The 1,097,792-nt window shown below is 35.6% G+C and overlaps 10 protein-coding genes, 7 long non-coding RNA genes and 1 other non-coding gene across 28 annotated transcripts; 10 read left to right on the top strand and 8 right to left on the bottom strand.

The window, feature by feature from the left end:
- The first annotated feature begins 98,728 nt into the window (after positions 1–98,728).
- Positions 98,729–99,881, top strand: LOC141483854 (uncharacterized). Its single transcript, XR_012466327.1, has 3 exons — positions 98,729–99,216; positions 99,282–99,370; positions 99,672–99,881. It is a non-coding gene; the product is annotated as an uncharacterized lncRNA (long non-coding RNA).
- A 5,974-nt stretch (positions 99,882–105,855) lies between these two features.
- On the top strand, positions 105,856–106,529 carry LOC141483856 (uncharacterized). Its single transcript, XR_012466328.1, has 2 exons — positions 105,856–106,036; positions 106,098–106,529. It is a non-coding gene; the product is annotated as an uncharacterized lncRNA (long non-coding RNA).
- Positions 106,530–106,823: 294 nt separating this feature from the next.
- On the bottom strand, positions 106,824–121,830 carry LOC111513848 (uncharacterized). Its single transcript, XM_074178757.1, has 5 exons — positions 121,016–121,830; positions 119,943–120,118; positions 117,431–117,683; positions 114,404–114,661; positions 106,824–109,284 (listed from the first exon to the last, which is right to left on the bottom strand). The coding sequence occupies exons 1-5, from the start codon at positions 121,813–121,815 to the stop codon at positions 109,032–109,034; spliced, it is 1,740 nt and encodes a 579-aa protein (XP_074034858.1). The 5' UTR covers positions 121,816–121,830; the 3' UTR covers positions 106,824–109,031.
- Positions 121,831–127,264: 5,434 nt separating this feature from the next.
- Positions 127,265–172,744, top strand: LOC141483857 (toll-like receptor 8). Of its 3 annotated transcripts, none has more exons than XM_074178762.1 (2): positions 127,265–127,830; positions 170,489–172,744. In XM_074178762.1, exon 2 carries the CDS (start codon positions 170,499–170,501, stop codon positions 172,611–172,613), a length of 2,115 nt encoding a protein of 704 aa, XP_074034863.1. In that variant the 5' UTR covers positions 127,265–127,830; positions 170,489–170,498; the 3' UTR covers positions 172,614–172,744. The 3 variants fall into 3 exon arrangements, with proteins under 3 accessions (XP_074034863.1, XP_074034861.1, XP_074034862.1); XM_074178760.1 differs by lacking the exon at positions 170,489–172,744 and adding an exon at positions 163,436–169,248 and having other exon boundaries at positions 127,458–127,830; XM_074178761.1 differs by lacking the exons at positions 127,265–127,830; positions 170,489–172,744 and adding exons at positions 163,155–163,252; positions 163,436–169,248.
- On the bottom strand, positions 146,337–146,997 carry LOC141483812 (uncharacterized). The gene is made up of 2 exons (XR_012466300.1): positions 146,678–146,997; positions 146,337–146,488 (listed from the first exon to the last, which is right to left on the bottom strand). It is a non-coding gene; the product is annotated as an uncharacterized lncRNA (long non-coding RNA).
- On the bottom strand, positions 151,405–151,476 carry TRNAH-GUG (transfer RNA histidin (anticodon GUG)). The gene has a single exon. It is a non-coding gene; the product is annotated as a tRNA-His (tRNA).
- A 17,204-nt stretch (positions 172,745–189,948) lies between the features above and the next one.
- On the top strand, positions 189,949–204,776 carry LOC111508968 (uncharacterized). Its single transcript, XM_074178765.1, has 2 exons — positions 189,949–190,253; positions 201,926–204,776. The coding sequence occupies exon 2, from the start codon at positions 201,940–201,942 to the stop codon at positions 204,040–204,042; it is 2,103 nt and encodes a 700-aa protein (XP_074034866.1). The 5' UTR covers positions 189,949–190,253; positions 201,926–201,939; the 3' UTR covers positions 204,043–204,776.
- A 2,743-nt stretch (positions 204,777–207,519) lies between these two features.
- Positions 207,520–411,825, bottom strand: LOC111508969 (calpain-9). 2 transcript variants are annotated; one of them, XM_074178763.1, is made up of 16 exons: positions 411,650–411,825; positions 387,621–387,959; positions 293,548–293,623; positions 267,892–268,060; positions 254,652–254,851; positions 225,586–225,726; positions 222,442–222,616; positions 219,728–219,972; positions 219,161–219,333; positions 216,606–216,811; positions 213,689–213,846; positions 213,525–213,597; positions 212,306–212,530; positions 210,107–210,302; positions 209,998–210,053; positions 207,520–207,690 (listed from the first exon to the last, which is right to left on the bottom strand). In XM_074178763.1, the coding sequence occupies exons 2-16, from the start codon at positions 387,865–387,867 to the stop codon at positions 207,664–207,666; spliced, it is 2,367 nt and encodes a 788-aa protein (XP_074034864.1). In that variant the 5' UTR covers positions 387,868–387,959; positions 411,650–411,825; the 3' UTR covers positions 207,520–207,663. The 2 variants fall into 2 exon arrangements, with proteins under 2 accessions (XP_074034864.1, XP_074034865.1); XM_074178764.1 differs by lacking the exons at positions 387,621–387,959; positions 411,650–411,825 and adding an exon at positions 296,282–296,431.
- LOC141483858 (uncharacterized) lies at positions 286,543–291,630 on the top strand. Of its 2 annotated transcripts, none has more exons than XM_074178767.1 (2): positions 286,543–287,151; positions 291,401–291,630. In XM_074178767.1, the coding sequence occupies exons 1-2, from the start codon at positions 286,642–286,644 to the stop codon at positions 291,446–291,448; spliced, it is 558 nt and encodes a 185-aa protein (XP_074034868.1). In that variant the 5' UTR covers positions 286,543–286,641; the 3' UTR covers positions 291,449–291,630. The 2 variants fall into 2 exon arrangements, with proteins under 2 accessions (XP_074034868.1, XP_074034867.1); XM_074178766.1 differs by having other exon boundaries at positions 286,544–287,173.
- A 29,210-nt stretch (positions 411,826–441,035) lies between the features above and the next one.
- On the top strand, positions 441,036–451,200 carry LOC111507243 (galactose mutarotase). Its single transcript, XM_023162531.2, has 3 exons — positions 441,036–441,549; positions 444,607–445,167; positions 450,191–451,200. Exons 1-3 carry the CDS (start codon positions 441,252–441,254, stop codon positions 451,093–451,095), a joined length of 1,764 nt encoding a protein of 587 aa, XP_023018299.2. The 5' UTR covers positions 441,036–441,251; the 3' UTR covers positions 451,096–451,200.
- A 2,784-nt stretch (positions 451,201–453,984) lies between these two features.
- LOC111507244 (Ig-like and fibronectin type-III domain-containing protein 2) lies at positions 453,985–961,941 on the bottom strand. 4 transcript variants are annotated; one of them, XM_074178770.1, is made up of 22 exons: positions 961,725–961,941; positions 831,036–831,085; positions 754,692–754,729; positions 743,030–743,057; positions 616,869–616,957; positions 514,410–514,616; positions 496,979–497,134; positions 495,604–495,774; positions 491,509–491,748; positions 488,876–489,157; positions 488,426–488,789; positions 481,449–481,791; positions 477,388–477,700; positions 473,060–473,235; positions 472,704–472,842; positions 472,507–472,639; positions 469,191–469,383; positions 466,750–466,996; positions 462,777–463,383; positions 459,052–459,254; positions 456,559–456,860; positions 453,985–454,617 (listed from the first exon to the last, which is right to left on the bottom strand). In XM_074178770.1, the coding sequence occupies exons 5-22, from the start codon at positions 616,936–616,938 to the stop codon at positions 454,420–454,422; spliced, it is 4,344 nt and encodes a 1,447-aa protein (XP_074034871.1). In that variant the 5' UTR covers positions 616,939–616,957; positions 743,030–743,057; positions 754,692–754,729; positions 831,036–831,085; positions 961,725–961,941; the 3' UTR covers positions 453,985–454,419. The 4 variants fall into 4 exon arrangements, with proteins under 4 accessions (XP_074034871.1, XP_074034873.1, XP_074034870.1 ...); XM_074178772.1 differs by lacking the exon at positions 743,030–743,057 and having other exon boundaries at positions 491,509–491,736; XM_074178769.1 differs by lacking the exon at positions 743,030–743,057.
- LOC141483859 (uncharacterized) lies at positions 757,875–767,532 on the top strand. The gene is made up of 2 exons (XR_012466329.1): positions 757,875–758,112; positions 767,244–767,532. It is a non-coding gene; the product is annotated as an uncharacterized lncRNA (long non-coding RNA).
- On the top strand, positions 823,521–824,448 carry LOC141483860 (uncharacterized). The gene is made up of 2 exons (XR_012466330.1): positions 823,521–823,728; positions 823,786–824,448. It is a non-coding gene; the product is annotated as an uncharacterized lncRNA (long non-coding RNA).
- Positions 895,351–908,067, bottom strand: LOC111510624 (facilitated trehalose transporter Tret1). The gene is made up of 3 exons (XM_023166546.2): positions 906,678–908,067; positions 900,421–900,572; positions 895,351–897,249 (listed from the first exon to the last, which is right to left on the bottom strand). Exons 2-3 carry the CDS (start codon positions 900,554–900,556, stop codon positions 895,916–895,918), a joined length of 1,470 nt encoding a protein of 489 aa, XP_023022314.2. The 5' UTR covers positions 900,557–900,572; positions 906,678–908,067; the 3' UTR covers positions 895,351–895,915.
- On the bottom strand, positions 958,366–960,193 carry LOC141483861 (uncharacterized). Its single transcript, XR_012466331.1, has 2 exons — positions 958,782–960,193; positions 958,366–958,703 (listed from the first exon to the last, which is right to left on the bottom strand). It is a non-coding gene; the product is annotated as an uncharacterized lncRNA (long non-coding RNA).
- A 53,814-nt stretch (positions 961,942–1,015,755) lies between the features above and the next one.
- Positions 1,015,756–1,050,960, bottom strand: SmydA-1 (SET and MYND domain containing, arthropod-specific, member 1). Of its 2 annotated transcripts, none has more exons than XM_074178776.1 (7): positions 1,050,803–1,050,960; positions 1,040,244–1,040,504; positions 1,034,339–1,034,593; positions 1,030,898–1,031,208; positions 1,025,584–1,025,951; positions 1,019,585–1,019,688; positions 1,015,756–1,016,060 (listed from the first exon to the last, which is right to left on the bottom strand). In XM_074178776.1, exons 1-7 carry the CDS (start codon positions 1,050,908–1,050,910, stop codon positions 1,015,902–1,015,904), a joined length of 1,566 nt encoding a protein of 521 aa, XP_074034877.1. In that variant the 5' UTR covers positions 1,050,911–1,050,960; the 3' UTR covers positions 1,015,756–1,015,901. The 2 variants fall into 2 exon arrangements, with proteins under 2 accessions (XP_074034877.1, XP_074034876.1); XM_074178775.1 differs by lacking the exon at positions 1,050,803–1,050,960 and adding an exon at positions 1,048,240–1,048,542.
- LOC141483862 (uncharacterized) lies at positions 1,038,952–1,045,797 on the top strand. Of its 2 annotated transcripts, none has more exons than XR_012466332.1 (2): positions 1,038,952–1,039,883; positions 1,045,254–1,045,797. It is a non-coding gene; the product is annotated as an uncharacterized lncRNA (long non-coding RNA). The 2 variants fall into 2 exon arrangements; XR_012466333.1 differs by lacking the exon at positions 1,038,952–1,039,883 and adding an exon at positions 1,045,120–1,045,169.
- Positions 1,048,600–1,092,129, top strand: LOC111516048 (SET domain-containing protein SmydA-8). Of its 2 annotated transcripts, none has more exons than XM_074178774.1 (9): positions 1,048,600–1,048,913; positions 1,061,197–1,061,299; positions 1,063,710–1,063,831; positions 1,073,747–1,073,887; positions 1,073,935–1,074,304; positions 1,082,666–1,082,860; positions 1,086,176–1,086,420; positions 1,089,409–1,089,668; positions 1,091,798–1,092,129. In XM_074178774.1, exons 2-9 carry the CDS (start codon positions 1,061,270–1,061,272, stop codon positions 1,092,037–1,092,039), a joined length of 1,605 nt encoding a protein of 534 aa, XP_074034875.1. In that variant the 5' UTR covers positions 1,048,600–1,048,913; positions 1,061,197–1,061,269; the 3' UTR covers positions 1,092,040–1,092,129. The 2 variants fall into 2 exon arrangements, with proteins under 2 accessions (XP_074034875.1, XP_074034874.1); XM_074178773.1 differs by lacking the exon at positions 1,048,600–1,048,913 and adding an exon at positions 1,060,796–1,060,906.
- The last annotated feature ends 5,663 nt before the right edge of the window (positions 1,092,130–1,097,792 follow it).

Raw genomic sequence — 1,097,792 nt, forward strand, 5'->3', positions numbered from 1 at the left:
TGACATTTTTAGGTCAAAAGTGATTTCAAAATCGTTGATTGCATTTTTTGTCTCCGGTTCTGATTGGTTGATTTTATACAGAATATTTCTTTAATGTCCCCTCCTTTTATTTTTTGAACGATTCAACTCAAAAAATTGAAATTTTTGGATGAATACTTTGTTTTCAAGTGAAATTGACAGCTGAAACTTTCAAGATAGCGACTAGGCTCCATCTGGGAAAAAAATTTAATGGAAACGAGGGTCTTGTGTCACATCTTTTTGAAGCTCCTAACAAATGCTTCACAACCCTAGAATATGATGTCAATATCTTTAACTGCTCCAAAATGACGGAACTTTTAGTAATTGCCTGAATACATTGACATTTAATTACATAATATGAGGTAATAAGCTTGAGGTCGGTTCAGAAGATGCTCGAAATAGTTGCCTTGAACTTCTTGAAATATGAACAGCCTATCCGATATTTCACGACGAATATTCTCGAACACAATAACCTCAAAATCTCTACAAATATTCATTAACCTCTGCCGTATATCCAATATTGAAGCAGGTTCAGTTTTTTCACCTTTTGCTTCAAATATCCCCATAAAAAAAGTCCAATGGTGTCATATCTGACGATTTCAGTGATGAGAGGGTCAACAGTAGTTCTCCTGTTAAATTTTGATCAATAAATGAAGGTCCTTCAATATGGTTTCCCAATATTGCTGCCCAAACGTTAATGTTTCTGGATATTGGGTATGTGTTTCCTGGAAAACTTGAGGGTTGGTTCACCCCAATAAAGACACTTTTGTCTCTGAACATTGCTGATTGGGAAAAGTATACATTCGTCACTAAAACAAATATAGTGGAGATAGGTAGGATGCTTTGCAATGGTTTCCGTCATGATTTCGCAGAATTTCGTTCTTCGATCCAGGTTATCTTCAGTTAATTGGTGTGCCATTTTAATTTTGTATGGATGATAGCTATTTCTCTTCAAAAGTCTTCACACAGTAGAAGGAATAAGTAGACTGATCAGGATTTACTACCATCCCACCAATTATTTGCACTTGCTGTTCTTCCGTTAAACAAAAAAAACTAAATGAGAATATTCTATAGTCCGTTCATAATTTGTTGATAGCTCACTGCAAGTTTGACCCTCATTAGAGAACTGAAATACAGAGAGGACAGCTAATATGATATAATAACAAAAACCAAACTACAACTGGCAGTTTAAGATGTTTTCGACTAACCCACCTTGTATCTGAAGAAATACAATACAGCTATAAAACTTTTATTCCGATTATGTAGGTATTTTGAGTGGAAATGAGTGACCAGTGTCGTAGAGTATATGATTAAAACATTAGTTACTTTAAATAAATAAATATATTAATATTCTTAAACTGTAGGTACTGTAAACTTTATTTTTATTTTAAAAAAATGTCTTTATTTTATTCAAAAATGATAAGTTACTTGCAATTTGTAAAAGATACATTTATTTAATTAATACCTATTTTTAAATGATATAAACTACGATTACTTACAAAACTATTCAAATTCAAAATAAACAGGATCATCTTCGGAATCCGAGTCGTCTTGCAGGTTAATAATTAGCGGTTGTGTCTCTACAGTCGCATCAATTATCTTGTCAAGATCCCACATTTTTTGTTCTTCTTCTATTGCATGTCTTACTGAATCTCGCCAATTTTGTTCTGTAATATGTTGTAAAGACTCATATAACAATTCACGTACAGCTTGTATTTTATATGACGTATTTTTTATAGCCACATAGCTTTTCATTTGTGCCCAAATGAGTTCAATTGGATTTAATTCGCAGTGGTAGGGTGGAAGTCTAAGGACTGTGATGTTTCGTCTTTCCGCCATTTTGTCAACTATGTATTTCTTGAACTTAGATTTGTGTTGCCGGGCAATTTTTAAAAGTTCTGCTTTAACCATTCCATCTTCGTAAGGCAGGGACTTATTCCGCAACCAGTCAATGATATCCTGTTTCTTCCACGCAGTCGTTGGAAGTCTTTCAACTAGTCGTGAATGATAAGGTGCATTATCTAATACTATAATTGAGTTTGGTGGTATATGTTCAATCATCTGCTCAAAATACTCTTCGAAAACATCAGCTGTCATGTCCTCGTGATAGTCTTTTGTGCTTTTGGATTCAAATTCCAACAAACCATGCTTAGCAAATCCTTTTTCACTGCCAATGTGAGAAACTATTAATCTACTGCCTTTACCAGAGGGTGGGGAAATACCAGTAGACCAACCTTCCATAAAGGCTTGCCTGGAGCTTGATATATTTTTATCTGTCCAAATTTTTGTGAGAGTATGAACTGCGTTTACCCACGTTTCGTCCTGATAGTAAATTGGCCTTCCTTCAGCCCGAAATTTTCGTATAGATCTTAGATACTTTCTTCTCCAACATACTATCTCTTCCCGGTCAATCAAAAGTGATTTTCGGTCTGATTTCTCCCACCGGAAATGTAATTCTTTAAAAACTTGCCACAATTTGGTTCGTCCGACATGAGGCAAATCCGGGTCTAACTTCTTGTAAAATTTTATTTAAGTTGGGTATTTCTTTTTTGTAAAAAAATTCGTGAATTTTCCTTCGAATACCATTTTTGGCAAATTCATCAATTTCAATAGGTTTTCTCCCCCTCTTTAAGTATTCGTTTGTATTTGGGTATAGGTATAGGTATAGCTAATACCTTTTTTTTTTCTTTCTGATAGGAACCTATATATTGTTGACTCCCCTACGCCCGTCATGTTGGCACAACTCTTGATTATGTTATGAACAGTGTTTGTGGGATTCTGAGAAACCAGAGCATCGTGAACCTTCAAAACAATAGTCTTCTCTCTTGGTGAATAGACAGACTTACTGACTGTACGCAACAGTACCGGTGTAAAACTTGATGATATTGATGACGAAGCCATCGCAAGCAATCAAACAAAACAAGCAGGAACGAAAGGTACGTATATGTTTGTAGGAATTTGAAAAAAAGTTACTCACGCACTGCACAAAATTCGCAAAATAAATATTAGAGACGTTAATTACTGCCGTAGACGCCGAAACACCAACGAGCCGTAAATTAAATGCGATTAAAAAATGTACTAAACCAAAAATTATTTTCGTTCGTAACAACTTCACCCTTTCAAGGCAAGTTTCGAATATAAACTGAAGCTTTATATTTAATGAATAAACACCTCAGGAACCTCCGCCTATGATTTTACGAGTTTTACGACCGTTTTATGACTTGGGCCCTCATTTTGTGCTATCGACGAATTATGAACGGACTATAGCTGAACAATGATATTCATTGTCCTACTGATATTTTTTGTCATTTTTTATAAACCAAAAATAACTTAACAAACCTTATCCAGTTGTTGGAATTGCTATATGGCAGATAAAAAGGAATATTTCTAAAAATATTGATATAAATGTGTTTGTCTTCTGTAAATTATTAAATGTTCCGCCATTTTGTACTAGGTGAAGATATTGACTCCTGATTCTAGGGTTGTAAAGTATTCGCCAGAAGCTTTAAAATGATGTGTCACAAAATACCTCTATCCATATAATTTTTTTCCCACATGGCGCTCAGTCGCCATTTTGAAAGTTTCATCTATCAATTTCACTTCAAAATAAGGTATTCATGTATTAATTTTATTATCAAAGAAGATTCCTACCAATTTCTGGTCGTACATTCAAAATAAGAAAGGTACATCAAGAATTCCTAGTATTCTATTCTGGGACGATGTTGAACACAACAATACCTCCGATATCGTTAATGCATTCGCACAATTTTTTGAAACTTCATATTCTCCATCCCTACAATCATATGAACACACGAATGTAACCTTAAACAATCCTAACATTTCTTTAAATCATTTTTCACTAATTGAAATCTGCAATTCTCTCAACAAACTAAAACCAAAACTCACAAGCGGGGATGATAACATATCTAGCTTTTTCGTTAAAGATTGTGCACACCTCCTAGCCATACCATTACACTCAACCTTCAATCTAGCACTGAGTACAGGATGCTTTACTAGCAAATGGAAAATATCAAAAATTTGCCCAATTTTCAAAGCTGGTGCCATAAACAATATCCAAAACTACCGACGTATAACCTTGTTATCAAACTTTGCAAAGGCTTCTGAGATGTGCTTGTACAACAGAATCTTTCCTGATGTTAAGAATTTGATTTCAAACAATCAACACGGCTTCTTTAGCGAAAGATCAACTATAACTAACTTAATGTGCTTCACACAATCAGTAAATAATGCATTTGATAATAACCTACAAGTAGATACTACCTACACAGATTTCTCGAAGACGTTCGACAAGTTGGATCATAACATTCTTATCAATAAACTTCACCAATATGGATTCAAATCTCAACTCTTAAAACTTTTCCGCTCATACTAAACTGAACGTACCCTATTCGTAGATTATAAGGTCACAAGTCGTTCCAATTTATTGCAAACAGTGGTGCCCCTCAAGGAAGCAATTTAGCACCTCTTTCATTCTCACTCTTCATTAACGACATAGGAAATAATATCTCTAGCAATTTCCTACTCTTTGCAGGTGATTTGAAAATCTTTCGGCCCATTACATCACAGGAAGACTGCTTACTCTTACAAAACCTTGACTTTTTGTACATTTGGTGTACCGAAAATAATCTTCCCCTCAATACAAACAAATGTAAATAGTCAAAATGCACCCTTAAACATAATGTTATTTCCCATGATTACTGCATAAATAATAATCCTCTTCAAATAAGCACTCATCAAAGGGATCTTGGTGTCACATTTGACCCTAAAATCCAGTCAGTATGACACAATAACATGCTCAGCCAAACGGATGCTCGTAACTGTAAGAACTTTCGTAGCAGAGACAGTTTTTTAACTCTTTTCAATGCATACGTTAAATCTCGGCTGGAATATGCCTCCCTTATTTGGTCACCCATATACAATGTCCACACAAACAAAATCGAGTCTATACAAAGAGGCTTCATGAAATATATTACTTACAAGCTAGAAGGAGTTTACCCTGAACAAGGCATCGACAACAGAATTCTACTGAATAAATTCAATCTATTGTCCCTTCAAAACCGAAGAACCTACTACTCTATAATTTTCATTTATAACTAGTGAATAATCTGATTGACTGTCCCGAATTACTCTCCCACTTCAACTTTCATGTTTCACGAATCAATTCTAGAAATGAACTGACTTTTTATCTACCAAATTCTAGAACAAACATATTACTCAAGTCACCAGTTGTTGCAATGAGCAAACTTTACAATCAACTCTGTGAAAATCTCGACATTTATTATGAACCTATTGGTCGAGTTAAGAACCACGTTAGGAAACTTTTACACTCTAGTCAAAATACATGAGCCCAAATTGAAAGTTATTCTACCATGTGAGCTTATTACTACTACTGTATTACTGCTGAATTATGTTTTTTTGTAATACACTTGAACTGTGTTTTTACTTGTTAGCTCTATATCTGACTTATGTTTTTTTTTTCAATTACTCTCCTAGCTTGCTGCACACAAGTTTTCCACCTAATTTTCTGCTCAACTCTCCTAAATATTGACATTATTTTGTTTTTTGTTTACTCGCTTCAGATGTTTCTAGTTGATGAATTAGTATTGTATTCATGTATATGTGTATGAAGAAAAGTGTGTAGAAAGTGTATGTAGAAAATCATTCCAACAATTATTAAACCATTAACTTACCTTATGAACCAATCTCTAATACAAGGTATTTTTCCAAATGTTTTAAAAAGAGCGGTATTTATTCCCGTACATAAAAACGGAAGCCGCAAAGAAATTGAAAATTACAGACAAATTTCTTTACTCCCCTCTATATCAAAACTTTTTGAAAAAGTAGTTTCGGTAAGAATAATGGACCATTTGGAAAATGAAAATCTTTTATGCGATTCCCAACATGGCTTTAGACGAAAAAAATCGGTTGAAACAGCATCTTATCATCTAATGAATTACATATACACTGAGATCGAAAACAAAAAATATGTCCTCTCTTTATTCTTCGATTTATCGAAGGCTTTCGATACAGTGTGCCCGGAGTTTCTACTCCCTAAACTATCCAATTTAGGTCTCCCAACTAATATAATTAATTGGATACAATCTTACATGTCCGAAAGAAACATGAAGGTACTTTGCAATGGGTCGTTCTCTGAGACCAAAAAGATAACACTCGGTGTGCCCCAGGGCTCGGTTGTAGGCCCCCTACTGTTTCTCCTATATACAAACGACCTACCTCAATATATAGAAGATGGACACATTACGATGTTTGCGGATGACACTACCATAACTTTAACGGGACAAAACGTTGAGCAACTTATTTGTAAATCTGAAAGTATTGTTGACCAGTTCAGTGCTTGGTGCCAAAGAAACAAACTTATTCTTAATACCTCCAAATCAGTATCGATGAAGTTTCAGTTTAGGACTGATACTCTAAATGCTCCTGTTACATATGATATTGAAAACGTACAGGTGTCGAAATTTCTTGGTACCTATTTAGATTCTAATCTAAACTGGGAAAAACAAGTAGACAATACATGTTCTAAAATAAATAAAGCATACTATGCAATAAAGCAACTGAAATCAGCATTAAGGGAATCAGCGTTACTCAGCATTTATTATGCTATGGTATACTTCCATATCAATTTTAATATTATGATCTGGGGGAGGGCAAATGATTTTATGAGAGTTTTTGTTGCCCAAAAACGAATTATAAGACTTATATTCAATATGAACTACAGGGACAGTTGCCGTGCTATCTTTATTGAGAAAAAAATGTTAACAGCGCCTTGCATCTTTATCTTGAAATGCATAATGTTTGCTAGGGAAAACCCTAATCTCTTCACAGAGAACGCCATTGTCCATAACTACAATACCAGAAATGGACATCTATTGCAAATCCCTCAACATCGTATGTCATTTTTCAAAAAATCTCCACAGTACAATGCTATCACCTGCTTCAATAAGATACCAGATAAATTTAAAAAGGTCAAGAGTAACCTAAAATTTCACGACAATATTAAAAACCTTCTAATACAGAAATGCTATTATAGTTATCAGGACTTCTTGAACGACGATCTCCCAAACAACTCAAATACATTTTAATTTGAAGTTTTGTCTGGCATTCCTAGTCTAACATTGTTATCATATATATATTTTTGCTTATTTTGTGTGTGCCTTATCACTGCGATGTAAGTTCACTGAGTGTATTTCTCATTTGATTATTTGACTTGGGGTCCTCATAATGTCATATTTTAAATATATACCCTGACTTACCACATATACCAAGTGTATCGGGTTTTGGTCAATAAATATTATCTTATCTTATCTTATCTTATGTATGTATATATGTATGTGTATTGGTGTATATAGGCAGATATAAAACTGTAACATGCTTGTTAATAATATTAATATGTCTTGTTATTGGGATTTATTCCTGTTTAGACAATAAACAATTTTTTTTTATTATTTAAAATTTCAATTTTTTGAGTCGACCCGTTAAAAAAATAAAAGGGGGGAGGCTTTAAAGAAATGCACTGTATAGACAATGTATGGGATTTCTGTTTCGGAAAAAGTTAGTTGATGACTTTTGTCTATAGTCAATTGCAATCAGTTTATATCATATCAGCGTAAAAAGTTTAATAAATCGTTCTATAATAATTCAATATCAGATGACTAATGAATAACGTTAAACATCTTCAGATCATCAGCAAACAAGATATGCACTGTAGAGAATAACATCATTCAAGTCATTCATAAATAGGTTGAGAAAGATTGGTTCTAAAAGAGATCCCTGTGGAACACCAGAAAAAACTGCGAGTGAGCTAGATAGTGTGTTACCATACTTCACATATGGGATCCTGCAGGCAAGATATATACGTGATAGAGTTGATACAGATGATACAGAAGCATAAACTCATAAAGGATTGGTAATTTTCCAATAGAAAGTTATCAAATATTCGGCATAACTTGCAGTCTAAAAAAGGGCCTTCAACAGAATCGCAATAATTATTCCTGTAGAAATAAGCCATTTCATGAGTTGGTTCTAGCTCTACGACAAGAAGAAACTAAGTTGTGACAAAAGTTCGTGATAATTCAAAACTGATCATTACATTAAAAGAAACAAAAACTATTCTTGGACTTTTCATTTTTACATAAAACGTATATTACACATACTCAATATTATAAACATCCTCAAAAATGTCCCTTCCCAGTAAAAAGTTTTTAGCCTTACATATCTTCGGAATTCTCACCGAGTATGGGTCAATTTTGCTGAAAAAATATTTCGTATTGAATTTATTTCTGGTAGTATATTTAATTTCAGAATAATCTCCATAGATATCAAATTCCTTCGAAGAATGGAATCCGAAAAATTCTCTGTTCAAACTATGTTTGACAAAAATTTGTTCGAGTTTGTTGAAAGTCTGGTTGTCATTACAACATCCTGATCGTGGCGAATCGAAAATAGATTTATTCATTTTGATGTATGTGGGACTTGGTCTTGCATTTTGGTAAACGAAACTAATGTTAGCACAAGGCATGTAAAAGTTTTGATTTTGGGATACAAAATCATATGGTACAGAAGCTGTAGGTGCTGCATTTTCGAAATATTTCACCAATTTATTTTTCAAAATTTCTATGCATTCCTGACGAGAATTCGAAACAGATTTTGTATTTTCGATAACTATACTTGCAGCTTCTCTGTGATGTTTCGTTTCTTTTTCTTCACTGACATTAATTTGTGAAAATTTTCCAACATTCGTGAGGATGGACCTTGGTTTAGTTTCTTTACTTGTTCCAGAAGTTTCTTCATTAATTATAGGCAGGGCAGATATCGATGCTCTTCTCAAATTTGAGTATGAATCTGTTTTACTTAGTGGAAAATGTTCATAGCTGAATTTACGTTCGAAATCAATTAATCCGAAATTCGCGATGGTTTGGCTGGTGAATTTTTGGGTCTGTGAATGATCTAACGACTTTGCTGCACATTTACTATCAGAATATGTAATGTCACTGGCAATACCGTTGGAAAACTTATTATTATGTTTGGAAAGAGCGCATTTCGGATTGTTATCAGCTGGTCCGTATTTTGTTGTTGGTTGTATGAGCTCAAACTCACATTTTTTTGTACTATTTTTATTGGACAAGCATTTCAAATAACTTCTTTCTTGGAAATACCGGCTGTTTTTCCTGTTGCACTGATAATCTTCCCATCTGAGCTCATCGAAAGACTTGCTACTATACTCTTTCATAAAAGTGATACAGTTGAGTAATACTTTATTCTTATGAGCACCACATATATCCCAGCCTCTTCTAACATGGAAATCTATCGGAGTACCAAAAATGTCTGTTTTATAAACTGCATTGAGGGATGGAAAATGTTCATCGTCAACAGCCAGAAGCCAATTCCTCGGCTCACAGGTATCCATATTCGATTTTTTAGTTTTGGATCTTGATTTTTTCGACCTCTTTGAGATTTTTTTCACTCTTCTGAAGACCAAAGACATGCTTTCACATAAAAATTTTGGATATTCTCGAAAGTGTTAACGAGTAATTTATGAAATCCAAAAGTCAAAAATTTTGAGAAATGTCATTAGAAATGACAGACCTTTTGGTCGTTTTGGTTCATTACCGTGAAACGTCAGGAACCTTAGGATCCTCCCAATGACAGATTGAAGTAGCTCCGAGTTACTCCCCGTTGTAAATGTACGTTAAAAAAACGTCTGGGTCAACTATATGTTACAGATGGTTCAGTGAGTGTATTCGATATAAATCAAAAATGGAAAACTCAGACAAAGCACCTCAAAAATACGCAAACCGCAGAATATGCTTTTCCTTGAGTGAGATCACTCATAAAATTTGTGTCTTACTTTTGATATATATTAGGTGGTTTCAAAAGTTCTCTCAATTTTTATGAGTCTACTTGAAATTGTAATATCTCAGTGAAAACTGAGATATAAATCAGTGCACTTCTACCAACGTCACACATATCGATTAATTCAGCCAGCATACAAATTGTGTGCTCTAGATTCTATGAAGTCGACGAAGGCCGTTTTTACTTAATCCTGGTTGGTGGTGAATCTACCGGTGAGAAAGTTATCGAAGTGCTTGAAGAAGGTAGTAGTCGGTTGACGAGATATCTGGGAAGTATAGTGGGTGAGTCAGAATTTCGACAATCAATTCGTTGAATTTTCGAACGCTGATTGGGGAAATGTGCGGACGGACGTTGTCGTGGAGCAGGGTTGGACTTCTTCTGTTGACCAGTGCCGTCTACTGATGCCGCAATTTTTGGTACATTTCCTCACAATAGGACTGTGTTGTGATGGTATAGCCTGGTTGATGGTTTGTCCCGGTTGATTGTTTGATGGTTTTTGCTTAGTTTTCGCCTTTGGGAAGTACCTGGGTGCCTGTTGTCCTAGAGAATTCACTTTTCATCACCGGTGACTTTCTGATCCAACTTCTGTCGATCGTTCAAATCGTGGTGCATCCACTTTCCGAGCTTTTTAACCTTTTTTATGTTCAAACCATCAAAAACAGCATGGGATCTAACGCCCAGTTCTTCCGCTATCCCAGGCACTGTCTGTGATGGGTCAGTCTCCACCATGGTCCTCAAATCCTCGTCCTGGATCACTGTTGGTCAACCACTTCGGGGCTCATCTTTGAGGCTGAAATCTATGGAACAAAATTTTGCAAACCAACGCTGGACGGTGTGTTCATTAAAACTATCATTGCCAAATGCCTGGTGAATTTTTTGGTTTGTTTTAACAGAGCTTTGGTTCAATTGGAATTCGTAGAGTACCAATCTGAAGTACCACGACATAGTAGAATCAATATTCATTGATATATGGAGCTACAAAAATACATGAAATTAAAATGTACAGAACTTTTAAACCAACCTAAGAACTCTTCTTCATATTCATGTAAATAATATACATATGTGACACACATTCATTTTCGAATCTGAGTAACACGGGAAAAATACCAAAAAACAACTACATGTGTTTCACTTTTCAATTGCTCCTTCAGGCGCGTTCATTACCCATCGTCCAATTTCAGTACATATTCATTGTCAGATCCAGAAGTTTACTCAACTCACGATAAAGACACTTTTCCATGCCCTTGTCGATGTGCCTCCATATATTTCGATACATTCATGCATCTGAATACGATACTTTTCTGAAGATGTAATTTGATCCAATCACAGCATCTCAGTTGTGAAGCGAGAGAAACCGAAACTTTTTCAATGCGACCTAATTCCCGAGTTGAATCGGATTATTTCAAAATACAAAAAAATGTTGAGAATAGAGGTTGTGATTTATGTATCTTGGAGTTTGATTAATAGCATCGCTAGGCATCATCTATCATAGCGGTAGTAAAGTTTGATACTTTGGTGAAGTAAACACATATTGTTATGAGATGAATGCTTTTTTTATTACAGAAAACAGATACCGACAGCTGTTCGCTCACGTTTGAGGAATAATTCTTCTTGAAAATATCAGTTGACATGTAGACCAAACGTCTCGTTTGGTAATAAAAATTACCAAAATAATGAAAACTCGGAAAAATTGAATAAAAACTTCCACATTTTGAAAAATTATAAAGACCAGTGTCGGACTTGAAAGAATTTTTGGAAACGGTTGAGTTGGATTAAGATAGCTCCCTCTATATTCTATTTTGACTACCACCCCGTTGAAATCAAGAACTATTGATATCTATTTCATTATTCCAGGATCTACCCACCACAGAAATTTGGTACCCAAAACAAAGCATTTTCCAAGAGCCGTCCCTGACAAACAAACTGTAAAATACAGGGAGATTCAACTTTGAATCTGCAAGTTTATGTCGTAAAAAGTAAGTACAAGAATAATGTACCTCAGTGTGGAATATTATATACAGGGTGTTTCCTAACTACGGTACTAATCTCCAGAGGGTGTTTCGTTAGGTCATTTTAAGAAAAAAAGTTTTCATGAACGTATGTCCGGAGGTGCTTCGTTTCTGAGATACAGGGCGTTGAATTAAAATATCAAAAATATTCTTACACTGATTTGGTTGAAATTTGCTACAGTTATTTGACGTAATGATGCGCTTATTTAGCCCTAACTAGATTGAAATTATTAGGTCCAGTGGTGACTTAGTGGGTACCAGAGCCAACAATATTGAAAAAAAAACGTCACTGAATTTTTTTGGAGTTTTGAATTTTGATAGGTGAAGCAAGTAAAAATTTAACTCTTTCGTTGCTTGTGTTTTCGTCATATCGAACTATTCATGAACAATATAAAATAAAACCCAAACGTAAGTAATGAACAATGAACAATGAATAAAATACACGACTGCAAACGATTTGTCATTGATTGTCTGGCACGTTCAAAATTACCTGTAGTTTTCCTTGTGACATTGCAATTGTAAATTACTCGATTTCTTGAGTTATTCATATCTAGTACAGGAGTTTCATAAACAAGAGCCCACAGGTGACCCCAGGAATAGAAATCTAAAGGATTTTTATCAGGACTGCGAGCTGGCCAATTTTGAGGTCCTGCACGTCCAATCCAGCTATTAAGGTAGGTGATGTCGAGATGCTGACGACCAGAAACACTAAAATGATTAAGTACTGACACTTTTTTTCGTCTATAAAAAATTAGTATTGTGTGCCACCGTATGAATCAACCAACTGCAAAACATTTATCTTGGGTGAAAATCCCGAGGCAGTAGAGTTTGACCCGCTGTATGCGATACAGGTATAGGAGGTTTCTTTTTTGAACTGTCCATACGGTTTTTGGGGAGACTTCCAGCTTCAGTGCAATCTTTTATCGTATCAAGTTTAGCTTCTTCTGGTTCTGTTACAGTTTCTGGTCTTCCACCATCTGCATTTTTGGTAAAACTCCCAGTTTCACATAATCTTGCCTGTAGCGTTCTGAATGTTTTAACTTCTTTCGCTTTTCCATTTGGTAATCCATAAATATAGTGGCATGTCAGCCATTTCAGCTTCAGTAAAATTATTAATGATGCAATCTCTGATAATTGAAAACTCTGACTTCAACTGATATGGAAATACAACACTGTCAGCTGGTCTCCAAAGTAGGTTTACATGATATGCAGAATGGCTTTCATTTTAGTTTTCCTACGAGAGGAAAACTTTTGGAATATCACTTGTCTTGCCAGAGAATTACAATCCTGTAATAATAACGTGCAGTCATTTCAATATTTATTGTTCTGATTCTGATATTCACTTCAATAAACTGCACGATGTTTCATCAAACATTAAGTTTACCAACTAGCTCAAGTATTTTTTTTTGTTTCTTTCTCAATATTTTCTTATTAGTCATTGGGCTATGCTTGAAGACTGGCAGTAAACAAATCTAAAGAAGTGAACTTCAAACGTTCAAGCCAGTCTCGAATATACCTACACAGTAGATTGAATGGACTGACCCCTATCAGAAAACAACTACTCCCCTGGTTAATACCACGAAGGGCGTTAGATTATATCCGACAGAAATATCATTCACTTTAGGTTGATGATGGTCACTATCTTGCACTGATGAGTGGCTAATAAGCCCGAAACCGGTCTGCAACTGTGCCCGTTCCATAATTGAAGGTCGACTCTTTCAGTTGTATTGCCAATTGCATATGCAGGACATTTTCTGTGAAGATTCCTGCACAGACGCCTGTCGGATATAATCCAATGCCCTTCGTGGTATTAGCCAGGGGAGTAGTTGTTTTCTGATAGACGTCAGTCCATTAAACCTACTGTGTAGGTATATAGAGACTGGCTTGAACGTTTGAAGTTCCATTTGCTTTAGATTTTTCTCAATATTTTTCATTTATTTTATATCGTTGTCGATTCATTGAGAAACTGCTGTTTCTTTCAATTCTTGTATTATCCTGTGAATGAAATAATCTGTTGTACAATCAAAATATATTTTCAATTATTTAATTTGTTGAAGAGTCTAGTGATCCAAACGACTTGATTCTAGTGGACTTTGTTTGGTAACAGGATCGAATTATTCCACAAAGATAATTGTTTCCTTGCCACGGTTTCGAATTTCATCATATTTATCTTCAGAGCTCTGTTACAATGAATTTTGAAAAATGCACAAACTCTACAATTGTTATCGTGTTTCAATGTTGTGAGAAGTGATAACGAAATCACCCACCGAAAGGGTGATTTTCTGTGTTAATTTTATGCCATGTTCATTTTATTATTTATATCATTTTTTTTTGACCTGAGATGAAAAACAGAGGTTGCATCTTTTGGTGAAACCAACTGATCTTCAGCCTTTCCCGTTTATTTATTGTATCATTATGGGGATAAAGACCTATTATTATTATTATTATATCCTGATCCAGGAAACCTTAAAATTCCATTGAATATCATACGGTTTCAGCAGAATCGGGCACCACCACAATACCAAGGTAATGTCCGGCAGTACCTCGATACAACATTTCCCAATGGAAATAGGGATGCGAGAATCGATTGAATGACCAGCACGATCACCTGATCTTTCATCATTAGATTTCTTTTAATGGGGATATGTAAAGAGGAATGTGTACAAAACTAAATCTACAGATTTGAATGGCATTAAAGAACGAATAACGCTTGCGATTAGGTCGGTCACGCCTGATACGTTAAATAATGTAAGAAGACAGTTTTATTTGGGATTAGTATGTTGCCAAGACTTTCCCGGTGAACATTTTGAACATCTGCTTCGTTAACATCCATAGTTCTTTTTCGTATTCTACATTTCATCACGTTTTGCATTTCATTTCAGTTTTTGAGTGTATTTCATCCAATTTCGGTAACCACATGATTTTAATTTATTTTATCCTAACTGTTGCAGTAAACTTGAAAGCGATAACATTTTTGACGTGTTTCGAGATTTTTTTTTAAATATGTACAGTACCCGAAATAATGAATGTATTCCATTTCGCGTTTAGACACTCTATGTTGTATATTTGTTCAGAAAAATATCGATTGAAATGGGAATAGGGCATGAAATGAATTCTTGTTCTTCAATAAGTTGGGTTAAGTTCGTCCCTGCGTTAATCCATCCACACATCATCTTTAGATTCGATCATATCTACCGAAGAGTGTAAAATTCTTCCCGTCTAGACTGCTCACAAATGACGGAAAGAGTAATTCAAATCCTCCCATAATATCCGTCCGAGAAAATCAGCTTTAATCGCATTTCCTACTAAATTCATAAACTCGAGAGAATTGAGCGAACCCACACGTGTTTATCGTAAACAGTTTTGTGTAATTCATTTCATGACTTCTTTTAATCAATTAGATGCATCAGAATTTATATCGAATTACGACAAAGGATGTGGCGAGGAATCGTTTGGTTTCCTGTGGAATGTACCGGGGTAGTTGAGAAATTTGACACAGGTTTTTAGAAAATGAAAGATTTAATCAAGTTATGTTTGAATTACGCATCAATATTCTTTGCAGTTCAGATACTTTACGAGTTCCATGAAGATACTTTGTCTCAATCAATATACAGGGTGGGCCATCGAAAACTTGACATGTAGGTTTTGGGTACTAATCTTGCAAATCCTAAAAAACGCTCATACAGGTCGATTTTTATTGGGAGGGGGGCAGTTTTTTTCCCCATTTACAGCGTCCTCAGTTCAAGCCCGAAGCAGAGGGCTAAATAACACTTGTAATTTTGCTGATGACACGGTGATTTTATATACAGCAAATTCATGGGATGAAGTTAAGAGAATTGCAGAGCAAGATATGCAAAAAATAACAACATGGTTTAAAGTAATTTATTGACGGTAAATGTTGATAAAACACATATATTACCATTCACATCTTACGAATCATATTTACCCAGATACAGAACAATAAGTTTGGACAACTACAATGTAGAACTCACAACATCTGTAAAGTATCTAGGGATCTTTTTAGATTCCTTCTTGAAATGGAATATTCATATTGGAAATCTGAAAAGGAGAATAAGATCAATGCTCTATAAATTTTACTCATGTCGTCAAATACTTACTATCAATAAGCTAAAGACCATATATTTTGCTCTGGTCGAATCTCTGTTGAGTTACGGAATAGTTGGGTAGGGCGGTGTTAGGAAGATTTACCTAAAACAATTGAAAGTTGTACAAAAAGCAATACTCAAAATAATGTTATTTAAAAAAAGAACCTTTCCAACTGATCAATTATATAAGGATTTAGTAATCATGGATATTCGACAATTATATATAAAATATATTTTTAATTTTGCATCAAATAACCAGACATATTTTAAAAAAGTACATTATACTCACCGAACAAGGGCATTGATGTCAGATTATTTCAAAATTCCAAGAGCACAGAAAGCTGTTGGGCAGAGAACTTTTACCTATCTAGGACCTAAAATATACAACACATTGCCAGAAAGTATAAGAATTATTTATAGTAAACATATATTTAAGAAGAACATTAAAGAGTGGATTCTCAAAACGGATAGAATCTTTTTTCATGTGATGATTGATCGTTAGTAAAGAAAACAAATTGAGTTGACGCAATCAACACATATCTCAGATATGTGTTACACATATCTCTCTATTTATTTTATTTTATTTATATTTATAGTTTTTTTTTCTGTTGTATCTCTTTTCAAAATTTGATTCGCTAGCAGTATTCATTAATTAAATTATCTGATTATACTCGTTCTGCTTGTAAGTAGTTGTCATAGACAGGTTCGCCAGAACCTAAATGACTGAACTATTTTATTTGTAAATCTGTAAATGATTGAAATTTAGTACATGTATTTTGTTATTGCGAATAAATTATTATATTATAATTATATTATAATTTTGATAGGGAATAGGGGGCGAGTCGCACATCGTTTGAAAGATCTTGGATTTCTCTGAACAACAGTGTACATTTTTTTTTAATTTGGACGAACCATATTGAATTTAGAGTTGAAGTAACTTACTTCATTTTCATGTTAGCATATGCCCAAAATGGGCACCTCCAGCTTCCATGCAATAATAGAGATTCTGCTGGAAACGTTCTCGAACATTGCGGAGCATTTCTGGAGTGGTTTGGCGACATTCGTTTGTGATTCATTGCCGTAAATCTTCAAGAGATGCAGGAGTACAGTAAATTCTGCTTTTCAAATGACCCTACAGAAAGAAATCTAACTGCGAAAGGTCTGGTGATCGTGGTGGCCATTCGATAGTGCCCCGCCTCCCAATCCAGAGATCCGGAAAAGTCTGATCTAAATACTGCCGAACCGGCAGAGCATAGTGCTTCATCTCTGAAGCACATGTTAAAAACAAAATGTGGATTTTCCACCGCTCGTTCACTAACCAAATTTAATCTTGTAAGGATTCATTTTGTGGGTTTTTAAAATACGCCGAATGCTTGTTCGTGACACCCCGGAAACAAATGCTAACTTTCTTGTGCTCAAAGTATGGTCAAGCTCAACATGGCTCAGAATTGCCACTTCTGTCGCCTCATTTGTTACTGGTGGTTCGATTAGCCATTTTTATTTGCTACAGATCCAGTTACGCGAAATTTTGCAATTGAATTGAAAACATACTGTCGCAACACATTCTTCCCATATTTCCATAGTACAGTTCAATGAACTCAACCCTCTCTGCAGTTGTGTAAACCATTGATTCTTTAGCAACACTTTACGGCACTCACTCAATTGTAATAGAGCTCTTACCAGAAAAGTAGCCTAAGAAACAAATGAGTGAGTTCCAAATACATTCCAACTGAGCACTGGCGTACAACACTTTCATTTTCAAAATGGAAAAAGTTACTTATCGGAAAGAACTCTTTCAAATACGTGCAAATTCGAAAAAAAAATGTATATCATTGTTTAGAGAATTCCAAGATCTTTCAAAACATGTGCGACTCGCTCCCCATTCCCTATTAAAATTCCAAGGGTTGTTCTCCCCTCTGCTGCTCCGGGCTTGAAGTGACGGCGCTGTAAATGAGGAAAAAAACTGTCTCACTCTCAATAAAAATCGACCTATCTGAGCGTTTTGGCGGATTTGCAAGATTAGTACCCAAAACCTCCATGCCAAGTTTTCGATGGCCCACCCTATACAAATGAATAGGTTTCTCGTTCACTGTTGCTCTAATTTTCCGAATTTCAATGCGATATAAATATGGTTTGCTATGGTATACCTCGTATTCTTCAAATCTAAATATCTTGTGCATTTCAACTATGAACTAAATGGTTCAATTTTGAAACGAGTGAATACCTTCAATAATTTGACCTAACCTAACATAACACTCTTGTATTTCAGTCATTTTCGAAAGCACACATTTGATTTCTGACACAGGCGTACATCTTCATGGGCCGCACTTTTCGCAATACTTAGCCCGAGTGAGGAACAAAGATTTTTCCTCCTACTCTCTGAAAAGTGTTAGGATGAAAACGAATGCATCTCTACTTCATGCTAGTCGTAAAGCATTACCTGAATTTTTGTGGCAATTGAAGAAAAATTAGTGATAGAGAGACCTAGTGAAACTTCGACGTCAACCTTCCCAAACATAACATTTTCTTGGAAAATAAGTAACTTACCTGCAAAACGACGAGAAGTCCACTGGACCGGAGGGGATGCCTTTCCCAGAGGAAGAGCCAGTTTGTTGAAAGTTTCGGGCTCTGAAATGAATGAAAGTATTGCATTACTTATGTATCATTCATGTCCCGTCTGAGAAGTTTGGAACCGAAAGAAAAAAACAAATAATTTACTGTATGGTGGTAGCTTCAAGGGTGTTTTCACTTCTGACACAGTTTGCGAATACATGATGTGTTATGTCAGGACTTATTTACACAAATCTATTAGATGGACATTCATTCATTGATAGTGAGTAATTGACTCAACACTCAGCGGCTTTGGGATTAATAATATGAATTGGGTTAGACTATAAACAATGAATTTGTTGGAAAGCGATTCCAAATGATTATGATGTGGTAATTTCCAAAATTATCTGAATTTTCCCTACACCAATTGCAATTCTTCCAGATTTTCTTCAGTCTTTATCAATATTAATTGTTGTTGGGTTTGAGATGAATATTTCATGCATATGTGATGGGTATCTGAGCTCCAATATTTCGAGTCCTGAAGACCCCTACAGAACTCTAGACTTTGCCAAGATCCATTGGAACTTTCACCAGGAAATCTAACTAACTGACAGCTAGTCTGCAGGTAACTGGTCACAAGACTTTTGCTAAAACCATAAGCGGCTAATATATCAATAAAATATCATGGTATCTGTTGACCATTCAAGTGGGCCTCTTTTGAAATAAAACGCTATGTATATCATTATTATCGCTATTCGTGTGGTACAGTGTTGCATATTCTGTAACGTGAAGATGTAATTTGATGATGATAAAACTGAACTGTGATGACATTAATATAGTTGAAACTTTTTTTTATTTCATTCAAAGAATTTTTTCAGGCAGTTATCTAGAGAAATTTTTCCTGCTGAAGTTTGAAGGTCACCAGATGTTTCACAATTTTTTTCAAATATGCAAATGAATGTATTGTTTGACGTTCTGCAGTTTGACAATCGTTCACAATAGATTTCGTTTTTTCTCAGAACATCAGAATGTTCTGAGAAAAACGAACAGATTTTGTTTCAGACTGTGTCTCGCAGTTATCTGAAGGTAAATTCTACTTGCGAGATACTTTTTTAAAGTGTTTTTCAATCAACTGATTGAATATATTAGCTTACACTTCAGGGAATATAAAAGGGTTTTATTTCGAAGCCAGGCGTTTACCCAATCGATTTCCTTAAAGAAATATCTAAAGTTTTTATTAGTCTCCGCCGATAGTGTAATAACTACTCTCATTATCAAGAATGCTTCTAAGAATCCAAAAAATGATTGATATTGTATAAAATAAAGTCACTTTCCGCTGTCAGCCCCTCCACCAAATATGATTCCCATATATAAGTGATCAGTGGCAGAAATAAGTGGGGTGAGGGGAACTGAACTCCTCCAAAAGCCTTTGAAAAAGATGCCACCGTGGACCAGCCTACCCAAGCTAAGGTGTAAGGCCGACAGCTGAATGGCCGCAGGGTGGTATGCGGTCACGAACGATCCCCTTGAGGAACTGGGCGAAACCTCATTGTGATCAGCCTGCCTTTGGTAATGCGGTGACCAACTCTTCCCACATACATAAATGAAACAACACAAAAACAGAAACAACAGGAACAAAAACCAATCCCGAGGCTGGACAGAACTGCTCACCTCAATATAAGGCGGTGGATGGGGATTAACAGAAAGGTCAACTCCAATCTACTGCTTGGAATGAGGCTGGACATAGCAGATCACCTCCAATAGCAAGGCACTTCCTCGGCGGGCGCCAAGAGCTCCGCCTTGAATAAAGGCACGGAACCAGCTGCCCCTGCAGGAAAGCTCCCTCACTTCTGCACCTCCACGATGGGAACCCCAAGAAAGTTGAAGAAGCCGCGCAACGACAATTATATCGCTGCACCTTCCAAAACCTTCGAGGAGGCCGCCGTGAGATACCTCAAGGTTGCCAAAGAGAGTGTGTGTTCGGCGAGTCTTGGCCTGTCCACCTTCCTGGAAAGGATAGGATGGACGATGACCTAGGAGGACAACTCCCTGGAAGGATTTAAAATGGGTCACATGTGGCCTTAGTGCTTGCCAAATTTCCCTAATAAGAGGAAATAAATCGATTATTGAGTTTTTTCGAATGAACCATTCAATAAAGAGTATCTCGATTGGTATATTTATGTTATTTGAAACATCCGTTTCTGAGTTACACAATGAAGTTTTCATTGATTTCAGTAAAAAATAATATCTGCGCCTTTAGTTTTCATCACGAATATTAAAGTGGTTGCCCCTAATTATGTGCAAGAATATGTCAAAAATTTGTCACGTCAAGCTGTTTTCCTACAAGGAACGTTCAAATTTCAGCGGCTCATATCTTCAACATAATTACCAAGTAATAATGATGATATAAAACCGCTACATAAAACAGCGTCGCTGGTACGAGTCGAGGCCTCCACAATTTAGTGCTTCATCTGAGATTCCCAACTTCACTCGCTCAGTCTGGATTAATTACTCATTAAATTAAGACACTCTCTAATTAAATGCTCGCATCGCATTCAGATGATAATCGCCGTGATTTTTAATTCTGATTAAGCGTTTTATTATTTCAATTTGTCGAATTACTTAGACGGTATTAAGCACTCAATCTGTCATCAAATGACTAATTTATAGCTGGGATTAATCAAAATGATTATCCACATTTCCGAATCAGAATCTTAGGTCATGAAATTCCCAGTCTTAGCAGTGGGCGATGTACACAATTCAAAGGTCCACCACGCACTAATGCTAAACCAGTCAGGACCGGAGTGGAAATAGTTTAAATCGGAATTATATAACTGTCAAAGATGACTGAATCAAAGGAAGCTTGGTTAATTAATTTTATCAGGGTAGAGTAGAGTAGATCACTTCATTTGACCACTTTACATAATGTAAGGATTGCCTTTTATGTGGATGTGGATTAACTCAGCAACAGTTCGTGGATGATCTTAATACAATTTTTGGCGATGAAGCTCCATCGAAGACCAATGTTTATCGATGGTATGGTGAATTCAATCGTGGTCGAAGACGAATTTCTTGAAGGTCGTCCAAAATCAGTTGTTCCGAAAACCATTGATGCTGTGCGCGAAATGATATTGACTAAGATTGTGACAACCTTAGGCATTAGTGGGACCAGCATATTTTCAATATTGCATAAACATTTGACTGTCAAAATCCCACATAATTTGTCAATCGTTCAAGAAAAGGCTCGTGTCGATTGGTCGTAAGAAATGCTCAAAAAATGCGATAGCGGTGCTTCGAAACACATCTATGTCATCGTGACAGGTGATGAATTGTGGATTTTCACGTAAGAGCCCGAAAGTAAACAGCAGTCTACTGTATGGGTGTTTCAAGATGAGCCAAATCCAACAGAAGGTGTTCGCGTACGAAGCACTTCCAAGCAAATGGTCGCCTGTTTTTTCGGAAAAACTGGACATGTCGCAACCGCACCACTAGAACAACACAGAACAGTCAATTCTGAGTGGTACACAATCATTTGTTTACCAGTTGTCTCCAAGAAATCAGGAAAACCAACCGTCGAAGACGGATCACTCTTCACCACGACAATGCGAGCTCTCACACCTCAGCTCAAATAACTGCATTATTGAGCACCCAAAACATTGATTTGATGAGTCATCCGCCGTATAGTTCTGACTTGGCACCAAATGACTTCTTTTTATTCCCGCACGTAAAAAACAAACTGAGAGGTCAACGTTTGTCGACTCCTGACGAAGCGGTTGCTGGATTCAGAATGCATCTTTTGGAGATACCTCAATCAGAGTGGCAGAAGTGCTTCGACAATTGGTTCAAACGCATGCAAAAGTATATAGATCTTCATAAAGTGATTTTCAATTATTAATATTTGTTTTTGGTCTCTAATCCCGAAATATAAAAGGCAACCCTTAAGTAGTACATGTATGGCAAGTCACGAATACAGAAAACCTTGATTGGAGTTACACAGATGAAAGTGGTAAAAAACAGACATTTTCATTTCTTTTTTCATTATGATCTCCTACCACGTAGTAACGGCTACATCCATCAATGTACAGATAAAATCATCTTTTCAAAGAAATATAAAAGGTAAAGGTATGAAGGTACAGGGTAGGTCAATTGAAAGTATGATTATGAAAATCAATAAACTGAGCATTCAATGGGATCTGTCACAGGTTAAAAACCAAGCCACGTCAATATATTCCTCAACGTTATGATAACAGTGTTGGAGAAGAAACTTTTTATTATTAGGTTGGAATTTTGCGAGACGAGTGAAGATGATTATACAAATAAAAGTTCAATGACTTTCTAGTAAAACTGCATATACATATATATATATATATATATATATATATATATATATATATATATATATATATATATATATATATATATATATATATATATATATATATATATACATCGGAAAAGATTAGGGATATTTTTAAAAATGGCAATATTTTTTTTTAGATCGCTTTAGGGAAAAAAAAGTTGACGGGTGATTATTAAACGAATGTAACTTATAACAAAATTTATTAAATGGTCAAAAATACTGAGTGCGCATATAAGCAAAACTAAAAAAAAATATGGCTCTTCTTTGGCACCCCGAAAAAAAATCATAATACAAAAAAATTGGAATCAGTACAAAGTATGGCCTCCACGCTGGTTTATTACGGCCCTACATCTATCGTGCATCGACAAAATGAGATTGTCAATGTCTTGTTGAGGTACATTTGCCCATTCGGCGATTAAAAGCTCTCTCAATTGAAACATTGTGTGAATTTTCCCCATATGCTGAGTAATTCTTCATTGAAGCGTGTCCCACACATGCTTGATGGGATTCAGGTCCAGTGATTGTGCTGGCCATGGCAATACATCAACTCCTTCGTTGGTGAGCCAGTCAGTCACTAGACGCGCGACATGTGGACGAGCATTGTCGTGCATTAGGTGGAAGTTTTCACCAACAGCACCAGCAAACGGACGGACGATAGGTAGAAGAATGGTGTCGAGGTACTGTCGAGCTGTGAGGGAGCGATTTGGAAAAACGAGATCGTTTCTGCCGCCGATCATGATTCCGCCCCATAGCATTACTGTACCACCTCTGTATGTGTGGACTTCCTGAACGTGTCTTAAACGTTCATTATTTTCAGGTCGTCTTACTCGACGAGAATCTGGATGGAATCCAAATCTGGATTCGTCTGTAAACAAAACTGTGGCCCAATCATTTGCATCCCAGTTTTGATGTTCTTGACACCACTCTAATCTTCTACCGCGATTGCCTCTCGACAAAGGTGGACATCTAAGTGGCCTTCTGTTGTGGAGATCTGCTTCATGCAGTCGATTTCTGACAGTATCACGACCAATAGTTACCTGGTGCGTCTGCTGCAACACGTTAACCAACTCAGGTGCTGTGATTGTCGGTTGTCTTCTTGCGGTTAAGACCAAAAATCGGTCTTGAACTGCAATTGTAGCGCGTCCTCGCCCTGAATGTTGTTAGGCTGGACTGCCAGTTTCACGGAAACGCCGCCACAATCGACTGATAACATTTTGGGAGACCCCCAAACGAAGAGCTACATCATTTTGTTGCATGCCACCTTGAAGAAGCCCTAAAGCTCTATTTATCTCAGCCAGTGGTAAGTGATGGCGTTCCATGTTAAAGCACAATATTTCCAGTTCAATTGCTGAGCAAGAACTTCATAGAATGTACAAACTCGACACTTTCAGATTATTCATTTTAGCCGAAAACCTACAGTTTGTAAAAAACTTGATGAAACATTAGTTACCATTTTTGCAGGCTTTGTTCAACCCATAGAAATCTACAGGGTGGTCGAGTGTACCAATTTAATCGAAATTAAACGACCTCATGCATTTATTTTTATGATATTTAGTATGTTATAAAAATATCCCTAGACTTTTTCGATGTATATATATATATATATATATATATATATATATATATATATATATATATATATATATATATATATATATATATCAACATAATGCATAATGACATTGCTCTTTGTAACCTGCTTTGGTTATTATTCTTATGGCCTTTTTCTGACACTTGAAAACACTAATGGAGTTACCTGAATACCCCAAACCAGAATATCATATAACATAATTGAGTGATATAATCCGTAGTAGATTCAATAGTCTCAGAACAGCAGAAGGTTCAATATCCTAATGAGGATCTAGAAGTGATTTTGAATTGGGGTGGATGTAACCAAGTTCAACTCAATGCCACAAAAACCCAGGCATCGGGATTCTACAAAAAAAAATGTTTCCGAACAGGATTTATTAATGCCAGTTCTGACAATTTCGCTTTCTGCTTCGATAAGTTTGTTGGGGGTTAAAATGTACACCGATATGTCTTGACACAATCATGTCGTTGGAATTGCAAAGGCTGCTTTTCAAAAGCCTGGAACACTCTTGGAACCAGAATATATGGATTTCCGCCTCTTAGCCCCTGAAGCTGCTGGATTTTATCCAGAAAAGAGCCATCTGCCTGATTTGAGAGGCGAACATCACTTGCAACCTTGATATCGTTCATTTACACTGAAAAAATATGCAAATACATATTACAAAAGTTACATACAATGTTGGTGTAGAATAAACTAGTTACCCACAAAAATAATAGATTGCACGTGGGGTTTCATTCATCTAGTATTCCATGTTATGAGCTCTATATATGTATTAATATACCGAAAACTTATGTAATACATTAATATAACTGATATTTGTTGTATCTATACATATGAATATATAAGTATACGTATACATACACACACATATATAGGTACATAGTGTTTATATTCAAAAATTACTATGAATGTATCTCTATAAAGAAAAAAAAGGAATAAAAAAACAGGTTCTCTCAGATTTATAATTTATACATAAGAGCTTAGAATTTCAATCATATATCAATATATTATAAAGCATGATAAGATTAATACAATGAATGATGAAAGGAAAGAAATGACTGAAAATATTAAATTATTCTGATGTCCCCTTGAACCACATATTTTTCCTAACAAAATAAGTAACATATTCTTTTAAAAAGATTTGGAAAAGCTGAATACACTTATTTGAATTAATGAATCGAAGTGGTTTTTTGTAAAGTGTTTAATTTTTAAAATTCTTTCAAAGCGCTGACGAAAGTCGAAAGCGCTTTGCAAGAATTTTCAAAATTATACAATTTAATACAAAAAACCTCTTCGATTCATCAACATATTCTTTTAACTGAACTATTATTCGGATCAATCAAATTACGAATATCCATTCTATTTGAACAAAGCAAATAGTTTTTCGCTTTGATCCTGAACAATGTTGTGCTATTGATTCCATATTTGATATCATTTGGCAGGGTATTGAATAATCTTGCTGCAAGGTAAATGTTTGAGCTAGGGTTCTTGTAGCCGGATTCGTTTTAAGATTTGCATTAGTTTTGTACCTGGTGGAATATCGGTGATTTACAAATTGCTTGTTTCTTTCTCTGAATTGGAATGACACAACATCTATGAAGTATAGCTGTCTTATATCGAGGAGTTGTGCCTCTTCGAATATTGCGTCTGTAGGGTAAGTAGAATTTTATTTGTACATTATTTTTATGAACTTTTTTTGTAATGATTCCGATCAATTATATCATACCTTAACCTAGATTCTACCAGTGCACTATAAATGATTCACATTTGAGGTAAATTACCAATTGTTTGTCAATATTGTTATTATTGTTTGTTAATTTATTCAAATTTGAATAGTAGGCTTGATAGTCTAGATAGACTATCGATTATCAGAAATACGCGACGACCTGTGGCTGCCCATCGTTTTGAGGTTCAGCTCAGTACACCTCGAACTTCACTGTTTGAGAACTCTTTCATTTGGAGAACTGCGTGTATGTGAAATACATTTCCTGAAAAGGTTTTTTAAAATGAATCTATTTTCAGCGATTGAAATCCAACGTATCGAAATATCAAAAATTTGATATTTCCAAATAACATCCAGTATATTAATTAATCTACCACTTCAAAGAATCACTTTATTTCTACAATTTTTGTTTGATATGACAGCCCTCAAAATTGACAGATATCAGATAATATGCAATTTTATTTTATTTCTCTTGAAAATGCGTGTTTATCACTTCAATATATACAAAATTTTTCATAAGCTATGCTCCGTACAAAAAACTCACTCAATTATATCTACTGTGCTAAGATAATACTAAACGGTTGCTTGTAAACTGGTTCATGGTGCGCAAATAAATGCTTTATGCGCATCTCACTAAGGCCAGTGGTGGTTCTCGTGATTGATTTGAGCAGTGGGTATATATTTCAATTTTTTTTGTTATAGTTTCAATTATTTACTCTCATAAATTGAAAAATAAAAAAAAAAAATTCTGTTCACCAGCTGTCGTCCCCTTATGAACGGGCAGCCCTCAGAAGCCAAGGATTAACGAGGTCTTATGTTCTGACGTGCGATTCCCAGCACTTTGTATAAGAAAAAAGAGTTTGCAGTCGCTAGGCTTTGAACCCACACGACCGGCAGATAGAATGATTGAAAAGCGATACTTTCAATCACTCTGCTACCTGGTACTAAATACTTCAAAGAAAGCATGTTTTTCAGACTTTTCTCAACCAATTTTCAGACCATTTGAATTCCAGTAACAGTAACTAAATGTCAAACTCCTAGCTGGCCTATACGTGAATAGAAAGTCAGTTTTTGGCAAATTGAAAATTGATTTGTGAAATTCTCAATAACTGTCAGTTTTAGAGACTATTTTATCTTATTGAAGTTTGTCAAGTTATTAGCTTCGTTCAATTCTCCTGTTTGAGAAATGTAACTTTCAGTCCATACCAACATTTCAACTTACTCCTGGTGTTGCATGTCTTGAATAATTCTACTTAAATTTCATCTATAATTTTTTATGATAGCATTTGTGGTGGTCTGTTCCGAAAATTTCTTTTATTTCAGCAACAACGCCGCAAAATCAAAAAAAAAAGAAATACACCCTTATGTTAAACACTCTGCTCAGATGGAGCATTTAAAAAAATATGATTTGTATTGCCATCTGACTATCTAACTTCTATATGAAACATCTTACCAAACTCCTCATACTGTACTTCCTCACAGTAAAGAGCCACCCTGTATATGAAAAGTTGCCTGTTGATTTTTGTGCCAAAATACCTATTTTGATTATCGTTCAAGATTTTGAAGCGCTCCAGATATTTGAAAATATGGTTTTCCATATTGTATTGTATTTTCATTCTAAGCGAGGTACTTTACTTCCTCACACTAATGAGCCATCCTGTATAAAAAAGTTGCTTGTTGATTTTTGTGTCGGAATACGTATTTTGATTATCGCTCAAAATTTTGAAGGGCTCCAGATACTTGAAAATGTGTTTTTTCTCAATCGGATTGTATTTTCATTATAAGCTAGATACTGTGCTTCCTCACACTAATGGGCCACCCTATATATAAAAAGTCGCTTGTTGATTTTTTTGTCGGAATACGTATTTTGATTATCGCTCAAAATTTTGAAGGCTCCAGATATTTGAAAATGTATTTTTTCCCAGTTGGATTGTACTGCTCCATCACTGGACGGATCTGAAGTCCCTGAAAATGAGACATTTTCTCCAGAAAGCAACTCGAGATATTCTCATTCGATTCAATCATTTTCTTCCACCGGCGTATTCGCTTCACTTTTTTCCACACGCTCGATTTCGAATCTATGAACAGATTGTTCTCATGAAGATATTTTCCACCCCTGACAACAATTTTAATCCACACTACAGTTAGAACTCCACGCCCGAGGCGAAATAGAATAAGAGTTTGGCTCGTTTCCAGATGCATTCACAGTCTCGAGCCAAGTTTATATTCAAGGTTGTTGGACTTATTGGTTTGTCTTTCTCCGAGATTCTTGGGCGTTATTATATTTTGAATTCATGAACCATGACCTATGATATATAGGTTGAGTTTGTGTTGGACTTATATAATTTGAAGTCAGAAACATTTTGAAGCAGAGAGAGAATCATACACTACTCAAAACAATTAAAGGATCACTACTTAGTAATGATCGTGTACAAGAATTTGTTTTATGATAAATATAATAATGTGCCCTTAGGTAGTGGACAAGTTTGATAATAAACAACGGAGGTTATTTTTGTCTCTTGGCTTTGTATTAGTATGATAATTTTTATCATTTTTTGAACATACCGAAACGTGAATGGAAGAGAGCATGGCTCCAAGTTCTAACCAGTTGTCAATCGAACTTACAAGGTGCAGGTCACTCATATTCTGTTTGGTGCTTCCTGTTTACGTACCATGACAGGTGTTAGAAGATTGCTTCCTGACAATGATGTCACTAGGGCTGTCACATGGATTGAAGGTGTTGTTTCTCAACGACAGGTGGGTGAAAAGTTAGGTGTGAGTCAATCGATGGTTCAAGACTTTGGAAGCGCTACCAACGACTAGAAGGCCAGGTCAAGAGCGATGGAGGTTTACTTCAGTCCAAGAGGACGGATATTTACGTCTAAGTGCCCTTAGAGTCAGATTTTCAACAGCCAGGGGGCTACAAAATAAGCTAAGTCGGGCAACGGGCACCCAAATTTCCGACCAGACTGTGTGAAATCGACTTCAGGAAAGTGGATTGATCTAAACGACCAGTCCAGATACCTCGGCTTGCAGCACTTCATTCATTATGTTTATTTCATAAAATTATATTATACAGAAATCCGCCTTATTTATATCGTAAAATAACATTCAGGACAGACGTACACAACATAAATTTGAGAAGCAAAAATGTAATCACATGTCCACAACACAAGACCGCAATTTTCCAGAGAAGTTTTTTGTATTCGATTTTTCATCTTTATAATTCTATTCCCGATTCGCTAAAACACCATAGTAATTTATATAAATTCAAAAAAGAGCTTGAAAGTTTCCTGCAAGTTAACACATTCTGATGCAGTTCCGTTTCGTATACCCCCTTTTTTTTTATAATCTGTGTTTCACAAGTAGTCATTTTTCGTTATCTTTTTTTCCACTTGGTTATTGGTGGTGAATATTCAGGTGACCCAACAAATGACAAATGTCAAATGTCAAATGCCAAAAAATTGTGAAATAAAAATTTAGGTTTTAGGATTAGTTAGGTTAGTTTTCAAGTTATAATATGCTTATTTAAAATAGCAAGGGTTGAGTGGTAGAGCACCCTCGGGTGAACTCCCCCTTGAGATTTTTGTGTAACAAGATGAATATCATGCATTTTATTTTTCATTGGAAATAAAGACATTATTATTATTATTATTTTTTTTTTTTCACCGTAGTGTGCGCTGGTCAGGCCCTATCCCCCGAAGCCCCGATACATTCGGGAGGGCGCGCCAGCATTATCAACCAATGACCACTCCCCACACCGTGGGTAAGTGATCATTGGGTCCGAGAATCATGTGCCCTGAGCAAACGCAGTGAGCCAAGAATGACAGCCTTCTGCATCTGTGCGGCTAAGATTTCTGCCTTTATCATTATTATTATTATTATTATTATTATTATTATTATTATTATTAAAATAGAAAGAATACAGTTGGCTTGGACATATAGACGTTGGCAGCCAAGGCATTGGCCTAAAGTACTCTTGTCTGATGAGTCTCAATTTACTCTTTTTAGTAATGTTGGTCGAGTCAGAGTATACAGAAGAAGAAATGAACGTTTTATTTCCTCAATTTTTTAAATAAATAAAATACACATTATTTGAACAATATAAGTGAATTATAGTTTACAATTTTAATATTTTTTCATTTTATAGTTTTCCGTATATTGATCAAGTTCCCTGTTGAGCCCCTCGTATAATGCTAATGATATAATTTTGTTGGAAATTCACCAGTTTCGACTAATCGGAAAAAAATATTTGTAATTTGAAAATTGTATTCAACTAAAAACCTTTTTCTGAATATTACTGGAGTTTTTTTCCCATCACTAAATCGTTATTTTTAACACTTCGACACGTGTTTCTCTAGATCAGGCAAAATTGTAAAATTAATTTAGGTTGGTATACCTGTATGGCTGGTACGCCTGGATGGTTTACCTGTATGGGATACCTATATAGCATAAATAGGGTTAGCTCGCATTGGTTTCTAGTTTTAATCTTCCTCTTTGAAGATGATCTCTTGGTGATCGAAACACGTGTCGACGTGTTACAGATAACGATTTTGTGTTGGGAAAAAACTCCAGTAATATTCATTACTACACCAAAGGTTCCAAACAGTGCATCATAAGTACATAATGACGGCCAGGTCAACGGAACTGAATCTGTATCGTAAGTATTCAACTAAAATTAGGCTAATACAAGCAAATATTTGATTTCTAAAGTACGCCTGGTGGTACGACTGGATGGTTTACCTGTATGGGATACCTATGTAGCATAAATAGGGTTAGCTCGCATTAGTTTCTAGTTTTAATCTTCCTCTTTGAAGATGATCACTTGGTAATCGAAACACGTGTCGAGGTGTTAACAATAACGATTTGGTGTTGGAAAAAACTCCAGTAATATTCATTACTACACCAAAGGTTCCAAACAGTGCATCATTAACCTTTTTCTGATTAGCAGTTTTTATTACAATATTTGGCGGAGTCCCTGGTCATTCGTTGAAATATATTCGATTGATTAGTAATGTGAATCACTTTGAGAAATTGGCATATATCCATACAAAAACTTGGTGGAATTAACATACTAAGATAATATTATTTTAAAGTTTGAAAATCAAAATGATTTCCTCACATCAATCAACAAATATTATAAGTAACAATCAAAACACAATCGTAAATTAATTATAATTGAGGATAGTTTTTTTTTTTCTATTGAAACCTCTATAATGAACGACGTCATACATGGATAACATCCACGTTATATGTGGATTTTTTCAAAACCGTTCAAGAAATATTCTATCGATGTATAATTAAAGGGGTGGAGGTTACGATTGAATTACAAACAACACTTAGCCTTTACAGTGGTGAATCCTCCTACAATGATATCATTTTACTCAATACTCAACATAATCGCATCATGTTCAAGTGGAAACCACTCATGCTCGGTATCCAGTACGAAGATCAAAGCCACATCCTCACCAATCTCGAGCATCAGTTTGTCTTCATTTGCCAGCCACATATTCATCCCGTCCGGAAATATAATCGTGACCGGCATGGAAATAATTTCGAATAAATGTGGAAAGTTCTCCAATACAGATAAAAATGAACCGAACTGCGCCTCAGCTCCAGGCGCTGTCTGATGAAGGGCCTTCATTAAATTTATTAATTACGAGCACAAATATGCCTTTATAGGAGAAGCCATTCTTCATCCGTGCTCGATTCAATTAACCGTAATGAAATTTTCGAATAATGAACCCACGGATTCTGATTACTTGATTCAACGAGAGATGGCGAAATGAGAATAATTTCGTCAAACAGTTGTGTTACCGAATAAATTAGTGATAATTTCTTTATTATATGTATTTCCCCCACTGATTATCATACTGTGATCAATACAATGATCACCTTTTGCTTTTGCAAAAGGTACGAGGAAGTATATACAGTGAAATTGAAATACAAATATATATATATATATATATATACTATATATATATATATATATATATATATATATATATATATATATATATATATATATATATATATATATATATGATGCCTGGGAATGCTGGGTCTTCTAATTGAAACCACAAATGTGCGGTTGGCTCCTGTTGGTGACACCGTGCATATGTGATGTTTTTTTTTTCATTTTTGGTAACCAGTTGTTGTCCACCTTTGCAATTGGCTGCACCGCGCTGATGAGGCCAATAGCCAGAAACACGTGTCCGCGGTTTGCCTCCATATTTCTTGAGTGCCATGTCCACGAATTTCCTCCTTTTGATTTATATCATACACACTCAATAATATCTATATATCTGTATCTATATCCTGGACCCGGAAGTCACGCAGGTAGCTATAGCTGCCTACGTGGTGATGTTAGATGATGCCTGGGAATGCTGGGTCTTCTAATTGAAACCACAAATGTGCGGTTGGCTCCTGTTGGTGACACCATGCATATGTGATGTTTTATTTTTTTTCATTTTTGGTAACCAGTTGTTGTCTACCTTTGCAATTGGCTGCACCGCGCTGATGAGGCCAATAGCCAGAAACACGTGTCCGCGGTTTGCCTCCATATTTCTTGAGTGTCATGTCCACGAATTTCCTCCTTTTGATTTATATCATACACACTCAATAATATCTATATATCTGTATCAATATCCTGGACCCGGAAGTCACGCAGGTAGCTATAGCTGCCTACGTGGTGATGTTAGATGATGCCTGGGAATGCTGGGTCTTCTAATTGAAACCACAAATGTGCGGTTGGCTCCTGTTGGTGACACCGTGCATATGTGATGTTTTTTTTTTTTCATTTTTGGTAACCAGTTGTTACCAGTTGGTAACCTGGGTACTCCGGTTGTAAATAAATCGCTTTTTAAAAATTCATGACAACCCTGGTACATATAAGTTTTCAATGTCGGTGGCGTCGAGTGCTTTGCGGTAGCCTTACTAGCGTTCAACACACAGATCTACATATATGGAAAATATGAAAAATTACTATGGTGACGTTACAGACAAACAATATATAGTAGATTTAATGATATATCATTGTATTATCAAATTAAAACCACCAGTTCCTTGAAGAGGAAACCACGTGCATGATTCAAAAAAGACATACGACATGTAATCCAAACCCGCATGCGCTGTATAAGCCAATTACGGGGCTCAAAACGAATTGACATTCGACATCAACAAAATTGTTTGATCTGTGGCATAGAACCTTAACCCTGTTGCCAAATGATTTTGGGCAATGTTTGGCTGTAGACATCGCATGTTAGATTCCATTACACTTTAAAGCCAAGTGATTTTGTATTTAAACAATATCTGGAACAATTTTTGAGAAAACTTATCCTAATGGATTTTATATTGAACAATAATAATGAAAAAGGATGATGATGTATTATATCTGGAAGATTCAATCTGTGAGAAGAATACCATTAGATGAAATTTGGTGATTTCTCATTTTGTGATTATCCATACAAATTTAATAACAGTAAATTTCACTTAGGTGATTTAAGTCGGTTTTTTTATTCATTCATTTTGAATCATGCACGTGGTTTCCTCTTCAAGGAACAGGTGGTTTCAATTTGATAATACAATGATATATCATTAAATATACTATATATTGTTTATCTGTAACGTCCTGAATGTCACCATAGTAATTTTTCATATTTTTCATATATGTTACGTCCATATTTCATTCAACCTGACATATAACCTCATATACACTGTAAGTTGTTTTGAATTAGTATTTTATAAGTATGACTGTCTTTTACCCTTATTGTAGCATCCCTGATGATGATAATGAAGATTATCAAAAGCTTGGAATCTGTGTTATAAGAGTACACTAAATTTTGGCCTGCTGCATATCCAAATATTGTTTCACTTATTTTCTGACTAGTCAGCAAAAAGACTACATATATATATATATATATATATATATATATATATATATATATATATATATATATATATATATATATATATATATATATATATATATATATATATATGTACACTACATATATATATATATATATATACACCGTGTGGTGTATTGTCATCCCCGATGGGAATGAATTTCGCAACGTTTCGACCAAATCACATTTGTCATCATCTGGCGATTATTTGTAAAGTGTTCGGAAGTCGTCTGACACTACTTTACACACCTTCGTTCATTGTGATGACAAATAAGTTACTGAAATTTGTCTCAATTATTCGTTGCTGAATGTTGTATTTATTATGACACACGAATTCAGTTGTTCTCAGGAGAAAAATATAAATTTACTTCAGAAAATTGAGGTGTTGCTGCTTTTTCATTGTGTTGAACCAAATTCCTATATTTCCTAGAATCTGAGTGAACGACGTCAATCAAGAATTACTTCACCAAACTAGTTTTCATTTATTCTACAAGATTTCTCCCATATTGAACAATTATTCTGAATTAATGAACTTTAAATGTTCAAGCCAATCTCGGTTACACCTTCACAGTAGGTTGAATGGACTGACGCCTATGAGAAAACAACTACTCCACTGGCTAATACCACGAACGGCGTTGGATTATATCCGACAGGCGTTGGTTAGTACCTCGTTCACTAGATGGAGTGACATTTTTGTTGTTCGTTCCAACTCAAGACGAGGAATGAAATACTCTGAAAGAATTTCGATTTTCAATTATGGAATATCATTCAGATCGATGATAGTCACTATCTCGAACCGATGAGTGGCTAAGGAGCCCGAAACAGGTCTGCAAGTGTGCCCGTTCCAAAATTGTAGGTCGACTCTTTCAGTTGTATTGCCAATTGCATATGCAGGAGATTTTCTGGGAAGATTCCTGCACTGACGCCTGTCGAATATAATCCAACGCCGTTCGTGGTATTAGCCAGTGGAGTAGTTACTTTCTGATGTGCGTCAGTCCATGCAACCTACTGTGTAGGTATAACCGAGACTGGCTTGAACATTTAAAGTTCATTACTTCAGAATAATTATTCAATATGGGAGAAATCTTGTAGAATAAATGAACAGTAGTTTGGTCTAGTAATTCTTAATTGACGTCGTTCACTCAGATTCTTTCTAGAACAGATTTGGGAAATATAGAGATTTGGTTCAATGCAATGAAAAAGCACGAGCACCTCAATTTTCTGAAGTAATTTCATATTTTTCTCCTGAGAACAACTGAATTGGCGTGTCATAATAAATACAACATTCAGCAGCGAATAATTGAGACAAAGTTCAATAACTTATTTGTCATCACAATGAACGAAGGTGAAACAGGACGGTTTGACGTTGTATTGACGTCAGATAAAAGAGAATTTTACGGTTAATATCGCAGACTCACCTTTTTATTGTGAAGGGAATGTAGGTATATAATATTTCAATTATATTCACTGTTTCCGCAACAATTTCACAGGTGTCAAACATCAATATGATCGTCATGAAATCGTAACACCATATTGTCGAAGAATGTGAAAACTGAGTTTATGAAAACTTCACAAAAAACAAATCACACCCTAACTATTTCAAATTTCGGACGTAGAAGATATATTTTTCGTTTTTTTTTCAAAAAAGTTGAAGCGCACGCGCACACTAATCCACACTAGTAATCCACGTGGTAATTAAAAAATTACAGGGTCAGACAAATGATAGTAGACCTTGGTATTGAAAAAATCCGAGGTTGACACAAACATACGCCGTCGTTGCTTTCGTATCCACTAGAAATAGTGAACACAGACAACTATTTTATCATTTTGGTGTATATGTTAATTTTTCACGGTTTGAACAACTTGAACTGCATTGAACTTAGATGAATGGAGTTGTAAATGTAAATGCTTGTTCCATCTACCGCGGATAGATTGAACTTAGCGTAGGTTTCTGTTACGTAACTGGAAATCGTTGTGGAAGACCAGAGTCGGTCTGAGAATTTCTTGAATCATGAATTGATCAGAAGGCAAAGTCGATATCATACCTTCCGACTTGCGCCTACTCGAAACTTATATATAATGGATGATCAGTTGATTACATGTTACGTTTGTCCATTATAAATACAAAACTGATAAAAAACTGTTCATCAACCTTAACTATGAAAGTGAAGTTACTATGAAAAATATATATGTTTGATTAATAGTCAGGTGTGTATTTGGATGAAGATTGACATTTATATGTGTGTACGTGTGTAATTTGTGTATGTTTATAAGTTTCTATGAACGAGCCACATAGTGGTAATATAAATGTGAATGAAAACATACATTTTTGCCACATCAACCGCTCCGGAGACTGTAATGTAAGATTAAAGAAAAAAAAATTAATAAAACCAATGATAAAACAAAAATTAAAGGAGGCGAAACACAGAAAAAAATTAAATTATAAAACAGTCCCTAAGGGAAAAGAATTATTCGTTGATTGAATTTTGTCACTTCCTACAAGATTTTCACTAGATAGAATGTATATTTCCTTTGATAATCAGTATATTTATATGTATAATATGATTACCTGTCATTTCAATTACCTATTACAAATCCTGAATCATTCCAAAGGAATGCACAAAGCAAGCGCGAGTGCTTAGGAGAACCCTTGGGATAATAAAGGATAACTGTTATAATAATGAATGTTTATCTGAATATCTTGTTATATCGAATTGAGAAAATAAAATTAAATTGAGAAATAGAATTGAAAAATTATAACCTTTGAAGATATTGATAACTCGAAAACTGCTGGACCAAAAAAAATATTCAAGGTTGAATGAGTTGACGTAGTTACGTTCGCCAGGTTACTAGTAGCCATTTGGCTATGACATTTGTGATTTTGCGGGCATGAATTATTGTTATTTCATGATAGAAGCAGTCAGCAATGTCCATGGCAGTGTATTTTGCAATGTCGCGAGCGAGAAGACATACATTTGCCACAAATTGACGTAATCAAACAATGAAATATTGCGATGAAGATGAAATCGCAAGAGAAGAGTGTATGTTGAGTGTTGTCAGATTGATTATTTTCCTACTGATTTGTCCCTCAAGCTCCTGTTCTATTGTTTGAGAGTTGAAATACGGTGTCTGTTCAAAAATCAAGGCGAATTCTCATTTTTTATAAAAAAAAATTTATATATTCCTCAATTTCTATTTTGTTTCCTTCAAAGTAATCATCCTCAGATATAATACACCTGTGTCAGCGTTTTTTACAATTCTTGAGCTCTCTTAGCGATTCAATAATTATCTTCTCAATTGTCGCCCTCCTTTCATGGGTCTCTTCAATTTCGAAAATAAAAAAGTCACAGGAGCCAAATCTGGTGAATACGATGGCTGAATCATGATTACGGTGCTGTTGTTGGCCAAGATAATACTTCTTATTGACTGCACGTCCATGTGACAGAAACTATTGATGTATTACGCCACGGTAATCGAAGAAAACAGTGGTCTTGACTCTTTTGGGCCCTTCCATTTGGACGATTGGTCTTTGGTTTCGATGCCATAACCATGTACCCATGATTCGTCATCGGTAATAACCGTTTTGTGCGAATCTGGATCGCCGTTCAGGTCTTCAACAATTCATTAAAATAGACCAATGTAGGGACGGACGTCGCTGCCATATGCTCCACGACCAAAATTTTTGAAAAATTTGCTTAGGGTTAGTCAACCGATACGTCAACATCCTCAGCAAGTTCTCTAATAGTGATTCGCTGATTCTCCTTGACAATTTTTTTCACTTTCTCGAAACTTTCATCGATTGTTGATGTGCTGGGATGTCCAAGTCGAGCGTCGCCATTCACATCTTCTTGACCTTCTGTGCAAAGCTTGTACTACTTCTAAACATGTTTCTGACTCAAAGTACAATCACCGTAAGCCATTGTCAGAATTTCGAATGTTTTTGAGCACTCCATTCCGTTTTTCACACAAATTTTCAAGAGAAATTTGGAAAAAAATATTCAGTTGCATCGAATAATGCAAAAATTGATTTATCGGTCTAGGTATGTTGACGATGTTATGTTTTCATGACATCAACAACAACAACAAACACGCAGTTCTCCAAAGAAAGAGTTCTCAAAAATTAAAGTTCGAGGTGTACTGAGTTGAACCTAAAAACGATGATCTGCCCAACTCCTTGGTGTATTTCTGATATGTACAGCTCTTCGTGGAATCAAATGTACTAAGTCACTTGAAAACCTCCCCTGACATTACTATATCCGATTGAATTGAACCTGATTACTTTTACCCCAATTCGAAATCATTTCTAGATCCTCATTAAGATATGCAACCTACTGCTGCCGGTAAAGATGTGCCTAGAAAGACAACACAATTGTGCTGTAGTCAGCAAAGCAATAGATATATTGGATTCTTGGTTTTTCCAATAAGTCGTTGATATACAATAAACAGAGGGTTAGTGGCAATATGCATCCCTGAGGAACACCAGCGTTGATTGTAGAAGTATTCGAGAAATATCTATTGAAAGCGACTTGCAGGAAACGCTCTTTCAGGAAGCTGAAGAGCCATATACAGAAATGATGTACTTGGATAGTTTTCATACTCATGAATTGCAGGAATACTACTTCTATCCACAGATTTTTCTACTATGTTTTCAGGCATATCCGTAGATTCTTCAGATTCAGACGATGTTTTACTTTCAAGACAGCCTTCTTAAATATTTAAAGTTGAAGAAATTGAAGTAAACTCCTTCAAATCGTTTTGATGAAATTATTAATGGTTTAGTACGCTCTTGTTGAAGAAATTCTCCATGGTGCTTTGTTTTTGCTTTTCTCCTTTGGCTTCCTAGAACCGAGTAATATATTGTTACTGACACCCAGTGTACCTTATGCAAATGTTCTGCTGTGATTCGTGATTGCATTGATACTGTGCATTGGACTGTGGAGTAATGATGTCACCTTAAAAGTCATACTAATCATGTAAATACTTCTCTTAGTCCTAACCTATAAAAACCGTTTGATATTACATCTTCAATAGGAGGGAAACTCAATTGCGTCAGTTTTCAAAACTACTTTGAAAACACTTTGAAAAAACGGGCATTAGAGCCATACCGTGAGGATACATAGATACTGCATTTTGATATATGCTGGTAAAAAATGAAAGTTAGTTAATAGAAGGTTACATGGAGGGCTGCAGCCCCTGGTTCCCCCCTGGATCCACCAGTAGGTGCTTATGGTCTTTGAACTTTTGCACACACTGTAATTCATTATCTTTCAGCTTGGTTTGCACTAATAGAGTTGGTAACTTTGTGCATCTGCGACTTGCGAATACTCACCTGATTTCCTAAACATTTTGTAATTAACGAAAAAAAACTGTACTTTGAAATAAAATACGGGCAATAAACGACACGAAAGTTGACGAAAATAAAAACAAAGTCCGTGTTGGAAAAGCAACTCCAGCTAACGATCGGAATCTGCGATAATAAATCTCCAATGTTCTCGAAAGACGAACCCGTGTTTGATGTTTTTTGTTTTATTTCAAATAAGTTGGACTTGTACGGCACGTTGTACGTTGGTTGCCAAGGAAACAGAACCGACGCTCGAGACTCCGGATAACGTTCGACTACCACGCGCTTCTCAGTTCTACGACATACTCCGGAATTCGTTGCCACCGTGAGCTGACGGCATCAGGGATGTTTTTTATCATTTGAAGTTGACTTGCGAGGGCTTCCTACATCATAATACAATACCTTGCGGAGTTTCTCGACAAAGGATACGTTTATATGATAGTATTGAATAACGTGAAAGCGACATGTACTGGAAGGGGTAACACATTTTTAAAAAGTTCCTACATATATAGGGTCTTCCAACTGGTACTTCCAAACTTTGTTAATTGATAACGACCATTTTGTTGCATTTACACCTGTCAAATTAGTTGTCATTCATCCCGTGGGTTGGGGTACCTATCGGGCGCGACCCCAGGTGGCGGATAGGGGAACGGCCTGGGGACTGGAGGCCCTGTTCGGGAAGCCAATGTGACCTTACTGACGGGATCGATGGACTCCTGGTAAGTGGCAGAAATAAGCAGGGTGAGGGGAACTAAAACTCCCCAAAAGCCTTTGCAAAACATGCCGTCGTGGACCAGCCTACCCAAGCTAAAGTGTAAGGAATCGTGCCGACAGCTGAATGGCCGCAGAGTGATATGCGGTCACGAACGATACCCTTGGGGAACTGGGCGAAACCTCATTGTAATTAGCCTACCTCTGGTAATGCGGGGCTCTGCCAGAGGTGACCAACTACTCCCGTGCTACTCGTGGGAACATACATGAATGAAACAAACAAAAACAAATACAACAAAAACAAAAACCAATCCCAAGGCTGGACAGAAGTGCTCACCTCAATCTAAGGCGGTGGCTGGGTATGAACAGAAATGTCCACCCTAAACTACCGCTTGGAATGAGGCTGGACATAGCAGATCACCTCGTGATGTAATACAAAGGCTAAGGCGTAGGCGCATTTGCGACGTCGAAGCCAAAAAGAGACAGAGAGCAAAGGAGGTAGGAGTGGCAGCAACTATAAGTGCATCCTCCTCCTTCCCCAATCCACCTCCAACAGCAAGGGCCCTTACTGCGGCGGGCACCAAGAGCTCCGCCTTGAATAAAAACAAGAAACCGGCTGCCACTGCAGGAAAGTTCCCTCACTTGTGCACCTCCACGGAGGGAATCCCAAGAAGGTTGAAGAAGCCGCGCAACGAGGTGTCGCAGCACCTTCCAAAACCTTCGCGGAGGTCAATGTGAGACACCTCAAGGTTGCCAAAGAGAGTGTGTGTTTGGCAAGTCTTGGTCTACACCTGCCGATATAAAGGAGATGTCTCCCAGTGACCTGTCCACCTTCCTGGAAAGGACAGGATGGACGATGACCTAGGAGGACAACACCTCGGGAGAATGTACAATGGGTCACATGTGGCCTAAGTGCTGTAGGTCTACACTCACCCTCTCTACTCTACAGATACAGATAGTTGTCATTAATTCAGCTCGTGGTGTTGCGATTTCGGTACCTCATATCTGAATATAGTAAATGGGTTTTGCAAGTGTATTACTAGCTCCCTGGGAGAAGTTCATAAAAAAACTAGGTGAGAGTAATTCCCGTTTCCCAGACTTATGGATGGGAACTACCTACGCATGTTTCAGACAATCTGGGTAGTGTTGGTGTTTGATTATAGCATTGACTATACAATGTGTAACAACAAAAAACTTAACAGAGACGTTTTTTTAATATAGAAAGTAAGATTTTTAAAAAAAACTCAAACACGTCGATTTCTAATTGAAGGGGGACACCTTTCAGACTAATCAGATTTTTTGTAGTACGCACCCCCACGGATTGATGCGTCCGACGACCCTTATTTAGATAGGAAAAGTAGGTCGAGTGGCAACTTGTTTTAAAAGTTTTTTGGATACCTCTACAACTCTGTTAAAATAAAATTTTCGTAACGATTAGTTTTCGAGATAATTTGAAGTAAATTGCCATGTTAATAATACATTAGACAGACCACTCGGTAACTTGTATGCCCAAATAAAAAAAATTCGAGCAGATCTTCTTATCAGTTTTTTGTTAAATAGAATCCCTTTTTTAAAATCAATATCCACTTCGCTTCTTCCAGTTTTCATTAGTACATCGTTCGATTGTTTCGTTTAAACGGGTCGTGTATTGTTATTTGTTTAAAAATGCCTTACACTACTGCTGAACGGGTTTCAGTTATTGCTTTATTTTTTGGCAACGACCAAAATGCTAATAGAACATCAATTTTATTTAACGAACAAAACCCTGGTAAACACCTAAGCAGAAATCACGTTCTGGATTTGGTCACAAAATTCAGGAAGACAGGTTCGGTTTTAAATAAGAAAAGAAATGTTCAAAGAAAGGTAGTGAATGACGATAATGCGATTGGAGTGATTGGTCTAGTCATTGCCAATCCCAGGTTAAGTACCAGAGGTTTATCAGCAATGGCCGGAATAAGCCATATGAGCGCATGGAGAATCCTTAAAAACCACAAATTCCATCCTTACAAAATTAAACTTGTTCATGAACTCAATGAGGATGATTTTGACCGAAGACAGGAGTTTTGTAAAGGCATGAGTGAGAGATTAATGCAAAATCCCGAGCTGCTTTATAACATGTGTTTTTCGGACGAAAGCTCATTTTATTTAAATGGTTGCGTGAACCGTCACAATCGCCGTTATTGGTCGGATGAAAACCCAAGACAATACGTAGAAATACATACCCATCATCCCCAAAAGTTGAATGTCGGGACGGAATATTAGGCAATCATATTATAGGCCCATTTTTCATTGATGGAAATTTAACCGTTGATTCTTATTTACAACTTCTTGAAGAGGCAATACAACCTCGTATAGTTGAAATAATTGAACAGGATCCAAGATGTCATGATGAATTTATCAATTTTCAACAAGACAGTGCACCACCCCATTATGCCCAGCAGGTTCGAAATTTTTTGAATATTCATTTTGAAGGATAATAGATTGGCAGAAGAGGTCCAATGGAATGGCCAGCACGATCACCAGATTCAACACCACTGGACTACTTTTTGTGGGGATATTTAAAGTCTAAAGTAACACCTTATTAGGTGTTATTTTTTTTGTGTGTGCTTTAAAAACAATTATTGGGATTTATTAACCCTAAAACAGTTTTTTAAACTTTTCTGTGTCATCAGCATTCAAGGAAATCAGCAGGTTGTATTTGTTGTGTAGGTAAGTTTTCAGTATGATTGACTTTTTTATCAGCAGCATAAAATATCGACGTCAAAAGGCAACCTTCATAAGGAGGTGCCACTCAATATACCTAAAATGTAAGGGTGGTAACCAACCCCATCCCCCGAAAAAATCTCCTCGTAATAAACAAATAATTCTAACTTCTTTACGAAATCAAATGGACACGTATTAGCAGGTTGTCATAAAAAGCAAAAATTTATTTTTTTTATGAAAGTTCTGAACGTAAATTGTACCTTAAAAACAATTTGATTTATTTTGAAGAGAGGTGAACACAATAAAAATACCTTTAAATCTTCAAATTATCTCGAAAACTAATCGTTACAAAAATTTTCTTTCAACAGAGATGTAAAGGTATTCGACAGATGCCACTCGACCTACTTTCCCTATCTGAATAAGGGTGGTCGGCGCACCCCTCCGAGGGGGTGCGTACTACAAAAAATCTGATCAGTCTGAAAGGTGTCCACCTTCAATTAGAAATCGACGTGTCCGAGCTTTTTTTTTTAAATCTTACTTTTTATATTGAAAAACGGCTCTGTTAAGTTTTCGTTGTTACACACTGTATGTACTAGTTATACAACACCCTTCCGTGGCATTGTGTCATCCCATCGACGCCTGGGGCTTTGTTTTTCTCCAGGCGCTTGATGGTTGCGATCACCTTCTCGACGTCTGTGATCTACTTCAGCAATGTCGACTCCAGTATTGTCGAAGCCGGTCTGCTCATGATGTTATTTTCAGTATTAGTGGATGATCTGTGTTCATCACAGACATCGGGCTTAACTCGGCGCTCGATCGCCTTTTACCACGATTTTCCTTGTAGAGACGTCTCTAGCTCTTCGGAGGTTCTGGATGAATTGCCCACAAATATCATCGATATCAGTGTTATCATCTTCATCAATAGTGGTGAGATTGTTCATGGACGCCCTGAACTCGGACCAGTTCGTGCTCTTGTAGTCGTACTACATTGTACTGATTTAGATCGAAGAACACCGGACAATGGTCGGAGCTCAGCTGGTCCACAGTGAATAACTCACCCAGATCCCGAACGTTCTTATTGGGTACAAGGTCAATCGTGGTTGGCGACGAACCATTCCAAGGGTAGAATACTCCAGAGAATACTCCAGCAAAGTCCTACCAATAGCGTTCACCTGATTGTGGCAGTTCCACTCACACCTTCTGGCGTTGAGATCTCCCACAACCAGTACTTTGTTTCCAGCATTAGACATATTGTCCAAATCATGCGAAGTGAAGTGCCCATTAGGCTTATTGTATACCGCAAACATGCAGGTACCGTCAGCAAGCTTGATGCTAACATGTTCGATGCTGCTCCGCTGCTGAGGTATCTGCATGTGTACGATTCCTTTTCTTATCAAGATAGCTACCCTACCGCTTCTCATAGAATCAGGGCGGTCCATCCGGAGAGTGGTAAAACCTCGTAGCTTCAGCGTATGTTCCTGTCGCAGCTTTGTTTCGGATATGTATAGAAATTATCAGAATTCCATGAAATTTCTGAAGCGAATCACGTCACGGATTTTATAATCTCACAGTAAATGCAACATTTTCAAGATTTGAAACAACTTTCAGTTTCTGCTTCATTGTCAATTTCATATTTAGTTCGATCAAACCAATAAATATCAGGTTTTAGTGCTAAGTCTATTACCATTACGTCTACTTTCAATTTTCCAACTTGAACGTATAATTCTCTTGTAACTACGAACTGTTCCCTGCCTTCATCTTCCAGCATTTCCAATATTTTCCATCGTAAAATGTTTTATACGGCACACTTGATGTAACACCCTATAAGCATAGCCATGAACTTTTCGAAACACAATTCGGTATGTCGCCGCAAATATAAAATGTTTCAGACTCGAAGGATATAGAAGTCAATTGCCTGTTTAGCCGACTTCTCGGTAATATGAGTTCAGAGGCCATAACCAAAAAGGAAAACGAAGGACAAACAACTTCAAACAATAATCGACGTTTCACACTTCATTACAGTCACATTTACGGCAAAAAAAAGAATGTGAGACGGATCAATTGAATTTAAAAACAAAACGGCGAATTCCCAGAAAAACAACGACTATTGTTAATCTATAATATTGAAAAGTCTATAGTTTTTAGCAGTCTCATAATAGATACATATTCATTTACTTCTCTACAGAACTTTTTTCGTGAATATATATATCGGGAGATGACATTTGTACATATTTTCCATTGATTAAATTATGTTTCTCAGATTATGGAAGGTTAAAATACTCAGAAAAGTCCAAGGAACAGTGACTTTCACAAAACAGTTTCTCCCAAAGGATTTTCATTCACCAATGTAACATACCAATTTTCATTATAAGACAATTTCAATATAGGACTTCAAGCATTGCAATATTATTAGATGTAGTCGTTCTATTTTGATAATTTGAAACTTTTGCTTCAGCTATTGCTTTTTTTTTCTGCATTCTTGAAGTTAGATTTTTTTTTAATGTGAATCATTTCATGTATTTTTTCAAAATTATTTTTTCAGTTGTCAGTATTCGATAGTTCAATGCGAATGTTATTCATTATTTCATTGAAAAAACTGAGAATGATACAGAGAAAATAGAATAGAATATTTATTTACCAATATTTGATACAATAGTGTATATTTGGCACGTCACTTAAATATCACACACAAATAATATCAAAAATGTCACAAATAAATGTAGAGTCATGTAACAAAATGAATAAAAACTGAATCATCACATTTTCACACATGAACATATTTACAAATATGATTGTATAATATAACTTATACTTGTCAATTTCACAAAAAAACAGGTGTATATGAGACAAAACAAAATATTTGTCAGGTGTATAAGGGATAAAACAAAATACTTACACTACACAAAAAGTTTACACAAGGAGGAAATAATTTAGATTCCTCATTCCTCCTATTTTCCCTTTGACAGGTCATTTATTTCTATTTATAAACTCATCTATACTATAAAAAGCATTCAGCATCAAATATTTTTTTATTTCATTTTTAAATGAAGATAACGTCATTTCTTTCATAGGCTGAGGAACACAGTTATACAAAATAATACAGTTATAGTATAGAGAGTTTTTGAATGCAGCTGTTTCATGCCCAGGTATCGACAATAATTTTTTATGTCGTGTATCCTACATGTGCCTTTCCGCAGAGGTATTGAAAGAAAGTATATTAGTTTTCGCGTACACCAGACATTTATAGATGTAAATGCTAGGTACCGTAAAAATATTATTATTTATAAAAGTTTCTTTACAGCTATCTAAGCGATTTATATTGAAAATCAGTCTCAGTAATCTTTTCTGAGCAACAAAGACGCGCTGTAAATGACTCGATCGTCCCCAGGTTAATATATTCAATGAAATATATGAATAAGCTAATGCCTAGTACACACTTACAAGACCCTGTTTGGCAATTGTGTCTTTAGGCTGTGAAATGGCAAAATAAGCTTTATTAAGCAGCTTGCAGACGTGGTCAATGTGTGGTTCCCATGTTAACTTGCTGTCTATAAAGGTGCCAAGGAACTTAGTTGTTTCAGATAGAGCAAAATTACAGCCAGGTGTTAATGGCCTCCTAAGGTTAAAGTTCATAAAAACCGTTTTCCCATGGTTTGAAATAAGTTTATTTCTTTGACACCACGCATACACTTCGTCAAGCGTTACCTGTTTTGTGGTAAAGTTCCTCCTCAGTAACACCCGACACAGTAACAGTGGTATCGTCAGCATACAAAGTGGTGGCACCATATTGAATATGATTTGGTAAATCATTAACATAAATTAAAAAGAGTAGTGGGCCTAAAATAGAGCCTTGTGGAACACCAAGAGTTACGTCATGCATGTCTGATTGGCATTCATTACATTTTACAATTAGTTTTCTATTTTCCATGTAGGAATTGATATAGCTCAGGAGACATCCTCTTATTCCGATATTATATAATTCTTCAGACAGTATGTTCCTGTCCACTGAATCAAAAGCTTTCGATAGGTCAAAAAATAGAGTTAAAACATATTTGCCATCATCTAGCTCTTTATATACAGTTTTGAAAAAATGTGCGGATGATGTCTCTATTGATTTTGATGACCTAAATCCATGTTGACAATCTGTAAAAATTTTGTTCCCTTCAATATATGCTAAAATGCGGCAGTAGAGAATTTTTTCTATAATTTTTGAAAATGCACTTAGCAAGGATATTTGTCTATAATTTTTTACTTCACTCATGTAGCCTTTTTTGAAAATAGGGATTATACAAACTATTTAGAGAAGATCAGGAAACTCTCCGCTAAGAAATGACTGACTTATGAGGTGCAGCAATGGGTCTATGATGTTATTGCAAATATTTTTTATGATGTGAGTAGTGAAACCGTCCAAACCAGCCGACTTTTTATTTTCAAGATTGCTTATAACAGTTGCTAATTAATTTTTACCCACTGGATAAAAAAATATGGAATTTATCCTATGTTCAGACAAAGTACAGGGCAAAGATAAGTTATATCCGAAATTTTCGGCGATATGATCAGGCACAACGCTAGAAAAATAGGAAGCAAAGCAATTTGACACTTCTTTCCCATCAGCAGTTAAATTGTTTTGAATATTCAGAGTAATATTTTTAAAACCAGTTTTTGACCTTCCAAGCTTCTTATTAACTAGAGCCCATGTCTCTTTGGATTTATTTTCAGCATTTATTATTTCATTATTGTAATAATTCAATTTGGCAGATTTTATGTTCTTTCTATATATAGTTCTATATAGTTGTAAGTTTGATGTGGGTGCTTTGTTCACTCTCTCAATCGATCGATGTGTGAGTCGGTGGTTCAAGCCGCAGGCTGAATTCTCGATTTCCACTTGCTATCCCGTGTTACGTGTCACACTTTAAAAGTCCTCGTTAGTCCTTAGCTCGTAGGGGTTTTCATTAGTAGGGGTGCGATAGCTAGTTAACGAAAAAACATATTTTAAACATTTTTAAACATATTCAATGCACATGGTTTTTCATTCCCATTCATTGGACATTTTACCTACTCGGTGAAAAATGTGTTTTCGAAACATCATGTACATATGTGGGATTATATGATTTAATTCTTTTGTTGAAAAATTGAACATGAAAGAATACATTTCGATTACATGACCTCTCAAGCAGATAATACATTCGCTATCAATTTCATATCGATGAAATCGGTTTATCCAGATTGATGGTTTTGTTATCGGACGAAGTAATCATAAAATGGGTTATTGAAAAGGAGCATGAATAATAGTTGATGCTGGAAAAAATTATCAATAAAAACGAATATTCTCAATCTTTGATACTGAAAAATACATAGTTTTCATCATTCTCATAAATACATTTCTATTTTTGCTTTACGGGGCTATTTTCAGAAATATACAGGGTGTTTATTAAACATACGGCAACAATTCAAGAGAGTCTTTCTTGGAATATTCTGAGGATATTTTGTCTGAATTGAAGGGGTTATATTTTTAGGAGTGATTAATTTTTGGTGAAGAAATTTTTTGACTTTCTACTACTCCATCTTAATACAAAAAAATATATCTTTGCATAATCTACACATCCATGTATAGAGTTACTTATTTTAAAATTGATTACTTCCTTCCTTTCTTTGGAAGATTCCCACATTTATTTGTATCAAGATGGAGTAGTAGAAAGCCAAAAACGTTCTTTCCCAAAAAAGATATTTTGTCCTTTGATGATTTTTGATTGGGCGCAAAAAAGAGTGAAAAAGAATTTCGACAATAACAATTTATTACCAAAAATAACATATAATATTTCTTAATTTGCAGAAAACTATCATTATTTCCTGATATGTGTTTCAAGGTTTTCTGCATTTATTTTCAAAAGAAACATTTGAAAGATGAGGAAATTCAGTAAAATGAGAAATCAGTTGAACACAGACGGTTTCATTTTTTTGCTGGTATTAGACATGAATACAGAACTAGGATTTTCTTTTAATAAATTCAAAATAGAAAGAGAAATAATATTGTCAAATTTGAGAGATGTGGAACGTGAGCACTGTTCTTAAGACCACTCTGCACCATTTTTTGGTTCACCAGCAGTGGGTGAGTTTACTCGTGAGATCCTGAACTTATGATCAACAAATGAGCTTTCACACTATCAATATTATAAAAAACATGATAAGTGCCATAACCTAATTTATTTTGCAACAATATCTCAAAGATGACCTCACGAACGACCCTCGTGTAATTATTTCAAGACACTCTAGCTGATTAATTGGCTTGTCGTTTCTGGTTAATTGGATAAGCAAACGTTGTGTTAACATGGAAATCGCTTGGGAAATATCAAACAGTGGATCGATATCAGAGGACCGTTAGTATCGGAGAGACACCGTTGGATTAACTCATTTTCCAAACTAATCACCAACCATTATACCTGGAACACGACTGAAATTATATTCCATTGTCTGTGGTTATAATGGGGTGACGTAAATGTTTTCATTCATTCAGCAAATGATACAAGGAAAACTTCAGCATATGTTGCGTAGATTACGTCAATGGTTTGTAAATAGTTTTATGTGATACAGTAAAAGGTAATCGGAAGTCTGGAACTGATGAGTGAGAATGATTTAATTGCATTATTCGAATATTTCGAAAACGAAATAAAATGTTGGTATTGAACGACCAGTTCAGAGAGTTTTCCCAATTCAAATTGAATATTCATCTGAGAAGTATTCGTCAAAGAGAACGGAAGACGAAGAAACTGACAATATATATATATATATATATATATATATATATATATATATATATATATATATATATATATATATATATATATGGTAAAATGGATTAACAGGGTCTCTCAGTCAAAAAATCAAAAATCAAACTCTGCTTTACTTTGCCAAGCTTTCGCTTCTAATGAGAAGCTTCTTCAGGGCCTATAATTTAATAATTTTTGAATATTTTCGCCTTTGAATAATATTACAAATCATACTTACAGTAAAAATGAGTGAAAAACAATAAATTGAAGATAGAATTGACATAAAAGTTAACATGTATACGATTTTTTTGTGGGTTTGACAAATGTCATACCTTCACATAAATGTCATTTTTCAATGGGTATGATGATTTGATAATTTTTTACTGTAATGAAAGAGTTATTGATTGATACATCTTTCATTATTATTATAGGCCCTGAAGAAGCTTCCCATTAGAAGCGAAAGCTTGGCAAAGTAAAGCAGAGTTTGATTTTTGATTTTTTGACTGAGAGACCCTGTTAATCCATTTTACCATACATTTCTCCAGTCGCTAACATTATCCAATTTATATATATATATATATATATATATATATATATATATATATATATATATACAGGGTGTAACATAAGAACGTTAAAATATTCAAGTGACGTATTCCTGAGACCATTTCAAGAAAAAAAGTCTATATAAACTTGTGTCCAAAAATGCTTCGTTTCGGAGATACGGGGTGTTCAAATTGAATTTTTTTGTTCGCTTTTTGAAAATAAATCTTGCAAAAAATAAGTTATTCGCAAAGTTCGTATTAACTTTCATTTAACATCTAGAGGGTGCTGCGTACGCTATCATTATTTATTTCAAGTCGCCCTAACTTTTTTGACAGTAAACTTTTGTTACTTTTCATGAAAAAACCTGATTTCCACACCTTTTCCAAGTAAAAAAGGTACACCTCCTTAACAACGCTGAATGTGATCGTTTTCGAGATATTTACAATTTTCTATATCGATGCATATTACTTAGTTCCTAGGGTGCTAAGTGAAGTTGCTGAGAACATTACAAAAACTAAATATGTGGTGATTCTCGTCAAAATAAATAACTTTTCTATATACAATGTTTAACGAAGGATGATTCGTTTTCGAAATACAGATTGTTGAAATTTTTCAAAACATGGTAGGTTTTTGTCATAAGTTTTTTGCGATTTCAGTTATTTTCATCAAACTTTATACGTAGTATACTCGTACAGACTTCGTCTGAACTGAGCAGTATCGAACTGCTTATTCGATCGAAATTTAAAGAATTTGTCAGGTTTAATTATTCAACTAGAAAGTGCTACATTTTGGAGTTTGTGAAAAAAACAATTCGGAGAAGTACTATGGTATTTATTAGGAAAATAAACATATAAAAATTGAACGAAACAACTGTTCAAAGTGACGACCCCCAACAAGCTTTGGGGGTCGTCACTCATCAAAGAATTCCGCACCCGTTGAAAAATGCCCGGAGTGTTTCTTATCGTTTCGCAGCGAGCTATGATGCGATCCTTCAACATTACCTCGTTTTCAATGGGGCTAGCATAAACTACTGATTATATGTGTCCCCAAAAGAAAAAATCGACGGGATTGAGGTCCGGTGACCTCGGGGGCCACTGCTCAGTGCCTCCGCTTGCTATCCATCGTTGGGGATATGTTACGTCTAAAAAGTTTCTTGCTATCACATGCATAAACCAACAGTGATTTTGGAGACCAATGGGAACATATTCCATAAGTTGGGGAAGCTCATGTTCCAAAAAAGTAGGTAAGCATCTCCATTCAAACGTAAGGGGTGAAAATAGGGCCCAATTAAATAATCCCCAATTATGCCTATTCATACATTGAAATAGAATCTGTCTTAGAAATGAGTTTGCATTATCGCTTGTGGGTTATCTTCCGCCCAGATGTAGTTGTTATGGAAGTTCATGATACATACCATTTCTTGAAAAATCAGCCTCATCTGTGATGAGGATTTTCGATAAAGTTTGACTATTTTTTCTTTTACTTGTCTCTGGATGTTCACTAATTTTTTCGAGAACCGCCTCCTCCAATTTTACAGTTCTTGTAGTCCATGGCCGTCCTACTGCAGAATTTGTTTCAAAGCTTCCAGATTCGGAAAGTCGCCGAAAAAAATTCGCAAATGTCGCTACACAAGGACTCACGCGTTGGGGATACCTTTCCTGATAGAAGCGTCTGGCCTCGCTTGGATTTCCGTCAGCCAAGCCGTATGCAAAAACCATATCAGCCATTTCAGCATTCGTAAAGTCGGACATGTACCAAAAAATCACTTCATGAAATCCGAACTGTAAACTTGTCAGTTAATAGTGACAGCAAACTTCTATTTTATAAACAAACTTTCATAGCCTACTCGATTTCATTAAGTTAATTTGCAATCGGAGAGTGACAAAAATTATTTAAATCAAATTTGGCTATAAAGTAATATGCATCGATATAGAAAATTGTAAATATATCGAAAACAATCACCTCCAGCGTTGTTGAGTGGGTGTACCTTTTTTACTTGGAAAAAGTGTGGGAATTAGGTTTTTCCATAAAAAGTACCAAAAGTTTACTGTCAAAAAAGTTAGGGCAATTTGAAATAAATAATGACAGCGTACGCAGCGCCCTCTAGATGTAACATGAAAAATTATGATTTCACACGTCAAAAAACCCGGGTACCGAATTTCGTGCAAATAACTTATTTTCTGCAAGAGTTATTTTCAAAAAGCTAACAAAAAAATTCAATTTCAACACCCCGTATCTCCGAAACGGAGCATTTTTGGACACAAGTTCATATAGACTTTTTTTCTTAAAATTGTCTCAGGAACACGTCACTTGAATATTTCATATATATACATGTACATGTCACAACTTAACAAAAAATAAATAATAAGTGCACAAAGAAACTTTCCTTCAGTTATCTTAAATGTGCGATTTTGTTCCATTCTTTCCATAAAAGAGGACGTATGCTTCTCCACTCACAAGCGATTTTGGTGAAATTGGTGACACGTGTGAATCGTTGTATTTGTGCCAGGCGGCAGTATACGGGTGTCTGCAGTATGCTGTATAATGCCCTCTGTTAGTAGTCCCACTGTGATTTAAAAGTGCATATAGAATATAACAACAAGTAGACACATTTTCTGCTGCAAAATTGTCCATATCCAATGCTTCTAGAGGAAATTCGATGACATCATGCAATGTACCTCTAAATATTTCCATTGGAGAGAATCTTTTTAAATGTATTATCAAAATATAGGGAAACTTGTTGATTGATAAGGACTTTGTGAATGTTCTCCTTTCCTTGCATTGCAAACACTTCGGTTTTTCATTTCCAACCAAAGTTTCTTCTCTTGTAAAGGAATGCAAGCATTGCCACAAACTCAATTGATCGGTTCTTTGTGGTATGGAGAGAGACAAATCCCAGAAAGGATCAATTGTTACTGATGAATGTCCACAGTGTGTGCATTTCATCGTGGATTTCAATTGACCAACGAAATTATCTACAATCTTAGAGTTACGCATCCTTAAATATGTGAGCCATGACTCCGCTGCTGCTCAATTTTTCGTCAATCTCCGTTAACATTGGTTAAGGTTTCTCATCAATTATATTAACGTCTTTATGTAAACCTTCTTAAAGATAACGGAGAAACTACTGGGCGTCTTGATGGGAATCACCCATGAATCGAGGAGCAAAAATTTGAAACTTATTTTCCAAGGATGAATTCATCCTTTTTCCAATATTCCAATAACCATCTCGTATTTGATAAACATTGGATTTCGCTGTTCATGAAACATATGTTACCAATATTTTGCAAACCATTCAACCCAAGGGTTTTGACTGAAGAATGTATCACTGAACAATTCGAAATATCTTTGAAACCCATCTCAGTAATTTGCTGAGAGAAAATATCATTTCCATTTGATTTTGTTTTAATTCCATAAATTAGTTTTTTATTACCTCTCTTTTCTTTATAAAATTGGTTCTATCGGCTGGAATATTCCTACGGCCACAAATTTGTTATGTTTTAAAGAGTTGATTTTATTGTCTCATTAGATGGAATACATTTAATGATCATATCTAAAGAAATGAACTTTAAACATTTAATGATCTTTGAGTATTGAAACGAATCTAGAATATAACATTGAAATAAATATTTACGTTCTCCATAAACACAACGATTTACAGAGGCAATAAATCTGATGGAAAAATTGTTTTTATAGACCAGCTTGTGAAATGGCAATTGTTGAATGTCTCTACATTCACTGTAGTTGCCACAATTCGTATTTTGTTAGGGAAATGGGGAAAAAGTTTGAAAACTTCGTTTGGGCTGAAACACCCTGTATACACTCATCATGTTTCTTACTTGCGTACTGCAGAATTTCATGGTTGAAGCTTTATCAATGCCATGGTTATTGTATATAATAATAATAATAAATGGCTTTATTTATAAAAGAGAAGTAGATACAAAAATCACTGAAAGGGCGAAGTTCAGCCAAAGCTGTTTTACAACTTAACGTAGAGGATAGCATGTATTATATAGAAATATAAAAATAATTACCTAGTGTACATTGATAAGTGGGTAGTTCATGAATCTTTGTAAAACTAAGAAAAAAAACAAAGGCTATAAATTTCAAAGTAAATATTAAAAATCTATACAGCTTGAATAAAGTGAAATATACAGCAAAACATAAAAGTGAGATGAAGGGAAAACCATATGACCAAGGCATAACATGAATATATTATCTATCCAGAAGACTTCAGATATGTTTTCAACTTCTTCTTGATATTTAATATGAAGTAGTGCCAGGTTTTAGCAATCGGTAACCAACCTCGAATATGGGGGGTATATGGTCGAATTTTTTCACACCATAAGAAAGACGAATGGAATTATTTTCTATTATTTGACAATATGAGGGTTTCGCAACATTTCAACTTCAAGCTTAGAAGTCATAATATCTCTTCTTTGATAGAGTTGACGTAAGATACTGTACGAGCTAAGACAAAGTGAATTTATATCTCAGATCTAGCCACAAACCCAAGTTCTTGCTTTCGGTTATTATTTGTAGTAAGTCTTGTTCAAGTTTGATTTAAATTATTCCTAATATTTCCCACCTTTTATGTTTCGGGCCAAAAAGTATCAGCTGAGATATTTTAGAATTCAATTTCAGGTTATGGGCTACAGATAGATCCAGTAACTTCTGTAGATCGCTGTTAATTTTCTCCATTGCCACCTGCCAGTTACTCGAAGGAAATCTATAATATTACTGAGTGTCATCTGCATAGTGATGAACTGTGCAATGATCAATTATTTTATGGAAGTCAGATATATATAGAGAGAACAGAATGGAGCTAAGGATAGAGCATTGAGGCACTCCATAGTCAACAGGTAAATCACTAGAACACTTTACATCCAGAACTGTACGTGCTTGTTTCTTTTCTAAATATATCGTATTCCAACCCTCCATATTGGCTCTTCATTACCAAAACGTCAAGAAATGGTAGTTGTGCCTTATTTTCTAACACATACGTGAATTGTATTGATGGACATCTATTATTTAAAATGGAAACAAAGTTGTCAATATTCAATTTTTTTGTATCGAATATCGCGAAAATATCATCCACATATCTTAGCCAAATCCTAGGAAAATACTTCGACTTTTCTTTGATTTCCATTTCGGATCTGTCCATGAACAGGTCTGCCAGGTAGGGGGACAAGGGGTTTCCCATGGCCGTTCCTTTCTGTTGTTCATAAAAGCAACCTTGTATCTGGAACCGATTTTTTTTCATATACCAATTAGTAAGAGAAACGAATTCATCGATTTCGTTATTATTTTTCTCTAGTAATTCCCTGAGGTATTGCTAGGTCTGTAGAATTGGGACGCTAGGAAATAAGGAACTAACATCAAAAGAAACCAAAATCTCACCTTCTTGCAGAACCACGTTTCTTATACTGAAACTTGTTTCCGCAATAGACAAGGTTTCAAATTCCTCAGTGAGATAGAGAAAACAGAATGGGGCTAAGGATAGAGCATTGAGGCACTCCATAGTCAACAGGTAAAGCACTAGAACACTTTACATCCAGACATACTGACTGAGTTCGATTTCTGAGGTAAATTTTCAATAGATCTATAGTCCCTTCACTAAATCCGAAAAATTACATTTTCCTACACAGAATATTGTAGTCTAATGTATCGAATGCTTTACTGTAGTCCAAGAATACCATGACAGTTACTTCCTTATTATTAGTTGCTTTGAATACATCTTGGGTGATGTTGACAAGAGGTGTTATAGAATGCACAAAATCCAGATTGAACATTTTTAATTAAATTATTATTCTATAAAAAAGAATCAATATTATCTTTCAAAATCCGTTCGAACACCTCAGATAGGATAGGCAAGATTGTTTTTCTTTTTCTGGAAATAATCTTAACATTTTTTCTGGCATACCAAACTCACTCGATTGAAATCGGTTGAGTAAAGGATTTTCAGTGTGAAAATTCAAGTTGAAAACGGCTTCTACCTGAAGCTCCGGGATTTTATCAAATTATTAGGCACTTAAGCCATATTCCAATATTCATAACTATGGATTTGCACACACTTTTACCACTCCAACACGGTGCACTTGTAATATAACCTTTGACAATTTCGAGGACACTTTTTATTGGAAATAAAGATCTGACATGAGAAAGTACATATTTTCTTCAAATCAAAGTTGCAATTCAGCGATTCAAATCCAATGTGAATAACTACTTTCGCACAGGCGCCGCTCGTAAGTGGCCTCAAGGATTTTCCTTGTGTTTTGTCTATAAAAAAATATATTTCGTGAATTTTTGAGCCATAACAGATATTCCAACTGAAAAATTTTCCTCATTATGAAAATAATCAAACTGAGATTTAATATAATTCAATAAGTTTTTCGCAAGGAAATGTGCGTAGTGATGGTTAGTTTTTATGAAAGATCAACATCTGAAATGGGATGAATTCGGATTCTTATTTTGATGAATAATCAATTTATAATTAGAATATTTTTTTTGCGCCTAACCTTGAGGGGATACCACTGGGTTATCAATTGAACTAAGAAATATTTCCCACGAATCAATCTTGAGAAATATTTTTCAGGAGTTAATTCATAATATTCGTGTTATCGAACTCACCGATGATTAGCGGCGGAGGAAGTCTCTGTTTCCTTTCGTCTCTCGTCTCCTGACTCATTTTTATTCCACTTGAAAGCACCAAGCACTTGAGCCAACAAATTCAAAAAAACTTAAACTGTATAGATTCTGTGGCACAACCAGAGCATAAATGTTCGCGAAGGCAGTAAAGAAATCCTGAGTAATAGCGCAGCACGCTGCTTCCGACAGACTGTTTCACAAACACCTCACTATTAATTACACTACTGTTGGACGTTTAGTATGAAACCCACGTACGACGACGAATATTTTTTTAAGTTATGGAACTACCAGCACTTCGATACCGTCTTCAAACCACTATGAAACCGATATTTTCAACACTGTTTGTTAAGGTTACGAAAAATATTATGTTCAGCCACAAAGGAAAACATTCGAACACAACAAAAGTGTGGTATTTTGCTTTTTCTGGTTCTGTCGTGAGAAAAGTTTGTAATCAACTAGAAACTGGTTTCGTCTAAATTGAACATAAACAGTTAATGTGCGCGGTTTTAGAAATTAGTACATGGATGCGATAAGGAAAACTGGGACTGTAGACAGATAACGCATGTAAGGTAAATAAACTATACTGAAATTAGCATGATTTGTATCCTGATGTAATATCATTCGATGTTACTGATTAATATGTTTGCACTTGGTCGAGGAGATAAGTCTAATCGGATCAAGAGATTAAAATGATATTATTCATGAGAATATACCTCATGGATGAACAACGGTTCGATTATCGTATCATTGGTTACACACCAAAAGTCCCAAAATGTTGCCTTCTTGTAGACATACATCGAATTTGGACGGTCAAATTCCAACAGTGGCGTGAAGAGGTGAAAGGGTGGAAGAGTCCTTTCACATGAGAGAGGTCCTAGAAGTACTAGGTCCAACAAACAAAACACAAAAATTCTGTAATTTATTTTAATATATTTTCCAACATAATCACCTTGCAGCTCTTTAAACTTTTTCCAGCAACTTTCAATAAGTTCGATACCATTTTTATAACATCCCACTCCTAATGATCCGTCTCTTAGATAGTCATCTATTGGGTGCGTTAATCTTTCTCGCTGATTATGATGCACTGTTTGGAACCTTTGGTGTAGTAATGAATATTACTGGAGTTTTTTTTTCCAAACACCAAATCGTTATTTTTAACACCTCGACACGTGTTTCGATCACCAAGTGATCATCTTCAAAGAGGAAGATTGAAACTAGAAACTAATGCGTGCTAACCCTATTTATGGTATCCCATACAGATAAACCATCCAGGCGTACCACCCATACAGGTAAACCAACCTAAATTAATTTTACAATTTTGCACTATCTATTATTTCACAATATATGTTTATATAAAACAATTTTCAGCTATATATAAATTTTCTAAATTCATTTATGCAATGTGTCCTTATCTAGTAATCAGTAAACCCAACAATATTATTTCAACAAGCTATATAGTATGCTCTTTGATGTAGGTCCGTCATCGTTATTCATGATATTATTGTGTTTACTTATTTCTACACTCTCATAGGCATCTAGTTGCCTGTTGTTGTTAACTTGTCTAACTAATCTTAATGAACTGAAGTCTATGGAATGGTTTTGTTGCAAAATATGATGGGCGACTGCTGATTTTTCCGGTCTTCCATATTTTAAGTGTGCTATGTGTTCCTTATATCTTACTCTAATAGATCTTTTTGTCTGTCCATAATATTTTGCATCACAGTCCTTACATTCAATTTCGTAAATTCCAGACTTTTCCGAATTCTCGACTTTGTCTTTTGGACTTTCCAAAAGGCTCTGTATTATATGACTTGTTTAAAAGACCACCATCATAACTAGTTCCTTGAAAATCTTTCCAAAGTTCCTCGTATATTGGTGGTATGGAACTGAGATGTATTTATCATGGTTTTTGTTCTTTCTGAAAGTCGGGATTTCGTTCATTCTCAACCTAAACTTCTTCTTCCTTATTATGTCATCTACAATACCCCTCGAGAAACCGTTAGTGGCTGCTATTTCCTGTAATGTACGTCAAAAGACGATGCACTGAAAAATTCAACCCAGCACGTTTGTGCTATCCACAGTAATGTGAACTGTCAGGAATGTACCTGTACGTGCTTGTTTCTTTTCTAAATATATCGTATTCTAACCCTCCATATTGGCTCCTCATTACCAAAACGTCAAGAAATGGTAGTTGTCCCTTATTTTCTAACACATACGTGAATTTTATTGATGAACATCTATTATTTAAAATGGAAACAAAGTTGTCAATATTCGATTTTTTTGTATCGAATATCACGAAAATATCATCCACATATCTCAGCCAAATCCTAGGAAAATACTTCGACTTTTCTTTGGTTTCCATTTCGAATCTGCTCATGAACAGGTCTGCCAGGTAGGGGGACAAGGGGTTTCCCATGGCCGTTCCTTCCTGTTGTTCATAAAAGCAACCTTCTACCTGGAACCGATTTTGTTTCATACGCAAAAGTAAAAGAAACGAATTCATCGATTTCGTTATTATTGAAATTATTTTTCTCTAGTAATTTTCTGAGGTATTGCAAGGTCTGTGGAATTGGGACGCTAGGAAATAAGGAACTAACTCTCTCTAACTCTAAAGAGTTTTTCATACTAAAACTTGGTTCCGCAATAGACAAGGTTTCAAATTCCTTAGTGAGCCACTTTGCTATTTGGTAGGTAGGAGCTCCAATAGCTGACACGATGAGGCGCATTGATTTTCCCGGTTTGTGGATTTTTGCGAGGCAATATAGTTTCGACACCGTTGGGTTGGAAACTTTCTCGCTAATGCCATTTTAACTGAGGGTGTGTTCCCTAGTTTTTGGAATAACGGTGCGATTATTCCTTCAGCTCAGTGCAACTCCCTCTCAGATTTCTCTGACCTGAAGCCTATCACCGTGCTACTTTGTCTTGCAAAAGTTGTTGAGATGATCATGAAGGACCAAATTTGCAGCTTCATAAATGATCAATAAATCATCACATCCGTGCAATCGGTTTCAGACCTCAACACAGCACAACCACAGCTTTACTTTCCATCACCGACGACATCTTCAAAGCTGTCGATGAAAGTAAATTAACTTGTTCAATATTTCTGGACTACAGTAAAGCCTTCGACACTCTTGACTTAGACATCCAGTGCGATAAACTCTGCTTCTTCGGTCTGTGGTTGGAAATTACTTATGGAACCGAACTCAAAGTATTATGGTCGACGGTATCAGCTCAGAGACTACCTGAAACTAAGGGTGTTCCTCAAAGATCCATCCTTGGTCCTTTGATATTCAGCTTATATATTTGTGACTTCCATCAGTCGGTAGAAAAATGCAACATTCATCATTACGCAGATAATATTCGACTGTACTTCTCTTTTTAGTTCCCTGACATTGATTCCGCTCAAAACCTCATTAATCCTGATCTATAGCCCATTTTTGATATTTCATCACCTCATAAATTGAAGTTGAACTCCAAAAAGTCAGCAGTAATGATCTTTGAACCGAAAAGATTGCGACATGTTACTAAAAATAGCACAGGTCTGCAAAAAAAACTTTTTAAATATTTGTTTTGATTTCTTTAACTGATCTTTATGTAGTTTTTTGCGCTGATTTCAAAAATGACATTCATTTTCAACCCTCACATAAGGTTTGCCTACAAAATAAGGATGAAATAATTTGAAAAAGTACGAAGAAACGAGGAATTGTGGATTTATTTTTATTAGTTTGACATGAATGCTACATAGGTGAACCAAGCATAATAGTGATACACAAGTGTTTGCAAAGTGATTATAAGTCTTTGTAGAAACGTTTTCTTTTTCCGTCAAAGCTTCTTTTGGTACCTTTTCGGCTGTGTTCTTGTAAATTTCCCCTTTTTAACATCAAACAGTAGTCTGCCATCATGTTAACATTCCACCGTTCCATTTCTTTTATGTCTTGATGGAACCGTTCTCCTTGTTCTTTACTTACAGTCCCTAGATTTTCGGGAAAGTAGTCCAGATGTGAGTGAAGGAAATGGACTTTGGCACTCATGTTGCAGCCCATCATTTTGTAGTTTTGTATCAATTCAGCAACCAAAGTTTTGTAGTTTGGGTCTTTTTTGTTTCCAAGAAAGCCTGTTATAATAAGTTTAAATGAATTCCAGTCATATTTTTCTTTCATTTCCATTTTAGTGACAAAGCTTTCATCTTTTGAAAGTTTTCTTATGTCAGGCCCAACGAAGACTCCTTCTTTCAGTTTAGCATCGGATAGACCAGGAAATTTTTCAGAAAGATACTTGAAACAATCTCCTTCTTTGTCTAATACTTTCACAAACTGTTTCATTAGCCCCAATTTGATATGGAGCGGTGGAAGTATCCACTAAACTTTGTTTTTCAACATTTCCAACTCCAGAAATAAGACCTTTTCTTTGGCTCACCTGCTTGACATAGTCACGGCTATCCCATTCACATAGGAAACATGGAAACTTAGTGTAACCACTTTGTTGACCTAGTAATATTGAAATAACTTTCAAGTCTCCAGAAATGGTCCACTTATGATCAGAGTAGCTGAGCTTATTAAGAACAAATTCAAGATTTTCGTAGCATTCTTTCAAATGGACTGAGTGTCCAACAGGCACAGAAGCATATTGGTTCCCATTTTGAAACTCAGCGACATAAACTGATATCAGTGCCTTACTATCTAATCTATGCTTATGGGATTTATTGAGGTAATACGATTGGGTCAATTTCTTGGATATGAACTCTATATGTTCTTGCCAAGTGAAATGTGAGTCCATTATTTTTCCTAAGAATTCTGTTAAGCCTGTTAATGCCAAGGATTCATTCCGGAAAATGAAATTAAAAGCATGTAGGCTTCGAGATGAATTTGCAAATTCTATGCAGACAGTTTTTCTCAGTTAACAATAAGTCTATTCCAAAACACAATGTGTTTCTGTGAAAGGGGGGCATTGAGGATGCGGGTGTTTTCTTGTGAGTCCATGAAAATGTCTGCCAGAATGGGACTCAGTGGTGAGCCCATAGGGAGACTTGAGTTTTGCAAGTAAAAATTATTATTATATTTGAAGAAATTTTGTTCCAGACATGTACCAAGGAGATTGCAAAATTCGGTAGTTATATATGGATTTGTATGTCTGTTATCTGATATGTATTCTGGACACTGGGGGCTCATGCATATTGTCTTTTTTATATCCCATGGTGTGGGAAACAGCATTGTTGATTCCTCCATGGCCTTCTTTGCTTGCTGGGAATACATTTTGGTGGGATCATTTCTCAAAATGGTGACATCTAATGTACCCAACACTTCTTGCATTTTCGAAAAGTAAACGATCTACCAACAAACATATGTCGACAAAGCGCAAGATCTGCCGGAAACATCGCCGCTGTCTATGAGAGTATGCAGAAGAATCCAAGGCAGTCGCGTCGCTCACAAGAACTCAGTCTTTCGCAAAAAATAACTTGGCGGATTCCGCGTCATGACTTGAGCCTGCACTCGTACAAAATTAACTGACCCACAAACGTGGGTCGTGACGACGTGTGTTTACTGATTAGGTTCTGGAGCAGCTGGCAACTGACCTCAATTTCAATCGAAAAATCATCTTCAGCGATTTGGCCTATTTCTGGATGAATGGGACGTGAAGAAACAAAATTGTCAAATTTGAGACGATGCCAATTCACATGAGATCCAGGACATCACTGTCAACGACAGTGACTGAATTGGATGATCTGGACACCAATAACATGTGGCTTCAACAGGGCGGCGTTACGTGCCACACAGTTCATGCCACATTGGATATTTTGCACGAGCGATTTGAGAGCATAGTCATCTTACGTGCCAATGAGCCGCAAACCATAGAGGTCCTCAAAGTCAACATAACTCGTGCCATCGTTTAAATTCAACCTGATTTATGCACATTAGTCATGTAAAATTTGGGGTTCTGAATAAAATGATAAACTCCTGAAGAGAGGAGAAATATCAGAAAATATCAATGAAAAACATGTACGAAAATATTTGAATCAATCGCAGATATCGCTTCATACAGAATTATCCAGATTCAACCTCATTTCAAGACACAAGACAAGACAAGACAATTTATTTTCCACTGAATGTTACAATACAAGTACCATACGTTATGCGAATCGTCACTAATAAGTAGGTTATAATAATATTACAATTTCACTTTTTGGTCATTAAATAAAATAAATTAATATAAATAAATAGGTACATGTACACACTTTAAAAATTAATAAATAAAATATAAGTTTATCAATACTAATTAGAATTATTTATTAAAAATTTGAATCAAAAGACTACTGTTTCATGTGGTCCGAGTCAAAATTTTCATTCAAAAACTCCTGAACTGAATAATAGCATTTCTGTACTAAAAACTTTTTTAGATAATTTTTAAATAAACTTGTGCTGAGTTCTCTAAATTTCTTAATTTCACATATTTTATTGTAGCATTTGATTCCTATATAATTGGGATTCTCCTGTCCGATTGATAATCTAGAGAAACATAAATTGATGGTGTCCTTCTGCCGCGTATTATGATTGTGAACATCCTTTCTTGTTTTGAGAGAGTTATGTTTATTTATGATGTGAACAATTATTGAGTACATGTACAAGCTTGGTAATGACATAATACCCAGCTTAACAAGGTGGTTTTTACAAGATGTTTTGATAGATAAATTCAGCATGCACCATGTAATTTTTTTTTGAGTGATTAATAATTGACCACTATTATGGGCTTTTCCCCAGAAAATCAGACCATATGACAGGCATGACTGAATAAGGCCAAAATATAGTAGTTTCAGTACTTCCATTGACACTGTGTTACGCAAGTTTCTAATAATGAAGCAATATGAGCTCAGTTTTGAGGATGTATGTTCAACATGATCGTTCCATGTGAGTTTTTGATCCAAGTGGACCCCTAAAAATGTTGTACAGGTCGAGTTTTCTAATGATGTTTCTTCAGTTTTAAGTAGTATGCTCTGCTTCACAGTGGCATTTTTTGTATTAAAGTAAACAGCTATTGACTTGTCTATATTCAGAGATATGTTATTATTACCACACCATTGGGTTATGTTTTTGATAGATTCGTCAGCTTTGTCCTGTATTTCCCCCCTTGAGTGTCCAGTGATGATTAAATTAGTGTCATCTGCATAAATAATTGGATAGCTTGTTTTATTTATCTCCATGGGTAGATCAGTTATAAATATATTGAATAAGGTTGGTGACAAACATGATCCTTGAGGAGTGCCTATTCTAGTTTCAATCGGCTCGGATCGGACACCGTTGATTTCTACTTGTTGATTTCTATTTGACAGATATGAATGTATCCATTCCAAACACGGGCCTCTAACACCAATATGATACAGTTTAGCTTTCAACAAATTGTGATCAACGGTATCGAACGCCCGGCTCATATCAAAGAACAGTCCCATTATGTTTTCTTTTTTGTTCAACGCGTCATGGATGTGAGATATAGCTTCTTCTAATGCTGTCGTGGTAGATTTTTTCGCTCTAAACCCATGCTGTGAACTATCGAAAATAATAAACCTTTCGAGATAATTGCAGAGTCTTACGATATAAGAGTATTCATATATTTTGCCAATGTGACACTGTACACTAACATATCTTCATGAAAATTGAAACGGCACAATTGAAAATACAAAAAATTTCGGTAAGTCATATAGTTCTCGTAGGTTGGGCTACCTATTGGGCGCGTCCCCAGGTGGTGGATAGGAGAACGGCCAGGGGACTGGGGGTCCTGTCCAGGAAGTCAATGTGGCCTTACGGACGGGGTCACGGAATCCTGGTCAATGGTAGAAATTTCCACCCCAATCTACCGCTTGGAGTGAGGCTGGACATAGCAGATCACCTCCAGCAGCAATGGCACTTCCTGCAGCGGGTGCCTCACTTGTGCATCTCCACGGAGGGAAACCCAAGAAGGTTCAAGAAGCCGTGAAACGATAATAATATTGCTGCACATTCCAAAACCTTCGTGAAGGCCACCATGTGACACCTCAAGGTTGCCAAAGAGAGTGGTGAGTCTTGGCCTACACCAGCGACCTGTCCACCTTCCTGGAAAGGAGAGGATGGACGATGACCTAGGAGGACAACTCTTCGGAAGGATGTACAGTAGGTCACATGTGACCAAAATGCTGTATGTCTACACACACCCGCTCTACTCTACAAATACCAGAAGTCGTATAATTTTCCAAATGTCTTTGATCACTTGATTTTTCATTCGTACACATCCAATGTTCACAAAATAATTGCTGTGGATGTGAATTATTCATCCCATGCCTTCTAGAAAATTATGGACTACAAGTGCTTGATATTGATTGGTTTTAAATATCCCAGTTTCAGTAACTTTTGACCTACATTTTGCAAATAACAGAAATGAAAATCATCAAAAGAAAGTATTTCCCAGGTTTACTATTTACCAATTGATTAGTAATATCTCTCATGATTAACTTTGACATTCAAATTAGTATTTGTTCGCCTGAATCTCGAGATGAGACTAGTTACTTGGCAAATAAAGTGCCGTGAAGATAAATGATTGAAATTACCGTTTGTAACAATCTGTTTGCTGATAAAATTGTGCTAATTGTAGTTGAAATCGGTCAGTGTCCTTGTCTATTGTACAACAATGGAAAAACATCATAACTTATAACATTTCAACAGAACATAAATTTCAGGAATCTTCCACTTAGCAGATTGCAAAACCGCGACAAATGTTTCAATATACAATAGCATCTTGGGTGTCAAAATACTTGTAAAATACAATACTTGTCGCAATTTTGCAAACTGTCAAGTGAAAATCTCACATCTGAGTGTTTTTTTAATACGTTATACTATTTTTGCATCAAATATCGGTCAATTCAATCATACACAGGCATAGCTCGATTCTATCCAGGAAAGAATCTTACGCCAAATTGGATACACAAACACGACAAACAACTTGATGGAAGCACACTTGTTCCAGGACGTAGGCTACGGAGGCACATCTTCACCAGCAGCAGGAGGTTGCATATCTCAATGAGGATCTAGAAGTGATTTCGAAATGGGGTGGAAGTAACCAGGTTCAATTCTATGCCACAAAAATCCAGGCATCGGTTTTCTCTAAGAAGATAAATGTCTCCGAACCGAATATAATAATGCCAGGTCAAACAATTCCGTTTTCTTTTTCGATAAGTTTGTTGGGGGTTGAAATGGCGACCAATATGTCTTGGCACAATCATGTCGCTGGAATTGCATAGGCTGCTACCACAGTTGTCGAATGATTGGTCAAACCACCAACACCAAGATGACTTGGGTATCACACCAATAGGTGGTTCCAATTATATCTCGCTTGCGTTTACGCTGTTATTTTTATTAAACACTTTTCTTGGCTATTCACATTTGTCTTGAATCGAGGACCGCCTGCCCGGTACACTGACACCCTGTACATATATTGTAACCCACAGCTTCGACCGGAAACAAGCAAATAAGAGTGGGAAATTCAAATATTCTTACATTGAAACGCATCAAAATACGAAACACTGAAAACCGATATAGGTTAGAAAGAAATGTCAGATGAAATTAAATTGACATCTGTGATGGAAAAACAAAAAAGGCATGATAAACTAATTAGGGGAACGAGATAGATTTTCCATTTTTTTATCAACAACGAGATTCTTCTTGAGGCAACGAAAGAGACGCCACGCTAAATTTTTCTCTCCGTAAAATTTTAATTATATAGTATATGAATTAAGAATTAAACAGAATAGTAGTGAATACTGATTAGTAATAATAAGTCAGCCAAGTCGAGTAAGAAATCCATGAGTTCCAGCTTCACAGAAATATCACACCACACACACACCAGCGTTGGAAGAAAGTAAGGTATTTACTTAAATCATTTATAAACAATATATGCATATATTAATGGAAAAACCTACGAACTGAATAAGACAATAAAAAGTACTTGAAATCAGAACCAGAAATTCAACTCTGCCGAATTACAGTGACCTGCAGTTCATAAACTGAAAATTACCACATTTGTTCCATGTTTTCATATTGAATAGTTCGTTGTTCGTTGTAGATTTAGGACATTCTTAGATTTCATGAATTTTCTATTTTGGCAATTGATATATATATATATATATATATATATATATATATATATATATATATATATATATATATATATATATATATATATATATATATATATATATATATATATATATATATATATATATATATATATATATATATATATATATATATATGATGAGCTGTTTTCTCGGGTTTCGCTCCGTGTTCTGTGTATTTTCTCCCCATAAGGATTATTTTCACAACGTTTCGGCAAAGTCTCATTTGCCATCTTCTGGTGATGTCTGGTTTTTTCAACTAGACTGATTACTTCGAACTCTGTGTCTCAATTTATAGGGATGGATGTTTCCCTTTACCTGCGTTGCTGCCACTACCTGTGTTTGTTCGACTACCTGTTTTGGTCTTATTACCTGAGCTGCCTCTCCTGTCTCTGTTATTGTACCTGTATTGTCATGTACCGAGTTTTGCCTCTGAAGTTGAGCGGTCTGATTGCTTGTGTGAAGTGATAAAACGGATCTCCATGTTGATGGTAATCTTTGCGCATCATCCCTCTTGTTCATATTATTAGGTCGTTTTTCAATTTCGATTGCCTCTCTGATTGTTCGTGAGTAAAAGTTTTCGTTGCTTGCTAGCATTTTTGTGTTGTCGAAATTGATGTTATGTCCTGTTTGAAGTACGTGTTGGAAGAGAGAAGACGTGGTGACTTTTCCCTTCACTGCTAGTTTGTGTTCATCTTTGCGAATGTTGATTCGTCTGTTGGTCTGGCCGATGTAAGTCCTGTCACAATCATGGCATGGTACTTCATACACTCCTTGTGATTCCAGTGGTATCTGATCCTTGGGATTACGAAGCATGGACCTTATTGTTCGTTCTGGTACGAACGAAGTTGATATGTTATGTCGGTGAAGAATTCTACTGATTTTATCTGTTGTTCCTGCAATATATGGTAGTGTGGTTGTTATGACCGGTGTATCTCGAGTTTTTTGTTGTTTCCGTGTGGTCTTGGCAGCCGCTTTTATACTTCTTTCTGAGTAGTTATTCATTTGTAGCGTTGTTTCGATGGTGTTCAACTCTTGTTGTCTGTGATCGTTGTCTGCCAGCCTCCTCGAACGTGTAATGAGTGTTCTTGCCACCGCGTGAATTTGTTTTGGGTGGTGGTGTGAATTTGCGTTTAGGTACCTGTTCGTGTGTGTTGGCTTTCGATATACCGTGTGACCTAATGTTCCGTCTGGCTTTTTCATAATCAGTACATCGAGAAATGCGAGCTGGTTGCCTTCTTCAACTTCTTTCGTAAATTTAATGCGTGGATGGATTTCATTCAAATGATTAAAAAACCTGGACAGTTCCTGGTGACCATGAGACCAAATCACGAAGATGTCATCGACATACCTCAGCCAGAGTTTAGGTTTCAAGGGTGACGTTGCTATTGCTTCGGTTTCGATTTCTTCCATAAAGAGATTGGCAACAACGGGTGATAGTGGCGAGCCCATTGGTGCCCCTTCAATTTGTCTGTATCGTTGGTCGTTATAGATGAAGTAAGTGTTTTTGATGCAATGTTTCGCCAATGTGATGATATGCTCTTCCGGTTTGTATTTCTTTTTGATTATTTCTAGTGCCTCTCCGGTGGGTACCTGGGTAAATAACGAGGTTACGTCAAAGCTGACAAGGATGTCGTCCGGACTAACGGTTTGTGTTTTCAATATGTCTATGAGGTGGTCGGCATTGCGCACATATGAATCGACCTTTTCCGCATGTGGTTGAAGTACATGAGCAACGTGTTTCGCTAATTGATGCACTGGCGAACCTACCGAGCTCACGATTGGCCTGAGTGGTGCCCCTTCCTTGTGGACTTTGGGGAGTCCATAAAGTTTAGGGCACTTGGATGATTTCTCTCTTGGAATCAGATGTCTTTTGATTTCGTCGTCGATAGGAGAATTATTGATGGCAACATACCAAAGATTGAGGCCACCAGAGTGGTTTACAACTATTCGAGCCAGCACCTAGATGAGGCATCCACTGAGGCGCTAGCTAAAGGTTTCAACTTCGCGGTCGCACCAGGCCGCATACCGGTTGAAAATATAATTAGCAATGTAGAATCAGCCCTGAATAGAATAGACGACAAGGAGACGCAAGAGTCAATTAGACAGGACATTGCACACGTACTCAAAAATGCAAAACCGCCGACCAGAAATATACCCCATAAAGAATACCAAGCACTGAAAAATCTACGAGAGAATGAGGATATCATCATCCTACCAGCAGACAAAGGCAATGCAACAGTAGTGTTAAACACCATAGATTATGAATCCAAAATGATGAAACTACTAGAGGATCCAGCCTACAAGAAAATAGTTAGAGATCCAACTACCTATCTAGAGAAAACCACAAAAACTGCCATCAATAATTCTCCTATCGACGACGAAATCAAAAGACATCTGATTCCAAGAGAGAAATCATCCAAGTGCCCTAAACTTTATGGACTCCCCAAAGTCCACAAGGAAGGGGCACCACTCAGGCCAATCGTGAGCTCGGTAGGTTCGCCAGTGCATCAATTAGCGAAACACGTTGCTCATGTACTTCAACCACATGCGGAAAAGGTCGATTCATATGTGCGCAATGCCGACCACCTCATAGACATATTGAAAACACAAACCGTTAGTCCGGACGACATCCTTGTCAGCTTTGACGTAACCTCGTTATTTACCCAGGTACCCACCGGAGAGGCACTAGAAATAATCAAAAAGAAATACAAACCGGAAGAGCATATCATCACATTGGCGGAACATTGCATCAAAAACACTTACTTCATCTATAACGACCAACGATACAGACAAATTGAAGGGGCACCAATGGGCTCGCCACTATCACCCGTTGTTGCCAATCTCTTTATGGAAGAAATCGAAACCGAAGCAATAGCAACGTCACCCTTGAAACCTAAACTCTGGCTGAGGTATGTCGATGACATCTTCGTGATTTGGTCTCATGGTCACCAGGAACTGTCCAGGTTTTTTAATCATTTGAATGAAATCCATCCACGCATTAAATTTACGAAAGAAGTTGAAGAAGGCAACCAGCTCGCATTTCTCGATGTACTGATTATGAAAAAGCCAGACGGAACATTAGGTCACACGGTATATCGAAAGCCAACACACACGAACAGGTACCTAAACGCAAATTCACACCACCACCCAAAACAAATTCACGCGGTGGCAAGAACACTCATTACACGTTTGAGGAGGCTGGCAGACAACGATCACAGACAACAAGAGTTGAACACCATCGAAACAACGCTACAAATGAATAACTACTCAGAAAGAAGTATAAAAGCGGCTGCCAAGACCACACGGAAACAACAAAAAACTCGAGATACACCGGTCATAACAACCACACTACCATATATTGCAGGAACAACAGATAAAATCAGTAGAATTCTTCACCGACATAACATATCAACTTCGTTCGTACCAGAACGAACAATAAGGTCCATGCTTCGTAATCCCAAGGATCAGATACCACTGGAATCACAAGGAGTGTATGAAGTACCATGCCATGATTGTGACAGGACTTACATCGGCCAGACCAACAGACGAATCAACATTCGCAAAGATGAACACAAACTAGCAGTGAAGGGAAAAGTCACCACGTCTTCTCTCTTCCAACACGTACTTCAAACAGGACATAACATCAATTTCGACAACACAAAAATGCTAGCAAGCAACGAAAACTTTTACTCACGAACAATCAGAGAGGCAATCGAAATTGAAAAACGACCTAATAATATGAACAAGAGGGATGATGCGCAAAGATTACCATCAACATGGAGATCCGTTTTATCACTTCACACAAGCAATCAGACCGCTCAACTTCAGAGGCAAAACTCGGTACATGACAATACAGGTACAATAACAGAGACAGGAGAGGCAGCTCAGGTAATAAGACCAAAACAGGTAGTCGAACAAACACAGGTAGTGGCAGCAACGCAGGTAAAGGGAAACATCCATCCCTATAAATTGAGACACAGAGTTCGAAGTAATCAGTCTAGTTGAAAAAACCAGACAAACAGATTTCATATATATATATATATATATATATGAAATCTAGAAAGGTTAATGCAGTCAAGCTGCTGGTAAATAATTCCATGAAAATCAAAAAATGAATGGATAAGTACTGTTTGATCAAAGAGTACTTATATATATATATATATATATATATATATATATATATATATATATATATATATATATATATATATATATATATATATATATATATATATATATATATATATAATTTTTGAAATCAACATATTTTTACTCTGATAATTAAAACTGTTATACATTTTCTAATATCAGTTGTGTCTTTTTCCAAATTTATTCACAGGAAAATCTACAAGAAAAGTCAAGTTTGGGTAAGTAATTGTTGTGTTTGTGCCTGAATCCACCTGAGAGGTTGAGAAAAATCTCTATACACTGTGGTATAGGATTTAAACTCAACATAAGAGTCGAGCCGAGTAAAATTTTCATCAATCAATATGCGGTTGGCTCCTGCCACCAGCAGGAGCCAACCGCATATTTGTGGTTTCAGTTGATAGATCTTGTGTTTACAAGAAAACTATCAAAATCACCACGGAGGCAGCAATAGCTACCTGCGTGAAATCCGGGTCTAGGAAATTTTTTGCCACTGCTGCAAAAAACTGCAGTTTGAGTAGAGCCTAGATGATGATAGTACGATCAGCTAGCGAAAGCGCTCGCATATAATTAAATAGAAGTTATAAAGCTTCAAATCCTTTTAGTTAGACGGTAGCAGGTAAAAAGCGATCGTACAGCCTGCGGTTTAAACCACCGACTCACAACATTGAAAAATAGATTACTATTTTCAATGAAAAATTCATGAGTGATAAATTTCGATTTTTTTCATCGAAGGACTCAGAATTATTTGTCAGTTTTATGAGAAATTGGGAAATTTTCATATCTGAATCACTTTTATTGTTACGACGTGCATTTTGTCACCTATGTTATCATTACCGGAAAACCATGTAGATAAGAATTAATTGAGCTTATGTGTGGAATAATTTACTTCAAATGGTAGTTTGACGACAGCATACATCTTATGGGTATAGCCTTGGCCTTCAACTATAATATATAGCTATGAAATAATTCGAATTGAAATGTATTCAACTTGATCGATACTCACTTATGTTGAGAGGCGGGGGACGTTTCCTCGTCTTTGAGAAGGAAATATTTGCCATTGGTGAATATTTTTCAGCGTGCGTACACAAAATTGAATATCCACAACACTGCACTCAACAACCAAAATATTTTCACAGTAACACAGTTATAGGCTGGAAGGAATTCGCATTGAAAAGAAATAGCAGGGGCTGGTTCCCATTTCGTTGATGAGTTCAAACAACAAATATTCACAAGCGGTTACGCACTATTGAATTTTAAAAGAGTTCCTGCTGACAGATTTATTTTTAGGAACCGGTTTGGCGACGTTTGTTTCTAATGTTCCAAATACAACGTTTGATTCATGTGTTCGAGATTACAGATTCGACAGTGAGCTGATACCGTGATCAGAGAAAGGCATCATTATTAAGATACAAAGATAGTATTATCATTTTTTTTTATGTACAATGGCGTAGCCATAGATTTTCAGACAGTATGTCTACTGAAAACCTACTAATAGTGCAATATAGTTACTTTTCGAAACGTAGTTTTTTTGTATTGAATGCGTTGTGTGTTCAGGGAGTCAAAAATCATGTTAACAAGCTGCCTGTTCGAAAAATCAGGTGAATTTTCATTTTTCTCAAAAAATATTCATTTGTTCATCAATTTCTTTATTGTCCCCTTCAAAGTAAACGTCCTCAGATATAATAATATTTATTCAGTTGGATCATCTGTAGATGACATTGAGTATGACAAAACCTGTACAAATACAAAATTAAAAATACAAATTCCGTGCACTAAGAGGCACAATATACAATTAACATAGATAATATAATATAATATATAACAATCAAAACCAAAAATGATATGTTATTTGTGTAACAGCACCGTTATTGAAATCTTCCTAAAATGTTACACATGTACAGGGTCACAAGTTATCATCCATATATTCTTTGAGAGAATAATAGGATTTATCCAGGAGCAACTCTTTGATTTCGTAGTTATACTGTTTTAGAGCCAGATGTTTTATTGTACTTGGAAGTTTATTTAACAACTCAATGGTCATAAGCCTGGGACATGATTCAGATACAACTAATCTGTGTGTTGGCACTTCCAACTGTAGGAAATTTCTAGTATTATAATTCTCATTACCATTAAGACTAGGGAAACTGGTTACATGCGATTTCACATATTTTAATATCTCATAAAAGTATATACTTGTAACAGTCAATATTCTGAGATTCTGGAAGATGAGTTTGCAACTTGTCCTTCTAGTAACTTCTATATACCTTATGCTTTTTTTGAATTTTTGAGTATTCTGGAACAATCACTAGATGCTCCCCAAGCGATAATACCATAGGAAATGTTACAATGAAAGTATGCATGTTATCATTAGGCTTAAAATATATTTTTCATATACTTTTGAGAATGGGCTAATGAGGGAAATTCGTCTGAAATTTTGTATGTCAGTGTCATTTCCCTTAAATGAAATGAATAAAAACACTTTTGTCTAAATACCACTGGAAAATTTTATTTTACGACCGGTTTCAGTCGTAAAATGAAATATTATCAAGAATAAAACTGAAGTTTTATGCTTGATAATAATAATAAAACTTCAGTTTTATACTTGATAATGGGATCAAACCCGAAACCGGTCGTAAAATATAATTTTTCAGTGGTATTTAGACACGCTGTGTAATGAAATACGTTTTGTGCTTTTGAGAGTTTTCTGAAAATTTTACAATAGAGTATCGACCAAAATAATTAATTATTTTTGGAGTTCGCACTTTTCCATTGTATTCTTTTTCATATAGTGAATTTTTAGTGAGTGAACTCCATGAACTACAGTTGATTTTATATTACTGAATATAGTTACTGGGGCTGGAGTAGTCATCAGTGTTACTCTCTTTTTGGAAAGGAGTTTACACACTTGCGAATAAAAGCCTTCTGTAAGATTTGAAACCCACCAGAGTTTATGAATATAGTGTAGTTTAGAGAAAAATCACTTGATGGGTTGTACAAAGACCACTTTCAGGAGTAGTGCTCGTAATAATGAAAGAAATGAGCGATAAATTTATGCGTGAACATAACATTTCAAAGAAATAGATCACCCTACTTGTAGTTGTCTACCTTATGCTACTATAAAACTATTCAAAATTCAAAGGATTTATAAGGTAACGCCTGTGGGTTTTCACACATGATTAGAATTGTATCAAACTCATGGTGATTAATAAATCATAAGATATCGATGTAATGTTATAAAATAAGGTAAGATATTCTTGAAAACACATAATCTATTTTCAGTTTTGACTCATATGGGCTAGGCGACATATGCCAGTGATTCGCAGGAGTTGCCGATCAGAAAAATATTTATATCAGTCATAAATCTTCCGGAATTGAAAGCTCTATTTGCAATAAAACAATTTGTTTTCACTCGCAGAGATGAAATTAGATATTTACTGAAACTGATCAGAAATTGTTTCTTTTTGACGAATATTGGCGAGTACTCTGCAATGTCATGCAATCACTCTTCATTTTCTCCAATGACAATCTATGAACATGAATGTATATACATACGCTGTTTGTAACAAAAATAAGATACATTTTCATTTTTCTCAAACAATATTTATTTATCATGGGCTAGGCGACATATGCCAGTGATTTGCAGAAATTGCTGATCAGAAAAATATTTATATAAGTCGTAAATCTTCCAGAATTCAAAACTGTACAACGGTCTTTGCAATAAAACAATTTGTTTTTTAACTCACAGATGAAATCAGAAATTCACTGAAACTGATCGAAAATTTTTCACATATAGTCAGTGGGCATACTTGAAGACAGGCTATAAATCAAATCATCTAATCGAATTGGAAATCGAATTTTTTCAGAGTATCATTCCTCGAACTAGGCTGACGGGGACAACAAACGACAGGTTTGGCATCGCTCCATATGCCTGTGAACGAGGTAACTAGTCGCATATCCGAAATTTGCCCAATTCCTCGTATGAGGAAGTAAAATTTTTGACATATAGTCAGTGGGCATACTGTTAATCAAATATCTATTAGCCAGAAGAGTAATTGTTTTCTGATAGGTGTCAGTCCATCAAGCTACAGTATAGATGGTTTGATCAAAAATTGTTTCTCGTTGACGTTGACCAATATTTGCGAGGATTTTGCAATATCACTCTTCATTTTCTTAAATGAATGTATATACATACGCTGTCAGTTACAAAAATAAGATGAATTTTAATTTTTTTCAAAGGATATTTATTCATTAATTTCTATTTCGTCCCCTACTATTTGTCCCCAAGAAAGCAGTAAGCAAAACCTTGACATTTTATAGAACTTGGAGCACTCTTTTTATTTTAGCTCTCCGGAGCTCTTCTATTAGGTTGATTGGACTTTGGTTTTGATGTCATAACCATATACCTATGATTCGTGAAAATTCAGCAATTTTGGAAAGAACTCAGCTGTCACAAGACATCGCTGCTTCTCTAACAGTGATACAACGGTTCTCCATAACAATTTTCACCTTCAAACAAACGTTGAACACCCGGTACGGACCCGGAACCAGCGACTTATTCCGAGGATATTAGAAGACTATAATAATAATAATAATAATAATTTTTTATTATTTCCTTGTTGAAAAGTACATTGTTATACGTACAGTGACAAGGAAAACGTCCGAGGGTAGGACACGTTACAGAGTATAATGTTTGTAGTAATCAATAATCTAAAAATATGATACATATAGGTATATACATATAATTATCAGTTTGGCTTAGATTATGTAAAAAAAAAACTATAAATAAATGAAAATCAATTTCATCACATAGTTATGATATTTTGTCATTAAAATATAAAAAGACAGTTTAAAATTCGTCAAGTGTGTAGCAATTTTCTTCAATAAGTGCCTTTTTCAGTCTTGATTTAAAAATGTTAGGATTTGGTGATATTTTAATTGATTCTTCTAATTCATTAAACATTATTGGTCCAAGATAAAGAAAACTTTTTTGATAAAGAGTTGTTCTATGAATATTGGGCATCAGTTTGTCTCTAGAACGAGTTGGATAATTATGTTGCTGGAAAGGTGTATTATGCTTGTTTCTATAAACGTATATACACAATTCATAAATATAGAGACCAGCAACAGTTAGTATCTTGAGATTTTTAAAAGCATATCTACATGATTCTCTCCAACCAATACCGGCGATGATTCTTACTGCATTTCTTTGCAAAACAAATATTCTTTCAGCAGCAGATCCGGTACCCCAATTCAAAATTCCATATCTCAAGTGGCAGTTTATGGTCGCATAGTATAAGCTCAGTAAAATCTCTTTGCTACAAAAGTTAGCCATGAATCTCAGAGCATAGCAGTTTTTTCTCAATTTAATACAGAGGGTCTCAATATGAGGAGTCCATGTGAGTTTGTAGTCCAAGGTGACGCCTAACATTTTTGTAGAAGTACAAGATTCAATTGGCAGATCCCCATTTTCATGGATAACAAAATGTTCGGGCCACTTACTAATTGTGAACTTCATCATCACAGTTTTAGATGTATTGAGTGTTAAGTGATTTTTTTCTGCCCATATGTTTACTTATTTATGTACATCCTGGGTTCTTTCCTGTAGGGTCGTTACATCAATTTCCTTCACTATGAAATTTGTGTCATCTGCATACGCTACTATGTGAATAGTTGACAATCCTTGAAAATATTTCATCAGGTCATTTGAATATATCAAAAATAGTATAGGTCCAAGGATTGATCCCTGTGGGACACCCTGCCTAATGGTTGCCAACTGACTGAGAGTGTTTCCAACACTGACACGTTGCCCTCTATTTTCCAGGTAGGATTTCATTAAACCTAGAGCAACTTCTCTTACACCATATCTTTCCAATTTCCCTAATAGCAGGTCATGATTAACGCAATCGAAAGCTCTGGAGAAGTCTATGAACAATCCTCAAATATGGAATTTACCATCAAGTGCATTAACCACATGTTCATTGAACTCATAAAGTGCTATTTCTGTACTTTTGTTCTTTGTGAAACCGTGTTGGTTTTCTGAAAAAAGGTTATTTGTTGTGAAGAAAGACATTAATTGATTTTTTAAATTCAGTTCAAAAATCTTGGAAATACTTGAGAGTAAGCTAATTCCCCTGTAGTTTTCATAGGTCAAGCTTACCAAATAAGAAACTCAACTCAGTTCATTATGCAGAGTGAGAGACAACAACAGCATCCCCAAAAGGTTTTCTGCTAAAATCGGCAGTCCAGGAGGGGGAGCCAAACATATATTGGAACGCATTAGCCGCATGAACCAACCTTTGCCAAGATTGAAAGCACGTGCTGGAAGATCTGCCAAGATACGGAGAATACTCACAACAGGAAGTGTGAAAAGTTGGTGAGGACACAATGCCAAAATGCAGACCTAAAACAGGGCAACTACGAAGCTGCCAACGTCATCAACATGAATTCCCGCCCGCTCACGAACATAAAGGAAAGGAAAGGTCTAAACTTTGCCATTGCGTCAACATATGTGCCCACTTTGGAGATAATTACTGCAGTGGAACCCACCAGTTCTGTTATTGATCAGAGGTAGAAGGATTCAGATAGAAAATCAGAGAACAGCTGGATCAAGAACCAGTTCCAACATCTAACATCAGCAATGAGAAACGTAGAGCTCTGAACGATCTACGCAGAAATAATACCATCAAAATCCTACCGGTAATTAGATAAATGATCAATTCTGGTTGAACAGGTATATTTTGAAAAATACAGTATTTCTTCTTGGAAAGTAGGTGACTTGAAAATACGTAAATTATGGCATCTTATGAAAAAAATTGCAATGGTGAGTATATAACTCCCTATTGGTCAATTAAGAAGAAATTTGAAGGTTAGGTTACAAAAAACTTATCAAACTGGATGCTAACCACATCAAAAATAACAACAACATCTACAAAACATTCATAGGAAAAATCATCAGGTGAAATAAAAAAGACTAGCAACAAAAATCATTAAGATATTTATTCATCATTGTTGAACTTGTTCAATGCCAATAACTAAAATATTCATAAATTTCCTGTTTTCCTAGAACTAATATTGTATTGTAATTGTTTGTTCGAAAAACCAGAATAAATCATTTATCTGATCATGTTTTGTAATAACAACACCAGTTCAACTAATGAAGCTATCAGGTAATGCAACGCATTTTGAATGAAATTCATAGTTTATATAGATTTTCATCGAGTATCAGCCAATTCCATCATATATTTCATACATACCATAATTATCATCATGGATGGTTAAGTTGTGATAATCCATTTCACCAGAAAGAGTAATCTGGATAATCCAACACGTCTCCTTCAGAGGTACGGTTAGGTTAGGTTAGGTTAGGTTGCTGCAGAAATAAAATTTGTGTGGTATTATCGCCGAAAAAACAGACAAGTTTGGCTCCTCATCTCCAATGCTATCTGTACCACATTGTTAGTGGTCATGAAAATTCTTCTGAACATATCTTTGTATGTTCATATGTCCATCAATCTAGCATCTTCGTAGTAAAATATGCTAGATGGACAACACAGAACTGTGTAAATTGCCAATAGTAGAGAGCAGAAAAGACTAGATGTTTCGGACAAGGAAATACTGAAAACAGGCAGCTATTCGTTCTAGACAAATGCAAAATACCATCAGTTTTTGGTACAGGTGTATACAGTCGCAGATTAGAGACAAATGTCCTGGGACGGAAATGTATATAATTGATTCATGTGTGGAGAGATCAACAGAAACCAACGACCTGAATCAATAGAAATATTTAGGAATTTGTAAGGCTCTCTTTCAACATAATTTTTTTGTCTCGGGTGTAAAGTGGTTGACCCATGTTTCATCCATGGTTATGAAACGACGCAAGAACTCTGAGTAGAATTCAGTTCAGCTTTCATATTGGTTGGGCTGAGGCCTTTCAAATAAAAATATTGCACCAAATAACGATAACCAATTTTCTCCATTTTCACAAATTCACCAAAAACGTTCGCTTTTGATGGCTACCAAACAAATAATCAACAACGCAGCGTCTTTAAACTTCAAACATATGCTTTATATATTGTGTACTTTCTGATACAGTGATATTTGTCAAACAACTACAGCCATCTCTAGGTCGGGCCGGGTACTTTTGGGACCACCCTGTAAATGCCTCCATTGAATGAAAAGATCTGACAAATTATTTTTGGTCTGCATTCCAAGCCACTTCGGCCTGGTAGGTAATGGAGCTGCTTACTCTTCGACAAGAAATGTCGCTGATAGAAGTTTTATCAGACTAGGACCTGTCATTGGCATCGCTTTAGATTTTTCCTGACCAGTATTGAATACCTGGACTGTAAAAAGAGTCTCAGGCGATTAATCAAGATTGATCCATTCCAAGGCTTCAGTTGTAACACTGCAGCATGTATGACCTCTATAGTGCCTTGCAGGTCTACTGTCTTCTGAATCATCATATCGAGAGACCCGCACTGCTGGATAGGTTTTCTGTCGCGTCTTCGAATACTCCAAAAAATAATAGAAATGAAATAAGAATGGACTGTTAGAATTGTGGCATGAAGCGAACTTACCGAATTCTTCGTACAAATCCTTGCTTCTGAAGGGGCAGTTTCTTGAAGTGTTTTTTCTTCAGCTTCACTGGATTGTACAACAAAACGGGAAGTTAAATTGAGATACCAAACAGAAGATGCCACAGAGTTGCGACCAGACACGGCTAAATAAGTAATTAGCAAAAAATAGCGATTCATGCTTCTTGTACGTAGCATTAGATCCTAGGTAGGTCTCTATTGATATGGTTTAGAGATGGATAAGCATACTTCAATTGAGTCTTGAGCATGTGCCCTTAAGAGTCGCTCCATGCCAACAATAATAATACTAATAATAGAAAATTACAAATGAAGTCGCAACATTTTCAGTGTCTGGCAAAGTTTCAATCTCATCATATGACCAAAAAAGAACTTTCATCAGATTGTTGAAGAACTGGATTTGTTTGGTTAAACTTGAATTTGCAGTGAAGTGTCGAATAGATGCACTCTTTTCGAACCTAACCTAATGTAACCTAGTTGTATGAAGTATTTTAACCAATTTTCACTCTAATATCGTGATAAATATTCATACTGGAGTGAACCCATCAATATGGCTATTCACGCATTTCTGCGAAAGGTATAAATATCTCAACAGTCTTCACTGAAAACCGGAATGATCAATTTGTCCTAATTATACCTGCAAATTGACTATCAAGTGAATTGTTTGAACAACAATTTGCGAGGTAAACAAGAGAAACTTCGTTCACTCGATTGACGTAAATGGATATTATGGAAAGAACACGTAATTTGAAGGGTCAAGCAAATAAATATCCTCTGGAAAACATTCGGTAAGATTTTAATGATAACCGTTTTTCTTTCATCTTGCAATAACGTGGTTAAATCATAAAGCGGGAAGTACTGCAAAATTTTTCTAAGAATTTCATACAAAATAAATTGGCTTTCAGCAGTTAATAAACGTTCAGTGATCAAAGAAATAAGCGTCAGTTACCGCACACGCGGTGGATCTGAAGATGGCAAACATGTCAATTTGTTTAAAAGTGATTGACGGTGTTTCATGGTGAATTTTACTAGTTCGCTAGCTTCCTCAGAGGTTTATACTTCCTAAGGCTATCTCCGATGACTGGATATTACAGCTGCGTAACGCGTATTCAACTTGACTCCTTGGGTAGTTTGGTGTGTTTAGCTAAGTGTTTGGATATATGTTTGGCTGTATAGTCGAAGTAAACGATATTGTGCACTCTTAAAGTTGGCGGCACTCTCAAAGGCCAAAAAACCAATACATAGAAGTGAATCGGCAGCGAACTAGTCCACGTGGACTGTATACTTGGCGGTTCGTATTTGATAATTTCAACTAATCGAGTCTTATTATTGGCTGAAGAGTCATAAAATTAAATTTGTTACGTTACGGTGACGAATAGAAATCGGATATGCGGGGATGGTTATCGCCGTCGTGTTCAGTTCAGGAACTGACCGCGATTTGAGTGTTGAAACGTGGCGTCCTTGGACGAGTACTAATAGTAATAACGAGTGTGCTAACAACGCAGACTTTTTCCAGTGTAGTAATTCCAATAGCGATGGTGAATAAGATTCGAATGCATTTAAATATTGAAACACAGGATTACCAAAACCTTCAGATGTTCATCTAATGAAATCATTGAAAAAACAATATACAACTGTTACAAAAGCAATGAGATTCCTATAACTGAATTCATAAGGAAGAAATTGAATACTTCCAGCCATAACGTGAGCTGCTGTGACAAAACACTTCAGAATTGAATTAAAAAAACTAGGATACAGATTTAATAAACAAACGTCAAGCAGTTATGGAAAGCAGAAGAATAGTGGAATTGCCTAACAAATACTTAGAACAAATAAATAAATATAGACAAAAATAACAGCAAATTTTCTATTTGGACAAATTTTGGTATGACACTCACGACACAGTTACAAAAGGGTGGACAGATAGTTCGAGAATGTGTACACGAAAAAGGGGGGCAAACCGCGGACACGTGTTTCTGGCTATTGGCCTCATCAGCGCGGTGCAGCCAAGTGTAAAGATGGGCAACACTTGTTTGCCGAAAGCAGGAAACAACACATACGCACGGAGTCAACAACAGAAGCCAACCGCACATTCGTGATTCCAGTTAGAAGACCTAGAATTCCCAGGCTACATCTAACATGACCACGTAGGCAGCTATAGCTATCTGCGTGACATCCAGGTCCAGGATATAAATGGAGATAGAGATTTCATCGAGTGTGTATGATACAAATCAATAATGGAATAATTCGTGGACACAACAGTCAAAAAAGGGGGCAAATCACGGACACGTGTTTCTGGCTATTGGCCTCATCAGCGCGGTGCAGCCAAGTGTAAAGATGGGCAACACTTGTTAGATGTAGCCTGGGAATTCTAGGTCTTCTAACTGAAACCACAAATGTGCGGTTGGCTTCTGTTGTTGACTCCGTGCGTATGTGTTGTTTCCTGTTTTCGGCAAACAAGTGTTGCCCATCTTTACACTTGGCTGCATCGCGCTGATGAGGCCAATAGACAGAAACACGTGTCCGCGGTTTGCCCCCTTTTTTGAGTGTCGTGTCCACGAATTATTTCATTATTGATTTGTATCATACACACTCGAAAAAATCTCTATTTATATCCTGGACCCGGATGTCACGCAGGTAGCTATAGCTGCCTACGTGGTCATGTTAGATGAAGCCTGGGAATTCTAGATCTTCTAACTAGAACCACAAATGTGCGGTTGGCTTCTGTTGTTGACTCCGTGCGTATGTGTTGTTTCATGCTTTCGGCAAACAAGTGTTGCCCATCTTTACACTTGGCTGCACCGCGCTGATGAGGCCAATAGCCAGAAACACGTGTCCGCGGTTTGCTCTCCTTTTTTGAGTGTTGTGTCCACTAATTATTTCATTATTGATTTGTATCAATATATTTATATATATATATATATATATATATATATATATATATATATATATATATATATATATATATATATATAGATACAAATATATTGATATATTGATATAATAATAAACAATCGGTATAAAACATGTATCAAATATTTTTATATCGTGCCTCAATTCATGATATGGTCTTTCACATTATTTTTCAGTGAGAATAATGATCAGCTGTATGAAAGAGAGGGAGTTCTACGTCAGTCACATGTATGAGCTAAATAAAAATTTGAAAATATTGAGCAATTTTATACCTTGAGAAATTCAGCTGAATTGTCATATTTTTGAAATGATAAGGGGAATGCATGCAAAAAAGAATGAGAATTCAAGATTTGTTGACATTTTCTTGACATCAAGGACAAACACAGACAAATCCGTGGAAAATCGTTCGATAATAATTTTTACTCACCACACACGAAATTACATTACTTTGCCGGCTGTCGTAAATTCTGATAACGTCAGAGAAGTGATGATACTTATCACGTTTTCGATTACTTTTTATGAAGCAATTTATTTCTTGTCATAAAAACACTGATGTACGCATGAACTTTGGGAAGTCGAGAGGAATAAATTGATATCTGAAATTGAAATCAAACCGAGCTTGAGAAATGTCTCCATTCGAGACAACCCTTGCGAATGGGGAAATATGGGAAGTGGTACAACTCAAAGTTTTTGATTAATTTCCAAAAATTTCTTGGACTGACATTGCATTAAATAATTTATCCGTTTGACACATTTCAAAAATTGAAATACTAGTGCCACTAAAATCAATGTCTGGGGAGCAATAAAATGATTTGCCAGCTTAGAAATTTAATATTCGAGTTGGGTTTATGCTTAGTTGTGATCAATGTTTGATACGATAGTAAAACATCACTGGTAACCCGATATTAACCCATGTCGAAAAATAAAATTGACATGATCGCTCTTCGAAATATTAGGAGGAGATATATAAAAAAATATATGATGGTGATAATGAAATATTCTTTCAAATGACCTGAACCTGTTGCTTTTTCAAATCGAGTGGTATAGAGTGGCATACAGTGTAATTTCTATGAAGGCAGGGTTATTGAACCCATTATTTATCCTCTCCGAAATGGAATTGGAGCCATTTTCATTTCCATGGATGACAATGCTAGGCCCCATCCACGAGAACATTACAAAATGCACTAGAGATTGAGAATATTCAAAGATCACCGTGGCCATCAAATTCGCCAGACATGAATCCCATTGAGCACATGTGGGATTTCGTTGAACAAGCAATCTCAAACAGAAATGATCCTCCTAGCACCCTCCCGGAACTCACACTCTCGGCCCAAGAAGAATGGAACAACATTCCAAGGGATACCATCAACGCCCTTATTGTTTCCATGCACAGGCGAGTTAACACCTCACCACAGAAAAGGGGAGGACACAACGAATATTGATGCGTTTTTTGATTTCGCTCTAAAATGGTTTTCTTCTACATTTCAGATTCTGGCAATCATTTTATTATGCAATATTTTTCGTTTGTATTTTTTTTTCTTGTTCAGTTGAAATTGTATTCAGCCAATTTGCGTTTGTTACACAACCAAATTAAATATACTTTGTAATACACTTTTTGACTTATGATAATAGTGTATCATTAAAACAAACTTAAGGGGGTCCAAGAATTTTGGCGATGTGTATATATTCGATAGGGAAAAGGTGTCAATCTATTTTTCATACCCCTAAGTGGTGAGGGTGTTCCACCCCATTTTTTGTTGACAACATTTTTTGTTTTTATATTTATGATGTGGCACTAAAAATACATATGACTTCCAATTTATAGCCTTCTATCACCAACCACTATTTTTTAATAGTCAATTTAGTAATTTGAACATTTTCAATCCTGACCTGCTCGGAGTAGAGCAAAAAGAGCATATTATGTGGCTTATGAGCAATGTCGGAGGACAGTGGGACGCGCATGGGATCTTTCACCCCGTCTGGTCACCTGGATCTACACTGCAATGATAAGACTTATGTTAACGTACGAAGCAATTGCATTGAGACCGAAAATTCTACAAGCAACGGCCATCCAAAAATTATATCAAATTCAGCGATTGACTCGTTTAAACATCACAGGAGCCATGAGAACAACACCAACCGTGGCAATGGAATTAATTACTGGTGTGACCCCTCTGGACCTGTACATTGCGTTAATAGCCATGTTACGGTAGCGCACGGCTGGTGTAAACATAGGCTGTGCCTATGGCGAGAAGCGCTTACTGCGCAACCTCTGCTGCAGGCAAGCGGGGATGAAATTGAACCCAGATTTGTGTTTGATAAACCCTACAAAATACAAATAAAACAGAACAGAGTCAGATACTACAAATGCAATACGTATATATACAGACGGCTCAAAAACCAAAGAAGGCTCAGGATCTGGAGTGTACGCCAGATCACTAAGCCTAAGGAATAAGAGGGGAATGGGAAAAATACCAGCGTGGTTCAAACAGAACCGACTGGTATCTCAATCGCCACAAAAGAAATAACCAGGGAAGGAGTGTCTGGCAAAAACATAACAATCTGCATTGATAGCAGAGAAGCCCTATTAGCTTCGAACAGACAACGTGTCACCTCAGAGCTAGTACATTAGAGTGCCACCATGATTTAGCCAAAGCCTCGGTAGGTGGATTGAAGGGCACGACAGGAGTAAAGGTAATCGCATTGCCGACTTTTTAGCCAAAGAAGTGGCTGGACTAAGAATTTTAGGACCTAGTGGCACCTACGGCCTGATGACTTCGACAATTGCGGAACCAGCCAAACGTCACAGCCATGCTCAATCCCTGAAGAGATGGGATGAAATCAAAAGATGCAATCTTGCTAGGATCACCATTGGCGACCCTGGGCAGTTGGCGCCGAAGAAATATCTGGCGATTACCAGGAAAAGTTTAGGCTTAACGGTAGGATTTCTGACTGGCCACTGTTAACTAAGGAAACACCTCCACAATATAGGGCTAGTGGGCACACCTCTATGCAGGATGTGTGAACAGGAAGATGAAACTGTGAGTCATGTCCCATGCGAATGTCCGGAGTTATCGTCACTAAGAGAGTGTGTGTTTGACGAGTCTTGGCAACACCTGCCGATATAAAGGAGATGTCTCTCAGAGACCTATTCGCCTTCCTGGAAAGGACAGGATAGACGATGATCAAGGAGGACAACTCCTTGGGAGGATGTACAATGGGTCACATGTGGCCTAAGTGCTGTGGGCCTACACTCACTCTCTCTACGCTACAGATACAGAAACCTGATCATATATTGGTTTTTTTCCCGCCAGGCGTCTACCAATGTCACTTCTTACTCAGTGTTCAGCACGGAGCAGGGATGAGAACGAGGCCGGTCTCCTATCTCTCTCACACAATAAGCTTTCTCTCACTGCCTACAGTGTTTGACCACTATTATTGTTTATCTGTCGAGTCTAGATACAATAGACCTGTTGAACTCATTGGATTTGCCAGGCATGCCGCCGCATAATTTACAACTAAAGGTTGGATCGCTCCGTAATTTCAATCCACCACGACTGTGCAACCGCACGCGATTAGTCATTGGAAAATAATGAAAAACGTTGTCGAAGCCAGCATTTTGGATGTAAAGTTTCGAGATGAAAATATATTGATATCACGAATCCCAGGTTATACCTATAGATGTGCCAATTCATTTTAAAGGTGTGCAATTTCCAATTAGATTGGCATTTGCGATGACTATTAATGAGTATCGAAGCCAAAAAATGTCCATTTGTGGCTTGGATTTGAGCACAACATGTTTTTCACACGGACAATTTTACGTTGCATGCTCTGGAGTGGGCTAACCATCCAGTTTGTTTGTGTTTGCTTAACATGGACTAAAAAAAATATTGTAGATACTAGCAAATATCATTTGCAGGTGTTTTTGTTCTGATAGAAATAATGTATGTGACTAGTATTACTTTAATATTTCGAGAAGAAAAAGCAGATAATATCTCATGAATCTTCATAATTGGAGTGCGATTCACTAAAAATGCAGAGATTCCACTAACACTTGCTTATCAGATCAAAACAGCTTCTCCTCTCCATTATTCTGAAAGTTAATCGGTTTATACTTCGCTGATGTTGTCAACTAACGCTGGAGAATTTTGATGGAGTCATTAAAAGCAAATGGAATTACTCGTATTTCGTCTCTTACTCTCAGAGGAAATTGTATATTCCACGAAAGTAACGGTTTGTTAATTTTATTGTTAACTCTGAAATAATTTACGCAACCTAAAATAAGATCTTCGTGATTGTCGTAGAATGTAGAACGTGTCCAATATATTTCAGGTACGTATTATGTTCCGTAATTCAATAATTCAACGTTAACAAAAGAGATATTTTCCTTGATCTGGAAAGAAACTGAACAACAAGTGATTTATCCCGTGGTTGTGATATTTGATAGGTGTAACTGAAACATCTGCTGTGGAATAAATATAATTGAATCACTTTTCAGAATAAAATCAATGTCTGATGCGCGCAATGAGCTAACCAAGTCAGCAACATCAAGAAATGATCAAAACGACTAAGTTAGAACTAACGACTAAGTTAGAACTGAAGTTTCAAACTCCCCCGTCAGAAGAGAAATTAAAACTCTGGTTATCCGGGCTGGGTAGCCGTGGTCCAACGGAGAGATTAACTGCGGACGTTTCGCCTAGAAATACAATAGACATCAGCAGTAGGGGCCGGCAGTAATGCAGTACGACCCTCTCTCTCTTTCTCTCTACCATCAATAGTAATTTCTGTCCACTGGAACGTATTCGGCCAGGCTCGTCCTGTTAATAATCAAAAGGATCTTCGTCGGTGGGATGAAGAGGTCTTGCTTTGAGCACCACCCTGTTTTATCCTTCATGCAGTTTTTATTGAATCAGGGACCACCTCCGAGAGTCGCTACCATGGGGCTCTGGTAAGTATAAAAACTATTTAACCAGATTTCAAAGTGACTTTTTTCAGATTACTAGGAAACACTTGCTCGCGATATGAAGACACTCTTCTCTGGTTACTTTTTGGGGCCCCACGCAATAAATTACATTCAAGTAAAGTTAGATTAATGAAATGGTGGATTAGAAAGTAAAAGCACCCAAAGGCTGGCTTTCGACCGCACTAGGACAGATGTCAATCTTGCTGAAGTGTACATCAGAAAGTTGAGGACCGCTCTGGAGGAGGGGGGTGGACGGAATGGGATGTTCTGCGCACAGTAACCGTGTGGGGAAGATTTCAACTCAGGGCACTCAACCCGGGAGGGGGCATGACGGGACATTTTTGTTATGAAACACTCATCTGTGTCTAAATGACATCCTGCTCAGTAGATCTTTAAATGTTTTCATTAACATGACTCTCTTCACGTGGTTGGCCGTATCACCCCGGCCTGGATACCGGCGTGAATAGCGGAGGCGCTTCACATAAATTCTCACAATTTGCACAACAGACATATAAAAGGTTTTTTATTCAGATATCATCGAAATTTTTTATTCATTTGAATGACCTATTGACGCCACTATGTATGGAATACACAATCGTTCAAATGTCCGTCACAGCTTCTCTGGGTGCGTTGCATGAAACATCCATCCATCTTTCGCGCATGAATTTGACCGGTGGCATGGGTTATGTTGACTTTGCAGACCGATGTGTTTTGTGACTTATTCGCATACAACTGTAACTTAGGAAAAGTTCACGAGAAAAAGTCTAACGGGTTCAAATCTAACGATCTCGGTGGCTAGTTCATATCACCTCTAGGTGGAATGATCATACTCTCAAATCGATCGTGCAAAATATCCAATGTGACATGAGAAATGTGGCACATAGCGCTGTCCTATTGAAACCACATGTCGATGGTGTCTAGATCATCCAACTCAGGCCAAAAGTAGTTGGTAATCTCCGATCTATAGTGCCCGCCGTTGAAAGATGGCCTGGCCAACGTAGTTCTCAAAGAAACAAGAACCAATGACGCCATCAGCCCAAAATCCACACCAAACATTGACTTTTTCGGAATGCATTGGATACTCTTGGATTTCATGTGGATTAGTATCATCTCAATTTTGTTTGTTCACATACATATTCATCCAGAAATGGGCCTAATCACTGGAGATGTTTTTCGATGAAAATTAGAGTCAACTACTCCAGAACCCATTTGGAGAACAGATGTTGTCTATGATCATTCACTTTCAGTTCCTGGGACAGTTGAATTTTGTACGAGTGCTAAGTTGTGGTCTGCGAACGGCCTAGTTCGAATGAGCGATGCGAAATCGACTGCCACAGATTATCCAGCACACTCTCACAGACAGCAGTGATGTTTTCGGCAGATCTTCCGTTTCGTCGATTTACGGGTGTTGGTCGATCGTTTAATGAACCAGTGGACTCAAATTTATCTACCACATTGCGGTGCGGATTGGACGAATTATACGAATAGGATCAGATATCATTCACAGGAACACTACACAATATAGTAAGTTGGGCCGAGGTTTGTAGACTAACATAGAAAAAATATTTTCTGAAATATGAAATTTTATTTTCAAATCTGGAGAATACGGTGGATGCGAAAGCAACTCGAAGCCCAATTCATGCAATTTTGCCATCGTTTTGCATTGTCTTGATGAAACAACACTTCTGTGTTTTCTTCTTCTTCTCTTCTGACCTTTTATGCCAATTAAACAAATAAATAAAATACATACATACCTTTAAAAACATGCTTAGTTATTGCTCTTTCGTTTGAGGTATCATTTACCTAGCTAAGTCTTAAACTTTTTTAATTAGGGTACCTGAACCAGTTAAAGGTCATAAATATGGATATTTGAAAAATTTAAAAAGGAGTAATTTAAATGAAATTCAGCTCAAAAACCTTTAAACGAAAATCCTAAAGCAATATACGATATTATTTTAAGACTTACATGGAATAATAAGAAACTTAGCCCAACTTGAAAGAAGAGAAAACTGAACAAAGGCCGGTGCCGGTGGCATTTTACAACAAAGAATTTGTCCTGAAGCTAGTCATTAATTGGAATGCATTCTGTTGTTATGATTTAGACCTTATGCTAGGGCCATAAACTTGCTTTTGAGTTTATCAATTTTTAGGTACCTGAGTTGAGTAATCATCTTGGACCCCTCGCCGGGTCGGTTTGGTTGGCCAAACAAGTTCTCAAGTCACTGCTTTGCCCTTTCGAGTTGCGAGTAGACGTTGGTTTTGTATTCCCCATTTTTGTAATTCACCCGAACCGCAGGTAAATTAATTTCTAATTGTAGCGGTAGTTAAATTTTGCCATTTTCACCTTCAAAAGACGTTAAAAATGGGTTATTTTATTGCATAGTGCCTAACGTCCGTGTGTTTTCCAACACATATCGTAGGCTGTCTGAATCTGGTATTCATTATGCTGAACCTGCAGAAAATCCAGGAAGACATAATGTCAATGTTGAGGAGCAAATTCTCGCACCCTTCGAAGCGGATCCTACCACCAGCATCAGAGTTGTAGCGAGAGATTTAAACCTTTCGATATGGAAAGTGTGGAGTACGATGCACAACGAAAAGAAATATCCGTTTCACGGCACGGGTGTGCAAAGCTTGGAGGAAACGGATCCGGCGAGACGGACACGGTTCTGCCGTTTTTTGCTAAACGCAGATATTCACGACGCGTGGTTCTTAAAGTCCATTCTCTGGACTGACGAATCGAAGTTCTCCAGGGAAGGAATTACTAATTTCCACAACCTTCATGAATGGGCTGATAAGGACAGCAATCCAAATTGGAAAAAACAGGTAAATAAATGATTTTTATAATTATTATTTTATTACCCACGTTCAACACGAGTTTAATTACCTAAATTAAGTAATTTTATTGCATTTTTGTTTCAGATTTCTTTCCAAAGACAATTTTCAATAAATGTGTGGGCTGGGGTCATCGGACGCAAATTGGTTGGCCCACACATTTTGCCTGACAATTTGAATGGACAAAATTACCTTGAGTTCATGATAAACGACTTGCCAATGTTACTCTATGATGCCGAAGTGCCAATATTGGACACGGGCAGGCCGATCACATTTCAGCAAGATGGATGCCCAGCACATTGGGCTGTAAGCGTCCGCGAACACCTGAACCGCTGTTTTCCTGGCAACTGGATCGGGAGAGACGGACCCATCCCCTGGCCTGCCAGATCGCCCGACCTGACTCCGTTGGATTTTTTGTGTGGGGTCGGATGAAAGAACTCGTATACACAACAGAAATCACCACGAGAGAAGAATTACTTCAGCGAATAGAGGCAGCGTTTGAAATTATGAAACAGGAAATGCAAATGAAAGTAACCACAACTGAAGTACGAAATCGTTGTAGAAAGTGTATACGCAATGGTGGAGGACATTTTGAACACCAACAATAAATTTTTACAGTACAAAACATTTTTTTCTTTAATTCCACAAAAATCCATATTTACGACCTTAAACTGGTTCAGGAACCCTAATTGAAAAAGTTTAAGACTTAGCTAGGTAAATGATACCTCAAACGAAAGAGCGATAACTATGCATGTTTTTAAAGGTGTCTGAACACCTGTATGTATTTTATTAATTTTTTTAATTGGCATCAAAGGTCAGATTTTTTATTTTCTTTCTTTTTTTTGTAAAGTTTAAATGCTCTGTACATAACTTTTTTGGACAAAATAGTGCTTCAAACTACTTTAGTACGATTGGGGACACATAAGACTACTAAAATAAATTCAAAAAACCGGACATTTCTGTTAAGATTCGAAGTTATTAGCATTAATTGACCAATTTTGGGTTTTTGTACTAAAAATCGTAAAAGTTCCCTTAAAAATCAAAAACGCGCTAAAAAATAAAAATATTTGTATGAATATGTTCTACATGGGCTAGTGTATCACCCCCTTAAAGGTTTGCACCCAGCTACCAAACACCCTGTATAAAAAAGTCAAACGAAACACTGTCATCCTCAATGGCGGAATTCTAAGTTTAGAGAAATAAGACACTTGGTTTGTTACCTCATCATCACCTATCTGGAAAATATTGCAAGATGAAACACTCACTTGTGTCACGGATGACACAGATGATTTGATTGATTATAATTTCTATAACACGGCTCTTGTCTGAATAGAAAAGAGGTATATTTTGGATGAGATTAGTTTTTGTGGAGAAATATTTTACTGTTTACACAAAATAAACAAAGTACAGCTTTATAAAGACTACATCTTGAACTCAACTCCTTTATTTCTTCGTAAGTTTCCCACACTTTTTTGTATGAAGATAGAGAAGTGTAAGCCGAAAAGTTTTTTTCCGAAAAACTAATCTCTCCCTAAAATACCCCTATCAATTTATGGATTATACCCTTCCAGTAGATGCCTTTTGTAGGTCGTCTTACGTGTATTCTAAAATCAGTTCATAAATCAGGATCAGGTATGGCACAATACGACCTCATATTCTCATAATATGTTGTGTATAAACAACTTGTATGCAACATTTCTGTGAGCACCTGATAAAAGATGTCTCTTTAATAAATTGCGTGTCTTTAAAAGGAAGTATGATAGATTGAGCTGCCGTGAAGAATGTGATTAATAAGATATTTAATAGGCGTGCGGATGTTTTTCTCTGATATCGTGAACAACTACAATTCAGTGGCGGAGATGGTTTTAAAATACACTGAAATTACTGGAATAAAAACGTGAGTGGCACGCGAGTTAGCGCCTTCATGAGATCATTTTGACGGTCATAATGTCATAATGATCTCCTGAGGGTGCTCATGAGCGTCCTCATGATCACCTGAGGGCACTAACTTGGTTAGCAAAACGCGCGTCGAGAGACCGTAATTTTTTGTTCGGGTGTTGGGAAAGTGTTTTCAATAGATTCAATTCCACGCCCGAGGTCCTAAGTTACAGTGGCAACATGTGAAATATCCAGGAATACGCGGAGGTCAAAACTGCAGAAAGTAAAGCTAGTCGACTGTGAATCACAGGGACACTTTCTACATACTCCACAGCTGCACAACTGATGTCGAAGCAACAATCACTACTTCTTGGATCTAACGTTTAAGTTTTTGAAAGCTGAAACATTTCTACTGCTGACAACCGTGTACAACTGTAGGGTTTATGACGCACTATTTGGAACCTTTGGTGTAGTAATGAATATTACTGGAGTTTTTTTCCAACACCAAATTGTAATTTTTAATACCTCGACACGTGTTTCGATCACCAAGTGATCATCTTCAAAGAGGAAGATTAAAACTAGAAACTAATGCGAGCTAATCCTATTTATGCTATAAAGGTAACCCATACAGGTAAATTTCACTAGACTTCCATTGTCTACCAAATAAAATGATTTCAAATCCCTGAAACGACTAAAAAAGAATAATTGAAAACGAATAGCTGAAAATAACAATTATATTAACCAAAATAAACCTGAAATGAAATAATAGTGAAATAAAATACAAGTAAAAATAAAATACCGAAGTAAAAATACCGAAAACTCACTCATACGGGACAGAATCTGAACCACGAATCCAACCACCATCAATCGACAAAAAGAGGAATCATCAAGACTCTATTAGACCGTGCTTTTGGGCTCTGTAATACGAAGGAAGGTCTCGAGAAAGAACTAGACATCATCAAAAATGATCTTCAACGGAATGGCTACTCCAAAGCGATGGTAGAAAAGACTTTGGCTAGAAGACAGCAGGAGCGTCGCAAGGAAGAGAAGCCGTCACAACCAGTGCTTGCACTTCCCTACATCAGAGGATTATCGGAGAGGATAAGAAGAATTGGTTCCAAGTACAACATCAGAACCTGCTTCAGATCCGGTAACACTATCCGTAGCAGCCTCACGAAAACCAGGCCACCAAACGCGGACTTCGATTCCAAGAATTGCATTTACCGGATACCCTGTGAGTGCGGAAAATCCTATATTGGTGAAACTAAGAGGCCATTGAATGTTCGCATTGCCAAGCACAAGAAACACACACAGCGATGGGAAACCAGCAAATCAGGAATAGCAGACCATGTTGGTCCCAAGCTGAGATCTTGCACAAAGAGGAACATTGGTATAGGAGAAAATTCAAGGAAGCCGCATACATGTTGTCCAACAACGTATTCAGCCAAGCCAGCGTAGAAATACGCAACATATGGAAAACCATCATTAAGCGAAAAATGGCCAACTCCCGCCAAAACGGTCATCTCCCACGGAACCAGTGAAGCGGAAAATGAAAAGCGGGGATAAGTGAAAGTACTCGAACGACCTATAAATAGTCATCTCTCGGAGGAATCACTCCAGTCATCACCCGAAGACGATTATAGATACTAACAATCGAAACGTCGTGAACTAACGTGACTTGGAATCTCTCCACTTTTTATTTTTATTTTCTTTTTTTATTTCTTTATTTTTATTTATTCAGTTGTTCTATTTTCACTTGTATTTTATTTCACTATTATTTCATTTCAGGTTTATTTTGGTTAATATAATTGTTATTTTCAGCTATTCATTTTCAATTCTTCTTTTTTAGTGGTTTCAGGGATTTCAAATCATTTTATATAGTAGACAATGGAAGTCGGAACTAGTGAAATTAATTATGAAACATCGTCAATCACCTTCAAACAAACCATACAGGTAAACCATCCAGGCGTACCAACCATCCAGGTATATCAACCTAAATTAATTTTACAATTTTGCCTTATTTATAATTTTACAATATATGTTTATATAAAACAATTTTCAGCTATATAAAAATTAATTTCACAATATTGCACATCTAAATTTATTTTTGCAATGTATCCCAACAACATTATTTTATTTTATTTTAACAAGCTATATAGTATACTATGCTCTTTGGTATAGGTCCGTCATCGTTATTCATAATATTATTGTGTTTACTTAATTCTACACTCTCATAGGCATCTAGTTGCCTGTTGTTGTTAACTTGTCTAACTAATCTTAATAAACTGATATGATGGGCGACTGCTGATTATTCAGGTCTTCCATATTTCAAGTGTGCTATGTGTTCCTTATATCTTACTTTAATAGATCTTTTTGTCTGTCCATAATATTTTGCATCGCAGTCCTTACATTCAATTTCGTAAATTCCAGACTTTTCCGGTGTTAAAAATAACGATTTGGTGTTGGGAAAAAACTCCAGTAATATTAACTGTAGGGTTCATTCGCTATCAAAATTAAACTTAAAACTGCTCTGCAAAACATGAGATTGTTGAGATTTTTTCGTGTGGAGATCTTCTGCAATCCGAGCTGGATTACTTCAAATTGTGTTAGTGTTATGAAGACTCCGATAACGCTCTCAATCAATCACATACTTTCATGAACTTCGTCCACAAACCAATTTCAGATACTTCACTTCTCATTTCCCCCTCATGTCATCAACAGAATTATGGGATATGTTCAATAGCTCACATATTAGAGATCAATTATAATGTTCGTCGTTACCTCGGCAATTTTATGGGGGAGTTATTGCAGAGAATAGAGAACGATTAATTACATGAAATTTCTATTTATATCTTAATGCACAACCGATATAAAGTTTATGGACGAAGGGATAATTACGGCTCTAAACGTGGAATATTTTGTTCTCAATCTTTTGAAGCACGAATGGTGAAGTAGACTGCAAGCAGCGCTCGATCTAGAGGGGGCAAACCGGGCAATTGCTCGGGCGGCAAAAATGAGGGCGGCAAAGTTGAGGAAGGCGCGGCGTCGGTGGCGAAAAATTGAAAGATGGTTAAACAAAAGAAAACCACACCCAACACAAAAGTTGTTAGAATATAATATATTACTATTGACATCACTGAAATTTCACATCATATTTTAGTAGATTACAAAAATAAAATGTGGTCACACTGCGTCATTCAACGTGTAGGTACTGGATGCTGGATTTGAATAAATATCTTAAAACGAAACTTATTTTATTTCATTAATATTGGCAGGGAAAATTTGTCTGTCTATAGGTTAAAATTACACCATCTATGTAATAACGCATGGGTAAAAGGCGACAAATATTATTTTGCCTGGAGCGGCGAAATAGCTGGACCGGGCGCTGACTGCAACTTATTTTACCTCCGTTATTCCCACAAATTGAAGTGTTTTTTTGTATAATTTAGCGATCACATTCGTGCAATTCAATCTTTATATGAAAATAGCTATATCGGGAGAACTTTTTCTTCCAGTTGGTGTCTGAAAGTTACTTCTTTGCATGATCTACACATCCACACTTCTATGTATCGAGTTACTACTTTCAAAATTGATTGCTTCTTTCCTTTATCTGGAAGATCATAAATGAAGATAAAGAAGTAGGATGTCAAAACCTTTATATCCCACAAATAACATTAGTATATGGCATAATGAGGAAGGCGAAGTGGAAAGTCAAAAAGCTCTTGTTTTGTTTTTAGCTCTTGAGTTGTATTTGGTTAGGATGTAGTTTCCCACTTATTCGTGGACTCAAAAATGAATTTTATGCTTTGGGTTCATCATAATATAATACAGTCGAACAATATTTATCCAAATAAAAAATATATTGAGAAATGACTCACTGCAATAGTTATAAAACTAACATGGAACATCATGTTTCAGTCATTACAATTGAAATGCAGCCGTTATTGTTTACTTTCGATTGATACGTCCATATATATTGGATAATAAAACTAATTGCATATATATATATATATATATATATATATATATATATATATATATATATATATATATATATATAAATTAATAGATAAGTACTCTTTGATCATTCCCATATTGATTTCAATTTAAGAGCCACCGGTATACAGCTGTTTCAGCCTATTGGGCATCGTCAGTACCGGGCAAGCGGTCCTCGATTGAAGACAAAATAAGACGACGTTAACCATCTTGATTTTATTCAGGTTGAAGCCTGGCCTCCTTCCCCTTTTAACTGAAGTTTGTCAGAGAGACAAATGGGTCACAACTGATGTTTGATGGTGGCATGAAAGTCCTTAGACATCCATACCGCCCTTCGCGTTATACCCCTACCTGGCTGGGGTGAGATAGATGAAGATATTATTCATCTGTTAACGGAGGACATAGGGGCCTCATACGACAGAGTGTCGGGGCCTTCTGTATCGGGAGGGGTCGTCTACAGCGTAATCTATAGCTTCCCTGACTAAAGGATTTTCGTGAGTTTCAGCATAATCTAAAACTCGCCGATTCCTCGACTGAATGGAACAAAATAAGAAAAAATCAAGAAAGTACTTGACAAAAAACGCTGCGTAAACACAAGCGAAACATAAGTGGAACCACCTATTGGTGTGACACCCAAGTCAACTTGCCAAGTTTTTATGTCAGTGTTGGTGGTTTGACCAATCAACCGACAACTGCGGTAGCAGAAACTTGGGAAGCTATTTTTGTCAAGTACTTTCTTGGTTTTTTCTCATTTTTTCATCAATCGAGGACCTCCTGCCCGGTACTGACGATGCCCAATAGGCTGAAACAGCTGTATACCGGTGGCTCTTAAATTGAAATCAATATGGGAATGATCAAAGAGTACTTATCTATTAATTTTTGATTTTCATGGAATTATTTTCCAGCAGCTTGACTGCATTAACCTTTTTAGATTTTATATATATATATATATATATATATATATATATATATATATATATATATATATATATATATATATATATATTACACCTCTCGAAGCGAAGCATCTTGATAATGCCATCTGAGATGATGGCGAAACGTCGACTATCGAATAGTACACAACGGATGAACACCCGGAAGAACAACACATCATATATATATATATATATATAAAGTACTACTTTTTATTACTTCCTCAATATGAGCATTAACGTGAACATTTCAGTCTGCCTTCAGCAGATTCTCTATTGACTCAGTTCTGTTTATTTTTCAGATTGTGGAAGTGTATATACCTACACTAAAAAACAGTAAGAAATATCTCAAAAAATCCTTGAGGCGCTCTTAGGGTGGTGCCTGTGCGAAAGTAGTGATTCACATTGGATTTGAGTCACTGGAGTTTATTCTATATGAACGCCGTTCTCCGAATGAAAGAGTTCTTGAACACTGAAGTTCGCGGTGTACTGAGTTTAACCTCATAACGATGAGCAGTCACAGTCCGTCGCGTATTCCTGATATGTACCGCTCTTGGAGGAATCAAATGTGCCAAGCCGCTTGAATACTACCCGTGAAAGTATCTATAGAAGAGAGACAAATCTCCAATCTTTCTTCGATGTTCCAGACTATTAAGGTTGCAAGTGATCTTCGCGTTTCCAATGAGGCGGATGGTTCTTTTCTCAATGGAATCCAGCAGCTTTAGGGTATGTTTGGGGGTGGACCTCCATACATAAGAGCAATACTCCAAATAAGGTCTGATCTGAGATTTATGAAGCATCCAAAGTTGCTGACGTGTGTGAAGTTTTCTGGTTTGGAACAGTGTTCCAAGCTTTTGAGGAGCAGCCTTCGCAATTCCAGCGAAAAAAATCAAACTGGTAGGTAGTAGATTTTCAGTTTGTAATATTTTCAAATCTGAATATGTACTGAATACCTACCGAATATCTACGTACTCTTCATTTGCAAATGGTTTAACATAGTTTTTTACTTCAATATCCCTGTCGAGTATCTACCCACACAGCACCAGATATTCATGGAATATTCCCTGTATATCATAAAACGAACGTATATATTCCAAATATTCATAGAATATTCTTGGAATATATACATGCCTTTAGAATATTCATAGAATATGCTTGAATGAATATGGCAGGATTATTCCCGAAAGAATGTGCATAGAATGTCTATAAATGGATTATTCTCCCTTGAATATTCTAAGAATATTGTCGATCGAATATACCATATGGTATATTCTTAGAATATATCCCCACGGTATATTTTGGAATATTCTATACAATGGAATTTTGAATTATCTTTTAATAACGTATTCAAATAATTCAATATTATTATAAACAAAAATATTTGAAGATCTTAATCGAATGCATAACCTAATGTATATAACCCTGATAGTATTAACCAGTTTTTGAACTCAACGCGAAGATTCTGGATGAATTGCTCCAATAGCAACTGTCGGAAACGACAAAAAAATTTGAATGGGCCAATAAATGAACCAATTGCATCAATTAATTGGTTAATTCTCGTCCTATTTGTCCTTTTGTAATTGAAATTATTTAATTACAAAGCGAAAAATCCTGGAAACAGAGAAATGGGGAAGTGAAGAATTGGAGTAAACGTTTCTCATTGGTCAATTGAAGTGTAGCGCGCGACAATCGAATAAGTTCTGTGAAAGCGGCTGTCCCTTAATGCTTGGTACCTTTGCGTTAAATTCGACATTTGATTCAACATGGCGGTTGACGTGGCAGGTTCGCGTGTGTAATGCATGGTGTGTTGGTGTTATTATCAAAGTATAATTCTGTCACGTTCAGTGTACCATTTATAATTTGGGGTTGTCCAATTTGCAGTACAGCGAATAGTTTGATTTTGGATCTTCAAACAGGAGAGTTGCATATATTCAGTCTTCAAGAAAAGTAAGTAAAATGCAATAGTATCGATAGTAAAGTCATGGTGATTAACCTACTATACCTCATTTTAGGTTCGAGGAGAGTTGGTGGGATTTGTTGGTTTGACTAAGTACATGTTTGAACTAGAGTGATTTCAGTTGTGTATCTTCAATAGAGAAAAGTAAGTGAATGACACATTCTTTTGTATCATTTGTTTTCATAATTTTTATCGCTCGTTTTCAAGATAGTATCAATTTGCCCAAAAGGAAACAGAGGGGTACCTGGTACAGGCAGGTGCGCCAAGGAACTGAAAACGTAATGAGTACTTTTCAACAAGACAATGCAAGTTGCTCTCCAAGTCATAAAATGTTGTAAATGTTCATGAGTAACCTATGCGAAAAATATCTATTTGATCTTTATTCCAGTTTTATTGTGCCACTTTCAAATAGTGATAATGAACGTTAATGTACATTTTGTTCCAGGTATTACTATTGAAACACTGGCTGATGCATTGTTGGACAAATATAAGGAAAACTTTTCTGGTGAGCAAAGTTTGAATAACTTTAAGTAAGTGAAATTCATTGAAGAACCCATCATACCACTCATTTTAAATACTTCATTTGTGGGTTTATTTTTTTAAGTGAGAAACCTAACCTAACCTATTTCTTGATGTAATTCATTTTTTCTTTTTCAGTGAAATGATATATTTATTATTTTTTAATTAGTGCTGATGAATTCACAGAGTTGATATTTTAGTATATTTTTTAGTATACATTTGTTTGAGAGTAGGAACATCCTAATTTGAATACATTTCTAATATTTGTAATATGACAGTATTCAGGAATATTTTATTCAGTGAATAAATATTTTGAATTGGATTTTTTATTTTTAATATTGGTTGAAATGTCAAATATTCCAGTGTATATTGTTTTTAAAATATATTTGTTTATGAATATTATGTGTTTTATTACTTGTGTGAATCTTGCATCAAAATGCAATATATACATGCCTAATAGCGTTTACTCGTCACATTCTTGGAATATTCCAAATATTCCTAGAATATTCATAAAATGTATTTAAAGAATATTCTATGGTGTTAACCTATTGTATACCTACAATAAACTAAGAATATCCTGAATATTTTATGAATATTCCTCGGGTTCTATTCCTGGAATATTCTTAATAGAATATACCTTACATATTCTAATAATATAAGATATTCCAAGAATATTCCCAAGGAATGTTCTTAAAATATATCAAAGGTTCACCAGGAGCACTTCCAGGGAATATTCTCCAGAAGATATATATATATATATATATATATATATATATATATATATATATATATCCATGGCATATTCATAGCATAATACAATATCCTTAAATATATATTCATGAAATATACCTGGAATATCTATTGCTATGTGGGTACCTGCATGCCTATCATCTAGATTTGAAATGTCAATTCTGTATATCTTTGAGAGCACTATAACAGAAGGGTGTGTAAATATACCCCCTGGAAAACCTCAACTAATCTAACTCACTCACCTGTTAGCCCAGAGGTTCCAAAAACACCGAAAATCCTGTCGACACGTGCTGCCAATCACAAAACCGGTGCCAACATAAATAAACAAACGAAAGCAAGATAAAAAATCAACTGTTCCGCGCTCGCGAACAGCTGATATTCGGTGTATTATGTGCGAAGAACGATGTTTTGTTTTCCTTGCAGGTTTATGCGGTAGTAGCGTACGTTTGCGTAGCAGGATCCATTATTCTGCAGCAGGAATTTGTATTTGCTTGCTAGTCCGAGACGAGTTTGAGTTCATTTTATGACTACGGGAGTGAAACAACTGGGTAACGGTGTTGAGAGACCGGTTTGCAGTGTCGAAAAAGTGGACGATTTAGAATAAAATTCTTCAATTGATTGAAGCGAGCGTTATTCGATTATATTGTATGTTCTTGACGTTGAAATAGTTCCTTGTCTACTCTAAAAATGCATTCAATGAAAGTATCTACAATGAATGCTGATGTGCATGCAGTGTATGAAATGAAAGTGAAACTCAAATCAGTAATAAATATGACGCGATGAGCCTTGTCAAATTGTATTTAAATTACGTACCGGTTTCCTGTACATAGAAACATCTAATCCAATCGAAAATGAATAAATATACATGATGATTCAACATAACTCTGATATTGGAGATGTGACATTAATGCAGATATGACTTTTTAGTGAAATGACTCTTCTTTCAACTGAGAGGTGGGTAGTTCCCAAACGCTTATTTTTGAGAAAAGAGGATTTTTTCCTGCCTATATGCAGGGATATATGTAGTTCCCGAACTAGGCCGGGAAGAATCACATTGTTGTCATTGTACCTAAATATGAAAACCTTGGTAGATATGGTTTTGATAAATTCAGTAGATCATTACCATGGCAGCGAAATAACGACACACAGCTATTTGACATGAAATTAGTTGACATTTTGCGTTGATATAGCGAGTTTGGAAGTATGCCTTACGAAATTTCCAATGCAGTAGCTGCTGCTACAGCACGATCATTACCTGCAAAAACAAAGTTCAGGTACGAAAACGTTTATGATTTGTCTCAGAATGGATGTAAACGAAGAAATGCAAAACTATTACAGAAGACGTAATTTTGGCTCAGTTGGTGCAAAAATCTGAAACTGTCAAATCCTCTACTTTGTGAAGCATGTTGAAAGGTACCATTTCAGTGAAGAAAAATGTAAACAACGCCACTTTCCCGAAGGTTATCGCATTTATTGGAGGAAATAATGTTGATTATTGAGCAAAGAAATCAATAGTCTTCAACAGTAAGAAGATCATTGAATTCATTAGGAGAAAAAATAATAAAACACACCTAAAGCTGAAAATAATTTTAACAAAATATTACATTTGTAGGATATAGGAGTATTAGCTGAATTTTCTTTATTTTTGGTAGCGACAATTATTGGGTTCGTCGGTTCGTATAGACGGGAAAAACTAACAAAAATGTTAATTGATGTAGTAAACAACAAGGAATACATATGTTGCTTGTGAAAATACCAGATTCCAAAACAAATATTGAGAGAACCTTTGGTATAATTGGGCAAGAAAATCTGCTGTTGTATAGACAATCTTTATTTTTACAGCCATCTCATACTCCAAATATCAGATTATTCGTGAATTACAAAAAAGGAAAATTTTCGATTCAGCCTTTGGTATCCACAGTTTTGGAAATCTCGGATTGAGAATCGCAGAATTTTTAAATTCAACCAATCGTGAAAATTACTCAAACCACAGCATTCGTCGAACTTCAGCGACGTTATTTGGTGATAATAGTGGAAATATCTACGGCACACAATCTGAAGCTCAATGGGAAAAAATCTTCTTGATTTTGGGTCCTACGGCATGCAGAAATTCAGCCACTGGACAGATAAGAATCAAAATTGAAAATGACTACCTCCCTCAGGTCAAGGAGTGCCGGAATCTAGGTTTGTATCTACACAGTGAACTGAGATTTTCGGGACATGTCAGCAACTTATGTAAGGTATCATATAATGGTCTCAGACAATTGTATCCAAATCGTGATCTTCCTTCCACAAACAAGAAGCTGACATTATGCGAAAGTCTAATTTTTTCAAAGCTCTCATATTGTGACAGTGTTTATGGACCTTTCTTACGTCTATGCGTTTCCGTCCGTCTGCAGAGAATACAAAATGCCTGCATAAGGTACGCATACGGATGTCGCAAATTTGACCATTAGCCACAAAATGAAAGAATCAGGTTGGCTTTCAATGCAGAATATGAGAAAACTACACCTCCTCACAGATACCCACAAAACCCTTCTGACCCGAAAACCAGCTTATCTTTGTGAGAGATTGAAGTTGTTTTCAAGCATACCCAACTCTCGGACGCGACATAAAAATATCTTAGTAATCCCAAAGCATCGCAGTTCCATTTATATTCGCAGTTTTTCTTACAGTATCGCCTGGCTCTATAACCTATTGCCGAAAGAATATGAATCGTTCAGTCTAAACAATTTCAAGAGAAGTTTGATAATCAAATTTAAAAAAAATTCGGACTGACAATCTTGATAACCACATATACAACTGTTCGATTGCCTTTATGGATCTCTGTATTATGATTACGATTATACTTGTATACACTCCCTTTTTCATGGTAGGGTTAAAAAACAGCTCAGGCTGAACCCCCGCCAATTATTCATTTACTGAAATACCTAGTATCTTACTGTCAATGCTATGTATTCTATTGTATTATGAAGAATAAAGTCTATTTATTATAATTATTATTATTTTTATTACGTTTGAAAAGACACAGTGGTGGGAAGTCTAACAATGTTGCTGACAAACAAAATTTAAATTGCCAAGACCATTCAAAAATTTCATCAGATCTGTTTTAAAACAAACTGTTTTTCCATTAACCAGCTATCGCCCGCTACGAGCGACAACTCTCAAAAGTCGAAACTTGTGCGAGCTGAGGTAAAACGTGTGATTCCTAGCACGTTCCTAGACGAAAACAATCAACGTGAAACGCAAACTTCTTGTGGCCATAATAAAAGTCATTTAAATATACCTACCAAGCATTTCAAACAAATTGAATCCTTTCAGTATAAAAATTGCTCGAATTTTCAAATATTAATATGAATGAGAATTAGAAATACTATTTTGGTACATAATTTTTTTTGTTGTAAAATTAGAAATAAGAATATGAGTTTGCGTTGGGTTAGGTTAGTTTCAAAGTGAGTGGATCTATTCAAACCTTCATTGCAACTTGCAACTATTCATGGCACGTCACACCAATTCAAACTCAACCACATCTTTCGAACACATTCAGTCAGATCATCTGATGAATGCTCTCCCAGGTCTGATGTTGAGATTGAAACTCTGCCAAACACAGAAACATAATTAAGGCCGCAGCGGGACACGCACAAAGTATACACCTACTTTGGTGTGTGAAAGCTATTTTCCCTTTTTATTGGCCGTGGTCTGCAGGTTTTTGTCTGACGTTTCGTCTACTACTGCGGTATACATTATCAAAGGCGATGTGGTAACGGACGAAGTGCCCGAGTTGGTGCTCAAGTTGTTACAGAAACATTCAATGTTTATAGAAGGACAATAATAAAAAATAAACAAATAATTATAGATGTGGACTGTTAACATAGGGATATCCTATGTATACTTAGTTCTTGCGGCGATACCGGCCGGGGGGGGCGTGCCTATTTGTTACCAAAACAAATGTTTGTACCGTAATTTGGCTACATACATGTTTTTTTGAAATTTTTTAATGTATATTGTTGGGATTTTTGTAGAAATGTTTCTAGAAATATTTCATTGAACTTGTGTTTGTCATATATTTTAAGTCATTTCTATATGTACCGCACATCTTTTTTGCTTCATACTTTGTAGATTTATTGTATATTGGGATATCCTAATTCATTAAACTAAAGATATATCTATCTATATCTGTATCTGTAGATTAGGGAGGGTGAGTGTAAGCCCATAGCACTTAGGCCACATATGACCCATTGTACATCCTCCCGAGGAGTTGTCCTCCTAGGTCATCGTCCATCCTGTCCTTTCCAGGAAAGTGGACAGGTCGCTGGGAGACATCTCCTTTATATCGGCAGGTGTAGGCCAAGACTCGCCGAACACACACTCTCTTATTGACTATAACTCCGGGCACTCGCACAGGACATGCCTGACAGTCTCATCTTCCTGTTCACACATCCTGCATAGAGGTGTGTCCACTAGCCCCATATTATGGAGGTGTTTCTTCAGTTGACAGTGGCCAGTCAGAAATCCTGCTGTTAAGCGTAGATTTTTCCTGGTCATCGCCAGAAATTTCTTCGGCGCCAGCTTCCTAAGGTCGCCCAGGTTGATTCCATTCCATATCTTTAGGGATTGAGCATGGGTGTAACATTTAGCTAGTTCCGCAATTGTCGAAGTCATCAGGCCGTAGGTGCCACTGGGTCCTAAAACTCTTAGTCCAGCCGCTTCCTTGGCTAAAGAATTGGCATTTCGATTACCTTTACTCCTGTCGTGTCCCTTTAACCCACCTCAGGATAATGTTATTATCTACCGAGGCTTTGGCTAAATCTTGGTGGCACTCTAGTACTAGCCCTGAGGTAACACGTTATCTTTTCAAGGCTAATAGGGCTTGTCTGCTGTCAGTGCAGATTGTTATGTTTTTGCCAGAAATTCCTTTCCTGTTTATTTCGTTTGTGGCGATTGAGATACCAGCCAGTTCTGTTTGGACCACACTGGTATTTTTTCCCATTCTTAGGTTTAGTGATCTGGAGTATACTCCACATCCTGAGCCTTCTATGGTTTTTGAGTCGTCTGTATATATGCGTATTGCATTTGTAGCATCTGACTGTTTTATTTGTATTTTGTAAGGTTTATTAAACACAAACCTGGGTTCAATTGCATCACTGATTGCCTGCAGCAGAGGTTGTGGAGTAAGTGCTTCTTGCCTATTTCTTCCTACTTCGAGGTTTAAACTAGCCGTGCGCAATCGTAACACGGCTATTAACGCAACCTCCATAACGTACAGGTCCAGAGGAGTCAGACCAGGGCTGCCAGAACTAGTGTTTTCGTATTAGATCTAGTGATTTCGGCCAATGTTCAGTACGTTAGTCTTGCATCTAACACATCTAGTACATTTTAGCAAATAATTTATATTTAGTACAATGTTTAGTACAAATGAGAAGCTCTTGTCAAAATCGTCAATTGTCACTGTCAATTGCCATATCTGAATTGTTAACAAATGTAAATGACGGTAAAAAGTGTTTTGTCATTTTGTTAATATAAATTATAAATAATGGACAAGTAAATTGAAAATTGTACATTATAATTAATAATCATGTATCAATACGTTTTATTTTTGAAGGTTTGTTATACGAGAAGAAAAGCAGGTTGCTTTAGAACTAGAACCGGTCAATGAAAATGAAAGTATTGTTTTAGAAATCGACACTGATATTAGCCAAGCAGAATTAGAGATTAGAGATACTCATTTTAACCATAACAATGATAATATCGATAATATGGAACATATAGTTTCTATACAAGAGTTATAGAATAGATCCATTCGTTTTGTTGACATCTGAATTTACGAATTTTTTTAGTTGCTGTACCAGTGATATAGGCAAAATATGTTGAAATAAGTTTTTTCGTTATCATTGTTTTAAGTATTTATATCTGTATGTATTTCAGAAAATATTTTTTATTATAATAAATGCATATATTTATTTTTTTTATATAGGTCTACAGCAAGATTGTGAAGTTTTGTCCCTTTGTTATTATAAATAAATCATTGATTTAAGTTCCCGCTATTTATTTGAAGTTCCCGCCATTTATTTAGTACTTTTCGTGTTCGGTGTTGGTGCTTTTTAGTCCGTTTTGGTACATATTGATATTTACTTTTTTCAGTACATTTTGCCCGGATTTAGTACTTTTTCTTTCATGATTTAGTACATCATTGCATTTTCATTCTGGCAGGGCCGAGTCAGACCCTATCTGTTTATATATCTATCTATCTATTAATAAACAAATGTAACTGAATCACAATCATTATAAAAAAATATGTATAGGAAAAAAAAAAGAAAAATAAAAGAAATCAGTTTATATATTTTTATTGTAATTTTTGAAAAACATTTAGATGAAAAATACTTTTTAATATCTATATACATAATAACCTTACTTTCAATATATAGCAACCTGGACTGTGTTGCCGTTTCTCTCTCGCTACTCCCTGTTTATAGAGTGAGCTTTGATATATATGATTCAGACGTATTCGGATTTTTTCTAAAGGTACCTTTTCTATATATACATAATTGAAAACAATTACTAATTTTCTACTACCGTGTTAGGAATCACACGTTAAAAGGTAAGACCTCGTTGATCCTCAGCTCGCACAAGTTTCGACTTCTGAGGGTTGTCGTTCGTAGGGGTGCGACAGCTGGTTAACGGAAAAACATTTTAAACAGAATCGATTTGATTTTCAAGTGAAGGATTTTGAATAAGGCGTTGGAGAAACCAACAACAGAAGTTGATACATAATGGAAAGTCACGAGTTCGGAGTGCCTGAACTTTTAGAATATGATAGGGATATGACAAATTATTGATTAACATTTTCCATACTATACAACTCTATTTTTCTGGAGCTTTTAACCAGGTGTTGCTGTGGTTCTTTCTCAAAACTTCCTGTTTCCCTTAACCAGTGTGAATTCTTGAAAAGGTGTTTGAAGTAGGAATTGAGCGGTTCGGATAACGCCGTTAGCAAGTCCGTATATGAAATGTATGTCAGCATACTCTGCATTGGTAAACTTTACCATTTTCAAACAAATAATCACACGAATAACAATTAAAACTATGCGACATGCCAGCATAAAAAAAACATTAGAATAAACATAATAGTAGGCACCAAATTCTCAGAAATATTTCATTCAAACGAAAATATTGTTGTCAGGTTATGATTCTATATATTTTATCATCTTCAATTTAAATCATACACTCGCAGCTAAATAGTCACATAGTAATGGACAACGTGTTTTATTTATTAAAAAAAACTACCCGCTTATGAAATGTATTTAACAGCATCAATGCTTATTGAATGAATATAAAAAAAATAATTTTTACTCTGCGACTAAAATTTATGAATGGCAACTTTGCGTACACAGAAATGTTTGTGGGGCGGAAAAAAACGGCAGATTTAATTTGTCACAAGATACAGAGATATGTAAATATTGGCCCATCATGTGATGATTATATCTTTTTGCGATTATTTGCAAAACTTCACAAAGAATCAAGGCCCACTTGAAATTTTGGTCTGAAATTTTGAATTTATTCCTTATTTTAGATGTCAAACATCATTCATCATTCTACCAAACTTTTTGTAAAACTGGTACCTACTTTTCTCGCGAAACATTTTTATTTACTTTACTAACACCCTGTACATTCGTCTAAGATTATTTTTATGTCCATCTCATTTCCAAAAGCGCAAATTTTTTATTGTGAATATTATTTGTATTTATTTGTAATTATTATTTGTGAATATAGTTTTTAAATACTAGCAATACACTTGAAATTGACATTTCTTCATCTGTTTAGTATAAATTCCTTAGTCACTGCAAGAGACAGATTAAGGAAAAAATGTCAGTCATTTCTGAGAATTTGGTGACTGCTATTTTGGAATTATACTATACACTACTTGATACTTTTATTTTCAAAGATTTCGCGAATCTATGAGAAGACAATTGGATGCATCGATTATTTCAAATTAAGTTGCTACTTGTAGCAACTTTTACAAGAATACCTTCTACATGTTTGACAAGACTACCTTTTACCTGTAGAAAATGCCATACATACATGCACGACAAAGTGGTGACTCACGGAAAGAGACCAAGACCTGTAGGTAACGCCCCCTATAATCAAGTGCAAAACTAAAATCAATTGGAATGTATCATATCAAAAAGTCCCAAAAACCAATTTTTGTCCAAATATCAACATCTTTTTGAAATTTATTCACGAGAAACCAAAATAAAAGACATTTTCAACACCATGTATCTCAAAAATGAAAGCCTTGCGGATCAATGCTTATATGAACTTTTTACCTTATAAATAACTGGGGAATCGTCCAGTAAAATACCGGACACTCGTTACATAACACACTGTACGTAAATAGAAAATTAGTAATCGTTTTCGAATATACATTTTTTTCTTTCTTGAGGTTTCAATCTTTAAAAATCGTAGTGAAAAAATGTTGATGAATTAGAAGCTATTCATCATTCAACAATCTTTTCAGTTGTATCAATGTCAATTTGAATTATTGTAGAGATTTTTGTTTGTCACTGCTAGGAAAGTTCTGCCTATAGCTAGGAGGAGGAAAATGTGGTGAAAATCCCAATGGTTGAAAACTAGTATGTGTGGCAGGTGGCGGCATACATTGCGCACTGAATATTGTATTGCTGTCTGGCCTTGGTGGGGGTGCCCTTTGGTATGGCGGAGGAGTCCTCAGGTATGGAGGGGTACTCCAAAATTGAGGTGGTGCCGCATTTGTTCTGGGATTATTGTTCCAGCTGTAATAATAACGACAGTTAATGAACTATAGAATAGTATGTAAAACACAGCATTCCTGAATTAGAATAGACGACAAACCTAAAAATATTTTCATAATATACTACTCTGTTCAAAAAATAGGTTGGGTTATCATTTTTCTCAAAAAATATTCGTTCGTTCCTCAATTTCCATGTTGTCCCTTTCAAAATAGTCCCCCTCAGATATAATACACTGGCGCTAGAGTTTCTTCCAATCCTCGAATCAGTTCTGATAAATACTTTTTGGTATGTCCTTGAGCTCTGTCAGCGATTCAGTTTTATCACCTCACTCGTCGCAAAACGCTGTCCTTTCATGGGTCGTTTCAATTTCTGGAACGAAAAAACGACATAGGGGGGCAAATTTGATGACCACTGTGGCTGAGGCATGATTACGGTGTTGTTTTTTCCTGTAAAACTTGTAAACATTTCTCTGACTCACAGTACAATCACCGTATGCCACTGTCAATATTTCAAGTGTTTTTGAGCACTTAATTACATTTTTAACACACAATTTGGTCCAAATTCAGACTGGAAAGATCCAAGATCTGCTAAAAATTAGTACTATTATTCCAATTCCTAAGGTGAATAAAACTATCAGAGCTGAGGAATTTAGGCCAATTAATACGCTGCCACCCATTGAGAAAGTACTTGAGTATGCTGTTTACAATCAATTGCTAAACTTTGTGAATGAAAATGAGATTCTGTTTGATAATCAGTCAGGGTTTCGAAAAAAGTACTCTTGTGAGTCGGCATTGCAGAGGTCACTCAACTATTTGATAAACAAATTAGGTAACAACAAGTTTATAGTAGCGGTATTTTTAGATTTGAAGAGAGCTTTTAAAACAATCGACAGAAATACAATCCTCAGCAAAATGAAAATATATGAAATTGAGTGTATGAATGGGTTTCAAACTATCTGGAAGGCAGAAAACAAAGAGTTAGAATCAATGGTACAATTTCAAATGAAATATTAAACAATAAAGGAGTACCCCAGGGAATTATATTGGGCCACTTACTATTCATTATATATTTAAAAGATATTAATATACATGTCGATGGTGAATTGATCAACCTGTTTGCAGACGATACTCTATTAGCTTGTAGTGATATAAGCCTGGATGCTGCTGTACAGAAAATGGATGTGATATTGCAAAAAGTTGACAAATATATGAAAATTAATAAATGGAAATTGAATGTGAGCAAAACTACTGCCATGATCCTCACTTCAAAATACAAACATAAAAAAATTAATATAAACCAGATAAATATTTCTATCAATGATGAAAATATAACAGTGATTAGTACTGTGAAATACTGAGTGTTTCAACTGGACTGCAATCTCACATTTGAAGAACATTTTCAATACATACATAAGAAAATTTCGAAAAAATTATTTTTACTCTACAATTTCAAAGCATCTGTCTTTAAACACAAAGATATTAGTCTATAAAACAATTATACAACCACACTTTGATTATTGTGCTTCGATTTTATACTCTTTCAATTTGAACAAACAGGCACAACTACAAAATAGAGGAATGAGAATTATATTGAGAGGAAACCGATATACGCCCATAATTACAATGTAAACATCTCTAAATTGGCTTTCGGTATCCCAGAGACAATGATATTTGTGCATAAAACTTTTAATGATTCAACTGGAACATATCTTAAAAAATATAATTGTTCTAATTATAATATTCACAAATATTACACTAGACATAATATTGACATACATAAACATAGAACTAATACCAAAATCAGTATGAACTCAGTATATGTCAAAGGTTTTGATACGTACAACAAATTTAAATGTTCTGTTTTCTCGTGCCACATATCCTTTTACTTGCGCCCAGATTAATTCTATTGGGTTTAATTCGCAGTGGTATGGTGGTAACCTTAAAACTGTAATTCCACGACCTAACGCCATTTCATCCACTGCGAATTTTTTATATTTGTCTGTGTGTAATTTTGTTAGCTGAAGTAGTTCTGCCTTTAAACTATCTTTGTTATATTGGATGTTCTTATTAATTAACCATTCTTGAATTGCTGCTTTTTTCCATGATTGTTTCGGTAATGGTTCTAAATGTCGACTATGGTATGGGGCATTGTCCATGACGATGACAGACCCAGGTTCCACAAGTTGAATGATGCCTTCAAACCATTTTTCAAACACCTCCGCATTCATCTCTTCATGATAGTCGCCTGTTTTCTTAGATTTAAATATTAATTCACCATTTGGTAAAAATCCACTGTCGCTTCCTATATGCGTAACTATCAGACGACTACCTTTTCCAGATGGCTCTTTTAACCTGACAAACCTTCAATAAAGGCTTGTCGTGCACTTGTTATATTACCATCCTGCCATACTTTTTTGACCGTATGTCCTTGGTTAACCCATGTCTCGTCCATGAAGTACAATTTTTTTTGAGCTTCCGAAATTCGTCAATTTTTCTTAGATAGTTTCTTCTCCATGCTATTATTTCTTGACGTTCAATGAGAATGCTTTTCCTGTCAACTTTTCCGTACGTAAATTTCATTTCGTGTACAAGTTTCCTAAAAGTTTCTTTACCCATTTTTGGGACCAATTCATGATCGCTAAGTGCCTCCAGAACTGTTTGTAGTGTGGGCAGCTCATTTCTGAAAAAGAAACTGTGAATAGTTCTGCGTATACTGGTTTTGGCGTCTTCATCAACTGTGATTTTTTTTCGTCCGCTACTAGTTTTTGGCGTTTGTACGTCCCCATGAATTTCTGCTTCTCTTAGTATTTTGTAAATCGATGATTTTGGTACACCGGTATAATCAGAGCACATATCAACTAATTTATCTTTTGTAATTGTGGAACTTAATGATGTAGAAATGCCCGGTTGGTTATTCGAAGGTACCCATGTAGAATTACAGCATATATGCACAAAGTCATCTTTTGGTGGCTGATGATCTCTTTCAAGACAGTGAAATACTCGCAGTACAATTTGTTTTTCTCTTACTGACCGAGACTCCGACCGTTTTACCTTTTTCGACGTGGAAGGCCCGACCATGTCTCCCATTTTTTGAGTAGTTTGAGAACGGTGTAGAAATATAATTATGTAACGCTTAAACACTTATTAGCACTATTATTTTCACCAATTGTTATCACAACACGTCGATTGCTGACTAACTTAACTGTAAAACGTACAATTCACGCTGTATAATTCACAAACCAATGATACGCTCATGGCTGCAAGTACATTAGTGAGGACTGCAACAATGAGATGGAAGTTACAGTAAAGTGACAAAGACAGAAATATCGTTGCGTACAGCGTTGCCACTAGTTGTAATAAATATCTAACACTATACAGAAAATAATGAATTTTAACTGATCAGTAATCAGGAAATGTATAAGTATTACTCATTACAAGCTCATTACTGATTTTTGTCATAAATAATACCTTTTAATCGTACTAGTATTGTGTATTATCTATAATTTGTCACAACCTACAACTCTACTGCTTACTATATTTTGATTCTGCTATAAACTGGTAACGTAAAATTTAGATATGACAACGCGCTTTACTCTCAATCATTATTGGTTTTACTATAGGCCCGATTCTTTTCCTTATTTATGTAAATGACCTGGTGACTCTTTCAATTCAAGGAAGTTTTACCATCTTTGCGGATGACACCACACTCCTTTGGAGTGGAAAAAATACTCCTAATATGAAAGAAACTATCTAGAGTAATTTAGAAGTTGTGAAAAAATGGTGTGACGCGAACTACTTGTGCTTTAATATTAAAAAAAACAAACCTACTCACCTTCAGCTGTAATATCAACAATGTATACTTGAATGGACAAATTCTTGAGAATAAAAAGCAATTCAAATTCCTGGGAATCTTCATGGATAACAAATTAAAATTTGATCAACATATTTCAGCTTTGAATAAAAATTGGCATCAGGATGTTATGCACTTCGAATAGTTTCAAATGAACTGGGTTCATCCACAAGGAAAATGGTATATCATTCCCTGATTGAGTCCCACCTGAGATATGGTGATGCCTTCTGGGGATTTTGCAGTCAACAACTTTTTCATTCAGTGTTTGCTTTGCAAAAGCGAGCGGTTAGATACTTATGCAAGGTGGGAGTACGTGAGTCACGCAGAACATTATTTTTGAGAGAAAAAATTCTCACTGTTACTTGTAATTTGATACTTGAAACTGTTTGCATGATTTACAAAAAACATAACATGGTTGGAACTCCGGAACCTACAAATTATATAACCCGGCAAGTAACTGAAAATAAAATACATCTTCCTGTTCCAAAAACAAGCCAGACAAAGTATTCTTCAATTTATGAGAGTAAAAAGCTGTATAATCACATACGTTACGAAATTAGGAAGGAAAAAAGCTATAAAATGTTCAGAAATCTTGTTAAAGATGCCCTTGCAACTAAAACCTTACAATCTTGATGAATATTACAATGGAACTTTGCTGTGATTTGATACAGGTGTTTTTTTTTGTTGTTTATATTGACACCTATACTTTAAATTATATTTTATACTGGGATATATATTATTTTATTGCCATGGCACGTGAACTTATGTTTAAATTGTATACATTTTTTATTTACATCTTTTAAAAGGGACTATACAAACTATTTTGTCTACAATTTGTTAAATTTTAATTTCTATTGATATATTTTATCTATTAGATGTGAATTTAGTTTTGCTCAAATTGTGTTTCTGTGTATTTGTGTTTTTGAATTGTTTCTTTTCTCTTATTCTTTGAAGTGCTATATATACCAGATTCTTTAACAAGCTTTGTCAATAAGTTTGTATTTTCTTGGACAATGAAGTATATGTCTATTCTATTCTATCATCAGAAAACGATTGTGGATGGACTTATTCTTTTTTGAGATTCCCTTTCCATATCATTTTATCTTTTTTCTAACATCTGAAAATTCAGGTCCTCAATTTCTCAAACCAGTTTCAATACTAAAACAAGAACTTTGCTTCATAGAATCACAAAAATATGATATTTGAGAATGAGATCAAAACAGATATAAAAGAGAAACAAATTAATTATTGATTCACGTCACTCTCAAAAATTTAAAAACAAATGATTCACCTCGAATTATTCTGGTACAATGGAGGAGGAACTGATGGATCATAAAAAGGAACTGGGGTTTGGTATTGTCGACCAGGTGCCATATTCGAATATTTCGTATTCCTTCTTCCTCTGCCTCTACCTCTACTGCTCTTGGAATATGAATGATTGCCGTTTTCTGAGATTGTACCACAGGATTTCCTTTTTTGTGGTAATTTGTCACAAACTTCTTCATCTGAGGAAGACTCTTCACCGCTCAATGCATCAGTGTGTTTTTCTCTGTGAACAGTTGACATGAATTACAAACAAAACCATTGAAAACTTGGGTAAGCAAAACAAAGAAATGTCGAAAAAAATAATTGATGTCAAAATTTTTTCAAAGATTTTATTTTGAAGAACTTGATCTCAATAAGAATTTTGAACTCGCTTTGAATTCTATGAACGAAGTTTCGGAAGATGTTCTGGTCAGTGTTGAGATAATCAGGAAGAACGCAAACGAATTTTGAGATTTCCATTTTATATAATTTTATCTTTTCTTTTTTCTTACACCCAAAAATGCAAGTTCTCAATTTTTCAATATTGTTTACTATAATTTCCCTGAAGAAGCTAACCTTTGCGGTGTTATACCCATGTATAATATTCTTTCTTTCTGTTATATTGATTTTTTAAAGATTTTTTTGTGGAGGTGTCAATACTCCTTACTGTTTTCTGGGTAGTTTATGGAAACATGGTCCTAAACTGATTTTTCGGAAACATCCTGTACGTGTATGCATGTGGATTATCAAATATGATATCTGGGCATTTCATTCTTTAGATGTCTACCAAAATACTAGGTGTGTTAAAAAAATACGGTGAAGTTTCAAAAAAATTGATCCAAGAATATGCATCAAATTTTGTCTAAGAAATGGAATTGAGTGCTCAAAAACACTTGCAATGTTGACAGTGGCATACGGTGATTGTACTCTCTGTCAGAAAAATATTTTCAAGGGGTACATGCTTTTCACAGAAGGTGGAGAAGATATGAATGACGACACTCGCCCTTGATGCCCCAGTATCTCAACAACCGATGAAAATGTTGAGAAAGTAAAGAAAATTGTTATGGAAAATTGTCGAATCACTATTAAAGAAATTGCTGAGGATGTCAACATATAAATTGGCTCCTGCAATACGAAGAAAACGTCCGGTCTTGTGTAAAAACAATTCATGGCTTTTGCATCACGATAATGCACCTTCTCGCTCGTCATGGCTTGTTCATAAATTTTGGCCAAAAACAACACCGTAATCATGACTCAGCCACCATATTCACCAGACTTGACCCCCTGCGACTTTTTCCTATTCGCAATAAACAGACCAATGAAAGGACGAGGATTGGAAAAAACGCTGACACAAGTGTATTATATCTATTAAGGAGACAAAACAGAAATTGATGAAAAAATAAATATCATTTAAGAAAAATGAAAATTCACCTTATTTTTTGAACAGGCCTGGTATGTTATTGTGGAATTGGCCGCGGTGGTAGTGCGTCCGACTCACGATCGGAAGGTCGTGTGTTCGATTCCCGCCTCGACCAGATATTTTTCTCGAGAGAATTTATCTGGTTGAAGCTGGAATGATTCTGCAACCGTGTTAGGAATCATACGTTAAAAGGTAAGACCTCGTTAGTCCTTAGCTCGCACAAGTTTCTCAACTTCTGAGAGTTGTCGTTCGAATGGGGGCGGCAGCTGATTAACGGAAAAACAGATTTTTTAAAAACAGATTTTAGAATCGTCTATGTCCCGCTTCAAAATGATTACTGCCAGAAGGCTTTGAGTTCTTTACGCAGACCTGATAAGTGTGATCAGACAGAAAAATATCATATACTTTTGTTATCTAAAATCATGTTCGTGGAGAGGTTATCTATGCAAATAGATAATGTTCTTATAATTAAAAAGTATGGAATTTTTGTTTATATCCATTGATTTCTCTGATGGAACAAAAACTAATATTCAATCATATAATTGATATGGATCTTCCAACATACCAGTAATCATTGAGGAAATTCAATCTTGTTTACAATTATAACAGTTATTATTAGTTTGTGATCGCTCAGTTCAAGATCTGTTATTGAAATAACACAGTTTTTTGATTCAGTCAAAATATGAAATGGCAACAAAAATTTGTTTGAAAATCTTTAGTAGGTATAGCTAAACACCGGAAAATTAAAATAATTATCATAGTAATGGTTATAGATTACCCATTTCATGGGAAAGTATTTGTGTCCATTGAGACAAGCGACACTACACACCCTTTTTTTCATTTCTAAAGCTATTTCTACGTTATTCGAAACATCACATATGCTCAAAAAGTGGCACTTTTTCAAGTAACGGGAGATTTTGTCCAACTTCCAGTTTTTCCGGAAATTACATAAGTTCGATTTTTAAATGAAGCTCTTGAGAAGACGTTTGAAGTAATTTCTCTCACATTATCGTTCGGTATATCATTCCAAATACAAATGTTGTTCAGTGAATGCAATTTGTGGACATTCCCTATAATTTGGCATTTCAAACTTTTTGCGGTTCATACGACTTCCAACAATGTAGGTATTCTGTAACTAATTAACAATAATCCTTCATCGAAAACCAAGTTTATTATTTCATATCAACTTCCCCTATAACCCACAAGGACCTAAAAGAGGTCTAAAGGGATTAAATTGGGTGATTTTGCAGGCCACCTCACAAAACCATGTGATCCAATCCAATATTCAAATATCAACTATGGGGTATCATCGGATTAAAAAAATTACGCAAATTTCGAAAATGTAATAGTATACAGGGAGCTCCATTTAAAAATCAAACTTTGATTTCCTTTTTAAAAAAATACAAGTTGGAAAAAGTCCCCGGTTACGTGAAAAAGTGCCTCTTTGTAAGAATATTCAATATTCTGAATTTCGTAAAAAGAGCTTATGAAAAAAAAATAGGGTATACTATGAGTTTGTGTCACCTGGTATAGCTATTTGTCGGTGAGAAAAAAAACAAAATCAAGCTACTTCCATAAATAAATAATACTTACGCTAATAAATCTTTGAGGAAAACATATAATGAAAGTTTACTATTTGTGGGTGCAGAATAGACTTTCATTTTTTTCTCGATTCCAAGTTTCTTCATCTCATCAATACTTTTGAATCCAACACAGTATGTTGGCGAACTTACTTGACCTATAACATCACATATTTCACCAAACGGCTTCTTTGAATCACCACTATCGATGAAGAGAATGGTGCCAATATTATGAACTGGTGTTCCACTAATAGTAGTAACTGTAACTAAAAGAAAAAAAAACAAAATATAAAGAATTTACGAATAATCAAAAGTGATGTCTGGAAAAATACGCAACACAAGCTTTTCTTAGGCGTTTCCCAAGGACTGAACACCACCACTTATTTATTGTTATTTATTTATTTTTTATTTTTAATCTACTGTAATTATCATTGAAAATATACTAACATCTATTATGCACAAGAATATGTATGTGAATTGAATAAATTGATTGATTGATGTTGTATTAGATGTCAAAATTATCTCTAGGCGGTAGGTATACTGAAAAAACTATGATCCCTGAAAGTGAATGAAAATTCAGAAAATCAACAAAATAGAACAGTTCTTGATCAGTAATATGTGGTCATTCTTATAATACAAGGGTGGTCCAAAAAGTTCCTGGCTTAACCTAGAGATGGCTATAAAGCATATCTTTCAAGAAAAAATAATAAAAATAATTGTAATTTATTGAACAAAATTACAATTTTGCTCATCTGGCTGTCAACCAAAGTCCTTCCGCCGTGTAACAAAATTGTTTTGAAATTACATAGCTTATTTTACAATAATACAAAAAAAAATTGTAAGAATATACAAATGAACAAACAAAACAATTTCATGAATGAAAGTTGTGGTAATTTTTCCAACAGCGTTTCTGTTGGGTGTCGATGTCGTACTCTTGCATGGGGTTTCTTGTCACAGCATACTTTCTAATGATTTCCACATTGTCGTCTTTTCCAGCAAACTTCTGAGTAAGTGACAGAAGTCTTTCCTCTATAGGGATAATACCAGTGAGTTGGCACAGTAGAAGATTTGGACGGTTGTGTTTTGGTTTATAGGGATACCTTAATCTCGTTATTTTCCTAATAGTTGATTGTTGGAGAAGTTGCGGAATTCCGATGATTAAATATGATGAACTGAGACTTAAACGGGTTTGGCTGGAGCTTCTGAAGACGCTGCGTTGTTTAATATTTGTTTGGTAGCCATCAATAGCGAACTCCTTCGATGAATTTGAGAAAATGGAGAAAATTCGTAGTCGTTTGCGCGAGCTAGCAGACTTAGGAGGCATTTCAAAATGTGCGGTACATCGTATATTACTTGAAAATTTGGACATGAGAAAGTTGTGTGCAAGATGGCTATTGCGTTAGCTCACACTCAAGCAAAAACAGTGCCGTGAAGATGTTTCAATTGAGTGTTTAGCGAAGTTTCACAGCAACAAAGCAGAATTCTTGCGACGTTTCATAACAATGGATGAAACATGGGTCCATCACTTTACAGCCGAGACAAATAAAACAATCAAAACATTGGATTCGCAAGGAAGAATCAACTCAAGAGGGGGAACCGACTCCAAAGAAGGCAAAAACCATTTCACCTGCAGGCAAGGTCATGGCATCGGTTTTTTGGTATGCACGTGGGATAATTTTCATTGACTATCTTAAAAAAGGTATAACTATGAACGGCGAGTATTATGGGAATTTGTTGCAACGTTTGAGAAAGAAATCAAGCAAAAAGACAATGCACCAGCTCAAAAATCCATTATTGCAATGACCAAAATTAAAGAATTAAAGTTTAAGTTCCCACCCCTCAGATTATTTTCTGTTCTCAAATTTGAAAAAATGGCTCAGTGGTCAGATATTTTTCAATGATGAAGAAGTGATGTCAGCAGTTGATGGCTATTTTGAGAATCAAGAATTCTTATTACAAAAACCATCTCGAATTATTGAACGTCGCTGGGAAAAGTGTATAGAGCTGCAAGGAGATTTTGTTGAAAAATAAATACATTTTTTTCCAAAAAGTTTCTGTTTTCATTGTTTGGTTGTGTACTTCTGGGACCACACTTGTATAGTGAAAGACCTATTAGGTTTAGGTTAAATTTTCAAGTGTTTCATTATTAAAAATTTTTATTTCTTCTCTCACCTCACCTCATAAACAATAAAATGTCGCCGTGTACAAAGAGTTCCTTATCACCCCGTATACTTCAATCAAGCAATATGCATCTGTGTTCTTTTTTTTTATTCATAACACTATTATTCTTCTGAACTTCATCAATGAAAGTTACTTTTTAGACAATAAAGCATGTTGAAGAAAAAAAATCAGAAACTATTTATTGCAGACCTATCTTTTTTAATTATTTGTTAACTTGTTTCTCTGAATATGCAGTGTATTGAGTTTACATATCTGATTGATAAGCTTATTGCTTTTTCACTTTTATATCTACATGGTGAAACATTTACCTCTTTATATGAGATGTTAAAATGCAGTTCACTCACCTATCTTTTCTATTTCAATTATTGCACAGATTTCACCTACATGTGTGAATGTTTCTTTTTGATAATCCACTTCCAATTCAGAGAGGTCTATAAGGGACGGTGGATCTTCAAAATACGGTGTTCCTGTCTTACATGCCTTATTGGAGCTGTCATTTTTGTTAGACACTGATTCTGATCTGGAAAATAAGATTGTAGTTGAATGCAATTGAATATTGACAAGTGTCTGAAATTTGCCTTTTTCTGAAACAAGAATCCTATAAATAGTCCATTTGAAATCAAGCAATTGGACCCTGGGCCAAAAAATTTCATTCAAACCCTATATGGCAAATGTTACTTCTAGAGCACTAAAAAATCTTAGATTTCACTCTTAGATCTGCAGAGGAATTATCTCAACTGTGTTATACACTTAAGCATCAGATAAATTATGAAATTCCCATCGAGTTTCAAGAAACTTGTCAATAATTGAATGAAAAAGAATAGTAAAGGGTGCATCAATACGGAAAAGGGATCTACTTACTGAAATATGTCAATTGCATTCGTTTTTTGCTGTAAAATAAGGTGACACCAAATATACTTAGACAGGCAAAATCTTGTAAACTAATTGAGTTTGACTAAACTAATTGAGTTTGACTAAACCGAAATTGTTCTGCATTTCTACCTCCCAGTAAAAAATAACGAGAATCCAAGAGTATCTCATCAACTTAGACTATGATTTTTCATATTAATAGACTTTTTTGTCAGCAGCGTCGACTACATTGGATATTAGCTTCGTGTTCAGTGCCACTGCGACAATTCATCATCATTATACTGAATAAGTGAAGAAGAAGCAACTTATATGCAAATCGCACGCTCAAGTTCCGATAAGTAGTACTGAATGTCACATCTTAATTCTTAGAATTGAAATTATACTGTATAATTCGACCCACCTTGAACATTCTTGTGAAAACAACAGAGGCTAAAATAGAGACAATCTAATCGACCCTTATACATCTATTTTTACATTTTCAATGCTGAACATTCATATTTTGTAAGTAACAAAAATCATAATTCAAAAAAATAATGTATATACTCACTCAGAACTACTGTCACTGTCAATTTCTGAACACACAGAACTTGAATCCTTATCGGAATCAGAGTCACTTTCAGAATCTGTGGAACTACTGGAAGTTTCCTTTTGCTCTGGAGTTTCCTTTTGCTCTATTTCATGATTGGTATTATTTTCATCATTATCAGATTCGTCTCCATCACCATAAATCAATAAACATTTCAAGGATTGAGAATTATTTTTCACAATAACTTCAGATTTATGTTGTCTGTGATCCTTCTCAGACAAATTCAGTTTTTCAACTATACTTGCTAAATCGTTTTGTAAACCATCTTGTTTCTCCCTGTCTTCAGAGATGTTTGTGTTCATTTGTGATACTACAGGTCCAGAAATCACTTCACATATCATACCACCGCTTTCATCTGTTTGAGAGTTTATTATGAATTTTTCAGCAGCAGGAATTTCTTGCTCCTTAACACAATTTTCTGGTAGGGTTTTCTGGCACTCATCATTTTCGTTTTTTACCTGGCAAGAATCTTCAGGAAGGTTAGTGTCAGTTTCCACTGGCATGTTTTTCTGGAGTGACTCTTCTACAGTAAATCCATTATTACTTTCTTTTTCCTCTGATTGTGTTGATGATTCATCACTTGCCACTACTTCTTGGAGAGTGTCCGGTTTTTGAATGGTAGACATTTTATTGATTCCAAAATAATCCATCTCCAATTTTGATTTAAACTTATAAATATTAACCTCAAACACTTTATAGTTCTTCTTCTTCTCTTTATATTCGAATTTTTCTTCTTCTTTAATTATAAGTCGATGCTTCATTATTCAGGCGCATTTGACCATAACTTGAATTGATTTGACATTATGTGCATTACAGAACTTAAACATAAACATAAAGTTGTTCTTGTTTGCTTGTAGCAGAATCACTACTGTTTTACTTACTGTCATTTTTGAGTCAACTACTGATAGTAGGTGCTTTTGCTGGAACTAATCCTATTCCATTTTGGGCTATTTCCGACAAAAGTTATTCTCTGCTCGATGTTATTTGATCGAGCAGAGACAACGAATAACTTTTTTCGGGAATGACCCAAGCTGAAATAAGATCAATGTGTGGAATAACGTAATTTCAAAATTTAAACATAAAACTTGATATATATATATATATATATATATATATATATATATATATATATATAATATATATATATATATATATATATATATATATATATATATATATAAATAATGGATGATATATATGATGAAAATCCATAACTAACGTAATCAAGAAAGATTTCATTGTGAGATTTTCACTGTACAGTTTCACAAAAACGCAATACGTGTTTCGTCATACAATGGTTTAGTGAAAATCTCATGATGAAGTGTTTTTTGAATACGTTATAAAACTTAATGAACAAAACTAACAATGAATTCACAAAATCGAAGTGAATCATCAATGTACAAAATTGAAATGAAACATTGTTCTTAGTCTACAGTGAGAATCACAGTTTAGTCTGATAAAATACATTCACATACTGAACAACTACTGAGTTATCGATGTCTATCGAATGAGTCTATACTGCGCATTGTGAGTGATTTATAATTCGAATAATAACTTAATTATTCAAACAATGGGGAATGTTCCTCAATTTGGGTTATTACAGCAAATGCAAGTTTGAACAAAATAAAGTTGAGTTCAATTCGTGAGTTTTTCAAATTCACATCGAAAAGTATTCAAATTGATGTTTCAAATGTTGGGTTGCCTTAAAGGATTTATTTTCTACAATTGATATAGGTGACATGGTATTTATTGAAAAAATCACAAGTAACCTGTCGAAGTTACCTGACTTTGATAAGATGGCTAGAAGAGTTAATAGTTTCAATGTTTTAGATGAAGTAGACCCCTCACCAGCACCACCAACATGTTTTCTCTTCCTGTTATTTTGAATTTTGAGTTTCTTATACTCTGCCAATCGATTAGTATGTCCTTTTCTCTGCAAAAGTATAATTATCAGTTCATTGTTTGAAACATAGAACATCTGCAAATATATTATTTGATATTTAATTGAATCCTATTTTAATAGCTGATTAGTTCTGAAATCGAAATACATTTTCCTTCACAAAATAAAATATAAATGGAATCTTAGTTTTACTTACTACTTTTAAATTGTTCAAAAAGTTGGTTTTGACATTCAAACTTCCTTTTAGTGTATTTGTACACTTTTTGCATATTGCAGATATATTTGAGTAGGTTCCAGGATCCTTTATAATGTAATTTAATATGAATGGAATGATTTTGTGAATGATAATATTGTGTAGGAATCCGGTGAATGATATCTGATTCGACTCCATTACGAAGATCCTGTGATCAATCAATAAACCTCATAAATCTCATTGAATATTCTGTAATTACATATAATTGTATGATGTATGATTGACCTCCTTTCCCTAGCTACTCGTGGGACTTTTATGGACAGAGTAAACTTAAAACTTCTTTCTGACGCTGAGTCTATAGAGGAGATGGATGTCGAGTTTACGACTCCAACTGACCCCCTGTAAACTTAGATCAGGAGCGAGTCTATAGAGGAGATTGATGTCGAGTTTATGACTCCAACTGACCTCCCTGTGAATTTAGTTCAGAAGCGAGAGCTTCTTAACTCCTCAATTCCTGATGCAACAATTGAACCTTAAAATGACGTCAAAACTGTTTGGAGTCTAGGAGATAAATTTAATTTACCATATACAAAAAAAATATTCCAGTACAACAGATTTTGAAATATTTGGAATATATCATAGGAAATTTAGAAGATGAGAACGAACAAATTAGAAAAAGAAATACAGCTATAAATGTCATCACAAAATATATGAACAAGAGAAATTTCAACAACAACTCACTGGTTAATCAAAAAAACTTGAAAAACATGCCTAAAAAAGCAATTATATTCCTCAAAAATAAGCCAGACATAATAATAACGAAAGCAGACAAAGGAAATATAACAGTAGCAATGAAAAAACATGATTATTTAGTTAAAGCTCAATCACTACTGAATAATGTTTCAACTTACGCCACTGAATAAAGACCCGACAAAAGAAATTCAAGAAAAAAATGATAGACTCATTAAAAAATTAGTGGAAGAAAAATACCTAGACAAAAAAATTGGTGATAACCTAAGGTGCTCAAATGGAATTTTTCCGAAGATATATTTTTTACCTAAAGTACACAAGGAAAATTATTCCATTACGCCCAATTGTCAGTTTTATTGGATCACCTACATATAATTTGAGTGAATTTTAGATGATCTCCTCAAACATGCATTTATAAAAGATGTCCATTACGTGAAAAATTCATTTGACTTTGTCGATCAAATGAAAGATGTTACCGTACCAGACGAGTTCATTTTGATATCAATGGATTTCTATTCACCACCATACCAATAGATCTAGTACTAAGTCTCGTTAATGAAAATGGCATTTAATAGAACCACACACTACTACCCCTTTAGAAACATTCATTGAGTTATTCCAGTTCGTAACGAGTAACAGCTATTTTAATTTCAATGAAGTTTTCTATAAACAGATTATCGGCCTAGGAATGGCAAACTGTTTATCACCAATTTGCTCTGATATTATTATGTCTGACTTACAAAATAAATATCTCTACTTCAATGTAATTTTCCGATAATTTTTTTCAAAAGATATGTTGATGATATAGTTTTGTGCATAGAAAAAGAAAACGTAGATAGAATGTTAACAACATTCAATAGTTATCCCAAACATCTAAAACTGATAGAAACTATGTTACTTAAGAATTGCTATTAGTATATTCAGACAGAACAAATAAACAAAAAACATCGTTGAACATTATATATTTCAAATTAGCGTATGTAGCTGGTCTGACACCACAACTATGCAAGACTCTAGAAAATAAAAATTTTAAAATTAGTATGAAATCTGAAAAGACAATTAAAAATCATTTATTTTATTCACGAGAATAAAAACAAAAACACCAAAAGACTTGAAATCCAATATTGTCTATAAAATACCATGTGCTGAATGTGAGAAAATATATATAGGGCAAACAGGCAGGTGTATCAAACAAAGAATTACTGAACATAGGGATTGTAAAAATGAACACAACCCACTAAAAACAATGAAGAATCCTACTAGCCTTGCAGAACATTGCAAATCGTTCCTTCATACTTTTGATTTTGAGTCAGTCAGTATTATAGGGCAACAGACGATATCAAAAAAAGACTCCTGAACGAAATGATTGAATTAACAAAACATGGAACAAAATGTGTTAACAAAAGGTCGGATATTGAAAACTTACACACCTCATATTTCAATCTAATAGAAAAAATCAAACAACTTTGGAATCGTTAATCTACTGCTTTTTCCAAATACAATTCTCATTTCTTTCATGGGCTTTTTTTGAATTGTAAAGAACGATTTACAGACAGTTCAGATTGTTAATCCCTTCATGTCTGTGTCCACGTCTTTCAGGAATTTCACTAGTTCGGACTTCCATTGTCTACTATATAAAATGATTTGAAATTCCTGAAACAACTAAAAAAGAAGAATTTAAAAATGAATAGCTGAAAATAACAATTATATTAAGCAAAATGAACCTGAAATGAAATAATAGTGAAATAAAATACAAGTAAAATAGAACAATTGAACAAAAATAAATAAAAATAAAGAAATGAAAAAAGAAAATGAAAATAAAAAGTTGAGAGATTCCAGGTCACGTTAGTTCACGACGTTTCGATTGCTAGTATCTACAATTGTCTTCGGATGATGACTTGTATTTTATTTCACTATTATTTCATTTTAGGTTTATTTTGCTTAATATAATTGTTATTTTCAGCTATTCATTTTTTAATTCTTCTTTTTTAGTTGTTTCAGGCATTTCAAATCATTTTATATAGTAGACAATGGAAGTCCGAACTAGTGAAATTCATCATGAAACATTGTCAATCACCTTCAAACAAACGTCTTTCAGGAACCTGTGTACGTATTTATATTTTATGTCGAAATTATTCACTTCACCCTTCATCTCGGAAAGTCACCCTAAATGTAAATACTCATCAACGTTGTTTTTTTTGTAAAGTGTTCGAACCGTCTATTATTTTTTAACGATTGTTATATTACATAATTTATTTTGTTTCTAACAGAACTGCTTGATAAATTTCCATTTTAAAATGTATGTCTTAATTGTTCTTATACTTCAGAGCCCTGAAGATGAAACAATAAAGTTTCGAAACGTCGACAATTTAGAAATTGGTTTTCTTCAACATTCTGACTGAATTCCCGCCAACTTGACAATCAAAATCTTAAATAAAGGTTTGGTAATGCAACCAGCAAACGACTGAGTCGTCTCCTCAACAGCGAGGTACCTTATAAAACCGCCTTGCATCAAATTCTTGAGCGGCGTACGCAGAATCTGCCTCAGTTGGGAGAACAAACCCCTTATGAGGAGCACGGCTGAATTTAGAGCATTGTCAGGTGTAGCTGACGTGCAAAAACCCTCATATGGGAAGGTTGTCGTGGGTATCAAGGTGAGAATCTTGCAACTTGACTATCTGACTATCTCAGTAACAGAGCATATACTTTGTGCCTGCCCCGCTGGGGACCGGATCAGGTCTTTAGAATTTGACAGAGCCGTACTCTCACCACTCGACCTAAGGACCACTCACCATACAAACTTATAGACTTCGTTAAGAAGCTGGGTTTATTTGGCCGAGTGTGAATATGTGTGAGCCACAATAAACCCTTGCGGGTTGCGGTGGAGGGTCGAATAGACCCACTCACTTTGGACATAACCTAACCTAACCTAAGCTGGTGGCGTCATATAAAATTTGATGTTAAGAGAGGGGTAATTCAAATGACCCAATTCTGAAAGAAAAACCGGCTCTTTTTAAATTTATTTGGAAAATTCTTTCTCATTCGTGATTTTTTTACTCTTATCTCAAAAGCTAGATTTTGAATTTTACCAAATACCTATTAGAGCAGAGGCAAAAAATTGAAAATAGTACTAGAATTGCCACGAACTTTCAATAGTAGTACTAACGAACCAGAAAATAGTGAAAAGTACTAGAAATAGTACAACTGTAGGTATACTAGCAGGATCATGGTTAGTGCGACCATAAATGGAGTAATTCTGGATTTAAGAATGAAAAATAAGAAAAAATGAATAAAAGAATGCTAAATATTTATATAAATACTGAATACATTTCGAAAAAGTATTCAAAATGTTAAATCAAAAAAGTTATTCAGCATATTGTATACATGTATTTCAAATAACTCACGTCTCTGCTTATTGGCACACTTACAGCGCATTCTCTAGATACCTAATTTTTTCCCATACGCTGAATATATCAAACGTTTCGAGGAATAACCTGATCCGGTTCTGTGACGCGCGCTCGTTTCCCCCAACCATAATGAAAAAACCTACTTCTGCCTGACGGCGATTCTCCTCACGTTATGGAACACCTCGCAAGAAAATGGTAGAGGAGATACTGCGCGAAAGTGGTGTTTATTTACCATCATTCACTCAATGTCCACCATACATCAGTAACCTCAACTGAATTACTTATTCAAACACTTATCTGCAAACAAATAGCACACCTCTTAATGATGTCGATTCAGGTCCAAGATTCATCGCGAAGTGATTAGTTCCATCTTCAGTTTCATCGCGGGACTGCAGGAATAAACAGACAATAATTTGAGTTGGTGCTTAGTTATGTGGAGTGTGTACTTTACTAAATTTATGGATTATGTTCACTCGGGATATATGCAAGATTTGAAGTATACATACTTTTCTGGATAGTAGAAAAGGTAAAGTACGCGTTAAAAATTAAATATAGTTGTTAGATGAAGATATGTTGCAGAAATCTTGTGAATAACCGGTTGAATGTTGGGGTAGCAGTAAACATTTGAGTGGCTTAAAAATATTCTGTCATTATCATATTCATCAACATATTCAAATGTTCATAAAATATAACGTGGATTAACTGAAGAATGGAAAGTTTCTTTTACCGTTTGCTGAAAATTCTGGAAGTCAAATTTTTTCTTCTATTTAGTTGTAGACCAAGTAACCTCGGTGACGATATAAAAGTTCACCCTCCATTATTACTTAATAAAAAAAACAGGGCTGGAAGTGATGCCGGAGTGCATTTTCCACATGTGGAAGAATATTTGTGAAATCTTGCATGCTCGGAGATGTATCTTACTTATACTGCTTCACTTTTATGCTGTACTGCGATAACCTAAATAAATATAGCTTCATCGTCGTAACTATTACCAAAATGAAAAATCTAACAAAGATTTGCAAATAACTATGCGAAGAAATGAGTTCGTTGAATAAACTTGTTTTTTCCTGAGTGTCATAATAACATCACATTTACATCACATTCAAATAACAGATGGGCTGAGATAGAAAAAAAAAGTTTGATAAAATTTGATTTTATTATTAAATATAGTTGCTTTCGAGGGCGATGAAACGATTATAGTGGTCACACCATTTTTTGATTACATTTTTATAGTACGATTCGTTTTTAGTCTCAAAACAGGCCTCAGTTCCGACACATTTCTTTCTATCGATAACAGTATTATTATGTCTGTGCAAATCTTCTCAGTAGATATGCAAAGAAAATGTTTGGGTGGAAAAACGTGAAAGTTGCCAATCAGTTAAAATTTTGTTATTCTTCAATTTTTATTGTGGGGGCCCCCGGGCAGTAGCCCCGCCTATTCCCCTAAATCCGGCCCTGACTGGGGACCAAATCTGGAGAATACGGTGGATGCGGAAGCAATTTGAAGCTCAATTTGCAATCGTTTTCCTTGATTTGGTGATGTAATACCTATTAATGAATAGGGTGGTAAACACTTTATTTATTAAATGTACATATTCATACACTCAGATATGTCGCTTCATTTCTAATTGCTGCAAAATAATCGAATAAATGAACTTTAGAAATATTTCGTGATCATGAATAAGCCTACTCGTAGAAAAATACTTGTGTCTGTTTAAATAACTTTCCCAATAAACTTTCTAGATTGAACACGAAATTCAAACCTTAACTGTTAAATGCTTTGCATTTGCAACACTTCAGACGATGTATAATCGCAAATATCTCATGACGTCACACTAACTTTTCCGCGTATCATCATAATGGTGAATGCTATCGATTTGAAATTATTGCCACGTGTTTTGTATGATGCGCACTGTCAGAATATTTAAAAAACGATTTGCCCAAACGATCCTATTGGTACTTATTTATTTTTATTAAAAGAGTACAGGTTTAGATTTGTTTTTTGGTATTTGTACTGTCGTAACAGGCATAAAATTGAGCATGGACAATATTTTCTTTGAAGTAAATTCAACAGAAAATATATCAAATCGTTAATATTTTTGAAATGCCAGGTCGACGTTTCCAAATGATGCTATTTTTCCTGAAGATGGTGCATTTTGAGATATGCCATTTTTTGAAGGTATCTGCAAAGATTTCACTTCATATGTCTTTTTTCATGCATTAGCTGAATTCAAATATTTTTATATACTCAGTACAAAACAAATATTTGGGATGAAAAATATTTGTGAACTATCAGTTTCATTTTCTAGTACAGCAGGTGAAGCATTGGATTCAGTTCAAAATATCAACACAGAGCAACCCAGAATTCTCAATGAAAGCTCAAATTGAAATTTTCTGAGAGAACAAAACGTTCAGCCTCTCTTTCTTCATCAAAATACAAGTGTTATTTTTCTGGATTTGTTCAGAAATAGAAACCTTTTAAATCAAATATAGGGCAGGTCGTGATTAGATGATAACCTATTCAACAGGATGGCAGTGTATAGCATTTTACTTTTGCAAATCAGAGAGTAATTAGAATATTATTCAGAAAAACAGATAGGTATCAGTAGACCAACCAAGTGATCACCACTATCACCTGATTCGATATGGTTTGAATTTTCATCATATCGGATCACTCCTTGGTAATACGATACCAGCAAATCTACAAGACTTTCGGAAATGAATCACTAATATTTGGTATTCCACCTTCGACTATTCCCTTCTGAATATATTTCCACCAGAAATTTCAAAATACTGTCACTTTTCAAAAAACAAAAATGTTACATCACTAACATTTGGGGGTTGGGGTAGCTACCTCGTTAATGAGATAATTCAAACTACAGACGTCGCTTGCGAGCTGCTTCATACTTAGTTTTGACGAAGCTTCTTTTTTGTACTTATGATGCACTGTTTGGAACCTTTGGTGTAGTAATGAATATTACTGGAGTTTTTTCCCAACACCAAATCGTTATTTTTAACACCTCGACACGTGTTTCGATCACCAAGTGATCATCATCAAAGAGGAAGATTAAAACTAAGAACTAGAGCGAGCTAATCCTATTTATGCTATAAAGGTAACTCATACAGGTAAACCATCCAGGCGTACCAACCATACAGGTAGACCAACCTAAATTAATTTTACAATTTTGCCTTATCTATTATTTTATAATATATGTTTATATAAAACAATTTTCAGCTATATAAAAATTAATTTCACAATATTGCCTATCCAAATTTATTTTTGCAATGTATTCTTATGTAGTAATCAGTAAACCCAACAACATTAATTGATTTTATCTCAACAAGATATATAGTATGCTCTTTGGTATAGGTCCGTCATCGTTATTCATAATATTATTGTGTTTACTTATTTTTACACTCTCATAGGCATCTAGTTACCTGTTGTTGTTAACTTGTCTAACTAATCTTAATGAACTGAACTCTATGGAATGGTTTTGTTGCAAAATATGATGGGCGACTGCTGATTTTTCCGGTCTTCCATATTTTAAGTGTGCTATGTGTTCCTTATATCTTACTTTGATAGATCTTTTTGTCTGTCCCTAATATTTTGCATCTCAGTCGTATATACTTACGTATATACAAGTATACGAGGAAATTTTGAAATATTTTCAAGGAACTAGGTATGAAGGTGGTTTTTTAAAACAAGTCATACACTACAGAGCCTTTTGGGAAGTCCAAAAGACAAAGTCGAGAATTCGGAAAAGTCTGGAATTTACGAAATTGAATGTAAGGATTGCGATGCAAAATATTATGGACAGACAAAAATATCTATTAAAGTAAGATATAAGGAACACATAGCACACTTAAAATATGGAAGACCTGAAAAATCAGCAGTCGCCCATCATATTTTGCAACAAAACCATTCCATAGACTTCAGTTCATTAAGATTAGTCAGACAAGTTAACAACAACAGGCAACTAGATGCCTATGAGAGTGTAGAAATAAGTAAACACAATAATATGAATAACGATGACAGACCTATACCAAAGAGCATACTATATAGCTTGTTAAAATAAAATAAAATAATATTGTTGGGTTTACTGATTACTTCATAAGGACACATTGCAAAAATAAATTTGGATAGACAATATTGTGAAATTAATTTTTATATAGCTGAAAATTGTTTTATATAAACATATATAAACATAAGGCAAAATTGTAAAATTAATTTAGGTTGGTATACCTGTATGGTTGGTACGCCTGGATGGTTTATCTGAATGAGTTACCTTTATAGCATAAATAGGATTAGCTCGCACTAGTTCTTAGTTTTAATCTTCCTCTTTGAAGATGATCACTTGGTGATCGAAACACGTGTCGAGGTGTTAAAAATAACGATTTGGTATTGGGAAAAACTCCAGTAATATTCTTTTTTGTGATCCAAAACAATATTTAATCGTTAGAGTTGTAGCCAATTTAATATTTGAAAATTGACCTAGTGTAGGTACACGGATAACCAAAATATATGGAAGTACCTATCAGCTTTTTTCTCTATTTCAACTTAAGCAATGAGACATGCGTATGAAATTTTTCATTATTTTATCATCATTATCGGTATTCTGTCAATCTGTCAATCTAATCTAGTTATGAGCTTCCTGTGTGCCAGATTTCATTCAAATCCGTTCGGCCCTTTTTGAATACTTTATTTTGAAGTGACGAATGGGCGCCATCTGGGAAAAAATAAGATGGAAAGGGGGGTCTTTTGTGACAGATTTTTTTGAAGCTCCTGACAAATGCTTCACAACCCTAGAATATAATGTCAATATCTTCAACTACTACAAAATGGCGGAACTTTGATTGATTGAAAACATCGACATTTAATTACATAATATGAGGCAATAATCTTGAGGTAAGTTCAGAAGATGCTCGAAATGGTTGCCTTGAACTTCTTGTCATATGAACCGCCTATCCGATATTTCACGCCGAACATTTTCGAACACAGTGACGTCAATATCTCTACAAATATTTATTATTCTCTGCAGGTTCAGTTTCGTACACCGCTTGCTTCAAGTAGCCCCATAAAAAAGTTCAGAGGTGTCAAATATGGCAAGCGGGCTGGCCATTCTGTAGGACCTCGACGGCCAATCCAATGACCGGGAAAAGTAGTATCCAAACAGTTTCTTACTTGTCTAGAGTGATGTGGTGGTGCTCCATCTTGTTTGAATACTATATCCATATCCATATCGAATTCATTAGGATTCGCTTCGACGATTTCAGCGATGACAGGGTCAACAGTAGTTTCCAGCATATCCAAATACAGTTTCCCTGTTGAATTTTGATCAATAAGTAGAGGTCCTACAATATGGTTTCCAGTATTCCTGCCCAAACGTTAAGTTTTTCTGGATATTGGGTATGTGTTTCCCGGCAAATCTGGGTGTTGGTGTCACTCCAATTTTTATAAACAAAAAATAACTCATCGGGGTGTTGGAATTACCATATGGCAAATAAAAAGGAATATTTCTAGAAATATCGATAATAATGTTTGTCTTCAGGAAATTATTATATGTTCTACCATTTTGTAGTAGGTGAAGGTATCGACTGCATATTCTAGTGTTGTGAAGTATTCGTCAGGAACTTCAAAGTGGTGTGTCACAAGACCCTCCTTTTCATTTATTTTTTTTTCCAGATGGCATCCAGTCGCCATCTTGAAAGATTAATCTGTCAATTTTACTTCAAAATAAAGAATTCATGCATTAATTTCATTATCCCAAATTTCAATTTTTTTAGTTTACCCGTTCAAATAATAAAAGGGAGGAACATTAAAGAAATGCATTGTATATATAGAGAGAGAATAATTCGATTCAGCGATGTCTAGGCAAATTCAGCAATAGATTTCTCTTTAGTCACTCTGAAACACATTTGTTGTTTTTGGTTGACATTTGGCATTGCTGAATGAACTCAAATCAAATACTATTTAAAAATGTATGAATACCTTGAGCTATGTCAGACTTGTTGCCAACTTATTGACGTGCATAAGTACTGTATCTGTTTGTATATGTGAAATACCTATTTGTGAATATTTTTCAACTTCATTATCATTTATGGTAAATACAATAAAGCACGTAATTGTTCGTGCAGGGAAATATAATGTTTTGAACCGTTCTTTGGAATTTCTTGTATTCATATCAGTATTTTGACACTTGAGTGTCAATTACTGTATCAGTAACAACTATTTATAATAATAATAATAATAATAATAATAATCGTCTTTATTGTTACCCAGCTGTAGTTACATACAAATATTTAAATAAATTAGAGAGCTAGTTGCTGACATAACAAAAGGCGAAGTTCAACTCAGTTGTGCTACTGAGTTGTTCTTCCACTCCACCTACATAAATATTTATAGTAGAAACGACTTGCCAGCGATTCAAAAAATCAAACTAATTTGACAGAAAATAATTCAGAGTAAAATATTACATTCAAAGTAATAGAGAGTTTATTCAGCATAGACTAATTTGGCTATTATTGTGGTTGAAGACATGACTGAGCATATTCTGTAAATAATATCACTAATTGGTAATACAAATTCAATTCATAATGGAATGTTGAATGTTGATGAGCTAAGAAAGTGGAACTGATTGATTCGAAAATACATTAAATGAATTGAATGGGATAAAACTGAACTACAAATTATCTGGATAAGAAAGAGAATCACTTTCTTTTTGCCGTGTATGTGACAAACAGGAGCACTACAGAAAGGAGCAATATTCTTTTCGAAACGAGTTTCTTGTTGAATAGTAGATTCCGGGATTTACCTTATCTGTGAAAAATTTGTAAATAGAAATAAATCCAGCTTCTTGATCAAGCCAAGTACTTCATTTGGTAAATGATCTTTTGATTAGCTGGCATCATAGTGTCAGGGCTTGACTCCACTTGCGAAAGAAATCCACTACAAGATTGATAGACCAAGATATATTTTTCCCAATCAGAACTCATCTGATGTTTTTATTTCACTCAAAATCATCATTATCTATACTGGAACTAATCCAGTATGCTTTGAAACTTCTTGTTTCCATACAAAGCACAACTCACTTGGGAGCACAGCATTATTGTTGAAGTATTCAGGGCCGGATCTAGGATCATTATTAGGGGGGCAGGGGTTGATCTTGGCACCCCAAACATTCGATTTGGAACAAATGAGGAAAGAATTGAAGGATTGAAGGATAATAACGAAATGTCACAGCAGAATCATTGAATCATACCAACAATTACTGTTATTTTTTCTATTTTTTTATCTCGTGAACTGTGTTTCATCGTATAGGGCTATCTTTTTCAAATACTCAAACATCTCCCTCACATATAAATGAATTAGAAATGATTATAAAAAAAGGTTTAGTGAAATTTTATTGGGAATACTATATTGAGTACATCAAACAAAGTCTCATTCTCAGTAAAACTTTTGTTTATTGAGTAATTGAACTTGACAATAAAACGTATATTTTTGGTTATGAGGCCGTTACTAATTTCGATGATGTTTCTGGTGCCCCATTATTTGGCGCTCCCAAAAACTGCCACCCTGGGCACGTGGTTCCTACTTCCTCTGCAGGATCCGGCCCTGGAAGTATTTGTAATTTTTTTGGAATTCTGATGTTCTTTGGAAATTTCCTTCATCTGTTCACCACCAATTCATTTCACAATAATGACACTTAAAACTAACATTCCCAGATAAGAAAAACTTGAACTTTCATTTCCTGTCCTAGTTCCTTTTTGATTATCACGGTGTTTGACTCTCGACTCTCATTTCGATAACCAAATTAGCGTCATCAGGAGATAATCTGAAGATATTCCTAAATACTAACAGTTAAATCATGAAAACAGATGAACTCCTTAGCGATAAATCAATCAAATTTCAACTATGACTATTCAAAACAATCAACAGGAACTGATTCATGAAAGCATTAATGATAGGCTGTTTGCATTTGAACTTTTGGCTCCGTTCTTAATTTTGATATCGCACTTCACTATTTTCATGCTCCAACTCGTGTTGAGCGACACCAGACTTTCGTGAACTACGAAATCGAATATCGCCACGTACTCATTTAGATGAGATTCAGTGACTCTTCTAGTCTAACAATCATCATAGATTTTTTTCCAATCCTCTTAGTTCCACAACATTCTGAAGTCGATTCACTTGTATTTGAAATTACAAGTACTCTTTTCATTGAATTGTAAATTCTTGCTGGAGTTTTTTATGGCTGACATTTGAAACTGGTATTTCATTAATGGTGACACTGTATATCACGACATATTTCGCTAACACTCTGTTAGCGAAATATGTCGTGTTAGCTTCTTCAACAGCATTCAAATCACATGTCGTGATATATTTCTCAAATAAAGTTTTTGAGGATCAAATCGGAAGGTTTACTTTATGAAATTACTATGGATCTTCATCAAGTAACGGCCGAATCAATCAGAAAGGAAAAAAAAGTTTATATTGAAATAAATTTCTATGAATTCCCGAATAAACTTTTCTCAACTTCCATTTATATTCTTTTTCCAACTCATCTCAGTAAAAAAACAAATATGTTTCTGTTTTCATTTACAGAATACGAGGGTGAAATACCCAATTGATTATTTGTAGAACTGATGAATATCATTTTATAAACATTCTTCTTCATTATGAAAAGTTGGTAAATGTGACAAATAATTTTTTATGGTTCACGCATACCTGACTCATCAATTTTCCGATTTGTAGATAGTAAGTTTCATGAATAATATCATCACAGATGGATTTTCCAATAATTTATTCACGTATCCTGAAAACTATGTTTCAATAACGATGTATTATTCTTGATTGTGTTTTGCGGGTTATCCTCATTCTTATCATGATGACTGAAATGACACTCCTTACATATTAATGATCGGTTAGTTCATAATCAGTATCTTCAGAAAGTTCCATGAATTGTTCAAAAATGAGTAATATAAATATTCGAAACGATTTCACGTTTTTCAGGGTAAACTTGTATGGTTTTTATTTCAATCAATGCGTTTTAATCCAATTTATTTGAAGGTGGTTGACAATGTTTCGTGGTATATTTCATCATTTCGGACTTCCATTGTCTAATATAATATGAATTGATTTGAAAACCCTGAAAAAATAAAAAGATCAACCGAAAATAACAATTTTATCAAAACAAAAAAACTGAAATTACAAAAAATAACATTCAACAACAACCAAACGAATAAAAATTGTAAGATTATTAAAAGCTGAAAAAATAAAAAAAAATAAAAATATTATTAACAAAAATTAAAAATAAAAATTAAAAGATTTCAAACCAAGTTATGTCACAACGTTTCGATTGTTATTATCCACAATCGTCTTCGGGTGATAACTGGACTTATTCCTCCGAGATCTGACTATTTATAGGTCATTTGAGTGCTTTCACCTATCCCCTATTCCCTCTTTCCGCTTCATTGGTTTTGGCAGGAGATGACCGTTTGGTGGGAGTTCTCTTCAAATGGAACGGTAAGTGTGCCCAAGAAAATCCCAATTTCACAGTTGATTGTGGTGATCAGTATTCCTTTAAAACTAATGTATGGTGTGGGATACTTAACGACCAAATAATTGGGCCATTTTTCTTTAGGGAAAATTTATCATCCGTCGGTTATCTCAACCTTTTAAATAATGAGGTTAGTGAAGTTTTAGATAATATAATGGGTGTTTTTTATAGAGGTGTAGAACTTTAAGTTGGCATTACTTTTCAAGATGGCCACCGATTTAACAGCTGTCAAGTGATTTATTCTTAGTTTGGTTTGGCAATTCATCATGAATAGACTCACGCCTGAACAACGCTTGCAAATAGTGCAATTTTATTTCGAAAATGATGGTTCTGTGCGGAAAACGTATCGCGCACTACGCCCATTTCATCATCGACAAAATCGTCCATCAGAGCAGTTAATTCCATTAACAATGGAACGTTTTCGCACCACGTTCACTCTTATTGATAACTCGCATCCCCAGAGACGCCGTACGGTGCGTACAGAAGAAGCTCTTGCTGCTGTACAGCGTAGCATTGAGGAAGACCCGGAGGAGTCCATCCGCCATCGAGCACAGGAATTGGATCTGTGTCCATCCACTTTATGAAAGATTTTGCGGAAGGATCTTGGTTTGCGTGCTTACAAAATCCAACTCGTGCAAGAATTGAAGCTAAACGATCATCAAGTAAGGCGTAGATTCGTAGAATGGGCCCAAAACGAGATTACCGTTGTTCCCAATTTTCATAAGCAAATTTTGTTTAGCGATGAAGCGCACTTCTGGTTGAATGGCTACGTCAACAAACAAAACTGTCGCATTTGGAGTGAAGGTAATCCTCAAGTGTATGTCAAAACACCGTTACATCCACAAAAACTGACTGTTTGGTGCGCTTTATGGGCTGGTGGAATCATTGGTCCGTACTTTTTCAAAAACGATGGTGGCCAGAACGTTACAGTCAATGGTGATCGGTATAGAGCCATGATTACTAACTTTTTCATTCCTGAATTGAATAACCATGATGGCCAGGAGATGTGGTTTCAACAAGACGGTGCAACATGCCACACAGCTCGTGCCATAATAGATTTATTGAAAGACACGTTTGGTGACCGCCTAATTTCACGTTTTGGACCTGTGAATTGGCCTCCAAGATCTTGTGATTTAACACCGCTAGACTACTTTCTGTGGGGCTATGTAAAGTCATTGGTCTATGCGGATAAGCCACAAACGCTTGACCATTTGGAAAACAACATTCGCCGTGTTATTGCCGATAACCGGCCACAAATGTTGGAAGAAGTCATCGAAACTTGGACGTCCAGATTGGACTATATCCGCGCCAGCCGTGGCGGTCATATGCCAGAAATCATATTTAAAATGTAATGCCACAAGATTATCTTTCGGATAAATAAAATTCATGTCAATCGAATAATCCATCGTTGTTTTATTGCAACTTAAAGTTCTATACCTCTATAAAAAACACGCTTTACCTTTCAATATCAAATACGACCTATGGTATCAGCTTGATACATCACTCGGTTGCTGTAAAACAGTTTCTCCAACAAATGTTCAGAGGCAAAGTTATTGGACGTAACTGGAAACATTATTGGCCTCCTAGATCACCCGACTTGATGCATTTAGACTTTTTCTAGTGGGGTTACCTGAAACAAAAAGTGTACCGAAGTAGACCATTCACTGACATACAACATCTGGAAAATACCATTCGCAAGTGCTGTGCAAATATAAATCCCCGATTTATTAAAAATGCAGTTACAGATGTCAGTAGAAGACCATAATTTGTATTGAACGTGGAGGACGACAAACTGAAATGTAGGCTATATGCGTTTGACAACCTCATTCAGATCAATAAGTAATTTTTTGTACCCATTTGTATTTTATATAATATTATCGTTGTTTAAAATTTATAATAATAAAAATAGTTCTATCGAAATTATTTGCAATTTTTTTAGTTGCCTCTGCTTTTTCGAAATCGAAGGTTTGTTAAAAAAAATAGCCAAGTGATTGAAACTTTGCGCCAGTCATGTTAAAATTTTTGTAGCAAATTTTTAATTTCTCTCTAAAAATGTCCGTATGAGTAAAAATGTATCAGAAAAGTTAAACTTCATGATGAGTTTGTTATGAATTGATGACAATCAACCTAACTGTTCTTTGAAATAAAGGGGATATGAAAAATAAGCAAAACCTTAACTTCATCCTAGTTGCATAAAATTTGGCATATGGATATAAAATTGCCGTAGACACACCTCTTCCAAGTAACTTTTTGTTAAATTCGATCTAGAAATGCACTTTTTCAATTAAAAAAAAAAGTTGAATTTGACAAACACTGAACTTCAGTGATTCGCAGTTGGCCGCATCATTTCAAGTTAAATTCATAGCACAAACAAGTGCCGAAGTTAAACTTCATTGAAACTTTTCGAAAAAAAAGTTTCCCATATGGTGCGCAATTTAATGGTAACACTGTACATATATAGGATATAGCTTAGGAAAGCTGTTATAATAATAATAGTAATAATGTTTATTCGCAGAAAAAAATAAAAGTTTTACATAGTAAAGTACAAATGTGAATAAACAGCGGCAACACGGAAGTAATATGAATATTGCTTGTATGTGTTATGGCCATGCTGAAACTAATAATGATAGAAAACAAAACAGAAAAATACATGATGAAAAACAAAACAGAAAAATATGAAGCAGCAATTATTATATACAATCATTAACAAATATTAGCATGGATATGTTCTGACATTTCGATAATTCATTTAATAGTTCATTTATATATACATACATATACACATATACATATATAAATACACACATATACTTATATACTGTTATTAATGACGACTGAATTCATTGACCTTAAATTCCCATGAAACAATTTTGCATGATAAAACAATTCAAATTTATGAAATACGTTATGCATATCCAAATATACAAATAAGGAAATGCAAATTCATGAACTTAATTTGATTCCTATATCGTAGAATGCAACCTGTTTCAGTATCCCCGTTCTATGCTCTATAAGGTCTTTTGCATACTACGCTAAAGCAAATTTTTAATTCCAGTTGTAACTTCGTTTCATTATCTTCTGTAACGGAAAACACCGAGAAGAATAAAAGCAGCACATTGTAGAACATTCTAGCATTAGTACGAAGATTACGAGTATGAAGAATGCATCTTCATGCATTAAGTGATATGGGTATTACCCAATATACAAATAATTAGAAATACCTGTTTGGTGAGGCGCTTTTTTCATAGTTTTCTCGTGAAAGAATTCTGAATTTCCCATTAATTACAAGTCTGCCTGAGGGTGAAATATAACACATTATTTGAATACCTACACATTCGAATGCCTGAATACTTGCGAACTCAACTTTTGCAGAACAAAAAAACTGGAGATACATTGAAAAGAGAAATTAAAAATTCTATGTTTTTTACCACTTTTATTTGTAACTAACGTTACTGCAATTTCGTCCTATATAGACATTCTCAAACTTATACAGTGCACTCAGTGCACCCCAAACTTCACTGTTTGAGATTTCTATCATTTGGAGAACGGCGTTTATTTGGAATAAACTTCCTGATGGCTGTTTTCCAAATGGATTTGATCTCCAGCTATTCAAATCCAATGTGAATCGCTTCTTTCGCACAGGTACCCCTCTAAGAGCGGCTCAAGGATTTTTCTGTAGTGCTTGTGTTTTGCCCTTGAGAAAAGGTTTCTTTTCATGTAATATTTTGTTGTATGAGACCAGTTAGTTTCGAACTGAAACATTCCCAAAATGTAAATTTAATTAGTGTATATGAATTTTATAGAATTTCAAAGTTATACGAATATAATTTATGTTTATTATTCATAAACTATGAGTTGGATAAACAGTTCCACTGAAAGTTATGTAGCAAGTTTTATGAGTTATGCATTTGAATTAGACATTATCAGTATGGTTTTGAATTTTTTACGATAAACCTGACCTATCTGTCCATCAAAGTAACAGGTAATTTATTGATGGTTATTTGGAAAACGAAAGCTCAGAATAGTTGTTTCGCTATTTCAGCTTGTTTTCTTCAAACAAACATTCATGTACTGTTATCTTTTCACTTAAATTCTAATCTAATCTCTTTGAAGGTTTTATAGAGGGTTACTTTTGCAGATCGACTTCAACTTCTTATTCTATTTTTTAATCAGTTCATAAGCGTGAGTACTTGCAATCTATACAGCGTGTGTCAATTTATGCCAAGAGCCAAGAAAATGATATATGAAATCCGACTTGTGACGACTAGCCAGATAGAAAAGGAAAGTTACTCGTTGAACTTCAACAGTCCCACTTTGAAGACAATTGATGATTTTTATGCTCATATTTTTCTTCCTACTTTCGTTTTTATAAATTCAAAATTGAACGTTTGTTTGAAGGTGGTTGACAATGTTTCGTGGTGTATTTCATCAGTTCGGACTTCCATTGTCTAATATAATATAAATTGATTTGAAATCCCTGAAAAAATAAAAAGACCAACCGAAAATAACAATTTTATCAAAACAAAAAACTGAAATTACAAAAAAATAACATACAAGCTACAACCAGAAAAATAAAAAATTGAAATATTAATGAAAGCTGGAAATTGAAAAAATTAAAAAGTACTATTAACAAAAAATGAAAAATCAAAAGATTCTAAACCAAGTTACGTTACGACGTTTCGATTTTTAGTATCCACAATCGTCTTTGGGTGATAACTGGATTCATTCCTGCGAGATCTGACTATTTATAGGTCATTCGAATGCTTACACCTATCCCCTCTTCCCTCTCTCCACTTCATTGGTTTTGGTGGGAGATGACCGTTTGGCGGGAGTTGGTTGTTTTTCGCCTGATTAGAGGTTTCCATATGTTACGTATCTCTACGCTAGCTTGGCTACATGCATTGTTGGACAACATATAAGCGGCTTCTTTGAATTTCCTCCGAAACCAGTGTTCCTCTTTGTGCTTGAGCCCACTTGATATTATGTTGATATAATATTATGTCCAAACATGCTTTGCTATTTCGGATTCGCTGGTTTCTCCTCGCTGTGTGTGTTTGTTGTGCTCAGCAATGCGAAATTTCAATGGCCTCTTAGTTTCACCGATGTATGATTTTCCACACACGCAGGGCATCCGGTAAATGCAATTCTTGGAATTACAGTCCGCGTTTGGTGGCTAGGTTTTTTGTGAGGCTGATACGGATAGTGTTCCCAGATCTGAAGCAGGTCCCGATATTATAGTTGGACCCAATCCGTCTTATCCTTTGCGATAATCATCTGATGTAGGGAAGTACAAGTACTGGTTGTGGCGGCTTCTCTTCCTTGTTGAGCTCTTGCTGTCTTCTAGCTGAAGCCTGTTCTATCATCACTCTGGAGTAACCATTCCATTGAAGGTCATTTTTTATGATGCCTAGTTCCGTTTCGAGACCTTCCTTTGTATTACAGAGCCCGAAAGCACGGTCTAGTAGAGTCTTGATGATTCCTCTCTTAGTCGATTGATGGTGGTTGGATTTCTGGTTGAGATACTGTCCTGTGCGAGTGGGTTTTCGATATACAGATGTTTCCCATTTAGTGTCGGTTCTCTTCACCAAGACGTCTAAGAAAGGCAATTCGTTGTGGACTTCCTTCTCCATTTTGAAAGTGATGGAAGGACTTACGTTGTTGATGTGCTTCAAGGAGGTGTCTAGTCTTGCATTCCCATGGTTCCATATTATGAAGGTGTCATCTACGTATCTCAACCAGACTTGGGGCTTCTTGTGGGCTTCTTCAATTGCCAGAGTTTCAAACCACTCCATATATATATATTAGCTATAACAGGTGAAAGTGGCGATTCCATTGGCAGTCCCTCATCTTTCGTAAAGAATTCATTCTTCAGTTGGAAGTAGCAGTTTCATACACATCATCCTAGTAATTTCACGATTACTTGTTTCGGTGAGTGTGTTCTATCTTTTATGTTCCCATCTTCGGATAGCTTTTTCTGTATGATTTGAAGTGCTTCTTCGACAGGAACGTTGGTGTAGAGGATTTCCACGTCGATACTGATCAGTTGATCCTGCTCTTCGACTTCGATTTCCCCTAGTAGTTCAACGAAATGTCTTGCATTTCACAAAAGATGATGTTTTACCTAGCAATGGTTTAATTATTGGTAGTGAAAATCTGGACAAGTTTAGAGGGACTGAATCTCTGGAGCTGATGATTAGTCTAAGCGGGGCTTACTGTGGTGCGATGATCTCTCCTTGTCCAAAAAATAGACTGAGTGTTTTTTCAAAGTCTGGTACAACTTCCTTTCAATTGATGCCGTAGGGTCTCTTACGATCTTCGTGTGTTTTCCTTTCTGAAGCACCTTTTCGATCTTCTGTTCGTAGTGATCAGTATCCTTCACAACAGTAGCATTTCCCTTATCTGCAGGTAAGATCTTGATGGTGTTGTCTCTATGGAATTCAAAATTGAATGAACGTTTCATCCAAAATGAAGATCTGAGTTTTTGGAAAAGGAATTCTTTTGTTTTCTACTACTACTAATTTCAAAATAAACTCATTACAGAGATGTGTATCATGTAAAGGAGCATCTTTCAGACATTTATATGGAACGCTGTCATCCTCTATGGCTAACATCCGAAGTTTCGGAATAGAGCACTTGCCTTATTGCATCCTCAGCAACAATCTGGATAACATAACAAAAAGGAACACATGAATGTCCCCACTTTTTTGTAAGTCAATGAAGTAGAAAGTCAAAACTTTTATTTCCCAAAATTTATTCTTTTCTGAAAATACACCTCTGTCATTTTAAGGCTTGAGCCTCTTTAAACTTCCTGCGAAAATATATCAAATAGACGCGGGAACACTGGAAACCGAATTCAAAATTCCACCGAAAACTATAAAACTGTATAAAGCACTGTATAATTCCATATGGCCTTTACTCAATCTGGTGAGTGAATATGAAAGTGTTTTTTTTTGTAATACGCATATCAGTAGTTACTGCTATCACCGTCCCTGTTTTGAGTGCAGCATGCGATAGAACGTTTCTTTCTATGAATATTGTAAAAACTTGCATGACTACTACATTGAACGAATGTCTCTCTGATCTGTGCGTCTTTCTTATAGAAAAAGCTTTAGCCAAATTGTCAGATTCAGATGAAACTATCGAAAAATTTTCAGTAAACCACAGAAATCTAAGCATTACCTATACTATGTATATTACCGAAATATTTTTCGTTGATACTTCCATTTTTATGTTCATTTTATAACACTTTTGCTGTTTTTCATGTTCCAAAACATTTTTGTTTTTATTTTAAATAAGTCTTTTCTTCTTTTGAATTTGAAAATGTTATTGAAAACCTAATAATGGTACTTTATCACCTGAATCACCATTCTTATGTTTATTTTATGAGACTTTTGCCCTTTTTCTTATTTGAAAATGTTTTTGTCGCCGCTTATTATTTGTTACGTTTTAAAAGTTTACATAAAATAATTTTTTTTCTCAGGAAAAAACAATGAGTACCCCCTCACCAAACAAATTTTCACCCCGAAAAACCAGAAAAGACCTGACAAATATCCGACCCCTTTGTTTTCCAGTAATTTACAATCCCTACGACGCCTTTATGTTGGTTGAGTCATTCAAATTATTGGCGACCCTGTATCACGGTTGTGTTGTTTACTTCGAACGGGACTCAAACTCAAACAGACAATAATGAATTTGTTGCGGTCTACCAGCGGCAAGGGGATTCACATTCGACAAGGATTAAATATGTATGAATAATTAGTATAGTAGATGATGTAGCTAATGTATTCCAAATATACACTTTTCATGGACGTGAACACAAATAATTCAGAAGGCTAATATGAAAATCAAAAAAAGCACTTTATGAAATGGCCTATTTTGAGGCAAATGATGAATTGTTCTATAAAAGTGGTATTGATATGTTAGAGCGGCCATGGAATGATTGTATGATTCTTGATGGAGATAACGTTGATGAATAAAGCTGAATTTGAATAAAAAAAAAACACTTTTTCTCTTAGGCCCGGGACTTTTCAGCCTATGTGTTATAAAGGATTTTGCAGCTGTGTAAAATACTTTATCTCTACGTTCTCAAATGGGTAAATTCAAAATTTCAATAAAAATTCATCAATAATACTTTGCTATTTTTGATTTACACATCTTTGTGTGAAGAGTTCTTTTTGAAATTAATAAGTTTCTTCCTTTCTTTGAAATATTCCCACACTTTTTTTTTCAACGATGGAGAAGTAGAAAGACAGGAATTAATCTCTCTCCTGAAATTTCCCTTCTTTTGAATAAGATAATGTACTACATCAGAAGGTTCATATCAGAATCTTGTGAAGGGACTGACTTGAATGAATTAGAAATAAGGAAAAGCTCCAAGACGGATCCCCGTGAAATTTTAAATGATTCGTCTTTTACAAAAAAGTAGATCCTCAAATTGAAATTCGAATAATGTTTATCATTCTCATGTCACCTTCGGATGATTTACCTAGTTCTTGAACATTTTTCAGAAGATTAAATCAGTCAATTGGCAGAACATTCACTTATAATAAATCAACAACATATATATTCGAGATCTGGTTGATAACGTTCATTAACCATTCATATTCAAGTATTTCATGTCACTTTCGGAATGTACCTTGCTTGCAGTATTCAGAATTATATACGCAATAGAAATACTGGTTATGGTCAACAAGGAATCAAGCCCACAACCAATTAATTCTTATTGAGATGCAAATAAACATAAAATTACCCACTGAATCAGAATTGCAATATAATTATATGTTATTACAACACGAATCTGTTGAAAAACATGTTTTAGCTTCAAAATTAGCACGCATTTCCGCTGTTCAAAATAACGAATATTATTGGCATTTCATATCAAACAACGGATCATAAGGGAGATGCACCAAAAGTTCTATTGCTAATTGTTGAACGGCCATTTCTTAATAACGATAATTCTGATAAGGAGTTGAGGTAGCCACTTTAAACTCCATCATATTCTGTTAGATGGCGTTACATGACATTTTTGCGATTCAGTTTGAAATTGATCATATTCGATAAGGATTGACAATATAGATCTGAATTTTGGTAATGAACTCCACCTAATGGAATATGTCAAATATCCCAATTATTTTGTTCAATGACTTTGATAGTCATGGCAGGAATCAAGATTGACATCAATGAAACATAAAACTCGCCCACTTTCATCGATTACATTTTGTTTTTCAACAGGAAAAAAGGAAAAATATATATAATGAAAGGCATAGACATATATAATTATGAAAAATATAGGAAACAATCCACTAACAGACATTTTTTGTTTTCTTGTTCAAAAAAAATATTAAGAGGCACATTTACATAAAGTAGAACTTTATGTAAATGTTTATATCATTGATATAAACAATTATCCACTTCATTAGAATCATGAACATGTAGTAAAACATGAACAACAATGAATATTAGATCCTGTTTATTGGGAAAAAAATACTCAATTTCCATTTGCCTTTGACATTTTGTATTTTCAAAGTTATTCAGTTGGAATATATGCTGATGTTTTTCAGAAAGGTCTTTTTTGAGGAAGACTCACTACTCCTTACTTTTTCTTTTGAGTATATAACCTTCCAGAATCTAAAAATCAAACAAAGCTAAGTCGATAAACAATCTGTTGAAGTAATAAAGAGAAACTTTGAAGTTCATCCCGAAAAGTAACGGCATAATATAAACCACTGAAAAGTCCAATTAGTCAGTAACTTGTCCTATTTGAGAATGTTGCCTACAACTTGGAAAAATCAATCTAAAATAATTAAATATTCATACTTAGCTTTCTTCAGCGGTCGATATTTCTGAAAACGATCTTTTTCTGTTTTCAAAACCTGAAAGTCACTTTAAAATTTTCGTCTCATACTCTTATATCATAGCCTTATTTTTTCGCTATGTTGCCGCTATGTTCTTTAATTTCTATGTCAATAGTTTCTTTCAATCCGTCTCAATCGACGGAATCTTTGGAATGGAGAAGAGGGAGGACGTGCAACCAAAGCTCAAAAAGTTTGTCACAATTGTTGATACTGTTGATATTATAAATTGATGGATGTAGCCGTTACTACGGTTACATAATGGAGAAAACAGAAATGAAACTTTCTATGTTTTTTACCACCTTTATTTTATGAGTATATCATAAGTATAAGTATATTTTTGGGAAAGAAAGTGTTTAGCTTTCTACTACTCCATCTTGATATAAAAAAAATGTGAGAATTTTCCATAGAAAGGAAGGAAGTACTTAATCAAATTTAAAATAAGTAACTCTATTCATGGATGTGTAGATCATGCAAAGAAGCAACTTTCAGACACAAATTGGAAGAAAGCCCTCCTGAAACATAAGTAGATCAAACTTATTTTGTGACATAAAAAAATCGTAATTCATGAATGAATTTAGTGTATTTTCTATAATGTTATCCAATTTGGTACTGAAGAGCCTTGGGGCAAGTGTCTTAAGGCGAAACATCGATGTATACCAGTGAGGATGACAGTGTTCCATGCAAGTGCAATTTGTTACCATTCATTTAAAGTAGAACTCATGTGAATGATATCTGATTTTTATTCCACAACGAATGTTTGAAATACAAACTGAGTAGAGAAAAGTATCTTCTGTATAATTCAGTGTTCATATAAAAGTATTTGTTTCGAAAGATTGTTTTCTTTCGTGTAATTCAATGTTTATATAAAAGTAGCTGTTTCAGGAGGACTTTTTTCCAGTTTGTGTCTGAAAGTTGCTTCTTTGCATGATCTACACATCCATGTACAGAGTTACTTATTTTAAAATTGATTACTTCCTTCTTTTCTTTGGAAGATTCCCACATTTTTTTTGTTTCAAGATGGAGTAGTGGAAAGCCAATAACTTTCTTTCTCAAAAATTAATCACTCCTGAAAATATAACCTCTTCAATTTAAATAAGTATATTATTGTATAAGTTTGAAAATGTCCGCATAGGACGAAACTGCAGTAACGTTAGTTACAAATAAAAGTGGTAAAAAACATACAAAGTTTCATTTCTCTTTTCTCAATGTTGATATTATTCTTGCCGTTTCTTTGGAATCAATTATTCTAGTTAGATGTCAGAAAGTCAAACCTCGAATTCGTGGGAAATAAAGTCGAATATTTAAGGAAGGATGAGTGTCATTGTTTGATAAAACGATCTTGCGAGGTTCAGGTCTCAGTTAAAAACCGGAATGAATACTCATTTCCCGGAATTCTAAAATCAGCCTTGACAAGTTGTTCGCATCTACACTGCACTGAGATATATATTTTTTATATTGGCTAATTCTGTATACAAACGGCCTACAAAGTAGACACAAAACGTCACAGGTTGGCCATCGCAATTGATTCAATTGTTGTGTTCACTAAATGGAGAAAAATTTTTGAACAAATATAAACTTCAGTTACTAACTGAGTTATTAGATCAGCAGAAGATTTAATTAACGAACATCAATAAAAGAGGCTCCCCAAGGCGGTCAACTGTGAAGCCAAGCTTCGAAATCGACCGCCGAACGAGATTCGTTCTCTGTCTTTTACTGCAGCATTCAATACAAAGAAACTAGTTGAAACCAGAGCCAACATCAGACAGATTCAACATTGGACAGCACATTTATGACTTGCTATGATAATAGTGATGATTTATTCATCACATGTATTACAAATGAAAAAAAATAAACCTGAAATGAAATGATAGTGAAATAAAATATAAGTAAAAATAGAACAATTGAATGTATAAAAATAAAGAAATGAAAGAAGAAAATAAAAATAAAAAGTGGAGAGATTCCAAGTCACGTTAGTTCACGACGTTTCGATTGTTAGTATCTACAATCGTCTTCGGGTGATGACTGGACTCCGAGGGATGACTATTTATAGGTCGTTCGAGTACTTACTTTCACTTATCCACGCTTTCCATTTTCCGCTTCACTGGTTCCGTGGGAGATGACCATTTTGGCCGGAGTTGGCCATTTTTCGCTTGATGATGAGTTTCCATATGTAGCGTGTATATACGCTGGCTTGGCTGAATACGTTGTTGGACAACATGTATGCGGCTTCCTTGAATCTTCTCTTAAACCAATGTTCCTCTCTGTGCAAGATCTCAGCTTGGGACCACTCGATGCTGTGTTGATAGGTCCAAACATGGTCTGCTATTCCTGATTTGCTAGTTTCCCCTCGCTGTGTGTGTTTCTCGTACTCGACAATGCGAACATTCAATGGCCTCTTAGTTTCACCAATATAGGATTATCCGCACTCACAGGGTATCCGGTAAATGCAATTCTTGGAATCGCAGTCCACGTTTGGTGGCCTGGTTTTCGTGAGGCTGCTACGGATAGTGTTACCGGATCTGTAGCAGGTTCTGATGTACTTGGAACCAATTCTTCTTATCCTCTCCGAAAGTTATTCAATTATAGTGATAAATAAATTGCTGAACCACTGAAGGATACATCTTTGAAAGTGACATACTGAATTTCTCCACCGTAGGTTTTCAAAATTCCAAGATATATACATATAGGTACACATACAAACATTCATATATACAATTATTTTGCACGTAATTTATATATCAACACGTTCATACAAAAACCTGTTCTTTGAAAAGAATAAAAATTGGTGACATCAACATACTGATGTATTCTGAGTATAGGACTTTGTCTCATTTACTTCTTAACTCTTGAAACGAATAAATGGTATGATGTTATCAGTTTGAATTCTGGTGGAATAAGGCTATACAGTTCAGTCCTAGATATACAAAACTGCGAATGGGGATCAGGGACTCATGTTGAAGTTAGTGTTATTTCTGGTTTCTGTAGGGAAAGTTTTTTTTTATGCATATGTTGTCTGATAATAGTTCTTCCAAAGAAGTAACTGCCTCACATCCAGAAGCAGTTTTTGTGTACAAAAAGTCTGTAGGAAAGTTTTCAGGTTTTGGGGACATTTATCCATGTCTGAGTGAGAACACTTCCAATATACAAATCATGAAATTACAAAACAACAACAAAAATTAATTGGCGCTCCGGGCGACATCAATGATTCCAGTGGCGCATTTGCTTTTTCAGCTGCAGGAAAACCCGGAAAAACTGCATCTGCCAATGTCTTCTCTCTCATGAAACAAAATGTAGGGTGTCTCCAGAGGCTCCAATGAATTCAATACATCGCCAGAACACTTCGTGACACGACTTTCGTCAAACTCAAACAATTACGTTTTGTCTTTGACCAAGGCGTAAATAATGACCAGATCCAATTCCAGAGCCACAGTGAACAATGACTGCATAAAGATTATGATAGTGGTCTGCTAGATTGAAGTGTTCATCAATTTCGAACCTTCGTAAGAGTTTGGTGCTTCCGTCAGAGGATGAGTTATGTTTAGAGATCATCAGTGTTATTATTAGATTGACTGGTGCATCAGCTATACTTGTTTTCTTATAACAGTCAGTTAGTTTGGCACATATTTGGCAATACAGTCGATCATCACCTGTTAAAAGTTCAATTTTTTAGATGATTTAACAATAATCTCTGCACGAACTGGTCATATTAGGAAACGCTAGTTGAAGTTCCAGAAATTCGCATACATTTTTGCTACCTATTAAACATTTACTACAAAGTAAACAAGTGGAGATTTTTCCAGCGAAAGAGATAAACTGTACGGAATCATTCAATTCAGAGCGGTCAAGAATATTGATTCTGCTGTTGTTTTGCTCACGAAGAATATTCAACAAAAGCCCCAAAGTGAGTTTCGTCAAAATCCTCAGTGAACAGACGACTATTGAACCATATCATACCCAGTATTTATATTGAATGGATCATTCAAATCTTCATTGAAAAGTAATGGTCCCAGAACTGATTCTCGAGGAACACCATGATCGATGTCTTCTACCGAGCTGTAAACGTTTCCATTTTTGACTAGTAGCTTTCTATTGGCCGATTAACTTTCCAATAGAAAAAGAGGACTACCTCTTTGACCAATGTACTCTAGTACACCTGATGATCCTTTGTGAAATACTGTGTCGGAGGCTTTATTGAGGTGAAGAAAAATGGTAGGGCACGTAATTTTTTCGTCAATCGATCTGATGATATTTGCAGTAACACTAGCGATGGTATCTTCTGTTGATTTCTTATTCCCAAACCCAAATTGTACACTGGATAAAATAATGAATCTGTTCAAGAAATTTATTTATCCGTTGTTACAAGAATTTCCCGAGGATATTGGATATAAAGGGTGTAACTAAATAAGTGTAAAACATTCAAGGAGGTGATTCCTCATCGAAAAAAAAGATACGATCTTTCATATAAAGAAATTTCACTGGAGCATCCCTTGTTAAGATACAGCCCTTACAGGCTTGTCCTTCAAGAACAGTTGAGTTCAGCCAAACATTCCTGGTTCAGCCTAGCATCACTGATTTTGAATGCTTCGTTTTTAGGTTTTGATTTCGAATGTGAATGAAGTCTAGAATATAATATTCGAAAATAGAACGGTGTTATCGAATTATCAAAATGTAGAAATAAAAAAGTACTCCTGCCGTGACCAGGATTCGAACCTGGGTTACCACGGCCACAACGTGGGGTCCTAACCACTAGACGATCACGGCTATTGGAGATTGTATCATTGTCTGACATTTTAAATTGAAACCATTCTTTGTGGCCTCTTCAGAAAGTATATCAACCTGCTAATTGTTCAGTGGAGCGGAGCGTATCGATCCGTAACCAACAACTCGTCAGTAACGCTTGTTAAGCAAGAAGAAATAGTTGGGATTGCTCTTCAGGTCTCGATGATGAATTTCCTAATAACTGAAGTTATTTTACATCTCCGCTTACTTTGGTGAGATTATTAGAGTGTTCTGGAGACATCTCAATGTATACAAAGTTATGATGAAATAACTATTTAATGTGAGATTAGTACTGGACCTACTGGAAGGTATATATAATAATAATACTTGCTTTTATTGGAAGGTTACTCAGTATGAGAGATACTAACCTAACCTAATAAATGGCGGAATTCAACATCTGCACATGATAAATCAAGGCAGAAATTGGTCTTCTATCCAACCAGACATGACAGTATGTAATAAATTTCAGTGATATACATATTTGATGTAGAGAAAAATCAGTAGTGAAAGCTTTATGATGTTGTGAGTCAATGTTTCAGAGAAATTTTTAATCTGGAGTCAATAAACCAAACAACGATGCTAGATATGTAAACCATAGTACTTTATTGACAAAAATATGTTATTATAAACTACTAAAGTATATTATTGTAGGTACACAAATGCAGTACCCCAAAGAGACATTTCAAAACTCATTTTAAAACACATTTTTTTCCAGCCTTTTCCAACAAAACTGAAAAATAATCTAATTTATTCGTTAATGAAATTTATCAACTTTCGTTTCATTGATTTCTTCATGTCTTCTTCTTGCTTTGATTTGATTTGGCGTAACTCAGCAGTTATACCAAGCATCTGGAAAAATATAAATTTTTAGGATTGGGTCATGCTTATCAGAAGGGCACCAAGCGACATTTGCGTAGTTTCGAAAGAACGCCTTCTAAAGTTGCAACATTGCAGACACATACTTGATTACCTTCAAATGACAACATTCATTCATGATTGATGTGTATAATTCAATTTCCTCAATTTCTGATAAAAAAGGTCTCAAAGTACGACTTTTCATATAATTTTGAGACTTTTGTGGCTGAGTTCCTTTCTGATAAATAAGCTTAAATCCATTTTACACTAAGGAAGATGCTGTGCAAAATGGAAATGAAACGCCAGTTGTTATAAAATACTTATTTCAACTGAAATAAAACTCTCAACTGAACAAAAATTGAGTTTAATGCAAAAATATTTCCAATTGAAATTTTCAATCATTGTTATTTTCCTTCTCAAACACATTTTCGAAGTCCAAATCTGGACCAAATTCCTCCAAGTCATCTTCGAATTCTGCTCCCTTCAAATTTTTGTAGAATTGTTTTGTATCCGCCGGAATGAAAGGCATCAACGCTTTAAGATCTGCAAGTTTTTTTGTTGAAATTTCCTTTCCTTCTGGTCAAAGCATTTCTAGATTTGTATTGAAATTTGATTGCGTTTTTTCAAATTTTTCTGAATATTAATTTCTTTCAATTCATCATTATTGTTATGAGTATATTTGAAAAGATACTGAAGGGCTCTCCTTTTGTTATTTTTATAACTCTGGTTTTTGCCAACTAACTTTTTCTTTGTTTTGGTCTGGTTTTCTGTTAACAACTGCACGTTCTATTGCTTGTACAGAAAAAAGGCTTCTTTCTTCATTTCTGTTACAGTCAATGGTTTTTTATGTCGGCAATCCGTCATTATGTATAAATAGTCATCGCTAGTATAAATCATTTGATTCATCTTTATTGCTCTTTCAATAAAAGAAAAATCTGGATCATTTGGTAAAAAGCTGTGGCTCAGTACCTACTCTAGACCCTTGAAATGAACTGTTTCTGAAGTTTGATGATTGCTGAGAATTGTTTTCATCATTGAAACTATCTTAATTTTGCGATTCTGTCGTCCGCAACTATCTGACCACATTATTAGCGTTTTTGTGTTTGGACTGAAATTATTTTCAATGAACTTCGTTAGTACAGATCCAACTTGCTGGGCCCCTCGCCCAGCTGTCCCCTCTTTCCATACGAAGCAGTATCCATTTTTTCCACAATGGACACCTTCATTGTACAGCCAGAGCCTTTTATAGAAAACTGAGTTTGTGAACGATGAACGATCATGAACGAAATTAACCGACAGTGTAACTAGGAAGTAAAAAATTATCAGAACAGAACTAAGTTACCAGGAGAAGTCCAAGCGACATTGCTACTCGTTTCGTTGAATATCTAATCGGAACAAGGCGTTTAGGTCCTTTCTGATTTATTTTGTATCTGCAATGATCCACTTAGTTCCCAGTGCAAGGTCATTTTTCAAGCGTTAATACACATTTGGCGCTTGGTTCTTCGAAACACGTATGACATCGTGACAGGTGATGAATCGTGGATTTACGCGTATGAGCCCGAAAGTATAACAGCAGTCGACTGTATGGGTGTTTCAAGACGAGCCAAATCCAACAAAAGTCGTTCGCGCACGAAGCACTCCCAAGCAAATGGTCGCCTGGACATGTCGCAACCGAACCACTAGAACAACGCAGAATAGTCAATTCTGTGTGGTACATAACCATTCGTTTGCCAATTGTCTTCGAAAAAATCAGGAAAACCAACCGCCGAAGACGGATCACTCTTCACCATGACAATGCGAGCTTTCACACTACGGCTCAAACAACTGCATTACTGAGCACCCAAAACATCGATTTGATGAGTCATCCGCCGTACAGTACTGACTTGGCACCGAATGACTTCTTTTTATTCCCGCACGTAAAAAACAAACTGAGAGGTCAAAGTTTTTCGACACCAGAAGAAGCGGTTGCTGCATTCAGAATGCATGTTTTGGAGATATCTTAATCAGTGTGGCAAAAGTGCTTCGACAATTGGTTCAAACGCATGCAAAAGTGTATAGATCTTCATGGAGAATATTTTGAAAATAAAGTGATTTTTGATGATTAATATTCGTTTTTGTTCTCTAATTCCGAAATACAGGCTGATTCACGGTGGAGGGCACATTAGACGTTTCTGGTGAACCAGACAACGGATCACTTTGAAAATTTAAAGGAGGGCATATTCGGACATTCTCTAGCCAACTGAAATATTTTCGACAATGCGGTGTTGCCGCTTCTATTAGAAAGCAGTACCAACTTTGATTTTTCAAACGGAACACTCTGTATATAATACTATTTTTGGAATCTCCAACAATTGCCCGACAACTTTTCTTGATATTTCCCTATACCTATCTGTTACCGTTTTCGAAATAAAAATCAATTTCAATTTTTTTCTTCGAAAATCATGACTTCTAAAAATGCCGATATCTTTTAGTTAAGAAGTACTATGATATCGAAATTTGGTTTGGAGTTAGGTGATACTTGGACACTTCCCACACGTCAGCCTAATCTTCGTTACTTCAATACAGGGTGGTAAAAAAATACAGTTTTTTCGTTTGCTTGAAAAAGTTGCTGAAATTTGATTATTTTGAATAGAACACCCTGTATATTATTGAAAATTCGGAAAGCTGCTGAAATTTGCTTTCTTTCTATGTATATCATACCTATACCTAACTAGTCAAGTTTCGGACTTATGAACAATTATTTGTGAAAATGTCCCTTCAGAATGGAATTTCCATTCGGTATTTGGTAAGCAGGCCATGATTACTATTTGACAGTAGCGTTGTGACATTCTCCTAATAATATCGACATTTTTGTCACTTCAGAAGTTGCAAATACCTTCAAAACGATGGAACAAAACTATTCAAACGAAGTTCTTATGAATTTGTTTATTATTTTTGGACATTGCCGACCGCATTGTCGAAAATATTTTAGTTGGCTAGAGAATGTCCGAATATGCCCGCCATTAAATTTTCAAAGTGATCCGTTGTCTGGTTCACCAGAAACGTCTAATGTGCCATCCACCGTGAATCAGCCTGTATAAAAGGCAACCATAAGTACCGCCTCTGGGACGATTGGAAATATATTTCTACTGTCAGGATGCCTGAAAACATCATCACTTTCAGTTACATCTACTTTTTCTTTTCCATTTTCTGCTATAGGTTAGGTCCTTCGATTACACTTGTTTCATACAAACAATTATTCATTTATGTAATGAAGATCAGAAAATTTGACAGTACCTAAGTATTGAAGCACAATTACAGGTCTTTGAGGAACTATGGAAAGTTTCAACATCTAACAGTTTGCTTGTTTCTATAAATAGTGTTATAATCGTCTGCATTCTATGACACGGAGAAATAAATCTCTCTTTCAAAACACCATCAGTATGGGCAGCACAACCTGGGATTCGATAAATATATATTTTCCAAGAAATCTCTTTGTGGTTAGTGTTATTTCAAGATACTGGCTTGATGTCATTTGCGAAACAGAATTTATTATTGCAGTGTTCATCCTTATTCAATACAGGTTCAACGCATGGATGCCAGTTCTGTGTTTAATGAAGGTGTGTTTTCATCGAATGTTATAGTTCAGTGAACAATTGATCCATTGTTGAGATTTTTAATTTGGAATATGACACCATTGAAAAATTCTCTTTATTCCTTGCAATTTTGAGTCTCTCTGTTTTCTTCTCTTTTCCTCAGATTACTACTCTGTATCGACGTAAACTCTTCATTCAAAGAATCATACTGAATTCAATCAAGTCCACTCTGAAATAACCTATTCCTTCATAGCACTGGCAAATAGACCTAAAATACGTATTCTTTCAACTACAATTCATTCGCCAACGTTTCGGTAAGGCAACGTATATCGCCATCTTCAGGCTACAATGGAAATGAATCAATATTAATATATATAGGAAAAATAGGTTTCAGCTGTCCACTTCTCCATCTATAACCAAAAAAATGTTAGGAATCTCTCGAAGAAAGAGAGAAAGCATGCAAAATAAACTCTTCAAAAAGATGTGTAGATCATACAAATTAGGAATCATCCAATGCCAACACAACATGACGGGAACGAAACATGCTGAAAAATCTCAATACAGATTAGAATATCTTGTTCGAGTTGTTTCTAACGAACTCAATCAATCCTGAGCCAGTTTCCAGAGTCCATTTCGATACCCAAATTTTTTGCCACGTTCGTGGGACATATTACTGTATCATCAATAACAATATTAATATATCTTCCCACCAAGCTACGATGAGTACCAAAAACAAGCAGATTAATTTTGAGATTATGAGCTTCAGATGCTGGAATGAGACGTGCTAGATCTTCAGTCAATATTTGATTAGCAGTAGCAACGTCATTAGGGATAAATGATAGATATATTGTGTGTCATTCGCATACATATGTGAATTACAATGTCTTAAAGCAGAAACTAGATCACAAGTGTATACGCTAAATAATTAGGGTCCAAGTATAGATCCCTGAGGCAATCCAAATTTAATAAATTCACTTCTTGATTTTCTCTTCGAAATTCCTACAAACTGTGAACGATCTTCAAGATAGCTTTTTTAATTGAATTTATAGCAGGTTCATTGAACCCGACGAAGTTCAAAATAAAAAAAAAATGGATAACTAATGGTATCAAAAGCCTTGCAGAAGTCTATACGTTTCATATACTCTCAAATGTTCTGGTCTGTTCCACAACTTTCTAGAGGCCGATCTTTCGAATCCTTATATCTTCAAAGAAGCTGATGTGACACTATAATAATGATAATAATAATCTGAAGAGCATGCCGTTTTGCTGTACTAAGGCAGAAATCTCGGCCGAACAAGTGCAGACGGTTGTCATTCTTGGCTCACTGCGCTTGCTCAGGGCACATTATTCTTGGACCCAATCATCACTTTGCTCACGGTGTGAGGAGTGATCATTAGTTGATGATGCTGACGTGTTTTCCCAATTGTTTTGTGGCATCGGGTGAAGGAACCGACAAACGCAACCTTAGGAAAAATAATAATGATTTCAAAGGTTTTCTGGATAGAAATTGAATAGCATCCTTTCTGTGAGATGAAACATATTGAGAGTTCTGTTATTAGCTGCTCAGTTGTTTACCCATATTTCCATTTGATATTTATGTGATATGAAAATTGATTCATCGAAGATAACGCAATAAGCAGGTTCACTTAGAAATGCAACAACTAGTTACACAATTATCGTTAATATTTTTTCAGATAACTATGCGCTTTATTAATTCCAAGAAGATTATATGAATTCTATAATCACGGAGTGAAGCACATAATCACCGAGCTGAACGGTAAACTGAAATTGTTTATACATATCTATGATAAACAATTACCTATAGTAATGAAATTCATCCGGTGAAAAAATAATCTTATATGTGAAAGGAAACCTCTGAGCAATTACAATTAGAGGTGCATCATGAAATGATTATTTTTAGAGTATGAAATGACTCATCTGAAAAATCAGACCCGAATAACACGGGCAAAACAATTAACGCTTCACAAATTATGTGGACATTGTTGAAATATTTCGTCAGTAATGGCTCATGGGAGACAATGTATTTTGTTTCTTTGATTGACGAATTTTCAATATTGTAGAAATTCATGTTCACTGAAGATACACTATAAAAACTATAAAAACACACTTTTGTCTATTTTCCACGATAGTTCTATATTTGTTGACTAGTTTCGGTCATTACATCATTTTCAATAACCACCACATCATTTGCAGAGCATTGATTGTACGCTGCTCTGGTGTTCATCGGGTCTCAGAAAACAACAGTATGGAAAAGGTGAATTATAAGCGATCTTAAAAAATAATTAGCAAATACTAATTGTCTTTTATCATTGTCAAACTTGTTCAGTTTGGTCTATAATTCAACCATGAATCGACTTACAAATAAACAACGCTTGCAAATTATTGTTTTTTATTATCAAAATCCATGCTCGATGAAGAAAGTGCATCGTGCATCGTGTAGTGTTTTCAATTTATGGGCAGTTTCGTCGGCCTACTGAGGGAGCTATTCGAAAGCTTGTGACTGATTTTCGAACCCAGTTTACATTCACAACACAACAAAGTTTTTGTTTCGGGGTTGAAATTAGATGATTTTAATGTATTTCCACGTGTTAAAATCGAAAGTGACCATAAAAATTATATATTAGCTCTTGTTTTCAAGATATAGTATCATTATATTATATATATATATATGTATATTGAGTTTTCAACAAATGAAATATTTCATCACCAACAGTTGGTACACATGTTTGTTTACATAACACCCCTCTCATTAGCTGTTCTTAAGTAGTAAACATAACCTATGTGAGTTTGTCAATTGTACGCACGTGGTTGCTATTGAAATTATCGTGTGAAGTTGATTTTTAAATTAATTTAAGTGCTGATCTGAAATGCCTTGAAAGTGTGTGAATTCTGTCGATAGCTTTTGCTATATATGTGGTGAAATTATATTTAAGGCTCAGAAACGTAAAATGACACCTATCGTTAAGACAGCCTATGAACATTATTTTGGTGTGAAAGTTGGGGACCAAGATAAATCATGGGCTCCTCATATATGTTGTAATTCTTGTTCCGTCATATTGCGAGAGTGGCTGAAAAATAAAAACCGGGCAATGGCTTTTGCAGTACTTATGGTTTGGCGTGAGCCTACCAATCATACAGACGACTGTTATTTCTGCTTAACTCCTCCCATTAAGCAAGGTTTATCTATGAAGAAAAGAGGAACTGTTAAATACCCTAATCTCCCATCTGCTCTTCGGCCTGTACCACACTCAGACAATTTGCCAGTCCCTTCTCCACCCCAAAACTATGAAATTTTAGAGGAAGGTGATGAAGACTGTTTAGAAGGAGCAACCCATCCTTCTACATCCTATGACCCTGATTTTGAGGTAAGCGATAGGTCTAGTGATCCGCACAGAATTAGTCAAGCAGAGTTGAGTGACCTTATAAGAGATCTTCGCTTGTCTAAGGAAAAGGCTGAGCTGTTAGGGTCAAGACTACAACAGTGGAATCTTCTAAAACATGATGTGAAAATATCTCAGTACAGACAGCGTCAAAAAGATTTGCTTCCTTTTTTTGAGAAAAAAGAAAACCTCGTAGTTTGTTCTGATGTTAATGGTTTGATGGACTGCTTGAATTTGGATCACACTCCATCTGAATGGAGATTGTTTATAGACTCTTCAAAACTAAGCTTAAAAGCTGTACTTCTGCATAATGGAAATCAGCTACCCTCTATTCCTATAGGTCATGCAGTTCACATGAAGGAAACGTATATAAATATGAAAACACTTCTCCAATCAATCAAATATGAACAACACAAGTGGCACATCTATGGTGATCTGAAAGTCATTGCTATACTCCTAGAAATGCAATTAGGGTTCACCAAGTACTATTGTTTTTTGTGTCTGTGAGACAGTCGGGATAGAAAATCTCACTATAAAAAAATGAACTGGCCTACACGAGACCTAAACTCTAATGAGAAAAATGTAGTTTACGAGCCTCTTGTAGATCCTAAGGATGTTCTCCTTCCCCCATTACATATTAAGTTGGGACTAATGAAAAACTGTGTGAAGGCCATGGACCAGGAAGGACAAGCTTTTAAGTACTTGAGAGCAAAGTTTCCCAGGTTGAGTGATGCTAAAGTCAAGGAAGGCATCTTTATTGGGCCTCAAATCCGTGAAATCGTAAATGATCCTGCTTTTGACATGATTTTAACAGGAAATGAAAAAAGAGCCTGGGAAGCCTTTAAGGGGGTTGTACATGGGTTTTTAGGTAACAAAAGAGATGATAACTTCACAGCATTGGTTAAAGAGCTTCTTCAAGCTTACCACCAACTTGGATGCAACATGTCCTTAAAAATTCATTTTCTTCACTCTCATCTTAATTTCTTCCCACAAAACTGTGGAGCTGTGAGTGACGAACATGACATTGCCTTAATGGAACAGAGATATCAGGGCCGTTGGAATGAAGCAATGCTTGCATACTACTGCCGGTCTGTGTGTAGGAATGCTCCAGAAGTGTTTCATAAAAGACAAGCTAAACGACACCGATCTTACAATGAATCGGATGGACTTAATTGAAATTTGGTGGTACAAACTTCTTTTATTTGTCAAAACACTAAGAATAATATTTTTTTTTTATTAATTTTGTACTTAAAATATTCTAAAAGAAACATAACAATATTGTTTTATGTACTTTCACTTTTCACGTATAGTATAACTACTCTTTGAGATTAAGTACTGTGTATCTCAAAAACCAGAGCTAATAAAAATTTTTCATTGTTATTTTCGTTTTTATCACCCCAAAATTAGTAGAAATTGACTAATTTAGTGTAGGAAACATTCAAAAAATATTTTTTTGTTGTGTTGTGATTGGACATCAAACCACCGACACGCATACGTAGAGTGAGGATTGAAGAAAATTTTGCGGCTGTATCCGCCAGTGTTCGTGATGACCGTGAAATGACGATTCGCCGCCGTTTGCAGCAATTGGGCCTCTGTTACTTCACTACGTGGAAAATTTTGTGAAGAAATTCGGGTGTGAAACCTTATAAGATACAGCTGATGCAAGAATTGAAGCCACACGACCTCCCTCAACGTCTAACATTTGGGGAATGGGCGCTGGAAAAGTTGGAGGAAGATCCACATTTTTATCGAAAAATTGTGTTCAGCGACGGGGCTCATTTCTGGTTGAATGGATACGTTAACAAGCATCTGGAGTGAAAACCAGCCACACACATTGCAAGAGCTACGATGCATCTGAAAAAAGACTGATTGGTGTGGATGACACTTTCAAGTTCATAATGGAGACTGAACAGGACCAGCAAACAACATTCCTAGATGTACCCACCGAACCCACAAAGTGGGTTAGTTTAGTACCATCAAAGGGAAATCCACGCAGATGGATAGACACCTGTATGCACTACCAAACTACAATCCTATTCCTAGCCTTCAAGTGACCTCAAAATTGAATGGATACAATGGACTCTAGATCAACAAGGCCATGGAACTGAAGAGTTCCACAGTTCAAAGCGGTGAGGGCCACAAACAGAATGGGAAAGCTTTTGGGAAAACACAACATCAAAACGGTTTCCAAACACACCAAGAAGATACAACAAAGTGTCAGGTCTGCTAAATACAAAAGAGACCGACTGGCAGCAGCAGATTTATATCGCATACCGTGTAATTGTGGAAAGATATACATCGGAACTCCCAAAAGATCTATGGGAACAAGACTGAAGGAGCATGAGAGAAACTCCAGACTAGGCCAAAACCTCTGAAGACGGTAGTCACTCGCGCCACCGAAACTTCAGGAAGGAATTCCAAAAATCGACGGCCTTCAAGCCAGAAAAATAATCTGGGTTGATCTGATTATGCATTCGCTTTTTATCTTGTAGATGATGTATAGTGTTGAGTTCTTATGGTGATTTAACTTTGGCGTGAAACATCGCACTTCAAAAATGTTCTTATCATAATCACGTATGTTAGAATTTTTGAAAAATTTTGAGAGGAAGATGTGGTTTGAAAAATCATTAAATGTATCAGGTAGTTCAGGAAAGCTTTGTAAAACTGTTACTGGAGTCAGTTATCCTGTATATAATATTCCTGAATGAAAAGTGATAATTCCGAAAGATATTTATGCAAATTGCTTCATGGAATCTTCTGTGAGGATGCCAGAGAAAGAGGTTCACTTTCAGTTTTCTCTTGAATCACACTTTCGAGAAGAAGAATTTGATTGAATTCGAAACATCTTCAAGAAAACACTTGTTTTATTAGGAAAAAATTGGTGCCGTTACCCAACCAACCGTTTGTCAGATCAATCAAATTTTATCGTGGAAATCTGTGATTACAATGTAGGAATGGCGCCTCTCCATACCACCCCCACCACTCCACTTCTGTCATCACCCAGTGGACCAATCAGAAGCTACCGCGTGCACAGCGGGAAATTCAAATTGTTCTCACCTCAACGTGATTTGAGTCAGGTCAGCGCAAGCATCACAGGTTCCGTGTTGTCGGTTGTAAAATAAATCGTTGTTTATGGAGCGATGGGACGTATGAAGCGTTGCCGGTTTCGAAATTGAGCATGAGGGTTAGGAATACGGCACGATAAAAAATTGTATGGTAGTGAGAGGACGACTCTCAAGTCATTGCTGATTTTTATCAAGGGTAATCACGTGATCCGATTCAATTCAACATTTTATCTGAAAAGCTAAGCAGAATGTGGAATTGAGAAAGGTTGACAAGAATATGAAATGATGAAAAACTGTATTTACTAGTGACGTTCAGAAATATTGAAAAAATAAAGTTATATAAGAACTGAATTATAAAAATGAATGAATTTTGAATTTCAAATTCTCCTAATAACCTCAGTGATATGGCCCACATGAAAATTCATTCTTCTTCTCCTAATTTTTTTCTGTAGTAGGCGGAATAATCGATCTATTTCTGTTCTAGTTCAACAAGTGTTTTCGCAGTTTTCTGAAACTTCAGAAATTTATTACAACCAACAGTACACTGTTTCAGGAATTGAAAATTAGAACAAACCTTTTTATATATAACCCATGGTGTTCATGGGTTGAAAAGATGATTGATTTTTCGAATCAAAATATTTATTGTTTTCATGGAATAATATAGTCTGGTTATATTGATGGTAAACCTCAATTGATACCCAAGATAACAGGTAAATCGAATATTTGGATTTCAAGTTTTGACTTCAGATATCTTCAATTTTTAGGTTGTTGGATTATCAGTAATTGATATTCGTATACTGAAAATATTTTACCGAATTTGGGGAAACTATTAACAGAGCGTCTATTGAAGTGCCACTTCACGGTAACTTATATTTCTTTGTCCATATAAGTGGATTCTTTGGATCATTCGAAGGCCACTGAATAACTCAGCAAATATTCATAACAGTGAATCTTCCATTTTCAAAAATCTGTTGGAGTTGGGGTTGAAGTTAAAAAAAATCTTGTCATATTCGCAGCAATTCTAGTAATTTTATTTCTGTTTCAGGGATGGAGTCATGTTTCATTCGACCAGGGAACTATTTCCTCAACTAATAGCATTGATAATATTGTTCAGTAGCAGTCAAGCGGAGGATTACTCAGAGCGAGAGGACATTTATTATAAATTACGTGAGCCTTATTTCAGCAAGACGCAAGTAACTCGAATATATTTGGGACGCGATGCGAGTGGCTGTCTGTGTAATGAGTACGACAAAATATTGACAATCTGCTTTGGAAGGGAGTCTTGCACTACCCTACCTATAGAACTGAATGTTACATCCGAAGAAGTGAGCATTCTGCAAACTCTAATCAGTCATATTGGGCCAGGAGATTTGGATAACATACGCCAAGTGAAAAAACTAAGAATCGAGGGTAATTTCAACTTGTCCAGTATCGCTCCTAGAGTTTTCGAAAACTTCGTCAAACTAGAAAATCTGTCAATATCTTTCAATTTATTTTTGACTGCCCTTCATGAAGACACTTTTGTGGGACTGATAAATCTGAGGCGTCTGTCTCTGATCAAAAATGGATTCACGAACATAAACTATATTACACACGCTCTTTCCACTAGCACCGTACCTGCGTTAACAGAACTATCAATCAATGAGAACAAGTTTTCGAATATTGAGGAGAAGACCTTCGCTCCGTTGAACAACTCCAAGTTACAGGAACTGGATCTTACATTTTGTCAAGTCGAATATCTTCACCCAGACTCTTTGGTTTACTTAAAAAAGTTGAGAGTTTTACGGTTGGGAGAGAATACTTTCAACCTCTCAACTCTGACGCAGTTCATGAACAGTACTTTGAAAGCTGGATTACCTTTGGAGATACTAGATCTACCTAGTACTGGCCTTAGAAAAACACTTCCAAAAGATGTTTTGGAAATAATTGCAAAATCGAACATTACCGACTTGAATCTAGGTAGGAACCAGTTCGATTTCATACCATCTGGAGGATTTCCTTGGATGCCTAATTTGAAGACATTGGATTTAACAGGAATAATGATTGCAGACATAGAAGAAGATGCATTTGCAAATCTTCCGAATCTACGAACCCTTCTTCTCGGAGAGAATAAATTGACGTGTCTGCCGGAAGGGGTGGTTTTGCCCGCATTGAACAGGCTTGATCTGCAGCGCAATTCCAGGGAAAGCGGTTTGTTTCCCTTCGATATTTCCAATGGAGTCTTCTCAGAAATGAAACAGCTGCGATATCTGAATTTGAATTTTGATGCAATTTATCATTTATCTAATGACAGCTTCATTGGGCTGGAAAACCTTGAGATGTTGTATCTGAAGAACTCTTCGGTGTTTCATATTCGAGCAGGAACATTCAAGAACCTCAACAAACTGAGTTTTCTCAACCTCGAAAATAATCTGTTTGTTAGGAATAACTACCCAAATGGTATGTACCCAGATGTTTTTATTGGACTCCACAATTTGGAAGTACTACTTCTGGCAGGAAACGGCATCACATACTTCTCCTTAGAAGGGAATCCCTTAGTTCACTTGAAATCTCTGAAGTATCTTGGGCTTGAGAAAAACTATATAGCAACCATAAGTCCAACGCAGTTTGATCCTCTGGTTTCGTTGAAAACGGTCAGTCTCTCCTACAACTCGATTCGATTTTGGGAAGAACCGATTTTTCGAAATAGTTCGCGACTAAGAAGCTTGATTCTGGATCATAATAAGATCTCCCGCATTACTCCTGCAATGATGGGGGATTTTTCTAATTTGACAGAGCTCAACTTGTCTTTCAATTCGATCATATGCGATTGCATGTATTTCTTGTACTTCCATAACTGGCTTGAGGAGATGCAGTCAACCAGTTTATTGAAGATTCTCAGCGTAGCAGAAGCAAGTTGCATAAATCCCTACCGAAACCAGACAGTGTATGCCATAGCAGAGTACTTGGAGGCTGCTCAGAATGGGACTATTTACTGTGATACAGAAAAACTATATGTGAAGATCTTGCCCTTTGGGATTCTATTTTTAGTGTTTGCTTTGTCAGCTGTACTGGCATATTACTACAGGTGGCATTTGAAATATTGGATGTTTTTGACAAAATTATACCTCAGTAGGAAAGGTAGAATCAAACGTTCATCTTCTAACAGTGTCACAGAATACAGGTACGACGTTTTTGTATCGTACAGTAATGAGGACCGCAACTTTGTGATAAGACTCGTAACGATGTTGGAAAACTATGAACCGTTTCTCAAATTATGCGTGTATGAAAGAGATTTCCAAATAGGCTCGTTCATATCTGAATCCGTTCTAGATTGTGTAACAAACAGTAGAAAAGTTTTGCTCGTAGTCAGCAATCACTACGTGAAGTCTCATTGGTGCAGATGGGAAAGCCATATTGCAGAACATCACAGACTCTATTTTGGAGATCAAACGAGCGAATATGTAGACGATGCCTTGGTTCTCATAAAACTAGGCCCCATCGATAAAGGTAACCTCACACCAATGCTGAAGTACCTTTTGAAAACCAAAATATATTTGGGATGGGATGCAGATGAGAAGAAACAGGGAGTGTTTTGGAAAAAGTTGAGAGACACTCTCGCTCCCCCTCCCTCTGTTATTGAAACAACACATATGTGAGCTAATCCAGGATGGGGATGGTAATTTTTGGAGTAGGCTCCACCCGTGAAGGCCATAGAGTCTGAGTCTGTACAAAGCTTAATGTTAGGCGGAACGGCTGTTATAGGATTAATACGCGAAGATAGGTTTTTTACCTTTCCAACTGAAAAATTTCCATGAGATAATTTTAATTTATTAGATGTTGGGAAATTAGCGAAAAAATGAACAATTCTCAATTTGAAAGCGCGGTGTTGTTCCGACTAAAAAAGTCGTTGAAGTTAGATCAGAAGCAAAACCTTACTGTGGCTACTTTTAATGTGAAACATGATTTTGTACAATATCCCTTGTATCTAGGTCGTTTGAATATTTATACTCGCATATGAACATGAAGTTATTTTGAATTCTGGTGAGTGGAAGGAATGGTTTTTTCACTTATTCCATTGCGTTTGACTCATTAAACTTTTCATCTCCAATGGAGATGATATACATACATGGAGATGATTTTGATATACATGAATTAATAGGATTACACCTTGAATATTACTGGAGTTTTTTCCCAACACCAAATCGTTATTTTCACACCTCGACACGTGTTTCGATCACCAAGTGATCATCTTCAAGAGGAAGATAAAACTAATAACTACTCAAAACTAAAGCTACTTATACTAATCAGGTACATCATACCACCCTGAATTAATTTTACAATTGGCCTTTCTATTATTTACAATATGTCCTCATGTATGTTTAAATGTTACAGCTATATATAGAACAATTTTCAGCTATATAAAATTAGTTTCACAATATTGCCTATCTAAATATATTTACAATGTGTCTTTTTGTAGTAATCAGTAAACCCAACAATATTATTTCAACAAGCTATATAGTATGCTATTTGGTATTGGTCCGTTGTCGTTATTTATAATATTATTATGTTTACTTATTTCCACACTCTCATAGGCATCTAGTTGCCTGTTGTTATTAAATTGTCTAACTAATCTTAAAGAACTGAAGTCTATGGAATAGTTTTGTTGCAAAATATGATGGGCGACTGCTGATTTTTCAGGTCTTCCATATTTTAAGTGTGCTATGTGTTCCTTATATCTCACTTTAATAGATCTTTTTGTCTGTCCATAATATTTTGCATCGCAGTCCTTACATTCAATTTCGTAAATTACAGACTTCCGAATTCTCGACTTTGTCTTTTGGACTTCCCAAAAGGTTCTGCAGTGTATGACTTGTTTTAAAAACCACCTTCATACCAAGTTCCTTGAATATGGAAGACCTGAAAAATCAGCAGTCGCCCATCATATTTTGCAACAAAACCATTCCATAGACTTCAGTTCTTTAAGATTAGTTAGACAAGTTAATAACGGACATATTGTAAATAATAGAAAGGCCAATTGTAAAATTAATTTAGGGTGGTACACTTGTATGGGTGGTACTACTGATTACCTACCTGTATGATGTACCTGATTAGTATAAGTAGCTTTAGTTTTGAGTAGTTATTAGTTTTATCTTCCTCTTGACGATGATCACTTGGTGATCGAAACACGTGTCGAGGTGTAAAAATAACGATTTGGTGTTGGGAAAAAACTCCAGTAATATTCATTACTACACCAAAGGTTCCAAACAGTATATCACAAGTAAAATCGTCAAAAATGTTTCTGTTTTTGGAATCTACAATTTCAATTCGCGATTTTCTGATTTTTCATTTTCCTGAATTTTCTGTCAGACCTCTATTTTTGTATAATGTGAATGAGACCCTAAAATTTGATGTTAGAGGTAAAAAAAAACAGCAAGTGCGTGAAAAAGTGATATTGCAGTTTTCTTCATTCTTGAAATTGTTTACTGAAATGGTATCTTGCTTTTATTATGAAAATTACTGTTTTTAAAAATTTTTGCATTCAGATTATAACATTCATGTTACAAAAATCACTCCATAAACATTCTGATAACATTCTTCTTGGAATAATGGTTTTGAAAATTTCTGTGTTCAAATAATAATTAAGAAATATTATACACATCTACATATATACATATTCTTCAACATAGAATACGTCCGAAACTACCGAAATTATGGAAAAAATAATATACAACAATCATCACCTATCGAAAAATTGATTGACAATGTTTTCAAAAAATGGGCTTTCAATTCATATATCGATCATTTCATGTTTACTTTGTCACTCAATAAATGTGTATTTCCCGAGAGTTTTTATTTGGGCCAAATCTATAATATTGAGTTGAATCTCTTCCCCAATATTGTTTTAACCAAAACGCAAAAAGTTTATAGAATTCAAGTTTCCATTAATATCGATTTCAGAAAACTCTCCATCGTCAGTTTATAAATTGAAACATAACATTGGTCCCAATTTGAAAATGAGTGATGTATAGATATTCAAAAACAATTTTTAACAGCACAGTATTATAGATAGGACTATTGAATAAATCATATGAAAAACTTTTCTAGTCCTTTCCATCTGTGGTGACTTTTGAAAATAGTATTGTTTTGAAATAATCCATATTACAAATGAACAGCTGTTTCTTCACACATAAATATATGTATTTCAATATTATATATCATTGGAATAATTTTATGATCACTGAGTTTTCATTCAACATAAATCAGTTGAATTCTCTCCATATCACGACAATAATATTCAATGTAAATAAATTATATGTTCCTTGAAATTGCAATGAATTACAACAAATGATCAAGTTTCAATATTTTTCCAACTTTTTTACTTTATGAATTATTTCAATTTTAATTAATTTGATGACGAACAATTATTCCTTGAGATCAATTAAAACACATATACATGTACAGTGATCACAGTTAATTTTCGTTATTTTTGCAGAAACAAATTTCGAACAATATGAAAAAGGCATTCAACGCGTTAGCATATTTGAAAATGATTTTCAAATTTGATCAACTTTTTCTAAAATAATTTCTGATATTGTCAATAATGAATTTGCAAATATTATAATTTTCAATAAACCTCGTTCAGGAAGTTTTTTTCTGAAACTTATGATGAAGAAGTATTCCTTATGGTCGAACTTACTTATTTCTACAGTAGAAATGTAAATTCATATTATTTTCAATATACGTATAGTTTGTAATAGATAAGTGATTATTATAGAATCAAACGAGTCTTTAAGTTTTGTTGTTCATTGAAAAACGATAATGTTTTAGCACACCAATATTTTATATCTAAAATTATTAAAAATTTCATGGAGTAAACTTGCCTGCGTTTGATTATTTTTATTTACCATGCCCACGGCAGTCGATGAAAAACTTCAGCTCTGCAAAGGTATGTATATTTTCAAGATATTTTTCAATCTTTCTGAAAACTCTGGTTCGTATATTAAGTATTTTGTATCACACAATCACATCCAAAAGTTAATTCTTGCATTTTTTAACAACAACATTCTCGTTTGTTTTCTTAAGATTGTTTACAGTAAATATACATGTACATATAGAAATGAACAGTGAACGAATAAAATACATCTTAAAAGGCAAAATGATCTACCTGTGTGTAAAGAATGAGAATATTGAATCTGACATTGAATGTGATTCATTCTTTAAATTGAGTACTAAGATATAAATTCAAAATAGCTACATTTAAAAAGAATATGAATGAATAAAACCAATAAATCTTTTGAAATAAGTATAGATATAGATAAGAATATAAGTTTAAACTGGACATATTCAAACATAATATGAAGAATCAAAATAAACTAATGTATTGAATGGATACTAAGTATTGATAAAAACATAACTTTGAACTAGACACTTTGGATATAATATAGATAAATCAAACAATCAATGGATATAGAGATTTTAATCATGAGTATTCCAGACTACAAACAAATCAATACACAATATATATCCACAATCGTGGAAGTAAGTATTAAAATTTATATTTGTCTATTTATCTCTGCTAGTGGTTTATTCTTGACGAATAATTTAATCTTTGTCATGAATTTTTTGAGATTTGTTTCGCATACTCATTCAACAAAGAAGTCAACAAAGCTTTACAAAGAGCTACCTATGTGTTCGTTTAACGAACTTGTTTAAGGTCAATGCATAACATTCATTTCAAAGTACCCAATAATGGGATAAATGATTTTTTTGGTGTCAATGGCATCGACTACTTTGGTCATCAGCCTCTTGTTCTGCATTTGATTTATTTGAACTTTATTCTGAATGAAATTCACAATACTTGATGAACACACATAACTTCACTTTAAAATTGAGTCAATCAGGCATCAGAGCACTTTGTTTTTTTGTATAGTCCTCTTTATCACCAACAAGAAAACCTTCAACTTCAACGTCCATCACCCAGTAAGTCATATAGAAATATTTAAGACACTTTGAGTAAAAGTCTCTTCATAGAATAAGGAAACCGTACTAGATTATATTCGGCATATTAAAGTACTACCAATAACTTCAGAAAAAATCATAATATATTTCTTTGCAGGATTGGGATCATGTTTCATACAACTAGAAAAATCTGCACACAACTACTCACGCTGGCAATATTGTGCTGTTGCTGTGGAACAGAAGATTATTCCGAGCAAGAGAATAACTATTACAAATTCAAAGAAATACCATACATGGCAAAGGCCTTGGTGTCACGTGTAGATTTAGGGAGAGACAAAAAAGGTTGCTTGTGTGTGGAATACGATGAAGTGCTGACGGTTTGCATCGGTAGAGATTCATGTGATAGGCTACCTATAGAATTAAATATTACCAGCATGGAAATGGGAATTAGGAAAACGAATGTCAAAAACGTCAGGGTGGGTGACCTAGATAATATTCATCATGTGCGAAAGCTGAGAATCGAAGGCAACTTTCATTTATCCAGTATATCTCCAGGAGTTTTCGAGAAGTTTGACAAGTTATCGAATTTATCGATATCCTCCAATCCTCTTTTGACTACTTTACACAAAAACACATTCGTCGGTTTGAAAAACCTCAAGATACTATCTCTAATCAAAAATGGATTCACTGATATAAACCACATCACCCAAGCCGTTTCTACAGGAACAGTACCAAAGTTGATAGAACTGCCAGCTAACGAGAATACATTTTCTATTATTTCTGAGGACAACTTCTCCCCTTTGAACGACTCTCAATTGCAGAAACTCAATCTGACATTGTGTCAAATTGAATATATACATCCGGACTCTTTGGTTCATTTGAAAAAATTGAAGGTTTTGCTGTTAGGAGACAATTTGATCAACTTTACAACTCTAACACAATTTTTGAAAGGGAGCATCACGGTGAGATTACCACTGAGAGTACTCGACTTGAATGGTGCAGGTTTCAGAAAAACAGTACCAAAGCAAGTTATGGAAGTAATAGCAGAATCAAAAATCACCGACCTCAGTCTAGCAGGGAATCAGTTTGATATTATATTATCTGAAGAGTTCCCTTGGATGCCAAATGTGAGGATGTTGGATATGTCCGGAGCAAGAGTTTCCCACATACACGACAATGCTTTTGCTAACTTGCCAAATCTGCGAACTCTCATCCTTGGAGACAATAAGTTAACGTCTTCGCCTAAAGGAGAACTCTTGTTCTCTTTGGAAACACTCGATTTGCAAGAAAACTCTGGAAAAAACGGTTTATTTCCCTTCGACATTTCAAATGGGGCATTCTCAAAAATGGGAAAGCTGCGATACTTAAATTTGAACTGTGATGCTATAAATGATTTGTTTCGGGAAAGTTTTCTAGGACTGGAAAATCTAGAAATTCTGCACATGAACAATTGTTCCATTTCCAATATTCAAAATGGCACATTCAAACATCTCACGAAACTTTGTTTTCTTGACCTCGAGAACAATCTCTTTATTAGAAGTAACTACCCAGTTGGTGTCAACCCTGATGTATTCAATGGACTCGGAAACTTGAAAGTTCTACTTCTGGCAGGAAATGGCATCAAGTATTTTTCCCTGCTTGGTAATCCATTCGTTCATTTGAATTCACTCAAATATCTAGGCCTCGAGAGAAATAATATGATTTCTTTATCCCTAGAACAGTTTAGTCCACTTAAACAACTACAAAAACTCAATATTGCCTATAACCGCATCAGATATTGGGATCAGGTAGTTTTCTCTACTAATAGGCAATTGATAACTTTGATTATGGATTATAATAAGGTGTCTCGAATAACTACTGCAATGTTGAATGATTTTTATAACTTGACAGAGCTAACTTTGTCTTTCAATTCGATTATTTGTGACTGTGCCGCACACGAAGATATTCGGGATGAACTTGAAGGAAAACGTGGTGAATATTTGTTGAATATTATAGAAAAATCTGAGGCAAGTTGCATCAACTGGCCCCCAAACTCATCAATTTTGATGGTAGCAGACTATTTTAGAGCTGTGCAGAATAAAACCGCTCACTGTGATGCAGAAAGTGTTTTAAGAAAGGTGCTACCGTTAGGATTTTCACTAGCAGTACTAATTTTAGTAATTGTACTAGTATGTTATCATGGAGATCATTTAAAATATTGGGTCTTTCTAGTGACATTACATCTTAGTGTGAAAAGTAAAAAAACAACCATAGTTTCTGAAACTTCTACTTTTTATAAGTAGGATGTATTCGTATCATACAGCAATGAAGATGGAGATTTCGTTGCTGAACTGGTCGACATGTTAGAGAATCACGAACCGTTTCTAAAGCTCTGTGTGTATGATAGAGACTTTCAAATTGGATCAATTATTTCAGAAACTGTTTTGGATTGTATGGCAAGTAGTAGAAAAATTCTGCTGATAATTAGCAACAATTACATAAAATCACACTGGTGCAGATGGGAGAGTCACATTGCAGAGCATCACAAATCATTTCTCGGGAATGAGAATACAGAAACAGAGGATTCCTTGGTGCTGATAAAACTTGACTCCATCGAAAAATCGGTTTTGACACCCATGTTGAAATATCTTTTGAAAACGAAAATATATTTGTCCTGGGATTCTGATGTTAGAAACCAGAAATTATTTTGGAATAAATTGAAGACTACCCTTGCGTGCCCCAACAATGATCTTGGTTTCGAATCAACACATTTATGATACATTCTCGAATATTAGGAATACTTCGAACTAACGAAGGGATCTTCATGTCAGCCAGATCTTCATGTGATATCGAAGGTTTCCATCTGTTGAATGGAGAATATAATGATATTTGAAGTGTCTCCATGAAATTTTGAGCTAATTCTCTCCAGTTAGACAAACGACTTCTCTTGTTTCGACTCTTCTTCAATAGGGAACTTGCAGATTTTTTTTTCACATCAGAAATGTGTTCTGCTGTGATAACTATCAACTCCTGCAAAATATGAGAAGAAAAATATCAATTAGTTAGTTTATAAAAAATATAAAAAGTTTCTTGCTTTGGAAAACTACTTCAACTGTCATGACGTCATACTGTATCAATCCTGACGCACGCATATGGCGCAGGCTGTGGCTGCTGTTTAAATCTACTTATTTAAGTAGCTGAACTAGAATGCTTCTGTGTAGAATGTTATGGGGTACTGTTTTTTATTAGATTGGTATTATCAAGTTGAATAGTTTGGTGATTTGTGTTTAAAAAAACTCTGTTTAAATCTGTTTTTCCGGTAATTCAGCTTTGTTTGTGTGTTGTAGAATTTATAAATCTAACAAGGACTTTCAATTTCGAAGGCAATGAAACAAAAACAATATTACAAATATTGTGTTTTGTGAAGTCTATTGATTCTCAATGTAATTTTCATGATTGAATTTTCAGGCAATTTCCCTATTATTAGAGGAATTTTTGTGTTATGGAGTGCCCGTATCTACGTTTTGTTGATGTTCAGGCTCTCTTCCTCACGGTTGGAACTGTTTCAGTTTGTGTATTTCTTTGGATTCTCTGAATATACTTGAATACTAACTTCTTGTTTCATCAAGAAATTGCGTGTGTTCAAACGTAATGTCATGTATCTTCTGCGTCTTCTGCAACTGCCGATTTATCTGTTTGGTCATAGCGGCAGCTTCTTTTTTATGCTCAGTCTAGCGCGTTTTAACGCTTCTTTTCGTTGTTCTGAAGTAGACCGAACCACAAAAACACGGTATTTGGTGTACTCCTGGGGTACTTGATGGATCCCTGGGGTTTTTTGCTGACCTACGAGTGATCGTTTCTGTGGGCTTGAGAATGGCCCTGCCCATATGTAGGGCAGGAAAGTTCTTCCATTGCCCGTTCTCTCCAGTATCACCGCCTTATTTGAACATAGCTCATCATCAACAAACTCCTAGTGGGATGGAAAATTCCATAAGCAAATTTTGAATGGAAAGTTCAATAGGTCCAGTAGTTGACAACTTCAACAAGGAATACTTCGAACGGCGAGCTGTAGAACATTCGCCAATCTGACTGTACTGCTGGCTACGATATGATGATGATATTTTGGTGGTTTGGAATCATGGGGAAAAGAAATTGACGAAATTTCTGAAATAATTGAGTTCTTGGAATACGAATAGATATTTTACAATGGAGGGAGAAGAGGAAGGAAAAATCGTTTTTCTGGATATATTAGTGAAAAGATGAGAGAGTGGCCGACTGGGGAATGAAGTATATAGAAAATCAACCCTTTCAAGCTGATATTCAAATGGAGACTCCAATTATCATCCGTCACAGAAAACAGGCGTTATTAATACTCTGGTAGAGGTCAAAACGTGTCTGCGAACCGGAAGGACAACAAGAGAAAATGTGTCATCCAAGCACACAAGAATGATAGAAAATAGTCTCAGGTCAGCAAAAGACCTCAGGAGTATACCGAATACCATGTAGTTTTTTTTTCTACATCGGAAACACATATTTAAACGTTAAAAAGCGCTTGACTGAGCAAAAAGGAATTTGCCGCCGTGGCCGAACAGATAAATCGGCAGTTGTAAAACATGCTCTCTCAGAGGGCAGCCATGACAAATATACGCAATTCCAGAAGTTACTCTCCGAGGTTATTTGGAGAGATCATAGAGATACATAAACACAAATAATTGCAACCGTAGGGAAGAGAGCTTTAACATCAATAAGACATGGATACCTGTACTTCATAATACAAAGATTTCCCAAACAATTAAAGAAGGGTCCGACCAATCAGGTATAAGAACAGTCGGTCATCCTGCACCTAGTTACACTATGATTACAAATGTTCCAGAAACACCTTTAGTTCGCTAATCGCAGCCAGATAGATCACTTCAATCGTTGCCGCATTGTTTTTGATACTGTATTCCGCAGTAGCAGACAATACGCCAGGTATAAAAACCTGCAGAACATGGCTAATAAACTCGAAAACAACGGACACCGGCCGTGAAAGCCAACACACCATGATCGAGAGTAGAGACATTTCTAATTGATATCAATATCAGATGTCGAGAAAATATATACGATTGAAGGAACGACCTTTCTATGCATGTGAGGATTTATTCGACGTTTTGGATTCTGCTGTGAAGCCATTTTCAAGAACCACTTGAGACTGAACACTAAACACAGTGTTCAATCTAAAAAAGCAACAAAACTTTGATATGAGGTACATTATATAAAAATAATCTCAATAGATGATAGAGAGCACTTAGAGTTCAACTTTAGAATATTTACCAGAAGTATTACTATTTGTAGAAGTTACATTTAGATATTGTATTTCATAATTTGAGGTGTTTTTAATGGGTTTTCATTTTTTGAATAACTCTATATTCATTTATTTACTTTTCCACGCCAAAGAGTCATTTTCTATCAGGTCATCATGCAGAACAAAATACCAAATGTATACCAAAAATTTTTTTTCATTTATTTTTATGTCCTATTGCCGAATTACAGATTTTTGTATTTTATTGTAATATACTATAGCGTTCATCATTAGTTTGTATTATTTTTTCTTCATTGATTATATTCAATTGTTAACAAATCAGTGGTTTTGAAATTAGTTGATCAGAACAGGACAGAACAGAACAGAATTTTAAATTCATTACCTACTTATATAATGTTTCAAATAATCAAGAGTCTAGAGTTTTGCATTTCAACACATTTCATTGTTCAAAATATTGTTCATGTTCTGTTATACAGTTAGTGTAGGTACATGCATAACGATACCCCATCATCGATATATTTTCACAAAGAAATATCAGTTTAGTTCTAAATTCGAATCCAAAAATTTCATGATTCATTTATTTTTGGCTCATATTCGACTCAAATTTACAGTCGTTATGGAAAACAATGAATATATTTTGATGGTGGATGATGAAATAATTGTTATTGATATCAGTTTTTTTTGAGCTCAGTAGATTCTACAATGATTTTGTCTTTGAGAATTTCAGGAAATAAATTGAATATTTCACAGTTTCTGATAGCGAATCACGTTTTCACGAATCAATTTTTCTCATATGTGATGGAATTGGCTGACTGGTTATTCAACTATATATTTCTACTGCAGATTAGGATGGTGACTAAATATTCCCGAAATTATTTAGTGAAGTCTCACCATATGTATGTCGTGCTCAGATTAATGTAACCACTGATGTATTGCTTGTTATTATTTAAAACATTTCAACAAATGGTTTCATACTTGTTATGAGAAGAAATAAGTAAAATGATTGTTCTTTGCACATGTTAATTCAATACTGTCAGAGAAAAAGAGAATAACAAAGTATTCTATATTACCTTCTATATAACTTGGATGGTTTTGAAAAGAATTTTTGGAACCTACGAATGTGTAGGAACGTATGACAGATAAATCAAAGTTGAAGTAAAACCATCAGACACTTCTGCAACATTTTTCGTCTTCGTCCGTTTTGACATATTTCTTCAGAATAACAAATATCTCTGTCCGTTAACTAGTAGTTAACGGACAACTGAGAACAGCTCTCAAAGTCTAGGTGAGGATTAAAGAGTTCTTACATTTTAACGTGCGATTCCTAGCATGATAATCTTCATCTCCATTGCAGAATGATGATGATAAATATTTTGATTGACATTTAGTCCGTACCCCTGGATCCAAACACTTTTTAACGAACAGTCAGTATTGCTATCGACAAAATTTAAGGTTTTTCAAAATATGTTGTCTTTTCAATGAGTTTACTTCGAACTGCAATATCTAGGTTTACATTAATAGAAATGAGTGCCATTTGAATCAGTGAACTTTTGCTAACGTAACACAACTCAATTAATTTCCTCAGCATTGAAATTGTTGACGGAGGCCGTTTTTGCCAGGTCCTGATTGGCGAAGATTCTATCAGTGAAAATGTCTTCGAATCGCTCAAAAAAATAGTAGTCAGTTGGCGAGAGGTTTGGGGCGTATAGTGGGCGAAGTGGAATTTCAACGCTCAATTAGTTCAATCTTTCAATGATGATTTGTGAAACGTGCAGACGGACGTTGTCGTACCTCTTTTTTCGACCAGTGCCGACTGCTGCTGACGCAATTTCCGGTACATTTCGTCGATTTCTTCACAATATGACTCTGCTGTGTCAGTTTGGCTCCGTTGCAGAGAGTTATAGTGACTCACACTAGCCGCTGACCACTATACAATAAGCGTGGTCTTTCATTAGTGGGTTTTTGCCTTTGGTAAGTGTCCAAGTGGCTCATCGGTGTCCAATCACTATCCTGGATGTCTCCTGTTATCTCCTTTTTGACACACATGACGATTCGATCAAAAAAATGGATCGTTTTGGTTGCGCCAAAGCAAACAAGAACATTCAAATCGTTAGGCAGCCACTTTTCGAGTTTTTTGACATTTCCAATACGTTTCAAACTATCAGAACCCACAAGTGAGCTGTCGCTCAGATCTTCGACATGGTTCAGTCACCACCAGAGTTTCCGCCCTGGATTACTGTAGATTGATCACTACGGAGCGCATCTTTGAGACTGAAACCTCCGAAACGAAATATCGCAAACCAACTTCGAACAGTGCGTTCATCAACAATTGCCTAAAGTCTGGTTAACTTTTCGGGCTGTATCGGCATCTCTCTGGTTCGATTCGAATTCATAAAAAAATCGTTCAACGACATCATGAAGTAAAACATTGGAAAAAATCAAACAGCATCAATGTATGGAGTGAAAAATTCTCTATCGACCAGTATATACCACGACATAGTAGAATAGTAATAGTGAAACCACTGCCGTACCCTTCCTTTTGCATTATTAATTTCCTTGAAAATTTCGTCTTTTGATTGACCTTGCATGTATATGTTATCTTACGTAAATCTTAATGAGTATAAATAGTTTTCCCGTGGTTTGAATTTGTATATGGTAAGAATTGTTTTTTTATCTACGAAAGCTATAATTATCTAGAAAAAAATATCTTACTGGAAAAACTGAATCATATATAATGAATAATGAGGAAGGTATGTGACGTTTCATATTTTCATACGAATTCGTCATATCAATCGGATAATCATGATTCAGAGGTTTTTTAGGATCAATCTTCAAATTATAGTCAGTGTCTGACTATGATACAGACGATAATCTTTTGTCTTTTACCGATCTGATAGTTGACTTCCCATATAGCACAATATCATTCATAGAATATCCATAGAATATACGCCGAGAATATGTGAATATTCCCAGAATGTTCTCTAGGTATATTTTACTTGTTGATTCAAAAATATTAATATTTTGAATATACTGGGGAATCATGAGAATGAACATGAAATATTTTTGGATACTACAACAATAAAAAATCCTTGAATACAAAATAAATTTATTACTATCAAAACAGTCGTTTTTCTTCTAATTATTATCAATAAAAACAATAAATAGAAAACATTCTTGGAATGTATAAAACATTAATAATGAATATATAAACCTATATATATTTGAAATAAAAACATGTTGAGTGAATAGAACTGGAAAACAGGAGATACGAAATAACTAACATTCACTTTGAATTTTTGAAGTTTCGAGTAGTCAGTGAACATTTGTTGAATTGTGGGGATCATCACAAAGAAAATGAAAAATATCCTTTTAACATCTTGTTTGATATACCAGGTAAATATAATTATTTCTACTCCACAGATTGGATGAATATTCCATCCAAATTTTCGATACAATCATTGAAATGAACATAAGCCATAGATATAAGTTTCCCAAAAATATGATTTGTGGAATTGTTTATACCATCGATGTTCATCCACTACGTTGATATGTGTGGGTCCCAATGATATAGACTATTCCTTCTATAGACTTCTCTTTATTTTGAGGATTATCTGTTAGAAGATAGTAATAACTTTCATATTCAGTCCCCCGCCGCGCCGCCCCGCGTCTGTCTGTACGCGATAACTCAAAAACTACCGGTGAGGAAAAACCTCTCTCGGTGAGGAGTTCAAAAGTTCAGCTGTTTTATTGAAAAAAGATCCCTGAGAAAGCGAAGTTTGACAGGTCTCCAAGCTCACAACAAAGGTCTGAGAATTCTGCACTCGTCGGGTCATCTGTGTTGTAATGAAAACATAAATTATATTATATAAATACAAGGGAAATATACTAATCACTTTAGATACATTATCCTCATTCGGGGAAAAATCGTCGAACAGATCGAGATCTTCTTCAGTTCTCAGAGGTGAATGGAATTGATCCAATATTGATTCGTGGCTATTGGCCTCATAGAAACACGTGTCCGCGGTTTGCCTCCATTTTTTGAGTGTTCTGTCCACAAATTTTTCCTTTTGATTTATATCATTTGATTTATAGATTTTATCAAGTGTGTATGATATACAAATCAAAAAACGACAAAATTAGTGGACATAACACTTCAAAAAGGGGGACACAAACCGCGGACACGTGTTTCTGGCTATATATATATATATATATATATATATATATATATATATATATATATATATACAATATATATATATATATATATATATATATATATATATATATATATATATATATATATATATATATATATATATATATATATATATATATATACAATATCCTTGAATGTATATTCATGAAATATTCCTGGAGTATTTATTGCTATGTCGGCATGTTCATTTCAATGCCCCGACAACTCAGGCATCGGTTTTTATCAGAAAGATAAATGTCTCCGAACGGAATATAATAATGTCAGGATAGATAATTCCGCTTTCTGCTTCGATAAGTTTATTGGGGGTTAAAATAGACACCAATATGTCTTGGGACAGTCATGTTGCTGGAATTGCTAGGGCTGCTTCTCAAAAACTTGAAACATTGTTCCGGAACAAAAAACTGTACACACCTCTGCAACTTTTAATGCTTCATGAAGCTCCGATAAGACCTTCTTTAGAGTATTGTTCTCACGTATGGAGCTCTGCTCCTAAGCATACTGAATGCTGCTGCATCTGCCTGACTGGAGACGCGAACATCACTTGCAACCTTGATCGTCTGGAACATCGAAGAATGGTAGGAGATTTGTCTTTCTTTCATAGATACTTCCACGGGAGGTGTTCTAGTGACTTGGCACATTTGATTCCATCAAGAGCGGTACCTATCAAAAATACGCGACGGACCGACTACTCATCGTTTTGAGGTTCAACACAGTACACCTCGAATTCATCCTTCATCGATTCAAATCTAACGTAAATCGCTACTTTCGCACAGACACCGCTCTTATAGCACCTCGAGAATTTTCCTGTAGTGCTTGTGTTCTGTCAAAAACATTTGTGTGAAAGCAGTGTTCACCGGCCATATTGAATCAATTTCACTCAAATAGAAGTTATTGATAAAAGTATGTGTATGATACCTATTGAGCTGACAATTTTTGGTTGCAGCCCGAGAACACTCGAATTCAAATATTTCTGTATTCAGTGTTCGAAATCTTGATATGAACCGAAAACCATTCACTTTTCATGTATATTATATATATGTTTCACTGTGTATTTGTTTGTTTCAATCAAGGTCGCCAACTTATAAGCTGTAAGGTCAAAGCAAAAAAACAAACAACATGTCATAATTAGTTTTCTGACTGCCACTGTCATCACTGGGATGAGTCTACTTCACAGATCCAAATCACTGCTTTTATTCCATTGATAAATAAAATGAACTTCGTCACTATGGAGAGAAATATAGTGATTACAGAATAGTTTCCTAGTTTATATTTGTGCAGTACCTGAATTATAAACAGATATGTGACCAGGAGCGAACTTTATAGGCCTTGCTATCTTCTCTCTTCCCAGTCTTTACAACGGATTTGAATGTTCTTAATTTATTACCAATCGTTGTTTGAAAGTGGTTTACAATGTTTCATGGTGAATTCCATTAGTTCGGACTTCCATTGTCTAATATGATTCTACCACGATTCAAAATCTTTGAAAGAACAGATGAAACTAGAATGAGCAGTTATATTGAGATGAAAATATACTAAAACGAATGAAAAAATGGAGATGCAAAATGAAAGTGACCACAAATGGGCAGAAATTGAAGAACTAAAAAAAATGGAGGAAATCAAACTAAGTTAACTAGTTTAGTGATCCAATCATTTCTATGCAGGAAGGTTGGTTGGTTGTTTTCTTGCCAACGTTTTTAATTCGATTAATTTTTTTTCAGGGATCGAAAAGTAGTTTCTACGTGTTGATATTACTATTTTAAAAACTATTAGACATTTTAGATACATTAAAAAAATGAAAAACATTGCAACAACCAAATTTCCGAGACAACACCAACACAAAACGACATGAAATAAACTTTATCTGTGATTCTAATTATCAGAATCACAGATAAGTATCAAACCTTTCTTCTGGAAATGGGGGGGCTTGAATTCATGGTTGAACTCATGCTCTTCTGTGATTAATTGAGTGGCAGATGTGGAATTTCTTTTTCCATCCTGAAAACTATTCTGGTGCTCCTTTATGCGGGCTTTGAAAGTTCTTCCAGTTCGACCTATATAAAACATCAGACATAACTCACGTTGTGATTTATACAGTGAAACTGAACTTTTATCATTGTTATTCTTAATGTGCATGTCTAAGTTTTTGTTGGTTTGGAAAGCAATATTCACACCTTTGTTGTGCAAAAAATCTGAAATATTTGTAGTGGGTTGGCCTAAGTAGGTTCGAATTGTGTAAACTTCTTTCAAAGTTTGGCTGTATAACTTTTTCGATAACAAAGAATGTATTAGACTGCTATCGTAATCATTGTTGACCGCTGTTTGTTTTATTATATTCAGTTTTTTATTGAAATTTGCCTCTGACAAGGGAGAATTTATTAGTCTGTGGATCATACTGTTGAATGCTGCTACTTTGTGCTGATACGGGTGGGTGGACGAATTATGAATGATAATATCTGTATGTGCTGGTTAACGATAAATTGAAAAATTATGTTTGTTATTAACTTTCTTTATTGTCAAGTCGTCCTTTATCATGAATGTGATAAAAGGGTGGGGGGAATTGATGAAATTAAAAAAATTAGTGAACTGTCTGTTCGTTTCTGTGCATACCAGGATATCATCTACATATCTATACCAATACATGAAACTTTTTACCAGTGGGCTACGTATTTTTCTCTCCAAATCATCAATGAAAATCTCTGCCAGAATTGGACTAAGTGGGTTTTCTATTTTGAGACCTTTGCAGGGTGAGTAAAAAATTTCATTGGATTGAAAGTAATTCTGTGACAAACAAACCGTAAGCAAAGCTTATATTTCTTTTTTCACTACTGGATTGATAGACTTTTCATCAGATTCAACAGATTCTTTATATTGAATGTAATCAGGGAGTGTAATATCTTGAATTTCATTGATCAAATGAAATGAATTCTTCAAACCGAATTTTGATTTGAAATGGGTGTGTTTTGTGAGTTTTACGGATAATTTAAATGAAGAAGCTTTGACAAAAGAAACTACCGGTCTAATCGGGTAGTTATCTTTGTGTTATTCAATGAACGAATGAAGTTTAGGTGGTTATGGGTCATGTCCGATGTTTCATATAGGTCAAACTAGAAGAACGTTCCAGAATGGAAAAATGAATTACACATATGCCACTCATTTAATTACAGAGGGACATGCGTTCAACCATGAATTCAAGCCCCTTCATTTCCAGAAGAAAGGTTTTGAACTTAACCTATTGAAGAGTATTTGAATAAACAAATTCAGAAACTACCAATATCTTATGAACGATCAAACTGAACTGAATGATTCGCCACTATTGAATCTGTTTATTCTCAGGTAGGAATAGTTAAGTATATTTACGGTACTTTCGAAAAATAAATTGATTTATTCATATAGTTGATGTATACATACCTGAACTTTTCGGGTAGATTCATTCATAAGAAAGTAGGCATACAAGTAGGTATTATGTTAGAGTATAAAATATCTGGATGTAATTTAGAAGTAACTTTTACTTTACGTTTAGGGAAGCTATTGTATAGCGAAACACGTGTCGCGGTTTTTGTAAAACCATTTATAGTGAAAATCGTACAATAAACTGTATTAATTAGTTTCAATATGGATTTTTATCAAGTATGGGCCAGTTATATTCAATGCTTGACAGTGGAACATCCATATTCAATCTATATGCCAAAAGTTGAGATTCATTCTCCACAAGTTTAAAGTCCTGGCATCTTCACTACCACTAAAACAAGTAAAAACACTGTAATATGCCCTAGTTGAGAGCCATATTCGATACGGCTTATTAGTTAGTATGGGGTGGTGCCCTAAAAATTCATTTATATCCTATAGAGGTCCTCCAAAGACGGTTTTTAAAAATTATTTTAAGAAAAGCACCTACTTTTCCATCTGACGCTCTCTATGCGGAATCTCATGTATTTGATGTTTACCAACTCTTTTCCCTGAAAATACATATGTATCATCACCAAAAACAAAAATTTTAATTACCCACACATGAATATGATACATGTCAACGAACTCAACATATCACACCACAAATGCAAAAACTAATATCCCAACGTTCATATAAATACCTTGCTCCAAAATTATACAACACTCTTCCACATGAAATCAAATTGATTATGAATCCACATCACTTCAAAAAAGAAGTGAAATCTTTCATACATAAAGAACCACGAAAAAAAATTCGTGAAGTCATTGTTGGTCGACTCGAATGATGAATACTTTTCATACTCTTTCATCTCTCCTCTCATTCACTACTCGCTAGTATGTAACCTAATGTATTACAACATTAAATTATAGGAAATAGGTATAAGTTTATATTTCTCCATTGTAATTTTATCTATATTGTCTTTTTTGTCTTTTGTCTTTTATCATATACATATTTTCTTTTAAGTATTATTTTATCACTAACAAGCACATTCAGAACTTCTGTGATTCCTTGTTTATTCATACATAAATCTTATATAATTCATGTGAATTGGCAGGATGAATAAACTTTATTATTATTATTATATCATATAGTGGTAACCTGAAAAAAGGCAAAACATTAAAATTTGGAAAAAATGAATACCATTTTTGTATATAGTTCCAAATCCTTCATCGATCAATATATACATCAATACAGTAGAATGGATATTCATTTTGATATGGAGCACCAAAAACCAATGACATTAAAAATAGATATTTTCCAATATTCCGATGATTCCCAGATCCTTCGCCATAAATTGTTGTGTATTGGCAACCTAGTAAATATTATGTAATCTCGGTCATTTTGCAAAATAAGTCATGGTATCAAATTAGTTTCATTTGTATTGTATTTTTGTAAAATGCTTTTTCTGTACTTTGAGAGAGAAAGAGACATTATGTTAATCTGGAATACTGCACACTTGTGGGGGTATCAGCAACCAAACTCATGTTGCAGGCATCAAATCCAATAATGAATTTGACGACTCTATGAAATCACGAAAGAGCTCAGATTTTCTTCGGTATATTCTTCAAGAGTGTTTACAGAAGATTAATTTCATTATTGAGTGATTGTTTTGAACGATGCATTTTCAGTTTATTTACAGAAATCATATCTTTAACTTCGAATCAGTTGAAAAGTTGCAATGCAATTATGAAATGATAATGATTGTAGCAAAAAAATGTTTAACTGATGAACGTCAGTTGCTTGAATAATCAAAGGATTTATCAACAATTCTAGGAAACAAATAATATCATGCAAAAATACCCAGTGAATACCTGAAACATACTTCTCAAAATAGTTTATAATCAAGTTGTTGGGTGCATTCCAAACTAACATGGAAGTATTACTTTTGTTTCATCATTATATGTTGTTCATATTCAAATTAATATTATCCGGTATTTCCCAGCAACTAATGAAATACCTCTGATTAATAGTCAAGGTCGAAGGATTCATAAAGAGCGAGCTCGTAATTGAATCAAGGAATGAAAAATTTAAAAAGTTTGCTACTATTTATGAACGAAAAAACAATGAGCACTTTCGACATATCCATATGGCATAGACGGTACATCTGACCCACTCAATTATTCAATTTCAACGATGATATTTATGGTTTACCAAGTTACGAGTGGTAACTTTGACTTTCAGAAAAATTATGTAGGTTAACGACTAGAAAAACATTTGCTATAACAGAAAAAGAAGTTTCGGATTGATCTTCGGGTATGTACCCTCCCACAATCTGAAAAATACACTTTAGCAGATAATCTATTGATTTACATTCGTTTTAGATCATGAAAGGTCATTTATTTATTCATTCATAATCACACGTTATAAGGTAAGATCACGTTGATCCTTAGCTCGCACAAGTTTCGACTTCTGAGGGTTGTCGTTCGTAGGGGTGCGACAGCGGGAAAACAAATTTCAAACAGATTTTTTAAGAGATTGAATCCGAAAAATATTCCCATTTTACATATGAAAGATAGTGAGTAAACAATATTTGAACACAAAGTACATTACGTACTAGTAACGAATATGAAAAAAAATTAAAGGAACAGTATACGAAAAAACAATAACTAATATAAAACAATTAGATTCCACATAGTTTTTGAAACTTATGAAAGCTCTTCAATATAATTGCAATGATTGTCGAAGGATCTGACAATTCTGCGCAAAGTGTTTACGTGGATTAATTTTTATGAATGGGGTAACAAAGAGGTCATGGTCTCTGTAAGATGTATTCAAAGAAATTTTTGTTATCAATTTGGACGATCCAAACGATTATTGAATATTTTGTGCAACATTATTTATCTGACATTTTTATTCTATCTGTAAAAGTCACAACGGACTATTTTTTGAAAACTGCATGGAGACTTTCATTGATTATAGAAAAGTCTATTTTACGGGCTAGTTGTTTGACGAATTCATTTTGAACACTTGCAATCCTCTGTTGGCAAATCGTTTATTGTGGACTTTAAACGATAGAAAGAAAGAAAGAAAGAAATGCTTTATTGACTACGATATGCACAATATACATGAGTAGTACGTCAATTTACAAAGAGTGTTGAAACATCCCGTGATTTATATAAACACATACTTATTCGCAGTAGACAAAGACAAAAAAAAATATACAATTATGTAAAGAAATAAAATATATATATAAAAAAAATATATGCGATGGGGGCATCAGCATTGATTGGATTGAATTGATATTGCCTCCAGATATTCAGTAACGGAATAAAAACAGTTATCAATGAGAGCTTTTTTAATAACTGTCTTGAACGCATGCAAACCAAGACATCTTGCATTCATATCAATTTTATTGTAGAGGCTGAGATTCAATGTAGATGCGAAGTTCATCTTCATATTCGACATGGTTTTCCAAAAACTTGTTTAATTTTTTACTTTCTATCACATGTTCTTGTTACCACTCTAGAAAGAAATATATTCAGATGAATTAGAAAAATCAATATTCTGATTTTGCATTTCAGAATTGACAAAACTATCATGGCCAAGAAAACCTAGAGAGGGAGAAAATAAATCATTATTTGAAATTACATAAATTGTTTTTCCGCAAAGTATCAATCAAAGAATTCCATCTTTTTATGCCACACGACGGAATATGTTACAAACAATCATTTCAATAATGATTCATGGCTCCAAGCAACTCTTCCTGTAAACCTTGGCGGATTAGGGCTACGTTTGGCTTCTTCCTTAGCTTTACCAGCTTTTCTGTCATCGGTCAATAGTGTTTCCGATCTTATCGATTCCATCCTTCCTTCCATATTTATCAATATCAAAGACATTTTTTATTCTGAAGGTGATTCACTTTGGCATGCTGCAACTAATATTGCTCCTCCTACAGATAAAAAGAAAACACAAACTGTATGGGACCGACCTCTACTGAACATTATAACTGATAAACTTCTGAAATCTACAAGTGTATACGATAAGGCTCGTCTGAAAGCAGCAATGATCAAGGAATCGGGTTCTTGGCTGAATGCTTTACCTGTTGCATCTCTTGGAACACTATTAGACGATGAATCTTTCAGAATAGTAGTAGGACTTAGGATGGGTTCATCTATTTGTGTTTCTCATACTTGTGTTTGCGGTAGTATACTTGATGAGAAAGGTACACATGGTTTGAGTTGCAGGAGAAGTGCAGGGCGTACATCTCGACATCACCAAGTGAACGACATATTGAAACGAGCTATGTTATCAGCGGATGTTCCTGCGATTCTGGAACCCTTAGGTACCAGTCGAGATGATGGTAAACGACCAGATGGTATGTCTCTCATACCATGGAAATACGGTAAACCTGTGGTATGGGACTTTACTTGCGTTGACACGGTCGCGGCTTTCCATCTAGCCGAAAATTCCCAGTCTGCTGGAACTGCACCATTGTCTGGCGAGAAATTGAAAGGAAAAAAATACCAGAATCTTGGAAACAACTATCTGTTTCATCCAGTAGCGGTTGAAACTTTTGGTGTTCATGGCCCGGAGTGTCTGTTATTCGTTCATGAACTCGGAAGGAGAATAGGCCAAGCAACGAAAAATCACCGTTCTACCTTTTTTTTATAGAAATAATTAGTATTGCTATTCATCGTGGCAATGCTGCTTCAGTACTTGGAACTATTCCTCCTTCACATAATTTTGATGAGATCATGCATTGCCCTAATTTCAGTACGGTACTGAAACATCTTCGAAACAAGCCGAGATATGTGGATATTCATCAGTCTCCTATCAAGGTTAATTCACAAGTGATTGATCCACCTACTTTTTTTTCAGTGCGGTCAGTGGACTCAGGTCATTCTTGCCCCCAAAAAAAGAGTTGCAGTCCTCGTAGAACTGGTTCCCTTTCAGTGGAAGAGCTTAATGAAGCAAGAGCCGAATCGATCCCTCTACGGAACCCTTCTTCAATTGGAAGGATCGATCGCAGCTTGAGAAATGGTTCTTATGGAGATTCTGTGAAACATGTTGTTCCTTACGAATCAGTAGATAGTTGTTCTGAAAATCTAGAGAAGAAAATTGGATTGGATGATTTAGGAAACACTTGCTACATGAATAGCATTTTATAAGTGTTGTTCATGACGAAGAATTTCAAGAACGAAGTTTTAATGATGAACGAGAACGGGAATGTTTCTTAATTATTCATCAAATTCAAACACCTGTTTATGCAGCTGCAGTTTCGTAAGAAGGTATCATCTTTCCCTCCAACCGATTTCCTGAAGTCTTTGAAGTCCACTAGATACTCGTTAGGACAACAAGAGGATTGTTCCGAATTCTTGGGGTTCTTGTTGAATACTCTTCGTGAGCAAAACAATAGCAAAATCAATACTCCTGACCGCTCTGGACTGAATGATTCCGTACAGCCCATCTCGTCTTGTGTTTGTTAATCTTTTGCTGGAAAAATCCCCACTTCTTTACTTTGTGGTAAATGTTCAAGAAGTACCGAAAACTCATGTGAATTTCTGGAACTTCATCTAGCTTTTCCTAATATGACTAATAACCAGTCCGTGCAAAGCTTATTGTTAAATCATCTGAAAATGGAATTTTTAACAGGTGATGATCGACAGTATTGTCAAACATGCGCCAAACTAACTGACTGTTATAAGGAAACAAGTATAGCTGAGGCACCAGTCAATCTAATAATAACACGGAAGCAAGAAACTCTTCGGAAGGTTCGAAATAGATGAACATTTCAACCTTGCAGACCAGTATTATAATATTATTGCAGTCATTGTTCACTGTGGTTCTGGCGTTGAATTTGGTCATTATTACGCCTCGGTCGAAGAAGAAACGGAGTGGTTTAAGTTTGACGATAGTCGTATCACGCAGTGTTCTGGCGATACATTGAATTCATTGGAGCCTCTGGAGACACCCTACATTTTGTTTTATAAGAGATAGGACACTGTCAGATCAAGATCTCCAGATGATGTGGTGCTGCAGGTTTTTCCGGGTTTTTCTGCAGCTGAAAAAGCGAATGCGCCACTGGAATCAAGTCGCCCCGGAGCGCCAAATAATTTTTATTGTTGTTTTTATTTTATTTTTATCGTTGTTTCAATAAAGAAGAGATTTCAAAAAAAAAACAAACAGAAGAAATCTGAATCGTCAAGAATCAAAAAGCAAGGATGTCCAAATCGAAACTCAAGGCAATGTTGATCGTTTATTTTGACATTCACGGTATCGTGATGAATGAATGGGTTCTAGAAGGTCAGACTGTCAACAGACTAACTATTTGTTAGTTTTGGCGAGAACGAGTTCGTAAGAAACGGCCAGAGTTGTGTAAGAACAACTCGTGAATTTTGCACCAAGACAACGCACGTGCCCATAACTTGGTATCTGTGAAGCAGTATTTGGCCGATAAACGCACCCGAACACGCGCAGTACTCGCCAGATTTGGCACCGTGCGACTGTTTTTTGTTTCCAAAGATAAAATCTGCTTCGAAAGGGACCCGATTTGAGTCGATAGAAGCGGTAGAGCAAAAAACGGCGGAGCTTCTAAAGGCCCTCACCAAAGTCGTCAACAAAAAATCGAAGCCGGCTCTGGTGCATGCACCATGTACCACTCTCCCCACAATTGTATTGAAAACCTTATTTCGCCTTGCGGCGATTCTCCTCACATCACAGAACTCCTCGCGTTGGTAGCAGAGGAAATGAATGCGAAAGTTGTTTATTTATTGTTATTCACTCACTGTTAACCATACATTGCTAACCTCAACTGAAATATCAAAATACTTTTGTGTTAACATCGACAGCACGTCTCTAAATAAAGTTGAATTAATTCAGATATTGAGTCAGATGGTGTTAAATTCGAATTTTCTTCAACGGTCTGCTGAAATATTTACCAATTCCAGTTCTCAGTAAGAATGTGAAGTGTTTACTTCGTGGATTGTGACTCCCATGGACATACTTTTATTTATCTGCATTTCAAGATTGTTGAAAAGGTAATTTTCTTATAATTAATTCAAGAAAACATGCAGGTAGAGTGACATTTTCTGTTGTCACTGTGATCATTGGTCAATATTCCTCATATCCTTAACAAATATTACAATCCTGAGATTCATTGTTTACATTCTTTTCATGACAATGACAATTTTTTATGCCTATAATAATATTGATAATAAATGCAGAAAGATAATTCTGATATGAAGTGACGAAAAATAAAAAAAAATGGTGAGTTTCAAGATCCACACAATGTTGTTGGAAGGGTAGAACCATAACGTATAATGAAGAAAGTAATATTAGATCAACTTTTATGACAGCAGATTGCATGGCACGCAGCTAGCGTCAATTTTAGGGGTAACTACTAACCACTTTCCGAAATTTTGTTAGTATACCCTAAAGGAGAGAAATAATAAATTGAGCAGTCGATAACATTCAGAATGTTTTAGGTCTGAAGTAGATACGTGGAAAAAATGAGGTGAATGTTCAATTTTCGCGGGCTACGTGAAATCAATTGGCTATTTTTATTTTTTCTATGTTGTTGTTGGAGAACTCATTTCGAACATATATTGAAATGTTTAGTTTGTTAGTAGGAGACACTTACATCCTTCCTGCTGAAAGGACTTGAGAGGATAGTGGACGGACATATCAGGAGGGTACCATTATATCCATCCCCTCCTGAATAACCACCAGTTTTCTTATCAAACCGGCAAATCTACAGATTTGGCATTAAACAACTTCGTTGAGAAAATCTCCAAATTCCTTGTCAACAAGGTGATTGCGATTGCTGTATTTCTTGATATTGAAAGAGCATTTGACAATTCATTACCTGAATCTATCTATACAGGGTGATTCAAAAGTACTTTGACAAACTTCAGGAGGTGATTCCTCACAATATTCTAATATGAATTGTCCAAATAAATGAATGTCTGGAAACGCTTCGTTTCCAAGATACAGGATATTGAAGTTTTATTTTTATTTTCGTTTTTTCCAAATAACTTTTGAAATACTGAACTTAATTAAACGAAACTTGATAATAGGAGGTTTTTGAGGTGTCGAATTCGAACCTGATGTTCTTATTACTCTTACTCTTTCAGTAAAAAAATCGATTCCTCTATCATATCTACATAAATAAGCTACCCTTGTTACTAGTCGCTGTAAGCAACCGTTTTCTAAACATTTGGACTTGAAAACTTCAAGTCGATTATTTGATATAATCGATGCACGTTGAAGTTATTACGAATATTTTGCATTTTTCACAAGAATGCTTTGGAAATAAATTTGACGTTTGTGAGTAGTTTTGGTAATTACATATTTTGTGACAGTTAGACGTTTTGTTGAAGTTTCCGTAAGTAGAAGTAGAAAACACTTAGTCCAAGTTTCGTTCAATTAAGTTCAGTATTTCGAAAGTTATTTGAAAAAAACGAAAATAAAAATGAAACTTCAACATCCTGTATCTTGGAAACGAAGCGTTTCCAGACATTTATTTATTTGGACAATTCATATTAGAATATTGTGAGGAATCACCTCCTGAAGTTTGTCAAAGTACTTTTGAATCACCCTGTATAATCTAAAGGATTGTCTCTGGCTAGGAAGGATATAGAATCAACCATAACTGGTTGGATCTATGCCATGCTAGTAAACAGAACTGCAACCACGACTCTTCAAGGCGAGGCCATCAGGTTCAGGGTCTCCAGGGGCTGCCCTCAAGGTGGGGTACTATCTTCCCTTCTGTGGTCGCTCCTGATGGATAATCTGCTTGATGCCCTTGACAGAAAAAAAGTTGATCTACAAACTTATGCAGATTACCTTGTCATCCTGACAAGGTTCACGTCGGAAACTGTAGCTTTGAATATCCTCCAAAGCACGTTGGAGGTTGTTCACAGTTGGTGCCTGAGGGAGCAGATGTCTGTCAACCCCAGCAAAATTGGACGATCTGACGCCAATTTCCCTCAATGGTGAGGTAATTCCATTCGGAACGGAGGTTATTTATCTTGCCATTGTCTTTGATAAAAGACTCACTTGGAACGCTCACTTGGAAACAGTTTTACACAAAGCCAGACTATCTGTATGGACATGTTGAAGGATATGTGGTGAAACTTGGAGTTTAGCTCCCAAACAAATCCATTGGATTTATGTGATGATTGTCAGACCAATGATCACTTATGGTGCAGTTGCTTGGTGGCCGAAGGCTTTACAGAAAACTGTCCAAGCGAAGCTCTAAGGCTTACAGAGACAGGCTTGTCTGGCTATCAGTGGTGCCATCAGTACCATACCGTCAGCGGTTATGGATATCCTTCTAGATCTACCTTCTCTCCACATTTTCTGGAGAGAGAGGCTAGATGGACTTCCCAAGTCTGTAACTTGTGTACATTGCCAATTGCACAAATCAATTAAATGCATAGTGCAACAGATTGTTGGTTGACACTGGAAGTCACAGCATTTTGGAAATGCCCTCTGACTTTAAGTCTTCAACTGTTAACTACGAACTGCCTAATAAAGTACTATTCCCGAGTAGAGAGGACTGGATCCTCCGGAAGAAGGAAATATTAAGAGCAGATAGTTGTTGGTTAACAGATGGATCAAAAACACCTTCCGGTTCTGGTGCAGGTGTTTTTAGTCGCAGACCTAGGACAGAGATATATACCTGCCTAGGAACTTATGCGACTATATTTCAAGCTGAAATTTGCGCTATTGAATTGTGTGCGGAAAAATTGGATGAATCCAACGTCACACACAAGTCAATAAAATATTTTCGGACAGTTGGAAGCTTTTGGCTTCTATCGAGCAATATTTAAATTGGTAGCATATTGCCAAAAACGACTCTCCTCGATAGGAATACTTAACAGATTGTCTCTGGTCTGGATTCCTGGCCATACTGGCCTGGAAGTTAATGAAGCTGCCGACTTCTGGTAGAAACTTCCAGGATTGGCTTACTCCAAGGCGTTTATCCACCCTTCGAAGCTTGATACCAAACAGTTGTTGGACTACAGTAGGAATGATGTCTAACAGGCCTTCTCACAGGCCTGTTAGACATCGCAGAGACTTGGACTGTCGGAAGACAGTGTGTGTCACTTCTGTTTGGAAAATGATGAAACAGCAGAGCATATACTTTATGACCGCTCCGCTGAGGACCAAATCAGGTTCTTAGAGTTCGGCAGATCCATGCTCTCACCATCTGGGCTGAAAGACCACTCACCATACAAACTAATCGGCTTTGTTGAGAAGCTGGGGTTATTTGGCCGAGTGTGAATGAGTGTGAGCCACAATAAACCTTTGCGGGTTGCGGTGGAGGGTCGAATAGACCCACTAACTTTGAAGCTAACCAAACCCAACCAACCTAGTGAGAGACATAAAAGTTAGAAATGTTTTGCTCGTTTGGCAATTCTCTGCTATCGGGAAAAATGGATCAAAGAATTTGTAACAAATTGTAACAAACAAATTGTAACAAAATAGAATTAGGTTCCCAAAAACACTTGAAATATTGACAATGAAGACCTAAGGGTGAATTTGAATTGGGATGGAAGTAACCAAGTTCAATTCAATGCCACGATAACCCAGGCATCGGTTTCCTCCAGAAAGATAAATGTCTCCGAACCGGATATAATAATGTTAGGTCAGACAATTCCGCTTTTTGCTTCGATAAGTTTGTTGGTGATTAAAATGAACACCAGTCATGCAACCTTGATAGTCTGGAACATCGAAGAAAGGTTGGAGATTTATCCATCTTTTAAAAATACTTTCGCGGAAGATGTTCAAAGTGACTTGGCACATTTGATTCCACCAAGAGCGATACCTATAAGAAATACGCGATGGACTGTAGGTGCTTATCGCTTGGGGTTAAACCCCGTACACCATAAACGTCACTGCTCAAGAAATCTTCCATTTGGATCTACGTTTATGTGGAGTAAACTACCTGAGAACGTTTCTCCAAATGAATTCAATCTCCAGCGAATCAAATCCAACGTGAATCGCTACTCTCGCATAGGCACAGCTCTCAGAGCGTCTCAAGAATTTTCATGTAGGGCATGTATTTCGTTCTTGAAAAAACCTTATTGTTCTCTGGGTTAGGAAAATGTTCACTAGTGGTAGAGGCATATTGGTTGGCTCATGCTCTGCAATTTTTTCATAAATTTTGGGCATGAATCGTGTTGCAGCGCCTTGGAGTTAGCCAATCTTGTGAGGTTTTGCCAGAAGTTTTCAAATCTTCTTACCACTCAGGTGCTCAATGTTTGTTTCGTAAAACCTAAAGCGATGCAAATGACAGGTTCTGGTCTAATCAATAAGGAGAACTGTCTTGAAGTTTTGCGCCGCTTGCGAGAAGCACTATAGTGAAAACGTCTGGTACTGTGTCAAAAGGATTCATGGCATTTTTATGACGTTGATGTACCTGCTTACTCGTCATTGCTCAATCATGCCGCAGCCATTGTATTCTCCAGATTTGAACCCCAAGGACCCCTGTGATTCATGAAAGGAAGGCGTTTTTCGACGATTGAGGAAGCTGAAGGACATACCAGAGAGTGAATGTCAGAACTACTTTGAAGATTGATAAAAACGCTAGCAAACTATTTTATATCTAAGAGAGACTACTTTGAAGTGAACAAAGTAGATAATGATGGTTGAAAGCATACTTTTGTAGATATTTCAATATTCTACTAATTTTTTCAACAGACCTCGTGAATCATTTGAGACATTTCCACATGCCACTCAGAATTATTGTTGAAACTTCTTCGATGTACGGTTCTGATAGTAAAAATTATTTTCAAATACAACAATTATCATGATTTTTTTGTTTGCTCAAGTGCCCCAATATGATAACACAATTATTTTTCTGAAGGAACGCCATGTGAACTGAGAATATTCGTTTCGAAAACCTCATTTCCTTTTCAAAGTGAATCAATTACCATAACCTTGATGAAACGTATTTGCTGAAGGATTTCCCATTCTGCTCAACTGATTCAGAATTGGTGTTAGTTGCTTGGTAAAACCCACTGTCATCAGTAGGGAAGATATGAGTGGCATAATCAATGATCATATTAAATCACAGACTATTGAATACTGAACTGACTTTTATCAAACGAATCGCTGTCAACAACGATTACGAGGAAGATATTACTTATTCCATCCTTTCCAGAGAACTACAAAAACGAGCCTTGGACCAGGTCTAGCCGATTTCGAACAGTGATAACGTTAGCTATAGAACATTGTCATATTTTGGTGAACCCACCGATAATATCGCTCGTTTTTTGAACAGAGAATGCTGGGACGTGGCTAACAAAACGAATAATAGTTTGAGTAAATCATTTTTGAACAATAAAGACAACTTCATTGTCGGATAGATCAGGAATATATATAAGTTGACTTGCGGCTCTTGCCCAAGAACTTAATATTGGATAAAGGGGAAGATCTTTTTCTCAAAGAACTAAAGAACATAGGAGTAGTTCCTTGAATTGACAGACCACTTCCATTTAGCGTTTTTGTAGAACTATTCAGTGAAAATCCCACAATGAGGTGTTTTTTGAAAACTCAATTGATTTTTATCAAGTATCGGCCAATTCAATCAAATATGATACTATGTTATTGAGTTATATTAATTAACGCATCTCCATGATTCTTTCGCTATTTTTTTCATATCTTCTCCTCGAAGTATGAGTTGAAAGCCTGGTTTGTGTATCGCCTAAAATACACACATCGGAAAAGTCTAGGGATATTTTTAAAAATGGCAATAATTTTTTTTAGATCGCTTTAGGAAAAAAAAAGTTGACGGGTGGCTATTAAACGAATGTAACTTTCAACAAAATTTATTAAACTCTCAAAAATACTGAGTGCGCATATAAGCAAAACTAAAAAAAAATATGGCTTTTCTTTGGCACACCGAAAAAAAATCATAATACAAAAAAAAAATTGAATCAGTACAAAGTATGGCCTCCACGCTGGTTTATCACGGCCCTACATCTATCGTGCATCGACAAAATGAGATTGTCAATGTCTTGTTGAGGTACATTTGCCCATTCAGCGATTGAAAGCTCTCTCAATTAAACGTTGTGTGAATGTTCCCCATATGCGGAGTAATTGTTCGTTGAAGCATGTCCCACACATGCTCGATGGGATTCAGGTCCGGTGATTGTGCTGGCCATGGCAATACATCAACTCCTTCGTTAGAGAGCCAGTCAGTCACTAGACGCGCGACATGTGGACGAGCATTATCGTGCATTAGGTGGAAGTGTTCACCAACAGCACCAGCACCAGCACCAGGTACTGTCGAGCTGTGAGGGAGCGATTTGGAAAAGCGAGATCGGTTCTGCCGCCGATCATGATTCCGCCCCATAGCATTACTGTACCACCTCTGTATGTGTGGACTTCCTGGACGTGTCTCAAACGTTCATTATTTCCAGGTCGTCTCCACAGTCTTATTCGACGAGAATCTGGATTAAATCCAAATCTGGATTCGTCTGTAAACAAAACTGTGGCCCAATCATTTGCATCCCAGTTTTGATGTTCTTGACACCACTCTAATCTTCTACAGCGATTGCCTCTCGACAAAGGTGGACATCTAAGTGGCTTTCTGTTATGGAGATCTGCTTCATGCAGTCAATTTCTGACAGTATCACGACCAATGGTTACCTGGTGCGTCTGCTGCAACACGTTAACCAACTCAGGTGCTGTGATTGTCGGTTGTCTTCTCGCGGTTAAGATCAAAAATCGGTCTTGAACTGCAGTTGTAGCGCGTCCTCGCCCTGGATGTTGTTCGGCTGGACTGCCAGTTTCACGGAAACGCCGCCACAATCGACTGATTTTACTTTGGGAGACCCCCAAACGAAGAGTTACATCATTTTGTCGCATGCCACCTGGAAGAAGCCCTACAGCTCTATTCATCTCAGCCAATGGTATGTGATGGCGTTCCATGTTAAAGCATAATATTTCCAGTTTAATTGCTGAGCACGAACTGCATAGAATGTACAAACTCGACACTTTCAGATTATTCATTTCAGCCGAAAACCTACAGTTTGTAAAAAACTTGATAAAAGATTAGTTACCGTTTTTGCAGGCTTTGTTCAACCCATAGAAATCTACAGAGTGGTCGAGTGTACCAATTTAATCGAAATTAAACGACCTCATGCATTTATTTTTAAGATATTTAGTATGTTATAAAAATCCCTAGACTTTTCCGATGTGTGTACTTTTGGTGTTTCAGATGAAATTTCTGTTGAACGTATTTTTTTGTTACTGTTGAGGGTATCTCCTACGTATTTTTTTCATTTCCATCAACGAAAATTTGTAATCTAGAATCAACGCATGAATTTTCGTCGTATAAAGTTTTGAGAGATGTTTTAAGAGCTGTGAGTAAATAATTTTGAAGAAAAAATAGAGTTTCGTGAAACCATACTCTATCAATTTAGGCTATCTTTCATCGAATAATAGTTTTCTCTGAATAACTGAATGATAATATTCGAAAAGCAAATTGTCGCTATTGTGAAGTGTTTGATCAGTTGAGTTTGAAAAGTTCATCTCTTCCGGTACTTTTTCTTTTGAAAAAAATGTGACAAAAAAAATCAGTTCCACAGGAAGACCTCCCGACTTTTTAGCAAGTGATGTTCCAATTTTTTCTACCTATCTGATGATGGTTATACAAGAGCCTCTCGAATAGATGAATCGGAACAGGAGAAAAATGAATGGTTTCTGGAATGACTAAATTTCCAGAGATCGCTTCTTTAGAAGACAATTCAAATCTTGTGTTTCTGAAAACAACTCGCCCCTATGGGTTATTTCTAGAGTTGAAAATGTCAATAATACTAATCAGAAATGTTATAATACATCTCCTATCACCGTTATATATTTGGAATGCTTCAACTACTAGGAGCTCTGCTCCTAAGCATACCCTGAAGCTGGTGGATTCCATCCAGAAAAGAGTCATTCGTCTGATTGGAGACGCGAATATCACTTGCAACCTGATAGTGTGGAACATCAAAGAAAGGTTGTGGATTTGTTTGTCTTTTATGGTATCTTCTCGAGAGGTGTTCAAGTGACTTGCCACATTTGATTTCACCAAGAGCGGTATATATCAGAAATACGCGACGACCTGTGGCTCCTCATCGGTTTGAGGTTCAACTCAGTACACCTCGAACTTCATTGCATGAGAACTCTTTCATTTGGAGAACAGCGTGTTTGTGGAATAAATTTTCTGACAACGTCTTTTCAAATGAATTTGATCTCCAGCGATTGAAATCCAACGTGAATCACTACCCACATAGCAATAGATATTCCAGGTATATTCCATGAATATACATTTAAGGATATTGTATTATGCTATGAATATGCCATGGATATATATATATATCTTCTAGAGAATATTCCCTGGAAGTGCTCCTGGCGAACCTTTGATATATTTTAAGAATATTCCTTGGGAATATTCTTGGAATATCTTATAATATTCTTAGAATATCTAAGGTATATTCTATTAAGAATATTCCAGGAATAGAACCCGAGGAATATTCATAAAATATTCAGGATATTCTTAGTTTATTGTAGGAATATACAATAGAGAAACACCATAGAATATTCTTCAAATATATTTTATGAATATTCTAGGAATATTTGGAATATTCCAAGAATGTGACGAGTAACCGCTATTAGGCATGTATATATTGCATTTTGATACAAGCTTCACATAAGTAATAAAACACATAATATTCATAAACAAATATATTTTAAAAACAATATACACTGAAATATTTGACGTTTCAACCAATATTAAAAATAAAAAATCTAATTCAAAATATTTATTCACTGAATAAAATATTCCTGAATACTGTCATATTACAAATATTAGAAATGTATTCAAATTAGGATGTTCCTACTCTCAAACAAATGTATACTAAAAAATATACTAAAATAACAACTCTGTGAATTCATCAGCACTAATTAAAAAATAATAAATATATCATTTCATTGAAAAAGAAAAAGTGTATTACATCAAGAAATAGGTTAGGTTGGGTTTCTCACTTAGAAAAATAAACCCACAAATGAAGTATTTAAAATGAGTGGTATGATGGGTTCTTCAATGAATTTCACTTACTTAAAGTTATTCAAACTTTGCTCACCAGAATAGTTTTCCTTATATTTGTCCAACAATGCATCAGCCAGTGTTTCAATAGTAATACCTGAAACAAAATGTACATTAACGTTCATTATCACTATTTGAGAGTGGCACAATAAAACTGGAATAAAAATCAAATAGATATTTTTCGCATAGGTTACTCATGAACATTTACAACATTTTATGACTTGGAGAGCAACTTGCATTGTCTTGTTGAAAAGTACTCATTACGTTTTCAGTTCCTTGGCGCACCTGCCTGTACAGGTACCACTCTGTTTCCTTTTGGGCAAATTGATACTATCTTGAAAACGAGTGATAAAAATTATGAAAACAAATGATACAAAAAAATGTGTCGTTCACTTACTTTTCTCTATTGAAGATACACAACTGAAATCACTCTAGTTCAAACATGTACTTAGTCAAACCAACAAATCCCACACCAACTCTCCTCGAACCTAAAATGAGGTATAGTAGGTTAATCACCATGACTTTACTATCGATACTATTGCATTTTACTTACTTTTCTTGAAGACTGAATAGATGCAACTCTCCTGTTTGAAGATCCAAAATCAAACTATTCGCTGTACTGCAAATTGGACAACCCCAAATTATAAATGGTACACTGAACGTGACAGAATTATACTTTGATAATAACACCAACACACCATGCATTACACACGCAAACCTGCCACGTCAACCGCCATGTTGAATCAAATGTCGAATTTAACGCAAACGCAAATGTACCATGCATTAAGGGACAGCCGCTTTCACAGAGCTTATTCGACTGTCGCGCGCTACACTTCAATTGACCAATGAGAAACGTTTACTCCAATTCATCACTTCCCCATTTCTCTGTTTCCAGGATTTTTCGCCTTGTAATTAAATAATTTCAAATACAAAAAGACAAATAGGATGAGAATTAACCAATTTATTGATGCAATTGGTTCATTTATTGGCCCATTCAAATTTTTTTGTCGTTTCCAACAGTTGCTGTTGGAGCAATTCATCCAGAATCTTTGCGTTGAGTTCAAAAACTGGTTAACACTATCAGGGTTATATACATTAGGTTATGCATTCGATTAAGATCTTCAAATATTTTTGTTTTTAATAATATTGAATTATTTGAATACGTTATTATAAGATAATTCAAAATTCCATTGTATAGAATATTCCAAAATATACCGTGGGGATATATTCTAAGAATATACCATATGGTATATTCGATCGACAATATTCTTAGAATATTCAAGGGAGAATAATCCATTTATAGACATTCTATGCACATTCTTTCGGGAATAATCCTGCCATATTCATTCAAGCATATTCTATGAATATTCTAAAGGCATGTATATATTCCAAGAATATTCTATGAATATTTGGAATATATACGTTCGTTTTATGATATACAGGGAATATTCCATGAATATCTAGTGCTGTGTGGGTACATTCGTTCAGCCACCGCTTCTAGAGCGCCTTGAAATACTAGTGCTATCTAAAGTGCTTGTTTTCTGTCCTTCAATAAATGTTAATGTTCATTGTACTGCGTACAATAGGCAACATTTCAAACTTTTCAATATAGCGAGTAAGTAGATCTTATGTGGTTTTTTCGCAAAATGAATAAGTTTCGTGAAAGTACAGAATCAAACTGTTTCTTTTTCTTCTATTTAAGGGATGAAATATCGATTCCATAATATTTTACTGTGGGGATACTCAATATATTTTTTCTTCCATAGGTAAACTAGCGCAGAAAAATCGTTATTGCTCTAGAAATTTTTGAATACGGTTTCTATTGAAGTTACAGTCAAAAAATAATGAATTATGGGGTTGCAATCAACACTCTGAACTGAAAAACATTAGGATAATTGAATGATGTGCCATTTATTAATAGAAGACATTAAATTGATGGATAAATCATTGATTGTCCAAATTTCAAATACAAAACCAAAATGGGTGGGTCTTTATGCATTGTTGGAAAAAACATTGACTATTTTAATAAATACGTTGCATTACGCCCTTCTGTTATCAATCATTAACGTTTTTTTTTCTGAAATACTCGAATTATAAATGCAGTGCCACCCCAGTTGGTATAAACACATTTGGAAAAATGCCCTCTGCTATTGCTGAGTTTCTGAACCTCCCGGAACCAAAGCAATGTACAGGTCACTGTATCAGAAGATCTGCTTCTTTGCTAGCAGAATCAGGCACGGAGAATGGAAGTCTACAACAGTAGCTAAGAGTTACATCGATCAATCTAGTTCTCTTAATAAGGCTATTGCTGAAAAAATAATCCCAACAGCGTTACAGCATCGTCATCTTCACTTCAAGAATAAAATGTTGATGCAAACACTAGTAAAAACTATTTTTAACACCCTACTTTGTAAACATCATCTTTTCATACCCTTGACAACCATTAAAAATGTCGCTTTTAATGACATTTGTACAAAAATGCCTTTTTAGTTCGGCATTTTTAGAAATGTTGTATTTTGTGACAGAGTGGAACCCAACGAATTATTTTCCAAATAGATTCACATTGAAGACCATTTATATTTCGTATCACTAATCTCTTCTTTTTTTCAGAGACGGAATTAGTTATGTTTCATCTGGGTTTGAGAATACTTCCCCAACTGATATCATTGATACTACTGCTCCATTCGTTCCAAACGAAGGATTTTTCTGAGCGAGAGGACATCTACAATAAACTGCGAAAACCGTACTCAAGCAAGGGACAAGTGAATAGAATTCATTTGGGAAGAGACGGAAGTGGCTGCATATGTAATGAATACGAAAGAATACTGACAATTTGCTTCGGTAGAGAATCATGCACTACATTGCCCATAGATTTGAACATCACTACTAAGGAAGTGAGTATAGTGCAGACTCAAATCAGTCATATTGGACCAGGAGATTTGGATAGTATGCACCAAGTACAAAAGTTGAGAATTGAAGGAAATTTCAATTTATCCAGCATTTCTCCGAGAGTATTTGAAAAGTTCACCAGTTTGGAAAACTTGTCCATTTCCTTCAATATCCTGTTGAATAGTCTACATGAAGATACTTTTGTAGGGCTAGTGAACCTGAAACGATTATCGCTGATCAAAAATGGATTCACAGATATCAACTACGTAACACGCGCTCTCTCCACATTGACTGTTCCAAAGCTAATAGAACTATCAGTCAACGAAAACAAGTTTTTGAACATCAATGAGGACAGCTTTGCACCTTTGAATAATTCCAAGCTGAAGGAACTTGATTTAACGTTTTGTCAAGTAGAATATCTTCACCCGGATTCTTTGATTTACTTGAGGAACTTAGAAGTCTTAAGAGTGGGAGAGAATAGTTTCAATGTCTCAACTTTAGCGAATTTTATGAACAGAACTGTAGCATCTGGATTGCCTCTAAGGCTGCTGCATCTCAACAATGCAGGTTTCAGAAAATCACTTCCAAAACAAGTACTGGACGTTGTTGCACTTTCAAATATTACTGACTTGAATTTAGCCAACAATCAGTTTGATCAAATACCAGCTGAGGCGTTTCCTTTGATGCCTAATTTGAGAACGCTGGATATATCAGGAGTAATGGTTGGTGAACTCCACAGTGCTGCATTTGCCAACTTGCCTAATCTTCGCACTCTTCTCCTGGGAGAAAATAAATTGACGTGTTTGCCAGAGGGAGTCATCTTGCCTTCACTGGAGATATTAGATTTGCAGCACAATCCCAGAGATGCAGGAATTTTCCCTTTCGATATTTCAAATGGAGTATTTTCGAATATGAAACAGCTACGAACTTTGAACTTGAACTTTGATCCACTTTATCATTTATCTAATGCAAGTTTTGAGGGGCTGGAAAACCTCGATACCTTGTATATGAAAAATGCTTCGATATTCTACATTCGACCTGGTTCGTTTGAGAGCCTCAAAGTGCTCCATTTGCTCGACCTTGAAAATAACTTATTCGTCAGAAATAATTATCCAATTGGTATGGACCCTGACACGTTTTCTGGGCTAGAGAATTTAGAAGTCCTACTTCTGGGGGGGAACGGTATAACCTATCTTTCGTCTGAAGGGAATCCCCTATTACCCCTGAAATCTCTGAAGTATCTCGGCTTGGAGAGGAATAATATATTTGCTATCCCACCAACACAATTCGAACCTCTTATACGTTTGAATTCGGTTAGTCTTTCCTACAATTCGATTCGATTTTGGGATGAACCGATTTTCAACAGCAATGTCAAACTGGAAAGCTTGCTGTTGGATCATAATGAGATTTCTCGCATTACTCCAGCGATGATGCAAGATTTTTGGAATTTGAAAGAGCTCACATTATTTTATAATTCTATTATATGTGATTGTTTGTATTTCTTGAACTCCAACAAGCTTGAGAGAAACCAGTTAGATAATTTAATGAGTATCTTGAGCAAAGCAGAGGAAAGTTGCATTAATCCATATCAAAATCAACAAGTTTATTCTATAGCAGAATATTTGAATGCCGTTCATAATGGGACTATATTTTGTGAAACAGAAACAAACTTTGTTAAGATGTTGCCTTTCGGATTTTTATTCTTGGCGCTTGTTCTGTTGATTTTATTTGCCTATCATTACAGACGATTTTTGAAAAATTGCTTATTTTCAACTAAAAAATACGTCACTGAGAAGAGTGAAATGACACCAAATATCTCCAGAGCAATCACCAATTGAAAAAGAAATGTTTTCATTTTATACAGTATTGAGTATTCGTTGAAAAATTTGTGAGAAAACATATACTTTGAAAGAAAAACATTACACGACTTGAATCTCATTGGTCTGAATTTGGAAAAACATGTTTTTAAACGTGATAGGTTATTTTTTCTCAACAATGTACTTAGTCCAATGAATATAACTTATCCCCCTCAAAAATCAAACTATATTCCAAAAATCAAATAGCATTGAATTATTACATTCATTTTGAAACTTGACATGACAAAATTTCTACAATGAATATAGAACTGTATTAGAAATTAATTTGGAAGGGTCATTTTAATAGGAGATCTTAGTAGCAACAAAAGAAAATAGGTGTTGATTATGTATACGTAGAATTTAAATCAAGTTTACTACAGCTGAAATCGCAATAGTATATTAGTTACCGAGTAGGATAAGAACCCAATAACCCACGAGGCAAAATTTGTATGCACGATGTGCATACCGAGTGTGATAATTCGCGAGTGGAAGTAATTGGCCTTATCCTCGAGGTGCGTACTATAGTTTTTCTACGACTGACTGTAGAAAGGAAAGGTATATATGTTATATGAACAATATATATTATATGAACAATATAGTATATATTGTTCAAGAATATGGCTAAACTCATTCAGTCACTCAGTCAGAACTCAATTAAATTATCAAATTCAGCTAATTCTTCAGAATAAACGAGAAGAACGTTTTCGAAAAACGAAGTTTTGTTTTTCTTTCCACTCCAACTTATAAAATTTTCGAAATTATATTCGAATTTCTCTCTTGATTTTGCTGGCAGCAAATCATTCATGGCAATATTTGCTTACTCGATAATATCTGGTGGGGAAGCACACATTTCTTGATCGTTATCACTCATTTTGAATGTTCACGAGATACTGAATGACAGCTTATAATCAAAACAAGCGGTTGTTGATTCACGGATATAACTGGATTCATCATCAACCCATGAACTGTTGAACAATAAATTTACTGAAAGTATGATTTTTATTTCGATTCTACAGAGAATTTGGGGAGAAAATTTTGGCTTTTGGCTTTTGGACAATATAACTCATATTTATTTTTAAATCCTCAAGGAACTGACCGCCATGAATTCAGAATACACGTATATTGTGACTGAGCCATTACCTACCTGTTGTCGAGCACGTAATGATTAGATTGAAATGGAGGAAGTAGAAAAAGGTATATTTCAAATAATTTCAGAGTCTAACCTTTATATCTTGCTCTGAAACGAAGTGAATACTTTTTCGAAACACCAGATAACTGACAATAACTGAATTTGACTTATCAGTCAGTCCCATCGAACCTATGTCAATACCAATATGGTTTAGACTTTCCCGGCTGAGGTTTTCAGTGTCATTACTTTTCGAGTTTGAATGCCGTTTCGAGTTTGAAAGAACTAATTGCCCCCAACCAGGGATACCATAGCCGACTGGTACGGGAGGCAATAGAGAACCACGAACACACGGAGAATTTTAACAGAAAAGAAGAAGCGGTGAACCTCAATTGAATATGGAACCCCATTTTGAAGAATACTAGAATAACGAACAACAGGCAGCAAGATTGTTAATGTTCCAGGTTCAAGTGCAGGTACAAATACAGGTGAAACAGGTGCCATAGGTATGCTACAGTCGAAGACACATTACGTGCAACAAGCAAAAATTTCAATCTTCATCAATTCTTCAGCGTCATACAGTACCTGTAACTTCATAGTTTTGAGTATGGAACGAAGCAAATTGAAATGAGAATGATAATACTAATATATGTATTTTTTCGTTTTTTCGTTTGTGAATATAACAAAACTCATTTGTCAATAAGTTTTGTGATTCAATAACTAACTAGAGTGGACTGTTTAAAACACCATTATGACAGACCCTGAATAATCCCTCAGTTTTCTATCCCAGGAAATCAGAAGTCATGGTCTTGAATACGTGAAGGTTTTCAATTTATTGAGAAACACTTTTCCAACATCAAAACAAAAAATACGATCTCTCGATGCGCGTTTTGCTAACCAAGTTAGCTTCCTCAGAAGATCATTATGGCAGAAGTTCCAGTACGAAATATCAAGGTTTTCAATGTTTCTTGAGAAGCATCTGCTCATCCAAATGTAGCCAACTCGGTGACAGAGTTGGAGTCCGTTGAAAAATCATCTTGTAGAATGTGCCAGATGATTTTGCAACGGGTTTTGCACAAGGAGTTGAAATAAGGTAGTTGGAATAAAATTATAATCTATGAGGGATCGGATAATGTTGCATTATCCCCTATCCATATGTAGATCCACTCACACAAAAAAAATCTTGAGATGATCTATATCATTCTAGAGCATTCCACAGTAATATACAATATTCCCGAAAGTTCCAGACTATTGTAAAATGTTCTGGTCTGTCGTGTAAACTTCTGAAGGCATAAACTTCCAACCTCCATATAACCGGAACTTTCATAAACGGGAACTTTCTTCATGAATGGGGGATAAAAAGCTACCTCCACTCCAATTGTTCCACAGTGATTTGGGATATTTCCGAATGTTCCACGAATGTTCAAGATTGTTGTGTGATACTTTCGAATATTCTGGATTGTTCTGGAATGAGCGAAGTTTCTATATCTTTACTATTGAAAAGCACATTTTCCAAAACTACTATACTGCAAAACTTTTTTTAAATGATATAGATATACAAATAAAGTACTTTAATTTCCATTTACTTTTAATGTATTGATAATAATACGACCCAGGTTTCGGTTTTTACACCATTCTCAAGTATTCTAATACTTGTAACACTTCTAATACTTGAGAATGGTGTAAAAACCGAAACCTTGGTCGTATTAATATCAATACATTAAGTGAGTGGAAATTAGACAAAGTATTTTATTGCTATATCTATATCATTTAATTGAAGATGAATTTCCACAAAATAAATAAGTCATCAATATCACAAATTAAAACTTTTTTTGATTGAACAATTTTGAGATATATTCCAAGTTCATGTATATCATATTCACAAACATCTACTGATAAAGTTAGATATATAATTTACTAGTTGTTGCCCGCGGCTTCGTCTTCGTTGAATTTGGTAGTTGTAGTACTGATAATTAGTACTATGTTGCTGTATCGCTGCTGTTCTAATGTTTTGACAGACTCGGAATCAACGAACTTATACGTGTACAGCGTTATAGAACAGTGCTTTCAAAAAGTTGTTCTATAGCGCCATCTAGTGGCGAGTTACAGAAAAATGTATATCCTTAAAACCTACTCTATGAAAAATCATTCATCCATGTCAAGTTTCATCACGATCAATTGAGCGATGAAGAAGTTTATCACTTACCAATCAACCAACCAACCAACAAACATCTATTTTTATATATTAGATTTGAATAATTTATTTGAAATTATATTCTGTTACATTGCACATTTCATTTAATAATACTTAAGAATAAATATTTTCTTTATGATACAGCTCAACAAAAATTATTTACAATATAATACATATTTTGTCGAATTTAAGACAATATGACTGAATGTGTGATAAAAATATACATTTTTTTCTTTGGTTTCATTTCTGCCTATCCTACTGATACAAGGCCGAGTGGAATTGATCACGAGTAAATGGTCATCAGGATCAACTGAAAATGAAAAACATCAGTCATTATTTCGAATGTTAAATATACAGGGCAAGTCAAGAGCAACGAGACGATCTGTGAAAGCGATACGACATAAATTTTCAATGATTTTTTGAAAATTGTAAGGCTTTTAGTCCCGTCTTTGACGGCACAGACGAGGATTGCTAGTGAATATATGAAATTCAGAACCCGTTATCAATTTGTAACAGTATAAATGATATTGAACGAAATATTAATAATAATTATATCGTTTATTATGGATAAAAATACATTTATACATAAAAGGAAAAGGGTTAGCCAAAGGCTATATTCCATCCTTCCCAAAAATTATACAGTAAGTATAAGAAAATAATTATGAACATACTTTTTTAGTGTCATAACAAGGGAAGGGAAGAAATAAAACATCATCTAGTTGCTAATAACTCTTAATGTTCTTAACATTATTTTGGTCAATTTAACAATTTAATTGTACTACCGTATATTGAATTTTAAATCTTTCAAATCAGCACTGAGCAGTTAGCATCTGTGGTTTTATTTCTTTCTTAAATTGATGAATATTATGATTTAAAAGGGGGAAAATTTCATTTAGATAGGAAGGGGCTATATAAGAAAAACATCCCTGAAATTTGGAAGTACAGTGTCTAGGTATGTTGAATGAGTTAATTCTCAAATTGACCATAAGTTTGTCAGAATGCCTGCTTAGTAAACTATATGAATAACTAGATGTTTCAGTTTGAAGCAACTTAAACAAAAACATTTTTATCAAATATTGAACTCTGTACCTCATATTCAGCTCCTTCATTTTTAACAAAAATGGGGTGACATGTTCACCAAATGGTATACAGTATATGAATCGCATGCAAGTATTTTGTATACGTTGTAACTTCTGTTTGTTATATTGCGACAAATAATTGTAATACACCGAACAACACTACTCGATATGGGAGTTTTAACTAACCTGAGTTTCATTTCTTCTGATAACTGATACTTGAATTTATATAGCGATTTCAGTTTAAAGAATGATACTTTGAAAATGTTTGTCACATGTTCGTGGAAAAACAAAGAGCTATCTATGGTTACGCTAAGATTTTTAGCACTGTCTACCTAGTCAATGTCTGCGTTATCGAGATTGAGCCTAAAGTTACACTGAGTTTCTACTATTTGTCTTTGAGACCCTATGCATAAGGCCAAAGTTCTATTTGGATTGATTTTTAGTCCATGATTCTCCGAGTATAGGAATGTTTTGTGCAAATCTGTGTTTATATTGGCCACGCAACTTTCTGTATCGGTGTTATGAGAAGACAAATATAGCTGTATATCATCTGCGTATAGATGTACTTGACAACGTGATAAGAAAGAGGGGTAATCAAAAATAAACACTGAAAACATCAAGGATCCTAAAATACCTCCCTGCGGTACACCTGAGATTGTTTCTTTTAGGGATGACCATGAGTAATCATCCAGTTTGACCCTCTATGATCGGCATGTGAGATAGCTGGTCATCCATTTAACAGGAATGTCATCGAATCCTATAAACTTGAGCTTGTTGATGAGTAAATCGAAATTAACTGAATTGAAAGCTTCATTTTGATCAAGCAGTACTAAAATGGTGACTTTTGATTGATCTCTGAATCTCGCAAAATCGTCGATTACTTTCAAGAGGGCAGTCTGTGTTCCATGTTTTTTTGCGAAACCCAGACTGCTCGTACGGGAGTATTCGATTTTCTTCAAGAAAAGCTCTTATTTGACGGGAAACATTTTTCTCGAATATTTTATAGAATGAGGGCAGAATGCTGATAGGGCGTAGGTCACTGAACGTGGTAGGTGCATTCTTTTTCGGAATTGGAATTATATTAGCAACCTTCCAAACATCTGGAAAGATACCCTGTCTGAAGGACTCATTGAAAATATCTGTAACTTCATCAATCCAGTATGGTCTCACTGAAAAAATCACCTTGATATTTATATTGTCAATACCTAAAGCATTAGATTTTATTTCTTTGATAGCAGTCAAAATATCATCATCACATATATCGGTAAGGGAAAAGTTCATAGGAGCGTTCAATTTATCATTATTGTAGAATGAAAGAGTGTCATTATTTACTATTGAATGTCCAGCCATGTTTGAAAAATAGTCATTGCTTTCTCCAGGTCTACGTAGTTCAACGAAAGTCATTTTTTGTGACGAAAAATCAGGGATATCACCATTATCTAATAATACATTTCTGAGAAGTAAACAGTGTGGTAAGTAGGTATTTTTCCGCTAAAAATTGTTATTTTTCGATTTTAAAAATTTTGTAAAAAACTCACTTCCTCTAGAGAAATAGGATTGCCTTTCATCTTGGTATCCAAATTGTGGTATCGTTCTGCAAAAAAATGATAATGATTGAAAATTCTGAAAATGGTTCGATAAACTCACCATGAGATAGATGTAGTCTCACCAGAGCCATAATGTAATTTTCTGTAGTAAGTATTCTATTTTTCGCAAAACGTAGTACCAAACATTCCAAAACTTTGTTACTAACCGTACAACCAGCCTCCCAAAGCAAGGCCCTCAGGTGGTAGCTGGAGGTTTTTCCACAATTATGACTTCTTTCAAATTTTTGAAACGCCAGCTGAAACATGTTAGTGTAATAATGTCAGTATTCAAAGAAGAGCAAGCACATTGATACGTATGGGAGTGTTACTGATGAGCTGTGTTTATAGTATTTCCAATACCAATTGGAACAGCACAGAGAAGGAATTCCCGCCTCGACAAAGGCGTCGGCATATTATTTTTCAGTGGTAGTTTTTCAGTTACTTATTCTTACTATCATAGCAATTGATCACCCCATGAAAAAGTTATCTCAACTGAATTTTTCCACCATGGGTAATTATGAAAAACATCGAAATTCAAGGTAGTTGATTTCCGAGTCCTAAACTCTAAAATACAATGAAAATACAAATAATCACACCGGATTCTCGTCAAACATATATTTACAAAAAAAATAGATGCCAACAAAATTGCTAGAAAAATCAAAATTATGCTTCGCTATATTCAGAAGAGGTGGAATCATCATCAGGTTGAATAACGATCGGATTTATGGAACTTCGCACATAATATTTGTTTTCTTTGTGTTGTCACACAGTTCTTCCACACATCACTATTACCTACTTCATTCACCAGTCGCCTTATATTGTCAAGCACTACAGCATTCAAAGTCGGTGACTGATTACATTTCTGCAAGCTTTCTTTCATTGTGGCCTAAACCATTTCAATTGGATTGAACACACAATAGTATAGAGGCAAACGCAAGATAATATGACCACGTGTTTCACACATCGAATCAACAATATACTCTTTTTCGAAATTACGTTGTTTTATGGTCGCCAGTAATACCTTTTTCGTTGGATTTCGGGTATTTCCATGTCATGATTTCGCATGAAATCAACAATATCTGCTTTTTTCGTGTTATTGTTTGGTATTTTAGTCAATATACGAGAATGATATGAAGCGTTATCCATAACAATAACCGAATTATTGGGAGAAGCTGCTCACTGAAACAGGTTTCGAATAAAGCCACAGCCACACGTTTTCCCCTTGAAGAAGGTGTGTTCAAAGCACAATACCCAGCCATATTTGACAACATCATGGGTGTCAAACCAAGTTTCGTCGAGGTAGATTATATGTCTGCTGAATTCTTGGTAGCTTTTCATCCGCCTCAAATATTCTTGTCGGAGTTGAACAATGCGTGTCGATTACATTATGACCATCCGATTGGTTTCATATTTGAAACCACAAGACAATAAGACACCTCTTAGAGTTTCTATTCTATTAGCCAAACGGGGAGAAACTTTTTCGAAGGAACAGTAGAACATATGGGTAGTTTCTTGAAAAAGAATTCAAATTCCATATTTGCAAACTAACATTTAGCAGAGGGACATGGGTTTAACCATGACTATGACGTATTACACTTAAAAGAGATAAGTTTGGAACTTAATCTTTTGGAATTCTTGGACATTAATAGACTTGACAATTCAAAAATTCAACTGAATAACTTGATATGGTTCAATTCTTTCCCCTTTATTGAATCTGTTTCTCAATGTGGAAATTAGTAATATATGTTCATATCCGTGTCGAATTAGATATTTTGTAAAACAATTTTCTTCGTGATACTGTAGGGAATTTTCATGTCATCAAATTGTCACACTGCTTGTAGTGGGTATTTACACAACAAATCTGGTGTATTGATGTGACTTTTCTCTTCAACATTTATATAACGTTATAACGGTTCGAACATGTTGACTGAAAATGACATTCAACATCGATGGTTACAAATCCTCTTTTGAAATTCCATGAAAAGTGGTCATGGTGAAAAACACATCCATTTTGAAGAACATTATGGATATCAAATGAATGAAAGAAAACATCAAATCATATGTATTCAGTTTTCTGCGATATCTGATAATATGTTTCCCAAAAATATTTTTTATCTGAAAAAAAAGTGTTTTTCAGCACAAGGAACAGTTTTTTCCCAAAATCATTGAAAATTACACAGTAATAGAAGCCGATTCAAGAAAAAAAAATTATATCAACATCACAATCCCATAAATAACTTTTTGATTACTCTTGACTCACTCTCCAATACTGTAGCATGTGCATCAGAATGGGAATGTCCATCAGATTGATTCTTCCACTTATGTTGAAATCCCTCAACATGATGAGACTCTTGCACAATTCTAAACTAGGTTTCTCTGACAGATACGCTTTCCAATGGGCTTTGAGTATTTTCTGTAATTGACTAGCATCGACTTCAGGAGGATACTTCACCAACAGTTTTGTGATGACCGATTTTCCGTCACTCTGCAAAAAATAAGTTGGAATTTGAAAAGGATACATTCACAATCGTCATTCAGAAGCTGGCGGAAATGTATAAACTGTCAAAGCAATATATACGGAATGACGTGAAAGCAGTTTCGAATGAAAGTGTAATAATGATAATTCAAAAACTAGAACTAGAAAGATTTTTTTAAATCTAATTGCTGATCTCCAAGTTGCTTGAAGGAGATTCTTGGATATTCTACTCTGTCCTCACCATGTTCAAAGATTGCAAGCGCTGCTTTCTCGTGACCTTCTGATCAATACTAATTTCTGGCAAGTGGCATTTCCAGGTGATTGCCAGAAACTCAAACTTTGAACGTCAAGTTTTCTTTACGAATGAAGCTAACTTTTCACGGACATTAATTTTCATAGCAATAATTTTTGCTGTGGGAAGAATTCTCATGCTATAATAGAAATACAGGTGTTTCATCAACAGCTATTTTCTGTGAATATCAGACCCAATAATATTGGTGATAACTTAATCAGTCCCTTGCCTTCACTTTTTTGTTCAAAGATGTTTCCCAGGAGGTGCACCAGGATTAAAGTCCAGATATTCCAGGCCTCATAGTTGGGTTATATCTCAATAAAATTTTTTAGGAGTCTTTGGTTTTTGGAAAAGAAACTGATTTGCTTTCTACTTCTCCAGCTTTGGAAACACAAACGCGGGAAACTTCGGAAAAAAGAAATGAAGCAAGGAGTTTCAAATAAACTCATACCCTAATCCAAAGAGACTATATTTAACAATGTCTATAAAATATTTTTTTCACTCATGCTATTCAAACTAGCCACCTTCAGGAAAGAAACCATAGACAGTGTCGACTAGAACTGAGTTTTGTTCAACTTCATAGAGAAATTAACAATTTTTTTTAATGATTTCAGCTCCTTTTTGCATTATTTCCTACATGCACCATATGAATATTTTGTTTTGGTATTCGAATGGATATTATTATCATATATGAGATGAAGATGTACTCACAGACACTGGGGATGAATCATCTACAAACTCCGAAGCTATATTTCTAATGATCATATTATCCTCGTTGACTTCCCTGAAAGTAAATGAGTCTTCATGATATCTTGATAGGCTCTTCAATAAAATTTTCATTCCATAGTTACAGTGAACATTTTCAAATTACATACCAAATGTTGCTCTGCTCATCTGTGAATATCCTCAAGAGGAATTTTCCATCCAGATTCGGTATGTTTGTTTGGGGTACAACAATGTAGTCTCCTGGAGGTAATGTGAAAAAAGTAACAACTTCTCTGGCTATCGAATGATTTGTTACATCTAACGGCTTCTGTAAACAAAAACTGTTTTCAATCCGTACCGAAATTCGGAATAGGGAAGCAATCGAACAAATTTTTTTTCTGAAACTATTGGTCTATTGAAAGTGGTTTGATATTGGCAGTAAGGGAGACCAGAGTTCGTTATGACAGGGTAACGCTGGTTAAACAAAAAACTCTATATTGGCAATTGGAAATAGATAAGTCATCACATCATCGACCAGCATAACACGCGAGCTAGTGGCGCTAGTGGTTTATGTAAGAAGCTCATGCGCGCGACTGTCAAATACGCATGTTAGTAATATTTTGGCTTTGTTGTAACATTGGTCGATAGCACAGATAGTAACGATAGCATATTCGGGCGTTCGAACATGATATCGTATACCGAAACACGTGTCGCGGTTTTGCAATCTCTGAGGTGGAAATTCAACATTGAAGTGTGTTGTAATAACTACCATTGCGAGTGTTAACGTAAAGTATCATTTTATTCATAAAGATCTAGGTCAGTCACCTGGTTTTTCGGTATCAATACTTTTCCAACAGAGTAAGCGTTGAATTCAATTTATGATTGTTGAACCTCGGCGGCATCATGGAGGTCATGTTATGTTCAGGCTAGACTAAACAAACGTATCCTGATGATAAGTTATAATACTGGGAACGCGAAGGAGTTTTTTGTAATTAGCTTCATGGACAGGAAGTTCGACCATTTTCAATAGGTGGGCCCGAAAATTTATTTGAAATGATAACTGACCAATGACTTCGAAAAAAAGAAGACATAGGTATTGAGTAGAAAGGGTTCTGGTATCTGTAGAGTAGAGAGGGTGAGTTTAGACTCACAGCACTTAGGCCACATATGACTCATTGTGAATCTTCCGACCGGGAAGTTGCCCTCCTAGGTCATCGTCTATCCTGTCCTTCCCAAAAAGGTGGACAGGTCACTAGGAGACATCTCCTTCATATTGACAGGTGTAGGCCAAAACTCGCCGAATAAACACTCTCTTTGGCAACCTTGAGGTGTCACAGGCGAAGGTTTTGCAAGGTACAGCGATATTACTGTCGTTACGCAGCTTCTTCAACCTTCTTTGGGTTCCCTCCGTGGAGGTGCACAAGTGAGGAAGCGTTCCTGCAGGGGCAGCCGGTTAATTGCCTTTTTTTCATTCATGTGTGTTACCACGAGTAGCAAGGGAAGAGTTGGTCAACTCTGGCAGAGCCCCACATTACCAGAGGTAGGCTGATCACAATGAGGTTTTGCCCAGTTCCCCAAGGGGATTGTTGGTGACCGCATATCACCCTGCGGCCATTCAGCTGTCGGCACGATTCCTCACACCTTAGCTTGGGTAGGCTGGTCCACAGTGGCATGTTTTGCAAAGGCTTTTGGGGGATCTTAGTTCTCCTCACTCTACTTATTTCTACCACTGACCAAGAGTCCGGCGACCCCGTCCGTAAGACCACATTGGCTTCCCGGACAGGGCCTTCAGTCCGCTGGCCGTTCCCCTATCCGCCACCTGGGGGCGCGTCCGAAAGGTAGCCCAACCCACGAAAGGGTTATGGAAAAATTCGGAAACATTAGACAGAGGTCTGACTAATCAGGGTACGGTACAAGGGAAAGGTGTTAGGGACCCTTTTACAGACTTAGGAATACTAATTAGACAGTTGAGTGGGAGGCAGTGGCGATCGAACCGTTCCGAAAGGGAGTTGTGAAGGGGAGTCGCGATCGAGACAGTTACGCGGATTGAACCAAGAAGTTGATTTGGAATAAGAGGGTCGTCGCCATCTGATTATCGGGTGATTCGGTGGTAGCTAGTCCAGCGTTCTCAGAGGAAATTGGTTATAGAGGAATTACGGTAAATTGCTGTCAGTGAGGTTATTGTTGTGTTTCATTTGGTGTCACTTAGAACAGATTTATATTTCAAACGGATATCGTTCCAGTGTGGGAGACAAGAATCCAGTATAGTATCGTCAGCCAATTTAGATTTTTTTTAGCAACCCCTACATCGGTTTAGAGCGAGAGAGGATGGAGGCCAGGCAAGTTCAAATAATCACTTTAGAATTTTCGCCAAACTCGAATAGAGTAATTTAGGTTTTCTTCAGAATTCAAACTTATGAGAGAATAGTTATATAACATTTCACAAGTTGATAACGGGATAATTCTTGTTTGAGAATCAGCTATTATAGACGTGCTTTCTTGTTGAATTTCAATCTCACCTTTCGAACATTTTTGCTTATTGTTTCTGTTTTACTCTCATGTTATATTTCTACTTGGTTATTTTTTGTTGTCTATAAACATTTACGTTTATTCTTTTCATTTGTTTTCTAATATAAGCCTAATCTGAAGCTTCTTGTTGTTTTTAATGTCTCATTATTCTAGCAATTCCCGCACAATTTCAGGCTAGTTAAGAGGACTTTAGCCGAAAATATTAGAATCTTGCCTCGTTCCGGAGTGGAACTTAGAAGAAAAACAATCTCAAAAAGGTACACGATGTGGATAGTTTTTAAAAAGACCGGGTTTTGTGCGATAGGCTCGTTCCCTACAGCTTTTTTCGGACCTGCCTTGATATTCAAAATTTGATGTGGAGAAATTTGCAACTAGTGACAGCCGCTGCCAAATTGATTTCAAAAAATAAATGAATCAGAAATAAGCATTTATTACACTGCAAACGATCGGTTTATTCAATAATAAAAGAAAAACCATATACATATCGGTTATATTGAAGTGTTTTTGAACAAGTTATGACCAGGACTTGTTTCTCAGAATTCACTCATAAAAACCTACCTGCTCTGTAACAAAATGTGGAGTGAGTCTTTGCATAGAATGAGGTACTTCGTAGACTGCAAATCCTATAGCGTAAAGAGCTCTCTTCTTTTTGACATCTATCACATTGGTTTCGTAGTACTGAGTTATTGATACCACCACGTGGCATTTGTTAGTGGTTGTCCTTGGAATTTGAACGTGGAACTGGGGGTTCATTGACGTGGTGTCTGAAAAATGAATTCATAAGTTGATGTAACCGTGGAGAAACATGTACTTTAACAAGATATTTTATCAACATTAAGGTGAAGCTTAGACTGTGTGAGTCATGTCCAAATTTTCTAACTGCGACAAAATTAAGGGACCTGCTTTGGGAGAATGGAATTGCATTAGTTCTCAGCGTTGTTAAAAATTGTTAACATTTATCATTCGATGTCCAAAAAATATCTTACATTCACCATGTCAGAATTGCGAAGGTAGAGTTAGACAAAATATTCAGAATTTTGCACCACCTCATCAACATCCAAAATCAAGCCACATTATTTCCTTCAAACGTTCTCCACATAATACGATTGAGTTTCAGTCATTTTTGAATACGAGGCTCGTTTATTCACTAACTGCCTGTCTCATGGTAGTGTATTACCCGATATTGAAGTGAACGAGAAACGAACAGGGTTTTACTAGATATTAGATGCTCGTAATATGTCCGTATGCAGCCACCCATGTAAAATACTGAACGAAGTATCGTGAGACAGCTCACATTCGCAAAGATTCGTTAAAATCATGATGTGAGAACTGCAGAAGCTGTTTTGAACAATAGTTTGAAGATTTTGGCAATTTTGCCGAGAGAGACAAATGACAGTTGGCCTTACAGATGCCTTCTTCTTCTCTGAAATGCTTTCTTGACACTCTGGCCTGGACTCGAAGCTGATGAAAGCTACGCCCTGTGTCTCAATGCCGAAGGGGACGAGACTGACATTTTTCGGAATCGGTGTTGGTATCCAATAGGAAAACATCGCCATGAGGACAGAAGACGTTATGATATGACGTTGGGGAAAAATAGATATGTTGTTTCGATGTATATTTGTTGAGGTTTCATTTTGAAAATACAGCAGGCAAGCAGAACCTACGGAAAAATAAGGAAGATACGCAAAATGTGTATTGGACAAGGGTTCAGGTTTAGAGAGTTATATTAACTTATACTAACCTCAGTACCTACATGTCGAGCGAGGGCATACATTCAGTTCATAGAGAATCACATTACATTCACATATGCATGTCAGAGCTCTTTGACTCCCCACTTCCCCATTTCGGAAAAAAAGGACTTTCATTGAAAGGAAGGGGGCAATGAAGTTCAGAACGACCTGCTCACAAAAATTTCAACTTCGTACACAAGTGAGGTAGTTGACGAGTTGCCATCACCATCAATAGAACAATTTTCACAGGCCGAGTGTGAATAGGTGTGCACCACAATAAACCCTTGTGGGTTGCAGGGCAGGGCGAATACACTCACTCACTTTAGACCTAACCTAACCTAACCTATGACGAGTCCTCTTCAAAATGGATCCTTGTTGAAAAATACATCGACTTTGATGAACGTAGAGATATCATGACTGAAAGACGCTGTTTATATATGATTTAACTGTCTTGATGAACCTGAAGACTAAAATATGGTGGATCTAGCTTCTTATAAACGCATTTTACTGGTAACACAAGCCTACCTGCATGCTGAAGGATTCATGAAGGAAACTCAAAAATGAAGATGGGCAAATATAATTAGACTCATGTTTCGTACTCGAACACTTGGTAAGGGTTACAATAATCTAGTGAGCGATGGTGTAGTTGGTTCCAGCCGAATACCATCGACACTCATCGTTAAATATATGATGAAATCCTTCGAGTATGTGAATTAGGATAATTCAAATGAGTCATGCGAAGAATTGAAACTGCTTAGAGCTTCGAAAGTTGCTGGAAATTAGTTTCCTTACAACAATGAAATGACAGCTATAGTCAATTAACATAAAGATGTACACATCATTTTTCATTGAAAATTATCAAAAATGAAATGTAATTTCATTTTTGATAATTTCACAAAAATATAACGCACTGAAACGGTCATAACGAGACTAAAATGCATGAGTTCAACAAATATACAAAAATGTTTTTTGGGAGTAACAGAGTTACAGCTGAAGAAGTAGTTGACCTGACATTTTATTGAGTGGTCTGGAGTTGTAGTGGTTCTCCAACTCATTCAAAACAGTGTTATTTTTTTCAAATTGTCACTGATAGCTCAGAGGTTTAGTTTAATCATATTATTATTTTTATTATCAGCATATTTTTTTCATATAGTACCCTGGAGTGCTAAAGTGGTGAAGGAATCAATCATTGTTGATGAGCTGTTTAACGATAATTCCTGTAGGTTAATTCGTTGTGGTGAACAAAAAAGTATCAGTATCATCATTATAAAGTGTATGTACTCAGCACCATCTGGAAATTATTGCGAGATAAAAATAGATGAGAATCAATGAATACCCAGAGAAGTCGTATACGCCAATTCATAAAACCAAACTTCTACTTACCAACATAAGTAGGACCACCACCAGCATTGTATCCTGACCTCCACCTTCTCCTCGCCAAGACTGCCCTCCAGGGTTGTTTGGAATGTAACGCTCCCTCCATCATCCAATCGTCTGGTCCAATATGGACTAAGTCTAACTGGGTGAAGTGCCGAGAAAAGTCTTCAAAAGACATCCTGAAATTTTGTGAGAATATGATGATGTAAACCCGGATATTCTTTTCGAAAAACATCTTGAATGGTATCCTCAACTTTTTTTTTCCATAGAGATGGGGGAATATATCTGCAGTGTTACGTATCAAATCAATGAAAGAACGGAGACTGAAATTTCTTAATGATATTTCTTGATACTGTTCAACAGGAGCTTGCTTAGTCAAACTTCCCTCAAAAACATATGCTTGTGTAAAAGATGAGTCTTTCATTTATTCCGCGATTTTTTCAACATATTCATATATCTTAAGACATCTCTCGATAAATATTACTTCAAATGTCATCGAACTGGTAACATATCATTAGATTCATAATTAATATGTCTATAACTGAATTATTATCATTCTACCAAAATACCCACCAGAATTCACCGTCATTCGTCACTCTCACACTTAGCAGTTCTTTGTCTCTGTTAGATAGACCGTCCCATTCCCATGATCTTTCACTCCATGGTCCGGTCCACTCTCCTCTTGCCCATGGATTTCGTAGCCTAACCAGTGGAACCTCTCCAGAAACACCCCTCACTCTTGCCAAACCTGTTACGCTGTAGGCGTGTTGGGTGATTAGGCCGTTGCGTAATCGGAGGTGTCTTTTGTTATCTTTCTCCTAGAAAACCCAACAATGAACAATGTTAAAGCAGGGCATGTGTAACACGACTAGAAGAGTGAAATTTTCTTCACTGAGTACTAATTTTATAGGAAGGAATATGTCACCACTTCCCCGTGGGTTTGGCTACCTATCGACCGCGTCCCCAGGTGGCGGATAAAGGAACGGCCAGGGGACTGGAAGCCCTGTCCGGGAAGCCAATGTGGCCTTACAGACGGAGTCGCCGAACTCCTGGTCAGAGGCAGAAATGAGAAGGTTGAGGGGAAGTAAAATCCCCTGAAAGCCTTTGCAAAACATGCCACCGTGGACCAGCCTACCCAAGCTGAGGTGTAAAGAATCGCATCGACAGCTGAATGGCCGCAGGGTGGTATGTGATCACGAAAGATCCTCTTGAGAAACTGGTCGAAACCTCTGGCTCAGCCAGAGGTGACCACCTCTTCCTTTGCTACTCGTGGGAACACACATGAATGAAACAGCACAAAAACAGAAAAAACAAAGACGAAAACGAATCCCGAGGCTGGATAGAAGTGCTCACCTTAATCCAAGGCGGTAGCTGGGGATGAACAGAAATGTTCACCCCAATCTACCGCTTGGAATGAGGCTGGACATAGCAGATCACCTCCAACAGCAAGGGTACTTCTTGCGGTAGGCGCCAAGATCCACGCCTTGAATGAAGGCAAGGAACCAGGTGCCCCTAAGGAAAGCTCCCTCACCTGTGCATCTCCACGGAGGAAACCCCAAAAAGGTTCAAAAAGCCGCGCAACGACAGATATATCGCTGCACCTTCCAAAACCTTCGCGGAGGCCACCGTGAGACACCTCAAGGTTGCCAAAGAGAGTGTGTTCGGCGAGTCTTGGCCTACACCTGCCAATATAAATGAGATGTCTCCTAGTGACCTTTTGACCTTCCTGGAAAGAATAGGATGGACGATGACCTAGGAGGACAACTCCTCTGGAGGATGTACAATGGGTCACATGTGGCCTAAGTGCTGTGAGTCTACACTTACACTCCCTACTTCACAGATACCAGAGATACAAAGGTCACCCCTTCAATGCACATTGGTCACCAAGAAAACTATGAGACTAACTATTGAAGTATGAACCTTGGTGAGAAATGAGCTCAAACGTACAAATCTGACGTTCGAAATTGATCATCGATACCTTGAAGGTCGGTAGGATACAGAAAATTTTGGAGCTAGATATAAATGATGCATGCTGTATTGAGAACTACATCAGAGTTTCAAGCTGCTAAATCTGCTCCAGGAAAAATCCAAATAGGTACAGTCGTATGGGAAACCCAGATTATTCACTAAGAATCACTGTTGCAACCACAGAAATGCGAACAGGGGAACCACCAAAAGAAAACGACAAGCAGGATCTTTCCATGTCAGAGTGAAGCAGTAGAAATGGCATCGATCTAAGAAGAGATGATAGATTGCTTGGATCCAAGAAGAGACCGTTCTACTACCCCTGGAAAAAGATACAGGTGGCCAACACCAAAAGAAAGATACAGATCAGCGATCTTGGAAAGAAGACAAAGGAAACGAATATGAAATGGACAGCAAGAATAAAGTATTTTGAGATCGATTAGGTTGAACATGGATTCTGTTGATGCATAAGACTGATACTTACAAACACAATAACAAAAGGTCAGATTTTCAGAAATGTGACCAAGCTGTTTAGAAGCTGGCTTCAGTAGAAAGTTCGATATGATTGGTAATGCGCCTACTGAAAATGTGCAGTTATCAAAGGGTACCGCACTCAGAGGGATGACCAATTCCTCTGCGACGACCTGCGATGGCGAATGACCCACACAAAGTTCATCGAGAAACAACTTCAGGAATGTGTTGGGTCAACCCCATAGCAGGCAGTGGATTAGAGGAATAACTTGGCATAAGCACTAGCTGGCGCGAGTATGATAGAAGTGTCATACAGTCCACTATCAATGAAACGTGGACAAGTGGTACAAACAATACGATTTTCACACATGTGGAACGAGGCTATGATAAAGCCGGAAAGAAGAACAAAAGAAGGAACAGATACTTCAAACGGGTAGAAACTCGTAAAGGAAGAGAAATTTGTTTCAGAATACAGAGAAAATTGAAATGCCCTGATCAAGAGATCAAAATCCTGATGGAAAGATCAAAAACCTGATCTACTTGGTATATTGCATTTAGATGACACCAACGAGAAAAGATCGTCGATATCAAAAAATGTTTCTCTGTCTAATGGTGATGGTCGTCCCAGATGGTTTTCGAATTTTTTGCATACATCTTCGTTCCATCAGTTAAGTTCAAATGGGAAAAAAAGTTTTGGTTTTCTATTTCTTTATCTCTATACGAAAAAATGTGGGTAACTTCCAAAGAAATAAAGTAAGCAAAACCTCCTTTTCCCAGAAAATAATATATCCTGAAAATATACCACCTTTCAATTGAAGTGGAAATATTGCTTCAGAGATACAAATGTTTACCTGTGTTATGGTTGCGATCAGAAGACTAGATCTGGGAACAGCACTATTCAATACTTGGAAGGTAAGAAATCGGTCTTGATGAGTGAGTCCAAAACTCTGTACAATACCACCTGTAAGATCCTGTAAGGCTCTCGTTGTGGATCCAAAGGAAAGCTGTTCATAACAGCCATAAAATCTGGAAAATATATTGAAACTTCAGCAATATGGTAGAAAATAATAGAAATAATTGGACGAAATGAAATCAGGTACATTTATGAGGGAATAGAAATGTGTACTTAAGAAACTGCCTACATATTATATCTTCAGTTTGAAATCAAAACCTGAATTATGGGGATTTGAATAAATATGTTTGGGAAAATCAGCCTCACTATCAGGAACTCAATGAAATTATCACATTTCTAATACTTGCTCAAAGTTCCTTCGTACATGGCCATATTTCAGCACATGAATTTGACACGATTTCACATTCTGTCTTTAGAAAATGTTCTGAAGAGTTGAAACTTCAAGCTCAATAACCGATTCAATTCAGTGAATTAGTACTATCTATTTCCACAGAAGTAGCTTCATCTTACATCCCATCTCTGGATAGAAAGTGCGTGAATGCTGAAGTATGTTTGAGAGTAACTCATGCAATTATAATTATGAGCATTCTAAATAACTGAAATGATATGTACCAGTTTCTGTCTTTGAATGTTTTTTTTCATACAGAAACCTGAGTACGTCGATATATCTGCAACTTATAACATGCATTTCAAAGATAAACATAATGATATAGGAATTTATAATGAATCATTTAACATAGACTCTATTTGCGAGACTGACTTTGATGCAGCAATGAAAAAACTGAAGCCCAAGAAGGCAGAAGGTACAGATGGTATTCCTCCTTATATTTTGAAAGGCTGTAGTGAATGGCTGAAAGTTCCATTGATTTATATTTACAACTTGATCATTAAAACTGATTGATTCCCAACTGCTTGGAAAACTTCTATAACAATACCAATACACAAGTCGGGAAACAAAATGGATGTGGAAAATTATAGGGCATTTTGAGCAAATCATTTTTATTAAACTCAGCAATTACACTCATGAATATATAGTACCACAACAACACGGATTCATGAGACAAAAAACAATCCGCACTAATCTATTGATATTAAGTAATAAGGTTTTTGACACGTTAGAAAATAAATCACAGTTGGATATTGTTTTTACGGACTTCAGGAAGGCATTTGATCAGGTGCATCATGACTTACTTCTAGAAAAGCTTAGTGGCTATGGATTGTCCAGAAATTTGCTCGAATTGATGAAGAATTATCTTCAAAAACGATATTTTAGGGTCAAACATAATGGAAATACTTCAGGAAAATTTCTGGCTGATTCTGGAGTTCCACAAGGCTCGAACCTAGGACCTCTTCTGTTTTTACTTTTTATTAATGATTTGCCTTCAACTCTTGAATTTTCGGAGTGCTTACTTTTTGCAGATGACTTAAAACTCTTCAAACGTATTCAAACTGTTCGAGACTGTATAGGTCTGCAGAGAGATATTGATAAAATCATGGATTGGAGTCTAAGAAATGAATTATATTTCAATTTAAAAAAATGTTCTGTACTCTCAATCACCCGTATTGAAGAGTCAATTCTGTTTGAATATGAAATGAAGGGAGAGATCCTAGAGAGAAAAACTGAAATAAGGGATCTTGGTGTTACCTATAATTCACAATTCAACTTTTCCACTCACATTAATAACATGATTAAGTCCGCTAATCGTATTTTAGGTTTTGTTATCAGACAAACATCGAATTTTGCCAATATTAACACCATTAAATTATTATATTATTCCCTGGTCAGGCCTAAACTAGAATATGCCTCAATTATTTGGTCCGGTGAATATCAAACATATCTAAATAATTTGGAAAAAGTACAAAACAAACTGTTGAGATATTTGTAATTTAAAAAGTACCACGTGTGGCCTAATTATAATACCGTCAGGACATATCAATTAAGATCGGAATTCAAGATACTATCCTTAGACCAGAGACGAACTTTAACATCAATGATATTCCTGTATAAATTAATAAACAATTTAACAAATTCCCCAGAAATCCTCAATATGCTTCCATTTAATGTACCTCCACGGAGTATACGTTCCACACCAATGTTTAATACCTCTGCAATATGTACATCATCGAGAGCACCTCTTTTAGCTATGATTAAATTAGCAAACAATTTCAATCTACTTATGGATTTAGATTGGACCTTACCTCTATCAGTTTTCGCAAAACAATTTTAGAACAAATATTGAATTCAACTCTGTCAAACTAAACATATATTTGATGAATCCAGTCAATGCAGTTATGGACGACTCCCTACAAGTCTGGTATCAGTAAGTAATAGTTTAGTAATCTAGATCTATATTTAATAGCTATCATTGTAGTGTATTTGCCAACAGTTTATCCATGTAATTAGTCTTCAATGGACTGTATGGGTAATAAATACAAATAAATAAATAAATAAAATCTATCTTGGATCTGCACCTGCAACAGAAACTGAGTATGTTTCTGATTCATCACTGAATCAACAATGTGATCGTGTGATTTCTCCTACCGAAGAAAATAGTCCTCTCCACTAGGCATTATAACTGTATGAGATCGATCGCAGTTAACCGTTAGCATTAAGCCAAATGTCATTGCCGCGACTTTTTATGTCAAGCAGTCTTTAACGCTCTGTATAACTGTATGCCATTGATATTATTCTTCATTCACAATGATGCCTACCTCTCTCTCTCTCTCTCTCTCTCTCAGGAATATGGCACCAAAGAAAGCCAGAAAAACCTGGTTGGACAATCATCATAAATCCAATGAATTAGTTTGTTTCCAAGCCCTGGATATTTCGAAATGTCTATAGGAATAAATCGGATTTGAGTAGAAATTTCTTCAGATGAGTTCAATTTATTCCTGCCATTGCATTGTGAAAACTGCTTGTCAAGAAATAATAGTTTGGGTAATATTCAGAGGTATGTATCATTTGACCTCTTTTAGATTTCATCTACCTCGCTGGTTGAAAGCAGAAGATTGGATTTCCTGTATAGAAAGTTTTTCAAATCACCACCCTGCTACATAAAATATTATTACAATTCATACTTACTTTGCGTAAGCTTTCTCCAGCAGAGCAATCCAATATTCGGTGTTATTTGATGAATGAAGATGAACCAATCTTCCCTTATATGTTGGGAGCTTATCGTCCACAATGACGTCCTTCCACTCTCCAAAATGCCAGAAACGGAACCTGAAAAAGCGATACTCCTAAAATAATGGTCTAATTTTTCAACTGTAGTTTAACCTATGTTTGACACCTTTTTGAAACGAGTAATGAGTCACAAACATCAACATCAGATATTTTGAAAATACTCAAGAAGTGGAAGTAATGGTAACATAAGTGGATTGTATTTAAACAAAAAAAAAAGAGTTTCATAAGCTCAACTTACTCATATTTGAGAGCTACAACTAACATCACAATGAAGGCGAAGTTCCAGAATACAATCTAAAGAAGGTAAATATAGTCAGAAGAAAGTATAGAAAATATTTCATTCTTATTGTTCATCTATTAATTCTTGAGCATTCAGCATGTTCTTAAAATGATGCACTAACTATTCGAATAATCAGTTCAAGACAAGATTGTCAATTCATAATAATTATTTCTTTTTGAAGATGATATGATAGTAGTCATAGTCAGTCCTTTCATTCATCAACCTAGGTATTGTTATCGAAACATATTTTGAAACTGAAAGTGAAATGTATTCAGCAGAGATACGTCCTTGAATGAATTTAGATTCACAATCTTAGAATTTAGAAGAAAATTTGCTTTTCTATTATTTTTCAATAAGCTATTGCATAATAAAGTAGATAATCCACACTTGTTGTCAAAAATGTATGTGAACTGCAGTACATACTTCAATAATAGAAGGAAAGATATATTTATTTTGCCTGAACCTCGGCCTGGTTTAAATTTCCCACTATAAAATAAATACTCTTGCAAATTGTTTGAGGAAATAGATTTGTTTGTCGAATGTAATGTAAAAACATTTTGAAAAATATTGAAATTGAAATGTCATCCTTAAAAATTATTACTAATTGTAACTGAGAGTCAATTCAAATGAAAAAGGTCTATTTGTAATTTTCAACTGAATATGTCTTTGGATTTGATTTTGATTCAGGTGATTTGGAATAGCTTTAGTATTATTCATTGGATTATATTGAGAATTATTTAATTAGTTTTTGATATTGTAATCGATTATTGTTACTGCTTGTTCTGTAGATTACTGAATAAATAAAATAAAATAAAAATAAAAAATTTGTTTTGTAAAATTAAATGTTAGTACAAGAGAAGTTGTTTAGTAAGTATTCGTATTATTGAATGTTTATATGAACTTAGTTGTCTCGGCAGGGCTTCTTCTTCCAGTTTGTGTCTGAAAGTAACTTCTTTGCATGATCTATACATTTTTGTGAAAAATTCATTCTGAAATTATTTGCTTTCATTCTTTCGCCACATTTCTTCGCATAACTCCGATGTCAGTTTATTCATAAGAGAAAAGTGATATGAAAAATGAAAGTATATCTCAAATTTTCTCACAGACGTTCAACTTCTGAGAAGGAGTTTTTCTTACAGAAAAGATTACATGTAAGAAAATATTTCCTTACAGAAAATATTTCCTCTTACAGAAGATATTTTCTATAAGGAAATATTTTCTGCGGAAAAAATTATTATCTTTTTTCTCGGTACATTGTCAGAATCTAATATTTTCGTAGTACGAAAAAAGTATCTTCAATAAGGTAATATTAAAGAATCCGATTTTTCAAGTAAATTATTGGAATGATAAGCATGGATTTCTCTAAACAACTGAAATAACATGTTTCAGCAAATATTTGCTGAATGTTTTGAGTGAAAACAAAATATTTGTGTGAACAAGAATTCCATCCTGTAGAAAATAGAATATTCAATGAAGACTGTTAGTATCCATAAACAAAAACCAGTTGTCTAGTTTTGCGAAAATGAACTATTTTAAAGAATAGCTATTACATAGTCTGAGGTGCATAATATTGATTTTCAATTTAATACACAAGTTAGGTATTATATCAACGCCTACGTCATAGAATACAATAAGCCCACAACTGCAATATTTACTGGGACCTACAGCGTTATACCCACCTCCACATTACAATCTTTCACCTCTGAGAGATTTTTTAACGAGCCATGATTCAGTGTGTGCTCCCAGATGTCTAATTCAAATTTGATGATATTGTGAAATTGCCGGAAAATTAATAATTTGCCAACGTTTACCGTTGAACTTGAGGCAATTCTGAAATGTATCCATACGAAAAAATCGGCTCACACAAATTTTTTCTCCATCACGTTGGGGCTTATCTCCTTCAGTTGTGATTCAATAAAATATTTCATGTGCTTCCAAATTGAATTCAAAAAATATTTGGGTTAGAAAAGTAGATCGAGTGAAGTTCTGTTCTGCTCACGAAAAATATCATAACAGAATATTTAGCAACTACAGAATTCCAAATGGAATTTTTCATGTCACCTACTTGATATTGATAATATTTCCTTCTCATTTTTGACTTCAAAGCAAGAGAAATATAAGTAACGATTCTTTTTGAACAAAACTTGTAGCGTTCTTCGTCACACAATGGTTTATTATTCCTTTCTGAGAAAAATGAAAATTCAAACACAAGCAGAAATTATTGAAAAATGTACCAAGTGAAATATTCTGCAATTCAATTGGAAATATTTTCGTGTAGGTTCTTCTACAATTTTTTAAAAGTACCATTAATAGTTTTCTACTACTAATTAGTCAGCAGATCTTGATGAAGGTCATCAACTACATAACTGACTTAGTTACTTCTATCAAATCGAGCGTATATTTTTCCAAATCTTTTTTCTTCACTGTCTTTCTTTTACATTTTGCTCGTTATTGAGACTGGAACTCAGATCAACAACTCTTCCAACTTAGGTATTCGTAGTTTCTGTTATTATTAGCGAAATATATGGTGTGCTGTTTTTTGTAAGCTACAAATTATCATATTTTTACCGTAGTATGCGCTGATCAGACTCTATCCCCCGGAGCCTCGATACATTCTGGAGGGCGCGCCAGCATTATCAACCAGCAACCACTTCCCACACCATAGGTCGAGTGATCATTGGGTCTGAGAATCATATGAGCCAAGAATGACAGCCTTCTGCATCTGTCTGGCTAAGATTTCTGCCTTGGTACAGCACGCCGGTATAATTTCCAACTTCGAGAGTAGAGAAGACATCATTCCACCAAGAACTCCAATAATCAGAACGACCATGTTAACATAGTGTTAGGATGGAGTCTGCGAAGTTCGAAGAGAAAATCTTGATATTTTATTAGTTTTCTCTCCTCTTTTCGGAAGATATTCGTCTCGCCAGCATCTGAAAACTTCACGACAAAAATCGTCATGCTCTGGTGTTCGAGAAGGACTACAACAGGCTTATTAGATTGTATGAGCCTCATGGTGGGGAACGAATAGTTCTAAAAATTCAGCATTTCTTTTTTCCCACAACGAATTCAATAGCCCTCGGTGCGTAGGACAACACCGGTGTCTCGTCAATACCGTAAATGTGCCGTAGATTAGGCCGAGAAAACATATGCTGGACATGCTGATAGCAAGTGTATTAGAGTCTCGGACGCCTCGCGACAGGCCCTGCACCTTGTGTCAGGAACCTCTATACCGATCACGCAACTGCGGTAGACTAAGGTGTTGAAGAAACCATCCTGGCAAGCCATGATGAACCCCTCAGTTTCCGACTTCAGCCCACTGGACCTGAGGAAAGCGAAAGTCAGGCGCTTTGATGAGTCAAGGTCTTCAATGTTATTGAAGAAGACCCCATACATTGGCCTATCCTTGTGTTTCTGTAGTGGTGAGGTGATCTCTGTGGCTTTTAATTGAGCATTTTGAACGGATTCCAACTCAGGGACAGAGTTGTGACCACCTCGTTCAGTGTCAAAAACTAAACCTAGTTCATCAGCTGCTCGGTCATCTGCCCTGAAGAGAAATGCTCCAATTCCTGATTTCTCATGGTCGCGAACCATGCAGAGAAGGGGATCCGGACTCCTGACGACTTCAGAGGCTACATCCAGTACCATTCTGTCATGCAGACAGTCCAAATTCGAAAGTCTACGGTCTTTCTGTTGACGGGGGAAGTATAACCGTGGAACGGACGATTTGAGATGAGAACTTCTATAAGGATGCATCATTTTCCGGGTCTTCACGTCGAGTTGAAACAGCTCCGCCCGAGTCCACTTCACTACTCCAAACGGGTAGAGTAAGATTGGAACGGCAAGCATATTTGTTTCAGCAACTTTGTTCTTTCCCGACAGTTCCTATGATCAGATCTGTCGAAGTTTGTACTGATACTTGCCGTGGAAAGAGTTCTTAACTGCTGTTACCTCTTGTAACAGCAGTTACAAGAGGTAACAGCAGAGGTAAGTATACGTCTCACCGGCATCCAAATGGTGTAGGATGCTTCCATCTTCTCCGTAGGCCCCGTATCGTCCTGTTTTGAGATGGTGTAGGATGCTTCCATCTTCTCCGTAGGCCCCGTATCGTCCTGAGATGGACCATTGCACATTTATCTATCCCGAATTTCATACCGATAGCATGCATGCTATTACCACCCTCAAGGACTGATGGAGATCCTTCTGTGCAGAATCACGAATTTTGGGATCATCCATATAAAACAGATGGGTTACCTTATGCCTCCCGTTTCCGGGGGTGCCACAGTTATACCCTCGATTATTTCTGAGCGCAACCGATAATGAGAATAGTGAGATGCGGAAGAGAAGGGGACTGAAAAATTCGCCCTGAAATACACCTCTTCTGAAAGTGACCCACCCTGTTTGGACCAGATGTTATGGTGAAGCGAGTTCGCCAGAGTGGTATCAGTTTTTCAATATATCTCAATATTTTGTCGGGTACCGCAAGGTTCCCGATTATTATTATTGTTATTATTATTTTTCAACCTTAGTTTGCGTAGTTTTCCGCCCCGTATCTTAGAAACAAAGTGCCCTATCAAAAATCATCAAAGGACAAAATATCCTTAGAATAGCCCAAGGAATAGTCCTTCAATTTTTTGCCGCATGTTTTATAAACACCCTGTAGATTAATTAGGGATGCCATTTGAAAAATTAAAGTGGAGGATAATTTTTTGAAAGATGTTGTACGGATTATATCGTTAAAAAAAGATGGTTCATAGCGTTTAATGAAATGTTTTCGACTTATTCACTTATTGCGGCAACAAGAGTGATTAATACATATTTTTTTTAAATTGAACATACTGAAAAATTCAAAAATATTATATTTGAATATTCTTGTCAATTACCAAAAAAATGAAGACGCACTCCAATGACATGAGTATTGAATTGAAGAATATGAATGACGTCCCGCTAAATTCAATACAGGCTAGGTTCACAATAAAGAGTTTCTTGAATACGTTATGAAATCCTATTCGACGGTAACGAGAAACAAAAAAATAATCGGATAGTTACAAAAAACCTCGAAGACAGTATTACTTTCAAGAAAAAAATTAAATTCAGTTCATCCATTCATCAACGTTCGTATGATTGGAAATATGTATAACTAGACAAAAACATAAGTAACTTTTTCCTGACATAGGCAGAAAAATATTACCCGACATTTCATATTAATTCTGTAATGTTATAAATTGATGGGTTTGATCCAATTTGAATTTTATTTTTTCTTCTCTGGAAAATGTAACTGAAAGCTCAGATTTAAATCGCCGTGTGATCCTTTATTCGTTCGAAATAATCGTGAACATAAAAATCATTGTGTTCGTGAACCCTTTCAACCTCTGACTCAGACATCGAGCTTTTATCAGCAGAAATACTCAATAAATCTAATTAAGTAGCCACAGCAGCAGAGTTTGCATGCATCTATTCTCAGAAACAACCAAGGGAATATCATAAACCATTATTTTTTTCTCATAACAAAATGCATGAAATTATCTAGATGGCTGCCCGCTTTAATTTGTACAACAAGATCACAAATTGCAAATAAAGATCTATGATAGTGGAGTGTATCCAATAGTGCGAGCAACAATGTTGTTTAATGGATAACGAGATCACTTTTAGGATGTGAGATAACGTGATCTAGGAATGCGAGGTTTGTGAATGAGAAATAAAAAATATGAGATTGAGAAGTATAGTTGATTTGGTTGATGTAATATTACAAATTAATATTGAATTCAAATATTACCAAAATCAACATTTTGAGAATCAGAAAGAATATATGACGTATTTCAGCGTGTATTTTGAACTCCGACAATCAACATGTTAAATTCACCTGAAAAAAGCTGGGGCATTACATAATCAAGATTATGTACAATAGAAAGAATGACTACCCCTCTAATTATATCTTTAGAGATCCAAAACTACTTGATGTACGACGATTATATATGTATAACATGATATTGCATATTTCTCAAAATGAAACAACAAATTAGACATGATTATAATACTCTCACTAAAGCGAAAGGTAATGTACAACTGAACGCAAGAAAAAAGTCAATGTTACAAATATTACAGGTAAAATATTTTTAACTACTCACCTGATATGTACAAAACATTTATGAAATGAATAATATCAACCTGATGGAAACCATCTTCAAAAAGTATCTATTTGATAGATACCAATAGAGACATTGTTCATGATATACTCACAAATAACTAAATAATCCTCGTTTGTACTTTGAAATAAAATATATCCGTTATCATTGTTCGTCCATACTCGTTTACTGTTGAATGTATTTGCATATAGATATATAACGCCCCATTAATTTTGGAAATTTATTTCTTGTCCTTCGGTCTTAGTTTAATTTTTTCAATTCTCATCGCCATGTTTGAATGTAAAATCAATTCTGCGCATTGGTTATGAATTGCCCACCTGAATAATTCTCTATGTTTGTTTGTACTGCATTGTATTTATGTTACTGTTTTGTCGTGTTGTATATTCATAAATAAACATTGTTATTATTATTAAAAATATGAAATAAATCACTAAACATTTCAAGCATGTATATACAGTACATAGACTTGCACATAGAAATCACCAGAGGTTATATAGAAGTTAAAAATATCGTTATATTTCTATACGCCTCGTATATGATATTTTTCATGTTTTTGAAATACGAATTCGAATGTTTGTATTTTCTGAGAACGTTTACTATTGTAATGCATATCGTCAGAAAGTGAAGATTTCAAAGAACAAGAAACACACCGACTTTTTGAAAAAAGTTGATATTTTGACGCGAGAATTTTTGATTGAAAATTAGGGTTTTCTTTTGATATTGAGTCAAAATAAGGTGGTGAAAATTTGGGACATAAAAAGGTAAGTTTTCACCAAATTTTGTAATTTTTTTTTTGAAAGATATAAAAATAAAAATCCAAAAACTTAGTTATTTGAATTTTTCACATAAATTTTGAGGATATGTGAAAAAATTGCTGATACAAAAGTTGTAGATCTTTTTATTACCTACAACTTTGTTATTCAACTTATTGTCCACAGGACTTGCAGTTTTGTAGGAAATCGAGAAAACCCATTTTTCACCCTTGAAACCCCTCCCACTTCCCGGACTCGGATCGTACGTTATATATAAAAATACAACACTACTACCATCACTTTTTAAACATATGTAATTTACATTGAACTGGAGATTTTCAAATTTTTTCTGCCAATTATGAATATGAATAACCTGTATTTCATCGATGTTGATGGATAAATCGTTCACATTGAAAAAACTGGATACTCGATGTACTGCTCTTGAACGTTTATTTTCTAAAATTGCAGTATCAGGTGCAGAAACAATCGAAAAAAAGTCGCCAGCATAGGATATGCAACTACTGTCTTCAATCAAAGAGGCCTACAGAATGAACAAAATAGGACCTGATATGGACCCCTCAGGTACACCCATTGTTATGTTTCTACGTCCAGAGTTGAATTTGAAGGTTTATTTTTCGTCATTTGCAAAGACACAAATTGCTCAAGGTTCTAGAGGGGTTCTAGAGGGGAGAAAAACACCTTTTATACTATAATATTCCATTTTTGAAGCCAGTTTTCATGATTGACCCAGTCAAATGCACAGCTCAAATCACACAGAAGGACCACCGGACAGTCACTTGTATCGAGATTGTATCAATAAAGGAAGAACTCTTTTTAGTATAAAAATCGGAATGTCATTTGGGTTTACCGCTTATTTATTTTTGAGTTTATTAATCGATATAACGCACTTTTTGTACAACTGTCATTTGAAGTGACATTTTTAATGGTTGTCAAGAGTATTAAAAGATGATGTTTACAAAGTCGCATATTTTACCACTAGTGTTAAAAAAGTTTTTAACACGATTTTTTTCGACCAAATAGCGTACTATTTCGATCATTCCCATATTGACTTTAATTTGAGAACCACCGGTAGACAGCTGTTTCATCTGTTGGGATTATTATTTCAGCCTTTTTATGAGAAATAGGTTGATCGATGTAATCCTCAGTTGCTGTTGTAGACTTGCATCCTCCGTACTTCTTAATATTCGTTATATTTGCTCCTGAAGCAGAAGCCCTTCTGAAACGTTGACCTTTTATTTCTTTGGTTCCGGGAGGTTCAGAAAGTGATGGTAGAACAGACCTTAGCTAGAAGACAGCAAGAACTCCACAAGGAAGAGAAACCGCCACAACCAGTACTTGTACTTCCTACATCAGAGGATTATCGGAAAGAATAAGACGGATTGGATCCAAGTATAACATCAGGACCTGCTTCAGATCTGGGAACACTATCCGTAGCAGCCTCACAAAAACCAGGCCACCAAACGCGGACTACGATTACAAGAATTGCATTTACCGGATACCCTGCGAGTGCGGAGAATCATACATCGGTGAAACTAAGAGGCCTTTGAAAGTTCGCATTGCTGAGCACAAGAAACACACACAGCGAGGAGAAACCAGGAAATCCGAAATAGCAGAGCATGTTTGGACTTATCAACACAACATCAAGTTGGCTCAAGCTGAAATAATCCACAAAGAGGAACACTGGTTTTGGAAAAAATTCAAAGAAGCCGCGTATATGTTGTCCAACAACGCATTTAGTCAAGCTGGCGTAGAGATACGTAACATATGGAAACCTCTGATCAAGCGAAAAACGACCAACTCTCGCCAAACGGTCATCTCCCGCCAAAACCAATGAAGTGGAAAGAGGGAAGAAGGGGTTAGGAGAAAGCACTCGAATGACCTATGAATAGTCAGATCTCGGAGGAATAAGTCCAGTTATCACCCGAAAACGATTGTGGATACTAACAATCGAAACGTTATGATATAACTTGGTTTGAAATCTTTTAATTTTCATTTTTCATTTTTTTGTTAATAAAATTTTTAATTTTTTAATTTTTTTCAGCTTTTATTAATATTTCAATTATCATTTGTTTGGTTGTTGTGGTATGTTATTTCTTTGTGATTTCAGTTTTTTGTTTAATAAAATTGTTAGTTTCGGTTAATCTTTTTGATTTTTTTCAGGGTTATCGAATCAATTTATATTATATTAGACAATGGAAGTCCGAACTGATGAAATACACCACGAAACATTGTCAACCACCTGCAAACAAAGGTTCAGAAAATCAGGAATGACAGAGGGCATTTTACCAAACGTGTTTATACCATCCCGGTTTTTTAAAAAAAACCGGGATGATTGATACCAGAAAGGCATAATGCAATGTGTTGAAATAGTCAATGTTTTTTCCAACAATGCGAAAAGAACGACCTATTTATGTTTTTGTAGTTGGAATTTGAACAATCAATGATTCATCCATCAATTTAATGTCTTCTATTAATAAATAGTACAGCTCTTCACGCTGGTAGGCTCCATATATTCCGAAAATAGTAGAAAATTTCATCATCAAATATTTTTATCTGACTTTTTGGGCCTATAACTTCCATTTTTCCACTTTAAGAATGCTAATTCTTTGAAATATTTGCTTGTATAAACACCATTTTTAAAGAGCGAACTCGACTTCATCATTGAAAACTTGCTTCACAAAGTTGACGAGTTCCATATTTTTGATTTTTCCTCCAGATAGGCTAAGAAGACGATTTCGCTGAAATTTCCTTCAACATTTTTAAGTCCACATCAGCTAAGAAGATCAGAATATGCGATATCGTACTGCTGAGCCGATTTTTTTTATAACAATTCAATTGAAGCTCTTTTTGCAACCTCGTCAAGAACACACAATTTCTCACTATTGTTCTTTATTAAGCAAGACATTGAACACCAGCAAGTGTTTGAAGTGTTGAAAGTAAATTTTGTTTTGTTCGTGAAAATGCTCGTTTCGCAAACTTTTTCACTCACAAAATAAAACCTCACTTTTAACACCCATATCACAAATAGCTATTCTGTGAAAGGATTCAGAAATATTGGTAAGGGATTGAAGTCACTTCTGAAATATCATGCTATTGAAAACGTATAAGTTGTTCCAGTCGAAAATGTTCAGATGGAAAATCCTCATAGTGAGAATATTCGACTTGGGTACATTATTCAATACTATTTTATGTTTGCTTGTAATGATCATACTCCTTCGTTTTTTGTGTCGTGTGAATCCAACAACATGAAACATAGACCAGACTATAAAATATTCATGATACAGCTCATTTCATTCAGTGCTATCTCCTGGATGATTGCTGCATATTGAGCAGTGCATCTCCCGAACATTCTTCGACGAGAGAATTTTCTGCTAGTGGTCACTGCTGACATAATCAGTAGATACTTCTTAGGTTATTTAATGCATGTCAATTTTATCTTCGTTAGTGGGGAGCATGCGATTTTCATTAAATGGGTTCCTGAATATATGGCCGTGTCTATCAATACATGCAGTACACGTATTCGTATTGTTCAGTAGTAGCATTCATGAAGGGACACGATTTTTTTTAATGAATTAAAGTGAACGTCAATCCATTGTTTGAAAAAATGTCAACAGATATGGAATCTGTGGAATGAAAATTATGAGGCAGCAAGTATACTCGAAGAAAATATGTATTGCGAATTCGTGAACATTTTCAAATGGAAATCGAACAGTAAACTGTATTAGTATCTGATGGTTCACGGGTGTTGGACAAGGCGATATATTCCAGACAAAAATAGAGATACCAATCCCTTTCAGATGTAATAACCGCCATTGCGATGAGTACCGTGATATATTATTTCATTCATAGAGATCGAGGTCGAGCACTCGTTTCCTCGGTGCCGATATTTTGCCAGTTGAAAAAGCGCTGAATTACTTCATGACTGTCGGAACTTTGAGCTTCGTTGTGATCATGTACAAGTTGGGCTAGACTAAACAAATGTATATATTACATCCTGCCGATGATCATATGCTTGGGAAGGTTTAGAAATGCTGAGATGAGGTTTTTGTGGTTAGCGTTGTTGACGCGAGGGCTTGAGGGTTTTTGCGGGAGACACAAAAAGTCACTCACCGGACCCCGTCGAGACGAGATCGGGGGTCTCATCTCTCAGCCTACGAGGCTGAGGAAAGTGGCCTAAATAGAGGGGTTATTTGCGAAATTTTTGAAAAATCAGTGTAGTGAAATCGTAAGCCGGTATTGAGTACAGGGGAGTTTGAAATAAAAGTGTTGGTGTTGAAGACACACCGGGTCAACAGGACCTGTGGTTGACCACGAACCACCCAAAGAGGCGTTATGTGTTTGTTGTTTTTTTTTCTAACCAGTTGATATTGAGAGAGAATTCACATATTTTTTTTTTGAGTTCACTTCCTATTTGCAAAGAGGTTATATATTGTTTGGTTCCTAGTGATGATTGTTCAGCTGAAGTTCATATTACAATTACAGAAAAAGGCGAAAATTTTAAGTTAAACACTACTCTTCCTGAAGTAAAAGTAAAACCGAGTTGTTGTGTTTGTAGTTATTCAACAGGTTAAATTAAAAATAAATAGCATGGTGTAATTGGCGGCATTTCCGCTGTTCTATTTTCGTTTATTTTATAGAATTCAACACTTTTCTATATGGGATATTACACATTGTTTTTTTATTATTTTGTCCATGGAGTCATTGTTATACTCATGAATAAATAAATAATACTCGTTTGTACTTCAAAATGAAATATCTTCGTTGTCATTGTTCGTTCATACTCGTCTACTGCTAAATCTAATTTCATTTATATATATATATATAACATACCTTTCTTTTTGAAAAATTAATAATTCATTTGTGTCCTTTAGTCTTAGTTCAATATCAACTTTTTTTCATCACCTTGTTCAAATGTGAAATCAATTCTGCACATCAGTTATGCATTGCGCAACTAAAGAATTCCCACGCACAACTTCGGTTTTAGTGGGTTTCTCAACAGAAGAGATCCGATCCTACTTAGAGACAACGCCCATCCGCAAGTTTCACAATTCAACGTCCAAATATTGAAGGAATTGCGATTCCAAATTTTTCCTCGCCCACCTCACTTCCCAGATATCTCGCCAACAGACTACCATTTTTTCCACAGGTAGAACCACCACCAAACAGGACGAGGAAAAACGGTGTTCGTCGACTTGATCGAATTTCGAGCCCAAAATTTTTAGGCTGATGGAATTATTTGACTTGTGCTACGATTCAAATGGCGCATATTTCGATCAAATTATTCACTGATATTTTACAGTTGAAATAAGACCCATCAAAACGGACAAATTTCTCAAAATGATGTAATATGTTTGAACAATCTGTTAGGAGCATTTGCCGAGTTAATGATAGTCCTGCCTTTCTCACGGCCAACTTTTCAACACTTAATAATAGATTGTTTGCTGAATGATTTTGTGCTTTTATGTTCATCTCTTCTGATTGATAAATTATCCCTGGAGACAAGATATATATAGTTTGAGAAATCGTTATTTACTCGTTCGAACATTGTATCTCAATTTATTGATAACTGTGTTATGGACTGTTGTTGTTTTATTGCACATTAAACGACTCACAACGACAAACGACTCACTCATTCAAAATGGAAGAAAAGAAAGTTACAGAAAGTGACCTTGATATTTGAATGAAATAACAATACCGCAACATTTATGATAATACATATTTTAATTTTTCAAGAACAAAAATAGGTGGACCACTTTGTACGGCTATTCTAGATATCAATAGAGATATGAAAAAATATCTAATGAAAATATTGCGTCAAAATGCATTTGTTCATAAAAAATCGCTTATTGAATGAACAAACAAAAACTACTGAATGAATTTCTCAACAATATCAAAGAGCAATGTTTATAATTATCGAAAATAAAAGTGTCTCACAATATCAACATTCACTATTTTCAAAAGCTTTTATTTTTTAACTTGACTTGTATGTATGTTAACAAATCTTGCAAGTTTAATTTGACCCACGTCCCGGTATCCGATTGACCTGAAATTTTGCATGCTGGTCCAGAACCGATGACAATGCATGTTAATCATAAACCTGACCTGATGCTGCTGCCAGGATCGGCTCCGTACGAGAGATCACCTCAGCGGCAAATAGCAGGGACACGAAATTTCATAAAGGCATTCGTTTATTATAGGCAGTTGGTAAGCCAACCATGAAACAGATGCCAAATCCAGGGTTGGCTTCAATAAAATAAATATATTTCTAAAAAAAATATTTCAAGCTTTTACCTTCAAATGCCGACTCTGAAAAAAGACAATAAATGGCGTAGTAGGTTGTAAGGTTGCAATGTAAAGAAATATTATTATCTACCACCCTCTAAGTTCCCAGAGTGAAAGGGTCCATCACGCAATGTGAGCAACAGGCACAAGAGGCATACCATGAATTGTGTAATTTTGTGACCAAGGCATTCTTCAACAAATAGGTATTCAGTTGAAGGGGATTGAAAAAACATTGTTTTTTTTGAAGGCGGTATAAATAGATATTCCTTTGAATTATACTGTTAATAGACACATCGCACCCATCAATTACACCGACTTGGCTTTTAAGCGGGGTTATTCGTGATATTCTTCAGTGTACTTCGAGAGCGCGTTGAACAAATAGCTATACAACATGAAAGGTAGTTGTTCGGGAATCGTGAAGCGTCCAAAATCGTCTCCATTATTTATAAATGAAAAAACAATTGTTATGAATGTATATAATTCTTTAAGAATACAATATCCGCCCAAAATAAAAAGTAAGGAGGAAGAAGTGCAAAAATTGCGCGAGTATAACCGGTGTCAATAGATCGACAATTTATAGAATTCTCAAGGAACTCAAGGAAAACAACAACTTTTTCGAGCCGAAAGTATCCACTGGTACAAAGTGTGTGGTTATCTATGAAGAAGTGAAGGATTCTATTAGGAGAACAGTACACTCTTTCCACTTAAAAAACGAAATACCTACATTTCCGGATACATTTCCTACATTTCCTGATACCTACATTTCCTGAACTCGATTATGGAAGATATTTACATGAGCTGAATTTCACTTTTGGAAAGCAAGATAGAAAGAGCATGTTGATAGAAAAATCAGAGACTGTAGAATGGTGAAGAAACTATTCAAGAGAAATAAAGAAAGCCAGAGCACTAGGTAAATCAATTTTTTATTTGGATGGAACATGGGTAAAAGAGGGTCATACCGTCTCGAAGGTTTGGCAAGATCAGAACATCAAAAGTGGAAAACAAGCCTTTATGAAAGGTTGGTCCACTGATTTGAAAATTACAGTTGGAAAAGGTCGTCGTCTTATCATCACTCACATAGGCAGCAGTGAAGGATTCATTAAAGATGTATTGATGGTGTTTGAATAGGAGAAAAAGTTGGATTATCATCAAGAAATGAATGCCACAGTATTAGAAGAATGGTTTGAAAACATACATGTAAAACTTTCGCAGGGATCCGTAATAGTAATGAATAACGTAAGTTACAACAGTAGACGAGTCTAGAAGCTGCCGACGTCGTGTTGGAAGAAAGCAAATATTACTGAGTGGTTACAAATGAAAGCTATTCCTTTTGAATGGACCATGTTAAAAGCGGAGCTCCTCAACTTGGCTGAACGTTATAAGTCAATATTCGTCAGGTATGTCACCGATGCGATGGCGAAGACTGAAGGAATGTCGGTTCTTCGGTTGCCGCCTTATCAATGTGAAGTGTATCCAATAGAGTTGGTTTGGGCTTGTGCTGAAAGATTCATCGCAAAGAATAATGAGACTTTCAAGCTGTGTGAAGTAAAGAAATACCCATACAGTGCTCTGGAAACAGTCGACCAAAGAGCTTGGGAAAAATGTATCCACATAACAATCAGAATCGAAGCAGAGATGTGGGATCTGGATGATCGCATAGACTCACTATCAAAAAAAAATATTCCAGTTGTCATCCATCCCAATGAAACTGATTCATTCAAAATAATCACTCAATGAATCCCTGTAGACTTTTTCCAGATGAAAATTATCGCAATGTCTTATTCGAAGTAAAGTAAGTAAATCTATAAAATTGTTTCTGAATCAACTATAAAATACAATAAGGAATACGACTCTTCATTTTCAAACCAACAAGAATATATAAAGTGTATTTGTCAGTGCAGCCACACTTTTCTACCTCCTGAAATTGTCAAAGTCGAAGCCTAAACGTCAAACAACGCAAAATTTTGAAAGCGGTTCAACTCGAAATCAGATGTTCAAATATCTAACTGCGGAAATCTATTCTATTTGTATACTTATCTGGTGCTGTTTCGAATACTTTATCCATCTTCATTATCATACCGACGATCAATTTGATATTATCAGTGTCAATGATAATAATAACATGATAATAACAATGATAATAATATTTTCATCAAAACTACAAATTATAATGTTTTGATTTACATAGGTTGGATAAAGGAAATAGATAGCGCCTTTTAAACGTCACCAGATGATATATTTTTAATATACAAAATTTTTAAAATTCAACTTAATGACAAATTTTATTTTTTTTCCAAAAAAGCTAATTCATAAAATGCAGTAACGTTTTATCCTTTCTACATTTGTATTTATTTGTAAATTCAATATTCTGATCATTTTATAGATCTGTAGAAGGTAACAATTCTAAATAATAAAAAACTATTTCAAATATAAATTGTCCTTCCCAAAATAAATATTTAAACAAAATTAATTTTCACCATATTTGAATCATGTTCTCATCATACAGAATATATCAATGGAAAATTTATATAAATACCCCCAGTCCGACGCCTATTGATATTACCTTAAACGTTATATCAGAAAAAACATCGAGCGATTTTTTTGGCGGTATTTTCACATTCTTTGTCGGTGTTTTCGCGTTTTTTGTCGCATATCCCTATTTTAATGGCTCGTTAGCGGCGTCCTCAAGGGATATAGAGGGTAGACATATCTCAATGATTTTGTGGGTGAATTGCAGTGCTATTTGCTTGAGACGACTATTTTTTTTTGATGTAGCGACATGTTTGCATTCTTGAAATTCTTTTACTCTCAGACAATACTGAACGAACCATAGTGGAATATCGTCGAAAACATAAAACACTTTCAACTTTTATGCCTCTCACCAACAAACTCAACACGCTCAATAGCTGGAACTGTTTTCGAAATGAGTGTACCATCATTGAAAATGAAAAAAATCACTGTAGGTAGGTCGCGAACATTCACCTTTTTTTTGACATTACTCGTATTTTGGCAATACTAATTATCCATTATTTCCAATGCGAAAGAGCAAAGATAATTTTTGAGACTATAAATCCATACTTCAGTTTTTTCAATTTCAATTATGGAAATATATTCAATGAATCTATTTCCAAAATCCATCCGTCCATTTGGGACGTAATGATCCGTCGATCACGATATCTACACACGCGAAGCAACGTGATACCAAACATGAATCATATTCGCAATGATCGCGAACTTCGAAGTGTCTGGAGCTTTCGACGTAATTCCTAATGACTTGTTAGCCGCCAGACATGTAGACAAATCTAGCGGTTATCGATGATTATAGGTTTGAGTCTGAGTGGTTATGAAAGTTTTGGTGTAGCATGACTCACAACAATTGGCAATAGTTCATTATTGGATCACTCCACTTTTCTTGAGCACATGTTGACTTCAAAAGTTGAAACAAAAATTTATTACATATCGAAACAAACTGAACATTGATAAAAATTACAAAACAAAATTTCAACAGAAGAAAGCAAAAATAAAATAATGACGATCTTCAAACAAGACTCAACCTCTGACGGTAGCAAGAAACTCTTTCGATGGTTCGAAATAGTTGAACATTTCAATCTAGCGAACCACTATTGAAATATTCATGCAGTCATTGTTCACTGTGGTTCTGGCGTTGAATTTGGTCATTATTATGCCTTGGTCAAAGACGAAACGGACTGGTTTGAGTTTGATGATAGTCGTGTCACGAAGTGTTCTGGCGATGCATTGAATTTATTGGAGCCTCTGGAGACACCCTACATTTTATTTTATAAGAGAGAGGACATTGTTAGATCAAGATCTTCAGATGATGTGGTGCTGCAGGTTTTTCTGGGTTTTCCTGCAGCTGAAAAAGAAAATGCGCCACTGAAATCAATGAAGTCGCCCCGGAGCGCCAATTAATTTTTATTGTTGTTTTTATTTTCATCGTTGTTTTATAATTTCATAATTATTAAAAGGAAACGCTTTGATCAAAGTCTGGGAAATGGTCAGTGATATAATGAAATTATCCTCACTCATGAAAAATGAATATAAAACTTTCTTAGTTTTCGTACCACTTGTATTTGTAACTAACATTACCGTAATTTCGTTCTGAGGGCGATCTATGACGTAGTAATGGTAATCCACCAATTTATCATCCTTACTCTGTTTTGATCTCATATATGTATTTGTCACATACTACAGAAAAAATAATATAGAGTATTGTTCATAGTCTGAATGATATCACGTTAGAAACATCAAATTTCCAATGGAATATTATTGTCATACAATATAGAATATCCGTTGCTGAACTCGTAACATCACTATTCAAAAATCGCGATAAGCAGATAATTTCAAATCATTAACCCACTTCGTCAACTGATAATTTGGCAAACATTTTTGGAAAATCCCTTAAAATCAGAATAGATTCTTCTGTAAAAAGTATAATTTACCAACTGATGGAGTTGCTTAGGGACTATGTCTTCAGGTGGCGCAGTAGTATATTGGAATTGTTGTAGCTGGAATTGATTTTGACATTTGGGAAATTCAGACCCATCCCAAACTGACTAGGAGCTAGTTCTCCGAAACCGGTCTGTCAGTGATCATCCCGAACAAATTAAATTAACTTCAGCTTTTCATATATACCGGGTGTCCCACATTTTATGTGACAGGCAATATCTGGTTTGTTGAAGGAGATACACAAAAATGTTTCATACAAAAGTTTTAGTAGTTCATGAGAGCTATATTCTGATATAATTTTCAAATATACAGGGTGTTTGGTGTAGGTGCTACAGACCAAAATTCCATTTTTTAAATAGAACGCCCTGTATATCATTACATATTCAGATGCTACGTTAAATTCTGATATCATTTCATGTTTGGTTTTTGAAATCTCCTCTGAGCGGAAAATTACCGGTTAGTAGCCCTGTAAGTATTCTGAGCCGATCCCTACTATATTGAAGTAGTTCTTCGGTTCTTTTCTCGGACGGTTCCCCAATGAAGTTTCTACTGTGTTCATTGCCAGGTACTTTTGTCCAGTACTCTGTGTGCTTCTTATTGGTCCATATCCTAATCTGGTTTCGTACCAGTGATTTTCATATCCCCAGAGCTGGTTCAGGACCTATATATGAAGTTGATGATCCGTGTCTAGCGCATTCATCAGCTTCATCATTACCTGTGATTCCTGAATGCCCTGGCACTCAGTACAAAGTTAATTTGTTTCTGTTTGCAAGTTCATTCAGTTCTTTATGGCATTCCCAGACCAGTTTTGATGTCACCTTCGGGTTTGTCAGAGCCCCTAGTGCGCTCTTGTTGTCTGTAAAAATATTGATCCGCTCATTTCTTTGAGGTCTCAATTTATTAAGCCTTGCACACTGCAAGATAGCATACACTTCTGCCTGAAAAACGGATGTGTATAGTCCTAGCGGATAGCTGTAGTTTAGATTTCTATCCGCTCGGTATATTCCAGCTCTCGTTCCATGTTTGGTCTTCGATCCATCTGTATACCAGGTGTTTTTTCCAAACATGTTTCCGGGATGACTAATGGACTTCCACTCTTCACGGCTTATGATTTTGGCCGTGAAGTTTGTGTTAGAGGTGTACTTCGGTGTCATGTGGTCCATGCACATATTCAATATGTGCTCCCCCACTTGTTCCGAAATTTCTGTTCGGTCCGATCTTCTGTAGTTCGGTGAGTTTTCCACTTTCACAAAGTGTAAAGGAGGTAGATTCAGGAGTGTCTCCAATGCAGCTGTTGGGGTGGTTCTCATTGCTCCCGTCATTCCCAAACATGCAAGCCTTTGCACTTTGCCTAGTTTGTTGATGGAGGTCGCCTGCTTCACCTTTGGCCACCAGACCAGGGATGCGTATGTTATCATAGGTTTAACCACCATCGTGTATAGCCAATATACCATGTCTGGTTTTAGTCCCCATGTTTTTCCATAGGTGCGTCTGGCGAGCATCAGTGCTACCTCCGCTTTCCTCTTTATTCTCTCCAAGTGTTGGTTCCAGGTCAGTTTGGAGTCTAGGATTACTCCCAGATATTTAACCTTCCCCGACACTTGTATTTCTTCACCTCGAAGTTTTAGAGGTCCGAGACCCTCCGTTTTAGTCCTCTTGATGAATGCTACTATGGTCGATTTGGATGAGCTTATGTTAAGCCCTTCCTCTTCGGTCCATCTTGTTATGATGTTCAGGGTCTGCTGCATGCATCCCTTCACTACATTATTGTATTTACCCTGGACTAGGATGATTGAGTCTTCTGCATAGCCCAGTGGTTTATACCTATTACGGTCCAGGAGACATAGTAGCTCGTCTATTACAAGGTTCCATAACAGAGGGGATAGAACCCCCCCCCCCCTGTGGACAGCCCCTTGCTACCCGTGCCACGACTGTTTCCCCCATAATGGTTGTATATACCAATCTTCCCCTAAGCATGCAGTCTATCCACCTGCAGCTTGTCTTGTCGATCCCTCTTCTCCTCGACGCCTGGATGATTGATTCTGACGACGTATTATCAAATGCGCCCTCAATGTCCAAGAAAGCAGCTAAGAGTACTTCCTTGTTTTTGTAGGTATATTCTACTTCTTCTGTTACCCGGCATAGAGCCGTTTCTGTTGACATACCTGACCTGTATGCATATTGGTCTCGATGTAATGGTCTGATAGCCAGTGTTATGTCCCTAATGTGCCTGTCAAGTAGTTTTTCCAGCGTTTTCAACGCAAATGACATGAGACTAATTGGTCTCAAAGCCTTCGCCGAGCCCTGTCCGATTTTCCCAGGTTTCGGAATGAAGGTGGCCCTGATCAGTGTTCAAATTTTTGGTATGTGTCCGTGCTATGCTTGCCCTGAGAATTATACACAATTTTTTGAAAAGTACTTCCGGTCCCTTTTGAAGCATTACTGAAGCATTAGTTAAAGATATGATTTTCTTCTAGAAGATGATTTGAATATGTTGAATTTGTTTTCTTATTTACATAGCTCGTATGATGTTCTTGGATTCGATTCCTGAATGTTTTGCCAGTTTGAACAATATATACCTGATTTCTCGAATTTGCATGTTTTGTCTTTATTATTTTTAACTTACTTTCCTAACGTATCACTTGTTTCATATGCAATTTTAATATCTCATTTCCTCAAAAATGAAGCTACTTTTTCCGTTTTTTGTCCAAAATACGTTAAAGCTCTATAATTTTGATTATATACCTTCACGATAGGTAAAACGTCTTCAATCGCTTTTGGTAAACTTTCTTGGCAAGTATTTTGTTCGTTAATTTGGCTTCATACACATTTATTTATTTATTTTATTTATTTATTTATTCTAAATTCGGAACACATACAGGTAAAAGAACCCAAACAAGTATCCACTAAAATACAGATTGTGCCAACTAAACTGGCGTTCAACAGGTAAATGATCTAAATGCTTAATCCAAAACATAAATGATTAAAAATTGAATATTTTCCTTATGTTACTCCTATACATTTGTAAGGACATGGAGAAAACGTCCAAATTGGAACAGTATCTGTCGAATGAGTCTGTAATTCTATTTATTGGAGAGTTTTTCCCCACATTGGTGTTATATGTGGAAGTAGCTGATAAATATTTATTCCTTGTGTTTCTCTGGGGTACATGAAAGGACATCATTGATATCAACTCAGGCGAGTCAATAAGATTCGTTAAAATTTCATAGCCAAACACTAGATCCGAAGTGATTCTCCCTTGTTCTAGAGGCTGAATGTTATAATAGTTACGGATTTGATTAATACCGTGAGTTACATAGACATTAGTGATTCGGTAATGAAGATGTCTAACAAAATTATTTTGCAGTCGTTCTAAACGCAATTTGAATGTATTATAGCAGGGATTCCATATAATGCTAGCGAAATTCAACTTGCTATAAACAAATGCATAATAGATAGTTTTAATAGCGGCTTCGTTGTTGAAGTCTCTGCACATTCTATTGAAGAAACCCAGTGTTCTGTTGCTTCTATTTATGACATATTCAACATGGTGATTGAAATTCAATTTTGTGTCAGAGTATACTCCAAGGTCCTTGATATATTCTACTCTATTTAATGCAATACTATTCAACAAATACTGAAACAATATGGGTGAATGATTTCTATAAAACGAAATACATGTACATTTTTCCACGTTGAGTTTCAGCTTATTCATATCACAATATATTACAAATATAGCAAGGTCTTCCTGAATTTTTAAACAGTCTCTTACAGAGGTAATTTTTTTAAATATTTTCAAGTCGTCCGCATATAACAAAATATTAGAATAAAGAAAACAAGACTGTATGTCATTCATGAATACTAAAAACAACAGTGGACCCAGGTGTGAGCCCTGAGGTACCCCTGAGGTAACCACGAAGGGCGTCGACTTGAATCCATTGATGCTAACAAGTTGACTACGATTATATACATAAGAGGACAGCCACCTAAGAAGATAGCCCTGTACACCAATTCCAGCAAGTTTCGACATGAGTATGTTATGATCAACCTTGTCAAAAGCCTTGCTGAAATCGGTATACAGTGAATCAACTTGTTCACGGCTGTCCAGTGTCCAGTTAACTGCAATTCCTCAGTTATTTTTTACTCTGTAGTCATTAGTCATTTTCATTTTGGATCTTGATAATTTCATTCGTTTTAATGTATTTTCATTTCACGTTTCATAAATTTCAAGTCATAGTAGAATCATATCAGACTTATATATAATATTTTTTTTCTAGTTGAAAATATCTATTGAGATATACCTTCCTTTCAGTATCCAGTTTTTATTTCTCTGTGGTAGAATATTGCTTAGAATATTTTTAATTTTGGTCAGGACAAACACATTCGTTATCAAACATTGAACTGAATCATATCATACTAGAAGAGTCATAGTCATAGTCTTTGAATAATTCATAGTGCCCCACCGATTATTTACTGTTCCAAGATAATCAGGAACATAAATCCACTAGATTTGCGCTTGCAATTGTTTTCTAACGACGAAAGAGAAGGTAATTGTTGGGAAAAAAGGCAAAGGATGTCTGAAAACTGCACTTTATTTCTCCGTGTTCAGTTGTTCGGTGAGTCTTCTTGGGAAACAATTCGCCATAAAATTGGTACTGTCAGCAGAGATGCTTCCGTGTGTGAGCATAATAGCCCTGAATACATGGATCTGGTATGTTACATGTTGATATATGAACCGCACGAAAGTGATCGTTATTTATGGAAACTGATGAGACTGTATAATAGGACTTTTTCCAGTTTGAAAACTTTTTGAATTTTCCTGCTGTATTTTTATATTTCTCAGAACCATTATCAACCACAAATTTTGGGGATACTTTCAGATATTCAGATATAAGTGGTTATTATTCATGGAAAACTGATGCGTTTGTATATTTGCAATTTTCCCAGTCCAACAAAGTAAAATAATCATACTGTGACATATTTTATTGATTTTTCGTGTTGTTTTTTTTATTTTCTAGACACCATTATCAATCTTCAAATATTTTGTTTAGATTTCCACAATTTTTGATGTAAGTGATCATCATTAATGGAAAACTGTGGAGATTGTAAGTACATTTGCAATTCTCCTGGTTTTAAAAACCAGAATTATCATACTGTTACAATATATCAATTATTCCGATATTCGGATATGAGTGTTCAGTATTTATGGAAATCTGATGAAATTGTTCAATTGTAATTTACCAAAATGATCATATTGTGACAAGTTATTGATTTTTTTGTATTGTATTTTATATTTTTCAAAGCCATTTTTGATATTTAGATATTTTGATCGATATCTCCACAAATTTTGCGATTACTTTCAGATATTCAGGTATAACTCATCATTATTGATAATGAACAATCATAATGAGAGATCTTACCATACCATATCTGAAGCTATTCTATTTATATACAGTGTATTTCAGTAAAAAAGAGGCTCTGTCAATAAGCCACTCGAATCTGTAAAAAGATCGTGAAACACATCAACTTTGATAGTTACATTTCTTCGTAGGAATCAAACTTTCGTCAGCAATTTTCTCATAACAAACCACGTAACAGAAATTTCAAATGGAGATGATAGTAAGAGATTTTCTCCCCCTAATTATCTACAGTGATTAACTCTAGACCTCTGAGTTCAATCATCTCTTCAGAAAAAAATCCAATGAATTTTCAAATCGCAATAAAGAATCTGACCGATAGTGTTGTTGAAGCTTGGCATTCAGTTATTTGAAATATCATTCAATATGGAATTTTTTCAATTCGTGAATCATTTTTATTTCATAACGGAAAGGAGTTGTATATATCAGAAACCAATAATGAATGTTGTCAGTTTCGAAGATAATTTAGAGTTGAAATAGGGTACCAGTTTCTGCAGGTGATGACCGAATTTAAAATTTTGAATTTGGAGGATTCCAAAGTTTGAATCACATATGACCTTGAATTTTGCAGAAAAATACATTCAAGTTTGATGAAATATCTTAAATAGATTAAGTAGCTTTGGACTCGAGGTTCTATTTTGATTATTTCTGAGTTCCATGTCTGTTGAAACATTTTCATAGTCTTATATCATGTATGACTTTCTGGAGAAAGATGACACGAAGGCAATTGCAGCAGTTACTTTCGTGGTAATTCAGGTACATTTATTGTAAACACGAATCAACCAAAACCACAGGTTTTCTTCTGGGAAAAATAATATGTGGGATGTAATTTAATACTCGTTTGGGTATTATTCCGAGAAGTATTTCATTTCAGTGGACAGTTATCGACTCCTACAATGTATTAAAATCTGGAGCTTTTATCGTTCATATCTGTCCTTGGTGCCGTCATCCGAGTGTTCCAATTTCGTAATTGATAAGAGTTATCAGTTTGGCTTCTATTCAGTAACGGGTTTTTAAAAATATATATGACGAGTTCAAATTTCTCCTAAGTGGTGATACATCTTGATACACTCTTGTTACTATAAATTATTGAAAGGATCACTGAACGGAAAGGTTGCAATATTAATTAAAGAGAAAAGTAATTGATTATTAACTTTCACATCACGGATAAGGTTCAAGTTATATTAACAAGATTGAAGTTTCTCCTTCTGAAATGAACAAGAATGTGAGGTTTTAACTAAGTGTTAATTGTCAATGATATACCAGGAGCCCCAAAAGTGCATTCTCTTGATAAATCGATAAAGGTAATACCTGCAAGAAAAAAATTGGGGCTGAATTTATATCATATCAGAAATATCATGTTTTTAGAATGGTTTTGACCTCATGGACTGCTTTATTCATTTCATAAAAAAATTTGATGAATCAATTATTTTATTTTTGGTCATTGAAATGACCTTTTTGTTGTCCCTTCGGACGATGCGGGTTTTGAATGGAATAACTAAGATACTTGGTGTTCTATTCGAAGAAAATGCGTTAATTCAAATCAAAATTGAAATGAATGAAATTTAATACAGCCAATAGTACCTGAAGCATTCTTCACCAGGAACTTCAAATCATCGGAACAGCTACCTACTTACTCATTTTCCAAAATAAAAGACTTGGCAACAGTGCATTGTGGAAATGAAAATGAAAAGTGTTGTTAAATGAAGTTTTTGTCAGGGGGCTTTTTTAAGGAATCAATGTTTTCCATTCATAATAATTTGAACAGTCATGCAAACACGGCAGAAATATCTTTAGGATTTTCTTATATCTCGAAAATGATTTATAACAGCGTTTTAATGATGAACGAGAACGGGAATGTTTCCTACTTATTCATCAAACTCAAACAACTGCTCATGCAGCTGCAGTTTCGTAAGAAGGTATCATCTTTCCCTCCAACCGATTTCCTGGAGTCTTTGAAGTCCACTAGATACCCGTTAGGACAACAAGAGGATTGTTCCGAATTCTTGGGGTTCTTGTTGAATACTCTTCGTGAGCAAAACAATAGCAAAATCCTCTGACCGCTCTGGACTGAATGATTCCTAACAGCCCATCTCGTCTTGTGTTTGTAAATCTTTTGCTGGAAAAATCCTCACTTGTTTACTTTGTGGTAAATGTTCAAGAAGTACTGAAAACTTATGTGAATTCCTGGAACTTTATCTAGCTTTTCCCAATACGACTAATTACCAGTCCGTGTAAAGCTCATTGTTAAATCATCTGAAAATGGAATTTTTAACAGGTGATGATCGACTGTATTGTCAAACATGCGCCAAACTAACTGACTGTTATAAGGAAACAAGTATAGCTGAGGCTTCAGTCAATATAATAATAACACTGATGATTTTCAAACAAGACTCAACCTCTAACGGAAGCAAGAAACTCTTTGGAAGGTTCGAAATAGATGAACATTTCAACCTAGCAGACCGCTATTATATTATTCATGCAGTCATTGTTCAGTGTGGTTCTGGCGTTGAATCTAGTCATTATCACGCCTTGGTCAAAGACGGAACGGACTGGTTTAAGTTTGACGATAGTCGTGTCACGAAGTGTTCTGGCGATGCATTGAATTTATTGGAGCCTCTGGAGACACCCTACATTTTGTTTTATTAGAGAGAGGACATTGTTAGATCAAGATCTTCAGAAGATGTGGTGCTGCAGGTTTTTCCTGCAGCTGAAAAAGCAAATGCGCCACTGGAATCAATGAAGTCGCCCTGGAGCGCCAATTAATTTCTATTGTTGTTTATATTGTATTTTCATCGTTGTTTCAATTTGATATTTTATAAATATATATCATATATAATGGAAAAAAAAACAAATTATGTACGAGGATGTGTTCGCATATTGATAGCCTAATATAGAGTTTGGCAGTGAAGGTTTTTCCTCATTCGTCCAATTATTCTCTTAGTTGGATGCATTCATTAACGGGAACCTGCAAAGCCTCTAAACCTTACCACTTCCTCCTATCTTGTTCTGCCAACAAGGCCTCAATATTTCTCATTACCTATTCATCGAAAAAAAAAAAAAACAAATTTTCAAAATGGATTAGATCTTTTGGATTGGTTCCATGGGAACATTCGATTTCTGTGTTAGACATTATTCTGTGAAAGAAAAATACTTTTGGACAACTTTCCGCGTCTTGTCTCCATATTTTCTTGTCGTAGAGTGTTGATTGAGAGCGAAATGATGATTTTAAAATATTCATCCCCACTTCTGCAAGAAATTAACCATGAAACAATCAGACAATCAGAAAACAGCCGATTCCTCAAGCCGAAATTTCATACAGCTTGGAAAACCAGAATGTCTCTATTCCATGAATTGCTGGTTTGTTTCTGGGTGGAAGAAATCTGCCAATTTCATGATCAGCAGATTTTTCAAACTCAGCACAGTGTCAATGTGATGATTTTATTCTTGCAAGCTTTATGAAGTGTCCTTGAATATGAAATGGTTGTTAATATGAAGTAATGTATCATTGAGGAAGCTATTATACAGCGAAACTACCCAACCAGCAAAGTTGTTTTATAATTCCATGGTGTTGCAACAGTTTTATTCTATTAGTATTTTATAATCACTTTCAAAATGCTAATTGATTATATTAGATTATCCGTGAACACAATACAGTTGTAGGCAATAAAAGTGTTTCATAAATTCATCATAGAAAACGTTTATGAAACAAAATTAAAAAACCATTATAAAATAGTCAGGAAATTATCACAGAAACGTTTTTACAACTAACTTATAAAACTTATTTTCCTATAAAAGTAAATTGTTATGTAGTAGTTTTATAACACTTTTCTGTGAGATTTTTATGATACTTATAAAACTATTTCAAGCTAATTTTATAACTGTTTCCTGTAGCTTTAATGAAACTATTTTATTAGAATGTTTTCAGACACCATTTTATTTTCATCACTATATTGTCACTTCAATGATAATTTCCCAACTATTTTATAGTATGGTATATTTACTACAATTCAAAAACACTAATATAACTGTTATAAAATCGAATTGCTTTTGCTAATATATATTTGCTGCCACCAAGAATAAAATGAAGCATTTAAGAGCAACTAGCTGACATTGATTCCTAATCACAGCTTTGAAAAATTCTTCACAATTTCAGTTGTGTTCAGTAAGAATTTTTTCTCGTGGTGGAAATTAGTTCTTTAACAACTTATAATTGAGTATAGGTACCCCATAAGTAAGTTCAATATTTTTAAGGCATTGGGTTTAGATTCAGTTCAGGGTGCTTCAAATAGACGAAGTAATGACTGGGTGTTTCATAAAAAAACTTTCTGGAAGCTTTTTGAGTCGCCCTGTATATTGAAAATACTAAACACTTTCCCATCTAACCTAGTGTTTCAATTTTTTTCTTGCGAAAAACAGAAATCCTTTATTCATACAAGCACTTCTGTAGGAACCTATAGCTTTAAAAGTAGTCCGACTCTGCCGCAATACCATCACCCCCAGAACTAAATGTTTCTTAACAGTTTTATACGGGTAACATAGTAGCTAAAATACGTTGAAATGCTTGCTACTGATACCAAATTATTTTATAGGACGACGCCATTTTAAATGATAGCAATCCGGAATACTGAAATTAAATGAGATGAAAATATGAAATACCACACATATACTAATATTTACAGCTGGAAAGTACATAGATATATTGATATTATATTCTTTAGAACAAAGTAGGTTCAATTTGCGACTAAAAAACTAATACGTCGACAGAGTGAATTTTTGTATAATTAATAATTTTACCGAAAACATTTATAAATGAGTGGCGCGCGTTATTTTGGCTAATAATAGGCTATATATTTGTCAATAAAATTTCATTTGCAGTAAAAATGTCAATCTTCGAAACACAAACAATATCTTTAACAGTTTTGAGTGCAAAAGTGAAATTTCAAAATGGCTTCAACCTTTCTATATGCTAGTTTTCAGTTGGTGACATATCTATTATATTTTCCTGGTGTCCAATACAAAATTACTTCTTGCGCCTTCAAGAAAACATTTTAAACACTTTTTTATTTTATTGTTATCGTTTTCGGCTGTATTATATTTCATAACGCTTACTTGGAACTACTAAAAAAGTATCGCTTAAGTATGTTGTGAAAGTGCAGTGAGAGAAGTCTTTACAAAACTACTTTTCAAGAGTGAATTTCATAGTAACTGCTAAAATGTTTATGAAACTATTTTATAGAGTTTGTAAAAGGCCTTACAAAATATTGATAAAGACTATAATGTTTTAGAAAACGGTGCCAAATTCCTATTTATTGCAGTTTTATGAACACATCGAAAACATTTTTGGGAGAAATGCAGTTTTATAATTTGTTTTTCCGAAACATTTCCGCAACTATTATAAAATACGAAATTGCTAGTTGGGTAGTGCGTCGTTTTCTGTAGTAAAAATCCCACAACAACTGTATTGGTGATTTTTAATACACATTCTTTTTTATTAGGTATTGACCAGTTTCATTTTTGAATAGGCAATCATTATGACTTTGCCTTACTTTCATGAGAAATGTGACTTATGCAGAGGAAAGAAGAATATCCAACCCACCTGAATGCTCCACAATATGAATGAACTGTGTCAAATCCCTGTTCTGGTGGTACAACCCTATCAAGAAATTTGGGAGTTAATGCTAGCGAAGCTACTGCTGCTAACAACCATTGATCTCCTAATTCACCAGATTCCACAGTGAATGTTTTATTTATTTCTTCTGCTGGTTCTCCCATGAAACGAGGCCTTTGACACATTTCCTAGAAAAAAAACACGTGACTTACTCATATTATCAAATCAAGGTAACAAGAGAGAGATTGGTCATCATTAAATGCCCATGAAACATTATTTGCTCCATCGAAAACCAAAGTCATCATAGGATGATTGACTGTTCAATATACCACATTGAAGGAATATACCAGGTTTCTATTCGATGAGATAATGATCGTGTTAGAACAAAGCTGTACCGGTTTTTCCCAGTATTGATCAGTATACATGTGTTTGATGAAAAGTATCGCAGTCTGATGAAATCCAAGGCAGATTTCAGGAAATTCAGATTTCAGATACTATTATGAATACATTAAGTATGTGAAAATTAGACAAAGTATTTTATGTCTATATCTATATCATTTAATTGAAGATAAATTTTCACAAAATAAATGAGTCATCAATATCACAAAAAAAGCATATTTTATTGAGAAGTATTTTGAATATTTATTTTCACTACGATGAAAGGGTAGAACGGTTGAGAAATAATCAACAGAAAAATGTGATTCCACCTTTACATTTTCTACTGGAGCAACCATGGATTTTGTTTTATTTCAGAAATTCATAAACAGTCGGTAATTGAAATCCTGTCGGAAATGTGGCGACTCAGCTGTTGTAGTAGGTGGCAAGCAGTCACCAATTACAAAGTATCATTATGACAAAAACGACATTCTATTCCAACTCTAAGGACTTCTATAAAATACCACCTACACACGCAACCACCAGGAAAATATAAAGTTATTGACTAACACGCACATCGCGAATAAACGAGCAATTAGTTTGCTTGCCTGGAGAACGAACTCACGATGTGGCAGTTATGACGGAGGCAAATATCCACGAAATATGGTTCAGAACTGATGGAGGCAAACATTTATTTTGAAACTCATCTATCATATAAGGGTAGATAAATTACACGAATCTACGACGAAAAAGCTCTCGGGACGTTTTCAACTAATTTCTTTGTACAGGGCGTTCCAACGTTCCCCCCTGTAAGTTAAAAACGGACGTGTAATCGAAAATTTCAAAGAACACGTCAATTTTCATCTCTAGAGGAACTAATTCCAATATGGAAATCATACCCGAAACTTCACCCCCTGCGGCCGGCAACTACTCCTCCTATTTTAAACGCTTTATATTAGCTTCACCTGTATATATGTATGCATGTATGTATCTAAGCTTGTTTGCTTGTAACTCCCAAGCTCAGGATCTGTATTGATAGAATTATCGACATAATCATCGCTTGATCTATTTGCGGGCAGATGGCGCTTACTCAACCTCATTCATTCGGCAACGACTTCATAGAGTACAAATCGTCTGAAACAACTTTATAATGCGTCAAAGATAATTAGTATTTCGAATATTCGTTTCTAGACAATACTTTTTCCAAAAACTATTTTCTAATTCGGAGACATGAAGAGTGGTTTACTTTTCGTGAGTAAAAATACGATAAAATAGAAAAAGCCAATGTAATTTGCAGAACGGCAAATATTTCTCCTAAACCATACCGCAAAACACGTGAATGAACCGTTATCTGAGTTCATTAAAGGCTATCTCCACCGAAAAAACAAGTTATATAGTGAACCTGATGAAAACATCATCAACAAAAAACGATCTTTATATCGCATTATCGCATTCCACATAAACTTCATTGATTTTTACAGTCGAACTGCGATAAAATCATTTTCGCCACTGCACGGTTCATGTTTACTTCTCCACCGACACCTCGCGATTCCGTATCACTCGTTAGTTGAGCGAAAAATTCGATTCTGTTATTATCACCACGGAATCTTTATGGTCCTGTGAATTTTATTACCTTCAGGCATAAAGGTTGTGGCTGATGATACGAAATCCATTAGCAAATTCGTGGTGAAATCAATGAGAAAATTTCACTTTGTTCTAAAGGAACAGAGATAATATTATAAAAAAAGGGTGGGTCAGATATCGAAAGTTCTACCACAAGACCTCAAAATTGTATCCATAGGTTTTCATTCATGTGATATATTCACGGTAAAATTATCATTTAGATTTGTAAAAGTATTCCTAAATAAGCATTCGGTCGAGCTGATAACTTTTTATATGTATTTAAAGGAAGAAGTGTCGAGCAGTTTTTATACATGACTTTTTTAGGATAAGGGAATTTTGTAAAAAAATATAGGTTGTTGGCAGTTCCAATTCTCTGGCGAAACAATAAAAAGGATAAATCCAAGCTGCGTATTTTTCCTCCCGAATTATTAAATATATTACAACTGGCGACGAGGAGTGTAACAATTCAAAATAATTGTAAAACCCACGAGTGGAAAGAAAAATGGCGAATCCATCGTATTATGGTCAAGTGCGGGAGTTTAGTGCTCAAGATAGCGATTGGGGTATTTATAAGCGGCGGCTGGATAATTATTTTTCAGTGAACTCAATCACGGATGACGACAAACAGAAAGCTATATTATTGAATGCTTTCGATGAAGGCGCGTATAAACTGATGTACAACTTGTGTCTTCCAACATTACCAGAAAATAAGACATACACAGATCTTACGCAACTATTTGACAAATATTTCAAGACAACAGAGTCCTTGTTTGTAGCAAGATCAAAATTCTTTTCATCTTTCAAAAATCCACACGAAAGTGCAAATGAGTGGGCAGCAAGAGTGCGAAATGCGGCTCTGAATTGTGAGTTCGATGAAACAATGGTAGATATGATGTTACGTGATAGATTTATCATTGGCTTCGATAAGGGGTCAATTCAGTCTAAACTGTTCAAAGAAAAATCGTCGTCTAAATTGGCTGACGTATTGGAAACGGCAGTAGCAGAAATGGCGGCGGTAGAAAATAATGCTGGTAGTCATCAATCATCCGTAAAATTGGAGCCGGGGGTGAATCACGTGGCTTCCAGGAACTTTCGTCCGAGCTCAACACCAACAAGGCAGTTATCGTATAGTGAAAGTTTGGGGGTAAGATGTGCTTGTTGTGGTAGAAGTAATCATATTACCCAAAAGTGTCGTTTTTTGAACCATGTTTGCCATGCATGCAACTCTAAGGGGCACTTGGCTCCTGTCTGTCCAAGAAAAAATGATAAGGGTAAAAGGGGAAAGTCAAAAAATAAATATGTTCAGAATTTTATTGAAACTGAAGAATTATTTTCGATAACTAGTAAAAAAATTGAAAATGATCCATTCATTGTTGAAATTTTGATTGATAATAATATTTATAAATTTCAGTTAGATACCGGAGCTAGTATTTCAGCCATATCAGAATCATTTTGGCAAAGCAATTTTTCAACGTATGAACTATTACCTCCTGATAAAAATTTAAATGTTTATACAGGCGAAAAAATGCAAGCTCTAGGTATGTGCAAGATTAATATTATATATAATGGTATTGCAAAATTACTAAATGTTTTCTTTATTAAAAATGGTGGTCCTCCTATTCTTGGTAGACATTTTATGTCATTATATTCCTTTGGTATAAATCAAGTTAATTTTGCAACCGATTCAAATGATATAAATTATTTAATGAAAAAATTTAAAAGGGTTTTCTCTCCGGGTCTTGGTACTTTTAATAAAGGTACCGTGACTTTGACATTAAAAAATGATAATGTTACACCAAAGTTTGTGAGGGCTAGGCCATTGCCATTTGGCTTAAGAGACAAAGTTGAGGCTGAATTGTCAAATTTAGAAGCTTTAGGTATCATTAAACCAGTGGATTATTCTCCGTGGGCAACACCCATTGTACCTGTTATCAAAAAATCGGGGGCTGTTAGAATTTGTGGTGATTTTAAAATTACGTTAAATCCAGTATTAGAAATAGACCGATTTCCGCTTCCTCGTATAGAAGAATTGTTTTCGCAATTGCAAGGAGGTGTTATTTTTTCTAAAATTGATTTGTCACAAGCGTATGCGCAGATTTGTCTAGATGAACCATCGAAGGTGTTAGTTACAATCTCGACTCACAAAGGGCTTTTCCAGTACCAACGATTTCCGTACGGAATTGCTCCAGCTCCAGCAAAATTCCAAAAAATAATGTCCTCATTAACCCAAGATATTGAAGGGTGTGTCTGTTTTTTGGATGATATTCTTGTTTGTGGAAGAGATTACCGGGAACACTTAGAAAGATTAGAACGTATATTCACTAGATTGCAAGAGGTAGGAATGAAAGTTAGTCGTGAAAAATGTAGTTTTTTCCAGGAAGAAATTAGTTATTTAGGATATGTAATTGATAAAAGAGGTTTACATACCGCAAGTGATAAAGTAATAGCTGTTAAAAATGCTCCCACACCACAAAATATAAGACAGTTGCAATCGTTACTTGGCATGATTAACTATTATGGAAAATTTATTCCTAATTTGGCCATGATTTTGAACCCATTATATAACTTATTGAAGAAAAATGTGAAATGGAATTGGTCAAAAAATTGTGACGTGGCTTTCAATAAAGTTAAAGAAATTTTATCATCAGCCGATGTTTTAGTCCATTACAATCCAAAATATCTGATTAAGTTAACTACGGACGCTAGTCCATATGGTGTTGGTTGTATTCTTTCTCACATCTTTCCAAATGGACAAGAATGTCCAATTGCTTACGCATCGCGTACTCTTTCCCCGGCAGAGAAAAATTATTCCCAAGTTGAACGTGAAGGTTTAGCAATAATTTTCGGATTATGTAAGTTTAACCAGTATCTCTACGGTCAGGAATTTACATTAGTTACTGATAATCTGTTAAAAAAAAAAAAAAAATCTATTCCGCTAATCGTCTTAGGAGATGGGCTGTTATTTTATCAAATTACAGATATAAAATCGAGTATGTTAAATCAGAGAAAAATAATGCCGATTTTCTATCGCGATTACCAATTAATAATAACGAAAATGAAGTTTGGGAATCTGTTGAAGTGGATTATCTTAATTTTTTTTCAGATAACGAAATAATCTCTACAAATTTTGAGATGATTAAAAAGTTTACAAATGAAGATACTGTTCTTCAAAATGTTAAGAGATTCGTGAAAACTGAATGGCCTAGATACTCAAAAAGTGATAATGAACTTAAAAGATTTTATGTCATTCGACACGAACTTACAATTGAACATGATGTGTTGCTTTGGAATAATAGATTTATCATACCAGAAAAACTAAGAAATAGATTATTGAATCAGTTACATATGTCTCATTTAGGAATTATTAAAATGAAAAATATCGCAAGATCGTATTTTTTTTGGCCTGGAATCAATAAGGACATAGAGGACTTTGCAAAAAGATGTGATAAATGTTCAGTAAATAAAATGAGTCCTGCGAAAACTAAACTGAATCCTTGGAACTGGCCAGAAGAAGTTTTTGCTCGACTTCATATTGATTATATGGGACCATTTCTGAATAAATATTTTTTTGTCATTTTGGATGCTCATTCAAAATGGTTGGAAGTTTTTCCAACTACCACTATTAATTCTAATTTTACTACAGCTGCATTACATTCTACTTTTGCAAGATACGGTTTACCTAAAACTATTGTTTCCGATAACGCCTCAAATTTTACAAGTTTTGAATTCCAACAATTTTTAAAAAAATTTGAAATAAATTATATCACGACTGCCCCTTACTTTGCACAATCGAATGGAGCAGCAGAAAATGCTGTAAAAAATATTAAAAATGCCTTAAAAAATGCTTTAGGCCGAAGTAAAAAAATAGATATTGATACCTCATTGAACTCGTTTTTATTCGATTATCGTAATGCTAAACATGTTACTACTGGTGTTCCACCTGCTACTCTGATGTTTGGACGCGACATACGAACTCGTTTTAATAATTTAAAACCTGACTTGCAGGAAATAAAAAAGAAGGTAATTAAAAATCAAGAAAAACAGACCACCTATTTTGGAGGTAGAGAAGATAAAAAATTTGAAGTAGGGGAGAAAGTTCTAGTAAAAGATTACAGAGAATTAAATAAATTCACGTGGATACCAGCAGTAGTGGAAAAAATCATAGGTAGATGCACGTATATTGTTAAAGTAGTAGATATTAATAAAACATGGAAACGACATACTAATCAGATGCGAAAAACCAAAGTTCAGACTAATTGGCCTGACAAAGAAATCTCTGCTGAGAATAGGGATATCCAAGATTCGCTTGAATTACCTATCAACGACCAACCCTGTACTTCATCTGTTGGAAGTAATGAAAATATATGTATTCCAGTTGGTAGACCCAAACGATTAATTAAACCACCTGATCGTTTAACTTATGAATAATGTACCTTTTAGTATTTAGTTACTGATATCTTAATTATAATGAAGCATATTACAATTCATCAAGAAAAATTTTCTTATTGAGCAATTCCATAAGCAACGAGAATGATAAAATCACCAGTCCGTAGAACGCGTGGTTTCATCTAATTGCTACTTGTTCGATTGGTATTTCTCAAAAATAACAAAATTTGAGATAAAAAATGGACAATGATCTGAGAAAATTCTCAGGTAAGTGGTTTTGGTAAAGATTATTTTCTGAAATATCCTCATCTGAATGCACCGGTTTCAGAATAAAATATAAATCCTCGAATGGAATTAATTTGCTGTCAGTGATATCTAAAATCATGGAGAAAGCAGTCAACCACCATATCCTTGAATATTTGGAAGGCTTTAATATCTTGAGCGATCATCAATATCGCTTTCAGAAACAAAGATCAACAAGGGACCTCCTACCTACCCATATTTGGAATAACGCAATCGATAAACGTGGAGAGTCAAGAGCTGTTCCGTGTGTGACATGACATAACTTTTTTTTGAATGACAATAATATCAAATCTCTTTGAGTTCAATGAGATGTTTAGGATATTCTTCGAAACCTTTTGTAAAATGCAAAATTAGAAGCGTATTTTGTATTCCTTTTCATTATATTAACTTGTGATGATTTGAGTGAAATATTCAGGGGCATTTTCATATACAAGGCAACACGAGGTTTTCAAAAAGAGTTTTTTATATAACTTTGGAAAAAAATGATTTCGAGTTTCAAAGAAGTGAAACTTACTTGGAAACAAAAATCCAAAACTGTCATAATTCCAAAGGATCCTGAAGAAAATGAATAAATGGAACTGATACCAAACTGAGAAACAGTTGGTATCCTTCTTTTAGGTAGGTTTTCTGCCGAATTCACCAAATCCGATGAATGTGGAGATCTGTCGACGTTGTTTCTTCTAACACAGGAACATGGAAGATATTGGTTTAGTTTTATGAGGAACAATTAAAGCCTCATACTTCAAAACAACTCACTATAAAATTGATTGCTTATAATAAATACATCTCAATAACTGCTATAACATACCCGAAACTCAAATTGTCCAACTTTCAACTGAGTTTCTCATTAATGCACTTATTTTCAATTTGCTGGAAAACCCTTTGTTTTATTTTGAATTTATAATAATTCATGATTAAGATGTGCCAGAATGCCTCTTAAAACGGCATTCTAGAAGTTGTTAGTTTAAATCTTCATATTCTACTGAATGCTCAATTAACAGAATTTGTGCTCATTTTCAGTTATATGTAATACAGAAATAATAATACAACCGAAGTTATGATCTCCATAATACATGAATATTTTTTAGAGATCACTTTGATATATTACAATTATCATTATTCCTTGATGTAACTAAATGCCGTTTTGCAAACCTATATAATAAATAAGATAACTTTCACAACCTGGAAAAAATTATGAAGTGCATCTATATAAGTGTTTATGTTTATGGCACCTCAGCTTTCTGAAAAAACGTTCCATGCAAGTGGCCATCAATTGATATATCTCGAATACTTTTATCATCAACGCTGGTGTTCCCCAGAAACCCATATCATCTCTAATCCTCCCTTTGTTGTATATCAAAACGATTTATTGGAAAAAAACAAATATATTGCTTCGCTGAAGACACCACTGTTGTCATTTGGTTTCCAAGACATCGACTGTGGATGCACATCTTCACCGAGAGCTGGAGGTTGCATATCTTAATGAGGATCTAGAAGTAATTTCGAACTGGGTTGAAAGTAACCATCCTCAATTCAATGGCACAAAAAAACAAGACATCGGTTTTCTCCGAGAAGATAAATGTTTCTGACCCGGATAAAATAATGTCAGGATAGGTTTGGGGGGTTAAAATGGACACCAATTGGTTTTGGCACGATCATGTCGCTGGAATTGCGAAAGCTGCTTCTCAAAAGCTTGAAAGATTGTTTCAAACCAGAAAACTGTACATACCTCAGTAACTTTATGGTTGATGGTTTATGAAGCTCAGATCAGACCTTATTTGGAGTATTGTTCGCATGTATGGAACTCCGCCCTGAGTAAATAGTATGGAACATCGAAGAAAAGTTAAAGATTCGTCTCTCCACTTTCGAGTGGCACATTTGATTTTATTAGGAGCGATCCATTTGAAGAACTGCATTTATGAGGGATGAACTTCCGGAGAATTCAATCTCTAGCGATTTAAATTCAACATAAATAGGCACCCGAAGACAACTGTGGAGCAGTCATCACCAGAAGACGATTGTGGATACTAACAATCGAAACGTCGTAAAGTAACTTGGTTTGGAATCTCTCAATTTTTTATTTTTTGGTTATTTGTTCAATTTTTACTTGTATTTTATTTCACTGTAATTTCAATTCAGGATTTTTTCTTAATTTAATTGTTATTTTCAACCACTGTTTTTAATTTTTCGTTTGTATTGGTTTTTTAGAGACTTCAAATCATTTCATATAATATCGGACAATGGAAGTCCAAACTAATGAAATTCATCATGAAACATTCATTGTCAATCACCTTCGAACAAATGTATTTTGATGTCCTGAAACTGATCACGTAAATTTTTTGCCCAGAAATAATAATTTGAAACTTGAGTTATTCGACGGGTTCATTTCCTTTGTAAATATTGTATCTGAAGCTACTACAGCCAATGCTCATATCAATAAAAGTAGAATAAAACAAATCTTCTCTGCTAATTTTCTAGTTTTTAGAGTCGTATTTATCATACGAAATGTCACCAATAAACTGAGGAATTTTGTTTTATATATACATTCATTATCCCTTACTGTATTGCTATATAATTTTCTTGACAACCGTGCACATGCTCGAGATAAAATTATGATGAACATAATGGTAATCATAAAGAAATCTATATGCACTGTGATTATATATATCTTCAATGAAATGCATTCTCTAGAAGATCAAAGAATGATAACAATAAATCTTGAATGCAAGAAACAGGAACTTTTCCCAATCACCAAAAATGCAATACTATTTTTGTCACGCGTTTCTCCACAACCAATTTGGCTTCTTCAGGAGGCCAAAATAAAGTGTTCATCTCCTGATGATGCCAACTTGGTTTGTGAAACGCGCGTCGGGAAGAGTATTGAATTTCTGGTGATTGAGAAAAGTGTTAGTTCTTCAGAACGCCAGGCGTTCTGGTTTTACCTCAAACTGAATTTTGAAGTTCAACTCAAGCGTGTTATCCAAATATCAACGTAACGTATACTGTTCAAAAAATAAGGTGACTATTGAAATTTCGTCGTGATTGTTTCATTTTGATAGACTCATCTCAAACTGAATTTTAATGGATCCAAATATGATATGGTGTCTTATTGTAGGAAAATATCAGTCATCTAGTACAATTATGGAGCAGATACCATTTTACTGTCACGTAGTAACTCAATTAAAGACCTTGGTATATATTTTGATCAAACATTTTTTTCCAACCACATTAGATCGAAAGTAAGTGAAGCATTGAGAGTTTATGGCTTTTTAGTTCGCAATTGGAAATCTTTTTTGAACATATCTGCTCTAATTACTCTTCATGTAGCTTACTAAGGGTAAAAATCAGAATACGGCTATGGTCTATGGTCTTCATTCTACAACGACTACAATACATTATTTGAAAAAGTTAAACATCGTTTCCTGAAGTTCATTTACTTCAAATTTTGAGCTATCTATCCTGATGGAAGTATTCCATATGAATCTCTTACCATAACATTCAATATTGAAAGTTTTGAATTACGCAGAAAACTTGCTGAAATAATTTTTTTTATACAAATTATCGCACAACACCTATGGATGCTATGGAGGTGTTATCACTTATGAATTTCTGTATGTCTCATTTTGGAACTAGAAGTACAAAAACTTTCCTCAACCGACTGGCCAGAAAAAAATTTTACCTCAAGTCACCTATCTTTAGCATTTGCAATAACTCCAACATAATTTCAAATTTGTGTGATATCAATTCCGATTCCCAAGAACATATGTATTGTTGAAACTGCATCTCAGTTTCTCATGACGAATGTTTCTGGTACAGTTTTTTATTTAATTTTAATATATTTTTGATGATACGTTCGCCACTACTGTTTCCTTTCGAGTAATCATGGATTACAGCAGGATGAGAAATTTCAAGTTACACTGCTTGAAACTGAATTAAATAGATTCATGGTAGATTTTTCGAGTCTATGAGACAATGATAATTCCAAAACTTGTTTAAATTTCCCTACATCTTCTGGGAAAATCGGGACATGGTCAGTTTGCTTAATCAATTTTGAGTGAATTACAGGAAACATTAGTATATTCAGGATTAGATAATTTAGGAAACGATTGCTACATAAATAGCATTTCACAGGTGTTTTTCATGATGAAGAATTCCAAGAACGAGGTTTTAACGGTGAAAGAGAACGAACATGTTTCCTACTTATTCACCAAACTCAAACACCTGTTCATGCAGCTGCAGTTTCGTAAGAATTTATCATCTTTTTCACCAACCGATTTCTTAGAGTCCACTAGATACTCGTTAGGACAACAAGAGGATTGTTCCGAACTCTTTGGGTTCTTAGTGAAACCTCTTCATGAGCAGGAAAGTAGCAGAATCAATACTCCTGACTACTCTCGATTGAATGATTACGTACAGTCTATCTTGTCTTGTGTTTGTTTTGCGGCTTCTTATGCTGATAGAGAGCCTATGGTGTTTGTAAGTCTTTTGTTGAAGGAGACCTCACTAGTTTACTTGGTAGTACATGTTGAAAAGTTAGCAAAAATGAATGTGACTATCTAGAACTTCAACAAGCTTTTTCTAATATGACTGATAATCAGTCCCTGCATAGCTTATTGTTGAATCATCTGGATTTCTATAATCTGTGTTTCACAAGTAGTCATTTTTCGTTATCTCTCATACAACTTTCTTTTTTTTCCACTTGGTCATTGGTGGTGAATATTCAGGTGACCCAACAAATGACAAATGTCAAATGTCAAATGCTAAAAAATTATGAAATAAAAATTTAGGTTTTAGGATTAGTTAGGTTAGTTTTCAAGTTATAATATGCTTATTTAAAATAGCAAGGGTTGAGTGGTAGAGCACCCTCGGGTGAACTCCCTCTTGGGATTTTTGTGTAACAAGATGAATATCATGCATTTTATTTTTCATTGGAAATAAAGACATTATTATTATTATTATTAAAAATAACTTTTAACGAGTTATGATCTACTGTATTGACAAATACGCGCCAAAATAACTGACTATTATAAGACAACAAGTATAGCTGAGGCATCAGTCAATCTAATAACACTGATGATTTTCAAACATGACTCAACCTCTGACGGAAGTACCAGATTCTTACGAAGGTTCGAAAAAGATGAACACATCAATCTAGAAGACTACTTTTATAATCTTTATGCAGTAATTGTTCACTGTGGCTCTGGCGTTGAATTTGGTCATTATTACTCCTTGGTCAAAGACAAAACGGACTGGTCCAAGTTTGACGATAGTCGTGTCACTATAAATATTCTGACAATATTCTGAATTTATTGGAGCCTCTAGAGACACCCTACATTTCATTCTATGAAAGAGAAGACATTGGCAGATTAAGATCTTCTGATGATGTTGTGCTGCAGATTTTTCCGGGTTTTCCTGCAGCTGAAAAAGCAAATACGCCACTGGAGCGCCAATTAATGATTGGCGCTCCGGGGCGACTTGATTGCCTGTTGAGGAGGCATTTTCAATTCAACAATGAAAACTTTACAAAATGCACAAAACACAATTTTATACACAGTTCTGAAGAAAAACAGAAACTAATCTATCAATCTTCTGTATGAGGAAACAAAAATGTTCAATGTAAGATTTCTTCACATTTATCGTTGTTTAATGTGGTCTCAAACGAATTGTCAAAAATATTTGCTACAAAATTCCCGAACGACAGGAGGTGTTACAAATACACAATTTAGAGTTCCCTTAATGCATACATTTTTACTCAAAAATCAGTTCATTTTTATAGACTCAAATAATATAACCTTCTCCCAAATAATATATAAGAACTAAAAGGTGCCATAAGATTAAAAAAAATTACATTTTTCAATAGAAAATTACAATATTTTCAATATATCTAAGTAAACAATAATCTTACAATTACTAACCCTCACAAAAACATCCATAGGTTATAAACTATAGGCCTGTTTTGAACAGGAACATTATTCTATCAATTGTTTCACTTCTCTCATACCCAAGGATTAGGAAAGCCTGAGATGTGTATAAAACAAGTAAATCGGACACATTCTATGTACAACTAATCTTATCTCTGCTTCACGATATATTGTTAGAATAAGAATATGATCCTTCAAAAGATAACTTTCATAAGACAGGCATTAAGTTGCCTAACTGAAACTTTCACTAGAGGAATCATATTAAACAAAATGTAAACAAATATTTAACAGAATGTTAAATTGTAAAAATGTATTTCCAATTACCTGAATTGAATAAATTGAAAAATTAAAATTGTTCCGTAATTTCATAATTTGTATTACTTTTTTCTATATGTTCCTATAATCAAAAATTCCTTCACGTGAAATTATTCTATATAAATTATGAATTTTCCGCCTCAGACTCAAAATTTCACAGTACTCATGCATCCACGTTACTTCCGTATATATGAGATGGGCTAAATAGGCCAATATAAAATCCTGCAGACTACTTCTAATAATTCCAAAAAAGTTTATGATTGAAAGGATAAGTATGATTCATACATTTCCGTAGAACAACTTACATGAGGTCTCATCCAAACTATCGGATGCAAATTCGGCTTCTTATGATGATAGAGAGCCTTCGGTCCAGCAGGAAATTCGGTATCTTCAAAAAGCGATCCACGTTCTCTACAAGATCTCCTGATCGCGTGATAATTGGAAGATACTTTATGGCGGTCCGAAGTACAGTACCTGAAACAGTGACAAAACCGTGATAAGTAAAAGTATGACCCCAAATTGAGGTACTATAGTTATATGAAAGTCTTACGTTAGGATTCATTTTCAAATTTTCTTTTGAATTAAATATTTTTTTTCCAAAGAACAAGGTGCTGATGATAAAATAGATGCTGTGGAAAAAACTCCAAAGCTCGTTCCTGATTGAAATTGAAGTGTCATCGTTAATCGAAATATTTCAAAATGTTTTTGAGAAAAAAATACGACGTTACTGACACTTAATCCAATTATCTCACAAATAGACTTTCAATTCATTGAATTGAACATATTGGCATTTTTTGATTCGGTATCTCGAATTTTCCAATCCTGTGTGTTTCATGATAATACGTTACGTTATTTTTGTGTTACGATCCGCTTGAAAATTATCATATTTCAATTGATTCTGATATTACAAGAAATGGTGAATGCGCAAGGGTACTGTCTTGATACGGTATCGATTTCGAAATTAATCAACGTTTTTCGAGAAGTTTTTTCTGGATTAGTGATTCAGTAATGTGAAAAAAATAATCGAAAAATGGTTACAGCGATAAAGAATCCTAATAAGTATTATGAAGGGTAAATTACAAGTACAATAATTTTTATTCCTTTGATTTTCTTTGAAAGGCAAAATTTTCATGATCTAAGGTTATTGGAACAGTTACAGAGTGTTCATTCCAGAAATGTGTTCATATCCATCAAAAATGTCTAGGAAAGAATTACCCAAAGAGGTTAAGTAATTCTCATAACTCTTATCCCGCAAGAACATAAAATATGTATTTCAGCAAAAAAAAACTTGTTTCAGAACTTGATCCATTGGAAGTTCAGATGAACTAATTGAAGAGTATTTCTCCCATAATTGCCAATAATAATGCAGATGAAATATTTTCCCATAGATGTAGCTGTTTCGAACTGTTAGAAAACTTACAAAGTTCTGCTTGGTCTCATTGAGAGTGATATGGAAATGTTTTGAGCGACCACGCTGAAGAAGCTTCATCTTTCAAGCGCTGAAGTTGAATCATTGAGGAAATGATCCATGTAAAGCATTAGGAGTAGTAAAGATAGGTGCGAAACCATATTTTACATGTATCTATATTTCACATTATAAATTTCTAGTGAATCAGGGACAATTTCGCTAACCACAAGAAACAAACACTTATCCAGAGGAAAATGATATAGAAAACCTCATAATTATTTCAATTTACACACAAGAATTAAATTTCTGGAGGAACTACGATTCTCTGTGGGATGCTGAGTATGCATTCGAAGTCACGGTAATAAATTCTTCGTAACTTTCATTGAAACAACGTTACATTTTTGTTATATAAAACCATACATGTGCAACTCAATGAACAAAACTTATTTTGTTCATCTGTGGCGGAAGGAAATATTATCAATAATTTAATATACCTGGATATTCTAGATCTCCAACAGAAGACTGTTATTATGGTTTCGTCATCCTTGATTAAAAGAGGAGGATGCGTGGAAGATTTTGAAGGACATAATACTAGATGTTCATCTAGATCTGAACTGATCTGCTGTACTACAGCTCTACCGAAGCTAACCGATGATATTTTAATGCGAGTGATCGAAATCAATGTACCGTTTTGACTCTTCTAGATTTCAGCAGGGCATTTGACACCATCAATATGAGCTGTTATTGTCGTTCTTACACTATATTGGCATGTCAGATGATTTGGTTATTTTGTTTTCGAAACTGTCTACACAACAAATACCAGGAAGTTGTTCATAATAGAGTATATTCCACACCTATGAATTTTAAAAACAGGCGTTCCCCAGGGATCAATTCTTGGCCCTCTCCTATTTACGATATACACTAGTCAATTAGTGGAATTCCTTCAGTATTGCAGTGTACATCTCTATGCCGATGACACCCAAATCTGTTATTTTTTTGAACCACACAGGGTGACTGACGCTAATAGGCGGATCAGTCATGAACTAGACACATTCTCATCCCTTGCTGAGAATATGTGCATCTGAGTCGAAAATACTAATATTTGGTCCAAAAAAACACAGAGATATTGTAAAACAATAATTCTTTGCGGCAATTGAGGATACAAAAACTGAGTCGCTGAGACAGCTAAAGAATATACCAAAAAGTTTATATCAGAACTGATTCAAGGATAGGAGAAAGGCTGGCACAAGTATAATATATCTGAGAGGGACTACTTTTTCGAACAGATATTGTATGTTTCAGGTACTCTGGAACCATAGATGAATACTTTTGATTTAGGGGAACAGTATCTTTTCAAATGCATTGTTCAGCCAATGTTATTTGTTCAGTTTCACTTATCAATCATGGGATGTATATTCATGCATGAAAAATGACTACATTTAGCATTATAGAAAATTGGCTTGAGTAAAAACGAAAAAAGTATATGAAATATTATCTAGGTTCAAGCAATTTCAATACATAGATAGGTACATGAAAGAAATTGAGTGGAAAATTTCAATTACTATTAGTTAACCGATCTACTTTCCAGAATATATCTATGCATGATTAAAAGAGCTCTGTAGTTTTTTTATGACTTTATTCGAAAGATTTTCACTTTTTTACAAAATTGAAAGACCAAGAAAAGTTATTTCTCAAAAATGAATCTTTTCTTTGTCAAAGGTGAAAATGAAACATTTTTTCTACACCAGATCCAAAATATTGCCTCTCGATGTACGATTCGCTAACCAAGTTGACATCATGAAGAAATAACTGTGTTTTGGTGTGAGAAAATGTTTTTGTCACACTAATCTTTCCTAATAATATTTTCTCATCAATATACGTTAACAGAATGTAAATACCAGAAAAACTTCATAGATACTTATGCATATTATGAGTTAATTTTTGTTTGGAGGTGGTTGAGGCTTGTCGGAAAGGATAAAAAGAATTGGGTCCAAGTAAAACATCAGAACCTGCTTCAGATCTGAAAACACTACTCAGCCTCACGAAAACCAGGTCACCAAACGCGGACTGCGATTCCAAGAATTGCATTTACCAAATACCCTGCGAGTGCAGAGAATCATACATTGAGAGGTCGTTGAAAGTTCGCATTGCCGAGCACAAAAAACACACACAGCGAGGTGAAACCAGCAAATCAGGAAAAGCAGAACATGTTTGGACTCATCAACATTACATCAAAAGGGCTCAAGCTGAAATCATCAACAAACAAAAACACTGGTTTAGGAGAAGATTCAAAGAAGCCGCATAAATGTACAACAACGCATGTAGCCAAGCTAGCGTAGAGGTAGTAGAGGTAGTAGAAGGGATAGGTGAAAGCACTCGAATGATCTGTGAATCGCCAGATCTCGGAGGAATAAGTCCAGTCATCACCCAAAGACGATTGTTCAAAATTTGTTTGAAAAATCTGTTTAAAATCTGTTTGTCCGTTAATCAGTTGTCGAGGCGGGAATCGAACCCACGGCCTTCCGATCGTGGCGCACTACCACCGCGGCCAATTCCACAATTGGATACTAACAATCGAAACGTCGTGAAGTAACTCAGCTTGGAATCCTTTAATTTTTAATGTTCATTTCTTGTTCAATTATAGTTCAATTATTAATTGTCACTTGTATTTTATTTTGATGTAATTCCATATAATTGTTATTTTTTCGGTAACCTTTTTAATTTTTATTTATTGATTCTTCCAGGAAAACCGAATCAATTTTTATCATATTGGACAATGAAAGTCCTAAGTAATGAAATGAGTTGATTTGTTTTAAAACTGTGAAATATTTCAATCTTAAGTCCAAGAATATTGACTCATTCCAAATAATAATGGAAAACTACTGAACTTTGCTGCCAAAATGACAGTTTTAAAAATCCTTCATGAAAATAATTGTAAAAAAAAATTTACTGAAAAATTCAATGATTTTCACTATAAGTGCGATATATATTTTGCCAAAATAAGTTGATTTAAGACCTGTGGGTGATAATATGATTATTACTATTATCATTTCACAAATTACTCTGTGGTAATTAACTGCTGCCTTGCTTTTGCTTACTCGATAAATTTTGAATATTTCTCAGATTATACATGATATCTGAGATCAAGAACTCAATTCGAGGAGGCCTATTCAATACTTACAAATCATATGAACTTATCAGGTTTCACATAACTGATATTTTCGTTGTTCGGTATCTGAAAGTAGCTAAAATACATTCTGTAGCACTTGAATCTATTTCGAAATGTTCGACTGTTTCTGAATTGAATTGGTAGTTTCGTCAGCCATCTTCTTTGCAGTGAACGTTAAGGGAAAGAAAGTGACGTGAATTATACTCAGAGATCATGTGAAACACAATTGCCAACGTTAGATTCCGTTTTATAGCTCTTGCTAATCGAAGAAGAAGACATGCTTTGCAACGAAATCAGTTTATTCAATATACATTCGGGCTAATTACAGTGAATTCATGGTTCTGCACCCGCATGAAGTCTGGTTGAAAGACCATTCATGGGTATCTCCGAATCTTTCAGAATGGCTCTGCATTCTCGGGCCTCGTAATGACAATGATGATAAGGATTTTTATTTGGTCAGAGAATGTCATGATACTCAATGTGCAAAATCTGATTGAATATTGATACTCATTTGTTGACGCAGTTATTCAAATCATCTGTTCATTAAACCGGCGAAGGCAGTTTAGCAAGTAGCTAGCTTCTTCATAGGTTCATACTCAGTCATCGGAGATTCCTCATGATGAATAAATTTCTGAAGAAGCCAGCAACTCGTGACAGCGAAACGTCAGGAAAAAATTTTAAAGTTCGACGACCTTTAAACCAGAAAAAAGTGACACTTTTCCAAACTCTATCATCTCAGTTAATACCTATTTAATTCAATTGGAATAAGAGCCATTTTTTGAAGGATAAATAGATTATTAAGAGATTGTTAGTACTGAAATAATGTTTTTTTTGTGGCATTACAAGGTTTCTAATTAATTGATTATTTCATAATGGAGACTGATTATTAAAACAATATACATTATATTGCTCAAGATTGTTGGAAGATTGTGATTTGAGACTGATAAATAACAGATTTTCACAGAAATGAGAAATTTTTCAGTTTGATAAGATCTATATAACAGATAAATAGTTCATTAAGTGATTTTTATTTGCTGGAAGACTGTTTTTTTGTAAAGAGGAACCCCGCTCTTCCATACACATTTTGTTTGACAGACCCGATTTCCCTTTTTTTGGAAATTGTCATATTACTAATTTCTGTCATCGTATCTCATTTTATTTTGAATTGATAACAATGACTATAAAAATAATCATTTGAAAAAAGCAATTTTATTCAATAGCTATCACCTGTGGTTAACTTTTTTTGATGTTTTTCAAAACTGTCTCTTTCATGCACACTCTCCCCTACAAATATACCAATATATCAATATATACCACGACACAATAGATTAAATATTTATTAAGATATGTATCTACAAAAACACAAAACAATAAAACGCAAAAAACTTGCGAAACACCCTTAACATGCCTTCACTTTTAGTATTTTTAATTATTTCAAGAAATTTTTTTGGAGTATAACATCATTGAGCCGGTAGCAAAATGAAGAAATTAATAAAGTTAGCGACGCCTAGTTTTTTGATTCTCACAAAATAGAATTACATGGAAAGTTACTTACATCATGCAGCGTGATAAAATATGTGCCTTATACAAATCCAAGCAATCATTGTCCGGAAACATGCTCTTATCACAAAAGAAATCACGATGTTCACACGAACATGAAAACATAATTCATCCATTTTGTACACGGAAACGAAATTGAATTGAAACAGTAACGCAAATCGAAGCACACTGAGCTCCGGTGCATTTTGAATGCATTCATGATTATTCGTTCGTTCGATGGATCAAGCAATATTGAGTTGGAGTTTCTCCTGCCAAGTATTCATCTACCTATTGTGAATATTTCTGAAATAAAACACACAAAGACATGTTACTGCGAACGGAAAACTGTACAGGTGGATATACTTTTGGAAAAGTATGGAATCGACTGATAATAATAACAGCGTTTATTGTCGAACAGTGAAGCAAAAATTACCAATTCAATTATACAAATTATAGCACTATTTCAAAGAGATATAAAAGTTTGTTTGAAGGTGGTTGACAATGTTTCGCGTTGCATTTCGACTGAAGGACGAATTCTTTACGCAAGATGAGGGACTGCCAATGGGATCGCCACTTTCACTGGTTATAGCTAACATATATATGAAGTGATTTGAAACTCTGGCTATTAGAGAAGCCGATAAGAAGCCCCGAGTCTGGTTGAGATATGTTGACGACAGCTTCATAATATGGAACCATGAGAATACAGAACTACACACCTTCCTGAAGCACATCACAATGGAGAAGAAAGTCCACAATGAATTGCCATTCTTAGACGTATTTGTAAAGAGGACCAACACTGAATGGTAAACATCTGAATACCGAAAATCCACTCACGCGGGACAGTACCAGGAATCACGCGGAACCAGGAATCCAAACACCATCAATCAACTGGGAGAGGAATTATCATGACTACTAGACCGTGCTTTCGAGCTTTGTGATACAAAAAAAGGTCTCGAGAAGAAACTAGGCATTATCAAAAATGACCTTCAACGGAGTGTTTACTCCGAAGTGATAGTGGAACAGACTTTGGCTGGAAGACAGCAAGAACCTGAGAAGGAAGAGAAGCCGCCACAACCAGTACTTGTACCCTACATCAGAGAATTTTCGAAAAGGATGAGAAAAATTGAGTCCAAGTATAACCTTCCAAGAAGAACCTGCTTCAGATCTGGGAACACTATCCGTAGCAGCCTCACGAAAACCAGGCCACCAAACGCGGAATGCGATTCCAAGAATCAAATTTACCGGATACCCTGCGAGTGCGGAGAATCATAAATCGGCCAAACTAAGAGGTCATCGAAAGTTCGCATTACCGAGCATAAGAAACGCATACAGCGAGACCATCAAGTGGTGTCAAGCTGAAATCATTCACAATGAGGAACACTGGTTTAGGAGAAAATTCAAAGAAGCTGCATATATGTTGTCCAACAACGCATTCAGGCTACCTAGCGTAGAGACACGCAATATATGGATACCTATAATCAAGCGGAACACGACCAACTCCCGCCAAACCGTCAGCTCCTGCCAAAACAGATGAAGCGGAGAGAGGGAAGAGGGGATAGCACTCGAATGACCTATGAATAGTCAGATTTCGAAGGAACGAATCCAGTCACCATCCGAGAGCGATTGTTAATGCTAAGAGTCTTGGAATCTTCCAATTTTTAATTGTTTAATTTTTCGTGGTATCAATTAAAATGAATTTCACATGAAACAAAAAAGAAGAGAGGTTGGTGAGTAACAGGATGAGTTTTTCCTTGAAAAAAAAAATGTTTTTTTGCCGACGTTTCGAATTTAATTGAATTGTTCTTCAAGAGCTCAAAAAGTAGTTTTCTCGTGTTGATAATATTACTATTTCAAGAACCATCAAACATATAAGATACATATGGAAACGAAATAAAAACCATTGCAACAACCAACTTTCCGAGACAGCACCAACACAAAACGAAACTAATAATAACTTCACGCGTTATTCATGCTAAAAAAAAATTTAAATACTTCCAATTTCTGAATGCTTACAAACAATTTTTTTTATTTCCTCATAATTTCAAAAATGATTATTTATTCCATTATAATTTCTGATAACCACAATCCTGGATTGGGTAAGTACTTTAGAGTACGTATTGAAGGAAATTAAAATACGATACAAAGAATTGATTATGAGCAACAACAGATGAAAATGATACTCATCCCACCTACTGGTCAACATTGTAATTTATTCCAAGATCATTCAATGTTATCGTGACCCTGTATGATACTTATTATGATTACATTACCGCGCTGGGTAACATAATAAGCTAACGCCAACAACAGTGGCGTGTCAAAGCACATCATATCACATGTTAGTTTTAATTTTTGAGTTTATCAATTTCCTTTGCTTCCAAATAATTCAGTTACGAACCTTCATTTTCTATGTGCAAACTTTGAAACTCTTCATGAAAGATATGATTTTCTTCAAGAAGATGATTTGAATATGTTGAATTTGTTTTCCTATTTATACAGCTCGTATGATGTTCCTGGATTTGATTTTTAAATGTTCTGCCAGTTTGACTAATATATACCTCAGGACACGTACCAGAGTACCAGAGTACCAACCATACAATTGTTGAAAGACTTCTTGGCATTTTTCCGTCAATAGTACATCTGATTTATCAGAGATAAGAACTGACATGTCATCAGCATATAAAGTAAATGATGCTGGTACTGATAGGCGATCCAAGTCATTTGTGTAGAATATAAATAGTACTGGTCCCAAAATTGAACCTTGTGGTACACCCAGATCAATACCTCGAATCTCAGAACTTTCAGTGCCAACAGTGACATATTGTTTCCTGAAAGTAAGAAAATCTGATATCCAGTCCAATGGTAATCCTCTAATTCCAAAAGTGTACCTACAGCTTTGAGAGCAGAATAGAATGATTTACGCAGTCGAATACCCTACTGAGATCACAAAAGATTCCAACAGGACACTCGCCCGCCTCAATATTCTGAACTAACTCGTTATAATAACTATGGACCGCAGTTGTAGTTGACCTGCCTCTGAGAAAACCATGCTAATTTCTAGAGAAAATATTATGATAGTAACAAAATTGAAGAAGTCTCTCAAGAAAAGAATATTCAAACATTTTTAAGAAACTAGAGGGGACTGTAACTGGCCTGTAGTTGCTTAGTGAAAGTTTACCTTTTTTCTTAAATATTGGCGTAATTTTACCAATTTTCAACATGTTTTAACATCTATGTGACGAAACTTATTGATTATGTTATACCTATCAGTTGCTCAAAAATAACTAGTGGGGGGCCCGAAAATAGATTTGCGGGGGGGGGGGGTCCGAAAAAATATGTTACGCCACTGATTCAACGTATTCAAAAAACACTTTATTGTGAGATTTTCACTAAATAGTTTCACAAAAACAACATGTGTTTCGTATACAATGGCTTCTTTGAGTTTGTCTTTACTGTTCAGTGAAAATCTCACAATGAACTGTTTTTTGAATACGTGAGTTATGGATTTTCATCAAGTACCTATCGGCCAATTCCATCATATACCTTTCAAATTAAATGAAATGCATAATCAAATTGACATTCAGACTTCATTTTGAAATATGATGCTTTGGTATATTATTCAGACTTTCTTCGAATCAGATCTACAAAAATAATCTGTACAAACTTCATATGATAAGAGTAAAATAATGGAAAAGCACGCCACTGGTGTGAATGAATTGTTACGTAAGTCTACATAACTCGAACGCAGCTCGAAATCGGAGTGAATGATTGCATTTTGCATACGACCTTAAAGGTGGGTTTCTAAATTCTCTTTCGATCAACACCAGGAAATGGGAGATGCCATCACGTATGGTGTCTCAGATGACTTACAATGCGCTATGGGAATCTCGGAAGATACTGGAGTTCACGAAGACTGGGGCCACAAAGAAGTAGTGCAAATGAGGCTTATTTTGTGATCTGAAGCTTTCTTCGTTCCACGGGTTGATTATTCGCATAAACTCGAGTACGTTAGAATTTGTTCTACAACTAAGAATGAATATCCAAAATATCGGACAAGTCTTATTTGGGGAAGAAATCGGAGTTTTTATTTTTTATCCATTACCATATTTTCAGATTATGGAAGAAAATTGAGATACAAATCAATTTTTCTAATTTACTTGCAAACATTACTAATTGATCTATTCATGATAATAATAAAACAAGAACATTTTTATTTCTAGACGCGTTTTGCTAACACCGTAGCTTCCTCCACCGAGCTCGTAGCTTCCTCAATAGAGCTATCTAGGAATAGGAAGCTACGGTGTAAGCGAAAGGCGCGTATGAATGAAAATATTTGTGAAAATTCAGTAGTTATTATCATGGATAGTGTTTTGTGATGTATTGTTGAGAATCTTTCGTGTAGTGATGAATATTACTGGAATTTTATTTCAACACCAAACCGTTATTTTAACATCTCGACACGGGTTTTGATCACCAAGTGATCCTCTACAAGAGGAAGGTTGGTGATCGGAACACGTGTCTAGATATTAAAATAACGATTTGATGTTGGTATAAAACTCCACTATCCATGAATATTACTGGAGTTTTATCCCAACACCAAACCATTATTTCCGTGTCGAGGTGTTGGAGATGATCACCAAGTGATCATCTCCAAGGGGAAGATTGAACTGTTTAATTCTCATCTTGAAGTAGATCACTTGGTGATCAGGTGTGTCTAGGCGATATCAAGGAAGCTACGAGCACGGTGGAGGAAGCTACAGTGTTAGCGAAAGGCGACTATGGATAACAATGTTTGTAGAAAGTCAGTAATTATTATCATGGATAGAGTTCTTGTGATGCACTGTGGGAAACCTTTCGAATATTACTGGAGTTTTATCCCAACACCAAACCGTTATTCGAACACCTAGACACGTGTTCTGATCACCAAGTGATCATCTTCAAGAGGAAGTTTAATCTTCTTCTTGTAGATGATCACTTGGTGATCGAAACATGTGTCGAGGTGTTAAAATAACGGAAAATCAACTTACTCTTGAAAATGATCACTTGGTGATCGGAACACTTGTCGAGGTATTCAAATAACGAAAGAATCAACTCCGTCTTAAAGATGATCACTTGGTGATTGAAACACGTGTCGAGGTGTTGAACTAACGGAAAAATCAACTTCCTCTTGAAGATGATTACTTGGTGATCGGAACACGTGTCGAAGTGTTAAAATAACGAAAGAATCAACTTCCTCTTGAAGATGATCACTTGGTGATTGGAACACGTGTCTAGGTGTTTGAATAACGATTTGGTGTTGGGATAAAACTCCACTATCCATGAGTATTACTGGAGTTTTATCCCAACACCAAACCGTTATTTTAACACCTCGACACGTGTTTCGATCACCAAGTGATCATCTCCAAGAGAAAGATTGAACTCATCTCATCTGTTATGTATACTTTCCGTAAGCCACTGCAAGAGACAGATTATGACAAAACCGTCAATCATTTCTGAGAATTCAGTGCCTACTTTTTGGATTTATATTATAATTGAAGTGATTTGAAAGGTTGCAAAAATGAATACCTACTTTTTTATGACTATCGAGAAAAGCGTCAATCATATGACCGTTTTTTTGGGTGTTGGACAATAATCCATAATCATTTGAACCAGATACATACGTAACTCACTATCATAGTAACTCATCACAGATGGACGAATTCATTTCCACTGTAAGTTCTAAGTGGCTATTCTTTATATACTGAAATTGTTTTTAGAATTCTCACACCCAGTATTCCCTTGAAAAACTTCTATACCAAACATTGAAACCTTTAATGAGAGGCATGATGACAGTGAGTGGAAACCACTAAAATGATGTATTTATTCAATGAAACCTTAACAATGGACCACAAAACACGCATTTCAAAAGCAGCCTTTGCAATTCCAGCAACGTGATTGGGTCAAGACATGTTGGTGTCCATTTTAAACCACAACAAACTTATCGAAAGAGAAATTGTTTGACCTGACATTATTATATCCCATTCGGAAAAATTCATCTTCTTGGATAAAACCGATGCCTGGCTTTTTGTGGAAATGTCTTGCCGATGTCTTGAAATCTCAATGGAATGAATAATGAATCTCAATGGAATTATTCGTTTTTCTAATAAGTCGTTGGTATACAATATAAATATAGTTGGAGACAATATGGATCCCTGAGAAACACCAGCATTGATGGTGAAAGTATTCCAGAGATATTCATCGACAGTCACTTGCAGGGAACGTTTTTTCGGGAAGCTGGAGAGCCACACAAAAATAATTCGACAAGCCATAGTATCAAAGTTTGGCCAGAAAACCCTCATGTCAAACACGGTCAAAGGTATAATACAACAGTAATAATCGACGCTACTTTTTTCTGATTTTCTTAACGATTTGTTATGGTTTACAGTTACTGTTTTCTTTTGTCATGTTGTTGAATCAAAAGTGAAATAACGTGTACCACGTAACCAGAATTTACGAAGGCAAACAGCGGTAATGTACTTAGAATCGATTTGTTGATTCTGGTGGAATTTCTGGCATCAAATAAAGACTTTTGTTGTCAGAATGTATGAATGTTGAAACCGCCGTGTAAGTACAATAATAATCTTTCGGAAACTAATAATAAAAATGAGTCTGAAGCCTTTGGAAAATACTCGTCGTTCAATATTGGAGGTTATTGAAATGATATTTCGTACTTATCACACACTAACACATTGATTTATTTATTCAAGGTACTCCACGGCATCTAGGGCAAAAGAAATCTATGCACTCTAAAACGTAATACAACAAGGGTGAAAGATACGAGGGAGGAAACCTGGTCTCAAAAAAGTCAGTTAATTATGGAATTTAATCCTTAATCACAGAATACTGGTTCATAATCTACGAATCAAGAGCAATATTTACCTTTCACCTATCCCCTCTTTCCTCTTTGATAGGGATAGGTGAAAGGTGGAAGCACCTGAATAACATATAAATAGTCAGATCTCTGAGGAATAAGTCCAGTTATCACCCGAAGATGATTGTGGATACTAACAATCGAAACGTCGTGACGTAACTTACTTTGGAATCTTTGAATTTTTATTTTTTATTTTTGTTAATAATATTTTTCAATTTTCAGCTTTTATTAATATTTGAATTTTTATTTTCTGGTTGTAGCTTGTATGTTATTTCCTTGTAATTTCAGTTTTTTGTTTTAATAAAATTGTTATTTTCGTTCAATCTTTTATTTTTTCAGGGATTTCGAATCAACTTATAGTAAATTAGACAATGGAAGTCCGAACTGATGAAATACACCACGAAACATTGTCAACCACCTTCAAACAAACGATCAATACTTATGGCAAGATGAAGATAAGTACTTGGCATATTCCTGAGAGTCTGCTGGTCTTGCAAGTTTGAGTTAATCATTTTATTTTGGTACGGGAGGAACATAAATGACTTGTTCAAAGTTTTCATTGATGTATTAGAACACTGAGGGACTGCACACCACCCAAACACTTCCGACATACTTAACAATAGTTACAGCGAATTGGCTATCCTTGTTCATCTTTTACTACCTGGCCCAGTGTGCATGCTATTTTTGGCGCGTGCATTGGCTTGGGATACAGGAGTTGAACAAATCGGTCATCGGATACCTGTTTCCAAGTAGCCCCACTGGATTCGGAAATGACAGAATCGCAGAGTAACTTGTGGTTCTGTTACTCCCTAACTGAATGGCATCTCAACGATGATTCAATGCTAATGTGTGTGTATCCGTGACGAGAGGATAAATGGCACTGAGCCTATCAGCTGTCTCTACGGAAACTTCGAGATACCAGGCGCCCTCTCGTCGTAGCATCGCCTTGTTACGGTAATGCGGAGCTATGCCGTGATTGACCTTTTTCCTCTAGTTACTCGTGGAAATTTTATGGACAGAGTGTACTTACAAATTCTTTCTGACGCTGAGTCAACAGAGGAGATGTATGTCGAGATTACGACTCAAACTGACCTCCCTGTGAATTTAGATGAAGAGCGAGAACTTCTCAACTCTCAACTCCTGATCCAATAACTGAACCTAACAAAAAAGGTTTGGTGGTGCAGCCAGGAAACGACTGAGTAGTCTTCTGAAGAGCTGGGTACCTTATGAAACCGCCTTGCACCAAATTCTTGAGCGACGTACGCAGAATCTGTCTCAGGTGGAAAAACAAACCCCCTATGAGAAGGTTAGCAAACATTCGCGCTTAAGTGATGATTCACCAAAACCAGAGGCGAAAAAGCCCTGTACAGGTGAATCTAAGGCATCGTCAGGTGTAGCTGACGTGCAAAAACCCTCATATGGTAAGGTTGTTGTGGATATCAAGGTGAGAATCTTGCACCTTGACTGTCCGACTACCTCATTAACGATGAAACAGCAGAGCATATCCTCTGTGCCTGCCCCGCTGGAGACCAAATCAAGTTTTTAGAGTTCAGAAAAACGGTACTCTTACCATATGACCTGAAAGACCGGTCACCATACAAACTAATCGGCTTCATTAAGAAGCTGGGTTCATTTGGCCGAGTGTGAATAGGTGTGAGCCACAATAAACCCTTGCGGGTTGCAGTGGAGGGTCGAATAGACCCACTCACTTTGGAACTAACCTAACCTAACAATTGTTATCACCAAATTTCTGAAAGAGCTTCTACTGTTTACATGCAGTCTACTTTACTATTTACATGTAGTTGGTGCGAATTTTACAGTTATGAATTAAAGTTATTTATTTTCCACTTAACTTCAATTGATATACATGCTATTACAATACGAGTATATTTTCCAACATTACAGAACCGTTTTTAAAAATCTGCCATGATGCCTGTTGCTAACATTAATTTGAAATTGTTGTCTACTCTTTCTTCCGCATTTTAACTGTCTGATGAATTGATGGGAGTACTCAAATAGAAACACGCCACAATCGCTGAAATTATTTAAAAAAATACAAAGTCATTTATTTTCGAACTTGTCGTGATTACGTGATTATATTTTTCCGGTGAGATTTCATAGATAGCGTTGAATAAACGTAATTTGGTTATTAAATTATGAACACCTTGAACATAATAAATGGGCTCGATACACGAGCGTGCAATTTAACAATAAATATGTCGAAGTTATTAAGACCAGTTCTTCTCACGTTTGTGACCTACTGATAGACTTGAAGGAGATAATGTGATCGATGGTCATTCAATCAATTGTAGTAGGTCTAGGTGAAAATGACCCGATCAGCTGATCGGCTCCGATATGAAGCAGGACTTTTTGGTGGAGTTTGAATTGGTGCTGTGGAGGGTCGACTAGATTGATTCAATCACTTTGAGCCTAACATAATCTACCTCACAATCTGGCAGTTGTAGTAAAAAGTAGTTGTAGTATGAAGATCAGATCAGACTTTCATTTTTTTTATTAACGACAAAACACAAGCGCTCCTAGAGCGGTGCCTGTGCGAAAGTAGCGATTCATATTGGATTTGAATTGCTGGAGATTAAATCTATTTGAAAAATCGTTCTCAGGAAGTTTATTCTACATGAACGCAGTTCTCCAGATGGAAGATTTATTGAACAGTGAAGTTTGAGGTGTAATGAGTTGAACTTCAAAACGATGAGCAGCCACAGTCTGTCGCGTATTTTTGATAAGTCACTTGAACATTTTCTGTGAAGGTATCTATTGAAGATGTTCCAAGCAATCAAGGTTGCGACGATATTAACTTGAAACTACTTCATATGTGCTGTTCTCATCTGAAAGCATTCATTAACAACATTACCAATATTTGCCTCTCTGTATCATTGCTTTTCGAGTTTGAAAGCCGTGGATTTTTGGAATTTCTCCCTGACGTTTTGCTGGCGCGAGTGGCTAGCTTCTTCAGAGGTTTAACCATCATGGCTTGGTGTCCGGTGACTACCGTTTAGGCTTCGTAAAGCGTATTTATGCCTTGTCAGATAAGCCGTTGTATCTCTACCTGTATTTGTACCTGTACTCGTACCTGCTCTTGTACCTGTAGTCGTACCTGCACTTGAATCTGGAACATTAACAATCTCGCTGCCTGTTGTCCTGTTCGTTATTCTCGAATTCCTTAAAATGGGGTTCCATATTCGATTGAAGTTCACCGCTTCTTCTTTTTTGTTGGAATTCTCCGTGTGATTGTGGATCTCTATTGCCTCCCGTACCAGTCGGCTATGGTATCCCTGGTTGGGGCAATAAGTTCTGTGTTTTCAAACGAAATTCTGTTGGTTCCTTCACTGAGTGCGTGTTTTGCCACAGCTGACTTATCCGTTTGGCCTAGTCTGCAGTTCCTTTTATGCTCTTTAAGTCTTGTTCCCATGGATCGTTTGGTGGTTCCGATATATACCTTTTCACATCGGTCGGTCGGTAGCCAAGTGGTTCGGCCTGAGTGCTTTGTTCACTCACTCGAATTGACTGCCGTGATGATCGGTGGTTCAAGCCCTAGTCTGAACGATCGATCTTCACTTGCTGCCGCCCAACCCGTGTTAGGAATCACACGTTGAAAGGTAAGACCTCGTTAATCCTTAGCTCGCACAAGTTTAGACTTCTGAGGGTTGTCATTCGTAGGGGTGCAACAGCTGGTTAACGGAAACACAGTTTTTTTTAAACATGTGCACGGTATGCGATAGACCCCTGCTGCTGATAATGACAAAAGATACCCATTATCAACAGTCTCAGCCGTGAAAGTCTAAACCATTTTGTCATTTGCCTCTCTACTAATGTATTTCCTCAAACTTGGAAAACATCACTTGTGCAGCCCGTCAAAAAAAAATAATATAACGGAGCTCAAACATCTAAGGCCTATTAGGATTCTTCCGGTACTGTCTAAAGTATCAGAAAGGGAAACAGATCATCAATTGAGAGAATACGTACTGCAATGTAACATTTTACCTGAATACCAATCTGGATTTCGAGGAGGGTATAGTTGTGAAACAACTTTGTTGCATATTACCGATTCTATCTTGACAGGAATTGATTGGAGGAAGGCAACACTTTTGATTCTCTTAGATTTTTCTAAGGCCTTTGACACTTCGGACTATGCGTTGCTTTTAAGCAAATTAAAATACATTGGTTTGTCAGAACACACTATTTCCTTTTTTAGAGCTTACTTGTATGGTCGTTATCAAAGTGTCAAAATTGGTAACAATATATCATCTTCACTAGAATTATCGAGTGGTGTCCCTCAAGGTTCAATAATTGGCCCACTCTCATTTGCACTCTACACTTTTAACTCAAAAAACTCTACCCGTTACTGTGAAATTTATTTTTATGCACATGATACGCAGTTGAATTATTCCGTTCTACCCTCAGATGTTAGTGTCGCTATTGAAAAAATAAATGAAGATATATTCTGTCTCATGAGTCTTTCGCAAAACATTCATTGAAAGTGAACACTGAAAAGACCACGGTCATATTGTTCGGATCACGTACTCATAAAATTCCATAAGATTAAACGTAGCAAACACTGATATAAAACCTGTTAAAACAGCAAGAAACTTGGGACTGATATGCACTGTAGTACATGATACCATCTGATCTTCGGCGATTTCCCGAATGTATATCTACCCTGTTACTAACTGTATTGTATATGTGAGAAATGAAGACCTATTATTATTATTATCAGAAAACTCATCGAAGCAGAAAGCAAAATTGCCCGACCTAACATTATTATATCCGTTTCGGAGACATTTATCTTCTTGGAGAAAACCAATGTCTGGGTTTTTCTGGCATTGAATTGAACTTGGTGACTTTCTCCCAATTTGAAATCACTTCTAGATCCTCATTAAGATCCTGTTGCCTACGTAGCCGATGTTCTGGGATCCAATTGGAATGGCGTGCTGTCGTCAGCAAATAATTTATTGGATTCTCTGTTTTTTTCAGTAAGTCGTTGATGTACATCAAAAATAGGAATGGAGACAATATGTATCCCTGGGGAATACCAGCGTTGGTAATGAAAGTATTTGAGAGATATCCATCGACGACGACTTGCAGGAAACGTTCTGTCAGGAAGCTGAAACGCCAAACACAAAAATGATCCGACCATGGTGGTTTACGACTTTCTCCTAAATTTTTTATATCATTTGCAACCTTGACAGTCTGAAACATTGAAATAAAATTGAAAATTTCATAGATACACAGTAATACGCACTTCTCCCATTTCACGGTCGCCATAATCGTCCTACCTAGAGGACTATTCGTAAACTGTGGATGGATTTGAGTCCACTTGTTCAGTAAACGATCTACCAACAACCATACGTTGACGTTTCGCAAGATCTGCTGAGAACATCACCGTTGTCTGTGAGAGTATGCAGGAGAATCTGAGGGAGTCAATTTCCCTCAGCTTTTCGTAGACCACAACTCTGCGAATTTTGCGTCGTGACTTGGGCCTCTACCTGTACAATATTCAACTGACCCAGGAACTGAAGATAATCTACTATGGACAGCGACTCATAGTCGCTGAATGAGCTCTGGAGCAGTTGGCCGCTGACTCTGATTTTCATCGGAAAATAATCTTCTGCGATGAGGCGATGAGTGAATTATTTATCTCCACCTCAACTTTCAGATAGAAGCTCGATATGACCTAATGTATATCAAGTAATCATTTTCTCCGCCTCAGATCCAATTATTCGCAAGATTATGAGTTAATCATCTCTTTTATGCTTCAGCATGTCACATAAATTCTTGAATAGTCATTTAAAAAAGTTTATTGATGATTTGATGTGATCTAGCTTAATTTTTGGATCGACAGCTCAAGTGTATAAACTCGTGCATTTCAATCCAGTCAGCATTATTCCTAGTGACACACATCAGTGCCTAGATTTATCAGAAGTATTAGAACAAAACTTGTCAGTGTCACTATGTCAAGGGGTTGGGTGGAAATATTTCAGAATTTGTGAAATTTTTCGTGAATAATCATCAAAATGATCGTCGTTACTATCCCTGTTACAATAACGATTTTCCTTCTGATAATAACTACTATCTCGTGGTTATCCAAAAACTTCCGCAGATTCAAAGAAAAATTGGAGAAGAAACCTCCACGGATAACCGAACTGCCTATCATCACCTCCACTGGACAAATCGTGAACACAGTGGAAGACTTGGACATGCATTTGGACTTCCTGAAGAACCAGTTGGAAGAAAAAGAAAGCGAACTGGAAACATCAAAGGCGAAAATATGTTCCACAGAAGAAAATTTGAAACGGCTGACTGACACAGTAAATGAAGTCCGCAAATACTTTTTGAAACTGAAGGCCGAAATAACCAAGAATGAAATTGAATGCAAAGAGTTGCAAAATCAAATTGAAGATTATCAAAACAGGCAGAACAGATTGCGAGAGGAAGTTAATGAAAATGTCAAGTATTATACAGGATTGCTGAGCGATATTGACAATTCCGATTCTAAGGGAGATTGCACGAAAGATTATGAAGTGGTGAGAACGTTGCCCTACAAAAGTAAATACTTTTTTCAATACTTTATTTTTATTATCAGACTTCTGCTACAGCATCATCTGTTGATGAGTATTGCATGGTTTATTTTGAATTTGTGCTTCAATCAAAAATACCTTGGTATATTTTTTAATTGAGCACCAGTTGATTGGTATTACAGTTAATTGATAAACGAATCTGTATCTGAAGAGTAGGGAGGGTGAGTGTAAGCCCACAGCACTTAGGACACATGTGACCCAGGAGTTGTCATGCTAGGTCATCGTCCATCCTGCCCTTTCCAGGAAGGTGGACAGGTCACTTGGAGACATCTCCTTTATATCGGCAGGCCAATACTTGCCGAACAATACTCTCTTAGTGACGATAACTCCGGGTACTCGCATAGGATATGCCCGACAGTCTCATTTTCCTGTTCACACATCCTGCATAGAGGTGTTTCCACTAGCCCCATATTATGGAGGTGTTTCTTTGACAGTAGCCAGTCATAAATCCTACTGTTATTCCTGGTTATTGCCAGATATTTCTTCGGCGCCAGCTTTCCAGGGTCGTTTAGGGTGATCCTTTCAAGATTGCATCTTTTGATTTCATCCCATCTCTTTAGTTATTGAGCATGTATGTACAATTTGGCTTGTTTCGTAATTGTCGAAGTCATTAAGCCGTAGGTACCACTGGGTCCTAAAATTCTTAGTCCAGCCGCTTCCTTGGCTAAAGAGTCGGCAATGCGATTACCTTTACTCCTGTCGTGCCCTTCAACCCACCTCATGATAATGTCATTATATACCGAGGCTTTGACTAAATCTTGGTGGCACTCTAGTACTAGCCCTGAAGCAACACGTTGTCTGTGTAATCTGGAGTACACTCCACATCCTGAGCCTTCTTTGGTTTTTGAGCCATCTGTATATATGCATATTGCTTTTGTAGCATCTGACTCTGTGTTCTGTTTCATTTGTATTCTGTAGAGTTCATTAAACACAAACATGGGTTCAACTGCATCACTGGTTGCCTGCAGCAGAGGTCGCGCAATAAGCGCTTCTTGTCATAGGCTCAGCCGCCTCAATTGACCCATTCCTACTTCAAGGTTAACACCAGCCGTGCGCAATCGTAACATGGTCATCAACGTAACCTCCTTAATGTACAGTGTCAGAGGGGTCAGACCCGTAATTAATTCCATTGTCGCGGTTGGTGTTGTTCTCATGGCTCCTGTGATGCGCAAACAAGCCAGTCGCTGCATTTGATATAATTTTTGGAAGGCTGTTGTTTGCAGAACTTTATGTCCCCATGCAATGGCTCCTTTACGTTAACATAGGTCTTATTATTGCAGTGTAGATCCAGGTGACCACACAGGGTGAAAGACCACATGTGCGTCCCACTGTCCTCTGACATTGCTCATAAGCCATATATGCTCCTTTTGCTCTACTTTGATATACAAATATTAAATTAAACTGAAATACTTCCTAGTCCAAGATCCCAGAGCGATCAGACATAACTTATTTTCACATAGATGAAACCTCAGGTTCTCAGTAGCCTCTCATTTTCATTGAATACCTGCGTGCTGGTGGAGCTCGCCTTGTGACACCTGGGCAGTTACCGGATAAGGAAGATAACTAAAAATAAGGGTTACTCAACTTGAATTTATATGGCTGATATTTATATATGTTTAGTAGAATATCATTATGAAATAGTATCATAAGTTAACTAGTTTAGTGATCCAATAATTTCCTGAAAAAAAATGATTAGGTTACAGGATGAATTTTTCCTTAAAAAAAATATTTTTTGCCGACGTTTCGAATTTGATTAAATTCTTCTTCAGGGCTCGAAAAGTAGTTTTTTCGTGTTGATAATATTACTTTTATAAAAAACCATCAGACATATTAGATAAATATTTAAAAAAATGAAAAACATTGCAACAACCAAATTTCCGAATCAACACCAACACCAAACGACATGAAACAAACAAACGAAATTCGTAGGTCGTAGGTCACTCAGGTATATGAATTATTGCGCTTGTTGACTGCACCCGCAATTTATACAATGAAATGTGTCATTTTTGTGCACTGGAACCTTGACTTGTATGTAACGAACTTGATCATTCACGGTCATGATACTCGCCATGCTTCTGCTCTGAGGGTCCCTTCACATAAGAGTGATCATTTCAAAAAATCTCCATTATATAATGCCATAAATTTTTATAACAGACTGCCACTTTCTATAAAGAGGTTGAATTCTTCAACTTTGTTCAGTAAGAAAGTTAAAAACTTATTACTGGACAAATGTTACTACAGTCATAAGGAATATTTAGAGGATTTTTTCACAGAAGAATAATAAGATATATAATCGTTCTAAATTTTCACTTGCTGTTTTGCTTCAGTTTCAGTGTTCTGACTGGCGATTTTATCGTTTTCTTCAAATATGTGTGTACATGTTTGTAAATATATGTATATATGTAAATATATACATATATATTTACATATATGTATATTTACATATTCACATATATGTGTATTTATATATACATATGCAAGCAAATTGACACATTTTTTATTCATTTTTAAATTAGCATTTTATATATCTATATGTACCTATACCTTTGTATATGCAAATATTAATTTTTATTTGAGCTTTGATTCCATAATTTTATTCATTAATGACGTACTGTTTTTTGTAAATAATCATTGACCTACCATATATACGCTATGTATCACAAATGGTGAATAATAATAATCATTATTATTATTATAAAACAGCAATAAATAGGCACCTATAAATATTATTTAAAGAAGATTCTACAACCTTCTCAAAATATTTTAGATGTCTTATTGAATAACAACTTCATTAACTTATTTGTTTGTTAATTATAGTAGTATATTTCGATTTGCAATTTTTTCGTTCATCAATGTAACATGGAATCTCACGTTTTTTGAGTAATTTAGTGTGAATTTTGATAAATAGTGAAAAAAAATGAAAATTTCTATGTTTTTTACCACTTTTATTTGTAACCAACGTTACTGCAGTTTCATTCTATACGGACATTTTCAAACTTATACAATGAAATATACTTTATTGAATAAGTTTGTTTTTCATTATGATTGCCTACCACGTAGTAACGGCTACATCCATCAATTTAATTAGTAAATAGCTCAAAATTTTACCTAATGATTAAAACAAATTTCGAATTCGAGTTTTTTGGGTTTTTTGCATTTTCTGAGAAAATTTACTATAGTGATGTATATTTTCTTTTACACAATGAGAAAGTGGAGATATCAAAAAGCACAGCGACTTTTTGAAAAAAGCCGATATTGTGACGCGAGAATTTTTGATTAAGAATTAGGATGCTTTTTTGATATTAAGTTGAAATAAAGTGAAAAAATGATTATTTTAAATAAGATCGTCCGTAATTTATTTCCATCCTCTGCTTTTCTCCTTCCTAATGTTTTTTTTCCCTTTTACCATTTTTGAACGCTTCTGCCCTGGTCTCATAGGACAACGATGCTTTTTGTACTTGGTGCCAATTTTTTTAAAATTTTATTCCTGTCAAATGAAAGAAACTTATTCTTATATAGGATTCAAGAAGAAACTTAAAAATTGAAAGGGTTATATTTTTAGGAGTGATTAATTTTTGGGAAAGAAAGCTTTCTTTTCCAAAAACTAAAATAAATTTGATTGATTCATACAGACTTACTATTCATCAACTCGTGGAGGTTGGTATTACTGTAAAGTTCATGACTATATAGTTCATTATTGCCATTATTCATTATATATTTTTTTGAATTTTTATGTTAGGAAAATTGGATGTTGAATTCAAATTTGAAAGTCAAAATATATTTTCTTTGGCTTGATACATTATCATTGACACTATTTATCATAGGCTACACGCAAGCACAGTCTTCAAATTTGTGGTTTGAGTTTATTTGTGAATATGTGTTGTGAAATAATTTTTCCTGATAATGACCTTATTTTTCATAGTTTTGGAAAACTTGTTGAAAAAAACTTGAATAATTTTTTATTTTCACTTGATGCTAGTCACGAACTGCACTCTTTTCTTCATTTTTTTATTTATAAATTGAATGAGACGGCAATGCACTGAACAGACATGTAAAAAATATCTTAAAACATTCAGACTCTCATGAATCAATTGCATTTAATATTCTTGTAATTATTTTTTCCATCCATTCGTTTCACACCTGTTTCTCTTTTATACTTTTTAATGAAATGAAAATTTCATCTTTTTGTTTTCAGATAGCTCCCACGTCTTCACAAACCATGCCGGACTTCTATAAAACATGACAGCTGAATCTCAATCCGAGCTATCTCAAGTTACTTCTTCAGCACGGAACAATCAATCATTGCTGGTACAATTAATTCCTAAAGGTAGCAGGATATCTTCTTTCATGATAGCGATCAATCATCATGTCAGAATAACTGTATTGATTTGAATCAAATAACACCGACATACATATGTATCTAAATCGGATAGTTTTATTTCATCTTGTCACTGCTCTGAAATATCTCGAAACACCGAGAGAAAATTATACCGAACGCCTCAAAAGCGAGAATCTAATTGATAATATAATGGAAATTAATGAGTAGGTATGTTGCTACAATTGAATACTGCTCGAAATGGAAAGGGAGGCTCTTTAATGTATATCTAAGTATTTTAGAATGGAAAATTCAGCTACACAGTCAATTGTGGTGCCGAATTCCGCGAAACATGATTAGGAAAATTTTCAGAGCTTTCGAATAATGACTGATTTGAATGACTAGATGATTTTCTTGAATTGAATCGATACGTACGTCTTGTATGCCTTTGGAATATTTTCAATAACTGAATTTATGAGAGAGTTTAAATTAATTTTGTGACTGACTTTTTCAACAATGGTTTTATGTCATCAAGTTGTTCTACAGGAGCTAAAGGATCTAATTTTTTACGACATGTCTTGATACCATTATTCATTCCTACACTAACAAGTGTTTCTTCACCATGTCAACTTTGACTTTTACTGGTTGAGGTGGAGTTATCTTCAGAGGTAATTCTGCCAGGGTGTGTTATTTGAAGTTGCACAGCTGGAGTCATATTTAGTTTTTTTACACTGTTAGAGATTGGTAACAAGGTACATAACATTATCATCATATCATTTATTCATTATCAAATTTGTTACATGTGGCTGATACATGATGTTAGTGAGACGTGAAAGGTCAGATCTCAGTATATACTGTTGTTTTTATTTGATTAGCGTCCCAATAATGTTGTGTGATATTGGTCATTGGGAAAACATTAAGAAAAGTAGTTCGTTATAGATGAAGTGTTTCAAATTTGTTCTTGCTCAAAATAGAAAAAGGTTATTAATGATTGAAATCCGTCGATTTAAGTGAAGCACCGTGTACATATACCCTCAAATCACTAGCTTAAAACTCCATCGATAGTCAGCCTTTATAATCGATGAAAGAAGCTTCTAAGTCATTACATCCTGACAGATAAAATTTATCCAAACTATACGTGAGAAATCCTATCTTCATATAAGCACTTTTGTGGAGATCCATAGCTTCAAAAGTAGACTACTCTGCCGCAATACCATCACTCCTAGAACTGAGTCTTTCTTAACAGTTTTAAAGGGGTAACATTATAGCTGAATCACGTTGAAATGCTTGATGTTGATACCAAATTATTTTATAGAACGGCGTCATTTTGAAATTATAGCAAAATTATAGAATACTCACGTTAGATGAGTTAAAAATATGAAATACTGCAGATGTAGTGATATTTACACATAAAAAGTACATATATATCATAAGATTATATTATTTCCGACTAGAAAATCAATGAGTCGACACAGTGAATTGCTGCATAATTAGTATTTCTCCAAAAATATTGAGTTTGGCTAATAATATATTTGCATATATTTCATTCGAAATTAAAATATCAATATATGAAACACAAACAATGTCTATTATATTTTTCTAGTGTCCAATACAAAATTATTTCTTGCTTCTTCGAAAAAACATTCTGAACATTTATTTCATCGATATCGTTTCAGGCTGCTTTATACTTCATGACGCTCACTTGGAACTACTAAAAAACTCTTATAAAATTATAATTCAATTATTTTATAATCATCTCCAGGAATGTTAGAGGAATTTCATACTAACTGCCGAAATGTTTATAAAACTGTTTTGTAGTGTTTTCAAAAGGCATTACAGAATATTAATAAAGACTATAGTGTTGTATAAAACGGTGCTAGTTTTTTGAAACATTTTCGCAACTAATATAAAATTGCTAGTTGGGTTGTAACTTTACAAACAATCGATTGAGACACTGTACAATAATTTTGTGATTATCCAGCATTTTTCATTCCAAGATATCGGGTTTCAATGCAAAGCACCCTCACCTCGAAAGTGTTGATTGTTTATCTTCAGGTTTGACAGCATGACCATTCAAATATGCTCTCGCACTACCATTAGCCCCTGAAACAAAAAAGTTTTGTTAATAATAACTAATAACAATGAGAATTATTGTCAGATGAATAATTGTTTACGGCACGCACCTATAGACACCACATATGTTTTAAGGAAAGTTCATATTAGAACCATTTCGATAATTTGGCCCGATTGCCAAAATATCCTGTTCATGTTGAAGCGGGCAATATCGAGGGATTTTATTGTTGAATTTTAAAATTCATTACATGAACCTAAATAATGATATACGACCACCGACATGGTTATGTCGATGCATACGACTCATACGAATTACGAATTTTAACACCAAACCCCATCATATCAGAAAATAAGACTAACAATTTTCTCAAGTTTTGTTCAATAGGAGCGTGTCTTCAAACCACTTATATTAACGTTACTGGCAACTTAAGTGCAGGAGCGAGGAGTTCTTTTGCAAAATGAGTTTTCTTTAATGAAGGGCCAACCAAATTCAATAATTTATTGAATAATGGGAGAGTCAGCCTGAAATAGTTGAAATATTTCTCCGGGTCACTAATTCTCATTTCAGTCACAAGTTTGTGATATTCTCCATATTTTCTTCTGCTTTTGAAAATATTTCTCACGCCATAACGACGGGGTATTCTCAATGAAGCTTTAGATATACGGTGGAGTTGATATAACTTGAACAACCTGACACATTCATCCATTTCGAATTCAATTTTGATGTATGGGCTTAAAAAACGACAGTCGAATGAAATAGCAATATAACCTCATTGTATGTTGACGTATAACATTCTGCGGAAATCGCAGTTCCTTGTTTTCAACTTTCTTACGATAAACACTACGCCATTTTGAATCGCACCTTTTATGCCATGTTCGTTCCAACATGAACTAACCCTTAGAGAGAATAAAGTGAAAGTAGTGATGTGTAATATTTGGTAAAATTAATTTTTAGCTCTAAAGAAGTTATTGATCCTTTCAATTTCAGTAATGGGGATAGCTTGACTGGAAAACTAGGTTTCCTTTGAACCCCTTTTTATAAGTTAATGCCGCAAGTGGGAACAAATCCCCACAAGTAGTGATGTTACCTGGGACAAAAACAAATCATGAGCCATTTGACGTTATAAGATTGTCAACCCTATTGAATTATATATATCAAAAGTTGAATTGTGAATACATTCTGAAAAATTTCAAATTTGTATACTTAGTTTAGGTACATCTTGGACGTTATGACTATGTTGAACTTTGGGATGAGACTTTGGACAGATAATCATAACAATTTGACTATTTGAATTGAAGGGGTTATATTTTTAGGAGTGATTAATTTTTTTGGGAAAGAAAATTTTTGGCTTTCTACTACTCCATCTTGATACAAAAAAAACAAGGACGAGGGAATCTTCCAAGGAAACGAAGGAAGTAATCAATTTCAAAATAAGTAACTCTATACATGGATGTGTAGATCATGCAAGTAACTTTCAGACACAAACTGAAAGAAAGTCCTCCTGAAACAGTTACTTTCATATAAACATTAAATTACACGAAAGAAAAAAAATCTTTCGAAACAAATACTTCTATATGAACACTGAATTATACAGAAGATACTTTTCTCTACTCAGTTCGTATTTCAAACATCCGTTGTGGAATAAAAATCAGATATCATTCACATGAGTTCTACTTCAAATGAATGGTAATAAATTGTACTCACATGGAACACTGTCACCCTCACTGGTATACACCGATGTTTCGCCTTAAGACACTTGCCCTAAGGCTCTTCAGTACCAAATTGGATAACATTATTGAAAATACACACAGTTCATTCATAAATTACGATTTTTAACGTCACGGAATAAGCTTGATCTGCTTATGTCATCGATGACATCGTAATGTCATTCATTCGCCTATTTGTCCTTGTTTTTTTTGTATCAAGATGGAGTAGTAGAAAGCCAAAAATTTTCTTTCCCAAAAAAATTTGACTATATTTTCAAAATAAGATTGTTTCAAAAGTTTTGTCTTTTGAGAATTGGTTGTTATTCCACTCGGTTATCATTTCTGCTCCATCTACTATATAATGAGCTTGAATTTGAATTTCAATATCAGAAATCAAATCTGCCGAAGAGAAATATGTCATGATAAATCTTATTTTCTACTCCGAATTGTGAGTAATGACAAAATCTATTAGATAAATGATCCAATCAGGTAAACAGGTTTTACTAAAGTGAAACAGAAAATTTTTTGTCATTATCTACTGTTTAATGAAAAAAAAAAGTAGAATAAATAGTTTGATGTACTAGTCTGGCTGACGAATCTACCGTCTCAAAATGAATTCATCATGAACATCCTATAATCATGATCATGAATGGTGTCGTTTTCTTCCAAGTCGCGGCTCAGAGAATTCATAATTTCCATTTGAGTTTGACGCAACAGAATAAACAGATTCTGACGATCAGTGAAGGTCGAATTATTGAATGCACCGTACAATTATAATTACTTCGTATATCATCCGCATCACTCTCAATCATTCATTATTTGATCACGAAAGGAAAAAAAGGATTAATTTGGGAATTGCAAATCATAGTCGTTTCTACTTTGCGTGATCCGACTGAAGTCTATTGTGAAATAATCACCGTAAAATTGCCGTTCAATCGATCATTGTTGAGTTTTAATCGAGGAATAGACCGGACGACTCACCTTTAATCACAGTCCAATCTTCGGATGTTCTGAATAACATCACTTCGTCCACTTCACTTTCCGAATGGTTATGTACAACTACTGCGAATGATTACAATACTATGCACTTGATAACGATGGTAATTATTATTGCAAATAATTCCATTTGATGTCGTCGTTATTATACTCCAATTCATAAACTATTCATGACATCGCCATCTATTGCAATTTGGAAGTACGAAAACTGTTAAATTTATAATAGCGAAAATGCAAAAAGTTAGGTATGGTTTTGAAATATTTAATATTCTATAGGAAGCAACATGGGACCGTTAAAAGAAACTACTTACTCGAATAAATCGGTAGATCATTCTCTTCTGGAAGTCACTTCAATAATCCCACTGAAATATTTCACGAAGTATTGAAAGGAACACAGAATACCATACTAATACCATGAGTATACAGTGTTTAACAACGAAAACTTATCAGAGCCGTTTTTGAATATAAAAAGTAAGATTTTTAAAAAAAGCTCGGACACGTCGATTTCTAATTAAAGGAGGACACCTTTCAGACTAATCAGATTTTGTAGTACGCACCTAGGCGTACTACAAAATTCCCCTTATTTAGATAGGGAAAGTAGGTCGAGTGACACCTTGTTTTAAAGGTCTTTCGAATACCTCTACATCTCTGTCAAAAGAAAATGTTTGTAACGATTAGTTTTCGAGATAATTTGAAGATTCAAAGGTATTTTTATTGAGTTCAACTCTTTTCAAAATGAATCAAATTGTTTTTAAGGTACAATTTACGTTCAGAACTTCCATAAAAAAAATGAATTTTTGCTTTTCATGACAACCTGCTAATACGTGTCCATTTGATTTCGTAAAAGAGTAAGAATTATTCGTTCATTACGAGGAGATTTTTTCGGGGGATGGTTGCCTTTTGACGTGGATATTTTATGCTTCTAATAAAAAAGTGAATCATACTAAAAACTTACCTACAGAACGAATACAACCTGCTGATTTCCTTGAATGCTGATGACACAGAAAAGTTTAAAAAACTGTTTTAGGATTAATAAATTCCAATAATTGTTTTGAAAGCATACACAAAAAAAGTAACACCTAATGAGGGTAACTCACATAGGAAATTTAGAGTAAATGTTCAAAATGTGCGCCATTTTGCTCCATGCAACAATAAAGATTTTGTTCGAATTTTTCTCTTACATTATTCAACATTTCAGGGGTTATAGCTCGGCATTCATCAATAATTCTACGACTTAATTCATCCAAATTGGCTGGCTGTGTAGCATAACCTTTAGACTTTAAATATCCCCACAAAAAGTATTCCAGTGGTGTTAAATCTGGTGATCGTGCTGGCCATTCAATTGGACCTCTTCTGCCAATCCATTGTCCTTTAAAATGATTATTCAAAAAATTCCGAACCTGCTGGGCATAATGGGGTGGTGCACCGTTTTGTTGAAAATGGATAAATTCATCTTAACATCTTGGATCCTGTTCAATTATTTCAACTATACGAGGTTGTATTGCCTTTTCAAGAAGTTGTAAATAAGAATCACCGGTTAAATTTCCATCAATGAAAAATGGACCTAAATATGATTGCCTAATATTCCGGCCCAGACATTCAACTTTTGGGTATGTTGGGTATGCATTTCTGCGTATTGTCTTGGGTTTTCATCCGACCAATAACAGCAATTATGACGGTTCACGCAACTATTTGAAAAAAGTGAGCTTTCGTCCGAAAAACAGATGTTATAAAACAGCTCGGGATTTTGCATTAATCTCTCACTCATGCCCTCACAAAACTCCTGGCTTCGGTCAAAATCATCCTCATTGAGTTCATGAACGAGTTTAATTTTGTAAGGATGAAATTTGTGGTTTTTAAGGATTCTCCATGCGCTCATATTGCTTATTCAGGCCATTGCTGATAAACCTCTGTTACTTAACCTGGGATTGGCGATGACTTGACCAATCACTCCAATCGCATTATCGTCATTCACTACCCTTCTCTGAACATTTCTTTTCTTATTTAAAACCGAACCTGTCTCCCTGAATTTTATGACCAAATCCAGAACGTGATTTCTGCTTAGGTGCTTACCAGGGTTTTGTTCGTTAAATAAAATTGATGTTCTATTAGCATTTTGGTCGTTGCCTAAAAATAAATCAATAACTGAAACCCTTTCAGCAGTAGTGTAAGGCATTTTTAAATAAATAATAATACACGACCCGTTTAACCAAAACAATCGAACGATGTACTAATGAAAACTGGAAGAAGAGTAGTGGGTATTGATTTTGAAAAATGGATTTTATTTAAAAAAAAACTGATAAGAAGAACTGCTCCTAATTTTTTTCTATTTAGGCATACAAGTTATCGAGTGGTCTGTCTAATGTATTATTAACATGGCAATTTTAACTTTGAATTATCTCGAAAACTAATCGTTACAAAAATTTTCTTTTAACAGAGTTGTAAAGGTATTCGAAAGACCTTTAAAACAAGGTGCCACTCGACCTACTTTCCCTCTCTTGGCTCTTGACTCTCCATGTTTCTTGATTGCGTTATTCCAAATATGAATGACATACAATAGAAGGTCGCCTGTTGATCTTTATTTCCGAAAGCCATATTCATGATCGCTTGAGATGTTGACGCCTTCCAAATATTTGAGGATATGGTGATTCACAACTTTCTCCATAATTTTTGATATCGCTGATAGCAAAGCGACTGGAATATAGTTATTTGGAAGATTATTCCTTCCCTTTTTCGGAATAGGCTGAGCGCCAGCAATCTTCCAACAAGAAGGATAAACCCCTTTCGTGTAAGAAAGGTGAAAAGTTTGTCGAGAAGTAATTTCCGGCATTGTGGATTCAAGTGTAGAAATAATGGGTGGTGCTTGTTTCAGAAAATCGACTGTGGAGTGGGACAAACATTGTTCAGCTAGTTGATTTGCTTTTTCTATGGCTGTTGTTGTAATTGAACCTTCCGGTTGTGTTAGTGGTGGAATTGTGGATTTTGTAAAGTTCTGAATAACAACTTCGACAAGAAGGATCTTGACCGTGGTGTAGTGCATCAGGAGTTTCTGCTATGATCGTAAGATCAATAAGGAGTATTATCTCGAAGTTAGGAACGGCTTGCAGAAAAAGATACAAAGAAAACTTCTGGTGTTGTGGAAGAATAATTCACGGCTTCTGCATCTCGATAATGCACCTGCTCAGTCGTCATTGCTTGTTCATAATTTCTCGACCAAAAACAACAACGCAATCATGCCTCAGCCACCGTATTCACCAGATTTGGCCCCTGCGACTTTTTTCTGTTTCCAAGATTGAAGACACCCATGAGAGGATGGTGTTTTGCGGCGATTAAGAAGATGAAAACCAGGTTTTCTAACCGTAGTTCGTCTACTACGAAGGCGATGTGGTACCTACATTGCAACCACGAAAAAAAGTATAGGTCTCCTTGAACACAAGAGAAATTGTCGACTCGGAAAAACCGACTAGTCACTTGTAGCTGAACTTGCTGTCAACAAAGAAGGCACAGCATGTCATTCCAAGATACAGTGATACTCGATAAAACTCAAAATTACTGTCCAATAGTATACAGAGTGGCAAAAGGAATTCAAAAACATGGGGATAGTTTCATTCAAAAAGAAGAGGCAATTAATATTATTGAATTCTGGCTACCTGTCCTTGATTGTACAGGAACAAGGTCAGATAATTCAACTGAGGAAAACCAAGTAACGTCCACTGATGATAATATAAAACCAGAGTCGAACAATAGCATCGATGTTAATGGGCTCGGAACAAAGGGAGCACCAACTCATGCACTGATAACGTTACCACATCGCCTTTGATAACATCTACCGCAGTAGTAGACGAAACCTCAGGCATAAAAAACTGCAGACCACGGCCAAAAAATCTGAAAAATAGCTTTCACAAAATACTAATCATTAGTGGAAGGAATTTAACGGAAACGTAGTTACTTTTAACGAATTCATCCTTGTATTGTGTGATCCCAATATTAGAGTCGATTGTATCCCGAGAGAAAACTAATAATGATGTGGGAATCGAATTACATACTTCATTATTGAATGTTCTTCATCAACGTTGGCTGTGAACCTCTTGATAAACGATGATTAAAACAGAAAACTGCACAAGGAAATATATCCCGCACTCGATTCATTTGATTGATATGCCGGCATCATCGCCGGCATGCTTGAGTCGGAGTGTGTTTTTCTAGTTTCATGAAACAGAATATACGTGGGCATCCGCAAATTACTGAAGCCATTTGCAACTCAGATAGAAATCACGAGCGCCCGCCGTTTATAAAGAACAATTCCTTTCAGTTGATCGATATACGCAACAGTATTTTGTCGACAACAGACGTTTTTACGGAGTTGAACAAAAATTACTAGTTCGTAAAGGTTGTTTCATTTTAAAATGCCCATCATACGTAATAGATAGTATAGAAGAAATGAAAGTTGTCTTTTATTGTGAAACTCATACGTGAATTTTATTATTGGAAATATATTATTAAAAATAGGAAACAGTGTCCTCAATATTTTATTTTTTGTTATCCACATACCTCAGTCATATCTTAGGAACAAACTTTGACTTTTCTTTGGTTTCTATTTCGAATCTGCTCATGAACAAGAGGGGGGACAAGGGGTTACCCATAGCCGTTTCCTCCTGTGGTTCATAAAAGCAACCTTTCACCTGGAACCGGTTTTGTTTTATATACAAATTAGTGAGAGAAACGATTTCATCAATTTCGTTATTATTGAAATTATTTTTCTCTAGTAATTCCCTGAGGTAAGGTCTGTGGAATTGGAACGGCAGGAAATAAGGAACTAACATCAAAAGAAACCAAAATGTCACCTTCTTGCAGAACCACGTTTTTTGTATGTTGAACTCTAAAGAGTTTTTTATACTAAAACATGGTTCCGCAATAGAAAAGCCTTCAAATTCCCTAGTGATCCACTTTGCTATTTGGTAGGTAGGAGATCCAATAGCTTACACGATGTGGATCATTGATTTTCCAGGTTTGTGGATTTTTGGGAGGCAATATAGTTTTGACACCGTTGGGTTGGAAACTTGTAAGTCCCGTTTCAGTTGAGAGGTAAGTATGAGATTCGAGAGTTGTTCTAATTATAATTAGAACAACCATCTTGACATAGTGGTCGGGATAGAGTCTGCGGAGTTCGAAGAGAAAATCTCCATATTTTACCCATTTTTCCTTCTCTTTTCGGACGATATTCGTCCCGCCAGGAGCTGAAAACTCCATGACAAATATTGTCTTGATCTGGTGGGCGAGAAGGACTACATCAGGCTTATTGGCTTGCATGAGCCTGAGGGTGGAGAACGAATAGTTTCAATAAATTCGGCACTTCTTGTTCCTAACAACGGATTCAATATCCCCCGGAGCGTAGAACAACACCGGTGTCTCGTCAATACCGTGAGAGTGTCGTAGATGGTAATATAGCACTCTTAGGGCCGCGTTATGTCGATGGATATCCTGGACATGCTGATAGCAAGTGCATTAGGGTCTAGGGTGCCTCGCGGCAGGCCCTGCATCTTGTGTCAGGAACCTCTATACCCTTCACGCGACTGCGGTAGACTAAGATGTTGAAGACACCATCCTGGTAAGTCATGATGAACCCCTCAGTTTCCGACTTCAGCCCACTCGACCTGAGAAAAGCGAACGTCAGGCGCTTTGATAAGCTAAGATCTCCAATGTTATGAAGAAGACCCCATGCATTGGCTTATTCTTGTATTTCCGCAGAAGTGAGGTGATCTCTGCGGCTTTCATCTGAGCTTTTTGCTGAACGGGTTCCAACTCGGTGATATACTTGTAGTCACCTCTTTCAGTGTCGAAAACTATACCGAGTTCATCAGCTGCTTGGGCAGCTGCCCTTAATAGAAATGCTTCAATTCCTGCTCTCTCATGGCCATGGAGCATGCAGAGAAGGGGATCCGAACTCCTGACGACTTCACAGGCTACATCCAGTACCATCATGTCATGTAGACACTCCAAATTCAAAGGTCCACGGCCTCCCTATTATCGGGCGAAGTACAACTGTGGAACGGACGACTTGGGATGCAAACTCTTATAAGGATACAACATTTTCCGGGTCTTTACGTCGAGTTGATACAGCTCCTCCCGAGTCCACTTCACAACTCCAAACGAGAAGGGTAAGAATGGAACGGCAAGCATATTTGTTGCAGCAACTTCCACTGCTATTACCTCTTGTGAGTGATGTTGTTCCACCCCTAGCTAAGTATACGTCTCCCAGGCATCCAGATGGTGAAGGATCCTTCCATCTACGAGCTGCACATCCTCTCCCTAGTCCCCGCATCGTCCTTTTTTGAGATGGACCATTGTACATTTGTCTATCCCGAATTTCATAACGATAGCATGCGTGTACTCTTCCACCACCCTCAAGGACTGATGGAGATAATTCTCTCCAGAGGCATAAAGTTTAAGATCATCCATATTAAACAAATGGGTGAGCTCCGGTTTCTGGGGGTGCCACAGTTATACCCTCGAGTATTTCTGAGTGCAACGGATAATGGCAATAGTGAGATGCAGAAAGAACACCCTGAGGGAATCACCTTGAAATACACCCCTTCTGAAAGTGACCCACCCTGTTTGGACTCTTTCAGACCAGATGTTATGATGAAGCGAGTTGTTATTATTATTACTATATGAGACCTGAACGTTAATCTTTTGTGTAGGTTGACTCCCAGTTATCTAGATTTATTGGTCCACGAAATCTCTTGTCCGTTGAAGGTGACGTTTCCTTCCGGGTGTACCATCCTCCGGGTGAACAGTTTTGCCTGACTCTTATCAGGGTTTATACTGATCTTCCACAGGTTGGCCCATTCCTCTAATATACCTGCCTGTTGCTGCAAGTATCTGGTGACGTGCGCTTGGCTTGTTGTTGTTCTCCGGCTTAGGCACGTCTGCTGTATATACCGAGAAGAGGTGTGGCGAAAGGACTGTACCTTGTTAGACCCCTGCTTCCAGTAATCGCGTGAGTACGCATTTAACCTGAGAGGCACTTATACACCAAATTTCAGCTTCCTAGAACTTACCAGTACGGAGAAAAAGAGATGAATGAGTGAGTGACTTTCGCATTCATAATTATAGATAGATTAGCACAGAAAGAAAGAAGAAAAAGTTTATATATCCTAGACTTCACATACACTTCAACTTGTTAATTATTGCATATTCATGGTGACTCAAAAAAGGTATTTTTATATCAGTTGAAAATTTGGATGCAATGTGATTTTATTGAAATAAGTAGAAGCATCTCAATGGACGTCACTGAAAAATTATATTCTGAACGTTATTTCGTTAATCCAATTAACAACTTTGATATTTCTTTGTTATACGGTATGTGAATTGTATTTATTCAATGAACCATTATTACTGAAATAAACAATATTTAATTCCAATGCAGCCACTCTACCGACCACCTATTGTCGTAACGATGGACTTGAAAGGTGTGTATTAAATAATTTTAATGAAGATTGATCACGACAAATTACTCAGTAAATGTGTTATTGTATTTCAATCATGTTGATAGGAGTGTTTATAAATATTCGCATACCTACACGAATAACGTGTAACCAAACACAGATTCTCCGAATAAGTAGCGATCACCAATTATGGGAGTTCAGAATGCCACAAACATTTTTAAACAGAATATATGAAGCGTAAATGAAAGGGGTGGTATGTTGAGAAAAAAGTTTTGGCCTTCCACTTCTTCATCTTCATATAAAAAGGAAGAAAGGAAAAACAGCAATCAATTTCAAAATGGACATAGAAGTCACTCTCAGATACAAACTGGAATAAAAAAACCCTCCAAATAACTACTTTCATATTAACATTGAATTACATAAAAGAAAAAGTACTTTAGAAACAAATTCTTCTTTATATGAACATTGAGATATACAAAAATTGAGTTTTTTTATTCAGTTTGTACTCCAAACATTTTGATTCTTATATAATTCAATTTGTATGATTACATGATTTGTTTATTCAAACAGATAATTTCGAAATTGATTGCCCTCTTCCTTCCTTGAAACGACTTTACTTCACATTTACAACATGTCTATCAACATATGACAAACCTATCATTCACGAACTTTGATAATGTTTCATCAAACATTATGTATAGTCGAAGTAACTGGTATTGTGAATAATTGTCGACGCCCTCAAAAGCCAAAAAAACCAATACAAAGGAATGATGCCGCTTTCCATCTATTCCACGAGGACTGAAGAATTGACGGTTTGTATTTGATACTTCAACTTGATCTGAACACATAGTGTTTGTTTGAATTTAATACTGTATCCCATTAATACTGTAACGAGGAATTTCGTTGTAAGCATCGCGTACGCGCCAGTATGTGTTGGAAAGTGATTTTGGTGTGTTGCGATTTTGAGGAGGAAGTGTTTTATGTGTCTGTAGGCAGTGCAATTTCTTTCCGATTATTTTGTATCTACCATAATGGAATAGATTTTATAAGACTGGGGTCTTGCACAGTTGAAAGATATTTTCATGAGTTAGTATAATAATTGGATAAAACTCCGCTACATCAGTAAGTACCGCGTTGTATACATAGTACCGAAGAGAAAGTGGTAAACTTTGACGGCAACTCTTAATTATACTCTCATTTTGTGAAAATTATACCAATGCTCCGTAATTTTTCACACATACATTATTACATTTGCCGAGCTCTGCAAGTGTATATCAATTTAAACTGAAAAATCCTCCACGTTGATTCAAACGTGGATTCAAATTTGCCAATCTCTTGTTTGAACATACATTCTATCTTGTTTCACATAAGAGCATTTTCTCTAAATAAAATTTGACTTTCTCTTAGACCGAATTCATTTTTTATTGAAAGGTAGAGGTACTTATAGTTTCGACAATGAATTATAATACAAAAAATACCAAAATAGGTACCAGTAGGTACCTATTTCTTCTTTAAGTGACAGCCAATTTTTGATTTCAACATGTAAATATTTGTTGAATTCCGAAACGTCTTTGCTTTCTGTAATCACTTCAGAAATGTTTTTATGTTATTCATTGGGAACAAATTGAATATACCCTACTCAGCTTGAAATTATTTGATAGATTTTCTTTAGGAGTATAAGAAATAGGTAGAAATATTACTAAACTCACTAGAGATGAAATATAAATTTCCAAAAATGTGAAAACAGTGAATGCTGTTATTTAAATATCGAATCATATTCCTTTAAGTATGTTTGTATGATCATGAGTTACATTTGTTTAATGAAACATTTTATATGTTTATAGACAAATATATACAAATAGAAGCGTTTCAATGAAAAATGCTTCTCTTCAAAGGAAAACAATTAATTCGGAGACATTTAAATAATGTTCCAAGTGAACATATCATTCATTCAAACCCCAAAACAGTTTTGCTTCGAGAATAATTTTGCTCAGACTAAAGAATGCATACTTACTTCTCTTGAGCTAATGTGATCATTTCTATTGAAATGTATGCACAATATAGGTGGAATATTTTTTTTTACCCAAAAGAAGTGTTTATTCAGTCCATTTGAAATAATGATTCAAATTCAACTTGAGAGAATATGTTTCTCAGTTTTAAAAAATATTTCTTCATGAATATAGGAGAGCAAGGTTTCTTCAAATCGAGATAATGTTCTTCACTTTGAGATTTTTATTTTTACTGTGTAGTATACACAAAATACTAGAATCTGGTGGATTCGCTTCAAATTATCTGCAGGAAAGACTTACATCTCTGTAATTCATTTCATATCAATAAAAATTCCATCATGGTTTTGACAATTTTAATAGTACAAGATCGTATAGGCTTATATAGAATCTCAACCTTGGAAGTTTCCTTTCGAAGTAATTTTTTCAAGAATTACCAAAACAAATGATATTTCTATCCTTTTCTATAAAATATTAATGTTGGCTTATTGGACAAAAAAAATTGAATTCAATTATTCCTCTCTTCCATTTCGAAGTCACGTGAAGTCAGATATCACCACTGAACTGACTCCATTTACGAAAGACAGACGTGCACATTCTTCAGAACCATCCCATGCGTCTACCATCAGACGAAAAAAATATAATTGGATGAATCCACTAATCATTTATTCGACACCATGGAACACGTTGCCTATTGTACTGGCTGTCATTTTAGAGTCAGTTTTGATTTTGCATTTAATCGTTTACGAGAATGGAACCGCCTACTTCAATCTCGCGGTGTAATATTATGTAAATTCACTTCGTGCATTAATACATATCTTAATTCCAATGTTGCTTTGATCTAACGCGCCGGAAAATAAAGCCCACCTGCTTGTATTGATCTCATTTTTTCTTCCCGGATTTTAACCGCTTCTCAGGTTCACAAAGATTGCGGAATGGATATGATTACAGACAGACTGACACGTATTATCGAACTGAGCATAAAATTTGTAGAAATGTATACAATAGTGAACATTGTTGACAACATCAACAATACAAAGATATAAACTAACACAAAAGTTGCAAACAAACACCAAAAACTACATGTATTAGAAGTTACGATTATAAATAGTAGCAACAACTGAAAATTGGGAACATTAAAAAATCAAAGTTGAAACAGATTTTTTCAAAATTAGTACTTGGTTGAAAAATCACTTATTCACAGTAAATTTCGAAAAATCTGGCACCGACATAGGACTAAGAGGCCATTGAAAGTGTGCATTGCCGAGAACAACAAAGACACATATAGATAAATAGTCAAATAAACCTTTCCAATAACTGAAAAAAAAAATATTCCCATTGAAATGTTCATTGTTTATTCAAAAAACAATTTAATTTTCTCTATATATATTTTTTTCCTTCACTCCTTCAATCACACCTGGTTTTTTATGTTTAGGCTTAATATAACTTACGAACTAATTGAAATACGATGGAAAACTCATTAATTCTCTTTTGAAAGAACAAATTCAGCCCTAAATTCAAATTCTTCATTCCATTTATAGCATTTGTTATATTTTTTTTTCAATGTTGATGTTTAAATATCTTATAAACTATAATAAACATGACTATATGACTCATATAACTATTTATCTGACGTATATTTATCGAGTCGTCCCAAGCTGAGATCATACACAAGGAAGAACATTGGTTTAGGAGGAAATTCAAAGAAGCCGCATACATTGTTGAGCAATAATGTATTCATCCAAGCTTGCGTAGAGATACGCAATGGATACCCATAAGAACGCGAAAAATGGCCAACTCCCGCCAAACAGCCCTCTCCCGCTAAACCGGTGAAGCAGAAAAAGGAAATTGGAGATGAGTGAAAGTACCCGAATGACCCATAAATATTCATCTCTGCGAGGAATTACTCCAGTTACTACCCCAAGATGATTGTGGATACTAACAATCAAAACGTCGTGAAGTAACTTGGCTTGGAATATCTCAATTTTTTATTTTTATATTTTTTATTATTGTTCTATTTTTACTTGTATTTTATTCCACTGTCATTTCATTTCAGGTTTTTTACTTATTATAATTGTAATTTTCAGTTATTCTTTTTTAATTCTTCTTTTTTATTCGTTTTTCCAGGGATTTGAAATCATTTCATATAATGAATGAATCGAGGAGGTTTTGTATGAAAGTGGGTAGTCACGAAATTTTTGCAAAGTGCTTTCGACTTTCGTCATTATCAGTGCTCACCTGAAAGTAAGTGATCTAATTGAAAAGACTTTGAAAAATTTTTTGAGGTTATGAAATTTACAAAAATTGTTTATGATTACTTACTTGTCAGGCAACAGGAAGTATCAAAAAGAAAGGCATAGTACATTTGTGATATTTGATTTACATAAAACAATATAGGCTGATGACCAACGAAATACATTTTTGGATTGGGACCATGTGCTTCAGTCAAAGTATTATATGCAAGAAGAGACATAATGTGTCAAGTCAAATGTCATGTTGAAAATAATGTTACCAACCTGAGGAGTGATTCATTATGGATTTTATTTTTTTTTGTTGTGGAGAAGCTAATAGAAAATGAAGTATTTCAATAATAAATGTTAATTAATTGTTTTACAACTCATAATCCTTTTATGAAGGAAAAGGAAATCTCTTCAAACATGTCCAGTCTGTGGAAATTTTCATATCAATTTCATGTTGAATTTTGGAATTTGTATTAGGGCTAAAGTTATGATTGTGAAATTCAAAGAGGTGGCCAAAAACAGATTTTTCAGGTTTTTTCAAATGTTCATTAATGCGACTGAAGAGATGTCTACAGGTTCTGCTAACGTAAGATGTAGAACAATCAGAGCAGTCTAGCTTAAAGACTCCACTTCAATGTAACTTGTTAATTTTATCTTCGAAATTTACTAGAAAGTTGCTCAAGTTATTTCGAGTAAAAAAAATGTACCAGGTATGGTATTTTCTATAAATTTGGAAATAACATTACATATATTATCACACAGTGTACACATTTCATTTTTATCAATGAGGAGACTGATAGTTGTTAACATTTTTGTTTAAGAGATTTCTACGCAAGGTCGCAGAAAAAGTCACAGTAGCCCAAATCTGATGAATATGGTGGTGACCCATGCATTGTTTTTTCATGAAAACAAACATTTGCTTCGTATTGCTTTTCTCAAACATCACATAACTTCAAGTGAATACTCCTTATTGACCGTACGATCATGTGTTGAGGGCTTCTGATGCACTACGCCACAGTTATCGAAGAAACCAGTGAGCAAAACTTTGACATTTGATCCAACCTTTTCGTCTTTGCATCCCTGGGCTCTTTCATTGGGACGATTGGACTTCGGTTTCCATGTCATAACTACATACCCATGATTCGTCACTAGTTATGACGCTTTTGAGCAAAGCTGTACTGCTGTTGACGTCATTCAACAATTCCTGAGCGATGCTCTTGCGACGGTTGTTTTTGAACGAAATTCAGCACTCCTGGAACGAACTTTACTGCCACAGGCTTTACACCCGAAAATCTACGATGTTTTCGTAGGTTTTTAATGTGCTGGGGCGTCTGGGACTCAAGTCTCCTCGATCTTCTTTGGAAACCTTGTACCACTAGTAAATATTTTTCTGACCCAGAGTAGAATCACCGTATCTGCCACTGTCGAAATTTCGAATGCTTTTGAACACTCAATTTCAGTTAATAAACTAAATTTGATGCAAATTCTCTGTTCAATTCATTTTGATAGCAGAAAATAGGCAGCCAAATATTAAAATCCACCTTATTTTTTGAACAGTATAATTTTCCTCGATGATTTCCGAAATGATTCAACCACAACAACGTCGTAAGTTATATCATTACGTTATAATGGTATCGTGTGATAATATTCCGTTTCCGTTCAACTACGGAAACAAAATGACAAGAGAAACGTTACATAACGTTACTCGGCGTACTGCATTGTGATGTGATTTACTCGAACTTATTGCACAGAAGTCTTGTAATATGGACAAGGTCATCTTTTATCCTATGTTTCAAGAAATGGGAAAGTAGAATGCGTACTATTACAGAAAGTTTCAACAAAATCTTGACGACATGTATTGGATGATTAATTTTTTGAAAGATATTTGGTCCCGATATCATATCTGTTATTTTGTTTAAAAAAGGTCTATTCGTTATAAAGCAATGTTTACTTTATTAACAACGAACAGAATCAATGGCAACAAAATCAACGGAAATATAATATTTGTCAAAATGGACTTTACCAGATCACATACAATACAGACGAATTTCGAAACATTCAGCGGCGTTGACTTCCATTTTCGTGTTTCTTTTCCGGATTTTTATCTATTTATGACCAAAAATCTGAAATTTCTGTGAGCAGAGTCATAATTTCTCATATTGTTAAAAAATTCCATGAGATCCATATATGAAATGCAATATTACGTGATTTAAAAAAATATCTTATATTATTAATGCAACATGTCATTTAACCATCTTCGATTTTGACTCAGTGGCGGATTTACAAACTTTGAAGGTGTAGGCTGTGCAGGTTTTGCCGCCCTTACCTCTACAATTGTCATGACCTACATTTTTTAACAATCCAACAATTCTAATTAAAGCTCTATCATTTACGAGCGGGGTAATGTTTTCTACTTACACAATAAAGTAATTTGGTAAACGTGAATATATATTCTTTATTGCGCTTCAAAACAGTTAAAAAATTAACACAGTCAAGTTATAAATGTTCGTTTCAATACCTTCTGTTGGCAAAATCATCGATGATATCGTCAAAAGTGATCTTGTTCATTAATTCTGACTCTATGCAACGAAGAGCAAAGGCGTTCGGTTTTCTTTAGCTTAAGGTGGGTCTCAGATAATTTTTTAGCCTTTTCAGACAAGAAAAGCTTCTCTCGCTTAAACAATTTGTAAGAGGAGGAAAGTCATCGGCAAAATTTGTTACAGACTTCTATCTGTAAGACATCAGAAAACCGTCATGCCAACATCGTTTCCATGATGCAGAATGCAGGATTCTGCCGCCCTAGGCTCAAGCCTACTCAGCCTGCTGGTAAAGTTGCCACTGTTTTGAATGGTTCAAAAGATAATCTGAACAGAAAATATCGCCGTTTCATTCATTTCAGTTCATTGTTTGTAACATACTGAATAATCAAATTTATAGCAAATTCTTGATTTCTCTCTAAAAATGTCCGTATGAGTAGAAATGTATCAGAAAAGTTAAACTCCATGATGAGTTTGTTATGTATACCTGAATTGATGACGATTAAACGAACTTGTTTTTTAAAATAAAGGGGATATCTGTCAAAAATAAGCAAAACCTTAACTTCATCCTAGTTGCATAAAATTTGGCATATGGATATAAAATTGCAGTAGACACAACTTTTTCAAGTAACTTTTTGTTAAATTCGATCTAGAAATGCACTTTTTCAATTTTTCTCAAAAAAAAGTTGACTTTGACATACACTAAACGTCAGGGGGTCGCAGTTGGCCGCATCATTTTAAGTAAAATTTAAAGCACAAACAAGTGCCGAAGTTAAACTTCATTGAAACTTTTCGAAAACATAGTTTTCCATATGGTGCGCACTTTAATGATGACACTGTATAATCCTTTATGATAAGTGACGTCTAGAGATGGATGAATATGTTTTTCTTCATTATATGAACATCATATGAATGTCGATGAACATAGATGGTAACATTGTTTCAACTATGATTCCAAAACTGATTGTATTTGTCAGTATTGAAGAGTTGAATGATGAAGGATTGATTACACTAGCCAAAAAATAAGAAAAAAAATTGTGACTAATATTATAATGGCTATACATGAGAGTTTGAAGCATCTTGATTGCGACTTCAACATCAAAAGTTTTTCATTAAGTAAAGATTTTGATTTATAGTTATTTCTATTTTATACAGAAATTGTTTCATATTATAGGGAAATATAAGATCAAAACAAGGAAAAAAACATTATATCTTGAAAATAACAGACTTTATTTATAATACATATGAAAAAACATTCCAATAAAGTCTTTTGTGTATAAACTTTTTGCGAATGTTGACTTTCATTTATATGTTTCATCGTTTTCCTTGTTCATCACTGACATCACCCAAATTTTCTGTGAAAAAATTCAAGTGGGAGTGCAAGAAATGGATTTTGAGAGACATGCGACATCACCTTCTACAGTAGTTTTCAAGGAGTTCTTCTACATGTGTTTCATAATTTTTTACTTTCTTGTTCCCTAAAAACTCCGAAACAATTCTTTTGAAAGAACTCCATGCAGCTAATTCAACATTACCTAGTTTTTGATCAAACTTTTGGTCACTTGGTAGTTTTCTATCTTGTGGTCCAACAAATAAGCCTACCTTGAGCTCTGCATTACTTACATTTGAAAAAATGTGTCCAAGATAATCAAATGCATCACCGTTTTTGTCTAATGCCTCCCAATTTGCCGGGGGTGTTGGAACTGGTAAACCTTCTCCATGAAAAACCGGCCTTCTTACAGAAGAAACATCCGGATATACAATTTTGTGTTTGCTCTTTCTTGAAAAACTAGACAGGTTTGTCATGCAAAAGTGACAGTCGATGTAAGGATTTATTGTTTTTCGCCAAATCATTGGAACAGCAAAAAGCATAGAAGAGCGTTTGCCATTCAACCAGATACTTAGATTTGCTGCACAGGTTTGGCAACATACGTGAGGAGCCCAATCCCGATCTTGATCACCAACAACATATCCAAAATACTTACGGTAAGATATTTTGGTCATTAGATCAATCAAAAACTATATGTGGGATTAAGGCCGCCTCGATTCTACATTTTGAACATTTTTGTACTGTTGAGTACGTTGAGTTGAAATATGTGATACTGGACTCAACTTATTTACAAAGATAACACTAATATAATACTCTTAATATTCGCATGTTTGCTCACCTCGCTTCTCTAACTAACTAACTCACTACTACTCATGTCAAACCAATATTGATGATCCGATTGTCAACCTGCTACTATTATAGCGGTTCCGTGTTTCTGGTATTTTCTGGAAACTTCGAGTATCGGAAGATCTAGAAGCAGCGTTACAAGTTTGCATCTTCGAAAAAAACAAACAATGTAAATATGGAACAGAGCTGAAAAACACACTTTGTACATGTGAGTACATCCAATTGTTCAGGAATTGTTATTGTTCGACATCAAGATACTCAACCAGAAATTTAAAACCGTAATAAATCATTTCCACTGAAATCATTGACCGTTATGGTTTGGATTGTATAATGGAATTCGTGCTCTCTGACTGACGGCTCTTTGAACTGATAGCGAAATATGAAAAAGTGGAGCACAAATCGTGCAATTTTTCATGAACGTGAGAAAAATAACCTAAATCACCGGTCTTTTCAATTACAGTTGAAATTAGGCAGTGTGAAAGTGATTTCATTATTCACGAAATATTTGCCGGTGACAATTGCTTATCTTGAAGAACGAAACATGTTCTCCTTCAAAATTTATTTTGATAAAAAAGCTTGTCCTCTTCTTATCCTAAATATGCATCAAATGTAGGTTGTGAAGCACTAGTATGGAACCTTTGATGTAGTATTGAATATTACTGGAGTTTTGTCTCAACATCAAACCGTTATTTTAACACCTCGACATGTGTATCGATCACCAAGCGATCATCTTCAAGAGAAATTTGTTCCTTTCATTACGAAACTTTCAGGGTTGGAAAACAAAAAAAAACTCAAAACGCTCTTTATTTTCAGTAGGGTGTATATTCCCATAAAACAAGAAGTGAAAAATGGCGTTGAGAAAAAAGATCTTCATCTGGCTGGGCAATATCATATAACATTTTGACTGTTTCACAAAAAATAACAAACTTGTCGTTGGTAATGTGAAAGGGAAAAAGAATATTCTTCAAACGAGAAATTAATTTATTCAATTTCCAGTACAAGGATCAGTCAATAACATTTTGTTCAATTTGAACAAATTCAGGAAACCCACAGAGGACACCCTGTGTGTGAAAGACTGTAAATTTTATGAATTTCATCTGTTCGGACTTCCATTGTCTGATATTATATGAAATGATTTAAAATCCCTGAAAGAACTAATAGAAAAAGAAGAGTTAAAAAGAATAGCTGGCAATAAGAATTCAGATCCGGAAACACTATCTGTAACAGCTTCACGAAAACCAGGGCACCAAAAGCGGACTGCGATTCCAAGAATTACATTTACCGAATACCCTGTGAGTGAGGAAAATCCTGTATCGATGAAACTAAGAGGCCATTGAAAGTTTGCATTGCCGAGCACAAGAAACACACACAGCAAGGAGAAACCAGCAACAGTAAACTTGAAAAAATCAACCACAGATATAGGACTAGGAGGCTATTGCTCACATTGGCGAGCACAAGAAACACACATAGCGAGGGGAAACCAGCCAATCAAGAATAGCATGTTCGGACCCATCAGCATAACATTGAGTAGCTCAAAGCTGAGATCATACACAGGGAGGAACATTGATTTAGGAGGAAATTCAAAAAAGCCGCATACATGTTGTCCAACAGTGCATTTAGCCAAGTTAGCGTAGAGATACGCAACATATGGAAACCCATAATCAAGCGAAAAATGGCCAACTTCTGCAAAACTGTCATCCCCCGCTAAACCAGTGAAGCGGAAAAAGAAAAGCAGATATAAGTGAAAGAACTCTAATGAGCCATAAATAATCATATCTGGGACGAATTAGTCCAGTCATCACCCAGAGACTTGAGAATTTTCTAACCTTTTTATTTTTATTTTGAATTTTCGTTCAGTTGTTCTATTTTTACTCGTATTTTATTTCACTGTTATTTCATTTCAGGTTTTTTTGCTTGATATAATTGTTATTTTCATCTATTCTTTCCTAATTCTTCTTTTTTATTAGTTCTTTACGAGATTTCAAATCATTTTATATAATATCAGACAATGAGAGTCTGTACTAATGAAATTCATCATGAAACATTGTCAGTCACCATCAATTGATATTTTATACTGTTTTTTCTATGCCTGAAGAAATCATAAATATCACAGTTAGAGGCGAGATTTTCATAGTGAATACAGGTTTTGAAAAAAAAAGGATTGCTTTTTGAAACGTTAACTACTCAAGAAAACTAAGTATCAATATATATTTTTTCAATAGATATTTTCAATTTATAGGTGAAATTAATGAATGCGACATGTTACTGACTGATTGGACTTTCCAGTAGTTTATATTACGCAGTAGCTTCTCGGCGTGCCTTTTTTCGCCCAAATTTTCAAAAAGTTGAGCATGAACATGAGCGAAGCGATAGGCCGACATCCTCAGACAACTCCTTTGATAGTGATCCAATGATCCTCCACAATTTCCTTCATTACCTCAACATTTTCATTGGTTGTTGACGCAGAGTACAGTCATCGTATGCCACCGTCAACATTTCAAGTGTTTTCGAGCAGTCAATTCCACTTTATTCACAAAATCTGATGCAAATCATTTGATCCATTTTTGTCGATACAAGAAAATCGCCGCAAAACACTTTACTATCTCTCATCAACAAACTGAACATGCTGAAGCTGTCAATATATGTTCAATGCGAGTGAATCAACATGAAGAAAATAAAAAATCGCTGATCAAACGTGCGCAGCCGGCGAAATTTGAATATTCACCTCTTTTTTTGAACAGCTACGTTTTTCATTCGCGGAAGGAAATAAGCTCATATGCCAAATTTATACACAGGTATATAGAGGTGTAGTTGAGTTTGATCTGTGTATTATAACAGACCTGGGATTCTGAATTGCATGAAATGTGACGGGAAAGACATTTTTTCTCCAATTCTCTTGATGATTTGATATTTTTGTATGCTCTCCTTTTTGATACGGATATATATTATTATTCGTAGCTGAATTTGTTATTGCAGTAGCTACGAAAATCGATGAGAACAACTAGATGTCCGTATTAAAAAAAAACTTGATGATGAAATGTAATGGGCGAAACTTTGCATTGCAAATTGGTTTATTTCAAATTACAACAAATATGAAACAGTATTGAATGATTTTCTGCCTTTTCAAGAACCACCACTGATATTCTCGACGTGAAAAATGTTATTCTTGTTCCCCAAATTGAAAAAAGTCTGCTCAATTCAACCGACATTGTAGACCTTACCATTTTCAAGATAGAAATAGTGTGATCAGCCGCAAAAACGACATAAGTATATTTTTGTAGGATTTTGTCACAATTCACAACTGAAATGTCCATTAAAATGCCTTAGAAGCAGTTGGAACTCACCCCAGATGATATTGTCTGATATTCGACTATTATTAGGTTGAATCAGTATATAACTTAGTGTATCTACTATTCAATGGTGATAACTTCGTGAACTGAGGATCCATAACTCAACAACGACCACAGAATAAGTCAATCCTGAAAGGTCAATATCTGAAACCTGAAACTACATATTCTAACATGTATCAGTATTCTCGGACCACCTAACTCATACTCGCATGTAAAACAAATCTCGAAAAGATTTATTATCGCTAATTTGTGTGTAAAGTTGCATACGGCATCGTCACACTTGATATGCCACATATTTATTCCTTCTATCCACAAGTGAATTTACTGTTGAATCTTCACACTCTCCCAGCTTGATCGTAATGATGCCATAGGTGTCGACAATACATTGATAGAAAAGGAAAATATGATTTCATTTTCGTAATATACACATCAAAACAATAATTTTGAAAATTTTTTGCCAAAAAAATTATCCTATCAAATTTGTCTATTTCTAGTCATGTGTGTCGAAATAACCAATGAAACCATCATTTCACTGCTAACTACCCATGGATAGTTTTCACGGGTAGTTATCTCTTATGTCATGACATTGCTAAGCAACCAACACAATAAAGTTGTTTGACATTTCAGTAATTCAATTTATTTCGAAAATGTCACTTCCTCGCTTTGGTGTTCAAAATGATGCGGCAATTGACAAAATCATTGAAGAAAATACACCAAAAAATACTGTCAATAGTAAAAAATACACTTGGAAAATATTTATGGAGTTTTGTGACGCCAGAAAATATGAATTGGATGGAAATCGTACTCTCGAAGAGCTTGCATTAATACTCAAGGATTGGGCGATTAATATGAGAAAAAAGGATAGCACAGAGTTTAAGGAGGCTACTGTTAAAACCGTATGGAATATAACAAGCAAATTATTACAAGAAAAGTATTACAAGGAGTATAATATCATGCTAGATCCTTTTAAAAGTGTTGCATTCAAACAAGCGCGGAATGCACGCGACGCAGCACGAAGAAATTTACAAACAGATCCCACTAAACGCAAAACAAGCTCAGTACCATTAACTTCAAATGAAATGAGTAAAATTATAAACTTTTGGGATGAAAATACCCCTATAGGACTCCTACGCAAATTTTATCACATAGCAGCGGTGGAATTGGCTTGGAGAGGTGGTGAAGGTGCTGCTTGCTTAGTTGATTATTTTCATATCGAAAAGGACAACAATGGATCTCCAACTGATAGGATAGAATATAATCCAATTTTCAGTAAAACCTGCCAAGGGGGTTCAAAGAACTGCGCCTCTAGCAAATGATTAGTTCAAAATAGTGATTACAATTCTTGTCCAGTCAGATTATTCATTAAATTATTATCAAAACGAGGCACAAATATCAAGAAAAAGACTATTTTTAAGGCCAAATCGTCACTGGAAGACAGGAAGCGATAACTGGTATGACAATATGCCTCTGGGTAGAAATATAATCAACGGATGGACGAAATCTTCTGCTGAAGCAATTGGCTTGGATACGAAACAGAGGAAAATAACCAATCACTCTAATAGAGCAACTGCAGTCAGTCAACTAGCTAAGAGTGGAGTTCAAGAACAGCAATTGTTGAAAATTACTGGGCACAATAATGGAAATTCCATAAAACCTTATTTGAATATTGATCAGGAACATCATAACCAAATGATCAATAGTATGCGTGGAAACACCTATGCAGTAACCGAGGCAAATACAGCAAGGTCAACGGAATATCATTATACGAATTGTTCTTTTAATAACTGTGTGTTCAATAAATGATTTTGTTCGAATTGCAAAAAATTTTCTCACCGAATATCCCTCGAACATTGATAAATAACTCATAATTTTATCACAACTTCCTCAAGCACGTTATTTTAGGTAACATCCCTCCGCCTTCGGCGTCGGGATGTTACCAAATAACGTGCTTTCGAAAACTGTGATAAAATTATTTCGTTAGTTATCGATGTCCTTGGGATATTATAGCTGATAACTCTGGACACTCGCATAGGACATGCCTGACTGTTTCATTATCCTTTTTACATATCATGGAAGTGTGTCCATCAACCCATTTTATAGAGGTGTTTCCTTAGATGACAGTTGGCCAGTCAGATATCCTTATGTTGAGCAAAGATTTTCCTGGACATCGCCAGATATTTCTGGCGATGTAAACTTGCTTTCGAATCATGTAGCAAATTGTCCATTTTCTGTCATTTTCGAAATAGTTACTTAGCAGGTGCAATGAGCCAAGAATAGTAGCCTTTTGCATTCGTCCGGCCAAGATTTCTGCTTCAGTTCGGCAAGTTGGCACCATTTTGATATTCGAGAAAAGAGCATCATTTCACCAATAACCCCAATAATAAGAACAGTCATCTTAACAGAATGAAGTCTGTGAAGAATTTTCTTCTCTTTCACCTACGTTTTCCTTCTGTTTTCGGACGATATTGATCTCTCTCGGAGCTGAAAACTTCAAAATGAATGTCGTCTTACCCTGATATTCAGAAAGACCTACATCGGACTAAATAGCTTCACGAAACTAATTCACTGGAATGTAGAACACCGGTGCACTCTTAAGACCGCGTTATGTCAATGATGAAGGCTGAGACTACATGTGCTGGACATGCTGACAGCAATTGCGTTAATTGGGATTTCAAGTGCCTCGTCTGGGACTCAATATTACCATTGTACCCTTCAGATGATACACTGAATTCAACTTGGTTTCTCTCTCTGAAGTCTTGAATGATTTCAACTCATTCATTTGATTATTTTGTTCTGAAAAGTTGTACTACGTGAACTGTTCAATGAATAAGGTAAATGTTGAAATTTCGTGGGCTATTTATATTCGATTAGCGATTTTATTATGTTGGTGCATTCAGCTTGATCACATGTTCACAGTTTCGTCTGTTTAGCATGTTTAGGTTGTTGGTGAGAGGCAAAAAAATCGAAGAATTTGCATCAAATTTTGTGTATAAAATTAAATTAAGTGCTCAGAAATACATGAAACGTTGTTGGCATACGATGATTGTACTCTTAGTCAGAGGAACGTTCACAAGGGTATAAGCTTTCCCAAAAAAGCTCGAGAAGATGTGACTCCCGCTCTAGAAGCCCCAGCACATCAACCACCGATGAAAATGTTGAGAAAATGAAGAAAATTGTTATGAAGAACCGCCGAATCACTATTAGAGGAATTGCTGAGGATGTCGGTTGGTTCTTTCCATGCAAGTTTTTCGTTAATCTTGAGCAATGAGAGTGGCAGCGAAGTTCGTTTCAAAATTGCTGAAATTTTTCCAAAAAACTCGTCGCATGAACATTACTCAGCAGTTGTTGAAAGACGTCAACGGCAATCCAGATTGGCTCAAAAAGGTCGTAACTGGTGACGAATCATGTATATATGACTTGTAACATCGAAAACAAAGTTCAATCTTCCTAAAGGAAGAGCTCAAGAGAGTCAAGAGCAAAACAGTACACCAAGTTAGATCAGATGTCATGATAGAACGGCGTTTTGCGACGATTGAAAAGATAAAAACCGATTCGCTGAGGAAGCTCAAGCACATATCATAAAATGCATATTACCTGCTTTGAGGATTGGAAAAAACGTTAATACAAGGATACAAAACTTGAGGGGATAAAACATTGATCAAAAAATAAATATTTTTTGTGAAAACTGATAATTCATGTGAAATTTTTTCCAGACAGCGTATCATATTTTTCATCACACAGAAATTTACTGTCTCGATGAAAAAATAGCTTATCGAAAACCTGAAACCATTGCCAGGTTACGTTAACTCTTCATTTTTGATTCAGCTTTGATACGTCACTGAGTGCGTCTAAATTTCACACGCAGGCACAATGTGAGATATCCCGATATTGTGAGATATAGCGAAGTTATGCCTCCATACGGACCACACATTTACTTCCTCATACTTTAACAGCACACTTTATAGAAGCATAATTATTTCAATTCTATCAGTGACATTTATGACAATCTGGCTTAATTCCTTTCAGTTCTTGATGTTGAATGACCGGTAATCTAGTTTGTACCGAAGCAGATTTTCCTGCATTGATAAAATATGAGTAGTAGTTGTGTGAGGTGATTGCTTTTGTCTCAAGACAACTGAATATACGGGGTGCTCAAACGAAGATACAATTTTATCAGGACGAAGTTACATATGATTGAATAAAAAAGTATATCGGGTGAGGAAAACACATAGATTTTTTTTTATTTTCCAGCTATAATGATCGTTACCTTTCCTCCGTTGGTTCGACAAAAAATGACTACACTTTAAAATCAAACTAGAATTGATTTCACTACTACACTGCCAATACATTACATCACATTTTGATGAACTTCAGAATGATACACAAATGTTCATCACCTTATTAGCTCTCTTCGTACCGCACTTCCAACTAGACTTCCTCATCTGCCTGTTGGTAGTGCTTATATATCCCAATGAAAGTTTTCGAAAGCCCATAGGGATATTCTTGAAGCGACGCGATACCTAGTATGGACAAAAATACCTTCGTGGCTACCAAATTCTTCATCAATGCATAAGATAACGACAGTAAGAAGAAATTAAATATATGTGTAAAACTTCTAACTGAAGGCACAGTAGAAACCTGAAACCATGAGCATCGAATCAGTTGGCATATGTCATACACAGAAACACTACAAAACAGTGCGTCCATGGAGTTTCGCATACATTCATTATGAGCTAAATCAAACATGAGTAAATATTCCTGAAACTGCTCGATTTTTGATTCGCCATTACCGGTTATTTCGAATAGAATATCCTAACTTTTCCGATTTCCGAAGGCAGGTATGTAGGTTGGTTCATACTGTGTAAGCCTCTTCAACCCTCCTTTGCAACAAGCTTCAATCACTTTATTTGGTGCGTATTTTTTCGGGTTAGTTGAAACAAATATGACTCTGCCAAACGCTGAAAACAAGCATACGTACTCAGCCATCAGGGCCTGAATTTCCATGTGAGTACCCAATCGAAAGTCGATCTACAACTACTTTCGTCAGGTAGATAAGCAACACAAATTTGTTGGAAATTATTGACAGCACCCATCAAATCGGGAGATACCCAGGTAACTATAGTTATTCAGGCCAGAATCAGCAGCTCTGAAATCGTTATTTCAAATAATCTGCTCAACAATCCTTTACCGAGAAGATTCGAGATCTGTAAGCCATCAGCTACACCTGACGATACAATGGATTGAATCATGCTGGATCTTCTTGCCCCTAGTTTGGATGAATCATCATTCAGCCATCATCTCTGGGAGAGTTTTTATCCTTTCTTGATGCAGATTATGTTCCTGCTGCTCAAAATTGTGGAAGAGATTCACTAAATATACAGCTCTTCAAAAGGTGATGAGTATATCTCGAGTGCACAGGACAGCCGTGAACAAGTTGATTCACTGTATACTGATTTCAGCAAGGCTTTTGACAAGGTTGATCATAACATACTCATGTCGAAACTTGCTGGAATTGGTGTACAGGGCCATCTTTTTAGGTGGTTGTCCTCTTATGTATTTAATCGTAGTCAACTTGTTAGCATCAATGGATTCAAGTCGACGCCCTTCGTGGTTACCTCAGGGGTACCTCAGGGCTCACACCTGGGTCCACTGTTGTTTTTAGTATTCATAAATGACATACAGTCTTGTTTCCTTTATTCTAATATTTTGTTATATGCGGACGACTTGAAAATATTTAAAAAAATTACCTCTATAAGAGACTGTTTAAAAATTCAGGAAGACCTTGCTAGATTTGTAATATATTGTGATATGAATAAGCTGAAACTCAACGTGGAAAAATGTACATGTATTTCGTTTTATAGAAATCATTCACCCATATTGTTTCAGTATTTGTTGAATAGTATTGCATTAAATATAGTAGAATATATCAAGGACCTTGGAGTATACTTTGACACAAAATTGAATTTCAATCGCCATGTTGAATATGTCATAAATAGAAGCAACAGAACACTGGGTTTCTTCAATAGAATGTGCAGAGACTTCAACAACGAAGCCGCTATTGAAACTATCTATTATGCATTTGTTTATAACAAGTTGAATTTCGCTAGCATTATATGGAATCTATGCTATAATACATTCAAATTGCGTTTAGAACGACTGCAAAATAGGTTTGTTAGACATCTTCATTACCGAATCACTAATGTCTATGTAACTCACGGTATTAATCAAATCCGTAACTATTATAACATTCAGCCTCTAGAACAACGGAGAATCACTTCGGATCTAGTGTTTGGCTATAAAATTTTAACGAATCTTATTGACTCGCCTGAGTTGATAGCAATGATGTCCTTTCATGTACCCCAGAGAAACACAAGGAATAAATATTTATTAGCTACTTCCACATATAACACCAATGTGGGGAAAAACTCTCCAATAAATAGAATTACAGACTCATTCAACAGATACTGTTCCAATTTGGACGTTCTCTCCATGTCCTTACAAATGTATAAAAGTAACATAAGGAAAATATTCAATTTTTAATCATTTATGTTTTAGATTAAGCATTTAGATCATTTACCTGTTGAACGCCAGTTTAGTTAGCACAATCTATATTTAAGTGGATACTTGTTTGGGTTCTTTTACCTGTATGTGTCCCGAATTTAGAATAAATAAATAAATAAATCATAAGTTGTTTTTATTTCAAATGATGATTATTACGTTGTATGTTGAGAGGTTCTGTGAAAGATCAATCCAGTTGAATATCTTTTCATACTATTATTGATTAGTACTTCATTATTTTTTTTATGAATATTTCATAATGAAATATTACTTCAGTACTTTTTCAAATAGATGGATAACAGCAAGGAGGAGAACAGGGAAGTTGTCCGCTAGATCACCTGATCTCAGCCCATAAGAATTATTTTTGTGAGGTTATTTTGAATATGGAATCGATACCAACAGGAATGAAGAACATGACAACAACTGTACTACAAAATATCAGAGACACGAGTTCAATGTTCGAATAGGTTATCTAGCATTCAGAAGAAATGTTTTTGAAAATCTTCTGTTGAGTTCTGTTTCGTTTGTCTTGATGGTATATCCAGGAGCTCCGATATTCGAGCCCTTTGAACTGACACCGATGATAACAGTGGATCTCAACCTGAAGGTCCTGATCCAATGATGATGGAATATAGTAATATTGTTGTAACTTGAACTTGTTCATTATGAGAAGTCAACATTGGTTACGACAATGAAGCACAAATCCTTGTTCGCAAAAATACCTTGAAAAATGTTGCCGTCAATGTACATTCCGTCATCATTTGCCTCCGTCATGCATAGTTTCCCTTTTTTCAGTATTTTCATACCTTTTTAGCGACTATGATGGGTTTGTCTGTGCTGGCAGAAAACCCGCAGTCAAAGAAACACTTATCATTTGTCATTAATGAAGGCACAATTACCAGCTATTACATCAAACATATGGCGATAGGATCAAAGCGTCCTGCTAGGTGAGTTGACGATAACGAGCTAGTTTGATTTCATATAGAAATAATCCGGTAACGTTAGATAAATTATGAAATACACGTTCCATCTGTATTACCATTAAATCGATCTAAGCGGCATGCTTTGCGACGATACCTGTGATACATGTCCATCTATTCCATGACGTTAATGTCATTTCTTGAAGAACAGAAATGGATGGCCTGTTCGTGGTGGTGTGAAAAGGTTCTTGGAAATATCTGTAAGATTTTGATTGCCCATTTAGTCATTACGTCTATATTGCAGAGTATTATCAAACGATATAGTTATGGAATCTGTTGGTGAACGTGTACACGAAAGGTTGCATAATTTATTTATTTATTCGTTCATTTTCAAACAAGTCAAAACATCATTACATGACAATAATAATTAAATAATAATAATAATGAAATTCTGATATTTATACTTAAATACAGTTACATAAAGCCGAATGAAAAGAAAGAACATAGAGCTTGAAAAGTATGTTTTTAAACCACGATAAACAAAGAACAAAGAGAACATCAAAGAGTTAAATGAGTCTTGTTGTTCTTTTGGGAATTCTCTCTTTTAGAGAAGAATTGAGATTGAGGCAGTTATAAATTTTTATGTATTTGATAACACAGTAACACTATAATTGCCTGTCTTTTATTTTCTAGACTGGGTGTTTTAAATTCATTTCATAGTGCTACTGATCTAACTGTATTATAGACCGGGTACACTTAATATTATTTTGTAAAATATACCGGGTGTCCCATATTTTATGTGACAGGCAATATCTGGTTTGTTGAAGGAGATACACAAAAATGTTTCATACAAAAGTTTTAGGAGTTCATGAGAGCTATATTTTGATATAATTTTTAAATATACAGGGTGTTTGGTGTAGGTGCTACAGACCAAAATTCCATTTTTTAAAATAGAACGCCCTGTATATTATTACATATTCAGATGCTACGTTAAATTCTGATATCATTTCATGTTTGGTTTTTGAAATTCGGTTACGGCGTTGTTGAGTTATTGCTTAAAATGTAAAGTCTTGAGAACGACTATTATTTTTAAAAATATCTCATACAATTATTCTCTCTGCATCAGATCACATGAAAATTAGTCAAAATTTCGGGTGTTCGAAGTGATGGTTTCAATTTTTAGTTGTGGAATTCAGTCAGGAATCATTTTGAATATGAAACAATTGCGAAATTGAAAGAGGTGTATTCGAAAACAAATCTTTAATTAATAACAATGTAAATAATATAACTTGATACATGATTTCATAAGAATGGTAGGTACCTAGAAATAAGTCATAAAAATTGTTCACAGTGATGCCCATTAGATATTATACAGGCTTCGAAACGTCGAATCACTTCTCTCGTACAAGTCGCTCTTATAATATCAGGCGTAATATCACTGCACGCTTGTCGAATTTTCATTTTCAGATCATCCACATTCAGAGGGGAAGTAGTGAAAACAATATCTTTCAAATCAAGCGGTGATAAATCTGGGGAACGAGCCGGCCACCAAATTGGACGTTCTATCCAGATATTCAGTAACAACCTGTGAATTGTGAGGAGGAGCACCATCTTGTTGCCACCAAATTCATTGTCGTTCTGCTATGGGAATATCTTCCATCAACTGGATCCAATCATTTTCTAGAAAATGTAAATATCGCAATCCATTGAGATTTTCATTGAGAAAGAAAGGTCCTATGATGCGGCCATTGAACAATCCACACCATACATTAATACCCCAAGTAGTTTGAAAATTACTTTCGCGGACCCAGTGGGGATTTTCTTGAGACCAATAGTGACTGTTATGTCGATTCACAACTCCATTATTGTGGAATCGCGATTCATCGCTTCACAAAATTTGACTGAATATATTAGGACTTTCATGTAATATTACCTGAATATAAGCAATGAATTCAAGTCGTCGTTCAAAGTCCGTGGGTTTCAAACCTTGTACCAACTGAATTTTGAATGGGTGGTATTTATTTTCTTTCAGAATTCTCTGTACATTAAATCTACTCACACCGACTTCTTCTGCAAGAGTACGGATAGAAACATGTGGATGAATAATAATATAAGCCAACATTGATCTCTAAATCTTCAGTAAACAGATCTCGTATGGTGACGATGCTTCATAGTAGAAGGAAATGACCCAGTTCGCAATTTTTCTACAACTCTCGAAAAAGTCATTCGTGACGGAATGGGTCTTTCTGGAAAACGTTCTTGGTATAGACGTTGTGCTTGACGGCAGTTTTTCTGACATTCCCCAAAAATTAATAACATATCAATGCAATCACTTGGACTAAACGCGAAAGGCATACTGGAGTTTTCGCACAAAGAACACAGTTACTGTTTTGCAAAGAATCCCTGAATCGAACTGACAAGTAGATACAATTCAACAACATTTGTTACTATGGCATCAACAAGCATAAGCTACTTGATGAAATTGTGCAAAATGAAGCAATTCACCCTCAAGTTAGTCACATTCTCAAGAATTTCAATATTATATTCAACTGATATCGATATCGTATCGTAGAGGTGAGAATAATGGTTTGTATTCAGTAGTAGTCTAGTTCAATTTAATAAAAGATATAGACTGGATTCGTGTACGAGTAAATAAGTTTTTTTGAAACTTTATATTTAAGGAAAAGTGCAATAACTCAACAACGCCGTAACCGTATTTCGAAAACCAAACATGAAATGATATCAGAATTTAACGTAGCATCTGAATATGTAATGATATACAGGGCATTCTAGTTTGAAAAATGGAATTTTGGTCTGTAGCACCTACACCAAACACCCTGTATATTTAAAAATTATATCATAATATAACTCTCATGAACTCCTAAAACTTTCGTATAAAACATTTTTGTGTATCTCCTTCAACAAACCAGATATTGCCTGTCACATAAAATGTGGGACACCCGGTATATATATATATATATATATATATATATATATATATATATATATATATATATATACATATATATATATATATATATATATATATATATATATATATATATATATATATATATATATATATATATATATCTCTCTCTGAAATCTATTTTGAATTTTGTCAATCTATTTTTGGAACAATATGGAAAGGATGCCATACTATAGCCACATATTCAAGTTTCGGTCTGACAAAACTATTATAAAGTGTGGTAATCGCTTCAATGCCATTGAAATGTGCACTTTGTCTCATTACAAATTCCATAATTCGTAGTGCCTGAGATGCTATGTAATCCAAATGTGGTGTATACGAAAGTGTGAAGTTATAGCATATACCTAAATTTTTGACAGCCTCTACCCTGGGTAATTTAATAACATTCATCGAGTAATTGTATAGTATCTTAGTTAGTTTCCGGGTACAAGACAGAACAGAACATTTGGATATATTGAACGAGAACTTATTTTTCACACCCCATCGATGAATTTCATTTATGTCCTCTTGTAGTTTGACACAATCTTGTGAGTTATCTGTCTATAAAATTTAAGGTCGTCTGCGAATAACAGACAATCAGAGTACTTGGAATTTTGAGTTAGATCATTAATGAATATAAAAAAAATAATGGACCCAGGTTTGATCCTTGAGGGACTCCAGAGTTGGGTCCATCATTTATAGACGGAACTTTAAACGACGAGATGCATTCCCACATACAAGGAAGATCTATCGAACCTCGGATAGTTCACTAATTAGAGAATCAGAGAGGCATACATGTCAATTTTTCTTTAGAAGAAAATGTATTACATTCTCAACAGGATGGGGCACCTCATTATGTAGTTCCAGTTAGACAATAGTTAGATAATAATATCCTTCTGTTCCACGACGTAATTGAATATTTGGATATCTATTTTGTTATCCGTACTTAGATTTTCTGAAGCATCAAAGAATGCAGTATCAGTATCTGTATCCGGTTTTGCTGATTCTCCCTCACAACACTTTATAGAATCAACTCCATTGATTTTTATATAGCCCGCACTTTTCGCACAACTAAGGTGATATAAACGTTCACAAATGGAGCATTTAGGCCCATTAGATACATTTTTCTTGCACGTTTTACATATATTCCTCGGAGCACTCGTTAAGACTTCTCTACCAGTCATGTTGCCACGCTAACCCGGACCTATCTCCTCTTGAGTTTTTCCTCTGGAGCCACCTGAAATCTGTTGTTTTGCACACGAAATATGACTCAATTGGGCAATTGAAGGAAAAAATAATCCAAGAAAACCAAAATATTTTCAGAGAAACTTTTGTCAATGTACGTCAAGAGTTCGAAAACAGACTAAACTATTGTCTTGGAAAGAATGGAAATCATTTTAAACATTTTTCAAATTGATGATAGAAAATTTAATTTTAAATTGAATGAATAGTATTTTATTTAATGAATCAAAAACTACTACATCGAATGTAGATTTGTAGGGTAGGAAGGTCGGTAGGGGAGCGGTTTGACGTATATGCTTTGACGTATATGCTCTCAATCGACCGATGTGTGAGTCGGTGGTTCAAGCCGCAAGCTGAACGATCGATTTTCACTTCCTATCGTCCAATCCGTGTTAGAAATCATACGTTGAAAGGTAGGACCTCGTTAGTCCTTAGTTGCCACAAGTTTCAACTTCTGAGGGTTGTCGTTTGTTGGGATGCAGCCGCTGGTTAACGGAAAAAAATGTTTTTTTAACATTGGAGAGCATTTGTTCAGAGCTCTTAGATAAAAACTTTCGGTAGGGGGTTGCCAATTGAGAATGTAAAGTTGGGGTGGTTGAGGGGCGAGGGAGTAAATGAAAACAAGTTAGGTATTATATTCGGTAAGGTAATTTCCATAGAAAACTCTGATTTCCTTCACAAAAATGACTTTTGTTCAATGTCTGAATTCTCTAGAATTCTAGAAGATGAACTTCAATGGCCAGTTCGATTCTCATAATTCAAATGAACCTGTTTCATTTTTCAATTTAACCAACTCTGAGTTTGCTGAAAAAAAAAGGATTTTTGAGTTGATAAAAAAGAGCAAAAAATTAGAAACAATAGACGTATGAATGAATGAGCAAGAAATCAAAATGAAACCATTTCTTACGTATTCAAAAAACACTTTATTGTGGGATTTTTACTAACCGATTTTATAAAAACGCAACACGTGTTTCGCCATACAATGGCTTCTTCGGGCATGTTTTTGCTAATTTTACATATTCAATGCTTGATATATACTATTATACAATTTGATGTAACTTCATTTCATTTACCTGATTTTCACCTAAGTTTGTAATAAATTAAATTACACGTTCCAATTTCCACATTTGAAAAGATATTTAGTAACGGAGAGTTATTCAATTCTAATTGATGATTCAGTAAATTACTCAAATTTCTGAATCTATCGATTTCTAAACATTCTAGAAGATTGAGTTTCAAACTTTTCTTTTCTAAATCTTCTTGACACATCGTATTCATGATTGGTCTTTATATTCACGAAACTACTTCTATGATCTTTATTTCTTTGCTCCCTGTTTAGCCAATATACAGTTTTGGGTGATTCCATCATATCTTACACCATTTCATTCATAAATCGTAAAAGACTTATGTTTTTATATGATTAATTCACTTCGGATCATTCAACTGATGTTTTGCTTTCATTTTATAAGCATACAATAGAACTATAGAATTATATCTCATTACGAGAGGCCAGAGACCTTCATAAACACACATCTTCAATTCAGTAGTGAAATTAGGTTAATGATACAGCACTTCAGTCGACGATAACCATCTCGGGCGCCACTGTGCTGCGAGAAGACAAAGAAGTTCGTTTTAATTACAGGTGTCAGTCCAGCGAAAAGGCGTGTCCAAAGTATTGCTCCGCGTGCGCATACTTATGTTAATAACATCATTGTAACTATCTTGCAATAAAGATAATCCCGCGAGTTTTATCATTTCGCTACAAAGGCATTCTCGGTCGGACCTCTGTGATCTCGGGATACAAATAATAATAATCTAGATCTAACAATGATACAGTCAAATTAACTTGCTCGATAGCAAAAACAATGATACTTTAATTATGCAGGCAGGAGAATGGAACGGAAGGCGGAAGACCATGGATTCATGAACTATTCAGAATGATGGAGATCTGAAAGGAAGAAACAGGGTATTCCAATTGCGCACGATAGATAACATGATTATGAGATCTGTGAGAACATCTAAGAAAAATTATCCAAATCCAAGCAGTGGCGCAATACATCATTTAGGCTCGTCAGAAGGTTCCTGATGCACAAATTCATCGTCATCGAAACTGTCAACTCGACGTAAAGACCCGAAAAATGATGCATCTCTGTTGGAGTTTGCATCCCAAATCGTCCGTTCCACGGTTGTACTTCCCCGACAACAGGAAGGCCGTGGACTTTTAAGTATCTACATGACGGAATAGTGCTGGATACAGCCTGTAAAGTCGTCAGGAGTTCGGATCCCCTTCTCTGCATAGTCCGTGACCATGAGAGAGCAGAAATTGGAGCACTTCTCTTTAGGGCAGCTGCCCGAGCAGCTGATGAACTCGATATAGTTTTCGACACTGAACGACGTGACCACAACTCTGTCACCGAGTTGGAACCTGTTCAGCAAAAAGCTCAGATAAAAGCCGCAGAGATCACCTTACTTCTGCGGAAACACAAGGATGAGCCAATGCATGGGGTCTTCTTCAATAACATTGGAGACTTCGGCTTACCAAAGCGCCTGACCTTCGCTTTTCTCAGGTCGAGTGGGCTGAAGTCGGAAACTTAGGGGTTCATCATGGCTTGCCAGGATGGTGTCTTCAACACGTTAGTCTACCGCAGCGTGATGGGTATAGAGGTACCTGACGAAAGGTGCAGGACCTGCCGCGAGGCGCCCGAGACTCTAATGCAATTGCAATCTGCATGTCCAGCATATGCGGTCTCGGCCTATATCCATCGACATAACGCGGCCCTAAGAATGCTATATTACCATCTACGGCACTCTTACGATATTGATGAGACACCGGTGTTGCCCTACGCTCCGGGGGATATTGAATCCGTTGTGGGAAAACGAGAAGTGTCGAATTTATTGGAACTATTTGTTCCTCACCCTCAGGATCATACAAGCTAATAAGCCTGATGTGGTTCTTCTCGACCATCAGAGCAAAACGATATTTTTCGTGGAGTTTTCAGCTCCGGGCGAGACGAATATCGTCAGAAAAGAGGAGGAGAAACGGATAAAATATCGAGATTTTTTTTCCAACTCCGTAGACTCTATCCAGATCACTCTGTCAAGATGGTTGTTCTGATTATTGGCGTCCTTGGTGGAATGATGTCCTCTCTACTCGCGAATCTTAAAATCATACCGGCTTGCCGCACAAAGGCAGAAATCTTAGCCGCACAGGTGCAGAAGGCTGTCATTCTTGGCTCACTTCGCTTGCTCAGGGCACATGATTCTCGGACCCAATGATCACTTACCCCACGGTGTGGGGAGTGGTCATTGGTTGATAATGCTGGCGCGCCCTCCCGAATGTATTGGGGCTTCGGGGGATAGGACCTGACCAGCGCAAACTACGGTGAAAAAAATAATAATAATAAACAATGTTTATATATATATATATATATATATATATATATATATATATATATATATATATATATATATATAAATGAAAAAAATGAAAATACATTCACCAGTAAACTAGTATGAACGAACAATGACAACGTAGATATTTTATTTTAAAGTACATACGAGGATTATTTATTTATTCATGAGTATATCATGAACAATGTCTTTATTAGTATCATATACATACTTTTGAGGATGGTTTTCATCAGGTTAATATTATTTATTTTATGAATGTATGTTTTGTACAGATCAGGTAAGTAATTGAAAATGTTTGCACTATGGTATTTGTAAGAGTGTTGCCAAATTGACTTTTGTGTTGCGTTTAGCTGTACATTACCTTTTGTTTTAGTGCGAGTATTATAATCATGACCGATTTGCTGGAGAGATGTTTTATTTTTGAAGATATACAATATTATTTTATACAAATATAACTGTCGTACATCAAGTAGCTTTGAATCTCTAAAAATATAATTAGAAGGGTAGTCATTCTTTCTATTGTACATAATTTTATTTTTTTTTTTTTTGTAATACCTCAGCTTTTTTCAGGTGGATGTCTAATATGCCACCCCAACTAAGTATGGCATATTGGAGCCTAGATTGCACCAATGCGTAATATATTATTTTGAGGTAATCGATATCGAGAACGGATCTCAACGGATTTAGTTATTTCTTCAATATGTTCATTCCATCTGAGATGTGAATCAATTGTGACTCCCAGGTATTTAATACGGTTGTTCTTAGGACTTATATTTTTTCTGTGGTTATTTATTAATTATTCATTATAGTTGGGTAGTTGATTTTCGTAGCTTGCAAAGGGTAGAAATTTTGTTTTTTAAAGATTGATTGTGAGTGACTTATGATCAAACCAGTCTTTCAATACATCAATTTGGGTTTCAACTTCCATTTTCAATTTTTCCCAATTATCAGCAGTATATATTATGGCCGTATCATCTGCAAAACTGTAAATGGAACCATGTATCTTCATGGTAAGTAGGCTGTTGATATATAATGGAAGAATGTAGGTCCAACCACAGTACCCTGTGGTATACCATAAGTAATTTCTCTTCCAGAACTGAGACCCAAATAACTTCTGAAGAGTAGTTGTGTTTTGCCGCGTATTTATGATTTATTTAATACCTCCAACAACTGATCGTGGTCAACAGTGTCGAAAGCTTTTGCTAAGTCTAAAAATACACATAATGCCGACCGTCTCTGATCTATGTGTCCGTTTATTTCCCCTTTTAGTGCAGCAATTGCATCATTAGTTGAGAGACCTTTTCTGCATATTGTTTGCAAGATATATGCCTATATTTATCAATGTATGAAGTTATCCTCGAATTCAGTGCTTTTTCGAATACCTTATTGATACTTGTTACAAGAGATATTGGCATGTAGTTACTGACTACCTCCGGTTTTCCTTTTTTAAATATGGGTGTGACTGTCGATTTTTTGAATGTGTTTGGACATTGACCGGGTTGAAATATATTATTTATCAAAAGTGTTAGTAAGGGTGTGATTTCAGTTGCTAATTCCTTGAGTTCTTCTGCTCTGATACCATCATGTCCTGGCGATTTTTCAGAGACTATATTATTTCTCTGATCTTGTTATCAGTAACTGATATAAGGAAGAGTGAATTTGTATTAGGAGTTTGTTCTGGAATATTCGTAGTGGGTTTACTTATTTTATCTCCAAGCTGTCTTCCCACATTCACGAAAAACTTATTGAATATATCTGCCCTGATGATATTATCTTGAATTATTGTGCCGTCCTCACATTGTATTTCTTTAATTGCGATGTTTTTCTCAGATTTATTGCTGTTGTAAACTGATTCTCAGAGTTTTTTTAAGCTATTTTGGCTGTTTTTCATTTCATTCTGGTAAAACTTTTGTTTTTCCATATTCATGAGTGTATTTGTGTGGGCTCCATATTCGATATATTTCTTCCATTTCGTATTGTTTCAAGAATCCTTTTTATATTCACGATGTAATGCATTTTATGATTGATTGAGTTAACAAGTCCCACTGTAATCCTCTCTTTCCTTTTGTTTTCTTCTCTTCGTATCCTCTTACTCCGCGTATTCTGTTTAATCATTATTTTAAGAGTTTCAGTTAACTAATTGGCCTGTTCATCGGTAGTTTGTAGATTAGTGTAGAAATACCAGTCATGTTCTCTAATAATTTGTTTAACCAGTTCATATTGTACGTAATGTTTTACTCTAGTTAGTTTGGATGTTGATATCATTTTTTCGTTTGGAATCATTAGTAAAGTACTCTCATGATCTATTATGAACGTATCATAAATTGCCGCGGTACATTGAATAAGAGACTTGTAAACATGCCAAAGCGATTGTAATCAGGTTTCCACACAACTTGGAACGCGTATGGGGTCTTTCACCCTGTGTGGTCACCTGCAATGTGGTCACCTACACTGCAATGTTAACGTACGAAGCCATTGCATGGGGACCGAAAGTTCTACAAGCAACGGCTATCCAAAAATGATATCAAATACAGAGACTGGTTTGTTTAAACAATACAGGAGCCATGGGAACAACATCAACCACGGCAAAGGAATTGATTACGGATCAGACGCCTCTGGACATTGGGAAGGTTGCGTTAATGGCCGTGTTATCTCGAAGTAGAAGTGGGTTTATTGAGTGATGCAACTGAACCCAAGTTTGTGTTTAATAAACCCTACAAAATACAAATAAAACAGAACACAGAGCCAGGTGTTACAAATGCAATACGTTCATATACAGACGGCTCAAAAACCAAAGAAGGCTCAGCATGAGGACAGTACTCTAGATCACAAAGCCTAAGGATTGAGTGGGGAATGGGAAAAATACCAGCGTAATCCAAATAGAACTGGCTGTTATCTCAATCGCCACAAAAGAAATAACCAGAAAAGAAATTTATGGCAAAAACATAACAATCTGCACTGACAGCAGACAAGCCCTATTAGCCTTGAACAGACAACATGTAACCTCAGGATTAATCGCATTGCCGATTCTTTAGCCAAGGAAGATGCTGGACTAAGAATTTTAGGGCCTAGTGGCACCTACGGCCTGTTGACTTCGACATTTGCGGAACCAGCCAAACGTCACGCCCATGTTCAATCCCTGAAGAGATGGGATGATATCAGAGAATGCAATCTTGGATCACCCTGGGTGACCCTGGGAAGTTGGCGCCGAAGAAATATCTGACGATGACCAGGAAAAATATATGCTCAACAGTTGGATTTCTGACTGGTCACTGTCAACTAAGGAAACACCTCCATAATATGGGGCTGGTTGACACACCACTATGCAGGATGTGTGAACAGGAAGATGAGACTGTCAGGCATGTCCTGTGCGGGTGCCCGGAGTTATCGTCAATAAGAGAGAGTGTGTTCGGCGAGTTTTGGCCTACACCTGCCAATACAAAGGAGATGTCTCCCAGAGACCTGTCCACCTTCCTGGAAAGGACAGGATGGACGATGACCTTGGAGGACAACTCTTCGGGAGGATGTATAATGGGTCATATGTGGCCTGAGTGCTGTGGGCCTACAATCACCCTCTCTACTCTACAGATATTTTGTCAGGTACTCCGTCTATGAATTATTCGAGAACCATATTTTTCAAAACGAACTATCAGTGCAATGATCAGGTATAACGTTTGAATACTATTTAAATTTTCGAAGCTCACTTCCGAATAATAGTAATTCAAATAATAATAAAAGTAATGAATTTGTTCATTTGTAATTGGCCCCGATAGTGTTGAGGAATGAATCTGGTTTAGTACAACTGATTTCAAGAAGTTTTCATTTGCTCATTATCTAACAAAAAACCACCATAAAATTGGTGCTTTTTCCCATAGGCATAGTAAAAAATTGTTCAACTTATGCAAGAGAGTCAATAACCATACATGTCTCGCAAAAAATTGATTTGGAAAAAACCCTCTTCAAGAGTGATCTGTCGTAAATTTGGAATTCAAGGAAAAGTTGATGACTTACGAAGTGACATGAAACGTATCCTCATAAAGCATGAATACTTTCTTATTTCTTTTCTTGAGCCCAAAAAACGGACATTCATAAACTTCTGAGTCTATGTGATGGAATTGAAACACCAGGAAAAAAACGAACTAGAAAGCGTCGTTTTTTGGTTCCCTCGGGTATTAAAAATTGTTTCATTTCACAAAGTATGAGAAAAGATAAGATTTCTCCCATAATACTTTAAACCAGTTAAGAGTCATATAACACAAGTCAAATGTAGGTCACATTTCTATTACGAACTTGAACTCCAACATGTGAACAGGTAGTTGATTTACATAACTATGTATACATTATGAATATGATATTATGAAATGTAATAAACAGAAAGTGTGAAGAACTGAAATAAAACGTACATTCAAAGTCAGGGTCGGGTCTCAAATTTCTCCATACGTAACTCATTCGACACTAATATTTCGCGCAAGGCTAAGTTACAATTTCGAAATCCCCACTATTGATGATGTGTTCAGCTGGATGAATTGTACGATATTGTAACATTGAACTACTATCAACAATTAGGTTTACAAGAAAACAATATTGAATTTTTTCATTATTCAAATTTACATGAACTAATAAATGTCATGTGTTACAAAAAAACCCAACTTTGTGATAATCATCAATTAATGTACACGTAATCCAAAAATTACATTTCTAATCATTCATTTGAGTTCACTATTAGTTTATATTTCCCGGAAAACATGGGAAATTGATAAACTGAGCCTTCAAAACTGTGTGATACCAATGAAGGAGAGAAGTTATAGTCCTCGGAAAAAATTATCTACATTCGAGAAAATTTTCGCTCATATTGAATTGCATCTGCTCAAAATCCCATTCCTTGTTAAGATGAAAACAGAAAAAAAAACTGTTGATTTTCATTACGGCCTATGCGTCAAAGGACCAAACAAAATTGAAGCAACATAATTTGTTTCAACACAGTTTAAATGAAAAAATATCAGTTTTATTCCATAAGTAGCAATATTTTTCGGATTCACGCAATGTTCGAACATTACTGTGGGTGATTCAAAACTGAATTATTACGAGTACTCAGTTCAGAAACTTTTTTTTTATCGCCGATTCATATGTGTGAAAGGAATTATTCACAATGGATTTGACAGTCGTGACTGATGGAATTCCGAAAAAAGGGGTTGATCTTATGATGTTCAATATCACTCAATTCATCAATGTATATTATGCTCTAATCTACTCCAACATATCATATAACATCAACATCTGGGAATACTCCAGTAACTCAAGCAGAATATTTGTTTCCCAAAAAAGAATTTTTAGACTCATTTCCAGCTTAAAACCAGATGAATTCAATTCTTTGACACTTTGACTAAATTTGAAATTTCGTTCAAATTCATGATCGAAGTTTCCATAAATCGCTCACATCGAAATGGACTTTTAGATACTAACAGTTATCAACCGCTAGTGAGTGACATTTATGAGTAACCTAAATTCCACTTGACCTCAAAATAGTAGGATGTCTCCAGAAAACGTATCCATTGTTATATCAAGATTTTTTTTCGAGAATAAGTCTGAAATGAATGAGAGACCGATGATTATATTTTCATTAGTAATGTTAATTAATCATCAAGTACACACAAACCCGTCCCTGGTTCGAAAGGCCTAATGACTATTCTATCAGTTATCTTTGTGTGTATTTTTGAATGGGCATTAACTTGTCTGGCCAAGTTCCCATGTGTAATTGCTCTGATTGCTATTGAGGTCATCTGTTAATTCATCAGCCGAGACACAAGTTCACTGTTAGATGTATTATATATACAACTGGTTTGGGTTGATATATGAATGAAATAGTGTTGTCGAATTGAACCCAGGTCGGAAGTTACCACTTCTGCTTTACAGCCACAAAAAAGTGTTTCATTGAAAAATGAGGATATGCAAGGACTTCAAAAAATTAATACTATTAGTACTAAAAAGTACATTACTTGAATTAAGAAAACTTCAGGTTTTCAAAATTGAAATTATTTCATTTTTGGATTTGAAACGGTCCAGTATTTGTAACAGCACTACCTCCATTCCCGAAATTTCTTGCATTTCGCATAACCTCAAAGGCTGGCATTCACTATATGACGATATTCAGCTGTTATCCTCAAAGATATTATCTCCTTAAAGTTTATAATTACTTCCCTGTACAATGAATCACAGCAAAAGACAGAGCCACGGTTGTGTAAAAGCGAATCGATGTTGAGATAATCAAAATTTAACACTGTAGTTGTTCACTGATCTAAATTACCCGTCCGAAAATGGCGAAGGAAAAATCCCAATCGACTGAATCGATTGGTATTCGATGTTATCTGTTCGTATTGATTCACAAAAATACAGATGTAAATTCACGAGAGACAGTAAATGCTTTTAAAGCGGTATCTTTGATCTCAGGCCGTCGATAAACCATCTTTTAATTGTGATTTTAGTACCATTCCAATTATGGGTTCAACTCTCATTGCACCCGCGATTATTCATGTCCTACAGGCAACAAAATGAATGTTTGTACCCGTGGGAACGATAGAAAAGGTAGAACAGTATTATTACCGATCCAATTCAAAGTAGAGAACCAACAAGATTGTTTCCCAAAAAGATATTGTATTGTCAAAATATACACACATCGGAAAAGTCTAGGGTATTTTTATAACATACTAAATATCATAAAAATAAATGCATGAGGACGTTTAATTTCGATTAAATTGGTACACTCGACCACCCTGTAGATTTCTATGGGTTGAACAAAGCCTGCAATAATGGTAACTAATCTTTTATCAAGTTTTTTACAAACTGTAGGTTTTCGGCTAAAATGAATAATCTGAAAGTGTCGAGTTTGTACATTCTATGCAGTTCTTGCTCAGCAATTAAACTGGAAATATTGTCCTTTAACATGGAACGCCATCACTTACCATTGGCTGAGATGAATAGAGCTGTAGGGCTTCTTCAAGGTGGCATGCAACAAAATTATGTAGCTCTTCGTTTGGGGGCCTCCCAAAGTGTTATCAGTCGATTGTGGCGGCGTTTCCGTGAAACTGGCAGTCCAGCCGAACAACATCCAGGGCGAGGACGCGCTACAACTGCAGTTCAAGACCGATTTTTGGTCTTAACCGTCAGAAGACAACCGACAATCACAGCACCTGAGTTGGTTAACGTGTTGCAGCAGACGCACCAGGTAACCATTGGTCGTGATACTGTCAGAAATCGACTGCATGAAGCAGATCTCCACAACAGAAGGCCACCTAGATGTCCACCTTTGTCGAGAGGCAATCGCTGTAGAAGATTAGAGTGGTGTCAAGAACATCAAAACTGGGATGCAAATGATTGGGCCACAGTTTTGTTTACAGACGAATCCAGATTTGGATTTCATCCAGATTCTCGTAGAGTAAGACTATGGAGACGACCTTGAAATAATGAACGTTTGAGACACGTCCAGAAAGTCCACACATACATAGGTGGTACAGTAATGCTATGGGGCGGAATCATGATCGGCGGCAGAACCGATCTCGTTTTTCCAAATCGCTCCCTCACAGCTCGACAGTACCTCGACACCATTCTTCTACCTATCGTCCGTCCGTTTGCTGGTGCTGTTGGTGAAAACCTCCACCTAATGCACGATAATGCTCGTCCACATGTCGCGCGTCTAGTGACTGACTGGCTCACCAACGAAGGAGTTGATGTATTGCCATGGCCAGCACAATCACTGGACCTGAATCCCATCGAGCATGTGTGGGACATGCTTCAATGAAGAATTACTCCGCATATGGAGAACATTCACACAACGTTTCAATTGAGAGAGCTTTCAATCGCTGAATGGGCAAATGTACCTCAACAAGACATTGACAATCTCATTTTGTTGATGCACGATAGATGTAGGGCCGTAATAAACCAGCGTGGAGGCCATACTTTGTACTGATTCCAATTTTTTTTTGTATTATGATTTTTTTTCGCGGTGCCAAAGAAGAGCCATATTTTTTTAAGTTTTGCTTCTATGCGCACTCAGTATCTTTGACCATTTAATAAATTTCGTTGTAAGTTACATTCGTTTAATAATGACCCGTCAACTTTTTTTTTCCGTAAAGCGATCTAAAAAAAATTATTGCTATTTTTAAAAATATCCCAAGACTTTTTCGATGTGTGTATATTTTTTTCTATAGGTGGAATTTCTGAAGCTGGGATCAAAGTAACCAGTTGGATGAATGATTTTTCAGACAGAGCAGTACTTTTTCCAAGCACTAAAACTGCAATAACCTTCTCAACGCGCGATTCACCAATCAATTGGGCATCTACAGTTGATGAAAAAAACAGTTTGCTGAAGACGCTAACTTGGTAGAAGAAACGTCGAGAAGGGTATTGCAGTACTGTTAATAGGTTACTTGTGAACCACATTGCTATTCTTGCAGTTTTCTTCAAGTTAATTCCATAATGAAACTGTATGTCCTCAAGAATCCAGTTTCAACAAAGATTTTGATTCCGTTCCATGCTAGACAAGACTTCTGGGAGCCATATAACTAGTACATTCGTTCCAAGTCTCCGAGAAGCCCTGCAGCGTTTTGGGCGTTTTTCCCGGCTTCTCATTACATGAATTCTACCAACCTTGTTTCTTGTAGAAGTCTATATAGGTCTCTTTCTGGACGTATGTCATTTTTTTCTGGACATAATTTGAGTTGTCTATTGATTGTCCACAGCATTGACTATATACAAAGTTTCAGCAAGAGCATTGCTGTGGTATCTTGAATGCCACAAAAACCTTTTCCAAAATTCTTTGGAACACAAACAAGATCTGATGAATTATCAGATCTTGTTTGCGGCAAAAGTAAGCCAGAGACCTTTTTCTCATTGTACATAGTTTGAGATTTCATTTTCCGCTAGTGTTGGGATTGAGAAAAGAAGTTCTCCTATTTTTGGATTGGTATCCTGCCTCTTCTGAGGGATTAAAAGTGGCTGAAAATCACGTGGCTGGCACTGTAAATTCTCATAGAAAACCCGCACAACAACACAGGTATTACATCTTGTTGAATAAAGAAAAAGGAATAAAATACCAATGATCTATCTTCTATAGGGTTCGTTGTCAGAGGTTTAGTTGTGACCACCTGGATTCTCTTCGGAGGCTTGTTTCAAATGTTGAAGCTCTAGAGTCCCTAAAGTCTCTGTCATCTGAGGCCAATTTATACTTTCCGGATGCTTCGCAGCTGAGGAGGCACCAACAGAACTGTTTCGTTATAGACACCACTGTGGCCCTGTATACAAACCTGAGGAGTCCTTTGAGCTGAGAGTATATTTTTCTTGTATATTAACCTGACCACACCGTATAGCTGAGAGCATCTTTCATCAATCCCGGTGAGTCCGTTACATGTAACCACATGTATTGAAGAATACCACCAAGAATTCAAATTCCAGTCAGTTATTATCAGTATTCATATCCATCTAATAGTATAGTAGTCAACTTTCATTCAATTTACCTTATCGCCTCCAATCAATATAAGATTTTATCACAGTATTGGATTACAGTATAGGTTGCCTTTTTGGTATTCATGTATATATATTATTGGTAAATTTTAAGTGAAATAGTGATTGTCACTTGGTATTACTGATATAATTGAACATAATTAGTTATCCTTGTTTGAACTCAGTTTTCTCACTAAGCTTAACGTACCCACCCATCTGTCCCACTGTGCTACCAGTGTCTAACTAGGCACTTAAAACACTTGTTTTCTGTGGCCAACAACTTTTGAGATTTAAAACATCTAATCAATCTCAGGCAGTAACATCAAGCTAAATTCAGGGGTGAATTTTTTTGTTGCTCCTGTGACGAAATCAAGGACTCGATAGACTTCGTTGGTAAAGTTAGGGGCTTAACGCTGGAGCCGACAGCTATTCTGTTCAGCTTCGATGTGGTGTCTTTGTTTACCAATGTCCCACTGGAAGACTCTCTGACGGGGTTAGCCCACATGTTCCCGAATGACATCGTCGAACTCTTTAGAGCATGGCTCACAGGAAGTTACTTTCAAGGGGAGGGAAACTTCTATGAGCAACTAGATGGCGTTGCGATGGGGAGTCCACTCAGCTAAACACAGACAAGTCAGCTGTGGCAGAACACGCACTGAGTGAAGGAGACCACAGAATTTTGTTTGAGAACACAGTACTAATTGCCCCCAACTAGGGATACCATACCCGACTGGTGCGGGAGGCAATAGAGATCCACAAACACACGGATCATTTTAACAGAAAAGAAGAAGCGATGAACCTCAATCAAATATGGAACCCCATTTCAAAGAATTCAACTGACAAATACAACTGATTACCTGACAAGGCATAAATATGCTTAACGAAGCCTGAAAGGGTAGTCATCGGACAGCAAGCCATGATGGTTAAACCTCTGAAGAAGCTAGCCACTCGCGCCAGCGAAACGTCAGGACGAAATTCCAAAAACCCACGGCTTCCAAACTCGAAAAGCAACGACACTGTATCCCCTGAACAGTTTGAAAAGGCCAACAGACTCTATTCGATGAAGTGTTCCGAATCATTAATGAATGACTCTGTATTTTCTATAAATGGCTGCAGAAGGATTATTGAATATTTGACCAGATCATGAGTATCTGTATCTGTGAGTAGGGAGGGTGAGTGTAGACCCACAGTACTTAGGCCACAGGTGACCCATCGTACATCCTCCCGAGGAGTTGTCCTCCTAGGTTATCGTCCATTCTGTCCTTTTCAGGACGGTGGACAAGTCACTAGGAGACATCTCCTTTATATCAGGTGAAGGCCAAAACTCGCCGAACACACACTCTCTTTGGCAACCTTGAGGTGTCTCACGGCGGCTTTCGTGAAGGTTTTGGAAGATGCAGCGAAGATGCAGCGTCGTTGCGCGGCAGCTTCAACCTTCTTGGGGTTCCCTCCGTGGAGGTGCTCAAGTAAGGGCGCTTTCCTGCAGGGGTTGCCGGTTCCTTGTCTTTATTCGAAGCGGAGCTGTTGGCGTCCGCCGTAGGAAGTGCCCTTGGTGTTGGAGTTGGACTGTGGGGGGAGGAGGGTGCACTTATAGTTGCTGCCACTCCCGCCTCTATCGCTCTCTTTCTCCTTTTGGCCTCGGCGCCGCAAATGTGCTCACGCCTTGGTCTTTGTATTATATCACGGGGCCATGTCCAGCCTCATTCCAAGTAGTAGATTGGGTTGGACATTTCTGTTCATCCCCAGCCACCGCCATAGATTGAGGTAAGCATTTCTGTGCATCCTCGGGATTGGTTTTTGTTTTTCTGTGTCTGTTTTTGTGTTCATTTCATCAATGTGTGTTCCCACGAGTAGCAGAGAAAGTGTTGGTCACTCTGGCAGAGCCCCACATTACAAGAAAAAGGCTGATTACAATGAGGTTCCGCCCGGTTTTTCAAGGGGATCGTTTGTAACCAAATATCATCCCACGGCCATTCAGCTATCGGCACGATTCCTTACACCTTAGCTTGGGCAGACTGATTCACGGTGGCATGTTTCGCAAAGGCTTCTGGGGAGGTTTGGTTCCCCTCACTCTGCTTAATTCTGCCACTGACCAGGAGTCCGGCGACCCCGTCCGTAAGGCCACATTGACTTCCCGGACAGGGGCCCCAGTCCCCTGGTCGTTTCCTTATCCGCCACCTGGAGACGCGCCCGATAGATAGCCCAACCAACGGACAGCTCATAAGTTGGTGAAACTATAACCTTACGATAGGTCTAAGTGGTACATTCTATTAATGAATTTTTGGTAAGTCATATAGACGTGGCGGAAAGATAGCGACGTGGCGAATAAGATAGATAACTAGTTGGATCATTTTTTTCGATGAGAAAGACATAAAATTGATGAGTTTTGGCAAACAATATTCTCTACATATGTATTTTGATACACAATAGAGGCAAAATAAATATAAATGGAAAAGTGGTACTTGTACATGTTCAAGTTGGTTACTAGTTGACACTACTTCTGAAACTTGTTAGATTTTTTGAAGATACTTCGTTTATAATTGCCACTATGAGAAAAATAATCTTCGTGAGAATGGACCAAATTAAAATTTTATGTCTTATTGGTATAGATAACCTTTCTGCACAAACAATGGTACATTGCCAATTGTTATTCAGAATGGCATTATTATCAACGTATTTTCTAGTCTCGTTATAGTGTCGAGAACACGCAGAGGTTGAAACAAATCTAAGAAAAGTACTAAAAGGTAGAATATTAGCCAGGGAATGCATTGCTTCACCATATTTGGTGTAATTTATACCTACAGACCTACTTCTGGGCCTTAGAAATGTTCGTTTGTGCCGTTCCTACGAATGCGATAGGCGTTTATCATTCTTCAAAATGAATAAATACACTTTACATTACGTAAAATCGACATCATTAAAATTCTCCGGTCGTGCTATTGTTTATTATTGACATTTCAGAATCGGACGTTCGTTATACGACTTATGACTCGACGTTTACAGAGTGGATTGAACATTTTCTGTTGAAAACAAGATAATCAAAGTCTTGTCTGGGATGTTGTTTGTGATGCGATTAAGATAGTCGTTGTTGAGTTGGCTGGGAGAATATGGTATCGTAATGGATCACGAAGATCTGCATGAGAAATCGACCAAAGTAAGATTCATTCTAATTCAGTCTATTCCAAACCAAAAAGTTTTCGGGCAGGAATCAAAAGATCCATTGGAATAGCTTATGAAAAATTCATTCAGAAAACTGAGAGTGAGATTATTCATGACCCCAATAAGTTTTAGTCATCCATTAACAATTCAAAATGTACGAATGGAATCGGAGATGAAATGTTACATGAAGGCAAGCTACTCGATAATCCCTCAGATATTTTCAATGGTTTTGCAGATTTCTTTACTGCTTCTGATATAGTGTCAACATCGAGTGACTATGCGAACAACAGTGATATTCCCAGCCTAGTATTCAAAAACTTCAATATTGAGGATGTGTATCATAATCTTGAAGAATTAGGGCCTAAATGCAATGCGGGATCTAATCATATTCCAGCATTCATCATTAAAGATTGTGCCTGAGTTCTGATTGAAGCACTAACAACTCTAATAAATATATGCCTGAAAACATCAACTGTACCATCGATATGGAAAATGTCGAAAGTCTGCCCAATTTTCAGAAAAGGAGATGAAAGTGAAATAAAAAATTACAGACTAATTTCTGTCATATGCTACTTTGTAAAGTGTGTGAGGTGCTTCTTGAGAAGAAAATCTACTGTAATGTTAACAACATTATTAGCCCCAATCAACACGATTTTATGAAAGGACGTTCAACCATCACCAATCTTGTAATAATCACTCAATGTATTGCAGAGTGTATTGATTGTCAGTCTCAGCCTGATGTCATCTACACTGATTTTTCTAAAGCGTTCTACAGACTTGACCATAGTGTCCTACTCAACAAGCTTTCGACTGTTGGGTTATTCAATGACTTAGTTACTCTCTTCAAATCGTATTTTTACAACCGTAAGCGGTATGTCCAACTCAATGGCCTCAAGTCTGTCGAATATGGTGTACCACAAGGGTCAAACCTAGAACCCCTACTGTTCAATATCTTCATCAATGATATCGAACTTGAGATTGATTTTCCTTTTTTACGCAGATGACTTAAAACTCTATCACAATATAACGTTCAAGTTCTAGAGCGTCCTGACACACTCACTGATCTAGGTATTACTTTTGATTCTTTCCTTTCTTTCAATAAACATATTGAAACTTTTATTCGATCTAGGCTGGGATACGCATCTGTTGTGTGGAGTTCCCACTATCAGGTTCATATAAATCAACTAGAATCCCTATAGAGACGCTTCCTAAAATATATGTCTTTTAAACTTGAAGGCACGTATCCTACAGTAGGAATACCCCATTATGAATTGCTTGAAACTTACAATTTTTGTAGTCTCGAGGTAAGGGGTAAATATTATTCATTTCTTTTTCTATTCAAGGTCATGAACAATATCATTAACTGCTCTCAATTGTAGCATATGTTGAATTGTTGGGTTCCTAGACGGTCATCTGGGAATGGTGTCACCTTTTTATATAGATTCACACATTTCATTATGTGAGTAGTTATTTGTAAATACCACAGTTTCTTCTTATTCTGTAATTGGGTTCATCCTGTAGAATAATGTTATAAATGAATAAAACTTGAGACACCACTTATGCATAATATAAATGTTATTCATTGTGAACCTTGAAGAGACTGCTATGTGATGTATACTGAATAAACAACAGTATTTGAAAAAATAATGGGAACAAAATCAATATATTCGTTCTGACTCTAACAAGAAAAATAATCACACCTTGAATTCCAACACAATGAAATTCGTAGACAGGAAAAATGTTCTGGCAAAAAGAATTTTTCTGGAGATGGCTCACATTATCAGAGATGATGGATGTGTGATCTCGAAGTCAAATTATCATAACACATTTTTCACACAAAAAAACCTTTAGATAGTGCACGAAGACCTTAATAATCCTATGAGTGATTGAACTAAAATCCCTTCTGTCCAATCTTTGAATTGGCACGATGGATATCAACTCATTTTAATGTGTACAACAGCAGACCCTGTCGATATTTCAACGTACTTTCTTAGGTGACTATAATTGTTATTGTTCCGTAGTTTTCATATAATTTAGATTAACATAAACCTCATATTGAACATTTTTGCAGTTTTCCACAAAAATTATCTCATTTCACTTGAAAAAGTCAGATAGTAGCCCTGAAGATGACGACGAACATCGCCGTCCTTTAGCTTCTTTAGAAAATCTGGGGGAACATAAAAAAGTCAAAGGGGGGCAAATCTGGTAAATACGGTGGTTGTGTCATGACTATTGTGTTGTTTTTGGCCAAAAAATAACGAACGAATAATGACAAGAGGGTATTATCGTGATGCAGAAGCCATGCATTGTTTTTTTTGAATACCAGACGATTTCTTCGTATTTCTTCTCGCACGCGACGCATAACTTCAAGACAATAACTCCGTATCGAAGCAAGAAATTCTGATGCACCAAGACACGGTAATCGATAAAAAACAGGAGCAAAACCTTGAAATTTGATGAAATTTGGCGTGCTTTCTTGGTCTTGGCTGTCTTGGACTCTTCCATTGGAACGGTTGCATTTGTCACGAGTTATGACACTTCGAAGGCAAATCATGAGACGGGCTTTTTTATCAAAATTCAGCAATTTTGGAAAAAACTTCGCTGTCACGCGCTTGATGACCAAAACTTTCAAAAAAATTGCATGGCATGAACCACTTTCTCGATGTGCTGGATAGGGTCCAAGGCGAGCATCGTTATGCACATCTTCTTGACCTCCTGTGAAAAGCTTGTATCACTTGTAAACATTTTTATGACTCAGAGTACAATCACCGTATGCCACCGTCAATATTTCAAGTGTTTTTGAACACTTAATTTTTACACAAAATTTAATGTAAATTCTTTGATCGATGTTTTCTATAGCAAAAAAGTAAATTTACATGCAAATTACTTCAAGATTTTATGCCTGTCACCGACAAACTGAATATGCTCAATAGCTGAAACTATGAAAATACATTCGAGACGAGTGTACCAACAGAAAAAATCGCTTATCGAATGTACGCAGTCCGCGAAATTTCAACATTCGCCTCATTTTTTTAACAGTCCACGTAGGTATAAGAATTGCTAATATATATTTCCACTTCAGTATACATTGAACCATTTGTATATTGTATATGTATACAGTAACATGTTAGTTATAGTCGAAGTAAACAATATTATGCACTCTTAAAGTTAGCGGTACTCTCAAAGGCCAGAAAAATCAATACATAGAAATGAACCGGCTGCGATAAATAGTCCACGTGTACTGTAGACTTGGCGCTTCGTATTGGATAATTTTTACTAACCGAGTTTTATGATTGTCTGAAAATTCATAAAATTGAATTTGAAGTCATATTACGGTGACGAATAGAAATCGGGAATGCGGGGATGGTTATCGCCATCGTGTTCAGTTCAGGAAATTGTCGCGATTTGAGAGTTGGAATTCGATATTGGTGCAGTTATAATTACTTGAAATTATTGTTATCTGTTTAAAATGTGGTGTCCTTGGACTAGTAATAATAGTAATAACGAGTGTGATAACAACTCAGACTTTTTCCAGTGCATTGAATCCAATAGCGATGGTGAACTATGCAAAAAAGAGATGCTAGTGGATAAGATTCGGATGCATTTGAACACAGAGAGTATGTTTCAATGTATATACATCTACATCTCAAGTTTGGTTTCGAGTGAAACAACTTCTCAACTGTACGTAAAATAGTGAAAAACAAACTTTATGAACGCAAGATGCGATGTGATACAGAATTACCAGAACCTTTAGATGTACATCTAATAAAATCATTCAAAAAAAAAAACAATATACTACTGTTCAAAAAGCCATGAGATTCCTACAACTGAAATCATAAGGAAGAAATTGAATCCTTTGGCCATAACGTGAGCTGCTGTGACAAAACTCTTCATAATTGGATGAACTAGGATTTAGATTTAAAATAATAAACAAATGGCAAGCAGTTATGTGAAGTAGAAGAATAGTGGAACAAAAAACAAAATATAGACGAGAACAACGGCAAATTTTCCATTTGGACGAAACTTGGTATGACATGACACAGTTACGAAAGGGTGGACTGATGGTTCGAGAATGTGTACGCCTAACATGCCTGCAAACAAAGGATCGCGACTAATCATTGTGTATTGCGGAGAAAGTTAAGGATGGGTTTCGAATTCTTTGAAATTATCTGTAAAAAAACTTGAGGACTGCAATGTTGACTATCATAAGAACATGGAAGCTCATATTTTCGAGAAATTGTTTGAAAACACATTGATCTCAAATTTGGATGCGAATAGTGTAATATTTCTTGACAACGCTTTGTAACATACGTTACAGCTAAAAAAGTACCGAATAAAAATTCGAGGAAAGATGAAATACAAAGTTTTTAATGGATAACAAAATGTAATTTGAAGATAACTATAACAAGAACCAACTACTTGTTGTACAAACCTCAACATTTGAGAAAGTGTATGCCCTTGAGTGTATTCGTAAAAAGTGTACACACACCAAAATTTGATAAGAAGGTAATAGAGCTAATTGGAGGAAAAGTATCTAATATTACAGAAAAAGACTGGCAGAAAACGATTGACAAAATAATTTTAGTTGAAAAAGACTATATGGAGATTGGACACATCCATATGAATGGTGAAAATAAATTCATTATTGATTTAAATGACGACAGTTATAGTGAAACAGAGAATATGTAACAGGAGTTATGAGAAGGAGGACTTTCTTTCAGTTTGTGTCTGAAAGTTACTTCTTTGCATGATCTACACATTCATGTATAGAGTTTCAAATTGATTACTTCCTTCCTTTCTTTGGAAGATTCTCTCATCCCTTTTTTTTGTATCAGATGGAGTAGTAGAAAGCCAAAAACTTTCTTTCCCAAAAAATTAATCACTCCTAAAAAAATATAACCCCTTCAATTCAGTTATGAGAAGCTTTCGAAGAAAGTTGGTGAAGTGTTTTTGAAGCAATCGGTTGCCCCTGAATCATGTGATTATTATCAGAAATGATTATTGAATGAAGAAATTAGTTATCTAACTATATTATTAAAGGAGAGCTTTTGGAAGGTAGATTGCACTATATTCAACATACTTTTTTCAGCTCAAAATATTTTGTGAGGTTTCATTAAAACAACAATTCATCAAGTCAAACAACAGTAATGTCAATGTTACTTTCAATAAACTACGAGTGAGGAAGAAAATTCGTAATTTCAGTTATGACATTGATCACATACTAAGTATCCCTTATGACTGAAAACAGTAAGGAAATATTATTTTCTATGTGGTAAATCTGTAAGAGAATTTTTGCACAAATTTTGAGAGATTCAAACTTTTTAACGCCCTTTTTTCGTATTGTTTTTTTTTTTTGATAAACTCAACCAGTTGATCGAATCACATCAATACAGATCATATTTTTTCATTATGATTAGGAGCTACGTCAACGAACATGTGCAGATCCATTATTTCAAAACTTCTTCTCCAGATACCAGCACACGACTAATTCATTGAATCTTTTATTCATTATCCCATCATTCCGATTATAAGTATGGCATGTTGTATCTCAAATATCCGTTCAACTTATTCAAGATAACAGAATAGATAGCAAAGTATAAAAATGTTTCGGAATGAAGATGCGTGCAGCAATGTTTTCAATAAATTATTCAACGCACCCTACCCACAAAACGAAGAAGAAAAATCACTAGGAATGCAGTAGCATCTAATATAAACAAAACCCACTGGGAATATTTATCGGAATATAAATCGAATATGAATGGAAGACGGATAATAAATCTCGAAGGGAGTGAGTTCTTCTCGCGATCTACCCGGGAGCAAGTGTTTCTATAGCAGTAACCATTTCTTTGAAAACGATTCCAAAGACATCTTAATTGCTGTATAAATATACCGGATAATGTAGTTCTATATTTCACGGTTTACTGTTATTATGGTAGTTTTCTACCCCCCTGGCTGCAAATTGAAGGTGGAATACGGCTTGAGGTAATTCTGTTAAGGTTCGAGAATGGGAAATAATGTTCTTCACACGATACATGTTGATGCGATCTAAACGTTCGATTCCTTATGAAACAGTAACCAATACTGAATTCGTCATAACTCCATTAGTTTTGACGTCAGGGTCTTTTATAAACGATACAAATGATGTCTCCAAAATGTTCTGACCCCTCTGGACCTGTACATTGAGGAGGTTGCGTTAATGGCCATGTTACGATTGCACACGGCTGGTTAAATCTCTGCTGCAGGCAATCAGTGATGCAATTGAAACCCGGTTTGTGTTCAATAAAAACCCTTTGGAATACAAATGAAACAGAACACAGACGGCTCAAAAACCAAAGAAGGCTCAGGGTGTGAAGTTTACTCCAGATCACTAAGCCTAAGGATTGAGTGGGAATGGGAAAAAATACCAGCGTAGTTCAAATAGAACTGGCTGGTATCTCGATCGCCACAAAAGAGAGGAATTTCTGGCAAAAACATAATGATCTGCACTGATAGCAGACAAGCCCTATTAGCTTTGAATAGTCAACGTATAACCTCAGGGCTAGTACTAGAGTGCCACCAAGATTTGTTCAAAGACCTAGTGGATAATAACATTATCCTGAAGTGGGTTAAAACGCACGACAGGAGTCGATAAGAGAATTGCCGAATCTTCAGCCAAGGAAGCGGCTGGACTAGTGGCACCTACAGTGAGATGACTTCTGGCGATGACCAGGAAAAATCTACGTACAGTAGAATTTCTGACTGACCACTGTCAACTAAGGAGTCCTATGCGAGTGTCCGGAAATATCTTCAATAAGAGAGTGTGTGTTCGGCAAGTCTTGGCCTACACCTGCCCAGAGACCTTTCCCCCTTCCTGGAAAAGACAGGATGGACGATGACCTAGGAGGATAACTCCTCGAAAGGATGTACAATGGGTCACATGTGGCCTATGCTGTGGGCCTACATTCACCCTCCCTACTCTACAGATACAGATACAGAAGTCTCCAAAAAATACATTACAAAAAATACATTATCTAAAGCAAATGGAACTTCAAACGTTCAATAAGAACGTAATAAGAAAAGACACATTATTTTATTACCTTACAAAGAAGGGTAACAAATTGCTGACGGCAATCAATATACTGGGAGAGCAGTGGTCGTGTTTTTCATTTATAGAATGACTTTTTTTGAATGAGGCACCACTTGATTTGATTTTGAAGAAATCGAAAAATTAAAAAATATGCATGGTTCAGAAAGTTATTCAGTAGGTACTTCAGACTAAGACCTCAAAAATATGATAGATATGGAAGCGGTTTTTTGAAAAAAATATCTAAATCCGGTTTTTCAACAAATGAAATAACTCGACACCGCTGAAGCTAGAGTAGGATCCAACAAAAGAAGCGATGTACAAATTCACTTTACTTTCATCATGACTACATAAGAATGATATTTGAACCATCCGTTGCATATACAATTTGTTCGAAGGGAAATAATGAGATATAAGGTTGGACTACCAAAAAAAAGAGTAATTCTTGTAATAGGAATCAAATTCGACGTGGGAAAATCTGGAAATTCCTCACCATATAAGTCCTTTTTTACGTTATCAGCGACAAGTGTGGTCTTTCATGTATGTGAATGTAGTCTGAAATTTCAGATATCGAAATAGTTCTGTTTCATTGTAATATTATAAATATTCTGAATTCGTGAATTGAAGTTTGATCCAAAACTGCTCTGCAGCAAGAAGAAGATATTCAGATATCCATTAAGGATTCCAAACTACATAAAAATGCTCAAGACGGTTGGATAACCTACGCTCCTTGGAAATATTAAACGGTTTCATTCATCCGTGACTCGATACCGGCAGATCAACAGGAAATGATATTGGATAGATTGGGACCTCAAAATTGGATACATGTACAGGGTGAGTCAACAAGTTTCCCTGGGTCCATTGCTATCTGGGAAAACAATTTTTCGGATTGATCAATTTTTTTTGCAGTCATTTCGACGAATACTATCTTTCGAATTCATTTTCCGCATACTGGGTGATTCAGCCGAGCATGACCAACCAAAGTTATATTTTTTTGAATTGAACACCCAGTATATGAATACGTCATTCAATTCCATATTTTGTTACCTCCCTGAGGAAATTTTGTTTTCGAACTTCTATTGCGGCATTGCCAAGTTATTCCAGAAAAACCTATTTTGCAGACAATAATTTTCTAATTCACCACCTGCATGTCTACAGCAATTACATGGGTTTTTTTGGAATAGTTAGTCAACATCAATATGATAATTTCGGTTATTTGAACTTTCGAAAACAATATATAGAGTGCGCGGTAAAAGTCGTCAAGTTTCACTCATTTTCAAACAGGACTACTTCAACTATGATACCCTGATTTTTTCATTTGTATGATATGTTTCAACATTTTATAACATTTTTCCAGCAATATACTATATGAAAAACATATATTCTACGAATCAAACTCAGTTTTATTTATTGTTGTAACCACAAAATATTTATCTACGTTTACTTATTCGATTTTTTTTTCAATATGAACAATAACGCCTAAATTTTTTATTGAATAGAAAAATAAAAAAAAGTTCAAAATGGCGACCATTTTCTGCAACATATAATGTCAGTCTTTTTTTTAAAGAATTCTCTACACGTTCCAGCATATCCCCATTTGCATAAAAGCTCTAGTGATTCTTCGTTTCATGGCTTCTATAAATGTTGGAGGAGTCTGGTAGACAATCCATTTGATATACCCCCATAAAAAATATGTATTTTGGTCAGGTCATATGATCTGGGTGGCCACCCCCAACTATCCATTTTTGATTGAAATAATCATTGAGATATTTCCATACCTCAGTTCTGAAATGTGGTGGTGCACCGTCTTGTTGTAGCCACGTTCTGAGCCTTTTTCCATATGGAACCCCGTCCAATGAATTCGAAAACTCATGCCGAAGAAATCTTACATATCAGATGCCCATCCAAAAAACACAGACTATTTTTCCGAGAATTCCACCTCAAACATTCCGCGACCAACGCTGTTCAGGCAACGATCAAAATGAAGGTTTTCCGTTGCATAATAATGCATGTTATGCCGATTCAAAATTCCATTTTTATGAAAAGTCGCTTTATCAAACAATAACACCGAATCTAAACAATCATTTTCCTGCCCCATCGGCAAAATTGAACGCGTTTTTCAAAATCTTTTCCTCTTGACTCTTGCATCAATTGCATGTAGTGAGGATGAAATTTGCTTGCTCGTATCATTCGAGACACGCTTGTTTGAGGAAATCCTAATTCACTGCTCAGGTCTCGGGTAAACACATGGGGATTTTCAACAAGGTGAAAAGCAATTTGAAGTATATTCTCTTCATTTGTTACAGGACAGGCACGTTCGAACTTCTCGTTATTCACATTACCATTTCTTTCAAATCTTGTTTTTAAAGCCTGAAATGCCCTTCCATCGGGTTGTCTTCTTTCGGGGAACTTTTCTTTGTAAATCCTAGATATAAGAAGGCAGTTTCCGTGAATTTTCCACAAGACATAGACCATTTGCACCCTATCTTCCAATACTTAATTCATAATGAAACTTCAACACATGACATTATTGAAAAATTTGGAGATTCAGTTTTTGATCACAGTCATAGTTTTAAAAAAATATCAGCATTAATATTCTTTAGGTTCACTAGATGGTTTGAAAAATGCTAATGTACCTGCTAGATTTTAGTTTGAATATTCGAAATACAAATCTGAGTAACTTTCAGACAGAAACTGAAAGAAAAAGCCCTTCTGAAATAACTACTTTCAAATAAACATTGAATTACACAAAAAATATTTCCAAAACAACTTCCTTCATATGAACATTGAATTACAGAGAAAATACGTTTTCCTATTCAGTTTGTACTATAAACATCCACAGAATAGCTGCACAATATAGTATGTGAAAGAGATAGCATTTGACTTGAATGGAACACTGTCATTCTGAATGACATTGAATCGAAAGTAATTATATTATTCAATTCGCAGTTATTTTCACCATAACTGTTAGGATTCGATAAACCATCAACTAATAACTCAACCATTGTGGAGATATATATTACTATCAGCTGTCATTAGCTGAACAAAGTTACGATCTAAATTATCACATAAGTGACAGATATCACAAATACTTCCTGATATTTATGACATACTCTCAGAGCCATAACACCCATGAAATGCCTGGGGAGACCGTAAATAATATACCACTATCACCACCATCATGTCCATTGAACACCGTAACAAAGGCGTAGATAAGAAAATAATTTAAGGAAATAAGAAATAGATTGAATAGATTAATTATATATGTACTCTGTCCATCTAAGCTAAAAATTGCTCCAAAACATTATTATGGATAATGTACGTGATATTCCAGACAAAGCTGCTTTTACAGAGTCGCACTAAGAAACAACCGATTTTTTTTGATAATATGCGGTTGGGTAGGTATGTGAGAATTTTTTGGGTGGAGTGTAGAAACACAAATTAGCAGTTTATCAGTAAATACTTGAAAATACCGTATATGTATACACCACAGGCGTTACAACGTAACTCATCACTCCGACCCTGTCCCCCCTTTTATTTTTTCGAACGGGTCAACTCAAAAATTCGAAATTTGGGATAATGAAATTGATGCATGAATACTTTATTTTGGAGTGAAACTGACAGATGAACACTTTCAAGATAGCGACTGGGCGCCATCTAGGAAAAAAAATTGAAAGGAGGGTTTTGCGATACTTCATTTTGAAGCTTCTGACAAATGCTTCACAACCTTGGAAAATAATGTCAATATTTTCAACCACCACAAAATGATGGAACTTTTAATGATTGTCTGAATACATTGACAGTAACGTCAATATTTCTACAAATATTTATTATTCTCTGTCGTTGGGTTGGTAACACTTCAATAACGGCAATTTTCTCAGTGAACATTGCCGTTTAAAAAATGTACATTCGTCATTGAAACAAATATTGTGAAGATAGGTAGGATTCTTTGCAATGGTTTCCGTCATGATTTCGCAGAATTCTGGATTTGAAGCTTTATATCTTCTATTAATCATCTGCGAGCGCTTTCGACAGTTGGTAGTACTGTCATCATCTGGCACTCCTCAAACTCTCTGGCACACTGAGGAGTGCCAGATGATGACAGTAGTACCAACTGTCGAAAGCGCTCGCAGATAATTAATAGAAGATATAAAGCTTCAAATCCTTTTCGTAGAATTTAATATTGAAATACTCAAAATAAAGAAAAATTTGTTGCATCAATCAAAAAAAATAAAACATAATTTTGTATGGATGATACCTATTTCTCTTCAAAAGTCTCCACACACTAGAAGAAGACACATCACAAACATTCACGACGGAATAAGTAGACCGTTCAGGATTTACTACCATCTCACCAATCATTTGCACTTGATATTCTTTCGGAATGGACGGATGACCTGGGGTCTTTCTGTTATGTACACTAACGGTAGTTGTGAATTTAGATACAAGTTCCATAAAAATTTTCACAAATAGAACGATTCGGAAAACGTCCATTGAAAATCATTTCGGTCTCGTGAAAGTTACCGTATATAAAAATCGCTTCAATTTTTTTCCAATGGACGAGAATTGTTAACGTGGTAGTACAGGGGTTCCCAACTTTTTTGCACCTGCGTACCACTTGACGTTTTGAGAAATATTGGCGTACCACCAAACCTAAATATTTTAATAAACGTATAATATTTACTCTTCTAAAAGTGTTCAAAAGCTTTTTTAATTAAATTCCTGAAAAAACTTCATATTTATCGGTTAGATATTCATTTATAACATGCTCATAATAAAATGGAAATAAAAAGATTAGAATGGTATTGATTTACAGTTTTATTTATTACCCATAGGTCTAAAAACATACAAATGAAAGATTATTAAAAAGTCAGAAAAAAACTATAATTTTTACTGCGAAACTTGTAATTGTTTGCCTGTGATTAAAATATCAACATTAGAAGAAATGGAACTTATCTTCACTCTTCAATACTTATTCTGCTTCTATATTTCTTTTTTAAGTGCAACAGTACAGAAAATCCACTCTGTAACTCGTAACAAATCTGCTAGAACGGAGTTAAGATTTTCCGGCATACCTTCAGCAGCTAATGCTTCTCGATGGATGACACAATGCATTTTTCTGCATTCAGGGGCAACTCCTTTCATTTTTGCTGCTAGCCTTGTCAATTTTCCTAAAATAGTTTTTGCCCCATCTGTACACAAGCCAATAATACACTTGGACCAGGGAATGCCTACTTTGAGCATATATTCATCAATTACCTCAAAAATAAGTTCCGCTGTAGTATTTGATTGAAGTGGTTTGCAGAAAAAAAACTCTTCTATCACCTCTTCATTAAAATCAAATCGCACGAAAACAAGTAGCTGCGCCATGTTCATAACATCAGTGCTTTCGTCAACTTGAAGTGCAGAATAAGTGTATTCTTGAAGTTTTAAAGCCAGTTGTTCGTCAATATTATTAGACATATCGTCAATTCGTCTTTTTACTGTGTTATTTGACAGTGGTATTTTTTAAATTTATTTGGCTGCCTTTTCTCCTAACACGGCTTGTACTATCTGGAGATTCCTAGGTAAAATTCCTGAGGTGTTTTATTTTTTTATTAAGTAGGAATTATAAATTCCAATATACTAGAAAAACAAAGATGTCAGGTCGTTCACTGGGTTATGGGTATTTCGTTTTTCTAGCGACCCGTGAGCTGAGTCATGTTTGCTATTAACAGCATGTTGCTCACTTCACTCACGCGTACTACCTAAAACGTTCCCGCGTACCACTGGTGTTACGCGTACCACCGGTTGGGAACCCCTGTACTAGTAAAACCGAAAACTAAATGAGAATATTCTAACTGAACAATGATGTTCGTTGTCGTACCGAAATTACTTAACAAACCTTATCGGCTTGTTGGAATTGCCATATGGCAGATAAAAAGGAGTATTTCTAGAAATATCGATAATAGTGTTTTGATAATATTATCGATAATATAAAATGTTCCGCCATTTTGTAGTAGGTGAAGATATTGACTTCATGTTCTAGGATTATGAAGTATTCGTAAGGAGCTTCAAAATGTTGTGTCATAAGACCCCCTTTCCATTTAATTTTTTCCCACATGGCGCCCAATCGTCATCTTGAAAGTTCCATCTGTAGATTTCACTTCAAAATGAAGTATTTATGCATTAATTTCTTTATCCCAAATTTCAATTTTTTCAGTTGACCCGTTCAAAAAATAAAAGGAGTGGGACATTAAAGAAATGCACTCGATCTGAATGAATTCCGCCAGTCGATTGCAGTTAAATTTGATTGGCTAACGTAGGGAAGCCAGCAGGGATGACAGTGTGTAGTGGTGATGCTTCAATCCCGGATCAATAATTGTTTGGGTTACTTTGTTTGTTGGACTGACAGAGTTTGAAAATATTTTGCACAAGTATATATTATATTATCACGAATGGTAGGCTGAAAAACTCGTAGGCAAACACATTTATTTCAAAAAAAGTTTTCTTGAAAATAACAGAAGTTGCTACATTGAAAATGTTGCAACATAAAAATAGTCAAAACACAGACATTATTAAAAGTGAACGATCTTCAATATGTAATTCAAACCTATAATAATAATGTGATATATCTCTCTGTAATAATCTCGTCTACCTACATCTTGAAAATCGTTTAAAGTAATGTCCTAGCTAATTACAAAGATAACTATCGACAGAATCGAATTTTGTTTGGTTTTATCAGGTCTTTAACATTGATAAATACTCGTAGGCGATATGGCATTAATAAACGTCTACTTTAAAAAACGATTTGAGCTTTAACTCCCTGGTAAGTAGTAGTATCGTTGTGCTGAATCAAAGAAATGTGTTTATATTTTTCTCAGCTCGTAACAGCAGCTAGGTGGTAATAATTTATATGTGATAATTCTCTCGATAAGGACGACAAATGCACTGACATTTTCTTATTCGACTCTGCATTCAGAATACAAGACCCAAATGAAAGAACGGAAGTTGATTTATGTATTGAACTGGTTGAATTCATCCACTCAACCAGGGTTTACATGGATATTGTACAGGGTATCGATTCAAGAGGTTTCCAAACTTAAATCTCACATCTACTTTAATTTTCAATAGGGACAGAGGAAATATGTTTATTTCTTGATGTACTACAGGATGTTCCACAGGAAAACACCTAATGCGTACTAAGAGCCGTGCCTGTGCGAAAGTAGTGATTCACGTCGGATTTGATTCGGTGGAGATTGAATTCATTTGAAAAAACGTTCTCAAGAAGTTTATAACACTCAAACGCAGTTCTCCAAATTGAAGAGTTCAACCTCAAAACGATGTGTACCGCTCTTAGTGTAATAAATTGTGACAAGTTACTTGAACATCTTCGTGGAAGTTAGTAAGTTTTTTCACATAACATCAATATTTTGTGGTTCCAGAATTTTCTCTCATTGACAGGATCGCTTCGGATATAGACATTCCAAAGTTAGGTCTGAATAGGGAGTATAAATCATAGCCGAGTTAGGAATCACACGTTGGAAAATAAGACCTCGTTAATCCTTATCTTGTACAAGTTTCGACTTCTGTGTATTTTCGTTAGTAGAGGTGCGATAGCTGGTTGACTGAAAAAAACATATTTTGAACACACACTACATTTCACAACAAAATTTGTATTTAGTGTCAGTTTTAGATAATCCGTAACGAGCTGATTCCGAAAAGGTATAATACTTGGGGTCTGACGGACAGAATTTGAAAGATGTGCGCTTGGAAAATGAATTTTATTGATATCTAATGAAAGTAGAAATCAATTAATTATTTTATATTGTTTTCTGATGAATAATTTATCAATGGGAAAGTAATCCAATAATAAATATATGACTTTATTTTGATTGTTCGAACTGTAGTCCTTGCTGTAGTTGACAGTAACCGTGCTAACAAGTATTTCTTAATAATTTCAAAAAAGTAGGCTGCTAGTTTTTTTATTATTGTGAAATGTCATTATTTCCATTGACTTTCAGAGTAACTGTTAAATAAGACAGTAGTTATTGTATTGATTCGTGAATTTTCTGTAGTATTGCTTCGAATTAATTTGAAGTAGTTATGAATTTGAGTATGAAGCAAACAATTGAAATACTTATGATGATTGGCTATGGAGACAGATCGCGAACTCAGATGGAAGTGTGTAACTTATTTAATCAAAAATATGCAGAAAGACGCATTACTCAGTCAGCAGTAAGTAAGATTGAAAAGACATTTCGAGAAACTGGTACAGTTGAAAATGCACGCAAATTAGGTCGTCATCCTGTAAATGATGATACAAAACTAGATGTTCTACTTGCTTCTGAAGAAGATGTGCACACTTCTGTTCGTTAGATTAGTCGTAATTTTGATGTCAGTAAAACACCTGTACACAAAGTATCAACATTGGAAAAATGGCTTCCCTTCAAAATAGAACTTTTACAGGAATTAAACGAGGATGATCCAGATAGAAGAATAGAATTTTGTGAAGCCATGATTGATAACTGTCACCGAGACCGTCTCGGTGACAGTTATCGGGAAAAATATAATTTTTTCTGATGAAGCCACTTTTACATCAAATGGTGGGGTCAACCGTCACAATTATAGGTACTGGGCCAAAAAAAACCCCACTGGATGCGTGAGCATCATTCACAATACCCGCAAAAGGTAAATGTATGGGCTGGCATTGTAAGAAACAGGATCATCGGACCCTACTTTTTCGACGGTACTTTAGACGGGCCAACATACCATCAGTTTTTAAGGGGATATCTTGTACCTACTTCAATTAATTTATTCCCCAGTAGAATAAATTCTGGAAGTTTCGATGAAAGTTTATAGTTTCAACAGGTTGGTGCGCCTCCACATTATGTTGCAATGTTCGAAAGTATCTCTACATGGACATATTGAATGGCCAGCGAGGTCGCCAGACTTACATCCTCTGGATTACTTTATGTGGAGTCATCTGAAGAATGTTGTTTATAAAACGAAACCAGCAAATATTCAAGAATTAAAAGAGAGAATTTGAACAAAAATGAACAATATTCCTCAAGAAACCATAAACAAGGTTCAACAAGAATTTATTCAACGTTTAAGTTACTGTCAAATAGAGCATGGACTACAGTTCGAACATTTAAAATAAAGTCATGTATTTGTTACTGGATTACTCTCTCATTGTTGAATTAATCATTAGAAAAAAATATAAAATAATTAATTAATTTCTACTTTTATTAGATATCAATAAAATTTATTTTCTAAGCGCACATCTTTCAAATTCTGTCCGTTAGACCTCAAGTATCATACCTTTTCGGAATCACCTCGTTACATCAAATACAGGGTGTTGTTTTTGAAAAAATTACCGATGACGTCATCACATCAATATGGGTCACCCTGTATAATGAAATTTTGTTGGGAAATGTAGAATATTGGAATTAAAAATCGACGTTGTTTCAGATTTTTTTCTAAAACGACCTTTGATTTTGGAAATATCGAATTTATTCCATACCTTGCGGACACACTGTATATATTTTAGACAACATATAGACATTTCGAAGGGTTTGTTGAAGCACTGACTTTGGTTTCTGTGAGTGCTAGAATATGAGGATGTTAGATGTTAGTGCATTGAGTTTATATTTGAGTTGAATCCTCTAATATTACAGAAATCTATTTTGAAGTTGCTAGTGGGACTCTCAGCAACTGCAGTTAATGAGCAGTGGACTGATGTTAGAAGGACTCTGCTGACTGTCAGAAATAGCGGTTTTCGAGATTTTTCACCTTTGGAGTATTTTGATCCTTGGAGCGCCATCATGCATTATTTCCTTCTATTTCCAACCTGAAAACCGGAAACTGCGGCACAGGAACGAAACGTTAGCCCTAAAGCCACTTCCCGCTGCCTAAACCGTCGCAATGGTATCTGACGATTCCGGGTAAGACCAGCATCTATCATTCATCAATAGATTACCCTCAGAATCTCATGAAGGGGATGCTATCACGAAAAGATATGAATTATCAAAAAAATGGTATGCAAATTTGGTATTTTCAGTCAGCAATTTCTGAAAAATAACTTGCGGAAGTTATGGGTTTTAAGTAATCAGAAAACTTTGAGAAAAATACTGAAAATGAAAAATATCGTCTTTAGTCCTTTTCTGGTGAATATGATTGAACATTATAGCAGGAAAAACTATCAAAAAGTGATATAATGAAAGAATCCCGATGATGGTTCATTTGTGTACATTTAATATTGATTGTTCAGTTAATACAGCTACAATTACACAGACAGTTCCTTCAACGAATTCTTTCAGGAAAGATTCTTGAAGTAGGTATTGTTTCAGGATCGAAGAGATGATTTTAAAATTATGCAGAATTATACTTCATCTTATTCAGTGCTTCCAAAAAAAAGAAGGAAGAAATCAATTTTACATTTAACTCTATACAAACATATATGTAGTACATGCAAAGAACTAACTTTCAGACACAAACTGGGAGAAAAAGCTCTCTCGAAATAATTACTTCCATATAAACATTGAATCACATGAATTACATTGAATGATACAAAAACATATTTAGTTTTTTCAGTTTGTATGTCAAACATTCGTTCTGGAATGTATCAGATATCATTTACGAAATTACTACACAAAAACGTGTTCCATGTCAGTGAAATTTCACCTTTTTCATATGCTATATTGTGTAGTAATGCTGTGAATGATATCAGATTCAACTCCACAACGGATATTTGGAGTACAAATTGAAAATAAAAGAGTGTATGATTCAATGTTCATATGTAAGTAGTTATTTCGAAAAGGCTCTTCCAGTTTGTGTCTGGAACTTACTTCTTTGCATAGAGTTAATTTTGAAATTGGTCACTTTATTTCTTCTTTCGTAAGATTTCCACATTATATGGAAATAAAAAAGTAGAAAGCCAAAACTGTCAAATTGACATTCTGGAAATATTTGTTACAGAGTCCAACACCTCCTCACAAACAGTAACATAACCGAATTTATTACGAGAGTAATAAGTAAGTACTGAAAATATATAAATTTCATACTAATAATATTACAGATAATTTAAGAGCTGTTCCACTTCGATATACCTACCTCTGGAAATATTTCAGCTGAAGTTCAAATTCCCTGAATGTATTACCTTAATCAAACTTTCACTAATTTTCATTGCTATATAAAACAAAATTACAGCATTGGTAAAAACATCACCTTGTCGATATTCAAAGTAGTACCCATTCAAAAACACAATACCTATAGAAATTCAAATTCATTACACAATTCAGTACATTATCGTTAGTTACTTTCCATTATCTTCCTCTCAATAACCAACAATTTTTGTAGTGGGCTTGAACCGCATTCTCAACATTTCATTGTGACCACGACATCTGAGCGTTGAAAAACAATATTCACAAATGTTTAAAATTGAAACTAGACAATTTAATATAATCGAAATGGTATTTCCAATAACTTGAAGATGAAAAATGACTGATTTGAACAGGTGTTGATATTAAACGGTTTTAAATACTGTTTATTATTATCGGCACAAGAAGCATTATTAGCACGAGTAAAGAAGTGTTGGTATTATACCAGTTGTTGTTTATTGACACTCAAAGACAGGATGTTCTTTGAAGCTAACATATAATAATTTATATCGGTGAGTTTTTTGGACACTGCAAACTTTTTCGAATCAAATTTTACTATGAATGAAATTTGCGCAGTGTTAATCACATTTCATTTCCAAATGAGTAAATATTTCCGGTGAGTTCTTGAAGACTGATAAATATATTCCTAAAACTAGGTTAAAGTAAAGAAATTATTTACTGAATTGCAGATAATTATGGAAAGGACACTAATAGATACGAAAGCCATATTTTCATGACTCGTTTCTTGACTGTGGAAAAAATAAAAGTAACCTGTTGTTTCATGTAATTGTTTTCAGAAATATTTCCGAAATAACATAGTTATTATAGAAAAAACCTTCTAGACGCGGGATTATTTCAAAATAATTTTGCACAAAAACGCTTAGCAGTCATCAATTTCCATTTTGTCCACGTCTAGGTAGTCCCTACTTATGCCAGATTTTTTCCAATCCTCGAAGCTGTTCTGATTAGCACTTTTTGGTATGTCCTTGAGTTCTTTCAGCAAATCTGTTTTTATCTTCTCAATCGTCGCGAAACACCGCTCTTTCATCTCTTTCTTCGATCGTTCGAACAGGACAAGTCGCATGGGTACAAATCTGGTGAATACGGGGGCTGCAGTAGATAACAGTGGTTTTTGGCCAAAATAAACAAGCAGGTGCATTATGGTGATGCAAAAGCCATGAATTGCTTTTCCACTATACCGGACGATTTCTTGGCTTCTCGCAACTCGTATGAGCATGTAGCAATAACTCCTGATGCACTACGCCATCGTAATCAAGGAAAATAGTGAGGAAAACCTTGACATTTGATCGAATTCGGCGTGTTTTTTTGGCCTTGGCTCTCCTTGGCTCTCCCATCAAGAACACTGGACTTTGGTTTTGATATCATAACCATGTTGGTATTTTATAATTACTCCCAAAATGTTGTTGCATCATATCATCATAGAAACTTGAAAAACCGTAATGAAATAGCCACGGAATTATCACAGAAACGTTTTTACAACTAACTAATGTCGTGTAATATTGAAAGTTAGAAAAAATTAGGAAAAGTGGTTCGCGTAGACGAAGACCCACTTAACTTAGTGCTTAATTTTTTTTCTTGTTTCAAACAGAAAATCCGTCGACTCAAATGGAGCACCATTTATATATACCCACTATATCGAGTGGTCCAATGAAAAGTATGCACCTTGCTTTTCTCCTTTTTTTGTTACTCAACGCAAAAATGCTCGGGCAGGTCAATTTTGCTTTTGTGGGGGACACATTTTAGATGTATTTTTCTACCTGTGCCTTCAACCCCCTAGCGAGGGTGAGTAACAACCCTAAAATTTTAAATGGAAAGTGGAGTCGAGTGATATATCATTTGAAAGGGCACAACATTATCTTTCCAATGATACCTAATTTGTTGTATTTACTTGAATAGTTATAAAAAAAGCAAGAACATTTACTCGATATTTTTGGTGTTAATGAAAATGCGGAAAAAACGGCATTTTTATCACTACTACATTCCTCAATTTCTCTCGTGCGTTTTTTGGTTCAAATAACAACGACAGATAAGTGTACGATAAGAATTTAGGCAAACGTTCATTGATTCAGTTCGGTTGCTTTCGAAATAATTTCAACTTTACTGTAAAAATGGTTTATTCCATTCCTGAACGAGTTAAAATTGTTAAACTTTATTATCAACATAATAGTTGTGCTATACTTACTGCTCACCTCTTTAATAACAGTCATCCCGGAAAAAATGTGAATGATTCGTACTTTGTCAAGTCAGTTCAAAAGTTTGTCGATACCGGATCTGTATGTAATGTGAAACACCAGCCACGGAAACCGATCAGGAATGAAGCAATGGAAGTCGCTGTTTTGGGACATGTTGAATTGGATCATACTCAAAGTACCCGTCAGCTTGCTGCAGCCTCAGGTGTCTCCCTTTCGTCCATAATACGGATATTAAAAGCCTATAAATTTCATCCGTACAAAATTGAATTACTACAGGAACTCAATGAAGATGATCCTGATAGAAGGCTGCAATTTTGTGAACAACTGAGCCAGCTACTAATTGATGATCCGCACCTATCATTCAACACGTGCTTTTCCGATGAGAGTACATTTTTTTTAATGGAGCTGTGAATAGGCATAATTGCCGTTACTGGGATGACAGTATCCCACACTTATTCCGAGAGGTCCATACCCAGTACCCTCAAAAAATCAATGCCTGGTGTGGCATATTAGGTAGTCATATCGTAGGGTCACTTTTCATTCCTGGGAATTCAACTTGTGAGGTCTACTTGAACATGCTTGAAGATACAATTGATCCTCTTATAACAGACATAATTGAAAATGACCAAAATCATAATGATGATCGGCTTCATTTCCAGCATTGATCGGCTTCATTTCCAGGGGTTGACGGCACAGGTAGAAAAATACATCTAAAATGTGTCCCCCTCAAAAGCAAAATTGACCTGTCCGAGCATTTTTGCGTTAAGTTACAAAAAAAAGGAGAAAAGCAAGGTGTATACTTTTCGTTGGACCACTCTGTATATAATCACTAGCTCGAAACTCAATCGAAATTTAGCCTTCATGATTAATATAAGAAGCTTGTTGGTCAAAACATCCCTATAGATAATATTTATCCAAAATAATATACGTGAGAAATCCTGTCTTCATACAAGCACTTTTTTACGAATCTACAGCGACTCTGTTGCAATACCATCACTCCTATAACTGAGTGTTTCTTAATAGATTCATAGAGGTAATACAGTAGCTAAAATACGTTGAAATGTTTGAAATTGATATCTAATCATTATATAAATGTTGGATGAGTTGAAAATGAAATATGAGTTTGCGACTATAAAATTAATACGTCGACGTAGTTAATTTTTCTATAATGAATATTTTTTCACACAAGCATCAATAAATACGTGACGCGCTTGAATTTTGCTGATAATATGCTATAAATTTGTCGATGAAATTCCATTCGCTTAAGAATATCAATCTTTGAAGCACAAACAATATCTTTGACAGTTTCATAAGTACAAAATTGAAATTATTAAAATGGCTTCAACCTTTCCATTCCTTAGTTTTAGGTTGGTGACATAATTATTATATTTTCCTAGTGTCCAATACAAAATTACTTCTTGCGCTTTTAATGAAACATTTTAAAAACTTTTTCATTTCATCGTTGTCCTTTTAGGCTGCATAATATTTTATAACGCTTACTTGGAACCACTAAAAAACTCTTATAAAATGTTCTTTCGATTATGTCATATTTTCACAGAACTAGTTTTTGAGAGTGTTAGAAAAATTTTATAGTAACTGCCGAAATGTTCATAAAACTGTTTTGTAGTGTTTGTGAAACGCCTTACAAAATATTAATGAAGACTATAATGTTTCATAAAACGGTGTGAATTTTCTACTTATAGTTTCATCAACACATTGAAAACATTTCTGGGAAAAATACAGTTTTATAATGTGTTTCTCCGCAACGTTTTCGCAGCTATTTCAAAATATAAAATTGCTAGTTGGATTCGACCTTCCGTGAAAAGCTTGAACCACTCGTAAACATTGTTTTGACTCAAAGTACAATCACCGTATGCCACTGTCAACATTTCAATTATTTTTAAGCACTCAATCCCATTTTTGAACAAAATTCTATGCAAAAAATTACCTCGTGAAAACGTTATTATCATTTTCTAAACGTAAATCAGACGTATATTTGATGTATGCAGAAAAGATATCCACCGGGTAGAATTCACAGTACGAAATGAAAATTCAAAACAAGAAAGCGAATAGGATTATATGATTTTCATGAAAATGGCTCTGAGTCATGAACTTTTGATGGAAGTCACTCGAAGTAACATAACGGAATTTCCTTGTATCATAATGAAACAGAAATATACCATATAGTGTATTAACCGTTTCCCTCTATCAGAGCTGAAAAATAAAGTAATTTCCCCAACTATCACGTACTCTCGAATCTGTATCTTTCGATTTCGTAATTAATTTAATCATTGGTTTTGCGTTCTAATTATATATCGAACTATCAGGTAGTAGTTAGCTGGAACACCTCACGTGAATCATTTCCCAGTTCGCAAATTTTGAATTATAGTAATTTTAGTGAGGCTGATGAGGAAAAGATCGAATGATGTGATCTGAATGAGATCTTGTTGAAACTAAACTCTGCTTTCGTGAGGTATGTTATGCAGAGGAAATAATACGGATATGTTCTACAAGTATGCGGAATGGATTCCACTGTAACGAAATCTATATATTGGGTGCGGAGTGTACGATACTTTGACTTGTGTGAGAAAATAACGAGAAAGTTACTTTTTGTGATGATTCCACCCTTACCATTCATGACCAAGTGAGACGCCAGATTCATTCCTGAATCCAGTCAATCCGAATACAGGCTGATTCACGGTGGATGGCACATTAGACGTTTCTGGTGAACCAGACAACAGATCACTTTGAAAATTTAATGAAGGGGATATTCGGACATTCTCTAGCCAACTAAAATATTTTCGACAATGCGGTGTTGCCGCTTCTATTAGAAAGCATTAGCAACTTTGATTTTTCAAATGAAACACTCTGTATATAATATTATTTTTGGAATCTCCAACAATTGCCCGACAACTTTTCTTGATATTTCCCTATACCTATCTGTTACCGTTTTCGAAATAAAAATTAATTTAAATTTTTTTCTTCGAAAATCATGACTTCTAAAAATGCCGATATCTTTTAGTTGAGAAGTACTATGATATCGAAATTTGGTTTGGAGTTAGGTGATACTTGGACACTTCTCACACGTCAGCCTAATCTTCGTTACTTCAATACAGGGTGGTAAAAAAATACAGTTTTTTCGTTTGCTTGAAGAAGTTGCTGAAATTTGATTATTTTAAATGGAATACCCTGTTTATTATTAAAAATTCGGAAAGCTGCTGAAATTTGCTTTCTTTCTATGTATATCATACCTATACCTAACTAGTCAAGTTTCGGACTTATGAACATTTATTTGTGAAAATGTCCCTTCAGAATGGTATTTCCATTCGGTATTTGGTAAGCAAGCCATGATTACTATTTGACAGTAGCGTTGTGACATTCTCCTAATAATATCGACATTTTCGTCACTTCAGAAGTTGCAAATACCTTCAAAACGATGGAACAAAACTATTCAAACGAAGTTCTTATGAATTTGTTTATTATTTTTGGACAGTGTGACAAAATTATCAGCAGAACATGTAGAAAGTTCAATGAAATGTATCCGAATCTACCGCCAATGAACCTCAAGAAATTTATACGAATTCAGAACAATTTCAATGCATTTGGATCAACTTTAAAAGCACCAAGAAACTTGCCTCGACCCGTAACTTTCGAAGACAACCAGATTAATGTCTTAGCATATTTTCACGCATTTCCCGAGTCATCGATAAGAAGTGCTGAAGAAGATTTGAGTATAAAATATTAATCGGTTAAAAGAATCTTGCGAAGACATAAAATGCATGATTATAAATTCACCAAAATTCAAGCAATGAAGCCTCAAGATCCTCAACAGACAGTAGAATTTTGTGAAATGTTGTTGACACGCATTCAAGAAGATCCACTTTTTTTAAATAAAATTATTTAGACTGATGAATCGAAATTTTCGAGAGAAGGGATTTTCAATAGAAAAAATCGTCATTATTGGTCCAGTGAAAATCCTCACGTCACAAAAGAAGCCGGATTTCAAGAAAAATTTAGTTTTAATGTCTTCTGCATGTTGATGGACAACAAATTGAGGTACGTGATATACGAGGAGTCATTAACATCCAGAAGCTACCTGAATATTCTGAAGAATACTGTAGACAGTTTCGTGGATAATCTGCCACTCGAAGATTATCGAAACTGTTGGTACCAACTAGACGGAGCTCCTGCACATTGCACAAGAGAAGTGAGCGCAGAACTGGATAGACTATTTGACGATCGGTGGATGAGGCGCTTGGGACCATGGAATTGGCCAGCGAGATCACCCGATCTTAATCCATTAGAATTTTATTTGTGAGGAATGTTTGAAGAAAAAGTTCACAAAATACCCGTGCGTTCGAGAGATGAATTAATAGAAAGGATTGCCCAAACATTTGAAGATTTGGATCCCAATGAAATCAGATCTGCCACCACGAAAGCAGTCAACACCCGCATTTTAAAGTGCTTGGAAGTGAACGGCCAGCGATTCGAACATATTTTGAAATATTCCACATGATTGTTTTACTTTTTTATTATTATTCATATCAATATTTCCAATTTCAAGTTTCTTGGTGCTTTTAAAGTTGATCCAAATGCATTGAAATTGTTCTGAATTCGTATAAATTTCTTGAGGTTCATTGGCGGTAGATTCGGATACATTTCATTGAAATTTCTACATGTTCTGCTGATAATTTTGACACACTGTCCAAAAATAATAAACAAATTCATAAGAACTTCGTTTGAATAGTTTTGTCCCATCGTTTTGAAGGTATTTGCAAATAGTAATCATGGCCTGCTTACCAAATACCGAATGGAAATACATTTTCACAAATAAATGTTCATAAGTCCGAAACTTGACTAGTTAGGTATAGGTATGATATACATAGAAAGAAAGCAAATTTCAGCAGCTTTCCGAATTTCCAATAATATACAGGGTGTTCCTTTTAAAATAATCAAATTTCGGCAACTTTTTCAAGCAAACGAAAAAACTGTATTTTTTTACCACCCTGTATTGAAGTAACGGAGATTAGGCTGACGTGTGGGAAGTGTCTGAGTATCACCTAACTTCAAACCAAATTTCGATATCATAGTACATCTTAACTAAAAGATATCGGCATTTTTAGAAGTCATGATTTTCGAAGAAAAAAATTGAAATTAATTTTTATTTCGAAAACGGTAACAGACAGGTATAGAAAAATATCAAGAAAAGTTGTCGGGCAATTGTTGGAGATTTCAAAAATAATATTATATACAGAGTGTTCCATTTGAAAAATCAAAGTTGCTACTGCTTTCTAATAGAAGCGGCAACACCGCATTGTCGAAAATATTTTAGTTGGGTAGAGAATGTCCTAATATGCCCTCCATTATATTTTCAAAGTGATCCGTTGTCTGGTTCACCAGAAACGTCTAATCCACCGTGAATCAGCCTGTATATGACAATTTAATTATAGTTTCATCGGAATGTAGTAACACTGCATTGGAGTAACACTACACAACGAAGTTTCTTCTTCTTCTTCTCTGCAAGAAGAAAGTGAGCATGATGGGTTCACTGACATTTCTATCAGGACTCTTTTACACGGGAAGCTTCATGTTTCTCGCTCCTATACGGGAGCGCTTATCACTTCTATCTACCGCCCAATCACACCGGGACCCTTTTTAGTTTCTGGCTCCTTGAGGTAAGTCGTAAAATAGATCGCATGCAAGATGTTGCCATATACCTCCTCTACCATCGACACAAACCTCGACAGTTACGTCAACCATCAAGACTGGGATGGATAAAGTTGCGAAATCTCCATTGGACTCGTTGCAGTTTGGCGCTAAGAGCATTTCTCTCTCTCTCTCTCTTCACACGTGAAGCTTCCCGTGTGAAAGGCCGCTTACGTCGTGGTAACACCGGTGTGATTCCTAAATGCCTTCCGACAAAAAGGAATTTCAAGACACCACATGCCGATAGAATATACAAACGCTTCGAGAAAACGTCATTAAGTGAAAGTATCCATCAGAACAGAAAAAAGGTAGGTCTCGTCGACGTGGGACTGATGCACCTCACTATCAAACTTGGTAATTCGATGCACTGGAGTAACTAGGACAAAATTGACCGTCTTACGATAGAAATCACAAGATTAGACATCACCAAGACACAGATGAAGGAATACGAGAGTCCCGAGTTGAAGCCAAAAAAATCCTGTACCACATAGTGGTCAACCTCTCCGATCGGACACTATCAGAAGACGAAGGAGGAATACTCGCCGAAGCTGGAAACTTCACCATAGCTGTAGACAGGGTACTCCAAGAGGATATCATTTCAATATCGAATCAGGTTATCGAACTTTACCTAACGATATTGCTCAGGAAATCCGCATATGGAAACGTCGAGGATTTTGATGTGCGCAAAACGGTGTAATAACTGCTATTGTGATAGTTAACGAAAAATATCTTTTTATTCATGAAGATCGGGGTCGGTCACCCGGTTTTTCGATATCGATATTTTTCCAACAGAGTACCTAAGCGTTGAATTTAATATATGATTGTTGAACTTTGGCGGCATCATCAGTGGTCATGTATCGTTTAGGCTAGACTAAACAAATGTATCCTGTTGATAAGTTATAATACTGGGAACACGAAAATGCAAGCTAAGAATTTGAAATGAATCTGTCCGTTTAAAGTTAGTCAAAATCGATTTCAAAGGAGTCGGTTACAAACAAACATACAAGTGAAGCTAATAAAAGCATGTTGATTAAAAAGGGAACAGAGAATTTGAGGTACAACTCGAAACTTTTTCTCATTTCTGAAATTTTGAATGGACTTATCTGTACTTCAGGAGATTGAAAAGCGATTGGGAAGTTTCATGTAGAATATAGTTTTTTTTCATCCAAGTTAATGCCAAGCATAGCAATGAGGCCCTTTCAAGAATCATTGTTGATGATCATACGGTTTCATTCATCAACTTCAGGCTTATAACAATATGTTGTTTTGTCAGTCTGACAGTGATTTTGTTGAAATACTGTGGGAAAGTTACTGTCACCTTGCAATGTGTATGTAGCAGAATTAACAATGAAAACTGAGGTTTTCTGGTTGTCGAATAAATGGAGGTTGGCAAATAAATAAAGGTTGTCGAATGAATAGAAGTATAATAATTGAATTGAAAGAGAAATATGTTTGGGAGAGATCAATTTCTGGGAAAAATAGATTTTGATTTTCCACTTCTCTACCTTTGTACAAGAAAATATGAAAGAAAACGGAAGCAGATAATTCCAGAATGAACTCTGTTCAAAGATTAGTCGATCAGTAAAAGAAGTAACTTTCAGTCACGAACTGATGAATAAGCCCCCCGAAGCAATTTTTTTCATATAAATATTGAATTACTCGAAAGAAAAATATTTTCGGAATAATTATTTAGTTTGTACTCTCATTCAATTTTACCAATTTCCTATATTAAATCTTGTTAACTATAATTCTATAACGAATATTTGGAGTGCAAACTGATTGCCAAAAAGTTTTTTTTGGATAATTTGATATTCATATATGAAGGTATTTTTTTGAAAGTATTTATTTTTCTTTAGTGTAATTCGATGTTTTTATGAGAATAGTTGTTTCAGGACGGGTATTTCTTTCAGTTTGAATCTGAAAGTTTTTTCTCTGTATGATCTATACATCTCTGTAAATAGTTTATTCTGAAATTATTTGCTTTTGTGCTCTCTTTGGAGATTCCCACTTTTTCATAAAAAGGTGAAGAAGTAGAAAGCCAAAACTTTTCTTCAATAATTACTCTTGATTTGTAAACTTGTTAACGATTATCACCACCTAACGAGCCCAACTCGCATGTGAAATCAAAATTATATACGGATATAATTTCCAAAGACAACAGACCCACTTCATAAAAGAGAATAGCTTTGTGAACATTCCTGGAACGCCCCATCAATGTCATTACTTACCGACATCTGCCTGTTCCATCGAAACATAAATATGTCGTTGATTTGCATTGAATCGTTCCAAAACGTGAAATATGACAATATCATGTTCATGACATTACAATAGAATTTTAAGCATTCGTGATTTATTCGATGTTACAATATCAACATTGATTTAGGAAAGTCGACTAGCGAATAATTTGGAAGGTAGCTATAAAAGCATTAGAAATTAATTCATCTTCAACTTGCACTTTAACTTGAAGAGAAATTCTGTCAGTTTTTATCGAAAGAATATCGATATTTGACCTCATTTTTTTCATTCGAAGTCATCAATCATTTTCCTCAATGCATACAAAAGAAACAAAATAGTTAAAGGCAGGCCGTGTTCTCAGTTCCTCGGCAATTGTTTCCTCAAAATCGATAAAATTCATGGCTGAGCCTCCAAAATAGAGTTCAACAACGATAAAATAGTTTTCCCAACAGCGATGAAACGGACAGCTATGAAATCACCGTCTGGGTGTCCAAACAGAACTGGCTGGTATCTCATTCGCCACAACAGAAATAACCAGGCAACATAACAATCTGCACTGATAGCAGACAAGCCCTATCAGCCTTGTGCAGACAACGTGTTAACTCAGGGCTAGTACTAGAGTGCCACCAAGATTCAGCCAAAGCCTTGGTAGATATTAACATTATCCTGAGGTGGGTTAAAGGGCATGACAAGAGTGGAGGTGATTGCATTGCTGACTCTTCAACCAAGGAAGCGGCTGGACTAGAATGTAGGTGAGTCAAGACTGGCCTGAACGAATTGTTCTTCATGTCAATTCAATTTTTCTTTCATTAGCTAATTCAATCAAATTGAGCACCATTTGAATCAGTGTATTTTTTCCAACGCAACACAAGTCGATCAATTTCGTCAACACTGAAATTGTGTGCTTCGGATTCGATGAAGTCGGCGAAAGACCTTTCCGTCTAGTTCATTCATTGCACTCGTTATAAGATATCATTTTTATTGATTCAAGATCATTTGCCATCCTCAGATATCTAAACAACCATCAATACCACCCACACAAATACTACGTTATAGAAGTTTATATAATTATCATACATATTCAATATCATCTTCGGCCAGTTCTCTTCACCGTATATTCATTTTCGTTGTTTCCCTAGAAGTTTCCTTCATTCGAATTCTAAGGCATGTTTTTTAATAAATAATCTAATATGTGTGATTGATGACTTGTTCACTTTATGGTAATTCATGATCATTAAAATAAAATGAATAAAAACACTTTTGTCTAAATATCACTGAAAAATTTTATTTATACGTCTGGTTTCGGGTTTGATCCCATTTGTAGAGTCCGGAAGAAAAAACTACCCGTTCAACTCCGGTTCCCTCAGTTAAATGGAAATTGTCAAATGAGTATCTACTGTTCGTACAGCGATTACTGCAAACCCCAACAACAATACGATTTATCGGCCAAAACTTTTTTACTTTTTATTGACGTTAGTACATTGGCAAAAATTGATAACTCTTCTGACAGACATAGTATTTTCAATATAAAAAAGTATTATACATGGTGGTTTGTGACAAAACTCAAAATAGATTTCTCAACATTTTCGTAACATTACAACATTACAACTCAACATTTTTGTTTACAAATGCATTATACAGGGTGGTTTGTGACAAAATTCAAAATAGATTTCTCAACATTTTCGTAACACCATTATCAAGGTGAGTTTTATACTTGATAATTGGATCAAATTCGAAACCGGTCTTATAAATAAAATTTTCCAGTGGTATTTAGACAAAAGTGTTTTAATTCATTCATTTTAAATAAATAATCTATTTTGATTCAACTAAAATTTATACTATTTCTCTCAGAAGTTTCAGTATCATCATTATTATTCCCATAAGAAACAAATTTCACGTTAGTCATTGTTATCACGTAAATATTCAGTATACTGTCATTGCACCAATTATCATACGTTTTTTAGGAAAAACATAATTTTCCATATAAATAAATTCCTTTGTTTAAAAAATATAGATAATTATGTCCCTGCTCCAAAACTTTTTTCATTTCAAATAATATTAAAAACAGAAATTCAAAAACAAATCATCAAAATCAGAACTGTTTCCGAGAACTTTCAATAAACGATTTTGTTGATTTGACTATATATGATGGAGTTGAACATTTATATCATTAAATGTGTCTGTGAATAATGGATTCCACTTGTCTAAACGTTTGTTGGAATATAATATCGTTAATGATGTTTATGTAAAACGTAACTACACAGCATGAATTGTACTTTGTAATTCTGTCAGAGTATAACTGATGATTCAATTTATTACTACTCCGCAGTAAATAATGATTAGATTGAGATTCCTCACGTTTCTCGATGAATGGAGGTTCTAATGGAACGAATAAAAAAAGAAGATGCTTCTTTGATAAGTTTTTCAGCAAAATCGAACAATATTATATTTCCTGTATATTGTCTGTTTAGTCTGAATTACTTAATGAATTCAACATGATTTGAGAGAAATATACTTCTGGAATAATCAAGGCATACAATGGAAAAATAATTGGGAAGCTTTATTATTTTATATATTCAAATCGATGATGACTGATTAAAAATTGCACTTCATATTTTGGTAATTGAATGGAAATACTAGGTATCGGAATTGAGTTTTTGAATATTGTATCTCTACATTTGATCCCTTCCTGTCTTTCGTTTTAGTAGATTATCACAGTGAAACTGTTTTTGATCAAATAGTAATTCAATTGAATCAACTAATAATTGATTTCATGAACATTATATTGATTATGTTATTAATTATCACTTCCACCACCATTCAGAAATCTTTCAGCAATGTGATGCTAAATAATTCGAATTTCCGATGGAAAATATGATATGATTCTCATTGGACGGGTGTCGAAAGAGAAAAATATCAAACTAATAATTTTTCTTTCCGTACATTTTTGAGCATTCAACATAATGAATATTACTGGGGTTTTTTCCCTACACCCAAACACTTCGACCCGTGTTTCGATCACCAAGTGATCATCTTCAAGAGAAAGATCAAATTGGTTTCATCAAACTGGTGTTAAAACCAGACACCAGAGGTTCCAAACAGTGCATTACAAGTATTCAATATAATATACATCTTGATTTGATCAGTATAATTGAAATGCTATTTTTATTCGAGAGAAAATATATTTATGATCCTATGAATACTCTGACCTTTCATTCGATGGCTGGGATGGCTAAAAATGGAAGCTCGGCGTATATTTCATGCCTGTACCACCTACCATAAGATTATAACAACAAAAATACCCAGTTATCTTCACGATAACTGGATAACACGATAACATAATTTGAATCTGAGATTCAGAAATCAACTAACTACACTAACTACAGAACCACTTTATTTCGTGAATCCCTTTCTTATAATGTGGCCTGGCTTTATAATTGAATTCCCAATACAATAAAATCACTTTCTGCGCTAGATTATAGAAATAAACTCAAAATTTACTTACTGGAATAGAAATTGCGTGGAGTTCTCTATCAATAAAATTATTTTGATGTAAATGAGCATTTCATTCACTTTGATTTTCATCAGTTTTTTTTATTGTTGTTAGTACTAACAGAAATGTTTCTGGTGTATTTAGCACTGATTTATATCTAGGATTCAAGTATATTGTGCATGTGCAATATTTTTTATAATTTTTTTTTCGAGGTTGAATGGAAGAGCAACTTCTGATTGAGTCATTCGTGACAAGATCAGAAATTGAATTCTGCCTTTTGATAGGTACGTAGGTGGATTGTATATTAATCTAGTTCACATGTACTTTTTTTTGTAACATTTTTCAGCCCTGTCCAAAAATTACGACCAAGGTGTCATTCGATTCGTATTTTTGCCTAGAAAGTTTAAGGAAAGGTCCGAAAACGCGCCGATAGAAATTACAAAGTTAAAAACAATTAAGTGAAAAAAAAATGGGGCTTTAGTTTTTTCTTAATATCTCGGAAAATCCTCAAAATTTTGGAAATTGGAAAAAATATTTGAAAAGATCAATGAATTTGCGTAAAAAAAGTCACGACTCCCGAAACTGTATCTCGATTATTTATAATTTTTACAGAGCACCTTTCGTCACTCTGACATAAAAAAATTATTTCTGTTTAAAAAAAATCTGTTTTTCGGTTAATCAGCTGCCGCCTCCATACGAACGACAACTCTCAGAAGTTGAGAAACTTGTGCGAGCTAAGGACTAAAGAGGTCTTACCTTTTTACGTGTGATGCCTAACACGGTTGCAGAATCATTCCAGCTTCAACCAAATTACATAATTACCACATTACATATACATATTAAATGTAAATATTAAGGAATGAAAAAATTCATGTAATGTTGGGATACATCAATAAACAATAATCCGCAGTCAGAAAATGTTTATCCCAATTTTAACGTTAATTATAAATTTGTTAAATAATAACTTTTTCTGAATTGAAAGTTAATATAAAAATCCCTATAATTATTAAACTAAAACCCTGGCATTTTTTTCCTTTGGTGAAGTTATCCTTAATAGGCGAAAAAATAGATTACCGTTGCCAAAATGAAAAAAATTGTTATTTTCTATTTTTTGTTGACAATTGAAAATTGTAATTTTATAAAAAATACATTACAATTTTTTTTTCTAATTTTTTATTGTTTCAATGTCTCATGACTAAAAACTAATTAATAATATTTTTTTAAAATTTTTTACAGCTATTGTTAATTAAATTATTATAAACAAATACATTGTTTATAAGCAATTCAAAAATTTTTTTTTGCATTATGTTAATTGAAAAAATCAGGATTTTTAGAAGAAAATATGATTTCTTAAAAAAATTTCTTTGTTGCTAAAAAATGCGTTTGTTAATTAACAATCGTTTTTTGCAACTGAATATTAAAATTAGGGAACCGTTTTTTTTTAAATCATAAATTCTATTATCCTTTAAGGTTTTGAAAAAACTTTTTTTTGATTCTTTTTTTAATTTTTCATTTAAGAAAATGATATAAAAAATTATTTTTTATTTTTTTTTCGATACTTTGTTCTATAATAAAAGTAACAATGTGTTTTTTTCAAATTTATTCTATTTTTTATAAAACTTTTAATATTGTGATACTTTGATACGTGTCTTTCCATTCGCTTCTTCGCTTTCATAATTATAATAACTTTCAAACTATTGCAGTTATGATAAATATGCTTCAAGTCTTTTTTGTTTATTATGAATTTATCAAAAATTTAGGCCTTTCACTAAAGTTCTAGTCCTATTATTTATTCAATTATTGTTAATAAAAAATATAAAATAAATTTTTTTTATTTTGGCAACGGTAATCTATTTTTTTGCCTATCAAGGATAACTTCACCAAAGGAAAAAAATCCAGGGTTTCAGTTTATTAATTATAGGGATTTTTATATTGACTTTCAATTCAGAAAAAGTTATTAATCAACAAATTTATAATTAATGTTGAAATTGGTATAAAAATTTTTTGACTGCGGATTATTGTTTATTGATGTATCCCAACATTACATACATTTTTTCATTCCTTAATATTTAAATATTTTTTTTGTTTTTATGTCAGAGTGACTTTCTTTTCTCAAATTCATTGATCTTTTCAAATCTTTTTTCGAATTTCCAAAATTTTTAAAATTTTCTGAGATATTGAGAAACAATTGAAGCCCCATTTTTTTTTTCACTTAATTGTTTATAACTTTTGTAATTTTTATCGGTGCGTTTTCGGACCTTCCCTTAAACTTTCTAGGCAAAAATACGAATCGAATGACACCTTGGTCGTAATTATTGGACAGGTCTGAAAAATGTCACAAAAATGAGATAAATCGAGTACATGTGAACCAGACTAATATTGTATTCATACATTGTTTGTTTTTTTGCTCACCTATCAATAAAAACAATTATTATTGTTATTACAATATTGAATTTTATTTCGGTTCATCTAATAATCAACAACTCAATAAAATACGTTAGATTGCTACATTGTTTTTCACTGACACTTTCAGAAACCAGTGGGTCATAACGGGAGAGAAACTGTTTATTTTTATGGTTATGATTTGTAATTGTGCCTCACAAACAATGCTGATGCCATCAAGGAACGATGCAGTGATGACAATAAAGATTGGAGGTGTGCTCAATTTCGCAAGACTTATTCTTGTGTTTGAAAGATCATTTGCAGATGTGGTCCAAATAAGAGTACGCTGTGGGATGGTGACGACTCACTATCAGTAGAATTCAACTGCATGAATAGAATGAGATTTATTTCAAGAAGAGATGGGATAAGGATACAGAGGGCGTTCCATGGAGAAATGCAAAAATATATTATAAAACTGAAGGAACATTATTAAGAAAAGAGAATTGAAACTTTCTGTTTTTCACCACTTTTATTTGTAACTAACGTTACTGCAGTTTCGTTCTATAAGGACATTTTCAGACTTACACATTAATGTGTTCATTGTCAAGAACATTGATGTTTTCAAAAAATTAATAACATTTTCAATATTATTCAGCTTTAATGCTCGACCGGATAACTTTGACTGACGTCTGTTCTCTTCATAAGCCGGGCACTCGTTGTCGATGGGTTTAACACTATTTATCTGATCACAATATATGCATTTTGCAGGATCTTCTCTTTTCATCAGGTGTTGATGCGTTAATCTGGTGTGTCCGATTCTTACACGGGAGAGAACAACTTGGTATCTTCTCGAGATTGAGTAGTAATTCTGAGGGGTTAATCTCTTTCAACTTATCATTTCCTAAAGAGGTCCATCTTTCTTTCCACTCATCATGTGTTGCTTGATTACGAAGTGGTAGTCTTGATGAGGAATTCTTTGGGTACGGTTGGCGAGAGGGTTGGAGAATGCTTGCCTAGCTAGTTCGTCTGCTTTATCGTTGCCCACAATTCCTGTATGGGAGGGAATCCAGATTATTTCAATACATTCATTGCTCTGAGATGATTCCCATAGTTATTTTTTAATGACGTGAAGAATGGAATTCCGGGGGTAGAGTTGCTTCATACTTTGGACAGCACTGAAAGAGTCAGTAAGAATAACATAGCTTTCTTCTAGTTCTCTACAGTGGATTAAGGCTTTAGCTATTGCTAATAATTCTCCTGAGAAAACACTACAAGTTGACGGCAGATGATAAGAGGAGTGTGTGTTTACCATAATCACTGCAGCTCCTACTCCATCTGGTGTTTTAGACTCGTCGGTGTAGATGTGATTGTAGTCCCTGTAGTTGGATATCAATGCAGAGAATGCTCTTTGGATTATGGCTGGAGTAGTTTGATTTTTCGGATATTTAATGCACTGCGGGAGATTAATTGTCCAGGGAGGTGGAATATTCGAATTTAAGAGGAGGATGTTAACAGGATTAGTTGGATTGTTAGGTAGTTTGGATAATCTAGAATAAAGGGGTAACAGGATTTCGTCGTTTTGTGCAAAGAGTTGGGTGAATCTATCAGCAAAGATGTGATGGTAAGCAGGGTTGTTCCTTTTGAATGAAAGTTTTAATTATCTTCTTTTCATTATGATTCCCTACCACATAGTAACGGCTACATCCATCAATTTATTTGGAGGAACATTATTGTTGAAAATCCGCCAAATCAGCATTTTTCAATGAATTGAAGGATGTAGCCTAAACTATGTGGTAGGAAATGATAAAGATGAAAAGAGAATTGGAACTTTCTATGTTTTTCCAAATATAGGCGGTTTCAATTATCTTTTTTTCAGTATTTTTTTCATTTTGATCAACCATTTTTTGAATAACAATTAAATTTACAGGGTGACCTATTTTCAAATAATAATAATAATAATGTAATAAATCGTATTTATTGGTGAAGGTACAAAATAGGCGCAGTTTAGCCAAAGGCTACTCTTACACTTAACCTAAAATGTACATTTCTGATCAACTAAAATGATAAATACAGAGAAAGACACGATGAAAAAAAAACGCATCACATATTAATAATTTATATCATAGATATCTAGATGACATATTGTGACAAGGTAAGTAAAGGTTAAAGGTAAATTTAGGACACAGCACTCAAGTTTCTGTTGGTATTCAGGAAGTGTTTTTCAGAAATTGTTTTTCAGAATGATTCCTAACTCTCCTTTCGAAAGTTGCACACAATTGTATAACAGTGAGTTGTAGAGTTTGATGGAGAGATAAGTGAACGACCTCGTCTTATGACGAGGGACATGCAGTTTATTTTTTGATCTTACATCCAATGAATGTAGCATAGACTTAGGAATCAGTTTATTGTAAAGTGATGTGAGAATTTTGTAACTCAAAACTTCGTACACAAAATTGCAAAGATTATGATTAGTACGATTGATCATTGTCAGCCAATTCAATTCTTTGATTTTACTCGAGACATGATCGAATTTTCTCAAAGAATAGAGTCTACAACAGAAGTTCTGTACTTCTGTTTCCGATTTAAATCAAATTTTCTTAAAAGATTGCTGTACACAATGTCACCATAGTTGAACCGTGATAAGACCAACGACTCAGTGAGAAGTTTCCTGATTGGTCGACTGAGAAAATATCTATTTGAATAAATCACTTTGAGAGTCCCAAACGATTTTCTAAGCAAATTATTCAAATGCAAATCAAGTTTCAGGTCAGAATCAAAAATAATACCTAGGTTTTTAATGGAATTCACAACGGAAAGTATGGTGTTCTCAATTCTAATTGTGAGATGTTTTGCGACTATAGCCCTATTCTTTTTATTACCGAAAAGCATCAAATGGCATTTATTCCTATTCAATTTTAGATTATGATGCGCAGCTAAATTAGAAATGGTTTGTAGGTCGGAATTGATGAGGTTTTGAATAGTTCCATAGTTGTAGATGTTTAAGTTGGTATACAATTGCATATCATCTGCATAGGCCTGAACTTTTGAGTGCTTCATAGAATTCAAGATGTCACTGGTGTAGATTATAAAGAGTAAATGTCCTAAGATTGACCCTTGAGGCACACCAGGAGTAACATTTCGAGTTGACGACATTTCATCATTATAATATACCGTTTGACAGCGATTCGTTAGATATGAAAATAGTAGCTAACTCATCCGAGAATCCATAATAATTTAATTCGAAACATAATAGAGAATGATTTATAGTATCAAATGCCTTCGAAAAATCTAAGGCAACTAGAGCTGTCACCTCTTTATTATCAGAGTTTCGAATTATGTCATCTGTAAATGAACAAGACACAACGGGTTCCTTTGAATGGCACATCATTAAAAAGTAAAAGTTCGGTCAAATTGGTAAAGTACAGGAGGTATTCTGAAACTTTTGAAAAAGAAAGATTTTGGCTCTCTACTCATCCATCATTATACAAACAAAAAATGTGGATTTTCAGTTTCATACCGAATGTTTTGGGAACAAAACACAAGAACTACAGGAGAATCTTTGAGGCGCTCTTAGAGTTGTGCCTGTATGAAAGTAGCGATTCACGTTGGATTTGACTCGCTGGAGATTGAATTCATTTGGAAAAACGTGCACTTCATTAGGATTATATGGAAGTAGTTGTTTCAAAAGAAGTTTTTTTCCAGTTTGTGTTTGAAAATTTCTGTTTCAAAATCTGTTTTTCCGTTAATCAGCTGTCGCCCTCATACGAACGACAACTCTCACAAGTTGAGAAACTTGTGCGAGCAATAGACTCACGAGGTCTTACCTTTTAACGCGTGATTCCTAACACGGTTGCAAAATCATCCCAGCTTCAACCAGAGAAAAATATCTGGTCGAGGCAGGAATCGAACCCACGGTCTTCCGATCGTGAGTCGGGCGCACTATCACCGCATAATCAACACATATTGGTATAAAGTTTATCCAAAAAATTATTGCTTTCTTCCATTTTTTTTTTAATATTTCCACATTTAATTTTATAAATAAAGAGGAGTAAAAAACCGAAACTTATTTTGTCAAAAATCATTTTTTTTTGAAAAATCGAATCGAATTAGCACATACATCGACGACATGAGTAGATTCGACTTATTCGTAACACTGAGTCGTAATTTTATGAATGAATTGATTGCTCTGCTTCGTAATGTTGTTTCGAAACATCGAATGTCCACCATTTGGAATGATTGTTTTATAACTACAAGTGAGGACCCCTACATTTTTTTTATAAAGATGGAAAATCAATCTCTCCTAAAAGTATACCCGTTTCAATTCACATATTTCAGAATATTATACAGAAAGTTATGAGCCAACCTACTCTTGGATTTTGAAGAATTGATCACATTAGTCTAAATTCGACCACAGCTTACTAGCCCGGTTGATATTTCCATTTCAACCGTAATTCAATATTTTCATGTCGCAATATTATTAGTACAACAATTGAGCAGTGAAAGAAATGGGTGTATATCCCAATAATTCATGTGGACAACCGGTGTATGAAGAAATATTTCACAAAAATATGAGTATTCATCAGAAATCCGAAATCTCATTTTCTGAAAATAATAGTATTCCAAAATTTAATTTTCAACAGTTGAATAATAATTTCATAAACTATATCTCACAATTTGATCTCCACAAACTTCATTTGAGAAATATAGTTAAAATTATATATAAATTAAAGTGTGGAACGTGTCCTAAGGTATATATTGGTCAAACTGGTAGAACTTTCGTAATCGAATCCAGGAACATCATATGAACATCATATAAGAAAACAAGTTTCACATATTCAAAGCATCTTTTAGAAGAAGATCATATATCTTTAACGGAGAGTACGAAATTATACACATTGAAAATAAAGGTTTGAAACTGAATCATTTGGAAGCAATGGAAATTAATGAACTTAAAAATTCAATCATTCTAATGAATGTCCAACTGGATTTGAATAGATCACCTTTATTGAACTTGTTTTCTTAAAATACCGAGGAAGTATTATTGCTGATGTAGAAGTGAGGTTATATGCTTCAGGTAATCATAACTGAAGAGGCATCTCAGGTATATAAAAATTGTAGAGGTGTAGTTGATTTGATGGAGATAGTCTCAATTGTAGTTACCTGTGGTATATAAATATTAGCGTAAGAAGCAACTTGTAGTTTTTAAATCACTGTTGAAGAAGCTACTGTGTCGCGATATATTTCTCAAATGAAGTTTGTGGAGATCAAATTGTATAGTTTATGAAATTACTATGGATTTTCTTCTAGTAACGGCCGAATCAACCAGAAAAAAAGTTTGAATAATATTTCTCAAATGACAGTAGTATTAACACGTTCAGTGCCCCGCCCGCGTTTACGCGCTTGTCGTGAAACAAAACTAGTTTGAAATTTCACGAGCTCCAGTATAAGGACCGCCCACTCAGAATGAACAACACGAAAACGCGGAAAAACATTGGTTTTCCCAAGATATTTCAGCTTAGTTTCGAAAATTAAGTCACGAAATGTCGTTTCCTAAGCGATAGAAAAATCTTTTGCAAGATTATTAGCCTTCGCTAATTTTTAAATAGGGAAAAAGCTGATTTTATGGAAAATGGCTTTTTCAGTTAGCTAGACAGGGAAATCGTGCTTTCTTCAAAGAAGCATCGATAGAGATTCTTAGCAGCTATCGTTTGACACCTCGATCACGTTTCCAGTGCTCGTGGGTCAATTTTTATTAGCATTTGAGTTTGAAAAATGTAAGATTTTTCAAACGCATATTTTTGCAAGAAGGAATAGGAATATCGAGACGCGGCATAAGACTTTTTGTCTTAGGATGCTGAGATCTATATGAAATCAAGGAAAACGAAAATTCAGGTTTTTCGTGATTTTCCGAAGATTTCCGAGTGAGGCCGAAGACTGTTAGATTTCATTTATCGTACAACGCAAATTGAGGAAGCGAAACGAAACATGAAAAGAATGAGACAGAAACAGCGGCATATAGACGTCAATGGAAATTAGCAGAGCGGTATTCCTACTTCAAAGCCCAGCGCCTGCATAAAAACAGGTCGTAAACGCTGGCAAATCCATACGAAATGAGTTTTTTTCGTAGTGGAACTATTGAAAGTAGGTCAGTCAGGATCGCACGGCTTTTGCGATCTCTGGTTGGCTGAAAGTGGCGCGGAAGAGAGCCCGTTTATTTAGGATAAATATGCGGAGTTCCGTGTCACGATAGTTAGTCGAAGTAAAAGTAGTGAACAAGTAACAACGATTTAAAATATCCGAAGATATTTTAGAAGTTTCAAGTTGCGGTCAGGATTTTTTGAATGAATTCGAGTCTCTGGTTCTTTTCAGAACTAAATAGAGACAAAACACATCATTGGAGCCTTCAGGAAGCTGCGGTTAACACTATATAGCCAATTTGGAGGAATTTTTACTGGAATTTGGAATTCCCAGGATCCCTTGAAACCAAATCAGGATATATTAGTGGCTGGATATTTATTAGAGGAATTTCCAGGACCGTGGATATTTTGGGAGCTGTTACAACGGATATTGGAGCAGATTATTGGCTAAATATATTATTGTTGCACATAACCATACTTTACGTTTGTCCAGGTTCCTTTTGGCACCCCGCCGAAGGAAAGCAGCCCAAATCCTGCAAAGGAAGAGCAGGTCCCTACTAAAGTTGCTCGGTCTCACCCACCCGATCACCTTGCGGTGTTAAAGATCGAGGTGTTTAGAGATTAAACTCGAGAGGGTCAAGACATCATTAGTTACGTCCTTCGGGCGAACGACTCAACTTAACCGTTGGGACCTTTCCAGGACTTCGATACCTTTCCACCTAATCCTGCGAGCGGCCCTCATCCTAGGGTGCTGTTCAACCGCTAGGCTCCACGTTCCTACATCACTAGCTCAGTTCACCCTGTAGGCCTTGGTTAGGAAAGTAGCTTTCGCGAATCAAGGGTGAACTTAAAAACATAGATTTCCGTGAATCCTACCCTCTGACTATTTCCTCGTCAGAGTCATATTAGGGACTTTTGAAATCGAAATGCAGACTAGGGCAAAACACGCGCGAGCGCAACTTGCCGAGAATACGCCAGTGCCAAATCGCGAGACCACAAGTTTCGGTCAAACTAACTTCCTGTCAGACATTTTTAGTCGCCTGAGTGCGACTCCTACAAGCCGACAAGGAACCCCTTTGGAATCTGGTTTCACAGGAAACAGTATTCCTAGAACTCCGGTAGGATCAGCCAGTCTGAGGCTAGGTTCTACTCACCGTTCTTTTCCAATAAACGAGGACATCAGTGCCTCTCCCTTGGTCGCAGAGCGACAAACCGTGGGCATTGGTGGTTTTTCGGCAAGCCGAATAATTCGAGAATTCGACAAATCCCAAAGGACAAAGTCGTCCTCAAATCGCGATAAAACAACGCGAAATAGCATGTTGGAATTAAACCGCATTAGGGAAAATAAAACCTCGGCGATGAGAAGGATTGATCTCTTACACGCGGAAGTAGAACGTCAGGAGACGTTGCTACAGAAAACTGGACACCATCTCCGAAGAGATGCACCAGCTAGACCGCAAAGCGAACCCCAATTAGGGCTTCGCGCGATGTTATCTATGCGAGTACGATCCCCTATGCTGAGATCGGCTCCGAAACTACGAAATTCGCAGTTTTGTTCCCAACCGGAACAAAAAGCAGAAATCGGAGATTTTTGCCGACGGCGAAAACCGGAAGGAGCGTTCCCTCCGAATCCGACAATTCTGCCTGAACGCGAGATAATGAGACACATGACGGAAGAGTTACCCACTTATGTGGTAACCAGGAGTCCGAAGATACACAGGGTGTACAGCCATCCTGTAGAAATCGCATGTGCACAGGAAATAGAGCCATTGTCGAACCCGACAAGAGATTCATGCTACGGACAGCGTTTTCAAAGCAACGAAGGCTTTGGAGATGCTGGCCACATGGAAATGGAACAAAGCGTCGAAGCACAGGTCGTCCGACGCCAGGCGTCGCGATGCCCCCAGGTCGGAGCATTTAGCGATCCCTGGGAGGAGAGGGGTGCGTCGCGCACAGGAGCGCCTCGCATCCTGAACCAGCTGGATACTGACGACCTAGCGGAAGCGCTAGGGGGTGGTGGAATGCCAGGGGGTCACCCTGAAGCCGAGAGAGGCTTGGGGGTGGCTTCATGGCGGGGTCAGTACCTCCAAAAGGAGTCATTTGTTCCAGGAGAGCTAACTGAAGCAAACCAACCTCCCGTCGTACTCAGACAGGAACTGAGTCCCAAAATCCCTGGGGCTCAGGTCTGGGAGGCCAGCCGGCCGTTACGGCGAACGGTACGCGCGGTCGGAGGGGGCGGAGTCGCTGGACACGCCCCCTCGAGGCAAATCGACCCAGATGTAAGTGTTACCGGAGGACACGCTCGCCATGTGCGGCGCCCGATGCCTCTACCGCGTTCACGCGTGCTAGGTCCGCTTACTTTCTATGAGCTACATTTCAGTTGGGCGTTGGTTATGCTTGTGTATATTGGGGTGAGCGTTAGCTTAGCGTACAGTCAAGTGAAAATCAAGGTTGGTTTCGGAATTCAGGTTTTTTTGGTAACACTGCCGGATATCTAAAATGGCTGATTCAGATGCGGGTCCAAGTGGCATTAAGAAACGAAAATGTGATATTCCATTTGAGAAGGCATTAACTGATGCAGAATTGACGATTCTGGCAAACTGCTCAGATGATGAGGAACTGTTCCTGTCAGATAGTGACCTTGGCAACAACTTTGGGAAAAGTAGTAGTTCGGAAGAGAACTCTGACGATGAACCTCTGGCCAATATAGTAAGAAACCCAACAAACCCAACAAATTTGACTTCAAATTGGAATGACAATATCAATATTCAAAAGCAACCATTTGTAAAAACTGAGCAACTGTTAGAGCAGCCGGCTGGCATTGAACCTATTGATTATTTTAATTTAATTTTTGATAACGCCTTTTTGGATTAATTGTTAATCAAACAAACATTTATGCAGTGGAAATACTTTGTTCAGAGGGCAAAACCGAACAGTCCCGTATATCAAGATGGCGAGATCTGACTGTGCCCGAGCTAAAAGTTTTTCTTGGGCTTCTCCTGCATACAGGCACAATTCAGCTAAATAGATTGCAGGGTTACTGGAAAAAGGACCCATTGTTCGATATTTCTTGTTTTGGAGAATACATGAGTAGAAATAGATTCAGAGTATGACATTTTTGTTTCAGATATAGGTTATTCTTCCATAAATAAATATAAACACGTGTTGTGGGGTGTTTTACTCTAAGAAAATCAAGACGCGTAAACGCGTTGGTGGCATTGGTCACAAAATTCATCAGACAGTGCCCCCGACGCGTAAACGCGTTTTGTTTTTTCTGACGTCAGAAACAAAAAAACAACAGAAATACCCTATTCTCAATGATTTCTGGGATATTTGATATAAAAAATGTGAATTTCATTGAAAAAATAGATTGGTACCTGTCAAAAGTATTGAATATATACGGGGCATTCAACGTGTTAAAAGTAATAAAAATTCCGAACTCACCTGCATGACCGTTATTTTTCAAATGACCATTTTGCTGAAAGTGCGAAGCCTGCCCATTATTACTACTATGAGCGTTATATCCACTATGACCGATGTAACCATTATGTGCACTGTGACAGTTGTGTCCACTTTGTCCGTTATGCCCAGTATGACCTTTGAAGCTACTGGGTCCGAAACCATTCTGTCCACCGGAACCCACGTGTCCATTGTGGTGATGGATTGGTCCTCGAGAGGCAGTTTGAGGCATTATAATTTTTTCCAAAATAACCCCTTCGCAACACAAAGTCACATTTTCAAAATGCACTTTCACATCATCTTCGTATCACTATATTGGAAGATCTACAACAAAAAAAAATACTGTAAGTGCTTTCGAAAAAACAAAATATATTATTATCAACAATTTTTTTTGTATTCAAATACCATTGTATCATGAGATTTTCTGTTCACAAAATCACAAAACTAGTGAATTTCCCTCAATTAAGGATTTACTGAAATATTCACTATCATGAATTTTTATCAGATGTTGGACTAATTCATCACAATTCATCGTTTCTGAGTAAATCAAACTTGTTTGATTGATGACCTATTTGTTTTGTGGGAATTCAGTTTGAATATAGGTTTTGATTCATTCAGTTTGACAAAGAAATCTTCAAATATAGTCAATGTCATTTAGGTGGGTTAGATAAACCTGTACCCGAAATAACAAAATAGTCACCTGAATCACCAATACCTTATCTGCGATACAAAATTCTACCTCTATCATATCAAAAACACTACTTTTGGATTGCTTCAAATACCAATGGATCCTAAACAAGTCAAAATTTACAAATCTGAAGAAATGAACTTTGAACGTTCAAGCCAGTCTCTAATTCACCTACACAGTAGGTTAAATGGACTGACTCCTATCAGAAAACAACTACTCCCCTGGCTAATACCACGAAGGGCATTGGATTATATCCGACAGGCGTCAGTGCAGGAATATTCACAGAAAATTTCCTGCATATGCGATTGGCAATACAACTGAAAGAGTCGACCTTCAATTTTCGAACGGGCACACTTGCAGACCGGTTTCGGGCTCATTAGCCACTCATCAGTGCAAGATAGTGACCATCATCGATGGTCAATGATATTCCATAATTGAAAATCGGAATTCTTTCAGAGTATTTCATTCCTCTTCCTAAGTTGGAGCGAAACAACAAAATGTCACTCCATCTAGTGGACGAGGTACTAACCAACTGCATATCCGAAATTTGCCCGATTCCTCTGTATAAGGAAGAAAAACTTTCTTATTAGTCAGTGGGCTATGCTTGAAGACTGGCAGTCAACTTACGGTATTGAATTGTGTGCAAAATGATAGAAAAAATCAAACCTAATACACAAGTCAATAAAAATATTATCGGACAGTCAAGCGCCGTTGAAAGCTCTTGGCTCCTACCGAGCAACGTCTAAATTGGTAGTAAATTGCGATAAACGACTCCCCTCGGTAGAATAAAGTGACATATTGTCTCTGGTCTGGATTCCTGACTGCCTGCCTTGCAAAGAATGGTGTTGCAAGCAGTTGCATTGGACCAGAACCTGTCATTAGCATTGCTTAAGGCTTTGCCAGACTTCTGGCAGAATCTTCATGGATTGGATCACTCCAATACTTTTATTCGCCCTTCGAAGCTTGGTACCAAACAGTTTTTGGACCACAGTAGGAATGAACTACGATGTCTAACAGGCGTTCTTACAGGTCACTGTCATTTGAATCATCATATGGAGAGACTCGGACTATCGGAAGACAGTGTATGTCGCCTCTGTTTGGATTATGGGAAACGAATCAGGTTTTTAGAGTTCAGAAGAACGGTACTCTTACCATATGACCTGAAAGACCAGTCACTATACAAACTAATCGGCTTCATTAAGAAGCTGGGTTGATTTGGTCGAGTGTCAATAGGTGTGAGCCACAATAAACCCTTGCGGGTTGCGGTGGAGGTTCGAATAGACCCACTCACTTTGGACCTGACCTAACCTATAACAAAGAGATTTTATAGTTCCTCAGTGATATACGGATTGGTATTCTATTTATCTGGTACGTCTTTCAGTAGAAAAAGGCATTGTTCGATTATTTGAAAACATGTTCGTCACATTAAAATATACTAATTTAATGTTGATCTTATTTTCTAGTGCTCTGAAATATATTACAGTGTGAAATTTGTTAGAATTTTCGACAACTGACTGAATACCGACTTTGACTCAAGTATAACCTGTTTAGGAGGACCAGTATGGAAAAATATGGAACCGTAAGTTTGTTGTATCAGGAAAAAGGTGCGCATTTCAGACCTCACATAGTGACGTGAAAATTCTCCTAATTGTTCAAAAGCTTCTCCAATTTCATTACAGAAGATATTGAAATGCAACACTTTCATTTCCGGTTTTGTTGGTGTACAAAATTTTGTATACAGATTGAAAAATCAATCAGTGATTTCCATTTTTTATATGGACCTGAAAAGTGAATCATGCGGTACAAGTTAGCATTTCTGATAACTTAACTGATCTAGCACCACAATCTTTCAATTATTATTTTCAAAATGTAATTCAAATATTCATCCCTATTTTCTAATTTAACCGAGTCTTTTACATAGCCTAACCTAACCAAACATAGCCTAACTCCATTTTTCCTAATTTTGTAAAATGTTCAGTTGTATGGTCTGATATAATCATGGTGGTATCACTAGCGAACATGGTTATATGAATGTCGATCATCTATGACGATGGATCAATAATATTTACTGAGTACAATGAAGGTCTATAAACTGATTATTCAAATTTGGAATTGGGTCCTACTTATCAGCTACTTCTGAATTGACTCTGCACCGGCGTGCTTTCAACCTGGGTGTGTATGCCACCGCTTCTTGGGGGAGAAAGATGTTCAATTGAAAATATGTTGGAGACTTGATAAACTGACTAATTCTAATCAACTGGAAGTCTGAATATTACTGTAGTTGTATCCCATCACCTCTTGATAACTTCATGAGGATCGACTTCAAGAGGAAGATTGTTCTTCCTCTTGATCACTTGATGGTTGAAACACGTGTAGAGGTGTTAAAAATAACGGTTGCATATTAGGATAGTACTCCAGTGATATTCATCACTACACCAAAGTTTCCAAACAGTGCATCGTAAGAACAGGTTATCTGTGAATTTTGGGAGCATTGGAAACTACTTGTTTTGCGAATCACTTGTGAAGTGAATATTTTATGGAAAAAAACTATTCCAAAATTGAAAGTCTCAAAGTGACGTAGTGAAAAAAATAACTTTTTTAGTGGATCTGAAACTTTCACGAAGTGTTCGAACTGCAAACTAAAAAAAAACAAACATCGTTAAGATCCTCAATAAGAATGATCTCGCATTCAACAGTTTTCAGCCGTTTATCTTGTCTCTCCTCATAATTGCTCATCATTATCCCTGGGAAAAATATTCGATGAGCTCATTTACCGTCGAAATATCCAGTCTGCTTACAAGTTTACTCTTCACTAATCTATCGAGGATACGATTCAAAATCCATGTTGAACACGCAAGATAGTCATGCAATAATTAAAAAAATGAGCGATTATTAAAAAGTCTTGTTATTAACCATTATTAGCGAGTAGAAACAACAGTTAGTGAAAATGAATAATAAAAAATCAACAGAGCAAAGAAGGCATTGTCCTCTGATTAGAAGTTTATATAGAAATAGATAACACAAATATCTTGTCTGCATGAAACGACAATGCCCTTGAACATAAAAATATAATACAAGCAGTCTGGAACTATGTTGAGAAGGTATGTAAAATATTATGATGATCCATAGATCATTTCTGTGAAATGAAATGTAATTGAAGATAGAACTGAACAGAAATCTATATAATTTTGAAGATTGTATCAAGCAGAGATATACACGTATAAGAAGACTGCAAGACTAACCTCTGTAAGGTCTGGGAATGCCATGAAGAACTGAATGAACTTGCAAACAGGAACAAATTAACTTTGTACTGGGTGCCAGGGCATTCAGGAATCACAGGTAATGATAAAGCTGATGAATGCGATAGACGCGGATCATCAACTTCATATATAGGTCCTGAACCAGCTCTGGGGGTATCAAAATCACTGGTACGAAACCAGATTAGGATATGGACCAATTAGAAACACACAGAGTACTGGACAAAAGTACCTGGCAACAAACACAGTAGATCGGCTCAGAATAATTACAGGGTTACTAACCGGTCATTGTCCGCTCAGAGAACACCTGAATAAAATGGGGTTGTACAATAGAGACCTCAGCTGCAGATTATGCAACGAAGGGATATAAACAGCTCTACACATCTTATGCGAATGTGAGGCACTGAATCACAGGAGGCAAGCAATATATGGACGTATGAAATTACGTCCAGAAGAATATGATGAAAATCCAACACTGAACCTGTGCAAACTAGTACAGGGAACGAGACTGATGGAATGGGTGTCGTGAGAAGATGGGAGAACAAACGCAATAAGCCCTGCATTGTTTCCTGAAGACTCGGAATAAATGGACAAGTCAGACAGCTCCCAAGGTACAGAAAAAAAAAACTCTGTAAGGTATCTTGCATACATGGCTCCAGATATAAATCAATATCCAGCGTGGTATCAGCTGGGGAAGTGATTGTTTTCTGGCAGGCATTTACCAGAAACTAGTGTGTAGGTACGTTGGGAAAAATGAATGTTTCAAAATATTTATTTTCTTATAAAACCAAAAATTTTTTGAGGAACTGCACTCTGAAATGACACCAAATTGAAAACAGCTTTTGAAAAAGCAGGTCGAGGTATAAAAAGTTGACATAAGATTTGAAATATAGCCTTGTTGTATCTATTACAGAACACATAATGAATATGTTAACTCTAAGACAGTTTCTATTTTCATCAAATTTTTTTATCAAAAAAATTTTCAAGACTCATAACAGTTTCTCAAAAAACACTTTTTTGTAGACTGAAGAATCTAGCTTGACGTTCAGAGTATTCCAGGGTTTCTCCAAGATGTGATCCACTCGTGGATGCGAAAATATTGAATACAGCTGCCTCGATGTGTAGCTTCAAAACATGATTATTGATACTGAAAACGTATTTGAAATGCATTAGGAAGATGAATAAATGGGAAAAACTTAGGTAGCAATGAATAGTTAGTATGAAGTGAAAAATCATACATTATAAAATGTGTAACGAAAACAAATCAATTTGATCCAAAATGGATCACATCATTCACTTTCAATTCATTCCTAATTATATTTCCCTAATCTTTCCCAATTGAATCCCATGCCACAATAATTTGTTCTATGATTTAATTCAATTTTCAAACCTTCATCGATACTGAAGGTTAATTTTTTCACCAGTTTTGTGATACTATTTCTACTCATTTTTATTCCATTCATCTATTTCGATATCGATCGAAGTTACCATCTAACTTCAATTCGACCTACTTTAGCTTTCAAATCTTCCACCACATACTTCAAACCTCTAGCACTCAACAGCTTTTTTTAAAAAAATCAATTTTTTTAAAATGAAACTAGTCCTTCACCTGGGTCCAAACGCTTATACTCAGCTATAGGCCGTTAAAAACAATCTGCCCTAAAATCTGTGCATGGCACAAATGTAATGATATATAGAGTTGATACTACTTCAAATAGAGCCCCAAGTGCCACCATCCTGATATATTTGATATAATAATAATAATAATAAAATAAAAAGATGTGGGCGAATTATAAATTAGAAGTCACGGTTATATGAGATGAGCTATGAAGACTGTAATAAAAAATATATCGGTCAGACTATGCGACCTTTTGAAACTCGTTTCAAAGACCACGCCGCATATATTCGATTTCGACGACCAGAAAAATATATTATTGCTTAACTCGCTACGGAAGAACAGACATAGGATAAATGAGAACTGTCTGAAATTGTTGAGATCGATACATGACACTAGATTTTTCGATGCTTTCAAAAGTATTTGAATAGCACAGTGTGGCATTAGAACTATCAACAGTGACAAAAGTCCCATTCCAAAGAGCGATCTGTTGAAATTTCCAAAAACTTAAGTTCCTTCGAATTTCTAGCCGAAATCATGGATGTTTAACGGAAAGTGGAAATTTACCCTGTTTAAGGGTTATGAATTTGGTTTTTTGACTCCTGAAGACGTCAACTTGGTTGGTGAAAAACGTGTCGAGAAGAGAATTGAAGTTCTGATGATTGGAAAAAGTGCTCGCTTTTGGATATGTTGCATTTATTGATATTGTATTGACAGATTTTCAAGTCACTTACGTGTTTTTTATTTATAGATCAGTGCATTTGCTTTGCTACAGTCTGTCTAGCTTGAATTGTAAAAGTATTAAATTTCTCATTTGAATAAATAGTAGACTATCCACCTTGAACCATGGCTTGGGTTACATATGTCATGGTCATCATATTCCTCCGTCGCCTTTCTACTGTTTTGGCATTTTGGTGGCGATTGTTTTCCAAACTGAAGTATTTATTGTTATAGTTATTTGTTCATTGTTTTGAAGTTGATTATTAGTTAGACTGGAAAAGACATACTTATTAACCGATATTTGAATAATAACTGAATGAAGATATAAACAGTCAATGACGAAGAGTAAAAAAAAAATTTCGTTGTGTGGAATCATGAGAAGAGCAACCGCAAAATCGGTGGATTTCAAAAAACTTTTCAAAAAGCTACCATGAATTCAGGAATTGAAAAAACATTTTTATCCAGTATCATAGTATCAAAGTTGCTACTGCCATTCACTGAAAATTACATGATCCACATCTTTGCGAAACTCAAAAACAAACATTCCGTGGGACCTGACAACCTCCCTGGTTATGCAATTGAAGAAATTAGTCCATTTCTGTTATCACCGGTCATCCATATTTTGAACTATTCTTTCGGAACAGACACAGTCCCTACACGACTCGAAAAATTTGAAGTTATATCTGTCAACACCATTATTTTCAAAAATTTTTGAATATTACATGCTAGAGAGGCTTAATCCTTTCATAAGTAAATTTAATCTAATACCAACCTAACAGCATGGATTCAGAAAAGCACGGTCAACTACTACTTGTTAGGAGCAACCGCCCTATATATCGATAGTTCAGTTATGCGTAATGAGGATGATTCATGGAAGCAGCTGTTTTATCGGGAGATATTCGTTATTGAGTAGACTAGAGTAGGATACGTTTGTTATGGGGAAACATTATTTGGGGAATATATTAGTTGTTTAGAGTGAAGTGTTTTAATGTATTAGTGATACCTAACATCAGGAGTGGTTGTATCTCACGTCAACAACATGGGAAAGCGAAGAAGACGTTCTCCTAGCAGTTCTTCGAGTTCATCAAGTTCTTCGAGTTCTACAAGTTCCTCTAGCTCATCAAACACCGATGAAAGACAACGGAAACGTAAGACAAAAAGAACCAAGCATAATTCTACCAGAGTAGGGGTGAGTCGTTTTCCAATTCCTTTGCCTAGTGTCACAGTTATCAGTGCATCGAATGTTATACCAGAATTCAACCCGTTAATAGACAATGTAAACAGTTGGATTGATATTATTGATCATCATGCGAAGTTATTTGAATAGCCAAAATAATCAAACTATTCAACATACATTAAGTAAATTACGAGGCACTGCTAAAATTTGGTATGAAAGTTTAGTTGTGAATGATAGAAATTGGCCATCTTATAATTGGGAGAATTGGAAAATCAAATCATTAGAGACTTTCCATCCAAAAAGGGATATGCATACACTTTTCATGGAAGTAGCAAATCATAAACCGACACACGGATGTTCCTTATATGAATTTTCCTTTCAACATTTAGCTAGAATTGATAGCCTAAAGGTGAAGTTTTCAGATGAGGATAAAATTTCGTTAGTTTTGGGAGCAATCGGAAATAAAAATATTATTTCAGCGGCCGAGGCAGAAAATATCAGAGATTTGAGAAACTTGGGCTCTTATTTACGTAATAAAATTCTATCAATAGAAGATGGAAAATTTCCGTAAAAACAACTATAAACTTGAGAAGTCAGACTGACCGATACGTTGATGATGACAATGAGTCCCTAGATGTCACTGAATTGCGAAAGCAAGCAGAAAAGAAGTTGAAAAGAAATGAAGAGAGACAAAAAGAAGTATTCGATAGAAAAAGAAGACCAGCTCACACTTTTGAAATCGGAGACTTGGTCTCAGTTAGAATTTCGAATCTACCTGCTAATAATAACCAAAGCAAGAAGTTGTTGGAAAAATATAAAGGTCCTTTTAGAATTGTCAAAGTTCTTTCTCATGATCATTACGAGGTGAAAGAGGATATCCATGCAGCCAGGACCAGCAAAGGAGCTCCCTATGTTGGAGAATATGATGTAGAAGACATCAAGTTATATGTTCCGTGTCCATAGACGGCTTTAGGTATCAAGGCCTATAGCTGAATAGAATACTTTAGGTATCAAGGTCTATAGTAGACGGCTTTAGGTATCAAGGCCTATAGCTGAAGGCTTTAGGTATCAAGGCCTATAGCTGAATAGATTACTTTAGGTATCAAGGCCTATAATAGACGGCTTTAGATATCAAGGCCTATAGCTGGATAAATTGAAGCCACTTCCGGTGCAAAGGCCGGTTGTTGGATATATTGACGCCAGATATATAATCCAAGTGTCGGAACTTGGATTGATTGATATGTTGTTCTACTTACAAAAAATATTATATATTTTTTTTCATTTTAGATTTTTCGAATTCGAGGGCGAACAAAAGTAAGTATGGCCGTGTTAGGAGCAACCGCCCTATATGCGTAATGAGGATGATTCATGGAAGCAGCTGTTTTATCGAGAGATATTCATTATTGAGTAGACTAGAGTCGGATACGTTTGTTGTGGCGAAACATTATTTGGGGAATATATTAGTTGTTTAGAGTGAAGTGTTTTAATGTATTAGTGATACCTAACATACTGTTACCACTGAGTCTATAAACAATATTCTAGAAGAGTTTGACCAAAATGAAAGGTCCAATTGGAGTATTCTGTGATTTGAACAAAGCCTTTGATTGTGTACCACACAATCGGCTACTAGACAAACACGGGGCACTAGGCATTAGAGAAAGAACACACGATTGGTTCAGATTATTATTTCATAATGAAAGAGCTCTTATTATTACACATTACATCAGTACACTAACTGTGAAAGTAGGTGTTCCTCAAGAAAGTGTAATAGCTCCAATTTGGTTTTCTCTGTATCTGGCAGACATTGTGGATTATATATCAGAATTTGAAGTTATCTTGTATGCAGATGATCTACCAATCTTGGTATCTAAAAAATCTCATGTTTTGAATGAACAAGCTGATATTGATTTGATGTATAAAATTGCAAAATGGTTTTTAAAAAATCTGCTCTATATAAACTCAGCAAAAAACTGAATTTTTCATCTTCCATAGAAGACAAAAACAAATTAAAAATATCAATCTGACCTTAAACAATACTAACGTAAGCCATAATACCTCTGTTGATTTCTTAGGTCTCAATATAAATGATGAAATGAATTGGGAAACCCACATATTCTACTTTAATAAACAATATTGACACCAAAATATTTCGAATACGCTGTATGTATGAGGTCCTGACAACTCCAAAGTGGGTTGGGCTACTTATCAGGTGCGTCCCCAGGGGGAAAACGACCAGGGGACTGACCGTTACCCTATCCGCCACCTGAAAATAGGGGAACGTGCCACTGTGGACCAGCCTACCCAAGCTAAGGTGTAAGGAATCGTGCCGACAGCTGAATGGCCGCAGAATGGGACACTGGGCGAAACCTCATTGTAATCAGCCTACCTCTGGTAATGCGGGGCTCTGCCAGAGGTGACCAACTCTTCCCTTCCTACTCGTGGGAACACACATGAATGAAACACAAAAAGCGAGACAACAAAAAACAAAAACCAATCTTGAGGCTGGACAAAAGTGCTCACCTGAATGTAAGGCGGTGGCTGGGGATGAACAGATATGTCCACCCCAATCTACCGCTTGGAATGAGGCTGGACGTAGCATATCACCTCGTCATGTAATACAAAGGCCAAGGCTATTATAAGTGCACCCTCCTCCTCCCCCCTCCACCTCCAACAGTAAGCGCACTTCCTGCGGTAGGCGCCAAGAGCTCCGCTTTGAATGAAGGCAAGGAACCGGGTGCCCCTGCAGGAATGGTCCCTCATTTGTGCACCTCCACGGAGGTAACCTCAAGAAGGCAATGCGACAGTAATGTCGCTGCACCTTCCAAATCCTTCGCGGAGGACTCCGTGGGGCACCACAAGGTTGCCAAAGAGAGTGTGTGTTCGGCGAGTCTTGGCCTACACTTGCCAATAAGTAGATGTCTCCTATTGACCTGTTCATCTTCCTGGAAAGGACAGGATGGACGATGACCTAGGAACACAACTCTTTCGGGAGGATGCACATGTTGACTAAGTGCTGTGGGTCTAAACTCACCCTCCCTACTCTACAGATCCATATACAGAACCCTAAAGATGAAAAACTTATATTTTGCAGGAATTTAGTCGAAAGTGGCATACGGAATCATAGTCTGGAGACAATAACCTGCTGCCAAACCTCTCTTCATCACCCATAAAAAGTGCATGCGTGCCATGTTTCGCAAACCTCAAACAGAATCTAGTAGACCTCTCTTCAGAAAGCTACAAGTATCACCCCCCATTTCTCTTCACATATTGGAAACTGCTTGTTACATTTACAAATGTATAAATACTTTACTCTGTCATAATGACATCCACATTCAGCATTTGCTGAATACTCTCATCTAAACGGTCCACTAAGCATCGAATATTCAATAAAATTCTCCAAAATATCACAGATGAACCTACCTATTCCAGATTCAAGAAGTCACTGGAAAAAGTACTAATTGAGTGAGCCTTCTATACTTTGAAAGAATATTTTTATGGATATTTAAATCACTGATAGTGTATTCTGTAGTCCTCTGTGTATAATTGTATATTTCATCTTGATATTCGGATCGTAGTGTACTTTGTCTGTTCTTGTACGTATCATTTCAAAATTTAACTTTTTACTCTGAAATTTTGCTTTTTGTCTCTATATTCCAATTTTTTGACATGTCTTATTCCACTTGTGGTCTTCAGATGAATAAATTTGATTCATCGTCAGCTGAGACTCCGTTAGTGGGGCGGGCAATGGCTGCCTCCCACGCTTTTTTAGTTATTTCTTTTTATATTGAAATTTGTCGGATTATAGTTTACCCAATATTCCGTTAGTTTACCCAATATTTCACTAATCACTGTTCGAATCTTCCCCCTATGCCCCCCCGGGTTGAGTGCCCTGAAGTAGAAGCTTTCCCCCCAGCTATTTAGTGAGGAGAACCTACTACCCCACTCTATCCACCCCCGCTCTCCGAGCGGTCCTCAACTTACTGATGGGAACTTCAGCAAGATTGATATCTGACCTCTTTTGATCGAAAGCCAGCCTTTAGGTGCGAGTTGAGCGTGGAAGTTCTGTCTCATCCACCATACTCAACAGACCTCTCGCCAATCGATTTTCAGCGTTTCAAGCATTTCCCTAATTACCACATGGGTAAAACATTCGCTAATCACGACCAGGCAACTTCCAAGCTGATAGAATTATTCGACTTGTGTTACTTTGGCAAAAGAGCTCTGATTCAGTATGCGCTTACTTCGATTGATTGAGTAAGTATTCATTGAGATATTATAGTTTGAAGTAGTATCATAAAATCGGACGAAACTTTTGTAACAACCTAGTGATACCTGCCAATGAAGAATTGCAGAATAACCTATCATAATATTCTGTTTCTTCAGAACAATTCTCTGTCATTCATTAAAGCCGGTGAATATAACTACATTTTTCACTCCCTCATTTTAGTGATCCTCATTTCATAGCCTCTGGTGCAGTGAAATAAATTCAAGTTTATACCGTTGAATATGACCTGGAATAGTTGATATAATAAAAGAATAGAATTGGTGTGGGACTTATTCTTAATTAAAATCATCAACGAATGAATATGTATTTGATGGATGCACTAATTAGATCATTTACATGTCATAGGTGTTTATACGGTATATTTCCGTTTTCTTAACAATATTAACCCAGTTTCGTTAATCTGTTTGCTGGCAAAACTGAACAACTGTCGGACAAGTAGAATTTATGGATTATTATTAGCATAATATTTCTGAAAATTATTTGAATACACTTGAATGAACTGAAAACCCAAATACACAGCAACGTCAATGTCAATATGAACGTAAGTGAAAAAGGCGGTTTTTTCATATACTTTGAAAGGCATTTTTCGCGAAGGACTCACTATTTCTTGATGTTTTTGATTTTTTTACTCTCCGTAAACTGGAGACGAAATATCAATCCTGTGAATGATATCTGATTAAATTTCATAACGAGTGTTTGGAATACAGGCTAGGTTGAGTTGGGTCCAAAGTAAGTGGGTCTATTCGAGCCTCCACCGCAACCCGCAAGGGTTTATTGTGGCTCACACCTATTCACACTCGACCAAATAAACCCAGCTTCTCAACCAACCCGATTAGTTTGTATGGTGAGCGGTCTTTCAGATCAGATGGTAAAAGTACGGCTCTGCCGGACCACAGACAATGTGTCAAGTCTTCCTACCGGGGAGAGTCGTTTTTGGCAATTTGCTACCAATTTAATTAAAAGTTGCTCGGGAGGAGCCGGAAGCTTCTAACGCCTCTTGACTGTCTGAGGATATTTTTATTGATTTGTGTATGACTTGTGTATTAACTAGCGTGAATTTCCGAGTGAAATACAGTCCGCATAGGTTCTTAGGCAGGTCCTGGGTTTGCGACTGAAAACACCTGCCCCAGAACCGGAAGGTGTTTTTGATCCATCTGTGAACCAACAACTATCTGCTCCTAATATTTCCTTTCTTGGTAAAGTACTTTATGAGGCAGTTGGAGGCATAAAGTTAGAGATCATTTCCAGAATCCACAAGGTATACTAGGAATGCTTCCAGGGTCCACCAACAGACTGTGGCACTCTGCGTTGAATTGATTTGTGCAATTGACAATGTGCACAAGTCTATATGCAGTTCATCTTGCCTCTCTCTCTTTCTCTCTCTCTATCCAGAAACATGTGGAGAGGAAGTAGATTTGAAAGGATCTCCATGGCCGCTGACGGTGTGGTACTGATGGCCAGACAAGCCTGTCTCTATAAGCAAGGGAGCTTCGCCTGGGCCGTTTCCTATGAAGCCTTCGGCCACAAGGCAATCTCATGAATCCAATGGACTCGTTTGGGACCCAAACCCCAATTTTCTCCTCCTGGAGAAGGGGAGTATCACAGTTTGGCTGGGGTTGACAGACATCTGCTCCCTCAGGATCCAACTGTGAACAACGTCCAACTTGCTTTGGAGGATATTACAAGCTATCCTTCCCTACGTGGACCTTGCCAAGATAACAAGGTCATCTGTACCCACCTTGACGGCAGCCCCTGGTGATCCTGAACCTAATGGTCTCACCGAAGAGTCATAGTTGCAGTTGTGTTCACCAGCATGGCATAGATCAAGCCACTATAGATTGAGGTGATGCATTGTCAAATGCTTCTTTAATATCGTGAAATACAGCAACCGCAATCCCCTTGTTGTCAAGTGATTGCGAGATTTTCTCTATGAGGTCGTTCAATACTAAATCTGTCAATTTGCCGCTTTGATAGGCATAGTGATGGTTATTCAGGGGGGATGCATATAATGCCACCCTCCTGATGTGTCCGTCTAGTATCCTCTAAAGTCCTTCCAACAGGAAGGATGTAAGAGTGATTGGTCGTACCGATCTAGGGTGTGGATCTTTCTGACCCACTTCAGGTATATATATATATATATATATATATATATATATATATATATATATATATATATATATATATATATATATATATATATATATACCAAACTTGCTGCCAACCAACCGGATGGTATATAGTTCCACGCTAGACTAGCTCTATAAAATTTTATGAGAATAGGTTAAATTATTTCCAGTCCATTTTGAAGAATAGCTGGAAATGAACCATCATCTCCAGGAGATTTGAAGGGCTGAAATGACGTGATAGCCCTTTCAATTGCCGGTGCTGTGATAACCTTCTTGACGACCTCCCAATCGCTCTTTTTTGGGCGTTCAGTGCCCTAGAAGATGGGAAGTCTGTTGTTATCAAGAGTCAGATTTCCAGGAAAGTGGTTTTCAATCAAAAGCTCTAACGTTTCTTTACTAGAGGTCGTAAATGTTCCATCGGGTCATTTAAGCGACCCAATTTCAGCAGTCAGCTCTATATAGAGAATCTTGTGAATTCTTGTGCTACGAGGTAAATCAGAGATACTCTCACAAAAATTCCTTCAAGACTCCCGTTTCGCCGTTCTTGGAATACAGACTGGATATGGAAAAGTGTTTTTCGTGCAATCCACTGTTCATATTAATGTATTTTTTTGAGAGTATATTTCTTTAGTATAATTCAAAGTTTATATTTTTATTCATAAAACAATGATAAAAATAAAAAAAAACAACAATGAAAATTAATTGGCGCTCCGGGGCGACTTCATTGATTCCAGTGGCGCATTTGCTTTTTTAGCTGCAGGAAAACCCGGAAAAACCTGCAGCACCACATCATCTGAAGATCTTGATCCAACAATGTCCTCTCTCTTATAAAACGAAATGTAGGGTGTCTCCAATAAATTCAATGCATCACCAGAACACTTCGTGACACGACTATCGTCAAACTTAAACCAGTCCGTTTCTTCTTTGACCAAGGCGTAATAATGACCACATTCAACGCCAGAACCACAGTGAACAATGACTGCATGAATATTATAATAGTGGTCTGCTAGGTTGAAATGTTCATCTATTTCGAACCTTCCAAAGAGTTTCTTGCTTCCGTTAGAGGTTGATTCTTGTTTAAAAATCATCAGTGTTATTATTAGATTGACTGGAGCCTCAGCTATACTTGTTTCCTTATAACAGTCAGTTAGTTTGGCGCATGTTTGACAATACAGTTTATATGAAAGTAGCTATTTGGAAAGGGCTTTTTCTTCCAGTTTGTATCTGAAAGTTGCGTCTTTGCATGATCAACACATCTTTGTAAGGAGTTACTTTTTTTTAAATTGATTGCTTTCTTCCTTTTTTTGGAAGATCTCCACATTTTTTTCTATCAAGATGGAGCGGTAGAAAGTGAATAATTTTTTTTTTGAAAAATTAACCTTTCCTAAAAATTAAACCCCTTCAATTGAAACGAGATTCTTTTGGCTGGGATTTATTCAAAGCTGATGAAACAAGAGTCTCACGGCGAAACAAAGGATGTCTAACAGTAAGGATGATACTCTTCTATGAAAGTGAGGTTTCACCTCCTTTATTCAATATATCGTGTAGAAATCCTGTGAATGATATCTGATTCAATTCCGTAACGAATGTTTGGAATACAGACTAAGTAGAGACAAGTGTTTTTGAATAATTCGGTGTTCATATAAATAATTTGTTTCGAAGTATTTTTCTTTCGTGTAATTCAATGTTTATATGAAAGTAGCTGTTTCGAGAAAGCTGTTTCTACCAATTTGTGTCTGATAGTTACTTCTTTGCATGATATACACAATTTTCTATGGAGTCAATTTTTGAAATTGATTGGTCTCTTCCTTTTTTTCGAGATTCCGACATTTTTTTGTGTAAATATGGAAAAGTAGAAAGCCAAAAACTTTTTTTCTCAAAAAATAAATCGTTATTAACAGTGAATCTGCTGAAATGTTCTGCATTTTGACTATCAGAAAAGTTAGATCAATAAAAAAACTAACCCATATATACATCGTGAGAAAATAACAAAAAGAAAGATAACACAGGAAATTAAATGAAATGAAACAAGAATTTTCACTACTTTAAAATGCCAAACAGGTTGACAGGTTTCCAGAGTGTTTCTACTAACGAATAAAGTTATAAATGGGAAAAAAATATTGATGATATTTGTGCGAGACTGCATCATTTGATCTCATTCAATATCATAAAAACAAGCCCATGATTCAGTTTCGTAGATTATAAAAACGGCTGATGTCGTTATAGGTAACTTAAACTCATATCTCACTCCTCACGAAATGAAAGTTATGAATCAACTTTTCAAACATATTTCTCTCAAAATCTGTGCGATGACATTCATTAGTAAAATTTCGATGATAAGTAGAGTTGAATTCCAACATAATAAATCCAGCATATGACTATTATGTCACTGACCCAGGAACATACAGTTATCTCAGCAAAAAGTAAATATCACGGTAGACATTTCGAATTCTAGACATATGAACTGGAAATAAGATTTATGAAAACAACATATATTTACATAATGTGGTTAAGAATGAGCAACGGTATTTCTTTGTTGACCCATAACGATGTCCATGGTCTTCTTCTACCCACACAGCACTAGATATTCATGGAATATTCCCTGTATATCATATAACGAACGTATATATTCCAAATATTCATAGAATATTCTTGGAATATATACATGCCTTTAGAATATTCATAGAATATGCTTGAATGAATATGGCAGGATTATTCCCGAAAGAATGTGCATAGAATGTCTATAAATGGATTATTCTCCCTTGAATATTCTAAGAATATTGTCGATCGAATATACCATATGGTATATTCTTAGAATATATCCCCACGGTATATTTTGGAATATTCTATACAATGGAATTTTGAATTATCTTATAATAACGTATTCAAATAATTCAATATCATTGAAAACACAAATATTTGAAGACATTAATCGAATGCATAACCTAATGTATATAACCCTGATAGTGTTAGCCAGTTTTTGAACTCAACGCGAAGATTCTGGATGAATTACTCCAACAGCAACTGTTGGAAACGACATAAAAATTTGAATGGGCCAATAAATGAACCAATTGCATCAATAAATTGGTTAATTCTCATCCTATTTGTCTTTTTGTATTTGAAATTATTCAATTACAAAGCGAAAAATCCTGGAAACAGAGAAATGGGGAAGTGAATAATTGGAGTAAACGTTTCTCATTGGTCAATTGAAGTGTAGCGCGAGACAGTCGAATAAGCTCTGTGAAAGCGGCTGTCCCTTAATGCATGGTACATTTGCGTTTGCGTTAAATTCGACATTTGATTCAACATGGCGGTTGACGTGGCAGGTTCGCGTGTGTAATGCATGGTGTGTTGGTGTTATTATCAAAGTATAATTCTGTCACGTTCAGTGTACCATTTATAATGTGGGGTTGTCCAATTTGCAGTACAGCGAATAGTTTGATTTTGGATCTTCAAACAGGAGAGTTGCATCTATTCAGTCTTCAAGAAAAGTAAGTGAAATGCAATAGTATCGATAGAAGTCAGGGTGATTAACCTACTATACCTCATTTTAGGTTCGAGGAGAGTTGGTGTGTGGGATTTGTTGGTTTGACTAAGTACATGTTTGAACTAGAGTGATTTCAGTTGTGTATCATCAATAGAGAAAAGTAAGTGAATGACACATTCTTTTGTATCATTTGTTTTCATAATTTTCATCACTCGTTTTCAAGATAGTATCAATTTGCCCAAAAGGAAACAGAGTGGTACCTGGTACAGGCAGGTGCGCCAAGGAACTGAAAACGTAATGATTACTTTTCAACAAGACAATGCAAGTTGCTCTCCAAGTCATAAAATGTTGTAAATGTTCATGAGTAACCTATGCGAAAAATATCTATTTGATTTTTATTCCAGTTTTATTGTGCCACTTTCAAATAGTGATAATGAACGTTAATGTACATTTTGTTCCAGGCATTACTATTGAAACACTGGCTGATGCATTGTTGGACAAATATAAGGAAAACTGTTCTGGTGAGCAAAGTTTGAATAACTTTAAGTAAGTTAAATTCATTGAAGAACCACTCACTTTGAATACTTCATTTGTGGGTTTATTTTTCTAAGTGAGAAACCTAACCTAACCTATTTCTTGATGTAATACACTTTTTCTTTTTCAATGAAATGATATATTTATTATTTTTTAATTAGTGCTGATGAATTCACAGAGTTGTTATTTTAGTATATTTTTTAGTATACATTTGTTTGAGAGTAGGAACATCCTAATTTGAATACATTTCTAATATTTGTAATATGACAGTATTCAGGAATATTTTATTCAGTGAATAAATATTTTGAATTAGATTTTTTATTTTTAATATTGGTTGAAACGTCAAATATTTCAGTGTATATTGTTTTTAAAATATATTTGTTTATGAATATTATGTGTTTTATTCCTTGTGTGAATCTTGTATCAAAATGCAATATATACATGCCTAATAGCGGTTACTCGTCACATTCTTGGAATATTCCAAATATTCCTAGAATATTCATAAAATATATTCAAAGAATATTCTATGGTGTTTCTCTATTGTATATTCCTATAATAAACTAAGAATATCCTGAATATTTTATGAATATTCCTCGGGTTCTATTCCTGGAATATTCTTAATAGAATATACCTTAGATATTCTAAGAATATTATAAGATATTCCAAGAATATTCCCAAGGAATATTCTTAAAATATATCAAAGGTTCGCCAGGAGCACTTTCAGGGAATATTCTCCAGAAGATATATATATCCATGGCATATTCATAGCATAATACAATATCCTTAAATGTATATTCATGAAATATACCTGGAATATCTATTGCTATGTGGGTAGTGCTAGTTGATATTATAATGATTTCGACTGACCATTGTATTAACTGATAACTCGAGATATTAAAAGAAGTGTGTAATTTTTTCGATCACTGTAAACGTGACCAAGAATTTCAGACATAGATTTGTTGAATAAATGCTCGGTAATCAGCTCCACACAAAATGGTGATAACATTCATGGCGGATTGATTCAGAAGTCCAGAATTTTACGCGTTTCAAATATATTATTTCACCCACTGTATAATATTTTTTAGAGAAAATCCATATTTTCGAATCCTTCGTGAATGGGGATTTTTTATTGAAAGTTTTCATTTTAGTGTACTTCACAAGACTCGAATATTTTTTCAGGCAATATTAGGAAGGAAAAAAGCTATGAAAAGTTCAAAAATCTTGTTGAAAATGCCCCTTGCAACCAAAGCGTACTACAATCATCTCAAATATTACAATAAAACTTTGCTGTGATTTAATATATGTGTTTATTTTTGAATTGAAGGAGTTATATTTTTTAGGAGTGATTAATTTTTGGGAAAGAAAGTTTTTGGCTTTCTATTACTCCATCTTGATAAAAAAAAAGAAGGATAAGGGAGTCTTCCAAAGAAAGGAAGGAAGTAACTCTATACATGGATGTGTAGATCATGCAAAGAAGTAACTTTCAGACACAAACTGAAAGTAAGTCCTCCTAAAACAGCTACTTTCATATAAACATTGAATTATACGAAAGAAAAAATTCTTTCGAAACAAATACTTTTATATGAATACTGAATTATACAGAAGATACTTTTCTCTACTCAGTTCGTATTTCAAACATTTGTTGTGGAATAAGAATCAGATATCATTCACATGAGTTCTACTTTGAATGAATGGTAATAAATTGTACTCACATAGAACACTGTCACCCTCACTGTTATACACCGATGTTTCGCCTTAAGATACTTGCCCTAAGGCTCTTCAGTACCAAATTGGATAACATTATAGAAAATACACACACTTCATTCATGAATTACGATTTTTAATGTCACGGAATGAGCTTGATCTGCTTATGTCATCGATGACATCGTAATGACATTCATTCACCTATTTGATTTAATCCCAGCCAAGAGGAATCTCATTTGAATTGAAGGGGTTATATTTTTTAGGAGTGATTAATTTTTGGGAAAGAAAGTATAGAGTTACTTCCTTCCTTTCTTTGGAAGACTCCCTTATCCTTCTTTTTTATATCAAGATGTTTATTTTTGTTGTTTATATTGACATTGGTGTTCAAATTGTGTATATTCGTTCTTATCAGTTTTTGAAAGGATCTATACAAACTATTTTGTCTACAAACTTTGTTAATTTTATTTTTCATTGTTATATTTCATCTATCAGATATGTGAACTTAGTTTTGCTCAAATTGTGTTTTTGGGTATTTGTGTTTTTTAATTGTTTATTTTCTTTTATTCATTGAAGTGCGATACACACCAGATTTTTCAACAAGCTTTGTTGATAAGATTGTATTTTCCTGGACAATAAAGTATATGTCTTCCAATAAATCAGCTTGTTTATAATAGGTGATATATATTCAATAAAAATCCATACTTTCTCCAAATAGAAAATTATATTTACTTCAGCGTAGCTAATAAGAATCACATGTAGTGAAATTTTGTTGGACAGAAATACAAAACCCCACTTCGTATATTTCAATTCATAATTACTTCGTGTCAGATATTAGAGTTCTCAGGAGACTCATATTTTTTTTTTAAGAATGAAAAATTTGATCCAAGAGTGTTAACTTTTGAATTTCTGTATACTTCTCTTGACCTGAAACCGAGCATGAAACCATAACTGAAAATGTTTGTCCCTGAAAATCGTCATGTAGGCAGATAACATATACCTTGAAGTCAAAATTACAATTACGAATTTTTCCTTACTATAAAAATTCTAGTAGAATAATGGATAGTTTCGAGTTATTGGTGAATGTTTTCATTTTCGTTTTTGAAATAACCGTAAAATTATTCAAATTTTGCAATTCAAATGTTGAAGTCATAAATCTTTTTTTATATTTCGCTTCAAATGGCGTTTCATTTAATGAATTATCAAATGGAAATCAAACAGCAGGACATGTTATTGAAGACGTGAATTTTGATCGATATCAATATCAGTTTATGTTCAGTGAAAATCTCACAAGAAAGTGTTTCTTGAATATATAATATAACTTGACAATACACATATTGTCACAAAATTGCAAAATAAATATTTTTTCAGATGATTCTTTTCAAAAATTCGTCAACAATTGTGACATGAAACGGTGAAATAAAGACCCAGCAAATAACACTTAGTGATGAGAAGTTAGTCTCAGATTAATATACCCCCAGGCCAAACAACAGCAAATCAAAAATAACTTTAACATATTTTGGTGAAAGAACAGAGGCGATTGCGGGTTTCTCAGAAACAGCAATGTAGAAGTAGCATTCAGACCACATGCCAGGTTATCGAATTTCCTTTTTAATGACAAAGATAAAGTGGAGTTCATTAGTGTCCGGAGTGTAATAGTGTTTATGTGGGACAATGTGTTCGAAATTTCTCAAAACGGTTTGCTGAACATGAAAGGTCCTCCAGACTAGGTACAGATTCAAAATACTTTCAGGAATATTCGATACATAATTACTCAATTCGATACACAATAATACAATTAGTTTAGTAGAATTTCATTTGAACTACGAGATTATAGGATGAGGAGGAGTCTATAAAAGTTATCTCAAACATCTTGAAGTGGCACAAAAACGTTCTGAGACAATCACTTTGTATTAGCATAACTACAACACAGTTCTTGAATGAAAATGAACTCCAGAAACCATCTCATGCTTATACAATGATGCGAATTGATAACTTTTCAATAACCTTCGCATACAAATCAATTGGTCAGAACTGTTACAGAGTCCTAGCCCCAAAGGCATTTGAAATGCTTCCTAAAGAATTGAAAAATGAGACTTCCAAATTCAGATTCAAGAAAAGAATAAAACTCTTCACGAAACAATCTGATCCGTGTTAGGAATCACACGTTAAAAGATAAGACCTCGTTAATCCTTAGCTGGCACAAGTTTCGACTTCTGAGGCTTATCGTTAGTAGGAGTGCGACAGCTGGTTAATGGAAAAACAGATTTTAAACAGAAACAGATATGAGACTCGTGCACTAATTGAAAACTGCAAAAGTAAAATAAATTAATTGAAAATAAAATGAAATAGAAACACAATTTCATTGACTACTATATTGATTGTTCACTATAATTTACTATGATGGAAAACTCACATTTTCAATACATACTGATACTATTCTTACATGTACACATTTATTTAATCGTAATAATGTCATAAATTCATTTATATTCGTTCTTCATCCTTGACCAGCCATATTGTATATATAAGCTCTGATATTATCAACTTCAAATATGCTTCTAACACCATCAATAATTACCAAGTGATCTACCACTCCTAGAATGTATATATATTTTTCAATTGGAATTTTAATAGTAAATTGTTATATTGTAACTTATACATGTATATACATTCTACATATAAATTGATTTTAGATTTTTTTTTGAATTTTGACCTCTGATATTACTCTGAATATTTATATTGTTATATTACTTTATATTAGCCTCATATATGTATGTATATCCACACACAAGCAGTACTACTTCCGTGGTATTACTAAATTCACAATCTGTACCCTTATATTGCTGTGAATAATTTATTTTTTCTTTTTTTTTTCACCGTAGTGTGCCAGGTCAGCCCCTATCCCCCGAAACCCCGATACATTCTGGAAGGCGCGCCAGTATTATCAACCAACGACAATTCCCCACACCGTGGGGTAAGTGATCATTGGGATCCGAGAATCATGTGCCCTGAGCAAGCGCAGTGAGCCAAGAATGACAGTCTTCTGTGCGGCTAAGATTTCTGCCTTAGTGCGGCAAGCCGGTATGATTTTAAGATTTGAGAGTAGAAAGGGTATCATTTCACCAAGGACTCCAATAATCAAAACAACCATCTTGACAGAGTGATCTGGATAGAGTCTGCGGAGTTCGAAAAGAAAATCTCGATATTTTATCCGTTTTTCCCCCTCTTTTTCAATGATATTCGTCTCGCCAGGAGCTGAAAACTACATGACAAATATTGTCTTGCTCTGGTGGTCGAGAAGGGCTACATCAGGCTTATTAGCTTGTATGAGCCTGAGGGTGGAAACGAATAGTTCCAAAAAATTCGGCACTTCTCGTGCTCCACAACGGATTCAATATCCTCCGGAGCATAGGGCAACACCGGGGTCTCGTCAATACCGTAAGAGTGCCGTAGATGGTAATATAGCACTCTTAGGGTCGCGTTAAATCAATGGATATAGGCCGAGACCACATATGCTGGACATGCTGGACATTATTATCAACATTGTAGGGTTTTTGCTACAACTATTCAGTTCAGAAACATTTTATTTCTTCATTGATTTCATTTTGTATTTTAAATTTTTGTTAGGAAATTAACTTTTCATAACTCTATTATCGAGTAGTCGTCCAAAATATCCATCTGCTTTGAGTTTTAATGTTGATTCTTTTATTTCAATTTTTACTTATCATTTTCGTATTTTATCATGACATATCAGTGAAATGTTCTCTTCTCTTGAAACGAAAGTTTATTTACGAAAAACTGATTAATATTCAGAACGACACCACTTAGGATGTTTCGAGTAGATACTCATCGTTAACACTCTTATGGATTGAGACAAGTAACATGGCCCTAAGTAGTTGACAGGCAAGTCAGTCTGTTCTGGGGTTGCGGCCGGGAACTATTTCTTATTCTCGGGTTTCCGCCGAGAACTAAACTTGCTCCAGAGTCTCTTCGCTAATCGAAAAGACTTAGCGTTAGTTCCTTGAGGTTACCCTGTAATTTTATTTTTCGTGTTTTGTGTCGTTGTATCTTGTTGTTGAAAAAAAATATTATTGATAAACGCTGTGTTCGGCTGAATAATAATTATGATTCATTTTCAGTTTATTGTGATCATTTGAAAATGTCATTATAGGATATACGTACTTTGAAAGTAATTTCGAAATTGCAATTTCCGATTCGATTATCAGTTTATGACACTTTGATTCATAGACTACGTAAAAAATTATGTTGACTACAAAAAAAAAAGTCAGTTCACTTGTCACGACATGAAAGTTCAATTAAACTATCAAAAACATGTAATGACATTGATCACATTTTTCACAACTTCTCAGTGTTTTCAAATAAATGATGAAAACTAAAAATGGAAGCTCAAAAATACTCACCAGCAAAGTCCTCACAATTGATATGCTCCAATTGATCCTCACACAACAAAATCAACAATTAGTCACTGATAACAATGACAGCGCTAATAACAAACACCGTAAACAAATCGCACGTGAATCGGCGGAACACAAGATCAATCGCGGTGCGATCCGTAACCAACAAACATTGCCGGAATACTTGAAGGAAATGCACCGCCGTCTTCGATAGCTAGGCTAGATCATGTACGGCGTTGTCAGGTCTAGGAAAATTTCGCCTGAGCATACTCAATCGTTCAATTGTTATAGACGGCCACAGGTTTACACACGCATCATCCATTTGTGCATCCGAAATAAGCCGTCAAAGTAATTAGAAGGTACGACGTGGTTAGTGCTCCCAACATCCTAAGTATTACTTTGAATATTGAAATTCACTATTTGGTAAATTTTCGTTTCGAGGGCACCCGGCGATTTTGAAAAAAAATTTTGAGTGCACTTAAAGCGGCGCTCTCCCTTATTTACAAAGTTATGGTCCTTCAAGGTTGAGAAAAGGTCGACTTTTCAGCCTTTTTTTTCACAAAATAAACTATTTAAAACACAAACATTTATTCACTAGGTCAAATTAACACCTCATTCCTCCTTCTTTGACACTTTTCACTTCAATCTGTTAACATAAAAAGGGTCAAACTTCAATTACTAAATTGGACCCAAATGAAAAAGTAAACAAACAAGGCGTTTGAATTGATTTTTTGAAAATGTTTTTGAAAATTGTCAGTAGGTACTCCAATACTTATTCTGTGAAAACGATTTTATTTTTCAATATCTGGCAAATTGATCAGTCCGATATAAGGAACATCAAACAGATCCATTTTCAATTTGAAGTTGAAATTTATAATTCAAAAAATAAGAGGAAATTAAAAAAAAAACACTAATTCAATGTACGTAGCATTCGAAATTTGAACATTCATCTTATTTTTTGAACAGTCCACTGTAAAATTTGAAATGTCTGCAGTTCAGTAGTTATTGAAACAACTACCTACTCGTGTAGAATAAAAGACTCCAAAACAGAACAAAATAAAAGTAAATAGTCTAGACTCTAGACACTGGTGTAGCCATTTATGATTGGATTATTTTTACGCTAATTTTGTGGGAGTACAGTATTACGTATGCTACAACTTGATGATGCAAATGGAGAGGTGAGATGTGTGTTTGATGACACTGATATTCAAAATTAATTTTGGTTATGTTACATATGCGTCAATATTAAACCCGATTACTTGGAATCACATTTGTATTCCTATAAGGATCCAGATCTATCAACAGTCTCATCAAAGTCAATATTTGTCAGTATGTAGTTGTCCTCAACAAACTTTGTTTCTCCATCAATGTCACTATTTTCATTACAGCCAGGGATCCAGTTTATTTTTCGTTCGTCTGTTTAGTCAAGTGGCGGGAGAGAATATTTTCTATGTGGTATTGGCAACATCGCTTCTCGTCAGTTTCCTCAAGTAGGAGCTTCCGCACAACATCTAACACCTGTTTCACCACCTGTGATGATCCTTTTTCGAAGGTGCTTGGATGCGGAACAATTGCGTTGAATAATATCAACGTTACCGAAAATCTTACAGTGTAACAGATGAAACAGAAGGCTTCGTGACCAGTGCAAATATGTGGGAAATATATGATGGAATTGGCCGATTCTTGATGAAAATCCATAAATAAGCAAAAAACAATTTATTGTGAGATTTTCACAAAACAATTTTACAAAAACGCAACACGTTTTAATCTAGACATTGGAAGGTACATGAATTTACAACAAGCTGCAAACGCGTGTAATTGTTCAAAACATAGTTAAAAATAAGATTTTGAAATTCCGAATGATTGCGATGCCAGGAAAAAAATTTGTTCGAGGTCAAAAGTCAAAAATCTCAAAATTGGCCACGCTTTCGACAATTACTCTTTCATCGGCCCTGAATTCCTTTATAGCGAGCATTCTCTTGAGGTCTGAGAACAGGAAAAAGTCGCTGGGGGAAAGATCTGGAGAATACGGTGGTTGCTGAAGCAATTTGGATAAAAATTCATGCAATTTTTCCATCGTTTTCGATTTTTGACTCGGTGAAATGTCATAATGAAACAGTACTTTTTTTTCTTCAGATGACGGTTTTTTATTTTTAAAATAAAGGTATAGTATACCTCATCTACGTATAAATTCATACTTAGTGTACAACAAATGACAATATTTGGCGGTCCGAAATTCGATCTTTCGCGGTCCGCCTGTTTCGGACCGTTGCTTTAGAGCCTCAGCTATCTCGTTTAACTTCACTTTGTGGTCATCATCAATCTTTCTGTGACCTTTATCGATGTTTTCGTCGGTAACAGCCTCTTTGGGGCGACCACCGCTTGCAACGGTTGACTCTCCTGGTGCAAAGTCCGAGTAATGTTTATCAAGCCAAGCCGTGGCTTTGACAGTTTTTTTTTGCCAAACAGCAGTTCTCCATCAACACACAAAATTCATTTCATCCATTTCCTCCAAACTAACAGAAGTTGCTTCACTCAAAATGTTTTATCCCACAAATTAATAGTCCGACAGCTGTGAAATATTCACATGTCTTTTGAAGGTTACAGGTACCTAAAAATCATATGGATTCAATAGTAGTAGCGCCATCTGTACGTTATCCTAAGAAGTTTTCAGCCTCACCTCAATTGTAAAATATATTGGAAATCTTAGCTCCCTGACATGTTTTGAATTTTTTTCTCACATCACACAGACTATTGAAGCAACCAATAAAGCATATCCAGTTAATGACCTGTATTTGTATAAACTCCCACTTTGTAATTAAACATTTTCTTTGTTTCATGTTTACATCACCACATAAAAAACCTATAAAGTTTTTACGATGCTAAAGGACAAATCCGTAATTGTAATCGTATGAATGTAATTTGGCTCTCTGACATTTCTCCCAACATTTTATTCCATCAATGAAAGAGGGTGTATAAGTAGGACAAAAGTTAGATAAGACCGAAAACGATTTTGTTAAAAATCACAACCACAACCTCTGCACTGTTATCTGGCGTATGTGAATATAAATATTCTACATTTCCATAAAATAGACAATTATTATTTTGGTAAAATCATGAGGATAGCTTTGAATTGTAGGAACCATAACAAAAGAAGTCATGCACGAAAATCAAGAACTTCAAAAAACAAGTGATTCTATCTTATATTTCATATCGGACCAATAGAGCCAATAATTTACTAAGTACTCAATTGAATACTGAATACATTTTTTCCTGCTCCACATTTCACTTTCTGTTGAATCATTAAATATGGTATGAAGGAAAATTTGAACTTGTCTGTCAATGCGAAATTTTTTAAAATAATATATATTTTGATCAAAACCTTATAAAAACTACTATCATATTAAAACTATTTTTGCTCACAACAGGTACACGTATCAGACAACTTCATGAACCTATATTCTTCTCTTTCAACTGATTTAAATTCCAAATTTGTTTCTACGTTTCAAAGGATACAGGGAAGGCAATATTTTATTTAAAATATCAAGCATATCCAATTATTTACATGATTGCTTCAGTGAAACTGAATATCTATAAATTTATAATCTGGTTATAATTGATCTGGATTTATAATTTACATAATTAATATAATTTGCTGATAGTCGAACCAATAATTCATTATCTGACGTGCTTTGGCCAACGACCCCTCAACCTGCCAACCATCTCTACTAATATAGACAAATATATATTTTTGAAGGTCTCAAGTTATTTTTTGCGCGGAATTGAGAAACAATGATAATGAAATTTGAATGGAGACTTTTTGAGAGTATTGTTTTTTCCCATTTGTGTTATGAAACCTTTTACAACAATCTTGTTTCCTGTACTACTAGCTGAGTATGTATATTCATTGCATTGCTTTTAGCTGAAGTTTTCGATTACAGCCTCATTTTATTCACGTGTCACGTGTTAACAGTGTACAGTTAATGGTCCTGTGGATGTTGGTAGGTGATCCCTGCCTCAGACCAGAATACCCGTGTGTATTTCAGTCCGAGGTAGGGGTGTATATTTTCCCGGACGTTTTTCAAAGGCCCACTTCCAAATAATCAGTTTCCGTACTGAATATTTTGGTAGATTTATATGGTTCAGAGCCTATATATAGAATTGTAGATCCATATCTCATACTCCTCAGCTTTCTTGTTCTCTGTCCTGGCAGCAAGAGATCAGATGTAAGACCGATTCCAAAAATATCAAAGCCTAAAACGTTTAAACATGTTACTTAGTTATTTATTTTTTTTTCACCGTAGTGTGCGCTGGTCAGGCCCTATCCCCCGAAGCCCCGATACATTCGGGAGGGCGCACCAACATTATCAACCAATGACCACTTCCCACACCGTGGAGTAAGTGATCATTGGGTCCGAGAATCATGTGCCCTGAGCAAGCGCCGTGAGCCAAGAATGACAGCCTTCTGCATCTGTGCGGCTAAGATTTCTGTCTTAGTTTGGCAAGCCGGTATGATTTTAAGATTCGAGAGTAGAGAGGACATCATTCCACCAAGGACTCCAATAATCAAAACAACCATCTTGACAGAGTGATCTGGATAGATCACTCCTCTTTTCTGACGATATTCGTCTCGCCAGGAGCTGAAAACTCCACGACAAATATCGTTTTGGTCTGGTGGTCGAGAAGGACCACATCAGGCTTATTAGCTTGTATGAGCCTGAGGGTGGGGAACGGATAATTCCAATAAATTTGGCATTTCTCATTCCCCACAACGGATTCAATATCCCCCGGAGCGTAGGGCAACACCGGTGTCTCGTCAATACCGTAAGAGTGTCGTAGATGGTAATATAGCACTCTCAGGGCCGCGTTATGTTGATGGATATAGGCCGAGACCGCATATGCTGGACATGCTGATAGCAAGTGCATCAGGGTCTCGGGCGCCTCGCGGCAGGCCCTGCACCTTGTGTCAGGAACCTCTATACCCATCACGCGACTGCGATAGACTAAGGTGTTGAAGACACCATCCTGGCAAGCCATGATGAACCCCTCAGTTTCCGACTTCAGCCCACTCGACCTGAGGAAAGCGAACGTCAGGCGCTTTGATAAGCCAAGGTCTTCAATGTTATTGAAGAAGACTCCATGCATCGGCTTATCCCTGTGTCTCCGTTGAAGTAAGGTGATCTCTGTTACTTAGTTATCATTATTATCATTATCATTATTATTAACATTATTAGTGTTTCACCCATCTTCTTCAGAGTTTTAGAATGTGCTCCGAATCTCATTCAACCAAATTGTCGTTGATTTCTCAAATTCAGTCTGGCTCCAGACAAGGTTTCAGTTCTACAATTACACTTCTGCATATCGTTGATGATGTAGTAGCAGCCACTCAGTAGGGTTCATTTCCAATTTCAATTCTATTCGATTTGAGTATAGCACTCAGTATCACAAGTTTCAAATCGCTACTTTGGGCTATATCTTATATATTCTCAGGAAATTACCTGCTAAGATTAAATCAAAAGGTTTGAATGAACAGTAGACACTTTAATGATAAGAATCTATCAACTGGAGTGCCACAGGGGTTCATTCTTGGTCCATTATAATTTACCATCTATAATTGATTCATGACTCAATCCATTGAACATTGATGTGCTCATTTATACACTGATGATACCTAGCTCTACTTTTTTCCCTCCTCAAGAAGTTGAAAAAGCTTAAGATATCATTAACAACAATCGCAGTACATTCATTCAAACTCCAGGTGATCACTGTTTTATAATGAATTGAAAGAAACAAACATAACTCAGGAGTATCAGGAGAAAAAATCAAAAAATTCAAAATTCCTGTGTGTTCTGTCTCATATAAGATTAGGTCCAAAGTGAGTAGGTCTAATCATCGCTCCACTGCAACCCACAAGGGTTCATTGTGGCTCATATATATATATATGGAATCAGACGGTGTAAACCTGTTTCCCATGAATTTAAAAGTGCTAATTGGCTAAATATGAAAACATAACAACCGGATCATAGCTATTGCTTGTATCGAGCGGTCGTACATATTGACAATCCTATATTTCAGGATACTTTATGACCCCATTCATTTTGTACTCAACTATTCGAATGCTTATTTAACTATCAGATATGTGCTGTTTATAATGCTGTCAAAACTTAGCTCGAAGTTTATCTTCTCAATAGCTCCCATGAATAATTATAGTAAAAATGTTTCTTGAGGTTTAGTGAAAGAATAATGGTTGTTAGAGTCCTGATAATTTTTAAACTTCGCCTTTTTAACATCTCTTGAGGACTAATCATAAGGTATTCAATTCAATATGTGAAAACCGATATCAATAAAGATGTTTATCATTACTATTTCTATTATTATTATCATCGCAAGCACAGATATACTCCATTCTTGGAGTTTTTCACGGCTCTCCCAGAAAAGTTTCACTTTTGGGTTCATCAGTGCCCGAAGTGTGGCCTGGCTGTCTGAGGAAACTGATTCTCTCATCATGTTGAGGCATGATTGCAGAAATTTTTGTCTAAAGAACTGGTGTGTCACCCATTTGATTGTCGACACACAGGAAACCCGATCCAAGAAAAAATAGGTACTGGGTACATTATGTATAAATTTACCTTGTTGACGTCCACTCCACATTGAACCAGATGACGATATTGCACACAGAAGACACAGAGTCCAATGATATTATTGCAACTTCAGAATGGATCTTCAATTTTTCCCATAATGAAACATAGTATCTAGAGGTGGAAAAATATTTGGAATCGGTTGAGTAGTTTTACGGTTTATCTATCACATACAAATAAATATCTCTTTTTTTGGAAAGCATAACATCAATAGCTTTTTTTGTTTTCAAAATTCAATTCGGAAGCCGGAAACGAAACAATAGTCATTCATTCTCATGGAGATTCAGGAGCTGTTGCGCTTGATTTTTCAATGGCCACTTCGATATGTATGGCTCTGCAGCTACGAGAAAGAACGTTCCCTGCAAGTATCTCTCGAATACTCTCACCATCAACGCTGGTGTTCCCCAGGGTTCCATATTGTCTCCAACCCTCTTTTTATCGTATATCAATGACTTATTGGAAAAACCTAAGAATCCAATATATTGCTTTGCTGACGACAGCACACTCCAGGACATCGGCCTCGGAGGCACATCTTCACCGACATCAGGAGATTGCATATCTTAACCCTTGGCTAGGCGCTCTGGCGTACACAGTACGCCAGTGGCTTATAACTGATTGTAATTTGGCAACATCGTGACATATGAAAATAACCTTTCACCTAACCTTTTGCCTGTCATTACTTCAGTTAACTATTTTATGCTAAGTGAGCTACATGTGTTGGTCTGTATAATTTTTGAGATTTTGTTGAACTGTGTCGAAAGTGGCGTACTGCGTACGCCGTGCGCCTGAAGATGTAAGTAATTCACAACACAACAAAAAAATATTTTTTGAATGTTTCCTACACTAAATTAGTCAATTTCTACTAATTTTGGGGTGATAAAAACGAAAATAACAATGAAAAATTTTTATTAGCTCTGGTTTTTGAGATACACAATACTTAATCTTAAAGAGTAGTTATACTATACGTGAAAAGTGAAAGTACATAAAACAATATTGTTATGTTTCTTTTAGAATATTTAAAGTACAAAATTAATAAAAAAAAACATTATTCTTAGTGTTTTGACAAATAAAAGAAGTTTGTACCACCAAATTTCAATTAAGTCCATCCGATTCATTGTAAGATCGCTGTCGTTTAGCTTGTCTTTTATAAAACACTTCTGGAGCATCCCTACACACAGACCAGCAGTAGTCTGCAAGCATTGCTTCATTCCAACGGCCCTGATATCTCTGTTCCATTAAGGCAATGTCTTGATGGAATCTTTCTCCATGTTCGTCACTCACAGCTCCACAGTTTTGTGGGAAGAAATTAAGATGAGAGTGAAGAAAATGAATTTTTAAGGACATGTTGCATCCAAGTTGGTGGTAAGCTTGAAGAAGCTCTTTAACCAATGCTGTGAAGTTATCATTTTTTTTGTTACCTAAAAACCCATGTACAACCCCCTTAAAGGCTTCCCAGGCTCTTTTTTCATTTCCTGTTAAAATCATGTCAAAAGCAGGATCATTTACGATTTCACGGATTTGAGGCCCAATAAAGATGCCTTCCTTGATTTTAGCATCACTCAACCTGGGAAACTTTGCTCTCAAGTACTTAAAAGCTTGTCCTTCCTGGTCCATGGCCTTCACAAAGTTTTTCATTAATCCCAACTTAATATGTAATGGGGAAGGAGAACATCCTTAGGATCTACAAGAGGCTCGTAAACTACATTTTTCTCATTAGGGTTTAGGTCTCGTGTAGGCCAGTTCATTTTTTTTTGTGAGATTTTCTATCCCGACTGTCCCACAGACACAAAAAACAACAGTACTTGGTGAACCCTAATTGCATTCCTAGGAGTATAGCAATGACTTTCAGATCACCACAGATGTGCCACTTGTGTTGTTCATATTTGATTGATTGAAGAAGTGTTTTCATATTTATATACGTTTCCTTCATGTGAATTGCATGACCTATAGGAATAGAGGGTAGCTGATTTCCATTATGCAGAAGTACAGCTTTTAAGCTTAGTTTTGAAGAGTCTATAAACAGTCTCCATTCAGATGGAGTGTGATCCAAATTCAAGCAGTCCATCAAACCATTAACATCAGAACAAACTACAAGGTTTTCTTTTTTCTCAAAAAAAGGAAGCAGATCTTTTTGACGCTGTCTGTACTGAGATATTTTCACATCATGTTTTAGAAGATTCCACTGTTGTAGTCTTGACCCTAACAGCTCAGCCTTTTCCTTAGACAAGCGAAGATCTCTTATAAGGTCACTCAACTCTGCTTGACTAATTCTGTGCGGATCACTAGACCTATCGCTTACCTCAAAATCAGGGTCATAGGATGTAGAAGGATGGGTTGCTCCTTCTAAACAGTTTTCATCACCTTCCTCTGAAATTTCATAGTTTTGGGGTAGAGAAGGGACTGGCAAATTGTCTGAGTGTGGTACAGGCCGAAGAGCAGATGGGAGATTAGGGTATTTAACCGTTCCTCTTTTCTTTATAGATAAACCTTGCTTAATGGGAGGAGTTAAGCAGAAATAACAGTCGTCTTTATGATTGGTAGGCTCACGCCAAACCATAGGTACTGCAAAAGCCTTTGCCCGGTTTTTATTTTTCAGCCACTCTCGCAATATGACGGAACAAGAATTACAACATATATGAGGAGCCCATGATTTATCTTGGTCCCCAACTTTCACACCAAAATAATGTTCATAGGCTGTCTTAACGATAGGTGTCATTTTACGTTTCTGAGCCTTAAATGTTATTTCACCACATATATAGCAAAAGCTATCGACAGAATTCACACACTTTCGAGGCATTTCAGATCAGCACTTAAATTAATTTAAAAATCAACTTCACACGATAATTTCAATAGCAACCACGTGCGTACAATTGACAAACTCACATAGGTTATGTTTACTACTTAAGAACAGCTGATGAGAGGGGTGTTATGTAAACAAACATGTGTACCAACTGTTGGTGATGAAATATTTCATTTGTTGAAAACTCAATATACATATATATAATATAATGATACTATATCTTGAAAACAAGAGCTATTATATGATTTTCATGGTCACTTTCGGTTTTAACATGTGGAAATACATTAAAATCATCTAATTTCAACCCCGAAACAAAAAATATGTTGTGTTGTGATTTTATCATTAGGTATTTCATCTATTTTTGTGTATAAATCCACGTTTTTGATTATAATTGTGACTGTTGCTTTGTATAGTAATCTGAAGTAGACGTCATTTATAGGTCCAGCAAAACATTGAATATTGCTCAAATGAGCAGTGAAGAGATTTATAGACTTCTGGAGGAAACCGATGAGAACTTACAAATTCAAGGTGAATCTTCTGGATCTGAAGCAGAGGAAATGAAAGAAAATGAGGACTGTGATGGCGATAATGAAATTGAGATACATGATATTGAAAACGATATGGAGAAACCCCGAGAAAAAATTTATTGATAAAAAAGTTTCCTGGTCCCACACAAAAAGAATTTTCCAGATCACATCAGTACTTTCTTCAAAATAATCGAAATCGATATGATAGATAAAATTGTGACATACTGAAATTCATATGTATCTAAAAAGAGAGTTCTTTACAGCAGGGAAAGAGATTGTAGAAGTACAGACAGAGCAGAAATTATGGCATTTTTGTGTTTATTATCTCTGATTGGGACTAAAAAATTAATAAGACGAATTTGTGCCAAATATTCGGGAGAAACGGTTCAGGAATTGAAATATGTAGAGCTGTTATGTCTATAAAAAGATTTATCTTTCAACTCACAGCCATTATATTCGACAACCAAGCTAGCAGAGAAATTAGGAAAAAATCAGATAAACTAGCAGCAGTCCGAACATTTTTTGATGAATTCATATAAAACTGCAAGCAATACTTGGAGAATTTATGACGATTTATGAAAAGTTAGAAGCATACCGAGGTAGATGCTCTTTTATACAATACATACTCAATGAACCGGCAAATAATGGCATCAAAATATATGCTTTGATGGACTCGAAAACCTTCTACACGTATAATCCTGAAATATATTATGGTAAGCAGCCTGGTGAACAATTTCAAGTTAGTAATTCGCCATCTGATGTAGTTCTTTGATTGTTAGATGGTTTAGAGCATTCCAATAGGAACTGAACGTGTGATAACTGGTATTCCAGTTGTGAATTGAGTGAATCCCTATTGGAAAAAGGCATCACGTTTATTGGAACTTCAAAAAAGAATTAAAGGGAAGTTCCCGTGGAATTTTTACCGAATAAGTCGAGAGCTGATGGAACTTGTTTTGTTTGTATTTCAAGAAAATCTTACACTAGTTTCCTATGTTTCCAAACAGAACAGAGCCGTTTTTCTTATCTCTACGATGCACGATAATGACTCAGTTGATGTGTAAACGGGAAAACCAGAAATAATTCTTGAATATAACCGCACCAAGGGAGGTGTTGATACTGTTGACCAGAAATGTAATGCATATTCAGTATCTCGAAGAAAAAAACGATGGCCATTTGCCACATTTATGGCATTCCTCAATGTAGCAGAAATAAATGCATACATTTTATATACATATGGAAAACTCAACATTGACGTGGGTTATCAATGACAATCTCTTCTGGAACATTTATCAGTGGCTCTTATGAAACCTCAAATGCAAGAAAGACTCCTAATGAAATAATTACCCCTGCATACCAGGTCCATTCTCGAAAACATGTTAGGAAAGTCACCAACCAGAAGAGAGGCAGATAGTTCACTGAGTCATAGAGGGAGGTGTTATCTTTATGGACGCTCAAAAAATAATTATAAAACTGTGAAATGTTCAAATTGTAGCCAGTTTTCTTGTAAAAATCATAGCAGATCATTTGATAAATGTGATTCTTTTATTAACTCTGATCAAGTCAGTGAGTCTGATTAGTACCTACTTGAAATTTTCCACCCATTACGAAAAATTTTTTTGTAATAATCAGAATGTTGATTTTGCCCCTCTATAATAAATATATATGGTTTATTTTGTGGTTGATGTTTTATTTGCTGAAAATTCCACATGGCGTACTCCATACGCCGCGCGCCAGATTCTGTAAAAATTTAGGCGCGCCTAGCGCCTAAATTTTTACAGAATGAGGATCTGGAAATGATTTCGAATTGGGGTGAAAGTATGTTACGTTTCAATTTAGCACTAGATCAAACTGCTCTTCTGTGACCTTTCAAAACACTACGTTACCTTTTAAGATCTTTATTCAAAGGATATTAACAATGTAATTAAGTTACAAGTAGATTTTATTCATTTAACATCATAGTAATGGGAATCTTCCGTTCCATCGAAAACCATACCTGAAATGTACAAGAATATATGTATGCTCCCTGACTAACTGCTTTGACCAGTACTTACACATTCTCCTATTGCCAATCGACGTTGGAGATCCGAAAATTCCTCGCTAGGTTGAAATAGTTGTTATTGTTTGTTTCTCAGTTTTCTTCACCTATCATTTTTTTTAGCCGTTGTCTGCCTTATTCCCTATACCTTTCCAAGAATATTTCTTGCATAGATTGTTATTCATCACTTCCAGAAGGATTACTACATATTAGAGCCGTATCGCCTGAAAAACAGTATTAGTTAGCTCTGGATTTCTGAATACTGTTTGATATTTTCGGTAAATATTCTGCATAATATGAATGCTCAAATATTTGTACTGAAAGGGAAGGATGTGGCGACTTACCTCATATGTTTCTATTCCATCGCATGAATAAGGATTGGTAAATAGTTGAAAATAGGTTGGAACAATATTTTGTAAACATTCGTAAACAATGTTAAGAGACAGCTGTTGGTTGACATCTGCCGAACTTTCGTAGTGTCGTTCCGTCGACTTACACCGAACTAGTTCTACAGTTGTTCACGGGTGAGGGATTGATCGGCTACTCAAGTTGTCAAGGGTTGTTTTAGGGTTGCATTGCTTTGAGAAGGAGTTTTGATGGGTCATGGACTTGTTGATATTGTCTCAAGTGGCTGTGGAGGAATTGTTAGATTTATGATGTTGTGCACAGCGCCCCCTTGGTGCTTGTAGTGTAGATTGGACGCACTGTGGCAACAACTGGTTAGCTGTCAGATGTGGCAGTCTCTTAGTATTCGGAAGTTGGCCTTCGATGAGCTTGGTTCGGAGTTCAAGGGTACCATCAGACTGATTGTAGGATATATATGGTTGTATTTGTGCCATCCTTCACGGGGATTATTTCTACAAATCAGGATTGTAAAGTGGAAGACTGAATGGTCATTTTGGTGTGGATATTTGCAGTCTGAAACTTAAGCTCTTTTGAGGATTTGTGGTGGTTACCGAACTCGTGCCAGGTGGAAGGATTTCCAAAATTAGGTATGTCTGAATCACTGTCGCATCTCTCATGTGGTCTTAGCTATGATATCACCTCTTCAATTCTACAACCTTCGTTTCTCGTCTCTAGATTCATAAGAAACAGAAGGCCCTCAGTCACTCATCAAGTCCCAGGACTTCCGTGCAGAGCACCGCACACGAAAAAACGTATAGAAAACCCCTTGGCCAGGGTAAGAATTTTACCATTAAATGTGTTTTTGATGATTTTATTAATTTCTGATTCCATCGTTATATCTCAACTGGATATCAGTATTGAAGAGAGGTTTCAACACTCATTCAATTTTCTTGATTTTTACGGGTCATATGGTTATACAGGGCACCCAAAAATATACTCTTGTTATCTTGCTACTTTGCTTAATGAAAATATACCAGGGGTATTGATTAGTCAAATAGTCCCTATTGAATGGGCGTTGAATCTCACCTTGTTTTTATCTGATTCTGATTGAGAATTTTCTTCCGTAGGGTTTTTTTTTCTTCTTTCCTTTTTTTATTTATCTTTCTGGATCTTATTTGGTGATCCATTACTGGTCCAGCTTGTCGCGCCCTACAGGGTGATCTATCTTGGTGGTGCTACAGGGTGACCCATCTCCGCCGTACTACAGGGTGATCCATCTCAGCAGTACTATAGGGTGATCCACTTCCGTCGAACCACGGGGTAGCCTAACACCCTATACCGGGTGGCCCAAAAGGAGCACGCAAGTTATAATTGATTTAATTGAAAATTTGTGATATACTGAGATATTTGAATAATTGTTGCCCTTATGTTTATTGATACCTGTTGATATAGTGTTTGTTTATCGTTTAATGATTAAGAGTTTGTTTATTGATACCTGATTGATATAGATATTTGTGAAACGGAAATTGAGGTATTTTCGTCCTTTCAGAATTGCTTGTTGACACCGATGCGCCTACGCCTGAGCTCACGCGACGCAAACGAATTTGTCTTAACCTTCCAATACTAGTATTTACGATTTCACCTACTCAATTTTCGTAGTAGTTTTACTTGACGTATTCTAGTTTTTTTGAGCGTCGTTACTACCGTAATTTGTGGCTGATTGAATTCGTGGTATATACACCGCGCTCTTGTATTGACATTTGAACATCGCGTAGTAGTGTGAATATTGCATTGTTGTCTTAGAAGCGTTGTTGGTTAATACATGTAAGTTAGGATTACTGAATAAATCATATTGGGGATCTTTATCTTCCATTTCCAATATTAATTGGTAAGTTATTGATATTGTGAGTTACTTAGGGTATCTGGAAGATTAAATTTACCTGACGCCCATTAAGATCTATTTGAAATTTGCCCACTCCCGTCTCTAACCCACTCCCGTCTCTACTGTTTAGCTTAGCCGCGGATACCCATCTGTCTTATTTGTTACCGACAGATAATTTAGTCTCCTCTTGTGGTTTGTGAGGTGACAAGTAACCATGTTCAATTCAATGCCACGAAAACTCAGGCATCGGTTTTCTCCGAGAAGATAAATGTTTCCAAACCAGATATAATAATTTCAGGTCAGACAATTCCGCTTTATGCTTCGATAGGTTTGTTTGTTAGAGGTTGAAATGAACATCAATATGTCTTGGCGCACAATCACGTCGCTGTAATTGCAAAGGCTGCTTCTCAAAACCTTGGAACACTGTTCCGAACCAAAAAACTATACACACCTCAGCAACTTTTGATGCTTCATAAAGCTGAGATTAGACCTTCTTTGTAGTATTGTTCTCATGTGTGGACGGACCCAAGCATACCCTGGAGTTGCTGGATTGCATCCAGAAAAGAGCCATCCGCCTGATTGGAGAAGCGAACATCACGTGCAACCTTGATAGCCTGGAACATCGAAAAAAGGTTGGAAATTTGTCTCCCTTTTATTTCACGGGAAGTATTCAAGTGACTTGGCACATTTGATTCCACAAAGAGCGGTAACTATCAGAAATACGCGACGGACTGTGGCTGCTCATCGTTCAGAGGTTCAACTCAGTACACTTCGAACTTCATTGTTCAAGAACTCTTTCATTTGGAGAATTGCGTTTATGTGGAATAAACTTCCTGAGAACGATTTTCCAAATGGAAGCGATTCAAATCCAATATGAATCGCGCCTTAAGGATTTTCCTGTGGTGCTTGTGTTTTGTCCTTGAAAAAAAATACTATAACAATTTTCAATTGAAGGTGATTCATTAGCAACGTCGCACTTGAAATGACCAACGGATAATCCTCTTACCAACTCTGCAGAGCCGTACCAAAATGATATTTTTATTTATCGGCCAACTATATCATATATTTTGAAGTTGATAAATATAACAGTCTATTTGATTAATATTATAAAATATATTTAATAAATACAAAGCAACGTCCCCTTCACAAGAAACAGAACACATTACGCCTATGCAGATAAGGACGCTTGATAATGAAGAAACCGAATGACTAGTTATGGCATTTTAAGGACGCCAATATAATAGACCTGCGAAGTGTTGATCAGTTTACCGATATTTCAAAGTATTTAACGAACTAGTTCACCTATTCGCTCGTACATCCTATCGATATGCAGAGGCTATCTTGTTACAGGGGACAAATTTTATGGAATCATCTTACTTTTCAATTATTCACAATGGCGATGCATAGATAATAAAAATTACCCCGGTAAGAATTCAGTTCTAACATTTACCATTGTTGCCGTTAGCTCTCAGTTCAATTTGTATATGAGTTACCTTCAATTGAAAATTATTATACTATAGGTGGGTGAATAGAGCAAATATTATCCTGAGGAAATGATCATGAAAAATACAATATGAACGTACTGCACATAAACGTCTTATGTATTTTGCAAAAATTCATCTAGTCAGTTGAGGTCAATAGTATTTGTGAATTGGTCAACTAACAACTTTCATTATTTGCATTGTTATTTATGATGCCAACTTTGTTTTTCACCCACCTTCTCCTGTTCTCAGGTGCCCTTATTTTGCAACTGTTTTCATATTGAGATCCCTGAGTCAAGATTGTACAAATTCGGTTTTACTTTTTGAAATCGTTGTAACATACATTTGCCCTGGACTTTTCCCCTATTAAATTAGTGTAAACTGAAATATAATAAAAAACACTTGCAATCTTTTGAATTAGAGAAAGTTAATCTCATATCACTGATGAATTTTTCAACAGGCACACATAGTCTATGCCATTCATGTACAACTTTTCCATTGTGCATAACAAATCACTTCTTTTATCTCAGTATCTTCAGTGCGAAAGGAATTCGTCAATTTTCAATTTCAGTCACTGCTCTACTAATCTTGTTCCATACGAATCAATCAATTTCCGTAAACAACTCGACCATTGAAATTATCACGAAATAGAAGAAGTCTAGGTATACTTTGAAGTAATTGCCCATTTCTTGATGTGTTGAATCAAGATCAGTTGGTCAATCGAATTCCAGTGAACAGACACCCATTCAATTAACCTGTTGGTAATAACTTCGAGAATAACATATGAAGTGATGCCAACTTGCGGACAGTCATAAAATATGCAAAAATATGTAGTTTCGTGTTTACGCCTCCAATGGAATAATGAAATACAATGTAAAATAAATAGATCGATTCCTTATCTGCGTATGTGATCCATCAATTCCAATTTATCTTCTCAACACCAGTGACTGCACAAAAATCAAAGGAAATATGCAAATAAATCTAATCCAATGGCGTACAGTTGGCCAAATAGAAAACAGAACTGAAATGTTATCACAGAAAGTAATGGTGGTATTTTCACCATTTCGAATAATCAAACTGCTTCACCTATTTATTTTTCAAAGATCTATGCTTGGAGAAATGAGATTGTGACAAAATTCTCATGATTTCGAAAGATAATTGAAGCATTCTTTGCCTGATTCCAGAGAGCAAATCTTACGTCTAACTATGTTGGAAGATTCATGGATTTGACTTATTGTTTTTATGTGTGATTTGTTAGTATGGAAAAGAAGCGAAAAATCGACAGTGAATGCAGAACGTTCCAAGAAAACTGGAACTTTCAGTATTTTGTGATTGAGTCTAGTAATCAGGCGCTATGTTTAATTTGTAATGAAACCATAGCTGTTCTCAAATACTATAACATTAAACGACACTATGTATCGAAACATCTTCAAAGTTACTCCAAGTATACAGGAAGTTTGCGGAAGGAAAAATTTGGAGCTTTGAAACGCGGACTCAAATCGCAGCAATCTTTGTTTACCAAAGCGAATACTGAACAAAAGTCTGCAACTCGCGCGAGCTTCCGTGTGGCTCTTGAAATTGGAAAACGTGGCAAACCATTCACCGATGGAGAAATGATAAAAGAATGCTTGATTGCAGTAGCCGAAGAAATATTCCCCGAAAAGGTAAATTTATTTAAAAGTGTCAGTTTGTCAGCAAACACCGTGGCTCGGAGGGTGCAAGACATCGCAGAAAATATATCATCTCAACTGTCTGACAAAAATGGACATCATGAGTGGTTTTCTCTAGCATTGGATGAGTCAACGGATGTGTCAGATACTGCTCAGGTGTTGATTTTTATTCGCGGAGTAGAAAAAGTTATGAAGTGTATGAAGAACTTCTTGATATTGATAGTATTCACGGCACGACAACTGGGGCAGATATTTCTAAGGGAGTTGAAAATGCCATTAATAAAAAGAACCTCCGATGGAGAAATTTGAAATCTATAACAACTGATGGAGGCAAAAATATGTATGGTAAAAATAAAGGAGTGGTTGCACTTGTGTCAAAGACTGTAGAAAATGATGGTGGCTCAAAACCATTAGTCTTACATCGTATCATTCATCAACAGTCCTTGTGCGGAAAATGTTTGGATATGTCTGAAGTTCTAAAACCAGCCATATCAGTTGTTAACTTCATCAGATCCCCTGGGCTGAATCACCGACAATTTCGCGAGTTTATTCAACAGATTGGAGAAAATGATTTACCATACATACTGCCGTACGCTGGCTCAATTGCGGAAAAGTCCTTAAGCGCTTTTTCTATGTCCATTTGACAAATCATATGAACGAACTGAATTTGAGATTGCAAGGAGAAAATCAGCTTCTTCCTGATTTATACACCAATATCAAATCCTTCAGGCAGAAAATAATACTATTTCAATCGCAATCACGTAAAAAATGTTTGACACATTTTGAAACATGTGAAATATTCAGCCACACTACAGAGACTGAATTTTCCGTCAATTTTGCAATCAAAACTTTGAGTGCTTAGAAAATACTTGTTTTTCAGATTTTGATGTCATTGCGAATGAAATTAAGCTTTTTCAAAATCCTTTTCATTCTGACATTGAAACCCTGGCTCCGGAAGGCCAAATGGAAGTTATTGATTTACGGTGCAGTGATATGCTTAAGAACAAATATAAAAATTCATTCAAATTCAAAATATTTTTCAATTATAAAATCGTATTCTATAATAAATGATGAAAAATAATCAATGGAGTTATTTTTTCATCTCCATGTGTAATGAATTTTGTGATAAGAATCTGGTGATTCTGGTGATTTGACCCTAGAAATAACTTAGGACAATCATTTCCTGCAAACAAAATTGAATAATATTCAATAACTTTTGTACCACTACATTATTTATTCATAGGAATTTTTGTTGTGACAAAAATATTGAATGTTTTTGTTGAAAGTTTGAAGTTCGTGAATAACTGAAAATGATATTTGATGGGGATTATCTTCCACTAATATTGATATGATGACGGATAAATTACCAGGCCAGTTGGATGACATAAATGAAGAATCAGTGGCAATATAGACATTTCTGAGATTGGAACTGAAGAAACAGATGCCTGCCAAGATATTTATGGAACATTTTCAGCAGTTTGGGTGAAACCCATTAATTTGACTTGCAACTGAAAACTATAAGAGATAATATCTAGGCTCTAACATTGATATCCAAATATGATGCTTTCAACTTTTATTTTTTTTTTTAATTTTCTAGTCATTCAAATTCGAAGTCAACTATTTATTTCTATATAATTCAAATGATTTTTTAATGATGATATTCAGTCTCACAGATTGATTTTACCGATAGGTACGATACCATCCCATAGGAATCAAGTCGGAGTGAAATATCTTGTTCCGTATACATATACAACACACTCACAAGTTTTAATTTATTTCATTGAGAAATACGTTTGTATCACCCCACCATAATTACCATAAATTCTCAATATTTCCATAAATTTCAAAAGTTCAACATATCATCACATCTTCAAATCGTCAAAGCCCTCGAAATATACTCAGAAGGATTATCTTATCTGAAAACTAATCTCTTTGAAGCAATCAAAAGCATTATCTTTTGCGCACCACCCGTAACGGGTACTCTCCGTTTAATTACACACGTACTAATGGTGACGATAATCTGCAATATGTCGAAAGAAAATCACGAATATAGTAAAAAGATTGCTGAGTAACTGGGCTTTCATAACGATCAAAATAGTACAGGAGATAGAGCTTGACCGTTTCTAAAATTTTATACCAGAATAATAATACATTTAGCAGTTTGTTATTGTTTAATGATAGAAAAAATTAACGAAAATCGCCTCCTCAGGTAGTACTAAGGGTGAAAGTTGTAGAAAATATGCTACAAGTATTTTCATGTCATGCTTTAATTCCTGAGTTAGTTTTCCTGATCACTTTTGGTTTAAAAATAATAATCAGATGTGTGAACCATGTGAAGAATGATGAGTTCATGCTTTATGGAATTTGGGCAGCTGAATTTTCATATTGTCTGAGTGATAGAATATGAGGATACAAAGAAAATTTTCAACCGCATTACTGAATCAAGTAACTGAATTTAGTTACCTAAACGGTGTGAACAACTTGATTCAGTACTCGCGCTTGTACTCAGTTCAGTGAAATATCTTGGCATTGTCCTTGATAAAATACTTACTTGGAAAAGTTTTACACAAAGCCAGACTGTCCCTATGTGGAAGAATGTGTGGGAAAACTAGGTCCCAAACGAATCCATTGGATTTATGTGATGATTGTCAGACCAATGATCACTTATGTTGCTATGGGGAATGTTCCTCCTGACGAAGATCAAGTAGTTTTCATAAAAGAACTCTAAAAGAACGCATTTCAAACTTATCATTTCAACCTTTTTCTTCGAAAAATTATTTAAATACTTGAAAAAGAGGAATGAAATAATGCATTCAACATTTAAAGGGAATCGTTTCTATTTCACCATTTGATAACATCAGTTATAGCTAATAAAAGACAATGAATCTATTACCTGTATGAGACAAACAGAGATGACATATTTCAGAGGCGTGCTGTTCTGTTTACTTATGTTCCGAGTTCCGAGACATTCTGCGACATATGCTATTTTGTACACCTAACTTATCTTCCTCTATATAAATAAATAACGAAACAACTGTTGTTTATGTGGCTTGTGGATATGGTATTGAACTATAATTCATATTTTTGATTTATAAAGACAATTTTCCTTTTTTAAAGTAGAATATCTAGGTACGTATAAATTATTTCAGCTTAATATAGGCGCCGTTGCCAATATGTGAATTAGAAACAAATCCCTTTGAAAATTAAAACCCAACATTTGGAACATCAATTTGAATACTTTTCGAAATGGATTCGGAAAACTCATGAAAGAAACTCAACTTTATTTTGTTCAAACTTGCATTTGCTGTAATAGCCCAAATTGAGGAACACTCCCCATTGCCTGGTGGCTGAAGGCTTTACAGAAAACGGCCCAGGCGAAGCTCTCGGGCTCACAGAGACAGGCTTGTCTTGCCATTAGTACAGCGGCCATGAAGATCCTACTAGATCTACCTCCCCTCCACATTTTTCTGTAGAGAGAAGCTAGATGAAATACATATAGACTTGAGCACATTGCCAACTGCACAAATCAATTCAATGCAGAGTGCAACAGACTGTTGGTTGACACTGAAAGTCACAGCATTCTGGAAATGACCTCTAACTTCATGCCTCCAACTATCAACTACGAACTGCCTTATAAATTATTGTTCCCGAATAGAGAGGACTGGATCCTCCGGAAGAAGGAAATATTGAGCAGATAGTTGTTTGTTCACAGATGGATCAAACACACTTTTTGGTTCTGGTGCAGGCGTTTTCAGTTACAGACCCAAGACAGAGATATAAACCTGCCTTGGAACTTATACGACTGTATTACAAGCGGAAATTTCCGCTATTGAATTGTGTGTGGAAAGATTAGAAAAATCCTTCCTCATACACAAGTCAATAAAATATTCTCAGACAGTCAAGCGGCGTTGGAAGCTCTTGGCTCCTATCGAGCAAAGTTTAAATTAGGAGCAAATTGCCAAAAACGACTCTTGTCGATAGAAAGACTCAACAGATAATCTCTGGGGTCTAGATTTCTGGCTTTAGTAGCCTGAAAGGCAATGAGGCTGCTGACCCCTTGCAAAGAAGGGTTCTGCAAGCAGAACATGTCATTGGTATCGCTTCAGGCTTTGCCAACAAAAATTGAACACCTGAATGGCAAGAAGATTCATGGACTTCTGGTAGAATCTGGTAAAATTGTTCATTGACCTTTGGAAGCTTGATACCAAGTAGTGGTTGGACTTCAGTAGGGATGAACTGCGATAACAGGCCTGACTGTCGCAAGGCAGTGTATGTCGCCTCTGTTTGGAAAAATGACGGAACAACAAAGCATATACTTTGTACCTGCGCTGCTGAGGTCCGAATCAGGTGAATTCGGCAGAACCGAGAGACCTGAAAGACCTGACCTGAAAGATCACTCAGTATACAAACTAATCGGCTTCGTTAAGAAGCGCTGGGTTTATTTGGTCAAGTGTGAATAGGTGTGAGTCACAATAAACCCTTACAGGTAGCGGTGGAAATCGAATAGACCCACCTACTTCGAACTCAACCTAAACTAGTTAGGTAAACTGCTTAGTCGAGTAAATGGGAACAATATCTATTCTTTTGAACAAGTTGCCTCTCTCACCTTTGCTTTCTAGTCACTGAAACGCTGACTGAAAAGTGTAGACAGTTCAAATCAGTCAAGATCATGGATACGGATCCAATTTCTATATTCTGATGAGTCTTGAATTGCTTATTCTCTCAATTACCATAGATGAGGTACCACTTCATACGTGATGGAATAGATCGATACTAGATGAAAATATATAACGTATTCAAGAAGCAATTTATTGTGCGACTTTCACCAAACAGTGTTACAAAAAATTGACACGTCTTTTACTATATTATTGCTTTTTGCTACGCTATGACTTGTCGGATAATTTTGTGTATGGTTCTTCAGCTTTCTGAAGGAACGTTTCCTGCATGTCGACGTCGATGGGTATCTCTCGATACTTCTACCATCAACACTGGTGTTCTTCAGGGATCCATATTGTCTCCAACCCTCTTTTCATTGTATATCAACGACCTATTGGAAAAATCAAGAGTCGAATATATTGCTTTGGTGACGAACTTGTCTCGTAATTCCAAGATATCGGCTGCAGATGCACACCCTTACCATCAGCAGGTTGCATATCCTAAGAGGATCTAGACATGATTTTGAATTGTGGTGGAAGACCAGTTTCGATAAAATCAAATTTCTTTAGAAATATTGAAAGAATCATTTGCAATGAATGTTGATTTACTGCCGAAAATAACTCAAGAGCCAGGTAAAAAAAACAATGAAATTTTTTCAAGAGTGGCATGAAAGCAATTATGTAAAGGTGTTAAATGAAGATGTATTATTACCGGATACAAAAGGAAAATCAGAGGTTTATTCTCCTGCCTCGCTGAGCACGAGAAATTCAATGATGAAATTCACTTTGAAAGTTTGTGAAAAAATTGACATTTCAAGGTTAGTTTTTAAATCTAACACAGTATTAGAGTATCACCTACAGAAATTGTATTTTCAGATGTGAAAAATTATTTTTGTTCTTGAGTCTGATGACTACACACCAAAGAACAAATTTTGTCTGACGGAAAAGTAAGTTTTTATTTGAGTATGGTTGATTGAAAAGGTTTTATCTTTGATATCTTTGGCACCTGTAGCCGTGACGAACTTGATTAGCTGACTGTGGATGATTTTGAAAGCAACAGAAATAAAGTGTTGGTTATTTTGAGAAATACTGAAAACAAAAAAAAAACGGGATATTCGTCATTCCCAAAGAAGGATTTTCTTTTGATGTCTGTAGTTTATACCAAAAATACGTAGCCTTCGAATTTGGAAAATCGGTGATTCTTCATTGGTTATAGAAATAATAAATGTATAAAACAAGTTGTATGCATACTCTTGGAGCTGCTCCAAAGAATATTGGAGGTTGAAACTCCTCTGCCGTGGCGGAGTCGTATAATGAAAAATCAGTTTCAAAGAAGATGAAGATAACGAGACAACTATTTCATAGTAACGAGGCTAAATCGACAACAAGTTCGAATACTGGTGCCAAAGATGCTAAGATGCTCATCGATGGAATAGACATTTCGAATGATAGCAATTGTCAAATTACTCTCCAAATTCATAAATAGTTAGTATTATTATAATCATTGTTATTCTGAGCAGAATAAAGTGTTGAAGGAAATATTTGAACAAGTGATTTCTTTCTGTTAACATTAACTTTTAAATTGTCATCTGAATACCGTTGAATCCAAATAAGAGTATGGAATAAGAGTATGGCAAATATAACCGCCGTCAAACGAATATACTTTTGAAGCTCAGTTCCGTTGAAAAAGTGCCTATTAAACTGTCAGATGCACAAAGTGCACCTGATGTTCATGATGCTAACTGATGCTCTTCTTTCCGGTAAAAACTCCATTGGCGTTTTTCTTCATTATTCTGAAAATGAAAAAATCAGCTGCATGAATTCGATAAACTATGAAATAACTTGATATAAAACTCTCTTTTGATTTTTATATGCTTAAATTTACAGTTTTCCCTGTTACTTAATGTTGATTATACGTTGAAATACGTCCAAAAAACTCTCATAAATTTTGCCACGGTATGAAAATGCTTGAGTCATATATTTTTTAACAATTTCACTCACTGTCTCATTCATCTCCACGTTGAAATTTTCTAATTATTGGAGGAAAACTATCACTAATATGATTTTCAGTCGGTTTGAAAAGAATTAACGTTATTGCCCGGACTATAACACTGAACATGATCCTGCGCTTTCCGGCATACTGACCTACACTAACAATCTAAGAAGCGGATTCCGATTCAATTATAGTACAGAAAAGTGGAAGCCATAATTATCGATGTTTGGGTTTTATTGCATTATAGATTTGTAACCCATACTGAAGAAGTACCTACTCTAGTTATAACGGATCCGCAATCCGCATATATACTTTGATTTATGCATTTTCTGCGGTGTAAATGAGATTAGAATGTGGTGAATGATTATAACAGTTAGTAGGATTATTTATAGCAATACATAATGAGATGCCTTTTTTCAAAAATATATTCATCACACTTATATATTGGTCTTATGCAAATCAAGGACTTCCAATCATTCTTTGTGCCTAATTAACAACAGACGGATATCCTGGAAATATCCTGATCCCTTGGAAGCTATAACTGTTTTCTGTTGTGAATATGTGTGTTGATTTATTGATCACGTTTTACAGTACCGACCCTGTGGTATAATCCGGACTTTAAAATCCAACCATTGAACTCGATCGCATCAAAAACTCTATTTATAAAGTATCAAACGAATTTTCATGCTAGAAATTATCTCTTCGATTTTGTTTCTGAATTTTTTTTAGCAAATAATACTAGTTAGTGGAATGTCGAATGTGCTTTTCAACTCTCGCATGAAAAATTCATCCAGTTATAGGTACCTCAAAAAATTGTGATTTTCGTAAAATTTGTAAGAGTGTTTTTTTTTTGGTGAATAGACAAAATGAGGTCGAAAAAAACTGTTATCGGACGTGTTACTCACACTATTTTTTCCTCAACCGTGTATGATAACAAATGAATGAGAAACATTTCCCTCTTATATTTCTTTGGTGGACAAAATTTCGAACATTTTGATAAAAATTGAACAAAACGAAGATGAATTTTTAAATTGACAGGAAATTTACGTTATTCAAAAAATAATCTTCCGACATTATATTCTGAATATGACTTCTGCACCGGCTAACTCATTGATTGTTGCTACCTGAAAATGAAGCAAATTGAGTTGATACTTTTATATCCTATATTCGAAATAGATGAACATGTTAATCTAGCAGACCACTATTATAATATTCATGCAGTCATTGTTCACTGTGGTTCTGGCGTTGAATTTGGTCATTATTACGCCTTGGTCAGAGAAAAAAACGGACTGGTTTAAGTTTGACGATAGTCGTGTCACGAAGTGTTCTGGCGATGCATTGAATTTATTGGAGACTCTGGATACACTCATTCATTTTGTTTTATAAGAGAGAGGACATTGTTAGATCAAGATCTTCAGATGATGTGGTGCTGCAAGTTTTTCCGGGTTTTCCTGCAGCTGAAAAAGCAAATGTGCCACTGGAATCAATGAATTCGCCCCGGAGCGCCAATTAGTTTTTATTGTTATTTTTATTTTCATAGTTGTTTTAATAAACTTATCTATCCTATATTTTGTTACAATTACGTGTAGCATTAGATAAGTTTCATTATTTGTTTTCCTAATGAATTTGTCGATTTGCTGGCTGTTGAAAACTTTCGATTTCTTCACCCTATAACCAAATTATTCCTTTTGAGAAATGAGATATTTTTTGGGAATTGTGCTAAAGCAGCTGCTGCTGTATTGGAAATTTCATAAAGTACATTTTCATTCTTACTATCAGAAATGAAAAAATAATTTTCGTGTCAAATAGCTGTCAATAGTTATTTCGCTGCTATGGTAATGATCAACTACATTTATCAAAACCATAACCTTCAAGATTCTCATATTTACAATAACAACAACGATGAGATTTTTCTCCGCCTAATTAGTCTAATCAACAAGTTCAAAAACATGAAAAATAGAGGTGAAGGTCGTAAAAATATGAGCGATAGCTCATCGATTCGGAATCACATCTAGAAAAATGTTTTTGAAGGATTTTGGTGCGATGAAAAATTGCAATTGTTATTAACAAAATGAGATAAAAAAATGATATGAGGTTTTTCGTTAATAACTCAAAAACTGGTAATATTTAAGCAATTTTTAAAAAGCTAGTTGAAGAAGAGGAAATTTCCGATAAAAAAGTTACAAGGCAAGAAACTCTATCTCCATTATTTATAATTTTAATTTGACGTTGAAAATAGGGATCCGCGCGGCTGTTACGGCATGCGCGCGCTGCTGCTAAAGAGAGTTTATCAAAAGAAATATTCGTTTAATATAAAATGTCATTTTAAAAATTTGAAGAAAATGTAGTATCTTCTTGACAAAAAATTATTCAATTGTTAACTAACAATTTTTTCCCAATCTCCGTTGGCATAAATAATGGGATAAAAGGAATAAATAATTGGCCTTTAAATTTTAAGCTTCGTGGAGCCTTTTTCATATATATACTTCACATGATTCTGCGATAAAAGTTCATAACGGTTTATTAATTTGGTAATAATGATTTTTTATAACTATTGCAAAATGAAATATCTGAAAATTGTTGATAAATTTTTTTTTTCAATTGATATTGTCTATGTCTGTTTTCACAATAAACAATGGCAGTTATTATCATAGGATATGGAGTTTTTTCGTAATTTGTTCATTAAATTGTTTTAAACAAATAGAGAAATTCAAAATTTTTGAAGATATTTTTTTGCATTTTTGTCTAGAGATAATTATGATTAAACTTTTTTTTTACTAATTTCAATTTATAATTGTTTAAAATCGATATTTTCATATTTCGATTGTTTAAATAATCAGTTGAGAAATAAGTTTGCTTCTGAAAATCCTTATTTAAACTTTCAAATAGTTTGAAAGTAAAAAAATATTCATTATTTAATTGTTTATTAGTTTAAAAATTTGTTGTAAACAAATATTGACCAATGTTATATTTGTTTTCTGAAGCATAAACAATTAAATAATAAATTAATTTTTTTTTGAGAAATTATTTATAAGTGAAAATTATGATTCTTAGAAGCAAAATTATTTCTTAACTAATTATTCAAACAATCGAAATATAAAAAAATCGATTTTGAACAATCAAAAAATAAAATTAAGAAATGTTTTTTTATTATAATTATTTCTAGACAACAGAATAGTAAAAAAAATTTTCAAAAATATTGAATTTCTCTATTCGTTTAAAACAATTTAGTAAACAAATCACGCAAAAAATTAATTTCCTATGTTAATAACAGCCATTGTTTAATGTGAAAACAGACATAGCTAAATATCAATTAAAAATAAAAATTAATCAACAATTTTTAGATATTTCATTTTGCAATAGTTATAAAAAATCATTATTAAAAAATTAATTAATTTTATTAACTTATATAGCAGGATCATATGAAGTATATATATCAAAAGGGCTCCATGAACTTTAAAATTTATAGGCCAATTATTTATACCTTTTATCCCATTATTTATGTCAACGGAGATTTGTAAAAAAATTGTTAGTTAACAATTGAATAACTTTTTGAAAAATGATGATGAAACTTTTTTTCTACGGGACTCGATCTATTCAAGTGTTAAGAAGAAACTAGATTTTTCTCAAATTTTTAAAATGACATTTGCTGTGAGATACTATCATCTATTTTGAGCCTATCTGAGATTATCGAAATAGTGTGAAGCAGTGTATGAAAAATTATCGATGGTGGCATCTATTATAACTGAAGAAGATTATTCGTAAAACTAATTCTGGTTGCTGAACATCCAAATTTTATCCCAACCAGAAGTAAGAGCTCTCGATTGATGAGCAAAAACTGCAAAAAATGGAAAAAATCTATATTCAAAGGTTCACATCTCGAAAACTGTACAATTCTGAGCTTTGGCTGTGGACACTTTCAATCAGTACATCAAGAACTGCAACATATCAAAATTCCGCCAAAACTCAAGGCAAGCCATTTCTCATAAGGAATGTGCGGTGTCCTTCATCAAAATATTGAGGAAACATTTTACCATCCGAAACAAAATCATTCTTCATACTCATTGCAACACCGAAACAACTGTTAATTTTTAAAGAAAAAATCGCACTCGGTGAACAGGTAGAATTTAGATCATTTTACCTACTTGCTGAATTGTTGTCTGAAATCATTTAAAGGGATTGAATAACATAAGTTTCATTGAATCATGCGGTGCCCTGAAATCAGCATGGAAATCACTTGCTCATTGATATTTACTGTCAACCTGACAATATTGTTGAAAGATCTTGTTCAATCCCCGGACCAGTTTTCATTGCATTTGTTGGTGAAGGGGTGAGGTCTTATCGTGAAGCGGCCGCTGAATTTAATAGAAGACACCTGCTAGAGGTAGCTGTACACCCTGGAACTGTACATAAAATATATAATCTATTCGTGAGCACCGGCCAAGTAACAAAGGACAGAAAAATTGTAAAACATTATATTGATGATGATACGACATTGGCGGCTCATCAAGCTGATCCTAGAATTAGTTTGAGAAACTTATCGCTTTAACTCAATATGAGCCGCAGTAAAATAAGGAGGTGTTTAAAGAGGCATAAAATGCATGCGTTCAAACCCAAATTTTTACATACTTTGTACGAATTTGTACTGATTACATGTTTACGTTCCTCTTACAAAATTACCATTTTCTCTCTTATTGAGAAGGAATAACTTTCCTGACAACAAAATAAAAAATAATTTATTTATGTGAAAACAAAAGTCGAGATTCTCTTGAACAATTTCGTTCATGTTTTGATGTCAAAACCAAAAATAAAATCTACTTCAATTATTACGGAAGATACGGGGGTGTTTCCATGATAAGTGAAAAAAATTCAGATTTTTCAGGACTGATAGTTTTTCAGGAAAAATGTGTCATCGTAGTCCTGATCACGAATCTGAAGGAATTTTGAGCCTATTTTGCCTCCTAATATGTTTTACCGTAAAAATGGGGTGTTCCATCGCGAGTGGCGGACAGTATATATCACTTTGGCCAACCCCATTCAGGTGGTAGGTGCATTTTAAGTATTTCCATCAGTTTCATCCAGGGAGTTTCATCGTTCTACCTCTAATATTACGGAAGATACGGGGGTGTTTCCATGAGAAGTGAGACACACAGTATAAGTTTTCATAAATTTTGACTACAGTTTGAACAATCAATTGAAAAAGTTAAATTTTCATACTCATCTTTCTTCACATGGACAACGTTTCGGAAAACAATTAAACACCTAAAAAATAGTAAGAAACAGTTTTTTCACATTTACCATCAATGTTACAGTTACTTTCAGTGTTGAACTATCCTTGTTTGGCATATGACAAAACTGAACATTCAGGAGTAGAGCAACATTCACAAAACATTAAAACTTTTTTCCATGATGTGTCTGTAACTTGGACTACCAGATCACGTAATCTTACCTCCTTTTAATCATAAAATCAGTGATAAATGTGACAATAAAAGACATCTTTTGAATCGTCAACTTGTCACTTGGAAAATATGTGAGTTTGTGTCATAATTTCAAAATTCAAATGTCATTTCTCAAGGGATTCTATGGAGAACAATTCCCGCAAAAGCAGTCAAATTTCTGAGAACATTTCTGAAAAATTGGTCAAAATTCATGAGGGCGTCAATGAAACAGTTCAAGAGAAAATATTTGATAACGGTGTATTGAATCTAACTGAAGATGTCTTTGGATATTATTGGGATAAAAATGGTGTGGAACACGCAATAAAGAGGTTCACCTGGAGAAACAAAAACAAAATTACCATACAAGTAATAAATTATGGTGCTAGAATAACTTCCATTAAATTGCCAGACAGAAAAGGAGAAGTTGAAGATATCGTTTTAGGTAAATGAATATTTCGAGTCAAAAACTAACATTTGTAAAAAATTTAATTGAAACTATATTCAATCAATCGATAAAAAAAACCAGTGCAGTACAATCCTGGTAAAGATCTAGAATATATAACTCTTTGAACTTGAAATATTCAAGTATAATCTGATACATGATGTGATATATTATCGAATTCAAGAATTGTTAGGAAAACTTTACTTTATGGGATACTCACGGATTTTCTTAGTCTCTAATATTTGTCAGTGGAATTATTATGTGAACTTCTAAAATCGAAATACATTGCAGATGTTAATATTTTTCCTATATAAACTTTTTTACGGAAAGGAATATGGAGATTGATAACTCAAAATTCTAGGAAGAGCCGTTGGCTAGTCCTAGAAGTTTGCGAGTCCGAAAAAATTGTTTTCAAGCGTGTTTCGTACATACAATCCACTGAGATACATTTTTTGATTGTGTTTCTTTGGAGAACAACATTTTGAATATTTCAATTCTCATTTGTATTGAATATTGAAATTCAAGCAGAAGGTACTGATAGAAACATTCTGATTATCATTCATGGCGATATGTATATGCATATTGGAGCAATTACAAATATCAGAAAGATTTGATTTATTTGAACTACAAGGAGCCTACAAAAACTATGAGTTTTGTCATGAATTCAAATTATGTATCTTCATTTAGTTAGTCAAAGATAGACTCAAACATCTAAATCTGACTTTTAAAATCAATGCTGACCAACATAACCATTCGACAAGATATTTAGGCAATCTTAAATGATGAAAATGAAAACAAATATTGGGCAAAGTTTGATTCATTATAGAAGTATCAGTCAAGCGGCGTTGGGAAATCTTGACTCCTACCGAACAACGTCTAAAGTGGTAGCAAATTGCCAAAAACGGATCTCCTCAATAGGAAGAGTTAACAAATTGTCTCTGGTCTGGATTCCTGGCCACACTGGACTGAAAGGCAATGAAGCTGTTGACTCATTTGCAAAGATGTGTGCTGCAAACGGCTTCATCGGACCAGAACCTGTCATTGGCATCACTTTATGCTTTGCCAAACAAACATTGAACACTTGGATGGCGACACACACTGTCGTAAAAACGTAGAAACATTCAAACTAATCGGCTTCGTTAAAAACTGGGTTCATTTGGAAGAGTGTGAATAGGTGTAAGCCACAGTAAACCCTGGAGGGTTGCGGTGGAGGTCGAATAGACCCACTCACTTTGGATCTAACCGGATCTAAAGATATCAAGTTTCACAGTGAGCTACCAAATGCTCCAGAAAAATTTATAGTACAAAAATTCCAGGTTAATTTATTGTTTGTATTCGATCATCTTCAAGAAGGAGGAAGCATCACAGGTGCATCATTCTTGATGAGCTGAAGACATAATTTGCGGAAAAACGGCCACGAATTAGGGTTTGAACTGCTTAATCATCCATTTTACTCACCAGATCTAGCACAAAGCGACTTCTTTTCATTATCTCACCTGGAAATTGCGCTCGACAGACAGAGATTTTATTCAAATGAAAGGGCAATCACCTTAGTGAACAATTATTTTGCAGAAAAAGACGCTGAATACTATTTGGACGGGTTATAGAGATGGGATCATCACTGGGAGGAGTGTGTGAAGTAGAAAGGAGAGAATGTTGGAAAATGAAAAAAAAATCTGGAGTATAGTAGAATGATTTATTTGACCACTTCATATACAAAATACAATAATGCAAGTCATATATACTATAGGTCTATTTCAGACACTTGAAATGAGCAACAACGTCTCTAGATTGAAGAAGTAAATTTTTCAAATGAATAAAATGAAGCTGGCATATTAGACTTCCTAAAAATGATCACAGTGTCACAGGCTTTATTACAACTTCACAACATGAATCATTTTTGAAAAACTATGAATTGACCAGCTACAGCAGCATTTTCTTCGATATTTGTTCGATAGGTGTTTGAGAAGATATCTCTTGATATTAGTTTTGAAATTTCTGAAATCCAAAGATTGAACTGAGGGTTGGAGATAGTTGTATAAATTCAAATTTAGGGAGTTTTTTTCACTAACTGCGAACCAATGTCTTGTATTATTCAATAAACATGCGGATCTTGTTGAATAATCATGATTGTGAGAGTGTTTCGGAAACATTCAATATTCTTGTGAATCTCCAACAGCACAACATAAATATATAACATGGGAAGTGGCATGATTTAAAATTGAATGGAAAGAGGACGACAGTGTTCCCTATATCCTACGTTTGCCATGATTCTCATGGCTTTCTAACATCTGAAAATTGTGATTGAGTTTGTGGAACGCTCCCCAAGAATACGTATGAAATAACTGCGTGGAATAGAGACTGATATGCTTTCTTCAGTGTTATCAAACCTACATCATTTCTCAACTGTCTAAGAACAAATAAAACAGCTCACGAGTAGTTGCTTGATCAACTGAGTCTAGCATCAATATGAATACCTACAAACTTAACACTGTCTCCTAGAGTAACACTAGTGTTTGAGGATATCACAATATTTTGGATTTTTTTATCGTTCAGTTTCATTTTATCTGCTGTGAACCAAGTGTTTGCAAAGTTTTTATTTCTGTCCATCATGAGGTAGACTGGTATGTGATTTATCTGAGCAAACAAGGATTGTGTCGTCGGCAAACCAAACACTTTGTGTTGATAAAATGAAGCTACATTAGTCACTCATATAAATGATGAATGATAACGGGTCGAGGACAGAACCCGGAGGAATGCCATGACAAATTGGCTTCAAGTCTGACTTGATATTGTTGACGTCGACGCACTGATACCTATTTTGAAGATAAGATCATACCAGAGCAGTGCCCCTTATACCATAATAACACAAGTTTTGAATGAGCATAGAGTGTATCTTCTTTTGGTCTGAAACTGTTCAGATCACCTCCGTATGTAGTGATGCGACTATATACCTACACCTAATATTCTGATGTAACAAATACTGTCTTTCCTTTACTCTGATATTTTTTGAGCCATATGTAGCATTCACCATATAAAAATGATTTCATTTTTCAGGATTTGATGACCTGCCCGGATACATTTATCACAAAAACTTTTATTTTGGTGCAACCATTGGAAGAACTACCAACTTGATCAGGAACAGCTCGTTCAACTTGAATAACAAAAAATACCCTTTGACGGAAAACCATCCTGACGGTCACCACAAACATGGTGGTAAACATGGTTTAGATCAAGTGGTCTGGAATACCTACGTTGAAAATTCAGAAGTGATAATGAGTTACGTGAGTCCAAATATGAGTGAAGGGTATCCGGGAGACCTCTACATACGAATTACTTTCGAATTGTCAGTCAGAAATGAGTTCAAAATCCAAATTGAAGCTTCGACTACAGAACCGACCATTGTGAATCTCTCGAATTTGACTTACTTCAATTTAGCCGGACACCAAGCTGGACCAGAGGAAATTTACAAACATATTCTCACTATGAATTGCAATTGTTTCACACCTCAAGTCAACGATTTGACAACCGGTGAAATCTCCAATGTCATTCACAGCCAATATGATTTCCAGATACCAAAGATATTGGGAAAAATCATAGGAATTGTACCTAAAGATGGTGAGATATCTAATTCAATTATCTTATCATACAGTCCTGTGTGAGAGCTATTTTCCGGGATATTCATCTGTGGTTTGCAGGTTTTTATGCCTGAAGTTTCATCTACTACTGCGATATACATTATCAAAGGCCATGTGATAACTGTCGAAGTACTTGAGTTGTTGTTTCCGTCGTTTTGAACGTCGTTACTACGATCCGCCTATTTGAATCTGGTTTTACATTGGGTTCGTTCCAACCTATTACATTGGGTTACATTGTACGATACATCATATGCGCATTGAATAGAAACTGTTTCAACCAAAAGTTGAATAATACTTGGTACTGTTCGTTAAGCTATTCAACCAAGAGGTGTAAGATTCAGAAACCGATTTCGGTATCGCCATACTTTCCTTAGAGTTAGGTCAGGTCCAATATGAGTGTCTATTCAACCCTCCACCGCAACCCCCAAGGGTTTATTGTGGCTCACACCTATTCACACTCGACCAAATAAACCCAAATGAACCCTTTCAGGTGAGAGTACGGCTCTGCCGAATTCTAGAAACTTTATTTGGTCCCTAGCGGAGCGGACACAAAGTATGAGCTCTGCTGTTTCATCATTTTCCAAACAAAGACGACACACAGTCCGAGTCTCTGCATATGATGATTTACATGACAGTGACCTGTAAAAAGACCTGTTAGATATCATAGTTCATCCCTACTGTAGTCAAACAACTGTTTGGTATCAAGCTTCGAAGATTGAATAATTGCCTTGGAGTAAGCCAATCCTGGAAGATTCTCTCAGAATTTCAGAAGACCATAAATCTTCCTGCCATCCAAGTGTTCAATGTTTCAATAAATTGATGGATGGATCCATTACTACGTGGTAGGAGATCATGATGAAAAGAGAAATGAAAATTTCTATGTTCTTTACCACTTTTATTTGTAACTAACGTTACTGCAGTTTCGTCTTATATGGACACTCTCAAACTTGAACAATAAACTAACAATGATTCATTACATCCGCCAATATATACCATTCAGGTACTTGATTGAGTACCTGAATTTACAGTTCACAATTCGGATGTGCCAATTTAAAAACCGGAGAGTAAATTAAATCGATTTGGTCATTTAACAGGTTGCACCCGCAATGTTTATGCTTGTGAATTTCCCAGGATTCTAAATAATTGAGTTTGCAACCCCCTTCCTTGCATAGTGCAGAATTTCCGTATCGTTTAGATTCGGAAACTTGTGGTTGCATGTGTAATACCTAGCGAAAGCTATGTATGGTAATATAAATTCTAAATTCGGAAAGAGACAGATTTCTTCAATTCAGATTATTTTTAAACGCCGTAACTGTCTCTCATAAAACGTTAAATTATGGCCAAGGGACCGAGAGTGTTAAGATAAACACTATTCATCGGCTTGAAAAGATGCCCAGTCAGAGATAATTATCACGTAACTCGATAAGGCATATACATTTCCCATGAATTGAAAGTTTTGAGAACTCATCGAAAGATGTTTTTAAGGACCTACGTCGTACGGGGGCAACGATGAAGAGAAAAACGGTTTGAGAAACGCGAGGGGCGGGAGACTCGTGATTTGATTTTGCTGGCTTTTTGAAAGGAAGAAAGAGAGAGGGTTCTGGGAGCTCTTCGCGTAAGGTAGCGGTCTGGGAGTGGTGGGAAAATCTTTGTTTCATGAAGTAGGTCCGCGTTAATTTTGAGGACTTGGGAGTTTGAAGGGTTTTCCTGACGGTCAATCAAGAGCGGTATATTTTGTTTTGGGAGATAGTTTTCCTGGGTGGAATCTAATTGTTTTATTCTTGAAAATAGACAGTTAGCGTGATTTTGGGTAGTCTTTTATTCGAGCAGTGTAGTGCAAAAGTTTTGAAATAGGGGACGAGCAGGAAAAAGGCAGCGGTGAGTTAATTATACATGTTGTGTACTAACCATTCTATGATTTTGGAAAGGAGTTAGCTATAATAAATTTGTATACAGAGTGGACCTAATAATTGCATTATAGATATTTAGCGGTCAGAAATCATCGGCCAAGTTAGAGTATTTCGTCACTCTCGTATATTATAGTAATAATTTCCGGCGAAGGCACGAATATTGAGTTTAATTTTTTTTGAGATTTATTTATGGTTATTATTTTTTAATTTTTTTTTAAAATTTTTATCTATTATTGAATATAGTTTCTTCTGAAGGTTTTAAGCAGGCTTTTATTTCAAAATCTACCATAGTAACCTCGTGGAAGGAAGTGTCTGCGAATTTCTTTTTCAAGATCTTTTCTCTCTGCAACTAAAAACCTCCTCCTAGTGCAGGAGGCGGAATTCAAGCCTCTTTCGGACTTGCCTGACATCCAAAATTTGATGTGGAGAAATTCGCATCTGGTGACAGTAGCTGCCAAATTTTATTTGAATAAACCAAACACGGAAATAGCGAAAGGGTTACCAAGGCTTGATAGACAGTTAATGACGTATTATTTATTGGTGACCCAGCTATAAAATCGTAGATGTTTCAGTGGGATACGTATATATAATAATAATAATAAAACCGTGCCGGATTTACTACACATGCCAAGGAATGGTTTGGGAATGTCGAATCATTTTTTCCTACTCTGAAGGACCATTCATGTTCAGCATACCGTTTTTGGAAATTTCCTCCGCATTGTCCCACATAAACACTATTACACTCCAGACCCTCAAGCTTGTGAACTCCAGATTTTCCCAACTTGTCGACCTTATCTTTGGCATTGAAAAGGAAATGAGATAACCTGGCATGCGATCTGAATGCTACTTCCACATTGTTTCTTCTGAAGAATCCTGCGATCCTTTCTGTTCTTTTTCCAAAATATGTTAGCGTCATCCATTTCTTGATTTCTGGTTGTTTGACCTGAGGATGTATTAATCTGCAAGTGGATTTCCGGTTTCATTTCCTGACTAACTTCTGGATACTATCTGCGTTGAAAGCATCATTATGACCTATCTGTGTAATCGTATCAATTTCCCTAGCTAGATTGTCTACAGACAAAGGCAGTGAGGATGCTCTGTGCAGCATTGAATTGTAGGCTGCTAATTTATGAGTGTCTGGATGGAAAAAATCGATTGGGATGGTGATGTCTGTATAGCTAGTTTTTCTGAAAACATTGAACCCAAATTTATTCTGATTGTGTGTAATGGCCAGGTCTAAGAAATCTATTCGTTTCTCTATCTCTGTTTCGAGTGTGAACAGAATGTTGCTATTGAAATCGTTCATGAATGTCATGAATTGGTTCAGCTGTCGTGTAGTTCCTCTGAAACAGGCAAAAATATCGTCTACATATCTGTACCAAAAATGAATATGTTTTTTACCCAGGTCGGAGTTTACTATCGTGGTCTCCAAGTTGTTCATAAATATGTCTGCTAAAAGTGGAATAAGGGGTGAGCCCTGAATCCTGTTTATAGAATTTGTTGTTGAACTGTAGATAGCTCTGATTCAGGCACACATCGAAAAGCTGTTGAAACTTCAAAGAAAGTGATATGGTCTACTTTGGCTTGATCTAATATGTCTAAAATGAGGGGCTTACACTCGTCGAGAAAGATTTTCTCGAAATAAAACAATGGTTCGAGTCCAAATTAATCACGATTGATTTCGATAAGACAAAATGTCTTCCATTTTTCAATCACCAAAACCAATTCTCCGGATAATTTGCTATCAATCATCGACAATAATAACATCTTTACTATACCCATAATCAAAAAATAAAATACTTGGGAGTCTACATAAATAGTCACATGAAATGGGACACTCACATTAAAAATCTCACTTTCAAATCGAGATAGAAGCCTCAAAGCAAAGTTTAAACATATCAAGAAATTTCTTGAAATGAGAAATTTGAGAATTTTATACTTCGCACTGGTGGAATCACTATTGAGGTACGGAATAATAGCTTGGGGTAGTGCCTACAATAAATAATCAAATGAACGGACTCGACGTACCCCAGAAATGGACACTGAAGATAATATACTCGAAAGATCGATTATATTGCAGTGATGAAATTTATCAACTAGCAAAAGTTTTAGATACTGAACAATTATTTTCAAACGTTTTCATAGTGAAGCAAAAAAAAAGAAATATCCAAAAATTACTATGTACACATATATAAAACTTGGAAAGAAGTGCCCTTCGTCTCTAACAAAATATCCTAACGTTCATCATATTTCCTCAAACTCAGAGTAATCAATAATACTTGGAAAGAAGTGCCCTTCGTCTCTGAAACAATATCCCAACGTTCATCATATTTCCTCAAACCCAGAGTAATCAATGCAGTTCCCAGTGAACTGAAAACAATCAACTCCATAAGCCTGTTCAAAAAAGAACTGAAAAATTGGATTTCAAACCTTCCAAGATCATTCACCCATCAACTGATCGATATAAAGAATAATTTCTGGAATAATACAATAGGACCAAAATTCTGTTCAACAGAGATCTTCGCTTCCATTGTAGACTGAATTTTCTTCAATGAAAAAGTATCTTTATTATAAATCTCAAATAGCTTCATTTATTTATGTGTATGTGTGTATATGTATGTATGTATGTATATGTATATATTAATTGATCTTTCGTCAACATCCTTTATTATTTACTATCATCATTTCTCTTCATTGTATCATGACAAGCATATATTTTTGTGGATTATCACTTATATTTATTCATTCATAGTTTGTTTCATGATTATAATACTGTGTAAATTATGTACAAAAATATCGTCAAAACCATTTAACTATCTGTTCAAATTATCATGTATCATGTAATTAACTCTGTCATTGGTTGGATAAATATATTATTTAAAAAAAATAAACTACATGAAAAAGTTTGCCTTTGTCAGACAAAGTCTAAGATTAGCTAAAGGCCCCAGTAAACCTTTAGAAACATCCTTTAGCTGCGGGTCGGTCCACCTTGAAACCACGGTTGACAGATAATCTAGCTCTTATAACAGTTATGGCTGTAACTGTCGTTTGTATTCTCCAAAACATGTAGAGTTTATCTTTTTTATGTTTCAGGTTTCAATCAGAATCTGTGTATAAACCGGGGAATGAACCAAGAAGAGTGTTTCGTTGGCAGAGTTCTCCATCCCCCAAGCGGCAGGATGCTGGAAATCTACAGCAACCAGTACGGGGTCAATATAAGCACAGCCAACGAGTTCGGTTCTGGAATTTTAAAGTCAATGCAAGAAATATACGAGGAGCAGTCTATCGAAGAAAATACCAGTGAAACTACTTTGAAACTCTTGAACGACATTCATCAAAGGATGTCGGGTAACTTGAAAATAGATGAAACAAATGATTTCAAAGAACTCAAGAATGTTATTTTGAAAATTCGAAATATGGAAAAGAAAAGTCCTATAATCAAAACTCCCAGTAATACTCCAGTTCAATTCACAGAATCGAGCACGAAAGTTGCAGACTTTGTGTTCACGTCTCTGCAGATTTCTTACTTGAAAAATATCTTGGAGGTTATCGGACGAAATGAGTTTGTGGAAGATTGTGATTGGTTGAAATCGACAATAGATAAAATCCTCAAATATGGTATTATTCGAGATGGAGCGACCCAATCCAATTTTTTCCGGGAATCTAAAGGGGGCGTTTCGTCAAGCAAAACACATTCTTTTTCTCCAAAGAAATCCATCAACGAGAACAAAATTCCGTTGTACTACAAAAACACCAATCAAGTCGTCGGGAAAGAGAGGAAAATTTATAGGATGCATGGAGGAATTGCAATTCAGACGCAAAACTATCCGGGATGTGAAAGTTTCAAAAGTTTTCCAACTTGCGTTCTCAATCCAAATGAGAATTACAAGCATACAATAACTTATAAGTTCTGGATAAGAGCTGGGAATCCTAACAGATGGGTCAAACGGAATATGACGGCAGCTGAACTCAGAAATCAAAAAGAAACACTTCGATAGGGATTTTCCTGTTCAGATTTCTCTGTGCTTCATTTGACTTGTATGTTTTTCTTCCCGAAATTTTTTGCAGTTGAAATGAAATTATATTTTATATTCACAAACAAAGCTACAGAGCTTTTTGTTATTTTCACTTCATTTCATTTGAAGACAACTTGTTTAGAGCTCAGGAAGTTCTTGGAGTCATGTATATTTTCTTCTCTGAAATTGTTTTGTACTACAAAATACAGGGTGAAGCTCGGTGACCGTCAGTTAGCCGTATTTTGAGAAATAATAGGATTCATATTCTGGAATTTGGCAAATATAGACTTTTCAATACATTTTATAATGGAGTGTCTAACTTTCAGTTACACCGGCTCTCGAGTGATACACCCATAAAATTCAAAAGTTTGATAGATATCTTTCGGAAATCGCTCATCGAAAAATAAGAAAATGGAATGACGTTCTTCAAAATGATGTTCTACTCACTCGACATAAATACATAGAAAAATCACCTATCACCTATAAACATTGATATGAGAGAGGCCTTGACTTTCCACTTTCCACAAAAAAATTTCAGTATCTTCCAATGAAATGAAGAAATCGATCAGTTTCGATAATCGATCGACCTAATTTTCGGCAAATTATTTGGAATCATCCTGAAAAATAGGCTTCATGAGAATTTTCATAAGTACAAGCTACTCAACAATAACCAATTCGGATTCAGGAAATCATCCTTCACAATAAGTGCGGTTGAGAAAGTAATTGAAAACATAATAACTTGCTTTGAAAAAGGAGAACACCCTATTGCTGCTTTAGTGATCTAACAAAAGCATTGGATTCAGACTCCCATTCTATTCTATTCTTTTTTTTTATATCTGACAAACAGATACGGATATGTGTCAATTGAATCGAACAATGTCTCCGACTTGAAACCAGTTACATGTGGAGTTCCCCAAGGCTCGGTTCTGGGCCTCTTTCATTCATGATCTATATAAGTGATCTGTTTTCCTTTCGCCGATGATACTACTCTTACGTCATTCGGAAAAATCAAGGGTGCGCGATATAAATCAAATTCAAAAGAATGCTGACATATGCTTCAAAAGAGATAATCTAATGTTGAACGAGAATAAAACTCAACATATCAATTTTACATCAACCACCTCTTGGGTTGAAGGACACAGTGTTAAACTCTTAGGCATACATCTAGATGATAATTTGAACTAGTTACAGCACACTGAACAACTTAGCATTAAACTGTCGAAATACACATTTCTTCTTGGGAAATTGATAGAAATAATCTCTCAACAGGCGCTATCATCAGCTTACTAGGCTTTTTTCCATTCTCACATCTCATATGGAACAATTCTCTGGGGAAACGCAAATAGTATATTTCTGTTACAAAAAAGGCCGTGAGATGATTATCTGGGGCTGATTTCTTAGACTCTTGTAGACTTTTGATATTTTGATAGATATTCATAAAAATGAATCAACATCAAACAGACATTGTGATTTCCACGATCATGAGACTAGATGATGTGATTTGTTGAGGGTGATTTGTTGAGGGTTGAAATATCTATTGATTTACAATTGTGTTTATTCTAGTTTATTCTGATCCAGAGAAACACAAATAAACTCCTAAATACTATAATATTCATTCTTGGGCAATAATGTGTGTGTGTGTGACTTATCCTAGTTTTATCTTATTTTTATCTTATTTGTATACATCTGAAAGATCAATTAATTATCTCAAATGATCTACTATATTTAATAGCAATGATATCTGTGAATGATATCTGATTCACTTCCATAATTGTCTTTCATATAATTCAGTTTGATTCGAATTTTTTTCTGTCGTGTAATTCGATGTTTATATAAAAGTAGCTGTTCCAGTAGGGCTTTTTCATCCAGTTTGTGTCTGGAAATTACCCGTTTGTATGATTCACAAATCTCTGTAGGAAGTTGAGTTTTTGTATTTGTTTGCTTTCTTTTTATGGAATATTGTTTCATTTTTTTCTATGAAGATGGGAAAGTAGAAAGTCAAAACCTTTTTTTTAGAAATCAATCTCCTGAAAATATACTGATTCCAATCCAATTGCTATAAAGTTTCGATTCGAATCCGCTAAAATTCTTCAATTCCTATCTCACGAATCGATTCCATTTTGTTGAATACATCAAACACTTTAAAATATTCAATGAATGTATTATTACTATTATGATATGGATATATTTCCTATATTCAACACGTTCATCGCAAAATTTAATACTGTGATCTGTAATTGAGTCTAGTGCCTGTTTAGACAATTGAAAGTTATTTTTAACGTCCTCACTCTGCCTAGATTCAACACAGAATTTGCACCTGCATCATCTCAATATAGGGTTATAGTCTATAGGAAGTCAATTCGAACAGCTAAATAGGAGACGGATGTGCCGAGTCTGATGAATTCAATGGTTAATATCATATAAAACCTCCCACATAAAAATAATGATAAGACTTTGTGAGAAACTGTCGATGTTGGGTAACTATTTAGTTTATTCGAATTGACTTCGAATGTATTTTTATATACTTTGAAATGAAAGAGAACTTGGTATTGTGTGTATTTATTCTATATATCTATCTGATGTGTCACTATATTTTACAAATCGTTAAAAATTATGTACAGAGAAACAAATACTACACATTGTATCTATATATTATTCTATAATAGATTAGTGAAGGCACATTTTACGTGTATCTACTTCAATACACGTTTTCCACATAGAGAATAACATTAATAAATCATAACATAGATTAACATTCTCTTTTACGCATTTTAGAAGGGAAATGGGAAATGCAGTGAATTGTTTTGGATATTTCGTGCTTCTTTTTTGTTTGACTTGTCGAAGGATCATCGTAACATTGATATATTTCAATTCTCACGTCAATGGCTTCGATAAAATAGTGGTTCCATTAAGCATTTTGTTTTTTTTTGTCATCCTTTCTACTAGTATTTCATCTAGCTACTACCGAAATACAATCGTTCATTTTCAATATATCCTTCACCCCTAATCAATATATTATTTTCCTTTAAATTAAATCACATTTTTTCGTAAAACTAACAGTGAACTAATTTAATGAGGTATTGAATAAACATTAAATAAACCTTATGCAATACCTGTCTCATTCATCTACCCAAGAGGTTTTCGAAAGCAATTCCCAAAACTGGCCACAAATTTTCCCACACCGCACAACCAAAATTCCAGAAGGTTTGAATTTGCTTTCGAAAATAAATAACCTACTGTTATCACAATATGTGACAAGTACTCCTAGAACCGAGACTCCACTCCTTGACCGTCTGAATCCTCATACTAGGGTTTCAGTCTCTTAAAACCAGCTCCGTCTTGTCCCAATTTGAGTTCTTCATACATTGTTGGGTCGACTTCATGCTGAGCGGGAACCTGAAGGGCTTCATTTTTCCAACCCGGCCCTCCTGAAGAAGATGATACGGAAATACCATTGGCTGTACCGTTAGAAATGGGAACGGATTCAGACTGACCATTTGGCACCTGAAAAAAAAATTGCCTTGTATGACTTCGAAAAAAGAGAAAAGAGGGAGAAATTTTACTGACGTTATTGATGAAGTTTCTATGATATAGCAGGTTTCTTGACTATAATCACTTAAAATCAATAACTAAACCTGTCTATCTTTATCAACTAGTTACCTTTATATAATGGAAGAAAATCGGATGTTTTCAACAAAATCAGAAAAAATGCCATTGTGGAAAGAGGTGTTGATTAAAGATACCATTGTTTTCATGCTTCAATTGGAAGATTTTGAATAATTTATATGGAGATTCCATCATAACCAGTTGCATTTTTATTCTGTATATTCCTCAAAATTTCTACCAATTCACTAATACTTGTATCGTAAAAAGTTAGGTTATTCTCAATTCTGACATTTTCAAGATTTAATAAGGGATCGTAAGGTACCTCTATATTCTCACTAAAGTTTTTTGCAATCGAACTATTGTTCGATTATTATTATAATCATTGATTTCATCAGGACTAACTGATATTCCCACATGTTTTTTTTTATTTTCCCGTAATATTACTGACAGCAGATCTTGTAAATAGAAACACCAATTCCACATTTTCAAACCACCTTTCAGCAGGACATGAGTTTATGTAGATCAGGATATAGTTGGTAAATATCCGCACGAAGAAGCCGTTGTATGGCGAAACACGTGTTGCATTTTTGTAAAACTGTTAAGTGGAAATCTCACAATGAAGTGTTGTTTGAATACGTTATTTATGGATTTTCTTTCAAGTATCAACCAATTCCACCATATAAAGAGAAAAACAAGATTCTCTGAGAAATCTTTCACAGCAGGAGACACAGAGAAAGCATGATCACGAGGTCCTGAGGAATGGTCGATCAGACAATGCAACAAATGGATCTTTCAGACGGGAACTATCGAAAAAGCGAGAATTGATATAAAAAAACTCTGAGATGAAATGTAGATTTACAGCAGGCAATGAAAAGAATGGAAGGAAAGAAAAGTTAGTTGAATGGCAGATGATCAAAATAGTACCAACTGAGGCATACCTACATAGCTGGTCAACGTGTTACCATGAACACACTCTCACGAGACAAGCCTATCGCATGGTGGAAATCTGAAGGTTCCTGCTACCAATTGATAGACATGGGTAATGTACCGACGACAATTTGAGCAGCCAACCTCTGTTTTTGGAGGATAGAAACGGCCACTGCCATAGTTCAAGAACAGTACACAAGTTAGTACACTAGAGCATAATCAGGAAAATATATCAACAATTGGTGGGGATTTTCCAACATTACAAAAGCAAATCAACCAATATAGCCTATTCTTAGGCTCCGAAAGAACATTTAGAGTCATTTCAAGTACAGGTCCCGATGATATCGAGATGAAGTTGATCATGGGGATATGTCAACATGTTATGATTCATCAGATGGAAAGAAAGATTGAGATCTGTCTAGAGCAGCTCTCCCAGATCAGGTCACTGAGGAGAGAAACATTTCTTTCCCATTATAGACGGCAGATAGCCAACGTTCAAGTGGAAGCATAGGTCACCAACGAGACATCAAATCAGTGTATCAAATGTATTTCATAGCTGTAAGATCGTGATTTAGAAGAGGCCCACAATCAAATTTTTTCTCGCAACAATCCATCTGGTTAAAGGCGGATTTGAGTCTGATACTACAAGTAGCACTACTAGAATTACTGATACGATTACGAATAGCCATGGTGCTAGGCAGATGGTAAACATAGTCTGAGAGACTAACGACTGTAGTTAACGATGCCAAAAACACGAATACTTTTGTATGTATTGAGTCAAATGCAAATGAATGATGTTGAATAGCATCTATATTGAATTCTGAATTCCGATGAATCATTACTGCCATGCAAATATCAGATGTATTCGAAGATGTTTCTGGATATTTCAGAAATTTCATGATTTTGACTCACCTGTATGTGATCCATATTAACTTCTCTTAGATAACTTGGATTTTCGAAGGCGATTCCGTTAGAATTTTTTATTCCCAACATCTTCTTGTTTCTAACAAACCACACGGCACCAGCAAATATAGCAGTTACAACTGCTAGAGCCAATATCACTGCGACTATGACTCCCACGTGACCGTTTTGATCATCTTGACTGGCTGCAGAAGTTATATATTTGTCTCCCATTGTGAATTTCAATGGATCGGTTAGAGTGGATGTGCCCTTGCTATTACCCGCTTTCACTACTACTTGATATGTTGCTCCGGCTGAAAAATGAAATAATAATAATGATAATGATTTTGTTCAATATTTCTCAAAGTAATAAATTTACAGTGAACAGCAAGTGAATTGATATTCAAACCTCACAAAAATATTGAAATTCATAAAATTCAATTTACGAATGATAATTAATACCATGAATATTGAAACAATATATGTATCATCAAAACAATTGGTTTAGTTGCAGAGACCTAACTTTCATAAGAATCTTCAAAAATAGTCTATTAATTTCCATATTTTCAGTGTCATGAAATTATTTTGATTTGGCTGCTTCTAACGAATTTATTGATTTGTGGTAAATAAATGATGATACGTGTGGAAAGTTTTTTTTCGACTTCACTTCGAATATTTCATCGTTAGTCTTAATTTCATTTCATTTCGTGTTTATTTGATTCAATCATCATGAGAAAATATAAAAGTGATTATATTAAAAAGAAACATTGCCTTGCATCTATTTTTTACTTTCAAAAAATAATTCAACTGAATAATATCTATTTTTATCGACCTTCTTTGGTTATTTTCACCTTTTTCTCGAATACTTATACTAAAATTATTTTTCAAGAAAAATACAATGTTCATACTAGGGAAAAAAAAAAATACAAAAAAGAACGACGGACACTTCAACTGAATTAAAATATATGAATATGAATTAAAAGAATATTGATAATAATATAATGGTTTATAACACAAAATTTTCCATTTTTTTTTCAAAATTCATTTTGCCGATATTTTTCAAAAATTTTGAAAAATAATCATATAATTTGAAATCACTTCAACGATTGTAAACCAGTATTTGATATTATATTCAGAAAGCTTTCATCGTTTGAACGCCTCGATGGAGAGTTTTATTGAACGCTAACTATTTCGAAAATCAAATTTGAATGTTTCAATTTGTTTTTTGTCAGATCAATGAAGGTGCAAGTATCAGTTGGTCTGATCCGATTTGAAAATATCTTATTTCATCAAAAAAGGAAGAAATACAAGTCATGAAATTATGAAACAACAAAAATTAATTGGCGCTCAGCACCTGCAGTACCTCATCATCTGAAGATCTTGATCTGCCAATGTCCTCTCTTCCATAAAACAAAATGTAGGGTGTCTCTAGAGGCTCCAATAAATTTAAGATATCGCTAGAATATTTAGTGACACGACTGTCGTTAAACTCAAACCAGTCCGTTTCGTCTTTAAGCAATGCGTAATAATGACTAGATTCGATACCAGAACCACAGTGAACAATGACTGCAGGAAAATTATAAATGTGGTCTGCTAGATTGAAGTGTTCATCTATTTCGAACTTTCTTAAGAGTTTGGTCCAGGTGTCGGGGGTTGAGTCATGTTTGAAGATCATCAGTGTCATTGTTAGATTAACTGGTACCTCAGCTATACTTGTTTTCTTATAATTGTCTGTTAGTTTGGCAATACAGTTGAGAATTCTATTTTCGGATGATTTGACAATAACATAACTTTATTCAGAAGTATTTTCAGTATTTTGATTAGAGTATTTGTTGCTGCTCCCTGAACTGATATCAGTTTCAAATGAACTGAACAAGAATAATTATATATTTTGAATATTTCTGTGACGAAAAATTACGAATTATGAAAACTATTTCCATTATGGAAGATATTCATTTTCGTAAAATTTTGATATATAAGAATTTCAATTTTGATAAATGGGGACTTGAGTTTCTATGAGCTCAATAATTTAATAATTTTATATGAAATATTTGCCAATAATAATTTCCAAATAATTGATAAGCTCGTTTTCTTCGATTTCTAAATAACTTACTTGGTTAGGAACAGAATCAGGCAGATGATGTTTTTGAAGAGTCCGGGAGAATTCTCGAAATTGAGAGTTGATGAATGATTGTCAGAACAATTCCTTATATTTTCAATATCAACATGAATGAAATTTTCAAGATATTGTTATATTTTTGAATTATGAACTATGACAGTGTCATTTGCAAAGCTGTGTATAAAAAATTGTTGGAAAATTTAAAAAAATATGTTGAATTATATATACTCCTCTCTTGTGAAATTTTATAATTCAATATTCTTCTTGAAATGATACGGCTTCATATTCAAACAAATTGTTAACAAAAGGAGTGAAATAGAAGTATTGATACGAATTTTCAATTATTAGTATCTAACTGTTCCAAATCATAGGTATATGTTTCTCACCAGTAAGGTCTTGTATTTTGATACGGGTATCCGAGGTATCCTCTTTGAAACTGTCTCTGCCAAGCGAATCTATGCCTTTGATGATCACCCTGTACAATTCGACTGTGTGAGCATTTTTGGCTGGCGGGTCCCAAATTATTTCTACTGAGTGAGAGTCGATGAAATCAACATGAACGTTTTGGGGTGGTCCAGGAAGTTTGTCCCTGAAAAATTCAATCAAAAACTGAATATCATGTAGAATAGAACAGAAATTTATTATACTGATCAACAAACAAAATGTTTTCCATTTACATGATGTATAGTTTTTTCAACGGTCCTTACATATAGTATTTATTGAGTACCATTGATACAGTTAGAATATATATATATATATATATATATATATATATATATATATATATATATATATATATATATATATATATATAAGATATAACAATATAAATCAATAAATAATAAAATGACCGTAAAAACCTTCAGACATATTTCAGTATTCGAAGGAGTTGTCTCTCTGTAATAGTGTAATACAGTTCCTCACCATTTTTTTAATTGTTTCGAGACATTGTTGAAGAGAAAACACATTATTTAAGACACGAAACAGATTGTATCTTCTTCTCAGTCTTACACCAGGTACAATAAAATCAATAGTGAAGAGAATTTCAGGTACTTTCAGTTTTCTAATAATGTTATAAACAAAAATCACTTCCGAAGACTCACGGTTGCATATTAAATTCTTGTAATTGGCTAGAATACGATATAAATGAAGGCCAGACATTATGTTTTATGAAGAAGAGTGTTTTTAAAAATCGTTTCTGGACTTTTCTACAGTATCAGAATATGAAATGGTTTTTGGATTCCAAATGACACAACCACATTCCAGCTCAGAACGAACAATGGAGTTGAAAAGTAACAAACAAATATCGTGATCGAATTCACTATAAATCTCATGTCATATACATACAACGAAATCTTGTTCTAGACTCACGTTCAACCCACGAGTGGTTTATAATCAACAATACATACAATAATATATCTTCAATATAAATTGTTTTAATACACTCCATACAGATCAGTGTTCTCAATTATTCGAAGGTGAAAAAGAGTTCTCATTGTTCTTTCAGAAAATTTTCCGTTTTCTGCTTTTATACTCCCATTCAGACCAAGAATCGAAGATGAAATTTTTGAGGAATTTGTACAAAGTTCGAACCATCTTTTAACAAAGATATATTTCCATAAGTGTGTTGATGTATGTAGCCGTTACTACGTGGTAGGAAATCATAATAAAGAAAGGAGAGTTGAAACTTTCTATGTTCTTACCATGTAAGTAACGTTACTGCTCAATGTATACATTGAGTAGATGATCATTTCATTCCGAAGCACTCTGATCATTTGTCCTTATTTATCACCCACTTAGATTTTATAATTCCCCAGTTTTATTCCTTTCCCAATAAATCACTTGAAATCTATCCAACTATTTTAATTCATCAACATTAAGGTTGAGTTATTACACAACCCAAAACTCAAGTTATCTCCTAGTTGCCAAGCTAAATGATACATTTTGCTTTCATTTTGATCTCTAATGAGTCCTTATGGGGTGTTTTTGATGAAAACACTCTTAATAAGCCCCCCCTGTGAGTGATGGTGTTTTGAATTGGAAAAGGAATCAACTGAAGTCCACTATATTCAGATTTTCAACATATAAAAAACCGTAGACCAGAAGATAACACAGTTTTTTTCTTGAAAGGTTTTCAAAGTAGATCTTTTGTGGTATTCAGTGGATAACTTGAAAGATCTACTTATGTTTGATTCAATTATTTTTCAGATGACATCAATGAATGCCTGATATCAACAGCCTGAAGCTGTCTTTGAATCAAAGATGGCTTTTTATTCTGGTAACCTTTTCCTTCGTAATACTTTTTGATGATGATGATCATTGACTAGTTGGTGCAGTTTTGAAAGTTGGGGAAGGGATTTCAATAATGAGTTTTCTGTAGGTAGTAATGGAATTGAATATGAGGAAGCCGATAATTTCTCCTCCATCAGAACTACCAACCATCAATATCAATTGAAGTATTCATTTTCGAACTCAAAGCTTATTTTTATTATCAAATATGTAAAATTATCATGAAATAATTCAAATTCATACATGAATTGGAAGATGTTCCAACCTCAACTTCAATATTCTAAAACAAAAACACTCAGTATTCAGTAATATCGCAAGTTTATAGACATCGAAATTGATACGATCACAGAATATAGGTGTACCTCAGGGCTCGATCCTCGGACCAATACTCTTCCTTCTATATGTAAACGACTTATCCGAAGCTTTGAATCTGGGTGGTATATACCAGTCCGCAGATGACACATCAGTCATTATCACAGAAACTAATACATCAGAACTCTCAACCAAAGCTTCTGCCATGTCAAATGATTTGGTCAAAACAGGACTTGTGAACTTTTAATGAATCAATTAACTCTGATGAATATCTATATGTGAAACTCCAAAATGAGTCTGTTCTAATATCTGGTCACACTAAATTCTTAGGTATCACGATGGATGCAAACCCAAATAAACTTTTTAAATTACAGATTAAGCTCTATTTGTGTTGTGATACGATATTTGAGGGTCAAATTTCTGTTTGTAGTCCGAAAACATAATCCTATGCCCATGTGTATACTCACAAAAAAATTCAATAATCAAAAATATTCTGTGATGTATCCTAAATCTAGATCGAAGAAGCTCTTGTAAAGAATACAGTGCTCTCGTTGTATTTCTTGGGTCAGTGTAAATGAGAATTGCCTTCTCGAAAGTTTGACTTTTGCTGTGTCCACTGTTGGATTCTGCATCTGTGCGGCTAAGATTTCTGCCTTAGTGCGGCAAGCCGGTATGATTTTAAGATTCGAGAGTAGAGAGGACATCATTCCACCAAGGACTCCAATAATCAGAACAACCATCCTGACAGAGTGATCTGGATAGAGTCTGCGGAGTTCGAAGAGAAAATCTCGATATTTTATCCGTTTTTCCCCCTCTTTTCTGACGATATTCGTCTCGCCAGGAGCTGAAAACTCCACGACAAATATCGTTTTGGTCTGGTGGTCGAGAAGGACTACATCAGGCTTATTAGCTTGCATGAGCCTAAGGGTGGGGAACGAATAGTTCCAATAAATTCGGCACTTCTCGTTTCCCACAACGGATTCAATATCCCCCGGAGCGTAGGGCAACACCGGTGTCTCGCCAATACCGTAAGAGTGCCGTATATGGTAAAACAATCACCAAATACGCAAACTTTGCACAGCTTGCATACTGAGCATTTCACCTCAATACATTGACCGGATAAAAGTTGCAATGTCAGCGTATAAATCTTCATAAATATTGAGGGAGGTCAAGATCATAGACAGACAGTGTTGTGAAATTCATTCAGTATATATTGATCTCAGGAATGGTTCCAGCAATGCAGCAATCCTTTCCTTCGATCCTGCTGGGTGGCAGTATAATGTGATTTTGGTGATTTATTGTATTTTTGATAAACATTTTAGAGTTAGATTAAGTTTATTATTCAAGTATTTTCCCCGTTTCTTCACAATAATGATTTAATCAAGTTTAAAAATGAGTTCTTTCATTATCTGGATGAATAATGAATGGGTGGAACAGCGAATGAAATCCTCTCGTTGAAAAGTCAAGCGAGTACTGAGTTGCGACATTATCAACAGAAAAAACAACTCACCTTCCTTCATGGAAACAGCTCATGATCACTTTCGTGTACGACAAAACACAGATCTTATTATTCAACACAGGTTCTCCCCGACACCAATCTAAACATCTCCTGGGTACATTCTGCTGGGCACAGCAACTCCTGTGATCCGATCCATCTGCCGCACACTTCATCAGTTTATCGAAGTCTTGAATACACTCAGGCTTATCGATAACAGCATCAATATCCAAGTACAACGTACAGGCATCCATACAAAAGCTAGTAACATTCTGTTCGATGCAGCATTGAGTCACATTATTGTATGCTGCCAGGCTTCTGATTCGCACAGATACAGGTTTGGTTGAACTACCAAATGCGTTTTCCGCATGACAGTAGTATTCCCCGACATCCGCATCCTGGATTTGTTTGATAGTGAGTTGCATAACGTACTTATCTACCTCATCTTTCATGGGTCGGGTGCTGATGTCATATTTTCCACCTTGAATCACAGGGGAGCGTTCTTCGTGGTTCCGCCAGAATATCATTTTTGGTTCCGGCTGGGCTTCTACTTTGCATTCGAGAGTAACTGAGTCTCCTAAAGTTGTCATTGTTATACCACTCGCTTGAATGTGCGGTCCATCTGCAAATAAATTCTCTAATGAACAATGGCTATTCTTATCGGGTACTCTGTATATCCATAGGATGTCTGTGTCATGTCCAACTGATGTTCTATGAATTATCCTAGGATGTTCAGATGCCACTGAGTTCAACTGCCATAGGATATCTTTCATGTTCGGAAGACACTGACTTGGACATCCACAGGATATCCATTATGGGTATTTATAAAATATTCATTGATGACGTGTGTTGTGATTTATTCATTTTGGCTCACCATATAGATATGTGGAAGAGCAATATCAGTTTTGAAACTTTAAGAAGAATGTCATAGATGTTGTTTTTGTAATTGTCAAGTATTGTGTTAGAGAAGGTGTAACTGAATAAGTGTAAACCATTCAAGGTGATTCCTCATTGAAAAAAAGATAGGAACTTTCATATAAAGGAACTTCATTGGAGCATCCCTTGTCAAGATACAGCCCCTTAAAGGGGGTACATAAAATTTGTATAACAATTTTTTTCACCAGCACTGAAGAAGTTACAATATTGAAATCAACCAGACGTTTTGTACTACCCCATGGTTGTAAGGGATGGAAAACGCAACCTCTAAAATGTTCCCAAAGTAACTTTTTGTCTTATTATTTGTTCATTCATTTTGGCGCTAGCCTGTTTCATTCTGAACAAAAAATGTCTCTTTGGTTTTTTGCCCAAAATAAACCAGTTTGCAGCAAAAAATTATTTTACGAACAACTACAGAGATACATCGTCATAAATGCGAACTGGATTTATTGTTATTTTGTAGTTAGTACCTGCATTAAACGATTAAAGGGCAATAAACAAAACTAATTTATTAATAAAAAAACACACAACATGTGAAAATCATAGAAAATGTTCAATACATTACACATGCGTCTAGACGTCGGCGCATTGAGCCACGTATTCGCTCAAATATTCCTGGAGTCTCTCTGATTTACCCTGTACGTATCGATGATGCGGTTTCTTAAGTCCTCTACATCACGAACAGGAGTACGATAAACCAACTGCTGTAACCCCGAATAGAGAAATCGAGAGGATTGGGATCCGGGATCGACCGGGCCAGTTATGTGGTCCCCCTCGACCTATCCATTGATTTGCATATGTTTCAGTTAAATGCTGACGTGCTATTTGACTGAAATGGGCAGGAACCCCATCATGCATAAAAAACATATCCCTTCTGACGCCCAAAGGAACTTCCTCCAGCGGTACTGGATGCACTTCTCTTAAAAATTGAACATATGCCTCACCATTTAATCGAGGAGTTAGAAAATGAGGCCCAATTAAATCATCCCCAATAACTCCGAGCCAAACGTTGAGAGCAAACTGTTCTTAATGGTTAGTTTCAACAATAGCGTGAGGGTTTTCATTAGCCCATATGTGGTAATTATGAAAATTAATAATCTTGCCCCGAGAAATCTACATTTGTTTGTGAATTCTATCGTCTTCAGAAAGTCACAATTTCTTCTAATCATTTCCAGCTTCCAATTGCAAAATTCAAGACGGTTCGGAATTTCTCGCGGTAACAGTGCCTGTACCTGTTGCAGATGGTAAGGGTATGAGAGTTGTTCCTTTAAAATTCGAAATACAGTCATATGATCAACATTTAGCTGGAAAGCAATCTTCCTAGTACTGGTAGTGGGTTGTTTTTCAATCAAATGAGGAATCACCTCCTTGAATGTTTTACACTTATTCAGTTACACCCTGTATTCTTGTATTTTTCTGTATATAGAAGTTGCATTGAACTTTTTCAAACATTTCTACAAAACCAGAAACAGAAACCGTAAATCCTGATCGACATTTCCAACACGTGCAAATGATATATTCATGGAATGTAACAAAATGCTGAATAAAAAAACATGTTGAATTGAACAAATTGATGGATGTAGCCGGTAACTACGTGGTAGGAAATCATAATAAAGAAAAGAGAAATGAAACTTTCTATGTTTTTTAACAGTTTTATTTGTAACTAACGTTACTTTGTTCAATGTATACGTTTGAAATAAAAAAAGTTACAAATAAATGTGGTAAAAAACATAGAAAGACTTTTCTCTTTTCTTCATTGTTTTTATTGAAATGAGTATGAAACAAAATGATACTGTCCACACATGGATTATTGAATAACAATTAATTTTTTTTCCTCATTTGTTTCTTCTGTGTTGTGCTTTTTTAAATGTTATCCTTATGCTGCCTGGGAAGGATAATAGAATAGGATGGTTTTGATCTAATTGATTTTTTTATGGAATCATGGACATTTTTATGTGATTGAACTGAATCATTTATTTTTTTCAGGACAAAATACAAGAACTTCAAGAAAAACGTTATGGCGCTCTGAAAGCGGTGCCTGTGTGAAAGTAGCGATTTGAATGGCTGGAGATTAGATCCATTTGGAGAAACGTTCTGAAGAAGTTAATTTCATATGAATGCAGTTCTCCAAATGGAAGAGTTGCCAAACAGTGAAGTTTGAGGTGGAACTGAGATGAAACTCAAAATGATGAGCAGCCACAGTCCTTCTCCAACCTTTCTTTCATGTTCTAGACTATCAAGGTTGCAAGTAATGTTCGTGTCTACAACCAGGCGGACGACCATGGATGGAATGGATGGAATCCAACAGGTTCAGGGTATCCTTAGGAGCGGAGCTCCATACATGAAGACAATTATCCAGTTAAACCCTCAATAAACCTCTCGAAGCAAAAAGCAGAATTGTCTGTCCTGACTTTATTATATCCGGTTCGGAAACATTTATCTTTTTGAAGAAAACCGATGCCTGGGTTTTTGTGGCGTTATGTTGAACCTGGTTACTTTCAGCTTAATTCGAAATCACTTCTAGATCCTCATTAAGATATGCAACCCCCTGCTGCCGGTAAAGATGTGCATCCGGCATACACAAAAATGGAGAGCCAAACACAAACATGTTCCGACAAGCAATAACATCGTAGTTTGACCAGCAAACCCCCATACCACACAAGGTCAAAGGCCTTCGGAATATCAAGCGCAACACCGCAACAGCTGTCCATGTAGCTCCAACAAAATAACCATTATCAATTGTTAAAGTTCGGAAGTTTCTGTTGAAATACCTTATATATGTCCAGGAAGAGCGGTTTTCAAAACATGTCGAAGAATTTCGAATGTGTTGAAAGCGAACATTTATTCAAAAAAAGAAACAGATCTGGTATCTATAATATGACTGAGACTTTGTAATATTTTGCTGCAATATACAACACTGAAGGATGATTTCGTTACCGGGTATCATGATACTGATTTCTTTTTTCAGTAGGAATATTTATTCCGGATATTTCAATATATTCAATTCTGCAATCAAAAACTACAGAAAATAAATATTTTTTAATATACTCACGACTAATTGTTATTTTCCTAGAAGCCTGCATCGGCGTTCCGTATCCATTATCTGCGTAACAAGAAATCTGGTCCATATCTTTGGTAACGTTGTGAATGACTGTAACCATGTGTCTGGTTGTTTCTTGTCGCACGAGTCTTCCAGATATATAAAGGGAAATCGTAGGCATTGGAGTACCCATAGCGATGCAAAGAATGGTCATGCTACTTCCTTCTATAACCAGGTTGATGGGATGTACTGTGGGAGGCTAAAAGAAGTTGACCGTGATTTAGAATTTTCCAAAGTCAATATCTGACGCGATTGAAAACATTTCTTGTTCAATAAATTGATATATAGATGTAACATCACTGGCTTTAGAAATTTTTCTACTGATTGAGAATGAGAATAGAATTGTATAAACTTTGAAAAATTTTCTTGGTTACCAAATTTCTAAATCTATATGTTGAAATGGATAACCGTTTTGAAGGAGAATAACCAGCATCATTGAGTGACTTAGCAAGAGTACACGGTAATGATAACCGTCACCGTTCTGCTTCTCTCAATCGGTCCATCTTGGTTTCAATCTCCACGAAGGTTGATGATGTATAAAAATAATTGGTTGTAACCAATTGTAACTAAATTGTTTCCATATCCTCTTTGGAGTTATAACTGTTGTATTATTGAAAAAAATTGAACTGTTTCATTTGTTTTGATTCTTTAGGCTGGGAAAGTGACATTTTTCTAAGATAGTCAATGCTATTCCATTCGATTATCTTCAAAAAGGAAAAACTATTACAGAAGCATACTTCGCATCATTACTTGACAAGCTGGAGGCAGAACTTACGGAAAAACGGCCACGTCTGCTGAAGAAGAAAATCTTGTTTCACCTAGACAACGCAACGTCTCACACTTCAGCAGTTTCCTCTCCACGAAATACGGTTTGAACTACGTGTTACCTCAGAGCTAGTACTAGAGTGCCACCAAGATTTAGCCAAAGCTTCGGTAGATAATAACATTATCCTGAGGTGGGTTGAAGGGCACGACAGGAGTGAAGGTAATCGCATTGTCGACTCTTCAGCTGAGGAAGCAGCTGGACTAAGAATTTTAGGACCCAGTGACATCTACAGCCTGATGACTTCGACAACTGCAGAACTGGCCAAACGTCACACCCATGCTCAATCCCTGAAGAGATGGGATGAAGATGAAGGATGCAGTCTTGCCAGAATCACCCTGGGCGAACCTGGGAAACTGGCGCCAAAAAAATATCTGGCGATGATCAGGAGGAATCTACGCCTGTCAGTAGGATTTCTAACTGGCCACTGTCAACTTAGGAGAAACCTCCACAATATAGGGCTAGTGGACACACCTCTATGCAGGATGTGTGAACAGGAAGATGAGACTGTCAGGCATGTCCTATGTGAATGCCTGACAGCCTCCCGAGGAGGACAACTCCTCGGGAGAATGTCCAATAGGTCCATGTGGCATAAGTGATGTGGGCTTACCCTCCCTACTTTACATATATAGATACGGTTTGAACTGCTTGACCATCCGCTTTACTCACCAGATCTAGCTCCAAGCGACCTATTTTTGTTTCCTCGTCTGAAAATTGCACTCGGAGCGCCCGCTGGGAGAAGTGTGATGATATAAAAGAAGACTTTGTTGAAAAATAAAAAAAAATAACCTATCTTTGATAGGTCGCGAACTTTCCAGACCACTCTCGTATAATGAATAAGTGGATTCTCACGAGTCGATTTTTTAGTACCACAAAGTTTATTTTTATTGAATTTATTTCAACATTCTGAAATTTGTATGAAGACAGTAACGAGGAGAGATACATACATACAATAAAATGAATGTTTTGAAATTGAATTTCGAGCATTCATCTCGAAAAAAAATACTTTCTTGGCTGATACCACGCTGAATATTGAATTATATTCGACAGACATACGTGCAAGAATGTCTGTCGGATATAATTCAATATTCAGCGTGATATCACCCGAGAAAGTATTTTGTTTCGGTAGGCATTCGCCAGAACCTTCTGTGTAAGTAGTCGGGAGGGATGAATGTCTCATAATTTCATTTTGAAATATTTATTTTTTTTGGAAAGTCTATGCATATTTCCATATTTTCTATACATATTTCCACTTTGAATTTCCCTGAAATGAAAGCCCAGTATTTCTTGGGTAACTTGAAATTGAGGTTGAATTGTTGAGGAACATTTATGAAACACTTTGACAGTATCACAAGTAGCAAGAACTTTAGTTGTCACATGATAACAAAGGGCCTAATTTGAACTAGGAGAAGAATGGTCGATTCAGATCAATTTTCAACAGCCGAGGGTGAGATTTATTTTCTATTCTTTCTCACGTGAAACTAACGAGAAAAGTTCAGTGAAAGAAGAGGATTTTCGGAAGACGGAAATCTCGACTTTTTCTCACAAACCTTCGTTAAAAATTACTTACTTCAACAAAAGCCGGATAAGCCGGATCAGTCCAAGCTATGAGAGTCTCAGACGGCATACTGACTCCTTTATTTGTAACGGCTTCTATGTAGACAATATACTTGGTGTTTGGATTCAAACTGTCGATCATGTACGAGTTTACGGAGACGTTCTTCACATGGAATTGTTCTTCTGAGGTAGACTTGTGGTATAACCTGAAAGAATATAATCAATACAGTTTTCCATCTGCAACATGAGTTTATCATGAAAATAGCTTCTTTGAACCAAAGAAACATGCGTGTTCTAGAGAAAATAATGGAGTGTAACAAATCATATGGAACAATAAAAATAACGAAATTATAATTTTGTATATCAATCCAAACCCATGTTCAGTTATTCATAATAACAATTTCACAATTTTCATGCTACTAATTGAATTCTAAGTTGGACTGGTAACAGTTCAACTGATGAAACTACCGTTTAGAGAAATTCGTTTCAAATTAACGTTATAGTGTGGAAATTGTATTATCATGTAAAGTGTTATTGATTTCCATAAAGTAAATGAATCAGTGCATTTATAGTATGTTCCATGCTGTTTGAATTGATATTTTTCTGACAAAAATGAAATACTTTGAACCAGTAGGTATCTTTCAATCCAGTGGTGAAAATATTGCTCTTTATATGTTCGGTCAAAGTACAACGAAGTGTTACTCCAAAGGAGTAAAATTGTCTTTCACCCAATTCATCCTCCTGGGTCATATAGGCCAAGATGTAAAACCCCATCAAGGTCCGTTATTAGGAGATTTTTCATTTCCTATGTTGAATAGAAGAATTTCGGAAAAACACGACCTGAAATCAATATTTAGCCCAACCAAAACCATTATGGAGAAACTGAAGTTAACTGACGACCTCAGAGAGTCTTTAGCAGCACCCGCGTACACCGGATTCCTCTTTGCTGCTGGTTGGTCTACATTGGAACAACGAAAAGAAGTATAGGTACTCGTCTTACTTACTTACCTCCTCTCCACATTTTTCTGGAGAGAGAGAGGCTAGATGGACTTCATTTAGACTTATGAACATTGCTAATTGCATAAATCAATTCAATGCAGAGTGCAACAAACTGTCAGTTGGATATGACCTCTGACTTTATGTTTCCAACTGTCTACTACGAAGTGTCTTATAGAGTACTGTTCCCGATTACCTTCCGGTTATGGTGCAGGTATTTTCAGTCGCAGACCCAGGACAGAGATATCAACCTGCTTAGGAGTCTATGCGACTGTAATTCAAGCAGAAATTTACGAATTTCTGCTTGAAATACAGTCAATTGTGTGCGGATTACCAGTCAATAAAAATATTATCAAGCGGCGTTGAAAGCTCTTGAATCCTACCGAGCAACGTTTAAATTGGTAGAAAATTGCTAAAAACGACTCTCCTTGATAGGAAGACTCAACAGACGACTGTCTCTGGTCTGGATTCCTGGACATACTGGCCTGGAAGGCAATGAGGCTGCTGACTCGCTTACAAAGGAGGGTGCTGCAAGCAGCTTCATCGGACCAGAACCTGTCATTGGCCAGGTGCCTACCCCGCTGAGGACCGCATAAGGTTTTTAGAGTGCGGCAGAACCGCATCTGACCTGAAAGACTACTCGCCATACAAACTAATCGGCTTCGTTGAGAAGCTGGGTTCATTTTGTCGAATATGAATAGGTGTGAGCTACAATAAACCTTTGCGGGTTGCAGTGGAGGATCGAATAGACCCACTAACTTTGGACCTAATATAATCTAATTCGTCTCACTCAACAAAGAAGACAGGCACATCAACTTATTTAAAGATACAGTAATACTCGATAAAACTCTAAAATACTGTCCGAAGATATATAGAGAAGCAGAAAAATTTCAGAAACACAAGGATACTCTCAATAAAAAAAAGGCAATGAACATTAGTTAAATCTGGCTACATGTCCCCAACTACACACGAACAAGTTCATTTGATTCAATTGCGAGAAACGAAGCCACGCTAACCAACAATCAGAGACAAATCTTAGTAGGACTAATACAATTCTGTCTTATGTATTTACATTTATCATGTACCAAAATTAATCAATAGATGTTTGCAATCAAACTAATACTGTAGTTTCTGTGTTGAGAACAACGCGGGCACTGCAACGGTTACCACATCGCCTTTAATAGTGACTATTGCAGTAGTGGTGCATTTGTATCGGCTAATTTCATTACATATAGTGACTAAATGATTATGTTTCCTATTGTTCCATATTTTTTTCATCATATAATAAATTATGATTTTGGAGCTGCATGGAACACTTTCATTAATTTTTTTTAATGCATTTCGATTAGGTTTCCTATAAAAAATGTTGAGAAAACTCACATTGGTGAAAAATTGTACGGCTGCGGACACAAAAATGGCGACGGTCGAGGCGACGCGACGGCGGAACGGTAGAGATGCATACAACAATATCAACAGTATAGGTGAAGCGCATGAAACGAGCTATGGCGTTTCGTGTCCACGCAAGATACTTCTCCTCATCGCCCCGCTCCGCGTCACCCCGCAGTCGTCATCACTCGACCCTTGCGATTTTCGTGCCCGCAGCCTGAAAGTTGAATGTTCAATATAGATGAATAATTGATTAATTTTTTCAATACAGACTTAAAGAACACTCATCGTAAGGATTTATGGTCCAGAACCTGTCATTGGCATCGCTTTAGGCTTTGCCAAACAAACATTGAATATCTGGATGGCAAGAAGATTTATGGACTTCTGACAGAATCTTCCAGGATTGGCTCACTCCAAAGGGTCCATTCACCCTTCGAAGCTCGAAACCAAACAGTTGTTGGACTGCAGTAGGGATGAACTACGATGTCTAACAGGCCTTCTTACAGGTCACTGTCATTTGAATCATCATATTCAGAGACTCGGACTATCGGAAGACAGTGTGTGTCGCCTCTGTTTGGAAAATGATGAAACAGCAGAGCACATACTTTGTGTCTACCCCGCTTGGAACCGAATCAGATTTTTAGAGTTCGGCAGAGCCGTACTCTAACCATCTGATCTGAAAGACCATTAACCATACAAACTAATCGGTTCCGTTAAGAAGCTGGGTTTATTTGGTCGAGTGTGAATATAAACCTTTGAGGATTTCACTGGAGGGTCAAATAGACCCACTCACTCTGGACTTAACCGAACCGAACCTAACCTGAGGGAAAGTTACTTCATAGTTATTTCACTTTCTAAGGTAAAACGCATAGGTATTGAAAAATCGTGTCACCGCTGTTCTGCAACGCACATGAAAGACCTATTAAAAAGATGAAAAAAAATCTCACCTGTAAGTCACGATATCTAATGGATGACTGAACTCGGGGGGATGCCATGTAATAGTAACCCATGTAGCACTGTGACTTGCAACTGCCAACGAATGAGGTGGTGATGTGACCCCATTCACCCACTTGGTTTGGTCTGAAATGTGAATATTGTAGATGAGGAACTGTAACCTTCGAACCTAAAAACAGTTGGTACTTACCAGATTTAACTAAATTTATCATAATTATAGATGACGGTAAAGAAGTGCCGTATTCATTCACTGCTACTACGAACATCTGGTACATTTTATTCTCTTCCAAATTAGTAATTGTCGCAGTAGTTTCAGTTGCGTTCATTTGCTGTAATTTGAAATATCGTAAAGTTCATCATAAAAATCGGTCAGTTAGACAAGAGTCATCGAAAGAAGACACACAGTCGTCTGTCATACATTCAATCGAAACACTTTCTGAACAAAGTTATTGTAATATAATACTCAAGCTCCATTGACAGTAATGAATTGATTGATATTGAGAAAAATATCATCTCAATGCAGCTGATGACAAATTTCATACCAACCTTTTCTAGTACGAGAGGAGTTCCATGCGTGGATGTATTATCTACTCTTTGGTAATGTATCACATATCCGGTTATGTTTGTTGAGTTTTCTGGCTCATTCCATTCCAATAAAATCGTATGTTCGTCCACTATAACCGCATGTAGAGCTGATATAGGACCAGGTATCAATCCATTTCCTATACGAAAGGTAAAAAAATGAAGGATTATTTTATTAGCGTGAAAACATGATGGTTCTTTTATGTATTTAGTTTCGATAAACTAAATAAATAATCGTTTTCGATGTGCCCGATGAATTAGGAATGATTCCATTAATCCATGATTCCATTAATCATGGAAAATTCAACTGATAAATGAAGAAAATGTTAAAAAAAAAATTTGGTACTCAAAGGAGAGCGGATGCATAATGTACACATTTCGTCAATTTATTCAAATCAACAATTAAGTTTTTAATCTCTCAAATCAGTTTCTGTTACTTACAATGTGAATCAATCAAAAACAACAACACATAATTGTAGGTAACTAGATCTAAATTTGTTTGGGAAAAATTATTTTTATGGGGGTATTTGTTGGAATATTGAAAAATTTTTACTTTTGCACCAATTTCCAAACTTCTTTGTTCAATTCATCAACAAGAGTTTTCATATAATCCACTGTCATTTCAAGTGAAAACTGTACAATTCACTAAATGAAAATGTTTGAAAAGATGACAATTCAGTGGGAGAAAAATGCGTGATGAATTTAATTTTTTCCAATCTTGAAAAAGCAGGCAGATTTTTTCTGAGATCAGTAACAATGAAATTTTCAGCTCACTTGTATAGACAACTGATTTAGGAATATACAACTTTCTTTCAATATCAGTTATTTTTGTACTTCGGTTGGAGTAATAATTGAAATTATTTAATACTCCCGTTAACGAAAAGTATAGTTGTGCCCCTTCCAAACCGAGCAAGAAACAAATTGAAATCAATGGCCCACTGAATGATGAGAACGTTTTTCTACCTTATTCAGAGGAACTGGGCAAATTTAGAAAATGCAGTTGGTTAGTAACTCGTCCACGAGATGGAGTGACATTTTGTTATTCTCCACCAACTTAGGAAGAGGAATGGAATACTTTGAAAGAATTCCTATTTCCAATTATGGAATATCATTGATTTTAGTTCGATGATGGCCTCTATCTTGCACTGATAAACGGCTAATGAGCCTGAAACCGCTCAGCAAGTGTGCCCGTTCCAAAATTGAAAGTCCTTTTTCAGTTGTATTGCCAATTGCATATGCAGGAAATTTTCTGTGAATATTCCTGCACTGACGCCTGTCGGATATAATTCAACGCCCTTCGTGGTATTAGCCAGGGGAGTAGTTGTTTTCTGATAGGCGTCAGTCCATTCAACCTACTGTCAAGGTATATTTGAGACTGGCTTGAACGTTTGAAGTTCATTTCATTAGATTTGTTAACTGCCAGTCTCCAAGCATAGCCCACTGACTAATAAGGAACATACAGAGTGGTCCAACGAAAATTATGCACCCTGCTTTTCTCCTTTTTTTGTAACTTAACGCAAAAATGCTCGGACAGGTCAATTTTGCTTTTGAGGGGGACACATTTCAGATGTATGTTTCTTCCTGTGCCTTCAACCCCCTAGCGAGGGTGAGTAATAACCCTAAAATTTTAAATGGGTAAGTGGGGTCAAGTGATATATCATTTGAAAGGGCAAAAAATTATCTTTCCATTCTACCTGATATGCTACATTCTGTAGCATATCAGGTGTTATACTTCTGCACTCTGCTGTAATTCGTGGGCGAAGATCTTCTATGGACTCGGGCTGCGTAGCAAAACATTTATTTTTCAAATTTCCCCAAAGGAAAAAGTCTAAAGGCGATAAATCAGGTGACCTGGCAGGCCATTCGATGGGGCCTCTCCTTCCAATCCACCGTCCAGGAAACCAGTCACCTAAAAACTCTCTTACCGGAGCAACATAGTGAGGAGGTGCTCCATCTTGCTGGAAATGAAGCCGATCATCATTATGATTTTGGTCATTTTCAATTATTTCTGTTATGAGAGGATCAATTGTATCTTCAAGCATGTTCAGGTAGACCTCACCAGTTAAATTCCCAGGAATGAAAAGTGGCCCTACGATATGATTGCCTAATATGCCACACCAGACATTGATTTTTTGAGGGTACTGGGTATGGACCTCTCGGAATAAGTGTGGGTTACTGTCATCCCAGTAACGGCAATTATGCATATTCACAGCTCCATTCAAAAAAAAAGTACTCTCATTGGAAAAGCACGTGTTGAATGATAGGTGCGGATCATCAATTAGTAGCTGGCTCAGTTGTTCACAAAAATGCAGCCTTCTATCAGGATCATCTTCATTGAGTTCCTGTACTGATTCAATTTTATACTGATGAAATTTATAGGCTTTTATTATCCGTATTGTGGACGAACGGGAGACACCTGAGGCTGCAGCAAGCTGACGGGTACTTTGAGTATGATCCAATTCAACATGTCCCAAAACAGCGACCTTCACTGCTTCATTTCTGATCGGTTTCCGTGGCTGGTGTTTCACATTACAGACAGATCCGGTATCGACAAACTTTTGGACTAACTTGGCAACGTACGAATCATTCAAGTCTAGCACAACTATCATGTTGATAATAAAGTTTAACAATTTCAACTCGTTCAGGAAAGGAATAAACCATTTTTACAGTTAAGTTGAAATAATTTCAAAGCAACCGAACTGAATCAATGAACGTTTGCCTAAATTCTTTTTGTACACTTATCTGCTGTTGTTATTTGAACCAAAAAACGCACGAGAGACATTGAGGAATGTAGAAGTGATAAAATGCCGTTTTTTCCGCATTTTCATTCACACCAAAAATATCGAGTAAATGTTCTTGCTTTTTTTATAACTATTCAAGTAAATACAACAAATTAGGTATCATTGGAAAGGTAATTTTGTGCCCTTTCAAATGATGTATCACTCGACCCCAGTTTCCATTTAAAATTTTAGGGTTGTTACTCACCCTCGCTAGGGGGTTGAAGGCACAGGTAGAAAAATACATCTCAAATGTGTCCCCCTCAAAAGCAAAATTGACCTGTCCGAGCATTTTTGCGTTAAGTTACAAAAAAAAGGAAAAAAGCAAGGTGCATACTTTTTGTTGGACCACTCGATATAATATTTGATTGATCCAAATCATCTAAAGGAACAATTCGTTTAGGCCAGTCTAAACTTCCTACACGTTGGATTATACCTACAGTGTAGGGAATTGCAACTGACTTGAATGAATTGTTCCTTTATATGATTTGATTTATAGCCAGTCTTCAAGGATGCCCACTAACTATATGTGAAAAGAAATTCATTGTGTCTATGCATGATCTGTACATCTACGTAAAGAATTAATTTTGTTATTCACTACGTAACAGCTATTGTAGTAGCGAAATATGTCGCGATATTCTGAAAATGGAGTTCATGAAGATGAAAGCGTAGGGTGTAGTTTGTGACATCACCATGGATCTTCATCAAGTAACGGCTGAATAGAGTAGAAAACCAAAACTTTTCTGCTGATTCTGTTGAAAGATTAGGTACTATACAAAAAAATCAAACGCATTTTCAACTTTTGGTTGAACTGGTTGAACTAGAGATATCTATCTGTACCTGCAACGATGATAAAACTTCGTATTTGAATATATCATATGTTTCTAATCATAATGGCTACTTCACCTTTCCTTTGGAGTTTACAGTTCGTTATACAGGGTCAGTACAAAAAATCATGAATTTGGGAATGTGTCATCATATAATTAACGCCCTGTATGAGACATTGGGATGAAACTTGGTACATAGGGGTTTGAGATATACTCAAATCGAATGGAATATCCACTTTTCTGATAAAAAAATGGTCAATGACCCTTCTCGAAATTTCGACCCATTGAGCAGGTCATAGTTGACTTTGAAAAGAGGAAAAATCTATTTATATCAATATATTTGGATTGACCTCGTCGAGTACCATAATTTGAAATTTTCATTTTTCAGAATCGGGTTTCAAAATGGGTTTCAAAAGTGTTGCGGTTTGAAATCGAACAAACTGTATGTATGCCTGTAGTGACTTTATGCATTTTCATAATCAATTTCGTTTTTAATTGAATGGAAATATTTTTAGGAAAGATTGACTTTTCAGAAATGAAATTTTTGGCTTTCTAGTTCTTCATTTTATTACATTTTACAAAACCCTTCCTATCCAAAAATCAATTTTTCATATCTTTTTCTATAATGGTAAGAGTTTAACTTTCTTTGAAGTGTGGATTTCGGTATCATTAGGTTTAAAAAACTTACCTTCGTCGAAACATAGTGCCATATTTCCTATATATGGGTAACAAGTAGACGAAAACAACAGTACTCCTTTGCAAATTGGTAAACAACTATCAGGTACCCCACGACGACTGCAACACGGGGCATGGTTCCTACCCCCTACTTCGCATTTGAGCAATTTGTGGAATTCTCCGCTGCAGACGCTCGCCAATGCCTTGATATCTGACATTTTTACACCCTCAGAGCAGAGAGGCATACACAGTGTGTTGAGTTGGGCTTTTTCGCAGCAAGCGGTGGTGTTGTAAACGAGGGCTTCCTCAATTTTTTCCTCAATTATCTGTAAACAAAACATATAGTGCCAAAATTTTCGATGAAAATTAATCAGTGTCTTTGTAAGAGGAATATGTTTGGGAATTCTCGGACGGAGTCGTTCTTCGTTTTCAAAATCAAATATTTTGCATGGAATTTATCTACATTGTTCCAACATCCTGTTCTACAGACACCAATCCAAAATGTTTTTTGTCTTAATTGAACAAAAATGGTCGATACTCGATGAAAATCCATATTAATACTAATTACCACAGTTTATTGTATGATTTTCACTATAACGGGGTTAAAACTGTTAATTTATGCTTGAGATAGCTATTTTATAGCGAAACACGTGTCGCGGTTTCTGTAAAATTTTTGTAGTGAAAATCATACAATAAACTCTAATAATTAATTTAAATTTTGTCTTATCAGAGAAGACTGAGACGTAAAGTTTTTGAATTCTTGATACGATCAACTATTTTCCCATATCAAGAATGAATGCCTACTGGCAAAAATTCGATAAAAAAAATTAATAAGAAAATTCTGATTTCCAAAATTTATTTTTTTTCACAGAAGTTGTATCCACCATCGGTATAGCTCTCTATAGATGGCTGGCTGTATTTTAATAATGATAATAACTTCATTAACCCCAAGAAACTAACACTTTCATAGGAATAATGAAAATATGTTATTCAGGAATGATGAAAATATGTTATGCAGAAATAACAGTTATAAAAATCACAGTTATAAAAGTTGATATATTAGATAGATATATATTTTTGAAAATAAATGTTTTCACATGAAATTTTTCTACACTGTTTGAACATTTTGTTCGATTGTTTGATTTATAATATGTTTATTGTTCGAAAATAGAATTCTTGATACAAACACAATGTCATAAATGAATATTAATATAAACATGAAGTATAAGATGTGCAGTATAAATGTATAAAATGTAAATGATTGAAATAAAATATGAACTATATATACATACATATGCAAGGGTTATATGAGAACTAGGACAACGATTAAAATATGACTTTCACACACAGTACAATCGCAATTTCCACACATTCTAAATTACAAGGCATCGTCAAAATATTCTTGTAGGTCATAATAGGCTTTTTAACTTGATAGTTTTGTACGTTCATTTCTGAATATGATAAAAGGAGTCTCTTTGATTTCATTGATAAGTTTATTGTATATCCTGATTCCATTATATATCAACATGTTTTGAACCAAACATGTTTTTGGAATTGGTAGATTCGGTTCATTTGACTGCCTTGTGTGGTATGTCACTGTAGTTGTAGATTCATAGTTCTCCCTATTCTCATGTATAATCCATACGGTTTCCAATATGAATATTGAAATAATCCTGAGGATTCTATGTTCTCGAAAAAGGTGTTTACATGAATCCCGCCTTTTCGCTTTACATTAGTACCTAATAGCTATTTTCTGCAAGAGAAACACCGACTGCAAAAGTTGTTTACTGCAAACACCCCAAAAGGGTTTACCACCGTACCTTAGATAAGAGTCTATTAAGGCATAGTACACTTCTTTCCGGCAGCAAACCCAAGTTCCTTTGAGATATTTCTCAGTGCGAAACATCCTGATGCCAATTTTTGTTGATGTGTGCAATATGCTGAGAGAATTTTAAATTTTCATACATTCCCAAAAATTTCAAAGTGGAGTTATCTTTTATTGTGTTCAATGATAAAAGATTCGAGTCAAACCAATTCTTCACTTTTCTCATATCTTGACACATTTTGTTATAGAATTTGTTCTTGTCCTTGCCATGCCCCAATAATGTAGTGTCGTCAGCAAATAAGGTGAAGCTTTCTGTAATCGATATGTTGGTAAAATCATTAAAATCTAACAGAAACAGTAAACGACCTAATACAGAGCCTTGAGGTACTCCTCAATAATTGAGAAGACGTTGGCGAGATAAATTATTTATCTCGCCAACGTCCGAGTTAGATGACGTTCTTACAAATTGTACAAATCAGAAAAATATGAACTATTCCAAATATGACTGTTGTCTCCAAAACCATATCTTCAAAACTCCAAAAAAATTTGGTATATAAATGGTGGTTGATAAAATCATATATTTTTTCCTGACAAGAAAAATAGGAGTTTTATTTCCAAAAGCTCATTTTTCTCACTGAAGTTGAATTCATTATCAGTGTTGCTTTGAGATAAGCTCGCTGTTTTTATGCTGATACTGATATTTCCATTAATCCCAAGAAACATACAAGTTTATAGTAGAAATCAAAGATGATATAATATCAAGAAATAACAATTATGAAAATAAATACGTAGTAGAGAGACAATTTATATAAATTGATGAAATGGTATCCAGAAAGAAGAAAACAATACCTAAAAATTGACGCCAGAGTCAGAAACTTTGAAACTGTAGAAGTCCCATAAGGTAAAGTATTGGGCCCCATTTTATTCATCATATACCTAAATGATTTACAAAATGTTGATACAGGAGGCAACATGATCAGCTTCGCAGATGACAACGCAATTTTCTATTCTAGTGAAAATTGGCAACAGTTGTTTTGCAGAGCCAAGAAAGATTTTCTCAAAATACTCCAAATTATACACGATTAATTCTGATAGGAAAAAATGTAAATGTTTTCGGTTTTCAATCATCAAAACCAATGTGCGGATATTTCACATCTATCAATTACCGACAATAATAACACCTTAACTATACCCATAATCAAAAAATAAAATATTTGGGAGTCTACTAAGATAGCCACATGAAATGGGACACGCACATAAAAAAAATCATTTTCAAATTGAGAAGCCTCCTAGCAAAGTTCGAACATATGAAATTTCTTGAAATAAAATACTTGAGAATTTTATACTTCGCACTGGTGGAATCACAATTGAGTTACGAAATAATAGCTTGGGGAGGTGCCTACAATAATAAAATGAACGGACTCGATGTACTCCAGAAATGGATACTAAGGATGAAGATTGATTATATTCCAGTGATGAAATTTATCAAGTAGCAAAAGTTTTAGATACTAAACAATTATTCTTGAACCACTTGATAGTGAAGTAGACAAAAGAAAGATACAAAAATTATTATATGCACACATACTCGGAAAGGATAATGTGGGGCTCTGCCAGAGGTGACCAACTCTTCCCTTGCTACACTTGGGAACACACATGAATGAAACAACAGAAAAAACAAAAAGAAAAACTAATCCCGAGGCTGGACAAAAGTGCTCACCTCAATCTCAGGCGATGACTGGGAATGAACAGAAATGTCCACCCCAATCTACCGCTTGGAATGAGGCATAGCATATCACCTCCAACGGCAAGGGCACTTTCTGCTGCGGGTGCCAAGAGCTCCGCCTTTAGTAAAGGCAAAGAACCGGTTGCTCCTGCAGGAAAGCTCCCTCACTTGTGCACCTCCACTGAGGGAATCCCAAGAAGGTTGAAAAAGCCGCGCAATGACAGTAATATTGCTGTACCTTCCAAAACCTTCGCGGAAGCCCATCGTGAAACAACTCAAGGTTTCAGGAGAGAGTGTGTGTTCGGCCAGTCTTGGCTTACACCTGCCAATATGAATGAAATGTCTCCTAGTGACCTGTTCACTTTTCTAGAAAGGGCAGGATGGACGATGACCTAGGAGGAAAACTCATCGGGAGGATGTTCAATGTGTCACATGTGGCATAAGTGCCTACTCTACAGATACCAGAACAATCCGCTTCCATATTTTTTAGTTACATCATTCATGAAATTTCCATTTGGGAACTTACCTTACTTTCAGTCCTAAAAGTTAACCTGCTGCTGGGCATACCGATACCGTGCACATTCACGGCTTCTACATAAATCTCGTAATCTGTTTCACTTTCGAGGCCCCCCAAAATATGGGGACTTTGAACTTTCTGTATAGTTTTGTAATCCTCAGTGTCGTCATCAACCAGCCTCTGATGAAGATTGTAGTATAGTACGGTATCTCCCAGTGTTTTCGGTAAAGACCAATGGAGAACTGCGAATTCAGTTTCTATGTTGGTGACGTAAAGACCAGTTGGAGCACTGGGTAGAACACCGTAGCCTTGAAGAAGACAGTTGTTGTATTCTCCCATGTATCGAAGACACCTAGAAACAAATCACAGAAGGACTTTATGAATAGGGAAACACATTTTTCAAACCGAGTTACTTTGGACCTTTTCAACATTCAGTTGTTTTTTTTTTTATTTTTTTTTAGCTCCAACCACAGAGGGTTATTAGCTGAATGTCATTTACAAATATGTATCATTATTACATGTGGGAACGGGACCTTGCACACACGCCGACCGGTGATCGTCGCCGGTAAAATACCGGTGGGCAGCCGTCCACTGCCACTGTATCGCCGGCAGTACCGGGAAGTAGTGGCGTACATGACTAAATACACTCTTGAATACTCACCGGTTTGTTACCGACCATTCCAGTCTCGAATGCTTGGTGAAATTGTAGTTACTACGCATTAACTTCGTTTTGGTAGTGCGTGCTGATTACGACAACAAAGCAACTGATTGTTTGGCCGTCCAAAATCGGTGTGTGTGCAACTAGCGTTACACTAGTGCAACTAGCGTTTTATTGGTAGCGGGTGCTTGCATACTCACCGGATTTTTATCGGTCAAACAATCAGTTGCTTTGTTGTTGTAATTAGCACGCACTACCAAAACGAAGTTGATGCGTAGTAACTACAATTTCACCGAGCATTCGAGACTGGAATGGTCGGTAACAAACCGGTGAGTATGCAAGAGGGTATTTAGTCATGTACGCCACTACTTTCCGGTACTGCCGGCGATACAGTGGCAGAGGACGGCTGCTCACCGGTATTTTACCGGCGACGATCACCGGTCGGCGTGTGTGCAAGGTCCCGTTCCCACATGTGGCTCACTATTGGAAAGTCGGCCGTCCAAATTCGGTGTGTGTGCAACTAGCGTAATATAGTTTGGCATTCCTCGTTTGAGTATAGTGGGCAATCGGTTGAAAAATATGGGATAATCAATTCAGAATCACATATATAACACGTTGAAACTTGTTTCCCTGAGAGTAGAAAAGTGTGTGTGAGAAATGTGTCTCCAATTCGTAGGTGAGATGAGATAGTTCGTGTTCGCCGTTTCTTCTGCATATCCGTAATTTGCCCGATTTCTCTGAATAAGGAAGAAAAACTTTCTTATTAGTCAGTGGGCTATGATTGAAGACTGGCAATAAACAAATGTAAAGAAATTACCTTTAAACGTTATTGAGAGGAATAGGGCAAATTAAAGATATGCAGTTGGTGAGTTCCTCGTCCACTAGATGAGGTGACATTTTGTGATGTTCGCTCCAACTTCGGAAGATGAAATATTCTTTGAAAATTCCTGCACTGACGCCTGTCGGATATAATCCAACGCCCTTAGTGGTATAAGCCAGGGAAGTAGTTGTTTTCTGATAGGCGTCAGTCCATTCAACGTACTGTGTAGGTATATCGAGACTGGCTTGAACGTTTAAAGTTCATTTCTTTAGAAGAATAATATCAATGGCAACAAAATCAACAGATAAATTGTTCAAAATGACCCCCACCTAGTTCCATTCAATAATACAGTCTACTCTCGACATAGTTCCGTACACTATTCAAAATGCCCAAAGTCAGCAATCCCGTACAATTATCTGTCGCAAGTCGATACCGTTATCTGGAAGGTGTATGGAAAACTAGTTACAATTCTTGTAAAATATCTCCCGATTCATTTTTCTAAATGGCCACATCTTCATAAAAGTCAAGGATATCATTGTGAATCGTCTGATAGCACTCATCAATTAGAAATGTATAGATGTTATTAGAAATATAGCAACAGGAATTCCAGCGCAAAATCCCATGTATTTTCTCATGGAGCTTAATTCTGGACCTTTTTGGACCTCAGGCCCACTTCACACGGAAGGGGCAAAGGTCAGTGCCTCGTCTCTGCCAGACGTCCATTGCGTGTAAGCTGAAACTTAGCCTTCAAAGCCCACTTCAGACCTCCTCTACACTTCAAGGTCGTGTGTCGATGACGTCACACGTTTCTCTCTTCCACTCACTAAAGTTTCTCTCTGAAATACTTACCAGCTACGCACGACCTTGAAGTGTGCCAGAATCGGTGTTGTACATCTACTGATTTGAATTTCCCGCTGTACGCGCGGTAGCTGATTGGTTGACTGTATGACGGTAAAAGTGGAGAAGTGGAGGTGGTCTGAAGTGAACTTTGAACGCTGAAGCTCAGTTCACACATAATGGACGTCTGGCAGAGACAAATGCTGACCTTTGCCCCTTCGGTGTGAAGTGGGCCTAAGGTCCAAAAAACGCCAAAATGGACCTTCGCAAATTTGCACGTGTTTTTCCATAAGGAATGAGCCAGAACTCTTGCAGCTATGTTTCTGTTATTATTTCAAAGATACCTTAAATTTCCAATGTGATACACAAATAAAGAAAAACGAGGGTCACTTGGTACCCCTTAAAAATACGTAATTTCTTTTATCCTGAGCTGAGAAATCAGTTTCAGCTTCATGTCCAGAGTCGAAGTGAACATTATTTCCTAGAAAATATATATATTTTTTTTTTAATTCAGACAAAACAAAAACTTGAGTTGTTGAAATGATAAACATTATAGAAACTTTGTGACTCGGCCAACTTTATTGAAAGCGTTCATTTGTAGAGTGTACATATGCCATAATTTTATCTGTCCCATGATCTATCCGTCTTCTCAACAATGATCTCTTTCAGTATCATATTTTTTTTTGCTTCCGCTCCTTTCACTCAGAAGCTTTGAACCAAAATAATTTTGTTTTGAAAAGGCATAATGGAAACTCCTCATGTTGTCGAAATGACAGAAAACATTTCCTTCCTTGGTTACGTCCAAACAATTGTCTGATCCAAATAGACTTCATCATCTATAATATTGATGTCTTTGGATAAGGAGCCGACCAGACACATCAAAATATCCGGTGTGATTTGCAACTTTCCATTCATGCGAATCAACATTTTCTTGGATGACGAACATCCATGAAAAGATATTGCGCTGTTTTGCAGTGTAGTCCTATAAACACTCGAATGTTTCTTTCATGTGCGATCTTTCGAACCCTACTTGGGGGGTCGAAATCAACAAATTGAAAAACATTTCTGTAGAAACTTTGAATTCGTTTCTCTCATGGAAACGATAAACGAGGTACTGTTTTGCATCAAAATAATATTCGCTGAAGTAGTTCTTTTACATGTTTGCCATTACATTGTCCTTTCCAAAGAAAGAGTTGGGAAAAGCTGAATTTTGTTAATACCCGTAAAGCAGTTCCATGCATAAAATGCCTAGGCAGTTAACATCTCAAAGGCGCTCATTGAAAATTCAGAGAAAATGAATAAATTATATTACTATGTATACCACTACCTCAAACTGTTCCAAGAGAACTGCATAATTTTCTCTTACAAACTGTTTTCCAAGCACTCTCTTTGAATATTCAAGACGGCTCATTTAAACTTATTTCATTATAACTGGGTTCAGTTTTCGGACCGGTCATAAATATATATGGTTTGTCATCAAAGGATTTACTGACCTTATTTTCTATTCACATCCTATTCGTGATTGAAGAAAAGTTTTCGGTTTATCTGTCAATATTCATTGATATATTTCTCATGATAAGACAAAACTAGAATTACTCTTTGATTGATTAATTGATCGATTGATTGATAGCACTTTATTTCCAACAGGCATTCACCCAATTACAGGAAATGTACAACGGTGTTGATGAAAATGTATGCAAAACAGTATAATTAGTTAAAAAAAAGATTGCTACAACTTAAAGAAAAATAAGTAGAAATAGAAATATATCACAAGGAGCGAAAAGAAAAAGTGCTCACAGCTGAAAGGTTCTAGTGAGAATACATTTCAAAATAAAACTTTAAGAACTGTGATCGATATCGCACATATCAAATACATATTGAATTATAGTTGTTACAAAGTATTGACACTGGTGCTTTCAAACTGTTATTTGTTCTGACAAGATCACAGTAAAATGTCGTATTGTATCTGGAATTAAGGCGTGGGGTGCGAAAGTTGATCATTTGTAAAAGAGGGGCACATAAGATCTTATTGTTTAGCAGTTTGTGAAGAAAGGAGATTGTGACAAAAAGTCGTCGTGTATTCAGAGATATTACATTAAATTGATTCAGAAGGATAGAATATTCGGTTCCCTCTGAGGATATATTCCTGTGACCTTGAAAGACAGATATTTTAAAGAATTTTTTTGAACAGCATCAATATGATGTATGTGGCAGTTGTAAATTGGATACCATATTAACACGCCATATTCTAGTTTAGACCTCACATAGGCATCAAACAGTGTTATAATCTTTTAAAAACGAGAGATACAATACTAATAATTCAATATAATGATAATAATAATAATGATAATAATCGTCTTTATTCATCGACATAATATAAAAGATGAAATACAAAAATTTAGAACAATAATTAAGGGTCAATGAAAAGGTGAAGTATCAGCCTAGGCTGCTGTTCAACTTAACCTAGCAAAAAAAATATATATATACGTGAATCATAGAAGACTATAAAAATATGAGTGAATCATAGAAAAATAAATTAAAGTAAAATTTGAGTACCTATTAACTTATTTAAAATCAAAAATACTTATTTCCAGAACAATTTATACTCGTGTGAGTATAAAATATAAAAGTACAAATTAAATAAAATTCAATTCTGAATATAAATATAAATATGTGCCTAAATTCTTGTAAAATATTTTCACCTTAGTAAACACTTCATTTATAACCCTAGCGTAAACAATAATCATATACAGGTCAGTCTTAAAAGCAACTCTATATTGACTGAAGTAAGATTTTCAATTTCTTCTTGAAATTGTATAAAGAGAAGTTCCAAAACTCCTTGGGAAGAGTGTTATAGAATTTAGTTGCAGAATATGAAAAAGAACGTTGGTACAGTGCAGTCGAGTGTTTGGGAATAAGTAGCATATTATTTTTCCTTGTGTTCACTCTATTGAGGTTTTTGAACATGGTAGGTTTATTGAGGAGATACGTAGGTTTGCCAGACGTTATAACTTTGTGTGTCAAGGTAAGTGAATGGCGTTTTCGACAGTTATCTAATTTGAGCCATCCTGTTTCTTTAAACTTCATACTAATATGTTCAAATTTACGTATTACATGATGAAAAAGTGAACGGGAATTTTGAAATCTTAGGTCAACATCAAACCTAGTACCTAGGTTTTTGATTTCACTTAAAAAGGTTAACGGCATACCTGCTAACCTGATTTGAAAATTTTGTGTTAGCTGTTCACGTTTTGATTTCGTTCCGAGAAGCAAGTGTGAGATTAAGTGCGGTTGAGATATTGTATAAAGATGTCAAGTCTTCTTCAATTTGAGAAGTTGCTGAAAGGATTGAATTGCTCGTGAAGTCTAGGTATAATTGAGTATCATCAGCATAGTGGTGGATAGTACAAAACTTCAGACACTCATGAAAATCCGAGATATAGATGGAAAAAAGAATAGGTCTTAAGATTGATCTTTGAGGCACTCCGTAATTCACTATTTGGGCATCTGACTTTAATGAACCTGCCACTACCGACTGACATCGTTGCGATAAATAGTTGCGAATAAGCCCACAAGCTTCCTGAGAAAAACCGTAGTATAGAAGTTTATCACACAAAACATTACGATCAATAGTATCGAACGCCTTACTTCAGTCTAGTAGAATCAGGTAAACTAGTTGGCCTTTATCAATTGAAGTGAGAATGTCATCGGTGATATTTAGTACAGCTGTAGTGGTGCTATGAGATTTTCGAAAACCAGATTAAACCGAAGTTATAATATTATTTGTTTCAACAAAATGACATATTTGATCTTTCAACATTAGCTCAAACACCTTAGATAGAATCGGGAGTGTGTTTATTGGCCTGAGGTAACAGAATTCAGTGGGATTAATACGCTTTGGTGTGGGAATCACGTTAGCTCGCTTCCAAGCCGTATGGAAGGTACAAGTAGAAATAGATAAATTAATAATATAAGTAATATGGTCAATAAGTTTAGTTTCTACATAAGAAACATGAATTGAAGACATGAATTGAATTTTTGGCCAAACTTAAATTGGTGACTGTCATTCCAACACAGAAAACTTTCTATAAGGATATCTGCAAAATCATTCAATCAAACACAATACACAAATGAAACAATTTCTGAAAACAATTGACATCAAAGCCTATGTTCATCAGTAATTCATAGATAACAAAGACTCAGTTGAAGAACAGAGATGATGAGTGTTTCAAAGCTGAGAATGAAGATTACTGAGCCTGTTTTGAAAGTTATGAATGAGATGGAAGCCGATGAAGAACTTGGAAATGAAGAGTCTCATGAAGATGAGACGACTGATTCGTAACTAAAATAGTAATTAATTTTCATTTATCATTGGTTCATGGGTTCCTAGATTTTCTAACATTTTGTTTTTGAGTAATAACATTATAACTTTGATCAGTCGATTTATAGAATTTTTTGTGGATCGTTTTCCAGCTCTTCCTACTGTCTGTAAGTGGTTGAAGCGAAATAGCTACGAATCCAAAAGTCAAAACAAAGTTCGCGGACAATAGTTTCAATACAGCGTTGTAGAATTTGAAAGACTTGTTTTGGGTTGTACGAATTCCAGATGAGAACCTCGCGAAAAAATTGACACAATAGATAGCTGGAAAAATAAAAATGTATGAAACTCACTTGAAGTAGTTGAAGTCTAGGCTGGACACATTTCCTGTGCACAATTGTTGGCATATTTCCGGCAATCCTCTCGCTTTGCAACATGGAGTGTGGTCTATACCATTGGCCAGACATCCAAAAGTGTCAGCTGCCCAAGGAGCACAGATCATCAGGTCTGTGATTTCAACGGAAGACACCACTGTTGGATCGCAGAGCTTACTCCTGCACGTTTTGTGAACGATGCCTTTATTGGTGCAACAACTTTTGACGTCAGGCAGGTTAGGAGCTTGTCCAATTCTTGTGTTTTTCATATGACCGGTGGTGAGGGTTAGAGTACGCATTGTGTAACTGGGAAGACTTGTACCATGACGATTCACAGCGGTAACTGGAATAAAAAAACAATAATGAAAATTGTGAAAAATTGAAAATAATGAAAATCAGTGGAAAGTATCATTCAACATACAAACTCACCTGAAATTTCATACATCGTAAACGGAGTCAAGTCCTGTAAAATAGTCATATTCTGACTGGCTGGCACTTTCACTAAAACTCTTTTTCTCACTAAGTTAGTATTTTTCGTTGTTTCTTCTTCAGGTGTCAAAATTCGCTCATCAAAACTCTTCAAAGACGTTACGTTCACATCGTATTCAGTAATTGTTTCTGTGTTCGCTACAGGCCAAGACCATTCCACTTTGATGGATTTCTCAGTTAGAGCTTCCACTTCGAGAATTTCAGGTGGACTTGGGAGAAGCTCTGCAAAGTACAAATAGAAATTATTCACACATTGATGACTCATTCTAAAGATATGAAAATGAGCCAAAACTTAGTTTTTTACATAAAATACCCTGAATTTCAGGATAGTTTTGAAATTCCGAGATGATTCCGACTCATTTCTTTAAAACATGCTCTGTGTTTAAACAATAACCGTTCACAAGATATTTCAATTTTTCGTGAAAAAATCAAACAAGCGAATGCCCACCTTAAAACTACGGGGTTCGAAACCTCCAATAAAAATAGATCTAGGAAGTTTATTAGAGCTGATGATTTGACGTCATGATTGTGATTGTAGGAGTTCAGATGAATAAATGATGAATGAAAAATGTCAATGTTCAATGTTATATAACAGAGCAAACATTCAAAATATCACATTGTCTCTTCACCATGAAATATAAAACTATTTCAATACACTTTCTAAAACATTTCTATTAACTTCCGGCTACTTATCAACTCTCCTCATCAAATTTTTATTTACAGCACGGAATTCGAAAAGAATTCCCAAATGGAATCCATGACAATGCTTAACATTCTGTAGCAATGAAAATATTCTTGGACAGTTAAGCGGCGTTGGAAGCCCTTGGCTCCTATCGAGCAATGTCTAAATTGGTAGCAAATTGCCAAAGAGGACCTCTTCGACGTACTGTACGTGAGGATGTGACTATTATTAACGAAGATATCACTTAGTGTCCTTCTGGCCGAAATCTTCGTTTTCTCTTTGTCAATGAATTCTGCATTTCTTTCCCTTTCATTTGACGTGCTGTACGTGACGATGCGACTATTACTAACGAAGATGTCGCTCGGTGCCCTTCTGCCCGCAATCTCTATTTTTTTCTTTGTTTTATTTGACACAATAATCAATGACAAATAATGCTGCCCTTCGAGCATGTTGAATCCTGCGCGCGCGCCATCTATGTTTTTTCTCCATCATCTCCTGATGATGCCAACTTGAATGTTTTTTCTTGCATGATGGCAGCCATGTTTTTTTCAGCGCTGTATATTCCTCTCAATGTCTACCGTCATGTTTTTTATGCTGGACGCCATGTTTTTTTCCTTTAACGTTGCACACCCTGTATACTTTGAAGTCGGTCATGTCTTTTTCTTTAACGCTGGACGCCATGTTTTGTTCCTTAAACGCTGCACACCCTGAATATCACGATGATAGTCATGTTTTTTCTTTAACGCTGCACGTCATGTTTTTTCTTTAACGCTGCACACACTCTGTATTTCATGTCTTTTCCATTAACACCCTGTATACCCATTTATTATTGTTCTCATTTCAAGCGAGCTCGAATCCTTATCTTTCAAACCGCAATAACGCTGCTCGATTCTCTGTCGTACACCGAACAACAACTGGTCATGTGACAAATCGCTATGCTCTCATTGGCTGGTGTCATGAAACCGGTAGTCTGCCGTGACGTCACGTCTGTCTGTCTCGCTATAACGACGCTTCTTCTATAGGAAGACCTAACAAATTGTCTCTGGTCTAGATTCTTGGCTACACTGGTCTGGATGGCAATGATGCTGCTGACTCCCTTGCGAAGGATGGTGCTGTAAACAGCTTCATCGGACCAGAACCTGTCATTGGCTTCGCTTCAGATTTTGCCATACAAACATCGAACATCTGGATGGCAAGAATATACAAGGACTTCTGGCAAAATCTTCCAGGATTGGCGCGCTTCGAGGCGTTCATATACCATTCAAAGCTTTAAACCAAACAGTTGGACTACAGTAGGGATGAACTACGATCTCTGACAGGCCTCCTTACAGGTCACTGTCGTCTGAACCATCATATGCAGAGACTCGGACTGTCAGAAGACAGTGTGCCTGCCCCCTGTAGACCAAATCAGGTTTTCGGAGTTTGGTAGAGCTACACTCTCACCATCTGACCTGAAAGATCCCTCACCTTTCAAATTAATCAGCTTCTTTAAGAAGCTGGGTTTATTCGGTCGAATTTGAATTGATGTTTGAAAAAGGAACATGTTTTTCCGTAGCTGTCGCTACCCTTCAGAACCAAAACCCTCAGAAGTCTAAACTTGTACGACCCAAGGACTAACGAGGTCTTGCCTTTTAACGTGTGATTCCTAACACGGGTTGGACCATAGCAAGTGAAAATCGATCGTTCAGCCTGCGGCTTGAACCACTGACTAACACGGCGGTCGATTTGAGTGAATGAACAAATCACCCACGTCGAACCGACGGGCTACCGACCGGTGTAAGCCACAATAAACCCTTGCATGTTGCGATGGTGGGTCGAACAAACTCTCCCACTTTTGACCTAACATAACTCAATATCCTTTAGACCTAAATGAAAGTGAAGGTGTTCTCACCGATTCCTTCCACGATACAAGCAAGTGTTTGTTCGGTGAATGATGAACAGGAAAAGTGTGTTCTGATGTCGTCGGTGATCGCTGTATATTCTCCTCTGCAGACGTCCTGGCAAATATCCGGGACCCTCTCCTGAATACAACAAGGTACGTGATTTCTTCCGTCTGCCATGCAACTCACAATCGCTGGAAAATCAGTTTCGCATTGTTCAGGATCCTGACCAGTTGTACCTGAAAAATAATCTGGCATTTTATATTCAAATAGTTAGATAATGATACACTAACGCCATCATAACTTCTTGAATTCAAGGAAATTATTTACAATGATTTTTGTATTGGACATGCAGAGACGATCAAGATGAAATGAAAAACAGAAAAATTGTATGAAGTGTTTCAAAAAGTATGATGAGTGAAAATTGAAGTTCTCAAGTTCTTGTAAATATGAGATGAACCATGGATATTGCTTTGATTATTTACAAAATTATAAATCTACTGATATCACTTTCCCTCACCAGAACAAAAATGCTGTTTTCTGACACGCATTCCGCTAAAGTTAGAGAAATTGGTTGTCAATAGATTCATTTCATTCCAGAGATTCCAATTGCTACTTATCAAGTACAGAATTTTGTCATTCACCACTTTCATCAGTGGAGAAATTCTGAATATCATATATTGTGAGTGAAGTTAACCTTTGTACATTTCTTTGTTTGTAATTTTTGAACCTGAAGTTGACAAATAGGCCGAAACGTACGTCTTTGTTGTATGACTGAATATCAACAGTCATGCTGTATCTTAAATGATGTCATCAATTTTCGCTGAGTTTGATAATAATTCAATAGAGCTGAACTTTATCGAATCAGAGTCAGTGGCGTGAAATGGAGATTACGCAAATGACATTCAAAAATGTGTTGACAAAAATTCTGTTTGGATAGTAGATGGAAGACGTCTTCAAACTGCTAGTTGATTTGTAGGTATTCATGAAAAATCAATAAGTCAAATGCACAAAATGCGAATTTAAGCGTGAAACACAAGCATCAGGTATTTTTCTCATCAAGTGCCGTAAACTTTCGAAAATTTCTGGCGTGTTGCGTATGACATTAGAATTATGTAGGTATAATTTTATTTCTCAAGTCATTTTCATCGACAACTGGTGGCGCAAAACAAGCTAATGAGTATATCCCCAAAATGATTATTCCAGAGGGTTCGAGTCTGGATACCTTGGTGGCCATGGTTGAGGACCCCAAAACCTATCCACTGGTGACCAAAAGTATTTTACTAGCAAAGGAACATCCACAATTTTGGCAATGTGCTTTTTATAAATTGTCTTTTCGTCACAACACTGAGTCGAGGAGAAAAAAATGCGGCCCTATGAGATGATCACCAAAAGTTCCCGCCCAGAAGTTCACCGAAAATTCCTGCTCAACTCCTTTTTCTACAGTAGCATAGAGAGTTCATGATAGCATCCATTGAAAAACTTGCCTCAACTTAGAATAAAACTCCACAATTGAAATTTTGATTTTGCACAATTATTCGAAGGAATCGTTGACAAAAATTCAATCTTCTGAGAAAATCTCGCGGTAAGAATGCCTGCAACCGTTGTTTGTGGTATGTATACAATAAAAGGTCCAGTTTCGAACAGTCTATAGACTGTTCCAATAAACAAATCTGAACTTGAACATTCTGAATTCCATATTTTTTATGCCCGACCTATATTAGAAGTGCATACTCCTCTGTTTAATGGGTATGGTACATTGTCTGTCTTAATATACTAGACGGCACCCCTTGAGGTAGCGAGCAACTGAAAATAATTTTAGTCTTTTAAAGAAGAGCGACCCATATAAACCTGTGAAGTACCTATTTTTCACAGTCGTATGAAGTTCTCTGTGACTCAAAGGGTAAATTTTATCAGTGGTTGACTTCCCCTAGAACAAACAGTAAGAGCGTTTATAGACGCTTATTCCGGAATGAAATTCAGTAACATGTGTCCGGAATCCAGAAAAAAATTTCTTTATATTCATTATAAAGTCTCTTAATACTGATATTCAACGAATGTTTCTCCAATTCGTTGAAATAATGTATTAGATATATATAATATATATCTATATCTAGATACTGTATAATTAATATATGAAAATTCTCCCTAATTCAAGAAACACATTCGCGAAGTCATTCTTTGGGCAGAAAACAGAATGCGTTACAAAACTAACAAAATAGCACTTAAATACTGACGGAAAGTATTCTAAAGTACAACAATGCTCCACGGTAGAACTAACTGGAAACTTCCAGTGAAATTCCATGGAAAAAAATATCAACTGAAGATGGAAATCACTGTCAAAAAATACGCAGGTAATCAAATAGAAAATACAATAAATTCCAATCGATGACTAGGTAACTACAGGAAATGCCTGTAAAAGCTCGGGTACTAACTAGTACTGTAATGTATATACGAAAGTTCCTTGATTCAATGGAAAATTTCTGTATATAGTTCCGATATAAATAAAATAATTCCTGTTTTAGTTTAGGGTAAACTACTGGAAATTCTTGTGAAAACTGAGGTCCAAAGCTTCCAATACAACTATCTAGTATGTTTATCAAACAGTAAAATTCAGTTAAATCGAAATAACAGCTCCGGAAAAAGTAAGGTAGTTCATTAAAATAACTGGAAAATTCCATTTCGCTAGTTCGGACTTCCATTGTCTACTATATGAAATGATTTGAAATCCCTGAAACAACTAAAAAAGAAGAATTGAACATGAATAGCAGAAAATAACAATTATATTAACCAAAATAAATCTGAAATAAAATGATAGTGAAATGAAATACAAGTAAAAATAGAACAATTGAATAAATAAAAATGAAGAAATGAAAAAATGAAATGAAAATAAAAAGTGGAGAGATTCCAAGTCACGATAGTTCACGACGTTTCGATTGTTAGTATCTACAATCGTCTTCGGGTGATGACTGGACTGATTCCTCCGAGAGGTCGTTCGAGTATTTTCACTTATCCTCGCTTTCCATTTTCCGCTTCACTGGTTCCGTGGGAGATGACCGTTTTGGCGGGAGTTGGCCATTTTTCGCTTGATGATGGGTTTCCATATGTTGCGTATTTCTACGCTGGCTTGGCTGAATACGTTGTTGGACAACATGTATGCAGCTTCCTTGAATTTTCTCCTAAACCAATGTTCCTCTCTGTGCAAGATCTCAGCTTGGGACCACTCGATGTTGTGTTGATGGGTCCAAACATGGTCTGCTATTTCTGATTTACTGGTTTTCCCTCCCTGTGTGTGTTTCTTGTCCTCGGCAATGCGAACATTCAATGGCCTCTTAGTTTCACCAATATAGGATTTTCCGCACTTACAGGGTATCCGGTAAATGCAATTCTTGGAATCGCAGTCCGCGTTTGGTGGCCTGGTTTTCGTGAGGCTGCTACGGTTAGTATTACCGGATCTGAAGCAGGTTCTGATGTTGTACTTGGAATCAATTCTTCTTATACTCTCCGATAATCCTCTGAAGTAGGGGAGTGCAAACACTGGTTGTGAGGCTCCTGCTGTCTTATAGTAGAAAAGACTTTGGCTAGAAGACAGCAGGAGCCTCGCAAGGAAGAGAAGCCGTCACGTACAATTAACAAATATTCCTGCTGTCGCCTGCCTAGGGGAAATTTCCTGTAGAATTCGTCAATATCCTATTGTATATTCTGGTATATTTTTTTGAAGTTTGTTCTCTGGTGAAAGTTCTTCCTGCTGGAATATCTCTGTTATGATATCTTTCCCGATAGAGTCGAGGGGCTTCTGCACCTCTGTGACGCCACTAAACTGAAACACACCTAGTTTAATCAAAATCCGAGAGAAAAGTTTTGAGTTATTTATACTCTGAAACGAATGAACTTTTTTTCAAAAACTATGACAAATAATCACTACCTGAAATTGATGACATCACTAAAATACACCCTGTATAATATTTACAATTCTATTTCTATATCGACTTAATGTGCCAAAGCAGTTTATCAAAGAATCAGGTGAATGGTTGCCGACGGTTTTTATTTCATTATGTTTTCACAAAATATTTCTGGAATCATGTGGAATCATGTGGTTAACTCACCTTCTAGAATACTCTGTATGTTGCAAAATCCAATACAGGACGACGAAACATTCTTAGCTATGCAACAGTCAGTGTAATTATGGTTTTTGCTACTCAGTTGTCTTTGGTCATCTGTTTGGATGGTTACATCAGTCATTGTGTGGTTCAGCGGTAGCATCGACTTGGATATTACTGAAAAAATTGAATATAATTAATGGATTTATATGATACTGAAATGAAATACTCAAATACAAAAGAGATTCCAATGAAGTACTGCGATATATTGAAATGTAATTATCTGATGTGCATTTGGTTCATTCTTCAGAACTGTGTGGCATAACATTGCATATTGAGTTTCTGTTGTTTCAATCAAATTTTCAACTCATTTATTCAAATTCTGAATACAGGTTCACTGGTGGGGAATTAAAAAATTGAGAAGTAAGGAATGACGTATATTGATTATAATGACTTTAGTGGATACTAAATACCACACACATGATAGTGCTTGTGATTTTTCACCCTCATATAGAATATACAGGCCGTTTTTTTAGCCGATTTCACTATTGCTATCATGGAAATGGTAAGAACTACACGGTCAGTTGAATTTGACAAAAGTTTTTTATTTCGGGGAACTACAATATTACGAACCAATTGGCAATGCGACGTTTTGTTCATTAGATTTCATCATCAACTCAATTTTTACTGAAACGTTTCCGGATTGTAATACATAGCTGAGTTCGATATTACAGTGTCTACAAAAATCCATGGGGAAGTCAGAGGCTTGTATTGAAATATGTGAAGTTGATGATGAAATATAGTGACCGGAACGTCGCACTGGGAATTGAGTCAGATCAGATTATAAAAAATATGGAATAATAATAAAATTGCTCTGCATTTATGTCATATCATTCTAAATGTAGGCGGTACAGCAAAAAAACGAAATTCAACAAATGTAATTTTTGACGAATATATCAAAAACAACTACTAATATTCTCTGAAGATTCTTGAAGTTACCAAGAAATTTCCGATAGAATTTCGCTCCAAAAGTATTTAAAGAAAATTGATTGAACGATATACAATTCCGCGATGATAACCTTTCAAACTAATAGTGATAAAATAAATCATAAATAGTCTGTTAAATATGAATCCAATTTCATAATGCTCATATCAGGTACATTCACCAGTAGAACAAAATGTTGACGTGTTCTCAATCAGTCTTCACTATTATACTGTTTCGTGAATATTTTTATCGGTTACTCAAATTGTCCGGTGTTTCCGGATCCATTAGCTAATGATTACTGGTTACTCATCAACTCCAGATTAAAATATTGACGAACGTCCGAGAAAACGATTCAAATGGTGTAAGAAACATTGAAATTGCAAACTTTGGGCTCACCACTCAATTTATGGAAGCTCCTTACGGTAGGGTTGCTGTTGACCTCACAGACGTAGACTCCTGAATCGGTGGGCTTGACATTCTCAATTACCAATACCCATACATCTCCTCCAGAAGGCAGATCGGAAGGGCTGTCCGAATTCTCTTCTGATTGGTCTGAAACAAGTAAACAAAAATGAGATCATGAAAATCAGAGTAGTTTGTTAATTGAAGGCATCAAAATAAAATAGTAAAAGTTACTGAAAAAATTCAAGTCAGTTCATGGTATCTGAAGGCCAGTCCGTGTTATGTTGAGATGGAGGTTGATAATTTGAAAGGAGATATTATTGAAGGATATACTTTTCCACGTGCCAGGTCCACAGTATATTAGTTGTTTGGATACTGAAATCATCAGTTGTATCTGTGGGGAGAATTTCAACACCTACTACTTATAACATTCTTTACTGAAAATTGTTACATCAAATATTCTAACTGTATCATTCAGAAAGTGGAATTCTTTGGTTCTGTAACTCTTCCGTTTGTTTTCACTCCAAATTGTTCATTCATACAAATTTGATTGTGGTAACTTTTCTATTGATATGCGGTACCAGTCGCTTGTTGTATGGAAGAGTGATCTCAGTCGATTTTTATTCTATGCCGATGTAGAATTCTACAATTTGTTAGGTTACATTATCACTATCAGTAGGTACTGAGTAACGTTTTAACGAAGGTATTGATTATTTTGATTTTCAGTCAGGCCAAGTCAGGCATTGAACTCAAAGCCATAACTCATTCAGAGGAAAAGTCATGATGATTATCAAATACAAACTTTTCAAAAACGTGACCTAAGTTTTCATTGGCTCTGACCATCATGTTTCCTGAGAAAACATAACGAACCAAGAATTACAATCTTCTGCATATATATGGCTGGAATGTCTGCCGTTTTGTAGGCGTGAAAAAGTATAATTCCATAGTAGTAGGCACTGAATTCTCAGAAATCTTATTGCATCAAAATAAAAATATTGTTGTCAAGGTTGTGATTCTATATATTTTATCATCAATTTTTCTCATCTGTTTGGTATAATTTCCGTCGGCCACTTGAAAACACAGATTAAGGCAAAAACGTCAGTAATTTCTGACTGACGTTCAGTGACAACTATTTCGGATTCATAGTATAGTCGTGTAATTTTGAGGTTTGAGACTAGAAAAGCTGGCGGAATTCAAAAAGTATTTATATTTCATCAGGTATTTCTTCTCTTTTCAGAAATTGTTGGTTGAAGAGGTCATGTGGTCACGAAGCATATTCAGTGTCTCATCAGGCAGACACCATCGTATCACGCCATAATGGACTTCTCAGTTCCCGATTTCAACCTACTGTATCTGAAAAAGTAAATATTTTTGAAAAAAACCTATGCATTGGATTAACCGCCTGTAGTCATAGGAATGAAAATATTTTTTTGCCTCCTGGTGGACGGGTTTTGACCCAGTAGCAAGATTCTGATTGCCTCATTTGGAATGATCAAGCCAAGTTCATTATTCGCTCGGGTAATGTATGAATAGGTGGTACTTCAGTTTTTGCTTTCCCATGAACATGACCCATGTAGGGAATGAAAATGATTGTTTTCTGTGAAGCCAAGGAGAAATAAGAAGATATCTTTTTGGTGAGGTATCATTTCATTGCCATACTATTCTGGTCATGAAGTGAGGTTACAATCATTTCAGATCAACAGGCGACCTTCTATCGTATGTCACCCATATTTGGAGTAACGCACCTGAACTGTTGTGGTTGATATTTCAAATGCCTTTGACCATATGTAGCATGAGGGTTTGCTGGCTTAGACAGGTTAATATATCTGTCCTGAGTCTATGACTGAAAACATAGGTTCCATTCTGCTCCACTAACTCTCACACTTACTTTTTACAACACCCTCCACTTCTCTTTTATTTTATAACCCAATATCTTTCAAATTATCTCCTAGTGATCATGTTTTTTCGCTTTGATTGATGCGTTTTGAAACAACACCCTGTATACCCAATTTTGTTCTCATATCATTCCAAGCGCACCCGATTCGTTATCTCACAAACGCAAACGCCCCTGATGAGCCACTTCCGACTCAGTCCTAATTCTATTTTTAATATAACTTCGAACAAAACTAAATATGTTTCATCAGCCGGGCAGGAATCATAATTCAAATGTAAAGAAATTCGAAAAGCAGTGACCGAAGCCATCCCTATCAACAGTTTGCAAATACTTTCGAAATCTAACGGTGGTGTCGAAGCTAACGATCAAGTCTATCGCACTAAGGACCTGCGTTCAATTCTCCAACGAAAACTTTTTTCATGACGTCATGAAACAAAAATGTGTTGAGCGAAAATATGGGCTGACGTAAGATCGCCTCGTGACTGTGTAGTCTGTTTCGTTGAGGGATACGCTTGGACGTCTGTCTGCCTAAATTATTTATGTCCACAGAAAATTCAAATCTCCCGCCACGATGTTCTGAGACTCAAAAGCGTGCGCTCTGATGAGCTGGCGAGCTGCGTGACAGTTTGAGGATTCTCTGTGAGAATTTGGTACACTTTAATTGGTTCACCGCTGGTTGACAGGACACCACGTGACAATTTTGTGCAGTCTGCTTGCCTGGGTGGTCTGTGTGCCCGGTCTGACAAACTGGAAGCTAACCTGACTGGTGTGATGACGTCACTGACTGCCTGTGGTGCGGTTACTCCTACTAGACTTTGTATATAGACTAACTATGGTCTATATACAAAGCTCCTACATTCGAAGCTATGGCTTGTCGGATTATTTTCGTATATGTCTCTCCAGCTTTCTGAAAAAACGTTTCCTGCAAGTGACCGTCGATGGATATCTCTCGAATATTTTCGCTATCAACGCTGATGTTTCCCAGAGATCCATATTGTCTTCAACCCTCTTTTTATTATTCATCGACTTTTGAAAAAAAATTCAAGAATCCAATATGTTGCTTTGCTGACGACAACACATTTATCTCGTCATTCCATGACTTTGGCTGCGAATGCACATCTTCATAGGCAGTGAGAGGTTGCATATCTCAATGAGGATCTAGATGTGATTTCGAATTGGGATTACCAGGTTGAATTCCATGCCACGAAAACCCAAGCATCGGTTTTTTCTAAAAAGATAAATGTCTCCAAAGTGGATATAATGAAGTCAAAATAGGCAATTCCGCTTTCTGCTTCGATAAGATTGTTGGGGGTTGAAATGGACAACAATATGTCTTGGCACTTTCATATCGCTGGAGTTGCGAAGGCTGCTTCTCAAAAGTTTGGAACACTGTTCCAAACGAGAGAACTGTACACACCTCAGCAACTTTTGATGCTTTATTAAGCCCAGATCAGACCTTCTCTGGAGTATTATTCTCATGTATGGAGCTTGGCTCACAAGCATACCCTGGAGCTGCTGGATTCCATTCAGAAAAGTCATCCGCCTGATTGGAGACGCGAACATCACTTGCAACCTTGATAGATGTAACATCGAAGAAAGGTTGGAGATTCATCTCTCTTTCATATATAATTATACGGGAGGTGTTTGAATGACAAATTTGATTCCATCAAGAGCGGTACATATCAAAAATACGCACTGTGGCTGCTCGTCGTTTCAGATTTCAACCCAGTATACCTCGAACTTCACAGTTTGAAAACACTCTCATTTGGGGAACTGTGTTTATGTGGAAGGGACTTCCTGAGAACTTTTTTCCAAATGAATTTAATCCCCGGCGATTCAAATCCAACGTGAATCGCTAGTTTTGCATTTGCAATATAAAACTGAACATCGAACAGTTTGTGATACCGTTGCAATTTCGTGATAGAGACAATTCTGAAATTTGCATAATATTGATCGAAATGAGGTATATTGGATGACATCCAGCTAATGTTATGCAATGCAGAACGAACTAATAGCAAACTTTCAACCACTTCCATCATATTTCGTTCGTTTCCTCTTTTCTTCCACCGACTCGTCTCCAACTTCGACAATATTGAAAGTTCAAATGGAGTTTTTCTCGTACTTTATTACTTTTTAATTCTCTCAGATTGCAACCATGTTGATATGGATGAGGAAATGCAGTTTGTAAATTACGTCGGAAGTTTTGCGAAGGGAGGAATCTTGTTGGGTGCTAATCTAGCATATGCCTTGAAAGTTGGCAGCAAAGTTTTTCAATTCACTCTTAATTGTAATTGACTCATGAGCTGAATTATGGTGATTTAAATCGGTTTATGAACTAAGATATAAAGTTAATCGTAATAGGCAGCTGAAGCCATTGAATGAAAAAGAAAAGGAAGAAGTCAAACGTAATACGTAATGTGATCACGTAAAACCAAATTGCCAATGAACTGAGCATAAACTGTTTGAATTATTGGTTTTGAATCACTGACTTTCCATTGTATATATTAATTGTATATTATTGAAAAGAGAAAACACCAGATTAACTCATTTCTAATAATTACTAGCGACACTTCCCGGCTCATTCACATAAAAAGTATATTCACAAATATCAATTCCAGTGCTAACGAAACAAATATATGACTTCAATCATCAAGGCGATTCACTACCTAAAACGAAACAGATAACCTCTCAACCTTTCCTTTGTATCTGTAGAGTAGGAAGGGTGAGTGTAAGCCCACTGCATAGAGGTGTGTTCACTAGCCCTATATTATGAAAGTGTTTCTTCAGTTGATAGTGACAAGTCAGAAATCCTACGGTCAAGCGTAGATTCTGCCTGGTCATCGCCAGATATGCCTGACAGTCTCATCTTCCTGTTCATACATCCTGCATAGAAGTTAAGCGTAGATTTTTCCTGATCATCGACAGATATTTCTTCGGCGCCAGATTCCCAGGGTCGCCCAAGGTAATCATGGCAAAGTTGCATTCTTTGATTCCATCTTAACTCTTCAAGGATTGAGCATGGGTGTAACATTTGGCTAGTTCCGCAAATGTCGAAATTATCAGGTGCCACTGGGTCCTAAAACTCTTAGTTCAACCTTACTTTATCACGCGTGCAGCTTGAATTGATTTTGAAGAACGATAGTTCTTCAACGCGTTCAACTCAATACTGAGTTGAATTTCGTTGTGCGAAGGGCAGTTATGATGTGCATGAAATGCTTATGGTGAATAATGTAACCGTTTATTAATTCTTCAATTGACATAATATATGTGACCATTTTTTCACCAACAAAGTTGGCATCTTCAGTAGATAGAAGTCGCATCAAGAAAACTTCCGGTGTTAGTATAAATTATAGCCTCAGGGGGGGCTAATTCTCAAAATATGAAAAACAATCTCGATTAAAAGCGGCATATTTTTAAAAATCATCAATTTTTCGAAAACGAACGTTTTGCATTTCTTCTTTCCTTTGAAAGATTCCCACATTATTTTGTATATAGATGGCGAAATAGAAAACCAGCGTACTGTCATCGATGACATGAGTAGATTTAAGTCATTAATGACATGAAGTCGTGATTTAATGAATAAATTGAGTGCTTTATATTGTAATGTCATCCAGATTGATGCTAAAGAGGCATCTCGGCAGGTGTCTTATTCCAAATTATTAGATGTCCACCGCTGGATGGAATTGTTCCGTGTAAGTGAAATTTTAGCTCTTTTATTCACGATATTGTTAGGTTTTTCCCCGTGGGTTGACCAATAATTGACTACAATGGACAATATTCAAACTCAACTTCATTTCACTTCAAATATAACAAACATTTCCACTATTATTCGAATATCTATCGCCTCACTAGATCGCTTCGCGTACCGCACTATACCTTTCACTTGACTGTAATGATATGCTCGTGGCTAGCGTTTATATGAGTTGGTAGAAAATTCCCTGGGAGTCGAAAGCATTATTCTCACTACATCTAGAGCGGCAGCGAACATATTACATTCGCACGCTCTTAGCTACGTTATAATTGGTTTATGGCTACCAGTGGCGGCCGGCGTTAGTTTCTTTAGGGCATGATTTATAATAATATTTTTTAGCAATCCTGTAAATGATATCTGATTCAATTTCATAACGACTGAATAGAAAAGTATTTTTTATTCAAGTCAGTTTTCATGAAATTTTATTTCATGAATGGTATTGGTATTTATAAACTTTTCAACACGGATTAATTTTTCAAGATGGAGATATTGAGAAGTTACTCTGTTGAGAATAAATGAATTTTCCATGGGATGTGAGAAATTTTGAATAGCTCTATTTGGATTTCGTAAAAAAGCACATTCTACTTCGAAGGAAAAGTGTCCAATGGAAAAGTATCAGTACTCAGGATTTTGATTCAGCCTGCTTCAAGTCTCATTTTGCAACCAGTGGTGAAATTTCCAAAAACATTTAAAAAAATTCTCACACCTTAATCAGACATTTCGAGAAATAATACCCCCTTCGGAATCACTTGCAGATATTTCTCTAGCAATTTTCCATCTGAATCTTTGAATTCGATGAAAGGGAGAAAGTTAATGGAAATATGCAACGCATTTTTATGTATTTAAATTTCTTCACGGAAAAAATTCTTTGTTTGAAAATGGATATTCTCACTCCTTCCATACATCCGACAATATAAAAGATATTGAAGTGTATGTTCCTGATCTACATGCATCCATTTTTATTCCTTCCAAATGTAAATGCATTTTCTTTCATTTCTCTTTGGCGGTGAAACTCGAGTAATATTACTTGAAAAATATATTTGTATTCTGTATAGAGCTGCTTCAAAATATATACTGTGGATTCTGTTTTCATGAACTTATTTGAATTGGAAATTGTGAAATTGGTTTCTATAGTATGGAGTTTTGAAAGATGGGTCAACAGACGAAAAATTATAAAATTACAATCCATTTCGATACAATAGATAGAAATCGATAGCAGAAATATTCGACAACCTTCTCATTGAAAATGCACACTCACAACTGAGGTATGATATGACTGATTGAAAAAGTTGGATTTGAGGAAATGGAAACTTGAAAAATCAAAGATTGTTTTTTAATAAATCTTGACTTTGGTTCCGGTTGAAGAATTCTTCTATTTCGATCAGATGAAGAGCTACAAGTGACATGAATTTTGGCGTACATTCACTCAACTTTTTCTTTCCCTCAACCTCCTCCGTCACTGGACGGCGATCCTCTAATATTCAATAATGTTATGTTCGTTTGTTTTCAAGGAATTTTGAATCTTGTATGATATTGATTTGTTCATGTATAGAAGAAAGAGAAGCAAACAGAGAACTGAAAAACTAATCTTTTTTTACACTTGCTCCGTGAAACTGCTTGATATCCAGTTTGAAAAACTCAGCCCGTTATATGAGATACCTCTCGTATAATTTTGGGGAGATAACTTCGAACCTAGGAAGATGAAGTTAGTAATGGTAGGGAGACATTTGGAAAAAATATTTCCAAAAAGTTGAGAGTGACGCAAAATGATATTGTAATGAAAGTTTTTGGTTTACTACTACTCCATCTTGATCAAAAAAAAATGTGGGAATCTTACAAAGAAAGGAAGGAAACATTCAATTTCAAAAAAATAACTCTAAGAACGGGCACCTCCGCACAATGCTCTGCCTGTTCTGCAGTATTTGGGTCAGACTTTTCTGAATCACTGGATTGGGAGGCGGGGCAATATCGAATGGCCACCATAATCACCAGACCTTTCGCCGTTAGATTTCTTTTTGTGGGGTCATTTGGAAAGCAGAATTCACTGTATTCCTCTTGCATCACTCGAAGATTTACGGCAACGAATCACAAATGAATGTCGCCAAATTACTTCAGAAATGCTCCACAATATTCGAGAACGTTTCCAGCAGAATCTCTATTATTGCGTGGAAAATTGAGGTGCCCATTTTGAGCATATGCTAATATGAGAATGAAGTAAGTAACTTCAACTCTAAATTTATTATGGTTCGTCCAAATGAAAAAAATGTACACCTTTGTTTACAGAATTCTAAGTTCTTTTGAACGATATGCGAGTCGCCCCCAGTTCCCTATTAAAATTCCATGGGTTGCTCACCCCTCTGATCCAAGGTTGAAGTGACGACGCCGTAAATCAGGGAAAAAACTGTCCTCTTCCCAATTAAAATCGACATGTCTGAGCGTTTTTTAGGATTTTCAAATATCCAAAACCTTCATGTCAATTTTTCGATGGCTCACCCTGTATAATGTCTTCAATATGTCTTTTTAACGAAAAAATAATTCCTGATATTTTATATCACTACAAAATTCAAAGAAATATTATAATTATATTATAATGATACCGCAACAACAATTTCAAAATTAATGTTGAAAAAAGCTTAATAATAACCTTCACAAGAGAATATAAATCATTGATATTTGACAATGAAATAGAATCGACTTAAAAAAATATTTTGGGTTTTCTCATAGTCATTGAGGAAACTGATGAGTATGACAAACATGTATCATCAACTTCCTATAAGAGTCCCTTTCACCAGCTGTACGGTTCAAAATTGTTAGTATGGACGATATTAGTAAAAAGGGTCAATAACAACCATGAAAAAACGAGAAAACATGAATAAACCTTCGTAGTGGAACTCTCTGAGGAGGAAATTAAACATCATAAGCAGAAAAGCAAGTTTCAATGATTTTCTGAGGTTTAAAACTATCACGAACCTTGAGTTGAGTTGTTGAGGCAGAACACATCGTTTGAATTAGAATGAAAATAACAAATTCACATATTGTCATTCACACATACGTGCATTCTAAAAATAGTGTTATCACTCTGAAGATCGTGAAAATTTTTAGACCAAAATACAGTTTAAAATCAAACTATTCACGAGTCCACGAGAAAATGAAACAACATGGTTTGGAATAATCTCCAACCAATATCTCCGGTGAAACAATAAAATCCCTCCATTCCTTCGAATTTCTCATGTCCTATTTCATAAGATATTCAGAGAAAAATGTAATTAAAGATCCCATGGATTATTCAATAAAGTAAAAGACCACGGAATTCGAAGATCACTTGAGGGATAAGTAGAACGCAATATAAATTCCTCAGTTATTGGAACGCGGCACCGAAGGCACATTACTAAAACTTTTCGAATGAAGTTTTGTGCGTATACATTCACAAGAAAAGTTCTTGTTGAACCCCTATTCCGTTAACTGGTAATTCCTGAGGAAAACGGTTTATTGGAAACGACTTTATCCTGGACAATTATAGAAGTTGTAGTCAATCAAAAAAGCCAGTGACCTGTAAAATCGTTTCTATACCATTTAAACGAGTGGTGATAAAATATGTTTGGGATCAAATCAAATCAAATCAAAATATGCTTCATTACCCAAGATATAAACATGTTATTGGCAAAGTCTAGTAAAGTAAAACATGTATAAGGGACAATTAACAAATATAAACTATAAAATAATGCTTAAACACCGGAGCAGAGTATATGGACAGAACAATATTAAGTCCAGCTGAACAGCTACAAATATAAGTACATGAATTTATGAATATTAAGTAAACCTAAATATATAATTCTACATAATGAACATTGATAGCCATTTTGTGTTGGTTTCAATAACTTGTTTACACACAGCTACATGTGAATTATTCGATAGAGCCTTGGTAGAATTCGTCCACACTATAATAGAGCCTCCCAACAAGGTATTCTTTCACTTTCTTTCTGAATTTCTTTCCATTATATATTCGACTTAAATTAATGGGAAGGTTTAAATAACTTCTTGCTATTGAAAATAAGAGAATTTTGTGTAAGGGCTAGAGAAGGTGTGGGAAGGGAAACGGAGTAAGACTGACGTGTACTATGAGTTGCGGTGTTCCCAAATTGATTTTTATATTTTTTGTGGATGAGACACACTGTTTCCAAAATAAAAAGACATACTAAGGTCAGAATTTTTTGCTTCACAAATAATGGGCGGCATGAATCCCTGTAGCTAGCCTTGCATAAATATTTGATGGCTCTTTTTTGTAGAGAGAATACCATATTGAAACGAAATTTTGCACAATTTCCCCAGAAACAAATTCCATAACGTAAATAGGATTCAATTTGTGCAAAATAAACTGATCTTGTGATAGTAGTGTCCAACTCTCTTGCAACAACTCTCACTGCATGACATCCTGCTGCTAGTCTTTTACATAAGTAGTCGACATGGAAATCAGATTTAAGATTTTCATCAATGAAGAGCCCTAAAAATTTGTTTTTCTCCAATTTTTCAATTTTTACATTTTCCAAGTGTACTTCCCCTATGTTACATCTAAACGTGATCACCGTTGTTTTATCGATGTTCAATGATAAGAGATTGGAATCACGCCACTCTTTAACCGTTCTTATGTCGACGATGATTTGATCAAGTAAATTGGAGGATGTATTGCTATGCCTGAGGATAGTGATGTCGTCAGCGAAACATGTGAATTTACCACTTATGTTAACATGGACCAAGTCATTGACATAAATGAGAAACAACACTGGTCCCAAAACGGAACCTTGTGGAACCCCACTGTCAATGAAGCGTTCCTCTGATGAAATTCCATCTAATAGAACATTCTGCCGCCGATGAGAAAGGTACGTCTCAAACCAAAGTAATGCCGATCCTCTAAATCCGTAAACTTCCAGCTTGCGAAGAAGCAGCATGTGGTCTACACAATCGAAGACTTTGGTTAGGTCACAAAACATGGCCGCCGCAGATTCTCTGTCATTCAGATTGGTGTACAGGTTTTCCATGAGAGTGATGAGAGTGAATAATTGGGGAAAGTTCAAATGTGGTACTTTACATAGTCGATATATTTCTTTTCTTTCGTATCATGAGTCTGGACACATATAAGGTGGGCTGAAAAATTCGAAGGCTAACATACAGATGGCGCTACTAGTATTCAATCCATATTATTTTTGATTGACCTTGACCTGCAAAACATACCTGTACAAATTTCACAGCTGTCGGACTATTATTTTGTGGGATAGAACATTTTCTGTTAGTTTAACTGAAACATTGCTGTTCGGCAAAAAAAAATACTGATGGAGCCAAAGCTTGACTTGATGAACATTATTCGGACTTCACACTAGGAAAATTGAGCGTTGAGAAGTGACTTGCTGAGTTTCAACGAGATCAAATGATCACCGAGGACAATGCACGCTGTTAACGCCCAAAGAGGCTGTTACCTACGAAAACATCAAACAAATCCACAAAACTATTTTGGATGACCGCAAAATGAAGTTGATTGAGATAGCTGAGACTCTGAAGATATCAAAGGAACGTGTTGGACATATCGGGCATGAATATTTGGGTATGCGAAAGCTACGTTTAAAGTGGGTGCTGCCCAAGCTCATAATAGTACAAAAACCACAACGAAGTGGTGATTCTAAGCAGTGTTTGAAGCTGTTCCACCATATAAAATCTGAAATAATGTGTCCATACCGTAATCAAAACGATCGTCATCTTAGCGGACTACACGTGATGACCGACCAGAAGGTGCAAAGACACAACAGTCGGCTGACAAGTTCATGTTATCGGTATTATGGAATGCGCATGGTATAAAATCCATTGACCATCTTGAAAATGGCAGAATCATCAACAGCGACTATAAGATATCGTTATTGGAACGTATGAAGTACGAGTTTTTGGAAAAGAGTCCTTTTTGCAAAAAAGTGCTGTTTCAACAAGACGATGAACCGTGTCACAAATCGACGGCAACATTTCATGAATTGGACTCAGAATTACTTCCACTGTAACGAAGTTACTATTTTCCCCAGTAAAACGTCAGATAGAAACAGATTTATTATTTTGTGTTTATACTATTGCCCCGTTATTTAATTTGATCCCGACTGAATGAATACCTTCCTAGATCAAAATGCCACTCTATCGCGATAGAAATCTCCGGTCGCCAATGCGATTTTCTACTCTACAGGGTGTAACTAAATAAGTGTGAAACATTCAAGGAGGTGATTCCTCGTCGAAAAAAGATAGGATCTTTCATATACAGAAATTTCATTGGAGCATCCCTTGTTAAGGTACAACCCCTTAAAAAGACAATTAGCCAGAAATTCATTTGGTTTACCACATGGTTGTGAGGGGTGGAAAACGCAACCCCTAAAATTTATTTCCTATGTAACTTTTTGTCTTATTATTTGTTTACCATTGTAAAATTCATTTCCGATAGCCTGTTTCATTCTAAACAAAAAATAACTCCTGGGTTTTTTACAGAAAATAAACCAGTTCGCAGGAAAAAAATATTTTACCAACAACTACATAGATACATCGTTATAAATGCGAAAATACGAAACTAATCTATCTAGTAGATCGCTATTAGCGATAGTCACAATTAAATTGGTATGCCGCTGTCAGTTTGTGAATTTTAGAAATTGAATCAATATTAATTGTGTGTTGTTGTTATGTTCTTAATTTGTTACTTCAATAATTCACTTGTATTAAAACGGCATACACAAATGAGGAAATGACTGATATGCATTACGTTTACGGTCTGTCGCAGGGGAATGGGTTAGAAGCTTCTAGAAGATATGCTGAAATGTATCCTCAACGGCAGCTCGACTGCTCGACTTCATCAACGATTACGAGAATATGGTTCATTAGACAAAAGAATGCAGGATTGTGGTCGCCATCGAAAAGTACGAACACCACAGCTTGAGGAAGCAGTACCTAATTTGATTGAAGAACAACCTACTACCAGTAATAGAAAGATTGCTTTCCAGCTAAATGTTGATCATATGACGATATTTCGAATTTTTAAGAAACAACTCTTATACCCTTACCATCTGCAACGAGTACAGGCACTGTTACCGCAAGACTTTCCGATCCGTCTTGAATTTTGCAATTGGATGCTGGAAATGATTAGAAGAAATTGTGACTTTCTGAAGACGATAGAATTCACAAACGAATGTAGTTTTTTTCGGGACAAGATTATTAATTTTCATAATTAACACATATGGGCTAATGAAAACCCTCACGCTATTGTCGAAACTAACCATCAAGAACAGTTTTCTCTTAACGTGTGGCTCGGAGTTATTCCAGATGATTTAATTGGGCCTCATTTTCTACCTCCTCGATTAAATGGTTAGGCATACGTTCAATTTTTAAGAGAAGTGCATCCAGTACTGCTGGAGGAAGTTCCTTTGGGCGTCAGAAGGGATATGTTTTTTATGCATAGCCCCATCATGCATAGTCAAGGAAGCCGCATACATGTTGTCCAACAACGTATTCAGCCAAGCCAGCGTAGAAATACGCAACATATGGAAACCCATCATCAAGCGAAAAATGTCCAACTCCCGCCAAAAGGTCATCTCCCACTGAACCAGTGAAGAGGAAAAATGGAAAGCGGGGATAAGTGAATAAACTCGAACGACCCATAAATAGTCATCTCTTGGAGGAATCAGTCCAGTCATCACCCGAAGACGATAATAACAAACGAAACGTCGTGAACTAATTCGACTTGAAATGTCTTAACTTTTGTTTTTCTATCTATATTTTCATTTTGTATTCATTTATTTTTAATTTTCGTTCAAATGTTTCATTTTTTTTAACTTGTAGGTATTTTATTTCACTATAAATTTATTTCAGGTTCTTTTTGCTTGATATCATTGTAATTTACAGCTATTTATTTTTAATTCTTTTATTTTGGTTGTTTCAGGAATTTCAAATCAATTTATATATTGTCAATCACCTTCAAACAAACGTTGAACATATCTCCATTATGACTCCCACTGTCAGAGTTGGCAGTATTATTTTTATCATTTTCAAACTTTCAACCAGCTGACTCGTAATTCACATATAGGTCAGAACAACAGAAAATACGAATATTGGCTATTCGTCGCTGCTGATCGGAACATGATTGGATTTTTGAACAAATAATAATCGAATGCGTGTAACAGATTGGGAAATTGCCTATTGCAATTTGGAATTGGACGTTTATAGGGAAAGTTTATAGCAGACATGATTTGGATGACAATTCATAGTATGTTAACAGCATTTGGGAGTTATCTGAAATGAAAAATTATTTAGTTGTGTTGATCGCGGTAGGCGGTAACAGCTGCTGGAAATAAAATATTAGTGGTTTTGGTCTGTATTTCAGAAAGCAAAGAAATGTGATACGCTAGATACTGTATGAACTGGGAGGAGATTATTTAGGTTATCGAAAAACAATCCATTTGAAATATCGTTTCAAACGCGGTGTTCCGCACTGACGATCTCGTCAAATCCGTCGACATCCAGCCTGGTTACTGGCGTAGGGAGTCGTCAGTCCTCTCGAAATGTCTTCCAGTTCAACGTTTATAAAATGGATGTTTTTTGGTTGGTTGGTAAGTGATAAACTTCTACATCGCTCAACCGATCGTGATGAAACTTGACATGTATAAGAAATTTTTCATAGAGAAGGTTTCTAGGCTTTCAACTTTTCTGTAACTCGCCACTAGATGGTGCTGTAGAACAATTTTTTGAAAGCACTGTTCTATAACGCTGCGCTCGCCTAAGTTCGTTGATTCTGATTCTGTCAAAACATGGGAACAGCAGCGATACAGCAACATAGTACTAGTAATATATAAAATTATTTGAAATCCCTTGAAGAACCAATACAAAAATGAAAACAAAATTGAAAAGAATAGCTGAAAATAATAATTATACTGAGCATCATACACAGGGAGGAACATTGGTTCAGGAGGAAATTCAAAGAAACCGCATACATGTTGTTCAAAAATGTATTCAGCCGAGCTAGCGTAGAGATATGCGTTTATATGGAAACTCATGATCAAGCGAAAAATGGCCAACTCCCGTCAAACGGTTCTCTCCCGCAAAACCGGTGAAGCGGATAGATTGTGGATACTAACAATCGAAACGGTTTTTTTATCTAATGGAACTATATCTCGTTATTTTCGAATTCTTGGGATACTTATGCTCCGGTTGCTCTCGTCTGGTGACTGGGTCGTGAGTAAGTCTAGGAAAATGTCATGAAAAATCCGTTTTCTAATTCAGAATTCTTTTAGTTTCTTTTTTTGTTTTTATGGGCGCCACCCAGCTTGTTTTCTCTAAACTGGGAAATATAAAAAAACACTTTCACGGACTTTCGGAGAAGGCGGGTTTATTGCCACAATAAATGTTAAATTGTATATTAATAATTAATATATAAAAAATATCGGTACCCGGAGTAACGTTACCCTTGGCTTACACTTCAAAATTAACACTTATTTTCTTTCGAACGACCCCAAGGGTCACAATAATAGTACGTATATGTGGGAACTAAATATTTGTTAGGATTATCTTTTCTAATCCACAGCTCGCCTTTTGCAAAATCAGGGAGGGAAGGTTAAATAATCCAGGAAGGGATATATGCCCTACGTCCTTGCACAATTTCCATATGAAATAAAAAATAGATTCGGTCTGACCTTAGGATCCAACTGATTGAATTCCAAGGTGAAAATTATTTATTCATCATTTCCTATCCAACTGCACCAATGACTTATTGTGATTGATAGTAATCTCCGTGTTACCAATTTCTATGTAAAAACGGCGTTATTGATATGATAAGGTATGGAGGCCTGACAGATATACAAAAATAAGAATTGAATTTAACTTTTGATTCAACGATATAATTGTCAAAACGGATAAGGATGCAACCTACCTTCTTCCCAGAACAACCTCCAAAATTCCTTTACATATCAACAGGTACAGGAATGTGATTTCGCTTCTTTTGATAAACCAACGAAAAATTTTGTACCAGCTAATCTTCTCGACTCCTTCGTTCTCGATCTCTTTACCGTTCTGTTAGTCGGGACATGCGCAAATTTGAATTGCAATATTTAAATCAATTAAATCTTTGAATTAGCATACGGTATGCAACCTTCCTTACCCTAGTAAATATGTTTATTCCAAATATCTACCGCGTTACTTGTTGATTTAGTAAGGTCATTTCGATTCTCTCTGAGGGATCTATACCCAGGTTAACAAAATTATCCCAACGTTTCTGAAGTGTTCAAATTTTACGTTACAACTAATGAAATTCACCATGACACATTGTCAACCATTCAAACTAGTGTATGAAATGTCAAACGCTGACATCCACTCATGTCGGATAATTTATGAATGTGCAGTTAGGTTGGGTTAGGTTAGGTTTGTATGGTGAGTAGTCTTTCAGGTCAGATACTTGAAGTGCAAGATTCCCACCTTGATACCCACCACAACCTTCCCATACAAGGAATTTTGCACGTTAGCTACACCTGACGATGCCTTAGATTCAACCGTGCAGGCCTTTTTAGCCTCTGGTTTTGGTGAATCATCACTTGAGTGCAAACGTTTGCTAACCTGCTTATGGGGGGTGTGTTGCCTCACCTGAGACGGATTCTGCGTACACCGCAGTTCTCGCTCCTGAACTAAATCCACAGGGAGGTCAGTTGGAGTCGTAAACTCGACATCCATCTCCTCTGTAGACTCGCTCCTGATCTAAATTCACAGGGAGGTGAGTTGGAGTCATAATCTCGACATACATCTTCTCTGTAGTTTACTCTGTCCATGAAAGTCCCACGAGTAGCTAGGGAAAGAAGGTCAATCACGGCAGAGACCCGCATTACCGTGACAAGGCGATGCTACGACAAAAGGGCGCCTGGTATCTCGAAGGTTCGTAGAGACAGCTGTCTCAGTGTCATTCATCCTCTTGGCACGGATACACACACTTCAGGATTAAACCATCGTTGGAATGGCATTTAGTTAGGGAATAACAGAACCAAAAGTTATTCTGTTATTCCCGTATTCAGCAGGGCTACGTGGAAGCAGGTATCCGATGGCTGATTTGCTCAACCTCCACATCCCATGCCAATTCACTCGTCAGCAGGCACAGTGGTTCAGGCAGTAAAAGATGAACAAGGACAGCTAACCCGAATGTGCAGTAGTCCTAAAGAGTAATACTGTGAGACAGAAATATCGAAGGTTTTGACAAAACTGAAACTATTAGTTCTTTTAGCATACCTGTGCTATGATTTATCTGACGCGCGCTGTAACGCGCGATGTATACGCAGCCTTTTATTTTTTTTGTCTACATTGTGTTGTGAAATTATCTCAACTTATCACAGAAATTTCATTTTTTTGTTATATTTAACTGTGATTCAGATTTTCGGTTCACAGATATAATAATAATAAATAATTAGTTAGGAACATGAGAATTGCAAAAAATTGAAAAAGATATGAATTACGAGAAGAAAAATAGAGTTGTTTCAAAATAAACAATTGCATCGGTTGCAGATTGAATCAATAAATGACGTTTCTTTGAAAGTAAATTATCATATTTGCCTTATTCATCATGCTAAGAGTGAACGAATAGCGAAAAACGACAAACATGTTTGTTTAAGCATATTTTTCTAGATACTACTCCAGATCAAATGAGTCGTCACACATAATATCCGACCATTATCTATATGTTTCACCATATTCAACTTCTGAACTAGACTTATATAAAAAAAGGTAATATTCACCTGAATCGTGCAACACCCCGTATCGCCTGTCGGCCGTCACGCGACTTTCTCCTGCTGTCAACACTCTTGTACTGTATCTCTCTTTGTCTTCCTTTTTCCACATGACGGTGTTCTGTCCTATGTTTTTCACTACACATGTTATAAGGGCATCGTCTCCTTCGTAAACGTGGACAGGGTTCGTTAGGGTGTCTCTCATGGACGGAATGCCTAGAAAAAAAGAAGAGAGAATTAGAAAGGAGAAATAATAATAATAATAATCAACTTTATTTATCACAAGAGATGAAGGATATCTTGAAGGATATTTGTATTTACATTTATATTACAATTATATTACAATTGCTCTGCCTTTGCTCTGTGCGAAATTATAGATGAATGTTTACATAAAAACTCAAGCTGGGAAAACTTGTTGACTTTTCCTTATAATTTGTTCTCCATCCCACATGCCAAGGACTTCCGTAGATCTTCTCCCGCATCTCTTTTGAAGAAAAACATCAAACTTCCTAATTCCGAAACAAATGTCTTTCCATCTCAGATCGATTGAAGGATATGTATCCAAAACTTATCTAAGCTTGTTTTGAGTAGAATAGCTGATGGTGACATTAGGTCAGCTATCAGAATCTTAAGCTCAAGTGATACGTTGGTCGAATACGATGAATCTACACTTTCAGTTCTCCGATCGAAACACCCTCGATCAGATTCCTTCACACATTCTCTGGATTCGCAACCACCACATGATTTTTCAGAGTTTCCGGTGTTCCAATTTTCAGAACATGAAGTATCGGAGGCAATTAAATCTTCTCGTTCTGGTTCTGCTGGTGGTTTAGATTATTTCCGCCCTAGCCATATGCAAAACCTCATTAGTCACAGCTCTGGAAATTCAGGACAGAAACTTCTTTCTTCTGTTACGAAATTATTTACAGATAACCTTATGACGAATGTGCGAAGTGTCAGCTATAGCTGTTTTTCAACTCGACTTCAAGAATAAACAAATATATATAAAAAAATGAATCTATGGAAATAAAATTGCCAATGGTGCATTTCCTGAAATATATAATTTTCACTGGTGAAATTGAATGTGCCAAGTCACGTGAACACTTCCCGTGGAAGTATCTATGAAAGATAAACAAATCTCCAACCTGTCTTCCAGGCTATCAAACTTGCACGTGATGTTCGCGTCTCCAATCAGGCAAATAGCTCTTTTCTGGATGAAATTTAGTAACTTCAGGTTACATTCAGAAGCAGGGCTCCATACATGAGAACCATACTCCAAAGAAGGTCTGATCTGAGTTTTATGAAGCATCAAAAGTTGCTGAGGTGTGTACCGGTTCGAAACAGTGTTCCAAGCTTTTGGAAGCAGCCTTTGCAATTCCAGCGGCTTGATGGTGCTAAGACATATTTTAACCTCCAACAAACTTATCGGAACAGAAAGAAAAATTGTCTGACCTGACATTATTATATCCGGTTCGGAGACGTTTATCTTCTTAGAGAAAACTGATAACCAGATTTTTGTTGAATTGAATTGAACCTGGCTGGTTTCAACCCAATTCGAAATCACTTCTAGATCCTCATCAGGATATGCAACCTCCTGCTGCTGTTGAAGATGGCCAGCAAACCCTAATGCTACAACGGTCAAAGGCCTTAGGAGGAACCTCAAAACCCAAACATTCATGCGTTCTCAAGCACTAAAAAAGTTACAATATTGAATTCGACCTGACGTTTTGAACTACCGGAAAGACAATTATACAGAAATTTATTTGGTTTACCCCATGGCTGTAAGGGGTGGAAAACGCAACCCCTAAAATTTATTTCCAATGTAACTTTTTGTCTTATCATTTGTTCACCATTGAAAATTTATTTTCGATAGTCTGTTTCATTCTGAACAAAAAACATCTCCTGGGTTTTTTGCCCAAAATAAACCAGTTTGCAGCAAAAAATTATTTTACGAACAACTACAGAGATACATCGTCATAAATGCGAAAATACGAAACTAATCTATTTAGTAGGTCGCTATTAGCGATAGTGACAATTGAATTAGTATGACGCTGTCAGTTTGTCAATTTTCGAAATTGAATTAATACTAATTGTGTGTTGTTGTTCTGTTCTTAATTTGTTACTTTAATAATTCATTTGTTCTTAAAATGGCATATACAAATGAGGAAATGGCTGAGATGCATTACGTTTACAGTCTGTCGCAGAGGAATTGGTTAGAAGCTTCTAGAAGATATGCTGAAATGTATCCTCAACGGCAGCATTCTTCACATAGAATATTTGCTCGACTTCATCAAAGATTACGAGTATATGGTTCATTCGACAAAACAACGCAGGATTGTGGTCGCCATCGAGAAATACGAATACCACAGCTCAATTTGATTGAAGAACAACCGACTACCAGTGCTAGAAAGATTGCTTTCCAGCTGAATGTTGATCATATGAAGGTATTTCGAATTTTAAAGGAACAACTCTTATACCCTTACCATCTGCATTGAGTACAGGTACTGTTACCGCGGGACTTTCCGAACCGTTCTAAATTTTGCAATTGGATGCTGGAACCATGGAGTAAAACAAATGAATTACTGGCTAAATGTCTTTTTGATAGTATAAAACGTCAGGTTAATTTAAATATTGTTACTTTTCCAGTGCTTGTGAAAAAAATTGTTATACAAATTTTATGTACCCCCTTTAAGGGGCTGTATCTTAACAGGGGATGCTCCAATGAAGTTTCTTTATATGAAAGATTCTTTTTTTTTTCGATGAGGAATCACCTCCTTGAATGTTTAACACTTATTCAGTTACACCCTGTATATGGATTGCAGAAATGTGGAATTTTTTTCTTGGAATTTGTGAAGACGGTTTGAGATCGATTGGAAGAACTAGTGAATCACAGATACACCTATGAAGGATTTGAACTCGTCCTTTTATTTTCAATAGATGGAATATTTTGTTTATGACTTGTGTCATCAATTGTTGTAAATAATAATCACGATTATTATTATTATTATTTATCTAGTGATACATGGCGAAGTACATAATTTGCACTCATACCACTGCATTTAAATGGAATTTTATGAAAAATACATCTATATATTTCTCTGTTATACATATGATGAAACTTTTGTAAACTTAAAAAAACGACACTTCAAATATACTAGTTTTTTTCTAAAGTGCATCAACAATATATGTAACTTACTAATTGAAATGAATAGTATGTTACGAAAACAAGTAGAAAATTATCATTTTCAAAAAACAGTTTTCTACTCATTACAAAATTTTCAATAATTCGAACCCATATTTCAATGAAATGAAAACTATACCACAACATTCTTGTGTAGGTGCAAAAAGTTCATTAATATCTCTCTGTGAATGCACTCCAACAAGTTCCAAATAGATGAATAAAAAAGCTTATCTACACAACAAGTTTTTCTCTGGTGAATGGTAAACGTTATGATGAATGTAGATCTGTGGCAGCTTTATAAAGTGAAAAGCAGTCGAGTGTATTTATATGAGAAAGATACAAATGACCGTGTGGCTATAAATTTATACGACATTTTCTGTAAAAAGATGAGTTGTTGTTGAATTGGACGTTGTTTGAAACCGGTACAAAACTATTCTCTGTGGGTATAATCCCCAGTGCTATTCGTTTCATAATGTTTTGAAGAACCTTTTGTTGCTCTGCGATATGATTTTAATTTTCCCAGGAGGAAAAACTTCATTTTTTTCATAGATGAAACTGAAGCACTACAGAAAAATTCTTAAGACGCTATTCGAGCGGTGCCTATGGGAAGGTGATGGGGAGGTGTTGGAATGATGTGTTGGAATAGAGAATATAATTCATTCGTTACTTCCATAATTAGAATCCTCCATGATAAGAATGAGCCTAATGAAGCCTAAGTATAGCCTTCTTTCGAACCCTGAAAATGCAGGGTGTCACTGGAATTTCTCTTCTCCTTTCGGTAATGTATATATGGGGTCAAAATATCATCAGTACTTCATATAAATTTTGTTCCTGAAATTCTTCGTTACCAAGTTACAGGCCCTCAATGTTTCAAAATGAGAAATGTTCTTTGATAACTCTTCAAGTAAATAGTTAAAATCAACCAAATTTTGGTGATTAACCATACAAATGAATTGCTTTGATGAGCTTCCATGCAGGAGTCAGTTGTTTTGCTACAAAGTCAGGAACTGAAAACCCCCCAGGGTCCAAACCCCAAAACTTTGAAACGACAGATATATTTCAATATTTCTCAACAAAATTGGATTACTTACACAATTCTCTGAATGAAACTATTCGTGTGGAAAATCGATAGGAGCAACGATTTTTGATAAAAATGCACTTTTTTCTATGACATTCAACTTGAACTGTCTTATCATCATTCTAAAAGTTCAATTTTGAATGAAAACAGAAATGGTAGATGAAATGTTCAAAACGGATTTTCATAATGCCAACACGTTAACTCAACGAAAAGTCATGATGTGTCTATCAATTGCAAGCCTCAAGAGGAAACAGAAATGAAAAATCTTCTCCAAAAACTGCTCCATATGACCCCCTTTTCTCTCAATACATTTTCGTAGCCTGCGTAGTCTCTGTACTCGAAATAACATTACAGGGTCGTTTCGTAAGGCTTCACTAAATAATGTTATACTATTCAACAAGGAAAATACAGGGACACCTTATATTTGCAGTCCCTGAAGAGTTTTCCCAGAGGACGAACGACACCGTAACTGATAGAAGAGTGAAAGAGAGCAGTAGGTTATTTTGAGTGAAATAAAAAAAATTGAAGATTTTTCACTTGATATATGATCAATGTGACAGTTCCAAGTTGATTTAATGTTCAAGGTTTGACCAGATGATTCAACATTCAGGACATCTCCATCCACAGTACTCGCAGAAAAACACGAATTTTTATTATTTCTATATTTTTTAGGAGGTGAAAGGCTTTTTGCCTCTCCATGGTAAGAAATCCTCCCCAAAACAATTACTATCGCATGAATATTGGATTACACGGAATAACTAGTTGCACATGAACATGGAAGTACAGAAAAGAAAATTTACTTCCGAACAACTTTTTACTTCGAACATTCTTAAAAATTATGCTTCTTTCAGTTCACTCAGTACATTCTATAGTCTGAAATATTCTAGGACTCCTTGACAAAAATGAACCAGTATTACAGGTACAATTTTGTGGAATGGTTATAGACCGGGCGATGTTCTACTTTGAATAACTATTTCAACTGAATCACCACTGCGGAGGTCATGTATTCAAAATCCAAACATCTAGAATCAACATGGGTTCATGATAAAATCACGGCAGCATTTCCAAACAAATAGTTTGGCAAGGATAATCTACTCTGTGGTAAGCTGGGATTAACCCTGTTATTATCCCCTAAGTCTTCTGGAGTGTATCCTTTTGGAGTTTCGCACGACTACATGTATCCGGTACTTTAATAAATCGCAAATTTCATGAACAAATATAACGTATACAATCGATTTCTGAATTAATCAAATTATTCAACTGAATGTATAACAAGAGAATAGAATTTCCACAAGAAGATACGAAATTATTGTATTGCTTCATATCATTGAAGCTCTCCTGAGTATAAAAAAATCTGATATGATACAAAGTATTCGTTGCTCATCCTGCAATTCAGCCAAACAATACAGGAAAGTCCTTCAGGCGCTCTCACAGTGGTACCTGTGCGAAAGTAGCGATTTACATTGGATTTGAATCTCTGGAGATCGAATCCATTTGGAAATACGTTCTCAGGAAGTGCATACCACATAAATGCAGTTTTCCAGATGGAAGAGTTCGTGAACAGTTCGAGGTGTACTGTAATGAACCTCAAAACGATAAGCAGTTGCAGTATGTCGCGAATTTCTGATATGGATGTCACTTCAACACTTCCTATGGAAGTATCTATCACAGATAGATCACAGTGTGTATCATTACATGGGATTAAATGGAATGTGAAATATGTAAAACCTGGTATACCCCAGGTTTTACTGGGGCCAACTTTGTTCATTCTATATATAAATGACCTATATTTACATACACTTCCCAAAAAATATTTCTATTTGCGGACGATACCACTTTGGTGGAGTGTCACAGTATTATGAATGATTTGACTATTTCTGCAAACGCCACCATGAAGCCTGGAAGTGACTGGTTTTCAAATAGGGTTCTCCTCAACGAGGAGGAAAATCAAAATCGTATTATTTCCACAAATACTAATTTAACCTCGGGTAAATGTGTTAAGCTACTTGGGATCCATATAGACGGTAGATTGAACTGGTCATGTCATGTTGACAAACTGGGCAAGAAATTATCAACTGTAATATTTATGATTCGTAGACTGGAGGAATTCGCTGGTATCAAAGCAGTCAAATCTTCTTACTTCGGACTCTTCCATAGTCACATGGTATACGGCATAGTGTTGTGGAATTTTTGTATTGCAAAAAACAGTTATACGTCTGATATGTAATGCCAACTTTAGATATCATTGTCGCCCACTTTTTAATCATCTTAAACTTATGCCGCTTACTTCAGTCTTTATACAGGGTGGGGCACCGAAAACGAAACAGATTGAATATATTCAGAACACATGTGTTCTGAAAAAAATGCAAAAACACGTCTATTATTAATCCAAGGCCGACATCTTCCTATCATAACATCAACTGTCATACATCTTTCCCCACCCCCACCCAAACAATTTGAATAGGGAAAGTAGTAAGTGTGACACACCGTTTAAAAGGTAATTTCATAAGGAATTCAGGCATGTTAATTTTAGCTACCTAACTTTTAATTTTGGCGCCTTCTTGCGGGAAAAAAAACTGTTCTGTATTCCAAATTATGATACTTCATTCGCAAGCTGATTTAACATAAATTTGGTGACAATGCATTATGGAGTTTTTCTAGGGGAAAAAACTAGATGGCGGCTTCACAATGGCGGACAAGATTTGCAATTATGGTCCGAGTTGATTCAAAATTGATAAGTGGTGGTTTTCAGGGTCGGAAATTATGAATTCAAAAAATCAAGATGGTGGCTCCAAAATGGCGGACGAAATTTGTAAGTATGATTCGATTTAACCCGACACCGAAAACGAATTCTTCAAAACACATGTGTTGTGAACATAATGCAAAAACACGTCAATTTCAAATCCAAGGGAGACAAATCCTATCGTTACCTCAACTGTCATACTTCTCTCCTCACCCCTTGATTACTCATACAATTTGATTAGGAAAAGTACTAAGTGTGATACAGCATTGAAAAGGTAATTCCAGAAGGAATTCGGACATGTGAGTGTTCGCTCCTTTCATTTTGGCGCTCTATTGCAGGAAAAACAACTGTTTAGTTTTTCAATTCACATTTTATTTGAAACATAATGTGAAATATTCACGAAAAAAGAACAACAATTGGAAAAATTATATAATCCAATCATCACAAACTACTTTAATTCACAGTACCTAGATGCTCAAAGTATTCGTCATGTACTGCCATAAATGAGTATAATAAGTTATTCTCGAAACGCCGTTTTTGAGAATTTCTGAAGTTATTACCGAATGTCGTCAAATAACCCCAGACATGCTCCAAAATGTCAGACAACGTTTTGAGACGATTTTATACTAATGTATGGCAGTGAATGGAGAACACTTCGAGCATCTACTATGAATCAATGTAGTTTGCAATGATCCTAGTTAAATTTATGCACAATTTCACAATTTTCAAGTTATCTAAATACCTCACAGAAAAAATCATTGAATTTGAAATGCATGTCATGGAGACATGTCACATAAAACAACTCACTTTCTACCGTTTCAAGCAGAAACTAGTCTTTTTCTTGAATCACTGTTTTTATTCCGCAGATGAATATATGTTATATAACAAAGGTAATACGTATTATTTGTATGTATGACGGTATATTCATAATGTTTTGTTTCGATTTGCTACAAATATTTGTATCACGTAGCCAATAAACTATTTTGTTCTATGGAATCGAATCAGAAATCTCTCGCGGGATTCCTACACAATATAGTGCAGGATTCCTACACAATATAGTAAATGAAACAGGTAAAATTTCACTTACATGGAACAGAGTCATCCTCATTGGTGGATATCCGATGTTTCGGCATAGGTCATTCCCCTTATTGTCCCTTTATCACCCATCTGAATAACATCGCAATATGGAGTACCTAATCCGTTCATAACATAACAACTTCAAGTCACCAATGAGTTGAATCAACTCATGTCAACAATAAAAGTACGTAATGGCATTAATTCGCTTATTTGATTCAATTCCAAAACTTCAAAAGGAGATTTAATTTTGGGGGAGAACCGATTTAGCTTTTTAATTCTCTATCTTTATGTGGGAATCTCCCGAAGTTGCGACATTCATAGTCTTGAGTCACCCGAAAAGAATTCGGTAGGCAATAAATTTATCAGATTTCGGTGGCACTCAGATATGCATTCATATAAATTTCGTTCGCATTTCAGAATTAGGTGCAAATAGTTTCGCCTGGGCTGGTATAATTCATGACTTGTGACAGGTTATAAGCTCTAAATCAAGTTCTTGCATATAACACGTTCCTGGGCGGTGTACACAACGTGTTGGGTTATATTGCAATATCTCTTTTGAAGTGTCAACTAGGAAATATCAAGGAAAAATGTCGGGAAAGAAGATTGATACGATTTCTCGATGAAAAGAAACGATTATCATTTTATGGCGCATAAATATCCTGTATTACCTTGACTTTTATGAGGAAATTTTATCAATAAACGTTGCTTGATCTCATCCAACGAGAATCATATGAATTACTCGAGAAGCGAAACAATATTCACTATATTCACTTCTTGAAGTGATTTGATTTCAATACATTGAGTTTGATAGTTTCAAATGATGCACCAGTATACAGGGTCCCGAGCAGGAGCGTGTCGTATCAAAATTAGGTTTCCTTTAATCAAATGAATGGAAATACTTTCGTCTAATTACCACTAGTTAATTTCGGAAGCCATGGGAATTAACAAATCAATTAAAAACCAGAAATATATACCCCTAAATGAGTAACTCGATTTATGTAGGTCTCGTCTCTTGAATTTATAACTTTAATAACCCCTAAAATTTTTAGTGTTGAATTTTAAAGTTGGCATCCTGGTTCGCCCAACTACCTGTCTATCAAATACCTTTCCTTACTCCTGATAAAACCGAGTTTTCAAACTTCACGTCTCAGTTTTATTCTTGATAATGGGGTCAAACCCGAAACCGGTCGTATAAATGAAATCAACTAGTTGTAATTAGACAAAAGTGTTTTCATTCATTTTCTTAAAGTGATCGTGAATCACCACAAAATAAACAAGTCATCAATCACACATATTAAAGTTAGGTTTGTTTATTGAAATGTCTGAGCTGAAAAGTACGTGGGCTGACGAAGAAAAATTTTTTTTTATGAAATTAAATTTTTTTATTATACAGTGTCATCCCCAAAGTATGCACCATATGGAAAACTTATTTATTAAGGGTTTTTCGACAAAAAGTTATTCCTGATGAAAGTTTGTGCATCTCCTAAAACTGAACAGGCACCTACAAAATATAGTACAGAATACGTAATATACGAGGAGCCTTCAAATATTTTATTTTGTGGCAAGAGTAAAGTGCGCTTATTTTGAAAAATCTCGTTTTGCATTGATAATTATATCTATACTAGTACTATGTTGCTGTATCGGTGATGTTCCAATGTTTTGACAGAATCAGCGTTATAGAACAGTGTTTTCAAAAAATTATTCTACAGCGCCATCTAGTGGCGAGTAACAGAAAAATTGATAGCCTGAAAACCTTCTCTATGAAAAATTACTTATACATGTCAAGTTTCATCACGATCGGTTGAGCGATGTAGAAGTTTATCACCTACCAACCAACCAACCAACCAACCAACAAACATCCATTTTTATATATTAGATTTGAATTCATGGCCATCTAAGTGAAGTTTTATTGTTTTGCCTTTTTTTTTAATGGGGACTAAAAAAAATGCTAAAACGATAAATAGACAGCATCCTGTATATGACGGTTCATTTTAAAAGCCTATAATATTCCAAAAAAGCCTGTAATATTCTATTTATTGAAAAGTAAATTTATTTTCAAAGTTTTTGGTGCCAAGTTATTTTTGTTTTTTGTTAACACCGAATATTACTCAAAATTGTACAGTATTGTAACAAGAACTTAATATTCAATAATATCAAATCACAAAATATCAAAATCAAATAGATATTTCGGAACAAACTCATTGATTTCCTGAAGATTTTCTTGTCCAAAATAAGTATTTTAAGTTGAATCTCCAGAAAACCTATGAGGTTGTTACGAAATATCTATTTTATTTTGATGTTTTGTGATTTATTATCATTGAATATTAAGTTCTTGTTACAAGACTATACAATTTTGAGTAATTTTCCGTGGTAACAAAAAATAAAAATAACTTTGCAACAAAAACTTTGGAAATGAATTTACATTTCAAAAAAATTTACCGTGGTTAACACCATATTTGTGTAATTTGTGATATTACAGGCTTTTAAAATGAACCGTGGTTGGATGGAAGAGCAATTTCTGCCTTGATTCGTCATGCGCAGACGTTGAATTCTGCCATTTGTTAGGTTAGATTAGTATCCCTTGTACTGAGTAACCTTTCAATAAAAGCATTTATTATTATTATTATAGAAGATGCTGTCTATTAATCGTTTTAGCAAAATTTTCTTTTCGTAGTCTCCATTAAAAAAAAAAGGTAAAAAAATAAAACTTCACCTAGATGGCCATGCCTTCAAATCTAGATGTAATTTTCAACTACTTTACTCTTGTCACAAAATCAAATTTTCAAAGGCTCCTCTTATATTACGTGTGTTGTCCTGTATTTTGTTAGTGCATGTTTATTTTTAGGGAATGCACAAACTTTTATCAGAAATAACTTTTTGTCGAAAAACCCTTAATAAATAAGTTTTCCATATGGTGCATACTTTGGGAATGACACTATATATAGTACTGTAAGTAAAATCATCGAAAAATGTATCCATAATAAATTGCTTGATTTTTTGTTGAGTAATAATATTTTGAGCAAGTTTCAGTACGGGTTTTGTCCGAATGGATCGACGGAAGGAGCGACTGCTGCTTTTATGGAACGCATTTACAACAATGTTGACAAGGGAAAGTATGTCGGTGCGCTCTTCTTCGATTTATCTGAGGCATTTGACTCTATTAACTTTGATATTATATCGGAAAAGTTATGTACTATAGGAATTCGTGAAATATTTTTAAACTGGATATTGTCATATATAAGGTACAGAAGGGTATACGTTAGATGGAATGGTGTTGATTCGGACATGATTGACACTCCACTTGGAGTTTCCCAGGGATCCATTTTGGGGCCGCTTATATTTCTGTTATACATTAATGTCCTGCCAGAGTATATTGAAACATCCTCGATTGTACTTTATGCTGATGACACATCGATTTCTGCAGCAGCAGATAGTCCTGAAGAGCTCGAAGAAGGCTGAATTTCATCAGCAATAATTTCACGATATAGTGTTATGATAATAAGCTTATCGTAAATGCAGAAAAATCAATATTAATAATATTTTTTGGTATAAAAAGATTTATTAATCATATACAGGTTTCAGTCAATAATGTCACAATTCTACAGAGTGGAATAACCAAATTTTTGGGTGTTCACATTGACACAAATTTATCTTGGAAATTTCATCTAAACCATGTAATTAGAAAATTTAATAGCAGCTTTTATGCACTATTACAACTACGTCAGGTTTTGGATGTAAAATCTTTGAATAACGTGTATTATTCTACGGTTCAATCTACAGTGTCATACAATGTTATCTTGTGGGGAGATTGTACATGAGCGTATCGTGTTTTTATAGCTCAGAAAATAATTCTTCGCCTAATTTTCAATCTAGATAGAACCGAATCATGTAAGCCCTGATAAATTTTTGACTTTCCCAGCAATCTATATCTATGGTTGTTTAGTCTATACGTGGAAAAATATGAATGACTACGAGTCCAATTCTCAGTGCCATCGATATCCCACAAGATCGGGAAATTTAATTAAAATTAAACAACATAGGACTTCAACCTATGAAAAGTCTCCCTTTTCGGCCGGAGCAGGACCTTTCAATTGTCCACCTTCTACTCTAAAACATTTCTCCGATATCAAAGAGTTTAAAATGGACCTCAAAGAGTTTTTAATTGATCGGACTGTTTATTCAGTGGAAGACTTCTATAAAAATGACTGTACATAATGTGTGTATTATTTATATGTATTTGAATGTATATTGTATATAATAATTGTTTTTCACTTGAAGTAACTCCGTTATATTTTAATCTGCATATTGTTGTTTTAATATACTTGTATTTGACGTTTCCTACATCATAATTGTATGATCTGAAAGCAGTATTATTATAGTTGCATACGAAAGCGTTACAACGATTATAGCAATCATACACTTTTTTTATGCCATTTTTATAATAACATTTGTCTTCACCCTCAGAATAGGCCACAGTTTCGAGGATTACATCTTCATCTGAACTATATTCTTCTTAAACAAGCATCCTGTTGATGTTTGAGAACAGTATATCTTCTGAGCGCTTCATGAGCGGTGCCTGTGCGAAAGTAGCGATTCACATTGAATTTGAATCGCTGTAGATTATATCCATTTGAAAAAATATATTCAGGAAGTTTATTTCATATAAACGCAGCTCTCCAAAAGAAAGAGTTCTCAAGTAGTGCAATTCGAGATGTACTGAGTTGAACCTCAAAACGATAAGCAGCTACAGTCCGTCGCGTATTGCTGATATGCATCGCTCTTGGTGAAATCGAATGTGCCAAGTCACTTGAATACTTTCATGAAAGTGCCTATAGGAGAGAGATAAATTCCCAGCCCTTTTCAGATGTTCCAGACTATCAAAGTTGTGATGTTCTCGTCTTCAATCAGGCGGATGGCTTTTTTGGATGGAATCCAGCAGCTTCGGGGTATGCTTAGGGAGGAAGCTCCATATATTAGAATAATACTCCAAAGAATGTCTGATCTAAGCTTTATAAAGCATTAAAGTTGCTGGTTTGTGTATAGTTATTCTCACAAATTGAGTGTACCTTATCTCATAATGAGATCGTCTTGTGCCTAAATAGTACTAATTAATTAGTGTTTGGACATTTGATATATGATTTATTATAAGCCTAAATTATATGATGATGAAGAAAATAAAAAAAAATCTAAAATTATCAGGAGCTAAAAGACTAAACTAATATTATAAAAAATTAAGGAACTGAGAGAATTATATTTTGGCATTCATTATATGAGTACTTCAAGAGCTCTAGAGTTCATGAAAATAAAGGACATCAACTTTTTGCAGAACTGTTTATAACTATCAATATTTTTGATGGACTCTGGGATGTAATTGTAAATTTTAGGGCCATTGAATGCTATCGTTTTCTTTTGAGGGGTAGAAGGGTAGACATAAACAAAATCGAGTCTATACAAAGAGACTTCATGAAATATATTACTCACAAGCTAGAAGGAGTTTACCCTGAACAAGGCATCGACAACAGAATACTACTGAATAAATTTGATCTATTATCTCTGCAAAATCGAAGAACCTACTACTCTATAGTTTTCATTTATAAACTAGTGAATAATCTGATTGACTGTCCTGAACTACTCTCCCACTTCAACTTTCATGTTCCACGAATCAATTCTAGAAATGAACTGAGTTTTTATCTACCAAATTCTAGAACAAATATATTACCCAAGTCACCAGTTGTTGCATTGAGCAAACTTTACAATCAACTCTGTGAAAATCTCGACATTTATTATGGACCTATTGGTCAAGTTAAGAACCACGTAAAGAAACTTTTACACTCTAGTCAAAATACATGAGCCCAAATTGAAAGTTATTCCACCATGTACACTTATTACTACTACTGTATTACTGCTGAATTCTGTTTTTTTTTGTAATACACCTGAACTACGTTTTTACTTGTTAGCTCTATATCTGACTTGATGTTTTTTTCAATTACTCTCCTAACTTGCTGCACGCAAGTGTTCCACCTAATTTTTTGCTTAACTCTCCTGAATGTTTACTTTATTTTACTTCTTGTTTACTCGCTTCAGGTGTTTCTAGTTGATGAATTAGTATTGTATTCATGTATATGTGTATGTATGTATGTATATATATATGTATGTGTATTGTGTGTATATAGGCAGATATAAACTGTAACATGCTTTTTAATAATATTAATATGTCTTGTTATTGGGATTTATTCCTGTTTAGACATTAAACATTTTTTTTAGGACGGTACAAGGCAAAAAGGTTTCAGACCTTTTTGCCTTGTACTGTGATTGTGTGAAATCTCTTGGTGTTGCGTTCTATTTTTGTACATGAATTTCGCAATATGAAAAATATACAAATGTTTCTCCATTGCGTTATTCCAGATATGGGTGATATACAAAGGAAGGTCGCATGTTGATCTTTGTTTCCCAAAGCCGTATTGATGATCGCTCAAGATGTTGAAGCGTCTCAATTATCAAAGGATATGATAGTTTACAGCTTTCTCCGTGATTTCTTGATATCAATGATAGCAAAGCAAACTGGTCTATAGTTATTTGGAAGATATTTCTTGCTCCAGTTTGAAGTTCTGAATTTCTATCGACTATATTGTCCTATAAATTTGTATTCATTTGTATTGCAAAAATTTGAAACTATCTTCATTTTCGATGTGACTCATTGTACAACCGTTATGAATTATGGCTCATATCAACGATATATGCAAAGACATGATTTTCATCCAATATATATCAACCGATTCACTCCCTTGACATTCGGCACACTCACACTGCCACTCCACATCGGCGCCCAAGCAATTATCCACCATGTTCGTTTTTAGTAACTGGGAAACGTCACCTTTCACCAGGTGAATCTCCCCGAAGACCAATATTTCAAACCCTCCACAAATTACGACTGCTATTAACCCTCCTAATGGGATATGGTGGTCATTTAAGTATTTATGCAGAAGTGACCGATACACCCTCATGGACCCCAGAGAGTTACTGTCACAAATGAAAGATAGTTAACACTCTCTCTGAATTCGTAAGTGATGATAGTAACCGATTTATCAAGCGGAAATGTATTTTCGGTTGGCGGTAGATGTTGAATTTGTGAAAAGTAAAAATGATGAAGGAAATTTATGGACATTTGATGTGACGTTCATCGTAGAATCGTAGAATATCAGGTTATATCCAGTGGGTTTTTTGTGGAGTGTTTGGAATGAAAAGTTATGAACTGATTACAATTTCAAACTAACAATTCAGAGCTCAAAATTGAATGTACGAGTGTTATATTGCGTATTGGTTACTTTTGAACATTTGACTACTTTTATTAAAGAATTCAAAACAAGTCTGAAGAATGTATTGAGGAGAAATAAATATTTCCTTTCCTCAGATTGTTTTTTTGGCAACCGTACAGGAAACAGCTACTTTCCTAACGCGTTTCCTTTGTGAAAGTATCACTTTTCCAACCACTTTTTGATTATTAAAAACAACGTTTTTCCTTCTTATTTGTTCTTTTGTTGAATGAAAATTACAATTTATTGGGAGTTTTTGCTTTCGAAGAACAAACCAAAACGCACGCTTTCTGTTGTATATTGAAAAATGTTTTTTATTAATTTCTCTCCGAAATCCTGAGTAATAATAATAATAATAATAATAAATCGGCTTTATTGATAATACAAAAAACAATACAAAGATATATTTGAAAATGAAAATATTTTGCAGGATATTCTGGTACTCCTTGGCGAAGTCTAGCTCAAAGCTACTCTAACTCAACCAACAAGCACCACTCCATAATGCACGCAAACATACAAAAATAAAAGCAATTAACAGTGATGGTACCACGAAATGAGAACCGTAAATAAAATAATGATTTGTGATTACCTTCTGAAGATAGTTGATAAATAATTTAATTGAATTGATCTGTTGTCTAAAAAGTAAAAGTTGACATTACTGACTATCATAGATATAATTTTTATATTTCTATTTGAATTTCCTGATATTGAATTTCATCAATTGCTCGGGCAATGAATTATAGAGTTTTACAGCACCAAAAAGAAATGATCTCTGAAACTGTGCAGTGCGATGTTGTGGCATAGTTAATTTGTTTTTATGTCTGATGTTTCTTGAGTGAATATTTTCACGCAGAATTAGTTTTTGTATTAAAAGAGGAGAATGGGGAAGGGTGATCAATTTATGGACAAAACAACCCAAATGATGAATCATACGGTTTTTCATATTGAGCCAGCGGGAGTTTTTGAAGGCTACAGAAATTGAATCATACTTACGAAGTCCATAAATTAGGCGGCAACAAGAATTTTGCACTTTTTGTATTCTTTTTTTATCTGAATCATATAAGAATGGCCCATATATGAAGTCACAATAGTTGAGATGGCTTAGCACCAAACTATCACAGAGCATTCTTTTTAGAGGTTGGCTCAAAATAAAATGATTACAAGTTCGGACTTCCATTGTCTACTATATAAAATGATTTGAAATCCCTGAAACAAGTAAAAAAGAATAATTAAAAATTATTTATTGTTGCTTAATATAATTGTTATTTTCAACTATTCTTTTTTAATTATTCTTTTTTACTTGTTTCAGGGATTTCAAATCATTTTATATAGTAGACAATGGAAGTCCGAACTAGTGAAATTCATCACGAAACATTGTCAATCACCTTCAAACAAAAATGATTACAGTATAACAGTTTCAATGACATATAAGCTTTTGTCATTAAATTTTTAATATGACAGTTTTGAATAAACTAACCAGAAACCACTTTTTGATGATGAAAAACGACGTTCATTCTAGTCATTTGTGCTTTTTTAGGATGAAATTTATTATTCAATTAGAATTTTTGCTTTCGGAAAACAACCCATAACGTTTTTTTTTGCACTTTCTGTATAATAAAAAGTGTTTTTTCAATAATTTCTTTTCGAAATCCTAAATAATCGTATTTTTGAAGAGTACCCTCCAACATTTTTCCCATAAAAACAACAATTTTTTTCTTGAATTTTCTCCTCCAAGTCTAACCCATATAGTCTTATCCAACAAATCACCAACCCAACCGCGACCAACCTAATCTCGTTCACCAAGTCAACTTCCAACATCGTCAACCTCAAATGATCTAACCTAACAAGTCACCACCACCACCCCTACTTCCGCGTCTATCTACTCCAACTAACCCAACTGAAAGCCACCCTAACCTCCTTTTTCCTAGTCGCTGTATAACCCAGAACATAATTTAATCCAGAACCTATACTAACCAAACCTAACAATCTAACCTGAATTTCACTAGTTCGACTTCCATTGTCTACTATATAAAATGATTTGAAATCCCTGAAACACTTAAAAAAGACGAATTAAAAATGAATAGCTGAAAATAAGAATTATATTAACCAAAATAAACCAGCTATTCATTTTCAATTCTTCTTTTTTAGTTGTTTTAGGGATTTCAAATAATTTTATATAGTGGACAATGGAAGTCCGAACTAGTAAAATTCATCATGAAACATTGTCAATCACCTTCAAACAAATAACCTAACCTAACATATGACCTAAACTAGCCCAATTCCGTCATTTTACATAAGATGAAAATCTAGGAAGATATAGTTTTGATGAATGCAGTTGATCATCACCATAGCTATTTGACATAAAACTGGCTGACATTTCAATTTTGGGATGTTCGATTTTTGTTCGCAATTAAGCAGTAGGGATAGTGAGTTCGAAAATGTGCCTCACGGAATTTTCATTACATCACAATTATTGCTTGAAGATATGCAAAACTAATATTTACAGTCGATTTTTTTTGTATCGAAATTGGTCTATGGCCAACTGCCTTCAAAAACTCTGTTGTCAACCTATACACAAAAAAGGCGATAAATCTAAGGTCGACAACTATAGACCTATATCATCAATAACTCACCTGTCCAAACTTTTCGAAAAGTTATTAAAAAACAGATTGATATCTTATCTTGAAAAATACCGTATTATCTCGAATCACCAATTTGGCTTCAAGAAGAATACATCCACAGAAGACGCAATTCATGAAGTGACCAAAAAAAACAACAGTGCTGTCAGTGAGAATAAAGCATGCTTATGCCTATTCATAGATCTGTCGAAAGCTTTTGACACTGTAAGCCATCCCTTAATCTTGCATTCTCTAGAAGACATTGGCGTCCGAGGAAATTCACTGAAATTATTCGAAAGTTATCTCTCAAAGAGAAAGCAAGTAGTAGGAAATGACAACATACTGAGTAGCGAAGAAAATACCGAGTATACTGTACCACAAGGAACCGTTCTAGGTCCTATTCTTTTCAGTATATATAAATGGTTTATTTGCGCTAGAGAGTGGTGGGTATTTGCTGATGACACAGCCATATTATATGAAGACGAGAGCTGGATTTCTCTCAAGGAAAAAGCAAAAAAAGGCTTTAGTCGTATTAAAACCTGGTTAGAACATAAACTCCTTACAGTAAATTTAGAAAAAACGAATTACATGACATTCACGTGCAACAAATCAAAACACATTCCCTTTAACAATTTGGAGGTCAACATTCAAGGTCTACCCATCAAAATTCAATCAGTAGAAAAAAATCAAATATTTGGGCGTCTTCTTCGATTGTCATTTGAAGTGGAATCACCATATCACTTATATTGATAAAAAACTACAAACAATATTATACAGATTCAAATATTTGGAGAAGATACTGAAATATGACCAGCTGAAAACCTTATACCACGCCTTGGTAGAAAGTCATTTGAGATATGGTATTTTGGGATGGGGGGACGCTCTGAGAACACACCTCAAGCCACTGGAAAGTTTTCAAAAAAGATTTCTGAGAATAATGCTATCAAAAAACAACAGATATCCCTCTGACCAGCTTCTTAGTGAAATTTATATCCTTAATCCAAGGCAATTGTACTATCTGAAAACTGGTTTGAAATATCACACTGCGCGGAATCAGGCACAGCTACCTACTCACCATTACGAAACTCGCCAGAAAAATCAACATATAGTACCTCACATGGCTAAATCGTTTGGTCAAAGGTCATACAGATACATTGCATATATAATTCTATTCCCATATTAAGAACCGACATGAAAATCATTTTTACTTTCAAGAAAGAAATAAAAAAATACATTCTGAAAATGCCTAGAATAGTAGTCACTGAAATAATCGAAGGGAAATGAAAATTGAAAACCTTTTAAATACCGATGTATCACTGTTAGCAAACAGGTATATAGATTATTGATATATTGATAGATCAGGAGTATATAAGCTGACATGTGGCTCTTGTCCAAAACTGTATATTGGCCAAACAGGAAGAACATTTTTCCAACGAATTAAAGAACATAGGAGTAGTTTTGTAAATAGAAAGACCAATTCCACATTTGCAAACCATCTTTTAGCAGAAGGACATGAGTTCAATCATGAGTGCGAGGTGTTACATTTAGAAGAGAAGAGTTTGAAACTTAATCTTCTAGAATGTTTAGAAATCAATAGATTCAGGAATTTGGATAATTTACTGAATGATCAATTAGAACCCAATAACTCTTCATTACTGAATATATTTTTTCAAATGTGAAAATGGAACATAAGTGCAGTTAATTTAATTCGTTAGAAACTCAGGTAAAATATCAGCTACTTAAAATTCAGGTACTTCGTTTACAGGTAATTTGAGTTCAGGTACTCCATAAAATATATATATATATATATATATATATATATATATATATATATATATATATATATTTTAGTATTGAATGTGTAGAATTAGTTGAAAGACACGCCAGAAGAAGCCATTGTATGGCGAAACACGTGTTGCGTTTTTGTAAAACAATTTAGTGAAAATCTCACAATAAAGTGTTTTTGGAATACGTTTGATATATTGTATTGAACTGAACTGTTTGAAAGTTTGATATTCGCTGAGTTGAAAATTGTGTTACTGTATTATACTATTTGTTTTCATATTTTTATTTCAAGGAAAATGAAAGTTGAACACCATTTTAAATACATATGTCTCACTCTCATCAAGCAGGAATACGAACGATTGATATATTATATCAAACAGAACTGGTTGAAAGATAAATAATATTGAACTGTGTCTTTACATTGTACTATAGTGTTTGTTTTTTCATTTTATTTTATTTTAAGTATAATAAGAAATTATAATAACTGTTCAAGTTTGAATACATTTACGATTGAATATGTTCGTAGTGGAATACCTCTATATGTTATTCATTCTATGTTTTTGTTTAACTATTTCAATATAGTATGTATATGTCCATTCACACCAAATTTGTATCTCGGAACAAGTATTCAACTACTTATCGAGCATCTCGTTATTTACTCGAACTTTCAATTTGTACTTCTCATTTGTATTTGTATTTGGATCTTAAATAAATAACATATCATTATTATTATTATTTTGAGGCAGAGCTTAGAATATACCCTTTTCTCCAGAAGATTTAGAAGGTCAAAATAATTCCATCGCCCATTCAACAGAAGATGCTATTACAACCTGACCTAACACCCCAAAAGCCTGACAATGTCAATGAGATGATAATCAATTTTTCTTGAAAGTAGTAACTGCGCCTCTACAGAACAAGTCCATTCCTCAACTTTACGACCAATCAGAAACTACTGTGCGCACATCGGGAAATTCAAATGATTCCCATTTCAAGGAGACAGACCACCTATATGAGCGCACCAGTCACGTGATCCCAGTAACCACTGGTGACTGGAAATTTCATGGGAAAATGAAAAATTATTGGATAGAGAATAAAACCCAGGTCGTCGGCATGGCAGGCTTGGTCCTTAGCCTTGATCCAACGTGGGATATTGAAAGTAATTGCGAATTGTTGACAGCGATGTGACCAAGATATACGTTAGTGAGTAGAAAAGAGACATGTGCGACGTAATCAATGCAGAGAAAGATAGGCTGGGTATCGGAGAGATTCAGTTGAAAGATAACAGCGTTGTTGAGTTATGAGAATAATGATATAATAAAAATGATGAATGAAAAATGGGATTATTTAAAAAACAGAGTCTGAAACAGATATCTGAATTATGATTTCGTAATGACCATATCTAGAAACCACTAATCAAACCAACAACAGTTATGTCACATTGTTCCCGTAAGGGAAACATGAAAATGAACAATCAAAGGACATTGTACGTATCGCGTGAAATTCCAGATCGGAAATGATCGCATGTGCAATTGGAACATCCTCACTCGTGATATGATGAGGTTTGGCTATGGCACGTATGCAATTATCCGATAATAAATTAGGCATCGTTGTTGCCAACAGACGGGATAATATCATAGCTCACTTGATAGATGATCAACAGTTACGGGTATTAATCTCTATGGCTGTGAACACTGTTTCTATGGATTATAATAGGTGGTGAATAGATTAATTAAGAGCGCATGGAAAGGCTCGGAATTGAATTCCGGATGATTCTGTTGTGAAATGGATGGGATTGCACGTTCCAGTGGCAGCGTTTGAATCAATTGACTCAATCAATTCGCTGAACTTAGATGAATTTTATTATTTAATTGGAATATAGTAGGAGTGGGATTGATGTTAACTCGTTATGAGCGTATTTCAAATTTATTTAACGGCAAATAACTCCTCGTTTCGAATACAAATATTGAATTACGAGGAAAAATGAAACTTCAGAAACAAATGATTTCGAATGAACACTGAATTATACGAAAAACTCTTCTGCATTCAGTTTGCATTCCAAACATCCGTTATGTAATCGAATCAGATACCATCAACAGGATTGCAACACAATATAGTGAATGAAAAAGGTAAAATTTCATTTACATAGAACACTGTTTCTGTTTTCTGTTTTTCCGTTAACCAGCTGTCGCACCCCTACGAACGACAGCCCTCAGAAGTCGAAACTTGTGCGAGCTAAGGATTAACGAGGTCTTACCTTTTAACGTGTGATTCCTAACACGGGTTGGACGATAGCAAGTGAAGATCGATAGTTTAGACTAGGGCTTGAACCACCAACCAACACGGCAGTCAATTCGAGTGAGTGAACAAATCACCCACGCCGAACCGCTTGGCTACCGACCGACCACTGTCGACCACTGTCATGAGTCACTTGCTTTATCGCCTCTTCAGTACCAAATCTGGATAACAGTATAAGATGAAGCATTCAATTCATTCATAAAATAAACTTCATGTCACAAATGAATTTAATCTACTCATGTCAGCGATGGCAGTACGTTATTTGCTCATTTGATATAATCCCAGTCATAGGGGTATATTTTTAGGAGACATTGATTTTAGGAAAAGAAAGGTTTTGGCCTTCTACTTGTCTATCTTCATGGCTTTCTTCTTTTCTGAAATGGAATGGACTGGAATAGAATGGAATGGAATGGAATGGAATGGAATGGAATGGAATGGAATAGAGTAGAGTAGAGTAGAGTAGAGTAGAGTAGAGTAGAGTAGAGTAGGGTAGGGTAGGGTAGGGTAGGGTAGGGTAGGGTAGGGTAGGGTAGGGTAGGATAGAGTAGAGTAGAGTAGAGTAGAGTAGAGTAGAGTAGAGTAGAGAAGAGAGGAGTGGAGTAGAGTAGAGTAGAGTAGAGTAGAGTAGAGTAGAGTAGAGTAGAGTAGGGTAGGGTAGGGTAGGGTAGGGTAGGGTAGGGTAGGGTAGGGTAGGGTAGAGTAGAGTAGAGTAGAGTAGAGTAGAGTAGAGTAGAGTATAGTGGAGTAGAGTAGAGTAGAGTACAGTAGAGTAGAGTAGAGTAGAGTAGAGTAGAGTAGAGTAGAGTAGAGTAGAGTAGAGTAGAGTAGAGTAGAGTAGGGTAGAGTACGGTAGAGTAGAGTAGAGTAGAGTAGAGTAGAGTAGAGTAGAGTAGAGTACAGTAGAGTACAGTAGAGTAGAGTAGAGTAGAGTAGAGTAGAGTAGAAAAGAATAGAATAGAATAGAATAGAATAGAATAGAATAGAATAGAATAGAATAGAATAGAATAGAATAGAATAGAATAGAATAGAGTAGAGTAGAGTAGAGTAGAGTAGAGTAGAGTAGAGTAGAGTAGAGTAGAGTAGAGTAGAGTAGAGTAGAATAGAATAGAATAGAATAGAATAGAATAGAATAGAATAGAATAGAATAGAATAGAATAGAAGTTTATTTAACCACATTACACTTTACATGTTTGTAGCAAGTCATGACAAATTTGTTACATATGCTTACACACAGCAAAAGTAATTTCAGATCGGATGAGTATAAAATATATTTCAAAATAAAAAGTAGAGCAACATAAAGATTAACATTGAAAACATGAAAGAACAACATGATATTGCATATTTACGGTAGTAAGATGAGTATGTTGCTTGTATGTTGAGATTTAGAAGCGATTTTTAAAATACTCCAGGTAATCAGAGACAGGATAAAAGCAGCCCTCCAATAGTAGTTGTTTAATGGATTGTTTGAATTTATTCATACTAAGATCTTTCAGCTTGACTGGTAAACAGTTATATAAGTTATGTCAGCAAATAATTCACAAACTATCAAAAATTCATATAGGAAACACATATTTATTCAACTAGTCAATGTATAATGGAAAATTCAATATCTTTTATAAGTTTTATTTGCTGGTCTGAAAAAAATTTGCCCATGCATTGGAGAGAGTTAACTTTCTTTCTGATCAGCTATAGAATGAAACATTTTTGTCAACCTCCTCGAAGCACGTTTCCTCTCAAAACAATATCTTCTACGTGATATTACATTTATATGTTTCCCCAAACCAGACACTGGAAATTAATGTTTCCCGAAACATTTCATAACGTATGCGAACGCAGATAACCAATTACAAATTGGTTGAGTATTTTGCGGGAGAAATTTCGTCTTACTCATACAGATGTTGCTGAAGATTTAATGACCCTGTTAAGAAGTATCTTAGGAAATTAATATCAGGCCATTTCTATGTTGTTTTGTTGATGTTTCATGTCTGTGATTGAGTATATTTTGTAGGATGCTTGAGATAAGAGTAATTGGTTGTTTGGATATATCTACTGTGAAAAATGGTTAAAACACATTTTTTTTGGTGGATGGAATGGATATAAGTGATCTTGAGCAAGGAGGTGATGAGGATATTTGCAGTGACCAAAATATATCTATCCATCTCTTGATGGATAGATATAGTTTAATTGTGTCCTTTCACAATCACCACGAATGACAATTATGATGAAAAACTTCATACAGGTGTTGAAAGGGAAAATTTCAAGTTTATCATTTTCAGATTATGGAATGAGAAGTTTCCCAAATTGTTCAATATTCTTTTTCTACGAATGCTATACAATATGCCACTTCTCTCATTGCTTTCATACGTTCAAAACGAAAGATCTCTCACGCAGTGAGAAATATCCGCTATTACAGTGAGAAATAATTTCTCACTGTTATCACGATAACCCAAGTCAGTCATGAATTATTACATGTCAGATTGATATGACACGTTTTCCATGTTGACAACGCTACGCCGACGATTCGCGTGCAATATCCAAGTAGCCCATTGTCGGCGTTTCCATAACAACAAAACCGAAGCACTGCATAATTATTGCTGTCAACTTACCCAACGAAAATAGTTTTATTGTTGATTGTTATAGTATAAGAAATTCAGATTTTTCAAATAATGAATATAATGGAATACGAAGATTTAGAGTTGGAAAATAAACCTCCAGAAACTGTTCAGAAAGAAATAGATGTTTGCAATAATTTGCTACCAAGAGAAAAATATGAAATTGCTTACAGAATCTTTATGTACTGGAAAATGAAAGCCAAGGTGAATTTTTGTTTCGAAAATACTTTGTTAGTTTATTTTGAAGAGTTGTCAAGAAAATTGAAATCATCAACATTATAGTCTCAGTACTTAATGCTGAGGAGTACTTAAATTATCAAAAACTGTGTTGATATATCAAAATACGTTAAACTACGTGCATTTTAAAAACGCAAATCTTATAATTTTATTATATGTAAATGATCTTCCTCTCAATATAAATCATGGAAAATATTTCTCTATGCAGATGACACGTCTATCATTCTATCTAGTAAAACATCTGAAGTAATGACACAAATGGTGAATGCTGTTCTAATCGAATTTAATGGGTGGTGTAACAAGAACAGACTCATTGTCAACCAGAACAAAACGGTATACATGCAATTCGCGAATTCATCGAGAAGTCAACATAATCTCAATCTCAGTTTCCAAAATAAACCTTTAGAACTGACCAGCTCGACAAAATTCTCAGGAACTATGGTTGACTCACTCCTCACATAGCAAGTACATATAGATTATATATGTAAGAAATTGAATCAATCATATTATCTGATGAAATCTCTTAAGTGCAAGTTAGATACAAATTCACTGATATCAGTTTATTATGCCTAATTTCACTCGATCATGTATCAGAACATTTTGGTCTGGGGACTAGTTACTGGATCAGACAGGATTTTTATAAAACAAAAAGCATTGCTGAGGTTGATATCTAATTTAGACTTTAGAACTTCATGTAGAAATATATTCCAACAAAATAAAATATTGACAGTTGCAAGTCTGTACATTTTAAAAACATTGGCATATGTACATGAAAATAAAGAACTTTTCCAAACAAAAACAGAGATGCATAGCTATAATATAAGAAGAAAAGATATGATCATAACACGAAAACACCATCACGCAAAATATGAAAAATCTCCTAAATATGCCGGCATTCGAATGTATAATTTACTGCCAAACGATATAAAGACTCTGTCTCCGCATATCTTCAAAAAAAATTGAAACGTTATTTATCAGAAAAGGGTTTTTACACAGTGTACGAGCTTACACTTGAAGTGAGCAATGAGCGATCGTATTTCTTTTGAAAACTTTATTTCAAAATCTCCTTTTTACCTCTCCTTGTTTATTGTTTCTGAGCAAGCTGTCAGAACTGTCCCTATTTATATTTAAATAATGTATTTGTACCACATCTTATTTGGACTTATATTATATATATATATATATATATATATATATATATATATATATATATATATATATATATATATATATATATATATATATATATATATTACATAGGATTTTATATGATGCCTGGACATATGATGCCTAGACCTAGAATTTTATTTATATCTTTGTTCATACCTTTGTATGTTGATATGTATGCATGTTTATAAGTACAATTATGACTTATCCCATTTACACATTATGTAGCAAAAAGGATCAATAAATCTATCTATCTATCTATGCTCCAAAACAGTCAAAAACATTAATTTCTGAAAAAATTCAACAATTTTTAAAGGATGCACCTGATGAAAAAGATGATAAAGGTATAAATTGAACATTTTTAAATTGTTATCGAAAAATGATTACAGGGGCATGCCGTTGTGATGAACTTAAAAAATTAAAAATTGATGACATGGAAAATCTTGATTCGGCCCTTTCAATAAAATTACCCGATATCAAAACCAAGGTTCCTAGAAATTTCACAGTCACAGGAGAATTCTACCGTATTTTCAAATAATATGTGATTTGACCATGCAAAAATGAAACACGTTTTTTTTTAAATTACAAAATTTGCAAATGTATGAAACAGCCTGTGGGGATAAATGAATGTAACACCATAGCGGAAGAATTTGCGAAATTATGCAACTACCGTATCCTGAATTATATACTGGTCACTGTTTCCGAAGGTCATCTGCGACTATTTTAGTTAATGCAGCGACAGATCATTTAACTTTGAAACGCCATGAGGGTTGGAAATCCAGCAATGTTGCTGAATCTTATATCGACAACTCCATAGCTAGCAAAATGAAAATTTCAAAAAGTATAGTAGAATTCATTCAGCCTCCAACGCCATTAGAACCTGAACACAACAATGACAATTAGTTAATGACATACAAGTATTATTATATATGTATTTTGATTCTCAATACTTGAAAACAACGCAACCGTAAAAAAGTATAGTGTACAATATGTGAGAAAATGTCATATTTCTCACTCGCTTAATTTGCAACAAACTTCTTCGCTCGTGAGAAATATGTCGTTTTTCTCACTTGTTATACAATTTACTATTTCTTACTTGAAAAAATATTCGACTCACTACAGAAAGAGTTCTTCTGCATCAAAAATTTTATATTTCATATTTATTCGATGTTTCAAAATATTCAAATTTAATTTTCAATTATACAAGTGGCAAAGTTTATTGAAAACGTGTAGATGACAGTAAATAAAGTGGCACCCACCGAGTTGTGGTAACTTCATTAAATCGTGACTGGGTTTCTCATCAAGTTTTCAATTCACCAAAAGTCATTAACTGCATTTCATCCACCAGAAACTCAAAATGTCTCTAATTAAACTGGATTGTTACTTTCCATAACTTGCCTCACTGATGAGATATATTTTATTTTGCAGTGTTCAGTTGTAAACGTGAAGGCTGAACGGAAGTTATTAGCAAGTGTTAACACTGTAAATTGTACAAACTGTTACTTCATGTACGGTACGGGATATTTCGAAAAATATCAACCTTAACCTCAGTCGGAAGTTAAACAGAACCTGAAACCTTTGTTTGTTCAACCTTGTTTGTTGAACACTTCATAATCCGCCATTTCATATCTCTGTATCTGTATTTGTAGAGTAGAGAGAGAGTGTGTGTAGACCCACAGCACTTTGGCCACATGTGACCTATTGTACATACTTCCGAGGAGTTGTCCTCCTAGGTCATCGTCCATCCTGTCCTTTCCAGGAAGGTGGACAGGTCACTAGGAGATATCTCCTTTATATTGGCAGATGTAGGCCAAGACTCGCCGAACACACCCTCTCTTTGGCAACCTTGAGGTGCCTCACGGTGGCCTCCGCGAAGGTTTTGGAAGGTACAGCGACATTTACTGTCGTTGCGCGGCTTCTATAACCTTCTCGGGGTTCCCTTCGTGGAAGTGCACAAGTGAGGAGGCTTTCCTGCAGAGGAAGCCGGTTCCTTGTCATTATTCAAGGCGAAGCTCTTGGCGCCCGCCGCAGAAAGTGCCCTTGATGTTGGAGGTGAAGTGGGGGAGGAGGAGGGTGCACTTATAGTTGTTGCCACTCCTGGGAGGAGAAGGGTGTACTTATAGTGCCACTCCACTCTCTTTTTCTCTTTTTTCTTTTGGCCGCGGAGCCGCAAACGCGCTTACGCATTCATTATTACATCACGAGGTGATCTGCTATGTCCAGCTTCATTCCAAGCGGTAGATTGAGATGGACATTTCTGTTCATCTGACGGGCCACCGCCTCAGATTGAGGTGGCCGAGACTGTCCAGCCTCGGGATTGGTTTTTGTTTTTGTTGTTTCTGTTTTCGATTGTTTCATTCATGTGTGTTACCACGAGTAGTATGGATAGAGTTGATCACCTCTGGCAGAGCCCCGCATTACCAGAGGTAAGCTTATTACAATGAGGATTCGCCCAGTTCCCCAAGGGGATCATTCGTAACTGCATCTCACCCTGCAGCCACTCAGCTGTCGGCACGATTCCTTACACCTTAGCTTGGGTAGGCTGGTACACAATGGTATGTTTTGCAAAGGCTTTTGTGGAGTTTTAGTTCCCCCCACCCTACTAATTTTTGCCACTGACCAGGAGGAGTCCGGTGGCCCCATCCGTAAGGTCTCATTGGCTTCGCGGACAGGGCCTCCAGTCCCCTGGTCGTTCCCCTATCCGCCACTTGGGGTCGCGTCTGATAGATAGGTATAACGAGACAAATAGTGAAATAGACAATGTTTCGAAGGATGAATTTGAAATTTCCGATCATGACAGTCACAGTGAGTTATCTCAAGGTGGTGATAGTGATGAAAGTGCGGAGGAAGAAGAAACAAATCAAGAAACAACAGGGGGAAAGGAATATTTGTATGGAAAAAATCGCTACAGGTGGTGCACAACACCTGTTATACCCACATCTCGTACGAGAAAACACAACATTGTAATGAAAGTGCCAGTTCTGAAATGAAAAGCTCAAGAGCTCAGAGATAAACCAGATCCACACTCTGTCTGGAAATTACTATTTACTGATAACATGCTACTACATATTATACATTGGACTAATCATAAAATAAGTTCAATCAGCACAAAGTACAAGGTGGATTCGAGTAATTTGAGAGATATTGATGTGATTGAGATGAGAGCTTCCTTTGGCCTTTTGATATATACCTCAGTATTCAACTCAAGCCATGAAAATATCAAGAATCTTTTTGCAATAGATGGAAGTGGAAGAGAAATATTCAGGGCAGTAATGAGTGAAAAGCGATTCGCTATAATTTTGTCTGCTCTAAAGTTTGACAATTCAGAGGATAGGGATGGAAGGATAAAACAGGAACCATTAGCAGTCATTTCCTTCATATTCAACTCATTTATGAATAATAGCCACAGTGTCTAAGGAATGGGTAAGTCAGCAAACGTTGACGAAATGCTCGTAAGCTTTCGAGGCAAAGTTAGATTCAAGATGTATATGCCAATAAAGTCTTGCAAGTATGGCATCAAAATAATGGCTCTAACGCAGTGGTCGCCAACCTGTCGATCGCGAGCTACCGGTAGCTCGCGGAGGCAATTCTGGTAGCTCTCACAACGATTTTAATTTAAAGAATACAAACTGCAAAAATCAGAGAAGCTTCCGAAAATTCCACAAAAAAATCTAATTGTCGTAATATCAAACATAAACAGCGGCAACGTTGCGGTGAGCGATCTGCCGCTGACGCCATCAAGCTAGAATCGGCTAGAACCGACCAGCTGGACCAGCGCGTTAGTGTTCGAGAATGATCTGGATTGCTTTGAACGGGATAAATACGCACGGCGCGGCGACATTGCGCTTAGTTTAAAACTGAACGCGTAACCAACGTCCAGCGGTTGAGTTAGTGGAGAACAACAAAAATAATATTATGTCAAGCAGTTGTAAGAATGTAAAGACATACCACTTTCATTCGGAATGGGAAGAACAATACTTTTTTACAGAAGTTAAAGATAAAAATGTGTGTTTGTTATGTAATACTTCGGTCTCCGTTGCTAAAAGAGGAAATATTGAGAGTCACCATAAAACTGTACATTCTAATTTTGAAAAATCATTCCCACTACATTCTGCCACCAGAAAGGAGAAACTGAAACAGTTAAAAAAACAGTTAATTGGACAACAATCAATATTTTTAAGAACAGTCGACAAAAATAAAGCTGCAACTGAAGCATCGTACCGTGTGTCCCAGATAATTGCACAAAAAAAGAAACCTTATGAAGACGGGGAAATGATAAAACAGGCGTTTTTAGAAGCTGCTGATTCGTTATTTGCCAACTTTAGAAATGAAGACGAGATAGTTTCAGCTATAAAATCTATGCAACTTTCTGCTAATACAGTGATGAGACGTATAGAAGTAATGAGCAATGATATTTTTTCACAGTTAAGAACTAACTTAGATAACTTAGATAGCAGTGTCGTTGACACTGCCCAGATGGCCGTGTTCGTCAGGATGGTTTTTAGTGATTTTACGATTGAATAAGATTTTTTAAAGTTCATTCCACTGAAAGGACACACTACTGGACATGAGTTGTTTTCTCATTTAAAAAATATTATTTCTTCCGAGAAAATTCCAATATCGAAAATGATAGGCTTGACAACCGATGGCGCTCCTTGGCCGATGAAGTTGACTGTCACTACGGGGACCTACTTCTTCACTCTGAAGTCCGATGGTTGAGTAGAGGACGGGTGCTGAAACGTTTTAATGATGTCCTATCTGGCATAGTTCAATTTTTCAAACAACGCGATGAACCGACTCCAGAACTAAAAAATTCAATCTGCCTTAAAGATTTTGGTTTTCTCGTGGACATTACAGAGAAATTAAACGAACTCAATTAGCAGCTTCAAGGGAGAGACAAAGAACTAGATGAAGGCATCTATCAAAAAGCTGGAGTTTTGAGAACAAAACCTAATTAACAGCGATGCCAAGCATTTTCCTGTTCTTTCAGAAAAAAATATCTCAAAATCCATCAGAACTCTATGACAACAAATATCATATAGAAATAATTTCTACCCTGAAGAATAACTTCAAATTGATATCCAACAGTTTGCAACTTGTGTTATGCAGAACTTTGGCGAAGACATCGCTGCAACAGAAATGGAAGTCATTGAGTTTCAAAATGATTTAGCCTTAAAATCGTTAGTCTCAAGTACTGAATGTATCTGGCCTATTGTAAGTAAAGACAAACATTCAGTTCTATGCCGTGTTGCCTTGAAAGTGAAAGCATTATTCAGTTCAACCTATTTGTGTGAATCTTCTTTTTTCAATATGAAGTTTATTAAGAACAAATATCGCAATCGAATTACAGATGAACATTTGGATAATTGTATTCGAATGGCTACATCAAATTATACTGCAAACATTAAAAAAAATTTCGATGAGTCTGAGTGCCAGCCTTCTCATTGAACGTGCTTTTTTATTTTTCAATGTTTATGTTCATGATAGTGCGTTACTTTTTTGTTGTTATTATTAACTATTTTTAAATCATACGTGACATGCCGTTGTAGCTGGATAAAAGTTTGTGTTTATTTTTCAAACACCTTCGTTTGATAGGTAGGAATGTAGCTATGAACAAGTACGTACTAGTAATATTAGTTATTTTGTTATTAGTTTATTATGAGTAGCGATGTATTATGTATTACCACTTGAATAGTAAAATAAATACATATAATGATAAATTAACTGTGGATTATTTCATTTACGTTGCGTTACGTGGCTTCCGTGTGGGTAGCTCGCTGTTTATTCCAAAATTAACAAAGTAGCTCAACACATTGAAGAGGTTGGTGACCACTGCTCTATCGGATGCTAGAAATTCTCATCTTTTCAATGCATACATATATGCAGGAAAAGATTCTAATGGGATTGAACTTGATCCCGAATTCGGGGAATTTTCAAAGCCAACGCAAGCGGTCTTACGTCTTGCACGGCCTTTGTTTGGGATCATTCTCAACGTTACGGCAGACAACTGGTTCTCTTCAGTGGAATTGGCAGATATCTTGCTGGAGAAAAATATCACTTACGTTGGAACGACAACAAAAAAAAACAAGAAAGAAATACCACCGTCTTTTTTACCCAACAAAAGAAGGGAAGTCGGATCAACATTATATGGTTTCCGATATGATCTCGTATGTGGGAAAGAAGAACAAAGCAACTGTACTTATCTCCACGGTGCGTGATCGGATTTTCACTGATCCAGAGACGAACAAATAGGAAATAATCGTTTACTACAATGCCAATAGAGGAGGAGTTGATTCTCTCGACGAGAAATGTGCAAAAAGTACTTCAAGTCGTCGTACACGCAAGTGGGTGGCCCTTTGCAATTTTTTTTTTCGTATTCTTGATGTCTCGGTAGTAAATTCCTATATATTATATCAATGTTATAAAAATAATGAGGTAATGAAAGAAAAATCAAAATTTGCTAAAGAATTAGCTGCAAAATTTGTAAGAGGAAACATGGAAAGGAGATTACAGAATCCCCGTATGCCCCGCGAATTACGCTTCACTATATCACGTATCCTTGGCAGACCGGAAGAAAATTTACCTGTGAGACAGGTAGATTTGACGCTACAAAAGCAAAAGGCATGCCATTTGTGTCATAAGACGACGTATCGAATGACAAAATATCTGTGTGTGGAGTGTGTGAAACCAGTATGCCTGCAGTGTTCCAAGTCGAAATGCAACAATTGTTCAAACAAACTTCAAATTCATGACTTGTTAGGACCTTCCAAGTTAGTTTTTCTTTATAAATACTGCGTTTTGTTCATTATCAATCGTACTATGCATGAAATTAATTTCTTTTGAATGATTTTTTATTTTTTTGTGGATCTTTCCAAAATCACTACCAATTTCCGTTATAGTTGAAAAAGACTATTGCGAAATTATTTTTGATCGTTATTGTTCGTTATTTTATGCAAAAATATTTCAATAGAAGGTGTACCTAAGTGTTCGTGATATATATTTTGGAAAAAAATATTATTAGAGTTTTTTTTTGCTTCCAAAAAGTGCCAGTCTCACAGACGTACGTTACCAGTTGTGTTACAAAATTTCACGTTACCAGTTAAGGGTTAAACCTAGAAATTACTTTGACCATAGCATTCATCCAATTTTAGCGACGTTGAACAATATTAGCAATTGCTCGGATTTTTTTATGAATATTATCATGAATGGAAATCAGAGTATATGTTTTAGTAACTATCTTGAGTTCGAATTTCAATATTCAATAGAAGTAAGAAACGAAATGTTGAAAATTTTGTTATGCAAAAAAAATTGGGTGATGCTATTTTACACGGTAGCTGAAAAATTAGTGTAGGCAACGCATCCGAAAACAGTTTTTTGAACACGCAGACTTCCCGGATCAGCGGTAGTCGCAAAAAAAAAAAGTATTTTCCGGACTTGTTCCGTTGATCACTATCGTCAACTATTTCATAGAATCAATCTGTAACTTTTGAGGATAACAATGAATTGCACTCAATACGCAAAGAGATTATTTTTCTATTCCTCTTCCCGGAATCAATAATGTTGATATTTAAAATAAAACAACTATATTCCCTCAAGACTCTGCCGTTATTTCAGCGCGTAACTTCAGAGTTGAATTTATTGTTTAGAATAGTAATCCAAAGGGCATATTGTTTCTTAAATGAAAGCGTTCATGTCGAATCGGAATTAATCAAGTGGGGAATTACTCTCGAAGCACGATTGCCGCAAGTAATCCCTGACATAATCATCTATTCTGAATACAAGTCATAATGGAAGAAAGGCGGGCATTACTTCCGTCAGAGGAGACTAAACTTCGATTCAAAGGACAATGAAGAAGTATGTTCCGATTTGTTTGTTAATGAAGGTGAATTGGTGCTTTATTGGAGAAACAGGATTATTATATGGAATTTCCGAAACGTTTCACGTGACACAATTTTTTCATGTTGTTATCTATCTGTAGCAAGTCATATTGAACTAGATGAAAAGTCGCATAAATCACAAGAGCTCAATAACGGTGTATCATTTATTTATTTATACACGGACAGGCTCATTTCGAATACAAATATTACAGTGCTTTATAGTAGTCGATGCAATGCAGTGGATTGAAAGTAAATTATGAGAATAATAGTGTGATAACTTCGGTAGATCTTATTCTGTCAATAGTGTGATAACGTACAAGAATTGAAAAGGTCCAGTGTAACATCTACGGGTTTTTATATATATTTGTCAGCTGTGAAATAATACTTAACTTAACAATCCGACGTTCAATTTTTGTTTCCGATGGAGCGAAGTCCTCATATCACTTTTCAAACCATTGCTTTGTTTGAAAGGTTATTTTTTCCCATTAAAAAACACGAAATTGTTTTGAAAATAACAATAACTCACAAACTTATGAGTAGAATATCATGAAATTTCAAAAGCTTTCTTTTGTAGGTCACTAATAATTGGAAAAGCGGTGAATTCAATAAAACTAGCGCTATCTATGTGTTAGGCTCGAGACTTCTCAGCTCATGCAGTAGGTTGCCTGAATATTTTACTCTTAGATTCACGAATATAAGTTGTCAATTTCGAAAGTAAAACGGATCAATGTTTCTAGCGCTACAGAACTGCATCCTGAACATGAATAAGGAATTGAGGATATTGAAGAACAAAATAAGAATTTAGTTCTGTTTATTCTTAGAGAGGGACTGATAAATGAGGAAATCATGCAAAACATTATGGTAATGTGGTACTTAGGACGCCGTTCAGTACAAACACCGGCTTATTTATGACACGTGAACTACGTCAGTTAATTTTCCAGATATTACACGTTAGGAAGTTATGATTAAATTAATATGAACTTGGGATAATATGTTGCTGTCTGGGTAGAATCCATCAATTTGGTCTCTCTCGCGGATTTGCCAAAACGACCGGATAATAGTGTTCGCCAAAACGGTTGGTTGAACGCATTCACCAAAATTTTTGGTTGTGAGCATTCGCCAAATTTGAAAATCCAAAGGCATGTGGAGTTTTGTTAAACAAGTTAGTTTATTATTGATTCAAAATCCATTTAATATGATCAGTCGAATCAATGATATCTTTTCTTCGGAGGTTTTCAATTGTTTCATTTTTTTGGTATTTTTATATTACTTGGGAAGCAGAGACAAAATTATTCATATTGCTTAAACAATATGTTATCTATTTGTATAATCAACATAGCAGGGGAGCCCAAAATGCAAAATGGGGAATTACTCGAGCGTCATAGAGACCTTTCAGGTTGCAAAGCTTAGATAATAATAAAAAAAATGTTATATAATATATACCTTTTCATCGGTGGGGGAAGCTGCCTGCTATAGATTATTAAATATGTAAAAAAAACTGTTTCATGGACATACTCGAGCGCGTCAGATATTGATAGCATCAATGTCCTACGTATTTTTAATAATATTGGTATGTTAATCTGATCGTTTGCATGATGTGGGTGGTTGCACGTAAGGGATATAAATTTAAAAAAAAATTAATCAAGCGCGTCAGATTTTCTAAGGGGATGTTAAGTACACCAAAAAAAAGCTCTCACTCAATAATCTGACGATTTCGAACTGACGCAAACTCGCGGCCATTATTATGTGCAAAAAAAATCGTCATTTTGAAATAGTCAAGCGCGTCAGATTAGGATATATATGGTTTATCTTCATGTTTTAGTCGTGCTGTTTCATAATCTGACGATTATCTAGAGGGATTCGCCTAATCTGACAAAAAAATATTTGTTTTTTTTTTTTTATTCATTGAACTCAATTAATTAAAAAGCTCAGGAAATAGCATGCAAACGAATAAGTTTATGTTTTTTGAGTAGAATACTTGTATTTATGAAAAAATAATTAAAAAAAATGCTCAAAAAAATTTAATTCTTCATAATTAATTGATTAATTAATGAAGAAAAGAGAAATGAATGGAGACGAAGTGAGAGAGTAATAGATAGAGAAAAAGTTAATAGAGAATACAGGAATAGAAACGCGGAGAGGGAAATATAGCCATCACGCAGCTGCACGCATTAAACTTCCTCGACGAATATTTGCCATTTCGGCTTGCGGAAATCGTCAGATTATATATTTTTCGATATCCTTGAATTATTTTCCACTTTGCCACGCTCGAGAATGTCGAGATGACTTTTTTTCACAACTTTGCTGCCCTCCCCTTTCTTTACGTCACTCTCAAATTGTCAGATTACTAGAATATACACTAGAGTAGACTGGATTTCAGCAAAGTAGAAATTTCTCAGACTTCCGATATCAACCACATTCCGCATACATGGAATTTAATATATTTTTGTATTTAATTTATTTATAGTTGCTGTAATATGCTCTTTCCAGCTGATATCGTCCTCTAGGGTTATTCCCAAGAATTTTGTTGTTGATTTTCTCTTAATGTTTAAGTCATTCAGTTCGATCGAGAGTTTTTTCTCTATTGAAATGTAGTTGATTAGCTGAAAACCATAGTCCTAGTTTACCAAGAAGATGGTTACAAGCTTATTCGGTCATTTCACTGCATTCCTGGGAGACAAGAAAAGATGAGTCATCAGCATACAGCGTGATGTTATACTCAGGTAAAAATTCCACTATGTCAGCAATGAATGAAGAAAATAGTATAAAACGAAGTATATTTTCAAAATGTTCACTGCGAACGTCTTGGCAACATAATGATCTCAAATAAAACTGTCTTGTAATATAATTTAAAATATCAGACGTGACCGACCTAATCGCAAGCGTTATTCGTTTTTTTAAGTCATTCAAATCTGAAGGTTCAGTTTTGTACACATTTCTCTTTACATATCCCCATAAAAATAAATCTGATGATGGCTGGCCATTCAATCGATCCTTGCCTTCCTATCCAACGATTGGGAGATTTTGTATCGAAGTATTGCTGGACATTAACTAGGTAATGTGGTGGTGCTTCATCCTGCTGAAACCATATCGTATCCACTGGAATTTGAGGGTTTCCTGGATCACGATATGAATTTGCTAAACTTGGAATGACATCTTTTTGAAGTAGTGCCAAATAATTATCGCCATTCAAGTTGCTTTCAATGAAAAAGGGACTGATGATATGGTTTCCTACAATCCCTGCCCAAACATTAACCTTTTTAGGGCATTGCTTATGTTCCTCTCATCCAGTGAGAACTTTCCGTTGACCAGTAGCGGCAATTTTTCCGATTAATATGACCGTTACGAGACAAAGTACACTCACTGTGAAAGACAGAGGACGAATCTCATTCGGCGGTCGATGTTGAAGAACTGACTGCTTCACAGAGCCTCTTATATTTTCAATATTCATGCATCAATGTTTCCGTCGACACAATGGATGGCGTTTGCGTAATGTAATATGCCATTGCCTTTACTATCTGCCTAAAATAATGTTTTTGGTCAACCGCTTCAAAAACTGTCAATCATGATTGGAAATTGTTAAGTATTTCTGCAAGAATGAATAAGACAAATGACTGGATGATTGTTTCGGCCACCATCCTGTGGAACAAATGTTCTCCTTTTATTTTGTATACCGATTTCTCAAGTCATTGAAAGAGATATAGTCACGAGAGTTGGAAAGTTTGTATCTAAATATCATGAGAACCATAGGGTTTTTATGTAGTGAAAACAATCCACTTTGTTTTCTTAGCTGAGTAATCAAGAGATTATATATAAATCGTATGGAAACATCCTTTCCGGATGATAAATCGAAGGAATTGAATGGATTCGTCCTCTCTCAGTTGCGTTGCTGCTGAATCTTTAGTTATTTCCGAAATGTTGATAGTGAAATTGAAATATCTCCTGAATGATATTTCAGAGTTGGGGTTCCTTATTTTGAATGAAAACAATAAATGAAAACAAAGTGTGTATTCACAACAATAAATTGTTCCTAAGCAGCACCGAATAGAGCACAATTCTGGTTGAAAATTATAGGTGGTTATGAAACAAGTAGGGTAGGGCGGGGCTAGTTGAGCATTGGGGTAAGTTGGGCAATCAAAATATCTCCGAAACTATACACCGGACTCTGACATCTCTGACGATAGATTACTGACATCTACATCGGTAACCAAAATTTCAAACTCTCATCTTTTTTTGTTCTCTAGATACGTCTAATAGACCATCGAATATGGAATACCCTGTATAATTGTACTAATATTACTGTTAATGTATCAGTGTTGTATCCTGTACTATATAAATATTATCATCTTGATCACGCACAAGCTTTAAAGCTTCAGAGAAGTTTCAAGTCTATTTTCAAAGTTGGATAGCCTTTTTTCTTTCTGTTATTTTCTATTTTTGAAAATAAACATCATTATCATTATTAATACTGTAATAGAATTCTTGCATCGGAGCATTTTTCCTAAATATAATCAAATATGTACTTTTCTACACCATTGACTTAACACCTTCTGCGGCAAAAAACACACTTGTATTGGCCATCACTTTTGTCGATAAAGGAAACCTGTGCAAATTATTGTTTTCGAGCAGTTTTTTGCTTTGTTTCCATTGGGAACGATTTTGACGTTATGCGAAAGATGTGTCGCATGATGCCTACATATTACGTTTTCTTATAATACCCGTTTCCATTTCTATTTGATTTATCTCTTCCCATTCGTTGCTGACGTTACATGATTTGTGATTCCGCTGTCGCTTCCAAGGTGCTATAATGCGAGAAAAGAGAAAAATGCATCATCGTTTCCCTTGCTACGGTCGTTCTTGGTTGTTTTTCCTAGGATAATCACCAAATCAAGTGATACTATCTACCTTCGTCGGTTGCGGAAAGTTGAATATACTCGTATACGTGATCAATGAACCTCTTGAGCAGATTGATGGCTCTGCACAACACAAAGTCGTCTTCATTCCAATTGAGTATCTTTCCTTTAAATCAATTTTTCATTTTTTTAAGGGTATACTTCTTAACGAGTTGAATGCTTTAGTGAAAATGATCAACATCTATTTTGTTTTTCCAATCATGTATACTATCTATCTTCCACAATTTTCACGTTCAATTATCCAGCGAACGAAACAAGATTTTTCAAACGACTTTCAATTTTGTTTCAAAATGGTATTCTCTCTACAAAAAAGATCCATCAGATATTCATGCAAGGCTAGCTACAGGGATTCATGCCGCCCATTATTTGTGAAGCGGAAAATTCTGACCTTAGTATGTCTTTTCATTTTGGAAACAGTGAGTCTCATGCACAAAAAATATAAATATGAATTTAATACCACCTCAACTTATAGTACACGTCAGTCGTACTTCATTTCCCTTTCCAACACCTACTTTCAGCAACACCTTACACAAAATTCTATTATTTTCAAAAGAAAGCTGTTACTCAAACACCTTCCCATTGATTCAAGGCGAATATTTATTGAAAATAAATTCATAAAGAAAGTAAGAGAATTCAAGAATTCCTTGTTGGAAGATCCTATTATAGTGTGAACGAATTCTACGAAGGCTCTACCAAGTAACTGGCATGTAGCTTTGTGCAAACAAGTTATTGAAATCAACATAAAATGGTTATCAATGGCTACATTCACTCATCATTCATATACAGGGTCTATCACGACGAGAGTTCGTTAGGAATATATAGAGAACGATTCAAAATGAAAATTTGAAATTTTGCGGTATTGGGTTTGTTAATATTTCGCTCATATGTATATAAAGTCAATATCTGGGGAAAAATATATATTACTATTTTACAAGAATCATTTTCTTTATTTCGTTTCTTCATACAATAATTTCATTTCAAATTGTACTGGTCTAATCTGCTGCGATACCTTTTAAACAAAAAAAAAAAACTATAAAAACTGGAGATCCGCCCAGAAGAAAGGTAAGGTGAACAATTCTGAAACCAGTTTTCCTTTTCTAATATCAATCGGTCAAATCGAGGTTGGTTTTGAGGGTTGAAACCCTTGGATCAATCAGGGTTTTACAAAATGGTGTTCTCAACTGAAATATTTGCAACTTACGGTCCCTTTCCGTTATACCGGAAGTTGAGGGAAACTTCCTTATTTCAAATGGAATACCCCGTATTTCATTACATTTTTGTATTTCTCAGGACATTTAAGGCCCAGTTTGTATAACAATGCGTATACCCAAATTTGTTATTTTTCGAGATATTAATTTATTCTGAAAAATTTGACAGTTACAGCATCACTCCGAAAAAATCATAACTCATAGACAGTAACAGTTGAAAATGTGAAATTCTACAGAATCACACCTCAAGCATAAAGTCATGAACAGGTCCATCGAATTTTCGGAAATAATTTACAGGGTGGTCGAAATTTCCACCTAAACCATAACATTCAGAAATCTGACGAAATACGATTTTTTCAGATGGAAACCATACATTATTATATTATTTTTGGATACTACGAGGAAAAAAAAAAAATTCATATTTGCAAAGAACTGAATAAACTATATTATGCTTTCTATACACTCGAGTCAAATTTTCATAGACCTTACTTGATTAATTTATATTATGCACTGGTATATACCATCAGCTGCAACATCATAGTATGAAGAAGGTCCACAGAAACATCCAGAGTCTTTGGAATACAAAAAAAGTTCATCAGAATGATATATGATTTAGACTACAGAGAATCGTGTAGGAACACCTTCACAAATAACAATATTTTAACATTCACATCTATTTATTTGTATAAATTACTGACGTATACCTTTTTAAATAAAGGAAAACTGAACAAAAACAGTGAGTACCACAGATACGATACGAGAAAGAAAAATGACTTTCACTCACATTCCATACTCAGATCACATCACAAAAAATCACCTCTGTATGCAGGGGCACATTCATTCAACCTATTGCCTGAAAGCAAGAAATCGGCAACAAAAATAAAAAGTTTTAAACATACACTGGAAAAGTTTTTAATCCAAGGAGCATTTTATACTTTAGACGATTTCATTCAAAAGTGTGGCTGATTCATTTTCATATATGTAGTATGCATTATATGTACTGTTTTTAATATGTATCCATCCAATATGTTTTACCTTTTATGTGAAATTGACTATTGTTAATGTGTTTGTACTTGTTGTTTGTTTTTTTTAATATCTCATGTTGTAACAACAACCTAAAGAGACAAATATATTATACATCTATCTTTTTTTTTTTTAATTTTTTTTAATCACAATATTAAGTTCTACTATGTAAAAAATTAACATATATCTATGTCCTATACCTAAAATACACCCCTAGCAAGATATATCCGATATTGGGAAATATCTGAAAAGTAAATCATTCGAAGCAATACCAAACCAAGAAAGCTTTGAAAATGAATGAAGTTACAACAAATATGTCAAAATTTGATGCGATATTATACGACGGGTTCCGGGGGTTGAACTCGAAACCGGTCATATAAATAAAATTTACCAGTCGTATTTAGATCAAAGTGTTTTTATTCATATCATATAAGTGATCATGAATTACCATAAAGTAAACAAGTCATCAATCACACATATCTCACACACGCTTTTTTTATCCAAATTTGACGATGGAAAGTACTCAGTAAAAGACCCTATATAGAAGAAAATAAAAATACTTTCTATTTCTAGATGAGTCAACCAATACAACAGATTGTTCATTTGAAAACTGAAAAAACATATACTGTAGTGGAAAGCTCAAATGTTAGAGATATCCAAAATCATTGATAGAACTGATCTTTGGTATACAACAGAGTTGATGGAAAATGAGTGGAGTATTTTCCTATATCTTCGATAGTATAAGGAATATCTACAAAAAATGATGAATTTTTATGGAGATGGCCCTATTTGCCGTTGAAAATTTCACAAAAAAATCAATATATAATTTTTAAACAACGTCGAATCGTAATGTTTAGAGAATTCAACAAAAAAAAATTATTTAATATCAAGGAAATGTTCTAATAATGGAAATTTTCAAAAAAAACAGTTTTGCCAAGAATTTTTGGTACAGTTTTTGTGATTTTCATAGTTAGAGAAATATTAGAAACAATATGGAATTGTGAAGATTCCATTTTACTAACAACATCAGAAATTATCTAGTTGATTGATGTTGTTATTGAATCTGGAAAACGGCGATTGTTTTCTCTTCTAGAAATGATATAAAAAAACAAGGAATTCAGCAAATTATTGACGATTCAATAATCTGTTGCACATCGAATGTCTACCATTATATATAAATGAAATTTCCCTTCTTTCATAATATACTGTTTTGTGTAGCAATCCTGTAGATGATTTTTAATTCCATTACGAATGTTTGAAATACAAACTGAATAAAAATATTTTTTTTGTATAGTTCAATGTTCTTATAGAAGTACTTGTTTCTAAAATATTTTTCTATCATTCAATTCAATATTTATATGAAAGTAGCTGTTTCGAAATTTTTTATTTCCAGTTTATATTCGAAATTGATTGTTTCTTTCTTTTCTTCAGAAGATTTTCACTTCTTTGTATGAAGATGAAGAAGTAAGAAGCCAAAACCTTCCTTTCCAAAAGTTATAGTCCATGTTGGAATGTTGGTTGTTTTCTGAAAGATAACAATTAAAGGTGGAATTGATTTTCTTCAGTTTGAAACATTTTTCATGTGTTCGAAGACTCTTGTTTTGATATTTCTTGCAGTGCTTCCTACGTGAGCTTTTGGGTACGATCTACTTGTTAATTTATAGACAGACACCCGATTCGAGTGTCAGACCCAAAATAACCTTTCAGAAAAGGAAGAGGGTATTTCTATCATAACTGAGTATATTCACAATCCTTAGGTCAACTTACTCATCGAGTCGAGGCATTAGTGCGAGTGAAATTTTTCACCATTCATTATGCGCCGTACTGACTGCACAAGACTGGCTTCAATTAGAGTGAGATTGTCATTTGCAATTAATAATTAAACTGAATTCCACTGAAAACCCCGAGGACACCAAATGAGAGCCCGATGGCCTAGGGCTGAATAAAAACTGATCAAACGGATCTAATTCTATTCAGTGGTGCAAGAGGGTGATTAAAGAAGGAAGGAAATGCCTTTAATTAACATTATTCCACTGTAGACCATCCGGACTAACGGGGGATTAGTTCAAACTGCAGAACTGACTGTATAATCGAGGATCTACCTAGTGGAGAGAGTGGAACGTATTACAGTAGGGATATTTGTATTCCCCGACTGATTGTAAATATTTGTTTTTCATCAATGATAATGTTGAAACCGTGTAAAAGCTTTTTTCTGGGTTTTTATGCAGTGGCCTGCAAGTTTTTATGCCTGATGTTTTCTCCACTACTTTAGATAGTGTCTATCGCAGTAGTAGACAAAACATGAGGCTTAAGAACATGCAGAATATGGCGAAAATACCAAGGAAATTGCTTTCACACATTCATTATCGACCGTTGAAGTTTAAATTTTTTCATTATTATTAAAAGCATAGGCATACTTGACATCAATAACGTCATAAAAATATGACAAGGATATCTTTGTGAAATAGATGCAGACATAACATGCCATTTTAATACTTAAACAGAAAGTGAGTATTCAGATTCTTTCTTTTTTTCTGAAAATCGATCGATTTCATTAATTCCAATATATCTCACATTCAATCACCTGGTGAATAGTGGGAATTCATGACATGCTACAGATTTGAAGTGAGAGACATGAATAACACTCGAGCTGAAAATTTTCTCAGATGACGGTCCATTTGTTTCAACTCGAACTTTGTTACTTTTGAGCAATACCAATCGCGAAACCAGCAATAGATAAAACCATTTATTATACGGAATAGTAGTGTTTTCTTAAAAACCGAGAAAGAATTATTATTGATGTAGATGTGAGGCAATATATGCTTTAGGTAATCATAATTGAGCAGGTACGAGATGTAGAGGTTCAGGTAATTTCTTCCAGGTAGTCTCAATTATGGTTACCTGTAGTATATAAATAGGAATGTAAGGATAATTTGATGTATTAATCACGTGAAAAAGCTAATGTTTAGCGAAACATTTTTTCAATGAAGTTTGTGGAGATCAAATCGTTTAGGTGTAGTTTGTGAAATTACTATGGATCTTCATCTTCATCAATCAAACTATTTTCTTGTTTCCATAATTATAACTGCTGCTCATTGATCAATAAAAAAACAGAATACATAAACAAAGATATAACAATATTTACGTAAGCATAGAAGGGGAGTAAGAGCTTTGCTTACTATTGCTGACATGAGAGGATGGGGGAGGTGAATATGCTTACGTCAAACTGAAACGACCCCGTATTGATGAATGTAATGTTTCGAAAAAAAAATTAAATTCGAAGTGACAGTGGCGCGTTGTGTTTATATATAGCAAGGTATAAAATTCAAAGTGAGCAAGTCATATACATTGAATTTTGGAAAATTCTTCAAGCATATCCCACTGACTAATGATAAAGCTTTTCTTCCTTATTCAAAGAAATCGGGCAAATTTCGGATATGCATTTGGTTAGTACCTAGTACACTAGATGGAGTGACATTTTCTTGTTCGCTCCAACTTAGGAAGAGGAATGAAATACTCGGAACGAATTCCGATTCTCAATTATGGAATATCATTGACTTTAGGCCGATGATGACCACTATTTTGCACTGAAGGACTGAGGAGCCCGAAACCGGTCTGCAAGTGTACCCATTCCATAATTGAAGGTCGACCCTTTGAGTTTATTGCCATTTGCATATGCAGAAAATTTTCTGTGAAGATTCCTCCACTGACGCCTGTCGGATATAATCCAATGCCCTTCGTGGTAATAGTCAGGGAAGTAGTTGTTTTCTGATAGGCGTCAGTCCATTCAACCTACTGTGTAGGTATATTCGAGACTGGCTTGAAGGTTTAAAGTTCATTTCTTTAGATTTGTTTACTACCAGTCTTCAAGCATTGCTCACTGATCAATAAGAAAGTTCTGGAAAATTCTTCAGATAACTTAAAAAATTAGATTATTCAAAAAAACCAGGCCAAATAACACAAAATTTTCAATAGTTTCGACTAGAAAAAAAATGAATACAAAATCAAATGTCGAATAATTCAATATCATTATCAACTTCTACACAGTTTCAGAAAGAGCATCCAGTCTACCAAATTATAACGTGGTGTCCTGTCACCCAGCGGTGAACCAATCAGTGTGTACCAAATTGTCACGTTGCATCCTCAAACTGTCACGCAACTCGTCATTCAATCAGAGCACACGCTCTTGCATCTCAGAACATTGTAGCGGGAGATTTGAATCTTCTGTGGAAAAAATAATTCAAGACAGCTTTTCGCTCAACACATTTTTGTTTCGTGACGTCATAAAACAATTTTTAAGTTATTAGAATCGACCTCAGGACGTCCGCATGGTAGACATTATATTTAGCATCTGCACTAACGTAAGATATTGAAAGTAACTGCGAATGATGGGTATTCACAGCGTAAGTTTTGTCGGGACCGAAATTGACTCATTTACTTGCATTGAGTTATTTGGCATATGGTATGACAGCATGGGGATCAGCTCTGTGTGTACACCTCAATCCGTTAGAGGTATTACAGAGGATTCATGAAGTTGATCATGTTTAGAAATTCACGTTTCTCGTCAGATCTCCTTTATGAAGAGTGTGAATTTATGGAATTGAGACGATTATATTACTATTGTACAAACGTGAAGTATCATTTCAGCAATAATACAGCATCATCATGAAACCATGACTATAGCACACGACATCGCGATCAACTAACCTATCCTTCTGTTAAAAAGTCAATTTCATAAAGAGTATATTCTTTCATGGCAACTAAATTATATAACACCGTACCTCACAAAATGAAAAATTGTTATTCCAAACCAATATTCAGAATACAAATAAAATAACACATTCTGGGAAAAGATAGACAATTTGAAAAAAATCTGTTGAAGTGAAATAAGTTAGTCTTAGTCAAATTTATCCCAAAGTTGTATCATACTGTATTGTAAGTAGCATAATCGTATCCATATTGCCTAAATTTCATCTATTTGTACATCAATATTTTATTCTTACAGAACGTGTAATATTTGTCAAGGGTTTTATATATTCTTCTTCCTTTTTGTTTGTCTAGTATTCAATCGGCTTATTTTACCTCAAGCCGAAATATAATCCGCTTACCTATAACACCAAATTCACAAAATTCAACAAAATGTTTTGTAGTTTCTACTCCATGAAGGCCATACTTACTTTTATACAAATATTTATGTACTTACATATTCTTTATATCTTCTTGCGTAACAAGAGCTATGCTCTTATCGCCAAACCATTTTGTTCACATATTTTGTTTTAATTGTACTTTAATCTGTATACGTTGTAAATGGAGTTATTATTATTATCATTATTATTATTACCAGAACTCAATGACTCATAGTTTGCGTCATTCAGGTTGATCATACTTATTCTAGTCCACGTACCAAATTTCATCTCGCCTCAATTCTCAAGTACAGAATATGAATTGGTCTCATTATAGCCAACTGAATGTCCAGAGTTATTGGAACTTGAAGCGATTTTGAACTGATTACAGCATGCACAGATTCTCTTCGATACCTCAGATCGGACGAAACATCGCAATGTAGGAGAAGCTTTCATCTAACCGCGAAGACGAAAACTTCTACAGTTCCGAAGTGTAGTTTCAAACTGAGTCAATAAGTGTAATAGGCCAGATTGCCCCAATCTAGTTGATAACGCCATAATAGCTTCATGGAAACCTCAAGTGAAACTTTCGACTTTCCAGAGCCACAGTGAAGTCGCTCTGTAACAATCTAATCTAATACAATGACGATAATGCCTTTCCGCAAATATCAGACACTCACACAGGAAACAGGAACTGGCGTTGAGGGCTTAATCATGTATTAATGCTCCAGTGTAGTGTTGAAATTTTCAGCGCGAACTGAACTACGAGATTAGGCTACTTGATTATGGGTATAAACACTGCATTTGGCAAGGGTAAAACATTATAAAGTTCAAATCCTCTCTAGCGGCCCCGTTTCCATCATGCAAATTTAATTTGGGTTTCAATACAAGGAAGTAGCTTGGTATTAAAAAACCGGGTTTCTCCCTTCACTGAAAACGGGGGATTATCAAACTAAAATTAGCTCGGGAATTCTGGATTATTTCTACTCTGACAACATTTTCATTCATTAAAATGAGTTTTCGAATGATCAACTATTACGATTTTAATTTCATGAACCTCAGAAATTTATCAGACACTACGAGTTCTGAAGCAAATACAGATCGAAATAGATGATGAAATGATTTGTGGTGAACGCAGCATTATATTATTTTTTCGATACCTTTTTTTCATATTTTGTTTTATCTCATCAGCGAATCAGATAGCAAATGACCCTCCAAATGAAGTCATCGATTTTTATAATTCTAATAAATTCAACAAAACTGCGACTTTAAATCTTGATAAAGTCAATGATCAACAAGTGGAAAATATTCTACGAAATATGAAATCAAATGCGGTAGGAAGCGACGACATATCCCTTAAAATGTTACTATTGTGGAAATTCGGAAATTTGAAAAAAGATTTGAAAAGATCAATGAATTTGCGTAAAAAAAGTCCCGACTCCCGAAACTGTATTTTGATTATTTATAATTTTTGAAGAGCCCTGAAAATAGAGCCAAAAGCGTGCCTTTCGTCACTCTGACATGAAAACAAAAAAAAATATTTAAACATATTAAATGTAAATATTGAGGAATGAAAACATTCATGTAATGTTGGGATACATCAATCAACAATAATCCGCAATCAAAAAATTTTCATCCCAATTTTAACGTTAATTATAAATTTGTTAATTAATAACTTTTTCTGAATTGAAAGTTAATATAAAAATCCCTATAATTATTAAACTAAAACCCTGACATTTTTTTCCTTTGATGAAGTTATTCTCAATAGCCAAAAAAATAGATAACCGTTGCCATAAAAAATTGTTATTTTCTATTTTTTTATTGACAATTGAAAATTATAATTTTATAAAAAATACATTACAATTTTTTTTTATTTCTCATTGTTTCAATATCTCATGGCTAAAAACTAATTAATAATATTTTTTTTAAATTTTTTACAGCTATTGTTAATGAATTCATTATAAACAAAAACATTGTTTGTAAGCAATTCGAAAACTTTCTTTGCATTATGTTAATTAAAAAAAATCATCATTATTTTTGGAAAAAAACTGGTTTCTTACAAAAATTTCTTTGTTGCTAAAAAATGCGTTTGTTAATTAAAAATTGTTTTTTGCAACTGAATATTGCAATTAAGGAACCGTTTTTTTTTTTCAATCATAAATTCGATTGTTCTTCAGGGTTTTGGAAAAACTTTTTTTTTAAATCTTTTTTTTAATTGTTTATTTAAAAAAAATTTTATAAACAAATTATTTTTTTTTTAATGCGTTGTTCTATAAGAAAAGTAACTATGTATTTTTTTTGTAATTTATTCTATTTTTAATAAAATCAATATGATTTATTGTTACATGACACGAAGTTTATGTTGAAAAGACTTAAAAATTTTTCTTCTTTTAATAATCATAACTGCAATAGTTTGAAAGTTATCATAGTTATAAAAGCGAAGGAGCGAATGAAAAAGACAAGTATTGAGGTATAACAATATTGAAAGTTTTATAAAAAATAGAATAAATTAAAAAGCGACGGCATATTCCTCAAAATGTTACTATTGTGCACTACCTATATCACACCCATTATAACCTTCATTGTTAACAAATGTATAGAAAATGGAATTTATCCCAATATTTGGAAAAAATCGCTAATACTTCCTATCAATAAAATATCCAAACCGGAAACATTCAATGACCTGAGACCTATTAATATTTTACCGTCACTCTCAAGAGAAATCAAAAAAGCAGTTTATGAACAAACGTATACTTTTGTCAAAAATAACCGTATTCTCCCCATCACGCAGTCTGGCTTTAGACAAAATTATGGTACCACAAGTGCTCTTTCTAATATCTCTCTAATTCATATGAATGTATATTTCAAATATACATTCATATGAAAAGAATGAAGTAACTCTGTTAGTTTCAATCTTTTTTCAAATCTTTCCTCAGTAATAGAACACAACGTGTTCTCATCAGTAATAACTCATCATCAGAACTGAACGTAATACATGGGGCACCTCAGGGCTCTGCACTTGCACCTCTCCTATTTATTATCTACATACATACCTATGCTGATGACACCAATCTGATTTTTTTCGCGAAAATTGATGAATTTACATCAATTTTTACTGAGTTAATCAGCTGCTCGGGCAGCTGGCCTAAAGAGAAATGCTCCAATTCCTGCTCTCTCATGGTCAAGAACCATGCAGAGAAGGGGATTCAAACTCCTGACGACTTTACAGGCTGTATCCAGTAACATTCTGTCATGTATACACTCCAAACTCAAAAGTCCACGGCCTTCCTGTTGTCGGGGAAAGTACAACCGTGGAACGGACAATTTGGGATGCAAACTCCTATAGAGATGGATCATTTTTCGGGTCTTTACGTCGAGTTGATACAGCTCCTCCCGAGTCCACTTCACTACTCCAAACGTGTAGAGTAAGATTGGAACGGCAAGCATATTTATTGCAGCAACTTTGTTCTTCCCCGACAGTTCCGATGACCAGATCTGTCGAAGTTTGTGCTGATACTTGCCGTGGAGAGAGTTTTTCACACCTGTTACCTCTTGTGAGTGGCGTTGTTCCACCCTGAGGTGAGTATACGTCTCTCCGGCATCCACATGGTGTAGGATGCTTTTATCTACAAGCTGCACATCCTCTCCGTAGTCTCCGCATCGTCCTCTTTTGAAATGAACCATAGCACATTTGTCTATCCCGAATTCCATACCGATAGCATGCGTCTACTCTTCCACCACCCTCAAGGAGTGATGGAGATCCTTCTCTCCAGAGGCATAAAGTTTAAGATCATCTATATAAAACAAATGGGTGACCTTGTGCCTCCGGTTCCCGGGGGTGCCCAGTTAAACGCTCGAGTTTTTCTGAGCTCAACGGATAATGGCAATAGTGAGATGCAGAAGAGAGAGGGACTGAGGGAATCATCCAGAAATACACCTCTTCTGAAAGTGACCCACCCTGTTTGGACGCTTGCTTGACCAGATGTTATGGTAAAGCGAGTTCGCCAAAGTGGTGTCAGTTGTTCAATGCATCTCACTATTTCATCGGGTACCCCAAGGCATCTGAACAAATGCAAGATGAGCTCTTGCGAAATTGTATCAAATGCCTTACGGTAATCGATCCAGGCCGTAGAGAGGTGACGCTTATATTGTATCGAGTCCTGCGTTACACATCTATCGATGAGCAGGTTCTCTTCACATCCAGCGACTCCTCTCTTCGACCGTCTCTGTTCATATATCCGTTTGAATACTTGGTCAACTGCGGTGAGTATTCGTGTGTATACGATGCTTGTAAACAACTTATAACACGAATTCAAGCATGTTATCGGTCTGTAATTCTTAGGAATCGACAAATCTCCGCTTTTGGAGATAAGAACGGTCGGCCCCTCGACAAACCAATCCGAAATCGGCTGCGAAATGGAAATGTCATTAGTGGTTACAGAAAATCTACTTTTTATAAATGCAATACTTTTGAGGAAATTGATTCATCAACAATTCTAACAATCGTGTTCAAACTAATCAGATGCCAAAGAAAAAAAACTAGTTGCCAACTACGGCACGAATATATCTTTAGTCATTGTGATCAATATCGCCTTCACTTTCTTCTAATTGTGCTTGGAAATTGATCACATCATAACCATCACATCTGCTCACAAACAATCCAGTCTCACTTGACAAACAGACTACTCATCATTGTTAAGGCCATGCATGTTCACTATAAATTGGATCCGGGGGATTATTTATTGCCTTTGTTACGTCGTAACACTGTCAACCACTAAACTATACATCTTTTTGCTCGCCGCAAAACATGCCCTCCTGACACTTAAGTTATTTTTTTTGAGCGTGTCGTGTGCTTGTCGAGCACTTTCCGTCGGAAACGACTATGTAATTATTTTGGGGGATTCTGAAAGTGTTGGGGTGCAGGAAGGGATTTCGGAGGTAGTCCTGTACGGAATTCGGGGTGACATATTCCCAAGGAGCAGATTAATATATTGGGTCGAGGAATTAGTGGAAAGTGACAAGTTCATCTTGGTGGGTAACGAACATATATGTGACATTGATAGTGAATTATTCAAGATAGAAGTACCTAAAAATGGAAATGAAATCAAGACCCTTATTATAAGAACTTTGCTGAAGTTAACAATAATTTTCTGAACACAACGTTACCAGAAATACAGCTGAATGGAACTTCTTAACTGTTTGGGAAACAGATGGTACGTCAAAATCTTACAGTGAACTGTTGTTGAGATATTTTAACCTTCGAAATTCTTGCGAAATGTCGTTTTCCGAAAAAGATTAATTTCTTCAAACCAAGACCAGTAGAAAAAATCAGACGAGAATCGAAATCCAATTGTCTGAAAAAGATTATTTTCATAGATTCGGAATCTTCATGTTGAAAAAACTGATGAAATGAAAAAAACAGACGTCAACCTTAATGAATTTGAAGAAATCAATCAACAACTAGTATCAGAAGTAAAAATATTAGTACAATAATTTGTGAAAAGAACACTTCACTGTGACCTGAAATGAAGAATAATTATCAATGTTTATAAATATTACCGGTATTGTTTTCTCAACACCCAACCGTTATTTTAACACCTCGGCACGTGTTTAGATCACCTAGTATCTTCAAGAGAAAGAATAGTCTTCCTCAAGAGGAAGATTAAGGAAAAAAGAGTGGAAAAATTTCAGGGATATTCATTACTACATCAAAGATTTCAAACAAGGCATCACAAATCCATATTCATCTCTAGGTCAGGGATTCCTAACCGGTGGTACGCGGGAACGTTTCAGGTGGTACCCGTGAGCGGTGTGAGCAACCTGCTGTTAATAGCAAGTATGACTCAGGGACCAAACACGACTGCCTACACTGCCAGTGACAAAATAAACTCCTTCAAGAGAAAGTTGATCCTGTTTTGTTCACAAATACAGAAGGAGAATTTATCTGCATTCCCCACTCTATCATCATTTTTTGAAGAAAATGAAATATCTCCATTACCAGATGTGGTTGCAGATAGCATTGTTCACTCAGAAGGCCTTCAAAAAAGCTTCAAGAAGTATTTCTCTGAAGATAATTCAAAAGTGGACTGGATCAGAAATCCTTTTTCGGGAACTTCGCCAAATGAATTGGAACTGAAAGAAAATGTTATCGACCTTACAGAAGATAGTTCTATGAAAGATTATTTTAGAGAGAAATTTTTACCTAATTTCTAGATCGGATGTAAAACCGAGTACCCTTTGCTCTTTCAGCAAGCTCTGCTATTTTTGCTGCCATTTGTTACGAGTTGCTTGTGTGAGAGTGGATTTTCTGAACTCTTGTACATAAAAAATGAATATAGAAGCAGAATAAGTGTTGAAGATAACTTAAGAGTGAAGATAAGTTTCATTTCTCCTAATGTTGATATTTTCTTTTTTTTTCATTGAGAACATAGTCGCATCCACCTGAAAGGTGATTAGCAACGGATCAGTACAATACTATCAAATAATAAATACTAATACAGTAAATGTGTAGACATATTTAAATTTTGTCCAGGAGAATGGGTTGCTATTAAAATTTGTAACATAGCTATATTCGAATTTCATTGGTTCGGACTTCCATTGTCTACTATATAAAATTATTCGAAATCCCTGAAACAACTAAAAAAAAGAAAAATTAAAAATGAAAACTGAAATTAACAATTATATTAAGCAAAATGAACCTGAAATTCAATAATAGTGAAATAAACTACAAGTAAAAATATAACAATTGAATGAATAAAAATGAAGGAATTAAAAAAGAAAATAATAAAAAGTGTAGAGATTCCAAGTCACGTTAGTTCACGACGTTTCGATTGTTAGTATCTACAATCGTCTTCGGGTGATGACTGGACTGATTCCTCCGAGAGATGACTATTTATAGGTCGTTCGAGTACTTTCACTTATCCCTGCTTTCCATTTTCCGCTTCACTGGTTCCGTGGGAGATGACCGTGACTTGTTTCCTGCGCAGCACCCAGGAAACAAGATCCGGTCCTGGCACACCGCCAATATCGATATTCAGGTTTTTATCAGCCAGCGAAACTTGGCTGATAACACTGTAATTTGCAGTTTATTTTAAGATATGCGACTAATGAAAATAAGATCGCTTTGATATGTGATTTGTTCACTTACAGCATAGGGTTATTGACCATGCCTCGAGTCACTCACAAGAAAAAAAAAAGATAAAACAATTGGTGTTTTCCACACTAAATGGGCGAAATAGTTGCAGACCGAAATAAACACTACTTCCATAGGTTCAATCAGGGATGAACCGTTGATATTTTAATCACAGGCAAACAACAAGTTTCGCACTAAAGACTGTTAATGTATATTTTGTATGATGATTCATTTTTTGCTGACTTTTTAATGATTTTTCATTTGTATGTTTTTATACCTGTGGGTGATGAATAAAACAGTAAATTGATACCATTTTAATCTTTTTATTCCTCCTTTACTATGAGAGTGTTATAAATAAACAAATATCTAACGATTAAATATGAAATTTTCTCAGGAATTTAATTGAAAAAGCCTTTGAACACTTGCAGAAGAGTAAATATTATACGTTTATTAGGATATTTGGGTTTGGTAGTACGTCAATATTTCTCAAAAAGTCAAGTGGTACCCAGGAACAAAAAGGTTGGGAACCCCTGCTCTAGGCGATAACTGTCCTTTTCGTGAATGTTTGTAACGTTTTTTTCTCAGTATAAACATTCGAGAAACTAACACAATATGGAATAGGAGGTGTTTGCCTTGAATTTTCCTTGAGTTACTTGAGTAACGGAAAACAGTTCGCAAAATGAATGAATATAGGAATAACCTCCAAGAATCAAAGTGTAGTGTTCTTCAAGGTACGGTTTCAAGACCTTTCCTTCTCTTAAATCACATAAATGATTTACTGAATACAAATATTGATTGTAATCTTCATTCTTATGCAGATGCCACTGTGTACGTAGTGGATGAAGATGACTGGGATGAAACCTAATCAAAAAGGCTGAAGTTAGCATGCCAATTCTGAAACATACCTTATGTTATGACTTGTTGAGATCAAACAGTTCAATTTGATTTTTCATGAACAATACCTATTGACTCTTGACATAACCCAGTATATGGTCTGGATTCCTGACCTGGAAGGTAATGAGGCTGATGACTCCCTTGCAAAGAATACACTATACACTATACACTATACAAACTATTCGGCTTCGTTGAGAAGCTGGGTTGATTTTGTCGAGTATGAATAGGTATGAGCCACAATAAACTCTCGCGGGTTACGGTGGAGGGGCGAATAGACCCACTCACTTTGGACCTAACCTAACCTAACCTAACTCAGTCAAACACAAGTGTTTACACTTAGCAGACTCTGTTGAAATATTATGCATGTACTAACTTTTTTTAATATTCATTGACATTAATTTGATACACTTTACATTTGTTAATCAATTTGAATTTGAATCTCCGCTTAGTACCCGGCCTATTCCTGAATAGTTAACGATATTCCAACTGATTGTATACACATTTCACATCTATATTCGGGTGATAACAGACCTATTTCTTATATCTAGATATTATTCAATGATCAGTTTGGTGCGCTTTCTCTTGTCACATTTCCCCTTTTTGATTTTTCAAGTCAGTGCATCGCAGCCCGTTTTCTCGCTTGATCAGAGGTTTCAATACATTGCGGATTTCCACACTCGCTTAGATACACCCTTTGTTAACACCTTACGTCATCATTTGGAGCACCCTGTAGACTGAGATTTGAAATTTGGTAACAATCACAGACAGGAGAACTTGGTACTTCCGAACTGCGGAATTAACTCTCTGAAATGTATTCGTAAGAACAGCTTCAATGATTATTTTGTGGGTTGTGAAAAAATTCTACATCTTCTTGAAACGAAGTTCAATACTGCCACTTCTTGTTCAAGTGCATATTCCATTATTCAACGAAATGAATGAATGAAATTCTCAATTTGAATTATCAATCATCATTACTTTGCATCAGAAAAAATGATTTCCTGAAGAAAAGTCAATATGTAATACCTGTTTGAAAATATTAAGTGTCTCTCATGATGTAAACTGACAAGAATGAAATTTCACTACACAGACATCACATCAATGAATCGAATTGATTCTGGTAGCGGTGGAACAAAGAAAGTAATCTTGACAATTCTTAATTTTCCAATACAGATACTCCTCAGCCAGACATATTACCCAAAGTCCTACAAACCGAATCTTCTAAAGTATTAGACCCAATTAGGTGTCAGACTATTAGATCGTCCAGACGATTGATTCGAACAGAGATTTCCACTCAGAAAGACGCTGGATAACACACTTACTTCATTCCCGTAGGCGATCTATAAGCGAGAGCTGGAAATGAAAAATTCTCTGAAGAATACTTGGTTTTGATATTGAGCTCGGCGGTGGAATTAAAGTAGATGGGATTCGAGAGTTGGAACACTGAAGACCTTCAGTCCTTTGCCATTTATATGGTTTCACGATGAAAACTAGACAGAAAGACATTCTGTTCCAAATTAACTTCCATTGTTAGAAAAGTTGTTGATATATAATATAACAGACCCCTTACAATATCTGTCGTTGAGGGATGTTCACTCTGACACCCATCCTCTAGAGACTTCAATTGACTTCACTTCAAGATTATTTCACTGAATTCAATGTATCATCAGTGTGCTGGACACAACTGCCTCAAAAAGGAAAAGCTCCTACGGGATCAGGGATAAACCAGGTTCTCCGCTGCAGAGCCAAGCTTGGGGGATTAGTGATTCCTACTATCGCTGAACATTTTTGCATTGCATAAAGTAGAGAGAAATTACTTCAATACTGATTTGTTCTCTTTTATGGAAAAGATACTGATGAATAACTTCATTACAGTTCTTTCAAGCATGTTGACGTCAAATATTGAGTGTTTTCTAAAATTGTAGCAGAATCATTTTTCGATATCGATTTTTTTTCCACAAGGACAAAACACAAGCACCCTTGAAGCGCTCTAATAGCCGTGCCTGTGCGCGTTGGATTTGAATCGAATATGGCGGAGAGTGAACTTACTTGTGTTTACTCCTATACGGCGCAATGGTGGAGAGTCACCCTCAGATGGTTGACTTTCGTGGCTTATTCACTGGGTATACGTGTTTGATATGTTGCTCTTGATGAGTTGGACTTATAATTCAGTTGTAAAAATTCCAGGTAAACAAACACAAATCATTTCGGTGTTGAACTTTTTTTAGTAATTGTAATTATTTCGATTCAACTCCATAAGATATCTGCATATCAAGCATTAACCACACAAATCATATTTATTTTTATTATAGTTTCTATTCTCAGACAAAAATGGAGGAAATGATAATTCTTTCATGATAATGTCTGATACACGCTCTGAAACTCACATTACAGGGATCTCAATGTATTTCCTTGAAAAAGAAGAAAGTTTTCATCGTCAAACTTTTGTTTCTACCAGAACACCGTTGTAATGGAAGACAACCCTCCCGGGAGTTTTACTTTTTCATTGCTTAGTAGTTTACCCCACTGAATAAAATATTCCTTAACAGCCCCTCATTCTGAACTACATCCAGCTATTACCAAGCGAGAGATGAAGCACGAGTTTATCTGTGTAGTCTGCTTATTAACAAGATAATGGAAAGAGTGTGGTTGAACCGATTACACCACTCTGAGATGGTGCGCTTTATTACCGGCGAAACTCCGATTAATGGACGGACAATGGAAAATGGTTAAATATCGACATCTGGAACTTCTAAGAAAGCTAAAAGTCATGACAGATATTTCAGAATTCTTTTATATCACATCATCAAATGATAAGTAGTATCGAGATATTCAGAAGAGTTCACCTTTTGTACTATAGTTTCGAATCTGCTTTGCAGTTAACATCAATGATAGATGTTCCATATTGAACCAGAATGAAAAAGAACTAGTTCAATTTTGAATTTCCACACGCAAACCATTGAGAGGCAGAACATATATGCCTAGCTTTTTTCCGTTAGAGTGTCGAATCAGCTTCTCCGTGAACGAAAGTCTGCTTTTCACCTGGAATGCCAGGTGAAGAATGCCAAGTTCATCAAGTACAGAGACGGCAAACTTTCTCATAAAAAATTTCGAACAACGGGCCATGCGGCCCGTTGTTCGAATCGTATAGGTATAGAATCGACCATAACTGGCTGGATATATGTCATGCTAGTGAACAGAACTGTAACTACGACTCTTCAAGGCGAGGTTATCAGGTTCAGGGTCGCCAGGGGCTGCCCTCAAGGTGGGGTACTATCTCCCCTTCTGTGGTCGCTCCTGGTGGATAGCCCGCTTGCTGCCCTCGACATAAGGAAAGTTGATTTGCAAGCTTATGCAGATGACCTTGTCATCCGAACAAGGTCCACGTCGGGAAGGGTAGCTTGTAATATCCTCCAAAGCGCGTTGGACGTTGTTCACACTTGGTGCCTGAGGGAGCAGATTACTGTCAACCCCAGCAAAACTGTGTTAATCCCCTTCACCGAGAGAAAAAAATTAGACAATCTAACGCCACTTTTCCTCAATGGTGTGGTCATTCCATTTAGAACGGAGGTGAAATATCTTGGCATTGTCCTTTATAAAAGACTCACCTGGAACGCTCACTTGGAAAAAGTTTTACACAAAGCCAGACTGTCCCTATAAACATGTCGAAGGATTTGTGGTGAAACTTGGGGTTTAGGTCCCAACCAAATCCATTGGATTTATGTGATTATTGTCAGACCAATGCTCACTTATGGTGCAATTGCTTGGTGGCCGAAGGCTTTCCAGGAAACGGTCCAAGCGAAGCTCTCTGGCTTACAGAGACAGGCTTGTCTGGCCATCAGTGGTGTCATCAGTACCACATCGTCAGTGGCCATGGAGATCCTTCTAGATCTACCTCCTCTTCACATTTTTCTGGAAAGAGAGGCTAGATGGACTGCATACAGACTTGTGCACATTGCCAATTGCAACAAATCAATTCCATGCAGAGTGCAGTTGGTTGACATTGGAAGTCACAGCATTCTGGAAATAACCCCTGACTTCATGCCTCCAACTGTCAACTACGATCTGCCTCATAAAGTACTATTCCCGAGTAGAGAGGACTGGATCATGCGGGAGAAAGTAAATTTTAAGGGCAGATAGTTGTTGGTTTACAGATGGATCAGAAACACCTTCTGGTTCTGGTGCAGGTGTTTTCAGTCACAGACCCAGGACAGAGTTATCTACCTACCTGGGAACTTATGCGACTGTATTTCAAGCGGAAATTCACGCTATTGAATTGTGTGCGGAGAGATTGGATAAATCCAACCTCACTCACAAGTCAATAAAAAATATTCTCGGACAGTCAAGCGGCATTGAAAGGTCTAGGCTTCTACCGAGTAACGTCTGAATTTGTAGCAAGCTGCCAAAAAAGACTCTCCTCGATAGGAAGACTGAACAGATTGTCTCTGGTCTGGATTCCTGGCCATACTAGCTTGAAAAGCAATGAAGCTGCTGACTCTTTCGCAAAGGAGGCTGCTACAAGCGGCTTAATTGGACCAGAACCTGTCATTGGCATCGCTTTGGGCTTTGCCAAACAAACACTGAACACCTGGATGGCAAGAAGAGTTATGTACTTCTGGCAGAATCTTCCAGGATTGGCTCACTCCAAGGCGTTTATTCACCCTTCGAAGCTTGATTCCAAACAGTTGTTGGACTGCAGTAGGGATGAACTACGATGTCTAACAGGCTTTCTTACAGGTCACTGTCATTTGAATCATCACATGCAGAGACTTAGACTGTCGGAAGGCAGTGTGTGTCGCCTCTGTCTGAAAAATGATGAAACTGCAGAGCATATAATTTGTGCCTGCCCCGCTGGTGACCGAATTAGGTTCTTTGAGTTCGGCAGATCCATACTCTCACCATCTGACCTGAAAGACCACTCATCACACAAACTGATCAGCTTCTTTAGGAAGCTGGGTTTATTTGGCCGAGTCTGAATAGGTGTAAGCCACAATAAACCCTTGCGGGTTGCGGTGGAGGGTCGAATAGACCCACTCACTTCAAACCCACCTACCTACCTACCTACCTAGAACAAGCGACCGTGAAACCATATTGTTGTTTGCGTTATGCTAATGACACGTTCATGGTAGTCAAAATGGTGAAGAGACACTGAACAATTTCATATAACATCTCAACTCTTCTGACCCAGAAGGTCAATTTACAATGGAATGAAAAACCCAAGGGCTTCAGCATTCTTAGAATTTCCTGCGACTAGACGTGAAGATGGTACATTGGGCCAGAAAGTGTACAAGAAACCAACACATTTAGCAAAACCCGGGGTATATCGGATTCCGTGTAACTGGGGGTCGATCTACATTGAAACCACGATAAGAAGTGTAGGTACCCGCCTCTTTGAACAGAGGAAAAATTATCGTCTCGGACGAATCAATGAATCACTCGTAGCCAAACATGGTTTTTAAAAAAAAGGCACTCATGATATACCATTCGAAGATATAGTAATACTCGATGAAACTCAAAATTACCCTCATAAAGTTATAGATAGGCAATAGAAATTCAAAAACTCATTGATTAATTCAATGGAAGAGGAAAGACAATGAAAATTGATAAAATCTGGCAACTTGTCCTTCACTTGAGAAAAATCAAGCCACCAGAATTGAATACCAGTATTATAGTTGATGCGTTTGGTAAAACGGAAATAACAACTCGAGCACCAACTTTGGCACTGTGACCGTTACCACATTGTCTTTGATGATGTCTACTACAGTAGTGGATGAAATGTCAGGCATATTCTACAGACCACGGCCAAAAAAACCAGAAAATAGCTTTTGCACAGGAATTAGTGTGTTTTTGACTTCAACTGCTCATGAGAATATAATTTCACCGATGTTATACCATCGAAAATAATTGACAAATCTGGCTCAACTTTGTTGTTCAAAATGAACTCTAAAGAAAATTCAATCTATCCCGACCAGAGATACCTAACTGTGTGGAAGCTACTTTTCCTGTTTTGTAGCCGTGGTGTGCAGATTTTCCTGCCTGATGTTTTGTCTAATACTGCTGTGCTGGAGTTAGTAATGTCGTTAGCCTCAATGCAGACAATGCTGGTAGTTGACTTCAATTTTGAATTATTATTGGTATGCCTGGCTTGGTTTCTCTCAATTGGATTACCTGAACTTGTTCGTGTGAAATTGAGGTAACCAATTTCAATAATGTGCATTGCCTCTTCTTCTCCAATGAAATGGAGAATTTCTATTACCCCTCTGTATACTCTTATAGTTATTTTGGGTTCTATCAAGTATTACTCACTGTTTCTCCAAATGGGATGATGTGAGTGACTTTTTTGTTGAGATCAAGTTCGGCTACATCTGATTTGTCAGTTTGTTCAAGGCAACAGTTTCTCTTGTGTTCTGAGAGACGGGTACCTATACTTCTTTTCCTGGTTCCATTATAGACCGGCCCGCAGCTACAAGGGGTTTGATATACTCCGGGTGTTGCTAAATCTCATCCTTAGACTTTCTATGATGATTTTCGTATGCTTAAATATTTGTTCCACGTCGTGTTTCTCTAAGATTCTCCCAATTCGGTTTGAAACATTTCAACATAGGAAAGAACAGCTTTTCTTTCGACTAGCCTAACTGGAGTTAATTCTCCTGATTCAAATGATCCGCTCGAATTCTCTTTCGCTCTATCCATTTCCTTTGAAGAGAGTTTTCAGGTGATTGAATTCCTCAGGGAGACTCTCAGGTTCACAGACACATCGTGCTTTCTAAATCAACTCTTCAATTATTCATCTCTTTGTTGTGGCTAATGGTTGGATGATCTAACCTCTTTACGTCTCTCTCACAAGAATATCCAAAAAGATTAGAGTCCTTTCAGTTTCTTGTTCCATTGTGAATAGGATTTTGGTGTCATTCACAGTTTTTTGTATAGGGATATAGAAGTAGAAAGCAAAAAAGCATTTTTCCAAAAACAATTTACTCTGGTAAAATATATCGTCTTTCAATTATAATATTGTATTTCATCACCAAATCCAGTTGAAATGCTCAATTTGAAGCAATCTTTATTTTGAGAACCTCCAAATGGAAAGCAAGTAATCAATTTCAAACTGTAAATGAACCATCCAATCTTATTAGTCTACCTAGAGAAGTTCCGCTCCGAATATATCCAAGAACGTTCCTGAAATTAAGACAATACATTCAAATTGTTGTAGCAACTGAAATTGTAAACTAATTCAATTATTCCTTCTATAGCTCGCCTTTGGGGAAGTTCGATCGGTTTGACGGTTCCTCATAAAGAGATTAAATTCTCCTAATACTATCTATTCGATAAAGGATTACGAAGGATTCCGTATCTGAACAACTAACCATTGTAACTTGTATTTGTCGTTTTCTGGATAGCTCAAGCATCTGTGATTAGTGCTGAGATACAACAGAATTGACATTCTACATTGCATTTCATATTCGGATACGGGATCAGTCGAAGGTATGCGAGCAGATATTGAAGTCTACTCTGACTTTCCTAATATATTTTCTAAATTCTTTTACCAGGACTCAAAAGCATTTCAGTCGATTAGTTTTTTGTGATGGCTTTTAGTGTTAGCCACCTGATATGTACATTTGATTCAAGTCTTCATCGACCATTGCAACTCCATGGGCGCATTTCGTTCCCTCCAATTTTTTTTATGCTTGAACAATCGTGACCTTCATCAGATTCTTTTAGACGTCATGTGGGTTATCCATAGATTACTTGGGGGCCTTCCATTGATCACATGATGTTTCAAAAAACTCTTCAAACTTTCCATAAGGTTAAACGTTACCCAACCGACCCCCCAAAAAAATCCAATGTGATTTTTGGTACAGAGTATCTTGAGAGCCTCCAGAAGAATATCAACTCATTTGTGCTGCTTCGTTAGATGTGGCAACTATGCCAAGATGAAACTGTATCCAAAGGATAGATGAGCATAGTTCTTTATGGTGATAACCAAATCGTACCTGTTTTCATTCAGATGCGTCTATTATACCATGGAATTCAGGTTGAAATTTTTTTCCTGATATTCACCGACATACTTCCAGAACTACTCTTTTGGCTAATACCACGAAGAGCGTTGGATGATATCCGACAGGTGTCAGTGCAGAATCCTTCACTGAAGTTATGCTGTTGACGATACAAATACCGAAATCGATTTTTAATTATTGGAATACACTTGCAGACCGATTTCGGGCTGTTCAGACACACGACAGTGCAGGGCAGTGTCTATCAATAACATGAAGACCATGATTTCCTATAATTGAAAATTGAATTATTTCGGAGTATCATTCCTCGAACTAGACTGAAGCAAACGACACACAACATGTTTGCCATTGCCCTATCTGCCTGTGAACGAGGTAACCAACCGCATATTCGAATTTGTCCAATTCCTCGTATGAAGAAAGAAAATTTCATCAGTTTGGACTTCCATTGTCTAATATATTATAAATTGATTTGATAACCCTGAAAAAATCAAAAAGATCAAAGAAAAAACTGAAATCACAAAGAAATAACATACAACAACAACCAAACTAATAAAAATTGAAATATCAATCGAAGCTGAAAAAATTGAAGAATTGAAAATATTATTAATAAAAAATTAAAAAAAAATAAAAATTAAAAGATTTCAAACCAAGTTATGTCACAACGTTTCGATTGTTAGTATCCACAATCGTCGTCGGGTGATAACTGGACTTATTCCTCCTTTATAGGTCATTCGAGTGCTTTCATCGATCTCCTCTTCCCTCTTTCCGCTTCATTGGTTTTGGCGGGAGATGACCGTTTGGCGGGAGTTGGTCGTTTTCCGCTTGGTTAGAGGTTTCCATACGTTGCATATCTCTACGCTAGCTTGACTGAGGCTGCTACGCATAGTGTTTCCAGATCTGAAGCAGGTCCTGATGTTATACTTGGACACAATCCGTCTTATCCTTTTCGATAATCCTCTGATGTAGGAAAGTACAAGTTCTGGTTGTGGCGGCTTCTCTTCCTTGTGGAGTTCTTGCTGTCACGAAAACCTCACGAAAACCAGCCTCACGAAAACCAGGAAACCAAACTCGGACTGCGATTTCAATACTCTGCGAGTGCGGAGAATCATACATCAGTGAAACTAAGAGGCCATCGAGAGTTCGCATTGTTGAAACCAGCAAATCTGGAATAGCAGAGCATGTTTGGACTCATCAACACAACATCTAGTGGGCTCAAGCTGAAATCATTCACAAAGAGAAACACTGGTTTAGGCGAAAATGCAAAGAAGCCGCGTATATGTTGTCCAATAACGCATTTAGTCAAGCTAGCGTAGAGATACGTAACATATGGAAAACTCTAATCAAGCGAAAAACGATCAACTCCCACCAAACGGTCATCTCTCGCCAAAACCAATGAAGCGGAAAGAGGGAAAAGAGGATAGGTGAAAGCACTCGAATGACCTATAAATAGTCAGATCTCGGAGGAATAAGTCCCGTTATCACCCGGAGATTATTGTGGATACTAACAATCGAAACGTTGTGACATAACTTGGTTTGAAACCTTTTAATTTTTATTATTTTTTCATTTCTTGTTGATAATATTTTTTAATTTTTCAATTTATTTGTTTGGTTGTTTTTGTATGTTATTTCTTTGTTATTTAAGTTTTTTGTGTAATAAAATTGTTAGTTTCGGTTAATCTTTTTGATTTTTTCAGGGTTATCAAATCAATTTATATTATATTAGGAAATGGAAGTACGAATTGATGAAATATACCACGAAACATTGTGAACCAACTTCAAACAAAAGAAAGGAAACTTAATAATAATAATAATAATAGGTCTTTATTCCTATAATGATACAATAAATAAACGGGAAAGGCTGAAGATCAGTTGGTTGCACCAAAAGATGCAACCTCTGTTTTTCATCTTAGGCCAAAAAAAAAGAACTATATATACATGTATACACAATACATATACACATATTTGTACCCATATACACACATACACATATGTAGTGCAAAAAACGAAAAAAAAATCGGCAGAAAAATAACAAAGAAAAATATTCAAAACTATTTACAAATTGTTGAGTGAAAGTACTAAATATATAATTGACACAATAGTATATCAGACACAATTATAAACGGTTAGAAAAAAGAAGGTAGTAATGTTACGAACCACCATTCTTATTGAAAATGGGTATACATTAGATTTCGTTCAAATATTTCCATTTCAATGCTCTTTTGAATTTCTTCAAAGACATATGTTTAAATTCATCAGAGATTGAGTTGTACACTCGTGCGATCTGGTATGAAAAAGATTTTTTGAATAATTCTGTACGGTGTATGGGAGGTGTTAGTCTTCCCCTGTAACGAATGTTGATATTGTGGACATCTGGATGGTATGACAATTTCTTGTATAAATATTTGGGAGCTTTATCAGTGATAATTTTATGATATAGACAAGCAGCATGTAATGATTGACGTTTTGCCATATTGAGCCAGTTGGTATCTTTGAGTTTATGAGATATATGTTGGCCACCTTTGATGCCGTGTATTAGACGTAGACAATTGTTTTGAACAACCTGAATTCTACGTTCATCTTCATAATCAATGCATGACCCATAGACTGTGCTTCCAAAATTAAATCTGGATAATACAAGAGATTCACAGAGTATGGTTTTTACTTTTTTGTTGAGACATTGTCTGTTGGTATGAATTTGTTTGATGCTCATATAGGCAATACTGATGCATTTATTGATGTGATGTTTGAATTTCAAGTTTGAATCGAAGATGATACCTAAATTTTTTGCATGTTCAGTCGCTGCAATCACATCCTTGTCTACAGTTAATTGAAAGCCATTCAGTTCTCTCTCAGCCCCAAAGACCAAAACTGAACTTTTACTAGCATTGATTTGAAGACAATGCTGCGCAGAGGTAGAAATCAATGAGGCTATTTCTTCATTAAGCATCTGCATTGCAGTAATCATGTCCGAAGGGTGGAATGAAAGATGTAATTGTGTATCATCAGCGTATAGGTTTATTTTGGAGTATTTGATTACGTTCATAAAGTTTAAGGTATATAATATAAATAGAAGAGGACCTATAATCGAGCCTTGTGGAACACCGCGATTTATCTTCAATGGACTGGATACTATATTATCTAGTTTGATTCTTTGCACTCGCTCGCTCAAATGACGTAAGTTGGCATACTTGAACACTGGCAGTTGTGTTGCCAAAAGCATATGCAGGAATAACTTCTGTGAAGAATCATGCACTGACACCTATCGGAAATAATCCAATGCCTTTGTGGTAGTAACCAGGGAAGTAGTTGTTTTCTGATAAATGTCAGTCCATCAATATACAGTGTAGGTAAGTTGAGATTGGCTTTAATGAATTGTTTTTGTAGATAATTTACTTTCAGTACAATCTGAACACAGCATTGCATCTATACGTGACGTCAAGTTAAAAAAAAAATTCCACAACTCGACATGAAACCGCCTTTTTAACGTCTAGCAGTCACTCAGAACTGTTCTCAAGTTACCCAAGAAAACTTCCGGAATTACTAGAAAATATGTGTTGATATGTTCCACGCAATTTCATAAAACACCGAACGAAAAAGCAATATAAAAACTCTTCTCTCACCTATTTCGTCACGATATAAATCATGATAATCGACAGCAGCACTTCGCCAATAAAAAACCTTAACTTTTCCCAATATACTCAGACGGGCTCGTTCTCTCGATTCGTGATGATAAATGACGCCTATAGAAATAGGAGATGAATTTAACATTTTTATCACCGATGATGGCCATTTATGAAGTGGACGTTCAGTTTGACGGGTGACCATCAACGGTTTCACAATAGTTTGCAATAAACAAGGGGAGATAAAATCAGGGCCTCACATATAAATTTCGAAACAAAATTCGAAACCAGTAGGCATTGCAAATCACCAGTAAAATACATTTGTTGATGTTATAAATATCAATCCTATCCTACATTAGAAGTTCAGAAGAAAAGAAGTCAATGAAATCTGAATACTATCGAGGTGAGATACAAGGTATGTTCAAAAAATAGAGTAAATGTTCGAAATGCCACCTTCTACAATCAAACAAAACATCGGTGGTGAACTTGTGATGCACGGTTTGGAACCTTCGGTGTAGTGATGAATATTACTGGAGTTTTTATCGCAACACCAAACCGTTATTTCAACACCAACACCAACACATATACAATTTTCTTATTAGTCAGTGAGCTATGCTTGAAGACTGACAGTAAACAAATCTAAAGCAAATGGAACTTTAAACGTTCAAGCCAGTCTATGTATACCTACACAGTAGGATATAATCCAAGGACCTTCGTGGTATTAGCCAGGGGAGTAGTTGTTTTCTGATAGGCGTCAGTCCATTAAACCTACTGTGTAGGTATATAGAGACTGGCTTGAACGTTTGAAGTTCCATTTGCTTCAGACATATAAAATTGATATAAGATATCATACAATGAAAAATACCAAATCAAAATGTTCAAATGCAGTATACCATACTTTGTTCAATAAAAAATACAGTTGATGAAATAAATTAGAGAGAGCGGTCCTCATAGAACTCTTCTAAACTGTAATAGGGTCCTCTAAAATTTCAATATGGTCAGGTAAATGATTAAACATCTTGAGACCATTATAATATATAGAGTCTTTGACTAGAGTAGAGGATGGTATGGGTAATTTCATGTCGTTAGATTGACGAAGGGCATAATAATTGGAACAACCGCTAAATATCAATTTATGTTTGTTAATTAAACATACTGTTTCTAAAATGAAGATTTCAAAAACTGTCAAGATTGTATGTAATTCAAATAGGGGTTTGCAGGAGTCTCGACTTTTGGCATTACACATGAATTTTATAGCCCTTTTTCGAATGATGAACACCGTCTGTATTTGAGTTTTGCAACATACTCCCCAGAAAGGAATTCCATACCTTAAATGTGACTCAACAAGTGAGAAATAAGCCAATTTAGCGGCAGACAAACCAAGATCCTTATATGTTATTCTCACTGCAAAACACCCTGAAGCTAGCTTTTTATTGAGGGTTACAATGTGATCGGCGAATTTGAGTTTATTGTCAATTATTACCCTCAAATTCAGTACTAGGTCTGTTTTCAATTATCCTGTCCGCGTCCTGTCTTAGTAGAGGAATGCTGTCAATGAAGCAGCGGAATGATATTAAATTTGTTTTGGAAACATGGAAAGACAGTAGATTAGACTCGCGCCACTTTTTTATTTTTTTTATATCTGCACTTATATTCTCGGGTAGATGACATAAAGTTTTAGCACGCCACAATATTGTGGTGTCATCAGCAAATAGGGTGAATTTTCCTTCTATATCGATAGATTCTAAATCATTCATGTATAGCAGAAAAAGTATCGGTCCCAGTATTGAACCTTGTGGAACGCCATTTTTTATTTCGCCTTCTGATGAGGATGATAAGGTTTCCACAATCTGACTTCTTCCTGTGAGATAATTTTCGAACCACTAGTGAGTAATTCCACTGATGCCATAGTGATATGATTTTTTCAGCAGTATTCCATGATCTACACAGTCAAATACTTTAGAAAAGTCACAGAACAATGCTGCTGATGACCCTTTTTCATTAATATTTCCATAAACGTCATATAACAAAGAAAAGATAGCATCATGGGTGTTCTTTTTTAATTGAAAGTCGAACTGGTTGTTGCTTATGACACTATTATTATTTGAAAAAATTGTCAATCTTAATTTAACCAGCTCTATTAGCTCTATTAGCTTGCCTAGAGTGGGAATGAGACATATAGGACGGAAGTTTGAAGAATCACTGAGATCACCACCTTTGTGCAATGGGATAACTATTGATTTTTTTAGGCAGGAAGGGAATGTTCCGGTCTTGAAGTTCATTACGAATGCTAGAGCATTTAATGTGGTATCAGGAAGGTTAGCAACAATGATAATTGAAATTTCGTCTATTCCCGCGGCCTTTTTATTCTAAAAAGATTGAATTATTTTTCTAAGCTCATTTGCATCAGTAGGGTGGAAAATGAAGTTATAGAGCTGCAAGGAGATCATGTTGAGAAATCGATACATATTTTTCCAAAATTTTTGTATTTTTTATTGTTGATCCGTGTACTTCTGAGACCATCCTTGCTTTTCAATGCCCACTGTAAGTTGTTCCATTATGATTCGAAAGTGATCACAAATTATAGCGACAAGAAGCCACACTGCTGCCTAACTGCTCATATTTAATCCTTCTAGAGAAAACTTTATTGCAAAATTCAATTTGCTTTTTGATTTTTCTGTTGGAAAAATATCTTTTTAAATGAAATACTAATATATGAGAAAACGTATGGATTGATAGAGAGTTTCCTTGCACTTCGAACACACCGATTTTCCACCTACATCCAAAATTTTCTCTCCCGTGAAAGAGTCCAAGCATTGCCACAATCCCAATTGACCATTGTGGTAGGTATAGCAAGAAACAAAGCCCACACATAATCGAAGGTTACTGATGAGTTTCCACAGTGTGTGTGGACTTCATCGTGGATTTCATTTGGCCGAAGGGAAAAACCTTGAATCTGACTTTTTGAGAAGACTGTTTACTACTATATCAGATGAATCTTCTAACCAAAATTCTTTGATAGCACCCTATGTACTAGAATTACTAGTAACGATATATTTCATTAATTTTCATTTTCTCAAATATTTCAGTAACCATCTCGTGTTCAATAATTGTATTACACTGTTTATAAAACTTGTCATTGTCTTGTCAATAATTTTCAACCCATCAAGCCCATATGTTTCAACTGAAATGTATCACCGATCTAATGTTGTTCCATTTCTCAAGGACGAAACACAAGTACTACAGGAAAATCCTCAAAGCGGTTCCTGTTGTAACTGTTGTTTCCCACTGCTGCCTTCTGAATAATCATGGATGCGAAAGTTTCTTCTATCATTAGACCAGCTGGATCAAGAATTCGCAGTTTGACTGCTTGAATCTGAATTGGAAAATATATGGCAGAACTTTTGAGTTCGGGAGAAGATAATGATTCCAGAACTTCCAGAACATATTTCTCTACATCTTCTCCACATTTAGGAGCTCGAAAATGAGCATGTCAGAGGAAACATTTCGACATTACAGTAATGTTCTCTGGCCTAACTTTTTAAATTTCAAATGCAGTTTCCCCAAAGTCAATATTTGCATGTTGAGCTTCAAAGTAACAAATTTTGGAGGAAATGACGTGGCAATGCCTGAAGTTATTTTCGCATGGGAAAACACTCTCATTTAATCAAATCATCGATTCCCGTTCGAACCAACAGCCGATGAGAATTAGCCTAAATAGCCGAGTTTTACCATTCACATCCCTGCTTGCAGCGAATCGTTCATAATATAGGATCTCGGCAGGCGTAGCAAGGATTCGCTTTCCTGTTCGAAGTCGGGATTATTCGGCATTATCTCACCTGCGGATCCAAACTTTCAACATCAGCGTATGCTCTGAATATTTTACTTCAATCAAGATAGCTACGTAGCTGTTTGCGTTGCATTACCGAAGGCTGCTCTTCGGTATTTATAACCTGTAAATTTGGTACGCTCTCAGGGTGTGGGATTCCTTTGTTTAAAATGTTCCGTTCTTAGGGGGGCCGCCGCCGTTTGCTTTGAATCTTTGAAGAATTCATTTCGAAATGTAAATATATAACGAAGTAGAGAATCGTTTCGTGAAAAAATGAGAAGTGACTCTGAAGGAAATTGTTTGAAAAGATATTTCTTGAGTGGAATCAACTCTCATGAGCTGATTTATGAGTATTGTTACAAGAATTGATTTGAAAAAGTACATCACAAGCGGAGATAATAATAATAAAAAAGGGCCAATCATCCAGTAGACCCATAACTCGGTTTCTGGTAGTGGAGGAAGGGCCCCATAATACACCCGCTCGAGGGGGTCAAAGGCTGGATGGTGGCACCCATAACGATGATTTGCTTACCAATGACAACCCTGCCAGTTACAATGGACGCTTTGAGGGGACTGATACAGATACTATAGAAGTGTTAACTGATTTGAAATTTCAGAGATTGAAGATATATGAAATGTTCAGAATTCTAAGGTTAGGTTCGGAAGTGAGTGAGGAAGTATTTTCAAATATTTCAACTGGGGCGCCCCTGTGGAGGTGAAAGGGAGCGTTAACTGTTTCTACGTACCGCTATACAGGGTGTAACTGAATAAGTGTATTACATTCAAGGAGATGATTCCTCGTCGAAAAAAGATAGGATTTCTCATATAGATAAATTTCATTGAAGCATCCCTTGTTAAGATACAGCCCCTCGAAGAGGGTACATGAAATTTGTAAAACAATTTTTTTCACAAGCACTAAAAAAGTTACAATATTGAAATCAACCTGACGGTTTGTACTACCAAAAAGACACCAATTCATTTGGTTTACCCTATGGTTGTGAGGGGTGGAAAACGCAACCCCTAAAATTTATTTCCAATGTAACTTTTTGTCTTATTATTTGTTTACCATTCAAAAATTTATTTCCAATAGCCTGTTTCATTCTAAACAAAAAATGTATCATGGATTTTTTGCCCAAAATAAACTAGTTCACAGCAAAAAATTATTTTAGGAACAACTACAGAGATACATCGTCATGAATGCGAAAATACGAAACTAATCTATCTAGTAGGTCGCTATTAGCGATAGTGACAATTGAATTGGTGTGACGCTGTCAGTTTGTGAATTTTCGAAATTGAACTAATACTAATTGTGTGTTGTTGTTCTGTTCTTAATTTGTTACTTTAATTCACTTGTTATTAAAATGGCATACACAAATGAGGAAATGGCTGATGTATTACGTTTACGGTCTGTCGCAGGGGAATGGGTTAGAAGCTTCTGGCAGATATGCTGAAATGTATCCTCAACGGAAGCATCCTTCACATAGAATATTTGTTCGACTTCATCAACGATTACGAGAATATGGTTCATTAGACAAAAGAACGCAGGATTGTGGTCGCCATCGAGAAGTACGAACACCACAACTTGAGGAAGCAGTACCTAATTTGATCGAAGAACAACCTACTACCAGTAATAGAAAGATTGCTTTCCAGCTTAATGTTGATCATACGACGGTATTTCGAATTTTCAAGGAACAACTCATATACCCTTATCATCTGCAACGAGTACAGGCACTGTTACCGCGAGACATTCCGAACCGTCTTGAATTTTGCAATTGGATGCTGGAAATGATTAAAAGAAATTGTGACTTTCTGAAGACGACAGAATTCACAGACGAATGTAGTTTTTCTCGGGACAAAATTATCAATTTTCCTAATTACCACATATGGGCTAATGAAAACCCTCACGCTATTGTCGAAACTAATCATCAAGAACAGTTTTCTCTTAACGTGTGGTTCGGAGTTATTGGAGATGATTCAATTGGGCCTCATTTTCTACCTCCTCGATTAAATGGTGAGGCATACGTTCAATTTTTAAGAGAAGTGCATCCAGTACTGCTGGAGGAAGTTCGTTCAGGCATCAGAAGGGATATGTTCTTGATGCATGATGGGGCTCCCGTCCATTTTAGTCAAGTAGCACATCAGAATTTAACTGAAACATATGCAAATCAGTGGATGGGTCGAGGAGGACCACAGATCTGGCCCACTCGATCTCCGGATATCAGTCCTCTCGATTTCTCTATTTGGGGTCATTTACAGCATTTCATTTATCGTACTCCTGTTCGTGATGTAAAGGACTTAAGAAACCGCATCATCGATGCGTGCAGGGTAATCAGAGAGACTCCATGAAGATTTGAGCGAATACGTGGCTCAATGCGCCGACTGCTGGAAATTAATTAATTTTGAGCTAAATAAAACAAAATCTCATGTTTCTCCCAATAACGGCAAATGAGTTTGATAACTTTTTTTCTATGGTTACAAAAACCATCAATGAGAGTTTACCCCAAAGTCATCATGAAGCGATCGCTTTTTTAGATCCCAACTTGGAATCTCAGCATTTATTTTTTCTTGAGCCAGTCACAACAAGCGAAGTGTTGTTTGAAGGTGATTGACAATGTTTCGTGATGAATTTCACTAGTTCGGACTTCCATTGTCTATTATATAAAATGATTTGAAATCCCTGAAACAAGTAAAAAAGAATGATTAAAAAGAGAATAGTTGAAAATAACAATTATATTAAGCAACAATAAACCTGAAATGAAATGATAGTGAAATAACCTACAAGTAAAAATATAATAATTGAATAAATAAAAATTAAAGGAATGCAAAAAGAAAATAATAAAAAATTAAAATAAAAAAAGTGTAGAGATTCCAAGTCACGTTAGTTCACGACGTTTCGATTGTTGGTATCTACAATCGTCTTCTGGTGATGACTGGACTGATTCCTCCGAGAGATGACTATTTTATAGGTCGTTGAAATACTTTCACTTCCTCTACTTTCCATTTTCCGCTTCACTGATTCCGTGAGAGATGACCGATTTGGCGGGAGTTGGTCATTTTTCGTTTGATGATGGGTTTCCATATGTTTCGTATATCTACGCTGGCCTGGCTGAATACGTTGTTGGACAACATGTATGCGGCTTCCTTAAATTTTCTCCTGAACCAATGTTCCTCTCTGTGCAAGATCTCAGCTTGGGACCACTCGATGTTGTGTTGATGGGTCCAAACATGGTCTGCTATTCCTGATTTGCTGGTTTCTCCTCGCTGTGTGTGCTTCTTGTGCTCGGCAATGCGAACATTCAATGGCCTCTTAGTTTCACCAATATAGGATTTTCCGCACTCACAGGGTATCCGGTAAATGCAATTCTTGGAATCGCAGTCCGCGTTTGGGGGCCTGGTTTTCGTGAGGCTGCTACGGATAGTGTTACCGGATCTGAAACAGGTTCTAATGTTGTACTTGGAACCAATTCTTCTTATCCTCTCCGATAATCCTCTGATGTAGGGAAGTGCAAGCACTGGTTGTGACGGCTTCTCTTCCTTGCGAGGCTCCTGCTGTCTTTTAGCCAAAGTCTTTTCTACCATCGCTTTGGAGTATCCATTCCGCTGAAGATCATTTTTGATGATGTCTAGTTCCTTCTCGAGACCTTCCTTTGTATTACAGAGCCCGAAAGCACGGTCTAATAGAGTCTTGATGATTCCTCTTTTTGTCGATTGATGGTGGTTGGATTCGTGGTTCAGATACTGTCCCGTATGAGTGGGTTTTCGGTATACAGATGTTTCCCACTTAGTGTCGGTCCTCTTCACCAAAACGTCTAAGAATGGCAATTCATTGTGGATTTCCTTCTCCATTGTGAAAGTGATGGAAGGTCTCACGCTGTTGATGTGTTTCAGAAAGGCGTCTAGTTCAGTATTCCCATGGTTCCATATTATGAAGGTGTCGTCAACATATCTCAACCAGACTCGAGGTTTCTTGTGGGCTTCTTCAATGGCCAGAGTTTCAAACCACTCCATATATATGTTGGCTATGACTGGTGAAAGTGGCGCCAATGGGATCGCCAATGGGAGGAACATTGGTTCAGGAGAAAATTTAAGGAAGCCGCATACATGTTGTCCAACAACGTATTCAGCCAGGCCAGCGTAGATATACGAAACATATGGAAACCCATCATCAAACGAAAAATGACCAACTCCCGCCAAATCGGTCATCTCTCACGGAATCAGTGAAGCGGAAAATGGAAAGTAGAGGAAGTGAAAGTATTTCAACGACCTATAAAATAGTCATCTCTCGGAGGAATCAGTCCAGTCATCACCAGAAGACGATTGTAGATACCAACAATCGAAACGTCGTGAACTAACGTGACTTGGAATCTCTACACTTTTTTTATTTTAATTTTTTATTATTTTCTTTTTGCATTCCTTTAATTTTTATTTATTCAATTATTATATTTTTACTTGTAGGTTATTTCACTATCATTTCATTTCAGGTTTATTGTTGCTTAATATAATTGTTATTTTCAACTATTCTCTTTTTAATTATTCTTTTTTACTTGTTTCAGGGATTTCAAATCATTTTATATAATAGACAATGGAAGTCCGAACTAGTGAAATTCAAGCGAAGTGTTGTCCGCAATCAAATATTTAAAAAATTCCTCTAGCTCTGATGTATATTTTTTAAATAGCAAAATACTGAAGGAAATAACGGAACTGATCAACATTTGTTTTACGGATGGTGTATTTCCCGATGCCTTTGAAATATCCAAAGTTGTTCCCATTTTCAAAAAGGTGACAGACATCTTCCTGATAACTTCAGACCTATCTCCATAATACCAATTCTAGGAAAAATTATTGAGATCATTCTGAAAAATTGGCTGTATTGTTTCTTTGGTAAATACAACACAATTCACTGTTGTCAATATGGATTTCGTACGAACTGTTCCACGGTCCAGGCGGTGAACAAAGTCGTGGGAGGAATAGTTGAGGGCCTTGATACTGGGAAGTTAACAGGTCTCACACTCTGTGACCTATAAAAGGCGTTTAACTGTGTCTCACATGAGCTGCTGCTGGCAAAGCTCAAGCACTATGGGATAAGAAGAACCCCACTGAATCTCGTAAAGTCCTATTTAACCATCCGTCAACAAGTGGTATCTGTTAACGGAACTATTTTGCTATGGGCTCGTACTGATAATGGTGTGCCACAGGGATTCGTACTTGTCCCATTGTTGTTCACCATTCATGTCAATGATATATATAATTTCTTTTTTCCGGATATGTGTATTGCATTTGCTGACGACACTTCATTGATAAATTCGCATCATAGTCGACTTGTACTCAATTAATTTATGGCAACTACTGCCTCTGGAGCAAAACTGTGGTTTACGACAAATGAACTCAAAATGAACAATCATAGTCATAGTCATTTATTTTCACCCTTTGTCATACAAAAGTACATAGGCACGTTTTACAAGTAACATTTCATAAAGGAACACATAAATATGTAGGTATATACAAAAAACATAATTATGATATGTCGAAAAAATAACACAGAAGTATTACTTTACCAACAATTTGAAAATATAATTTAACAATTTAAAAATATATTCAACGAAATATATTCAAAAATAGTTTTTATATTTTTCAGATTGTGGAAGGTAACCATTACCCAAAAAAAAGGTCGATTAAAAATATATATTTGGGCAAAATTACCTGTTTAAGAATTCTTTCACACTATAAAATCCTTCCGACCCCAAGTACTTCCTAACGCCAGTTTTGAAAGCCTCATAAGTTCTCAACATTTGTAATGGTTTTCATAAAATGATGTACGATGTATTGGTACAATCAAATTATTGTTTCCATCACTAATTGTTTATTGAAACTCCTCTTGAACACTTTTGACCAAAGTGACACATTTCAAAATGTTAATGCACGAAAAAGTCAAAATTTTATTTTCAGTGGAACAATTTCTACAACTTTCCTGATAATCTAAGTGGAAGATTAACTGCACTATACGCTTTTGAGCACAGAAAACTCTGTTCCAGTCGCATGTCCCTCCCCAAGATACCGTATTATAAGCTAAGTGACTTTAGACGAAAGCGTAATACATATCAAGAAGTCCCTCTCTATTTAGCACATACTTCAACTGCAAGATCATATAAAAAGCCTTATTTATTTGAGAACATACATGGTCTATATGTGAACTAAATTTTAGGACACAATCTAGATGGGTTCCAAGAAGCCTCACACATTTTGCAAAAGGGACATTTGGTATAACTAGGTTTTGTGGCATAGATCTAGAATAAAAATTTGTGTACCCAGTTTTTTAGTATTTAAGACAAGACGATTTCTTTTGCACCAGATGTCCATCTCGTCTAATGTGGTGTGCACTTTTTCCAGAAGTTCCTCTGTGGTCTGGCCTGATATAGTGTCGGTGGTGTAATCAGCAAAAATAACTACTCTACCACTACTGATATGACACGGCAAGTCGTTAATGTATAATAAAAAAATTAGCGGGTCTATAACAGATCCCTGCTGAACTCCCAACGGAAGTTGGTAGTTCCCAGGGAGACCCAGCACATCATATTCTCAGCTAATAAAAACATTTCTGTCTAGCCAACTATTTTTGCTTCGTAAACTGAAAAATATTCTGAACAAAGATGTGCTATTGACTACGTACCATTCGCATATAAGCTATGGTACCATTTCATGGGGAAATTCTAGTCAGGCAAGAGTATTCAAGTTGCAAAAAAGGGCATTGCGAATAATTGAAGGTACGCGCTACGACCAATCTTAAAGGCCACTTTTCATCAAAAATCGAATAATGCCACTTCCTTGCATCTATATATATCAAACCCTAGTTCATTGCTATAAATTCAACTTCCTTTTATATATTTAATTGTTTTTTATTTTTACATTTATATGTGTACTATTCCTGATATGTGTAACTACCCTTGTTAGTTATTCACAGTGTAGTCAATAAAGTTAACTTTACATTACTTTAATGAATGATAAAAAACACAGCTCTACAAAAAAAAATTGTGTTGCCCTGGATATTTTTGCAAATTTTTATGTTTTCGAGTGCCTAAATCACGAATATATTCATGAAAGTACTGAATGTGCTCTATTTTTTATGATTTTTACGTATCTTGTATTTTTAATAATAATCGGCTTGTTAGTCAAAAAAAAATATTTTCTCAGTCATGATTAGGCTTCTGCGTAACTTCTTTGCGCGTACAAACATCACGTGATCCCCACTTCTCGGGCTCCTTGCTCTGTAAAACAGCTGAGAACTCAGTTATTTGATAATATTGAAGTACTAACACGGGAATCTGGATAAGTTGTTATATGTTGATATTTTGTTTCAATTGTTGAGTGTCTGTTCTGATATATTTATCTTGTCTTTTCAAACATGAGTTTGTCACGGAGGAAGTGCAAATATAGTAGTGATTTATTCTGTTATATGTGTGGTATTATCACATACTTTGTTAAGGAAACTTATGCTGAATATTTCGGTTTTAAAATGGACAAATTGGATAAATAATGGGTTCCTAATGAAGTTTCTAAGTCTTGCGTTGAGTCTTTGCAGTTGTGGAAAAAAAGAGAATGTTCTGGATTAGACTTTGGTATTCCTATGATCTGGATGGATCCTAAGAATCATTTCGACGATTGTTACTTTTGCGTAGTAGATGCTAAAGGTTTTAATCGAAATCAAACGTGGAGATATCCAGACTTACAGTCTACAAAATGTCCTGATTTACACAGTGAAAATCTCCCTTGGCCTATTTATGTTTCAAAAGTGATTCGCATGCCCTCAGAAACAATGATGTTGCCAAATTCACAGAAATCGAATCAGTCTACCAGTGGAAGTGAATGGGAGGGTGAAACATCTACGCCAAAGTTGTTTTCTCAAAATGAACTCAGTGATTTAATACGTGATCTAAATTTATCAAAACAAGGATTAGAACTGTTAGCTTCGAAATTGAAAGAAAAAAATTTATTGGCACCGACAGTTACAATTACAACGTACAGAACGCGAGAAAGTAAGCTATTACAATTTTTTGATGAAAATGAAGGATTGTTATACTGTAATAATATTGCGAAGCTGTTTCTGGAAATGGGTTTGAAAGAATACAAACCTACAGAGTGGCGTCTTTTTATTGATGGCTGTAAAAGAAGTTTAAAATGCGTCTTACTGCATAATGGAAATAAATTTGCATCAATTCCAATTGTCCATTCAACGAAACTCAAAGAAGAATATGAAAATGTCAAATTAGTTTTAGAAAAAAAACAATTACTCGTAGCATCAATGGTCGATCTGTGTGGTTTTGAAGATGGTTAATTTTTTACTTGGTCAACAAAGTGGATACACGAAATACCCTTGCTTCATTTGTATGTGGGACAGTAGAGCAAAGCAACGTCATTGGGAACAAGATGTTCGGCCTGAAAGAAATTCTTTAACTGTCGGTAAAGCTAATGTAATAAGAGAGCCGTTGGTGAGCAGAGACAAAATTATACTTCCACCATTGCATATTAAGTCAGGAATGATAAAGCAATTTGTAAAAGCTTTGGACAAGGAAGGAGATTGTTTTAAATATATTTGTAGAAAATTTACAAAACTTCGTATGGAAAAGTTGAAAGGTGGAATATTTGATGGTCCTCAAAAACGGCAATTGATGAAAGACACTGATTTCATTAAAGTTATGACTGTTCCAGAAAGTAAAGCTTGGGAAAGTTTTGTGTTGGTAGTCGAAAATTTCCTAGGTAACCATAAAGCACCAAATTATGAAGAAATTGTACAAAATATACTGACAAACTTTCTGATTCTAAGAGCAAATATGAGTATCAAGTTACACTATCTTCGCAACTATTTGGATAAATTTCCAGATAATTCAGGAAATTATAGTGAGGAGCAGGAAGAGCGGTTCCCCCAGAATCTAAAAGTGATGGAAGAAAGATATCAGAGTCGATGGGATTGTCATATGATGGCCGATTACTGCTGGTGTTTAAAAAGAGATTGTCCTCTGAAAAATTATAAAAGAAAAGCTTTTAAAAGGCGTTTCATGGAAATATAACATGTTTTCGAAATTTCCCTCTCTATTTACTCCAAAGTATCATATTTTTCTCCAAATAAAACTGAGATTATGAATATATCTGTTATTTTGTTTCTTGTTTTCGAATTTTTGTAATGTAAAATGAAAATAAATATTTGAAAGAAAACGAGAGCAAATCTTACAAAACCATTGATAATGGTTTTGTAAGATTTATACTCACAATTCATGAATTGTGAGTATAAATACACCCAAAATCAATCTTATATCTAGGGCAACAAAATCACTGTAGACCAGTGCAATATATTCACTGAAATTTCCTTGAAAATAAAGAACTTCCATCAAATTTTTTGAATTCAAAATCTATGATGTTGGCCAAGTCATCAAATCTCGAGTAAAAACCGATGTAGAAATCATATTTTTCGTAAACATACACCAAGCCGGAGTATTTCAAAGATTATCCGCCCGGGTGGTTTACGAATGAGCCACTCAGAAAATCCTCAGACGATACAAAGGGTGCGTGTATCCTTTGAAACCGCTCGTTTTCCATCAAGTGCTTTGAATCGACGATCTGTTTAATGGTAAATAATTTTGTGAATGTGAAAGTCGGATTTTTTCCATTGGAGTTCAGCTCTGAATATTTTCCGGGAAAATTACTTCAAGTACTCGAGATCGAGTGCATACTTGATTCCAATAATTTCAACGTCGAATATTTATTTGAGCTTGAACTGAAGGCAGCAAAATTCATTCGAATGTCAAGCTAAATGATTTATTTCTAATTGAAGCTTTATTTATCATCCAAATATCTTTGATGTGGAAATGCTAGAATTTTCTATATGGAGAAACAAGTACAAAGATTCTCTCCAACGGAAAGTAGAGGCAAATTGAACGATGTCATCGAATTTCGTCTAGAAGGATTGGATATGGACAATTTTGCAGCAGAAAATGTGGCTACTTGTTATAATCTATATGCACTTTTGAACCACAGTGGGACTACTTACAGAGGACATTATACAGCATACTGCAGACACCCGTATACTGGCGCGTGGCACAAATACAACGATTCACACGTGTCACCAATTTCACCAAAGTCGCTTGTGAGTGGAGAAGCATACGTTCTCTTTAATGTAAAGGATGCAACAAAATCGCACCTTTGAGATAACCGAGGGTAAGTTTCTTTGTGCAATTATTATTTATTTTTTGTTAATTTCAAATGAGTATTTCACAAATGTAAATAACAAATTATACTATATTGATTCAGAATTGAAGTAAAGTAATATACAGGATCTTTCGTTTAGCGCTCTCAATCTTCAAATTTGAATAAATGAAAGTGTGTGTTAGATATCATCGGAATTTTTTATTCGCTGGAAAGAACCATTGATGCCATTATGCCATGGGATGCCATGGGATGCCATGGGATGCCATAGAATGCATTGGACGCTCTAGGATCTCCTGTAGATTAGTTTCGTTCCAAATTTGACAATTTCCTTTGTTTACGTACCCTTCAAGTCAGAAATGAGCCTCATCGCTGAAGACGATTCATAGATGAAAGTTATGGTCATTTGCCAATTGCTCCAGAGCCCATTCAGCTAACACACGTCGTTTTCTATGGTCGTTTGCCTTCAGTTCCTGAATCAGTTGAATTTGGTACTGGTGCAGGCCCAAATCGTGACGCAAAACTCAACAAGTTGTAGTCTGCGAATGGCCAAGTTTTTGTGAGCGACGCAAAATCGACTGCCTCGAAATCTCCTACAAACTCTCACAGACAGCGGTGACGTTTCCGGCAGATCTTGCGTTTCGTCGATGTGCGATGTCCATCACATTGCGAATAGCCGTCTCAGTAGGAGGATTGTGGCGACTGTATAATGGGCGAAGCGCGCGATACGTTGCCCGAACGGAACACCCATTTCGGTAATCAATTTCATTATTTGCTCATGTTTTTTAATGCTATGTTTTCCGTCCGTGGTGATTTGGCAAAATTGACTGAATAAATGGCAACTACATAACGACAAAATAGTCGTTATCAATTGTCATGTTCCATGAAAATCAAAAAATTAATAGATAGTACTTTTCGATCATTCCCACATTGATTTCAATTTGAGAGCCACCGGTAGACAGCTGTTCCAGCCTATTGGGCATCGTCAGTACCGGACAGGCGGTCCTCGATTGAAGACAAAATGAGGAAAACCAAGAAAGTACTTGATGAAAATAGCTGCGTAAACGCAAGCGAAACATAAGTGGAACCATCTATTGGTGTGACACCCAAGTCAGCTTGCCAAGTTTGTATGTCAGTGTTGGTGGTTTGACCAATCAACCGACAACTACGCTAGCAGAAATTTTGGAAGCTAACCTATATATATATATATATATATATATATATATATATATATAGGCTGGAACAGCTGTCTACCGGTGGCTCTCAAATTGAAATCAATGTGGGAATGATCGAAAAGTACTATCTATTAATTTTTTGATTTTCATGGAATTATTTTCCAGCAGCTTGACTGCATTAACCTTTCTAGATTTCATATCATTTCTAGAAACATGTGGATTCGTTTTCCGATGGTATTTCAGGTTAGCTTTCCAAATTTCTGCTACCGCAGCATATATACTTTATTCTACAATTTGAAGTACTTGAATTTCAAGTACCTGATTTTTTTTACCTAAGTTTCTAATGCATTAAATTACCTGTGCTTATGTTCCCTTTTTCACATTTGAAAAAATATTCAGTAACGGAGAGTTATTCAGTTCTAATTGATCATTCAGTAAATTACCCGAATTCCTGAATCTATTGATTTCTAAACAATCTAGCTAGAAGATTGAGTTTCAAACTCTTCTCTACTGAATGTAACGCATCGTATTCATAATTGAACTCATTTCCTTCTGCTAAAAGGTGGTTTGCAAATGTTGAATTGGTCTTTCTATTTACAAAACTACTTTTATGCTCTTCAATTCTTTGAAAAAATGTACTTTCTGTTTGGAAAATATACAGTTTTGGACAAGAGCCACAAGCCAGCTTATATACTTCTGATATATCCGACACCGAAGTTTTGTCTCTATTGTTTTTAATAAATTTACTTAGATTATTATTCGTTCTTTAAGCTACGTTTACGCCTTCTTTCTTCAAACAAACGGGCAATATTCCTGGTTGGTTCACCCAAATATGCCAATGTCCTATAACTGACGTTATCGCATCTTAAATATGGGTAGACCAGGTCCATGGCTTGCTTTTGTAGTTTTTTGGAAAAAATGAAGTTTATAATATCTACCTTATAACCGTTATTAACCGCGATTTATTTGATCAAATTCAGCTCTTTCTGTAAATTCCTATCAGACAGTGGATTATTGATTATCGAATATTCCGATCATGTTTTCATTCTTTTGTTTTTTATAGATTATATTATATTCAGTGACTAACTCCGACTTTCATAAACTATTTAGATGTTTTTATATTTTTTCGGAGTTTTATGAACCAGAAAAATTTAATAATCATAAAAAAGTACGAATTGTGGTTTGTTTCACTGGAATATTTCAAATTATTCAAAAAACATTCTGTAATCGTGATAGTGAAATCCAATTCATGAATCCAAAATAATAATCAAAACAAATGCTTGTCATTGCAAGCGGCCAACTGAAGAATCTCCATTCATCTCAATTCATTCATTATTCATTTCACCAGTGAATGGATTTTTGTTGACCTGAAAGATATTCATTCGAAATCATTTTCGAATGAATTTTCCTCAGAAGTAAAGCGAGTTATGAATACCAAAACAGTTGAATTTCATTTTTTTTTATGATAACTAGTTTTCCACATTCTGATATTTTCTGTGAGAATATGAATTTCTGATCATTTCTCAACAAACTATGTGAAGTTTCAGAGCCGGATATAACTGTGTGAAAGCTATTTTCCAGGTTTTTATCAATTCTTGAAGAGAATGTGCCATTTATACTAATAGTAAATACGATAGGTTCATCAACTTATGAGCTGGCCATTTACTTGAAAGCATTACTGCTATTTGAAGAAAATACAGTAATTTATTGTGGATTCGGAACACTTCATCGAAAAAAGTGGAGATATAAAGTTAGGTCCTTGAAACAAACTATTGAGCTTCGACATTGCATACTTATTCACTATGGTTCTCATTTAATATACTATAGAGCAGATATAACCATCTTCTCCGCTCATTGTTTATTATAAACTTTTCAATAACAAACGAATAGTACCGCGATGGGCAGCCCATTGAGTCTGGAAAGAAAACCAATATACAAAGGCAGGTACCAGAAAAATAAAAACTCCTAATCACCAGGCGCAACAGAGGAGAGAGACCTACGACCTAGGAGAGATAATGCCAAAGTAACCCCAGCAAGGCTGGTCAAAGTAAAAACTTTTCTTTACCACGCTAAAAAAGTTACAGACCGGATTGGGAGGATATTAGAGGGACACGACGTGAAACCAATATTGTGGATACGAATCGGTCTACATTGGACCCATAAATAGAAGTGTGGGTGAACACAACAGAAATTGTCGACTTGGACAAGCCGACGAATCAGCTGTAGCCGAACATGCTCTGAACAAAGAAGGCACTTACATTATCTCATTGGGAGATACAGTAATACTCGAAGTTGAATAACTTTCACGGATCATCAATAATCAATCTTCTTGGATATGAATTAATTTGGGAAACTTATTCATAACTGAGGTATGGAACATGTATATCGAAGTATGGAACGGTTCACAATAATATCCCCAAAATCAGATATGTTTAATGAAAAGAGAAGTGGGCCAAGTATCGTGCCTTGGGGTACTCCGTAGCCTCTTAATGAATCACCAGAAGCAATATCATTCAGAATAACATATTGTGAATGAATATTTAGGTGATTCTGCTGCTAAAACTGGGACTGTGGTGAAATAAATACAAACCAACCACTCATTTCAAACATCAGAGCTGCGACTCTGATCTTTGACCGACTTGGCTTGAAGTAGTTTATGTCATCCTTGAAAGTTTCAAAATTTGATTTTTACTTAAGGAATATCATTCTCCATCCTGATTTGGAAAAACATGATTGGTGACTTGTAGAAATTCCAATCATCTCCCAAAAACGACAACATGGTTGATGAAACAAGCTTTGACAAGTGTGTTTGGGAGCAGGGTTTGTTTTGGACTCATTCTGAGAGGTTCTAGCATAACCTTTCACCATAACCATTTGATTAATTCTTTTTCAAACATTTTGCGATTGCCGACATCAACAGAATATCAAATACACACGCATATTCAATTCTCTCCACGCCATGTCACATAATTCCTCTGCAAAACTCATCATTTTCAAAATAGAATATGTATCCGATGGTAACACTATCGATATGAGGGCAAATAAGCGTGCAATGGAAATGCATTTCGAAAATTAAATTTGCATTTTATATTCGGAATGTAAATATAAATCAGCTTCTCGTGAAGCGTACATGATTCACAACATTGATCAAATTTTCGCTGGATTCGTGAAAATATAAAATGTGTTGCCTCAGGCGAGTTGTAGAATACTTTTGGCACCGATTTATGTATTCCTAGGATGTTCAAGATATAAACTGCAACTAGGTTATTCGACATCCATCGATATCAAATATTCCACAGACTTTTGTGCTTGTCACAGGTTTCTATTGAAGCCTCATTCAAGAAGTCAGTACTGAAATATTCACTTCATAGATTATTATTCCAGAATTTACGGGAAAAAATGTGACAGAAATATATTGAGACAAGATGATAGCTTTTTCTTAAGAATACTATCATAATCAGTGACATATTGGGTCTCTGCTCGATGTATCTGATATATACATGTCTTTTCCTGTCACATAATCCAAAGTTGATGGGAAGTTTTATCGTTAAACGCCGAATTCGATGAGATCATTCATCTGACGACTTCCTTAGTAATGTCAGTGATGGACAAAACACAAGCACTACAGAAAATCCTTAAGGCTCTCTCAGAGGGGTGCCTGCGGAAGTAGCGATTCACATTAGATTTGAAAAGCTGGAGATTGAATACATTCAGAAAAATGTTCTCAGGAACTTTATTCCACATGAACGCAGTTCACCAAATGAAAGAGTTATTGCAATTGTCTGACCTGATATTATTATATTCGGTTCAGAAACATGTATCTTTTTTTTTTATCGACCTTTTTTGGGTAATTGTTACCTTCCACAATCTGAAAAATATAAAATTTATACACTTGTATAAAGTGTGATTTTTTCCTCCACAAAAAATGACTTTCGTTGAATATGTATCTTCTTGTTCTGGGTTTTTGTGGCATTGAATTACTTTCACTCCAATTCGAAATTACTTCCAGATCCTCAAGGGTGTTCCTCAAGGTTCGAATTTAGGACTACTTCTATTCATACTCTTCATAAACTCCAGAAGGATATTAATTCTATTATGGAATGGAGTCAGAAGAATAAATTATACTTCAATTTGAAGTAAAAGATCATGGAGTAACTTATAATTCACTATTCTCATTTTCTAGTCATATCAAAAAGAGTGTAAAATCTGCCAATAGAATTCTGGGTTTTGTGATCAGGCGGGCATCATGATTTTCGAGTATACATACGATTAAGCTACTATATTATTCTTTAGTTAGGCCTAAACTAGAATTTGCTTCTATTTTTTAGTCCGGGGAATATCAAAAGTATCTATATGAATTGGAAAAGATCCAGAACGAATTACTAAGACATTTATACTTGAAACAGTATCATGTGTGGCCTGAACTATAATACCATAATAACATATCAGTTGAGATCGGAATTTGAAATATTATCTCTGAAACAACGAAGGAGCTTGGACTGTATGATATTTCTGCACAAAATAATAAATAATAAAATTAACTCATCAGAAATTCTTCATGCGATTCCATTCAACATTCCTCCTCATCGTACACGTTCTACCCTCATGTTCAATATATCAACAATAGGGAATACAACAAGGGCACCTCTGGTTTATATCCTCAAATTAGCTGATAATTTCAACACTTTGATTGATTTAGACTGGACCTCACCCCCAGCATTATCGTGAAAATGTTTTAGACTGCATATTTGATACAAGTATTTGAAACTGTTTGAGACATACTGAATACAATTATTTGAGACTAATTTTCCACATCTTCACAATTTTGGACAGTCAATTCTTTAGTCAAAGTATTATAGATTTGTATTGCTTCTACACGCAACAAACTCGACCAAACAGTAATTTCAACTTCATCTAGCTTGTTTGCACTTTTCCGCTGCCACCATGTGATGTTCTTAGATTGTTAGTTCTAATGGAATCAATTGGCTGCTATATTTCTTTGAGGTTTTTTATTGTAACAGATCAAAAAGATATGCGTTCAAGTAGAGCATTTAAATATATACCATATCAGATTATTCGTGAACATTTATTATTATTCGCGCATTTAATAATCGTGCAACCTTCTGAGTGAATTTTGTGGAAGTACATTTCGTAGAGATAGTTCTACACGAAATATGATGATGTATTTCGTTAAAACTTTTTATGTCTAGGATTCTTCGTGAGACTTTCCGTTGTTTAATTTTTGTGGAAACTTTCTACATGACCTGTCAGAGTTTATATTAAATCTAAGAAGTTTTTCAGCTTCGTAATCGTTTCGCAGTACTTGGGTTTTTCCATAGCTGAAAGTTTCATGACAGTAAGAAATGAGTGTTGCGAAAGTTGAAGTTTCCCTCTAGCAAAAATTATTGATATTGAAGTTGGACACGTCATACACAGAGGTTAAAAAAAGGTGAAAAGATGAAAAGAAAGCAAACTAACTCACCATCTGACTCGCATCACTGGCTAGGTGTTGGACCTATCGAAGCTATTCAGCTACTGAGAAAATATAAGTTACCTAAACTACATATATGATCTTTCACAGTCGAAGATGACTGTGGGAAAACTATTTTCCGTCTTTCTATTTATTCGTCTCTCTGAACACAAAAGAAATTGTCGACTCAGACAAACCAACAAATCAGCTATAAAAATTCAAAAAACAAGGATGATTCCATTAGAAAAGAGGTGGCAATGAACACCAAAAAAATCTAGCTACCTGTCCTTGCAGGTATACGAACGAGGTCAGGTAATCTAAGTAGGAGCGACCAAGCTACGCCCACTTACAATGATATAAAACTAGAGTCAAGTCGGGCACTACAACCGTTTCCACATCGCCTTTGAGAATATCTACCGCAGTAAAAGACGAAATGTTAGTCATAAAAAACCTACATATCACAGCCAAAAAATCCAGCAAATAGCTCTCACATAACAGATGATATGACATAATAAAGTTGACCATAAGCGGAAAGAGTAAACAACCTAAACCTCAACAAGAGCAAACCTCAAAAAATTATCTGCTTCCCAGACAAAAGATAATGTGTATCATAATCTGTCAAGCTGCTAGGTCTGACCCTCGAGATACCAAACCCATATTGATATATTATTCAAAAAACTATTTTATAGGGTAACTCACTGATAATAATATCATATGAGGAAAAAGAAAATATGATAATAATATCATATTTTCTTTTTCCTCATATGGTCTTTTACCTTAATATAGTCCAATTAGAAAAATGAAAAAAGAGAAATCCCATTCAAGACCTTACGGTTGCGCATGGGTCATCTTATTTCATAACTTTAAAAACTAATTTATGTTGAGAAATGGTATGGAAAACAGTTGTAAATATATGAATATCAAAACATACTTGAATAAACATAAAATCATAAAACATATATCTAATAAAATTATAAACAATATAAATGAAAATCATATAAAGATATAGATGTAAAATAACTATAACTATTGGAATATCAAAACTGATATTCCTCTTGAAGATAATCACTTGGTGATCGAAACACGTGTCTATGTGTTGAAATAACGGTTTGGTGTTGGGAAAGAACTCCAATAATATTCATTACTACAGCAAAGGTTCCAAAGAGTGCATCACAAGATTCGAAGAAAACAAAAATTGCAAAAGTTCTGTTCAAGGTAGAACTAATTGATTGATGACTTTCATTAGTCCACGAAATTTTACACACATCGAACGTTCTTTGTAATTATGGTTTCCCGCAGTGAATTTACTGGTTATTCCTTAGAGTGGCCATTTCAACCCCGTTTCCTACCTTTTCCGACGGACATAATGCTGGAAGTGAAGCAACCACTCATCGAATAATGATTATTTAGGATAGGTATGTTTGAAAATCCGATGAGGGCGAGTAGTGATAGCGATTGCTTCGCTATCGTATCAATATGCATGAACAAGAAGCTTTCCCAACGGTATCATCAAATATTAACGGATTTCTCCTTGTAGCGTTCACCTCAATTCAGCCCTGAATGAGTATCGATTGGCTAACGTACAATACAGTGCTGACCGATGCTTATTGGGTGGTAATGGTCTTTAGACTTCGTTGTAATCAGTCTTACCGCCAAGTTGTCAGGATGACTGATTGGTACTGGCGAAGAGTGTAATGGAGGATTTAGTCCGGCCGCAGAATCCTAAAAAGAATCGGTAGACCAAAGTTCGAAATGGATATGTACCTATATCTCAATCACTCATCATCAACATCGATCCTTAACTGTGCTAGCTATTTAGAATTACACCTGCTTGCCGGAGGGTCTCAGCTAATCCCAAAATGTTTTATTGTATGGGACAATTACCGCAAACTCAGTTTCATTCAAAATCATAAGTGGAAACATAATATCACTACCTTGGATAAAAAGTCTTGGATCTTACACATAAGTGAGACAACTCTTATTGCATTTATTCACAAAAAAAATGTGATGAATATCGGCCAGTTAACACCTCACCTTTGCGCTGTTAGAATCAGTAGTATATCAACAACTGTTGGAATATTTCAATAAAAAAACATAATATTTACAAACCAATCTGGTTTTAGAACCAGACATCATGCGAATCCGCACTTCAGCTTACAGTTACTGAATGGAAAGATAAAATGAGTGAAGGCATGTACAATGTAGCAGTATTTTCAGATCTTAAACGTGCGTTTTAAACGGTTAATCGTGGAATATTAATAAAAAAAATAAAAAAATATGGCATTGAAGGAAAAGTACTTGATTGGGAAGTATTTTGGGGTCATTACTATTCTTAATTTACAATAATGATATCAGCAAATGTAGTGAATGTGAATATGAATATTATTTCGCTGATGATGCCCTAGCATTAGTTAGTGATAAATATATAGATAAAGCTATTGAAAAAATGAATTAAGCATTGCATAATATTGCTATATATTTAAAAACTAATAAATTGAAGCTGAATGTAAACAGAACAAAGGCTATGATACTTACTACACCGTTCAAATACAGAGAATTAGATTTAAATCAAATTGAAATAAAAATCGAAAAGGATAAAATTGAGCTCTAAATATCTAGAATTCATGTTAGTCAATCATTTATCAATGAATAACCATTTCACCTACATACAGAAAAATTTTTTGAAGAAATTATATTTTTTCACAAGAGTATCCCAACACTTAAGTATGCAATCACGGATAACTGTATATAAGACAATTATACAACCACATTTTGAATATTGTACGATTCTTCTATACACAAGTGATTTGAATAAAATGAGAACACTACAAAAACTACAGAATCGCGCATTGACGATTATTTTGAGGTGTGACAGGAGTACCCATATATCTTTAATGTTAAATACTCTAGAATGGTTATCTATAGAAAGTAGGCTTACATATTCAACGATGATTTATATTTACAAAATGTAACATAACCTTCTACCCTCATATTTTGACAAATTTGTAATTTTTAATAATCAAATCCATCAGTATAATACTAGAATAAAAAATAATCTGTATGTAAATAATCAAACAAAAACATTCAACACTGAAACATTAATGTTCAAAGGATTTATTGAGTATAACAGTCTACCTGAAAATGTGAAGTCTTCTAACAGTCTTATTCTGTTCGAAAGAAATGTATCAGACCATTTAAGAGACCATTAAGGTATTATGTGATATTTTTATCTTTCATTCTTTTTTTTTTGTATTTTCAATTATCGTATGTAAGACTACTTATTAACAAATATAAGTAGATCTTTTTTGTATTATTCTATTTATATGTATATTAATGTTAACATCACTATCATTGTTGTATATATGAGGATGTATCCTATTTTGAATAAAGCATTTCATTTCATTTCATTCACCGGTTTTTCAGTTAGTACTGACGTTCAAAAGGTTTCATAAGGTTTCATAATTTTCCACTTATAAATTCGTGAGTCATTGTGCTAAGAGTGACACAACTTTTGTCATTTTCAAAACGATGGATCAAAAAAAAATCGTGTTTTGATTCCACACTACTTCTTGATGAGAAAAAATACCGTTCAAGTGAAGCATAAAGTGTTATAAGGACTCCGCTCCATCAGTAACAACAATTAAACGTTGCTTTATCGACTTCAAAGGTGGTCGTAGAGATACCGATGATACAAAACGCAGTGGACGTCCAAATGTGACAGTAACATCAGAAAACACAAAGAAAAATCCACAAAATCGTTTCGAATGATCGAAAAGTGACTTCGCGTGAGTTAACTGATATTGTGAAGACATGAAAATAACGTGTAAGCGCAGGCACCAACTGTGAACAAGGTCCAACGTATTTTTGATGATATTACAAGCGACCCTTTCCTTGTTTTCAAGGGATTGGGAGGATTTCTCTACAAGGTTGTTCAATGCTAAACCTGTCGATTTGCCGATTTGATAAGCATACTGGTGGTTATTCAGAGGGGATGCATATAATGCCACCTTCCTGATGTATCCTGGAGAGGATACTGGACGTAAGGCTGATTGGTCGTACCGATTTAGAGTGTGCATCTTTCCGATCAAATTTAGGTATATATATACCTAAATTGGATCGGAAAGATGCACACTCCAAATCGGTACGACCAAATAATTTAGGTATATATACCTACCACCCTTGCTGCCATATGAGGTTCTATCAGCGATCTTTCTGAATAATTCAGGCTGAGTTCGATTCTCATTTCGTCAGAATTTCCATTTCATTCCAGAATTGGTTATCTTGTAGTTCGACGTGCTTCAGAGTAGTGATCACACATTTGGTAAAGTGTATCGACTCCACAATCTAATTTATTATATTCGTTTATAATATCTGGTTTTTCATTTTCACCAATTTTCTGACCATCATATGTTGTCGACAAAAAAACTACAGATTTCTTTAGATACCGACGAACATAAACAGCAGTTTTTTCTATGGTCAAAACACAAGCACTACAGAAAAATATCTAAGGCCCTCTGAGATTGTTATACGATTATCATTTATTGATGTTTTGTAATCTGAAAGAAATTTTCTATATGCACCCTTTTCTTGTTTATATTTAATGTATATTAATTCGCTCTTTGTTTCAATATGAAGATGGTAGAGATCTCGAACATGGGTTGAATATTGTTTTATCACAGACTTTATCCAATTATCACTTGTTAAATTCCTTTTGCAAATGGACAGAGGGAAAGCTACATCAAAGTGGTGATAAAAAGTGTTTTGAAAGTTATTGTATTTACTATTTGAACTGCTTGCCTCATAGACCTCCTCCTTAGTTTCAGTAGACAGCGCTGTAATAAATATTGATATGTTTGCATCAGAGTATATTCGTTTCTTACAATGAGTTTGCTTTTTCGATTCAGTATCGTGTTTTATATTCAATATTTGACTAAAATGATCAGATAATGTACTTTTATAAACTATGCGCTCTGATATATTCAAAGGTATAGTTATGAAAATGTTATCTATCAAAATTGACGAAATCTTACTTATTCTAGTAGGAGAGTTCACTCTTGAGGTTATACCATATTGCAGAAACAATTGCAACACAGAAAATGGGTCATTTTCATTTTTGGTGAAATCTACATTAAAATCACCACACACTATTATATAACAATAAATTCTAAAATTTGACTCATACTGTTTATGTAGTAGTCGAGATCGCCTAATGGAGATCTGTATGTGCATACTATAAAGCAAGTTTTTTTGTTCAGAGTAGTTTTAGAGCATGATACCTCAAAGTGTTTTTCATATTGGGTCACTGGTATTTCTACAGAGCCAATTTCTATTTCAGATGATGCATATATAGCTGTGCTTCCTCCGCGACATGTACTTTGGTAGGAATTGGCCACTAATTTTAGGGTATCTAGGCTGATTTTGTCTAATTCATCTCTTTGACACATGTTATGTGTCACAGAAAACTTTCGGTGATACCACATCCACAAGGACTTGTATCGGTAAAACTTTATTTTTTAGACTTTGTATGTTGAGGTGTTGTTTCAAAACACATCAATCAAATGGTATACAGTATGTGTGCAGCGTTAAAGAAAAAACATAGTATCGCCATCGAAGTATACAAGATGTGTGCAGCTGCCTGCACACCCTGTATAACTCCATGAAAACTTTTCTTTGACGCTGCAAACACACCCTGTATACCTTCATGGTAGCCATGTTTTTTCATCTAACGCTGCACACATCTTGTATACCTCAATGGCAGCCATGTTTTTTTATTTAAAGCAGGCAGCTACGTTTTTTTGTTCAACGCTGCGCACACCCTGTATATCATTTTAATGATGTGTTTTGAAACAACACCTTGTATACCGAATCATTGTTGTTCCCATATCATTTCAAGCGCACTCGAATAGCGATAACGCCACCACAAACACTGACAAGCCGCTTCCGTTCTAGAATCCCTGTTGTTGATCTACTGGCGGGTGTTCCACAAGGTTTCGATCAGAGGTCGTAAAATCGCCAGAATGGACCTCCTCAAATTAACACGTGTTTTTCCATAAGGAAAGGCGTCGCATTCCTGTAGCTATATTACGTTTTCGAACCAATGGACTCAAATTCATCCACCACACTGCAAATAGTTCTCTCTGTAAGACGATTATGGCGACCTCAAAATGAACGAAATGCACGATATGTTTCCCAAACACAACACCCATTCTGATCAAACAATTCTATTTTTTGCACGAGTTTTTGAATACTATATCCGTCCATGGTGATTTGATACAACAGACTGAATAAGTAACAACAACTAATTTGACAGATGAAGCTCCAACAAGATGGCCGTTATCAATTGTCAAAGTTCGGAAGACCCTGTTGAAAGACCCTACACAAAGTTATTTCGAATAGAGTCTTCGAAACTAAACTACCCATAACAATTCATACACATTGTTTGTAGCTAACTTGGTGGTGTTCGTGTAAGTCTCAAACTCGATAGCAATTTCCATTGTGTCTCGAACCTGATGACAATACCAAAATTCGCATGAACACTGTTCCGTTAATTAACAATCGGATGAACGTAGAGAAGGAAACTGAGCGGTATGCTAAATATTCGAATGGATACAATTCCTCGTCCTTTTCGTCATCGCTTGTCGAACTGATAGACCGACTGGTTACCACTGCGAAACTGAACACTGCTTATGTCAACGTCTGTGTGGTTTCCTGTACAGGGGTTTGACTACATGTGGGTTTCGCGTTGCTCGTAATACTGAGTGACTCCCAGCATATCAACCCCCAAACTGATAACAAATTGGAGTACGGCGTTTGTCATTCCGACACAAGCACTTGTCAGTAGAAAGAGTCCAAGGACATGGGACGTATTCAACTAATTTTAATCGCCTTGAAAACTTGAGCAATATCATACATAGTATTGGGCCCTTCTTATTCAAAATGGTCATGGGAAATTTCCACAAAAGTACACTAGTATTACTAGCTAGGCCTTGGAGGCCGTTTTGCTCATTTACGCACATAACATTAAAAGAAGTTCCAGAGAATTCAAAAATATTAATACGATTATAACATTGTTTATTGCCTATATGAGGTCTAAACTAGAATACGGCGTGTTAATATGATATTCAATTTACAATTGCCACATGCATCATATTGATGCTGTTCAAAATTTTTTTTTAAATATCTGTCTTTCAAGGTCACAGGAATATATCTCCAGAGGGGAACCGACTATTCTATCCTTATGAATTGATTTAATGTAATATCTCTGAATACACGACGACTTTTTGTCACAATCTCCTTTCTTCACAAACTGCTAAACAATAAGATCTCGTGTGCCCCTCTTTTACAAATGATCAACTTCCGCGCCTTACGCCTTAATTCCAGATACCAAACGACATTTTACTGTGATCTTGTCAGAACAAATAACAGTTTAAAAGCATCAGTGTCAATACTTTGTAACAACTATAATTCAATATGTAATATGTGCGATATTGATCACAGTTCTCAAAGTTATATTTTAAAATGTCTTCTCACTAGAACCTTCTGACTGTGATCACTTTTTCTTTTCGCTTCTTGTGATATATTCCTATTTCTACTCATTTTTCTTTTAGTTGTAGCAATCTTTTTTTTTAACTAATTATACTGTTTTGTATATATTTTCATCAACACCTTTGTACATTCCCTGTAATTGGGTGAATGCCTGTTGGAAACAAAGTGCTATCAATAAATCAATCAATCAATAACATCATTTCAGGTACTTTCAGCTCAAAAAAACTTTGTTCTGTTTTATAATTGAAATTTTGCATCAATTTTGTGAAAATTTAGAATTTTTTATATAAATTTATGAGTCGTACAATCGCATATCAACAAAAATACTGAAACAGAAGTATGATACTGATATAGACGTTATACGAATGGATGAAAATAGACGTTATAAACACTGTCTTGGCCAAGGCATTCGACAGAGTTAACCACGAGTTTTTGATCCTGAAATTGAAAACATTTGGTTTCACAAACAACACACTTGATTTCTTTCACTGCTATCTATCCAACAGAATAAAGTTTGTATAGTTCAACAACGTATCTTCCTTCAAATTCACCGCTACTTCGGGAGTTCCGCAGGACTCGATTTTGAGACCGCTCTTTTTCGTGTTATTTGTTGATGACGTTTCTCGGTATATCGGACATTCTCAATTTTTCCTATATACCGATGATCTCGAACTGTTTAGAAGAATCAAAAGCGAATATGCTTCTGATGTGCTTCAAAATGATCTCAATAATCTATCTACTTACTTTTCAGTATCTGACCAATGTCTCAACGAAGCTGAATGCAAAATAATGAGTTTCACACGAAATAAGTCACCTACTATCAAGGACTATTTCATTTTTCATACCAATTTACAGAGAATCAATGAGATGAAAGATCTCGGGATCATTTTCACTGGTGTAAAATGAGCTTTGTCTTAAGATCTGGCCGTGAATTCAATCACGATGCTTGTTTGTTACTCTTTAACTCCATTGTTCGTTCTAAGCTGGAATATGGTTGTGTTATTTGGAATCCATAGACCTTTCAGAACACCGAGGTGTTTCATCTCAGACGAGCCACCCCGTATATTTCTTATCCCATAGTGAGTGGAAAAATTTCACGGTACATGTCGAATAATTTTGTTTGGGAGACATGTTTTGACGTATATTTTAGGCTTGAACGAGCCACCCCCTAATAGGGGGCTCTTCAAAACCTCAAACTTGAACAGGCGAGAGAGGCTGAATGATACTTTATTTGGAAGGTCTCCTCTTCACAACGGTGTATGTAAAACGTAAATTTGATGAACCGCCGAAAATTCATTTTGCAGCTCGAATGAGCCACCTTGAATAAATTGGTTATTTTTACATGTACAAGCCCACTTTTATCAAGCCCCTTTTTACAAACTCAAACAAATGTCAAAAAATTACATTCTTGAGAAATTTAATGGTGTTATCATCATGCTTAAAATCAAAAAATCAAATCTGCGTGTTTAAATCCAATGTTAAAATTGTCCTCCATTGACTTCCATGCAATAATACTTTCCCTCAAACTAATAAATAAAAAACAGCAAAAAATTTCCTTTAAAATTTCAAAAAATATGGTGTACACATTGCAGGAACGTGTTGAGCTGTTTAGCCTTTATTACCAGAAACAAAATTGTGCCCGAGCGGCTGCAAGGATATTTAACCAAAACCATCCTGAACGTAGCGTTCGCCATAAGTACGTACTGGAATTGATTTCAAAATTTGTGGAGACTGGTTCAGTAATGGATCAAAAACGGGCACCCATTGGAATTATGAATGATGAAGGAGCAGCTGTGGCGGTATTGGAACATGTCCAACTCATGCCAAACACGCAATTTGTACAACTTTCTGCAGTTTCCGGTATTAGTCAATCTAACGTTTTCAGAGTTTTACATAGACACAAGTTCCATCCGTAAAACAATTGAATTAATTAATGAATTGAATGATGATGATTGGGATCGAAGGCAAGTGTTTTGCAAAATTATGGCCGAGCGTATCAACAATAGCCCCAATTTCTTGGACAACGTTTGATTTTCTATCGAATGCACTTTTCTACTTGATGGAGAGGTTAACCGGCATATTTGGAGCGGTACAAATCCTCATGTACCTATTTCGAGAAGCTCACACTCAACATCCAGAAAAGCTAAACGTTTGGGTAGAACTTTTGGTAGACCACCTAATTGGACCTCTGTTTATTCCTGGTAATTTAACTGGCGAACGTTAGCTTGAAACGCTGGAAAATGCAAATAGTAATTGAATAGTCAGAAAACGATCCTCTACTACTTGAACAACAATTGCATTTCCAACAAGACGGAGCTCCTCCGCACTACGCTGCACCATTTCGCCAATACCTCAATTTGCAATACACCGGTCGTAGGATTGGAAGAAGAGGTCCTATGAAGTGGTCTGCCCGATCTCCTGACCTGAACCCTCTGGACTTCTTCTTGTGGGGACATCTCGTGTCCAAGATTTATGTGACTCACATTGAAAATTTGGACTAACTTCGCCAAATAATTGTGAATGAGTGTCGTCAAATAACTACAATTATGCTGAACCATGTCATAGACGGTTTTCAGTCAAGATTGTATTATTGTATGGATCAATGGATGAGAATGTGAACATTTGATTTGAACACGCAGATTTGATATTTTTGATTGCAAGCATGATTATAAGAATCACATCAGAATATGATTTTTCGAAGATTGTTTAAGTTTGTTAACAGGGCTTAATAAAAATGGGCTTGTGCATGTAAAAATAACCAAATTATTCTAGGTGGCTCATTCGAGCTTCAAAATTGATTTTTAACGAAAACAGTTCATCAAATTTACGTTTTGGATACACCATTGTGAAGAGGCTTCCAAAACCTTTCAAATAAAGCATCACCCAACCCCTCTCCTCTATTCAATTTGGAGGGGTTGAAGATCCCCTTCTTAGGGGGTTGCTCGTTCAAGCCTGAAATATATGCCAAAAGATGTCTCCCAAACAAAATCATTCGACGTGTTTCGGGAAATTTTTCCACTCACTATGAAACAAGAATTATACTGGGTGGTTCGTCTGAGATGAAACACCCTGGATTATTAGAAATACTCTTTTTCAGAAAACACAATGCTTGGCCTTTATTTATATCGAATTCTAGCCTATCACAAGAATTTAACATGCAACCATTGAAATACCACCGTGATTTTTGTTTTTAACAAAATACTCAAATGTGTCTGAATCTTTTTACGGTCATTATATTATTTATTGTTTTACATGAATAGTATATGTAAGGAACTTTTAAAAAAACTGTACATCATGTAAGTGAAAACCATTCTGTTTGTTGTTCAGTATGAATAAATTTCTATTCTATTCTATTCTATGATTAGTTTAGTCTGTTAAGACTGCTGCTTCCTCAAATTTAAATTAATGAATCATATTTCATGAAAATGGAATCTTCATTAGTTGAACGAAATCTATGATAATGAACCTATGAACATTATCAGTTCAATGATGATCCTTCTGATTCTCATTCTAGTCACCGTTCATTGTGAGATTTTCACTGAACAGTTTACGAGGTCTATTCAAAAATAAGGTGAATTTCCATTTTTCATTTTATCCCCTTCCTCTCAGATATAATAAACTTCTGACAGCGTCACAGCAGAGAAAATCTGGTCAATATGGCATAATTACGATGTTGTTTTTGGTCGGAAAATTACGAACAAGCAATAAAGAATGAGTTGGTACATTAATCATAAATTGTTTTTCCACAATACCGGACGTTTTCTCCGTGTTACTCCTCGCAAGGGTCGCACTTTGCCATGGTAATCGAATAAATCATTGAGCAGAACCTTGACATTCGATCGAATTTGGCGTGCTTTACATGGTCTTGGCCCCCCTGGGCTCTTCCATTGGGATGATTGGACTTTAGTTATTGTGAATTTACCATAAATCCGTGATTCGTCTTCGGTAAGTAAGTAAGTAGTCTTTATTGAATAGGATTGATCCTAATATTCACAATAAGGAGTTATAGTTCTACAGTAAATGATTATTAAGTAAATACTATATCAAAACATAATACAATAAATGAATTGAACATTTTATTGAAACAACGATAAAAATAAAATAAAAACAACAATAAAAATTAATTGACGCTCCGGGGCGACTTCATTGATTCCAGTGGCGCATTTACTTTTTCAGCTGCAGGAAAACCCGGAAAAGCCTGCAGCACCACATCATCTGAAGATCTTGATCTAACAATATTCTCTCTCTTATAAAACAAAATGTAGGGTGTCTCCAGAGGCTCCAATAAATTCAATTCATCGCCAAAACACTTCGTGACACGACAATCGTCAAACTTAAACCAGTCCGTTTCTTCTTTGACCAAGGCGTAATAATGACCAAATTCAACGCCAGAACCACAGTGAACAATGACTGCATGAATATTATAATAGCGGTCTGCTAGGTTGAAATGTTCATTTATTTCGAACTTTTCAAAGAGTTTCTTGCTTCCGTTGGAGGTTGAGTCTTGTTTGAAAATTATCAGTATTATTATTAGGTTGACTGGTGCCTCAACTATACTTCTTTCCTCATAACAATCAGTTAGTTTGGCGTATGTTTGACAATACAGTCAATCATCACTTGTTGAAAATTCCATTTTCAGATGATTTAACACTAAGCTTTGCAAGGATTGATTATTAGTCATATTAGGAAAAGCTAGATGAAGTTCCAGAAATTCACATAAGTTTTCGGTACTTCTTGAACATTTACCACAAAGTAAACAAGTGAGGATTTTTTCAGCAAAAGATTTACAAACACAAGACGAGATGGGCTGTACGGAATCATTCAGTCCAGAGCGGTCAGGAGTATCGATTTTGCTATTGTTTTGCTCACGAAGAGTATTCAACAAGAACCCCAAGATTCGACAAAAAGATTCGACAAAAAGAAGAATTATCAAGACTCTATTAGACCGTGCTTTTGGGCTCTGTAATACAAAGGAAGGTCTCGAGAAGGAACTAGACATCATCAAAAATGATCTTCAGCGGAATGGATACTCCAAAGCGATGGTAGAAAAGACTTTGGCTAAAAGACAACAGGAGCCTCGCAAGGAAGAGAAGCCGTCACAACCAGTGCTTGCACTTCCCTACATCAGAGGATTATCGGAGAGGATAAGAAGAATTGGTTCCAAGTACAACATTAGAACCTGTTTCAGATCCGGTAACACTATCCGTAGCAGCCTCACGAAAACCAGGCCTCCAAACGCGGACTGCGATTCCAAGAATTGCATTTACCGGATACCCTGTGAGTGCGGAAAATCCTATATTGGTGAAATTAAGAGGCCATTGAATGTTCGCATTGCCGAGCACAAGAAGCACACACAGCGAGGAGAAACCAGCAAATCAGGAATAGCAGACCATGTTTGGACCCATCAACACAACATCGAGTGGTCCCAAGCTGAGATCTTGCACAGAGAGGAACATTGGTTCAGGAGAAAATTTAAGGAAGCCGCATACATGTTGTCCAACAACGTATTCAGCCAGGCCAGCGTAGATATACGAAACATATGGAAACCCATCATCAAACGAACAATTACCAACTCCCGCCAAAACGGTCATCTCTCACGGAATCAGTGAAGCGGAAAATGGAAAGTAGAGAAAGTGAAAGTATTTCAACGACCTATAAAATAGTCATCTCTCGGAGGAATCAGTCCAGTCATCACCCGAAGACGATTGTAGATACCAACAATCGAAACATCGTGAACTAACGTGACTTGGAATCTCTACACTTTATTTTTTTATTATTTTATTTTTGCAGTCCTTTAATTCTTATTTATTCAATTATTATATTTTTACTCGTAGGTTATTTCACTATCATTTCATTTCAGGTTTATTGTTGCTTAATATAATTGTTATTTTCAACTATTCTTTTTAATTATTCTTTTTTACTTGTTTCAGGGATTTCAAATCATTTCATATAGTAGACAATGGAAGTCCGAACTAGTGAAATTCAAGAACCCCAAGAATTCGGAACAATCCTCTTGTTGTCCTAACGAGTATCTAGTGGACTTCAAAGACTCCAGGAAATCGGTTGGAGGGAAAGATGATACCTTCTTACGAAACTGCAGCTGCAAGAACAGGTGTTTGAGTTTGATGAATAAGTAGGAAACATTCCCGTTCCCGTTCATCATTAAAACTTCGTTCTTGAAATTCTTCGTCATGAACAACACTTGTAAAATGCTATTCATGTAGCAAGTGTTTCCTAAATTATCCAATCCATTTTTCTACTAGATTCATAACAATCACAGGTATTTTGAGAGTTTTTTCTTGAACGATACAAGTGTATAACATTCTTATATTTCACTTGGGAGGGAATCGAATTTAACTTAACCTCGTATGAATAGTGAGTTCATACCTTTTCTGGTATTAGCTCTATCCACATAAAAATTGTTTGCACTTCTAGTATAGTATTCGTGGATCTCATGATTAAACTTGATGAACTGTTTGAATTAAGTTGGCATCAAACCTTTGGCAATTTTGAAAATGAATATCATTGCTGAGAAAATCAACCTTTTGGTTATCGATTGCCACAGTGAAGTCTCTAACATATGGGTTATTGGGGTATATTTATTACATTTCAGGAAAAATCTCATCCCACGATTTTGAAGTTCTTGTTGAAAAACTTTCCTATTATTGTCTAATAGAGATAGTGTCGTCATGACCCTTTTAGGCAAATCTGGATCGCCTTTGACGTCATTCATTCCTGAGCCATGCTCATGCGACGAATTTTTTTTGTAAAAGTGGAGGAACACAGCTGCTACAAGCCTCATTTTTTCAACAGACCTCGTATAAATCTACAAGTCATGTTTCGTCAAACGATAGATTTCTCCAACTTCTCAGTATTGTGGAAGAAATCTTAAATTTCTATCTGAAAATTATACACACTGACCTATCACTAAGATTTTATTATATAACACACAGGCTGAAAAGCCCGAAGTCTAAGATAGATATTTTTTTCAATCCATTGTTATAAAAATAACAAAACTCTCTCTCAAACTAGAATATCATTGAATTTCAACAACTTTCTTTTGAAGGTGACTGATAACTGAAGGAGCTGTGAATGCAGCAAGACAAGCGCCATCTATATGTTGGACCGAAACGTTTTAGTTCAAATAGAACAATTCCAAACTCTGGACTCAAAAATTCGTGAGGAAGTTGATGGCATTGTTCCTCAAAAAATTGTGAGAATGAAAAAAATTAATAAATTACTTTTCACTGTCCAACAGAAATTCCACTATGTAGTGTTACTTGAATAATTCATTGATTTTCTGTCATTCATCTAACTGCTTAATTTTGGTACAGAATTTCACCGTTTCTACTGTAAAGCTCTTCCAGATTCACAAGTTTGATGATAAATCACTCAGAATTGTATTAACAGGACTTGGACGTCCTGTCATTTTCTAATGTCATTTTCCATACGGAAAAACAAAATATTACTCAGTTCAGTAATTTTTTGACCACAATATTATCTGCAATCAATCATGTAATGTTTTGGCATAGGTTAACTTTGAGAGGTTGAATATATTTTGAAGCATACATAAAATAACTCTTAAAGCAGTTCTATTAACTTTGGATCGACTTGGTGAATATGAAGTGATGAAAGTAACTGTTCTTCAGTTCTGAATCAACCAGCCAAAGGCTAAAATACCATAATGATAACAATTTTTCCAAACGTATAACTTCTTAGTGACTATTGAATTTTCAGATTACAAATTCATCGACTATGTGTTTCAATATTACAATTTTCATCTCTGATCTCACGAATATACAAGGTTAAGATTTTTGAAAAGTATCCCTTCTGCACGGAATAACGAAGATATAGCTTGTCAAATGTAGGAAGAGCTTTCTGAATTTCATTATGGTCCCGACCACTACTTGTGCCTTTGTAAGAAGACTATGAGAGCGAGAGAGAGGATGAGAGATAATTCTCAAGTCTCTTTCTAGATTTGACGAGCTGTATGAATGATCAAGTGAATAGTTATTGAAGAAGATGAAACAAGAAACAGAGTTCATTGTTTTTCTGGGTTATGTTGGAATATTCATTAGTTTGTACGGATTGACAGTAGATCATGACACTTCTCTGAAGGCCAATTTTCGATATTTTTGATTGTTTCTAGTCAACTGACGTAAGAGATTCATCAATAATAATACATGAACCGTGAATTTCATGACAATCTGTCAAAAATGTCTGAAATCCCATTCCACATTGTTTTACTTTTTTGATGTCTCCATTTCAATATTTTCCATTGATTCGAAGTGAAAGTCTGTACATAATACGCAAATGTCATATATATGGGTACACAAGAGTCCGTACTTACCAGAGGTCAAGCCCAACGTTGTGAAGAAAAGAAGCAGCATCATCGCGGGAATGCCAACGACTGACATCATCACTCTACGTTTTCGAACCCTGAAACAAAAAAACGAATTCTCAAATATAACAAACAAAAAATATTTAAATTTTCGAAATCCACCCTTTAAGTAAAGACCACCTACGTTATGGTCGGAAATTTTATGCCTGGTCATACTATTGCTGTCTTTGTTTACGTTTCGATTTGTCGGAAGTATATCTGGCTTTATACAGGGTGTTCTTTAAACACATGCTAATATTTAAGGAGGTAATTCTTAGACCCATTTTAAGAAAAAAACTTTCTATGGACATATGTCCTAAACGCCTTAACTTTTGAGATACAGGGTGGCAAAGTTTTCAAAAATAATCAGTTTTTTATTAATAACTGAGATAATTTTGTAGACATCTTTGGCATATTTGGTACATATGTTCCGTGCCTCAAGGCGCATTTTCTGATGTACACAAATTTGTATTTTTTCAAACAGTGGCATCCCTACGGGTTTCGCATTGAATATTTTTGGGGAAATAGTACTACGCCAATGCTATCTTTTCAAAATAAAATAATTTTTTAAATCCTCATTTATTTTTGAGAAAATTTGATCTCCTGGTATTTCTTTATCCGACGCATGATTTTCACTTAAAAAAATAAAAAGCAACAGAAAGCAAATTGAGAAATTAGATCAATTCTAAAATGAATGAGAATCTGAAAATTGCTTCATAAGGCATTACCAATTCCCTAATGATATTTGAAAACATAATCTGCAAAAAAATAAATTTTTCACAAAAACGAGTTATTTTATTTTGTGACAGTAAGTCTAAACGAATAGCACAAATTTGTTAATTAGTAATAATACCAAAACTGATTATAAAAATTGTTGGAAGTGGCCACCTGCACTAGTATGCTTCCGCCCTTCTACGCATGGAATTACGCACCCGTTCAAATATTCCCGGCATATTTCGCATAGTTTCACACGAGGCAACTATTCGCTCTCTTAAATCTTCTAAAGTATTAAGGGGAGTTTCATACACAAGAGTTTTGAGGTGACCCCATAAAAAAAAATCTAAACTGTTGAGATCGGGGGATCTTGCTGGCCATTGCTGAGGTCCTCCGCGACCTATCCAACGATTAGGATAAACTGTATTCAAATGGTTTCGGACAATTACACTGAAATGAGCAGGGACGCCATCGTGCATGTACCATATTCGATTCCTTAACGCAAGTAGCACATCTTCCAATAACCCAGGTAAGTCTTCTTCGAGAAAGTGTAAATAAGAACGACCATCAAGGCGTCCTGGTAGAAAAAATGGGCCTATTAGATGATCACCTATAATTCCTGCCCATACAAATACTTTTTAGATCCTCAATTATTTTGCAACAAATCTGATCTCTTAGTTTGCTTTTAGTCGATGCACGATAACGCATCAGATTTAAGGAATTTTTCCTTAAGTAAAGCGATTTTTAATTTTTTGAGCGAAAACCATACGTCGGACAAAGAAAACCCAGCTAATCAAATGTGCTCAAAAATGTATGGAGATTCCAAAAATAATTTTTAATTCAAGATAAAGCAGTGGCGTAGTATTTTTTTCGCCAAAAATATACATTTCAAAACTCGTACGTACGCCACTGGCAGAGAAAAATAAGAAAATTGTACATCAGAAAATGCGCCTTGAGGCATGGAACATATGTATCAAATATGCCAAAGATGTCTACAAAATTATCTCAGTTATTATTAAAAAACTGAATATTTTTGAAAACTTTGCCACCCTGTATCTCAAAAGTTAAGGCATTTAGGCGTTTTTTCCTTAAAATGGGTCTAAGAATTACCTCCTTGAATATTAACATGTGTTTAAGGAACACCCTGTATATGACTATTTGTTGTACACCGTTACTAGATACCCACATTCAATCTTCAAGAAATGACTATATATTTTCATCACTACATCACAACTGATATATTAAAAATGTACTGAAGTACATCACTCGAAAAAATCTCCAAAACAGTAATATTGGACACTCACAGCTCATGTTGAATTCATGGATGGATAGAAGGCTCATCAGTGGGAAGTGCTTATGATTGCACTTACTCTCCCAGAGAATAAAATGCTCTTCGTTTCAAAAAGATATACTCGTGTTTCAGTATGTGTATATTTTCTGGAACTAAATATTTCAACAGATATTTATTCCAGCTTTCAATATGTAGAAATGATTGATATACCCTTTCCTTATTTCTACTACTATAGTTATAAATGTCCACATTTTTGGGAATATTTTGTTTTCTTCCTCTAAAATCTAAGATGAGTTCATATACATATATGTTAGCATGGTAAATTAAGGATGCCAAGACCTATGAATGATTTTCTACATGTGTGACGAATGCATGATTGATGTGAGCTGAGGATCCCTAAACAATGAGTCCATATGAAAATACAGATTGAACACGGTGTAAATATGTCATCTTCAAGATTTTGGAACTGACTGATTTACGTGGTTGCCTTATTGAAAAGCACACATTTTTGATATGTTCTTTCAAGACCATTTCGTGATCAAGTGTTACCTCTTCAAATTTAATTACAGTTATTTTTGAAGTTGATGATTGATTTGTTTGAAAATGTAGGGTGGAGTTCATGATGACGTTCTCAGACAAGGATACCATGGACTTTTTTTCAGTCTTCAAGGATGAACCATGATTTGAACTGTAATCATGAAGAAGCTGGGTCTTATTGTTAGCACACACTGTATATTCCTGCCACGCTGCGTTTTTTATACAGATGGTAGTATCATCTGATTATGATATTCGAAGATCCGAATTTGTTAATGTGCAAGTAAGACCGTGCAATGAATATTATAAATGAAAGTAGACCAAGAACTGATCCCTAGTATCCCTAGTATCTTGAGATACTAGTTGAATATCAGATCAGCCAATTTTCATATATTCCTCTCGCTCCTACTCTTTTCAGTTCACGAACAATAGTTTTTGATCAATGGTATCGAAAGCTTTACTCAAGGAAAAGTACAAAGCAATTGGATGTTTCTCTTGTATCGTAGACGAATGATGTCAGTTCACTTACCTATAGCTATGATCATAGACCTGTTTCTCCTGAATCCATGTTGAAAATTAGCTAGAAGGTTATTCAATTCCGAAAGAGTTGCGAGTTTTGAGCAGAAACTTCTATCAAATATTTTAGTCAGTTGATTTTGCAGATAGATATTTCTGTAATTCTTAATTTCATTTTTCGATTATTTGCTATAATAAACGGGTCTGATTTTGATAATTTGGATATGTCCAGATATTGACCATTCATGAAAGAGGTCTCAGGACCAACATAAACTTGCAGATGTCAGTTTTGTGGTTGGTAGTTGACAGTAATTACGAATTTTGGTGATGTTATTTGTGAATTCAGAACACATGCACATTTTGAGGGGTGAATAAATAACCTGAAATTTTCGTTTTGATTACATATTCTTCATAAGAATTGACGTTCAAATTTATTGTTTAGTATCCTCATCTTATATCATATAACATGTGTATATGTTCATTCAGATTTGAAATATCCTCTCCAAATAATTACCACTGATATGTTTCGGAAATGTATCTTTTTAGTGTTCCATTTCAAAGAAAGTAACATTCTGGTGACACTTATATTTGCAGAATTTGAACCGTCTTGAAATCGAACTTCATACTTCACACTTCATATCGTGGAAAAAATTATTGTCAGAATGTCACTAGATGAAAGTGAAGAAGTAGAGTCTGACATAGAAAGATAAAGTAACGATGCAAATGCCTTGCCTCCAGCAACACCAAGTCTTTAAAAAAATCCAGAGGTATAACTGGGTTTTCCATCATTCAAAGCAGACGGTAGTAGAGACCTGAATCGGACTGGTGTGAAATTCGTGTTTTCGAAAAGATTCAGAATCCAGCGTTCAGTCCTTCATTCGAACTCAGGACCCTTCCTAATATAGAAACTAACTCGAAGGTATTTATAGAGAAACTGTTGAAGAAGAGAACGATATTGATGGAGTAGAGGAAGAAATTGTTGAAGCAGGAGATACGTGGACTGAAGATGCTGCACAAATATCTCGAAGGAAGGAAGTGATATATGTTCTAAGTATGATGCTGCAATTTGTGTTTATTGTTTCAAACCATTTGATTTTTTTTAAAACACTTTATTCAATTCATAAAAGTAGTGCAATAGTAGTAGTAGAACTTAACTATTATCACAGTGTGAGAATTTATTGAAAGAAATACATTTTATGAGGAAAATCAACAATATTACCAGTCTGTATCATATTCCACCTACTTCTTCGAAGTGTATCTATAAAACCAGTCAAATCTCTAAATTGTCATACAGTAAAGCACTGTATCTTTTTCCCTTTTGAAGGAAGTTTGAAATATCTCTCTTGAATCGCCATTATCATTACACAGGCAAAACTTTTTTTTATATGCTCATAGCACCATTTCCATGGGACCTTCGAGATAAGACAGTTTTTAATACGGTGCGATATGTTGTCGACATCGTCACATTCCGAACACAAATTATTTACCCTACCGGGTATATAATTTGTGTATATTATATACCCCGGTAGGGTATATAATATACCCTACCGGGTATATTCCATTTATCGCTTTGTAAACAGCAGATCTCCACTTTGACGGAATTCTACAATTTCCGATTACTTTCCATCCCGTTTTCCATTTAATGTTCGAAAACTGCAACTCTATTAGTTTTGTTTTCAGCAGCATACCTTGATCTAATTCTACGATCGCCTCCCGAATGATTTCTTTGTATTTTTTGAGAGAGTTGTGTACCGGGCTATTCACGTTATTATTTAGCATATAGTTCAAAGATGTTTTGTAAGTTATTTTTCTTTCACAGGTGGCCAAAGAATTTTGAAGGGTTTTGACGAATAGAGCTTTTGCTTTCAATTCAAAATCAATTAGATTTAGCCCTCCCCGTTTATAAGGTAAAAAAAGTTGGTCCCTGCTAAGTCTATATAGATGACTGCTCCATATGTAATTACCCGTTAGAAGTTTTATTTTCTGTATGTGATACTGAGAAACTTGTAAAACTTGTGCCAAATACCACGCTTTAGAGAGCACAAACATATTCACAAATTGAATTTTTTTTATCAAGTCTAAATTCCGTGTGTAATTGGTTTCCAAAAGTACGTGCATATTGTGAATTAATTGAGTCCCAAATTTACCGTATCATCTCATTGAAGTCTGCACATACTCTCATTCCTAAAATTTAAACATCTTCTTTAACAGAAATATTTTGTGAAAAGTTATGTTTGAAATTTCCTAGAGGTAAAATTACAGATTTTTCATAGTTAACATTTGCATTAGATGCCTCACAATATATTTCAATCAAGTTGTTAAGAACGTGGATATCCTTTGGATTCGTGAAAAAAATTGTGACATCGTCTGCATAAGCCGAAGCTATCCTTATCCCGTTTAGAGTTTTTATGCCCTGCAGGGAAACATTACATAGTCTCAAAAAAGGTTCCATTGAAATAGTGAATAAAATCATCGACAGGGGACAGTACTGCCTTATTGAGCTCTTTATATCGAATCTTTTAAACAGAAAGCCATTTATCATCATTGAAGAATTTGCAGTGCTATAAATTTTTTTCAATGCCTGTATTATTTCATTACTGAATCCCATAATATGCAAAGTTTGCCAAAGATATGAATGATTAACCCTATCAAAAGCCTGGGAAAAATCAATAATTATAATACCTCCTTCAGTTTTTTGTTCAATTTCCGAATCTTAAATAGTATCCCTGATCAAAAGAAGGTTGTTGAAAATTGACTTTTCTGTTCCACAGTTCAGCTCGTCTCCTAAAATTTTTGGCAACACATTTTTCATTCTTTCCGCTAGAATTTTCGTCAGTAATTTGTAGTCCGTATTCGATAAAGCTATAGGCCTCCAATCATTGATTATCAATGGATTTTTCATCTTTGGAATGAGAGTAATAACAGCCTCAGAAAATTCTCTAGGGGACAAAGCTGCACTAGTGAAGATCAAGTTAAGAAATTTTGTTAATTCATCAACTATCTCATTGAAAAAACAAATGTAAAATTCATAGGGTATTCCATCGATACCCGGTGTTTTCTTTTTTGACACCGAATTCAAGATTTTCCACACTTCATCTTTATCGTTTGATGGTGAGAGAATTATATATCTGTAAGAACAATGAAGTTATTTCTGAACTTCATAAGTGATCTTCGTAACTATTGAAATATATGACTTTTATTTCTGACCGGGATATTATAAGCTTATATCGTCATAGTTACGCTATCAATAAAGAGGGTCATAACTCCCTTGGAACATTATAGATTTTATTCCCTCTACCTTTCACAAGTAAAAATAAATAGAAATGAAAACTGAACCATATTTTATTTATTCACGTCATTACAAATAATAAATGTACAATTTTCGGCTTATAACTCTTACTCTTCCGTTTCAAAAAAGCCTGTAGTTCATTGAACTTGGTGATATCTCGTTTCTCATGTATAGTCACCATCGATTTTAGCATTGACCATTTAGTCCATAAAGAATTCGGACTATACGTTTCTGACTGAAACGATTAAACACAATTACTACCAAATCTACCGAAAAACATAGAAAATTCCTTACCAGTTCTTGAAAATATGCCAGAAATACAGTTTCAGTGACATCTTTTGGCATAACATTTTTCCGTGTCAGCCAGTCCAGATATATCTTGTATTCTTTTTGGTATACGGCTTCACTTTTCGATGGAATTAATGATTCTCTTGCTTGTTCAGCTTTTTTCAAAATATCCTCCATTATATTTGGGGTAGAAAACACGTTTTCACCGCAAACACAGCTTGATAACAAAGTTCTGTTTATAAACAAATAACATAGCAACAACCTAGCAACAAGAAAACTCTACTATAATCAACGGTACCTGATTCAAATATACAGGGAAGGTAATGAATTGGTACATTTTTCCTTTTCAAAAATGAACAAAATTTTATTGAAATCGGTCAGAAATAAAATCATCTATGTACCACGGGAATTAATGAGCCTTAATAACCTCAGGCAATTGCTGTCCCTCGGGCCAGAGGCCCTCGGGACGCAAACTTTGCCATCGGTAATTAAGGCCCTCTTAATTCCCTTGATACATAAATAACTATTATGTAGGAATGATTAATCCCGATAGGGACCACCTTCAAAACGAAAACTACCAACATTTCATAACATCATGTTGATATATTCATTTCACACGTAACAAACTGTATCAGAAAAAAATTGTGACGTTGGAAAAACAAAGTTTTGAGTCTCTAAGTGTTGCAGATGGTGCGAACGTCAGTTATCTTTGAAACGGATCAGTTCGATGACATCTCCATCTCTCTAACACACATATGACGAATCGACTCCTCCTCACTTTTACACACACACTCTTATGAAAACCCATCCTCTTGCTTTTACACACGATACCTCAAACTTTGAACATAAATAAATATGTTTTATTAACTGAACAAGGATCATAATTACAACTTCAATATTTTGATGACGAAAAAACAATTCGAAAATAAATGACAATCACTATCAACTTTCAATATACCCCGATGGTGTCGGAGCTAACGATCAAGTCTATTACACTGACGACCTGCGTTCAATTCTCCAACGAAAATATGTATTTCGTAACGTCATGGCTGTTGCAGGACTGTGAAGAAGGGGAAGCTGAGAGGACACCTGACTGGTGTACAATTTGGTCCACTCTGGTTGGGTGAGCTAGCTGAGAGACAACTAGACTGGTATTAAGACGTCAATATTCAATATCTGCCTGAATTGGGGGTTTTGTCATGTGTTTTTGTAACTCCATATTTCAATAATTATTTGTCGTGGTATATCTCAATCGACAGAAAACTCCGTACTCTATACATAGACGCTCTTTTCAGCTCATTATTATATGATGTTGTTGAGCGATTTTCGGTAAATTTTTCCCGAGGAATTCAAATTGAATCAAAGCGCAGCGAAAACAAGTATTTGGCACTGCTTGTGTTGATGACTTTTTCGTTGTTGGTTTGCGAAATTTCGTTCAGGAGATTTTAGCTTCGAAAATGAGCACCTACAGCAATTCAGGAAGATTATTTGAGAACCCTGGTGAAGACTGACCTATCACAAACTGTGCGTGGGATGTCGGAAGAACTGGGCGTCATCTCTCATGCGGTAATTGTTGGTTCGAAACTTATCAAAGAGTTCAAAAAGGTCAAAAAGTAGGTGCTCTACGATTTTATCGATCCTCTACAAATTTACAACATCAAGAGACTTCCAGACCAGTTGTTGGACACCGATGAGTTCCCAATGCACTTCACAAAGGCGAAAACCCACCATAAAACACCATGGTTACTATAGGGTAGTCAGCGGTTGGTGTGATTCACTCTGAATCTGCTTCACGGCAGCGCCCGTCCGCATGTTTCATAAATCACCACCCGAAAATTAAATGAATCGAGCGTTGAATATCTACCTCACCCACCATACTCATCAGACCTCTTGCCAACCAATTACTATCCTTTCAAGAACTTTGATAACATTTCCACCAGTACCAGTACGAACAAAACCTTTGAAACAAGCTAATACTATTTCTCTTCAGATTATCTACTATATTATTATACTTTTCATCAGATTTCGAATGAATGTATCATCATTGTCACCTCACTACATTACCGAAACACCAAAACAAAAATCCCATTATTTTCACGCAATAAAAACATCTTCATGTTTGCCCGCATATGGGTTCAGAGATAGGAAATAATATAGTCACAAGAGATATTATTTTGTTGCCTAGCTTGCTGCCGTCAGTGCTGCCACAAATTGTGTGTGGTTATCTTAATTGGTTAGTAAACCAGAAATACGCTGGCAATCACGAATAATGCCTTTATTTCATTGTATCATTCAACAAAAATAACATGGCATGCGGTAACGACATAAGAGGTTAGGTGAGATATTGTATAATAAACCCTTTCAAATGAGAGACATGAAAATGTGATTTCAGGAGGTCGTGATAGTGCTTGGGAAATGGATATTTTGAATAAAATGCATTCATCACTTCAGCTTTTATATCATGTAGGATTTCCAGTTATCTTGCAGTTATCAGATCTCGAAAATTCACAATGAAATTTTGAACAGTTGGAGAGAGAACACCCTTCGATAACTATGGAATTGAGTAAAAGAGCAGCTCAATTGTATAATTAAACAATGTTTCCATAACATTTTTCAAAAAAAGCTGAACTCCGCCTATTATGTCAACAATTACTCATTTTAATTGGGTATTTAATATATAAAATGGAAAATAAAGTCGCTATCATCATTATTATTGAATGATTCCAAAATCAAGCACTTCCTCAACCACCAGAAATGCAATATATTGCATTCCTGGCGACTGAGAAAGATGATGGTTTAGGATTCGTAGTTTCATATTATGAGTTTTCTGAATTGAGTCTTGATAAGTTTTTTTAAATTAGACCAACATTATGAGTCACTTAATTTTTATTTTACGTTCTGTAAGATAGTTTTCATTGAGTGAACATGTAAAATGTTGAATAATAAATATCGAAATAACGAATATGAACTTTTAGGATTTCAAAATACTCGAATATACAGGTACTGAGTGCACTTAGGATAACGTTATAAATAAGTATCTAAAATTACTTCCAATTTTCAATAATTGACCGTATATTATGACGAGGCGATTGTTTTATGAATAGTTTCGAATCTTCCTTGAATCTGAATTCTGACGTTTCATTTTGCAGTGTTTCGGGGAGGAAATTAAATACCTTTGATGCTGAATATTAAGAGCATTTTTGGCATTTCGAAGCGAAAGCTACTAAATAATATTTTTTTCATCTCGTAGTATAGGCATGAGAAGGTTTGATAAGTTCGGTCTTATTGAAAAACTGAGTTTGAGTGATGCGGTAAAAGAATATTTGTCTGAGATAAAAATCTCAGACTCTTCATAGAGAGAATCACTCGCGTTGTTTTTGATGAGTATCATTCTCAGGAATCGTTTTTAAGTTACTTCAAGTGGCTGCAAATAGGTTATAGAAACCCCTCCCCATCCAACTATTCCATATTTCAGTTGTGATTCTATCAAACTTTGGTAAATAATTTTGAGCTGTCTGGTTTCAAATATGTCTGCTATTCGCCTGAATCTATATAGAATACATCGTAGTTTCTTTACTAGATAATCTATATGTGAGTTCCATTTGAAGTGCTTGTCAATCAGTATACCAAGATACTTAGTTTTATTTGCTGATATAATGCTTAATACCGATAGAAATTTGATTGAAGTGCCGTGAATAAGTTTTATTGCTACTGAAAGGTAATTAAATGGTGTTTTGGATAATAATTGACAGCAATCTATAATTCAGCCATTTCATCATCTTGGAAAAGTCATTTTTGATTTCATATTTCATATCCTGCCAAGTTATGTTTTGATTTCTGTCGAATGTCAACAAAAATTTGGTGAATGTTGTTGAATGAAAAAATGTTATCAACAAAGTTTATTTTGGTACAGAATATCATCAACAATAGTATTACATTGCAGAACATCTATAATAATGCTTGGATAACCTTCACATGGTATATTGAATTGTTTATCATTTCAATTATAAACACTCGCTTTCAGTCCCAATATCAGATTCAATGTTGTGTCATCATTGTGAATGTTGATTTTATCGATTCGACTGCTGAATATCATGAATTACCACACATCCCAAATGATGCATACGATTAATTTCTCTTCAAACAATCAACTTGCATTACCGATGTTGACCATTTTGAAACTCCGCATGATTTACGAAAATCGTTTGTCCGTTTCCCGCATTTAACTAACTGACTCTTGAGTTAACAAATATTCCACTCATTTCCAGAGATCCCCTCATACATCACGGGGATTAAAACAAATATTTTAATTTGCCTTGCCATCTTGACTCTACCATGGAAATGACTCTCCATAAATTAGTCGAGTCGAGGAAATTCACCTATTATACCAAATATAATTAGTTCCACTGTCTCCTTATTCTCCTCGTTCCTTTGATGAAACGAAACATTCGTCGGTTATGAGGTGAACGTTTCCTATAATAATCTTTACTCTGATGTAGTTGTTTGATTAGGTATATCCGCTCCTTCGGAATATGGTATTAGAGCTAATGAGACATTAAAATTTGTTTGAATATATAAATGACAGGCTCCTCATCAGCTTTGTTATTGTAACTTCTTCATATCAGATTATTGTTTTTGTTTTCTCAAAAGATGTTATTATTGTAGGACTAATGAAATATATTATACTGTGTATTTCTTCAATGTCCCCCCCTTTTATTTTTTGAACGGGTCAACTCAAAAAATTTAAATTTGGGATAATGAAATTAACCTAAATATACCGATTATCCTTAAATAAGGACACCTACAATCATTTTATTTTCATAGTTTCATAGCATCCTTCATTAACGCATATGATATTGCTCATGGGCTTCTCATCTAACCATAAGTTTGAAGTATGCTGGAACTGCAGCATTGTCTGGCAAAAAATTAAAACGAAAAAAATATCCAACTATCCATTCCATCCAGTAGCGGTTGAAACTTCTGGAGTTTATGGCCCGGAGTCTCTATCATTCGTTCATGAACTCAGAAGGATGTTGAACAACGAAAGATCACTGTTATATCTCTTTTTTTCATAGAAAGAGTCTGCATTGCCCTTATGTCAGTACGAAACTGAAATCTCTTGTGTATATTGATCAGTTTACCATCAAGGTTAATTCGCAAGTGATTGATCCACATTCTTTTTTTTCAGTGCAGTCAATGTATATAGGTCATTCTTGCCCCCCAAATATGAGTTGCAGCCTCGTGGATTTGGTTCATTTTTAGTGGAACAGCTTCATGGAGCATGAGCCGAATCGATCCCTCTATGAAACCCTTTTGGAAGGATCGATTGCAGCTTGAGAAATGGTTCTGATGTAGAACATGTTTTTCCTCACGAATCAGTATACAGTTGTCCTGAAAATCTTGCAAAGAAAATTGGATTAGATAATTTAGGAAACACTTGCTACATGAATAGCATTCAACAAGTGTTGTTCATGACGAAAAATTTCAAGAACAAGGTTTTAACGATGAACGAGAATGAGAATGTTTTCTACTCATTCACTGAATTCAAATACCTCTTCATGCAGCTGCAGTTTCATGAGAATGCATCATTTTTCCCACCAATCGATTTCCTAGAGACTTTGAAGTCCACTAGATACTTATGAAGGGAACAAGAGGATTGTTCCGAATTCTCGGGGTTCTTGTTGTAGAATCTTCATGCAGTCATTATCACGCATTGGTCAAAGACGAAACGGAATGGTTTAAGTTTGATGATAGTCGTGTCACTGAATATTTCGGCAATATCTTGAATTTATTGGAGTCTCTGGAAACACCCTGAATTTTATTCTATGAAAGAACATAAGCAGATCAAGATCTTCTGATGATGTGTTGCTGCAGGTTTTTCTGGGTTCTCCTGCAGCTGAAAAAACAAATGCGCCACTGGAATTCTTCAAGTCGCCCCGGAGGGCCAATCGATTTTTGTTGTTGTTTATAATTTATTACTATTATCACTTTTAATTAAACTGATTTTTTCTTTGAATTCATTTTGAATATATTTTAGAATATATTTCACCGTCAGTTTCCATACTATTATGCACTTTCATGAACTAGTTAAAGGAAAATTCGGTTCTGTTCACTAAACAATAATCTAAAAGAACAATTCGTTCAGGCCAGTCCCAACACCCTAAACAGTAGGTTAATGGACTGACACCTATCAGAAAACAACTACTCCCCTGGCTAATACCACGAAGGGCGTTGGATTATATCCGTGTCATAGTATAGGTGTCAGTCCATCAACCTACTGTGTAGGGTGTTGAGACTGGCCTGAACGAATTGTTCTTTTAGATGATTTGATTTATAGCCAGTCTTCAAGTATGCCCACTGACTATACGTGAAACACTAAACAAGTTTGCAGCTTGCGCTACTACACAAGAGGTAAAAGGGCAATACAACAGAACAATAACGATTTATCGGGTTTTGTTCAAAATTGGGATTTGTCGCTTTTTGCACGAAACGGAAAACTTCATTTACGATTTTGTATGGGTTCTATCAGCTTTTGCTAGAGTCTGAATTTGTGCATCAATAGAGAAACTTCAATTAATATAAATCGATGTCTAACCCGTTTTTCACAAAAAGTGTATTCATCGAGTTTTGCGCGATTACTCCTCAATTATAGTCCAACGATATTAGTGATTGAAAATTCACGTCACATATTTCATTAGAAAATCGCAAGTATCTCACTACTTCTGAGATAGTTTTAAGGACTGTAATAAAAAGTGTTGATGAGACGGGCCGGTAGTCTGTTGGATTGACTTGTGGGTTTGTTCCTCTGCTAGGTGAAACGATGGTTCGAGACCATAGTCCAGACGATTGATTTTCACTACCTGTCCAAACCTTGCTAGATATAGCACCTTAAAAGCGAAAACCTCGTTAATCTTCACTTCGCACAAGTTTCGACTTCTGAGGGTTGTTGTTCGTGGGGGATGGACGACAGCTGCTCAACGAAAAAACAGAAAAACTCATTGAAGACTTGAGAAGTATTGGAATATGAATTGAAGATGTTATATATCTAGGAGTGAATAATTTTTTTGGAAAGAAAGTTTTTGGCTTTCTACTACTCCATCTGATACAAAAAAAAGGGATGAGAGAATCTTCCAAAGAAAGGAAAGAAGTAATCAATTTGAAACTCTATACATGAATGTGTAGATCATGCAAAGAAGTAACTTTCAGACACAAACTGAAAGAAAGTCCTCCTGAAACAGCTACTTCCATATAAACATTGAATTACACGAAAGAAAATAATTGTTTCGAAACAAATACTTCTATATGAACACTGAATTATACAGAAGATACTTTTCTCTACTCAGTTTGTATTTCAAACATTTGTTGTGGAATAAGAATCAGATATCATTCACATGAGTTCTACTTTGAATGAATGGTAATAAATTGTACTCACATAGAACACTGTCACCCTCACTGGTATATACCGATGTTACGCCTTAAGACACTTGCCCTAAGGCTCTTCAGTACCAAATTGGATAACATTATAGAAAATACACACACTTCATTCATGAATTACGATTTTGAATGTCACGGAATGAGCTTGTTCTGCGTATGTCATCGATGACATCGTAATGACATTCATTCACCTATTTGATTTAATCCCAGCCAAGAGGAATCTTATTTGAATTTAAGATGTTATATTTTTAGGAGTGAATAATTTTTTGGGAAAGAAAGTTTTTGGCTTTCTACTACTCCAGAAAAGCCATTTCAAAAAATTGTTATTGTTGTACGACACTAGACTTCTGGGTATGTTGGACAGTATGAAAACTGGAAACAACATTTTCTGATGTGAGAAAAGTGAATTGGTTGGAGTCCATTCTTGAAGTTTGAAACTTTCTTGATCGATAGATTATTCAAATTGTGTATTGAAATCAATGGAGTTGTTATCATTAAAACAAAGAACCACATTGTCAAATGTGTCAAATGTGTAAATTCTACCGTACTGTCGAAAACCATCAAATTGGAACAAACAAAAGATTCAAAACACCTGACTAACAAAATCCAGCATCGCCCTGAAAACGACAGATAAGATTGAATACGTTTTTTATCGTCTCGAGAGGAAATAACGAGAATCGTTGTGTATTGTGTCCCGCTCTGGCAGAAACGACTTCGAAGAAGAGTACACAATAAAACGCAATTGTCTTGAAGCAACAAAAACTGATATACACGCCTGGCCGATTATTTCGAATACTGTCGTTTTTTCAATTTGTCATCGCTACCGTCCGCAGAAAGTGATATATTTCCAGGGATTATTGAAAACCACAATTCATTAGAAAATTATTGACTTTCTTTTGGTGATTGCAAGGGGTTTTGAATGGTTCATTGTCCTTGATGATCATATTCGTATGTAAGGTAGTTACTACAACAAGACTTTCAACAAAGACTTCCGAACTTCGACAATTGATAACGTCAACTTGTTGAAGCTTCATCTGTCAAATTAGTTGTCATTTATACAGTCTGTTTCGCCAAATCATCATGACCGGATAAAGCATTCAACAACACTTGCAAATAAAAAAAATGTCCCAGAAAAAAGGGTTTTCTGTTGGACCAATGTATCGCGCGCTTCGCTCATTTCACCGTCGCCATGATCGTCCTACCAAGAGGACTCTTCGCATTGTGGTACATTAATATGAGTCCTCTAGTGCAGTAAACGATCGATCAACACTCGTACGTCGACGAAACGCAGGACCAGACATCGCCGCTGTCTGTGAGAGTGTGCAGGACAATCCGAGGCAGTCGATTTCGCGTCGCTCACAAGAACTCGGCCTTTCGCAGACCACAACTTGGCGAATTTTTCATCGCAACTTGGGCCTGCACCCGAAAAAAATTCGACTGACCTAGGAAGTGAAGGTAAACGGCTATAGAAATGACGTGTGTTCGCTGAATGAACTCTGAAGTAGTTGGCAACTTACCGTAATTTCCATTGAAAATGATCTTCAGCAATGGGGTCCATTTCTGGATGTGTACGTGGACAAATGAAATTGCCGAATTTGTGACTATACCAATCCACATGAAATCCAAAAGCATTCATTTCATCCTGATGAAATCACTGTTTGGAGTGGATTTTGGGCAGGCGGCGTCTTCAGACCATATTTTATCGAGAAAGACCTTGGCCAGGTAATCGCTGTTACAGGCGAACATGAAGGTCGATGATTACCAACTTCTACTGGCCTGAATTGGATGATCTGGACACGAACGTAATGTGGTTCCAACAAAACGATGCTAGGAAAGGAAGTTGTACCACATTTTGAAAAAACACCAAGTCTATTTTTCGGACAAGGAAAAATCATCGCTAACACCGCACCACAGTGAGCCTCCTCACTTGTATGGACTACTCAAAATCCACAAGAAAGACGTTCCGCTCAGACCGATCATCAGCACTAGAGATTCGGCTACTCAAAACTTGTCTCAATTGTTACTTCCCTAAATACAACCATAACAAGGAAAAACATCGTCTTTTGTGAAGAAATCACACAGGAAGATCCACTAATCAGTTTCGACGTGGAAATCATACACAGAAAACTATCCGAAGACGGGAACCTGAAAGAGAGAACGAATCTACCTATTGAATTACTAGGATGTTGTGTACGAAACTGTTATTTCCTACTGAAGGACGGATTCTTTACACAAGATGAGGGACTGCCAGTGGGATCGCCATTTTCACCAGTCATAGCCAACATATATATGGAGTGGTTTGAAACTCTGGCCATTGAAGAAGCTCACAAGAAACCTCGAGTCTGGTTGAGATATGTTGGCGACACCTTCATGATATGGAACCATGGGAATACTGAACTAGACTTCCTGAAAAACATCAATAGCGTGAGATCTTCCATCACTTTCACAATGGAGAAGGAAATCCACAACGAATTGCCATTCTTACACGTTTTGGTGAAGAGGACCGACACTAAGTGGGTAACATCTGTATACCGAAAACCCACTCACACGGGACAGTATCTGAACCACGAATCCAACCACAATCAATCGACTAAAAGAGAAATCATCAAGACTCTATTAGACCGTGCTTTCGGGCTCTATAACAAGGAGGAAGGTTTCGTGAAGGAACTAGACATCATCAAAAATAATCTTCAACGGAATGGCTACTCCAAAGCGATGGTAGAAAAGATTTTGACAGCAGAAGCCTTAAAGGAAGAGAAGCCGTCACAACCAGTGCTTGCACTTTCCTACATCACACGATTATCGGAGAGGATAAGCAGAATTGGTAAGGAGAATTGGTACAACATCAGAACCTGCTTCGGATCCGGTAACAGTATCCGTAGCAGCCTCACGTAAACCAGGTCACCAAAGGCGGACTACGATTCCAAGAATTGCATTTACCGGATACCCTGTGAGTGCCGAAAATCCTATATTGGTGAAACTAAGGACATTGAATGTTCGTATTGCCGAGCACAAAAAGCACACACATCGAGAGGAAACCAACAAACCAGAAATAGCAGACCATGTTTGGACCCATCAACATAACATCGAGTGATTCCAAGCTGAGATCTTCAACAGACAGGAACATTAGTTTAGGAGAAAATTCAAGGAAGCCGCATACATGTTGTCCAACAACGTATTTAGCCAAGCCGGTGAAAAACTCCCGCCAAACGGTCATTTTCCACTGAACCAGTGAAGCGGAAAAAATGGAAAGCGAGGATAAGTGAAAGTACTCGAACGACCCATAAATAGTAACCTCTCGGAGGAATCAGTCCAGTCATCACCCGACGTCGTGAACTAACTTGGCTTGAAATCTCTTGAATTTTTTATTTTTATCTTCATTTTCATTTTGTATTCCTTTATTTTTAATTTTTGTTCAATTATTTTATTTTTACTTGTATTTTATTTCACTATCATTTCATTTCAGGTTTTTTTCTCAATATAATTATTATTTACAGCTATTCATTTTTAATTCTTCTTTTTTAGTTGTTTCAGGGATTTCAAATCATATTATATATTAGACAATGGAAGTCAGAACTAGTGAAATTCACCCAGAGAAGGTTGATAAAAATTTTGTTTATTATTTTTCAAATTGATTTCTGGCTTGAGTGTAGTTACAGCGAAAAAAAGTTCGACCTTCTTCGTGAAATTATTGAGCTCTGTTATGCCAACCTTCATAGTAAACTGAATTATACCCTTATTTTCAGAAAAGTCACGCTCATGGTCTTTAAAAACCATAAATTCGTTTAATAGCTCCATACAGACACCCTAAATCATACAAACTACCAATCGATATGGTAAAGCCGTCGCAAATACACAATAACAGTATCGCTTTTAATGGCCAATAAAAGTAGTTTTATCTTCAAAAATGGTATAATAGGTGGCAATTCTGGGTCTATCGTACACCGCGAGAATTACCAATTCAATTATTTTTGTTACACTTCATCAGATTGATGGCTTCAATAAAAATGACTCTAACTCGTGAAAGACATATTTCGAATCTGCAAGCACAGGAAATGTACACTACGTGAATTAGATATCGGATATAAAAGATTCGGAGGTGAAAAATTAAACTTTCATTGTTACTTTGTAACGAAAATTTCGTTCCATTTCTAATATTTAATATTTTGCATCGAAGTAATGCCGGGACAGTAGTCACTCCCTCTTTCAATTTCGAGTGAAGACCGCTTGCGCGGAAAAAGATCGGAAAAATCGATGAATATCGAGGAATTTTGCTTCCGACGAGAGAAGAGAGGGAGGGTAGCGACCGTGAACGTGAACAGGTGTGCGGAAAAAGTGGGTAGAAGGCATTTTTCTGGTAAAAGACCTAATTATCTGATTTATCTTTTATTAATTTGTGCAGACAGTAGATTGAATTGAACTGAACGTTTAGATAACTCGTTGAGTAAATTATTTTGATTTACAGTTTCCAATTTTCGGTTTTTTTCCGAGACCACGAGGATTGAGGTTAAAATCCAAATTTCCGTTTATTTAAAGAATCATTGGAAGGAATCAAATTTCAGTGCTAATTACTTTTTAGGAAGATTCCATTGGAGAATATCGATAAGATATTTTTGGTTATTTACTGAAATTTGGTAACTTTCAAGGTTCAACTTTTCAAATCTATCGAAACCGTGTCTACTCAGAATACCTTTTTCAGATAATATTATCATTGTTCCGGGGACTGATCCTTAGTTAGGAGGTCTGACTGGCGACTGGAGGACAAGTACGGTGCTGACTGCTGGTACAGCCGGACAAGGAGCCAACAGGGGAATTTTTCAGGTGAGCATTTATTTTCTCTTTATTTGTTCATTGTTGATGATATCTCTGTGAGAAATAAATGCGAACCTGAGAGAGTTGCTCTTTGTTCTTCCGAGCTGTGCAGTAGTTAGCATTGGAATTTCCTCTCTCGGAAATTCAATCTCTGGTCTGTACAACTCATTGCTCAGGTCTACCAGGTAGTATCTTTGGCCTTTACCATTTGTATCTGCCACCCCTGTCAGCGTTGAAGGTAGCTCTTTCTGAATCCAAAGTTATCTGACAAAATTTCATTTAGGAATTGTCACCCATAATTTATCTTCCTTTGGATTCAGAATTATTTGAATCGCTTATCTTATTATCTTATCGCTTTTTCATTATTTCTTACTCTTGAATTTGCATTGCATATCCTTACGATATCCTTACAAATTATCAAAGATATTTTTTCATTATATTTAGATTCATTTAGATTTTCAATAAAGTTCATAAGGAATTCATTCAATTATCAATTTTATTGCCTACCACTTGTAGTGGAAGTTAATATTCTCCATTTTCTTAGGAGAATACTGGCTGTTCTAGTTTAATTTTTTTAATTTATTTTATTATTAACCTTTACTTGGTTTTGAAAGTAAAATTTTGTTTAATAAAATTCAGAATATACCCTAAGGTTCTAAGTATATCCTTCGTTCCCTGAACTATTGTTTTTTTTCAATTCTGATTCATTCCGTTTGTTTCGCATAACCTTGAGGAAGCCAAATACTGGGTAGAGGATTGGTGTTACCAGGAGGTCCCCTTGCTGATAATTTATAATCGAAGAGGCTCAGTTAACCAGAACCAACCATTGTCCTACTTTATAGAGACCATTGAGTCGTCCTCGTCGTCAAGGTACTGTTAGCCCAGTCGATTCCAGCCCAACAGCACTTCGCTAGGACCAGCATCGTCAAACCACCCACCCAGGTATTATCCAACCAGGACCATCTTTGAATCAGATTGACAACTTGTAAATATTCTGAATTTAAATAGCCTTCAGCTTTACAAATTTTTGGTTGTGAATAGCTTATTGTTGTTTTTTTTTCATTAGTAATTAAAGTTGTTAATTGTTCCTGCTGGTTTATTCTGCCTTCTCCGCCAAGATAGAGAATTTCTTTGGTAGTGATTATCTTTATTCAATTTTCATTTGCTACCTGGCGCCCATTTATCGAGCCGGTCAAGTCAACTTTGTTATATTGGTAGTAGTCAGTTTCAATTTGCCTTCGACTATTACCAATCATTGTTGAAACTTACTTACACCCTCCCCGTAACAATCTGAGCAGCCTATAAGCACATAAGTGATAACTTCCATATTTTTAACTTTGAGTTTTCACCTTTGAACGTTTAAAATTTGGAGGGTAACAACTTATCTGGAAGTTGGAAAACACATAACAGAAAACAATATGATCACTGACTAGTCCTGCTTCCAAATGCGAGTTGAAATGATCTGTTGCATTGAAAAAGTATCAAAAATGCCTGGAGGAAGATTTTTTCCAATGAAAAAATTGAATGAACTACCGGTCAGTCATATTTTTCATAAATTTGAACCATTTTGAAGTCATTCATGGTTCCTTTGAATCCAATGAATATATTCAGTCTGTAAAGTTGCGTTGAAAGATAACTTCTGTACAGTTGGAAAAATAAAAAAATGCGCATGAGCCATCATTCTGCGCATCCGATCTGAGTCCACAAACTGGCACAAATTAATGAAGACGAGAGTAAGTGGAACTGCTCTGAACAATTTCACCTTTCAATAAAGAATTGTTCCTATTTTTGAAATTCACCAAATATTCATGTTATGATTTCTTCAACATTCATTTTGTGAAAATATATTATGCATTGTACTTTTCAACTCAATTTGAATTTTCCAGTATAAGGAATATCAGACAGGTTCATCACCAGGTTGAATTGCCATTGTTTGAGTGCCATTGTTAGTTTAATGTATAAGTTTGTAAATGTCCTTATAGGACGAAACTGCAGTAACGTCAGTTACAAATAAAAGTGGTAAAAAACATACAAAGTTTCATTTCTCTTTTCTTTATCATTGAGAACGTTTTTTCAACTAAAATCAAATTTCAGTTTAAAAGCACCTCAAAGATTTTCCTGTAGTACTTGAGTGTCGTCCTTGAAAAAAATGGTGTAATATCAAATAATTTGAACAGGAGGGAAACTTTTTGATGACTCACGTTTATTCAGCTCTCTATTCGTTGTACCTCTCATTCTAATGAGAGCTTTTTATGAATGAACGCAAACGTTAACTGTTTTGTCTTTCTCTGTCACTTTTACAAGAAAAGGATGCATGATGGAAATATGTACTTCAACGGGTATTTTGTTAATGTTCATTCTTTCATCGTCTCAACTATAGCAACCTTTATGTACCGATTTCGGATTGGTTTGTCGAGAGGCGCATCGTTCTTATCCCAGAAGCGTAGATTTGTCGACTCCTAAGAGTTGAATTCGTGTTATAAGTTGTTCACAAGCATCTTATACACACGAATACTCACCGCAGTTTACGAAGTGTTCGAACGGATATATGAGCAAAGAGGGTCGAAGAGAGGAGTCGATGAATGTAAAGAGAACCTGCTCATAGATAGATGTGTAACGCAGGACTCGATACAATATAAGCGTAACCTCTCTATGGCCTGGATCGATTACCGTAAGGCTTTTGATACAATTGGGCTCTAGGGCAGTTGCCCGAGCAGCTGATGAACTCGGTTTAGTTTTCGACACTGAACGAGGTGACCACAACTCATCGAGTTGGAACCTGTTCAGCAAAAAGCTCAGATAAAAACCGCAGAAATAACCTTACTCCTGCAGAAACACAAGGATAAGCTAATACCTGAGGTCTTCTTCAATAAATTCACTATTAAAATATTAGTCAATGTTCCTTTTTCAATGAATAATTCCGATAAAGAAGCAAATTGCGGTAAACAATGGGTTCAAAGCCGAATTATTAAACAAAATACTTGCCAAGAAAGTCTACACAAAAGTGATTCGAGACGTTTTTCCCATTGATAAGGTAGATAATCAAAATTATAGAAATTAAACGTATTTTGGACAAACAACAGAAAAAGTGGCTTCATTTTTGAGGAATCGAGATATTAAAATTGCATATAGGACAAGTAATACGTTGGGAAAGTTAGTTGAAAATAATGAAGACAAAACATCCAGATTCGAGAAATCATAAATTGAAGTGTGGAACGTGCTCTAAGGTATATATTGGTCAAACTGGCAGGATATTTAGGAATCGAATCCAGGAACATCATACGAGCTATGTAAATACGAAGACAAATTCAACATATCCAAATCATCTTCTAGAGGAAAATCACATCTTGAATGAGGAGTTCGAAATTTTGCACATAGAAAATAAAAGGTTTGAAACTGAATCATTTGGAAGCAATGGAAATTAATGAACTCAAAAATTCAAACATTCTAATGAATGACCAACTAGATGATTCAGGTAATCATAATTGAACAGGTAAGTTATGTAGAGGTTCAGGTAATTTATTAGAGGTAGTCTCAATTATGGTTACCTGTAGTATATAAATATTAATGTAAGGATAATTTGATGTATAAATCACTTGAAAAAGCTAATGTCTTAGCGAAACATGTTGTGATATATTTTTGAAATACAGTTTGTGTAGTTCAAATCATTGAGGTGTAGTTTTTTGAATTAATATGGATCTTAATCAAGTAACGGCCGAATTAATCAGAAAATTCTTCAATAACATTGGATACCTTGGCTTATCAAAGCGCCTGCCGTTCGCTTTTCTCAGGTCGAGCGGGCTGAAGTCGGAAACTGAGGGGTTCATCATGACTTGCCAGAATGGTGTCTTCAACACCTTAGTCTACCGCAGTCGCGTGATGGGTATAGAGGTTCCTGACACAAGGTGCAGGGCCTGCCGCGAGGCGCAAGAGACCCTAATGCACTTGCTATCAGCATGTCCAGCATATGCGGTCTCGGCCTATATCCATCGACATAATGCGGCCCTGAGAGTGCTATATTACCATCTACGGCACTCTTACGGTATTGAATCCGTTGTAGGGAACGAGAAGTGCCAAATTTATTGTAACTATTCGTTCCCCACCATGAGGCTCATACAAGCTAATAAGCCTGATGTAGTCCTTCTCGACCACCAGAGCAAGACGATATTTTTCATGGAGCTTTCAGCTCCTGGCGAGACGAGTATCGTCCGAAAAGAGAAGGAAAAACGGATGAAATATCGAGATTTTCTCTTCGCACTCCGCAGACTCTATCCAGACCACTCTGGCAAGATGATTGTCCTGATTATTGGAGTCCTTGGTGGAATGCTGTCCTCTCTACTCTCGAATCTCAAAATCATACCGGCTCGCCGCACTAAGAAAGAAATCTTAGCCGCACAGATGCAGGAGGCTGTCATTCTTGGCTCACTGTGCTTGCTCAGGGCACGTGATTCTCGAACCCAATAATCACTTAATTCACGGTGTGGGGAGTGGTCGTTGGTTGATAATGCTGGCGCGCCCTCCCGAACGTATCGGGGCTTCGGGTGATAGGGCCTGACCAGTGCCAACTACAGTGAAAAATAAAATAATAATAATAATGATAATGTTTATTCACTCAATATAGATGAAAGGTATACATAATTCTCAAATATAAAAAGGGGTAAATGAATAAATGCATCACAGAAGGAGCATCGCCGAAGGGGTGTCCTTGTACGTGATATCAGTAAATAATAAAAATAAAAAAATTGTGAATATGAGGTAAATTGGAATTCATCATAGAGAGTAATATAAAATTAATGTTGAGAAATTATTCAAAAAAGTATGAATTATAAAATAGTGCTTATATAGTTCAGAGAAAATGGTTATAGACGGTGAACGCAAAATATATTTTGTATGTGATAAAATGACCAATAAAATAGTACTGAATGATAAAAACAATAGCTTAAGTAAAGTAATCATGTTACATGGAAGGTTCTGAAGATACCCGCTATGTTATTAAAATTTGTTTTTCTTGCGTGATTTTTGTTTTTTTTTTTTCTTCTCTTTCTTTCCTTTTTTCTGGGGGTAGGGCGTTTATAGAGGATCAATTTTGATTATACATTTTTTAAATTATTTTGATTAACCAGTTTATGGAAAAATTATCTTTCGGTGAGCAATATCCCTTTTTTAACTTTTTTCTTGGAACTTTTATCATCATGATTGTCTTTGATTGCATCTGGTGTTATCTGATAGATTCGTGGTCCCAAGGCCTTTCTCTGTCCAATCTTTTTCTTACAACGAGGAGCGATCACAGAAATATCCCTGTTTCTTGTGTGGTAGGTGTGTTCAACTAGGGTTATTTGAATATTTCCTTTTTGAATATTATTCAGAATACTCATACAAAATAATTGCCTCATGTCAGAGACCTGCGTATCTCTGAAAACACTGTCACTTGAGTATGTTCGGCCTTTGTGGAGTATTATTTTTGAAATCCACTTCTGAATTGTATCTTCAACTCCTCCCCATCCAATTATCCCGTACGACAATTGAGACTGAACAGGTGCAGAATATAGGGTGTCTAGGAAGTTTCCGAGATATTGGAATTCAGAAAGTGTGTCTCTCATCTTTCTTACTGTTTCTTTTATGTGTAAGTGCCAACGAAGGTGTCTATCAATTGTTACCCTTAGATATCTAATTGAGTCACTTCCAGTTAGATAGTAATTATTGTTGATATTGAGTTGTGCAATATCAGGAAATCTATTGGAGTATGACGTGAATGGTGGGTAATTTTTTTATCGAAGTTATTTGTGAGTTTGTTCTGCTAGAAAATCCTCTTCTACACATAACTTGAGTTGTTCCCACGTAGATCCTGTGTATAGTATCGCAGTGTCGTGCGCAAAGCTCAAGACCTTACCTCTTGTATCAATAAGGAGCAGTTCATTCAAGTAAATTTTGAAAAGAACGGGGCCTATCACAGTTCCTTAATAATAACATATATTGAGAAATCTACTGTACTCCAGTCCAGGCAGTCAAATATTCCACAGTGATGCACGAGGTATACTATCGTAAAAAAAAGATGCACTCTCACGAGATTTTATTGCTGGGAGTGCATTCTTCAAATGGTCAAATTTCCGACTTTCTAGTGATCCCACCTCCAAAAGTAAACCGTGGTGCTAAGAACATCAGCAGCTACTTCGGTGAGCAAGCAATGGCGAGTTTATTCATGAACAATATTGAAATAAGAAGCTTAGACGATATTTCACACCTTCGCGGTAGACGCTCTATCAGTTTTTCCAAAGCATGTATCGTGTAGGACTAACTTCTCCAACCTGCAGACAAATCGCCATCGATAACCACACATGACAATAAATGTCCGCCATCAATATCGCAAACATATCGTGAAGCTTGAACTTTGTCATCAAGTCCAACACATAAACAATCGCCTCTATCGTAAATCAAAAGCTCTTGTGTAACGAATGAGCTGTAGCGATGGAACAATAAAACGTATGCAATAATGTAGGAATAACAATTCGTAACATCGTCACGTCCGACTGTATTACGTAATTGTTGTAGGATATTTAATGGTTTTAATTAGGGGGCAGAACGACCGTAACGAGTGCTATTTTGTGAAGAGTAATTACATTGTTTTCAACAAGTGTGCATGATGACCTTTAGACGTATAATTTTCAGATAGTCGCATGAGATTGTGAAAACTGACGAGGATGGTAGAAAAAGCATAAACTCGATACCTATTTCAATTCTCTATACAAAATCGATTCCCTTTTTGGAATTAGAGAAGCATCTACCAAGGTATTGCCAGTTTTTTAAACTGAATTATACAAAAACAGTTTTCTCTATGGGCCTTCTCATTACAATTTTTTTTATGCGCAATCGTCAGTATCAGCCATCTTTTTCGTACTGTTTTTTTGGAAACAACCATGTTAAAGAGCCCGCATCTCATGTTTAAAAAATTAAAATATAAATTGAAGTTTATTGATTCAAAAAAAGAGGAAAAGAAATAAAGTAGTAAGTCAAAATAATAAGAAAAATTTTTTATACTCCATTATAATGGATATAATGTATGAAAAAGAACAACAAAATGGCGTTGTTATGTAGTATGTAAAAGTAATACACGATACAAATCATTCAAAACTAACACATAGGTACCTACTATTTTATAAATTTTCCAAAGCCTTATCTTGAATAACGCAAAAAAAATAATGAAATCATCAAGTAAATTACATATTAAAACATGTGCAAAATGTGCGAAATGTGAATTATGGGTGGAAAAATGTGGCAGGAGTGACCGAGGCTTCAAATCTATTGATGATATTACCAAGGATACTTATATTTGCTCACTACATTTCATTGGAGAAAGTGGTCCAACTGAACAAAACCCTGATCCTTTGAGCTATCAGGAATTTCAAAATACCTACATTATTCCTTATTGCATTTTTGACTGAAAACTTCATATATATTATGTTGTATTGAATATTTCCCTGTGATAAAAATTCCTAAACATATTCAATTCAGTATTTACATTTCTATCTAATTAATAATGTCATATGTACAGCCTCAAAATGATAATGGCTTGATTTATTCATTAGTTCCATAAGTAATACTCTTGTCAACTGAAATATATTTTCAGTTACATCAAATAAATTGACTTTAATAATAAGAATAAAACTGTAAATACTATTTCTTATATGTTTTTAAATAGTAAACAAATGCTGATACCTAACTTCTCAATCAGCTCACTTTTTTCCTTTTTGTGAACGCCCACCTTTTCAATTGTTCACAATTATGAGCCTCAACTGAATTATTAACAAGTGAAGCACTATCATTGTTTTTTCCAATAATTAATTCGTTTGTAGTTTGTAAGTGAGGTTAATTAATTTTGTACAAAATTGTTGAATGAAAAATGTATCTAAATTCAAGAACCAATGTGAAAATCGTAGAATAGATAATTTTTCTGATATTGAAGTTGAAAATTTGTAGTTAAGAAAATTGAGAGGTGGTAACTAGGGGAAGTAAGAGATTTTCTACTTTTTTGTCAACAGAAGGGATTCTTCTCAAGGCGACGAAGGTGAATGCCACTCGAAATTTTTCTCTCCAGAAATTTGTAAAATATTGTACGAAAGCTTAAGAATTGAACATAATTATTGTATACTGTTAATTCAAAGTAAATTCAGTCAAGCCCGTTTTGTGAAATATCCACAGGTTCCAGCTCCGAAGTGTAAAAAAATCACACCACACACCAACGTTAGAGGAAAACAAGGTATTTATCGATTTCATTTTATATCAAAATATATGCATATGTCAATGAAATTGTCCAAGAATATAATAGGACAATCAAAATAAAGTTTGCAAACGAATTACAGTGACCTTGAATAATAAACTGACATTTTACAGACAAAGAGTGCGTTCGGATATTCACACTTGGATAGTTCGGTGTAGGGTAAGGACAGTTTTAGATTTAAGTAATTTTCTCTTTTGGCAATTGATATATTTTTGAATCCAACATATTTTTACATCTATTATTAAAATTGTTCTACATTTTCTGAGATCAGTTGTGTCTTTTTTAAATTTCTTCACATGAACATCTCCAATTTGGGTAAGTAATTGTTGTGTTCGTGCCTGAATCCACCTGATGTGTTGGGAAAAATCTTTATACACAGAGTTATATGATTCGAACTCAACATAAGAGCCTAGCCAAATAAACTTTACATCACAAGAAATAATAAAAATAATAATAATTAAAAATTCATATTTATATTTATTTATATTTATTTCACGTTTTGTTTCCTTCTCTACAGATACAAATCCCAGTATGAATTCCCGTTTCTACAAGAAATTATTACGTGTCATTCATTTGGTCATGCTGAATCATATACTGATATATTTGAAGATGAGGTAAGACCGATCCACTTCCACTCTTTTAAACCTTCTTTATCACCTTCCACGCTTCGTTTCCTACAATAAACCGAAAAATTTCATTTGATTCTGCCATAAATGTCCCGAATTCCAATTTTCCTGAAACACTTCCATCAACGGTCCATCAACCAGGCCTTCCCTTCTGGATTCCTCTAAAACACTCACTTCAACTGATAAATTCAACGAGTGTGAAAAGATCCATTTCACGCATATTCTCGCACATAAATTTTCATGGTGTTAAAGTTGTCACATTGGGATTGTAATAATTTGTGTGCCGGCTCATTGCTCACGAATTCGTTGTAATGGAAAACTCGTTAAATTAAAAACCACGGAATTTGTTTGAGGAAAATTTATAGGATGGCAACCAATGCGCGATATTAGATTTTATCGACTCGTTCGGTCTTTGGATTCAATCCACTCTCTCGTGAAGTTTTTATGGGTTCATTTGGAAATGTGCATTCTGAATATCCAGAAAATCGGATAATAAAAAGATAAGGGTTGTGTGAAATACATACGAATATTTTTCTAGTTCATGAGAAACTTCCAAATAAATAAAGTTCACTTCTGTTATACAGTGAGTTGAGGTGAAATCTCATTTTGAGGACATTTTCGGTTCATTGTTTCTTCAACATAGGACAAGTTTTAAAGGTTATTCAGGACAAAAATCTTGTGACTTCCTTCTTTATCAGCATTATATAGAAACCAGAAATTTTCCAAAGGAAAAACAGACAATTTGATATAATGTCCATTCAAATACGTACTTTGAGAAAAAATCTATTCTAAACTTCTAGATACTTCAGAATTCACTTTTCTTCATATGAATTTTGCACCAAACATTCCTAATTGAAATTTCTGAGGCTGGCTTTTGAGTAACTAGTATGAATGATGTTCAAGAACTGTCATTGTGATGAAGCACATTTGTATCTTGCGGTAACATAGTGCTGTGAAGTTTTCTGCAAGTTTTATCATTACAATGCCAAATGTTGTGTAGTACAGCATTCTTGTTAGTGATATCAGTCAATAAATATTGTTCCGGATTGATTTTGTCTATCAGTTTGTATCTGAAAAAAACATTTGCTCATCATTTACATGCCTTTGTCAACAGTTTCACTTGTATTGATGTTTTCTTCACTTTATATATGTTAATGAACAAATATAAAGTCACAAAGAATTTTCTACAGAAATATTTCCAACAAAAATTTCAGAAAAAGGAAAATTTGGGTAATTTACCACCGCCGATTTTTACGAGACTAACATCCTGAAGAGTGCCGTGACTTCATCTATCCCGTTAAATATCGATTCTTCATTTTCTGTCGTCCTGTCTGAAGAAATTCGGCTTCCGAAATTCCAACAAAAGCTATAATTGAGAACTCCATAAAGATTTTTTCTGATTGACTCGGCTGTTACTTGATGCTGTTACTTGATGAGATGGTGTGTAGACATGGTACTGTGAACATCTAGTAGAAGGGGCTCGTGGTTATTTGACAGTTTAAGTGGTATTTATATCAAGACTTGGTATCTGCATAATATATTGGCAGTAGGGAAAAGTGAGCATATAGAGAACAAGTAAATGTTATATTATTTAACAGTGTGATTGATAAACTTTGTATTCAATCGATCACGTCATTTCAAATCTCTAAAGCACTGTTGCCAGAACTGTACCTCATATTTTACTCAAAATGGGAACAAGAGGACGGAGTAACACTGGAACAACTTCTCTCGATAATGAAACGATTGATACTATGATCAGCAAATTAGCACCAAAGTTGATTGAGAAACTTGGCGAGAAAATGGACGAAAAACTGAGGAACATGGAGATCACACTGAATGATGTCATCCAAAAGGTATCTTCAATGGAGGTAATGATGCAGGCAAGTGATAAAGGTGTTAATTTGGTGAACGAAAGGCAGAATATTATGGAGCAGAGTTTGAAATTAAATACTCTGAGACTAACAGGAATAAAAGAAGAGCAAAATGAAAATCTTACATCCAAGGTATTAACTCTTATTAATGACTCATTGCATGTAAAATGTGCCTTATGGGAATTAAATAATCTATTTAGGATTGGAAAAGTATTTGGTGAGATTAATCAGTCTAAACATAGAACAGTCATAGTACAGTTCATTTCCTTCCTGAAAAGAGATGAAGTGTACCGGGCCAGGTCGGCTTTGAAAGGAACAGGCATATACATCAATGAAGATTTGTCTAGACATAATTATAAACTGCAGATGGATGCCAAAAAGAAATTTGGAGTGAATGCTGTCTGGTCTAGGAATGGAAGAGTATTCGTTAGGCACGGCAACATTGTTAAACAAATTGGAAATGAGACAGTTACTTTAGTTGAACATTCATAAAAAAGATAAACTTTATGCTGATAAAGAAATAGGATTTTTTTTTCTACTTTTCGTCTTTTGGTTAACGTGGGTTTACACTGTTTAATTTGAAACTTTGGTGCAATTGAGAATAAATCTATTTTTACAATGATTATTGATGATGTTGAATATTGAGTTTAAAATTATATGTAGCTGTTATTTTCCACTTATATTGTTCATTTGTAATTGAAATTTATTTTAGTTTCATTTTAAGTAGTTAGGAATTCGTCATTACTTTATTTCATAAAACATTATGTTAACAGTATCACTTAGATATTAAATTATTGTATTTTTATTGAGTTTGAGCCCGGGAAGTTCCACATGAACATGTCTAGTAATTTCAGTGTATACTACCAAAACTGCAGAGGTTTAAATAGTAAATGTACTGAGTTTTACAGAAATTCCTTAGTTTGTGCTTATGATGTTATAGCTATATCTGAAACATGGTTACGAGAGGGAGTTGAAGACGGTGAAATCGTAGATACAGATATGTTTTACCTGGTTCGAGCAGACAGAGATCTCGAATATACAAACAAGTCTACGGGAGGAGGTGTTTTACTGGCTATCAGAAAAAAGTACAAAATTTTGCAAGTAGTTAGGAAATCGACATTTTTTGAGGCACTGGTTGTGCGGGTGAAAATTAATAGTTGTAAGTACACATTTTGTGTAATATATATTCCTTCAAATAGTTACATTAATGTTTATGAATCGGCCATGGACTTTCTTCAAGGTAATATAAATGATGTTGAAAAAACATATATTTTTGGAGATTTCAATATACCGGAAATAACTGGTAGAATATTAAACTATCCAACTGCCAGTGAAAAACTTGCAATTTTAACTGATTTCATGGATTTCAATACTTTTCAGTTATATAATGACATTCCCAATTTGCAGGGAAAAACACTGGACTTGGTAATCACTTCTGAAGGTAATATTAATAATTGTACTGTGCAAAGGGACTCTTTATCATTTGTCAATGAAGATATTTATCATCCTACCTTAGAAATCACTATAAAAATTCAACGTGTAAAAGAACGTGTGAACGAACTATTAGAACCAAGATTTATATACAAAAAAGCTAATTTTCTTATGCTAAGTGAACGAGTTAGAGATACTGATTGGGATAGTGTGTTATATGAAAATATTGTGGATGAGGCTGTAGATAAATTTTATATTATATGGAACACAATTATTGATGAATGCGTGCCCAAATGTAACAATATTCGAAAAGGAAAAAAATTTCCCATTTGGTTTGATAAAGAGGTCAAAGAATTATTGAAAGAAAAAAATATATTTAGAAAGTTACGACTAGTATCAGACTATTATGGAGAAAGGTATAAAGAATTGAGAAAAAAACTTAAGAACTTGATTAGATTGAAATCTAAAGAATACGTTTCAAAAGTAGAAGATGAATTAAAAACCGATGTGAATCAATTTTGGAATTATGTTAATAATAGTAAAAAATCGTCGACTTTAGGAAACTTTTGTTACAAAAATATTCAAATAGATGACAATGATACAGCTGAGATATTTGCAAATTTCTTTTCATCTGTTTATGAGACAAGTAAATCTGGATATAATCTCAATTTCATAAATGATGCTGATATAGTTAACAATTTTTGCGACATTAGAGAAATAGGAGAGTCAGATTTTGAAAATGCAATAAAGAAATTGAAACCAAAGAAAGCGGCTGGTGTTGATGGAATTCCCCCATACATTCTGAAAGCATGTGGCGATTGGGTAAAAATACCACTTCTGCATATATTCAACCTTATCATCAAGTCAAATGTTTTTCCAGATATGTGGAAAACTGCTATAACAACACCTATTTATAAGAGTGGTAAAAAATGTGACATTGAAAATTATCGGCCAATCTCCATAATGTGTGCTCCAGCCAAGTTATTCGAGCAAATTATTTATACACGAATATTCAACTACGCAAAAATATATATCACGGAAGAACAGCACGGGTTTGTTAACAATAAATCAATCAATACCAATCTATTTATTTTTACTAATTATGCATATAATACACTAGAATTAAAGAGTCAACTCGATACTGTATTCACGGATTTCAGAAAAGCGTTTGATAAAGTTGACCACGATGTTTTGTTATATAAACTAAATAAAATTGGATTTTCTGAGAATTTATTGAAATTATTAAAAAGTTATTTACAAAATAGATACTTCTGTGTTAAACACAACGGTAACACATCAGGTAAATTTCATGCTAGCTCTGGTGTTCCTCAAGGATCTAACCTTGGACCACTATTATTTGTTCTATTCATAAATGATCTCCCTTCCATTTTGAAATTTTCTGAATGTTTGCTTTTTGCCGATGATCTGAAAATATATAAACAGATTCAAACAGTTAGGGATTGTGTTAATCTGCAAAGGGACATCGACAGTATTTATGAGTGGAGCATCGCAAATAAATTGAAATTTAATATTAACAAATGTAGCATCATCACAATAACTCGTTTGAAGGATCCTGTTAACTTTGATTATATGATGGATGAGGAAGTCCTCCACAGATGTTCTGAGGTTAGAGATCTTGGGGTAACTTACAACAGTACTTTATCGTTTGCCAAACATATTCAAAATATTGTTAAATCGTCAAATCGAATGTTGGGATTCATTATTAGACAAACTCGGGACTTTACGAATAACAATACTATAAAATTATTATACTACTCACTTGTAAGACCTAAATTGGAATTTGCAAGTATAATATGGTCAGGTGAATATCGGTCCACAATCAATGCAGTGGAGAAAATACAAAATAAATTGCTCAGGTATCTATATTATAAACAGTACCGTATTAGAGCTGACTATGAAATTATCAGATCCAATCAACTTAGACATGACTTCAAAGTTCTCTCTTTAGAAACTAGGAGATCCCTTACCATGATGTATTTTTTGTATAATGTGATAAACAACAGGATAAATGCACCAGGAATCCTATCATTACTGAGATTCAATGTCCCTTCCCGTAGAACTCGGAGAACTTATCCATTCAATATTCCGTTGGTAGTTACAACGTACAGATCCCCTCTCGTGACCATGCTACGACTGGCCAATACATGTAGTGTGCTAGTAGATTTAGATTGGACTCTACCTCAGGGAGTATTTCGTAGAGCAATATTAGATTTTCTCTTGACTACATCTGTTTGATACGCATACAAATTTATTATATTTAGTATTTTCATCTGTGCACGACTACGATTTTCTATTGATAAGCTAATTTACATATATTACCATTATCGATTTTATTGCACAACTATATTCAATAACAGAGTATATATAGTTCATTGCTATTCAACCTCAAAGTTTTTGAGTAGATACACAACTGACTCTTATGATTATAATTATTGAAATGTGAAGATTATTTTATATTAATTATCCATGTAATTAGACCTTTGGTCTGTTTGGATACAAATAAATAAATAAATAAATAAATAAATAAATAAATAAATAAATAAATAAATAAATACTACACCACACCGGAAACGATTATATTTTCACGAACTTTATTTTCAAAAATCTCACGTCACGTTCTGCTACCACAGTATATCTTTCGTAGTAATTGACATAGTAGTTCATAGTAATTGTTCACAGAATAACTTTCTCACTCATTGTACAAACACGATATTCACTACACGAGTTCCTCCATGTTAATGAGATCTCACTCCACTTCGCCAGCTCATCTACTACATAAGCAATATTCAGAGGCACAGCTAGATTTGATTAGGTGTATTTGTGGTAATTTTCAGGTGTTTAACGTATTCTCAAACCAAACTGTCCACTGTGCTTTCTAGAATGAGCTTTCTCATCATCAATTCTCATAATGGTTCATTACTTTGTGAATGTTCTACGGTTTTATTCGTGCTTCAGATCTATTCATTTTTGATAGTGACTGACGAATTTTTTTTAAGAATATAAGCTTTTTATCTCTATCATTGGCAATTGATGCATTTCTGTATTGTTTTCAATCCACCAGATTCTCCATTCTGAATTGAATATATTTTTACCACTTGGATTTACCATGTTGAATGTGCTTGGTTTTCCAATCTCAATTGTGCTTCCTTTGTCCTCTATCTGTATCTGTATCTGTAGAGTAGGGAGGTGAGTGTAAACCCACAGCACTTAGGCCACATGTGACCCATTATATATCCTCCCGAGGAATTGTCCTCCTAGGTCATCGTCCATCCTGTCCTTTCCAGGAAGGTGGACAGGTCACTGAAAGACATCTCCTTTATATCGATAGGTGTAGGCCTAGACTCGCCGAACACACTCTCTTATTGACGATAAATCCGGGCACTCGCATAAGATATGCCTGACAGTCTCATCTTCCAGTTCACACATCCTGCATAGAGGTGCGTCCACTAGCCCCATATTATGGAGGTGTTTCCTCAGTTGACAGTGGCCAGTCAGAAATCCCACTGTTAAGCGTAGATTTTTCCAAGTCATCGCCAGATATTTCTTTGGCGCCAGCTTCCCAAGGTCGCCCAAGGTGATCCTGGCAAGATTGCCTCCTTTGATTCCATCCCATCTCTTCAAGGATTGAGCATGAGTGTAATATTGAGCTAGTTCTGCAATTGTCGAAGTCTTCAGGCCGTAAGTGCCACTGGGTCCTGAAAATCTTAGTCCAGCTGCTTCCTTGGCTAAAGAGTCAGCAATGCGATCACCTTTACGTTTGTCGTGCCCTTTTACCCACCTCGGGATGATGTTATTATCTACCTAGGATTTGGCTAAATCTTGGTGACACTCTAGTACTAGCCCCGAGGTTATACGTTGTCTGTTCAAAGCTAATAGGGCTTGTCTGCTGTCAGTGTAGATTGTTATGTTTTTGGCAGGTATTCCTTTTCTGGTTATTTTTTCTGTGGCGATTGAGTTCTGTTTGGACCACGCTGGTATTTCTTCCCATTCCCCACTTAATACTTAGGCTTAGTGATCTGGAGTACACTCCACATCCTGAGCTTTCTTTGGTTTTTGAGCCGTCTGTGTATATGCGTATTGGATTTATATCATCTGACACTGACAATTTGTATTTTGAAGGGTTTATCAAACACAAACCTGGGTTCAATTGCATCACTAGTTGCCTCCAGCAGAGGTTGCGCAGTAAGCGCTTCCCGCCATGGGCCCAGCCTCAAATGACCCATTCCTACTTCAAGGTTTACAACAGCCATGCACAATCGTACCATGGCTAATAATGCAACCTCTTTAACGTACAGGTCCAGAGGAGTCAGACCCGTAATTAATTACATTGCCGCGGTTCGTGTTGTTTTCATGGCTCCTGTAATGTTTAAACAAGCCAGTCGCTGTATTTGATACAATTTTGGATAGATGTTGCTTGTATCTTTCGGTCCTCATGCAATAGCTTCATACGTTAACATAGGTAATGTTATTTCAGTGTAGATCCAGGTGACTACACCTGGTGAAAGACCCCATGCGCGTCCCACTGTCCTCCAACATTGCTCATAAGCCACATATGCTCTTTTTTCTCTACTCTGTAGATGAGAGTTCCTGTCGAGAATAGTACCAAAGTATTCGACGTCTTCGGAGAAGTTTAGTTTGCTTTTGAAGATTTCGGGAGGTATTAAGCCCGATAGACTTTTTTCCTGGTGAAAAGGACCATCTCAGTCTTCTTGGGACTGATCGACAGTTAGTGTTCCTTGCACCATTTTTCTATTAATTTGAGCTCAAGCTGCGCTCTATCGCACAGTGTGTTCACAAATTTGCCGGTCTGCAAGATAACTATGTCGTCCTTTGTCCTCTATTCAGAATGACGTCAAAACTCTCAGTCAATTATTATCTAGAATATCTTTCCTGCAGCACTGAATGGTGTAATTTCTCGTCAATAATCCTATCGATGATTATGCGTTCTGCTATTCCCTCCAAGTTGTCTTCCTCTGAAGGCCAATTCTCTTCCATTTTCATATCTTTGTGGATGTTCTACCATTTCATTCGTGTCTAAGATCTATTTGATATCGATAGTGAGTTACCCATTTTTTTTGAGAATATAAGCTTTCTACCGCTACCATTGAAATTTGATACAATCCTGTATCGTTTTCAAACTACTTGATTCTTCATTCTGAATTGGATATATTTTTCCACCAGGATTAACGAACTAAGGATGCTTGGTTTTCCAATCTATATTGTGCTTCCCTTGTCCTCTATTTAGAATGACGGCAAAACCTCCAGTCGATTATTCTTTCCTGCAGCGCTGATTGGTAAAATTCCTCATCAATAATCCTATTGATGATTATGTGTTTTGATATTCCCCACAGTTTTTTTTCAAGAACAAAACAGAAGCACAACAGAAAAATCCTAAAAGCGCTCGCAGAATGGTGCCTCTGCGAAAGTAACGATTCACAGTGAATTTGAATCGCTGGAAATTAAATCCATTTGAAAAAACGTTCCCAGGAAGTTAATTCCACATAAACGCAGTTCTCCAGATGGAAGAGTTCTTGAACAGTGAAGTTTGAGGTGTTCTGAGTTGAACCCCAAAACTATGAGCAGCAACAGTTCGTTGCGTATTTCTGATATGTACCGCTCTTGGTTGAATCAAATGTGTCAAGTCACTTGAACACCTCCCGTGAAAGTATCTATAGAAGAGAGACAAATATCCAATCTTTCTTCGATGTTCCAGGCTATCAAGGTTGCACGTGATGTTCGCGTCTCCAATCAGGCGGATGGCTCTTTTCTGGATGGAATCCAACAACTTTAGGTTATCTTTGGTAAAAGTCTACACGATAGCTAGATATAGTGGTGATATGAACAAAACGCACGTCATAGACAAGAGGCTCATGGACAAAGTTCAATCAGCTGTAAAACTCTCCCGAATTCAAAATGAAAATCAGAACTATTTGGAAACAAACAATTATCTCAGTGCAAAATATTGATCTACAGTATACTTATATTTATTGTATTCACTGCTTGCGCTAGGAACCTAAAACATCGATACCATCTTCATTTCTCTTTGCCCCAATTACGTCACTCGCGTCTCTCACTCTTACATACACATACACATCTTCATATGAAATATTAATTATTTCCCAAATCTAAGTATATTTTCCTATCTTCAACATGATAATGACGATTACAACTTCCCTAACAATCTACAGAAATCAAAAAAATGCGGTCAAGTATATAAAATTAGTCAATTTCGGTCCCGACAAAACTAACGCTATAAATACCCATCATTCGCAGTTACTTCCAATATCTCACGTTGATGTAGAGGCTAAGGACAATGTCTACCATGCGGACGTCCTGGGTTCGATTTTCATAACTATCCTGGGTTCGATTCTCATAACTATAAACTTGCCTGAATTATTTATTCCACAGAAGATTCAAATCTCCCGCCACAATGTTTTGAGATGCAAAAGCGTGTGCTCTGATTAAATGGCGACTTTCGTGACAGTTTGAGGACGCTACGTGACAAATTGGTACACTCTGATTGGTTCGCCGCTGGGTGACAAGACACCACGTGGATGGTCTGATTGGTCTGTATGCCTTGCGAGCTGAGCAGCAACCTGGCTGGTGTGATGACGTCATCGTCTGTCTTGCTCAATACGGGGACCTTCTACATGAGCCCCATCTATGAGAATGATACAAAAAAGAAGGTCTGATCTGAGCTATATAAAGCATCAAAAGTTGATGAGGTGTGTACAATTTTCTGGTTCGGAACAATGTTCTAAGTTTCTGAGAAACAGCTTTTGCAATTCCAGCGACATGATTGTGCCAAGCCATATTGGTGTCCATTTTAACCCCTAATAAACTTATCGAGGCAGAAAGCGGAGTTGTCTGACCTGACATTATCATATCCGGTTCGTAGACATTTATCTTCTGGAAGAAAACCGATGCGTGAATTTTTCTAGAATTGAAATGAACCTGGTTACTTCCACCCCAATTAGAAATCACTTCTAGATCCTCATTGAGATATACAACCTACTGTCGACGGTGTAGATGTGCCTCCATAGCTGATGTCCTGGAATCCAAATGACGAAAAAAGTGTGCTGTCGTTAGAAAAGCAATATATTTGGATTCTTGTTTCTTCAATGAGTCGTTGATATACAATAAAAAGGGGGTTGAAGACACTGTGGATCCCTGGGGAACACCAGCGTTGATGGTGAAAGTATTAGAGAGATAATCATCGACGACTACTTGCAGGGAATGTTTTTTCAGGCAGCTGGAGAGCTATACACAAAAATGTGTAGAAATATCAAGCGCAACAGTTATCTTTTTCTGAAGTTCAATTCCCTTTCATTCTCAGTTCAATCTATTTCTGATAATTCATAGTTCTATTTTCTTCGATGTGCTCTTATCTCATATACTGTTTATTTTTTCTGTATAATATGTCCAAGATGAAGAAATCCAGCATAGAAAAATAAAACTCCTGAAAGATAAAACGTTGGTTGAATTAGTGGAAAATTGACCATTTCAGAAGTTTTCCAAGTGACATTTCAATTTTTATTGATTGAACAATTATGATGACACATCAGTGAAGTTGTAGCTATGAAAGCTATCTCATACCCGAAGATGGAAATTATTTTAAAAGCTATTTTGTACAGCTTGAAAACTGGTCAATGAGAAAGTACCTTTGAATTTTCAACAACAAAACGAAGTTGGCATATTTTGGTATTTTATAACTAATAGAAAATTCGACAATTTCGAAACTTTTTCAATTGAACTCTGGTATGGGCAACTTCATCAAAATCCACTACTCACTACTTTTATATCCACAATCAATTTTTTCAGCCATTTAATGTGGCCTTAGGATTCACAACTGAGTAACTCTTACCTATCAGTTTTATTCTACCTCACATAAACCTTCTTGCCACTACGAAGTTTGTAGGTTCCAGAAAAAAATATTGAGCAGTAACTCAATGAGAAGTTTCAAATAATTTGTCTTTCATATTCAGAATGTTCCAAAATTAATTTTTGGTGAATATGGCAGATATTGGTGGAGTCGTTTTTCAAAAATGAGAATTCAATCTTGTTTCCTCGTCATAAAGGAAATCTGGTTTGATCCAATTCTTCATCAAGATGAAATGAACCATGAAAACTGAAAATCTCTGATAAGTCAAACAAAATGGACATTCTTATTCATTTTCCGCAACTCACGAGGTTAGGCACGGCATTTTCATCTTCAAACCCCTTGGCTTTTCAATTCTGAAAGAGATTACATCGGAGGATAGCGAATTCAATCGAGTGTTATAAGTAAAAACTCATCCACCGTCTACGGGGACAATTCCATTCTGAAGTTTTTGCCGCTGCGGATTCAATTTGAAACTCACTTACTCTACAACGTAAGATCATCTAATTCTAGGATGTATCGAAAATAAAGAACTTATTGATAACCTATACGAAATATTGAAAAGTGAAAATATGATATTCCCAATAAGATTGGAAGAATTTCTAAACAATAGAAAAATAAAAATATTTTTAAAATTCTATTCGAATATATCAAAAAAGTTAATTCAGACATTATATTTTACTTTCTAGTGAGTATGTATTCTCTATATATTGTAGAATAAAACTAACAGAACTAGCAGCTAGCTTATAAGTGGCGTTCTGTCACGTCCAAACGAATGTGAATTCGTTCGTATAGTGTAAGGTGAGGATAAGAAAAACAGAAAGAAGGAAAAAAAAAGAAAGATAAAAAAGAATGAGAAATTGGAAAGAATTTAAAAAATTAAAAATAATTAAAAAAATAAAAAATTAAAATTAAAATTGAAAGAGAGAAAATGTGTATATATTTAAAGATATATACAGCGTGACTCACGGTCGATGGTAGGTTAGACGTTTCTGGAAAACGCAAAACATGATTTTTCTGAAAATTTCACCTCTCACATTTCCTTACCAGTTCTATCGATCTAAACTATTTTCAACATTGCGGCGTTGCCACTTCTATCAAAAAGTCGTAGCAATAATATTTTTTCAAATGGAACACCCCGTATATTAATACATTTTTGAAATTGCTGTATTATTTTGATACTTTTTTGTTGATAATGTCCTATACCTATCTCTACCTGTTTTCGAGATAAAAAATAAATTGTGTTAAATATGGTCCAAAACATAGCCTTATTTGAAATTGAGTATTCTCAAATCATGAAAAATTGATATTTTGATGATAGTTTGGACAAACTCGAAATATTCAAATAACACCAAGAAATCGACTTCATATCATGCAGGTCGTGCTGAAATTACTAGTATTTCCATTGTGCATAAAAGTAGTCAAAAGTTCATTTTTTCAAATCAAACCCCCTGTATATTACGCGGTGAATTGAAAGATGGTGAAAAATGTTTCAAGATGATATATCATGTCCCTATACCTAAATCGTCAAGTTTTCTCAATAAAGTCGCTTCTTCTAGAAACATTTTTTTTTTTAGAATATGGACTTAGGTAGCAGTGGAATTATCCACCCTATAGCAGTTCGGTTACTTTTATAAGTAATTTACAAAGAGTTATCGACGGTGTTTCGAATCATCTCCCAAAATGAATGCAAATATCGATTATTCAAACGAAGTTCTTATGAAATTATTTATTATACACATGAACAAAGTGATCAAATCATTGTCAGAACGTGTAAAAAATTCAACTAAATGTATCCTGAATTAACACCAATGAACGAGAGGAAGTTTATAAGGTTATAAAATAATTTCCTTAACTATAGCTCAAAGTTTCCAGGGAACAACTGTACCAAAAATCAGTCATTTCTAGGTGAAAAGTAAAATTTTGTGGGCTAAAACATGTGAAAGTACAGACAATAACAGAATAGGATGATTCAAAAAATTAAAATGGTAAACAAAATATCACATTTTCACAATAAATGCTGAAAATGTTGTCCATTACATTCTGAACACTTCAAAATATTTTTTTGTACGCGACTTGTGGTTGCTTTTTTTATATTGTATACCCTTTCTTTTAAAACACCACATAAAAAAGGCAAGTGGCGTGAGATCGGGTGATCTCGGTGGCCAATCCCACGGCCCTAAACGCCTAAACCAACAATCATTGAAGAGTTCATCAAGTTTCCTGGAAACTTTCTGGGTGGAATGAGCTGGCGCTACATCCAGTTGAAACCACGAATTCCTATATTCCTCTGAAGGCAAATTTTCAAGAAAAACGGTTACAGTGGACCTCAATATTTGGAGATATCTCTCTGCATCAGTGTGTCTTCATAAATAAAAAAGCTAATTTTATTGTTCTTCAGAATACAGAGAACATTCAGGTCAAATTTTTCTTTAAAACTCATTCCTTTTGTAACATGAGGATTATGATCAGCCCAAAAATGTTTATTCCTTCTATTGAAAATACCATCCCTCGTTAACTTTGATTCGTCGCTCCAAATCGTTGTACTGACGCATGTGATACACCTAAATCTTTTTCTGCACTGCGAATAGAAGCTTCTGGTTATGCATAAAAATATGCCAAAACGTTAACAGCATTGTCCTCATTTGAAGTAACAGGTTTTGGTAATGTTGAAGGCGCTTTTAACATGGAGCCATAGTTAAGGAAATTATTTTGTAATCTTACAAACTTCCTCTCGTTCATTAGTGTTAATTCAGGATAGATTTGGTTGAATTTTCTACAAGTTCTGGCAACGATTTGATCATACTGTCCGTGAATAATAAATAATTTCATAAGAACTTCGTTTGAATAAACAATATTTGCATTCATTTTTGGCGATTTTTTGAAACACCGTCAACAACCATTTATCAATTACTTATAAAAGTCACCAAACTGTCATGAGCTTGATATTTCCACGGCTACCTAGAAATTAAATTCTTTAAAAATTATTTTTTGTACAACTGTTATTAAAAATCTCTTTGATAGAAACACTTCAATCAGAACACCTACCAAAAAATCAACATGTATTTTGTTCCCATTTTCAATATTATTTGTAACGCCAATGTTTATTGAAATAATTGAAAAACGTCACTTGATTTTAAAATAGTTGAAATTTGGAATTGTACAACACTCACGAAATAAAAACAGTTTCAGAAGCTATAAGCAGCCCAGTTCCTTAGTAGAACGTAAGCGGTTCAGACTTTAGCTTTTCAATAACATAATTTGGTAGCAGAGCGTCGCTATCGCAATGAAAAACATCACAATAATAATGTAAGCGTGATAAAAAAATTTTTTCAAAAGAATAAATACATGTAAAGCGAGTTCGAATTTTATCTCGGGCAGCGCCATCTGCCCCAGAATGGATCAAGCAATGAAGTTGATAGTTCTGGAATTACAAACAAACAAACAAACAAACTGATAAACAAGAGTGTTATGAATGAAAATTTTTTGGAGTCAAATTATGGTATAATTATTATTTAATTCAAGCATTCTGAATATAGTTGGAGACTATCGTATCGTTAATTGGAGAAATGTTTAGTTTTCAGTGCCAATTCAGAAAATGTACGGCATTCGAGAAGAGTATTCGATCTCTCACCGTTCCTCAATCGCCTACGTAGAAATAATCCAATCATCGCATTCCTCTCAATTCGCAGGATCAAAGAAACATCTGTTTCTTCCATTCTTCTCCTTTGGTTCATTTTAATTTCAAACGCTTTTCAGAATGCTAATAAGATTGTCTGAAATATATTATCTTTGTTATAACGGAATGGGAGACGGTGCATATCCTTAATGCTACGTTTCGAGATCAATGTGGTGTAAACCTGATTGGGATATCGCTTTATGCAGAGCCAGTCGAGCAGTAAGTATCCGGATTAGTCGTATAATGCGACGCCCCCTGAGTACTGTCTGGATTCTAGATGTGGTGTTAATTGACGAGTGTCGAGTTGAATAATGGGAACGAAGATGGACCGGACCGTACACCGAATGTTGACGATTCTTGGCATACCTCCGTTTTTTCATTTTACTCGTTCAGGATTTTTCAACTTGGTTCATTGGGTAACTCAACCAGCAAAATTGTTTTATAATTTCAAGGTGCTGCAACAGTTTTATTTTATTGGTATTTCATAATTACTTCCAAAATGCTAATTGATTGTATTTGACGAGCCGTGAACATAGTACAGGTGTAAGCAATAAGAGTATTTTATAAATTTGTCATAAAAACGTTCATGAAATAAAATAAAAAATCTGGTATAAAATAGTCACGAAATTATTACAGAAAAGTTTTTATAATCAACATATAAAACATATTATCCTATAGAAGTAAATTTTTCGTAGCAGTTTTATACTACTTCTCTTTGGCATTTCTATGCTCTATATAAAACTATTTCATAGTATGGTATATTTATTACAATTTCAAAACAATTAAATAACTGTTATAAAATCAAATTGCTTCCGCTAATATATATTTGCTATCGCCAAGAATAAAATGCATCATTTATAAAGAACCAGCTGACATTGATTTCAGCGGTCGTATAATTAATAATAAATTTCTCAGTTTAATTTGACCAACTTCCCAAGAACTATACCTAATAACGTCGTGTAATATTGCTAAAAAATAAGGAAATGTGGTCTGTTTTAGACGAAGCCCCATGTAACCTTGTTCTTGCTAAAAGCAGAAAAAGGTTATTGACGATTTAAATCCGTCGATTCAAGTGGAGCACCATGTTAATATACATTCAGATCACTAGCTCAAAACTTCGAAATTCAGCCTTTTTATCCGATGGAAGAAGTTTTCCAATCAAAACATCGCAACAGATAATATTCATACAAACAATACGTTAGAAAACCCATCTGTAGCTTCAAAAGTAGTCCGATTCTGCGGCAATGCCATTACTCCTAGAACTAAGTGTTTCTAATAGTTTTATAGGGGTAACATATTTGCTAAAATACGTTAAAATGCTTGCTATTGATAACAAATCATTTTATAGAACGACGCCATTTTGAAATGATAGCAATTCCAATACTGACATTAGATGAGTTGAAAATATGAAATACTGCACGTATAGTGACAGTCACAGATGAAAAGTACATAGATATTATAAGATTATATTATTTACAACAGACAGAGTTAATTTATGACCAAAAAATTATTTCGTCAACACAGTGAATTTTTGTATAATCAATGAATTTTTTCAAAAATTTCAATCAAAGAATGGCGTGCTTAAATTTTACTTATAATAGGCTATATATTTGTCGATAAAATTTCATGTTTCAAAAAATGTTTTATAAGTACAAAAGTGGAGTTATCAAAATGGCCCCCACCTTTCTTCTTGTTAGTTTTCAGTTGGTGACATATCTGTTATATTTTCCTAGTGTCCAATACAAAATTACTCCTTGCACATTTGAGAAAACACTTTTTATTGTGTCGCTATCGTTTCAGGCTGCTTTATTTTTCATGAATCTTATTTGGAAGTACTTAAGAACTGTTATAAAATTGTATTTCATTTATTTTATGAGATTCTTTACAAAGAGTGCTAGTAAATTTTTTATAACAACTGTCGAAATGTTTATTAAACTGTTTTGTAATGTTTGTGAAAGGACTTACAAAATAATAATGAAGACTATAATGTTTTATAAAATGGTGTCAATTTCCTATTTATAGCTGTTTTATGAACACATGGAAAATATTCCTCGAAGAAATACAGTATTATAATTTATTTCTCCGAAACGTTTTCACAACCATTATAAAATATGAAATTGCTACTTGGGATATTTTCAGCCCATCAATGAATCAACCTTTTCAGTATTTCATTTCAATATATGAACAAAACTAACAAAAAGTTGACAGAAAAAAATGAGTACTGAAATCTACGCGGAGGATAGTCGCGGGAAATAACTAGATTCATGAAATAGGTGAAAAGATAATACCTGGACTGGTCCCATAGCGCTAGTCTTGATACATTCACCGTTTTTTCAGTTGGTACTAACCTTCACAAGAAAGCTGTTGACATTTCATGATATGCTCGTAAGTATATGAGTTATCTCAATGAGAGTGACACTACTGAGTTGAACCAGAAAACGATGAGCAGCCACATTCTGTCGCGTATCTCTGATATGTACCGCTCTTCATAGAATCAAATGTGCCAAGTCACTTGAACAACTCCTGTGAAATCTCTACAAAAGAGACACATATTTTTGGCGTTTGAAAGATATACACATCTTCGCTAACGGAGCTTATCCAAGCTGATGAAAATAGCTTGGATAAGGTGACTTGATATCGAACACATTCATATTTCATTATCATTTTCTTGGCCCAGTGACCAAAGAAGACGTTCAAAGTGCAATTAGCTCACTCAAAAATTCCAAATGCTCAGACGCCTATGAACTGAATAGTGATATCATTAAAGAGACCTCCCAGATATTGTTGCAGCCTCTTTCTGAATTGATGAATGTAATATTCACAAGTGGTATTTTTCTCATGCATTTAAGCTATCAAAAATTCTTGATGTGATGAGTGAAGTAGTCGACAATCTCGAGCAAGGTACTCACAAAGCTATTACACTCTGCGACCTCTCTAAGACGTTCGACTGCGTCAATCACGACATATTATTAGAAAAACTATATTATCATGGCGTCAGGGGAATATCTCTATCCCCCATAAAATTATATTTGTCGAATAGCTATTAAGCAGTCAGTAGCAATATGTCCATTTCGAATTTAAAATTCTTTAAACATGGTGTTCCCCAAGGATCAGTATTGAGACCACTTCTATTCATAATTTAGGTGAATGGCATTCGTAATTTCATGCATCGATATAAATCTGTTTTGTTTGCCGACACTACGTTTATTTACTCTGACAAAAATTCTATTGAACTATCTAGAATATCAAAGGAAGTCGATGAGAAGGCAGAAAGTTGGTTCGTGACAAATGTACCCATACTGAATACAGACAAATTCAGCAAGATCTGTCACAAGCTCTACATCAAGTGCAAACAGTGTTAAATTACTTGGGTTAGTTGTCAATAGTACTCTCACTTGGACCTGTCATATTGACCAATTGAGTAAAAAATCATCTAGAACTCTTTTTTTATTGCATCAGTTGAGAAATATAGCTAGTTTCGATAAACTGAAAAAAACATATTTCTCCCTCTTCCATTCTCACATTATACTCTAGGGCAACTTAACTAGGGCTGTAAAAATTTTTAAATTGCAGAAAAAAGCTCTCAGAATAATTACCAATTCTGGTTATAGAAATCATCGTCTACCTCTGTTTTTGAAATTGAGACTAATGCCGTTACACATATAATTTTTGTACAACGTTCTCGTAGAAATTCATGAAAAATCAACTTCATTATTCAAGCAATCAGACCTTCATGATTATTATACCAGACATTGTAACAAATTTCGTACAAACCGCTATAGTTTGAATGATTAAAAAAAAACACACTGAATTTCAATCTGTACAACTATCTTCCCGATAGTTTCAAAATTCTCAGTATGTCCAAATTCAAAAAAACAATGAAAAATTTCCTTCTGAGTTTTTGCTTCTATTCTGAATCATTTCAAGTGTTTATAATGTCAACATACATACTCAATTTCGTTCTTATACTTTTGTATTTGTGTTTCCTGTTTGTTTTTATAATATTTTGATTGTTAACAAATTACTTTCATGCTATTTTTTGACTTGCTACAAACATTTTATTAGGTAACGTGCTAAAATGGATTATCTTATATTATCTTATCTTATTTATGACATTCAATGACATCCATCATTGAGATGATGCTCATATGTTCATTATTGATACTTCTTTTTTATGATCATCCCATTTTCAACGTAATAATTCAAAAAACTAGTTTGACCTTTTCGCGAATGTCATAATATGAGTAATATTCTGCAAAAACAATGTTGAATGGGATATTTTTATTCAAATATAATCAGCTAATAGGTGAGTAACAGTTTTCCATAAATTGTGATTACTCCTCAAACAATTCCAACTTGATTTTATTCACCCAAAGCGACGATCCGATTCAGTGAACCAATCAATTAGAAAAGAAAAATTAGTCTAATTAATGGAGTTGGATTAACAGCCAATCTCAATTTGTGCTTTATACACTTTTCCACCCAATATTGCAGAGAGGTTCCAGCATTTTTTGGTGTGGAGTTCCATTCAATCGGGAATTCAGGAAATTAATGTATTGATCAAATTAGAAATTCAGATGAGTAGCGAATAATTGATTACAATACTGGGTACAAAATAATTAATTTCAATTCACCATTAACTTGATCAGTAAACTTTATTCATTTGAGTTGTGAATAATCCCATTACAGTGGTTTCTTCTCCGAAAACTTATAGTACTCGATTTTATAATTCAAAAACACTGAAAGTGAGAACGACTTCGAAAAATGGAAATGAGAAATGTACCCTTTACACCCATCGAAAACATATGAATGAACATCATTCGTTTCAGGACTAACTGATTAATTGTTGAAATGCTTTTTCCACATTCATAGCTCAAAGCTGGAGGTTTCAGTTTTTCGACGTTTCGGATTCGACTTGGAAGACATTTTCAAGAAAGTATGGCTACACGAGGTATCAATATGCTTACTCCACAGGTCTTGGCACTGGTCTACACAAAATTATCAACAAGGCAGTGTTTCACTAGTTCGGACTTCCATTGTCTACTATATAAAATGATTTGAAATCCCTGAAACAACTAAAAAAAAAATTGAAAATGAATAGCTGAAAATAACAATTATATCAACCAAAATAAACCTGAAATGGAATAATAGTGAAATGAAATACAAGTAAAAATAGAACAATTGAATAAATGAAAATAAAGAAATGAAAAAAGAATATAAAAATAAAAAGTGGAGAGATTCCAAATCACGTTAGTTCACGACGTTTCGATTGTTAGTATCTACAATCGTCTTCGGGTGATGACTGGACTGATTCCTCCGAGAGATGATTATTTATAGGTCGTTCGAGTACTTTCACTTATCCCCGCTTTCCATTTCCCGCTTCACTGATTCCGTGGGAGATGACCGTTTTGGCGGGAGTTGGCCATTTTTCGATTGATGATGGGTTTCCATATGTTGCGTATTTCTACGCTGGCTTGGCTGAATACGTTGTTGGACAACATGTATGCGGCTTCCTTGAATTTTCTCCTAAACCGATGTTCCTCTCTGTGCAAGATCTCAGCTTGGGACCACTCGATGTTGTGTTGATAGGTCCAAACATGGTCTGCTATTCCTGATTTGCTAGTTTGCCTTCGCTGTGTGTGTTTCTTGTGCTCGGCAATGCGAACATTCAATGGCCTCTTAGTTTCACCAATATAGGTAAATGCAATTCTTGGAATCGCAGTCCGCGTTTAGTGGCCTGATTTTCGTGGGGCTGCTACGGATAGTGTTACCGGATCTGGAGCAGGTTCTGATGTTGTACTTGGAACCAAGTCTTCTTATCCTCTCCGATAATCCTCTGATGTAGGGAAGTGCAAGCACTGGTTGTGACGGCTTCTCTTCCTTGCGAGGCTCCTGCTGTCTTCTAGCCAAAGTGTTTTCTACCATCGCTTTGAAGTAGCTATTCCGTCGAAGATCATTTTTGATGATGTCTAGTTCCTTCTCGAGACCTTCCTTCGTATTACAAAGCCCAAAAGCACGGTCTAATAGAGTCTTGATGATTCCTCTTTTAGTCGATAGATGGTGGTTGGATTCGTGGTTCAGATCCCGTATGAGTGGGTTTTCGGTATACAGATGTTTCCCACTTAGTGTCGGTCCCCTTCACCAAAACGTCTAAGAATGGCAATTCGTTGTGGATTTCCTTCTCCATTGTGAAATTGATGGAAGGTCCCACGCTGTTAATGTGTTTCAGGAAGGCGTCCAGTTCAGTATTCCCATGGTTCCATATTATGAAGGTGTCGTCAACATATCTCAACCAGACTCGAGGTTTCTTGTGGGCTTCTCCAATGGCCAGAGTTTCAAACCACTCCATATATATGTTGGCTATGACAGGTGAAAGTGTCGATCCCATTGGCAGTCCCTCAACTTGTGTAAAGAATTCGTCCTTCAGTTGGAAATAACAGTTCCCTACACAACATCCTAGTAATTCCATGATTACTTCTCTAGGTAGATTCGTTCTCTCTTTCAGGTTCCCGTCTTCGGCTAGCTTTCTCTGTATGATTTGGAGTGCTTCTTCGACCAGAACGTTGGTGTAAAGGCTTTCCACTTCGAAACTAATTAGTTGATCTTCCTGTGTGACTTCAATTGACCCTAGTAGTTCGACAAAATTGATAGTTGATAACCAATTATTAGTTAAAAAAAAACAACTGTAAAAATTCAAAATGAATGGAAAGATGTAGTATCTTGAACCGTAGCTTTGATAGTTTTGAAATAACTTAAATATAGCCGTAATATAATGTATCTGAATTAGACATCAAAAGTAGAATATTCAGAAACTGAGAAAGAAGCATCAAAAGTTTTTAAAAGTATTCCGTTGCTTCTTTGGAGTATTGTTATCATGTGTGGAGCTCCGCCCCTAAGCATAACCTGCAGCTGCTGAATTCCATTCAGAAAAGAGCCATCCACCTGATTGGAGACGCGAACATCACTTGCGACCTTGATAGTGTGGAACATCGAAAAAAGGTTAGGGATTTGTCTCTCTTCTCTAGATACTCTCACGGGAGGTGTTCAAGTGACTTGGCACATTTGATTCCACCCAGAGCGGTTCATATCACGAATACGCGACGGACTGAGGCTACTCATCGTTTTGAAGTTCAACTCAGCACACTATTAGAGCGCATTGAGGATTTTTCGGGAGTGCTTATGTTTTTACCTCAAAAAAAGTTAAATAAAATTACATATTGCATATACAAGGGGCCTGGTCTATTGAATATGATAGACTATGGATTGTGAATAAAAAAGGGCTGTTCTCAAATCTATCATAAACAAATAACTCGCAAGGTCTACAAGTATGCTATCCATAATCAAAAATGAAAACCAATGCCGTGCATTGATCATTTGGATAGTAGATGGAGATTGAAAAGGATTCCATATATTTCGTATATTCACCAAAAATGTTCCGTGCTTGTCGCAAATCTCTTGAATTCCTTTGATATCTGTTGAAAAAAATTGTTGAGATATGCATTTCCGTTAACCAGCTTCTTACTGGCTGTGAAATAATTTTGAAATGATTGTTCATATGATTCTTCAATAAAATCATATTATATATTATATTTCTAACGACCATTTTGATTTGTCTCCCTATTTTTCGCATTATTCGCTGACAGTCGAGTTTATCCAATACTAACCCGAAAAATGTTGTTCTGCCACATGAAATCAAATTTAATGGGACGCCCCATCCCCAGCGGTATATAATATATGTCCTATTTGCATACCTAGCAATTGTACAGAAAAAGTTTCATAGAAATTGATCGAGCTATTTGTAAAAGTACGCCCATAAACTTCGTCACAAGAGATTTTAAAATTAGATAAGCTGGGCGCCTTCGCCATTTTTACGAAACATGATCCGCCAAAATGTCAACATTGGATCTTGTATACTACTACAAAACTTCATGACTTACAGTTTGATGAAAGGCAGAAGAACAGTTGACGAACTCACCTGTAACAAAAAAATACATTCAATGTAACGAATAGTTAGCAAAATATTCTAATTGTTATTATTTTCATTTGGAAATTTTTAAAAGAAATATGTATACCAATTTATTTGTCAATTGTATCAGGGAGATGCAAAACATTATAACTGGTGATCGACTGAAATTTCATGGTAGTTGTTTTAAAGAAAAACAAATTATGAAATATACCGAAAGCAATTTTTCAAAATCGGATACTTATCAATCCTATTTCAGTAATGAATTGATGTTTAATATCATAAACAGTAACCAGAGAACTACAGAAATATCCAGTTGTTTTTTAAATACTTGCATGATCGGATATATCACATTATCCTGAAATGGAATGAGTTGTTCGATGACATTTTTGTTCTCGAAAAATACTCAAATTTTACAGTGGTGGAATCAATCTACTCCAAGACAAATATTAAAATTTTAGGTTGTTCATTTCATCACCGCAAAAAATATGTTACCGAAAGTATTGACAAAGACTTGAATGGTGTATGATGATATACCAGCAAGCCGCACCGGCTCCGCTGATACTGAATATACTATCACTCACTGGAAAAAGGACATGGAGAAAGAGTGATGAGAAGATAATTTGGTTTTATGGACGCACCTTTTTTTTTTCCACGGCTGTTTCCTCAGTTAGAATATTCAAAAATTCTTTCTTATTGCACATCTGGAGTATAAAGCGAACCTATATACAAACCCATATAGAAACAGTGATGAAAGTGCAATTATCATATGTCAACGCGTCTGTTTTACCCCCAAGAGAGGCGCCCCAGTTTGTGTATTCAAAAATTCTTCCTTAGTGCGTATCTTAAACTCAAGAAGCACATATATACCAAATTTTAGCTCCCTAGGACTTACCAGTACAGGAGAACAGATATTAATGAGTGAGTGTTAAGTGAGTGACTTTCACATTTATAAGTATAAGAATACATTTGAATTTTCTGATCCATGATATAGATTAGATATACAATGTTTTTAGGATGAGCTGAAATAATTCTGCATCCAGGAACCGGTTTTTTCAAAGCCTCCACAAGTGGCTCTTTCAAAACATTTTGTAACCTCAAAATACAGCTATTTCGCGTGAACATTAAGACATCAATATTATCGTAAAATAATGCTAAATATATGCCTAACAATACAACATATCAATTTCATCAACTCATGCTGCACATTTCTTTGTAAAACAAATTGAGTGAACGCAAAAAAAATTACTTTTTGGTGCTAAAATCTTTGATGTGGTCTACCGACGCCATTAATTTTCGCAGAACTGTTAATGTTTGTGGATGACAGCTAGTCAGTGTTGCCATACAAACATCAAAATCAAATTATGGTAAGATTTTGGTGGTAGTGGTAGAAAATCACATCGGCTCTTTCAAAGTCTGTCTCTTTCATAGACACTCTCCCCTACACTCTCATATAATATGTAGGCTCGTACATATTAAATTAATGGTAGGTAATATAATTAGGAATAATAGGTACTGCATATAGATAATATAATTGGTTGTGAACTTTCTAAGTTTTGATAATGTAAAAGACTTTCAAATGTGTTTGTATTTATATAAACGTGTAAATATGTAAAATGTTGATAAATAAATATCCAGATAAAATATATGAACTCTCAGGATTTCAAAATACTCGAATAAACCGATATACATGTACTAAGTGCACTCAGGATAACATTATGAATATATAAAATTACTTTCAATTTTCAATTATTGACCGTATATAATGACGAGGCGATTGTATGAATAGTTTTGAATCTTTTTTGAATCTGAATGCTGGCGTTTCGTTTTGTAGTATTTCGGGACGGAGATTAAATAATTTTGGTGCTCAATATTAATAGCATTTATGATCTATTGATTTTGAAGCGAAGCTAAATGATCATTTTTTGTCTTGTAGTATAGGTATGAGAATGTTTAATAAGTTCGGCTTCATTGAAGAACTGAATTGTAGCGATGAGGATAAATATTATTTGTCCGATATCAATAATCTCAGGCTCTTCATAGAGAGCATCACTCGCGTATTTGATGTTTTTGAGAAGTATTATTCTTAGGAATCGATTTCGCGTAACTTCAAGTGACTTAAAATAGGTTGTAGACACTCCTCTCCATCCGACCATTCCATATTTTAGGTGTGATTCTATCAAACTTTGGTAAAGATTTTTGAGACATCTGTTTGCTCCCACATCCACCGTATTCGCCAGATTTGGCTCCAAGTGACTACTGGCTGTTCGCCAAAGAAATATTCACCGATAAAAATTTCCGCTCGAATGAAAAGGTAATTGCTGAAACTCGGGACTATTTTGAGGCAAAAAATAAATTGTTCTACAAAAGTGGTATTGAAATGCTAGAGCGACGCTGCAATAATTGTGAGGCTTGTGACGGAGATGAACAAAGCCAATTTTAACAAAAATGCGTTTTTTCCTCACGCCCGGAACTTTTTATCTCTGTGTTACTTATAAAAAAATATGTCATTGACATCCAATGAAAACAAGTTAACTAATGGTGGGTGAATAACTTTTGATGTGAAGTGAGGATTCATTTATCACGATCCAATAAAATCATCAATATTGACTAATTTCATCTCAAATTTGATACGTTTTGCACTTTGAATGAGCCACTCCAGAATTTTGAACATTCTTAGCATGGTCAAACTCATCTCTGGATTGCAGTGGCACTCAAGAGAAATCTCGCTTGCGCTCTATAGCGAGGCCGCGTTATCGTCCCGACCTGGATATTTGCATTCATTTCACAAAACTCATTATACAAATGGCGACATTGTGTGTTCAGCCGTACAAAAGTTAGAAACGCCATTGTTATATCCAAGCAGCTTTTTAAAGGTTTTTAGACGCTTCGGGAAGAACGCGAATGGGGTACATTTTAAATACCAATTTATATAGTGGACCGTTTACTATCATTTGGATATTATGCATTCACAGTGTGTCACTTGTTTTGTTACCACTGAAATCGTGGGGTCGTCTCTTGATGACGGCTTATTAGGGCCTTAGTTTCATTCAAACAGAGAATAAATGGCAGGAAAATTCTTAGAAAAGGAGAATCGCTCTTGATTCTCTTCAAAATAAGTAAATGATAAATGTTTCAAATTTGAGCTTCCATTGTTCAAATAACATTTTTTGAATGTATGAGAAACCAAAATACTGCAAACACTGAAAATGCCGGATGTGAAAAATTCGACTGAGTGAGTTACAGAAGTTGAGAATAAATATTACTGGAGTTTTTTCCCAACACCAAATCGTTATTTCTACACCTAAACACGTGTTTCGATCACCAAGTGATCATCTCCAAGAGAAAGATAAGAACACGTGTCGAGGTGTAAAAATAACGATTTGGTGTTGGGAAAAAACTCCAGTAATATTCATTACTACACCAAAGGTTCCAAACAGTACATCATAAGTTGAGAATAGTTCAAAAATGACTAACAAGTGAGAAATTTGCAGATACGGAGTCAAAAAAATATAAAAAAAATTTGCTGAAGTTTTCAATATCATTCATTCAACTGATTTCAATATTTTCGTCCTGATGTTTTTAATATTTTCATTATTCCATTTTCTTTCTCATAGATTTCAATCCTTGTAATAATTTTTCAAACATTGAGAGTCCGAACTTATGGGATTCAGAAAGAAACATTGTCAACCACATTGAAATGAATTGACTGATTGATTTAAATCACAAACGACACTGATTTATCGAAATTGGACGGAGTGGATAAAACAGAGTTTTTCTGGTAGAAAGAATTTGAAATCACATGGTACTATGTTCATCATCTCCTCGATAGGAAGACTCAACAGAATGTCTCTGGCCTGGATTCCGACCAATATTGGTCTGGAAGGCAATCAGGCTACTGACTCTAAGAGATGTGGAAATAAATGACAGCATAATAAACATCCAAAAGCTGATCAATACTGAAGGTGGATGAAAGTTGTCTTATTACATAATACAGTCAATAAAGCTGCTGACTCCTTTGCTGAAGAAGATGCTCCATCGGACCAGAACCTGCCATTGATATCGCTTTAGGCTTCGCCAAAGAAAGATTGAACACCTGGAAGGAAAGAAGATTCATGAACTTCTGGCTAAATCTTCTAGGATGGACTCACTCCAAAGCAATAATTCACCTTTCGAAGCTTGATACCAAACAGTTGTTGGACTACAGTACGGATGAACTACGATGTCTAACAGGTCTCCTTACAGGTCACTGTCGGAAGACAGTGTGTGTCGCCTCTGTTTGGAAAATGATGAAACAGCAGATCACATACTTTGTGCCTGCAACTCTGGGGACCGAATCAGGTTTTTGGAGTTCAGCAGGGCCGTACTCTTATCATCTGACCTGAAAGACCACCCACCATACAAACTAATCGGCTTCGTTGAGAAGCTGGGTTCATTTGGTCGACTGTAAATAGGTGTGAGCCACAATAAACCCTTACGGGTTGCGGTGTATGGTCTAATAGACCTACTCACTTAGGACCTAACCTAACCTAAGTTTATCGTCGCAGGTTTGAATTTGATAGGTAAAGATCTCTTTAATTTATTGGTGTATGAGTATATGAATTTCAATAATTAAGGAAAATATCATCTGTACCAAAAAAATTGTTGTGATTTTTCATGCGATAATTCAATAAACTAACTGTCACGAACTATTTTCATTTGTTGTTTTTTATGAAGAGCAATGAGTCGGGAATTGATGAAGATAACGAATCAGGGATCTACAGACATATGGATTTTGCTCAGAAGTTTATAAATAAAACTATTATATAGTGAAATACAACTTGTCAAATCTAGGAAGAGACTTGAGAGCATTCTCACAATCTACGCGTTCCCTGGACCATACCAAAATTCAGGAAGCTTTTCTTTCATTCGACAAAAAATACAATCAATAAATTTTCATGTAGGTACAGCTTGTCGAATGTGAGAAGATATTTTTTAATCTAGATATGGTCTAGCGATCGTGCATATTTCAGGTCTCCTCCTAGATTTGACATGCTGTATGTATTGTGAGTCAGTTAACTGTCCAGTAAAATTCACAGAATGAATAATAATAATAATAATAATTGTCTTTATTGTTTTCCAGCTGTAGTTACATACAAATATTCAAATAAATTACAGAGCTAGTTGCTGACATAACAAAAGGCGAATTTCAACCCAGTTAGCACAAGTGCTACTGATTTGTTCTTCCACCTCAAAAAGATTCTACCTAAGCTAAGACAAAAAGAAAGTAAAAAAAAATTAATTGGGATTGTTCAATTATCTTTTAAAATGCTGGAGAAGACGTCCACTACTGAGACTCATTCTGGTCTCATAATGATGAAAAATGTATAGGATTGGGCAGTTTATACTTGAAGCTCTCGAACAGAAGAGGTTTGAATCTTTTCCGTAAAACAGAAAGTTCTGAATTTCTTATTTCTTTTGGTAACAGGTTGATCACTTGGCATATGTTATAGCTAAAAGATCGCTTGAAAAATTCAGTTTTAAAACTAAATGGGGTAAGAGTACCCTTAAATCTGATGTTCAGATTGTGAACATCAGTACGAAAAGTGATTTTTCTGTACAGAAAAGGCGGCGTTCTAGTTTGTATAATCTGATATACATTTTTTCGAGGTGGAACGATGAAATTCTCAGAACTGATGGAAATGCTCAAAATGCACCTACCACCTGAGAATGAGAATATGAACTAACATTTACCATCCTGAAACCTCACTTATTACATGTTTCCGTTCCTCTTACAAAATTACTATTTTCTCCCTTATTGAGAAGGAATAACTTTCCTGAAAACAAAATAAAAAATAAATTATTTATGTGAAAACAAAAGTCGAGTTTCTCTTAAACAATTTCGTTCATGTTTTGATGTCAAAGACAAAAAAAAATCTACTTCAATTATTACGGAAGACATGGGGATGTTTCCATAAGAAGTGAGTAAGTTGGTAGTCCTGATTACGAATCTGGAGGAATATTGAGCCTATTCTGCCCCCTTATATGTTTTACCGTAAAAATGGGGTGTTCCATCGCGAGTGGCGGACAGTGTATATCACTTTGGCCAACCCCATTCAAGTGCTAGGTGCATTTTGAGCATTCCCATCAGTCCTGAGAGTTTCATCGTTCTACCTCGAATATTACGGAAGATACGGGGGTGTTTCCATGAGAAGTGAGACACACTGTATAATATCAGACAATGGAAGTCCGAACTAATAAAATTCAGCACTATTGATAATTGGAGAATTATAAATATCTATGTGATCATTCAGAATAATGTTGTTTTTATCAGCAAGGTATTTTTTTATGTTTACAGTTTTCAATATATTCAATTCCAGACTTTTCGGTTGAGTTTGCAGAATTTCCGGATTTTGTGTGAAGTTGTGTCTTCTATGAGATAATTGGCGTAGTTGAAATCTTGTTCATTTAACCTGTTGAAACAGCGGCCAGTCTGACCTAAACATAAGGCATTGCAGTCGTCGCTCTTGGAATTGTAGACCCCAGATTTCATTAGTCTCTGTAGCATTGAGTCGTATATAACTTAATGAGAGTATGATTTCATATATTGATTGTGAATTGTTATATATGTTATATCACAAACCTACGCTTATAAACCATTCAAACAAATAATAGTTGATTTGATGGGAATTTCTCCAAATATATTTCTATTCTGAAAAAAAATCAATACAGCAAAGGTTTCCATACTGTATTATGTATCAAATGATGGTGTGAATTCATGTAGTGTCAAACCATCTCCTTCACATTTCCAGTACATCGAAATAACGTTACATAAGAACATAAAAGTGGGCAGAAGGAAAATAGTGAAACGTGTGAATGGCACACGCCATTATCTTTGAGAATAAGAAGTAAATCGAGTTGATGACTGACACAGGAAGCGCGAGATCACGCCTGACTCTGTTCCTCCAGTCTCAATTTTAAATTTTCATCGCGTTTTCACGGGATTCGAAACTCGCCCGGAAAAGTTTGCGATAATTCGACCGTAAACTCTGGATTGTTTCCAAAGTTGTGAGGTGCATCTAGAACACGAGAGAAGTTGTCTGTTCATCTAACTTTTGATCCTTTGGTTTAGGACAGTTGGGCTTTGTAACCAAGTGTCACAGGAAAAATATTATATAAGATCTCTTAATTTCATTTGTGAACATTTGTGGCCAATGAAGAAACTTTATGATGAGTTTTTGTGTTTTCGAATAGATGATGTCTCTTCGTCATGAGCTCAACAAAACGAAATGAAATAATCTAAAGCGAGCGAGCGGTTTTCGTAGGAGCCTGATTTCGTAATTTGACTCTATCTATCTATCTATCTATCTATCTATCTATCTATCTATCTATCTATCTATCTATCTATCTATCTATCTATCTATCTATCTATCTATCTATCTATCTATCTATCTATCTATCTATCTATCTATCTATCTATCTATCTATCTATCTATCTATCTATCTATCTATAGGAACCGCACGTTTATTAGTAGCTCAACAACGAAAGGATGTCGAACTCAGAAAGGTGATAGTTGGTTATTGAATAAATTGGTTCTTGAACAAAATCTAAGTTTTTTTTTTCTCAAACCGACGCTTTCAAAATATATGTAATTATGGAAAAACCTTATTTATTGTTGCATGAAAAGTGAGATGCAAATTAAGTTAGAAAGGGTAAAGCATCGAAAATATACCAAAGTAAAAATTTTTATGAAAAATGAGAAATGAAACTTTCTATGTTTTATTCACCACTTTTATTTATAACTTACTAGCGTCTAGTTCAGACGCCTTCCCGAAGCACATCAACAGCATGAGACTTTCCATCACTTTCACAATGGAGAAGAAAATTCACAACGAATTGCCATTCTTAGACGTTTTGGTGAAGAGGACCGACACTAAGTGGGAAACATCTGTATACCGAAAACCCAGTCACACGGGACAGTATCTGAACCACGAATCCAACCACCATCATTCGACTGAATGAGGATTCATCAAGACTCTATTAGACCGTGCTTTTGGGCTCTGTAATATGAAGGAAGGTCTCGAGAAGGAACTAAACATCATCAAAAATCATCTTTAACGGAATGGCTACTCCAAAACGATGGTGGAAAAGACTTTGGCTAAAAGATAGCAGGAGCCTCGCAAGGAATTGAAGCCATCACAACCAGTGCTCACATTCCTCTACATCAGAGGATTAACGGAGAGGATAAGAAGAATTGGGTCCAATTACACCATCAGAACCTGCTTCAGATCCGATAACACTATCCATAGCAGCCTCACGAAAACCAGGCCACCAAACGCGGACTGCGATTCCAAGAATTGCATTTACCGGTTACCCTGTGAGTGCGGAATATCCTATATTGGCCAATGGCTAAGAGGCCATTGAATGTTCGCATTGCCGAGCATAAGAAACACACACAGCGAGGGGAAACCAGCAAATCAGGAATAGCAGACCATATTTGGACCCATCAACATAACATCGAGTGGTTCCAAGCTGAGATCTTCAACAGACAGGAACATTAGTTTAGGAGAAAATTCAAGGTAGCTGCATACATGCGGTCCAAAAACGTATTCAGCCAAGCTAGCGTAGAGATACGCAACATATGAAAACCCATTATCAAGCGAAAAATGGCAAACTCCCCCCAGACGGTCATCTATCACTGAACCAGTGAAGCGGAGAAATAGAAAGCGGGGATAGGTGAAAGTTCTCGAACGACCCATAAATAGTCATCTCCCGGAAGAATCAGCAGTCCAGTCATCACCCGAAGACGATTGTAGATACTAACAATCGCAACGTCGTGAACTAACGTGCAACAACAAATGTTAAAATGATTAAGAAGCATCTAACCACAAAAGTGACACCTAACCTTAAAATAAAAATGACAGAAAAATATTACAAAGAATATAGAAAAATTTCAAACAGCTGAAACTATAGTCATTTGGAATGGATTGGATTGGATATTATCGTGACTGTGAATAATACAGTGCTACGGAATTACGGTACTGAGGGTTGGAATTTCATCACTGGAATGCTAGATGACGTTAAAGTAGATGGATTTTGAGTTTTTTTTTGACGAACAATTTTTTAATCTCAAATAAAAAATAATTGTTTTTTTAATGAATAGTATCCTATGTTACTTTTAATACCTCCAAGAACATGTGTACGAAATTTTATGATAATCGGTTGATCACTTGAAAATGTCCTTGAAGGATAAAACTGCAGTAATATTACTTTGAAGTGAAAATGGTAAAAAACAATTCATTTCTTATTTTTCGTGATGATCTTCCACCATGTAGTAACGGCTACATCCATTAATTCATTGTAATGATTTTTTGCATGAACAAGAAAACCCCAAAATATTTTCACTGAGAATGGGAACGGATCGACATCGAATGAAAAATTTCCTAAATATTGTTGCTTCGCTTTCGCAAACTGTTTTACTCATGCCAAAAATTGAATGCATTCAACTTGATCACGTTCCGTTGGTTGGGCTACCTATCAGGCGCTTCCCCAGGTTTCTTTATCAGTGCCGTGTGCTCGTGGGGTTAGGTGAGGTAGTGAGAGGTTTTGCAAACCGATATTTGATATCTACTATATAATAATACCTTAAATCACTGTCGTACATTTTGGATGCCACACAGCACTGATTCAACCTCTCGCCCACCAAAAATAAAGTAAAATAAAAATTGAATATAAAAGTGGCTTTCAAAACTGCACGTACACTTCAACAAGTGCTGGTCAGTCCGAAAGACAAGACGTTGGAGAAAGAAAAATCTGGATAACTTCGAAAGCTTGGAAAACAAAAAGAAGGAATATTTTCAGAAAATCAATATGTTGGGAAAGAAGTTTTAAATTTTCCACTTTTCCATCTGAATGAAACTTCTGTGCATGATTTTCTTTTTTTTTCTTGTTAAAATTTAATTTTTGTTGTTCATTTCAAACTTTTTCAGATTTTTTTTGCAACGTTATAGAAAGTGAGTAGCGTTCCATAAAACAGTAAAATATTTCATTTACTGTTAGGAATGGTACTATGAAAGGTGATACATCGTTAATTTTTATCTCGCAAAAGTTTCAATTTTTGGGAATGGCTATTCATAGCGAAGTGACAGCTGTTTAACGGATTTTCTTTTCTATATGTATTTATCAACTGCAGATAATGAACGCGTTTCATAATAATATTCAATATGTCACCACTAATTATTAATTAGGAAGAAACTTTTCATCAAGAGCGAAACCTGATAACATAAAAGTGCTGCATTTCCCAGTGAAACACTTTTTTAATGACCGTCCTAAGTATCATGGAGTTGAAATTGCAGTAGTTACCCCATTCAGGGATGCGGCATTAGGAGTGACGGAAGTCATTCAAACAATGTGCTCCGTAATTACTTCTTCACGTACAGATTAGTTTTTCTGCACTGAACGTTCTGGGTTTCAATGCCAAGCAAGTAATCTTGGAGATTAGAACACTTTTGTGAATAGTCATTAAAACCTCACGATGTCGATGTATGAATTTTCTCGGTATTAAACGCAGTGGCTGAATGAAACATTAGAACTCTCTGTAGTACATATTCAATGGACAAAATGCATCATTATCCCTTTTTCACGACCGCTGCCATCTTTGAACAACCAAAAATAATTGGCTTATACCTTTGCCTATAGCAAAAATTCAGATAATATGTCACAGGATTCAGATACACATATAGGTGTGCCTCAGGGTGGCGTTTTAGGACCTCTGCTTTTTATCTTATACTTAAACTTATAATTAAATGTTGATTTCATGAATTTACTAGTACTATGTTGCTATATCGCTGCTGTTCTAATGTTTTGACATAATCAGAATCAACGAATTTAGGCGTACGCAGCGTTATAGAACAGTGCTTTCAAAATATTGTTCTATAGCGCCATCTAGTGGCGAGTTACAGAAAAATTGATACCCTGAAAACCTTCTCTATGAAAAAATACTTATACATGTCAAGTTTCATCACGATCGGTTGAGCGATGTAGAAGTTCATCACTTACCAACCAACCAACCAACCAACCAACCAACCAACCAACCAACAAACATCTATTTTTATATAGTAGATTTGCAGATGATACACTATTAGCATGCTATGATACAAGATTAAATATAGCTATAGCAATGCCGCATTGAAGGATGTAAATGAGCACCTCATGGCAAATAAATTGAAACTGAATGAAATGAAAACTAAAGGAATGATTATTACAACAAAAAATAAATGGAACAGCCTTGATATAAATGAAATAAATCTACAAATCGATAATGAAAACATTGAAATTGTATCATGTATCAACTATCTTGGATTCCAGATAGATAATTTATTACTTTTTGGTTGACTATATATGTAAAAAAATATTGTCATAGGTTCAAAGAGCGCAGGGGGATTTACTTCTCAGATGACAATCAACATTGCAAGGTTGTTAATGGTGTAAATATATGAGTGAGAAGTGATGATGATGATATTTTTCATGCATATCTTTCATAATGTTGATCTGACGCTTTTTGCACCCTCAATCAAATTTTATACGTAACGGGTGATTTTGTCAGAGGTATAGGATTTGAACACAACACAACAAATTTGAAGAAATTGATGAAATCTTCATTGTAATCGATGAAACGATCAATATAATTTAATGTTTGAAGATGATTTCATGCAAATGTTGTCCGCGGCACCGCTTCACGTGGCCCATGAGCAAGGTCCTATTTTGACTCTCTTTCTCTCTCTCTAACATATTAACCGGTATTTCACGTATAAATGATTCAATATTGGCTTCCAGAGCGGCAGAAATTGCTGGTTTATCTGTAAACATGAGCCTCAAAATGACCCCACAAGAAATAATCCAAAAGCGTTATATCACACGATCTAGGCGGCCAATTGAAGGGCCCCAAATGTGAGATGAACTGTTCACCGAAGGCGGATCTTAATTGGGCCATTGTTTCGCGTAGCATGTGGTACCGTCTTGTTGAAACCACATGTCAGGCATATCCAATTATTCCATTTTGGGCAACAAAAAGCCGTCAATTATCACATGGTAGCGCTCGCCGTTCACAGTAACGTTCCAGCTATTGTCTTTGAAAAAGTACGGCTCGATGATGCCACTGACCCATAATCCACACCAAACAGTGACTTTTTTGGGATACATCGGTAGCTCTTGCAATGCTTGTGGCTGGTCCTCACTCCAGATGCGGCAATTTTGCTTGTTAACGTATCCATTCAACCAGAAATGAGCCTCGTCGCTGAACACAATTTTTCGATAAAAATTTGGAACTTCCTTCAACTTTCCCAGCGCCCATTCACCAAATGTTAGACGCTGTGGGAGGTTGTGTGGCTTCAATTCTTGCACCAGCTGTATCTTATAAGGTTTTACACCCAAATCCTTTTGCAAAATTGTCCACGTAAGAGAGGCCCAGTTGCTGCGAACGGCGGCGAATCGACATTTCACGGTCATCACGAACACTGGCGGATACGCCGCAATATTTTCTTCGGTTCTCACTCTACGTATGCGTGTTTATGGTTTGATGTCCAATAATGTAAACTGGGTTCGAAATTCAGTCACAAGCTTCCGAATAGCTCCCTCAGTAGGCCGACGAAACTGCCCATAAATTGGAAGAAGTACACGACGTACTTTCTTCACCGAGCATGAATTTTGATGATTAAATTCAATAATTTGCAAGCGTTGTTCATTCGTTCGTCGATTCATGGTTGAATTATAGACCAAACTGAACAAGTTTGACAATGACACAAGACACGATTCACGCGTGATCTGTCGAAAACTGTGTTGCAAAAAGATACCAGCAAAAAATTACTCATTACTTCCTGAGGTGCAAATTATTTTACGTTCAAATACCACGTCTTTATGGCGCTGTCCATAATTTCAAAAACAAAAATCGGACGTTTCTATAACGTAGACAGAAAAATGTTTATATCACGTATTGAAGAAATTTAAACAAATTTTCTCTTACTAAATATCACCAAGCGAATTCTTTTTTGACAAAAGCCAGAAAGCTAATGGCAAACAACACTCTGCAGTCCAGTAATATTTCCTAACCAGATCTAGGACAAGCACAACCAACTAAAAGGGAGACCGCCGGCACACACCCAATTCCTCAATGTCTTAATTATGCAACCCCCTTAACCAACACTACACCGAGTTGATTCCGAGACGAACACAAGACGCTAGAGAATACATTTGAAGATATACGGAATGGTTTATGAGCAAGGAAAGTCTATTTTGCACCTATATAACTGCCTTGTGACATAAATTCTGGGTTTTTATATTTCATTGTAGTGTGAATTTATGACCCGTGTTTTGTTGGACTAACTTTATTTTTATTTTCGTCGCCACATCTCAAAAACAATATAATAAATCGTTAGAGAGTCTAGTCAACAAAATATCTAGCCGGCAGAATGTACGATCGTGAACGGTTTCATAAAAATGTCGTGAAATCCTATCCCCTTTTCTATTGGTTACGATGAGAGGATAAGTTCATTATTTGGAAAATGACAGAACTATCCTTTTGTGGAGTTTGATAATACCTATATTGAGCCAACATAGTGTAATAATCGCATGAGAACATAACGTAATATAAATTGAAAGCGGGATAAGTGCTATGAAATTGATTCAAGAAACACTTCAACGTGGAATTTCCACCAAACGGTTATTCAAAAACGCGAAAGGTCTTTCGCTATACAATGGCTTCTTCTGGCGTGTCTTCACTCAAGCATGGGAGGAAGAGATGTGGCTAAGTCACATAGAGATGAAGACAGATTGTATGTACATACCAACTAAAAAGGATGAAAGACCCCTGGACTTGAGTGTGAATGGGAGAATAATTACGCTGAAAATGAGAGTTTGGTACCTCATAATTGTAGTGTGGACTCTGGACTACTGTTTATAGACCACCACAAGGAAATGAGTGAAAAGCTGAGCAAACTGGCAGGAAAAATGTGGAGGTGGACCGGGAGAAATGTTGGGCTGAAGAGATAATACGTAAGAATGATATATGGAAGGGTATCCAAACCTTGCGGCTTTGTATAGAGTTCACGTGTGAGCAATAGGGTGCATGATAACAGGGTGAAGAGACAGCGGCACAGACGCCCGTCCTGACTATACAAGATGACGGGCATACAAGATGACGCCGACGGCTGAGCCCAGTGTAATCTCTGAAATGACCCCACTCCAAGTATTAGGGTGGCCCAGATACCAAGAATGGATGGTGAACGGGGCAAGGAAGATTGAGGCCATAGTGAAAGGAGAAGATAGGATAGTCCCCTGGTTGGGGAGTTGCTGGAGGAGACAGAGGATGAAAGAATGGGGATAGGATAGGTGTATAGGAGCGGAAACGGTGAATAAACTTCAGGAAATAAAAGGACCGAAGAAAGAACCGTGAAAGAAGTAGTGCTGATTGCGATTGAACAAATGATCAGCATGTGGAGTATGGATGAGAGTGTGGAAGTGATTAGTGACTCTCCTTCTTCACTCGAAGAGTAAAAGCAACAAGGTTGAAGAACAAAAGGGTAGCAATGATTCAGGAGAGGAGTGTGAGTGAAGTACGTACCTAGATCACATGGAGGAGGGGGCGTGACGACATCAGAAGATGTTAAGGGTAGCATCTTCTTTATGTGCAGTTAACAGGTCACATGGAATGTGAGAAAAATACACAAGATCAAAGAGAGAAAGGGAAACAAAGAGAGAGTCAGGAGAGAATGGAAACAGAAATGGAAGAGGTACGATTGGGCGACTGTTATGCAGATTCTGTGAAAGAAGGGGCATGAGAACTTGGCAAGATTCAAACTGGATCATGAGAGTCCTTCCCTCTGTGACTATCGGGAGCCTGAAACGGCAGAGCACGTGAACAGGATTGGATGGCCAGAGTGGAATGAGAGGATGAAGAGGATGAATGGTGAAACGATTTTGAAAGATGTACATGTAGAAAGTAATGAAGGAATAGGAGTCTTAAACGAATGGACTGATAGCGTGGTGAGGAAAGAACGGAAAGGATAGATCATAAGCTGAGAGCTAACAGATATAAAAATCACATGTAAACTCTATCGTGGTCCACCCAATTAGGGCAGGACATGAAGCTGGTAATGTGTAATCAACTCCGCAGATGTACGCTTTTGTTTTTGTTTTGTTAATTAAGGGTATATGTCATTTTGTTATTTTCTTTTTCAATTCTTAATGAAAAAAGCTGAAATTGTTAGATTATGTTATATTATGTATTGCAATTCAGTATATATTTATTGAATAATTATGGAAAATATATGAAAGGGGTCTTCTACATCGCTAACTCGTCTCACCGTATGGTCAAGGTTATGCGCCGGTGGTACGGGAGGGGGAGTTTAAAAGAGCAGGGATTCCTTTGTCAGTGGTGGCGGTAGACAGAGGGAAGATGAAAGTTGCAAGGCCTTTGAGCTAGGGCAGCAAAGGCAAAGGCATTATTCATGTCCCGTGTGAGTGGGTTTTCGGTTCACAGATATTTCCCACTCAGTGTCGGTCCTCTTCACCAGAACGTCTAAAACTGAGTAGACTTTCTCATCCATTGTGGAGGGGATGAAATCAGACCATGAAACATCGTCATCTACTTTCGAACATTATGAAACTTAAAATGAATCACAAAAGTGATTCGAAAGAATGTTTAAATTTCTTTTGGAATGGGTGAAATGCTAAAGTTTAATTAGTCTTTCATTTCTTCATACATTCCAAATCACAATATGCCATTTTTACTCGAAAACAAAATCTCAACTCCTGAAATTGAATTAAACTGGAAAACCTATTACATTTCATCAGGAATGTATGTTGTTCGAAACAACAAAAATTATACGAACCTACAAAACTTTGCATAAAATCATAAAGCAGCATCAAAAGTACCAATTTGATTCTGTTAACCCAGTGAAGCCGCCAGAAACTTTTTCTTTGATTATACTCTAGAGATCGAGGTATTACAACTTTTATATCTTGCCAGAAAATACGGCAATAAACCTTCTATAAGTATACTTTCGAAACTTGGAGAGATCTTCTGAATTGCTTTACATTCGTCAGCGTTTTCAACGAGTATGTGGTAAAACACTACTCCCTGGAAGTGAGAATGTTTCAGTAAAATCAATGACTTCGTATTTATTTTCGAATGGGTGATTGTTCCGTTTCAGTCTCTCCGTTATCATGATAGATGACAGGCGACGAAAGCATATTGAAGTTACAGCTGTTACATGGAATAGGATTTGAAAAGATGGAATATGACTTTTGGCATATTATACAAAACGAATACAGTGCAAATTTATCCATTCACAAAACTCATCTACAATGGTGTAAATCATAACAAGGTGATGAAAAAATAACTTTATGATGTAGGAAATTTCCTACATGAGTAAACCCAAAAAATACGGTTGGAAGATTGAAACATTGCATCTACAATATATATTGTTCCTGTGGAAAAAGGTTTATAGATGAAACCTCTAAACCTTTAGATGTGAGAATAAATGAATACCGTTAATATATAAGGAGAAGACAGATGACAGGATGGCAGGATCATTCTAAAATTATCATGTGATCACGTCATAGAATGGAATGGAACAAAAATCCTCATCAAAGAAGCTCATGGAAAAATCAGAACACTGAAAGAATCCACCTATATTTTTTTAACAGGTGACAAATGTATTGCAAATAGTTCTGTGGAAATGGATTCTACCTGGTTGACACTACTAAGAAGAGAGGTTGAAAACGGAAATATGAAACTTTACGGAAATTGATTCTCAAGAAACCTCCAGTATATGTTCATGTAGACTATCGCGAGGGACATCTGGATATACCTATCTTTTGACCTGTGTCAAAAACAATTGAAATCTTATAGTTTGAGGCGAGCTTTTCATAGTGAAACAGATTTTTAAAACGGGAAAGGATTGTTTTCCGGAACGTTAACCACTTGAGAAATCTAAGTATCAATTTTTAATTTTTGCAATAGATTTTTTTCAATTTGTAGGCAAAATTTATGAATACGACAAGTTACTGACTAGTTGGACTTCCCAGTGTTTTATTTTAGGTAGGAACTTTTCAGGATGAACTCTATTGATTTATCTTTTATTTTTCAGATTGTAGAAGGTTATAAAATCAAAAAAAAAAGTATAAAATATTGAGTCCCCTGCATAAAAATACCAAATACACTTGTTTATATATATATTTACACATTTAGGAAGAATTAGTATTTCTATTCAACGTGGTAATGTTGTTTCGGTCCTTGGAACTATTTTTCCTTCACATAATTTTGATAACATCATGCAGTGCCCTCATTTCAGATATGTGTATATTCATCAGTCTCTTATCAAGGTTAATTCGCAAGTGAATGATCCACCTTCTTCTTTTTCAGTGCGATCAATGGACTCAAGTCATTCTTGCCCTTTAAATATGAGCTGCAGTACTCGTGGTTCTGGTTACCTTTCAGTGGAAGACCTTCATGAAGCAAGAGCCAAATCCATTGCTCTGCGAACCCTTCATCACTTAAAAAAATCGATTGCAGCTTGAGAAATGGTTCTGATACAGATTCTGTGAAACATATCCTTCCCTATGATTCAGTGGATAGTTGTCCTGGAAATCTCGAAAAGAAAATTGGATTAGATAATTTAGGAAACACTTGCTACATGAATAGCATTCCACAAGTGTTGTCATGACGAAGAATTTCAAGGAGGAGATTTTAATGATGAGTGAGAAAGAGAATGTTTCCTACTTATTCACCAATCTCAAACAATTGTTCATGCAGTTGCAGTTTTGTAAGGAAGTATCATCTTTCCCACCAACCGATTTCCTGGAGTCTTTGAAGTTCACTAGATACTCGTTAGGACAACAAAAGGATTGCTCCCAATTCCTGTGGTTCTTCTTGATTACTTTTCGTAAGCAAAAAATAGCAGAATCAATACTCATGGCCACTCTGGATTTGATGATTCCTTACAGTCTATCTCGTCTTGTGTTTGTAGATCTTTTGCTGGAAAAATCCTCACTTGTTTACTTTGTAGTATATGTTAAAGTGGTAGCAAAAATATATGTGATGTCCGTGCAAAGCTTATTATGAAATCATCTGAAAATGAAACTTTCAACTGGTGGTGATCAACTGTATTGCCAAACATGCGCCAAACTAACTGACTATTGCAAGACAACAATTATAGCTGAGGCACCAGTCAATCTAATAATAACACTGATGATCTCCAAATATGACTAAACCTCTGACGGAAACATCAAACACTCACGAAGGTTCGAAATAGATGAACACTTCAATCTAACAGACCACTATTATAATCTCCATGCAGTCATTATTTACTGTGGTTTTCGCATTGAATCTGGTCCTTATCACTCATTGGTCAGAGACTACCCGGACTAGCCGCACTGATTGACAATGGTTTGCTGAAGCTCAAAGCCCCAAAGTGTTCGACTCAGAGTAATCCAGGACGAGAATTTGAGGACTCTGGTGGAGGCTGACCAATCACAAACGGTGCGGTGGATAGCGAAAGATCAGAGTGTCAGCTCCCATGTTGTTTCTGTAGGTTAATGACGTATTGGATAGACCAAAAGCTCTGAAGATTTGCGTAGTCTTATGAACTGTATGTATAATATTTTTCCTTTCATTGACATTGGTTGATCTCTTCAGGAATGATTTTGCAGAATCCATGACAATTGAAGCGACAACTTCATTTTCGTCAAATTGTTCATTGTTGAGAGATCTTCAACTGTATTTCGGAACTTTTTGATATCTGTGCTAATTTTTAAAATGTTAGAAGGGTGATTATATGATTCAATACTTTCATAAATCAGAGAATGCTGAGTCAAGTTGAATTTTGGAATAGGTTAGTAAAATAATGGTTCTGTCTTGTGTTGTGACAATTTGTTTCGAGAGTGTACAAGCTAGTTTCATTTTTATGAATTCAGCATACTGTTTCCATTATGTATAAACAAGTGACAGTTGATATTTTGTGAGTGATGAATAAAGGCTTGGAGTGATCTCTTGGCTTAGACTTCGTAAGGTATTTCAAAGACCTCTTCTGAAGCACAAATATCATATTCAGTAACTGTAAATTACAATGGCCCCAGAAAGCTATTCCATAGCGAATATCAGATTAGATCAATGCAAAGTAAGCTATTCTAGCTGTAGAACATCCACTAGATACGTTTCTACTCGAATGGGATACATGTTCTTCAAAATTCAATTTATTGTCTATGTGAATGCCTAGGAAATTAGTGTTCTGTTTATTTCCTATTCATGTTCATGCAGTTGCAGTGTTGCACAAAACACTACTGCAACATCCTTGCCATCATTTATGCTAGAGTATGCATTCTCCAGAAAGGAGAAAAATGCATCTGTGTTATTTACATACTAGCTAGATAGCACATTGTTCATCGATAAGAAGGACATTACCATACCTGACTGAATTATTAATGCATTCAATTAAAACATTTTATGCACTTAGAGGTAGATTTTCGAATATTTTCACAGACATTCCATCTATACTGCCATAATGATACCAGTTTCTGATTAACAAATCATAGATTTAATCCCAATAGAAAAAGAACAATACACTTTCTAGGTTATTTCAGGAAAGAAACCACACGGAAATATCGTTAGTGACCCGCCCCTGAGAACGAATTCATCGAAGTGAGTCGAGTTGACTTCAAGTTCATTTCCTCGACGCCTTTCACGCCAATTACCCCTCCATCACAAGCACAGGTACGATTCAAACCTTCTTCCAATTAGCAGTTCTGCTGCTCACACTTTTCAAACTGAAAATAGTGTTTTCCTCGGCAAATTGGTTCTTTCGTCCGCGAGCACACTTTAATTAGGCCTGCAGTTGTTGGTTTTAGATTGCAACTCGTGTGGTTTTCATGATGTGTGTTTGTGAGAGCTTGCTCAATAACGAAGTTGTTCGTGGACTGGTTTGTTTTTCCCTCAAAAAGAAAACAATGCCCTTGGAAAAAGCCCATATCACACAGATTTTCATGAGACTTGTTGATAGTGACATAGTCATCTGAATCAAGGATGCATCAGAAGTCACTTTGTTCGATTGATGACTTATTTATTTTGTAGAAATTCATGTTGAATATAGAATGAAGAAAATACTTTTGTCTAGTTTCTACTGTGTTCATTCATTCGTTACGACCGGTTTCGGCTTATAAGGCCATTTTCAAGTAACTACCACAAATTGTCAAGTTGCGTCTTAAATAGCGTGGACAGGTACCTGACCTAACACGTTACCAATATATCACGATTACCAACTATTGTATGGATCCTAAAATTCCTAAATTCATAAGGGGCGTTCTGCATAAATCTAATTGGTCGTTGAGCGTTATGAACGTGGGGTCCTTGTACAATTTATTTATTTCCAACGCTTCCAATAAATTCATCTCCCTTCCTTTGTTACATGTATGAAGAATTTTCATGTTTCCTTTATTTATTGTATGGTTTGTTTCTTTTAGATGTCCATATATGGCTGATTTTTCATCTGATAATACATGTTCTCGGTATCTCATGTCGAAGTTTCTGCCTGTCTGACCTGTATAAGCTGCTGGGCAGTCCCCATATTCTAGTCTGTATATGCCCGATTTTTTCCATTTATCCCTTTTGGGTTTTGCGTTGAATAACATGTTTCCCAAATTATTCTTATTAGAAAATGATGTGCTTGTGTTAAGTTTTGAAAAATAGTTCTTTATATTTTCTGAGAGCTTCCCTGAATAACTTATGCTAGCATATTTTTTACCTTCCTTATGTTCTTCCTGATTTAGGTATAGTTCCTTCATGATCAATTTTTTGTTCTTATTGGAGATCAGCTTTTCAATTAAGTTGGCGGGAATATGGTTGTTATATGTTATTTGCTTTATGATCTAAATTTCTTCATGAAAAGCCTCCTCTGATGACTGTATCATAAATGCTCTATGTATCATAGAGCAGATAATTTGTGTGATAATGGACTGAAAGAATCCATTGATATTGTACAGTCCGTGAAAGTGTTTTTTCTATAGATGTTGAACTGAAATTTATCATTACGTTTTGTAATAGTGAGATCCAGGAAGTTAATGCTGTTGTTTTGTTCTATTTCGACCGTGAATGTTACCTTTTCGTGTAGGCATTTTTGGGATGTGGCATTTTTCAGGATACACGTGTTTTCTAAGTTGTCCATGAAAATGTCTGCTGAGGGGCTGAATGGTGACCCCATTGGGAGGCCTGAATTTTTCAGGTAGAACTTATCATTGTACTTAAAGTAATTTTGTGTGAGACAGATATGAAAGAGGTTGCATAGTTCCTCCGTGATATACATATAGATTGGTATTCTGTTTATCCAATAGGTCTTTCAGCAAAGGAAGGCATTCGTTCGTCGGAAAGGATACCAATTTAATGTTTTTAATGTTGTTAATATTGGCCAGCTTATTGGCCAGGTCTATGGAATTTATCACGGTATTTTCTGGTTGTAAATTTTGTTAGCTCTCTGAACTTAGAATTCAAGAATTTTGACAACTTACTGGTTGGAGCGTCAATGTAGGATACGACTGGTCTGGTGGGGTTGTCTTCTTTATGAAGTTTAATCAAACCATACATCTCTGGAGGTTGGGGATTCATACAAATTGTTTTCTTAACATCCCAGGGAGTAGGAAACAGCATTTTTGCTTTTTTCTAGGACTTTTTGACTTCATCGGAGAATGATTTCGTGGGGTCTTTCTTCAAGAAGGTAATATCCATTGTGTCAACAGTGTTCTGCATTTTTGAATGGTTCTTCTATGCATACAATACTGCTACCTTTGTCTGCCTTTGTGAAAATAAGTTGGTTTTAACTCCTCTTCTTTTTAATGTTCTCTACTATTTCTTTGACTTCGCTGGAACTGGATGACGGTATGGGGGGATTCTTTATTATACTGGAGTTGTTTGTGATAATTCCTTCGGTTTGGACTCCTATGATCTCTCTATTATCTTTGTTATTTGGAGGAGTGAATTTAGGCCCTTTCTCCAAGATTCTCATCTCTTCCTGATTGAATTCTTTATTAGACAGGTTGACAAATCTCGGGTGAAATTTGTAATCTGGAAAGTGAGTTTCATGATCCTGGATAAACACAATACCAATCCATATATCACGGAGGACCTATGCATTCTCTTTCATATCTGTCTCACACAAAATTACTTTAAGTACAATGATTACTTCTACCTGCAAAATTCAGGCCTCCTAATGGGGTCACCATTAAGCCCCTTATTAGCAGACATTTTTATGGACAACTAAGAAAACACGTGTATCCTGAAGAATGCCTTATCCCAAAAACACATTTTATTTTGGTTCAGATATGTGGGTTTTGACGGCTCGTAGAGACAGATAAACCAGTTCGTGAACTTCCTCAATACTCTACACGATAAGGTAAAATTCACGGTCGGAATAGAACAAAACAACAGCATTAATTTCCTGGATAGTTACTTGAAAATGGCCTTATAAACCGAAACCGGTCGTAACGAATGAATAAATACAGTAGAAACTAGGCAAAAGTATTTTCTCTATTCTATATTCAAGAAGTCACTTTGTTCATTTATCACTGGGAAGATCAAAAGTGAGTTATACTATTTTCTCTCATATATCGTTTTTCAACTGTTTCGATATTCTTTTTGAAGTTATTTCTTCAATAATATGTTCCACACAGAAAATAATGAGTGAAGGAACCGAAGGGGTCAAGAAATACAGCCTTGCATTGATATCTTTCTGTAGTTGATCACGAATATCATATCATACCAGAAATGAAAATTGTGTCCAGTCTTGAAATGAACTGTTTAGAACAACAATTACGAACTCGGTGCAACTGACATTATCTGAGAATCCATTACCGAAAACCAGATCAACAACTCATCAGTGAATGAACCGTAAAAGTTCATTTTTGAATACTTCATCAAGACAAGAAATATTATTTTTATAGCAAAGCATGGAAAGTTCGAAAATATCCCTTTCCGTTGCAGAATTCTGCTTGCAATAGCTTTGTATCATGGTTATTACGATAATAATGATGATAATATCGATTTCACATCTCAAATCGTTCGTTTCATGGTTATACATTCCTCGACAACTAAAAAGTCGTGGACTTTCGAGATTGGAACATCTACATGACAGATCAGTATTGGATAAAGCCTGTGAAGTCATCAGGAGTTCGGATCCTCTTCTCTATATGGTACACAACCATGAAAGAACAGGAATTGAAACTTTCAGGGCAACTATTTGAGCTGCTGAGAAACTAGATTGAGTATTTAAAATAACGGATGTGACCACAACTCTGTCACTGAGTTAGAAGCTGATCAGTTAGAGTTAGAAGCTGATCACCATAAAGATAACTTTACTGCTGCGGCAACATTAAAATGAGTCAATGCATGGGGCTTTCTTCAACAACATCGAAGCGAAACGCCTGACCTTCACTTTTCTAAGGTCTAGTGGGCTGAAGTCGAAAACTGTCAGTATGGTGTATATAACACCTAAGTCTACCTCAGTCGCGTGATGGATATAAAAGTTCCTGACATAAGGTGCTTGTCGCGAGGCGCCCGAAATCCTAATGCATTTGCTGTCAGCATGTACACCATATGGTCTCAGCCTAGTTCACCAATATAATGCTGCCCTAAGGGGGCTTTACTACCATCTACGACACTTTCACAATATTGAGGATATACCAGTGTTGCCCTACGCTCTGGGGGATATTGAATCTGTCGTGGCTCAGCTCCTGGTGAGGCGAATATCGTCCAAAAAGATTTTTTCCTCAAAACCTGTTGATATGTAGTTGTAGTTGGTTTAAGCCGATTTCGAAACCTCCCCCACCTCTTTCAACCATGAGATGGTTAGAAGTGGTGGGGAAGGTTTCGTGTGGAGGTGGGGGAGGAACCACGTACGCCGAGGTGACTTTGAGGGAGTGTTTTGAGTTTGACCTCAAACGATCATGACCTACGTCATACACTGTAGGTAAGGTGATTTCGAGGTGGTGTTTTGGTCTTACATTCCTAAAGGAAATCTATCAAATGATCTGAATCTGAATGAATGAATGTTTAAAACAAGAGATTGGCAAATTTGAATCAACGTGGAGGATTTTTCAGTTCAAATTAATACACACTTGCAGAGCTCGGCAAATGTAATAATTCATGTGCGGAAAATTACGGAGCATTGTTATAATTTTCGCAAAATGAAGCCAAAATTAAGAGTTGCCGTCAAAGTTTACCACTTCCTCTTCGGTACTACGTATACAACGCAGTACTTACTGATATAGCGGAGTTTTATCCAATCATAATACTCACCCATGAAAATATCTTTCGACTGTGCAAGACTCCAGTCTTGTAAAATCTGTTCCACTATGATAGATACAAAATAATTGGAAAGAAATTGCACTGCCTACACAAACATAAAACACTTCCTCCTCAAAAACGCAACACACCAACATCACTTTCCAACACATAATGGCGCGTACGCGATGCTTACAACGGAATTTCCCGCTCCCCTCTCACTTAAGAGGGTCATAGAAAGACCAGAGCACCACAGGTTTTTTCAAACTGAAATGAATGAAATACTTTTCTAAAAAAAAACCCTGTTCATTCTTTACAAAATTCCTGTTATTTTCAGTCGATCATAATATAGTTTTGTATGTAGATTCACAAAACTCTTGTTATAAACGAACTGAGTTATTTGAAGGAATACAGTATTGAATTCAAACAAACACTATGTGTTCAGATCAAGTTGATATTGCTCTTCATTCGAAACAGTATATTTTTCCCTTCAAATAGGTGGTGGATTTTGAGATGATATTATATTTTCTTGATTCAAAATAGTTCATCTTCGCAATGATATAATCAAACGAATGATGTCGTTGAAAGGCCAAGAAATTTGATTTCTTTGTTGAAAAAAGTGTGATTTTCTGGTGAAAATGGCGATATTGACATAAAGTAATATTTTTTCCAATAGAGATGAAAATTTCAAAGCAACCTATATTCTTTGAAAGAAATTCTTTTTACTGTGCAGGCCGAAAGAATGACAACTAATTTGATAGATGAGGCTTCAACGAAATGACCGTTATCAGTTGAAGTTCAGAAGTCTCTATTTATAGGGGTACCCATTGGACAAAATAGAACTGCAAAACTCATCTTACACTTTCAATTCTGGTATTTGAGCATTTTTGATGAAACATTCACATTATTTCCTTCGTCAGTGCGAACTTGTTATATTTTCCAAACTCATTGTCATATATAATGAAACAATAACCGGTCTGATTACATTTCTCATAACAGTGTCTGTTCAATTTTAGCGAAACATCGTTAACTTCAACCTGCAAATGGTCGAGTCCTTAGAAAGTCGATGTTTTATTCATCTCTTTTCTCCAAACAATCAACAAAGTTGCATGCGATGCAACACCTCCACACTCTCCAAACATCCCTAATCCTCCCCTATCTCCATCCGATCCACAACCCCTTTCAGTTCCGAGTCACAACTTTATTGTCTTGATCTCTGCGAGTTATATTGAGTTAGCTTTCTGTTGTCACGTCTGTTCAATGTTCGGTTTTGTGTCCTGGGAGGGCCATCATTACACTTGCAAGCAACCTCGTCCTGACACGTCCTGTCGCCCTACTTCCTGCTTTTCCTGCTATTTAACGGCTCTCGTAGGGGAAGCGAAAGGCGGATCAACAACAAGGTGATGTGTGTTTGATCCCGATTTCGGTTCTGGTTGCGAACATTTCAAGTGAGTTAATTGGACATTTCACCAGTTAACCCTGTAGGACTTGCTATGAAATAAAAATGGAAAAAGGCAACTCTGCTGTAAAAAAACAAAATTCAACTTGCCAGTAGGCCTTAATATACTATAGTTGGTAATAAGACCATACATAATAAGACCATACATAATAGTACAGAGTGTAACAACGAAAACTTAACAGAGCCGTTTTTGACTATAAAAAGTGAGATTTTCAAAAAAAGCTTGGACACGTCGATTTCTGATCAAAGGGGGACACCTTTCAGACTAATCATATTTTTTGTAGTACGCACCCCCTCGGAGGGGTGCGTCCGACGACCTTTATTTAGATAGGGAAAGTAGGTCGAGTGGCACCGTGTTTTAAAGGTATTTCGAATACCTTTAAAACTCTTTTGGAAGAACATTTTTGTAACGATTAGTTTTCGAGATAATTTGAAGATTCGAAGGTATTTTTATTGAGTTCAACTCTTTCTGAAATAAATCAAATTGTTTTTAAGGTACAATTTACGTTCAGAACTAAGTTTTTGCTTTTTATGACAACCTGCTAATACGTGTCCATTTGATTTCGTAAAAAAAGTAAGAAGTATTTGTTTATTACGAGGAGACTTTTTCGGGGGATGGGGTTAGTTACCACCCTTACATTTCAGGTACATTGAGTGGCACCTCCTTATGAAGGTTGCCTTTTGACGTGGATATTTTATGCTTCTGATGAAAAAGTGATTCAAACTAAAAACTTACCTACACAACGAATACAACCTGCTGATTTCCTTGGATGCTGATCAGACAGAAAAGTTAAAAAACTTTTTTAAGGTTAATGAATCCCAATAATTGTTTTCAAAGCACATACAAAAAAAGTAACACCTAAGGGTAACTCACATAGGAAATCTAGGGTAAATGTTCAAAATGTGCGCCATTTCGCTCCATGCAACAATAAAGATTTTGTTCGAATTTTGCTCTTACATTATTCAACATCTCAAGAGTTATAGCTTGGCATTCATCAATAGTTCTACGACGTAATTCATCCAAATTGGCTGGCTGTATAGCATTAACTTTAGACTTTAAATATCCCCACAAAAAGTAGTCCTGTGGTGTTGAATCTGGTGATCGTGCTGGCTATTCATTTGGACCTCTTCTGCCAATACATTGCCCTTCAAAATGATTATTCAAAAAATTTCGAACCTGCTGGGCTTGTTGGGGTGGTGCACCGTCTTGCTGAAAATGGATAAATTCATCTTGACATCTTGGATCCTGTTCAATTATTCCAACTATACGAGGTTGTATTTATTGCTTCTTCAAGAAGTTGTAAATAAGAATCACCGATTAAATTTCCATCAATGATGTTTGGTATGTATTTTTGCGTATTGTCTTGGGTTTTCATCCGACCAATAACGGCAATTGTGACGGTTCACGCAACCATTTAAATAAAATGAGCTTTCGTCCGAAAAACAGATGTTATAAAGCAGCTCGGGATTTTGCATTAATCTCTCACGCATGCCCTCACAAAACTCCTGTCTTCGGTCAAAATCATCCTCATTGAGTTCATGAACAAGTTTGATTTTGTAAGGATGAAATTTGTGGTTTTTAAGGATTCTCCATGCGCTCATATAGCTTATTCCGGCCATTGCTGATAAACCTCTGGTTCTTAACCTGGGATTGGCGATGACTTGACCAGTCACTCCAATCGCATTATCGTCATTCACTACCCTTCTCTGAACATTTCTTCTCTTATTTGAAACCGAACCTGTCTCCCTGAATTTTGTGACTAAATCCAGTACGTGATTTCTACTTGATGTTTACCAGGGTTTTGCTCGTTAAATAAAACTGATGTTCTATCAACATTTTGGTCGTTGCCAAAAAATGAAGCTATAACTGAAACCCTTTCAGCAGTAGTGTAAGGCATTTTCAAATAAATAACAATACACGACCCGTTTAAACAAAACAATCTAACGATGTACTAATGAAAACTGGAAGAAGAGAAGTGGGTATTGATTTTAAAAGAGGGATTTTATTTAACAAAAAACTGATCAGAAGTACTGCTCGATTTTTTTTTATTTAGGCATACAAGTTACCGAGTGGTCTGTCTAATGTATTATTAACATGACAATTTTAACTTCAAATTATCTCGAAAACTAATCGTTACAAAAATTTTCTTTTGACAGAGTTGTGAAGGTATTCGAAAGACCTTTAAAACAAGGTGCCACTCGACCTACTTTCCCTATCTGAATAAGGGTCGTCGGACGCACCCCTCCAGGGGGGTGCGTACTACAAAAAATCTGATTAGTCTGAAAGGTGTCACGCTTTAATTAGAAATCAAAATGTCCGTGCTTCTTTTAAAAATCTTACTTTCTATATTCAAAAACGGCTCTGTTAAGTTTTCGTTGTTACACACTGTATATCACGCAATGATCATGAAATGATGGTCAATAATACACGAGTATCAACCTGGTTTTTGCGCCATTTCAAAATGGCGTCAATCTATAAAATAATTTTGTTTCAATAGCAAGAGTTTCAACGTATTTTAGCTTATATGTTACCCCTATAAAACTGTTGAGGAACACTTGGTTCTAGGAGCGATGGTAATGCGGCAGAGTCGGACTACTTTTAAAGCTATAGATTTCTTTAAAAATGAAGACAGAATTTCTCACGTGTTGTTAGGATAAATATTATCTCTCGAAATGTTTTGGCTTAGAAGCTTCTTCCATCAATTATAGAGGCTATATTTCGAAGGAGTTTTGAGCTAGTAATTTGAGTGTATATAAACATGGTGCGCCACTTTTTCCTGTTTCTGCAAGAATAAAATTGAAGTGGGTCTTATTAGCTATATATTTATTGTGATGCTAGTCAAATAAAACTGACAAATCATACTTCATCATACGACCTCTCAAATCAATGTCAGTTGGTTCTTCATAAATGCTGCATTTTATTCTTGGTGACAGCAAATATATATAATCGGAAGCAATTTGATTTTAAAACAGTTATTTTATTGTTTTGGAATTGTAGTAAATATAACATACTATGGAATAGTTGGGAAATCATCATTGAAGTGACAATATGATAATGAAAAAATAAATTGTATTTGTAAGCATTCAAATGAAATAATTTCATTGAAGCTACAGGAAGCAGTTTTGAAATAATCTTGAAATAGTTTTATGAAGAGCATGAAAATCTCACAGAAAAGTGCTATAAAACTGCTGCAAAACAATTCACTTTTGTGTGAATTGTTTTGCAGAATATGTTCTATAAGTTATTTGTAAAAACGTTTCTGTGATAATTTCGTGACTATTTTATAAGGGATTATTAATTTTATTTCATAGACGTTTCTATCACAAATTTATAAAACACTTCTATTGCTTACAACTGTATTATGTTCACGGCTCATCTAATATAATCAATTAGTATTGAATACCAACAAAATAAAACTCTTGCGACACCACGAAATTATAAAACAATTTTGCTCGTTGGGTTCAACTCGTATTTCTTGATTAAATTCTATAAAATTGTAAGGTATTAACATTAACCTGGCTGGGCTGAAGAGTCATGGGCCTTGGAAAAAAAGATTTTTTTATGGTTTCATACATTAAAGTTATCTCTATCGAGAGCAACATGATCATTCCAGCGCATCTCTACTTTTTAATATCACTTTTGGAGAACGATTTATCTTTTGCCTCAGAATAGGTCTCAGTTTTAGCAATAAGTTCTTCATTTGAGCGGAATTTCTTACCGATGAGCGTTTTTTTTGAGGTTTGCGTAAATTTTTTTCATCCATTGTTTTGAAAATAACAAACCTTGTGTCACTTTTAGCACAATAACTAACAAAATATCAATAGTTTTCTTCCGAAGGTTAGGTTAGGTTAGGTTAGGTTGAAAAAGTGGTGAATGCAATAGGACGAGCGTCATCTATGTTTTATGACCGAGACTTTTCTGTCCATGTAATACTTTCGAATAAAACTGAAAAATGAAGTTTTTAGCTTTCTACTACTTCATCCTAATGCAAAAGAAGTTGAAGAAGTATCTCTAAACTTGCATGTGTAGATCATGCGAAAAACCAATTTTAAGACACGAACTGGAATAGAAAAGCCCTTCTGAAACAGCAACTTCCATATAAACATTGAAATACCTAAAAAAATATTTCTAAACTTTTATATGAACACTCAATTATACGAGAAACACTTATCTCTACTCAGTTTGTATTCCAAACATTGGCAATGGAATCGAATCAGATATCATTCACAGGATTTCTACACAATATACTGAATGAAAGATAAAAATTTCACTAACATGGAACACCGTCATCCTACTGGTAGACATCTGATGTTTCGCTGTAAGACACTTGCCTTAGGGCTCTTTAGTACCAATCTTGATATTATAAGATGGAGTAGTACAAAGCCAAAAACTTTTCCAAAAATATAATCCTTCCAATTGAAAGTTGAGAATAATATCAGTTTGATGTAGCTTCAAAACTACTTTTTGTAAAGAGTTGGCTGTGGATCACAATTCATACTTTCCTACTGAAAATCCAAATTCTCCTTTACTGAAGACGTGAGTGACTCTTCAGTAACCGAAAGGAAATGTCAAGTGTCTCGAGAAGGGGAGAAAATCTCGAAGCTCCAACCTCGATGATTGGATATAAAAAATCATTTTCGTTCTCGATAATAGGCTTGGATGGGCGCTTGAGGCTGCCTCCCGGGATTCACGAAGTAATTATGATGAGAGTATTGACATAAATGGCAGGATGGGATAAAACTGATCTGAATATTCATCAGGAACTTTCAGAAGTTCTTTAACTGAACTCTATTGAAAGTCTTGAGGTGAATTCATTTGCGTTTCTTGGGTATACGGTTTTCACGTACTGAGGAGCTACAAAATCCAGAAGAAATCAACGATTATTTCCTGAATGTCTCAGGTAACACTTCAATAAACAATGATACTTTCGCTTTCTATAACAGTAATAAATTGAATCACGAATTCAAGTTCTCTTTTGCTGAAATAACATGCAAAGACATCCTTAATGCTGTTCGAGATGTCAAATCCAATGCCTTAGGAATCGATAACATGAATATTAGGATGATTTCTCTTGTTATTCCTTTTTGCGTCAATGAAATCAAACATATCTTCAACGAATCTCTCAATCAGGGTGTGTTTCCCGACATATGGAAAATTGCAAATGTCATACCCATTCCAACAAAAAGTTCGCCTTCCTCTCTCAATGAATTACGTCCAATAAATATGTTTCCTGCTTTTTCCAAAATATCTAGTTACCTCACTGATCGAGCTCAGAGAGTGAAACTTGATCAAAATATGTTATGCTCCTCTTTTAGGGAAACCTGTTCGGGTGTTCCTCAGGGGAGTATTCTTGGCCCTCTTATGTTCTCGATTTTTATTTTCGATTATCCTTCTTTTATAACTAATTGTCATGTTCATCTATACGCAGATGACTTTCAGTTTTATTTATCTTTTAAACCCGACGATATAGAAAATGGCATTACATTCATAAATGAGGATCTTCAAAATACTTCAATATACTCAAATGATCATGGGTTGAAAATTATTCCCCACTAAAACAGTCGCCCTATGCTTAGGATCTCAAGCACAAATCACTTATGTACAAAGAAACCATACGCTTGCCTTAGATAACTCTGAAATAAATTGGGTGGATTCTGCAAGAAACTTAGGTGTCATTGTGAGAAGTATATATAAAACTCCGTTTTTCAAACTAAAAAACTTGTACAAATTTAAATTTCAACTTTCCTCTGACACGAAACTCAAATTGGTCAAATCACTAATTTACCCTCATACTGATTATTGTTGCATGGTGCATTACAACTTCTTACCAGAATATAATAAAATGAAATTGCAACGTTTACAGAATACATGCATGCGATTCGTTTGTTGCATACCGTATAGACAACATGTTACGCCTTACATAATGAATATGAAAGAGTTGAACGTTAAAGCTAGTGTAAAATATTTCATTTGTTTTTTCTTGTATAATTTGTTGAAAACCAAAATTCCTTTTTACTTGTTTCGTTCATTAAACAGACGGTCTGACATTCATACAGTAAATGTAAGAACCGATTCCTTCTGTGTTCCTCAGCACCTAACTACAAAATTTGAAAGTTGTTTCTCATGTTTTGCTCCTTATAACCTGAACAATATTCTGTCATTACTTAATAATTCGTTTAACCTCTTAAAAGAGAATTAACATTAAAATTGATGAATACTTAGATTTGATTTATTTATTTATTTATTTATGTATGTATTTATTATTCCTATTATATTACATTATTATATTTCCTATTATATTGTGAAACATCTTCTCCATCTGAATATGATATGTATATTGTCTGTTTATGTATTATTACTCTGTTACATCATAATCTTCATTGTAATAAAAAAAAATCCACTTTGAAATGTGTATGTATATGATGTAGCATATATATGATCATCTATAGTTATATCCCTCTATATGAGGGATATCTGAGTTGTATTTGTATTTAATTTTAGTTTATAATATCTCATATTGTATTACACATGTCAGTTATGGGAAGGGTGGAAGACAGCATCCGGCTAACCCGATCCCCTTTGTGTCTAAAATGTATTTTTTATGCACAATAAATGTATTATTATTATTATATTATTATTATTATAAATTTTTCTACAGATCCAAATTCGGTTTTGAATTCAGGAGTCATCTAAATGTTATTACTTGAGATGAGTGGAATCTCTTCAAGTAAACCATTTACGATTAGTAGGACATTTGGTAAGCCATTTGGAACACATAATATAATTGTACTAGATTATAATAAAATAAATGACACATGTACCGTCTCTCTCTTTTACTAAGGAATAATTAAGAAATATAATTACTCTCTGTACCTTGAAGGTTCATTTGATTTGATGGTTCTTCCAGATCGAGTAATCACAGTTCCTCTACTGCAAGTCAAAAGAAAGATTTTTCCCATTGTTTTCAGAAACTGACTCATCATTAGGGCCGGGTTCAATGATACTGTCATATTTAAATTCCGATCTCATAGGCAAAGTAGTATTGGGGCATGTTTTAATTATGTCGATGGATGTGTAGATAGTTTCTATGATTGCCTGAAGGCCGTTTTCGAGAAATGCTTGGAAAAAAAATACTTCCATTCGGAATCAATTTCCCGCATGGTTTTCAAAAGAACTTATGCACAAAATCAAATTAAAAAAACACTTTTTCAAAATAAAAAAGAAATAGAGGGAGACTTACAGAGCAGATCCCAGAAAATTCTGGGCTTATATCAAAGAACGTCGAAAAAAATGTGGTGTTGCTAACAGATTCACTTATGATAATGATGAATTATTCAATGATAAGGATATTGCAGACGGTTCAACTTTCACGAATAGCGGTGTGCGGGTAAACCCCACACTAGTTCCTGAATATGATCTAGACATCATTGAAATTGATGATATTAAGGAACAAGAGGTTGAAAATGCTATTAAGACACTGAAACCCAAAGCAGCCATTGGAATCGATGGCATTCCAGCCTACTTTTTCAAGGCTTACTGTGACTTGTTAAAGCAACCACTGACATTGATATTCAATCTTTCTCTGAAAGAAAATCGTTTTCCAAGCTTTCTCAAAATTGGCAAAGTTACCCCCATACACAAAAACGGCAATAAGAACAATGTAAGAAACTCAGACCTATAACAGTCTTACCAGCTTTATCCAAGATATTTGAACGGGTAATATATAATCGAGTATACAATCACGTGGAATCAGTAATAATCATCGACCAACAGCATGGCTTTATTCGTAATAAATCTACCATTACCAATTTATGCGCATTTAGCAACTTTGTAACGAATGGAATGAAAAATGGCTATCAAATAGACGTTATATACACTGATCTGGCCAAGGCATTCGACAGAGTTAACCACGAGGTATTGATCCTGAAATTGAAAGCATTCGGTTTCATAAACAACACACTTAATTTATTTCACTGCTATCTATCCAACAGAATACAGTTCGTACAGTTTAAAAATGTATCTACCTTCAAATTCACCGCTACTTCGAGAGTTCCGCAGGGCTCGATTTGTTAATGACATCTCTCGGTATATCGGGCATTCCCAATTTCTCCTATATGCCGATGATATCTAGCTGTTCAAAAGAATTGAAAGCAAAATAGATTCTGATATGCTTCAAGATGATCTCAATAATCTATCTACTTACTTTTCAGTATCTGACCTATCTCTCAACGAAGCTAAAGGCAAAATAATGAGTTTCAAACGAAAGAAGTCACCTACTGTCAAGGACTATTTCAATAATCAAACCAATTTACAGAGAATCAATGAGATGAAAGATGTCGGGATCATTTTTACTAGTGTGTTCAGTTTCTCTGGACACATTGAATACTTTGAGCTTCATCTTAAGATCTAGCCGTGAATTCAATCACGATAATTGTTTGTTACTCTTCAACTCCATTGTTCGTTCTAAGCTGGAATATGGTTGCGTCATTTGGAATCCAAAGACTTTTTTATATTTTGAAACTATAGAAAAAGTCCAGAAACGATTATTAAGAACACTCTTTTTCAGAAAACACAATGTTTGTCCTTTACTTTTATCGTATTCTAGCCCATTACAAGAACTTAACATGCAACCATTGAAAGACCGCTGTGAGTTCCCGGAAATTATTTTTGTTTTAAACATTCTTAGAAAACTGAAAGTACCTGAAATTCTCTATAATATTGAATACTATATGTAAGGGACTTTTGAAAGAACTGTACATCATATAAGTGTAAACCATTCTGTTTGTTGTTCAGTATAAATAAATATCTATTCTATGCTTTTCTATTCAATTCTATTCTAAAAGATGAATTTCTTCTCAAAATCCTACCAAATTCATCCTTCACGAGATACGACCTAGGAACCTAGTAAACTGTCAAAAAACACTCTCCTTGATAGGAAGACTAAACAGATTGTCTCTGATGTGGATTCCTGGCCATACTGGCCTGGAAGGCAATGAAGCTGCTGACTCTTTTCCAAAGGAGGATGCTGCAAGCGGCTTCATTGGACCAGAACCTGTCATTGGCATCGCTTTGGGCTTTGCCAAACAAACACTTAACACCTGGATGACAAGAAGAGTTATGAACTTCTGGCAGAATTTTACAGGATTGGCTCACTCCAAGGCGTTTATTCACCCTTCGAAGCTTGATACCAAATAGTTGTTGGACTACAGTAGGGATGAACTACGATGTCTAACAGGCCTTCTTACAGGTCACTGTCATTTGAATCATCACATACAGAGACTTGGACTATCGGAAGACAATGTGTGTTGCCTCTGTCTGAAAAATGATGAAACTGGAGAGCACATACTTTGTGCCTGCCCCGCTGGGGACTGAATCAGGTTCTTTGAGTTCGGCAGATCCGTACTCTCACCATCTGACCTGAAAGACCACTTACCATACAAACTAATCGGCCTCGCTGGGTTTATTTGGCCGAGTGCGAGCCACAATAAACCCTTATGGGTTGCGGTGGAGTGTCGAATAGAACCACTCACTTTAGACACACCTACCTAGGACCACTACATTTCCCTACTATCTTTCCCTGTTGTCGATTCCTACACTTTTCCGTTTTGAAAATGATACTCTTTCCCACCTGAGATTTTTTTTGAACTTTGCACTTGAATTGTACTTTTTGATATTTTTTTCTCTATGAGTTACAATATTAATTTCTTCAGCTAATGTAGTCGACGTCACAGGCAAGGTAGTGTAGGAACTGGCAAAAGGGAGAGATATTAGGCAAATGTAGTGTTCTCAGGTCGTATCACGTGAGAAATGAATTTGGTAGGATTTTGAGACGTAATTCATCTTTTATCAAAACATGCCCCAATCCTACTTTGCCTATAAGATCGGAATTTAAATATGACAGTACCATTGAACCCAGCCTGATGATAACTGAATTTCTGAAAAAAATGAGAACAATCTCTTTTGTACAAACAGGTCCTGTATTTCACCTACTATCTTATCATCAATTAACGATTTCTCCATGTCACCAAAATTACATGTAGAAGCTGGAACTTTCATGTCCGTAATGTAGTTGTCAAAATGTTCCCCTCATTCTTGCACATGGGTGGAAAACTTGTATCGATCAAACGTTTCATTTTTAAGTGGCTTACAGTAATCTTTGGAATTTTTTTTAACATATTCAAACTTCTGCATGCTTTCTTCCGTCAAGCTCGATTTGAGCCTCTTCACCTCCTAGGTTTAGAAAAATCGCTATTTTAGTTTTTTCGTCTTTGTCAATCAGACCTCTTGCCCTCAGGTATACATCCAGACTTCTTAAAAAGACATCGAAGATTTTGTGCATATTTTTGTCGAATACTAAACTTTTTGGAGGTTTGAAACTTCCACTGTAATTATCCATTTTATAACAGTACTCACGCTTTGGTCAAAATATTATAATGATTTGATACAAAGTCCCATTAACCCCACACCTGACACCATGTTATGTTCTTAATTTTATTACTTTTATAACTCCAATCAAACTGCATTTAAAATTATTTCTTATTTTATCGAGGCTCATTCTACACACATCGTTTTCGATTAGTGCCTGTCACCTGTCGGCTCCTCATTGAACACATAATTTTTTTTGTTGGTTTAAAGGCGTCGACTACGAGGTCATTGGCCTTTACTATTAGTTTGATTATCAATTGAACTCAATTATGATAAAATAAATGACACATGTAACATCACTCATATCAAAATCATTCAACCATTCTTTCATACACAAATTTTAATTGATATATCACATTTTCCTAAATATTTTTCATGTCTGAACGGGAATGATTGGAAATTTCTGCAAATCATTTTTTTTCTCATAGAAGTAAAGAAACGTTCGCCAATCAGAAGTTAATTATGCATGAATTGTCGAAAATTGAAAGCTCCCAAGCAGCTATCTCATCCGCAAATACTAGATAAATCGTTTGTTTTAATGTGATCACAATGTTTTTTAGTGTATATCAGAGGTTTCAACTTCCATTTCTTGAAAAATAATTGTGAGCAGATTTGAAACCTATGAAAAAAAATATGAACAGAAAATTCAACACCGAAATGTTCAATGGGTTGATTTTGAAAAAAAATCAGAGGAATGAAAAGAATCAAAAGATGATCACAAAATTCAAAGTGATATTTGAATATCTTGCAGGAATCATTTCAGAGTACTCAAGATACTCACACTCTCTAATGTGTACATTCACAAAATATCATTATTTATACATGGGAACGACCTACAGAATCCTAGAACCAGACATCAGTATCTTATAAGAAATCAGCCATTATCTTCACCAAATTATAAATATAATCGCAATGGATCTCTTTATACAGAAACTGAAATTTATAATCATCTACAGAATGAAACGAAACAGCATTTATTGAACAAATTCAAATATGATTGAAAGTTGAGGACTTTTTTTCGATCTACTTTTCCTCTTTCCATAATGAAGAAACTTACACTCTAGTCGATCCTTTCCACTGGGTTATGAACCCAAAAAATAATAGAAAGTATCAAGTCCTACACGATAAAAAAATGTCTTTCAAAAAATATATTAAGCTTTAATTTTTCATATTTTGGAAGGTAATGAATCCAAAACAATAGTAGAAAGTAAAAACACAAAATATTTATCGAAACCCATTCATGCTTTCGAAAGTCAAAAAGAACCTGTGATGTAATTAGTACTCACTTCGAATACGAATATTTTCGTACCAATCTCCATGATGGAAGAACTGTTTCAGAAACAAATTTCAATTGTGGGAAAATTATAAAACTTTCTTATGAAAACTTGATCACAATAGCACAAGAGAAGCGTTTCTCAAACGATTTGAATTCTTTATCATTGTTAGAAGACAGTTCAATGGAACAAAAGGAATACTATTACAGAGAGGAGGAACCTTGGGAGTTACCCCCCAAGGTTCAGTATTGAGCCCCTTTCTTTTCATTATATAGCCCATTATATAACTGTCAGCTGTAGAAAGTAATTTCAAAACTTCTGCGGGTAGCATAGCTGGAAGAAGAAACCATCGTCATGGAGTGTATTCAAAAATATATTATTGTACCATTTTCACTAAACGGTTTGACAAAAACGCAAAAGGTATTTCACCATACAATAACTTCTTCAGGTGTGTATGTACAGTACCGTGTAAAGACAAGCCTGAAGCGAAACACGTTGCGTTTTTGTAAAACTGTTCAGTGAAGATCTTACAATGAAGTGTTTTTCGAATACGTTTTGGATTTTTATCAAGTATCGGCCGAATCCGTCAGAATTGATCAATAGAAACGTAATTGCGGTAGTTTAGTCAACAGAGAGTATTTTAAATTTTGGGTTCATTCATTTGACCAATTGAAATGAATTTACCCAGAATAAAAATGAAATAGCATTATTTTAATTTGGAGATTTCACAGCCAACTTATTTTTTCAAAAGGTGTTTGTTTTGCATGTGGCATATATCTGTTCTCAATTGAAAAAATTGGGACTTCATGGGGCCAAATCTGGTAAATACGGTGGCTGAGGCATGATTACTGCGTGATTATCGTGATGCAAAAGTAATTAATTGTTTTTCCACAATACCGGACATTTTCTTCGTAATGCTTCTCGCAAGTGGCGCATAACTTCAAGCTAATACTTCTTGTTGGTCATACGACTATGTGGCAAGAATTCCTGATGCCTAACGCTTCGGTAGTCGAAGAAAAAAGTGAGCAAAACCTTGCCATTCGATCAAAGTTGGCGTGCTTTTTTGGTTTTAGCTCTCTTGGGCTCTTCCATTGTGACCATTGGACTTTGATTTCGATGTCATGACCATATACTCATGATTTGCCACCAGTTATGACTCTTTTGAGCAAATCACTCTATGTATGATTGAATCTCTAATTCTAAGTTTTTCAATGGGCAAAAGAGTTGTTGGAATCTATTTTCCTTACATTAGGTTTGATTCTGGTTTGCTGCATTCAATTTTCTTTTTCAACGTAACAAACTCTACCACCCACTGTATATCAGTAATGTATAACTCCTGCGTCTTGATGATGCAGATTAAAGCAACCCTCGAATATCAAATTAACGAATCCTCACATATCTCTCAGCACAATTAATAAATTAATCACCATTCTCCAACCTCAAAATCGATCAGATCCAGCTCCCATGTAACCGCCCGTATGACATAAAATCACTTAAAACTTCACCGAGACGAGCTCCAACTAATCACCTGAATGGAACCCGAGATAAGACTCATTCGAGGACAGTGATCAATTGGGATAATGAGAAGGGTTACCCTTGCCCCAAGGCTCGATTTACCGGTTGAAATTGCGAGCTGTTGGAGTTAACCAGGTGACTTGTGCGTCCTATAGTTTTTACCCCTTTCCTTCCACTTATCTTAATTATACGCGAATAATGGTGTTTTCGAAGGTAGTTCAGAGTTTGCTTGATTTAACTAAGCGGAATTATTTAACAAGGGTTACTTGCTAAACAATGAGTAGGAGAAGAAAATGGAATTAAACAATTATGTTCGTGTGAGGAATGTTGAATTTTCGTTTATGGTAATCAAAAATCTCATTAGTCATACTGAGGTTGCACCTGGTGTCAGATCAGAGTGTTATCAGTAATTAGGGATGAAAGAGTATATCTTAATATTCATTAGCATTTTGGAAAAGTCTTTGAGAGTGCTGCATGTGGGAGAGAAGAAGAAGAAGAAAAAGAACTTCATTTCCAGGTAGGCAAGCCTAATATAAACATAATTATTGTACTTTATCTAAATATAATACATAAAATTCAAAATAAATTAGTCTATTATAACCAAATAACAGAAAATCACAAAAAAAAACAGGAGGACTTTCTTTCAGTTTGTGTCTGAAAGTTACTTCTTTGCATGATCTACACATCCATGTATAGAGTTACTTATTTCCAAATTGATTAATCCTTCCTTTCTTTGGAAGATTCTCTCATCCATTTTTTTTGTATCAGATGGAGTAATAGAAAGCCAAAAACTTTCTTTCCCAAAAAAGAAAAAAACTATATCGCACATATTCTATATAGGATACACGTTTACATATTTGCTTATATATTCATTCAAAACAGTGTTTTAGTTATCATTATATTTCAAATATAAATTAGCTTTAATTCAGTTTTTCGTTATGAACGTTACCAAGTCCCTCTTGAATAGACGGAGAGAAGAGTTTTTTATGTTATTTGGTGGTTTATTGAAACTGTCCAGACCTTTGAAAAATAACGAGTTCATACTGCTACGTGAATTTATCCTTGGTATGTGAAAATTGGTGTTCGATCTAGTATCATGATGATGTACTTCACTATTTGTGATAAAAAGGTTTACTAAGTATGTTGGTTGCAATTTATTTATTATTTTAAATATAAATATCATAGTTTGATAATAGGATCGTTGAGACACATTAAGCCACCTTAAACTACAGAGCATATTCTGTATAGGTGTCATTCATTTGCAGAGTAATATTATTCGCATTCCACGATTTTGTAATTTTTGTAATTGCTTTAATTTGTTCTGATTCAAGAGATATAAGAGAGTCCCGCAAAAATCGTAATGAGGTTTTATTATGCAATTATAGCACGTTATTTTGGCATACATTGATAATACAGTTTCTTTGATATTTTGCTTATTATATAGTCAGCATGATCATTCAATGAAATTGTATTATCTACAATGAACCCTAGATACTTGATTTTACTCACTATTTCTACATCAGTTTCCTTAATTTTAATTTTGACTGTGTTTCTCCCAATATTATTTTGTTTATACTTTGTTGTAAAGATCATCGCCTCAGTTTCAGTTTATTTATTCCAAGTTACAACTCAATATTTTTCAATAAATCTTTCATCTTTTCAATAGCGACTTGCAAAGTTTTATCGTAGGTATATATCAATGTATCATCTGCAAATGAGTTAATCACATGATCACCATCTAAGTAATTGATATCGTTTATATAAATCAGAAATAGTAAAGGTCCTTATACACTATCTTGTGGAACTCCAAAATCATTCACTAACTCTTGTGAGTAGCACCTATTAATTTTTGTTATTTGACTCCGTGAACTGAGGTAACTTTTCATCTACTGGAAAACTACATCACTACCACCATAATATTTGATCTTTTGGATTAATATATCTCTGTCTATTGTTTCGAATGCCCTCTTTAAATCTGAGAATGTACAAACGACGTAAGCATTAATTTTGAATTCAAATTGCAAATGAATGTATCAATCTGAAACAGATTTTTAAGATATCTGATACAAATGACATCACTTCTTTTTTACGGGCAAAACACAATCACACAGTCCTCAAGGCGATCTCAGAGCGATGCCTGTGTGAAATGCAGTTCTCCAGATTGGAGAGTTCCTGAACAATGAAGTTAGAGGTGTACCGAATTGAACGTTCAAACGATGACCAGCCATACACCGTCGCGTATTTCTGATATGTAACGCTCTTGGTGGAATCAAATGTGCCAAGTCATTCGAACACTTTCCGTGAATGTATCTATGGAAGAGAGATGAATCTCCAACCTTTCTTTGATGTTCCAGGCTATCGAGGTTGCACGTGATGTTCGCGTTTCCAATCAGGCAGATGGCACTTTTCTGGATGGAATCCAGCTACTTCAGGGTATGTTTGGGGTCAAAGCTCTCCTACATGAGAACAATACTCCAAAGAAGGTATGATCTGCAAAAAAGGATTTTTCCCAACCCAAATAGCAATTCCGTATTTTATAATAGTTGCGGAAACGTTTCGGAGAAACAAATTATAAATCTACATTTCTCCCAGAAATGTTTTCAATGTGTTTATAAAATGCTATGAATAGGAAATTGGATCCGTTTTATAAAACATTATAGTTATCATCAATATTTTGTAAGGCCTTTTACAAACACTACAAAACAGTTTCATAAACATTTTGGCAGTTACTATAAAATTTGTCTAACACTATTGAATAGTAGTTCTGTAAATACTTCTCTTACTGCACTTTTGCAACATATATAAGCGATACTTATAAAAAATCAGAAGACAGTTTAATTAGAGTTTTTCAGAAGTTCCAAGTAGGCGTTATAAAATATAATACAGCCGAAAACGATAACAATAAAAAGTGTTAAAAATGTTTTTTGAAGACGCAAGAAGTCATTTTGTATTGGACACTAGGAAAATATAATTGATATGTCACCAACCGAAAACTAAGAGATAGAAAGGTTGAAGCCATTTTACAATTTCACTTTTGCACTCATAACACTTTTGAAGACATTGTGAAATTTCATTGACAAATATATAGCCTATTATTAGCAAAATTTAGGCGCGCCACTTAATTATAAATGTTTTCGGTAAAATTATTAATTATACAAAAATTCACTCTGTCGACGTATTGATTTTCTAGTTACAAACTCAACTCACTCCATTCTAAATGATGTAATGTAATATGATATAATGTAATATGTATGTACTTTTCAGCTGTAAATATCACTATATGTGCGGTATTTCATATTTTCATCTCATCTAATTTCAATATGCCGGATGGCTATCATTTAAAATGGCGTCGTTCTATAAAATAAATTGGTATCAATAGCAAGCATTTCAACGTATTTTAGCTACTATGTTACCTCTATAAAACTGTTGAGAAACACTTAGTTCTGGGAGTGATGGTATTGCGGCAGAGTCGGACTACTTTTAAAGCTTCTACAAAAGTGCTTGTATGAATAAAGGATTTCTCACATACAGTTTGGATAAATATTATCTGTCGGAATGTTTTGGCTAAAAAGTTTCTTTCATCGACTATAAAGGCTAAACAACGGATTTTAATCATTATAATAACCTTCTCCTGTTTTTCGGAAAAAGAATGGAAGCACTAGGTTAGGTGGGATAGTTTTAAGTGTTTTTTTCAGTATTTCCAATATACAGGGCAACTCAAAGCTTCCAGAAAGTTTTTTTTCATGGAACACCAAGTTATTTCTTCGTCTATTTGAAGCACTCCGAATTGAATCTGAAACTGTTATATACCCCCCAATAAATGTTCAAAATGGTCGCCATTGAGTTATCATTTATTTTTATTTATATACTCGGAATACAAACAGAAAAATCCACTACAGTATCCACACAATGGAATTATTATCGAATTGATATATATGTGTATATATATATATATACACATATATATGCATATCATAGTGTCTAAAATTGAGGATCAATTAAAAATATTGAATTAACTTATGGGGTACTTATACTCAATAAAAATCAAATATTCAGAAGTTGCTGGAGAACTAATTTCCATCACAAAAAATTGTACAATATTGTAGATAAATAAATTAGGAATATTAAGTTCCTCAATTCCTTCAAATCAAATATAACACCGGGGATCGTTGTAAAATCCAACCAGTTGTTGCAATTGTTATATCATCCAATACAATGAAAAGCTGCATTCACATATTCAAACTCACACACTTTATATTCATTTACTATCTACCGACACATCTCTAACCCCCATCTTTTTTCAGCCTTCATTCCTCTTTTTTTTCTCTTTTTTCTTTTTATTTGAATTCTGTCGCAAAAAATCATGTCTGAGTTCATATTCCTGTATTATGCGACACATAACACTTACAAACGTTGCACTAGAGACATATTTAAAACTACGGTATTACTGTTTGCTACACACGAGCTTGCTCTGTAGTAGTTTGTATTATTGTTTTGTTATATTTGTTTGTTCAGATTGTATTATTACACACGTCGTGGTGCGTTGTATTTACTGTATGGAATAGATTCTGGATTCTGATACCATTATTATCTAACGATTGTAGGAGTAGTTGATGATCGACAGTATCGAAAGCCTTTGTTAGGTCTATAAATAGACCTAAAAAATGTTTCCCTTTTTCAAGGATTCATGTATCAATTATGTCAGTTTAATAACCACGTCTTCGGTTGAGGTTTTTTTTGTGAAGTCAAATTGTCTATCTGAAATCAATTCGTATTTAGTTATAAATGAGTTTATTCTTTTCTTTAGCAATTTTTTGAAGAGTTTTGACAGATGGTTGATAAGCGGTTTATGGTTTATAGTTTGTGATTTCAGTTTAATCTCCTTTTTTACGGAATGTTTCGGATAAGACTGGAAAAAGAGCACCCACATACATTTTGTCTTCGAGGGCATCATAAAAATATTCATGAAACTTCATCAAAAGTTTCATCACAGTCCATGAATGTAAATTAAGATGTAACTTTTTATCTGAAGCTTGAGTGATGTAACTAAAACAAATTGATAGATTCGTTCGTGATGACTTATTCTGAATGGATCCATGTTGTTCACTGATGAAAAGCTTCATAAACTCCCAAAGCCAATGTTTTTCTAACAAAAAAATCAACAAAGCAGAATTCTAATCATCCTTCCTTTTCTAGCGACTGGTTCGAATAATCAAAGTTGAGGTATTTTTCAATGAAGACTAAGAGCATGAAACATCGTGTGCGTCTGGCATCATCTTTCGGTAGAATCAGAATCCGAGGATGACAATTAACGTCAAGTGCAGCAGTGGAGACTTGATATGTGCCGATATACAGTCCCTTGAAGCGATGTTTGTCCAACCGAAATCAATTCTGCTTTGAACAAAAGAGATAGTTCATTGTGGAAGTTGGTGTGGTTACATTTATTGAATCTTCACTGGTTGATATACAGTAGGTTGTTTGAATTGAATCATGAAGTAGCGGCGATGTTTTGGTATCGAAAAACATGGATCAGAGAATTCGCATCAGATTTTATTAAAGAAATGGAACTGAGTCCACAGAAACATTTGAAATGTTAATGGTAGCAAAAGATGATTGTACTTCGACTAAGAAACCTGTTCAAAAGTAGTACTAGCTTACCACATGAAGTCGAGAAGATGTGAATGACGACACTCGCAATGGACGCCCCAGCACATCAACAACCGATGAAAATGTTGACAAAGTGAATAAAATCGTTATGGAGAATCGTAGAATCATTATGATAGAAGTTACTGAGGATGTAGCTCATGCCTTGCAATTTTTTCGAAACTTTTGAGCATGAAGTGATGGCAGCGAAGTTTGTTCCGAAATTGCTGAATTTTGACCAAAAAAGCGACGCAGGGGCATACCTCGGGAATTGTTGAATGTCGTCAACGGCGATTCAGATTTGCTTGAAACTGGTCATAACTGGTGAAGAATCATAGGTACAAGGTCATGACATCAAAACCGGAGTTCAATCATCCCAATGGAAGGGCCCAGGAGAGCCAAGACCAAAAAAGCACGCTAAGTTCAATCACCATGGTGTAGTGTACCAGAGGTTCCTGTTACATTGTCGTATTGTCAACAAGGAGTATTTTCTCAAAGTTATGCGCCGCGAGAAGTAATACGAAGAAAATGTCTGGACTTGTGGAGAAACAACTCATGGCTTCTGCATCACTATAATGCAGCTGCTCAGTTGTCATCGCTTGTTCATAACTCTTTCGCCAAAGACAACACCATCATCATGCCTCAGCAAACGTATTTACCGGATTCGCCCGCTGTCGACTTTTTACTGTTCTCAAGATTGACTCATGAAAAGACGGCGTCCTGCGATAATTGAGGCGACTTCAAAGATGGGAAAAAACGCTGGTACAAGTGTATTAAACCTGAGAGGGACTACTTTGGAGGAGACAAAGTAGAAATTGATGAATAAATAAATACTTTTTTTCCTGAAATTCTTAGTCCAGCCGCTTGCTTGGCTAAAGAGTCGGCAATGCGATCACCTTTACTCATATCGTGCCCTTTAACCTACCTCAGGATAATATTATTATCTACCGAGGCTTTGACTAAATCTTGGTGACACTCTTGTACTAGCCCTTAGGTAACACGTTGTCTGTTCAAGGCTAATAGGGCTTGTCTCTGTCAGTGCAGATTGTTATGTTTTTGCCAGATATTCCTTTCCTGGTTATTTCTTTTGTGGCGATTGAAATACCAGCCAGTTCTATTTAGACCACGCTGGTATTTTTTCCCATTCCACACTTAATCCTTCGGCTCAGTGATCTGAGCAGTCTGTAAATATTCGTATTGTTTTATTTGTATTTTATAGGGTTTATTAAACACAAACCTGGGTTCAATTGCATCACTGATTGCCTGCAGCAAAGGTTGCGCAGTAAGCGCTTCTCGCCATCGGCTCAACCTGAATTGATTCATTCTACTTCGAGATGTTCACCAGTCGTGCGAATCGTAGCATGGCCATTAATGCAATCTCCTTAACGTACAGGTCCAGAGGCGTCAGACCCGTAAGCCAGTTGCTGTATTCAGATGTCCGTTGCTTGTAGAACTGTCGGTCCCCATACAATGGTTCCGTACGTTAAAATAGGTCTTATTATTGCAGTGTGGATCCAGGTGACCACACGGGGTGAAAGACCCCATGCGCCTCCCACTGTCCTCCGACATTGCTCATAAGCCACATATGCTCTTTTTGCTCTACTCTGTAGGTGAGAGTTCCATGTTAGCTTTCTGTCGAGGATAGTACCAAAGTATTTCACCTCTTCAGAGAAGTTTAGTTTGCTTTTGAATCATTTCGGGAGGTTTTAAGCCCGATAAACGTCTTTTCCTGGTTAAAAGGACCATGCCAGTCTTCTTGGGATTAATCGTTAGTGAGTGTTCCTTACACCATGTTTCTGATAATTCGAGCCCATCCTGCGCTCTATCGCACAGTGTGTTCACAAATTTGCCGGTCTGTAACATAACACCTCGTATGTATATTGTAATGCATATACACTGGTGTAGCGACTCACTGGTGTAGAATGTCGACCAATATGACTCATTAGATTCCATTCACGTGAGATGTTCAAAAAAATGTTAGGTACCAATAATTGAGAAGATATTGCGACAGTTGTATCATCGAAAGCATATGCAGGAATAACTTCAGTGAAGAATCCTGCACTGACACCAGTCGGATATAATCCAATGACCTTCGTTTCATTAGTCAAGGGAGTAGTTGTAGGTGTTAGTCTATTAACCTACAGTGTAAGGAGTCGAGACTGGTCAGAACGAATTGTTCTTTTAGATGATTTTTTCTGCAAATACTTAAAATACTTTACAATTTATTCATCAAACATGTTGCGTAGTCTAGAACACTGTAAATTTCACCTTTATACTGATGACACTCAACTCTATCACAGCTTTCTCCCTCAAGGTGTAGAAAACGCATGTACGCTTATTAACAATGATTTCGAGTCATTTGTTGAGTTGGCAAGAGATCAATATCCACTACTAAATGCCACTAAATCGAAAATCATCCTTTTGGATTAAAAAAGAATCGCCAGAAAACAGGACGACCCCTCGCATTATCGGCCTATTTCCCTAATTCTCACATTAGGAAAACTCATAGAAAAACTAGTCAAGCTGAGGATAACTGTATTTCTGTCAAAACATAAAATCATCAATGAAGAACAGTTTGGCTTTCAAAGTGGTACAGGCACTAATGATGCAATTTTCTCACTCATGGAAAAAGTTTATACTGGAATCAATAGTGGCGAGGTTGCTGCTGCCGTATTTTGCGATTTCTCGAAGGCTTTCGACTGCGTGGATCACGAAATACTGCTGAGGAAGCTTCCTTATTACGGTTTCAGAGGAGTGATACTGAGCTGGTTCAGCTCATATTTGTCAGGTCGTAGCCAGATGGTGGAAACAAACCACCGCTCGGAAATAGGAAAAATACATAAGGGTGTACCTCAGGGTTCAATACTAGGGCCAACATTGTTCCTCATCTACGTCAACGATTTGATAAGTATAAATATTTCAGGGAATTCACACTATTTGCAGACGATACTACCATTTTTTGGCAATCGGATAATGCAAACGATTTAACTAAAATCATATCCAATGATATGATGACAGTGAAAAATTGGTGTGATTCAAATCGTCTTTCTCTAAATATTTCGAAAACTAATATAGTAACTTTCAGATGCGAACTTGACAATATACCCATTGGGAGTAACATCATTCAGAACAAAAGTAGCCTAAAATTTTTAGGAGTACATATCGATAGTAAACTTAAATTTGAAGAACATATTTATGCCTTGTGTAACAAAATGTCCTCTGGATGTTATGCAGTCAAAGTAGTCGCAAATGAACTTGGTTTAACAGCAGCTAAGACTGTTTATTTTTCTTTGGTGGAATCTCACTTGAGATATGGAATTTCATTTTGGGGAGTATGTAGTGGTTATCTACTTCAAAATATTTTAGTTTTGCAAAAACGAGCCATGAGATATATGTGCAAATCAAAACGTACAGACTCTTGTAGATTACTCTTCAACACTCATGGAATTCTAACAGTGATTTCTATCTTTATAATGGAAACAGTTTGTTTAATTAAAAAATATTGAAACACATTTCAATCTTCACCAACTCATTATGTGACAAGGCAATCCAACAAATTAAGTTGCCAATACCTAGTACATCACTCATAAGAGATTCCATTATCTATAATGGTTGCAAAATGTTCAACCATTTGCCAAAGAATATAACAGAACTAAAATTTTTACAATGCTTCAGGAAAGCTGTGAAAAGTTTTTTTAAGTGACAGACCATACTATAATGTACAAGAATTTCATAATTATAATTCAAAAAGAAATATTTTTTTATTTATTTGATGTTTACCAGTATCCTGTTATAGAGTAAGTGAAATTTTGTCCACAAGATCAATCTTATGACAATAAAGTATATTCTCTCTCTCTCTCAAGTGAATCTCTTACCATAACGATTGATAATGCTCCTTTACAACCCACAAATGAATGCAAAAATCTTGGAGTTATAATCGACTCTGACTTGCGGTTTGAGAAACATATGAACAAACAAATACAACTGGCATATTCTTCGTTGAAACTTTTTTATGGACAGACACATACTCACAAAGCAGACGAAAACAACTCTCTCTGATGCAATGGTTTTATCGCGCTTCAACTACTCGGATACTTTATATGGGCCATGTTTGACCAAACAATATGCTCAGAAAATTCAAAAAGTACAAAACTCGTGTCTACGGCTCATGGAATTAGAAAATATCAAAGAATATCCCATAAGTTACGGAATACGGGGTGAATCACAATGGAAAATAGACGAATATTGAAAGCTGCTAATTTATATAACAAAATTATACAAACCAAAACGCCGCCTTATCTGTACAGAAAAATCACTTTTCGTACTGATGTTCACAATCTGAACATCAGATTTGAAGGTACTCTTACCCCACCTAGTTTTTAAACTGAATTTTTCAAGCGATCTTTTACCTATACCAAAAGAAATAAGAAATTCAGAACTTTCTGTTTTACGGAAAAGATTCAAACTCCCTCTGTTCGAAAGCCCACTTTAAGTATAAACTGCCCAACCCTATACATTTTTCATCATTATGAGACCAGAATAAGTCTCAGTAATGGACGTCTTCTCCAGCATCCTAATAGATATTTGAACAATCCCATTTTTTTCATGTATTACTTTCTTTTTGTTATACTCAGGTAGAATCTTTTAATCTTTTTGAGGTTGAGTGAAAGAACAACTCAGAAGAACTTGTGCTGAGTTGAACTTTGCCTTTTGTTATATCAGCAACTATCTTTGTAATTTGTTTATATATTTGTATGTAACTACAGCTGGGAAACAATAAAGACGATTATTATTATATTATTATTATTATTATGTAAAAAATACTCATGGATATAGGCAGTGAAAACTTTCAGCACATCCTGTATTCACATATAAATGATAGTATGTGACATTATTCATCAAGAAAAATTAGTTTGAAAAGCTACCCTCTTTCTCTCAATAAACCTGAAAAACATTATTACAGTCTGTCGTTTCAATAAGAAAACGAAATACTTTGTTAAATCGCGACTTGAAAAATTGAAAAAGCCAGACTGATAGATTGTCAGAAAAAACTCCATCCACACTCAGTGAACGAAACATGTGTTATAAGTTAGGAAACGTGGTTCAATTTCGTGTAGTAGGAACACTAAAAAACAATTTCAATGTTTTAAAGATACTGTAGCTTTGAAATGATGTCGCTATATCACAACAAGAAGTTTCAGGTGGAGGAGAAAATATATGAAAAAATATTTCATATAAATTTTCCAGATATCAATCAGCTGGGATTTTATGAATCGGGAAAAAAGTATGCAATATGAAGTGAGTTCAGGTGAAGGAGTGGAGTTATTAAAAAATATTTCGTATAAAAGTTCCAAATATGCATGAACTGGAATTTCATAAGCTATCCAGCAATATACAACGTATTCAGTAAAATTGTCACAAATTGAAGTAAGGTTTTTTCAAAAAATAATATTATAAGTATATCAATTTCTATTCCATTAGAAAATAATTCTCTATAAAAATACAGCATTATTATGTGAATATATACTGAACAGTTTAGAAGTTTTGCCAAATTTGATATTGAAATGAAGAGGCTGCTTTCGTCGTATTAGGAGGATATTTTGAGCATGCAAATTTCTCATTATTGAATAATTGAATTGAATTGAATCCCGGAAAAAATGCATTCATTTCTTCCTGTCTTCAATATGAGATTCTTCCTTCGAAAATATTATCGACAAATATGGAATATCATCAGTAATCCAGAAGTTAGTCAGAAAACAAAGCCGTAAATTCACTCACAGATAAATATACCTCCAGATCAAACAATCAGAAATCATAAAATGGGTAACTATAACATATTTTAGTAAAAGAACAGAGATAATTGCGGGTGTCTTCCGAAAAAAACTATGTGAAAGTGGCGTTTAGACCACATGCCAGGTTATTTGATTTCCCTTTCAATGCCAAAGATGAAGTCGACAAGTTAGAGAAATCTGGAGTTTATAAGGTCAAATGTCCGGAGCGTAATAGTGTTTATGTGTGACAATGTGGTCGAAATTTCACCAAACGGTATGCTGAACATGAAAGGTCCTTCAGACTAAGTAAAAATGATTCGACGTTTTCAAACCATTCCTTGGCATGCTACAAGTTCCCGAATCTAAACGATACGAAAATTTTGTACTATACAAGGTTGCAAACTCAATTATTTGGAATCCTTGGAAATTTATAGGCATAAACACTGCGGATGCAAACTGTTAAATGATCAAATCGACCTCGTTCACTCACCGGTTTTCAAATTAGCGTATTCATATTGTTATAAAAAAACAAAATTCAGGTACCTACTCGTTCAAGCTAAGTACCTCTATTATTATCTACAGTGGTGTCATATAAGGGCTAATGTTGTCAATAATTTTTAGTTTAATGGATACGTTTGAAAATGTCCTTATAGAACGAAACTGCAGTAACGTTAGTTTTGTATCTGTATTGCAGGGAGGGTGAGTATAGGCCCACAGCACTTAGGCCACATGACCCATTGTACATCCTCCCGAGTTGTCCTCCTAGGTCATCGTCCATTCTGTCCTTTCCAGGAAGATGAGTCCACAACGCCTAACCTCTCCACACTTTTGGATCTTCTCTTTCTCCTGACGATGCTAACTTGGTTAACAAAGATACGAGACGTTGTACCCTTTTGGCATATTTTTTCTTAAATCTGATTCATTATTATAAAATATATCATTTTCGCGCTTCCAATTTTCGTCGAGTAGTTCACGATTAATTCCAAAACCCGCAACGCTACATTACTCCATAAACATTGATTTATTGTACAACTGGCAACGCCGAACCTGCCATGCTGGCATGTATTCACATTTGACAGATGCAGTCCTATGAGTCTAGTGTTTACAGTGTCCTTCTTCAACCAATTTAGCTAGTGACTCACAGATGACTCTGTGTGTAAATGAATCTGTCAATATACGCAAAGCCACGTAAATTTGTGCATCTATTACGTCACACGCGCCTCTCGCTCTTACACACACACATGCACATCTTTACATGAAATATTAATTATTTCCCAAATCTAAGTATATTTTCATATATTCAATTTGATAATGACGATTACAATCTACGGAAATAAAAAAAATGCTGTCAAGTATAATGAATGAGTCAATTTCGGTCCCGACAAAACTAATGCTATAAATACCCAACATTCGCAGTTAACTTCAATATCTTACGATGGTGTAGAGGCTAAGGACAATGTCTACGGCACGGACGATCCATGTTCGAATCTCATAACTATACACTTTTTTTAATTAAAATCACGTGACTGAAGGGGGCCGAGGGAGCTGATAGGTTAGGTGGAGTACCAAGGGGGCCGATAGGTTAGGTGAAGTACCAACGGGGCCGAGGGGCGGAGTTCCACGCTTAAATCGCTACTATACTCGTTCCATCCTGCGTCGATTTCGATGACGCTGATAGGTTACCCCCACTCCCAAGTGGGCCAGAAGCCTCTTTGTTCATCTACTGTGGACAGGTCACTGAGAGACAGACGGCAGGTGTAGGCCAAGACTCGCCGAACACACACTCTCTTATTAACGATAACTCCGGACACTCGCAGAGGACATGCCTGACAGTTTCATCTTCCTGTTCACATATCCTGCATAGATGTGTGTCCACTAGCCCCATATCATGGAGGTGTTTCCTTAGTTGACAGTGGCCAGTCAGAAATCCTACTGTTAAGCGTAAATGTTTCCTACTCATCGCCAGATATTTCTTCGACGCCATCTTCCCAGGGTCGTCCAGGGTGATCCTGGCAAAATTGCATCCTTTGATTTGATCCCACCTCTTTAGGGATTGAGCAATTCACATACATTTCGATTGATAAATTTACTAAATTGATGAATATTGGGAATTATTAAGCGTTTGCTGAACATCGTTTCTGTTTAGCTGAATAAATCGAGAATTTCGATTGAATGCTCTGATTTACTTTTTGAATTCATCGTTTGCTGACTGGTAGAAAATTGAATACTTCAGGACCATGATAGAAGATATATCTCTGTGTGTGACTTCTATTAGATGCTGTCAGGTTCATTATTATTACAATTACAATTACAAATAATTACAAACAATATTACAAATAATAATTACAAGTTAATAATAATACAAAATCAATAATAATATATAAATATTTCTTATCCCCTTTTATATATTGGGACCTTTCACCTAAGCGCAAATGCGCTTGTGTTGTGATAGGTATCCCTTTTTTTAAAAGGAGATTTTTTATTCTGTCAGATATTTTATATACATTTGATATTTCTGGAGAATGGAGCTTTCAAGTATATGTGTTCAATATAATTTTTCAATAATAAGTTGATTGTAGCGTAGAAATGATTTTATAGCAATTTTGTATTTCTTTATGTCTATAATATTCCTGGACTCGGGTGGTAGTGAATTGAAAAGTTTTTGGCCAAAGTAATATACAGATTTCTGTGAATGACTTTTTTTGAATAAAGGTAGGTGGATAGACCTTTTTATAACAGATCTGGTCTCTTTTTCAATAGTTGAACTTTGGTAATTTACTTTGTTATGAAATATCCATATTGAACAAGAGTAAGAGCAGAGACTTCTGATGTTGAATAAGTTTATTTCTTCATACAGCTTTTTTGTGGAAAATAAACGGTCCTTCTTACAAATAATTTTCAGTAATGTGTTTTGCATTATTTGTAAACCTCCTAATTTTTTTTCAAACGTTCCTCCCCATGCTGTAATGCAATACTTAAGAACAGACTCTGCCAGTGCATAGTATAAGGTAAGCATGTTCTTACGGGTTAGGATATCTCTCAGGGAGTAAAATTTGTGAATGAGTTGCCTTAGTCTCTTGATCATATACTGCGTATGCTCATCCCATCGTAAATGCTGGTCAATTATGACTCCTAAATATTTAAGTTTAATCGATTTTTCGATCGTAGGACATTGGCAGATATTTTGAGCGCAATTTATTTTATGTATTTTCAAAAACTTTTCATTTGGTTGGTCGCTTTTTGTTGAAGTGATTGTCATAAATTTTGTTTTTCCAACGTTTAGGCTAAGAAGATTATAATCGAACCATGCTTTCATCTTTTTCATTTGTTTTTCCGCTTTTCTGTAGACTCCTTGCCATGAGTCCCCTGAGAAGATAATGACCGTATCGTCAGCGTAGGATATAATATGTCCCTGAAAGTTTTTAATTTTACTAATACTATTTATATATACCAAGAATAGAATAGGTTCTAATACAGTACCCTGTGGTACACCGGCGGTAATTGTTGAGAATGGATAAACTTGTGACGAATCTTGTTTGTTTTTCTTTGCCGGTTGATTACATTGTGAATTTGTTTGCCTACACCCAAGTCAAACATTGGTGAATATGGAGTTCTCTCGATTTCGGTAATTGCGTTTCCTCATACAGACATCATTTTGAGACATTTGGAGAATACTGAAGGAATTGTTGAAAGTACCACCCCAGGCAGCAGTAAATGTGTATACATTTTATAGATACTAGAAAACTAACTAACCTAAGTAAAGTTTCATTACTATTGCATGAAACTAGTTTCAAATGAAGCAACTATTTTTTGTATTCAATACAGTAGTTTTGTTACAAACAAGTTGTCGTATATCTTCCTTTGCGAAATCTCCAATGCAGTTGGCCACTTGAGGATCCATTCTGGCAATGACCTCTGGCTTTTTGCCTCCGACTGTCAACTACGAACTGCCTCTAAAGTACTGTTCCAGAGTAGAGAGGACTGGATCCTCCGGCAGAAGGAAATCTTAAGAGTAGACAGTTTTCGGTTCACAGATGGATCAAAAACATCTTCCGGTTCTGGTGCATGTGTTTTCAGCCCAGGACAGAGATATTAACCTGCCGAGAAACCTATGCGATTGTATTTCAAGGGGAATTGTACGCTATTGAATTATGTGTGGCAAAAATATTCTCGAAAAGTCAAGCGGCGTTGAAAGCTCTTGGCTCCTACCAAGCAACGTCGAAATTGATAGCAAATTGCCAAAAAGGACTCTACTCCATAGGAAGACTCAACAGATTGTCTCTGGGGTCTGGATTCCTGGCCATACTGGCCTGGAAGGCAATGAGGCTACTGATTCCCTTGCAAAGGAGGGTGTTGCAAGCAGCTTTATCGGATCAGAACCTGTCATTGGCTCCGCTTCAGGCTTCGCCAAACAAAAATGGAACACCTGGGTGGGGAAGAAGATTTATGGACTTCCAGGATTGGCTCACTCCAAGGCGTTTACTCGCCCTCTGAAGATTGATACCAAACAGTTGTTGGACTACAATAGGGATGAACTGCGATATCTAACAGGTCTTCTTACAGGTCACTGTCATTTGAGTCATATGTAGAGACTCGGACTGTCAGTAGATAGTGTGTGTCGCCTCTATTTGGAAAATGATGGAATAGTAAAGCACATACTTTGTGCCTGCCCCGCTGGATACCAAATCAGGTTTTTAGAGTTCGGCAGAGCCGTACTCTTACCATCTGACCTGAAAGACCACTCACCATTCAAACTAATCGGCTTCGTCAAGAAGCTGGGTTTATTTGGTCGAGTGTAAATAGGTGTAGGCCACAATTAACCACAAACAACCCTTGCGGGTTGATATCGAATAAAGTCACTCTTTTTGGACCTAACCTAACCTAACTACATTACATTTGGGAATCACAGGTCAATCCACAGTTTCGATTTCTGAGGGTAGTCGTTCTTAGAACAGTAAACGAGAAAACGTTTTGTAGGACAACTCCTCTAACTTCTAGTTAATATTATCAAGTACTATAATAATTTGGAAAAAATCAATTATTGTATTGAAATCTGATATCGCTGTCATGTCGATTACGTATATACGAGTATGGTGATAATGTGAAAATCAGTACAATCAAATCCATAACCGATCATTATCTAATAATAACTAAACAGTATTGATAGGAAAACAAAGTAATTTGAACAAATTTATGAAATTCCAATCAAACCAACAAATTCACTCCATTACCGTTGTCTGAACATTCATTCAACAAATTGTATCCTAATTATTGGATTGTATTTCCGAATAATGAATTGAAATGAAAATAATCAAATTTCAATGTGAATTTCAAATTGATTATTCACCGGTGGATTTCAAAATTGTGTTTCAAACGTTTCAGGTTTATGCCATCTACACATGTTGTGTTTTTTATACTTTTATTCCTGAATTCCCCGAGTTGATTCTGGGTAAAAGTTGCATTGTTGGTATAGAGAGGTATCAAGGGACATTTGGGAAATTAAATGATTGAAGAATTATAAATATCTCTCTTTTCATTCAGAACAATGTTGTTTTTATCAACGAGATGCTTTTAAATTTCTGTAATTCCAATTTATTAAATATCAGACTTTGTTGTTGAAGTTGTAGAATTTTAGTATATTGCGTGTAATTTCGAATGTTTTCTATGAGATGATTGGCGTAGTAGAAATATTGTTGATTCATTCTGTAACTTCCCAAATTCTCCTAAAATCTCTGGTTTGAACTGCCACCAGTCTTACCAATATATCAATGACTTGACTACTATTGACATTGAGGGTAAATTTACTTTATTCGACCACGACACTACAATATTATGGCGCAATACTAACACAAATGATCTATTTTTTTGGGAAAGAAAGTTTTTGACTTTCTAATAATCCATCCTCTTGGCTGGGATTAAATCAAATAGGTGAATGAATGTCATTACGATGTCATCGATGACATAAGCAGATCAAGCTTATTCCGTGACATTCAAAATCGTAATTCATGAATGAAGTTTGTGTATTTTCTATAATGTTATCCAATTTGGTACTGAAGAGCATTAGGGCAAGTGTTTTAAGGCGAAACATCGGTGTATACCAGTGAGGATGACAGTGTTCCATGTGAGTACGATTTATTACCATTCATTCAAAATAGAACTCATGTGAATGATATCTGATTCTTATTCCACAACAAATGTTTGAAATACAAACTGAGTATAGAAAAGTATCTTCTGTATAATTCAGTGTTCATATAGAAGTATTTGTTTCTAAAGAATTATTTTCTTTCGTGTAATTCAATGTTTATATGAAAGTAGCTGTTTCAGGAGGACTTTCTTTCAGTTTGTGTCTGAAAGTTACTTCTTCGCATGATCTACACATTCATGTATAGAGTTTCAAATTGATTACTTCCTTCCTTTCTTTGGAAGATTCTCTCATCCCTTTTTTTGTATCAGATGGAGTAGTAGAAAGCCAAAAACTTTCTTTCTCAAAAAAATTAATCACTCCTAAAAATATAACCCCTTCAATTCAAATGATCTATATAATGCCATTACCTCTGATATTTCCAAACTTTCAGATTGGTGTAAGGCAAATTTATTAGCTTTCAATGTCTCAAAAACTAAAGTTTTATCCTTTAATTGCATTCTTGATAATATTCCTCTAGCTTCGAATTCTAATAAGATTGATAACACGCCATGCAACAAATTATTAAATGATAATAAATTGAAATTTGAGGACCACATAATATCTCTTAACAAAAAACTTTCATCTGGATGTTATGCTGTTAAAATAACTTCTAACAAACTAGGACTAACTGCAGCTGAAACTGTCTCTTATTCATCAGTAGAATCACATCTAAGATATGGGATACCTTTCTGGGGGGTAAGTAATCAAACTCGACTCGAGTCTATTTTTATTCTGCAGAAAAGATCATTAAGATTTCTCTGTAGAGCCAGGCGGTGAGATTCTTGTAGACCTTTGTTTGTAGAAAACAAAATTATATCACTGTATGCTCTATTCATTTTAGAAACAGTTTGTTTAGTGCATAAACATAGAACAGAACTTTCCTCTATTGTCTGTCATTACACCACACGCCAGACCCTAAATTTAAGTCTTACCATACCTAACACTACTTTAATTGATAATTCTATATTGTATAATGGTCTCAAGATGTATAATTATCTTCCAAACTACCTAAAATGCGTAGTAATCTGTACTGAATTTTGAAAATCTACAAAGGATTTTCTTAGCGAGAGGCCCTATTATAGTTTGCAAGAATTTCATGACGATACATTTTAATCATATTTCATACACATTTCTCTCTATACATTTTTTTAAATTATTTTTGTGTTTGTATATGTATGTATGTGTGTAATCATTTTCTGAAAAACATTGGATTATATACAATATAAATGCAATATAAACAAAATAACATATCTAGATGGATATATAAACATATATGTATATTATATTAACAATATAAACAAAAACTGACATGACATATATGTATATGTATATATACGTTCATATATTCATCTATATATGTTATTTTGTTTATATTTGTTTATATTGCATTTATATTGTATAATATATTGTATAATAATAATAATAATAATGTTTATTTCCAAAGAAAAAAGTTACAATTATATCAATAACAAATTGCTTAATTAAATTCAAATGTACTAAGTTAAATAACATCATTCGATACTCTACAAAAATTGCATTTTGAAATAAACAAACGAACCACTAAGGCTAAGAAGCCAGCGCGTGGTTGTGGTACGTTATATTTTGTAACGCAATTTAGTGTAATTGTTTGAAAATAATTTCTATATTTAAACAAACTATTGTAATAATGATATTCTATACTACATAAACAAAATAATTAAATGATCATAACATGAATAATTTTTTAAAAGTTGCGCGCCAATGTGTATGAGAACCATTTTTTGTGACAATGTCATTTTTGTATAGTTTTCCTATCTTTCAATGAATATTACCGCAAGGAATTCGGGTCTATCAGATTATGTATTTTTTTCCTCTCTATTTCGTGGAGGTACTGCTTTGTTTTTTTTTTTTTTTGAATAAAACAATTGATGTTAAGTCTTTGATGTTCTTAGGGATATTGTTAAATATTCTGGTGCTCAGATGAGTATATCCTCTCTGACCAATAGTTTTGGATGAGTACTCAGTGCGCATCATGTTTTCTTTTTTTGCCCTTGTATCATAATTGTGGTCAATATTTCTCAAACGACTTTTATTTTTGTATTGATCTACCGCTACACGTAGAAAGTAGATTTGTCTGAGGTCCAGTATTTTACTTTCCGAATATACTAGGGTCGATGAATACGTTTGACATTTATTAAAACAAATCTTTAGGAACTTTTTCTGCAAAATATCTAGATGATTCAAATAACTGCTGGCGACACCACCCCACCCTAGGATTCCATACGACAATCTAGACTCTATTAATGCATGGTACAGGATTTTCATTTGGTGGGTATTCAATATGTCTTTAAAGTATATAAATTTAGAAATGATACTCCTCAGTGTACCTACAGTTTTTTTATGTGAACATCCCATCTGATGTGTCTATCAATGTAAACACCTAAATATTTAACAAATTCTGAGGACTTTAATTGAATAATATCATCAGCATTTTTTATTTCAAGATAATTGAAATTTGGGATGTGGGATGAGTAACAAGCGAAAGGTAGGAACGAAGTTTTTTCAAAGTTCAGTGTTAATTTTTTTTGATTGAAACAATCTATAATTTTACTCATATCACTCTCGACTTTCTTTTTCAGATTTTCCCAGGATGCATCTTCATAGAATATTGCCGTGTCATCTGCAAAACTAATGATATCTCCGTTGATCTGTGAGGTGAGTATATTATTCATGTAGATAATAAAGAGTACCGGTCCCAATACTGTGCCTTGCGGCACCCCATATTGTACTATTCTTTCATCACTTAGTGTATTGTCGATTATCACCTGCTGCTTTCTGTTGTCCAGATAGCTTTCAAATAACTTGTGTACATTTCCTCTGAATCCTAGGTCTTGCAAATCCTTCAAAAGCTGTTTATGGTCAACAGTGTCGAATGCTTTTGCAAGATCCATAAAAACAGCTAGGGATTGTTTTTTGCTGTCCAGGCTGTTATATATTTTTGTTGTGAGCGCAAAAATTGCATCATTTGTAGATTTTCCTTTAACGAATCCAAATTGTTTTTGAGATAAGAGTTTGTTTTTATCAAGATAACTGACTATTCTGACCTTCAATAGTTTTTCGAAAATTTTTGCGATATTACTGATTAGCGTAATGGGCCGGTAATTGAGAATTTCATCATTCTTCCCACTTTTGAATAGTGGCTTTATTATCCCAAGTTTGAGTATTACAGGCCATTCTCCATTTTCCATGATTTTGTTTATCAAAAACGTGAGAGGTTTTGAAATTTCGTTTTTGATTTCTTTCAGTAACTCTGTTCTTATTCCATCAAAACCGGGAGCTTTTTTGTCTTTCAAATCATTTATAATTGTGATTAATTCATTTTCTGTTACAGGTGAAAGAAATATTGAAGACTGTGTCTGCGTTCCTTTCAGCGGTGGAATTGCAGGCGCCCTAATTTTTTCAGCGAATTTTTTTCCTAACAATGTATAATGTTCATTGAATAAGTTTACTATTTCAACTCTATCAGTAATTGTTCTATTCTCATGTTGTATTTGTTTTATAATATTTTGTTTTCTGTTAGCTGATAGCTCCTTCACTGTATTCCAGATGGTTTTACTATCACCTTTACTGAGGTCGATTTTTTGTTTATAATATGAGATTTTAGCTTTTTTTTTCTAATGTATTAACTATATTTCGATATCTCAAATATTCATTTTTTAGGATGACATCAATTTTGTTCATTTTGTACTGTTTGAATAGCTCATTTCTGTGATTTATACTCTTAATTAAACCCTTTGTTATCCACTTTTTTCTTTTAATTTCACTATGCTTCATTTTATATGATTTAGAACAGTTTTTAATTTTATTTTTTAAAAGGGATATGATATAATTTGTCCAAGACTCAACATTCTGTAGTGAGTAGAAGAGGTTCCAATTATGATTTTTTAATTCTTCCCTTAATTTACCATGTTGGACAGTAGTAATTCTATTACCTGAATTTATTGGAGTTCTTGTTTGTTTGATTGGCAACTCCATCAGTGTAGTAGAGTGGTCTGTCACATCTATTTCTAGCACTGCAGATGACACAGCAATATCGTTTTTTGAGTTTTTATAAAATATATGGTCCAAGCATGTGTTACTCTGTAGTCTGGTTGGACAGTTTATTAACGAATAAAAATTAAATTCATACATTGTATTCAGATAGTCGAAAACAATATCATCCTCCACCAATATGTTTAAGTTTAAGTCGCCTGCAATAATGTGATGGTTTGCATTGTATTTTTGAGCTTTATTCAAATATTCCTTCAAACCTATAATAAATTGCTTCGCATCAGAGTTAGGAGACCTATATATAGCAGTTATACAAAGATGATCATTATTCATCGCAAATTTTACCTCTATTGCTTTACATTTATCTATACGAACTATTTCGAAGTTACATCGTAAGCTGGTTGATGTATAAATCAATACTCCATCACATTTATTCACATCTCCTTCATTATATGTTATATTATATCCATCTATATGAAATAAATCGACATTGGTAATTTGTCGTGTCTCTGTCAAAATCAATATTGAGAAGTCATTGATAGTTTCTGATAAATAAGCCCTGAAAGTATCAAGATTTTTTGATATGCTTCGTATATTCTGATGAAGAATTCTGAAATTGTGTTTATTATGTGAGATATGTTCATTATATTTTTCTATAGTATCAAACATCAATGCATTGTGATTTTTGTACTCGTAATCCCTTATATACTGGTTCATTATTCTATATGCAATAGTGATTGATAAAATTTGCGATCACAATAACCTAAATATTAATTTTGTGAATGCCGCTGAGTAGTTGAAGTATAATACATTGTAACATTGTATAATCCAATGTTTTTCAGAAAATGCGACTTTCAAAATTTTTATTTTTATATTCATGGTAGGACTCTAGATATTTTCATCAATGTACTAGCTTATTTTCTGATTTCATGCACTTAACTATGTTTTTTCCTTCTCAAAATGTTCACCAAAGCTTTGTCAATAAGAACTTTTCTTTGGACAATAAAGCATATCAGATAACTTGGCATGTGGCTGAATGCCACTTTCACATTGTTTTTCCGGAAAAAACTGGCAATTATCTCTGTTCTTTTCCCAAAATACGTTAGACTTGACCATTTTTTGATCTGGGGATATTTAAATCTGTAAGTGAATGTATGTTTCCCATAGTGAATACTTTCGGGAAAGCTGTTAATGTGCTCTCGTATACTGTTATTTATGCGATACGTGAGTTACTGGAAAAGGACGTCCAAGCTACAGATTTTCGCCAGCAGACCTAAAAGTCAACCACCAAGCTGAGTGTAGAAGAATTTCGTCATTAGCGATAATGTTATGTTTCATAGGTACAGTCTACTTCTTATGGATTTTCGCTAAACAAAACCATCTGATAAACCACTTGAACAATCCACCTATAGGAGATAAGTGATAGCTGAATTCTAATACACCCCTTTCAATTCAAACTGAATAGTAATGTGATACCCTTTTAATGAAATTTGCTAGACTATCGAATTATGTAGTAGTCAGGTAATCTATCACCAGAACAAACCGAATTACTCATCTTACGACTCAGTAACTGCAAAATTAAATTGTTTCCCTTTGCCAAGACTTTCCTACGCATATGTTCATCTGGGTGGCAAGGGTAGGCAATTCAGTGAGTAATTCAGTCTCAGGGCTGTACTTTCGCGAATGATATCCTTAATAAATCAGTAGAACGGAATCCTCCGCACACGCAACACACATGCTGGCTTTCAATAAGGCAGCACGGGAGATCAGAAACTCGTTTATAGTCCAGACGTCGGTGAAAATTTATTTATATTGAATTTTCCACCTGGAGCTGCTGCAACTCGTAACAAAAAAAACCTGCGCGTCTCGGAACGCCCCACAGAAGTTATGACTTAAACGAATCTAAGTTGAACTATTTGATATTGAAATTGTTCAACTTGGGAAATGCTTGGGTAATTACTTAAATTTCATATACAGGGTGTAACGTAAGTACATTGAAATATTCAAGTGACGCATTTCTGGGAGAATTTCAAGTAAAAAAAGTCTATATGACCTTGTGTCCGAAAATGCTTCGTTTTGGAGATACAGGGTGTTGAAATTGATTTTTTTTGTTCGGTTTTTGAATATAACTCTTGCAAAAAATAAGTTATTTGCACGAAATTTTGTATCTGGCGTTTTTTTGACGTGTGAAATCACAATTTCGTATTAATTTTTATGTAACATCTAGAGGGCGCTGCGTACGCTGTTATTATTTATTTCAAATTGCGCTAACTTTTTTGACAGTGAACTTTTGGTACTTTTCATTAAAAAACCTGATTCCCACACCTTTTCCAAGTAAAGAAGGTACATTTTCTCAACAACGCTGGAGGTGATCGTTTTCGAGATATTTACAATTTTCTATATCGATGCATATTACTTAGTTCCTAGGGCGCTAAGTGAAGTTGCTGAGAACATTACAAAAACTAAGTATGTGGTGGATCTCGTCAAAATAAACAAATTTTTCCTATAAAATGTTTAACGAAGAATGATTCGTTTTCGAAATACAGATTGTTGAAATTTTTCAAAACATGGTAGGTTTTTGTCATAAGTTTTTTGCAATTTCAGTTATTTTCATCAAACTTTATACGCAGTATACCCGTACAGACTTCTTCTACACTGAGCATTATCGAACTGCTTATTCAACCCAAATTAAAAAAATTTGTCAGGTTTAATTATTCAATTAGACTACTAGGGTCACTTGAAGTCACACAGGAAGATCAACTAATTAGTTTCGACGTGGAAAGCCTTTACACCAACGTTCCGGTCGAAGAAGCACTCCAAATCATACAGAGAAAACTATCCGAAGACGGGAACCTGAAAGAGAGAACGAATCTACCTATAGAAGTAATTATGGAATTACTAGGATGCTGTGTACGAAACTGTTATTTCCAACTGAAGGACGAATTCTTTACACAAGATGAGGGACTGCCAATGGGATCGCCACTTTCACCAGTCATAGCCAACATATATATGGAGTGGTTTGAAACTCTGGCCATTGAAGAAGCCCACAAGAAACCTCGAGTCTGGTTGAGATATGTTGACGACACCTTCATAATATGGAACCATGGGAATACTGAACTAGACGCCTTTCTGAAACACATCAACAGCGTGAGACCTTCCATCACTTTCACAATGGAGAAGGAAATCCACAATGAATTGCCATTCTTAGACGTTTTGGTGAAGAGGACCGACACTAAGTGGGAAACATCTGTATACCGAAAACCCACTCATACGGGACAGTATCTGAACCACGAATCCAACCACCATCAATCGACAAAAAGAGGAATCATCAAGACTCTATTAGACCGTGTTTTTGGGCTCTGTAATACAAAGGAAGGTCTCGAGAAGGAACTAGACATCATCAAAAATGATCTTCAGCGGAATGGATACTCCAAAGCGATGGTAGAAAAGACTTTGGCTAAAAGACAGCAGGAGCCTCGCAAGGAAGAGAAGCCGTCACAACCAGTGCTTGCACTTCCCTACATCAGAGAATTATTGGAGAGGATAAGAAGAATTGGTTCCAAGTACAACATTAGAACCTGTTTCAGATCCGGTAACACTATCCGTAGCAGCCTCACGAAAACCAGGCCCCCAAACGCGGACTGCGATTCCAAGAATTGCATTTACCGGATACCCTGTGAGTGCGGAAAATCCTATATTGGTGAAACTAAGAGGCCATTGAATGTTCGCATTGCCGAGCACAAGAAGCACACACAGCGAGGAGAAACCAGTGAATCAGGAATAGCAGACCATGTTTGGACCCATCAACACAACATCGAGTGGTCCCAAGCTGAGATCTTGCACAGAGAGGAACATTGTTTCAGGAGAAAATTTAAGGAAGCCGCATACATGTTGTCCAACAACGTATACAGCCAGGCCAGCGTAGATATACGAAACATATGGAAACCCATCATCAAACGAAAAATGACCAACTCTCGCCAAATCGGTCATCTCTCACGGAATCAGTGAAGCGGAAAATGGAAAGTAGAGAAAGTGAAAGTATTTCAACGACCTATGAAATAGTCATCTCTCGGAGGAATCAGTCCAGTCGTCACCCGAAGACGATTGTAGATACCAACAATCGAAACGTCGTGAACTAACGTGACTTGGAATCTCTACACTTTTTTATTTTTTATTATTTTCTTTTTGCATTCCTTTAATTTTTATTTATTCAATTATTATATTTTTACTTGTAGGTTATTTCACTATCATTTCATTTCAGGTTTATTGTTGCTAAATATAATTGTTATTTTCAACTATTCTTTTTTAATTATTCTTTTTTACTTGTTTCAGGGATTTCAAATCATTTTATATAATAGACAATGGATGTCCGAACTAGTGAAACTGATTTATTTATTAGGAAAATAAACATATAAAAATTGAACGACACAATTATTAAACTGTTCAAAGTGACGACCCCCAACAGTAATACAAGCTTCTGCTCTCCTCATCAAAGAATTTCGCACCCGTTGAAAAATACCCGGAATGTTTCTTATCGTTTCACAGTAAGCTATGATGCGATCGCTCAACATTTCCTCGTTTTCAATGGGGCTAGGATAAACTAGTGAATTTGGGTGTCCCCAAACGAAAAAATCTACGGGATTGAGGTCCGGTGACCTCAGGGGCCAATGCTCAGTGCCGAGAGTGATTTCGGAGATCAATGGGAACATCTCTCATGAGTTGGGGAAGCTCGTGTTCCAAAAAATGGAGGCAAGCATCTCCATTCAAACGTGAGGGGAGAAAATAAGGTCCAATTGAATAATCTCCAATTATGCCTACCTATACATTAAAAGAAAATCTGTCTTGGAAATTAGTTTGCGTTATCGCATGTGGGTTATCTTCCGCCCAGATGTTGTTGTTATGGAAGTTCATGATACCATTTCTTGAAAAATTAGCCTCATCTGTGAAGAGGATTTTCGATAGAATTTGCGGATGTTGTTCGACTTTTCTTTGAAGCAATTGAGCAAATTCAATACGTGGTTGGAAATCGTGTAGCGTAAGTGCCTGAACATGCTGAATATGCTAAGGATATAATTGCTGTTCCTTCAAAATTCTGAAAACTGTCATGTGACTCACATTTTACTAATTTTTCTGGTACTTGTCTCTGGATGTTCACTAATTTCTTCGAGAACCGCCTCCTCCAATTCTACAGTTCTTGTAGTCCGTGGCCGTCCTACTGCAGAATTTGTTTCAAAGCTTCCAGATTCGGAAAGTCACCGGAAAAGATTCGCAAATATCGCTGACAAGGAGTCACGCGTTGGGGATACCTTTCCTGATAGATGCGTCTGGCCTCGCTTGAATTTCCGTCAGCCGAGCCGTATACAAAAACCAAATCAGTCATTTCAGCATTCGTAAAGTCGGGCATGGTACCAAAAAATCACTTTATAAACTCCGAACTGTGAATTTGTCAATTAATAGTTAAAAATGTGACAGCGAACTTCTATTTTTATAAACAAACTTTCATAGCCTACTCAATTTGATTAACTGAATTTGCAAGCGGAGAGTGACAAAAATTATTGGAATCAAATTTGGCTATAAAGTAATATGCATCGATATAGAAAATTGTAAATATCTCGAAAAAGATCACCTCCAGCGTTGTTGAGGAGGTGTACCTTCTTTACTTGATAAAGTTGTGGGAATTAGGTTCCTCATGAAAAGTACTAAAAGTTCACTATCAAAAAAGTTAAGGCAATTTGAAATAAATAATGACAGCATACGCAGCACCCTCTAGATGTCAAAAAACATGTCAAAAAAAAACCGGGTACCAAATTTCGTGCCAATAACTTATTATGTGCAAGAGTTATTTTCAAAAAGCGAACAAAAAAATTCAATTTCAACACCCTGTATCTCCGAAACGAAGCATTTTCGGACACATATAGACTTTTTTTCTCAAAATTGTCTCAGGAATACGTCACTTGAATATTTTAACGTACTTATGTTACACCGTATATAATAATAGGATAATGTAAAGAAAGGTTATTCAATAATTATATATTCTATTGATTATTTTGTGTATGTATTGTATATTATAGATACCATAAGCAAAATGTTACTTCTATAGGATTAAATAATGATACTAATAATGTATATCAACAAAATCAGTATTTGAGTCATATTTCACACAATGAAAAAATATAACGTGCTTGTGGTTAAATTTTCATAATACTGTCAACATTGTATCTCCAACGCACAATGTATACTGTATACTAAGCTTCTGTCCGACGAGAAAGGAGGAGCCTGCCTTTCGCTGACATATGGTGGGGTAGAAAAGGAAGCCAGATAAACTAGCACCATGACGCGTTAGGTAACGGAGAGGTTTAACCCCCCATAACAAATTGTCACTTCAAAATCATCTTCGTTACATTTTCTGTTCAAATTACATCGTTGAAAGCGCTCGGACCGCATAAAGACCAGGCCTTCCAATCGATTGTTCACACTAAGAACTCCGTTATGCAAGCCTTAATCAACAAGTGAAACTACTTAAAACCTCTTTCGGGTGGAATACAATTCGTTTTGAGTTGGTTTCACTCTATCTGAAACAACTACATCTACTATCACCGACTATCGATGCAGTCCGTGATTCTGCTTCAGAATCGAAGTTGATTTTCTGTCTGGAAGAAGATCCACCCCCATACTCACTGAGTGGTGCTTAGCACCTCAGTTAACAACAATCCAAACTACGTACATTATCATAACAAAGTATTCATTAGGATGCTTTCACAAAATTATTTGGCACAATCGATATCTTTTGGAAGAACCGATGTGTTGCTTTTAGAAAAAACTGGTTGAGTTTGATACCAACCATCATTACACATCTTTGAGATGAAGGAAAAAAGAAGATTCAGAGAAAGTGGACCTTCTGACTCTCAACTTCAACCCACGAGGGTTTATTATAGCTCACATCTACGCAAACACGGTCAACAATATAGCTGAATAGCCTATTTGGTGACTGTCAGAAGATAAAAGTGAGCAGTATGGTTCATACGAAATCAATTCAAATTGCATAAGTTACAGAACATCAACAGTTTCTTTGAATGGAATAGGCGGCATAGGTTTACGAGGTCTAATCATCATTTCTATGTGTGAGGTTTCATATGGTATCAACTAATAAATACATCAGACCCGATACATTAGTCTTCCATTTAGCCATTGAGATTGACTTCGTATAGCCTATACCAAACTCTGAAAGCCTGATCAGCGTCATAGTAGGTCTGGCACATTAAACGTGCAAAACAGGACGATGCAGGGATCACGGAGAGGATATGCAGCTGCACTATCTGGATGCTTAAGAAACGTATACTTCCTTTGGGGTGGAAAAATGTTAGTCACAAGAAGTAACAGCAGTGAAGAACTCTCTACGCGGCAAGTATCCGCACAAACTCTGACAGATCTGGCCATAAGAAATGTCGGGAAAAATAAAGTCGGTGCTACGAATATACTTGCTGTTTCGAACTTACTCTACTCCTTTGAAGTTCTGAAATGGACCCGAAGGGAGCTGTATCAACTCGACTTGAAGACCCAAAAAAAAGATGCATCTCTATGGAAGTTTGCATTCTAAATCGTCCGTTCGACTGTTGTACCTCCACCGACAACAGAAAGGCTGTGGACTTTTAAGTTTGGAGTGTCTACATGACACATTGCCTTCCACTGCATAGTCCGTGACCATGAGAAAGTAGAAATTGAAGCATTTTTCTACAGTGCAGCTGCCCGAGTGCCCGATGGACTTGGTTTCGTTTCAACAATGAACGAGGTGATTACAACTCTGTCACCGAGTTGATACCCATCCAGCAAAAGGCCAATATAAAAGGCGCAGAGATCCCTTTTACTCCTGCGGCAATACAAGGATGAGCCAATGCATAGAGTTTTCTTCAAGAGCATTGGAGACCTCAGCTCATCAAGACGCCTGACCTTTGCTTTCCTCATTCAAATGGGCTGGAGTCAGAAATTGAGGGGTTCATTATGGCCTGTCAGGATAGTATCTCAGTGTATTTCCTTCTTAAAAAAAATAGAGATACTCAAACAAGTCAAGAAACTTAAAGGTACTGGTATGTCGATCTCCAACGACCTATCAAAGGAAGACCGTGAAGAACAAATAATTCTGTCAAGTCACCTTAAAATAGCAAAGGAACAATACCCAAACGCAAAAATTCGAGGACAGAAACTCATTATAGGAGAAAACATATACTCAGCGAAAAATTTACTTGAGCTGGAAAAAAGAAGTAGAACAGATATCGATCATTCATCAAACGAAGAAGAGTCGTCCTCAGCTGAAACCCCAAAAATTGAAAGCGAAGAGCAGAATAGAAGAAGTGGAGGCAAGACACCTCTCATTAATGAGAAAGATCGAAAAAGAAAGAGGAGAAAAATCACCTACAATCCGAACGCACCGTCTAACCTTCGTATGTATGCTTTTTAATACCGCTCGCTAGAATTATTAGTATATCTGTTATTAAACTGTTTTCTTTTCGTTATTCTTTCCAAAATGGATACGTTCATTGAAGAATACCAAAATCAACCAAAAAATGCAATACCTATTGATAAAGTCTCCGACTTTAACAAATATATGCAGGATGGCGCAAATAGTTTTAATATTGTTTACACAAACATAAGAGGTATCGCGAAAAATATTGACGAACTATATTTATATTTAAGTCAGCTGAACATCAATTTTGATATCATTGTTCTCACAGAAACTTTCAAAATCACAGATAAAAATGTTTTTGGGTTAAAAGGATATAACACTCTCTATAATGAATCCTTCTTTAACAAAAATGATGGCGTAGTAGCGTTCATCAAAAACGATATTCAGTTTGATCAAACCAATGTCGATTTAGGGGATATAAAGGCTCTCGAAATAAAGATGAAGATCACTGATAAACAATTTATTCTCACCTCAATATATAGATCACCAAATTCATGCCCACTCAGTTTCACTGAGCGTTTATGTGATTACTTACAGAACCTCTGTTATTGTGATATCCATATCGTTACAGGTGACGTAAACATCGATTTATTATCCGACAATGAATATATTGAGGAATATAAGAGTAATCTAGAATATTTTGAGTATATTTTTTACATAAATGATGTTACCAGACCAGAAAGTTCAACATGCCTTGATCATTTTTTCATCAAAGCAAATGTTTCGATTCATGATAATACAAAATCATTTATTTTTAAAGACAAAATTAGCGATCATTTTCCCACCGCAGTTGTTTTGAAGGTAGGAGGGGCAGAAAATGAAAAGACAAAATTTATGACAAAAAAATATATCAACTATCACAAACTCAGAACAGATTTACTAAATGAAACCTGGTTCGAATTATTTGAACAAAATAACAGTAATGATATAGCTCATATCTTTATTGATAAATTGAAGTTTTTCATCCAAAAAAATACTAATGAAGTGAAAATAAAAAAAAAGGAAGAATCACAAAAAGTGGATTACACAAGGGTTACCGGTATCAATTAAAGAAAAAAATGAATTATATAAAAAAATTAAAGTGAATCCACATGATGCGGAACTCAAAGATTTATATAATTATTACAAAAATATTTCAAAAGCAAAGCGAACTTACATCCAAAACGAGATCAATAAAAATAAAAATGAATCTAAAGGTCTATGGGACAGTGTAAATGAAATTTGCAATGAATCGAAATCAAAAACAGAAATTAGTAAAATAAAAGTAGAAAATAAAACAATTTGCGACAAAAAAAATATAGCAAATGCATTTAATGAGTATTATGGTGAAGTTGGACAGAAATTAGCCGGCTAAATAAAAACACCTGATAATTTTAATGAAAAAGTAGACAGAAATGATCATTGAATGTTCTTATTTCCTACAGATATTGATGAAGTTTTACAGACTATCAAACAATTGAAATCAAAAAAATGTCCAGGAAATGATGATATAAGTGCAGATGTATTGAAAAACATAAGTGATCTCATTGCAGAACCGTTAACATATATGATAAATAACTGCTTCGCAAACGGACTATTTCCAGACATTTTCAAAACTGGTGTCGTAAGACCTTTATATAAAAATGGGGACAAACTTCAAATAATGAACTACAGACCCATTTCGCTAATCTCTAGCATTACTATTAGAAAAAGTTATAAAGAAAAGGATAGTGCAATTCACAAAAAAATATAACATCTTATCAGATGACCAATATGGCTTCCGAGAAGGAAGGTCGACAGAAGATGCAATATATAGACTTACTATACATCAATAGATATCTCAAAGCCATCACTGGGCATCTTTGTCGACCTTTTTAAGGCATTTGATACCGTTTGCCACGAATAACTCCTCGAAAAACTTGAGTCTATCGGTATGCGAGGTAAAGCATATGATTTAATGAAGTCCTACCTCACCAATCGCCAACAGTATGTGAGCATTGATGTGTGGTAAGCAGTTCGAGAAGAATTATTTTTGGAGTCCCACAAGGCACTGTATCAGGCTCTGTGTTGTTTACCATATATATTAACAGTCTACTCGAACAAAATACTGAAGGTGTCATTATCAGCTATGCTGATGATACTGTGATGCTCTACAGTGCAGAAACCTGGCAACAACTGAAACCAAAAACAGAAAACGACTTCAAACAAATAACTAAATGGTTTCAATATAATTAACTTACCCTAAACTATTGAACTATGGACAAATAAAAATTTTTTGTCTTGAATTCACTTCATCTTACTGTCTAGGGTGAGTCAACAAGATTCCTTCGGTTCTTTGCTATTATGGAAAACAATTTTTTAAATTGCACAATTTTTTTCGCAGTCATATCGATGCATACTATCTTTAAAATCATTTTCTTGCATACTGGGTGATTCAGCCAAAGTTATATTCTCTCAATAGAACACGCAGTATATGAATACGTTATTCGATTCCATATTTTTTTAGCTTTGTAAGAAATTTTTGCTTTCAAATTTTCATTGCGGCATTACCAAGTTATTCCAGAAAAACCTATTTTGCAGACAATATTGTTTTAATTCACCACCCGTATGTCTACAGCAACTAAGTGGATTTTTTCAGAAATAGAGTGTCAACATAGGAAATATCAACTTTTGGAAACAATATATAGGGTGATCGGTGAAACGGTAAAACAGACATAATTGAATTTTTTCAAATGAAACAGTTCAAAATATTGTTTTCTCTGATAGCAATGGACTGAGGAAACCTTGTTGACTCACCCTGTATAGGAAAGTTGTTGAATTCATACTTTCTACTTCGAATAATTCATTCATGTTCTGAAATGACATATTTTTGCAATATACTTGGATATTGCAATTTTCGGCACTTCCATAACAACAAAACCGAAGCACTGCATAATAATTGCTGCCAACTTACCCAACGACAATAGTTTTATTGTTGATTGTTATAGTATAAACAGTTCAAATTTATTAAATATTGAATAAATTGGAATACGAAGATTTAGAGTTGGAAAATACACCTCCAGAAATTGTTCAAAAAGCAATAGACGTTTGCAATAATTTGCTACCGAGCACATTAAGGGAAAAATGAAGGGGGAAATGAAATCGCTTACAAAAACTTTATGGACTGGAAAATAAAATCCAAGGTGAATTCTTGTTTCGAAAATATCTTGTTAGGTTATTTTGAAAAGTTGCTCGAAGCTGAGGAGTACCTTAACAAATAAAAACTGTGTTGATATATCAAAATATGTGAAGCTACGTGCATTTTTAAAACGCAAATCTGAAAAATATGCTCCAAAACAGTCAAAAGCATTAACTGCTGAAGAAATTCCACAGTTTATAAAAGATGCACTTGATGAAAAGTATTTGCTGATAAAGGTATGAATTGAAATTTTTTAAATTGTTATGGAAAAATGAAGGTTTGGTTTTGATTTCAGGGTGCCTCAGTTATTGGTCTTTCAGGGGCATGCCATTGCGAGGAACTGCGGAAATTAAAAATTGATGACATGGAAGATCTTGATTCGGCCCTTTCAATAAAATTGCCCGACAATAAAACCAAGGTTCCTAAAAATTTCACAGTCACAGGAGAATTCTACCAAATTTACAAAAAATATGTGAAGCTTCGACAAATTAAACACGTTTTTTTTAAATCACAAAAATAGCAAATGTACGAAACAGCCTGGGGAAATAAATAAATTTGGCACTATGGCGAAAGAAATAGTGAAATTTTTGCAATTGCCGAACCCTGAATTATATACTGGCCATTGTTTCCGAAGGTCATCTGCGACTATTTTAGTTAATGCAGGGGCAGATCTCTCAATTTTAAAACGCCATGGGGCTGGATATCCAGCAATGTTGCTGAATCTTATATCGACAAAATGAAAAGTTCCAAAAGTATAGTAAAATCTATTCAGCCTCCAGCGTCATTAGAACCTGAATACAACAATGCTGTGGAAGCTCAGTGAGTTTCCCCATCAACTTCAACTACGACCGCAGCTAATATTTCAATTACCGAAAACATGTTGAAACAAAATGACCTACCAGGAATCACTTTACAAAATTGGTAACTGGTAATTACTATTTTAAATAAAATAGGAAAATGAGTTGATGACATACAAGAATTACAATATATGTATTTTAATTTTCAATACTTGAAAAGAAAGAACGCAACCGTAGAAAAAGTATAGAAAAAGTACAGTGTACAATGCGTGAGAAAATGACATATTTCTCACTCGCTTAATTTACGCAACAAACTTTTACGCTCGTGAGAAAAATGTCCTTTTTCCCACAATATACTATTTCTACATGGAAAAATATCCATTCAACGCAAACCCCTAGTTTCGATATAAAAATATACGTGGTTTTCATTTCCAGCAGTCCAACCCCAAAAAACGCACTTCTATGGAGTCTCCAGGCGGGCTTGAATTATGAGACCGCGATAACGAACTGATCTTACATACGTAGTTTGTTTTTCTGACGCGAGGGGCCTACTGTACGGCCATTTCTCTCTGAAGAAAAACCCTCTAGTGGATATTCCAACAATTTTATATGGTGCTAATGGTGTTGTCGATGGAAAATACGGCTGCCAGTGATTTCACTCATTCCAACGTGATAGGTACAAGTTTCATGAGAAAAACTTGTAAACTGATGATAGGCTGTTAAGCGAGTACGTAGTTTATTTCACCACGTTTTGAAAAATAATTGGGGTGATAATTGAGGAAGGATTTCTTGTCGTCGGAAAAATAGGAACCAACATCAATTTCTTCATAACTCACTTAGTTTTGACTCAAGATGATTCTGTCAAGAGAAATTAAGTTTATCTTAGGCACTACAAGAAAGTTCTTTCTGAAAGATGTCTTGGTTTTTGGTCACTTTACGTTGAAGCTATCATTTGTGGTATTTCACGAATAATAACCAACCAAGTTATTACGCCGTTTGTATCTATTGTATCTACCAACACTATGAATCCACCATTATCTTTATTTTTTCATTCGGTCTGGGCGGTTCGACGTGGATGCTTTATTCACTCAGTCGATCGACCGATGTGTGAGTCGGTGGTTCAATCCGCAGGCTGAACGATCGATTTTCACTTGATATCGTCCAACCCGTGTTAAAAATCACACGTTAAAAGGTGAGACCTCGTTAGTTCTTAACTTGCAAATGTTTCGACTTCTCAGGGTTGTCGTTCGTAGGAGTGCGAGAGCTGGTTGACAGGGAATCGGTTGAATCTAAGGCATCGTCAGGTGTAGCTGACGTGCAATAACCCTCATATGGGAAGGTTGTCGCGGGTATCAAGGTGGGAATCTTGCACCTTGACTATCCGACTACCTCATTAACAATGAAACAGCAGAGCATACACTTTGTGCCTGCCCCGCTGGGGACCGAATCATGTTTTTAGAGTTCATCAGAGTCGTACACTCACCATCTGACCTGAAAGACCACTCACCATACAAATTAATCGGGTTTATTTGGTCCAGTGTGAATAGATTTGAGCCACATTAAACCCTTGCGGGTTGCGGTGAAGGGTCGAATAGACTCACTCACTTTGGACCTAATTAATCTAACCATTCCTAGTCAGTTGTATTGAAATCATCTTTATTGTCAAATTGTGATTGATAATATTTATATGGTAATGTTGATGTTAATATTCTCATGTTGGAATTATGAATACTCTGATCCGTTACTTGATTGAAATTTTATATCACTAAACATGATCATTTTTTATTTGAAATGCGTTTCGCTACACGGTAGCTTCATCAGTTACCGGTAATGGCCAGTAATGCAGGTAATAACATAACTACAACTATGATGATCATTTCAAAAATTTTGAACCTTCCTCTGATCGTCTGTTTGACAATATTATTTTTGTAACAAGGTTGAAAATGTCCTATCCTATGCTACCAAGACCATCATTCACCGAAGTTGTCACGTCGAAAAGTAAATCAACAGAATTATGTTAGGAATCACACGTTAAAAGGTAAGACCTCGTTAATCCTTAGCTCGCACAAGTTTCGACTTCTGAGGGTTGTCGTTCGTAGGAGTGCGACAGCTGGTTAACGGAAAAACATATTTTAAACAGACAGACAGACAGATTTCAATCGATTGGATTCTCACTTGATAATTTTCATCCTAGAAAAATTCAGTCTGGAAGAACTGAAATCATACATTTTTATAGAACTGTAAACAATCCAGTGAGACTTTCAAATAATGTTTACTTCTTAAAAACAATGTTCAAAAAAGAAACAATCAAATTTATTCGTCTAGACACCCAAAACTGCACAAAATAACATAACGAAGAACTGGTAATTTTGTTTGTTGATGTAAATTTGAATTCATAATCGCAATATCCGGATGTTCGAGTGGGGCCAGTCAAATAAGTAATAACATAACTATGGATATAATAATTATTTAAAAAGTTCAGGCACTCACCCTTATTGTCCGTTTGACAGTAGTACTCCTGTAACAAAGTTGAAAATTTCTTAACCTATGCCACCAAGACCATCATTCAACGAAGTTATCACGACGAAAACTAAATCATCAGAATTATATAACTACATTCATCCATCAGCAGAACTCGTTTTTAATTAGATGTATCCTCGTAATCATAAGTAGCGAAACTAGATTCAGAATGAAATAGATACTTCAGTTCGATTTTCACAAATATTATAGAGGATGTTGTGGAAGATTCTTATTGGGGGAAACAATTTTTTTTCTTGATATGAGTACCAAATTTTCGTTTGAGAGAATCTTTCATGAATAAGGTTGAGTCATTTTTAGCCATATTTTCTATAATTTGAGCTTGAAATTGTTCCAGAATAATATTTAAAAACAAATGCGTCGACAGTCGAAAGAAAGGGGAAAAATGGTGTTTTTTTAAAAGAAATAGAGGTAGATTTTTTCACCGACTCTATCAAATGGAAGGGATTGAATGAAAACCATTGAAGTTTTTATGAAATTTTGTACCTACTAAATTGATATGCTGATTACCTTTGAAGGAATTGAAGAGGCTTTGATAGAATTGTCGCTGAACAATCTGATCCTTTCAAAATGTTCAATCGTCTGCCATTTTAATTTCAATTTTAGTTACCAGACATGTAGGTATGAATTTTTCCCTTGACTCAAAAAAATCAATGTAGGTTCCAAATAAAGACATGACGTGAAGTCATTTTCACTTCAAAGGGATTTGACAGTCGTTTTTTTACAAAAAGCTTCAAGTTACAAGAAGTTGTCGCCACCATTGACCAAAGATCACTTTCTACTACATGACTAATGTCTAGGTCTGAAAAATTGTGTACCCTGTGAAGACAAAGCGAACCAAGAACACGAGCTTTCTGTATTCATTCGAATGAGATTCTTGTCAGTTTGAAGTGGGTCGAAACATTTTTGGAATTCGAGAGTAAGAAAATTGTTGTACTCCAATGATTAGCAAAATAGTTTGATTCATGCGGTCTAGATAGTGTCTGAGGAGTTAATGATAATAATATGTATTAATTCACTTTCTTATGATCGTTTACAGTGAATATACATGTACATATAAAAATGAACAGTGAATAAATAAAATACATCCGACGAGGCAAAATGATCTGTCTGTGTGTAAGAAATGAGAATACTGAATCTGATATTGGATGAGATTCATGCTTTAAATAAAGTACTAAGATATAAATTCAAAATAGCTGCATTTGAAAATAATATAAATAAATAAAACCGATAAATCTAGTGAAATAAGTACTAAATATAGATAATAATATAAGTTAAAACTGGACATATTCAAACAGAATATGAAAAATCAAAATAAACTAATGTATTAAATGGGTACCAAGTATGGATAAAAAACATAATTTTGAACTGGACACATTTTTGGACATAATATAAATAAATCAAACAATCAATGGATATTGAGATTTTAATCATGAGGATTCCAGACTACAAACAAATCAATACACAATATATATCCACAATCGTGGAAGTAAGTAATTAAATTTATATTTGTCTATGTATCTCTGCTCGTGATATATTCTTGACAAATAAATTTTTTGAGATTTGTTTCGCATTTTGAATTTTAAGGAAGAAAGAGTTTTGGTCTTAGATACCAGAAGGATTTCTGCCCAACTGATTTGAACATTAATGGTATAACGATACTATTATTTCGACGTGTAGCATATTTATGGTGATAAGTAGTTAATTCTTTCTTGTTTTTATGGTGTACAGCAGTAATATTTATGAAAAACAGCTGTCTGGGATCAAATATTCCAGATTTTGAATAAAGTAGATCGCTAGGGTAGTCGTAACCTTTCCGTAGGATACATCTGATAAATCTCTTCTGCATAACCTCAAGGCAATGTGGATGAGTTTTCGACACTCCACCCCAACCAATTATGCCATATCTCAGTTTGAAGAGTAGATCTCGATATATTATATATTTTTCCTGGTCCTTCCAGACATAGAAGGCAATAAATTTGGCCTCCCCAATTTCAGTACGAGACGTTAGATCATTCTGGTGTTTGAGTGCATAATAGTCTCATGCGCTACGCGATTCTTTTCATCTGCTGTCACAAACATCAAGACTTTCCAGTGATCTCAATTCTGCCCTAGACGTGGTGAGCTTGAACTCTTTAGTAACCTTTTTGGAATCTATTCATATAATACATAAAATATAATTATACTCAACTGTTCCTCCGCTAATAACCCTTCGCGGTTGATGCGGTTTTTTTTGAAATTAAAAAAAAGTACCATTATATGACTACGACAGGACAAGGTGTTGATAATTATAGCCTCCTACATCTCATTATGAATCCTTCAGTTCCAGGGCTCAACCCACTGAGGAATGTGAATATATAGTTGTTGAATGAGACCAGATCTGCTTCGACCGCAAAGTAAATCTTGTCTTTCGATTCATCCTAGTGTAGCAGCAGGAATGAATGATGGGTGGGTTTCAATTCAGCAACAAAGTTCTGATCTCCTCGAAAAACAAACCAGATTGATCGACTCTTTGGGTAACCTTCATGAAAGAAACACTAAACCATTGTCGTTTGCAGAGAAGGGGATTCGAACTGACTTCATAGTCTCCAGTCATTCTATTGGGTAGAGACTCCAACCTCAAAAGTCTATGGTGTTCAAGTCATCGTAAACGTAAATAGAATGACCTAGGACATAAACTCTTATGAAGGTGCACCATTATATCGATTCTCCGTGTTTCAACGGAGTTTGTATTGATACTTGCCGCGAGAATTTTGTCTCAATTGCGATCATTTTTTGGAAATGGGAATTCTAGTAAAAAAAATATGAAGTCGAATGCTGTAGTCATGCTGAATTATGTTATATCTTATGCAACTGAACCTTATTCCAATCATTCCAATTTATTACCGTTTCCTCACTCGTTTTTTGATACAGAGCATAAAAGTTCAGGCAATGCTACCATCTATTCTGTTGCTCCCTTCAGATATACACAACTATTCTTAGTATGACATTACTGAAAGTAGATATCTCTATCTAAACGTAGACTATTAATCACTATGACAAACAACTCTATGATTGAACAAAAGAAGTAATAATAAAAATTATCAATATGGACTTCAAATATACTTCACACTATTTAGAGGAATCCCAGATCTTTTAAAATAGAAAATGGATATTTTAAATAATTTGTATGTTACAATCTACAATCTAAAATAATTCAAATTGTCTCTCAAACACTATAAAATGATAAGAAAACCTGAATGATCTAGACAACCTGAAGGAATGGAAATCAGACAGGATTATACCTAGTTCTTTTAAAATTCGTCAACAATCTACGTGCCAATTACAACAACCCAAAATGTTCCGAAAAAAATTCTTCATTTCGTAAAGTATTCACTACTTTTGATCAACGCGTTGTTTACAAATACGCGATTCAAGTTCAGGGTGACAATGTATCAGAATTTTTTCAAACTTGAAGAAGTCAAGTCCTGGTCAACGAACTTTATGCAGTGGAGACTAGAATAAGAAACTTGCAAATATGTTCAACTAGAAGATGATTAGAAAGAAATCGGTTTCTGATGTTGATGACTTATACGCGTGTCATGATTTGTTTGTCAATTGCTGTATGACGACAGAAAACAGTGAATATTCTTCATTTACAGCTCAGTTGTTTGGAAAAATTCGAAGAAATAACTCATTTTAACACCCCAAAAGTATAAAAAATAACCAAATATTATGATATGAGGAATTTGATGATCCAAAAAGTTTTGTGAATTGTTCGGTTTCCAAAAAAAAATTATTCAATTCTCTACATGGGTAATGATACTCTCAATGAAACCATCAAGTTAGATATTTGGAAAATTATTTCATATATCAATTTTAACAGAAAGTGACTAGATGCTGCATTTAGGCAATACATTCTCAAGACAAACTTTTTGTGAAAGATAGGTTTCAGCTTTCAACTTCCATATCTTCATACAAAAAAGTGGGAATCTTCTGACCATTCACGTTTTACACATCTTTCCGAAGTGGTTTTTCCTTCCTTTGGAGGTTTTCACATTCTTTTTTATGAAGACGGGGCAAATCTTCCTTACCCAAGAGGATTCTGGAGGAAAGGGTTGAAAATTATTGCACATTTTGGATAGAATAGAGAAATTTCAAGAAATGTAGCATTTGGCCTCATGAAACGCAGAATATTTCACGGCATTTTTTGTAGGCAGTGCAACTAATTCTACATACACCGAGTCCTATGATTAGTATCATAGGAAAAACTGAAATTTTTCAAAAATGTAATAAGCTGTATAGGACGCTGATGATGTTTCCCCTATATAACAAAAAACACCCCGGTACATGATTGAGTTCTTGATTAACTAACATCTTCATCTCATAACTCAGTTCATCTCATAACTGTTATTTGAACAAACTGGTTTACAAGCGTGGGCTTGATTTTTATAGCAAATATCTATCATAAGATTATTCAAATGAGATACTGAAGACATTCAGTCAACGAACTCAAAATGAACAAATTGGTTAAGACTTTCGCAGCCGAGGTTTTCAGTGTTACTATCTTCATTCGGGTGGAGGCCGTCGTAGTTTGGAAGTGCATCCTAACGTTTCGCTAGCACGAATGGCTGGCTTCTTCAGAGGTTTATTAATCTTGATGATTCACCGATGACTAGTGATAGTTCGTAGCAAATCGTACGAACAATCGTACGATTTATATTTGAAATGTACTCATTGTGTAATTACTGTCATATATCAATATGAAAAAGTTTAGAGAAACGCAAATAATGGAAGAACTGGTAGCAATAACATACGTGTTCCCCTTACCAGATAGGTAATTGCAAGTAAAATTCAAAGACAGACTTAAATATAGGGTATTCCTGTTGAAGAACTGAATTTGATGAATATCAAAGGTGATTTCCAAGCACCCAAATCACTAAACGCTATATCAGTGTTCTCTGAGCAACCTCAAATGAACTTTCAGATCTTTGATAAAACAACTGAATTGTAGTCATTCTATTTGGAGTCGGCTTCACTTCCAAATTAAAAAAAAATCAATAACTTGACAACGGCCCATTGTAGCTGAAAACAAATTCAATGCTGATTGGGAAACTATATGGGACAACTTTATCGACGAAGAAATGTAACACCCGATACACCAGATTCTGTTTTCGAGTTCTAAAATTTCTGCCATAAACCTTCCAACCGCTACGTTTCCTGTTCTGGAATTAGTGAAGTATTTGTCTCGAAAATAATCATCATCATTAACCGAATCAATAAGTATTCTTGGAGCGTTTTGTAGTTATATTAGTTGAGCTAGGAAGCTTGTACGCTTACAAAGACAAAATTTCTAATTAATTTCATTTTATTATTCCAAACAAACCCCTAAAATTTATTTCCAATGTAATTTTTTGTCTTATTATTTGTTTACCATTAAAATTCATTTCCGATAGCGTGTTTCCTTTCAAACAAAAATTGTATCCTGGGTTTTTTGCCCAAAATGAACCAGTTCGCAGTAAAAAGTTATTTTACGAACAACTACAGAGATACATCGTCATAAATGCGAAAATACGAAACTAATTTATCTAGTAGGTCGCTATTAGCGATAGTGACAATAAAATCGGTATGACGCTGTCAGTTTGTGAATTTTCGAAATTGAATTAATACTAATTGTGTTTTGTTGTCCTGTTCTTAATTTGTTACTTTAATAATTCACTTGTTATCAAAATGGCATACACAAATGAGGAAATGGCTGATATGCATTACGTTTACGGTCTGTCGCAGGGAAATGGGTTAGAAGCTTCTAGAAGATATGCTGAAATGTTTTCTCAACGGCAGCATCCTTCACATAAAATATTTGCTCGACTTCATCACCGATTACGAGAATATGATTCATTCAACAAAAGAACGCAGGATTGTGGTCGTCATCGAGAAGTACGAACACCACAGTTTGAGGAAGCAGAACAACACACTACCAGTACTAGAAAGATTGCTTTCCAAGTGAATGTGGATCATATGACGGTATTTCGAATTTTAAAGGAACAACTCTCATACCCTTACCATCTGCAACGAGTACAGGCACTGTTACCGCGAGACTTTTCGAACCGTCTTCAATTTTGCAATTGGATGCTGGAAATGCTTAGAAGAAATTGTGACTTTCTGAAGACGATAGAATTCACAGACGAATGTAGTTTTCCTCGGGACAAGATCATTCATTTTCATAATTACCACATATGAGCAGATGAAAACCCTCACGCTATTGTCGAAACTAACCATCAAAAACAGTTTTCTCTTAACGTGTGGATCGGAGTTATTGGGGATTATTTAATTGGGCCTCATTTTCTACCTCCTCGATTAAATGGTGAGGCATACGTTCAATTCTTGAGAGAGGTGCATCCAGTACTGCTGGAGGAAGTTCCTTTGGGCGTCAGAAGGGATATGTTTTCCATACATGATGTGGCTCCCGCCCATTTTAGTCAAGTAGCACGTCAGCATTCAACTGAAACATATGCAAATCAGTGGATACGTCGAGGAGGACCACAGAACTGACCCGTTTGATCCCCGGATCTCAATCGTCTCGATTTCATTATTTTGGGCCATTTACTGTATTTGGTTTATCGTACTCCTGTTCTCGATGTAGAGGACTTGAGAAACCGAATCATCGATGCGTGCAGGGTAATCAGAGAGACTCCAGGAATATTTAAGCGAATACGTGGCTCAATGCGCCGACGTCTAGACGCATGCGTAATGTCTGAAGGTGGACATATTGAACATTCACTATGATTTCTTCATGTTGTGTGTTTTGTTATAACTTTCACCATCGTTTTGATGCGTTTGTGACGTTTGTAATGCGGTGCATTTTCTTGATGGAACAGAATATTCTTTTTCTTCAAAGGGGGACGTCATTTCGACCTTCAAACGCGTCAATAATGCCATATTATAATCGTTGTTGATGGTTTTTCCCCTTTCGAGATATTCGTCTTCACACGCTTTGGAGTTGGTTCACAACGTGTTGTTCAGAATCAACAATTTGTTATTATTTTGGTAGATTGTAAGCTCGCGCGACTCACACTTTGAACAGAGCTTTCGCATACCCAAATATTCATGCACGATATGTCCAATACGTTTCTTTGATATCTTTAGGGCCTTAGTGAACCAATTTCCAGGGCCGTAATTTAAAAGGGATTAATTCACACAATTATAATTAAATATTACCGAAACATCCCTAAATATAAAATTGAATTCAATCTCTCAGTATGAAGTGAACGTCAACGAAACAAAAAATACAACAAAAAATACAGGTCCGTATTGAAAACTTCAAAGATGGGGTTGGCCCAAGTCAGATGACACCCTGTATAAAAAATTCATAGACATATTCTGATAGCCCACATCAAGTGCCAATAGCAAAATGTAGACAGATTTTCAATCTTCTGTGAATATAGAAGATATAGGTGGAAAAATAATTTGAGATTTTTTGGTTTTTCCTGTATATCTCCAGAACCAAAAGAGCTACATTCGATTTTTTCACATCATTGAATAGGTCTCTGAAATAGGCAACTTTGCAACAGTTCAACCGACACTATATCTCTTATCGTTTACGAGATCCCTATGTACAGAAACGAATTTGAATAGCCCGGTATATTTTCAAATCATTCAAGTGGTAGAAACGGTAGCCGATCAGTTCGACTCAAATTTTTCTATTTGTGCAGGTGGAAAATAATTAATAGATAATGAGTAATATATAATCGCAAATAATGTGTACGTACATTTTCATTAGAGGTAAATGAACTGAAAGAAAATGAATGAAGTGACAACCGATAATTGATAAATAATTAAATGCATAATTACTAGAAATGTTTTGTATACGTAATATACAAAACATTGCTTGCAATCCAATATTTTGAGTTGAAAAATTTCAACCTGAAATTAAAAATTTATTATTTTTCCAATTTTCATATTCAAGTCCGATTTTCAATCAATGATTCCAGACAAGAAGCTGCAGAAATGATGAATTAGTCGAAATCAATGGAATGAATGAATGATGAATTTTGGGTATTTCATTCTCATTTCTACTTATAACGAATTTATTATTTTCGTGTTTCTTATTCAGAACTTGAATAAGAAATTTTATTTTACGTTGAAATTCGGTATGTAGTCTCAAAATGTATTTTTCAGCAACTTTTTCGAATAGTTAACTAACTCATTGCGGTATAATCAACGCGAAGCAAAAAATATCGAGAATTAGTCCTTTTCGCAGAAACACAGGCTGAGTTTAAGGTTGTCACTCGAGCTGAGTATTATGAAAAGTGCGGCCCATGAAGGCCAAAAATCAAATATCTGCTTTCAAAAATGACTGAAATGCAGGGGTGTCTTCGCCTTCAATGTATCACACTGTATGATAACACAGATCCGATTGATTTGACGAAATATTTCACATTTGAACAATTTTGCGCAAAATTCTAAGTTGAATATATGAAATCAAAATGTTTGTTCATAATTGCTTTTGGAAAGTTCGAATTATTCGATAATTCGGATCCATTTTGTGTTGACAAATAACCACGAAATGTGATATAACGAATGTAATAACCAGATTATTTGTACACGTTATTGCAGCGGAATATAAATATATCGGAAATTACGGTCATCAAATACTCATCATGTACTAGATATATTTATTATAATTGCATATTAATGGAAACTGGGTTCAAGGTTTTCAGGTGATACTTCGTAAATATCTCAGTATGACAGATTGTGGAAGGTAACAAATACTCAAAAAAGGTCGATGAAAAACTGATTTTTCCTCCACAAAAAATGACTTTCGTTGAATATGACAATTACACCTATGAAATAGTATTTCAAAAATTCAGATTCGTAATTCCATCATTACTCCATTGTACTAGGTATTCAGGTAGGTATTCAGGAGATCAGGAAATCAAATACAGTCAAGATTATTTGATTACGAATTCTCAAAAACACACATTTATGAGCAATAAGGTAAGCAATAAGGTAATACATTACTCCATGCTGGTCAACAAAGTTGATTTCAAATGATGTTTCACTTCATATAAAGATGAATTCAGGAGAGGAATTATCCTGTTCAAAAATAACGGTGCCAGATAGGAAATGCATCCTTCGTATTTAGATGTAACATGGTTTGGAATGTTGAAATTATTGAACCTGGTATTGATGCTACGGATATTAGAACGACGTACTATGAGCTCTAATAAATACAGGGGTATTTTGTTTTTGATGAGTTTGAAAAGAAATATTGTGATCAGATATTCCATTCTACACTTTATGTTTAATTCTCTCAATCCTATCAGGAAAGGAGTAATGTGCTCTCTATAAGGTACACAGCAAACAAAACGCATACAAGAATTTTGAATGCGTTGCAACTTTTGTCGATTATATTCCGGTAGAAAATTATAATACACTGGAGCGCAGTATTCTATATGTGGATAGATAAGGGATTTGACTAGTTTAAGTTTCATTTCGGTTGATAGTTGATATTTAAATTTTTGAAGTGATTTCAGTTTGAAGAACGCTATTTTAAATATATTGGAGTTTGGTTGACATGTTTTGTCGGACATCACTAACAGATTTGAAACTTCAACCTGAGAAAATAATGGGATATAAATTGAAATAGGTGAGAGATTGAAGCGGAATTGAATGAAGAGATTAAGTACGAAAGGAAATTCCATACGGAACAGATCATTGTTAGCTCAGTTGGTAGGGAGAGTCAATTTATACGCAAAACATTAGTGACTAATGAAAAAATCAATTATGAAACTGTAGAAAAACGAGATGAAATTTCGAAATATTCATCTTTCCCAACTACCTACACCGTATATTAGGGAAGCACTGGAAAAGGCTAGTGGAGGATAGCAAGTTTGTGGAACAAAATAAAATAACTATTCAGCAATGGAAAATGAGAAATAAAACTTGCTATGCTTCAACCACTTGAATATGTAACTAACAATACTGAAGTTTCGCACTATGAGAGTTCATTACAAAAACAAGTGGTTTCAAAACATTGAAAGTTTTATTTGTAATTTTTCATGATGCTCTCCTACCACGTAGTAATGGCTACTCCGCTACATCCATCAATTTACTATTTAGTAATCCTGAAGGGTAACTAGACCATGTGCTTTGACCTGTTGAATATTCTTGATTGATTCCAGTACGTTTTATCATTAGGTCATGTTAAAAAAACTTGTGTGTGACATCTAGTTGTATAATTCCCATATAGTATATTCAGTTTATATGTAATTTTCATCATTTATTGTTAAATCATCTGAAAATGGAATTTTTAACAGCTGATGATCGACTGTATTGTCAAACATGCGCCAAACTAACTGACTGTTATAAGGAAACAAGTATAGCTGAGGCTCCAGTCAATCTAATAATAACACTAAAGTTTTTCAACCTCAACCTCTAACTCAACCTCTAACGGAAGCAAGAAACTCTTTGGAAGGTTGAGAATAGATGAACATTCCAACCTAGCAGACCACTATTATAATATTCATGCAGTCATTGTTCACTGTGGTTCTGGCGTTTAATTTGGTCATTATTACGCCTTGGTCAAAGAAGAAACGGACTGGTTTAAGTTTGACGATAGTCGTGTCACGAAGTGTTCTGGCGATGCATTGAATTTATTGGAGCCTCTGGAGACACCCTACATTTTGTTTTATAAGAGAGAGGACATTGTTAGATCAAGATCTTCAGATGATGTGGTGCTGCAGGTTTTTCCGGGTTTTCCTGCAGCTGAAAAAGCAAATGCGCTACTGGAATCAATGAAGTCGCCCCGGAGCGCCAATTAATTTTTATTGTTGTTTTTATTTTATTTTTATCGTTGTTTTAATAAAACACTTTCACAGTTGAACAGATAGACTCATGACAGATGTATTTATAACGTTGCTATTTATATGATGGAATTTCAGAAATGTATAAAATTGGGAATAATTTTTTAAAATCAATTGAAAAAAATTCAGAACAAAATCTGTTTTGTGCTGTATGCTATGCATGAACAAATTTATAAATTTATAGAAAACAACGTTTCGCATTTAGACCTTCAGGTTTCTTCAATCAAAAGTGACGATCACTGAAATTTGAATGAAAAGTATGTTCCAAAAAAAATTCATAATTTTCTTAATAATATGATTCGAATGAAGGAAATTTTTCAAACAAATCAAAATGTATTATAATTTTTCATCGTTAGATCGTGTAAAAAAACTTGTGAGTTATGTATCATGGTAGGTTTTTCATCTCAAGAAAACATCTTCGCTGACATCTATTTGTAAAATACTCATAAATTATAATCAATATATTTGATGAAATTCCCAAAATTGGGAATAGGTTTTAACAATCATTTGAAAAAAAATTAGAACAAAATATTTTTTGTACAATTCAAAATGAGAAGGTGTACTATTTTTCTAAAACAGCAAGAAATTTTGATTAAGAGATTTCAATAAAAGAAGAAAAATTAAAATAAAAACTGGAATGTAATACTCTTCTCAAAGCGCATTTCATCAACCAAATTTGCGTTTTCAGGAGATGGAGACTACGTCAATGAATCCGGTGGAAAAAAAATTAATCACAGAATCACAAACTTATTAGATAGAAGGATACGAACCTGATACTATTCCAGAGTCAGTGAAACTCAAAATGAACCTGAAACAAAATATCAATAATGAATGATTATTGCAATTCATATCAAGTCGAATGAAATCAGTAACACACAAGTTTTATTATTTTTGGTACAAGTAGGTACATTGTTTTATACTTGATGAATATAAGATAAACAGTTGAGGAAAAACAACAAAGTGACAAATAATAATCAATACATATAATAAAAATGTAATGAATACAAATGATTGGTTCCACTGATTGCTCTGTTCATCTATCTGTGCATTTGTGCATGATATTCTCGAAAAAGGCTCGATTTTGATGTGGTTTTTATTGATGTGATATGATGAGTTTCACTGAACATATGTCGTTCAATTCATTCGAATCAGTTCATAAATGAATAAGTTATATCAATTCGAGAAATCATGTCAAAAATAATATTATTATTATTAATTTGAAGATAATGAAGACGATACTGTTATATTATATAAATACTTTTTTGATTTTACTGAATCTTACTGTATTGGCTATATTTATAGTTTGTGAAACTCTATTACAATAAATCAGAGTTATACCAATGAATTAGAGTTTTTTACTGTTAGAGAATCTGGAAAAAAATCAAAAACGTTCACAATGAATAGATTGTTCTGTATATATTTCATTGAATCCATCTACTTCAGAGTATTAAACCACTGGCCATTGTACATGAATCGCTGGAAGATCTTTTTTTTTATTTCGCTCCCCTGAAAAAAAAATTGAGGGAATCTTTCAAAGAAAGGAAAAAACTAATCAATTTAAAAAAAGTAAAAAGCCTCAATCTTCCTTTCCTAAAAAGATACCCTTCTCAATTTCAACAAAATTCCAAGGGCTGGGGTTCAATCAAATAGGCGAATGAATGTCTCTACGTACTGTCATCGATGACACGAGTAGATTCAACTCATTCGTGATATGAAGCTGTAATTTTACAGATGAATTGAGTGCATTATTTTTCATAGGTGCTGAAACATTGGATTTTCATAGGTGCCGACACATTGGATGTCCACCAGTGAGGATGACAGTTTTCCATTGTGAGTTAAATTTGACTTCTCAAACTTTTATATTAGCTTCACCTGTATGTATGTATGTTTGTTCGTTTATTTGTCAGTTTGTTTGTAACTCTTAATCTCGGGATCTGTATTTGACAGAATTAACGATGTTACTGCTTGATCTATTCGCGGGCAGATGGAGCTGTACGTAACCTTCTTGATATATCGACATTATTGCTTGATCTATTCACGGGCAGATGGCGCTGTACGTAAAATGTACCTAACGAAACCACTATTTCACCCACCAAAAGTTCCGCTGGGTGAAAAAGTATTACTTTCAGATCCATGTATATATACCTGTTCTAGAAATTTGCAACAGTGACTGATCCTGACTTTGAGAAACTATTATCATCATCAACAATGGAATAGTTCCAAATGCTTCCAATAACTGTCCAATAAACTTATCAATCACGAGCAGTCCCGCAGCTCATTACGAAATTTAGCAATCAAACTGTCTCTGAGGTGGTGAGAGAGTTATGGCACCTAATTTAATCAACATCCACTATAGACTTTAATAGACGGCATTATCGATTGTGGGGTAAATTGGTGTCGGGTGTCTGGTCCATGCTGTAATTTACCAAAACTTCCTAACTTCTGAAGGAAATTTCTCGAGGTAGTCTCTTTGGAGTACAGACAATAGAATGTGAGTTAACTACTGCGAATTTCAACAAAGTGATAACCCCAAGGCCGTCTGAAGGAAGAGTGTAGTCGATGGAAAAAAAAAGAAGTGATTCATGAACAGAATTATCAAAATGAAATCCCTAAGAATTGATTTCTGACTCCGAAAGTTTTCAATGTGAAATATTCCCCAAGAATATTGAATGAAACTCCGAAAAAAAAGTCTGAATTTGACAGTTTATATTTTCGAATATACAAAGTGGATAAACAAAATGAAGTCATCTACAGGATTTACATCAACCTTTGAACATGTAAATTTTTCATTTTCAAGTGAGACCTTTTTTTCCGGTAGCTTGGTGGGTTGATGTGGGTGGTTTGCTCGACACACTCAATCGACCGCTGTTTGGACCGGTGGTTCAAACCGCAAGGCCGGACAATCGATTTTCACTTCCTATCTTCTAACCCGTGTTAGAAATCACACGTTATTCGCGAAAACCTCGTTAGTCCTGAGCTCCCATAAATTTCGACTTCTGAAATTGTCATTCGTAGGGAGGCGACAGCTGCTTAACGAAAAAACAGATTTTAGCAGATGACAGAATCTTCTCAAAGTAGGTTCTCGAATTTCAAAATTTCTCCAATAGGTATTGTGACGGCAAAAGATGGTGTTGTATAGCGAAACATGTTGAAGTACCATGTTGGAGTGTGGTTTTTGAATCCTCTAACCAACATTTCAGAATGATCCTGAGGATATGTGAAATATATTTGCAAGTATATCTACAGTCAATGTAAAAGATGATTGATTTCAATTTCATTTCATTCGACTGTCAAAAGTATGGAAACATGAACAAAATATATCGTTGTGTGCTAGAGGGGAAGATTCGCTAAGTCGCACTAGTGACGTATAGGAATGAGCACTATTTTCATAACAGATGAATATGATGACAATTACGGAATATCTGAACCTGAGAGGTGCACCAACTTTTTCTTTGAGTTACTCTACGATAGTACATTATTCGATGTTATTGTTCAGGGCATTTCTGATCATATGTATCGACTTATATTAACAAAAACATAATAGCTTCCTTTGATATTCTTGCTCCTGTCCGCGTTATTAGGACTACCAAACCACCTGCACCTTGGCTTCCATATAATATTACAGAAATCGAACGAATCTGAGATAAGGCATTGAAAAAATATAAAAAGACAAAACTTTGAATTGATTGCAAATACCTTAAAGATATCAGAAACTATGATACTACCTCAATACGACGGCTAGACTTCAATAAATAGTAAACGATATGGAATTCCTCAAGAATTGAAAAGTAATTCAGAAATTTATTCACATTTTATCAATAACAGTCATATGAATAAATCTTTTAGTCGACTTTCTTTTTCTAATAAATAACAGTCTTGAAGAAAACTCTTAATTCCATTTTTCAACCGTTACTTTTATTCATGTTCAACGCCACTTGAATATCAGAAGTAACGCCACTGAATCGCTGTTTATGCGGATTTTTTTAATAAAAAAACAAAGGAAAAATAAATGAAAAAGTTTAGTCGAAATAAGATGAGAAAACAAGAAAGAAATATCCATAATGAAACAAATTTGTATCCTGATAACTCGGAATGCGTTTCGCTGGATAGTAGCTTCCTCAGTCGAAATTATCAGTGTGAAATTTTTTCTCATCATCATGGATGGTGTTATTGATTTTCGTCAAGTGAAGGGTCAGTATGAAAATTGTTTCATCAATATGAATATTGTTATTGGTTCTCAGCAAGAAACGGATAAGTGTATCAATAATCTTGAAGATAATATATTCTCAGAAGGAGATTTTCAATTAAAGAAGTGATACCATATATTCTTTATAAAAAAATTGAATTCAGGAAAACCGTAGAGATTGTATACATTCGAATGATTAAAAATCCCCAAACATGCCCGTACCTGAAATAAGGTTGTTCAATCTCCAGATTTAATGGATATCCCATTCATGCCTTCGGCATTTTCTAATTAAGCCGTAGCACGTTCTGGGAACGTGACATTTTTCCAGATATATTTTTCATTTTTCTTATTAGATTAGGGCTTACTGGTTCGGTTATCTCTTTGTGTAAATCTAACTAAATTTCAATTTCCAGTTATGATATTTTGAGCCTCAAAATGTATTATAAATATAACCGGATACTTGATTGAAATTTACGAGCTTATATCTGGTATGAAACTGAAAAAAATATTTTATAGTGGAACGTCTCTTGAGAAAATTTCATATTGTGGAGACTGTTGAGTAGATATCATGGATATCATGGAACTGCCAACCTGAGATGGGTTACGTAGAAGTGAGATCTAAACATTTATCAATCATTTCAGGTATCAACTTTTATATTCAATTACACTATCGCTAAGTCCTCAAATATGAAAGTAACTGTAGAATATATTCTATAAATATTTGAAATTCTCTTCGATATTGTCAAAAGTTTCATATAGAGAAAGAAAAAAATATATACAATAGAGAATGTTCATGAAGATATGTAGAACATGCATAGAAGTTTATTTAATATACAAATCGGAAGAAAAAGAATCCCATCTGAAACAACTATTTCCACACGAACATTGAATCACAAGTTGAAGATTGATTTTTCAAAAATTTCATTCTCTACAGAAAAAATAGATACACAAAAATAATAAATTGAAGTTATTGTCGAAAAATGAAATAAAAATGTAGTAGCTTCTGCAAATTATGAAGCACATTACAGCATAGAACAGAAATAAATTGTTTTAATGTATATTGTTATCAAATGAAAAATTATATATTCACAGAATGTACTTTGAGCCTGTTAACTATATGCCTGTTCTCCCAATATCTGGTCAAAAATAACAAGTTTTCAGTTTCATAGGTTTGAATTCACAAATGAATTTTTATAAAATATCAGCTGTGGCATCATGATCATGATCAAATTAAACAATGGAACCAATATGTTCTTTTGTCATCACAAAATTATCATTACGTTATACTATTGATAGTCTTCGAAACACTATCAAACTAATTGAAAATGAAGCTGAAATTCAGTACACTAGCAATAAACCTGAACCAAGTAGAATGAAAATCCAAACCATTATCGTCTCCAGTCATAATAATATACGAACTGGAAGTTCTGTGAATTTTTTGGGAATCTAACTAGACGGCTCGTTAAATTGGCCAGTCATAACAAACAACTATATAAAAATATATCATCCCATATTTATTATTTATTTTTATTATTTTATAGAATGAATGCAGTTCTGCAATAAATGTTTCTCGATTGCAAAAAAAGAAGAATTAGGAATCATTGCAGATCTTTCAGCATTCGACCACTGCCAACCATTGTTCATAAAATATTCCTTTGCCATCTTAACATATATACAGTGCATTCCATTTAAAACGAGCTATCCTGAATAGCTTTTGGTACAATGATTTGCAGGAAAAATAAAAAAAAACACGTCAACAATAGTATACAGGAAGACACATTTTGACATATTCACATTTGATGTTACTTCCCCCATGATGAGCAGATTTTAACAAAGTATAAAACATATGGTCTAAAACCTATGGTTCGGGAGCTACAAATTATTTGAGTTGAAAACGAGCCACCCTGAATGAATTTTGTAACGATGACTTTCAGGAAAAATAAAAAAACAATTTAACACTAGTTTACAGGGGGGCACATTTTGACATATTCACATTTGATCTAACTTTTCCTATCACACCCCCGGATCTTGTCACCATTTTTTTCGAATAGATCAATTGTTTTGCATTATCAGATGTTCCATGATGAACAGATTTTAACAAAGTAGAATATAAAGGGTGTACCTGAATAAGTGTAAAACATTCGAAAAGGTGATTCCTCATCGAAAACAAGATAGAATCTTTCATATAAAGAAACTTCATTGGAGCATCCCTTATTAAAATACAGCCCCTTAAAGGGGGTACATTAAATTTGTATAACAATTTTTTTTCACAAGCACTGAAAAAGTTACAATATTGAAATTGACCTGATGTTTTGTACTACCAAAAAGACACTGAGCCAGTAATTTATTTGGTTTACCCCATGGTTGTAAGGGGTGGAAAACGCAACCCCTAAAATTTATTTCCAATGTAACTTTTTGTTTTATTTTTTGTTTACCATTTGAAAATCTATTTCCGATAGCCTGTTTCATTCTTAACAAAAAATATCTCATGGGTTTTTTACATTTACGATTTATATAAATGAATACAGGGAAATGTTAAAATATTGTACTTTGAAAAAGCGGCTTTACAGCTGTTTCTATTTTTTATATTGAAAATGAGACGGATATTTCGCTTTCGAAATCCTCCCATGAAATAACATTATATGCCAAGTGGGAGTAAATTAATGCATAGTAGGTATCAATAAGAGCTATCTGATTCACCGTAGACTTCAGTTTTAAAATTGCATAAAATCCAGACCTTAATTTCTTGCAAACATGCTGCAGTTGGTCACTCCATGTTAAACACTGATCTAGATAGGTCCCTAGAAATTTTGAATTGGTACTAGTTGATACAACATCAATAGTTATGTTATCGTGACTTTCTCTGCATTTGAAATTGATGCATAAGGTTTTATTCAAGTTTAAGATGAGATTATTACATCTAGATCTATTACATCAGTTTTTAAATTAATATATAATGTGTGTAATATCATCGAACCGACTTGAAGCATCAATGTCATGAGAGTGAATCATTTTCCACACGATTTATATTAGCTTCACCTTGATAGGTTGTTAAAAAAAAAATCAAAATAATAAATATAGTTTAAAAAACTGAAAAACACGCTTATATAGCATATGAAACATAAAAGTAAAAAATAAATATAGTTTAAAAACTGAAAAACATGCTTTCATAGAACATCAAACTAAAAACTTAAAAATAAATATAGTTTGAAAAAACTAAAAAACACGATTTTAAAGAACATTGAACTGAATAGTTAAAAATGATTATAGTTTTAAAAAACTAAAAAACACGCTTTTACAGAACATCGAACTAAAAAGTTAATTTTTTTTTAAATAAGCTTGAAATAATAACGATCGAAAAATACTAGTATTATTGTGACAAAAGCGTGGGCGCTTTGTGTCATTTTTTTGTATTTCTATTTAAAAGCGTGTATTTTTATTTTTTCAAAACTATATTTATTAGTAATGAGATCCTAGCCAAATATTTTCAATTACACTCTCAAAAGTATGACCGACATCTTCAAATACTTGTGATTTTTTCAATCCTTCCTATGAAGGTATCAGTTTCATCTTTTCAATGTCATCAACTACCCGAAACATTCATCGAGGAGAAGAAATCCAGTGAAAGTGTTTTGGGGTGAATAATGGAACAAAAAATATCTTTTCTTTCAGCACACATTTTATCAATTTCATTTCGGACCAGCACACTTGGTATTGAAGAAGAAAAAAGCGGGAATTATCACACCAGCCCGCATAAATGTCCTCAGATAATTTAATCCATAAATTACATGAAAATGCTCCCTATGAAAATTAGGCTCGATATTTTATGCCAAGTGTCAACATAGAAAGACTCTGACCCTCTTTACATCGCGGCGGTTTGATGAAATTCAAATTTCAGACCGGCTTATTATCCCGTTGGGATGAAGGATTTCGGAGGATTCTACCTTCCAGTCGGTCATATATGTAAACGTCTGTCGGTAATGAACATTATTATAACAAAGTGGAAAACAGCAATACAAACACTCCATTTGGGATCTGCCGAGTCATCTAATTTGATCCAAATTGATCCTAAACAAACAAGCAGCAAACTTCACTCCATTACAATAATCATGCCTTTGTTCATGTTCAGTTAATCAACAGTCCTTGGTTCCACACGAAAATGAGTTTGAGATTGACTCAGTGTTGGGACTTCACAGCGGGTGAACTCCATATCATATTGTTGACAGTGGAGAATATAGTTCGGACAAAAATCCAGCAAATATAACCCAACTAGCAATTCCGTATTTTATAATAGTTGCGGAAACGTTCTGGAGAAACAAATTATAAAACTACATTTCTCCCTGAAATGTTTTTAATGTGTTTATAAAACTGCTATAAATAGGAAATTGGCACCGTTTTATAAAACATTATAGTTATTATCAATATTTTGTAAGACCTTTTACAAACACTACAAAACAGTTTTATTAACATTTTGGCAGTTACTATAAAATTTGTATTAACACTCTTAAAAAGTTATTTAGTTAAGACTTGCCTTACTGCACCTTTGCAACATATTTAAGCGATACCTATAAAATAATCCGAAGACAGTTTTATTAGAGTTTTTAAGTAGTTCCAAGTAGGCGTTATAAAATATAATACAGCCGAAAACGATAACAATAAAATGAAAAAGTGTTAAAAATGTTTTCTTGAAGACGCAAGAAGTAATTTTGTATTGGACACTAGGAAAATATAATTCATATGTCACCATATGTCACCACTTTTGCACTCATAAACTGTTAAAGACATTGTTTGTGTTTCGAAGATTGATATTTTCATTGCAAATGAAATTTTATTGACAAATATATAGCTCATTATTAGCAAAATTTAAGCGCGCCACTCACTCATAAATGTTTTCAGTAAAATTATTGATTATACAAAAATTCACTCTGTCGAAGTATTAATTTGTTAGTCACAAACTTAACTCACTTTATTCTAAATATTATAATGTTATAATATTAATGTATTTTTCAGCTGTAAATATAACTATATGTACGGTATTTCATATTTCCAACTCATCTAATTTCAGTATCCCGGATCGCTATTATTTAAAATGGCGTCGTTCTATAAAATAAATTGGTATCACTAGCAAGCATTTCAACGTATTTTAGCTACTATGCTACCCCTATAAAACTTTTGAGAAACACTTAGTTCTGGGAGTGATGGTATTGCAGCAGAGTCGGACTACTTTTAAAGCTGTAGGTTTCTACAAAAGTGCTTGTATAAATAAAGGATTTCTCACATACAGTTTGGATAAATATTATCTGTCGGGATGTTTTGGCTAAAAAGTTTCTTTCATCGATTATAAAGGCTAAACGACGGGTTTTAACCATTATAATAACCTATTCCTGTTTTTTGCAAAAAAAAATTGAAGCACTAGGTTAGGTGGGATAGTTTTAAGTGTTTTTTTCAGTATTTCCAATATACAGGGCAACTCAAAGCTTCCAGAAAGTAGTGTTCCTCAAGGGTCTATTTTGGGACCACTGCTATTTGCCATATATACGTCGAATTTAGTCAAGAGTTATTAGTACTGCAAAATACACCTATATGCTGATGACACTCAACTTTATTATAGCTTTCCTCCACAAATCTCTGATACTGCTTGTTGTCGAATAAATGAAGATCTCAAAGCTTTCACAGGGGCAGCCTCAAACCACTGTCTGATTATAAATGATAGTAAATTTAATGTCATTGTTTTCAGCTCCAAAATCAATCGCAGTACTGTACTTAATGATTTTGATGTTAGTATGAATGAAACTTTTCTCATAACTGTTCAAGAAGCAAAAAGTCTGAGATTTCTCCTAGATGCCGATCTCAGATTTGAAAGACATGTGAATATACTCACACAACGTGCATATTTCATGTTGAGGATTATATACGGTCAAAGACATTTCTTTTCATTGGGGTTGAGGACAATATTATGTGAGGCAACAGTCCTTTCAAATTTAAATTATGCAGATGTGTTCTTTGGTCTATGTTTAACTAGTCAATATAAATCGAAAATTCAAAAAGTTCAAAATTCTTGCTTGAGGTTGATCTATCTATGGCATAAGGAGACGTCAAAGAATTTCACACAACTTAAAACTGTTGGCTGGTTGAATATGAGTAATAGAAGAGTTCTTCGTTCTGCAGTACTCTTCCATAAAGTCATACTGACCAAAACCCCAACATATCTTCATAGAAAAATTACTCATCGGACAGATGTTCACAACCTCAATGTTAGAAATGAAGGTTCATCAACACCTTCTAGTTTTTGACTTGAACTTTTCAGACGCAGTTTCAGTTATCAAGTTTGCGCAATCTATAATAATATTCTTGAATTAATTAAAAACAGTGGGCTTCAGCGATATCAAATTGGATTTAAAGATATTTATTTGAAAGTCAGTGATCTATTTTATTATTAACCGCATCATACCATACCTTAATTACAGTAGAACGTATTATTTCATAATAATGCTCTTATAACACCGCAGCGAATTTTTGGGGTTAGGTGGAAGAGCAATTAATAACGATTCATCGTTATAAAAATTGAACTTCGCTTTTTGTTTTCAACTTATTCATATTTTTGTCCATACTGTTCATCAACTGTTGTACCTTATTAGTTGTAAACAATAAAGACATTTATTATTATTATACACAAAATTAGTATCATCATAGTACTTCTAATGCACCAAAAACTGATCGTATGCCCGACGAGAGACGAGGAGCCTGCCTTCCGTTGACGTATGCGTGAAAGAAAGGTAAGCCAGACAAACTGGTGCCGTTACGCGTTAGGTAAAGAAGTGGTTTACCCTCCCGGGAGAAGTTATTATTTAAAAAAAATATTTTCAATCATCTTAATTCATTTGCCGAAAACTTGAAAAACTCGACCAACATATTCATTTCGTTCAGGTTGGAGACCAGCTCCCTTACCCTTTTAGCTGATTTTTGTCGAAGAAGGACAAATGGGTTCATGACTAAGGGGATGTTGGCGGTATGAAGTCCTCAGACATCAGTATCGCCCTTCACGGGGTTCCCCTACTTGGCTGGGGCGGGATAGATGAAAAATCTATCCGTCCGTTAACGGGGGACATGAGGGCCTTAGTCGTCAGAGTGTCAGGGGGCTTCTATATCGAGAGTGGTCGTCTACAGCATAGTCTATAGCTTCCCTAACTAAAACTTGAAAAACTTTTTCGGTTCATAAAAATTAACTTTCGATAGGAATAAAATTGGAATATGAACTGTATATTTGTGATCCAAGGTACATGTTACCCATGCGGTAGCTGATGGGAATTTTGAACTAACTTTAATCATGTTTTAAACCTTTATCCAAACGAAATCATTCAACAGGATAAACTCGAATCCTCTCCTGTACAATTAAAGAACTCGTTTATTATCTGAAATACGCGGGAGATAAGGAAAAGAATGATTATGGGACGTCGTAACATCGGGGGAATTTGAAACCTCGTTGAGAGTTGAAGAATTTTCATTAGAAGATTTGCACGTCTCTACATTTACTTTAGAAGTATTTTAATAAAGTGGTGGCGATGAAATGATATTTCTTTCATGTTCTTTGCGTTTGAGATGAAAGGCCCATTAGGAAACTTGAAAGGTTATACGGAAATTTGAGCCATCGTCGATGTGAATGGCGGTCATTGAAATGGATATTGAAAGTTTTTCGGGTGTTTTCGTCAGTTTAGGAACTCAGAATATAATTTGTTTGGAGAAGGAAAAAATTTGTAGCCACGTTCAGGATATTTCATCACTTCACTGATCGATTTGTTTCTTAATGTAGATTCAATGTGAAATTTACGTACAGTACCTGCACTAAGGCATTCTTACCGCATAAAAGAACAAACGAGAAAATAAAACGTTCAATTTGAGTACAGCCAAGAAGATGATAGTACAGCCAGCTATCGAAAGCGCTCGCATATAATAAATAGAAGTCATGAAGTTTCAAATACTTTTTATGTTAATATTGAAATATCGAAAATAAAGGAAAATTAGTTGCATCATTCAAAAGAAAATCCGTAGGGGTCTTTGGAATTTTCCGGTCGTTCTTCACGTTGCGTAAAATGTTGTTCCTCGAATTCAACCTTGTTCGTCTTCAGTATTATCAATTTGAAAATTATTTGCGTTTCATCAGACATTCTTCAAATCATAAATCACTCAACCTCAAACAATTCACCTCTAAAAATGAAATAAAGTATAGGAATATAAATTTTCTCGAAGGTGTTTTCAATTTCACGCTTTCCCTGCCAATTTTACTTGCGAAATTGCACAAAAAGTCCAATAAAACGACAGGAAATATAAACCGCAAGAAGCTGTAACTGAAAGATATATTTTCGCAATCGATTCCTTCTTCACAGGGTATTAGACTATGATATAATTATATTACACCCTGAAATGTCACTGAGAATATTACCTTGTGTTGTTGAATAAGAACATGAATATGATACCTGATGAATTCAATAATGATATAATAATAATAATAATGTTTATTTATCAAAAAATTACAATATTGAATATATCAGTAGTGCTTGAGAGATGCATAAATAAACAATGGCATCACTGAAGAAACAATCGCAAGATTGCTCCTTGTGCGTGATATAGCCTCTAGAAAAGATTCAACAAAATGACAAAAAAAAAATTCATGTAACACATAAGACAATATTTAAAATAACATAATGATTGGTTGTCAGTTTCATGCAAGATATTACATGATATAAATATCACAGTCGAGTCGGTAAAAGCGTCGCATCCAGATCAAGTGAATAACACGATCGGTTTGAAATCTCAGTGAAACATAATATACATATATCACATTATAAATTATCTAAATATCACCAATAGATGGTTAACAGTTTTATGCAAGGTATCACATGAGATAAATATCACAGTCGGTAAAAAGTCACATCTAGATTCTTATTAGAGATATATGTCATTGTTTTTTGAATATGACAAACAATTTGTTAAAGCTTATAAATTATAACAGGTTTGAATTTTTGCACTTTTTACAGTAAAATAATTTTTTGGAATATATCTCTGTCATAACTATTTAGTCAATTTTTTACTTGTTTCTTGAACTTAATGTAGTTTTGACTAGTTTTTATGGTTTCAGGTAGTAAATCCCAAGTTTTTGGACCCAGATAGCTGCAGTGTCTCTGTCCCACTGTTTTGTTACATTTCGGAACCACAACACTATGTTTTTGTCTCCTAGTATTGTATGGGTGATCCGAGCGTGTTATTTTAATTTCATTTTTATATATTTTCTGCAACATTTTTTGGCAATAGAGTTGTCTAACATCGAAAATGCCACTTTCTTTGTATAAATTATCGCTTGGATACATCCTTCCTTTGCCCAAGATAATTTTAAGAATTTTTCTTTGTACAATATTGAGGCAATTTAAGTGTGTGTCATTTACTCCTCCCCATCCTATTATGCCGTATGAAAGTTGGGACTGAACTAAACTATAATACACAGTTGTCAAATGGGTGATATCAAGGCATTTTTTCAAGAGTTTGAATCTTGATATGAATCCTCGAAGTTTATTTGTGAGATACGATATATGTAAATCCCATTTCAAATGTCGGTCAATTTTTATACCGAGGTATTTAATGGAGCTGGCTTCTGGAATTGATATATTCTGGTTTATATTCAATGGCCCCATATTCGGCAAATTGTTAGTATAGGAGGTGAAGGGTAAGTATTTGGTCTTTTCCGCATTCAAAGTAAGTTTATTGTATAAAAACCATTTATTAATATTATTGAAATCTTTTTCCGCCTTCGCTTTCAGTTGTTGCCATGTATCGTCACTATAAAATACTGCTGTGTCATCTGCAAAGCTCAGAATAGTTCCTTCAGAGATCATTTTCAATAGGCTGTCTATATAGATGGTGAACAGAAGAGGGCCTAAGACCGTGCCTTGGGGAATCCCGTAGGTAATCGTCCTTTGTGTACTTACTGCACCATCAATATCGACTACTTGCTTGCGGTTTGAGAGATACGATTTCAATAGATCATGCGGCTTACCCCGCATGCCAATTTTTTCCAGTTTCTCAAGAAGCCTTGTATTAAGTAAAGGAAAAAAATTCAATCTCTGAACTCCATTTCAACTTGAACGATTTGTATTTGCTTCAAAATATGGGAAAGTAGCTGTCACAGATGCAAAGCGATTATTTCTTTCAAACCAGTAAAACGATTGAAGATGCGAAGTCTAGGCAACCAAAACAGGGCTTTACAGCGAAAAACGCCTCTTTCTATAGTGAATAATCATCATTACTTTTGTGTTTCGTCAATATGATTTCATTTGATTCAATTCCATCACTCCCTATGTTGAATTTTGATTGAAAAGTCGGTCGATAAATAAAAACCATCAACTTCAACAGTCATCGTCAGTCACTACAAAAACACAATTCAATATAGAATATTGTTTCTAGGGGAACCTGGGCAGAGTGAACACCTTGAGCAGTTTTTAATTATTGTCGTTTATACTATAATTCCAAAATAGCAGGCATTGAATTCTCAGAGATGACTGACGTTTTTGCCTCAATCTGTCTCTTGCAGTGGCGTGCAGAAATTTTAAACAGATGAGAAGATTGGGCCTACTTGAAGACTGGGTATAAATCAAATCATCTGAAGAAACATATCGTTCAGGCCTACACTGTAAAATGGACTGGCACCTATAAGAAAATATTTACTACTCTGGCTAATACCACGAAGGGCGTTGGATTATATCCGACAGGTGTCAGTGCAGGATTCTTCACTGAAGTTATTCCTGCATATGCTGTTGGCGATACCACTGCTGGAATCGATTATCAATTATTGTTCCGATCATTTGGTTCACAGCCAGTCTACAAGTATGCCCACTGACTATATGTGAAAAGTTTCCTTTCCTTATACGAGAAATTTGGCGAATTTTGGATATGCGGTTAGTTAGTACCTCGTTTACCAGGTGGCGCGATGACAAACATGTTGTTTATTGTTCCCTTCAGCTTACTTCGAGGAATGATACAATGGAAGGAATTCAAATTTTAATTGTCGAATATCATGGACCTTTTGTTGATGATGGCCACTACCTTACACTAACGAGATGCCAAATAGCTCGAAACCGGTCTGCCAGTGTGTTCCAATAATTGAAAATATATTGCGGCAATTGTATCGCCAACAACATATGCAGGAATAACTTCAGTGAAGAATCGTGCACCTGTCGGATATAATCCAAAATGCCCTTTGTGGTATGAGCCAAAGCAGTAGTTGTTTTCTGATAGATTTCAGTCCATTAACCTACAGTGTAGGTTGATGGACAATGAACTCACAGTATACTTATAGTATAGCATTTGCCATTAGTATCAATGTATTTATTAGTTACAAGTCGAGTTTACAACAGTGGTTGACTATCCACTTTGCCCATGACCACAGTTGAAGTGGATATGGTACCAGGGCACAGCGAATAACAACATTATTTGGCATGAAATTTAACTCACAAAAAATAACAAACATTGAAACTTGAAAACTTGTGATGCACTGTTTGGAACTTTTGGTGTAGTCATGAGTATTACTGGAGTTTTTTCCAACACCAAAGCATTATTTCAACACCTAGACAGGTGTTTATATCACCAAGTGATCATCTACAAGCGGAAGATTGAACTTCCTCTTGAAGATGTTCACTTGGTGATCGAAACACGTGTCGTGGTGTTGAAATAACGGTTTGAGATCACCAAATGATCATCTTCAAGACGAATATTAAACTTTCTTTCGAAGGTGATCACTTGGTGATCAAAACACGTGTCGGGGTATCAAAATAATAGTTTGCGATCACCAAGTGATCATCTTCGGAAGAAAGGTTGAACTTCCTTCTGAAGATGATCACTTGGTGATCGAAACACATGTGGAGGTGTAAAATAACGGTTTGGGATCACCAACTGATCATCTTCGAAAGGAAGATTGAACTTCATTTTAAAGATGTTCACTTGGTGATCGTAACGCGTGTCATAACGGTTTGCGATCACCAAGTGATCATCTTCTGAAGGAAGATCAAACTTCCTCTTGAAGATCATCACTTGGTGATCTGAACACGTGTTGAGGTGTTAAAACAACGGCTTGGTGTTGAGAAAAAATACAGTAATATTAAATGAAAATTAGAAAAACATTTTGAAACAACATCTAATGATCGCAGTTATCTCAATTATCACTGCCTTCGACACTACTGAGTACAAATGCTAGATACTTCTGGTGTGCCTCAGGTCTCCAACCTGAGTCCTCTTTCGTTTTGACAATTGTTTAATCATTCATGTGAAAATTCAGATTGTGAGCGGTTATGTTTTGCTAATGACTCAAAGTTATTTTCTGTAATCAAGGACGTAGGTGTAATTCTGTAAATCTTCAATCTTGATGCTTGGTTCATCAGTAATAGATTGAAACTCAGTGCAGAGGAAAGTAAAAGTATAACTTATAGTCAGAAGAAGGAGGTTTATACCTTTTCGGACTACGGCCTGTTTCACGATCTCAGTTCATTTTTAGATCTGTCAATGCAAGAAATAATGTAATGCTAAATTCTCTAATATATGCCATATGTATGAATGTCAATTATTCTTTTTCAATGTGATTTATTCTACACCAACTTTCATGATATCATTTGGATTACAATCATTTACCTACTCAATTTAGGTAATAAGAATTGTTCTTATTTTTCCTTCATTCATTTCTCTTCTTTCGAATTTTAGCATTGTGATTATAATTTTGTGAGCATTCTTTTTTGCTTTTTCAAATTTCTATTTCTGCTCTTTCCTGTCACTCTTGTATATTTTTGTAACTTTTGTTTAGATATTGATGTGGGTTTAGCAGAATGTGAAGTGGGTATTAAAACTGATACATATCCAGATTTGATACACATAGCATAGTGATTCATAATAAAATCTAGTTCAACATTTTGGGCGGTCTGCAGAGTTGGATATAAATGTGGGTATTCACCAAAAAAGCGAGCACGAGCGAGCATGAGCATTCGTGTATGTTTGCTCGTGTTCGCTCATTATTGATTACTGATGCAAAATGCTCGTTCACTCTTGTTCGCTCGTGCTCGCTTTTTTGGTGAATACTCACCACTCATCACTTCACATATGATTCTTCTTGCTTGCCAAAACAAAGCATTATTGAATATTTGGTGTTTATTGGACAAATATGAACAATTTGTCTTCCATTTTTCTTGAGCATATACATTAGGCTAATGATTTTTTTCTGCTACATGGAAATTCTGAGATGCATATTTTCTTAAGAAAAATTTTCAATTTCAGTCAATCATTTGTTCGGATGAAAGGCTTGAACTCGATTGTCAAGAAATTAATTTGAAAACTTTGTCAATACCTCTGATAAAAACTTCTGTTAATGAAGTTTCTACTGTATTTCAATTAAAAAAAGTTGAATTGAAATTCCATGAAAAGAAAATTTGTAAATGATTCTTTTCTTTCGTGAACTTGCGATTGTGAAACTTCTGAAGTGATATCACAGTCAGGAATGGAGACCTGAGAGTTTTATGAAAGTTGTAAATATCCAGATTGAGGCCATCTGCGGAAAGAGATTAGATTGCGGATGGGGATTCACGAAGCAGCTCTCGAGAGAAAAAGAATAGGAATATGAAATAAGTAACGAAAGTTCAGTAATACTCGACATTCAATGAAGTGGATTCCGACAAGTTTTGATACTTGGAGTATTCCACGATAGCTTACTCAGCCCCATTTGAAATCAATCCTCAGAGAATATATAATTGCTTTGAAAAATTGTAGGAACAGATCAATATATCATCAATTATATTGAAGAAGGAAGTAATACAAATCATGAAATTATGAAACAACAAAAAATTATTGGCGCTCCGGAGCGACTTCATTGATTCGAGTGGCGTATTTGCTTTTTCAGCTGCAGGAAAACCCGGAAAAACCTGCGGCACCACATTGTCTGACGATCTTGGTCTGCCAGTGTCCACTTTTTCATAGAATGAACTGTAGGGTGTCTCCAGAGGCTTCAATGAATTCAAGATATCACCAGGATATTCAGTGACACGACTATCGTCAAACATAAACCAGTTTGTTTCGTCTTTGACCAATGCGTAATAATGACCAGATTCAATGCCAAAACCACAGTGATCAATGACTGCATGGAGATCATGATAGTGGTCTGCTAAATTGAAGTGTTCATCCATTTCGAACTTTTGTAAGAGTTTGGTGCTTCCGTCAGAGGTTGAGTCATGTTTGAAGATCATCAGTGTTATTATTAGATTGACTGGTGCCTCAGCTATACTTGTTTTTCATAATAGTCAGTCAGTTTGGCGCATGTTTGGCAATACAGTTGATCATCACCCGTTGAACGTCCAATTTTCAGATGATTCAACAATAAGCTTTGCAACAACAGAAATTGATTGGTGCTTCAAGGCGACTTCATTGATTCCACCGACGCATTTGCTTTTTCAGCTGCGAGAAAACCCGGAAAAACCTGAAGCACTACATCGTCTGACGATCTTGATCTGCCAATGTCTTCTTTCTTTTTCATAAGACAAAATATAGGGTGTTACCATAGGCTCCAAGTTCCAGAAAAATACTTCCGTTTTTGCTACCTCTGGAACATTTACTACAAAGTAAACAAGTGAGGATTTTTCCAGCAGATGGTCTAGAAACACAAGACGAGATAGACTGTACGGAATCATTCAATCCAGAGCGGTCAGGAGTATTGATTCTGCTATTTTTGTGCTCACGAAGAGTATTCAACAAGAGCCCCAAGAATTTGGAGCAATCCTCTTGAAGTCCTAACGAGTATCTAGTGGACTTCAAACACTCCAGGCAATCGCTTGGTGGGAGAGATGCATGAACAATTGTTTGAGTTCGGTAAGTGAGTTTATACATTTTCAATGTGAATTTATTTTCAGCTGAATATTATTATGCCGCAGTTATACAAGGGAGTAAGTACAGTTAGAAACAAATTGAAGATCTAGATACATTTATTGTATTAGCTTGAAAATATCCTTATAGGACGAAACTGTAGTAACGTTAGTTACAAATAAAAGTGGTTGAAAACATAAAAAGTTTCAATTCTCGTTTCTTCGAAGTCTTCTAAAATGGATAGTTTGCTGAAAAAGGTATCATTGAAGAAACAAAGAGCTCGTGGTTCTAGTGACATAACACCCGGGTTGAAAAGTCCCGGGCCTAAGAAAAAACATGCATTTTTTGTTCAGAATTGGCTTCATTCATCAACGTAATCTCCATAAAGAGCTATATAATCATTCCAGCGTCACTATAACATTCAAATACATCTGATTTCTACGAACAGCCAGTAGCCTCTGGTAGCCAAATCTGACGAATAGAGTGGATGTAGGTTGATGTAGGTAGGATGATCAGGTTGACCATAACCAAGAAACTCATATGAGATGTTTTAGTGAGAAGCAAATTCTGAGTTTGATGGTATTTCCTATGGTATTTCCTCTGATATATATATATATATATATATATATATATATATATATATATATATATATATATATATATATATATATATATATATATATATATATATATATATATATATATATATATATATATATATATATATATATATATATATATATATATATATATATATATATTATATATATATATATATATATATATATATATATATATATATATATATATATATATTACAATGTAGGTTTTCACGGATGGTAGAATATGATGTGCTGTTCTTCCGGGTGTTCATCCGTTGGGTACTATTCGATAGTCGACGTTTCGCCATCATCTCAGATGGCAATATCAAGACGAGTTACTGCTTCGCTTCGAGAGGTGTAACTGATGTTAGGTTCTTCTTGTGGTGTTTTTATATGGTTTCGCTTGCGTAAGTTGTATGGATTTGTTACCTGTTTTCCTACCTGACGGTTGTTGATGGCTTTTGGTAGTTCTCCTACCTGTTTTTCTACCTGAGGGTTGTGAATGTCTTCTGGCGGTTCTCCTACCTGCGATGGTTCATTATCAATTTGTGGTTGTCTTTGGTGGTTGTTTTTAATTATTGATTTCCAAATCCTTGGGATGTTTAGTGAGTCATCCCTTTTGTTGATGAGGCCTTGCTTTTCGATTTCGATTGCTTCCCTGATTTGTCGAATTCTTGGGTTTTGCACCTGTGCTATCTGTTTCGTGGACTCAAAATTAATCTTGTGACCTGTTTGTAGATGGTGTTGAAAGAGGGCAGAGGAGGTTTGTTTTGTTCTTATCGAGTTTTTGTGCTCCTGGGTTCTGGCAGATATACGTCTGTTGGTCTGACCGATATATTGTTGTCCACAGTCCTCGCATGTGATGCTATATACTCCTTGGTTTTCTAGGGAGATTCTCTCTTTCGGTCTGGGCAGCCAACTGGATATCGTTTTGTGTGGTTTGTAGGTTGTCCGAATGTTTTTACGTCTTAGTATTCTCCCGATTTTGTCGGTCACACCTTTGATATAAGGTAGTGTCACAGATTGTCTGTCGTGTGGAGAGTCTTCTCTTGATCTAGGGGATGTTTTTTTGGTTCTTCTTTGTTTGTCGATGGCCTTTTGAATGATCTTTGGTCCGTAACCATTTTGTCGCAGAGCCGTTGTTGTCTCCTCCAATTCTGTTGCCCTGTTTGTTGGTTCTGTTAGGCGGAAACTGCGGGATATCAACGTGTTGGCTACGGATTGTAGCTGGGTAGGGTGGTGGTGTGATGCTGCTTGTAGGTAGCGGTTGGTGTGTGTGGGTTTTCGTTAAACTGTATAACCCAAGTTGCCAGTTGGTTTTCGTGTTATGAGTAGGTCTAGGAAAGGTAGCTGCCTGTTCTTCTCTCTTTCGGTAGTGAACTGGATGCGGGGATGGATGTTGTTCAGGTAAAAATTTTAGCAGCTACAGAGAAGGAAACATATCAACTACATATACAACTGAGCCAGACTCTGCACCCTTACATCTGGACCGAAATTGACAAAATCACCGCCTGGAGAACAGAGACAAACACACAAACAAAAACAGAAAAACTTAAGAAAAAGTTTGAGCATCTCGGACACACCACCAAGTCCAACACGACTTCCGAAACCAAAACGGTAGTGTATAACATTTCAGATCACACTCTCACCGACGACGAAACACACGTACTCAGTAGAGGTTTCAATTTTGCTATCACACCAAAAACAGTCCCAAATGAGGAAATAATCTCCAGTTTGGAAGCCACGTTACAAGACATGCCACCAGAGACCGCAGAGAATATACGACATGAAGTTGCACATGTCCTAAAAACACAAAAACCACCCAAATCCAACTTACCAAGGAAAGAAAGAGATGCCCTTCAGAACTTGAAAAATAACAAGAACATCATAATAACACCGGCAGACAAAGGCAATGCGACAGTAGTCATGAATACCACGGACTATCAAAAAAAGATGATGAACATCCTCCAAGACGGTTCTTATAAACCATCAGCCAGAGACCCGACGACATATTTAGAGAAAACCACAAAGGCCAAAATCCAGTCTTTCAAGCTAGGTCGGGAAATCGAGCAGAAAACCATACCTCGGGAAAAATCCAGCAAATGCCCGAAGTTGTATGGCCTTCCAAAAATTCACAAGACGGACGTTCCACTAAGACCAATAGTGAGTGCCATCAACTCACCGACACAAAATCTAGAGAAATACCTATCCAAAATCATGCAACCATGCAAAACGATATCCAGTTGGCTGCCCAGACCGAAAGAGAGAATCTCCCTAGAAAACCAAGGAGTATATAGCATCACATGCGAGGACTGTGGACAACAATATATCGGTCAGACCAACAGACGTATATCTGCCAGAACCCAGGAGCACAAAAACTCGATAAGAACAAAACAAACCTCCTCTGCCCTCTTTCAACACCATCTACAAACAGGTCACAAGATTAATTTTGAGTCCACGAAACAGATAGCACAGGTGCAAAACCCAAGAATTCGACAAATCAGGGAAGCAATCGAAATCGAAAAGCAAGGCCTCATCAACAAAAGGGATGACTCACTAAACATCCCAAGGATTTGGAAATCAATAATTAAAAACAACCACCAAAGACAACCACAAATTGATAATGAACCATCGCAGGTAGGAGAACCGCCAGAAGACATTCACAACCCTCAGGTAGAAAAACAGGTAGGAGAACTACCAAAAGCCATCAACAACCGTCAGGTAGGAAAACAGGTAACAAATCCGTACAACTTACGCAAGCGAAACCATATAAAAACACCACAAGAAGAACCTAACATCAGTTACACCTCTCGAAGCGAAGCAGTAACTCGTCTTGATAATGCCATCTGAGATGAGAGATGATGGCGAAACGTCGACTATCGAATAGTACCCAACGGATGAACACCCGGAAGAACAACACATCATATATATATATATATATATATATATATATATATATATATATATATATATATATATATATATATATATATATATATATATATATATATATATATATTTATATATATGTATGAAAGAAATAATATTTAAATTATTCCTAGAAATGAGCAAATCCATGAACATTTCACCAGAAATAATCCTCAACTTTATCAGCCTTATAGTGGATTGACGTTATCGAAGAATCACCTCATGTGCTGTGGGATAAAACTATATAATAAGCTTAGAGATGACATTAAGTGTTCAAACATCAATGTCTTCAAAAGGCAGCTCGAAGTTTTTCCATTGCAGAAAGCATACTACTCTGTGGATGAGTTTCCCCTTGAATCATAATTTGATTGTAGCTAAGTAATTTTATTTTCATTTAAGTTATGCTTTGTATTTGATTTTTTATAATAGTTTGACTTGTTTTATCAGCCAGTATTTTATTATGATGTTCGCCCAATGTGATTGTAAATGAAAACTGATTCAATAAATGTTTGATTGATTGATTGATTGTAGAAGCAATCCGAAATTCAATTATTGTAGTTTATCCATTGTTTTGATTGGAGTGTGACACGATTTGTTGTCTTGATGAAACTTTTTTTTTCCTTGTCATATGTGGTCATTTCTTTGCAATTTAGGCCTTCAAAAGCTCCAATAACTCTATAAAATATTCGCCGTTGATTATATTTCCCTTCTCAAGATAGTCGATGAATATAACACCACGCACATCTCAGAACACTGAGGTCATAACCTTTCCAGCCGATTGTTGTGGTTCTCCAGTTGCTCTCTACTCAGATGACGATCATTTTGATTCCGGAGTGTAGAGATGAATCCATATTTTATCCATTGTCACATATCGATACAAAAATTCTGGTTTGTTCTGTTCAAACATGGCCAAACACTGCTCAAAATCATCAAGATATTCTTGTTTCTAGTCAACAGTGAGCTCGCGTGGCACCCACTTTAAACAGAGCTTTCTCATAGTCAAATTTTCATTCAATATAAAGCCAACATGTTCTTTACAATGTCAGCTAACTCACTCACTCTTAGCACAATAAGTCACAAACTTATTAGTAAAATATTATGAAGGTTAGTACTAACTCAAAAAGCATAATAACACTAGCGCCACCTATATGTTAGGCCCGAAACTTTCAGCTCACGTAGTAGAAGCATGAATTATTGATTTAGTGCACATACTTAAACACAGAGGAATGATTTTTCTGGGAAAATTATTTTTCTCCAAACAGGCACATGGAGATTCTTATTACGCTTGCCAGAAAACAGGGGTATCCTACTTTAAACTTGAAGGGCGATTCCTGGTTAAGCCAAAACCCAACAAAATACAACACAATTGTTACTCTATGGTGGTCAGCAGCTGGTGTGATTCACTATAACTTTCTGCAACCTGGCCAAACCATCACAGCAGAGTACTGTCATGAGGAAATCTACGAAATGTATCGACATTGGACCAGCAGTAGCCAACACTGGTCAACATAAGAGGTCCGATCTGACTCCACGACAACGCCCCTTTGCACGTTCAACAAATCACCTTGCAAACATCAAACGAATTGAGCATCGAAGTTCTGTCTCATCCACCATACTTTCCAGACCTCTCGGCAACCGACTACTATCGTTTCAAGCATTTCGATAACTTTCTCACCATATTGCGCACGGCTAGTGTAAACCTTGAAGTAGGAATGGGTCAATTGAGGCTGGGCCTATGGCGGGAAGCGCTTACTGCGCAACCTCTGCTGCAGACAACCAGAGATGCGAATGAACCAAGGTTTGTGTTTAATGAACCCTACAAAATACAAATAGAACAGAACACAGAGACAGATGCTACAAATGCAATACGCATATATATAGACGGCTCAAAAACCAAAGAAGGCTCAGGATGTGGAGTGTACTCTAGATCACTAAGCCTAAGGATTAAGTGGGGAATGGGAAAAAATACCCGCGTGTTCCAAATAGAATTGGCTGGTATCTCAATCGCCACAAAAAAAATAACCAAGGAAGGAATTACTGGCAAAAACATAACAATCTGCACTGATATAGCAAACAAGCCCTATTAGCCTTGTACAGGCAAAATGTAACCTCAGGGCTAGTACCAGAGTGTCACCAAGATTTAGCCAAAGCCTTGGTAGATAAAAATATACTGAGGTAGATTAGAGTTCGCGATAGGGGTAAAGGTAATCTCATTACCGACTCGTTAGCCAAGGAAGCAGCTGGAATGAGAATTTCAAACCCAGAGGCACCTACAGCCTGATGACTTCGACAATTGCGGAACAAGCCAAATGTTACACACATGCTCAATCCCTAAAAAGATGGGATGGAATCAAAGGATGCAATGTTGCCAGGATCACCTTGGGTAATCACCTTGGGTGATCCTGGTAAGCTGAAGCTGGCGATGACCAGGAAAAATCTACGCTTAACAGTAGTATTTCTGACAGACCACTTTCAATTAAGGACACACATCCATAAATATGGCTGGTGGACACACATCTATGCAGGATATGTGAACAGGAAGATGAGACTGTCAGGCATGTCCTGTGCGAGTGCCCGGAGTTATCGTCAATAAAAGAGTGTGTTTTCTTCGAGTCTTGGCCTACACCTGCCGATATGAAAGAGATGTATCCCACTGACCTGTCCACCTTCCTGGGCAGGACAGGATGAACGATGACCTAGGATGACAACTCCTCGGGAGGATGTACAATGAGTCAGATGTGGCCTAAGTGCTGTGGGCTTACACTCACCCTCCCTACTCTACAGATACAGTACTTTCTCACCAGCAGAAGCTCTGTCAATCAGAACCAGGCAAAAACGGTTTTCGTCCACTTTATCGATTATCGATCGCACAATTTCCATGCCAGCTAAAGCAATCGACTTGTATTACGTTTATAAAAGTGTACTGAATTAGGGCACGTACACAAAACTGCGATGAGACGCGATGCGAATTCGCAACGCAGAAAGTTGCGACACGAATTGCTGCGATGCGAATTCTTGCGGCAAATGGCTCCCTAGGGTGATCATTCCTTCGACGACCGTCAACCGTACTTGACGTATTTTGAAAACTAGGTCGTGTACAGGTACTAGATGTGGGAGGTGACATGGATCGTAAAAAGAAGTGTGCACTTTTGTTATTGCTTAGGAGATACAGGCAGAAGAAACAAAGAAGATTTTGGGTTCATCCCAATCAATTCGTAAGTTCTTGCGATGCGTAGTGCGAGCTCGCAGATTTTTGCGTTGCGGCGTCGCTCCGCAGTTTTGTGTACAAGCCCTTAAATGGCGCTTATTGAATGAGTATTCACTGAGATTTCAGTTTGAAGTCTACTAATAAAGATGAACAAAACTTTTGAAACAACCTGATTTGAAGTATGTACTTCTAATTGAAAAGGGGATATTTTCAGGAGATATTAGTTTTGGCTTTCTACCAACATCAATCATCATAAAACAAAAAATATGGAAAACTGTAGCTATTTTCTATATCTCTTTCTTCTGGAGTTTCCCGCGTTTCTGTTTGATGATGGTAAGATAGAAAGCTGAACGAATTTTTTACTCAAAAAATGATTTACACATTCTTTCAATTTTGTTGTCGCGATCAATTTGAAATCCTGGCATACATTTTAAGACTTTCATTATTCCCAGTCCATCACTCATTTCAAAACCACTCGGCGATCTCAACGGGATCCTAAATGCGAAAAACGAGAAAACGCTGAATCGCATACATTTTTCAGTCAGCAAGTTCATCTTCTTGGGCTCTCTCGTCTTTGATATGTGAAAGGCAGCATAAACTGAATCGTTGATATTTTGATAACAGAGGTTTTTCTTGATGACCCTTCTTGCAGAAGATTCAGGAGTTCACCAGTTTTAAGAATAATGTGAAATCAAGTAATTCAAATGAAACCAGGAAAAGTCAAAAGTCAAGTATTTCTGATTTTCCAGGTTGAAAAAAGTGAGTTTAACTGCAATTTCCTCCGAATTAATTTCATTCCATGCTCTATAGAATATTTTCAACTCGTTCAGGTATAATGTATTGAAGTATAGACAGAACTGGAATTGAGAATTGGAGAGAGCGGTCAGAACATTTATTAAGCATAAAATAAAGCAGAATGAAACCCGAGTCAGCTGAAACTTTCACAATAGATTGATACAAGTGAAATAAACTATTCATGGTTATGAAACTCATCACTCTCATATAATTTATTGGGTCACATATCCAGTTCTCAGTTTTTGTAATGGAAAATTTTATGAATATCATATTGATATTGTTCAAGAAACTTTGTTACTACACATTATCAAATATTTGTATGCCATCGTGAGTATTTCCTATTCATTTATTTTCTTGGAAATATGAATATGCTTCCCTGCGAAGTAGTTGTGTTAATTTTTATGAACTCATGATATCGCCTCTAGACTTCAAGGAAAAATGTAAATGAATATTTGATGATCTATAGAGGCAATTTTTACGTCCTTTCTTTCTGTAACTTATCATTTTTTTACTATTTCACCTAAATGTTGCATTACAAAAAACTGTTTCGAAAAAACAAAAAAGTTTCTACACATGTTTCACTTCTTTTTATCGATTCACGTATTCAATTCATTGTTTTTCACTGCCCTGAAAAAGCTCTTCATCAGAAGCGGAAGCTTGGCAAAGTAAAGCAAAGTTTTTCATTTCGATTTTTGACTGAGAAACCTCCTCAATCCATTTTCCTGTACATTTTTTCATGAAATAATTTAATAAAAATCAAAAGATGAAGATGAGTATCATTCTGATCAATCCGAAGTTGACAACTCAAGAACCACCGGTAAACAGCTGTTTCAGCCTGTTGGGCGTCATTAGTACCGGCAGGCGGTCCTCGATTGAAGACAAAATTTTAAGGATCAAAGAAAGTACTTGATAGATATAACTGCGTAAACGCAAGCAAAATATAAGTGGAACCACTCATTAGAGTGACACCCAAGCTAACTTTGGTGTCACAAGCTAACTTAGATGTGTTCGAAAAGGTTTTCGCTGTCAGCAACCTAAAGCCAGGGTTCAATCAAGCCATTTTCGAAGAAGTATGACTACACTAAGCTCTCAATCTTCCTAGTTCTCAGGTAGTGATACGGTTCAGAAATTTTGTGACTTGACACCGGATTCTTAATCTACCTACTTCCCAGGTCTCCGCGAGTGTCCCAATCTGCCTAATCCTGGGGAATGGGGATCACCTCCCCATTCCCCCTTCCGGGCTAAGTGCACTGAGTTGAAATCTTCCCCACACGGGTAATGTGTGCAGAACATCCCATCTTGTTCATCCACCCCCGCTTCTCCGGAGAGGTCCTCAACTTACTGATGGGCACTTCAGCAAGATTGCGTCTGACCTACTGCGGTCGAAAACCAGCCTTTAGGTGCTTTCAGAGGTTTTTGTATGAAAGTGTTTAATTATAAAGTTATTGCAAAGCGCTTTCGACTTTCGTCATCAGCAGTGCTCACCTGAAAGTAAGTGATCAAATTGAAAAGAAAGTTTTGTGAAAATTGAAGTTCGCAAAAAAAATTTAAGGTTATGGAATTTGGAAAATAGTTCATGATTACTTACTTGTCAGGCAGCATGAAGTATCAAAAAGATTACATGGCACATTTGTAATATTTGACTTATATAAAACAAAATATGCTGAGAACCAAGAAAATACATTTTTGGATTGAGGCCATGTGGTTCAGTCAGAGTATTATATGGAAGAAGGGCAAGTTGGGACAGGATGTGTCAAGTGTCATGTTAAAATGATGGTACCAACTTGAAGAGTGATCCATTATGGATATAAATCAATTATGTTGTGGAGAAGCCAATATAGAATAAAGTATATTAGTGATGAATTTGATTAATTAACAATTCATAATCCTTTCACGAAGGGGAAGTAAATCTCTGTTTAAGTTCACTTGAGTATTCAAACAATGATCATTATTGGAAAGTTCTTTGGAAATCTCCAACTCTTCACACTCTCAATTTTATTGAGTCGTGACTTTACTTGAATGTAATTATTCCGTGGAGCCCTCAAAAACTAACCGGAGACGCGTGTTTTCAAACCACGAACAAGTGTTTCTCAGCGAATCTGCAAATGAAGTGAGTTTGAAATCTGGTTACAAAGTTTTTATACTTACCGGAGCCGCCTGATAGCAACACTTGGGTGTTGTTTCTGATTCCGCTTGGTTGGTATCTTTTGTTATCCCTTTATCGGAATCTGGGGTCATCCCTATCAAATGCTTCGTGTAGATCGCGTAGCGGTCTATTCGGTATGTATCTTGGAGCGTTTACGGCGGCTTGCACGCACGCGTTCATAAACGTCTCGATATTAAGTCTGTATGTCGCTGAGCACTGAGTGCAGGCATACAAGATTATTGGTAGTAGTACGGTCTTCATTATCAGCAACTTCACTTGAAGTCCCATGTTACTTTTGAGACCTATAATTGGATAAAGGTTTTGTCTGGCAGCTCTCGCCAGCTCTATTTCCTGCCGTACGTGGTTCCTCAACGTGGTTCCTCCACCCTTCAGTCGAGGGTGGTCCTTCGTTGGTCCACGGAATCTCTTGTCCGGTGACTTCTCCTTCCGGGTGTACAAGCTTCCGGGTGAACAGTATCACCTGACTCTTGTCAGGGTTCATACTGAATTTCCAAAGGTTGTCCCGTTCCTCTAGTCTATGCGCCTGCTCTTGCAAAGTATCCTGTGATATGTTCCGGGTGAACAGTATCACCTGACTCTTGTCAGGGTTCATACTGAATTTCCAAAGGTTGTCCCGTTCCTCTAGTCTATTCGCCTGCTGTTGCAAAGTATCTTGTGATATGCGTTTGGCTTGTTGATCTCGCCAGCAGAGCTGTGTCGTCCGCGTAGAATGCCACCTTGTCAAAGTTATTCTCTGGCTTGGGCACATCTGCTGTGTATACCGAGAAGAGTTGTGGCGAAAGGACTGCATCTTGTGGGACCCAACTGCGGGTTCACATGCCCTGATCTGGTATTTATTTCCCTGGATGAGTGAAGGGACTGACCGGTAGTGGGAGCGAGGGTGGAGTCGCTCGAGGAACAGGGTTTGACTCGCAGAAGCATGGTGTGCAATGTTTAGAGATGTATGGCGTGACAGTAATGATCTTCATTAGAAGGTTACTTTGTGAATCATCTTGTTTGTTGAGGTAGTTGGTTTTGCGAGTTATCCTGGCCCGGAGAGGTTTTTCGGTGGTAATGGTTTTGGTGTTTTCGAAGCCTATCGTGTGGCCTGTTCCACGATGCTGTTTGAAGAAGGATGAGGCTGGATCTGATTTACGGACAGCAAGCTCATGTTCACATGCTCTTTCGGAAGATATTTCGTTATTCTGATCTATCTAAGTTCTGAAGCAGATGAAACATGGTATTTCGTACATGCCCTGCAGTTGGATGGATCTATAGATTTGTTATTCGGGATAGTCGCTTTGGCAAGGAGCGGATTCGAGTTCGTCTACTTCATCGGATCTATTGTGGCTGTCAGTGAGTCTGTGTTTTGTATGAGAGAAAATTGAACAGTTTTTAATTAGGCAAGATCATCATGGGACTGAGCATTGTCGTAGCAATTTGTTCTGGTTGGTTTTCGATTAACAGTGTGTGAGAAGGAATCATTGGATTTTTCTCCATAGTTATTTCCATCAAGTACTCTTTTTGGTTCTTTACATTTTGTCTTCAATCGAGGACCGCCTGTCTGGTACTGATGATACCCAACAGGATGTAACAGCTTGGCTATAACCTGTAACCTGACTGCAAATGAATAGAGCACTTCCAACCCCAATATCTCTCACACCCGGTAACCACCCTTACATACTATTCGTGTGTAATTTAACTTTGGATACAGAATGAAGTATATAGGTACGCACATCCCAGTCTTTGAATAACCATTGTAGGTAAAAATATGCAATAATTTTAATCGTCGAAAAATTATGTTGAAACTATACTGAACAAAGAGTGAGAGTATTATCTAGCTACAACAACGGAAGTCACCGAACATGGCATCCCAGCCAAACTTCATGTTAGAAACTGACATTCCATTAATTCTGGTTGCTCGATTATTCAAGTCACTGCTTTATAGATAGACAAATAAAAACACTACTCTTATTGGGAAAAGTGACAATGAATGTCAAATTGTAACAAAGAGTCGAAACTTTCAATTAGAAATATATTCTTGCAGTTATGCATGCGGTTATCCGCAGAGAAGTCGGGAAGCTCGCTTTGCAAGGACAAACAGCGGTAAACCCACCACTATCCATCAAAAGTAAAGCTTGGGCTTCTACCGAAGCGCATTTTCTTGCGAATTTTGATGCGGCGTCCATCCATTTTATGGCAAAAATACACACAATTTCATTTTAAAATTCAGAAACAACAAACAAAATTTCCATATGAATTCGCAACTTCCTCTGGTTTAAATATAAATCTCTTGCCTTGGATAAAAATTGATTGTGGAGAGAATACCGTTGAAAGTTACTAGGAATAATGAGTTTCATTATGGAATGTTGACAAAGAATGATTATTGTTCAGAATAACTTTTTTGTACAACTGTTATTGAAAATGTCATTATAATTTTTGTCAAGAGTATTGAAAGATGATGTTCACAAAGTAGCGTATTGAAAACATTCTTAACACTAATGTCAAAAGTATTTCCGACACGATTTTTTTTGATATCAGGCAAAAATAATAAAATGAGAAAAATAATTAAAACATAATTATTTAATTTTCAAATGAACAATAGATATAGATACAATTAAATTATGTTACAAATAATCTGAGTTGACATTTTTCATGGGCATTTACATTTAATTTTTGAAGTGAAGAGGACGATGTTGTAATGCTGGAGCAACTGTTGGGATTATTCTTTCAGCAATAGTCTTTTTATAAAAAATAGATTGATCGATGTAACACTCAGCTACTGCCGTAGACTTCCATCCTCCGTTTGAATCTGTTTAAAATCTGTTTTTCCGTTAATCAGCTGTCACCCCCATACGAACGACAACTCTCAAAAGTTGAGAACTTGTGCGAGCTAAAGACTAACGAGGTCTTACCTTTCAACATGTGATTTCTAACACGTGATTATTAATATCCATTATCTTTGCTCCTGATTTTGCTAGATAAGAAGCAGTAGACCTTCTGAAACAGTAACCTGTGTATTCCTTTGGTTCCGTGAGGTTCATAAACTCAGCAAGGGTAGAGAACATTTTGCCAAAACGTGTTTATATCAACTGGGTTGGCACAGCATTTATCATTTGAATATTTCAGAAAAAAAAAAGATGATTGATAGCAGATGGACGTAATGCACCGTATTTATTGAAATAGTCAATGTTTTTTTCAAAAATGCAGAAATAACGACCTGTTTTCGTTTTTGTATTTCTAATTTGAACAATCAAGGACTTATCCATTGATTCAATGGCTTTTTATAATGAATAGCACCGCTCTTTACACTGTGCCATATACTCCGAAAATAGTAGCAGCTTTTCTCATCAAATATTTTCCATCTCGCGCCTCATTTATAAGCCTCTGGACTTGTTCAACCGTGAGAGTTTTTGATTCTTTGGGCCTATAACTTTCATCTTTCCGCTTCAAGAATCCTATTACCTCAAAATATTTTTTTGTATTAACACCATTTTAAACGAGCGCACTCAACTTTATCAGTGAAAACTTGCCCCACAAATTTGACGAGTTCCATTTTTTATTTATCTTATAAATAGGCTACGAAGACGATTTCGCTAAAATTTCCTTCAACGTTTTTGAGTCTACAGAATGAGAATATGCGATGTCGTACTGCTGAACCGATTTATTTGAAACTAGAAACTTGAAACTTTTTGCAACCTCTTCAATATCTTCAGGAACACACAATTCCCAACTGTTTGAAAAAAATCTGTTTGAAATGTTTTTCCGTTAACTGTCGCCCCCATAATAACGACAACTCTCAGAAGTTGAGAAACTTGTGCGAGCTGAGGACTAACGAGGTCTTACCTTTTAACGTGTGATTCCTAACACGGTTAGGAATCACTAATGTTCTTCATTATGCAAGACACTGAACACCAGCAAGAACTTTGAATGTAACCAGGTGTTTCGGCGTCACCTGACACGGCAAACTTCAAAGCAAATGCGATAACATGAAAATAGTTAACTGACAAGAGATGTCAAAATGTGTTTTTATAGAGATAATAAATTTATCTATTTTATTATGAAAATAGGACCGCTGTACAGAAAACTTTGTATGATATTTGTGTTAAAAGTAGGTTTTAATGCTAATATCATGAATGAGACCATTTCTTCACTAGAATTGTCTGACAGTTCAGTTTATGAAATATGGTTTACTTAAAAAACTGAAGTTTCAAATGAGGAAAACAAGACGTTGTAAAAAATATGATACCAGAACACAACATACAAAAAAATCAGGGTTCACAATACAAATTCCCAACAACAGAAGTAGAAACAGTCTGATATCTGATATTATCGGGCTGGAAGTCCGAAGAGAGCAGGTCACTTCAAATAATGGTGAATGCTTCAGCCGCATTTCTTTCTTCATTTTACCAATGTCTCCAGCGAATTCGGGAGTATACTTGTGGAAGCAGTGAAAATCTTTCTCGCTAAATATCAGCACGAACTTTCGCATATCTCATCTCATCAAAATGGACAGTGAAAAACAAACTCGCTGCTTCAAATTTAATTCTGGACTCATAGTGAATTGAAGTAGGAAGGAGCTGTATCAATTTGACGAAAACATTTAGAAGATTATGCATCTTCTTAGGAATTTCCATCACAAATCGTCTGTTCCACGGTTTTATTTCCTCCGATAACAAAAGGGCATGGACTACTGTGGCTACAAAAGAATAAGCCGTATGGAACCCGTGGGTTGGACGCGTCCTCAGGCGGATAGGGAAGCGGTCAGGGGACTAGAGGCCCTGTCCGGAAAGCCAATGTGGTCATACGGACGGAGTCGCCGAACTCCTGGTGAGTGGCAGAAATAAGTAGAGTAAGGGGAACTAAAACCCCTAAAAGCCTTTGCAAAAGATGCCACTGAGGACCAGCCTACCCAAGCTAAGGTGAAAGGAATCGTGCCGTGAATGGCCGCAGGGTGATATGCGGTCACGAACGATACCCTTGGGGAACTGGTAATGCTCTGGTAATGCGGGGCTCTGCCAGAGGTGATCAACTCTTCCCTTGCGACTCGTAGAAACACACATGAATCAAACAACACAAACAAAAACCAATCCCGAGGCTGCACAGATGTGCTCACTTCAATCTGAGGCAGTGACTGGGGATGATCAGAAATGTTCCCCCCAATCTACCACTTGGAATGAGGCTGGACATAGTAGATCACCTCCAACAGCAAGGGCACTTCCTGCGGCAAGGAACCGGCTGCCTCTCCAGGAAAGCTCCCTCACTTGTGCACCTCCATGGAGGGAACCCCAAAAAGGTTGAAGAAGCCGCGCAACGACAGTAATATCGCTGCACCTTCCAAAACCTTTGCGGAGACCACCGTGAGACACCTCAAAGTTGCCAAAGAGAGTTTGTGCTGGGCGAGTCTTGGCCTACACCTCCTACAATATGAAGGAGATGTCTCCTAGTGACCTGTTCACCTTCCTGGAAAGGACAGGATGGACGATTACCTAGGAGGAGAACTTCCCGGAAGGATGTACAATGGGTCACATGTGGACTAAGTGCTGTGAGTCTACACTCACCCTCCCTATTCTACAGATACAGAAACCGTATGCAACATCAAAAACTTTCGAAACAGTTTTGATCGATTCTATGGGGTTACCCTCTTTATCAATTTCATGAATATTTTGAATTAATCTAAAGTTATTGGTCGTTATGTTCGTATATCGTTATGGTCGTATGTTAATGGAGGAAACTGAACAATCGTGTATAGTGGTTGTGTTCAATTCTATTTATATAATTATATTGATTAGTAAAACATTATTCCGACATATAGTTGCCGGATATCAAACACTTGCATATCCAAGGTGTATCTTTGTAGATCGGTAGGACATAAACTTCAATGTCTGATACCCACTAGCAAACTATAACTGAGAAATTGATCAACCAGAGCATATGGTACATGTTTAATATTTGTTGGAGTGAAAAAATGGAATAATAATGGCAGTTGATTCACATACAGAGGAAAAATGCCCTCGATACAAAGTATTCTGGTAGTACTATCCTCGATTATTGAACTTCACGGTGAAGATCAACTCATAATTGGCAAACTTGGTAACTTAACAAACATTATCACCAATGGATGTTTTTCAAATTCTATAAACTTCAGTGAAAGGGAGGCATTTCGAATAGGAATGCCCTGATAGCTTTAAGAAATGAAAGTATGAATATATAATGAAGTTTAATCAATGGATAAAATCAAATCCTAATCTTTCATTTGCTAGCATGTCCAAGTTCATGAATTATTTACATGAATGTGACTTATATAAACCCTCATGGTCAAGAAATGATGTATATACATTATATATATTATAGTGTAGGTTTTCACGGATGACGGAAAATGTGAAGTTGCTTTTTCGTGTTTTCATCCTTTGTGTATTTTCCAAAGGTCGACGTTTCGCCATCATCCCAGACAGCGTAACTAAGACTCCTTACCGCTTGTTTTTCGTGAGACTTAACTCAACGATACGTAATTATATCGTGCTCATTATCATGTATGTGCCTGAGGGTGTGAAATGAATAGTTGCAATGAATTCAGCCCTTCTCATTCCCAGAACGGATTCATTATCCCCGGAACGTGAAGAAACACCGGTTACTCGCCAATACCGTAAAAGTGCCAGAAGGCTACCCACCCTCAAGGCCGCGTTATGTCGTTGAATATAGGCTGTGAATGCATTTGCTGAACGTGCCGACATCAAGTGCATTAGGGTATCGGCCGCTTTCCGGTAGGCATTGCCCCTGGTGTCTGGAACCTCTATACCCATCACGCAGCTGCGGTAGACTAAGGTGTTCAAAGCACCATCCTGGCAGTACATGATGAACCCTTTTTCAATTTTATCCCACTCGACCTTAGAAAATCGAAAATCAGCTGATTCGATAAGACGAGGTCTTCATCCTTGTGTTGCTACTGAAGTGAAATAATCTCTGCCATTCTCATGTGGGCCTTCTGCTGAACGGGTTTCAACTCGGTGACAGAGTTGTAATCACCTCGTTTGGTGTCGTAAACTACACCGCTAGCTAGCTTCTCCTTCTGAAAAAGTTAGCTTCAACCATTTTGATCCAGAATACTGAGATATGTTTGAACTCATCAACGATATGTAAATGAAAGATAGATGTTGAAAAAAGAAACATTCAGGTAAGGTTGAGGAAATCCACAACTTCCTGAATCTCTTATGGACTGAAGAAAAGATCTACGATGCATTGAATTGGAAAACTGTAAGAGGATTCATATACAAGTGTTAGGAATGAACCAAAGAACTGATTATCAAAACATCGTGAAGTGCCTTTATTATTTTTCATAAAATTTCTGTTTTTTTTACATTATTTTTATTTGCATACCAGTTTACTTATTGTTCAACACATTCATTGAGTCATTGAATTTTTTTCGCGAATTAGCATCTCTAAATTTTCACATTTTTCCAAGATAAAACACAAACACTACAGGAAAATCCCTATGGCACCCTTAGAGCGGTGCCTCTGTGAAAGTAGAGATTCACATTGGATTTGATCCATTTGGGATTTTTTTCTCAGGAAGATTATTTCACATAAGCTCAGTTCTCCAAATTAAGAAGTTCTCAAACAGTAAAGTTCGAGGTGTACTAAGTTGAACCCCAAAATGATGAGCAGCCACAGTCCATCGCGTATTTTTTATATGTATCGCTCTTGGTGGAATCAAATATGCCCAACCACTTGAACACTCACCGTGAAAGTATTTATAGAAGAGAGGCAACTGTCCAACCTTTTTTCGATGTTCCAGATAATCTAAGTTCGTGCTTTGTTAAAATTGACAAATATGATGAGTTTTTGGTAGGAGTGGAGTTTATATTCTCAATTATTTACAGTTCTCCTCTAAATCTTTATATACTTTGCATATACAGGTCTCCTAGAACCGAAGTGAATACTTTTATCAGCAGATTAGAAGTTCTTTCAGATCAGCTTCCCATTGGAGCATCTATAATTGTAGCTGGAGACTTTAATATCGATTTCAATTAAATCACTTCAAATACACTTCTTCTTTCAAACCTATTTGATTCATTTGTTCTATCCGACCATGAATGTGTAGTAGACCGTTGTACTTGAGAAAAGTCTCGTTAAATTCCCGCTCCGTTGGGTAGAATTTTCAGTAAACAGAATTATGATAGGTTCTCGCGGCTGTGCGCGCATACAGATTGGAGTACCATTATGCATGAGAACGATCTTTTATATGAATTTCATAAACTTGTGTCAGAACTCTTCAACTCAGACCCATTAGAATATTAAAATGCAGAAAGAAAAAACCATGGATAACAAAAGGGATATCTAATTCAGCAAAAAATATGCGATTCCTTCACAAAATCAAAAAACATGTGGCAAGGGACAATGCGGAGTTTTTTAGTTACTTCAATAAGTATAGAACTATTTATAAAACAGTTAGAAAAGTAGCTAAGAATAACTACTACGCTAGCAAAATTTCTCTATCTAAAAATATCCAAAAGGAGTCTTGGAAGATTGTTAATCTCTTGAGAGGAAAACACAAGTCGGAAACAGTAAACACAAACCTGAAACCCAACGAATTGAACTCTTACTATTGCTCCATCACAGAATATCTCGCAGCTAAAATTTCCCGTAAGTCTGATCCGCTCTCATATTTGGACAGATTACCGCTCCAACCAACTTTCTTTTTTGTACCAACTGATTTTATCGAAGTAAAAGAAGTCATGAGTGAAATAAAAAACAAATCCTCCTCGGGATGGGACGATATTTCAGTGAATATCCTTCTCAAATTACCTGATATAGCTCTGAAACAATTAACTTGTCGTTGTTCCATGGAACATTTCCGTCATGCCTCAAATTGGTAACTATCATTCCCTTTCACAAGGGTGGTGATTTCGAGTCGCCTTCCAGCTACAGACCAATTTCTATTCTAACTATTCTATCAAAAATTGTCGAGAAAATTATGAAGAGGAGAATGACAGCATGTCTCAAAAAATTTATTATTCTAAGTAACCGCCAATATGGATTTCAATGTTCTAAGGACACTCAGGACGTCATTTTCACTTTTTTAGAATCTCTTTATATTAATTTAAATGAACGAGAGGCTGCGGCGGCGATAATATGTGATTTATCAAAGGCATTCGACTGCGTAAATCATGGAATACTGCTCCGCAAACTTGAAGTTTATGGGTTTCGAGGCACGGTACTGTCCTGGCTCAGGTCGTACTTATCGGAGCGTGGCCAAATTGTATCATTTAATGGTATTAAGTCTGGAAAGCAAGTAATTGAGAGTGGAGTGCCTCAAGAATCAGTTTTGGGCCCGAATCTATTTCTCATCTATATTAACGACCTCACCAACTTAGACATCAATGGTGAAATTACTATTTTTGCAGATGATACATCGATTCTATGGCACAACAAAAGCTGTTCAGAGCTCAACTACCACATAAGCATAGATATAGAAAAAGTTAAGAATTGGTGTGATTCCAATCTTCTAGCTTTCAATATAAGCAACAAAAATATCATAACATTCAAGGGCGACTTAGATGATGTTTATTTCGACAAGGAACAAATCTCCATTTCTACGGATAATAAATTTCTGTGACTTCTGATTGATAATAAATTGAAGTTTGGTAACCATATAACAAAACTATGCAATCGATTATCTTCAGGTTGCTTTGCGGTTCGTGTCGTTGCTAATGAGTTGAATTTGGGTATAGCGAAGAACGTATACTACGCACTAATAGAATCTCATCTTCGTTATGGAATCTGCTTCTGAGGCGCTTGTGCTCAGTATTTATTTCAAAGAGTATTCTCTCTCCAAAAAAAGGCAATTAGATTCCTATGTAGTTCTGATTACCGTGAATCCTGTCGTCCCTTGTTTATGCAACATGGAGTTCTGACATTGGTTTGTATCTACATTTTGGAAATGGCTTGCCTCATGCACAAGAAATACCAAGCTATAATTATTTCTGAGTCAACCTATAACACTCGCTCCTCTCACTTGATCTCGCTTCCAATTCCCTCCTCAACCTTAACTCGCAACTCTCTAATTTTTGAGGGCAAGAAAATTTTCAATCACCTTCCCCTAACCTTGCGTGTCATCAAATGCGAAGTCAAGTTCAGAAAATCTGTAAAAACGCTCATAGTTGGGAGGGCCTACTATACCCTGGAAGAATACTCTCAGGATTATTTTTGCTGATATCTCTATCTTTGGCGGCGGTCATATAACGTATGCCTAATTCTTCATATATTTAGAGGTAGTCCTTGTAATTTCAAGTACAAAATGTGAAAATTTTTTCTTTTTGTTTTTCCGGCATGTTACTTCATTCATTTAATTGGCACATCTTAGTTTTTTTGTTCAATGTTATTTTACTTAGTGGTGTAAATCTTGTTGCTTTTGTATATGTAATTATGTCCGCTTATTGTAAGTGTGAATTTATGTGTATTTATGATCTCCTTGCTAACTGTATATTTGTGATGATATCATGGTGACTGTATGCTTTGTCATGAGAATTGTTATTCTTGGACAATAAAGTATATTTTTCAACATTCAAATCATCTATTTCCTCAACAGTGCTTTCAGTTAATGTAAGTCATCACGTCTAACATGCACCAATAAACATTTTGAACAACATAAAAACAAACAATTCTATTCTTCATGTTGTTATTTTTCTCTCATCATGTACAAACACAAAAACAACCTCTACCAATCTATTTCGGAAAATTTTGTACACATCTTCTATAGATCAATTTCAGAGACAATGTGAAACCTTATGTTGGACGCAATCATTAATAATTAATACCATTCACCAATTCACTCGCTTCTCAGAGCAAAAATAACTGGAGAAATGTAATATGTATCGCTTTTCTCAAATACACTGTAGTGTCCCTTGGAGAATATTCCCGAGCATGTCATGAATTTTGGTTCAAAGGTTACATGAAGACAGTTCACATACATTTTTCATCAAATATTTCCATCCTAACTCCAGGTGATACCCCCACGTAAACTTTTGAATAAATAACAACTAATGGAAACCCTTATATTATCTCATACATAATTGAATTTTATGTTCCGTTACCACTTGGAAATATGACGTGTAAGGAAAGGAATTTTCCACATTTATGGTGTTCACAAGGTTTATTTCGATACAGAACATCAAAAGCAAGCCCGTGTGAATAAAATATATGTACTTTCTTAACTTTCTTGGAAAGCTGGATATATTGCATCAAATTTAATTTACGAACCACCAAATGAGTATAAGGGAGATATGGTTTCGTTAATCAAGCGATGCTATTTTTATTTTATCAACATCACTGAAATTACAGAATGTTACTTCCATATATTATTCTTCATCTTAATGAATATGTGAATGAAAACAATAGGAAATTCCCACACCGTAAGCAAAACATCAAAATATGATTGTTCTGCTTTGATGCAGTTCTCAAGATCGATTGAGATCTTGTGAATTCAAAGTTCGAAGTTATTTGGGTTTGGAACATAAAAACTATCACTGACTGAAATTCATCACAATGTGATGCGACAGATGAACATACAAAAATATAAATGGAAGGTAATGTTTCAATTTCTCAAAATTTAGCAAACTACGCTTCTGAATCAGCTGCGATTTTCGTTGCTTACAATACATCAGAAAGTTCACATCATCCGCATATTTTTTAAATTTTTCCACCTGCTACCGCAGAATGTATAGAAACACCATAAAACTAGCTGAAACTCTTTATTATACTAACAGAATAAACGAAGCAAACAATAAGTCAAGAGAAACATGGAAGATAATTAATGATATCAGGGGAAAGGGTAGAAAGCAAAAATTGGACACTCCATTATCATCCACCGATTTCAATAACTATTTTTGCATGATAGGAGAAAAATCAACTGGAAATATTCACATTCCGTATGATCCACTTGATAATTCAATTGATATTGATAAAGCAGATAATTTTATTCTATATGACACAAACCTCTCAGAATTGAAGGGAGTCTTTAGGGAGATACAAAATAAACACACTTCACAAATTGACGACATCTCCTTGAATATTTTCATCTACCAGACAATGCTTTATCAGTACTAGTTGACATAATAAATATCTCATATAAAGAAGGAGTTTTTCCAAATTTTCTCAAAGCGTCTATTGTTAATCCTCTCCATAAAGGTAGAGATATTGGCATATCTTCTAACTTCCGACCTATCTCTTTAATAACAACACTTGCAACGATTATAGAAAAACTAGTCAAGTCAATATTCTCTCTCATGTTCCGAGAGCAGATCGGTTAATGTGTTCTGTTCTCATCATCCTTCCACACTCGGTGCGTTCGTTGTTTATTCAACACTACGAAACGTGAATCTCTAGACATGCCATCTGGCGGGTCGAAACACCTACTCTTTTCTTCTAGTAGTCCTTTTGACATTAGGTAGAAATTCTTGGCGTTGCAGTTTTCGTCATTTAAAAACATCCATATATATGTGTATATATAAATTTTATTATTTCCAGTTCAAATCTTAACCTGTCCGAAAATAATGAAATTCAAGGTACTTTGTCTGAAGTCACCGTTTCGACGTGAAAAACAGACTCAGAATGTGTGCCAGTCAGAATGCGCTGTAGTTTGATTGTTGAGAAGTTTTTTTTCAAATGAAAAAAGAAGGTCATTTTTTTGGATGGCCGGCGTGACTTCAGAGTGGCGAGCCATAAGCACTGGTTTCCTTTGTGAAATTTTTCTTTTGCGATGAGGATATGCTCACACAGATTGTGATTTTGGTGTTTAGTTTGTTTCTGTTGAGAGCAATTTCATCCTCTGAACTCGATAGGTATGTAATTTCAGTATTTAAATCTTGCAAGCGGAACGGAACTATTTTTTCAAATGTTTGATGAAGATATCATAAATATGTTTGTAACCTATAGCAATATGTATGCTGCAAAGAAAAATAAACCCGGAAATATAACACACTCTGAAATGAAAGCATTTTTTGAAGTATTGTTGCTAAGTGGATATGTGCCTCTTCCAAGAAGGCGTATGTTTTGGGAAAGAAGTGGCGATACAAGGAACGAAGTAGTAGCAAATGCATTAGCTAGAGATAGGTTTGAGTTTATCATGTCAAATCTTCATTGCTGCGATAATGACAATTTGGATATAAATGACAGGTATGCCAAAGTTAGGCCATTTTTTGATAGACTGGATCAAAATTTCCAAAGATTTGCGCCTTATTCTGAGACTCACAGTGTGGATGAATCCATGGTTCCCTATTTTGGGAAACATGGATGTAAGCAATTCATCAAGAATAAACCAATTCGATATGGTTACAAGGTTTGGATGGGTGCCACAAGTAGCAGCTACTGTGTGTGGATTGAGCCTTATCAAGGAGCCATTTTGCCTTTTTTTGTACCTTGAAATTGGTTGTAACTAAGCCTATTTCACAGGGTTTTTCCGTTGGGGCTTGATGATCTTTACTCACTATAATTGAGAACAAATAATCCATTCCTGGAGTTTCCTTTTTCGAGTCTGATTTCAAGAAGTCCAGCACGGGTACCACGAGGTCCTGTTCAACAGCTTCCTGTTGTAATTGTACCGTATCAGTACTTTCAACCGTAGCAGTGTCCCAAACTCTGTAGATGTATCCCAGGTCTGATGTATAGTTTTATTGAAGTGTTCAGAATGCAGGTTCCATTGCAAGACAGATTTGATTCCACCAATATCAGCTGATGCGTTTGAATCTAGTCTTTACTTCAGCTGGAAGTAAATCCACCAGGCACCCTGTTTGGCACATTCACCATACACGTTCACCATCACCAAAATACCGTCTAAGACAGAGCTGATTCTGAAGCTCTTTGAAAAGTATAAAATCCTATTATTTTTATTCATCATCCATGTAATGGACAACCATATTCGTTCATAATTATCTTGGGTAGTGTCCCAGATTTTGTATATAACTTATTGTATCTTATCATCATTCTACGCCATAAACAAAAATCATTGTAGTAATAAATTATTGTTGTAGATTTTGACTTTCATTTCATAAGGCTCTGTCATTCTCGAAATTTTGTTTTCTGGGTTTCATGAAATCAAATTCTAGTGGCGCCTAACATTTTTTTTGTGCTATCAAACGATACTTAGTTTAGACTTGAACCCATGCCCAATGCCGCCAGACGAAGAGCTGCCGTTCGCTATGTGTATATATAAGTAAAATTTATGCCACATGTTGGCCTGTGTTATGAATTGTTTCATTGATTTATATATTTCGACTATCAACAATACATTCACACCCTGGGCATCTAATTAACATCTATCAACTGAAATTCCCATTGAGAAATACGACCCATATCTCATTTTTGTCCGAGAGGGAATATTTTATTAAGAATGGCTAATATTTCAGTTTCCTCAACATCTAATTTCGTTTCTTTCAAACCCTGTAAAGAGTCGTGAATGCATTTATGGTCTCATTTTTATTATGAATCGTCAAAAATTTTCCTTTAATAGATTCATTTATCAAAAGACTGGCTGCGAATGAAGAGTCCAAAGGAGTGCCACGAAAAGCGCGACGTCATTATAAATCATCTCTGTTGTTGGAATGGGGGTGTCAAAAATAATCCACAAAGCTTGGTTTCATGAAGCCCCTTGATATGAAATTTAATGAAATCCAACAAAGTTGTTGAACATTCAAATATGGAGCTATTCGAAATGTGTAAGCTACTACAAAGTGGGATAATTGAATAAATGGTACTGTTAGACTACATTCACATTAAGGATATATGTTTATAATGATCGATAGAGAATTCCATACTGTATTCATTGATGCTGTTAATTGTTTCAATTGTTTCATCTTTCCCGCTTATTACTTTATGATATCGTTGTGCCAATTTTTCTCAACGAATTCTAACTGGCTCAAAGCGCAGCTGAAACAACCTAAAAAATCAACTTGACATTTGGCAATGATAGTACTAATGAACGCACTGTTTGACGTTGGTTTGCAAAATATATGAATGTATATATGAAAAAAATATGTTAAACATCTCATCTGGTTCGCGCCATTAATCTCAATCCAAGTTTGAGCTCTCAACATTTCTGCAAATTTCAGTTCGTTAGTTTCATCATTAAATAGCCTGCTGGGAATATATGATAATGTGATAGTTTCATTTACTCCAATGATTGATCAGTACTGTTAAAGACCTATGATCTGAAAGAAACGTGTCGTTTAGTATTACCTCTGCCTCAATATTTACAAATATGTTATCGATATATGATAACATGACAACCTCTGACGAAAGCAAGAAACTCTTTGGAAGGTTCGAAATAGATGAACATTTCAACCTAGCAGATCACTATTATAATATTCATGCAGTCATTGTTCACTGTGGTTCTGGCGTTGAACCTGGTCATTATTACGCCTTAGTCAAAGACGAAACGGACTGGTTTAAGTTTGACGATAGTCGTGTCACGAAGTGTTTGGCCAATGTATTGAATCTATTGGAACCTCTGGAGACACCCTACATTGTTTTATAAGAGAGAGGACATTGTTAGATCAAGATCTTCAGATGATGTGGTGCTGCAGGTTTTCCGGGTTTTCCTGCAGCTGAAAAAGCAAATGCGCCACTGGAATCAATGAAGTAGCCCTGGAGCGCCAATAAATTTTCATTGTTGTTTTCATTTTTATCGTTGTTTCAATGAATATTATTAATTGTTATCGATTCTAGTACTGCTAAGAGTAGTTAATCTGGTGTTTTCGAAAACTAGTTCTCCTTGTCCAAATTGAGACATAATATTTATTATTTCATTTGTTTCTAGAGAAGGCATGTTGAAGTTTTCAATATAAACTCCTGTAACCCAGATAATAGTATCTACTGGGAAACAGACATTCAAAATTGTCTCCAGTTTGGAAATGGACAGTTGAAAATTTCCAGTGGGAGATATATAAATATTATGATTTGATGTCCATTTGAAGCAGCATACCTCAAAATCTTGTTCGAAGTTGAGTTCACTAACATCTACTATATCTACCAAGCCTCTCTTTTTGTTTTTGTTCAAAATATGTTGAAGTTCTATAATTTCGATTATCAGTTGGAAAAATTTCCCGAATTGCTTTTGCGGAGACTTTTCTGGAAATATTTTGTTTACTAATTCAGCTTCAAATCCGTTGATTACTGCAATTTGCTTAATAATATTGAGTTCTCCATTGAAATTATTTATTGAAGGAGAAACATTCAATAATCTATGAATCATAAGATGCTTTTTGTGTTGGTACGGATGGGAAGAATCGTAATTAATAGTATTGTTCGTATGGAAAGGTGATTTGTTGTGATTTGTTAAAAATCGTCTTCCCAGGTTATCCATGGAAATTTCCGCAAGTAAGGGGCTCAACAGATTTTCCATAAGAGGAAGAGGAATACATTTTGTTGTTGAATTGAAAATGATTTTATTCGAGACATAACGATACAAGGTCATTGGGAGGTATGCTGTGAAATAGATTAGGCACATCGATGGATATTAATTTTCCTTCGTCTGTCGAGTCATATCAATTATATAAAGTGAATTCAGGTTGGAATTTACTATTTTTCATGATGATATTGTTTAATCTTTCTGAAAATTTTTTGCCAAAAAAATTATCCTATCAAATTTGTCTATTTCTAATCATGTGTGTCGAAATAACCAATGAAACCATCATTACACTGATAACTACCCATGGATAGTTTTCACGGGTAGTTATCACTTATGTCATGACATTGCTAAGCAACCAACACAATAAAGTTGTTTGACATTTCAGTAATTCAATTTATTTCGAAAATGTCACTTCCTGGCTTTGGTGTAACAGAGGAAAATAACCAATCACTCTAATAGAGCAACTGCAGTCAGTCAACTAGCTAAGAGTGGAGTTCAAGAACAGCAATTGTTGAAAATTACTGGGCACAATAATGGAAATTCCATAAAACCTTATTTGAATATTGATCAGGAACATCATAACCAAATAATCAATAGTATGCGTGGAAACACCTATGCAGTAACCGAGGCAAATACAGCAAGATCAACGGAATATCATTATACGAATTGTTCTTTTAATAACTGTGTGTTCAATAAATAATTTTATTCGAATTGCAAAAAATTTTCTCACCGAATATCCCTCGAACATTGATAAATAACTCATAATTTTATCACAACTTCCTCAAGCACGTTATTTTAGGTAACATCCCTCCGCCTTCGGCGTCGGGATGTTACCAAATAACGTGCTTTCGAAAACTGTGATAAAATTATTTCGTTAGTTATCAATGTCCTTGGGATATTATAGCTGATAATTTCACTGGTGGTGGAGTTATAACGGAAACTACTGGTCTAAACTGTTCGTTCAGTTTTCTTAGAAAGAGTACAATTTTGGAGTTCGAAAGTTTATCAAAGGTAATTTGAATTTTTCACTTTCATTGAAGAGGAGTTTGAATTTTTCAAACAATTATTCACTTGTCTTTGTCAAGAGTTTGTCAGATCACGTTTCTGTATTTCACAAATTCCTGGTTTTATTGACGTTTCCATGTCGATCAATATTAATGTTGCCTTCTTCTGCTCTGGTTAGTATGACATTGTTTTTTTCTATTATACTACGTATAGATTCAACAAGTGTGGATTATTTGTTATCAATATTAGTTAATGTCCCTCCATTTATGCTTCAATTCCTTGAATTTCACAGTTGTAAGTAGTATTTTTATTTCTAATATTATATTCTAAACCTTTTGCTATCAACACATTTTCTGTATCTGTGAAATGAGCATTAGATAAATTTATGAACCTGTCATAAAATTGATGATCCGTGAATTTTGTTTCTGATAGCTGGGTGGGGTTTCTTTACTATCAGTGAATTTAGTTGTTTATTTTGAATGCAGTACTTTTTATGAATGATATTACCAACTTGTTTTCTTATATTGAATTCTAATATATCAAATTCTATTTTATAACACTCAGAAAGATGTTTTTGATCATAGAAACATATAAAAAAAGCAATACAAATTATGAAACAAGAAAAATTAATTGGCGCTCCGGGGCGATTTTATTGATTCCAGTGACGCATTTGCTTTTTCAGCTGCAAGAAAACCTGGAAAAACCTGCAGCACTACATCATCTGAAGAACTTGATCTGCCAATGTCCTCTCTTTCATAGAATGAAATGTAGGATGTCTCCAGAGGATCCAATGAATTCAAGATATTGCCAGAATATTCAGTAACACGACTATCGTCAAACTTAAAACAGTCCATTTTGTCTCATAATGACCAGATTTAACGCCAGAACCACAGTGAACAATGACTGTGGTCTGCTAGTGTCTGATAGTGTCTATTTTGAACCTTTTTAAGAGTTTGGTGCTTTCGTCAAAGGTTGAGTCATGTTTGAAGATCATGAGTGTTATTATTGAATTGACTGGTGCCTTGGCTATACTTGTTGTCTTATGATAGTCACCCGATAGAAGTTTTATTTTCCGATGATTCAACAATAAGCTTTGCACGGACTGGTTATCAGTGATATTGGGAAAAGCAAGTTGGAGTTCTAGAGAGTCACATACGATTTTAATACCTCTAGAACATGTACTACAAAGAAAACTAGTGAGTATTTTTCCAGCAAAACATCTACAAACACAAGACGAGATGAATTCTACGAAATCGTTCAATCCACAGCGACCAGGAGTACTGATTCTGCTATTTTCCTACTCACGAAGAGTATTCAACAAAGACCCCAAGAAGTCTAGTAGACTTCAAAGACTCTAAGAAATAGATTAGTGGAAAAGATGATACATTCTCATGAAGCTGCAGTTGCATGAACAGGTGTATGAGTAATTCCTCATGTATTACCTTAAGGTATATATTGGCCTTATTCCTCTTGCTATATTTCAGTTTCCGCACTTCTTTGAACCACTTCATTTTTCCCGATTTTATTCCATTTTGTGCTACCTGGCTCCTATTCGGTGTTTTCGATTGGATGGATCTTGGAAACACTTCTGTCTTGCGAAAAATGTTGAAAACGCAAATATTCTGGTTAGTCATGGCACAACAATGAATTGACTGAAACCTATAAAAATAACTCAATATTTTCTTCACTTAACGTCGATGAGTACTTTCTTTCAAAACTTGAACAAACTGTCGCCTACACATGACAATGCTCTTGAACTCAAAAATCCTCTCGCTAGCGCTGTGAAACTGTTCTTGTTTTCATTGAATGAAATATTTAATTCTTGCCGTACCAGCATTTCCTTTCAGAAGACGCGTCTACCGGAAAATTTTCACGGGTTTTCGAGCACAGCCCAACGATCGTCTCTGTTATGCAAAATCCAAGACGCCATTCAAACCGCTCAATCACTCAATATTAGAGCGTGTATATTCGCCATTGATGTTGGTATAGGGTCGGATAAACGATCTTGCTATTTCCATTTTTATTTTCCCTGGTGTCGATGTGGAAGTCGTGTTTGACTTTGATGGAATTATGGACTTTTCTCCAGGTTTCCATCGATCATTATGGCGGAGTATATACATTTTCCTTTGCCACATTAGGTTGCGTTTCGTACATGACTTACTTTTCCCTATGAACAGTGGTAATGATGATCTCCAACATCTTTTCAATCAACACACGGACATTTCATCAATAATTTGTAGAAAATACAGTTTATTTAAATTTATGGAACTGATCACCATTGACGTCTATCGAGCACTTTTCCAAAATGGAACGAACCAAAAATTAACTGCAAAATCCAAGCCTGTGTCCTGAAGACACAGGCAGATTTCATCATACGAAACGATGTAATTATATACAGGGGTGCGCAAAAGTCCGGAATAAAATTAATATCTTATTAACCAGTATTTTAGGAAAAAAACGCTGTGACACGTCAGTTGATTTCACGTTGTACGCATTTTTTGGCAATAAAAGTAATTTTTTTTCAACCCCTTAGCTGCAACCCTCCAAAACTTTTTTTTTCAAATGCAAACCTATGTCGTGTATGCGCTCATTGAAAAGCTCGTAAAAATGGATTTCGACCATACCCTTTATTTTTTTTGTGGTTACAACGAAATGAGAAAAAACTCTTTTAAAAAGTTACAGATACGTAACTTAGTGCTATCTACGGGTGAATTAACGTAACAGATGCTGAAATTGGCCTCCACCCTCTACTTGGCAGGCTCCTAGGCGATGGTAAAACCCGTCTACGGAATTCCGAATGGCCTCAGCCGGTATGTTATGTGATTCCACTCTAATTCTGCTTTTGAGATCTTCAATATTAGTCGGCCTATTTTGATAAACCTTGTCTTTCATATATCCCCAATAAAAATGAACTAATGGCGTTAAGTCTGGGGATCTTGGCGGCCATTCAATTATACCACGTCGTCCAATCCAGCGTCCTGCAAATATGTCATCGAGATATTCTCTGACATTAATACCAAAAAGTGGGGGAGCGCCGTCCTGTTGGAACCAAAGTGTTTCAGTGGGGCCATCTGGATCTGCTTCAGTGGGAAACATAACAGCTAAAGCAGGGACTGATTCAAAGCGTAAAATGTCTAAGTTGCGTGCAGCTGTAAGGTTTCCCTCAAGGAAGTATGGCCCTGATATTCTGTTGTTGATGATGCCTGCCCATACATTTACTTTCTGAGGACGCTGCGTACGAGCTTCGTATATCCAGTGTGGGTTTTCCTGACTCCAGAATCGATAGTTGTGCCTGTTAACTCATCTATGTAAATAAAAAGTAGCTTCGTCCGAAAAGAGTATGTTGAGTGGAAACCCATCATTCTTGTCACATCGCCTCATTATACCCTCACAAAATTGCAAACGACTGTCACAGTCATCTTCCAAGAGCTCTTGGACAAGACATACCTTATATGGGTGGTATTTTTCTGTTTTCAAAAACCTCCCAATCGTACGTCTAGACGCAGGATTGTTTTGGGCTAATAAAACCTTTGACAAATGTGGATCTTCCTGGAGATACGGCAATGTCCAATTTTTGATCTTCGTCTAAAACATGAGGCCGGCCACTTCTGGGCAAGTCCTTCACTAAACCATGTTCTTCAAATTTGTGTTCTTCACATTTCCCAGGCTACTTACAGTAGCCTGGGAAATGTGATTTTCTGGAATTTTTTTTCGGAAATTTTTAAACATAGAATGGAATAGAATAGAATGGAATATAATGGAATAGAATGGAATAGAATGGGATGGAATGGAATGGAATGGAATGGAATGGAATGGAATGGAATGGAATGGAATGGAATGGAATGGAATGAAATGGAATGGAATGGAATGGAATGGAATGGAATGGAATGGAATGGAATGGAATGGAATGAAATGAAATGGAATGGAATGGAATGGAATGGAATGGAATGGGATGGAATAGAATAGAATAGAAGTCTAATGGCCACGTTACATATCCATACAATACATTTGTAGCAAGTCAGTGTTCCACTTTTCGGAACAAGAATTGAAGTAGGATACAATTTAAATAGAAAGATCAATGCTTCCACTGTAAATAAGAACATCACACAAACACATGAATATACATATACCTCCATAGGCTCATCCTACACGACAAATAGAAAAAAATACCAATAATGATAGTATATAAAAAAAAGAGTATATACTATACAATTGTCTAAAATTGTTAAAAATCACACTGAACCTCAATATCAAATAGAGTTGTCGTTCCAAGGAGCTTTGAGAAATTCATTGATGGAATAAAAACAATATCTTAATAATAGCACTTTGCAAATTCTCTTAAATAATCCTAGAGGAAGTTGTTTCAAACTAGTAGGTAACTTGTTGTAAAACTGCAGTTTAGGTGAGTTATTCCTGGACACGTCAAGTCGATAAAGAGGTATTTCGAACAGATTCGTTGATCTCATATTATAATCATGAGATTCTGATACGTTCGAATGACAATGTCTGTTTTTGTGAATATCTACCACGGTATAATGGACAAACAGGCAAGGTAGAGGCAAGATGCCATATTTCTCGAAAATTGGCTTGCAGTGAGCATTGAGGTCCGCAACAACGATTATCCTCATTGTTTTTTTCTGTAGAACGAATATTTTCAGAGCATAGCTTGAGTTCCCCGACAGAAGAATCCGATAAGTGATCTGAGAATGTATCAATGAGTAGAACAGAAAGAGCAGAGTGTTAATGTTAACAACGTTTTTTAGTTGTCGCATTAGATACATATACCTAGCCGGATACTTCTTTACTGAGTTGTTTTATGTGCCTGGACCAGTTCAGTTTATCATCTAAAATAATTCCAAGCAATGTGACCTCATTACCTGCCGCAACGTTATGATTTGTTGAAATAACGAAATTTTGAGTTTTTTCTCTATTTAATTTCAAATTATTGGCATTATACCACACCTCCGCTTGGTTTTCTGTCTGTTCAATAATGATCTCCAAGTTTTTTGTATTTTCATCTGCGTTTATGAGTGTTGCATCATCAGCAAACATCACTATATTATTTGTAAATGAATGAAAGAACAGATCATTGATGTATATAACAAACAAAAGTGGTCCAAACACTGACCCTTGTGGTACACCGTGTGTAACTGGCTTGGAACTAGAGTATCTGTTGTTAACAAATACCCTCTGCTCCGTGTTCGTGAGATACGATTCAAAAAATCTAAGCAGTAGTCCTCTTATACTATAATGGGATAATTTTGTCAACAAGAAAACATGGGATACACAGTCGAAGGCCTTGCTCAGATCACACATATTTCATAAACATTAAATGTTCCTTGGGATAATCAAGACAATACAAAAAACGTTTCGGCCTTGACATATGTTTTTGATGATAATTCCACCAGTAGGAATATGAATACATTTGGGGAATAATCCCTTTTCTCCCTCACCCTCTCATAGTACACAACCCGTAATTCTAGTCTGGCATTTCGGTTTCGGCCAAGCCGGGATGAGCAGAAGGACTTTTAAAACAAACAGAAAGTTTAATCATACCTACGGTATCCAGTTTCATAATGTAACAATGGAATGTTGGAACAAAAACGCAACGTGAATTATATTTCACGTGAAACCTTTGGTGTGAGCTGTGGGAGAAGTAAGTAATAAATGTTTTCGTTCCCCGGCTCTCGTATGTCTTTGAAATATATGTTGGCTCGCATATTATTATGTCAGTATCATATGCTCAATAGGAATTTCAATGAATTACTGGCGTTGGACTCAGCTATATGTAGATTCTGTTTCATTTGTATCATTATCAAAATTATACTTTAATGAAGGATACACTCCATAGTGGAAAATTTCATGAAACATGCAATATGCAACAAAAAACTTCCTAGAGGTCACCATAAATTAGTTTCATCAATTATCGTACATTATTATAATCTTCATTATGTCGATGATCTGAGATAATGTTATGGCATTGAATATCACACAGTCATGAGAAATATTCAGAAATAGTGAATAAATTAAAATATTTCTTCATCCTTCAAATTCACAATGGGTGCGTAGATTGTCACTTTGACTTCATCAAAAAAATCACAGATTTCCATAATTTCCATAAATGAATTGTGTCGAAATTTTGATGTCAAACACTTCAATGAGAACAATTTTTGTTAAATAACTTTGTGCTTATGATGCACTGTTTGGAACCTTTGGTGTAGTAATGAATATTACTGGAGTTTTTCCCAACACCAAATCGTTATTTTTAACACCTCGACACGTGTTTCGATCACCAAGTGATCATCTTCAAAGAGGAAGATTAAAACTAGAAACTAATGCGAGCTAACCCTATTTATGCTATATAGGTATCCCATACAGGTAAACCATCCAGGCGTACCACCCATACAGGAAATAGCAGCCACTAACGGTTTCTCGAGGGGTATTGAAGATGACATAATAAGGAAGAAAACGTTTAGGTTGAGAATGAACGAAATCTCGACTTTCAGAAAGGACAAAAACCAAGATAAATACATCTCAGTTCCATACCACCAATATACAAGGAACTTTGGAAATATTTTCAAAGAACTAGGTATGAATAAGGTTTTTAAAACAAGTCATACACCACAGAGCCTTTTGGGAAGTCCAAAAGACAAAGTCGAGAATTCGGAAAAGTCTGGAATTTACGAAATTGAATGTGAGGACTGCGATGCAAAATATTATGGACAAACAAAAAGATCTAATAAAGCAAGATATAAGGAACACATAGCACACTCAAAATATGGGAGACCTGAAAAATCAGCAGTGGCCCATCATATTTTGCAACAAAACCATTCCATAGACTTCAGTTCATTGAGATTGATTAGACAAGTTAACAACTGGCAACTGGATGCCTATGAGAGTATAGAAATAAATAAACACAATACCAAAGAGTATACTATATAGCTTGTTGAAATAAAATAATGTTGTGGGGTTTACTGATTACTACATAAGGACACATTGCAAAAACAAATTTGGATAGGCAATATTGTGAATTAATTTTTATATAGCTGAAAATTGTTTTATATAAACATATATTGTAAAATGATAGATAAGGCAAAATTGTAAAATTAATTTAGGTTGGTATACCTGGATGGGTGGTACGCCTGGAGGGTTTACCTGTATGGGATACCTATATAGTATGAATAGGGTTAGCCCGCATTAGTTTTAATCTTCCTCTTTGAAGATGATCATTTATTGATAGAAACAAGAACTCTGCGTACAAGTTTTCCACATGGAAAAATTGTACGCAGAGTTCCTCAGCGGTCAGTCCTAGGCCCAATTGTATTCTTGCTATATATTAACGATATGGCAAAACTTGATATATCTGGAGCATTTACCTTGTTTGCGGATGACACTACGGTACTTTGGCGTGATAAAAATTCTGATACTTCGACTCGGGCTGTCCACTCAGATTTAGAAATAATAAAAAATTTGTGTGATTTGAATGTGCTATCGCTAAATGTTTCTAAAACGAATCTGATAAGTGGGACTTACAACAAGTAATACTATGGGTGAACAAATGATTGAAAGTAAGCCTGTAACTGAATTTCTTGGTATATTCATTGACAGTAATTTGAAATTTGATACGCCAATTACTGCTTTAGAAAATAAATTATCTTTTGGTTGCTTTGTCATGAATGTAATATCTCGTGAACTCGGAATTTCAGCAGCAATAAATGCATACTATTCACTTATGGAGAGTCATCTCTAGAATTCCTTTCTGGGGCTCAGGCAGACATTTTTTGATGCAGAGTATATTCGTTATCCAGAAAAGATCGTGTAGGCCACTTTTCGGCAGAAATAAAATATTATTAATATTTGGCATATTCATTCTAGAGATTGTCTGCCTACTACACAAACATAAAGAAAATTTCAAAAGCCATACAGAAAGATCTACGTGTAGCGATAAAAAACTTGCCTTCCTACTGCCCACATCATCTTTGACCAGGAAGTCTTAAATCTATAGAAGTTGTATAATCATTTACCAAAACATATTACATCAATTAATGAACTTAAAATAATTAGAAAATCACTTAAGAACCTTGTTTTGGGAAAGTTTCTCTACAGTATGGAAATGTATTTTACATACAAATTCTAGTCTTTCGGTATACCACGATATACAGGGTATTCCATTTCACATGAGCCACCCCCCCCCGTATATTCCTTATCCCATAGTGAGTGGAAAAATTTCCCGAAACACGTCGAATGATTTTGTTTGGGGAACATCTTTTGACGTACGTTTTTTGGCTTGAACGAGCAACCCCCTAATAGGGGGCTATTCCACCCCTCAAACTTGTATAGGGAAGAGGGGTTGACTGATACTTCATTTGAAAGGTCTAGGAAGCCTCTTTACAACGGTGTAAAAAAAACGTAAATTTGATGAACCATTTTCGCAGTTCGAATGAGCCATTTGGGATAATTTGGTTAGTTTTATCATGTACAAGCCCATTTTTATCCAGCCCCTTTTACGAACTCAAACAATAGTCAAAAAATTACATTCTTGAAAAATTTAATTGTTATCATCACGCTTAGGTACAATCAAAAAAATCAAATCTGCGTGTTTAAATCTAATATTCTAGTTGACTTTCATACAATAATACTTCATCTCAAAGTCATAAATAAAAAAACAGCAAAATATTTCCATATCTTGCCTAAATTTTTTTATGCTTAGAAGGTTATTTCTGGTTGTAACGTTTCTTTGATCATTTCAGAATTGAAATCAATCTGTTGAGTTACTACTTTTCTGATTTGATTTGAATTACAAAGAAATTGTTGAGCTGGTTAGCCTGTATTAACAAAAACAAAATTGTGCCCGAGCAGCTGGATATTTAACCAAAACCGTCCTGAACGTAGCATTCGCCATAAGTTCGTACTGGAATTGATTTCAAAATTTGCGGAGACGGGCTCAGTAATGGATCAAAAAACGGCACCCATTGGAATTGTGATTGATGAAGAAGCAGCTGTGGTGGTATCGGGTCATGTCCAATTTATGCCAAAACATGCAATTTGTACGACAACTTTCTGCAGTTTCCGGTATTAGTCAATCTGACGTTTTCAGAATTTCACATAGACACAAGTTCCTTCCGTACAAAATTAAATTAATTCATGAATTAAATGTTGATGATTGGGACCGAAGGCAAGAGTTTTGCGAAATTATGGCCGAGCGTGTCAACAATAACCCAAATTTCTTATACAACGTTTGCTTTTCTGACGAATGCACTTTTTTACTTAATGGAGAGGTTAACCGGCATAAGTGTAGAATTTGGAGCAATACAAATCCTCATGTATTTCGAGAAGCGCACACTCAACATACAGAAAAGCTAAACGTTTGGGTAGGAATTTTGGGAGATCACCTAATTGGACCTCTGTTCATTCCTGGTAATTTACCTGGCGAACGTTATCTTGAAATTCTGGAAAATGCGATTAATAATTGAACAATTAGAAAACGATCCTCTACTACTTGAACAACAATTGCATTTCCAACAAGACGGAGCTCCTCCGCAGTTTTCCGAAACCTCAATTTGCAATAGCCCGGTCGTTGAATTGGAAGAAGGAGTCCTATGGAGTGGCCTGCCCGATCTCCTGACCTGAACCCTCTGGACTACTTCTGGTGGGGACATCTCAAGTCCAAGATTTTTGTGACTCGCCCTGAAAATTTGGACGAACTACGTCGAAGAATTGTGAATGAGTGTCGTCAAATAACTTCAATTATGTTGAACCATGTCAGAGACGGTTTTCATTCAAGATTGTATTATTGTATGGAAGTCAATGGAACATTTGATTTGAATACGCAGATTTGATTTTTTTATTGTAAGCATGATGATAAAACAATTCAATTTTATCAAGAATGTGATTTTTTTAAGATTGTTCAAGTTTGTGAAGAGGGCTTAATGAAAATGGGCTTGTACATGTGAAAATAACCAAATTGATTTTTGGCGAAAACGGTTCATCTAATTTACGTGTTTCATACACCGTAAAGAGGCTTCCAAGACCTTTCAAATAAAGTATCACTCAACCCCTCTCCCCTATTCAAGTTTAAGGGGTTGAAGAGCCCCCTATTAGGAGGTTGCTCGTCCAAACCTGAAATATACGTCAAAAGATGTCCCCCAAACAAAATCATTCGACGTGTTTCGAAAAATTTTTCCACTCACTATGGTGTAAGAATTATACGGGGTGGCTCGTCTGAGATGGAACACCCTGTATATTACGATTTATGTCACGTAATTTTAAAATTCTGTTGTTTCATTGATAACATATTCGTGAATTTTTTTTATCTTTGATATTTTTCATTGATTTTTTTGTGAGTGCCATATTGTTTTTAAAGAAAACAACATTTTGTATATTTTCAAAATTTTATGTATTTATAAACATGACACCCTTGGTCGACAAATTGTATTTCAATTTAGACAATTAAGACCTATATATCTATCAAAATATGAATTTTGCGGACATTGCGATAACTGTATTTCTATTCTTTATATTTCCTCCGAACAATCCCAAACTTTATGGATGGGTCTGATGAAACATTCTCATCCATCCTAACTGCTCATTCTACATTCTATCATTCTTCGTAATCCGTTATCACCGAGTCAATCAGAATGTTTGTACTTGGCACCTCTGGCAAAGCTTGCATCGATCACTTTGAAGACAGGCGTTGAGACCAGGAGACCTTAAATATCACATTATTATTGAAATTGGATATTTTTGAACAATTCAAAAAGAATGGAGATGGGTGAAAGCGATAAAATTGTAATACTGATGAATGGTAATCAGAGGCCCTTCAGTTTCAGAGTGCCATTTCCGCGGTGTCTGAAAAAGACTATGATAATTTAATATCGCCATTGTCACCAGAAAAATACCAAAAATCAGATAGTGAGGATATTATTGAATACTCTCCATGGAAATCATTATTCGAAATGGAATCCAATCCACATAGAGCTTCCTTAATGATTTATTTACTGCTAAATTATAATTTATATTTTAAAATGTTGAAGGTTAGGTTAGGTTTGGAATCACACGTTAAAAAGTAAGACCTCGTTAGTCCTTAGCTCGCACAAGTTTCTCAACTCCTGAGAGTTGTCGTTCGTATGGGGGCGACAGCTGATTAACGGAAAAACAGATTTTAAACAGATTTAAACAGATTTATTTTAAGTTCAGCAGTTATTCTGGTGACGTAACACTTGGAGCTTGGTATGACTGAGAAACCTCGATAACTTTAAAACATACTGGAAATATATGTTGAAATATATCGGTAAAAAGTTTATGAAGGAATTGTCTATAACAACAACTGTATATCTGTTTCACAGAAGCAAGGACGGGCTCAGAATGATAGGGTTACCCACCAAAGACTGTTCATATAAAGGAAACCTGAACTGAAATCAACTCTTTATCAAAACGGTTGCTTTGTATGCATTACCTCTCAACAACCACCAACATGTTTGTCATTATACTGACGAAACCCAGTTGTATGTATCTCTTCCAATAGAGAATATATCTATTGCTGTGAGTGTATTATCTTTTGTAATAGTTATTGTTCCTAAAAAGAAAGAGAGACAACAACAACAACAACAAAATGTCACAGATCGATGAGCAAAAATTCAGAGCTCGATTTTGATTCTGATCTACGATTTCATATACATATCACTCATCTCTGTCAAAATTCACAAAATGTCATCAGACAATAATGGTTCCCTGAAATACAGGGTGGGCCATCAAAATCTTGACATGGAGGTTTTGGGTACTAATCTTGCAAATCCTAAAAAACGCTCAGACAGGTCGATTTTTATTGGGAGGAGGACAGTTTTTTTCCCATTTACAACGTCGTCTCTTCAACCCCGGAGCAGAGGGGTGAACAACCTTTGGAATTTTAATAGGGAACTGGCGGCGACTCGCACTTCGTTTGGAAGATCTTGGAATTCTCTAAACAACAGTGTCCTATTTTTTTAATTTGGACGAACTATATTAAATCTAGAGTTGAAGTTACTTACTTCATTCTCATATTAGCATATTCTCAAAATGGACACCTCCAGCTTCCATACAATAATATTGATTCTGCTGGAAACGTTCTTGAACATTGTGGAGCATTTTTGGAGTGATTTGGCGACATTCATTTGTGATTCGTTGCCGTAAATCTTCGAGTGATGCAGGAGGAGTACAGTAAATTCTGCTTTCCAAATGACCCCACAGAAAGAAATCTAACGGCGAAAGCTCTGGTGATCGTGATGGTCATTCGATAGTTCTCCGCCTCCCAATCCAGTGATCCGGAAAAGTCTGATTCAACTCTGCCGAACAGGCAGAGTATAGTGCAGAGGAGCCCAATCTTGTTGAAATATTAACAGATCCTACCGATAATTGTGATAATTTTCAATGGTATTGGTGAAAAGGGGATTGATAGTATCTTCCAAACTCTCCTGATACATTTGTCCAGTTAAGTTGCCTTCTGAAAACAATGGGCCAACAATACGGTCACCAAAATTTCCAGCCCATACATTTAATTTTTGTGGACGTTGAGTATGCGCTTCATAAAAAATGTGAGGATTTGAATCAGCCCAATAGCGACAATTATGGCGATCAACTGTGCCATTTAGAAAAATAGAACTTTCATCACTGAAGCAAATGTTGACAACAAAATATGGATTTTCCACCGCTCGTTCACTAACAAACTAGCAAAATTGCAAGCGTCTATCGAAATCATCTTCATTCAGTTCTTGCATTGATTTAATCTTGTTAGGATGCATTTTGTGGGTTTTTAAAATACGCCGAATGCTAGAATGCTTTCTTGTACTAAAAGTATGGTGAAGCTCAACATGGCCCAGAATTGCCATTTATGTCACCTCATTTGTTACTGTTGGTTCAATTGGCCGTGTTTTATTTGCTGCAGATCTTGTTGCGCAAAATTTTGCAATTGAATCGAAAACATACTGTCGCGACAGATTTTTCCTATGTTTGTTTGAAGGTGGTTGACAATGTTTCGTGGCGTATTTCATCAGTTCGGACTTCCATTGTCTAACAAAATATAAATTGATTTGAAATCCCTGAAAAAAATTAAAAAGAGTAACCGAAAATAACAATTTTATCAAACAAAAAAACTGAAATTACAAAAAAAATAGCATACACGCAACAACCAAAAAAATAAAAAAATTGAAATATTAATAAAAGCTGAAAATTAAAGAATATTATTAACGAAAATTGAAAAATTGAAATTGAAAAATTCCAAACCAAGTTACGTTACCTTGTTTCCTCAACAACTTTCCCCACGTAAGTGACGTAACTTGGTTTGGAATCTTTTAATTTTTATTTTTCAATTTTTGTTAATAATATTTTTTAAATTTTAGCTTTCATTAACACTCTTTTTTTTTTATTTTTCGGTGGTTGCTTGTACATCATTCCTTTGTGATTTCACTTTTTGTTTAATGAAATTGTCATTTTCGGTTAATCTTTTTGATTTTTTTCAGGAATTTCAAATCAATTTATATTATATGAGACAATGGAAGTCCGAATTGATGAAATGCATTCTTCTTATATTGTTTATTGAACAGTTCAGCGGCTCTCGCAGCACAACGTCTATTTACATAGTATAGTTCAATCAACTCAACCCTCTCTGCAGTTGTGTAAACCATTGTTTCTTTATCAACACTTTACGGCACTCACTACTAGTAATAATGTAGATATCACTTTTAACATAAAATTGAGAAATAATAACAGCATTTTAAACCATTTTTTCATTATAATAGTCCCCTTATCAGAGAAGAACTAAAAAATTAACAAAAAACTAGCGTGAGAAACAAATGAAACAGTTTAAACTGAGCAGTGGCGTACAACAATTTGTTGCTATCAACAATATTGAAAAAGTCAATTATTGGAAAAAAATTTTTCAAATACGTCCAAATTTAAAAAATGTACACCATTGTTTAGAGAATTCCAAGATCTTTCAAACGATATGCGACTCGCCCTCTATCCCCTATTAAAATTCCAAGGGTTGTTCACCCCTCTGCTCCGCGGTTGAAGCAGAGTCTAATCTTCCATTCTTGAAATTGAATTCAAAAATTTCTGATCTTTCACATCTCTGGTAACATAAAACTTGGGACACCCTGTATATTTTTATTCACGTTCAGTACAACCTAATATATTCATACCAATTCAATAATACTCAATATTCTTCATTCAATCATCTACATTTTTGTGTGCAATTAATTTTCATAGCAACGCTTTAAAATCTTTCGTACTGATACTGACATCAGGTTTTCTTTTTTGATATATATTCAATCGAAACTATATATTTTTATTCCAACTGATAGAATTCCCGCGATTTCAGTTATTTATGGGTCCCCAAGCCATCATTCTCTCAAACTGACCCTTCTTTCATTCTTCCTATTCACATTGTGAAATCTCTCGATATAAACCCAACACGATATTATTCAGTGTAGGTTGAAGACTCGAGAATAAGAAAAGTTTTTTCATAACTTTGTTCCATTCCATTTGACATGACATATATGCAATTTTTCACGGTCCATATAAATATAATCATGTTACACAACAGAAAAGAACTTTTCGGATAATCTGATCTGACGATATGAAATTTTGTTGAGAACTAGGAGAGATAGAAAAGGAAATACGAAAGACTGAAGCTTGGAAAATTAATTTAGAAGAAATCACTCAGTTTTCAATTGAATTCAAAAAGAATAAACTCAATTAGCATAACGTTACATCCATTCACGATACATTTTCTCTGAACATGACAAGGAATCCGTGGATCAGATGAGAGCGTTCGCATGGGCTATGTATCCCGTGGGTTTGGCTATCTATCAGGCGCATCCCCAGGTGGCGGAATGGAGAAACGCCAGGGAACTAGAGGCCCTGTCCAGAGAGCCAATATTGCCTTACGGACGGGGTCGCCGGACTCCTGGTCAGTGGCAGAAATAAGTAGGGTGAGGGGAACTAAAACTCCCCAAAAGCCTATGCTAAACATGCCACCGTGGACCAGCCTACCCAAGCTAAGGTATAAGGAATCGTGCCGACAGCTGAATGGCCGCAGGGTGATCACGAACGATCCACTTGGGGAACTGGGCCAAACCTCCTTGTAATCTGCCTACCTCTGATAATGCGGGGCTCTTCCAGAGGTGACTCATGGGAACACACATGAATGAAACAACAGAAACAACAAAAACAAAAACCAATCCCGAGGCTCACCTCAATCTAAGGCGGTGGCTGGGGATAAACAGAAATGTTCACCTCTATCTACTGCTTGGATTGAGTCTGGACATAGCAGATCACCTCCAACGGCAAAGGCACTTGCTGCGGCGGGCGCCAAGAGCTCTGCCTTGAATAGACGCAAGGAACCGGGTGTTCCTGCAGGAAAGCTCCCTCACTTGCGTACCTCCACGGAGGGAACCCCAGGAAGGTTGAAAAAGCCGCGTAACGACAGTAATATCGCTGCACCTTCCAAAACCTTCACGGAGGCCACCGTGAGACACCTCAAGGTTGCCAAAGAGAGTGTGTGTTCGGCGAGACTCAGCCTATACCTGCCAATATAAAGGAGATGTCTCCTAGTGACCTGTTCACCTTCCTGGAAAGGACAGGATGGACGATGACTTAGGAGGACAACTCCTCGGGAGGATGTACAATGGGTCACATGTGGCCTAAGTGCTGTGAGTCTACACTCATCCTCCCTACTCTACAGACACCAAAGATGGACTATGTATGAGGTTAGGCTGCAGAAGGATTCTTTGACAGACAATTCAGACAAGAGAAAAGCGATACTGAGTGAGGGGAAGTGGCATGAGTCCGACTGACATAGAATATCATTGAATAATTTGATGAAGTTACTACATTCGGATAAGTGTAATATTTATTCATGAAGAACTCACGCGTTAACGTACTGGTACTGGCAATGAGGCTGCTAACTCCCTTGTAAAGAGGGGTATCGCAAGCATCTTCATCGAACCAGAACCTGTCATTGGCTCCACTTCAGGATTCGCCAAACCCACCTGGGTGGGAAGAAGATTTATGGACCTTCAGGATTGGTTCACTCCAAGGCATTTATTCTCTCTCTGGAGCTTGATATCAAACAGTTGTTGGACTACAATAGGGATGAACTACGATGTCTAACAGGCCTTCTTACAGGTCACTGTCATTTGAATCATCACATGCAGAGACTTGGACTGTCGGAAGGCAGTGTATGTCGCCTCTGTCTGGAAAATTATGAAACAGCAGAGCATATACTTTGTGCCTGCCCCGCTGGAAACCGAATCAGGTTCTTTGAGTTCGGCAGATCCGTACTCTCACCATCTGACCTGAAAGACCACTCACCATACAAACTAATCGGCTTCGTTAAGGAGCTGGGTTTATTTGACCGAGTGTGAATAGGTGTAAGCCACAATAAACCCTTGCGGGTTGCGGTGGAGGGTCGAATAGACCCACTCACTTTAGACCTACCTAACGTACTGGTTCTTCGAGAAAAAGCTTAAGCGAATTCAGTAGCAAATAATTACGACGATAAAAATAATAGAAGATTAAGACGAACAGGAAATGAGAGACTTCGACACATTCTTGAGATAACTAGAACAGGGAGAAATTGAAAGAGATGAGAACTCAAAATGAAGGAAACGAGACGAACAAGAAAGAATCTAGACAGAGGAACAGGAAGAACAAGAAAAGAAAAAACAGTGAATCTATAAAATGGAAAAAAAAATCAATGATAAGAACGAATAAGATAAAATAAACTCAACGACGGTAAAATAAAATATGAACTTTTCATGGAACTCAATCCAAAATGATTTATGTATTGATGAATATTAGACAAAAAATTGTTGTTTCAGCAAAACTTCTCCTGAAGGAGTCGTATTTACATAAATAAACGCGCTTAATATCGAAGTTTCATCATTAGTTCTCGAACCATTTTTCTGATAATACCTAAGTAAATTAGGAATCCAAAAAAAATGTCCTAGAATATTCCACTCTGAGTTTCGAGTGGCATAGTCGATAGTTTGAATATTTTCATGAAGAAAATGAAGAAACGTAATAATATTTTTTTAGAAAGAAAGTTTCTGGCTTTGTTCTCCACCTCGATACAAAAAAAACAAGAACAAAAATGTGGGAATCTTTCAAAGAAAGAAAGGAAGTAATCAATTTGAAAATAAGTAACTCTAAACATGGATGTGTAGATCATGCAAAGAATCAACTTTCAGACACAAACTGGAAGAAAGCCCTCCTGAAACAGCTACTTTCATAAAAACATTGAATAACACGAAAGAAAATATTCTTCCGAAACAAATACTTCTACATGAACACTGAATTATACAGAAGATACTTTTCTCTACTCAGTTTGTATTCTAGAAATTCATTATGGAATGAAATTCAGGAATCATTCACAGCAGGAGTTTTACTTTAAATGAAAGGTAATACATTGCACTTACATGGAACACTGTCATCCTCACTGGTATATATCGATATTTCGCCATAAGATACTTTCCTTTTTCTATAATGTTATCCATTTTGGTACTGACGAGTCCTAAAGCAAGTGTCTTATGGCGAAACATCAATGTATACCAGTGAGGATGACAGTGTTCCATGTAAGTGTAATTCATTACCATTTATTTAAAGTGAAACTCCTGTGAATGATATCTGAATTTCATTCCATATCGAATACAAACTGAGTAGAGAAAAGTATCTTCTGTATAATTCAGTGTTCATGTAGAAGTATTTGTTTCGAAAGAATTTTTTCTTTCGTGTGATTCAATATTTATATGAAAGTAGCTGTTTCAGGAGGGCTTTCTTCCAGTTTGTGTCTGAAAGTTGCTTCTTTGCATGATCTACACATCCAATTATAGAGTTACTCATTTTCAAATTGATTACTTTCTTCCTTTCTTTGAAATATTCCCACATTTTTTTTGTATCAAGATGGAGTAGTAGAAAGCCAAAGACTTTCTTTCCCAAAAAATTAATCACTCCTAAAAATATAACCCCCTCAATTCAATTTATTATTATTATTATTATCATTAATACATACAAGGGTGTGTTACAATAAAGTACAGATATGAAAGTAATAATATCAATGCGTTCTACTTCAAAATTCATAGATTTTTTTGCAATGAAATTTCAGACGTGTAACTGACAACCAATGACATATCCATAATGAAGCCTCTCCCCTGTACAGCTGTTCGCAGATCGGCAAAATCCTTTCGAAACATTTCCATTGCTGACTACCAAAGAATGAATTTAATGTCAATTACCAGACTAGAAACAAGTAAATGAACGTGATACTTACGAGTGTACCACTAGTAGGATTGACCCATACCAAGGTTAGCTGGTTCTTTTGAACTTCCTCGATAATACAGCCCCTCCGGCTGTAATCCAATCAACTATCGATTTAGTATTTCCAGCGTCATTGTATACGATATTCACTCGTTTGAGATAAGTCTTTGGAACGATTATAGTCTAGGATCCCGCTACAGAATCACTATATCCATAGCGTAGTTAACCAAACTCACATTTTTACATACATTTGTGAATAGGAGAATACGCGCGTGTGCTTCAACTCCATCTATATGTATGTACTTACAATGGCAACATCGAGGAAACCAAATAAAGTATTAGAAAGAAAACAAATTTCATAATATTTGAGAAAATATGAAAAAAAAATTAACTAACGGAGAATTATCTTCAAAATCGGTTTTTTATTGTCAAACATAACTGAAAAATTTCAGATGAATTTCTAGCTAGATCAGGTGTACCACAAGGATCGAATCTAGGTCCACTGTTTATAATTTTCTTCAATGATTCACCTGAAATACATAGATTGTCTTCTTTTTGTCGATGATGCACATATCAGCGAAAGGATATTGATAACATTGGAGTATGAAGAATAAATATAAGAGTTTTACTGTATTGAATTTCACTAGTTCGGACTTCCATTGTCTATTATATAAAATGATTTGAAATCCCTGAAACAAGTAAAAAAGAATAATTAAAAAGAATAGTTGAAAATAACAATTATATTAAGCAACAATAAACCTGAAATGAAATGATAGTGAAATAACCTACAAGTAAAAATATAATAATTGAATAAATAAAAATTAAAGGAATGCAAAAAGAAAATAATAAAAAATAAAAAGTGTAGAGATTCCAAGTCACGTTAGTTCACGACGTTTCGATTGTTGGTATCTACAATCGTCTTCGGGTGATGACTGGCACTTTCACAATGGAGAAGGAAATCCACAATGAATTGCCATTCTTAGAACTAGTGAAATTCATCACGAAACATTGTCAATCACCTTCAAACAAACGTTTTACTGTATTGTCGCAACTCAGTACTCGCTTTGCTCATCGCTGTTTCAACCAACCCTCTTTCATCCAAATGATGAAAGAACTCATTCAACACTGAACGAAATATTTGAAATGATGAAAACGAAAAAATTACGCTAAGGGTAGTTAATAAAATAGTTGAGAAAAATACAAAGAATCACCAAAAAATTTACATTATACTGCTACCCAGAAGGAACGATGAGAAGGAGATGTGCTGCATTCTTGAAATGATCTGGAACCGTTTCTGAAGAGTGATTAATGAATACTGAACAAATGTCTCCTTACTTTATGTTGATCTTGACCTTTCTCAATATTTATAAAGATTCATATACTGAGGTAGCAACTTTCCTCTGGTCACCTTACTAAGGTAAAATGCTTAATACGCATTCGTGCAACTTTGCGTATTTGGAGATGATACATTCTTACGAAACTACAGCTGCATGAACAGGTGTTTGAGTTTGTTGAATAAGTAGAAAAGATCCTAGTTCTCGTTCACCATTGAAAGGTCGACATGAACAATGCTTGTAAAATGCTATTCATGTAGCTAATGTTTGCTAAATTATTAAATCTGATTTTTTTCGCAAGATTTTCAGGACAACTGTCTACTGATCAATTAGGGAGAACATGTTTCACTGAATCTGCCATTTCTCAAACTGCATTCGATCCTTCCAAGTGATGAAGGGTTTAGTAGGGGGATTGACCCGGCTCTTACTCCATGAAGTATTTTAGTAGCTTGATTTTTTCAAATAAAAATATAGGCAGCCACTTTCTGACTGGCTAACTGTCATCAATGTATTTTCCTATTCATAAATGTATGTAAAATTTTGAGTTTGATCAACTATGCTATGAACGTAGTGATTTTGCGGCGGGATCCTGTACTATTAGACATAATTGAATCTTCATTGCATTACCTTGTTTTCTTTTCCATTGACGTGAACAGCGAAAACTTCACTCACAACTTTGAATATGTTATTGTCTAACTTCTATATTGATACTTCATTTCACGGATTTGATGAGGATATTATGAAGAGTCGTAAAATATCAAGTATTCCTGTCTTCAACATAAATGTAACTTGGAAATAACATCAGAAAATTGGAATGAGTGGTACTCATTATTAGTGCCATATGAAAATGATTTCAAAAGTGTAATATAAACAGAATTTATAACATTATCTGCCGTTGACTATACGAGTACATTCATTAGGTGGACTGAAAATTTATTAGGCTAACAAATGGATGATGCTACTAGTTTTAGGTACATATGATTTTCAGTTAACCCTGACCTTCGAAAGACAGTTGTTGGACTAATAGTTTATGAAATGAACCATTCCGATTGAAACAACTTATTTTTTTGTTTTATTATTAGTCAGTGGGCTATGCATGAAGACTGGCAGTGAACAAATCTAAAGAAATGAACTTTAAACGTTCAAGCCAGTCTCGAATATATACACAGTAGGTTGAATGAACTGATGCCTGCATTCCATTTGTAAAAAGGGCATTTTTGTGGAATAAACTCCTGAGGACGGTTTTCCAAATGGATTTAATTTCTAGCGATTCAAATCAAATATGAATCGTAGTTTTTCCCTCAAAACAAACCAAAAAAGTCCATAACAATATCTAACAGAGCATTAACTCGCAATGAATGAATAACAATTATCCGAGCTACTTTACTTCTGAACGTCAGTGAATAGAAATCCGTTTTGCTTTGATTTCATTGGCACAATGCGAGCGGAAAACATAAAATTTCAATCGCAAATATAGTTCTAAATCTATAGGTGAACCTTAGCGTTTTGTACCGAAAATATTTGCTTTTGTTTCCTAATCCAAAGAAATGAACTTTAAACGTTCAAACCAGTTTCGTATATACCTACACAGTAGGTTGAATGGACTGACCTATCAGAAAACAACTACTCCCCTGGCTAATACCACGAAGAGCGTTGGATTATATCCGACAGGCAACAGTGCACGAATCTTTACAGAAAATTTCCAGCATATGCTGGACCTAAAGTCAATGATATTCCATAATTGAAAATCGGAATTCTTTTGGAGTAATTCATTCCTCTTCCTAAGTTGGAGCGAACAATAAAATGTCACTCCATCTAGTGGACGAGGTACTAACCAACTGCATATTCGAAATGTGCCCGATTCCTCTGAATGAGGATATGCAGTTTCGGAATTTTTTAAAACAAATTACGATTTTTAATTGGCAAATTCAAATAATTTTCCTTATATCAGGAAGGACTTAACCTCTTTTAATGTACTGACGTGTTTTATTGTATTGACATGTTTCAATTGTTTGAATGTAACATTCGTTTCGACACGGCCATCGTCACTAACAGTAAGTTGACCCTTTGCGATAATTTTGTATTGTACTATCATCATACAAATTGTGACGTAATCCATCTTGATTTCATGCAGGTTGAAGCCTGGCTCCCTTCCCCTGTCAACTGGTGTATACAAATTGTGATAAATCAAAAACAGTAGTTAATAAAGATAATTGCGTGAAAGTGAGCGAGACACAAGTGGAACCACCTATTGGTGTGACACCCAAGTCAGATTGCCAAATTTTCATGTCGGTGTTGGTGGTTTGACCAATGAACTGACAACTGCATTAGTAGAAATTCAGAAAGCTTTCCTGGAATGTCATCGTAAAAATAATCCACATGTCTCTCGAAATGATACGAAATCAAGAAAGGTTAATGCAGTCAAGCTATTGGTAAGAAATTCCATGAAAATCAAATGATGAAGATGAGTACTATTCTGATCATTTCCAATTTGATTTCAATTGAAAAGCCAGACAGCTGAAACAGCTACTAGATTTTTCAGCTGTCGACACATTTGTTCGGCCAGAGAGAACCATAATTCCATCTTTCAGTTCAGGACATAGACTGGCAAGCATACTACTTCCATTCCATTTTTGAGGCAGCATATCACGCCAGGGTCACCAATGTTATCCTTTCAGAAGGATTGATCAACTCGAGCCAATAAATGAAATTTTAAAAAGGACGTTTTTTTTTTAAATTTTTCAATCTTCAACTGACAAATTTTGTACAAAAAACAAATGAATACAAAATAAACATACAGAATGATGAATAATGAATAAATATCCACACACATAATTTATCAAAAAAAAATCAATAATAACAAAAACGCCCTTCCTCTCTAAAAAATTTCGACGATTTCTACTGCTCCCACTTTTTCACATCTTCTTCATTAATATTTTCGAAATGAATAAGTACAACCTATACAGGGTCCTGCAACAACTGTCATGCTAGATATCTCGAAAACCGTCATTATTTTTGAAGTGAAGATATGCATAAAGTTCTTTTATTTTCTATGTAGAAACCGAAAAAACGATCAGTTGGGATCCTCCCAGAAAAAAATTGAACACCCTGTGTGACCGCCAATATTTTTGTTTTGTCGAGCTCGAGTGATAAGGTAATATTTTAGAAATTTAGATTCCTATCTGTTTCCTAAATAAAGATATGAAACACCGCGCCACTGTTGCAGGACCCTGTATAATCCAATTACTGGGTTCGCAATATTTCACAAATCAACAATTTGTTTTGTTTGAATATAGTTAATATTTGCTGGCGATGAACTGAATACGCACTGAAATTCACCCGTAAATATCCCGCAGCAAAGTATGATAATTATTGGCTACACACTTTGAATCCCGATTCGGTGTTTACTCATAAACCGCAATGTGCTTTGGACAATGGAACCGATCCTCTTTGTTGGCGATCGTGATTGATGTCAAGGTATTGCTATGAGTAACCAATTTGGTACACATTAAGGTAAACTGCCTGAAGATACAGAACCAACAATGAGCATTGTGAATCTTCTATTTTGCATAATTGTTCATTGTCACTATTGCAGTTTTGAAAGTAAACGCATTCAGATTCACCTTGGCCTAGTACGATTGTGTTGATAATAAAATATAATCCCTTTTCAGTAGGTGCAAGTTTCAAATATCGAAAACGTAAGCAAATTTCATTCCTCGAACATGAAATTTCAATTCTTTTCAATACAAAAACGCAGAAAGGCCTGAAACATTTTTTATTATTTATTTCTTTGAAATGTTGGCTCGGTTCTCTGTATAGTCCGAATTCTTTATGGACTAAATGGTCAATACTAAAATCGATGGTGACTATACATGAGAAACGAGATATCACCAAGTTCAATGAACTACAGGCTTTTTTGAAACGGAAGAGTAAGAGTTATAAGCCGAAAAAGTCTGCTGTTTTATCTCCTAAAGATGTTATCAGATTCCTAAAGGACGCTCCTAATGATATTCATTTATTGCATAAGGTAATTTTTTTCTTATTTTCCTTTTTGTGTGTATTTATTTCCTTTTTTTTGTTATAGGTTGTTTTGATTATGGGTTATTTTGGAGAATGCAGAAGTCAGGAACTTTTGAATATGAAGATATCGGATATAGAGGACCGGGATTCCGTTATGGTAGTGAACGTACCGGAAAGTAAAACTGGTGTATCGAAGAAATTTACAGTTGTGGATGAAAAAGAGTTCTCCGCTTTGCCTTTATTAAGACTATATATGTCTTTGCGTCCTAAAGGTATTGAACGATTTTTTTCGAGCTTCCGACAAAATAAATGTACATCTCAGCCAATTGGAAAAAACATGTTTGGGAAAATCCCCAGCAAAATCGCAATGTATTTAGGATTGCCAAACTCATCTTCCTATACGGGACATTGCCTTCGTCGCACTTCTGCTACTGCTCTAGCCAATGCAGGAGCAACTATGACTAACTTAAAAAGACACGGAGGTTGGAAAAGTTCCACGGTGGCGGAGGGGTATTTGGAGGATAGTATCGAATTGAGAAATAAAACGGCGCGTATGTTGTCTACTTTGTCATCAGAAGAGGCAGGTACCTCGACTGTAGTGAACAAAAGCTCCAGCCATACAAAAGAAGAAATTGTTTCCAGTGGCGGAAGTAATTTTCAGGGAACATTTCAAAATTGTACATTTATTATTTGTAATGACGTGAATAAATAAAATATGGTTCAGTTTTCATTTCTATTTATTTTTACTTGTGAAAGGTAGAGGGAATTATGAAATCTATAATGTCCCAAGGGAGTTATGACCCTCTTTATTGATAGCGTAACTATGACGATATAAGCTTATAATATCCCGGTCAGAAATAAACGACATATATGTCATTGGTTACAAACCAGAAATATTTTCGTTAGATCAATTAATGATTGTTGGAGTGTTACGTCAGTTACGCGATATTCCGTGGATGCAGGTACGATACTCGTGAGTGAGAGTGCAAGTTCATACCGTATCAATCCAAACAGAGGAATGGTTACCGTGACCTTTATACAAATCCATTGAAGGTATGGATATGAGTCATTCTTTCGCACCTTCTTAACTTTTAATCATTTGATTAACATCAAACAAAGAGATATTAAATCTACTTCAAGTGGATAAAAAAATGTGAAGGTTATGAATATTTCTATGTCGAGGGTATCACGAACGACGACTGATTTGATTATGTAATGATAATGATAAATAAAGTACCACATTTTGAATCATTCACACAAGCACAGAACGTTTTTTGATAGATCCAATTAGCTTGATTTTAGATCGCAATATCCGCAAATGTGAGAATCGAGGACGTTTATGTTGTAATTCCAACAAAATTATTCTGAATGCAACTTGAACAGTGTTGATTCAGTTTTTTGCGAAAAAGTCACAAAACTTGCCTTTGAATGTTTTCGTTAATGATGAGTCTTTCAATACTTCAGAATCTACAACATTTTTGGGAACTTGGGTCGATCACAATCTCAACTGGAAGGAACATAAATATTGAGCATACGTGTGAAAGAATAAACAAAATTATGAATTTCACTAGTTCGGACTTCCATTGTCTACTGAATAAAATGATTTGAAATCCCTGAAACAAGTAAAAAAGAATAATTAAAAAAGAATAGTTGAAAATAACAATTATATTAAGCAACAATAAACCTGAAATGAAATGATAGTGAAATAACCTACAAGTAAAAATATAATAATTGAATAAATAAAAATTAAAGGAATGCAAAAAGAAAATAATAAAAAATAAAAAGTGTAGAGATTCCAAGTCACGTTAGTTCACGACGTTTCGATTTTTGGTATCTACAATCGTCTTCGGGTGATGACTGGACTGATTCCTCCGAGAGATGACTATTTTATAGGTCGTTGAAATACTTTCACTTTCTCCGCTTCACTGATTCCGTGAGAGATGACCGATTTGGCGGGAGTTGGTCATTTTCCGTTTGATGATGGGTTTCCATATGTTTCGTATATCTACGCTGGCCTGGCTGAATACGTTGTTGGACAACATGTATGCGGCTTCCTTAAATTTTCTCCTGAACCAATGTTCCTCTCTGTGCAAGATCTCAGCTTGGAACCACTCGATGTTGTGTTGATGGGTCCAAACATGGTCTGCTATTCCTGATTTGCTGGTTTCTCCTCGCTGTGTGTGCTTCTTGTGCTCGGCAATGCGAACATTCAATGGCCTCTTAGTTTCACCAATATAGGATTTTCCGCACTCACAGGGTATCCGGTAAATGCAATTCTTGGAATCGCAGTCCGCGTTTGGGGGCCTGGTTTTCGTGAGGCTGCTACGGATAGTGTTACCGGATCTGAAACAGGTTCTAATGTTGTACTTGGAACCAATTCTTCTTATCCTCTCCGATAATCCTCTGATGTAGGGAAGTGCAAGCACTGGTTGTGACGGCTTCTCTTCCTTGCAAGGCTCCTGCTGTCTTTTAGCCAAAGTCTTTTCTACCATCGCTTTGGAGTATCCATTCCGCTGAAGATCATTTTTGATGATGTCTAGTTCCTTCTCGAGACCTTCCTTTGTATCACAGAGCCCAAAAGCACGGTCTAATAGAGTCTTGATGATTCCTCTTTTTGTCGATTGATGGTGGTTGGATGCGTGGTTCAGATACTGTCCCGTATGAGTGGGTTTTCGGTATACAGATGTTTCCCACTTAGTGTCGGTCCTCTTCACCAAAAAGTCTAAGAATGGCAGTTCATTGTGGATTTCCTTCTCCATTGTGAAAGTGGTGGAAGGTCTCACGCTGTTGATGTGTTTCAGGAAAGCGTCTAGTTCAGTATTCCCATGGTTCCATATTATGAAGGTGTCGTCAACATATCTCAACCAGACTCGAGGTTTCTTGTGGGCTTCTTCAATGGCCAGAGTTTCAAACCACTCCATATATATGTTGGCTATGACTGGTGAAAGTGGCGATCCCATTGGTAGTCCCTCATCTTGTGTAAAGAATTTGTCCTTCAGTTGGAAAAACAGATTCGTACACAGCATCCTAGTAATTCCATAATTACTTCTATAGGTAGATTCGTTCTCTCTTTCCTTGTAATGGTTGTATTAAGGGAAACTGTGGCCCCCCAAACGCGGACTGCGATTCCAAGAATTGCATTTACCGGATACCGTGTGAGTGCGGAAAATCCTATATTGGTGAAACTAAGAGGCCATTGAATGTTCGCATTGCCGAGCACAAGAAGCACACACAGCGAGGAGAAACCAGCAAATCAGGAATAGCAGACCATGTTTGGACCCATCAACACAACATCGAGTGGTCCCAAGCTGAGATCTTGCACAGAGAGGAACATTGGTTCAGGAGAAAATTTAAGGAAGCCGCATACATGTTGTCCAACAACGTATTCAGCCAGGCCAGCGTAGATATACGAAACATATGGAAACCCATCATCAAACGGAAAATGACCAACTCTCGCCAAATCGGTCATCTCTCACGGAATCAGTGAAGCGGAAAATGGAATGTAGAGAAAGTGAAAGTATTTCAACGACCTATAAAATAGTCATCTCTCGGAGGAATCAGTCCAGTCATCACCCGAAGACGATTGTAGATACCAACAATCGAAACGTCGTAAACTAACGTGACTTGGAATCTCTACACTTTTTTATTTTTTATTATTTTCTTTTTGCATTCCTTTAATTTTTATTTATTCAATTATTATATTTTTACTTGTAGGTTATTTCACTATCATTTCATTTCAGGTTTATTGTTGCTTAATATAATTGTTATTTTCAACTATTCTTTTTTAATTATTCTTTTTTACTTGTTTCAGGGATTTCAAATCATTTTATATAGTAGACAATGGAAGACCGTACTAGTGAAATTCATCACGAAACATTGTCAATCACCTTCAAACAAACAAAATTATGCTATGCTGCAACTTGAAAGAAATCTAAATAGAAAGTCCTTAATTGACATATATTATGCTTTGATCAACTCTATTTTATACAACTCTATCTTATACAATATAACTTTATGGGGAAGAACGATATCACTCGAATTTTTGTTTTACAAGTAATACGTTTGATTTTTGACTTGAAGTGGAATGAATTCTTCAGGTTAATTATGATAAAAAGTGGTATATTAACATTCTGAGCTATTTATACATACACAATCGTCTTATATATGAAAAGAAAAATGAAAGTAGCATCGAAACAGCTTCGCAATTGTACAGTTTTCCCCCAAGAAGAGGTGAATGAATGAGGCTCGAACAACATAAAACTAATTTATATAAAAAAATCCCTCATATGCTAGATCAAAGTTTTTCAATTGCCTACCTTTTTATGTCAAAACATAGACAGATTTTAACGAATTTGGGAAAAAAGTAATATCATTTCCTGTTCAAAACAGTTTTCATTCAGTCTCAAAATATTCAGAAAAAAAGTGGTAAGTGTTATAATTTCGAATTAATTTAGTTATTATGTACGAGTATAGCTCATGTTTGAAATGTATTTCAATATTGTATATGTACTATATTTATTTCCATTGCATACATGTATATTTCTATAACTTTTACTGACCATTCTTATATCACTTTCGTGATCTATAGTTAATGAATAATTTCAATTGGATTGAATTGATTGATTGATCGATTGGATTGAAAAGTAGTCCGCACATTATGGAGAAGAATTTGATGCAATCGAACAATTTTGACTCCGACTTACATGTCCCAAATACTTCGACTCCATAATACTGTTGTAAATCACGCCCTGAATAAAATCACGCCGACCGCCACTGATAGCTAAAAGCGCGCGAATGTTCGATGTTCGCTACCGTTCTGGATGGGACGAGGATAATGCTACCGGCTTCAATGGAATTCCGAGGAATTTTCTATCGCTTTCGATTGCCAAATATAAACGCTACCACGTGATCGCAGACAGTGTAGTCTAATAAGGCGATAGACATTCGAATAATAGTTGAAGTGATTCGTTTTATTGACAGTGAAATGAAGTTGAGTTTGATTATTGTTCAGTGTAGTTAATTATAGGCGAAGCCCCGGAGAAAAATGTCACAATAGAAAAATGAATATATCTAATTAGATTCAAAGTGTCTTCTCTCCTAATATTCCCACACAGTAAAAAAAAATATAGGACATGCCTGACGAATGATAACTACTTTTCTGGTTGATGCTACAATGGATATTGAATTATATCTGTGCAATTATATTGCAGTATTATCTGGTCAATTTAGACATCCGATGGTACAAAAATTCGCCCCCACCTCAAAGTTGATAGAATTGTTCAAAACACCGCCATGAATGGAATCTTAAAAATCCTCGATTCCTGGAAAAAAATAACCCTTGGTCAAAGGTCACAAAAACGGGGTTTTTTCGCGTTTTTTCAGCAAAATTGATTCTGACATAAATTGTAGATCAGATAATCATCATCTATGGACATTTTTTCAACATTTTCACTACTTAGAGCCACCGTTTCTGGGATATAATGATTCATTTCTGGGAAAGAAAGTTTTGGGCTCTCTATTACTCCGTCTTGTTACAAAAAAAATGTAGGGATCTTCCAAAGAAAGAAAGAAAGCAATCAAATTCAAAAAAACTCTATACATAGACATGTAGATCATACAGATAATCAACTTCCAGACACAAACTGGAAGAAAAAGCCCTCCTGAAACAACTACTTTCATATAAACATTGGATAACACGAAATGAAAATTCTTTCGGAACTAATAATTTTATATAAACACTGAATTATACAAAAACAATTTTTTCTACTCAGTTTGTATTTCAAATATTCGTTATGGAATTGAATCAGATATCATTCACAGGATTTTTACACATTATACTGAATGAAACACTTTCATCCCCACTAGTAGTCATCGATGTTTCGCCGAAAGACATTTGGCGACATCAATTTGAAATGCAATTACCGAAAAGTTTATATACTTTTGCAAAGTGTCAAATCATGTACTATTTTTATTCAAAATAACTGGCTGTGATTCGAGATCTGCATTTTTCAGGAATTGTATAACAACATTTTTGAAACCTTTCCAAACCTGTTGTATAAAACAGTTCAATGTGCTGAAGTTTTCAAAAACATAATTCAACTCCACAAGAAGTTATTACCACTGAAATTCGCTTCCTACTCTCTATGTATGAAGCTCCTATAAAAACTACGTGCTTAGAGATTCGATATTCATGTTCCGTTAAAAATACAAGTGCAATCAGCTTGTTTTTTCTTCAACCTCAGCGAATGCTCATCGACATCTTTTACGGGTTTATTACCAAGTTCAAGTGTGGTTTGGTTATCAGCTAGACGCAAAAGACTGGAGTTGGAAGTTGATCGACAATACTTCAGAACTTACTCCCACCTACGCCGGAAAAACTGCTCAACTCAATTTCCTGCAACTGTAAAAAGGGGTGTAGTACCAAATGTGGTTGCAAAAAAGTTGGAATGTTTTTTATTCAGCATATACTAATTGTCAAAGCCGATCGTGCTCCAATGTTGAATCACCAACAGTTGAGAATTTGTTTTGCACCTAGGATGACGAAGAAGAACAAGGAGAAAAAGGAGAACAGGAAGAAATTGAAGTAGGAGTATTAGAGAATTATGGCTGATGAATAAATTTTCCTATTTCTTTTTTTTTCTCACCGTTTCTATCATTTTCAACACTTGCCGATATCTTGTATCATTCTATAGTTTTGAATTGAACAGTGTAACAATATATATCACCAAATACCTACAGTACCTTTAAAGTTGCGTGGAATCGTGTGCATATTAAGACATAGATACTGTGGCTCTTAGAAAATGAAGTATTGGAACATTTTTTATAGATAATCATCTCATCTACAATTTTTGTTTGAGCCACCTATATTTGTGACCTCTGAACCCGACTGATTTTTTTCAGGTATCGGATCGATGAGTATTTTTTAGATTTCATTAATTATAGGGTTGATTTTTTTTGTTCACATTATATATGTTTATGGGTAGTTTTCTTGAGATATTTCCTTTACTTCAACGGTTTTGAACAATGCCACCAATTTTGAGCTGTGTGTGAATTTTTCTACCTTCACTCCCTTTTTTTTGCCTAATTTGACCGGATAAGTAGCAGGACCTCTGAAGTTATGGAAATGATTCTAGTGATCATCTAAAGACCGATTGAGTATTAGGTTATGTTAGGTTAGATCCAAAGTGAAACGGTCTATAACGATAATACTTTCTCTGGATATTCAAACATCACAAATTCATGTAGAGAAAGTTTTCATTAGATTTATATTGATCAAGTTATTTTTGTAGAAATATAATAATTTTCAACACTCACCGACTATGGAGAACAGCTTCCGCCAAGTTTTTAGATTACGGCTTTTCTACCTGCAAAGGAAAATATTATGAAAATATTATGAAATTTGTTATTAGCTATCAGATATTTCAGAAAAAATTACTACGTGATATCAGTTAGTTCATCGACTTGAAGACATTCAAACCAATATTAGGATAACTACTTGAGTAGAATTGCTATTTCATGAATATCTACTAGTAATAGAAGCGGGGATTTCGGGATTTATCAAAGCGTGGCAGATTAATATACAGGGGGATACCTTGTACCCGGTTGAGTACCTCCACCAAATATGAGCTCCATAAATAAGGCCGCCCGTGAAGGATAAAGGATCAGATTAGTAAAAAAAAATGAACATCAGAAATTCTCGAGCGCGTCAGATTAAGGTAGGGTGAGTTAATTACATGCTGAAAAGTGTATATTCCAGTAATCTGACAATTTGAGAGTGACGTAAAGGAAGGGGAGGACAGCAAAGTTGTAAAAAAATAACGTCATTTCGACATTCTCGAGCGTAGCTGTTTTTTTTCTATTTTGAAAGAAATAACTCAAGGATAACGAAAAATATATAATCTGACGATTTCCGCAAGCCGAAATAACAAAAATTCATCGATAAAGTTTGATGCGTGCAGCTGTGTGATACCTATATTTCTCTCTCCGAGTTTCTATTTCCCTATTCTCTATTCACTTTTTCTCTATCTATTACTCTCTCACTCCGTCCCCACTCTGAATTCTGTTGCCATGACGTCATCACAGCTGACCACAGAGACTTGGTCGTGATGAAGATGAAGATGATGATTGATTAATAAATTAATTGATGGATGTAGCCGTTACTACGTGGTAAGAAATCATAATGAAGAAGAGAGAAATTAAACTTTCTATTGTAACTTTATTTGTAACTAACCTTACTGCAGTTTCGTCCTATAAGTACATTTTCAAACTATTATATTGTATAAGATTGAAAATGTCCTTATATATTGTATAAGTTTGAAAATGTCCTTATAGGACGCAACTGCAGTAACGTTAGTTACAAATAAAAGTGGTAAAAACATAGAAAGTTTCATTTCTCTTTTATTCATTAATTAATCAATTGATCATGAAAAATTAAATTTTTCTGAGCATTTTTTAAAAATTATTTTCTTATAAATACAAGTATTTTACTTAAAAAACATACACTTATTTATTTACATGCTATTTCCTGAGCTTTTCAATCAATTCAGTTCAATGGATTGGAAAAATTTAGAAAAATATTGTTTTTGTCAGATTAAGCGAATCCCTCTAGATAATCGTCAGATTATGAGACAAGCACGTCTAAAATGTAAAGATGAAACATATATCATGATCTGACGCGCTTGAGTATTTCAAAATGGCGACTTTTTTTTGCACATTACAATAATGGCTGCGAGTTTGCGTCAGATCGAAATCGTCAGATTATTGAATGAGAGCTTTTTTTCGTTGCACTTAACACCCCCTTAGAAAATCTGACGTGCTCGATCAATTTTTTTTCTTTTCACTTTTAACCCTTACGTACAACCACCCACATCATGCAAACGATCAGATTAACATACCAACATTAATAAAAATACGTAGGACATTGATGCTATCAATATCTGACGCGCTCAAGTATGTCCATGCAACAGTATTTTTTTACATATTTAAAAATCTATAGCCGCTTTCCCCACCGATGGAAAGGTATATATTATATAACATTGTTTTCTTCTCATCATCTAAGCTTTGCAACCTAATATGTCCCAATGACGCTCGAGTAAATCCCCATTTTGCATCGTGGGGTCCCCTGCTATAGGCGTTCATTTCAATTTTCTGTTCAACTTCATTATGAAGCTAGAACTTTTTGAAAGTTATGATTTTTGATTCGGTTGATTCGCAACACGTGTAGGTAGCTAAAATTTGCTATGTAGGTGCTTCTTAGATCTAAGGTGCGCATTAAGGAAGGATTTTCAAATACTCCAACTGAGGCGCCCGCCGTGGGGGTAAAAGGGACACGCCTACATATGAAAATTACCTTTTCATCACCGTATCGTTATTTTTTTGAGGGCTGTAATTTTGTATGCAGATTCGTTTTGAGTTGTAGATGTGCAATAAAAAAAATCATCTGAAGGAACAATTTGTTCAGGCCCGTCTCAACTCCCTAGCCTGAGATTAATGGACTGACACCTATCAGGAAATAACTACTTCCCTGGGTAATACACTGACTCATGACATGAATTCGTGATTTTATAAAAGAATTGAGTGATTTATCTTATATTGTTATCCAAATTTAGTGCTGAAGAGCCGATAAGGCAAGTGTCTTGCAATGAAACCAGTGAGGATGACAGTGTTTCATGTGAGTGAAATTCAGCCCTTTCATTTAGTATACTGTGTAGGAATCCTGTGAATGATATCTGATTCAATTCCATAACGAATGTTTGGAATACAAATTGAATAGTATGTATTTCAGCTCCGTTACGCTAGCAACGCAAAGTACGGATATCGCATTCAAAAAATGCCAAACTTAGGTACTTTTTGGGTGCTTTTTAGGTAATGAAGTCAAAAATTAGGTGCTCTGTAACTTATACCGCAACTCAATGCTCAAAGTTGCGTTGCTATCAGTATGTGACGCTAGCAACGCAATAAAAATAATAATAAAATAATGAATGTTAAGAGAACACTATTAGATGCTAATTGGATGCTAAACAGTGAGGATCGTAAAATTTTCTAATTAAAAAACAAAAGCTTTCAATTTCGCTAAACAACAGATGTAAGAATCAGGTCTCTCGAAAACGAGGACGAATGTTCTATCAGGTATAAACTAAGCGTGGTAATAAAGTGCTAATTAGGTGCTTGCAAGAAAGTTAGATGAAAACGACTGCGAATAAGTGAAAAAAAATTCGAGGTACCTGATTTGAAAAAAAAAATTAACAATATGCAATAAAGTCCTGAGATACTCGTAAACTAAGATGAATAATAGTAAACCTAGATTCCATAATACTTATGGGCATTATGAAAAACCACTTTGACTGATGGACTGAGTTCTTACAGTACCTACGATCCTCGATAAGTAAGGGTATGAAAATAAGGTGCCAATTTGGTGCTCATTAGATATTTATAGTAAATCTAGATTCCATAATTCATATGGGGCTTATGGACCCGACAACCACCATGGACCCGATAACCACCAATAAAAAAATAATTTTGAAATATGTTTTTTCCCTTAACCAGCTATCGCACCCCTACGAACAATAACCCTCAGAAATCGAAACTTTTGCGAGCTAAGAACTAACGAGGTCTTACCTTTTAACGTGTAATTCCTAACACAGGTTGGACGATAGCAAGTAAAATTTGAGCGTTCAGCCTGGGACTTGAAACATCGGTTAAGTGGTTAACCGAAAACACATTTTAAACATTTTTTTTAATGGTGGTTATCGTGTCCATGGTGCTTATCGAATCCATAAGCCCCATATGAATTATGGAATCTAGATTTACTATAAATATCTAATGAGCACCTAATTAGCACTTTATTCTCATGCCCTTACTTATCGAGGAACGTACTGTAATAACTCAGTCCATCAGTCATAGTGGTTTCCGTAATGCCTATGGGGCATTATGGAAAACCACAATGCCCCATAGGCATTATGGAATCTAGGTTCACTATTTTTATCTAGTGAGCACTCAATCAGCACTTTATTTTGATTGTCTATGTATTAGTTTACGAGTATCTCAAGACTAAATTGCATATTGTTAATTTTTTTTCTCAAATCAGGTATCTCGAATTTCTTTTTTCACTTATTCGCGGTCTTTTTCATCTTAATTTCTTGCAAGCACCTAATTAGCACTTTATTACCACGCTTAGTTCATACCTGATAGAACAGTCGTCCTTGTTTTCGAGAGACCTGATTCTTAGATATGTTGTTTAGCAAAATTGGAAGCTTTTGTTTATTAATTAGAACATTTTGCGATCCTCACGGTTTAGCACTCAATTACCACCTAATAGTATTCCCTTAACATTCATCATTTTATTATTATTTTCTTTGCGTTGCTAGCATCACATAATGGTAACAACGCAACTTTGAGTGTTGAGTTGCGATGTAAGTTACAGAGCACCCAATTTCTGACTTCGGTACCAAAAAAGCACCTAAAAAGTACCTAATTTTGGCGTTTTCTTAATGCGATTTCCGTACTTTGCATTGCTGGCGTAACAGAGCTATGTATTTCGTGTAATTCAATATTTATAGGGATGTAGCGATTCCGAAAGGGCTTTTTTTCCAGTTTGTGTCTGAAAGTTACTTCTTTGCATAATTTGCACAAACCTTTTTATCCAATAATTAATCTCTTTCAAAAATATGTCCCTTTCAATTGAAGAAATTATGTTTTCATATCCACAAATCATGAAAAAATTTCACATACCGACAATCCAACGAATGAACATGACAGTATTCCATTGTTTAGGAAAACAAATCAATAATTGCAGAAAGAAAACGAATATATACATTATATTGTTTTTTTTGTTACGAGTGAGCTTTTTCGAATCAATATTCAGTTACAAATTGATGCATGTCCAGAGTAAATGAACAAATAATCATGGAATCATTCGAAAACAATTGATTTCGATGTATTTCCCAGAGCTTCGAAAATAGCAAGAAAAATCACATTGTTTGTTTTTGACAACTGAAATGAAAACATGTTCACTTCAAAAAAGTAATAGTAACAAATAGTCAATTGAATGGGAGAATTTCAAATTTTCCCAATAAATTATTAGAGATAAAATAACCGATGAATGAAATATAAAGATGAGCAGCAAAAACATTTGAAACTATACCGATTGGCACAAAAAATCACTGCAGAGTTTTTGTCTGACAGTTTCACTTGAATACTGTTAATTTTTTGAAATTGATTTCTTTCTTCCGTTCTTTGAAAGATTTCCACATTTTTTGTATGAAGATGGAGAAGTAAAAAACCACAGCCTTTCTTTCCCAAAAATTGATCTCTCCTAAAAGTACATCATTCCAATTTAGTTCAATTTGGACTTTCACAAATCAAATTACTAACATGGAAGAGTATGGAATCAATGGATTTCACTCGTACATATTTTTCTATGTTCAACATTGATCACATTGAGACGATAACAGGTGGCCGACAATGGATATCTTTCGAATACTTTCACCATCAGGCTGGTGTTCCCCAGGGATCCATATTGTCTCCAACCCTCTTTTTATTGTATATCAACATTTTATTGGAAAAAAAACAAGAATCCAGAATATTGCTTTGATGACGACAGTACACTTGTCTCGTCATTCCATTTGGATTCCAGGACATCAGCTACGGAGGCACATCTTCACCGGCAGCAGGAGATTGCATATCTCAATGAGGGTCTAGAAGTGATTTCGAATTGGGATGAAAGTTACCAGGCTCAATTCAATGCCGCAAAAACCCAGGCATCAGTTTTCTCCAAGAAAATAAATGTCTCCGAACCGGATATAATAATGTCAGGTCAAAAAATTCCGCTTTCTGCTTCGATAAGTTTGTTGGGGGTTAAAATGGACACCAATATGTCTTGGCACAAACGTTTCACTGGAATTGCAAAGGTGTTACGTTTCAATTTAGCACTAGATCAAACTGCTCTTATGTGACCTTTCAAAACACTACCTTACCTTTTAAGATCTTTATTCAAAGGATATTAACAATGTAATTAAGTTACAAGTAGATTTTATTCATTTAACATCATAGTAATGGGAATCTTCCGTTCCATAGAAAACCATACCTGAAATGTATAAGAATAAATGTATGCTCCCTGACTAACTGCTTTGACCAGTACTTACGCATTCTCCTATTGCCAATCGACGTTGGAGATCCGAAATTCCTCGCTAGGTTGAAATAGTTGTTATTGTTTGTTTCTCAGTTTTCTTCACCTATCATTTTTTTTGCCGTTGTCTGCCTTATTCCCTATATCTTTCCAAGAATATTTCTTGCATAGATCGTTATTCATTACTTCCAGAAGGATTACTGACATATTAGAGCCATATCGCCTGAAAAACAATATTAGTTAGCTCTGGTTTCTGAATAATGTTTGATATTTTCGGTAAATATTCTGCATAATATGAATGCTCTAATATTTGTACTGAAAGGGAAGGTTATGGCGACTTACCTTATATGTTTCTATTCCATCGCATGAATAAGGATTGGTAAATAGTTGAAAATAGGTTGGAACAATATATTTTGTAAATATTCGTAAACAAGGTTAAGAGACAGCTGTTGGTTGACATCTGCCGATCTTTCGTAGTATCGTTCCGTCGACTTACACCGAACTAGTTCTACAGTTGTTCACGGGTGGAGGATTTATCGGTTACTAAAGTTGTCAAGGGTTGTTTTAGGGTTGCATTGCTTTGAGAAGGAGTTTTGATGGGTCATGGACTTGTTGATGATGTATCAAGTGGCTGTGGAGGAATTGTTAGATTTATGATGTTGTGCACAGCGCCCCTTGGTGCTTGTAGTGTAGATTGGATGCACTGTGGCAACAACTGGTTAGCTGTCAGATGTGGCAGTCGCTTAGTATTTGGAAGTTAACCTTCGGTGAGCTTGGTTCGGAGTTCAAAGGGTACCATCAGACTGATTGTAGGATATATTTGGTTGTATTTGTGCCATCCTTCACGGGGATTATTTCTACAAGTCAGGATTGTATAGTGGAAGACTGATTGGTCATTTTGGTGTGGATATTTGCAGTCTGAAACTTAAGCTCTTTTGAGGATTTGTGGTGGTTACCGAACTCGTGCCAGGTGGGAGGATTTCCGAAATTAGATTCATAAGAAACAGAAGGCCCTCAGTCACTCATCAAGTCCCAGTAGGACTTCCGTGCAGAGCACCGCACACGAAGAAACGTATAGAAAACCCCTTGGCCAGGGGTGATCCATCTCCGCCGTACTACAGGATGATCCATCTCAGCAGTACTACAGGGTGATCCACTTCCGCCATACTACAGGGTAGCCTAACACCATATACCGGGTGGCCCAAAAGGAGCACGCAAGTTATAATTGATTTATTTGAAAATTTGTGCAATACTGAGATATTTAAATAATTGTTCGCCCTTATGCTTATTGATACCTGATTGATATAGATATTTGTGAAACGGAAATTGAGGTATATTCTTCCTTTCACGATTGCTGATTGACACCGATGCGCCTACGCCTGAGCTCACGCGACGCAAACGAGTTTGTCTTACCATCCGATACTAGTATTTACGATTTCACCTACTCAATTTTCGTGGTAGTTTTACTCGACGTATTGTAGTTTTTTTTGAGCGTCGTTACTACCGTAATTTATGGCTGATTGAATTCGTGGTTACATACACCGCGCTCTTGTATTGTCATTTGAACATCGCGTAGTAGTGTGAATATTGCATTGTCGTCTTAGAAGCGTTGTTGGTTAATCCATGTAAGTTAGGATTACTGAATAAATCATATTGGGGATTTTTATCTTTTATTTCCAATATTAATTGGTAAGTTATTGATATTGTGAGTTACTTAGGGTATCTGGAGGATTAAATTTACCTGGCGCCCATTAAGATCTATTTGAAATTTGCTAAGTTGTTTAACCCACTCCCGTCTCCACTGTTTAGCTTAGCCGCGGATACCCATCTGTCTTATTTGTTACCGACAGATGATTTAGTCCCCTCTTGTGGTTTGTGAGGTGACAAAGGCTGCTTCTTAAAAGTTTGGAACATGTTCAGAACCAGACCTGTCAAGAAAAGGGTGGAGGCCAATTTCAGCATCTGTTACATTAATTCACCCGTAGATAGCACTAAGTTAGGTATTTGTAACTTTTCTCATTTCGTTGTAACCACCAAAAAAAAAAGAAGGTTTTAGTCAGGATCCTTTTTCACGAGCTTTTCAATTAGCCCATACACGACATAGGTTTGTATTTGAAAAAAAAAGTTGTGGAGGGTTGCAGCTACAGGGTTGAAAAAAAAATTCATTTTATTGCCGAAAAATTTGAAATTGAACACATAGTTCAGTTTTTTTTTCGGTGTCAACCATATCGACTGCTGTGGTCATCAACGATTCCGTGAACTTTCTTTGAAAACAGTAAATTACTTGCTATGTGCTACTTGCTTCAATTGTTCATTGCTCTCGTACTACTGGATCAAGAATGGTTTGTAGCAACTGTACATAGAATTAATTCTCTTAACTGAAAAAAATATCCAAAACGTTGTTTTCTTTAGAGGCTTTGTGCAATGAATAAACCGCTGATAATGCAGCCTAACAATGAGTAAAAGTAGAATAGAATAAACTTCAATTAAAACAAGAACAAAACATCATTTTTAAAAAATTATGCAAATGAAATGGAATGCTTCGACACTTGAACCAAATACGTCAAAAACAAGTTGGCCTCTATGGAAATTTTTCAGAAATTCATATGGAATCTAAAGGTGAGAGGATATGAGGCGGCTATGGAATTCAAAATTTTGAAAAAGAATTGTCTACGCTGAATGATGAAAAGGTACATGGAGTGAAAGTGAAAGTTGGAAGTCTCCACGAAACGCTCTACGAAACACTGAGATGCATATTTGAAGACACCAATTGAGTAGCCCACCTTTCATAGTTTGACCGCATTTCAAGGTAGGTAAAGTGAATCTGAAAGTTATTTAGTGTATCAAAAACCTGAATAAATCACCTTAGGTATCACATCACGTACTAATTCATCCGAACCACAATTACAAAGGGAATTGGTAGTACGCGCTGTATAGCCCAAATGTGAACAAGTAAATCATAGTGTTTTACTCCTGGATATGTAATAGTGATACTACATATAAAGTACAAAGTGCAAAGAGCTACAAGTTACAAGAGATGTATTGCAATCTTCAGGCTCCAAAGGTTCTTATACAAATGAGATTATTTCGAAATCATTATTTTTTCAATTTATATTCACAGTCTCTTTTTCAGTATATACTCTGGAATTCATTATACTTGCGTCTACAAATTTTTGTGTTATGCTTTGTGTAAAGGACTAGCAGCAGGATGGCATGCGTGAGTGTTGTTACAAGAGAGTTAGACACTACTATCACAAGATCAGTTCATTTTGCACAAATTGATTACCATTTACGTTATGGAATCTGCATAATTTCGTTTCAATATAGTATTCTCTCTACAAAAAAGATCCATCAGATATTTATGCATGGCTGGCTACAGGGATTCATGCCACCCATTATTTGTGAAGCAAAAAATTCTGACCTTAGTATGTCTTTTCATTTCAGAAACAGTGTGTCTTATGCAGGAAAATATAAAAATCAATTTAATACCACCTCAACTTAAAGTACACGTCAGTCTTACTTCATTTCCTTTCCAATACCTACTCTGGCCCTTACACAAAATTCTATTAGTTTCAATAGCATATATAATGAAAAGAAATTCAAAAAGTAAGTGAAAGAATTCCTTGTTGGGAGGATATATTATAGTGTGGACGAATTCTACCAAGGCTCTATAGAGTAATTGGCATGTAGCTTTGTGTAAACAAGTTATTGAAATCAACACGAAATGGCTAACAATATTCATTACATAGCATTATATCCTTACATGTATTTACTCAACATTCATATATTCATGGACTTATATTTGTATCTGTTCAGCTGGGCTTAATATTGTTTTGCCCATATATCCTGATCTTGTCTCTGAACATTAATTTATAGTTCATATTTGTTGATTGTTAATTTCGCTTTTCACAATAAGATTTTCAGATCTTGGGTAATAAAACATATTTTGATTCAATTTGATTTGATTTTGATCATCTTGTACAACTGAAATAGTGATCTTGTGACTATGTTAAGATCTTTACTCTGATATAGATTTATGATCACACAGTTACTTCTTTAGTCTGTTTATTTTTATGCATTTCAATTGAATATGCCAATTTTTGTTTTGCGCACTTAAAAAAGGAAAATTCTAATGTATCATTATCTTCAAATCTCAGAATCATATTCCGTGAGAATGATCACTGGTTTCATTCCAGATCAGTATAATAAAAATTGAAAGTTCAAGGAGGACCCATAAAACACATAAAACCTGAGTATCTTCGTAACCCAAATGAAACATTCCCAAATGCACCGCAGAAAAAATATCGCTTCCTACATAACTCTTCCACGAGCTTATCCTATAAGAAATAGTCTCCATTTGAATTTAAGGGAGAGATTTGTAGGCACACAACCGTATAATTCACCATTAGGAGTACGACCAATGGTTTCAATCAGTCGCGTTGCATCGTTATTCGCCAAGGGATAAAGCACAACTTTGTATTTTATTTGTTCTCAATTCTTTGGATAGATTTTGTTACTGACAACATCGAAAGTTCCGAATTTCGAAAATATTAATGAAACAGCAAATTAGTTTATTCGATGAATGATACACTGAACAAAATGAAAAATTTTAGTATTTTCAATCATTCTTCATAGATACTTCTTTTGCTACTTTACGGACTCGCTTATACTAATATGTGGTATGAGTCTTGCGAGCGATCCTTGAAGCATTCTCTGCCACAATGACTGATACCAGGGTGGTACCAAAGTACCCGGGCTGTCCTAGAGATGGAGTTAGTTATTGAAAAAATATCACTCAGTTGGAATGTGCACAATCTAAAGCGTGATTCACGGTCGATGGTAGGTTAGACGTTTCTGGAAAACGCAAAGCATGATTTTTCTGAAAATTTCACCTCTCACATTTCCTCACCTGTTCTATCGATCTAAAATATCAGTATGGTCCAAATCATAGCCCTAATTGAAATTGAGTACATCAGTACTCTCAACTCATGAAAAGTTGATATTTTGGTGATAGTTTAGACAAACTCGAAATATTCAAATAACACCAAGAAATCGACTCCATATCATACAGGGCGTGCTAAAATTACTATTATATCCATTGTGCATAAAAGTAATCGGAAGTTCATTTTTTCAAATGAAACCTCCTGTATATTACTCGATAAATTGAAAGATGATGAAATATGCTTCGAAATGATATATATGTCCCTGAACCTAAATCGTCAAGTTTTCTTGATAAAGTCATTTTTGTGGAAAAATAGTTGTTCACGTTTTACCTACAAGTATTGAAAGTGGCATTTTATTTTGTGAGTGGGGATTATTGCAAAACGAGCGTCAGCAAGTGGAGCAAACTCACGAGCAAAATGAAATCACTTAACAAATGTATCATACAATTATTTTTGTATAACGTTACTGCTGATAATAAAAAAAATTATAGGGTCCATGGGATTTGAACAAACGATCTTTGGATAACAAGGCATATGTTTCAACTACATACGCCAACTCACGTTATTTCAAGGAGGATTATTGGTTAGTCATGAAGGACTTTCTACAGTTGGACTGAATACTACATCGTCATCGTCAGTAACTTCACAGAGATTTAATATTACCAATAGCACGAACTGCATGTGTGAACTTTTCTAAATGATTTTTTGGTAGGTGTTCTGATTGAAGTATTTCTATCAAAGAGATTTTTTTGGTGACTTTTATAAGTAATTGATCAATGGTTATTGACGGTGTTTCGAAAAATCGCCAAAAATGAATGCAAATATTGATTATCCAAACGAAGTTCTTATGAAATTATTTATTATACAGGGACAGTGTGATCGAATCATCGCCAGAACTTGTAGAAAACTCAACCAAATGTATTCTGAATTAACACCAATGAACGAGAGGAAGTTTGTAAGATTACAAAATATTTCCTTAACTATGGCTCCATGTTGAAAGCGCCTTCAACATTACCAAAACCTGTTACTTCAAATGAGGACAATACTGTTAACCTTTTGGCATATTTTTATGCATATCCAGAAGCCAGGGGTGTTTTGAAAGAGAGGGTATACAGTACTTCAGTGCCTACCAAAGAAGAATTGCCACGGCGAATAGTGCGGAGTATTGAAGATATGGATCCCCAGGAAATTGAAAAAGCAACCACAAGTCGCGTACAAAAAAACATTTTAAAGTGTTTAGATTGTAATGTACAACATTACATCATTTATTGTGAAAATGTGATATTTTGTTTACAATTTTGTTATTTTGAATCATCCTATTCTGTTACTACTACTTTCACATGTTTTAGCCCAAAAATCTTACTTTATATCTAGAAATGACTGATTTTTGGTACAGTTGTTCCCAGGAAACTTTGAGCCATAGTGTAGGAAATTATTTTGTAACCTTACAAACTTCCTCTCGTTCATTGGTGTTAATTCAGAATACATTTGGCTGAATTTTTTACACGTTTTGACAATGATTTGATCACTTTGTTCATGTGTATAATAAATAATTTCATAAAAACTTCGTTTGAATAAACTTGACGATTTAGGTATAGGAAGATGTATATCATCTTGAATCATTTTCCACCATCTTTCAATTTATCGAGTAATATACAGGGGGTTTCATTTAAAAAAATGAACTTTTGACTACTTTTATGCACAATGGAAATAATAGTAATTTCAGCACGCCCTGTATGATATGGAGTCGATTTCTTGGTGTTATTTGAATATTTCGAGTTTGTCCAAACCATCATCAAAATATCAACTCTTCATGAATTGAGAGTACTGATGTACTCAATTTCAATTAAGGCTATGTTTTGGACCATATTTAGCACAATTTTTTTCATCTCGAAAACAGATAGGTATAGGACATTATCAACAAAAAAGTGTTGAAATGCCAGAGCGATTCCAAAAATGTAATAATATACGGGGTGTTTCATTTAAAAAAATAAAGTCGCTAGGACTTTTTGATGGAAGTGGCAACGCCGCAATGCTGAAAATATTTCAGATCGATAAAACAAGTAAGGAAATTTGAGAAGTGAAAGTTTCAGAAAAATCAAGCTTTGCGTTTTCCAGAAACGTCTAACCTACCATCGACCGTGAGTCATAAAGCATGTATAAAGCATATATTTCAAGTTTGAACATGCTGCGTTGTTTAGTATTCGTTTGGCAGCCATCAATAGTGAACGTTTTCGGTTAATTTGTGGACAAAATTCGTAATACTTGTAACAGTTGAATGTTACATCATTCAAACGAGCCAACTATCTAGTGATCAAGAGTAAAACTTGACATTTGGATTCGTTCTATAAATCAATAATGATGATTTCGTACACACAAGAGCTTCTTGCGGAGGATAGCGGAGTCATCAACCAAATCTACAACGTGTTAGGAATCACACTTCTGAGAGTTGTCGTTCGTATGGGGGCGATAGCTGAATAACGGAAAAACAGATTTTTTTTATACATTTCAACAGAACGCAATGTAGAGTTTGGGTCACTAGACATAAATAAAATAGGCATGAGCGAAATTTTCTCAAAGAAAGAAGGGCTTGCTCTCTCTTCCGATCGGACGATCGTGTGCGCCACATCGATTAGATGATCGATTGCTTGAATTGTATCACGTTGTTTTGAATATTTTGACATACTCTTTCTATTTCCACTTGGAGATTTCATGGAGTGTTTTCTGTTTGGACCAAACCTCAGCTACGTGAAAGGAGAGTTCCTAAAATTATTTCTTATCTTAACTTAAATATTTTTGGTTATCACAAAATCCACAATTCTACCTCTGACACAAGCGGATGGTTCAATTGTAACAACAGCCCCACACTAGAATCCACAATGCCAAAAATTACTTCGCGACAACGTTTAGTCAGGTGAATTTTGGAACAGCACATTATCAACAAGTCGTCTGGCACTGATTAAGTGTCCGTCATCGTAGTTATGAAGCGCGCAAGTGAACTCGCACCAGTATTTTGCAGACTTTTCAACCTGTCTCACGAGGAAGGGATTTTTCCTTTTTGTTGAAAGATTGCTCGCGTTCAGCCTATTCCCAGAAAGTGCAAGAAGAATTTTTCAAATAACTACAGACCAGTCGCTTTGCAACCAGTGATATCAAAAATCATGGAAAAAGTCTTAAACGACCATATCCTTGAATATTTGGAAGGCTTCAGCGATCTTCAGCGATCATCAATATGGCTTTCCGAAACAAAGATCACCAGACGACCTTCTATCGCATGTCACCCATATTTGGAATAACGCAATTGAGAAACATTGAGAATCAAGAGCTGTTGCGCTAGATGTTTCTAAGGCCTTTGGATCAATTCTCTCCAGCTCTCCAGCTTCCTGTAACAACGTTCCTTGCAAGTGGATATCGATGGATATTTTTCGAATACTCTCATCATCAATGCTGGTGTTGACAATGTTTCGTGGTATATTTCAGAGAAACATCTGTTTACCAAAAGCTCTCTCACACGGGACAGTATCTGAACCAGAAATCCAACCACCAACAATCGACTAAGAGAAGAATCATCAAGACTCTACTAGACCGTGCTTTCGGGTTCTGTAATACAAAAGAAGGTCTCGAAAAGGAACTAAGCATCATCAAAAATGACCTTCAACGGAATGGTTACACCAGATTGATGGTAGAACAGGCTTCAGCTTGAAGACAGCAAGAGCTCCACAAGAAAGAGGAGCCGCCACAACCAGTGCTTGTAATTCCCTACATCCGAGGATTATCGGAAAGGATAAGAAAGATTGGGTCCAAGTATAACATCACGACCTGCTTCAGTTTTAGGAACACTTTCCGTAGCAGCTTCACGAAAACCAGGCCACCAAGACGCGAACTGCGATTTCAAGAATTGCATTTACCGGATACCCTGCGAGTGCAAAGAATATACATCGGTGAAACTAAGAGGCCTTCGAAACTTGTCATTGCTGAGCACAAGAAACACACACAGCGAGGTGAAACCAGCAAATCTGAAATAGCAGAGCATGTTTGAACTCATCAACATAATATCAAGTGGGCTGAAGCTGAAATTATCCACAAAGGAGGTTTAGGAGAAAATTCGAAGAAGCCGTGTATATGTTGTCCAACAACGCATTTAGCCAAGCTAGCGTAGAGATACGTAACATATAGAAACCTCTAATCAAGCGGAAAATGACCAACTCCCGCCAAATGGTCATCTTCCACTAAAATCAATGAAGCGGAAAGAGGAAAGAGGGGATATGTGAAAGCACTCTAATGACCTATAAATAAGTCCAGTTATCACCCGAAGACTATTGTGAATACAAACAATCGAAATGTCGTGACGTAACTTGGTTTGGAATCCTTTAATTTCTTTTTAATTTTTTTAATTTTCATTTCTTGGTAATAATAATTTTTTTTTCAATTTTTCAGCTCATATTGATATTTGAATGTTTTCATTTCGTAATTTTCTTGGTTATTGCTTGTATGTTATTTCTTTGTAATTTCAGTTTTTTGTTTAATAAAATTGTTATTCTTCGGTTAATTTCTTTAATTTTTTTTGTAGATTCTTTCTGGGATTTCAAATCAATCTATATTATATTAGACAATGGAAGTCCGAAATGCATCAATGCTGGTGTTTTCCAGGGATCCAAATGGTCTCCAATCCTCTTTTCATTGTATATCAACGACTCATTGTAAAAAACCAAGAATCCAATATATTGCGCTGCTGACGACAGCACACTTGTCTCGTCATTCCATTTGGATTCCAGGACATCGGCTCTGGAGGCACATCTTCACCGCCAGCAGGAGGTTGCATATCTTAATGGAAATCTAGAAATGATTTCGTATTAGGTTGAAAGTAACGAGGTTCAATTCAATGTAACAAAAACTCAGACATCAGTTTTCTCCAAGAAGATAAATGCCTCCGAACGGGATATAATAATGTCAGGTCAGACAATTCCGCTTTCTGATTCGATAAACTTAGTGGGAGGTTAAAATGGACACCAATATGTCTTTACACAATCGTTTCGCTGGAATTGAAAAAGCTGCTTCTTAAAAGCTTGGAACATGTTCATAACCAGAAAACTCAGCTGAGCAACGTTTGATGCTCTACAAAGCTCAGATCAGACATTCTTTTGAGTATCGTTCTCAAGTATGTAGCTTTGCCCCCAAACATACCCTAAAGTTGCTGGATTCTATCCAGAAAAGAGCCAGCCCCCTGATTGTAGACGCGAACATCACGTGCAACATTGATAGCCTGGAATATCGAAAAAAGGTTGAAGACTTGTCTTTCTTCTATGAAATAATTTCAGGGGAGGTGTTGAAGTAACATTTGATTCCACCAAGAGCGGTACATATCAGAAATATTCAACGGACTGTGGCTGCTCATCTTTTTGAGTTTCAACTCAGTATACTTCGTACTTCACTGTTCAAGAACTCTTCCAGCAGGAAAACGGTTTTTATGGGGAATGAACTTTCTGAGAACGTTTTCCCAAATAGATTTAATTTCCAGTGATTCAAATCCAACTTGAATCGCTACTTTCGCAAAGGCACTGCTCTAAGAGTGCCTTAAGTATTTTTCTGTAGTGCTTGTGTTTCGTCCTTGAAAACATCTGTTGTTTCATCGCAATGATCAGAATTAATGAAATAAAGTTTGAATTGTTACTTCATGCACCGTATTCGCCGGATTCAGCTTCCTCAGATCATTTTCTGTTCCCAAATTTAAAAAAATGGCTTAATGCTCAAAGATTTTCCAACGATCAAGAAGTGATGTTGGAAGTTATTGGCTTTTTTTTCTAATATAATTGTTATTTTCAGCTATCCATTTTGATTTTCAATTCAGTTTGATCTTTCAAGTATTTCATATTATATCATATCAGACAACGAAAGTCCCAATTAATGAATTTTGAGCAAAACATTTTCGAACCCCCACACAGCATTCAAAAATGAATGAAAATTCCTAGCTGGGTCCGTATTTCATATATCTGGTGACGTAACGTCCTTTTTGTGTGCTGCTTCTTTGATGCCGTGTTTTTAACCATCAGATTCAGTCATTTACTTCATGTTTTGTCAATATTCTCAAACTCGGGTAACAATTTGATTGTTGAAACTGATAAAATGGCCTATTGAAATGCTTCAAACTTCCATAAGATTTCATTGAAAGTCTACTTCGATCTACTCAGAGTAATTTTTTCAACAAACAATTGAATGCGTTGATAGAGAAGGTCACTGTTTTTTCTTTCCAGCTGTTTTGTACTCGTTCAGTTGCCGAAATTCTTTTTCTCGATAGTTTTGTGTATTGTTTTGATTTTCACAATGCCACATGACTCTTCAAAAAATACATATCAAAACTACCGCTCCCATCTCCAATATTTCCTTTTTATGTTTTTCAGAGCTTGGACAATATTTTATTTCATATGAATTACAACCGTTTCAGTAATCGAACACGAACAAAGAAATAGGAATTCTTACGAACAATTTATATTCCAGAAGTTGGATTCTATACACTGTAATAAAATATTTCGTTATTTGCCCAATTTCCCTCCATTTTTATACTCCAATAAATATAATTTGTTTCGAATCATTAAACCTTTCCTTCTAGAGAGATACATCAGATCAATTTCATTCTACCCCATGCACATTCGTAAAGTAATGAATTGAAAACCCAACAGGTATTTTTATAACAGAGTAGTTTCAGTGATTTTAATTGTCTGGGATGTAATTTTTATCAAGAAAATATAAATATTGGGTTGTTTCATTGGGTTTCTCGAACCTTTATAAATATTCATTCTGCTGTGTCGAGGTATATACTGATCAAAAGAGAATTGTGTACTTCATACATTGATGCTGTTTATTTTTCAGCTTATTACGTCCTTAGGTGATTTGTTGCTAATTCAGTTTGAACCAAAGCGCTATTGAAACTGACAAAAAATTTGGCAATGATAATGTCGATGAAGGAGAGCACTGTTCAACGAAGGTTTGCAAAATTTCGTTCCGGTGATTTCAGCCTCAAAGATGTTACCCGAAGTAAAGACACACAGTTAGAAGATCTGGACGTTAACTCCCATGCATTGTTTTTGATAAAAATTCCACTTGAAACGCTCACTTGCCAAAAGTAGGATCAAGTCTATCTCTAACTCACAGAGACAGGCTTGTCTGGCCATTAGTGGTGCCATCAGTACCTCTATGGTCGGCAGCGGTCATGAAGGTCCTTCTAGATCTACCTCCTCTCCATATTTTTCTGGAGAGAGAGGCTAGATGGACTGCATGTAGACTTGTGCACATTGCCAATTGCACAAATCAATTTGATGCAGAGTGCAACAGACTGTTGGTTGACACTAAGTCACAGCATTCTGGAAATGACCTCTGACTTTATGCCTCTAACTGATAACTACAAACTGCCTGTTCCCGAGTAGAGAGAACTGGATTCTCCGGGAGAAGTCGGAGCAGATAGTTGTTGGTTCACAGATAGATCAAAAACACCTTCCGATTCTGGTGCAGCTATTTTCAGTCGCAGACTCAGGACAGATATATCAACCTGTCTAGGAACCTGTGGGGCTGTATTTCAATCGGAAATTTACACTAATGAATTGTGTATGGAGAGATTGGAAGAATCCAACCTCATACACAAGTCAATAAAAATATTATCGGATGAAGAAGAGCGTTGGAAGCTCTTTGCTCCTTCCGAGCAACGTCTAAATAGGTAGCAAATTGCCAAAAACGACTCTTCTCGATAGAAAGACGTAACAGATTGTCTCTGGTCTGGATTCCTGGCCATACTGATCTGGAAGGCAATGAGGCTGCTGACTACGTTGCAAAGGAGAGTGCTGCACCAGACCAAAACCTGTCATCGGATCAGAACCAGTTATTGGCATCGTTCCAGGCTTTGCCACACAAAGATTGAACACCTTGATGGCAAGAAGATTCATGGACTTCTGGCAGATTCTTCCAGGATTGACTCACTCCAACCGTTCGAAGCTTGATACCAAACAGTTGTTGGACTACAGTAGAGATGAACTACGATATCCAACATGCTTTCTTACTGGTTACTGTCATTTGAATCATCATATGCAGAGACTTGGACTGTCATAAGACAGTATGTGTTCCGTCTGTTTGAAAAATGATGAAACAGCAGGGGACCGAATCAGGTTTTTGGAATTCTAGAAAGGTTGGACCTTACCTAACCTAACCATTCGATTTTTGATGATTTGAAACGTATCGGAGAGGTCAGAGAGCTTGGAAAATGGATGCCACATGATTTAAACGACCGGCAGAAATTGTCACTTCTCGAAGTATGTTGTTCTTTGCTACTGCGGAACCGAAAAGGTCCTAATTCGGATGGTATCGACATGTATAGTACATGTTCAAGAGGTAGCAAAAACGTCACTTTCTAGAGCTTCAACTAGCGTTTCCTAATATGAATAATACCCAATCCGTGCAAAGCTCATTGTTGAACGTGTAACGGGTGAGGATCAACTGTATTGCCAAATACGCGCCAAACTGACTATTACTAGGCAACAAATTTAGTAGAGGCACCAGTCAATATTATAATATCACTGATGATCTTCAAACATGACTCAACCTCTGACGGAAGTACCAAACTCTTACGAAGGTTTGGAATAGATGAACACTTCAAACTAGCAGACCACTATTATGATCTTAATGCAGTCATTGTTCGCTGTGGTTCTGGCGTTGAATTTGGTCATTATTTCGCCTTGGTCAAAGACGAAACGGACTGGTTTAAATTTGATGATATTTGTGTTACTAAGTGTTCTGGCGATGTTTATTGGAGCCTCTGCAGACACCCTATATTTTATTCTATGAAAAAGAGGACATTGGCAGATCAAGATCTTCAAATGATGCAGTGCTGCAGATTCTTCTGGATTCTCCTGAAGCTGAAAAAGCAGATGCGCCATTGGTCGCCCCAGAGCACCAAATAATTTATGTTGTTTCATAAGTTGTATTACTTCTTTTATATGTTTCTTCAATTGAAAATTCCTCGATTGATGAAGGATGTGGTAAAAGCAGTTTCAAAATGTAATCCTGTTCAGTGGTCCACACTGTATAGTCCACGAATAGGAAACAGATTCATAACCCAAATAATACTTAGTAAGTTCTTGTTATTTCACAGACCACTGCACAGCGCCATCTCAAAACATAGGGAAATATTCGTTTGAGTAAAAACATGCCAAGTAGGCACTTGGTTGTGCTTTTCTTTTTGCTGGATGATCCAAACTTGAACCGAGCAAATTATATCCATTTAAAATAGTTCGAAATTCTGTATAGCAATATCTCGCTTCAGCCGAATATGGAAATTCACAACTAAGTTCAAACTTTGAATAGCAAATTAGTCTGGCGCATAATTAATTGTTGGAGTCTATAAACTTCATTGTGGAACACTAATTTGTTATTTGGAAATCAGATGGTCATAATACATATAATAAGTCTTGAATTCAGGATATTCCATTCAATTTCTGGTTAAAATGCTGGAATAACCAAGATACTTGTATTGTGAAATAAATAAATAGATATTCAAATATTCATGTATAGTTTAGAGTTAGATATAACCATAACAGATCAGTGGAATTTTTCTTGAAATGAGTTCACTATTGGCGTATATCTCAGAAAGAAAAGGATACTCTATGAGCTCAAAGATTTCAGGTTGAAAACATTTTTTTCTAAGTGACGGGAGCAACAGAGGTTTCGTTGTCCTGATACACACGAATGACTATAGAATGGGGTGTTTGTTTTTTCTGCTGAAATAGATTATGCTTCTGTTATTTGAAGATCCAGTGCGAGGCAAATTCATGAGTTATCCAGCTCTCCCACCGGGAATTTTTAACAGGATCACGGGTTGAAAAACTAGGAAGCTCTCCCTCTTTTGAACCGATAATACCGGGAGGATGACTGTAGTGTCATTGAAACGAGATCCATCTTCCTTATAAACTCAAGAAATGATTCCTTGTTAATTTTGGGATTCATGAACCCACAAGTACCTGAAGTAAAGTGGTTTTTCACAGTATTGCCGTAAAATGGCCTCATATGAAATACAGACACTCGAAATATTGAATATTCCATCAGTAACCCATTGATATCGAAGTTATACATCCTTTCTGAGGATATGTATTTTAGGAGACAGTCATCAGTTCAGGAAAAAACAGCATCATGGGTGATCCTATTAAATCCATATTCAGTGGTGTTACGAGTAGTCAGACATCCGGCAGCTGAATCCACTCATTGTTTCACAAACTAAACAATAGTTCAAGAACTGAGACAATGATAGAAGGACTAGGACCCATAAAATTTCCAGCAAAAGGAATACACTTTCTATAAAAGGCTGTATATCTGAGAAGATCTCAAGCTGAACTGCATGAAGAGTACAACGAAAAGCCTGACACTAGCCAGACCACCTTAGGAATGATTCAGGTTGGAATCAACTCATTGTATACATTTTTAGTTTGAAGGCTAAAATTAGATCAAGAGACGTGTTAGGAATCACACGTTGAAAGGTAAGACCTTAGCTTGCACAAGTTTCCCAACTTCTGAGAGTTGGGGGCGACAGCTGATTAACGGAAAAACAGATTTCAAACAGATTTTTGAACAGATCAAGAGACCGATTCCATCAAACTGGTCAACAAGATTTGACTGATCAGGAGTAACAGGAGTAATAAGATTACACCAACTGCTGCATCAAGAAATTACTTTTTTTACATTTCCTAATGGTGAGGAAAGCAGACTGAAAGACTCATCAAGCCACAAAGGATCGAGTTGAATTGAATTTTTCAAATAAGTAGGGAAACGAATATTCACAAATCACATCACATCGAAGTACAGTCATTCCAAGAATATAATGTGCAGAAGTACTAGGTATTCAGAGGGTTTCAAAACTCAACATGTTCCGGGAGCAGAAATAAACTGTATGGGTAGAAATTGAAAACAGTCCTGTAATGCGTGAGACATATTAATTAGGAGCTATACCAAAATAAGCGGATCAATAATTTCACAGATGCCAGGCCACTTTTGGGGCATTCATGAGTGACATCGAAACTGGTCTAAGATTGCTGTGGAGATCTAAAAAGCTATAGTTTGAAAATCAGATAGATTCTTTACCCTGCCTGGGTAAAAAAAATTTGGAGTAACAGAAAACACAATATTCAAAGAATGTACACGACGAGTATCATCAACTTTTGAAACCAGGTATGCGGGAAGCAAAAATTTAGAGAATATGAGTAAATTGGTCGGAAGAACATGAATATTGAAAAAAGGGACCTTGAAATATACCTGGGAAGACCTTTAGACAGAAACCTTCTGAAACAAAGACATTGCGCAGTTAGAGGATACCTGAACAAAATGGGCCTTCACAAGAATTGAATTCAAATATATTTCGGCTCGCATTGGTTCTCTACCTGGATCTATGTCATCCTCGGTTGCTTGGTTGAAAAAATTCCGGCTCAATACTGTATACATAAATGTTCTTTATTTTAATTTTCATATTTCAATTTATTCACCTGAAGAATCAGTTATAATACATACAATACAATACTTTATTTTTCCTGAGACTTTTTTACAAGCATGGAAATCGTCACGTACACAGTAAAGATTGGAGTTGAGTGATAAAATATGGAATATACATAAAAAAAATAAATCAATAGCAGATTTAGGAGATAATTATATAAAGCAATTAAAGAAAGAACATAGTATAAGCAGTAGAATAGTAAACAAGCAAACAATAGTGATGTCAAGCAGCCAGATCATTCATTAAGTGAATAAAAGGCCTTTTTGAAGAGAATACTTATAACGCTATTTTTGAAATTCATGGGATTTGAAATTTTCTTAATGAATGTTGGAAGTTCATCAAATATGAGGTCCGTTTGATTCAGATGTTAATTTGTGTACAGAAACTATCATATTATAATTTTGCTCAGAGTATAACGAGCAGCTATGCGGTTAGAAAGTGATATAAAATAAAATAATGATGAAAAAACTTTCAAAACAAGCTTTTATTCAAGTGCCCTGAAAAGATCAAAATAAAATTCCAAATCACATTATCCACATTCATTTATGACTGTACAGAATTGAAATTATAATAAAAGCTTGTCGCGATTCCTAGAAGAAATCTCTATAGTCAGATGAAATTTAAATTAAGAAACATTCTGACAGATCAAATTTCAAACTCGATGAATCCTATATGTGTAAAAAAGTTATTCAAGGTTAAAGTTCCACATTTTAAGCATTCACGGCACTTTTATCCAATAACAAACATTATTAGTTGCTTACAAGTTTAGTAGGTGCCTACCTAATTATAGGTAGGCACCTACCTTTTATTATAATCGATTAAATCGATAGTTATCCATCAATTCGAAAGTCCATCTATAAAACGGAGAGTCCTTAAACAGAAAAACTTAACAAACGGGGAAAACTATAGAAGTAGGTAGGTACATACTCCTCCGGCATACCCTATATAGTCTAGTTCACATGTATTTTTTTTTGTAACATTTTTCAGCCCTGTTCAAAAATAACGACCAAGGTGTCATTCGATTCATATTTTTGCCTAAAAAGTTTAAGGAAAGGTCCGAAAACGCGCGGATAAAAATTACAAAAGTTATAAACAATCAAGTGAAAAAAAATGAGGCTTTAGTTTTTCTTAATATCTCGGAAAATTTTCAAATTTTTGGAAATTTGAAAAAAGATTTGAAAAGATCAATAAATTTGCGTAAAAAAAGTCTCGACTCCCGAAACTGTATCTCGATTATTTATAATTTTTACAGAGCCCTGAAAATACAGCCAAAAGCAGGTAGTCTGGCTTCCGCGCGTCTGTCGTCACTCTGACATAAAAACAAAAAAAAATTATTTAAACATATCAAATGTAAATATTAAGGAATGAAAAAATTCATGTAATGTTGGGATATATCAATACACAATAATCCGCAGTCAAAAAATGTTTATCCCAATTTTAACGGTAATTATAAATTTGTTAATCAATAACTTTTTTTTTCACTCAATTGTTTATAACTTTTGTAATTTTTATCGGCGCGTTTTCGGACCTTTCCTTAAACTGTCTAGGCAAAAATACGATTCGAATGACACCTTGGTCGTAATTTTTGGACAGGGCTGAAAAATGTCACCAAAAAAAGCTAAATCGAGTACATGTGAACCTAATAGAAAAATTAGCTTGTTATATTTCTTAGTCTATCTAGACAAGTTTTTATTTCGTTTCAATTTCTCTTTCTCTAACCTTCTTTTCCTTTGTGTTGATGTTTCTTTATTTCCCATAGTGTTCCCACGAGTACCGAAGAAATATTTGTCAACCCTTCCAGAGCTTCGTTCAGCACAACCTACCACACCATTCATTGTCTTCTTTTCAGAGTCGGGAAGTAGGTATTTACAGGTACAAGCTTGATTTATGTTTTTTTTTAGAAATAGATTTTTTTAATGATGCCAACCCTGGATGTGGCATCTATTTCATGGTGGGCCTACCAACTGCCTATCATAAACGAATGCGTAAACAAAATTTCGTGTTCCTGCTATTTACCGCTGAAGAGATCTCTCGTTCGGAGCCGCTCCTGGCAGCAGCATCAGGTCACTTTTATGATTATCATGCATTGTCATCGGTTCTGAACCAGCATGCAGAATTTCAGGTCAATCGGATACCGGGAAGTGAGCTGAATTAAACTTGCAAGATTTGTTGACATACATACAAGTCAAGTTAAACAAAAGCTTTCAAAATAGTCAGAGACTTAATTACAAAAGTGATTACTCAGTACATACGCTGTAGATTGTTGAAGAAATCAGGTTAATTTTCATTTCAATCTATTCAGCAATTTCTATTTATCCCCTTCAGAGTTGCCATCAGATATAATACACTTTTGACAACGTTTGTTTCATTCCTCTAAGCAGTTGTTATATGCACTTTTCGTTGTGTCCATGAGCTCTCTCAGCAATTTGCAAAACAACGTCTTTCTATTTGTCTCTTCAGTATTGGAAGAAGGAAAAATACACAGGAGCCCAATCTAGTGAATACGGTGGCTGAGGCATGATTACGGGTTGTTTTTGGTCAAAAAATACAAACAACAATGACAAGTGAGCGGGTGCATTATCATGATGCAGACGTCATGAATTATATCTCCACAATACTGGTAACTCTCTTCCTATTGTGATGCACTACTACACGGTGATCAATGGAAATAGTGAGCAAAATCTTGACATTTGATCAAAATTTCTGAAAAACTTGCATGGCATGAGCCATGCAAGTTGTTCGACGATTTTCCATAACGATTTTCTTCACTATCTCAACATTTTCAACAGTTACTGATGTGCTGGGGCGTCCAGGACGATCGTTTCTTCAACATCTTCTCAACCTTCTGTGACAAGCTTGTACCACTTGTAAACATTTTTCTGATTCAGAGCACAATCACAATATGCCATCGTCAAGATTCCAGTACACAATCAATACACAGAACGATTCTAAGGACGAAAGAGCTAGCATAACCTCATGCCATATTCAATTACATTCCACCTCATATCATCATTCCCTTTCCAAGTCCCAGTTTCTGTTTATTCCTTCATGGCATTGCTTGTAAACATACGTCCTTGTAGGACGAACGGAATTATTAAAATTCTATTTCGCCAAGGGTAGGTGTACGCAGTTTAACAAGATCGTGCTCGTTTCGTCTATAATTCAGAATAATTTCGGATCAGGGATTTCTCTGTGATAACATATGGAACAGAAAATGTGGAATATGAAATGAAGAATGGAATGGAGTTGCATCAGGTAAGGATATTACTTTTTTATACAGCTGGACAGCGGTTCGTTATTCCGTTCCATAAATAATATCAGTAGGTATTCGGGATATCGGGGAAATGGCGAATTTATTCACCCCTTCAATGAAAATAATTTTTCCATAAGAACGAGAAAGTGACTCGAAGAATATTCTCAGAAAATTTATTTTTATATCAGGCTGACATACAGTGTGCATCAGCCTAATGGATTACATTGGCGTGGCCAATACCAACTTCAATTTTGAGGTTCTTCAGAAATTCGCAGATATTAGAAAATTGCTTTTTATAAATATATATATATATATATATATATATATATATATATATATATATATATATATGTATATGTATATATATATATATATATATATATATATATATATATATATATATATATATATATATATATACCTATTCAATGATGTAAAAAAATCGAATATAGTTCTCTTGGTACTGGAGATATACAGGAAGAAATAAAAATTCCCAAATTATTTTTTTCCTATATCTTCTTCAATCGCAGACATAGGCACTTGATGTAGGCTATCAGAATATGTACATGAATTTTTCATACAGGCTGTCATCTGACTTGGGCCACCCCCATCTTTGAATTTTTAAATACGGACCTGTAATTTTTGTATCGTCGGACCTGGAAATTGATTGATTGAATTGAATAAAAACACAATTTCACGACTCCCTATGTACCGTGGAGTTTTTTTCCATTATCAGGCACCTATTCATATTGTTTTTAATTGCTCTGAGCGTTTTCTACAATGAACTTCGAATAGGAAAACCTATTATGATTATCTGAAACATATCTGAATCAAAAATATATTATGTATTTTAGTAAGCAGAAAGAGAAATGAGAGCAATAATGACATGCGAAACGAACACTATAATTGTGATGAAAATGAAGTAATTTATACACACACAAAAATTAATGGCGCAATAAATGTTGGAATTGGAGTCCTTCTATTTTGAGACATTTTTGAACTCGGTTTTTCAAATTATTCATTGCCCTCAACATACTTATTTGCTGCATTGTTGCGAAATCATTCAACATCCTCATATTTTCTATCTCTCTGCTAGCGTAAATCCTATTTTTCAATGTCCCCCATAGAAAATAGTCCAAAATAGTAAGATCTGATGATCTTGCAGGCCATTATATTGGCCCAGTATTTGTCTAGAAATGGAAGGATATTTTTGTTGTAGATATGATCATAAAAGGTTTTCTTATTCAAAGTTCATTATAGAAAACGCTCAGAGCAATGAAAATATGAAAAAATATGAATAGGTACCTGAAAATGAAAAAAAAATCTCTAAAAACTCTAGGGTCATAGGGAGACAAACATCTAGATGAAAAAAATCTCTCTAAAAACTCTAGGGTCATAGGGAGACAAACATCTAGACCTCTAAGTAGTTGCATCACTTCGCATAAGAACGACTGAAGACGAAATGTTAATTCTTGTGCATTAACAGAACATGTTGATTCGGAGGATCATAAAATGAATTTTGAAAACCCAAATATTTTAGATAGAGAAATCAATACAACTAAAAGAATATTTTTGGAAATTATACATATCAATAACGAAGAACATTCAATGAATAAAAGAACTGATATTGATAGTCTCAGCAAAATCTACACATACCTACTGAAATATGATAAAGAAAAGGAAGGATCTAGTAATTCGAGTATTATTCAGAGTTTTCCCACTTGACATAGTCAGTCAAATTTTGAACAACTGTCATCATTGCATGTTTTTTTTATCTGTTTTTGAACCATTTTATAATTCATCCTCACGTTAGTAAGTTCTCCATATTTATATATTTTTAACAAATTATATAATCTTATTATTATAGTTGTCCTGACGAAGGTGTGAAATATACCGAAAGCTTCACAAATAACAAAGAGTTGTCTTTGTAACAGCCCAGCTATTGATTGTCATTGCAGGAATTGGTGTACGATAGTCCGCGTCTGAAGTTTTCATTTTTTTGACGTTTCGGCTTCTGTTGCTTTAGATAACCACCTCGACTCGACAATAGCGTCGTAATCTACGTAACTCCAGAGTCTCGTTACTGGCTTTGTACTCACATTGTTCAGTGCATTTGGAACTAAATATGCATCGAATCTGAAAAATGTTCACAAGTGGTTCAAGCTTTTCACAGAAGGTCGAGATGTGAATGACGACACTCGCTCTGGACGCTCCAGCACATTGGGTTAGGTTAGGTTAGGTTAGGTTAGGTTAGGTTAGGTTAGGTTAGGTTAGGTTAGGTTAGGTTAGGTTAGGTTAGGTTAGGTCCAAAGAGAGTAGGTCTATTTGACCCTCCACCGCAACTCGCAAAGGTTTATTGTGGCTCACACCTATTCACTCTCAACCAAATAACCCCAGCTTCTTAACGAAGCAGATTAGATTGTATGGTGAGTGGTCTTTCCGGTCAGATGGTAAAAGTAGGACTCTGCTGGACTATGAAAACTTGATTCTGTCCCTAGCGGGGCAGGCACAAAGTATGTGCTCTGCTGTTTCATCATTTTCCGAACAGAGGCGATGAACACTGTCTTTCGACAGTACGAGTTTCTGCAAATGATGATTCAAATGACAGTGATATGTAAGAAGGCATATCAGACATATGGAAGCAAATCCTGGAAGACTCTACCAGAAGTCCATGAATCTTCTTGTCATCCAGATGTTCAATCTTTGTTTGGCAAAGTCTAAAGCGATGCCAATGACAGGTTCTGATCTGGTGCAGTACCCTCCTTTGCAAGAGAGTCAGCAGCTTAATTGCCTTCCAGGCCAGTATGGCCAAGAATCCAGACCAGAGACAATCTGTTATGTCTTCCTATCGAGGAGAGTCGTGTTTGGCAATTTGCTACCAATTTAGACGTTGCTTGGTAGGAGCCAAGAGCTTTCAACGCCGCTTGACTGTCCTTTCAGATACTAATATTCCATAAAAATATTTTTATATTTTCTTGTATAGTATCAATTTTCAAATATGACCTACGTGACAGTGTGTCTAAATGTTCCGTAAAGAAACGATCAATATATTTCTGTTGACATTTTAATAGTTTCTGCCTCGAAAGGCCAAGGAAGTGTCGATTTTCCTTGAAGTAATTTGGAGCTCGCGCAGATTTATTATCACTTCAGATAACATTCTGGATTAGGGAATTCGCTTGATGAAAAAACGTGAAATATTTCCGGTGTTGCTGCTGTCTGCTGGTCTCATGATAAACCAGTGTTAATCTTCAAGAGTGATTATATTGAACGATACACCAAGAGAAAAGAAAAGGCGTGTCGTTTTTCTTAATAGCCAATTTTTGTTCAAAGAAATACATGACGTGTCAAGTCATTCAACTCAAAGGATGATTGTTCTCTAATAATATGCTGATAGTTGAAGAGCATATTTTCGATTAATTTTGGAAAAAAACTCTACAGTTCTGAACCATAAATTGTTGAAGATATTTTTAAAACATTGATTTCTGATCCTAGTTTTGCACTGAATCATTTCGAAGAAAACATTTTATTCTCCATTGCTTTTTCTATTACTCTGATTTCCTTCTGACTTTTTTTTTTCATATGGAGTACGACTTTCGTATAAAATGATATTTATCCATTCGCACGTGGAAATACCAAAACAAGAGGTAGTTGAGAAGGATTTCGGAAGGAAAGAAAAAATTAGGAACAATTTCAATATTTAACTTAGTATTGTTTGTTGAATTTTCCATGATTTTTCGTCATATCTCCTCCAGGCAACACCGACTCGTAATTTTCCATTGCGAATGCAATTTTATCAGTGTTTTTTTCCAGAAATGAACGTGGAATTACATTCCAGTTTCGAATAATTCGACGGAGTCCATATTTCCAAAACCGTCATGATAGTCACTTTTGTACTGATGAAAACCACATGCACTTTTTTCGTTGAAATCCGCTTCGAAATATGCAGAAATTAACTAACTGGAAGTCTACTTTTCCATGAGCTTTGACGGGGGATGTTATTATTTCAGTGTAGTTCTAAAAAACAAATCATGAAATTATAAAACAACAACAGAAATTAATTGGCGCTCCGGGGGGGTTCATTGATTCCAGTGGCGCATTTGCTTTTTCAGCTGCAGGAAAACCCGGAAAAACCTGCAGCACCACATCATCTGAAGATCTTGATCTGCCAATATCCTCTCACTCATAATACAAAATGTAGGGTGTCTCCAGAGGCTCCACTAAATTCACTACATCGCCAAAACGCTTAGTGTTTATGAACTTCAGTGCTGTGGGTGTGATGTAATAAATTTAAATTTCACATGCAAATACCGTCGGATGAATCAAGAGAACAGATTTATTCAGGAAGAAATGACCTTTTCCACTGACATGAATCAGCTGGTATCCAACAAGAAAATAAGGAGAATTTTCATTTCTACCGAAAAATATTTTATATCCATCAATTTCTATTTGATCCTCCCCGAAGTAGTTCCTCCAGTGTTTTTTATAACCTCGAAGCAGTTCTGATATGTACTTTTTGGTATGTCCTTGGGTTCTTTCAACGCATCAGTTTGTATCTCCTCAATCGTCGCAAAACGCCGTCTTTTCATGGACGACTGAGCAGGTGTATTATCTTGATGCAAAAGCCATGAATTATTTTTTTCCAATACCGGAAGTTTTCTTAGTATTTTTTCAGCACATAACTTCAAGATAATACTCCTCATTGACCGTAGGACCATATGGCAAAAACTCCTGATGCATTACGCCACGATATTCAAAAACAGCGACCAAAATCTTGACGGTTGGTCGAACTTGGCGTGCTATTTTTGGTTAGGGTCTCCCGGGCTCTTTCATAGGGACGATCGGACTTTGGTTTAGATGTCATAACAATATACACATGATTCGTCATCAGTTATGACTGTCTCAAGTGAATCTGTATCGCTGTTGACGTTATTCAACAATTCCCGAGCTCATGCACAAATTTTCCAAAAAACATGCATGACATGGGCCAAACGTAATGCCGACATCCTCAACAATTTCTTTAATAGTGATTCGACGATTCCGCGTGAAACTTTTCTTCACTTTTTCATCATTTTGATTCCTTGTTAATGTGCTGGAGGAAAAGAAGGAAATTGCGGTTGCTGTATTTCTCGATATTGAAGGAGCATTTGACAATGCATTACCTGGCAATATATCCAAATGTTTTGTCCTGTCTTGTACTCGAACACTAGTTAGGACACTATACAAATAATCAATGAATGGAATGAAGAACTGTGAAGGTATACGGTATCTATCCATAACAAAATAGACATTGCCTATAAGAAATCATGTTCGATGAGGATGGTTCAAACAGATGGCACAACCAACACATGGTGGTGCCCTGAACCTCAGGAAGATAGCGAGAAGGACCTTCAACAACGCAAAACGTACAAGACTCGAAGAGGACTGGGGTGTATATCAAGCCAACCTCAGAGAGTTCAAAAAAGTCTGCAGACAAAAACAAGCCTGGAGAGCCTATTGTGCGGCAGTTGAAGACTTCTCACAAACTTATATGCTACAGAAGGCACCCTCGAATGAACACCATAAGAGTATTGGCATCCTGAAGAGGGAAAATGACGACAAAGCCGCCAACCTCCATGAGAGTGCTGACATTCTTATGGAAACTCACGTCACAGGTTATGTCTTTCCTGAAACGACGAACTGGACGGAAGAACCAACAACACCTTCACAATATGACTGGCAATCTGCTAGTGCAGTAATTGATGAGGACAAGATAGGATGAGCTATATCGGGCTTTTCCTCCTTCAAGTCACCAAGACCTGACGGTATGAGACCAGCCCTACTTCAATGGGGACTGAACATTCTTATGCCGCACCTGGTTGGAATATTCAAGGCCTCTCTAGCTCTGAGGTATATTCCCAGTAAGTGTAGGGGAGTACGAGAAGTATTTATACTCAAACCAGGTAGGATAGACTACACCCTACCAGAAGCATTTCGACCAATTAGTCTCACATCGTTTTTCTTAAAAACTATAGAGAGGCTATGTGAGCGATACATGAGAGATGAAGTATTAATTCACAACCCACTTCATCCTAATCAGCATGCATATACTCCGGAAAGGTCTACTGATTCGGCCCTTCACCATGTGGTTGGCAGAATCGGGAGATCATTGGGCAACAAAGAATCCACCCTGGGTATATTCATAGATATCGAGAAAGCGTTTGATAAAACAACCTTTCTACCAATTACCCAGAAACTACACTCCAGGAATGTACCCCTGGTAATAGAAGAATGGATACTCAAGATGCTCTCTAGTAGAGCAATAAGTATTAATGTAGAAGACATCACAGTGAAAGGACTGGTCATGAGGGGAGGGAGTCTTATCATCCCTTCTCTGGAACATAGTTCTGGATACCCTGATTGATCACCTCAACAAAAATGGATTCTACACAATTGCGAACGCAGATGACATAGTTATCTTGCAGACCGACAAATTTGTGAACACACTGTGTGATAGAGCGCAGGATGGGCTCGTATTAATAGAAATATGGTGTAAGGAACTGTCGATCAATCCCAAGAAGACTGAGATGGTCCTTTTCACCAGGAAAAGAAGTTTATCGGACTCAAAACCTCCCGAAATCTTCAAAAGCAAACTAAAATTCTCTGAAGAGGTGAAATACCTCGATACTACCCTCGACAGGAAGCTAACATGGAACTCTCACCTACAGAGTAGAGCAAAAAAGCATATATGGCTTATGAGCAATGTCGGAGGACACTGGGGCGCGCATGGGGTCTTTCACACCGTGTGGTCACCTGGATCTACACTGCATAATAAGACCTATGTTAACGTACGGCACCATCACATGGGGACCGAAAGTTCTACAAGCAACGGCCATCCAAAAATTGAATCAAATACAGCAACGGGCTTGTTTAAACATCATAGGAGCCATGAGGACAACACCATTCGCGACAATGGAATTAATTGCGGGTCTGGCCCCTCTGGATCTGTACGTTAAGAAGGTTGCGTTAATGACCATGATACGATTGCGCACGGCTGGTGTAAAACTCAAAGTAGGAATGGGTCAATTGAGGCTGGGCCTATAGCGGGAAGCGCTTACTTCGCAACCTCTGCTGCAGGTAACTAGTGATGCAATTGAACCCAGGTTTGTGTTTGATAAACCCTACAAAATACAAGTAAAACAGAACACAAAGTCAGATGCTACAAATGCAATATGTATATATACGGACGACTCAAAAACCAAAGAAGGCTCAGGATTTGTAGTGCACTCCAGATCACTGAGCCTAAGGATTATGTGGGGAATGTGGGGAATGTATAACCTCAAGGCTAGTACTAGAGTGTCACCAAGATTTAGCCAAAGCCTCGGTTGATAATAACATTATCCTGAGGTAGGTTAAAGGGCACGACAGAAGTAAAGGTAATCGCATTGCCGACTCTTTAGCCAAGGAAGCAGCTGGACTAAGAAGTTCAGGACTCAGTGGTACCTACGGCCTGATGACTTCGACAATTGCGAAATAGCCAAATGTTACACCCATGCTCAATCCTCAGAGAAATGGGATGAAACCAAAGGATGCAATCTTGCCAGGATTACCTTGGGCGACCCTGGGAAGCTGGCGCCCAAATATCTATCCAAATATTTGGTTGAAATTTGCTATAGTTATTTGAAGTACTAAGGCGCTTATTTAGCCCGAACTAGATTGAAATTATCAGGTCCAGTGGAGTCTAAGTGGGTCCCATAGCCTGAAATATTGAAAAACACTGGAGTATCTCTTATAACATTGCAATTGTCAATTATTTGATTCCTCAAGATATTCACATCGAGTACAGGAGTTATATGAACAAGAACTATCAGATGACCCCATGAATAGAAATCTAGGCCTGCGAGCTGGCCAATTTTGAGGTCCTGCATGTTCAATCCAGCGATTAGGGTAGGTGCTGACGGGAAAGAGCACTAAAATGAGCTGGAGCCCGGTCGTGCCTCAATCACATGTTGTCTCGCACAAGTGCCGGCATTCCTTCTAACAAAATTTGAAAATGATCTCGCAAAAACTGTAGGATTCACCTGTTAATCTTGCTAGTGGAAAAAATGGGCCAATTAGGTAGTCATCAATCATTCCTTCCCAAAAGTTCCTCAAAAATTGTTGCTGAAAACGATTTCCTCTAATAACGTCGGGATTTTTGTTGGCCCAAAAATGGTCATGGTGAAAGTCCATGATAACATGAAAAATTTGCATCATCGGTGAATAAAATGAAATATCAGCTGGGAAATTATCATTGTGTGCCATCGTATGAATCAACCACCTGCAAATCATTTATTGCGAGTGAAAATCCCGAGGCAGAAGATTTTGGACCCGCTGTATATGATATGCATATAGAATTTTCTTTTTCAAACTGTCCATACCGTTTTTTGGCCTTTCAGCTGCAGCGCCTTCTTCCTGGTACTATTTGAAGGATCTTCCTCTATCGCGTCAAGTATAGCTTCTTCTTGTTCAGGCGTTCTTACAGTTTCTGGTCGTCCACCACCTGCATTTCCATTAAAACTCCCAAATTCACATAGTCTTGCATGTAGCATTCTAAATGTTTTAGCACATGGAATGTTCCTGTTGAGATACCTGTCCTGGTGAATTATCCGTGCTTCTTTCGCATTTCCATTTGCTAACTATGTAACATATATTTCAGCCATGATCAGATCCTCACTTGTTTCTTGTTCCTTTTTACCTGTATCTGTCATAATTATATCTAATGTAACATTTACGATACAGAAAAACTCAAAGTCGTCTCCACAATTTAATATCACCCTCAGATGTCAGAAAAGTAAAACAATCAATCAGTACATTTTTCGAACCTATATAGGTTTATCCTCAGATAATTTGTTGAGAATTCTACAATAAAAGAACAACATAGCAATAGTTAAAACAATGGAGTATAAAATTACATACTTTCATAGAAAATGAAGTTTTTATAATAAATAAAGAAAAAAAATATCACTTGTTACCAATGTTACACAGTGACATCTGTTGAATAAAATATTTATTTTATCATGAAAATTGTTATATTGAGACAACGATAAAAATAAAAACAACAATAAAAATGAATTGGCTCTCCGGGGCGACTTCATTGATTCCAGTGGCGCATTTGCTTTTTCAGCTGCAGGAAAACCCGGAAAAACCTTCAGCACCACATTATCTGAAGATCTTGATCTGCTAATGTCCTCTCTCTCATGAAACAAAATGTAGGGTGTCTCCAGAGGCTCCAATAGATTCAATACATCGCCAGAACACTTCGTGACACGACCATTGTCAAACTTCAACCAGTCCGTTTCGTCTTTGACCAAGGCGGAATAATGACCAATTCAACGCCAGAACCACAATGAACAATGACTGCATGAATTATTATAATAGTTGTCTGCTAGATTGAAATGTTCATCTATGTCGAACCTTCGAAAGAGTTTCTTGCTTCCGTCAGAGGTTGAGTATTGTTTGAAGATCATCAGTGTTATTATTATATTGACTGGTGCCTCAGCAATACTTGTTTCCTTATAAAAGTCAGTTAATTTGGCGCATGTTTGGCAATACAGTCGATCATCACCTATTTTCCCATTTTCAGATGATTTTAACAGTAACTTTTGCACGGACTGGTTATTAGCCATATTAGGAAACGCTAGATGAAGTTCCAGAAATTCATATAAGTTTTCGCTACCTCTTGAACATTTACTACAAAGATTCACAAACAGAAGACGTGATGGACTGTACGGAATAATTCAATCCAGTTTCAATTCAGGTTCAAGAAGAACCCCAAGAATTCGGAACAATCCTCTTGTTGCCCTAACGATTATCTAATGGACTTCAAAGACTCCAGGAAATCGGTTGAAGGGAAAGATAATACATTCTTACGAAACTGCAGCTGCATGAACAGGTGTTTGAGTTTGATGAATAAGTAGGAAACATTCCCGTTCTAGTTCATCATCAAAACCTCGTTCCTGAAATTCGTTGTCATGAACAACACTTGTAATATGATATTCATGTAGCAAGTGTTCACCAAATCATCCAATCCAATATTAAGTAATATGAAGGAAGTTTATAATATCCCAACTATAAATGACTTAACTATGGGGCCCTTTTTATCCACTTGAGTTGATTGAAATCAACTCTGCTAATAATAATACCAAGTTCAATTTACAGTTTCTCGATTCCCCTAATTTCAACTAAATTTCCTCTACCTTGATCTTCCGAAAACCCCCATTTCATTCATTTCATTGGTATGGTTACACAGTTGTTTGTTGGTCTGCTCCAGTTGTTCGACACATTTTTCTTCATTCCATGTATGGACGACAGATGTTTCGCATGATGGAGCTGATTAGGACAATTATTCTTTCTATCGTACAGATTTCTCAGTTGAACTCATCGGATTATTTTCACTAATTATTGTAACAAGCTGGTATGTATAGATAGTATAGGATCTATTTGCGCAAAACACGGGTTGATATGTAAGTGGTGGTCCTTCTTCTGTTGTGTTCTGTGTTTTGTGTCATTGTTCCATGTCATCTCGACTTTATTTGTTCATATATTTTTGACAGTTGAATCTCTTTTCTCATCCAATCCAGTTCAGATATCTTTCATGGAGGAGTGGAATTTTTTTCATTTTCATGTTGATTAGTGGGTATAAAGGCTGTAAGCCTCCCATAACCAGGAAGATATTACCTCTCTTCATATCACCAAATATAAAAATTTCAATTATAATCAACTTATGTCACTGTGGCCAATTATTCATTGGTAACATATGATAATTTTCTTTTCTCCATTATAAAAATTTTCTTCTCCATGTGGGTGATTTTATACTTCATTGTATCAACTGTTGTTATGTTTTTCTTGTTTTATCGTGGAATTTTCAACAAATTAGATGAATCGCAAATCTACTACACTCTACTTCGAGATATAATGAACTTCTACCACAGGCTAATGTAACATGTTGCTAATGACTCTTGCGGTCGATGCAACTTTTTCTTCAAATAAAATATTGATCGCTTTCAACTATGTCTTTATGTCCTTGATAACATTGAGAAAAATGTTCACACGGTTCAGACAATTCGAATAGTCCGACTATGGCCAGTACATAATGTCATAAAAAGTTTTTTTCAGCTTTCTCTCAAAGATCGAACACCGACCCTAGAGGTCATTTCATTACAGTTATTATCAGGATCTTTCTCTTATTTTTCTCACTACTGTTTTGAGAGAATTGTGCATCGAACTCAGCAAAACAGACAAGAAAACATAAATTATTGAATAGAAAATTTCACGTCTAAGATTATGTTTTGCGGGGTGATATCAGTTATTAATTCTAGAGAGGTGACTTTCGCTGGCTTTTTTAGTTAGTAAGGGAGAGAATGACAGATTTGGAATCCGATAAAATAACTTTAGCTTCGCCATTATGTTTAACCCATGAAATATGTTGAAGTATAACATAAGCCTCTGCTGAATAAATCGAAGTTTCATTGGGAAGGTAGAATTGAGAAATAATATTTTTGTATTGTATATAGAATACACTTCCAGTGCCATGATCACTTTTAGACCCATCACAGTATGCTGTATTGAAAGATTCAATTGTTCCCAGTACCGATTCTGTTAGAGCTTGATTGAGTTGAGAATTCACTGAGAAGTTTTCCTGACCATCCACTGTCTGTCTGTCTGTCTGTCTGTTTTTCCGTAAATCAGCTGCCGCCCCCATACGAACGACAACTCTCAGAAGTTGAGAAACTTGTGCGAGCTAAGGACTAACGAGGTCTTACCTTTAAACGTGTGATTCCTAACTAAGAGGTAATATCATGTATCCTCTCTGATATTGCGGCAAAAGCTTCAGTCAAAGGAAGATTATTCTTGATACTTGATGAAAATACATACTGAAACTAATCAATTCAGTTAATCGTATGATTTTCACTATAGAGGGTATTACAAAAACCGCGACACGTGTTTCGCTATACGATAGCTTTCTCAAGCATAGAATAAAACTTACTTCTACCTGAAAAGGACAGGTATGAATTCAATAATGGCGAATTATTCAATTCAGTTTGATCGTTCATAAGATATTTGGAGTTTTTGAATTTGTTCATTTCCATATTCTCCAACAGGTTGAGTTTCAAACCTTTCTTCTGGAAATGGATGGGCTTGTATTCATGGTTGAACTCATGTTCCTCTGTGATTGAATGAGTGGCATAGGTGTGATTCATTTTTTCATTCTGGAAACTATATTTGTGTTCTTTTATACGGGCTTTGAACGTTCTTCCAGTTTGACCTATATAAAACATCAGACTCACATGATAATTTATACACTCCTGATTTTTTTGAAACTGAACTTTCATCTTTGTTATTCATAAATTGTAATTGTCATGAACCTATCGCACGTTGACAAAACTGTTATTCGACTTCAGAGGCAGTATAATCGGATGACCCCTGGTTGAGACCTTCAGACCCATATAACGGTTTGGTGGAGTTTCTTGATGGGGTGAAGAATATTTCGCTGTATAGTCTGTGGTATGGTGATTATCTTCTGAGGTGATAACGGGGTTGGACCAAATGTGGTTCATCTACTAAGTTGCAACCTTAGCATCTTAGAATCTTTATAAATATTGAGGCAGGTCAAAATCAACAAAAAATATTGAGAAATCCATTCAGTATGTAAGTTTTTTGGTGATTCATTGTATCTTTCTTACCTATTTCATTACCTACCCTTAGCGTAATTTTTTCGTTTTCATTATAATAAATATTTCATTCAGTTTTAAATGAGTTCTTTCATTATTTGGATGCAAGAGGGTTGGTTGCAACAGCGATAAATCCTCTCGTGATGAGCAAAGCGAGTCCCGAGTTGCGACCATACACAAAAACTCTCACATGTATTCGTCAAACTACAATCTGAAATGTTATTAATACCCTTTTTCTGATATGTGCACTCTCGAACTGTTTGGACTGATTTGAACAGGTTGAAATCATCAGTAGAAAGAAGACAATCTATATTTCAGAACTGACGGTAAATCATTGATGAAAATTATGAACAGAAGTAGACCTAGATTCGATTCTTGTGGTACACCTGATATAGCTGGAAGTGTATCTGAAAATTTCCATTTATGTTCGACAATAAAAAACCAATTTTGAAGATAATTCTCCTTTAGTTCCAATTTTTGTTTATTTCATATCTACTCAATTTTTATGAAATTTGTTTTCAGTTTCACTTCAGTCTTACACTCGCTTTTTTTTAATTAAAAATATTCGCGGCCACATTTTGAATGGCACCCTGTCGTTAATATATTCTCCTTTTCACCAATGTATGTAACAATTTTAGTTTGCTTAACTACGCTATGGACGGAATCCTAGACTATACATTCTGAGGTTGAGGTGACCCTTGAATTTCCTTGAAGAAATTACTTCTGTCGATGTTAGTTTTATCAGAGCCTGTTACACCATAACATGTTGTGTTGATGGAGGTTTTAGTGTTTTCTTGGCCAATGATGCAAACCAGTTTGGTCCTGTTGGATTGAAGTATTTCAACGAGATCCTCAGTATTGAAATCAGGTTTGGAAATATTTCTGGAATATGCCAAATAAATCTTCAATTTTCTACCCACCAACATCTTGGCTGGAGATGGGTGTACTGATGTATTTCATAACAACTAGAAATATCTTCTTCTCTCTTCATCAAATTGAGTGATACAGAACCTCGAAGAAATATTATATCGGTTCAAAATTACTCTTCAATATAAAAAAAAAATCAATTTTTTTGTTTTCATGTCCAAATTTCAGCTTGAGAAAACCTAATATAATTGGTTCACTTTTATTATCAGCAATGATTTTGCATTAGATCTGAACTCGGGTTCATTTTATTCTTTTTGAGTATGTGCCAAGATAAGATATTGGCCTTACTTCCTGCATCAAGTTTGAATTCGACTCAAAAATGAGTCATTTGTTGGTGGTATTTGTGTCCACTCCCTCAAATTATAATTGGTACCTATAATAGTTATTGCACTGGTTTCTTCTATGAAGCCAGAGTTTAAAATTTCTCCATCTTCATCTCCCGATCCTTTTTTCCATTCATATTCTTTTTCATCACCGGCTTTTGATTTGCAACTCGATGAAAAATGGTTTCCAAGCTTACGATTGGTACAGATTTCACCACAAGCAGGACATCCACCACATTTATGGAAATTGCCACAGGGCTGACATTTTTCTAACAAGGATTCATTTTCTTTCATTTCGTGTTTGTTATTATCTTCTTCATTTCTTTCCCATTTTGTCTTCTGCCGAACTATTTGAAGTTTCAGCTGATATAACTTCAACTCGTTTCCGTGACTCTTCATCTGTTCTACACAAGTCTATATACTCCGTTTATGTCACTTTCAAATTTATTGAAAGCAATTGAAACAAACCTTGCGTCGGACAGATCAGGAGTATATCAGTTAACATGTGGTTCTTGCCTAACCGGGAAGAACATTTACCCAAAGGATAAAAAAAACACGGAAGTAGTTTTTCGAATATGAAGACCGATTCCACATTTGCAAACCATTTTATGGCAGAGAGGCATGAGTTCAATTATGACATATCATTTTCACATATAGTCAGTGTCCATACTTGAAGAATGGCTACAAATCAAATCATCTGGAGGAACTATTAATAGACTGACACCCATCAGAAACCAATACTCCCCAGGCTAATACCACGAAGGGTGTTGGATTATATCCGACAGGTGTCAGCATAACCGAAATTTGCCCAATTCTTCGTATAGGGAAAGAAAACTTTTCATATAAGTCAGTGAGCATACTGAAAGACTGGCTATGAATCACATCATCTGGATAATTTGATCTAGATGATTTGATTTAAAGCCAGTCTTCAAGTGTACCCACTGACTATATGTGTAAAGTTTACTTTTCTTATACGAGCCATTTTCGGATATACGGTTGGTTACCCCGTTCGCAGACGGATGGGATGATGACAAACCTGTTGTTCGTTGTCCGCTCCAGCTTAGTTCGAGGAATAATAATCTAAAGGAACTCGATTTCCAATTAGCGAAAATCATCGACTTTATATTGATGATAGACATTACTCTGTACTGACGAGTGGCCAAATAGCCCGAAACCGGTCCGCAAGTGTGCAAACCGAAATTCAGTGAATAATCCTGTACAGTATACCTGTCGGATATATCCAACGCTCTTCGTGGTATTAGCCAGGAGAGTAGTTGTTTTCTGGTAGGTGTCAGTCCATTGTCCTACAATGTAGGGAGTTGAGACTCTCCTGAACGATTTGGGTATTCGAAAAATTTACGGAACTACCAAATATAATTGTATAAATTTATAATTTATGACATTAAAAATAAAATAAATACAACAATAAAAATTAATTGGCGCTCCGGGGCGACTTCATTGATTCCAGTGGCGCATTTGCTTTTTCAGCTGCAGGAAAACCCGGAAAAACCTGCAGCACCACATCATCTGAAGATCTTGATCCAACAATGTCCTCTCTCTCATGAAACAAAATGTAGGGTGTCTCCAGAGGCTCCAATAAATTCAATGCATCGCCAGAACACTTCGTGACACGACTATCGTCAAACTTAAACCAGTCCGTTTCTTCTTTGACCAAGGCGTAATAATGACCACATTCAACGCCAGAACCACAGTGAACAATGACTGCATGAATATTATAACAGTGGTCTGCTAGGTTGAAATGTTCATCTATTTCGAACCTTCCAAAGAGTTTCTTGCTTCCGTTAGAGGTTGAGTCTTGTTTGAAAATCATCAGTGTTATTATTAGATTGACTGGTGCCTCAGCTATACTTGTTTCCTTATAACAGTCAGTTAGTTTGGCGCATGTTTGACAATACAGTTGATCATCACCTGTTAAAAATTCCATTTTCAGATGATTTAACAACATTTCTAATGAATCTGTTCTCTCTTGTAAAAATTGGTAATCACTTTATCACATGTACATTCATTGAGTTGTGGATTTTTTGTAATGTTTGAATTTTAGAATCAAATTGTTAAGTTCATAAACTTGATTGAAGTTATTGGTCATTTAGTAGATAGTTTCTTTTATGACGTCTGAATTTTCAATGGAGGAGGAGTAAATAGGTAGAATTCAGTCAGTTTTAACACACCTGAGGAAGCTAATGTAGAATGAAAGATGTGTTGGGGTTTTATAAGGTATTCACTGAATAACTAAATTGATTTTGAATGAGCTGTCTCGGAAAAAGAATAGAAAATTATTCATAGACTCTAAAAATATGAAATATTCTCGAATGAGGTTTGACTTGTAGTTAATAATATAAATGAAATGTCATTTGTGTTAGTAAATTCTGCAGTCTGATGAATGTTTGGTTTATCCCATATAGAACATACAGCATTCGTATACTGGCGGCTCGATTATTTACTGAAATTTTGAACATTGTTTCTGGAGAATATCCTAGTGAGTACCTATGAGTAATATGAGCCCAAATTCAAAATTCATAATTTGAAGTGAACGAATTTGTATTTAGGATCGCTATTTGTCAAAATTAAACATTATTCCAGGCGTATACACAATACGTTCAAGCACGAAAAAATCCGTTTATTGGTTTCTTACAGCTTCTCTGTGCTACAAACCAACTAGTATTGAGTTGGGTTAGGTGAATTCCATATATTCAGTCGAATAAATATATGAATTGCCAAAAGTCTGAAACTTTTCTTGTGGTAAGTATTTGGTTGCCAAAACCTACTTCTAATAACGAGGTTTCTCTATGCAGTCGTACATGCTTATTAAGAATTGTATCAAACTAAGAGGGGTATTTGTTCAAATTGAAAGGGATATATTCTTAGGGGGGATTGATTCATGAGAAAGGCAGGTTTCGGATTTTTACTCTTCCATTTTTTATACAAAAAATGTGGGAGTCTTCCAAAGAGAGAAAGAAAGTAATCAATTTCAAAAGAAGCATGTGTAGATTATGCAAAGAAGTAATTTTCAGACACAAACTGGGAGACAAAACTCTCTAAAAGTAACCACATCTATACAGCGTGACTCACGGTCGATGATAGGTTTGACGTTTCTGGAAAACGCAAAGCATGATTTTTCTGAAAATTTCACCTCTCACATTTCCTTACCTGTTCTATCGATCTAAAATATTTTCAGCATTGCGGCGTTGCCACTTCTATCAAAAAGTCCTAACAATTATATTTTTTGAATGGAACACCCCGTATATTAATACATTTTTGGAATCGCTCTAGTATTCTAATACTTTTTTGTCGATAATATCCTATACCTATCTCTATCTGTTTTCGAGATAAAAAATAAATTGTGCTAAATATGGTCCAAAACATAGCCTTAATTGCCAAAACATAGCCTTAATTAAGTACATCAGTACTCTCAATTCATGAAAAGTTGATAGTTTCATGATAGTTTGGACAAACTCGAAATATTCAAATAACACCAAAAAATCACTCCATATCATACAGGGCGTGCTGAAATTACTATTATTTTCATTGTGCATTAAAGTAGTCGAAAGTTCATTTTTTCAAATGAAACCCCCAGTGTATTACTCGATAAATTGTATAAAAATTTAGGAGTAGAAAGTCAAAATCTTCCTTAGTCGAAAATTGATCTCTCTCAAAAATACTACCCATCAATTCAAATTGTTGTCATCTTTATGTATCTAATTATTCTGTGAATACATCAACTGTTTTGATGTTCGTATTGCCCATAGAATGTGTATTTTTTGCTCGAGAATATACACAATACACACTTCAGAATATTTTCAATCAAGTGTTGGATAAATAAGGATGAAACCATAGTTACATTATCAATCCATCCTATCGTAATACTAGCGAGAGGATGAACGAAACAATTATCTTGTGTTCCGATCGAATATTCTCTCTGTATCGAAAGGTCATAGAATATGAAAGCAGTAATATCATTGCCAATTCTGATCATTCAATAATGCATTCTCCTAATGCACGAGAAAGCTCTCACAACTTTACATAATTTAGAATCGGGATTTGTTGAAATAACATCAGTCCTTTGTTCTGAATTCGCATGATTTATGCAGGAAAGTATTGAAAATTTTGTCATTTCCATTTCGAGTCCTGAAAGAAATGAAAAATATCCCGATATCATTCACAATTTCCACTGGAATGTTTATAGAACCATAACACATGTTATACAAAATTATACAAAATTATACCTTTTGTTTTTGAACAATTCCTTACTGATTACACATTTGAGGCAATAGATCTTATAAAATACAAATGATTATTCTGATAAATTTTCAACATTTTTTTTATAGATTGGGGCGACCTGTTCAAAGTCCTCGACTGTATGTTATATGAAAAACTATTGATAAAGTTACATTTCTATGGGGTGAGAGGCGAGACATCTCTCTCAGGCTGTCGCTAATGGAGTTCTCTAAGGAAACGTGTTGGGACCTTCATTTTCTGTTATATATAGAAACGATATTTTCATGTCCCATACTGTACAAATTTTTTTGATAAATTCCTACATTTTTTTGTATAAAGATAAAAAAGTAGAAAGACATAACCATTCTATTGTATTTCATTTTAAATTAACACACTTTCAAAATGTTGATGTGTTGAGATTGTGATGAGCTTTCAAAATATTGATCGAAAGCAATATGCAAAGTGAACATTTCAAAAGTGTGATTGATTAGAGAAAATATTTCAAACCTTTCAATGAATTGATAGATATAGCCTCCACTACGTGGTAGGAAATCATAATGAAGAGATGAGATTTGAAACTCTATGTTTTTTACCACTTTAATTTCTGACTAACGTTACTGCAGTTTTATCCTACTAAGACATTTTCAAACTCAAACTAACACACATACATTAAAATAACAATCATTCTCAACATTAGCTCTTATATACCACCACTGTACTATTGACAATGTGGATATGCTAATTTCAAAACCGGTGAGTAAACTAAATCGATTTGATTATTCAACAGGTTGCACCCATAATGTTTATGCTTGTGAATTTCCAAAAATTCCAAATAGTTGAGTTTGAAACCCTTTCTTGCATAGTGCAATTTTTGTATCGTTCAGATTTGGGAACTTGTGGTTATATGCCAAGGAATGATAAGAAAACGTTGAATCATTTTTTCCTAGTCTGAAAGACCTTTTACGTTCAGCATACCGTTTTTGGAAATTTCGACTACATTATCCCACATAAACACTATCATACTCAGGACTCTTGAGCTTTTAAACTCCAGATTTCTCCAACTTGTACGCTTTATTCTTGGCCTTGAGAAATAAATCAGATAACCTGGCATGTGGTCATGATACTACTTCCACATTGTTATTTCTGAAAAAACCCGCAATTATCTCTGTTTTTTTACCAAAATATGGGTAGCTTTAATATATTTTGGTAAAAGAACAGAGATAATTTCGGGTTTTTTCAGAAAAGACAATGTGTAAGTGGTATTCAGACCATAATCCTGGTTATCTGATTTCCGTTTCAATGCCAAAGATAAGGTCGACAAGTTGGAAAACTCTGGAGTTTATAAGCTTAAGTGTCCGGAGTATATTAGTTGTTATGTCCTAAAAACGGTATGCTGAACATAAAAGGTCCTTCAGATTAGGAAAAAATGATTCGACATTTCCAAACCATTCCTTGAGATGTAACCACAAGTTTCTGGATCTGAACGATACGGAAATTCTGCACTACGCAAGGAAGGGTTGCAAACTCAATTATTTGGAATCCCCGGAAACTCACAAGCATAAACATTGTGGGTGCAACCTGTTAAATGATCTAATCGATTCAGTTTTCTCACCGGTTTTCAAATTACCATATCCACATTGTCACTAGTAAACAAAATTCAGGTACTCCATCAAGCTAAGTACCTCTAGTATTACCTACAGTGGTAGTATATAAGGGCTAATGTAATCAATCATTGTTAGTTTACTGTATGAGGTTGAAAATGTTCTTATACGACGAAACTGCTGTTACGTTAGTTATAAATAAAAGTGGTAATGAAATAATGATAAAAAATCTCTTAAAACAAGCTTTTATTTGAGTGACCTTGAAAAATTTAAATGACATTAACCACATTCATTTGTGACTTCACAGACTTGAAATTACAATAAAAGCTTGTCGCGATGCCAAGAAGAAGTCTCTACATATAAAGAAATAAGATATCAAAAAAGGAATAACTGCGAATATATTCGAATTTTTTTACCATTTCTGAAGACGGAGGCAGATTTTGGTCTCCGAAACGTAAAAGATAAGTATTGTTTCTTAATATTTTTTTGATAGGCAAAATTGTTAAATACGACAAGTTACTGATAAATAGAAGATTTTTCTTTGTGAAAAATACTTTGATTTTCACGCAGTTACTTATCGGGGTTAACTTAAAAGTTTACCCTTCTACACTTGCATAAAATTCTCCATTCTAATTTTTATATTTTTCAGATTGTGGAAGGTAACAAATACCCAAGAAAGGTCGATGAAGAACTGATTTTTTCCTCCACTAAAATGACTTTCGTTGAATATTCAGTATGTGCTTATCCAATTACAAAATTTCAATTACAAATTTAAATTATGGCGACAAGCTTTTATTATAATTTCAATTCTGTAAAGTCATAAATGAATGTGGTAAATATGATTCAAAATTTTATTTTGATCTCATTAGGACACTTTAATAAAAGCTTGTTTCAAAAGATTTTGTATAATTATTTTATTTTATATTTTTTAGCTTCAATAGACAGTTATCGATCAATACGAAAGTCCATCTTTAAAACGGAGAGTCCTTCAACAGAAAAACTTGAGGAACGGGGAAAACTATTATCAGGATAAACTATATTCTATAGAAGTAGGTAGGTACCTACCTGGAATCTTTGAAAATTCACAAGCATAAACATTATGGGTGCAACCTGTTAAATGATCGAATCGATTTAGTTTACTCACCGGTTTTCAAATTAGCATATCCACATTTTCAGTAGAACAGTGGTGGTATATAAGGGATAATGTTAAGAATCATTATTAGTTCAATGTATGTGTGTTAGTTTGAGTTTGAAAATGTCTTAATAGGATGAAACTGCAGTAACGTTAGTCAGAAATTAAAGTGCTGAAAAACATAGAGTTTCAAATCTCATTTCTTCATTATGATTTCCTACCACGTAGTGAATTACACAATTCATGGTATGCCTCTTGTGACTGTTGCTCACATTGCATGATGGACCCTCTTACTCTGGGAACTTAAAGGGTGGTAGATAATAATATTTTTGTACAATCCAATTGAATATGGGATCTTACAACCTACCACACCATTCATTGTCTTCTTTTTAGAGTTGAAAAGTAGGTATTTGAAGGTAAAAGCTTGAATACATTTTTCTTCTAGAAATATATTTTTTTTATTGAAGCCAACCCTGGATATGGCATCTATTTCATGACAGGACTACCAACTGCCTATCATAAAATAATGCGTATACAAAATTTCGTGTCCCTGCTTTTTACCGCTGATGAGATATCTCGTACGGAGCCGATCCTGTCAGCAGCATCAGGTCATGTTCATGATTAATGAGCATTGTCGTCGGTTTTGGATCAGCATGCGAAATTTCAGGTCAATCGGAAACCAGAAAGTGGATCGAATTAAACTCGCAAGATTTGTTAATATACATACAAGTCAAGTTAAATAGAAGCTTTTAAAGAACAATGGAAGTTTCAATTTTCTTTTCTTCATTATTTGAATCCTATTCGAATCTACTGATTATCGAGCAAACATTCAACAAGAAATGAAAAAATAGTCCTTGACAATAATCCGGTTTGTCTCTCACTAACACCACACCGATGATGCAGCAATTACAAAAATTACAATAATCTATATACCTTCGTTATTCAACACTGAGGTGGCCTTGCTCTTCCCAACTATGTAGCACGACGCTGAAAATAACATTGTTTGGCAGTGCATAATGACATGACATTTATTTGCCGTCAATAACAATTGCATGTCGAAACCTTCTAAGGGTAAAGCAAACGTCGTTGGTACGTGGACATGCAAAACTTGATTTGGTACGTTCGCGTTGAATCGTGAAAGAATGCTTCAGAGTTTGTCAGCTAGTTGTATGATCAGATGAATGCATTGATATATCGATGTCAAAGAATATATTAGACAAATCGTAACTTCTACATCTTTGAATGTATCAAAATGAATTTATTGTACGTAAATGGGATGTATTGAGAAGACTTTTCCAATTTTTAATTTTTTTGTGTGATTCCTGTTTCACCGGAACTGATCCTGGTTTTCGGTTTCAGAAATGAACACCCTGTGGTTTTCAATATTTTTGGATTTCAGAGGCAATCTTAGATAAGAGTATGACATTTTTCGATGTTTTTTTGCCTACTTCATTTTTTAGTCGAAAAAATTTCTATTTTCGGAAAGTGCCGTTCAAATTAATAATGGAAATATAATCTAAGAACTCTATCTATCTATCTATCATGCTGGTCAAATAAACCTTGCGACTGTGATTTTCTGACATCGCATACAGTGTGACCCTTTGAAATGGAAATATCCTTACAAAAAAGCTGATTGGAATTTTTTTTTTCATTATAAAGACTGTCGAAAAATCTACCAAATTTCATGTATGATTCTTCATTATTATTATGTCAATGGAACGTCAAAATGCGTCATTGGGAAAGATATTGGAGGAATAACGTTTCTAAAAATATTCAGCTCATTTGTTCCACGAATTTAATTTTTGTAGTTCCATCAAAATTTTCACTCCGTCACGGCTGGACGGGTTGGCTGTTTTTGTTCATCTTTCACTGCCTGAAGCACTGTGCATACTATTTTTGGCGAGTACATTGACTTGGGACGTGGGGGTTGAGCAAACCGGCTAAGGGATGCCTGTTTCCGCGTAGCACCGCTGGATACGGGAATGACAGAATCACTTATGGTTCTGTTATTCTCTAACTGAATGACATCCAAACAATGGCTTAATCCTAAGCCTATCAGCTGTCTCTACGGAACCTTCGAGATACCGGGCGGCCTCTCGTATCATCACCTCGTCACGGTAATGCGGGGCTCTGACGTGATTGACCTTCTTTCCCTAGCTACGTACCCAAAATATGTCTCAGGTAGAGGAACAAACCCCCATGAGCAGATTAGCAAACGTTTGCACTCAAGTAATGATTTATCAAAATCAGAGGCGGAAAACCCTGCACGGGGGAATCTAAGGCATCGTCAGGTGTAGCTGGCGTGCAGACACCTTCATATGGGAAGGTTGTCGTGGGTATCAAAGTGGGAATCTTGCACCTTGACTATGCGGCTACCTCATTAACGATGAAACAGCAGAGCATATACTTTTTGCCTATCCCGCTGGGGACCGAATCAGGTTTTTCGAGTTCGACAGATTAGGTGTGAGCCACAATAAACCCTTGCGGGTTGCGGTGGAGGGTCGAATAGACCCACTCATTTTGGATCCAACCTAACTTCACGGCTGATTACTGCTCAGATTTTCATCTAAATATGTGTCATTGAAATCATTATGATTATAATAATAATAATTTTCATTCACCAATAATCAATAAAACGATCAGTATAAATAAGCATTGCTGGTCTCAGAAGCTCAAGTTCCATTGAAACTATCGCTTGTACGTGACTTTCTGTTCACGTAGAGTAGTCGATGTTTAACAATAAGAATATATGAAAATCATTGAGAATAATACAATGAAGAATTGAAAGTTGGTAATGAAATTATAACATTTATACCTTGAAAGTTGGTGATACAATGTAAAGCATTTATTCATTCCATCAAATATTAAAAATTCAAATATAAAATGTCTCTAAAAAGCGATATCTTGTAAAAGTAAGTTGAAATTTGTGAATGTGATTGAAAATTTATAAAAAAGTGGCCACATGATTCAAAACGAATTGGCAAAACTGATATGAAATATTGAAGATAGTTCAAAAAATATATATGAATGTTGAAATATGTTTCTCATGTTCTATTCAATCACAGCTTACTTATCGTACAGTTTCACATGTTCCAGGCAGCCTTGAATCTCTTGGAAATTTCAAGTCATCGTTCCAATTTTGAGATCCTCATGATGAATGAAATAAATTTTACTTAAAGAAGAGCAACGTTCAACTTTTGTACGGCACGATCCTTTCACGGTTGGTGCATGACAGTTTCAACTATTCATGATCCTCTATCAGAACAATTTTTCGGGTTTTTTGGACTTGGTCTACAGGTTTTTATGCCTGACGTTTTTTTGACTTTTTATTCAAGGACAAAACATAAGCGCTACAGGAAAATCCTGAAGGCGCTTTCAGAGCGGTGCCTTGCAGGAATAGCGATTCACATTGAATTTGGAAAACGTTTTCAGCACGTTCATTCCACATAAACGCAGTTTTCCAGAAGCGAAATTGTCCGACCTGCCATTATTATATCCGGTTCATGGACTTCTACCATCTTGGAGAAAACCGATGCCTGGGTTTTTGTGGCATTGAATTGAACCTGGATACTTCCACCCCATTTCGAACTCACTTCTAGATCCTCATTGAGATATGCAACCTCCTGCTGCTGGTGAAGATGTGCCTCGGTAGGCGGTGTCCTGGAATCCAAATGGAATGACGAGAAGTGTGCTGTCATCAGCAAAGCAATATATTGGATTCTTGGTTTTTTCCAATAAGTCGTTGATATATAATAAAAAGAGGGTTGGAGACAATATGGATCCCTGGGAAACACCAGCGTTAATGGTGAATGTATGTATTCCATCGACTGTCACTTACAAGCAAAGTTCTTTCAGGAAGCTGAAGAGCGATACACAAAAATGATCCGACATGCCATAGCATCGAAGTTTGGCCAGCAAACCCTCATGACACATGCGGTCAAAGGCCTTAGAAATATCAAGCGCAACAGCTCTTGACTCTCCATGTTTCTTGATTGCGTAATTCCAAATATGGGTGACATACAATAGAAGGTCGCCTGTTGATCTTTGTTTCCAAAATCCATATTGATGATCTCTCAAGATGTTGAAACCTTTCGAATATTCGAGGATATGGTGGTTTACGACTTTCTCCATGATTTTTGATATCACTGATAGCAAAGTGACTGTTCTATAGACTACTGTAGACAATATCAAAGCCGATGAAATAATGGTCAAAGTGCTCGAGTTCATTCCCTGCTGTTCCCAATGCTCTCCAGATTTATATCATCATAGGTGGGCGTGACTCCCTGACGAAATTTGTGTACAATTGAGACCAGGTAGCCAAATTTTATTATTATTCATTGCCTGTTCCTTTCTATTGAGATAATATCTGTCTTTCTGGATTTATATTGCCTCTCAACATATTCTTGGGTGGTTTATCAAGTATTTCTGTACTTACGAATGAGATGATGTGAGTGCATCTTTGAGAGCACGTTTGGCTGCAGCTAGTTTGTCGGTTTATCTGAGGCGATAGTTCATCTTATGTTCAGAGGAATGGGTACCTCTATCTATACTTCTTTTTGTGGTTCCAATGTTGACCGACCCGCAGCTACAAGGAATCTGGTGTAGCCCGAATGTTACTAAAGGATCTCTGGAGTTCCGAGCTGACCTGAGCTGGACTAAATATTGATTCCACGCCGTGTTCCTCTAAGATTCTCTCAATCTTATTTGTGTAATATTTTCAACATGACTAGCCTAATTGGAGTTATTCTGGCAATCTCTCCTGGGTCGCATGGCCCACTTGAATTCTCTTCCGCTGTAACCATTCCCTTAGTGGTCAATTCTCGTCCATTAGAAGAGAGAATTGAAGCGATTTTTATTTACGATGCGACGTGTAACTTTCACGATACCGAAAGGACTTTCAATGAACACAATGGAGCACCACCACATTACTCCAGACAAGTAGGAAACTATTTAGATACTACTTTTCCCGGTCGTTGGATTGGCATCGGGGTCCTACAGAATGGCCAGCACGTACGCCAGATTTGACACCTTCGGATTTTTTATGGGGCTATTTGTAGGGATATTGACGTTACTGTGTTCGAAAATGTTCGGCGTGAAATATCGGATAGTCTGTTCATATGTCAATAAATTCAAGGCAACCATTTCGAGCACCTTCTCAACTAATCTCAAGCTTATTACCTCATATTATACAGTTAAATGTCAATGTATTCAGGCAATTATTAAAAGTTCCGCCATTTTGCAGTAGTTGAAGATATTGACATTATATTCTAGGGTTGTGAAGCATTCGTCAGAAGCTTTGAAATGATATGTCACAAGACCCCCTTTCTATTTTTTTATGCGATAATTTCATTATCCCAAATTTCAATTTTTTGAGTTGACCCGTTCAAATAATATAAAGGGGGGAACATTGAAGAAATGCACTGTATATCTGTCTTCATGAACAATTTCAGCGTCGAATTCCTCAGGCGAAGTTTGAACTTTGGATTTCACTTGCGGCATAAGTTCGGAGTGCAAGTTCAGTACAAACCACGATAAAGAACTAACTTAGTTTATTCAAAATAGTTTCAAAATGTTTAATCACCGTCTTTTTCTACAAAACCCTTCAACTTTCTTGGTAAAGCTCCAGCTTACATCGTAAATTTCCAGATGTTTAGATAACTTCCGAGTTGAGTCTTGAAAATTCCACGATAGCGTACATACTTCCACTCGTCTATTACGTTTATGTTGAACCGCTGGAAATTACATTCCATCATTTCAGTTTGTATTCAATTAAGTGAAGGTGTTCTGGCACTATTTTAATGGAAAACTTGATGTGACCGGCTACTAAGTGAGAACGAGATCTGCAATTCCATCTTTCATCAAGCAAATAACAGATGCAGCACCGGTACCCGAAAGCTACGTAACGCGACGTTTCCGTAGTTTATGAGTTCGCAGCTTTATTTTTCGAGAGCAATAAACTTTGTGTGGAAAGAAAATTGACGTTTTAAAAACAATTGACACAAGTCAAAGGACCCAGATGTCTGATTATATTTACGGAATACTTGTTTTTCTGAAAATAATGCCGAGAGTTTGAGCTACTACTATTTCAATTCATCAAAACTGAATTTCATTGGTTCGGACTTCCATTGTCTCATATGATTATACTATGATCCAAAATTTCTAAAAGAATAAATAAAATTAGAGTGAATAGCTGAAATATTGATTATATTAAATAGAAAATACAATAAAACGAATGAAACAATCAAGATACAAAATGCAAGTGACTACAGAGTAAAAAAAGAATGAAAAAATGAAGATAAAAATAAACACAAAATTAAAAATGAATATGAAATGTTCAAAAAGAACAGACACTTGACACACTTGCTTTTACATCTGGACGTCCAATATACATATTCAGACGCACACATGTAATACATAATATAGGATAATATACAAAGTACAATAACTTGAACGAATCAGATTACCCTTTGAATGATTATTTTGATAGACAAATGTGCAGCTTGCAGACGGAAGCATCCTACATCATTTGGATGCCGTAGAGACGTATACTCACCTCGGGGTGGAACAACGTCACTCACAAGAGGTAACAGCAGTGAAAAACTCTCTCCGCGGCAAGTATCAGCACAAGCTTCGACAGATCTGGTCATCGGAACTGTCGGGAAAGAATAAAGTTGATGCAACAAATATTCTTGCCGTTCCAATCGTACTCTACTCGTTTGGAGTAGTGAAGTGGCCTCGAGAAGAGCTGTATCAACTCGACGTAAAGACCCGAAAGATGATGCATCTCCATTGGAGTTTGTGTCCCAAATCATCCGTTCCACGGTTGTACTTTCCCCGACAACAGGGAGGCCGTGGACTTTTGAGTTTGGTACTGGATGTCAACTAGATGTTGACATAATGGTACCGTGACTTTTGAGTTTGAAGTGTCTACATGACAGAATGGTACTGGATATAGCCTGTGAAGTCGTCAGGAGTTCGGATCTCTGCATGATCCGTGACCATGAGAGAGCAGGAATTGGAACATTCCCCTCCAGAGCAGCTGCCCGAGCAGCTGATGAACTCGGTATAGTTTTCGACACTGAACGAGGTGACCCCATTCTGTCACCAAGTTCGAACCTGTTCAGCAAAAAGCTCATATTAAAGCCGCTGCGGAAACCCAAGGGTAAGCCAATGCATGGGGTCTTCGTCAATAACATTGGAGACCTTGGCTTATTAAAGCGCCTGACTTTTGCTTTCCTCAGGTCAAGTGGGCCGAAGTCGGAAACTGAGGGGTTCATCCTGGCTTGCCAGGATGGTGTCCGAGACCCGAATGCACTTGCTGTCAGCATGTCCAGCATATGTGGTCTCGGCCTATATCCATCGACATAACGCGGCACTTAGAGTGCTATATTACCATCTACGGCACTCTTACGGTATTGAAGAGACACTGGTGTTGCCCTACGCTCCGTGGGATATTGAATCTGTTGTGAGGAACGAGAAGTGCCGAATTTATTGGAACTATTCGTTTCCCATACAATCTGAAAAGTCTGATGTATTCCTTCTCGACCACCAGAGCAAGACGATATTGATCATGAAGTTTTCAGCTCCTGGCCAGACGAATATCGTCCGAAAAAAGGAGGAGAAATGGATAAAATGTCGAGATTTTCTCTTCAAACTCCGCAGACTCTATCCAGATCACTCTTTCAAGATGGTTGTTCTGATTATTGGAGTCCTTGGTGGAATGATGTCCTCTCTACTCTTGAATCTAAAAATCATATCGGCCTGCCGCACCAAGGCAGAAATCTTAGTCGGACAGATGCAGAAGGCTGTCATTCTAGGCTTACTGCGCTTGCTCAAGGCGCATGCTTCTCGGATTCAATGATCACTTACCCCACGGTGTGGGGAGTGGTCATTGGTTGATAATGCTGGCGCGCCCTTCCGAATGTATCAGGGCTTCGAGAGAAAGGACCTGACCAGCACATACTTCGGTATAAAAAAAAATAATAATGATAAAAACTATTATTGGAAGGTTACTCAGTACAAGAGATACTAATCTAACCTAACAAATGGCAGTATTCAACGTCTACGCATGATAAATCAAGGCCGAAATTGCTCTTCCATCCAACCAGTAATAGATAACTCATAATAATACACATTATTTGCAACCGAACTTAATGAAAAATAGAAAGGAAAAAAAAGAAGGAAGAAAAGCAGAAGAAAAAGAAAGAAAAACATAAAAGAGAGGCAAAAAACGAATAAATAAGATTTTGATGTGTTATACGTGAAAAATCATGTCACAAACATAATGATAAATTTGATAATTTTTACAAATGAATGGTAAAAACATATTATGTATAGGTTTACTGGTGGACATTCCAAACATCGGATGTTACCAGAGGGGATATCAGGTGTACACTAGTGAGGGAAACAATGTTCTATATAGGTGAAATCCCACCACATTTCATTTACTATATTGTGTAGCAATCCTGTGAATGATATCTGATTCAATCCAATAACGAATTTTTGGAATGCAAACTGAATAGAAAAAAGGGGTTTTTGTATGGGTCAGTGATTTTTTTTTAAATAGTTTGGGAAGTGCTTTTTCTTTCATTTTGTGTCTGAAAGTTACTTCTTTACGTAATCTACCTATCTTTTTGTAGAGTTAATTTTTTGAAGTTGATTGTTTTTTTCCTTTCTTTGGAAGATACCCACATCTGTATGCATAAAGAAGAAGAAGTGGAAAACTAAAACCTTCCATTCCCAATCATGTTTTGTTTTTTCAATCAGAAGTGTTATTTTTTTCCTGAAAACTTCATAATGGTTTCTAAGATCAATGTTGATTGAAACAGAAAAGCCAACAATCAGAACCCACCTTGAACCAAATGAAACGAAACAACTAGGTTACTTCACGCAATATTCAACGATCGATTACCATTGTGAACATTTTTTTCAATTTGCACCAACACTTCAATTAGCTGGAACGTGAAATGTACACATATTTGCGATTACTTACATAACAATCGTAAACTCACCGACTCGTAATTTCTATTCTGGAGAGAGCTTCAAAATACTGACGTACCTGAAAAAAAATAATGCATTAGTGACAGAGTCAACTCGAAATTTGTTTTAGAAAGAGTTAACCTGACAAAATAAATTGTAACAGGGCGATAAAGGTTTTGGCTTTCTATTTATCCATCTTCATACAGAAGAAGTGGGAATCTTCCAAAGAAAAGAAGATAGCAATTAATTTTAGAAATAAATCCGTCACAGAGATTTGTAGATCTTGCAAAGAAGTAACTGTCAGATACAAACTGAAAGAAAGAGATCTCCCTAACAATTTTTTCCTATAAACATTGAACAAAATGAAAAACAAACTTTCGAAACAATTACTTTCATATGAACACTGAATTTATTCAGAAAACACTGTCTTCTTTTCATTTTGTATTCCAAACAATCGTTTTGGAATTGAATCAGATGTCATTTACAGGGTTTATTTTGAAATTGATGACTTTTTTTGGGTTGTGGTGATCTTCCTTTGGACGATTCCCATATTTTCTGTATAAATATTGAGAAAATTCACTGGCCAACAAATAAAAAAAAATCGACTGATATTATAATGACTATACATGAGAGTTTAAAGTATCCTGACTGCATCATCAACATCAAAAGTTTTCCATCATGTATATATTTTGAGTTATAGTTATTTTCATTTTATACAAAAATTCTCACATATTATAGGGAAATATAAGATCTAAACAAGAAAAAAACAATACATTTTGAGGATACCAGACTTTATTTACAATACACATGGAAAAACATATAAATGAATTATTTTGTGCATAACCTTTTTGTGAATGTTGACTTTTGTTTATATATTTCATCGTTTTCCCTCATAAGGAACCACCAATAATTCCCCATCATTGCTGCATCCCATCTGCCTTGGTAACGTTGCTCCATTGTCAGTATATCTTACTGAAATGTTATCCTTTGTTCGTCGCTGACAACACTCAAATTTTGTGGGAAAAAATTCAAATGGGAGTGCAATAAATGAATTTTGAGAGACATGCGACATCCCATTTTACAGTAGGCTTCAAATAGTTCTTTTACAAATTTTTCGTAATTTTCTACTTTCTTGTTCTCTGAAAACTAAGAAACAATTCTTTTGAAAAACTCCACGCAGCTAATTCAACATTACTTATTATTTGTTCAAACTGTTGATCACTTAGTAGTTTTCCAATTTGTGGTCCAGCAAATATACATTCCTTGAGCTTTTTATCACTCAATTTTGGAAAAACTTGTTCAAGATATTTGAACGCATCACCTTCTTTGTCTAATGCTTTCACAAAATTTTTTATTAACTCTAGTTTAATGTGCAATGGAGGTAACAAAACGTTTTTGGGATTAACAAGATGTTATATTCTTCACGTTAGCTTGACCTGAAATATATTCATCTCTCAGAGGCCATTCTTTTACTTGATAATGGCTCTGTATTGCCCTACTGTTCCAAAAGCAAAACTTCGTAAATCCGCCCTGAAGACCTGGTAATAGTCCTATGACTTTTAGGTCAACACCTATTTGCCAATTATACGTATTATAACTTATTGCATTTAGAGTAAGTGGCATACTTTCGTGTTTTTCCTTCATGTCAACTGCATGTGCAAGAATAGAGGGTCTCTTGTTACCATTATGGAGCAGAACGGCTTTTAAACTTGTTTTTTCTACACCCGTACTCTAACTCATATGACCATAATCCGTTTCATAATGATATCCATTATGATACAGATTTTTCATAACCATACAGATTATCAACCAATAGAAACCCATAATTTTTCAATCAAGAATCCTGTTCCTTTGTTTGTCCTAGATTCTAACCTAAGTAACTAATTGCTTTATTTGTCAAAATCAGTTTTCATATTACCTACCTATATTATCAAAATGTCTGAAAACAGCGATATAGAAGGAATACCATCGACTCCTCCACACATATCGGAGAAAGCAGAAAATGCAACAAAAAATCTTTTACCCCAAAAATCTAAGAAAGTGTACGAAAAACTATATCAGCGGTTTATGGACTGGAGAAATACAAATTATATTTCGACATTCTCGGAAAATGTTTTGATTGCCTATTTTCAAGAATTGATGGAAACTATGAAATCATCTAGTATATGGACACATTACTCAATAATAAAATCGTTGATAAACATCAACCATAATATAGACATTTCAAAATATAAGAAGCTACAAGCTTTATTAAAGCGAAAGTCCGAAGGATATGTTGGAAAAAAATCAAAAATATTTTCACCTGAACAATCAAAAACGTTTATCAACGAAGCACCCGATGAAATATACTTATTTATAGAAGTAAGTACATATCTACCTAACATTATATTCTTAAATACTTATTTTGTCATAATTACTTTTTCTATTTGACATATGCATGATATATTTTATTAATTTCGCAAAACTTATTAAGGTACCTCGTGGCGTAGCTAGCTAAGGAGTTGACTTCGATCTTGACGGCTTTGCAAGACGCCGGTTAGAATCTTTTTATTGTCATTTTTTTCATTTCTTTCTTTATATAATTATTTTTTCTGTTTTAGGTAGCAATGATTTTTGAAATAATGGGAGCATGTCGAAGGCATGAACTACATGACCTTAAATGTGAAAATGTCAAAGATATGAATGGAATCTTAATTGTTAATGTGGTTGAAACTAAAACAAAAGTACAAAGAACATTCACAATTACCGGCAAATATTACGAAATTAGTAAAAAATATATGAATATACGGCCGAAATTTTGCCCCACCCCATCTTTTTTCGTTAATTATTTTAATGGTAAATGCACAATTCAAAACATAGGTATTGATAAATTTGGAAATTTAGGGAAGAAAATAGCAACATATTTAAATCTGCCTGATCCGAATTTATGTACAGGACATTGTTTTCGAAGGACATCTGCAACCGTATTAGTTGATGCCGGAGGCGATATTACTGCATTAAAACGTCATGGTGGCTGGAAATCCAATTCAGTGGCGGAAGGCTACATTGAAAATTCTCTTCAAAATAAAATCGGCATTTCCAATACAATATTGAACTCTATTGAGAGTAACAACAATGAGTTAAATGTAAATATTCCTTCCACTTCCAAATCAGTGGTACCTGGAATAAACTTTTCAAATTGCACAATAAATAACCTCAATATTTTTAAAAGATCAGATTAATTACAGTTGTTATATTCAATATAAATATAATTAGAATCTTTATAGTTTTCATATATCCATGATAGTACCATTAAGTTTGTGTTTTTTTTAAATATGAGTTAATTACTGTAAATGTGTTCAATAGAAATATAATATTTATAGTTTTTCATTATTTATCGGGTTTAGAAAAAATAGCGTATGCAACTCTCATGTAATGGTTATTAATACACTCGCATAAACCATACAAAACTCGCCTTCGGCTCATTTCGTATCCCGGTTAATGCTCGTGTCTTAATAACCATCATTACATGGATCGTTGCATAATATACTATTAGATGCTGTGTGGCCAGACTTTAAACAATTTCCTCAATTTAAGGAAAAAGCAAATTTGGAATATCTTTTTCATAAAATTTTTGTGAAGAAATCATGACTGAAAAATGATAGGAAATTTTAAATATCATTTTCGCATTTAGGGACCAAAAATTACCAAAGAACTGCCTATGGCATTATAGTCGTAAACTAGTGTTATGAGTCAAATGACATTTTACTTGATGAAAATTAATAAAATGATGATAATAATTGAAGAATTTTCACCAACAAAATTTGTGAGAATTGTTTAATTATCAATCTTCTTTCCCAGAAATTAATCTCTACTAAAAATATACCCATTTCAATCCAAACATTAGTACTGCTTTGTTTCATTTCAGAAGAATTAACGCTAAACACATCTTTATTATTGCAGTTCCTGGAATTTATTTACATTTATAGTCGAGCTGGGAATACTCTTGTATAAGTAAATACAAATATCTGAGAAATCATTCATTTTCCAAAGTCTAGAATATATCAGGACATATTGCACAATCCAAGGTGACCGGATAACAATTATATTTAATGAGCATGGAAATGTTAATTGATTGATTGATGTGTCCTGTGGTTATCAGCATTCCTCGCTACAACGATGTTTTCATTCTAACAAGAACTGAATTCCAAGCAACCCATTCATATATGTTTACATAATTTCAAACCAGTATTATACTGATATACCAAAATAATGTGCATGCATACATCTGCATCTGCATCACTAGAGAAAACGTATTCCGTGCATAATCACTTGATGAGTAAGGACGGTGCCAAATGCAAACCATGGGATGAGATTCTGGAGCCAAACTATTCTTTTTGTATTGGGACATTGTATATTTTTTTATTTTATACATTATTTGGATATTGTAGTGTTTTTTTTTATAAATTCAAAAAAGTTACCGACCGTGACACAAAGCAAACACTCTACAAGATTCTGGCAGAATCCCATATAAATCATGGAATGATTGGTTGAGGTGGAGTTTCCAAAACTTACCTCAATGCTCTAGAAATAATTCAAAAACGCTTCCTCAGATGTCTCCTGAGTCAGAAATCTCTGATTAGAGAGTTGAATTTTGGAATGAAAATAAAAATCTTATTGAAAAACACACCATTGAAATAAATAAAAAATATAATTGAGAACATATAGGTCAGAAATGCTCATGATTTTAATTCACAACTGTTGATACTGCTGGACTATTTATATTTACCTTCATAATTTTATTTTATAATTTCATCTCCCGATTTCATTCACTGCTTCATCTATTAGTTTGAAATGTATGTTCACATATAGTAATCAATATCTTTGTATTACTTCATGTTTTATTTCTCATATTGAGTCACATTGTATCTTATATTATTTATAGTATAGTTGGGTAGCAAAATCAATTTTTTCTTTAAAAAAACAATTGTTTTCCTGTCGGCGTTTCGAATTTGAATAAATTTCTCTTCAGGGCTCGAAACGTAGTTTCTTCGAGTTGATAATATCGCTATTTCAAAAACCGTCAGATATTTTAGATATACAGTGTGACCCATTTTTAATGGAAACACCTCCCTAAAATATGAAGTTGTAAATCGATTTTAATAATTTTTTTGTAAATGTCAAGTACTGAAAGGTCTACCTTGGAACAGAATTTGAAATGTTCATTGAAGTTTCAGGGCATACTACGATATTTTTTCTTAGTCGAAAATCGGGATTTTTTATTAGCGACTTTTTTATTGAAAAAATCACTACGCCACTGGATTCGAAGTGCCTCTAAATAGGTGTGACCGAAATTTCATGGAAAAATATTGATTATCAACAAAGTTATGACAACCCCAAAATTCGAAAACTCACAGCTAACAGTCACAATATATCATTTTTTTTATGATTTCATCAATAAAGAAAATAACGGAATCACATTCACATGATTCAACTAACAATGAAGCAAAAAATTAATTCCAACTCTCATTCTAGTAGCCTGTACTAATCCACCACGTATTTCGATACATGTGTCGTAGCGCTTACGAATGTTTCTGACTACGTTCCTTAGTTCTTGAGGGCTAATATCTGCACATACCTGTCGAATTCTTGCACAAAGTGCATTTCTATCTCTTAAGCGGTTTTTGTAAACCTTTTGTGTGAGAATTGCCCAGAAAAAAAGTCCAGAACTGTGAGGTCTGGAGATCTGGGTGGCCACTCTATAAATGGACTACCACGGCCTATCCATCGGTTTGGAAAATGTTCGTTAAGCCATTGCGTCACAGCTCTGGCATAATGAACTGAACACTCATCTAACTGGACAATTAAATTTGAACGTTCATTGATTGGCAGCTCGTGAATAGCATCCCAAAACTCTGTGTTTGAAAATTCTAGAAACCTCTGCGCATTAATGTTTTCCTCAAAAAAGAAAGGACCAATAATTCGTTCAATATCCCACACCAGACGTTGTTTTTTTGGGAATACTGGCATTTACAGTTTATTACCCAGTTAGGATTATCCGCTGCCCAATATCGACAATTATGTGATGACACTACTCCATTTGTAGTGAAAGTGGCTTCGTCGGTATATAAAAGATTTTTTAGGAAATTTCTATTGTTTGAATTTTCCCTTTGGGCCCATAAACAATATTCCAGGCGTCTTGCTTCGTCGCCTTCTTGAAGTGTAAAAATTTTGGCTTGAAAGGTTTAATATTCTTAGCCTTGAGACGTCTCCGAATAGTTTCTCGTGGAATATTCAAATCCAAAATGGCATTCCTTATACTGGCATTAGGATTATTTTCGAAATAATCTAAAAAGATTTGATCATTCCTGTCATTCCTGTTTGGTCTTTGTACAGGAATACTTTTTAACATCATTTTCCATACTGCACCAGTTTCATTGAATATTTTATTTATTTTATTTACCGTACCGCAGCTAATACGAGGACAATCTGGATGTCTCTCATTAAATACTCTACAAACCTCTCTAGCACTTCTAACGTCATCTCACGAAAGGCGTACAATTTCAATTTTCTCTCTTACGCTCAAAATAATTCGCACAAAATAATTCGAAGAACTGTAAGGTGAATACTGTTGACAATAGTACACTTAAATCTTTCATAAGTGTCAAACTGTAATATCATTTCCATGGCAACTGAAATTTAAATTGGAACATTAGTTCTTAGTTTTAGTTAATTTACGCTATTTGTTTTTTTTTTTCATCTGGCGGCAATTTATTGTTGAAATCATAAAGAAAATATTCTCATGGCTATGTCTGTTGATATAGGGTGTTTTTGTGACTGTTAGCTGTGTGAGTTTTCGAGTTTCTGAGTTATCATAACTTTGTTAATAATGAATATTTTTTCATGAAATTTTGGTCACACCTATTTAGAGGCAATCTGAATTCAGTGGCGTAGTGATTTTTTTCAATAAAAAATCGCTAATGAAAAATCCCGATTTTCAACTAATAAAAAATATCGTAGTATGCCCTGAAACTTTAATGAACATTTCAAATTTTGTCCCAAGGTAGACCTTTCAGTACTTGACATTTCAAAAAAAAAAATTGAAATTGGTTTACAACTTCAAATTTTAGGGGGGTGTTTCCATTAAAAATGGGTCACACTGTATATTAAAAAAGTGATTAACATTGCAACAGATGAACTTTCGAGATAACATCAACACAACACGACATGTTTCATAACAACACCATGTTTCATGTTGTTTTGTGTTGGTGTTGTCTCGGAAGTTTATCTGTTGAAATGTTTTTTATTTCTCTTCAATTGGATCACTAGTAAACTGATTCCATAAATTTTTCATTTCAAATTGTTACACATTTTCATTGTTGATTTATATAGTCATATTTGTAGTGTTACTTGTATTTTATTTTTATTTGTAATTCTCTAGTATGTCACACACATTGAATTTCTCACTGTATTATTCCAAATGGTGAATGAATATTATTGTTATTATTATTATATCCACCATGTTGTAACATTTCATTTTTTCACTGTCTATATAGCTCTGATAATGGAAGAAATATATCATTCTTCTTCAACACACTGCTTGCGATCAAATAGATACGACTCAAACAATTTCACTCATTTTCCAGAGATATCAAAAGCACTCAACTTCTTCGAAAGGATGAATATGTCAATTTGATCATCCAAGTATGTTATATCCACCTGAGTCCTTTTTCCATATACCTACTTCACAAACAGACAAGAATGAACAATAAAGGTTTGTTAAACAAGATTCTCTATCTGAAAACAATGTTGTTCCCCAGATGTTATGTTTTTAGTCAAATAATGAACTGAGTCGTATGAAAAATTCCAAATAATTCAGAGAAATTGCATGAAATTGAGATTCCTTGGCCGTGTTAGGAATCACACGTTAAAAGGTAAGACCTCGTTAGTCCTTAGCTCGCACAAGTTTCTCAACTTCTGAGAGTTATCGTTCGTATGGGGGCGACAGCTGAATAACGGAAAAACAGATTTTAAACAGATTTTTTTTTCTATATAATTCTTGTGTCGCTTTTTGTCAGAACAGGTGAAACGTAAGATATCTTCCAATTATCGGTAAGTATCCTGCTTGTGAGGTTAAGGTTGAATATATGTTTCAGAAGTTGAAGGCAAACAGCAATGCAATCCTTCATCAAAAAGCTAGAAATCTAACTAGGTACTACAGTCTATTCATGTTTTATATTTATTTTTGATTATCTTGAAAGCCTCAGATATTTCTCTTAAATCGGTAAAAGACACATTACTATATTTGACTTCAAGTTTGATACAGAGATCGCTATTTACTGGATTGTATACGGAAGCAAAGCGAAAGCTGAAAGCATCAATAATATTCTGCGGCTCTGAATAAAATGTCTATCCATCTTCATATTTCATTTCACCCGGTATCCCACTGCTACCTTTTTATTCCTGATAAAATTCCAGAATCGAAAAGGACCTATAGAAATATTATTTTCAGCCTCATCAACAATATTTTTGCTATCAGTATCGACTGCGTTCTTCATTTATTTTCTTAATGTGAAAAACCTATCAAAAATGTTCATTGAAAGGGGTTACTTTCAACGGTTTTATTCAGTTTGTCCTGTTTGTTTGTGTCAAATTTAATATTTGAAGTTTGATCCCCGTCCTGTTTAGTTTTTATTACCATACAATTCAAAAAATTCTGTATCACTGTAAATCCAAGATGGCCGCAACTACAAAATGGCATGTTTTTTCACAACTACCTCAATATGGGTTATCGAATGACACTTTGATTACATGTTACCTTGTAATACTGAGGCACTGAATGAACTAAACAGAATGAGAGGAATTGAGTAACAAAATCAGAAACTGAAAACTTGAAAATGGAATAAGTGAAAAAAAAAACCATATGGAACGGTTTTATTGTGAAAAATAATGATAATGATGTACTGAAAATTGAAAAATAATTCGAAAAGTCCTAGGTAGCAGTCATCACACCAATCTTCTCAGCAATCTACGGTATGGATCAGATGAAAAAATAATAAAATTGTTGGGCGCTACCTGAGTAAATATGTGAATACTACCCCCAACGATTTTATTATGTTTTTATCTGAGCAATACTGTAGATTGCATAGGAGAATGATGTGACGACTGCTACCTAGAACCTTCCGAATTATTTTTAAGTTTTTAGTAAAATATCTACATAAATATGACTTTTTTCCAATTGAACTGTTTATTTTGACGAAGATGGAGAAGTAGAAATCCAAAACTTATCTTTCTATAGTTTTCAAATGCTGCTTTCTTCTTGCGAATGGTTTTTATACTTTCACTACTATGAACTATGGTGGGTGCCGTGAATTCATGGCAACATTCTTCCAAGTCTATTGCAGACACTGTCAATTATATGGTCCACAATTCAAGATTGAATACTTTATATGTCAGAAATATAGAGAATATGTTGAAATAGGATCTCATCGACTCAATATTTCTTGAATTTCTGAAAAACTTTTACCTTTCGTTTCAGGTAACAACAAAAACATGAAGGTGAAACTCAAAAAACAGCCTACACTGAATATTCCAAGACAGCAGTGTACTCCTAATGATTCTGATAAAATAGGATACAAAGTGACTATTATAAATAAAAATATAGATAATATGGTCGATGCCAAAGAAGTGGCAGTCGATCTCAGATCACTTGGAAATAACTCACTGAGAATACTTATAGGAAGTGGACCAACACCCAAGGAATAACAAGATATATAAAACACGATACTCAGTATTGGTAACCATCTGAAACTTTCTACAAGGGATGGGTTGATCTGTTTCAGATAGAAATACAAAGCAATGATTGCCAGGCAAATTCCCGTACCAAAGGACGAAAACAGTAACAGAGGCCTTCTACCGAGTTTTCCAACGATGAAGGCCGCTATTAAATAAAAAGATAACTTTGTTATTCCTACTAAAAGGGCGATTGTGTTTCCTGATAAGTTTGTATTGGCATCATTGAATAAAGGTGCCATAAATGCCATTAGTACTTGAACTCCTGTTACATATGTTGACGTGCATGTCCCCAAACCGACGATAAACCCTTTTCTTAACAGGGGTGACGAGAAAAGTTCTCCTAAAAGAACTTTTCGAGTTCTTCGAGTTCCCAGTGTCGATTCGATTTCTGTATAGTCTTTTTCGATCTCTGCGGGGCTTTTATCACTCCGTAACTTTTCCAATATTTGTATGGTTGCCTCCCTCCTATTCCTGGAAGCTGTATAGTAGGGTGATTCAGGGACCAGTGAATAAACTAATATCAGGTGAATAACGAGAGGAAGAGCACATAGGAGAGTGAAGGATCGCACAGAAGTCAGCGGACCTAGAAGAAAACTATATACACTGCCCAACGGGACAAAGAACATTGTCAAACACCCGTGTTTCGCCCTGTTATGTTTTTCACATATTTCATTCGTATACATTGGTTGAACTACGAAAAGTAATCCGAAGGTTAACCCTATAATTGTTTTTCCTACATAGTAGACGTAAATATGTCTTCCAAAAGCAACTGCTATGTGAGCGATCAGAGCACCTGCGGATATGCATAACAAAGTATTCTTCCTTCCAATTATGTCAGGGAGTTTACCCAGGAGCAATGGGGCCAACATTCCAGAGAAAAAAGGCAGTCCAACTAGCATAGAGATCTGTCCAGTTGTTATGGCTTCTCCTAAAGGATTGATGTCCGAATCATTCGATTTGAGCTGAGGGATGACAGGAGAAGTCCAAACCAGATAGCTGCCATTGGAAAACATTGCCAAGTTCGCTGAAAAATAAAATAATGAACACAAAATATATTCGGAGAACTAGAAACCTTATTATCTATTCACAAAGTCAGGCGATTCCTATATTTTCAAAATCAATAGTGCAAAGTGAACTTTTCAACTGTGAATATATTTGAACTGTCGATAGAACTATTTTTCATATTACTGAGATAGCCCCATTGAACATTTCATCTCATTATTCGATACTGAAAAACATAACTATGTATGAGGAATGGTATGACACACAACGGTCCAAATCAACTCAAACTTGAAGTTCATCGAAATTAACTATTGTATTTGGAGTTTTGGATATTGCTTATTCCAAAAACTGTCATTCGTGACTTTTTCTATGATGTCTCCAAAAGACTTCATACTTACACACTCTTTACACAATTCGCTGATGTGCCATAAAGTCGCTTTGTCACATAAGAAAATAAGCGACCCAATCCCACCAAGACTTAATCTTGGGGACAAAATTATATTCGATTCCATCAAAAGAGATCCAACCGAAATTTCAGATTTTTTTTGAATACACTGAAAGACTTTGTATTATTGTAACCGGCAATTGAATATCAAATTAAATTTTGATTTTTCTGAACAACAATTGTATCATCACATCAGTTCTTTATTTCAATAAAATTATGAAATGATCCAATCGATTTCCAGCCACTCCAGCTCCACCACAACTCTCAAGCCTCATATTACACGTAATTAGTGAGGAGTGCAGTTCCATTCTTACTCCACCACAGCTCTCACGGCGGAGTTCATAGTTATAAATCGCGTGGGAGACAAAAATTCATTATCAGCTCGCAGTAGTCAGTCGAAACAAACAGTATTATGCTCTCAAACATTTTATTCGGACTGGAATATCGACTTGTGAATCACCATGAGATGTTACACATTCGAATATTAAATAGTCAAATGTTTTCGTCTTCCATTCACTTCACTGATGAATACAAGCAAATTTGATTTCAGAATAATTCTTATAAAATATAAACAACATATTACATATATTAACAACGCCAGTATTCAACGCTACATTTTCTTCCTTCTCCACATTCTCTACTTTGTCTGTGAGTTGAAATCTGTTTTTTCAATTGACTCATATAATTAGATGCACCAGTCTGACACATAAAGATTTCGTAGAAGCATTCAAACTTGCGCAATCCGACTGATGCAACCATACACCATCAACCATCTTATGACTTGTATCATCAGTATGTGAGCTGTCCAACAATAAATTTGACTAATGTGACCTAAGGTCGTGTGACGTCATTGTGTTCAAAGTCAAGTGTTGGGGCAAGGACAAGAACTGGCATTAGCCCTCTACTAATGACAATGCAGTGTATGTAGTGACACCTATTGGTGATAGTGAAATTGAAAATTTGTCGCCTATGTTTCAAACAATCGTCTTGCATCTCAACTGGAATCTGTTGAGAAAAATCCAGAGATTATCATTGAAGACCTTCAATCAAAGGCGTAAACACGAGACACGATAATTAAAAACTTTTCTGAGCTGTCATCAATGCACAACCCAAAAAGGTTGTGCGTTATTACTGGTTGATGAAATATGGAAGTTTTGGAGCTTTTAATAGGTGATATTTCTCTATTGAATATATGAACTGGCTCTAATGAATTGCTTCTACGTCTTGAATAATCTCCCATTTAATACCTTTGAATCCTCTGTTGACTTCTTCCTTTGTTTGGTTTCATTTCATATTCTATCACCAGTACTTTCACGATTTATGTAATATCTGTCGACTCGAAAACTTTTTATAGTTTTTCTTCAGTATTACCCACAAAAGTACTGAAAAACCGACAAATTTCCTTTAAAAACCCACCAACCCGCAATTTTTTTTCCTAGACTTGCTTCCGAGTTCTAAAATAGTAGGTGATCTTCTATACTGTACTTTGACAACTTCAACTCAAAAATGGAATAGGTCAGCAGATTTTCTCTATTGAAACAAACTACTTGGATGCCGTGGATTTTTGTAATTTCTTCCTGACGTGTCGCTGCCTGGTGCGAGTTATTAGCTTCCTCAGAGGTTTATACATTCTGAGTTGATTTCTCCGATGACTGGATATTACAGCTGCGTGCGACTATTCGAACCTCCACCGCAACCCGCAAGGGTTTATTGTGGCTCACACCTATTCACACTCGGCCAAATAAACCCAGCTTCTCAATGAAGCCAATTAGTTTGTATGGTGAGTTGTCTTTCAGGTCAGATGGTGAGAGTACGGCTCTGCTGAACTCTAAGACCTGACTCGGTCCCCAGCGGGCATGAAGTATATGCTCTGCTATTTCATCATTTTCCAAACCGAGACTACATACACTGTCTTTCAACAGTCCAAGTCTCTGGAGTGAGCCAATTCTGGAAGATTCTGCCAGAAGTCCATGAATCTTCTTGCCATCCAGGGGTTGAATGTTTGTTTGACAAAGCCTAAAGCGATGTCAATGACAGGTTCTGGTCAGATGAAGCTGCTGGCAGCACCCTCCTTTACAAGGAAGTCAGCAGCTTCATTGCCTTCCAGGCCAGTATGGCCAGAAATCCAGACCAGAAACATTCTGTTAAGTCTTCCTATCGAGGAGAGTCGTTTTTAGCAACTTGCTACTAATTTAGACATTGCTCGGTAGGAGCCAAAAGCTAACAATCTCTCCGCACACAATTCAATAGCGTAAATTTCTGCTTGAAATACAGTCGCATAAGTTCCTAGGCAGGTAGATATTTCTTTCCAGGGTCTGCGACTGAAAACACCTGCACTAAAACCGGAAGGTGTTTTTGATCCATCTGTGAACCAACAACTATCTGCTCTCATTATTTCCTTCTTCTATAGATGGGAGATATTGACTAAGGATGTATGAACCTCTGAGAAGCTAGCCACTCGTGCCATCGAAACGTCAGGAAGAAATTACAAAAATCCACGGCGTTCAAACCCGGAAAATAGTGATACTGAAATGCTCGGTCGCGAAAGTCTTAACCATTTTGTCAACCCCAACTGTTGGTGAAAATTTAAAACGAGCATAGATGAGAATGTTTGATTTTCTCCACAAAAAATTAATTTGGTTCAATATTTCAATTATGAACTTTTCAAAATTGCCCATTTCACCATAAAATGTTCTGAAGTTTGGTCTGGAAACATGAACAACTGTTGACAGTCTATTAAAAAGTTACCTGAGAGTAAAGTGAAGTAGAGAAATCCAGTGTCTCTCCTCTTCTTAGTATCACAAGTTTTCCTACTTTCTTCAAAATTGATAGGTTCGTACAAAACCTCCAACTGCCTATCGGAAATTTTGGTATGGTCCGTCATTACCTTTCCGTGTGAACTGAGAGAAGTAATTGTTGTATTATGATAAATAAATACCACATCAATGGTAATACAAGATAATTATTCTCTTTTCTAATCAGTTGTACTTAGGTATGCCATTATTATCGTGGTGATAGCAGAAACTCATAAAAGAGAATCCAAAATAGGTATATTCTAATAACCACTGACTGAAAAAATAGTGGAGCTGATGATATATGTATGTAGTGATCCAAACAATTTCAAGAGAGGGTAGGTAGGTAAGTCTAGCTCACAAACCACGAAGGAGACGAAATCATCTGTCGGTAACAAATAAGACAGATGGGTACCCGCGGCTAAGCTAAACAGTGGAGGCGGGAGTGGGTTAACCAAATTGGCAAATTTCGAATAGATCTTAATGGGCGCCAGGTAAATTTAATCCTCCAGATACCCTAAGTAACTTACACTATCAATAACTTACCAATCAATATTGGAAATGAAAGATAAGATCCCAATATGATCTATTCAGTAATCCTAACTTACATGGATTAATCCACAACGCTTCTAAGACAACAATGCGATATTCATACTACTACGCGATGTTCAAATGCCAGTACAAGAGCGCGGTGTATATAACCACAAATTCAATCAGCCATAAATTAAGGTAGTAACGACTCTTGAAAGAAACTACAATACGTCAAGTAAAACTACCACGAAAATTGAGTAGGTGTGGGCGAAATCGTAAATACTATTATTGGAAGGTAAGACAATGTCGTTTGCGTCGCGTGAGCTCAGGCGTAGGCGCATCGGGGTCAACAAACAATTGTAAAATGAAGAAAACACCTCAATTTGCGTTTTACAAATGAAACCAAATACGTTGTCAACAAGCAGTGAATTCAGCCAGAAAGAGAATTACTATATCAAACAGAAAATACCATCACACCACACCACCACACCAGACTGCAAATATCCACACCAAAATGACCAATCAGTCTTCCACTATACAATCCTGACTTGTAGAAATAATCCCCGTGAAGGATGGCACAAATACAACCATATATATCCAACAAATCAGTCAGATGGTACCCTTGAACTCTTAACTAAGCTCAACGAAGGTCAACACCGAAATCCCAGAGACTGCCACATCTGACAGCTATCCAGTTGTTGCCACAGTGTGCCAAATCTACGCTACAAGCACCAAGGGGGCGTTGTACACAACATTATAAATCTATCAATTCCGCCACAGCCACTCGAGACATCATCAACAAGTCCATGACCCATCAAAACTTCTCAAAGCAATGCAACCCTGAAACAACCCTTGACAATTTGAGTAATCGATTAATCCCTCAATCCCTATAGAACTAGTTCGGTATAGGTCGTTGAAACGACACTACGAAAGCTCGGCAGATGTCAACCAACATGTCTCTTGACCTTGTTATTGAATGTTTACAAAAATATTGGCTTCAACCTATTTTCAACTATTTACCGATCCTTATTCATGCCATGGAATAGAAACATATAAGGTAAGTCGCCACATCTTTCCCATTCATTACGAATATTTGAACATTCATATTATGCAGAATATTTACCGAAAATATCAAACAGTATTCAGAAACCCAGAGCTAACTAATATTGTTTTCCAGGCGATATGGCTCTAATATGTAAGGAAACCTTCTGGAAGTGATGAATAACAATCTATGCAATGAATATTCTTGGAAAGGTACAGAGAATAAGGCAGACAACGGCTGAAAAATGTTAGGTGAAGAAAACTGAGAAACATACTACATGCAACTATTTCAACCTAGCGAGGAATTTCGGATTTCCAACGTCGAATGCGAAGTGAATGGTAAGTACGGGTCACGGCAGTTAGTCAGGGAGCATACATATATTCTTGTACATTTCAGGTATGGTTTCCTATGGAACGGAAGATTCCCATTACTATGATGTTAAATGAATAAAATCAACTCGTAACTGAATTACATTGTTAACATCCTTTGAATAAAGATCTTAAAAGGTAAGGTAGTGTTTTGAAAGGTCACATAGAAGCAGTTTTGATCTAGTGCTGAATTGAATCGTAACAAGTGGACCTATTTGACCCTCTACCACGACACGCAAGGGTTTATTGTGACTCCGGCTTTTTTGAACTCAGCCAAATTCTGTAAACTCAATTCGGTTCGCAGCGAGCACAAAGTCTGCTCTGCTATTTCATCATCTTCCAAACTGTCTTCCGACAGTTCATATGAAAATAACCTGCAAGTAGCCTCATTGGGCAACGTAGATCATTCTCGCTGTAGTCTGAAAATTGTTAGATAATGTAGATAATGAAGAATTTAAAAATGTCTCAGAATGTATCCATCTTGGAAAAATTTGCCAGGAGTCACCCCCTCTCTTATCATAGATAAGGACAGTGCACTTTTATCAATGTGACACAAGTCGATCAATTCCGTCAGCATGAAAATTGATTCCTCGGGATTCGATGACGTCTACGAAGGTCGTTTTGCCTGGTTCCAATTGTCGAAAGCTCCATCACCGAGGAAATTATCAAATGCTTGATGCCAGAGGTGTGTCGTTCAATTTTCAGCAGTTGACTTGCGAACCGTGCGGACGGGCGTTGTCGTGAAGGAGAATCTGACCTCTTCTGTTGACCAGTGTTGGCTGCTGCTGGGAAACCCACTATTCGACCTTTCTGACCTCTCCAATACGTTTTGAACCATCAAAAGCCGCATGGGAGCTAACGCCCAGTTTCTTCGCTATCACAAACACCGTTTGTGATGGATCAATCTCCACCACGGTCTTCATATCCTTGACTGATTACTGTAGCTCGACTACTTCGGAGCTAAAATTTCCGGAAAGAAATTTTGCAAACCAACTTTGAACAGTGCGTTCATCAACACTATCTATGTCAAATGCCTGTTGTTGATTTTTTGGACTATATTTAGTCAACGCTTCTCGTAGTGAAAAATTGTCCAAAAATGGCTAATAAGCTAAAAAGAGGCAAAAAATCAAAACCTGGAAAAAATTAACAGCATCAATGTATGGACTACAAAATTAATTCAATCAACTAGTATATATTACGATATAGGAGACTGGATATTCACTCACATATAACAAATGTACATATACAAAAACACATAACATTTAAACATATAACATAATAATTATCGCATTTCTCATCTACGGTGAAATTATGTATTGAGAGATTCAGGTTTCTTATTGGAAAATCTAAAACTTTTGTTTCGTGAGATTCATATATGCTTGGGGAAACCGCTATGATAATTACTGCTTGAAATATATCTTATATTAGCAGGTATTTCAAATCATTTTATATAATATCAGACAATGAAAGTCCGAACGAATGAAATTCATCACTTCATTGATTCTACTGTTCAAAATCCAGAGAATTATTTCTGTAAACTCATATGGAAATTACACCAAAGTATTGATGAAACTGATTTCAACTAGGATCATAAATGGAAAAGTAAAGAATACTCAGGAGGAGAATTTCCCAAAGTGTTTATTTTTGCGTTCTCTATGTCCTCTTTTGTTACAATTCCTCTCGGTCTACTCAACCTTTTCGGAGAAACAAAATCCTGAATTGACTTCAGGATTCAATAAATTAACTATTCGCCTTTCCATGATGAGTGTCAAAAAGTTATGATCTCTGCTTAATTGAAATTTTCAGTAATTTTTATTCAGAAGGAACGGTGTGACGCATAAGATTGAATTTTGAAGGTATTGGAAATAGCTTTTGAGACTGAAAGGAATTTTTGGAGTTTACTAATTGAAACGGTACTTCGAAATAGTTATCTCTTTGAAGGGGAAGGAGATATGAAGGGAATATTTCAAAATCAGTGGATTTTGCACGACAATCTGCAAGCACGGTAATGCTCCCGAAAATCAATAGGGCACTACATACATTTTTTTCTAAAGTTTTTTCGTATGTTTCAACTCTCATATTTTTGGTATTGCTAATATGATACCAATAGAATGGTGAGTTTTCAATTTATAGCTATTTTTTTTGAGATTTAATCAATATCTGAAAACCTCATATTTCGTCACGCTCTCACAAATGATTGGAGTAATACTCAGGGTATTGATATAGGAAGGTGGTCTAAAAACTCAACGATCTCAAAATGAAGATAGCAGGACTCTAGAATGAAAGCTAGTGAAGTTCGTTGTTCATCTATTGACACTTACTCACCAAACAAAGGCTAAAGAACAAAATTACGATCTATAAAAGGATGTTCAAGCCTGTCATCATGTATGCTTCAGGCGACTGGGAACAAGCGGCTCCATCTAATGTCTCCATTCTGGAGAAATTGCAGAACAAGTTGATACGGATGATTGTGAATGCTCCGTGATTCGTACGGAACGGAGCCATCCGCAGAGATTTGCAGCTGCCTTCCATTCAGCAGTCCATTAAGTCGAGGAATTGGCGAGTTTTTGAAGGTGCGGAAACTCACGAAAATCTGTTAGTTAGGGAAGCTATAGATTATGCTATAGACGACCCCTTCCGATATAGAAGGCCCAGACACTCAGTCGAATGAGGCCCTCATGTCCCCCAGCCAGGCAGGGGTCCACCGTGAAGGGCGGTACTGATGTCTGAGGACATTTATGCCGCCATCCCATGATCAGTTTTGATTCGTTTGTTCTTCTTGCAGCTACCAGTCAAAAGGATGAGGGAGCCAGGCTCCAACCTGATTAAACTTGATAAACCAAGATGGCTGCCGAAAATGGTGCTAGACGACCGCGTCGAATCAAAGTCAAAAAGATAACAGAGGTTCTCAACATGTTGAAAGAACGTGTTTGTTACAAATTGAATCAACATTCAGGCATGGAAAACTGTCCGCGCGTTGAGTGTCGCATTTGCTGTCGTTAAACTAAAAACGTTTTCGAATGTGTTACAACGCTCTTTTGGCGCAGATTAGGCGCAATAAATCCGAGTTTTGTCGTCGATTAATTACAGCAGATGAAACTTGGATATACCATTATACGTCCGAAACAAAAATATAGTCCAAATAGTGAACTACAACGGGAAAATCGGCCAAAAAAAAACTATTTTTTGGCTGAGGAAGTGATGACGACTGTTTTTTGGGACAGTCATGGAGTTATGTTAATCGACTATTTTCAAAAATAAAAAACCATTACAGGAGCCAACTACGCATCATGAAGGTGCCTCATCTGAAAATTTCGCTTGGAGGACCGAGATTTTCATCAAATGAAGAGGCAATCACCTTCGTGAACAATCATTCTCCAGAGAAAAATGACAAGTACTATTTGCAGAGATGAAAGTATGTTGAAAAAAAATGATAAAATGCGAACGGGCAGTCCCGTTTTATAACTATTCAAGTAAATACAACAAAATAGGTATCATTGAAAAGATAATTTTGTGCCCTTTCAAATGATATATCAATCGACCCCACTTTCCATTTAAAATTTTAGGGTTGTTACTCACCCTCGCTAGGGGATTGAAGGCATAGGTAGAAAAATACATCTAAAATGTGTCCCTCTCAAAAGCAAAATTGACCTGTCCGAGCATTTTTGCGTTAAGTTACAAAAAAAAAGAAAAGCAAGGTGCATATTTTTCGTTGGACTACTCTGTATGTGCATAAGTATATATGCGTCACGATAATTTCAAGAACGGAAACGCCAAAAAATGTATGCGATATTTCTACGGGGTCGACTAGATCCGTAGTTGGTTGTTTTATTCCGCATAACTGAGTCACAATATTCTTTGATCTTGTTCTGGAGCTTGATAATGGGGGACAGTGCTTTTTCCATCTTGTGACTTTATCTTTATCGATGTACAATAACTCATCTGGTCTTTTCGTTAAATGATTTTTGCAGATGTTCTGTTTCTATAGCATTTCCTTTCTCATAAGATTCTTTTTCAAGTTTTTGCTCGGTATCTGAATCATCTTCTCTTCTTTCAATATGGTTTCACTCGTCATCATCACTTCTATCATCGGCCTGTTCTGTTTCAGACTCCGGCAAAACCTCTTGTACCAACTGCTGCAGCTTTTTTTGTTCGGCCTCATAATAATGAAAATCACCTAATTTATATGATTATTATTTTTAGGATTGTCAAACAAAATAACCTAATTTTTGCTCACGAAAACTAGCAATTAATAATAAAAAATATACTTACGATATCGGTGTTGTCGGTCTACCTTTTTGCGTTTCAATTCAATGACGGTGCCACAGACCGATATGAGTTTACTGTTCTAGAAATGTTCACTAATCAGCTGACGTTTGGAGACTGAAAAAACGATAATAAGCTAGGAAGGTACTAGGAGAAATAGCGCGCTCTCTCTAACATAATGAAAATAAATGGTCCCTTTTTGTTTCGTCGGAATGTGAGACCGTACGTCACCGGTAAAGGGTTAATAGTCATGGTCATGTTCACAGAATTTCACAAAAATACAGCACTATTCAATAAATGATCAACCCTCTATATTGTCGTTAGTCGAAATGGTTGACTATCGTTCATTCTACCAGGTGTTTCAATAATGTATGATTGGTACCTCCATAAGAACAATAACCAAGTTCATGCCGTTAATTTTTGTTTCGACAACGAATGGATGAGGATTTAGTATACTTCTCCCTTTGCAAAAACGACATAAAAGTCGCAGCACGAATGCGAATAGCAACAACAATTTCCCACTCTCTTTCTCCGTGTAGTTCGCACTGAGAGTGAAAAATTTGCGAAGTCTTGTGATGCACTGTTTGGAACATTTGGTGTAATAATGAATATTACTGAAGTTTTTTCTCAACACCAAACCGTTTTTTCAACACCTCGATTCGTGTTTCACTCACCAAGTGATCATCTTCAAGAGGAAGATCTTTCTTTCGAATCGAGGTAATCGAGAAAAAACAGTGAGCAAAATTTTAACCTTTCATCGATTGTTAATGTGCTGGGGCGTCTGGACATCTTGTGAATAGCTTGTACCACTTGTAAACATGTTTCTTACTTAGAATAGAATCACTGTATGCCAACATTCCAAGGGTTCATGACCACACAATTCCATTTCATACACAGACTTTCATCGTATTCCTTCATGCGAACACTTCTAACTTGTTTGCCTCCCTTCAACAAACTGAACATGCTAAACCGCTGAAACTGTGATCATATGTCAGAGACCAATATAAAAAAAATTTAAAAAATCGCTAACCAAGTGTAATTCCCCCGCGAAATTTGGACATTCACCTGATTTTTTGAACCTGAAATATATTTTCTGTTCATTGTTGAAGGAAAAAAAAGAGTTCAAACAATATATTCATGACCCTACCTGGTAACATTCATGAATCTGTCAAACTACATTAGTACTCCCCAGCTGCAACTTCTGGAAGCCGCTTTTTTCATTGATATTCATGATTTATTTTTCTGTTCATCCCATTATTTTCACCTACCTAAAGGTAGCTACATTCGAAGATCCAAAGATATTCTCGTTTAACGATGGAAGAGCCGGTCTAATACAACTGATGAAGCAGATCCGTACATCGCTTTCTGGTACTGAAACAATCATGTTTTCAATACTTTCGAGCTTTGGTATTGGTATTGGTATTCAGTTTCCTGCTGGCATCAGGAGCTACAGAGAAACATGAACCGATTCTTTTCAATCTGCGGTTCATGTTAAAACTTGGCTTTACAACTCACATCGTTGGGAAATGATTTGTGGGTATTCAATGTTTTCATGAGAGGAGAAATTGTCGCCGTTTCTCATTCTGAGGTGTTCTGGATCCCACCCGTTTCATCCCTAATCTGGTCGAATCGTCTAATTGTCTAGGTCACAAGATTCTTTTCTGGAACTTCTATCCAAGGGCACCGAAAATTATGATCCAGGGCTCATTATTTCGGGATGACCTCTGGCAACTTTTTAAAAAAATTCAAGAGGGGCACGAAAAAATTGCAAACATTATAAATGATTTAGTAAAAAAATGGGGGGTTTGGTTTTTTGCAAATATCACGGAAAATATCAAAGATATCCTAAATTTGAAAAAATCTTCGAAGAGGAGGAAATTTTCTTTAAAAAATCCCACCTTTCGGAACTCTATCACCAATATTTATTATTTCAATTCAGAGGCGAAAATTGCGCTGAAAAAGAAAATATTAGAAAATTTGTAAAGAATAGAAAAACATTTTTTTTCACAAAAAGTGACACATGGTTGTTATTGTTTTTTTGTAGCATTTAAAAAAAATATAACGAAAAAATGAATTAGTTCAAAACACATAATTATAATAATAATAAATAAATAAAATATAAATTAAAAATGAGTTATTTTTCCAGAATATCAGAAAGAAATAGAGATCAAGATTTGAAAAAAATTGTTCCTTAATATTCATATTCAGTAGCAAAAAAATGTTAATCAATAGATGCATTTGTGAGAAATGAAAACATTTTTTAAGGAACGATTTTGTTTTTGATGATCATAATATTCATCACTGATAAAAATCCCCCTAAAAAATTTCAAATATCTCATAAACAATACATTTCTTTATAACAATTTTTTAAATAAATAGAGCTGAAAATTATGAAAAGTAATTTTTATGTAACTTAAAACAATAAGAATACGAATAAATTCAAAAATTGAGAAAAAAAATGTTAGTTGCTTTGATTGAGTCATTTACTTTTCAACATCTTTGATTATTCATAACAAAATGGAAAATCAAAATGTTTTAATTTTTCCATCGAGAATCCTCTTTGGAGGCTTTCCAGAAAAACTCCAATAAGTGAACAAGATTTGAGGTTTTTAGTTTGAAAACTAGTTAACTAAACTATATCTGATAAAATTATCACGGAATTTTTTTTCTATGGATTTTTGTTCATTCAATTATCTAGAAGGTATGTGAGTATTTTTTTTCTCAATAATGTTATTTTGTGTGCCCGCTTTCAGCGGTATTTTCGCCTCTAAATTAAAATTATAAATATTGGTGATAAGTTCCGGGAGGTGGAACTTTTTTTTAGGAAATTTCCTCCTCTTTTGCAATTTTTTCGAGCCCTCTTCAAATTTTTAAAAAAGTTGCTAGAGGTCATTACGAATGGAATAAGCCCTGGATCATAATTTTCGGTGCATTTGGACAGAAGTTCCAAAAAAAGCATCTTGTGACCCAAACTATAATGAAAAAGTAGATTCCTACTATTTTTCGCAGCCACTGCATCTACGAGAGGGTTATAAATATTCAATGGAATATTCACGACTTTTCATCATAGCTGGGATCGATAACGATTACTTTAATCTAAACAATAACAACAAATTTTGACGAATCAGAAAACTAGCTGGTTTGCTTCACCCAATTCGTCATTTTTTGAATGTTTGACTTTACGTAAGATAAACTAGAAATGGTCTATTTGTTGTGAAGTAAAGAACAAACAAAGGCCACCTTGGACCGAATCAAACGGAACAACTAGGTTAGTTTTTCTCGCAATACTCAACAATCGGTACTCACTGTGATGGTTTCTTTTTAATTTACATCAACACTTTTGTTCAATTATTTAGAACGTAAAATGTACACATGTTTGCGATTACTTACATAACAATCATGAACTCACCCGACTCTTAATTTTGATTCTGTAGAGAACTTCAATATACTGACATACCTGAAAAAAAATGAATGCGTCAATAGCACAGTCGACTTTGATGGTTGCTTTTGGGGGGGGGGGTTTATTAGGCAATACTGATTGCCATTGTTTTCAAAGTGATTTCAAAAAAGAATATTTGTTACTGCCGTATGACTTACGAATGCTACTTTTTCCACATATAGTGCTTGAAATTTCATGAATTATTACTGAATAATATGAAATCCTTGTTCATTTTCCAAAGTCTGGAATAGATTAGGAACATATTGCACAATTCAAGGTGACCGGATAACAATTTCAGCTAATGAGCATGGAAATATAATTGATCAATTTATATATTATGTTACTACTATCAGCATTCCTAGTTAACGACATTCTCATTTCAATTTACATTTACATGATGCGTTTCATTATTTTTTTTAGATTGACTCGGCCGTTACTTGGTACATGGTTTTTTCTCAAATTGCACCGGAAATTATATGATCTTCACAAACTTTATTTTCAAAAATTTCATGACATGTTTTGCTCTCACAGTAGATTTTACGTAGTGAATAACCAACAATGGAAACATAGTTTTTCAAGGTCAAATAGTTTTCGGTGTACTTTGTGAAATTATAATACATGTGAAAATAAAATGAATAAGTTCACATTAAAATGAATAAGCATGTTCGAAAAGGATCATTTAGAGAAAAAATGTTTCACTATTATCCATTTGCAAAAGGCGTACAAAAATAAATCACTCAAAATAAATGGTTTTAAAGGCTACCTAACATTTCAGACAGCAAATAAAGAAAACATGTCCTATATTATTATTGAGTTTTCTCAACCATGCCGGTGATAATACAAGCTTCTCGGAAAATGTATTCCATATCATGCAACCCCTGAGTATGAAGAAATAAATTAGTGCTTTGAACTTATTCATGGATTCAGCTTTTTCAGACAACTTCATTGTAAAACTGAATGGTGTTTGCATTCAGCAAACGTGGCCAAGTAATCGTTTTTCCACATAAATTGGTAGCTGAAATTATGCAAATGCTTCGACTTCCTAATCTTTCTAATTATGAATTCAACATTATAAGATATTTCATTTTTGAATAGATTCATTCAGGAGTTTTTTTACAGTTCACCGTTTGTGCCTTGGCAGCAATATTTCCCGGATTCTACCATTGAAATTCAAAATTTAGGTACAAATTAGTTAATGATCATTGAAAATTTGCTTCGTCATGAAATTATTTACAACATTTGGAAATCAAGCCTAATCATTAAAAATGTGAAAAAAATATAATTTTCAAAACTTTTCAATAAGAAAGACAAAAGTTTTTGGGAGAGAAAGTTTTTGGCTTTCTACTACTCAATCTGGATACAAAAAAGGGATGAGGGAATCTTCCAAAGAAAGAAAGAAAGTAATCAATTTGAAAATAAGTAACTCTATATTCCTGGATGTGTAGATCATGCAAATAAGTAACTTTCAGGCACAAACTGAAAGAAAGTCCTCCTGAAACAGCTACTTTCATATAAACATTGAATTACACAAAGAAATTCTGTCGAAACAAATACTTCTACAGTGTGACCCATTTTTAATGGAAACACTCCCCTAAATTTTGAAGTTGTGAACCGATTTTAATAATTTTTTTTTTAAATATCAAGTACTAAAAGGTCTACTTTGGGACAAAATTTGAAATGTTCATCAAAGTTTCAGGGCATACTACGATATTTTTTCTTAGTCGAAAATCGGGATTTTTTATTAGCGATTTTTTTATTGAAAAAATAACTACGCCACTGGATTCAGAGTGCCTCTAAACAGGTGTGACCAAAATTTCATGGAAAAATATCAATTATTAACAAAGTTATAACAACTGTTATAACTTTGACTGTTAGCTGTGTGAGTTTTCGAATATTTGAGTTGTCATAACTTCATTAATAATGGATATTTTTTCATAAAATTTTGGTCACACCTATTTAGAGGCACTCTGAATCCAGTGGCCTAGTGATTTTTTCAATAAAAAAATCGCTTATAAAAAATCCCGATTTTCGACTAAGATAAAATATCGTAGTATGCCCTGAAACTTCAATAAATATTTAAAATTTTGTCCCAAGGTAGACCTTTTAGTACTTGACATTAAAAAAAATTATTGAAATCGATTTACAACTTCAAATTTTAGGGGGGTGTTTCCATTAAAAATGGGTCACACTGTATATGAACACTGAATTATATAGAAGATACTTTTCTCTACTCAGTTCGTTGACGAATAAAAATCAGATATCATTCACATCAGTCCTACTTTAAATGAATGGTAATAAATTGTACTCACATAGAACACTGTCACCCTCACTGGTATACACCGATGTTTCGCCTTAAGACACTTGCCGTAAGGCTTTTCAGTACCAAAATGGATAACATTATAGAAAATACACACATTTCAGTCATGAATTACGATTTTTAATGTCACGGAATAAGCTTGACATCGTAATGACATTCATTCATCTATTTGATTTAATCCCAGCCAAGAGGAATCTTATTTGCATGACTTTTCGCCGAGAGGCAGCTACCAACTTTTCTTAATAGAAATGGGCAACTCATAATGGCTCGTTGGATATGTTATTCAATTATCTTTCCAACTTTTTCTCTATCCAACTTTCATTCATTTTTGAAAATGGGCTTTGCTGGTTCTGAGTTATATCAGTTCAAAGGATTGACAAAAACTATAATAATTTCACGATAAAATTCATCCTCAACTCACCGAGAAAGTGAATGTGTCAGTTATAAATTGAAGTATTTCGACCGGTAAAAAACATTTTTTTTCAAAAATGACGACTCCCTTTGGAAAAATTTACCAACAAAGTCCATGTCTATTTGACGTAACATTCAAATTTTATATTTGGTTGACTTCAATTACCTAATTTTGCAATCAAGTTTCTTAAGCAGTTGCGATATGTTTTCGATATACGATGTCTGTTCAAAAAATTATGTGAATGTTCTTTCGCGGTCTATGTACGTTCGTTTAGCGATGTTTTCATTATTTTGTATTGGTACAAATGTCTTGAAAATATGTTTACAGTTTCAGCTATTCAACAGTTAGGTTTTTTTGACAAGAAAATGTTTCCTCTTTTCCCATTTCGACATTTTATTTTTGAATTCTTGAATTCCACTAGACTCGTCTCAACCATTCACCAGCTACATATTACAAAACTGTTTTTTTACTCGAGTAAAATTCCTTCGTCTCCATCGCATCTTTCAAATCTGTTTATATGAGAACGCCGAGCAGGATAATACTCAAGATGAAAAATAAAAATCTTATTCGCTATATTACATGTTATAAAGCTCCAGCTCAGGTTAGAAATTACGATCTGTCGAAAAAATGGAAGCAATTAGTCTATTTCATCTACAACAACTTCCTTTTATAAGAAATATAATGTAAACACTTGAGCCAGAGCTATGTTTTAATGTTTCGCATTTTTCTTGGTCCCTATTCAGTAATATGGGGGATAGATCATTCTCAGTTCAGAAACTTTCAATCTATAACGAAATCAGGTATGGATGAAAATAGTTCAAATTGAAACGGGTATGTTTTTTTGAGAGGCTGCTTTTTTGGGCGAGTTCTGAAAGCCAGCGAGTTTTCGGACATGTTGTGTATACTATTTTTTCGGCAACCGTACGTAGAATAACAAATCGATGAATCGCATGCCTTCATTGAATTTCTTCTTATTTTTTGCATCAAATATTAAAATTCTAACAGAAGAGAGGTACTCACATAAACATTCGAATTATTTCAAATAATGATGAATGAATGAACTTGAATATATGCTTCCGTGATATCGATAGAGATCTAGCCACCGTATCTTTACGAATTTGTTATGTTTTCACCATCATAAGCCAATGATGTCGCCGAATTTGGACGAATGCTATAGCCTGTGAAATTTTTTTGGGAATTTTTTCTTGTAATTCAGGAATAATTTGTAATGTGTTGTATGAGATGGACGTAAAGATAAATATTGCCTATACAATAGCAGGTTTCCTTGCTAAATAACAAGAAAAATTATCTTCGTTTGGAATCAGATATTTCAGAAGGCAACCTGTCTTCTTTGTCGTTCATCAGATCAATTGATACATTTGTTAGTAAATTCACAACCCACTCCATCCAAATCAGCATGCATACACTCCGGGAAGGTCTACTGATTCGGCCCTTCACCATGTGGTTGGCAGAATCGAGAGATCATTGGACAACAAAGAATCCACCCTGAGTATATTCAAAGATATCGAGGGAGCCTTCGATAAAACAACCTTTCCAACAATCACCCAGCAACTACACTCCAGGAATGTACCCCTTGTAGTAGGAGAATGGATACTTGAGATGCTCTCTAGTGGAGCAATAAATATCAATGTAGAAGACATCACAGTGGAAGAACTGGTCATAAGGGGATGTTCACAGGGAGAAGACTTATCCCCCATTCTCTGGAACATAGTTCTGGATATCCTGATTAATCACCTTAACAATAATGGATTTGCACATACAGATGACATATACAGACCGGCAAACTGTGCGATAGAGTGCAGGATGGGCTCAAATAGTTAGAAGCATGGTGTAAGAAACACTCACTGTCGATCAATCCCAAGAAGACTGAGAGGGTCCTTTTCATCAGAAAAAGAAGTTTATCGGGCTTAAAACCTCCCGAAATCTTCAAAAGTAAAGTAAATTTCTCTGAAGAGGTGAAATACCTTGGTACTATCCTCGACAGGAAGGTAATATGGAACCCTCACCTACAGACTAGAGCAAAAGTCGGAGGACAGTGGGATGCTCAAGGGGTCTTTCCCCTGGATCTACACTGTGATAATGAGACCTATGATAACGTACGGAGCTATTGCATGGGGACCGAAAGTTCTTCAAGCAATGGCCATCCAAATACAGCGACTGGCTTGTTTAAACATCACAGGAACCATGAGAACAACACCAACCGTGGCAATGGAATTAATTTCGGATCTGACCCCTCTGGACCTGTACGTTGAGGTGGTTCCGTTAATAGTCATGTTACGATTGCGCACAGCTGGTGTAAACCTCGGAGTATTGAGTAGATGAGCAACGAGACTTCTGGCTCACCGGGAGTGGGGGTAACCTATCAGCGTCATCGAAATCGACGCAGGATGGAACGAGTATCGTAGCGATTTGAGCGTGGAACTCCGCCCCTCGGCCCCCTTGGTACTTCACCTAACCTATCGGCCCCCTTGGTACTCCACCTAACCTATCAGCTCCCTCGGCCCCCTTCAGTCACGTGATTTTAAATAAAAAAAGTTTATAGTTATGGGATTCGAACCTGGGTCGTCCGCGCCGTAGACATTGTCCTTAGCCTCTACACCATCGTAAGATATTGAAGTTAACTGCGAATGTTGGGTATTTATAGCGTTAGTTTTGTCGGGACCGAAATTGACTCATTCATTATACTTGACAGCATTTTTATTTTTGATTTCCGTAGAATGTAATCGTCATTATCATATTGAAGATAGGAAAATATACTTAGATTTGGGAAATAATTAATATTTCATGTAAAGATGTGTATGTGTGTGTAAGAGCGAGAGGCGCGTGTGACGTAATCGATGCAAAGAGAGATGGAGATTGAGGTTTTACCGGTTCCTAGTGCAAGCAGGTGTTGCCAGTTGTACAATAAATCAATGTTTATGGAGTAATGTAGCGTTGCCGGTTTGAAAATTAAGTTATAGAATACACAGAGTCATCTATGAGTCACTAGCTGAACTATCTATTGGTTGAAGAAGGACACTGTAAACACTAGACTCATAAGACTGCATCTGTCAAATGTTAATACATGCCAGCATGTCAGGTTCGGCGTTGCCAGTTGTACAATAAATCATTGTTTATGGGGCAATGTAGCGTTGCCGGTTTTGGAATTAATCGTGAACTACTCGACGAAAATTGGAAGCGGACAATTGAGGCTGAGCCTATGGCGAGAAGCGCTTACTGCGCAACTTCTGCTGCAGGTAACCAGTGATGCAATTGAACCCAGGTTTATTCAATAAACCCTACAAAATACAAATGAAACAGAACACACAGTCAGATGCTATAAATGTAATACGCACATATACAGACAGCTCAAAAACCAAAGAAGGCTCAGGATGTGGAGTGAATTCCAAATCATTAAGCCTAAGGATCAAGTGAGGAATGGGAAAAAATACCAGCGTGATCCAAACAGAACTATCTGGTATCTCAATCGCCACAAAAGAAATAACTAGGAGAGGAATTTCTGGCAAAAACATGACAATCTGCACTGACAGCAGACAAGCATTATTAGCCTTTAACAGACAACATGTTACCTTGGGGCTAGTACTAGAGTGCCAATAAGATTTAGCCAAAGCCTCGGTAGATGATAACATTATCCTGAGGTGGGTTAAAAGCCACGACAGGAATGAAGGTAATCGCATTACCGACTCTTCAGCCAAGGAAGCGGCCGGACCCAGTGGCAACCACGGCCTAATGACTTCGACAATTGCGGTACTAGTCAAATATTACACCCATGCTCAATCCTCACAGAGATGGGACGGAATCAAAGGATGCAATCTTGCCAGGATCACCCTGGGCGACTCTGGAAATCTGGCGCCGAAGAAATATCTAGCGATGATCAGGAAAAGTCTACGCTCAACAGTGCGATTTCTGACTGGCCACTGTCAACTAATAAAACACCTTCATAATATGGGGCTGGGGAACACACCTCTATGCAAGATGTGTGAACAGAAAGATGAGACTGTCAGGCATGTCCTATGAGAGTGCCCGGAGTTATCGTGAATAAAATAGTCTTCCGATATCAAGGAGATGTCTCTAAGTGATCTGTCCACCTTCCTGGAAAAGGCAGGATGGACGATTACCTAGGAGGACAACTTCTCGGGAGGATGTACAATGGGTCGCATGTGGCCTAAGTGATGTAGGCTTACACTCACTCTCCCTACTCTATAGATACAGAGATACAGATGTTTGTTAGTTCTTCCCGTCTACACGCACCGTCTAACACAATAATTGTTGCTACCTTGAAGTAAAGCAAATTAGATTGATACTTCCATATCCAATCGTAATATCTTGTTTAAATCACCTTCAGCATGAGATATGTTCCTTCATTCACTTTTAATTTGTCTACTCTATAACAACAGTCTTTCTTTTGAGAAATATCACTTCCAACATAGAGTACATGTTGCACAAGGTAGAGGTTAACGGTTTCAGATTTTTGTGACAAATCACATTTTCTATAATAGTTTTTCATCATCCATTTCGAAAACAAATCATTAGCGTTTGCATTAGCCACAGCCGCTGCTACAGCAAACCTCGTAGAAAATGTACTACATTCTCTCAATGTAACATTCAAAATCAATACGATGTAACTGGCAATTGGAGTAATGAAATATTTTTCACATACACCCAATTAGTCAGTCAATCATGCTTTATTGTCCAACAAATCCTCACAAAGGTTAGTCTTGCAGATGTTTCTCATTTATCCAGAAGCAGGACCAAGGTCCTGCTTCTTGGTCAATCGAGTAGATCATCTACAGGCCAGTTTTGAGGTACAACTTTCCAACAGTACACTATAGGTGCGTTGGGAGAGATTATTGTTTCGTTCGTTCGTTTCATTCCGACATGATCATTATCTTACATCAGATTCTAATTCAGTACAGCGTTTTTCTCATATTCAAATAGCCAACACTCTAGTCATCTTTCAGGCCAACACTATCAATTAACCTCATTAGCACAACTAGCAAAATGTCACATCAGAATTCGTTCTACCGTTCCTAATAGAACCTATGGAGGTGTTTCGAAAACTTCCACGGAAATTGCTGGCAATTATCAGCTAATAGGTGCATTACGCTAGAGTGCATTCCAAAGAAAACGTCTCTGTTTTGGGACGAACTCTCGCTCCATTTTGGCTCTCTAATTAATTTAACACCAAGGTATTATCAAAGATTACTTCGCCTGGAAGCAGAGATGGAAAAGTAAAGAATATTCAAAGAGGATTGCCTGAGGTGTCAACTTTAGAGTTCGTCAAATACTTTTTGTTACAATCCTATTCCATCTACTTAACCCGTTCGGAGAAACAAATTCCCGGATTGACTTCTGAATTTGATAAATTAACTTTGCGTCTTTCCTCAGAGAGAGCCAGAGAGTTACTATATTTGAGTGAAGTTTTCAGTAATATTTTTATGTAAAGAACGGGCGCGGCGTGATGTATTCAATGAGATTATAATTTGAAGGTATTGGGAATATCTTCGAGAACCTACAAGGAATTTCTGTAGGTTTTTAATTGAAAACGGTACATATGGTGATATTCTCACTATAAAGGAAATTTACATATACGAGCGATCAATTACAATTATTTCATTGAATCCAATCTATTTCTTTTCAGTAATTTTGTCTCTGATTGGTCTGAAAATAAGTCCTAATTGGATATAGTCTATACTGGGTTCAGATTTGATTAGGTGAATCACTGCATATTACTGCATAAATTAGGAAAGTGTGGAATAATAGGAGAGACAATACACTCATCATCAAAATATCCACAAAATAGATTTTTCGTAGATGAACACGATCAAAATATATCTCTGAAGTTCCCTACAACTGCAGGAGTACCACAAGGCTCTATTTTGGGGCCCATATTACAATACAATACAATACAATACTTTATTTTTCCTGAGACTTTTCTACAAGCATGGAAATCGTCACATACACAGTAAAGATTGGAGTTGAAAAATATCAAGTGATAAAATATGGAATATATACAAAAAAAAATTGAATGTAGGAGATGTAGGAGATAATTATATGAAACAATTAAAAAAACAGCTAGCAGATTCAGTGGGCATTTCAAAAAGTACGGTACATCGAATATTTTCTGAAAGTTTGGACACAAGAAAGCTGTGTGAAAGATGGGTGCAGCGTTTGCTCAAACTTGAGCAAAAACTGTGTCGTGGAGATGGTTCACAGCAACGAAGCAGATTTCTTGCTTCGTTCCATGGATAAAACATGGGCCCATCACAATTAAAATAGTGGACTGAAAAGGGAGAATCGGCTCCAAATGAGTTCAAATTTGAAGACGCTGCGTTGTTTAGTATTTGTTTGGTATCCATCAATAGCGAACATTTTCGGTGAATTTGTAGAAAAAATTGGTGATACTATCATCAGAAAGTCCTTACCCCAACTACTATAAAAGCTGAGCTGGATTCTTCCCTGAATGAGTCTTCTTCGTTTACAACAGTGATCGATGCCAAAAAAGCGCGAGCTAGCAGACTTAGAAGGTATTTCAAAAAGTGCGATAAATCGTATATTATCCAAAAATTTGGACATAAAAAAGCAAAGCTTCACAGCAACAAAACAAAATTCTTGCGTCGTTCCATAACCATGGGTGAAACATGGATCCATCACTTCACACCCGAGACAAAAAAATAATCAAAACAGTGGACTCAAAAAGAGAGGACCGGCTCCAAAGGAGGCGAAGATCTGCAGACAAGGTCATAGCATCGATTTTCTGGGGTACGCGTTGAATAATTTCCATTGAGTATTTTGAAAAAGGTGAAACTATCGACGGCGAGTATTATGCGAACTCACTGCAACAATTGAGTGAAGACAACAAGCAAAAAACGGCCGTATTTGGCTGAAAAAAGTGTTTTTTCATCAAGACAATGCACCAGCTCACAAATCCATTACCACAATGACTAACCCTAAAAAATTAAAATTTGAATTACCACCTAATACATCATATTCGCCAGATTTAGCCCCCTCGAATTATTTTCTGTTCCCAAACTTGAACAAATGTCTCAATGGTCAAAGATTCTACAACGATGAATAAGTGATGTCGGCAGTCGGCAGTTGATGTCTATTTTGAGAAACAATCGAATTCATTGAATGTCGCTGGGGAAAGTGTATAAGGTTGCAAGGAGATTTTGTCGGAAAATGAATACTTTTTTTCAAAATTTCTGTGGTTTCGTCAGCCTGGGAACTTCTAGGAACATCCTCGTACCACCTCTCAGATATTTTCTTATTTCAGCAGAAATGGATTCTATATTATTATTATTATTAATCTAATGGGAGATTTTATATTCATTCCTGTTCATTTCCTCTAATTAAGTCAGTTTCTGTTTTCATATTAGCGATCATTGTTTATTTATTGACGAAGGATAATAATCATGATCTATATTAAACACATTGTAATAATGATCAGTTTCGTTTCAACTTTCCTTTGAAGTTATCCGTATGCAACTCAATAATTTTTGAATAATAACAGAAAAGCATCATTTATCGCGTGATGAAACTGGGGGTCAGAAACTTCAGGTGAGTGCGTCAGATGGATGTTGTGAACAACTTAGGTACCACCCAAAGAGATGTGTTCCGATTTTATCGCACGGTATTGTGAAACAGGACAAGATAGTTTTTTACCAGCAAATGATATGAGACTGGTAAATGTTCAGGAAGCGCATCCTTACAGAGCAGGAACGATTATGGTATATGGCGGATAAGTTTCGGAGGAAGAACAACCTTCATTCCACCAGAAAGATTGTTTGAACGTCCAAACTTATGTTCGCCGAATACTCTAACGTGTTGTCCTTCCATGCGCCGAAGCAATTGGCAACAACTTTGCCCTGATGTACGATAATGCACGACCCACACGTTGCGAGAACGATTAATTCAAGGTAATTCAAGGTAATGGAATGAACGTATTACAATGGCCTACACAATCACCAGATATTGAACCAAAAGAACATGTACGGGATATGCTCCAGAGAAAGGTAGTAAGAGGCTGTGGCAACATTCAGAATCGGCTAGAGCTGTTTGAGGCCCTTCAAGCGGACTGGCAGGCAATATCTCAAAGGAACCAAGACAATTCAATTTCAAGTATGCTCAGATAATGTCGAGCCGTTCGGAGTAGTTGCGGTTTCAGGTGATACGTCAAGAAGAGTACTTCGACTACACCACTGAAGATGACTGCCGCGTTTGCAGTTGAAACGTTTGGAGATCATAACCAAAGAAGACCACGGAAGAACGTGGAAATCAACCAAAACAATATCCCTAGATTTTTTCTATGTTTTCACATGTTTGTTGTAACATTTGTGTCAGTATTAGGTTAGGTCTGAAGTAAGTGGGTCTATTCAACCCTCCTCCGCAACATGCAAGGGTTTATTGTGGCTCACACCCATTCACACTTGGCCAAATGTACCCAGCTTCTTAACGAAGCTGGGAATAGTTTGTATGGTGAGTGGTCTTTCAGGTCAGATGGTGAGAGTACGGATCTGCTGAACTCTAAGAACCTGATTCGGTCCCTAGCAGGGCAGGCACAAAGTATATGCTCTGCTGTTTCTTCATTTTCCAAACAGAGGCAACACACTGTCTTCCGACAGTCCGAGTGTGCATATGGTGATTCAAATGACAGTGACCTGTAGACCAACAACTGTTTGGTATCAATTCGAAGGGTGAATAAACGCCTGCCAGAAGTCCATAAATCTTTTTGTCATCCAGGTGTTCAATGTTTGTGAGTGATGCCAATGACAGGTTCTGGTCCGATGAAGCTGCTTGCAGCACCCTCCTTTGCAAGAAAGTCAGCAGCTTCATTATCTTCCAGGCCAGTATGGCCAGGAATCCACACCAGAGACAATCTGTAAAGTCTTCCTATCGAGGAGAGTCGTTTTTGGCAATTTGTTATCAATTTAGACGTTGCTCGGTAGGAGCCAAGAGCTTCCAACGCCGCTTGACTGTTCAAGAATAGTTTTATTGACTTGTGTGTGAGGTTGGATTCATCCATTCTCTCCGCACACAATTGAATAGCGTAAATTTCCGCATAAGTTCCTAGGCAGGTAGATATCTCTATCCTGGGTCTTTGACTAACAACACCAGCACCAGAACCGGAAGGTGTTTTTGATCCATCTGTGAACCAACTACTATCTGCTCCCAATATTTCCTTCTTCCGGAGGATCCAGTCCTCTCTACTCCCGAGTACTGTTCCCGAACAGTACTCTATAAGGCAGTTCGTAGTTGACAGCTGGAGGCATAAAGTCGGAGGTAATTTCCAGAATGCTGTGACTTCCAGTGTCAACCAACAGTCTGTTAATTTATTTGTGCAATTGGCAATGTGCACAAGTCTGTATGCAGCCCATCTAGCCTCTCTCTCCAGAAAAATGTGCAGAGGAGTTAGATCTAGAAGGATCTCCATGGCCGCTGCATTAATATCAGAAGAGATTGTGCTCATGAGAAATAGTTTCTATATTTCAAGACATTTTCTGATTAGTTGGCGTCAAAATTCTACTCATGACAGGCAACTTCAAAATACCTCTCGTGGCATAGATGTTGTATTTCTGGGAAAGTACGAGAGATCTATCTTATAACGAACGATTCCAAGTACAATCAAGAACATGGTATGAATTTGAAGATGAAAAATGGGTCGTCTCTGGTCTGAAACGACTCTCTAGAAAGTGTCGATTAATTTCACATAAATATTCTCCCTCTATCTCGTCTTTTTTCTATTCACACAATTTCAATACGAGTAATTACTCAGAGTTATGATAACTCGAAGAAAGGTCAACAAAGCAAACTTATATAAGACAATTCAGTCATTTCCCTAATGAATTCATGAATAACCAACACCATGAATTCTTCTACGAACAAAACTTTGAAAACACAAATTATCAAAATTATTCAAATCTACAGAGTTGCTATAAAGTTTTCACGACCCTTGAGGGTATTAATGTCTTGATTAGATGAATATCAAACTGGAGAATCATAACCAACTCGGTAACAATAACCTATTTTCTTTTTGAATTGACGCATTTTGATATCAAAGTACAGGTTGTAGTGATTTTTTCGAAAAAACAAATGTTATCTTTAAGTTGTGGAATATTATATATTTATAAAATTATTACAATATGTTGAAACAACGATAAAAATGAAATAAATACAACAATAAAAATTAATTGGCGCTCCGGGGCGACTTCATTGATTCCAGTGGTGCATTTGCTTTTTCAGCTGCAGGAAAACCCGGAAAAACCTGCAGCACCACATCATCTGAAGATCTTGATCTAACAATGTCCTCTCTCTCATAAAACAAAATCTTTAAGTTATTTCAGTGAGAGTTGGCACTTGCTTAGGTATCGATATTTTTTGGAGTATCAGTAGCTCATTATTCCTAATTATAAGAAAAATCATACGAAAACCTGAAAAACAAGTTGTTGAAAGATGAATTGCAAATTTTTGTTCAGCCCGACGTATCCAGAAGAGAATCATTTTCAGATAATGATGACTGTACGAGAGGTAGGCGTAAAATTAAATCAATTTTTAAAAAATGCGTATATTTTTCCGCAAAAGTCAATCCCCATTGATGTGATTGTATTGTGATTTTTGCTGAGAAGAATGAACACGAAATAATTACCGTGCATACATCTCCGAGACAAACATCCTCATACAAAATAGTTAGTTAGCAAAATATTCAACACGATCATAATAAATCAAAATAAACCCTTGCGGGTTGCGGGGGTGAGTCGAATAGACCCACTCACCTAGTATAGTGGTATTTCCAATCCGAAATCAATCATCAACTTGAATAATCTACAAAAAACCATTTTCGTTATGAAGAACCCAAAGTGATGAAACAGTAGCTGTTGTTAGTAGGTTATTTAATTTTATATATTTCTTTCAATTCATTTTGGGGTTATAACTTCGTTTTAATTCAGTAGAGCTTTCAAATAACGACTCCTTTGGTCTTCTCGATATAATTACCTACTAAAATTTCGAGAATACCTCAAAAAAAACCTTCAGTTTTGGTCAACCATACAACACACCTGTAAAACAATTTTTCCCAACAAATTATTTTTACTTCACACAATTATTCTGAGCATTACTCTGTAACCTCGAACAACTCAAATGTTGAAAAAATCTGCACTTTCTATTATTGAAACATAATCGGAACTGAATTGTTTCTTTGTTATTTGAGACAAAATGTGTCACCATCAATATGTGAAATGTTTTCGGATAGTTTGTGTTAATTTTATTTCAGTTGCGTACTTCTTTCATCAGCGGTCATGCAGAAACAGATACAGTGTGTGTCACATCAAGCTTCCAATTGAAATTTAAGTAGGAGGAGTGAATAATCAACCGATATTTCGTAAATAAGTTTCAGATATACAAATATATTAGGATTTTGAAAATGGTTTTTGAATATACAGGGCACTAAAAAGAAGTATGACTCGACAACGTTAGGTTTTTTTTTAATGAAATAACATATACAGTGTGTCAATATGAAAATGTATCACTCTCTATAATTCGGGATTGAAGAAAAATCAAAGATGTGCAGAAAGTCAAACTTTTTCCAGGCGGTCATTTTGTAAGCTGGTTCTCGATTGAATTACATCATCCCTCTAGCGGGTGGCAGAAACAACAAATCTTGAATGTAAATAGTTGAAAGGTCGTTTAGGTACCTTCTATTTAAAAATTCCATATATTTTTGACCTTTGTTGTTAGTAGTTCGTAAAGCTTAGGTATCAAAAACACTTTGTAATATCATTTTAATGACTTTCCCGATGACGACTGTAGATGCTAACAATCGAAACGTCGTAAAGTAACTTGGTTTAGAATCTCTAAATTTTTCATTTTTATATATATATATATATATATATATATATATATATATATATATATATATATATATATAAAAATGAAAAATTTAGAGATTCTAAACCAAGTTATCCGTTGCTCCCACTTATTTCCATGATGATTTTTTTGATATCGTACCTTTCTTGGCTTAAAAAGATCGTAACCAATGGTGAAAGTTATCAAAAGTATAACCCCCATAATTATTACAATCAGAACTGTTAGCCGTAGATGAAAATATTTCAAACATTCAATGAAATGAAGTAATTGTTATAGTCTATTTCAAAAGAGTGTAGAGTAATAAATCATGAAGTGTCATCAAATTTGCCTGAATTTCGTTGTCGTCCATGGGCGTAGGCAAATCTTAGGATTATTAAACTTAATAATTAAAGTAAATTAAAAATTACAGACATAGATAATAATAAAAGGCCATTTTTGGGAAGTAATTTGGTCTAAAACTAAGTACCTACATGTATTTAGGTAAGTAAAATTTCTTAAAAAAAGATTAAGATTAATTTTAGTGGTTCTTGTAAACTTATTTAATATGCAATTTGGGTTCATATACTTGAGCATGATTTCTCAAAAAAGGGTTAACACTTAGTTCCGAGGTGCCATGTCATTATAATAATCCCTTTTTGACCCTGCCCACCAATCATGCAATACCTATTAAACCCAGGTAATTAAGAAAAAGGGTTTAAATATATTGTAATGGTGTCTTAAACATTCGAGTTATAATAGTAATTGTTACTACACCAATTAAACGTACAGTGATATTGTGATATAGAAATAGTGAAAAAGTTATAAAATGGGGACATTTACTCCAAAGAAAAGAAGTGTAAAAAATTCTCCGCTATCTGTTTGCGAAAAAGTTATAATTTTAAATGTATATGATTGCATAAAACACGATCACCCTAGTTTGTCTGTGCAAGAAAGTGTTGAGCGATGTGCCCGAATGACTGGAATTGGACAGTCCACGATTTTTAAATTATTGCGAGAAAGAAAGATATCAGGCCAGGTAAGCCCATGCAAGAGAAAATCAGGAAGACCAATAAAAATCTTAGATGAAGACACCAAATGTGACATTCGAAGAAAAGTTCATTCGTTTTATTTTAAAAAGGAAATACCCACTCTTGAAAAAATATTTATCGAGATAAGCCAAGATAACGATATTCCTTTGATATCCAGAAAACTTTTATGGAAAACTTTAAAAAGTATGAATTTTGCCTGGGAAAAGCACAATCGAAAGGCACTATTACTGGAAAGTGATGAAATTGTTTGCTGGAGACGAAAATATTTGACAACTATAAAGCAGTACCGCAGAGAGCAAAAGAAAATTTTTTATCTTGATGAGACGTGGATAAACGAAGGTTATATAGTCAAAAAAATGTGGCAAGATAAAAATATAACAAGTTCTCGCCAAGCTTTCATAGAAGGCCTTTCGACGGGTATTAAAGTGCCTTCGGGAAAAGGGAAGAGGCTTATAATTGCTCACATTGGAAGCGAAGACGGATTTTTAAAAGAAGGTTTGTTAAGCTTTGAGTCGTGCCGGACGGGAGATTATCATGAGGACATGAATTCGGATGTCTTCGAAGACTACTTCGGGGAAATGTTAAAATTTCTTTCAGCTGATTCGGTCGTGGTTATGGATAATGCAAGCTACCATTCAAGGCGCTTAGAGAAGGTACCAACTTCAGCTTGGAGAAAGCAAGAAATTATTAACTGGCTGTCAAATAAAGGTATTCAGTTTGAGACGAATTCAGTAAAGAAGGAACTACTAGCCATAGTAAAACAACATAAATCTCGCTTCATGAAATATGCCGTAGAAGATGTAGCAGAAAAGTATAAAGTACCTGTGCTGCGCCTACCGCCATATCATTCCGAATTAAATCCTATAGAACTTATATGGGCACAAGTTAAAGGATATGTTGCAAGGCACAATACCACATTTAAAATGAAAGATGTCAAGGTATTGTTTGATCAAGCCATTATGGAAATCACATCAGAAAACTGGCAAAAAGCAATCCAGCATGTTTTAAAAGAGGAAGATAAAATGTGGGAACTGGACAACTTGGTCGATCAGGTGGTTGACCCTATAATTATAACACCAGGGGATGATGACAGTTCTTCGGATGAAGACTATACTGATGTAGAATAATTTAATTGAATTGTAAATATACTGTAGCGGGATAAGCAATCTGGACAGAGACCAGTGTATCAGTGACAGTGACACTTTTGCTTAGGTTAGGGTTTAGAATTAAGGGTAGTCTGAATAATTATTTTCTCGGAAGGTTCTCGAAAATTGTACCTAGTAATCTCTAGAACATTCAATTAGGGTATAAATAGAGTGTTGTTAAACGTTAAGGGAAGTTCACAGTTTTAGTATTGTTCAAGTGTCAAATTGTAATAACGTATCCAGTAAAGTTCTTGTCGTTTTTGTGAATAAATTGATTTAAAGTCCCCACAAGTGTTTCAATACGTAAAGTTCGTTCGTGTGTGTTTGTGAGTATTTCCCGATTTCGGTTCGTATATATTTTATTGTTACATTTTATATTTTTTTAATAACACTGTTCTGCTGTATTAAATTTTTATTTCCTTTAATATAATTTTTATGAATGCATATTCTTTTGGCAATTATCCCACTAGCGCGCCTCTGGCTCAGTATTTATCCGTCGATAACAATGGACAAATCCCTTAAAACAGGGTGATACCTACCTGCTCTTTATGAAACGACATAATTTTGCAATGCGGACTAGGGAAGTGACAGAATTTATTGACGGATCACCCTGTAGCGCTTTTGAATACTTAATGAGATTTTATTACTCTACACTCTTTTGAAATAGACTATAGGCACATACGAAGTTATGGAACGATAAGTTATGAAATAATAATAACAATTTTGAAAAGTATCTAACCATATCCTAGGATGTTATGTCTGACATCAAAGAAGATAGATAATTCCACTTCTGAGCAAAGTGTTGAAGGAAATTTACACACGAGATGAACGTTTCCAAACCATCATTTTATTAACGAACCTCATCACCCTTTAGCTTCTGTTCCACTAAGACAGGGTAATTTGGTAATTACCTATTTGTAAATTTATTACTATGCTCATTGGACCATTAATACGGATTGTAAATTCCAAGTTAATGTCCCATAAAATGGATTATTAAGTTGGCGAATGCAGACCCAATTAAACACCCAATTTCCCCTTTTAATGTTCTGATCAGGCTCTTCCAAATAGTTGATACTTTCAATGCCATCCAGTGGCTGGGAATCTAATTCCCTAAAGAGAATGGGAATTTTTTGATTCGGGCTAAAGCTCATTTTCTCTTCTAGGAACTAATCAGAAAACAATTGTAATCAAATGTGGTTTTCGCCCGTCGTTTTTTTCAGTTCGCTTTTCAGTTCGATGTTCTTTAGAAGAGTGTTTTTAGTTTTTTGAACTATATTTATTTTGCATAAAACATAGGCATCGAAAGGAAGTCCTTCTTTGGAAATGACGAATACCCTGTTCTTTTTGTTTTTGGTATACCTCAATGTAACCAAAACGCTGGTACTGGTGCTTTCAAAATCATCCAGTCAGTTTACGAGCGCCAAACATACCACACATTATTACAACCTTCTCAAGTAACCATGCATGGTTGCTGAACAACTTAGGTATTGCTTTTTCAAACAAAAGTTTTGGTTCCTTTGGTGTGTAACAGTAAGACTTTCGTCTCAAAGACAAAAATAATTCTCCAAATCTGAAAATACCATTTCTGTAGGTAATACCTACTCCAATATGGTGTACGATTCAAAAAACTAACCTTGAAATGTCAATGTTGTCATAAACTTTCAAAGCAAGTTTCAACAATGAATTCTTGGACCTAAAAAAATTTGATTTTGTTTCTCAATTTCTTCAATATCATCCATGGTCGTTGTTAAAGCGAACTCGCAAGTACAAAAAACTGAAGTTGTTTATAATATTGCTGAGATATTGTTGAGTTGTTCCATGTCAACATGATGTTGGGATTTTTCTGTAGAATTACGAGCTACGTTGTTTGTTCTTCCCTCGTAATCAAAATGTAATCCATCAGCGGGATTACGAAAAATCTTGAACGACACATGGCCAATACGCAAATAACGGATTCGGTTGTTACAAGATTCAACCTCATTCGTTATTTACTACTTATCGACATGGTAACGTTGATCACTATTATTATAGTTTCTGACGTAGTGTTACTACTGATATTGCCATTATTGGAATTTCCTTCAGAAATAACTGAAATCGGTCTGAAACATGAATAATTGATATGAATATTCTCCAGAGTGAATGAGAAACCAAACATTGGACACAGTAATTGCCTCAACTACAGCTGTTGCAAACATTTATTTTCTTTCAAATACACAATTTATTCACAACAATCATAATGTAGAAGCCATTAACCGAAAAATCGTTTGGGCACACTTAAAATATACAACGAGAAGTGAATTGGACCAGTCGGATTTTCCTTCAGATAGAAAAATATTGCTATTTTACATAATTATTCCGAATGAAGCGGAAAAAAGAGCGTTCCACTGCTGCGGAAATGAAAACAATAAAAAATGCAACAGCTTGAGCAGCAGTTGACGAGTTAATGATGCTGAGAGCTTGTGCGGTCTTTTCCAGAAATAAATCCAGTTTCTCTAAAGAGAATGGAACGGCTTTTACTGGATTGCCCATCGGTGAAGTGCATTCAAAGCCAGGAACTAATAGAGCGAGAACTTCATGTCAGGTTTCAAAGGATTTTCCTTTTATACATTTCGTGAATGGAGGATTCGATTTTTCGTCGTACATTATATCATACTGAATCATTTCGGTTAGAAATAAATATATTTCCAAGCTACCATTCCGTACTTTGAACTAGATTTCATATAAAATTTGAGTGATTTGAAGAAGTCAGTTGTAGTTACACAAGATATGAATATGGTTTTGTAATAAAATATCAAGTGAGGATGTGATAACTGCGTCATCGTTTAAAGAAAAATATAGTTTTGTAATTGGATGTCAAGAACAGTGCTCATTCAAAACTAACGTTCGTTGCGGAGTAATTGAAAAAGAAATAATTGGGCTGTATTCCTTCACCGAAACTTCAACAGACGAGAGTTAACGGAACTCTCTGGCAAATGCTGTTAGCTAGGTTTTGAACGCATCTCATTACCAGACAATAAATGATACCAGCGCACTGATACACCATATTGCTGCAGTGAGAAGGGCGTGGATCAAAGTTGTATCACACGATTGAGACTATAACTGGCCACCACGATCGCCCGATTCAACACCTTCAGACTTATTCTGTACGGTAATTTGAAGCGAGTTTATGAGAGTGTAGACTTTCAACAACGTTAAGTATTTGGAAAATACAATTAAAGAATGCTGTGCAAATATAAAACACCAATTTATATGTAATACCGTTGTAGCCGTTCGCAGACGAGCGTGATGAATGACATACTGAAATGTAGGCAGTGATTCTTTCTAAAGTATGTATTTTGTATTTCATCAGTTCGGACCTAAATTGTCTAATATAATAAAAATTAATTTGAAATCCCTGAAAAAATATTAAAAAAGATTAACCGAAAAATAACAATTTTATTGAATAAAGAACTGAAATCACAAAGGAATAACATACAAGCAACAACCAAAAAAATTAAAAAAATTAAATAATAATAAAAGCTGGAAATTAAAAAATTTAAAAATATTATTAACAAAAAATGAAAAATACAAATCAAAAGATTACAAACCAAATAACATCACGACGTTTTGATTGTTAGTATCCACAATGGTCTTCGGGTGATAACTGGACCTATTCCTTCGAGATCTGGCTATTTATAGGTCCTTCGAGTGCTTTCACCTATCCCCTCTTCCCTATCTCCGCTTCATTGGTTTTAGCGGGAGATGACCGTTTGGAAGGAGTTGGTCGTTTTTCGCTTGATTAGAGGTTTCCATATGTTACGTATCTCTACGCTAGCTTGACTAAATGCGTTGTTGGACAACATATACGCGGCTTCTTTGAATTTTCTCCTCTTTGTGGATGATTTCAGCTTCTAGAGCCCACTTGATGTTATGTTGATGAGTCCAAACATGCTCTGTTATTCCGGATTTGCTGGTATCTCCTCGCTGTGTGTTTATTGTGCGAACTTTCAATTGCCTCTCAGTTCCACCGATGTGTGATTCTCCGCACTCGCAGGGTATCCGATAAATGAAGTTCTTGGAATCGCAGTCCGCGTATGAGGGCCTAATTTTCGTAAGGCTGCTACGGATAGTGTTCCCAGATCTGGAGCAGGTCCAGATTTTATACTTGGACCCAATATTTCTTATCCTTGTATTCAAGTACTGGTTGTGGCGGCTTCTCTTCCTTGTGGAGCTCTTGCTACCTTCTAGCTAAATCCTGTTCTACCATCACTCTGGAGTAACCATTCCGTTGAAGGTCATTTTCGATTATGCCTAGTTTCTTTTCGAGACCTTACTTTGTATTACAGAGCCCAAAACCACGATCTAGTAGAGTATTGATGATTCCTGTCTTCGTCGATTGATGGTGGTTGGATTTCTGGTTCAGATACTGTCCTGTGTGAGTGGGTTTTTGATATACAGATGTTTTCCATTCAGTGTCGGTTCTCTTCACCAATACGTTTGAGAAAGGCAATTTGTTGTGAAAGTGATGGAAGGACTTTCGTTGTTGATGTGCTTCAGGAAAGTGTCTAGTTCTACATTCCCATGGTTCCATATTATGATGGTGTCGTCTACGTATCTCAACCAGACTAGGAGCTTCTTGTGGGCTTCTTCAATGGCCAGAGTTTCAAACCACTCCATATATATATATTGGCTATAACCGGTGAAAGTGGCGATCCCATTGCCAGTCCCTCATCTTGCGTAGAGAATTCGTCCTTCAGTTGGAAGTAACAGTTTCATACACAGCTTCCTAGTAATTCCATTATCACTTGTATCGGTAAGTCCGTCTTCGGATAGCTTTCTCTGTATGATTTGAAGTACTTCTTCGACAGGAACGTTGGTGTAGACGCTTTCCACGTTGAAACTGATCAGTTGATCCTGCTCTATAACTTCGATTTCCCCTAGTGGTTCAAGGAAATACCATGAATTTTTCACAGAAGATAATGTTCCACCTTGCAGTGGTTTGATTATTGGTAGTGAAAATCTGGACAAGTTCTGAGTGGCTGAATCTCTAGAGCTAATGATCGGTCTGAGCGAAATATCCCTTATGTAGATTTTGGGTGGTCCATACAAGTGATGGGGCTTACTGTGGTGCTTTGTTAGCGATGATCTTTTTTGTTTCCGAAAAATAGACTTGGTGTTTTTTCAAAATCTGGTACAACTTCCTTTCCATTGATACAGTAGGGCTTTTACGATCGTCGTTTTTTTCCTTTCTGAAGCATCTCTTCGATCTTCTGTTCGTTGAAATCAGTATCCATCACAACTGTAGCGTTTCCTTCATCTGCAGGTTAGATCTTGATAGTGTTGTCTCTACGTAGCCCGTTCAGGGCTCTTCGTTCTTCATCGCTGATGTTAGAAGTTGGAACTGGTTTCTCGATCTATCTGTTCTCTGATTTTCCATCTGAATTCTTCTGCCTCGATCTGATCAATAAGGGAACTGGCGGATTCTACTGCAATTATTATTTCCAAAGTGGGCACAGATGTTGGTGCAATAGCGAAGTTTAGACCTTCCCTCAACCAAGATTCCTCTATGCCCGTGAGCGGGCTAGAACTCATGTTGATGACGTTGACGGCTTCATAGTTGTCTAGTTTTCGTTCTGCATTTGGGCATTATTTCCTCACCAACTTTCCCCACTTCCTGCACGTGCTTTCAATCTTGGCAAAGATTGGTCCATGATCCTCTTCCAAGGTCTCTCTTTTCATTTCTTCAAATCGTTTTGTGACATCCTGCATCAGAGTTGACCTCTTCCAACGGTGGTAATTAATTTGAGATCTTATCAGTACTCGGCTGACACGTTCCAATATGCGTTTGGCTCTCTCTCCTGGGATTGGCGAATTCAGCAAAAAACCTTCGGGTATGATGTTGTAGTCTCTAGCTGTGCATAAGAATCTGAGGTGAGTTTCTTGTTTGGTAAGCTTGACCATAGTCTTCTCATTTCCACGGAATGAGTCGCTGGTTCCGGGTCCGTACCGGGTATTCAACGTTTGTTTAGAGGTGGTTGACAATGTTTCGTAGTATATTTCATCAGTTCGGACTTCCATTGGCTAATAAAACATAAATTGATTTGATAACCCTGAAAATGAGATGTGTTGCTGGCAACAAATTTGACTTTCGTCACATTGTCACTTGAAATTCACAACAGTCACATCCAATTAGAAGTGTTTTTGATTTTTCATTCATGTTATTTTTTTAGATTATGAAACTATCACGACTTCGCAACACTTTTGCAATTTTTTCATGTCGTCATTTATTTTTTTTCCTCTAGAATAGAAAAAGTGAATTTCGGGAAAGAAAGGTTTCGGCTTTTGACTTCTCCATCTTCATACAAACTGATGTGAGAAATTTCCAAAGAAACAAAAACACCCAATTTCAGAAAAACTTCGTTGAATTACACAAAAGAAAAAATACTTTCAAAACAACTACTATGATATGAACATTTATTTTCAGTTTGTACTCCAAATATTCGTTATGGAATATCATAGACGTTTTTTATCCATTTGAAAGACCTATTGATGCCGCCTCGGCTTCCCTGGATGGAGCGCATGCAAAATGTCCAATTTTCCATGACTCACTCAGACTTGAACGATTTAGTACGAGATCTGGGACTCCCAAAGGACTCGGCAGAAGTTTAGGGTCTAGAATTGAAGAAAGACATATTTAGCTTCTTAATTTTCATGGTACCGATTTAGAGAAAAGAAATTTATCCTTTTTTTTGCACAAGAGAGTAACCTAGTTTTCTGCAACAATGTACCCGGCGTCATGGAAATGTTCAATATAATGTATGAACCAGAGAAATGGAGACTTTTCATCGATTCATCAAAAATAAGTTTCAAAGCAGTACTTCTTCACAATGGGAACCAATATGCCTCTGTGCCTGTTGGACACTAAGTCCATTTGAAAGAATGCTACGAAAATCTTGAATCTGTTCTTAATAAGCTCAGCTACTCTGATCATAAGTGCACCATTTGTGAATACTTGAAAGTTAGTTCAATGTTACTAGGTCAACAAAGTGGTTACACCAAGTTTCCATGTTTCCTATGTGAATGGGATAGCCGTGACAGGAAACAACACTATGTCAAGCAGGTGTGGCCAATAAGAAAGGGTCTTATTTCTGGAGTTGAAAATGTTGAAAAACAAAGTTTAGTGGATCCTAAAAAAATCTTATTTCCACCATCAAATTGGGGCTAAAGAAACAGTTTGTGAAAGCATTAGACAAAGAAGGCGATTGTTTCAAGTATCTTTCTTAAAAGTTTCCTGGTCTATCCGATGCTAAACTGAAAGAAGGAGTCTTCATTGAGAATGAGATAAGAAAACTTTTAATATGTGAAAGCTTTGTCACTAAAATGGAAATAAAAGAAAAAAATTACTGGAATTCATTTGAACTTGTAATAACAGGCTTTCTTGGAAATAAAAAAGATCGAAACTACAAAACTTTGGTTGCAGAATCGATACAAAAGTACAAAATGTTGGGCTGCAACATGAGTGTCAAAGTCCATTTCCTTCACTCACATCTGGACTACTTTCCTGAAAATCTAAGGGCTGTAAGTGAGGAACAAGGAGAAAACTTCACCTCACGATTTGTTCTCCACGAACTTTATTTGAAAAAATATAATAACAACATGTTTTGCTACCACAGTAGCTTTTTCAAGTGTATGAATGGATTCATACACTTGATTTACTGAAACATGAACTGACTGATGGTTTTACGGTTCTACCAACTGATGATGATATTAAATTATGGAGATAACTTTGAGTTTTTATTCTTCGCAAATTTAAAAGTATATTATTCATCAAAAATGGAAAAAAAATTGTCCAAAATTGACGGAATTTTGTGTATGGTGATAAATTCATGAAAAAACAACTTTATCAAATAACTTTTCCATAATTCTGTGGAAAATGGCTTTTTCCTAAAATCAATTCTGAGTAACTGTTAGTGGCAAGTATTCATATTACTTTCCATTTCTATTCGATACACAACCAACGTTTGAGTCCAATTTAATGTTGGTCTGTAAAGAAAATTTATATGTTACCGACTTCAAAGGTATACAAACGCTAATTTGAGGAGAGAACAAATTATTGCGACCTGAAATGAAAATGAAGCAATAAATGAATGAAACATCAACAATGTACTTCAGTCACCTCAAACGCGCATCGAAAAAGAGTACTTTTGTTCTGCCATGATAAGAATGTACAAACAATAAGACTCCATTCATTTCTATTCATTCACTATTTTTCCCTCATTGATTTAAATAAATGTAGACGCTGCAAATCCTAACCTATAACAGTCACCAACAAAAACACTGTCAATCACATTGAAATCGCCTTTCATTCTTATAGATTAAGCTTCTCATGTGTCGTTTGACAATATCAAATGTTTCGAAGTCACATATTTCGAATAATCACCAACAACTTCTTCTCTAGGAAAATGATAGACCGCAGTTGGCATGCGAGCTACGACTTTTAACACGAAGTACTCCAACAGTCCTACCGCATTTCTATAAAATAGCCGCAAACTACCAGCGAAGTTGCATTCATTCTGAAATAAACGTCTAAGCGGATATTCCATAACTTTGTCCAAAATGAAAAAAACTTCATGCTCGGTGCGCTGATGAGAGTGGAAAGGACAATGATTCCATTATATATGACACGTCGTATTCTGAAACCACATACGAGTACTTCTGCAACTGTTGAAAATTGTAACGAAATAGATACCGAATGGGATGATTTGAAAGGTTTTGCAGGACAAAGTTATTGTAAAGTTATTCCAGGAGTATAATTCCTGGTGAATGGTATATTTCATTAAAAAAATAGAACAATTTAACATTTTATATAATATTAGACAATGGAAGTCCGAACTAATGGAATTCATCTGGTAGAACTATGTCTGTAAAATAAGGAGATACAACATCTACGCCCATTCAGGTTCCATTAGGGGTACCACAGGGATCCCATATGGGCCCACTGCTGTTCAACTTGTTTGTATCGGCCGAAGACGATTGTAGATACCAACAATCGAAACGTCGTGAACTAACGTGACTTGGAATCTCTACACTTTTTTATTTTTTTATTATTTTTTTTTTCATTCCTTTAATTTTTATTTATTCAATTATTATATTTTTACTTGTAGGTTATTTCACTATCATTTCATTTCAAGTTTATTGTTGCTTAATATAATTGTTATTTTCAACTATTCTTTTTTAATTATTCTTTTTTACTTGTTTCAGGGATTTCAAATCATTTTATATAGTAGACAATGGAAGTCCGAACTAGTGAAATTCATCACGAAACATTGTCAATCACCTTCAAACAACATTGCCTGAGTTCTGAACTACAACCGATTCTATGTGTGGAGCATACCATTTAGGAAGAAGGTTTTTCTGTGCCTGGCTTCATATAGGGGGCACGTAGCGGGGATTTAATAAAATTTTTGAGAGTCATCCATCAGATCACATTTCAACTTTTTGAGGTATATATAGGGCTTTTCATGATGAGCGTTAATTACCCGTTTCTGGCAAACTATTCAACGGATCTACCTGAAAATTCCACAGTATGCATAAGTCGATATGACCTACACGCCATTTTGGACGAAGCGGCGTTGTCGCTTCTACTATAAAGTAGCGGCTTCTTTGATTTTTCAAATGGAACACCCCGTATATAATATCATATTATGATTCATTATCACTTTATCAACAAATTCATATACTATTTCCCTTTACCGTTTAGAAGATATAAATTAATTTCGATATTTTTTTTACCAAACATGAACTTTTATAAATGCTGATAATCTTGAACTCTCTTGCACTAAAACGATCAAATTTGAAATGGAATGGAGTGATACTATGAGGATCTTCACTCCGAGTCATTTTTTCATTTGCCTCATACAGAGTCAAAAAAGCCGCTACTTTATAGTAGAAGCGACGCCGCTTCGTCTGAAATATTTTAGGCGTGTAGGTCATATTGATTTATGTATACTGTGAAATTTTCAGGTTGATCCGTTAAATAGTTTGTCAGAAACGGCTAATTAACACTCATCATGAAAAGCCCTGTATAGTTACTGATTTGAAATTGAATAAAATCTGTTATAAAAATCTGTTTTTTCGTTAACCATCTGACGCTCCCCTACCAACGATAATTCTCATAAGTTGAAACTTGGTCGAGCTAAGGACTAACGAGGTCGTACCTTTTGACGTATGATTCCTAACACGTTAAACTATATATTGAAATTGGTAAATTTAACTGATGATCGAGTCATGAGGATTTTTTCTCGGCAGTTGTAAAAGGCAAACAATCATAAATATAGTTCAAAAAAACTAAAAAACACGCTTTCAAAGAACGTCGAACTAAAAAGTTGAAAATATTTTTTTAATAAACTTAAAACAATAACGAACGAAAAATACTGGTATTATTATGAAAAAAGCGACGGGCGCTTGATATACAAAAAATATGGCACAAAGTGCCCACGCTTTTTTCACAATATTACTAATATATTTCATTCGTTATTGTTTTGAGCTCATTTCAAAAAAAAATATTTTCAACTTTCCAGTTCGACCTTCTTTGAAAGTGTGTTTTTTTTAGTTTTTCTAAACTATATTCATTTTATTTAAACTTTGGGAGCAATCAGCCGTATATTGTTTTGAAAAAAAAATGACCATTGATATTTTCCGATTCCGGAGAAGGAGCCTGAAAATCAGTTACCAGGCCCAAGGCAGCAGGAGCCTAAACAGGAATATAAAAACAGGAATACATTGTACACAATGAGGAGATCGTTTTGGATGTGTCTCGCTGCACTATAAAACAAAGATCTAAAGATCTGAAGTGGCTACTGCCGGAGACTGCCGTAGTCCCGGATCTCAAGAATCAGAGGAGTGTAGCTGGATGAGTGCAAATGGATATCCTGCAGTTTTATTGATGGATTCTGAAAATCGAGCAGGATTTGTAAGTTCTAGTGCAGTTAACCCTAGGATAAGACCCTGTATTTTGTCATCTTTCTTATTGAAACAACCATTGGAAAGAATGAAAAAATTCAGAACATTGACACTCTGATTTCATTTCCATCGATAGTCACTGATATTTCAATCACAATCCATTTGCATGCACAATTTTGATTGTGTCTTCAGAAGTGACGAGAACAGTGAAGTCTCGATTGCTTAAGTTTTACTTCTTTAGAAAGATTGTCGGCGTTTTTAAATAAAACATCCACACAGTTTCAGTTCAATCAATATGCCATAGCGCTCTGTGGTATTATCTACTCAGTCATTCATAAAATTAAAGTTAAATGAAATCAAATGCTCCGATGAGTTTTCAAATTGATATTGGCGAGGGTCTGACTATTGAGCGCGATTGCTAAAAGTGTCTTTCGTCTGATTCCACCCTATGGAAACTATTCATTGTTGAATTTGAGAACCTGGACTTGCATTTGGTAGGGATTTCAGAAGATTTTTGAAAAATATCAGTCATTGAGGAAAAGAAGAAGAAAAGAAAAGATAAACAAAATTTATCGCCCAACAGATGATTTCATTTTCAGGACAAAATATAATATAATAATGCAGTATAAATAAAGGCTACTTAAACTGAATCTGTTTGAAATCTGTTTTTCCGTTAATCAGCTGCTGCCCCCATACGAACGACAACTCTCAGAAGTTGAGAAACTTGTGCGAGCTAAGGACTAACGAGGTCTTACCTTTTAACGTGTGATTCCTAAATATATAACAAAATATTGACATATTAAGGATTTCACAAATTAAGAAGTGAATTCACATATATGATCAAATTAGGAAAAAAGATGACATATAAATTACTTATTATTTGTAAATAACGTGAAATTAGGACAGTAAACGAGAGGATGGATCGTTCAATTTTGGATAATATGGCCTTCAGTGGATTGAAATTAATATCGCATTGACTGCAGTGTGTATTATAATTTTCACACATCAAATTTATAGGTGACACTTTTCCAAGGTTGGATCTAGTAAAAGGGGTATAGAAAGTGATCTGTCTACGTGTAGTAGCTTGAGGTACGTTGAAGTTAATTTATTGTAGTAACGAGGTGCATCAATGGAACAGTCCAACAATTTGTATAACATAACAATACTTGATGAAACTCTACGTTGCTCCAAGGAAGGCAGACCGAATCTTTTGAGTAGTGCTGAGAGGTCAGTTCCTCTAGCAGGGTACACGCCATAAGTTCTCAACGCAAGAAACTTCAGAAAACGCCTTTGCATATTTTTCAAGGTTTCCTCATGTACATTATAGAGAGGATACCAAATCAAAGTAGCATACTCTAACTTAGAGCGAACAAGATATGTATAAAGTATGGTTAAGGCGGTAACATTGGTGAATGATTTACAGTTGCTCAGAACAAAGCCAAGCTTTTTTCTAGCCGATGCCGCGACAGTATTGATGTGGCCAACAAATATCAACCTGCTGTCAAACGCCACCCCTAGATCTTTGACAGTTTCTTCGCGAAGGAGTATTTTATCCTCGAAGGTATAAAAATAATCAATAATATTGGCATTATGTGTAAAGGAGCAAACTATGCACTTCTCAACATTCATTACCAATTCATTGATTTGACACCAGTTATGTATCAGGTCTAATTGAGACTGGAGACTTGTGATAGATGAAAAGACCTACAAGTCGTCTGCAAAAAGTAAGTTGCCACACGGAAATTCGGAGGTGAGATTATTTATGAAGACGAGGAAAAGCATGGGTCCCAGATTAGAGCCTTGTGGCACACCGAATGGTAATAACGATGGTGCTGACGCAAATACAAACCAAGATTGGTTCTCTGATCCAAATAAGACTGTAGAAGTTGAGTTAGTGAGAGATTTGAACCTGTTTGAGCTATTTCCTTTAGTAAGATGGAGTGACTAATTCTGTCAAAGGCCTTTGCAAAATCTTGTCATTTTCTGTTCATTACTTATATCAAAAACTGCTTGACACTGCAGAGATTCGATACAGTGGACTCATTTGCTGGAAACCCATGCTTTGACTTGTGGTCAATGAAGGCTCTATGATGGCTCTATATTTCACTCGATCATCGAAATGTTTGAGAAGAGAAACATCAGTCACGGTCCAACCATAAGTAGTTCTCTTCATTGCTTTTTACTCGTAATTTTTCAAAGTTACTTGATACTTCGAGGTGATAAATAATTTTCGATAGTTGTCAAGTGATGAGGACAGCGATGATTTTTGAATACTTTTTTTGAATAGAAATCAAATAATTTCAGATTGTTAACATTGAGACATCCACTATTGAACTTGGAAATCGAGAGAGTTTCACTTATGATTTGAAATGAGTATCAATTATTCAACAAATCTTCAAAATTTCGAATTTTTTCCGAATCACTCTTTATGCAATCTAGACTTTCCCCAAAAAATTGTTCTATTTTTGAAGATTGAAAAAGTTTGTCTACAAGCTTTTCCAACAGTGATGATTACACAAACATATTTCAAGATTCGTTCATTTGAAAACTGGATGACCAATGAGGAAATAATAAATAAATATTCAGGTATGAAAATTATTGAGTGTCTTGATATGAACACATGAGAGGGCAACTCATAAACACCTTTTCCGGGATTTCGGTCCATCATCAGTATGGTGCACTTGGTTGGCAAAAAAAGTATAAATGCACGGAGTCATCAGCAGAAGTCAGCCGCACATTTGTGGTTTCAGTTAACAGATCTAGTGTTCACAAGAAATCTACTGAAATCACAATGGGGGCAGCTACAGCTCCGTTTATTTGTACTTCAACCAAGTGTTTCCCATCCTTGCACTTGGCCGCACCATACTAAGGATGGGTCAGAACAATGAAACACGTGTCTATGATTTGCCACTTCCTTGTGTGTCCTGTATTCATATCAGGATACTCAATGATCTTCACATCTGTATGTTTTCCTGGACCCAGATGTCAGGCAGGTAGCTATAGCTGCCTTCGTGGTGATTTCAGTAGTTTCCTCGTGAACACAAGATCTATCAACTGAAACCACAAATGTGCCACTTTCTTAAGTGCTCTGTCCGATAAATTATCTCCTACATTCCTATCAAGAAACTCAATAACCTTCGCATCTGTATGATGTTTGAACCCGGATGTAACACAGGTAGCTATAGCTGCCTTGGTGGTAATTTTAGTAGTTTTTCTGTGAACACAAGATCCATTATTCGAACCACAAATGTGCGGCTGGCTTTTGATGATAGCAGAAGTGTCATCGGCAGCAGCATATACGTCAATTGTATATAATTGACAATGGCCATAATGAATGACCAGAATTATTCTCAAATTGCTTCTTTGTCGTATTGTGAGTGAGATATATTTAAATGCCGTAACATAAGAATGCAATATAGATGTTTTGAATGTATTATGGAGTTACTATAGGTTTTATGCAAGGTAACAGAGCAACCTTTATTGGATATCGAGTGTTACAGATATCATTTTCCCATGACTTTCTGTTATGAGACATTCAGCTCATTCTCGACAAGCACTACCTCCAAACAGCAGAAATACAACACTCTTTCCGACGCGAGTTTCCCATCCAAGATAAATTCATAATGAGATACACTGGATCAATTTTCAACTTCATATTCGCCTATTTATATTCGATAAAGCACATTTTCACAATGTTATTAGTTTTATTCCACAGTTTGCTATTCTCAGACTTTTTAAAGCATATCCGAAATCGGAGACCAAAAATCCATCAGAGGTTGATTGAATTAAAAAGTCAGAAATGAATCAAAAATTTCCATTTTGTCAAAATGATGATGATTCCTTATGAATTTCAAAAACTACACCTCAGGTCACATCACTTGACAAAGCTATTGTGCTAGTGAAGCATGTTGTGATATATTTTTCAAATAAAGTTTGTGGATATCAAATCGTGAGGTGTAGTTTTTGGAATTACTATGGATCTTCATCAAGTAACGGCCGAATCAATCAGAAAAAGAAGATTCCTTATGAGTTGCAGAATATTAACCCCCTCGTTCCAAAAACTGAAAATTCAAAGCCATCAAATTCAGAATGTTTATCACTTCCCAATGAAACTAAACGCAGCTCCAAACTAGTTTCTGATTTGAGAAAAAAACGAATTCATATTGAGATAAAAATGCCATAAATAAGTTATGGCCGTGATTTTAAAAACGTAGTATTTTTTCTGTTTCTTTGTATCATCATCGACAAGATCCAAAGACTTTGTTTAATATTATCATTAGTGTCAAGAACCTCAGACGAACTATTATTTGCACATTTATTAACTTATGATGTACCTAAACAAACTTCCTTTCTTCTGTGATTATTCAATCAAATAATAAATTGTAAAGAACTCGAAGTACAGACTCATCTCCTTCTTCAAACGATCATACAATAGAAATTTAAAAGTGTCCAATGTTGCAGTCAATGTTGCTGGAAGTGACTCGCAATGATATCCTCGCGAGTTTCATATTTGTTTCTTACTATCAAAGTTATACCTACTTTGAGTAAAAAAATTTAATGGAAATAACCAAATTTTGAGAAATTAATGATCATTTGTGTACATATACAGGGTGTTTCGTAGCCGAGAGCAAACCTTTGAGGGGGTGATACACTAGCCCATGTAGAACATATTCATACAAACTTTTTTATTTTCTAGCGCGTTTTTGATTTTTAAGAGAACTTTCACGATTTTTATTACAAAAACCCAAAATTGGTCAATTAAATGCTAATAACTTCGAATCTTAACAGAAATGTCCGGTTTTTTTAATTTATTTTAGTAGTCTTATGTGACCCCAATCGTACTAAAGTACATTGAAGCACCATTGTGTCCAAAAAAGTTATGTACAGAGCATTCAAACTTTACAAAAAAGAAAGAAAATAAAAAATCTGACCTTTGATGCCAATTAAAAAAATAAATAAAATACATACAGGTGTTCAGACACCTTCAAAAACATGCTTGGTTATTGCTCTTTCGTTTGAGGTATCATTTACCTAGCTAAGTCCTAAGCTTTTTTAATTAGGGTACCTGAACCAGTTAAAGGTCGTAAATATGGATTTTTGTGGAATTGAAGAAAAAAATGTTTTGTACTGTAAAAATTTATTGTTGGTGTTCAAAATGTCCTCCACCATTGCGTATACACTTTTTACAACGATTTCGTACTTCAGTTGTGGTTACTTTCATTTGCATTTCCTGTTTCATAATTTCAAACGCTGCCTCTATTCGCTGAAGTAATTCTTCTCTCGTGGTGATTTCTGTTGTGTATACGAGTTCTTTCACCCGACCCCACACAAAAAAATCCAACAGAGTCAGGTCGGGCGATCTGGCAGGCCAGGGGATGGGTCCGTCTCTCCCGATCCAGTTGGATCCATCCATCTTGCTGAAATGTGATCGGCCTGTCCGTGTCCAATATTGGCACTTCGGCATCATAGAGTAACATTGGCAAGTCGTTTATCATGAATTCGAGGTAATTTTGTCCATTCAAATTGTCAAGCAAAATGTGTGGGCCAACCAATGTGCGTCCGATGACCCCAGCCCATACATTTATTGAAAATTGCCTTTGGAAAGAAATCTGAAACAAAAATGCAATAAAATTAGTCAATTTAGCTAATTAAACACGTGTTGAACATGGGTAATAAAATAATAATGATAAAAATCATTTATTCACCTATTTTTTCCAATTTGGATTGCTGTCACAAAAATGGGGAACACAAAACCAACGTCTACTCGCAACTCGAAAGGGCAAAGCAGTGACTAGAGAACTTGTTTGGCCAACCAAACCGACCCGACGAGGGGTCCAAGATAATTACTCAACTCAGGTACCTAAAAATAGATAAACTCAAAAGCAAGTTTATTGCCCTAACATAAGGTCTACATTATAACAACAGAATGCATTCCAATTAATGACTAGCTTCAGGTCAAATTTTTTGTTGTAAAATGCCACCGGCACCGGCCTTTGTTCAGTTTTCTCTTCTTTCAAGTCGGGCTGACTTTCTTATTAATCCATGTAAGTCTAAAAATAATATCGCATATTGCTTTAGGATTTTCGTTTAAAGGTTTTTGAGCTGAATTTCATTTAAATTACCTTTTTTTGAAATTTTTCAAATATCCATATTTACGACCTTCAACTGGTTCAGGTACCCTAAATAAAAAAGTTTAAGACTTAGCTAGGTAAATGATACCTCAAACGAAAGAGCAATAACTAAGCATCTTTTTGAAGGTGTCTGAACACCTGCATGTATTTTATTTATTTTTTTAATTGGCATCAAAGGTCAGATTTTTTATTTTCTTTTTTTTGTAAAGTTTAAATGCTCTGTACATAACTCTTTTGGACACAATAGTGCTTCAAACTACTTTAGTACGATTGGGGACACATAAGACTACTGAAATAAATTTAAAAAACCGGACATTTCTGTTAGGATTAGAAGTTATTAGCATTTAATTGACCAATTTTGGGTTTTTGTACTAAAAATCGTAAAAGTTCCCTCAAAAATAAGAAACGCGCTAGAAAATAAAAATGTTTGTATGAATATGTCCTACATGGGCTAGTGTCTAGTGTATCACCCCCCTAAAGGTTTGCACCCAGCTACATTGTATGATATACAATGAGTTGTTGATTGATAAAGTAATAGATGAATATACAGGATGATTCACCTTCTTATAATGACGTCATTACCAGTTTTCTTGAATGTACAACCCAATTTGATTACTGATTTCCACGTGTTTCGCTATACCATAGCTTCTTTGAGCATGTAAAGACACGCCTAATACGTTTTTCTCGAACTGTTTGAAAAAAATTGACAATAAAGTGTTATATACGTTATGGATTTTCATCAAATATCGGCCGATTCCATCATATACATTTTTTATGTATAAATGGCCCTTTGACGTGGCTGAATTTATTGACAATATAAAAGTCTCGTATGGTTATCAGTGTATTTATTTTTACTTTTTTTCATTGAAAAGTCTTCACTCTGTTATGCAATGCATTCAAATATTTAGAATTAGGTCAGATAAGAAATGGAACCTGCTTCTTTTCAAGTTGGTAACAAATTTCGAATAATAATTTGTATTCAATTAATAGCCAATTAGGACTAATATGAATTGCTAATTTTTTCTCGCAATTTCGAATGGATTCAATATTCCACAAATAGTCAGTTGTTAAATTATCAAGTTACCTTGTTTCGTAACGAAATATTCCACACTGAATTAAATAAAACGAAACGGTTATCTTGTTTTTCTTGACCACTAAAGTATCCTCAAGTCACATAGACAGTTTCATAAAATAACACTACATCACAATATATTCTCTCAATTAACACGAAAGCAAAAACAAACCGAGTGAATATTAGCCAATATGGAGTCCGAATTGTCGACACAATAACATGACACTGCGATAGCTTTTGGTTTCAAGACACATTAATTCCACTCCATATAAATTTGTACAAGCAAATACGACGGACTTTCAACGATGAATGGATGTCTCATGTTCGTTTGATGGATACAAATGGAAAAATTGCGTTTCCGATAACAATATTGAATATACAGTTAGTTATTATCCATTGTGTAAACGATTGTTGCAGGAATTTGTTTGAGCTTTCGGAAATATTAAAGATCGGAAGAAGTTTTCGAGAGTTTTCAACTGATTCGTTACTACCAATTACAGGGCAAAATCAGCCTCTCTGTGCATTTACTGATTTAAATAATAGCTATGAACCTTGCAAAAAATCTATATCAATTTAGAAAGGGAAACTTGCGGTTGATACCGCAGGAAAAACGTTTTTTGCTTCTGTTAATGGTTAAATTACTTTACACCTCATCTTAGCAGTTTCTAACCAAACATGTTGCCTTCAAATGGAGCACTTTTTAATTACTGGTTTTTCAGGAAATTCAATCCTCATAAAAAGTCCTGAAACTGAGAGAGAGAGCTTGTCCAACTCAGAAAATCCCTTTTTCATACATATTCACACTCGACAAAATGAAGCCGATTAGTTTGTATGGTTGTATCGCAAATGCGTTACTAAGGTAAAACATGGGCGATGCAAGAATGGGGAATCAAAGGCTATAATCTATATGAAAAAGCCAATATAGGGGCTTTGAGTTCCCACCAATAAGATCATGCTAGATGAAGAGCTCTGATAACCAAGAAGTATCACAATAGATCTGCGAAAGTCGCACTGAAGAATTCCGCATGCCAGATCCCCTATCAACATAAATATAGTCCGTTCAGCCTATCCCCAAAATTTTCTGTAGACTAGTCGCTTCGCTATCAAAAATCATGGAGAGAGCAGTAAACCATCATATCCTCAAATATTTGGAAAGATTCACCATCTTGAGCGATCATCAATACGGTTTTCGTAAACAAAGAGCAACAGGCGACCTTCTATTGTATGTCACCCATATTTGGAATAACGCAATCGAGAAACAGAGTGTCAAGAGCTGTAGCGCTGTAGCTGTAGGCCTTTGACCGTATGTGGCATGAGGGTTTGCTGGGCAAACTTCGAAGCTATGGCTTGTCGTATCTTTTTTGTGTATGACTATTGAGCTTCCTGAAAGAACGTTTCCTGAAAGTGGGCAATATAGATCTCAACGGATCAATATTGTCTCCAATCCTCTTTTTACTGTATATCAACGACTTATGGGAAACAACCAAGAATCCAATATATTGCTTTACGGACGACAGCATACTTGTCTTGTCATTCCATTTGGATTCCAGGACATCGGCTGTGGATGCTCATTTTCACCGGTAGCAGAAAGTTGCATATCTTAATGAGGATTGAAGAGTAATTTCGAATTGGGGTGAAAGTAATCAGGTTCAATTAAATGCCACAAAAACCCAGGCATCGGTTTTTACCAAAAAGTCGTCGAACCGGATCAGGACAGACAATTCCGCTTTCTGCTCCGATAAATCTGTCAGGGATTTTTTTTGTACCTTGGGAGCTGTCTGACTTGTCCATTTAGTCCAAGTCTCCAGGAACCACTGCAGCCTCTTGGGCTTATTGCGTTTGTTCTCCCATCTTCTCATGACACCCATTCCATCAGTCTCGTTCCCTGTACTAGTTTGTACAGATTCCGTGTTGGGTGTTCGTCATATTCTTCTGGACGTAATTTCATACGTCCATATATTGCCTGCCTCCTGTGATTCAGTGCCTCACATTCGCATAAGATGTGTAGAGCTGTTTCAATCCCTTCGTTGCATAATCTGCAGCTGAGGTCTCCATTGTACAGCCCCATTTTATTCTGGTGTTCTCTGAGCGGACAATGACCGGTTAGTAACCCTGTAATTATTCTGAGCGGATCCCTACTATATTGAAGTAGTTCTTCGGTTCTTTTCTCAGACGGTCAGGGGTTAAAATGGACACCAATATATCTTGGCGCAATCATATCACTGGAATGGCAGAGGCTGTTGCTCAAAAGCTTGGAACACTGTTTCGAACCAGAAAACTATACACACCTCAGCAACGTTTGATGCTTTATAAAGCTCAGATCAGACCTTCTTTGGAGTATTGCTCTCTAGTATGGAGCTCCGCCCCCAAACATACACATACCCTGAAGCTGCTGGATTTCATCCAGAAAAGAGCCATCCGCCCAACTGCAGACGCGAACATCACTGACAACCTTGATAGTCTGGAACATCGAAGAACGCTTGAAGATTTGTCTCTCTTTTATAGATACTTTCAAGGTAAGTGTTCAAGTGACTTGGCACATTCGATTTCACCAAGAGCGGTACATATCAGAAATACGCGACGGACTGTGGCTGCTTATCGTTTTGAGGTTCAACTCAGTACACCTCGCACTCCACTGTTTAAAAAACTCTTACATTTGGGGAACTTCGCTAGAGTGAATAAACTTCCTGTAAACGTTTTTCCAGATGAATTTCATTTCCAGTGATTCAAATCCAATGTGAATCACTACTTTCGCACAGGTACAGCTCTTAAAGTGCCTTAAGGATTTTTCTGTAGTGCTTTCTGAACAATTATTTTGCATCGCTGGAAGAAGTATAAATAGTTAAGAGGAGACTGTTTAAAAAATGTTGAAAAAATGTCTTGTATCTTTGTTAGTTTGGAAACTTTTCAGACAGCCCTCGTGTGTATATCAGTCTTGATTCAGGGTGTGTGAATCAGTGATACATGCATAACATGTCTGTCAATTATTTTGTTTTCGCATTTTCTATGCAAATGTAATGAGACTTTGATTGGTTTACTGTCACGAATTTTTGTCGGATTGAGGATTTACTTCAAGCTTTTTAAGAGCTTAGTTCCTGAAAAGAAATATGGAAACAAAATTCAAATTCTCTAACACCCTGTATTCTGCATGAAGGCGTTCAGTCGAAGTAAATGTGATACTGTGCATATTTAAAGTTGACGACACTCTCGAAGTCCAAAAAAACCAATACAGAGAAAGCCGAACTTGTCCACGTGGACTCTAGACTTGGGGGTTCGTATTGGATAATTTTCACTAACCGATTTTTATAATTTGGCTAAATTGAATTTGAAGTCATGATACGGTGAAGAATAGAAATCGGGAAATGTTATCGCCGTCGTGTTCAATTCAGGAACTGATCGCGATTTGAATTTCGAAATTCGATATTGGTGAAGTGATAATTACTTAAAAATTTTGTTATTTGTTCGAAATGTGGCGTCCTTGGACAAGTACTAATAGTAATAACGAGTGTGATAACAACGCAGACTTTTTCCTGAGTAGTGATTCCAATAGCGATGGTGAACATTCCAGAAAAGAGATACTAGTGAATAAGATTCGGATGCATTTGAATATTGAAACACAGAAAATATGTTTCAATGTTTATAAGAATCTGCATCTCAAGTTTGGTTTTCAGGGAACAAACTATTAAAAGCAACATCAGATTTGACCGAAATTCCTTTCTCAACTGTACGTAAAATAGTCAAAAACAAACCTCATCAATGCAAGACGCGATCTTATACAGAATTACCAAAATTTTCAGATTGGCATCTGATAAAATCATTGAAAAAAAACAGTATACGACTGTTTCAAGAGCAATGAGATTCCCACAACTGAAATAATGGGGAAAAAATTTAATACTTCCGGCCATAACGTGAGCTGATCTGACAAAACTCTTCAGAATTGAATAAAGAAACTAGGATTTAGATTTAAAATGATAAACAAACGTCAAGCAGTTATGGAAAGCAGAAGAATAGCAGAATTGCGTAACAAATACTCAGAACAAATAACTTAATATCGACTTGAAGATGAGGATAAGAAAAACAGAAAGAAGGAAAAAAAAGAATGCAAAAATTAAAAAGAATTAAAAGAAGGAAAATCAAAACGAGAAGAAAAAAATGTGTATGTATTGAAATTTTCAGATAACTCACATAAAACAAGAAATGAAAAAAAATAAATAAAAAGAAAATGAAAACAAATATTGAAAAATGAATGGAATAGTAAGAGAAAAACAAAAAGAAAAATAACTCATTAGTACTAACTAAATACTAACCTTTAGAAATAAATAAGAATGTATTATAAATCTATAAAATATCAAAATATTATAGAAATTTCACATGTTAAAATAGACTGGCAAATTGGTTATACCAACGCCATTTGAACTCATCACACATACAACAACGGCAAATTTTCTATTTGGACAAATCTTGGTATGACACTCACGGCACTGTTACGAAAGGGTGGACTGATGGTTCGAGAATATGTACGCCTAACATGCCTGCAAACAAAGGATCGCGACTAATCATTGTGCATTGCAGGGTAGCGAATTCTTTGAAGTTATGTGGAAAAAACTTGAGGACTGCAATGTTGACTATCATAAGAAGATGGAAGCTATTATTTTTGAGGAATGGTTTGAAAACACATCGATCCCAAATTTGGATGCGAATAGTGTAATAGTTCTCGACAACGCTTCCTATCATTCGCGACAGCTCATCAAAGTACCGAATAAAAATTCGAGGAAAGATGAAATACAAAGTTTTTTAATGGATAACAGTTTGTATCATGCAGATAACCATACCGAAAACCAACTAAGTACTTGTAGTTTTACAGGCAAAAACATTCGAAAAAGTGTATGCCCTTGAGAGTATAGCTGAAAAGTAGTGAGGACACACTATACTGAGACTTCCTCCCTATTTTTGTGTATTCAATCCGATCGAGTGGATTTGGGGGAACTTGAAACAAAGCATAAGGCGTAAAAATATATATATATATATATATATATATATATATATATATATATATATATATATATATATATATATATATATATCATTATATCTATTTTTGTTATAGTTATTGTGATTCTTATATAATCAAAAATGATTATCGAATATCGAAATAAGTTAGCTCTCTCTACCTATATTATTCAAGGAAAGTTGTTGGAAGGTTGTTAGAAGTCCATATCTACAATAATTCCATTATAGCTTCGATCGCTTTTCCACTTCCTCATGCATATAATCTGGTTACTAACATTTCCCCAATATATGCAGGTATGTGTTATGTGTGATATAGTTATTCTATGCATTTTATGTATTTTGCACACGTTTGAATAAAGCAATACGGAACACACGAAGCGAGTCAACTCGAAACTGATGCAAATTATTTGTTAAATGGCTTTGTTGAATTAACAATATGCATCTGAATCAGGAAATTGCTATTTATTGTTGGAGGGATCAGTTTGTTGAAATGGTGCAAAATGGATGAAATATAATGCCTCGATATTGGTTATGTCAGTTATTCACAGGATAATACAGTAGCCGTATATAAATAATTGACAAATAATTCTACATTGTTCAGAGATAATTGGATCATTTCGATCAGCGTTGTCTCCAGATGACGTCAAATTATTTAGCTATACGAACATGTGGGTAAATAACATGGTTTCTGGAGAGAGAGGTCAGATGGACTTCATATATACCTTTGCACATTGCCTATTGCACAAATCGATTTATTGCAGATTGCAACAGACTTTTGGTCGACACTAGAAGTCACAGCATTCTAGAAATGATCTTTAACTTTATGCCTCCAACTGTCAACTATGAACTGCCTTCAAGTACTGTTCCCGAGTAGAGGGGACTGGATCCTCTGGGAGAAGAAAATATTTGAAGCAGATAGTTGTTGGTTCACAGATGGATCAGAAACACCTTCCCGTTCTGATGCAGGTGTTTTCAATCACAGACCCAGGACCTACCTAGGAACCTATGCGACTGTATTTCAAACGGAAATTCACGCTATTGCCTTGTGTGCGGAGAGATTGGAAGAATCCAAACTCATACACAGGACAATTGAAAAATTCTCGGACAGTCAAGCGGCGTTGGAAGCTCTTGGTGTTCCTACCTAGCAACGTCTTAATCAGTAGCAAATTGACAAAAACGACTGTCCTCGATAGAAAAACTCAACAGATTGTCTCTGGTCTGGATTCTTGGTCATACTAGCCTGGAAGACAATGAGACTGTTGACTTCCTCGCAAAGGAGGGTGCTGCAAGCAGCTTCTTCAGACCAGTCATTAGCATCGCCCCAGGCTTTTCCAAACAAAGATTGCCACCTGGATGGCAAGAATATTTATGGACTTCTGGCAGAATCTTCCAGGATTGGCTCACTCCAAGGCGTTTATCCACCCATCGGAGCTCGATACCAAACAGTTGTTGGACTACAGTAGGTATGGACTACGATGTCTAACAGGCCGTCGTACTGGTCACTGTCATTTGAATCATCATATACAGAGACTTCGACTGTCGGAAGTCGTGTGTGTCGCCCCTGTTTGAAAAATGATGAAACAGCAGAGCATATACTTTGTGCCTGCCCCGCTGGGGACTAACTCAGGTTCTTAGAGTTCTGCAGATCCGTACAATTACCATCTGACCTGAAAGACCACCCACTATACAAACTAATCGGCTTCGTTAAGAAGCTGGGTTTATTTGGCCGAGTGTGAATAGGTGGAAATCACAATAAACGCTTCGCGAACGTTCTAGATGTCGCGTCGCTTAGACAGATTCCCAGCAACAATCTTATCGGCTTCTACAGACTTCCATTACAATATATAAACACTACCAACCCGCAGATCGGAGAAATCTAGTTGAAAGTGCGGTACGAAGTGATCTAAAAGGGCGATAGACATTTAAGTATTAGTCTGAAGTTTCAGTTGAAGTGTTTGTTGTGTTGTATTATTGGTGTAGCAGTGGAATAAAGTTATTTGTACAGCTTAGTCAATTATTGTCAAGGAGAAAAACGTTACTGTATCAATATCAGACGTGTTGTAGTAACTTCGAGAAACCCAACTTCCTGCAGAATGAAGCCCCAATACAAAGTCACAGCCAGATGTGACTTTCTGCTTAATTTATCGTTCATTATTCATGACAACTGAATATTTTATTTGTGAACCGAAATTTGACGACATAATTACTCTTCAGTGTCACTATTTTTCGTTTTGGAATGCCGTAGATATTTGGAATTTCTTCCTGACGTTTTGATGGCGCAAGTGGCTACCTTCTTCAGTAGTTTATACATCCTGGATCAAAATCCGATGACCCAGGATGTATGAACTATTTTGTCATAATACTTTTCTGGCGATTTTTATGAGCACTGATTATTGTTTCCTCCATCACATCATTTCTGTGATTCTTGTTTAACCACTTTCATCATTTTTGCTCAACATTATTCATATTTCCGGACGCAGTATTGATGAGGGTGTGATAAATTGTCATACAAAGTGTATCATTTTTCCTGATTAAAGTATTCTACTTCTCCCCAGAAAATAATCCATGTTCTGTATCAACCACTGAGGACTATTGATTACATACAAATGTTTATGTAACAAGTATATTACATTTTCAACGCCAACATAATGCATTTCACGCACGTTTAGTTTAGCGAAGCAATATGCAACGAGCTGCTTTGAAACTAATTACTTGTTCAATGAGTCGTTGAATTTGAATTAATGTGTAGTAAGCAACAATGCAATTACATTTCCAATGTCTTCGTAGCAAGTTAGAAAAATGTTATGTTTGCGAATGAAGAGATTCACATTCAAAATAAGAAACTAACCCTCCAGTTGAAAGTAATTACGGATTAATAGTTTCGAAAAAGGAGTTTCACACAGAATGAGGACTGGAACCCTTATTCCTAAAAACGAATGACTATCTTAAAAATACCGCAGAATTCTTTTCCTGAAATTAATTCTTATCAATGACATTATTTTGAGAATCATTATGGTATAGCCATGATGCATATTGGAAAATGCATTGAAAGTTTGATAATTTTTTGATAGATGATAATGAATTATGTTATTACGAATTGGTTTTGCCCCAAAATTCTTACCGTTGAACATTTTTTGAGGTCTGTGAAAGTCGATTAGAGTTTAGTCCATGAGAAGAAGTTCATGATGATAGATAGATAGATAGATAGATGAATATGCTTTATTGTTCAAGAATGAATTCTCTTTGGCAAAGTGTGATGAAAAATGTAAATATATGTATTTTTTGAACTAAGTTTTTCATAATATTCATTGCCCTTAATACACTCCTTTGCATTGTTGCAAAATCATTCAAAATCATCAAACTCGAGTCTTTCACATTTTCTATCTCTCTGCAGAAATTTATTTGGTTCACCCCATGGTTGTAAAATGTATTTCCAATGCAATTTTTTGTCTTGTCATCTGTTTACCATTTAAAATTTATTTACGATAGCATATTTCATTCTGAACAGAAAAATGTCTCATGGGTTTTTTGCCCAAAATGAACAAGTTTGCAGCAGAAAACTATTTTAGGAACAACTACAGAGACACATCGTCATAAATGCGAAAATACTAAAACTAATCTATCTAGTAGGTCTCTATTAGCGATAGTTACAATTAAATTGATATGACGCTGTCAGTTTGTGAATTTTCGAAATTGAATTAATACTAATTGTGTGTTATTGTTCTGTTCTTGATTTGTTACTTTAATAATTCACTTGTTATTAAAATGGCATACACAAATGGGGAAATGGCTGATATGCATTACGTTTACGGTCTGTCGCAGAGGAATGGGTTAGAAGCTTCTAGAAGATATGCTGAAATGTATCCCCAACGGCAGCATCCTTCACATAGAATATTTGTTCGACTTCATCAAAGATTACGAGAATATGGTTCATTCGACAAAAGAACACAGGATTGTGGTCGCCATCGAGAAGTACGAACACCACAGCTTGAGGAAGCAGTACTTAATTTGATTGAAGAATAACTAACTACCGGTACAAGGAAGATTGCTTTCCAGCTAAATGTTGATCATATGACGGTATTTCGCATTTTAAAGGAACAATTCTTATACCTTTACCATCTGCAACGATTGCAGGCACTGTTACCGCAAGACTTTCCGACCGTCTTGAATTTTGCAATCGGATGCTGGAAATGAATAAAAGAATTTGTGACTTTCTGAAGACGATAGAATTCACAGACGAATGTAGTTTTTCTCGGGACAAGATTATTGATTTTCATAATTACTACATATGGGCTGATGAAAACCCTCACGATAATGTCGAAACTAACCATCAAGAACAGTTTTCTCTTAACGTATGGCTCGGAGTTATTGGGGATTATTTAATTGGGCCTCATTTTCTACCTCCTCGATTAAATGGTGAGGCATACGTTCAATTTTTAAGAGAAGTGCATCCAGTACTGCTGGAGAAAGTTCCTTTGGGCGTCAGAAGGGATTTGTTATGTTTATGCATGGTGGGGTTCTCGCCCATTTTAGTCAAGTAGCACGTCAGCATCTAACTGAAACATATGCAAATCAGTGGATAGCTCAAGGAGGACCACAGAACAGGCCCGCTTGATCCCCGGATCTCAATCCTCTCGATTTCTCTATTTGGGGCCATTTACAGCATTTGGTTTATTGTCCTCCTGTTCGCGATGTAGAGGACTTAAGAAACCGCATCATCGATGCGTGCAGGGTAATCAGAGAGACTCCAGGAATATTTGAGCGAATACGTGTATCAATGCGCCGAAGTCTAGACGCATGCGTAATGTCTGAAGGTAGACATATTGAATATTTACTATGATTTCTACATGTTGTGTGTTTTGTTAATAATAAATCAGTTTTGTTTATTACCCTTTAATCGTTTAATACAGGTACTAACTACAAAATAACAATAAATCTAGTTCGCATTTATGACGATGTATCTCTGTAGTTGTTCGTAAAATAATTTTTTGCTGCGAACTGGTTTATTTTGCGCAAAAAACCCAAGAGACATTTTTTGTTTAGAATGAAACAGGCTATCGGAGATAAATTTTTAAATGGTAAACAAATATTAAGACAAAAAGTTACATTGGAAATAAATTTTAGGGGTTGCGTTTTCCACCCCTTACAACCATGGGGTAAACCGAATAAATTACTGGCTAAGTGTATTTTTGGTAGTACAAAACGTCAGGTTAATTTCAATATTGTAACTTTTTTAGTGCTTGTGAAAAAAATTGTTATACAAATTTTATGTACCCCCTTTAAGGGGCTGTATCTTAACAAGGGATGCGCCAATGAAGTTTCTTTATATGAAAGATAGTATCGTTTTTTCGATGAGGAATCACCTCCTTAAATGTTTTACACTTATTCAGTTACACCCTGTATATCAACTCTGATGAATGAAATCTTTTATCCATTTCCTTTCATGTCATTTTATTCAATGCCGGACCTGCCTTGATCGACTACTCTCATCGTTCGAGTGCCAATGCACAGCTCCTTTACCTCGTCATAAACTGAAAGTGTTTTCTGTAGTAATGAAACCATGAAGAGGTTTCATAATCATTTATATACATGAAAGATGTTGCAAGGTCAAGTTCAAACTTTGTTTAATTATTTCGTAGAAAGTGAGTCGGTATTGAAGAATATATCAGATATTTCAGACGGTTATTGTTCAACCAGCACAATTGAATTGAAGTAGTAGAAACTAGGTACTCAAATCGAAAGGAAATCGTGAAGGACATTTATAGATTCAATATGAAGTAGTTCCGTGTTTGAAAATGGGTGCAACCTTTATTATTCCAAATGAACCATCACATTTTCAACTAAAATATTTGATAAACAAATGTTTCCGCATATACCAGAATACTTTTTCCAAGGCACATTCCTTTGGCTAAATTCAAACCATCAAGAGAGAATACTAGGTAAGGGTTTTCAGTTCTGCATTTCCAATAAATTATTCAGTGATTGATTCAATAACCAGAGTTTTTTAGAATATACAGTTATTCATCCAACAGATATTCATCATTCAGAAAAATTGACCAGTGAAAAAAACTGTTGAGTATATATTTCACGACGGCCCAATTAGAAAATCACTTCAATTAGTACTCTTCATTTTATCTTCTGTTTTTTTTCATCACTGAGAAATGCGAAAAATCAATAATAAATCTATAAAAATACATTGAACTCGTTTACTCGTATATCAAATGATATCATAGTATGTCATAATAAGACTGAATTTGGTAGTGGTAAAAGGAGCGCGTTTACATATGGAAATTACATTTTCATCAGTTTCTCCGAACCGCTGCTATATTTTCGGAGACTGAAATTTTGTATCTATGTTCGTTTCATGTCGTAGATGTGCAGTACGGAAGGATGTTTTGATATTCCAACAGGGGCGTCAGCAGCAGGGGAAAAAGAAGCGTTACTCCATACTCTTAAATTTCCGGTGGGTGAATTTATATTTAGTATCAGCATTGCATCCATACGGAGCCGGGGCGTGTCATTAGTCACTAATAACACATTCACTTATAAGAATGATCTCCGTTGAGTGGTAGAATAGCGTAAGCTTAGCTCCGCCAAGATAAAAATAAAGACTTTCACTAGTTCGGACTTCCATTGTCTACTATATAAAATGATTTGAAATCCCTGAAACAACTATAAAAGAAGAATTGAAAATGAGTAGCTGAAAATAATAATTATATTAACCAAAATAAACCTGAAATGAAATAATAGTGAAATAAAATACAAGTAAAATAGAACAATTGAACAAATAAAAATAAAGAAATGAACAAAATGAAAAAAGAAAGAAAATAAAAATAAAAAAGTGAAGAGATTCCAAGTCACGTTAGTTCACGGCGTTTCGATTGTTAGTATCTGCAATCGTCTTCGGGTGATGACTAGACTGATTCCTCCGAGAGATGACTATTTATAGGTCATTCGAGTACTTTCACTTATCCCCGCTTTCCATTTTCCGCTTCACTGGTTAATTATATTAACCAAAATAAACCTGAAATGAAATAATAGTGAAATAAAATACAAGTAAAATAGAACAATTGAACAAATAAAAATAAAGAAATGAACAAAATGAAAAAAGAAAGAAAATAAAAATAAAAAAGTGAAGAGATTCCAAGTCACGTTAGTTCACGGCGTTTCGATTGTTAGTACCTGCAATCGTCTTCGGGTGATGACTAGACTGATTCCTCCGAGAGATGACTATTTATAGGTCATTCGAGTACTTTCACTTATCCCCGCTTTCCATTTTCCGCTTCACTGGTTCCGTGGGAGATGACCGTTTAGGGTGAAGTTGGCCATTTTTCGCTTGATGATGGATTTCCATATGTTGAGTATTTCTACGCTGGCTTGGCTGAATACGTTGTTGGACAACATGTATGCGGCTTCCTTGAATTTTCTCCTAAACCAATGTTCCTCTCTGTGCAAGATCTCAGCTTGGGACCACTCGATGTTATGTTGATGGGTCCAAATATGGTCTGCTATTTCTGATTTGCTGGTTTCCCCTCGCTGTGTGTGTTTCTTGTTCTCGGCAATGCGAACATTCAATGGCCTCTTAGTTTCACCAATATAGGATTTTCCGCACCCACAGGGTATCCGGTAAATGCAATTCTTGGAATCGCAGTCCGCGTTTGGTGGCCTGATTTTCGTGAGGCTGCTACGGATAGTGTTCCCGGATCTGAAGCAGGTTCTGATGTTGTACTTCTATTGATCAAATTGATATAGTTTACTCACCGGTTCTCAAGTGTATCCACATTGTCACAAGTGAACAAAATTCAGGTACTCAATTAAGCTAAGTACCTTTATTATTACCTACAGTGTGGTTATATAAGGGTTAATGTATTGAAACATTTTTAGTTCAATGCATAAGTTTGAAAATGTATTTAAAAGATGAAGCTGCAGTAACGTTAGTTACAAATAAATGTGGTGAAAAATATAGAAATTTTCGAAACTCTTTTCTTCATAATGATTTTTTACCACGTAGGAACAGCTACATCCATCAATTCATTGAAAAAAAAATCAACAAATCCAAAAAAATTTTAAGTAAAATAGAAAATGCAAGACTCATTTGGTCGTAATTTCGATAGTTCTTGGGATTTATAAAATATCTTTGGCATCGATTGAAACAAAGCTCCACCCCAGTATATTGTTACGTGCCAAAGTATTGCCACGTAACAAACATTTGAAGGAATAATTCATGGGTACTCTTCACCTTTTAAATAGACAACCAGTTCATCGAGGAGATGTATAATGGGTTGCATATCAAACATAGCAGAAATAAATGAAAACTAAAATAGCATAGTTTATATAAAAAGAAGAGATTATCATTCAAAACACAAGAGAAAGAGTATATCTAGATGCACAAAGAACCGTAACAGAATGCACAGTATTTGAATCATCAAGTCGTCTCTTATTAAAAACAATTTTATTCAGTATCAGGAATTATCACACTCGAACACTATCTGGCCACGTTTCGTCTGCCGATGGTACGATGCCTATATTATATCGGTAATTCCAGTAAATATGCATCCATTTTAATGCTCGTAGCAATAATTTTTGAAAATTGATCCGATCTCTGTAATTTGTTTACATTCTTTGTGGTCGAGTAGTCACTGGTCCAATAGTACCTGGAAATAACATTCAAAAAAATAAATCAGAGAAATATAGTGATTTAATATTATGTAGTAGTATAACTTGTTACTTACCTAACGAATATTTATTGTACAGAATCAGATATAGAATTAATTAGTAAATTGTAAACTTTATATGTGTCGTTTGTCAAATTCTTGTCAACTGCTCAGTAGGTATTGGATGTCACTGATTGTAGATGACTGAGCTGGTCAATTCAAGTTCCGGGCGGCAATATTTGAATTTAGTTATTTAAACGTATCACAAGTGACGTTACGCAACCGTTAACGGTCCCAACTGTTGTTATTGAATTTTCCGCGAATTTTAGAACATATAGAACAGAGGAATAGATGTAGGTAACTCCAGAGTATTGTGAGAAGCATAAAAAGGGGACAGGAAGGAAAAAAAGGGAGGAGGGGCAGTCAGTAATGGTTGTGCATGGGAGCAAGACGTCTTCTCTGTATTTTATGGTGGAATTTGTGGTTTTTACCAATTACGAAAAGCATTTCGAGTTTCAAACAGAGCAGACGATTCAAGGCGCAAGATTTAGTGTTTTCTTGCGACATCATCGACAGATTGTCGGATCCAAGGTTCCAGGCCAACTTCATTCCGAAGTCACCCCTGCTTTCTACACTGCATGGTATAAAGCAGTTTAGCAGCCCTCCATATTGCAGGAATAAGTTATAACAAGATAAGTGCTAGGTAACGCCTGGGGTGAGTTATCATATTTTCCAATTCCTGCATGCTGCAACCTTCCTTGTTGCTTACGCGACAGTCAACAGCTGAATAACAACCAGTAATAGTCATCATCGAAGAATTTCCAGTTAGCTTGATCACACCGAACGCTTCATGCATGCTATGCATAGACTATAGTGCACATAATAGTGACATCCGCTTCGCAGACAGCCATCTCACCGAATTAGTAATTGTCGGTTTCATATTGTTCATATGTTTCATATTTATAATAATATTTCATATACAACTGGGGTAGCTGCCATTGTAGATGAGGTGTGATCACACAAGCTCTTATTTGTTTTTAATTAGATTCAGAAGGCCTTTCCATACTTATTGTTGTGTATTAATTTATAAATCAATAAATCAGGTTAATTTCAAAACATCACCCTAGTGGTGGATTCATTTACCTTACCCACCCCCTACAAAACCGCTAGGCTAGCCAAGTGGTCATTCTTAACCAATCACCACAGTAACATATATTTTTTTTTGTTAGAAGTGACCATATAAATAAATTTGTTACTCATCGAAGATAAAGGTGAAATATCATCGTTTAGACCAAGATTATAATTATAAGAATTTATAACGTAACAATATATTTCTCATGTCGAAGAACAGGCCATGTTCTCCACTATTGAATGAATTTCTTATAGTCCAGTCATCTTGGTAAGTTCACCTTGGAATTTGAGATATACCACTATAAACTCATATAAAAGTTGTCTCGTAACCTACATATGGTAGGGTGTACGCAACTATTGAAATCGTCACAAAGGTCACAAAAATCGATGTTTCACACAATTTTTGCAAATATCTCGTTTCCTGTGTTTTTTTTGCTATTTATATACTTCAATACAGGATGGAGGGTGAATCATAATTTGAGCCAACCGGTTGTCCCGGTGACGCCATATAAAGTTTATTAATTATGGATAAATACATAATTATGGATAATACAAGACTGAATATTGAATAAAAATAGCGAAAAACCTATTGAAAATGAGATATTTGCAAAAATTGATTTTTGTGCCCTTCGACCTTAGATTTTGATAATAACATACACTCTGCTATGTGTAGGTTTTGAAATTTTTTTCAAGATGTCAAAATAGAAATTTATACGAGTTTACATCTGGGTATCTCAAATTCTGAGACAACCACCTGATTGTTGTTAGTTACGATTTGAACACCATATCACCCGAAAATTGAAGAATGCATATATGTCATCAATACTTATTTACAGTCAATAACACTTTTTGAACTGGGAATTGAAAATGCACTTGTTAATAGTTTAGTTCTCTGGCACTCCAATCATTGTAAAGTAATCTATGGACCATGTATGGACAATTCTAATGTAAGAGTACAAAAGTTTCAACATTCTTGTTGGAGAATGATATATGAAATACGGCGTCCTATCCGTATTTCACATGAATCAAAGGATACGAGATGGCTTAGTATCATATAGCATGTTTTTTGCAGAATTTTGAAAAATAAAATCCCTCAATATTTATATCAAAAAGTTGGAGCTAGGACTAATGTCCATCATTTGAACTTGCGATGGAGGATCATGCTAACTACACCCAAGCTGAAATAGAAGTATTTTAATGATTTTTCTTCTGTTATATAGCTACTTTGGACAATGACCTGAATGCACATAACCTTTCGTTGTCTTATGATGCATTCAAATTCAGGTATAAACGATTCTTTTCCAGTCAAAATTAGGTTATTCCCTGTAACATTTCATAATGATTATGAAATTTCACTTATCAACCATAGGTAGAGAACAAATTATATCTTTAGAGTTCGAATATTTATATTTCACTTTTCTTTTCGTGTGTGTATGTCTTCATTCGCTTTTCAAGGGGACTGTGGAAGAATTGGCTCAGAGTCTGACGGTTCTCTTGTTGTTTACCTTCATCAGATTTTTTTGTATTGAAAAATCACCCTGTATTACGTTATATATTGGTCAATAATACATATATTATTATAATTACTGGACAGGATCAACGTAGGTATATCAACCAATTGCAATTCAACAAACAAATAGTCTTTTTCCAGCTTCTAATATTCCTAAATTGAATCAATGCAAATAAATTGTAGTGATCGACATTTGGAGAACGTTTACTTTTTCTCTAAAGTAATTAATTTTTCTTTCTCTAATGAAAAAAATTGAATAGCATATCAGTACTGAATACAGAATTCCTATTTCACTGGCAGCGCAAGTAAATATCAACAGTGTCATTATTCAAATAAATAAACACTCCCATTCCACACGATAACGAGAAACTGTTGCTTACCTTCAAATCCTGCAAATTGTCATTGAAAACAAATCACTTCACACAGGTGCAACCTTATAACATACATCAACAATTGAAAAATAATTCAACCTCGAGGCAGCAGTTCCCAGAGCAACGTCTCTAACAACAAAATTTCGAAGATCGCAATCACGCGCGACGCCTTTGGACCTACAAAGACGTCTGGAGCGTCTGATGCAAGGACGCTTCGAATACTAAGCGCTCATAGTTTTGAATCAACAACAACACCTGCGAGCGATGTCGGCGGCCTTCGGAAGCGTTCGCTGTCTCCTGATATTGCAGGATTCAATTAGCAGGATTGCAGGATTGACTGAGGATTGTTTTTTTTGTATGCTCGTAATTGAGCTGTTATTGTTTGTGATAGTTCCACTGAAGTGTGTGGATTTGTTGGGATTGTTTTCAATGAATTTGAACTTGATTAGACAGTTCTTTGGCTTCCGACAATGCAATGCCAGACTTTTGAAATAGAGGTTTGAATTGATGTGAATATGAGTTTCTGCTGTTATTTTGTTCATATCCTTTTGTTCGTGATTGCTTTTTGACAGAAATTATTGAATACTATTCCATTTGTATTTTCCCTCCATATTGAAAAAGTTGTTTCTACGTGAGGTATCAACATATAGCCTCTTTCTGAGGTTATTTTGTTGTTTCTATCAACATTCATTGGATATTTCTACCTTCTACAATCGGTTAAATATATTGAAATTGTAATGGAGAACTTTATACACGTGTAGAAAGGGCAAACTCTTCAGTTCTCCCCGATAAGTCACTGCGTAAGTATTTTTCATAAAGAAAAATCTTCTTATCATCAGTAACTTGCCGTATTTGATAATTTTTCCTATCAAAAAATAGCTTAAAATTATACAATACTTATCTTAACGTTTCGGATACCATAACCTGCCTTCTTCTTCAGAAATGGACAAAATTTCTAGTCTATACGGAGCTTTTACTCTGCTGATAATTTCTACTTCTGAACTTCTTCAACAGATGTCAAAGAAAAGAAAGTTTTTGGCTTTCTACTACTCCATCTTGATACAAAAAAATGTGGGAATCTTCCAAAGAAAGAAAGGAAGTAATCAATTTTAAAATAAGTAATTCTATACATGGATGTGTAGATCATGCAAAGAAGTAACTTTCAGACACACACTGGAAGAAAAAGGTGTTTTCTGATATCAGTCTGTTGGTATTTCGCCAAAATTCTTACTTTTCTTCAAGACGGGTAGCTAAGTACTATCCATTTCTGAGGAACTGTTCAAAATACACTCCTCTCTAGATATGAGGAAGTATGCTGATTTTTCAAGTTTAAGTTTACGTGGCAATCATTCCCGTCTTGTTCCGTTCAACTCAATGTTCCCCGTCTGATTTCAAAATGTATTCTGTTAATTTTGATCCTGTCAATTGTCTATTTTTGATGTAATATAAATGTTCTTTCTCAGGTACTTTCAATGGTCCCTAAGTTTCACCAATATAACTTATTCCACAAAAACAAGTATTCTCATAAATGCAATGTTTCGTTTTCTCTTTTGTGTCAGGTTAGGTCAAGAGGAAGAGGGCCTATTCGACTCTCCACCGCAACCCTCAAAACTTCATTGTGGCTCAGATCTATTCGCACTTGACCAAATAAACCCAGCTTCTTGACGAAGCCGATTAGTTTATATGGTGATCTTTCAGGTAAGATGGTAAAAGTATGGTTTTACCAAACTCTAAGAACCCGATTCGGTCTCCAGCGGGGCAGGCACAAAGTATGTGCTCTGCTGTTTCATCATTTTCCAAACAGAGGCGACACACACTGTCTTAAGATAGTTCGAGTCCCTGATATCATGATTCAGATGACAATGACCTGTAAAGAGGCCTGTTAGACATCGTATTTCATCCCTACTGTTTGGTAAAAAGTTTCGGAGAGTGAATAAAAGCCTTGGAGTGAGCCAATCCTGGGAGATTCTGCCAGAAAAATATTTTTGCCATCCAGGTGTTCAATCTCTGCTTGTCAAAGCCTAAAACAATCCTAATGACAGGTTCTGGTCTGATGAAGCTGCTTGCAGTACCCTCCTTTGCAAGGGAGTCAGCAGCTTCATTGCCTTCCAGGCCAGTATGACAAATATGTTACGTCTTCCTATCGGAGAGTCGGTTTTGGCAATTTGCTACCAATTTAGACGTTGCTCAATAGAAGCCAAGAGCTTCCAACGCCGCTTGACTGTCCGAGAATATTGTTATTGACCTATATGTGAGGTTGGATTTATCCAATCTCTCCGCACACAATTCAATAGCCTAAATTTCTGTTTGATACAGTCGCATGAGTTCCTAGGCAGGTAGATATCTCTGTCCTGGGTCTGTGACTGAAAACACCTGCACCAGAACCGGAAGGTGTTTTTGATCCATCTGTTAACCAACAACTATTTGCTCTTTATATTTCCTCCTCCCGCAGGATCCAGTCCTCTCTACTCGGCAGTTCGTAAGATGACAGTTGGAGGCATAAAGTCTGAGGTCATTTCCAGAATGCTGTGAATGTTGCACAGAGTGCAACAGACTGTTGGTTGACACTGGAATTGCACAAATCAGACTGCATAAATCAGACAACAGTCTGTTGCACAGAGTGCAACAGACTGTTGCACAGAGTGCAATTGGCAATGTGCACAAGTCTGTATGCAGTCCATCTTGCCTCTTCCTCCAGAAGGCAATGGGTACAGCAAAGGAGAATCCAAGCTTTCGATACAATATAGGAAATACACCGCCAAAGTTAACCCAGCTAGACCCGTTTAGAGAAAAGCTTTCCTTTCCTCTGTTGAGAATGTTACAGATCGGGTTGGGAGAATTTTAGAGGAACACGACCAATCAGAAAAAGAATAAGGGAACTAAGGACCCCAGAGAGCCTTCAGCAACCCAGAGGGTATATTGGATTCCTTGTAGCTACAATAAAACAACGAAAAGTAGCAAGTTTAGCTTCCTGTCTCTCTAAACACAACAGAAATTGTCGCCTCAGGCAAACCGCTGTAGTCGCTGTAGTCAGCTGTAGTCGAACATGCTATCAAAGAAAGTACCGTAAAATGGGATTCTTTTAATCAATTTTCATTTTAAGAACTCAGTATCTTTTGTATAAATTGGCAGAAAAATACGATAAAAAAAACATAATGTCGGTTTTTGTCTTGTACCCGATAATTAACTTCATAAACTCTCAATTTATTTGATCTATGAAAAAAATTAAACTTCATGATCAAATTTATGCATTGATCGGGGTTACTTTGACCACCATGCTTATTTTCATGTCATTTAGAAGTAACCCCAAAAAGTACATAAAATTTGAAAAAAATCGAAATCTGTCTGCAAGTTTTTTTTAATAAAACTGTTTAAAATACTTGGGGTGACTTTGATATAGACAAAAATGATGTTTCAGTTATAATTTCATTTGAAATTAACATTTTGAAACAAAAAAAAAACTCAAACTCCTAAGCTCTAAACCTCATTCACATCGATTTCATAAGGAAAACGACCAATTCAGCCCCTTTCTGAAAGGTAGGCATAGGCAGGTATACAACAGTAGCAGAGTGTTCAATTTCAGAAATGTCGTCTTCAATTAATCTGAAGGTTTTTTATTATGGCACGATTTTGAGCCGGTAACTACTAGCGGAGTTGTTTCGTTAACGTAACATACGTAACAATATGTTTTTTTTTCCTCGCTGAGAACTGAATGTTACCAATAAATAACGATCTTCTCTCAATATATTATCTTCTTCCTCTTTATGTTCTTTCTCGTTTTCCTCTTTTTCGAACGTTTCATCTACAGTCTCATTGTCATCAGATATGTTTCTTTAAGTAGTGGGTCAGTTGTCTAATTAATTTTCTTTACCTTCCGTTTTTTTTTCTAGACTTGGCGAGAGGTCATCTATTGAATCCACTGTAGTAATGCTCTTTCCAGGAGCAACATTTAGTCTTTTCTTTCATTTTACAGTACAGGAGGAGTCTCCAAATCTTTGATTTCTTAATAATTCGGTCAGAACGCTCTCAGTTTCAGCGTCAACGTTACTATCATCAGATAGTAAGCGCGTGTAGACTTGATCAGGGTTGAACGGCAATATTCCTGTTGCATTAAATGCGCTTATAAGATTTCGTTCGATGGCACCGTTTTCATTATTTAACGGCGGTACCACACCAGTGTTTTTAATTTTTTTTGTATATATTTCGTCCATTCTTACTAGTGTCTTGTTGAGTGAATACGGAAATGCATCTTTTGGAACCATGGCCAGCTTCAAGTTTTCCACTTTCCGTTTCGATAATGTATTTCGCCATGCATCTTTCATTGGATGAAAAAATACTACGTCCAAAGGTTGAAGCAAATTGGTCGAGGGTGATACCAAGCAAACAAAGTTGATATCGTTTTCTTCACATAGCCGTAAAACATCTTCATCGATGTGAGAGGACAAATTGCCCCCAAATAACGCTTTACGCCCGTTTAGTCTTTTCGCGTGTGGCCAAGAACATGATATAAATGTTATGAATCTCAGAATGTTGAGCTGTCAATCCAGCCACTTGCTGTTCGGTTGTATCTAGTTCATCTTGAGCAACAAGGCTCGTCGCAACAGGGTGAGCCACACGGTGCTCTCTGTTTCCAAGTGTCATATAGATGTGTGCTCGTATATATTACATGAGGTAGTAATAAAACACCATTTGCAGGCCCACAAATCATGATAGACGTGCAACTCTTGAAGAAGTTTATTATTTTTTCTGGGTATTTGACTCTTCGTCGATATATATAGCGTATCTTGACCGGGTCGTCGCTTAAATTTGACTCATCATAGTTGAAAATATCACTACTAGGCACGTTTTAAACAATGTTTGAAATATTGTTGTATATTTTGTTTGGAAACTCCAGCTCGAGCCCTTTTTATATTAGCTGCAACACGCTGACTGTAAGAATCCTGATGACGTCGTAAAATCGAGTAGGCCCAGTCAATACCCGGCACATTATTCGAAAATTTTGGAACAATTCGTCGCGTTCGGTCTAAACAAGCCTTAGCGAACATACGCAAATCAGACAGACCTAGAGGAATTCCCCATTCTTCACACTTTGCTGCTGATTTGAGCAGCCTTTTCTGGAGCGTCAGTGAACACAGTTTGGGCTCCAGGTCTATTTATGTGTTGTCCATTATACCTATTATATAAAGTTCCATACGTATTTTGAGTTCTTTTGCAGCGCCACGTCCGTCTAATATAGATTGCAGTGCATTTTCAATCACTGCATCTGAATAATTTTTGTACTGTCGACTTTCAAGCAGCTTCCTATAAGTCCTAGGCATTATTCTGTAACAAAAACAACCCCGGTAATACTGTTAAGAAACACTACCTACCTATTTTACGAAATTTTATCGTTAACCGCAGTTTCTTCAAAATGCGGAGTTACTTTGATCATTTGATTAAAATAACCCCGTACACATTCAAGTTTGAAACATGGTGACTCTATTAGTTTTTTAGGGCCTAAAACATTAACAGTATTCATAGAAAACAGTAATAACCAAGGCCGTAAAATTAAAATTCCAGTAATTTTGAATCTACATGAAGAGTTCTACATACCGGAAATTCCAATATTTTTTCACAAAATCACAAAGTTTTATGACACAACGTTGTTAAACAAAATCCGATATATTGTAAAATCGGTATCAGTGTTGCCAAAGAAAACATTCGGCTGCGTTCAGTAATCTCGTTATTCGCGCTTTTCAAAAATAATTAAGCTCTTATCAAAGTAACCCCGTAATATCAAAGTAACCCCATTTTACGATACTCATAATCATCACATTCGAAAATACAGAAATACTCGATTAAACTCAAAATTACTATCTAGGAATATATAGAAAGACAATAGAAATCAATGAGTACAAGTATAATTTCAATAGGGAGAAAGAGACAATGAACATTATTGAAATCGGGCTACCTGTCCTCAATTGTACGCAAACAAGGTAAGGTAATCAAATGAAAAGGAAGGAACCTTGGCTTTCTATGATAATATAAAACCGGACACAAATTCAAGCATTCTAGTTTCTACGTTGAAAACTACTCGAGCACTTCGATCATTACCTTACCGCAGTAAAAGGGCGAAACCATAGACATAAAAACCTGCAAACCGTGACTGAAAAACATGGAAAATATATCTGACACAGTTATCTAGGGTCGTGAAAGTTTATATTCTTCACAGTATATTGCTAGAAAATCTTCACAAACAATGAAATAAAGACAGTAATGTTGAAATATTTCACAAAGTGATCTTGTTGCCATTCTATAATAGCCGACAACTTTATATATCATATTTATCTTTCCGATTGAAATTCTACAATAATACGTCGGTAGCCCCGCTTCATACAAAATAGACGATACTTTACATTGAAAGCAAAACAAACAAAAGCATAAAAGCTATCGATGGCGCCTGTATTGATAACTTCAATTTTCGGTTCCCGGTAAATTATCTATTTTCCCGTCGTTGTTGTTTTAGTGCCTTTTCAAATGACAGTATCGAATTTATGTTTTCCTTCCACCAATCGTAATTTCAATCATGAATTCTTTCGCAATCCACGCCAGATTTTATGATATATAAATGTGGCACTGAATCTTTCAATTACTGTAGCAGCTTCAGAAAGTCACGAATTTCAGTTTCAATACCGGTGTCAAATTGAAAGGAATGTATTTATCGTTAGACACCTTCTATAAAATTCTCAACGGTTTTACTTCGTCTATAATTATAATGGTCCGAAAGACAAAATGAATGTCTCAGACTCACTCTTCAAAACTCATACAGGGCCTTCCAACGAAAACTTGACCCCCCTGTAAGTCAGACTTGCGGTCAGCAACTACCATCCCTATTTTTTCAATGACTTGGAGATCAAGTGATACATCTTTTCAAAGGTCTTGTGTTCCTCTATTTCTTCTGCTGTTTTTTTTTCGAAATTGGTCGAATGTTGAGCTTGATCTTGTTCCATACAAAAATACAGTCTACTGTAAGCGTTCCTTACATCTACCGAATATAGTGCGTCTTCCGGTATTCCACAAGGTTCAAATCTGGGACTGTTGCTCTTCAATATATTCATTAATGATATTGCAGATGTTATAGATGTGTATTTCCTTTTATATGCCGATGATCTAAAACTATACTGCCTCGTTGAGAACATAGCTGATTGTGTGAACCTCTCAGCAAACGTAGGACGGGTTATAGAATGGTGTTATGGAAATAACTTGTCACTGAACCCGGATAAATGTAAGGTCATGGTACTTTTCATGAAAAAACCTAATTCCCACACCTTTTCGAAATAAAAAAGGTACACTTCCTCAACAACACTGGAGGTGATCGTTTTCGAGATATTTACAATTTTCTATATCATTGCATATCACTTAGCTCCTAGGGCACTAAGTGAAGTTGAACATTACAAAAACTAAGTATGTGGTGGATCTCTTCAAAGTAAACAACTTTTTCCTTCAAAATGTTTAACGAAGAATGATTCGTTTTCGAAATACAGATTGTTGAAATTTTTTTTTTGTCATAAGTTTTTTGCAATTTTATTTATTTTCATCAAACGCCCATATGTTACACCCTATATATTGACAAACTGAAATTTAATCGACATATTGGAACATTGACGAAAAACTAGCGGCGGGATGTTATGCACGTAGAATTGTTTGAAATGAATCTTACAAAAGGACTATCCGAGAAGAGAAGTGAAGAACTGATTCAGCACGTTAGGAATCGACTCAGAACAATCACAGGGCTGCTACCTGGACACTCTCCATAGCAAAAAATGGAGGTCAGACTGATCCCAAATAATAATAAAAGAATTGGAATGTGGATGTCGTTCTGAGTGATTTATCCGTTAAGTTTATTTCCATTGATATTGTTGATTTTCCTCGATGAAGGATTTGAAGATGTGTAACATCCAATTTCTCGATAACTTATGGACAGCCCAGTGATAGCCAACTTCTTCATCGAGAGATTTGAGAAGAAGGCAATCGATTACATCACAATCACATCCGATCCTTATCCTTATTAAAAAAGAACTCCATCATCTTCAACAACAGAATAAAACGACTCACTTCGTATGGGTACCATCACACATGGATATGAAGGGAAACGAAATAGCCGATCGATTAGCTAGAGATGCAACGGATATTGACGAACTTCACACAATAACCAGAACTGCCAAATCTGACCTCAAACAAATATTCAAAGGGATGAATATCAATGCGTGGCAAGCTGAATGGAACCTCTCCAAATCGAAAATGGCCGAAATGAAAAAGACCGTACTCCCTCGAAAAATATATTCCTTGGAAAGAAAACAACAAACCATAGTCACTAGACTACGCCTTGGACACACACTCCCGCATCACACACTCCCACCTGATCGATAAAACCCAAGAACCAACCTGCGAAATATGCCACTGCCCCCTAACAGTGAAACATATTTCAATCGAGTGCGAAGCTTACAATCGACATCGAAAACTACATGGATTTCCTTCAATTCTTGCCGAACTTTTGAAGGAAGGTTGCAATCCCTCCCAGCTTATAGATTACCTAACTGATATTGGTTTAGTCAATGAAATTTAGATTATATTAGATTAACTGTATCTATTATTTACATTTTTATATTTACTATGACATGTAATATGCAGTCTTTAATAACCTGAATGGTTGAAGGGACAATAAACTTAAATAAAACTTAAATAAACTTAATAAAAAACTTAAATTAAAAAAAAAAGATGCTTTCGATTTCAAACCAACCATTTGGCTACAATACGTGGATGACACATTCGTTATCTGGAGACATGAGAGGGACAGACTGAACCGATTTCTAGACCACATAAATGCATCAAGTTCGCCATGGAGACTGAACAAGACAACAGAGAGTTTTTCTAGATCTACTCGTCGGAAGGCGTGGCACAAGACTGACACATAAAGTGTACCGAAAATCGACACATACGGACAGATATCTGCATGCACTTTTGAACCACCATCCGAGTCAAAAGCGGGGGATTATCAACATCCTGGCAGAACGTGCCCGTAGAATATGTGAATCAGAATACCTACAACAAGAATTGGAGCATCTTCAAGTGGCTTTGAGGTCGAATGGATACAGTGTAACCGAGATGAACAAGGCCAAGCTGAAGACTTCTACAAGTCAAAATAGGGAGGAAATTCAAACGGTTGCACGTGTATTTCTACCGTACATCCCTAGGGTTACAGACAGAATCAGAAAAATCTTAAGGAAGCATAACATAAAAACAGTGTTCAAGCCCACCAGGAAAATACAAAACGCCTGAGATCTGCGAAAGATAAAAGAGATCCACATCAGCTGCGGGGGTATATCATATATCATGCATCTGCGGAAAAGTTTGTATCGGTACCACCAAAAGATCCATGGGTACAAGGCTGCATGAACATCGGAGAAACTGCAGATTAGGTCAAGTGGAAAAATCGGCAGTAACAGAACACGCGTTTAGTGGAGGAGATCAGACGATACTCTTTGAAGATGTGAAACTACTTGCAACCGCTCTTGGATACCCCAGTCGGCTTGTACGGGAAGCCATAGAAATCCATAAACATAAGGAAAACTACAACAGAAAAGATGAGGCGATAACGCTTAGCCGGATTTGGAATCCGATACTGAAAGATCACTAGTCATCGGTGAACCATCAAGATGAATAAACCTCTGAAGAAGCCAGCCACTCGTGCTGACGGAACGTTGGGATACACGAAGACCTTCGAACCCTAATGAAGATCGTAACAATGAACTAATGGACAAATTCTAAAAAAAAAAAGAGTTGATAAAAAACCTTCCACTACATTCGACTCATTTTGTCATTAAGAAAGTATGAGTGGTAGCTGGCGTCCGCAAGAAAATGAAGTTTCGGTATGAATTTCAAAAAAAATTAGATCTTTTTGAAACAAAAATCAACTTTTTTTTTTCACCCCAGACACTAGAATCAAAAACCAAATAGTCCACTCAATCGAGTCGTATATCTCTCAATCAACCCGACCCCTGGAATGGTTTTGGGAAATTGAAAGTCGAATTCAGTTTTACGCATCAATAACGAAATATCGGCATTATACTTCTTTCTCCTAATTGACGTTGGATGTATTGGCGTGTACAAAAGTCAATTAGCCGAGAATTTCGTACGGATCGCTTGGGTTTGACACCCGGATAGAGCGTGCAAAACAATGGGAATGTTGACCCAATATGCCAGAATGTTTACCGAAAAACGGACTGGAGATATGAAATTGTTTTGTGTGCGATAACAGCATTGGTGTGTGATTCAGTTTCACAGTAACCGAAATATCAGTCTGAAAAGTAATAATTTACTTTCATTTGTTTCGCTAGTCAATGATTGAAGGGAAAAATCCTGAAACCCAACAAATTTCAATTTCAATCGCGAATTTCGCCAATTTTTTTTCATTTCTTATGTACTTCGTCAATAATTTTTTTAATAAAAAACGTGGTTAGTGCGGTGGATTATTTTGAAGGTTTTTCAATTCTCCATCCAACCATATCAATACTTTCATATGAAAGACATTTGTGAAGTGTCAAATATTCTCTCAATTGACTGAGAACCTCTCCGACTCCTGATCCTAAAGCATCTGCTGCAACTATAAACGGTTGAGAGAAATCTGGAAAGATGAGTATCATCTCCAGGATGAGCATCTTTTTAAGTTTCTCGATAGCCTGCAGTACTCCAGTGGTAATTTCAATTTGGTTTTCTTTCTCGTGAAGTTGGTCAACGGGTCTGCAGCATTTGGTATAAATGGCCTACACCAATTTATCAATCACAGGAACGATCCTATTCCCTTCATGTTCTTTGGTATTGGAAAATCATGAATTACTTCGATCTCCTCCGGATCGGGAAGTACTCCCGTTTGAGTCATAATGTGTCCCGAATATTTAATCTTTCGAAGTAAAAAGTTGCATTTATTCGGCTTTAATTTCACAACCACATCTCTAAGTCGCTCGAAAACCTTCCTGAGTCTGGAAAGATGATCTTCGGATCCTTTCGCGTTGAATATAATTATATCGTCCAAGTAGACCATGCAAAGTCATCCAGTGAGTCCTGCCAACGTAATTTTCATGAATCTTCGGCGCGTTCACGAATCCAAATGGCATTATCAGGTATTCGAAGTGACTTTGGAATGTGCTAAGTCTGGTGAGAGTCTTCTTCTTCCATACCAAATGGTGATATAGCTCAGCTACGTCGATCATTGAGAACATGGCTTTTCCTCCTGACGTGTTTACTTGAATGAGATTCAACATATTAGGTAGACGGTATCTACCTTACGTTTATGAATTTACAAGGATTCCAAATAATTGAGTTTCTAACCCTTGCCTGCAGAGTGCCTGCAGAGTGCCTGCAGAGCCTGCATAGCTTGTGGTTCCATTCCAAAGAATGGTTTGAAAACGTAGAATCGTTTTTACCTGATTATGCAATTCAGGCCAAGATAAGTTGGTAATCATCAACTTGTATACTCGATGTTGACAGTGATGACCTGGCTAACGTCGTTCTCGAAGAGATATGGACCGATGACGCCGCCAACTCAAAATCCACACCAAACAGTAACTTTTCCGGGATGCATTGGACGATTTTAGATACCATGTGGATTGGTATCGTCCTAAATTCGATTATTTTGTTTATTCACCTACCCATTCATCCAGAATTGGACTTCATCGCTGAAGATGATTCTGTGATGAAAATTAGGGTCAGTGGCCAACTGCTCCAGAGCCCATTCAGCAAGCACACGTCGTTGTCTATGGTAGCTCATCTTCAGTTTTTGTGTCACTTGAATTTTGTACAGATGCAGGTCCAAGTCACGACGCAAAATTCGTCAAGTTGTCTACGAAAGGTCGAATTCTTGTGAGCGACGCGAAATCGACTATCTCGGATCCTCCTACACACTCTCACAGACAGCAGCAATGTTTTCGGTAGGTTTTGTGATTCGTCAACGTACGGATATGTTAGTCGATCGTTTACTGAACCAGTGGACTCAAATCCATCCACCACATTGCGAATATTCCTGCTGATAGAATGATTTGGGCGACTGTAAAACAGGCAAAGCGCGCGTTACAATGAGGATACAATTTCATTATCTACACGTGCTGTTGTATGCTTTATTCGTCCATGGTGATTTGGCAAAGCAAACTGAATATATGACGAATGATGGCCGTTATCAATTGTCAAAGTTCGAAAGTCCCTGTTGGAAGACCCTATACCAACGGTTAGCAACAGGCGGACCGCGGTTTGTTTGCAGACCGCGAAAAGTCGAACATTTATTAATTGAACTAATATTTTTAAGCCACATAGAATTCAACTTAGTTGTACTTACTTTATTCCAACCTGTTTTGCAAGTACCTACAACTGATAATGGTTTTATTGGTTTTCTATCAACCCTGTGTATGTGTGTTTGGCGCGCTTACTACTATTTTGTTTTGTTGAAATAAGCGCGAGCGAGTATCAAAATCGGGGGTGCGGGCCTGTGGGCGGGGAAGTACACTGTCAGTCGTAGCGCAAAACCCGGAGCAATCATTCATTTGTTTTGTTATTTTTCGCGTTTTCATAATATTTTCGTACCTATGCTACTATGGATTCTGAAAAGAGTGAAGTAGACAGTGAAAATAGGAGGTTTCTGGCAGAATGGACTGAACAATATTGTTTTACGCTGCCTTATATACAATTCGCAGGGTAACTTATTTGCAATAAAACTGTCGCTATTGTTAAGAGTGGTGATTTGAAGCGACACTACGAAATAACTTATCAGCAATTTCACAAAAATTTTCCTCTTGGCAGTGAGGCTCGTAAAAAAAACGTCAATCGCAGTTCTCGCAAAAAAAAACACAAAATTACTTGTTCTTTGCATAAGCAAGCAAGAAAAATCCATAGAAGCAGCGCTATGTGTGTGCTGGACGCTTAACAAACAACAGAAATCATTTTCAACTTCTGAGATGATAAAAAAATGTATGTTAGAAATAGTCACGGCACTTTTTGAAAAAAAAAGTCTTGGCTGCATTTCTGCATCAGCGAGAAGTAATACACGAAAAACGGAAATTTTTGCTGCTGATTTTATAAAAAATCTTCTTGAACTTCTGTAAAAGGCACCTTACTCTGCCATAGCACTTGATGAATCATGTGACATTGTTGATGATGAACAAATGTCTATTTTCATAAGATTTCTTGATATTGAATATCAGATTTTTAGGAAAGAGTTGCTAGCAGTATTGCCGTTGAAAGGTTACACTAAATCCAACATTAGTCAAGATGAATTGGTGTCGACTGTCGGGGCCCCAGCAATTATTGACAAAGAAAAAGGTGTAGTAAAAAGAATCAGGGATAAAAATTCAGGTCTAATATTGTATCAGTGCATAATTCACCAGGCAGCCCTTTGTGAAAAACGTAGTGCTACACTGAAAGAAGTGATGAAGAGCTTGGTCAAGTTGAATGATTTTATGAGATCTCATTCTGCTCTTCAGCTCCTCATTCTGCTGACAGCGTATTCTGACTTAACTGCAACACGACAAGATGTTCATTGGCTAAGTAAAGGTCAAGTTATTGAAATTTTCTGTCTGATAAAAGAAGAAGTAACCTCCTTCTTGCAAAACTCAAATACGGAGGGAGCCAGAAAGCTCAAACAAGCGTAATATGCTGGCCGTGGCTTCTTAAAAAGATATTTTGAAATATTCAAGTGCGCTCAACACAGAATCACGAGGAAATGGAAACTTAATATATGATCCGATACAAAACGTGTCTGCTTTTCTTCGCAGAAATTTATTCATATTCCGAGAATTATTTGATGTACAAAGAACTCTGAAGAAGACCTTGCAGTGTTTGTGAAATTTCTTACCGATCTTAGGAACGAATTTGCTACAAGATTCCAAGACTTTGCAGAGATGGGCAAGCTATCTCAGTTTCTTAAATCGTCATTTGAAGTTGATGTAGCACCAGAATGGACAGATGTGGCTGCCAAAGGCATCACTTCAAATAGAGATAATTGATTTGCAAGAAAATGTATCCATTGAAGAATTTTGGACCAAACATGTTCCAGAAAAATATGAAAATTGCAAGAAACTAGCTATAAATTTGGCCAATATGTTTAGCTCCACATATCTATGTGAAACATCTTTCTCACATATAAAATTTTTGAAAAACAACGGACGGATTAACGGACGCGCACCTAGAAGACACACTTCGAATTTGCCGTTCCTCTCGAGAACCAAACTATAAAAAACTGGCTCAAGACCGTCGGTGTAATTTCTCACATTAATTTTAGGTCTTGTGTTTTATAATTTAGAATTTGATTTAAAACCAATATAATACATAGGTAGTATAATGTATATGAATTCTAATGTGCGGCAGTTGCCTCCGGCGCTGCCATGATATCAGCAGTGTGCGCATGTCTCCCCATCACGACCCGAATAGTGAAAAAAAGCAGACTTCTTGTATGTATTTTACGATACATATTTTCGCAGTAATATAACGGATATATAGACGTATGTGTTTCTTTTTAAAACCAAACAAATATATTTCATCTTGCGACGAGTTTTCTTTGCTTTTTCGCGGGTGTAAATAATAAGTGAAATAAATGAAAATGGCCACAGGAGTTGATATTGGACTCAACTTGGTGTTCGATCCAAAAATATCCGAGTGGAGTGTGTTTGTCAAACGACAATAAAACGAGCAGTTTTGCTATATAGCCTCGCGGAGGAGACATACCAATTACTGGTTGATATGTCAGTGCCAAACAAACCAGAACAAAGTTCATATGGAGACATAGTTAAACATCTGGACGGATATTAGGACAAAACACTTGTGGTGTGGGTAGAAAGAGCTAAATACTATGCCGCCCAAAAATTGAATGGTGAATCGGTTCAAGACTGGACGTTCAAAAAAATTAGCTAACAAATTAGTAAACTAATTAGTAAACAATTAGTAACTGTGAATTTGCCACGGAACTGGACACCAAGCTAACAGATAATTTTATCACAAGGTATAATGAAGGGCGGGTAAAAAATGCGTTACTAGGCTTGAAAGCTGACGATAAGTTCAGTAAAGCCTTGGAGACGGCTCTTACGGAAGAAGCAGCTCTAGAAAGCATTCAGGAAACGAAAATATGTATCCAGGTGAAGGAAGAATCAGGCGTGGAGGACGATTTTGAAGTAAACCAAATTCAAAAAGTTCCCCGGCATCAACAAGGATAGAAAAACCAGCAACATGGAAGCCAGCTAAGCCAAGGTCAGTCCAACATGAGTCTGCATCAAACCGGATATAGAAGGCGCAATGAAGCGACATGGAGTAGTAGTGCCAGTGCGCGTGTGCCATGTTTTCGTTGTGGTAAAGGTCATTCTCCAAATATCTGTCCATATAAGGGATACATTTGTAACAGCTGTAATGTTAGAGGTCATCTACGAGCGGTATGTAGGAATGTAAACAAACGGAAAATGTGACAATTGTTTTGAGTCTGGGCACTGAATATGATGTACCTATTTATATTGATATTTGGGTTGAGGGTGAAATGCTCAAATTCGAATTAGATTCAGGTGCAGCAGTTTTCGTTATGCCAGTTGAAGAATATAATAAATATTTCGAAAAATTTCCATTATATCCAAGTGATATTTCGTTAGTAAATTTTTCTGAGGACAAATTTATCCTTTGGGTAAAACCACTCTATCTGTTGAATTTGATAAGAAAATTAATGATTTGGATTTATATATTGTGAAAGGTGATCGTCCAGCCTTGTTAGGGCGAAATTTCATCAGGTATTATAACATAGGATTCAGAACCATTCATTTTGTGAATAATGATTTATTGGATAAGATGATGAAAGATTTTTCAACTGTTTTTTCTGACAAGTTAGGAACATTCAACAAATTCGAACTGAAATTAAAAGTAACTGCTGCAGCTACTTCGAAATTTCACAAACCTAGGCCGTTGCCATTTTTGTTGAAGGGTGAAGTGGAAATCGAGTTGAATAGATCAATGAGGAAGGGTATTATATCGCCGGTAGAGTTTTCTGAGTGGGGTACTCCTATAGTTCCAGTTCTAAAGAAGAATGGAGGAGTGCGTATTTGTTGTGATTACAAAATAACCATCAATCCTTATATACCAGCAGATAAATATCCTTTACCAAGGATTGATGACCTATTTTCCAGCAGTGTTCAAAAATTGATCTCAGCCAAGCATATCAACAAATTTTACTTGAACCATCTTCGAAAAAATATACTGTAATTAGTACACATAAAGGACTTTTTATGTATCACAGGTTACCGTATGGCATTTCGTCGGGACCCTCGCAATTCCAACGCATAATGGAGCAGATTTTAATTGATATACCTGGAATAACAATTTTTTTAGATGATATTCTCATTACCGGAAAGACACAATATGAATACATCGAAAATCTGTGTAAAGTTTTGAAAATCTTGAAAGATGTTTTCAGTTAAACGGGAAAAATGTGATTTTTTTCTGATTCTGTATCTTACTTGGGATTCATTATTAATAAAGATGGACTTCATAAAAGTTCTGATGAAGTGAAGGCAATAGAAAAAATTCCGGAACCTCAGAATGTGACACAACTGAAGTCATTTCTGGGAACAATTAATTATTATAATAGAATTATTCCTAAATTACCTGATGTCAGGAATCCTCTATACGCATTATTGAGGAAAAATTCAGTATGGAATTGGAGTAGTGATTGTAGTAGATCATTTTCTAAAATGAAGTCATTATTAGCTTCAAATTCAGTTCTTGTTCATTACGACCCAGATGTAGATATCAGTTTAACAGTTGATAGTTCAGACTATGGCATAGGGGCTGTTATTTCTCATACGGTATCGAAAGACCGATTTATTTTGCTAGTAAAACATTAACCAAATCAGAAAAGGGTTATTCAGCTCTAGATAAGGAAGCGACAGCAATTGTATGGGGAGTAAAAAAAATTTATCAATACCTGTAAAGCAAAAATAACGCGAATTTCAGGTAAGAATGTATATCTTGTCCAACCGTTAGATTCAAATACTATTTGGAAAAGATACAGCAATCAGATTAAGACAGTGATTTCTAAAACAGATTACAATACGGATTTTGAGGATAAAATCAAATGGAATACTGATCAAGACGATGTTGATAATACATATGAAAATGAAGTGGTTGGTAATGGTGATAAGATAAATGCTGAGAATCTTGATAACATTAACAAACATGGCATCACCGCCATCACCAAGCACTTCATTTATTCGTCCTGTTGGTAACAGGAGAGAACCTGATCAATTAAGATATTGACTTTTTATATTGTACATATTTATGTATTAATTCCAATTTCGGGGCGTGGTGGTGTAATGTATATGAATTCTAATGTGCGGCAGTTGCCCCCGCCGCTGGCATGATATTAGCAGTGTGTGCATGTCTCCCCATCACGACCCGAATAGTGAAAAAAAGACCAAACAAATATATTTCAGGTAACACTTAATTTTTATCAGTTGTGTTTTTCTGGACTTCGTAAAATTTTTTTCCACAGTTACCGGACCCCACCTAAAACTACTTGTCGACCCCTGCCCTATACGTAGTATTGATACTATTTTTTTTTTGATAACTTCTGAAAAATTGCCTATTTTGTCATGAATTATGTCAATATTCATGATACTGATTGAAAATTTTTCATAATAAATATTATTCAAGGTGCGTTTCGCCACACGGTAGTTTCTCATCAGATTATTCTACAATATATTCAATCAGTTGATCCTACTGTTATATCAAACACGTTTTAACTAGAAGCATTATGTTATATCATATAGAGTTGATGAAATGCGTATAACTTGATGGCATCGATTTCCTTTTTATAGTTTCGGAATATCGAAGATTTACATTTGAGGTTACTATTTTTGTCAGTTGCTGATTGAAAAGGTATTTTCACAAATTACTGTGATTCAAGTGGACCGGAAAAGAATTATTTTCGAACCTAAAATATTGAGTATTCAAATTCATTCTCTTCATTGAAAAACTACTTAATAAAATCCAAGAGGTCAAGGTAAATTTTCAGAAAAACAATTGTATCGATAATCCTCAGACAGTGATACTTGTATATCAATAGATTAGAACGATGGCAAACGTGAAGGTTGTTCTCATTTTCAACATAGTTATTGTTTTTTAACAATGCAACATACCTTCTATATTTGAATCGCTAAGGAATGCGAAGGCAACTTTGTGTTCAATCCATAATTTCAATGCTTGAAATATTTTCTCAAGAAGAGGATTAATAAGGCGTGCGGCAAAATTACTCTTGAAAAGAATTTGATAATCTGATAGTTTCTGTTGGGTGGGTCGCATTTATTTTTGTTGTAAGTGTCAGAAAGAAATAAGCCAATTGGAATGTGAAGTATCATTTTGTTACTCTGTGTGCAAACCATCAACCTGATGAGGTAACGACTGATTGCAGCGCCTCTCAAGTGGAAAAACAATGGCTTCTTTTCATTAGCCGAAATAACTGTGAACAACTGGTCCGAAATTTCTTCACAGCCAGTAAATTCAGTATGTAAATACCGTAAAATTTACAAAAACACCGCAAATCAAGCAATCTCAGATTCTTTGGTTGAGTTCGGCAGAAAGGTGAGATTTCACTCTAATTTTCATGCATTGTCGCGGCCCAAATGGCTCGCGATTTGGAGGTTAATTCAGGTGGTAGGATTTATATAAAAATAATAATCATAGATAGAAAATACTGAAGTTTATTAAAATAAAGGTACAACGTATCCCTCAACAATGTAACGTTTTATCAAAAGTATACTTCAACAAGCCAATAATATAAATAAAAAAAATACACTTACCGAAGGTACATTTTCAGGGATAATGGACGTGTCATCTTCAGAAGGTGGCAACGGAATGAATATGCCCACACATTCTTGTTCCCGAATTTAGGTCGAAGTCTAATATTGCCAATCAGCATTATTGCATTATCGCTAATTGCCAAATATCCTAACTTTATTTAGGTGAATGAACTTTTACTAGATCGACCCTTACAGTGCGGTGCACTGAGGCTATAAATTTGGAAAATTGAATATTTTCGGTAATTGTCAAGAAACGCTGAGTTTGAACAAACAAATCGCGGTCAACAACGGTTATAATGTAGATATATTAGACTCCATTCTCTCCGAAAGACTACAAAAGCAAGTCATGGATCAGGTCTACCCAAATTCAAGATGCGATAACGTCAGTTATAGGACATTGTCATATTTGGGTAATCCACCAATAATATTGCCCATTTTTTGAAGAGAGAATGGGTAAATGTAGCTTACAAAACGAATAATAGATAGTCTAAGTTAATTTTTTGAAAGTAATAAAGACAAAACTGCAATATTCGATAGATTGCATATAAGCTGACTTGTGACTCTTGTCCAAAACTGTATATTGGCCAAACAGAACGAACATTTGCCCAAAGAATTAAAGAGCATAGACGTAGTTTTCTAAATACAAAGACCAATTCAACATTTGCAAAACACCTTTTAGCAGAAGGACATGTGTTCAATTATGAATACGACGTTGTTACATTTAGAAGAGAAAAGTTTAAAACTCAATCTACCACAATGTTTAGAAATGAATGGAGTCAAGAATTCGGATAATTTACTGAATGATTAATTAGAATTGGATTACTTCCCGTTACATAACAAATTCAGGTACACATGAAACATCAAATGACCAGGTAAAACATATGTACTTGAAATATAGGTACTTCAAATTGTAGAATTAGGTATATAAAGCATTGAATATGTGAAATATAGTTAGTAAAGACACTCCCGAAGAGAACATTGTATGGCGAAACACTTATTGCGTTTTTGAAAAACTGTTGAGTAAAAATCTCACAACAAAGTGTTTTTGAATACTTGTAATTTTGTAGCTCCATACTTCGAAAAATATTTATTTCACTTCGTCGTGGTATACAGGATATATCTTGACGGGTTAACGCAATCTATATATAGAAAACTGTGACAAGGGCGATTCTGAAAATTGGCAGGATGAGTGAAGAACTAATGGGGAATTCAACTGAAATATTATCGTTGAGGTGACGTTTCGGGTTTCACCGAAAGTGACGTCATCTTTGTTATTTTTAATGGCACATCATATATTTAACCTCATTTTTGAATCCCTCCTATGATTTAGATTCCAACTCATGCATCATACCCTATATCCAAAATGAACCGTTTTCGAGTTACTCGAGTTTATTTAGAAAAAGTGACAGATGCAGCCTCTCGAACATACGTCATTTTTATGTGAATTAACATTTTTTTAAATATGCAGCTAGTGAATCGTGATGATTGAAGGTTGAACGGATCACGCATCATTTTCACGTCCACTGAATAATCCACAGGGTGCGCAAAAACTAGGGTCCAAAAAGTGAATAAGAAAAATTAAAAAATCTCAACTTTTTCAAAAGGGAACCCCCATTTTTTCCTCAAGGTTCAATTCTATCATGAAAATAAGCCCTTGTTATGATACCCTTCCCTTTACCCAAAACTTATAATTTTGGAGATATTCCATTATATTCACATACTTTCCAGAAATGTTGATATTTCTAGTAGGCTGCTGTCCATCTTTCAACACAATGTTCGGTGACAAATGAAATATAGTTGTTTATTGACATAATTACGTTTTGTTTTATAATTTAATTAATCATTAGTGTTGAATGTCTTTTTTATAATAATTCTGTAGTGTACTTGACTGAAAAATAAAAATAAATAAATAAAATCTGGGCTGCTGCAGACATCGTCAGTGATATATTCGTTGACGGTGAGGACGAAGGTTATATCTAGAAGTCTCAGTGATAACTGATTGGGGTAGTGGGGCTCAGGATGAGGATGGTGGTAAGGGTGATGTACCAGAATCCATGCAAATGCTTACTATCGATTGATCCGCACTTTTGCTGGGTCATTCTGATTGTTCTGCACTGTTCTGATTAGTTCTGGTTAGTCCACTTTATTGGCAGCTATGTTGCTGGTGTGATGTCGTTCGTAGTTATATTCTACTTCATTTTTGGTCTTCTTGAGTAATGGATACTACGTTCTGTTAACCTGTATGTCTTCTTCCCTTTGGTTGAATTTGTTGGGACGCTTATGGATGTCAATAGCAAGTCGTGAATGGTTACGTGCGGAAAAATCCTCAATCTAGAATTGCGGAGTATCGAAGTGAAAAAAATATCAATAGTACATTATATATGTATATTCATACACGTATGCCTTGCCTCTGTCTGGATATTATTTGAACATGATACTGTATTGAGTTGCTGACCTATAAAAATATATTTCAGACTTCCAAGAAAATAACATACTGAATTGGGACCAAGGTTACGGGCGATTATAGAATCTACTTGATCAAGTTTTATTCATTGAGAAACAGGGAATTAGTTCTGCACAGATTTCAATGTATGTTTACTTGTATCGGCTATTGAATTATCATTAAAAACAGTTACCATTGAAGATGTATAGTTACCAATAGATATGTACCATTAGCGTAGATTTCAATAAATCATCTTTAATATGCACTTACAAGTCGTTAGAGTTCAAAAGAAACGGTAATGGCCCTAATAGTGATCCCTGAGAGACACTCACTAAAAAGTTTGACAAATTTAGATTACATTAACTGAAAATATCATTACTGCTGTTATTGATAGCAACATATTGTTGTTTATTTTCTATAAATGATGACATCCTGAATCCTGAAAAATCTATGATCCATGATCCCAAAAGGCTTTCCAGTAGTGAATTCATTCCTCTAAGAAAAACTCCAGGTTCATATCTTGAAAGCAAAATGGTTTGAATATAATTTTGAAATTCTTTGGGCATTACGTATTCTCTTTTAAAAATTGCTTGATTATTCAATGAATAAATTGATGGTTGTAGCCATTATTACCGCATAGAAAGTGGAAAAAACATAGAAAATTTCATTTCTAATTTTTCCTGATAATAAATAAATAAATGATAATCTTTTCTTTCCCTCTGTGAATTGTGTCATTCGTTTGAGAATCTCTAACAAAAAGCAGCTTCACTCGAACGTGTAGCGCCATAATTGACACCCAGTAAATTGAAATCACTTAATTTTCCCCATCTCTATCAAGCAGATTGGAATATTAACCTTATAGCAGCCGACTAGATCGCAAGTTGAGCCGTAAAATCGTTTCCGAAAGAAATAAAAGGATCGCTACAAATGAAGATGAAGTAGGCTTGCAAAAAGTGAATGTGCGTGATTCTCACTCATTCGGGAAAATGGGGCACGCACTAATCACGAAACTTTGTCTTGTGTCAGAAGTAAAATGTCTTACAAGAATTAGAACAGGGTCGGACTCATCTGTTTAGAGCAATTCGGATTTTTTTGTTCGATCAATATCTCTGAAGACTGTATATTTCTGTAACAACTGTAAGGAGACCCCGATCATTTATAATGGCAGGAAGCATTCTAGGTACCTGCGTCTCAAGTGTCTTAAATTAATTTCACAATATTGCCTCATCTACTGGTCTTAAATTGATTTTACAATGTGTCCTTATGTAATAGTCTTGTGAATCTGATCATTATTTCAATATAGCTATATAGTATACTATTAGGTATTGATCTTCCATCGTTATTCATAATATTATTGTGTTGACACATTTCTACAGACACAGAGGCATCTAGATTCCTGTTGTTGTTAACTTGTCAAACTAATCTTAATGAACTAAAACTATTCCGTAGAATCTACCTCACCACCATTTCTACAGTTCTACAGTTAGTTATTATTTTTTTATTTATTTTTTAATTGTTATTATTGTTGTTTTTAAATTTAATGAAATGTAAATTTTGATTCGGCTAGACTCTTATAATAAGTATTATTTTTATAGTTGTTCTTTTTTTAATGAAATGAAACAAAATTTTGATTCGGCTCGACTCTTTTGAAGAGTTGAAATCCCTTTAACTCAATTAACAATTCTGAATAGCCGGTGTTCCTGAAAATGTATTTTGGAAAGACACAACTGACAATAAAAAAATTTGAAACAATTCAATAGAATGTAAAATCTAAATTCTAAATATAAATTATCTAATGAAAACAGCAAAATAACTAATGAAAACAAAAATTGTTCTATGCTACACCGAACTGTGAATTTTGGAACGCACTATCAGTTTATTAAATGTCAGTTATTCTATCCTGTACCCTTTGCAGTTTTCTGTTCGATGGAAATTCATAAATTTTAATTTCAATTCAATTGTTCAGTGTTTTCTTCTTGGACAACTCATTTATATATGCAGATATTTTTTTATATTCAATATGAAAAGAGGTAAATACCTAGTTTTCCTTCTGTGGATTTTGTGCAGTGAAAATTGTGTCTTTCCACCGGATTCTTCTCTCGTCTGCTTGAATTTCTTCAAGTAATAAATTTCTTGATGAGTTCCTCACTTGGAACTGGCTTATACAAGTTAATATTACTATGCCTTCTTCCAAGTATTATTTTTCTATATAATGTATTGTATTCTATATAATGTATTGAATCTATTGGAGCCTCTAGAGACACTCTACATTTTGTTCTATGAGAGAGGACATTGGCAGATCAAGATCGTCAGATGAGGTGATGCTGCAGGTTTTTCCGGCTTTCCCTGCAGCTGAAAAAGCAAATGCGCCACTGGAATCAATAAAGTCGCCCCGGAGCGCCAAATAATTTTTATTGTTGTTTTCATTTTCATCTTCGAAGATAAAGTTCAATAATTCCTTAAAAATTATTCAATAGTTACTAATTTTTCTATAAATTTCAATTCAATTCTGGGAGAAACAATTTTGTGTGGCATCTCCTTCCGTCGCCTTGAGAAGAATGTTTTGTTGATAAAAATGTTGGAAATGTTCTACTTTCCTTAGTAACTAACTATAAATTTTTGTAACTTCAAATTTCCAACTTTGATATCTCAAAAACTATTTTCTCTACAAGTTTGCTACTTATTTCTGAATTTAGATACATCTCTCCTTAACTATGCAAATACATACTTAACCTCTTTTATGTCTAAACATATAAATTTTTCATTAGCATCATCTCATATCCGTAACTAGGAAAACGGTTTACAACAATAATTTTCAAACTTTTCATCATTTCTAAATACTTACAACAAGTTAATGATGTCTCTTCAATTTTATTTAACATATATCATTTTGTTTTCAATTGACATTAATTACCATCCTCTGCCGGTTGTATATTTCAGTCTATTTTATGAAAATAATAAATTTTTAGTATAAAAATTTTGAATTTCCCGTTTTTTCGTACTTGTTTCATGTCAATTATGTGAACTTCTAGACATGTACAGGGTGATCTAGATGTACTTCTAAGTCTCATTTGCCATCTTCTGGTGATGACTGGTTTTTTCAACCAGACTGATTAGTTAGAACTCTGTGTCTCAATTTATAGGGATGGATGTTTCCCTTTACCTGCGTTGCTGCTACTACCTGTGTTTGCTCGACTACCTGTTTTGGTCTTATTACCTGAGCTGCCTCTCCTGCCTCTGTTATTGTACCTGTATTGTCATGTGCCGAGTTTTGCTTCTGGGGTTGAGCGGTCTGATTGTTTGTGCGAAGCACTCATTTTCAGCAACCGCTGAAAATGAGTTTTTCCATCAATTACAATAGCGAATTGCACCATGCTACAAAAATGTACTTTTTGCATTAGTTAGGTTAGACAAATAATTATTATATAATTGTAAAATATCAGACCGCAACTGACTCTCTAGTAGTAAAGAGAAGGCATGAATCTGAAAGAGTATTCGTCGTCGGAAAGTGTATTAAAGAAGCTTCCAGTGTCTTCATTAAAAAACTCTCCAAATCTGACGGAATTGCAATAACATTAATTTCATAATTCAATGCGAGTGCTCCGGAAATTAATTGGACTCCTGATGGAATTTCGCGCCACCTGCGATTTCATCCCGCCCCCTGTTAATTCCTCAACCATCAGAATAAAAATGTATTTTGCCAGAAATTGGATCCGAAACGGTGTTTCGGTAAGCCTCGAAATTCATTAAAGCCGCGGATAAATTTTCCTCCAGCATAAACAACGGGATCGTATCAGAATTTCATAAAATATTTCAATATCTGTCGGATTTCAGCTTACGTAAACTGACGGCTCCTTCCGATATTGGGGAGGAAATGAAACAGACCCAATCAATTTAATTCCGGTATCGTTCCATACAATTGACACCTGAAATTGGGAAAATTATTTCGCTCCAGCTATATCGAATAATAAAGTGTCTCGAAATGAAAATTGACTCTCACAAATTCAATCTATTTCTGGGAAAAAAAGTTTTGAGAGGAAAGAAAAAATGTGGGAATCTTCCAAAAATGGAAACAGCAGTCATGATGTGAAGATCATGCAAAAGTTGCAAATTATTGAATTTTAATATAAAACTTCATGCTCGGTGAAGAAAGTGCATCGTGCACTTCTTCCAATTTATGGGCATTTTTGTCAGCCTACTGAGGGAGCTTTCTGAAAGCTTGTGACCGAATTTCGAGCCCAGTTTACATTATTGGACATTGAACCACCAACACGCATACGTAGAGTGGGGACCAAAGAAAATATTACGGCTCTATCCGCCAGTGTTCGTGATGACCGTGAACTGTCGATTCGCCGCCGTTCGCAGCAAATTGGCCTCTGTTACTCCACTACATGGAAGATTTTGCGAAAGGATTCGGGTGTAAAACCTTATAAGATAGAGCTGGTGCAAGAATTGAAGCCACACGACCACTCACGCGCTGGCAAAATTGGAGGAAGATTCACATTTTTATCGAAAAATTGTGTTCAGCGACGAGGCACATTTCTGGTTGAACAAATACGTTAACAAGCAAAATTGCCACATCTATAGTGAAGACCAGCCACAAGCATTGCAAGAACTACCAATGCATCCCGAAAAAGTCACTGTTTGGTGTGGATTATGGGTCGGTGGCGTCATTGAGCCGTACTTCTTCGAAGACGCCAATGGCCGGAACGTTACTGTGAATGACGAGCGCTGCCGTGTGATGATTGACGACTTTTTGTTGCCCAAAATGGAAGAATTGGACATGCCTGACATGTGGTTTCAACAAGACGGTGCCACAGCCACACGGCATGCGAAACAAAGAGCCCGTCAATTGGCCGGGTGATTTAACACCTTTGGATTATTCTTGTGGGGTCATGTTGAGGCTGTCTACAGGAATAAGCCAGCAAAGACTGATGCTCTGGAAGCCCATATTGAAGTATTTATACGTGGAATATCGGTCGATATGTTGAAGAGAGTGTGCCAAAATTGAACTTCACGCATGGGCCATCTAAAGCGGAGTCACGGGCGACATTTGCATGAAATCATCTTCAAACATTAAATTATATTGATATACCTCTTAAAAATCGCCTGTTACTTTCGAAACAAATACTTTTATATGAACGCTGAATTTTACGAAAAACACTTTTCTTTATGCCGTTTGTATCACAAACAGTCTTATAGAATCGAATCAGATATCATTCACAGGATGTCTACACAATATATAATATTCCATACTATTTTTCTGGGTTTATAACCTTCCACAATCTGAAAAAATAAAAGATATATCAGTAGAGAATCTGCTCAAGTGTAGTAAAGGGCGCACTGAAAAACGACTACTGGAAAGTCAGTAACTTGTCGTATTCATAAGTTTTCTCAAGTAGTTAACGTTTCGGAAAACAATCCTTTTCCGTTTTCAAAACCTATATTCACTATGAAAATCTTGCCTCAAACGGTGGTATTTCTAATTTCTTTTGGTACAAGTCACAAGAAATTATATTGATTGTAATTTTCAGTTCTTGGGATTTTTTGTGTTCGTATTCCGCCATTATTATGTGAAGAATGGAAAACTTCCAAAAAAAGAGGAAACAAAAATTTCAAATAATAGTAATAATGATAATAACAGGTCTTCATTTATGATAAGAAATGAAAACAAGAAATACAAAAAGATTGCAAGATATCATAAATAGATGGTATCGCTCTGGATTGAATGATTCCGCTCTGTCTATCTCGTCTTGTACTTATCAATCTTTTGCTGGAAAAATCCTCACTTGTTTACTTTGTAGTAAATGTTCAAGAGGTAGCGAAAGCGTACGTAAATTTCTGGAACTTCAACTAGCATTTCCTAATATGACTAATAACCAGTCCGTGCAAAGCTTATTGTTGAATCATCTGAAAATGGAACTTTCAACAGGTGATGATCAACTGTATTGCCAAACATGCGCCAAAGTAACTGACTGTTATAAGAAAACAAGTACAGCTGAGGCACCAGTCAATCTAATAATAACACTGATGATCTTCAAACATGACTCAACCTCTGACGGAAGCACCAAACTCTTACGAAGGCTCGAAATTGATGAACACTTCAATCTAGCAGACCACTATTATAATCTTCATGCAGTTATTGTTCACTGTGGTTCTGGTGTTGAATCTAGTCATTATCACGCCTTGGTCAAAGACGAAACGGACTGGTTTAAGTTTGACAATAGTCGTGTCACTAAGTGTTCTGGCGATGTAGTATTTAATTTATTGGAGCCTCTGGAGACACCCTACATTTTGTTTTTTATAAGAGATTACATTTTCCGGGTTTTCCTGCAGCTAAAAAAGCAAATTCGCCACTGGAGCGCCAATTAATTTTTGTTGTTGTTTTATAATTTCATGATTTGTATTTTATAAAATATAAAAAAAACAATGAAAAAGAGATACACAAATCTCCCACCTTTCTTCGATGTTCCATACTATCAAGTTTGCAAGTTGTGTTCACGTCTCCAATCAGGTGGATGGCTCTTTTCTGAATGGAATCCAGCAGCTTCAGGGTATGCTTAGAGGTGGGGCTCCATACATGAGAACAATACTCCAAAGAAGTTCTGATCTGAGCTTTATGAATCATCAAAATTCGCTGAAGTATATACAGTTTTCTGGTTCGGAACAGTATTCTAAGTAGCCTCCGCAATTCCAGCAACATGATTGTGCCAAGACATGTTAGTATCCATTTCAACCCCCAACGAACTTATCGAAGCAGAAAGCGGAATTATCTGTCCTAACAATATTGTCTCCGGTTCGGGGGTATTTATTCTTTTGAAGAAAACCGATGCCTGGGTTTTCTTGGCATTGAATTGAACCTGGTTACTTCCACCCCAACTCAAAATCACCTCTATATCCCCATCAAGGTATGTAACCTCCAGCTGCCGATGAAGATGTGCATCAGCAGCCGATGTTCTGGAATCCAAATGGAATGACAAACAAATGTTCATTCCGTTACCTGCATTCCGATTTTGATTTATCTCTATAGATCATTGCATACGTTGTTCTGCTAATCATTGCCTTTCGTTGAATTCGAAACTGTAGTTTATTTATGAAATGAAGTCGTTATTATTCTTGACTTTCTTTCAGTTAACGAATTGAAAAAATGGTGTTCATCAATTTCTTTTTCCAATTTTCATCCTATCTTGTTGAAGTGATTCACAAACTTTTAGGCAATCTTTTATTCATCTGAAATAATCATATTTTATCCAAATATACCTTCATTTGCATACATAACTGTTTGATTCATATCTCTACCTCATTCATCACCATTCATTTCATAATATGCATTCTAGTTTTCCCGACTGTTTTTCACAATAAATTCAAATTTTGTAATTCAGTCAATTGAAACCGTTACAGGAAACCAAGATGTGAAAAAAATTTGTTTAACTTGAAAACTGGAAAAATATTGAGGTAACTTTTGAAAATGACATAAAACTAAACTGTTTGTCAACTGTAAACTGATTGTTCAAAGAATTCATTCTATTGAACTACCATATTCCAATGGCATTTCAAGAAACCTTTCAGGGGTTGATTTCATGTATTTGTAAACATAACTTTGATAATTGCACTACTTTCCAAACAAACCACTTCCGGCGAGTTTTCCTGTGAAATAATTGTACCGTCCTAACAATGCATATTTTAATGAGTTGTCTAACAGTACATCCACACAACTTCACAACGTGAATCGTCCTTCAGCAGAATTCTCTCTGCAGACGGAATAGGTGAGAGAATAAGAGTAACTTTGGTGTATTATTACCCCAGTAACTTTATGGCGACAAAGCGATAGGTCTCGGCTTTGATGTGACACAGAGCTTTGAACCAAATGCACGCGGTTCAATCCTCCATTTCTATGCAACTGAGTTCTCTACCAAGGAATGAATATGTGATTGAAATACTGCATACGATAAATGCAGTCGGTGGATAAAACTTGAAGGTATCTGGAAAAAATTGTATCTTTACAAATTTGAACTGAAATTTTTCAACCCGTTGTCTCTATCTTTGAATCTGCTGTTTTGTCACATTACTACTGAGTAAAAGTGAATTATTGATATTGCATTCCATTGAGAGTTTGATGTCTGCTCAAGGAAGATTTCCTTACATTTTTTCAACCTGTTCAATATATTTCTCAACTTGTTCACTCTGCACTATCAACTTTTTTTAATATAATTTACATATAATATAACATAAATCTACTCTATCTCTCTATATATAATTAATTCATTATAACATTTATTGGGTTTCATTATAAGAAATACAAGATATTTCATAAATACAAAAACTCTTCTTAATCTATATTACTCTTATGTATATAGTCGTTTGAACTTTGCATCTGTCGTTTGGAGTCCACAATATTCGATTTACCCACAGAAAATTGAAAGTGTTCAAAATAAATTCGTCAAACAATTGGCGCGTAAAACTGACATTTCAATGGAAATTTCCGTCCAGTTTACAAAAAGTATTCTTTGTTGTCTCTTACAGATAGAAGAAAAATGTCAGATATATTAATGCTGTACAAATTATTCAATAAACGTGTCGATTGTCCTACGTTGATAACAAAAATTTCATTGAATACACCTTGCAGAGACTTGCGAAACCATGATCTCTTTGCAACTCTATTTAGAAAAATCAATTCAGGAAAAAACTCTCCTTTATGCAGAATTAACAGATCCTTCAATACTCATTGCAATGATATTGAAAAACTGAGGTTACCTTTCCTTAGATTTAAAAAGTATGTGAAATCTATTTTTATTTATAATTAGTTATCGGTTCTTCATACACTGTTTATTTAGTTTTTTGTTAATATTCATTACTATATAGTGTAATGTACTTAGAATTTATATTTCGTTTACTCACTATCTTTCATATGTAAAATGAAGATATTTTTTGGATTTTAAATAATAAGTAAATAAATAAATGTAGTACATTTATTGACTTACCATATGTACCGAAATGATTAATAAAGATTGATTGACTGATTGATTGATTGATTGACATGAAAGGTTCATTGCCAACGATTAAACAGAAGAAACAACAAAATGAAATAGTAATTTTGTGTGAATACAAAAATAAAATATTTTCTAAACATGATTTTTTTTAAAACACATGCAAATTATTCTATGCAAATTATTGTTGGTAATTTGATTCCGTTGTGCATGTATCTTGGTCTCTTGAACAAAAACTCTAGATAACCTAAATTCAAAAACACATATCGTCGAATTCAAAAATGATTCGACCTTCTGCTTCTGACAATTACTTCAAAATGAGTTCCGCTCGTCGAGAATACTAATGAAATACAAACCACAAAGGTACAATGCAAAGCAAAGTCACTGGAAATAACACGAGAGACCGGCCGTATGTTTTCTTACTTCTGTTCGGTCGAAATGAAGAGAAAATAACCACTTGTGAAGCCTCAAGCGGTCCCCAAAGCTTTCTTTGGCCGCACAATTGTAGGAGAGTTGGCGCCGAAAATGAGAATAAGCTCCATTCTGTTGACCGAAGTGAACTTTAATTGTTTTGAATATTGAAATATACTCGGGAAAATGAATAAATTATAAGTTGGCTCTTGGATTTGGATTCTCAAAGTTGGAGGGACTGTGGTTTGCTTCCAGATTTATGTTGAGAGCTTAATAAATCAGGTGGTCGACATTAGCGTTGGGTAAACACCCACACTGAGATTTGTACAAAGGGTAGCTTTGAAGAGAAAGTTCATTCGAATAAACTTTCACCGTCAATGTTTTATCGTTCCTTGAACGTACAATAAATTTTTGGTTCCAGATAGTTTTTGTGGAAAAAATGTATCATCAAATGAGTTTGAGTATTTCCTCAGTAATTTTGAAATTCCATATTGATTTTCTCTGTCGAAGGCAAGGAATAGTTGATATACAATGAAGATGATGACTGGTACAATCTAAAATTAAACATTGAAAAAAACCTAGGAGAACTCAAAGACTGATTTCATAGTAGGGGAGCCAGCCCAACAGTGAGACAGATCCTACAGTGAGACACTGTATCTCCCCCACTTATCACGCGACCCACTAGGTTTTCCATTGGTGAGCAGAAACCTTACATACCAACAAGTAATCGCCGACAGTGTTGAACACGCGGCTGGCAAAGATGCACGCGCCGTTTAAATTAATTCAATTTCCACGTGTGTAGTAAGTGAATATTTTTTGTCAGTTCGTGTTTTCGGAAGTGAAAGAACGTATTTCTCTCTATAAATTTTATTGTATAAGTGAGGTTACAAAATGGCTGCCGACTACACGTGCCCAACAGTGAGACAGCGTCTCACTTTCGGGAACTGTCTCACTGTTGGGCACATGTGACCAAATATTTTTTTGCAGGCTAATTATGGATCCGAAGAAAAGAAAAATTGGAAATTGCGCAGAGGAAACAATGAAAGAAGTAGTTAATCTGGACTGGGAAGGAGGATCTTAGAGAAAAGTAGCTGCTTTGGAAGATATACCATTTCAGACATTGGCTTGATATGTTAAGAAAGCCAGAGACGTTGACGACATTAGTCAAATACGGATGAGTCCCAACTACAGTATTAATAAAGTATTTACGTCCGCAGAAGAAGACTCCCTAGAAAACTATATCATAAGCTGCTCACGCATGTTTTATGGGTTGTCTGTTGATGATTGTAGAAAACTTGCCTATGAAAGGGCAATCGAAAATAAAAAGAAAATTCCTGCCAAATGGCATGAAAGAAAAATGGCAGGGCTGAAATGGATGAGAAAATACAACCCACTTTTCATAATTTACAGTATTACAAACAAAACAGAGCAGTCATTTAGGTTCTAGTGAACCTCTTCATGACAACTTATCAAGAACAGAAAACAATAAATGTACAAATGTCGCTGAGGTATTCAACTAATCAAAAAAATAATATAAAGAAGGAACGAATGAATACAAATTGAAAATTACAGAAGTTATGGATCTTACCCAAAATAAAGAAAGAAACAGTAACCTGACATTTTGACAAAGTTTTGAGGTTAGTGGCTGCAACTCGCGACCAAATCCGTAACTGCACTGCAACCAGAGCAATATCTGTGTTGAGAAGGTGGTACACTTTATTTACCACCGCCACCAAACGTGGTGGTACATGGTGGTTTATTTTATGCACCGTGGTTGCCTAAAGAGTTGAGAGTTTTTTCATCTGGAGAACTGTGTTTATGTGAAATAAATTTTCTGAGAACGTTTTTCCCAATTGATTTAATCTCCAACGATTCAAATAAAATGCGAATCGCTACTTTCGCACAAGCACCGCTCTGAGAACGGTTCCTGTGCGAAAAAAAAACAATTCAAAACATTCAATTTGTTGGTACATAACATTCTCTTTTCTCTGAGCATTTTGTATGAATTTTTCCTACCAACTTGATGCATTTTGAGTAATACTGAAAGATGTCAAACTATTTATCGAGTCAACTGACACTTCTGTGTCCCTGTTTGAGATTTTGTCGTGTCATCCTCAAACTACATGAACTTTCCACGACGAGAGCCGACAATTTGTGTGGCATCAAGTGGTTTCGCAATCCAAATAATGCGCTTTCAAGATGTTTGAATAGTAACCTCCTCGAGCTCAGCAACCAGCAGCTATATATCTGAAGATACCAGGCCGCAGGAAATTCCACACGGAAATGTATGCTGTAGTAAACAACATTGCCTAACAATGCAGTGTTTAAAATCCGACAAAATGGTCGTAATGCAAGCGCAATGAAATTTCCAGGTGTTAAATTCTCTGAAGATAGAGCAGTGTCGGAACATAACAGTGCGAAGCGGTGAGTTATGGTCCATTAAGCTGCTGGATCGTTTACTTGAACGTTTATAATGGCAGGAGGTGTGCAAGTCGTCGGGAAAGGGGTAAACGGTTATACTGATCCCCTAAAAATGGCTGCGGAATTCGCTGCTGGAATCTGAATTATACACAACGAACTGTGTGATCATAACAGTAATTAGAATTCTACGAGACAGGTTTCCAATAATTCAAAAACTCTTGAAATGACAAAATGATTTAGACTTTCGCTGCTGAGATTTACAGTGTCATTGATTTTCGAGTTTGAAAGACAAAAGAGACCCATTATCAGCAGCAGGCAGGGGTCTATCGCATACCGTGCACTTGTGGAAAGGTATATATCGGAACCAGCATGGGAACAAGACTAAAAGAGCATAAAAGGAACTGCAGACTAGGCCAAACGGACAAGTCAGCTGTGACAGAACACGCACTTAGTGAAGGAGACCACATAATTTTGTTTGAAAACACAGAACTAATTGCCCCCAACCAGGGATACCATAGCCGACTGGTTCGGGAGACAATAGAAATCCACAAACACACGGAGAATTTCAACAGAAAAGAAGAAGCGGTGAACCTCAATCGAATATGGAACCCCATTTTAAGGAATTCTAGAATAACGAACAGGACAACAGGCAGCAAGATTGTTAATGTTCCAGGTTCAAGTGCAGGTACGAGTACAGGTATAAATGCAGGTAGAAATACAGGTACAAATACAACTGATTACCTGACAGGGCATAAACACGCTTTACGAAGCCTAAAATCTAGTCATTGGACAGCAAGCAATGATGGTTAAACCTCTGAAGAAGCTAGCCACTCGCGCCAGCGAAACGTCAGAAAGATATTCCAAAAATCCACGGCTTTCAAACTGAAAAAGCAATGACACTGAACTCTTGAAATGTACTTTAGCCATGAGGACGTAGAGAAATATTCAAAGAAGCCTTAAATCAAAAAGCCAATGTTGATACTGTTACACCAGTGAGCAAGCAATTGAACAGTCATTAGCAAAAGTCCGACCAACCAGCGTGACGTCTCGTCGATATACGAGGTCTGTTAAAAAAAATAGGGTGATGTTCAAATTTCGCAGCTACGTATACTCGATTATCGATTTTTTTTTATTTTTCATGAAGATGGAATGAAGTGCTCAAAAACATTTGAAATGTTGACAGTGGCAAATGGTAGTTATTCATTGAATATGATTACATTACTTCCAAGACAGAATTTCATGTGCCATATTGTGAAAAGGCACTGGCTTACAAATTCACTAATATTGTAGGGCTCCGATTATTCAATGTGCTTCTTTGAACTGAAAAGCTGCACTACTATCCGTAGATGGACTGGATATCTTTCTTCATCTTTCACTGCCTGAACCACTGTGCATGCTGTTTTTGGCGAGTACATTGACTTGGAACGTGAGGGTTGAGCAAACCGGCCATCGGATGCCTGGTTCCACGTAGCTCCGCTGGATACGGGAATAACAAAATCACATGTGGTTCTGTTATTCCCAAACTGAATGGCACCCCAATGATGGCTTAATCCTAAGGCGTGTGTATTCGTGCCGAGAGGATGAATGACACTGAGCCTATCAGCTGCCTCTACGGAACCTTCGAGTCGTAGCATTGCCTTGTCACGGTAAGGCCACGTGAGGCGTAATTAATCTGTGGCCTTGTAAGGCTGCACCTATATTGAACCCGTATTTCTTCCGACTCGATGTGGGACGACCACCGGACGCCCTGCGATCCGATGCAGTCCGTTGTAACTGCCTACACTGGACTCGGTCCGACCCGATAGGTTGACAATTAAAGTTTTGTTTTAAGGGTTATTATGAGTGACTCTGAAGATTATTTTTTTGTGATGGCTCAAACAAGAAAAGAAAGTTCTCCTCAATAGGAGACGTAGGAAAAAGGTATGGGTGCATCAGTTTAATGAAGATAAACCTGAAGGGGAATTTTTCAAAACTTCCCCACTTATAAGAAACAACCCGGATGAATTTAAGGACTACCATCGTATGACTATGGAAACGTTTAACTATATTCTTGAAGGCATACACAACGACATAACTGGCCAGTCTAACTTCAGAGCATGCATCAGCCCTTTTACCAGTAATTGATCCCCAATAACTTGATATCACTATTATGGTAATCCTTGTTTCGCTGGTCCCACAAGCGAGGCTCATCTCTCACAAGAATTATCAAAAACTCTTAACTCGTAAGTGTTTGTTTTTCCACCGATGTCGTCCAATGGCCGTGCTACATCGGGTCGGGAGAAATACGGATTCAATATAGGTGCAGCCTAATGTGGGGCTCTGCCGTAATTGACCTTCTTTCACTAGCTACTCGTGAGACTTTTATGGACAGAGTAAACTCAAAAATCATTTCTGACGCTGAGTCTACGAGATGTATGTTGAGCTTACGACTCCCACTGACCTCCCTGTAAATTTAATCAGGAGCGAGTCTACAGAGGAGATGGATGTTGTGCTTACGACTCCAACTGATCGTGTAAATTTAGATCGGGAGCGAGAGCTTTTCAACTCTCCAACTCCTGATCCAATATCTGAACCTAAAAAAAAAGTTTTGGTGGTGCAGCCAGGAAACGACTGAGTTGTCTCCTCAAGAGCGGGGTACCTTAAGAAACAGCCTTGCACCAAATTCTTGAGCGACGTACGCAGAATCTGTCTCAGGTGGAGGAACAAACTCCCCATGAGCATATTAGCAAACGTTTACGCTCAAGTGATAATTCACCAAAACCAGACGCGAAAAAGCCCTGCACGGGTGAATCTAAGGCATCGTCAGGTATAGCTGGCGTTCAAAAACCCTCATATGGGAAGGTTTTCGCGGGTATCAAGGTGGGAATCTTCCATTTTGACTATCCAACTACCTCACTAACGATGAAACAGCAGAGCATATACTTTGTGCCTGCTCCGCTGGGGACCGGATCAGGTTTTTAGAGTTCGGCACAGCCGTACTCTCACCATCTGAATTGAAAGACCACTCACCATACGAACTAATCGGCTTCGTTAAGAAGCTGGGTTTATTTGGGCGAGTGTGAGTAGGTGAGAGCCACAATAAACCCTTGCGGGTTGAGGTTGAAGGTCGAATAGATCCACTCATTTTGGACCTAACCTAACCTACTATCCGTTGCTTCAAAATTATAGTTAAGGCTTTCCTACTAGAAACTATTACTATTACTTCCTTCAGAAAATGATTGATTATTAGAATAAAAAGTTCTAGGTATGCGTTACACCTTGATGACTCTATCAAAAAATCTCTAAATAATAATATTTTTGAATTCAGACTTGGAGCATTACTTATTGAGAAACACTGTTGCAATAATGCATTTATGCCGTAATTTTATCTACATGAGGGTGTTCATTCAACTTGTTTTACAATCGATTTTTATATTTGTGGTGTGGCTTAAATAGGTTACACTTTTAACGACAAATGTGTTCTTGTGTATCTACTTTCATTTAGTTTCGTTCGTTCATAAGAATTTACATGGTTCTGAATTTATATGTATTTTAGTTTGTTTTCTTTTATATTACAATTGTCTATATTCTGAAAACTAGTTTTCAACCTGATTTTCTATAAATAAATACAGCTTATGAGGTTTTCGTCAGTTACTGCTTGGATGTATTCATATACTTATGCTTTCCGACTGAAAATCAAGGATTTATTATTATTTATATTAGAACAGAACAAAATAGCGTTTATTTGCAGGTATACATGATTTACAGATTATAATACTTCTAAGAAAAGAGTTTTTATCATTATAACATAAATATTCTATATACGCACTGTTGAAATTGAATAATATAATTTACAAGTAAAAATGTATTATATATACAGACACACACACACTTGTTCATAAACATAGATATATACACTTAAACATGGAATCTCACAATGTTCCTATTATCAATTGACACATTTTTATTTTATTATCAAAACTTTTGGTTTTATTCTGAGATATGCGATTTTGCCATAATAATATAAATATGCTTGATATAAATTAATACAAATAATAGTAAAAATGTATTATCCATACAAAATGATTTATATACATAGATACATACAGACTTATTCGCAACATACATTAATAAACATTTTTCATAAAGGTTGTTTTTTTTATTGATATTAACGTGTCTCGGCATCTAATGGTCACTGACACGGGATCTGTGATACATTTACATAATAATACAAAACAAAAAAATCAAATTGAATGAAACAGTCGACAGTCCTTGAGGAACTGTATCACGACACTGAGCTGGTTAGATAGGCCGAGAATATCTTTGAGAGTTCCACTGAGTTTGTATTTGCGGTTTATGAAGGTTGTTTTATCAGTAAAAACATTTTTGTTTTTCTTATTATTACAATTTTTTTCATTATTATCAAAAATCATGTATAACACTCACTCGCTGTATAACAATAGAAGATAATTATGTTCTGTTAGTCATTTTTGATAACATTTCTGCAAGTATTTGCTTTGGGATTTCAAAAGGTATTATAAAAATTAAATATGTTATTAGCTCCTGTGTGATTTGTGTACTTCAGACTGCGCTCTCTATGAATTCCATACGGAGGGTTACTCCTCCTCCAGTAGTGGTATACACATTGAAAATCAACAAGAGTAAAGTAATATTCTATTATTTGAAAAAAACAGGACTGCACTTAGAAAAGTAAAACCCCGTTTCACCTTAATTCGAAAATGCAAGAATTTTGTGTTTAGAATGATTTCAAAGTATTCTTCAAAGTGTGCTCAGTGTTCAACCAATTCTGATAATCAGCAATACCCCTCTTCTTCATCGTCCAAGTACGTTTTTCTCAATACACGAACTGTTTTTTTTCATTTTGATAACAAGTCATCTAAAGGAACAATATAATCCAACGCCCTTCGTGGTATTAGCCAGGGGAGTAGTTGTTTTCTGATAGGTGTCCCTCCATTAAACTACAGTTTAGGTAATTTGAGACTGACCAGAATGAATTGTTCTTTTAGATGATTTGATTCATAGCCAGTCTTCATGTATGCCCACTGACTATATGTGAAAAATCATTTTGATATGCCATATAACCTAATACTAGTTCTCAGTCTATATCATGAATGAAGATGAATTTTATTCGACATGATAAGCTGTTGGAGGAAGTTGTTTTCCATAAACAATATCCGTTCAATTTCTATGTGAGCTTGTCAGCAATTTCATTAATCACATTGCACTTTGATAAAGAACTGTTGATTTCATGAAACTCGCTCGATATCTACAGTCCTTATCGAATCAGTGCCAAAAACCTAGTCTAGACAAAATTATCATAAGAATTTTTCTGTTGTTTTCCTCCCAAAGTCATTCTTAATATAATAATTTGTTTGTTTTCGGACAACCACCCATTATTAGAATCTTGAACCACAACTTCGCAATCATTTCAAACTAATGAAGCTGTTAAGTTGCATTTTATTCAGAACATTTCCAGTTTCGGATGATAAACAAGAAGATTTGAATGCCATTTTTCAATAATTTACATGAAATAAACTGATGGTATGATAAAAAATTGTGGCTCGTATGCTAATGCTATTGATATGGCTACACTTTTTACATGCAAAACATATAATTTTTGCCTGGTAAATGGTAATCCGTTAATGTGTAAGCAGAACTTGGAAGCTCAATCGGTTTAACTTTCGGACGGAGATTTGTGGAACGTGCAGACGGCGGTTGTCGTGAAGCAGGATCGGACCTCTTCTGTTGACCGCTGCTGGGTGCTGCTGAAGAAATTTTCTGTACATTTCGTCAATTTTCTCACAATAGTGATGGTTTAACATGGTTGGAGGAAGTTATAGTCTTTTTTGTAGTATTTTTTGGTGAGTTTTCGTTTTGGAGAAGTGTCTGTCTGGCTCGTCGGTGTCCAACCACTGTTCTGAACGTCTCCTGTTGTCGTAGATGATACTGGTAAACGTTTATCTCAATTCAAAAAATCGTGAAATAGCAGCGGCAGTTTTTTGCGATCTTTCAAAAGCTTTCGATTGCGTCGTTCATGAAATTCTACTACAAAAACTAGAATTGTGTGGCTTTAGAGATATCTTTGAAATTGTTCAGATCATACCTGTCAGAACGTACTCAAAAAGTTAAATTCCCGGACAACATATCACATCCCCAAACAATCACCTGTAGTGTTCCACAAGAATCGGTCCTAGACCCAATTCTCTTCTTGTTATATATTAACGACCTAACCCGTATTAATATAGCAACAGAAATAACCCAATTCGCAGATGACCCTACATTATTTTGGCATGGCAAGATATAAAAATAACAGACTGGTGTGATGCAAATCTAGCAAACTAGCATCATGACCCTCAAGTGCTCCTCCACACTGGATATTTACCTGGGTACTCAATTAATAGAAAACAAAACATCAGCAACATTTCTGGGATTACAAATTGATAAAAATTTTGATTTTGAAGGTCACATAAATAACCTATGTAAAAAAATTCATCAGGATGCTTTGCAGTCAGAGTATCAGCAAATGAACTGGGCACTATTGTGGCAGAAAATGTGTACTTTGCTCTCATCTGCGATACGGTATCTGTTTATGGGGAACGTGTTGCCAATACATGTTTGATAGGGTATTTGTACTACAAAAAAGAGGAGTTAGAAATATGTGTAGAGTTGGATTCAGGGATTCCTGTCGACCTTTATTCAGAAGGCATAAAATCTTGACCTTGCCTTCCATATAGTACAGGATCCCGCCTCAAAATCACTACGTTCATAGCGTAGTTTATCAAACTCAAATTTTTTCATACATTCATGAATAGGAAAATACATTGATGACAGGTTGCCAGTCAAAAAGAGGCCGCCAATATTTTTATTTGAAACAATCAAGCTACTAAAATACTTCATGGAGTAAGAGCCGGGTCAATCCCTCTACGAAACCCTTCATCAATTGGAAGGATCGATTGCAGCTTGAGAAATGGTTCTGAAGCAGATTCTGTGGAACACGAAAAAAATTGGATTGGATAATTTAGGAAACATCAAAACAAACAAGCTTCTTAAATAACTGTTAAAGTTCTGGATGGAGTTTCTGGAAAAGACTTTTTTAAGTTGAATGGAATTTGGATAACAAATAATGAATTTTCAATCTTATTTTGGAAAAAACATCAACAATTCCATTCGTAACGAAAAATCATAGATGATTTTCTGGACGAAAAAAGGTATTATGTCCAAATTGTACCCAATTTATCAACTGCCTAATCCAGGGTCTTTCTAAACTGAATTCAAAAGTACGGTTCCAATTTCTGGCACTTTTACAAGACGTACCTTTTGTAAATGATTGCTTTGAAAATTCGTTTTTCGTACAACCTTCTATGGATATTTGAAAGTATTCATGCTTTCAAATAATTCCTGTTTGGAAACCACCTGGCATTCAGTTTCTTACCACCAGCAAGACCTCACATGCAATGCTCATATGCAAACTCAGAATTTGTATAATGGACCATATGTTTTCATCAATATTGCTCATTTTGTGTCAAAGCTATTTTCCAGGTTTCTTGGCAATGATCTGTAGACAAAGAAGCAACGGAAAAATTATTTTGGTTATCCTTAGAGTGGATACTGCAGAATTGTTAGACAGACATGTCCCCAAATTCTTTGGTGGTCGCCATAGCTTCTTTCCCATTGAATGAAGCAAATAACCTGTTACGATAGTAATTAAGTAAAGATAGCAAGGTTTTAATAACTTTGATTTTCTCTTCCTTTGATTATTATTTCTGTGCTTCATATATGTATAGTCTTGGATAGTAACCCTTCTAATGCGACTGGGTACCTTCTATCAGTACATGTTTCGGTACTGCTAGATTATCTGTATGTCTCAGGTGACAACTTTTGTTGTGTTCAGAGATTCACAGCTGCAAAGAATCACGAAGCCTCCAGAATTACTACAGACCTCCTGTGTTCTGTGCCAACCTCACATGCTTCCTCTGATGGTTTGCATTAGCCTGAATATCGATTTCACAATACGTTTCTCTAGAAACCTCCCGATTCGGTCGACAACATTCTTCACATAAGGCAGGACAGGTCTATTTAGAGTAGCTTTAACATTGTTTCTGGGTCTTATTGCCCACGCGACATCAGCTTCGCTATACTTACAGCTGCCTGGCTGAGTCATGGCCAGTGAGAAGCCCCTCCCTCAGGATGTGCAGTAGATGTGTGCCCAAATGACATTTCAATATTAATTTATTGTTTACCCCGCAATCCGTAATACACAAAAATTGCAACTAAAAGTTTCTATTCTTCTTTTACTAATACTTTGCTTGTCATACACCGACATACACTTTACGCAGATACGATTTCTCCCACCGGCCATGACTCAGTCCGGTGGCCGCACACATTCCCATTGAAATCAATTTTCAAATTAATGGATACTTTCAGGTTCATAAGTATTTGTTTCAACTGAAGTTTTAATTAACCTTGTTCGTCTATCGAGTATGATAGTTAGAATTTTATCTCAAATGCATGTCTGTGGGCGTTAGGTTCCTGGACTCTCAATGAACCAATACCCCATATTCACGACTGTTATAGTACATCAAAACAGAGCTTTCTAACAACGAAGTTAAAAGAGTTATATTATATCGAAAATACAATTCAAATATACTATAATTTCGTATAGACGTGTGACAGGTCGATCTTCGGTCAAACACTACTACAAATCAGTTGCAATATTTTTAAAACACTCAGTAGAGGTTAGGTTAGGTCTAAAGTGGGTTAGTTATTATCGTTATTATAGTTATTGTTCTGTTGTTGTTGCGTTAATGAATACCATCCCACACTAATGATTTTCCTAAATTATCTTTCAGATACAGACAGCGATCAGTTGAACTTTTATTATAGGTATTGATAATGTTTGGCGTAACAATATTTGTCATTTGAATAATATTGTTAAGCCATCTTTCCAAACATTTCATTTCATAACAACTGAGACTTTACCACTCGGATGAGATCCATAAGATCTATTCACTCAAGAAATTTGAACAAAAGCCGGAATTTCTCATATTCACTCTATACCCGAGGTACTCGTCTAATTCAGAAGGCTTAGGCGAACTATATTTGGCATGATATTACTCTCACTACAGAGAACACGGACATTTAATAGTTGTCGCTATGAAGTACTCCGATTACAGGGATTATAAGGAAGGCCCTCCAGACACTGTTGTTTATAGTTTTAATTAAAGACGAAGAGTTAATTCTGCCTTTGTTAGGCGCGATAAAGTCTCTCGCCTATCGTATACGTCTTTATGCGGCTCTCAATATTACTGACCACCATATTTATGTTAGTTCCGCGTTTCATTACTGCGAGTTTGGAATTAGTATTGCCGCAATCAACTCGGCCGTGGCCAGTAACTGGGGAATTATAGGGATATACATATGACGTCCTTCGCATATCTGGTTGAGGTAGGATAAGAATCTTATGGGCACCATAGCTTAATATACTGAGATGTAAAACTGGAGTATTTCACTACGAAACATGTTGAAAAACGTAAAAATTTATATGAGGTTCGTAAAAATACTATAGGGGACTATTTATATTTCGGGAACTGGCAATATTAATGTTAATAGGTAAAATGTGTCATCACCATAATAAAGTTTGGCAGTTTTTAACATAAACGTACTCACAAGTGCTATTTATTTTGTTTACAGTGAGTTGAGAAAATCAATTTGACCAAAAAATGGAAATTCAAAAGAAAGTTTTCACAACTTTCGATGTAGATTATCTCAACAGAAATGTGTTGATGAACTCAGTTCTTTGTTTGGCGATGAAGCACCATCAAAAGTCACATTATACCGTCATGTGACATATTGTGAGATAGTGGCATCCTTGCATTTCAGTTCCTCTTCAATACATTTGACTTCGCATGAACACTAAGTTGTTAACTAAGGTATGCATGGCCAGGAACCCATACCAGAGACAACCTGTTAAGTCTTCCTATCGAGGAGAGTCGTTTTTGGCAATTTGCTACCAATTTAGACGTTGCTTGGTAGGAGCCAAGAGCTTCCAACGCCATATGACTGTCGAAGAAAATTTTTATTGACTTGTGTATGAGGTTGAATTCTTCCAATCTCTCTGCACACAATTCGATAGCTTAAATTTCCGCTTGAAATACAGTCGCATAGCTTCCTAGGCAGGTTGATATACCTGTCCTGGGTCTGTGACTGAAAACACCTGCACTAGAACTGGAAGGAGTTTTTGATCCATTCATCCATCCAGCACAGCTAGCTTTGATGAGTTGTTCTAACCATTTGTTGTGTCTCTGTGCCCTTGTTCAGAAAATTGAGTTTCGATGCTCTCTCTGAAAATTATCCCATTGTTCTGCCTCTTTCATCTCCTATGTTAAACTTTTGTGAAGTTCTTCTTCTCTTAAACCAAGCATATTTCCGTTCAATGTACAAATATTCAACCTCTGAATCCGTACATTTTCGTGTTGCAGGAAGTGCTAATAATTTTTGGTGATGTCAATTCCAGAGTTTTTTTTTCGATAGCCTACTCTTGTTGACCCTATTTTAGTGGTGTACTTATGGTAAAGATTTACTTTCGGTGACCTGGAATCCATTCTTATCTGAATTTTTACCTCTGTGGTGAAATGAACCCATAGAAAATACATACAAAAAGTGGAAACTCCTCATATCTGAGACTCTTCATTCTTTGAAATGTAGATTACCTATGTGGGAATGTCGCTTGCTTCCAGAAATCGTACTATAGATCGCTCAAGATGTTGAAGCCCATTTGATAGAATTGGCCCATACTCGATGAAAGTTTATGATGATGATTAGTATTCCATCAGATAGGAGGTGTTTTTCATGTTGAGCTGTTTCGTAAATCTGGTATTGCGGATTGAAGAGTACATGGTATTTTTCCCTCAGAGTCACATGCGGATTGGAATGCATCTAGGATATCTGCTTTCTCAACTGCTGCTGTTGCTATTAAATCATCCGCTTTTATCGAGGGAGTTGTGAATTGGTTGTGATTCCAACCAGTGGCTCTAGAAATATCCTAAACCGTTGGGTTTGATAAAAATTTCATTTCATTCATTCTGAATTTCTAAATCTCTGGTAATACTGTCCTCCACCATCTTTTATCCTTTCCACTTGTGTAAACAAACCTGACACGGTAATCAACATCAGATTTTCTGTGCTACTATCGGAAAGCGAAATTTTGAGAGGCAAAAGCTTGCTCACAGATTTTGTCGAACGTTGGTTGGTCGTTAGAAGGTTGCTTCATCGAAAAGGGAATATATGCACAACAATGCAGAATACTACGCTAGAAACTCTCACACACATCTTTTCTAGTGGAAGCTATCCAGAGCGATTTTCTTAGACGTCTCCAAAGCGTTCGACCGAGTTTGGCATGACGGACTTCTGTTGCTAAGAAATTAGCAACTTTGGCTACACGAAACCAATGGTAAGATTAATCGAGTCTTTTCTAGCTGACAGGAGTGCCACAGCAGACGTGCTCAAGCCACAGAAAAACTTTAACAAGTTGACACTCTACGCGGACGACACAGCTCTGCTGGCGATATCAACAAGCCAAGCGCACGTCACTAGATACTTGCAGCACCAGGCAGATAGATCAGAGGAATTTGCCAACTTGTGGAAGATCAGTATAAACCCTGCCAAGAGTCAAGCAACACTGTTCACCTGGAGGATGGTACACCCGGAAGGAAACGTCACAATCAATGGACAAGAGATTCTGTGGACCAATGAAGCTAGATACCTGGGAGTCAACCTAGACAGAAGATTACTGTTCAGGTCTCACGTACGGCAGAGATCTGCCCGACAAATCCTATTACCAATAATAGGTTGAAGAAGCAACATGGGATTGAAAGTGAAACTGCTGATTATACAGACCTTAATGCTGTATGCCTGCACTGCCTGGGGCCAGTGTGCAGCGACATACAGAAGACAGATCCAGTCGTTTATGAACGCGTGCGTAAGGTCCGCGGTAAACTTTCCAAGATATGTATCGAATAGGTACATATTCCGAGATGTAGACCTGAACATCCACTACGTAGACACATATATAAGAAAACACGCAAAGCGAACGAAGATTCAGCGCTAAGCGATCTACACAATGCTCTAAATAGAGATGAGCCCAGATTCCGAGAGAGGGACAAACACAGGAGGCCAACGAAGCAGAACCAGAGACCAACCCCGAGAGTCGCTATCAGGCAGTTCCGGTAAGTATATAAATTTCTCAAACAGATTTCAAATTCACTTTTCATTCTCAGATTCACTGAGAAACAACACTTGCTCGCGACAAAAGATACTTGCCTCCGGTTAGTTTTTGGGGACCCCATGCAAAAATTCAGTTAGGAAATCCATGATAAAAGCAAACATAAGATTAGAAAGTGCAGAAGTGCCCATCACTAAGTTGAAGACCGCTCCGGGGGAGCGGAAATCTTCTGTACACAGTAACCGTGTGGAGAAGATTTCAACTCATGGCACTCAACCCAGGAGGGGGCATGGGAGGGGAGTGAAGTTTGGAGACTCATGAACTCAAATATGTAACTTCAAGGCAAATTTTTCAACAGCTACTTTTCATACAAATATTTCTGTAAAAAGCTATCCTTCTTTTTCATGAATAAGATGGATGATTTGATCTTTTCCCTCTGTCATGAACCTGAAGATAGCCCCAGTTTATTTATCAGCATTATATTTATAATGAAATCATTTGCTAGTTTTCTCGGTTTCATAAAATCAAAAACAAAGCTACATCAATATCAAATATGGTACAATTAAACTTAAAAGATTCACGTTAATGTTTTATATCGCGATTCAACCATTTTCCAAAGCCTCCGCATCAATATAGAAGATTAATATTCTTTCGGATAAAAATAGGAACTTTCCCGATTAGTTCCTAGTATATTAGACTGTAGTCATTTAATCATCTCTTTATTGATTACATTGCAGCATTCTTGAACTGTTTGTTTTACTTTCACGAACCATGGCCAAGAAAAGTATGTCTACCAGATTGTAATAAATCGAAATAGATCTTCAAAAAATGACTTCTAATGTCGTAGATATTCCATGATTTCTTTTTTGACAACCAATATTCTAGAGAAGTATTGCCACGACATTATTGATTAAAAATAAATGTACTTATTCAAAGAATATATAATGTAATCATGCAATTAGAGGGTGTCAATTCGAAAATGTTTCTTCTTCAAAATCTCCCGAGAATTGATATGAAAATTCAAAGAGAAACGTCAATTTGATTTTCAAAGAAGCCGCTATGTTTTATTCATAGCCCTCGTGATAAATGATAGACATTACTTATCACAAGAAGAAATAACTAAAGTAATACATACAGTTGAATAAACATCGTAGAAACCACAGAAGCATCAGATATTGCTTGTATGTGATGAAAAGGAGATTCAAAGTAAAAAAATGAATTTATGATAAATATTAAAGTATGAGAATAAATTATATAAAAACAATTTGCATATGAGAATAAACTACTCAATATATGAAATTGAAAACATATAAGATAATATAAAATCACAAATATAAGCATAAATATAAAAAGTTGTCAGTTTTGACATATAATATTATTTACATACAAACATATAACTGAATCGACAATTAAGTATAAAATTACAATTGTATAATACGCGTATTAGTAATAATATATAAAAACATGTTGAAATCGATATGGATGTTATTTAAAATGTATGTGATATATATCAACACAATGATAGTGCCCATATATACACATACATACATATATAAACATATACGTATTACAGAATTGTAAGTGGACAATATAGCAAAGGTACGTATGGTTTTTTCCCATCTACTCAAATAGATGTAGAAGTTTAAGTCTCTGACTTTAAAGAATATGCTCTTTCAATTTTTTTTTGAAGCAATTGATATTTGAGATAGATTTTTAATTTTCAGGAATTCGGTTGTAGAGTTCAGGCGCAAAGTAAGTAAATGATCTTTGAGTAACGACCCTGACCATTAGGGGTGTAGTATACCGATCAGTTTGATCAGTATGATATTTAGTGCTAGAGCATAATCAATACAACTGGCATATGTCTAACAAACAAGTTTCGAAGTATAATCTATCAGAGGGATACCTACCATTTCAAGAAGATAATTTTTCAAGAAAACACCTTTGCATAATTTCAATTTGAAAAATATGACTGCTTAATGCTATTCTCCAAACTACTATTCCATAGCGGATATGACTTTCCACAAGCGAGTAGTATAAAGTTTTGAGATATTTTAGAGGTAGGAGGTCTTTAAGTTTCCCTAATTTGAATAGAATGGTCTTCAATTTATTGACGGTATATTTAATATGGAGGTCCCATTTCAAATTTGTGTCTAGAATTTATTCCCAAGTATTTTATTTTCTTTTCAGGAAAGATGTGGAAAAGTATATCAGTTTCAATTGTTGGTTGATCGAATGGGGGTGCTCCAGCTGCATTACAACAGCAGAAGAAGCTAGTCACTCGCACCAGCGAAACGTCAGGAAGAAATTCCAAAAATCCACGGCTTTCAAACTCGAAAAACGGTGACACAGGAAACCTCAGCCGCGAAAGTCTAAACCATTTTGTCAAGGACTATTGGTTCTTCCTTTCTTATCAACATTTTTCTGTGATCACTTTGATGAAATAAATAAAAACACTTTTGTCTAATTTCCAATAATTAATTTTATTTATACGACCGGTTTCGGATTTAACCCCATCATCAAGAATAAAACTGAAATATGAAGTTTGAGAACTTGGTTATATCGGGAGTTTACAGGTAAGATGTAAAACCAGGTAGTTGAAGGACAGGTAGTTGTACGAACCAGGGTGCCAACTTTAAAATCCAACACTGAAGATTATAGGGGTTTTTTAACTTATAAATTCAAGACTGGGGACCGATTGCCGTTTATTGGTATATATTTCTGGTTTTTAATTGATTTGTTGATTTCCAGGGCTTTAAACAAATTCAAGTGATTATGAATTATCACAAAAAAACCAAGTTATCAATCACACACATTTTTCAGTGAATGGCGAAAAGTTACAGAAACGCATTCTCTTGTGCGCAATTTCAAAACGCTCTCAGGTTTAGGAACCAAATCAGAACTAATGCAATTATGATTTTTTGTTATGGTGAGTGATTAAACTTCGCATAAACAATGAATAGCTATTCGTCATTGCTTATTCATGAGCAATATTATGTCTATGATTTATCCATACTAAGAAAATAAACACACAGGTGTTTTATGGTGCATATTTATCGGCCAGTAGTTAATCGTATGGAAATAGACCGGAGTCACCTTGAAGTAATTATCACGATTACTCTTGAATCAATACGATGTTCAGATTCCTAACTAATATGCATTTCGAATGAACAATACCATGAATAATGTTTGGCATGCAACATCACTATCCCCTCAATTCAATATCATAATTATTATACAGTGCATTCCATTTAAATGAGCCACCCTAAATAACTTTTGATACAGTGATTTGCAGGAAAAATAAAAAACACGTCAACCATAGTATACGGGGGGGCATATTTGGATATATTCACATTTGATGTTACTTTCCCTATCGCACCCCTAGAGAATGCCACCAATTTATTTTAATGGATCACCCTATATTGTTTCGCATTATCGGATGCTCCATGATGAGCAGATTTCAACAAAGTATAAGACGTATGGATGTAATGGTTCAATCTCAAGGTTTTTTTAAAGGGGTTGCTGCTGATCCAATGAGACACAGGATAGGGTGGGAAACAGTCTATTTTCGGTTCGAGGGGGAGACAGAGTACTTATTTGGTTGTTGACTTAGTTCTAAAATAATTACAAATGTTCCAATAAAATCGTTAAAAGTAGTTAATGAAAACTTCACACACGTGTTACATCGTTTATAGTAATAAAAATCAATACTCACCTAAATAATTACAGGCACGGGACTCGACGGTGAATCTTGTCCTTAAGAACCACAGTGAGGTAATTTAGTACAAAGTTCACTTTAAAAAGCAAGCAAGAAAATCTTCGAACAATCGAGCAAATATGGCGCATCAAAAACGTTTTCACTTAGGTCTTTAGAGACTAAAAAAACAGTCGACAGTCGTTCATAAAAAACCCGACACTGGAAATACTTTGCAAATGCAAAAAACCCGTCAAAGTGAAATATTGGTTGCCTATCCCGGAGGGCATGAGAGCCGTTGCTACTTCTGATTAAGGGCGGTAGAAAACTGTAAATAACAGGAATCGGCCTCCACTGCGGCGGATAAGTTACCGAGAGAATTCACCAGATGACGAAACGATATGAGTTAAAATGGAAATAAATCAAATAGATGTGTTTTGTTACATGGTCTGCAGCTTATGGTTCGGTAGCTACTGTTCTATCATTCACGATGTGATACCTTTGGTGGGTTCAGAGACACCGTGTTTCGCCACGGCGAAAGGTGGCTGTCAGAATAGGGACGTGGGCACCGGGCTCTCTCTCTGAGCTCAACAGTCGATGCAACGGGTTGAGTGTCTTGAAATAAACTAAGAGTTATACGTTGATACTAGTTGTTAATGCCTAAATCCCATCGATAACTGAACAGCTGCAAATTATTTGAGTTGAAAACGAGCCACCCTGAATAATTTTTTGAACAATGATTTTTAGAAAAAATAAAAAATCACCTCAACAATAGTATACAGAGGGACACATTTTGACGTATTCACATTTGATCTAACTTTTCCTAACGCACCCCCAGAGCATGTCACCATTTTTCTCAAATGGATCAATTGTTTTTTTGTCTGTCTGTATCTGTAGATTATGGAGGGTGAGTGTAGACCCACAGCACTTAGGCCACATGTGACCTTGTACGTACTTCCAAGAAGTTGTCCTCCTAGGTCATCCTCCATTCTGTCCTTTCCAGGAAGGTGGACACGTCACTAGAAGACATCTCCTTAATTTCGGCAGGTGTAGGCCAAGACTCGCCCAACACACACTTTCTTTGGCAACTTCGAGTTTTGGAAGGTACAGCGACATTACTGTAGCTGTGCGGCTTCTTCAACCTTCTTGGGGTTCCCTCCGTGGAGGTGCACAAGTGAGGGAGCTTTCCTGCAGAAGCAGCCGGTTCCTTGCCTATATTCAAGGCGGAGCTCTTGGTGCCCGCCACAGAAAGTCTCCTTGCTGTTGAAGCTGGAGTGGGGGAGGAGGAGGGTGCACTTTTAGTTGCTACCACCCCTGCCTCCCGCTGTCTTTCTCCTTTTGACCTCGGCGCCGCAAATGCGCTTACGCATTGGCCTTTGTATTACATCACGAGGTGATCTGCTATGTCCAGCCTCATTCCAAGCGGTAGATTGTGGTGGACATTTCTGTTCATCCCCAGCCACCGCCTTAGATTCAGGTGAGCACTTTTGTCTAGCCTCGAGATTGGTTTTTGTTTTTTGTTGTCTCGGTTTTTGTGTTTCATTCATGTGTGTTCCCACAAGTAACAAGGGAAGAGTTGGTCACCTCTGGCAGAGCCCCGCATTACCAGAGGTAGGCTGTTTACAATCAGGTTTCGTCCAGTTCTCCAAGGAAATCGTTCGTAACCGCATATCACCCTGCGGCTATTCAGCTGTCGGCATGTTTCGTTACACCTTAGTTTGGGTAGGTTGGTCCTCGGTGGCATGTTTCGCAAATGCTTTTAGGGAGTATTAGTTCCTCTCACCCTACTTATTTCTGCCACTGACCAGGAGTCCGGTGACCCCGTCCGTAAGGCCACATATCCGCCACCGGGACGCGCCTGATAGGTAGCCCAATCCGCGGGAATTGTTTTGCATTATCAGATGTTCCATGATGAACAGATTTTCACGGAGTAGAATACATTATGGTCTGAAGCTCATAGTTTGGAAGCTAAAAATTATTTGAGTTGAAAACGAGCCATCCTAAATGATCTTCTGTACAATCTGTTACCTTGGTTTCATATGTGTTTGTGTGTGTGAAGTATACTTCAAAAAAATCTTATTTTGCTTAGTTAAGTTTGAATTCGATATTCTCTTCATTTTGTATTTATCTCATTCTACAATAACGATTACCTATCAGGTGAAGTCACAATTGGTGTTTCTGTTTTAGTGAATGCTTGGGAAGCAATACGCTTCAAGAACGGATTGAAGTAGTGAGTTTGTACTACCAGAATGAAAATAGTGCAACAGCTGCTGCCCATATGTTCAATGATAATCGTCCAGGAAGAAATGTACGACACAAATACGTTTCGAATTTATTGAACAAATTTGTGGAAACTGGATCTGTTAGCAATGAAAAGCATAAACGTTCAGGAGTTGCCAACGATGAAACTATTTGTACTGCAGTTTTAGAGCTCGTTGGCCAATGGAAAATTTGCAATCTATCACTAAGTTATCTCGAGAATCAGGAATCAGTCGTATAAATGTTTTGAGGATCCTTCAGAATTTATTACCTGCAAGAAGCATTACGGAGAGATTGGGGTTTTTTCGGTGGTTTATGAAAAAATGCAGACAAGATGCAAACTTCTATGGAAATATTATATGGAGCGATGAGGCTAATTTTTGAAATTGTTGGATGTATAATATAAAGAATGTTCATTGGTGGAGTAGACATATTCCATTTCTAGTCCATCCCCATAATCCGCAAAGACGATTCGTTTGGTGTGGTCTATTTAGAGACAGAATAATTGGTCCATTTTTCCACCATGGCCCGTTCTTTGAACGGGATCCGTTCAAAGAACCATGATCTAGAGGCTCGGCACATGATCTACTTTCAGCAGGATGGAGCTACAGCACAAAATTTCAGTGGTGTGAAAATAATGTTGCGAGACTTTTTTCGAAACAGATGGATTGCCACAAATGGTCCTGTTAAGTGACATTCTCGTTCACCAGATATCTCACCTCTAGATTTTTATTTTTGGGCATTTCTGAAAAATGACTTGTACAAAATGAAACATGCTAATGTAGATGAATTGAAAAATTATATTGAAACTGTAATCAATAGAATTGATGGCCGAATTGTGTAGAAAGCAACACGTAGTGTCAAAAAAAGGGCGTTAATATGTGTTCAACAAGAAGGCGGTGTGTTTGTATGTTTCCTATATATTTTGTAGCTCTTTATTCGCCAAAACAAAAAAAAAATGTACCAGTGATAGAAATAAATATTTCCACATAAGTCGCTCTTTTTCAACTTCAGGAGGAAAGGTGATATGAGCTTCGTTGTTGAAAATGTTTTTACGAATCGAAATGCAATAAATTCCATTTTAAAAAATATCATCTTTTATGAAATATTTTGAAAACGCGATTGTAGTTTTTTCTTTGTTTTCGGCATCGAGAAGGTCATTAAAAATGCTTCTAGTTGCCCGTTTAACCGAATTCTTAGCATCAATAATAACTGAATTGGCAATGGTGCCGACTCAATTTGGAACACCCTGTATAGATCTGTTCTATTCAATATTTGTTGAAATGTTAAATAATACTTCGTTGTTTACTTTTTGTGAAACTTTGATTACGGTTAACTGATTAAGGTAGTTAACGGAAAAACAGATTTTAAACAGATTCTACGGGTAATTATTGAAATTTTATATGTATTTACTTCAGAAAAGTTCAATATCAATTAAAATTACCATACTATCGGAAAAAAAATTAAAAAAGGTATAGGTCTCACTGTATACTACGGGCTACAGAAGCTTCCTAAGAGAATTATCCCTTATGATGTCTCTGAAGGAGCAGAAACCCTTTCCTCAAGCAATCCACTATACCCGACCTTCCAGCAGCTGGATTACAGAAGACGCCACCCTCCCGGTCGATAACTTTATGCGACAAGCGTCATTATCTGTGTTATATTGTATGTTTGGTTGTCTATAAAAAGAATTTGAGAATTTCAATATATAGTCATGAAGCTATTTCCGTTCATTTGTCCTGAAATGTATATACTTTATTTAACAAAGTATGAAGTATGGTAAGATCAACACAGAAGAAGAGAAGGACTTCATATTTTTTGTTTCTCGAAAATTTCGATTTTGATAATCAAAATTACAACTTCTAACAAATTGTGGTCTCCTAGCTTTTCGTGGGCATAAAATAATACTGTAGACACGTCTTAACTAATTATAATGGTGGATTTGAGGAATTGAAGGAAATTGTTGAGGATGCAAAAATTGACTGTGAACAAACTGCACGAAAACACCAGGGCATACTCGAATGAGAATCAGGTGACATTTGTACCTTCTTTGTATTGTGGATGAAGAGTTCATGACTTTTGCATCACGATAATGCCCCTGCTAGCTGATCATTACTTGTTCGTGATTTTCTGACCAAAAACGACATCGTAATCATGCATCAGCCACCGTATTCACCAGAGTTGGCCCACTGTGACTTGCCTGTTCCTGAAATTGGAGAGACCCATGAAAGGACGGCGTTTTGCGATGATTGAGGAGATACAAACCGAATTTGTTTGAAGGTGGTTGACAATGTAGTGTCCGAATTGATGAAATACACAAACCGAATTGCTAAGAGAGCTCGAAGACATACCACAAAGTACATATCAGAACTGTTTCGGAAACGTGTGTATTATATATAAGGAGGACTACTTTGAAGGAGACAATATAGAAATTGATGAATCTATAAATATTTTTTGAGAAAAATTGAAATTCACCTTGTTTTTTGAGCAGACAGCGTATATCAATACCATAATCAACACTTCTGAAAAATACATAGTGAATGTATTTATTACTTTATTAGTCCCTGAGGATAACTGGAACGGAAAAATGTGATAATTGTTTCTCAAATTCACAACTTAGTTTGTACTGACATCTACTGAAAAAGTTTCGAAACCGATTGCCATGAAGCAGATAACTTCCAACAACTAATGCTTCAGTCATAAAGTTTACCGCATGATGTCGTAACCTTCAGATTTAAGAAAACTTCTGACAACATTTTGGTGAACTATTTTTATTTCGAATGATACATAAAAGTTCACAGAAATATACACTTCATCAATATAAAAAACAAAGTTGATATATAATTCTGACGATTCAAAGTCATTTCCACAAAGTTTTTCTGGAAAATTTCTGGATTTCATGAGGGACTATCTCCAATGGTTAGATGCATAGCTCTCAAAATAACATCTATTTCTTTCAAATTTTTTATGGTCAGTTTATATATTTTTCCTTCCTGCAACTCATCAGGTTCATCTTTCAACAGTTCAGCTGATTCAGTCAAAATTTCTTTAGATTCCTGAGAACAAAAAAAAACAAAAATTTTATTTTTAATGGGTTAACTGAATCAATATTTGACATGAAAAACAAACGCTTTTGATAGGAAGGTTTAGAAATGCATAATTTCATAGTAATAATATTGATTAGGTAGGTAGATTAAAACTTGATGAAACCCGATCTCGTTTAACGGGTACTTAAGGCGCCTCATTTATCCTTGACTAGCCATCTACCCCGGCTTCGCACGGGGCATGCTGATACTATAGACTACAGAATGTCTTTAAATACAAAGTTCACAGCTTTTTTGTCAGTGCGCAATAACAAACATGTTTTCTTTAGAGGTTACTCTTGAAAGAGCGACATATAATTTGCCCGGTACCACCGCAACCGCGCTATGTCCGTGCATTTTGAATCTTCGAAAATATTCATTCAAATTACATGCTGTAAGGAACCATTCTGATCACATCATGGACAGATAAGATGAAGGATATTTTGAAGATAATTTTATAAAGGCACCTTTTGTCCTGCGGCTGGCGTCTTACTTGGAATATTAAAAAAATACTTTTTTATTGCATATCTGGAACATAAAACGAACCCACATACAAAATTTAAGCCTCCGAAAATATATCGGTATGGAGAAACAGTGATGAAAATATAATTTTGTTTCCTGGGCGTTCCTTTTTCCCCCGTGGCTGGCGCCCCAGTTGGAATATTCAAAAATCTCATTGTAAATCTATAACGTAAATCGAACCCACATACAGAATTTCAGCCCTCGAAAATAAAGCGGTCGGAGAAAAAGTGATGAAAGGTAATTTTCATATGAAAACGCTCTTCTTTAACCCCCAAGAGGGGCGCCCCAGTTAGAATATTCAAAAAGACCTTCTGAGTGCGCTTTTGAGGCCTAAGAAGCACATATATACCAAATATCAGCTTCCTGCGACTTATAGTACTTCCAATACCAATTGGAACAGCACAGAGAAGGAATTCCCGCCTCGACATAGGCGTCGGCATATTATTTTTCAGTGATAGTTTTTCAGTTACTTATTCTTACAATCATAGCAATTCATCACTCCATGAAAAAGTTATCTCAACTGAATTTTTCCACCATGGATAATTATGAATAACTTCGAAATTTAAGGTAGTTGATTTCAGAGTCGAAAACTCTAAAATACAATGAAAACACAAATAATCAGACCGAATTCTCGTCAAACATATATTAACAAAATAATAGAAGCCAACAAAATTGCTAGAAAAATCAAAATTCTTCTTAGCTATATTCGGATGAGGTGGAATCATCATCGAGTTGAATAACGATCGGATTTATGGAACTTTGCACATAATATTTGTTCTCTTCTTTTATAACGTGGGCCACACAGTTCTTTCATACATCACTATTACCTATTTCATTCACCACTCGCCTTATATTGTCAAGCACTACAGCAATCAAAGTCGGTGACTGGTTACATTTCCGCAAGCTTTCTTTCATTGTGGTCCAAACCACTTCAATTGGATTGAACACACAATAGTATGGAGGCAAACGTAAGAGAATATGATCACGTGTTCCACATATCGAATCAATAATATACTCTTTTTTTAAATTACGTTGTTTTATGGTCGCCAGTAATACCTTTTTCGATGGAATCTTTTCGGGTGTTTCCATGTCATGATTTCGCATGAAATCAACAATATCTGCTTTTTTGTGTTATTGTTTGCTATTGTAGTCAATAACCGAGAATGATACGAAGCGTTATCCATAACAATAACCGAGTTTGGAGAAATATTTGGGAGAAGCTGCTCACTGAACCAGGTTTCGAATAAAGCCGCAGTCACATCTTCGTGGTAATCAGCAGACGAATCTTTTATATTTTTGGCCGACAGAAGCAAAGCGTTAGGTACGAAACCACTTTCATTTCCGGCATGCAAAATTATAACACTTTTTCCCCTTGAAGAAGGTGTGTTCAAAGCACAATACTTGGTTTCGTCTACCCAGCCATATTTGACAACATCATGGGTGTCAAACCAAGTTCCGTCGAGGTAGATTATATGTCTGCTGGATTCTCGGTAGCTTTTCATTCGCCTCAAATATTCTTGTCCGAGTTGAACAATGCCTGTCGATTCCATTATGACCATCCGATTGTTTAATTTTTTATATTTGAAACCACAAGACAATAAGACACCTCGTAGAGTTTCTAAAGATTTGTAATTGTGATCGGGATAGTCGAGTAATGTATACCAAATCATTTCCAAGGTTGGTACTTAATTTTTTTGATATATACCATAAATTGTTCGCCGAATCACATCTTTTGTACACACCATCAACGTTTGCGAATTTTTTATTCTTTTGTTTTCGTTTCATCGCATGGTCAATGACATCCCCTATTTCAATGACTCAAAAAAATGTCGAAAGAGATAGTTTCGTTAACTTGCATATTCTATTAAAAATAGCATTCTGTGAAGTGTGACAGTTTTCCTTCTTCGAACATTCATGAATATTTAAAATTACTCGCTGAACTTGAACATGTAAGTCCTTGTTTTCAAATTCCGGATCCCTGTCGATTGACACAGATTCCTCACACGTGATATTATCATTTGTTACAAAAGTTCTCCAGAAAGCTATATTGATGAAAGTACCCAAAAACACTAAGATTTTCACAAAAATCGGTTTAAACGATGAGATTGGAACCTTTGGTGTAAAAGTTGAAAACTTTTTCTAAAGATCAATTACCCTAACACCAAACTGATATTTTTGCACCCGACGCGCGTTTCGCTAACAAGGTTAGCATTTTCAGGAGAAGCAAATTGATACTGAAGGGTTAGCTGTTTATACCTATACCTGAAGTTTTTCGGTCCGATATGGACTTTGTTTGTTAAATGATGAATATCATAATTGATTTTTCGGTAATTAACTAGTGGAATCACTACCTGCCAATTAATTTGTCCGCTTTTTAATCTATTGTTGACAAATTAGGTACATTGATTCAATCATCTTCTTATCAAAAACAAATATTTATCGATGAAATACATGTGCGAAAAGTTTCTATTGATATTCACTAAATTTATTACTTTTTTTTTATTCATAAATATCGCCGGTAGAGACTATATTTGACAGTTAAAGATTGAAACATAAAAATTTGAAATTTTCTTAATAGAATTGAAGTACTGGGTAGGTATCTATAATAATCTTAGGTGAAAATCTAACGTTGAAGGAAAACATAGAATCAACTAAAAGCATGTCGTGAATCATACTCTAACATTTTTTTAAATATGTTAAAATTGTTAATATAATATTAAGTTGAAATTTAGTTTCACTAGTGCCCCAAAATCATTTGACATTTCTTAATTTCATATTGAATTGATTTGTCTTTTCTGTCGAAGGAAATTATAAAATTATTATTGTTTTCTTAATTCTTTCGATATTTCCTATACATTTCAATGACACAGTTGAAAGACAATTTTTCAGAATCAAGGTTTCAAGATAAACAATAAGGAAATATAAAAGAATCAGTTGAAATAGTGCTCTTTGGTGTTGAGATGATTTTTTCTTACCAGAAGTGCAGTATATAATCCATCTGAATCAGCATTTCTTCTCCCCAATTCTGAGATGGCAGCATGCAATTCGTAAAGGAGAAGACCCTTTATTCTTCTTTCGCCTATAAAACATCGACCATTTTTATTCCACTTCAATACTTTATTGTGAGCTAATGATCATAAATGATCTATGTTAACGGTTCATGTGAAAAATTTGACAAAACTCTTTTTACCGAAACAACAAATAATTTTATAATTGGGTCACTTGAAGGTAACTGGTTTGAGTGAAGACCACAAAGTAAGTAAATGAAACAGGACAGTTGGAAAAGTGAAGATGAAGAAATTGAGCTTCATTCAAAGAGTCGAATATTAGATATTCTTAATTTTTATCAAATTTTCCATTTGTTTTCCGTAAGTTAAGAATTTTCTCCTTTTGTCACCTCAAAGAATGAATGGAACATCAGTAGAAGTTAATTATTTAAAACAATTAGTTATGTAAGATCGAACTGTCAGTCGACTCCCAACAATTTTGTAGAGTTTATCATTACTCAAATGGAAGTTCATTATTTCATTTATCTTCATGTTTATCTTTCAACTATTCAACTCATCACTATTCAACTGCTAACTTCATGAGACAGAAATACCCCCAACTAGTTCACGAAATAAGACACATGAATTACTCATTTCGGCAAATTGGTCAGTAACAATTTAAAAAAATCGAATTCATTTACAGTGATGGGGTTGATGACAGTTCAGTCAAACCATCAACTAATGTACTAACTCTCGATGAGCATATTGGGACGGTGGCCAGCTGGGTTAACGTGGGTGGTTTGCTTCACTCACTCAATACACCACTGTGTGAACCAGTGGTTCAAACCACAAGGTCGAACGATCGATTTTCACTTCCTATCGTCCAATCCGTGTAGGGAATCACACGTCAAAGGGTAACACCTTCTTAGTTCTTGGTTCGCACTAGTTCCTACTTTTGAGAGGTGTCGTTCGTAGGGGAGCGACAACTGGTTAACGGAAAAAGAGATTTCAACAGAGATGGGAGACAAAATATTTTTTGAGAAAAATGAAAAGTCACCTCATTTTTCGAACAGATATCTTCAAAAACTGAGAATCAACTCAAACCGGCACATTTCACAAGTTACTGAAAGTGTCGTTATGGAAAAAAGAGATGTCAAAGGAGAAGAGACGAGGAACTGACAAAAAAACTTTGTGTAACCATGTGTAATAAAAAAGTGTTATGGTACAATCAGTGCACCATTGTAGTTTACTATGTTTCATGATACACCATGGTACTTGTACCATAAAAATGGTATGGTTGACAACACGGCTCATACGACAAATAATGTGTCAACTGTCAACATGTTTTTTAAATTCTATATTCTACTTTCCTGCTTGGGTTTCAACTCAGAGTAATAATAAGACATAGAGTTGCCATGCCTATACCAATACAATACATGTATTTTGAAACGGGTATCGTTCTATCCTTTTCTGTACAACTTATGTGCGAGGGGAGTGGCGGATAATGAGGGGTTATGGAGAGTTTGTTTACATTTGAAGTACGTTGGACCATAAAACAGTGGCGGTTGATTATCGGAGGGATATTATATATTTATAAAATAAATCATTTCAGGTGAAAATGTATTTTGTTCAAATAGTTCCTACAGGAAATCTGATTTATTATTAATTATTATGGAAATGAGGCCAGTTTCTCTACCACCTACAAGATTTTTATTCATGTTTGGCTTTATAATAAAGCGCGTGGTTTACTAGGTTAAAATTTAATTATTTCAAATGAACTCATTCATAACAATGATAAATGTTAATTTTGAAGTAATGAACTTTGCTTCATATAATCAGATGAAGAAATTTGTGATTCATTCTCAGATTTGATAAACAAGCGGTACGGTTTGTGAGGTCCGATATAAAGAATTTTCGATTAGAAACCAAGATTTCATTCAAAATTAGTATCTAGGGGTATTTGTGGACTGACATTATGAAAGGGGATATTTTTGATGTTTTTAATGATCTTTTTTTTTATCTTATTCTCATAAATAAAGTTTTTGAAACTAGGTTTATATTATTTCATTATTTGATATGTCCCAACCAAAAAAAAGATTAAAAAAAATTACAACATTCATTTCTCATTGAATATTGTTTGTTTATAACGCGAGAGGCTCGTGCAAAAATAGAAAAACCAAAACGGAAATCATATTCTTTGTGTGACGTAAGTTGGTTGTTAAGTGAGCAATAACATATTTAACACCGGTTGCACAAGAGTAGGCAAACTGAACATTGAGCAAAAATCTATTCAATCTGTTGATCACAGAATGAATATGACCTATGATACACATATGAATTTTTTTTTTCATTTTTGAATACAGTTTTTTTCATTCACATTAATGATTTTTCGTAATTATAGAATTCGTCAGCATGAATTATTGAAAAAAAAACATAATGTCGGTTCACAAAGACCCTCAGATACCAATTATTAATGAAATCACAGAATAATATCAAACCTCAATCGTAACTATAAATATTCATGATTTCTAATCGAAAATTCTTTATATCGGACCTCACAAACCGTACCGCTTGTTCATCAAATCTGAGAATAAATCACAAATTTCTTCATCTGATTTTATGAAGCAAAGTTCATTACTTTTAAAATTAACATTTATCATTGTTATGAATTAGTTCATGCAAACCACGCGCTTTATTATAAAGCCATACACAAATAAACATCTAGTGGGTGATAGAAAAACTGGCCTCATTTCCATAATCATTAATAATAAATCAGATTTCCTGTAGGAACTATTTAAACAGAATACATTTTCACCTGGAATGATTTATTTTATAAATATCTATCCCTCCGATTATCAACTAAACCAACCGCCACTGTTTTATGGTCCAACTTACTTGCCGAAAACAAACAAAAGTGTGCTGTTTTCAATGTAAGTCTTTTGTTACTCTGAGGATTTCAACTATACTATAACGCCATCTATTGATGAACCCCATTCGCTACCCAATTATTTGCCCATAAATTTGATAAACTTTCAATATCGAGACCATATGAATATCAAAACCTTAACAAACATAGCGACAAACATGATTATAACACTAGAAATAAAGGTAATTTATGGATAAGTAAATGTAAACATTCATTTTATAAAAAATCGTCAATTGTGGCTGGAAGCTATTTTTACAGTAAATTACCCAAGGCATTGAAAGAAATAAAATCCCTGAGGATTATCAAACGCAAGCTTCTAATAGCAGAATGTTTCTATAAAATTCGTAAGTTACCTCCAAAAGTGTTAATGTTAACAGGAAAAAGGACTCAATAAAATTTGAATTTGAATGCTAACTATACTGTGAAGCACGTGTACAACCGTTCAGTAAACCGTTTGTGTGAAACTTTTCAGTTTGAATCGGATGAAAAGTTTTATGAAATCCGTAAAATTGCTGTGTTTGATAAAATATAGAAAACCGTAGTAGAACATTTTTTCAATGGATGAAAATGAAATACCGTTCAGTTATAATATAGTGCTCAAGTATATAGAATGTGCGGCATCGAAAACGAAACAGATCGAATATTTGCAGGGTACAATTGTTGAGAAGAAAATGCATAAACAGGTCGATTTTCAATTTGAGTAAGATATCTTTCATAATCTCAATTGTAATATTCTTTCTCCGCACTTCCTCCTTCAGGATCATCACCCTTAAAATTTGAATTCAAAAAATACTTACCGACAGCCATCTTGGTTTCGGACAGGTTGGAGCCTGGCAGTGTTGCCAACTGGATGAACTATAAAGTCGCTACACATGAACCAAAATTCCGCTTCCCTGCTTCATATTCCGCTACGCTTGTATAAGTGAAACAATCAGTTTGCGCATGTGCCCTATCCAAAATTGAATACCACAGAACTTACTGTTTTGTAGTTTTTGTACCACAAAACTGAACTGTCACTAATGTCAGGAATTAGGATCATGCTAATTTTCAACCACGCAACTCAGTAGATGGTACCTAATTTTCTAAATTTACAGCAGTTGCTTTTTGAAAGCTGTCATCTCGACCAAATATTTCTTAGCTTGAAGTAATTATTTTGAAAAGTGGAAAAAAATATCAGTTTGTTCACGTACGTATAGTCACAAGTTGGAATCAGACAACCAATGTTGAGAAAAATTGTTTTTCGAGACTTACTGTATTTTTTTGAACATGCCCTGTTTCCGTCAATTACAACTGCGGTAGCTCTTTCATTCGAGCTACAATCAGATAAACTATCTTCCATTACTGCTGTAAATTGTTCCATATAATTTATAACACTCGAGACAGTCGAGACTTTTAGATTCAAGATATTGGAGGTTAAATAGTTTATGATAAGAATGAAAATGTCGAAAAATATTCTTCTCTTTCATCATGTAATGGCCTCAGCTACTGAGACCATAATGTGTTGACTGTGCATTCAATTATTCAAGTGTCAGCTGTCAGTTTTCGAGTGCTGTCCACTGTCTCTTCCATATTTTTTTTTCAATATTTATTATTTGTAGAAAATTCCGCTACTTTATGTTCAAATCCGCTACGCCGCTACCGTCGAGTATATTCCGCTACAGTAGCAAAATTCCGCTACGGTTGGCAACTCTGGAGCCTGGCTCCCTTACCTTTTTGACTGATGTTTGTCAGAGGGTCAAATGAGTCATGACTGATAGATGTGTTGGTGAGATGACGGCATGAGTGTCCTCAGACATCAGTGCCGCCCTTCACGGTGTACCCCTACCTGGTTATGGTGGGATGGATGAAAAGATTATTTATCTTTTAAAGGAGAGCATAGGGGCCTCATTCGACAGAGTGTCGGGGCCTTCTATATCGGGAGGAGTCGTCTACAGTATAATCCATAGCTTCCCTAACTGATAGATTTTCATGAGTTTCTGCGCAATCAAAAACTCGCTGATTCCTCGACTGAATGGACTGCCGAATGGAAGGCAGCTGCAAATCTCTGCGGATGGCTTCATTCCGCACGAACCAAGTAGCATAAATGATGACAGCATAGATGATGACAGGCTTGAACATCGTATTGTAGATGGTAATTTTGTTCTTGAGGCTCATTTTGGATTTCCTGTTGATCAGAGGGTACAGACTAACTATCCGACCCTCGATCTTTGTTTTAACGCACATGATGTGCGGGTTCCAAGTGAACCTACGGTCTATTAGAAGACCGAGGTACTTTACCGCGCTTGCCAGTCGATCTCCCTTTCAGAGATCCTCACTTTTCTGGCCGGAGAAGATTTCAATCTTTCCATGGTTATCGCCTGAGTCTTGTCCGGGTTCACTTGGATCAAGGTACCAGCGCTCGAGGTCGTCCAATGCACGTTACATGTAGACGACGCCGAGCTCCCTACCCATGGAAGATGAGAGGGGGCCGTGTCATCGGCGTATAGGGATATCTTCACATGCTCAGACCTCGGAAGGTCGCTGGTGTAAAGTGAGTACAGCGTGGGAGAGAGCACGACCCCCTGTGGCACCCCAGCGAAGATCTCTCTGTTGTTGGACAGAGAGCCCTCTAATCTAACCTGAAACGTTCTGTCTTCCAGGAAAGACCCAATCCACTGGATCAGGCCCCGAGGTAGATCGAACGCGATCAATTTGTGCAGAAGACCTTCTTGTAATACACGTTCGAAGGCCTTCGAGATGTCTAGCTGTACAATGTGCACGTTCAACTCGTGGATGGTATTTTTGACCAGCCTTAGAGCTTGTAACTCATAGTCAAAAAAAAAGAAATTCATCCATGTGACTGTAAGCTAGTATTTTTTCATTTTGGCGCCCTCTTGCGGTAAAAAATTATCATCAAGTAACTAAAGAAATTCTCCCAAATGACAGACAACGCTTCGAAATGTATACTCATGAATAACAGTTAACAGTTAACAAAATGTGTTTTGAAGATATTCGATCTTTTTCGTTTTCGGTGTGGCACAGTGTATTGTGATTCTTAAATGTACAAAATGTTAATTCTCACCCGGGGCTAAGGTATCCAGTAATTTCAATAAACTCCGGGTTATCGTCACCTTCTGCTGCAAATCTTCGTCTGGTACCGCAGGTAAGCCCTCGTCTTGTTGTCCTATCATCTGAGCAAGCGCTAACTTCACATCCGTTAGATAATAGTGATTGGGGTGCAGTAATTCCTCATAACTTCGAATAAAGCTTCTGCACTCCCTTTCATCACCCTTGGGCATTTCCGCCAAATCTTTCCCGATCCTTTCGAGTAAATCCTGGGCAGAATAGGATGAAAGTACGATGCTGCACATATTGCAATTCCAATCTAGGCCTTTATCGTTGGTGCTGTTGTCTATAAATGTTTTTGGAAGAAGGAAACCTTCGCAACCACTGAAAATATAATGCATTTGCAGTTCGTGGCCCCATCCTTTTTCTTGCTTACATAAACGCAATAACACAGATTAATAAGTATAGTGTGTTATGCTGATGATATGGCAATGCTCTTCGCTGGTGAAAGTTAGGATGAAGTCTATAAAACTTCTGTTTATATCATTGCATTCAACAATTTTTCAACTCTTTCAATCAAAGTAGAAATAGAACTCACATAAATAAATTTAAAAAACTACTGGAAGAAAAACAAACAAGTTTTTTCAGTAATAAAGAAAATAACCAACAATTTACAGAAAAAAATGTAGTTAACTTGTCATCCAAAATTCTCAATACTCATGAAAAATCGCTACTGGGCAAAGGACTTAATTTCTCAGTAACTCCAAAAATAGTACCAACATTTGAATTAGTTACTGCTATAGAAGAAACAGCCCTAAATTTACCACCTGAAATATCTGGTGATTACAAATCTGAATGTAAAAACATTTTGTCACGACCCCATCATATTAGAAGTAACTTGAATAAGTATGAGAGAATTACAATAACATTCCTTCGTTCAGATACTAATATCAAAATACTTCCAGCTGATAAAGGTAATGCCACAGTGATAATACATACCCTCGATTATGAAAATAAATTATCTCAGTTGATTTCGAACACAACATACCGAACACATAATATAACAAAAAACGTTTACAAAAAACTAAAGGATGATCCAACAAAATCAATTGAACAAAAAATTTATAGAACATTGGCTAAATATAAAGACATGCTAACCAAAACAGAACGCACTCAACTAATTTCTCATTTCAGTAAACCTCCTCATTTCTATGGTTTACCAAAAATACATAAACCTAATGTTCCTTTAAGAACAATTGTAAGTTCCATTGCATCTCCCTGTCAGAAATTAGCAAGATACCTTTTGGAAATTTTGAAACCAATTTCAGGAAACAGTAATAGTTTCCTGAAAAATACAACCCATTTCATGGATAAACTTAAAGACATAACACTTAGTGATGGTGATGTTCTGATGAGCTTTGATGTTGAAAGTCTTTTCACGAATGTTCCTGTTGATAAAACTCTTCAAATTGTCAAATCCAGGTTGGAAAATGACTCAACTTTAAAACATCGAACGAAGTTGGATGTTAATTCTATATTAGAATTTTCAGAATTATGTATAGACAAAACCTATTTTCAATATAGAGATGATTTCTATCAACAAGAATTTGGCATGGCTATGGGTTCCCCTTTATCTTTCATCTTAAGTAACATATATATGGAGTATTTTGAAGAATCTTTTGTTGAAACTTATCAGAATGGTCCCAAAGTTTGGTGGAGATACGTTGACGATATTTTTGCTATTTGAAATAGAAACAACGATGACCTGAATACTTTTTTAAATTATATCAACGAGCGGGAGCCGACAATAAAATTTACAATAGAGATTGAACAAGATGGTCGACTCCCTTTCCTTGATGTAATGTTGGAGAAGTCATCAGATCAAATTGATACAAATGTTTATCGAAAGAAAAAAAAAACATTAAATTGTATTTATAAAATACCTTGTTCTTGTGGTAAAAGTTACATTGGTGAAACCTCAAGACCGTTGAAAGTGCGTGAGAATGAACATCGAGATTATATAAAAAATAGACAATTGACAGGATCAAAATTATCAGAACACATTTTAAAATCAGACGGTGAACATCGGGTGGATTGGAATAGGACAAGAAAGATTACCAATGAGCCTCATTCTAAGAGACGTAAGCTAAAAGAATCAGCGTATATTCTCATGTCTGGAGAGAAATGTATCCCGAATAGCTCCTTAGAAATAGACCGTACTTGGCTACCCATCTTGAAGAAAACTTTGGATAGTGGCGAAATGGCAACAAACTGATATCGGAGAGTACCTTGTATTACATCGAATATTTCAGTTGTCAATCAACAACATTGACATAATTTCATATTTCAAAACTTCTTTGACATCTGTCGAAAAAGTAAAGTAATAAGCTCTCAAAAAAGGAATAACTGCGTATATATTCGAATTTTTATCCATTTCTGAAGACGGAGGCAGATTTTGGCCTCCGAAACGTAAAAGATAAGTATTATTTCTTAATAATTTTTTTGATAGGCAAAATTGTTAAATACGACAAGTTACTGATAAATAGAAGATTTTTCTTTGTGAAAAATACTTTGATTTTTACGCAGTAACTTTTCGAGGTAAACTAAAAAGTTTGCCCTTCTACACTTGTATAAAGTTCTCCATTATAATTTTTATATTTTTTCAGATTGTGGAAGGTAACAATTACCCAAAAAAAGGTCGATAAAATACTAATGTTGTTTTGTCAATTTTTGTCCGAATTGATTCATTTTTTTTATATTCCTCAGAAATTTATTTTCGTAACCTGAACAACATCAATCCTTTCTGTAAGTAGCAAAAATTTTCATCAGAAGGTAAAATCTACTGTCGGGAAAAGAAAATTTAAATTTTCAACTTTGAATCAAAACTCATCTCATACCATTATTCTAATATTTCATAGCTCCAAGGTGATTTCAAAATGATCCAATTCAATCAATAAATCAAAAATGTAATTCAGTAATTCAGTAATATTCTTCTGATATTATAAAAAACACGGTAAATGAATTACGAAGAAGAGCGTGGCAGCTGAGAGAATATTAAATGTTAAAAACAAAACAAGTGCTTTTCAAAACAATTTTTTAGGAGTTATACAAACTGAATTTTTCTGAGACAGCAGAATCGTCCTCTCAGAAACTCTAGACCATGAAAGTATAACGATATAATATTGCCAAATCCAGAACAATAAATATTTCCACTTCTTTCATTCTTAAGAATAGAAAAAATGTCGATAAAATATAGTCTAACTAATCTGATGGGATATGTCAACTACATTCAGATACATTGCCCTCATATATCCATTGAGATCTTATACTTCGTTTTAATAGGTCAAATAGTTTTCATTAGGTTTCATTGTGATCATACCAAAAACAATATCCTTTTCATCTTTGTATACAGTGCTTTTCAGATAAAAGTATCCACCTTTAATAACTTTTGTAATACTGGTATTTAGGAAAAATCCAAAAACACGTCAATTTATGTTGGAAGGGGCAAGCATTATGGCTTATTTAAACTTACTGGAAAAGTCACCCCCTCACCCCTAGCATCATCCCTCTTTTTTTAAATTACTTCCCATATTTTTTATGTAAAATTTGGATACTTCTCTTTGAGCTTATTTCAAAAATGTATAATACTTGTAGGTTAAAGTGGTTAGTTTATGAGATAAACAATTTTTCTTTTAATAGCACAAATTTTACTTATTTTTTACTTTCACCTTATTTACCTGTAATAAAATGGGTTGTACAACAGTTCAAACTCATTAATCTTTTTAACTGTGCTATTTATTATGAAGTTACAATAAGTGTTCAAAATGAGTACCATTCACTTCCATACAATGGTATAATCTATTTTGAAATGCCTCTCTGACATTGCTTAATACGGCTGGATTTAATTGTCGACATTCATTTTCTATCCTCTCTCGTAAATCATCCAGAGATTCTGGTTGGGTAGCATAAACTTTTGTTTTTAAATACCCCCATAAAAAGAAGTCTAGGGGTGTTAAATCCGGTGACCTAGGTGGCCACTCCATCATCTGCCCTCTTCTACCTATCCAACGAGCGGGGAATGTTTCGTTTAAAAATTGTCGGACAGGCATAGCATAGTGTGGGGGAGCTCCGTCTTGTTGAAATACCAGTAAATCTTCGGAAAGGTTATCATCATTTTCTATTTTTGTTGTAATACGTGGGTCAACCCCTTCCCTGAGTAACTCAAGATATGATTCACCATTTAAATTTCCGTTGATGAAGAAAGGTCCGACAATGTGGTCACCTAGGATACCACACCAAACGTTTAACTTTTGGGGATGTTGTGTATGGAATTCACGCATAATATGTGGATCACTTTCAGCCCAATATCTACAATTATGCCTATTTGCTAAGCCATTTAATGAAACTGTAGAAGATGAAACACCGATCGCTCTACTTATTGTTGACAACGATTGGGGTTGTTGAGCCTCTAAGCTGACTTGCCCTAAAATTGCCACTTGGATTGCTTCGTTATTTACGAGTCCCTCTCGCTTATGCACTTTATTGCAAACAGACCCTGTTGTGGTAAATTTCTCCATCAGTTGAATTACATACTTATGAGTTGCATGTCTTCCGTCATGTAATTCGTTAAATATTCTAGCAGCAGCTCTTGCACAATTATTATTTTGGTAGTATAAACCTACAATTTCAATTCTTTCTTGCAAAGATTAAACCATTTCAGCGAAACAAAATAAATAATGTATCAAAGTACACTATCAATAGTGACTATAAATTCTAGTTGACAATGTCAAACTTTAATAAAAAGTAGAGTTTTTTGTTGTTTGGATTCTTGAAGTAGAATAAATAGCACAGTTAAACAGATTAAAGAGTTTGAATTGTTGTACAACCCATTTTAGTATAGGCAAATAAGGTGAAAGTAAAAAATAAGTAAAATTTGTGCTATTAAAAGAAAAATTGTTTATCTCATAAACTAACCACTTTAACCTACAAGTATTATACATTTTTGAAATCAGCTCAAAGAGGAGTATCCAAATTTTACATAAAAAATATGAGAAGTAATTTTTAAAAAAAAGGGATGATGCTAGGGGTGAGGGGGTGGCTTTTCCAGTAAGTTCAAATAAGCCATAATGCTTGCCCCTTCCAACATAAATTGACGTGTTTTTGGATTTTTCCTAAATACCAGTATTACAAAAGTTATTAAAGGTGGATACTTTTATCTGAAAAGCACTGTATATCCTTTTCATTTTTGTTACGTTATTAATTTTTTTCTTACTTTTTATCGATAAATGTCGAATTAAATAAACCCTATACAAAATATCATATCAACCCACCTGTCTTGACATCGCAGTGCACTGAAATAAGTTCCAAACTCAGTGGTATCTACACATCTAGAGCACGAACACCAGAAGAATTTGGACTCTCGGAGATGGTGTCTCCTGCTGGGCGTACCCCAAAGAGGATCAGTATAGCATATACTGAGATTGTCTCCTTTCTTAATGTGACGACCAGCTTTTATCAGAACGCCTCCTTTGTTGGTGAAGCTTTTCGAACAATTGGCACTGCAGTTGTGTTCAAGAAGAGAGGTGTTTTCGTATATTGCAATGTGGGGTGGTTCTGTAAGTGGTACTTCATGGGAGTTTACCTGATGAGTTGAATCATAATTTGATTGAGCTGACAAATTGTTAAGCGTAACAAATAAATATTTCAATTATTAAGGTGTTTCGAAAGTTTCATGCATTTCAATGTCATGTGTTTCCGTTGCTCCACATCTAAATAACTATTGATACTACTGTATGGTGGTGTATAATGATCGATAGGCCGACAGAGACCGAAGAATTAACCAGGCATTTGGCAATGACAGTGCTACGGAGGGCCCTGTTCGATGTTGCCCTGGGTTTATATGTAACACAGTCTAGCCGAAATTTATCATGAAGATAATAGTTCATTCAATTCGGTAATTTTCTAGAACCAACTACAGAAATCTAGAAAGTACCGTTACCGATATAAGCACGACTTCCCATCTAAAAAGGGCAGTTCAGAAAGTGAATCGAGCGGCTAAACAAGAAATTCATATAGTGGAAATAAATTGAGTGTTAGTTGTTAGTGTTGTTAATAAATTAGTTTGTGATTAATGAAATATTGTTGGAAATTAATTTGTTTAAGACAGTTAAGTCATTAATTTGTCACAATATATTTATGAGATATATGAGATAGAGATCGATGAAGGGAGCAGAGCCCATAAGTTTTCTTCGGTTTCTGATTCTGAACAAGGTGTCCAGAACTTCATTGACAGAATAGAACAGTGTCAATAAAAGACTCACTTGAAAGTCGCAGAGATCTTATTGTTGTACGTAAAAGATTCTCCAATGCATGGTGTCGTCGGGTTATATAAAAGCCTGACCTTTAACTTTCTTGGATCAAGTAGTCGTTTGATGAATATAGACGTTGCTGATACTCGAAATATGGGTCTGGTTCGAGGTGCCAGTTAGGGGTGGCCAACCGGTCGATCGCGACCATTAGTCCACTCGACCTTGGCAAGGCAAAAAATATAAATGAATAGACCAGACTGCGCAACGTAATTTAGACTGGCATTGTGATTTAGCTTTCTTGGCCGATTTTACTGGAAAACTGAATACATTAATTCTGAATCTACAAGGCAAGAATAAAACATTAACAGTAATGATGAGTTCTATTGCAGCATTTCAAAGTCAAACAGCGTCTATGATAGTTGACATAGAGAAGACAAAATTTGAACAATTTGGATCATGTGTAATATAGTTAGTTTTCTGCCCCTCGTATATCACGGCGAGTGTCGAGCCGGGAGAAGGGGTCATGGTAAAACGGGGAGTCGGAATGTACAGAATATATTGGGGCTTTGGAGTAATAAGGTGTTTTTTACTCTAAACCTTTCCCGATCAGAGTTCTGAGGATTGGTGTGAGAAAACATCACAATATGGAAAAACATCCTACCTACAATTTCATTTCTGAGAAGTACACGACAGAAATTAGGTCAGTGATTAGCAGACTTCGAAATTCGCTTCAGTGATTTCAAAAAAATTGATGGTTCAATTCATCAGTTATCCATTTAATGATTCCATTGATCATAGTAATATCTATGAATTGGCTACAAAATTTGCAGATATAATTCAAATGGAGCACATGATGTTACAAAACGAAATTTTTACTCTGCGCTGCGACATATTTCTAAAAGCAAGGTCATCATCAGGTTAAGATTTCTGGGCATTGGTTTCCAACGAAAAATATCCAAATTTGAAGAAATGTGTTGAACAACTTCATTCGTGTTTTGGTTCGATATATTTATGTGAGTTAGCATTTTCCTACTCGAAACAAACAAAAAATAAATACCGTTCTCGCTAAACTAGTGGAAGATACTGTGACGCCATGCTCACAATAATATATAGATATGACCTATAAATGTTGATTGAACATCATCAACTCAGACTTCCAATCCAAAGTATTAAGTGAATTTAAGGAAACAATCTCATATGTGATACGAAAAGGAACTCCTAAGACTGTTCAATAAAAAATATTTCATGATTGTGTACTAAACACTATGCTGTTTCATTTAGGAATTCAAGAAGTATGTAAGTGGTAGATCGCACAGGGTTTCATCAGTAAACAGTAGATCTTATGTCTAATCAAGTAGGCCATCCTTGCTCTAGAATAATGGGGTCTTCTGAGAGCTTCAAGACCTCGTAAAGGTAGTGGCATTTTCTCAAGCTCCAGGAGTTAATGAATCCCTCATAGGATAAAAACAATATACGACATTATCGCAACTACAAATTCCTCACTCAGGGATAGACAAATTATAATCACACAAGCTACTCTGTTTTGTTCATATTAGCGATGAAAATATTATTTGCTTGGCTACAGGCAAATTGGAACTTTAGCGAGGACCAGTGAAGATATTTGCGATGAAGAAATAACCCACTTGAAATTATAGAATGATCTGAAAGACGGTTTCGAAAGAAATCAGTGTTCATCCTTCTTTGGGTATTTTCACTATCCACAATCTGAAAAAATATATAATTCATTATACAGCGATGCCAAATAGAGAATATCATCAACTCTAAAGAAGATCGACGAGTCTAGGATGGTTACTGTAGCGAATATCATCAGTGGAATGTGACTGCAAGGACGAAGGTTAGATCTCGACGTCTCAGGAAGGACTGACTGAAGAAAATTCCTAATTTCTCTGTAAATAACGTAGAAGATAACTCTTCTGTCTGGGATTTTCAGAACGGTCACGATTAAATTTCTTAAATTTATTGAATCAATAGACGTTGATCTTTGTAAAATGGTCTGAGATTTTTCCGAACATTTCAGACTATTCCCGAACATTCCAGAAGGTCCAGTATATTCTGGAATCATGAGAAATGCTTTCAATTCACCTCGAATGTACTGGACTATTCTAGAAAATTCTAGAAGGCTAAAGCACGCTTCTTAGGTGAAAATGGGAACCTTTTTCGTGGAAGGAGATAGAGTAAACCATCACCCATAGAAGAGAAATTCCAAGAAAATCGTTCTCTTATCAGGTCACACAAATTTTCAATTCAATTCCTTGAAATTTTTGTAATTTCGAATATATATTCAATATAATTTGGAAGTAATTGTGTGCGGTTTTGGAATATATGTATTTTTTTCCACTCGTTCATGGGTTCAACGCTATATTCTGTATTCTTATCTGAGTTGTATGTATTATCACGAAGAATTCTAACAAACTCCATTGAAATTGCATGCACATATCTTACCATAACTATACCACAAACTCTCATGATCTCGTCCTCTGTAAACGTATTCTCTAACTTGAAAAATCTTCTAATAAACTGGGCGATGCTTATTCGTTCCTGTTCGTATTTTTGCGTGCCTTTCCTCTGCTCACAATGTGATTCCAACAGTTCCAACTTCTTCCAAACCTCTGGTAGAAACTGTTTCTGATAAAGCACTCTCAAGACGGTAATGCATTGGTATGTGGGGTGAACTATTCCGAAATTGGTGATGCTCACCTAGAAAGATAATACGAAAGATAAATATCAATTGTCAATGAATTCACAGAATTAGATCCTTCGTAAAAAACACTTTCATGCAAACATCAAGTATTAGACCCTAACACAAAACTTCGTAGGCTAATACAGAAAAATATTTTTTTCAAAAAATTTGATTTTATTATTCAATGTAGTTGCCAATAGATAGATAGATGGAGAAATAGATAGATTTTATTGATTCTTTTTCTACATAATGTGTAGATGGGATAAGCCATAATTGTAATTGAGTTATAAACATGCATACAGATAAACATACAAATGTATAAACAAACATAAAAATAAATTCCAGGCCCCAGTTTTGACGATTACCTCTTCATCAGCACAAATATTTTTTCAGCAAGCATCCTCTCGAGATCTGACAAGGAAAAATTCGTTATTTCAACACCTCGACACGTGTTTCTATCACCAAGTGATCATATTCAAACTGGTTTGATCTTCCTCCTGTAGATGATCACTTTGTGATCGAAACACGTGTCGAGGTGTTAAAATAACGGTTTGGTGTTGGAATAAATATTTATTACTACACCAAACGTTCCAAACAGTGCATCACAAGTACCGATTGATACTGTTTGAAATTTTGAAAATGATTTTTATAATAATAATGATAATAATAATAGTCGTCTTTATTGAAAAAACATTATAGTATATTATTCAACGAGCGGCTATTATTCACGAGGTGAAGTTTACGGCCTAAATCACCGAGAAAATAATAGCCATTATACACGAGTATTGTTGTAAAAGCTATTTCGATATATAAAATGTTTCGAAAAACATGAAGAAACATGTTAAGAAACAGATATGACACACAGATTCAAAGTCGGTAATAGCTCAATGTAGATGCTCTATGCCTTCCAACAAGGGTTCCGAGATCGAATCTGGTCTAGATCACTGTTCACTTTTTTTTAATGTAGCTACAGAACTCAATTGAAAATATTTGGTGGTTTACACGATAAGATTTCAAAAACCGATTGTTTATAGCAAAACAATATAATATTAAAGAAAGCATCCAACAGCAGTGATTAATGACTCATTAGTCACTGCCGTGAATCGAACAAACAGATGTATAATGGGTAGGGGTACATCATACAATAGTGGTGGATGAAATATATAAATAACAATATAATGATGTAACCCTCTCATTTGATCAATAGAAGGCAAGATTTGATCAATGGCTACTCTTACATCTAACCTTGTAATGATCAGCAATTAGTGAAGGTACAAAAAAACTGACAGTTGTGAAAATAAACTAGAAAACACAATAACAAATACAAAATGAAACGAAAAAAATGTCATAGACCATAAGAGCACAGCAATAGGGTGCAGAGTAGTGAGATTCAAAGTAGTGACAAATATTCAGCAATCTGATATATTCCCTTATACTCGTATATTTCTTGAGGGCGTCTGAACTAATTTCTTGACATGAGTTGGAATAGAATTGAATTGTTTAACGGCGTTATAAGTGAATGGAACAAATCTGTCGTGTGATGTTGGATGGTGCGATTATCTTTGTACCTGATATCAGCATCATGCATTTCAGACTTAAAAAGCAACTTTTCTTTATATACATCAACGTTATATTACAATACTTTGTGAATGAACAGAGGTATATGAAATTTTCTAGTATCTTCTGTCATATATTAATAATAAAACATAGTTGTTAGTTTCCAGTCCTGTGTATTAAGATCTTTTTGTACACGAATGTTTTTTCATGTAGACTTGCCCTAAAAACGCAGTCGAGTACTTACCGTTGTTGGAGATATAATAAAGTGGTACCATATAGGAAATATCATTTGTATTTGCACGATAAGAGGCTTGTTCTGGTTATCTGCTCGGACTGTTCCAAATAGTCAGAAAACAGTTACCCAACTGTATACTGAACATTTTGTCGCGTTAACCTTTTCAGTCCACAACTGACTCACTGATTTTGGACGATTCGAAACAGTACAAACTGAAAACTAGAACAAACCTAAAATAACAATTGGCGACGAGAACATTCCGCAATCCGCGCAAAATCTAGTGAAAGTGTCGAAGTTAGTGTAAAATGGCATCAGAAAACAATTTATCTCTTTAAGATTATGTAGGTATAAGTTTTCAAACAAAGGGTTATTTAATATTGAATGCCATTTTAGAGAATAAAACGTACTCCTTGAAGTTGTACGTTATTCAAAATGGAGGTCCCCCGCTAATTGAAAGAAACTAAATGAAACTATTTAAAATCGGAATTTGCAAAATTAATTTTAGTCAACAAGTCGATGTGAGTCAGGAAGGTTTTTCTGACGCAAGTTTCTTTTTTGGTTCTTAGATATAAAGAAATATTTGAAGACAAATTAGGAAATAAATTCAATATTTCATTAAAATTGAAAGAAAATGCCAAGCCAAAATTTTGTAAACCCCGACCGGTACTATTTGCAATTTAACCAAAAAATAGAAGCAGAGTTACAAAGATTGGTTGAAAATAAAGTTTTAATTCCAGTAGAGTTTTCAGAGTGGGCCACACCCATTGTCCCAGTACTAAAACCTAACGGTGGTATTAGGCTTTGTGGTGACTTTAAAGTTACCCTAAACCACCATCTTGAAATTCAACACTTTCCGCTTCCCAGAATAGAGTATATTTTTAGTCAACTTCAGGGGGGGCAAAAATTTTCTAAAATTGACCTATCGGAAGCTTATCAGCAGGTAGTTTTAACAAAATATTCACAAAAGACGTTAACTATTACCACCCATAAAGGTTTATTTGCTTATACTCGCCTTCCATACGAAATTACATGTGCTCCGGCGATATTCCAGAATATAATGGAACAAATGTTTCAAAGTACTGGTATTGTGTATTTCTTAAATGACATATTGATAACGGGTAAAAAAGATGAGGAACATTTGAAAAAACTAGAAAAGTCTTTTCAAATTTTAAAAACTTATGGGTTAAAGGTTAAGAAGGAAAAATGTTAATTTTTTAAAGATTCTGTAAAGTACCTAGGACATGTTATAGATAAAGAAGGGTTACATACATCAAAAGATAGAATTCAGGTAATAACGGAAGTGGCGGTACCAAAAACAGTGACGAAACTCAAATCTTTTTTGGGAATGATAAATTTTTATTGTAAATTTTTACCGAATCTGTCAGAAGTTTTGCAGCCATTGTACAAATTGTTGAGAAAAGAAACGAAATGGTTCTGGTCACAAGAATGTAAAATATGTTTCGAAAATGCAAAAAAATTATCAATTTCAAATTCGGTTCTTAGCCATTTCGACCATGAAAATAAAGTTAAGCTCATGGTAGATGCATCACAATTTGCGTTAGGAGTAACTATCTCTCATATTGATAAAAACAATATTGAAAAACCAATTGCTTTTGCCTCTCGTCTATTGAGTTTAGCAGAGACAAAAAAATATTCTCAAATCGAGAAAGAAGCTGCCGCCATAATTTTTGGCCTGAAAAAATATTATCAATACTTGTTTGGTAAACGGTTTTTACTTGTCACCGATCATAAACCATTACTAGCGATTTTTGGGGACAAGCGGAAATTACCGATGTTTGCTGCTAGCCGCCTTCAACGTTGAGCCTATATTCTTTCAGCTTTTGATTATGAAATACGAGTGCGCAGGTAGAATTTCTATTTGATTGAAAAAAGGTAACCGAGTTTTCTTATATAAATTACATAGAGCAATCCGAATTGCCGATAGATGTGAATAAAATTCTAAAAGAAATAGCGGTGGATCCAGTCCTCAGTAAAGTAATGTTATTTGTCAGGAATGGTTGGCCCAGAAAATGTCCTGGGGAAGATTATAAACCATTTTTTATAAAAAAAAATGAAATAACAATAGAACAGAATTGCCTCATGTGGGGTTATCGCATAATAGTACCAAAAAAATATTGGAATTCAATACTAAATGAGTTACACGTTGCACATGTGGGTATTGTTAAGATGAAACTTTCAGCTCGGGCTTATATGTGGTGGCCTTTGATGAACAGTCAAATTGAAAATATGGCCCATTCTTGTGAAATTTGCTGTAGATTAGCTCCTAATATTACAAAAAACACCTTTTTCTGTATGGAAATGGCCAACTAATCCGTGGACCAGGCTACATGCGGATTTTTTTGGGCCAGTTTCAATAAAAATTTTTTAGTCATCGAAAACGCTACATCTAAGTGGATCGAGGGCTTCGAAATGTCAAATATCACATCTTTGAATACTATAAAGGTGTTTCGAGAATTATTTGCGAGATGTGGATTACCAAAAGAAATTTGTACGGATAATGCAAAAACATTCACAAGTTTTGAACTCCAACGTTTGTGGCACCTTACCACCCATCTACAAATGGACAAGCAGAAAGTGCGGTGAAAATTATCAAAAATACTATTATTAAAAGTAAAACTGAGGATCCAAGGTTAGACACCCATTTAATAATCAATAGATTTTTATTTCAATATCGTAACACGCCACACTCGACCACAGGAGAAACACCTTCTAAATTGCTTTTTCGTAGAAGTTTAAGAACTAAATTTGATTTACTGTTACCTTCTGTGGAAGCCGTAGTGAAATCTAAACAAAATTATCAAACAAAATATTATGGATATGTGAACTATGAAATAAATGATTTGGTATATGCACGAGATTATCGTGAAAATGTTCAAAAGTGGTGTCACAAGGTGAAATTAAAGAAATATTGGGCAGAAAAATTTTCCTGGTAGAAACCGATTGTAGATTGACATAGAAAAGACATATGAATCAATTAAAAAAAGATTATTCAGACGAAGAATATTCAAATACAATATCTAAAACCAATAATGTTTCTTTCACTCCACGATCTGCTTTAAAAGAAAATATTGTAGATTGGAAGGGAAAAACGGGGACTCACAGTAGTGAACGAAAACGAACGAACGAAAAATGGTCATATGGAAGGTGATGAAACTAATAGTGGTAGATCTCTGAGACCCCGTAATAAAATTTGGGCACCTGAGCGATTAATTATGGCAAATTAATCCTGGGTAGCCTAATGTTTGTTGTTAGTTATTGCAAATTATTACTGGATAGAGTAATGTTTCAACTTAGGTAAAGGGGTGTCATATATTGATAATAAAACATAGTTGTTAGTTTCCGGTCCTGTATATTAAGATCTTTTTGTACACGAATGTTTTTTCATGTAGACTTGCCCTAAAAACGAAGTCGAGTACTTACCGTTGTTGGAGATACAATAAAGTGGTACCATATAGGAAATATCATATTTGCACGATAACATAACATCTTCCATGGTAAGTAAATTCAACTTATAGCGCTTTTCAGAAACATACTCATAGCGTCGAAGACTGTATATAAAATGAATACAAAAATGTTGTGCCTTTGGAATCTTATAATACGTAGGTAATATCAAGACAAGGTCTATATAAATAAAGTCGCAGTACGTAAATTGCGACAGAACGAGAGATTCGCAAAGAATTTTTTTGAAAATTCGTGTTCAATATGAATCTATTACTCTACATATATTGATTAGAGCGAGAGAAACACTCTTGAAGATTGTTAGCGTGACTTCTGAGTTTAACAACATTATCGCATGTTGAACTATTAAATTATTGTTTCAACTATTGTCAGCGAGGTACCTATAGAAGCATTACCTTGTCTCCTCTCAGAACTGTATACCTGCATTCTGGAATATGACTAGGGGCTTTCTCACAAACATCGCTGCAAACTGGCCAGCCGCATTTTGTACATGGTCTGCTGTTCTTCGTGGTAATGAATTTGCAGCAGCCTAAACATACTGGGACTGTGGTTTGAGATGGTCCCCAAATCAAAGGATTTTCTTGTAACACTATTTCTCCAGGTTTTATATCTTTAGTAGCTTTCAGAAATCTTCCTAATATGTCGTTGGAAGTTATCTATAAAAAAATAGGTACTGTGGACGAATCTCTACCAAATGATATCTATATTTGTAAAAAGATTCTGTTGTATCACTTCTGTTATGAAGCAGGGGTTAGCTCGGCTGGCTAAGGGATAACATAGGGAAGTTGAATCGAGTGTAGCAAGTCAGAGGCAAAAATACTATGAAACTCTTTTTTTGTTGGAACTTTCGAGGCTTCATTGCCTCAACTCTTCATCAGGAAGTCTACAATTACTGATTCAATTCAATGAATTGTGTAGAACAACAATGTATCACTTACGAGAGTGAGGTTGAGATGAAGCTAGTTAAAAAGATAAAATCAAGGATCCTCATATATGTATGTCAAGTATAAAATAATTCAAAAACATAAGTTCACATATAATATTTGTATGAGAAAATGAGATTATTACTTTGATAACATGGAAAATTCAAATTGACCGTTGTAATCAACAAGTTGTCAGAAATTATTGATGAATAATAATAATAATGAATGGGCTTTATTCATTGACATACATTGTTTATAAAGAAGAAGTAGATACAAAAATCAATGAAAGGGCGACGTTCAGGCTGCTTTACAATTTAACCTATAGGGAATAGCATATATTATATAGAAATATAAAAATAATTACCTGGTATACATTGATAAGTGAGTAGTTCATGAAACTCAAATAAAAACAAAGGCTATCAATTTCAAACCAAATATTAAAAATGTATTCAGCTTCAATAAGGTAAAATATATAGCAAAACATACACGAAACTGAAAGAAAGGGAAAACCATATGAGCAAGGCATAACATGAATATATTATCTCTCCAGAAGACTTCAGATATGTTTTCAACTTTTCTTGAAATTATACAGGGTGTCCCTGGACTTCCTCTTTTCCTCTCGGGAATGTATAGATGGGGTCAAAATATCACCAGTACTTCATATAACTTTTTTTCCTAAAAGTCTTCGTAACCAAGTTACGGGCCCTCGAAGTTACAAAATGAAAAATATTTTTCTTTGATAACTTTTCAAGTGAATATTCAAAATCATCCAAATTTTGGTAATTGACTAACAAATGAATTCCGTCGATGAGCTTTCATGCAGGAGTCAGTTGTTTTGCTACAAAGTCAGGAACGGACTACCCCCGATGGTCCACACCCCAAAACTTTGAAATGACAGATATTTTTCAATATTTTTCAACAAAATAAGGTTACTTGAACAATTTTATGAATAAAAGTACTCGTGTGGAAAGTCGATCGGAGCAACGAGTCTTGATAAAAATGTAGTTCTACTCGACGACATCAAACCCGCTCGTCCACCATTATTTGAAATGAATAATTATCAAAGCAGAAATAATAATGATAACGTTAATTCAACAACATTTATAACAGGAATAATACAAAGTATGCTAAAATGAAGTCGTAAACAAAAAGTACAGTACCTATATGGAAGTTTAAGTCACAATTGTGATAGCAGATATTTTTTCAAAAGAAATATCAAGTTCTGTAGATTCGTGGTGTTTTTAAACTAACAAGCTACTCTACTATGAAATATCGAATTCATTCCATATTTTGTATGTACATAATACGTGTGGAATAATCACGTTTCGTGTTGATCAGTTATCTGAATCTCATGAAACTCAACATTCGAATGTTTCAAATTCTTCTTCACAGCTAAACTGTTGAGGAGTTTCACTGATAATTATAATTTTATGGGAGAAATTCTTTAACACGAATCTAAATTTAGCTGAAAAAACGCACATCGGAAAAAATATTTACTATACTAATAAAAAGCAAACGAATGAACTACAAAAACGGCTGCACATGATCAGGTGAAAAATATCCAGGGAATAATTATGTTCCATTTCTTTCACAGATGTTGACGAAAAAACCTTTTAGAAAGTTTTGATAAAAAATGAGAAACTGGAATGCGATTTTGTTTTGTTGAGTGGTGCGTTGTCATATGACTATCATTGTATTGTCAATATTCTATAGGATATTTTGAATTTTTTTGATATGGCCGAACAGTTTACATTCAATGAATATGCAGATATGCATGTATTTTATGGACGAGCATTTTGTAATGCTGCAGAAGCTCGTCGTCTGTATTCCGAGCATTTTCCCAATCGAACGGTACCGTCAAGAGAAGCATTCGAGCGTGTCGATCGCAGCTTGAGGGAGACAGGTATGTAATAATTGATAATTAATTTGAGCACGTTGTTTTATTTCGATATTATTGTAGGTACAGTTTTGCCAAAACGAGGTGGTGAGGGCGCTCCTAGGACTGTACGTACCGTTGTATTGGAGGAAAATATTTTGGAAGCCGTCGCTGATGATCCTTCAATGAGCATCAGAAATCTATCAGAACAGTTCCATACATCCAAGTCCACTATTCATAGAATAATTAGGGAACAACTGCTCCACCCATTTCACATCCAGAAGGTACATGCCATGACACCTCAAGATTTTCCAGCACGACTGGAATATGCCAATTGGTTCATGGATAGGCAAAGAGAGGATATGACTTTTATTAATCGAGTTTTATTCACTGATGAAGCAGGTTTCAGTAGAGATGGAGTTATCAACTCTCATAATCTCCATATATGGGCCGAAGAAAATCCCCATGGGATATTGCAAACCAAACACCAACGGAAATTCAACGTGAATGTTTGGGGTGGTATTATAGGAAACCATCTTATAGGACCATTCGTTCTACAGGACCGATTGAATGGAGAACGTTATTTGGAGTTCATTCAGAACGATTTGAATGGACTTTTGGAACATGTTCCATTGCAAACCCGAAGAGATATGTGGTTTATGCATGATGGCGCTCCTCCTCATTTTAGTTTGATTGTGCGTGACCATCTGAACCATATTTTCCACAATAGATGGATTGGTAGAGGTGGGCCATATTCATGGCCATCGCGGTCTCCGGATTTAAATCCATTGGATTTCTTTCTGTGGGGGCATCTAAAAAGCCTTGTTTACGCTACACCTATTCACACAAGAGATGCATTGTTGAATAGAATAACATTACATTGTGAAGCCATACGAAACGACCCTGGAATGCTATTTCAAGTACAGAGAGGGTGTCTTCGCAGACTAAGAAAATGTATAGAGAGAGAAGGTCGTCATATCGAGCAGTTTCTGTAGCGGATTTTTCATTTCTGTTTGCTCTTGAGGCTCTTGAGTTTCGTTAGTTAAACGTGTTTGCATTATAAAAATTCGTTATGAACATTTTACCTATCATTTCCATTTTCCTTAAAAACTAATATTTTCGAATAATGGTAGACATCTCAGGATAAATGTTGTTGAATTAACGTTATCATTATTATTTCTGCTTTGATAATTATTCATTTCAAATAATGGTGGACGAGCGGGTTTGATGTCGTCGAGTGAAACTACATTTTTATCAAGACTCGTTGGTCCGATCGATTTTCCACACGAGTACTTTTATTCATAAAATTGTCCAAGTAACCTTAATTTGTTGAAAAATATTGAAAAATATCTGTCATTTCAAAGTTTTGGGGTGTGGACCATCGGGGGTAGTCCGTTCCTGACTTTGTAGCAAAACAACTGACTCCTGCATGAAAGCTCATCGAAGGAATTCATTTGTTTAGTCAATTACCAAAATTTGGATGATTTTGAATATTCACTTGAAAAGTTATCAAAGAAAAACATTTTTCATTTTGTAACTTCGAGGGCCCGTAACTTGGTTACGAAGACTTTTAGGAAAAAAAGTTATATGAAGTACTGGTGATATTTTGACCCCATCTATATATTCCCGAGAGGAAAAGAGGAAGTCCAGGGACACCCTGTATATGGAGTAATGTCTAAACTCACTGGGCAGAGCGTTATATTGTTTGATAGAGTTGTAAATAAAACTACGAGAAAAGCAGGCTGTCGAGTTTTTTGAAATAATAAAAGTGTGACGGTTTTGTATCCTCGAATAATTCTGAGATTTGAAAGTTTCATATATTTCATGAATATAATTTGGCCATTTGTAAATGAAGAATTGACGAGTAGGTGGAAGTGCCAGGTTTTAGCATTCGATAACCAAACTGACTCCTCGATAGATGGTCAAATTTTCTCACATCATAAGAAAGACGAATGCAATTGTTTTGTATTTTTTTGTAAGCGATTTACAACAAATCGTATTAAAGCAGGTCCGTAGATCATTTCGTAATATGCTAATCTAATGACAAATGAATTTAGATATGAAGTGCTTCACAGCAATTTCATTTTCAATCATGATAATTTCACTCTATTGTTCTGTGAGATAGATCGTAGGTTCTGAAGTGCTTCCTAAACATATATTAGCATAATTAGATTTCTATTAATAACTTATTATGTCAAAAAATTGGAAATAAAACTTTCCATGTTTTTTAAGATTTTACCTCTTCTATGGAACTTTTCGAGATGAATAAAGTTGGTTCTATAACAATTCTTAGTGTTTTAAACCATTTGAACTGAACGGAAAAGTACAGAAAAACTACTTTTTTGACGTTTAAATTTTTTGTAATTTATGCAATAAGGATTTTATAATACACACTACACCTTGAAGGTTGAAATATTGAAACGATATAGATTTTTTTCAAATTTTCAGAGGGCAAAACCCTATTACACACCTGCAATCCCCCGAGACTAACACACCGCTTACTAACCACAGAGAGGAGAATAGTACGAAACATACACAACCTTCCTTACCGATCCCCCTCCAACGAACTATGTTAATACCGTAAAACTAACCCATATAAATTTGAGATTTCAGGAACTCCGAGACAAATACATCACCAGAACAATCAGAAGCAGCAACACCACCGCAATTGAGACGCTGGCCACCCCCTGGACGCTCCGCGGGGGCCGAAGAAGGATCTCAAGGAGAAAGCTCCCATTTTCTCCAGCCAGGCTCCTGTGAGCCCTGGAGGATATCCCGTAGTGGTTCCAGGCCCCCAAGGCCCACCAGAACCTGAACCAACCAACGACCCCCCGGACCACTCACAACAACTCCACTGAGGATAATTCTACTCATATACAAGAAGAGCATGCCCAAGGAATGAGAGAAGACCCACTAATCCGACCAACACAGGATAAAAGCATTATACCCACCATAACCAAACATAAACACCCAGCAGCAGGAACACTTCAACCACTAACCTAGAGCAAGCCACATATAAAACAATTATTATTTTATCGGAAACTAACACAACCCCTGAACAGGCACTAGCCTACAGCAGGGCACCACATGAAACACTTGTACTTAATACTAACTTACCAACATTAATAGAAAATAAACGTATTCGATCGATTAGGCTCATTGAATCATCAATTGAATAATTAAATCTAACTCAATTACAGACGAAAATTCGAAAAGTTGATGAGAAGGAAGTTCTGAAGAAACTGAATTAATAATAATAATAATAATATATTTATTTGCTCACATATAAGACAAGTAGAAGAGAAATACATTGCAAATAAATATCGTACAATCCACGGAAGCAACATATGTTACTTGTGTGTGGTGTAATTAAATAAGGAATATACATATAAACAGATAAAGGTAGATACATATACAGGGTGTCCCTGGACTTCCTCTTTTCTGCGGGTGGGTGGACCCCCGCAAGTTGAAACGCAGTTTGAGCCTACAGTTCTTAGGTGACGTGTCTCTTGCCTTTCGATTTTCAAATGGATTTGGTTTATGAACTTTCAATTGATATCAGCTCCGAATCTGAGTCAGAAAATGATGAGGAGGTTGAATCGATTATTTGTGCTAGCTTCATATCGCTTTCCTTTGCCACTTCCTCCCATATTGAACTTTTTAATTTTGTTAGCAAATAGTCCTCATGGCTAGTGTCGTACAAAACGCGACGATTTCTAACTGCCTCTATTAATTTTTCCTCCATTTCACTTGACACGCCGTGACTCACTGAAGAAATCTGCGGAAGGAGGACTGCGTAACGCAGGGTCACGGACCGTGAAAACTGCGTCACGTCACCCTGCGTCGGAACTTGCGGGGTTCCTATCATTTGTATGGTTCGCAGAAATTCAACGTGACTCACCCTGCGTCACTTCACGAACCTGCGTCTCAACTTGCGGCCGGCCTAATTGACTTGTTGATTTCCAGATTTACACCCAATTGTTGTGATTAATCATTATATCAATTTTTATATCACAATTGTATGAAATGGACATCTGATTACTCTGGTCAAATATTTCGCTAATTCTTGTGCTGCGTATGTATTCATTTAATGAATGTTTCACTCGACTAAACGACCCAAGAGTTTGAATATTTTTTGGTATAGAATTATACACAACGGGGCCCAAAAAAAGGGAAGATCTTTGCCCTATTGACTTGTGTGCAAATGGTGCTATGTACCTATTATTTCGAGTGGCGTAGTTATGGCTTGGTAAAACACAATGTTTTTTTTTCTTATATTGATTCAATAACATTGACTTGTAAAACAGCTGTCTAGGATCAAATACTCCTGATTGTTTATATAGCATATCACTGGGATAAAGGGGCGGTTTATTCAACATCAGCTTCAAAAATTTTCTTTGAATGACTTCCAGTGGGCGAAGATGTGACTTAAATACCCCACCTCATCCTATCATGCAGTATATCAAATGGCTTTGAACCAAAGTGAAGTAATTTTTTTTTGTTCAATGTTGAGTATATATTTCAGTTGGCGAAATTTGTATAATATACATCGCAATTTGTTTACAATGTGCTTAATATGAAAGTCCCATTTCAGGTGAGGATCTATGATAACCTTTAGAAAGAATACTTTATATGGTTAGCTGGGGATATCTTGAAGGAGTTTTGGATAGTTATTTCATTGAATTGAGGAAGTGTAGCTTTATTATTAGAAAATGACTAATCTTTGATTTTCTCTAGATATTTCTCTGCCATGTCTATGACCTCAGACCAAGATTGCTCAGAGTAAAGAATAACAGTATCGTCTGCAAAACTCATTATACGTCCTGCGGTTCCAATCAAAAACAGTACGTTCACATAAATATTAAAAAGTAACGGACCCAGAACAGTTCCTTGCGGCACTCCGTATTCAATTTTCTTCTCACCGCTTTTCATATTCCTCATTTTTACAATCTGTTTCTATCCGTGAGAAATGTCTCTATCAATTTATATGCATTACCCCTTATTCCAATATTTTCCAGAGTAGAATGGAGTGGTTAACTGTATCAAATGCTTTTGATAGGTCAATAAAAATCCCTAGTGATGGTTTGCCTCTATCAAGTGCTTCATAAACATAATTAGTGAGCTGTAATACCGCATTTTCGGTGGATTTTCCTATCCGAAAACCAAACTGTTAGCCAGATAACATCATATGTTTTTATATAAATGAGTTTAGCCTTACTTTGATCATTTTTTCTAGAATTTTACTGAGATTTGATATTAAAGATACCGGTCTATAGTTAACTACCTCATCTCTACATCCACTCTTAAAAACAGGAGTAACTATAGACGCACAATGGAAAGTAGCCGATTTCTACCGCTCTATTAAATATGTGAGATATCAGTCCTGATATAAACTCAGCCGCTAGTTTGAAAGTTTCACTTTTTAGGTTATCTATTCCTGGTGCTTTGTTGTTTTTGAATTGAAATTGAAAACCATATTTATCTATCTGTTTTATGCTAATATGCAAAGTATATCACTAGCTACGAATTCAACTAATTATTTATCTACCTGTACTATTAAAAAACATCATTATAATTGACAAACCTGTCTACCTTGAATGGCCGACACTGCTTTTTATGACTTTTCCACCCACTTTTCTGATGTTCCTTGGAGCAGTAGTAAACATTATGACATCCTCCGCATTTATGGCCGGCTGGCTTTTGGCACACTGCGCAATTCGTTTCTTCCGACATTTTGCGTTCGATGTTTTTGAAACTTAATTTTGTCGACCGCACGAAAATACAGATTTTGATTACATTTATTCAATGCGTATGTCGTTACTTATAAATACATATGCAACGAGGTTCGTTTAATTTTATGTCAACTACTGAGAGTAGCGCGACATGCTAAACTAAAAATAGAAAAGTTAACTGGGTTCATTACGGATTTCCCACTTGGTTTGGATCTATTTGCGTTCAGTCGCGAGATGTCTACTGTGATATAATACAGTGTCAATTTGAGAACATCCCACCCTTAATATCTTCCTTCCAGTAAACAATATGAGAAATCGAAAAACGAGTCAATTTTATTGTCAAGAGGGACACTTTCGAAGATGATTTGTAGCCCTTGTGGTTCAACCCCATTGTTAGGAAGCGGGGTCAAGCGGCATATCATTTTGATTGGCGTTCAATTCTTTATCCAATGGTACCCTGACTTATTATTTTTTGATGAGAAAAAAGTAGTTATCAGTACGCCTATACTGAGATGCATGGTTTGACTAGAACTGGTAAGAATATCAGGTGCGGTACCGTCCCTTCCCTTTAACATTAGCCATCAGCTCCAATTAATTTACATCAAAAAGTAGTCTAATAGTAAAACGTATATGGTAGTAAAGTTGTGTTCAGTAAATGCTGAATTTTTAATTCTCATCGCAGAAAGTATACAGATAGCCATTCTTTTTTGCTACTTCTGCTGCAAAAAGTTTTCAGGAAAAAATTGGTTCGCAAATTTGAACACTTTAATAAGTATATAATAGTGTTAAAATGGTTTACATTCTTCAAAGCAGAATTGAAATGATTTCAATTTATGGAGAAGTTGGAAAGTGAAGAAAGACATCCAAATTTGTAATATTAGTCACCGGTATGTGCTTGATTTGGTGAATAAGTTTTGAGGAACTGGTTCAGCGACAACTAAAAAAATAACCCAAGAGTATAGTCGAAGTAACCGATATAGTAATCTTAAAGGTGTCGGCGAAGTCAATGGCCAAAAAACCAATACAAAGGAATTATGCCGCAACGAATTAGTCCACGTGGACTGAAGAATTGGCGGTTCGTATTGGATAATTTTTACTAACCGAGTTTCATGATTGGCTGAAGAGTCATAAAATTAAATTTGAAGTCATGTTACGTGACCAACAGAATGTAGCGATACTAGCGATGAGTACCGCCGTTGTGTCGTCAATGTTCAGTTCAGGAACTGATCGCGATTTGAGTGTTGAAATTCGATATTGGTGAAGTTATAATTACTTAAAATTTTTGTTATTTGTTTAAAATGTGGCGTCCTTAGACAAGTACTAATAGTAATAACGAGTGAGATAACAACGCAGACTTTTTCCTGTGTAGTGATTCCAATAGCGCTGGTAAACAATGCGAAAAAGAGATACCAGTAAATAAGATTGGAATGCATTTCAATATTGAAACACAGAGAGTATGTTTTAATGTATATAAGAATCTACATATCAAGTTTGGTTTCGAGGGAAAAAAACTATCACAAGCAACATCAGATTGGATCGAAATTCCTTTCTCAACTGTATGTAAAATAGTCAAAAACAAACCTTATGAACGCAAGACGCGATTTGATGTGAGATTACCAAAATCTTTAGATGTTCATCTAATAAAATCATTAAAAAAACAGTATACGACTGTTACAAAAGCAATGAGATTCCTACAATTGAAAACATAAGGAAGAAATTGAATACTTCCGGCCATAACTCTTCAGAATTGGATAAAGAAACTAGAATTTAGTTTTAAAATAATAAACAAACGTCAACCAGTTATGGAAAGCAGGATAGTGGAATTGCGTAACAAATACTTAGAACAAATAACTAAATATAGACAAGAACAACGGCAAATTTTCTATTTGGACGAAACTTGGTATGACACTCACGACACAGTTACGAAAGGGCGGACTGATGGTTCGAGAATATGTACGCCTAATATGCCTGAAAACAAAGGATCGCACTAATCATTGTGCAGTGCGGTGGTGATCTAGCTTTCTATCACTACTGGACCTGGTCCAATGCCCAAATATTGGTTCATATGAATGTAAAGACCTAGTACCACCATTCAAAAACAAATTTCATCCCAACCCCACTATCATTACTTTGTGAACAGCTCTCGTAGATTCGTGAAAATCACAAGTAGAAAGCTTCACGCTTTTGATTTTTGTATATGTCGTATCATTCCATCATCCAGGAAAATTATAGAAAACTACTCAACTGTAAATTCAATTTAGTGAAGTCTATATACACGTGAACTTTTTTTAGGAACCCCAAGCTGTTTCGAGCAATATATTTGACATATGCAATAGGTAACCAAAAGTTCAAATCGTAATATCAATGTATTCTTCTATTAATTTGAGAATTGAAACAAATGAGGAATATTTGAATAAACTTACCTTATATACGCTCCATGCACCTTCTATTCTTGAATTTGCATCCAACACCTTCGATGACATAATAATGAATGAATCACACACATTCATAAAAGCAAACAAAAGTATCATTTGCAAGTGAATATGATGCTCTAATTATCACTTAAGCGGCAATTACAGATACGTGAAAGCATTTTATCACCTTGAACCTTCGTAATAAATATTGAACTAATAGGAATAATTTTGGAATTGATTGGTTTGTATTCTTACGTTCTCATTTCCGAAGAGGCTGATGATCCATTGAATCAACGTTTCGTCATGCATTATTTGGCGAACGTAGACTTGAGAAAAACTGACTTCCAGTAAAAGTTGATAATAACTAATTCAAGATCGTCAGTATGGAATAGTGTTCTAAGAGTTTATAATATTCGGAGATGCAGCCCTATGAATCCACAGAAAGTTTTTTTACTCTCAGTTTGAACTTGTTTGACGATTTTCTTTGATGCGTGTTAGTGAATATTCACTGTGTCCGTATGGAACAAATTCATTTTTAGCTAAACAGGTCATTTTTAGAAATAATCCTGAAACACGTCGATTTTGATGTTAATTCACCGTATTTTAAAATAATAATCTAATATACAGGGTGAATTACGTTCGAGTAATGACGTCACCGTTATTTTTTTCAAATGGAACACCTCCATTTTGTCTCAATTTTCGGATTACTCTAGCTGAGCTGATTCCAAAAATGTATCACATGTTGATTCCAATTGGTACAGGGTGGACAAAAATACAGTAGTTGTGTGTTTACTAATAAAGTAACGCTTAACATTCTTTATTAGGTAAATTAACAATATTATCAAAAATACTTATTGTCTAGCGGCAATTGGTTTAAATATAACACCTCGTAGTTTGTTTGTTTAGAGTAATAAAAATGAGCTGTTTCCAAACATGTTTGGTACTTGTGGTCTAGCAGACAGAATATGAAAGAAATTATTTCTTATCTACATTCATAAAAAACATAGTCGTCTAGTTTTTTGTGAAAACTCATTATTTGTTTAGTAATTTATTGATGTTCAGTGACAGTTTAGTAATAAAATTTTTTTGGTATTCGTGAATATTCGAATGATTGCTTAGATTTAATGTAAGTAGAAATGGAGTTAAGTGTAAAACAAAGAATTGAAATACTTATGATGATTGGGTATGGAGACAGATCGCGAACTCAGATGGAAGTGTGCAATTTGTTTAATGATAAATATCAAGAAAGACCTATAACGCGTTCAACAGTCAGTAAGCTGGAAATGAAATTTCGAGAAACTGGTACGGTTGCAAATGTACGCAAATCAGGTCGTCCCCTTGCAAATGCTGATACAGCATTAGATGTTTTACTGAGTTTTGAAGAAGATGCGCACACTTCTGTTCGTAAAGTTAGTCGCGAAATCGGTGTTGGCAAAACAACGGTACACAAACTATTGAAGCTTGAAAAATGGCATCCTTATAATATCAAACTTGTGCAAGAATTAAACGAAGATGATCCCGATAGACGACTCCAATTTTGCAAAGAAATGATGGATGAATGTCACCGAGACCCTCTCTTGATACAAAACATAATTTTTTCTGATGAGTCCACTTTCACGTTAAATGGTGAGGTTAACCGTCAGAATTGTAGATACTGGGCAAAAGAAAACCCCCACTGGATGCGTGAGCATCATACACAATACCCTCAAAAGGTAAATGTATGGAATTGTACGATATCGAATCATTGGACCCTACTTTATCGAAGGTAATGTAAACGGGGCAAAGTACCTTGAGATTTTAAGGGGGTATCTCGTACCTACTTTACGTAATTTATTTCCCAGCAGACGTAATCCTGGAAGTTTTGATGAAAGTTTATGGTTTCAACAGGATGGTGCACCTCCACATTATGCTGTAGATGTTAGAAGGTACGTAGATGAAATTTTTCCGAACAGGTGGATTGGTAGACGTGGACCCACTGAATGGCCAGCGAGGTCACCAGATTTAAATCCTTTGGATTATTTTCTGTGGGGCCATCTGAAGAATGTTATTTATAAAACGAAACCAGCAAATATTGAAGATGTACAAGTGAAAATTCGAACAGAAATAAACAATATTACGCAAGAAACCATACACAAGGTTCAACAAGAATTTGTACACCGTTTGGGTTACTGTCAAATACAGCAAGGGCTGCAGTTCGAACATTTAATATAAAGTCATGTATTCCAGCATATTCTGTCCGCTAGACAATAAGTATTTTGATAATATTGTTAATTTACCAAATAAAGAATGTTACGCGTTACTTTATTGGCACACACACAACTACTGTAATTTTGTCCACCCTGTACCAATTGGAATCAAAATGTGATACATTTTTGGAATCAGCTCAGCTAGAGTAATCCGAAAATTGAGAAAAAATTGGGGTGTTCCATTTAAAAAAAACTACGGTGACGTCATTACTAGAACGTAATTCACCCTGTATATTAGATTATTATTTTAAAATACGTTTTGTCTCCTTCAAAGTAGTCCCTCTCAGATATAATATACTTGTTCCAGTGTTTTTTCCAAACCTCGAAGCAGTTCTGATATGCACTTTTTGGAATGTCCTTAAGCTCTCTGAGCAATTGGGTTTTTGTCTTCTCAATCGTCGAAAAACACCGTCCTCTCATGGGTCATTCAATCTTGGGAACCCGAAAAAGTCGCAGGGGGTCAAATTTGGTGAACATGGTGGCTGAGGCATGATTACTGTTTTTTCAAAGTCTGGTACAACTTCCTTTCAATTGATGCGGTAGGATCTCTTAGGGTCTTCGTGTGTTTTTTTCCAAACCTCTTCGATCTTCTGTTCGTGAAGATCTGTATCCATCACAACAGTAGCGTTTCCCTTATCTGCAGGTGCGATCTTGAAGAGGATACGTAGCCCGTAGCCTTTTCATTCTTCATTGTTAATGTTAGCTGTTGGAACTGGTTCTCAATCTAGCTGTTCTCTGATTTTCCATCAGAATTCTTCTGCTTCGATCTGATCAACAAGGGAATGGGTGGATTCCACTGCAGTTATCATTTCCAAAGTTGGCGCAGATGTTGGTGCAATGGCAACGTTCAGACCTTTACTCAACAAGAATTCCTCTATATCCTCTATATCTTCTTGTCCTGTTTTCGATCTGCATTTGGACATTGTTTCCTCACCAACTTTCCTCACTTTCTGTTGTGGGTATTCTCCATGTATTGTCGGATCTCCAAGCACGTGCTTTCAATTTTGGCAAAGACTGGTCTATGATCCTCTTCCATGGTCTCTCTTCTAATTTCTTCGAATCGTTCTGTGACATCCTGCATCAGAGTTGACCTCTTCCAACGGTAGTAATTAATTTGAGATCTGATCAGTACTCGGCAGGCACGTTACAATATGCGTTTTGCTCTCTTCCTGGGATTGGCGATTTCAGTAGAAAACCGTTGGATATGATGTTGTTATCTCTAGCTCTGCACAAGAAGCTGAGGTAAGTTTCTTCTTTGGTAAGCTTAATCATAGTCTTCTCATATCCTCGCTGGTTCCGAGTCCGTACCGTACCGGTTATTTGAACAAACATGATTACTGTTCAAACAAACATGATTACTGTGTTGTTTTTCGATAAAAAATACGGAAATATGAACTGAATTCTCAGTCCAAGTTCATATTTCCGTATATAACTTCTCTCTATAGTACACTTTCTGCTAAAAGAATATATTATGCGGATTTTTTGATATGTATGAGGTTAGTTTCATCTGGTATCAAGAGTATTTATGGATTTTTTGGTCATCACATCAAGAAAGGTAAGTTGAATATGAGCTTTCCTTTCTCAGCTTTGTTATTTTTCAGATTATGGAAAATTATACGATCAAAAAACAGTAAAAAACATTGAAATAAAAAAAGTCTCTCAAAGAATATGCTAATTCTCTCATGAATTCAGTGAAACTTTTGAATCAGGAAAGATGTGCTGAAGCTGAAATATCGATGTATAGCACTTCTTTGAGGTTCTTTCTCCATGAGCGAGATGGCGAGATGACGTAGTAGAATATAAAAAATAGCACGTGACACTGCGGTAAATGGTCAGTTAGATGAACTTTTAGCTCATTGGTAAACGCTCAATTTGATTTGGATCTCTAAATGTTTATTCAGTTGATATAATCGATATTTCCTATTGATTCATTATGTAAGTATACTCTTTTATTAATTTTCGCTCACATACGAATATTTGATGATGAACACTAGAAAAAAATTCACCTTTAGTGGTGGTCGTTATATGTACCACCACGGAACTTCAACAGTTTTATGTGAACATGCGCCAATTATGAATAATTTTTAGAAATGGTCATGGATAGGAGAAGTCCTATACCATTCAGACTTGTGGGAATGACCGAGGAAGAAATGTGGGATCAGCTGTATGATAATATACATAGTGGTGCAGAATCTTTAGCATCAGATATCGGAAGTGATGCCGAAGAAGAACCAGTTGTATCTGGTATCGTTCCAGAAGATGAACCTGAACATGCTGCGGATATTGAACATGCAGAACTGGACATTCAGGAAGAATATGACTCAGAATCAGAAATACCACTTTCGGCACTTCTGACAAGAGATCCCGAAATGAAACGCAAACAATTATTAGGAAAACGAATGAAATCATCCCAGGTTGCTGTGAAGTGGGATAAACTGCAAACTGTTGACGAACGTCTCCCATTTGTGGAACCAAGTGGAATTTTTGATTTTGTGAGACATTTGAATGGCCCAACTCCCGAAAAATTGTTCAAATTCTTCATGACAACAAACGTAGTTGAACACATAGAATTCCAAACTAATTTGTATGCCCAACAAATACAGCAACGAGTAGGTAGACCTTATTTTCCAACCAATAATACGGAAATCAGGACCTTTCTAGGTATAAATATTCTGATGGGAATAAAAGTTCTCCGTAGTTATCTATTAGAGCAGCGATCTAGATATGCACTATTCTTATATCAGCCAACTTATGTATGTTATTCGTTTCAGTTGGTGTTTCAGTTGGTTATTAGGTAATTTGCATCTGAATGATAATCAGATGATGCCAAAAAAAAGGGAAAATTATTTCGACAAACTTTATAAACTGAAACCATTTTTAGATATGTTCTCAATCAATTTTGAAAATTGTTTTTTGCTATCTGAGCATATTGCCATTGACGAGTCAATGATAAAATTCAAAGGTAGAAGTAGCCTGAAACAATATCTACCGAAAAAGCCCATAAAAAGGGGTAATAAAGTGTGGTGCTTGGCTGATAAAAGTGGCTATTTGAAAAAATTCCAGATATATACTGGAAAAATCAAAGATTCTGTTGAGAAAGAATTGGGTCCACGAGTTATCAAAGATTTATGCGAGGGACTAGAGAACGAACATCACCAACTCTATTTCAACAATTATTTCATTAGCGTAAACTTGATGGCAGAATTAAAAGAAAAAAAGATTTACGCTTGCGGGACGATAAACAAAAATAGAAAAGATTTGCCTCAGTTTTTGCCAGATAAGTTTATGGATAGAGGACAGTATGATTACTTCGTCAGTGACAAGGAAATAAGTACAGTGAAATGGGAGGATAACAGGGCTGTACATCTCATATCAAATTTTCATGATACCAATTTGACTACCACTGTGAAACGAAGAAAGACCGATGGTTCAACCACTTTTGTACCTTGTCCAATACTCCTGAGTGTATATAATTGCCATATGAATTCCGTTGATGAATTCGATCAGATGAAATCGTGCTAGGAAATCACGAAAATGATGGCATAGGATTTTTTTCTATTTTTTAGATGCATGTGTCGTCAACAGCTTTGTACTCTACAAAGGTCTTGATTTGCTTACGTTGTCTATGAAGAATTTCCGAAGGAAAATAGTGGAACATCTTGTATGTGATACCCTCACAACCATAAAGAAAAAAAAGAAAGTAAGTGGCACAGAGTCTCCCATATTTCTAGAAGGAAGAAAGCCCACAATACCTGTACAGGTTCGTCAATCAGCTCATTTGCCAGTTATAACCTCAAGAAGAAGATGCGGTCGATGCAGTACCAAGGCAAACCGAGTTCGTACAGAATGGATGTGCACCGTGTGCAAAATACCACTTTGCCTTTCGAAAACCAAAAACTGTTTTCATGACTAACACTTGTATATTTACTCATAGTTGCATGTTGGTACATATGATGTACCACATCAAAACTCATATTTTTTCTATGAAAAAAAATTGCTAAAAGATTTCAAAAGTGTTTTTTCATGCCTTTGAGTAGTTTCTGAAATAAAAAAATGTGAAACACAGATATTAGTTTTTTCGTGCAACCAGGGGTTAAAACAATCTCTCCGAACTTCTATGAACACAATCAATCATTTTTAATTGGCCTTGAAGAATATTTTTGAATTCAAGTTCGATATCAATTACAATTACCTCACTATCCAAAAACAAAATTAAAAAAGATACAGGTCTTGCTGTATACGTCGGGTAATAGAAGCTTCCTAGCGGGCCGGAGCCCACTATGAAGCCTCTATCATCGGATGTCCCCGATTTCAAGCAATCCACTGTATCCGACCTCCCAATAGCTGGATTACAGAAGGCGCTACACTTCCAGTCGAAAATATAAAGCGACAAGTATCAATATATGCATTACAGTGTATGTTTAGTTGCCTATAAGTAGAATGAAAGAATTTTAACATGTTCGCAGACAGAGCTATGTGCAGGGACAGGATTGGAAATACCGACACCGAATGATTTCTAATTTCTCTGTTCACACCGTCGCGTCGGTTGCCGACAGCACTTCGTATTTTTTCTATGCGACGGATGCTCACAATAGTAAGCTTACAATAGTAAGCATCCGTCGCATGGTGTGGATCCTCACTGTCCTGAGACATCAGGAGAGAAATTGAAATTCGGTTTCACCGTATATAAGAATCTACATCTTAAGTTTGGTTTCGAGGGAAACAAACTATCACAAATTACAAGCAACATCAGATTTGACCGAAATTCCTTTCTCAACTGTAAGCAGAGCTATCGCCATGGGAGGGGGATGGGGGGAGCCTCCCCCCCTACTTTTTCGACTTGGGAAAAAGTTGGGAAATTTTGGGCCATGAAGATAGAAAAAAATAATGGTAAAAAAAAGAATACAAATTAAAAAAATATAAATGAGAGAAAAAAAAGGAGAGGTAATAAGAACAGGGAAAGAATCAACATGCATAACTTGAAGAGCTGTTTGAAATCTTCAAAAAAGTTTAATTTCTCCCAAGTAAGAAAACAGTCCTGAACAGTCCACAAATTTTGAAGTGACAATTTTTCAAAATTTCCAACTTTTCGCTGTTTTTTCGACTTGGAAAAGTTGGTAAATTTCGGACCGTGAAGATAGAAAAAATAATAGTGGAAAACAATAAGCACAATATTATTTAAGTGTTGTTTCCTTTCATTTGTATTGAATATTGCTATGCAAGGTGGAAGACCAAGGACCTTGGTCCAAAGTAGAATAATTCCCATTATTATTTTTATAATCACCAAAATTTATATTTGTTTGTGTACACCCTAATGGGCATAAGCATTCAGCCAATCTTTGGATAGATGAGTAAGAAAATTAATATATTATAGCAGTAACTTTTCCCTCGGCTTTCATTTCTTCGAAAGTTGGGAAATTTTGCTGGTGAGGTTGGGAAAATTTGAATACCCTACCCCCCTCGGTTTTTCTTTTCGCTTCTGCCCTGACTGTACGTAAAATAGTCAAAAAAGAACCTAATGAACGTAAGACGAGATGTGATACAGATGTGATACACATTGATCCCAAATTTGCATACGAATAGTGTAATTGTTCTTAACAACGCTTCCTGGCATTCGCGAAAGCTCATCAGAGTACCGAAAAAAATAAAATAAATAAAAATATAATAAAAAAAATTAACTGTTAACACCAGCAGAAAATTAAAAAATAACAACAAAAAATGAAAATTAGAAGATTCCAAACCAAGTTACTTCACAACGTTTCGATTGTTAGTATCTACAATCGTCTTCAGTTATCACCCGAACTATATTATTAAAGGGGAGCTGTTGGAAGGTAGGTTGCACTATATCATTTACTGGAACTATACCATCCAGAAATACCAAAAATAGTCAATTTCTCAATGTAAGCTTTTTATACCAATTTGGGTCAAAAAGCCCCTATTCCTAGGCTTAACATTAGTTTCGATAATTACCGCTCGGAGATGGAAATTTCTTGTATGTAACGTATTCTAAAAACACTTCATTGTGTGATTTTCACTAGATAGTTTTACAAAAACGCAACACGTGTTTCGCCATACAATGGCGAGATAGACAAATGGTGAGTATCTCCAATCATTTCCAGTTTGACGGAAAATTCTATTCATGCAATGAAGGACTAATAATGGGAAACCCTTTGAGTCCTTTGCTGTCGGAAATTTTCATGGATAACATAGAGTATGAAATCCATAATAATCAGTTAGCTAACAGTTTTTTGTACTGGTACAGATACGTAGATGATATCTTAGTATGTTTTACTGGTACCGATAGGGAATTAGGCAAGTTCATTGAATATGCCAATTCCATCCACCCGTCAATAAAATTCACCTGAGAGGGAGGTAAATAATTCAATAAATTACCTTGACTTAACCATTACGAAAAATAACAATAAACATGAATGTGCAATTTTCCACAAACCATCGTACACAGACATTATCATACATAACTCCTCCACACACCCTTACCAGCATAAAGTTGCTGTATTCAATAGTATGCTTCACAGATTATTGAATATTCCACTGTCTGATAGGAAGTTCCAGAAAGAGCTGAATTTGATCAAACAAATCGCGGTTAATAACGGTTACAACGTAGATATTATAAACGCCATTCTTACCAAAAAACTTCAAAAGCAAGCCATGGACTTGGTCTACCCATATTCAAGATGCGATGACGTCAGTTATAGGACATTGGCATATTTGGGTGAACCAACCAGGAATATTGCCTGTTTTTTGAAGAAAGTAGGCGTAAACGTGGCTTACAGAACGAATAATAATCTAAGTAAATTTATTAAAAACAATAAAGACAAAACTGCGTTGTTGGATGGATCAGGAGTAAATAAGCTGACTTGTGGCTCTTGTCCAAAACTATATATTGGCCAAACTGGAAGAACATTTTCCCAAAGAATTAAAGAGAATAGAAGCAGTTTTATAAATAGAAAGACCAATTTCCATTTGCGAACCACCTATTAGCAGAAGGACATGAGTTCAATTAGGAATACGATGTGTTACATTTGTAAGAGAAGAGTTTGAAACTCAATCTACTAGAATGTTTAGAAATCAATAGATTCAGGAATTCTGGTAATTTACTGAATGATCAATTAGAATTAAATAACTCTCCGTTACTGAATATTTCTTCAAATGTGGAAAATGGAGCATAAGCTCAGGTCATTAAATTCATTACAAACTTAGGTACTTGAAATTCAGGTACCTCAAATTGTAGAATAAGGTATATATAGCATTTAATGTGTAGAATGAGTTATTAAGACACGCCCGAGGAAGCCATTGTATGGCGAAACACGTGTTGCGTTTTTGTAAAACTAGCTAGTCAAAATCACACAATAAAGTGTTTTTAGAATACGTTAGTTATGGATTTTCATTAAGTATCGGCCGATTCCATCATATTTCTTGTATGTTTTTATCTCACTTTAAAACTAACACAAAAGAAATGTCTCACATGTAATCTATAGCTGTTACGAAATTTGAGAATATCTATAATTTGAGATTTCTTCTTTGTTTTTGTAAACTGGATATTTGTATATATGTATCAGTGGATATTGTTTTGGGTGTATACCTGAATGTATCACAAATCACAGTAAATGAATAAATAAATAAATATTTGGTTGTTTAGAAAATTTGTTACGAGATTTATGATCTCTCAAGTTCCTGAAGAATAGCATTGTTTGGAAAAACAACTGTGAACATTTATTATGCATCTACCTACGTTGTTTTTGTCAAATTAGTGGCATCTCTAAGATTTTAATGAATGCTTATTTTAAAAGGTTGCACTTCTGAAACACAAATGAAACATTTCCAAACACGATGGCAGGCGAAATGGGTAAGTTGATATACAATATATTAATCATATGGAAAACACGGTTCACGCTGAGTCAGAGAAGTGTTTTCATAAAAACTTGAAGTTCGCGAAAGTTACGATACGTAGTAAAAATAATAAAATTTTCAGCTGGTCAAAACAATTAAAGCTAAGCATGAGATCGCTTTACAGAAATAAAGAGATAATGTTAAAAATAACTCTACCTAATTTCAATTCATATATTTCCTCCCACAACGGAAAATTTAGTGGGGACTATGAAGTTTTATTACACTTTCATTGCTCCTTGTCAACAGATATTCTCTGACTTTTCCGAAGAGTTCAAAGAGGCTTGAATAACTTCTTTTTTGTGCAAGTCTAGGAGTGGAAATGAGTGCCAAGCGTCATCACAGCAAGATAGTGAGTATGAAAATATTTTAAGTGACTTTTCGTAACATACCCACCACTTATTTACTTATATTTGATAAACTATTAGTAACAATAGCTGGACTGGCAAAATATTTCAATTTCTTTTATTGAGATTTAGTATTTGTGTGATGTTTATAATATTATTAGACTTGGCAGTCACTACCGAAGCGAGTTCAACACCGCAGAACAATTTTTTAGAAAAACATTCAGGTTGATATGTATTGAAATTCATGGAAATTTGGAGCCAATATTAAACTTTCACAAGAAGTTTTCGAAAAAACAGACAGTTTCCAATTCGATGAAAAGTTTTATTGATGCAGCGAAGGACTAATAATGGAAAACCTTCTGATGAGTACATTGCTGGCTGAAACTTTCATGGATAATCTAGAGAATAAAATCAATAATAATAAGTTAATTTACAGTTTCTTGTACTGGTATAGTCGAAGTAAACGATGTTGTGCACTCTTAAAGTTAGCGGCACCCTCAAATGCCAAAAATAGCAACACATACAAACGAACCGGCTACGAACTAGTCCACGTGGACTGTACACTTGGTTGTTCGCATTGGATAATTTTTACTAACCAAGTTTTATGATTGGCTGGAGAGTCATAAAATTAAATATGAAGTCATGTTACAGTGACGAATAGGAATCGGGAATGCGGGATGGTTATCGCCGTCGTTTTCATTTCAGGAACTGATCGCGATTTGAGTGTTGAAATTCGATATTGGTGCAGTTATAATTACTCAAAATTTTTGTTAACTGTGGCGTCCTTGGACAAGTAATAACGAGTGTGATAACATCGCAGACTTTTTTCAGTGTAGTGATTTCAATAGCGATGGTGAACAACGCAAAAAAGAGCCAGATAATAAGATTCGGATGTATTTAAATATTAAAACACAGAGAGTATGTTTCAATGTATCTAAGAATCTACATCTCAAGTTTGGTTTCGAGAAAAACAAAGTATTACAATCAACATCAGACTTGACCGAAATTCCTTTCTCAACTGTACGTAAAATAGTCAAAAACAAACCTTATGGTCGCAAGACACGATGTGATAGAGGATTACCAAAACCTTCAGATGTTCATCTGATGAAATTATTGAAAAAAACAATATACGACATTTACAACTGAAATCATAAGGAAAAAACTGAATACTTGGTATGACACTCACGACACAGTTACGAAGGGTGGACTGATGGTTCGAGAATGTCTACGCCTAACATGCCTTCAAACAAAGGATCGCAAGTAATCATTGTGCTTTTCGGAGGAAGTAAAGGATGGGTTCCGAGTTCTTTGAAAATATGTGGAAAAAAACTTGAGGACTTCAATGTTGACTATCATAAGAACATGGAAGCTAATATTTTCGAGGAATGGTTTGAAAACACATTCATCCCAAATTTGCATGCGAATAGGGTAATTGTTCTTAACAACGCTTCCTGGCATTCGCGACAGCTCATCAAAGTACCGAAAAAAAAAATTAACTGTTAACACCAGCAGAAAATTAAAAAATTATCAACAAGAAATGAAAATTAAAAATTAAAAGATTCCTATTATTCGTGACAGTTCATCAAATTATCGAATAAAAATTCGAGAAAAGATAAAATACAAAGTTTTTAATGGATAACAATTTGCTTGGACGTGGCTTACAGAAAGTAATAAAGACAAGACTTCAGTGTCGGATACATCATAAGTATATAAATTGACTGGTGGTTCTTGCCCAAAACTTTATATTGGCCAAACGGGGAGAACTTTTCCCAAAAGAATCAAAGAGCATAGTAGTTTCTTCAATGGAAAGATCAATTCTATCATTTGCTAACCATCTTTCAGTAGACGGACAAGAGTTCAATCACGACTATGACGGGTTACATTCAGAAGAGAAAATCTCATTTTCATTTATTTCATTTCTTCAAAAAGTTGATTCAGTGCTTATGGAATGATTTTCTAACCAAAATATGGTTGAATATTCTTCTATAAGCATTGTTCTGACGTTAGCCAGTTGATTAGCATGAGTGGTTAGTTGTACCCACTGAATCAACCGCTACCCTGAATGTGGGATCGATCCCAACTGTGAAACGCTGGGCTCTTACTGCTTATATCGTTCGATCAGTGCTAGGATCGCATATTGAAAGGAGATACTTCGTTAATCCCTAATTCGCACAAGTTTTAATTTTTCAGGGTTGTATTCCGTATGTAAATGATAGCTGGCTAACAAAAAAAAATATTTCAACCATTTTTTTATTTTCCATGATACAACCTGATAGTGTCTCAGAAACGAGATACTGAGTTACAGAAATATTAGAGTGATTTCAGGATTTTTTCAAATATTTCATTTAATTTATGAGATATGTATACATGTACTGTAATAACTGTAACATACTCTAAAGAAATACTTTTTTCTAGAGCTCCAAATCGAGAAGTCGATCGAAGTCGTCTAATATTAGTGAAAGGCTGATTTCCAAAGATTTTAAAAAATGTGAAGGTGAACCGAAGTACTATGTAAATATTTCCAAAATAATGGGGAGGTAAGTAGAATCGATTTTCAGGATAGCTGAGTTAGGTACTTTCATTGATTATCGTAACTTCCTTATTTCCCCTCATCTTTTTATTTCATATCTCTTATCTACTTCAAACACTTCATCCTGTTGGCTATGTCTTTAATCTAGCTCTTCAATGATTGAATAAAACTGGTCGATACTTGATGAAAATCCGTATTAAAACTAAGTTATACACTTTATTGTATAATTTTCACTATAAAGGGTTTTACAAAAACCGCAACAATTATTTCGCTATACAAAAGCTTTCTCAAGCGTAAAATAATTTATTTATCTGAATAACTCGAAGTTTCAAGTAATTATTAGTGTACTTAACCCAACCTGTTCTTCAAGGGTAGTTGAGTCCAATAATGCATTCTCGGATCGGCCTAGCACAGAAGCCATGGGGACTGTAAGTTATCTTGGAAAAGTAAGATTTGAGTTTTCTGTCGACCGCGTAGAAATAATTGACTTCAACAGTGTATTAGTATTTCAAAATAGAACCACTGATGGGACATGGCAAATAACACTGTCGTATCATGAATTCTCCATAATTGGAAATAATTTTCAAGGACAAAACGCAAGCACTACAGAAAAATACTTAAGGCACTCTATGAGCAGTTGCAGTGCAAAAGTAGCTATTCACGATGGATTTGAATTGCTACAGATTGAATTTATTCCGAAAAACGATCTCAGGAAGTTCAATCCACGTAAACGCATTTCTCCAAAGGAAAGAGTTCTTAAACAGCTGAATTCAACCTCAAAACAATGAACACATATTTCTGATATGTACATGTAATGATTGGCGATGACGGGCACTTACTTCATCAGGACCAGACGACTTGTTGATATCCAGACCCCTCTTTCCCAGAGGACACTTTGGGCAAGTGCACAGGGCCCTGCGATCGAAAGGGCCCCCTCAGATCAAATACAAAATCCCTAGTACCTATCGGATCACCAAACGATAACCAATATTTATCACCAAAACACTTACATAATTCGAACAAATCGAACCTAAATTACCGACTACAATACCAACTTACTAGCTTTTACATGCGGAAGCTATTCTACTCTCGCCCAAAAATGAGGCTCTCCGACTTCACCATGCTTAGATACAGTCAAATATATAATGTAACACTGAGCACATACACATTTTAAAGAAAAATCATCAGCAGTACACTCATCAGTGTGACTCGCTCCATTTGAATTGAGCGCACGAAGCGAAGTATGAAGCTCTAAGTTTAAATTAGTAGGTGTACATGCTGCTGGGTGTGTATCGGAGGCAATAAAGTTTTTTGATGGTTCAGAAAGTGTACAGCTTTTTTTCGGGCTCTACTCGTCGATGGAATATATTGAAAGATAATTTAGGTTAAAAAAAAGTTGTTAAAAGTCTTTCACAAACCAGATGGTCAGCCCGAGCAGATGCCGTAAGCGCCTTGCATGAAGGTAACGAACAAGTTATAGAAGCTTTGATATCCGTCGTCAGGCACGAGAAACTTGAGACGAAGTCCTTAGTCTGTCCAGAAAAATGGAAAAACTCGAATATATTATACTAACGGAAATTTGGAACTGTATATTGGAAAGAATAGACAAAATAAGTAATTATTTTCAAAAAGAAGCAATAACACTAGACGTTGCAACTAATATGTTTACTTCACTTGATGATTTTATTATCAATCTCAGGGATAAATTTGATCACTTCGAATCGTCTGCCAAAGAAAGAAACCCGAAATCTGACTACAAGGACCTATCTCAAAGAACAAAACGCAGAAGTTCTCGCCAGATTTTTTTTAACGGCTCTGTGCCGTCAGTCCAACTGAATGGAAGAGAGAAATTTAAAATAGAAAGCTTTTTTCCCATAAACGTAAACGTTTTGATTTATCTTTTCACTTGAAAACTCTGAATTCTGAAGAGTTGAGACAAAGTTGCAAAGAATTTGCTGAATTTTATTGTGAAGATGTTAATGAGAAAGGGTTAGAGATAGAATGTTTGCATTCAACAGAATACTTGAAAATTGTTGACAGTGAAAATGAAGATAAAATATATCAACTTTTGAATGAAAACAAAATTGAAGACACATTTCCAAATGAAGAAATCGCATTGAGAATCTTTTTAAGCATGATGGTAACTAACTGCAGTGGGGAACGATTCTCCAAATTAAAAAGAATTAAAAATGAATTAAGAAGTACAATGCTTCAAAAGAGATTAACCAGTTTGTCGCTGATGTCGATAGAATCTGATGTACTAGAAAGCATAGATTTTGATGAAGTGATTAACGATTTTACCCATCTGAAATCTAGAAGGGTTCCTCTTCAAATAACATAGATTGTTAAGCACTAACCTGTTAATGCTAAAACAAGTTACTTTTGTGGAGTATATTACATTTATCTATTCGTTTCATGTAATTGTTCAATCTTGTTCATCAACTTTCTTTGTCTATTCTAACAAAATAGTGTTATGTCAAAGTTATGGGAGCCCCATTAACCTATTATGCCCAGGACCTCCAATAGGTTAAAGACGGCCCTGTTGATATCAAGCTGTTTCAAACTTCGCCTGAGTAGACGTTATCGAAAAGAAATTTCCTGCATTATGGATTCTAGTATGGAAATATTCAGTGGTACCTTTCCCAGTAAATCGACTGTGGAGTGGGACGCAAATTGTTCAGCTAGAAGATTTGCTTTTTCTATGGCCGTTGTTGCAATTGAACCAGCTTCAGCTACCAACCAGAAGGATCTAGACCTGTTGGGATTGGCAAGCAGTTTATCCCTAATTCTTTGATTGTGAAGTTCTTTGCTTTCATTCATTCTAAGCTGTTACGAGCATTAAAAAACCTAATTCAACTTCCGGCACTGGGAATTTTACGTCACTGTCAGTAGGAGAGGTTTTTAGAGGTGACAGTTTGCTCGCAATTTTTGTTTAACCAAGGTTTGCCGATAAAAGTCCGTTTCATTGAAAAAGGAATATATACATCCGTGGTTTCAACTAGATGACAGATGACAGGCAAACGTTGTTCTGCCATATAAATTATTCCTAAACAGTATCAAATTTGATGACAGATGGAAACAAAATACAAAAAAAGTGGATAGGGACACCCTTAAGTCTATCCAAATCCAAGATAGAGTAAAACAAAACAAAACCGAAGCGTGTCAGATGGAAAGGGCAGCGTTCCTTGGTGAATTCGCCTTCTTGGTACGAGTTCGGTACCAGCACAGGGTTGTAATCAGTCGTTTGCGTGTTTGTGTGGCGTGCGTTATAGTATATTGTTCAAAATTGTTTTCCAAGATGTCCAGTACAGACACTGCTGATGATACTGTGAGCTATCCTCTGAGTCCAGCCAGGAAACGATCCAAAAAAAGACATTTGAGTGTTGAGATGAAAGAAGTGATTTTAAATGTGTTTAAGAAAGAGATGGAAGAAATTGAGACATCGACTGTCGACGAAGTCGTATCGAAAGTTTCCGATGAAATTGGAGTGTGTTGCGCTTCGATTTACAATGTTTTACGGGAATATAAACAAAATCATACATTTTCCAAACCGAATACAAATCAGAATCGTCAAACCATTATAAAATCAATAGATGATGCTGATAAATATGCAATCAGGAGGAAAGTGCATGAGTACTTTTTCAGAAATGAAATACCCACGATAGACAAAGTACTCACAGAAATAAATGAAGATGTTTCATTGCCAAGTTTTAAGCGGTCAACATTCCATAAAGTATTGAAACATTTGAATTTTGTATGGAAAAAACGAGGGATAGAGAGGAAATTGTGTTATGGAGGAGAGAGTATTTGACCAAAATTAAATATTATAGGGAACAACAGAGAACAATTTATTATAAGGATGAAACCTGGATTAATGCTGGTCATACTACCCCTATAGATGGACTATCCACCGGATTAACAAATCCATCAGGTAAACTTATATTTATATTAAGACCTATCTCAATATATAAAAAGTAACTGTACACTTATTTTCATTGCCGTTCCAATTGAGAATGGATAGACTATATACAAACGGGTCGAAAACCGAACAATTTATTCGAAATAAGCACCATTTGAATCAGTGCCAAGGATCGGACCTCTTCTGTAGACCAGTCTAGCTGCTGCTGTTGCAAGTTTCCGTACATTTCGTCGATTTCCTCACACTAGGACTCTGCTGTGATAGTTTGGGCCGGTTGCAGAAAGTTTTAGTGAATCATACGAGTCGCTGACCACCATACAGTAACCATTGTCATTTTTTGTGGGTTTTTGCCTTTGAAAATTGCCTGGGTGGCTATCGGAGTCCAACCTGAATATCTTCTGTTGTCGTAAAGGATCCACTTCTTAACACACATGACGATCCGATTCAATAAAGATCATTTTGGTCGCGCGAAGGCAAAGAAGAACAGACTCGAAACGTGATAACTTCTGTCGATCGTTCAAATCGTGGAGCACCCACGTTTCGAGCTTTTTGACCTTTCCAATACGTTTCAAACCATCAAAAACTGTATGGGAGCTGATGCCCAGTTCTTCCGTTACCCCACGCACCATTTTTGATGGATCAGTTTCCACCAGAGTCCTCAAATTTCCGTCATGGATTACTGTAGGTCAACCACTTCGGGGTTCGTCTTAGAGACTAAAATCTCCGAAACGAAATTTCACAAACCAGCGTTGAACCAAATGCCAAATGCCAGATCAATTTTTCGGGCTGTTTCGACAGCGTTTTGGTTCAATTTGAGTTCGTAGAGAAAATCTGTCCGAAAATTTCTTAACGACATCGTATACTAATAAGCAAAAAAGAATTAAAAAACAAAGTTTGAAGAGAAATGAACGGCATCAATGTATTGAGTACAACATTGTGTATCGATCAGTATATGCCACGGCCCAGTAGAATTGAGATATGGAGCTACAAAACACATGACACTGAAACGGACAAAACTATAGAAACAACCTAATATCAACGATTCTAACAAATATACTCACCAGAACAGTTGCTTCAAAAATTGTTTATTGATCTCATGAAATAAGTTGAAACGCTGGTGGTATAAATGTTGGTATCCTAATGTACGTACCTTTCATCTCAATACAAAAGAAACGGCGACATTCACGCTTTTCACGAATTCAAACGTCTTCGGGCAGAAATCAAAAGAACCATTAGAATAGCTTATAAAAAATTCATTCAGAAAACTAAGGGCGAGATTATCCATAACCCCAATAAGTTTTTGTCATTCATTAACAAGTCAAAATATATGAACCGAATCGGAGATAAAATGTTACATGAGAGCAAGCTACTCGATAATCCTTCAGATAATCTTGATGATTTTGCAGATTTCTTCAGTGGTTCTTATATAGCAGGGGTGGCCAACCGGTCGATCGCGACCATTAGTTCAGTCGATCGTGGAAAGGCAAAAAATATAAATAAATAGACCAGACTGCGCAACGTGATTTAGACTGGCAATGTGATTTAGCTTTCTTGGCCGATTTTATTAGAACTGAGTACATTAAATCTGAATCTACAAGGCAAGAATAAAACATTAACAGAAATGATGAGTTCTATTGCAGCATTTCAAAGTCAAACAGCGTCTATGATAGTTGACATAGAGAAGACAAAATTTGAACAATTTGTAAACATCAAGGGCCATATGGAAAAACATCCTACCTACAATTTCATTTCTGAGAAATACACGACAGAAATTAGGGCAGTGATAGCAGACTTCGAAATTCGCTTTAGTGATTTCAAAAAAATTGAGAAATTGGTTCAATTCATCAGTTATCCGTTTAATGATTCCATTGATCATAGTGATATCTATGAATTGGCTACAAAATTCGCAGATATAATTCAAATGGAGCACATTATATTACAAAACGAAATTATTACTCTGCGCTGCGACATATTTCTAAAAGCAAGATCATTCTCAGGTCAAGATTTCTGGGCATTGGTCTCCAATGAAAAATATCCAAATTTGAAGAAATGTGTTAAACAACTTCATTCGTGTTTTGGTTCGACATATTTATGTGAGTCAGCATTTTCCTACTTAAAACAAACAAAAAGTAAACACCGTTCTCGCTTGACAGACGCTCATACATTGGATTCTTTAAGGTTGGCAATTTCCAACTACAAACCAGATTATGCTAAACTAGTGGAAGATACTGCGACGCAATGCTCATACTAATATATAGATAGGACCTATAAATATTGATTAAACATCATCAACTCAGACTTCCATTCCAAAGTATTGAGTAAATTTAAGGAAACAATCTCATATGTGATACGAAAGAGACTCCTAAGACTGTCCAATAAAAAATATTTTATGATTGTGTACTAAACACTATGCTGTTTCATTTAAGATTTCAAGAAGTATGTAAGTGGTAGATCGCACAGGGTTTCATCAGTAAACAGTAGATCTTATGTCTAATCAAGTTGACCACCCCTGTTATATAGTATCAACATCAAGTGACCATACGAACAACAGTAGTGATATTACCATCCTAGTAATCATAAACTTCAGTATTGAGGATGTTTATCATACCCTTGAAAAATTAAGGCCTAAATTTAATGCGGGACCTGATCATTTTCCAGCATTCATCATTAAAGATTGTACCTCAGCTCTGGTTGAACCACTAACAACTCTAATTGATATATGCCTGAAAACATCAACTGTACCGTCAATATGAAAAATGTCAAAAATATGCCCAATTTTCAAAAAAGGAGATAAAAGTGAGATAAAAAATTACAGACCAATCTCTATCATATGCAACTTTTGTAAAGTGTTTGAGATGTTTCTTGAGAAGACGATCTATTGTCACAGGCCCCCCCTACCATATGTGCAAAGTGTGCAATGCACACGGGCGCCATCCTTTAGGGGCGCCAAAATATAGGGTCAAAAATAACAATAATTTTCAAAAAAAAACAAAAAAACAAAAATTTATTTCAAAATAAAAGTTGAGAAATTAAATAGGATTAGGTATAAATACACACGAAATTTTATTAGTATATCATCCAGTTACTGCCGATTCCTATGTTGCGAGAACATGTCAGGCGGTGATTTTTCCTGTTTAGACATGAACAATACCCGGAGCGCTATAAAAGAGATGATGCATCGCCAGAGGCGTTTTTAAACCGGTTAGTTCACTAGACCGTGCAACAAGTGCATAAAAATAAGTAATCTTATTAATTATTACATTTAAAGTTATTTTCATTTTGTCAAGTGAAGTGTTGTATAATATTTTGTTTACTACTTTTTTTCTAAGAAGTCAAATGCTGAATATCTGCTGACTCCAATTTCAACGGTTTTATTTTTTATAAATTGGTAAGTGGTCCCTACTTTAATTTATACTATCTACATTAACCCTTTATAGGATACTGGTTATAATTATTTTTTGTTCACCCAAATATCTTTTTATTGATTGAAATATCATGTACAGGGTCTTTGACTACATTTACGTGCTTCCTAGAGCCTTTATCATGTCAGATAGAAAAAAATGTTTTGAGCAGAAGTTGTAAGTTTTTTTTCCTATATTATCTTTTGAAGTTTAAGATAAAAACAAAATCGCATCGAAAATGAAAAAATATAGGCAGCATCCACATTAATAAAACACCCTGTATATTATGCGCTAAAATAAAAGCCCTTTTTTCTCTGATTTTAAAAATATATATGTTGATATCATTTGGGCATTTGGGTGAGCTGTTTTTAAATTTTTTAGTTATATTAGGTTAAATAAATTGCAGAGAAAGCCATGGAAACCATTAGAAGAAATATAATTTATTTTCAATAGTCCAAATAGCAAACAAATATATGCATAAAACATTTATTTTCTATCTGACATAATAAAGGCTCTATGAAGCACATAAATATAGTCAAAAAGTCAAAGACCCTGTAAGAGTTGAAAAAAATAATTGGTTTTTCATTAATGACTCGCTTAGTTTTTATGCTTTCGATCTTTTTAAAAAACCATTTTGTAGATTTTTTAAGGGCTATAACATCAAATTAGTTTAATACTTTTTCTGCCTTTATTTTTGAAAGGGTTTAAGTTAATGGGCTCGAACATTTTCCTTTTTACTTAAGTACGTTAAATTTGTTTTCATTGCCTGATGATACTGACCTCTTAAGTATTTTACAATATATATTTGAAAACAATTCAATCTCCACCCTTCCAAACTTAGGCATTTCATTAAGAATTCTCCTGACATTGCCTGTATCTGTAGCGTCTGGCGAGCGATCTTTTTCAAAGTTGAAAATCATTAAAAATTATTTTAGATCGACAATGCTTCAAGAAAGATTGTCTGGGCTAGCAATATTAGCGGAAAATATTGCTGCTACACTAGCTATTTTGTATTTTTCTATCGTACCTAGCTATCATTTTTGATTTTATAACGAAGTTACCTAGGTATTTTTTATCAGAAGTATCTGCATATTGCATATTCTTTGAAATATCTAAGTATTAGTAGAAAGCAGTACATAAATATGACTTCTAAAGTTCAGTTCTTTGCTTGGGGCTAATAATGTTGCTGTCAGCAACATTATTAGCCCCAATCAACACGGTTTCATGGAAGGATGTTCAACCACCACGAATCTTGTAACAATCACTCAATGTATTGCAGAGGGTATTGATTGTCAGTCTCAGACAATCAAGCGTTCGACAGCTTTGACTATAGTATTCTGCTTAACAAGCTTTCAACTTTTGGGTTATCCAATGAATTAGTTACCCTCTTCAAGTCGTATTTTCACAATCGTAAGCAGTATATCCAACTCAATGGCATCAAGTCAATCGAATATATAGCCACATCTGGTGTACCACAAGGATCAAATCTAGGACCCCTACTGTTCAATATGTTTATTAATGATATCGGAGCTGTGATTGATGTCAATTTCCTTTCATACGTAGATGACTTGAAACTCTATCACAATATAACATGTTCTAATGATTGCGAACGTCTCGCCCTGAATTTAAATCGCGTTGCTACATGGTGTCGGAGGAATAATTTATCTCTCAACATATCCAAATTCAATGTAATGTCTTACTCACTGAAAACGAACTTGAATTTACACAAATACGTCATAAACAATCAAGTTCTGGAGCGTCCTGACACACTCACTGATCTAGGTGTTACTTTTGATTCATCCCTCTCTTTCAATAAACATATTGACACTACTCTAACAGCAGCTTATCGCATGTATGGATTCTTAGTTAGAAATACAAAAGACTTCAACATTGAAATTACTTTAATTAACTTTTGTTCGATCTAGGCTGGAATATGCATCTGTCGTGTGGAGTCCCTACTATCAGGTTCATATAAATCAACTAGAAACCCTACAGAGGCGCTTCCTAAAATATATCTCTTTCAAACTTGAAGGCTCGTATCCTACTGTAGGAATCCCCAATTATAAATTGCTTGTAACTCACAATTTTTGTAGTCTCGAGGTAAGGCGTAAATATTATTCATCTCTTTTTTTTATTCAAGGTCATAAACTGCTCTCAGCTGTTACATATGTTGAGTTTTTGGGTTCCTAGACGTTCATCTAGGAATAGTGTCACATTTTATCTCAACACTCCGCATACAAATATAATGAAAAAAAATCTCTAATTTTCACAATGTGCGATACCTCTAATTCTGTTAGTCATGCCCTAGATATAATCAACTGCCAAATTATACAAATCAAAAGACATTTCCTAGCTAACCGACAGCTCTGTTTTCATTTTTATTCCATATAGATTCACAAATTATATTATGTAAGTACATATTTGTAAATGCCACTGTTACTCCCTATTCTGTAATTGCGTTCATCCTGTAGAATAGTGTATGAAATAAATAAATAAATATCGCCTGTAAGTTCTACAATGTTGAAAAGTGACTAAAAAATCATTATCTATGACAATTTAAGACTCAAATTAAAGACTCAAATAAAATCCATTGGTTTTACAGGTATATGGTTGCCAAAAAGGACCTATCACCAGGAGAGGTGATTTTAAGTGAATTACCATTAGTGGTGGGACCTTGCACTGGCAGTAAATTACAATGCTTAGGATGTTACAAAAATGTCGAAGGAGAAAACGGTTTCGTCAAGTATGTATCCAAATTCTTTGGAACAATCTCTATAAAATTTATTACAGATGCAGAGGGTGTGGATGGCCGCTTTGTTCACATACCTGCCCAGGTCTCAAACAGCGTCTAGGACATACAGATGTAGAGTGCTCCACCCTCAAAGACTGTAACTCTTCTTATTTTTTGAATTACGAAGACGTATCAAGAATGAGGGTTCATCTTCAGGCAATTGTTCCCCTTAGATGTTTGCTTTTGAAACGGATTGATCCAAAGTCTTACAATCTACTGTTAGACATGGAACATCACAACGATATAAGACAGAATATTCCAGAAGTTTGGAGTGCTAACCAAGAAAATGTTGTGAATAGGATTATTAGGGACTGGAGATTGACACAATTCACTGGAAATGAGATACACACAATGTGTGGTGTGTTAGAGGTATTTTAAAGTATTCTCATATTTTTGATATTTTCCTCCAATTTTTAGAGATAGTAACATTGAATATTTTCAACATGATATGAAAAGAAACTTGTGATAACGGAAGAAAAGTGTTCGTTTAGATGAAAAATGAAAGAAATAATATCAGTTCTCACTTACGTGCAAGTCGTTGTTTTCAAATATGTATACCGGGTGTCAATGAATCTATTAGACAAGTCATAACTTCTAGACTATTAGGTGTATCAAAACGAGATTTGGTACAGATAAATGGTATGTGGAGAGGATAGTTTTCACATATTTTTCACTTTCCGGTCACTTCCGGTTTCAGCGGAAATGGTTCCGGTTCTGAATTTTTAAATGGAACACCCTGTATATTGTAACATTTTTGGATTTCTGAGACAATTCTGGATCAGAAACTGACATTTCCGGAAGTTTTTCAGCCTACTTGATTTTTTCAGAGTCACTTTTAAAATTGCATCTAGGTGGCCATGATCGGACGTAAACTAATCTATGGACCTCAGGTGATATCAGAAAATTGCAATAGCGAAGTTTTAGTGACTAGTGTGTTGAATATGAATAAGACAAGTTTACAAAATAACATTTTCGTGTCTAACTATTATTTTTCAAATGGCGACCATTTTTTGACAAGCACTTTCCGAAAAAAGGATTTTTTGACAAATCTAACGATACTAATTTATTTGCGATTGGATTACAAATAAGAACATAAATTAAATATTACTGAGGAAAATACTCGATACAAATTCATTTACTTTTGTCAAGGGTGCCATGGATAGGAATGATGCATAATACTTTGCGGTTATTTCCATCAAGTCCACTTTGGAGAACAAAACGCTCACCTAGGTTATGACAGTGACATATGCTTTATGAGCAGAAAGTAGAAGTTTCTCTTGATTGAGCTGCTGAGTTGTATGCTCAGAGATATCCCAATCGGCAACACCCATCTCATCAGTATTTTCCCTATGTTGAGAGTCGTTTTAGGCAAGAGGGAAATCGAGACGCAGAACAGAGGTTTGTCATAAATGAGGAGACTGAGATTAACGTTCTTGCTATGGTGGAAGTTGACAAAACGGTTTCTTTAAGAGAAATTAGTAGAGAAATGCAGATAAGTCACGAATCAGCAAGAAAAATACTGAAAAAGCACGGATATCGAGCATTTAAATATCAGTTACATCAACATTTGTATGCTGACGACGGCAATAGAAGAGTAGTATTTTGTGATTGGTTGCTTCAAAATCATAGAGTTGACCCAAATTTTATCAACTTCATTCTATTTTCCGACGAATCACGGTTTACAAATAATGGCATGTTTAATAAGCAGAATTATCGGTACTGGGCCCAACAAAATCAACATGCAATGAGAGAGGGCAATTTTCAAGAAAGGTTTGGCGTCAATGTCTGGGCTGGTATCGTTGGAAACAGAATAATTGGTCCAATATTGTTTCAAGGTCAGTTAACAGGGGTTAGATACTTGGGTTTTCTTCAAAATGAAATCGAGGATCATCCTAATGATAATATGCCTTTAGAAGTTTTACAGCAAATTTACTTCCAGCAAGATGGAGCACCACCCCATAATAGCAGAGACGTACTTGATTTTTTAATAGAGCATTTTAATAATAGAGTTATTGCAACCAACGGTCCAGTACGGTGGCCTGCCCGCTCACCGGATCTGACTGTGTTAGATTTCTTCATTTGGGGATATGTAAAAGAAAGGGTCTACTATGCAACAGCCCCAGCCACTCTCGAAATTTCAGAAGAAAGGATTCAACAGGCATTTAGAAGTATATCGCCTCAAATGTTACAAAACGTGTTGAGAGAAACAATTGAACGAGCTGAAATGTGTCTTGAACAAGGAGGGATGCACTTTGAAAATTTACTATAGTGGAATTTTCAAGAACTTAGGATATTGCAAAAAATCTAAGTGCATCGCTGAAATTATTAGTTAAATTTGTTAAATTTGTTGATCCAATCGCAAATAAATTAGTAACGTTAGATTCGTCAAAAAATCCTTTTTTCGGAAATTGCTTGTCAAAAAATGGTCGCCATTTGAAAAATAATAGTTAGACACGAAAATGTTATTTTGTAAACTTGTCTCATTCATATTCAACACACTAGTCACTAAAACTCCGCTATTGCAATTTTCTGATATCACCTGAGGTCCATAGATTAGTTTACGTCCGATCATGGCCACCCAGAATTGTCTCAGAAATCCAAAAATGTTACAATATACAGGGTGTTCCATTTAAAAATTCAGAACCGGAGCCATTTCCGCTGAAACCGGAAGTGACCGGAAAGTGAAAAATATGTGAAAACATTCCTCTCCACATACCATTCAACTATACCAAATCTCATTTCAATTCTCCTAATAGTCTAGAAATTATGACTTGTCTAATAGATTTGTTGACACCCGGTATAGATCAAAGAGGAAGAATACTCTTCCTCTTTGATCTATATCCTCTTTGGGTGTCCAATTTCCATGTTTTTTGAAATCCTATTTTTTCTTCAAAGTAATGTCAATAGAAAAATGTGAGGTGAATGCATGTTCAGTGACTGCAGACTTCTCGGTCTGTCCCAATCGGCAACTCAGCTTCTGCTCGACTAGGCGGGTGCCAATGCTCCTTTTCGTCTGACAGCTCTAGCTGAAAAAAGGCATAAAGTCAACTATAACTGGCAGAACAGCAAGTATGTCTCTTCAAGATCTTGCCATTAGGTTCAGGGTCACTAGGGGCTACCCTCAAGATAGGGCACTATCACCCCTCCGATGGTCGCTCATGGTGGAAGGTCTGCTTGATTTCCCTGACAGAAGAGGTTTGCAAGCTTATGCAGATGACTTCGGACGTCGATTTTCACAGTGTACTCCAGCAAAACTGTGATAGTCCACTTCACCAGGAAGAGGAATATGGATACTTTTACTCAAGTTTCTCTCAATGGTGTAGTTATTTCATTTGCATCAAGATGAAGCATTCAGGTATTGTCCTTGACTAGTCGGAATGCTCACTTGAAAAAAAATATAAACAACGCCAGACTGTCTCTAAGGACCTATCGAAGGGTTTGTAGTAAATCTTGGGTCTTGAGTCCCAAACAAATCCATTGGATATACGCGATGAGAGGTCAAATCAAATACGGAGCAATTATCTAGTGGCTGAAAGATTCAAAGCAAACGGTTCAGATTTTACTTTCTGGTCTAAGGATATAATAATAATAATAATAATAATATCGTCTTTATTCGGGAAATTCGGGAAATTCGAAGAAATGATATATTAAAATATCTTTCTTACTTGAACAACACGAGGCGAGATTTAGCCTTCGACTACTCTTACATTTAACCCCCTGATGCTCATAGAGTTGATTATACCATATGGCCCTATAAATTACAAAATTAAAAATAATACCAACTAAAAAACCAGACATTACTAAGTTTGTTCGACCGACATTTACCTACATTATTCAATGTGCAGATAGTAAGGATTTTTTTATAAATTTTTAAATGCTCTCAAATTTGAGTCCCTGTACTGAATAGGGATAGAATTGAAACTTTTAATAGCAGTATAGATAAAGCTCCTCTGGAAAGTAGCTGTCGAATGATGTCGACAGCTACTTTGTGAGTAAGCTCTTGTCTCTTACATTAATAGAATGTGTATGAGATCTAAGAAGTAATCTCCTTCGATCAATATCATTTTCATTTCTCATCATTTCATAAACATACATGGATAGATGAAGTCGTCTACGATTTTCCATATTGAGCCTTTCTAACTCTCTTAATTTTTGAGATACGTGGTCATACCGACGTAATCCGTAAATGAATCGTACGCAAAAATTCTGAACCTTTTGAATCTTATATTCATTACCAAGACAAGTACATACAAAAAATCGCAACAGGTAAACTGTGAGAGGACAAGGGTTTCACACAGAGTCTTGCGCAAATTCAAATCAAGAACAGACCGGTTGCTGTAAAGAGTTTTCAGTGAAGTGAACGTTTTTTTAAGAATGCTATTTACATGAGATTTGAAACGGAGGTCGTTGTCTATTATTGAACACAAGCCTTTCGCCGATTCAACGGCCATTATTGATACGTCATTTTGGTAAGAAAACTAATATTTTTGACTTGGACGAATTTAATGAGTTATGAGAGGCACTTTTTTCAAATATAAGTTTGAGATCATCATTCAGTATATTCTGTGCATCATTCAGGTTTTCTTTAGGAAAAATAATTAATAACTGCGTATCATCGGCATATGCCTGAACATTGCAAGCGGTTATGGATTTTAGAATATCAGCGGTGTAGATAATGAAAAATTGTGGACCGAGAATACTTCCTTGTGGTACTCCCGCTTTTCTATGCTGTAGTTAATGAGATGAACTATAAATGGATCAATGAAAGGGCTGCAGTACCTCAACATGATTATACATATATCATCTATACCGTATGCTGTACTTTTTATCTCAAATAAAATGTCATGAATCTGTTCAACGGTAGCCATTTTGAATTCAAATTTAGGTTTATTCGCCTGACAAGAATGACTGTCATAGAATTGAATTGCTTCATTACAAGTTGAATCGCAACATTCCACCCAACTTTGAGAAAAATAATTATTTATTACTTCAGGATCAGATGATTCTTCAGGAATTGTATTACTCTTACCTCTCACAACTTTGAAAAACCTCAAAGTATTCCAAACTCTCCTACTGTCAATGACTCTACAAAAACTATTTGAATATGTTCTTTTTTTCGTTTCTTATCGAGGAGAGGGTGAAGTTGCGCAATAGTTTATATCTTTCCCAGTCTTGATGGGTTCTTGTTCTTTTATATTTACTCAAAGCATTATTTCTTTGTGACATTAAAATTTTAACATTTTGAGTCATCCACGGAGCTTTTGGTTAAGTAACTCTAGCCATCAAAAACACAATGAGAATGGGGATCCTTAAGGACCTCCATTCTTCTCCATATCTTCCTTGAGAGAGAGGCTAGATAAGCAAAGAATTGTGCATGTTGCTAGTTACACAGAACATGATTATGCAATTGCAAAGTGTTATAGACTGCTGGCTGACTCTGGAAATCACCATTTCCAGAGACAGCCAGCCTACCAAATGCATTAGGCGAACATCTGGAAAACTAACCTCTGTGAAGTATCTTGCAAAAATTTCTGTCGGATATAATTCAATATCCAGCGTGGTATTAGCTGAAAAAGTAATTGTTTTTCGGCAGGCATTTAACAGAACTGATGTTGTAGGTAGTTCGGAGAGATGAATGTTCTAAAATTGCATTTCGAAATATTTATTTCCTTATACGTATGTATCTGTCCTTTGTTTGAAGGTAATTGACAATGTTTCATGAAGAATTTCACTAGTTTGGACTTCATTTGTCTACTATATAAAATGATTTGAAATCCCTGAAACAACTAAAAAAGAAGAATTGAAAATGGGTAGCTGAAAATAACAATTATATTAACCAAAATAAACCTGAAATGAAATAATAGTGAAATAAAATACAAGTAAATATAGAACAATTGAATAAATAAAAATAAAAAAATGAAAAAAGAAAGAAAATAAAAATAAAAAATTGGAGAGATTCCAAGTCACGTTAGTTCACGACGTTTCGATTGTTAGTATCTACAATCGTCTTCGGGTGATGACTGGACTGATTCCTCCGAGAGATGACTATTTATAGGTCGTTCGAGTACTTTCACTCATCCCCGCTTTCCATTTTCCGCTTCACTGGTTCCGTGAGAGATGACCGTTTTGGCGGGAGTTGGCCATTTTTCGCTTGATGATGGGTTTCCATATGTTGCGTATTTCTACGCTGGCTTGGCTGAATACGTTATTGGACAGCATGTATGCGGCTTCCTTGAATTTTCTCCTAAACCAATGTTCCTCTCTGTGCAAGATCTCAGCTTGGGACCACTCGATGTTGTGTTGATGGGTCCAAACATGGTCTGCTATTCCTGATTTGCTGGTTTCCCCTCGCTGTGTGTGTTTCTTGTGCTCGGCAATGCGAACATTCAATCTACCTATAGAAGTATTCATGGAATTACTAGGATGTTGTGTACGTAACTGTTATTTCCAACTGAAGGACGAATTCTTTACACAAGATGAGGGACTGCCAATGGGATCGCCACTTTCACCTGTCATAGCCAACATATATATGGAGTGGTTTGAAACTCTAGCCATTGGAGAACCCCACAAGAAACCTCGAGTCTGGTTGAGATATGTTGATGACACCTTCATGATATGGAAGCATGGGAATACTGAACACATCAACAGCGTGAGACCTTCCATCAATTTCACAATGGAGAAGGAAATCCACAATGAATTGCCATTCTCAGACGTTTTGGTGAAGAGGACCGACACTAAGTGGTAAACATCTGTATACCAAAAACCCACTCATACGGGACAGTATCTGAACCACGAATCCAACCACCATCAATCGACTAAAAGAGGAATCATGAAGACTCTAACAGACCGTGCTTTTGGGCTCTGCAATACAAAGAAAGGTCTCGAGAAGGAACTAGACATCATCAAAAATGATCTTCAACGGAATGGATACTCCAAAGCGATGGTAGAAAAGACTTTGGCTAAAAGACAGCAGGAGCCTCGCAAGGAAGAGAAGCCGTCACAACCAGTGCTTGCACTTCCCTACATCAGAGGATTATCGGAGAGGATAAGAAGAATTGGTTCCAAGTACAACATCAGAACCTTCTTCAGATCCGGTAACACTATCCGTAGCAGCCTCACGAAAACCAGGCAACCAATCGCGGACTGCGATTCCAAGAATTGCATTTACCGGATACCCTGTGAGTGCGGAAAATCCTATACTGGTGAAACTAAGAGACCATTGAATGTTCGCATTGCCGAGCACAAAAAACACACACAGCGAGGGGAAACCAGCAAATCAGGAATAGCAGACCATGTTTGGACCCATCAACACAACATCGAGTGGTCTCAAGCTGAGATCTTGCACAGAGAGGAACATTGGTTTAGGAGAAAATTCAAGGAAGCCGCATACATGTTGTCCAACAACGTATTCAGCCAAGCCAGCGTAGAAATACGCAACATATGGAAACCCATCATCAAGCGAAAAATGGCCAACTCCCGCCAAAACGGTCATCTCCCACGGAACCAGTGAAGCGGAAAATGGAAAGCGGGGATAAGTGAAAGTACTCGAACGACCTATAAATAGTCATCTCTCGGAGGAATCAGTCCAGTCATCACCCGAAGACGATTGTAGATACTAACAATCGAAACGTCGTGAACTAACGTGACTTGGAATCTCTCCAATTTTTTATTTTTATTATTTCATTTCAGGTTTATTTTGGTTAATATAATTGTTATTTTCTTTTTTAGTTGTTTCAGGGATTTCAAATCATTTTATATAGTAGACAATGGAAGTCCGAACTAGTGAAATGTATCTGTCCTTGATACGGTCTTTAGACACGTTTTGATCTCAATTATCTATGATGTTACGTATAAAAGACATGTTTGCTGTTCGTCAAACAATGCATAACAGAGAAAATTTTTCGTTGTACACTTTCGCCAAGTGATGAAATTCTTGTTTTTTCGGATGCTAAGAGTATAACTTTATACTGCAATACGTTCCTCAAATGAGAAAATTGTTTTGCCTTCATTGCAGAAGAAGAAGAAGAATATATTTATTGAAATAGGTAATCCTAATACACAATATTATATAAAACATATTACTAACATAGAAATTGAAAATAATCATATAAAAAAAAACTTGAAATGAAGATACAGTTCAAAATTGGAAATAAAAATTTTTTGTTTGAAAAATAACGACATATGCTATTAAAAATACATTGCAATATTGGTGCAGCTCCAATACAATGATAAAAAGCAGAAAACAACATACAAATACTATATTTATTAATATTATCTTACCAAGTATTATTCTATCTATCAATGTGGATGGATTGCAATAACTGTCTTTTAAAAATACTCAATGATCGACATGGCACGTCTCCTATTTGTTCTGCACAAATGCAATTAGTATGATGTCTTGTGGCATATTTGTGCACTTCTGAATTTAAACTAAAAAATTCAGAAAAATATGAAGGTGATGAGTTATTCATGTTATATAAGCTGCATGCAATTCAAAGCATTACTTTCTTCAAGGGCGAAAATTTTCCTGGATCTTTACCAAGTGTAAGTCAAGTAGATTCAAAAATAAATTGCATAAATAAATGATTTGAATGAGTTCCAATATTTTCAAAATGATCAAGTTGGCGTGGGATAAAATTCATTTCGATAAGTTTCTCTTTCAAAACTCATTCAATGAAAACATTTTTTGGCAGTTATAAATATCTCAAATGATACTTTTATCTGTTCCAGGTGAACTGTTTTGAAATAGGACAGCAAGGGGTCAACATAAGAGGACTGTATCCTACAGCATTCCTCATGGCACACGACTGTGTACCAAATACCAACCACACAGATGAAAATATCAACTATAGGCTTACTGTTCGTGCTTCCACGCACATTTCGCCAGGATATCCAATTACGATGAGTTATGCATATACACTGCAAGTAAGAACGCTTTGATGTTACTGAATTAGTCTGTTTCCTCAGTTAACAGATGAAACATTTTCAATAGAAAAATGTGTATTTGTTATTTCTTGAAATTTACACGAATTTCGTAAACTGCCGGCTTCCCTTTATATATTCTCTTTGATTTGTCGAGAGTCAATTTCTACGATCATGTAATTCATAATGAATCAGTGGCGGCTCGTGCATTGGAGAACAGGGGTGGCTAAAATCCGCCGGAGCGGAGGCGCGAAAATTTTTTAGGGTGCCGCACCTATTTAAAGCAAAATACGTAATATTTGCATAAATGCAAACAAAAATTGTGTATTGCCGAAAATTATACGTATAAAACTGACCATTAAAAAACAAAAACAAGGAAAAAGGGTTGTCTTTGAGTTATTTAATATAAATGAACTCTTCTCAGTCCATAAATAACACTTTTCTCTTCTAATATAACAGTTTTGTTGAAAATTGCTACAAATATTTTATCAGCATAAGTACTTAATTATGCTTATAGTATGCTGTATAGTATGCTGCAAGTAAGAACGCTTTGATGTTACTGAATTAGTCTGAGACACTGTTTCCTCAATTAGATAACAGATGAAACATTTTCAATAGAAAAATGTGTATTTGTTATTTCTTGAAATTTACACGAATTTCGAAAACTGCCAGCTTCTCTTTATATATTTATTCTCTTTGATTTGTCGAGAGTCAATTTCTACGATCATGTATTTCATAATCAATCAGTGACGGCTCGTGCATTGGAGAACAGGGGTGGCTAAAGTCCGCCGGAGCGGAGCATACAAAAATTGTGTATTGCCGAAAATTATACGTATAAAACTGACCATTAAAAAAACAAAAACAAGGAAAAAGGGTTGTCTTTGAGTTATTCAATATAAATGAACTCTTCTCAGTCGATAAATAATAATGCTTTTCTTTTCTAATATAACAGTTTTGTTAAAAATTGCTACAGATATTTTATAAGCACAAGTACTTAATTATGCTTATAAAAACAGGTCTAAAAGTAAATTTTATTGTCCAGCGAGAACCAACGGGGAGGTGAGAGCCGTGTCTTGCCAGGAAAGGAAAGGAAAGATGGGGTAGGAAGGAAGGTTGAATCTGGTTTGTTTAGGTGAATTCACAAGGCACCCGCAAACTACTTTTAATCGGCGGTCATTCAAGTTCAATATAGTCTGCGAGGGTCCCGTATTTTGAAAAGTGAATTGAAAGGTGTATTTTGTAATTTTGGATAGGAAGGAAAAAATAAAAAAATAAACTTAAAGTAAACAGAACATTCGTTCTTAACCAAGACAAACAAAAACTAAAAAAAACAAATAACAAAATAAAAATAAAAACAAAAACATAAAAATAAAATTCTTTGCTTGAGTTACAAACTGTAATAAATAAAACATAACTCTAATATTTGGTAATATCTTTGGTTAAGTGCTAAACTTAAATAAATAAAATATGTATTTTTATATACATTATATAGTATATATATGAAGTCTGTATATAATATATACAGATGAAGTCTGTATATAATATATACAGACTTATATGTATAAGAGTAATCCTTCTATTTTTAAAATTGGCAAAGTAGTCAATTACTTCGTCATGAAATCGGGAGTAATTGTTTTCTGATAGGCGTCAGTCCATTCAACCTACTGTGTTTAAATTTCATTTCTTTAGATTTAATACTGAATTTAGGGCATGGGCATGACAATGCGTAGAGAGTGCATGAGGAGCTATGGACTTTATTTTAGTTTGAAAACCATTCAAATGGCCGGCCATGACCGCAGCCCCATCATAGGTTTGCGCAATTAACTTTTGCCTAAACTTATAGGTGTCACACGTACGTATTAAAAAATTAAACAAATCGCCAGCTGTGCGCCCAGATGAAACATCATGAAAACCCATAAAACGTTCTACCACATTACCATCTTTGACATATCCAAAAACGTTCGAAAATTGTGATGTACAGGTAATATAGGTATTTTCATCAATTTCCCATGCAAAAAAAGAAACACTTTCAATCTCCTTGCTTATATTTTCCTTAATAATATATGCCACACTGTTTACAGGCTCATTTAGGATGGTTTTTGAGGTGCCCGAAAAAACGCTACCGTTTAAAAAAGTGCCAAATTGTGAATCATATTTGCCCCATAACATTAAAAGTTCCTTGTAATTGCCGCGATTAGTCGAATCTTCGGTTTCATCGTGTCTGCGAAAAGCTAATTCTTGGGAACCCAAATAAATCGTAATATCGACAAGTCTTTCTAAATTCGACCGATTATCCCTAACCTGTTGCTATATTTCTAAAGCTGTTGCTATATTTTGTTTGCTAAACAATTTTGATTTACATATGCTCCATATATGCTCCTTAGGCCTTTCACGCCCGCAGTGCGGTGAATAACCGCCAAACTACGACGTATACATCATACTTTGAGTCAAGGCGTATTGCTGACCACAAGCACTGCCTTGATAGGATACGAATGCTAGTAACTGCCAAGAAGTCACTAGTGAGGCGAGTGCAAAGTATCACGAAGAACCTCAGGTTTCGCGATAAACCTTCTCGCTTTTTCCAAGAGCCTCTACATGTTGTGGATAATCCGCCGACCACTGATCAGGTGGAATCATTCTGGAAAAACATCTATGAATAACCGCAACTACTCAACATAGACACTCCAGCCCTAGCGCAGGTCGAAGCTTCTAGCAGAGAGCTTCGACAGCCTGAGCTCGATGAACAGCGCAACCCGGTAACCCCGGATGACGTTCGAAGAGCCCTTGTGGGTTCCAATAACTTTGCTGTTCCAGGCCCAGATGAGCTGAACACCTATTGGTGGAAAAAACTAACAAGCACCCACCGCCATCTGGCCAGAGTTTTCAATTCATGGCTAGACGGAGGGCAGCCGACTCTGGATTACTTACATTCGTGTAATGAGTTGTTCACAAGCATCTTATACACACGATTACTCAACGCAGTTGACCCAGTGTTCGAACGGATATATGAGCAGAGAGGGCCGAAGAGAGGAGTCGCTGGATATAAAGAGAACCTGCTTATTGATACATGTGTAACGCAGGACTCGATACAGTATAAGCGTAACATCTCTATGGCCTGGATTGATTACCGCAAGGCATTTGATACAACATCGCATGAACTCATCTTGCATTTTTCAGTTGTCTTGTGGTACCCGACAAAATAGTGAGATGCCTTGAACAACTGATACCACTCTGGTGGACTTGCTACACATTTGGTCAGGATAGAGTCCAAACAGGATTCGTCACTTTCTATTAGTACTCAACGGATCAATTTTTCAGAATACTCTAAAAAGGCGTGAACACCTTTTTGACAACAAATTCTTCGAGTGCTTCTGCGAAAGATGTTCCGACCCGACAGAAATGGGAAGCTACAGCGGAGCGCTCATTTGTCCAAAATGTAAGACTGGTCTAGTTCTCTGTGATAATCCTCTGGATCAAGAGTCATCTTGGAGTTGCAACGACTTTTCTAAAAGTTGCCCGGGGTACACCATCACCTCTCGGTCTATGAAACTATTACTGAACAGGTGAGTGGAATAACATTTTTGTGCGTTTCCATTAATTTGCATGTACAGCTTGTCAAATCTAGGAAGCGATCTCAAAGTATCTTCTTAGGACCTTCCCTAAGATGCATTAGGAGACTGTTTGAGGGAGAGAGAGAGAGAGAGAGAGAGAGAGAGAGAGAGAGATAGAATTGTCAAGTCTCTTCCTAGTTTTGACAAGCTATATCTGTGTTGGTGACAGATTGGTCCGAGATTATAAATATAGAATTATGTACGCGATGCATCAAGTGTTGATTGTTTTCGTTGAATAAAGAAATTGTTTTCTTTATTCCAATAATTTGATCTGTCCATTTAATATATATTCAATTTTCAATACTGAAAAATTCATTTATTCAGTACAAACTGTCGATGACATAACTTTGGAAATTCTCTCTCATCCAGAGAAAATTCTGCAACTCAAAACCTCAATGCCGTGTTTGCTTGATTTGAAAGCTATGTCAAACTTTTTTTTTACATCATATTTGATTTTTGCAAGTTTATATATCAACGTCAAGATGTTGAGTTATATTGAATATGTTCATTTTTAGCTTCTCCCTAATTTTTGATGTGACTTATAGCGAATAGCAGATAGCAGAAGATTTTTCTTAGCACTTTTTAGATGATATTTAAAAAATACCCCTTCAGCGGAACAAAATCAATACCCAAAATTAAAAAACTATAATAAGCTGGAAACCAGTTTTTCTGAATTCGTTTTTGATTGTATTTTTTTGTTTACATCAAAAATTTTAATATAAAAATTATTTCGTTCATTCAGCTTTCATTATTTGGATTATTTTCTCCTTGTATTTTATTCAATTTATTTATCTTGATCATCTATTTTTATTTCAAATCTGTTAATCTTTCAAAGAGTAAAAGTTTGAATTTCCATCATTGACCACAACTATGAAACAGTTTCAGAGGTGATTGACGAAGTTATGTAAAAATTCGTTCATTTAAACTTATGAAAAGAAGCGAGTTGAGCGACACCAAAAAAACATTGCTTTAACAGCATATTAAAGCAAAAATATACAGGCCGTTTCTTTTATCATGTGGTAACATTGCTATATTCTAAACCGTAACAGATACGAAGAAGATGGAAAAAAGGTAACTGCCATCGGGAACAATACAATGGTCGAAGAAAATTTACGGGAACTCTCGCCCTTCTCGAGTTATTCGAGGAAAACCAAAAATTCTGTTTTTCGTTTTTATCGAATGGAATTGTTAATTCTGAGAATATCAAAATATGGAAAAGAAAAACGTTATTGTATTCGAAATGTACTATAACGATGTAATAATAAATAATTGATGAAACGTTTCGTGTCATTATGGCCACCATCAACTTTTTTTTATACGTATCTGTCTTTTTTATTACAGAACAAATATAAATGCTACAGAATATGCAAAGTTCATCACCTCAATGAAAGGGATTACGAAAGGAAAGTATGATTTGCGAAGCGCTTAAGACGTAGAAATAGGGAAGTTGGAAATATTTGTGAAAAAATAATGTGGACGGACGAATCAAAATTCACCAACAATGTTTGGTTTAACAGGAATATCCATTATAGGTGGAATAATATAAATGAATATTTACATAGGGAATCCAATTTCCAAGAAAGGTTCCGAATAAATGTTTGGTTGGGAATTATGAGAACAAACATCCTTGGACCTTACTTTTACGATGATCATTTAAATAGTGAAATGTATCTTCATTTTCTATTCAATGAATTCGATGACTTTGATTAATTGCCACAAAATATCCGTCATGAAATACAATATTTTCAACAGGACGGCGCTCCTCCGTATAATGCAGCAATAGTAAGGGGACATTTAGATGCAATATTCCCAAGAAAATGGATCGGAAACATTGGACCAATTAACTGGCCAGCTCGATCTCCAGATCTTACTCTTTTAGATTTTTTTGTCTGGGGATGCATAAAGGATGAGGTTTTTTCAACACCAAGTACAGATATCGACCATCTCGAACAAAAAATAAGACATGCAAGTATTAGTATTACACTTATCATGCTAGAAAATTGCCACAGAAATTGCCTGGACTGACAACCTATGTGCATTCAACAAAGATGTCGTTGTCAATTCGAGCATTTAATGTAGATTGCCATGTAGCTTTGATTTTCCGTATTGGTTTCATTTTTCCCAAAAGTTCATGATAAATTAAAATTTTTTTCTATTTGATTGTTGCCGCTGATGATGGTGGTTATTTCAAATGAAACGCTATAAAAATATCAAATGTGATATACTCTTGGATTGTGAATTTATCGCTATATCAATATCTGTAATAAAAAGACAGGTCCGTATAAAAAAAAAAGTTCATGGTGGCCATGTTGACCTAAACGTTTTATCGAATATTTATCATTACATCGTCATAGTACACTTCGAATAAAATAACATTTTCTTTTTCCATTTTTTGATACTCTCCGAAATAACATATCCATTCGAAAGAACGAAAAACAGCATTTTTGGTTTTCCCCGTATAACTCGAGAAGGGCGAGAGTGCCCGTAACTTTTCTTCGACCATTGTATTATTCCCGATGACAGTCCTTTTTTCCCATTTTATCGTCTTCGTATCTGTTGCGGTTTAGAATATAACAATGTTACCACATGATAATAGGAACGGCCTCTATAAAAATATTCCGAAACGGCCCAACTGACATTTAAGAGTTTTGTTGTGTATAGTTGTTGCTTGATATGAGAATAGGTCATAAATTATACATCATTTCGCTAGGTGATAAGGGAGTCCATACCCAAAGAAAAAATTTTCCTGACCAACATTTGCTTCACATTTTTTATCATTCTGTTCTATTCTGTTTTCTGTTTATCCGTTAACCAGCTGTCGCACCCCTACGAACGACAACCCTTAGAAGTCGTAACTTGTGCGAGCTAAGGATTAACGAGGTCTTACCTTTTAACGTGTGATTCCTTACCTAACGTGTGAAGTATATTTTTCTTTTTCAGGATATCGCAAGAGGTTGAACAGATAGACTGTAATGACATAAATGCAATGGAACTATTCCTGGACAAATATAGAAATGTTCTTCATCCTACCCATTACCTGTGCTTGGCTGTTAAAATTTCATTGAGTCAGCTTTACGGAAAAATAGAAGGACACTTGATACACGAACTGACTGATGAAATTTTGCTAAGAAAACAAAATATCTGTAAGGAGATATTAACTGTCTTCGATATTATTGAACCAGGTTTTACAAGAATCAGAGGTGAGTACTTTCAACTGTTTTTTTTGTATCGAGATGGAAAAGCAGAAAACCAAAACCTTTATTTCCCGTTTTTAATCACTATTGATAATTACATTATACTTGCTTTGGAAATAAATCTAAACGACAGTGGTTTGTTTCCCCAAGATTTTTATGATAACTGCAGTAAATTTCGTCTCAGTTTACTCGTACACCTTCTATTGTATAAATAAACTTTCAGAAAATATAGTAAACCGGGGAAAACTAGGCCAACAAGAAGTATAAAACATTTCTGCTTTTTATCGGTTATTTATAGATTCCACTATCCAACGCGTATACTCGTACATTCACTTAGAGAAATTATATAGAGTATTCCATTAATATAATGATAATAATATATGAATTTATTCAATTTTCAGTACAAGGATCAGTCAATAACAATTTGAACAATCTAAACCCACAAAGGACACCCTGTGCGTGGGTATTACTGATTTATTCACAATATTCACATTATAAATCAGAACAGTGAGAGTAAAATGGATTTGACAATTCAGGTTATGAAAATGTAAAGATGTGGAAATCTTAAATGTTAGAAATGTTAAAATGTAAAAATATAATCATGTAAGAATGTAAAAATAAAATGCAAACAATTAAAAACGGTAAATGTTGAAATGGAAATGCAAACATGTATAAAGTATAAGAATTGCAACAAATGTTAGGCTGTAAAATATCATACAAATATTTGTAAAATAAATGTCCCACTTTACTAGTTCCCATTTTAGTAGGTAGTTTCAACAGTGTTCTTACGTGGTATAAATAATAATTTTTGTGGTGAAGGAACATTTACTAAGGCCTTGCCTGGGCGTGGGTGTTCTTTCATCGTGTATGGTTGTTGAATAATTATACGTATAATATCAAAAAAAAAGAGTGGAGTAGTGAAATTAGACATTGAATAGTATTCAACGAAATTCTTTTTTTTGTGGAGGTACATCGCTTATTTGATTCAACCCCAGCCACGGGGATCTTGTTTGAATTGAAAGAGGTATATTTTTTAGAGAGTAATTGTTTCGAAAGTAGTGTTTTTCATGTTAATCAAAGTTTATAGGAAAGTTGTTATTTCGAGAGGGATTTTTCTTCCAGTTTGTGTCTGAAAGTTAGTCCTTTGCACGATTCACACATTTTTGTAGAGAGTATTATTTTGAAATTTCTTGAGGTTCATTGGCGGTAGGTTCGGATACATTTCATTAAACTTTCTACATGTTCTGCTGATAATTTTGTCACACTGTCCAAAAATAATAAACACATTCATAAGAACTTCGTTTGAATAGTTTTGTTCCATCGTTTTGAAGGTATTCGCAACTTCTGAAGTGACGAAAATGTCGATATTATTAGGAGAATGTCACAACGCTACTGTCGAATAGTAATCATGGCCTGCTTACCAAATACCGAATGGAAATACCATTCTGAAGGGACATTTTCACAAATAAATGTTCATAAGTCCGAAACTTGACTAGTTAGGTATAGGTATGATATACATAGAAAGAAAGCAAATTTCAGCAGCTTTCCGAATTTTCAATAATACACAGGGTGTTCCATTTAAAATAATCAAATTTCAGCAACTTTTTCAAGCAAACGAAAAAACTGTATTTTTTTACCACCCTGTATTGAAGTAACGGAGATTAGGCTGACGTGTGGGAAGTGTCCAAGTATTACCTAACTCCAAACCAAATTTCGATATCATAGTACTTCTTAACTAAAAGATATCGGCATTTTTAGAAGTCATGATTTTCGAAGAAAAAAATTGAAATTAATTTTTATTTCGAAAACGGTAACAGATAGGTATAGGGAAATATCAAGAAAAGTTGTCGGGCAATTGTTGGAGATTCCAAAAATAATATTATATACAGAGTGTTCCATTTGAAAAATCAAAGTTGGTACTGCTTTCTAATAGAAGCGGCAACACCGCATTGTCGAAAATATTTTAGTTGGCTAGAGAATGTCCGAATATGCCCTCCATTGAATTTTCAAAGTGATCCGTTGTCTGGTTCACCAGAAACGTCTAATGTGCCATCCACCGTGAATCAGCCTGTATTGTGGTATTACTTTCGACAAAATATCATACCCTTGGAAAAATGATGTTGTTTTTGTTACAGGTGTGACTCTTTACGAACTTCATGCCCCCATGATGATTCTGCTCACCAGGCAACTATCAGAAAAATCTTTCTCAAAGGCGGAACTGAAAAAAAAGCTGAGAGAAATTGTCAGGTACCTTGCAGAAGCCAGTCTTATTTTGAGTTATGAACCTGAAAATTCTGCAGAAGGAAATATGGGTGTAGCAGCCAAAGAAGCTTTACTCCAGATTCACGACTGGGAAAAAATTGTAGGAAAATTTTGATGTACCTGCAAAGGAAATAATCAGGTGTACATACAGATGTTTTGAAAATATATTTTGGTTAATTTTTATCGATTAAAATGTTGTTTAAGAGTTACCATCATTAATTTGTCACCATCCCACAAATGTATTACCCGTCACCTTGAAAATGTTAAATACGGACCTGTACTTTTTGTAGACATTTTTTTTATAGATATTAGACATGAAACATGGGGCAGCTAAGTTCGTTCCAAAATTGTTGAATTTTGACGATCCAGATTTGCTTACAAGGGTATTGAATCATAAGTATACAGGGTGTTTCAAATTCGATCCTCACCATTGGGATCTTGGAAACTATGAGAGATACGAAGATGGTTAAATCGGGACAAAGTTACGCATTTACCTGACTAACAATATGCCGTTGAGAAAGTTCTGAAATTCGAGTATCCGGAGATATGCGGAAAAAACTGAAATTACGTGAAATGGTTTTTATTTCTTTCTGACTTTATTTTTCGAAGGATTCGAAAATAATATTTGAATATTTATGTTTTGAATAGAACCAGATTTTACCTTTTCAATGATGTATCACAAGTTATCATTCTTATTCAAAAAATTGGAGATATTGAAAAAAAATATTCTTATCATAATAGGGTTTGACTTCTAAATTCTTTTTAAAATTGACTCTCAATTTGTTACACTCAATGACATTTTGTTATTATAGAAGTCATTGATTTTTTGTCAAAAAATGGCTTTCATGAATGGAGAAAAAAGATATGATACAAATTTTTAACAAATACGATAGAAACAGTGTTAGGGCATCGGAAATGTATTCAAACTTGTATCCCGAAAGACAACCAGATCGAACTATGCTCAAATTGATGGATCAAAATCTCACCGAGTTTGGTTAATTTCAAAAGCCGAGAGAAAAAAAATAGAGACACAATCAACAATCAAAATTTGATAAATGAGGTGCGTATTAGTGTATGAATAAGACATTGTGTTCTTTTCAAAATAGAACTTTGAACAAATAACAATAATTAACTAAAATGTATAGACAAAAGTAAATCACAGCAAATGCTCAAAATGCTGGCCTCCTCAATCTTCCGAACTCTCTAACAATGTTGTGTTGAAAGTCTTCAAAATTTTGATATTCCCTCTGACCATAAACTCTATTTTTCAGTGTTTAAAAAAAATCTGTTTTTCCGTTAACCAGCTGTCGCACCCATACGAACGACAACCCTCAGAAGTCGAAACTTGTGCGAGCTAAGGATTAACGAGGTCTTATCTTTCAAAGTGTGAATCCTAACACGGGTACCTCATAAGAATGTATCCATGACACTTAAGTCTGGAGACCTTGCTGGCCACCTCACCGGCCCATTATTCCTTATCCATTTATCACCAAACCTTTCAGTCAGGTAATAAATACTCGTCTGGTAGTGTGCGGTGGAGTGGAGCACTATCATGTTGAAATCAGATGTCGTTATAATTAGCCAAAGGTAAATCATCCAAATAGTCTTCGAAAATCGACATTGAAAACTGGTGATAGGTTTCTTCATTCAGAATTCCGTCAAATAAATGAAGACCCAAAATTCTATCTTTGTGAATTGCGGCCCACACGTTAATACTAAATCGCACTTGAGATCGAATATCTCGGAACTGCCTGAGGTTGTTTATGCTCCAAATGTGTTCGTTATTTCAGTTGACTATCCCACAATTCGTAAAAGTGCTTTCAAAGCACACTCGATATAACGCCGAGCCCTACACAAACGATAGTTAAATATTCTCTACAAAATAGTAAGACACTTTAGGAGATTCTGTCCTAGGCAGACATTTTTCTTCAGGTAATTGTAATAAGTTTGTCAGAATTGATTGCCAAAGAGTAGATTGCTTGAAAATGGAGGGATCACAATCTTTGCCAAAGCTTTCAACATTAACATACTCAAAACGATATTTTGAATCATCTACTGCGAGTAATACTACAGAGTAATAGTTTTTGTAATTGAAAAACATGGAATCACTTCTTATCGGGCAATTTATACGAATGTGCTTGCCATCAACAGCACCTATGCATTGTGGAAAATTGGCATTTTTTTCAAAATCAGCAGCAATGGTTTCAAGATAATCTTTAGAGAGTTCACATATACACTCATTTTTCATTACTAACCAGATGGTTTGGCATACGTCTTGTACTATTTTCCTTGCAGTAGAAATCCCAACTCTGAAGGAGTAATGTAGGTCAGTGAAGGTGCACCCACTAGCAAGATATCTAGAAAAAAATGGCTTAGTATTAGTATCATGCTTTATGAAGAGGTTTTCAATTCAACGCTAATTAGAACACCAATCAAATATTTTATTTTTTATTAAAACACTAATGTGAAATAATTGTTTCAGAAAAAGAAGTAACAAAGAGATGGGGAAATCTTCGGGATGCGTTCTCAAAGTCGAAGAGGAAGCTAAAAGAGTATAAGAAAAGTGGAGCTGGTGCCCGTAACATCAAGAAGTAGGTACGTCTATGCTGACCAAATGCAATTTTTGAATAAATTGTTCCAGACGAGGGAAATTGCAGAAAGTTTAGAAGGTAGAACGGACAATAATGAAGACGGAGATGTTGATACTTTACCCAAAGCCCCACTACCCACTAAGGAGACTATCCGTGAGAACCCCAAACCACGAGAACAGAAACGACATCGCCAGCCTGATGAGGTTGAGCTAAAAAATGATAAAAGCATTAGAAGAACCACCAGTTAGTCTTTCAAAGCCGTTTCCCACATTTAAACAATTTCAACGATAGTGAAATTTTTGAATTCCAAATGGGTGTTTTGGAAATAATTTCTAAAATAAAGAACAAACGTAACAACATACTCAACCTCAACCCCTTCCACCGCAAACACTTACTTACTATCCTTACAACAATCCGTTCCCTCAGCATCAATCATTTTCCACATCACTAATGTCTAATTCCAATCAATTCAGCGCAAGTAACAGCTTTCAACCACAACAGCCCCAAGCTCAGTCCCCAAATCGCCAAATCCACCAATTCGCCAATTCACAGAATCGCAATAACAACGATTCAAACCACCAGCAGGCATGCTCTTCGAAAGGACAACCACGTGAACATCGACAAGAACAAACCACTGCACAATATTATAAAGGTTTTGGCCGTACTTCATTATCCACATCTACAGAGACCTTTCCATCGGCGAGCCCCTCCCCAGCTGGGGAGGGGCTCGCCCCTATATATTTATATATATTTATATATATATATATATATATATATATATATATATATATATATATATATATATATTTGTTATTTAATTCAGTTATTAGCATGTATATACATTTTTACGTTAAACTGTACAATAAAATTAAATTACTTTTGATAAAACAACTTGTGTTTATTTGTTCTCTATACTTTCTTGAATGGTACCTCAAACTCGCAACTATCAGAATTGTTTGGACTTCTTGTTTTATTGTGGTAGGCATGGTAGGCATCTTGTGGTTATATTTATTTTTTATTGAGAGAAAGCATTGAATTATTTTATATTGATTTACTACTTACCTCAATGTTAGAGCAAGCCTTTCTTGTCAAGGAATAGCGTTTCTCATTTTGGAATTCTGATGTTGGATTTCATTTTTCAACTTCTCATGGAATTCGTCAAAGGATGCAATAGACATTCTGAAGAAGTTGAAAAACTTACTATCATCACACCTCAATTCTTCAAAAAGAGTATAGAATGTTCCCGTGTGTTCTCTGCTTTGATTGACAGGATGAATCCACCAATAGCGCTAAATCCCACGGCGCTCAATACGGCGATACAATAACCACATAGCAACAATTCGTTTAGGATTCATTATTGTTTCAATTTGATCAGCCTTCTCGTGTCACGACAACAAAGCAACTGACCGGTGAGTGTGCAAGCACCCACAACTAATAAAATATCGGCCGATTTTATACTGGCCGTCCAAAATCGGTGTGTGTGCATTTAGCTGTGAATGGCTGTGAATGGCGATCGTGATCGCGCCATGACTACCGATTATTTTTGGCCTGAATTGGAAAACATGGACTCGGACGATATGTGGTTTCAACAGGATGGTGCCACAAGCCAGACAACACACATTACAATCGATTCATTGGAGAGTAGGTTTGGTGAGCGTGTTATCTCAAGAAATGGACCAGTCAATTGGCCACCTCGTTCGTGCGATTTAACGCCAATGGACTTTTTTCTTTAGGGCTACGTCAAATCCTTGGTCTATGCCAACAAGTCGACGACGTTGGAAAAACTCAGAGCAAACATTGAACGCGAAGTAGCAGCCGTTATGACCGAAATGTGTGACCGAGTCATCGAAAATTGAGTATTACAAATAACGAAGACAAAGCAAACATCTTTAACAACCATTTCACAACAATAGGCGAAAATATGGCCAAAGAAATAGAAAATAATTATTTACTACCGGACGAAATAGAGAAACTAACTCAACTGCGATCCACGTACTTAGCTCCAGCCACCCAAAATGAGGTTAACCTTGCCATTCCCAAACTAAAAAATAATTGTTCACCAGGACCCGATGGCATCACTTCAACAGTCATAAAAAACACCTATATCCATCTACTAGTACCTCTCACTCATCTCATAAACCTCGTACTCAATAATAGTACCCTACCCAAATAATGGAAAGAGTCTATCATCACCCCAATATACAAATCAGAAAAAGGTATCGTACTGACTAGTTATAGACCCATCTCATCCATAAACAGCTTTGCTAAAATTTTCGAATACTGTCTAAAAGAGAAACTGTTCAATTATCTGGATGGGAACTGTGTGACTATGGAAAAACAATTTGGTTTCAGGAAAATCCGAGGCACTGTATCGCACCATATACTGATGAACAAGTTATCAGACAACGGAGTAAGAGGTCCAGTGTTAGATTTATTTACCATCAGTCGCCTGAATGGAAGGACTCAAAGAGTAAAAATAGAAAAGGTATTAAGCAAACCCTCAATAGTTACGACAGGTGATCCTCAGGGTACACTACTAGGTCCATTACTTTTTCTCATTTATATTAACGACATTTGCAAAATGGAAAATTTCCAAGGGAAAATAATATCATACACAGATGACACCGTTATTATCTTTACACATTATGAGTGGTCAGAGTTGTATCGCACTGCTGAATATGAATTCATTAAAATACATAAATTACTTACTTTTACTTACTTACGTTACTTTCTCACTTATAGAACCGGATCAACCCAGACTTGATTATTTATTCTTGCATAATGAATGCTGCTCAGAAAGGAATGATAACTGTAAGTGTCCAAAAATAGCGAAAGTCTCAAAAATCAAATATCTGGGAATAATACTGGACCAGCACATGAGGTGGAATGATCACATTAATTACCTTGTCAACAGAGTAAGAAAACTTACTCATAAATTCTACATTCTCAGAGATATTTTAAACAGAAAAGTTCTACTTGTAGTTTACGACTCATTAATAGAATAAGTATTGCGTTATAAACAAAACTCAAATTAGAAAGATAGACGATTCTCCACATCAGAATTGTATCAACTAACGAACCTTTAAAATATTCGCAATTTATATATCCTACAAACCTTGATTTGGACATTTAAACAAAAACCTCAACAATATGTTCACCAATCTGGGGCCACAAGATATACCACTGACCTCACACTGAAAGTTCCTAAATTCAGTAAAACTCACACTCAAAGAAATATCCTTTATTTTGGCTCAAAAATGTACAGCAGCCTCCTAAA

The sequence above is a fragment of the Leptinotarsa decemlineata genome, unplaced genomic scaffold (genome assembly GCF_025532065.1).
Source record: "Leptinotarsa decemlineata unplaced genomic scaffold, Ldec_3_MD MMD2_tig00004307_RagTag_RagTag, whole genome shotgun sequence".
NCBI classification, from domain to species: Eukaryota; Metazoa; Arthropoda; class Insecta; order Coleoptera; family Chrysomelidae; genus Leptinotarsa; species Leptinotarsa decemlineata.

Coding starts and splice junctions, on each gene's coding strand:
- LOC111513848 (XM_074178757.1), bottom strand. CDS start 121,815: ATGAAGCATCGACTTATAATTAAAGAAGAAGAAAAATTCGAATATAAA. Junction 120,119..121,015: donor GACAGTGACAGTAGTTCTGA/GTGAGTATATAC, acceptor CTTATTTTCCAG/ATCAGAATCAGTGTCTAACA. Junction 114,662..117,430: donor TTCCTCAAAGATTTATTAGC/GTAAGTATTATT, acceptor AACTGTTCACAG/AGAAAAACACACTGATGCAT.
- LOC141483857 (XM_074178760.1), top strand. CDS start 163,446: ATGTTTCATTCGACCAGGGAACTATTTCCTCAACTAATAGCATTGATA.
- LOC111508968 (XM_074178765.1), top strand. CDS start 201,940: ATGTTTCATCTGGGTTTGAGAATACTTCCCCAACTGATATCATTGATA.
- LOC141483858 (XM_074178766.1), top strand. CDS start 286,642: ATGATCGTCGTTACTATCCCTGTTACAATAACGATTTTCCTTCTGATA. Junction 287,174..291,400: donor GAGAACGTTGCCCTACAAAA/GTAAATACTTTT, acceptor TTTTGTTTTCAG/ATAGCTCCCACGTCTTCACA.
- LOC111508969 (XM_074178763.1), bottom strand. CDS start 387,867: ATGCCTCAAACTGCCTCTCGAGGACCAATCCATCACCACAATGGACAC. Junction 219,973..222,441: donor TGATCGCAACCATAACACAG/GTAAACATTTGT, acceptor TGGGTTTTCTAG/GAGAAAGATAACAAAAGACA. Junction 210,303..212,305: donor ACATGCTACAGTATTGGAGA/GTGAGTCAAGAG, acceptor AACATGTTTCAG/CTGGCGTTTCAAAAATTTGA.
- LOC111507243 (XM_023162531.2), top strand. CDS start 441,252: ATGGAGAACAATTCCCGCAAAAGCAGTCAAATTTCTGAGAACATTTCT. Junction 441,550..444,606: donor AGTTGAAGATATCGTTTTAG/GTAAATGAATAT, acceptor TTCATTTTTCAG/GATTTGATGACCTGCCCGGA. Junction 445,168..450,190: donor AGGAATTGTACCTAAAGATG/GTGAGATATCTA, acceptor TTTATGTTTCAG/GTTTCAATCAGAATCTGTGT.
- LOC111507244 (XM_074178771.1), bottom strand. CDS start 616,938: ATGATGTCAGTCGTTGGCATTCCCGCGATGATGCTGCTTCTTTTCTTC. Junction 491,749..495,603: donor CATACAGAGTATTCTAGAAG/GTGAGTTAACCA, acceptor ATAAAATGCCAG/ATTATTTTTCAGGTACAACT. Junction 466,997..469,190: donor CTTATCCGGCTTTTGTTGAA/GTAAGTAATTTT, acceptor AACTTCTTTTAG/CCTCCCACAGTACATCCCAT.
- LOC111510624 (XM_023166546.2), bottom strand. CDS start 900,556: ATGACGGACCATACCAAAATTTCCGATAGGCAGTTGGAGGTTTTGTAC. Junction 897,250..900,420: donor CTACTTCACTTTACTCTCAG/GTAACTTTTTAA, acceptor TTTATTTTTCAG/CGAACTTGGCAATGTTTTCC.
- SmydA-1 (XM_074178775.1), bottom strand. CDS start 1,048,380: ATGTCGGAAGAAACGAATTGCGCAGTGTGCCAAAAGCCAGCCGGCCAT. Junction 1,031,209..1,034,338: donor GAGTTTGTGGTATAGTTATG/GTAAGATATGTG, acceptor TCAACTCATCAG/GTAAACTCCCATGAAGTACC. Junction 1,016,061..1,019,584: donor GATTATATACTGCACTTCTG/GTAAGAAAAAAT, acceptor TTTTGTTCTCAG/GAATCTAAAGAAATTTTGAC.
- LOC111516048 (XM_074178774.1), top strand. CDS start 1,061,270: ATGAGTGCCAAGCGTCATCACAGCAAGATA. Junction 1,074,305..1,082,665: donor CAATGTGTGGTGTGTTAGAG/GTATTTTAAAGT, acceptor TATCTGTTCCAG/GTGAACTGTTTTGAAATAGG. Junction 1,086,421..1,089,408: donor ATGAAACTATTACTGAACAG/GTGAGTGGAATA, acceptor TTTCTTTTTCAG/GATATCGCAAGAGGTTGAAC.